The 1,153,433-nt window shown below is 38.6% G+C and overlaps 9 protein-coding genes and 1 non-coding gene across 22 annotated transcripts; 4 read left to right on the forward strand and 6 right to left on the reverse strand.

Annotated features, from left to right (window-relative positions):
* The first annotated feature begins 28,406 nt into the window (after positions 1 to 28,406).
* PLEK2 (pleckstrin 2) lies at positions 28,407 to 49,064 on the forward strand. The gene is made up of 9 exons (XM_061156850.1): positions 28,407 to 28,615; positions 40,815 to 40,979; positions 42,780 to 42,961; positions 44,588 to 44,679; positions 44,979 to 45,166; positions 45,392 to 45,493; positions 45,783 to 45,866; positions 47,695 to 47,773; positions 48,538 to 49,064. The coding sequence occupies exons 1-9, from the start codon at positions 28,574 to 28,576 to the stop codon at positions 48,663 to 48,665; spliced, it is 1,062 nt and encodes a 353-aa protein (XP_061012833.1). The 5' UTR covers positions 28,407 to 28,573; the 3' UTR covers positions 48,666 to 49,064.
* A 2,872-nt stretch (positions 49,065 to 51,936) lies between these two features.
* EIF2S1 (eukaryotic translation initiation factor 2 subunit alpha) lies at positions 51,937 to 71,934 on the reverse strand. 2 transcript variants are annotated; one of them, XM_061156847.1, is made up of 8 exons: positions 71,853 to 71,934; positions 67,190 to 67,431; positions 61,664 to 61,743; positions 59,749 to 59,900; positions 55,732 to 55,838; positions 54,032 to 54,129; positions 53,136 to 53,279; positions 51,937 to 52,481 (listed from the first exon to the last, which is right to left on the reverse strand). In XM_061156847.1, exons 2-8 carry the CDS (start codon positions 67,428 to 67,430, stop codon positions 52,356 to 52,358), a joined length of 948 nt encoding a protein of 315 aa, XP_061012830.1. In that variant the 5' UTR covers position 67,431; positions 71,853 to 71,934; the 3' UTR covers positions 51,937 to 52,355. The 2 variants fall into 2 exon arrangements, with proteins under 2 accessions (XP_061012830.1, XP_061012831.1); XM_061156848.1 differs by lacking the exon at positions 71,853 to 71,934 and adding an exon at positions 71,434 to 71,598.
* A 139-nt stretch (positions 71,935 to 72,073) lies between these two features.
* ATP6V1D (ATPase H+ transporting V1 subunit D) lies at positions 72,074 to 87,729 on the forward strand. Its single transcript, XM_061156849.1, has 9 exons — positions 72,074 to 72,231; positions 76,204 to 76,321; positions 77,088 to 77,167; positions 78,884 to 78,951; positions 79,690 to 79,734; positions 80,498 to 80,601; positions 81,169 to 81,235; positions 83,073 to 83,151; positions 87,016 to 87,729. Exons 1-9 carry the CDS (start codon positions 72,191 to 72,193, stop codon positions 87,155 to 87,157), a joined length of 744 nt encoding a protein of 247 aa, XP_061012832.1. The 5' UTR covers positions 72,074 to 72,190; the 3' UTR covers positions 87,158 to 87,729.
* A 2,422-nt stretch (positions 87,730 to 90,151) lies between these two features.
* On the reverse strand, positions 90,152 to 163,207 carry PALS1 (protein associated with LIN7 1, MAGUK p55 family member). 8 transcript variants are annotated; one of them, XM_061156845.1, is made up of 18 exons: positions 163,061 to 163,191; positions 162,043 to 162,079; positions 148,943 to 149,047; positions 148,336 to 148,421; positions 139,663 to 139,742; positions 133,132 to 133,419; positions 117,320 to 117,528; positions 115,149 to 115,226; positions 114,003 to 114,149; positions 112,680 to 112,841; positions 110,532 to 110,609; positions 104,654 to 104,837; positions 102,473 to 102,544; positions 102,042 to 102,113; positions 99,537 to 99,704; positions 98,678 to 98,880; positions 97,165 to 97,275; positions 90,152 to 93,168 (listed from the first exon to the last, which is right to left on the reverse strand). In XM_061156845.1, the coding sequence occupies exons 6-18, from the start codon at positions 133,394 to 133,396 to the stop codon at positions 92,992 to 92,994; spliced, it is 1,926 nt and encodes a 641-aa protein (XP_061012828.1). In that variant the 5' UTR covers positions 133,397 to 133,419; positions 139,663 to 139,742; positions 148,336 to 148,421; positions 148,943 to 149,047; positions 162,043 to 162,079; positions 163,061 to 163,191; the 3' UTR covers positions 90,152 to 92,991. The 8 variants fall into 8 exon arrangements, with proteins under 8 accessions (XP_061012828.1, XP_061012822.1, XP_061012823.1 ...); XM_061156839.1 differs by having other exon boundaries at positions 133,132 to 133,668; XM_061156840.1 differs by lacking the exon at positions 162,043 to 162,079 and having other exon boundaries at positions 133,132 to 133,668; positions 163,061 to 163,205.
* A 16,511-nt stretch (positions 163,208 to 179,718) lies between these two features.
* On the reverse strand, positions 179,719 to 211,267 carry GARIN2 (golgi associated RAB2 interactor family member 2). Of its 3 annotated transcripts, XM_061156852.1 has the most exons (9): positions 208,818 to 211,267; positions 206,317 to 206,414; positions 203,633 to 203,717; positions 201,157 to 201,332; positions 197,883 to 198,082; positions 196,497 to 197,031; positions 193,317 to 193,564; positions 185,790 to 185,818; positions 179,719 to 179,942 (listed from the first exon to the last, which is right to left on the reverse strand). In XM_061156852.1, exons 4-9 carry the CDS (start codon positions 201,313 to 201,315, stop codon positions 179,920 to 179,922), a joined length of 1,194 nt encoding a protein of 397 aa, XP_061012835.1. In that variant the 5' UTR covers positions 201,316 to 201,332; positions 203,633 to 203,717; positions 206,317 to 206,414; positions 208,818 to 211,267; the 3' UTR covers positions 179,719 to 179,919. The 3 variants fall into 3 exon arrangements, with proteins under 3 accessions (XP_061012835.1, XP_061012836.1, XP_061012834.1); XM_061156851.1 differs by lacking the exons at positions 179,719 to 179,942; positions 185,790 to 185,818 and adding an exon at positions 191,038 to 191,193; XM_061156853.1 differs by lacking the exons at positions 179,719 to 179,942; positions 185,790 to 185,818; positions 201,157 to 201,332 and adding an exon at positions 191,036 to 191,193.
* A 6,538-nt stretch (positions 211,268 to 217,805) lies between these two features.
* Positions 217,806 to 749,412, reverse strand: GPHN (gephyrin). 3 transcript variants are annotated; one of them, XM_061156856.1, is made up of 25 exons: positions 748,978 to 749,412; positions 626,453 to 626,531; positions 557,317 to 557,374; positions 523,123 to 523,215; positions 510,799 to 510,837; positions 492,503 to 492,597; positions 455,159 to 455,225; positions 448,812 to 449,084; positions 447,335 to 447,442; positions 420,055 to 420,189; positions 404,330 to 404,386; positions 368,326 to 368,368; positions 328,454 to 328,591; positions 306,824 to 306,916; positions 297,730 to 297,785; positions 290,216 to 290,335; positions 288,574 to 288,632; positions 286,887 to 287,040; positions 271,094 to 271,215; positions 245,909 to 245,996; positions 235,902 to 235,975; positions 231,432 to 231,496; positions 228,113 to 228,216; positions 219,887 to 219,983; positions 217,806 to 218,807 (listed from the first exon to the last, which is right to left on the reverse strand). In XM_061156856.1, the coding sequence occupies exons 1-25, from the start codon at positions 749,039 to 749,041 to the stop codon at positions 218,674 to 218,676; spliced, it is 2,415 nt and encodes an 804-aa protein (XP_061012839.1). In that variant the 5' UTR covers positions 749,042 to 749,412; the 3' UTR covers positions 217,806 to 218,673. The 3 variants fall into 3 exon arrangements, with proteins under 3 accessions (XP_061012839.1, XP_061012837.1, XP_061012838.1); XM_061156854.1 differs by lacking the exon at positions 510,799 to 510,837 and having other exon boundaries at positions 748,978 to 749,405; XM_061156855.1 differs by lacking the exons at positions 404,330 to 404,386; positions 510,799 to 510,837 and having other exon boundaries at positions 217,807 to 218,807; positions 748,978 to 749,404.
* LOC133066807 (uncharacterized) lies at positions 749,040 to 761,744 on the forward strand. Its single transcript, XM_061158227.1, has 4 exons — positions 749,040 to 749,153; positions 749,218 to 749,855; positions 761,391 to 761,430; positions 761,682 to 761,744. The coding sequence occupies exons 1-4, from the start codon at positions 749,040 to 749,042 to the stop codon at positions 761,742 to 761,744; spliced, it is 855 nt and encodes a 284-aa protein (XP_061014210.1).
* On the reverse strand, positions 757,813 to 760,146 carry LOC133065856 (surfeit locus protein 1-like). Its single transcript, XM_061156362.1, is given in 3 exon segments — positions 757,813 to 758,430; positions 758,433 to 758,826; positions 760,138 to 760,146. Coding segments are annotated over 3 exon segments (912 nt in total). The 3' UTR covers positions 757,813 to 757,921.
* Positions 761,745 to 761,828: 84 nt separating the features above from the next.
* On the reverse strand, positions 761,829 to 773,763 carry CCDC196 (coiled-coil domain containing 196). Its single transcript, XM_061158356.1, has 10 exons — positions 773,714 to 773,763; positions 773,455 to 773,607; positions 772,073 to 772,169; positions 771,357 to 771,407; positions 769,555 to 769,632; positions 769,269 to 769,352; positions 768,690 to 768,749; positions 768,182 to 768,323; positions 762,142 to 762,200; positions 761,829 to 761,948 (listed from the first exon to the last, which is right to left on the reverse strand). Exons 1-10 carry the CDS (start codon positions 773,761 to 773,763, stop codon positions 761,829 to 761,831), a joined length of 894 nt encoding a protein of 297 aa, XP_061014339.1.
* A 186,564-nt stretch (positions 773,764 to 960,327) lies between these two features.
* TRNAC-ACA (transfer RNA cysteine (anticodon ACA)) lies at positions 960,328 to 960,399 on the forward strand. The gene has a single exon. It is a non-coding gene; the product is annotated as a tRNA-Cys (tRNA).
* Positions 960,400 to 1,153,433: the final 193,034 nt, after the last annotated feature.

The following is a 1,153,433-nucleotide window of genomic DNA, read 5'->3' on the forward strand; positions in this document are numbered from 1 at the left end:
TAGGATGGATGAATCTTTCAGCTCTGCACCTTTGTCCAGAATTATCAGTTCTGTGAATAGTCAGCAGCCCAGCCCTTAGTCATTCATTTCTTCTTCTTTTGATGAGAGAATGAAAGCATCTACCACAGTAAAGAGACATTTCACCCTAAGCCATGCTGATGAAAACCTACTGCTCCCATTATTGATACTGCTACTACCATTATTGCTACCACTGCTACTAAAGAAGGCTGAGCACTGAAGAACTGATGCTTTTGAACTATGGTGCTAGGGAAGGTTCTTGAGAGTCCCTTGGACTGTAAGGAGATCAAACCAGTCAATCCTAAAGGAAAGCAATCTTGAATACTTCTTGGAAGGACTAAGGCTGAAGCTGAAGCTCCAAACTTCAGCCACCTGATTCGAGGAGCTGAATCATTCGAAAAGAACTTGATGCTGGAAAAGATTGAAGGCAAGAGGAGAAGGGGGCGCCTGAGGATGAGATGGTTAGATAGCATCACCGAGTCAATAGACATGAGTTTGAGCAAACTCCGGGAGATAATGGAGGACAGAGGAGTCTGGTGTGCCCCAGTCAATGGGGTCACAAAGAGTCAGACACAACTCAGTGACTGAACAACTTTTACTACTTCTGTTATTACTGCTGGTACTACCACTGCTGCTTTTATTTCTATAGCTGCTACTACCATTACTGCTACTATTGCTACTAAAATATGAACAAGAGCCTGTCCCTGACACTATTTTGAACACTTTATAGTGTTTAAAACTTAAGCTAACTCACTTAAGTTTCACAGCAACCCCATGAGATAGAAATGATTTTTATTTGCATTTTGCAGATAAGGTCATTAAGGCACAGACCAAAAATGAAGTCACAAAATAATATTCAGTTGACCTTGGGCTTTCCTAACTCTGCAGAGGTCAGATTAAAAGTGTGTATGTGTCTAAAACTTGAGGTTTGTAGATAAAAACTCATTGTCCAGATCCTATAATTTCCCACCTGCCTTAGGGAAACTGGCACCTGTCCTTGTCCCTTTATGGATATTCTCCATCCGTCAATGTCCAACAACAACACAATAACACCAGCTACCATTTACATTGATGCTATGGGTAAGTAAGGCCCTTGGCCTCCATGATCTCACTTTATCCTCACAAGAGTCCAATAGGAAAGGGGTTTAATGTTTCCCTTTTGAAGGTGACATGACTACAGTTTAGAGTGTGACCTGCCAACATCACACAGCCAGGTGGGATTGGAACTGAGGTCCTCCTGACTCTAAAGCCCCCATTCCTAACCCCCTCCACTTGGAGAAGGGAAAGGCAACCCACTCCAGTATTCTTGTCTGGAGAATCTCATGGACAGAGGAACCTGGCAGGCTACACTCCATGGGGTCATAAAGAGTTGGACACGACTGAGCGACTAACACACCCAAAGAAAGGGGGGATTGTGTCTCATTTTGCAGTCAGAAATATAAATTTCTCAGAGAAGGGAAGTAATGGGCCCAGCCAGGTAGGAGCTGAAACCAACATCCAGCCTCTGTCTCTGCTTCCTAGGTTCCTGCCCCAGTGTCAGAGCACCCTACCCTCTAGATGCCGACCAGGAGAGGGCACTGGAAAAAGCATTAGAGATGGGAAAAAATAACTTGGAGCCACAGCCTCCTGTCCTGGGAGTGGTTACCAAGGTGGCTCATAGTGGCCTTGGCGAGGTGTTTGGGAGGGGGTTTCATAGCTGGACTGGGAAAGAGAGAGCCAGGCTGGGTGCAGAAGGTCCCAAACTAGCTCCTTGGTGTCATCTCTCAGCCCCGACTCTTGACTCATTGGGCCCAATCTGCTTCTCTCAGCCTGGAAAACGAGGTTCACAGGCCTCATTCACAGCCTGTGAGGTTCACAACCTCTCACAGGAGAGGCTGGGAAGGAACACGGGGTAATGACTTCCTTGACTTTGGAGTCAGGACAAGCCTGAGGCCCTCGTCCTGTTCCCAATCCCCACTACCTGTCCGTCTCCCTCTTAAGGTCCTGCCCACCTCGGTGGCTGCCACCACCCACTGTCAAGTGGCTCAAGCTGCAAGTCTGAGACTCACTCTCAACTCTTCCCCACCCCTCACTCCAGGGTCCAATCTCCCAAATACGTCTCAAGCTCCACCCCTTCCCCTCCACTCCACCAGCGAGTCTATGCAACATCCTTTCTCACCTGGACACTGCAGAGGTTCCTAAGTGCTCTCATTCTTTCCACTGTAGCCCCTGAAGCCTATTCCCAGACCTATAGCCACAGTGCGGCTTGAACAGTAAAACCAGATCATGTCACTTGGTTAAAAGCCTTCAATGATCTCCCATTCTACATAGACAAAGATACAAATTCCTCGACTTGGCCTGACTGGTCTGGCCCCTGCCCATCCAACCATCTTAAGTCACAGGTCTCACCCTCATTCAGTGAACCCCGGCACTGATGCACCTGCAGTTCCTGGAACCCACCAAGCCCTTTTCTTCCTCAGGGCCTTCTGGTCAACAGCTTCCGGTCACCCAGGCTCAGCTCAACGAGGGCGTCCCTGACCCTCTTTCCTGAAACAGAATTCCCCTTTATTTTCTACCACAGCACCTGTTTATTTCCTTCTGAGCACTCATTACCATGTAAATGTCATTTCGTGACTTTGCTGACTTGTTTCTCTTCTGCCTCCTCCACCAGACTATAATTTCCGTGAAGGCGGGGGGTCTGTCTGTTCTCAGTTGTAGCTTCCTAGCATAGCATTTGGTATTCAACTGCTTCTGGATGGAAGATGAAAAGTCCATTCCAAAAGTCACAATAAGATCACAGCCCAGTGTCTCTCTCGTCCCTCCAGGCTTCTGCTCCTCTGCTGTCTCCCTCGAGGGGCTGGCTCACTGCACAGGAGGCTGGCAAAGTGCAGAATCTACCCTCTGGGCTGGTTTCTGACCCTGTGGGAAAGACCTCCAACAGGGCTGAAGGTGACAGTGAGGTTATAGGGTGTTGGATGGAGGCTGGGAACAAAGTGACAACTCCAAGTACCCACTCTGGTGTCCTGAGTGGGGTGTCTTTCCCCAGCCTTGTCTCCCTCATGGAAAAGGAGCTCCTCTGCTGAACCATGCACAGATGCCCAAGACTGGGTACCACCTAGAGGGCACAGCTGTGAGATAGCCAGACGCGGGTGAGGACTGATATTTCAGGGCCAGAGAACACATGTACTAGTATGAAAGGAGGCATTTGTACTCCCCTGGGGCTGCAGAACATCAAGATTCGAATCTTAGGTATGTCGCTGAGCAAAGTCTGGCTCCCACCATCCCCCGGCTGTTCCATAACGGATTCCCCCATCCCACACAGGCGCCTGGTGTCCTGGGCATTTGCCCAACCTTCTTAAGGGAGGTTGGCCAACCTTGACCAGACAGTAGTTTCTTGTGACATCCATAGATCTTGGCAAGAAGCCCCAAGGCTCCGGACAAGAATGGATCTGTTGGTTCCAGGAAGGCAGCTTCTGTGGGAAGCAGATCTCTGGTGGCATTTCTGTACCTCAGGGATCAGCCCGCTGGGAAGTAAGCCCCCTGGGAGCTACAGATGCTCAGAACTGCATAAGCAACTCACCCCATCAGACCTGTCTCCCTTCCTCATCCTGAAAAGGGAATATCCAACAGTCTCCAACAAGCTGCCTGCTAAGCTCTCCCTGTCCCCCTCCACTCAGTTTGTTGCAAAAATATGTGGGCAGTAAAATGTCCTAATGAGAGGCCTACATCCCCACAGCCACAGGACACAGCCAAGGATGCAGTGGGGTGACAGTTAGTGGGATGCGAGGCTTTGGATCGAATCCAAGGCAGAAAGGGCCTGTTACTGCACAGAGTCTGGGGTCCAAGGGAAGAAAGGGAGAGGGGGTGACATCCAGGTATGTATGGCTCGAGGCAGGAATCATGGAGATTATTGGTCAATATTTGTTTTTTTCAATTGGGATACGGTTGCCTTACAATACTGCATTTGTCTCTGCTGTACATCGATGTGAATCAGCTATATGCATACATATAGCTGCTCCCTCTTGGGCCTCCCTCCCAGCCTCCCCTCATCCCAGCCTTTAGGTCATCACAGAGCACCAAGTTGAGCTCCCTACGATACACAGCACTTAACTTTTCGAGTGCCCTTCACGGGAGTTTGACAAATCAGTGAAAAACTTGTATGACCGTGATGAATCTTATAAACAATGTCTAAAACAAATACAACATAACGAGCACCAAGGACATCAGTGATTTTATCCTGTTGTGGCCACCGCTCTGTGGGCGTCTCACATGGGGTGTTGGCTGCCCATGGGCTTTGCAGTCATCACTATGCCTTCTATCCAGTTTTATGCAGGCACAGGCTCTGTCGCCTGAAACGCTGTCTAGTCCTCTCAATGTTCCCGTGGTCTGCAGTTTGCCTACAGTTCAGTGGTTCTTAAATTTCAGTGTAGTTATGAGTCATCTGGCCTGCTTGATAAAATGAATATTCCCAGGCGCCCTTCAGCGATTCTGATGAAGTAGGTCTGAAATGTGGCCCCCAAATCTGCATTTGGACAAGCCTCCTAGATGATTCTGCTGTAGGGGAGCCAAAGACCCTGCTTCAAGGAGTACTAAGAAATCACTATGCAAGTGATTGGTATCTGTTGCTTTCTCTTTAAATAAAACTGCAATGAAGATCTGGTAGAAATAATGTTTTTTCTTTTGCATAATTTTGTTTAGACATTTTATTAAAAGAAAGATTATGGAATCAAAGGCTAAGCATTGTTTTGTAGTTTTTCCCAATTTAGTCTCAAGGGAATTTGAATAATTAAACATTAACTTTTAGCCTTTAAATTGATTTTTGTAGCAATATAAAAGTTGTCCATATTGCAAGTTCAAGATTTATAATGGGGCTGGTCATTTTTTGATGTAAAGCTTTGTGTGTAAGCTATCCACTCATTTCCTTTGACTGCTTCTCAAAAAAGGAGCAGGATCCTGGCCTTTTATAGTTACGTCAATTCCTTAGCTATTTTGGATAGAAAGCTTTATTTGCCACATATATTTTTCCCCTTCTGTGGCTTTCGTTTTTGTGTTGGCTTTATTACATTCTGTGGCACAAAAGGCTTTTAACAACACATTTGGATCCATCCATCCTGTCCCTGATATCTCTTTCATCAATAGTCAAAATGTTTTCTCCTCATCACAGTTGAAACACATTTGCTTTTCCATTTCCTACTCTGGCTTTTTATGGCCCATTTGAAATGTATTGTAGTACCTGGTGTGAAAAATATGGATATAAGCTTAATTCTGATCCATGCTGATATTCCAGGATTTAGATGATATTTGTTAAAGAGTGATTCTTTCTAATAGCCTTGTGCTGACACTCAGTCACCTTACATCAAGTCCTTAAATAACTTCAGTCTCTTTCTGTGGAGTCTATTCCATTCCCCTGGGCAGTTTCTCTTTTCTTTACCCCAGTAGAATACAGTAATGACTGTCTGGTTATTTTGTTGTTGTTTAGTCACTAAGTCATGTCTGCCTCTTTAGTGACCCCATGGACACTATAGCCTGGAGGCTCCTCTATGGGATTTCCCAGGCAAGAATACTGGAGTGGGTTGCCATTCTCTTCTCCAGGGGATCTTCCTGACCCAGGGATTGAACCTGTGTCTCTTGACTGGCAGGCAGAGTTTTACCACTGAGCCACCAGGGCAGTGGTTATTTTAAGTTCCCTCAAAACATTTTGTGGCATTTTTTCCCATTCATACTCCAGCTGAGTTTTATAATTTATTTGTTAAATATTGTGATGTATCTCATTGTGTTAATTTACATTCTTTTGTAATCTGAACTTAAGTTAGACTTTATGATCAGGAGGAGAGTATAGTTCTTCATTCACTCGTGTTTTGCTTTACTCTTCCTCCTTTAAAATTTTCTTTGAAGAAATACCATTTATTCCAAGTTAAATTAATTTCCAACTATTCTGGGGAGAGGGAGAATCATTTTTGTGAGTAAACCAGCTCTCCCTTTCCCTTTCCCTTCCCTCTGTCCCACTCTTCATTCTCATGCTTATTGAAATACAAGCATTCTGACCTCAAATCCATGCTGATAAAATGACAGACTCCCCCACCCCGAGCCCAGGCCCAGCGAACAGTGCTGCTCAGCTGCAGACAGCAGCAGCCTGTGAGCTGCTCTGAAGTCACCCCTGTTTGTCTGACTGCGTTTTCCTTTCCCTGCGGGTTAGATGGGCAGAGTTGTCCTGGCACCACCTTTCTGGGTGAGGATATAGCTGGTTAGGAAGACTTTCGAGTATTCCAGAAATGTCATGTCTCTTTACACTTGATCTTAGCCAAAGGGCCGAGAAGTGGCTCAGAGGGTAAAGCATCTGCCTGCAATGTGGGAGACCCGGGTTCAATTCCTGGGTTGGGAAGATCCCCTGGAGAAGGAAATGGCAACTCATTCCAGTACCCTTGCCGCGAAAATCCCATGGGTGAAGAAGCCTGGTAGGCTACAGTCCATGGGGTTGCAAAGAGTCGGACACGACTGAGCAACTTCACTTTCACTTTCATCCCTCTTTATTGAAGAAACAGGAAGACAGTGTACTAAGTTGAATAAGTATCCCCTCATGTCCACAGAGAACCTCAGAATGTGACCTTATTTGGAAAATAGGGTCTTTGCAAACATAATTAGTTAAAATGAGGTCATAACTGGATTAGTGTTTTATATCATTTTATATATAGATGTGTGTTAGTGGCTCAGTCGTGTCTGACTTTTTGCGACCCCATGGACTGTAGCCCACCAGGCTCCTCTGTTCATGAGATTCTCCAGGCAAGAATACTGGAGTGGGTTGCCATTCCCTTCTCTAGGGGATCTTCCCGATACAGGGATCAAACCCAGGTGTCTTGCATTGCAGGCAGATTCTATACTGTCTGAGATTAGTGGAGGCCCTAAACCCAATGACTCTTGTCTGTATAAAAGAGAAAGACAGACCCATATTCAAACACACAGACACAGACACGGAGATGAAGAATGCTGTGTGACAACAGACAGAGGTTGAAGTGGTGGTGCATCTGCAGACCAAGGAATGCCAAGGTTGCTGGTAACCATCAAAAGCTGGGAGAAAGGCCTGGAACAGATTCTCCCTCAAAGTCTCCAGAAGCAACCAACCCCCGCCCATAATTTGATCTCAGGCTTCTGGCCCCCGGAACTATGAGAGAAACTTCTGGTGATTTAAGCCACTCATTTGTGGTACTGTGCTATGGAGCCCTATGAAACCAGTCTACACAGGATCCCCAGTTTCACTTGAAATCATCCCCAGTGCTGACTTTTAATTGTAGAATTATCTAAAACACAGAGAAATGTCCTTGTAAGCTGCCCAAAGCAGAGAATGAACAGTCCACTCCGGAATGTAAATACTCAAGAAATGAGATTTTTTCTGTTTCCTGACCAACCACAAGTCTCTTTTCACAGAAGGTGAACTATTTATGGCATATGCCAAATTCTAAGAACCCAGGACTCTTTTGCAAAGGAGGCAATGTGACGTAATTCAAAGAGCTCGGAAATTGGGCTCAGACCACCAAGGCCTAAATCTTGACTCTGTCATTTACCAGAAGTGTCGCTCTGAGCCGGTCACTTAATTTCTTTGAGCTGTACTCCCGTTCCGTAAAAGGAGACAATAAAAATTTATGCCTAACATATTTCAGGGAGTTATTGCTGGGATCTGATGAGATGGTTTATGGGAAATCATTGTTTAACCTGTAAAGCATCAGGCAGATATTACCAATTACTAGTGGCTGCCCCTGGGGTGGGCAGGACAGAGAGAAAGGGCAAGAGGGACACGTCTCACTACATCCCTTTTTTGTTTCATGTATATAACGAAACTAATGTTAAAACATATTTTAATGTGTAATGAAGGGGGAAAGTGAGATAGAACTGCATGCTCATTTTTATCATCATCCAGCAATGACATCTAGAGTGTGGGCACCAATGGCCCTCAGATGGGTACCAATGGCCCTCAGATGGGTACCAAGCTCTCGAGCTTAGGTGCGGGAACTCCTGGAACATGACCCAGCTCATGCCTCCTGAACCATTTTTCCTTGCTTGTGTTAATCCAGAGTTTGTAAACTAGAACAGGATGTCCAGCCCTGCCATGGATTTCACACTGTCTGATTTATCTTTTTGAAATACAGAGTGAACAGAGACTCCTCTTGCCAAGTGATTGGGGTAACATAGAATTGTGTGTAAAGACAAAGACATATTTGGGAAGACATTTTCCCAGAGCATTTTGAGGTCCCAAAGGCACAGCAAGAAGTAACTGCTTCTATAATTCTAAAAGATACATGCACCCCTGTGTTCATAGCAGCACTATTCACAATAGCCAAGACATGGAAAAAACCTAAATGTCCATCAACAGATGAACAGATAAAGAAGACGTGGTGTACACACACACACACACACACACACACACACACACACACACACACACACACACACACACACACACACACACTGGAGTATTACTCAGCCATTAAAAAGAATGAAATAATGCCATTTGCAGCAACATGGATGGACCTAGAAATTATCCTACCAAGGGAAGTAAGTCAGAAAAAGACAAACACCATATGATATCACTTATATGTGGAATCTAAGACACAACACAAATGAATATATCTATGAAACAAAAACAGACTCACAGACATAGAGAACAGCCTTGTAGTTGCCAAGTGGGAAAGGGAGAAGAAGAGAAAAGGACCGGGAGTTTGGGATTAGCAGGTGCCAATTACTGTATATAAGATGGATAAACAACAAGGTACTACTATATTACACAGGGAACTATAGTTCAAAATCCTGTGATTAACCATCATGGAAAGGAATATGAAGAAGAATATATGTATATACGTGTATATATGTATCTTTGCTATACAGCAGAAATTAACACAACATTGTAAATCGGCTATACAATAACATTTTCTTAAGTGATTTAATCAGAGCCCTCAAGGGATTGGAATGAGCAGCAGAGCCTTGCCTCCACTTAATGAAGCTCTCTGCCAGGTGATGAGTAGGTCCTCCAAGGTCCTGAGTGCTCGTCTGGGTCTTAAGCCCCGGGGGTGTGCCTGATACTTGCACCAACCCACTCGATGCCAACACTACACCCCTCTGGTTGTCACCACTGGCCTCCTCCAAAGCTCTATCCCCTTGACACCATCAGCATCAGCTGCTCATCAATATGACACTCCACTTGGGTCACCTTCCTGCCAATAAAGGCCCACTCTTCGTCCTTCTTTGAGGGTGTAAAGTTAGAGAAAAGTCCCTTGAACCCCCAGCGGGATGGCTGCCTCAGCCCTGCCAGGCAGCCCGCTCCTTGGTTCGGGACACTGACATTTCAGTCCAGCACTGGTTCGGGGCCAGGACAGGCTTTCTCCAGAACCAGCCGCTTGGGCCTTGGTTTTGAGTTGGAGCTACCAGGCCAGGATCCTTCCCCATTTTAGCAGTGCCCTGATGTTATTCCCTATAATCTATCTTTCCCAAGCCTCGATGGTACGTAAGTGAACTCAGATTGTCTGCAGGACTCAGGTTCTGTCCCAGGCGGCCCTGGGTCTTTGTCATGCAGGGCATGGGGTTTGTCAAGCAGAAGAGGGGACTGGCATGTATGACTGTGGCCATGTGCCTCAGCTCTAACCAAGACACAGCCAGGCTTGCCCTCCTCTTTCAAGAGTGTAACAAGGATGCCTGAGATTCCCTTATACACTGTAAGAGTTCAGAGCAGCAACTCTGGAGTCAAAGACAAACCTGGGTTCAACCCCAGCTCCACAGCTGACAAGCCATGCAATCTTGAGTAAGGTACTTAACCTCTTGTAATCTCAGGTTCTACATTTGTAAGATGAAGGTCAAATAGAGCCAGGTTATAGGGATGTTAGGCTTCACTGGTGGTTCAGCTGGTAAAGTATCTGCCTGCAATGTGGGAGATCTGGGTTCCATCCCTGGGACGGGAAGATCCCCTGAAGGAGGGCACGGCAACCCACTCCAGTATTCTTGCCTGGAAAATCCCCATGGACACAGGAGCCTGGCAGACTGCAGTCCATGGGGTCAAAAAGAGTCGGACACGACTGAGCGCGTCACACAGCAGAGCACAGCGTAGGGATGTCAAAAGAGTGAAATGAGGTCATGCATATAAAGGGCTGTTGGCACCTAACATGTAGTAAGCACTTAATAAACATTAGATGTTGTTATTGTTGTTCTGAATGAAATGATCTAGTTTCTAATGATGGCTTCAGCTTCAGCTTGGCGAGCTTGGGCAAATCATTTCACCGCTATGAGCTCTTATTTTCTATAAAATAAGAGGAGGCGTCTTGAGCCTTGTACTTCTTCCTACTCCATGATTCTATTATCCCTTTGACCTTATGGGGTAATACCCCCCGCCACAGGGACCAACTTTAGGATGATCAGATGAGGTGGCTGCCTACAGGGAGAGATGAGAGAGGCTGCCCAAAGTCTATCAGGCTTCTTCAAACCAAAGCCTGTCTGTCTCCTGGCCTGGATCCCAGGGCATTGGCAGGAAAGGCTGCAGGGAGCTTGCCTGTAGAGCAACCTGGTTGTTGTTTAGTTGCTCAGTTGGGTCCGACTCTTTGTGACACCGTGGATGTAGCCTGCCAGGCTCCTCTGTCCATGGAATTTTCCAGGCAAGGATACTTATGTGGGTTGCCATTTCCTTCTCTGGGGGGGTGGGCGGTCTTTCTGACCCAGGTACTGAACCCACATCTCTTGCATTAGCAGGTGGATTCTTTACCACTGAGCCCCAAGGGAAGCCGCAGGAGTGGCCTGGTAGATAACCAGTATTAAAGAAAGAAATGCCCGGCCCTAAAGTCTATCTGAAAAACAGATTCTGAAGGAAGGGGCAGTGTTGAGTAGAGTAAACGTCTGCCCGACTGTGTCCTAGTAAGAAAGATTGTGAAGAGACTCCAGGCTGAAAATGCAGTTTCTTGAGCTCTCTAAAGAGACATTGTGTGTATCAGTTACAAATCTGGCTGAAGAGCTAGACTGCTTGGCACTTTCCTAATGACTTACGCGCGTTTAGTCTTCACAACAATCTTGGCTCTCCCACTTATCAGCTGTGTGACCTTGGTCAAACTACTTAACCTCTTTGGGCTTCACATTCCTCGCTTGTGTAGCAGGGGTAATAACAATAGTTCCTCCCAGTTGTTGTGAAAACTAAGTGTATATAAGTCCTTAGGAAAATGGCAGTCACATAAGTGCTACATAAGTACTGAGTGTGAATATTTTTATGTTATTGCTTTGGGTTTGGTATTCTGAGGACAACTTTATATGGGGGGAGGCAGGTGGTCCCCCTAACGTTACAATAGAAACAGTCAGAAGCTTCCCCATGATGACTGTGGAGGTCTGGGTCATAGGTGGAGCTCCTATAAGATGCCCTTTGGAGAGTCTCAGAAATGTGTGCAAGAGGCTTTTTGGATGGTACCGTAACAGTGGCAGAAGATATCAGAAAAATATAGTGTTACAGCTTACTGTAACCCTGATGCTGGGAAAGATTGAAGGCAAGAGGAAAAGTGGACGACAGAGGATGAGATGGTTGGATGGCATCACCAACTCAATGGACATGAGTTTGAGTAAACTCTGGGAGTTGGCAATGGACAGGGAGGCCTGGCGTGCTGCAGTCCAGGGGGACGCAAAGAGTTGGACATGACTGAGCAACTGAAATGAACTGACTGATAATGCTTCCATTCAGGGGCCTGAGGAAATAGTTTACTTCATCGTTATTAGGGATCAGATAGCCTCTGCTTGGGCTTCCCTGGTGGCCCAGCTGGTAAAGGATCAGCCTGCAATGCAGGAGACCCTGGTTGGATTCCTGGGTGGGGAAGTTCCCCTTGAGAAGGGATAGGCTACCCACTCCAGAATTCTTGGACTTTCTTGGTGGCTCAGACAGTAAAGAATCCCCCTGCAAAGCAGAAGACCTGGGCTCTATCCTTGGGTTGGGAAGATCCCCTGGAGGAGGGCAAGGCAACCCACTCCAGTATTCTTGCCTGGAGAATCCCCATGGACAGAGGAGCCTAGAGGGCTACAGTCCATCAGGTCTCAAAGAGTCGGACACAACTGGGCAACTAAGCCAGCACAGCACAGCACCCTCAGCTTGGATACCCCTTGATGGGCCAAACAGTACATTGTCATCTGCCCCTCAGCATTAATGAGTTTCTCAGATGAGCCAGGGTTTTAGTAGAACCCAAGAAAATAAGAATTGAAATTGGATGGGGCTGGCCAGTCCTAGAAGGCGCTCTGTAGGGGACAGCAGCTGAGTGGGGCGGGGGTGGGCAGACAGGAAGCTCTGAGTGAGTTCAGGACGTGCGTGGGGATTGCAGAGAGCAAGGAAGCAAGCCTCCGACAAAGGTGGCCTATTTGAGCTTCGCCTCCGAGCCCCTAGGTCCGCGGTCGGCGGCGTCTCCGCAGACCACTGCCCGCAGGGCTGCCCCTCTTGTCCTCGCCTTGGCACGCCAAGGTGGGCCTTCGGCGCGGAAACCATCTCAAGCGCGTGGGACTCTGCTGCCCCCTAGCGGCCACGAGGCAGAGGTTCTTCTCTTATAATAGAAAATGCGATTTTATAATAGCGTTTGAATAGTGCATTCCAGTTACAAGGCACTATCACAAATATCACAGTGCAGGCTTTCTGCTTGAGTACGCCCCCTACCTCCCATTGTCTTCAGTCATTTTTGAGCGTATTTCCCCTACACGTCCACAGCCACCTCCCATACTCCATCTTTCCGATTCCCTTGACTCATTCAGTTTCTCCTTACGAGTGGAAAAGGCTCCTGGCGCCCAGAGAAGCGTGCAGAGTTCCGACTGCTCCAGGGCCTGGGGTCCTTGCTCCAGCCAGAGGACTGGAGAGCGCTGCTGGAAAATGACAGCCTCTCCGCTCAGCTTGCCGCCCCCTCCCCTCTTCTCACGGTGGTCCTGGCCGTCTGGACACACCTCAGGCCTAGAATTCTAGAATTGCTCGGAGTTGTCTTTGCTTCCAAGATTGAACCTTGGGAGTCTGCAGACTTCCAGTTCCTCTTTACTCTGGACTCCCCCACTCAAACCAGCACCCAGCCCGCGCTTTCTCTGCTGCTGCTGAAGGTAATCCCACTTGGCCATTTGAGGGGCTGACTGACTGCCCTCATAGTGAAGGGGGCAGCAGATAATGAAACCTCCGACAAAGCTAGTTACATGGGAGCCCATACTTTTCTTTTTTTTTTACACATCAGAGTTGTTGTTTTTTTTTTTGGCTGCGCTGGGTCTTTGTTGATGCAAGAGGGCTTTCTCTAGTTGCGGCGTGCAGGGGCCACTCTCTAGTTGCAATGCATGGGCTTCTCTTGCAGTGGCTTCTCTGGTTGCAGAGCACCAGCTCAGGGTGCACGGGCTTCAGCAGTTGTGGCACTCAGGCTCAGTTGCCCCTCGGCACGTGGGATCTTCCCAGACCAGGGACTAAACCAGTGTCCCTTGCCTTACAAGGCGATTCTTAACCACTGGACCACCAGAGAAGCCCCCTCCCGTACTTTCCAAGGTCACACAGCCATGGCCCCCATCTTTGGTTCCTAACTCTGCTGAGACCATTGAAAACCCCAAGGGCGAAGTTCAATCCTCTCCCCTCCTCAGAAGCTGGGCGGAAATGCTCTCAGATCCAACAATTTTCTCCCTTGTGTGGAGAATGTCCTAAAGGCTGCCGCTCTGATGATCTTTCCACAGGAAAAGGTAATCTGAGAGTCATACTGAATATTCTAAATGTTTGATGTGGAGTGTATTTTGGTTTGGGATGTGTTATTTTGAGAAACCACTTAGAGACTTGTTGTTTGGGGCCATTAAAATGGTTTCACCCGAATATGAAACTTTGTTTCCCCAGGCAAGGCAAAGCAGTTGAGCCAGTTGGGATGATGTCCTTCCTCCCAAAGTGGGACTTGGGAAGAATTAAGGCAACGGGAGGGGAGGATGCAACAGAGGGGAGCTGGGCTAGGACCACAGGGGACCGACTCCCAAGCACACGATGGGTCACAACAGTGGGTACGGCCTTCCTGATCTGGTGGTGCCCTGAGAGCCAGCCTGACCCTGTCAGCTCTGCCTCCGCACGCCCTTCAGCAGCTCGGGACCCAAGACTGGGGAGGGTGCCAGATGCTGAGAACAGACATGAGAAGGAGGATGGGGGTGGGAGGTTGATTCTACTGCCTTCTCTCTTAACTACCCCCAACATATCAGCTTATCTCCCCTGCCTGGTGTTGAGCATTCAATTCTACTGGAGCATAATAGCTGAGAAGTAAGAGGGGGGTTTAAAATCCTGGAATTCCTCCAACTATTGCAGGAGCCATCAGAAACAGCCTCCAAGGGCTCCCTGGCACTTGGATGCTTCTAAGTAGACTGACAGCCTCACACTCGCTCCCAGGGAGGGAACAACATGCGCTGAGATGGAGGAAGCTACTGGGACCTGAGCGGAGCTGCACTGGCACAGACCTTAGCATCCACACCCTTCTCTTTTTTGCAGAGCCCTTTGACTGTGCCAATATTTGCCACAACTCTCTCCAGTCTTTTCTGAGACTTGACCACTTCCTCTTTCCTGTGCTACCCCACTTTCCCTCTGGATTCCCCAGTCTGGCAATGGGCACAGCCCTTCCCTGCTCTGGGGCCCCTCCCCGCCTCTCACTCTTGGCCCCCTTAAGAGCTCCCCGTTCTATGAGCACCAAGAGTGCCCGGACTGTGCTAGGGGCTGGTAGGGGAAATTCCTATAGTACAGTCTCTGTTTCGAAGAAGCGGGTTGGGGAGGAAACGGAAGGGGTGGTCATGGGTCAGGAAAGAACTACATTGCCATGCTGTAAGTACTATTCTAGAGGTTTATATAGACAGCTGCTTAATTTTTTAAATTCAATCCTGGAAACAAATACTTTCCCAACCCCTTTTTGCCCCTTTCCATCAAGTTCGGGACACTGTTTTGAGAGACTGTGATGTTTGTCGCTGTAAATGCACTGATGATGACAGGGCAGAAAAAATGAGAATAGCCTGGCTCTCCAGGCGGCATTAAGCCAGTGAATCAACTCTGAAACCGTCTATCCTAAGATTTTTTGGTTAAGTAATAAAAACATCTCCCTAGGGTTTAAGCTAACATTGGTTGACTTTTTGGTTACTTGCAACCCAAAGCATTATAACCTATATACATTTTTTTCTGCAAACGAGAGAAGAAAGTTAAGGTGGTATTTGGGAATGGATAAATCACAGTTCTAGTGATCAGTCTGGGCAAACCCAAGTTCTTTGTGAAAAGGAGCAGAAAATTCTGTGTAGATGGTGACTAACTTCACCTGTATTGTTTAACTTTTTCAGCCAATATTTATGCAGTGGCACCTATGTGCCAGGCATCACAGTGAGAGGCTAAAACCAAGAGCAAAACCACACATAGGCCCAGCTCTCATAAGGCTGAGAATACAATGAGGGAGTAAGACATTAAGCAAGGAGTAATTCTAACAAGTAAATAATTAGAAGCTGAGCTAAGCACATGGAGATGCTATGAAAACCTATAATACATACAATGCAAAGTCTGGAGCTATTAATAGACCTGAGAAAGTGATCTGTAAGCTGGGAGCTGAAGAAGGAAGAGGCAGGGTGAACCAGGCAGAAGCTAGTGAGGGCTGGGGGTACTGGGAGCAGGACATGCAAAGGCCCTGGGGCAGGAGGGACCAGGCTGGCTGAGAGAAGCAAACTGGAGCTTAAGTGGGTTTGCCATCAGTGCCTCCCCAGATCTGCCTGCCAGTGTTCTCCATCTCCCCTCCTGCTTCTTTGCTCATTCCACTTGCGCATGCCAGTGCCCCCACCCCCACCCCTGAGCGCCCCCACCCCCACCCCTGACCTGGAATGCTGTGTCTTCAGGCTTTTTGACTAATGTTTGCCCATTCTGGAACTCCACCCAAACTCTGCCTTTCTCTCTAACCCTACCCTTCAAATGACACTCCTCCCTATCAAAGCCTTCTTTGCCTCCCCATAAACCAATCAATCAAAGAATTTTCTTCTTGAAAAGAGAGCAAGTGAATGAGATTTTGAGAGAGAAAACCCACCTGTCACTGCTAGAATTCAGACAGCATGGGAAGGATTTTAGGCAGAAGGCAGGTCCCGGACATGGCACCTCCCTCATGCCCTCTCCTGGCCTCTTCTGCCAGACACCTGTGGGCGCTGCGCGGGAGATGCAGTTGGGGGTGCAGGGGGGTACGGGGCGGGGGGAAGCGATGCAGGTTGGGCTCTGTGGGTGGGCTGGCTGCTCCCTTCCTCTTCTAGATACACCTTCTTAGTCGCTGAACTCAGAGATTTCCCTACCCTGGTTTCTCACAGTAGTTGAGTTCTCCCCAGGCTTTGTGGGAGGGCTGGGCCACCCTTGATGTTGTTATTGTTCAGTTGCTCAGTTGTATCTGACTCTTTGGGACCCCATGGACTGCAGCATGCCAGGTTCCCCTGTCCTTCACCATCTCCCAGAGCTTTTACTCAAACTCACATTCATTGAGTCAGTGATGCCATCCAACCATCTCATCTGCTGTTGTCCCCTTCTCCTCCCACCTTAAATCTTTCCTAGGATCAGGGTCTTTTCTAAGGAGTTAGTTCTTTGCATCAGGTAGCCAAAGTATTGGAGCTTCAGCTTCAGCGTCAGTCCTTCCAATGAGTATTCAGGACTGATTTCTTTTAGGGTGAAATGGTTTGAGTCCTGATGAGCTGACTTCAAAAGGCCTAAGGAGCAGCAGTGTGGCCCAGCGGGTGGAGCCGGGCTTTGGAACTAGACAGCTCTGGGGGCATGACCTGGCCACCACTAAGCTTTCTGAGCCTCAGTTGCCTCATCAGCACAAAGGGAGTAGGATTATTTTCACAGTTTCTGTGAGGATTTGAAATAAAAATTTATGAAAGGAGGAGAAAGAGGAGATTTTTTACTTTGTTTTTTGGCTGTATGACATGCAGGATCTTAGTTCCCTAACCAGGGCTGGAACCTGGGCCCCCTGCAATGGAAGCATGGAGGCTTAATGCTAGACCACCAGGGAAGTCCCAAAGAGGAGAATTTTAAACCTAAGCTGGGGCTCAAGCCTTTTTATACTGTTCATAGGGTTCTCAAGGCAAAACTAATGGAGTGGGTTCCCATTTCCTCCTCCAGTGGACCACGTTTTGTCAGAACTCTTCACTATGACCCATCCATCTTGGGTGGCCCTGCTTGGTATGGCTTATAGCTTCACGGAGTTATGCAAGCCCGTTCGCTATGACAAGGCTGTGCTTTCGAACTGTTGAGAGGCCCTTGGACTGCAAGATCAAATCAGTCCATCCTAAAGGAAATCAACTCTGAATATTCATTGGAAGGACTGATGCGGAAGCTGAAACTCCAATACTTTGGCCACCAGATGCAAAGAGCCGACTCATTGAAAAAGACCTTGGTGCTGTGAAAGATTGAGGGCAAAAGGAGAAGGGGGTGGCAGAGGACAAAATGGTTAGGTAACATAACCGACTCAATGGACATGAATTTCAGTAAACTCGGGGAGATAGTGAAGGACAGGGAAGCCTGGTGTGCTGCAGTCCATGGGGTTGCAAAGAGTTGGGCACAACTTAGTGACTGAAATGTTTGTTGTTACAAAGGGCTCACGCGTAGACCTAGTGTCCAGGAATTAGCATCTAGTCTCTAAATAACATTTTTGAAACATTTTAGTTATTTATTTTTGGCTATGCTGGGACTTCCTTGCTGTGTGGGCCTTTCTCTAGTTGTGGTGAGCAGGGGCTACTTTTTTTCGCAGTGCACAGGCTTCTCATTGCAGTGGCGTCTCTTGTTGAGGAGCACGGGCTCTAGAGCTGAGGCTCAGTACTTGTGGCACACGGGCTTAGTTGCTCAGCGGCATGTAATATCTTTCTGAACCAGGGATCAAACCCATGACTCCAGCATTGGCAGGTGGATTTTTTACCACTGAGCCACCAGGGAAGCCGGGCATCCAGTCTAAACTTCAAATATTTTACCCGACATGTCCACTCCCATATATTGGACCCTGGGTCCTGAGTTTTAATTTGGAAAACAAGATGGTTCGTATAGGTCAAGATCTGTGTGGTCCAACTTGCTAACCACTGGTCACCTGTGGCTACATAAATTGTAATTAAAATAAAAGGTAAACGTCAGTTCCTCACACTAAGCCATGTTTTAAGTGCTCCATAACCATTAGTGGTATTGGTATAAAACATTTCCATCAGCAAAGATGGTTTTATTGGCTAATGCTGGCTTAGAGAAAAGGGCCACATGTAAACAGGAGGTCTGTTTGTTTTACTTATCATCCCACTCCTGGACCAAGACCTAGACAATCTTGGCAAGTTACTTCTGTTTCTTTACCCGTAAATGCAAAGAAAAACAGCACCTACCCCATAGGGCTTTTGGGATTAATGGAACACTTATCATGGAACTCCAAATATGGCAGCTATTACTATTATTGTTACTAGTAAGCTGCGGTGAGGCACAGGGCTGAGCCACAACTGTGTCTGGGGGTAGCTGGGGGCTTTGGGAGGGGGGCCCCTGAGGTGGGCCTGAGACCAGTGGGGTCATGCTGGAGAGGGTGGTGGGGAGGTCCATTCTGGGAGAAGACAACTGCCTACTCAGTCTTTAGGGCTGCCTGGCCAGGTTGACCCCAGCCTCACCCACTTCTCCTGTCCTAAGCCAATGACAAGACACCTGAGAGATGTCAGAGGGAGAGGGGAGGAAGGGAGGAAGGAGGTGGCCACGATCTGTGCCCTGGTTTGGGGTGTACACAAAGCCGAGGTCTGGGCATCTCAGCACCCTGGCTGTCCTCAATATAAGTTGCCTGCTGGTGGCCCTAGAAGAAGAAGTACAACTGCCATCTTAGCACAGATTACCCTGACTTATAATAGAAAGGAAGAGCTGCTCTGGTTCTCAGAATGACCTCAGAAACTTACTGTCCGTTTTTTAAATCCTAATCATGACAACCAAAACAGTAACGATGGCGGTGATTTTTAAAAACCTGCTATCAACTTCCTTATTGCTACAGTGATAACCCATTCATCTAGAATTCAATATCTGGCCACCTCACTTACCTGCAAAACAAGGTATACTCTCAGAAATCAGAGGAAAGAGGAAAAGCCTGGAGAAATTGATATCACATGATGACAGCACTAATGCTTTCAGACACCACTTATCTTTTTTTTAAAGCGCCGTCTAATGACCCAGGTTAGTTGTCTGAGTCTAATCAGATTATAAGCAATTTATAGAGCAGCCAACAGAGATGGGCACCCTGACAGCATGCGAAGTGGCAACTGGCAATGAGAGAGGAGACAGAGAAACTCTGAGAAGCAGACAGAACAGCCTGGATGAACGCACAGCCTGGATCTGTTTCAGGGCCCATGTTTGACGGCATCTCTGCTGTTTCTGCATAACTCCACGCCCCTACCAGTGGGCTCAGAACCTACCTGTTGGGCTAGAAGTCCAACAGGCGAGCGGTACAATGGTTAGCATTGTACTCACGTAGGGCCAGCCCTTCCCCATGCAGTCCAGGTTGTCCCCAGCATCTCTGAGAGATGCAGGGTTACCTTTGTGCTGTTATCACATTCTCCCCCCACCGAGAATGCCAACTGGAAGGGAACGCCGTAGCTTGATGTCTGGAGGCCTGTCACCCATCCACCCAACATTTATTCTTCACACTCCTGCTGTGAGGCTCCATTTCCTCTCCTGTAACCTGAAGGTTGGTCTGCATACCAACACATGGTCTGATAGTCAAGACTTTGGGGGACTGGGCAATAATGATCACGAACACTACCACGGATTTACGAGGCACAGTTGCTTTCGAAGTACTTTCCATGGCTGACCCTTAATCCTCCCAACAACCCTATGAGGCTCAGGTAAGTGGGAGAAGGCCTGGCAATTGTTATAATACTCTGCTGTCGAGGTCTTGAAGTTCTTAGTTTTTGAACCAGGAGCCTACCTTTTCATTTTGTATTGGGCCCTGCAACTTACATTGCCGGTCTCCCCTTGAGAGTAGCTGAGCAGCTGACACTTCTGGTCCCTGACCAACTGCAATCTCATCATCTGAGAGCTAGTTAGACATTCAGAGGCCTGGGCTGCCACGCAGCCCTCCAGAGGCAGATCACATCCAGAGCCTGGGACCTCAGTCGCTGTTGTCCATTTCCTTTTGCATCTGCATTTATCGGAAATGTATCGTTGATTGCACAGGCCTATATGCTCAGTCACTGTAATCAGGTCCGACTCTGCAACCCCATGGACTGTAGCCCACCAGGCTCCCCTGTCCATGGAATTCTCCAAGCAAGAATACTAGAGCAAGTTGCCATTTTCTCCTCCAGGGGATCTTCCTGACCCAGGGATCAAACCCGGGTCTCCTGTGTCTCCTGCACTGGCAGGCAGACTCTTTACCACTGAACCACCTGAAAAGTCCCTGATTGCACAGAAAAGACCTCAATTTCTGATCTCCAAGTGAGAGGAGATTCATCCTTTTTCTGGGAAGTGAGCTTCTAAGAGTCCCAAATCCTACTAGAGCATGGTTGGGCATCCCACAGGCTGTCAGAAGCACTAGCTAATTTGGAGGACACTACAACCCTGGGTTGGGACTAAGACTCCTTGGGACTAAGAAGCGGAGAGCACAAAATTTAAGGAGGCACGCGCTCTAGGGTGCTGACTCCACACCTGCAGGGCTCTGAGATGCATGCCTCCTTTAAAAGTAAAAAAAAAAAAATTGAAAAGTGAAAGTGGGGGAAAGTGAAAGCTGAAAGTAAGAGGTCTCAATTAGCTGGCAGTGCACCCGTCCAAGCTGCACACGGGATGCTGAGAAGTGCCAGGCTCCAGTCCTGGGGATTTCTGGTTAGAGTAACTCCTGTACAGGGTACTCCAAAAAAGAGCATGATTGTTCAGAGTCACCATCCAGTCCTTTGGTCACCTCTTGCCATGTCTAACCCTAGGAAGCTCTCAGCAACCCTTTACCCCTCACATACCTCTAAGGTCACACACAGCTCTACGATTGTTGGGACGGGCTTCACTCTGCAACTAAGAACCCCAATCATGGGAAAAGTCGGACGTGTGGGGATCTTGGCTTTTGTGCAGGCATGAGTGCAGGTGGGAGGCCAGGCTGAAGAAGGCTCACCTGAATCCGTCTGAGACCATTCACATCACCTGGGAGAGGCAAAGACCCCTGGGGGCAGCGCCTAGTTGGGGCTCCGAATCAGCAAAGGGTTGGCTTTCTTCAGCTGGCACTCGTGGTGGCTGGAGCTGAGAGGCCCCTGCCCATAGGAGGGCTGCGAAGCCCAGTGATTTTCCAGGGTTAGGTTCCCAGAGCCACTTACCTTCAGAGAGTCTTTCCTCACCTGTAGAGGTTTCTAAAATGAGGATTCCCCAGTCCATGAAGCAGAATCTCCTGGGGATGGGCATGATCCCTGCCACTTTTGTATGAAGTAGAAAATGCAGATGCAGCCCTGCTTGGCAGGTGGACAAAGCCTTTAGGTGAAGAACCCTGGGGACTCAGGGATCAAGGACTGGGGGGCATGGACTGCCCTTCAGCCCCCACAATAGGCCCTTGTCATGCAGAACACAGCCTGTAGTGCCATGAGCCAGGGCCCTGGGTGGGGCTGGTCACAGCCTTGCAGGTGGTTCTGATGAACTGCCAGGTGGGAGTCTGAGGCCTGGAGAGCGGATGTGACCAGGTGTGATACATCTTGGCCAACACAGGGCACCATGGCCACTCACTTCCTGCTGGGGGTTCTCAGACATTCCCAGGCCAAGTTCTGCCCCTTTCTCTTGCCTGTGTGCTTGCTAGGTCGCTTCAGTTGTGTCTGACTCTTTGCGACCCCATGGGCTGTAGCCCTCCAGGGTCCTCTGTCCTTGGGATTCTCCAGGCAGGAGTGGGTTGCCATGCCCTCCTCCAGGAGATCTTCCCGACTCAGGGATCAAACCCACGTCTCTTAGTCTCCTGCATGGGCAGGCACGTTCTTTACCACTTGTAAGCCACCTGGGAAGCCCCCCCTTCTCCTTTACTCACATGAAATAAACAAAAAGCAAGTCTAACCTCCAGGAATAACATTTAGGGAAGGGAGTGAGGAGGGAAGAGGAAGGAAGGGGGAAGAGAAGGAGGGGAGGGCCCTTATCTACGTTAAACAGGTCCCAGTCGGCCTGCACCCAGCTGAGTCATGCTCTGTATCCTGCTCCACCCCCATCTCCCAGGCAGGAGACAGCTGCCTGGGCATTTCTCCTTCAGGGCTGGGTTCTGGGCGGGTAGGCAGGGTTGGTGGTCCTGTGGGGAAGCAGAAAGTCTGGGCTCTCCCACACCAAAAGCTGGCGGAGCACCCTTGGGAGACAGACAATCCTCTCAAGGTGTTCCAGCCTTTCCAGTGGAATAGGGAGGTGAGCTTCAGGGTGTTCATGAGAGGGCACTGCACCCCTTCCTGTCAGTGAGATGTTCTGAGTCATGTATTTCTTTCGGCATTGCCCTGTAGCATCCACTATGGTGAGAGCCGGCAGCATCTGGGATAGAGAGGTGGGTGTATAAGTCAGCTTTCACTAAGTCATACCATTGGAGCAAACCCCTGCTCCCCAAACCTCAGTGTATGTAACAACAAAGGCTTACTTCTCACTCTCTTTGACTCTAACCTTCTTCTCCAGCTGTCTTCATTAATGGCCCCAAGCTGCAGAAGCAGCCTCTCCGTGGGCCACGCTGGGCTATGGTACAGGGAAAGAGCAAAGTGATGGTGCTTGAAGGCCTACTGGGATATGCAGCTGAGGTTTCGTTGGCCAAAGCAAGTCACGTGACCCATCCCAAGTCACTTGCATGTGACTTGGCACAGAAATGTATAATTCTATCACAGCAATAGGGCAGTGAATAATTTGGGGAACAATAATGCAGTCTACCACGGCAGTAGACTTGACTTAGGCCAAGCAGATTCCCTCTAAGAACATCCTTTGGGCAAAGGAGACAGTGTGAAGTGCTGAAAAGAAAGACTTGGAATCAGGCAGGCCTAAATTTCAACCTGGACTCAGTCACATATTAGTTGTGTGATGTTGTCCAAGTTATTTACCCACCTTCTCTGAATCTTCATTTCCATCTACAGAATGGGTATAATACCTACTTCACTGGGAAATCTGAGGATTAAATGAGTAGTAAATGTTAAGTCTTTGGCACATAGTAGGAATACAGTAACACAGGAGATGTAAGAGATGCTGCTTCACTCCCTGGGTCGGGAAGATCCCCTGGAGGAGGAAATGGCAACCCATTCCAGTATTCATGCCTGGAGAATCCCATGGACAGGGGAGCATGGTGGACTACAGTCCATGGGGTTGCAAAGAGTCGGATACAACTGAAGCTACTTAGCACACACTCACGGGAATACAGTAAATATAAACTTCCTACTCGATCCTCTGCCCATGTTTTGTATTTTCTCCATAACTCTGGAGGTATTTACTATCAAGATTCCTTCTACTAACCTCACAGGGTTGAGATCAGATGGAACGGAGAGATTTTGTGTTCTTACTACATGCCAGGCACTGCTCCACACAGTTTACCTTCATGATCTCACTTATTTGGCCCAATAACCCTGTGAGGTAAGTACTATTGTTACCCCATTTTACCCATGAGGAAAATGTGGATCAGAGAAGATAAGTAACTTAGCAAAGGTCATACAGTGACAGAAGTAGGGTTTAAAGCCATGCTTTTGATTCCAGGACCTGAGCTCTAGAGCAACACTTCTCAAGAGTGATTTGTTTGATAGATAAGAAAAGAAATTGAGAGTAAGTTTGGAAGCTTATGGGAGCTGGACATGGCCATGACACTCAAGTGCAGGAGTGATGGCCTTATTTCACGGAACAGAATACAGGCCAGTACGGGTAATGTAGAAGTCTCTGGTAAGTTGCATGTGGTGAAGGCTGTTTTCTTCATGCAAGTAGGACCACGTGTTGTCTATGACTCAGAGGCAATGGAAATTGCTGGTTGTCACCACAGATGATATGAGTGGCAATGCTCTGGATCACTGCATTCACTATGTGCTGGTGGGCCTGCCTGTCAGCTGCAGCAGACCAGGGAGACACGTGTGATTAATCAAAATGTTACCTGTTTACAACTGAGTATGTGAGGCCTGGGGTGAGGGTCTGTGCATTGCCCATGGCAACTGGTTTGTGCCTTGTACACAGGATATACTCAGTACGAGCCTCCTGTTCCAGTGAATGAATGCCCTGATGGGTGAATGAATGAATATGTTTCTCACAGGACAATTTGATGATCTTACGCAAAGCCCCGATCTGGGCAAAATTTCACTTCCAGCTTTTCCTGCTGTCTGCATTTCTAGCTCCTCTGTCCTCCCCCTTTCTAGTCTCTGCCTAAGCTCTTAAATGCAAGCCCTCCTTTTCCTGTGAGTGGTGCGCTGTTCTGGGCCTCTCACTGCCCTTTCCCCACCAACTTCCCAGTTCTGAGTCTCTTCCAGGGGGACCCCCCCTTCAGTTGGCTGCCCCTGGGGAGTAGGGGTCCATCCCCAACAGAGATAAAACAGAGCACAGACAAGTGGGGATGGTCTATATTGAGTCTGAAAGAGTCAGCAGCTTTCTAAAAACGTGGCGCTTAGTGCTGGTATAGACACCAGGGGCCAGCATTAGTATAGGCTGCTGGTGAGGGCAGCTACAAACGTGGTATGTTGCTAGAAAGCAGCCTGGAGATATGTATCAAGAATTAAAAGAATGTATACCTTTAACTTAAAATTAAGCTCTAGACATTTATCTGAAAGAATCAGGGATGTAGCAAAATCTTTTGTACAGAGATATTTAACATAGCCTCATTTACACGGTGAAACAGGAAATTCAAACTAAATGGAAATGATTAAATCCATTCTGACTCAAGCATGATGAAATATTATGAAGCCATTAAAGTTATGTTTTTGAATTGTTTTTAATGATTTGAGAAGATGCTTATTAGCTATCACAAATGAAAAAAGGAAGGGTTTAAATTTTTAAATAAAATTAATGTATGTAGAAGCCCAAAAATACTGGAGTGGGTAGCCTATCGCTTCTCCAGCGGATCTTCCCAACCCAGGAATCGAATCGGGGTCTCCTTCACTGAAGGTGGATTCTTTACCAACTGAGCTATAAGGGAAGCCCATAATTATATGAATTATATAAATATATATGTGCATGTAAAAATACTCATCACCTGTCTAGGTGATAGGATTTAAGTGGTTTTATCCTTTTGGTATTTTCTAAATTTTCTATAATGAGCACAGATTACTTTTATGATCAGAAATAAACATAGGAAACATTGTTTAAAGTCTTTTCTGGTTTTGCAGACAGTCAATCCCTCACTGCAGTCCTGCTCTGATGTAGGACACTGCTGGAGAAAGCGCCCCTGCATTTGCCTCGGGAGGAAGTCTTGTTAGCTTGTTTTCTGGTCCTGGCTTTGCCACTAACCGGCTGTGGGACCATGGACAAGTAATTTATAAAATAAAGTACTGGATTAGATGATTTAAGGCTTAGATTCTGATTCTGTGATTTTAATAAACTTACTGGGTCAAGGTATTCATCATGAATAAGGCGCCATGATTTATCCTTTTTTTAAATTTATTTATCCTTTTCTACTGTAAGTATCTTAAATGGAATTCTTTTTAAAAAAATATTTATCGGCTGTGCTGGGTCTTCACTGCTCTGCAGGCTTCTCTCTAGGTTGCAGTGAGTGGGGCCTATTCTTCATTGCAGTGTGCAACTTCTCAATTTGGTGGCTTTTCCAGTTGCAGAGCATGGGCTCTAAGTGTGCAGGCTTCGGTAGCTGAGGCACGTGGGCTCCGCAGTTGTGATTTCTGGGCTCTAGAGCACAGACTCAGTAGTTGTGGTGCATGGGATTAATTGCTCTGTGGCAGGTGGGATCTTCTGGGACCAGGGATCAAACCTATGTCTCTTGCATTGGCAGGTGGATTCTTTACCACCGAGCCACCAGGAAAGACCTTAAATGGAATTCTTAGCTATAGCCAAAGGAGTGAATCTCTAATGGTGGAATTTTGCATCAGACTGTGAATTGCCTCCACCCAAATACTGACCTTAGAGCTGTCTACAGTTTCCAAACATTCCAAACACATTCCAAACCTTAGCTGGACCTTTTAAGAGAGTCAGGGTCCCTTCCACATCAGCCTCTGGACCTGAGCGGGAAATGAAAGGTCCTTGGAACAATAAGACAAGTTCCTTTGTCCTGAGTTTCCTTCCCTTTCCTGCTTCCTTCCCCTAGTCTCAGCTGTTTGCCACTGTATGTCTGCTTCCTCTGTCTCCATCCTCTTGCCTGTGGTTGAGTCTGGTTTATGTCACTGTGGTTCCTTGGTAGACTGGTGGCTTAGCCACCACAGCCAGGGGAGGAAGGGGTGTGACTCAGGCTCTGGGTCCAGTGAGTCAGACTCGAGGTGGGCTGGACCAGGGGCTTTTCTAGGACAAGAAGCAAGTTCTAAGTATGCAGAGGCCTTAACTCCCTCCCAGCAGGGACACCGTCAGGAGAAAGAACCAATCCTTCCCCCTTTCCCATTTCTGTGAACTCATTCAGGAAACCCTCTTGCCAAAGAAAATGCCACCCTTCTAAGACTCATAGGGTTGTGTCTGGGTAAAGCCAAAACAACCTCTGTGCCAACTCACTGCCCCCCCAAGCATCTGAGAGGAAGAAGGAGAATAACAGACCAAAGTTAGAGCCAAAAGGGCTTCCCTCATAACTCAGTTGGTAAAGAATCCGCCTGCAATGCAGAAGACCCCGGTTCGATTACTGAGTTGGGAAGATCCCCTGGAGAAGGGAAAGGCTACCCACTCCAGTATTCTGTCCTAGAGAATTCCATAGACGGTATAGTCCAGGGGATCGCAAAGAGTCAGACATGACTGAGTGACATTCACTTTCACTTTCAGAGCCAAAAAGAATAAGAATTTCCCATTCCAGTCTCTCATGTCCTAGGTTTGAGTCCAGCAAGTTTTCACAGCTCAGATTATTCTTTCCTCCTCTTCCCAGCTCTTGACGTGAGAAACAAGTGCATTCACACTGTCCTGGGGTTAAAATCCAAGCTTGTGTGACCCTGGGTAAGTTATTTAACTGCTTCAAGTTTCATTTTCCTTGGCTGGAAAGAATGGGATAATAAACTCACCTTATGGTGTGCTGTACATTAATTAGAACCCAGTGGTGTTGGAGAAGACTCTTGACAGTCCCTTGGACAGCAAGAAGATCCAACCAGTCCATCCTAAAGGAAATCAGTCCTGAATTTTCATTGGAAGGACTGATGCTGAAGCTGAAACTCCAGTACTTTGGCCACCTGATGCAAAGAACTGACTCATTGGAAAAGACCCTGATGCTGGGAAAGACTGAAGGCAGGAGGAGAAAGGGACAACAGAGGATGAGATGGTTGGATGGCATCACCGACTCAATGGACATGAGTCTGAATAATTAACTCTGGGAGTTGGTGATGGACAGGGAAGCCTGGTGTCCATGGGGTCACAGAGGTGGACATGACTGAGCGACTGAACTGAACCTAACACAGGTCTGGCGGAGTTGATGTTCATTCTGAAATGGAATGAAAGCCCCTTTCATTTTGTACTCCTCTGAGATCCGAAAGTCAGTCTGTACAGAAGGTTGAAGGGGGCCATTTCTAGGGCAGGGGCACCCACTGTGCTTTAGGGGTGGGCTCCCGGCTGGTTTTGAAAGGCACCCAGGGGCACCTTCTCCCAATCTAGAGCTTTCTCTTCCCTTTTAGGCATCTGGGGCCTTTTCCTGTCCTGATGAACAGTCCTAATGGGGCCCTTCATGCTGAGGGGCAAACAATGGATAAATGGACAGTGTCGTAAGGACGAGTTCTGTATTATGGATGCTTCCCTCTGTTTTTGACATTTTGTTAAACATGGATTTTTTTTTTTTTTTTGGCCTGATTTTTTATTTAAAAAATTTCAAAAACACTTAACATATTTTAGAATGTTGCATTAAAATATTATTTATCTAGATTACTGGGTTCCCTGGCTCTCCCTTAAATTTTGCCCCTAATCATGGAAAGTTCAGTTCCAGCCTTTTTGGCAGAAAGGGGTATTGTGGGGCCACACGGCACCTGCAGATGGTGCCTGCTTCCTTAAACCCGTGACCTCGCTAATGGGAACATTTCTCTGCGCCCACCAGAGGCTAGGATTAAGTTCCCAACCCGGAGCACCTCATCCACTCTCCCACCCCCTATTTCCATAGAGCTCAGATGACCCCAGATTCTTGAAATCCTTTCCGTTCAGCTTGATTCCCTAAGTATTAGTCAAGAGCAATGTGCTGGGTGCCAGGCAGGCACCTGGTTAAGGCTGGGAGTGGCGGCAGATGGGCAGAGACGGAAGGGTAAGAGGCGCCCAGCGCGCAGGGGGCACGTGGATGGAGGGAGCCGGGCCGGGAGTCAAACCCGAGGACTAACCACGGACCTCAGGGCACCTTCGGCGGGGGAAGCACGTTAGAAATCCCGACCTGGACTGACTTCCTGCCCGGGAGGCCCCGCGGCCTCGGGCACTGGGCGCGGGCCAGGGGGCGGCGCCGCGCCGAGTCGGAGGCGCTTCCTGGGCGCCGCGGGAGCGGAGGAGCGGAGGAGCGGAGGAGCGGAGGAGCGGGCGGCGCGGGACGGCGCCATGGAGGACGGCGTGCTCAAGGAGGGCTTCCTCGTCAAGAGGGTGAGCGCGCCCCAGCCTCTCCGGACACGGCTCGGGGCGGGTGCGCGGCGGCCGCCGGCTCACCTGAGCCGCGATCCGGCGGGCTGGGGCCCCTCTGGGAGGAGCCGCGTGTCGTGGACGGAGCCGGGTGGGCGGTGGCTGGGGATGAGCTTTAGCTAGAAAAGAGGGGCTGGGGGTACGGGCAAGGAGGAGAATCCCGCTCGGCTAGCGCGTGTGGGGTGCGGGCGGGCGGCTACCCTTTAGAGGACAGCTTCTTTAAAACAACTTACTAAAATACGAAGCGTCTAGGATTTAACTATGATGTCTTAAAACAACAGAAGGGTGTTCTGTAGTCCCCCAAGCTCGTCCGATTAATGCATCATCTCCTGTATTCTTCACAATAACCTGTGAGCAAGGAGAAAGCCTTTGTTTCTTAAGCCTCTGCTGTGCACCAGTCCTGGAAGCTGGCTCTCTTAATCCTCCCAACAGTCCGACAGGTCGGTGGTTCCATCTTAACCGCCCTTTCTGCAAGGGGAAAAGGAAGTTCAAAGAGGCTAAGTAGCTTGCTCAGGATCTGGACCAGTGGGTGATGGAGCAGGATCGAAGCCACTGAGGCTGCCCACTGCAGGGTGGGTATTGTTATCCCTCTATCGCAGATGAGGAAACCGAGGGGCAGAAAGATGAGGCCCTTGCCCAGAGCCCCGTGTGGTTGGTTGAGTCCTTGGGTAGAGAACCCTGGATAGGGAGGACCAGCTGTAAAGTTGCATGTGAATTTTCAACAGCTCAGGGATCTTTGCCCTGAATCCCCTGTTGTTCAGGGGCCAGTTGTATTGTTTCTTTTCACAAATCCGGAGTTTTATTTTCCAAGCCTTCCATTCAGTCACTTGTTGCTTCTGTGCAGTGTTCAGCCTTTCAAAATTCTATAGTTTTTACTGATCATGTTGAAAATATTTGGGGACAACTGGTTCCCTTATGAGTGTTAATATTATATAAATGGAACAGTTGACACTGAAGTACGTTAGATCATTCTGTTTCAGTTGTGGTTGAATCTATTAAGGTATTGTTGTTCCTGTTTAGTCACTAAGTTGTGTCCGACTCTTTTGCAACCCCGTGGACTGCAGCCCACCGGGAACCTCTGTCCATGGGATTTACCAGGCAAGAATACTAGAATAGGTTGCCATTTCCTGCTCCAAGGGATCTTCCTGACCCAGGCATCAAACCTACATCTCCTGCATTGGCAGGTGGATTCTTTACCACGGAACCACCAGGGAAACCCTGAATCTATCATAGTTTATAGCAAATAAATAAGTATAATTTGTTTTTTTCCTTCACTTTGGTAAGCATAAAAAGTTTTAGCCATTCTGGAAAGGAGAGGGGTGAAGATACCCACTAACATAAATTCAAGCAGACTCTGAGCAGTCTCCATCCTCACTCCTTCCACGTCACCACTAGCGGCTTTTCCCACAGCAAGCAAGAGTCCAGACGAAAACCAGGCTTATGGGACCAAGGTAGAAAATGAAGGAAAAAGCAGCTGCAGGAGGGAAATTTGATTTTTAAAAGTTCTTTTAACATTGATGTTCACACCGAACATTTATGCTAACCTAACAGCAGAGCATAAAATCTGGGGATGAGCCTTCCGGCTCGTGTGCTGAGTTTCCAGCTTTGGCAGGGGGATGGGTGAAGAGAGGTGAAGGGACTCTCCCTCCCCTGGCCTTCCCTGGCCAGCAGATCAACCCTGAGGTCCCAAGTCGCTTTCAGGTCAGCAGGGAATATAGTCATGGTATTTTACACATTATTTGACATAGGAGGTTGGGTGTGTTGTTTGCTCAAAATTGTGAGCCAGAGGACGTATAGAAGGCTGTGCTGGTTCAAGGGTCAGACTGGATACAGGCAGGTACAGAATTCCCCGCCTGCTTTGTGTCACCGGGATTAAAGTGATAGATTAGTCCTTCAGGGTTTGTGGAGGTAGCCACACCTCAGAGACAGCACCTTTGGGGATCTTTTCCTGTGGCTTCTAAGGTGAGGGAGAGGGGTGGGCATTGTTGATTGTCAGGGGCTTTCCCACCAAGGCCCCTGTCCCTTCTTTCCCTCATGTTAGAAGCTGCAGGAAGTTCCCTGAAGGTGTTGGTTGTTAGAATAACTGAGCCTGGGTAGGTGCTCTGAGATGGGCCCCTGTGGGCATTCCCCCTGTTCCTGGGGCTTGCTTTACATGCTATCCCACCACCACCACCACCATGCAGTCAGGGGTGGGGTGAAGGGAGGGGAGGATGTGAGTTCTCTTTCAGACAGGCTGGTCTAGGGTGGCCGCTTAGGGAGTCCAAGGTACAGAGAAGGGAGGACAGTCAACTCGTTTGACCCCAAAAGCCCACTGATGGGCTAGACTGAAATCCCTAAAGTGCTGTCCAGTCAAACCCAAAGACAAGCGTTTGGAGCTGGAGCCTGACCACGAGGCAAGCGGAAGCCACACCCTTTCCTGCAAAGTGAGGAATGGGGCCCCTTGCCCCTGCCAACCGTCCCTCCCTCCTGATCACTCGGACTTTCCCGCTTCCCCCATTTCCCCTCCTCCTGGATGGCGGCCCCTGTGTCCACCGGGGAAGTTGCAGGACTGTGACTGTGGGATTCCACAGGTTCAAGAGGGTTTACGGTCCTGAAGTGGGGCAGGGCCCAAGCTGGTAACCCAGAGTACAGAACAGTCATCACGGGTGAGGGCGAAGCAGGAGACAGGCAGAGGCAAGATGGATTTGATTCTTAATCCAGCCCAGACAAGAAAGACAGCGAAGCTCCAGGCAAAAATGCAGGGTGCTTACTTGGCCTGGTGTTAAAGGAGGGTGCCCGGGAAGGAGGGCAGGTCTGCGTAGGTAGGGCCACTTGTCCTTCAGGAAGCGGCCGGAACACATTGGGCGTGGTTGCCTGGCTCGTACCTCCTACGACTCTCAGAAAATGACATGGCCGTGTCAACATGCTGTAACCTAGATCTTTCGTCTGTAGGAATCAATCTGTAGGAAAGGCCATAAAAGCTTTAGGAATGGGGCTTCCCTGGTGGCCCAGTGGTGAAGAATCTGCCTTCCAATGCAGGGGATGTGGGTTTGATCCCTCATTGGGGAACTAAGATCCCACATGTCATGGAACAACGAAGACCCGCCGCAGCCAAAAATAAATAATAATTTTTTTTTTAAAGGCTTTAGGAACAAAGTGTTATTTAGGTAGAGAATAAAAACTGGAAACTACCTACCTGTCCCCTCAAATAAACAAATGATTACAAGTGAATTATGGTTATGCATAGGGCTTCCCAGGTGGTGCTAGTGGTAAAGAACCCACCTGCCAATGCAGGAGATGTAAGAGAATGGGTTCGATCCCTGGGTCCGGAAGATCCGCTAGAGGAGGCCTTGGCGACCCACTCCAGTATTCTTGCCTGGAGAATCCCATGGACAGAGGAGCCTCGTGTGCTACAGTCCATGGGTTCAAAAAGAGCCAGACATGACCGAAGTGACTTTAGCATAGCACATGGTCATGCAGATGTTAAAAATGTTTTTCATTTTATAGTCCAAAGAGTAAAAATATAAATGGTATGAGAAAGGAAAAAAAAAATTTCTTGGATGAAAAGAAGACTAGAAGGAGTTCTGAAGGCTAGAAGTCTGATCGAAAGTGTGGGCAGGGCCCTGCTCCCTCTGAAGCCTGCAGGGATGAGCCCTTCCTTGCCTCTTTTGTTTCTGGTATTTGCAGGCTGTAAAGGAAAAACCGATTTTTCCTTCCTAGGTAAGGAAAACCCTAGTTCTTACCTGCTGTGTGTTTCTCTATCCTGTGACTCTCATTTACTTTTACATGGAATACTTCACTTCTGACTCTTCTGGGCACCACATGTGGGGGGGTTTCCCCCCACACCAAGTAATTCTCTGTGCCCACCGGTGTGTGTCCTGCGGTTTAACTCAGTTCTGACGCATCTGCCCAGAGGCAGCCTCAGGTCCTACGGGTTAAGATCTCAGTCTCACAAGGCTGCGTCCCCAACCTTCCCCCAGCCGCCACACACATACTTCAGACCCCAGGCCGAAGCCCAAGTTGTCACCTGTGCTCTGTGTAGCCAACCACAGATCAGAGGTTCCAGTGACTTTCTGCTTGGGATGAATTTCTAGAAACTCTTCAAATCCCATGCTTCTGGGATTTTACAGAGGCGTCATCATGTAAACATGATAGATTGTTAATGCCACTTTCAACCCTTTTCTTTTCTCAAGAGAAGTGGGGGGGCAGTGGGGCTGAAAATTCCAAGCTACTAATCATGGCTTGGTCTTTCCAGTGGCCAGCCGTCACCCAGGAGCCCACCCAGAGTTGCCTCATTAGCACAAAAGATGCTCCTGTCACCCAAGACACTTCAAGGGGTTTAGGAGCTCTCTACCAAGACCTGGGGGCAAAGAAAAATATATGTATTTTCTGTCATCTCACACAGGAAAGGGCAATCCACTCCAGTATTCTTGCCTGGAGAATCCCATGGACAGAGGAGCCTGGCCGGCTACAGTCTGTGGGGTCGCAGAGAGTTGGACACGACTGAGCCCGCATGCATGCATGCATTATCTCACAAAGGCACTCTTCTGTGTTCCTTGGTTTGTAGGTGCTTCACTCTAATCTCTGCCTCCATCATCACATGACCGTCTTCTCCCCGTGTGTCTTTCAGTGTCCCAAAATTTTCTCTTCATGTAAGGACACCAATTATATAAATGTTTTTAGGGCCATCCTAATCTAGTATCGGGCTTCCCTGGTGGCTCAGCTGGTATTCAAATTGCCAACATCTGTTAGATCATAGAAAAAGCAAGAGAGTTCCAGAAAAACATCTGCTTTATTGACTATGCCAAAGCCTTTGACTGTGTGGATCACAACAAACTGTGGAAAATTCTTCAAGAGATGGGAATACCAGACCGCCTTACCTGCCTCCTGAGAAATCAGATTGCAGGTCAAGAAGCAACAGAACCTGACATGGAATAATGGACTAGTTCCAATTTGGGAAAGGATTACATCAAGACTATATATTGTCACCCTGCTTATTTAACTTATATGCAGAGTACATCATGCAAAATGCCAGGCTGGATAAAGCACAAGCTGGAATCAAGATTGCCAGGAGAAATGTCAATAACCTCAGATATGCAGGTGACACCACCCTTATGGCAGAAAGTGAAGAGAAACTGAAAAGCCTCTTGATGAAAGTGAAAAAGGAGAGTGAAAAAATTGGCTTAAAACTCAACATTCAGAAAACGAAGATCATGGCATCTGGTCCCATCACTTCATGGGAAATAGATGGGGAAACAATGGAAACAGTGACAGATTTTATTTTCTTAGACTCCAAAATCTTCGCAGATGGTGACTGCAGCCATGAAATTAAAAGACACTTGCTCCTTGGAAGAAAAGCTATGACAAACCTAAACAGCATATCAAAAAACAGATATTACTTTGCCAACAAAGGTCTGTCTAGTCAGTTATGGTTTTTCCAGTAGTCATGTATAGATGTGAGAGTTGAACCATAAAGAAAGCTGAGGAGCACTGAAGACTTGATGCTTTCAAACTATGGTGTTGGAGAAGACTCTTGAGAGTCCCTTGGACTGCAAGGAGATTAAACCAGTCAATCCTAAAGGAAATCAGTCCTGAATATTCATTGGAAGGACTGATGCTGAAGCTGAAGCTCCAATCCTTTGGCCACCTGATAGGAAGAACTGACTCATTGGAAAAGACCCTGATGCAAAGAACTGACCCCTTGGAAAAGACCCTGATCCCGGGAAAGATTGAAGGCAGGAGGAGAAGGGGATGACAGAGGATGTGATGGTTGGATGGCATCACCGACTCAATGGACATGAGTTTGAGCAAGCTTTGGGTTGGTGATGGACAGGGAAGCCTGGCATGCTGTAGTCCATGGGGTCACAAAGAGTGGGACACGACTGAGTGACTAAACTGACCTGAACTGAATCTAGTATGACTTATCCTGATTACATCTGCAAAGACCCTATTTCCAAATAAGACCTCATTCACAGATCCCTGGGGTTAGGACTTCAACATATGTTTTGCAGGGACATAATTCAACCCGTAGTAAGTACCATCTCTGCTTCTTCGTAGAGTCTCGGGCCAGACCTTTCCAGGCCTCAGTTTCCTCATTATTAAACTTAGGGAGTTTAGATTCTTTACCATCTGAGCCACCAGGGAAGCCCATAGAATTATATAGGCTTTTTCAAAGGATCCTCTGGCTGTAAAATTCTGTGCTTCCTCAGCCCAGTCCTAGGGTTACATCCCATCATATGGACTCTCCTACCCCTAACGGGGCGCTAAGCCGTTCATGGTCCAAATGACCTCTGATACCCACCAGCTGCTTCCAGACAAGGAGCCTGGAGAAGGTAGAAGACGCCCAGGTGAAGGGAGGCCTGGGTTCATTTCCCCTTTATACCAGTGTATTTTTGGTCTCTAACACCCTCTGATCACCAGCTGCTAACTTTGGGTCAGTGTCTTAACCCCTCTCAGTATGGCGTAGTTTATCTGTAGAGCTGGGATCCTTCCTGTTTTGTGTGTTACTACAGGAACCTCTAGCTTAGCTGCCCACTCCCGTCTTGCCAACCTTATTCAGCTGTTCTGCCGCAGTGCGGTCAGGTGATTTTTGTTTAACATGAGCACCTAAGCTTGTCATCATTCTGCTTAAAAGTCTAGGGATTCCCCTCCGGCCACAGTGAGGTCACCAGCTGCTTCAAGTGCTGTACCTACAAAGTGAGCCCATCTCATCAGCCTTTCTCAGACTACTGTCCGTTGCTGTCAGACTGGATTCTTAGCTGCTCGTAACGCAGTGCACTCTAGCAAGTTTGAACAGAAGGATGACTCGGAGATATTTGGGAGGACCGAGTGCCACACAGCCAGCGACAATGCAGCCAGACAGAAATACCCCACAGCACCAGGAGACATCTCTAGTGGAAACATCCTGCCGTCACTGTTTGTCACTTGTTCCTGATAACTCGGGGACTGGCTGTCAGAAAGCCCTGTCCTTCCACCACTAGCCTGCTACGTTGGTGGCTGCCAAACAGGCATCAGTGCTCCATGCACAGGACTGGCAACCACCTAACCACCTCCCTGTTCCCCTGCCAGAAATTCTGGGAAGTGTAGTGTTTCGTCCAGGAAATGTAGCCTTATCTGTGTATTAGTTTGTTCTGCTCAACATCTGTTGGTTTCACCTTTCTCCCTAACACCTCCAGGCCCCTTTCTTCTTTCTCTGTTGTTTTAGTTTATGAGGGCTCCTGTAACAAAAGACCATAGACAGGACCGCCTAAGCAACAGAGATTTATTTCCCACAGTTCTGGAGGCTGGAGTCCAAGGTTTAAAGTGTCGAAGGTTTGGTTTCCTCTTAGGCCATCTCCTCAGCTTGCCCACACATGGCACCTCTGGCTGTGTGCTCACATGGTCTTTCCTCTGTGTGCAGGCCTCCCTGACATCTGCGTGTCCAAATTTCATCTTCTCTTGAGGCCCCCAGTCACATTGGATTAAGACCCAAGTAATGGCCTCATCTGGGCTTCCCAGGTGGTGCTAGTGGTAAAGAACCCATCTGCCAATGCAGGAGACATAGGAGAATCGGGTTCCATCCCTGGATGGGGAAGATTCCCCTGGAGGAGGGCATGGCAACCCACTCCAGTATTCTTGCCTGGAGAATCCCAGGGGAGCCTGGTGGGCTATAGTCCATAGGATGGCAAAGAGTTGGACAGGACTGAAGTGACTTAGCACGCACACAATGGCCCCATTTAACCTAATCACCTCCTTAAAGACCGTCTCTTCAAATACAGTCACATTCTAAGGTAGTGGTGATTCTTGGGTCAGGAAGATCCCCTGGAGAAGGGATAGGCTACCCGCTCCAGTATTCTTGGGCTTCCTTGGTGGCTTAGGTGGTAAAGAATCCGCCTGTAATGTTGGAGACCTGGGTTCAATCCCTGAGTTGGGAAGATCCCCTGGAGGAGGGCATGGCAATGCACTCCAGTATTCTTGCCTGGAGAATCCCATGGACAGAGGAGTCTGGCAGGCTATAGTCCATGGGGTCACAAAGAGTCAGGCACGACTCACTGACTAAGCACAGCACAGCGCAAGGTAGAGGTCGGGGGAGTGGTTGGGGCATCAACGTCTGAATCTAAGAGAAGGGCGTAATTCAGGCCAGAATACCTATGTTTTAAGATTGTTTCACCTCCTCTCCTTCACCTTACACTGGCCCGCATGCCATCAGCTTAGATGGCAATCTCCTCTCTCTGCACCAGCCACACCTGTGTGCTGGAAGTTCACTGCCTTTACTGCTAATGATGCACTTGAACCCCCTCAGCAGGGGCTCATCGAGCAAGGAGACCTGAGTCTGGGCCATGTAGAGGGCAGTACAGGACCCCCATTGCTGAGGAGTTAGAGCCAAATCTTTTTCACTTCTTTAAACATGTCAGCTTGTGTCAAGGACAGCCATCAGCCATTGTGTGATGTGGATTCTTGGTACAGGACAGAGTGAAGAGAACAAAACTGTAAAATTCAGCTTGACATATCCGTCCTCTCATGCCCACAGCTCACACACCATGGAACATAATGACACTTAGACATATTAGTAAACTCTTGTCAGATTAACTGTTAAAAGTCATATTTAGGGTAGGATGGAGGCTCAAGAGGAAGGGGATATATGTATGCATGTGGCTGATTCACTTCATTGTACAACAGAAACTAGCACAACTTTGTAAAGCAATTATATTCCAACTTAGTTCAGTTCAGTTGCTCAGTTGTGTCCGACTCTTTGTGACCCCATGGACTGCAGCACTCCAGGCTTCCCTGTCCATCACCAACTCCCAGAGCATACTCAAACTCATGTCCATCGAGTGGGTGATGCCACCCAACCATCTCGTCCTCTGTTGTGCTCTTCTCCTCCTGTCTTCAATCTTTCCAAGCATCAGGGTCTTTTCCAAGGAGTCAGTTCTTTGCATCAGGTGGCCAAAGTATTGGAGCTTCAGCTTCAGCATCAGTCCTTCCAATGAATATTCAGGACTGATTTCCTTTAGGATGGACTGGTTGGAACTCCTTGCAGTCCAAGGGAATCTCAAGAGTCTTCTCCAACACCTCAGTTCAAGAGCATCAATTCTTCAGTGCTCAACTTTCTTTATAGTCCAATTCTCATATCCATACATGACCACTGGAAAAACCATAGTTTTGACTAGATGGACTTTGTTGGCAAAGTAATGTCTCTGCCTTTTAATATGCTGGCTAGGTTTGTCATAGCTTTTCTTCCAAGGTGCAAGTGTCTTTTAATTTCATGGCTGCCATCACTATGTACAGTAATTTTGGAGCCCACAGAAATAAAATCTATCACTGTTTCCATTGTTTCACCATCTATTTGCCATGAAGTGATGGGACTGGATGCCATGATCTTCGTTTTCTGAATGTTGAGTTTTAAGTCAGCTTTTTCACTCTCCTCTTTCACTTTATCAAGAGGCTCTTTAGTTGTTCTTTGCTTTCTGCCTTAAGAGTGGTGTCACCTGCATATCTGAGATTATTGATATTTCTCCCAGCAATCTTGATTCCAGCTTGTGCTTCATCCAGCCTGGCATTTCACATAATGTACTCTCCATATAAGTTAAATTAGTAGGGTGACAATTAAATATATATATTAAATATATAAATGTATATATATATAAACATTTAATATATAGAGATGTATAAATATTTATATAAATATATATATATTTAAAATTCCTGTTAAATATATATGTATATATACATATATATGTATATGGAAAAGTGAAAATGTTAGTCACTCAGTTGTATCTGACTCTTTGTGACCCCATGGACTCTAGCCTGCCAGGTTCCTCTCTCCATGGGATTCTCCAGGCAAGAATACTGGAGTGAGTAACTATTCCCTTCTCCAGGGGATATTCCCTACCCAGGGACTGAACCCAGGTCTCCTGCATTGCAGGCAGATTTTTTACCATCTGAGCCACCAGGGAAGCCTATATATTTGCCATAGTTACCACAGTAAATTCTGTTTGGCTTAGACCAGTGCTCACACAGTCACCCCTTCAACCATTTCCAGTTCGCTAACACGCTCAGTGCATACCTGCTGAGTGTCGAACAGGACTGCAGCATCATAGATGTGACAACTGAAGGGACCTTGGAAATGAATCAGTGCTGGGTCAGGAAACCAGTGAATCGGGGACAGTCTCTGATTCAGATAAAGTGCATCTCTCTTGGTTAGAATCCAGCCCTAATTGGGCTCTGCTCTGGGAAATATGCCAAGAAAATTGCTTTCATGAGCATGTACAAGGTTATTCTATTCTGATTCTTCAGCAGACATTCCCCCATCCACTGGTCTGTTCAGACTTTCTGTCTTCACCTGCCTGTCTTGTCCATTGGCTTCATTACCCATCTGAGAGCCCCCCAGACTCTCCTGCCTTTTAGGCCTGTCACACCAGGTTAGGTCAGATGGTTAGAGTTCTTAATTTGCTTCAGCTTTACAACGGAGAAAGCAATGGCACCCCACTCCAGTACTCTTGCCTGGAAAATTCCATGGATGGAGAAGCCTGGTAGGGTGCGGTCCATGGGGTTGCTGAGTCAGACACGACTGATTGACTTTTCTTTCACTTTTCACTTTCATGCATTGGAGAAGGAAATGGCAACCCACTCCAGTGTTCTTGCCTGGAGAATCCCAGGGACGGGGGAGCCTGGTGGGCTGCTGTCTATGGGGTCGCACAGAGTCGGACACGACTGAAGTGACTTAGCAATTTTAAAAATTGCCTACATCCCTCAACTAGTAATATTTTTTGGGGGGATATATCCTAAGGGGAAAAAATTAGAGATGCAGATCAAAACTTATGTGCAAGGATATTCATTATGGAGTTGTTTATAATAGTGGGGGGAAAAAAGGAAACCTCAGTTGTAAACAACAGGAGATGGGCAAGGAAATGATACATCCACCTGTTGGTCATTAAAAGACATGTTTTAAAGAAATTTAATGGTGTGAGACAGAGAAGGCAATGGCACCCCACTCCAGTACTCTTGCCTGGAAAATCCCATGGACGGAGAAGCCTGGTAGGCTGCAGTCCATGGGGTCGCTAAGAGTCAGACACAACTGAGCGACTTTACTTTCATTTTGCACTTTCATGCATTGGAGAAGGAAATGGCAGCCCACTCCAGTGTTCTTGCCTGGAGAATCCCAGGGACGGGGAAGCCTGGTGGGCTGCCGTCTATGGGGTCACACAGAGTCGGCCACGACTGAAGTGACTTAGCAGTAGCAATGGTGTAAGAAAATGCTTGGCAAAGTCAATAAAAGAAAGACTAGAAAATAAAACTATACATATATGCTCTTGATTAAAAAAATAATAAAAGGGAAAAAGACAAAGGAAATGCAAGGTATTAACAGGATTTCTGTCTTTTTCGTGTTTATTTATTTGGCTGTGCTGGGTCTTCACTGAGGCATGTAGGATCTTTTGTTGCAGCAGGTGAACTCTTAGTTGCTGCATGTGGGATCTAGTTCCCAGATCAGGGATGGAACCTACGCCTCCTACACTGAGAGCTCAGAGTCTTAGCCCCTGGACCATCAGGGAAGTCCCTAGGATCTTTTCTTCTGTGTACTTTGCAGTTTCTTTCAAGGCTTATAACCACAGAAAAAAAGAAAAAATGGGAACTAGAAAGTGAACGCCAAAGGCTTTGTTACATACTCAAAAGAGATGACAAAGAGATCCAAAGCTCACAATTTCTTCATGAAAATGAAAGTAAACATATAATTTGGAATAGGATCTTTTGGCTCTTAAGGACATTATTGGGATAATTGGTGAAACTTGAGTGGAGTTTATGGAACAGAGGAAAATAACATATTCATGTAAATTTCCTAATGTTGATTGTATTGTGGTTATGTTGGAAATACTTTTTATTTTTTGGTAGGAGACACAATAAAATATTGAGAAGCATCAATATTAACATATAGAGCATCATGTTAAAAACTAACTCTTAATGGTTTTATAAAAGTTTTTTTTTTTTTTGTAAAAAAGTTTTATGCTTGTCTTCAACTTCTCTCTGAATTGAAATTATTTCAAAATTAGAAAATAAAATTAAGCTAAGCAAGAGAGAGAGCGCTGTCTCCTTATTGGAGAGTTGATCCCATGGCACAGTCTGACCGCCTGTGCAACGAGACTCCTCTCCCTATGACCAGGTCGTCCCCTTGGCCAGCTCACCTCAGGGCTCTCCTGTCTGTCCTCAGGGTCACATTGTCCACAACTGGAAAGTGCGGTGGTTCATTCTTCGGCAGAACACGCTTCTATACTACAAGTTCGAGGGGGGTCGGAAAGTGACCCCTCCCAAGGGCTGCATCCTTCTGGATGGCTGCACCATCACCTGCCCCTGCCTGGAGTATGAAAATCGCCCGGTAAGTGAAGGCGCCTCTTCCCAGCGCCTTCCTCCCACTCCCCGGACTACCTCCCTCCCTGGCCTCTTAGGTGAAGGTGGAATGAGTCATGGTAACAGCTGAGTTACTGAAAAACCTAGACTCAAATCCTGGCTGCGCCACATACCAGGCACGTGACCTTGGGCAAGTAATTGAACCTCTCTGAGCCTGAGATCCTCGTCTATAAACTGGGATCATGTAATGACACCTGACTGTCACTCACAGCTATGATGAGGATCATGAAGGTAATGGTGGGTCAAAACACTTGTAGCCTAGGAGGTACCACACAAATGTGAGTAGTTACTGCTACTTCAGGTTCAATAGGATGGCTTTCATCCCCCAGTGGGTACGTGTTCCAAAAGTCAAGAGCAGCTCAACCCTAAAACGAACCTGAATTAATCATTTACCATCTACCATCCGAAAAGAATCTGAATTAATCATTTACCGAGGGCTCAGTAAGTGCCAAGAAATTTGCTAGGCTTGGAGGAGTCAAGGAAGAAGATTGTCAGATTGCTTCTTTCAGTTAATGCTCTTGTTATGAAAGCAAGTGGTTAATTGAAAAGCAGAGTTCCAATGTTGGTACAGATATTATCGGCCATAGAGAACACTGTCTTGCTGAAAAGGAGGAAGATGCCCTTACAAGCCGTCTGGCTCAGGTACAACTTTGGGATGGATGGAGATTTGGACATGAACTGGTTGAGAAAGTTTAAACCATATTATATGAGGAATGTGTGAAAGACTTGGGATGACTAGACCCAATCAAGAAGCAGCTCAGATGTAGACATAGAGAACAGACTTAAGGACATGGGGGCAGGATGGGGGGTGGTTGAGGAAGGAGAGGGTGGGAATGTATGGAGAAAGTAACATGGAAACTTGCATTACCATATGTAAATAGCCAGTGGGAATTTGCTCAGGGAGCTCAATCTGGGACTCTGTAACAACCTAGAGGGGTGGGATGGGGAGGGAAGTGGAGGCAGGCTTACGAAGGAGGGGACATAGGTATACTATGGCTGATTCATGTTGATGTTGGCAGAAACCAACATAATAGTTTAGTCACTAAGTCATGTCCGACTCTTGGATCCCATAGACTGTAGCCTGCCAGGCTCCTCTGTCCGTGGGATTCTCCAGGCAAGAATACTGGAGTGGGTTGCCGTCTCCTCCTCCAAGGGATCTTCGTGACCCAGGGATTGAACCTGGGTCTCCTGCATTGCAGGCAGAATCTTTACCAACCGAGCTATTGTAAAGCAATTATCCTTCAATTAAAAATAAATACATTTAAAAAAATAAATTAAAAAGATGATCAAAAGGATCAGAACTGAGTTCCTTCGGGGTAGGCGTTAATAGCCTCTTGGGACAGATGAAGGCACTGGGAGGCTCAGTGGGTCCTTTAATGTGCCCAAGCGACCGCAGCTATGGATCTAGCTGAGTCTCACCTGGAAGCCTGTGTGTTTCCCTCTTTAGCACAGGGGCTCTCATAAGAGGTGAGCTTAACCTAGAAGGCAGAATCAGGAGCAGAGAGACCAAGGCCCCAGGAAGCAGACTCTGCACTAATTAGTCTGTTCAAAGGGGCCAAGGTGGTGAACTCTCTGTCACTGGAGGTGTACAAGGGAGTCTTTAAAGGCCCGGTGGCTGGGACATGGTCGAGGGGTGAGGCGTTCGGCAGTCTCTGGATCACGTGGTCTCCCGGATCTGCTTCGGTTTTGTCATTTTTGCTGCCCAGCCAGCTCTCTCTCTCTCTCTCTCTCTCGGCTGCCTGGTCTGACTGGCTGTCTCTTCCTACAGCTCCTCATTAAGCTGAAAACTCAGACATCCACGGAGTACCTCCTGGAGGCTTGTTCTCGAGAGGAGAGGGACGCCTGGGCCTTCGAGATAACAGGAGCCATCCACGCGGGGCAGCCGGGGAAGGTCCAGCAGCTTCACCTGCTGAAGAACTCCTTCAAGCTGCCCCCTCACATCAGCCTGCAGTGCGTGCCCGGCCCTGCCCTCGCCCCCCCTGGCTTTGCTTCGGCCTCTGCTGTCTGCCCGCCTCAGGAGGGGCCTCTGTGGCCGCTGCACGGGCCTGGCTTGTGCTGCAGCGGTGCTCCAGGGCCTGTTGGCATTGTTTTCTCTCGGTGGGAGTGGCCCTGCCAGCCTGCCCTGGTGACCTCTTGGGGTCCCTGCTGCTCCTGCCCCCTCAGTGTCTTGACCCTCTCCTTTCAGTGTCAACCAGGATGCTCAGGACTATACAAACAGCTCCCCAGGAATCTCCACTCACCAAGTCATTAGTCCTGTTTGCAGCCTGGTGGCAAGAACGTGTGTTCTGTTAGGAGCTGCATTCTCTTTCTGTGGGATTCTTCATCCATCCATCCATTCACTCTTTTAAGAAATAGTTACTGAGTGCTTGCTGCCTGCCACACATCGCTCTAGGTGCTCATGCAGATGGGCATAAAACAAAGTCTCATCTCAGGGGCTTTCCAGTCCAAGTACCTAAATAGAGAATGAGAGAAGGTCTGCCACTGGTGGCCAGGATCGTCCCACAGAACAGAAGGAAAGCAGATCAGTGGTGGCAGTGATACTATAAAGTAGGGAAGGATGAAAGGAATTCCCATCATGGGAATTGTTATGTCCACGCATCTGCAGGAAATGCCCACTAACTTTGCAGGAAGCAGAACTTCCCAGGCTTACCAAAAAACTCCATGCCAGGCTCTGGAATCTTGATTGTGCATCTTTGCTGTTCAGTCGCTAAGTGGCATCTGACTCTTTGCGACCCCATGGACTGCAGCACGGCAGGCCACCCTGTTCCTCACCATCTCCCGGGCTTTGCCCTGGTTCATGTACATTGTATCAGTGATGCCATCCAACCATCTCAGTCTCCGTTGCCCCTTCTCCTCTCCCCCTCAGTCTTTCCCAGCATCAAGGTCTTTTCCAGTGAGTCGGCTCTTTGTATCAGGTGGCCAAAGTATTGGAGCTCCAGCATCAGTCCTTCCAGTGAACATTCAGAGTTGATTTCCTTTAGGATTGACTGGTTTGGTCTCCTTGCTTTCTGAGGGACTCTCAAGAGTCTTCTCCAGCCCCACAGTTCAAAAGCATCATTTGTGCATCTAGGGCGTGGCTAACCCATGGTGAGTGCAGGAGGACCAGCAGCAGATGAGAGTGGGTTCAAGTGATGGGTGACTTTTGAGAAGTAGCTGGAAGAGTTTGGACTTTATATAGCGGATCATAGATAATTCTTCTGTTTTTAAATTAAGTCACAGCTCTTTAGTTTTACTACAAACTATATATAGTTTGTATATATATAGTATATATATATATAGTTTTACTACAAACTATATATAGTTTGTATATATATAGTAGTATATATAGTATATATACTACAAACTACTATAATACCTGTCTAGCATAGAATTATTAGAACATTTAGATGAGCAAGAAGAAATGTTCCCCAATCCTGCCTCTCAAATTCTGATGCATAACAGAATACCCCTCTTTCTCTGCGATGTGTATTATGCCACTTGCCACGTGCTTTATACCCTCAGCAGTGGCTCATGGACCCACCCTCATTCCTGTCAATGTGACAAGGGTCTCCTCTCTTTTGCCTTCCTTCCGTGTAGTCGCATCGTGGACAAGATGCGCGACAGTACCTGTGGAATCCGGCCAAGCCCCAACATGGAGCAGGGAAGCACCTACAAAAAGACCTTCATAGGTGAACCCCCGACCCCCACCCCAACCCCGGGGCCAGGCCAGGCCCTGGAGACCTAGGGCTTGGTGACCTGGGACTCAGTGGTGTTGAGGCCTGAGCTGCCTGGCAGCCAACGTGCCAGCCTGAAATGTGGGTGCGGCCACAGCTCTGGGCAGCAGGGGTGGCGTTTGATCTGCTCCAGGGCTGAGCCCCAAGGCTGTTCAAGGCTGCCCCAGGGGTCAAGGTCAATGAGGTCACAGCCAGGCGCCCCTGAGGAAGCTGGAGCCTGTTGTCTTGACGGGTGCTGCCCTTGCCCGCCGCAGGCTCCTCCCTGGTGGACTGGCTCCTCTCCAGCGGCTTTGCCGCCAGCCGTCTGGAGGCTGTGACGCTGGCCTCGGTGCTCATGGAGGAGAACTTCCTTCGGCCAGTAGGCACCCGAAGCACGGGAGCCATTCGCTCGGGGGATCTGTCTGAGCAGTTCCTGGATGACTCCACTGCCTTGTACACATTCGTAAGTGAGGGCTTGGGTTCCTCTTGGCACGGGAGCAGAGAGAGGAAGAGGCCACCCAGTGTGGGCCAGGGCTCCACCGTCAGCGGGGAGAGGCCTAGGGCTCGGGGAGGGGGGGACAGCTTCACCCCCAGGTGGAGTGGGAGTTTCCTTTCCCCTGTGGGAGCTTCCCCAGCCTGGAGCTGAGATGTGTTGGTAACAAGAGTCCTTGTCTCTCCTTCCTACCAGGCTGAGAGCTGCAAGAAGAAGATAAGTCCCAAGGAAGAAATCAGTCTCAGCACCATGGAGTTAAGTGGCACTGTGGTGAAGCAAGGCTATCTGGCCAAGCAGGTATGGGACGGCCGCCTTGGAGCAGGGAGGAGGTGGACAGTCCTGAACCTCGGGGGAGGTGGGAACCCCCACAAAGGGTGGGAAGGGCTGAGACTCCAGAGGGCATTAGTTGTCAGCATCTGCTAAGTCAGGGTCCAGCGGTGGCCACAGGGAGCAAGGCAAGGGGCCGGCACGTGTCTGTGCCCATAGGAGTCCCAGACAAGCAGGCCTAAGGCATTAGAGGCATGAAGGTGGGAGGATGTGACTACAAGCTGTCACCCATGAGCCATACACCCTTTCTTTGCCTCAGGGGCACAAGAGGAAAAACTGGAAGGTGCGGCGCTTTGTTCTGAGGAAGGACCCGGCTTTTCTGCATTACTATGACCCTTCCAAAGTGAGTGCCTTGTCGTGCTTCCAGACACCTCTCTCCCCAGCAGAGCCGGGGCTGGTTCCACCTCCAGCCTTCCTCCCAGCCTCCCTACCATAACTTCCACCCATGATGCCTTTCCTTCCACGGTTGCAAACTGCTCCTCCCAGTCTGACGTCTCTTTTCTTTCATCACATCGTCACCTGCTCAGTTAATCCTACTCAGTGGATCTTCATTATTTTGGGAGGAAAAGCATCTTTCAGTTCCTCCAAAGCTGGCTGTGTGCCTACGAAGGGGGCGCTGAGCTGATGAAGACTCCTGACTGTGCTTTCCAGCCTCTTTTCACCCCTTTCCACCCAAAGAGGCCATGAATTCTGCCCCCTCATCCTCTTGTCCCCACCAATGTTTTGAAAGGTTTCCTTTGCCATTTAATATTTAAGCCATAATTCTGGATTTCAGATAATAAGTATTACTGTGTTCAGCCTTATCTTGGTCGCTGTGTGATTTTCATTTGTTTTTTGAAATAATGAAGAGTGGGCATTCAGTCAGGAACCCAACCCTAAGCCAAGAACATGAAGGAGCCCCTGGGGACCCTGCTGGACCACAGGGAGGGCTAAGGGGCAGGGAGGGGCGTGGTGCTGGTGTGACTGGCTGTGAAGTGAAGCCCAAGCTTCCTCGCTCATGCAGATAACTTGCCATGGGATGTCCAAGTTCAGCCTCATCTTCTGTTACAAATGACTCTCATGGACTAATTCTTTAGCAGGCTAACTGAGGGTGGTATGATGACAGCATGATTCTTCTGTTGTTATTGCCCAGTTGCTCAGTCCTGTCCAACATCTTTGTGACCCCATGGACTGCAGCACACAAGCCTTCCCTGTCCTTCATCATCTCCCAAAGTTTGCTCAAACTCATGTCCATTGAGTCGGTGATGCTATCTATCTCATCCTCTGTCTCCCGATTCTTCTCCTGCCCTCAATCTTTCCCAGCATCAGGGTCTTTTCCAATGAGTCAGTTCTTCACATCAGTTGGCCAAATTATTGGAGCTTCAGCTTCAGCCTAGTCCTTCCAATGAATTATTCAGGGTTGATTTCCTTTAGGATTGACTGGTTTGCTCTTCCTGCAGTCCAAGGGACTCTTAAGAGTCTTCTCCAGCACCACAGTTCAAAAGATTCAGTTCTTCAGTGTTCAGCCTTCTTTATGGTCCAACTCTCACATCCGTACATGACTACTGGAAAAACCATAGCTTTGACTATATGGACCTGCAAAGTGATGTCTCTGTTTTTTAATATGCTGTCTAGATTTGTCATAGCTTTCCTTCCAAGGAGAAAGCATCTTTTAACTTCATGGCTGCAGTCACTGTCTGCCGTGATTTTGAAGCCCAAGAAAAGAAAATCTGTCCCGGCTTCTACTTTTTTCCCATCTATTTGCCATGAAGTGATGGGACTGGATGCCATTATCTTAGTTTTTTGAATTTTGAGTTTTAAGCCACTCTCCTCTTTCACCCTCATTAAGAGGTTCTTTAGTTCCTCTAAATGGCTTTTCACCATTAGAGTGGTATCATCTGCATATCTGAGGTTGTTGATATTTCTCCTGGCAATCTTGATTCCAGCATGTGATCTATCCAATGCGACATTTCTGCATGTAAGTTAAATAAACAGAGTGACAATATCCATCCTTGACATCCTCCTTTTCCCAAGTTTGCACCAGTTGTTCCATGTGAGGTTCTAACTGTTGCCTCTTGACTTGCATGCAGGTTTCTCAGGAGACGGGTAACGTGGTCCAGTTATTTTCATCTCTTCTAATAAGAGTTCTGTGCCTTCACACAGTCCCTAATCGGGTCTCCTTTCCTTTGCAGGAAGAGAACCGGCCAGTGGGTGGCTTTTCTCTTCGTGGCTCCCTGGTGTCAGCTCTGGAGGATAATGGCGTTCCCACTGGTAAGGGGCAACTTTGGCCCCATCCTCATCTCAGGGTCCTCCCTCCTGCTCTCAGTAATGCTCTGCTGATGATGGGCTAAGCTGTGGGGCCTGCGTGGGGCTTTCTCAGTGAGACAATGAATGGTGTGAATTGTGAAGCCAATTTCAAAATCAGAGAAAGGACACATGGGGTATTCTTAATGTTTTAACAACACAACTAAATAATTCTCATCTTTAATATTCTTTCCCACCCTTTCCTGTGCTTACTGGCCCATAAGCTTCCACCTAAGAACAATAGCTTACAATAGTGTTTAAAGATTGACAACACCATTTAATCTCTGTTATATGCTAATTTCACACTAGACAGCTAAGGCAGGTAGTACTATTCTCAATTTATGGATGGGAAGATTGAGGTTCAAAGAAATTAAACAATTCCAGTCAAATCCTGCATCTGTCTATGCTTTTAACATAAAACCTTCTGGACTTTTTTGATGTGAGTAAGACTGCAGACCTGTGGTTAGCATAGAGGGCAGGCCAAGAGGTCTTTCAAGAACGTTCAGACATAAAACTGCCAGGCCTTAAGGCACAGATGAGGGAGAGGGGATGGATGAGAGGCAAATAGGAAAGCATGCCTCTGGTGGGATTGCCTAACCATATATGTACACTTGTACTAAGAAATACTTCATTATGTGTTTTTGTCTGTCTCAGTGACTTTCAGCTGCTTCCAGCTGAAAGCAGACATGGATATTCACTCACTGATTTTTCTTTTTTTTCTTCCTACCTAGGGGTTAAAGGGAATGTCCAGGGAAATCTCTTCAAAGTGATTACTAAGGATGACATACACTATTATATCCAGGCCAGCAGCAAGGCTGAGCGTTCAGAGTGGATTGAAGCTATCAAGAAGCTAACGTGACAAGGACCTGAGGGAATGGGACTGAGATGCCTCCCTCTACACAGGATTTCCTGGACAATGGGAGTATGTTAAGATTTTTAACTTTTTATATTTTGTACTGCTTTGGAGTGAGATTGGTGGAGTACCTTAAAGCTGGCAGTGGTGCTATTGCCTTCCCCACCTTCATTTACAGTTAACCTGTAAATGCTGAAGCAGCCTTGTCAGCCAAGTCAGCACCTTGACTTTTGCCCATTATCACAACCAGCCATTCCTTGGGTACCAAAGTAGGTCTCCCTTGTCACACTAACTGGCCATGTAATACTGAACAAAACACTGTAACCTCATGATGGAGCTCTCGGAAATGCTGTCAGCACCTCTTAACTCCTTTGGAATAAATAAAAATTGACACTTGTTCCTGGCTATTAGAATTCCTATACAAAGTTTCAGTTTTCAAAGGTTTTTCATGCTTAAGGCTATACGAATTATTAGGCAAGCTGATTATAAAAACATCTCAAGTGAGCTTAAAGCCTCATCTTAAAGTGGGGATGGGGGCAAAATCTTGAATGAAATATTTTGTTTTGAGAAAAAGCCTTCATAAGTATTATACATTGCAGAAAAGAAATCATGGACTCAGTTGGATTAGTCACGTACATATAAGTAAAATTACAGCTTTTCTGTGAAAAAAGTTGTTTAGAAAGATGCAGGAGCTTTCTAAAGGAGAGAAAGATGTCAATGGGAGAATTAAATCAAGGCATGAAGTTTTGGTTTTAGAATGAAGATTAATGGAGACAAATAGGTACCAAGAAGCTTCATCAGTTAGGTTAATCTGAAGTAGTGAAAAGTCTGTATCATACAGTGTCTTTAAAAACATTTTTATTACTTTCAAGCTTAATACAGTAATCTGCCAGTACAACTGCTTAGACTTCCTTCAATGAATAGATAGGTAACTTACATTTAAGGGGCGTGAACACCTCCAAAGTGCTTAAGTAAAAATTCATTCAATAGTTTGAACTATCTTCTCTTGATCTTGTCTAGAATACCTGATCATTCAGATCAGTAATTCCAAGCTAATGAGGTTTTACTTTATTCCTTACATTGTAAGAGACTGCCTTTTAAAGCACCATTTTCCATTTGGCATTTTACCAAGGTCTGTGTCCTTAGTTTTTTTATTGCTTTTTCCTCTCAATATAGGTTTCTATCTGAATTAAGCTGCATTTGGTTTGATGGCTTCTTGATTGTAAATTGGCACAATTATACCCCACTCTGTAGAGTAGGTACCAGTATCATGAGTTGAAAAGTAGTTGACTGTCACTTTGAGGTAAATTATGGGACAGTTCTTGCCAAGGGTACTAGCACTTGAATTTTTAAAAATTCCTAACCATTTAAATTGCTTTTATTGCAGAAGTTAACTAGGTCAAGTAAGGCCGTCTGTGGGCTTCCACTGAGTGTTTAAGCATTATCCTCGTAAGTACTGGTTTATCTTGTTCTACTAGAAAACATGAAAAATCATTTGGATGTTTGTATTTTTCGGGCCATTTAAAATTTTCAACTAATTATAATACCTAAATGAGACTCAAACTATTGCTAATTTTCAATTATGTGTTGATAACCACTTGACCTCAAAGACAGAACTGGGAGTAGATGAAACTGTCAATTTCTAGTGCGGCTTTATGCGGACAGATTGAAAATTTGGGTAAACTGGTTAGTTATCTTTTGTCAATCCATTCAAGTTTTTAGAGCTGGGTGTGATCTTGTTCTCATATTTGAAAGTGATACTTTTAGGTCAGCAGGGAAAGTTTACTTAGTTCTCTCCATCATCAGTGAGGTATTGCTCTTTTTCTCTGTCAAGGGTCATAAGTTTGCAAAATTGTTGTGGAACTGAACAAAAGGCCTGCATAGGATATAAACCACTCACCACAGATGCCACCAGTATTTCTCGACAGTTATGGCTTTTGAAGTATTAAAAAATCCAGTGAACAAAGTGAAAATTCAATTCCTCTGCTTACAACAAACATTTAAGGAACACCTGTTATATAGTTTGATAACATTCGTGATGCTGTGAGCTTTACAGACTTTTTAACTCCTCAGAAAAAAACTGAACTGAAAATTATGTGCCAATTTGAATACATCCAGATTCTCCTCTAAATATTCCCAGTATGGCATGCAAGCTAGCAGCCATGGCTCCCTCATGAAAACAGTTATATTGCTAGACCAGGATCTAAAGAGCTAGTAGAGGCTGCTAAATTAAACAAAGGGACAAACCTTCACAAACAGCTTAAATGTCTCACCAACACACTCTTCTATTTTCCAGTCCCTTTAACAGTGAGTTAAGTCCAGTCCTGGGTTGAGTAGGGTGGGTTAGATTTAATCTTATAAGTATTTAAATAGCTATTCTTGGGAATAATTAGTAAAATTAATTTATCCAGTACCTCAAGTATCCTAAGAGATTAAACCAAAGTTAACTCAAGACTTGCTACACCCTGGCCACTGTAACTGCAAACCATGTGTTATCTATGAAATTTATTTGCCTTTGTATATATTATTTATTTACCTTTAAAACAATCAGTTCTTTAAAAAAATGATGGAAACATTTTGAAAAACGATTGTTAATTGTGTTCAGACAGATCTCTAACCTGTTAGGAAGAGAAGTGAAACTCTAAGGTGGCACCTAGCAAATATTTTACTGGAAAAAAATTAAAAGTTGGGCAATGATACTCAACTAAATTTACAAAGCAGCATCTTTTTCTTAAAAAACAAAAACAAAAAAACCCCCCAAAAAACTAAAGTTAAAAAAAAAACCAAAAACAATCCCCCCTTTACCACCTTGAATTACAGACTCAAGACAAGCAGCTTAGTACACCAACAAGGAACAGTGTGATAAATTCTCCTTCTGACCACATGTTGTCATCAGTCTCAAATAGGTAAAAGGCACTCAACTAATGTGTTACATTTTAAGGCTTTTTTCCCCTAGGAGTAAACTTTCACTAATTAAAATGTTCTCTAAACCCTCTTTATTAAACAGGGGGGGTGGGGGGAGAGGGTGCCTGGCACACAGCACACGGCTCACGGGATCTCAGCTCCCTAACCAGGGATCAAACCCAGGCCCTCAGCTGTTAAAGCATGGAGTCCTGACCACTGGGACCACTGGCAGTCGCTGTAAACCTTCCTTTTGAAAGGATCTGCTATACTTATCCTCTGGTCACCTGCCTTTAAATTACTACATTTCAAATAAAATGAAATTCTTAGGAATCGTAATGCTTTCAACTGGTGATAATAAGGAAGAAACCTATGGTTAAATATCCCAGAAATTTATTTAATGTTTGCTTGATACATTTTATATAGAAAGGTTGGAACTATTCACTTTGGGTGCCTCTGGTAAATCTCATGGAGGCACTAAACTACAAAGGGGTGCCAATCTGGAGATATCAGAAATGGAAATCATAAGCCAAATTTATGTCTCGTCTTGAAGATCTGTCTCTAGTGAAATCAGGCCACTCCCTTAAAAAATGCTCAAGGTTTTGGAGCTACTGTGTGTAAACAGCTAACATTTAGGAGGGCAGTTCATGTTTTGGTCTGTTGGAACATTTAAATACTTAGAAATAAAAAATATTCAGCTTTGAAGTTTTCAATACTGGAAAACTTTTAAGTCTAGGATTTACAGCCAGGAAGGCTGCTTTGTGTTCCTTAAACTGGACTCTGTTTCCCACAAAGTTAATCTTCAGCTTTGGCTTCCATTTCTTCTGCATCATCATCTCCATCCACTTCTGCATTTTCTCTCTCAAGCCTCTCCAGCTGCCTTGCAAGTTCGGTCTCATCTGTATCTGTGACCACTTTGGGCTATGGAAGCAAAGACACAATTTCAATGTGAATGTAGTTAAACACACACAACTTCAGTTTCAATACTATTACTGCCTGGTATTTTAACTCTTATTCTGAGCACTGAAATACTACCAATAAATCCCATGAGATAATAAAAGTGAAAATATATATTGGCTGTATAGTGGCTATATCTTTCAAACACACAAAAAGATGACCTGTAAAAATCCATCTTCTGGCTTCAAAATTTCTTCCACAGAAGAAATTTATTTTGAAAATTATATATGAAAATTCAGTTTTGTTCTTGTTGAGATAAGAAAAACATAGGATGCTATTGTAGTTCCTCACCTGAAATCAAACTTCAAGCATTCCAGATTCTGACAATAATCAATCCTTTCTTTTTTCAGTTATTTTCATTGTCTTTATTTTTTTCACTTTGGGGGATCAGTGACCACAGTCTTGAATAACCACCCCGTGATAGTTCTTATTTACTTTTAAAAACTCTTTTAGGAACTCGAGTCAATGACTATTTTATACTTAGAGGACTTGTAGTTTTAAACATATCTCATGTTTTGTAAGTCACCGATCAGATATTTAGAAGACAAACCAGTTACATGACTGAAACTTCTTAAAAACTTTAATAACAAGGCAAAAAAATCCTAGTATTGACCTCACCTCCATTTGAACATTGAAGACTCCCCTCTTCTCCTCAATTTTTTCTTTTATAACAGCCATAGCTTGATTGAGGACAGAGAGGCCTTCTGTTCTCTCCAGGGTGGTTGTAGTCATTACATACCGAGGAGGAGCTATTAGGTTAATCTAAGGAAGACAAAAATTCAATTATGAATGTACCTACAGACCACGTAACAATTAGGATGTTTGAGAATCATTTTGCTAATCTGCTGCTTTAAAAACAAACCATCCCAAAATTTACTCCCAGTTCCAAAGCACGGCAATTTCGGGTAGTTTGTTAATATAGCAGAGGCTAATTGAAGCTAATTGATACTATGATGTAACACAGTAGTAGAAGTAGTCTGCTGCATACCAAATATGAAGAATTATGACTTCTGGATCTTTGGTGGTTAAGCTAACTATAGGCATCACTGGCACAATGGATAATCTGTCTCTAAAACAAACAAAAAAGATTCCTATTTGGTTCTAAACTAAACCGATGGAAGAAATTCTTCTAAGAGATTCTGATTAATAGCCATCCAGTTAATTTTATTGCTAATGAAAAAGTCAGGCCAAATCTCCCGAAAGCTGTATGTGAATATAAGAGAATATATTGTCCTTTTCAAGATTCTATGAGCATAGTGGGCACTGTGACTACTTACTGTAAAGGCAGTTTAGCTGGTTCTTTGGCACTAACTACCGATAGGAATCTCTATCCATAGTGGCAGTAGCAGAAGCTACAACAAAAGCCTACACGTAATTGTAAACCTTCCCTAGAAGTATCATCAAGAGCCACTTTTAATAACACTTGATATGAAGTATGATCATTAAAAAAATCTGGATTTAATTTTGGATTAAGTGGATATATTTCAGTAGGGAGGGAGAAAACAACTACTCACCTTGATGGGCATGGTTTCTGTAGAACAATTCAAACCCGCTCTCAGAGCTTCTTTTACGGCATCGATGCCTTCATAACCATAACAAGCCACTTCAATATCTAAAATTACAGAAATTCAAAAGCTTATTCCAAAATAGGCAAAAAAAATTTAAGTTTAAAAAGCAATCAGAGATATGACAAATACTTATGAAAGCTTTCATCACCTTTTCAATTAGAAATCAACTCCAGCTATTAACTTTCATATTTAAAAATACCTGAACATGCAGGGACATCATATCTTCTCATCAACATCAAGCCCCTGAATGATGAAACTATAAAAAACAGACAAATCTAACAAACATCTTGAATTAGGGCTATATTTGGGTTGAAATCATAATTCCAACCCCTCTGTGCTTCAGTTCCTTATTTGTGAAATGGTTAGGAGGAGTGTGATGAAATCTGAATGAAATAACCACAGAGGCTTCCCTGGTGACTCTGGCCAAGGATCTGTCTGCCAATGTAGCAGACGGGTTCAATCCCAGATCCAGGATGCCAAGGAGCAACTAGACTAATGCGCCACAACAACTGAGCCAGTGCTCAGGAGCTGCAACTACTGAAGCCCAAGCACCCTAGAGCCTTTGCTCTGCAACAAGAGAAGCCACCACAATGAGAAGTCTGGACACTGCAACTAGAGAAAAGCCTGCACAGCCAAAGACCCAGCAAAGCCCCCCAAATAAATTATAAAAAACCAAAGTAACATAACTACAAATTGTCTAGAATAGTTTAAAACTGCATACTCTGACCCAGCAATCCTACTTTTAAGAATTTGCCTTATAGAACACCTGTATAAATGGGTAAGTCTATGTGTATAAAGGTGTTAAAATACAGTGTTTTTTGTAATACAGTTAGCTGACCCTTAACAATACAGCCTTGAACTACATGGTCTCCTTAACATATTGATTTTTTTCAAAAGTAAACACTACAATACTACATGAACCATGGTAGTTGAATCTTGGATGCAGAATCACAGACACACAGGACTGACGAGATTATATATGAATTTTCGAGTACACAGAGGGTGGGCAACCCTCTTATACATTGTTTAAGGGTCAACTATAGTAAAAAAGACTGAACATTCATCAAGAGGAGACTGGCTGATATCAAGGTTTATTATTCTATGCAATATTACCTAACATTCAAAATGAGAATGATCTTCCAAGTTCTACATGGAAGGGCAACCATGGTATACCAAATGGAAATAGCTAGTTGAAGAAAATGGTGCACACTATGATCCCATTCTTAGGAAAACATAAAAACTTATATCTGAACATAAATAGCATACATTCCTATACAGCATAGGTATAGAAAAAAATGCTGAAAGAATAGATCCCAAATTAACAGTGGTTAATCCAGAGGCATGGGAGGATATTACTGTATTGTCAGAATTTTAAAGCATGCACTAAAACAAAATAATCACTCCACCCCAAAAAAGGGCCAACTTAAGGTTAGCTGAGCTCATTTACTTGTGTCAATATATATGCATTTTACAATAACTCAGTAGAAGCAAAAATTACTTAATTTCTTTAGCTTTTCTTGCTGTGAAAAAACATTTACAAAAAGGTAGATGTTGATATAGCAACATATTCTTTGGTGAGGTTCATTATTTAATAGCTTTTCTGGTATATGCAAAATATTTTAAACAGCATTTAAAAAATCATTTACCTGCTCGAATTTTGACAGCCTGTGGGGTCAAACGCCTATTAATATTGTTAATGAGTACTTCCCGTTCATCTTCATTCAAATCTAAGCTATCCAAAATAGATGGATCTCTGAAAGAAAACACACACAACAAAATGTCAAGGTTACTTTACTGATAATTAGGACACCAAATGTAATATAACAGAATAATGTTTAAGAGCACAGCGTTTAGTGTCAGAAGAGTTCAAATCTTAGCTTCACAATTTAACAGCTTTGTGCTTGGGGGCCTTTCTAGATCTCAATTTCCAAATTTGTAAAACAAGAATAAAAACAGTGGATCTCACTGGACTGCAGAATTAAATGAGATAATGCAAGTGAAGTGCTTAGGCCTGTATGACAAAAAGAAAACACCCAAATGATCATTATTAAAAGGAAAATTTTAGAGATCTGACTAAAGCAAGCAATTTCATGTCTCCTATACAGGCATACCTTGAAGATATTGTGGGTTCAGTTCTAGACCACAATAAAGCACGTTTAGCAATAAAGTGAGTCACACGTTTGGTTTCTCAGTGCATATAAAAGTTACGCCTATGCCATACTGTTGTTTTCTGTTAAAAATACTTCATTCCTGAAAAATGGTAAGCATCATCTAAGTCTTCAGGGAGATGTAATCTTCTTGCAATAGTAACATCGAGGGATCACAGATTACAACAAAATAATGAAAAAGTTTGAAATATTGCAAGAATTGTCAAAATGTGACACAGAGACATGAAGTGAGCAAAGGCTGTTGGAAAACTGGCACCAACAGACTTGCTTGATGCAAGGATGCCACAAACCTTCAATCTGTAAAAAATGCAGTACTTGCGAAGTGCAATAAAGTGAATTCTGCTTATATATCTCACATCCCACTATAATTAAGCATATCCATGTAATTAGCAGTCCTTGCTTCAAGGAGCTCAAAAAGAACAAAAACATGGAAAAAAATAAAAAAACAAAAACAGAAGTGCATTTTTGCACTTCTGGGGTGAGGTGAGGAAGGTATCAGTGGGGTCAGAAAGGCCTTCAAGAATGAAGTGGCATTTCATCTGACCCTCATAAGGCCACAAACAGGGACCAGAGTCTTGTTCACTGGCATGTTTGTTGAACAAATTAACAAATGGAAAAAAAGAAATAATGACTAAAAGAATGATAGGATTTTAACAAGACTGTTTTAAGAAAATTCTGATATACTAAAAGACAAGCCAACAGAAAAAAAAAAAGAAAATGAGATGAACATGTTTCACAGAAGACAAATGGTCAATTAACATATGAAAAGTGGTCAACTTCCACCAACAACCAGAAACATGCAAACCCAAACAAGATACTATTGGACTCAATCTGTTTGGCAAAAAGAAAAGAAAAATCTGAGATATATATCAAATGTTGATGAAGAGAAATACAAACACTCATATAATCAGTCCCATGACTCAACAATTCTATTCTGAGGTGTCTATCTTAGAAATTTCCAAATGTGTACACAGAGACACGTACATGGATATTCACATAGCACTATTTGAAAAACGGGGGGTGGAGGAGGGGGATTACCTAAACCTTTTTTAACAGAGGAACAAAAAAAAAGGGCATATTCTCACAAGTAAATACTATATAGAAATTAGTATGAAGTAGGCATACACATATCAATTTGGAGAAATTGATAGATTACTGAAATTTACAGTAACAGCATTACAAGTAAAAATGTAAAGTATTGAAAACCCATCACAATGATAAATTTTGTAAATAAAATATTTTAAAACATAAAAAAGATTCTGTATGTACTTTTCATAATCTATTCACACATTTACATGTATCAATACCATAAATGATAATGACACACACATAATTTCAGAACAGTGGTTACCACTGTTGAGTGACCAAAATGGCTTTGGAGGCAAAAAACATTGTTTCCAACTATCTCAGAAATTTTAACTAAAAGGAAAAAAAAAAAATGAAGCACATGTGGCATTGAATTATCATGAGTTAAATCTGGACAGTTGCAACATGGCTGACGAAGCAAGAGAAGAACTTTAATGGTAATAAATGAAGATTAATTCGCTAGGATGAATGTTAATTTGTTAAATGTTAACGCAGAGCAGTAACGGAGAAGGTGCAGGAGGCAGAAGCTATAAGCAGGGCCAATGATGACAGCAAACCGAGGTAAGAGATGTACTGACTGAGGAGCCCAAGACTAAAGTCAGGGAGGACAGAAATACAAAGCAGTGCTTGATGCTCTAACAGCATAAACTCTGGACAGACCTAGAATGCTTGTGTTTGAATCCTGGCTCTACCATTTGGTAGCTGTGTGAACTTGGACAATTTAATCTCTGCCTCAATTTCCTCATCTGTAAGATAGGAATAATAGCACTTATACCATAGGTGGTTGTGAGAATTACATATATGTTTGCTGTCATAATTATTACTCTTCTCACCTTTCCCACAATTTGACATAAAAAAATTAAGTCACATGAGGGGAGGGGGTAAGGTGGAAGGGATCTGGAGCCTCAGGTGAGTAGGCATGATGGAGGCTCTAACAGTTCAAAGTCCATTCTGAGGCTGAGGCCATTCTGAGGGCTGAGGAGACTAATCTCCCTTGGAAGGACAAGGGTTGGCAAGTAACGATGCTGTGGTGAGGCTGCTTGTGAAGCGTTAACATCTAGAAGGAGTGGGAGGTGCAGAAGTAGAGACAGTAAGTACAGAGAACTTAAGAAGTCTGGCTGTTAAAAGGAGAGGACATTGTGCTTCCTACAGGAAGTAGAGGGCAGGTTGAAAAGTTTGTTTTTTAGTATAAATGGGAAAAATCTGAGCATATTTTTATGCTGATAGAGCAAAACCAATAAAGAAAAAGGCTGAAGACTCAAGGGAGGGAATAACAGATGGAGATGATATTCCTCAGGAATAGCTGGGCACAGATGGTTAAGATTAGTTTGAGAGCAGGAATGACCCGAATTCCCGTGTGACAGGAGCACAGAAGGTAATGACAGGTGGGACAGAGATAAGCTGGATGAGATAGTGGAAGGAAACGGAGGTGATCCTATGCAATGGCTTCTTTTTCAGGCAATGAGCGCAGCAGGTGAGAGTGAGGTAAGAGGGATAGAGTGGGTATCTGGGCAAGTGTGGAAAAGTTCTGAAACAGCCAATCTAAGAATGGGAGGAAGAAGTGATCAGGAGCAAAGAGGGTGTGGGGCAGCAGTTAAGGCCCAGCTGAGGTTGGAGACCATGAATATGCAGTGGCACCAACCTGTAAGACTGTGGTTTTTCCTAGCAGCACCCAGCAGTCTATAAGTGCAGAGAAGGCAGGAACATCGCTCCAAGGCTGGATGTAACAGAAGGAAAAACAGGGCAAAGCTCATGATACTGGCAAGAAGGTTGTTGAAATGATGGACCATGGTGTGTCTATGCTGAGTAAGAAAGATATGCTGAGTAAGAAAGAGAAGGCAGGAAAGGGTGAAAAGACAGGGAGGAAAGAAAGGGTCTGGAATCAGAGCTTGATATACAAATTAAGATGACAGAGTAGGACAGTGTGGCAGCTGGAAGGACAGGAGGCCGTGGTAAAAGAACAGAATGTGTGAATTAAAGATTTTGGAGGAGCAAATCCTGGTGATAGTAAGACCCAGGGTGAGGTCATGTGGAAAACTGGCTAACATGGCGTGGGCTGAAGGTCTAAGCAGCTGAGGTAAAGAAAACAAGAGATTACAGTTTAAATGAAATGTCTATGCCGGCCCTATGTCACCGAGGACAATCACAAAACTTGGAGAGGAAAAGATTTAAGGCAATGGTGTCAGATGTTTTAAAGAACTACCCAACTATGGAACACCAAATCATACAGGCTCAGCTTTAGAGGACTGGCCCATATCATAGGCCTTTTATACTAAAATATTTTTATCTAAATTTGACAAGGACTTACTACATGGATGTTGTGTTACTAAATGTCAGGCTCTCAACCTGTGTGCTAGGCCCAGCATCTGTAATACTGAGGGAAAAGCAGAGCTAAGGAGGAGTTCTTACGAGACTGCGTGCTTAAATGCATCATAGGCACCATATCCGGGTCTCTTGTACTTGTCATCGAAGACCCAGGCAGTCCTCTGGAACAGGCTTTCCAGTTGCTCATCCTTGGTGTATTCTAAGACTTCAGCAACATGACGAAGAATGCTATAAACCTAGAAAAAATATGAAGAGCACAACAATTCAAGGATAAGAGATCTATATGTTTTTTAAGAAAGAAATTTTTACATTTTAGAAGACAGCATATAAAAACAAACCTTTGGTTACTTTGATTAGAGTAACTCCTTAACAAAAGATTACCAAATGAAAACATTTTTTCCCCCATAATTATTTACTTTTCCATAACAATGAACTTAAGTGGGTGAACAAACACAGACAGCATAGCATTGATAGCCTAAGATCCAGAGCAAGTCAATTCTGGGCCAAACCAACCTCTCTGATTATGTTTCCTCACCTAGAAAAGGGAGATACCAGTAACTCTCCTTTTTATTGTAGAGAGTTCTTGCATGGATCAAATGTAAGACATTAGGACTACTATTCCACAAGAGATGCGGGCTCGGTCCCTGGATTGGGAAGATCCTCTGGATGTGGAAATGGCACCCTGCTCCAGTATTCTTGCCTGGAAAATTCCATGGACAGAGGAGTCTGGTGGGCTGCAGTCCATGGGGTTGCAAAGAGTCAGAAACAACTTAACAAAAACATACACTTACACACATACACACCCCCCCAACAACACCAACATGACAGCACAGAACCAGGATGGAGATTTTAGTATTTTTTTTGCTCTGTTATCATTTAACAATTATCCTTTAATCCTACCCATCTCCTACTCACTGCTGCTAATTTTTCTAATCTCTGAAAAATAAAAGGGCTCAAAGAAGAGAAAGTGTATTAAGAAAGAAGATTTCATCTTAATTACACACAAAAACTGACCAAGGGAAGGTGATATCATTGGCTATTTCATTCTAACATTGTATCATCCCAGTAAGATCTACTCATGTACTCATTTTACAGCATTTTCCAATAGCCTAGGGGAACAAAACAAAATGGAAATTTCCTAGAGACGTGCTTCTCAAATTTGGACTTGGTGGAACTTGAAAGATTTGGGTAATGGTCTCACGGCTTTTGTAATTTTACTCTTTTACCAGGGTTAAGCAAGATTTTAAAAATCTTCTCTTTATTTACAGTTTTCTTGTCATTTTACCTTGAAGATAAAAACACACAGGGCAGAAGAGAACAAAAGACACAAAAGAAGGATAAAGAAAAGAGAAGCAATGGAAACTCCCAATAAGAACTGAAGATCTAGGGAACAAAGGAAAATCTAAATAGGACCAAAGAACAGAAAAATACAGGAAGATGACAATGAAGAAATGACAGTTTTTGCTTTATTAGTGCTTACTGTGGATAAGTAGCAAATTAGAGCGAAAAAAAAAAGGTGTGTGAAGGGTGAAGACCCACACCAAGTAACAGGCCCCTTGCCTTGCTTTCAAACAAAATTCAAACACATTTTACAAACCTTATTTATTTTTTTTAGCACCCAAAAGCTGGTTGTCTCTGTGATCCTTACCCCAGAAGAGTTGAAAGTCAAAACTTACATGTTATGACAACCAAATCAGCTGAAATCACTCATAGTTAATTTAACATAAAAGAGCTTAAAAACACTAATGGTCTGGTACTGATCTGAGAACATTAGACTTCAGTGCTTTAAGGTAGTAACATCGTGAGACAACGGATGTCTCACTGAAGTCACACTCTTTTGAAATGAAGTCTTCAAATTATTTTCCTATATAACACAGAACTGAAAACGGAAATACAGATCCAGAAAATCTAGGTTTTTGTTTCTGCCAGCAACATGCCATGTAGATTATTTACTAAACAGATTGAACAGTGGACTAATTTGACTAAAAAATCAACTTACAGTTTTGGATTTGGTAAATTTATCTTCACATTTGATTGCTTCCTCTGGTGAAACTCTTCTTTTTGACAAATCAATATATCCTGTATGAGAAAAATGTGAAAACATTATTTCTCTCCAGGTATCAACAAATCACTGTGATAATTTTCACAACTATATTGCTGGGTTGGCATACTTACACTTATTCCCTACTTTAAATTTTATCAACAAAAAACTGCATAAGAAGTACATATATTATGTACAAGTATCATGTTTTAAAGTAAATTTTTGTCACCATGTAATGTTACCTTGGCAGAGGAAACTAATAATTTCAATTATCCAAATGAGAGCTAAAACCATGTCTATTAAGCATCAGGGGATCAACTGTATCATGTTTTCTGTATTCTTGATGTTCTGACATCTGTGGCCTGGCTGACTGGGAAAGAGACTCTGCTGCCCAGTACTAGCCAAGGGCTCAATGGGAGCTTTTCACATGCAAACCAACCAACCCAGAGCCCATGTCCCCAACCATCTCATCAAAGTTCCACACATCAGGCCAATACTCCCCCATGCCCTGAACCGAAGTAGGGCCAGATATCAGACAACCAGAGGCAGTCCCCATGCACCAGGCACTGCCCATACTATTCAGATGAGCCAACTGTAAACTGTTTACAACTACCTGCCTTGCCTTTCTCATGGAAACCTCAATAAAGGTCTGGCCTAAGGTTTCTCCTTGCTCCTTCTGCCTCCTGATCAAAACTGGTGCTTCCTAACATGGCTTTGCACAGCATGCTGGGTCCCCATTTCCTGGGAAACTTTAGTAATAAAAATCTTCTTTCAATGGCATGGCCACTCCATGTCACCAGTCACCTTCATAAATGAAAGTCCCATGGGCACAAAATGAGACAAGAAGTTAAATGTATTTTAAAGAATTAAGAGAGGGCGCCCCAGTCTTCACTGGAATGCTCTTTACAATAGCCAGGACATAAAAGCAACATAAATGTCCAACAATGGAGGAATGCATAAAGATGTGGTATACATACACAATGGAGTATTACTCACAGCTACCAGGGGATAAGATGGGGAGATAAATTGGAAGACCGGGATTGACATATATACACTACTACATATAACTATACTCAAAGCTCTATAATGGCTTATATGGGAAAAGAATCTAAAAAAGATTGGATACATGTATAACTAATACACTCTGCTGTACACCTGAAACTGACACAACATTGTAAATCAACTATACCCCAATAAAAATTAAAAAAAAAAAAAGAAAGAGAAAATGGTCTTTCACCTTTACCCACATTAGGTTGGTGCAAAAGTAATTGCAGTTTTGCACTGTTGAAATTTGCTGGAATACATTCTTAAATGTGGCTGTTATACATTATTTAAACATGCATTTATTGCTTTATGATTTTTGCTAATGAATTATTACTTGCTATTTATTTCATATGTATTTATGTATTTTAGACTATGGAAATAGTCTATGGAAATGATGTTAGATGAAAAACAAATCTGAGTGATTTTCTTATTCAAGTTCAAAATGGGTCATAAAGCAGGAGACAAGCTGCAACATCAACAACGCATTTGGCCGGAAACTGCTAACCAACGTACAGTGCAGTGGTGGTTCAAGAAGTTTTGCAAAGGAGACGAGAGCCTTGAAGATGAGGAGTGAAGATGAAGATCGGAAGTTGACAACAACGGAGAGTATCATGGAAGCTGATCCTCTTAAAATTACACGAGAAGTTGCCGAAGAACTCAATGTCGACCATTCTACGTTATTCGGCATTTGAAGCAAATTGGAAAGGTGAAAAAGCTCAGTAAGTGGGTGCCTCAAGAACTCACCACAAATCAAAAAAATAATCGTTTTGAAGTGTCATCTTCTCTTATTCTATGCAATTACAATGAACCATTTCTCAACTGGATTGTGATGTTGGGCAAAAAGTAGATTTTGTACAACCACCAGCGACGACCAGCTCAGTGTTGGACTGAGAAGCTCCAAAGCACGTCTTAAAAGTCAAACTTGCACCAAAAGTCATCGTCACTGTCTGGTGGTCTGCTGCCAGTTTGATCCACGACAGCTTTCTGAATCCCAGTGAAACCATTACATCTGAGAAGTATGCTCAGCAAATCTATGAGATGCACTGAAAACTGCAACCTTGCAGCTGGCATTGGTCAACAGAAAGGGCCCAATTCTTCTCTGCAACAATGCCCGACTGCACATTTGCACAACCAAAGCTTCCAAAGTTGAATGAATTAGGCTACGAAGTTTTGCCTCCTCTGTCATATTCACCAGACCTTTTGCCAACTGGCTACCGGTTCTTCAAGACCTTGACAACTTTTTGCAGTCGACAACCAGCAGGAAGCAGAAAATGCTTCCCAAGAGTTCGTCAAATCCTGAAGCATGGATTTTTTTTGCTACAGGAACCAACCAACTTATTTCTCTTTTGCAAAAATGTATTGATTGCAATGGTTCCTATTTTGCTTAATAAACATGTGTTTGAGCCTAGTTATAATGATTTAAAATCCAGGGTCCGAAACCATGCTTTTGCATCAACCTAATATCTTTCAGCCTAAATAACTTCCTTTACCATCTCTTATAATACAGTTCTGTCTTGTAAGAAATTCCCCTAGTCTATTTATCTGATAATGTCTTCATTTGATTTTTATTGCTGAATATTTTCTTTAGAAACAGAATTCTGGTTTGATAGTTTTCTTTCAGTGTTTTACAGATGTCATTCAATGCTCTGACCTTCATTATTTCCAATAAAAGAATGCCACTGTAATTTGTATTACTGTTCCCCCGTAAATAGCATCATTTTCCTTGGCTATTTTGAAGATTTTGTTTTTCAATAGTTTGGTATTCCTAGACGTGGTCTTAGTATTTATCCTGCTTCAGTTTGGCTGAGCTTCTCTAATGTGTAAACATTTTTTCTCCCAGCAAATATGGGACACTTCTGGCCATGGTTTCTTCAAATGTATTTTCTGCTTTTTCTTTCTCTTCTCTTCTTTTGGAATAAAGCTTTTGATTGTTAATAGGTTGCTCTTTTTTTCCTCTCAGTTCTTCAGATTGGTTCTTTTTAAATGAACTACCTTCAAATTTCAAGAAGCCTTCTGTCATCTTTTATCTGATGCTAGCCTATGCATTGAATTTTTTAGATACTAAAAAAAATTTCACTTCTAGAAATTGTATTTAGTTCTTTATGTGAGTTTCTAATTTCTCCACTAAGATTTCTGTTCACTCAGGTCCTTTATGTGAGTTTCTAATTTCTCCACTAAGATTTCTGTTCACTCACTACAAGTACATTTTCCTGATATCCTCGAGTAGTTAAAACATATTATTTAAAATGCTTATCTGCTAATTCCAACATCAGGGTCATCTCTAGGTCAGTCTCCACTGATTATCTTTTTCAAATGGGTCGTATTTTCCTGTTCAAATATTTAGCAATTCTGAATTGTATCCTGGACATTAGAAGATACGTGGCAGAGGATCTGAATTCCTTTAGGTTCCTCTTAAAGATACTGATTTTTTTTTTGTTGTGCACTCTGCATGGCTTGTGGGGGATGAGTTCCCCAAACAGGGACTGAACCCCCACCTCTGGCAGCAAAGGTACAGAGTCTTAACCACTGTACTACTGCCAGGGAACTCCCAAGGATACTCAATTTGTTTTAGCAGTTAACTTGTCTGAATTCAAAACTATACAGAGCTGTCTCCCCAGATGGAAAGCAAACAAAATTTGTCTAGATTTTTATCCTGTTGGGCTGCTCGCAGTCTAACCTCTACAAGTAGTTTCAGGAGTCAGCTATAGATTTAAGCCGAATTTTTATATATAAACTTAGGGGCTCTCTGTGTCTCTTTCTCTAACCCCAATCACTTTCCAACTGTTGTGGCTGTCCAGAATTCTTATCTCTGGCTCTTAAGCCATTAAGACTGTGGGTTTTCCTCTTTAGAATCTTCACTGCCCTGCTTAGAAGTGTCTATAACATGGCACTCAGTCAAAAGGCTGTAAAACTTATCCAGTGCAGTCCTGTCTTCCAAGTGTTAACTTGCCTTCAGTTTCAGCCTGCTTTTGGTTGCTCCCATTGTCTTTGGATAAAACTTACCACCCATTTAGATGCTTGCTTAGGGTTGACAGCAGTTATGTTGAATGGCTTATCCAACAGGACTTAAACTTCTAGTATCAGGAATGGATCCCCTCTATAGGATCTTCTGCACTTTGCTTTTTTCTTATCTTATCCTGGAGATCTTTTCATATCAGAATATTCAGATTTCATTCTGTAGAAAATTGTTTTGCCTGGCTGTGTCATGATTTATTTAACCACAATTTAGATTACTGTTTCATGTTTTTAATATACACTGTACAATGTTGTTATGAAAATACATTTTTGCATCTATCTACTGTACTTATACAAGTATACCCTTTCACTTTTTCTGACTGCAGTTGAAAATGTATTTGATTCCTTTTTGTGTATCTATTTCATATAATAGGAAAGCAATATAAGCTAAGACACCAGCTGAGGTCCTACTAGGGCAGTGATTAAGCACAAAATTAAAAGAAATCATCTCAGTCTTCAAGTAGTTTAATAAATGGGGGCTACGGAGAGTGCTACAAGTAAGTCATATCAAAGCATTTAGAATAATCAGTGTGCTAATGGCAGCACCTCTTAAGAGGTAATACAAGCTGTCTCCAAAGTTTATTATCTAAGATTATAATAAAAAGTCAGTTATGTATAAAATCATTCATTGGCAAAAGTATCAATTAACTAGATGGCTGAGGAGATTCAGAAAGACAAGTTCAGTCAGGGTTACTGACTAGTCTTTTAAGCAAGATGGTAACTACGTGACTGAAAGGAACACCTGACAGATTATAGCGAGACGGCTGAAACCAATCTTAACTATGTTAACTGAAGACAAAACCTACTCATTGGTATTGTACAATATATTTAGAAACAATGTGTTCACAAAGGTGAAGATTTACATGGGGTCCAAAGAAGGGGTACCCAATGAGTCACGACTCAGCACAGTGTGCACACTGCACACACTCGTGCGCACACACACACACACACACTGTATGAATAAATAACACAGTAAATAAATGAATACCTATTCACCTGTGCCTGAAAGATCCCAAAGGACCACAGGATCTGGGGGTCACAGACATTCTGATTATCAGAGAGACAGTATTCAGTTCTAGATGTGTCTTTTTTAAAGACATAAAATATTCCTAAAATTCATTTACTTTTACAAAAGCTAGTCCTGGATGAACTAATTAAACCACTAACTTAAAAGGTTTTGTTTAGGTGGTTAATTGGCATCCTTCTCTAACAACTTTGTATGTAAAAGAGTTTAAGTACAAAAAGAGGCATTTAGTTTTTTTTTACTGCAGTAGGCAATGCACAAAAAATATATTCTAAAATAAGTTTAACTCAGAAAAATTTCAGATATAAATTTAACATAAAAATATTTATTCATTATTACATTAATATTTATTAAGTAAATGTAAATGATTAAAATAAAAATTAAATATTCTTCTCATTTACCTTTTTCTTTGTCCACTCTAATAACAACCACACATTCATTCCTGCCAATTCGGATGAGTTTGTTTATAGAACGGATACGCCTTCTCGACAACTCACTCAGAAGAATCATGCCTTCGATGTTGTTGTATTCCAGCAAGCTGACATAAGCACCCATCTCAGCAATGGACCTTACATTCACCATCACTACATCTTCCACCTCAGGAAATTTGTGCTGATAAAATCTACAACTTAGACCCGGCATTCTGCAATTTAAACAAAAGAATCAAGTCAGTGTTCAGTTAGGGTCAACATAAAAAATATCAATTTTTCACATCTTGCTACTGGAAGAAGTTTTTAGTCTTCTCATCTCTTTAAACTTCTTAAACGGTGCTAGAAAACAGATGAATGTTTGGGAACCAAGCCTGAATTTTTATTTTGCTCCACATTTTTCTAAGACTTGCATGTTTCTCTACCATTAGTTTCAAAAGAATCGTAAAAAATAATGATCATTTATAAAGAATATAATATTATTTTAATACTTAATAATAAATGATAGAAAGCATCACTACTATTATAAACCTATCAGCAAAACTAAAGCTACTCTTCCTCCAAGTCGGCTAAGACTGGATTATCACCCACTATATAAAGGGAAGAGTTTTCCAACAAATTAAATCTTAACCCTAACCATATATCAAATGATATACTCTTATCATTTGTTGTTGTTGTTCAGTCTCCAAGTCATGTCTGACTCTGCAGCCCCATGAACTGCAGCATACCAGGCTTCCCTGTCCTTCACCATCTCCTGGAGTTTGCTCAAACTCATGTCCATTGAGTCGGAGATGCCATCCAACCAGCTCATCTTCTGCTGTTGACTGACACACAACTCTATCATTTATTTTAGGCAAAATTATAGTATCACATGTCACAACAAACACTAAAGATTAATCACAAAAGATACTAAATTTAACTAAAACGTATCCTTCTGAATTTTTTTCCTCTTAAGAATGAATTTAATTCACAACTACCATAATTTTTAGCTTCCACTTTTCCCATTACTTCCAAATAATCTTCTCTCTTGCTCAATAGGTATACTCAACCCTGAGAATCCTTTAGTAGATATCCCCACTACTATAAAGTTCAAGTTTCTCTTAACCTCCACACACTAAATATATTTAGAACTATTCCTTTTGATCCACCCAACCTATTTTAAACACCACTCCTTTTATGAGCCACAAGCCTACAATCATTCCATGAATAGAAATATACTTATAAAAGGAAGCTCTCAAATTAATCTCTGTTGGTAATTTTCATGTTTTTTTGATAACTTTAACTAATTTACTATTGTTAAAGTTCAGAATATAGGCAATAATAAGATCCCAAGTCCTATGAAAAATTTGTGAAAATTTACATACTAACTTACCACCTGTCTCAAAGATGGAACACTTACATCCAGCTCATAAAACACCAGAGTTCTGCTGCAGGGCAGTTTGAGAACTGCTAACTGCACCCACATATATCTTCCTAGTGGCTTACCCACTGACTTACACATTTTTCTGCTACCTACAGGGTCCTATATAATCTGGCCACTGCCTATCTTCCTGAAGTACCACTTTCCTCATAGTCCCCATTTTATAGATGAAAAATATGAAGCATGGGTTAAGCATCTTGTTCTGTCATATACTGTTAACAAGTGAATTTGAACCTGTAACGTTTGAATCCATAGTTTGTGTCTTATTCATTAGGTTGTATTTTCTCTCAACGTTATTGATAAACACACGACAGTTAGAAATACGTTAAACAAAAAGCACCATCAGTGTATACATTCAGTGCTAGAAAGTAATAAATTTTAGTATTAATATCGTGCTTCCCTGGTGGCTCAGATGGTAAAGAATCTGCCTGCAATGCAGGAGAACCAGGTTTGATCCATGCATCAGGATTATCCCCTGGAGAAGGGAATGGCAACCCATTCTAGTATTCTTGCCTGGAAAATTCCATGGACAGAGGACACATAAAACTTATTATTAACCTATTCTGTTTAATAAAAAATAAAGCTGCATATAACAGTGGTAGAGAAATATTTCTCTTTGAAGCTTGACGAAATAGGGATTTAGCAAATAAAGGGAAGTAGACATACAATGGCCAGAATTACCCACCAAGAAAGAGCTGAGCTGGCTGGTTCATTTTCAAAGAGGGCTTTTTTTTTCTGTTCTCAAATATCTGTATGTAAAGCACTAAAACATGAGAGCTAAAAACATTTCATACTGGGTATAAGAATAAACATTATGGAAATGTGTGAAACATTTTAAGAGATTTAACAAGTGCTAACCACTTTTACTCGCCAAGTTTCTTCAAACAGTAAAGCTGATAATTTTGGAGAAGCAAGATGTAATTTGATTGTAAAAGAACACAGGCAATAGTGTAAAAGAATTCTGAAGAGTGATATGGATGCCACTGCTTCAGAAGGTGCAAATCTCTTTGTAAAAGATAATGTAAATAAAGGAATACTGCTGATAGTATGTCATTCACAGTGAAAGACAGTACATAAGTACAAAAAAAATAATCTACAACTTCGCTCTCCTACTTACTAACTGTGGCTTAGGAATACTAATGTATTCCCATTAACTGTGTAGCTTCTAACGTGTGCCATGTACTTCACAGGTTTGTGGATGACATCAAATGAAATAATATACACGTACAAAGAGTTGGAAAGTGTAATGTGCTATACAAATATAAGATATTAAAAGGCAAAGGAAATATTTCTATTTTGTAACTTAATTCATTAAACAATTATTTTTATTATTAAAATAAAGTACTAAATGATTTCCTCAAAGACAAATGCTTACTAAGTACAACAGGAGCTAAAACCAGGTCATATGACACTAAATCCAGAGTTTAACCCACAAAGCCTCAATATGTCAGAGTGCTACAATACAGTATGTATTCTCCAGTAAAGAATCTTTCAAAATACAACAACTGAGCTCCAAGCTAATTTCAAATACCCTGCACCGTCGGTAATTTTGCCTGGTCAAATGGTAGGCAGGAGTTCTTAAATCACTGCGTGCTCCAGTCGTCATCATGGATACAGAAGTCCACACTCCCTTCCAAAGCAAAGCATGATGTGATAGAGGCAACCCTTGTGGTAATCCTAATTCGGCTCTAACACTTATCAGTTATGCTCTATGAATACTCGACTTTAGTACAGAAGTGCTAAACAAATAAAGCTTTTCAACTATTTCACTGCAGTTGAAACAGGAAGCACCAATCTCTAAAACCGCATCTTCTTGAGATCTTTTGAGAACCAGAAGCTCTCAGTTGGCATCCGATGTACTAAGAACAGGCAGTAAAGCTCTATGTAATTCCAAACTGCTCAAAGACACGGAGTTACAAGATTTTTTTTTTCCCCCTTGAGTAACAACTTCAATCGGAAGAGAAACCAAGACTTCTTTGCTACACTTTTCCCCCAAGAAACAATGTTTCTTGTTTACTGAACATTAAAGTAGACTAAGTCTGGGGTAGTTAACAAAAGGCACCTCAAATATCCATATCTTGTGTTTTTCAGTTCTGCTTAATCGGAAGACCACAGCGCTTAATTCTACAAGTCTGTTCTCAACCGTGCTGAAAATACGGCAAAATGATACGAAGAATGATAAACTCTTCAATAGTATCTTTTACTTTCGTCCTAAGGACTGACTCATTCTACAGAAACGCACAACTCCAGCGACAGGGTAACAAGAACTTCGATTTTTTAATATTAGTGCTCAGGTTAACAAACTCTTCTCGGATCTTCTCTTAACCCAACTCTTGTCAAAATCGTGGCCCAATCCACAGGTTCCTCAAAGTGTCCTGTCCGGTCACTATTGAGAGGTAGTATTTGCCGGGGCGGAAGAAGAGGGGGTGGGGGGAAGGATGGAATTCTCAGGCCTAGAGACAGCAAAGTGCTCAGCGTCCTGGGGCGGGGTGTCACGGCGTTCTCCCCAGGCCGCCCCACCTCAAGTCACCCCCACTATCAGCATATTGACAAGGCCGTCCCATCACTTGGCCCACTTGCCTTCACGAGATTCCTCCGTCCGTACCATGACACCTCTGCTACACGGGGAGGCCGACACGCAGCCGGCGGGTGGCGGCAGTCGTGTCCAGACACTTCCCGCGCGGGGACGGGAAAAGGAGGGGATGTTAGCCCCGGGGCCTACCCTCTACCGACCACCCACGTCCCTAGACACAATCAAAGTGAATTCCTGGAGAAACCGATCAGAGAGACTAGTCACCTGAGGTATGTGTGTGAAGCCCACACCAGGGTCCCACGCCACGCTCTTCAGTCGGAGAGATCAGACTCGATCCGCCCTCAGCAGCCGCCGACTCTCCTCAGCGTGCGCTTCGCTTACCCACACCGCGCATGCGGAACGACTCACAGCACGCAAGCGCCAACGGGAGAGAGGCCTCTCTTCGTCACTGACCATAGAGTCCAGGTCCTCCGAGAAAAAAGAATGTGGACCTTAGGAGGACCTGAAAAGTACGTTTTCTTGTTATCTTTAGCTTTCGCTAAGTAACCGTCAAGGCGCAGGTAAAAGGGAAGACTGATTCCTTGTCCCTAAAGCATAAATCCTCGCTGGAACCTTCAGTCAATCAGGAGGTGGCGCTGTGACCAAAGATGAAAACTGGAGAAAGAGAAGGAGTGTACTCTTACCTGTTCTTTCGCTTGGCGCGTGCAGAACCGACCGCAACAGCTTGGGAGGTGGAAGGGGAGGGGCTAGAAGGCGAACCGGAAACGAGGGGGCGATTCCGGGGTGCGCGCGCCTCAACATCCGGGCATCGCCTTCTTGTTGTCCCCGCCCTCCCCATACCCCCGCCCTCACCCGTACCGACAGGAAGCGGAAGTGAAGACTGCAGAGCCCGGTTTCCTCTTAGCAACGGGAGAGAGTCACGTGACACACCAGCTGACTCCCGTAGAGAAAGACTCAGTGGCTGGGTTGTTGCAGCCACGGTTGCCCGACCAGGAACCCGAGCCGAAGAGTCATCGTCAGAATGTCGGGCAAAGACCGAATTGAAATCTTTCCCTCGCGAATGTAAGTAAAAGAATGGAACGAACAGGTGTTCAGGAACACCTGCCTGAGCCGCTGGCCCTTCATTACCCTGGACCAGCGGCGGGGCTTCTTGTATGTTGGGCCGATCCTGAGTTCTCAGGTCTCTTCCTGAGTCCAGGGCAAGGCTCCCTGACGAGCCTCTTTGCTCTGAGTTGAACCAGACTGGACAGAGTTCAGCCCGAGCTGCTGACTTTTGTGGAGGTCTGCTGACTTCAGTTATTAATCGAGCCATTCATTCCACATTCCCTATTGATCCGGGCAGTGGATTTATAAAAAACTGTGAATTGTCGCTACTGCTGCCAGAATAGAGCTCACAGTTCAGTGAAGATATAGACCAGGCAATGAAGTTTGATAAATGCTTTGAGACGGGAAGTTGACTGCGATGTGAAGCAGGCCAAATCGGGCGGTTGAATCTCCCTAACGTGGGCGTCAGGTTCATCTTGGCAAGATCCTGTGAAATGTCACATGCGGTGGGAAGCTATCCCTGAATTTCTGAGGCTCTTATTTTGTTCCATCACCATTCAGTATTCATTATGTTAATATCATCCATCACATTGTAAAGTGGATATAAGCTTATGTACATTTACCACTGAACTGGGAAATCTCTCCAGGATGAGAGATGTCTTGATTGTTAATCGTCCACAAAAAATGTTGCTTGAATGAACCCGTGCCCGTGGAATCTGTTCAGTTGTGGTCTTCTTTCTCTGTTGGTCTAAATTCTTCGGCAGGAAAAATTTTGACGTTTTCTCAAATGTGCCTAACAACGTGTGGAAATTAAAGATTGCTCTTATTTGCCCTCTCGTTCTTTTACTCTTTTTTCACTGAGGAGCAGAAAATCAGTTTTGGCTTTGACAGTTAGATCTTTTGATTTTGGCCCTATCTCTTTGGGTATGCTGTGTTGTTTTTCTTCTTCGTGACTTTTCTCAGAGAATCTGAGGAGGATTAAAATAAGAGTTTATTTAAACCCCAGACCTAGATTTCTGCCTCTTCGTGGGTGGCTACAGCTTTTAATGAAACGAAGGGGGTTTTGTTTGGTTTTTACCTTATCTATTGACTTTATAATAGCTGTTTGCCCTAGGTGGGAGGCAAGTCAGTTGTGGAGAAAGGCAGTGCCTTCTGAAATAGATAAAGATCAGGAATACCTTGGGATTGTGAGGACTGTAGAACTCCCAGCACTTAATGACTCTGACTCCATCCAAATCCCTGCACTGAGAGACCACCAGACTCTAGCTTGGCTTCTAGTAGCCTAAGATTGTGTTCCTAAGATGACTCCAGCACCGGGTAAAATGCTGGCCTAAGAAAGTTCATCTAGCCAAATATGCACCACCTTAGGCTGTGCCTCTGACCTCCCTTCCTTAACTGCATGCTAGCAGACACAGCTGGCCTGATGGCATTTCCATTGCCCAACCTTTTGGAATTTTTCTCTTCTCCAAATCATGTCCACTCACTCCTTTTAAAATGCCTAATCACCTGTGCACCATCAGAAAGGAGCTCAGCTCTTTCCCCTGCTGTCAGCAGTTACTGAATAATGTCTCTTTTCACCGTTTAATTAATGTCTGGCTGCGTTTATCTTTCGTAGTAGTCAGAACGTTAACATTTTGTTGTTGTTGATGTTTTTACTTTAAGACTAGGAGGTGAGAATACGCTTATTTGGGCTTAGACATGAATGATAGGTTTGGGGAGGTGAAAATTTGCTGTTTGAGAATGTTCAGCTTGCTGATTAAGAGGAAAATCAGGTGCAGGAAGTAACTGCTTCTCTAAATATTTTCCCCAAGGCCTATCAGCAGGTACTTGTGTCATGTAGTCAGATGTCTTTGATTCAGCTGGTAGCAAAGTCATCGTCCTAGCTGAAGGTCAAGCATTTTTTGTAGGGCCAAGCAGCTTTGTAACTTATAAAAGAAGTTTTTTAAGAGCTAGGCTAGAAAATACACTAATGATTTGTTTCAGACGCTTTCACCTTACTGTGTTATGATGTAAGATGGCGCTGTCACCTACTTAGGCACCAGAGAGCAAAAACAAGTTTAGAGTGGAAGCAAAAGAGACATGAAGGATTCGGAGTCTGCAGAAACCAGTCACATCAAGGTTCTACTACATACTAACTGTAGGCCCTCGGGCAAGTCACTCTTTGGTTTTCAAGAATTAAAATTTGTCTATTTCACCAGAAAAGAAATTAAATATAGGAGATTAAAATTAAGATGAATTCACAAACAGTTCGCCTTTTTACTGTATACTTGCTGCAATCTGCAATACTAGGATTTGACTTAAATTTGGTTCAACGCTTTGAACCCAAACTCTGGTGGTTAGTGTCAACAGCACTGTATGTTAAATATATACAATGGGGTGCATAACTCCTACTCAGGTTGGAAACTGAACCAGCTTCACTTGGGTAGACCTCCAGTGAGGCTTGTCAGTGCAATTTCAGCCACTAATAGCTAGTTTTTCAAAGATAGAACTGTTCGCCTGAGGTGATTTATAATCTGTAGGTGAAGCAGTGCGGCACAGGTTGGGGTACAGAGGACTTAGGTTTAAGCCTTAGTTTGAGCCTTGGTTAAACCACTGGAGTCAGAAATCTGGATCAAGTTCCTGCTCTGCCTTTTCTTCACTGAGTGACTGTGGGAAAGTTGTTTTCCTTTTCTGAGCTTCATTTTCCTGTCCTGCAAGATAATGTCTAAAGCCCTTTCCAGCTGCAGAATAGTCTTAGTAACCTTTGGCCTGTGGTAGAAGATTCATAATCTAAAAATGTACCCAAAAGTTTAGTAAAAACTATTTTGCAGTTGATTATAACACCAGTCATATGAAACTACATCCCCTTAAATTATTCTAAGTATGTCATGCAATCTGTTATTGAATCTGACTACCCACTTTTTCTTCCTTATTATTAAATTTTATCTGGCATATGGTAGCAAGAACAGAAATGTTGGTTTTTGCTGTTGCTTTCTTGCCTTCGGTTTGGGGGTTTCTGATAGGAAAAGATTGGAATGAGGTAGGGAGACTTCAGTGACTTGTCACTTCTCAGGAGTGTCATTTGTGTCATTTGTTACCTAGAGTCATTTACAATTTAATAAAGTGGTAGTAGAGTCTTCATTGGTGATATCAACACACTTCAGTGCCACACTTTTAATGGAAAAAGTGAGAAATGATTATGGTATAAAATGGAGAAGGTAAAACAGTGTAGTAGTAAAGAGTAAATCCATTTTTTTCCATTTAAAAAGTAAATGCTTTATTTTTCAAAGGAAACTGTTACCAGTTTCTGTGAACTTTTCTAGAACTATTCTCTGTATCTGTATAAACCCATGTATCCCTTACTTTGTGTAACTAAGATAGTGTAATATCGGGAATACATGCGGATCTGCCTTACTGTGGTTTTTTTTTGTTTTTTGTTTTTTGTTTTTACTGGCTGCATATCATTCTGTTGCATGATGAACCATGATTTGTGGGACATTTGTTTCCACCCTTTTGCTACTACAAATAAGGCTGGAGTACTCATCCTTAACCTGTACATGCTTTTGTGTACCTGTGGGAGTCAGTCAGTGGCATAAGACCCTTAAAGTGCAATTGTTGGTCCTGAAGGTAAGTGCATTTCAAATTTTGCTATCTGTTAATGGACAGAATTTTTAAGTCCTTAATGGAAACACATATATTGTTTTAACTCACAAATCAAGTAAGTAAACAGTGTTGACATCATAAAATAGGGCTCTTTATATGTTTATTCTGATTTAATAAATATTAATTTATTAAATACTTATTAGAGGATTGTTACTGTTTTATATAAAAAAGACTTCTCACTTTTGGAACACTGAGGGTGGAGATCTACAATATTGAGAAACCAGTTAAGCCTGTTAGCCACAAATGCTGTATATTCTTGTGCCTGTGACATCAACAGATAAAGCAGGGTTTTAACACCATATTAGGGAAGTATTTTTATCTTAAATTTCTTTAACTTTGTTTACATAGGGCACAGACCATCATGAAGGCTCGGTTAAAAGGAGCACAGACAGGTCGAAACCTCCTGAAGAAAAAATCTGATGCCTTAACTCTTCGATTTCGACAGATCCTTAAGAAGATAATAGAGGTAGAATGAAGTTTGCTTCGAACTGTGTTTTAGAAGTATCTATGGAAAATCCAGCATGGCTGTTAATATTTTTCTTTCAAAAGTAAAAATGCCATTATAAATGCAACAAGTTTCAGAAAGGTCATGAAATCAAATTCAGCCTCTTTACTCTTGCACCCAAGTCCCTATTCATCTTTTCTGGCCCTTGCCTGCCCCTCTGGTCTCATTTGGAGCTTTCTTCTAACATCCTCCGCTCAGACCTTTGCATTAGTTCTTTCTTCTGCCTGAAGTGCTCTTTCCCTTGTTTTCTTATAATTGCTCCTCTGGCCTGTCTGGTAACTTTCTAACCCTCTGCCCCAGTTTGTCTTCTTTTTCAAAAAAATTATTGGGTATTCTCAAACATGACATCTTCCAGATTTATTTTAGAATCACTGTGCCATTAGGATTTTGACAGCAGTATAGTGAATCTAAAAGAGTAATTTGAACAAATTGCCATGGACCCATTCAGGAATAAGGTAGGCCTTTCAGTACAGGTTTAGTTTTCAATTTTTTAGTGTCTTTATTGTAATATTTTAATTATAAAACTTATGATTTTGCCATCTTGTTAGTATCCATAATCAAACCTTTCAAGCAAAATTAGATGTATTTATGTCATTGTTACCAGATCAGTATTTACATGCACACCTAGTGTGAAACACTGATGGTTGTTAAAGGGACATGATTATGATACCACCTTTCCCTGTATAAAAACTTGGCTTGAATCAGCTGCTGGTTTATGCTTTTCCAGACTAAAATGTTGATGGGTGCAGTGATGAGAGAAGCTGCCTTTTCACTTGCCGAGGCCAAGTTCACAGCCGGGGACTTCAGGTAAAGTGGGATATTTTGAAAAACAAAGTGCCTTCATGGTCAAAATTTCATTTAAAGCCACTTTTAATTAATATATATATAAAAGCATTAAAGACAAATGATAGAATACTTCCATCACCTTAATGCACATTATCTGTTACATAATTCTTCAGGCACAGGATACTTAATATTTTATTGTTGTTGTTGTTATTCAGTCTCTTAAGTCATGTCCGACTCTGTGACCCTATGAACTGCAGCACACCAAGCTTCTCTGTCAATCACTGTCTCCCTGAGTTTTCTCAAATTCATGTCCATTGAGTCAGAGATGCCATCCAGCCATCTCATCCTCTGTTACCCCCTTCTCCTCTATTTTTATAGCCTCTCTCTTTTTTTTTTTTTTTTTTAACTAAATAAGGGCTTCCCCAATGGCTCAGCAGGTAAAACATTTGCCTGCAAGGCAGGAGACACAGGAGACATGGGTTCGATCTGTCGGTCAAGAAGATCCCTTGGGAGGAGGAAATGGCAACCCATTCCAGTGTTCTTGCCTAAAAAATTCCCATGGACAGAGGACCATGGAGGGCCACAGTCCACAGGGTCTCGAAGAGTCAGACATGACAGAGCAGCTAAGTGCCTGTGCGCGCACACACAGTATTGTGTCATAAACATTTCCCCATTTTCACACAGCTGCATAATCTTTCTCTAGATGTATGATAATTTGTTAATGTTCTCCTATAATGATGGGCCTTTGGGGTGATTTTCAGAATATTAGAAAAGGTGCCATGAACATCTTTATATACTTCTATTGAATCATTTCCTTAGGAAAATTTTTAAGAATGGAATTGGTTGTTTAAAGAGCATGGACTTTATGGCATTTGTCAATATATGCCTTACAAAGTGTATAAAATGCCTTAGTTACTGCTTTACATATATTTAGATAACGTCACTTGATTCTCCCCATAAGCCTGTGAGGTAGACCAGGTGAGCATTGTAATTCTTAGTTTAAGTTCAGTCCTTTCCTGAAGTTAAATTACTGTTCAGGGGCAGAAGTGGAAGATGTTTTCAGGGTTTTTGATTTTACCAGTAACACAATGCCTCCATTCTTAGTTTGTATTATCGAGCAACATTACCTATGGACAGTCTTACAGCTTGAGGGGCGTGAGTCCTTTTGAAGTAGTAGACTTTACTTTTCACCAGTATTAGTAGGATAACGACTTGCATTGACTTTTTCATGAGAGAGAGGGAATAAATAGTGTGTAAGTGGTATATGAAAGTGTTTCAGGGTGGTTATGGGGAAGACACTTTATTTTGTAATAGTAACAAATGGGGAGTCAGGTGCAGCCAGATGGAAGTTCCAGGGCAAAGGAACTCAACTGCTGCTCAGCCAAACCTGGGAGGTCTGATAGCAAACCCAAAAGGAAGGAAGGTCTCCTAATTACATCAGTGGAATGAAAATCCCTAAAGTCACATCCACACACCACATATCTGATTGAAAAAGGAAGCAGTCCCTATACATTGAAACCATTCTTTGTATTCTTACGGTTAATGTTTGAGTATTGTTCATATTTTGCTCTCTGAGGCCCTCCTTTGATAGTAGTGATTGTTTCCTTTTCTGAAAAAAGACAATCTTCAAAATGTCATTGTGAAATCTTGCTTATGTTGAAATACCTGATAGGTCCCTGCTGGTATACTTCTCAGTCTAAAGACGCAACTAAATCAAGGCCTTTTCTTTTGCTGCAGCACCACAGTTATCCAAAATGTAAATAAGGCCCAAGTGAAGATTAGAGCAAAGAAAGATAATGTAGCAGGTAACTTTTCAACCCTTTAAATCTTTGGCAGAGAAAAGGTAACATTTTAAAATCAACCCATTTATACAGCAAGATCTTAATGGCCCAGTTAATCTTTTCTTCTTTGACAAAGTTGATTGGCTTTACATGTTGAAACTGTTGTTAACTGGTGGTTGCCTGGGGATAGGGGTGGGGGAAATGGGGAGCTGGTCATTCAGTGGATATAAAGTAACAGTTATTAAACATAAATATACTCTAGAGATCTGTACAGTCTGTAGTTATAGTTAATATGGTGTTCTACACTTAGAAATTTAAAGTAGAAACTTAAAGTAAATTTCATATTGAGTATTCTTAACACACACTTAGGAAAAGGGACATGTCTTTTGGGAAGTGATGGATATGTTTATCACCTTGATTGTGATGATGGTATTCATGGGTGTATGCATATGTTGTACTCATCAGAATGTACACATTAAATATGTGCAGCTTTTTACATATTAAGTATACTTCAAAGCTGAAAGAAAATAAAACAAACAGACATTGTAACAACCAGATCCCTTACTAAGGACAACTTGACTTTGGAATAGGAATGAACACTTAAGAAGGCAGGTTCCTAAATTCATTCCTTGAAACAAGTTATGATTCCAGGCAATCTCTTGACTTTTGAATATTTGCTGAAAAAGAAACAGGAAACCATGGTTAAGAAGCCATACTTCAAGGACATGTTTTTGTGACTCCATATATGTTTCTGTTTAACAGGTGTTACATTGCCAGTATTTGAACATTATCATGAAGGAACTGACAGTAAGTATGAAACTTCTTAAGTGTGTCTCTCGGTTCTTCTAGTTTCTCTTTAAATGAACCTTATTCTGAACAATGATGATAGATTAGACCTTATTAGAGTTCAGTAGTTCCAGTGTTGGTAAGCCTTATCAGATACAGTTGGGACAATAGTTGATCAGTTAATCAAAAAAGTGTTATTGTGTGGAGTTATAAAACATTGTACATTGCTTAAAATACTTTATTTCTACCTAGAAATTTAGTCATTTCCAAATTTTAGAAATAAGAGGCCTTGACTTTTCTTTGATAACTGTTTCCACTTTTCCTACTTTGACAGCATGTTTTAGATGGTAATACATCTTTGTTGAGCCTTTCCAAAGTAATCGACTCTTTCTCATAGAAATAAAAATATTCTTTCTTTAGCCCTCCTGTTTAATTGGCTCACATAGAACTTTTAGTACAGCTTGAATGAAGCAGCATTCTAGAGTATCACCTGGTAATAGAATGTCACTGTACCGGGGCATCAGGCAGTACAGTCTACAAGTCTACAAGCTGGGCACGTGAAGGTTGGTCAGAAGCTTCCCCTATAGCTAGTATAATGCCCATGTGCAAATAGCAGCATGCACGATGGTTTGGGGGAGTGAAATGGGTACTTGGTGTGTGCATTGAATAGGGTTGCTAAATTTGTTTTTGTGTCTTTGGTATTAATTCTGACTTACCATCTTTTGGGAAGTCTGTGGGGAAGATTACACTCTAAATGCAAATGTTGTCTGACTGGTTCTTTTAGGTTATGAACTGACTGGTTTAGCCAGAGGTGGGGAACAGTTGGCTAAACTGAAGAGGAATTATGCCAAAGCAGTGGAACTACTGGTGGAACTGGCTTCACTGCAGGTAAGTCCTGCGGTTTGATATCTAACCGTCACGTCAGGGAGATTCAGATCCTGAACCAGAGCATATTGCACTTAGTACTTGAAACTGTTGCCATGCCTGTGTGAAACAAGCCAGAGATGCTTTGATTTCTGAAATGGGGGCTTTTGCACCGTTGTCCCTACTTTTTATCACTAACACAATGTTTGTGCAGTGGTATAGCTTCACTCTTGACTAGGTGAGAACAGCAACAGTCAGTATTAGATTTAAATTCATATGTTTATATGATTTATGTATGAAAGCCTCTATTTCCCATTTGTGGCCAGTTAATATGTGTCTAGGTCATTAGTGTGTGATTCTCTTCCTCTTACCGTTTTTATAACTTCAGGTGAGTCTGAAGTGAATGAATTCTAATAGAATGGAAGTCATGTTACCTCTGTGGAAATCTCATAAGACTTTTCTGAGTACGTTGAGAAGTAGTAGTCTTGGTTTCCAAATGCTTTCTACAAGTGCTAAGTGAAGGCAGGTGGCCAGGGCATGGTTAGGAGGAAAATTTTGAGCCTGCATTATTAATTTATCCTCTTATTTTAGACTTCCTTTGTTACTTTGGATGAAGCTATTAAGATAACCAACAGGCGTGTAAATGCTATTGAACATGGTGAGTTTAAGCCGCTCTGAAGCTCGTTGTTTATCCTTTCGTGCCCACCTCCATCCTTGTCTCAGACCTGCTAGGACTCAGGCACTGACCGCCTGCTGATTAAGATGTTGCCCCTGTCCACAGTGAGAAGGGCAGAGAGTCAGTAGTACAGATAAGTGCTCATAAATCATTTGATAGAAGTATGTATATGACTTGTGGGGGAGTTAGAGGAGAGTGGTGAACTTAAAAACTATGGAATGTTCTATTTGTTTCTGGTTATTCATGAATAAAAGGTGAAACTATTTCTCAAGAGCCCTAATGTTTTTGTAAGTTCTTTCCAGTTTGAGTGATAAATCTTTTTGAACACATGAAGTACAGTATGTCCCCTCCATACGAATGAATTCCGTTCCAGGAGCACATTCTGAAGTCCAGTTTGTTCTAAGTCCATCCAACAGAGTTACCCTGGGTCACCAAATTAACACAGTCGGCTATATCATACTATACTGTAATAGCTTTGTAATGCTTTTCACACAAATAATACGTAAAAAACAAACAGAAAAATAAGACATTTTTAATCTTACAGTACAGTACCTTGAAAAATAAAATAGTATAGGGCAACAGCTGGCATCGAGTGAACAGGCAGGAAGAGTTACTAGCTGGAGGAGGGAGGTAGGTGGGAGATGGATCGTCAGCAGAAGCAGGTGGAGGGCAAGCTGCAGTTTCACTCGGGCCTGACGCTGATGGCACGGGTTCCCTGCTGGATTGAATTCTGTCTGCTCTTGAAAACACAATCCAGTGATGTTTGGGGAGTCCTGTACCAGCTACAGCAATCACTGCTTTTACACTGGCTGCCAGAAATCCTGGGCTTGACATGTACTGTGCTGTGTCTCTGCAGTACTGTGCGGTAAAGCACACGTGCGTGCACGTGACAGCGCACGTCAGACACGTGAGCTGACACGTGAGTGGACATGGGCCCGCACGTTTGTGTCCTTGAACGCTCACAGTGTGAAAGTTCTCATGTAGAGGACTTACTGTATTTAACTTTAAATCTTTCTTAGGCCTTATCTCGTATTCTTGATTTCTCAAAATAAGTTTTCCCATTGTATGCCTTTATCCTCCATCTCTCTCATTTCATTATTTTAAAACTATGACCCCTTAATGTTGCCAAAGTACTTTTTCCTTAAAAGGCTCAGTGTTCATTAAAGAAACATTGATTTAATTTTAAGGTAAGAAAGGAGCAAACTTGCAGCAGCAGGGAAATTATTTTGCTTGGGATCTGTTAGTGTTAAAGAGGAAGTTATCAAAAAATAAAAATAAAATAAAGGGGAAGGTATCTCATTTTTTAAAAACTCAAAACACATTTCCTGACTGCTTGCTTGTGCCAGCCTCATGTCTGGAATTGCAAGCAAAACAAAATGGGTAAGTTCCAATTCGCAAGGACCTCACATTTTAGAAGCAGAATAAGCAAATTGTAAAGTTGAACCTATGACTGACACAAAATTCAACTTACTGTACTCCCTCTGTTCAGTGTTCCAGCGTTTAACAGTAGATTGCTGTTATATTTAAAATAACATTTGTGGTTCAGTGTTAAAAAATCCTATAAATTCAGTATATTCAGTGTTGTATATATCCTGGTCCAGTGTTACCTGTGCATAGAAAAGACAGTACAGGGACATATACCAAAATATTTATAATAGTTAACCCAGAGTGGTGGGATTATAATTCATTTTACTTTTCTGTTTTTGTTTTTTGCATTAAATGTACATTTATGGTTAAGTAACTGTTGTACAAATGAGCACTGGCAATTTAAAAAAAGGAGGTGTGAAGTTCTGACTACATATATATTTTTAAACCCTAGTCATCATTCCCCGGATTGAACGTACCCTTGCTTATATCATCACAGAGCTGGATGAGAGAGAGCGAGAGGAGTTCTACAGGTTTGTTGGACGTGGCAGTTATTGGTCATTTTTTGTTTTTTCATATTCCAAAGACTTGATTTGCTGAGAGACTTGTTGGCTTATTTTCTTTAGAATTAGGACAACTTGTGTTTTATTCTGGTAAGAAGCAAGAGATAATATTGTCAAAGGCTGTGGAAACAAATCTGTGCCAAGTTTTGCACAACTAAAATGTGGTCTCTGAAAACATAGGTCCTTCAGAGAAACTAGCAATAGTGTTGATAATTCCTTCAAATGAAAGTGATTATGTGGGTGTCTCATAAGGGGAGGCTTCCCTGGTGGCTCAGTGGTAAAGAATCTGCCTGCAGTGCAGGAGACTCGGGTTTGATCCCTGAGTTGGAAAGATCCCCTCGAGGAGGGTGTGGCAACCCACTCCAGTATTGCTGGGAAAATCCCATAGACAAGGAGCCTGGCGGGCTGCAGGCTAACATTTAAAGCTGTTGCTGTTCAGCTGCTCAGTCGTGTCCAACTCTTTGCAACCCCGTGGACTGCAGCACGCCAGGCTTCCCTGTCCTTCACCATCTCCCGGAGCTTGCTCAAATACATGTCCATTGAGTCACTGATGCCATCCAACCATCTCGTCCTCAGTTGTCCCCCTCTCCTTCTACCTTCAATATTTCCAAGCATCAGGGTCTTTCCAAATGAGTCAGCTCTTCACATCAGGTGGCCAAAGTATTGGAGTTTCAGCTTCAGTATCAGTTCTTCCAGTGAATATATTCAGGACTGATTTCCTTTAGGATTGACTGGTTTCATTTCCTTGTAGTCCAAGGGACTGTCAAGAAAAGTCTTTTCCAACACCACAGTTCAAAAGCATCAGTTCTTCGGCACTCGGCCTTCTTTGTGGCCCAGCTCTCACATCCGTACATGACTGTAGGAAAAACCATAGCTTTGACTAGATGGATCTTTGTTGGCAAAGTAATGTCTGCTTTTTAATACTGTTGTCTAGGTTTGTCACAGCTTTTCTTCCAAGGAGCAAGTGTCTTTTAATTTCATGGCTGCAGTCACCATCTGCAGTGATATTGGAGCCCAGGAAAATAAAGTCTCTCACTGTTCCCATTGTTTCCCCATCTATTTGCCATGAAGTGATGGGATTGGGGGTGCCATGATTTTTGTTTTTTGAATGTTGATTTTTTTAAGCCAGCTTCTTAAATCTCCTCTTTCACTTTCATCAAGAGGCTCTTTAGTTTCTCTTCGCTTTCTGCCATAAGGCTGGTTTCATCTGCATATCTGAGGTTATTGATATTTCTCCTGGCAATCTTGATTCCAGCTTGTGCTTCATCCAGCCTGGCATTCTGCATGATGTACTCTGCATATGAGTTAAATAAGCAGGGTGACAATACATAGCCTTGACGTACTCCTTTCCCAATTTGGAACCAGTCTGTTCCATGTCCCGTTCTAATTGTTGCTTCTTGACCTGCATACAGATTTCTCAGGAGGCAGGTCAGGTGATCTGGTATTCCCATTTCTTTAAGAATTTTCCACAGTTTGTTGTGATTTGCACAGTCAAAGGCTTTACTGTAGTCAGTGAAGCAGAAGTAGATGTCTCAAGCAAGAGATGAATTCTCTTGCTTTTTCTGTGATCCAGTGTATCTTCACAATTTGATCTCTGATTCTTCTGCCTTTTCTAAATCTAGATTGAACATCTGGAAGTTCTTGGTTCATGTACTTTTGAAGCCTAGCTTGGAGAATTTTGAGCATTACTTTGCTAGTGTGTGATATGAGTGAAATTGTGCGGTAGTTTGAACATTCTTTGGTATTGCCTTTCTTTGGGATTGGGATGAAAACTGACCTTTTCCAGTCCTGTGGCCACTGGTGACTTTTCCAAATTTGCTGGCATATTGAGTGCAGCACTTTCACAGCATCATCGTTTAGGGTTTGAAATAGCTCAGCGGGAACCCCATCACCTCCACTAGCATTGTTTGTAGTGATGCTTCCTAAGGCCCACTTGACTTCACATTCCAGGATGTCTGGCTCTAGGTGAGTGATCACACACCATCATGGTTATCTGGGTCATTAAGATCTTTTTTGTATAGTTCTTCTCTGTATTCTTGCCATCTGTTCTTAGTATCTTCTGCTTCTGTTAGGTCCATACGGTTTCTGTCCTTTATTGTGCCCATCTTGGCATGAAATGTTCTTTGGCATCACTGATTTTCTTGAAGAGATCTCTAGTCTTTCCCGTTCTATTGGTTTCCTCTATATTTTTGCATTGATCACTTAGGAAGGCTTTCTTATCGCTCCTTGCTATTCTTTGGAACTCTGCATTCAGCTGGGTATATCTTTCCTTTTCTCCTTGCCCTCACTTCTTTTCTCAGCTACTCATAAGGCCTCTTCAGACAACCATTTTGCCTTTTTTGCATTTCTTTTTCTGCAGATGGTTTTGGTCACTGCCTCCTGTACAGTGTCACGAACCTCTGTCCATAGTTCTTCAGGCACTCTGTCTATCAGATCTAATCCCTTGAATCTGTTTGTTACTTCCACTATAATCATAAGGGATTTGATTTAGGTCAAACCTGAATGGCCTAGTGGTTTTCCCTACTGTGTTCAATTTAAGTCTGAATTTTGCAATAAGGATGGAGTTCATGATCTGAGTCACAGTCGGCTTCCGGTCTTATTTTTGCTGCCTGTATAGAGCTTCTCCATCTTCAACTGCAAAGAATATAATCAGTCTGACTTTGGTATTGACCATCTGGTGATGTCCATGTGTAGAGTCTTCCTTGTGTTGTTGGAAGAGGGTGTTTGCTATGACCAGTGCATTCTCTTGGCAAAATTTAATTAGCCTTTGCCTTGCTTCTTGTACTCCAAGACCAAACTGGCCTGTTTCTCCAGGTATCTCTTGACTTCCTACTTTTGCATTCTAGTACCCTGTGATGAAGAGGACATCTTTTTTGGTGTTAGTTCTAGAAGGTCTTGTAGGTCTTCATAGACCTGGTCATCTTCAGCTTCTTCATCACTAGTGGTTGGGGCATAGACTTGGATTACTGTGATACGGAATGGTTTTCCTTGGAAACGAACAGAGATCATTCTGTCATTTTTGAGATTGCACCCAAGTACTGCATTTCAGACTTTTTAGTTGACTGTGAGGGCAACCCCATTTCTTCTAAGGGATTCTTGCCCACAATAGTAGATATAATGGTCATCTGAATTAAATTTGCCCATCCTGGTCCATTTTAGTTTACTGATTCTCTTGCTATCTATTTGACCACTTCCAGTTTACCCTGATTCATGGAACAACACATACAACATAGGTGGTATGCTGGGGTCAGTGTGCCAGGTTCAGAGAAGTGCGAGATAAGTGAACGCAAGCTATGACTGTCTTGGACCTTGAGTAGCATTTGATGATGATTTATAATCATTATCAAAATTTAGTTCTTCAGTTCGTGTACAGAGTTGTGGTAATCCAAATTGAATGATCCAGAATTTTAATGTCTGAATACTCAGTATCATCACATGAGTATCAAAGTTTATTCACCCTGAGATAGGAGCTTTTGCAATCAGTTATTAGCTTAAAATGTGTTAAAGTGTTAGTTGCTCAATCATATCCAACTCCTTGTGACCCCATGGACTCTAGCCCACCAGGCTTCTTGACCCAGGAATTGAACCCAGGCCAACTGCACTGCAGGCAGATTCTTAACCATCTGAGCCACGAGTGTGTTCAACATCAAGTCTTTAAAAAAAAAAAAAAAAAAAAAAGGTGGTCATAAATATATTAGTGAAATTGAAATTAATAAAGGCAGAATTTTGTTTGACTTTGTAGAGGTGTTTATTATCTTTGTTACAAAACTAGAAGAAATCAGTTCCACTTAGTACCAAAACATTGTTCAGAAAATTCCCTCCTTTATCTTACAGGTTAAAGAAAATACAGGAGAAGAAAAAGGTTCTCAAGGAAAAGTCTGAACAGGACTTGGAGCAACGGAGGGCAGCTGGAGAGGTGATGGAGCCTGCTAATCTCCTGGCTGAGGAGAAGGATGAAGATCTTCTGTTTGAATAAGCTTTCCTGCTCTGGTTCTTTCAGAAGGCCTAACATGTCACCATTTTAATTCATGGTGTATAGGTTTGTTATGTGTGGCTATTTATTTTTTGGCTTAAGAATTTCACCAGTGGTAAAATTTCCCTGGATGTCTGTTTATGGGATCTACCTTTGCAGAATCATAATTAAGCAACAATTAATCACCAATGAAATTTGTAGAACCTGTCCCGAAACCTATAGAATTTATGCTGCAGAAGTGTCACCCTACTTTAATTATACATCTGTTACAATTCATCTGCTTACCGAACATAAGAAAATCCCTTTAGGAAGCAGCAGTGCTCTCAGGCCAACACACATTCGTAGGCCAGCTACTCTGGAGCACCCTTTGTTCCTACCTGCCTACACACCTTGGCATCATTGTCTGAGATTGCTACAGCCATTCTTGTGTTAGTTACTATGGGACCTCTCTCCTTAAGCTTTAGGAAAACCTTCACTTATTTTTCCTTGAATAACAGGTCTCTGGTCTGTCATGGGAACAGTTCTGCCAATTCAAATGTGACTATGGTATAAACAGTAAAATGATTTAAAAATGAGTTGTTCCTTTTTTAATGAATTTACTGTTAAGACTCAGTTGTGTTCTTATGCTCAGATTGGCACATGGGATTGGCATTCAAAAAGAGCTTCCCCCACAGACGTGTATGAAGTGGGAGTCTGCCTTCCTCCATCCTTCAAATTTCAGTGTTTTACTTATAAGCTTACTGAGATGATTGTTGAATTTGGGGGTACTGATAAATACATGATTGCCAGAGAGTTAAGAGCTTATTGATATTGCTATTGCTAATCTAAGAAAAAAATACAAATTCCCATTTGCGAGTAATATGGCTGTATCAGGTGACAGAGGTTTTTAGTAGCTTGATTTGGTGTGTGTGAGTCATCCATGATTATTCAGGCTTTCCTGCAGTCAGTTCCAGGGGTTCTTTGACATTGGCCATGGAGCAGTTTTTGGTTAATGAAACTACAACACTAGCCTTAATAGTACTGTGTTTAAATCAACTGGTATCACAGCTTAGGCTTTTAAAAGCATGTGTTAGTTGCTCAGTCATGTCCGACTTTGCGACCCCATGGACCAGGCTCCTCTGTCCGTGGAATTCTCCAGGATTTCTACTGGAGTAAGTAGCCATTCCCTTCTCCAGGGCACCTTCCCAACCCAGGGGTTGAATCCAGGTCTCCTGCACTGCAGGTGGACTCTACCATGAAGCCCCTGTTGGTTTTTAAATTAACCAAGTAATTTTGTGAACATTTAACACCTGCTACAAAGTAACTTAGTTGTGCCAGTTAGAACCTTGTTTATATCATTTCATCACAACCACCATAAGAGGTACCTATTATTTTAATCCCATGTTTCACAGAAAATTTTGAGGCGTAAGAAGCTTGAGTGGTCCTAGATTAAAAAGCTAGAAAGTGGTGAGTCCCATTTAAATCCAGGTAATTTAAGTTCAGAATTTTTACATTCTTTTTTGCCTCTCCTACATTTAAAATTTGGAGTAAAGGTAACACATAAGGCCTGTCCTGGAAGAGCTGATTTTTAGGAAATCCTGTTGCTACCTACAAAATAAAATCTCAGACTCAATGTAAATTCAATGATTGGAAAACTATCAATCAAGTATGTAAGTCTTGAAAATAGGTTTAGCGACGAACTGCCTAAGACGTGATCTTCCTAATGCCCTAGTGCGCGCAACTTAAGTTGCTTCAGTCGTGTCCGACTCTGCGACCCTATGACCTGCAACTTACCAGGCTACTCTGTCCATGGGATTCTCCAGGCAAGAATACTGGAGTGCGCTGCCAACCCTCCTCCAGGGGATTTTCCCAAGCCAGGGCTCAAACCCGAGCTTCTTAAGTCTCCAGCAGTGGTAGACAGGTTCTGCATCACTAGCATCACTTGCGAAGCCCCTAGTGAAGTGTAAGTACCAATCATTTCCATTTTGCAGGTGGAATGCACGGCAAATGTATCTTGACTTTAAGAGCCTTGAATCTTAAGTGGTATGTATACTCTGTGGGAGGCAAAAACTAGTGGAAAAGTTGATGCAAAGAGCCAATTTTAGTGGTTTCATTTAGGTGAATTTATATTAACTTAAAAGCACTGAGCTAGAGAAGTAACCTTGGTTTTTCCTGTGGCTTCATCAACCTTTGTTACTTATTGGCCTTGGCTAACCTCCCTTACAGAAGTACAGATGATTTTATGGTTTAGTGTATTTTTTAAGAATATTTTTTCTATGTGGACCATTTTTCTTAAATCTTTTACTGAATTTGTTGCAGTATCGCTTCTGTTCCATGTTTTGGTTTTTTGGCCAACAGGCATGTGGGATGTTAGCTCCTGACCAGGGATTGAACCTACACACTGCCTGCACTGAAAGGTGAAGTCTTTACTGCTGGACCACCAGGGAAGCCCCACTTCAGCATCCTGACAGTAGTGGACAGATGATTTGTTTTGCAGGGTTGAGTGATCTGAGATGTAGGGAACGGGAGGCAGGTGATCAGGACTAGAAATGGAAAGGGGCTGGGGTAGCAAGGTGTGTGTGTGTGTGACACTTTTGGTATATGACGGGCCTCCTTTGGGAGATACAGAGTAGGTATAAGAAGGGAGGAAGGATAAAGATTTGAGAAATGTGTATTTGTCAATAACTCATCCTACCCTCAGTGTTCTCAAATCCATGGTTCCATGTAGTGGAATTTGCCTGAGTCTTACATATCTTCTTCCCTATAAAACTTTTAGAGCTTACAGCTTTAAGTTGTGTATCTTTAATATAGTTCAAATAAACAATTAAGGAAACAGAACCTACATTTGTGCCAATAGGGGGAACTCTTCCACTGTGAAAAATAAAACTAATTTTGTGTTTCACCCAGAGGTTCCAATGGACTTGGCTAGTAAAACTTGAAGATGGGTGGGTCATTTTAGTTGTGTTGAAACCTTGAATGACAGAGGATATAAGCATACAAGAGAAAGTAGTCAGTGGCTTTTAAAATTTGAAACATAATTTTACTTTTTATTTTTACATTATGTTGTGCAGTATTACATCTCAAAATAACAAGAGTGCAGATACAGGCAAGGCAAAGTACAAAGGAAGATTAAGAACAGGTGTCAAAAGTTACCTTTATTAAAGCTAAATCCCTGGTTTATATTTTCCACACACATTCACAAAATTACATTCAAATTATTCCTTAGGCCATGAGAAAAGGAAAAAAAAAAATCCAGATATTAGATTTTCACAGAAAGCAAATCTGGATTAATCTAAAAACTATTCTCCTTTCTATTCGTTCTGACTTAAGAAAATTTAGTAAAAGAAGGTTATTTTCTTATTTGAACTAATGTGCATTTCATTAGCTATTGGTATGGTTCCTGTTAAGTGGTTAAGACCTCCCCAACATTGGGGTCTCCAATCAGAAGCACAGAAGGCCAGGAAATGGAATTGGCCAGAGTGGTATATAGCACAGCTAGGTAGGGAGCAAGGTTTTTTTCTATTTTCTTTCAAAGAAGTCAGCAACAACTCAGTTTTCACTTTGGAGGAACTAGGACGAGTACCAGCACATCCATATTACTAGGACTGAAAAAAGTGTGGGACATAAACATTTCTATTCCTCTATCACTGCTGATGAGGAAGGAGAGAATTACATAAGATTTCACTGACCCCTAAAATATCTCATCACCTTAGACTTTTAAGAGTATATTATGGCATGGCATGTGCCTTGGTAGGGTTCTTGAATCTGCTTGTGAAAGCCATGCCCGAGTCCACAGCACGTGGCCCTTGTGTGGCCCTGTGGTCTGCAGGCTAACTAGGAGACTAGCGTGGTAGCCACTTACTGACACCACCTAAAATCTCAATTCTAATTTGACTGAAACTACACTTTAGACCTTAGGGTTGAAAACAGTTGTCAGTTATGCTAAGCAGCTCACAAAATTCCACAGACTACCTTTCATTCCTAAGGAGAAAGTAAATTGGAAAAGTGAAAAGATTTAGTACTTATAGTCCTTTGTTTTCATTGCTGAAAATCACTGTGACCTTTGCATTTTCCTGCCATAAACCGGAGTGTTTCAGACCTGAAGAGACAGTATGTATGGCATTCCTTACCTCAACCCAGGAATGTTACTTTCTTCCTAAGGAACATTATTTCTGGGTAAGACATACTCTACAGCCAACTTTGAGGCCACACAAAGTTGAACAGAAAAAGGCAACATATAAACAGTCTACATTTGTTCAAATAATATTATGCAAAAGAGAAAAACTCAAATATATACATGACACCAAGACAAACTACTCATTAAAAAGTTGCTTATGTTAATAAGTGACAATTCAATATTATTCCAGTGTTTAGCTTTGGAAACAGAATTGTTGTAGCTGTAGTCATCATAAAAATAAAATCAAGACATTCACATTTGAGGTTATTTGTCACACACCACACCATCCCCTAAGCCTGGAAGAGACTACACATTAACTTTCCATGCCAATTACAGAAGTTGACTTTTAAAGCTTCAAGCTATAGAGACAGTATGAAAATTCCATTAGCTTAAATGTTTTATGATTTAGCTTGTTGCATTCTGGTCATAAGAGGCAGACTTTTTGAGGATAAACCCTATTTCTATATGCTTTTTACTCCTTTCTATATATGCTTTCTATATTTCTATATGCTTAACTTTTCCCCTGCAGTGTTCTTTTCCTAAAATGTTCAAATGACTTTCAGGTCATCTTTTCCTTCCAATCTCAAAGTCAACTGTCATATCATTTCTCTCATATAATTTTATTCCAATGCTGAACAATGTAATTAATGACCATTTGTCAACCTATTAAATATTAGTATACAGTACAGCAGCTATATTGATCACAGAATTCCAGTTTATTACCTACATATATAACACAGTCATCAAATTATACTGTGCTCATATATAAAATGCAAAAACCGTCAAATGTGCTATGTCCTCTCATGTATGTAAAAAGCTGCATCATGAGGAAGAAACTTTTAATAATCAACACAGTTTATATGAATATCTGCCATTCATTAAAATATAACTATTACATTCTATTGTACTATGCAGATCAGGAAAAGGAAGTTACCAAATCAGTTGTGACAATTTAAGAAAAAAATTCAAAAGCTCATTATACCTTTAAAAAGATCAGCATATGTTGTCTATGTTTTAGATCAGAGTCTGCAGTGAAGTCTGATCCACAAAGTTCGAGCTAAAAAATTGGTGCTTCTAATGGAATGTTTTTAAGAATTAAAAGGCATATAAATGAATTCAATGCTAACATAGCTCCAGACCAAAGTGGCACCATTTTTTTTTAAAGTAAAGTAGTTCTGATGACTAAACCAGTCTTCTAACCAAATACTGTTGTCTTGCCCAGTACACAGAAGCACAGTTCCCCCTCATTCCCAAATTCTCATGAAATCATTTAAATTAACTGTTAAATAACATTAATATTTATTGCAGTGTGAAACACAGACCATTGTGTATATATACACGTTTTTGTGGAAATATGACTAGGCAGAAAAGACTTGGTTAGATGAAAACAGACTTAAAAGGCTTTTACCATGGATAAACTAGAACGGCTCTGTTGAAAACGTCCGTTTAAAATCCCCATCTGAGGCAAGAACCTCTAAAGCCAGGTACAGAGAGAGAATAAAGACTGCTGTTAACAAATTGCTTAAGGGGATTTTTTTCTCACTAGTTCAAGATTTAAGAACAGGTCTACAGTTTACACTGCCTGCCACCTTCTCAGAGACATGCTCAAGTATCAGGGCTATCTTCCTATGGGCAGTTTGCCAGATCAAGTCCAGTCCTGCTACAGAATGAATGTTTTCCTTCACCTCAGCCAAGTGGATGGCACCCACTGAGGTTCAGTATCAAGTTTGTTAATCAACCTAAGCAGTTCCTGATAGGCTTTATCAAGATCTGAGTTCACAATTGCTGTGTCAAAGTAGTGGCCATTGTTCTGCTCCATCTCTCTAGTCTTCTCAATGATTTCTCTCAACTCTTCAGGCTGCAAAGAAAAGATGAGAAACTATGAGGTAAACCATCCCTTCCCAAAATTCACAATGAGTCAGAGATGGGTGAAAAACAAGAAGTGGCCTTAACACACCGCTTCCCTTCTGTCTCAAAATACTCAACTTGAAAAAGCTCCAAAGCTCCTCCCAAACCCTGTCATGGCCACAGAGATTCCCTCTGCTTTGGGCTCTTCAGCACACTCGCTGCAAATCATTTGTGACTCAGTATATCGTATATAACCTATTTATGGGCTTTTCTTGTGGCTCAGCTGGTAAAGAATCCGCCTGCAATGTGGGAGACTGGGTTTGATCCCTGGGTTGGGAAGATCCCCTGAAGAAGGGAAAGGCTGCCCACTCCAGTATTCTGGCCTGGAGAATGCCATGGACTATATAGTCCATGCGGTCACAAAGAGTCAGACACAACTGAGTGACTTTCACTTTCTTTTCATAACCTATTTATACTGCTTTGTAGGTTTTATGTGTTTCTGTCTTATCCACAAGACAAGAGGCTTCAAGAGCACAGACTGTTAACTCTGAATTCTCTACAGACACTCATTTTCAAACATTTTAGGTCATCATAACCTCTTCCTAAAATGTCTTCTGTAACAGAGTGAACCCTTCTGGTAGGACCCTAAATAGCACCTATACTGGCTCTTATAAAGAGCCCCTGCCTTATATCTTTTGTAGCGTTTAGAAGAGTAAATACCATGAGAAAAGGATCAATAGAATGGGTATCTTTTTCTATGAAAACATGCTGGAAATCCAAGATTTTAATAATCTATGTTTTTTTTGGGAAATAGTCTAATGCTTTAAGTTGAGAGACAATTTCAATACACAAAGGAGGTCTTTTAAGATGCAAAAACAAGTATCCTAAGAGAGTTTGGGAAGCCAAATAGAGCAGGCTACTTTAACATGAAAAGGAAACAAGTGTTTTTCACAGACAAGCAGATGGCAAGGTAATATGCAAAACTTATCCAGAACCCCTCTGATGATCAAGCACAGGTGTCCAAGAAAGTGAAACTGCCCCCAAAGCACCCCATCAATGAAGAGAACTAATTAAATGTCCAAATGTCTCAGTCATAGAGGCAATACATCAAAAATATATTAGACCCACAATATCAAGCAATTTATATCATTCAACCAGGCAAACTTTTATAACAGTAGGAAAACATACTGAAAATATGATAGCTCTGGCTGGTCCCGAGTTGGTTTCTTGGTGGCTCTCTAATTTTCACTCTGGAATGTTGTGCAGCTGGCTCTGGCACACAGAATCCTTTGTTCCCCAGCAGGAAGCTACTACATTATTGTAATTGAACACACTGTGATGTTCTGGTCACAACTTAAGTTTACCCAAAGCTCAAGGTTACTGAAGGAACATTCTAGAACTCAGAATCTAAACTTTGTGTTACTAGATTTGAAATGTAAATGTTAAGCTGCACATCTTACATAGATTCACATGAGTATCTAATCCTAAATTTTTCCTTATCAAATTGAAGTTTTTTTTTTTTTTTTTGCCAAAAATGACATACAATTTAGTTGGTACTTTCTATCTTAATTCTTCTACAATTCATGATGAAATTGAAACAAAATGATTTTGCTCAAAAATCTTTGGCCTGAAAAAATTATCTAAAGGCAAAATTGACCATAATAATTCACACTATTAGTTTACCACTCTTAAGACCCCATTATAGCAAAACCAGATTCAGAATGTAACAAGATAACTGATTATTTAAGTTGTGCATTCAGTGAAGAACACCATTACTTTCTTAGCTAACACTATTTCACAGAGTTAAAATTTAGGATCAGTTTTTACTTAACACTTCTATTGTGTGATAAGCATTATTAATTACCAAAGGAGATAAAACATAAAAAGCAATCAGATACATCACCCTTTACCCAACAGCTGCAAAATATATTCTTACTGCTGTGCAGGAACATGCGCCAAGACAGAACAGATACTGGGTCATAAAATAAGACTCAACAAAGTTTGAAAGACTGACATCTTACAGAATATGTTCTCTCACCACAATGAAATTCTACATCAATAAAACATTCTAAAATCTCCAATAGGGGGAAATTAGATACTTCTAAATAACCCATGGATTAAAGAAAGAAAATGACAGAGGAAATTAGGAAATATTTCTAGCAAAATGATAATGAAAAATATATAACTTTGTATTAGAAAAGAAGGTTTAAAAATCACATTTTCTTCAGAAACGAGAACAAGTGCAAATTAAAGCCAAAGTAAGTATAAAGGAAGAATAAAAATAAGGTAACTCAATGAAATGGAAAACAAACAATAAAGAAAACAAAAAGGCTTCCAACTTTTTTCTAAAGTGTTTTGGTTATTCTTTAAAATTTCCACACAAATTCTAAAACAACCTTCAATGTCTATAGAAAAGCCCGCTGCGGTTTTTTTCTGCCCTAATAACAGGTTTCTTGAGATATAATTCATTCACAATTCACCCATTTAATGGTGAACTGCAACCAATTCAATGGTGGACTCATACAGTTCACTCACTTAAAATGTACACTTGAACAGTTTTTTGTAGTCACAGAGAAGTTGTGCAATCAGCACCACAATCCATTTTAGAACAATCATCCTCCACTCTCCATGCCCTGTTCCCCTTCCCCCCAAACCTCATAGTCAATAGCAGCCTCTCCCATTTTCTCCCTACCCTCAGCCCTAGGCAGCCACTAATCTACTTTTGGTCTCCATAGATTTGCTTATTCTGGACATTCCAAATAATGGAATCATGTCAAATATGGTCTTTTGTGACTTCAAAAATGAAAACGCAGTGAAACATGACTTGAACCAGCTGGCCGTCGTCTGTAACAAAGCAACCGAACTATGATCAATATAAAGGATGGGAAGTCCCTGATGTCTAAGACATTGAAAAATAAACACCATATAGGCTGAATAACAAATCTTTTTCTTAAGTTGAAAAAGATATCCTGGGAAGGAACAAAGAAGGCTGGTGGATATGGTTAATAGTCAAAAACCAAAGAAAAGGAGAGGTGTTATGTTGTGACTTCTGAGGAGATTTGAGGGAGGAGTATGTTTTTATGGAGAAGGAAATGGCAACCCACTCTCAGTATTCTTGCCTGGAGACTCCCATGGACAGAGGAGCCTGGTGGGCTACAGTCCATGGGGTCACAAAGAGTCGGACACAACACACACACACACACACACACACACACACACACACACACACACACACACACACACACACACAATTTAGGAAATCTGTTAAGAACATGGAAGAGTATTTGTTACTGTGATATAGCATGTCACTTGATGGTTTTCATATCATATGTTTAAATAAAATGTCAAGTAAAATATCAATGCTTTAATATATATCATGATATCATTCAATTTTTAGTACCATTTGGTATATAATATGGACCACCCTCAACCACACTCAGCATCTAATATAAGATAATTTAAAAAAATTTTCCATTTCAGATCATATGAAAAGATCAAAGGTAGAAGACAAACAGAACATAAAATTTCAATCAGAAAAAAGAAGAGAAAGGCAAGAGCACTCAACTTTGGATCCCGGCATATGTGAAGTATCTGCAGAGAATGTGGGTTAATCCCTAAGAATCTGCTGAGAATATTTGGTAGAGAGAAGGTGTCATCTAATCCTTGTTAGAAATAACATGGATCTGTGTGAAGAGGACATGGAAGTTTTAAGAAATCAGAAATAACATGATCTGTGTGAAGATGATGGAAGTTTTAAGAAATGTCAAAGGCTACCATACATTTGGAATAACAGGAACTGTCTGCAGAAGAGAGAAGCTCCTTGCTTTGGAGAACTTCCTAAATCCAACCAGAGGCGAGTATGGCAGTTTTGGGGAAAGTGACATGGCAGAAAGAATCATCAGTTTGAAAGCCTAAGCTGATGTAGTTTTTAAGCACTGTGACATATTAAGCCATGGCTTTTCATGTTTACTTTTAATGGAATAGTGTAACAGTATAATAACTTTACCTTTGGATTCTTGCCCTCTTTGGCCAATAATGCCCGAAGTCTTTCTTGTGAAGGGGGTGCAATGAAGATAATATATGGTTTCAAGTCTGAGTTCCGTAGAGTCTTCAAGGACTGTAAAGCAAAGACAGATCTGAGAGTTTGATACTGAAACTCCAACTAAAAACCTTGATTTATCTATTTAAAAAAATAATTGTAATATATAGAACTATATATAACTTTGTCATGTATTTTCCAGTCTCCTATAGATGTGTTATCATACTTTCATAATTTAAAAACTCAAAGAGAGAAAAACAAAAAACAGAAAGAAAATATCCTACCATTCAATATAAGAATATATTGTGTACCAAAAGTGAAATGAAGACTTAACATGATGATAAAATACTCTGCTAATAAGATCATACACAGACTATAATAACATTAAAAATCCATTTTGAAGGAATTATAAATGAGCAGTCACCTTAACCATATGCCACAATCTAAATGCAAAAAGAATCAGAGAAAAACTTCCCATACACATGCCAAAAAAAAATTCTGGAAAAATACATCCAAGAAAAAAAAAAGCAGACTGTCTGAATTAAAAGATTATAGTTTTTCACCTTGCCTTTGCATAACTGTGTGTCCCTAAAGTGAAGCATTCCACAAAAATGGGGATTATATGGACATGTCCTTTTCTATCTAAAAACAGTAATTAAGACAATATGCTTAACTACTCTTAAGTTCTTTGGTAATTCTGTTAGCCAAAATAAAGAATTCTTAAGGAATTTAGTAAAAATAAAAACATGGATGCTTTTCTTAAATCTAATGTTTATCATTGAATAGCAAAGACTAATAAGCTCTCTTGTTCACTGAAAAATAAAACCTAGTTACTATTTCAGGAAAGCCATTTTGGAGTCAATTTTCTCTCATATACATCTCTTTAATAACCACTGCCTACATCTCCTGAGTTGACGTACAAAGTAGATTCCACCACATTAAGGAAAGTTTTATGCTAAAGCTGTACAATCAAGAAAAAAAAAAATCACAATAAACATGATCTTAAAAATACAAAATTTCTAAAATTATCTTTAACAGAAATCTAAAAAGCAATTGTTAGTAATTTTTGAAGGTTTTGCTTTGTATGACAGATAATGGAAAGCAATGGCTGTTTCATTAGATACAACCAACCACTCATTACAGTGCTAATACTTGAACGATGGCATTTAAAACCATAAAAATGACCTCTCACTATTCTAATGTTTCTCATATGGGAAAGGAAAATTCTTTTATAACCTTTAAAATACTAAAGTACTACCAGCACAACAGTTACTGTATTTTAAGTTTCTGAAAATATGTACATTTATATATAGGCAAGTATTCAATATATGTCTTTTCCACTCTGAGGAAATTGAAAGTGATTTAGCAACCTGAGTTCATGTAGAGAATCAGTGTGAAAAATCTGTATGAGAACTTAATTAGGTCCTGTGATTCTTGGACCAAAATACAAGTTCAACACTCTAAACCAAAAGAGTTTTACCTGTGTACGAAGACTTAAAAGACATATTTTGCCAGAGTTGATCACTTGGCGAACAGAATCTATACTGGTTCCATACAAATTTTTCTCAAATTCACCATGCTCAATGAACTTTCCAGCTGCTATGTCTGCCTCAAACGCCTGCCGTGAAACAAAGTGGTAATCTCTACCAGCTACTTCATGGTCTCGCCGATTCCGAGTTGTATCTAGGCAAAAAAAAAAAAATCAGGCAAAATTAGTAAGCACAGATCAGAACAAGGGTGAGGAATAATTCTGCTAGTCAGAAAAAAATTTTATTTTGTAATATAAATTAAAAAATAATGAATTAAGGAAATGTTAGACCCCTGTGTGTTTTAACATGGACTGGTTTTATTTCTAGATTGAGAAATAAACAAACTGTGGTGTTAGTATCTTAGTAACAGTTACATTTAATATGTTTTATACTCACAGTCTAAATTAGTTCATTCTGCATTTCATTTAAAACATTATCACTCAATTTTTCCATAAGATTAGGTACTATACAATGTTTAAACAGAAATTCTATGCTCAGAGATTAGGTCTAAAGTTCTATCTTCTGCATCAGTTAAAAAAACCAGGAGCTGATTCCATACTGAACAGTGGATTATAAGAAGCCAAAATTGAAATTCATTTATAGAAAGTAATTAGTACCATACTCTCAGAAAAATGGTACTCAAGAATGACTATCTTTAGTAGCAAATTCTCAAAAGATTTGGTAAAAACAAAGTTCCTATTTCTTGGACATCACTGTTTTGAGGAAATGGGTGAAAACTTTCCCTACACAGTTAGGTTCTAACGTGGTAAACTGAAATGCACAGGAAAACAGGAATGCATCCAAACTTACGAGGAACTGCAGATGCAAAGCGGTCTTTCTCTTTGTTCATGAGCCTCTGACGCAATTCATTCTGGCCACAGTTCTGTGGACCAATCAAAATGATAGGTCTTTTCCTATTTGCTGGCTGATGATAAAGTGACATTTCCTCATAAGTTAAGATTTCTTCATTGTCATAATCTTTAAAAAAGGAAAAATTAAGCCCTTCAGACAGAATTACTGCTGTATAATAAAGATATATTTATATATAAACATATTTATATAAATATATAAAGGTATATTTATATATACTCATAGTTCTTCCAAAAAATTGGAAAACAGCACAAGTTATCATGGTTAAAAACACAACTTTGAGATGAAGAAAGTAATAACTGGGTAGCATTATATCATAAGTATTTTCTCATGTCATTATATCCTTGGCAGGATATTATGAAAATAAATCAAATAGTATATTACTCCTTCTAGAAATGATTACTGCTTCTCTTGTTTCACACTGTGTTTGAATGTTTAATACAATATAACTGTACTGGTTCATATAAAATAGCTAGTTTGCAGACAATATTTTGACAGAGTGAGGCACTAAGGTATAAACTAATGAGAATAAGATCTGTCATTTTTATAAAATGGGGGATACCAATACTTTAATTTGAGGGTTGGTTTAAAGAGCAGAAAATGTATATACTGAAAACAATACCTGGCACAGATAAACATTTACAAACAGTGCTGCGACTAGGGTTAACACAACACTGGAATACTTTTCTTTGATTGCATAACTTGAAAACATAGCATACCTATGCTATCCAACGTCCTACATTTATGTTTACCTTATTCTGGAATACTAATACTAACCTGTGATCATGACTCAAGAAGAGGTATAAATTATAACTGGTACACTAACATTCCTAAAGCTGTAATCCACATGAAATCAGAGTTGTCATGTGGTAAGAACAAAGGCAGACAACTAGTGACCTGTCATCTTCTCACTCTCGTTACTTCACCCGACTAGGTAAGAGTGTTAGATGTGTAGTCAGACTGTCAGCTAAGTTCCAAGGGAGAGGGGACCATCTTAAGCTTGTCTGTGATTAACACAGAGCACACAGTAGGAACTCAAACTTTACTTGTTTAAATTCCAACTCAACCATGTATTAGCTGTAAGAACTTAAACAGGTGATTTTCATATCTGAACTTGAATTTACTAATCTGTAATCGCAAGGAATTCATTTTGAGAACTAAATGAATGAAGGCTATTTCCCCTTGAATGGAATAGTTATTATAAATGATAATTATATTAATAAAAATATTAATTTTAATAACAAATTATGAGCAGAAATATAAATGTGAAGCATTTCCTTCTCAAAATGCTTTTCCCTCTGAAAAATCTAAGTTCCTTCTTCTAACATGTAAAATCAGACTGTGGAAATATACTGATTCACAGACTTAGATTTGCAAATTTCCTATAGTATAATAGCATTTAGAGCTGAACCAGTTAACTCCAGTGTGTTTCAAAAGATAAAGAAACAGAGATATTAATCACTTACTCAAGTATAGAGAAAATTATAAATCCAATAAATATTCTTAGTTACGTAATCTATCAATTAGCATTAAGGATGTTTAATTTGGAAAAAAAATTTTATTATAGTAGGTAGAATCTCAGGTTTAGTTTATATCAAAATTTTCCAATAATCTATAACATTTCATTAGTTTCATTTATGCTGCCAAAAACGTTTAAGGTATTAGAGAATAAAAATAAGCCTTATAAACTGTGTAGGAAGTTACAGAGTTCCTTTGCTTTATTATTTGGCTTGTTTCTAATGTGAATTAAAGAAGGGGTAGCAAATTTTAAAGCCCATAAAGACCAATCAAGAAGGTAAGGAAAGCAATATATCAGGTTAGGTTTATAAAAAATTGGACATGGTGGAGACTGTTGAACTAGATAGGTGTCCACTATAAAGGCAACAGCCATCATTCAGGTTCAGTAGGCCGCTGACACACGGGAATATAAGCCCAGTGTTATCAGAACTTTTGATTTTAAGAGAAGCTAAAACTTGAAAAACTTTTAACACTAACAATAAATTAAAACAAAACACCCTCCTGTGTGCCTGACTCAGCCAGCAGACTTTATGAAATGGGTTGCCTAGGTGAGATGAGTTACGATAGGCAAAATGTTCATTTTTTACTTAAAATACATCTATATTGTTAGTATTTGTTAGGAACAAGTAAGTATTAACTTTGTAAATGAAGAGTTTACATAGGAAAAAAAATTTAAGAGAAAACTATCAATACAACACTATACAGCTACATCATACTTTTAATTTTTATACTAAATTCTGCACTACTCACAGGTTTCTAGAAGAAGAAAATTTCTGCTAAATGACTTTATTAAATACACACACATGTTACATTAAGAGGCCAGGACCATAATTAAAATTCTCTAAAAATACCACTTAATTTCTTTCAAATGTTAGACATGGACCTCTTTTGGATATAAATATGGCTATATCTGAGAGTGGAACTTACCATCATTTTTATTGGCATTATATAAAACCTTTTTCCTCTTCTTTTTATTCTTCTTTGCACACCATAGTTTTCCTGTTGAGAGTCAGAAACATAAATGTGGTATTTGTTTCCCTTAATAAAGCTACATATTTCAAATTGAAGAACTCAAATAGTTTTAAATTTAAATTTATAGACATGTATTACATTGTTCATAGAATAACGATTTTTCAGGGAAGTAGTTAAAGTTTTCCATTAATCTCACATTATAGAAAGATAATCTTTAATACTTAAATCCTGTCTTTTCTTAACAGTCCTGAGATAAGCAGCTTTGCTTCTCACATCCATCTTGAGATGAATACATCTTCCCTGACAGTTCTTATATGCAAATTTAAACCTGATTCCAGATGGAAACCCAAGAAACCTCTCATTAATGTCAAATATAAGAGTCCAACCTGATTTTTCTGGTTCCTTATCTTCTTCTATGGTTTGCTTCATGGCTTCCCTTTGCTGCTGAAAGCTTTTCCCTAATAAATAGAGAAGAAAAAGAGTGAAATAGTTAAGACAAAAGGATAGATGAGTTTTTTTTTTTTAAACTAAGGACCGACACCAGAAGTAACTGTTCATTTATATTCCCTTCTGAATCCTCCTGCCACTGCATGAGAGTATGTCAACTATGATTATAAACTCCAAATGTTTAAGGTGTTAAGTACCAACGTAGCTCTCACTCAATCCTAGGACATGTATTACTAGACTACATATCACGTATTTAGAAAGATAAATAAAAACAAAGGCTAGAAGTTTTAATAGTTCAGTATTTACAAAGCTTTCCACTTAGCATCTACTATAAGAAGACTCTTGAGAGTCCCTTGGACTGCAAGGAGACCCAACCAATCCATCCTAAAGGAGATCAGTCCTGGGTGTTCATTGGAAGGACTGATGCTGAAGCTGAAACTCCAATACTTTGGCCACCTCATGCGAAGAGTTGACTCATTGGAAAAGACCCTGATGCTGGGAGGGACTGGGGGCAGGAGGAGAAGGGGACGACAGAGGATGAGATGGCTGGATGGCATCACCGACTCGATGGACATGAGTTTGAGTAAACTCCGGGAGTTGGTGATGGATGGGGAGGCCTGGCATGCTGCGATTCATGGGGTCGCAAAGAGTCGGACACGACTGAGCGACTGAACTGAACTGACGTGGAAAGTACTGTGCTGGATCTTACAATGGTTCTGATCATTTGAATTATTGCAAATCAAACAAATTAAGAGTTATCTTTCCAAAATTACATAAAATTCATCAGTTTTTGATTCAAAGACACCATTCAATATATTCTCTCACATTTACTGTGTTCAATTCCTCTCTTTCTTTGTATGTATGTATATGTTTTAAAGATTTTTCATTTCTACCTTAAGCTACCCATGATAGAAATAAGTGAAAAACCTGTTATGTTTTTCCACTTAGGGTTATGATTTCAATATAGGAGGCTTTCAAGGTTTCTGATTTTCATCTTATTTTCAGAGATTTACCTTAGAATCAAGTATATTTTTTCTGAAGGATAAAAGAGGTTTTCATTAGAAAATTCTGAATTAGAGTTCTACTTTCATACTTAATTTTTTATATCTAATTCTTTCCAATTCAGGCCAGAGATTCTTAAAAAAATCAATAAGTAAATTCCATCTATGTTGGAATAATCTGTTGAACTTAGTGCATTTTATAAGACCACAAGCAAAAAAGGTTAATATTGAGTCTGAGACACATAAAAAGCATTAAGGAAAATCAGGTTATCTTCAGCAACTGTACAGACTGATTGTGTTTCTAGATAAAACAAGTAACTACGGCTATAGGGAAATTTTTAAGAGCGTTAAATTTTTTTAAAAGTATGTGACTATAACATCTAGAAAAAAATAACAAAATAATTTTAATAATTTACACATTAAATATCTTAGTATACTTCCCTTGGTTCTATTTCCCTCATTCTACCATACCCTCCTGAGAACTGTAGAAACAATTTGTAGGAAAAATTACATCTACATATCTAATTCCATTAAGTATCATATTCACACTTTAGAAGAAATATGTTTCTATAATAATCTTAATGTCCAATATGAGCTAGTTTTATTTTAGTATAGTCTAAATTAGAGTTTTCTTCAATGAAAAGATAGATGCATCTTATTTCTACCCTAAGATACCTTAGAAGAGTAAGCAGTCTTACTCTTTTGATTCCGAATAAAGTCACACATCTTTAACAAATTCCTATCTAGATATCAAGTATGATGCCCCAGTTGATGATAATCTCCTGCTATAGTATAAGTTTTGTTGCCTTGATGTTTTTCTTGTTCAATACTATTTTTGTTGCCTTGAAAACAGGGTTAATTTCAATCCACCTACAGTGAACAGGAGGACAAATGGGAGTGGTTGATGAGATTATATGATAATCCCATTCTAAAGCCCAACAAACTGGTCAGACTTACATCCAAGATACTTATATTACAGATACAACATAAAAACCCAACAGAATGAAAAACTACCTACCTCATTTTTTAAAAGGCATAAAAAAGTGAGTTTTCCCCTTTGAAGATTTGTATTTTAAATGTGTTTTTAAACTTTGTACTTTCTACCATACTGTCTTTTACCTGGAACGAGCCCAGCTAGAGGCTGATTATCTTCATCTCCTTCCCTGTAGGCCTGCCACCAATTTGGATCTTCTTGGCTGATTACATGAAGTATATCCCCTTTTTGAAAAGACAGACCTAACTCTCGACATGGAACATAAGGGTCATCTGAAGGGTCGTAGTCAAAATGAGCCTTTACGTGGATCTAAACAATAAAAAGGGTAAAAGTAAGGACAATAATGAAATGGCAACACAATGTTTAGCATAAATATGAGTGTTATAAATTTTTCATCAGCACAAAGATATTACAAGTTGAAAAAAAATCAAGGTTAGGTTAGTAATTGTATTTGAGGGCAGAATTTTTTTCAGACTCATCTGTTTTCTTCAATTAAGACAGTCTTGTTGATTGCAAACATGTACAAGAGTGTGCAAAACACTGTGCTGTTATTGCTAACAAGCTGAAATGCCAATAGGCCTTAAAAGTTTGACAGAAGCAGAAGGAATATAACAGAGTCCCTCCCTCTCCATTCCTGACTTGTGAAAACAATGACTCTGCAGTAAGGTATGTAATTTCTAAACCACTATTACCAGGAAAGGTAAACTGTAAACCTCTCCACATCGGTCATCTAAGCGGTGAGTGTCAGGTTCCCTGGTGCCATCATCTCTTCTTGACCACACTGTCAGTGCCACTGTGCCTTGATCGCTCCGAGTCTATTCTAAAGGACTATGTCTAGGTTCATATATAATCAACCCCAAATTGCTAAAATTATCTAAATCAAGTTTATAACCAATTCCTACCATGTTCTGTATGTAGGCATTGAAATATTGTTAGTGCTACAAGCTAAAATTTTTGCTAACTATTGTTAGTGCTACAAGCTAAAATTTTTGCTAACCTGCTATGCTCCTCAGCACTAAAAATAGGTAAGAATTCACATGAACCTTATTAAAAGTCCAATTATTTCCTACAGTATTTTCTCCAATATACTTCTGTAAGTTATAACAAAGTATCCTTACTTCTTAAAAGGTATAAAGGAATCAATATTCTCCTTAATTCCTCTATCTGTAATTTTTATCCAACCTGGTCAAGTGGCATTTCCACAATCTGCAGATTATATGAAATCTGATAAAATTGAATTTTAGAGTTATACACGGTAGTAGTAAGTCAAAACACAGCTGAGAGACTGGGTAAAAAGATTATACATAGAATTTTATAATTTGGCATGAGAAGCATATAATATATAGGATGATAAAAAAAAATCTCTGCTTGTACTATTCCTATTAATCAATAATGCTTCCACATCTGTTTAAATTGTTGCTTTTTAGCTAAACAATCCTGGAAATCTACATATGAAACTATAGGCATCATTTATTATGGTGGGGAGTTCATTTTATTAGCAGGCTTTTTAGAGATCTATGAAATCAGACTTCTTGTCAACCTGATGGATGATTTTATCAAATCACTTTCTGAAATCAATACCCAGCATGCTGTTTTCAAAGTGTTTTGCTCAGAACACTTACTGGGATGTTTATTAAAATACTGACTTCTTATACCACATCTCAAACTTTCAGATTCTGTATTTTAATTAAGTTCCTTGGATAATTGCTACATACATGCCATTTAAGATGTACCCTAAAATCTTAGGGAATTATTATCCTGAGGGAAACTAAATAGACCAGTGAAGATGCTATGTCTAAGTCTATGACCTTTGCCAGAGGCAGACAAAATCACCCAGAGATGTTTTTCTCTCTATTCGTGCTTAGGTATCACTGAGAGACCATTCAGATTTAGTTGGTTTGGAATGAGGCCCCTCGTTGTGTTGACTGGAAGAGTAGAAGAGAGGACATACTTTGTTTATGTGACAAGTTTATTTAGTGCTATTTAAAATGTACTCTAAAACTGAGAGCAAAGTTTATTTCACACCAGAGAAATTAACCAACTGACTGAGTTGAAGTCTGGGTATTGCCTTAACACATACTATGTGACTTTTTTGTGACTTCTATCTATATATAGGCATGTATTGTTTTATTGTGTTTCACTTTATTGTATTTTGCAGATATATGTGTGTGTGTGTGTGTGTGTGTGTATGTAAATTGAAGGTCTGTGGCAACCTTGTGTTGTCAGATGAAGGTTAGCATTTTTAAGCAATAAAGTATTTTTAAATAAGTGTATATTTGTTGTTTGTTTAGACACAATGCAATTGTACTCTTCGCAAACTACAGAACAATGTAATTATAACTTTTACATGCAATGACAAACCAAAAATTTTTTATGACTCATTTTATTTCAGTGATCTGGAATGGAACCTCCAATATCCCTTAAGTATGCCTACAGGCATTCCACTGCAATTCTTCTCAGTTCTAGAAGTTACGTCCAGCAGTCTTACCTCTTCAGTTCAGGGTAGTGGCTACTTTTTTTCCTTTCCCATACAAAGGAAAACAGAGTCCTTTTTAAATGAAGGAGAGACTCTGACCTCCACAGGAAAGCTCCAGGGCTTCACCATGCAGTAGCATCGGTACAGTATATCTGACCAAAACAATGTTTGGTTTCTAATTCAAACAAAATCATTTGTTTAAATTTTAAATTACAGGGTTGTTTAGACACAATTATCTTCTAGCCCAACATTTTTCTCTTTGCCTCGCTAGTGGCTCAGTGGTTAAGAATCCACCTGCCAATGCAGGTTTGATCCCTGGTCTGGGAAGACCCCACATACCTTGGAGCAACTAAGCCCAAGCATCACAACTACTGAGCCTGTGCTCTAGAGCCCGAGAGCCCCCAACTACTGAAGCCTACTTGTCCTAAAGCCCGTGCTCCACAACAAGAGAAGCCACCACAATGAGAACCCTGTACACCGCAACTAGAGAAAAACCAATGCAGCAACAAAGACCCAACAAAGTAAAAAATAAATAAATACTAAGGCAGCATCAAGAAAAGCCTTTGCAATGTCAAGCAACAGTTTTTATCTTCATTCTAAGATTTCTCCTGACGTCCATTCAAGAAGGAATAGTTTTTAAAATAATTTTATTATTTATGGCTGCACTGGGCCTTTCTCAAGTTGCAGCAAATGGGGGTCACTGCAGCTTGGGGCATCTCATTGTGGTGGCTTCTCTTATTCTGGAGGATGAGCTCTAGGGCTTGTGGACTCAGCTGCCCTGCAGCTGTGGGATCTTCCCTGACCAGATCAAACCGGTGATCCCTGCATTGCAAGGTGGATTCCTAACCACTGGACAGACCACCAGGGAAGCCCAAAAAGTAATATCTTTACTTGTTCTTTTCCATATTTAACAGGAGAAATTTGGGGTATCAGTGGGTATCCAATTGATGTTTAGTAGTAGGCAGACAAAAAAGTGAACCTGAGGGCAACAGCAAACTTAATAAAGCAACTGTTTGTTCCTGAAAAGAGATGTCCATCTGTTCACTGTCCATACTGTCCACTGAAATTAATATTTTTTCATCTTCTGATAAAATATATATTTATAAATATTTTACTGCATTATAAAACTTAAGATCTTCTTCCAAATGAGAAAAAAATTAAGGTGAAAATTATATAATACATTCTATACTTCTAAGAGCAAAGTATATTGGATGGTAGTGGTTCTCAATCTTTTCTTTCAACCCAATTATCTTCATAGGCTGTGAACAATCCTTAACCTATCATTTTTTAAAATCTTTAGAATATTTTGCAAACACATGAAGTATATATAAACAGACTGCTCCCTTGACCTGATCTCCCCACGATAAATATAACTACAGCCTGGATCTCTGTAGAATTCCAGAATGATGGCTCAGTAGCAAAGAATCTGTCTGCTAATGCAGGGGACACCGGTTCAATCCCTGGGTCAGGATGATTCCCTGGAGAAGAAAGTGGCAACCCACTCGAGTATTCTTGCCTGAGAAATCCCATGGACAGAAGAGCCTGGCAGGCTACAGTCTATGGGGTTGCAAAAGAATCGGACATGACTTAGCAACTCAACAACGTATTTAATTCTATCGATTTGGTATCTACACCCGAATGCCTCTCAGGTATCTCCCTCTTGATTTTTCTCCCCAAACCAGTTTTTCCTCCACATTGCATTTCAGTAAGCAGCACCACTATTCATCCAGTTGTTGAAGCATATTTGCTTCTTCCCTATCCATTACTCTCCACACTCATTAAAAGGTCCTGTCATTGCTACTTCCAGAACATAGCCTGCATAATTTTCTCCACTGTCACTGCTATCATAGAAATTTAAGCCATCATCATACTTTATACTGGCTTCAGCAACACTTTCCTAAATCTCCTTGCTTCCATTATTGGCTCTACTAATCCAATTTCTACCCAGCAATCAGAGGAGTTTTGTTTTTAAACACAAATCAGATGTTACTGTATTTGAAATCCAAACTTCCTGCCATGGCCAAGACCTACTTGACCTGGCCCTACCTACCTCTCAAGCCTCATCTCTTAGAATGCTCTCCCCACCTTTCTACTCCCTCACTTGGTTCCACTCCCATGGGTTTTCCAAACACAAAGTTCTTTGGAAATTACACCTGAAAGTTCTTCTGACAGTTAACAGGCTTGGCTTCATCTCATCCTACCAGGTCTCAGCTTCATGTCACCTTCTCCTGGAGGCCTTTCCTGCCAACCTTATATAATCAATCCCACACCTCTTTTTTTATTCTCAGTGTTTATATTTACTGATTTCCATCTCAACATTTACCCCAAACTATAACACATTCATTACTATAAAGTGAGTGAACATTTATTTGCACAGTGCCTAGTACACAAATGGGATCAAGCAGATATTCACTGTAAGGAAAAAAACTATTTGGGACCCTTAATATTTCAATTATTAATACCACTGGGCTAATGGCTAATTCTATGCTTTGTTTCCCTGAACTATGATTTTAGTATTCTATTAAGTCTTTAAATTCCCCTAAAACTACATCTCTATTCTCCCAGCCCAGACCCCCAAAATCAAGACTTCAGTCATGCTCCCAGTCTTTAGAGAGTTATTAAGTCTCCTATAGGGAGAAGAGGGGATTTTCCTGGTGGTCTGGTGGTTAAGACTTTGCCTTCCAATACAGTAGGTGCAGGTTCAATCCCTGGTCAGCAAGCTAAGATCCCACAAAGAAAGGCAATTTCAAAGAAATGTTCAAACTACCGCACAATTGCACTCATCTCACACACTAGCAAAGTAATGCTCAATATTCTCCAAGCTAGGCTGCAATAGTATGTGAACCATGAACTTTCAGATGTTCAAGCTGGATTTAGAAAAGGCTGAGCAACCAGAGATCAAACTGCAAACATCCACTGAATCATAGAAAAAGCAAGAGAATTCCAGAAGAACAACTACTTCTGCTTCACTGACTATGCTAAAGCCTTTGATTGTGTGGATCACAAAAAACTGGAAAATTCTTAGAGATGGGAGTACCAGACCACTTTACCTGCCTCCTGAGAGACCACATGCAGGTCAAGAAGCAACAGTTACAACTGGACAGTCAAGACAGTGTGGTTGTCATGAGTCAAGCGGGGAGGAAGGAATGAATAAGCAGAACATAGAGGATTTTTAGGCCAACGAAATGATTCTGTAGGTTATGATGGCAGATATATGTAATTATACATTTGTCAAAACTCATAGAATGTAGTACAACACCAAAAGTGAATCCTAAAGAAAACTATGAACATTGGGTAATAATGAAACCATCAACTCTCTAATATAACAGATACACCATTCTGATGTGGGATGTTGACAGCAAGGGAGGCTGTGCGTGTGTGGGGGCAGGAATTATGTGGGAACTCTATACTTTCTGCTCAATTTTGCTGTGAACCTAAAACTACTCTCAAAAAATAAAGTTTATTAATTAAGAAAAATGTAAACAGTAGCCATCATAAAATAAGGAGCATTAAAAAAAATCACTTACTACTGTTTCTTTGGCAGGAGGAGGCTTGATCTGTTGACTGGGAATCAGAACAAATGTCAAAGTACCATGCATATCAGACTGCAACAGAAAAAGCACATTATTTTAAAAAGCTGTATTTATGAAAATCATTCCATGATCTTATGATCAACAGTTCCTAAGCTGGACTATACTGGAACCTCAAGGAGACTTAAAAAAGAAACTGGTAAAGATGAATCCCATTTTATCAGGAAGCACAAATTACCCCTTTTGTGGACTCCATTATATTAGAGCTATATTAGAGCCATATTAGGCATATGGCATGCAACAATTTTGGTTCTCTGGTCCACTGGGAAAAGCCACTTGGCCCTTAAGTCTTGGGTTTTTGTTTTCCATTCAGTTTAAGTTTAGGATGATTCCACAGCGAAGGGCTGGAAGATATTACAGCACTTCTGGCTTATCTACTCTGACATACATCGATTTTAGTACAGTAGAATTTGAAATGGTAATTGTGACTAGGATTAGAAAAGTGATGCAAATATACAAATATTCTTACTTTCTAGATGCTTTGTCTCTGTCATTCATTCTGTATTTTAACTGTACATAGTCTTACTGCTAGGTTCTCTATTATTTTCCAGTACAGTTGGCCCTCGATATTCATGGGTTTCATATCTGTGAATTCAACCAATTGCAGATAAAAAAAAAAAAAATTCCAGAAAATTCTAAAAAGCAAACTTGTTTTTGCCATCTGCAGACAACTATTTACATAGCATTTATATTGTATTAGGTATTATAAGTAATCCAGAGATTATTTAAAATATACTACAGGATGTGTGTAGGTTACATTCAAATACTACGCCATTTTATGTAAGGGACATGAGCATCCATGGATTTTGGTACCCATGGCGGGCCCTGGAACCAATCCCCCTTGGATATCAAGGGATAACTGTACACCACTGCCTGCCTTGTTCAGATACCTCCAGCCTAGACAGTAATCACACTTACAGTCCTGACACAGTAGGGAATGGTACTGAAACAGTACTCAATCTGGAGACAGCAGCCAATAAAACAAGATCTAAGAACAATAACCACTGGCACTTTGTGCTACCAAGCAATGAATGGGACTGGGTAAAAATAAGAATGTGAGGATGTTTTCTAAATCTGACAACAGATGTCCACAGGTAGGAGGAATTCTAATATAAGAACTGATATTAAGTAAATAAGTCTATAAATGTGGTTGATGAGTATATATGAGGTGATCATAAACTGCCCTCAAAAGTTGACTCTAAATTGTTTCCTGATTATACCAGCAGTCTAACAGAACTTTCTGAGATGACAAAATTAATGCATTGTTCTTTAATCTACACCATAATATGATAGCCATTAGTAATACACTGCTCTTGAACATCTGAAATGCAGCTACTGAGGGCTTCGCAGGTGGCGTTAGTGTGTTTAAGAACCCACCTGCCAAAAAAAAAAAAACAGAACCCACCTGCCAATGCAGGTAGATGTAAGAGATGTGGGTTCGATCCCTGGAGAAGGGCACAGCAACCCACTCCAGTATTTTTGCCTGGAGAATCCCATGGACAGAGGAGCCTGGCAGGCTATGGCCCATAGGGTTGCAAAGAGTTGGGACATGACTGAAGCAACTTAGCATGCACACATGAATGAGGAACTAACTTTTGAATTTTACTTAATTTAAATAACTAATTTAACTAGCACATGTAGCTAATGGCTATTATAGTGAACAGTGTAGAGCTATACCATTGTTATTGTCTAATACTGTTGAAAAAAACAACAATCAATTGTAGATAATAAAGAAAATGAGCAAAAAAATCATGAGGGTATGAACTTCATTTTGTTACTGTTTCCCTAGCAGCTAGCACATAGGAGGCACTTAATGCATATATTTTGAATGATTTAGTGAGTTATTATTAGTGATTTCAGAGGCAAATAAAATGTACCTAACAGTATAAATAAAATTAGTAGTGTCCCCACAAGAATAAAATACTACTAGTAAATATTATGGAAATAATTATATATGAAAATTATGCTAGAAATTATATAGATATCTTAACAGTTAGTTTTAAAATGCTTTTAAAATTCTGAAGTCTACTGAAGGAAACAATTTTTGAGACTGTACCAATTATCCTTCTATCCATGTCAACTTACCAACAAGTCAAAAACCTCATTGACATCTTTCCCCCGAATTTCAATGCCATTAATTTCCAGAACTTCATCTCCTTCATGTAACAGACCACTTTTTTCTGCAGCACCCCCTTTAACTATCCGACTAATGATGACAGAATCCATTTCATTACGAACTGTAGCACCCTAAAAAACAAAAAAATTCAAGTCAATTTTTTTAAAAAATGCATTTTTATTTCCTCATTTTTAAATTCTTACTTTTCTAGTTAACAATATTAGCCTTCATTCATCTGGAGAAAAAAATTTATTTACATACAGTAACCATGGCAATAGCCTGAAAGCTATCATTTCCTCCACATTTTCTGCTTCGGAAGCATTCTATTTGTTAAAATTCTAAAATCAGACTTTTGAAGCATACAACAGCATAAAAATGCACTTGCTCAAAAATAAAGTGAAAGCCTATAATCAAATTTGTTCTTTATATGGTAGATGCTATTCAAATGGTTACATTATATTTAGGTACAATTAGTGAACATGACTTGTAACTGAAAATCTTTTTAAATTCAAAATATCATGAAGAGATGAATACTAATCTGGTTAATAATCAAAATATTAAATACTATAGCTGTATCCAATTCACATTAATATTTATTAAATATTTATGATATAAATCAGAAGCACAACTGAAATATATAGTCAAAAAATGGAAATCTGAAAAAAGCTTAAGAATAGACAGTTTGTAACACTTTTCTCCTGAATCTTTATTTTAAAAATTTGCCATAACTTTCCCAATTTCTTTTTTTGGTGGGGAATAAAACCTTGTTACATAAACTGCCTTTTAATAAAATACAGTCCCTACTTCATATACCATATTATGCAAGAAAATTTAAGATCTTAGGATTCAAGGATATTTCTCTGAAAATAAAAAGGAAAAAAATTAAGGTAGTAATAGCAGACTAAGAGAAAAAACATTTACATATAAGAACTATAAAATATTAACATTAAACAATGCATACTTCTAAATATATGTGAAGTATGTTAGTAATTACACTGAATGAAATGATCACAATTTCTAACTTGTTTTTTTAAAAAGCTGGAAGAATAATGAAGCAGATTACCTGTCCCTTCTTTGTTCAATTACTTCACAACCTATTTTTTCATCAAATTATGGGTGAGAAAAGATGAACAAATTCTTCTCAGCCTAATAAGGAGTATGAGCAAGAACATAAAAGAATTCCAAAAAATTAGCCTCAAAAGAGAGAAACTACCATAAATGTAAAGGGTCTTCAATTATACAGAAGACCTCCATGTGGAAAGGATCTCCTATCAGAGATGTGAAACACTTACCAATGGAATATCTCGAGCCTTTTCTATACGAACTATTTTTACAGTTTCTCCTCCATATTGGCCAACGCTTTCATAAACTCTCTCATCTGCAATAGGCTCTAGCTGCATTTCCTGCTCAGCGACCTTATCATGGGCCAGTAAAAGTGCCTGTTTCAAAGAAACCCAAAGCATTTAAAGTAACAACATGACTTATTTCTGTAGAGAGATTTTAACCTAACTCATGTACAAAGTATCCTGCTCATAAAACACTTAAAAGTGCTATAATTAATTATATATTCAGATCTGTTTCCAAAGTTTCCAACTGAAGTACAGATGCAGCTCTGTTAACTTTTTTAGCTAACTAACGTGTTAGTTACACTAGGGAATACTCTGGGATGAGTTATGAAAGTCTAAAATGCTTATTAAACTTCAAAAAACAATCACTTTAAGGGTCCAACATTATAATTAAAATTTACAGAAAAACATAACCAAAAAGGAGAAATTTGTAAATAAGTTGTTTCAAAAATAATGTGGTTAATTTTAAGTAGAAAAGTATATAATCCAACAGTAATTACTTTGTGATGTAAACAATCAAAGCTATGGTTTTTTAGTCAAAGTTATGGTTTTTCCAGTAGTCATGTATGGATGTGAGAGCTGGACAGTAAAAAAGGCTGAGCACCGAAGAACTGATGCCTTTGAACTGTGGTGCTAGAGAAGACTCTTTCGAGTTCCCTGGACAGCTATAAGATGAAACCGGTCAACGCTAAAGGAAATCAGTCCTTAATATTCACTGGAAGGGCTGATGCTAAAGCTGAAGCTCCAATATCTGGCCACCTGATACAAACAGGTGACTCACTGGAAAAGACCCTGTTGCTGGGAAAGACAGAGGCAGGAGAAGAAAGGGATGACAGAGGCTGAGACGGTTGGATGGCATCACCGACTCAATGGACATGAGTTTGAGAAAACTCTGGGAGATAGTGAAAGACAGGGAAGCCTGGAGTGCTGCAGACCATGGGGTTGCAGAGAGTTGGATACAACTGAGTGAACAACAACAACAATCAAAATAGGCTACATAATATATGAGCTCTTTGCTAGTCCAAGAGACTGATTCAAAGTGATACTGAATGCTGGAAAAACCACATAGATAATGCTCTGTCCATTTTCTACCTGAATATGTGGAGCATTCAGCAGAGCAGTTAATTCTTGTCCTTCCTTCTGGGGAACTGGCTTCAAAACAGTTTGTACCTAAGAAACAAAGATTATTCCTAGGTTACAGAAAATATGACATTTGTACAGATTTTTTTAAAGGGCAGGATTTAAAATTGTGAAAACTATTTGTAAGACAGAAAAGCACTGAAGAGAATTATTTTTTAAATGTTTTTTTCTCAGAATTTTCAATCTTATCATGATTGACAAGATAACTTGTCAAAACTTATTTATGGCTATGAATGAGGCATTTCCTTAAAATTTCCTGCAAATACATTATAAAATAGACTAATAATGACTATATAAGAGAAAAGCTATTCTAACAGTTATGGTATTTTATATTTTTAATCATATGTTTATGTAACTACATTTTAAATCAGAGAGGACATTTTAGAGTTAGATTAACAAGATAAATTTATATGAGAGTGACAGAATAACCACTACTCTATAATGAATTATATAAAGGATCTTCCTCAAGTCAAGCAATTCTTCCACTCTTAGTATAAACTCCACTTGATTATGAATTTTTTTAGCCTGTTTCCTTACTCATGGTTCTTAGAAGACTGAGATAATCTATACAGACTGCTTTACACATTACCTAGCACACAGTAAATTGTTATTTTAATATATTTCGAGATGTGAGTTACTCATATTTTAAGATTTCTATATTAATGGTCATAAAATGAATTGACCTCTACTTGGTGAGTATAGTCACATATACTGGTTTACTATTTGTTTTTAGTATCTAAATTATATTATCCAAGTACAATGAGATGGGAAATAGTCAATATTTATGTGTGAAAACAGTTTATTTAACATAAGGATTATATGTTCCCTAATGTTTTGAAGGAGTCTGTAAAATTATCTGGGTCCGGCATTTTGAGGAGTAAATTTCTAACTTTCAATTTTACCTACTGTTACTACTTTTTTCAGCTATCTGTAAGTCACTTTCGGCAGTTTTTATTTTCTTACAAAAACCACCCAGGTGATAGCACTTTCATACTTAACAATATAAACTTATAATTTGTTATAATTTATGCTTTTATCTTTGCTAACATTATTAGTGTTTTTTTCTTCATCTGACTTGTCAATGGTTTCTCTATTTTCTTGTTCTCTAAAAAAAAAAGAAACTTTTAAGTGTTAAATTTATGTAAGTAATTTAATTCCTTTTTCTGATTTCATTTACTTCCCTTTCTAATTTCTAATCACGTGAACTGTACATTCAGTTGAATTATTTTCAATCTTTTCTTCTACCATAAATATTTAAAATTTGCTCTGTGGGCTATTTTTCCTCAAATATGTTCTCATTATCAGTTATCTCCGATTTTCCTCCTTTTTCTATTTCCTTACTCCAGTACCAAAAAGAGCACTTTGTAACAATGCAGATTAACCAAACCAAAATCATCACCATTGATGATTAATTAAATTAATAAATAAATATATATATAAATTAATCTATAAAATTTTAATAAAAGCTCATGATTAAAATAGGAATCCAGTAATTCTTTAACAATTCTTATGGTTATTTTAAATAATTTTTAAAGTAATTCCCCTATCAAAACTAAGAGATAATAATTTTGAGATTAATCAATTTGACCACAAGTAGATCACAGCAATGATAGCATCAGAACTAGCCTGTTCTCTAGTTTTGGCACCTGTAAAAGGACGTTTCTAAATATATATTGAGTTCTATATGTATTCAATACAAGTAACAAATCTTCAAAGTTATGTATTTATAATACCTGATTATCTAACATAATTTAGTCTCATCAGTACTGATTTATCTCAGTTTATAATGTATATTGCTTAAAATAAAACCATACTAAAAGTATTAAAAAAATTTCCCCTTTAACAATTTAGACAAATATTCCTCTTACTATACAAATATACAGCCAATAAAACCAATGCTCTTCTTTTCATGGAACAGAGTCTTATTTCTGTACTAAGTATACTTTTCTTTCAGGATAAAATACACATAAGCGAATTTTTCCTCACACATAAATTATCAACATGTGATCAGTAGTAATTAACTCTAATGAATCTTAGAGTCACAGCAGTGTTTTCCAAGAATACCGCCTCACTACCACTAACAATTACCTTGTATATGTCAGTGAGATTTTCAGAATACATACCTCCTGTGCAAGATCTTGTGCATTGGAGATAAGAGGAAATGGAGGACTGGCCTTGTTCATGTGTACTGTGACAGCATTGTGTATCTTAAACGCATTCTGGAAATCTTTATTTTGTACAAGTTGTAAAAGCAGTGAAATATCCTCCTGGCTCTGAGAATCTACCAAAGTATGTTGGATATGTTTAAGTGAAGAAAACAAGTCTTCCACTTCTAGGAGGAGAAGGAAAAGGTATCCAAAAATTAATTTTCTGTCTTAATTCCCCAAGTGTTTTAAGATAAAATTTCTTCAACCAGTAACAATATAAGTTTTGGGAAAAAAAAAACTTACCTATTTTTTGAGTGTCGAATCACTGTCATTTTACTGATTTTTAAGTAAAACTCTATAAAAATTATACAACAGAATCAAGTACATTTTTTCAAGTGTTTTAATTATGTAAAATATATATCACTATAAAAATAAATAAGGGGGTAGAATACATAAATGAATAAAAAATTTAAAACCACCAATAGTCCCATTACTTACAAAAAACTTAAAAAAAATCTCATGGCATTTCCTTTTTTCATTTAATAGGACATTTAGTTTCCCCACATAATCAGTCTTTACAAAAACATATATAATGGCTCCTTGATGTTCCATTACATGTCTAAACTATAATTTATAATAACCATTACATTAAATTGAGCATTCAGGGTGCGTCCCATTTTTTTGGTAGTGTAAGTAATAAGCATTTCTGTACATAATGATCATTGCTGTGTAAAAATATGTGTGAGATTCTGATGTTCCTTAAAATAATGCCAAGAAATGGCATTTTAAAATACCATTCTGACATTTTAAAAGCCAAAGAGTTTTCTAGGTAGGTTTTACATCCCATTACCAATATTCAAATATTATCATTTTTAAAACCCTTCCATTTCTTTAACAGGGATTTTGAAGCTTACTCGTATTTACCAAGCACTTCTTCTGTGGTCCATGGAACTCTTATGAACATATGTCTCCCCTAAGATGATACTGAAAAACTGGGGCATGTGTATGTTTGCATGTTCCTATTAGTGTCCATATGTAGCACATACATTTTTCCTGAAGGAGGTTATTCCAAAATGGATAAGAACCACATGTTGCCTCTTCTCTGATCCCCAACAGGTAGATATGTGCTCATGTATACACTTTGTCACACTTGTGGGAAATAGTTTTCTAATTTTTCTGTTAATTTTATTTGTGGTAACTTTACTGTAGATAGTTTTGGCTATTATGTGTTTTAAGAATAATCCACTTATTCCTGTGTGATTTCTCTCACTGTCTCTATGCTTATAAACTTCTTCCCCTAGGTCATTAAGTTTATTAGCATAGAAACAGTGAGAGAAATCACACAGGAATAGGTGGATCCCCTGGAGAAGGGAAAGGCTACTCACTCCAGTATTCTGGCCTGGAGAATTCCACGGACTGTATAGTCCATGGGGTCACAAAGAGCTGAACACAACTTTCACTTTCACTTGCCTAGGTCATTAAATGTTTACCTACATTTAAAACTTACTATGATTTCTATTCCACAGGTAACTTCAATCCATCTAGAATTAATTTTGTATAGATTTGAGGGGAAATTTGAACTTCATTTCTTCCAAACAGTTAACCAATTATTCTAACACCATTTATTGAATAATCTCTTCTTTTCCACTGATTTATGATACTACCAAATTCTTATATCTATCATGGTCTGTTTCTAGTCCATTGGTTTATGAGAACTGCAATCTTCTTCAAGTAACATTATAGTCTACACTCATAGGGACTTGACAAAAACTTGCTCATTACTTTTTCAAAAATGTTTTGACTTCAAGTGAGCTACAAAATCTTTTTTAAGATGCCTCCTATCTCCTATGTATCCAAAAAGAAAAAACCTACTGAGATGCTGTCTAAAATTAAACTGTAAATGATTCTGGAAAAAACGTAATAGTAGGTACTGTCCGTGTACATCTGTGTCTTATATAGTCCCATGAAAAAATAATAATTAAAAAAAAACCCTCTTAAGGCTTTGTTAGTTTTCTTCATACAGGGCTTGCAGAAAGGTTACTAATTCTTACATCCTGCTACTAAATAGTAGTTAAATATTTTATAGATTAGAATAGCTCTTCTAATCAGCTCTTCTGAAGTTCCCCATCTTCCACCCCTCACCCCAAATCAAAACTGCTTTAGTTCTCAAAAAAAAAAAAAAGTTCTCTAGTAACTTAAAATGTGGCCCCCCTCAAAAAGAGACAGGAAAAAAATCAAAAAGTCAAAACAGTCATCTGAAGAACCTAAGAAGTTGTGGTCCAGAACTAAATAATTAGCTATAAGTTAATGATTTATCAAGTTAATGATTTATCTACAAGAGTAGACAAAATATAGACAGGGGAAACTGAAAGATGTTGATCAAAGAGTACGAACTGTCAGTTTTAAGGTGGATAAGTTCTGAGGATATAATGGGTAGCACGGTGATTACAGTCAATAGTACTGTATTGTCTACTTGAAATGTACTGAGAGTAATCTTAGGCATTCTCAACGCACACACAAAAGGTAAATATGTGAGGTGATGGATGTGTTAATCAACTTAATTGTGGTATATTTTACAACATCAGATTGTACACTTTAGATACACAAAATGTTTTTGCCAACTGTACATCAATAAAGCAGTGCTGGGAAAAATATGGAACATCAGATTTCATCAAATTCAAAGAAGTTACCACAGAAATTACTTAAGTATATAAAGAATTCTCAGAGTATGAAGAATTCAATAGCCTTAAAGTATCTTTAGAGTAAAACAGGAAGACATTTTAAATGTCTTAAAAGGAAAAAGAATTACAAAATCAACAAAGTAGCTGACTATACTCTCCTGAAGACTATAACCTTTCTGAGTAGATTATGGAATTTTGGTTTAAAATTTTACTAACTGTTTAAAGGGGCTTAGCCTGGTTGTCAGGGCAATGAGAAAATCAGAAACTTCAGATCTCACTGCTGACAAATCAATAAGCAACTTTAGTCAGCCCAGATGTAACAATCTCCCTACTGTGTCTCTTCAAGCCCAGGAAGAGTTAAATTTTTAGAGGCAAAGGTATTTCTGCATAATCTCTATGTACCAAAGCCACCCACAAAGACACTAAAATATGGACATTAAAAAAAAAATTTTAATTAGTAGTTATACCTTTCAGCTATAACTACTGGTACTATTTTGTTATACTATATAGCCTTTCAGACTTTTAAAAAATGCTATCTTAACCACAGAGACCACATTATAAATGCTGTTTTACAATCTGATATTTTCCAATGTCTACAGAATAAATTCTTAGCATAAAATTACCTATCAGGGCTTCCCTTGTGGCTCAGCTGGTAAAGAATCCACCTGCAACGTGGGAGACCTGGGTTCAATTCCTGGGTTGGGAAGATTCCCTGGAGAAGGGAAAGGCTACCCACTCCAGTATTCTGGCCTAGAGAATTCCATGGACTATATAGTCCAATGGGTTGCAAAGAGTTGGACACGACTAACTAACTTTCACTTATCAGATAATAAAAACATTTAAAACTTTTATACATGTTGCCAAACTGCCCCCATAGATTCGTACTAACTCATACTCTTACCATCAAAGAACCTGAATGCCTGTTTCTACAAACAGACCAAATTTTTCATTTTTGGTGATCTGGTTAGGAAAGCATGTATTTCTTTATCCAGTAGTGAGTTTCAATGTATTTTCACAAGGTGAAGAGTCATTTATATTTCTTTTTTCCTAAATTTTCTGCTTATCTTTTGACCACTTTTCTACTAGATCTTTTTTTCCTTAATGACTAGAATTACACAGATTTTATAAATATCCCTGCAGGCTTAAGTAGAACCTACTGAATATAATTTTCTTGCTATATCAGAACAATGGTTTTTTAATCAAAGATATTTATGAGAATCAGTAAGGAAATTTACAAAGATATTTATGTCCTGAATTCTACCTTAAACACAATCTGAATCCCCTGTCATCTTTAATTATATATATATACACACACATATACCTATATATATTTAAGTTGATTATGTACTCTCAGGAACCAATGATTTACATGCTTTATTAACAGCAGTTGTGCAGCTGTAGCTGTAGTATTTTAAGACATAATATACTTGGGAATAACTAAGGTACCCCAAACCCATTTTCTTCTATATTAAACAACCTTGATTGCTGTACTGAATTTTTGTGTCTGCATTACAGTTATTTTACTTCCTCCTTTGTGACAAATTCTTTTATTGCCCTTTTTCACTTCTGTGGTAAACACAGCATATGATTTTCACTTTTAGAATATTGTAAATAAATATATGTAAATATATGTAAATATCCCAAGGAAACAGGAAAGGTAAGGTAGGATAATCTAAACTAGGAATGGCTTAATGAGAGATAAAACTAGAGATCACTGACCTTATTTCAGGAGATCAGATAATAGTTGAGATGCTGAGATTTTGCATGGACAGGAAATAGGCGATTTTTGTGGTTAGTCCAAAAGGGATGATTGCTTTCAAGTTCTAAGAAATGAGTAGCCTTCTCATGTTGATAGGAACTCAGGTAAGGAATACGGTTCCAGAGAAAGATAAAATCTGGTCAATCTGTCCAAATTGTGCTCATACTGAGGAATTCAAAGACATAAAGACCATCCACAACAGTTTAAATCCAGGATAAAAAAATTACAGGGTCAAACTGGAAATGTCTTTCTCTCAGGAAGCCAGGGACCAATATAAGATCTATAGGGATAGGACAGATCTTACTTTACTCAAGTAAAGGCTTTTGGGAGAACTTAAGAACTATACCATGTGCTAGAAATTACAGATTTAACTGGATTTGGGGTTCAAATTTTCAAGGTTATCATTAAGACCAATTTAATCTTGTTAATTATTATCCTTTACAATTCCACTAACCTTTATGAAGTCCTACTCACATTTTTTGCTAATTAGTTAAAACTGTTTTCACTGAAATTATCCCTTTTTAGAAATTATCTCCAGACTTAGTACATTAGTCAATGTTGCCAGACTACATTGAGATCACTTGCACTTAAGCTCAGCTTTTACAACAGAATATCACCAACCATTATTGAAAAACTACAAATATGTGTTGTTGTTGTTGTTCAGTTACTAAGTCATGTCTGACTCTTTGCAACCTTGTGGAACCTCTTCTGTTCCCCACTGTCTCCTGGAAATTCACGTCCATTAAGTTGGTGATGCTATCTAACCATCTGATCCTTGGCCACCCCTTTCTCCTCCTGCCTTCAACCTTCTCCAGCATCAGGGTCTTTCCCAATGAGTTGGCTCTTTACATCAGGTGGCCTGATACAAATTTGGCCTGAATTTCACATTGGTCACTGCCAATATTGAACAGAAAGGTATAGAACAATATCTATATTACAGGGATAAATACATATATTTTAATCCTCCTAAAATCTGACAAATTTTTCCCAATTTAGAAAAATCACCAAAACCTGAGACACACATAGTTCAGATCAAATCTCTTCAGATGGAGAAAATGAAGTCACACACAAAAATGGCACCTGGATGAAGAAATATTTTTCTTTGGCTTCCAAGAAAATGCTTTTCCTGCCATGCCAAGGGATTTTAAAAAGATAAACATTATTATTATTATTATTTAGATTTTAGGGCTTGATTGTGATATGTCATTTATCTGCTTTAGAAAAGCTGACCTGAGATGTCTTTCCACCTAATACAGAATCATGTAATGTACAATGACTAGCATTTAGAGGTGCTTACATATTCTACTTTACCATGTATCTATAGACAGAATTTCTTCTAATTAACTGTGTTTGTATATGTTCACACATATAATGCACCCCCAAATGCTACTTTTACAATACTGTTGCATTTATTTCTGCTATTTTAACCTAGTGTCTTGTGCTTTAAGTATTTTCTCAGAATATTTTATTTCAATTCTAACACAATCACAATAATATGCTAGATAGTACACTGGGAAACATTAATTTCATCAGTTTATAAATTTAAGAGACATTAAAAATTATGCTGCCTCTGTCCAATAAAGTTTTAAAGTCACATAGAAAGCAACAAATATCTATCTATATACCATTAGTCTTAAAATATTGATTATAATGAATTTTATTAGAAAATTCTGAATGGCCTTCTGATAAAGGGTCTTTTCTTTGATATTAAGTATGATGTCATAATGAAAAATAATTGTTAGCAATATCTACTCAGGGATTCTCATTTTTGACACATTCATTCTAGTTTCATAAAAAAAATTATTAATTTAGAAAGGTATTTTGTTGTAGGTTTAAAAAACCTTGTTTTTATATGGTGTATCTTTAAAATCACTTCATGTTACTCAAGAACAGTACATTTTCTACACACTTTAAGAAATGTTCCACTGTCTGACGCAGTAATTAGATTATATGATACTTACACAAAAACCACTTGTTATCTGAAATTCTGAGCAATTCCAGAGGAAATATGAAAAATCTTATCAGATGCAGCTAAATCCATCCTGTCAGATACGTAGCTACTTCTACAATAATGATGAAGATAGACAACATAGGACAGACTATAGAGAGAAGGGAGATCTCCCCATATACAGATCAGAGGCTCCCTTCCCCATTCCCACACACAATAAGCATGAAGAAAAAGAACCACACGGTTCTTTACACAGAGAAGTAGAGACATAAATGGAGAATTACAGGGCTACTGAGAAAAAAACAACACAACTGTAGAGTAGACAGTGAGCAAAGAAGGGAGTACTGAGGCAGAGCAGTACTCAGAACAAGGCAGGAGAGCGGTCAGACAGAAACGGGGACACTGCAGAGGGGAAGACAAACGCAGACATAACCATTCTGGCTCTGGTGATAAATTCTAGTTTGTAAAAACTTCCCTGCAAGCAAGTGCTTTATTCTAGTTCAGATTCCTTGTCCTGCAGTCTGATCCATTCCTCTTATTTGATGTTCCATAAATGCTGTTTGTATCATCTGCTCTAACGCTTCATACAATAGCTAAATCTTGATCATTGAAAGAAAAGGTATATTATCTAAAAGTAATAAAAATCACTGACATTTGGTTTGGGGATAATTAATCAGCTAAATACACACACAGAAGTCCATAAATCCATCCCCTGAATGCTCCCTTTCCTCTTGGCCCTCTCCTGACCACCTAAAATGAAACAGAATGAAGACTCTAAAATAGCTAACAGAAAGAAAACACCAAGAGTTGCTCTATCTGAAAATTCTACCCTCAGATTCCCAAGACTGGAGAATTGTTTGGCTGTAAGGGTAAACAATAAATTACTCAAGGAAGCTAAGGAATCTCCGTTTCTGAAGATCTTTTATTTCTTTCCCAATTATTTTTATTAGTTGGAGGCTAATTACTTTATGAAGATCTTTTAAAAGCAGTGGAGATAACCATCTCCCCGGGATTAGTTTTGTTATCTTCACTTATTGCTACCATTTACCTCACATGAAAATAGATTCTAGAGACCTATTCTAGCATTAAGATTCTTCCACCAATTCTTTTAACCTATCCTTAGAAACTTCTATATTTCAATCAACTTCATGACTTCTTCCCAAGAACTTTTATTAAAGATTTCTTTTCTCCTAAACTGTATAGTCAAACTGACTATTCAGGTGAGGAACTTAATAGTATAGAGGATGAGGAAATTATGGGGCTTCCCTGGTGGCTCAGTGGTAATGAATCTGCCTGCCAATACAGGAGACAATGGGTTCCATCCCTGGGTCGGGAAGATCTCCTGGAGAAGGAAATGGAAACCCAGTTCAGTATTCTTGCCTGGGAAATCCCACAGACAAGAGAAGCCTGGCGGGCTACAGTCTACAGGTTTGGAAAAGAGCCAGATACAACTTAGTTACTAAACAACAACAAATGAAGAAATTATACCAGTTTCCAGTACATCTATCCAATGAATTGAAATTAGAACTTCCACTTAGGAAATCCTTGCTTAATTAGGATGGGTAGTCTTTCCTTTTTCTTCTTAAATTTAAGGAAATAAAATTCAGATCACTGAGCTTTGGTTTTCAGTGGACTAGGTTAAAATGCATTTATTAAAAATAATCAGAAGCTCATGAAAGACCCTAAACAATAAGTAATCATTAACACATTGGGTTACAAATTAAAAACAAATTCTATACAAGTATACAAGCAAAGACAGTTGAGAGAGAAGACAGAGCAAACATCTTAGCTCCAAATATAGGACAATGGAGAAATACCACTGAAATGATTACTGCTCAATCAGGTACAAAAACTTCATGATTTTTCTCTGGACAAAACTGTAATGAATTTGGTGAGTAAGAAAAAGAACTAAATTTGAGGTCAGAATATCTGGGTCCTGGTTATGGCTTAGATTACTTATTAGCTGCAATATATGTCACTAGAAAATCCATTTCAAATCTCTCTAAACATGACTGGGTTTGACTTGGATATTATTTCACAAACTTCTGTTAGTGATCCATTAAAAATGTATATTCTTTAATAGCAAATGAAACAACTGACAAAGAATTCATCTCCAAAATATACAAGCAGCTCATGTAGCTCAATACCAGAAAAATGAACAACCCAATCAAAAAGTGGGCAGAAGACCTCAACAGACATTTCTCCAAAGAAGACATACAGATGGCTAATAAACACATCAAAAGATGCTCAACACTACACATTATTAGAGAAACGCAAATCAAAATCACAATGAGGTATCATCATCTCACATGGTTAGAAGAGCCATCATCAAAAAGTCTACAAACAATAAATGCTGGCGAGGGTGTGAAGAAAAGGGAACCCTCTAACACCGTTGGTGGGAATGCAAACTAATACAACCACTATGGAGAACAGTATGGAAATTCCTTAAAAAACTAGGAATAAAACTACAACACAACCCAGCAATCCCACTATTGGGCATATACCCTGAGGAAACCAGAACTGAAAAAGGCACATGTACCCCAGTGTTCATTGCAGCACTATTTATAACAGCAAGGACATGGAAGCAACCTAGATGTTCACTGACAGATGAATGGATAAGGAAGTTGTGGTACATATACATAATGGAATATTACTCAGCTATAAAAGGGATGCAATTGAGTCAGTTCTAATGAGGTGGATGAACCTAGAGCCTATTATACAGAGTGAAGTGAGTCAGAAAGAGAAAGACAAATACCAAATATTAATGCGTATATATGATATCCAGAAAGATTGTACCAATGATCCTGCATGCAGGGCAGCAAAGGAAACATAAAGAACAGACTTTTGGACTCAGTGGGAGAAGAAAAGGGTGGGATGATTTGAGAAAACAGCATTGAAACATATACATTGCCATATGTAAAATAGATAACCAGGGCAAGCTTGATGTATGACACAGGGCACCCAAAGCCAGTGCTCTGTGACAACCTAGAGCGATAGGGTAGACAGGGAAGTGGGAGGGGGAGTTCAGGATACAGGGGACATACATATACCTATGGTTGATTCATACTGATATATGGCAGAAAGCATCATAATATTGTAATTATCCTCCAATTAAAATAAATAAATTTTAAAAAAAGAAAAATGTGTATTTATCTTTCAACCCAGTATGTATATCCCTATTTGAAATAGATTTATGAATACTTTAGTGCAACATAATATACTTTAATATTATCTATTTTATTCCAGTTCTTTAAAAACTTACTGGCTAGCAGGATGGCTAAAATTAAAAAGATATATAATAATAAGTAGAAGTGAGACTGCAGAGAAACTGGAACTCCCACATGCTGCTGGTGAAAAGGTAAAATAATGCAGGTACTGGGAAGATATAGCAGTTCCTCAGTAAGTTAAATAAAATTACCATTTGATCCAGCAATTTCATTCCTAGGTATATATCCCAAAGAACTGAAAACAGGTATTTAAACAAAAACTTATACATGAATATTCATAACAGCATTATTCATAACAGATGAAAGGTAAAACAACCTAAATGTTCCACCAACCAGATGAATGGATTAAACAAAACATGGTTATTTCCATACAGTGCAATATTATCCAGCCATAAAAAGCAATGAAATCCACAACACAGATGAACCCTGAAGACATGCTATGTGAAAAGAAACCAGTCACAAAAGCCACATACTGCATGATTCAGTTAGATGAAATATTCCAAATAAACAAGTACATAGAAAGTAGATTAGGGTGGTCAGGAGTTAGGGGGAGAAGAGAATAGGAAGTAAATGCTAATGGGCCCAGAGTTTCTATCTGAGGTAATAAAAACACTCTGTATAATGGTGATGCCTGCACAATCTTGTGCATATACTAAAAACTCATAAATTGTACACTTAAAAGAGAGAATTTTATGGTATTATGATTTAATTCTTAATAAAGCTGTTATTTAAAAATGAAATAAAAAATTACTGGTTAAAATCCACAAGCTAATTTCTTGGACTAAAAAGTTAGATGATCTCTGGTGGCTTCTACTTCTTCTAAGTTAAATTTTAATCAAACTTACAATGTACAATATGCTTTTATATACATTCTTTCTTTTCACTTGGTCCTCAAGAAAATACAGAAACTGAGACCCAGGAAACTGAAGTAACTTGTCAAAGATCAATAGCAAGTGACGGTAAAAAAAGTATTTAAACTCTACATTTGACTCCAGGTATCCCCGCACTTTGAATATGCAATGATGTCGCACATTTCTGAACATACACTCACGCAAGTCTTTGCTAGGGTGAAAAATTTAAAACCTATTAGTACCTGTATTAACAGGTGGAATGAAGTTTTGACACATCGTGTCAAAGACCAAGCAGTAGAGCAGTTAATTTTTTTCTGTAGAATTATGCATATTTAATAACCAAACACTGTATTACTATACACATATTCTAATGAACTTTTTAATGTTTATTTTAGATTAGCACTAATCTTAGCAATATGAAATCAAAAAAATCATCAAACAGTCCCAACAGTTTAAATATTAAGGTTAATACCAATAGGTTTAATCCTTTCACTTTCAGAAAAAAAGTCCCTCAAAGGATGGCTAATAAAGATTGGAAACATTTATAGAAGTTGAGCAAAAATTTAATAGCAAGAATAATTAACTTCTCAGAAATAGTATGACCCAAAGTTTATTGACACTGGAGTTTTTTTTGTTGACTTTAAACTTTTAAATAAACTTTATTTTAAAAGCCAATCAAAAGAAAGTTTATCACAATCCAGCACAATTCTAGTATATCCCATGATCAACCAAAAGTCAAATAACATCAGAGAGAAATGTGAAGAAATATTTTACTTTATAACATCAAATACAAGAATACTATTGACTTAGTATGAATAGTTTGAATATGCAGAGACACCTGGCAAAAATATGTAGGTACTAAAAGACTGAAATACAGTATTATTAATATCATAAAAATATTTTATTTATCCTAGTTTTCTTCCCCTCAGTGTGTGTGTGTGTGTTTAATTTTTTCTTATCACTAACAGCATCTGGTGAAAACTAGAAAGCCCTTAATCACAAATCTCAAGACTCTTCTCATCATCCACAAAACTTACAGCCTGCTGTGGGTATGTGTTGAGTGGGTGGGTGAGTGTGCGTCTCGTAAGATCTCTTCACAAATGTGATAATTCGAGTCATGTCTATGATAGACAGAGATGTTTCCTAGTTATTCCCTTTAAACAGTCTGTCTACTGTATTTACTTGTCAACAGTTCTGACCCAAAATCAGTTATCTGTGATTACAAAAAATCAACGCAACAGTGAAAGCTGTAAAGAAGTCTGTGGATGACCCTGTTCTCCCCCACTCTACCCTCACCCACACTCCGCTCCCCTGTTCTCCCTCACTCTACTCTCACCCACACTCCGCTCCCCTGTTCTCCCCCACTCTACCCTCACCCACACTCCGCTCCCCTGTTCTCCCCCACTCTACCCTCACCCACACTCCGCTCCCCTGTTCTCCCCCACTCTACTCCCACCCACACTCCACTCCCCTGTTCTCCCCCACTCTACCCTCACCCACACTCCACTCCCCTGTTCTCCCCCACTCTACCCTCACCCACACTCCGCTCCCCTGTTCTCCCTCACTCTACTCTCACCCACACTCCGCTCCCCTGTTCTCCCCCACTCTACCCTCACCCACACTCCGCTCCCCTGTTCTCCCCCACTCTACCCTCACCCACACTCCGCTCCCCTGTTCTCCCCCACTCTACTCCCACCCACACTCCGCTCCCCTGTTCTCCCCCACTCTACCCTCACCCACACTCCACTCCCCTGTTCTCCCCCACTCTACCCTCACCCACACTCCGCTCCCCTGTTCTCCCCCACTCTACTCCCACCCACACTCCGCTCCCCTGTTCTCCCCCACTCTACCCTCACCCACACTCCACTCCCCTGTTCTCCCCCACTCTACCCTCACCCACACTCCGCTCCCCTGTTCTCCCTCACTCTACCCTCACCCACACTCCGCTCCCCTGTTCTCCCCCACTCTACCCTCACCCACACTCCGCTCCCCTGTTCTCCCCCACTCTACTCTCACCCACACTCTGCTCTTTTCTCGGGACTTTTCTTACAAGGTGGTTTCTATCTTTACTTATGAAAGAGAACAAGACAGTGATATTTCATTCATAGGAAGTTTTAACAACTCATGCCAATTTTAAGGAAGGCTCAATGTATCAAAATTCTTATAATTCATGCTAGTAATATTAATTATTCATTTAAACTTCCCACATCACCATTTTCTAATTTTCAATAAGATTCTAACGGCTTTTACACAAGAAAATTCAGTTCATCCTTTCCGAATATTTTCTATCAATCCATCCCTTCATGTTTAATATTATACACTGCCAAATTTATAAATACTTTTTAAAAATCACCACCCAGACAATTAAAGTATCCAATCATTTCAATCACGTTTTCAATTCTTTAAGAAAAATTTCTTCTACTCACAGATAAATGACGATGTATCATTTGGAAACTGAAGGCTCCCTTTCAGAGAAATATATCAGTTGCCCCATCCTTGCCTCATTTAAAACAAGGTTGCTGTTTCTGGTTGTGAAAAAAGCTGAGAAGTTGTCTCCTGGCATGTGTGAATTAATCTAAACACTGGCAGGGAGACTCATACAACTTTAGGGAGTACTGTTGTAGTTTGATGTGTTAGCAAATTACAAACAGGAAAAAAATGTCTGGTACAAAGCTATTATACTTCATTTTAAAGTGAAAACTTAAACTGAGTACATCCAAAAACTGAAGATTTGACTGACAAAAACAACTTTATAACTTACGGTAATTTTTCATGCTTCCTACAAATAACACATTTGTGTTGAGTGCATTAAAATTAAATCTATCACTCATTTCTCAAAACACGAAAAGTGAAAAAAAAGTAAAGTCGCTCAGTCATGTCCGACTCTTAGCGACCCCATGGACTGCAGCCTACCAGGCTCCTTCATCCATGGGATTTTCCAGGCAAGAGTACTGGAGTGGGGTGCCATTGCCTTCTCCAATCAAGAAACATTCTCCTTATCCAAGAAATTACTTACAGACAGCTGGTACTAAATTCCAAATTACTTTAAAATAAATTATGCAAAACAGCCTTAAGTTAAAGGATTACACAAAGATAATTTTTAAAACCACAGTGGGTTGCAAGTCGGAAGAAAATATAGTTGTCCTTTAAGTACACTTGTAGAAAAACAAACCAAGCAACAGGTCTTCAATTTTCTGTGGTCAAGCAAGAAAATAAATAAAAATGCCACAAGTGAATTCTGTTTCTTCATGGAGATTACATGAGTCTTGTCTACTACATGGACATTTATGCCTAAGTTAATTAAAGTAAATGGACAAATACATTAATCTCAAAGAAATTTAAATAGAAACCCAGAAGACTCAAACAAGGCTTGGGTTGGATATATTACAATGTAAGTTTTCTCCAAGTCATAGAGACTATTTTAATAAAAAATAATGAAGTGGTATGAGAAGATGCCAATAAAAGGCAATGAAATATTTTTACTCTAACAAAACTCTTAAGGAAAAACAGCATAAAATTCCTTCATATAAATGCATTTTTAAAATATGTAATCTTTCTGTTTTTACTATAATGCCTTTCATTACTACCATTTAGGCATTTTTTGCAGACTTCATATGACTGAACATATCTATGATTTCTTAAACCACAGAAAAGCACTCACAACGCTTTCTATCAAGAAATATGAATCCTTTATAAAAGTATAGCAAAGAAAAAGTAGTTGTCATGACGTAGGAGAAATTGTTCTAGACTGCAATTAGTATATATGGTAAACATATATATAAATATACAGTACATATGGTACTTTTATATACACAGATAGTAAATAAGGTACTTTTATAGATAGATAGATAGATAGCATATGGTACATTTATATAAATGGTAACTCTGAGTAAGAAAGAAAAAGATGTTGCACTCTTGGTAGCCAAAGCTCTGGTCCAGTGAGTGAAGAATAGGCTGGATGTCAGTTTCCACTCAAACCCTTTGCTCTTTGCAGTATACCAACTGCATATCCACATCAGGCAAATTAAAACTTGGCCCTACTACTTAACATGGAGTCTTACACAAGTGATTTAACTGAGGTTCAATTTCTTTTTCTCCAAAATAGGTATTACAGGGCCCTGTAAACAGAGCTATTGTAGAAGTTACACAGAAAGGCCTTTGCTATAGCATCAAATATTCAATAAACACTTAAATAAATGGCAAAACAACAATGAAAACCCTCTCCTTCCAAAGTGAAGTATCTGTCTTTTCACATCTATAGTTATAAATCATTAAGAAATAAAAATATTTCCTTTGAGTTAGCCTGGTTTTAAAGGAACACAAGTTAATGTACACCACTGACACTAGTTCAGACACTAGTTCTTGTGTGTGTAGAGGAAAAGAGCGCAGTCAGTTCCATGATAAAATACTTCAGTTTGGAAACACCCATTTGACATCCATCTCTCTTACAGATTCACAGTGCCTATTAGCACTCTAAAGGCTCCAAGAAGTGCTGTAACAAGAAGCTGTCTAACTTATTTGACGCCTGTCCTCAGAGCCTGGTCCCAGAGTTCTTTCATGTCTACATCACGTGCGTGCACGCTAAGTTGCTTCAATCGTGCCCAACTCTGTGCAGCTCCGTGGACGACAGCCCGCCAGGCTCCTCTGTCCACGGGGTTCCCCAGATGAGAATACTGCAGTGGGCTGCCATGCCCTCCTCCAGGGCAACTTCTGGACCCAGGCATCGAACCTGTATTTCTTATGTCTCTTGCACTGGCAGGCCCAGGTTCTTTACCACTAGCACCACCTGGGAAGCCAATTAATACATCATAGCAGTAGTTTTTTGGTTTTCCTCACAAAATGAAATTTAGGAATAGTTAGTATAGGGACTTTAAAGCCATGTTTTATGTGTATTATGCTACAGAAATAACACCAAGTTTTTCTCATTAATAACTATTATTTCATAAACCTTATAGAAACCAGAAATTCAAAATCTGAAAATTTCTTTTCAGTAATTTTTATATAAAATTTGAGTTTCAAATGAAATGTGAATTTCAAGGCTTTAAAGGTCAGGCCTTCTATAGGAATTTTTACTTCAAAGATTAAATATAAAAATCATGTTATAGCATATATCCTGAACATTTAGGATACATGCTCCAGTTCTACATAGCTAACAGAAAATAAGTTTTATGGCCTATCTAAGAAAAAAAACTGATCCTGGTATGAATTCAAATTGTTATTACTTACATTCTTTGTATCACTCTTCCCTCCTATACACCTTTATGTTAAGGCAAGATAAACAACAGCAAAACATTTTCTAATTCTTCTACTATTTTTACTTACCTAATATTTTCACAGCATAATGAGGACTTTCTAAGACAATTCCTTCCTCTGTATCAAATATAGGGTTATCTATTCCAGTTTTTGGAGGAATCTGGGCTAGTTTCTTAAGTCTCATGGAAGAATTAAGGTCAAGTTCTTGTTTTTTCCCTTCTTCCTCTCGCCTACGCCTCATGTCCTCCTGTTGTTGCCGAATACGTTCCAGCTGTGCACTTCGACGCACCGGCATCATCCTGGTGCCCAAATCTCCAGGGCAGTCAACAGCCATCTCTCGGTGCTTCTGATGTTCCTCTGGTGATGCAAGATCAACATTTTTTATTCCGTTGTCTGATTCCTCAGTAACATGCCCATTCATATGGGATGTTGTCATGGTTATCTATAAAAACCTGTACCACTCTTTATAAATCAATTTTTCCTATAAAGCCAATCTCTTGATTCTGTAGTATAAAATCCATGTTACTTCAAAAAACAAAACAAAACAAAAAAAAAAACTTCTCACATCACATAATAATGCTATGAAAATGTATCCATGAAGGAAATCTAAGGGGAAAGATGGGGGGGAAAAAAAGTATAAGAATTACAATATAAAAGTAGAATTTACATTGTCTACTTCCAATCTCTATTGCTACACAATATAGAAAATATCTCAAAAATATATAATATTATTTTGCCATATAGATTAAACATTTTCCTTTCATTTACAGAACTGAGGAAATCAGGATGTTTCAAGAAAAAAGCTGTCTCAAGTATTTGAAGCATATTGCTTAATTTTACAGCTGAGGAAAATGAAATATTAGAAAGTTTAGCAAAGCAGAAAAATAGGAAAGTTCTGGGTACTAGTTTAGTAGAGAATAAGATATTTAAGGTATAAAAGTATTTTAATCTACCTTTATAGTTATCTTAACACAATATTCTACAGTCAATTAATATATACATGAGTCTGAAATCCCTTCCTGCTACTGCTGCTAAGTCGCTTCAGTCGTGTCCGACTCTGTGAGACCCCATAGACGGCAGCCCACCAGGCTCCCCTGTCCCTGGGATTCTCCAGGCAAGAACACTGGAGTAGGCTGCCATTTCCTTCTCCAATGCATGCATGCATGCTAAGTTGCTTCAGTCATGTCCAACTCTTGTGTGACCCCACGGACAGCAGCCCACCAGGCTCCCCTGTCCACAGGATCCTCCAGGCAGGAATACTGGAGTGGGTTACCATTTCCCTCTCCAGAAACTCCTTCCTAGTTAACTGCTAAAGAACGTGGCATACAGCAAGTTATGTTGTCAACTCACTTGAGATAAGGCAGCATTGTAGGGGACAATTCACTTTTTAAGAGTTTATGAAAAAGAAATTTTAATTGGCAACTGAGGTATCTACAAGATAAAACCACCTCTGTAAGATAAAACCACATCTACAAGATTAAAGTGAGAGAACGACTATGTTGGTTATCAGTCTTTATAACTGCTTACACTAAAAAAAGAATTAGGGTTAATTCTTTATGAGGATTCACTTAGAGAAAATGGTATTATCTGCTACCACTCAAAAATGTTTTTAAGTCATACTGTACAGCAAATAAGAATATATTGGACTTGGAGACCAGAAAACTGTATTTTAATTCTGGATCTGCTACTTCCTCTAGTTTTATGATTTAAGACTAGTTTCTCTGAACCTCAGATTCCTTTGGAAAATTTATTCACAGAACTGTTCTGAGTTTCAAATGAAATAATGTATACAAGTTTTAGAACTAAAAAATACTTATATTTTTAGTAATTCTTAGTGTTAATATGATTCTATTTATTTTAAAAATCCAACATATTTTAGACAAGAAAAATATTTTACTGGATGACAGTGGCTTTTCATCAAGCCATTTCTTGGGCATAAATAGGCAGATTGTTTATATAAGTGTAAACCCACATACTAAGTCTAATTAATCCTCTCTTGCTCAAGACTTTCAAAAATATTTACAATAATAACCTCCTTGAGTTGAGCTGCACTTCAGTTAATAGGTTAGAGAACATGCCAACAAAGCAAAAGCTGAGTTTTCAGACAATATTCCTAATGCCAGCCAATCTCCTTTCAAGCAAACCACTTGTCACAGACGGTTTAACACAAACCCACCTAGACTACTAGGAAAACCACTAGACCAACAATCAGGAAAATATTTAATAGGTGCAAGCTACATGAACCACAAAAATTACATCTTCACAAGAATTCTGGTAGATTTTTCTGTCTTCCATCCAAATTTTAGTTTCTCTATTTATGTGATCTACATATAAATACCTTATTTATCATTAACTTGCCTTCTTTTTCATTAAAAATGAGAGCTATCAGAATGTTAGATAATTCTTAAGTTTTGTAATATTGATTATTGTTTATTGGACACTATATTGATTATTGGATTATTGAATATTGGATTAATATTAATATTGGATTATTGAATATTGATTATTGGACACTAAGTCGTGTCCAACTCTTGCATCCCATTGACTGTAGTCCACCAAGCTCCTCTGTCCATGGGATTTTCCAGGCAAGAATCCTGGAGTGGGTTGCCATTTCCTTCTCCAGGGGATCTTCTGGACCCAGGGACTGAACCCGTGTCTCCTGCATTAGCAGGTGGATTCTTTATGGCTGAGCCACTAGAGAAGCCCTGTAATACTGACCATATACAAATACAAATTTAACTTAATCAATATTTTCATTACAAGTAAACAGAAATTTATGTAGGAGTCACTGTATTATTGTATTTAACTTTAAAAAATTTAGGAGTATATATACTTCCAGAAAATTAAAACTTTCAACTTTCTCTATTTACAACATTTACAGGATATTAAAAATCAAACAACAGAATATTTTACTTATACATATGCTTATCTGCAAAAATTATTTAAAATTAAAACTTAGCTTAAAAACTAAGGTGTGTAAGACTGTATCCATATTCACCATATGAAATCATAATTATGCAAGAGAAATTAGGCCAGGTAATTTCAGTCGAAGTTCTAATGCTTGGACTATGATCCTGCTTGTCTACCTGGATCTAGTCTTTTACTCTCAGGAAAGTTTCTGCAACCTGATAACAATCCACTTAAATCTCCATTTTGGTCATTTCCCTTAGAGTGTTCATAGTCCATCAGACAGCAAAGAAAATGAATGATTATTCTCCCCAGTCAATTTCTCATTAGATTTTCAATTTGTTACAAGTGGGTCATTCATGTCTTATTTTTATAAATTCCTTGGGCTTAACACAATACATGTCATATAGAAACTATCCATCAGGTATCTGTTCAACTAAACTTAGAAATGTCATAAATTCATAGATGATGGATTCTAAAATTTAGTCTGTGATAAAGAGACACAGCAAATCTCACAACATAAGGACACTCTCTTCCAGCAGCATTAAAAAAAAAAAAAAAAAGATTAAAGATTAGCCAGATAGAACAATCTGTTCCAGGCAGAGGGACTCATAAGACCAAAAGGAAGGAAGAGCAAGAGAATGTGGCACCTGTATAAGTAGGAAAGAATGCAAAATGTCTGGATGGGACAATGGGAATATACCATACATGAACAATGATAAAACTAGAAAGGCAGGCAGGGGGCCAGATGGAAAAGGGTAACAGCTAAAGACTCCGACCTTTACCCTGAAAGTAGTAAGAATTATTGTAAGATTTAAAGCAGGGGATAACATGATCACACTCACTTTTAGACAAATATCACTCTGGTAGAAGACTACAGGACAGACTGAAGGGTGGCAATGAGACCAATTTGAGGGCAACTGTAAGAAATGGGGTCCTAAACTAAGATAGTTAGAATGAAGAAAGCTATATTAAAGAGATTATATAGGTTACAGAATTACTAAAACTTGGTGTTTATATTACATACAGCAGGGCAAAATGATGAGAAGAAGGATGCAATAAAAGCAGTAGTAGTAGTATGAACAACTACATTTACTGAGCTCATATTCTATGCCGTATACCACTGAAAGCACTTTACCCAGTACTCACTCACTCAGTCCTTGCTACACCGCTAAGAGTAGGTCCAAATATGCTATTTTATAAATGAGGAATGGGGACTGAAGTAGGCCTTGAGGACAGGATGAAAGAGTAAGAAAAGAGGCCATATGAACCAAAGACAGAAAAATATAAAGTTTGGGGAAAGCATAAACAAAGCTAGTTGAATTATAGCAGTCAGTTTGTACAAGAGAATACTGGCGGGAAAATTTGACTGGGTCCAACTTACAAAAAGTCTTAAATATAAGTCTTTAATCTCAAGACAGTAAGAAAGCCATCAAAGATTGAAAAAAGAGGGGTGATTTTAACATAAATTTAATTGAGCACTTACCCCTGCTTGAGGTACTAAAGCTATAGAGACAGAATCCTGCCCATTAGTTTATCTACCAAAATTTCCCACAGGAATCTAGAAATTAATGTGTCCAGAACTAAACTTATATTTCCCTTTAATCTCCTCTATACTCCTTGATCCTTTTCCTCCATTCTCAACTCTAATTAATGCTACTATATCTCCCCAGTTACCCAAGGCAGCACAGCATTTAAGAGTACAGGCTCTGGAACCAGACTGTCTAGCACCTAATCCTTGTCTACTTTTAAGTCTCAACTCACACACATTCTCCTCTGGATTTTCGCAGGTTTCCACACTGGATATGTGCCTCCTCTCAATCCCTATCACAACTTTGATCAAACTCAATTACAGCAGTCTGTATGTGTCTGTCTGCCCCACCAGACTAGAAACCTTTGGAAGTCAGGAATTATGCTGACTCATCTCTGGATCTGTGACACTGCCTACCTAGCATAGGACCAAGCAAACTGCAGGTTTCAGAATATGAACCAGGCAATATGATTTCATGGACACTATCTTTGGGTCATTAGGTGGACAGCAATGTCATTAACCAAGATGGAGAATTCAAGAGAAGGGAATTAGAGAAGAGGAGGAGAAAAATCAAAGGGTATTACAGGTTTTGATTTAGACACAATTTCAAGGTGACTATATGTCATACAGGTAAATGATCTAATCAGCAGGGATCTGTCTTACTGATCTGTATAGTCCTGATAACTAGTAAGGGATAAACACATAATTAGGCAAATGAATAAATTATTCCTATGTTCAGAACATCTGATGGCTTTCATATTGCCTAGAGAATAGAATCCAAACTCACAAGGTAAAATCCCAACTTTCTAACTATCTTTTACTACTTCCCTGTGCAAGTCTTCTAAGTTAGCTTCTTCACTTGTGCCTGCCTATCCCACATTTGTCTCTTCCTGTCCAAACGCCTTATGAACTAAGAAATAAGAACTGCTTCTCCTTTCATGTTCTACTTTCAAGATCTACCACAAGCCACTATTTCAAGAAAATTTTCCAGATCACCTCAATTAAATAATGATCTCACAGTACCAAAACTCCAAGACTTAATAATAATGCTCATGAGTTAATTCATGAGGTACAAGACAGATTCTTCCAGAATCAAAGAAACATTATGCTGTGTCCCATAGTTTTAAAATTAAAGATCATTATAATTTTTAAAGACAAACCACGAATATTCTAGCTCATTTATGCAGTCAACACATAAAAATAAACAATGAAAGAGTACCAATCCAAAGGAATTATACTCTCATTCTCAAAAAAGAAAACAAGAAACAGTCTTTTGTTTGACGATTTGGATTTGGAGGCAGGTAAATGACTGAACTAGAGAATTACCTCCTTGTATGTAAATAAAAGACTGCCTTATGCAGTTAATGTAGTTACAAGCTGCTGGCCGTAAAGAGTATCCCTCTCTTCTCTATCCTCTAATTATAAATTAATTGTTTCAAAAATGCCTTGAAGGCTCACATTTCAAATCCTCATCAGAATCCCAACTTATACATCCCACCTCGTGGGACTGGGGCGGGGGTGGGGGGGGGGGGTGGGTCGCGGGGAGGGGGTGTAGAAAGAAAAAAATAAATAAATGAAACAACTCTCTTTATGTATTCCACAAAAGAAAAAAATGAATTTTCAGGCTCACAGGCCAAAGCAATTTCAATGCTAACTTCAAACTAGCGAGAGAGAAAAAGGGCTCTGCTTATGTGAATTGAATACAGAAGAAGGGGGTAAAAAGAAGCTAAGTAAGTTTCAATAAGTACAAATGATTGAGAATGGGGGGCCTGAAATAGCCTGAGGGATACAGGCCCACTGAAAACTCCATACCAAGAAACAAAACCACTCGTATGAGAGCCAGGAAACCTGAACTGCTATAAGAAGATGAGTTCCTAGATACTCAGTATCCTAACTTTTAGGCAGAGGGAAATGTAAAATATATACTTCATGGGCATAAATATACTTGGTCTACACTAGCATCTAGAACTCCAGATATTTTTTTTAATTCATCCTTCCTCCCCTTCTCCTAGTAGTAATGCCCTTTGACCAGCAGCTGGAAAGTCTCATTTTAAGTGATCAGCATTCCTCTGACATTCTCAGAAGTTGCACTATTTGTTTCCATAGAAACAGCTTTGTCAGCTAACACAAAATTCAGGCCAAGAATAGTGAGAAGAACTTACATTATGCAAATCGGAAAGTTGTTGTCGACTATCTTCTTAGTTCTTTTCTGATTTTTTCACAAAACTCAGACTTTCTTACTCTGTAAAAAGAAAAGAGACAATCAAGTGTAAAAGTCTGCAGAATCTTTTAGAGAGAGGGAAAGGACAGAAAAATTAATTCAATATGATATCCAATTCTGTTTCCAGATAACTAGGATTTCTCAGTATAAAGCAATAAAAATGCACACACACCCATCACTAATGAACATCAATTAAAATCTATGTAAATTACCTGAAGTCAATGATGAGAAAGAAAAAGGGCATGACCCTTCTGTAGATTATTTTTAGTGACTTTTTTTTTTATCTCTAGGTAAGGCTCAAACAAAAATGCAGTTTAAGGGATTTCTTTCTCTGTTTTAACTACAACTTCTGGATCAATTTTAAACTTTATAAATGGTTTCATAAGGCCAAGAAAATGAGAAGTTTAGGATCCAAAAAGAATTTGACAGAAAGCAACCACAGTTAATTCAGAGGGGGAAATGTTAACGCCACACTGAAGACCAAGACAGGATTCTATCCTAATGGAAGATTATATTTTGATAGGATAACATAGAACAAAAAGCCAATACACAGTAAGATGACTTCAGAGAAAGGAGTACAGAGAAAGTAAAATTGGGTTATGTAATAGACATGTTTGGAATGATGTTTGGAAGGTGCAACATTAGATAAGATGGTCAGGAAAGGTCTATTTTAGGAAGCGATAACTGAGCTGAGACTTGAATGACCAAAAAAAAAAAAAAAAAAAAAGTCAGCTGTGGGAATATCCAGAAATAAAAGGTTCCAAGTTGAGGGAACAGAAAGTACATTTTTACATGGATGTCACCAGGAATCTCAATTTCAATATATCCTAAACTGACCTCAACTTCTTCCCTACTATTGTTAATTATATGACTATCTCCAAGATGTTCTAATCAGTTGCCAAGATCTGTTGATTCCACAAGGTTTTCAGAATCCACTGAAGAGTGGCAGAATATGCCACCCCCAAATATGCCATTAAAAGATACTGTTACGAAAATGAAAAGGCAAGCTATAAAAAAAATGAGAAATACTTGCAAAATATTTATATTCACTATAAATACTCTTACAACTCTGCGAGTCAAATGATGTAATTGTTTAAAAGAGGCAAAAGATCTGACCACCAAAGACATACAAACAGTAACAACAAACATTTGGAAAAATATTCAACATCATTAGTTATGCCAATAAAACCACAATGAGATACTGGCATAGGATAGACAGAAATCAATGGAACAGAATTTAAGAGACCAGAATAATCTCCAACATTTACAGGCAATTCAACAAGAGTACCAAGACAAATTAAATGGGGGGAAGAAAACATTAAAAAAATGGTCTCTTAATAACGCTAGGAAAACTAGATATCCCGACATCCACATGCAAAAGAATTAATTGGACTCTTACCTTATACCATATACAAAAATTAACTCAAAATGGGTCAAAAACACACACATAAGAACTCTATAAAACTTAATTTAAGCATAAATCTTCATGACCTTGATTAGGCAATGGTTTCTTAAGACAAATCAAAAGTACAAGCAACAAAAGGAAAACAGATAAATTAGATTTCATCAAAATTTAAAACCTTGTGCTTCAAAGGACACCATGAAGAATGTGAAGGAGAAAATATTTGCAAATCATTTGTTTGATTCAGGACTTTTATCTGGAATATATAACAAACACAACTCTATAGTAAAAAGACTGTCTGATTTTAAAGTGGGAAGAGCCCCTGAATATACAGTTCTCCAAAGAAGATATACAAATGGCTTTATTAAATGTATGCATAAAAAGATATTCAACATTACTAGTCATCAGAGAAAAGGAAATCAAAACCATGAGACACCAAAACACCCACTAGGATGGCTAAGATTAAAAAAAAAAAGAAGTGCTAAAACTCATACACTTCTGTTGGGAATGTCAAATGGAACAGTTACACTATAAAACAGTCTGGCAGTTTCTCAAAAGGCTAAACATAAAGCAATTCCACTTCCAGGTATACAACCAAGAGAAATGAGATATATGGTCATACGAAAACCCTGTACAAAAATGTTTACAGCAGTATTAATACCCAAAAGTAGAGAAAAAAATCCAAATGCCCATCAACTGATAAATGGATAGTGTATCCAAAATGAAGTATTACTGAGCAATAAAAAGTACTGATACATGCTACAACACTGATGAACTCTGAAAACAGAAGTGAAAGAAGCCAGTCAGAAAGGACCAAGGACTATAGGATTTCATTTATGAAATATCTAGAATAGGCAAATCTAGAGAGACAGAAAGTAGATTAGTGACTGCCGAGAGCTGGTGTGTGTGTGTGAGATGGGAGAGAATGGCTAAGGGATGCAGGTTTCTTTCGAGGGGTGATGAAAATGTTCTAGAACTGACTGTGGTAATGATCACAGAATTCTGAATATATGCAAAGCCACTGAACTGTACACTTGAATTGGATGAATTATATATACATGGTATCCAAATCATAGCTCAATAAAGCTGTTAAATAATACAATGAAATACCATTACAAACAGGACTTCCCTGGAAGCTCAAGTTGGTAAAGAATCTGCCTGCAGTGCAGGAGATCCAGGTTCAATCCCTCGGTTGGAAAGATCTCCTGGAGAAGGAAATGGCTCCAGTAACCACTGGAGTGGTTACTCCAGTACTGTTACCTGGAAAATCCCTTGGACAGAGGAGCCTAGCAGGCTATAGTCCGTGGATTACAAGAGTCAGACACGACTTAGTGACTAAACCACCACTATTACAAACACAATAAAATCACTAAAATTTAAGATTGACAACAGTAAGCTTTGGAGAGGATGTGGCGAAACTGAAACCCTCATACTGGTAAGAACATGAACTGGTGATCAGTTTGACAATTTCTTAAAAAGTTAAACATATACTTATGATATATAATCCAGTGATTCCATATGAGAAATACATACTTTTATTTGTAAAAAAAAGAAAGATCTATATGGGATATTCATAAAGGCATTATTAATAATGATAGCTTAAAACTGGACACAATTCAAATGTCCTTCAGCTGATGAAAGGATAAATTTAAAAAAATGGAATACTATTTAGTAATCCCCTGGAGAAGGAAACAGCAACCCACTCCAGTACTCTTGCCTGGAAAATCCCATGGACAAAGGAGCCTGGTAGGCTACAGTCCATGGGGTCGCAAAGAGTCGGACATGACTGAGTGAGTTTACTTACTTAATAACATGGATGGCCTCAAAAATATAATGCCAAATACAAGAGTACATACTAGATGATTCCATTCGTATGAAATTTCTAGGAAAGGCAAAATTAGTGCTGTTAGAAAAGCATTTTGGTGGCTTCCTGCAGCTAAGGGTGGCCACAGAAACTGGCTGTGATAGGAGATGAGGGAACTTTCTCATGGGATGGAAGTGTAATAAAACTACATTTCAGTGACCCCTACATGATATAGATTTAATGAAACTCAAACTGTTCTTATAAAACATGTGGATTTTATAGAACGTTATATCTTTAAAAAGTTGTTTTCAAAATTCAAATTGAACACATAAAATTAATGAATTTTAATGTATTACCCTTACTGAGCTGATTTTAAATAATACATTTAAAACTGCATCTTATTACATGTAAATGGTATCTTAACAAAACCAATTTTTTGTGATTTTTTTTGGGGGGTATGAATTTTATTTATTTTTTTCCCCATTTATTTTTATCAGTTGCAATAAAATTGCAATACTTTACAACACTGTAGTGGTTTTTGCCATACATTGACATGAATCAGCCATGGATTTACATGTGTTCCCCTTCCCAATGCCCCCCGCCCCACCTCCCTCTCCATCCCATCCCTCTGGGTCTTCCCAGAGCACCAGCCCTGAGCACTTGACTCATACATCCAACCTGGGCTGGTGATCGGCTAACAAAACCAATTTTTTAAAAAGACCAACTCATATACTGACATCACATAAAAAATCCTATTTCATCAATAAATGTTTAACTCAATGCACAGATTTTAGTTTCCAACAATGAATGCCCTGTGCATCATCGTCACAGAGAAGAAACTTAGCTATATGTAAAACTAAATACAATTCAAAACTCAAATAGTAATGATCCCTGAATGACACAGGGTACAGGGACACCAACCTTCTGAGAAGTGGAAAATGTATAACTTATAGGAGGTTCTCCATACAGGTGACTTCTCCATATCCACAGTTCTCCATTCATGGATTCAACCAACTATGAACCCTGTAGTACTATAGTATTTACTACTGAAAAAAATCCACCTACACATGAACCTGCACAGTTCAAACCTGTGTTGTTCAAGGGTCAACTGTATGTTGGCTACTCATGAAAAACATTAACTCAGAAATTACTACCAACAACAATTTAAGCAAAAATATATAAATTCACCATTTAACTGAAACACTACTTTTCCCAATTATTCTTTATGAAGAACTAAACATACTTTTAAAATAAATTTTAAAATAAAAATAATATATTTGAAGTAAGCTTAATTCATGAAGTACAATGTAAAAAAACCTTTACAGTAGCAAAACATTTATACAGCTGACTAACCAAGTTCCTTAAGAAACAGATCAAATGCAAATATCCTGGGTTTATTTTTTAATGGAACTTCTGACAAGTCCTATAATAAGGGAATTTCTAAAATTCTACCTAATTCATGGTTTAGGTTTCAGATTAAGGAACCTTTATTTATCATCCAGAGAACTGCATTCCAAAGAAGCCACTGCTATCCTCACAGTTTTAAAACTATTTTATTTAGAATGTACTATTAAGTGCATCAGAACCCAAGCAAAATTCATTTGAAAAATATCCTCAAAGTAGAAATTAAATGAGTAAAGATTTCAAAGGGAGGCAGGAGTAACATACAGTTTAAAGGTACTTGAAGTGAACTGCTCTCAGACAAAAAAAAAAGATAGGATTCCTGTTCAATTTAACTGGGTATCAACAGGGCAATGTCAATAGCTTAGAAGACACATCTTTCTCAAATGAAAACTTTCAAAGACTTAGCAGCTTTAAACATTCCTGGCAAAAGCTGCATATAAAAGATATCAGAAACAGAAAAGACTTTAGTTTTCAAGCTCCTATTCTTAGCCTGTAATTTTAGGCCACACAATTGCCTTGAGATTAAAAATTACAAGACAACATGGAAAAAATACCGCTGCATTTGTAATTTGTTAAATATCTGTATCCTAAAATATTGATTTGCTAAAGTTTACCAAAGACTTACTTATAAAGTCTTTTACAAATAAAAGACTAGATTTAAACAGTTTTGGATCACTGTGGCTCTCCATCACAGGTGATTCTGCCTCCCACCTGTCCCCACCAGGATTCTGACAATGTCTAGATATATTCACTGTCAGGACTGGGTTGAGGGGTGCTTTTGGCATCTACATAGTAGAGGCTAGGGATATGTTGCTAAACATGCACAAGATAGCACCCCCCTGCCAAGAATGATCCAGTACAAAATATGTCAATAATACCAAAGTTGAGAGACCCTGGGGCTTCCCTGGTGGCTCAGAGAGTAGAGAATCTGCCTGCATTGTGGAAGACCAGGGTGCAATCCCTGGGCCGGGAAGACGTCCTGGAGAAAGGAATGGCTATCCACTCCAGTATCCTTGCCTGGAGAATTTCACGGACATAGGAGCCTGGTGGGCTACAGTCCATGGGGTTACAAAGAGTTGGACACAACTGAATGACTAACAGTTTCACTTTAAAAGTCCCTGAATTCAACCAAGCAATTACTAACCCAAAACTGAGGCATTCACTCATTCAATAATTTTCATTAAGTTTCTCAGACTTCCAAGACAAAACTCTTTTTCAAGTACTGTTAGTTTCTAAATAAATATGGAGGCTGAAAGATACTTAATGTCATCTAATCTACTGTTTTTCAAAATGTTCAGGGAAAGATTTATTTTAAGGGTCATCTTGGCAGTGGATGGAAAGAGCTCATTAAATGTAATAAAAACTACTGCCAAATAAATTGCCTTGTATTGCATACTAGAACCTGAATGGCAGTGCATATACAGTTTTAATAATATATTCCAGCATATACTACATTCCACCACCTCCACCACCATCACATGATTACAATCTGGCCAGAGAGACTAAACACGCATACAAAATGATAAATACTTACATTAAAAGTGGCCCAAGCAAGACTAAAAAAATGTGTAGATGGGGACTTTCCTGGCGTTCCACAGTGGTTAGGACTATGCTTTCAAACGCAGCAGTGTGGGTTAGGGATCCCTCGTCAGAAAACTAAGATCCCACATGTTGTGCACTGTGATCAAAAACAAAACCTAGAACTGTTTTAAAAAAATGTATAGACAAAACATTTAATAGTCAAATAGTATTTACTAAGTCTGTGTCCTGAACACAGTGCTACCATACTTTATACAGCTAATCCTCAAAAAAGTATACAAGTGTAAGTATTAGTGTTATACCCAACGACAAAAGAGAAAACAGGTTTAAAGAAGCAAAGTATTTTGCCCAAGGAGCACCTCAAAATAAATATTCAATGGGACTTCCTTGGTGGTCCAGTGGTTAAAAATCCACCTACCAATGCAGGGGACACAGGTTCGATCCTTGGTCCAAAAGATCCCATATGTTGGGGAGCCACAGGTACTGTGTGCCACAACTACTGAGCCTACCTGTCCGAGTGCCCATGTCAGCAACAAGAAGCCTGTGCACCAAAGCAAAAAAGTAGCCCCTGCTCTGTAGAGAAAGACTGTGCAAGAAGAAGACCCAGTGCAGCCAGAAAAAAGAATAAACATTCAACAGTTTTAACATGCACTCTTGAACACATGGTTTCAAGTTCTTTGTATCATATATTCCTTACAACATCCTCAGATGGTATTTTACAGAGGACAAAAGTAGAATGATTACTTATATGAATTTGAGTAGCAGTGATGGTGATAGGAGGTATTAGGTTGGTGCAAAAAAGTAATTGTGGTTTCATACCATGAATTTTAAATCATAACTAGGCTTAAACACATCTTTATTCATCAAAATAGGACCCATTAAAATCAACACATTTTTGCCAACAAGAAATAAGTTTGCTTATTCCTGTAGTGTAAAAATCCATGCTTCGGGATTCAATGAACTCTTGGAAAGCATTTTTTTGTCTCCTGCTGGTTGTCGAAGAGTTTTCCCTGGAAAAAGTCGTTGAGATGCTTGAAGAAGTGGAAGTCAGTAGGCGAGAGGTCAGGTGAATATGGCAGAAGAGGCAAAACGTCATAGCCCATTAATATCTTGCAATATTAAGAACTGGTGGAGGAATAAGAAATCTTTTTTTTTTTTAACCAGACGATACTAAGCTCCCTATATATCATGTAATATTCTTAAGTGAAAAGTATTATAGTTTTTATTTTTCCCCCCAGTGCGAAAATTCTCCATTTGCTTATATCAAACACAAGGCTGAAGGTCTTAGGAGATATTTAAGACCACAGACTCAGAGTAAGAACTGGTTAAAAGCCAAACAGTATCAAAGATATCAAATGGTTGGTTACTTGAACTGCCCCATTATCACCTTCAACTACTGGGTAATGAGATTAAATGCATCCAAAAGGTTAGTAAATTTCTGAAAAAAGGAATTAGAACAAAAGACAACTTACAACATTTTCAAACTGACTAGAAACGGATTTTTAAACTTGTGGGATAAAATTACTTGCAATGTGGCTTTTCAGTAATATTGCTACCAATCAAGAATATATAAGGCCTAGTTGGGAGAACAAGAACAGTCTCTGATAAGGAACAGAGCCAGTGTAAGAGATAGAAGATAAAGCCAGAATAGACTCTAAATGCAAACTAAATTGCTAGAATTTTCTCCTGCAAGCAATGGGAAACTATAGGTTTTGGAATTTAAACAGAATTGGTAACAAAGAAGTTTTTAGAAAGTTAAATCTTCTTTACACTGTAACCAGTTGATTAAGAGGAATGTAAGTAAAGCAGTCAATAGAGACAATGTTTTAATACTTTATGCATGGGAGGATAAAGGAAATAGCAGAAGGAAAGGGATAATTTCAAACAATGCTTATAATAAAGGATGATCTGACTGGCTTTGGAGACCAGGGACCAAATACAGTTCTGTAATATTGAGCGTGATAGTTGAACCTGGCAGAAATTACAGGACCTTAAAATAGGAAAACTCAGAGAATAAGGTTTTTTTCCCATGGAAAAAAAGGAGAGAACTGGAAAGACAATAAATTGCATTTTAGAAGTACTGCATTTAGAATGGGAATTCTGTCTTGCTGTTAACTGCTAGACAGGGATTCAAAGGCCAGAAATGAAAATTTGTAAGTGATTTACATATTCACATTTTTCACGTTTATTTGTAAAGCTTTTCAGTTTTTATAGTAATTCAAGCACATTATTTCATTTGATCTCCACAGGTACCCTGAAATTTGAGCAAGTCAGATATCCCCATTTCCCAGAAGATATGCAAGCACTGTAAGCTAAGTTTCAGAGCTAGAAGTTAACAGAACAGGAACTAAAAGCTAGATAAGTGAACCTTCATGTGGCTAAGTTAGCTGTCTCTGTAAAACAATACCATACTGACTACAGGCTTCCTTTAAAAAAAAAAAAACCCATTTACATCATTCTTTTACCTTTAAAACATGATAATGGGAAATTCATCTTTTCTCACTTGACTGCTTCATTTAACTTCACTGCTGTATGTCATCTGCCACCATCACTTCATGGTAAATGGAGGGGGAAACAAGAGAAACAGTGATAGACTTTATTTTCTTGGGCTCCAAAATCATTGCAGACGGTGACTTCAGCCATGAAATTAAAAGACACTTGCTCCTTGGAAGAAAACTATGACACACCTAGACAGTGTATTAAAAAGCAGACACATCACCTTGCCGACAGAGATCCACATAGTCAAAGGTATGGTTTTTCCAGCAGTCACGTATGGATGTGAGAGCTGGACCAATAAAGAAGGCTGAGCACCAAAAAACTGATGCTTTTGAACTGTGGTGTTGGAGAAGACTCTTGAGAGTCCCTTGGACTGCAAGGAGATCAAACCAGTCCATCCTAAAGGAGATCAGTCCTGGGTGTTCATTGGAAAGACTGATGTTGAAGCTGAAACTCCAATACTTTGGCCACCTGATGTGAAGAGCTAACTCATTTGAAAAGATCCTGATGCTGGGAAAGATTGAAGGCAGAAGAAGGGGATGACAGAGGATGAGATGATTGGCTGGCATCACTGACCTGATGGACATGAGTTTGAGCAAGCTCCGGCAGATAGTGAAGGACAGGGAAGCCAGGCATGCTGCAGTTTATGGGGGTCACAAAGAGTCGGACATGATTGAGCACCTGAACAACAACAAATATCAAAAATTTTAAATAAACCTTCACTAACAATTCCTTTTCTAGAAATTTATCCTATAGAGTATGTTAGGAACAATTTGGGTATGTTACTCTACTTTTTCAACTATAAAATTTTAAAAATCTAAATATAGATTAAGTATTTCTAATGAAAGTCTATCATTCTAATTGAGATGTGTCATCAGTATAAAACATGCACTAGATTTTAAAGACTCAGCATGGGGGAAAAATGGGTTTCCCTGGTGGTTCAACTGGTAAAGAACCTGACTGCAAGGCAGGAAGACCCAGGTTCAGTCCCTGGGTTGGGAAGATCCCCTGGAGAAGGGAATGGCCACCCACTCCCATATTCTTGCCTGGAGAACTCCATGGACAGGGGAGCCTGGTGGACTGGGCTGAACACTGGTGCAGAGAGTTGGACACAACGTAGTGACTAACACTTTCACACACGTTCATGGGGGGAAAAACGAATACAAAACATTTCATTATTTTTTGCATTTAATACATGCAGAGATGGTAATTTTTTAGACATTGTGTTAAACAGAATATACTATTAAGAGAGTCCCCTGGTGGTCTAGTGGTTAGAATTCCAGGTGTTAACTGCTGTGGCCCATCACTGGTGGAGGAACTGAGATCACGCAAGCTGCACAAGTGTGACAAAAAAAGAAAAAAGAAAGAAAGAAAAAGAATGTCACCTATTTCAGATTTTTTTTTAATGTAGCTACTGACATGGAATAAAAAAAGCAAGTGAATTAATTAATGGTACTTCTATATCACCCAGGGGCTTCCCTGGTGGCTCAAATGGTAAAGAACCTGCCTGCACTGCAGGAGACCCAGGTTCCATCCCTGGGCTGGGAAGATCCCCTGGAGAAGGAAATGCCAACCAACTCAGTATTCTTGCCTAGAAAATCCCATAGACAGAGGAGCCTAGCGGACTACAGTCCATGAGGTTGCAAAGAGTCAGACATGACTGAGCGACACACACACACATACATATCATCGCATTTTTATAAATGTACATAAAAACGTTTATAAAGTTATTCACAAAAAGTCCAGAAAAATGCACGGAATATTGTTTTCACTTAGTATCTCTGAAAAATAAGGATAACTTATTTATCAGGTTTTACTTCCTGTACAATTTGGACACCTTACAAAACACTGACAAAAAATGTGTTACTTTTATAATTTGAGGGGGGAAAACCACATAGATAACACTTTTTTGAAAGAAAAAATAGTGACTTTTAAAATTACAACTACCTTCTTAAAGTACAAAACATTAGCAGAAGCACCAAAGCCCTTTCAAGAGTTCTAGAACAATTAGGCAAATAGAAGGAATCAAAACATTATCCCTAAGATCCTAAACAAGTTTATAAACAATGCAACAATAAGAATTTATAAATAAATCACTTAAGCAATCATTAAAACTCTTCAGAAGTCAGGACTTCTTCTACCACACAAAAATGAACACATTACATCTGTAATTTAAAAATGACAGGAGACCAGTTTACCAAAGGAGTAACAGCATTAGTTCAAAGAAAAATTCCAAAACAGACTATTAACACTTTATAATACAGTAAGTCAAGTTCATCTTTCATCATATTAATAATACACAATCACAAACTCAAAGAATCCTAATTACCAAACTCACAGGGTTAATGTTTTTTTTCCTAGGTGCTTATTTGTATGCTTATTTTATAAAGATTTTCTCCTTCCCCTTTAATCTTAGGTTGTCAATCATTTTAGTCAGTTTCTTTCCCTGAAACCCATGGATCACAAGTTGCAGGTCTCTAAAAGTGCACTGTTAAGATATACCAACTTTTGACCTCAAGTGTTATATAGTTTACTAGAGGGAAAAATAAAAGACTCCAAAGGTCAGCAAATTAGTAGATGATTATCTCTACCTAGATGGTTTATTGGTATGCAATTCAACAATTGGCAATTAAAAAAAAAAAAATCTGCACTGTCATTGAACGAATACCAAATAATCATTTCAGAATTATCAGAACAAGAAAACTGACTAAAATAAATAATCCATAGAGAACACTTTCAGGACCAGAAGTAAAGTTATGTTATCAAAATAGGAAAGGCAAATTTGAAAAGGAAGAAGACTGATGAGGATACAAATGTCACCAAGTTTAGAATCCACTGAACTTTTAGCACTATAGAATTGGTGACTGAGGATATGAGTAATGTTTTGATTTTGACCAGTCTTAGAAGGCAGTAAAACATAAAGAGGATATTATAAGAAATAAGAATGAATGGTCAATCTGAAAGATTACTGTACAGAAATCCTATAGTTATAAAAGGTTACTAAACTATACATCCATTCAACAATGTTAAGTACTCATTTGGTCCAAAAACTTGGGATAGTCACTGGCAAGAAGATCGCTAAGGCAGAGTGTCTAAATTCTTAAGGAACTTGAATTCTAGTATGAAAAACAAGTATAAGTGTACAAGCAAACAAACAAACCCTCTACAGAACTTCAATGCTATTTGTAAGTGCTGCACTACAACTGCAGAAAATGCTTCAGGAATTACCTGTAGAAGAGCATCCTAAGAAAACTTGTATAAATGGGAAAGAGTATAAGACCCAAGGCATATATGAAAGGCTTCCATTACACACAAGGAAAAAAAGTAAACAAAACACTAATTCAAGCACTCTAACATGAGTAAAATTAAACAAATGCTTTCTAGACATAAAATTTTAAATCCCCATAATGAAACTCAACTCTAGAAACTATGCTAACTTTTTAAGCCTATTTTAAAGTATAGTAAAAATGACCTAGTGAAAAATATCCTTGACTAATGCTTGAGAGTCAATAAGAGAAACTAGTAAAGCTGAGCAGAACTTGATCTCACTACATACGTAAGCTGTTTATAAATAGAGTAACAAATTGTTTCCCCCCCGGCTGACTTTCACTATTATTTCAGAGATAAAAAAAGCTTTATTCCTCAACACAAAATTACAATTATCCATCACTGACTCAGTCTATGATAACCAATTCACACCATTCCTACAAAACTGCGTAATCAAATTATTGATAATCACACAAACTATTCAAAATATATCTATGAAAACATAATACAGTTCATTGCTAGGCCATGTAAGTATCATAAAACAGATTTGTATTCTTTCTCTTATTTATGGATAAGCATTTATGAAGTGCTTAATATATATACCAGGTACTATGCTAATCATTCTTAATACATCATTTCAATTAATCCTCAAAATAAGACTCTGAGGGGATCTGAATATTCCACTTCAAAAGGTGACATTTTTGGCAAAACGGTTATTTTGAGATAAGGCAATTTAATTTAAAAAGAGCATACAACAGAAAAAAACTGCCTTCCCCTATCAGACTTAAAAAGCAGAGCATAAATTTCCCTTTTTAAAGGTAACATGAATTTTCATTTGTAAAAGTACCAGAAAGAGGAACTCAATACTTGGAGTTGACTCTTATCAATGCAGATAACACCGACATAAATCTGCATAACAAACCTGACTAAAATAATCTTTATATTCCACTAGTTGCCCCTACATATTTACATTCCCACGATCTGCAGGCCCTAAAAAGCCTCTCTCCTTTGTCTTGTCTCTATGCCACAATTTATCACTCAGACTCATTGCTACTATGGTCTCCAATTCCTTCCTCTGTAGCCCTCCATATGCATAAGTGATAAACCATTTCTTCTGTTACTCTGTCTTCTGTCAGTTTAATTTGCAGAGCCCCAGACAAAGAACCTAGGAGGAAAGAGAAAAAGGTGTTTCCTTCCCTACAACCTCTGAATCAGGCACAAGTACAAGCCCATTCTGCAGAGAAGGAATCAGATTTTCACAGGTTAACCTGCCCAGTCACACACAAGTCAAGAAGGTATTTCAGCACCAAGCTGATTCCACAGTATGAGTACTTAATCAGTGCAAGGTTTGTAACTACGATGTCTATCAGAAAAGCCCATAATTCATCCATTCACATCTAATATTTGTAAAGAAAGCTAATTAAGAACGTGTGAAAGTTAGACACCACCACCCCCATCCATCAATAAACACATTTATGGTCAATACCGAATAAATGGAACTGTTCTGAATCTCAAATTCTCTCAGGCTACAGGAGGTGACTAGGTTAGAACAGTCTCTGGGATGAAACTTACAAGTAAGGCTAAGGTTTAATAAGTAAATGATTAAAAAGTGCAAACTGATAACATCCATCCACTACGTGCCATATTAAGCAGTGAGATACTAAAATAAAAAGACGTAGCCCCTACCCTTAAGGAGCTTACAATTTACAGGTTCAAAGTTCTTTACTTTAATTCAAGTACAATTTAAACACTAAATTAAAGATGTCTTTCCTAAAAAAAAGATTCTAATCTTACCAAAAAGACAGGGTTAAACAAGGTAAGTCTAAAGGCAGGCTAAAATACAAAGTAGAAAAATCCAAGGGCTTTGGAGAAAAATAAACTGAGTTCAAACACCTGCTATCAGTTACAACAGGAATCAGGATAAAATAATCTCTTTGAGCCTCTATTTGTTCACAAAGTTGTTAATGTTTAGAACTATATACAAAGGATAACATACTAAGAGATGGGACAAAGGATACAGTTCTGGGTAGGGTTAGGGGAAAGGAAAAATTACTGTGATTCAGCCAAATTAAATACTATTCTCACTATAAAATTGAAATATAAAAGGATAAGGCATAAAGTATAAGGGTAAGAAATCAAGTAGAAAAGAGTAAAATATAAAAAGAACACTGTCCCTTTAAGATGACTACAAAGAACCACCAAATTTCTGTTCATAAACTCTTAGGTATCTACTGATTACTTGTAAGTGAATCATTATTTTGAAAAATGTCTGCAGCTTATTTGCTTATTTGTATAGTCCTCAGATAAATCACCTGGCCAGAGGTTTAACTCTGGGGTTCACGATACAATTTCCTTGAGTGCCCTGACAGTTATATGCAATAATGAAAATGTTCTGTATCTGCATTGTGCAGTAATAACATAGCCACACTGGCCATATATGGCTAACAAGCACTTGAAATGTGGCATGTGTAACTGAAGAACTGAATTCTTAATTTTAGTTAATCCAAATTTAAATAGTCACATGTGGCTAGTGGCCTCTATACTACAGAACAGAGCTCCCGAGAAACATGTGTTCACATGCACCTTCATAAACTAAACTTACAGCAACATTCATGGTAATATTTACTCATAATAACCAAAAGTTAGAAACAACTTACCAACAGTAACACAGTTAAATAAACCTTGACAAATAATTTTTAAAAAATTATAAGTCTGCAACACTACAAAAGGAACCCTACAATTTATTTGCATATTATTTAAGCAATTCCATGATTCAGTCCATTTCAAACAACTAATAAATTCTCTTAATCCAACTTAGTCTCTAAGGGACTATCCATACTTACTTCAAAGCCAGGCCTTTGAGGGCAGTGACTTCATCTAATACTTCCTTATATCCCACCCAAAGTCTTCACATGATAAATATTCAGTATTTACCTATAATCTTCTGAATAAACTAGTTATAATGATTACTTGTAGACCAAAGAAAAACCAACTCATTCATAAGTATCATACAGATAATATAATCAATGTAAAGCTGAATTTTAAAAATCTGCTTAAAAACACTTTTCTTTCACACTAAGTATAATACAATTGCATTATAAGCTGTAACTGTGATTAAACAATAATATAAAGTTTTCTTAGTAAAATTTGATAAGACTTTGCAACAGCTTCTGCTTAAGCTGTAAGGGGAAAATGGAGAACATGGGACAAGAAAACAATTTCTGGGAGTCCAGAGGCAGACAATAACAGAGCTAACAAACCACACAACAGAGCAATGAAATCAGTACTACAAAGATAATCTGGTACATGAGGTCCAAACCCAGTCCTGCCACTAACTACTGGAGCAAAATTAATCCAACAGCCACATATGTGGCATCTCTGCCTCTGATCTGCCAAAAAGCACTCATTTTTTTTTTTTTTTTGGAGGGGCGAGGGGAGTTAAAATTGCAAATCCAGCTCTATCTGGACAGAAATTCAGAAAGAAAGAAAAACTTTCTAAAGCATCCCTTATGTCCCAAACATTACACAAAAATGAGCACCTGAATATAAGTACTTTTAAAGTACAACCAAATCCTAGCAGAGCACCCAGTTCAGTTCACTCACAGAAGTCAGTCAATTAATTTAAATATATACAATCTTACAGGCACTTCTGAAGCACTCAAGATACAGAAAACCTACTTCTTAGGTCATATCAAAATAATGCATTTTAAGTGACATTATCAAACATTTTTTGTGACAATGTAAAATCCTCAAAACAAGAAATTATATTTTAACACAAACTCTTGATTTTTCATGTGAAGCTTCTGATACTACTGTGAAGCCAAACAGTTACAATTTACATGTCCAATAAGCATAATTCAAAAGATAATTTAGCTAGAAATATAAATACAACCATAATTTCTAATATTTGGACAACTACACACTGTAAAATAACATAAAATGGCGTGGTGGTGGAAGCAAATACTTATTAAGTATCTACTACATGTCAGAATATTTTGCTCAGTACCTTCCATACCCTATTTTATCTTTTTCAATCATCTTGCTAGATGGCAACCTGTTAAAGATAAGGAAAATGAAGGCGTGGCTGGGAATTAGAGCACTGACTAACCTTCCAACTCAGCTGAACCTCAAGTCTTTCTGCTACATTATTATCATTATTTTCATTTTTCCTGCTGACTTTTGCCCAAAATCAAAATAGGCAAATTAAGCCCACAGGCCAAATAAGGCATACCTTGTTTTTATCAACAAAGTTTTACTGGAACACAGATTCATTTGGCCATCTTTGCACTGTAACAGCAGAGTTGGGTACCTGCAACAGAACTGGTACAATCTGCAAAGCTTAAAACATTTACTACCTGGCCTTTTACAGAAATTTGCCAACCCCTGTCTTAAATTATCAAAAATGCAAAGAACCTCAGAGGCCTCAAAACTTCAATGTTTAGCATCTTTAAGACAACTGTTAACTTAAGAAAAGAAGGAACTTCAAAATTACATGAGAGAAACTGCTTGAAACTTTATGTTTAAATCATGATAAGCTCAAATTTATAAAAATGATAAAATTAAATAGCTTGATTATGAAGTTACTGAACCCTTGTTATTTGTTTTGAAGGGAAGATGGTAAGGTATGGGATCTCCGTTTGGGATCTCAGTACCCCGACCAGGGATGGAACCTGTGCCTCCTCCTGCAGGGGAAGTGCAGAGTACTAGCCTGCCAGGGAATTCCCCATGACACCTCATTCTTAACAATTAAACTGTCTTCTGTAGTAGGAACTGATGGAGGAAAAAACCTCACAATTCACCATATTAAAACATATTTAATAAGCATGTATCTTTTTACTATGTACCTACATTTTTTCAAGAAGAACATCTTCAGTGTAGCAAAACAGAGCCTGGTATTTTAAGTAGTTTATACTTGACTTCACACTTTTTAATATATTCACTGAATTCATTACACTTGGATCAAACCAAACATTTATGTGATTACTCAAAGGTCTATAGTTGATTTTCTTGTGTTGAAGGAGCTTTCTTCCCCCCACACCCCCCGCCGTGGTATGTGCAATTCCCAGTGCTTTCATTCCAAGCAAAAAATCTCCCAATTAAATAATTTTATCTTCACTCAAAATATACTTCACTATCCAAATACACTTAAACAATTTGCTTAAATTAAGCATGAGGAAATGCTTGATTACAGTGTTATAAACATTTTCTTTCTTCATTTAGTAATTTTAAACAGGAGTCCTATAGTGGTAAAGTACAGTCTATAAACTCCAGTATAGATAGATCAAGAAGTCCTACAACATATGAAATATACATAACTGTTAATGAATACCTTGATTTTGCTGACTTTATAAACACTTTCACAAAATCTTATATTCAGTTTCCTCTTTATTTTTAAGGAAAATGTCAATATCAAAGGAAAATAACCCAAAATTATTTAGTTTGCAACAACTCTGGAGTTATTCCCAAAAACACACAAGGCCACATCAACATTGAAAAATTAATCAGTGTAACTCACCATATTAACAGATTAAAAAAATTCAAATGGTCACCTCAATAGATGCAGAAAGGCATCTGACAAAATTCAACATTGATTCATAATTAAAAACACAAACAAACAACCCCCCTCAAACTCTCAGCCACCTCAGAACAGAAGGAAATTTCCTTAATCTGATTTAGAGAATCTACAAAATGACTTACATCTAGCATTAATTACACTTTGAAGGTGAAAGACTGAATGCTCTAAGATTGTGAACAAGGCAAGGATGTTCCCTTTCAACCCTACTAATCACTGGAAGTCCTAGACACTGCAAAAAGTCAAGGGAAAAAAGACATACAGGAAAGGAAGGTAGGTTTCTCTATTCATAAATGACACGACTGCCTCCTTAGACAAATTCCAAGATATCTACAGGAAAAAGCTCCTAGAAGTTATAAATGAATTTAATAAAAACTCAGAATACAAAGGCAACATATAAAAACTGATGCATTTCTACATACTAGCAATGGTCAACTGGAAAGACAAGGTGTTAAAAATGACATCTGCAATAGGACTAAAAAACTGAAATACTTAGGTATAGAACTAATAAAACATTTGCAGGATCTACATGTTGAAAACTACAAAACACTCATGAAAGAAATAAAAGACCTAAATAGAGAGCAACAACATGTTCATAGATTGGAAAACTCTATTTTGTTAAGATGTCAATTATCAAACTAATCTACAACAATCTCAAAATCCTCAGTTCAGTTCAGTCACTCAATCATGTTCAACTCTTTGTGACCCCATGGAATGCAGCACGCCAGGCCTCCCTGTCCATCACCAACTCCCGGAGTTTACTCAGACTCATGTCCATTCAGTCAGTGATGCCATCCAACCATCTCATCCTCTGTCATCCCCTTCTCTCGCATTCAGTCTTTCCCAGCATCAGGGTCTTTTCCAGTGAGTCAGCTCTTCGCATCAGGTGGCCAAAGTATCGGAGTTTCAGCTTCAGCATCAGTCCTTCCGATGAATATTCAGGACTGATTTCCTTTAGGATGGACTGGTTGGATCTCCTTGCAGTCCAAGGGACTCTCAAGTCTTCTCCAACACCACAGTTCAAAAGCATCAACTCTTTGGCGCTCAGCTTTCTTTATGGTCCACCTCTCACATCCATACATGACCACTGGAAAAACCATAGCTTCGACTAGATGGACCTTTTTGGCAAAGTAGTGTCTCTGCTTTTTAATATGCTGTCTAGGTTGGTCGTAACTTTTCTTCCAAGGAGCAAGCATCTTTTAATTTCATGGCTGCAGTCACCATCTGCAGTGATTTTGGAGCCCAAAAAAATAAAGTCTGACACTGTTTCCCCATCTATTTGCCATGAAATGATGGGACCAGATGCCGTGATCTTAGTTTTCTGAATGTTGAGTTTTAAGCAAACTTTTTCCCTCTCCTCTTTCACTTTCATCAAGAGGCTCTTTAGTTCTTCTTCACTTTCTGCCATAAGGGTGGTGTCATCTGCATATATCAGGTTATTGACGTTTCTCCCAGCAATCCTGATTCCAGCTTGTGCTTCATCCAGCCCACATCCAGTTTCTCATGATGTACTCTGCATATGTTAAATAAGCAGAGTGACAATATACAGGCTTGACATGCTCCTTTTCCTGTTTGGAACCAGTCTGTTGTTCCATGTCCAGTTCTAACTGTTGCTTCCTGACCTGCAAAATCCTAGCAAAATTTATACATATTTATAGCAATAAGCTGATTCTAAAATGTAGGGAGAAGTACTAAGATAGCTAAAACAATTTTGAAAAAAAAAAAGTTAGAGAACTCACATTACCTGATCTCAAAACTGAATTTTAAAGCTGTATTAATCAAGACACTGTGATACTGTCAGAAAACAAAAAAAGTCAAATACAACAATGGAACACACAGGAGGCTAGAAAGGAACCCACACAAAAGTGGTCAAACGGTTTTTGACCAAGAGACAAAGACATGTCAATGGAGAAGAGTCTTTTTCACAAACAGACATGGGAACAACTGGACAAACAGATGAAACTCAACTTACACCTCTACACAAAAAGTAACTAAAAAGTATAACACAGATCTAAAGGTAAAATATATAATTTATAGAAGAAGACATAGGAGAAAATCTTTGTGATTCTGGTTTGGCAAAGAGTTCTTTATACAATGCCAAAACTGAGACTCATAAAAGAAAATACTGATACTGTGCACTTAACCAAAATTTAAAACTTCTGTACTTCAAAAGACACAGCTGAGAAGGAAGGAAAAGGCAGGTCACAGACTGGAAGAAACTCTTTGCAAACCACATATCTGACAAAGGACTAGAAAAAAATCAGACAATAAGAAAATTAAATTTAAAAATGGAAAAAGATTTGGAACTTGGACACTTCACCAAAGATATGCAGATGGCAAGTAAGCACAGAAGAGATGCTAATCAATATTCACGAGAAAAACTGAAATAAAAACCACAATGAAATACTGCTATATATTTACCTATTACAATGACTAAAATTAAAAAGAGTGATCATACCAAGTGTTGATGAGAACGTAAAGTAACTAGAATACTAATACACCACCATTGAGAATATAATTTAGCCTCTTTGGAAAATGTCTCTTACAGCATATAGTTTCCTATACTACTGTGACAAGTTGCCACAAATTTAGTGGCTTAAAACAACGTAAACTTATTATTTTACAGTTCTGTAGGTTAAATAACTGACACAGGTCTCTCTGGATGAAAATCAAGTTGTTGGCAGAACTCCATCCTTTTCAGGAGGTCTAAAGATTAATCCATTTCCTAGCCTTTTCCAGAGACCATATTTTTTTAGCTTATGCCCCAAATTCTCCAACCTCAAAACCAAGAAAACTCTGCATCTCTCTGTCCCTGCTCCCACTGTTAAACCTTTCTACCTTCTCTTTTAAGGTGCTTTTAAGAACCTTTGTGATACACTAGTCACAGCACCTGGATAACCTCAGGATAAACTGTATTTTAAAGTCAGTTGATTAATTCCAGCTACAACTTTAATTCACTTTTGTCATGTAACCTAATTTATTCATAGTTTCCAGGAAGCAGAACATCTCTGTGGGCCACTATTCTACCTATTTTTAAAATTAAACATACACTTCCCACATGACCCAGACATTTCACTTGGAGGTGCTTATCCAAGAGAAATGAAGGCTTGTGTTCACATAAAAACTTGCTGACCAAGATTTATAGCAGCTTTATTCATAGTCCAAACAAAAAACTCAAATGTCTTTCAACTGGTAGATGGATAAATTGTGATACATCCATGCACTGGAACACTACATTCAGCAATATAAAGAATTGTTAATACACTCAACATGAACAAACACTCAAAAGTATTATGCTAAATTAAAGAAACCAGACTCAAAAGGCTAAACACTATATAATTCCATTACCTGATATTCTAGAAAAGCCAAATTACAGGGAAAGACAATAATCAATATCAGTTGCCAGCAGTTAAAGACTATAAAAGAGCAGCTCAAGGGAATTTCAGGTGCTGGAACTGTTACTGGGAGTCTCAATTTTGGTAGTTGCATAGCTCTGTGTATCTGTCAAAATAACTGTACAACAGAAAGAGTTAATTTCACTTCACCAAAATTAAAAATAAAGTTAAGGCCTTTGTGAAAGAAGGAAAATAATTGTATCATTTCTCACCCATCTGACTGGCACAAATAAAAAAATCTGACAACGCCAATCTGGCAATTCTAAATGTGGATAAGGGTGACTCATATACTGTTGGCAGGTCTGTAAACTGTTACAACTTTAGAGTCTTATTTGACAGCCAGCAAAGTTGAAAATGCACATCAACCTATGGCCCAGCAATTCATCCCAGAGAAAACTTTACAAATGTGTTCAAGGAGATATGCACACGGATGTTCACTAAACATTGTCTGAAACACTGAAAAACTGAGAATAACCCTTCAGTGAAGGAATGAATTAATTGTGGTTAGTGGTTATTTAAAAAAGAAAAGGAAAAAATGCATAAGGGAAAAAAAATCAACTCTGCTGGCTCCATGTATGATTTTTGAGAAGGGTTTAACTTATCAGTTTATTTAACAATAGTATATAATGAAAAGAACACTGTACTGGAAATCTGAAGGCAAGCATTTTAACATTTAGTTCCAACTCTGCTGCTAACTAATCTATCTATACACCTCACTTTCCTTTTCTTGGAAAATGAAGAGGTTAGACTATACAAAGACTAAGATTATTTCCAACTCAACAAGGATACTGATACGAAAAATGGGCCAAATTTCTTGTATGTCTGTGATGAGCTTTTTAAATATATAATAATCATTCAGAAAGATCATATAAACTCCTAAACTCACCCTACTAACTTAGTGGTAGTGATTTAGTCGCTAAGTCATGTCCAACTCTTGCAATCCCATGGACTGTAGCTTGCCAGGCAGGGTCCTCCGGATTCTCCCAGCAATACTGGAGTGGGTAGCCATTTCCTTCTCCAGAGGATCTTCCCGACCCAGGAATCAACCCAGGTCTCCTGCACTTTAGGCAGATTTTTTACCGATTGAGCTATGAGGGAAGTCCTACTACGTTGGGCAACCCTCAAGTAAAATTTGCATATCCTTTTGTAGTTTATCATTCTAAAATACGTTAATATTAATGAGTCAATCTTCTCAAGTTCTAGTCTGTGTGGCCAAATGTCATTCAACTACATGGTAAGATTTACTTTAACAAAGATAAAATGATGAACTTCTTTCTGTATTTTTCTACAGAGTTCCTACACTATAAGAGCTTCCGCTTGCTACAATAGTATAAAAAGCCTTTTAAAACCTGTAACATGCAAATCTACAGAAATTTAGTAAATAGTCAGTAGTTTACAATCCAAAAGAGTTTATTTAACAATTTCATTATCCCAATACTTACACTTCAAAGACACCAATAACCAGCATGCCACTTGTTCCTATTGAAGAATTTATTAGGATATTAATTTCCGGTATAAACCAAAAGCATAATTAGAACACTATCATTAACATGTAACACTTAAAAAAAAACAAATATTAACACCTTTCACCTTGTCATTAAAATCGAAATTTCAAAATTTTTGTTCCAAGGGCTTACCAAATCTAAATTTTTACGATTCTAAACGAGAACGGAGAACACACACTATGTAGTACTTCTAAAAACCTCCTAGGTACGAGATTTTAATTTGAACGTCAACTGCCAAGAAAAACCTTTCGACGGAAACCTAAATTCTGAACATCTTACTGTATGTCGATCAACTAGACAGAAGGTGAGTTATTATCATTAGGAAGTTACATAATTTGTACCCAAGACTGTTTAAACCCTCTCGTTAAACGCAGCTGACAACAATTTACAGGCTTCCAACTTCAACTTGCAAACTTAAATTATCAGAAACCATGAACGGGATTAGACTTTTCTTTAAAAATGGTTACAAGGAAGTAAGAACTGTTTATTTGTTTCAAGACTGCAGCGAGGAGCCGAATACCAGCAGCTGAGTCAGGCAGAGAAACGACGACTACATTCCGTCTACCAAAGGAAAGTGTTCTTCGCCCCGCCAAGATCCCCGACCCGGCCTGGAGAGAGTCCGGAGAGTTGCGAACCCCGAGGCGCGGGCGCAGAGGACAGGCGCCTCCCTGCACCTCGGGCAGGGCGGGCAGGAGACCTGCTGTGGTGGGTCGTTAGCCAAGGCAGAGGGAGCGGGCACCGCCAAGCAGCGTTCCTCCGAGGGACAAAGGTTGAGCTGACACCCTCCGCTGCCGGCCGGGCTCCCGCTGCCTGAAGCAGCCCGCGAAGCAACCCGGGGTCCCGCCCTGGCCCGCGCGTGGGGGAGGGGGTGAGCGCGGCCGCGCCTCCCCCAGCCGCTCGCGAGGACCTGTTGATTAAGACCTCCACACCGAGCCGCCGCCGGTCAGCCTCTTACCTCCGCGCCACGGCGACTGCCGCTCCTCCCGCCCCGGCCTCCTCTAAACACTGCAGAAACGACAGCTTCCCAGCGGCACTTAAACTACCGGATAAAGAATCCAGAAACTCTCGATTCCCTACCTCACAATCTTAAATCCCCGCCCCCGCCCCACCGCCAGTCGCCGCCGTCGCCGCCTGCGACTCCACCTCGAGACCGCGCGAGACCGGCCCCCGCGGCTGCCGCGAGACCGCGCACGCGCTCCCGGGACTCTGGCGCAGTGGGCGCGCCTATCCCAGCCGCTCCTCTGCACGCCTGCCCGCTGTTTGGCAGAGAGGCTGGCGCGATTCGCCCAATCCCGAGCCGGCGCGGAGAGCGGGCCCGCTCATTGGTCCGCTCTGCAGCTCCTGAGGGGCCGGCCGCGCGCACTCGCGCGCCTCAAGTGGAAAACGCGAAGTGTTTCGGGCTTTCAGGCTCTAGGGAACTGCTTTTGGCTTGAGCTCACTGGCCAGGTTATGTGAGGACGTGAGGTTTCGCTAAGACGCAGTGGGCGGGCTCACGCTTTACAGACCTTTCTTATCTCCCTGAATGTCCGTCAGCTGCTGAAGAAAATCTGGTTCCCCTTGAGGCGACTCGTCATGTCCTATGAGGCACGTCACACAATCTAACATTTGTGTAAAAAAGAACCATGACATACCCGAACACTTGGATGCGTGTGGTGTCCCACGAAAGAATTCTCTGCTACCGTGGAAGACTTCACAAAGCTAGCAGCTAGGACCGAATTCTGAAAACCAGACAGGAAGGATGCCACAGAAGAGGGCCACAGCTGTTGCACAAAACAAGTACCTGGGCCAACGCACATCCAGTGCAAGGAAATCCACATGAACAGTCTTCAAGATTCCCTGGAAACTGTTAGCCATATCCAAAAAGGAAAGGAAACAAAAAAGTCTGTGTGTGTGAGAAGAGGGATCAATTTCCTTTTCTAAGTTGTTAAATACGTGAAATAAGTAATAATTCAAGAAACTTCCTTTAGTTCCTCGATGAGTTTTTGTTTGTTTTCCTTTTAGCTCGGGGTTTCTCAACTTCAGCGGTATTGACGTTTGGGCCAAATAATTCTCTGGGGGCTGTCCTGTGCAATTTAGGATGTGTAGCAGCATCCCCCCTGGTCTCTTACCCACTAGATACCAACAGCACTACTACCCCCATTTGTGACCATCAGAGATGTCTCTAGACGTTGTCAAAGATCTGGGGGACAAACTCACCTCCAGTTAGAATCATTGATGCAACTTTTCAAAGTAATGGCCTCCATAGAAGATAGTCTCTCTTTATCCATCACTTCCAATTGCTTGGCCTCAAGCAGTTTGCAGAAGACCCCACCCAAATGAACTCTTGCTTCCACAGCTGTTTAGACTCCTCTGTCATAGGATCTTATCCCAGTAAAATGCTGACAACTATCTGTGAGATAGCAGCTACCGGCCTCAAAATATGTGGACATTCCTTTGTGAAGTGCTATACAAATGTTAATTATTATTTTTACTTTCTAAAGGTATTTTCATCTTCAACGAATGTAGAACCTATGGCAAATAAAAAGTTTATTTTCTGGTGAATAGAACCATTCCCAGAATCCCCAAGTCACTTAAATTACTTGTCTTATGTGCAAATGAAGGACAGTTCAAAGAATGGGCAGTATAGAAACTGGAGGCAAGGTGACTGGATTTGAGTTTTAGCTTTGATATTAACTAGTTCTGTGATTTGGATGCCTGACAAGTTTCCCTGGCCTCAGTTTTCTCATGTGTAAATCAACAAGTTAACTACTTTTTTCTCTTTCTAGTTTTAAGATTCTGGAAGTCTCCTTCTTATATGGAATCTAACATGGATAACGGTTGAAAAAATATAATATTCATCCCCAAATAGAATAAAATGGGCAATTTGTGGTTTAAGCTCCAGTCAGAAGAATTGTCTATCCTTGTCACAAAGCAGTTCACCCACTGAATCACCCTGGCAAATTTGTAAGTACTTTGGATGAGTAATGAAAGCCAAACTGTAAAATCAAGTGTACCATGGAGAGTAATCATAGTAAATACCCTTCCTCCTTCCTCATTTTGGCATCTGCTCAGCCCATCATCTGACAACAGCTTTTATTACATGTTAATGTAATAAAATATTGTGCTATTTTATGTCATTAAAGGTTTTGGGGAAGTATATTAATACTGCATTTCAGATATTTGCAACAACTCTGTCTGAAATCTCAGTTTTCAAGATTCTACCATTAACCATTAGATATGAAATTCTTAACTAAGGTTAGTATATCCCTTTGGTTTTATCACCTCTGTGTACCAGTGAAATCTGAATTTTCATAACTGAATTAATAACTTAATCACTTCATAATTGTATGAACCAGGTGATCATAAATAATGTAAGTTAAAAGAATACTCACTGATTCAGATGTTATGAATCAACAGAGAAGTTATGAAACAACAAATTAGTAGGCATATTAATTATTCAACGAATATCTAAAAATTTCTTAAATGCAAAAAAAACCAGAAAACAAACCAACAAACCATAAACTTTTCTAATTTAATTGGGCTTAGTTGTTATTATTTTGATATTTTATAGTTCTGTACTTCTTAACCTTTCATAAACTTAGCTAGAAATATTATGACCTTAAGCTAGGAACACTGTGTAGTTGTTGCCATGTGGAATGGGAGGTCTAACTGTCTGCCTTTAGCTTTGGTATCATTCAGTATAGGTCAGTATTAATTCAACTCAATCAACTTTCATGTTCACTCATTAATTTAAGATACATACATTGAGTACTTCCTCTGTGCTAAGCACTGGGCTGTAGGGAATCAAAACACGTGACAGTTCCTGTCCTGGACTATAAAAAGGTAAGAGAATAGACAAGCTAAGACACGTTCACATAGGTAAAATACAAGGGAAAGTATGGAAATAAGGTGCTCTGTGGACTTTGAGAAAGGTAGTCTTATGCTAAGAGAAGCTTTACTAACTTCTAATAGTGGGGGTTAGGGGACAAGAGGGATGGAGAGTAAACTACTATGAAAATACCCACAATAATAGGAAAAGATCTCACATATGGCTTTTAAAAGATAGATATAAAATTTTAATCAATTTGAATGACTGAGTGTAGTCCACAGAGACAAATATGGGCTTTTTATAGGAGCAGCAGGTAGTCTACAGTAACTTCAGGGTAGGATATTCATTATTTAGGATGTTAGTCATTTATCACACTTTTATTTGTACCCTTCTTTGCTGGTTCTGTGCTAGGCTGAGGATGTGAGGAAATAAAACATGACCCAGGAGAATTTTTATTTTGGAGGGAGGACGTAAGCAAATTTGGAGCTTGGAAATTTATCTAATGAAGAAAAGTCCAAGACTGAATGCCAAGCGAAAGGAAATCAAGTTTGTTCTCCTTGAAAAGGACTATAATGTTACCTATATCTTTTCCTCACCAAGCTTCCAATCAAATCTCTATTTTTTTAATGTGTTCACCTCAGCAGTCACTTTGATTCATATCCATATGTGAATACCTATGACTGGATCTGGAGTGGTACCTGTGCTGAACTCCAAAGAGCTGAACTCTAACGCCTCATATGTCCTCTCTCACACCCTCTCTGATTGTGAGAGATATAACTCCATCACCACCACTCTGATTTAACTCCACCACTGCTTCAAAGCAGCCTTGTGAAGAGCCACATTCTTTTTTTTCCCCCATTTATTTTTTTTATTAGTTGGAGGCTAATTACTTTACAATATTGTAGTGATTTTCGTCATACATTGACATGAATCAGCCATGGATTTACATGTATTCCCCATCCTGATCCCCCCTCCCACCTCCCTCTCTACCCGATACCTCTGGGTCTTCCCAGTGCACCAGTCCCAAGCACTTGTCTCATGCATCCAGCCTGGGCTGGTGATCTGTTTCACCCTAGATAATATACATGTTTCGATGCTGTTCTCTCAAAACATCCCACCCTCGCCTTCTCCCACAGAGTCCAAAAGTCTGTTCTGTACATCTGTGTCTCTTTTTCTGTTTTGCATATAGGGTTATCGTTACCATCTTTCTAAATTCCATATATATGTGTTAGTATACTGTATTGGTCTTTATCTATCTGGCTTACTTCACTCTGTATAATAGGCTCCAGTTTCATCCATCTCATTAGAACTGATTCAAATGAATTCTTTTTAATGGCTGAGTAATAGTCCATGGTGTATATGTACCACAGCTTCCTTATCCATTCATCTGCTGATGGGCATCTAGGTTGCTTCCATGTCCTTGCTGTTACAAACAGTGCTGCGATGAACATTGGGGTGCATGTGTCTCTTTCAGATCTGGTTTCCTCAGTGTTATATGCCCAGGAGTGGGATCACTGGGTCATATGGCAGTTCTATTTCCAGTTTTTTAAGAAATCTCCACACTGTTTTCCATAGCGGCTGTACTAGTTTGCATTCCCACCAACAGTGTAAGAGGGTTCCCTTTTCTCCACACCCTCTCCAGCATTTATTGCTTGTAGACTTTTGGATAGCAGCCATCCTGACTGGCGTGTAATGGTACCTCATTGTGGTTTTGATTTGCATTTCTCTGATAATGAGTGATGTTGAGCATCTTTTCATGTGTTTGTTAGCCATCTGTATGTCTTCTTTGGAGAAATGTCTGTTTAGTTCTTTGGCCCATTTTTTTATTGGGTCATTTATTTTTCTGGAATTGAGCTGCAAGAGTTGGTTGTATATTTTTGAGATTAATCCTTTGTCTGTTGCTTTGTTTGCTATTATTTTCTCCCAATCTGAGGGCTGAAAGAGCCACATTCTTAAATGCAAAGGTCAGTGTTCTGTCCTCATCTTCCTTGAGCCACCATCAGCATTTGACATCCATGAGCATTTTCTCCTTTTGTCCTTTGGGCAATAGAAGTACCATTCTAACTTCTTTTTCTACCCACTGGATCCTCCTGCTCAGTCTCCTCTGCTTGTTCTTTTTTATATCCCCCTGAATGCTAAAAGCTGAAGTGTCTCAGGGCTCTCACGTACAATATTTTACTTTTCTTTCTGCCTATGTCTGAACAGACAGCCCTATCACTTACTAGGTGTTTGATCATAAGAAAGTCACTTAATGTCTCCAAGATTCAGTTTCCTCGTCTATAAACTGAGGATAATAAAAGTTGCTACTTCCAGTGGTCATAAAGACTAAATGAAATGTCTATGTAAAATACTTAGAACAGTGTTCACCACTATATGCATTAACAGAGTGAAATATTCTTATCATCATGTTCTTTATCACTCATTCCAGCATGATTTCCTCTAGTCTCAGTGACTTTAAATTCCATCTTTACACTATAAACCCAAAGTTTATCTCTAGTCTGAACTTCTACCGTAAACTTTAGAATCACCTATTCAACTGCTCACTCAACATCTCCATTTGAATTTCTAGCTGCTGCTGCTGCTAAGTCACTTCAGTTGTGTCCAACTCTGTGAGACCCCATAGACAGCAGCCCACCAGGCTCCTCTGTCCCTGGGATTCTCCAGGCAAGAATGCTGGAGTGGGTTGCCATTTCCTCCTCCAATGCATGCATGCTAAGTCGCTTTAGTCGTGTCCGACTCTGGGCGACCCCATGGACAGCAGCCCAACAGACTCCTCTAACCACGGGATTTCTAGGCAAGAATACTGGAGTGGGTTGTCACCTCCTTCTCCTGAATTTCTAGGGAGCATTACAAATTTAACACATCAAACCTTTCATTTTCATCCAGTTTTATGCATGGTAATGCCACTCTTCCAGTTGTTGAGGCTTTCTTTCCCACTGCACATTCAATCCATCAGGAGATTCTATTTCTACCTTCACAATGTTTCCATTCTCTAACCACTTCTCACCAATCCCACTGCTACCACCCTACTCCAAGACATCATCATCTGTTGCCTGAATGACTGCAGTATGCTCTTCCCACCCATATTTTCTTTTCTGGTTACTGCAACCACAGGGATCCTGCTAAAGTAAAAGTGAGATCAAGTCACTGCTCTGCTCAGTCTCTTGCAGCCCGGCATGATCTCCCTGACCTCAACTTTTACTCCTCTTTTCCTTCTCATTTCCCACCAGCTAGGCTAGCATCTTTGTTGCTCCTGACAGAGTCCAACAGCTTCTGCCTCAGAGCCTCTGCATTTGCTTTTTCTTATGCCTGAAACATCCAATATCCATATGCTTACTCTCCCTCACTTCCTTTAGGTCTCATTTCAAACGTTATCTTATCAGTGAGGCCTGTCTTATTCTAGATAAAATCTAGAACATCTCTCACGTCCCACCTTCCAGCACTCCTTATCCCTTCTCCCCAACTTTATTTTTCACTGTATTTATTCACCATCTGATATGTTGCATATTTGTTATTTTGAATGTAATGGCAAGGACTTTATTTTATTCACCACTACTTATTTTTAGATTCCTCAGTATCTTAAACAGTACCCAACATGGTGTGTGTGTGTGCGTAGTCGCTCAGTCATGTCTGACTCTTTGCAACCCCTTGGACTGTAGCCCTCCAGGCTCCACTGTCTGTGGAATCCTCCAGGCAAGAATACTGGAATGGGTTGCCATTTCCTACTCCAGGGGAATACATAGACAGTACTTGGTAGATATTTTATGAATGAATGAATGAAACAGACGTGAGTATGCGGAATAGGAATTATAAAATGATCAAAGAAAAACTTAAGCTTTGTCTAATTTTGTCCTATGACTAGCCCATCTTAAGAATAAATTCTGCCAAAACATGATTGTTTTTGCTCTTAGATAGTACTGTGTATTGAGGGAGAGAGATAGTATAAAAAACACAAAAAAGAAAACTATTTATTCTTCACCACCTCCTTCTTATGCTTCATGGGTCATTCCAGTTGCTGCAGTAAATCCTCATCTGATGAATAGGACTGAGAATTAGAAAGCAAAAAGTTCCTTTGAAATTCCTTTGAAAGTAGTAACAGATAGAACTATTTTGTTGCACTGAACTTTTACTTCTGAACTTATATGTCTCTGACAAGCTTAGATGTCTTGTTTCTAACACCTGACAGATTATAAGGGTTTATTATATGTGTGACCCTTTAGTGGATATATCAGTTCAGAGCATACATACCCATGTCATGAGACAGGGTAGAGAAGTCTTAGCCTGAGGAAGGGAGTTTCTGATGGAAATAGCAGATCACATATAATTCTAATTAGAATTATGAGATAATTCTAATTAGGAATTTGCAAAAACTCAGTGGAAACAGATATCTGGGACTCTACAAGCTTCTTTCTCCTGAAAAAGTCCTAACTTTCACATCTGGTATACTCCAGAAGAAACAGAATATGCATTGGCCCACAACTAAGTTTTTTAAAATGTGTTGGGTTGAATAAGAGATCTGAAGTACCACCGAGAACACTTTAGGGCCACTTTCCGGAGTATTTTTTAGAAGAAAATTTCAAACCATATTTGAGAAGATAAACTGCTTTAAATCAAGTAAAAGTAAACAGTGTGAAGCTAGTCCCAGGGCCTGACTAACCAAGTACTTAGACTGAAAGCTTTCAGGTCTCACAGCCCCTGGATAACACTTGAAGCAAATGCAAGACGGCTGGAATAGCAAACAGGAGTGTCCTAAACCTTGTGATATTGATTTGGGGCACAGAAGAACTGAGAACACTTTGGTAACAAGACTACAAATGCACTGATTTTGGTTTTTCTTTTAAGTCTGTAAGAGGAGATGAATATACCTAGGATCATGGTGAAATGTGTGAACTGTTGGTTTTTTCTTTGGTACTTAAATTTAATTTGTAATACACAAACCAAAGTTTAAAGGCTCTTGAAAGTATGCAGAAACTGAGGGCTTCCTGTTTCTTCTTATCTGGTAACCTAGAAGTCAAAGCCATTATTCAGCTATAGCTCAGATGGTAAAGAATCTGCCTGCAATGCAGGAGACCTGGGTTTGATCCCTGGGTCAGGAAGATCTGCTGGAGAAGGAAATTGCAATCTGCTCCAGTATTCTTGGCTGGAGAATCCCATGGACAGAGGAGCTGGTGGGCTACAGTCCATGGTGTCACAGAGAGTCAGACACGACTAAGTGACTAACACACACACACAGTTGAACAATTATTCCTTGAAAACCATCTTTTAGCACAACTGTGTTTAGCAGTGAAAAGAGCCAGCTCCTTGTAAAGCATCAGAAGATTAATAATTAGCTTTCCTTTATGCTATGTTAGGAAAATTATTTTTCCGTTTACATTTGAATTAGCTTTAATGAGAACACTGAGCTGTTTCAAAGGGTATCCAAAATATATTAACAGATTTCAAAAAACATCTAGAAGTTCTGATATAAAGCATACCCAGAAGGACAGTCTCTTCTTATAGTAGAATTAGGGTAATTGAGATTTTGTGATGCAAAATTGCACACAAATGTAAATTTAGTTTTTTTTTTAATATTTATTTTTTTATGGGGTCTTAGTTTCAGTCCTAGGGATCTTCAATTTTTGTTGCAGCGTGGGAACTCTTAGTTGTGGTATGTGAGATCTAGTTTCCTGATCATGAGTGGAACTGGAGTCAGCATTGGGAACTCAGAGTCTTAGCCATTGGACCACCAGGGAAGTCCTGTAATCCCAGTTGCTGAGGGTTAGGAAAGCAGGAGCTCCTTCAGCTGGGTGGCTCTGGATGGGGGTCTCCAGAAGATGTCATCTGGGCCTGCAGTCATCTGAAGTGAGTTGGACTGGAGAAAGTGCTTTCAGGAATATTCCTCAGGTGGCTGTCAGCTAGGGGCCTCAGTGTCTGGCCATGTGGACTTTTCCTTAGGACATGACAGCTGACCTCTCCCAGAATAAGCAATCCAAGAGAGGAACAACCAAGATAGAAACTGCAGGGCCTTTTTAATGACCTAGCGTTCAAAACCACACCACCCCCACTGCCACTTTATCCACTTGAAGCAAACCGCTAAGTCCAGCCTACATCCAAGGCAAGGGCCAAAAAGGCAAATTTCTTGAAGGGAAGAACATCAGGTATTTGTGGACATATTTTTAAAATCACCAGGTAATCTAGCATGTTATAAGTACTTTGCTGCTGCTCAGTCACTTCAGTAGTGTCCGACTCTGTGCAGCCCCATAGACGGCAGCCCACCAGGCTCCCCCCTCCCTGGGATTCTCCAGGCAAGAACACTGGAGTGGGTTGCCATTTCCTTCTCCAATGCATGAAAGTGAAACGTGAAAGTAAATTTGCTCAGTTGTGTCCGACTCTTAGCGACCTCATGGACCGCATCAATAAATTACATGTTAACATATTTATGACTGAGGAATATTTTATCGGTGAGCTTTCAGCTTGTTGCTCTCCTTTGAGCAATGACCATTTGTATTAGGTAGATAAAATCAACAGAATGGGAAAGACTAGAGATCTCTTCAAGAAAATTAGAGATAACAAAGGAACATGTCATGCAAAGATGGGCACAAGAAAGGACAGAAACAGTATGGACAGAAACAGCAGATATTAAGAAAAGGTGGCAAGGATACACAGAAGAACTATACAAAAAAGACCTTAATGACTCACATAACCGTGATGGTGTGATCACTCACCTGGAGCCAGACATCCTGGAGTCCAAAGTCAAGTGGGCCTTAGGAAGCATCACTACAAACAAAGCTAGTGGAGGTGATGGAATTCCAGCTAAGCTATTTCAAATCCTAAAGGATGATGCTGTGAAACTGCTCACTCAACATGCCAACAAATTTGGAAAACTCAGCAGTGGCCACAGAACTGGAGAAGGTCCCTTTTCATTCCAATCCCAAAGAAGGGCGATGCCAAAGAATGTTTAAACTACCACACAATTTCACTCATCTCACATGCTAGCAAAGTAATGCTCAAAATTCTCCAAGCTAGGCTTCGACAGTACATAAACTGAGGACTTCCCAATGTCCAAGCTGGCTTTAGAAAAGGCAGAGTAACCAGGTCAAATTGCCAACATTTGTTGGAGCATCAAAAAAGCAAGAGAGTTCCAGAATCTACTTCTGCTTCATTGACTATGATGAAGCCTTTGACTGTGTGGATCACAACAAACTGTGAAAAATTCTTCAAGAGCTGGAAATACCAGACCGCCTGACCTGCCTCCTGATAAATCTGTATGCAGGTCAAGAAGCAGCAGTTAGAAATGGACATGAAACAATGGACTGGTTCCAAATTGGGAAAGGAGTACATCAAGGCTGTATATTGTCACCCTGCTTATTAAACTTATATATAGAGTTCAGTTCAGTTAACGTCAGTCACTCAGTCGTGTCCAACTCTTTGAGACCCCGTGGATTGCAGCACGCCAGGCCTCCCTGTACATCATTAACTCCCGGAGTTTACTCAAACTCATGTCCATTGAGTCGGTGATGTCACCCAATCATCTCATCCTCTATTGTCCCCTTCTCTCGCCTTCAGTCTTTCCCAGCATCAGGGTCTTTTCCAATGAGTCAACTCTTCGCATGAGGTGGCCAAAGTATTGGAGTTTCAGCTTCAGCATTAGTCCTTCCAATGAAGATTCAGGACTGATTTCCTTTAGGATTGACTGGTTCTTGCAGTCCAAGGGACTCTCAAGAGTCTTCAACACCACAGTTCAAAAGCATCAATTCTTCCGTGCTCAGCTTTCTTTACAGTCCAACTTTCATATCCATACATGACTACTGGGAAAACCATAGCCTTGACTAGATGGACCTTTGTTGGCAAAGTAATGTCTGCTTTTTAATATGCTGCCTAGGTTGGTCATAACTTTTTTCCCAAGGAGAAAGTGTGTTTTAATTTAATGGCTGCAGTCCCCATCTGCAGTGATTTTGGAGTCCAAGAAAATAAACTCTGTCACTGTTTCCATTGTTTCCCCACCTATTTCCCATGAAGTGATGGGACCGGATGCCATGATCTTTGTTTTCTGAATGTTGAGCTTTAAGCCAGCTTTTCCCTCTCCTCTTTTGCTTTCATCAAGAGGCTCTTTAGTTCTTCTTCACTTTCTGCCATAAGTGTTATCTGCATATCTGAAGTTATTGATATTTCTCCCGGCAATCTTGCTTCCAGCTTGTGCTTCATCCAGCCCAGCGTTTCTCATGATGTACTCTGCATATAAGTTAAATAAGCAGGGTGACAATATACAGCCTTGACGTACTCCTTTTCCTATTTGGAACCAGTCTGTTTTTCCATGTTCAGTTCTAAATGTTGCTTCCTGACCTGCATACAGATTTCTCAAGAGGCAGGTCAGGTGGTCTGGTATTCTCATCTCTTACAGAATTTTCCATAGTTTATTGTGATCCACACAATCAATGGCTTTGGCATAGTCAGTAAAGCAGAAATAGATGTTTTTCTGGAACTCTCTTGTTTTTTCGATGATCCAGCAGATGTTGGCAATTTGATCTCTGGTTCCACTGTCTTTTCTAAAACAAGTTTCAACATCTGGAAGTTCATGGTTCACGTATTGTTGAAGCCTAGCTTGGAGAATTTTGAGCATTACTTTGCTAGTGTGTGAAATGAGTGCAATTGTGCGGTAGTTTGAACATTCTCTGGCATTGCCTTTCTTAGGGATTGGAATGAAAACTGACCTTTTCCAGGTCAGTTATAGAGTTTTCCAGGTCATGTATAGAGTACATCATGCAAAATGCCAGGCTGGATGAAGCATAAACTGGAATCAAGATTGCCGGGAGAAATATCAATAACCTCAGATATGCTGATGATACCACCCTTATGGCAGAAAGCAAAGAGGAACTGAAGAGCCTCTTGATGAAAGTGAAAGAGGAGAGTGAAAAAGCTGGCTTGAAACTCAACATTCAAAAAACGAGTATCATGGCATCCGGTCCCATCACTTCATGGCAAATAGATGGGGAAACAATGGAAACAGTGACAGAGTTTATTTTCTTGGGCTCCAAAATCACTGCAGATGGAGACTGCAGCCATGAAATTAAAAGACACTTATGCCTTCGAAGGAAAGTTATGACCAACCTAGACAGCATATTAAAAAGCAGAGATATCACTTTGCTGACAGAAGTCCGTCTAGTCAAAGCTGTGGTTTTTCCAGTAGTCACGTATGGACATGAGAGTTGGACCATAAAGAAGGCTAAGCACCAAAGAATTGATGCTTTTGAACTGTGGTGTTGGAGAAGACTCTTGAGAGTCACTTGGACTGCAAGGAGATCAAACCAGTCAATCCTAAAGGAAATCAGTCCTGAATGTTCATTGGAAGGACTGATGTTGAAGCTGAAACTCCAATACTTTGGCCACCTCATGCAAAGAACTGATTCATTAGAAAAGACCATGACTCTGGGAAAGATTGGGGGCAGGAAGAGAAGGGGACAACAGAGGACGAGACGGTTGGATGGCATCACTGACTCTATGGACATGAGTTTGAGCAAGCTCTGGGAGTTGATGATGGACAGGGAAGCTTGGCATGCTGAAGTCCATGGGGTCGTAAAGAGTGGGACACAACTCAGTGACTGAACTGAACTGAGATAAAATCAAATAATGTTTAAAGCATTATCGCAATCTGTTGTCTGTGTCCATATTCACTCTAATAATAGCTGTATCACTCTTCCCTGAACCCACCAAGGACCTGCCCCAGTCCTTGCAGAAAACCCTTATTTTTCTCTTATGTGCATAGGAAATGCCATACTCCCGCAGCAGAGTTGCTTTCTACACATAGCAAAATACTTTTTGATATGGCACTTTGTCAAAAGGTGTGGACAGTTCAAATAAATTCATACTCTAAAATTCTATAAAGTCTCCCTTGTCTTCAGACTTAGCCTTAGTGAACTTTAATAGACTCCTGTGGCATGAGTCTTCCCTTTCAGAAGTCATGTTGCTTTTGACATAATAAGATGCCTTTACTTAGGTGTTCAGTGAGCCACAGAGAATTCCTGCCTTGCAAACTGTAGATCTGCTTGACGTATTTAAAGATACAGTGAGTGAGTGAGTGAAAGTCGCTCAGTCCTGTCTGACTGTGACCCCACGGACTATACAGTCCATGGAATTCTCCAGGCCAGAATACTGAAGTGGGTAGCCTTTCCCTTCTCCAGGGGATCTTCCCAACCCAGGGATCAAACCCAGGTCTCCTGCATTGCAGGCAGATTCTTTACCAACTGAGCTATGACACAAGGATCTCTCAAATAACAGACAAGTTATAGTTATGGTGAGGTTATAAATCAGTTCCAAAACCCACAAAATCTTATTTGATCTAAAAATTGCTCCTACAAAACTTCACCAGTGCACCATAAAATGTGTTTTCCAGGTAAAATTTATGACTGTGGGAATTGCTTCCTGTAGCACTCATGCTAGTTCTCCAGCCAGAATATCTGGGATTCCTCTACTTTATCCCGGTCCCGTGCAGTGGCACCAGTAGCATTCCCAGTAGCCAGAAAGGTAATAGCCATCTCTGTTGCTCAGAGTCCTGTGGTGATAACAGGGACAGAGGACAAGGGTACACTTTTGATGTATCAGTCTGTTTATGTCTAAAGGCCCTTCTAACAAATATGATACATCTAGGGACTGACTTCATATCCAAATTATGGAGATCATCTGCTTCCTAGAGAGGTAACACTGTACTCAAATCAGCCATGTAATGAGTTTTTAGGTCTTTAGTTGAATTTTCCTTAAATAGTGACATTAACAGACCATTCCACCTAACTTGACAACCAGATATGCTCCAGATTAATACCTGGTATTTATATGTACCACTTATTTACCCTTTCACATAGAACATCACCTTCATTTTATTGAAAGAGTTCCAAAGTATAGTTTAAAATATTTTTGTATTAAAGTATAATGGATCATGAAAATATTTTTTCTTATAATAGACATTATCTTAAGAGTTGTGTTCTAAGGCTATGCTGACCATATTGGATAGCACAGATATTGAGCTTTTCATAATCATAGAAATTCCACTGGACAGTGCTGTACTGAGGAATCAATGTGTTATGAGATCAGCTATTTTTATAGATGTGGAAAATAAGATAAAGGAGTACTAGTACAAAATTCTAAAATCTTAGGTAAATGTTATAAACCTGTCTTATGTGTTACATAGTAAAGAATGAGTATTGCAGAAGTTGAAACAACTCAATTATGGAATATTGATGAATTTTCTCTGACCAAAAATCTATTTTTAAGAAAAAAATTCAGTACATTATTAAGAGCAAGCAAATTTGGGTGTGTGTGCATGTGTGTGTGTGTTTACACCTAATAAAAGTTTGCAACTTCAGAATGAACTTCCTAGGTTTTCTTTTTTGCTATAAAAATATAGTACTGCCTTAAAAAATCATTTTGTTGAGGTATAATTTATATGCAACAAAATGCATCCACTTTAAAGTAATAAGTTAGATAAATGCATACACCACTCTAACTATTAATATCACCCAAGTTAAGATAATACGACTTCCTTTCACCTCAGTGTTTCCTTTGCTACTTTGCTGTCAATATCCTCTCCATGAAATATCCTATCCACCTCCACTCCATGAAATTACTAATCTGCTTTGTAAACTGATTTTGTCTTATGAATATTCAATTCAATTGAATCATATAGTTAGGTATTCTTTTTTTATTTTCTTCCTTTTGGCCGTGTTGCAGGAGCATGTAGGCTCTTAGTTCCCTGGTCAGGGATTGAACCCACTCCCCCTTCATTGGAAGCTCAGAGTCTTAACCACTGAACTGCCAGGGAAGTCCTTCATATGTATGTTCCTTTTGTATCTGACTTCGTTGCTGCATGTTTTTGTTGTTGTTGTTATGAAGTAGTATGAATACATACTATGAATATGTATGAATATATTCATACATATATGAATACACCACAGTTTGTTGAACCGTTTACCTGTCGGCAGGTATTTGGTTTGTTTTCAGATTTTGGTTATTATGAGCAAAACTCCTTTGAATATTTGTGTACAAGTCTTGTTTTGAACATATGTCTTGTAAACATGTTTTTAGTTTTCTTGAGTAAATACATAGAGTAAGATCACTTGGTCATCTGATAAGAATGTCTTAACTTCGTAAGGCATTTCCTGTTTTCCAAAGTGGTTGTGCAGGGGCCATGATGTATGAAGGATCTAGTTGTTCCACATAGTCACCCACAGTTGGTGTGGTCTGGTACTACCTTTTGAAGGACTCTGTTACCGGGTAATATTACTCAGTCTTGGTTGTGACTTTCTTCCTAAAGAACCAATTTGTTCCAGGTAATCACTCTCAACAAAGCATTTTCTATAATGAAACAGTCAACTCCAAATTAGAAACTTTTAGTTTATGTATATTCATATCTTAAAAATGACCCTGATATTAATCTTCTCTTGGTTGCTCTCTATTTCATCTCTGATTGTAGAAGTGGGAAAGAAATCCCTTTCATCTTTGGAACAGCAAGGAAAGAAGGGAAGAATCTCCCAGGCTGTGGGCCAAGGGGGCTAGGTAGAAGGTTTTCCCCTATAACACTGTCCAATAGAAATATAAAATGAGCCATATATATATAATTTTGTGAAACACTATTTAGTAGCCAATTAAAAAGTAAAGAGAAACATGAAATTAATTTCTAAATTTTCACCCAATATAGCTAAAATATTATAATTTAAACATACAACCTATATAATAATTATTGAGGTATTTTACATTCTTTTTCATACTAAGGCCTAAAAATCGATTGCATATTTTACACTTTTTTACACTTTATCACAGTAGAGATGCTAAATTTCCAAGAGTTGAAGTGAAAAGACATAACCTTACCCCCAAAATATTTATGTTTGATGAAGAATTCTACACTGCTTCAGTTTTTTTAATTAAAATGAAAAGAAATTTAAAATTCAGTTTCTCAGTTGCACTAGCCACATTTCAAGTGCTCAGTAGACCCATACATAACTATTTGCTACCATATTGGACCATGTAGTTCTAGAGCATTGTTTGTGGGACAGGAAATGGAAGATAGATGGGAGACATATTTGTTACTGCAACTCAGGTCACTGGTAGAAAATACCAGTACTATTTGTATACAATTAAAAAAAAATATATATATATATACACACACACACACATATATTTTTAGCTGTGTGATTTTGAACAAGTAACTTAATTGTCCAAGCTTCACTTTCACCATGTCTGTAAAACAGGAAAGTAATCATACCCCTCAGATTACTGTGAAGACTGAGAATCTATGCAAAGCACATGGTAGAAGGACTGGCAAAGTTTTGAAAATAGGTAAGTGGTGGCTTTTAAAAATCCAAACAGGGACTTCCCTGGTGGTCCAGTGGTTAAAAGTCTGCCTTGCAATGCAGGGAATGTGATTTTGATCCCTGGTGGGGAAATAAGATCCTGCTTGTGGCTACCGAGCCCACAGGACACAATTAGAGGGTCCATGTGCCGCAACCAAGACCTGATACAGTCAAATAAGTAAATGTTTTTTTTTTTTTAATCCAAATGATTCTTTGGATGGGGGTTGTCTGTATTTCCTTTATTTTTAAAAGTTAGAGAATTTAAAAAACTTGTTTGAAAATGGCATTCATTGATTCCATAAGTACTGCCTCTTAGGCCAGGTGCTCACTGAAACACAAAGATGGAAATAATATGGTCCTGGCTTTGAGGACCCTGGAGCACCCCATGTTAGAAACAACACAGCGATGGGCTAATGTCCAAATGAGAAAAGTGAAACCAAAGAGAATAACATATTTATTCAACAATCCCACAGAAAAGCAGCCCTACAGATAAAAATTGAGTTTATGAATTATATAGTTTTCTACTTAGTTTAAAATCAATATCCACAGTTACAATCATTAAGATTTAAGAAAGATTGACATGGATCAAATGCTTAATGATTAGTAGTAGCCTTTATTTCTGCCACATGAAAGATGCTGCTTTGTTTTCCTTTCCTTCAATTGTTATTTCTTGAGCTGTGCTTGCTTTTAATTTATTAGTTTACATTTATCTGGTAAAGAAAAAAGATGGAGTTAGTTCAGTTAATTCAAAAGTCTGAAATACAGATTCTTTTAAAGCTATTATTGTTAAGTATAAAACTTAAAATAACTAAATATGAGTAAATTAAGTGATTGAAATAAGTAAAATTACATTTATAATAGAATATTTCTTCTTAATATAACAATAAGTATCCTTTGGACAGGTAAGGTATCATTTTTTTACATCTAGAAGTTGATACAATGTTAAAGGAATTTTTTTAAATTTTTGTTATTAAAAATTACTTCTACCATGTAGTTACCTAGTAAATGAAGAAGTCAAGATTAAAATTATGGACTTTTATTCTTTAGGGCTTGTAGACATTGTCATTGAATTATTTGCAAGTTCTTGATTTGTGCCAAACTGAGTCCTGAAATTAGTCAAATGTATGTGAGATTTACACACACACAGTTTATGCTTATTGTAAATAAGGGGCCTAGTAACTTTCACATGATTTCAGTTGTAATGTCAATATGAAGTCTTTATTAGTAGCAAACTTTTTTCGCCATATAAAAAAAAATCTACCTTTCCCCATATATTAGTAATTCACAATTTAAATATTTGGGAGCCACTTTTATAATTTCCAAAGTCAAGATCTAAATATGTTATATATACCATTATTTTTGCCCTTCTTTGCATTTGTCAGTTGAGTTCAGTTCAGTTGCTCAGTCATGTCCGACTCTTTGCATTTATAGCTCTTTCTTAATGAGACCACAGTATTTGAAATTTCTTGTTATAGAATATATCAGTCAAAGGATGAAATTGCTGTAGTATATTGGGTTCACTTTTAAAAGGAATTTCTCCCTCTAAAGGCTATCATATATTGAGAAATAGCCAGGCTTGGACCTCTTCCTAGGTGGGTGTAGGAACCAGCATGTCGCCCTGAGTGCCATCCCTTCACTGTCCAGCACCATAGAACATTATTTTAGTAAGAGCATACTTGATGGGAGAAAAGAAGTGACAGAACAACACAGACTGAAGAGTGTGTGTGGAGGCCAGGGGATTAATGTGCGCGAACATTTGATAAGTTTTGGCCACATTTGTTTTTCTCTGGTGCATTATCTCTGGCTGATGGTGTACATCTGGGTGGGGCCCGGTTAATAAACTGAGTGCTCAAATACTAAACTGATTTTGGTTGGCAGAGTGACAGAAAGGTGGAGAAAAGGGTAGGCACCTCAATTCCATCGTCAGAACCCTGATAAGATGGGCTTGTGCTTCTTGCTGGAGTCACCTCTGCTTCACCAACTGTCTATTTAATTCTGTGAATTTAGCCTTAAATGTATGTGTGTGCATATGCACAGTCTCTCTCTCTCTCACACACACAGCATTAGTTATATTAGGAGAGGCAAATGAGAGAAGTTTCATTCATAAATAGCTCACTGTAAAGCATGTCTCAGAGGAACTTAGTACACTGTTGGCCACCACACACAGCTGGGCAAGTTATTCATCGCAGAGACTACTTTGTGAATGGGGCCCCCCCAACTCTGTGCAGTGTACAATCTGTGCAGTTGTCCATGGCAGCCCTCTAGGGACTCTGTAAGTATTTGTATAATTTTTGGTGTGAAAGTAAGAGGCTTTGGCTGTGTGGGCTAATCTGAGAAAGCAGGTTGGGAAAGAATATGATAAGGGAGCAGAGAGGAAGAGTAGCAATAAGAATGAAAGGAATCATTGCTAAGAGCAGCAGCAAGTAATTCTCTTCCAGTGCCTCACCTGAAGTGCCCTCTCGCCCTGCTGATGTTACATTTTGACCCCTGGTGGATTCTAGAGCAGAAACCACAACAAAACCCTCAACATTCCATTCCACCTCTATTATTACTATAATAGAAGTGATATGATTCACTGTTAAAAGATTCAGTTTACTGACAACTTTTTGTGAAAGTGTCATGTCTGTCATTTACATCTATAGAGACTTATAACTGCAAAAATTACCTTTAAGTTGTCTTATATGTTTTTTCCATTGGCCTTTTCTTTTCCTGTTTTACTTTCCTTTCCTCACATCCATTCCCCTGAGAAAGGGAGGACAGATGAGGCACGAGATTGAGGAATTTAGAGAGGATTTGACAGGAGAGCAGAGAGCCAGAAAATAGTTCAGCAAAGTGGAAGTGAGATTAGAAACAGGAAGTGAGAAAGAAAGAAAAAGGCCAAAAACCGGAGAGAAGAAAGTCACAGAAAGAAAGAGAACTTGAGTCTTAAATTCAAATGATTTTCTAACCTCATCAAAAATGTCTTCATTCTTTCCAATGGAGCCCATTGTTAAATTTCAGTTTCCCTTTACTCCCATTACTTCTTAGGATTCCAAGGGTTTGATTTGCCATAATTAGGAAGAAAATGGAAAAGATAGATGGGTGGGGGAGGGGAGGACATTCCCAGTATTCATAAATGATTTCCCTCTCTCTTCATTTCTTAATCTCTTTCCTTTGTCTCTTTTCTTTCCATCTTGGAAAAATGCCAGGGGATCATAGATAAGCCTACTGTTTGGGCTCATTGTAAAGAAAATCAGCAAAATTAAAGAGAATAAAGCTTAGGCAGGTAAGAAGTGGAAAGTCAAGAAAGGAGAGAGATGGACCCAGATCCAAAGAGATGGGTTTAGCCTGGGCCCTACCTTATAGACTTTTCATAAAAACAGTACGTTTGAAGCGCTGCTTTACCTGAGACCCTACTCAAAAAGGAGGAAAAGTGTAATTCTTCCAAACTGCTCAGAGGTTAGAGAGATTTGGAGACTGCTGTCCCCAACTAGCCTTGCCCAAGAGTTGTTGAATGTGAATCTGATGAAGTTAATAGAAACAGTGATTTGATTTACTTCTATGGGAACAGTTATTATTCCGGCTTCTGCCTAAAACAGAAATCAGATTTTACAAAGTTATTTTCAGTCTACATTCAGTCTAAATTCAATAGGACAAGGTTACTAATCTTTGCTTCCTTGGGGTGAAGAGTGTTAAGTGTGAGTAAGGGAGTGTGAAAGGGGAAAAAAGTGATTTAGAGGAGTGTGGCAAGGGGGAAAGAAATGCTAATCAGAGGGAAAATTGAAAAACTGTACAAGCCTACGTAAGGAAAAGGGAGAGGATAAAGGAAAGGAAAGTGGAAAGAATGAGAAAGTATAGGAAATAAAACAAACAGGGAAAATAATTAATACTTGGTGAAAACTGCAGGCCAAATTAGTATATTGTACCAGCTTCATCATTTAACAAGCTCAGAGTGGAATTTTGCTGCATGTTTGCTGTATCTTTCCTCAACTACTCATTTCTAGAGCCCCATTTCAAGCTGTCTGCTAAAATTTACATAGATGGGCCACCAGGATCACAAACACGAGCTAATAAACCATAGGAGCAGAAAGGGCCTTGAGACACCAATCATGCCTTCATTCCCCCACCCATATGCACACACATTTGATAGCTGAGGAGACTGAGACCCAGAGAGATCAAATGATACATTCGTGAAACAGGACAAGCAGAACCAAAATCTAGGACTTTCAATTCTAAGTTCAGTGTTTCATAGCTTATTTCTTCACCTTTTCCTTCCAGATTTTTTTCCTTTTCCCAGCTTGTTTCATGGACTCAGTACCTCCTAGTCAGTTGCCTCACAAACTCTACTTTTTTTTTTTCTCTTGTTTTCACAAGCAGTTAGGTGTTAAAGTTTGTTGACTGTGTGTTCAGGTCTTTTTTTCATCTCACTGCTTCTTACCTGGTCAAGACTTGGGTACCTTTCACCCAGACTATTATAATGATGTTCTGCCTCTAACCTGTTTCAACTTCTCTTAGGGACTGCAGTCAGAGTAATCTACCTAAAATGTAATATTAATTTTGTCATTTCCCTGGCTTTTCAGTGGATCCTGCTTACCTACCAAGCAGTACTATCCAAACTCCTTAGTGTGGGTTAAGATTCCTCCAGACTGGCTCCTGCCTTGCTCTCAGTGCTCCTAAACTGAATATGCCCAACATTGTCCCAGCCCTGTGATTTTGCCCACCCTGTTGCTTACATCGGGCTTCCCTAATAGCTCAGTTGGTAAAGAATCTGCCTGCAATGCAGGAGACACCGGTTTGATTCCCCGGTTGGGAAGACCTGCTTGGAGAAGGGAAAGGCTACCCACGCCAGTATTTTGGCCTGGAGAATTCCATGGACTGTATAGTTCACAGAGTCACACAGAGTCGGATATTCTTGTTTCCCCTTTCCTAACACAAAGGTTGCCACCTTCATAGACTCCATGATTTTCTCTTTTGAGCAAAAAGTATGTTCTCTACTTTTAGAGGGCCCGTAACGTTCCAACTTACATTATTTGTGCACATGTCTTGAGGCCAGGTTTATGTCCTGTTATTTATTTTTAATCTTTCCCAGAGGCTGTCTCAGTGCCTCATATATAATAGATGGGCATTGAATGTTTGTTCAGTTGAACAAAATTGAGTTTGTGCCAGGAGGCAAGTGAATCAGTCACATATAAGATGAAAATGAAAGCATCAATATCCTATATTACTTTTAAATTTCCATGGCTTAAATAAGGAGTACTTCAGAATGTATGAAGAATGTACTAATTATATGCCCAGCTACTAATTATGTATTAAGTGATAAGGCTTTTGCTAGATTTAATATTGCCTTTAGAAAATAAGAGGAAAATATTTGTCTGTAATAGCATATCTTGGGAATTTTTACAGATTTGATTTCTTTTTGAAATAAAATTTGGAATAGAAATTGATAGATGAAAATTCTATATACTGTGAGGGAAATTTTGTATTTTTCTCATAAACTATAATAGCATTTGTTTTCAGGTTCAGTTCTATAGATTGGAATATAGGTAAAAACCACATTATAGTGAAGCTCCTCTGGTACTTTTGGACACTAACGTCCAGTGGGAAGGCCCAAAGATGAATCCCGTGTGTATAGTTTTTCTATAACCATTGGCTTAAAAAAAAACACCTTTATTGAGCTAATATTTACTTATTTAACATTATATAAATTTCATGTGTATAATTTTATATATTTCTGCATGTGCTCCCCCCAAAAATACAGGTTGATCCCCTTTCCCATTTAGTTCTCCCCACCAATCATTTGCTTTTCTTTTCTTTTTTTTTTTTGTACAACTCTTGCAAATGTGACTAAAAGACACCTTCAAGTGTTTCTGTATTCTTTTCCCCCTCCTTTTTAAGTTCAATGAAATGTGATTTTGTGTTCCTTCCATGATGTTCTCTTATGTGCATGACTGGAGCAGAGGTCTCTTCTACTCCCCAGAGGTTAGAGAGTCACTGAGAAGTGGGTCAACAGCAAGTAAGGGAAGAACGCTCCGCTGGTGTTTACATGACAGCCTTTACTTCAAACAGTTGTTACCAGTTAATGATCCTGAGACGTGGGAATATGTAAAGAAAAAGCTGCCAGAAGAAAACATTAAATTCTATCACCTAACAGCAAAACAGAAGCCAAAGACACAAGCAGGAAGAAAAGGGGCTAGCCAATTTTAGATTTACCAAGAAATTGAGTTGTGATCACTTCCCTTCCAAATCAGCAGGAGTAACAGGCCATATCATGTTTGGTCCTGCCTGCAGAGCTAGCTTGGGAGTGGTTCCTGCCCTGTGAGTTAGAGATCCTGGGAACTGGGGAACTTTATCAGCACAGAAAAAAGCAAAGTGATGCCTTCTGCTTGAAAGATAGCATGAATGTAGTCTTTGAGGCAGTTTCTATAGGACAGACTCTCTGAAGGAAGCAAAGACAAGAAAGGGAATGCCCCAAAATGTCTGGCTTGATTCCTTTGTTCTTAGCTGCTCTGTTCTAGGGCCCTCAGGTGACTGCTTGTTACCAGGGATCACAAAGAAATACGGTGGAATTTGGTCCATACCTGAAATGTCTGAATCAGTTCTCCCGCTCCTGTAAAAATAAATAGCACATTTCAAAGTTTGGCCAGTATAACCGCAAATATTTAGGAAAGAATTACTAGGTATGAGAAAACAACCATTCTCTAAGAACTTAGTAGGTAGTAATGACACACATTTAGTAAGCCAAGGGTGCATATGCGTGTGCTAAGTTGTTTCAGTCATGTCCAGATCTACGCAACCCTATGAACTGTAGCTCACCAGGCTCCTCTGTCCCTGGGATTTTGCAGGTAAGAATACTGGAGAGGGTTGTCATGCCCTCCTCCAGGGGATCTTCCCAACTCGGGGACTGACCCACGATTCTTATATCTCCTGCAGTGGCAAGCAGGTTCTTTACCACTAGTGCCATGTGGGAAGCCCAAGCCAAGGGTATTATCCATTATAATACATCTTAGAGTAAAATTACTTAAATTTATGTAATATGCAAGCTGTCCAACCTATAAAAGCCATAAAAGTGAATTATATGTAGTTATATATAATCTATTTTTATTGTGACTATCACCTGTCACTCAATGAGGCTGTAAGGATCCCTATCATGCTATATCTCCAGACCCTAAAAACTCATTTGGGGTTGAGGCTGAAAGAAGCTAACTGCTGCTGTTCAGGGGTTTCTGTAAACAGAGTCAGTTGCATTGGGAATATATGCTCTTGTAGACACGTGGGGTATATTCTGGAATGGATAGGTACCAGGGTTTGCAGTTGCCCACCTCTGCTAGCTCTTCATCACAACCTTGGTGGCCTTGATGGGAATCTTCTAGGTGAATAACCTCAATCGTTCATCCAAGTTATTACAATTTCTTACAGCTTAGTGGATATAAAGTAGGAGACTAGCTGTCAGTTTTTTGGACTATTTTACTTTCAGAGATATCTTTGGATAAAGTTTGTTTTCTGCATGCCTGATACCTTTTTAAAATTTTTTTAATCTTTTGACCATGCTACACGGCCTGTGGGATCTTAGTTCCCAAACCAGGTATCCAACCTCCTGTACCGGCAGCATGGAGTCTTAACCACTGGACCACCTGGCAAGTCCCTGTATGTCTGATTTTTAAAATTAATATCAATAATTAAAATACTTACTTTCTTAACCTACTGAATGGTAAAATATAAACTTAAGTCAGTTAGTTTTCACCAAATCTTTGTTTCTTGGCTATATTGCAATAGCTATTTTGGAAGTTTTGCTGTTTGAGTAATAGGTTTTGGGAAGAATAATTATCCTTATATAATATCTTCTCAGACAAATGTACAAAGAAATAATTCTGATCCATTTAGAGGATCTGGCAAATTTATGCAGTTCAAATTCTTTAGTGAATCTTTCTTTTTTTTTTTTTTTTTAGTGAATCTTTCAAATGTAAAGGTTAAATTAGTAATTTTCTGAGAAGTTTGCAAATACTCATAACCTTTACCAAATGGGTCTGGTGATTTAAATAAGATTGAGTTTAATGATAAAAGTTTTCAATAGGCTAAGAGGTATCAAATAAGTGTACTTTAAAAGAGTAGGTGCAAACTAAAATGAAGCCTGCCATTATCCTCTTTAAAACAAAGGGAAGAGTCACAGTAACACTATTGCCAAGGTAAGAAAAGGAATATAAATGCTCTATAAAGTAAATCCTTCATTTCTAAAGTACCCAAAGTGACATTATAGCAGTTTCCATAGTCTTTCACTCATCTAGATTTAAACTGTTCAATTTACATTTTAAAGGCCAATGAATTTGAGGGCAAAATACTCAACAAGGTCATTGTTTAATTTTTTTTTTTTCATTGTTTCAAAGTACACAGTTAGAAAGGTGTCACCGAAATCCATGGTCTTGGAGAAGAAAAATATACACTAGAATTCATTTATCACTCTCACAGTATCCTGACTTAATCCTACAAATATCCCAGGACTAAGTATCAGTGAATCCCATTCTGTTCTTTGATTTTATTACGTCTTTCAATTATAATGAACATTCTCAAATTAGGCTCTAGCTAGTAATTATGTTCCTGATGTAAATAGGCAATAAAATATAATCTATGCTTGACTAAATTGGACTTAAGAGGATTAGTTAGAACCAAAATTCATTTTTTGCTTTGTTTTTTAATCTATTTCTTCCTTTCTTTACAGTAGAGTCAGCAGATAAATGATACAGGAAGCTGAGAGACTGAAGGGCAGAGCCTGGAAGATGTTGGGATTTGCTAACTAAGATCCTTTGTAATCTTCAAAATTCTAAGATTTTTGCTATTTATATAGGCATTCATTTTCTCATTTCTAATACCGATCATAACAGTGAGAGTAACAAAACCTCACACTTGCAGATCACTTCAACCTAGAAACAAGTTATCCTTACAATTTTTAACATTTTAAGAAACTACTACATGCAGTCTAATTCTCAGAGAATTTTTAGGGAGGTGAGGCTTTTCTGTATGGAATAGTGGATACATTCAGTGTGCATATGTCAAAACCCATAAAACTGTACAAGACAGTGAACCTTAAACTAGGGACTATAGTTAATAATAATATATCAATTTTGTTCATTAACTGTTAACAAAGGTACCACACTAATGCAAGTGTTAATAATAGGGGAAATGGGATGAGGAAGGGTAAGGAGGTGGCAGTGGTGTGGGTGTGGAGTTGTATGTACTATGTGCTCAGTTATTCTGTAAATCTAAAACTATACTTTAAAAATGTTTATTAGTTATTTTTTAAAGACTTTTTAAGGCACTAAAAGTTAATCCAGTGCTACAGGGCATCCATTATTTGCAAAAATGTGAGGAAAGAAGAAGTTGAAATGATTTAAACAGTTAACCTTGTTAGATTTTGAATTGTGTGTTTCTGAAAGCTTAGACAAGGGCAGGACAGAATTTGAGACATATTGAATGAAATAAAGCAGAGGAAGATGTCAGAATGATCAGACCTGATTAACTACTGTTTAGGAAAAATTGCTAGCCTGGATGGGTTCCTTTTTATCTCACTTGTTTTTTTCAGAAATCTTACGCTTTTCTATGAAAGTCATAGTCGTACATAGCAAAAAGTGCATTTCCTACTGAGTGGCACCTGCTTCTATACCTTTGTTTCTTACATTCTTTGTCTTTCCCTCACCCCTTCTGACTGATGATTACTTTTTAAAAATGTTATTTATTTTTAACTGAAGGATAATTGCTTTACAATAGTCTTGGATTTTGCCATATATAAACATGAATCAGCCATAGGTGTACATATGTTCCCCTCTCTGAAAATTCCCTCCCACCTCCCACCTCCCGCCTCCCGCCCCTCTAGGTTGTCAAACCAGAGCCCTGGTCTGAGTCCCCTGAGTCACACAGCTAATTCCCACTGGCTCTCTCTCTTACATATGAGTGTATATGCTGCCATGGAAGTGGAGTCTTTTCCATCTGAGCCACCAGAGAAGCCAAGGAAAATGAAATCATATCAAGTATTTCTTTTGGATCACAGTGCTATGAGCTTAGAAATTACAAAAAAAAAAAAAAAAACCTGCAAAAAATGCAAATATGTGGAAACTGGACAATATGCTACTAAACAAATAATGGATTACTGATGAAATCAGAGGAAATTTTTAAAATGCCTAGAAATAAATAAAAATGAAAATATGATGACCCAAATTCTATAGGATGCAACAAAAGCAGTTCTAAGAGGAAAGTTCATAGAAATACAATCTTACCTCAAGAAACAAGAAAAATTTCAAATGAAAAACCTAATCTTATACCTAAAGCAGCTAGAGGAAGAACAAACAAAATCAAAAGTTAGTAGAAGGAAAGAAATAATAAAGATCAGAGCAGAAATAAATGAGAGATTAAGAAAACAAAATAAAAGATCAATGAAGCTAATAACTGGTTCTTTGAAAGGATAAACATAATTGATAAACCTTTAGCCAGACTCAAGAAAAAAAGAGAGAGAGCTCAAATCAATAAAATTAGAAATGAATAAAGAAGTTAAAGCTGACTTCACAGAAATACAAAAGATCATAAGAGACTACTACAAGCATGCCAAAAAATGGACAACCTAGAAGAAATGGACAAATTCTTAGAAAGATACAATCTCCCCAGACTGAACTAGAAAGAAATAGAAAATATAAGCAGACCAAACACATGTACTGAAATTGAATCCGTGATTAGAAAACTCCCAACAAACAAAAGTCTGGGACCCGATGGCCTCACAGGTTAATTCTATCATTTACAGAAGAGCTAACACCTATCCTTCTGAAGCTATTACAAAAAATTTTAGAGGAAGAAATACACTCAAACTCATTTTATGAGGCCACCAGCACCCTGATACCAAAATCAGACAAAGATACCACAAAAAAGAGAGAAAATCACAGGCTAATATCATTGATGAACATAGACACAAAAATCCTCAACAAAATACTAGCCAACCAAACCCAACAGTGCATTAAAGGATCATAAACCACAGTTAAATGGGATTTATCCCAGGGATGCAAGGATTTTCCCAATATTCAGTGTGATATACCACATCAAGAGATTGAAGAATAAAAACCATATGATTATCTCAATAGATGCAGAAAATTTTTGACAAAACTCAACACCCATTTATGATAAAACTCCAGGAACTGGGCATAGAGGGAATTTACCTCAACCTAATAAAGGCCATTACCTTTGTCAACAAAGGTCCGTCTAGTCAAGTCTATGGTTTTTCCAGTAGTCATGTATGCATGTGACCGTTGGACTATAAAGAAAGCTGAGCACCGAAGAATTTATGCTTTTGAAATGTGGTGTTGGAGAAGACTCTTGAGAGGCCCTTGGACTGCAAGGAGATCCAACCAGTCCACCCTAAAGGAAATCAGTCCTGAATATTCATTGGAAGGACTGATGTTGAAGCTGAAACTCCAATACTTTGGCCACCTGATGCAAAGAACTGACTCATTGGAAAAGACCCTGATGCTGGGAAAGATTGAAGGCAGGAGAAGGGGACGACAGAGGATGAGATGGTTGGATGGCATTACCAACTCAATGGAAATGATTTTGGGTAAACTCCAGGAGCTGGCGATAGACCAGATCCATGGGGTCGCAAAGAGTTGGATACAACTGAGCGACTGAACTGAACTGAACTGAATAAAGGCCAAGACTGCAAGGAGATCAAACCAGTCAATCCTAAAGGAAATCAATCCTAAATATTCATTGGAAGGACTGATGCTGAAGTTCCAATACTTTGGCCATCTGATGCGACGAGCTGACTCATTAGAAAAGACGCTGAGGCTGGGAAGGCACGAGGAGAAGAGGACGACAGAGGATGAGATGGCTGGATGGCATCACCGACTCAATGGACATGCGTTGGAGCAAGGTCCGGGAGATGCTGATGAACAGGGAAGCCTGGTGTGCTGTAGTTCATGGGGTCCCAAAGAGTCGGACACAACTGAGTAACTGAATAACAAAAAATGACAAACCCACAGTTAACATTATTCTTAGTGGTGAAAAGCTGGAAGCATTTCCTCTAAGATCAGGAAACAAGACAAGTATGTCCACTCTCACCACTTTAATTCAACATAATTTTGGAAGGCCTAGCTGTGGCGATCAGAGAAGAAAATGCAATGAATTGATTTGAAATATACTTTTTAATGCAAATTTCAGAACATTTGGTCATATAGGAAAATTTTCTGAAGTAGACTGCCTTGAATTTGAACTGATAGTTCTTTCTATGGCTATGAAGAGAAACCCTCATTTTGGTTCTCGGGCCTTAGAAGAAGCACTCACAAGAGAGGACTCCTTGCTCCATCTGACTTTGTTTCTAGGACTGGCTTCTCATAAGCCAACAGTCCTCAAACATGGTTGTACATTGGAACCACTTGGAGGCTTATTACAACACAAAATGATGAGCCCATCTCAAGAGTTTATGATTCAGCAGGGTGGGAGTGGGCTCAAGAATTTACATCATTTACCAGCTGCCAGGTGCTGCTGCTGACCAGTCACATGTTTAAGAACCACTGGCATAGAAACCCTCACTAAGACACGATGCTTTGCTTAAGCAGACCACCAAAATCATAATTTGAAATTGAAATCATATTGAAATTGAATTGAAATTGACCATTGAAGTCATAATCGAGATCCAGCAACACCTGGAATGTATTGACACTTGGATGTAGAGGTTCTAGAACTGTGAGAAATGTGGCTGCCCAGGAGCTAAAGAGTAAAAAAATGTTACTCTGACTTCAAGGTTTGTGAATCTTCTAAGGATCATCCATATTCCTTTGCTTCCTTGGATCCCTACTTAGCTGGGAAAGGAGGTGAAAAAGAGAGTTTTGAATGATTACCCCTCAGTCGATTAAGATTTTTTCTGACAGAATAGCTAACTTTCTTTTATCCTTGCTGTTGGAAATGAATTAATAGTGACAATCATGACCATTTCCTGAACACCTAACATGGCCCTCTTATAATTGTTACACAATCAGCTTGAAACTCCATTCCACCAGCGCTCCACCCTTTCTTCAGATCTCTGCCCTTCCTCAGAGAAGCAGTCCCTGACCATTTATATAAAATAGACCTACTCCCTCCTCAAATGCTTCTGTTACTTTTTGTTTTCTCACAGCACATTCCAGCTGGCATAATACACTTTGTTTGATTATTATCTATACCCTCCACTAGAATGAAACACTGCATGACTTGCTTTCATTGATGTATGCCCAGTCTCTAGCACATAGAAGATGCTCAGTAAATATTATTGAATGAATGACTCACACCTTTAAAAAGTTTGTTTCCCTGTTTTTCCCTGTTCCTTTTTATATATAAAAAGAACTTAGACATAGTTCATTACATTCTTTATCTTCATTCTTGCTACTATAGCATTTAGATCTCTATGTTTTTCTCTGGTTTCTTGATAGCTGTTACTCCAGAATAAACATATTAACTTTTATTTTTATAATACCACAGTGTCTCTCACATTCATCTTGTAATTGGGTACTTATAATTATAAAAACATTTTTTCAGATTATTAAGTTATTCATTGGAAGTGTAGAAAAGCGTAAGGGACATGTAAAGAAGAAAATAGAAGTGTCAAGATAAAAGTACCCATAATTACTTCAGATAATCTGTGCCCCTAACTCCAAAATGTGGACACCATGATTCTATTTTACTTCCTTCAGCATACACCATCTACACCAGGCAGATAGCTCAGAATGCCAACTGAATGGTGTAAAAAGTTGGTGTGAAAATAAAAATTAGACAAGGTTAAACCAAATGTGGATTATTGAGCTGATTATGTTATCATTCATATGTCTGAGATTATGTCATTCATATGTCCGAGAATCTTCCATGAAAAATGCCTGAGCTGCAGGGACTTTAATTACTTTTCCTTTTTTTTTTTTTGGTCTCGCCGCACAGCATGTGGGATCTTATTTCCCTGACCAGGGATTGAACCCATGCCCCCTAGATTGGAAGGGCATAGTCTTAACCCATCGATTGCCGGGGAAGTCCTGCAGGGACTTTAAAGCATGCACATATTTACACATTTCATGTCTTAGCATCACCTGGCAGCTCCCTGCCTCACATACCTGGATTCTTCAGCCTTGAGAGTTGTGCTTTCAGAGGCCACTGTCTTTATTTCGGGGGGTCTGTCGCTCAACTCTTTGGACTTGTCTGTCTCATCTTCTTCTGGAATCAAGGTAGTTTGAAAACATCTTTCACCTTCGAAAGTCAGTGTTAGGTTTGAGATGGTGACATGTTTTGACGATTCTCTAAACTCATTCTTGCTTTTTGTATCTCGTAAACAGCCAGACTTCAGAATGTTTTCCATTTTTTCCTTTGAAAATAACAAGCAGCAGCAAATCAGGTAACAGAGAAGCGTCACACAGGAACAGACTATTTATGAAGCAGCAATCATCTCATTCATATGTACTGGGCGTCCTCGCGTGCGCAGTGCAGAGATGGAGGCACGAGGCTTGGTGCTGCGCAGCCGTGGAGAGGAGCCTGGGTGGGCCCTGGAGGCTGGCAGCATGGGGACCCGACATAGCACATCCTAAACCTCACATGGTCACGCACACCAATGTCACCTCAGGAGGGAAAACTAGGACTCAGTCACAGGGCTTCCTCTCTCTCAATTGGCAGGGAAAGGAAGGTTTTCTAGAAATGTCTTGCCACCGATTGTTCCCCATCCAAAGTTGCTCTAGACTTAAGAGCATCTAATAAGTGACAGGAGTTGGAAGTTCATAAAAATACTAGAGAGTCTGTTTTTCAAAAGACCTAAAATTTAGTATTCTAATATCTCACCCATTCTCCTAGTGTCCCTGGAGTCTGTTATTAGCACCACTTCTCTGTCGCTCGTCGCCTTCCCCAGACTCTCTCTCAGGCTTCAGAGCAATAGGTCAGCTGGTCTTAAAGATTCTGTCTGTCTGACATCTGCACCTTCTTCCCCCTTTTGTCATTACCTAGTCCACCACCTCTATACTGTTCTTTGAAAATAATGCAGTAATCTTCTTTAAAAATAAAACATTTTTTCTGACAATGAAAGTAATATATATTTTTCATAGAATATTTAGAAAGTCCTAAAATATATACAGTGAAAGGGAGAAAATTATTGCTTCTTGATGCCACAGGCCAGAAATAACTACTATGGTACATTTCATTCTGGTCTTTTTCTCCATTTATGTATTTTGAATGTGCCTGCTTTGTGATCATATTGCAGTACTGTATCCCATATTTTTCACTTTAAAATTTATTATAAAAATCACCCTATGTTATTAAAAACTTACCTGGATTTTTCTAATTAAAAATTATTTTTATTATAAGAAGCAGAACATCCAGAAGCCCGTAAAGAAGAAAACGTCAATTCCTTATAAGACCACAATCTAGAAATAAACTATTATTAACAACATGACTTTCCCCACTCCTATTGTCTGTGTATACACTTGCATTTTTATGTAATAAGGATGTGCAAGTTGCTCAGTTGTGTCCGACTTATAGTCCATGGAAATCTCTAGGCCAAAATACTGGAGTTGGTAGCCTTTCCCTTCTTCAGGGGATCTTCCCAACCCAGGGATTGAACCCAGTTCTCCTGCACTGCAGGGGGATTCTTCCTGCATTGCAGGCAAATTCTTTACCAGCCGAGCCACAGGGAAGCCCAAGAATACTGGAGTGGGTAACCTATCCCTTCTCCAAAGGATCTTCCCAACCCAGGAAGTGAACTGGGGTCTCCTGCATTGCAGTTGGATTCTTTACCAACTGAGCTATCAGGGAAGCCCAGAAATAAACAACTATTAACAAAACGACTTTCCCCCGCTCCTATTGTCTATGTATACACTTGCATTTTTATGTAATAAGGATTGTAACCTTTAGCTCATTTTTCATTCAGCTTTATATCATAAACATTTTTCCAAGTAAAGAAAAATTCTCCAACAGTTTTAGCAGCAACAGAGTAGTTGTTCATTTAACCAGTATTTACTGAGTGGATATAATCTTGTCCGTCACTTTGGTTGCTCCTGAGTGATATAAACGTGGCACATGCCCTTTGTGGTTTAAATTCATTTAGCCCTTCTTCTGTGGTGGATGTTTAGGTTACTTCTTCATTATTTTATTTTTATAAATATAGTATAGATGTGGTACAATTAACACTTTTATAGCTAGATCCTCATTCCTATTGATGATTAATTCCTCAAGAAAGATTCTTAAAAGTGAAATCACTGAGTCAAAGTGTGTCAACATTTCTAAGGTCTTGACTCATAATGATTTCAAGAAAGTTTGTTCTAATTCTCACCCTGCCATGAATCTTTAGAAATTCCAAAATGACCCCAACTTTACTAATGCTGACTGTGTTGATTCTCTTATTTAACAGCTTTATGGATGAAATATTCTTTTGTTTGCATTTTTTTGATTACTAGTGAGGTTTAATTTTTCCACTAACTTTAGTAGCTGGTGGTTTCTTCTTCTGTGAAATGCCCATCTTTGCCCTCTGTCATTTTCCTGTCCTGGGCCCCAGGGGGATTTCTCATCTACAGTCTACACACCAATCTCTTTATCTACAATCCATCCTGCCATCAAAATAATCTTTTAAAAACACAGCCCCTTCACTCCCTTACACAGAGCTTTTGTGGCTAAGGTTTGCTCAAAGACTGAGTCTACACTTCTTATTTTGGCATTCAAGATCTGCAAGCAATTTTCCAGTCCTATATCCTAATATTTTTCACATATATTATGCTCCAGCCAAACTGATATATTGTTAGATATGGCTCTGTGTTTTTCCACTTTCTGGCCATTTCTAAAGCTGCTCACTTCTTTGGGGATTTTATTTTCTTATTTTCATTCTCACTTTTACTTACTGAAATTTCACCCCATCCTTCAGTGTACTTCATACATTTGTGCTCATTTAAACCTTAATATAACCCTTATATGATATTAATATTCTCATTTGAGAGATGCATGTTCAGTGACTTGGCCAAACTAACATGAAGCAGGCAGGGCAGGATCCTAACCCAGGACTTTTGACTGTAATACCAAAGTTTTTTATCCTACCATGCCTCCTGATACAGGGTTAAGTTTTATGGTATGGATGGTCACTGCTTATTTCAGGGGACATCTTATAACTCTTTTATGCAGGGGTTCAGGGATCAGATCTCATTCTTAATGTTAGGTTAATCAGAGTAAGTTCCATACTATTTCAATAGTCTATGTTATGAAGCTTACCAAACAGAGTGAAAGGGAGTAATTTTTAGAGAATGAAAGTCTTCCATGTCACATACCTTTTCCTCTTGCTTGGCCCTGAGTATGTCATCATTTTCAAACACCACTCTGACCCCTGAGCTTGCTGTGACTTCACAGATGTCTGTGACTTCCGTGACTTCTGTGACAATATTTATATCTGGGGCCTCGGTGACCTCATTTTCTGGAATATCCGTGACGTCGGTGACATCAGTGATGTCTGTGAATTCTGAGAAATCAATGCTTTCTACATCATTGCTGGGGTCTGAACACGTGGACAGGTGTGAGGTCTGTATGGCCGGGAAGGCTGCTATATCCATGATGTCCACTGAGCCTGTGATGTCTGTGCTGTTTGTGATTTCCGAGAGGCTGGAGACTTCCGACACTTTGGAAGCTTTGGCTTTCTCCTCATTCAAGAGGGAGATGAGCTCTACCCACTGATGGAACAGGGAGTCTTGTTTGCCTGCAGGGGCACAGAGCTGTAGGTAGTAGGCTCGGCCACTCACCAGCTTGACTTTGATGCGCATATTCTCGGCATCATGTACAGAGAGAGTCACAAACTGCAGAGGGAGAAACCTGCAGACAAATGCAAATATCATCTGAAGGCCTGATCGGAAACTGTCACAAGTTTCCTGTTATAGACATTTGTGGAGTGAGACAGGACACCAGGTGTGTCTCTCAAACAGGTTTGGGGAGCAGCCGGCATGGGATGGGGCAGGACCTTCTAGTGGCCACATGTTCCCAGGTCTGGCTCATGGTTTTTGAGGCTCAAAACCTTGATTTTTCATACACAGAATCAGGCTCCTGAAGACCAACTCACCTGAATCATACTCCTATCAGCTATTTATTACTTATTTAGGAGAAGTTGTCCCATTTAGTTAGTCCTGAAAGGTGGAGACTGAGAGTGATTTACTGTGGGTCCTACAGAAAGTTGGTGGGTTGAGACAAGAGCAGAACTCATCCTGATGGAAGTTGGGATGGTGGCGGGGAAGTTCCTGTTCAGCCAGCTCAGTTAAGTCACTCAGTTGTGTCTGACTCTTTGCAACCCCATGGACTGCAGCACACCAGGCTTCATTTTATATAATTACTTAATTAATTTGACTGTGCCAGGTCTTACTTGCAGCATGTGGGACCTTCGTTCCCTGAACAGGGATCGAACTCAAGCATCTGCATTGGGAGGGTGGAGTCTTAGCCACTGGACCACTGTGGAAGTCCCCTAGGTTTAACTTTTGAGACGTTAAAGGCAAACCACTTGTTTTGACGGCCAGGTTGTCAGACTCTCTCCCCAGACTCTAAGGATGTGACTCTGTCATCTGTAGCGGAAAACAATTGAGGAGCCCTTGTCATCTGTGTTTCTAGTCTCATCTCCTCAGGGGTAAAGTGTTTTTTTTCTGACAGGTCATGAACCTTTTTCCTTTGTAACTCACCTGGTAAGCACCAGATTTTCTGGAGAAGGAGATGTCAGGAGACTTTTAAACAGGGATTCTGAATCTTTCTGGGTGGTGGGTGTCATATGAGCCAGCAACATCACGTTAGGGGTCTTGATGGTGGGATTGGAAGCGCAGATGCCTACGGTCACCCAGTTGGCTCGGTTATGAAGGTAAATGGATTCACCTCTTCTGTTGACCTGAGGCAGAGAAGAGGAAGAGGGGTTTTTCTGATAAGGTCTGTGGCCTCAACAACAAACAGTGTAGGAATAATGGAGAGGTGAACCATGATGCTATAAAGAAAGCTGAGTGCTGAAGGATTTATGCTTTTGAACTGTGGTGTTGAAGACTCTTGAGAGTCCCTTGGACTGCAAGGAGATCCAACCAGTCCATCCTAAAGGAGATCAGTCCTGAGTGTTCATTGGAAGGACTGGTGTTGAAGCTGAAACTCCATAAGTCTGGCCACCTGATGTAAAGAACTGACTCATTGGGAAAGACCCTGATGCTGGGAAAGATTGAAGGCGGGAGGAGAAGGGGACGACAGAGGATGAGATGGTTGGATGGCATCACTGACTCAATGGACATGAGTTTGGGTAAACTCTGGGAGTTGGTAATGGACCGGGAGGCCAGGTGTGCTGCAGTCCATGGGGTTTCAAAGAGTTGGAGACAACTGAGCGACTGAACTGCACTGAACTGAACTGAACAATGATTGTTTATTCATGTGACTTCTTAGAGATATCACAGTGATAGCACAGTGACCATAGACATGGTCCCTGACCTCCGGGCTCCACCGGGGAAAGTGAACATTAAACAAGTATGTCACTAAGTGTCTTAAGTGTTATTGAACACAAGTTCAGGGTGCTGTGCTGTGGGGTGCATGACAGAAAACTTGACCTAGTGGAGAAGAAGGCAGGTACGTGTGTAACTACCTTTCTAGTTTGTTATAAATTGTAGCAGACGATTTACAGTCATATACTGTTCTATGTTGTACTCCATACAGCCAATTGATTCTCACAGGAGTCAAACTCTTGTATCCATAACCCCAAGATAATAGTAAAATGTAGGAGAATGAGTGATGAATTTTGAGTATTTGTTGCCTTTATTTTGAATATAGTTTTATTTATAAGGTTATGTCATTTAATTCCTAATGATGACTGTGTTTAACAGCCAACTTGTAAACTTCCTGAATTCTTGCCCATCGGCCAGCTGGGTGCACCCTGGCCATAGGGTCAGAAAAGGTCCCCGGAGGAAGGGCCTCTAAATGAGGCCTGAGCCACGTGGGACATGGACTGGCTGGGCACCCAGGAGAATCTCTGCTGGCTGGAAGAGGAGGAGACCGGAAAGTGGGTGGACAGGGATGTAAAGGAAGCCAGAGAGGGAAAACACTTGGTTTCTCAGCTGCATATTAACTGCTGCAAAAAAGTAAATTACCGAAAAACAAATATATTTAGAAAGAGATTGTAGCCTACACTATTGATTAGCTACCCAAAGCCATGCTCCTAATATTCCTGATTAGTAGAATTCTGGTTTTGTCCAGGATCCACCCCTCAGGGATGGTGCCCCCAGCTGAGGAGTGGACTCCTCATCCACCCAAACTAGTCACGGTGGTCCCATCCCCTGGCCAGTGATTGCTCTATGCAGGGGCATGTGACTCAGGCCTGGCCAATGGGACAGAGCCTCCTGGTGGCTCTGGAAAAGGGTTCTCAGCTCTCCCCATTTCAGAGATGAGATGTATCCCCTCTGTTCCTGGCAGCTGTCATGTCCTGCTCGCATGTGATGTCCTGAAGGGAGAAATTTGTAGGCAACAGGACAAAAAGAGAGAAGCCGGAACCCTGATGGCTCCTGTGAATGAGTTGCAGCCCTGTGGTTCTTTCAATCTGTATCTGTGTTAGTCGCTCACTTGTGTCCAACTCTTTGCTACCCCATGGACCATAGCCCGCCAGGCTCCTCTGCCAATGAGATTCTCCAGGCAAGAATACTGGAGTGGGTAGCCATTCTCTTCTCCAGGGGGTCTTCCCGACCCAGGGATCAAACCTGCCTACATTGCAGGCAGATGCCTTACATCTGAGCCACCATTTTACTTGAGATAATCAGTGTTCTTTTTTGCTCACACTTGAATCAGGTACCTTGATAACTTGCTGCCAAAGACATAGCAGTCACAAGAGGTTGTGTGTGTTGAAGGGAGTAACTTATCCAGTTATGACATGGGGACATGTCTAAGTTATCGAAAGCTGACTGCCTCCCCCAGTGTTCATTAAAGCTTGAAAATGATTATTTGAGAGAGGTACAGAAGAAAAATAAAAAGATTATTAGGATGAAGCACACAGAAGGTGAATGACATCAAACATGACATCACACGTGTTTTGGGGTATGACTTAAACACTAGTATTCTTTGAGGCGTCACCTCCCTCCCTGTGACTTCTTAGAGGTGAAGAGCTCTCCCATCAGTGCAGAGGACATGTGTATGTTGTCATTTCTTTGTCGAATCAGCTGAGGAGCTGCTTAAATGGGTATGTTTTGTGTTTGACTTGGCTGTGACATTTTCACGAAGTTTAAGGGTATGCCCTACATCATTTAATTCAGTTCTCCATTACTCTGTCTGAATTTTTTTTTCTTTTCTTTTTTGGCACCTCACAGTACGCGAAACTTCCAGGACCAGGGATCAAAACTGTGCCCCTGCAGTGGAAGCACTGAATCATAACCACTGGACCATTATGGAACCCTCTGTCTGAATAGTTTAATGTTGAAAGTTTAGAGGAAATTTAGAACTGCCCCCAAATGCATTGAAGTGTAGTTTCATTCATAATGTAGGTACATTTTTAGGAGAAGGAAACTTCTCTCTTTGATACAATTTAACAAGTATATTTTCCTTCAGAACTAAGAAGGAAAATGCATTTTAATTCCTAGTTGTGTCATAGATATTATTCTTTAAAATGTCTCCTAAGTTAAGAAAGGAGTTATCTGAATGCTTTCCTGTGGCAGAATATTCTAAAAATGACTATACTTTGTGTAATTTTGAGAAGATTATAGAATAATTTCAGTAGAGTTGGGACAGAATTTCTAGGTTAGAATTTGTTGGGGAAATTTGAAATGAATTTTCCTTTTACATTATAATTAGTTTAGATTGTTTGAAGTTCCCAAACTATCCCCTTTAATTCTATCACACAGTCCCTTTTAAAATATTAAAACAATTTTTCCAACCTTTTCCATTGTCTTTGAGAAAATTAATTATTGAGGTTATTGGAACTTAATTCAGGGTTTAATTATCATTTACCTGGATAAAATTGCTCTCTAATATGGGAGGAGATACAAAAGGGGCATATTCTCCTCCATTCAACATATTTTGAAGCTCTCCTGGATCCTTGAAGTCTGGGACACAGATGTCATCTTGCTTGTCGATCCTTGTGGGAGATTTCCTGTTACTCTTCTTCATTGTGCTTATGTATAAACCTCAGGAAAATGAAGGAATGGAAGTACAATAAATAGAGACAGAGAACATTTAACGTAATAATTAAGTTGCCTCACTTACTCATTAATTCAACACATTTTATCAACATTGGTGATATTCCAGGCACTGTGCTGGGCACTGGAGATCCATCTAAATCAGACTGATAATACGCCTGCCCTCAGACATATTTCCTATTGGCTTAGATGGTAAAGAATCTGCCTGCAATGCAGGAGACCCAGGTTTGATCCCTGGGTTTGGAAGATTCCTTGGAGAAGGCAATGGTAACCCACTCCAATATTCTTGCCTGGAGAAACCCATGGACAGAGAGCTACAGTCCATGGGGTTGCAAAGAGTCGGATATGACTGAGCAACTAATGCTTTCACTTTCATGTAGGTTACTCTCTCTGCAGAGACAGAGTAAAGCAAGTGAAAAAGAAAATGTTGGATGGTAAGGGTTACAAAGACTCTGGATCAGATTCATGTGACAAAAAGTGTCTGGGGTGTGGTGCTGGCAACAGGAATTAGTTAGGGTGGTGAGGGGAAGCCTTTCAGCATATATCTCCTTCCCCAAACCATTATTTTCTATCTTCCTAAATAATGCTACCACTATCCTTCCCATATTGCATAGGTCTCAGGCCCTTTTACTGTAAGTAGAGTTTCAAAATCATGCTAACCCTGAGACCATTTCTTCCTGACCATTCATCTATGACTGAGGCTTAGTGAAGAGTGGATTCTGTCTAGTCACTGACAGCTGAGCATCTCCTGCTGTCTCTCTGCTCTCTCTTTACAACTGCTTCAACAGACAACAGTGGCTCTACATCATTGGATTTGATCTTTCATCTGCCAGAAATCACAGAATTCCAACAAGGGAACAAGGCCCCAGAAGGCAATTCTGTTCAAGCCTTCAAAAGATCACTCGTTCCCCTTCACAAACTCCATGCTAATTCAGAGGAAGGGTCCTTAACTGGTAAGTGGTAAGCCCTGAATACTTATTTCCACCTCAGTCCTTTCTCAGAGATCCTTCTCTTCCTTTCCCTGGCCAAGCTACAGGGTAGTGAACACGTCTCATCTCCATCCCAGCCAGAGCATGGGGGCACAGAGACCACTGCTGCTTGACATCCCATGAATATGTGACTCTGGGAATTTCCCATCAGGCTTTCTGCCGTTGACAACACAATGTCCCCTCCCCGCCCCAACTTCAGCGCATCTTACATGAACACAGGCAAAGTAAAACAAGCCAAGAGGAAGTCATAGTCCAGAGGAGCCAAAATGTAAATAGAATGAGACAGAAGAAAGATCATTCAGGAATAAGAGAGAGAGACAAAATGACAAAGTGAAACAGATAGGATGGAAAACAATAATCAACTACATTTATTTAGTTCTTGCTTTGTGGCACGCTGTAACAGCTCTACGTGTGCTGTCTCATTTGATTCTAAAAGCACCATGAAGTAGCATTATTAAGATGCTCATTTTATACACCATGAGGCTTGGAGAGGGAAAGTAACTTAGCCGAGGTTTTAAGTCCCCACACCACGAATCAGAGCCTCACAGACTGACGAGAGCAGTCTATGTCATCGCCTAAGGTGCGGTCCTGCCTTGAGCGCTTGGAAAGACAGATGGGAATAATAATACAAGGAAGAAGGAATGAGAGGTTGGAGGAGGGAAGATGGATGAAAACATCAGTTGGATTATTTGGGGCCTAAATAGATAGAGATCTCCTCAGATATGACAATAAATCATAAGAAAAGTGCACTTTCAGATGAGAGAAAGGTATGACAGAGGAAGGAAAGCAAAGGTCAGCAGGCTTTCAGGCCAGGGTCATCAGCAATACCACAGCAGCTATTCACCCTTCATTTCCCAGAGCGAGTGTCATGTTACTTCATCTCTCTCAGCCCAGACAGACTCTCTTCTGTCAGTTCCCATGTCCTTGCCTGAGGTCTAGAAGTGTTGATCCCTGTAAGCAATGTCTTTGGTACAGCGTCTTATCTTTCCCAGAAGAGGAAAAGAGAAAAAAGAAAGCCTAGAGGGACTTCCCTGGTGGTCCAGTGGCTATGACTCAATGTTCCCAATGTGGGGGGCCCAGATTTGATCCCTAATCAAGGAACTAGATCTCACACGCTGCAACTAAGAGTTTGCATGCTGCAACTAAAGTATCCCATATACCGCAACTAAGACCTGGTGCAGCTAGGAAAAAAAAAAAAAAAAGAAAAGCCTGGGAAGGAGAGCTGAAGGGCAAGAGAGATCAAGAGAAGTAGTTCCATGTGGTTCCTTCCTAACCCGCATATGCACCATCACCTCTTACCTCAATCCAGGGCCAAGCCAGAATCCTCTTTGAGGTAAAGTTTTAACTCACTTCAGTTTGGGCTTCCTCTTTTTCATGATGAAGTCTTTTGTAAAGGAAACAAAAATGGAAAATAAGGCATATATAAAGGAAGAACATTTCAACACTAATCCATACTATCATTTCACACATGAGAGCCATGCCTTAGAAAGAGTTCCATTAACTACGTCAGTGGTCAGAGAGCTGCTGTCTCTATTTGAACTGAGCTGTTTTCGATGGTCTTGATCATGGCTTTCGGTGAGTAGAGTCAGACAGTCATGAGTCTGTAGCTTGCAGCAGGCCTGAAACTGCCAAGTAAGGGAAATCCTGGGTTGCTATAGTCAATGAGGATATTTGATCATATGAGGTGGCTAGTAATATAGACTCAAAGAACCACTGTGCAATGTAGGGTCCTGAGAAGCCTGGGTATTGTCTTCCTATAAAGAGCCAGAACACCCATTCAACTCTCTATAATCCCAACTGGTAGTTGTGTATATGTATACACTTACATATGCTCAACTCACCATTTCATCACTAGTGTGTAGTTCTCATGCCATATATTGTGAGTCACTGTAGACAATCCTTTTTCCTCTCCATAAAATTCCCTTCAGGAATACTTGGGACCAGGCCAACTACAAGTGTAATTGCTCTCAGAACTCAAGTGCTGTTAAGACCAGCATGGAAACTGGTGTGGTGGGGATATAAAGGATTCTGGAGTCAGACACATCTGGGTTCGTATTTGGGCTCTGTCACCTGTTCCTTTGTGACCTTGGCATGTTACTTAACATCTCTGAGATCAGCTTCCTCATCTGTAAAATGAGGATAAAACCATCTGCCTCAACTCAGCGTTGGGCCCACCGGACACAATGATGCATAAAAAACATTGGCTAGCATGGCTACTGCACAGTGAACACTGATCCACCACCCCTGACCCTGTGTCCAAAGGTATAATCTCCCCATTGTTTGCTGGACTGGGTTCCTTCTTGATCACTGTTAATTTCATATTTCCCAAGTTTCATTCATTCTAAGGAACATATTTTTACTCAGCTTAAAAACTGAAATGGAGTATGTCTTGTGATCACTCTTCATGGGGTGTGTGTGTGTGTGTGTGTGTGTGTGTGTGTGTGTGCAGAGGGGGGGACAGAATCTCCTGGTGGTTGTCACTTGGCTGCATGTGCCTAGACTTAGTCATGGTTGTTTATGTTAAATTATATACATAGGTTGTACTACCTAGGTTACATTTAATTGCCATTTAAAATGTGATGTTAATGAAAACCTTAACGTCTCTTGTTGACCCTTTCTGGTAAGATTAAGAAAGTTTCAGTGTAAAACTTGTAGAATGCACACAGAGGCTTGGAAGAAGGTCCCAGAGACTAGAGCGGGGCACTCCTCTAAGAAACAGCCAGAGGATGAGGGCTCAGAGGGTGATAGATAAATACCATGTGAAAAATTCCAAGCTGTAAGAAAGCATTGAGTATATAATTAGCTGCATTTTTCCTTCTCATTGGCTCATAAAATAATATTATATCTTATAAATGATGGATTTTAGATTTGACAAAATGCAGTAGTTGACTCTTGCTCATCCAGAAGTGGGTGATAAAGTGCACATTAAAAAAAGATCACTCTGACAAAGTGACAACATCCACATATTGGAGGGTGTGTCTTGTTCACAAACACGTACTGCTCTGTATATGCCCTGTGGCCCTTTCCCAGTGCTGGCATTTAGGTGGCCCCCAGAATCCCTGGATGTGAGAAAAATGCCTCTAGAGGGCAGATGATCTCTCAGGGGGAACAGGAGCAGCTTGCATCCAGGGCCACTGAGAGGGAGGAGAGAATGAGAGGAAGGAAGGGTTCCAGGGGACTGGCCACCAAGACCAGGCCTGGCCCCTCGCATCCGCTTTGAACTGTGGAACAAAGGGTGGGATCAACCAAGGAGCAGGAAATGAAATAGAATCTTTTATCTTTTCTGATGTGATAGGATTTTTGAAAATTGTTCGTTGCTAAGCACTTGTTCTGGATATATTTTGGTACTTTTGGATTATGGCTGGTAAATGTGTGCTGAATGTTAACTAGTTTTGTTGTAACTGTGGTTTGAGATTAATACTTTGTACACCAAAGCTCCCATCCCTAATCTCTTCAGTTATCTCGGTTAATTAGTTGGGACAGCACTATTTAACAATTCTTAAAGTGTATGAATTGTTCTGTGAAACCAATTGTGTGGCTGTGCATGCACACAACACATTTTATCAGTGGTTCAAAAGCAAGGTCCGCTGTTAACTATTTACTAGGTTTACTCTTAATACCTAGAGATAGTATTAAAGTTTTGGTATAAAAAAAAAGTTTTGGTATAGCTCTGTCTATATCAATATATATGTATCTCTCTCTCTCTCTTATATATATATATCCATAGCCATATATACCTTATATCTGTGAAACTGGAAGTTTTAAAATTGCTTCATATATGCAATATATACTAATATTTTCCCATGACATTAAATATAAGTATTTTTTAAAAAAAAACAACAGCAGTTACTAATCATAGTGTGGACCTATATGGAACATCACAATCTCTTATAAGATTTACCAGAACAAATTGCACCCAATGGTTCAACTGGCGTTTGGGAAGAGATTCTCCCTTAAAGAGCAGTAGATGATTCACAGCTCACCCTCTGAAGAGGCCTTGCGCTCTGCTGTCCTTTCTTGTGGGGAGATCACGATGAGCAGCCCGCTCACAGACCCCCGCCGTCTCAGCCAATGAGCAACCCTTACAGAAATAATGTTATTAACTCTGGTGATTCATAATAACTCTAATTTGTGTGGGCTGGGCTTTCACAGGTGGTTTTTGTCTTCCTAATAATTTTATCCATGGATAGGTTTTTCAAATAGTTTTATTGAGATATAATTTATGTACCATCAACTTCACTCATTTAAAGGGTTAGTACAATTCAATGATTTTTAGTGTCTTTACAGAATTGTGCAGTTGACACCATAATCTCCTAATCTTACATTGGAACATTTTCATCATTATCCATGGATAAATTTTTAGTCAGGATAAATGTAAAACATGAATAATGCATTTATATCTCTTTTGTATCATCCTGCGACTGTTGAATTGTCAGAGAACGAATCATGTGAACATGGCCTTGATGATGAAAAGTCAGAGCAGAGGTGTTGAGGGGGAAATTGGCAATAGCATTATCATATTAATAAGCTGAACATTTATAGATTCTATGAAAATATTTTAGGAGTAAAACAAGACTATGCAAATTCTTTATGAAAGTTCATACTATCTTGCTTTACTACTATTACATGTGCAGTAGAGGTCTATCTACAATATAGAACTCAAAAAATAAATTTTAGTATTAAAAATAGCTTAATCATATTAAAGGGTCAATGAATGTATGGATTATGGATTTACAATAAATATGTGCTGAATTAATGTGTGAATTAAAGCAGAGAAACAAAGTAAGGTTGCTATAGGCCACCGTGGAAATACTGGCATCATTTCACAGATGCACAGAACCCTTTGTTATATTATGTCCTACAAGGATGGTGCATTAGTTTTCACCATCGAAGTTTATATTTTTTTCAATAATCTATGCCTTTCACCAAGTCCATTAATTGTCTTATACATCTAATTAAGCAAGTAAGATATGGAGTGATATTACAGATAAATGTGATTTGTGTGTTGTGGAGTAAGGACACCATAAAAGAATCTAGTTCTATTTGAGATGAACCCTAATTTATCCTATCACTTGCAGATTCTTTGCATCCCTTATTTCTTTTAATTAGTGCTTTATCCCCTCTCTCAGTTTTTCCTGTTTCTCTTTTTAGTTCCAGTTAAGTGGAGATTTAATTCAGCAGAGAGTTACATCAGGTTGTACTTTGCTGCAGAATTATAGTACAGATTTTCATCTGAAAAGTATTGTTGGCTACTTTTAGTAAAACAAAACAGATTCCAAACTAAATCTGATTACAGACCAGAAACTAATGCCAGGATTTTAATGGGGAAACCAAGCACAGAGAAGCAATGACTTGTAACATTTCAGGGATAGAATTACTTCAGCTTTGCTCTAGACTTTCATGATGTCACTAGGACCTCCCAGAGCTGGGTAATGCTTCAAGAAAGACCAAGGCCCTATTAGTGCTAAAAATAGCATAGCTATGAGGTCTCTTCACCCTGTGATGGTGATGATGATGTGGTTATTGGTTACTGGGAAATTTTTGGACTTTGGCACCTTGAGTTTTAATGGAAATTGGAAAGTGGAGAGAGTGGGAGCCAATGTGGAAGTGGTTTTGGTAGTTTTTCTGACCACTGAAATCAGAGGGGGTTTCTATACATGTCCCTGAAAATGTTCTAAGTGTTGGCTATTTACTACTTTCATGGAGGCTGGTATTTTATTATAAAACATTTTCAAAGCTGCACCAAAGTTGAAAGAATTCCATAGTGAACACCCAGGTACTGACCATGTAGATTCTCCTGTCTTTTTCTTCTGTGTGTGTTGTTCTGTAATTATGTGAAAGCTCTTGAATGATAGGTTTACCTGTCACATATCAGAGCTGGTCTCTGTAATACTACTTGGCGCTTGGAGATTCATTCCTTGTAGCACTTTGAAGCAAAGCATTTACTTAGATTTTCCCTCAAGATTCTTAACACAGTAATAAACACATTTTCAGATTGGTCCATCACAATCCTAGGTCACAATTGTAGGTGAATCTGAGAGACGATCTGTTATGGGCCCCCTCTCTTCTGACAATGTGGCTCCAACTAACCTTTCAGCTTTGAACAGAAAAACCCTGTGTTCTAGATCTTCTCTCCCATTTGAATAATCTAAAACAACTATCTCCATAAATTCATTCAATTCAGTCACTTATGGGAGAAAACTGGGGTAACAGTTTGAAAAATCGGAATTTAAAAATCATCCAGAAAACTTGTTTTCAAACAAACTCTCAAATTATTTTCAAGGAGTTCAATAGAGAAGTTCAATTAAAAATCTGAGATTTCTTGCTTGTTATGGTTGAAACCAGAAGGAAATGAAACTATAAAGGAAAAGGGAAAGATGGAAAGAGGGAAGACATTCTGCCCTGATTATGAGGGTTCATCCACCTCTCCTTTCCTTCTCCCTCAGGGTCACACTAACGTGGCAGGAAGCAGGCAGGCACTTACTGTGGAGAAGTGAGGATGAATTAGATCTCTGGAGATCTCCTGGATGTCTACTAGGAGAATAGTCTCCAAATAGCACGTTTTCAACTCTTCTCACATTTCCTTGGCAGAAGGTGCTCTCAGTCTACTGGGCAGGCAACTAACCACTTAGTAAAAGAACGCAGGAGGCCAGGCTGCCCTGGGCATTGTTCTCAGGCTCCCGCATCATAGAGTGCTGACATCGTCTCTGAAGTAAGCGAAGAGCAGACCTGAACGCAGCGCCTGGGCTCAGAGGTCGCCAGTGCTCCTGTGGAGCCCGCGCAGCTCCGGAGCTGCGGTTCTGGTTGCTGTGTGAAGATTTCACAGGCTTCCCTGGAGAGAAGAGACCATGCAGTCACAGGATCACCATGGAAAATACACCTTACTGAGGAGTTGAAAACACTATCATTTATCATTTGAGTGATAATTTATCCTTCAATCTAACTATATCCCAATTTTCAGAGACTTTAAACATACTAATATTTAAGCCACTCTGGGCTACTGTGAAGAAAAACTTCAAAAGAAGGTGATATTCTTAGAGGGCAGAGGCCTCTTTATACCTCAGTTCAGTTCAGTCGCTCAGGTGTCTCCAACTCTTTGTGACCCCATGGAATGCAGCACGCCAGACCTCCCTGTCCATCACCAACTCCCAGAGTTTACCCAAACTCATGTCCATTGAGTCAGTGATGCCATCCAACCATCTCATCCTCTGTCGTCTCCTTCTCCCGCCTTCCATCTTTCCCAGTATCAGGGTCTTTTCCAATGAGTCAGCTCTTCGCATCAGGTGGCCGAAGTCTTGGTGTTTCAGCTTCAACATCAGTCCTTCCAATGGACATTAAGGACTGACTTCCTTTAGGATGGATTGGTTGGATCTCCTTGCAGTCCAAGGGACTCTCAAGAGTCTTCTCCAACACCACAGTTCAAAAGCATCAATCTTCGGCGCTCAGCTTTCTTTATAGTCCAACTCTCACATTCATACATGACTACTGGAAAAACTGTAGCCTTAACTAGACGGACCTTTGTTGGCAAAGTGATGTCTCTGCTTTATAATAGGCTGTCTAGGTTAGTCATAACTTTTCTTCCAAGGAGTAAGCATCTTTTAATTTCATAAAGCATCTTTATACCTCAGCTTCTAGTATATTCTGACACAGGCTGTGGTAGGCACCCAACCCAGTAACTGTTTGTTGGATGAATGAATGAATGTAATGAAACACACGGTATTCTCTCTCTGAATATCTCCTCCCTCTTGAAGCAGCATGATTATTTGTCTTTGCTTTTCTGTGTGGCTTCCCTGTCAGACTATCCTTCTTCACCTTTGTGTTATGGTCGAGGGCTGCAGGTGCTTACCTGTCTAGCCACCTCCTCACCTACTCCTGAGGATGGAAGAGCACAAGGGGGATACTAACCAACCACTCGGGATTGGAGGGTGTTGCCTTGGTGAATTCGCTTCACTTGGGTCACCATATTGCAGGCTTAAACACTTGCTTTGCACAGGGCCCAGAGAACATTCAGTATCTCAGAATAAATATCATCTGAGTTTTTGAGTGGATGATAGGGTTTCTATTTCCTTAAGAACTGTAACTTCCACTTGGGACCAGGTGCTGGGGTCAGGGAGATTACAGCATCCAATCCCATAGGATATATATCAGGGCAGCTTTCCCAGAATTGAGGACCGGATGTATCATTGGGGTGTCTACTGGCAGCAGACTCTGGTAATATCTCTCCATGTATAACTGGCTCAGTCTGCCAATAAGGGCAGCCTCTACATGTGTGAGATCAAAGGATTTCCTCTTATTTTTGCCTCAGACACTCCCTTTCCTGCTTCTATCCTGAATGCCCTCTTCTGGATGGACAGGTTCTTCTTCTAATTGTATGAGTATCATTGGCTAGATTTCTTGTAACTCACCTCTTCATTCAGCATATTTGTTGCATGATCACTGGCCATTTTCCGTGCTTCCTGCATCAGGGCCAGGAAACATTTTTGCATAAATCTGATCTCACCTTTTCCATGTTGTTGTTACTAATTCTGACGTGTTGATGAAATGCTTTCTTTCTCACTTCCATTTTTTTTTTCCCCTACCAGTATCTTAAAACGTGAAGAAATAGCAAAGGAGGGAAATAAAAATCATGGTATATTTTAAATATTCATCTTTAAAATATTAATGTTTTTTAACATGCTGCTGCTGCTGCTAAGTGGCTTCAGTAGTGTCCGACTCTGTGTGACCCCATAGACAGCAGCCCACCAGGCTCCCCCGTCCCTAGGATTGTCCAGGCAAGAACACTGGAGTGGGTTGCCATTTCCGTCTCCAGTGCATGAAAGTGAAAAGTGAAAATGAAGTCGCTCAGTCGTGTCCGACTCCTAGCGACCCCATGGACTGCAGCCTACCAGGCTCCTCCGTCCGTGGGATTTTCCAGGCAAGAGTACTGGAGTGGGCTGCCATTGCCTTCTCCTTTTTAACATGCACAGAGTATTAAATCATACTTGTAACTGTTCTTGGAGATGATGCCATAGTTCTGAGTTTGAAGCACTCTGTTGAAGTGAGGTCCATACCAGTTAGCCCTCTGCCCTTGTCCCTCATGAGATGTGCCCACTTGCTCATGCCTGCGTGGGGTCCCCTCTGCTGCATGTTCTAAGCATGGGATATGAAGTTTTCTTGTCAGGTTCTGTCTCTGGCTCCCTGCTGAGTACTATCCAAGGTCAATTCTGTCAGTAAGTTTAGTAACGAGAACCTACTATTTCCTAGGCACTGTATCAAGCTGGGGCTGCAGAGGTGAACAGTCTCTATCATTAAGTGGAGGAGGGGTGATGCCAATGGGATGCAGTGATAAGTGGAAGCACAGATAAGGGGCGCTTAGTCCAATTTGGGGATTTAGGGAAGGGTTTCTGGAAGAGTTAGTGTCCAAGGTTAATCTTGAAAGATTAGCACCCTGAGCAAAGGCGCTGAGGCATAAAATGACATGGTTCGAAGGGGAAACTGCAAATGGTCTGGTGTTCAGTGAAGAGGGAGGGGGAAAAAAGGAATGTGGATGACGGAGGGGCTAGCTCATGGAGGACTTTAACCGCCCTGGGTTAAACCGCCCCGGACTGGGGCTTGGACATTTGTTGCAGCAGTTTTCTCATGAGGAGTTTTAGCACAGAGAGATTTATGCTCTGGATCAACCACTTTGGTAGCAGCGTGAAGGGTGAATTTGGGGAGGGCATTTCCAGAGGCGTACAGATTAAGATGGTAGCAGTGGGACTAGAAATGAGTGGGTTAATGTAGGAACTATTAGTAGAGTTGACAGAACTTAGTGACTAATCGGATGTGGGAAGTGAGAAGAAAGGACTCAGACGTTTCTGGTTTGGGAAACGGGTAAATGGTGGTGCCATTAACCAGGAAATAAAATACAGGCAGAGGAACAGTTGTAGGAGGCAGGGAGGGTAGGTTCCTTGTCTGCAGGAGCCCCTGTCTAGAGCGGTGCCTTATATTCAATAGGTGTTTACTAAATAAGCCTTTTTTTTTTTTTTTTTTTTACCTTCAGTGGCTCCCCATGCTATGAGGCTATTTGACATATATCATCAGGTGTCTGTGTACTTAGTATCACACCCAAGAGCCTACACATGTGTGAGCATGATCTTGCCTCATCCTGGCTTCAGTCGTCTCCAACTATATTTTAGACCCTGCCCCCTCCCTCATCATGCTTCAGTCTCCTTTCTGGGGTTGTATTCTTTAAGCCCTTTCCTCTGAATGCTCTTCTCTCAGTTAATGTGAGGGGCTTATTTTCTGCTCTGAGCTCAAATATCACCTGCTTAGAGAACCCTTTCCTCAATTCCTGGACAAGTGACTGCCTCCCAGCGCCAAATCCACCACTGTATTCCGCAGTGCTGAATAGAGTGCTGGGGCTGGAACTCAGCCAGCTACATTTCTTTTTTTTCTTTGCCAGCTGGCTTCTGGCTAGGTTCAACAATAGGCTGCATCAGACTAGAGGGAACTTGGAAAGCAGAGGGTGGGAAGAAGGGACTTATGTTCCTTCCGGATTGGTTTTTGACTCTCTGTGTGTCACCCTGGCAATGGCAACTGGTTCTAGCCATTCAACATCTGGGCAGTGCCCTTTCCTTGGAGGGTTGAGCCCTACCTCCCAGGGGTCTGACCTATGAGCTTCCAGATTCTGATAATCCTAACCTTTCCCTCCCACCTCCCCAGCCCGAGCTGTGGTATCTGCTTCCCATAGTTATTATCTCTGACACCTCAGTGTTTTCTCTGTGCTTTTCCAGATGTCCAACACAAATTTAACTTAGTACTCCTACACTAAAGTCTCTCAGTGTGATTGCTGCCTTTCTTAACTGCTGGACCCTGACACCACTGAAGATGGTTTACGCCTTCATCCAGTTACTCTCTAACATATAATAGGACTTTCTTCATAGACTTCTCATAATTCGTCTTTTTTTTTTTTTTTTTTTTGCTTTTTCATCATCTGTCTCCTTTTGGATACTAGAGCTTTTGTCTCATTTATCATTGTATCCCTGGAGTCTATCATGGAGCCTGGCATACTGTAAGAACTTAATATATGCTTGTTAAATAAATTATTGAACTATTACAAAAGACTACAGGAGAAATATTGCTGAATGCAAAAAAAAAAAAAAAAAAATAGCCAGAATTGAGCAATTTTTTTAACCTCTTGGTTCTAAGTCAAGTCATTAATGAACTCTATAATAATGCAACTCTATAACAGAGAGTGGAGGTTCATGCTTCTTATAAGCCTGTTAGAATACAAGGCATTATTTAACACAGATCATCATCATTGGGATAACAAGATACACAATTTATTTTCTTTGAATTTTATACTTACATAAATTCCCACTTTCTATAACTAGGAATGATAATAACTTACTTATGAGGGTTTCATGAAGATCAGGAGTTGGTTATGGGTTAGATCCAGAAAGTTTTGTTGGTTAGAAAATAACTTCAAAAATAAAAGCTACCCAAAGAATCAACTTGCTGTAACATGCAACATCACTTAATAGCACTTATTTTACAATCTTTTATTTAAATATCAACTATAATACTAAGACAATCAATCATAATATGCGATATATGCATAATTCTAAAATGTTGTTCAGTTGCTCAGTTGTGACCAACTCTTTGCAATCCCATGGACTGCAGAACGCCAGGCTTCCCTGTCCTTCACCATCTTCCAGAGCTTGCTCAAACTCATGTCCATAGTCAGTGATGCCATCCAACCATCTCATCCTCTGTTGTCCCCTTTTCCTCCTCCTGCCTTCAATCTTTCCCAGCATCAGGGTCTTTTCTAACGAGTCGGCTCTTCACATCAGGTGGCCAAGGTATTGAAGCTTCAGTTTCAGCATCAGTCCTCCTAATGAATATTGAGGACTGATTTCCTTTAGGATGGACTGGTTGGATCTCCTTGCAGTCCAAGGGACTCTCAAGAGTCTTCTCCAACACCACAGTTCAAAATCATCAGTTCTTCAGGATTCAGCCTTCTTTATGGTCCAACTCTCATGTCCATACATGACTACTGGAAAAACCATAGCTTTGACTAGACGGACCTTTTCTGGCAAGGTAATGTCTCTGCTTTTTAATTTGCTGTCTAGGTTGGTCATAGTTTTCTTCCAAGGAGCAAGCGTCTTTTAGCTTCATGGCTGCAGTCACCATCTGCACTGATTTTGGAGCCCAAGAAAATAAAGTCTGTCACTGTTTCCATTGTTTCTCCATCTATTTGCCACGAAGTGATGGGACCGAATGCCATGATCTTTGTTCTTTGAATGTTGAGTTTTAAGCCAGTTTTTTCATTCTCCTTTTTCACCTTCATCAAGGGGCTCTTCAGTTCCTCTTTATTTTCTGCCATAAGGGTGGTGTCATCTGCATATCTGAAGTTATTGATATTTCTCCTGGCGATGTTGATTCCAACTTGTGCTTCATCCAGCCTGGCATTTGGCATTCTAAATTAATTTTGCTCAAATAAATGCAAATAGATTATATGACATGGATTTTCACTGTGCCAAGTGGAACTATCAATCTTTAACTTTACAATTAAATTTTCCTTAAATCTACTTCAAATGTGCGTTTGTTTTTTTTTTTTTTTACCTTTTCTAACTCAGAAGGAAAAATGTTCCTTTTCTTCTCCAGTCTAAATGGGCCATCAGGATCCTTAAATGCAACTCTTCCTTCCTCTTCTTTCTCCACCTGGAATGTTACTCTCAAACTTTTAATATGCCCACTACTATTGTTTCTCCTTTCTCAGAACTCACAAACAAAAATCTTTTCCCCATCTTGTTACTGGTTCAAGCCACCATCCTGTGTCTGTCTTTCTTTTCTCATGCCCATGTTTCAAATGATTCAGTCATGATTTCTATTTTGCTATATGATTTTTGCCTTCCACTCATGACTGAAATTGCACTCTTGTAGCTCACAAATGATTGCCTGATCAGTAGATTCTTTTTGAGCCCTCATCCTTGTTGACATTTCTTTTTGACAGTTGATTATTCTTCCTGGTGACTCAGAGGTAAAGAATCTGCTCACAATGCAGGAGACCCGAGTTCCATCCCTGGGTCGGGAAGATCCCCTGGAGAAGGAAATGGGTACTCATTCCAGAATTCCATGGGCAGAGTGGCCTGGTGGGCTACAGTCGATGGGGTTGCAAAGAGTCGGACACAATCTAGCAACTAACACACATCCTTCCTTCTTGAAACTCTCTTCCCTGGTTTTGCGATATTGCAGCATCCTATTTCATCTCTTCTACAAACTGCTTTTCCTTTCATTCCATTCATGGCTTTTTCCAGCAACACTCCAAAATAAAAAGCTCCGCAACCCTGTCTTACTGGCAAGTCCTTTTTTGATAAATTTTCCTATTTACCCTTACATTTTAAATATCACCTTTATGTGAGTGATCCCCAAGATTACATTCAGCCAGCATCTCTTTTGTGAACTCCTAACCTATATTTTCAAATGCCAACAGGACATGGCTACCTTAGTGCTCCTCTGGCATCTCAAACACATGTCTAAACTTACCAGCTCCTGCAGAAAATCCACTTTTCTGACTTCATTTTTTGGTTAATTGTTGAACATGTTCCCAGTCAGCTATGACAAGAGACTTTGAATCATGTTCTTTGTCTAACTTCCTTTCCAAAACTTTCAATCAGTCATAAAATTCTTTCGATTTTTCCTGTTCAAAGGTGCATTCAGCTGTCATGACCTTCCCATCACCATCACCTCCACCACTATAGTTAAGGCTGTCATCACTCCTCACCTGCACAGTCACGATCAGTTCTTAATTGGTGTCTCTCTCCAGTTTTCCCCCCAATCCAATCTATCCTGTTCAGTGCTGTCAGAGCAATTTTTCAAAAAAAAAAAAAAAAAAGGGCTCTGAGCCTAATGCTTCCCTGATCAAGAATCTCTAGTGGTCTAATTGTTTCTAGAAAATCTAGACTCCTTAACCAGGCATTTGAAAACTTCATAGTTTGGGCCTCAAACATGTACTTTTTGGTCTTACAAATATATCAACTTTCTGTTTCGATGGCTGAGTTTTAGGAATATGGATTCTGAAGCCAGATTGTTACGTCTGAATCCTGGCTCCTCCTCTTATCAGCTGTGCCACCGTGGACAAGTTCCCTGACTTCTCTGGGCCTCAGTTTCCTCATTATGATAGGGATAGTAACACAACATTGCTGTGAATACGAAACACATGAAGACTACTTAGAAAAGGGAACGGCACATAGTAAACTCCGTATAATATGTTTCATGGAACAAATAGTTATATATGCCTACACTTACGTACATATGCCAGAAACTCTAAGGACCTGGGGATGTCAGTAAACAACACAAACAAAAATCATTGCCCTTGTGGGTCTTACATTCTGTAAAAAAATAAAAATTATTATTAATTATACATAATTCTATTTCTGGAATACCCTCTTTCTGCATTATCACCTTTAAAATTCTACCTTTCCTTCAAGACCCACTAAAATTTCTTACCCCTTGAAATCTTATCTTAAAAAGGTTCCCATCTGAACACCTCCAACTCTTTAAATCTGAACTATATTAACAGCATTTATCACATTCTACAATTCTATCCTGTACTATGAAATATCAAACACATCAAATATTATGCTTAGTTGCACATGTTTTTAAATTTTTCTTGACGGATTAAAATGTCAGCTTTATCCCTATTCATCCTTGTAAACAGTATAGCACGCTGGACCTTATACTCAAGCACACAGTAGGTGCTTCATAGATGTTTCTTGGATGAATGTAGGGAAAGAACTCTTTGCATGGGTTTTCATTTGACCTCAATTAACCTTATCTTTTTAAATTGAAAATATACATTTAAAATATAGAACATTTTATTTTCAACTTTGGAAATATCAAGTATCAGTATCAAATATTTATTGTTCACAACTTGACTTTATTCATCACCATCATTTAGCTTCTTGTTTACTAGTAAACCAATGTTTGTTGTTTGGTTTACTAACTATACTCTACAGCATATTAATGTCCCGGGTTACCACTGTTCGAAAAGTGCCCTTAAGTTTTTGTTAAAGAAGGCATTGTGGACAGCATATATTTTAATTGTTGTATTTTCTGTGTTCATACAGATTTTTCCCATTTCTTACTTCTGATCATGATAAAAAAAGTCCAGGTACTCACTGGCAATTTTCTGGTTCATTACTTATTTACCCTCCTATTCCAAAAAACTGTAGATGTTTGACTCATTTCTATGACATCTGAAAGAAAAATTCAGTTTCTCCAGCTATGGCTGGGAAGACCAGACCAACTGCAGATTCTTCCCTACTTTCTAGTCTATCTTTGCACAATGCTACAGTAAAATATAGACTACCCTATATTTAAAAAAAACTCCTTTATACCACTTCACCTTGCTAAGCCATCTTAACTATTGCTTTCATCCAAGCAGCACCCCACCAGAGTGGCATGATTATCTTCTCTCTCTTTTTCTAAATAACAAGGCCAACACCATGGATTTTAAATAATGACCAAGGATTTTTTTTATTCATTAAGTTTCAGTATCATTACAGAAAATGTTATGGTACAGAGTTGTTTAACATTGTTTTGTCTTTGCTCTTGATTTCCACATGAATGCTGGTAACACTAATATCTGTACAAGATCAGTCTTTGATTTTATTTTTTGTTCTGTACAATTTTAAATGTATTGGTTAAAAAGGCTGTCAGCACTTAAGGAAGCATTTTCCCCCCCAGTTTGTTTGTTCAAATAAAAGGTATCCAGTTACTGCCCAAGAGTACTGTGCCACGAGGCTACTGGGATGAGAGCCGCTCCCCCGACGCTCTGCGGGGCTGGCTCTCCTGCAGGCAGGGCAGGGCCGCCACCCATCACTCTCTGCTTGGCACTGTGCACATAAACACGATACATGGTCAAGAACAAGCGGAAGCTCTCTGGAAAGCAGTTATGAAGCATACTAAGAAGGGAAATCCAAGTGTTGCCTACGCTAGTATAAATAAGCAGACAGCCTTGATTTAAGAGCATAAGTAGTTGTATTTTAAAGATGAGAAAAACACAAGTTCTGCAGGCACCTACTGCTGTCTACTAAAAGCTATCGCTATCAGACCTAGCATTGAACACACAAAGCAATTTGCAAGAAAGGAAAAATTTGCTTTGATATAATCAGAATAGAGTTGTCTGTTAAGATTTATTTTTAGGTGTTTTTTTCTTTAAAAGGTATTTAAATTCTTTTGAAATATAGTTCAAGATGTTGACTATACAGATCAACTTTTATCCAAATCAGAAAAACTAGCTGTGCCGTTGCATATTACAGGATACAGTCAATGATATGTGGACATGCATCAAAGCTTTCTCCCACTGGTGACCATCATAGCCGTCCGATGACCATGACGTCCACCACCTCGCCCTTGTGGAGCTCCACGTACTGCTCTGTCTTTGGAGGAAGCATCAATAATCCGTTGGCGCTGCGCATGCTCATCAGACGGCTGCTCATCTGATTACCTAGGAGGAAATACCTTATTACAGCGGCAGCAGCATCACAGAGTATGCACGTGGAGCCCTTGTAGTTCTTCTCAAAATAAAAACTGATGAACAAACACAGGTCTTCAAGAGGAAGAAAGATGATCAGACTTCCCAGTATCTTTTTCAGATGACCTAGCTACTGTATCCTACTATCCTCTCACTGAACTTTAAAAAATAAACATTAAAAATTATTGAGAGAACGAAATCAAAATTTTACAGCACTATGGAAAATGCCATTGAATTTCTCAATTCAGGGTTACGTGTGATGTGTGTCTAAAAGAGAGGTTTTTAAAACCTATTAAAATAATTATGATAATAACAGCAGTGGCTACCATTTCTTTTGTATTTACTTAAGTACCAGACAAGGTGGTAGGCATTTTACTCAACTACTTTATTTAATTCTTGACACCTCAAAAGAGGTTAGGTAACTTGCCTATGGTCCTACTAACTAGTTGGTGGCCAATATGCAAGCAATCTCTGATGGCAAAGCCCATGTACTTACTCACTGTGCTAACTGATATTTGCACTTAATAGGATCTTTGTTTAAATTTTTTCTGGAATTGCATCAAAAGTCAGGTAAAATATGACTAGAGAAGTTGGGGATAAAAATTTAAAGTCTATATCAGGTAACTACAGAACTCAATTATCCAAGTTGATTTCTGAGTCCTTAGAGAGAATCACACTCTAATTGGGTTTTAATGTCACATTTCGGCGTGGCATAGCCACAGCCCCCTCCTTTTCCTAAAACCAAAGTTATGCTTAGAATTTACTGGTTGAACAAACAGATGAAAATCATCTGTAATTCTAGATTTGTATTTCAAATGTTTGTCTAGAAATACAGTTCCAAGGCATAACTAAACAATAATTAGTCTTCTTTACTCCTGCCTTGTTATGTCTCACTGTTTAGGAATAACTTAAGATCTAATCTCTCAGCAGGGAAAAAGTTACAAAAAGGGAATAATTACAAAATTAGGTATACTCAAGGAAGGAGGTTATACATAAATCTATGTTTTAACAGAAGGGGTGCAAAGAGATACCTGCAGGTGTGAAGGACTAACCTGTACTCTGTGCCCAAGGGAGTGGTTCTTGGTGATGCCAAGTCAGTATACACCGATGGTATTCTGGGCGAGGATCCAGCTTTACATCACATGATAACTACAGAAAAGAGAGGAAAGGAAAACAAACTCAATCACTCTTAAACTTGATCATCTCTTAAAACTATAGGGTGGTGGTGGTCATGCAAAGAGTGCAACGGACAGGGAAATATCCTGGCATTCTGCTGTCTCCACCACTGCCACCTTATGTTCTTAATACAGGAAGTCCAGAGGTTGGGTTGCTCTGATAAAAAGAGAAAAGGAGGCTAAGAAGTTGGTATTTGCAGTAGGGAAAAGGGTAGATGAGAAACACAAAATCTATTTTTGAAGTCTAATTTGACCTATGAATTGAGAAATTAAGGCAGATATTTTAACACTGAGAGTAAAAGAGGTAGACCTCAACAAACAAGCTCAGTATACATTTATCTCCCCACCCCTTTGTCCATCTCTCCATCCATCCATCCATCCAGTAAACAGATTTACTGCAGTGCTAATTTAGCAACTCATTCATATACGTATCTTTAATATAAAAGGGACAGTTACTTTCTTTCATTTTTTAGATTTTCATTGGAGTACAACTGATTTACAATGTTGTGTTAGTTTCAGGTGTAAAACAAAACAAACCAGTTGCACACATATAGACTCATTTTTAGATTTATTTCCATGCAGGCCATTACAGAGTATGGAGTAGAGTTCCCTGTGCTATACAGTAGGTCCCTATTAGTTATCTATCTTATATATACTAGATACATAGTAGTGTGTAGGTCACCCTAATCTTCCAGTTTATCCCTTCCCTCTTCTTACTCTCTGGTGGGCTTCCCTGGTGGTTCACTGGTAAAGAACTTGCCTGCCAAGGCAGGAGACGTGGGTTTGATCCCTGGGCTGGGAAGATTCCTTGCGGAAGGAAGTGGCAACTCACGCCAGTATTCTTGCCTGGGAAATCCCACGGACAGAGGTTGCAAAAGAGGTGGATACAACTTAGCAACTAAACAACACAACCTCCTTACTCCCTGGTAATCAGGTTTGTTTCCTACACCTGTAAGTCTATTTATGTTTTGTAGGTAAGTTCATTTGTACTTTTTTTAGATTCCACACATAAGTGATATCATGATATTTGTCTTTCTCTGTCTGACTTACTTCACTCAGTGTGATAATCTATAGGTTTATCCATGTTGCTGCAAATGGTGTTATTCCATTCTTTTTTATGAATGAGTAATATTTCACAGTATATTAAAAAGCAGAGACATTACTTTGCCAACAAAGGTCCATATAGTCAAAACTATGGTTTTTCCAGTAGTCACATATGGATGTGAGATTTGGACCATAAAGAAGGCTGAGTGCAGAAAAATTGCTGTTTCTGAACTATGGTGTTGGAGAAGACTCTTGAGAGTCCCTTGGGCTGCAAGGAGATCAAACCAGTCCATCCTAAAGGAAATCAATCCTGAATATTCATTGGAAGGACTGATGCTGAAGCTGAAGCTCCAATCCTTTGGCTACCTGATGTGACTAATTAGAAAAGACCCTGATGCTGGGAAAGATTGAAGGCAGGAGAAGAAGGGGGTGATAAAGGATGAGATAGTTGGATGGCAAACTGACTCAATGGACATGAGTTAGAGCAAGCTCCGGGAGATGGGGATGGACAGGGAGGCCTGGTGTGCTGCAGTCATGGAGTTGCAAAGGGTCGCACACGACTGAGTGACTGAACAACAACAATTATTCTAATTAGGCTTTCTCTCTGGAATCTAGACTAAAGTTCAATTCAAGGGTGTTTCTCCTTAATTAAATCACACTCAACTCTTTCATGTGATATTACTTATGTTTATACCCTATTTCGTATCTACTGTGGGGGATAACTTGCCCCTGTTCCTAATTTATTCTGTGCTTACCTGAGGACAAAAATCTCTGTCTTTCAACCTCTCCCCATGGGTATGTGTGTCTTCCAGTTCTAAGCCATAAGAGCTATCACATGGTCGTGTCCTTTGCTACATGTTTAAGCTTTTCCCCAGCAATGGCGCTGACTGGCTCACTGCAGTGCAGTGCAGCAGATACTAGACTGTGAAGCTACCAGCACCCACGTTCTTCTCCCAGCCTGACTGTTAACTGGTATGCTGAACTGGAAAGTTATTTTGCTTCCCCATACCTGTTTGTTCATCTACAAAATGGGGTTGTTTGTTTTAAAGGAGTATATTTATGTTAATTTAATAAATAAGAACTGCATCAATTTGAAGCGAATGAATTTTTTTCACAGCCTCACAAAGAGCTGTTCCTTTTGTAGCAAGAGATGAAGCTAATCAGGGTTTTGTGGTATTTTACTGAAATGCAGAATACTTTATTCACTAATATATTTAGTTGTACTGACATTATAGTTCTGGTATATTACATCAGTTAGCTTAAGAAAGCACCTATTTACTATGAGCATCAGTGCTTAAAATAATGATGTATCATGGTACATACATAATAATGATGTACCATATATATTTTGGTGGAAGAACATTGCAAATTGTGGATGTTTTACTTTTTTTCCACTCATTCAAAATTGGGCAGTGAGCTATGGACTAGGAGTCCTCGGCTTCCTTGAGTATTTTTCTGGCACATAGCAGTCACTCAAGAGATAAAATTGTATTATTTGGTGTGGTATTATATGGTATGCTCTACATGTAAATATCTAATGGAGAGAATTAGAAAAGGAAAAAACGAAAGGTCAATGAAGTGAGATGAAAAGCCACAGACTGGGAGAAAACATTTGTACAAAGCATGCCTGATAAAGATCTGTTATCCAAAATAAACAAACAGTTCTTAAAACTCAACAGTAAGAACATGAACAATCCAATTAAAAACTGGGCAAAAGAACTGAGCACTATATCAGTGAAGATACATATATGAGAAGTAAGCATATGCAAAATGTTCAACATCATACAGGGAACTGCAAATTAAAACAGTGAGATATCACGAGATATCTACTAGAAAGGCCAAAAATCCAAAACACTGGCCACACCAAATCCTGTTGAGAATGTGGAAGAACAGGGACTCATCGCTGGGGCAGGAATGCAAAATGGTACAGCTACTTGGAAGACATTTTGGCATTTCTTACAAAACTAGATATATCTTATCATACAATCCATTAATCACATTCCTTAACTTAGTATTTACCCAAGTGAACTGAAAGTTTATGTTCATACAAAAACTTGCACACAAATATGTTTAGCAGCTTTATTCATAATTGCCCAAATTGGAAGCAACAAAGATGCCCTTCAGTAGGTGAGTGGATAAATGGTGGCATATCCAGAGAAAGGAATATTATTCTGTGCTAAAAAGAAATGAGCTATCTAGCCATGAAAAGTCATGAAGGGAACTTAAATTCATATTACTAGGTGAAAGAAGACATTTGAAAAGGTTACATACTGCATGATTCCAAAAATATGATCTTCTGGAAAAGGCAAAACTATGGAGACAGTAAAAAGACCAAGGGTTAGTAGGGAAGGAGGAATGAACAGGCAGAGTGCAGAGGGTTTTTGGGTTGTGAAAGTATATGACACTACAATGGTGCATGATGTGTGCTAAGTCGCTCAGTCGTGTCTGACTGTAGCCTGCCAGGCTCCTCTGTCCATAGGATTCTCTAGGCAAGAATACTGGAGTGGGTTGTTATGCCCTCCTCCAGGGGATCTTCCCAACCCAGGGGTCAATACATGTAATTGTACATTTATCAAGACCAATGGAATACACAACAGCAAGAGTGAACCCTAATGTAGACTACAGACTTTGGGGGAAAATGAATGTGTCACTGTAGGTTCACTGATTGTAACAAATGTACCACTGTGGTACAGGATGTCAACAGTCGGGGAGATTGTGTGTGTCTGTGGGGCGGGGAGGAGAATTAATACAGGAACTCTTGTACTTTTGGCTTAATTTTGCTGTGAACCTGGATGTGCTATAGAAAACAAAATTTGTTAACTAAAAAAGGGGAGAATATTTTGTCCTTCCTATTTGTCCTGTCCATCTTTTAGAGAAGTGACCTCGAAGAATTATCTAGCATCAGTTCAGTTCAGTTCAGTCGTGTCCGACTTTTTGCGACCCCACGAATCGCAGCATGCCAGGCCTCCCTGTCCATCACCAACTCCTAGAGTTTACTCAAACTCATGTCCATCAAGTTGGTGATGCCATCCAGCCATCTCATCTTCTGTCATCTCCTTCTCCTCCTGCCCCCAATCCCTCCCAGCATCAGGGTCTTTTCCAATGAGTCAACTTTTCGCATGAGGTGGCCAAAATACTGGAGTTTCAGTTTCAGCATCAGTCCTTCCAATGAACAGCCAGGACTGATCTCCTTTAGGATGGATTGGTTGGATCTCCTTGCAGTCCAAGGGACTCTCAAGAGTCTTCTCCAACACCACAGTTCAAAAGCATCAATTCTTTGGCGCTCAGCTTTCTTTACAGTCTAACTCTCACATCCATACATGACCACTGGAAAAACCATAGCCTTGACTAGATGGACCTTTGTTGGCAAAGTAATGTCTCTGCTTTTTAATATGCTATCTAGGTTGGTCATAACTTTCCTTCCAAGGAGTAAGCATCTTTTAATTGCATGGCTTCAATCACCACCTGCAGTGATTTTGGAGCCCAAAAAATAGAGTCTGTCACTGTTTCCGCTGTTTCCCCATCTATTTCCCATGAAGTGATGGGACTGGATGCCATGATCTTAGTTTTCTGAATGTTGAGCTTTAAGCCAACTTTTATACTCTCCTCTTTCACTTTCATCAAGAGGCTTTTTAGTTCCTCTTCACTTTCTGCCATAAGGGTGGTGTCATCTGCCTATCTGAGGTTATTGATATTTCTCCCGGCAATCTTGATTCCAGCTTGTGCTTTTTCCAGGCCAGCGTTTCTCATGATGTACTCTGCATATAAGTTAAATAAGCAGGGTGACAATATACAGCTTTGATGTACTCCTTTTCCTATTTGGAACCAGCCTGTTGTTCCATGTCCAATTCTAAATATAGTGTAATAATGTTGTTATGGAGCCATTTATATGGTATAAAAGGGCACAAAGAAGTAAATAATCAGCCTTCTTAGGGACACTGGGAAAGGATTCATAGAGGGCATGATGATGCCTGAGTCTTATGATTAAGGAATTTTCTAAGCTGAGAAAAGAGAAGGTGGTGGTTAGGGGAGAACCTTCTAGGAAGGTGATCTCATGCTCATCCTGGAGGCAATAAAAAGCTTGGTATGGTCAGAATGCAGGATGGGAAGCAGGTAACACTGGAGGGAAAACAGGCCTTGGGATGGAGGGCCTCCTCTGCTCACTTGAGTGTCTGAATTTAACCCTGGGGTCATGGGAAGCATTGAAGAATTTTAATTGGAGGTGCTGACAATGATTAGTTAGACAGAAAAGGGATTTAAAAGGAAGCAAGATTAGAGGAAGAGAAACCATCAAATGTTGGTGCAATTATTCAAATCAGGCTTATTTGGCTACAAAACACAGGGGATGCGGACAGTGGAGGGGACGTTAGGAGAATGGTGAAGATCTGGAAGGCTGGAGTAAGGAATGGAAAAAGCTGATCCACAAGATATACCAAGGTTCTTCAAGGGTAATTTTGGCCCCTCCTGAGATTTTAAATTGGAAGTGATAACTCGAACAGATGCACACTCTTCTCCAGTTGTACTCAGTGCCCTGGGAATAAAAGTGAAGGACAAAAAAGGGAAAACTGATTCAACTTTGTGGATTCTTAGAGTGATTGTGGTAGAAGGAAGGAAAGGCAAAAAAAAAAAAAAAAAAAAAAATTGAGGGTGTTAGAAAAAGTTGAAGTGATTCACTATAGGATTTACGCTGGATGAGAAAAAGGGTTAAGCCAGAAGGGGCTTATGGACTGAGGAAAAAGGGTGAGGTGTTTAAGTTCTTTTATATCTACTGGTAGGTAACTTGTCATTGTTCTTGAACTGTATACCAGAGTTGGTGAGTTTTGAGATGGAGCACTTCACGGCATTGAAAAGGACAAGCATGTGAGTAGCTGAAGCAAAAATAAAATTATCAAGAATTATGGAAATAAAGCAACTGATGAAAAGAGGTCAGGCACAAAAGAAGACTTTTAGACAACTGCCAAAACCTGAATGTGTTTGGAATGTTTGCTGGTGATAATATGGGAAGGTGAAAGCTCCAGGAGACTCGGGGGAGAGGTTGGACTAATTGCTGCATGGACTGGAGAAGAGAGTTTCTGAGAAAACAGATGACAAAAGGGGATTCTATTTGAGTGGAGGCCCCAGGTGACACGCTCTAGGCCCTGGCTGATTTTGAGGGCCTGGACTCTGTTTGAGTCCTGTCAAAGCTTCCAAAGAGTGGTTTTAAAGGAGCTTGACATTAACTCTTAAAAGTACAGAGAAGTTATAAGCACTGATTTCATTAGTCTAAAAGAGAGGGGCTTGAGCTCATTTGCCCCACAAATCATCTGAAATTTATCACGTAACGTTAAAATTCTTATGCATGCTGGTACAGATCAGTTTCAACTTCATTTTCCCAAAGTTTCTATAATCTAGTTATAATTTTCATCTCCTAGTAGTAATAAAACTGGCTTACACTTCTTATAAATCATAGACAGTTCTACCATTTTCAATATCTGTTTTAAATCAGTCTATAGGCCATAATATTCTCACATAAACAGGCATTCAATTATATCTTGTGATGATCAATGACTAATCTTTTTTAAAAGCTGAATAATGTTCCATTGTACACATATACATCATTTTCCTTATCTATTCATCTGTTGTTTGAAATTTGGGTTGCTTCCTTATCTTTGTGATAGAGGACAATGCTACAACAGATGGTGGGGTGCAAATATCTCTTTGAGATCCTGATTTCAATTCTTTTTGACATATATCCAAAAGTGAGATTGTTGGATCACATGGTAGTTTTACTTTTAAGTTTTGAGGAAACTCCATACTGTTTCCCATGAGGCAACATGGCTATTCCTAGAGGACATCACACCAAGTGAAATAAGCTGGTTACAAAAGTACTGCCAGATCCCACTTACAGGAAGTATCTAGTAGTGAGACTCACAGAGGCGAAGGAAGAACAGGGGTTGTCAGGGGCTGAGGGATGGAGGACATGGGAGACTGTTGCTCAATGGATACACAGTTTCTGTTATGCAAGGCGAATTAGTTCTGAGGCATCTGCTGTACAGTATATTGCCTATAGTTATGTGGTACTGTGCATTTTAAAATACTTTAAGAGGACAGTTTTCACATTAAATGCTCTTACCATGAAACAAACAAATCAAAGGACACCAGGGGATTTCTGGAGGTGATGGACGTTGTTCAGTACCTTGACTGTGGTGATGGCATCATGGGTGTTTGTGTATATCCGAAGTTTTCAAAATGTCTACATTAAATATGTGCAATTGGTGTATATAAATTATACATCAGTAAATCTTAAAGAAAAGCACTGGCTGAGTATTAGTTTAAATTGCCAGGAAAATTGTTCACTAGTTACACAGAAACTATATTACATAGTTAGTTGACTAGTAGTAAATCAAGCTGAAGTTAGTGTGGTGAGAAGGGGACTGTAATTTCTGAGTGACTTTTACTGCAGGTCTAACTCCTCAGTCTTAGTAGTACTTAGTAGTACCAAACAATATGGTCACCCTTTCCTTCTGTTTCACTAGAATCTCTTTCTGGTCCTTTAATTGTCTTTTTCTCAACTGTTTAAAATTGATCAGTGGGGTCACAGAAAAAGTGATCAAATAAATTGCTATTCTCTGTAAGTTTACCTAGGGAAAAGGGAATTTTTATCCCTCTTTCCATAGGGTTTAGTACTAGTTTAGTGTTCTATTGACCATTTTGTCATTACGTATCCATTCCTAAATGGACTTCTAGCTGAAGAAAATTATTCCCTTTAGGAGTCGTGGAATAATGTGGGAAGGGAATAAAGGGGACTCCTTTCCCTTTGTTTTCTATCATGAAGAGAGGAATATAATCACATTTTCCCTCAAAATTGACTCAATGGACATGAGTTGGAGCACGTTCTGGGAGATGGTGAAGGACAGGGAAGCCTGGTGTGCTGCAGAGGGTCGCACAGAGTAGGACGTGGCTGAGTGACTGAATAGCAACAATATAAAATTCTAGATGTTTGTTTTGGGCAGTTAAAAAGTCATATCCTTATTTGTTATCAGGCTTCAGTTTTGGTTTCTGGTCATTAGAAAACGTTACCCTGGCTTTGATGATGGTTGGCCGAGGATCCAAGATGCCTTGCATCTTTCTCAGTGCAGGCACAACAAAGAGATTGCAGGTGACCACGGCTGACACAGGATTCCCTGGAAGTCAACCAAGCAGTTATTTATAGTAGACACACAGAAATGCCAGAAAATCATGAATGTCTATACCTTCAGCTATCAAAGGGAATGAAGTGACTAACCACTAGCCTTCCTCTTTTGAATCACCTTGAATCCAAAAGGATGCCAGAATAGAGCTAGACTCAACCAAATGGCACACAGTGTGTAAACATTTGGATCTACCAGTGAAACGCAGACTTCTGATGCACAGAAGCTGCTGAACACCATTTATTTTTGCTTTCCTGAGAGCCATACACTGACGCCCTTACTAATCAGTTTGGACTTGCTATTTTTAAAATGGCATAAAATTACATAGTAACACATACTCAGTGCAAAAAAATATTAGCAAGTAGGATAAGCATAAAGAAATTTATCCATAATCCTCCCTACTCAGAAACTTCTTTAAATTAAAAAATATAAAACTAAATGATTTAAAATGTGAAGGATTTGAAGGTGAATACTGTTAGGAACTGAATTATGTTTCCCTCGAATTCATATGTTGAAGTCTTAACCCTCCAATGTGACTGTATTTGGAGATAGGACTGTTAAAGAAGTAACTAAGTTAAATGCGCTTCCCAGGTGGTGCCAGTGGTAAAGAACCCACCTGCCAATGCAGGAGAGGTAAGAGACACAGGTTCAATCCCTGGGTAGGGAAGATCTCCTGGAGAAGGACATGGGAACCCACTCCAGTACTCTTGCCTGGAGAATCCCATGGACATATGGAGCCTGGTGGGCTACAGTCCATAGGGTCGCAAACAGTCGGACACAACTAAAGCAACTTAGCACGCATGCGAAGTTTAACGAGGTTTTAAGGGTGAGGTTCTAATCCAATAGGACTGGTGTCCTCATAAAAAGAAAAACAAACATGAGGAGTGTACACAGAAGAAAAGGTCATGTGGAGGTGTTGGGAGAAGTGGCCACTCGCAAGTGAGGGAGAAAGATCTCAACAGAAACCAACTGAGCTGGCGCCTTGAGCTTAGACTTCTAGTCTCCAGAACTGTGAGAAAATAAATTTCTGTTGCTTAAGCTACCCAGTCTGTGATATTCTGCTTTGGCAGCTTGAGCAGAATAATACAAATGCCAAGTTTTTTTACAGTTAAAAGAAAAATTTGAGGAATTCAATTGTACCTCTCCAAGAAGAAATCTGGGTGTGTCATACACTTCAAAGGCAGGTAAGGTGAGCTATGAAAAAATGATTGAGCTGAGAATAACAGATTTAGTTTCTTGTGTGGTATTGTTAACTAACAAAGCTGCATGACCCTGGCAAGAGTTCCAAACCCTTCTGGGTCTAACTTTACTTAATCACAAAATAAAAAGTTTGGATGATATAAGTCTCAATATCCCTGTTGGTTCTAAAATTATAATTTTACTAATACTTTTATACAGTGATATGTGACTGTGTGTGTGTATATATATATATATAGTGGGGGTAGGGAATGGCTTGGCCTGGTTATGTGATGCTAACTTCATCATCAAAATAAAAGGCAATGGCTGGTTTGGCCTATTACTAGCTAAAACCATACCTTTAATTTTCTTCTACCTACAAAAGCATTTAAAAAGAGATCTTTTTAAAGTTGTAAAGTGATGAGTGACACAATTATTTCAGTAGAAAAAACTGTTGTTTTTTCTGAGTTATTTCACAGGATAGCAGACTCCTAGAGACAATTAACTGCTTTATTCTTGAAACAAAATGTAAACAGATGGAAATTTTCCTGGGAAAGCAAAAAAAAAAAAAAGGAGAAAAAAAAGAAAAAAAGCTCAACAATGATTACAGTATTCCTGTAATGCTACTGCTTGATAAAATTACGCTATGAGAAATGAATTGTTCGATGTAAAAAAAAAAGAGAGACTGGAAGAACCAACACCAAAAATCTGAAAATAGTGGTTATTTTGGGTGAGGGAGATTATGGATAACATTTCTTATTGCTTATCTAAGTTATTTTCTAATGTTTTACAGTGAACACATGTTACTAGAAAAAGTCAAAAAAAAGAACAAGTAGATACACAAGACTTTTAAATTGCTTTAGAACTTATCAAGATTAGTAATGGCTTTAAATGAAGCACTTTAAATAAGCAAAATCTAATTCTGAGTTTTCAAATCCTTGTAAAAAGAACCACTTTGCTGGTTTTACAATCTGAACATGTGAATTGTTGCTGCCCTCTTTTGGTACCTTCAGGCTGAGCATAGAAAATCTCAGAGGAGCAATTTGAAAAGCAGGCTATTTAATTATAACTTCTTTGGCAGATAAACAACACTTTGTTAGTAATGGCAAAACAGACTCCCACTAAAACATACTTCGTAGGTCAAGTCATATCTTCTGTAGACAACATAAACAGTTTCTTCTAAGCAAAATGAAGCTAGAAAGAGGTTATCCTTTCTCTATATAATGGTGTTCAGAGTATCTAGGGATAATTAAAGGCCTTAAGGAGTCTTATACCACAGATAAATTTTGAGAACTAAAACTTTACTTACATGTCCTCTCTCTTAATACGATAGAAATCAAACCTCTTTTATGCTTATAGATAAGGGGCTTTAAAAATGTTTTTAAATTTCTAAAATTTTTTGCCTGCCTTTTCTATCTCTATTTTGAGATTTATTAACTATAAAAAAGCAAATAAGCAACCCAAAGCCACCAGACTTTTACATCTGAAAGGAATAAGTAGGTTATTTTCTGAAGGAATCTATGCCAAAAGATAGAGAATGGAACATCGCTTATAGATCAGAGGATAATTTTAGAAGTTGAGAAAATAACAAGTAAATGCAATGTTGTATTTCTTTTGTTGGTGTTGTTCTAGTATCTGCAGGGGTGATTCAAGGCCCTTTGAGCACAATACTCTAGTTGCGGGAGATGATTATACTGTTAAATTTGACCAGTGTCCTGTACATGCCCCAGAAAGATGTAGTAACAGGTAATGCTTATCATCTTAGGGTCTGAATTGTGCTTTGAAAGGTACTATCTAATTTGACTTTTGCACAAGCCCTATGAAGCATATATTTGCCCCATTTTATAGATGAAGAAACAGCCTCAGAGAGATTATGTGATTTGCTCAAGGTAATACAGTATGCAAAGCTGGGGCTTGAGCCCAGGTCTTTCAGATTCCAAATCATGTGCTCTGATAGGGGACTGGTCACCTGGGGCACAAAAAGATTTTGGTTATTTTTCCAGAAAAAGCAAAAGAAAGTAAGTTATTCTTACCTGGTAGTGCAAAGATTATTTTTCTTACACCATCAATATCCAAAGTTGCAAATGTTGTTGGCAGGCTAGAGGAAAAATAGAGGATATTTGTTAGTGACTGCTAAGCAATGAGTAAATTAAACACTGCTGTTTTCTTGTTATATGGTTCTTCATACAGATCACTTACTCTCTAAAAATACTTTTCTGTTGACTCTCCTTTAAACCTTTATAACCTGCAGTGAAGCACAATTAAATTAATTTGTTTTTAGCATCTTCTGTTTTTAACCAACACTTCCTGGTTTTCTGTAGTTTACTTTGTTTCCTTCTTGCCAGTGCCCAAGAAGTGTATCCCAAACCCCAGTTTCTCTAGCCCTTTAGTTTAACAATTTCTAATGCGTTTATTTCCTGCTGACCAGTAACAATCATTCTTTTTATCAGACGACTATCTGGTAAGACATGTCTATCAGATAACCGCCTATTGTTGAAGATGAGTATTTCTCAGTCCTTTAAGACTATACTCAGCAATAAACATAAAAGCTTCCCTCCTAAAAAAAAAAAAAAAAAAAAAAAAAGCTTTCCTCCTATAAAGGGAATGTTTTGAAACATCAAAACAAAATATCATGACTAGAACAAAATTAAAGCAATAAATTTTTAAAATTTATTTTTTAATTAATTTATTTTAATTGGAGCCTGATTACAATATTGTGGTGGTTTTTGCCATACACTGACATGAATCAGCCACGGGTGTACATGTGTCCCCTGTCCTGAAACCCTTCCCACCTCCCTCCCCATCCCATCCCTCTGGGTTGTCCCAGTGCATCGGCTTTTAGTGCCCTTAAAGCAATAATAATTTTAAAATATTCTCAAATTATATTTCCTTACGGGTCTGACAGGAATCCTCATCATGGGGGTGTGGAGATGGCTGTGAGTGGCATGAAGGGGGCAGGTGGTAAATAAGAATGATTTTTTTTTTTTCTATCGCCTACCCTTCACACAGAATCTCAGCTAAAATTTTTATTATATAAATGAAACTTGAATGATGCAAAATTCTTAGGGAATGCTGAAATTTCCACATAACTAAAATAACTACCCAAACTGTTTTCCTTTTTACTACTTTCACTGATGGGCTGAATGAGAAAAGGCTCACTCACACATAACCTTTTGCAGTAATACGATGAACATTAACATTTTTGATGAATCGCAGCCATCATTATTAACCAATTCTGCTCTGCTACGATACAGTGATATTGGGTTACCAGAGTATTAAACCATACGCTGCAGTGTTTCTACAGTTCTTGCTTCTGCTTTTTCTCCCCCTAGTGTTTTATTTTTCTGGGGTCCCCTTCATATGAGACTGCCATCATCTCGACCCTTAAAGCTGGCCTTAGGTTTGGGAAACAGACAGTAGTATTGGTTATATTTTTAGAATGATAACAATAATAGTAATAATAATAGAAACTACCACTTTTAAAGAAACATCTAAGCATTATATCCATTATTTCATTTAATTCTTACAAAAATCCTATGAGGTGACAATTATTATTCCATTTTATAGATGACAAAAATGAGACTCAAGAGATTAAGCGATTTAGCCAAAATCACTCAGATATAAAATGGGGAAACAAAGATTTGAACCAAGGCTTTTCTAACATTATGGTTCATAATTAGATAAGGCTCTCATAGGGTGTGCTGTAAAGTGTTACTATATTGGTTTCCTAACATCTATTTTTGGCTACTGAGGCCTTTTTTGCTTACTTCCTGATTCTTTGATGTATTTTAGAAAACAAAGAGTAGACTGTCTTATCTATTTATAGATATGTTATTTGGCAATTATTGTTACTGTGTGATGAAAATAATTTCCAAGGTACATTTTGACAATAGCTATGTTCACTGCAGATGACCCATAAAAACCGTAATTGGTAGATCTGGTTGATAATATCCCAAATGCTTTTTGAGTATCTCTTTGTCTAAAACGAAAGAGGTTAATTGCATTCTGAATGCACTGTATGTGGGAAGAGCAAAGCTAAATTGTTCTTCAACTTTTTATATTTCTTCTTGTTCTACTATTAAGTAGCAATTACTTTAAATTCTTATCTTCAGGCAAGTATAAAATTCTGGCCAATTAAAGGAAGCCCATTTAAAGTTCTAAACCACTTTTTTACAGCAAACTAAAATACACACTAAGAGTGAGGAGGGAATACATGACACCTTCCCTCTATGTATTTAAAGCTAATTTAAGTCATCTTTTGAATCTTGCAGACAGGTACTGTGATTTCTCTAAAGATACTCATTTTAAAAAGATTCTATTATAATAAAACATTTTGTAATTGTGCACTGCTATGATGATTGTCTTATTGCTAGACTGTGAAGTTTCTGTTTAGGATCTGGAAAGCTATTTCCTTAAAACTGAACACCTGTTGTTCCTTTTCCCTCTTGAGATCAGAATGTAACAGCTTTTAGACTTCAAGGGAGGAGAATAAATATTAGGAACTGATGAACTCCTATAGCTGAAGTGAATGGTAATAACAGATTAAAAATAAAATGAGTACTTATTATATATCATAGGTGCTGAGGTTAATTTAAATAATAGATATTACACAACTATTTCTCCCCTAGAGGTGAGGGCAAGTAATGTCAGCTTCTTTCTCACTGCAGAGAAATAATCAATCCAATTTTTGCAGTTAGTGAGAAGTACATTGACATACTCATGGGATGTTCTCTGAATTCTAATCAAATTAGTACTGCCCATGGGGACAGGAATTTTAAAAAGTCTGTCTGTACTCATAGCATAAAGATATTTGCTTAAGACAAAATATTCTTAGTAAGAATGATCCCAATCCAACAGCTTCGATAGTAAAAAGGCCCTGTCAGTGGCGGCCATATTGGAGCAACTACAGAAATACACCACCAAGAATTCTGAATTCTATCAGATTGTGGAAAGGCTTTAGGGGTTATCTTAACTTGATACTTAAATATAAAGCCCGATCTCTGTCTAGAACTGACATGAGGTGCCCAATCAATCAGGGAGATCAGGAGGGCTGGTTTGACACTTAAAAAGGCTTCTTTCTAGAAATTTCTGCATTTCCTGGCTATTTCTGCTATTACGGCTCACTTGTAATAATTGGTAGCTCCCACCTCTACTCTCAGGGTTCACATGAGCACCCATCAGAGTATAACCCTGAACTAAAGCATCATCACTGTTGTCTCTGTTGGCATGGAGGTGTGCTGAAATGCTCACCCACACACTGAGGCCTTTCAACACTGTTTTTATAATGTTTATGTATCAGAGACTTAGAGAGCAGCAGCAGTCTGAACAGACAGGCTATTGCTTAAAGACAAGGCCACACATATTTTATATTTTATCAACACCAATGTTTGCATTCTTTGAGGGTTTATAATGGATTACAAAACCTCCAGCCATTCCTCAGGGAATTTTTAATTTTTAGGAGATATGCAAGATCTAGGTATGTGTTTACTTTTCTTTCCTCTTTGGAGGTAGTAAGCATTTTGAAATACTATTCATGAAGTATTCTTACAAAGAAAAAAACTGAATCTGAAACTAATCAAACTTTTAGATCTAACTTCTAGTGTACAGAATACACTGGAGAGAGAGAGAAACAAGTCAAACACCACCACAAGGAAGCAATCAGCCAAACCTACTCACAAGGACAAAGGATTCAGTTTTTGCAGCAAGTCAACGGCATACCAAAAATGCGGGAGTGGGGGCGGGTATTAAATGTTCTTGTTTAATAGAGAGTCAACAACCAAACACATTGAGTAGACCTAACTTAAATCCTAATTCAAACAAAACATATATAAGAAGGCATACTCTTCCTTGACATTTGGGAGACTTTTCAAATATGATCGGGGGATTAGATGATATTCAGGTGTTCTTATTTATTTTTTTAGGTGAGATAATACCATTGTGATTATATAAGATAATACTGCTGTTGTTATTATTTTTTTTGTTTTTGCTGTTGTTATTATTAATATTTGAGATGTATACTAAAATGCCATGTGTAGAATTTGTTTTAAAACAATCTAACCCTCTGTCCTCCCAAAAAGGTGAAGGAAGGGATTGATAAAACAAGGAGAAATGTTGATAGTTACTGAAGCTGGGTTATGAGGTATAAGGGGTTTCGTTATACTCTCTGCTTTTGTGTATGTTTGAGAATTTTCATACTAAAATGTTTTTAAGTGAGAGAAAGAGCTGAAAAAGAGAAGGTAGGAACTAGACATGGGAATTAAAAAGAGAAAAGGTTTGGAAAGTTGCTTTGCTTCATTTTAAACCAGATTCAGTGTTTAATAAAGAAGATGAATTCCCATTTCAGATAGGATATATACTTTTTCAAAGAACTCTAATACTGTAACATTCCTTTATTAGAATAAATAATCCATAACACAAAATGTAGTAGGAAAGCATTTAAAAACTTTGTTAGTCAAAGCAAGCCAAAGCAACCCATATATTAGATAACAAGATTATATTCATACCCTGGTTTCATAAAAACCCTGCCAAAATGGATCTGGGCATGAAGATCAATGTCCAGCACCTGCTTGAGATAGTCCTGCAAATATGAAAAATAATCACTTTACTTTCAAACATTTTAATATCAGACTTTCAGACTTTAAATGAAAAAAAAAAAGCATAAGATTGAAATGAAAAGAAACACCTATTTTAGTGAAGTTGATTTATGACAACTATTTCTTCATTCCTCATTCATTTATTCATTCAGTAAATATTTATCGAGTATAATATATGTATGCTAAATATCAATCAATATACAGGGAGATGCAGCCTTGAACAAAAGAGGCAATGTTCCTTCCCTCATAAAAAGAACGTTCCAATAGGAGCAGTTAGAGAGTAAACCAAATAACCACATTAACATACAAATTATTACTTGCTAGGCTGTTGTCTCTCTTTTAGGATAGAATTTTGTGTCTGAGAAAGGATGTTAATAAATATGGCTTAAGAAGCTGTGCTTGGGCAGAGAAGCCACGTGTATGCATCCCATGCTGTTCTCCTTAATGAGCTTGAACTAATGTGCATTCTTTGAGGAGAGACTTGGACATTTACCCAAGATTACCGAGTCTAAATAAATCAACTAAAAACTTAGGGAGGGAGCTCTAAACAGAAAGTCAAGGGCATTTAATTGCTCCAACTTCATATTCTGCGACTACAGACACAACCAACCTAAGGTTATGATCAACCCAGACAAACCAACAAAACCTGATATTCGGAAAGGAAAGGCAACAGTGCCTTGTAGTTGGTTTTGTAGATATAAAGAGAAAACAGCAGTTCAAAAAATTTCTCCAAAGTAATACAACTTCTGTTACTGAGAAGTTGCTCACTAATTCAAGAGAGTCTAGTATCCTACTAAAATATTAAATATTTCACAAGTTATGAGACACTTTATTTTTAAAAACTATTTCCTTCTCTCCATCTCTACAGCCCTCAGCCAACATCATCTCACCTGAATTACTGAAATAGGTCTCTCTGCCAATTCTCCAATTCATTCCCCCGACAGTCGTGAGGGAGACAAATCTGATCAAATCACTATGCAACACTTCAATAACTCCATGGTCTCCAGAAATAAGTATCATCTTTTAAATGATCATAGTTAGGATTCTTATATTGATATTTTCTAGCCTCCTTTTGCCAATCATTGCTCTTATCAGGCAATCTGTTTCCCACCAGCCCCATTCCTCTTCCTCAATCTCTCTCAACATTCCTGCAAGTCTATATTGTTGTCAGTTTTCATACTTTCTTGCCTCAAATCTTTGAAAATATTCCCCCTTTTGTCTGGAATACCCTTTCTTCTGCCCTCCTCTCTCTATTGTCAATCTCAAATCTCCCCTGAATTCCCAGGGCTGGACCGTAGATTGATTACTGATTCATAATTATTTTTAGATTATATTATTAGATGAAATAATTTAGAATTTTCTTGATGAACTGATCCATGTAAATTTAGGAATAGGAAATGTCCCTCCTCTTAATATCTAGTAAGCCTTTTTACCTTAATTTTCTCTGATATCAAGACAGCCAACTAGCTGTTCTATAACTTTTTTCTCCTCATCTCTTACTTTCAAGTATCTGTGTTCTTATATTTAAGGTGGGTCTCTTATAAGCACCATACAATTTGTTGTTTTTTAAAATCTAGAATGACAATTTTTAATTGGAGGACTCAGTCCACTTATACTTAATATAATTACTGCGATGTATTTTTAATTTTATCTGTTTGTCTTTATTTTTGGTTGTGCTGCGTCTCTGCTGCAGTGCCCGGGCTCTCTGGTTGTGGTGCGCAGGCTGAGCAGTTGCCAGGTGTAGGCTTTGTTGCTCTGCAGCATGTGGACTCTTAGCTCCCCCACCAGGGACTGATCCCACATCCTCTCCATTGCACAGCACATTCTTAACCACTGGACCATCAAGAAGTCCCTTATTACTGCTTTATTGGGATTTAAAACTATTTGCCTCCTATTCGTTAGTTATTTGTCACTTCTGTTTTTATCTCCTTTTTTCTCCTTTCATGTCTTCCTTTGATTTGCCAAAATTTTTTTGTTTTTTAATTTTCTTTCTCTTCTATTTGCTTGTTAGTTATACATTCTCTTATTGGTTGCTTTAGAGATCACAAAATGCATTCTTAACTTACTATAGTCCATCATGATCTGGTATTTTTATCACTTCCCCAAAATGTAAGAACTTTAAAACATGTTAACTCTATTTATTCCTCTTTGCTTTTTGTGCTATTATAAAGTCTATATATACTATACAGACAATATATAGTCTATATTTAGTATATATTTATATACATGTAAACCTCAAGATATTATTTCATATAATCAACAATTCATTTACAGTTACCTACATATTAACCCTTTCCTTTGCCCTCTAGTCCTTTCTAGCATTTTCATGCTTCTCTAATCTTTCTTTTATATAGCTTTCATAGTTGTTCTTGGTGGGAGAGTTGGTCCAAATAAGCCACTCCTTCATAGTAGAGGCAGAAATCTCCAGGCCTTTTTTTTTTTTTTGTACAAAAACCATGTATTATTCCCCCCTCACAAAATCAGGTGGCTGTATTACAGGAACGAAACCAGATCAAAGACATAAAAAGAAAAAGTCACCACTTATACTAAAACACAACAGTGTTAAGAATTCAGGTATTCTGTAGAATTACTACCAGCATAGTTAAAATATTTCCACCTGGATCTTTTAAATTTGAAAGTGATCACATTAAAGACCTGAGGTTGCAAGAGACCACAGTATGAACCAGAATTCCATTTTCCTTTAAAGACCTCAGTGGAAAAGGTATTTGGAATGAATTTCCTTTGGGAAAGACTGTCCAGGCCTTTCTTTTATGGTCTAATAATACCAAGTCGTCCTGACACCACACGCTTAGGTAATACTGCAACTGCCTGATAACTATCTGTATTCTTTACTGTACTAGATAGTTTGTAAGAACAGGAACCCTGTATATATATTTATAATGAGCCCATAGTGACACACACATGCCTTTCATTCATTAGTTTGCTAGTTCAACAAATATTTCTGAGTGCCCACTATGTATCAGGAATTCTATTTGTGTTAGAGACTCACTAGTGAACCAGACAGACAAGGTCCCTGGCACAAAGATGTCCTGTTATAGTTTCCTGCAGAGGGGAGACAGCCTAAAAATAAGCAAACCAACAAATAGATTAACTATAAGATGTGGAACATACTCTGAAGAAAAAAGCAGGTGCTAGGATAGAGAACAATGTGTGAAGTGGAGAATATGGAAAGACCACTTTAAATCAGGTGGTGAGGATGAGGAGGACTCAGTCATATGAAGTGTGGAGGGAATTCTTGGCAGAGAAAAGTATATACAAAAGTTTCTAGAGCAGTAAAGAGTGTGTCTAGAACTGAAAAGACAATAAAAGGTAGTGAATGAGCAGGGGAAAGGCATAAGGGGAGGCTGAAGAGACAGGTAGAGCCCATACATGCAGGGCTCTCTAAGGATAATGATACAGAGTTTGGAAAGCATATACACTCATTACATATTTGCTAAATGAATGACAGTATTTTATTTTTCTTGAAAAAAATCATCTCTGTTGTAAAAAAATGCCCCCTTTCAATTCTTTTTTGAACATGAAGAAATGCTTCATGTTTCTTGTGACAGAAAGCTTGTACCAGACGTAGTAATGAAGGCTGAGAATCATCATTGTTCTTGTTTTTGTCTATCTACAGAAACAGCAAGGACCTCTGATGTTCTGAAAGCTAGATACACAGATATGAAGAGGAAACACGAATGAATGAAGGAGACTGGTCCTTCCCTCAACTTAAGCAAGAACAAACAATGTCAGAAAAATTGTGAAAGACTTTGAAATGGGTAAAAAAGATTATTTGAGGTCCAAATAACCTTCTGGGTTATTTGTGCCTTTCACTGTCTTTGAGCTATTCTACAAAAATTAGTCTGCAGAAAAATGATAGTGTAATAGTGAACATGATTAGTATCCAAAGAAATACAAATTAATTCTGTCAGTAGAGTTGTAATTGACTATTCTCTTCCAGATATAGAACAATTTTACATCTATTAGAAAACTGATTTCAGCATTTTGGATTACCTATCTGTGTCTGTGTTTTTTGAATTCTTAGAACCAGTTGTAATATCTTACTAGTTCCTTCACTAATTAATGAGTTAAATAAAATCTCTGACACATGTTAATTTTATAAAATAAAATATATATTTATGAAATGCATGATTTTATCTTTAAAAAACTATACCTTAATGATTCTGAAGGCTCCACAGAGACGCCATACTGATTTATCTGACAAAGCCAGGTCAAGTCAATTGTCAGAAAAGTGTACTTTATGGGTGGTTTAAACCTGGACATATTTTTCCTTGGTTTCTGGAGTGAATGCCAAGCAGCAATAAAACTTGAAAACTGCTAAATGTTGGTTTCTCTACTTTTACCTCCTCTATTAATTTTGGTTCTATTTCTGTTTCTATGCATGGCCATTAAGGTAGTCCCCCTTGTAGCAGCAGTGATTGAGAATTTGGTTTTATGGTCTCACCATTTGGTGACTCATATAAATGGATGATTGAAATCTATTCTCTGTTGGGTAAAAGAAGACAGAGAATCTGGTTTCTTGGTTTTGTGAATTTATTTTTCTTATTGTCATTTTGAACCTAAATCAATGAAGAATTTTTCCTTCCTCTAGGTAGGAAAATAGTTGTTTGTTTGTAGACTGAGTAGTTTTTTGTTTGTTTCTGTGTTTACTCTTACCATGTCATTGAAATTGTGGAGATGAAGCTGTATATTCTTTACGTGGTTGTGTGACTATGTGTCTGATCCACAAAGCCATTTACCTTGCTTTAAGACTGTGATATGTTCTCCTACTTCTGGAGGGTATTCATAAGTTACATGACTGTAAGACCATGCAGAGTGGGCCTTTCTCAGGGCAACTGCAGATTCAGGGTGTCCCCTACCCTGTCTCTGCCCCTGGTGGGAGCAACACAAGAGCCCCTTATTCCCAATTTTGATTTCACTAGGGCTTGGAGAGAAAAGCCCTGACCACAGGCCTACAATAAACTTTGCTTTGCCAGAGGGGAGAAAAACCAACACACCAAAACACTTCTATTATCTCTTAAATTAAAGGTGCTCTATTCTGATTGATTTAGAGAGATTAAGTACTTACATAAACAGAATATTCCAAAAATTCACAGATAATAAGAAAATTTATCTTATAATGTTTTAAATATGCTACGCTAAAAAAATATTCTTCTTACAATTTTAAAAGTCAAAGTTCACACAGTTAAGGTAAACCTTTGATAAATGAGATTAGCTTAATTATTTCGGTTAATAAGTAAATCCAGCCATGCTCTTTCTCTTATTTATCAATGTTAAGTAGGCAAATGCATTTTGCCTGGGTTTGTTTTTTCCTAAAATTATACAGATTAATTCACCAAAGAAGCTAATGCTATTCTTATATAATACTTAAGATTGTGAAAATCTAAAATTTGGTTCAATGAAATTGAATCATTATTCTGACAACTTTTAATTTCAATAGTAATTATGTTTGTAGAATGTTAGCTTGAAAATAATTTTCAAGATCTTTAAGTAATTTAAAATCTTGATGTTATTAAATTGGTTAATTAATGAACAATCATGGGAAACCTAGATGATTTCTAAGTAAGACAGAACACTGGATCACTGTTTACTAAACATAACTTTAAGCTAATTTACTTTGCCTATTATTTTAATATGCCATAGGGAGGATATATCTTTGGGTTGTGTTAATGAATATATTTTCATTTTTGCTCCATTAAGAAGGTAAAAAAGGGGATGTGTCTGCTCTACAAAGCTGTATTCTGTGTGTATATGAACTTGGCTAGTCTGCTAAAATGCTTACATATGATTTGTCAATTATCTATGTCCCCTAGTTTTCACTATGAGATAGACATTAGTTATTTTCTTAAATGTTGGAGTAATAATGACAGACAAGTATAATTATGCATGTTCTGTCATTTTTCAAGGAAAAAAATTAAAGACATCCAATATTCAAAATATTTGGTCTCAGGACCCTTTATAATATTCTATATTATAGAGCTTTTGTTTATGTGTGTGGCTTATGTCTATCAGTGTTTACTGTGTCAGAAATTAAAACTAAGAAGTTAGAAGTATTTATTTGGTGGTTCATCTGGAAATAGCAATGATGAACTACTTTACATTAACATAAGTAATTTATTGTTTATGTATTTTATAATTAAAAACTCTTTAATGTTCAGCTTAAGAGAAGTCAGGTAGATTCTCTTATTTGCTTCAGTATTCAGTCTGATGAGATCATACATCTTCCAATACTGGAAAACTTGCTATTCACTCATGAGAGAAGGAAAATAAAAAAGTCAGATAAAGACTTAGTTTTATTATAAGGATAGTTTTAACCTTGCAGACCTGCTTAAAGAATCTCAAGGACACTTTTGGATCTGCGGACCACTCTTAGTTCTAAAGTAAAGTGTCAGGTTGTTTCAAAACATTAAAAAAAAGCATAATAAAGGATAAAACTCTGAAAGTGACTTTGATTTGCCTTGGTTTATAATAACTGTGTTTGAAATGAAGCTGAGAAATATATTAAAATTTCAGTAAGTTTACTCAGTTTTGATGAGTTTACTTCTTGGGTTTACTGACTAATGCTTTCCCTATGATATGTAGTGTTTTTCTTTTTGTGTAATCTGCCTTTTTGTTTACTTTATTTTGTCTTTGGTTATTTAAGGAAATAAAAAAGCATAGCAAGCAGGTCCTCTATGCTTGTTTTCAAATATTTTATTGTTGCTTTGAAATATTAGGTAACCAAGAACTGTTTCTTAGATATCCATGAGCTTAATCAAGGGCCCATTTTTTTTTGGACAACTCTTTTGATTTTGCCTTCTAAAGATCAGACCAAAATATAGAAAAAAAAATTGCAGAATATTTTTTAAGTCTAAAACTATGTTTGAAATTTCCTAGAGGGCTCCCAGAAAGTCATGAAGGTTTGTTCTTTTATCTTATAAAAAGAGACATTAGAAATAGGTTTGTTTGATGTTACCATTATAAGAATTTCATGGAAAGGAAGTTACTGTTACATCTGAGAAGCGAGGCTCACTGTGTGCTAGGTTAGATTCAGGCAGGTAAAATGTCATTAATATAATATTTCAGAAATTATATGTTTTATGGGAAGTGTCTGTCTGGAGATTTGACAATGCTTATATTGTCAATGATGTGTTTTCACCTGCAGGGAACACACTGACCAAAATTTTTTATGAAATTATTACATATTGTATCCAAATACAGAGTCTTACTTTAATACCTTTTAATATCTATTTCCTAAGGAAAGTTACTGTTTTACTTTGATGCTGGTCTGAAGGCACTGCTGTGAGCTATAGTAAATAGTCTGTCTACAACAAAGACAGATCCAGAGCACCAGGCAAAAGGACCACCACAGGAATTTTGAACAATTGATGCTTCAAAGACTAGTCTCTAGGGTATAGACCTCTGAGTTGATACAGCTTAGGTCACTTTTATACAGTACCAGTGGACTGAGTCAGGAAACCCAGGACTCTCTAGAATGGAAGCAGAAGGTTTTAAGAAAGCAGACTGCTAAGCCAAGATTTTGCAGAACAAGAAACATAGGACTAAATGAAATAAGAGAGACAAAAAAATATTTTAACAAATTGTTTGTTTGGAATACTGTTAATTAGTTTTAATATTCTACTGCTTTATGGCCCTAGGAGCCATACTCAAGGTGACCTATATGATTAATTAATACCTTTGGTGCTAAATAATCAGGGCAAACCCATGAGACCAGCCCTTTTTTCTGATCATGTGGGAAGAGGGAGACACTGTTAGGAAGAATTGAAAGTGAAAGTCGCTCAATTGTGTCTGACTCTTTGCAACCCCATGGACAATACAGTCCATGGAATTCTCCAGGCCAGAATACTGTAGTAGGCAGCCTTTCCCTTCTCCAGGGGATCTTCCCAACCCAGGGATCGAACCCAGGTCTCCCACATTGCAGGTGGATTCTTTACCAGCTGAGTCACAAGGGAAGCCCTAGGAAGAATTAAGAGGCTTTGAAATAGGAAGAAACAATTACTGGGTGTTCAGTCTAGGGTATCTTTAATGGTCATCTATACCTTTCATTGCCTTTGAGCTATTTCACAATTCTGTAGGTGGTGGAGAATTTATAGTAATGCATATAGTTCCTTAGCTTTTAGGGCAAAAAGCAGATACATAAAAAATGAAAACTTTTTGAAAAGGCTATGTGGAGCAGGAAGAGGTGGGGCTGGGGAGAGATTTTAAAGGAAGCAACTGTGAAGAGTCATTTCTCCTTGGCTGAGAAGAGATTCGAGGTCTGTGGGTCCCACATGTGGCAGGGGCCCCTTCCCTCTCTCTGCTCTAAGGCTTCTGGCCTCCCCCTTGATCTCAGGGCTATTAGTATGGCCCCAAAATAGCAAAGACCTGAGATATATAGTAACATGACAAGGACACTCTAGATGTATCCAGTGAAGACTGGTGACCAGACGTGTATCTCCTTGATGCCCTGCTACCTCTCAAGCCCCTGCCTGTTTTTTAGTATAATTCCTGGAGGCAATTAATTCTGTAGTGCATTAAGTAAATTTCCTGCCAATTCCATAGCATAGGTGCTCATAAGTTTAAACAAGTAAATAAATCTCTTGCATACCTGAGTTTCTGTACTTAAAATTCATGTCTGCTACATAATGCTTCTGGATCTTTCTTTGACTTACTTCCCTGTGTTTTCAATGAGTGATTTTCAGACTCAGCCCTTGGGCTAAAACAGATCTTCTCTCTCTTATACTTTTCTTTCTTTCTGCTACTGAAGTACACGGGAATTCTTTTGAGGACTAGAGTTTGCAGGCTGGCAGGAGATTGCTGCATTGATGCTTTATCTCTTTCTTCCTGGTTCTTCTCTCATCTCATTCCCCCTCAAGGAGGTAGGAAGGACAATTATTAGTTCTTGGTGGCTCAGAAGGTAAATAGTCTGCCTCCAATGTAGGAGCCCTGGGTTCAAATCCTGGGTTGGGAAGATCCCCTGGAGAAGGGAATGGCAACCCACTCTAGTATTCTTGCCTAGAGAATTCCATGGACAGAGGAACCTGGCAAGCTACAGTCCATAGGGTCACAAAGATTCAGGCACGACTGAGCAACTAACACTATGGAATACTCTGGGATGCCCAGTTCTTAAAATCGCTTTCTTAGTAAATTAAAGGATTACTGTCAGTATCTTACTACACAGAGAGTAAAATAAACAAAACCAATAGGCTTTACTATATTGGCTGTTTACCTGTGAGCAAATCCCTAGGATCAATGACATCTTTGTTAGCACTAATAAAGAAGGTTAAGATTGAGAGTGTTCTGGTCTTACCATACCTGAGCCACAACTGCCGAGCCTATGCTAACTACAAGCTTGCTGCCTCTTTAGAAGTCCTGGAAAAACAAACTTTCGGTCTGCCAAACAGTTACTGTCCCATAATTAAGTTCATTAGCAACCAAGAAAACTTTCACATGAAACACTCTCTAGAAATAATAAATATAACACTTAAGTACTCTTAACCTCAGGGTCTGCTCTTTCGATGCTCAGAGCCCCTCAGGTAGTTTGATGGTAATGCAAGCTATTTTTTACAGCTTTGCGACAATGCAGGTCTCAGCCCCTAGGCTTTGTGATGGTGATCTTGGGAGAAAATGGCAGCAATCTGCCCAAGATCTCTAGGAGACTGAGGGAAGACTATCCCAGCAATCTGTCTGCTATATGGAGAATATCTATTAATATCTACACTTTAGCACCTTCACTCCTGGATTTAATTTGAGATGGTAAGCTGTCTGACCTATTGTACTGCATCCCTTTTAGAACACTCAGGAATTTCTGAACCCCTGTGGATTTCCAGCTTCGTGGGGGTCTGGTTATGGATACAAGATGTCTATCAGACCACTGTTAATCAATCTTATGTTTCAAGAACCCCATTTTTTCATACCTTTTCCCCCATGGACACACCCCCTGATGTGATGATGACATCAGCACGACTGATACCCTCATTCAAGGCATTGAGTAAGTCATCTGGGCTGGAAAAAAAAAAAAAAGACAAATTAACACACAAGGAAAATTTTTTATATATAGTGCCTGCTGAAAACTAAAGCACCTATTCAGTGAGTAGGCATTAACGTGAGCACAGCGCCAAATTTTGTATGAAGTGGGAATCAAAAAGGTCTCCATGCATAGGAGCATAACTTGTTGTGAAGAAAGAAACTTGTAAGTGCAGAAGTAGTGGTTACTGGTACTTTCATGGGCTTTTTGGTCTATATAACAAGGCGGTATAATGAGGGGACACAGTAAGGTTTAAGTAGGCTGTCTCACCCTCCCAGTTTGCCTAGGAATACCCCGGATTTAGTTTCATGTAACATGAAAGTTACATGTCCTAGGAAATTTCAGGCATACCAGGAAAATTGATCACTCAATTTCAGATTGATTCCCTTTAGAGGGAATATGACTTAATTTGGTTAGGCCTTAAGAAATGGGCTGACTTTTAAGTAGAGCATCATTTTATATTTTATCTAGGAGTGACAGAGGTAAGAAAAGAAACCTGAGATCTACCCAAGAGTCTATACAAGAGACAAAGTTGGGAGGTGCACAGCACAGAGATTAAGACTGTGAACTCTGAACTCGGACTGCCTGAGTTTAAATCCTGGTGCTATGACCTGGGAGATGTAGAACCTTGGAAAAGTGATAAGTTGCTTAACTGTTCTTTGCCTTAGTTTTCCATCTATAAAGTGGGGATTCTATAAGGTTGTTATGTGGATTAAGTAACAGTACATATAAGTTTATGGAATAAAACCTTGTACAAAACAAGTTTTCAGGGAAGTTTGGCTGTTGCTGTTGATATTACTGGAAGTACTGAGAGAAGTTATCACACAAACATACCCAACAACCTGGCAGAGTTCAGCTCTAACATATTTGGCAGTTTTTATTTAGGAGAATACTGATGACTAACACAGAAGAATATCACAGATTGGACCTAAAATACATTCATAGAACTATATTTGAAAAGTCCAAGTGGCTCAATAACCCATGGCTGGTTTCAGCCTAAATAGTTCCATTTACTATTAGGTTCTTTTCCTGAATCTAGACAGGACTCTCCTGCGCCCCAAGCACTGGTCTGTCCATGAGCGTACTGGAGTTTGCTTGGCTTTGGTGAGTGAACTCCCAAGAAGACAAAACAATAGTAAAAGTTGAAAAATGGCTGACATGAAGTTCAATCTACAACACAGAGATCCTTTGAATTCATCCAGTTAATTGCTTATGCAGCAAAAAATACCTGGGCATTTGATGAAGGAAGGACTTATGTGTAAACATTAAAAAAAAAATAAAGAAAAAAAACCTAAAAAAAAACCCCTGAAATGGATTTTGAAGTTAACTTGGTTAGGTGAACATCTTGGAAGAAATATATTCAAAATGGGTGTATTTAAAGTATTCTTGGACTGTATATTTTGTGTATTTTTTATCAATCTTTTTCATTTTGCTTTAAGGAAAAAAAGCAAATTATCCTCTGTATTGAAATACTGTAAGATACGAATGTGACGGATTCTTGATTACTATATGCCCAGCACTCTGGTCCCTCTGCCTTGCTGGATCATGAAGTTGAGCCAAATGGTTGGCCTATGCAGAAAACGGTAAGGCATTACAAACACAGGGTGATGTGGAATGTGGTTCAGGTGAATGGACAGTGACTATTATCAACACATAACAGAATTTTGTGCTAGTGTAAAGAGGCATTAGCTAATTCCACCAATTTAACAATATTTCATTTGTAGCATGTTGACTACAGGGTGGTAAAGTCACTGGAAACAGTAGCAGTGACATACACATTGACATCTTTGTATATGGATAAAGTTCCTGTGACAGGCTAGCTGATGACCGCAAATAAGCATACTTTTCAGTGATTTGTTTCCTTATTTATTGTTTTCATTTTACCTGGGAAAAATTTTTTCCTATTTTTGTAAAACTGAAGAGTCATCAACTTTCCACAGGAAAATTTCTAACTTGCAGAAATAAACTAAAAGGACTTTTATACCAAGCAAGTCCTTACTGTAATTTATTATGTTTCAAAGAACATGCTCAATGCTACTTTCTACTCTGAGGCTGGTGGATTCACAAAATCACTGAATCTTAAAGTCAGAAAGATTTGGGGGTCACTCAGAAGCACAGCTCTGAGCACTCTGGGGCTGGCGCTTCTCGTCTTCCTCTGCCTACCTCTTTAACTCTACCTTCATTGCGTAGATCTACTAAGAGATCATAGCTTAGAGGGATAGGCAGCAAAGTGAGGCAACTGTCAGAGGATCTGTACCTTCATTTATATCGCATGATATAACTCCACTTGTTATTTCACAATAAATGTCTGAGGTAGACTGAACAGATATGAATTATCCCTAGTTTACAGAAAAGGAGAACGCTATTCAGACTGGCAAAGTGGCATATTAAAGGCTAGGTGGAGCAGTACAGGGCAGAGCTAGGATTAGAACCTCTGCCTCCTTGTCAAGTGCCTAAGTAGAGTAATTGTCTAGTTTTTTTCAGGCACAAGACATGTCATAATAGGAAAGTTCTCAGCAGAATAGACCATTGTGCAAAAGCATCAAACAGAGGATGCTAAGGCAGCAGGTGAGGATCTGTCTGGGATGACAAGAAAAGTGCCTGTGTGGACATGTTAGTACATTTCTGGGGAATGAAACCAACATAATTCTGAATTCTATATTCAGATGAAAACTAAATAAGATTTGATTAAACATAACTTAGGACTGCTTACAAGTGATAAATTTGCTCTCTTTTTTTGTGAGTCATAATATATTCTAAATGATGAAATATTTCTAACATAAGATAATAGTGTAACACTCATGTATCCATCTCTCAGATCGGACAAATGCTGATATTTTCCTGTATTTATTTTATATTCACTCACCTCAGCCTTTTTACTGTTAAGAAATAAAAATTGAGTTTGCTTTCTAAGACTGAGATTACTCTGAATAATAATAAAACATAGGTAGCAAAGATTATAATCATGGATATTACAGTAGGATAAAAATAATCCCTGATTTTATGTTTTGTTAAACAGAGAGCATAGCATATTAATTTTCTTAAAAAGAGGAGAGCAAAATGAAAACACAATATGACCTTATATGTCTTATATATGACATTACTTCCTATATATAAGATCAATTGATATTTAAGAAACAAAATTAATGACAGTAATTCTCACATTTTAAAAGAACAACACACTCTCACACTTATGTGTTAGTTTTACTATTCTACAATGTAGGCAGGACAAGAGAGGTCAATGAAATTCACAAAGGCAGTGACAGATTCAAGGTCACCTACGTTCATTTTACTATTCTTTTAAACTACAGTAGTTATTCACATTGTGAAAGACACTTTGTTATATTATCTTTAGAAAAACAGCTATTTATCATTGTTATCTAAGAATATGTATCTAATTTGTATATGCCAAATAGTGATGATCAATATCCAATAAATTGTACTTTTTACATTTGAAATACAGTCTCATCATTGACACTGGAAGGGATATGGAATTAAGCAGATTAAGCTTTACATATATATATATATATATATATACATATATATATATATATATATCAGTTGCTTCCCTTTCCTCAAAGAGCAGCAGGTCTTAAAGGGATACTGTGATATCATTTAATTCTTAATTCATTAAAAACTGTAGTTTTAATTAGGTTTGGAGAGTGATTAACCATTTTTAAAGATAAATCTAAAGTAGTATTAATCTTTATTTACTAACACTTTCTTTCCACTTTTACTTGAAATAAGTAACCTACCCATGGTTCTTTGAGAGTATCAATATTACATAAAAACATATAAAAGCAATGATTTAGTGCTAAATGCTAAAAATTTTAATGCTTAGTGACAGAAAACAGAAGTGTTAACTGAAGGCTTGAGTGTGTCAGGGCCTAGAATCAAGTTGTCTTTACTGCTGAGATGACTCTGAAAAATGAACATCATTTTTTTGGGTCTCACTGTCCTTACTTTTAAAATGAAAATTTGGATTAGGTCCTTTCTATGTCTAACATTCACTGATTTAAAGTCCTTTCTATGACTAACATTCACTGATTTAAAGCACTAGAAGCTGATTGGGATCTAGTTTAAGACTGACAAAAGAGTATAAACCTAAGAATGTAAATAAATTTCAAGGATAAAGAGAAAATTTTACAAACTGTCAGACAGAAAGATTAGATTTACTAACAAAGAAAAAAAGAATATTGGCTTTGGATTTCTTACCTACAACACTAAAAACTATAAAACAGTAGATTAACATCAATGTACTCTGAGAAAAAAGGCTTGCAACACCGAAATCCTATACCCAGTCAGACACTCTTCATCTATCAGTACAGAATAATAATATTTGTGAAAATGCAAAATTTAGATAATAAATCAATAAATAACATTACAGAAAAAATGATTCTAAATGAAAAAAATGTAACCAGATCAGAGGTCTCAAGATAGGGGAAGATGAAGAGTAGAGAAAACACTAGTAAAACATGCACATGCACACACTCACACACATTTATAAAATATATAACTAACTCTAAATGAATAACAATCAAATAGAAGAGAAATTATAATATATGTGCTAAACATGGATTCCTCAGAAGTTGTAGAGATGTATACTACAAAAAAAGACTTAGTCTAGATTTAAAAGCATTATTTCAGCAATGCCTAAAAGTGGGGGGAGTGGAAGTAGCTGGGAGAAGTAAAAGTATTCTTAAAGTCTCAGTGATGTAGAAGGCACAGGGAGGAAATGGGAAGGCTGTGCAGGAGGGGTATAGTGAGCACCTTTAAAAAATAAAACAGTGGAGAAATGAATATTTGATTATTAGTATCAGAATTTGGAAGGAAGTATGAGGGGGATGGTAGAGTACCCCATACTTACCAAAATCATGAGTGAAGGGGAACCTGGATTAAACCAACAGAGAAAAGGACAAGGATAATAAAAGTTCTATTAATAGTAAAAATAAAGTAAGGTGGAAGGAAAAAATATCAAGGGAATATGGTAAAGCAAAATGAACTTCAAGCTAGGTTCAGGGTTACAGTAACTTAAGGCAAATGCAAGATTTAGTTTTTTAAAGCTCAAATCCCATTTGGATCTTATTTATAAGTGATACACTTAAAAGATATGAAAGAATAAAAATAAAATGGTAAAAATAATATGGTAAAAGGCACCAAGCTAATGTAAACATGCAAAAAATCAGGAATGGCATTTTGATATCAAAGTGGAGTTTAAAGTCAAAAGAACTAAACAGAATAAAGAGAGGAAACAAGTTGTGATGAAAGGCAAATTTATAAAGCTGATAAAATAATATATGTCTGTCTCACAAGACATAGTCTCATTTTATCTAGGCTTCTTGATTGTCCTGCCAACTCCTTGCACATTGTAGGCATTCAAAAAATGAACTGAATGAACCCTGGCCTCAACTTAATCTCTCCACAGTAGCTTTGGGAATGAACAGTATACAATATTTATAACTATAATGATACTATGGGCAAATAATATTATCTGTGGATGGAAGAGAAGATACTATTTAACATTTATATAATCATAAATAGCATTTCCTTTGAAAGGCTGTCATGTAGATGAGGGAGTTAATTTATTTGGTGTTGCTCATGAGGGCAGAATTAGAACTAATAGCTGAGAGAAACAGGGATAAAGACTTTGGCCTAGTGTAATAAAAAGAAAAAAATCCTTGTCATAACAGCCATCCAAGAATAAATGTGCTATCTCATTGAGGCAAATAATATCTTTCTCAGTAAAAGTATCATATAAAAACCTGATGGCCAGCTGTTAGAAATTTTCTACTGAGTAAAAGAACAGATAATATCTATACTTCTCTCACTATTCCAAAAAATTGAGATGCAAGGAATGATTCTGAACTTATATACAAAGTCAGCATCATCTGATAGCAAAACAGTCAAAGATATCGTAAAAAAAGATTATAGGTCAAAATCACTGATGAACACAGACACATAACTCCTCAATGATACATAAGCAAACAGAATTCAACAATATACATCATGATCAAGTAGGATTTATTCCAGGGAGAAAAGGATGGTCTAATATCCACAAGTCAATTAATACAATATACCACATTAACAAGAAGAATAAAAATCATACAATCATCTCAATAGATGTAGAAAAAGCTTCTGACAAAATGCAATATCCAAATATAATAAAAACTCTCAATAAAGTGGGGATAGAGGCTATGTACCTCAATATAATAAAGACCATATATGACAGACTTACAGTCAACATCATACTCAATGGTGGAAAGCTGAAAGCACTTCGAAGATCAGGAACGAAACAAGGATGTCCACTCTCACCACTTTAATTCAACATAGCATTGAACATCCTAGCTGCGGCAATCAGACAAGAGAAAGAAATAACAGGGATCCAAACTGGAAAAGAAAAACTGTCACTGTTTGCAAATGATGTGATACTATACATAGAAAATCCTAAAGATATCAGCCAAAAAAAACCTATTAGAACTAATAAATGAATTCAGTAAAGTTGCAGGATACCAAGTTAATATATATAAGTCTGTTGTGTTTCTATACACTAACAACAAACAATCAGAAAGAGAAATTAAGAAAATAATCCCATTTATAGTTGCATCAAAAAGAATAAAATACCTAGCAATAAACCTAAGGAGGTAAAAGACCTGTACTTGGAAAACTATAAAACACTGTTGAAAAAAACTGAAGATGACACAAGCAGAAGGATATACCGACTGTGTTCATGGACTGGAGAATTAATATGGTTAAAATTACTGTATTACCCAAGGCAATCTACATATTTCATGTAATCCCTATCAAAATAACAATGGCATTTTTCACAGAACTAGAATAATTTTAAAATTTGTATGAAAACACAAAAGGCCATGAAAAGCCAAATCAGTCTCAAGAAAGAAGAACAAAGTTGGAGGTATCAAGCACCCTAATTTCAAACCATACTAAAACTACAGCAATCAAAACTGTATGGTACTGGCACAAAAACAGACCCACAGATCAATGGAACAACACAGGGAGCCCAGAAATAAATCCACATACTTATGGTCAATTAATCTATGACAAAGGAGGCAAGAATATACAATGAAGAAAAGATAGTCTCTTCAACGAATGGTGTTGGGAAAACTGGACAGTTATTTGCAGAAGAATCAAACTTGTCCAATTTCTTACATGATATACAAAAACAAACTAAAGATGGGTTAAAAACTTATGTGTAAGTCCAGAAACTGTTAAACTCCTAGAAGAAAACATGGGCAGAATGCTCTTTTACATCAGTTTTAGCAATATTTTTTTTGAATATGTCTCCTCAGGCAAATGAAACAAAAAACAAAAATAAACAAGGGGGACTATATCAAACTAAAAAGCTTTTGCACAAAGAAGAAAACTATCAACAAAATGAAAAGGCAGACTATTGAATGGGAGAAAATGTTTACAAAATGATAAGACCAATAAGGGGTTAATAGCCAATATACATAAACAACTCATACAAAAATTCAGTATCAAACAAACAAACAAGCAAACAAACAAACCAAATAACCTGATTTTAAAATGGCAGATGACTTGCATAGATATTTTCTCAAAGAAGGCATTTAGATAGCCAACAGGCACATGAAAAGAAGCTCAGGCTAACTAACTGTCACAGAATTGCAAGTCAAACGACAATGAAGTATCAACTCACATCTGCCAGAATGGCTATTATAAAAAGGACAATGGTTATCAAAAAAAATAACAAGTGTTGGCAAGAATATGGAGAAAAGGAGGCTCTTCTGTAGTGCTGGTGGGATGTAAATTGGTGCAGCCACTATGGAAGACATCTTGGAGCTTTCTTAAAAAATTAAAAATACAACTACCATATGATCCACCAATTCCACTTCTGTGTATATTTCCAAAGAATATTTCCAAGGAATATTTTGTATACAAGAAATCTTGTATATTTCCAAGAACTATTTTGAAAAGATATATGTACCGCTATGTTCACTGTAGCACTATCCACAATAGTGAAGACAGGTAAGCAACTGAAGTGTCCACTGATAGATGACTGCATAAATAGAAGAGGCAGTATGTATACAGTGTGTGTGGAATATTACTCAGCCATAAAAATGAATAAAATCTTGCCATTTGTGACAACATAGATAGACCTACATGGGATTAGGCTAAGTGAAATTAGTCAGACAGAGAAAGACAAATACAGTGTGATTTCCCTTATATGTGGAATCTAAAAAATAAGACAAATGAATAAGACAAAAATAAGACAAACACATCAGAAACAGAGTTACAGATACAGAGAACAAACAGGTGATTGCTAGAGGGGAGGAGATGGGGGAATGAATGAAATAGGTGAGGGAAATTAAGAGGTACAAACTTACAAAATAAATGAGTCACAGGGATGAAATGTACAGTATGGGAATACAGTCAATAATAATGTAATATATTTGTATGATGACAGATGGTAACTAACACTGTGGTGATCATTTTGTAATATATAGAAATACTGAGTCACTATGTTGTATAATAGGAACTAACACACTGTTGTAGATCAATTACAGTTCAATAAACCAACCAACCAACCCATGAAAAGAGAGATCAGACTTGTGATTACCAGAGGCAGGTGGCAGGGGGGAAGAGGGATTGGATAAGGCAGTGGAAAGGTACCAACTTCCAGTTAAAAGATAAATAAGTACTAGGGATGTAATGTTCAACATGATTAATTAACATTGCTGTATGTTATATATGCAAGTTCTTAGAAGAGTAAATCCTTAGACCTCTCATCACAAGAAAAAATTTTTTTCATTTTGTATCTACAGATGATGGTCACTAAATTTATTGTGGCAATCATTTCAAGATGTATGTAAGTCAAAAGATTTTTTTTTATTGCTCAATATATATTTATTGAATTGATTTTATAGTGTTAAGTCTTTTTTCTTTCTTTCTTTTTTTTTCATTTATTTTTATTAGTTGGAGGCTAGTTACTTTACAATATTGTAGTGGTTTTTGTCATACATTGACATGAATCAGCCATGAATTTACATGTATTCCAATCCCGATCCCCCCGCCCACCTCCCTCTCTACCCGATCCCTCTGGGTCTTCCCAGTACACCAGGCCCGAACACTTGTCTCATGCATCCAGCCTGGGCTGGCGATCTGTTTCACCCTAGATAATATACATGTTTCGATGCTGTTCTCTCGAAACATCCCACCCTCGCCTTCTCCCACAGAGTCCAAAAGTCTGTTCTGTACATCTGTGTCTCTTTTTCTGTTTTGCATATAGGATTATCATTACCATCTTTCTAAATTCCATATATGTGTGTTAGTATGCTGTAATGGTCTTTATCTTTCTGGCTTACTTCACTCTGTATAATGGGCTCCAGTTTCATCCATCTCATTAGAACTGATTCAAATGAATTCTTTTTAATGGCTGAGTAATATTCCATGGTGTATATGTACCACAGCTTCCTTATCCATTCATCTGCTGATGGGCATCTAGATTGCTTCCATGTCCTGGCTATTATAAACAGTGCTGCGATGAACATTGGGGTGCATGTGTCTCTTTCAGATCTGGTTTCCTCGGTATGTATGCCCAGAAGTGGGATTGCTGGGTCATATGGCAGTTCTATTTCCAGTTTTTTTAAGAAATCTCCACACTGTTCTCCATGGCGGCTGTACTAGTTTGCATTCCCACCAACAGTGTAAGAGGGTTCCCTTTTCTCCACACCCTCTCCAGCATTTATTGCTTGTAGACTTTTGGATAGCAGCCATCCTGACTGGCGTGTAATGGTACCTCATTGTGGTTTTGATTTGCATTTCTCTGATAATGAGTGATGTTGAGCATCTTTTCATGTGTTTGTTAGCCACCTGTATGTCTTCTTTGGAGAAATGTCTGTTTAGTTCTTTGGCCCATTTTTTGATTGGGTCATTTATTTTTCTGGAATTGAGCTGCAGGAGTTGCTTGTATATTTTTGAGATTAATCCTTTGTCTGTTGCTTCATTTGCTATTATTTTCTCCCAATCTGAGGGCTGTCTTTTCACCTTGCCTACAGTTTCCTTTGATGTGCAAAAGCTTTTAAGTTTCATTAGGTCCCATTTGTTTATTTTTGCTTTTGTTTCCAATATTCTGGGAGGTGGGTCATAGAGGATCCTGCTGTGATTTATGTCGGAGAGTGTTTTGCCTATTTTCTGCTCTAGGAGTTTTATAGTTTCTGGTCTTACATTTAGATCTTTAATCCATTTTGAGTTTATTTTTGTGTATGGTGTTAGAAAGTGTTCTAGTTTCATTCTTTTACAAGTGGTTGACCAGCTTTCCCAGCACCACTTGTTAAAGAGGTTGTCTTTTCTCCATTGTATATCCTTGCCTCCTTTGTCGAAGATTTTTTTTATTGGAGTAGATTTACAATGTTGTGGTAGTTTCAGTGGTACAGTAAAATGACTCAGTTATATAACTCATAAATCCACTCTATTTTAGATTCTTTTCCCATAAAGATCATTACAGAGTTTTGAATAGACTTCCTTGTGCTATACAGTAGGTCCTTATTAGTTAACTAGCCTTATAGATCAATTCTAATGTCCCAACTTATCCCTCCTCCCCTTTCCCCCTTATACCTAAAAGCTTGTTTTCGACATCTGTGACTCTTATTTCTACTTTGTAAGTAAGTTCGCCATTTTTTTAGATTCCATATATAAGCAATACCACATGATATTTGTCTTTCCCTGTGACTTACTTTACTCAGCATGACAATTTCTAGGTCTATCCATGGTGCTGCAAATGACATTATTTCATTCTTTTTTATGGCTGAATAATATTCCATTATATATATATATGTGTGTGTGTGTGTGTGTGTGTGTGTGTGTGTGTATCCCACATCTTCTTTATTCAGTCCTCTGTTGATGGACATTTAGGTTGCTTCTATATCCTGGCTATTGTAAACAGTGATGTGATGAACATGTAGCACTATTTACAATAGTGCATGTATTACTTCATACTGGTCAGAATGGCATCATCAAAAATCTACAAACAATAAACGCTGGAGAGGGTGTGGAGAAAAGGGAACCCTCTTACACTGTTGGTGGGAATGCAAATTGGTAAATCATTATGGAGAACAGTATGCAGGTTTCTTATAAAACTAAATATAGACCTATCATAAGTCACATGATTATACTGTATACCTTAAAATTATATAGTGCTGTATGTCAGTTATATCTCAATAAAACTGGAAAAAACTGCATTTGTCTTAACTCACTATAATCCTGATTCTGGCACAATTTTTTTTTTGCTTTACCATGTAGTCTACTACAAAGTCAAAACAAAGACAGAACCTTTACCCAAGATTAGTTTTTATGGATTTCAGACAGAGTATTCAGAATGCAAATGCAGTTTTATTTTAAAATATTTAATATAAACACACAGATGGACAACAACTGCTAATTAGTTTCTTGTTTCATCTGTTATACCAACTGTGAGCTGTATCATTTTAAGAAGAGTGAAGATGACAGTAGGAGGGTGAGAAGAAATTCTAGGATTTGGAGATGAAAGAATAATGGCTGTTGATCATACCGAGATTATAAAAAAGATAGTTAAAGATAAACTAATCATATACTAATTTCTTCAGAAGTCAAGGGAGGATAAATTCCTGAATTATAAATACTTCCTGGGTGTCTATTTCAGGTACAGGATCAAACTGTATATTCATATAGTGATCATTTAGTTCTCCTTCATTCCCACTGGGTTTTTAAAGACTATGGAATCATATAAAAATAGAACAAAGTATGGTTACCACCTTTATGCTTACAAATCAGTGCAGAAAACATATGAAAAAATTTAGAAAGATGAATAAAAGGAGCAATTAAATTAACACTGATTGATTTAATTTAAATATATTAATTAAAATGAAAATACATATGAAAAGAAATGTTACAAATGTCGAGTAGAAGAGAATGATCAGAATTGGCCTGGAATAATTAGGAAAGGCTTTCTGGACATATTGCTTTTTATAAGGTCCAGGTCATATGAGAAAAAATTTCTAAAATTACAGTAGTATCTAGAGGTAATTCTCGGAAGAAAGAGTCATGTCAACTGTAATAGCAACTCCTAAGGATTAAAAAAGGCAAATGTAGTAGAATGAAAAAGTCTGTCATTAAGAGTAGGAAGACTCTTTTGTCAATACCATAACGTTTGTTACAATAAAAAATATTTTTGGTTAGCCAATAGAAAATAAGTGATCAGAAAATAAATCTATTATGTTGACTTAAAATTAAAACTTTGTATTCTGAACAGAAAAGGGTATTTATTCCATAAGAGAAGCTGGTAGTTTATAAAGAGCATATGAACTGATTAAATCCAGATCTAAATTCTGACTGATATATATGAGATTTCTAGTTCTATAAATTAAGCACTAGGAAGCTAGGATATGTTTGGTTCACAAATTGGAGGATGTTAAGGCCCTGGACTTTGCTCAAATAATCACTGTACTGTTAAGTCTAGCTTGTTAATTCCTACTAAATGTGCCAGTTTTAAAAGAATCCAATTTGCTATCTTACTGCTTATTCCTCTTGTTTCATGCTTTAATTCAAGGAGGCAGCTTCACAAATTGGCAGCAGTAGGATCAGGAAATTTAAATCCAAAACATCAATTTATGACAGAACCAAGCAAGCCCAGCATGATTTGAATGGGGTAGGCTTATGGGATGGCAATTTTCCAGAAAAGGGAATTCTTTTCTTAATTAAGGGAACTTCCCAGCCCTCCAGCCCCTGAAAGGCTAGAACAGAAAGTACAAGTCAGCAGTTTGAAAGCTACATTTACCAAGCTGTTTCAAAACTGATGTAGAATATAAGCAGCTCAATAGTTAAACTCAGTTTTAGGAATGATATAAATTCAATCGATGCTGAACTTCATTAAAGAAAAAATTTCTCCAAGTGGATTTTGTATATTTGAACCATGATCACTGCTTGTTATATTTAAGAGGTAAATGTGTAAGATCACCCAAAGCCAGTGGGATAACTCTCCAACTTTTAACATTAGAAGCTTCCTAAATCTATTTGGAATTCTGCTTCCCCATCCTACCCCACATTCTTCAGAAATGAATCATCCTGGGTATAAAGCTTTTCATTGTGCTTTTTTTTTTTGCGACGTGCCTCAGTTACTAATTCAGTTTTGTTGTCAGAGACATATTTTCTGATCTGCTCCCACGGCTAAGGTTTTTGTACCCACTTTGAGGGAACCCTGTAAGATTTTTCTGGATAGTTGCACAGTTGGAAGTTTCTAGGTACCATGGAAAAGGAGGGTGGTATAGGATAAGAAGGCAGGGTTGTATAATCTAGAGGAGGTACTCCTACTAAGGCATAGGATTACCAAGACAAATCTTATCCTGGCTTTTATGGAGCTTGTTAGTGTGATGGGAAAGAAAACAACTCTGGCTCAATAGGAACAAATCCTTTTCCCACCCTGTTTAGGCCACATCAGGACCCTGAGGGAAAAGAGGAAAATGTAAAAATAGAGAAGCACATATATGCCAAATGCCTAATATCTTAACCAAGTCTGGCAGCAACTGTCGTGGCTGGCACACACAGCACTCTGTACTTATGTACATATGCAACCATCCTCATTTGTCTAAGACTTTCTCCACAATAGCAAACAATAGTTCATGCTGCCTAGGAGGACAAAAGGAGGCTAACAGGTTTTTGAACCAGTCATGGGGAAAAGAAGACTAGGATACCTACTGTTCCATATTCAAAGTAGAAATAGGATGGCGCTTAGAAGTACTTCAGCCCTGAAAACACCCACTAATTTGTACCTGTTTGACATCCCCAGGTTTGACCAGTTTCATATTCACGCTATATTCGGTATTCCCCTCTTTCCTTTCCTATTACTTCCTGGAATTCATTGAGTAGCTACCATGTGCTGGCAATATTCTAAATGCTAAGTATAAAGCCATGAACAATTTGTTTCACATGCCTACCACCAAGCAGTTGAAGACAGCAGTTATTTTATTTATCATTTTACCCCCATTTTCACTATAGCTCTGCATACATCAGACACTCAATAAATGGTCATAAAATGAATAAAATAGAAATTTAAAAGCTATCAAATAATTGTGGGTATATGGTAAGATTTAGTTGTAAAGATCTTCATCAATTACTCACAATTGAGAAAGATTAGGGAACAATCTAATGTCTGTCAACAAGGGGTTGTATCCATCAGTCAAATTCTACTTTTTACTATATAATAATATGTATGGAGGTCAGGAAGCAACAGTTAGAACTGGACACAGACTGGTTCCAAATAGGAAAAGGAGTATGTCAAGGCTGTATAATGTCATCGTGCTTATTCAACTTATATGCAGAGTACATCATGAGAAATGCTGGGCTGGATGAAGCACAAGCTGGAATCAAGATGGCTGGGAGAAATATCAGTAACCTCAGATATGCAGATGACACCACCCTTATGGCAGAAAGTGAAGAAGAACTAAAGAGCCTCTTGATAAAAGTGAAAGAGGAGAGTGAAAAAGTTGGCTTAAAGCTCAACATTCACAAAACTAAGATCATGGCATCTGGTCCCATCACTTCATGGCAAATAGATGGGGAAACAGTGGAAACAGTGGCAGACTTTATTTTGGGGGGCTCCAAAATCACTGCAGATGGTGACTGTAGCCATGAAATTAAAAGACGCTTGCTCCTTGGAAGAAAAGTTATGACCAACCTAGACAGCATATTAAAAAGCAGAGACACTGCTTTGTCAACAAAGGTCCATCTAGTCAAGGCTATGGTTTTTCCAGTAGTCATGTATGGATGTGAGAGTTGGACTATAAAGAAAGCTGAGAGCCAAAGAATTGATGCTTTTGAACTGTGGTGTTGGAGAAGACTCTTCAGAGTCCCTTGGACTGCAAGGAGATCCTACCAGTCCATCCTAAAGGAAATCAGCCCTGAACATTCATTGGAAGGACTGATGCTGAAGCTGAAACTCCAATACTTTGGCCACATGATGCGAAGAACTGACTCATCTGAAAAGACCCTGATGCTAGGAAAGACTGAAGGCGGAAGGATAAGGGGACGACAGAGGATGAGATGGTTGGATGGCATCACTGACTCAATGGACATGAGTTTGAGTAAACTCTAGGAGTTGGTAATGGACAGGGAGGCCTGGAGTGCTGAAGTCCATGGGGTCTTCAAAGAGTCGGACACGACTGACTGAACTGAACTGAATATGGAGGTATTAAAATGACGTAGCAGAGTACTACGTAATGATATGGACAGATGTTATGATGTACTCAGTAAAAAAAACTGAAGGAAGATGGAAGGTAAAAATGAGTATGGGTGTTAGTCGCTCAGTCTTATTCTTATCTGACTCTTCGCAACCTCGTGGGCTGTACCCTGCTAGGCTACTCTGTCCTTGGAATTTTCCAGGCAAGAAAACTAGAGTGGATTGCCATTCCCTTCTTCAGGAGATCTTCCTGACCCAGAGACTGAACCTGGGTCTCCTGCATTGCAGGCAGATTCTTTACCATCTGAGCCACCAGGGAAGCTGAAAATAAGTACAATTTCTTGTTTTTTCCTATACACATTCACATACACATAAACTCTACGTGCATAGAATTAAAGACAAGATGAACAGTAATACTGGAAAAGATCAATGAAACTAACAGCTGTTTCTTCAAAAATGTAAACAAAATGGGTAAACCTTTAGCCAACTCATTAGGAAAAAGGAGAGAGGACCCAAACAAATAAAATGTACTTCTTGCCATGCCTACAGTATCTTGCTGTGCTAAGGTTCTGATGCGGTCTTGTTCAGAATTTGCTCCTCTAAGTCAGAGAACTTGGTTTTAAGTGGTTAGTTCCTGTTTTTTTCAGACAGCAGACTTACCCACATGTTGGATATCTGATTTGAGTTAATAAATGTTAATATGTAAATGACTCATCCTCAGGTAGAATACTTTCAAACACAAATGGAACTCTAAATATTAGATTATCAGGAAGTATAGCAAAGTCAACAGAACAAACACATGGAGCCAATGACTTGGGCTCCCCTAAGTAGCCTGGATCTTGAGAGTCGGGGAATAAGGAGATTAACTGTCTCTTGACAGTTTTTTGCTATTCATGGCTTTCCCCCTTTCATTTCTCTAAAAGCTATTTCTCTTTCCCTTCTCTTAAAGTACTGACAGAAGTACTTAGATGATGAGTAGGGGAAAGGTTAGAATAGGCCATCTGTGATTCTGGGTCATTTGTAAATTGAATTAATGGAGGTCTGAATACGAAATTATTATACATTTACATTGCATGCACACTCTTTTCTCTTTCCCATACTCCTTTTCTCTCCACTCTCTCCCACTCCCAAAGATACCATGAGCTTGGTATAACAAATTACCCAAAGGTAACAAATGCTACAAAAGTGGCCCCAGTAATTGTGGGGCGGGGGGAGAAGACAAAAGAAGAGATTATGATAGGAAAGGGCTTTTCTTTTTATGGAAGGAAGAGTTTGTTTTACAGTAAATAAGATTTATTTAGGGGTCCAGATGATAAAAAATAAATCCTCCTGCCTTTTTTTCTGTCTACTTCTATAAAACCTAAAGATCTAGGATTTTGCAGCTCAAGTCCTTTTCATTCATTCATATATATAATCAGTATTTAATTCCAAAGTTAAACTAAATTTTCCTCTCTGGACTTTGAAATACTGACAATTACTATTTACTTAGAGGTTTTAGCTATTAAAATGGATGTATAATATTTAGTTTATTAACTTTAATATTAGTAAATTGTGGGTGCTAAGCCTAATTAACTCCAGTACTCTTGCCTGGAAAATCCCATGAATGGAGGAGTCTGGTAGGCTGCAGTCCATGGGGTCATTAGTAGCCGAACATGACTGAGCGACTTCACTTTCACTTTTCAATTTCATGCATTGGAGAAGGAAATGGCAGCCCACTCCTTTATTCTTGCCTGGAGAATCCCAGGGACGGGGGACCCTGGTGGGCTACTGTCTGTGGGGTCGTACAGAGTCGGACAAGACTGAAGCGACTTAGCAGCAGCAGCGGCAAGCCTAATTAAGAGGAAAGTAAATAGGAAAAGGAGTACTTCAAGGCTCTATATTGTCACCCTGCTTATTTAACTTATATGCAGAGTACATCATGGGAAACGCTGGGCTGGAAGAAGCACAAGCTGGAATCAAGATGGCTGGGAGAAATATAAATAACCTCAGATATGCAGATGACACCATCCTTATGGCAGAAAGTGAAGAGGAACTAAAAAACCTCTTGATGAAAGTGAAAGAGGAGAGTGAAAAAGTTGGCTTAAAGCTTAACATTCATAAAACTAAGATCATGGCATCTGGTCCCATCACTTCATGGCAAATAGATGGGGAAACAGTGGAAACAGTGGCAGACTTTATTTTGGGGGGCTCCAAAATCACTGCAGATGGTGACTGTAGCCATGAAATTAAAAGACGCTTGCTCCTTGGAAGGGAAGTTATGACCAACCTAGACAGCATATTAAAAAGCAGAGACATTACTTTGCCAACAGAGGTCCATCTAGTCAAGACTATGGTTTTTCTGGTAGTCATGTATGGATGTGAGAGTTGGACTGTGAAGAAAGCTGAGTGCCGAAGGATTGATGCTTTTGAACTGTGGTGTTGGAGAAGACTCTTGAGAGTCCCTTGGACTGCAAGGAGATCCAACTAGTCCATCCTAAAGGCGATCAGTCCTGGCTGTTCATTAGAAGGACTGATGCTGAAGCTGAAACTCCAATACTTTGGCCACCTCATGCAAAGAGTTGACTCATTGGAAAAGACCCTGATGCTGGGAGGGAATGGGGGCAGGAGGAGAAGGGGACGACAGAGGATGAGATGGCTGGATGGCATCACCGACTCAATGGACATGAGTCTGAGTAAAGTCTGGGAGTTGGTGATGGACATGGAGGCCTGGCGTGCTGCGATTCATGGGGTCGCAAAGAGCCGGACACAACTGAGTGACTGAACTGAACTGAACTGATGGTAGAGGAAAAGGAGAAAGATCCTAGAGTTAGACATGCCTGGGTTGGACTTCTTATTTTGTCTTCTCCATTCTCTCCTACTCCTGAAGACACTATGAACTTGGTATAATAAATTACCCAAAGGTAATAAATGCTGCAAAAGTAGCTCGAGTAGTTGTGGGAGGAAAGATAAAAGAAGAGATTATAATAGGAAAGGGTAAGACTCTGAACAACTTATTTAATTTTTTTGAGCTTCAGTAGTATTGGGTTGGCCAAAAATTTCATTTGTCTCATGGGTTTTTCCACCCCACTCCAGTATTCTTGCCTGGAAAATCCCATGGATAGAGGAGCCTGGTGGGCTGCAGTCCATGGGGTCTCTAAGAGTCAGACACGATTGAGCGACTTCACTATCACTTTTACTTTTCACTTTCATGCACTGGAGAAGGAAATGGCAACCCACTCCAGTGTTCTTGCCTGGAGAATCCCAGGGACAGGGGAGCCTGGTGGGCTGCCGTCTATGGGGTTGCACAGAGTCGGACATGACTGCAGCAACTTAGGAGCAGCAGCAGCAACACGGGTTTTTCCAAAACGTCTTGTGGAAAAACCCAAAAGAACTTTTTGGCTAACCCAATATTACATACAAAAGGAGGATAAAAGACACTTATCTGGATCTGTTGTACTATGAGGCCTAAATAAGACAAGTGAAAAAAGTGCAGTATAGGGTTATATATATAGTAGGTAGTAAGTAAAGATTCCTATCTCTTTCCAGGTAAAGACTGACAAGTTTGGAGTGAGGAGGCTGGAGGTAATGGGTATGGAATAACTGGGGAGGAAAGAGGGGAGTGATATAGAATTGAAATCTTCTTTATAGTTCTTACTAATAACTATCTTATTCATCTCTGTAGTACCAAGTGAAATGAAAGTTGTTCAGTCATGTCTGACTCTTTGCGACCACATGGACTGTAGCCTGCCAGGCTCCTCTGTCCGTGGAATTCTCCAGGCAAGAATATTGGAGTGGGTTGCCATGTCCTTCTCCAGGGGATCTTCCTGACCTGGGATCGAACCTGTATCTCCTATGGCTCTAGCATTGCAGGCAGGATAACGCCTGAGCCCCTGGGGAGTGTGCTTACCCATATAAAATAAAACCCCAATTCTGCCATAAGTACATAATTTGCACCATGGAAAGATCATATTGGTAGCAGAATAGATGGTGAGTTGGAAGACAACAAGATTTGAAGCAGGGAGGCCAGTTAAGAGGCTAGTCTCACATGTCTAAACAAAAAGTAGATGGAACCCCAAACTAAGCCAGGATGGTAGACAGGAAGAGAGGAAAGTATAAGAAATATTGATGGAGGAAATTGTAAGGGATTTAAATGCAGGAGTGAGTGAGAGCTACAAGTTTTCCATTCAGGTTTTTCCTGGCTTGGGAGACTGGGTGGCTGGTGTGGGCAGTTGCTGAGCCAGAAAACTCAGTTGAGTTCAGTTCAGTTGCTCAGTCATGTCCGACTCTTTGCGATCCCATGGACTGCAGCACGCCAGGCATCCCTGTCCATTACCAACTCCTAGAGTTTACTCATGTCCATTGAGTTGGTGATGCCATCTAACCATCTCATCCTCTGTCGTCCCCTTATCCTTCCGCCTTCAATCTTTCCCAGCATCAGGGTCTTTTCAGATGAGTCAGTTCTTCGCATCAGGTGGCCAAAGTATTGGAGTTTCAGCTTCAGCATCAGTCCTTCCAATGAACATTCAGGGCTGATCTCCTTTAGGATGGACTAGTTGGATCTCCTTGCAGTCCAAGGGACTCTCAAGAGTCTTCTCCAACACCACAGTTCAAAAGCATCAATTCTTCGGTGCTCAGATATCTTTATAGTCCAACTCTCACATCCATACATGACTACTGGAAAAACCATAGCCTTGACTAGATGGACCTTTGTTGACAAAGTAATGTCTCTGCTTTTTAATATGCTGTCTAGGTTGGTTATAACTTCCCTTCCAACGAGCAAGCGTCTTTTAATTTCATGGCTGCAGTCACCATCTGCAGTGATTTTGGAGCCCCCCAAAATAAAGTCTGCCACTGTTTCCACTGTTTCCCCATCTATTTGCCATGAAGTGATGGGACCAGATGCCATGATCTTAGTTTTGTGAATGTTGAGCTTTAAGCCAACTTTTTCACTCTCCTCTTTCACTTTCATCAAGAGGTTCTTTAGCTTTTCTTCACTTTCTGCCATAAGGATGGTGTCATCTGCATATCTGAGGTTATTGATATTTCTCCCAGCCATCTTGATTCCAGCTTGTGCTTCATCCAGCCCAGCATTTCTCATGATGTACTCTGTATAGAAGTTAAAAAACTCAAGGACATGGAATAAAAGATGGCAGTGGAGGTGGGCAGTGAGAGAGGAAAGAAGGGACAATCAATTTAGTTTGGACATGTTGAGTTTGCTCTGCCTATCGAACTTAAAAGAAAATACACCTAGCAAGCAGGTAGATCTAGGCATATAGCTCAAGACAGAGATTAGATTTGGGAGTCAGCATAAAGAATTAGAAGGAAAGATAGTCAAGCATGAGCCATGGTTGACACTTATACTTGGAAATGAGCATAGGAAGAGATGCTGCCAAAACCAAGAAAGGATAAACTACTAATGGAGAATGAAGAAGCTGAAATGGTGTTTTGCTAGAGAGGGGTGTAAGAGTGTGATAGATCTAATAACTGGGTTTTGCAAGCATTTTATTTGTGTTTATAGAATAGACACGTACCATTTCAATGAGGCTTTGTAGTGGTGGCGATGGTTTACTTGCTAAGTTGTAGCTGACTCTTACAATTCCATGGACTGTAGCCCACCAGGCTCCTCCTCTGTCCATGGGATTTCCCAGGCAAGAAATCTGGAGTGGGTTGCCATTTCCTTCTCCAGGGGATCTTCCCAACCCAGGGATTGAACCTTCATCTCCTGCATTGCAGGTAGTCCCCGGCATTGCAAACAGATTCTTTATGGGAGCCACCAAGGAAGTCCTGAATCATGATTAAATATACTACATCCTTTTACTTCCTGTGATCCATGAACAGTGGCTTGATATCCTAGGAGCTTGTTAGAAATGCAAATTCTTGGCCCACTCCAGTTTTGCTGTATCAGAATCAGCATTTTTATTTATTTATTTTTTTTTGTGTTGCCTTTTTTTTTTTTTTTTTTAGTTGGAGGCCAATCACTTCACAACATTTCAGTGGGTTTTGTCATACATTGATATGAATCAGCCATGGATTTACATGTATTCAGCATTTTTAATAAGCTCTCCAGATGATGTGCATAGATTCACAGTCAGTACTTCTGAACTGAACAAGAAATAAACTGTATTGTTCTTATTTCTAATAGGTCTCCAACTTTAGTCCATGTGATAACATCTGGTCAAATTATCTTTCCAAAATAATGATTTATTATGTCAATTCTGCTCTTAAAAAAGCTGTACATTTAAGCAAGTTGGGTAGTTTTGCCTGGATTGCAAATCCTTTCAAGATTTGGTCTCAAATTTCTATCAAATTTACATGTATCCTTCTTCCTAAATCTCCTATTTTAAACAGTCTGTCCTGACCTAAGTTGTTCATTTCTACTTCTCTGTTTTTGTTCATTCCCTGTTTCCTACTTGGTTAACACATTCTTTCTAACTACACAAATCCTATCCATCCTTTCTATTCTAGCTAAAAATTCACCTTTTTAAAACTCTCACAGACCATTCCAACCTACATGATGCTTATCTTTTGACATATTTATATTTATTCTCTTTTCTTCATAATGATAGCTAATTCCAAGAAATTTAGATTTCATTTCTACCTCTGCCACTCACTTGTATAATGCTGGGAAAGTTCAATTAACATCTCTGGGTTTAAAAATTCATCTTTTTCATACATGTGGCCAATAGGCACATGAGAAGATGCTCAACATCACTAACCCATCAGAGTCACAGTGAAATGTCACTTAACACTTGTCACAATGGCTATTATTAAAAAGACCACAATAACAAATGTTTTATATAGTCTTATTCTTCAATTTTAACATTTATTGTTAAAGTTATGGAAGGTGACAAGAAAAAGAGTTGAGAAATCTAATCATGTAGAATTTAGACCCAGACTGAAACCTTTTGAAAGTAATAAAAATAGTACTCTTACTCCCTACTCTTATCTGCCTAGCTGAGTAAGGGTTCTGTGATTGCTGACATTTTGAGTTATTTCTCTCCCTGCTTTAAACATAGGGTAGTTTCTCTCAAGACTCTGCTTGTTTCCCTGGAGAGTTCCACACAAAGGCTTCTGTATAACAACCTTTGTTTCATAAGCAAATGTCTTATACAGGACAAAGGATGAAGAGGGAGGCACCCTTCACAGAATATCAACAGGCTACAGATTAAATGTACCTTGTTTCCTCTGCTAAATTCCCAGCAAAGATTTCCATCTGAACAGTTATAAATTCTTTCCTCCCACATTCCACCTCTGCGTTTTAAACCATTTACTTTGGGCTTTTTCAATATAGCACTCTAAGACTGAGAAAATTTAGATTTGCATCAATTGTACTTTAAAAAATTGTTCTCAGTTTTATGTAAGATAGTCAGTCCAAGAAAAGACTACACCAAAGATCTGCATATTCTCAGAATTGCCTATATCTAGCTTACAGTTTTGTTGTTCTTAATTAATTATTGGGAAATTATTGGTACATTAATTATTGGGAAATGTCTATAGCAAGTCAACAATTAGCCCCAGACAATCAAATATTAGCTTATCAACACAGTAACCTTTTAATAGTGTTTTGGCTTTCGTAGTAAGACAATGCAACATGTAGTATATATAACAAGTTACTTCCTTTTTAATACAAAAGTACAACATTAGGAGGAGAGAATGAACAGAACTGTAGTCTAGAACAGCATAAGGTAAAAATGATACACACAAACAAAAAGCACCTTTTACCTTATGATAGTCTTAGAGCTCATGAATGCACCTGGTGGCAGGGCCAGAGTTAGCAGTGGGTAGGAAACAAACTCAAAATCTGATGAGTTTGTTCCTTAGAACTTCAGGCCTGCTCTGTGCTGTTGGAACTCTTGGATTCATCCTATTTCTTTTCAGAAATTAATTTTTGTCATCTTTAAAGGTGTATCTGCATCAGGATAATTTTTAGATATGACCGTCTCTGAGAAATGTACATCAGGCCTTGCTCACTTAGGCTGGCAGCAGAGGGGCAGAAGGAAGTATGAAGGAAGTGATGTATGTATATTTACATTTTGATGATAACCATCCATGTGTGTGCATCTCTTGATTGTACAATAGGAATGCATTGTTAAGTATTCAAAGGAAACATATTTCTTTAACAGTTTAGATTGGATAATGATGAACCCTCTTAGAAGTATTATACTTGGTGTACGCTGTTGCTTTATGTCTCACTTTTAACTGAACATTAAGGAATGTAGTATTTTAATCATAAATACTTTATCTTTATCTAGAGGACTGTTGCCATTTTTGTCTTTTCTGAAGTTTTTGTCACCAAGAAAGGCAGGATTATATATTTTTTTCCTTCCAGATTGAGTTGGTGTGGTGTATTCTTGGTTATCAAAATACTCATAGCTTTGGGACTTTGAGACAGTAAACATTCATAATGTGTGAAACAGCCTGTTACATAACTGTATGATCATACTTACATAAAAATGGATGTTTAGTTGTGCAATGCACAAATTAACCTAGAAGGACACATCAAATGGTAAACTGCCTGTTGAATGACTTCGCTTTTTGCATTTTTTGGTTTCCCATTATGCATGTTAACTCTTAAGAAATAAATGTTATCTTAAAAATCTTTAAAAAAAAAAGACAAGTTACTGGTCAGGTTCAAATTTAACCTACTCCTTGTCTTTTCAGTGGGTTCTTTCTTTTCCTTCCCAGGGCTGGGGCGTCCGAGGCAAGTTAATACTAGGTGACCTGTAGTACTGACTTTACCAGCATGGGTTCTAAGCTGGCTGTTTACTTACCTATATGGACTTCTCTAGCACTAAACTTTCAGGTAATTATAAATGGTGAATTAAAAAAAAAATGTTTGAAAAATATGTCTAGTAGCCTTTACTCCAGTGTTCTCAGAAAAAGAAAAAATCAAGAGGTAAGAGGAGAACTTTAAAAGGTGAGATTAACATTAAAAACTATTACCTTTCGGGTTACTGGCAAGATGCTGTGTTTTAGGTCTGGACCATACTGTGTCCAGTTTGAGCCTAAGCTGGGGTTTATAGGTGTCTGAACATAGCTTGTGGAATGGTAGGGCAGACCCTCCTCAAAAGCATATTTGAGCCCTGGGAAAGCACTCATCGTTAGAGCAGAAGGAGCCAGGCATAATGAGCTTTTCTTAGTGACAAGGTGGTGATAAGACAGAAAGAGGCAGTTATGGGTGACAGATACATCAGGGTATCTATCACTCACATCTGTCTCCCACCTTTGTCTCCAGCAGGCTGATATTTGAGGGTTACTAAAGGCAGGCACAACTCTTGTGAACTGGAAATAGTGCCTGGTGAAAGGTGGCATTTTGCATGGAAGGGGTTGCTCAGGAAGAGCAGACTTGATTTTGATCACAAGTATCTGAGATGCAGTTGGAGATTTAGAGAAATACTTGGGGAATTTAGCAGACAGCTGAGTTAATTGAGTAAATGGGGGTAATGTGCTTTTGGAGATGCGCAATTATAGTCAATGTGCCTCCTTTTGTACTTACAGGTGGGTGAAGTCTGGAGAAACTCAAGTTATATAAGAACACAAAAATCAACACAAGAGTCCTAGGAAATAATTGTACTTAAACTTCAAAGCATCAGTTAGTGCTAATTTTGACATTTCTCTCTTACTCATCTTGCCTGTATCTTCCTTATCTTTCTTGAAACTAGTAAAAGTGTGAATAGGAATAACACCCATAGCAGAGCAACGTATTTCTCTGGTTGTAAAAGGCTTTCCAGAAAAATGTCTACCACTAAAGGAAATAGACACCTCCACAAATCTTTGGCTTTTGAAGAATGAAATAAGTGGAAATTATGGAATTAAATCCCTTTCTCTTTAGCAACAATCTCACCTAGTTAGTATACCCCAAATTTGTATTTGTACCATAACAACTTCAAAATAAAATCCAATACTTACTTGTCTCCCACAATTCCCAAGTTGATTGTGGGGTAACCATGTTCCTGAATTGTTGCTAAGAGGGTTGAACGATTGCTGTCTCGAATCTTTCCTGGTAAGAGGTCGTCTTCAGGATTTAGCAACTACAAAGCCAAAAAAACCACCACAAATTATTTTCTTAGGATAATACTGCCTATTGTTAATGGGAAAAAAAATAGATCTAATAAACAGAGTTTAGCATATATAGCACCTACAACATTATCTGGCACCAGAAAGATAAATACTCAAAGGATCTTTGGTAAATAGTGAAAGCCAGGAGAATGAAAAAACATTTCTCCAGAATTAAAAAACATGCAGAAATTCAAGTGACTAAACAGTAGGTCAAATATCACACAAGCTTTGGTTATAATTTGACAAAATAGTGCTCTGGAGATAGTGGCCTTCCCACCGGCTGTTTACTGGGTCAAACCGGGAAAAAAAAAAAACCAAAAACAAAACACACACAACAAACTTTCTATTTTCTCTTTCACTATTATTTTCCAAACTGTCTTTCACTGAGAATACTTAAGGTAGAGACTCTGACATGATATTCTCAAGTCTGAAGAGACTGATATTTTATCTTTTCTTTCAAGCTTTTGGATATCTTTTGTGAAGCGGGATCAGTAATACCAAAAAAGTTAAACTTATTTGAAGGATAAAGAGCCAGATATTTTGTCTATATTAGCAAACTTAAACAAGTAATACTTAACTGCATACACTCACAATTCCATGACTTTGAACTGAATCTTCCTTTAGAGATTTAATATCTACAATTATATGTCAATAAAGAAAACTATAAGAAATTTCTTTTATGTTAGGATGTCCTAGTGAGGCAGTATGGCATAGTAGCAAGAGTCTGCCTTATTCAGATGAGGTTCAAATTCAAGTTGCCCAAATATGTTATGCCATAATATCCCCATTTATAATACACAGTAGTGGTAATAACTACCTTGAAAGGCAGCTGTTAGGATTGAGATAATGAACACTCAGTTAATATAGACAAATAGGAAATAAATGCAATTCTCTGTACTTTCTTTATTAAATATTGAAAAAGCACCTAATTCCTATTGCTTTAATATTGTTACTTCCACATACTAGTATAGATGGAATCAGTTGATAATGTGAACATAGATTTACATTAGATTATAAAATACTAAAGAGTAGGCGGTCCTTAACACACACACACACACTCAACATGCAACTTTATACAATTTTAAGATGTACTCTGATTTCAGAAAATTAGAAAATGAAAAAAAAGTACATCTTTGAAGTGAGAAAACCTGAAATATTATCTTAGGAGGCTGAAGTCAAGCCTGCATATTTCAGACACTTAGGCTGTTAATATGGTTAATACCTAGGGCTTTCTATATCAGTATTGCCAAACAGTAACCTCAAGCCCCTTCAGTCTTTCCTTCCAACTCATTAGTGATATCATGTAGCTGGACTTTTGGCTTTATGCTGGAAAAGTAGTAGCTTTTCAACCAACTGTCCCCTTAAAATATCTGGAGAAAGACTTTGATCATCTTATTCACTGTCACCTGGGAGACTTCCCTTCAAATTCTGCACTAATCTAACTTAATCAGACGCCATGTGACACTGCAACCCACTCGTATCCTTTGTCACTGGCAGAGCTGGGAAAATTGCTATTGCAGTACTAATATAGGTTGATTTTCTGATCTTAACTAACACATAGTTATTGAACTTATTATAATTTTATAAAGGCCAAGACTTACAGCTTTTTAACTGCATTAATCAGACAAGTTGCAACGGACAGAAAAGATTTTTTTTCACAAAGGGTACTGACCACCAACTAAGGAATAAGATTTCCCTGTTAATAGGGCGATTTCTTTGCCATTCATGTTCTTCTCTGTTATTCTGCTGCACAAAGTTCCAGAAATAATAGAACAATTAGAGATCACTGGCTGTTTGTCTCTAAAACTGACATAATGAAATATTAGCTAGTTAAATGAAGGTGTGGGATTTCCAGCGCATTTTAAGTATTTTCAAAGAAAATATGCAGAATTGAACGAAAGATTATAAGGTTGCATACACTAGAATAAATTCACAATATTCCTCATTAAAATGGAATCTAATTTTCTGACATCTTCTGGTCATCTCTAGAATGATGCCTAAAACTTATTATAGTTAAAATACAAAAGAAAACCTACAATACAAAGTAAAAAAACATAACCCATTATCTTCATATCTTATTACTTTCTTATCTGCCAAATGCCAAATTTCAATTTCCTGTTTCTGTTACCATCAATGGTGCCTTTGTACTTCCAGCTTTCAAACATTTAACCTTTGATTTTTTTTCCCTTTGTAGTCTACTATCTTCCCAAAGGTTTCAATCCTTAATCCTTACTCCATTCCTCAATGACCCTAGGTTTCCATTCACTCTCTTATCAACTCCCCATTCTTATGAATTTCAGGTATTCAATATATCTGAATTTCTTCAAAAGCCTTATAACTGGCTATCTTGCCAACAAACTCTTTTTTTCTGAGAGAAAATAGATATATCAACTTGCAAAACAGACAAAGTATACCAAACCATGATATTTAACACAAACTACCTTAAGTCAAATTGTTATAACACAAGATTATTCAGACCTATATATTCCTATAACATCATGGACAAATAGAGAAAATGGTAAATCCATATGGACTCTTATTCCAAAGAAAAAATGAAGCTGTTTCAGCAATTCACCTACTTTACAAAATGTGATCAGTCTCTGCCTAGACCACATTTACAAACTACCTTACAACCAGCCCATGACCAATCCCAGTCCTCAAAATCCTATAAGTATCCTTTTGAGGGCATGGCACAGGAGCGGCCAAGAGGAGATACCCCACGTCCAAGGTCAGGAGTGACAGCAGAGAGGAGATACTCCATGTCCAAGGTCAGGACCGGAGGCCGTGAGGAGATACCCCAAGTCCAAGGTAGGGAGCAGCGCTGTGCTTTGTTGGAGCAGCTATGAAGAGATACTCCACGTCCAAGGTAAGAGAAACCCAAGTAAGACTGTAGGCGCTGAAGGAGGGCATCAGAGGGCAGACAGACTGAAACCACAATCACAGAAAACTAGCCGATCTGATCACATGGACCACAGCCTTGTCTAACTCAGTGAAACTAAACCATGCTGTGTGGTGCCACCCAAGATGTGCGGGTCATGGTGGAGAGGTCTGACAGAATATGGTCCACTGGAGAAGGGAATGGCAAACCACTTCAGTATTCTTGCCTTGACAATCCCATGAACAGTGTGAAAAGGCAAAAAGATAGGACACTGAAAGATGAACTCCCCAGGTCGGTAGGTACCCAATATGCTATTGGAGATCAGTGGAGAAATAACTCCAGAAAGAATGAAGGGATGGAGCCAAAGCAAAAACAACACCCAGTTGTGGATGGGACTGGTGATAGAAGCAGGGTCCGATGCTGTAAAGAGCAATATTGCATAGGAACCTGGAATGTTATGTCCATGAATCAAGGAAAATTGGAAGCGGTCAAACAGGAGATGGCAAGAGTGAACGTCAACATTCTAGGAATCAGAGAACTAAAATGGACTGGAATGGGTGAATTTAACTCAGATGACCATTATATCTACTACTGTGGGCAGGAATCCCTTAGAAGAAATGGAGTAGCCATCATAGTCAACAAAAGAGTCTGAAATGCAGTACTTGGATGCAATCTCAAAAACGACAGAATGATCTCTGTTCGTTTCCAAGGCAAACCATTCAATATCATGGTAATCCAAGTCTATGCCCCGACCAGTAATGCTGAAGAAGCTGAAGTTGAACGGTTCTATGAAGATCTACAAGACCTTTTAGAACTAACACCCAAAAAAGATGTCCTTTTCATCTGGACTGGAATGCAAAAGTAGGAAGTCAAGAAACACCTGGAGTAACAGGCAAATTTGGCCTTGGAGTACAGAATGAAGCAGGGCAAAGGCTAATTGATTTTGCCAAGAGAATGCACTGGTCATAGCAAACACCCTCTTCCAACAACACAAGAGAAGACTCTACACATGGATATCACCAGATGGCCAACACTGAAATAAGATTGATTATATTCTTTGCAGTCAAAGATGGAGAAGCTCTATACAGTCAGCAAAAACAAGACTGGGAGCTGAGTCTGTCTCAGATCATGAACTCCTTATTGCCAAATTCAGACTTAAATTGAAGAAAGTAGGGAAAACCACTAGACCATTCAGGTATGACCTAAATCAAATCCCTTATGATTATACAGTGGAAGTGAGAAATAGATTTAAGGGACTAGATCTGATAGACAGAGAGCTTGATGAACTATGGACGGAGGTTCGTAACACTGTACAGGAGACAGGGATCAAGACCATCCCCAAGAAAAAGAAATGCAAAAAAGCAAAATGGCTGTTTGAGGAGGTCTTACAAATAGCTGTGAAAAGAAGAGAAGTGAAAAGCAAAGGAGAAAAGGAAAGATATACCTATTTGAATGCAGAGTTCCAAAGAATAGCAAGGAGAGATAAGAAAGCCTTCCTCAGCCATCAGTGCAAAGAAATAGAGGAAAACAATAGAATGGGAAAGACTAGAGATCTCTTCAAGAAAATTAGAGATACCAAGGGAACATTTCATGCAAAAATGGGCTCAATAAAGGACAGAAATGGTATGGACCTAACAGAAGCAGAAGATATTAAGAAGAGGTGGCAAGAATACACAGAAGAACTGTACAAAGAAGATCTTCACGACCCAGATAATCACAAAGGTGTGATCACTCACATTCACCTAGAGCTGGACATCCTGGAATGTGAAGTCAGGTGGGCCTTAGGAAGCATCACGACAAACAAAGCTAGTGGATGTGATGGAATTCCAGTTGAGCTATTTCAAATCCTAAAAGACGATGCTGTGAAAGTGCTGCACTCAAAATGCCAGCAAATTTGGAAAACTCAGCACTCTATCAAGGTGATGCTCTCCCTTGTTCAGAAACTTTATCATACACAGCTCTGTATGATCAGCAGGTTTCCCAGGTGGTCTCTGTACTAAGATCATGATAGTCATTGAAGTCCCCACCACACTTAGGCAAGACCTCATGCCAGCAGTATTCTCATTTTGGTTACATTGTACTTTACTGAGGTCTTCTAAGTCTGTGTTGGGAGAAGTTGTTATCTAAGATGGTAAGTCTAGCATTTATATTAAGCTCTGATCCTTTTTTCTCTCATTGACTGGATTCCAAATTCAACTTTTCAAGTTTCCAGGAAAAGTATAACAAATTTTTAAATTGGTCAGAGGTAAAACTAAGGAGAGGAAGGGGAAAGAGCCCACAAATTTCTTCTTCTCTTGTATTCAATCAGTCAGTCAGTCAGTCCGGTTGCTCAGCTGTGTCCGACTCTGCGACCTCATGGACTGCAGCACTCCAGGCTTCCCTATTCATCACCAACTCCTGGAGCTTACTCTCTTATACTGCTGTTGCTTTTTATCTGCTTCAAGATTTGGGGACAGCTTTATTCCTGGGATCTTGAAAGGATCATTCACAAAGCAAGAAAGCTCAGGAAAAACAGAACGAGGGTTAAACTTTGAGCTATGGAAAAGTTCTGACAGATGCTGGTTTCCAGATAATAAAGGTGGTTGGAGGATTTCATTGTAAGATTTGGGTGGGGCTGTTTAGAACTAGTGACACTGCGTTAGAGCTGGGAGCCTGTCCAGCCTGGAAGACTCATTTTATAGATGGCGTGGCAGGAATACCAGAGAGGAGCAGCAGCATGTTCAAGATAACTTAGTGATGAAGTTACAAGTAGAGGGTTTCCCAGGTGGCGCTAGTGGAAAAGAACCTACTTGTCAATGCAGGAGACATGAGACATGGTTCAATCCCTGGGCCTGGAAGAGCCCCTGGAGAAGGAAATGGTAACCCACTACAGTATTCTTGCCTGGAGAATCTCATGGACAGAGGAGCCTGGTGGTGAGGCTAGTTCTGTGAGGTCACAAAGAGTTGGACATGACTGAAGTGACGTAGCATGCACTGATCTTTTTTGTTGAGCTCTCAAAGTTAGCTGAAATTTATTTTGTTTAGCAGGGGAGCAGCATACACCACTGCAAAATGAACCTCTTTGGTACGTGGATTATTTTGAGCTGAAGGCAATCAAAACCTAGCAGACTCAACAAAAACTTTTATGACTCCCTTGACTGCCTAAGAACTTGGACAGGGGACCTGGCCCAGAAAAAGAGCTATTACCAGGAGAAAATTTTTCACCTGAAAGACATACCTGTATGGCAGGGCAAACGACTGATTATAAAACATCTGCTCTTCTCATCTTCCTGTGAACTGCCCTTCTGCCCCTTTGAAGTCCCAGGGCCTTTCCCTTCCTCAGTTCAGATTGTATACAAACCTCAAATGCATGACTGCTTTTGAGTCTCATATTTTTATGGGATTCCTGTATGTACAAGATTGATATTTTCTCCAGTAATCTGTCATTTTAATTATCAGACCAGCCAAAGAACCTAGAACCATATATGGAAAGTTTTTGTGCTCCAATTCAGTTCAGTAGCTCAGCTGTGTCAGACTCTTTGTGACCCCACGGACTGCGGCACGCCAGGCTTCCCTGTCCATCACCAACTCCCGGAATTTACCCAAACTCATGTCCATTGAGTCAGTGATGCCATCCAACCATCTCATCTTCTGTTGCCCCCTTCTCCTCCTGCCCTCAATCTTTCCCAGCATCAGAGTGTTTTCCAATGAGTCAGCTATTTGTATCAGGTGGCCAAAGCATTATTCAGTGTTGATTTCCTTTAGGATTGACTAGTTTGATCTCCTTGAGTCTCCAAGGGACTCTCCAGAGTCTTCTCCAGCACCACAATTTGAAAGCATCAATTTTTCGATGCTTAGCCTACTTTATAGTTCAGCTCTCACATCCATACATGACTACTGGAAAAACTGTAACTTTGACTAGATGGACCTTTGTCAGCAAAGTGATGAATCTCCTTTATAATATGCTGTCTAGGTTTGTCATAACTTTTCTTCCAAGGAGCAAGCGTCTTTTAATTTCATGGCTATAATCACTCTCTGCAGTGATTCTGGAGCCCAAGAAAACAAAGTCTGTCAGTGTTTCCATTGTTTCCCCATCTATTTGCCATGAGGTGATGGGACAGGATGACATGATCTTCATTTTTTTGAATGCTGAGTTTTAAGCCAGCTTTTTCACTCTTCTCTTTCACTTTCATCCAGAGGTTCTTTAGTTCCTCTTCACTTTCTTCCATTAGAGAGGTATCTGAGGTTGTTGATATTTCTCCTGGCAATCTTGACTCCAGCTTGGGATTCATCCAGCATGACACTTCACATGATGTACTCTGTATTTAAGTTAAATAAGCAGGATGACAATATACAGCCTGGACATACTCCTTCCCCAATTTTGAACCAGTCCTTTGTTCTATGTCTGGTTCTAACCATTGCTTCTTGACCTGCATACAGATTTCCCTGGAGGCAGGTAAGGTGGTCTGGTATCCCCATCTTTTAAAGAATTTTCCACAGTTTGTTGTGATCCACACAGTCAAAGGCTTTAGTGTAGTCAATGAAGCAGAAGTAGATGTTTTTCTGGATGATCAGAGTACCCACTCTTTGTTACAAACTTCTATATAGCTTGACCCACCCCTCCTCCTTGTAGCAGTTCTCTCAGGGTTACTTGAGACGCTGTCTCCTGGGCTTGAAGTCCTAAAAATTCTCACCCAATAAAAGGTAACTCAAATGTGACTATTTTTTAAGTGGATAGTTTGAAAGTACTTTTAGAACAGAGGATGAATATTATTCTGAATATTCAGTGATTATCATTTTTATTGTTATAAATTGCTTCAAAATTAAAGTAAAAAACCAAAACATTTGAAACCTCTTTTGTTAAACCCCCAGGAGGAAGTTCTCTGTCTTATTTGTCTAAAAGAGAAATCATTTATTTTAAGAGACTTCCCTCTTTGTTTCTGTACTTCAGAGATTTAATCCTATAGTCTTGATGGAATTTTCAAGGGGCCCAAGAATGTTATAATGATTTACTTTCTCTCTTTTTAATGTACTGAAATGGGGTTATCTGCATCAAAGACTTTTCTTCTCTTTGCAAAGGGAAGATATTAGACTTCTATAGGTCAGTAACTATTTCCACATCCATTGCAAACATCTCCCTTACATATCCTTTCTTCCTTTTTTCCTCTTTTGGAAAAATTAATTATCAAAAGTAAACGACTTAGTGACTGAACAGCAACAAAATACATTTAAAAATAGTTAACATGGTATATGTTTTGCTATATGTATTTTATCATAATTAAAAATGAAAAAAAAAAGTCACTGATGACTTTGGTAACCAACATTTTAGGGAAGAGTGATGCCTTTAAAAAACAGTAGAAACTAATACCACTTTGTAAAGCAAGCGTACCCCAACAAAAATTTAAGTAAATAAACAACAACACATTAAAAAAAAGGGGGGGTAAGACATAAAGGAAGTATTTCACTCTTTATAGTAGGAAGGGAAAAGTGATGAGTGAGATTAGGCAACGGTGGAACATGAGTTTGTTGTTCACTCACTAAGTCATGTCCAACTCTTTGCAATCCCATGGACTGCAGCATGCCAGGCTTCCCTGTCCTTCATTATTCCCTGGAATCTACTCAAACTCGTCCATTGAGTCGATGATGCCATCCACCTATCTCGTCCTCTGTTGTCCCCTTCTCCTCCTGCTCCCAATCTTTCCCAGTATCAGAGTCTTTTCCAGTGAGTCAGCTTTTCACATCAGGTGGCTAGAGTACTGGAGCTTCAGCTTCAGCATCAGTTCTTCCAATGAATATTCAGGGTTGATTTCCTTGAGGATTGACTAGTTTGATCTCCTTGCTGTCCAAGGAATATGAGGTGGAATATCCAAAGGAAGTTGTAAATGAAGGCTTGCATTTACAAAAGAGGTTAAGATTAGAGCTTTAGCTATGAGAAGTTGCCTGCACATATTAGGCATGAGAGGAAAAGTCTAACGGAGAATCTGGAGACAGTGGAGGACACAGCAGAGGACAGCATCTTAGGGGAATATTCCAAGCAGGGAACGGAGAAAGGCATGATGAGAATAAAAACGAGTAGTTGTCAGGGCATAAAGAGAGAACTGTCATAGATCACTAGGAATGAAGTAGTTTTCAGGTGGTGGGTGAGGAATGTCTCTGGTGTCAAATGATATATACATGGTGAGGAGGTTGAATATCAGAGCAGGTTTTGGAGGTTAGGAGGTGATGAGTGTACTCAGGAAATCAGTTTTTGTACTAATGGGACACTAATGAGATTTGGGAGTTTGAGTAGAGAGTGAGGAAGGAAAGGCAGTATTGCTGACCTCTCTTTCTAGTGGACAGGAGGTGACTATGCAGTAGCTCAATGAGGAAAAGTGGTATTTAAATATAGGTTCTCTTGTGATAGTGGTAATCTTTGTCTATTAGGATGTAGGAGGATGAGCCACTAGAGAGAAAATAGAGAACCCAGAAGACACAGGAAATAATTTAGAAATCAAATATCTGAGGAAGGTGAGAAAAAGTAGGCTTAAAAGCAGAAGTGTTCTTTTAGGAAGGAGATGTACCTCTTCCTATTAGATTGAAAGAAAGTAATATAACTAAAGGAATGGGGAAATTTTTGAGGTAATGAGACAGGAAGAAGCGGGAGCCCTTATAGTGTTCAGTTTCACAAATATATTTATTTTTAAGCTTCACTTTTCCCCACAAAGGTAGTGAGATCATCTGCCAAGAGTTGAAAGCAACAAGACAGTTACATCAGAATTACTGAACAACTTTAAGTTCCAGGTTGCCACTAAATGGCAGTAATTTGTAGTTGTTCAGGTAATCATAGTTCTATGAATTTTATTCAGTACTGTTTTTCTGCTTGGGAACAAAAATGGAGAAAGGAGTCATTCACTTTGGGTATCACCAAGGTAAGCAAAGGAATAAATTGAAGGAGTGAAGCTATCTGAAGTGTTAGAGAGGGCAATTTGAAAGTGATGAGTCATGGTCTTTAATCTGGACAAGAAATAAAGTGTGGCTAGAAGAATGTAGAGGAATATCTAACCTGATAGGTTTCAGAGACTGCCATTAAAAAGTTGGGGAAATGAAATTTAAGGAATTGGGAAGCATTGTGGAATAGTGGGAAAAAGTCATTACAGCAAAAGACTTAGGTATGAAACCAGGCTTAATTACTTAGACGAAATAAATGATGTTGGGTAAGCTGCTTTGTTTTTGAGCTTCAAGTTTCTCTTACATAAAATGAAGGATAGTTATATTAACCTCATAGTGTTGCTTTAATCATAAAGCACATAGCAGTACTGGTCATAGTACTCAACTTCTTATTCTTTCTCTTATTAGCGGGGACAAAGATTTTAAAGATTCTACTTTTATAACAACAGCTGCTTGCGGCAGCCCCCGAAGAACAGTATAGGGAGATTTTAGACAGACCTTATGTGTCTGAAGTGTAAACTTGTTTGTACAAACACCTGTTATTAGAGTGGCCAAGAGATTTATAAAAGATGGAATAAAATAAATAGTGGACATAAATACACCTAGTTCTGTGTGTATGTGCATGAGAGAGAGAAAGAGAGAGAGGGCTGCAGAGAGGGAGGGAGAGACAGGGAAGGAGGCTGGGGAAAGAATGAATAAAAATGAATGAATGAGTTATGGAATATGGCTGAAGGTGACTGAAATTAGATGAAAACTCACCATCTCTGGAAGGAATACTTATTGCTAGTATTTTGGTAACTAGGTAGCAATCATACAATCTTGATTTCTTGAAGCTAATGGCAGCTGGCAGACTGATATCCAGTTTAAAGATCTGTAAGTTACCATCTACAGTTTCAAGGGAAACAATATATTTTATGGAATGGAGAGATGATGTCATCAAGAGTCAAAATTAGAAAATAAAACTTGGAAATATAAAGGTTGGGGAAAGAGGAAGAAGGGACAGCTGTCTAAGTGTAAAAGTTACACCTCCTATCTTCTATTTATACTGATTTCCTAGGTGACCTTATGCAGTCTCATGATTTTAAATACTATATTTATATATATGTATTATTTTTAAATACTATATACATATACGCTGATAACTTCCAAATATGTACCTTTAATTCTAACCTTTCTCCTAAGCTCCAGGCTAATATGTTTAATTGCCTACTCTTAATTCTCATAAGTATTTCAAACTTAGCATTTCCAAAGAAGAAGCCCTAATTTCTGCTGCCTCATCTTTCGTATCAGGGTAAATGATAACTCTCCTTAGGTCAGTTATCAAAGCACAGGTCAAAACCTTAGAGTTCATCTTGACTTTTAACTTTCTCTTATCTTCTACTTTGAATCCTTGGCAAATCTTGTTTGCTGACTTTACCTTCAAAATATATTCTGGATCTGATTACTTTTCACCATCTCCACTATCATTCTGGTCCAAATCTCCACAGCCTTTCAATGGGCCTCTCGGCCTTTCACCTTTTCCCTCACACATGCCAAGTCACTCATACAGAAGACAGAGTCAGCATTTGCAAAGTTAAGATATTTTATGTTCCACTTCCTCAAAACTGTCTATTTAGGATAAAAGGACCTTCTTTCTGTTACCTCTCCAACTTCACCTCCTCTCACTGTGCTCCTTCCCTCTATCCTTCAGCCACATTGGCTTCACTGCTGTTCCTCAAACATAAGCACGCACCACACTCCAGGACCTCTGTGTTTGTTGTTCCCGCTGCTTGGAACACAGTTCTAGTCACATGGCATGTACCTTCAATGTCTTCAGATTTCCACTCTGATTTCCCTCATCAGTGAGGCCTAATTAGCCTTTGTAAAACAGAGGACTCTATCTGTCTGCCAGTCAGGTCCAGACACGAAAATCAAAACTCCTTCAGCTCTTTCAAATGGAAAGAGTGGGAAAAGAGAGGATTTAATGCATGGGACTGGTTATAAGTGTGTTGCCAAGTTGGAGAAACAAAAGAAGAAAAGTATATGACTAAAGATCAGTAACTGCCAGAAGTCACCACTGTCCCCGCGGCTGCTAGAGGAGAGAGATGCTACTGGGTTGAGGAGATTCTACTGTTGCTGCCTTTTTCCACCTTCTAATATGTTAATGCATCCCAATGCCAAAACCTACCTGGACCACAGGGAAAGAGAGCCTGAGAAATTGTGTTTTCAGGCTTCCAGTTTTATTGTATCAGTGAGAGAATAAAAGGGTTGATATGGAATAAGTTTCAGCAGATTATGTTGAATATAATTACATTATTCAATAGAATTGAATATAATGAATAATTGATTATATTAATTACAGTTATTATATACCTGGCACATACCTCTTCTACTAGCAATCTTTATCATCTTACTCTGCTTTAAAAATTCATACAATTTACCACTGTTTGTTTATTGACTCTCCCCCTCCTCCATCAGAACATAAATTCTACAAGAGCAGGGGCTTCACCTGTCTTGTCTCCTGCTGTCATCTCCAGCAGTCAGAACAGTGCCCGGCATCAGTATGACAGCACAGTGAGAGAGGAGGGGCTGTGAGAGTGACTGCCTCCGTGGAAAGGAGTATCCTATCACTGACACTGTTTAGAATTGCCAGTGCGTGCTGATAATAAAGAACAGAATGACTTGCAGTTAGTTTTACTACTGTTTTCTAATTTTCTGCAGACAGTGCGTTCTTTTATGTGAGGTTAAAGATTAACAAAATCCTTTCTCCATCTCTAAGGAAAAATTTGAATTTGGGTTAACTTTCTAGTTCAGTTTCTCTGGAAATGTGACAAAGAAAAAGGTCAACTTGTTAGTAGACAGCATTTCTTATGGTAAAAATGGTCTCTGAATAGTAACTTGTGAAAGGAATAGAAGGGATTACAAATGAATCCATAATGGAAAGCCAGGCTTTGGTCTTCCATGGGTATGGTGACATTTGAAACTGGGCATTTCCCTTGCAGAGACTCTACAAACTGCCTAAGATTATTATAAGAAACACTAATTCCTATGTAGGGCATGGCGCTTTTATGCTGATGGCTCTCATACTCTCCTAGTAGAACTCTTGTTCCCTGCACCTAAATGTTACTTGAAGAACAAAGAGAACAGTTGCTGGATGGCTGTGTGAAGTACTCTGATGACTGGTCCCACTGAAGAAGGCCTGATGCTCCCCTCCTTAATGCTGAGTTTCCTTTTTAATATCTCAGGAAACTAGTTCAAGGTATAGATTATTCATATCTTGTAAGTCTGATGTTTAGTTAAGAGAACCTCTGGTGGGTATTTCAGCATATAACAGATGCTCAACAAACATTTATTGAGCAAATGCATGAGGTTGGAAATGTATGACCACAATTATTTAACTACTGGATGCTATTACTTAAATTTTAACATGCACAGTTTGTCAAAATTAACAAACGTCTACATCACCTATTCTGTGTGAGTTATAGTTTGCAACTCTGGCTTCCCAATTTTAAAATATATATAATTCCTTCATCCTGAATAAGCTCATGTAGTCACAAAATACAGAGCAGGTTCTGAGTGAGTCTACATAGACATCTCGTATGGCATTCTTCAGGTTGCCTAAGGCTACTGTTCTGCTTATCAATATACCCCACTGGATTCAAGAGGTGGCATATGTGAAGCCATACATATCAGGAGAAGTCAGAACTAATACTTAAGTGGAGCTTGTGCTGTGAGTGAGTAAATTATAGACTTATCACATTAATATACAAATGTAATTACTTTTGGCTTCTTTGAAATAAATGAATAATTTTTTTCTTATTGTTTTCTGGCTATCTAAGGATCTCAAGCCTTCAGGAGAGATACTATGCTTTATTTATCTCTTTTATCTCTAGTTTTCTGTATAGTGTCTGGCATAGAAGTACTCAATAAACATTTGTTGAACTATATGGTGACAGAGAGTCATAAATTTAAGTAACAGCTAACTTTGGATGGGAGTAGGGAGGAATGTCAGAGCTTCCCTGGTAGCTCAGCTGGTAAAGAATCTGCCTGCAGTGCAGGAGACCCCAGTTCGATTCCTGGGTTGGGAAGGTCCCCTGGAGGAGGGCATGGCAACCCACACCAGTATTCTTGCTGGGAGAATCTCCATGGACAGAGGAGCCTGGTCGGCTAGTCCATGGTGTTGCAAAGAGTCGGACACGACTGAGCAACTAAGCAAGCACAGCACAGGGAGGAATGTCAAACTACACGGAACTAGAGATCATGGAATTTAAAAGCATTATTCCCTGGGAAAACCATGTAAGTACAGCAGGCCAGAAAACGTAGCGAAAGAGGGTCACACAAGATCTATCAAAGCCTCCTCAAAGATAATCAAGTCTATGAGGGCAGAGAACTAAAACTACAAAATCTTCTTTAGGTTCTACCATGTATGTACCATCTCTAGTCTTATTCTGTCACTATTCCCTACTACTAATAAATAGTTTTAGTAAAGAGTATAAAAGGTAGCTTAAAAAATACTGCCAATGTACTCTGGGGGAGTAACTGAGAATCCAGACCTACCAAGTCACTAGGAGGAAAACAAAAAATGTAGCTTACACAAAATTGCCTAATAAATAGCTGTCTATTAGTTTGCTCATTCTACCTAGCTTTCCTAAGCCCCATTAAGTCACTTAGGTGCACAAAGCAAATACATAAATCTCAAATAAGAACAGTTCATTAAGTCAATAGGTTGAACAGAAATTTCTTTCTGAAGCTAAACATAGTGTTGGTTGGTTCTAAGGACAGAAAATCATCACTGTGTAGATCAACTGAAAAGAATGTTTCTTTTGGGTTAGTCAATAGTTTTAGGGAATGACTACTACACCTATACTGGGAAGTAAACAGATGTAGAATGCTGACTTATCTCTTCATTATCAAAACAAAATATTCTTTTCTTCTGTCCTTTCCAAAAGAGCTATAAGGGCAATAGACCTTTGAAAATGTCCATTTCCAAGTCTAAGAAATGAAAAATAATGGTAGCAAATGGCTTATTTTCAGAATGTTAGAGATTAAAAGAGAGAGAGAAAAAAAGATCCTGTTAATCTTTTTAAAAATAGTATAAGATCTTAAGGAATAACTTGAAAAAAATCTCGGTAGTTTCTGATTCTGCTTTTAGGCTTTGAATTTCCAGCAGATTCACTTTTCAATATTCCTAGTTTGGCCTTATAGCCTCCAATTGAAGTTCTGTATAACCTAAGCAAAGAGGTAACAGAAAGTTTTTCAAAAGTTCTCAGAATACTGACTAAATTTCCCTTCCTAAATTAGGACTGAAATGACATTTTGACATATTCTGAATAGCATGCCACTAGAGATGCTATCTTTAGAGAGAAAAATGATTTTCAAATCCTTCCTGGTGACTAAAGATCACATGGAATGTTAAGCAAGAAAAAGGGCTAGCTATGGTGTCCCAATTCATTCAATTACTTCTCACACAGTGGTGGCCCATCATCTCAGCAGCAGAGCAGGCACGATTCACTATACCAGCAGGCTAAGTACTAGGCTTGCACAGTTGAGTATCTACAGCTAGCAGTCAACATTCTCTGTTTATATGTACTGAGTTTGTGGAAGGCCATTGGTTGTAATATTTCATTGTAGTAAATGGAAGGGAGCACTTCTTAATGTATAATTTCTAGTTCTTCCTTTTTGTCTTCTGTACTTGAACTATCCCGAGGCCCATTTATTAATCCCTTGTTATAGAAATGTGGTAAGATCTATAATCCTTAATATTCTATTTATAATATAGAACACATAATGTCAGAAATGCTTTTCTCTGAAAGTCCCACTACCTCCCTTCCCTTGCCACAACCCCCGCCCCCCACCCCCCCCCCCCCGGCTTTTTTTTACCTCATTCCCTGTTGACATGACTGCAACCACCGGAAACTTATTAACTTCAACCTCTGTAACACCTACAGTTGCCAGAAGACCAATCTCTGAGGGGCCCATGTGGGTTCCTTTGGCCAAAACGCATTCCCCTCTTTTAATGTCATGGCCAATGGGTCTGAAAAATCAAAGCAGAACCATAAGCAGTATGACTAAGAACAATATTTTCTCAACCCAGAGGAAAACTTTAGTGTCAGAGAAAGAGGACGCTCAAGGGGGAAAAGGGGAAATGAGGCATGGAACAGAGTACTAAAACGAAGAGATTTTAAACTCTATGCTTTTTTAATTAAAAAAATTTAAATCACACAATGGAAGACAGAAATAGATTTGTATCTATTGCTGTTAAACAGGAGTATGCTACTTTACGTTTGAAAATTATTTTACAAATTGCTTTGTAACACATTATAGTCAAAAACACCAACTGCAAACTTTCTTTGGTGTAAGGCAGGCATTTATATGAAAATATCTAATGCCATTCCAGAGCTTGTTAGCATTGTGGTGAAGAGAATAATGCTAATGAGGTTATAGCCATGGAGATAATTTCCATTAGACCACTTAGACTGGTCCAGTTCTGTGGCCACCCCATTCACTTTGCCCCATAGGAGTGGAAGAAGTATAGCTTTGTTACAAAATGTTGAGTAAATTAGGACTAATGGAATCAGGGCAAACATATTCAATCATGAGAAAAATCATCTGAAGGATATACACTACTTATAATAAGACAGTAGTCTCAACTTCGTATATAAAGAGTAGCACCTTATTTCATTATTATTGGTAGTTGAGGAGGGGCTTTCAGCTAATTATATAAATACTCAACTTTGAAAGTATCTGTGTTAATATCAAACTCTGTTTCTTCCTAATGAGATGGATGAAGCTGGAGCCCATTATACAGAGTGAAGTAAGCCAGAAAGATAAAGAACATTACAGCATACTGACACATGTATATGGAATTTAGAAAGGTGATAATGATAACCCTATATGCAGAACAGAAAAAGAGACACAGAAATACAGAACAGCCTTTTGAACTTTGTGGGAGAATGTGAGGGTGGGATGTTTCAAAAGAACAGCATGTATACTATCTATGGTGAAACAGATCACCAGCCCAGGTGGGATGCACGAGACAAGTGCTCCGGCCTGGTGCACTGGGAAGACCCAGAGGAATCGGGTGGAGAGGGAGGTGGGAGGGGGGATCGGGATTGGGAATACATGTAAATCCATGGCTGATTCATATCAATGTATGACAAAACCCACTGGAAAAAAAAAATAATAATAATAAAAAAAAAAGAAAAAAAAAAAAAAAAAAGAAAGTATCTGTGTTAATATCAAACTCTCAGTTACCTAGGGGTAAGGATGGGAAATTCTGGATAATCTAGAAATAGGATCAACTATGGATTATGCAGGCTTATCATGACTTTGCCTCCTTCTCATGCTGCTTTTGAATAAATCATTTGCCTTTACTAACTTCAGGAAAAAAGTAGGTAGGGCAGATATGGGATATATAATTTCGAAAATCATTTTGCTACTGGTTAAAATCCCTGAACGCTAATGGCTAATTGACTGAGCTGTGATTTTATAATAGCTATGCTCTCCTGAGTTCATGGTCATGGTAGAAACAGAAGTTGGCTATACATTCCATGCGTTATGAACTTACCTGATATCTTGGCCTGGCCGAGCTTGCACCAGAATTCGTACTTCAAGCTCCTCAGTGCCCTGTGGTAACAGCAAATCATATAATTTCAAACAGAGCAATCTGACTGAATTTCGCTCAATAGAATTTAGCTATTCAGATGCTTTCATTATCAGATAGGCTCAGAATATATAAAGATACAGAGGAACAGGAAATCCTTTGTGAAATTCTTTGAATATGATGAATTTCTACCACAGGTTCCTGAAAAATTAGGCTTGATCCCAAAGAACAAGTAAACATTTTCACTGATTCTCATACTTTTAAAAAATGTACCAATTCAAATATTGACTCATACTTTGTAAATAGCATTCTCAAGGAAAAACACACACACACACACACACATATATATATATATATATATGTATATATGTGTGTATATATATATATATATATATATATATATATATATACAGAGAGAGAGAGAGAGATCTCTACCCTAATAGATACAGTGAATGTGTGTGGAGGTTAACTATTCTGTTCCCATAAATCATGGGTTTAATACTATGCCAAGATTCCCAAATATCTGTAGAAATTTCAGTGAAGGACTCTCAGTTTGCCTGGTAGTAGATTTCTATAAATTAATGGTGATCATAATTTTTACATTTATGAACTGTGACTAATATTGTGATGTTGGAACTGTGTCTTGTCATCTGGCAGAGTGTGTTCTGGATTTCAATGCTCCGCTGGCTTCCTTGATGCCAATAAACTTGCTGGGTAGTTTAACAGCAGGACAATGTGACTTGTATGCCAAGAGCTGAACTTTATAAGCCTTACTTGTGGGAAGTAAGTACTTGTGGGTGATAGAAAGGAAAATCCTCAAATGAAGAAAAGAGGGTATGTCTCAGCATGGCCAAATTTGTCTGGGAGAATCCAGTCTGGGAGAATATATTTTGTCATTTATTCTTGTATTAAAAAATACAAGATATTTTAAACGTCTTCACAAAACAAAATCAGTAAATCCTCCATTGAAACTTTTATTCCTGACTGATCCTCTGGATTCAATAACTGCCAGTAGCTTCAGTGAGATAAAGGCCTACTTAGAGGCCTTTATTTATAAAAGAACAGAGCCCTTTATTTTAGGAAATAGAGGGGGAATTGACATAAATTAATGTTTCCAGACTGCAATTTGGTGGCACAAATTTTCCTGAACTATAGAAAACCAAAGCTGAAAGGGTCATTTGGTTTAAATGCTTGGCTTAGTGAAGTATTCAAGAACTTGCCCAAATGTTCTTCATTAAATTCTTCTCTATTAAAATCTTCACATTTTATCAGAAGCTAGTCTTGATGAGCAAATTTCTCAGCTAGATGGTAGGACAACAGTTAAAATCACTGCTCTTTTGTCTTGAGGTAGTTTCTTTCCTTGCTTGCAAATGCAATTTCTTGGCTCAAATGTGGTTCAAATTCTGCTGTAATCCCAGTAATGGTCATAAAAACAATTTCTACAATAAAAGGTTTTCAAGCCTAAGGTAATTCCTTATTTACTAAACACTACAATGTAAGGTCCTAACATAAAAAAATTTGGATCATCTCATAAACATTGCAGAAAATGGACATGACTTATAATACTGCCACAGGAATGAAGCCATAAGACCTGGTAATGACGTACATCATCGGATTCCCTGATAAGTTCAGTATCTTCCACTTGTACTACTGCATCAGCACCACAGGGGATTGGAGCACCTGTTGTAACCCGCATGACTTGTCCTGGCATTACTGTCTGGGTCGGCTGGAAATAGAAACACACAAGAAAGAGATGATTTACTTTGCTCCTGCAAAGGAAACTCTTGAAGATGTAACAGTTTTTGAAACAAACTATAAAAGGAAGATCCCCTGGAGAAGGAAATGGCTACCCACTGCAGTATTCTCACTTGGAGAATCCCATGGACAGAGAAACCTGGCGGGCTGCAGTCCACAAGGTCACGAAGAGTTGGACATGACTGAGCGACTAATACTTTCTTTTTTTTTTCCACTTTCATGAAAGGAGAGTCTTATTCATTTTGGGAAAATATAGTAAAAGTCAAACAGGTACACTTACACCAAAGAGGCTTTCATTTGACTTAAGGTGATGACTAGCAGATGTCTTTCCTGGTGCCCCACTTTCTTTTTGAAGAGCTGCCATTTATATTTGCCACTACTGTCTCTCACTCACTGTGAATTTTCTTAATATATGTAAAGTGATAGGACAGTCTTTAAAAAAATGCCATGCAATATGATTTTTATGAATGACAATTATGAAAAACCAGCATGTTGATCATTTGCTGAAGTTCTGATGTTTGAGAAGTATAGTACTTTATTAACCAACACTTTGGTTAAATAAAGGCAAACCAGAAAAATTTTAACTATTGTTCTTGAAAATCTTTATAAAATATATTAGTATACCATGCAATTAATAAAAGTCTAGCAAATATAATTATATAATCTAAAAAAACTGTACATTTTAAAATGGTTGAGATAGTACATTTTATGTTACACATTTTTCACCACATTAAAAAAAAAAGGAATGATTAAGGAAAACTATCCTTCCACTAAATGTACAATCAAAGTAAAACTGGAAATTCATTTGTTAGAAAAGCCTTAAGAAGCTTATTTCTATAATGTTATTGCTGCAAATAATGCAACCAATAGCTAATATTTGTGGAATACTCCGTCTACGCTAGGCTTAGGGTTAAGTGCATTATTATGTTTCAGAATATAAGCCCTATAAAGACAGAAATCTGTTTCATTTTCTGTTTGCCTCTTTAGATCACATCATTATTTTCTATCCTGTGCTGTGGCCTAGAGGCTGATCTCTGTGGATTGTTTCAACCAGGTTCCCATCGCTCTGGCTTCTGGTTAAGTTCAGTCAGTGGGAAGGGCTAACAAGAGACTGGAGAAAACCCTGATGCTGGGAAAGACCAAGGGCAGGAAGAGAAGCGGGTGAGAGAGGACGAAATGGTTGGATGGCATCACCAACTCATGAGTTGGAGCAAATTCTGGGAGACAGAGAAAGACAGGGAAGACTGGCATGCTGCAGTCTGTGGGGTTGTAAAAACTTGGACAGACTTAGTGACTGAACAACAAGAGACTTAGAAGGGTCGGAGAGAGAGAGAAGTACAATTTTTATTCCCTGTGTTCCTTCCCTGCTGGGTTGCAGTTTGGTGATGGCTATGTCATATCTAATAGCGCTGATGTCACATTTCCTATTAGGTGGCCTTCTCCCATAGCTATCAATCTCCCCAGGTCCAGGTACCACTCTCTCTCTTTGCCCCTTCAGACCTAAACGTGGGAATGAAATCTTATTGTTGCTAGCACCTGAATGTTTCACATTCCTTTGTTAGTTTCCTTTAATCCTGTCTATATCTTCGGTAGAGTACTTGCATTCATCTTTAATTACTCCCTTTGCAGACATATTTATTGCTCTATCATCCCAAAGCCTAGAGAGTAACTGGCACAAAGTTGGCAGTCAATAAATATTTCCAGAATGAATGAATAAACATGCACGATCTCATTATCACAACTACATGAAGCATGTAATCCTTCTTGGCTTACAATTCCAGTGATCTCATTAATTTTTTCCAACAAGTCATTGGAGAAAGATTCTTGAGATCAGATCTGGCACTGAGCTACGTACTTTATATCCTCTTATTCTGATATTTGAATAAGACATTTCAGGTTTATTCAGAAATATTATATTCTAATGTAAACAAATGTTCAAACTACCACACAATTGCACTCATCTCACACGCTAGCAAAGTAATGCTCAAAATTCTCCAAGTTAGGCTTCAACAGTATGTGAACTGAAAACTTCCAGATGTTCAAGCTGGATTTACGAAAGGCAGAGGAAGCAGAGATCAAATTGCCAACATCTGCTGGATCACAGAAAAAGCAAGAGAGTTCCAAAAAAAATCTACTGCTGCTTCATTGCCTTTGACTGTGTGGATCACAAAAAACTGTGGAAAATTCTTAAAGAAATGGGAACACCACACCACCTTACCTGCCTCCTGAGAAATCTATATGCAGGTCCAGAAGCAACAGTTAGAAACGGACATGGAACAATGAACTGGTTCCAAATTGGGAAAGGAGTATATCAAGGCTGTGTATCGTCACCCTGCTTATTTAACTTATATGCAGAGTACATCTTGTGAAATGCTGGGATGGATGAAGCACAAGCTGGAATCAAGACTGCCAGGAGAAATATCAATAACCTCAGATATGCACATAACACTACCCTTATGGTAGAAAGCAAAGAGGAACTGAAGAGCTTCTTGATGAAAGTGAAAGAGGAGAGTGAAAAAGTTGGTTTAAAACTCAGCATTCAAAAAACAAAGATCAAGGGATCTGGTCCCATCACTTCACAGCAAATAGATGGGGAAACAATGGAAACAGACTTTATTTTCCTGGGCTCCAAAATCACTGCAAATGGTGGCTGCAGCCATGAAATTAAAAGACATTTGCTCCTTGGAAGAAAAGATATGACAAACCTGCAAAGTGAAAGTCGCTCAGTTGTGTCCAACTTTTTGAGTTCCCATGGACTATACAGTCCATGGAATTCTCCAGGACAGAATACTGGGTTGGGTAGCTGTTCCCTTTTCCAGGGGTTCTTCCCAACCCAGGGATTGAACCCAGGTCTCCTGCATTGCACGTGGATTCTTTACCAGCTTAGCTACCAGGGTTTGTCTGACAAGCCTAGACAGCATATTAAAAAGCAGGCATTATTTTGCCAACAAAGGTCCGTATAGTCAAAGGTATGGTTTTTCCAGTAGTCATGTATGGATTTGAGAGTTGGACCATAAAGGAGGCTGAGTACCCAAGAACTGATGCTTTTGACCTGTGGTTTTGGAGAAGACTCTTGAGAGACCCTTAGACTGAAAGGAGATCAAACCAGTCAATCCTAAAGGAAATCAATCCTGAATGTTCATTGGAAGGACCGATGCTGAAGTTGAAGCTCCAATACTTTGGCCACCTGATGTGAAGAGCTGACTCATTGGAAAAGACCCTGATGCTGGGAAAGACTGAAGGCAGGAAGAGAAGGGGACGACAGAGGAGGAGAAGGGGATGACAGAAGATGAGATGGTTAGATAGCATCACCAACTTGACACAAATTTGAGCAAGCTCCTGGAGATGGTGAAGGACAGGGAAATCTGGTGTGCTGCAGCCCATGGGGTTGCAAAGAGTCGGACATGACTGAGCGACTGAACAACAACAACACTGTAATTTTCTACCAAGATAATACATAGAATTAAAAAAAAAAACAACAACTTAGGGCCCAATGCATTAATTTGTTTCTTCAGTGCCAGATCCTGCTTATTATCTGGTACATTTCTTAATTCACTAAACATCACCATTTTGCAGTGTAGTGACTTTTTTATGAAAAGTATGAATGTTTTGATATATTTGTTTTTTAGTACAGGTGTTAATATCAAAACTATCTTATGAGCTTGTGCAATTAAAATATTTAATGCAGACTTAAAGACTTTTTCCCGCTGCAATTGCCTTTTTGGGAAAGTGAATCCCAAACTGAGTTTCAGGTAGTTGCTTCTTAAGCTGAAGTGTGTTAGCCTGCAGGATACCTCAATTTAGTCTGGATCAATGTACCACACTATGCAAATTTACTTTAAGTTTTAATGTGGTTATACCTGTAATTTTCTCTACTTCTTGGCTTAAACCAAGTCTTAAGTGTTTTTTGAGTCGCTATTAAAAAATTTGGCTCCTATCCCAAAACAGTAATTCTAAGTGCTAGCTGAAGGATTCCTACCAGCTCACTTATATTAAACCCAATGTAAAACATATTCCCAGATATACAAAGATATTTATATATCCACTGAGAGTAGACATATAAATGGCAACTGAATTGAATCAACTGGAAAAACTCTAGCAATACATGAGGTACTTCCTATAGATTGCTAAGAATACTGTTTTTAATTTTTATACTTCATGTACTTTATATAAAATAAAAACTATCAAAATCTTGATTTTTTCCTTAATAGAGGTATTGAGTTGGATTTTTTGAACTTTGTCCAAAGATAGAACTTCATAATTGCATAACTGAAATTGAAAGTGTCCAATGCCATGAAATTAAAAGACGCTTACTCCTTGGAAGGAAAGTTATGACCAACCTAGAAAACATACTAAAAAGCAGAGACATCACTTTGTCAACAAAGGTCCATCTAGTCAAGGCTATGGTTTTTCCAGTGGTCATGTATGGATGTAAAAGCTGGACTGTGAAGAAAGCTGAGTGCCGAAGAACTGATGCTTTTGAACTGTGGTGTTGGAGAAGACTCTTGAGAGTCCCTTGGACTGCAAGGAGATCCAACCAGTCCATCCTAAAGGAGATCAGTCCTGGGTGTTCATTGGAAGGACTGATGTTGAGGCTGAAGCTCCAATACTTTGACCACTTGATGTGAAGAACTGACTCATTTGAAAAGACCCTGATGCTGAGAAAGGTTGAGGGCAGGAGAAGGGGACAACGGAGGATGAGATTGTTGGATGGCATCATCGACTCAATGGACATGGGTTTGGGTAGACTCCAGAAGTTGGTGATGGATAGGGAGGCCTGGCATGCTGCGGTTCATGGGGTCGCAAAGAGTAGGACACGACTGAGTGACTGAATTGATACTGAATGCTAATCAATAGGACCAAATGGTAAGGGACTAAGATCAAGTAATCCATACACCAATAAAGTATGTTGTAAATAAAAAACTGTCTTAGTGGATGCAGTGGCACCCTAGGTCTCAAGCATATGTACTTTCACTAAGTGAGCAATTTGGTTTTTGCAAGATCTCTGAGATTGCTTTAAAGTGTGTATGTGGATGATACATCTGTTAGAGATAAAATACATCCCAGGTAATTTGAGGAAAACCCCTGTTTTCTTGTATAGTGTTGATCTTTTTTTCCTATCATACTTTTATGAGAACTTACAAGAGGCTGGCAATTTTTAAATTTCACAACTTTTTCTGTGCTTCTAGTTTTCAGTTGGAAGTCGTAACTAGTAATAAAGTTTAAGGGTCCATAAGGTTCTTAACAATCTACTATTTATGCCTAAGTATACTAGGCTGTGACTACCACAAACACTACTAGGTCTTGACTTACACTATTCTCTCTGCTTGGAATGGTCCTTTTTCATTTCTGTTTTTGTAAAAACTCTCTTACGCCCAGCTCCAATGTCATCTTCCTAACCCTTCTAGGACGAAACGCTTAACCTCTCTATTGTTTTCCACAGCACATGACTGACAGCATTAGTTTAACCCTTAATATATTGTATTATATTTAGTTGTTTATACTCTGTTTCCTCCACTAGATATAAACTGTTCAGAGTATTAATCATGTATTAATCTACTTTGTAGATTAGGTTGTAATCCCTACAACCTAGCAGAGTGCTTGGTACAAACTTTAAGTATGCTTGATAAATGTTGGATAGACTCAACTGAAGATCAGAGAAGTATTCCTTGAATAATTAGTATTTTGGAGCTTTGTTAAAAAATGGATGCTTTAGATGTCCATTGTTGATGGATATACATACCAAGAGGTCAAGAAAGTTGTGACATCACAATGTAAGTTATTTATTAAAAAAAAAAAAAAAAAAAGGGACCCAAGACTAGTTGTTCTTTTTGTCAGGAAAACAGTCATGAAGACTGAAATCAGCCTATGTATAGCATGGATAAGGATCTAATTATTGTAGTGCTAGGCTCAGCATCAGAGCTCTGTACACATACTCCTTGGTAGAGGTGAGGGAGCTAGGGTTGCCACCATTAGCATCATATGCTCCTGTATACTTCCTCAACCCCTCTCTATTTTTAGTACATATGGGAGGACATGCTAAGGTGTGGGACATAGCTTTTGCTCAACTGCTCTATTTATTATTTCCTCCTTTATTTTTATACAATGCTTATGAGTGCTTGATGACAGCAGGAAAGTGTGCTGGTCTTTTTCTGATTCTAGTCAATAAGGAAAGAGCTCTTTTAATCAACTTGCACAGCTCACTAGATTAACATATGCTTCCTACTGAACAAGATGATGCCTACAGTACACTCTTAAGTTTGAAACTGTTAGACACTTGTAAACTACTGGTCTAAGATGCAAACTATTTGTTCCCAAACTTGTTTGTACCAGTTTGTGGCAACAGCTGCTACTGACCAAGTTATTTAAGTAAATATTCCATAAACCAATGATATATAAGGGTAAAAAGAGTTTTATTTTTCCTGAAAAAATTAACCTAAACCTTTGGAGCATCTCATTTAAAAAAGTCTGCTAAAAAAGAATTCCTGTCAAATTAGGTGTAGGTGAAACAACTGTAAAAAGTACTGTAAAAATATAAAAATCTAGAAGGAGTCTATACTTAGACACTGTGCAAAGGTCCTTAAAATTTCTTCCACTTTAAAGAAACCAACACTGGAAATCCCATATAGTGCCTAGTGGGTATAATAGAAACTCAAATAACAGATACTTATTAAAAGAAAAGCCTTGGCTCTCCATCAGATTAATGACAAATAAATGTTCATTTATTTAATTTAAATTTATATTTATTTTAAAAGATAATTTGCCACTTGTAACTTATTTCCAATCAAATGACCAATTACTAGTATCAAAAGCAGTAAGAGGACTTCTATTGTATGTCCACCATGGCCCATTAGTACTTCTTTCTTTCTTTTATTTTTAGTACTTCATTTCTTAATAGAAATATATGTATACCTGTTTTCTGGTGAGCTCCCTAATGAGTAAAATTAATCAAAATGATTAGCAAGAAAGATTAAATAATTTGCTTCTTCTAAGTTTTCCTGTTTATAAATGAGTTGGGGAAAAGTCTGAGAAAACCACTTAGAAATTATAGCTCTATTCAGAACATTAATGTTTATACGAGAAGAAAGATTCATCCAATTGCAGGACTGGAAAATGCTTGTGGGGCATGTCTGTGAGATATACTAATAACACTATGTCCACGCTGCATATGACTAGATGCAGGTTCTTTCAGTTAAGAAGGAATTCATGATTCTTTCTCAGGGGAATCATCATTTCATCTCTTTGATGACCCATCTAATCCTTCTCTAAGATTTCCATAAAAACAATGGCAGAAGTTTAGGATTAGACTCTGAAAATCCATGAAACTAAAATTTTTAGGGCCTTTTTCAGGCCTATGAATCTCACCTGTTCACCAGCTTGGGATTCTCCAATGATGAAACGATCTCCTGGGCCATCAGCAGCTGTGAGGTGAACAGAACCAAGAACAATCATCAGAATGCACCTATGGCAAGGAATAGGAACCTAGTCTTGGAATTCTAAAAGTTGACTCAAATGATTAGGTAAGGCTTCAGGAAATTGGAACACTTTTCTGATCTCCTAGCTTAGAAAAAAGTTTTGTTACTAAAATACTACACTAGTTAGATCGTTGGTATCCACAACTTACAAGACCAATAGAAGTGGTTCTAAATGTGCCCTTTCCTGGTGTCTCTGGAGGCAGTTTTCTTGTTGTTCCATAATTTCCACTCTTGCACTTTTAAATAGGAAGTTCTTTTAGCCTATCCTCCTAAATAAAAGGGTATGTATGTGTGATGTGTGTGTACACACTTGTGTAGACTTATACATGAAGTAGGAAGAACATATATTCTCCATTTGATGGTTGAAGGAAATGAGTTACAGAATAAAGTATCTCAGGTAGAAGAGGTTCAGTACCTTTAACAAGTGATAGTGATAGAGTTAGGGTTTAAAAACTCACACCCTAAATTTCCAATACAACATTATTTTTTTATGAAGGATCAAAATGCTGCTAAAAAGAAAAATACATAGGCAGTGCTGCATCACAATTTCCATTGACTGCTTATTTTTAAACTGGAAGAAAGCACTTTCAGAATTGAGATGGAGAAAACTTCTTATCCAATTTTTTCCCACATACAGTACAGTAATGACTAGATGAAAAAATACTCCTGAAGATAAATGTATTTAAAAGGGTTTTCTTCACATATGACGTGGATTCCAGACCAATACCACTGGCAAGGCAATATGTACCTAATGAGTTTTATGATCATGACCATTACCTCCCTGTAATCGGCATACAGCAAGGGTCTGGGGGCACACACACAGCAAACATAACACTATTTATATGAATCTTTAAATCATATTTGCAGCCATGTTTATAAATAATAAAAAGCATTTTCCATCTTTTAGAGAGGAGATATAAAATTCATTGTTTCTTTATGTGATTGCAAAGCAGTATTTTTTCTAAAGGGTTATATATACAATGCTGCTTATAAGTCACTTTTTTTGTATAGCTGGCTTTGGTTAATCTAATGTGAAGAGGAACAAAAAATTAACATTAGGTGTCTTCTACTTACTAGATGTTGTATCTTGTGCTTTTTAGATTTTGTCTCAGTTAATAAACTCTTGGCTTTCTGCTGTTTTTTGGAATCCTACTGTATTAATATTTTCAGTGTTTACTTGTAAAAAAGAGACTACTGCAGTTTTCCTGAATGGCATTCTTATTATGCTGCTTTCATGGGTTCTTTTTTCTTTTTAAATGAAATAATTTAAAACAGAGAAATCACTGCTTCAACAATTATCAACATTTTACCAATTTGGTTTCATCTATACCCACACTCAGTATTTAAAACTAATCATAATTTTCTTACTTTAGAAAATTAAGAAGTCAATTATCTTTCAGAGTTTTGCACTAATTGCATCTCAAATCTGAATAAACATTTTTATTTTTCTGCTAGAGATATTATCAGCTTTCTGCCTCCCCATAAGCAACCTAGACACTTTCTTTTTTTTGCCTCTTGAACAAGGGGAAATTAGCATGGTTTTAGAGTAAAAGTTGAATGTGAATCCTGGTTCTGACCTTTATTAGACTTTCAACAAATTACTAAAATTTTCTCTAAACTTCAGTTCGCTTGTTGATAAAAATGAGAATAACCATACTTTAAAATAATACCTTTTAAGGCTTTTTATTTCTTTCATTTATTCACTGAATTTCTACTGAGTGTCTTCTATGCCCTAAGTGTCATACTAGATGCTGGGACAGGGTAGAGAGTAAAACTAGTTGTTGTGTAGTCGCTAAGTTATCTCCAACTCTTTTGCAACCTCATGGAGTGTAACTCCCCAGGCTCCTCGGTCCATGGGATTTCCCAGGTGAGAAGACTAGAGTGGGTTGCCATTTCCTTCTCCAGGAGATCTTCCTGACCCAGGGGTTGAACCTGTGTCTCCTGCACTGTAGGCAGATTCTTTATGACTGAGCCACCTGGGAAACTGAAGTAAAACTAGATACTGTTTCTATTTTAATGCAGTGTCAATTTGTTGCAATGTTTTACACAAATAGAGGTGGGCTCTAAAATCATCTTGTAAGCAATTTTTTAAGTGAAAAATAGAAAATATATTTTATCACACATGGTAAAGATGAATATTATTTCAAGAAACTTATTTTGTTTATTTATATGCATGCATATATATTTATATGTATTGTATATGCATATCCTTGGTTTGTGATGTATAATGTATTTAGTGCCTGTCTTTTTATGAGTGTGGTGAAACCAAAACTCTTAAAGCCACTGAGGTAGTGAGGGAGATAAGATTTTAATGTTAATCAAATAGTCACATTAATGAATATATAAATATAAATTAAGAAAACCACTCTAAAGGAAAGGAACACAATTTAATGAGAGCATACACTGAGAGTACCTGAACTACCCTGGAGGGTCAGGGAAAGCCACCTTGATATAAAGGATTTATGATTTGAATATGAAGGATAAGCCAGAACTAAGTAGGCAAAAAGTATGTGTGTGTGTGTGCGCGCGCACACGCACGCATGTGAGGGAGGGAGAGGTGGTGGGTGGGGGAGAGAGAGAGGAAATGGAAATGGACATGCTGCATCTAAAGATATTCACCTAAAGGAAACAGTATGTGTAAAGGCTCTGGTTCTTGTCCTCCATCTATCTTATAGTCTAGCTACTCTCTCAAGTACCAAGAATACCAAGATGACTCATATTTCAGCTCCATAACATATGCTACTCCCACTGCTTGGAGTGCCCTTTCCTTCTCCCTGCCTTCTGGTTAAAAACTTCTTGGCTTTTAGGACTCAGCTCAAGTGTCACCTTTTCTAGGAAGTCATATCTGACTTCCTTCCCTGTTCTCTTTTGTTTCCCCAGTGTATTCCTGAAGTAACTCTAATTACGGTTTCTTAATGTATTTGTAATCATTTGCTTATTTGTCTCAGGGAAATTCCTGGTACCTGCTGAAAAATAGGTATTCAATAAGTGTTCAATATATGAAGTATTCACAAGTGAAAGAAATGAACGAGTGTGGCTCCTAACAATCTTTTTAGAAAAATGAATCCATGAATGAAATAATAAATATTTTCTAATACAAAATGCTGTATTTTCAATGCCTTCCTTTTTCTGCTGGTTCATGGTATATCATTTTCTTCAAAATGGGAGTCAACATTCACCATCTTTAGAATGTTTAGAAAGATTGCTCTGATATAACTTGTCCATATAACTTAGGTTATGTCTAACATAGTGTTAAGCTTGTCATTAATGCTCAGTAAATACTTGTTAAAATAAAGAAATGAACTTTGCGTTTCTATAATACTTAGGTAGGAAGTTTGTAAACTGTCTTGTATGCATTAGTATTGTGCTTTGTAAATTTTCTTAAATAATTTTATAAATGTGTGTATTTTATCTCTTGAGCTAGATAATAAGCTCTTTTGAGGTAGGGATCACTTCCTATATTTCTTTTCTGAAACTGTCTGCTCTTCAGCCCTCCTCTTGTTTTCCTGTTTCCCTCTTCACACATTCTAATACACATACACTCAAAACGCTCATCTCAATGTTCTGCACAAGCGCTCCAAGCAAATGTCATTATATAATGAGTGGCTAGAGATAATGTGGAGCCAAGCTGGTATAGAGTGTCAGGGAAGCCAACATCCGAAGCAGTCTTTAAGTGAAAGAAGCAAGATGCTTTGTTACCAAGGAAGGTACACTGACTGGGGAGAGAATATGTCTCACTTTAACTAGGTTCTCCACTTTCCTCTGAAAATTTCCACCTGGGAACTATGCCTCTCTGTTGCTGGCTGAGGAAGGTTCAGTCAACCAACATTATAGAAAGTCCCTGATACCAATGGAGGAGCCATTCTTATCATTTCCCTTTTAACAGTGCTTCTCAACTCTTAATGTACATAGAAATCACTTGGAGAACTTGTTAAAATACAGATTCTGATTCAGTAGGCTGGGATAGGTCCTGAGGTTCTACATTTCTAACAAGCTGATGCTTATGCAGCTGGATCAGGGACTACCCTTTTTGAGAAGCAGAGCAATGTAAGACTGAACAGAATCCAGACAAATTCAGACTAATAGAAAACTTAAATAAAAAATTAGTGAACTACAACAGAAGTTCTGATTTTACACCAACAAGGCTCGTTATTTGCTATAAAGGCAGAAAAGTAATGATCAATCTACCTAACTTGTTGATACTTATTTTAAAAATCTATTAAAGAGATATGTAAAAAAAAAAAAAAAAAGAAAAAGGTTGCCATTTTCAAGATGAATTCTACCAGTTTGGGTGGGAGGGGGCAGAAGTGGAGGTACAGTGGCAGATGAACCTAAAGCTTGGAAAGAAAGAAACTAAATAAGCCACAGTATACATTAGAAACAATGGATGGATTGCAAGGATTTCTGTAAAGGCTTAGACTCTTTCCACTGCTACCCCCATCCCCCAATTCTGGCATTTCGGTTAATAGCTTTTCATGTTTTGCAACTACAGAATTTAATTTGAAGGAAGTGATAAAAGCAATATAAACCAAATCCTAACAGCAAATGCACTGTGTAAGCAATTTATAATGCTTAATTCTAGACCCTGAAGCTGCTTCCACTTCCACCTTTTTAATGTGAAAACACTTTTAGTCTTGTTCACTTCTTTATTTGAAGATCTGATTATATCATTTGATATAAAATTGATAGCATTAGATAACTATTCAACGTGGCAATATACAGAAAATGATCATCCTAAGGCTATTTGCCCTAGAATTATCCCTCATTTTCATTTTCTAGTCACGTGGGAGCTCTCTTTAAATCTTTTATAGCTATTCACTTATTTTCAGTAACAAAAGTTTCATTGTTTCCATATTAGGGTTGAATAAATGGAGGCCAGAGAAATAGCATAACTTTCAGAGGTCCTAGGAAGTATATTCAATGGAGGAATAAGGCAGAGGGACTAAGATTTTGTTTACTCTAACTCTAGAACCAAACTAAGACTGGTGGATAGGTAACAGGGTAATAGTATTTGTGTGTATACTAAAATTAACATTATAGAAAGAGTTTGGCGTGGTGGCAAGGGTAGATGATGAGGCAAGGGTAGAGACACGACAGGATTAATACTTGCTGCAGTTATACTGAGGGATTAAATCTGGAGAATTGTTTGGGATTTTAAATCTGCTGCCTGGAAAGCAGGGAGCAAGGAGTAGAACAGATGAATTAGAAGGCATTTCATATTCTTTATCATCATCTTCCAGGAGAAAAATGCTCATACATTGTTAGTATTGGGAAAGGATATATTATTTCCTTAAATATATTATTTTAAGCTTTTTGGAATTAACTAAAATTAATTATTTCAAATTATCTCTTGGCTCACACGAGTAGTGCTCCTATATCATAAGGCTCTCTTCTTCATCCAAAGTGTCCAATGGTGGAAGACTAAAGGCTGTCAAATGAATTGGAGAACCAGCTACGGCCAAACAGGATTTAACTGGACAAAACAGAAACTCTTAAACATGACTTTTGTGACAGAATAAGAACTAGCTCAAAATTAAAGGGTTATACCGAATTTTAGTATGTACTTTAACCTACTGGGAGGAAGTACATAGATGTTAATAGCAGCTAGACAGTGAGATAATGGGTAATTTAAAAATGCTCTTTTTGATTTTCTATATTTCCATAAGCATGTATTTAATCAGCATGTAAAAAAGAAAAAAAAATTATTAACTTAAAATGCAAAGATTTCTCTTAATTTTCCAGAATTGTTTGCTGCACATGGTTTTTAAAATAATTATCAGCTTGTTTATAATTTTTCCTTTGCCTAAATGATACCTAAACTAATTCTGAAGCGATAAGTCTTTCAAATTGAACATTTTCAAGAGAGTTAACTTGGTATCAAGATATCTTTGCCTTTATTAACGAACTAAGAAGCAATTGTGAGACAATGGGCACCCACATCTCTATAGGAGGCTGTGAATGCATCTAGAAGATGATTAGCTTAATCAGTGTGAAGGGAGAAATAACTCTTCAAAAATATGAATAAAACTATTGTATTGCTTCCAGCTGGTAAATGCTACTTTCATTTTCTTTGCTTATATCTTCCAAATTCACTCCCTCCTCCTCCTGAATGTAGTTTTAGATTTATTAGTTTACATCATCATTGTTTAATTCCTGTCTTCTTTATACTCTATTCTTTCTTATTCTTTAAAAGCTGTTCCTATTTCTTTAGCTATTTGTTACTGTCTTGATTTTTCAACCCACATACCTTAAAGCAAGAGATCCTCCAACTGGTTTGGAGTTTTATCCCACATGTTTCTGAAGGATACTGGCTAATGCTTAGTGATCCAGAGCAAGTTAGGAACCTCTTTACACCTAGAGGGTTAGCAATGTTCACAGGTGCCACGGGTTATTACTGGAAGGCCTAAGGCAAAGGCAGAGGAGAAGAAAAACAGGGAGAATAAAGGGAGTGGGGAGGAAGGACTGGAGTAAAGGAAGACAGGGTGGAGAGAAGAGGTATAGGACGCAGAGTGGTAGAGAGCCACAACAACAGCCTCAAGGCTATTCTTTACCAAAACACTGCCTAGGGGTGGTGTTCAGCACCGAAAGACTTAGGCCATGCCTTTTTGTTCACTGAGAACCTCTGCTGCCTTAATTGTGATGTTGATCGTAATTAACCAACCATTCCAACTTTGAAATGTAACCATTTCCAGGACGGTTTTCTGTTATGTGTTATGTTTCTGTTATATGTTCCATATCTTAGAGAACTAGCAATACTTCACAGGAAAGAAATAATGTGAATTAGCTGCATGGCAGATTGTCTGTTGAATCTTTTATATTGTGAGATGCCATTTCAAATGTCTCTGTATGTTTGTGTACCTGTGTGAAATAACTAAAAACACCACCACTTTAAAACAATAGAATATGATAGTCTAAATGGTAATTTTATATGTACATTTCTTTGATAGACTCTACAGTTGCAGAAAGGCTCTTTCATTGTTCATGTGGGCTAACTAAAAAAACTAAAAGCAATAGTTTTATATTGAGCTGCTGCTACCTTATGTAAAAATCACAGAACAACATTCTGTTTTGGAATAATTCTGTCTCATATTATTTAATAATTTATTTATAATAATTTATTATTTAATAATTCTGTCTCATATATTTCCTCACTTTCTCCTACTTTATATTACTGAGAATGTAAAAAAAAATAGACTTTCTTGACCCTTTGGTGTTTCATCTGCTGTAGTTGTTTGTTCTACTTTGGAAGTAAGAATTCTTTGTCATTTCAAAGCAATCCAATATGCCTACCAATTAAAAGTTCAGACAGAAGTTACATTTTAGAAGGAATAAGAAAGAAGAGTCAATGAGGCTATCAGAATACTAAAATAATTTCTTTCTGAACAATATTCATCTTAATAAACATTATAGAAATGAACTTAAAAAACAAAGGAGGCAGTGAGTATTTGTTATTTGTTTTCAGCTCTAATTTGGATAACATCACTGACTCAATGGACATGAACTTGAGCAAAGTCGGGAGATAATAGAGGACAGGGAAGCCTGGCATGTTGCAGTCCATGCGGTTGTATAAGAGTTGGACACAACTTAGTGACTGGACAACGAAAACAACTAATTTAGTGAGATCAAGCTAAGTTAGGTGCATTTAAGACAGCTTCGTGAGAAAGAATATACTAGGAGGAATTAACCTCTCCATTGTTTTATGAGAATAACAGTTCAGATAATGTTATCCTTTTTTCAGAGATGGTTTAAGTAAATATGATAATACTAATAAGATTGATAATAATAGGTACTATTATTAAACATGAAAAACTTTGAGAGCTTTTTTTTATGCCAGATACTTTAAGACTTTCTACAGTCCCACTTAGTCCTCACAATAACCTGTTGGGGTAAGTATGGGTATAATTATTACAGTTTTATAGACAAGAAAACCAAGGATCAAAAAATTGAACTGATTTGCTTAAAGTTACACAGATGGAACTCGTACGAGAGCCCAGATCACTCTTTCTTTGCTTGAAGTCTAGAACTTTAACCATTTGTTCTACTGTCTCCAACACAGAAAGATACTCCTAAGAGTTGGTCATGCAACACGGAGGAGATCAGTGAACATATTTAATCACAAGAAAGAGGAAAATATTTTAATGGTTAGATAAGAGTATAAAAATAAAAATAAAAAATGAAGACAGTCAAGTAAGGGACTCCATAAATGATCATTAAAAAGGAACTGGCATTCTTAACAGCTCTGATAAAATGGGGAATGTTTTTAGACGTTTCTTCAATGATGTCAGCCAATATAATATAACTAGTATTAGTTTCTAAGCAATTCAGTTGCAATTTAATTTTGTGTTTTCTTAAATTGGAATTTAGGGAGGCAAATGATTTTGCTTTTCAGCTTTATGTCATCCTAGGCAATTCTGAAGGCGTGAACTGCTGGTACCATCTGGGGCTTTGGAGCTCTGAAATATAGAACCTTCTAGGGATCTAGAGGTTTCCCTCACACTTGCTTTCTATGAAGCTCTTACTGATGTTTGAATTTAAAGCAAAAGAAAAAACTGGCCCACTTTGTCCCGATGGTGGGAATTTGCTTGTCTTCCTTGGACCTATAGATGTTTTCCACTAGAGAACATCTGGAAAACTTTAGACTAAGACTGTCTGCTATCTGGTGTATGTAGAGGCCAAAAGAATTATGGCACAGTGTCTTTATCAATCTCTCCTTATTTATTTGTGAGTAAGAATTTTCAAGTAACTACAGTATTTTCTTTGAAGTTTTACTCAAGATTGTGCCAGGAAATATTTAGGTGTAGGTTAATATTGTTATCTGTGAATAAATTTTTACAAACAAGTGGGAACCAGATGTAACAGTCATTAGGTACCTAGGCTGAGCCAAAAATCTAAAAACAGAACACCAACAACAAAGCATAACAAGCCAACAAACCACCCAAAACCAATGTGAGTATGTTGATACTCAAGAAAACCAAAATATTTACCTCGGACAGCATAGCCATCTTTTACTGATGCTGGGAAAGGGGGTAGGTTGTCTTTTGCATATACATCTTGAGCAAGGACTCGCCCCATTCCATCTGTAAGAGAAAAAAAGGAAAATATGGATGTTGAGTGCAGTGGGTTAAACAGGTGGTCCTAAATAAGATGGACATTAAGTACTTGTCTGACAAAGCTTGTATAAGGGCTCAGTCAGATCTCCTGATTTCTATCCCAAGAAATAGGTGGCAGAAGGAAGAGATGCATCCTAGTGTCTGAAATGAAAGATTAGATTCAGTCAATGATTAGTAACACTTGTAGGGGTTATTTGAATACGAGTAGCTCCATAGTCGTCAAAGATGTGTTCAAGTTGATGTGTCATAAGCCCTTTAACAACTCAAAGATGATTTTCCTTAAAAAGCAAGTTCTTTAATAGTCATAGTCACTGACCCAGTAATTTCACTTCTAAGAAAATGGACAAGTCTTCCTGTGTTTATTTAAGAGTTGCTTACATTAGTGAGAAATGGAAAGAAATAAAAAGATTAACAATACAGAAATTTAAACAGTGATGTATCCTTATGACAAAATAGTATACAATATTTGTATTTTATAAAGAATATTCACTGACACAAGAAAATTCTTATAATATGCATTTTAAAACATGTAGAACTCTACATGTAAAGTATAATTTAACTATGTTAAAATATATGTGTATAGATCAATAGAAAAAGATGGGAAGGACATACCTGAAAATTGAAAAGTATTTGTTTACTGCAATATATTAGAATTATGTATACTTTTATACCCTATGCTATACTTTTCTGAAAGTTTCCAAGTTTTCTACAATGATCACATGTAATATTTATAATTTTTTTCTTTTAGAAGAGAAAAGTAAAGAAAGGAGCTCCCTTAGCATTCTATTTAACTTTAGCCAAAAATTTGACTTTATTAACTTAAAAAAAAAGCAGTGAGTAGAAGAAGAGCATCAGTAATCTATCGTGTGAAGTGACTATTCAAACCACTATTCATATACTCTGGATGACAATCATCTTTGGCGAGCTCCCAGGAGTTTTTTTCATGCCAATAAGAATAAAAGTTTCAAGAGTCACGACCAATTACTTAAATCCTCTAGTCAGAATCTGCCCTTATTATTATCATTGTGAAGTTGCTCAGTCGTGTCCAACTCTTTGTGACCCCATGGACTGTAGCCCACCAGGATCCTCCATGCATGGAATTTTCTAGGCAAGAGTACTGAACTGGGTTGCCATTTCCTTCTCCAGGGGATGTTCCCGACCCAGGGATCGAACCCGGGTCTCCCACATTGTAGGCAGACGCTTTACTGTCTGAGCCACCAGGGAATCCCATTATTATCATTACTATTGCTATTAAAGAAATAATATAATAATTAATAGGACGTAGAGAAGGAAGAAGAAGAGGAGGGAAAAAAAAATCAAACTTCCCTCCAAAGACTATAAGTAATACAGAACTTGATTTACACATGTTTGTATAGGTTTAGAAAATTCTATTGTTTCCAGAGCTGGATGGATGAATTTTTTTGGGGTCTGTCTTTTGTTTTTAGCTTTGTCATTCCTAGCTACTTTGGGTCCTCTGGTTTCCAGAACCCAGGACAAAGAAGTAAGTACAGACCGATTTTAAATTTTGTACTCTGATCCACAGTGATAGTGATATTGACCCTTTTTAAGGAAAGTGACACCTGAATTGGGAGAACTAGCTGTATGTACTTTCAGGAGGTTGAAACTATTCTAGAGCTATCCTGAGCTATGGACCATACTTTGTAAAACCAGGGAAGTGGTGGGACTAGAGGGCCTTGTTTGTATAAACATATACAACATTAACTCTCAAATGAACCTGAAGCAATAAGGCAGCCTCTGGTAGTGGATCCTATGGCATCTGCTTAGGGTCAGAATGAACTACTTGGGTTAGCTCCTTATTTGAAACTATTCTATCCAGTGTGGTGAATGAAAATGGAAGTGTGACACCAGTACAGATCCTGAGAGAATAAGTTTGCAGGGATTTGAATAACTCAATAATAGTATTTAATAGTCAAAGATAGCACCAGGGCTGAGTTTTTCTGGCAGCTGATCTAGTTATCTAATAAATGTTGATAAAGCATTTTATAAATTACCAAGTAATATCACATATATAATTTCATTTAATTCTTAAAAAAATCTAGTAAAGCATTATTATATTCATTTTAGAGGTGAATTAAGAGAAGTTTAAACAGGATAACCTACCCAAGATCACATATTTTACAGATAGCTAAGACAGAACTGAAATTTAGATCTTAGAACTTCAATCATTACTACAATGGCAATAGCTCCCCACATACCCTTCACATACTGCTCTTTCTCTGTTCTAACATTTAAAAAAGCTACAAGGTGAGTCCTCAAAAAATTAAAGATAGAATTATCATATAATCCAGCAATTTCACTTCTAGGTATATGTTCAAAAGAAGTAGTAGTAGAAACTTGAACAGATATTTGTGTGCCTATTTTTACAGTGGCATTATTCACAATAGTAAAAAGTGGAAGTAACCCAAGTATCCACTGACAGATGAAGGGGTAAACAAAATGTGGTACATACATATAGGAATATTATTCAGCCTTAACAAAGAAGGAAATTCTTACATATGTTATCCATATACATATGGGTGAAATTTGAAGGGATTATGAAATAAGTGAAAATAGCTGAAACAAGCCAGCCACAAAAGGACAAACATCATATAATTTCACTTATTTGAGGTAATTAGAGTATTCAAAATTATAATTATCCAAAGTAGAACGGTGGTTGTCATGGGCTGGGAAAAGGGAGGAATAGGAAGTTATTTTTTAATGAGTATGTAGTTTCAGTTTGGGATGATGAAATAGTTTTGGAGATGGAAGGTAGTGACAGTTGCAGAACAACATCAATATATTTAGTGTCACTGAACTGTACAGTTAAACATGATTAAAATGGTAAGTCTTATGTGTTACCACCACCATAAAAAACTACAAAGAACGGCTGTCATCAACAGTTAGCACATGTATTTTTCCTCCCTAGGTCCTTGCCAGTAGCCCAAGAGAAGTGATACATGCTCATCAAGACGCTTTTACTTCTATATTCCAGGAAGAAAGAGGCTGAACACTTAGTATGCTAAGTCTGAAAGCCTGTTGATACTGACAGTCTTAGCTACTGCAGCAACTTAACATAAGTTAACTAAGGTCTCATTGATGGCCAATTTAGAGAAAGGCGTATCAGCTGACTTGATTTCTCCCTTTAATGCTTGAGTTACTCATATATCCTACTGTGCCATTCCATTCTGGGTGGTTCCTAAGGTATAGGGTCTACTCACCCATAATTTGGTGCAATTAGATTCTGGAGACTGAAGTAAAAATTCTGTTATGTAAGTTAACAGTAATAATTGCCCCTCCTTACTCCCATTTTACCATAAACATAAACACTAAAAAATAGCCTGCAAATCTGAGGAGAATAATGACAGATTGAGATGTACATATGACAAGGAATTAGTGTGCTTATTTAATTATTTATTGAAATATAGTTGCTGTAAATGTTATATCAGTTACAAGCACAGAACATAGTGGTTTGCAATTTTTAAAGATTATACTCCATTTATAGTTACTATAAAATATTGGCTATATTCCCTGTGTTGTACAACATATGCTTGTAGCTTATTTTGTATCTAATAGCTTGTACTTCCTTACCCCTCTATTGCCCCTTCCCTCCTTCCTCTCCCCACTAGTAACCTCTAGTTTGTTCTCTACATCTGTGAGTCTGCTGCTTTTTTGTTGTATTCACTAGTTTATTTTAGATTCCATATATAAATGATATCATACAGTATCTTTCTTTGTCTGACTTATTTCACTTAGCGTATATAGTGTGTGTTAGTAGCTCTGTCATGTCTGACTCTTTCCATGGACTGTAGCCTGCCAGGCTTCTCCGTCCATGAAATTCTCCAGGCAACAATACTGGAGTGGCAAAGGAGGCAAGGATATACAATGGAAAAAAGACAACCTCTTTAACAAGTGGTGCTGGGAAAACTGGTCAACCACTTGTAAAAGAATGAAACTAGAACACTTTCTAACACCATACACAAAAATAAACTCAAAATGGATTAAAGATCTAAATGTAAGACCAGAAACTATAAAACTCCTAGAGGAGAACATAGGCAAAACACTCTCTGACATAAATCACAGCAAGATCCTCTATGACCCACCTCCCAGAATATTGGAAATAAAAGCAAAACTAAACAAATGGGACCTAATGAAACTTAAAAGCTTTTGCACTACAAAGGAAACTATAAGTAAGGTGAAAAGACAGCCCTCAGATTGGGAGAAAATAATAGCAAACGAAGCAACAGACAAAGGATTAATCTCAAAAATATACAAGCAACTCCTGCAGCTCAATTCCAGAAAAATAAATGACCCAATCAAAAAATGGGCCAAAGAACTAAACAGACATTTCTCCAAAGAAGACATACAGATGGCTAACAAACACATGAAAAGATGCTCAACATCACTCATTATCAGAGAAATGCAAATCAAAACCACAATGAGGTACCATTACACGCCAGTCAGGATGGCTGCTATCCAAAAGTCTACAAGCAATAAATGCTGGAGAGGGTGTGGAGAAAAGGGAACCCTCTTACGCTGTTGGTGGGAATGCAAACTAGTACAGCCGCTATGGAGAACAGTGTGGAGATTTCTTAAAAAACTGGAAATAGAACTGCCATATGACCCAGCAATCCCACTTCTGGGCATACACACTGAGGAAACCAGATCTGAAAGAGACACGTGCACCCCAATGTTCATCGCAGCACTGTTTATAATAGCCAGGACATGGAAGCAACCTAGATACCCATCAGCAGATGAATGGATAAGGAAGCTGTGGTACATATACACCATGGAATATTATTCAGACATTAAAAAGAATTCATTTGAATCAGTCCTAATGAGATGGATGAAACTGAAGCCCATTATACAGAGTGAAGTAAGCCAGAAAGATAAAGAACATTACAGCATACTAACACATATATATGGAATTTAGAAAGATGGTAATGATAACCCTATATGCAAAACAGAAAAAGAGACACAGAAATACAGAACAGACTTTTGAACTCTGTGGGAGAAGGTGAGGGTGGGATGTTTCAAAAGAACAGCATGTATACTATCTATGGTGAAACAGATCACCAGCCCAGGTGGGATGCACGAGACAAGTGCTCGGGCCTGGTGCACTGGGAAGACCCAGAGGAATCGGGTGGAGAGGGAGGTGGGAGGGGGGATCGGGATGGGGAATACGTGTAAATCTATGGCTGATTCATATCAATGTATGACAAAACCCACTGAAATGTTGTGAAGTAATTAGCCTCCAACTAATAATAAAAAAAAAAAATAAATAAATGAAAAAAAAAAAAAAAAGAATACTGGAGTGGGTAGCCATTCCCTTCTCCATGGGATCTTCCTGACCCAGGGGTCGAACTGGGGTCTCCTGTATTGTAGGCTGATTCTTTACTGCCTGAGCCACTGGGAAAGCCCCTTCACTTAGCATATCCTCTAATTCCATCCACATTGCTGCAAAAGGCAAAACTTCATACTTTTTTTATGGATGAGTAGCAGTCCATTGTGTGTGTGTGTAATATCTTTATCCATTCATCTGTTGATGGACAGTTAGGTTGGTTCTGTATTTTGGCAATCGTAAATAATGCTGCCAGGAACACTGGGGTGCATGTATTTTTTTTCATTAGTGTTTTTGCTTTTTTGGATACATACTCAGGAGTGGAATTGCTGGGTTATATGGTAGTCCTATTTTTAGTTTTCTGTGAAACTTTCATACTGCTTTCTGCAGTGGCTGTACCAATTTACATTCTCACCAACAGTGTAGGTGGAGGTTCCCTGTTCTCTACATCCTATAAGTGAGTTATTTAATACCACAATCTACCCAAGATTCACTAGGCTACAAAATAATACACAGATCCTATTTTAAGAATTCTGTAGTGCTAGTGTAAGGCTTGCCCAGCATAATTTGGAAAATGTTTATACTGAGATTGAGCTTTATTTCCGACAAGTGTCTAGTTTCTGATACAAAGAATGATTTGCTGCATCTTAAACATGGTGGGCTTTTTCTTATTTCTATGCCTTTGCAAATAATGTTGCCTTGGACAGGAATATTTTTTTCCTTTCTTTTCTGTGCCTAGTGAATCTTAGGTATCCCTTAAGTTTCAGCTCAGCTATTATGTCTTTGGTCTTCTGCCTCTAAACAAGAAAAAACAGTTCATTGACTAATTTATTTATTCATTCATCATCAAACACTGGGAACCTACTATATGCTAGACACTGTGGGCAAAAATACACGCCAGTAGTAAGACCTGACTGATTTCCTCAAGGAATTCACATGTAACAGTGAGAGAAAGGCGAATATGGAAAAATAAAAATATGAGTACAAGATAGTACAGTATGGGCAGTGACAATATATCTTTAGGGTAATATGGGAGGTATACAGAAAAAATCAGCTCAGATCATGAGCTCCTTACTGCAAAATTCAGGCTTAAATTGAAGAAAGTAAGGAAAGCTACTAGGCCATTCAGGTATGACCTAAATCAAATCCCTTATGATTGGAGGTGACTAGACAGAGTGGATGGAGGTCCATAACAATATACAGGAGGCAGTGACCAAAACCATTCCAAAGAAAAAGAGATGTAAGAAGGCAAAGTGGTTTCTGAGGAGGCTTTGCAAATAGCTGAGGAAGGAAGAGAAGTAGAAGACAACGGAGATAGGGAAAGATACACCCAGCTGAATGCAGAGTTTCAAAGACTAGCAAAGATTAGAGATTTCTTCAAGAAAGCTGGAGATATCAAGGGAACATTTCATGTAAGGATGGGCACGATAAAGGACAGAAGTGATAAAGATGTAACAGAAGCAGAAGAGACAAAGATGAGATGGCAAGAATACACAAAAGAACTAAACCTATGGCAAACCTAGACAGAGTATTAAAAAGCAGAGACATCACTTTGCCACCAAAGGTCCATATGCTCAAAGCTATGGCTTTTCCAGTAGTTATGTACAGATTTGAGAGTTGGTCTGTTAAGAAGGCTCAGCACCAAAGAATTGATGCTTTCTAATTGTGGTGCTCAAGAAGACTCTCGAGAGTGCCTTGGACAGCAAAGAGATCAAACCGCTCATTCTTAAAGGAAATTAACCCTGAATATTCACTGGAAGGATTGCTGCTGAAACTCCAATACTTTAGCCACCTGACGTGAAGAGGCAACTCACTGGAAAAGACCCTAATGCTGGGAAAGATTGAAGGCAAAAGAAGGGGGCAGCAGAGGATGAGATGGTTAGATAGCATTACCAACTCAAAAGACACGAATTTGAGCAAACTCTGGGAGATAGTGGAGGACAGAGGAGCCTGTCATGCTACAGTCCATGAGGTTGCAGAGTCTGACATGACTTAGTGACAACAACAATAGGAAAAAACCACCTAACCAACAATTTGTGGAACATCAAGAAAATCTTCCTAGATGAGATGATACCTACGCTGAGTTTTAAAGTTTTAAGTACAAACGAAGTAGGAGAAGAGCGGGGGGCATTTTCAACAACAGAAGCAGGATCAAGGGAATTTAAACTTAATCTTATGAAAATGGGAATCCAATGGAGGATTTTAAGGAAAGTAATGACTTCAAGCTAACCTCCCAGCAGCATTTAAATCTCTTCAGAGATAATGGAACTTTTAAGGAATAGCACTTTTTAATAGAACTTTTAAGTACCTAGTGACAAGATACAGAATGGTTTGAAGGGATTATATACAGTCTTCATATTTTTCAAACATTTGTATCCATCTGTTATGGTATACTTTCCACATTACATTAGGTTGCTTGTGAAGCTATTATACCTTGACTTCTTCATTAAGTTGTTAATTCCTTGTTTTCACAGCATAACTCACCCATCACTGTATCCCCAGTACCAAACACAGTGTTTGGTACTTAAAAGGCCCTCAATGAGTGTTTGCTGAATGACTGAGTCAATGAATGAGTACATTAATGATTAGGACTAAGGAGGGAATTGTTGGATAAATAGGGAAAAGAGTCATATCAATCGAATATTAATACAAACAACTTCACCCAAAGAGTACATAAAATAGAGAAGGACATCTTGCATCTTGTTAACTTTTACTTTCATTATTCCCCATTTAGACTCCTTTAAGCAAATCTTTTTTTTTTCATTTATTTTTATTAGTTGGAGGCTAATTACTTTACAATATTGTAGTGGTTTTTGTCATATATTGATATGAATTAGCCATGGATTTACATGTATTCCCCCTCCCGATCCCCCCTCCCACCTCCCTCTCCACCTGATTCCTCTGGGTCTTCCCAGTGCACCAGGCCCGAGCACTTGTCTCATGCATCCAACCTGGACTGGTGATCTGTTTCACCCTAGATAATATACATGTTTCGATGCTGTTCTCTTGAAACATCCCACCCTCGCCTTCTCCCACAGAGTCCAAAAGTCTGTTCTGTACATCTGTGTCTCTTTTTCTGTTTTGCATATAGGGTTATCGTTACCATCTTTCTAAATTCCATATATATGTGTTAGTATACTGTAATGGTCTTTCTCTTTCTGGCTTACTTCACTCTGTATAATGGGCTCCACAGATGGCTAACAAACACATGGAAAGATGCTCAACATCACTCATTATGAGAGAAATGCAAATCAAAACCACAATGAGGTACCATTACACGCCAGTCAGGATCGCTGCTATCCAAAAGTCTACAAGCAATAAATGCTGGAGAGGGTGTGGAGAAAAGGGAACCCTCTTACGCTGTTGGTGGGAATGCAAACTAGTACAGCCGCTATGGAGAACAGTGTGGACATTTCTTAAAAAACTGGAAATAGAGCTTCCATATGACCCAGCAATCCCACTTCTGGGCATACACACCGAGGAAACCAGATCTGAAAGAGACATGTGCACCCCAATGTTCATCGCAGCACTGTTTATAATAGCCAGGACATGGAAGCAATCTAGATGCCCATCAGAAGACGAATGGATAAGGAAGCTGTGGTACATATACACCATGGAATATTATTCAGACATTAAAAAGAATTCATTTGAATCAGTTCTAATGAGATGGATGAAACTGGAGCCCATTATACTAAGCAAATCTTTTTGTATAATGGATGCTTACCTCCATGATTACAGTCATGACTTTCCTAAACCTGGATATTTTCCTTTTGCTATAAATAAATGCCCATCATCTATTTCAAGACTTCATTAAAGATATAGGTTCTCCTGATGCCCCTCTGAATACGACTCTGTATATTCAGTTGGTAGTATGTCAGTAAGTACTTGCAAAATTGTGTGTAAGAGTTTTTAGGGTGATGGGTGCTAGAAGTGTGCATTTGGTTTCTTAAGTTTCTGAAGACACAAAACTGTATTTTTTCTTTCCTTTGTGTCTAATCAAAACAAAAAATACAGGTTATATTCAAAATAACTTTTAGCAGCCTAGACTTCCAGGAGTCTTTGCTATTATTTAAATTCTGTTCTTCTTAAAAGGGAATGATAAATCCAAGAGAAATGAAAACATGTGTTGTGTTTAGTTGCTCAGTTGTGTACAACTCTTTGCGACCCCACAGCCTGTACCTTGCCAGGCTCCTCTGTCTGTGGGGATTCTCCAGGCAAGAATACTGGAGTGGGTTGCCATGCCCTCCTTCAGGGGATCTTCCCAACCCAGGGATCAAACCCAGGTCTCCCGCATTGCAGGAGGATTCTTTACCATATGAGCCACCAGGAAACCCCATGAATACTGGAATGGGTAGCCAATCTCTTCTCTACGGGATCTTCCTGACCCAGGAATTGAACCGGAGTCAATTGAAGGCGGATTCTTTACCAGCTGAGCTACCAGAGAAGTCCATTGAAAACATATGTCGACAAAAACTTGTAAACAAATATTAATTGCAGCATTATTCATTAATACTCAAAAGATGGAAACAATCCAACAGATCATCAATTGATGAATGGATAAATAAAAGTGATGCATATTGGATTAGCCAAAAAGTTCATTCAGAAAAAACTCAGGAAAACTCGTGTTATAATCCCAGTCCAAGTCCAAAGGCCTGCAAACCAACGGGGCTAATGGATAAAAACCCAATACATACAATGAAATATTATTTGGCCACAAAAAGAAGTGAGATACTAATGGAAACCATAAAGCATTGCTGAAAGAAATTATAAAGAAGAAAGAAATAAATGGAAAGACATTCTTTGTTCAGGAATTTAAAGACATAATATTCTTAGAGCCCATGCTACCTAAAGTCACTTATAGATTCAATGTGATCTCATTAAAATGCAAACGGCATTTTTTTCAGAAATAGAAAAATACATCCTAAAATTCATATGCAATTCCAAAAGAATATGTCCAGATGAGATTAGTATTTGAATTGGTGAAATAAATAAAATATATCACCCTCGCCACATGGGTGGCATCATTCTATCCACTGGGCATTTGAATAGAACAAAAGGTGGAGAAAAAAATGGTCCCTTTTGCTTCCTGCCTGCCTTTTGACTTGGGATGTTGGTCTTCTCCTGCCCTTGGATGGGCTTTATCCATTAACTCCCTTGGTTTGCAGGCCTTTGGACATGGAATGGAATTATAACACCAACTTTCCTGGGTCTCCAGCTTGCAGATGGCAAATCATGGGACTTCTCAGCCTCCATAATCATGTGATTCAATTCCTCATAATAAATTTCTTCCTATATATATTCTATTGGTTCTGTTTATCTGGAGAGCTCTAATACAAATGGAATAGAATAGAGAGCACAGAAATAAACACTCATGTATATGGTCAAATGACTTTTGACAAGGGTGTCAAGACCACTCAATGGGGAAAGGATAGTTTTAAAAAAATGATGTTGGGAAAACTGGATAGCCACATTTGAAAGAAGGAAGCCAGACTCTTAGCTTCCACCATATACAAAACTTAACTAAAAAAGGATTAAAGACCTAAACGTAAAACCTACAACTATGAGTGAAGTTTGGGAGGCTCCCTGGTTTGGAAGGATTCCACATGCTGTTGGGCAACTAAGGCCTCGCACCGCAGCTACTGAACCCACGTGCTGCAACCACTGAAGCCCATGTGCCTGAGCCTGTGCTCTGAAGCAAAAGAAGCCGCCACAGTGAGAAGCCCAAGCACCGCAGTGAAGAGCGGCACCCACTTGTTGCAACGAGAGAAAGCCCATGCAAAGCAACGAAGACCCAGCACAGTCAAAAATAAATAAATAAATGGTAAAAAAGGAATTGTACACCATGATCAAGTGGGATTTACCGCAGGGATGCAAGGATTTTTCACTATCTGCCTATCAATGTGATACATCACATTAAGAAATTGAAAAATAAAAAAAATATGGTCCTCTCAATAGATGCAGAAAAAAGCTTTTGATATATTTCACCATCCATTTATAATAAAAACTCTCCAGGAAGTGGGCATAGAGGGAACATACCTCAACATGATAAAGGTCATCAATGACAAACCCATAGCTAACATCATATTCAATGGTGAAAAGTCAAAAGCATTTTCTCTACAATCAGGAATAAGACAAGGATGACCATTCTGGCTACTTTTATTCAACATAGCTTTGGAAGTCCGAGCTATAGTAATTAGAGAAAAAAAGAGATATAAGGAATCCAAAGTGGGAAAAAAGTAAAACTGTCATTGTTTGCAGATGACATGATGCTATACATAGAAAATCCGAAAGATGCTTCTAGAAAATGATTAGAGTTCATCAATAGATTCAGTATAGCTGCTGGATACAAAATTAATAAACAGAATTTTTTTGCATTTCTATATGCTAACAGTACAAGATCAGAAAGAGAAATTAAAGAAACAGTCTCATTTATCACTACATCAAAAAGAACAACAACAAATACCAAGGAATAAAACTACCTAAGCAGGCAAGAGATCTATACTCTGAAAACTATAAGATGCTTAAGAAAGAAATTAAAGATGACACAAACAAATGGAAGATATTAATATACTGTATTCTTGGACTGGAAGAATTGATATTGTTAAAATTATCATACTACCTAAGCAATCTATGGATTCAATGCAATCCCTATCAAATTAACCAATGACATTTTTCACACAACTAGGACAAAAAATTTTAAAATTTGTATGTAAACACAAAAGACTCTGAATAGCCAAAACAATCTTGAGAAAGAATGAAGCAAAAAGTTCAATCTACAATCCCTTACTTCAGACTATACTACAAAGTGGCAATAAACAAAACAGTACGGTACTGGAACAAAAACAGACTTATAGACCAATAGAAAAGGACAGAAAGCCCCCAAACCCATGCACTTATGGTCTATTAATCTACCATAAAGGAGGCAAGGATATATAATGGAGAAAAGACAGTCTCTTCAATAAGTGGTGTGGGGAAAACTAGACAGCCATATGTAAAATAATGAAATTAGAACATTCTCTAACACCATATACATTTACAAAAATTGGAGAAGGAACTGGCAACCCACTCCAGTATTCTTGCTTGGAGAATCCCATGGACAGAGGAGCCTGGAGGATTAGAGTCCATGGGGTCACAAAGAGTTAGACATGACTGAGTGACTAGCACACATATACAAAAATAAATTCAAAATGGATAAAAGACATAAATGTAAGATTGGATATCATAAAACTCCTAGAGGAAAACATAGGCAGAACACTCTTTGTCATAAGTCACAATATCTGGGGTGGGGGTGGGGGTCCTGTCTTCTAGAGTATGGGAAATAAAAAGAAAAATAAACAAATGGGACCTAATCATATTTAAAAGCTTTTGCACAGCAAAGGTAAATCATAAACAAAACAAAAAGTCAACTTATGGACTGGGAGAAAATGTTTACAAACAATGCTACTGACAAGGGATTAGTTTCCAAAACATACAACCAGCTTATACAGCTTTAATATATATAAACTGAACAACTCAATTAAAAAGTGGGAAGAAGACCTAAATACACATTTCTTCAAAGAAGACATACAAATGGCCAACAGGCACATGAAACGATGCTCAATAGCACTAATTATTAGAGAAATGAATAGCAAAACTACAATGAGGTATCAGCTCACACCAGTCAGAATGGCCATCATTAAAAACTACAAATAATAAATACTGTAAAGAGTGTGGAGAGAAAGGAACCCTCCTCACTGTTGGTGGGAATGTAAATTGGTGTAGCCACTGTGGAGAACAGTACAGAGGTTCCTTAAAACGGTAAAATAAGAGCTATCATATAATCCTGCAATTCCACTCCTGGGCATATATCCACATAAAACTAATCTGAAAACACATGCAACCTCATGTTCATAGTCAAGACATGGAAGCAACCTAAATGTTCATCCACAGAAAAATGGATAAAGAAATAGTGTGTATGTGTGTGTGTGTGTGTATAAAATGGAACAGTACTCAGCCTTAAAAAAGAATGAGATGATGCCATTTGCATCATTTGCAACATGAATGGACCTAGAGATGTACATTACTTCACTTAAGTGAAGTACATCATTCAGAGAAAGAGATATATCATATAACATCACTTATAAAAGTACTGCTCTAAAATGATACAAATGAACTTATTTACAAAACCGAAATAGACTCAAAGACATAGAAAACAAATATATGGTTACCAAAGAGGATAGCTGGTCGGGGGAAGAGATAAATTAGGAGTTTGGGATTAATATATATACACTATATATACTAATTATATATATATACTATAATATAATATATATTATATAAAATATAATTTATATAATTATATATAATTTATATATTACATAAATATATATAATATATATATACTATATATAAAATAGGTAATCAACAAAGAGTTACTATACAGCTCAGAAAACTCTACTCAATATCTTGCAATTAGCTATAATCGAAAAGAATCTAAAGACGAACACACACACATATATCTGAATATATATGTATACGTATAAAGAATCACTGTGCTGTGCACTTGAGACTAACAGAAAATTGCATATTTACTAAAATTAAAAAATTTTAAAACTGGGAAAGGATTTGAATAGATATTTCTCCAAAGATGATGTAGGAACTGCTAAAAAGCATATGAAAAGATGCTCAACACCACTAATTATCAGAAAAATGCAAATCAAAACTACAATGAGATATCACCTCACACCCATTAATTGGTTACTATCAAAAAATCAAGTGCTGATGAGAATGTAGAAAAATTGGAATTCTTATGTAGTATTGGTAGGATTGTAGAATAGTGCAACCAGTATGGAAAAGAGAAAAACATTCCTCAGAAAATTAAAAATAGAAGTACCATATAATCCATCATTCTCACTTCTGAGTATATATCCAAAAGAACTAAAAGAAGGGTGTTGGAAGAGATAGGGGCACATCCATGTTCACAGTAGTGCTATTCATAACAGTCAAGAATTGGAAGTGTTCCAAATGTCTATCAACAGATGAATGGATTAACAATGTGGTGCATATATCTAAATACTATCACATGGCACAACATGGATAGACCTTGAGGACATTAAGCTAAGTGAAATAAGCCAGCCATAAAAAGACAAATACTGCTGACTCAACTTGTATACCATATCTAAAGTAGTCAAATTCTTAGAAATAAAAAGTAAAATGGTAGTTACCAGGGGCTGGGATTAGGAGGAAAGGGGAATTGTTTAATGGGTAAAGAGTTTCAGATATCCTGTATGAGAAAATTTTGGAGATATGTTTCACAACAGTGTGAATGTACTTAATGCCACTTAATTGCAATGATAATTTGTTAATTTAATTAACTTGATGTTAAGATGATACATTTTGTTTTTTATTACAATAATTTTTAAGGAAGGAATGAGATACTTATACATGTTACAACATGGAAAAACTGAAAATATCATGCTAGGTAGAAAACACCAGTAATAAAAGACGACATATTATATAATCCCATTATGTGAAATGTTCAAAATAGGTAAACCTAAAGAGATATAAGTAGTTTAGTGGTTGCTTAAGACTTGATGGTGGACTAGGGGGATAGGAGGAGGATGATAGCTAAAGACGGTGGAGATTCTTTTTGAAGTGATAATATGTTCTAAAACTGACGTGGTGATGGCTATATCTATCTGTGAATAAACTAAAAACCTTTGAACTATATAATTTATGTGGGTGAGTTACATGGTATATGAATCGTATTTCAATAAAGCTGTTATTTTTGAAAGGGCAAGAATAAGAGATTTTTAAAAGAACATTTCTCTCATTTTAACATATATAATTATACTAGAAGAGTCAAGAAAAGTCATATTTGAAGTATACATATACCATCTGGTCTTTATAGATCTTTGAAATATCTTGGAAAGAAAAATAAAACATTTCCTCTGGAAAGAAAGAACAACTTCATGCTTAAGGTTATCAGCAAAAACCTAAAAACAGAAAATTGGCCAATTTTTATTTTGTACTCATACTAAATATAAGGAATTCTATCTTTAAGGTAAATTAAGTCTCTATTAGATTAGTTCTACTTCTGGAGTTGATATCAAGTTAACTTACCAGCAGCATTTAAGTCTCTTCAAAGAGAAAAGGAAATGGCAACCCACTCCAGTGTTCTTGCCTGGAAAATCCCAGGGACAGGGGAGCTTGGTGGGCTGCCGTCTATGGGGTCACACAGAGTCGGACACGACTGAAGTGACTTAGCAGCAGCAGCAAAGAGAAAAACATGTACTACCCCAAATTTCTTTTTTCCCCAAAAGCCTAAGGCAAGGGAAAGGATTTGATGAGAAATATGCAATTGATTGGAAAATGGTAAGGGCTTCCAGTTAGAAGCAAATATAAGAACTGAAGGATAAATGTAAATACACACCAGCAAGTATATCAATATATATCAGTAGGATTCACGGATCAGGCAACGGCTAGCTCTTCCAAGCAGTCCACAGATTTCATTCAATGTCTCACCAGATGATTGATTTGGGAACTTACAGAGTATGTAGTAGTGCTGCAAAATACTTTATTACTTGGAGCTGTCTCTCTTGCTCACATTTAAATACTGTCATGGATCTTAAACCATCTCTTCTCTTTGCCCATAGGTGGAGCCGAAGTACTACTGTTGAATAAATGCTGGGCGTGTGGTTTCAGAAGAGCAGCAGGCAGAAGTAGACTAGATATTAATAATATGACTGGTTAGGCACTCACGAAGCCCCCTTGTGTGGGGAAGTTATTTTTTACAGTTATACAATTAAATAAAATTAACTCACTTAGAAAAAAAAATCAGACCTATAATGCTGGCTAAATCGTCCCTATGTCACAAACAGGTAGACTAATCTTCCTATTTCATACCTTCTTCTATGAATATTATTACATATTTTCATATACATATTTTTCTCTTTTAAAAAGTATTATAAATATATCTCATTTTAGGTCAGAAATAGGGAGAAGTACGTCTGTCGTGGTCAGTATTCTAAGGATACTTCCCTGCTTTAAACTGAGTTCAGCAAAACTTAAAGGTTCCATCTCTAGAACTGCTTAAGTCTTCTGTGGAAATACAAAGAACTCAGGTCAGAAAGGCCAAAGTCTTTGGTTATAAAGTCTTAAAAAAAAAAAACCCCTAGAGCTTGTAAAATAATGCTCCTAAGAAAGCAGAAGCCTTTCTATTCAAACCTTAGTTTTTTCACTGTTAACTGAAAGACACTGGGGATAACAGGGAATTCTAGAATATTTTAATCTGCTTTACAGCAGCTAGTACTGCACCAAGTATGAATTTATAATGTATTCACGTCATGTATTTTATAAGCAAAGATGAATCATAAATGGTAGTGTGACAAATATTATCTCCATTGGTATTTCTCTTCCAAGAAACCAAAGGAAGGCATGTTTAATTATTAGAGCACTTGCTCCTTAAAGGTTTTGCCTGCAGACAGGAGTTGAAAATAGTAGATATAATAAAGGACAGCTCAGAGACAGAAGAAAATTCACCTGTAGTCAAAACACATTAAAATAAACAGTAAACTTTGCATATACATGCACTTCTAGGCTCTTGTTTTAGAAGGATAATTTTCATACTGATTTGAGACATACTCTGCTTTAATTAAAAATTACAAGCCACTTAACTCCTTGGACGAAAAGTTATGACCAACCTAGACAGCATATTAAGAAGCAGAGATATTACTCTGCCAACAAAGGTCTGTCTAGTCATGGCTATGGTTTTTCCAGTAGTCGTGTATGGATGTGAGAGTTGGACTATAAAGAAAGCTGAGCACCAAAGAATTGATGCTTTTGAACTGTGGTGTTGGAGAAGACTCTTCAGAGTCCATTGGACTACAAGGAGATCCAATCAATCCATCCTAAAGGAAATCAGTCCTGAATATTCATTGGAAGGACTGATGCTGAAGCTGAATCTCCAATACTTTGGCCACCTGATGTGAAGAACTGACTCATTTGAAAAGACCCTGATGCTGGCAAAGATTGGAGGCAGGAGGAGAAGGGGACGACAGAGGATGAGATGGTAGATGGCATCACCAACTCAATGGACATGAGTTTCAGTAAACTCTGGGAGTTGGTGATAGACAGGGAGGCTTGGTGAGCTGCAGTCCATGGGGTTGCAAAGAGTTGGACACGACTGACTGAGTGAGCTGAACTGAACTGCTGTAATGGAATGAACAGCAGACTAGGAGTAAAGAATCATAGGTTCTAGCTGTTTTTAATCATAACAAATTTCCTAAGAACATTATTAACCTCTTTGGTCCTAAATTTCTTTGTCTTTAAGAAAGACTACTTGATCTCCAAATCACCTTCTTTTTGTAAAATTGTAAGTATTCAATATATTATACTGTTAACATTCCTTCACAGATTTACCCTATGTATATAACCTTGAGAGCATCACTTCCAAGCACTTCTGTATACATGATATATTCTTAGTTTTCTGGGATTCTTGCTGAACCTTCACAGAGATATAATAAGTAATTTTAGAGATCTCACAGTGGCAAATGGCCTCAAAGATTCACTGATTCTGGATCTCTCTTAGGAAATGTGCACATCTCTCTACAGGCTCCTGTAATTGTAGGTGTCAGTGTATTTGCAGAGGCAAAATATTTGGAATCCCCATTCGCATACTTTTCCTATTCAGTGATTGATAGATGAAATTGGATAGTTAGAGGTGCATCCAGCTGAAATCAGAATGAACTAAGAAGGTTTGTTCATTAAAATGCAGACATACCTGGAAAAGATAACAGCTACAGTGAGAATGAGTTTCTAATCTTTTTCTGGGGAGAAACCTCTTATCTTCAGTAAGAGAATTATAGGCCATATCTGACTCACAATTCAATTTATAGTGATTCACATTTAGATCACTCAACTTTTTATACCCATGTTGTTTATTAGAGCATTTATAACAGAGAATTATCAAATATGCCAATCATTTCTATTATAAAACACATGAACAAAGTGCTATGTGGACGTGGAGGAAGAAAACTTAGCTGGTGAAAGTGAGGCGTGGACACCAGGAGTGCCTTCATGGAGGAGAGCTTCTTAAAATTTACTCTTAAAAAACATGTACTGGGAAAATGGGGAGATGTTGGCCAAAGGGTACAAACTTTCAATTATAAGATGAATAAGATCTGGGGATCTAACATAAAGCATGGTGACTATAGTTAATAATGCTATATTGTATACTTGAAATTTGCTCAAAGAGTAAATCTTAAGCATTCTTACCATACACACTCACACACTCGGTAACTATAAGGTGATGACTGCATTGATTAGCTTGATTGTGGTAATTATTTCACAACGTATATGTATATTAAAGCACCATGCTGAATACCCTAAATACATACACTTTTAACTTACTAATTATGCCTCAATAAAGTCAGACCAAAAAAAGAAAAAAAGAGTACATAGTGACTGAGCAGAGAAATAGGATAGAACTGTCCTAAGCAAAGACAGTAGAGACAATGGCTTAGAGATAAGAGAATAAGAGGTAAGGAACAGCATGGCAAGTTTAGGGGAAAGCAAGTTCTGATGAGAAGGAACTAAAAAAGTAGGAAGAAATTAGATTACAAAGGGCCTTATAAAACTCCTTATATCAAGGAGTTTTGAATTTAATCTGGAGTTGTGAGGAATACTACTGAAGAGCTATATGAAGGAATGTTAACATCAAATTTGCCATTTGAACAGATTACTTTGGAATCAAATTGGAAAATGGATGGGAAGATGCTAATTGGGGAAGCAAAGGCTGTTACAATAATCCAGGAAGCTAATAATATAGACTTAAAATGAGAGAAGAGAGAATGGCAAATGAAGGATAGATTCAAGAGGACGTAGAGGAAATGAGTATTGTAATAGTGGTAAAGAAAATAAGTTTAGTAACAGTGATGTTAAATTTAGTAGCAGCAGGTATACATCTATTGTATGAGTTTGGAGCTCAGGCAAGGTCTGAGTAAAGATATAGAGTTAGCAATCACTTAATAGGTGGTACTTGAAACAACTGGTACACATGAGGTTATCTGAAATAATGTGTAAGATTTGAAAAGGGCCAGAGACAAGCTGAAGAGAAAGTTCATATTCAAGGAATTGACATAGGAAGGCAAGCTTATGAAAGAGGCAGTATAGGAGACAAGGGCCACCCTGTTTATCTGTCTCTCTCCTGTACTACACAGTGAGAACCACAGGGTAGGGTTTTATTTTATTCATCTTCGCGTATCTGGACTTAACACACGGCCTAGTATTCAGCAGATTTTTAACAGATACTTGTTGAATAAATTATGTTTCTATATATGGTATTGTTTTCTAAACACCTAACTAAAGTGCCTAGGAGGATTAATTATAATGCTCTTTTGCATTAAAAACCAAGTTTGATCCAGCTCAAAGGTTGAATGCAAACCTAACTATTATTTCTCATCATCATGGGTGGAAACACTTGACGGGAGTTAACCATGCATGAAGAGTTTGCTTACTTATGAGTGACAACTGATTTGATGAACAAATGAGGGAGAAACAAACAATGACAGGAAAAGAGAATCCGTCTGACAGTATTATTTTTTCCCTAGAGGAGAAATAGAAACGGCCATTTCCAGTTCCGTTTTTTTCCTTAAAAGTCCTGGAATTTCTGTCTAAATGTGACCTGGCATCACAGTGAGAGTCTTTTAAGGACTGATGATAAGAGAAACTACCCTGATATTACAAGAGGCCAGGTATGGTTAACTTATTTTTATATAATGTAAAGCACTGTTAAATTTTTTCCAACTTAATTTTACATTCGTATTTTCTGAAGATGTCTTAGTATTGACTGACATAAAAATATCTAAGTATCTGCATATAATAACAGAAAGAAACCATTTCATTAAAATTGATTTCTGAAATCACACAGCTAATTTCTAATTCCCCACTTTAGTTTTACTATCTTTATTTCCTTTAATGAGGAATAAAACAGAAACAAAAGAATAGGTTTAAACCTAATGACATACATGTCTAAAAGGATGTAAGTCAAAGAAGTAGGACAGGTGTAAATTAAAGCAATTTTTGCCTAAGTACGGCCAGAGACCAAAGGGCTAGCATTTGGCATTTAATGTTTCACTAGCTTTAGGCCTTTTAACATAATTTTATCTACTGTTATTTTCTATATTTTAATATTGGCAGAAGAGCATTATCATGTAGAAAAAGAAGAACATTGAGCTTTTTTCTTTTTTCTCTTTTGGCTGCACCACACAACTTGCAAGATCTTAGCTCCCTGACAGGGACTGAACCTGGGTCACCTCAGTGAAAGTGCCGAGTACTAGCCACTGAACTGCCAGGGAATTCCCAAGAACATTAAGTCTTGAGTCTTAATTCCATTCCTTTTCTGCTGTTTCGAGTTTTCTTGTAGAAAAATTAGGGTGTTTGTATAGATGTTCTCTAATATCACTGAAATTTGAATATTTTACGATCTATGAATAAAGTCCTTTATTTGTAAAATCAATACTTCTGCGTTGTTTTTATTTGTACAACAAAAACAATTTAGAAACTACATTTTATTCAGACTGCACCTGAACTGGATTTTTAGAAAGGGAAGTAGCTGATTAAAAACTGGAAACACTGGGGAATACTACCTTTCCATTATCTTTCCACAAGCTAGTCTCAATGTGCTACTAAACTAAGAGCAGAAAATGAGAGGATAGATGAAGCAGAAAAACTGAGACCAGACTGGCTGCTCAGTGATCCACAGATAAATTAATTAATGTAGTATTTACATTTAAAAACATGATTTTCATAAATGAAAATAATTACCAGACACATTAGTTATCTCTCACTTCTATCAGAAAGGACATAAGGCAGACCACAGTCAACTATTCTCCTCACTCAGTGCTGACAGCCCTCTCTTGAGAGTATTGATATTCTGATGAATAGGAGAAACACAGTTGAATTTTTCCTTTTTTTTTAATGTAAAGGAAGATTTATGAGTATTTTACTCTGTATACTGTTAAGATTGATCCTAGAGTTGAGTAGAAATAAGAAGTGAAAAGAAAGATGGTAATAACTGTGATCATGGTTAATAACATTTCTTTTTCAGGGAAACTGTGTATTAGTGTTAGAGTAATCTTGTTTGGAAAAGGATGAAAAGAAAAGGCAATGGGCAAATATAACAGTACCTCGGTAGTTGATGATTTCTGTCCCAAGCACCGGAGTCATCTCCAGGACTGTGATAAAGGCTTTGTCCATAGATGTCAGAGGAAAAGGAGACATGCGGTGTCTTCTAGCCACCTTGGTGATATCGACAGCACTGTGACCTAAACAGGAAGATAAGCAACTAAGAATATGATGCTGAAACCTGATTAAAAAGTGGGAATGGCTTATAAACAACAGCAATTCTCAGTCTCCATTTCATATGTCCAGAAATGAAGATTACAGGGGGAAAAATTTTCTATTGCTCCCCAAATATAGCCTGCTTTGGCAGAACATTAAATTGTTAGTAATTTTATATCACGTAGCAAAAGCTGGTGAAGTTTAATGATGATACTGGCTAATTTTTTCTCAGTGCTTACTATGTGTCATGGCACTATTCTAATTAAGCTTCACAACAACCTAAAGGGAGGTATCATTATTATCCTTATTTACAGATGAGGAAAATGAAGTTTACATATCGTGGCCTAAATTGCAAAGATAGAAAACAAAGAACTAGGATTCAAACCTAGGTAGTCATGCTCTAGAGTCCATGTCCTTAGTTACTATACTGAACTTTTAATACTCAATGAGCCAGTTAGTGAAAAGAAATATACAAGTTTAAATTTATTTAGAATTTCATAGGAAATTCTCTTTCTTCTAAAAAAGTCATAGAAAAATATTATTATTTAGTTATATACTCCCAATGTAACCCTATCTAGTGTCATGGCATTAATATTACCCATATACTAAAACTCTTAATTTTGCATCTTCAATCCCAACCTCTACCTTCACCTCCAGGTTTATATGTCATCCAAATAGTTGGTGGATAAGAGTATATATCTACAAATGTATAAATCATCAAACATGCACTGGAGTGTGCAACAGGCAACTCAAACCTAGCATGTTCAAAATCAAACATTTGATTCCCCATCCTCCTAACCTACCTACATGATGTCTTATTCTCTTGCAATTCCCATCTTGGTAAATAGAAACTCCATTCATTAAGTTATTAATCCAAAACCTTGATGACACCATTGATTTTTCTATTATTATCAGAACCATATCTAAACTACCATTAAAATGTCTCTAAATCCCATCATTACTCATCATCTCTATAATTACTACAATAGTTGGGACCATCATTTATTTCCTGGGAAACTGAATAGGGTCCTAACTGGTCTCCCTGCTACTATCCTTGTCCCATTATAAAATTTATTCTTCACATAGTAGTTAGATAGTCCTTTTAAACTGTAAGATGAATTGTATTCATCTCTGCTCACAACCCTCCAATGACTTTACAATTCACTCAGAGTAAAGTCTTTGCTATGGTCTACAAAGCCCAACATATAATCTACTCTGTTGTCCTATCACTTCACCCTTGTCAGGGTGCTCTAGTTATACTGATTCCTCGCCTGAGAAAGCCAAATATGTTTCTCTTTAGGGTCTGCATACTTGCCGTTTCCTCTACTTGGACATTTTTCCCCAGATATTATGGTTCCATTCATCCCTCATTTCTTTCAGGTAGTTGCTAAAATATCACTTCACCAGAGGCCTTTGCTAAACATCCTATAAAGAATATTATCTACTATCATTCTTTATTCTCCTTACTTATTTTTCTTTGTGAAAAAAACATATACACACAAATATGGATATTCATATCTATATACTTATACATTTATAACCTTCTAAGGTAAGCTTCATGACAGCAGCAACTTTATCTCTTTTAGTCAGTGTTGTTATCCTCAATACCTGGAACAGTATCTGGTACATACTAGACAATAGTTTTTTAATTAATGGATGTATCATTTAATGACAGAAAGGGACTTCTTAGAGTACAATATCTTCATGCATAAGTATACCTGGCCTTTTCTTTGAAATCTTAAGTCTATAGCTCAAAGGGTTAACATAAAAGGAGTAACTGCAAACACTGTTGCTTGGCTATCCTAACTAATATCCACAATTCACTTCTTCTGCAGCTGCCTTTCACCTAAGACTGGCCATATAATATGTTTATGGCCACCTAAGTTCTGGCCAGCAAGAGGTAGGAAGTAGTCCCTGGGGGCAGGCTTCCTACTACAAATAAAAAAATAAAGAGGTAAAACTTTAAGAGGAGAACATAACTAGCTATTGGGAGGTGCCCCAGTCATTTTCAACTATGAAACTGGAAACCCATAGAGTAAGTATGGGAAACAAGGAAAGGAAAAGAGTCAGAATCCCTGATGACAGTGTTGAGCTACTGTACAAACCCTGGACTGCCTCCAGACTTTTGACACGTGAGACGAATAAGCTCCTATTTCTTAAGGCGCAACAGAGGATGAGACAGTTGGATGGCATCACAGACTCAATGGCCATGAGTTTGAGCAAATTCTGGGACATAGTGAAGGAGAGGGAAGGCTGGTATGCTGCAGTTCATGGGGTCACAAAGAGTCGGATGTGACTGAGTGACTGAACAACAATGACTGTATATATCCCTGGTCATTGTAATTTACTTAATTTAGTCCTCCCATCCCACCTCCAGAGGCTACCTCAGATATATTCATTGAACTTACAGGGACTGTCCCATACTTTTCATTCTAAGACAAATGACATTGTCATAAGTAGTCAAAGAAAAGACATACAATATACTTATACTTATTTCTCATCCATGGGCAATCATGAAATTACAAAATTTTTAAACCTTAAGGACCTTAGAGATTATTTAGTGCTAAATACGAAAAAAATTTCTACTTCAAGGTGAACACTTAGAGAAGGATTTTGTGTGATTAATCATTTACCTACAATTGAACTGTATATTTATTCACAACTTTCACTGAAGTCCTTGTTTTGTCATTAAATAGCATCAATACATATTGTCACAACCAGTATAATTGAAAAGCATGATAGATGCTTCTGCACTTTATTCAGACTTATAAATCTCAGATCTGGTCTTTTCTAAGATATTCTTTACTCTCTTTATGGTGAAAATCATGTATAATCTTATCAGAGCTTTTTTTTTTTTCAAAGTTTGGTTCTGAGGGTAAAATTAAGACTTTTTAACTGTACAGAGGTTATTTGTTGAATGTGCTTTGTAATCGAATTTTTCTTATTAGAAACCAAGTTTGATTATCAGTGATACACACATCCATTCAACAAATATTTATTGAGTGTATTTTATGAGCCAGGCAGAGTTATATAGTCAGTCTACACAGACTAAGATACAACCTGCGATGAAGAATGTTTCAGCTCAGCAGAAAGGAAAGGTGTATAAGTAAATAAAAAATAAAGACAGGAGGATATAAAACCACCTGATTGTTCTCTAGAGGTTGGTATTTTTTTTTAATTGAAAACTGCATACCAATTTCCATTAACCTGGAAAAATATTTCTTGTCTTTATAATAATTTTGTACTTGCTTTTATTTTTCTTATGGCATGTACCATTTTCCATCTTATGGTATAGACATTTAAGTATTTGCCCTGATTATGTTCAGTTCAGTTCAGTTCAGTCGTTCAGTCGTGTCTGACTCTTTGTGACCCCATGAATCGCAGCACGCCAGGCCTCCCTGTCCATCACCAACTCCCAGAGTTTACTCAAACTCATGCCCATCGAGTCGGTGATGCCATCCAGCCATCTCATCCTCTGTCGCCCCTTTCTCCTCCTGCCCCCAATCCTTCCCAGCATCAGGGTCTTTTCCAATGAGTAAACTCTTTGCATGAGGTGACCAAAGGATTAGAGTTTCAGCTTCAGCATCAGTCCTTCCAATGAACATCCAGGACTGATCTCCTTTAGGATGGACAGGTTGGATCTCCTTGTAGTCCAAGGGACTCTCAAGAGTCTTCTCCAACACCATAGTTCAAAAGCACCAATTCTTCGGTGCTCAGCTTTCCTCACAGTCCAATTGTCACATCCATACACGACCACTGGAAAAACCATAGCCTTGACCAGACGGACCTTTGTTGACAAAGTAATGTCTCTGCTTTTTAATATGCTATCTAGGTTGGTCATAACTTTCCTTCCAAGGAGTAAACGTCTTTTAATTTCATGGCTGCAGTCACCATCTGCAGTGATTTTGGAGTCCAAGAAAATAAAGTCTGCCACTGTTTCCCCATCTATTTGCCATGAAGTGATGGGACCAGATGCCATGATCTTAGTTTTCTGAATGTTAAGCTTTAAGCCAACTTTTTCACTCTCCTCTTTCACTTTTATCAAGAGGCTTTGTAGTTCCTCTTCATTTTCTGCCATAAGGGTGGTGTCTTCTGCATATCTGAGGTTATTGATATTTCTCCCGGAAATCTTGATTCCAGCTTGTGCTTCTTCCAGCCCAGCGTTTCTCATGATGTACTCTGCATATAAGTTAAATAAGCAGGGTGACAATATACAGCCTTGATGTACTCCTTTTCCTACTTGGAACCAGTCTGTTGGTCCATGTCCAGTTCTAACTGTTGCTTCTTGACCTGCATACAGGTTTCTCAAGAGGCAGGTCAGGTTGTCTGGTATGCCCATCTCTTTCAGAATTTTCCACAGTTTATTGTGATCCACACAGTCAAAGGCTTTGGCATAGTCAATAAAGCAGAAATAGATGTTTTTCTGGAACTCTCTTGCTTTTTCAATGATCCAGCAGATGTTGGCAATTTGATCTCTGGTTCCTCTGCCTTTTCTAAATCCAGCTTGAACATCTGAAAGTTCACAGTTCACGTATTGCTGAAGCCTGGGTTGGAGAATTTTGAGCATTACTTTACTAGCGTGTGAGATGAGTGCAATTGTGCGGTAGTTTGAGCATTATTTGGGATTGCCTTTCTTAGGGATTGGAATGAAAACTGACCTTTTCTAGTCCTGTGGCCACTGCTGAGTTTTCCAAATTTGCTGGCATATTGAGTGCATCACTTTCACAGCATCATCTTTCAGGATGTGAAATAGCTCAACTGGAATTCCATCACCTCCACTAGCTTTGTTCGTAGTGATGCTTTGTAAGGCCCACTTGCCTATGTTAGCCTATCATAAATTCCCTGGAGGCAGAACCTGCATGTCATTAATCTGTGCATCTTTTGCCATTTTTAGAGTTATGCTTTCCTTACAGTAGATATTGAATAAATACTTGAGGTATGAATGAATGGGGCTTCCCTAGTGGCTCAGACAGTAAAGAATCTGTCTGCAGTGCACAAGACCCTGGTTCAATCCCTGGGTTGGGAAGATCCCCTGGAGAACGAAATGGTTACCTACTCCAGTATTCTTGCTTAGATAATTCCATGGACAGAGGAGCCTGGTGGGCTACAGTCTGTGGGGCTGCAGAGTTGGACATGACTGAGCATCTAACACTTTTCATGAATGAATAACACATCCTCAAACAAAGTCTAAAGTTGGGAAGGGAGAAACAAAGTGTTGCTTCCTTTTCTGCCCTTTGCTTCTCTAAGCCCTTCTGTATTTGTCAATTGTCTTTCACAAAATGATTGTGTCACTAGATATATAATCCAAACTTTGATGCTTATGAGTTAACACTCGCCCCTCACTAAACTGTTTGCGTGTCATCACAGCAGACTTCTGGATAAAATAACTGAAAAAAAAAGTCTCAAAGGAGAGGTACTTGAATTCTCTGGCACATCAGCAAGTGTGTGCATGTGTCCGCAGCAAGTGTTTACTGAGCAACGTCACTGTGCCAAGAGGCTTCTTCCCACTCAAGACCCACCCAAGATCACACAGTGGAAATAATCAGCTACTTCACCAGTAAAGAAGGGCTAACTTGGTTGTGTAAATATGAGAAAAATAGTATTTGTGGCTTACCATCTACATACAAAAAATGAAATTAATGAAGTAAATAAGAGCTGTGTTTTTTAAAATTGAAGTGTGGTTAATTTACAATGTTTTGTTAGTTTCAAGTGTACAGCAAAGAATATATATATATGTGTGTGTGTGTATATATATATATATATTTTTTTTTTAAAGGTTCTTTCCCATTACAGGTTATTACAAGATATTGAGTATAGCTCCCTATGTTATACAGCAGATCCTTGTAAAAACTACCTATTTTATATATAGTAGTATGTATATGTTAGTCCCAAACTTCCAATTTAGTTCCGCCTCAACTATTTCTTTTGGTAACCATAAATTTGTTTTCTATGACTGTGAATCTATTTCTGTTTTGTAAATAAGTTCATTTGTATTAATATTTATACAAAGTTCATTTGCATTAGATTCCAGAAATAAGTGATATCATGAGATATTTGTTTTTTCTGGATTACTTCACTTAGTATAATCATCTTTAGGTCCATACATGTTGCTGCAAATGGGATTTCATTCTTTTTTATGGCAGAGTAGCATTTGATTATTTTATACACACACACACACACACACACACACACACACAACATCTTTATCCATTTCTCTGAGATGGACATTTAGATTGCTTTCATGTCTTGGCTATTGTAAATAGTGCTGCAATGAACATTGGGATGCATGTATCTTTTTGAATTAAGAGTTTTGTCCAGCTATATGGCCAGCAGTGGGAATGCAGGATCATATGGTAACTTTCATTTTTAGTTTTTAAAGTAACCTCCATACTGTTCTCCGCAGTGGCTGCACCATTTACATTCCTGTGAACAGTGTAGGAGGATTCCTTTTTCTCCACACCCTCACCAGTGTTATTTGTAGACTTTTTAATAATGGCCATTCTGCCTGGTGTGAGGTGAGACCTCATTGTAGTTTTGATTTGAATTTCTCTAAATAGCTGCTCTTTTTACGTAAATGGAATTACTAAATAACATTAACATACTCAGTTCTGTTGTATCCCTCACCACGTGCAGGAAGTCTATGTGTCATGTAAGATTCCATTTAGCGAAAAACTGTAGCTAAAATAAGTTTGAAAACTATCGATCTAGGTGATTCAGTATTCTCATTTTCAGATCAAAAGTGGACAAACCACGCTCGAGGGTCAGCCCCAGGGACACACACAGAGGAACTTGCAGCTGCGGATACAGGGTGAGGAGGCACAGTATCACCAGTTAGCTCAGGGGCTCATATGAAGGCCTCTCATGGGCTGGCATGGGGAAGCTCATTTATTAGAAGGCATACATTTCCAAAATAAAGCTGGTAAATAAATACATGTTTCTTTTTTTGGTTTCCATTAAAAAACATAATTTCAACTATTTTCTGATGTTGATACCAGTGATTTATAAGAAGCTTTAAATTGAAAGCTTCACAAAATTTAAGAATAGTTACCTCTGACTTCTCTTATTTTGCAAATTACAACCTCAAAGCACTTCTACCTGTCCAGGACCATTGCAGAACTCAGTCAGACAGGAAAAAGGATAAAAAAATGTTCTACTCCAAACATTATCCCTCTTCTTGATTCTGAGCTCAAATAGAAATCTGATAGAAGAGAAAAAAATTGGGAAAAACAGTATGCACTTTTGTCTGTCTCTTACAGCAGACGAGTTAATACAGCCTAGCAGGCAGTTTTCATTGAGTGGTCCATAAAATCCATTTACCTAGAAGTAGGAAATGAAGGAAAGAACAATTGTTAAAAAGTAAGAAGGTTATAACAAAAGAAAGTTTGGGTTTTGGACAGAGAAGATATCCAAAATTTGGATAGAATTTTTCCTATAAAACAAAAGCTATTTCACAGCCATAATGAATGATGGCTACCTTACAAATGAATACTAATAGTCACAAAGAATATGTGTAAAGATACTAGACTCCATTCAATTTATGTAAACTATAAAATGAAACAAAACTAACAAATGTGAAAATGTGTCCTGAGAAGATTATACCATTCAAAGAAATATTTATTTAAACTTATAATAGTAAACTTTTCTGGTGATGTATGGTAATGATGTAGGCAGACTAGCTACTCTGACAAAAAATAAACTACGAGGTAGTTTAGGATACGGGATCCTTATATGGGAGTAGGGGTGGTGATGGGAAAAGGAAGTCTAGACATCTTCCCTACTCGTAGATGTCCAAACTAAGCAAAGAGTAACAGGCTGAATTATTATAACACCTACATTGATGGCTGAAGTAGATTTGTGGGATTAAAGCAATTCTAAATTAGCACAGATTGATGATCTAGAGGTTTCTCTAATAAGTTTAGGCTTCCATTAGTAAAACTTAACTTGTCTCATTTATATTTTTCTCATGTATAGGTTCAGAATTGGGGATGATTATATGTGAGTTCAGAATCTACAGATAAAGTACTTAAAATATTACTGAGATTTTTCTATCTCGCATGCAGCATTTATAATCACTAAAAAGACAATATACGATGTCCACTCAGGATTGCCATCATCAATGACATGTTTAAATACCAACGGCAATGTTTATGTTGTACAAGGCCTTTAAAGGGACAAAAAAACTACAAACAGATTCCTTTCTATTGAGTAAACTAAGGTCTTTGTTATACAGCAGTAACATTTTTCTTATGGCATAGCCATATTAAATGAAACTGTTTATACCAATGGAATGACTTTTTCCCATTTCAAATGCATCCTTTTTAATCTGCCAATTCTTAAAATACAATGTTTCATCTAGGTTTGAAAATCCATTTTTTAAAATTAGAAGCAAATGAAGAGAAGATGCTTTCAGGTAACAGAACAGAATATAATAGAAACAAGATGTTCATGCAAGTTCTTGATTAAATTCAAAACCTCAAGAGGAAACTTTATTCTTCAAAACAATCAGTAAAAGAGTTCCCAAACTACCCAAAGTATAAATCATTATTCATTCTTTAGATACAGAAAATCTCAAGGGAGAGACCTTGTCTGCCCTATTAATACGACTGCCTCTGTTTCCCATGGTATCTGTAGCTTCAATTTCTTGTATTTCTATTTCCTGGTTCTTTCTGAACACAAACCACCTAAGATAACGAATAACTTTCCTAGGAAGCTTAAAAAGCAAAGATGATAGTAATTTATTCTGGTTAAATAACTAGGGCATTTGGTAATTCAAAATATGTCTGGCTTAGATATACAAAGCACTTAGTCTTTTATATAAATCTCAAATTAAGAGGAATCAGGCCCAAACCTCTAGGGAAACACTGGCAATGGTAGTGTTTGCAGGCTCAGGTCTTCAGGGAACTCTGTATATCTGAAAAATTTCTTATATTGCTTTCAGTTTAATAGTCTTTTTCTACCTATTTACTTAAGATAATGAGTCTCAGAATATTGGGTTGGTCAAAAAGTTCATTCAAGTTTTTCTGACAGCTGTTATGAAAACCCAATGGAACTTTTTAGCCAACTCAATATTTCTGATAAAACCTAAAAATCATGAGGGAAAGGATTGTGTTAATTTGTGTAAGAAATATTAAAAGAAAGTACCCCTGGAATTTATGGGCCTCGAGATACAAAACAAGGCATTGTTGTCACAAAATGTTTACTCTAAAATTTTTATCAATGGTTCACTATCATAGCCAGGATAAAATTCAAATTCTTTAGAATAGTATACAAAACCTTTCTTGCTTCCTTTTCAGTCTCATCACACATTACTCCATCATTCAGAAAATTAATAATATTGTAGATATTGGAATACACTGCACTATTTAATATTTTCCTGCTCTTGTATGTTTTCTCTGCACAGAGTAAGTTTTCTCTCATCTTTTTGTTTTCGTGGGAAATTATTCTTCTTTCACAGCTTTCTCTGGTAAGCAAATATTCAAATAGTGATGAGAACATATATCAAAGGATCTTAGAGTCAATATGAAAAGGTTCCCATTAGGCTAACCTGGGACAACTTAAGCATCAAAATAAATTAGGATAGTAACAGATAATATAATCTATTTTATAAAACGATCCATAAAAAATTAAAATCCATGAGTATATAATAAATAGTATAAAGTAATGATTAAACAAAATTCTTCACTACAGCATAATGACAACTGATAAATGAAGAGAAAGAATTAGAAAGTCACCACTTGGCAACTATCATAGTAGTAATTGGCTCAACAGTAGTAATTGGCTCAATAGTAATAATTGGTTTGGGCTTCCCTGGTGGCCCAGATGGTAACGGATCCGCCTCCAATGTGGGAGACCTGGGTTCAGTCCCTGGGTTAGGAAGATCCCCTGGAGGAGGGCATGGCAGCCCACTCTAGTGTTGTTGCCTGGAGAATCCCCATGGACAGAGCAGTCTGGCGGGCTATAGTCCATGGGGTTGCAAAGAATCGGACACAACTGAGTGACACAGCACAGTACGATAATTGGTTCATAGTAATAACTGGTGTAAAAATCATCAATGGATACTAAGACTAAAAAATGAAAACCTCAAGAAAAACAATATATAGTCTCAACATATCTCCCCACAAGATTCTTATTAATCACAATAGTGATTTTATAGTGGAGAAATCTGGCAGATATTACCTTAACCAAATGATCAAAGTTAAAATCACCAGTAATGACCTCATGAAATCCCTAAGGATGTACTAAGAAGGACATGGAGTCACATATGAGGTATTACTGTCAGAAATGTATAACCTGAACCAAACTATCAGGAAACATCAGAAAAACCTAAATTTGAGGAACACTCTACAAAATAACTCTCCCATACTCTAAAAATGTCAAGGTCATGAAAGACAAAGAAAAACTGAGGAACTGTTCCAGATAAAATAGCCTAAAAGACACATGATAGCTAAAAGTAATGCATGATTCTGGATTGGATCCCAGATCAGGAAGAAGAGAATGTTTTTTTCCCTTTGGCTACAAAGAACATTATTAGAAAAACTGGCAAAGTGTAATTTGAATAAGATTACATAATAGTATTATGGCAAGGTTCATTTCCTGATTTTGATAATTATACTGTGCTTAAGAATATTATTTTCTTTTTTTAAATTTTCTTCCATTTTTAAAAAAGGACATATACATTTGAAGCATTAAGGGGCATCATGTCTGCAATTTATTCATAAGCAGTTCAGGAAAATATGTATATTAATACGCAGAGAGAAATGGCAAAGTAAATATGGCAAAATGGTAACACTTGTGGGAAACTGCGTGAAAGATATACAGGAATTGTTTGTACTATTTCTTGCAGCTTTTTTAAGGCTTGAAATTATAAAGTTTAAAAAATTAAAGAAGTTTTTTAATGGTCCGCCTTTTATGGTGCAGTACATGACCATTTCATTTTTTCCTGCACTGAAGCACTCTAAACACTGTATCTCAGCATTTCCCTGCATATTGTATTCATTACCTATGTTACAGTAATTATACTTCTTTATATACCTGTCTGCTTTCTTAATTAGATTATCAGCTCTTTGAGAAAGGAAAATATGTTTTAAGTCAAGGCCCAATGATACTGTGCACATGTGGTCACACAGAAAATTTTGGTGAATGAGTTTCTAAATGTTTGATTTCAATCAGTCTAGAATATATAAGAAGATGGACTGTAGAGATGTGTTAGGTAGAATAGGAAACAGGAGTCCAAAATGGCGGTGGCTAAAAGACAAGGAAGGGAAAAGCCCGAGAAAACAGAACAAAGGAAGATCAAAGCAAGGTGCGAGGAGCATACACTCGCCTGACAGATGTATATTACACACAATTTCAAACTCTACTCTGGTCATTAATTCAATGTCCTTCTTACAAGAACGACTCCTTTTACAAAGACAGCTGTAAAGTAAACATTTGCTAGCAATGGAGTGAACACTGGGTTTTCCTCTCTTTACCTTTTTGTTAAAAAGTAGCGAGTTATTGTGGTAGGGAAAAGAAAAAGAAGAATAAAAATAATAGGGTAATCATCACTTTTAGCTAAGGTCAAGTAACCAGGGAAATGGGAAAAAAGCTAATGCATGTACTACCAAGCTAGAAGATAAAATGCAAACACTGTAAACAGCACTGTAAGTAAAGTTTCATCAGCTATTTCTGAGATCAAGAAGTTACCTATAGAAAAATTATAAGGCAAAAAGGAGGAAAAGTAATTCATTTCCCATGATCAGGTGTGAACTGTCTTAGCAACTGTCTTCCTTTGGCTTTTATTTTAAATTTGTCACATACAGGTAAGGTAAATATACAAAATTAAAAGTAAACAGGTAAAGAGCTGCCATAACAAGGTAGAGATGGAAGTGAAGAAAATGGTATTAGAAGATATAGTGATTAAAGAGAGTAGCTAAAGTAACACTAGAAAAAGGATGAAATTACTTTAAAGAGCTTTAAATGTAGGAATTAAGTGTCAATATTCCTAACAAAGGAAGCAAAGTGTTTTGAGTTGAGGCGGCTTTAGATGATCAACAGGAGTTCTTCATGACTGTCTTTATAAGTCTGGATTTCACAAAGTTTCTTAAGGACTGAGGGTTCTTAAGAAAGGTCTCAATTCAAGATCCCTGGTTCCTGCCCTTACGAGTGGCACTAATGCTTTATATACATTAAGAATTGTGAGTTCTGGGTATAGCCATTATGGCAGCTTTCAGCTTTAGACACAATCTTCCCCTTTTCTGCCCCCATCTTTCATCAGACCTTTTTCTTTGCTTACACTAATGGTAATTACCTTTTGCTTTGCTGTTAATTCTGGTTCAGGAACATAAACCTCAGAGCTTGATTGATATTTCCGATGGTTCATCCCTGTCTTGCTATATGATTTCTGGTTTGGTGCACTTTGCATCTCTAAAGACCAGCTCCCTTTGTGAGGTGGCTAGAAACCCCCTTTTTAACCTCGAGTAGTTAAAAAAGCTGACCAAGAATTCTCTTATTTCCCAAAGAGCCTGTCAGGATACAGTTTCAGATGTAGACACACACACACACACACATACATATACAAATGAACAAACACAGAGTCAGCTAGTCAGCTTCCATTTGGAATGTTTTCATTGTGTTAGTGTATTGAAATGCAAAGTTAGAATTTTGTTTTCTTCAGTAGGTCCTTGTTTTAAACATTCCCTAGACAAAGGTAGAGAAAAAGTAATTTTTCCTTAGAAATCAAAAGCTATTAAATCTTTAAAAGTAGAATCTGACAAGTTCCTTTTAGATTCTTTTAAAGTATTAACTAATTATTCTCTATAATGGCCTGAAAAAAAGGACCATGAGAAGTTAAAGTTATCTTTGCTATTAGAGAAATTTTATCAGCTCATAAAAGTCTCATTTCTCTTAGTTAATCTTTCCTCTATGGTGCTGTTTCTCACATTATTAGGTATAAGCACAAAAGCTTCAACTTCCAGAATGCCTATTCTATATGTTAATTTCAATGACAGACTAATAAAAGTATATTTTGGTTCATATCTTGTAAGAGGTAAACACTGTTAAACATGGTCTTTAGGCAAGCAGTAGATGTTAATTTGTATGGCTGAGAAAGGAAATCTTAGAACAGGTAATCAGAGAATGAAGAAAATGTGAAGACTGAGTCAAGGGTCATTGGTGAAAACAAATCTAGTTTTTAAGGTATTTTGTACAATATCTAGATAGAAACTAAGCAGTTTACACTTATTGGGCACTTGATATGATCCAGGTCTTTCCATAGGCTTAAAAAGTAGGGTTACTTCCCCATTAATCCTGCTGATATGAATGCTGTACATTTAAAAAGTATACATCATAATATGAGTATAGCTTAGAAATAAAGTACAATCCAATGTATAGGCTAGAATAAAATAATTATGTATGTTAGTAGTAATTATCTTTAAGTGATAGAATGAGAGGGGCTTCCCTGGTGGCTCAACGGTAAAAAATCCACCTGCAATGCAGAAGACATAGGACAGGCGGGTTTGATCCTGGGTCAGGAACATCCCTTGAAGGAAGGCATGGCAACCTACTCCAGTATTCTTACCTGGAGAACCCCATTGACAGAGGAGCCTGGCGGGGGGCGGTTACAGTTCATGGGGTCGCAAACAGTCGAACACGCCTGAAGCAACTGAGCTATGCATGCATGCACAACAGGATGTGAGTGAATTTTTCCCTACTTTTACTATTCAGATTCTTGACACTTAAGACAACACTCAAAATATTCAACAAATGCTATTTGTTTTGAAATAATTATTTTCTTAGTCAACTCTAGTCAATATCTTCCAAACTCAAGGTCCAAATTCTAGGGTTCTAGGAAAATTTCTCAATAGTATCTGATTTAATTGTGCCTTTAACCATCAAAAACTCTCTACTGTTCTAGGGACAAAGTTCAGACTGTCTAGAGTAATGTGCTCAGTCTTTCTTGGTCTGCTCTTTCTATTCAACTTCATCTCTTTGCTCTTACAGATACCCTTATTCTACTTCTTAATAATTTCTGGTACACAGCATGATTCTGTCACACATCTGACTCAACTGTCCTTCTCCTTCCAGTCCAACTAGCAAATAACTGCTTATCTTGTAAGACTCTGAAGATAAAGTATAGGTTATATCAACATATGGTATTGTAATTCATATGTTGCCCAAGTTAGAAATTGGGAATCATTCTTGACTTCCTTACCTTCCACATCCAGTTTCTAATCCTGTCAATTGTGATTCCTTAGTATTTAAAAAATCTTGCTTTTATTTTTCTATTACTGTTTTTCCAACTTTCATTCAAGCTCTCATCAGATTCCTGGTTGTGATCTCACCCTGACTCAATTCATAAGCTCCAAACTTGATCCTGCTACTTCCATGTTTAAATTCCTTCACTGGCCTTCACAATAATGTCCAAACCCATTAGCATGGCAGTTAGGAGGTTCATCTGCAAAAATAATATGGCCAATTGAAGGTCATGATCTGGCAACTTCTTCAAGACTCTTTCTCCCCTCATTACCTTCTTCTTCCTCCTCAAACTTTATCTCCTCCTCCATCTGCACATTAAACTGCCTGGACAACAGTAAGCTCTCCATAAATGTTAAATACCTGCATTATTATTATTTTTTAGAGAGTCATCACTTGAGATGAAAAGACGTAAATCCAGGAAGGGAGAGGGGACAGTTTGAATAAAGCAGCCCCATTTGTTTCTCCTCATCACTCGCATTATTCTCCACTGTGCTCTATGCCTTCAAGGAGCTAGTGTTTCTGAATAGGCCCAAGGGTCTCTCTGTCCTTGAGGCTTCTGCTTGAGCTCAGCCAACAGAAAGTACTGGAAGAGGCTGGTGAAAAGAAGAGTACAAAACTAGGGTATTTATTTCCTTGGCTTCCTGTTAGTGGAAGCTGAAACTAGAATAGCATCTAAAACCAGACTGTGGAGGCCTCTGAATGCTGCGCTTTGGGGTTTGAACATGTACGGCAATGGAAAACTATTTACATAACTTTACCATGTAGGCCAATATTTTAAAGTTTCTAAGCATGGGGGTAGTGCCCATTGAAATTTCTTGTAGAAAACAAACTCTGCCACAGAGAGGTTAAAAAGATTAGCTCAAAGTCATATGTCTTAACAGATAGTACATCAAGATGTAAAGATCAAATTTCCAGATATTTAGTGTGGTGTGCTTCCTCCTATATTACACTAGGGGAACTTTCTTTGGCTCAACTTTATTTACTAAAAATGAATTGAATACTCTCTTTATATAGGGCCCTTTATTAAACATTAGGGAGTGACGTTAAGGTAAACAAGATGAGATTCCTATTTCCCATGGTCTCATGAACACACAAATCAGGCTGTGTTTTAAGGAAAAAGTAAAAAACAAACAAAAACTCAACCCTGTAAATACTTATGCTTTAATGTAAAAACAAAATACTATGTATGATAATACAGAAAAGGGACTAACTGATTCTGATGGAACAAACTGCAAAACCTCACAGAGGAAGTAACAACTGATTTGAGCTTTAAACAATAAGAAAAAAGAAGGAACGTTCAAAATAGAATGAACAAAAAAAGAGAGAAAGAACTTGTAGAGAATGAGAAACTGCCTAATATGGTTGGGGTTGGATGGAAAGGATGAAATATTAAGAAATAAAACTGTCAATTCAGTTAAGAGCATATTTTGAAGATGCTTAGTAATGCAGTAAATGGAGAACCATTCACAACTTTCTAGAGAAGTGATACACAAAAGTGTAATACTTCACTGATGGTAGATTGGAAGGAAGAGAAGTGGACAGGCAGAGCAATTAGAATGCTACCGAAACCCTGAAGGTAAAAGACAATGAAGGCCAGAGCTAATGCAACAGGAACTGGAGAAAGGATATTTAAAAGGGCGGGTGGAGAGGGAGGTGGGAGGGGGGATCGGGATGGGGAATACATGTAAATCCATGGCTGATGCATGTCAATGTATGACAAAAACCACTACAATACTGTAAAGTAATTAGCCTCCAACTAATAAAAATAAATGAAAAAAAAATAATAAAAGGGCCACAACGAGAGTTCTATGCACGACTGACTGTGCTTTGGGAAGGAGAAGGTAAACACTGTGGTGAGCTTTCAACTTGGGTTATTAGGGCAGGCAAGAGTGTCATTAACTAACAGAGCAATACAGAAACAATTTGGATGGAAGGGTACTAAATTTTGGTTCCTGATGAGGGAAATGTGAGATGCCAGCAGGACATCAAGAGGTGATTTCAGTATGCAACATCAAGGAGTGTCTGGAGTTTGGGAGAGAAGGTAGGCTTATATTTAGGCATCAATAGTATACAGCTAGTCAATCCAATAATATACATTTCTTTTTTTCTTTTACACTCAACAATTTATAAGGGCTTCCCTGGTGGCTAAGATGGGAAAGAGTCTGCCTGCAATGTGGGAGACCTGGGTTCAATCCCTGGGTTGGGAAGACCCCTTGGAGAAGGAAATGGCAACCCACTCCAGTACTCTTGCCTGGAAAATTCCATTGACTGAGGAGCCTGGTAGGCTACAGTCTATGGCGTCACAAAGAGTTGGACATGACTGAGCGACTTCACTTTCATTTTCGACAGTTTATAAGTGTACAGTATAGTCTTGTTAACTGTATGCACATTGCTGTAAAATGGATGTCTAGAACATTTCATCTTGTGTAACTGATATTCTGTGGGAAAGGAATAATGAGTTCCCCTCATATTTCCTCCTTTCTCCAGTCCCAGCACCTACCACAGTACTTTGTTTCTATCAGTTGATTACTGTAGATATCTCGGATAAGTCTAATCATGCAGTATCTGCCTTTTTGTGACTGGCTTATTTCATTTAACATGATGACTCACGGTTGATCATGTCGTAGCAGATGGCAGATTTCCTTGTCTTTAAAGGCTCAGTAATACTGCACTGTATGTATATAGTCATCCTTCTACTGATGAACATTTAGCCTGCTTCCATGTCCTGTCTATTGTGAATAATGCTGTGCTGAACATGGATGTGCAAGTATCTCTTTGAGACTTTGTCTTCAGTTATTCAGAAGTGGGATTGTTCAATCATGTGGTAGTTATAATGTTAACTTTTTGAGGAACCTCCTACAGTTTTCCATAGTAGCTGTACCATTTTACAATCCCACTGGAAGTACACAAGGGCTCCAATTTCTCACATCCTCACCAACACCTGTTATTTCTGTTGTTTTGATAATGGTCATCCTAATACGTGTAGTTTTGATTTACCTTTTCCTTATAATTAGGGCTGTTGAGCATCTTTTCATACGTTTGTATATCTTCTTTTGCAAAATGTCTCTACAAGTCCTTCACCCATTTTTAAATAATTTTTATTGTTGTTACTCAGTTGCAGGAATTCTTTCCATATTCTAGAAATTAACTGCTTATCTGATACATGGCAGGCAAATATTTTGTTCCATCCAATAGGTTGCCTTTTCATTCTACTGATTATGGCCTTTGCTGTATAGAAGTTTTAAAGTTTGACATAGTGTCATTTGTCTATTTTTGTTTTGTTGTCAGTGCTTTAGTATATATCCAGGAAATCATTACTCATTCCAGTCTTGAGGCTTTCCCCCTATGTTTTCTTCTAGGAGTTTTATAGTTTCAGGTCTTACCTTTCAGTCTTTGATACATTTTGAATTAATTTTTGTATATGGTATAAGATAAAGGTCAATCTTTACTCTTTTGCATCAAGTTTTCCCACTATCACTTGTTGAAGAGATTGTTTTTTTCCCATTGCATAGTTTTGGCACTTTTGTCAAAAATAATTTGACCATATATGCGAGGGTTCAGTTTGTTGTTATTTTTCTAGTCCTTTGATGTACAGTTAGGTTACTGATTTGAGATTTTTCTTCTTTTTTAATGCAGGGTTTGCTGCAAGAAACTTCCCCATTATGACTGCTTTTATAGCATCTCATAAGTTTTGGTGGTTTGTTTCATTTTCATTAGTCTAAAGATATTTTCCAATTTCCTTGTGATTTCTTCTTTGACTCAATGGATATTCACGAGTTTGTGTAACTTCCACAGATCTGTGGTTGGAGTATTTTGAGCTCTTTGAAATTCAATGTTCATTTCTTTTCTCAGCTTTGGGAAGTTTTCAGCCATTATTTTGTCAAATAAGCTCTATGTCCCTTTCTCTCACTCTTCTTCTGAAACTCCCACGATGCATATATTAATCTGCTTGATGTAGTCCTAGAAGTCCCTTAGGCTTTGTTTACTTGTCTTTACTTTTTTGCTCTTCTGACTTGATAATTTCAAATGATCTTCTTTCAAGTTCGTTCTTCTGTTTGATTAAATCTGCTATTGAAAGAATCTAGCGAAATTTTCAATCCAGTTATTGTATTCTTTATTTCCAGAATTTCTATTTGGTTCCTTTTAAGTTTTTCTTTGTTGATACTTCCACTTTGTTCATGAACTGTTTTCTTGATTTTGCATAGTTGTCTATCTGTATTCTCATGCAGACCACTTGGCTTCAAAAGAAAAAAACAAAAAAACAAAAAAAAACCTTGAATTCCTTCTCAGGAAATTTACAGATCTCTGTGCCTTTGAGGTTGGTTTCTAGAGATTAGTTTTATTCATTTGATTGGGCCCTGTTTCCCTGTTTCTTCATATGCCTTGTGATTTTTTTGGTGGACAGGGCTGAGCTTTACGCATTTGAAAAACTAGCCACACCTCCCAATCTTTATGGACGGGCTTTGTACAGGGAAAGATTTTCACCGATCAGCCTGGCTAGAGGTTCTGGAGGCCTCTGGAAGCCTTCTGGGGTGATGCAGCGTCTCGTGGCTGTGTACACAACTTCCCAATTAGAGGTTTGCCGGTTTCCTTCTCAGAAGTCCATAATCTCTTACTACTTCTGGTGTCTACCTTCAGTGCTGCAGGTTTTCTGGGGTTGCATTGGCAAACCAACCTACTCTTTTATTCTTAGGCATCCCAAGTATGCTGGCTCAAGTGCTCTGAGTCAGGTAGATAGAAACCACTCCTCCATACAACCCCACAAAAAACCTGGATTGCAGGACACATGCTCTACTCTTCCCTCTCTACCCAAAGGAGAAACTGTGAATTGGGTGACTTCTCTCCATTGCACTGAGCCACGCTGGGCTCCGCACCATTATGGGCTCTCTGGTGTCGATGCAAGTTGCTCCTGCTCTCCCTTGCTTTCAGTGGCCTGTATGCACCAAAACTATACTAATTCCATTAACATTGCATCAAGCAAGACAGAAACTAGCTCCTTGGGTAACCCTGTGAAAAGCTGGAACGTTAGGTATACTCTTCTTTCTCCAGCGAGAGACTACAAGCCAGTGCAGAAGAGATCACAGGTACCACATGTACCACATGTACGACCATAGTACCACATGTGGGTACTGCAACATCTTAACTGGTTTCTGGAGGTTTCATAAAGATATTTTGGCCCATATATTGTTAAGCTTGTGTCTGTAGGTAAAACAAGGGTAGGACTTCCTATTCTGCAATCTATTAATGTAATGTTTTTAACTATATACCAGATACAATATTGACAATGAAGGGACTAAAAAAGATTGGCTAAAAGTAATAAATGAGTCACAATTTTTCATACAAAATAAAAATGTGATAATCTAGGAAAACAAGACAAGTGATATCAAATTTAAATTGAAGGTAAATACTTCTTATGGAATTATTAGGCTTTACAAATGAAGAAGTATTTAAGAAATTGGTAAATAAACAATTTAAGAAATTGGTAAATAAACTGGAAATAAGATGAGAAAGTTGAGAAGGGAGGTGCTTATAAATAGTACCTCAATAAATATTTATGGAAGAAAATTACTAATTATGCTTATCTATGTAAAGAAAAATTGAGTAAGTGATGATCCAGTAAGTGCCAACTAAAGGGGTAAGGAATTAGTTTACAGAAGAAGAGAACTAAGAAAATTTTCTAAAAATAAGAACTGCAAGAAATTAACATATTCTTCAAGAACTACTTCATAATTCTCTTTTCTGAGGAATACGAAGAAAAAAGAAAGCTTCATGTTTTTTTCTGGCAAGGTGCAGAAAATTAACTAGAAGATTTATCGATCTAAAATAGGTTGAATGGTATTAAGACTAAAACCATAAAGTAACGAAAATATACTCCAGGTAAGAGGTAGTAACAGGTCCTAAATCTAGGTGACAGTAGTAAGAATGAGTGAAGGAATAAGAGCCAGAAAAACAGAAAATAATTTAAAGTAAAGAAGCAGTTAAGAAAAACAGTATTGGTAAGAAGAGGTTAGCATTTCTGCTAACGTCTACTGTTTTCCTTCTCTGCTCCCCATCTGATTTCTTATTCTGGATGTTTTGCCATCCCTTGCCTCCTCTGCTTGCCCAAGGTTTACCTTTAATTTATCTATTCACTTACCAATTCAACTCATTTATCAAGAGACAGTAATTGTGCTAGATCCTGGGAACAGTACTGGTGAACAAGATAGTTGAGGTATTGAAAGGCGCTTAGGATAGAATGGAATAAAAAGTGAAGACAAAAAAATACCATACTGCAAACAGGCATGCAATAAGGTAGGAAACTACAAGGCACAGCAGTTGAGATCTGAGAAGCGCTCAGATTTGAGAAGTGCCTCTTGGAGGAAATACAGGGTAAGTAGAAGTTTTCCAGGGAAAGAGAAGGGATGACAACATTTTGAAAAGAGAGTACTATCTGCAAATTGAAAGTATCATTTGGCTGGAGCACTGAATTCAAGGTTGGAGTGGTAGAGGTAAAACAAGAGGTAAGTAGAAGCTAGACTGTAAACAATTTCATGGATTTGGGAGTATAAGAACAATAAGAAGCTATTAAAGAATGAATCACTACAGGAGTATAATAGGTTTAGACTTGCATTTGAGAAAGATAAAATTGGTTGCAGGGAGAAGAATAAAAGATAAACACTGCAAAGATTTCTGGTTTGGACAACTAGGTAGATACTGATGTCACTTCTTGAGCAGACTGGGATTATAAATTTAGTTTTGGTCATGCCGAGTATGACATACTTGTAGAATATTCAAGAAGAGATCTACTAAAGTTTAGGGGGAAATATAGGTTTACTGAAGCTTTGTGAGTGGGTGATCTTGCACATGCAGTATACAGAGTGGGAATGTAAGGTCTAAGGGAGAACTCTGAATACACTGATACTTAATGACTGGGCCCAAAGTAGGAGACTTCAGAGAAGCTGGAGAAAAAGGAAACAGATACTTTAAAAGGAGAGAACAATAATAAGGATGATAATTGCTGACCTACCTTCCTTTAGCCTTTCCCTTTTTCTTACAACCTGGAAATAGTTCTGTATGGACCCATTTTCTTAAAACTCAATTCTCAGAGGTCATGGTCAGACTTTTAAGTTTATCTAAAATTAATAGTTCTAAATTAGAGGCTTAATTTGTTACCCCATTCAGTTTACACATTTTCACTAAAGTAGTAGCTTCTTTTTTGAGACAATGCTGTGACTCTAAAGAACATTTATTAAAATAGTAACAGTAAAAAAAAAATAGGAACAGTAATATCTGTAGTACTAGCAGTAATAATAGTAGCTAACATTTATTGACTGTCTACTGAACATTTCACAGTTCAATCCTCACAACAATCTATAAGGCAGATACTCTTATTATCCTCGTTTTACAGATGAGAGAATGAAGGCAAGAGATATTGAGCACTTGCTAGTAAGTAGAAAAACCAAGATTTGAATATAAGTAGTTTAATACTAGAGTGTGTTTTATTGTATAAAATGAGCCAGTGAGGACACATGTTTGAGATCTACAGATTTTTCACTGTATCTCAAAAAATATATATATAGTATATACATATACAATATATATATATATAAGGCAACCACTTGCTCTGCTTATGTGTGTGCCTGAATTTGAGCAGCATATCAATTTGGAGGGTTCAGATTACATCACAAATCATGCTTATTGAAATGTCTTTCATTATTTAAATTAGAATTAACATTTGGGACTTATAATACTTTGAATACAAAAAGGTTTTAATGGACTAGATCTAGCATTAGAGGAAATATTTATCAAACTTAACAGTAGTAGTGGAATGGTGAACAGGTTTCTTACAAATATTTAAGATTACTATCATTAAAATGATGATGCATCATTAAAAAAGATGACCTATTATGTATGAATATTATGTATGCAATATCAACATACAGGCATGTGACCAAGAAAGAGATATAAGTGAGGTCATAGATAGAAAATCATTAATTATAAAATAAAACAGAAATAGACCTAATTTCTGAAACTTTTGCCTGAAGTATTAAGATCAGTGAGAGAAACCCTAAAATTGTAAAATTCAGTAGCTTAGAGTAAGACTAGGCAAACTTTTATGCATAAAGTAGAAAAAGCAAAGCCTCATAGAAAGTTAGGAGCTGCAGATAAACTAACATCTCTCAAAATTTTCATTTAATAGTTCTGGTAAGAATTTTAATGAATGACATTGATCTCATCTGCATCCCACAGAACCCTGTTCTATTATGTAATTAATGTCTCCCATAAAATAGTAATGTCTTCAAGTACATGTGTCTGTAAGATAAAATTACTTTGAAAGTAAAAGCCTATTTGAAACCTGGCATGAATGTGCTAGTCTTTGAGAAGTGGCAAAACAATTTGGAAGAAAAGAGTTGCTTAAAAAGGAGGCAGTGGTGAGTCAGGTTCGAAACAGAGCTATGGGAAATCCCTTACTTCTGTAGTGACTCAACTGAATCATTATTCCAGTTTTTGCTACTGAAGTAAGTAAAATCTCTTAATTCATTTAAAGAAGGAAGTCAGTTCTGTCTTTATAGAGCTGAAACCCTGAAGCCTCTATTTTACTTATTTTACAGTTTGTTCAAAGCAGAGTCTCCAGACATTAGCATGGAATCTTTCACATAGTTAAATGAAGAAGGATGCCTTTTCATCAAATTAGGGTGCAGGAAAATTATTTTGCACTCTAGGGATATTTCTGCCTAGATAACTAATGTTGGCTACTAAACTAGAGTGAGAATAGGAACATGACCTTACTACATACCATTGTTTTCATCAACATACCTTTATTAACCCAGAAACTTCTTGAGCAGGGAGACAAAACTGCAAATAACTTTATTACTTAACCTAGGAGTTTCCTGAAAGACCCATTAACTCTTAAATGGATAATACCAAAGAGAGTTTAAACACTAAGACTCTTTTGAGCTCTCATCTGCAGATCCTGGCATTGGAGGCAGCCGGGGCACGGCTGTGGTGCAGAGCCCCTTCCCAGGGAGCGAGGTGTGCTGTGGGCACAGGGTTCATGCCTCCATTGCTGGCTGTGAGGTGGCCCACTACAGGACTAGTGGGTCAGGGCTGTCTGACCCCAAACCCTGGCTGGAAAAGCAGGTGGGAGGAAAACTGGGGAGGGGTGCCTGGAGTTTGGCACAACAGATCATATTAATCCCAAATTTGTCATTGACATGCTGCTTTCACTTTAAGGCAAGAAAATGAAATATATATTTGTGTGATAATAATTTTTCCAGAGAAGAAACATACAGATTACTTTGTTATTGGGAATGGAATCTCCATGAGATACTTATTAATACATGCCATGGCCTACCTAGTTCACCGTGAAATGCACAAATACCTGAGATGTAAAAGTGAACTTTACATTAAGATCCAAAGGAAGACAGATTGAAAAATTTAATAGTGCCTCAACTACTGAGGCAACATGCTCAACTATTGACGCCTGAATGCTGTAGAGCCTGGGTCTGCAACAAGTGAAGCCACTGAAACGAGAAGCCCACACACCACAACTAAAGTAGCCTCCATCTGATGCAACTAGGGAAAGCCTGTGCACAGCAACAAAGACCTAGCTCAGTCAAAAGTAAATAAACAAATCCTAAAAAAAAAAAATTAAAGAGCAACACAACAGAAGAAAACTTAGGCATACTGAACTTCATCAAAATTAAAAACTTTTGTGCATCAAACAACATTATCAAAAAAGTGAAGAGATAACCTAGAGAATGGGAGAAAATACTTGCAAATTATATATAAGATAAGGTCTAGTATACAAAATATGTAAAGAACTCCTACAACAAGAAAAAGACAATCCACCTGATTAAAAATTGAACAAAGGACTGGAATGGATAGTTCTCTAAGGAAGACAGAAAAATGGCCAAGAAGGGCATGCAAAGGTGCTCCACATCATTGCTCATTAGGGAAGTGCAAATCAAAACCAAAATGAGATACCACTTCACTCATAGTAGAATGGTTAAAATGAAAAAAAGAAAAAAGAAAGCAACAAGTTTTGGTTAAGAATAACAAGAAACTGGAATACTTGTATACTGCCGTTGAGAATGTACAAAAGTTCAGTCACTGTGAAAAATAGTTTGTCAGCTTCTCAGAAAGTTAAATATAAAATTAATATATGACCCAGCAATTCTACTTCTTAGGTATATATACCAAAGAACTGAAAACAGGTATTCAAAAACAAATATAGGTACAGGCAAGTTCAAAGCAGCACTATTCACAATAGCCAAAAGGTGGAAACACAAATCGTCTATAAACTGATCGATGCATAAACAAAACATGGTATAAATATACAATGGAATATTATGCAGCTATAACAAGGAATGAAATACTAACACATGTTGTAACATGGAGGAATCTCGAAAACATTCAGCTAAGTAAAAGAAACTAGATAAAAATGAGTACATTTTACATTCATCTAGAACTGTATGATTCCATTTATATGAAACATTCAGAATAGGCAAATCCTTAGCGACAAAAAGCAGACCGGTGGTTGTCAGTGGCTGGGGAATGTAGAGTGACTGCTTAAAGGGTATGGAGTTTCCCTGTGGGGTGGTGAAAATGTTTTGCAGCTATAAAGAAGTGGTGGTTCCACATTATAAATTTACTAAGTACCACTGAATTATTCACTTATTTAAATGATTATATTACATGAATTTCACATCAATTTTAAAAAAAGGAAGGACACGGAGGATTGGCTTTGTGTAGACTTTGGAAGCCATGGTAATTCATTTGATGGTTTAGAAACCAGAGGAGCCTATCAATGAGAGAAATTCTGGACCCTGTATTCCTATGACATTTAGTTAAGACTGCATCTGAAACATTACCTAAAGACTTCACTCTTGGAATTGATGACACTTCATCTCTGACTCCAGTGGAATTTAAGCCATGAATGAAATGAAATGAACTTTTTTAGTCATTTCAGATTTGGAATGGCTTGTTTCTCTGAAAAAATATAGCTCTTTATCTCTATCTAGCTTAGTTAGGTTGTTATTAACATAATGTCTGTGTCCTACGTACTCATTCTGACTGATACCTGAAGATTGAGGCTAACTGACTGAATACACCAAAAATTCAACAAGTCCAAATCACAACTTGTAACATGTTGTTTTTACTCCTATGGATTCCTGTAGGATTTCCTGGAGTTAGCACTGGCCCTTTTGCTCAACTTAAGATTTGCTCAGTTTTTTGTTTTTTTTTTTGAATTTTGCTTATATGCAAAACTATTCTGTAGAGTAAAAAGGCCAAAATTAAAGTAAAATAAAGCCACACACCATACACTGGAGAAGGAAATGGCAACCCACTTCAGTATTCTAAGTTAGAAAATCACATGGCGAGAGGAGCCCAGCAGGCTACAGTCCATGGGGTCACAAGAGTCAGACACGACTTAGTGACTAAACCACCACCACCACACACCATACACACAAAATCCTTGTTGTGCTGTGTCCACCAATCTTAACTCTTATATCATGAACTTTACCCAATCCTAATCAAACTGTCACAATGAAAATCTCAACTTAAACCTAGCTTCCAAATACAAATATCTCAATGGTGAACCCACACTGAGATGCTACTAACACTCGGTTAAGGTAGAGTTTTCCCTGGCTATAATAACCTCTTATTTGTGGGAAGCCAGCATTCAACCAACTTAGAGTGTACAGGGAGACCCAGGCAAGACAGACCCACCAAAGCCCGAGATCCTTGACTTGACAACAGCAAGCTCCTCTGAGACCCCTTAATAAGTCTTTTGCTCTGGGGAATGGGAGTGTCTCTAATCATCACAGTGAGATAAGTGAGTCTCACATTAGACCAAACACTGATTATTTTCTTTGAGCTCCCCAACTGCTAAGTTTATTTTGTCTTGTAGGAATAAGGAACCCATCTTATTACTAAGAACTTTACTATCTATCTCTGTCTATCCTTGTCATTTTCTGTTATACATCTATAAGGGGGAAATTCGTGTGGAAAAATGTCGGGGGTAGGCCCCAATGAGTCTATTTTGCAAACTGGCTCTGGGAACCGAGAGGTTCAGGTTTATTTTCAAAGTGGTATCCTTTGAACAAGCTTTGCCTTGGGTTACCCATTTCCTTGGCCTTATTTTGTTCGTGAGAGTCTGGTTACAGAAGAGAGCTCCCCTTCAAACTTGTGATGCTCTAGAACTACAAATATGTCAGTTTGTAGTTGGACTGTCTATTCATTAGGCTGGGGAGTCTGATGTAGGAGGTATCCAAGCAACACTTTGGATGGACTATTCACAGGTTCTCATTTTCCTTAGTCTAAACCTAAGTCTATGCCTCTTCTAGATCAGACTCCTACTTCTTACATGTATTTAAGTTGTACCCCAAATCTTTGTACTTATCTGTAGTCTCACCAAGTATAATTTGGAATTATAGTGGCCACTTTGGGGAAATTCTGTTATGGACAAAATTGTTTGACAGGTGCTGTAGGATTAAAAAAGGAACAAAATTCCAAACATCTAGTAGGCTGGATATTTTTGATTGGTGTCAGGAAACGTCCATAAGAAATTCAGCTTCCAAAATTGCTTCAAGAAATTTCTTGGTCAAGGCAAAATAAAAATAAGGAAAACTTAATGTTTGTTTAGATTCTCCAAAAATCACGTCTTGAACCTAGTGGGTTTTATCTGTTTCTCTTTAGCCATCCAATATGCCTCCATTTTCCTCTCCCCATCTCTCCCTCTGCTCCACTCCTCTTTCCTTTGGTTGGTGAAAAACTGTCAAAAATCAATTTTCTCTTAAAGTTTAACTTCCTTCAGAACAGAAAAAAATCCCCTTGTGGCTGATTTTAAGCTCTCTTCTTCCTCTGAGCTGAGAGTCATAACGACTTTCCAAAGCCTAGAAAGGGCACAGTGAATTTTGCAGAGCAATTTGGAATAATTTTAAGAACATACCCGGGGGTTCCAGATCTCTAACAGTTAGCTCATGTTTGTGGAAGCTTGAGATGTAAAAAACTCTGTGAGAAAAGAAGAATGGGAAGAATCTGAAGGTAACTAAGAAGAATCTGGGCTTCCCTGGTGGTTCAGATGGTAAAGGATCTGACTAGAGTGTGGGAGACTTGGGTTCAATCCCAAGTTGGGAAGATCCCTGGAGGACAGCATGGCAACTCACTCCAGTATTCTTGTCTGGAGAATCCCCACAGACTGAGGAGCCTGGCGGGCTATAGTCCCTGAGATCGCAAAGAGTTGGACACTACTAAGGAACACAGCAAATTTGGAAAACTCAGCAGTGGTCACAGGACTGGAAAAGGTCAGTTTTCATTCCAATCCCTAAGAAAGGCAATCCCAAATAATGCTCAAACTACTGCACAATTGCACTCATCTCACACGCTAGTAAAGTAATGCTCAAAATTCTCCAACCCAGGCTTCAGCAATACGCAAACCGTGAACTTCCAGATGTTCAAGCTGGTTTTAGAAAAGGCAGAGGAACCAGAGATCAAATTGCCAATATCCGCTGGGTCATCGAAAGGGCAGGAGAGTTCCAGAAAAACATCTATTTCTGCTTTATTAACTACGCCAAAGCCTTCGACTGTGTGGATCACAATAAACTGTGGAAAATTCTAAAAGAGATGGGAATACCAGACCACCTGACCTGCCTCTTGAGAAATCTGTATGCAGGTCAGGAAGCAATAGTTAGAACTGGACATGGACCAAGAGACTGGTTGCAAATAGGAAAAGGAGTACATCAAGGCTGTATATTGTCACCCTGCTTATTTAACTTATATGCAGAGTACATCATGAGAGACGCTGGGCCGGATGAAGCACAAGCTGGAATCAAGATTGCCTGGAGAAACATCAATAACCTCAGATATGCAGATGACACCACCCTTATGGCAGAAAGTGAAGAGGAACTAAAGAGTCTCTTGATGAAAGTGAAAGAGGAGACTGAAAAAGTTGGCTTAAAGCTCAACATTCAGAAAACTAAGATCAAGGCATCTGGTCCCATCACTTCATGGCAAATAGATGGGGAGACAGTGGAAACAGTGTCAGACTTTAATTTTCTTGGACTCCAAAATCACTGCAGATGGTGACTGTAGCCATGAAATTAAAAGACGCTTACTCCTTGGAAGGAAAGTTATGACCAACCTAGATAGCAAGCATATTAAAAAGCAGAAACATTACTTTGCCAACAAAGGTCCGTCTGGTCAAGGCTATGGTTTTTCCAGTGGTCATGTATGGATGTGAGAGTTGGACTGTGAAGAAAGCTGAGCGCTGAAAAATGGATGCTTTTGAACTGTGGTGTTGGAGAAGACTCTTGAGAGTCCCTTGGACTGCAAGGAGATCCAACCAGTCCATCCTAAAGGAGATCAGTCCTGGGTGTTCATTGGAAGGACTTATGCTGAAGCTGAAACTCCAGTATTTTGGCCACCTTATGCGAAGAGTTGACTCACTGGAAAAGACCCTGATGCTGGGAAGGATTGGGGGCAGGAGGAGAAGGGGACGACAGAAGACGAGACAGTTGGATGGCATCACCGACTCGATGGACATGGGTTTGAGTAAACTCTGGGAGTTGATGAAAGACAGGGAGGCCTGGTGCGCTTATTCATGGGGCCGCAAAGAGTTGGACACGACTGAGCGACTGAACTGAACTGAGCTGAAGCAACTAAGCACAGCACAGAAGAATCTAAATTCCACAGGAAACCAGAAGGGTTTAGAAAAGCTATAAAGGTTGGTCAAATTCCTTTGGAGGAAAGGAGGCTATTCCTGAAGTCCTTCCTGAAAAAGTAGACTGGGCTCTGAGTTAGTCTTACAAGCAAGAAAGGATAACGCCGGAGACTCTAGGGACAGGCTCTTTAACAGTTTTAGACAGCAAAGCAGATGTGACTCTTAAGTCTCTCCTAGATTTTTGTAAACAGTCTTAAGCTACATGGGGGATACGGTATGCAAGCAAAAAATGATATGGGAAATAATGCCTTTGCTAAAGCTCAAGCACCTTGCTGAACATTTTGAGAGTCTTAGAATAAAAACAGAACAAAACTCAGAAATAAATTGATAGCATTACAGATAAAACAACTAGATGGTCCTACCAGGGTCAGTAAATCTCAAAAGACGGAATCTCTTGATAAAGACACTTATCAATGCTATATAAAAAAGGACATCAAAAAAGAACTGTCTTGAGGAGCCCAAGGCCGAGAGGGGCCTCGGGGCGTGGCCGGGAGGCCTAGTGGCTCCCAGCGCCAGGCACAAGCTCTCCGATCCCCAGGGTGCTCTGTCGCTGGAAGCAGACGGGCATCCAGCAGTGCGAAGGGAGGAGAACGGCGGCCGGGACTTCTGGTGCCCAGATAATAGACATTCTCCCAGATAACTCTCGGATTTCCCACGTGGCTCTAGTGATAACCCACCTGCAAATGCAGGAGACATGAGAGGTGTGAGTTTGATCCCTGAGTGGGGAAGATCCTCTGGAGGAGGACATGGTAACCCACACCAGTATTCTTGCCTGGAGAATCCCATGGACAGAGGAGCCTGGAGGTTCCAGTCCATGGGGTTGCAAAGAGTCGGACATGACTGAAGCGAATGAAGCAAGAAGCGAATAACCTGCATTGCTTGGTTAGCCTAGTGAGAAAAGACGTACCCGAGTGATTCAATAAACTTCCTGCCCTGGGATTCTTACCGAAAAAAAAAAAAAAAAAAAAAAGAACTGTCTTGTGTTAGCTAAGAAGCTAAAAGGAAAAAAAAAAAAGTGAGTTTTGAAGGAGATTTTTTTGTTTTACCCTTAAATTCCCAGGGAGAAATTTATATAAATATTAAAGGACAACCTTGCCAAAAAGTTTTTTTAATTGATATAGAGGCATACACTATTAGTCTTTCTTTTTTTGAAAAGAACAATTTTAAATTTATTTATTCATTTATTTTTGGCCGTGCTGGGTTTTACTGCTGTACAGGCTCTCTCTGGTTGCAGAGAGCAGGGACCACTCTCCAGTTGTAGTGTGCAGGCTTCTCATCGGGGTGGCTTCCATTGCTGGGGAACACAGGCTCTAGGACACGTGGGCTTCAGCAGCTGCTTGCACATGGGCTCAGTAGTTGTGGTTCCTGGGATCTAGAGCATTTTGGCACACAGGCTTAGTCTCTGCGGCATATGAAATCTTCCTGGATCAGATTCAAACCCGTGTCTCCTGCATTGGCAGGCAGATTCTTTACCACTGAACCACCAGGAAAGCCCCCACTATCAATATTAAACTCTACCACTCTTACAAAATCTCTCCCTTCAGGTAAAAAACTACTCAGAGTGTTTCTCAAATACTCCTTTTGTTAGTTCCACTTCATTCGTAACTGTTACCTTTGGACATTTAACAAAAGAACAATCTTTCTTCTTCTGAGATACCATACCTGCTAGCTTGCTAGGCAGGGTGTACTGTATAAATGGAATTGTTAAATATTTTCCTGATGGTTTCTTTCCTGAAATCCTGAAGGACTCCCTTATTTGCAAAGAGATAATGGCTAATTTGGAAATTGATTTACCAGTATCTTTGTGCTTAAGTTGACCCTAAATTGAAGATCTAGAGGAGATCCCAGGCTTTTTCATTCTGTGAGCAAAAATTTGATGAAAATAGGGAGGATTACTGGGGCTGAAGCTATTAATGTTCAAATTAAACCACTGAAACCTATACCCTAAAGTGTAAAATACTCTCTTGAACCAGAAGCTAAAGAGGCACTAAAACTAAGAGGTAAAAGCAAACAGAGAAAAGATTCAACATATGTCGTACCAGTTTTTTAAAAATTTGTTTATTCATTTTAATTGGAGGATAACTGCTTTACAGTGTTTCTGTTAACACTTCTATCCTCCAAATCAAAAGGCTAAATAGGTGGGGATACGGATTGGTTCAGCAAATGGGTCCATAATAGAGTAATCACTTCCCACTTCCATGTAGTACTAATCCCCAAACCTATTTTATCTTCAGTGCCTCCTGAGGCTGCATATTCGAATGTGATTCATATTCTGCTTTCTTTAATGACCTTTTAGGTCAAAATAGTCAATATTTGTTTGCCTTCTCCTTAGAAAACACAAAATATATCTTGACTGTTACATTGCAAAGATCTACTGAAACACTTATTTTTCACAAGTCCTCAATCAGGACCTTCAAGATTTTGTATTTCCTTGTGATTCTATTCTTATTCACCATGGGGATAACTTTTTGTTGTGTTCTAAAGACAGAGTGAGCTCTAAGACTAATTCCTTCTATCCACTTAGTTTTTCAACTCACAAAGAGGATAAAATTTCCAAAGAGAAGTTACAATTCTGTCTAAATTCATTACCCAGAACAGGATTTATCTCAAGGAACTAAATCTCTTAAAAATTTTCCCATGTCAGTAACAAAGAGATAATTAAAAGGATTCGTGAGTTTCACTGACTATTGCAGGCAATGGGTTCCCAACTTTCTGCAATTGCCATGCCAATTTAAGACTTAACCAGGTACTTGGAAAGTGAACCTCTTCCCTGGGCCCTAAACATGAACAGGCCTTTTGTGAGTTAAGATTAGCTCCTCACTTACTTCCTACCTAATGAATAATACTTCATCCTTAGACTGATCCTTTGCCAGAGGCAAATCTTCCCAGATGGCAGAACTCTGTGAGCACACCAGAAGTTTCAGTTAGCTACAGATAAGAGAGTTAATATATTCATTGGCAGTAGACATGCTTTTGGGTTATTCTGATTCTGAAATGCTTTGGAAACAAGGAACTATTCTTGACCTCAGCAGGAATCTCAATTAAGAATGGTTAGCAATTTATAGAATCTTTAAGTGCTCTAATGCTTCCTGAGGAAGTGGCTATAATAAAAGTAGGGGCTCAAACAAAAGGAGATAATATGGAGGCTAGAGAAAATGTCTTGACTAATCATCATGCCAGAAAGACAGCCCTCACTGAAATTATAGCCCTTTTAATACCCCAAGGGACTAACTCTTTGATTTAACAGCAAATTGAGTTCAAAGCCTCTATTACAGAATGCCAGCGATCAGCTCCAGAGTCACAAAAAAAGGTACTAGGAGAAAGTTGTGTGTAAATTGCATTGTTAGCTATTTAGTAGCTCTGAAGGACCTCAAATGGAATCTTGTAAAAATGTTATATGAAGTTACCCACCAGTGAAAGAAGAAACTTGTCACTGTACATAATTACACTGATGGGAAAGCTTTACTCTATCTCCTCTGTCACCAAAATAATTCTGGTAAGAAAAGCAGTACATGGGTAAGAGCCCAAACCTCAGGGCACCCTTAAACATCTCAAAATGGGTTCCATAAAGCTACTGTCTGGGTTTTGAATATGACGGAGTCATTGTTCACTTATTCATATCAATGTGTGACAAAACCCACTGAAATGTTGTGCAGTAATTAGCCTCCAACTAATAAAAAATTTAAAAAAAAAATAAAAAAAAAAAATAATTGGGATGGTTTGAAGCCTTTCCTTGATATCTACAACTCTAGCAATAGCAAAATTTTCTTGATTTCATGTTCCCAATCCAGACAATTCTGACCCTTTTCTCTAGTGATGGAGGCATCTATTTATTTTACTAGGCCTATTACTAAAGACTTTTGCAGAGTCCTGCCACTTACTATCAACTTGACCCTCAATCTTCAGGAAAGGTAAGAGAGAACAAACAGAGATCTAAGTATCAGATCAGCTAAACTCAAGAGATTCCTGAACTTCCATGGCCCAAGGTATTGTCTTTAATAACAATGAGATAAAATCTTTCTGTGGTTCCATCAACTCTCCCACATACACTGAGGAATATCATCTTTCATTCCGAATTCCACATTAGTGCAATCAGACATGGCTAAGTATTGCAAGGAATTATTCATGCCATACACCAAGTCTTATAAGTAGGTACAAGTACCCTTTCTTCAATACCCTTTTAAATAACTCTTGCGTGACCTAAAGCCCAGATAAGTGGTCTTTTGGAAAAGACATCAGAGAAAAACAACTCTAGAACCCTACTAAATCTTATCAAGTACTGTCAGTAAGGAGTACAGTAATACAACTCTAAACGTTTGATCTTTGGGTTCACGGCTTCCAAAGAGGCATAATCTAACCTGAATTTGTGGATTTTTAAGCTGGGGAGTTTTTAGAAATCCTCTACAAACAGACAATTCTCTGAAAGAGACATCTTCCATTCAAGACCATTGACCACGTGTTTGTAGGGAGGTTGTACCCAAGATCCATAGAATAAGGCAGTGGATTTCTACATTTTCATCTGCATTCTATTATTTATTTTTATTATTTTCCTCCTTTTCTCTCCATGGTTTAATGCTGCTTTTAACTATGTTATCTGTATTGCCCTATTCTTAATAATGCACTTCATTTGCATCTTCAATCATTCATACTTGGCTGTTGTTCACCTGTGAACTAGCTAATGCATACAACCAAACTGGTTTTGCACAACCTTATTTTTTTTGGTAGCCACCCAGATTCCTTTGGTTTCACTTCCTGATAATGAGTCTTGGTTTCCTACGGAACTATACTTAACTATTAGGTGATTTTTCTGATAACAAACTATATATCAGGTCAAAGAGATGGAAATCTAAAACGCTCTCTTAGGTCATACCTAGAAGACAAGTTTCTTGACATCACCAAAGTAAGTCTCTTAAGATTTTTTGGTGGGAATTAGTTTTTGTAACCAAACTTTAATAGAAATAGAACTTGTAAGGGAACTAAGAAACCACAAGGTATTATTTGGAAGCTGTCATACTTTTATACACCTTACAAGTTAAGATGTTATTGATATTTCTCCTTTATTTCAGATCTTCGAAACAGTCTCAACACTTTAAATTTTTTATTATATGGTGCAGAATTATTTTTGATGACTGGCTCCAAATGTTATAACATATTTGATAAGAACATAGGGATATTTTAGGGCTTCCCTGTGGCTCACAGTAAAGAATCTGCCTGCAATACAGCAGACCTGGGTTCAATCCCTGCTGGGAAGATCCCCTGGAGGAGGGAATGGCTACCCACTCCAGTATTCTTGCCTGAAGAATTCCATGGACAGAGGAACCTGGCAAGCTATAGTCCACAGGGTTGCAAAGAGTTGGACATGACTGAGTGACTGACGCTTTCACTTTTACTTTAGGGGTATTTTGGCCCCCGATAGGTCACTGTGCATTCTCCAATGACTGGCATTCGATTTGTGGCATAAAAGCCTGCTAGCTACTACTCACAGACTGGATATGATCTTTGCAAACTGATGCTGCCATTCAGTAGAGTCCCCAACATGACCCAGGATCCAATTTAAGCCATTGGTTTCTTTTTGAAGAAAGAAAAAGATTGTCAGATAATTTAATTTTTATAAAAATAGGAAAATTGGACCTCGATTTAAGAATAGAAATCTTGATCACTCCAGGGAAATTCTGGGTTTCTTTCTTCCTTTCTCAAGTGTCTTTACTTCAAGCTTTACAAGAGGCCCAGAAAATAAGGAGTGTGCTACATGCTCTGATTCAGAGATGAGCTGGTGAGCAAGATAATGCTTTTTCATGATGTTCCTGAGGTCTGTATGGTTAAAGCTATGGTTTTTCCAGTAGTCAGGTATGGATGTGAGAGTTGGACCATAAAGAAGGCTGAGCACTGAAGAACTTATGCTTTCAAACTGTGGTACTGGAGAAGACTCTTGAGAGTACCTTGGACAGCAAGGAGATCCAACCAGTTGGTCCTAAAGGAAATCAACCCTGAATTCATTGGAAGGACTGGTGCTGAAGCTGAAGCTCCAACACTCGGGCCACCTGATGCAAAGAGCCAACTCACTGGAAAAGACCCTGATGCTGGGAAAAACTGAGGCAAGAGGAGAAGGGGACAATAGAGGATGAGATGGTTGGATGGCATCACTGATGTAATGAACATGAGTTTGAGCAGGCTCTGGGAGATAGTGAAGGATAGGGAAGCCTGGCATGCTGTCGTTTACTGGGTTGCAAAGAGTTGGATATGATTTAGCGACTGAACAACAAAAGATAATGCCACCAAGACTAAAGAACTCCTCACTTGATATGTTCATGAAATTACAAGGGCAGTGGCTCAACTGCTTTAGATATAATATTTGCCTTTCAAGGAAAACCATGCGCTACTTTTAGGTAAGAATGTTGTTTTCACAAGCTTTTATACTTCTCTGGGATCACTGATATCACAGGTATCCAATCTCTGGGGTCTAATACCTCATGATCTGAGGTGAAGCTGATGTAATAATAACAGAAATAAAGTGCACAGTAAATGTAATGCACTTAAAATCATCCTGAAACTATCCCCATGCCCCCTGGTATGTGGAAAAATTGTCTTCCAGCACCATTTATGGAACAGACTTTTTCCACCGAATATTGCTCCCTTTGCTCCCTTGTCAAATACTGGTAGACCATATATGACTGGATTTATTAATGGGCTCCTGATGCTGTCTCACTGGTCTATGTCTATTGTCTGTTTCTACACGAGAACCATATGATTTGACTGTTACAGAAATGCCATTGCACTCTTGATAGGTATAGTCTACTGTCTATAAACGGCTTTGGGCAGTATGAACATTTTAACAATATTAACTTTTCCAATCTATGAATTCATATAGTCAAAACTATGGTTTTTCCAGTAGTGATGTACATATGTGAGAACTGAACCATAAAGAAGGCTGAGCACCAAAGAATTGATGCTTTCAAACTGTAGTGCTGGAGAAGACTATTGAGAGTTGCTTGGACAGCAGGGAGATCAAACCAATCAAGCCTAAAGGAAATCAACCCTGAGTATTCATTGAAAGGACTGGTGCTGAAACTGAAGCTCCAATATTTTGGCCACCTGATGCAAAGAGCTGACTCACTGGAAAAGACCCTGATGCTGGGAAAAACTGAGGGCAGGAGGAGAAGGGGGAGACAAAAGATGAGATGGTTGGATGGTATCACCGACTCAATGGAGCTTGAGCAAACTCTGGGAGATAGTGAAGGACAGGGAAGCTTGGTGTGCTGCAGTCCATGGGGTTGCAAAGAGTCAGACACACTTAGCAACTGAACAACAAGAAATCTATGAATAAAGGATACCTGCCCATTTATTTGTGTCTTCGAATTCATTCATCAATGTCTTGTAGTTTTCAGTGTAGACATCTTTCACTTTCTTGGTTACACTTATTCCTAAGTATTTTATTGTTTTTGAAGCTATTTTCTTTCTTCTTCAGATAACTGACAGAGCATAGAAATGCTACTGAATTTTTTATGTCAATTTTGTATTCTGTAACTTACTGAATTTGTTGATAAATTCTCTTTTTTTGGTGGAGTCTTTAGGAGTGTCTTCATATAAAATCATGTCTTCTGCATATATGGACTATTTTATTTCTTCCTTTACAATTCTGATGCTTTTCATTTCTCTTTCTTGCCCAACTGCTCTCAGACTTCTAGTAGTATGTTGAGTAGGAATGATGAGAGTGAGTACCACTGTATTGCTCCTGACCTCAGAGGAAAAGCTAATTTCTCACCATTGCATATAATGTTAGCTGTGAGCTTATCATATATGGCCTTTATTATTCCTTCTACTGGAGAAGGAAAAGGCAACCCACTGAGTATTCCTGCCTGGAAAATCCCATGGACTAGGAGCTGGCTGGCTATATAGCCTATGGGTTCACAAAGAGTCGGATATGACTGAGCCACTTTCTCTCACTCAGTCTTTCTATATATACAAATTCATTGAGTTTTTATCATGAACAAATGTTGAGTTCTGTCAAATGCTTTTTCTGTGTCTACTGAGATGATCATATGATTTTTTTCTTTGACTTTATTAATGTTAATTAATGCGTCACATTTATTATTTGCATATATTGAGTTGTCATTGCATCCCGGGGATAAATGTTACTTGATCATAGTGAATGATCTTTTAAATGTAATGTTAAATTTAGTTTGCTAGTATTTTATTGAGATTTTTGCATCTGCATTCATCAGGGATATTGACCTGCACTTTTCTTGCAGGATCTTTTTCTAGCTTTGTTATCAGGCTAATGCTGGCCTTAAGAAATGAGTTTGGAAATGTTCCTTCCTCTTCAATTTTTGGGAAGAGTTTGAGAAAGATTGGTGTTAATTCTTCTTTAAATAATTGGTAAAATTAAGCAGTGAGGCTGTTTCTCCTTGGCTTGGGAAGATCCCCTGGAGAAGGGAACGGCTACCCATTCCAGTATTCTGACCTGGAGAATTCCATGGACTGTATAGTCAATGAGATCGCAAAGAGTCAGACATGACTGAGCAACTTTCACATAAGTAAGTACTGAGATTAAGAAGTTCAGAGTTAGAATACCTCATGGTGACGAAAAAGTCCTGAGTGTGGTTATGGGCATGAGTTACTAAAGCAGTATTGAGGGGAAAGACCTTGAACTTGTAGAACTCACAGAACTAAGAGGCTACAATGTAGGATGGGCTCTCTGCATGCATCTACATGACTATTTCATCCTAAGAAAAGATGAACAGAAAAACATGGACCATCATAATGTCCATCTGATTAATATCCAACAAGTCAGTAAGAGCATAACTGAAATGAAAGCAGTTCTACCAGCTCAAAGATCCATGACAGAGGTGAAAAAAATTTCAAAGAAATCTGTTCTTAATACGAAATTATTTTTGTTCTGAATCATCACAATCATTGTCAATGATCCACAATCATCTCAGGATCAACAATGAATGGAAATTATACAGTAATCATGAAAAATGGCACTTTAAAATGTTATTTATTGCTGTTGTTTTATTTTAGTAAATATTCAATCATCACTTCTCTGACTCTTAGTTTTCTCAATCTTAGGTCTTAAGAAGGAATTATAGGACTTTACATCTCCTATAACTGAAAAGCCTCCCTCAGATTCACATGTCTGTCAGACATTGTGAAAACTCACAAAACTATACAAGTTACACAAATCTGTTTGCATTTATTTTTATATAACTCTAATATGAAGTCTCTGGGCAAAGAACTGCCAGTGTGTTTGCCTAATTGTCAGGAAGCATTTAACAGTAAGATTCCTGTGGGCTGTTTCCTATCTCTCTTGAGCCCTCTGTTCCTTATCAGTCCCTGTCAGGGGTGAGAGGAGCAGGCAAGCCTCTCCCAGGATGGAGATCAAAGAGATGGGATGCTTGCATAGGACTTCCTTCATTAGCTTTTCCATTTGGTGAAAGGGGTTATTTACGACCCTCTTTTGTTATGGATCGCCTCTTGGCCTTATGGCCTCTATTGCTCCTTGCTTCCTTGGTAAACTTGTAAAGTCTGGTCTCTTGATTTTTATGTAAAGAAGCTACTGGTATATATACTCTTACAGAATTCAATAAAGCACCTTTGCTCCATCAGAGCTTTGGTCCTGTGTCTGTCTTTTCTCTCTCTCTCTCTCACTCTCTCTCTCTCTCTATTTCTGGCTGATTCCCTGGAGCACGAAAGCCGGCAGCGTAACCCAGGGAATATTAGCCTCTTTCCTTCTTTCACTCTTTCATCGTCGACTCCGGACCACGAGGTTCCGGTCCAATAAAGGACCAACACCTAATAGCTCAAAGGTTTCAAGATAAGGGAGCAGATTTCACAACACAGAAGTCAAAAATTTTTATGTTAAAGTAAACAAAATAAAACAAAATTTTACCTATTTAAAGTTTTCTAATGACTTTTTTTTTTGATTGTTAAATAATACAGACATTCTGCTGGAAACAGAAACCATTCCATTTACTAAAACTCCCAGTGGTGTAAGTAAGGACCAATTTCAATATGGCCCTCCTGTACTTTTCTTGACAATGATCAGGAAGAAGACAGAGTCATATCATTAAGTGACAGAGAACAATATCTAAAAAATCAGCATTTACACAGCACTTTTCTCATAGAATCCCAAAGCTTTCAAAGTATAACCATTGATGTCAAATCATTTAAAGGATACAGGTAAGGAAAAGCTATTTATATTTCCTTCTTATAAGACAGGAAAACGAATAATACACAAAGTCAAATGACTTCCATGCAAATGTCATTGGTGACAAAACAGAAAAATAAAATTATGGTTTCTTCATCCTTGGTTTAGGGCACTATGTTCTAAAACATGCTGCCTGTGAAGATAAGATCTTTTAGAAATTCATACTTACAAAATGATTATGATGTATCCTGTTAGGAATCTTTGTTTCTTTTTTAGCTAGATTCATTTAGTGGATTTATATTATTTTAGTCTGTTCTCAAATAACTTTCTGGCAGTGCGGCAATTAAAGAGGGCTGTTATGTTTGAGTCACAGAGGAGCTCATTTCTATCCTAGCCAGTAGTGCTATCAAAGTTCTGATGTCAGCTTGCAAAAACAACCGGTATAAGGGAAATATTCATTATTATATTGATAATGATATTTTTAGAAGGCAAGCTCTAAAATTCGTATTCTTGACATTAACTTTCCCCATTGTTTTACATCATTCTTTCACTAAAATGTCATTTTTAGCTTTCCTTCTGACTGAACCACAAGTTCTAATCCAGTAGTCCATCTGAAATAATGATATACTCACTGGCTCTGAGAATGTTCTCCTTGCTGCTGCACCTGGACTGGACCTGCAGAGAGAGCATAAACTCAGTAATTTAGGGCTCATGACAAAGACAGACAGATTATGTATGCATATTTAATGGGCAAACTCCTGAGGTCTAGGAGCAAAGGCTTTATGTATTGCACATATCATAACATGTCAATAAAAATGTTAGTTTATTCCATATATTTTTAACTTATCCTTTTCTTACTTAAAGAAAGGACTGATTTCTAGAAAAAAAAATGGGGGCACAATACTGTAAATGGGACAAGGGTAAAACTAAAGGCATTTTAAAATTGATCTGTATTTGAAATTAGTATATGGGGAAAAATTTGAATTACCACATATTCACTTGTGAATTCAGACCCTTAATATTAAAGGCATTGTGCATATCTCTTGACTAAAGTAATACTGCAATTCAAGTAATAAAGTTGTAATCAAAGAGTCCTTGATAGTCATTTTGAGTTACATATGTTAATGAGGGGAAAAGAGAAATTATGAAATTAAAGTCATTTATTTGCCAGTTCTTAAGTGTGTAGATACATCAATCAGAAACTAATGCTGATTCAAATATTTCAAAGTGGAACATTCTTTTAAATGTTGCAAAACTAATGAATTCAAGAGCCATGTTGGATGACACTGACACTTCTTAATTTCAGAGGAAGCTATTTAAACACCTCTTCTTCCCACTCCACAGCAGCTTGCCCCAAATGGTATACACAACAAATTAACTTCTATTGCTTAACACAGTCTACTACTGTAATGAAACAAATTATGAAAGGAATGTTGCAACTTAGGGTGGGTTATGGTTGTCCTTCCCTGAAAAAAACAAGTGTTAATGTTTAAAGAAAGAACAACAATAATTAAAAAATCACAAACATACACAAGAAAAACACACATACACATACCAAAAAAAAAAAAAAAAAAGAAAGAAAAAAAGGGGAAAAATAATTCCAGATGTTAAAGTTATTCTCTTTTGGCCCAGATTGTTTAATTAGTTTTAAATACATTAGAATGAAGAAACTAGTCTGGAAGTAATATTCTTAAATGCTTTACTTACAGTTTTACTGAATAACACTTCTGGACCAAATGGGAAAGATATTAATGACTACTTAAAATAATACAGGAAGACATGAGAGCAAGGAAAAGAAAAAGAAGAGAGAGAGGCTTGAGTGGGGGTATATCTAGAAGATAGAAAAGAAAGTATGGCCTACAGAAAGGGACAATATATAAATGCAGAATATTCTGCTATTTCTTATTGAAAATTCATACCAAGAGAGTAAGAATGACTAATGAACTTGCTTCAAAATAAAAAGCAAGTTGGCATACCATGGAATGAAAATAAGTGTTAACTATATCACTACAGCCTTAAAGGAGAAAAGAAACAAATACTAATAGACAAATAATAGACAAGCTTAATAAAGAGATAAACTACATTTTAAAAAGCAATTCAAAGAACACAAGAGATACTGAGAAGAGTGAGAGAAAAATCTGGGATAGAGAAGGAAAAGAAAGGGGAAAATGTTAAAAGACAAAAACAGAGTTCAAGGAAGTCAAATGGAAGTCAAGAAGGTCTTCAACAAGATGTAGAAACGGAAGGAGCCCAAACCCATAGCGCAAAGCAATGTTTGCGAATGGAAAGCAGCTCCTTTGATCAGTAATAGTTACTCTTAAGTCGTAGCCTCTATTCCTCCAGAGTTCATCTTTAAGCCCTTCCAATCTAGAGTGGAGCTAGTGTATGGATAGAAACAAGAGATTTACAATGAACAGAGCAGTTCAGATGAGTAGTTCAAATTGTCTCATCAAATGTTTCAACAGATTATATATTGTGTAAATGGAAATGGAGGTGAAGTACTAGCTGGTTTTACCAAAAAAGCAAAGCAAACCAAAACCACAATAAAAAAAGAAAACAAATAAACAAAAAACCCCTCTCCCTTCCTTAGGTGGCTTAAAAAACAAAATTCATTCATAACATGAATTTAATAAAGAAACTCAAGTCTTGCTTTGTGGCACATAAGTTTACAATGATACATTTCAAACAGCTTTGGAAAGAGAAATCTGGATGATGAAACAAATTCAAATTTTTAAATCTGTGAATCTAGGTTCAAAAATTGCCAACATCAGTATAACCAATGTTTTCTCATTTACATTACATTGGCTATTCGACTCAAATTTGAGGGAAATCACTTTCAAAAATCAGTGATAAAATGAACTTCTTTACATTAGTGATTTTGAGTATACATTAAAAAATTAAGGAAATTAAAACATTTTAATACTTATGCATGCAGTAAATGCCCCTCGTTTTTGCACCATGAAACTGGTTGTCTTTTTAATACTGACTTAATTTTATAAAATCCCAATATGAAGATTTTGCTTAGCTCACAATGTAATGGGGTTTACTTTAAAGGATAAAGTTGAAAAGCAACTACTGTTTTTGTTCTCACAATGTTAAGTCGCTTCAGTCGTGTCCGACTTTGCAACCCTATGGACTAGAGCTTACCAGGCTCCTCTGTCCATGGGATTCTCCAGGCAAGAATACTAGAGTGGGTTGCCATTTCCATATTGTAAGAACAATATGGACTATAAAGAAGGCAATACAGATCTGTCTTGAGTTCTATGGTTTTCTGTTATTGTTTTCCTTTATCTCACCCAATTTGTCAAGGATTAAAAATGAAAGGTATGGCCTTGGATGATCTATTACTTTATTCTACTGGATTTCGTTATTTTACGAAAATTAACGTTTTTGGTATTGACAATCAATTCCCCTTTTAATTGAAATCAAAACTAAAATCCTGTGTAGAAACAGTGTAATATATTAAAGTTAATGGAGGAAATAAAAAACACAAGAGACTTACTGAAAATTTAGGCAATTAATTTACTAATCAAGACTGCTTTCAGATATCAAATAATTCATTTAATTCATTTCAACATGTGTTTACATATATAACATAATTTTTGCTGAAGATCACATTGTCCATTAAGAAATATTAAGCCATGAAACAGAAAACAAAAGGGGGGAGAGCACGTAATAAATGGTAAGGAAAAAAAGTGAAAATGCCTTAAACGAAGCTGAGGAAACTTGAACAAACAACCACGATCTTTAGGTACAGTTAGAGAAGTCACTTACCTTAGGCTTAGGTCATAACAAGAATAGCACAGTGTTTAAAGTCAGCTCTTCATTATGGGAGGTACAATTGAAAGCCATCGGTTATAATAACATGAATTGCTACACAAAAATGAAGACTTGTTCAGCCCAGCATGAAAAGCTAACTCTCATGGGAGAACATTTCAACTTATGTTTAATGCAACATGAAGAACATTTGAGGGTGTAAACATCAAAACACATGAATCTCACAACAGTAAGAGAGAGACAGCCCAATCTCTCAGGAACACAGAAGATTTAATCTGTGACACATAAGGGAAGGCACATCACTCTAACATTGAAAGATGCATGCATAATATATGACCATCTACTGACAGCCCCCACCCCAACCCCCATCCCACTTGTACACACACAGGCCCACTAAGATACAGGGAAAGAATGTAGTGCCAAGCTGTTATGAAGAAAGCAGGACACACGGAAGCGCAGCAGTGGTCAAGTGATTTGAGAGGTGTTCTTCCCTTAAACCATCCCATCACCATGCTTGTTTTAAAGAAGCCAGGAAAAGACCCCCTTCAATGCTGCAGTAGCTACGAGCCCCCAGCTTGAAGCTAGTGTGTGGAATTTTGATCACCGTTCCCTGCGATGTCAGGGGCTCTCCAGTGGAAGCCAGTTGTGTAACACCAGTTAGCGGGGTACAAATGTGTGACTAACAAATACCCTTTCCCTTCTGCATTTCACAGAAGTGAGGGAGGAGAGAAACAAAACAAAACCCATGTTAAGAATAGGTTCATAACAATGTAAAGATGTATAAATATTAAAATGGAGACTACCTTTGATTACAGGTTAATCAACTCAGGTTTCATAAAACTGACTCTCTTTTGCTGCTCACCAGGTAATCTGCATTCTTTTTCCTTGAAAATACTTGGAATAAATCTACACAATATGGCTCATATTTAAAGATTCTGAGCAGCTGGTCAGGTGGGGTCAAAGCCAAGAATAAAACAAATCATCTTCTTTGATGAACATTAGGAACGCCCTCTTTATTTTTAGCATGATTTTACTAGCTGGAAGTTACATTTTATATTAAAAAATTAAGCTTCTGTATTTAATTTGGTTTTATTTACATTTAATTTTGCCATATATATGCCTACTTATACAATCTGAGAAATTCTATGTCAATGGTTTGGTTTAAATTTTAAAATTTAAATTTTAAAAAGCAAATAATAAAGAAGACTACCTATTTAAAAATTGTTAGTAAGCCTCCTATGTACTTTTCTCTACCATCAATAAGACTTTTTTTTTTTTTTTTTTTACAATGAGCTCTTCCTGTCAATAATACGATTGTATTGGCTTATTACAAAAAATTTCACCTTTGGTTTTCTATTATTGATGATAGTGGTTAATTTGACCTGCTTTATTTTTTGTATGAGATATGTTTAATTCATGTGTAGCATACAATTTAGTTAGCAGATTTTTATTTTTTAAAGATCATTTACTTATATTACCATTTTCTTCCTCATCCTATTTTTAGTCCAGAATATCTTGACCTTTCCTTTAGCACATCTTTATTATTTTAGGCCCTGAGCCCTCCCTCCTTTAATCTTACTTTCTTCACTGGAAAAATAAAAGCTGTTATGGGACTTAAAGGAGATAATATCTGTATCAGTGATTCTAAACATAAAGGTGGAAACAAGTAGCAGTAGCTGTTATGATCAGTGGAGCCACTGACAGCTGTTAAATAATTCTGAATTATATACCCTCCTCATTATAACTTCCCCATCAGCTCAACATGGAGGCAAATTCTTTATTTTTTATGGAAAGAAAAAAAGACCTTAATGTACAGTCATATGTTTTTCTCAGTAGGAATTGAGGAAAACTTTTTGGAAATGACATAGCCATATGTATACTGGTAGGAATGAAAACCATACAATCTAAGGCATGGAGCAACATCTGAACTAGCTCATCTAGATTATTTCTTGTACTCCTGAGCTTTTAGTTCTTAGACAAGCTACTTCCTATACTATTCGTGCTTTAAGATACAGATTAAATTGTATCAGGGCAAAACATATTCCTCAGTTCCTTAACTACAATCTCTTTTTTCCTTGAACTCTTAACAGCCTTATTGAGACAGAATTTAGCTATTATAAAGTTCACTTAAGTACACATTTGATAGCTTTTAATAGACCTATCTGGCTGTATAATCATTACCATAATCTAGTTTTAAGTTTACCTAAAGTTTACCTATAAGTTTACACTATATCAAATATGGTGTTTTATACAGAGTAAATATTTGTCAACTCTGAATGTTTATTTTGTAGTAATTATATATTTGTTAATTTCAGCAGATTCAAATTTATTATTTACAGCCTAAGTGTGATCATAGATATTCCTATAGTATTGTAAAATGTTTATTTATTTGGACCTGCCAATATTACGAGAGATAACATGAAAAAAAAATGTGGATTATAACAAAGACATAACCTATAGAATGACTGCAAGAATTAGGAAAACAGATTACTATTAATACTGCTTAAGGTTAATCAAATAGTGACATGTGGAGTCCAATAAAGGTTTTAGGTCAGGTTAAGATTTCTTGTTTCCTAAGAGAACAGGATGTTCTGTATCTCACAGGTCAGCTCACTAGAATGATGGAGATATTTGATGCATCACGGTCCTTTTGACTTTAATTTCTCTAACTTATTAAACTTATTTAAGAGTAATCTGTCTCTGAAAGAACAAACTTCACTGAATATCATTTACTCATAAAAGTAAAACGTTAAGAGGAGAGAGAAAAAGGACCTCAGATTACTTGCCTCTTTAGCCTACCATGAACGAAAGGAAAGAAAGGATTGATGTGAACAACATTAAGCCAACAACTCTACAATTTTAGACTTTTAAAATCTATTTCTTTCCTTTCTCACTTCCTTTTGCAAAAGTCTAGAAAAGCTCTGTTCTGTAGTTCTATTCATTCATCACTTTATCTGGATAAGTTAGGGTATAAGTATTTGGCTCATATGAGCCTCATGACCATTTATTTGTGTTTGTGATATCACAATAAATATGCAACTGAACTCAGAGTTTTGGTTTATTTTGTCCTCTGAAGTCCAGTGGTATGATTTCTACTTAGACATGACATTCAACATCGTAAAGTTTTAATTTCCTTACCCACAAAATGAGGAAAATTAAGTAGGATCATGTATGTAAAAGTAAAAACTACTGTAAAATGAAAAAGAGCAATACAAATCTAAGTCATTATTACTATCCTTATGTACATTTTAAGTCACCTATATTTTATACAGGTGGAATCTGAGACATGAGAATAAAGAATTTGCTTCGGAACATGCCATAAATCAGTGACAAATCATAAGACTATCATTGCCAATTTCTAGACGAAAGTGTCAAAAAGACTAAGGTAAAGTGTGAGGTTACCTCTGCAAGGATTAATCTAATATTGTGTTGTATAATTTTAGTCAAGCTATCTCACTTCTATGGGACTTAGTTTCTTTACCTACAAAATGAAGATGTTTCCAGGGGTTTCAACTGAGGTTGAGGCCCCTTGGGAGAACCTGTGAATAAAAGTGAGGATTCCATTCACTAGAATGGAGAAAAAAATTACAATTGTTCACCAACCTAATTAAATTTTATTACTTTCTTTCATTATTAGGTGACAAACTATAGTAATATTAGCAGAATCTATTATTATAATCATCAAATTATTATGCATATTTAAAAATACTGTTTATGTCACCAAGATTTCAAATTACAGTAGTGTTTAAATGACTTGATACTAGATTTTGTCATTTAATGCATTTTAAAAGGCAGTATTATTATTATATAATTTGTAATAGATATTTTGTTCATGATTTCAATTATTTTTTGTAATCCTATATATTTTATCTTATGTATGTTTAAAGTATTTTTCTGAAACAAAGTTTGTAGGTTTTGCCAGATTCCCAAAAGGGTCTATGGAAGCAAAAAGGTTGGAAAAAACTCTGAACTACAACAGATAACATCTAAGATTCCTTTTATCTCTAGGATTTTGTAACTGTAAGAAACCTTAACCACCTCCATCTGCTGCCCTTTATCAATTTACATATAAAGGAAGTCCTTTTTTTAAGAAAATTAAATATTGGTCACTGAATTAAGCAATTGCCCCTTTAAAAGACCATCCCGAAACAAAAAAGAAACATGGCTATTAAGAAGTTACAAAGACCTCAGACTTAAAAAAAAAAATTTCTGCTTTACTTGTTATTTTCCTGTTGGTTTAGATAATTAAATGGAATAATCATTTAACATTCATCACATTTCAAACTCTCTAACTAAAGGTGAACTCATACACACACACACACACACACAAGTGTGAATATGTTTCATTAATTATCTTTTTAATTCAGCCATGTGTTGATCACAGGCAGAGAGCAACAAGACTGTTATCTAACATGTATCTTTGCAGGAACGTGGACAATATTTATAAGCAACACAATTTTACAAATGTTTTCCAGAGGACCAGTCTTAAATGTTTTCCCACTGTTATTTAAATCACTACTGTCTTATTAAATTCCACTTAGCTTTCCGAAGTCCAGGTAAACGTGAAGAATTTATCTTCTTTCAGTATTGCTGCTGCTGCTAAGTCGCTTCAGTTGCGTCCGACTCTGTGTGACCCCATAGAAGGCAGCCCACAAGGATCCCCTGTCCCTGGGATTCTCCAGGCAAGAACACTGGAGTGGGTTGCCATTTCCTTCTCCAATGCGTGAAAGTGAAGTCGCTCAGTCCTATCCGACTCTTAGCGACCCCATGGACTGCAGCCTACCAGGCCCCTCCGGCCACGGGATTTTCCAGGCAAGAGTAATGGAGTGGGTTGCCATTGCCTTCTCTGTCTTTCAGTATTAACCTCTTCTAAAGAAGTTGAACTGTGGCAGGTTACACAGCTGGTGAAGTGAATAATCATCACTGAAAATGAGAAGTCTTTATGCTGCTTTATAGGTAACATGGCAAGTTCCTTATTCTCAAAAAGAATAATATAATAGGAAGAACATGTAGAAGAATAGAACTGATCACACCATGACTCAATGGGAAATTAATCTGAACATCAATGGTGAATATTCTTAATGTATTTCCCATTTAAAGCTTTAATTCTAAATTGAGTCATTCTCAATGACCTCTAGAAAATTTGTAAATTCCAGGTTGGTCTTCCCTCGCTACCAAAAATTTTTGTGAGTTTATGTTTGTTCTGAGGATTTTAATGTTGATCATGATAATTATGAGGAAAATATACTACCTAATTATAAACACACACACACACATATAATAAAACAAACCTAAATATTTTTTGACTAGTAGGGATTTTGAATTATTCAAAATATTATTTATCTCAATTTTCAGATGAATAAATGATTATTTTACAGAATGATTTATCTTCATTTTAGAGATGAAAAAGCCAGGATTGTTACTGGCTTTAGATCATACAGTACAGTAGTGATGGAACTTAACCCTCTTGACTTCTAAATCCATTTCTCTAAACACTAGTAGAAAACCTTATGTTTCTAACCTAACAACAGCAATCATTGTATTCCTAATCAGACCTGAATTTTCATTGACTTTCTACTCTTGACTATTTCTGGTAGCAATGAAAACCATTTAGAATAGGCATGTGAATGTAGGAGTGAAGAAAAACTGATATAAAGGCAGTTTGGGGAGTAGCACTCTGGAACCAAACTGGATTTGAATCTTTCAGCTCTATCATTATTAGCTGTTAAAACTGGGTAAGTCATAATCTCTCTGTTTTCTTACATATAAAATGAGAATAATAGCAATAACTATCTCATAGGGTTGCTGTGAAGAAAATGAGATAATATGAAATAAGGTGTTTGCTTAGAAGAATATCTGGCCCAGAGTGAACAGTGTATAAGTATTAGCTATTACTGTGTTTGTTGTTATCATTATCATTCTTTTGTTTGGATGATATTCTAGATCTGTAATAAAGAATGTTATCTAATTTCTTTTGTGATTTTGACAGCTCTCATAAATAAGATCAAGTAACATTAGTTTAGGTAAGTATTTGAATAGAAATTTTAAAAGAACTAATAAATCTCATGAAATAAAACCCTTGTACGAGACAGCTGCAGTCAATAATATAAAAGCCTGAATTATTGAGCACTTGTAATTATTTTCTAATACTTGTAACCATTTTCTAATACTTGACAGAAAACCATATTAGTTTTCATTAACCATGAATTTTGAAATGTTGAGTTTTTAACTAGATTCTCCTTGATCTTCTTAGAGTAGTAGCAGAAAAGCTGACCCAAAATGTGGCTCTTTGGCATAAAGATTATTTTGTCAAAGAGTAGACATAAAAGAAGCTCTGACACAGAGTAGAAGTTACCCTTTTGCAAGGGAAATTTACATATATAAAACAAATTTCCATTTATACTACAGTCTCAGTCTTCTGGATCTGAAGAGAAGGATGACTCTAAATCACAAGATAATCTTGTCAATGGAGAAGGCACCAATTTAATCTGTGTAACAAACCCTATACCTGTTTACTGAACTTTTCCTGGTAATCTATCTGTAACTGGGTTTCCTGTCCCTACCTTTCATTTGTCTTTAGTTGAGGATGATATTTAAACTGGTAGTTTAAGTTATCTTAGGGAGTTACTCATTTTTTCCTGGGTAGCTCCCAAGTAAACATGAGGTACACATGTTAACAAACTTTTGTTTTCCTCTTGTAAATCAGAATCACAGGTATCTCAGCAAAGATTTCAAATAGATACATGAAAAATTATTTGTCTCCTCTAACATTCTTAAATGTCATGTCATATCACTTATTCACTAAAACAAAACAAATTACTATTTTTATTGAGTATAATATACCATGTATTATACTGCATGTTTTCCTTTCTAAATCAAAGGCTTTATATTGTAGTTGTTAAAAACAAAATTCAACTGAGAAAATTTGAGGATCTACTTGGCTTTATTCAACATTACATGAATTGAGCAGCACCCCAACTAGTAATTAGTAAGGAGCTCTGAGGAGCTGAAGAAATAGAAGGTTTTTGGAGGCAGAAAGGTGGTAAGACAAGGAAGTCATAAAAAAGAGACAAAAATATTTTATGTTAGGCTACCTTCCTTGGTATATTCAACCCTGAATATTCATCGGAAGGACTGATGCTGTAGCTCCAAACCTTTAGCCACTGATGCGAAGAGCTGACTCATTAGAAAAGACCCTGATGCTGGGAAAGATTGCAGGCAGGAGGTGAAGGGGACGACAAGGGATGAGAGATGACAAGATGGTGGGATGGCATCACCGACTCAACGGACATGAGTTTGAGAAAGCTCTGGGAGATGGTGAAGGACAGGGAAGCCTGTCGTGCTGTAGTCCATGGGGTCGCAAAGAGCTGGACATGACTGAGTGACTGAACAACCACCACCTTACTTGGGGTGGTGGAAGAGGGTAGGGGAGGGCAGCTACCTATCAGGTGGATTGCCTCACCAGTGCCGCTGGCCAGGAAACCCCAGACGGACTAGTTAAAGGTTACATTCCTGGGAGAGGCTGAAACTGCACGGCCAGGTATTAAGCCTTGATTTGCTGATGTAGGGCTTAGCACGAGTGACTCCATTTTGGGCCTGTTGTTTCTTTTTTAACACAGCATCAGTTTAAAAAGCTGTGACTTTTATTTCTCTAAATGCTTAATTATTAAGAGTATTCATAAGGTATATGGAAGATGTATAAAAGTAAACATTTCTAAAACATATTAATAAGCAGCAGTGATTTAGAAAATGTTTAGGGATTTCCCCTGAGGCCTAGAAATAAGAGCTAAGTATTCTGAAGCCTTATATTGCAGCCACATGTAGTGCATATTGGGCTTCCCTGGTGGCTCAGGTGGTAAAGAATTTGCCTGCAATGCAGAAGACTCTGGTTAGATCTCTGGGTCAGGAAGATCCCCTGGAGAATGGAAGGGGTACCAATTCTAGCATCTTATTGATCAAGTCTCTCATTACCTAACCAAGTAAACAGTTAACAGATACAGCTTGATACTATTGTTAGACGCTTGTTTGCAGTATACCAGTCCTTTCCATTTTCAAGTTTTGGATGTCTGATGATGATGATAAAAGTTGCTCAGTCATGTCCAACTCTTTGCAACTGCATGGACTATAGTCCATGGAATTCTCCCGGCCAGAATACTGGAGTGGGTGGCCTTTCCCTTCTCCAGGGGATCTTCCCAACCCAGGGATCGAATCCAGGTCTCCTGCATTGCAGGTGGGTTCTTTACCAGCTGAGCCACAAGGGAAGCCCAAGAATACTGGAGTGGGTAGCCTATCCCTTCTCCAGAGGATATTCCTGACCCAGGAACTGAACCGGGTCTCCTGTATTGCAGGCGGATTCTTTACCAACTGAGCCATGAGGGAAGCTTGGATGTCTACGCTTAAGGAAAGGAAAGGCAGAAAATTCATTGCCATTAAAGCTGAGCTTTTAGCTTACAGAGAAGACATAACTATTAAAAGTTTTTTTTTTTAAAGATAAACTCATGACTCTCATACAATTATAAAATGAACATGTGTTAAAGATTTTATCCAAAGTGTTAATGAGAGAACGAAGAAGATGGTCTAATTTGTTCAAAAGAGAATAAAAAAATACACATATATGGAATATCAGGAATGTCAAAATGAATTTACACATTAATTGAGCAAAAATTAACTGCATCTCCAACTGGACTTAATATGTATTTCTATGGATTAAAATCATTTACATTACTATTCATATACTACAATCCAATACACAATAGCTCAGATGATAAAAGGAGATGATGACCCAGAAGGATCTAGACAAGACAGCCAATAATCTTTTTCATTCATTTCAAAGTCTTTCACAATTTCACCTGATAAATTTTTGACCTGGGTAGGGTACACCTATTAATTGAATTTATGTCTGTAAGTCGAGTTCTAGTTTTGTGAGGTTTTTTTTTTTGAGTTTTTCTCCTACTGTATAACCTTGGTTTCTAAGATTATACGAAATATCTATTGTAGCTACTTTTAAGTGGACTTCAGCTTTTGTATTATCATAATATTAAAATGAGTTTACCATATTGAAAAAAATGGCATAAATTCATATGAAATTTTCATTCTTTTAAAAATGTGACTTAAAATATAACTTTCAAATCTTAATACACATACATATGTGTAGTTTTATTTTTCATCCAAGTCCAGTGAAAACTCAGTTTGAATATAAACCTTATCTTGTCAAGATTCAGGTCATGAAAAATTCCTAAGGAAAAGAGAAGAACCTTAATATTTATTAAATCGAGCTGGTCAGTGTATGGATATTTGTCAGATACATTCTTTACTATGTATTTGATATATTTAATTAAAAAATGAGAACTGTAAAAAAAGAAAAGAGGGAACTGATTTTACCGAAGGGCACTGGTATGACACTGATATACTCACAAATCGTTTGGATTAGATTTTTTACATTTAGAATTTGGGATCATCTGTATATCCTTTTTCCCTCTTTATTTTAAGAATACAAATGCCAAGATTTCAATCCAAGTATTTTCCATCTTTTTTTTCCTTCACTAAATAAATAGTGGACTGAGAATGCTGTTAAATTGTAACTGCTAATGTTGACAGCTTCACCATTAGCCAATTTATTCTCTCAGCTCTTCTCAGGGTTGCTTCAAGTAGCTTTGCAGTGCCTTGCATTGTTCAGTTGTTATATGAGGAATATAACCAGGTCAAACTCCAGAGAAACACATCCACCAGAGCTTTCCAACTCTTAGGTTTCTTATATACTGCTACTGCTGCTGCTGCTAAGTCGCTTCAGTCGTGTCCGACTGTGCGACCCCATAGACTGCAGCCCACCAGGCTCCCCTCTCCCTGGGATTCTCCAGGCAAGAACACTGGAGTGGGTTGCCATTTCCTTCTCCAATGCATGAAAGTGAAAAGTGAAAGTGAAGTCGCTCAGTCGTGTCTGACTCTTAGCAACCCCATGGACTGCAGCCTACCAGGCTCCTTCGTCCATGGGATTTTCCAGGCAAGAGAACTGGAGTGGGGTGCCATTGCCTTCTCCGCTCTTATACACTAGCTATTCTTAAAATTTTTCCACATAGGGAATTCTTCAGTAATAATTTTTCCTTCTATACATGCTTCTTTATTCTTTATTTACATTCTCTATAGAACTGCCTACTTTCTCCTCTTTTCTTAAATTCACCACCAATATTACTTCTTTCTGCTAAATGTTAATAGCAAATAACATGGGAGAGATCAAGGGTGATTCCCCCCCCCCACCTTTCTTTTCTTATCTATATTTTTTACTGAACATGTGAAAAACAAGACAAAAGTTGTTGAAAATGAAATAGAAAGTGTCATTGAAAATGATAGACATTTGACTTTTTTAGAAATTCTAAAATTCAAACCTTTTAGTATAATATAGATTGACCATTATAGTATTTGTTCAATTCAGTCTCAGTCAACTGTTGATAGATTTATTTTGAACCATCAACACATCCTTCCTCAGTCCTTCCTCTGCATACATATCTGCAATAAGATACTTAGGATTAGTTTACAGTCTATAATCATAGAACAGTTGTTAAGCTGGCTTTATAAATTGCAACCCTGGATGTATTAGCATTATATTTTAACTCATCTAAGCTAAAAAAGGCACACATATACTTTAGTCTTTTCACAGAGTCACTGTATTTCAGACTTAGAAATTTTACAAGTAGAGATGCTACTTGTAAATTAGATATCTAATTCATTTATGCTAATTCATTCATTCAGATTACTACTTTTATACTGCTGTGAACTAATAGGCCTAAAATTTAGGCACAATATATGCTTGGGTCACTATATTAAACACAAGAGCAGCTATGTTCATCCCATTTTGTTCCTTTTCAGTAAAATGAGATGCACTTATTCATTTTAACAGCAATTATTAAGAGAGTGAAATATAGGGAACTGTATGTAGTAAGAAGGTGGGTGAATGTAAATAAGGTAATAAATAATGGACTGAGTATTCTTAAAGATTATTCTTCCCTTCAAACTTCTTACACCAACCTTTAAAATATCATTGTAGACCTTAAAAACACCAACATCATCCCTGTTCTGAAATTGTCTTTTAAAGTCAAAAGGTATAGCTTACAAAATTTTAAAGACTGTGTATGTTAAGAAAATATTTTGAATTACATCATGACTAATCTCAAGTAGCAAAATTTCCTTTTATGGGTGGGATATTTTTACCAAAGTGGTTTAAAAAAAAAAACGTAAAGCAATGACATAATATGACTACATCTACCAGGATAAATGACTCAATAAAGCAAAGCCCAAGTAGGTAACTCTATCTGGATAGTATTTCAGACCAAAGCCTTGAAACAGAGGTCAGTTACGTCTGAAAGATAGATAATTAAAAGGACAGTGATACAGGTGGACTGAAAGAGTGGTACCTATATGAACACTTTAGAAATGCTAATACTATCACTGACCTGTAGTGTGAGAATGGCTACAGAGATCCTTGCTATACGGCGGCATTTAAGGTTGAACAAGTAACCCAATGTTATTTTGACTTGTCCTTTGATTCTTGAATTGTGCTACATGGCTCTAAAACAGATGAACTGGGGAGATGTAGGTATATGTGCTACGTATAAAAGGAAATGAGCTAAAGGAGGCAGTTTAGATGATTCTGAACTTCTGGTCATATGACATTTTTTGTTTGTTCAAACTTCACTAACCTATATATCAAGGTTGGAGTAACTGACAGTTGTATGGTTCAATTACTGTCCTTATATTTATCTGGAAACATCCAGAAAACAGAAAAACTGGGCATTAGGAATCTAAAGATGAAATGCCTAATTTTAGGATCACTCACTTGCTTCCCATCTTCTCAAGATGAAACTATAATGTAAAAGGAAAAAGGAAGTTTTTCTCACTCGGAAAAATAGCATAGTTTAACTTATTTGCTTATGAAGAAAAAAATGCACACATGAAACAAGATGAATGCTTAATGGAACAGATAAAAGGTGCTGATCACATGATCCTTAAACTAGTGCTCCCAATAAACATTTAAAATACTCAAGGCAATTAAAAGTTGTTTATAAAAACAGTTTGAAACTGTCATGGATATGAAGGAGTTAAGTCATATTCGGTATATTTAACACTGGATGACTAGCCTGTGAAATCTGATGGCAAGACAATTAAAATCAGTCTCATTTTCACCCAAACTACTTCAGTCTCTTAAGCCAAATATCTGAGATTAAAAATTGACTCAACGTTTTCTCTTATAACCTCTTTCAGGTCTCAATGGTATCCTATTTTTTTCTTTCCTACTCTCTCATTCATGTGCATTCTTTGAATGGATGCCTATCTCCTCAGACGAGAAGTACCAATGAGTAATTCAGCAGTGTTGTACTTGGGTCTCCGGCATTGCAGGCGGATTCTTTACTGTCTGGGCCACCAGGGAAGCCCAATTTAGCAGTATCTGACTGCAAAAGATCATTTTTCTCCCTCAGTTTTCTCTTTCATTCCTGAGGAATTCCCTTCTCTGTCAAGCACTGTAGAGATGTTCATCATTAATTACTGCAATTTTAATATTAAATGTAAAGGGCTAGATTGCTACAGAACTTTTCTTTCAGTGCAGATATACACAGCAGCATTCTCAAAGAGCCATGCATTAGTTCATGCCATGCTTGTCAATGAGAACAGTTAGGCATGGCAGCCCAGATAGAATTAGATTTAATTGCTGTGTGCTGGGATAGCAGCAAGTTGCCAAAGAGGAAAGAAGAGAAAAAATAAAGCAGCAAGCCCAATTTTTATGACTGTAGGCAATATTGACTGCAGAATGGCCAGAACAAAATTTCAAAAATAAACCCTTCTTTTCTTATCCTAAGGCAGACTTAGAAACAGAACAAGGAAAATTGCTAATATAATTGAAAACTCTGGCTATAAAAGTCCATATGAATCTGAATTCCATTCAGAGTTTCATGGAACACGAATTTAAAAATATCCTTAAAGTCTTTCTGAATTTACCCGTGTTCTATAAGTTGTTGCTTTTGCTCTGCAACTATTTAATATGGGAAAGTCAGAATAAGTGACCAATTTCTAAAATACCGAGGCAGAAAAGGGAATGGAAAACCAGGGCTTGTTTTCTTTCTCCATCTCTCTTTCTTTACTTTCTCTTGCCCCCTAATTTCTCTTTTTCTTTAAAGAGTTTATTTTAATGCAAAACATTTGATACCAACATATCTTCTTTCTTCTCCCCTCTCAATTTCCAGGGATATATGCAATTTAGGTTTCCTAATCATAATATACATCTAGCTGTTATATTAAAAATAATGTTAGTTTATGTAATAACATCCCTATGTTTTAAAAATCTTTGCTTTCTATAGTAACAAAGCTCACATTGAAAAAACCAAAAGGACTTGAAAAGGTAGATTAAAAAATGATATAACCACACATAGTTCCCAAGCTATGTGTGATTTTAATTTATCATCCAATGTATTGATAATTATTCCTGGATAAAAAAATACCTCGCTGAAAAACTAAATATGAATCTCGGTTCCTAAAATATTTAAGTTGAAAAGAAGTAAGTCAATATGATAAAATTTATATACTTATGAAAAACTCTGATGTTATATACACATAATTACACAAGTTGAACTTTTCAAAGCTAATGCAAAGAATATTACCATACATTATCCACTTTTATTTCTAGCTTAGCCTATTGATGCTAGTAGGGTGCCCTGTGGAAAAACTCTCAATGGGTCTTTCTAATTCCACATTTTGTAATTCTTATTAAAAATGAGAATAAAATGAAAATTCCTTAGAGAGATTCTGTAAGAAGACAAAAGAATACTATTTTAAAAAACTCTTGAATAATAGACATAGTAGACACAGACATAGACAAAGGATTAACAAAACTATGAATACTGCAGATTAATCTACTTTGGAGAATGATAGCTGCAATTGTAAAATGAGGTGTTATTAGATAAAACAGGTAAGTGCCTGAAATACATGTGAAAGACTATCAGTATGATCAGAATGGATTTCACAGGATTCAAAACATGCCCTTAAATTCAACTGAGTAGACTTTTATGACTTCGCAGGGCAGAGGATAGCATTAAGGGCTGAAAATTGGCATTCTTCTTCATAAGCAATGTAAATAAAGAGTAACATCAAGCTTTTAAAAATTTATCCTTTCCAAAGAGGTGTGTACTTGGCAAATAAATGAAATAAGCCTTACCACCAACTTAGAATAACTGATACCATCTTTGTATAGAAAAAATGTGGCTTAAAGAAATAGTATTGTATTTCTCAAGTTACAAATTAAGACCCTAAGGACTCAAATCTATTCTAGGAAAATCTGCCCTATGCAAGTTCTTTCTTGAGAACTTACCAACAAACTGGTAAATTTTTAAATAACTCCCTCATGACTATTTTGTGAATACAAGACCCCCCAAATGGTAATTTTCCTATAGATTTTTTATGCTAACACTAAATAGCTTCACTTTTTAAGCCAAAGACATTTTTCTAGAAATATTTCCAAACACCACAGCCTGAATACATAGAATATGACTTAAAAGAATAGACAATATTTCAATTTGTAAACTCCTTAAGTGAGGCCCCACATTTACTTTTTGCTATGTTTTCTATATACCTAATATGGTAATATCTACTTTGTAGTATAGATGCTCAAAGATACTTGATGACTCATCATGACCTGTGCTGCGCTGTGCTTAGTCACTCAGTCGTGTCAGACTCTTTGCGACCCCACGGACTGTAGCCTGCCAGGCTCCTCTGTCCATGGGGATTCTCCAGGAAAGAATACTGGCAGAGTGGGTTGCCATTCCCTTCTCCAGGGGATCTTCCCAACCCAGGGATCGAAGCTAGGTCTCCCGCATTGCAGGCAGATTCTTTACTGTCTGAGCCACCAGGAAAGTCCAATCATGACCTACTTGTAGGGTTAGCAATTATAAACAATCAAGTAAAAATAACTATTATATTGATTCCAATTTTTACATTAATTCAGGGTATTAAGATCCATTATATACTTTCAAGCTCAACGTATGTTTTGTATCTGCATCTGGCACTCTGACTAAACTTTCAGGTAGAAAGCAAAATATATACTCTATAGCTATAAAGTATTTTGATTTTGGATAATCAAAATCCAACTCCTTTAAAAGTATACCATTAATATTTTAATAGGATTAAAAATACTATTTGGTACATTCATAACAAATTAGTTCTCTCATGCACAGACTATGCAGTAGAAATCACTGCTTTTAATTCACAGTCATATATTCATTTTACTTTGCTCAGCTGGCTCAAAAGCCTGTCTCTTACTGACAAGATACTAAGGACACAGAGGGTTTTTAACATGTCAGAAATATCAGCATTCACTAGAAAGAGAAATTAGATACACTAATACATGCCATAGAAAGTTTATTGAAATGTAACTATATAGACATAAACCCTTGATATAAACATTCAATTTATAAATTCATTAGCAAACACTGATTTTTGATACTACGGAAATGCCCTTGCCCCAAATTGCTAGCTCCCTCCCACTTTTACCTTCCACAACAATGTGTATTTTAAAAAAGGTGTCCTATTTTAAGCTGCTGCAAGAAGAAAACAGAATATAAGATCCTGATGCCATTCAGAATTTGCCAGGGTAAAAATACTTTGGAGAAACTGAATTCTGTCAGAGGTTAAAAAGCATTTTCTCAGCAGTAATGTTACAAATAGCATATAGATTCCTACATTAATCCATATATGTCTACTTGACCCTTAATTCAGTTAAACCATAGCTACATTTTAGCTTATTAAGGGTTATATAAACTTTTAAGAACTAGCCTAAAAATCGGGCAACCACTTATGAAGCTGTTTTCACCGGAAACGGTTTTGCCCCACTTATAAGTTGGTGACTACCTTTAGAGTATGACAGACAGTAGAATCCTAATGAAATTCAAGGACAATACAATGATGGTGTTCAGGATGTGCTACGTGTAAATGTGGCACCTCGGCATACTGAATAAACTGGAGTATGAGAAGATGGCGAAAGCAAGGTCTCCTGTCCTTCCCCCGCCCCTCAAAATGGTCCTAAGACCCTCAAATGAGAAGTGTCCTCTTTATACCCTGAGGAAAGCAGCATTGTTTTTTCCAAGATAGAAGGACACCAAGAAGAATAAGAATGAACAGGTCTTACTAAGTTTCTTTCAGTTTACTATCCTTAGCTCATACTTTTTGTCCCATCATATTTCTCCATGACCGTCCCTCTCCATCAAACCTAGCGTAACAACTGTCCATGAGATTCTCCAGGCATGAATACTGGAGTGGGTTGCCATACCCTCCTCCAGGGGATCTTCCTGACCTAGGGATCGAACCTGTGTCTCTTACGTTTCATGCATTGGCAGGCAGATTCTTTACCACTAATGCCACCTGGATTTAACAATTTAATATTGGATTTAACAATTTCTTTGGGTCTTCATTTCCTTGTAAAATTTATATTAAATAAATTTGTATGCTTATTCCTGCTAATCTTTATCAGTTTAATTTTCAGATCCAATCAGGGGTCCTAAGAGGGTCAAGAAAAACTTTTCCTACCCTAAAATAATAACTATAATAAAAAGCATTATTCTTTTTAGCGATACTCTTCTGTGAGGTGAGGTCAATGTGCATAAACAATGCAGCCACTAAATAGGGAAGTGATTTTGGAGAAAAAAACAAGATAAAAATTGGAGAAGATAGTCACCTCATTGAATTAAAAAGGATATATCTCATAGATATATGTTCATATATATCATATTCAATATACTTGACCATGATTAGGAAAAAGAAGGCAGGAATGGTACAAGTGTTGACATTAACTTGCATCAAATTGATAGTGAAGCTAATAATACTTGATTTTTCAGTCAGATTGTAGCTAATAACCATAACAGAACCAGACACATTTTACTCTGTGACAAATGTAGCATATGTCTGGCAGAGTTAGTTCAAACTAAAATAACTTTATGTTTGGGCCTTTAGTATGATAATCAGTACTGATAATAATAAAATTTATATTTACTGAGTACTTATGCATATCATGCACTGCACCAAGCAGCCTTAACCAATTCAATCTTTAAGGTGATATCATTCCCATTTTATAAAAATATGAAGTACAGACAAGCTAACTTAATGATCAAGTGCTTAAGATTACAAAGCTAGTAAGAGGCAGCACAGGGTTTCAAATCTAGGACTGTGATTCACATCTAGGGCTGGGACTCAAATCTAGCCCAATCTCACTTTTTAGCTCAACTTTAAGCACTGTGAGACAACCAGTAAAAGATTATTTCTGCCAAAGCATGACCGCCCTTGGAATGTGTTAAAAAGCTGGTTAAAGCTCTTGATTCTTTCAGAAAAATGAAAAGTCTATTTCAAAAAAAAACATGTTTTATGATAAAAACGTGCCTCATACTCTCAGCTCTTAAGTTCACATGGTAAACATAAGGCTAAATAGAGATTTCAGTATTCAAAAAATAAGGCAATAGGGAGAATTTCCAAAGAAGAAATTTTAAGTACAGCTTTAAATAACAAATGGTGCATCTTGAGAAGCACTGAAATACTTAAGAATGAAAGAAAGAATTACTATATCTTTTTCAATTCTGGCAGAGAATTAAGCCCTGATATACTGTACACCCATTGTATATAATGAATTAACATCTCTTTTATAAATCTAGAACAGCACCATCTTCATAGCAGCTTGGGAAAACAGCCAAACAAACCACTTGTTTCACTGGTTTAGATGAGGAACTTTGGTTGAGAAAGGATATGCTTTTCAAAGGGGAAAAATAAGGTGACTAGAAAAAACTGATAATTCTATTCATCCTCAAGTCCAGGCTATATACTCCATTGTATCCAAATGCACATTTTTGTAAACGTGTAAAAGAAACTTGACATTGCTAGTAGTCAAGAAGATATTTATCTGAACCTTTAAAAATTAGACTAGGATTGGTAGTAAACCAAATGTGTGTAAAGCTCTGAACCACATCATAGTATGGCTATGAACTGTTTAATATTCATTAATCTCTGTAATGTACAAGAAGTGGTGCAAGCATTCATTGGTACTATCTCCTATGCAGAACAGACAATTGGGTTAATAAAGAAAAGGAAAAATGGAGATGCAATGCTGACCTGTGGTACATAAGGACACATGAAGGAAAAGAGCAGTAAAAATCACTTTGATGTCAATTTCCTTCAATTATAGGACAGAGTAAAAAAAAAAGTTATTGGAAATTTAGATTTTGAGCCTCCTTTCGATTTAAATTGCCTGCCCATATTTCCTTTGTGTCTTGGTAACAGATGAAGAAGCTTTAATCAGAGGCCTGAATACAACTTATTTATCAATCAACAACGTTAGATTCTGACTACCACTTTGTTGAAAGTTACTTACTGACTTAACAGATCACCAGCCCAGGTTGGATGCATGAGATGGGTCTTCCCCAGAGGGATGGGATGGAGAGGGAGGCGGGAGGGGGGATCGGGATGGGGAACACATATAAATCTATGGCTGATTCATGTCAATGTATGGCAAAACCCACTACAATATTGTAAAGTAATTAGCCTCCAACGAATAAAAATAAATGGAAAAAAAAAAAAAGAAATACTTACTGACTTAACAATAAACCTCAGCTTTCTATCTTGTGTGTGTGTGTGTGTGGACCAATTCTGATTCCCATCTGAACTTATAACAGTGTGATTTTTCACAGACTTTTAGTTCTCAGTGTTTTTCAAACAGGATGTCAAGGAGACTGATTGGGGTCACAGAGAACAAAGCTGCATTGCTCTATGTAAACTTCGAGTTTCAACAGCAGGGCAAGAAAGTCAAATGTACAGCTTATGAGACTCTTCCCTCCTCCTACATTCAAGGTCAACAAGGAATTGAAGTTTAGAGATGGAGATGATTGTTTGATATTGTTTGAGCCTACACTAAAGAAAAACTGTGCCAGCAACCCCTATGATTTATTTAAAAATGAAATATTAGCGTAGACTATAGGAACATTCAGGCAGTATAGAATTAAAATAGTTTAAAAGCATTGACCTAGATTAATATATGCTTCAGGGAATTAGAAAAATGCACACAAATCTTAGGAACATCTGATACATATATAATGAGATACTCGATACTGGAATGTAATTCATGAGTTGGTTAATATGTGTTTATTAAATGCTTATTGTGTGCTAGATAAAGAAGGTAAATCAATGTCTTTACCCAACTGAGTTTAATAATCTAATAACAAAGTGAATATTATTATAGATACAGCAATTAGGGCAAAATTAATGTCATTCATTCAACTTACATTTATTATTTACTGTTTGCCCCAAAGTAATCTAGCCTGTGAACGATAGATTAAAAACAAAGCAGCCTCTGGTCTCTAGGAATTCACAAAGTAAAACTTACAGTTACAATACATCATGATAAGTATTATAACAGAATTTAGTACAAACTGCTATGGGGATATGTAATAGACGCTCCTAACTCAGTTGGGGGTGGGAGATAGGGGAAGGTTATCGGGAATGATTTCTCTGAGCTGGGATGTAAGAACACAGTTTTAAGGGACAATTATAATTTGGGTGAAGAAAAGATAGAAAGGCAGAGAAAAAGTTCAGCATAATTCATAGATGCGAGGGATCCTGCCAACTAGGGAATGGCAGAAAGCATGGCTGAAACTAGTTTTAACCATAATAGGGAGTGGTAAGAGGAGTAGTTGATGAGGTAGATAGAGACCAGTTCATAAAGGCTGCAAGTGTTACTCCCTCAGTCGTGTTGTATTCTTTGGGACACCACGGACTGTAGCCTACCAGGCTCCTCGGTGCATGGGATTCTCCAGGCAAGTGTACTGGAGAGGGGAGCCATTTCCTTCTCCCAGGGATCTTCCTAACCCAGGGACTGAACCCAGGTCTACTGCACTGTAGGCAGATTTTTTTTTTTTACCACCTGGGCCACCAGGGAAGCCCTCCTAAGGGTTATGGAGAGCCATTGAAAGAGTTCAAGTAGTAGAATAACATTATTACATTAACATTTTAAAAAGTTCATTCTGTTATGTGTGCAAAGATGGATTAGTGATATTTGTGGAATAAATGATGAGGGTAGAGGAACTAGTCTGGATATTGATCTAATAATTCAGATTAAAAAATCCAACTAAGTAATTCAAAGTGGCTTTGGAGACAAGGGGCATAGATTCCAAAGAAACAAAAGAGTCAGAATCTTTAAGACTTAGATCTGATTGGTTATAAGGGATATAACTCCGACGTTTCTAGTCTTTGAGTGATTGGGTAGTGTCATATATTGGATTAGTGGGTAAAGGTACAGATTTGGGGGCTGAGTTACATATAAGGTGCTTATAACTCTGGAGAGAGATGTGGTCTGTAAACAGGAGTTGGTGCCAAGGTAGTTACTATATAGTGATGTAATGGTAACATACATGAAGCTCCTAGAATGATCCCTGACCAAAGTAAGTGCTCTGTCATCAGTCAGTCAGTTCAGTCACTCAGTTGTGTCCGACTCTTTGTGACCCCATGGACTGCAGCACACCAGGCCTCCCTGTCCATCACCAACTCCCAGAGTTTACTCAAACTCATGACCACTGAGGTTCCATCCAACCATCTCATCCTCTGTCGTCCCCTTCTCCTCCCGCCTTCAATCTTTCCCAGCATCAGGGTCTTTTCAAATAAGTCAGCTCTTCGCATGAGGTGGCCAAAGTATTGGAGTTTCAGCTTCAACATCAGTCCTTCCAATGAATATTCAGGACTGATCTCCTTTAGGATGGACTGGTTGGATCTCCTTGCTGTCCAAGGGACTCTCAAGAGTTTTCTCCAACACCACAGTTCAAAAGCATCAATTCTTCAGCGCTCAGCTTTCTTTATATCCAACTCTCACATCTACACATGACTACTGGAAAAATATCATAAGTAGAAGTAATAATAATGATGATGGATGGTGACCATCATAAGAATAAATATGGTTGATTATGAGACTGATCCAGAAGTATACGGAGCTTCATTGTCCAAAAGAACTCCAAACTGTCAAGACTTGTTTAGATCAGAATTGGTACACTAACAGTGGGTTAAGAGGTCCAACAGCAACTGTTTTGCATATTAGCAGGTTACAACTTAAAAATGTCACCTTTTCTTTAGGTAGGTTCTTTTTTTTGCTGCACAGTGTGTGAGATCTTACTTCCCTAAGGATGGTATTGAACTGGTACCTCCTGCAGTGGCAGTGTGGAGTCTTAACCACTGGACCACCAGGGAAGTTCCCTAAAAGTTCTTAAGCATTAAGTAAAAACAATTAATTAAGCTTCAGTCTCTGTCCACTCAACAGGAAAAATCAATTTAGCTTCAAAATCTCAAATTATCTAAATGAATCTCACTACTGGGAAATCTAAGACACTAAAAATAAGATTTTACAGGGTTCAATTTTTTGGGGGGGGTTTAGATACTGTTACAAATCATAAAGAGTTATATCTAGTATGTACTTCAATTTTCCAAATAAATCAGAAAGAATACCATTTCTACCAAGAAATAGTACTAATTCTGGCTTTGGTTTAAGCTAAGGGAATTCTAAAGCACTTTTTCCCAAAGGATTTATAAAAAAATGAACAATGCAGGAAAAAACTGAATGTTAGTTAGAAATCTGGAAGTGAGTTCCCCCTGCTCCATCTCCCCTTTTTCTAACTTGACTTAAAGGGATGAAAAATAGTGTGCAACTGAAGCCACCGATCTCATTACTTTCATAATATTTTATGCATTTTAAATGTCAAGCCAATTTCAAAGATCAAGAAATAGCTAGAAGATTGTATTTAAGCAGAGCATAGCAGGTGCTCAACAAATATTTATTAAATGAATAAATACAAGAAAAATAAGAAATTATAGAAAGGAATGGCTTTCTAATACTTCCTTAAACTCAAGTTTTGTATTTTATAGATACACCTGTATCTTCTGATAAGACAAAATCCAAAACTACATAATCAACCTGAACCAAGTAAATGTATACTGTGAAAATACAAGACTACTGCATGCCATTCAGAGAGTTGATGATTTTTAATAATCCTGAAAAGTGAAAAGCACTGTATTTAAGACAAAACAATTTTCTGCTACTCATCTGGCAGCTTTTATGACTTTGGGCAAGATATTTAACCTCTTTGAGCCTCAGTTTCCTTATCTGCAAAATGAGGTGACAATAATATCTTCTCCAAACAGAACCGTAGTGAAGATTGAGATGAGATAAAGGAGATGAACACTAATCAGGCTGTCACATGAGTAAGAGAAACATAAAACCACCCATGGAGTCCACAGAGATGGGGCACTGAGTATAGAAATGTAGGAACCCTGCCACAAATGACAAAAGGAGATACACACTTCATGACAAGTAAATAAATCTCATGTGTCGTAATGAAAAAAAAAAACAAACCCAAGTGAAGCCAGAACTCATTTCCGAGCGGAGTGCTATGGAGCAAAGGCCACAGCATACACAATCCCATCCCCCCAGAAACCAGCTGTGCATTCCAGCCCGAGAGCCCTCCTGCACACGTGCTGTCACAGAGAAAGTGATACCCTGATGGATGCTGTAGGCTGTGACTGGAGATGATGCCAATGGCAGGCTTCTCAAATACTCTCATGGGGAATGGAGAATTGCCTGGATGAAGTGGCAGAAAGAAATGGGTTATATATTTTTTACACTAGGAATCATAATCCTGGGGGATTAAGACCTATGGGAAATGTGGTGATGAGATGGTACCAATCCTCTCTTTCAAAAGTCTTTACTAATATCACAAGTAATTCATTTGCTTTTCATTACTTCGTTTCTCTCTACAAATACACATTTTAAGAAAAAATCAATTCTCCAAAAATCAGTGTTAAGAAGGAAAAAAAAAATCTGTAACAGCTGCAACTTGCAAAGGAAAAAATTAAAGAAGATGGCTGTAATTCTACTGACTCAATAAATTAATCTTTGTGAAGCTACGGGTTTAGCAGTGTCATTCTCTGCAAGGCTATTTATAAAGTTTTAAAGTCAAAGGATGATTTTCTGCTTGTGGTCTGTATACATTACCTGGTATTTTAGATAGTGCCATCTTTCTGTTTTTTGTATGACATTCAGACATAATATTTCTGCAATCAGAAATCAGAATACTGGCCTGCATATACTAACTATAATAGCCTGCACAAAGTAAATACATGTAGAAATAGGTTATGTCTGCAAAGTAAAAAGTTAAGATCTTAAAAATTCACAGGCTATTAAAATTCCTGTTATTTACTAATCATATTTTGAGGTACATATACTCTTTTCTCTTAGCTACTCAACAGTGCCCCTGCTTTGAACAGTAGACTGAAAGGATATTCAAAGTCTGTTAAAAATTTCTGTGACTGTGACTTATACAACTAGAAAACCCATTTATGCTATGGTTTAACACAATAAGAGTAAGAAATTAAATCTCTAAAAAAGGCAAAGAACATAGGTCAAATTTCACATAAAATACTCTGTTAAAAGAACACAGATCTCACGAGTGATAAGCTTTTCTAGATTTTAAGATGCTGTATGTGTGTGCTCAGTTGTGTCTGACTCTGTGACACCATGGACTGTGGCGTGCCAGGCTCCTCTGTTTATGGGATTCTCCAGGCAAGAATTCTGGAATGGATTGCCATTTCCTCCTCTAGAGGACCTTCCCGACTCAGGGGTCAAACCGGCATCTTCTGAGTCTTCCACACTGGCAGGCAAATTCATTACCACTGAGGTACCTGGGAAGCCCTAGATTGTACAAACCTTATATAAGTATCAAGGAGACTACTTTCCTGAATAACCTAATCAGTTTTTTAAAAGGGAGTGAATCTTCTATTTTATATAAAAATAGGGGAATCATATGAAATTCTCATTTAATAATCAATTTGGATGCTTTCCTCTATGATTAATGGGACAAGATTTTACTAATTCATTCTAAATCTTCAGCTACCAGAGACAGACCTATACAAGTCTGCAAACTGGAATCTTTGTCATAGCCAATAACGGTTTAATAACAAATCACCCAGTTCAAAGGAATCTTTATGGAATTAAGGTGGCAACAATCAAGTTGGCTGTTTAGGCTTTAACCATTTCAATATGATACAGTGACTGCCAGAATAAAGTTACTCAGAAAAAAGTACTGTATGAAAATATACAAATTTCCCCTTAAAATTAACAGCTAACTATTTCCCTTTGGTACCGTCATCCCTTTCAGCCAAGTGCGAAGTGCAAGGCAAAATAAATTAAGGCAAAAGGAAAATAAAAGAAGAATGGTGAGGGCGAGCATGTTGTTGACCATGTAAGAAAACACGTGCAAAGTATACCTCAGATACACTATAGGTAGATGAGCACGAGGGAAGCCGAGCCTGGTTTTGCAGTGGGGAAAAGAAAACACTGTTAAAGAGGAAGTTATAGCACAGTAAGTGTCTCAGAAGTTTAGGAGGCTCCATCACCAACAAATTTGCCAGATAATAAAACAGTCTTAAAAACAGACACCTGAGCTTGAAATCTCAAGGTTCATACTATTTGAGGAAAACCTTGTGATAAAAAAAAATACCTGGCTTTAAAAAATATCCATGACGGAGAGGACTACCCCAGTTAGAATCTGGTCTGGTCTTGCTGAGAAGATGCTCAGGTAAGGTTAACAGGGAAGTGGAACACTGATTACTTTTTCCTGCGGTACCACACTGATGGCACTGTCATAGTGTTAGCAGACTACATGTGAGATTATGTACAGAATGACTCTACTGTACATTTTCATATTACTCTTGAAAGAAGCTGTCAAAGCCAGCTCAGTATTCTCATTCCGATTTCCTTTTCCTACTATTCCATTCTCATTACTGAATCCATTCTGTAGTACTGAATCTAAATAAACAAATAAGCCAATAGCAATAACGACAAGATATTTAAAAACCTGAACACAAAACTCTTTAGACCCATCTTTTATCAGAATGTTTCGCTGATTTTTTTGTGACTTTTTTATGACATTGACTTGCTAATTTTCTGCCCTGTTGCATGTCATGTTAAATATTGTGGCTTCTTCTTTCATTATGCTGTCATAATGCCATGTGAGTTAAATACTTAAATATGTATTTTCTAGTTGCATACTCTTTATGAAGTTCCAAAATACAAAGTTAGGGTGGGAAAATAAAGAACAGAAGACGGCACCATGGAGAAATCAAGAAATGTCATTCTGTGATTTGTTCTTTTAGTATATTTCCAGCACCCAGCACAGTGGAATGTAATAGTAGGCACTCAATAATGGTTTGTTGAATGAGTGAATATACAAAGTCTTTTTTTCCTATCCTCAAAAACTGAACTGTGTGAATTAACATTCAGAAAACTTTACGTTTATCATCACAAAGATTTATGATAAATTGTATCACTGCCAATTAATGAGCTCCTAAGAGGTAGTTTCTAAAATATGATAAATTCTATGCATATTAAGAAATTTAACGTTTCTTTTGGCCATACACACATCTAATTTTCTTTAGCAGGATACTAGTTCTAAGAAACCCTTCCTCAGCATGTTTGTTCTGTTCCTATAACTATACCCATAAAACTGAAAAACTTTATCTTTCAAAATAGTCTTGTCTTTTTTTTCCTTCTCACTGCTCCATTTTCAATTATTAGGGAAATTTACTTGTCAAGGAGATCTTTTGTTAACATCGTATTTTTGTATTAAAGTCAATTCTGAGAAGGGCAATTCCATAATAAGCATTAAATCCCTCACAGATGTGTCACTTCCACTCCAAGTGATGTCTTAGGCTACTGTAGGCAATTTTACAAGTATTAGATGGTTCAAAGCACAAGAAAGGTTTTTGCTATTTTTCAGTAGAACTGAAACTTCAGGATTGAATTAATTCACTTCACATGTTAAGCAAATGCTAATAAAGCAAAAGCAAAATTAACCTGTTTTCTAAAGAGATAATCTTAAAATTTATTTACTGCCATCTTTATCATTACTGTAACCTGGTCATATTATAAAACATTACCTACCAAGATACTCAGGATATTACATGCTATAAATTAAATAGTAAATAAATGCCTATTACTAATGTGAGTAAATGTCAAAGAAGGAAGACTTAGGAGGCCCAAACAATGTTCTACATACAAGAACCAAAAAACATTGAAATGTGCTTAAAGAAAGAGTACGTAAACAAATTGATGTTTACTCATTTAAAAGCTACTTAAAGATTATTCATCTAAGGACTAATGGTCCAGCTGTTTTTCCTTATCTCAATCAAAGCAGGTTGATTCAATGTAAACACTTAAGGATTTTTAAATGCTATATTAAGACATGATGTATTACTTGATCACATTAGAGTGTCTTTCCTAGTTGTATGAAATTTCCTATAGAACTTACGATTTTATGTGGGGTCAACTAAGAAATTTAGCAGAAATCAAAAGTTGATCATGGTTTTCAGAGGACATATCTTTACTAAGATACAAGGAAGTAATAAACAGAAAAATGTAATGTGTGCAGCAAAAATACTCTAAAAATACATTTTAAAACAGTTCAAAGAGCAAGAATGCAATTTATCTTTAAATCTCTGTAAGGGTAACCCCCGCCCAGATAAGAGGAATTAATAATTTGTACTTTCTCCATATGACAGTTCTATATTTGAAGGGTTTATGTAATTTCATGGTGAGTTTACTTAGTGTGCAGGTGCGTGTGTTTGGCATGTGAAGAGAGAGCAGCTGGAAAAAATAATATAAAAAGGAAGAATAAAAATGTAAAGGTAGGAAATTTCAGGGGATCAATTCTTTTCAGTGCATGCTTCCATGCAGAATGACCTGTAACCATCCTGAGAAAAAATAAGCAACTTTCCTTTTCTCAACCTGTAAAATAATTTCACACAGCCTCTTTTATAACAATCTCTTTGTCAATGTCATCTTGACACTCTAACCAGTTTTAGCAGGTCTTGGCAAACAGGGAGATAGTACTACACAGTTTAGGCTTTCTGTGCCATATGGTCTCTGCTGCAATTATTCAACTCTGCTGTTGTGCAAAAGCAACCACAGATTACATACAATGAAAGAGTGTGGCTGTGTTTCAATAAAACTTTATTTCTGAACACTGAAATTTTAGTTTCATATAATGTTCCACATGCTACAATAAAATATTCTTTTGACTCCTCCCCTACCATTTAAAAATGCAAAAATCATTCCTAGGTCATGGACCCACAAAAGAGAAACAGGATTTGGCCCAAGGGCTGTAGTTTGTTGACCCCTGAGTTATAGCATTAATTTAATGAACAGAAAAGTGAAAATATCCCGAAGACAATTCACCAACATATAAAGAAGTGTTAGTTTAGAACTAAAGCTGGAATCAAAACACTGATCTTAAAGGCCTGTAAAATCACAATTATCTAATTCATTATTTGTTATCCTATTTCATACTAGTCTTATTTCAGCATTCAGGAAATTACTAAACATTGAAAAACTATTCTTCAAAAGACATTGCTTTCTGACTCGATTTAAACATTTTTCTTAATAAAAATACAGTCTTATTTTATGTGATATCTCCTCCCTTAACTTTTTCCACTTCAAATAATACCATCTTTTTTTTTTTGTTAGCACAGCAAGTACTCATCATATTCCTTCTACTTCATCATCTTTCTTCTTAGTACACTGATGTGCCAGTAATCTGTTTTCATAAGGCATCTTCCCTTTTACTGTTTGTTGAAGTCTTTCAAAAAATTAACATATTTGATTACCCCAAACCTATCTGTATATATTTGTAGATGAATGGAAATTTACCAGGGTATTATATGGACTGACTTAAAATACAAAATTTGTGGCTTTGAGGTATTTTTATTCCTCTCATTTCTTTTTTGTCTTTATTTCGTAAGCACTCTTCTACTTTTTTTCTGAATGTTTTAACATTTAAGCTTCTTTCCAGGGTTCAAGATGATAATTTTATTATTATTAAAATTACTAAAAACAAATTTAGGGTTCAGAATACTTAAGCTCTGTACAAAGTACAGAAAAAGATGATACATTCTTAATTTACAAGAATCAAGTGCATCCTACATTCTGCTATAGAAGAATCCATGTAAAATAAAAAAGTATGGTTTCACATGAGAAATAAAAACAAAACTATTCTAAAAATAATTGCTTAATAGAATATTCAACTTTATATCATTGATTATATGTAATAAATAAAAACACAGGGTTCTTTCCTGTAAAAAACATAATATATCATATAGATGATACCAGTTGAAGCACTGATTTAATTAAATCCTTATCCCAAACTTCTGAATGATCTCACCTTTTTCAACTATTAAATATTTAAGTGGTGACATGGTTCTGAATCTTTCATCTCTCTGAAATATTTAGCAATGTTTCAATGAATTAAAAAGCACTCCTATACTTCCTCTTCTGGGGAAATAATAAATTTCCACAAAATGAAATGGTCACTATATGCCAATTTATTTCATTTTAGAAACAAAATCTGTTGATACAGCCTACGGTACTGAGAATAACTTTATCTCTAAGTAACAGTTTTTAACATACAAGGCATATTTTAAGGTGTGCTCAGACACGGCTGACTCTTTTGCAACCCCATGGACTGTAGACTGTCAGGTTCATCTGTCCATGGGATTCTCCCAGCAAGAATGCTGGAGTGGCTTGCCATTACCTCCTCCATCTTCCTGACCCACGGATTGGACCTCTGTCTCCTGCAGCTCCTACATTGGCAGGTGGACTCTTTACCACTGAGCCACCTAGGAAGCCATTATTTTAAAGCATTCTGGGGGAATTAACAGGAAAGGAGAAAACCTGAACATTCAGCCGAGATTTGATTTGTATCTTTTCTTAGCTGAACTCTGTAGAGAAGATACCATTATTTGTCTTTTGACAATTAAAAAAAAAAAAATTGTGCCTATTATTCCAGTTAACAGGAATCTTAGGATGATATACTTTATATTCAGTCTTTTCAGAAAAAAGGTAGGACAAAGTGTGACACAGTGAAATTAAACAAAAGGTGAGGACACCGAGACTAGTTACTATGTACTCCTCCTTGCATTATAGGTATTGAAGAAACTGGAGTGGCATGAGAACCCAATCTTCAAAGCACAGAGCTTCCAATAAAGCTAATCTAACATGAACACCCTACCATATAGACCTTAGCAAGTCTAATTTTCTGGTCTTGGTTTCATTGAAAGAAAAATAATATCACTTCCTATGACTGGTTAGGGAAGAATATGGCACTACATACATACATTATGAGACTCATTTTAGGAATTTCTAGAATGATATCCATATGTATCTAGACTTGTTTAATTATAAAATTAATAAAAATCTTTTAAATTTCTAGAACAGTGGAATAGATTCTGGGGATGACTGTGGATGATTTTTCAAATTCTCTTAAGAATATGACTGAAAAGAAGGACTGGCTCAAAAGAAAGAAGTAGAAAAATGAGACACGTATTAATTTCCTCCTCTGTTTAGCAATCGGTATTTAATGATTGATATTATTAAAAACTGAACTTTAGCAATCAGACATTTCATGAAGAGATACACATAATACAGAGTACATAATTAAAAACAAAGCTGAGAAAACAGAGAATTTTCATAGCACTAGTATTTTTTATTCTATCCTTCATAACTATTATAGCAAATGAATTAAAAGTATGGCAATAATATTGGGAGAAGTAAATCAGACCTAAGATTCTTAGGAACTTCTTTTTAAAGCCCCAGAAATAGGAGACTGAGGTTAAATAGAGCCAGAAATTATTTACTGCAATATTTTTGTTTTTGTTCTATTTTATTTATACCATATACCATTTCAGAGATTTTAATTCTATTTATCTTGAAAAGATATACTCAGGAGAAGGACCAAGCATTCTGAGTCTGAACTAATCAGTCACAAAAATACTATTATTAGTATGCCTATATGATGTGTGGACAGCACTGAGTGACTATAAGGTATTGTTCTCCTTCAAAGTGTTGTCCTGGGTCATGAGATTAGCCATTATCTCAATTATTTGTAAGATGTTACATAATAGTGTTCATAGTGAAGATTCTTACTGCCTAATTTTCTTATTTTTAGACAAAAAAAACAACAACAACAACAGTATCTTACTTATTCCCAAAGAGTCTGAGTTAAAAGAAGTCTATTAACTCAGAATAGACGTTATCTACTTGCCAGATTACCCATAATGAGACTCTAACATTGAATATTTTCCTTGACAACTGAAATGGAATCATCAAGGTTCTATAACTTGGATCCAGCACATAATTTAGAATCCTGCTGACACATCCAACAAGGGTCAGAAGACACAGTCAATGGAAAAGCTCCAAATGAAGTCTCATGAAAAGATCCTCAGAAAATTATACAATTGTGTAAGAAACACAGATTTTTTTGGGGAAAAAAAGTTTTTAATTTGCATTGGAGCCAGAGTGCTATTAAATCAAATGCAATGTTACTGTGGCTAAAGGTCATCTACCCTGCCAGTTTAATCTTTATTTCATAAATGTGAGCATGAAGCTACAGCTCAAAAAGAAAGAAAGAGATAGGGAGAAAGAGACAGAAAGTAAAAAAAATGGAGATGAGAGGACAAACCAATCTGATTTGGAATTACCAGTCAGCAGAAGTTTGGGGAAAAAAAAATCACCGAGTGAAATCGTACATTTACTCTGAGAGAGTATCCTTTCACATTGCCTTCTAGGTGATCTCTGAGCTCCTCCAGCTTTCGATGGAGCTACATGTAAACATCAGAAAATGAATTGAAAAAGCAACTTGTTCTCTTTTCAGTTTTCCTTTTTCCTTTTAAAAATAAGATCATAGCATTATACATTCCTCACTGCCTTTGGCAAACATCTCAAAACATCAAAGATCTTTGTACAATGCAAGAATACACGCTCAATAAACTGTGACTAGGAAGAGAATATTTTAATTAAAGCATCTTTTCTCCCCAAAGTGTTAGAGAAAATAAATACCATAACTATTCTTATAATTCCCTACAGATTCACTTTAAAGCTTTCTCTTTTGCAGAAATACATAAAAGATACTTAAGAACCATGAAATTTGCCTTTCTTTCCCAAACACACTTTATGATTTAAGGCTTCATCCATATCCAAGTAAATGGACTGAACCCTAAAATGTGTATTTTGTTCTTAAATGTATTTATGTGTATATACATAATCATATTGTATATACACTTAAAAACAATAAACATATAATGACAACTTGAAGTTCTATACATCCAAAAGCTTAACTTCAAGATCAACACAGGTGTACTTGCACATATAATCTAGTTTATAGCAGATGGTGCTGCAGTTATGAATGCTATTTAATCTTTATTTCACTAGCAGTCATTTCCAAAAAGTTATGTCAAACTGCACCTTCTCACTTGAATCTGAGTTATAATCCAGTTTCAACAATAATGGATCTATGTCCCCTTAAAAATTAAAATATGATACCTCACAGGTAGACAGTGAGGAATGCTACTGATATATCATCAAGATACATAAAGTCATATATTTCTGACTAAATAATTTTAGTTTGCCTTGCTTTTGAAATAGGCATATAACCAACACTTCCAAGCCCCTCTGATTATTCTTAGTGAAATAATAACAAAAAAATGCTACCCAGTATATAGCAGTGTTAGAGAACAGAGAAGATGGCTTGTTTGGAATAAAAGACACAAACATACAGACACACCCTCATCCATGTGCACTCATGTGTGCACACATACAGATAAATAAACAACAACAAAAAGTAAAATTAAGAAGGCAGAAGAGGCAAGGAGAGGAAAGAGTACAGATATTAGTGCTTCATAAATTGATAAATGGAAATAAATTGGAGGTGTGTAACATTTTTAAATGACTTAATATTAGCCTCAAAGTAGTTACTGAATATTGGGACATTCCAGAACAGTGATTTATGTCATTTTGATTAATTTAGCAGTTACTATTGCTGTTAGGACACATGGGATTGAGACAGAAGTGGCTAATTTTGAAGGAGGTTTCTTTGTGTATTTTTAAAATTCAGCAAAATTTCCAACTGGCATTTATGGTGGCAGCATTAAAAGTGATTAATTGGCTATGCCTAAGTTCTTAAGGGTGATAACTTATTTATCTTTTCATCGTGATTAAATGTTAGAGTATCAAGTGCCCAAGACATATTGACCAAATGGATATTTAACAACTACCAAATGGTACCATAAGATCAAAAATTTTAAGTGGTGTATTAGTAGGCCACATACACAAATGGGCAAACATTTAGATAAATATCAGTTTCTTTTGATTATTATATCAATTTTTAACTTTTGACAAAACAAAAGGGATTAAGAGTGCTTACTATTAACTATATGTGAGCTCACTATAATAGCATCATATGAAATTCCTTTTCTAATTCTTAAGATTATATATATATATGTGATATATGTTATTAACTCATAATAATTATTTTTCTGGAATGAACTACAAAATGGTAATGGCACTAAAATACACTTAATTACTTTTAACAACAAAAAAAAGGGGGATATAAAAATCTGAAAATAAATGCTTGTTCTCTGTGTAACAGGAACTTAATACATAGTCAGTGACATCAATCAGAGGAACGGTTTACTCTGGAACCCCAAATTATAGGCACCTGAAATGAGGCAGGTGCCCTTTCTCTTGTTTGTGGTGCCACTCAAAGCTAGTTATTTGACAGCTTGCCTTCAGCTGGTTGCTCTATGTGTAGCTGAAACAAACAAAAAAAATATGACCCAACAGCCAATAAAAATACTAAAATAAAACAAAATGGGATGGTGAAAAATGGAAAAAGCCTCCTCCCTCCCTCCACCCTCCAAAAAGGAAGAAGTGTAGGCTATAGACGAAATCTTGCCAAAAAATGTTAGAAACATATTTACTTTGAGGGATCCAACTCTACTAGCAACTCCTTTGCTTTCATCCGGCCGTCTAATTTGCTACAATGAGGGAAGATGGGTAAAAAAGACAGAATAAAGAAAAAGTGAACTTAAAAATTTTTCTAAACATTAGTAAATAATACATGCAAAAACATCAATCGACTCTGAGATATGTCTTAGGAGGCCAAGGAGTTAAGTAACTAACCCAGAGGCTATATGACATGCTCTGCAAATAGGCAGGTTTCTAGAATTCAGTCTTTGTTATGACTCTGTTCCTAAGATGAGGAAACAGGCACTTACTTTTGGTTATCTTGGGGACTTCTGATGAAGCAGTATCTGGAGTAGTGTTACATTTGCATTTGGCTTACAAAAAACAAAGAATTACAAATATACCTAGGCAGAAAACTTGGTTTCTTCTAGTGCCTATTCCATTGTAATATCAGAAGACAACAGTGGTAGTACTAGATGCATGAGTGTTCCGTAAGTGGAGAGATCAGTCTCGACAAGCATCATTCTTGATCGGTGACAGAGTGAAGTTCCTCTGCTTGCTGACCCAAGCACTGAGGTTATTCAGCTGTCACTGAGGTTCCCAATTAAACAATTGTGCTGCCCAACCAGAAAATTTTAATGCCAGACCAAAGTTAGATACATTCACTCCCTCAAAACTTTCAGTTATTTCATTTGAATTTTCCTCTTGGGTAAGACAACAAAAAAGAAAATAAAACTGCTATTTTAGAAATTTGTTTTAAATCACTGTGTAAATGAGGAAAGGAAGATTCTAAACCCAAAGTGTTTTTATTAGATGCCTTTGCCTTTTTTATTAGATGCCCTTTGCCTTTATTTTAATAGAGCTGTAACAATAATATTGTATTTAAATAGGAAAAAAACTGAAAAAAAGAGTCAGGGGAGACCGAAAGGAAGCTTCAGATCAAGTGCTTTTACATGATGGATTCCTTCATGTGCAGGATGATGGTCTCCATTCAGACCAGCACAGCTCAAGTTAGTTGTGATGGTCTTGCTTATATTAAAAGACAGAAGATGAAGTATCCATGTGATACCAAATTCCCAGTGTTAAAGTCCTCAGGAAAAATAAGAAATCTGACCATATTACAAAATGATAATTTCTGGAGGCAGGCTACTGTTTTATCTTTTTAACGATATCTTTGATAGCATAAAGAGATTGCTTAGGAATAACACTGAGAAAATTGGATTTTCACTTTGAAAAGAGCATCTTGGTCTATAAAATCTGAGTCAACTTTTGGTTTTACTTGATATAGTTTTTTATTAATTCTTCAACACTAATTAAATGTTATATCCCAAAGATAATCACTGATCCTTACTCAACTTTTAGTTGAAAAAAACTCTCAAATTCAGAAACAATGGATACTAATTAGAATGGCAATGTTCTATAATAAAGGGCCTCTGATGGACAGTGCGTTCATAATGTCTAGTCATTTTCTCAAGCTATTTTATTTGATCTCAGAGAACATCTTTATATCAAAAGCTATTTTCCATTTTAAATTGATATTCACAATATCTTGATTATAAACTATGTAGTTATATATAAAAATAGTCTAATATCTCATGTTGCTTTCTAAGAATGCTTAGAAACTGAATTATTGTATATTAATAGTAACACATGAACACCGTTTTCTACATTATCTTTTATATCTGGAAGGCTTAAAATTACATCAAGTCCAGCAACATGAGGTCAAGGTTACATAGGATGTTAATGACAAACCCAAGACCAACATCCGCCATTCCTGATTTCTACTTTAAAGTTGTACTCCCTTAATAGGCCTGGAAATAAATAGGCTGGAAAAAACACCTGATACTTATAAGAGGCTGTATTAAGTATACATGTCTCTGTGTGTCTATTTGTCTATCTATCCAATTTATGTTAGAAATTTTGTTACTATACTAATGCATGGAAGAAAATTTTCCTAAATCATTTCAATTCCAAATACAAGTGCTAGTACAGAAGTTTAAAGAATGAAATATAAGAAAAGACAATCACCATGAACTCTGGATGTGAAAAACAGACTATACACCAAATTAAACAAAGATTTTTAGGAGTAGAGAGCTCATCTGTCAATGCTTGACATCGATTTTCTGTATTTAAATCTGAATGGAAAATTCTTAACTATCATAAGAGGAAGACTTTAGAAAACCAATGTGGTTATCAGTGCTACAAGTGGTTGTAATTCAAGTGTCATGTGATTTTTTTTTTTTGCTCCTGACACAGGTAATAATTCTTAATATTGAAAAACTTCAGAAAGAATTTGAAAATATAAAATTTGAGTTGTAGAGAGAAGTCATATCATAGATTTTAAAATATAATGCTCTCATTTATTCTAGTCAACACTTAATCATCAGTTATGACGGAGTAGCATAAATAAAAGAAATTCATAGCTAATCCAGATACCTGATTACTTTTTTACTTTGATTAGAACTTAAAAGAAATTATAAAAGATTAGCACTTGGATAAAATAAAATTCATTCTTCATGATAATTATAAAAGTCTCACAATGATAGCTAATTTGATATATATTTTTATGTGAGACTAAACATTCTCCATCAATAACTAAAAGAGGTTAAACTGCAAATGTTTACACTACATATAAGATCACTGCAATATAAATGAAGTTTGAGAACTGGATGTAAAGAACTGTAGGGATTACAGGTTGGTTAAAATTATTAGTTTACTTATACATATTGAAAACTAAATGTTACCTGCAAAACAAAAACATTATCACTAATGATTTCTGTACCCTGAAGAAATCCTTCTGTAAATATTTTTTACTGAGACTGAAAATGAAATAAATTAGAGGATCAAAATCATTTCAATCTTCTATTCAGCCTCTCAGCTAGAATATATTAACAAGATATCCATTAAAAATTGTCTCAGAAGACTGCACTGTATCACTTCTTTGGCAGCATTCTGGGAATATTTCTTTAGGAATTAATTACTGGGTAATCTACCCTAAGGAATTAATTATGAGGATGTGGCCTCTAAAGTTGTGAAAAGACTGCTACTTGTATTCATCTTTTTAAAATAAGAGCTTGAATCATACATATATTATGCAACAAAAGAAAATGCCTGGATGTTCATACCAAAGTTTGAGTTGTTGATTCCCTTTGATTTAATTTGATTCTCCAAAACTGAGCTCTGTAAATACTGTAAAAGTATTTCTATCATTAACAAAGCAGAGAATTACTCCATCTCACCCTTATCTCTCTTGCCAATAATAAGTAGTTGCAAGCAAAATGTCAATATTTTTTCAAAGGCAAACATACAAGATTTTGGAATATAAAATCATCTTTATGTTAATTTTTGAAACAAAATATGAAATTTCAAGACATTTTTGGATTGTAAAAGTCATGTTAAGGTAAGTGCCCATATCACAAGTAGATGCATTAATACTTCTTTTTAGTGGCAAGATTTTGGTGAAGAATTATGAGAAAAGGTTACATATTTTATATATTTGTTTTACTGATGAGAGAACTCAGCTCTTAGGATCAGTAGCTTTCTGGAGAGCTATAAATAAAAAAAAGGAAATAGCTGGTATTAAATGCTCTGGCTCTGAGATCTCTTCATTAAATTTGGGCTCTCATCTACAGAATGACTTATGTAGCTTTCCCCTTTTTCTCCCCTAATATATTTTGTATTGATTTAGATTAAGATTATACAGATTAAAAAAACAGTTCTGTTTGTTTGTCCTAGGGATTGAATTGTCTTGATTTTAGAATTATCTAATTTATGTTTAAAACTACCTTGAGAAACAGACATTTTTAATGTGCCATTTTTTAAAAACAGTATGGGTATCACTGACAGGAAATAAAACTTTTTTCTTAGAAATTGTCTTCTAACCAATATCACTTAATACATATTGATACATAGACTGCTTCTGATAGTTATGATTGGAGAAGGAGGTTTTTAAAGTTTTATTTGAGAATTCAAAATTTTAAAAAATTTGTGAATAAAGAAATTCTTTTGGGGATCTGGTTAATATTTCAATTCACTATATTTTAGGCCTTTCAGTAAAGCCGGTGCTTCACTGTAAAATAATTCTGTTTCATGTCTGATTTATTAAGGAAAAGTAAAAAAGGAAGGAAGAAACTAAAATAAGAGAAGCAGTAATTCTGTACGTCAAGAAAAAATAATCTAATGCATTTCTAGAGAAAGGCAAACCAATAAAAGGATAGAGACGATCAAGGAAATACTGCAAAAAATAGTGAAGAAATAAGAAGTCAAGAATAAGAATCTTGGTAGCAAGTCACAGATCTACCAACTGCCCCCTGGCTTACAAAAAAGTTGTATACTTAGGAAATCCTTTATTTTAAAGGCTATGATTTCTAATGGTTTATTATCATTTCAAATATTTTTATTTTACTACACATTTATTTATTACACATATTATTTTGATCCCTAAGTTTCTATGATAGCTTTGATTTTGAAATAATGCAATCTATACAAAATTAGACTTTTAAGCATGCTATTTCTTGCCTACTATCTAGAGAATAATTCAATCCAGGATCTTTTTTCCCCAAATTTCTTATCTGTCTATAAAGAAAGTAAGAAGCCCATTATAGGTGCAGTATAAAAGAGTTATTAGGTACTTTGGAATAGATAACTTTTAAATAGTATAGTGTATGTTCTGAAGAATTATTTGTTATTTATATAGGAGATAGAAAAAAGTTTGTATTCAAACTTCAACTGAAATATAATTTTCTATCCAATAATATTAGGAATAGAATGGTTTAGCCTGCATATAAAAATACCCTGGTATAAATACAATTATAAACACAAGCAAATAGTTGGCTTTATGAAGCAGGCAAAAGACACCCATCCTTGTCATTACCAGATCCTGTCTAAATAAAAAAAACAGAAAAACATATTTTTCTGCTCTAGTAACAAATTTAGATTATAAAATAACCTATAATTTAATCTCTATGCAATTTTGTTTACTACTTTTTTAAACTATATATTTTATTTTGAGCATTTTCCCATGTCATTAAATATTCTTAAATATGACTTTTTAGATTATATAAATAACTCATATATACATATATATCGTAAGTTATTTAACTACAGACATTAAGGTTGATTCTGTTTCATGAATATGAATAATGCTCTGATAAATAATCTTATAATTAAGTCTTTCATTCTCCATTTGATAATTTCCACCAAAAAATTTCTGGAAATAATACCACTGGTTAAATGAAATATTTTAAAAATATATAGCTTGCTTGCAATGTCATACAAATTTATATTTCTGCTAGTGTGACTAGGAATATTCATGTTACTGCTCATTATAGCAGTGATTATAATTTAAAAATAGTTATCAATTTGACTACAAAAATTTTAATAGATTTCTAGTGAGAATCCCCACATATTTCTTTGCTGATTTTCTCTTTTTTTTATGAAACAGCTATTTACTGTTTCATAAAGGGCTAAGTAAACAGCCCTTTACTCATTTTATTAATTTTTTACCCTATGAGACGAGCTCTTTTAGGCTATCAAAGCTTTGATAGATTTGTTGTAATTTTTTTCCCACATCTGCTCTACTATGAGATCTTTAAAGTCAGGTTCAGTAAGTCTATCCACTACTATACTTCTAAAACCTAGCACAGTATTTTACATAATGTAAACTAAAAATACTCATTGAATGGATTTCTGAATTAACGTGTGTTGCATCTTTAATGAAAGTAGAATGAAAAGGGAGAGGAGATAATCCTGAAGTTTTGGGCAAGAAAATACCTGGCAAATTTTGGTACATGGATCATTTAAAAATGTAAAGATCTGAGAAATAATTTAGTTTGGGATATGCTCTCTAGTAAAGTCATGAAAGAGACATGGCCAGTTAACTATATAGATTTGAATTATGGCTATATCTAATAAATTCTGCTACTGAAATAATGATGGGACAGATTATTTTGTTGAGCTGCTTTTACACAAAACATACCCTAAACTTTTAGAAAAAAGTTTATAGGAATCAAAGATATTAAATTAAGCTGAAAGACAGTATTCTTAATTTCATTATTCCTTGTATTTCTATAGCTTTCAGTCCCCTATCATCCAAAAACTTAGACAAATGCTAGTGAATACCAAGAGAAAACAATATTCCATTTAATAGAGACAAAGCTTGAACTAAATGAAACAGGTCTTAAACAAAGTTAGAATACTTTCAGTTAATAATCTTTATGTAGCAACATTAAATGGGAAACCTGAAATAAATGTAAATTATTTTACATTAATTGGACCTTAACATAATATCAGAGAGAAGAGCTAAAGCGAAGGATAATATTTATTCAGTCAGTATAGAAACTTATTTCAAAGGAACAGAATTATAGACCTACAAGGGTCTTTAGAGGCTACTTAACTTACTATTATGATGTTACAGATATAGAAACTGAGGTCTACTAGTTCTAACAAAGTTATAAAGTGGCAGACCAGGGCTTAATATTTAGTGCCTGAAAGAGCAGTACTTTTACATACTCAATATTGTTGACTCTTCAAATAACTTTGGATCTACAATTTTTAAACATCCATTAGTAAATCAGTCAAATGCAAATGTTAGAAACTGCTTCTTCCAGAATATTAAAACTGAATTCATGAAGATGCAAAAATGATCCTTATAGATTATGGGAACCATGGGCCTAAAAGTCTGGCATATACTTCCAACAAAGGTAGAATTAATACAAGTTGCTATGTTTAATTAAGAGAAGACTCTAAAACATTTAACTTCCAAAAGATTATCACAGCATTATTTGTAAGACTAGGAAATAGGTAACAATTAGAATATGCAAAATAGGGACTGGTGAAGAAAACTATGCTATACCCACAAATTAGAATACTGAACAAAGATTGATATTAATGTTGTAAAAGATAATTTAAAAACATGGAAACATGTTCATGACATAGAAAGGAAAGAATGTTACTAAATGTATGAGATAGGTTATAATATTTATATTTCATATGTATTTAATATATTGTATATATTTAATAACAATAGCTCATATTTAGTGATCATTCCTATATTTCAAATACTGTAGTAAATGATTTATATGCATTTTAAAATTTAAACCTTAAAATAACCCTATGAGGCAAATGGTATTATTATTTTTCATTTTACAGATGAGATAAATAAGGTTATAGAGATGAAGTAATGTTCTGAAAGCCATACATACAGTAACTGGAAAAGCTGAGATTCAAGGCTAAGCCTGTCAGATTCCAGAACCTGAGCTCTTAATCACTGCCTTCTTATCATGATCCATTTATATAAAATATTTGAATGCATAGGAAAATAAACCCAGGATGATATAAGCAGAGTTTTAACAGCTGTTATTTATTAAAGCTGATCTTACAGGAATTCTCTTTGTTTTTTCTTATATTAATTTTTAAAAATTTCTAAAATGATCATGTATATTACTTTTCTTAAATAATAATAAAAAAAAGACCGTGGCGCTTGTAGACTGTCTAACCTATAAAACTGTTAACTATTAGCTAATACTTTCTGGTTAACTATATATTCTCAGATGAGCTAATCAAATTTCATTTGCAGCTCAGATTTCAATGTGGTGATTGTACATTTCACAGTTAAGTTATACTTAGTTTCAATGATAAATTAATTCTGTAAACATTAAATGCTAAGAAAAGGATGGCGGAAATTCCATTTTCAATTTTCATTGTACATAAAGGTAGAAAGGATGTTTAATCAGATGAATGAAGAAACAAAAATCAAGGTAAATCTTGTATACTTAGCAGAATGTCATAAAACAACCATTTAAAATAATTTGTAAATTCAAAAGTCACAGCTAAAATATATTATTACTATTTGATTTCAGTTTTCTTCAAAATATGAAACAGTTTACCATACTGGAGAGTGCCTTTTCTATTAGAAAATACATGAAAACCCTTTATCTGAAGTCTCAAAAAATCTGTTTTTCTATCAAAATAGCAAAACAAATGTTGTTAAAAAGGAGGAGAAACTAGACAATAATGAATGAGAGTAGAAATAAGTTACTCAAAAGTCTCTAGAAGCCAGGCATTTAATGTAAATAAGTAAAGTAGCCTGGAGGGTATAAAGAAAGCCAGTTGAGTATTAATATATGTCATCTGGCCCAGAAATATTAACATTATTTTTTAGAAAGCTGAAAACTGTATTTTTATTTAAAAAATCTCATCAATTTAAAATGTTCCAAACTAATTATAAAAAAGGAAGTCATCCCCAAAGATATCCCTAATTAAAATTATCTTCCATCAACTAAGTTATAGCTTAAAAGAGGACTCTGTGTACCTATAAGTAGAAAGGAGATTCTAGGGAAACATTAGTTGCTGTACAAATATAGAATAGTTTCACATTGGAAATGAGTAAAGCTAGCTGGAGATGTATTTTCTGGTTGTCATCTTCAAAAGACGTTGTGAAATCTTCTATTATTTTGAGTCAGGGAGGAGAAACTCTGTTCCCTGTCCTAGAATTAATCTGGATCAGAGTCAGGGTGAGTCATTTATATTAAGCATGGTACTGGTGGTCATTGACATAAAGGATAAGATCTCTAGAATGAGAATACCACTGCAACATGGTCTAAACAAGAGAGACCCAGGATGCTTTGTAAGAAACATAAAGCACTCTGCTCATTTGATTATACCAAAGTCTGTTCCACAGACCTGTGAGGGTCCCTGAGATTCTTTCAGGGGTCCACAAGGCCAAATGATTTTAATAATAATACCAAGACATTATTTGCCTCTAACACTATGTTGACATTTGAAATGATGGTACAAAAGCAATGGTGGTTTGGTACTACAGTAGAAATCTAGGCAGTGGATACAAATAGTGTGAATAGTTATTGTATTATTCACCCCTACGTCCTAACACTTTCATTAACATTGTCCTCTCAATGAAACAGTAAATATTAATTCAATTAAAATTTGTCCATTGAGTGTGACAAAATAGGAAGAATTAAATAAAACACTTCTGCTGTATAACAAAGAATGACAAGTGTCTCAAGTTAAAGAACTTAGGCAACAGTTTGAGTTGCAAGCTGAACTAGCCAGGTTTTGCACAGAACACTGTTTTTGCTTGAAAGAATGTCTCACAAATTATGACTATTTAGACTTAGGTGTCTGATAGACATTTTCTTGAAAATGAATGAAAGGACACAGTCAATTAAGGGAAAATGAACAGGGTTTGTTGGCTTTTTTTTGGCCAAAGAATAAACTCTGTTTTAAGCAAAAATTAAAATTATGGAAAATGGATATCACCATGAGCTTCCAATGCTTCCAAGGAGTTTATAATGAGTTGGTGGTTATATTAATGAAAATGAATTTTTGATAAACACTTGGAAGAACTTATATTTTCCATGTGATCAAAAAATACATTACAAAAACATACCTGGATATAAGATCCATTAAACATTCAGAACCGACCAATGAATTTTTTTTCCCCCAGAACGAACAACTTTTTATTAAGGTATAGCTGACTTACAATGTTGCATTAGTTTCAGATGTATAGCAAAGTGATTCCTTTATATATATATATATTCTTCTTCAGATTCTTTTCATTATAGGCTATTATAAGATATTGAATACAGTTCCCTATGCTATACAGTAGGTCTCTGTTTATCTATTTTATATATGGCAGTATGTCCAAAGGATTTTAATACATTGGAGAATGAATGGCCCTTGACAGGGCTAAATTCTACAATTCAACTAACTTTTAATATACTATCAACTGAACAATTTTGTTGCAGTGTCAAAGGATAACCACAATTATATGAAAATGTTATTGAGATATTCCTTTCTTTTCTAACCACATAACTGTGTGAGGTTGGATTTGTTTCCTTCAACCAAAACAACATATTCCAACAGACTAAGTACAGAAGCAGATGTGAGAATCCAGCTATTAAACCAGACATTGAAACGAATAGGAAAAAATGTAAAACAATGCCATCCTTTCTAGTAGATTTTTTTTAATTTTGGAAAACATAATTTTTACCCTTAAAAATATTATTAAATTAACATAGAAAGGTCTTATTCTCAATTTAAAGCAAAAAAATAACATTTTAAAATTTTCTAAGCTTTAATTATCAGTGCAATAAATATCACCAGCCATGATTCACATAAATAAGCCTTTGAGGTACTCAATAATTCCTAAGCATGTGAAGGGGTCCTGAGACTATTAAGTTTGAGAACTGATGGATCTGACCAACAAAGTTGAAAATATTATTGCTCAGCAACCCTCATCTCCATGAGACTGTTAATCAAAACTTACATTTTTATGTCCAGAGATGCATTTTATTACACTAATTAATGTTATTAATTCAAAATGTTTTCCAACCTTTTTGGTGTTTGTTGACTCCACACGTAGAACCCATACACTTCTACAATGTCATTAATAGCTGAACAGTTGATGTGCCAATGTTGATATGACTTCAGACAAAAGTAAAGAAACCTGATGGTCAGTGTAGTTTTACTAGTTTTCTTTAGGCTCTCAAAAACAGTAGGAAATAACCTGCAGGCCTCAGTTAGTGCCTTGATTCAGGCTAGAACTGTAGAACTTCTTGAGTCTCCAAAGACTTGGGAACCAATGAACTAGCCATATTACACAATCACCTTGGTGTTCACAAAGGAAAGTGGTATTCATATGGAATAGTTGGTAAAAACTAATATCACTAGGAAAAAAAACTCAAGAGAAAATATTACCTTGATACTAGATCAAATAATGCCATTTTTATATGGAAAGGAAATTCACTTCCTTTCAGATATACACATTAAAAATTGTGAGTTAACAAAATAGTCTTTATCCAGAGCAATCTAAATTCCTTTGCTCAAAGGACAATAACAGAAGCCTAGAGAGGTTATAATTCTGCATTTTGTTTGAATATAAGATTAGACATTATTATTAAAGGAACACATACTCCATAAGGATACTTTAATATATATTTAAAAATTATTTTACAAACTTTAGTGAGATAGGAAAATTAATTTATATTTTCTTCCTAAGAAGAGAAAAAATAACATGGTGGTTAGTCTGTGCACAAAGTCCTATTCTAACCTTTGAAGTACAAGGGAGTATGTGCAGAGATTACCTTTACTCATGTATTTATTTTAGTCAAACTTCAGATGCGTAGGGAATAAAAGGAAAACTGAACTGGTCTTTGTAAAAAATTCTCTCTTTTTAATGACATTGACAGGGAGTAGTGAATTGATTGAAAGTCTGGATTTTTTTTTCTTTTCAGTTCTGGTCATTATTCTCTACATCAAGCCTCTTGATTCTAAAAGAGATGTTACTGCCTTTCATAACTGAAGAGCAGAACTTATTTCATTTGTGAATCATATTCACTTTAAAACAGAATTTGTTATAGAATTATGCTTTTAGCAAACCATTTTTTGGGAGATGATCACCATTTTAGAATTTGAGTCCTCCAGAGATTGCCCATTCATAGAATCTATATATTATTTGACTTTTTGGCTTAGGCACTGTTTTACTTAGGGCAATGTAAGACTAAAATCTCAAGTTTGTTGTTAAAATACATTTCACTGTGTCCTCAAACCAAAGGAGTGAAAATCATTTGTCATTTCAGTCAGATTTCATGAAAAGAAAATATCTGATATTAAGGAGAAATGAATTTCCCCATATACAGAACAATACTATGTCATCCCAGCAAACAAATTTTTGCTGGAGACAATGCCATTCTATATAGAACTTTAGAAAAGATAATATGCTGTCTTTATGAGATTGTGACGAGTGTACTGAAAAGGAAATCCAAACTTGGTTTGTTTGATAAATCATGTTTTCACTATAGGTGTAGAATCTTAATGGATTAAAGCACAATCTGGAAAAAATATTGCAGAGAGCAAATAAAATGTGAATTAAAAATAATTTGTAATATCAACATTATAGCTGTTGACCTAACAGGAATAGATGCATACATACAAGTGGACAGGGAATTTCCTGCTTAAACGCTGCCCCGTGATAAAACATTACAGAGGAAAAGGTTGGAACTGTTAGTTTTTAATCATAATTTGGTTATTTAAGCCTTTCGTATTTTCACAAAGACTAGGATAAGTGTTTCTGATGGTTATTCCCAGAGTATTCTGTACTTCTGCTGATAAATCATAAAATTTATTACACTTTATTATAATTTATAGTTGCCTGCTTTATCTGTCTGTAAAGCCAAGAATAGTGTTATTTGCCCACCACTGCTTTCCCAGCACCAGGCAAAGACTTATTTAATAGTTAATAACCCTGTTGGGGAGGCAAGGATTACCAGTTTTATTATAGACAAAAAGCTCAGAGAAGTTGAACAACTTAATGCAGTGTAGTTATTAGGCAGAGAAGTCAGTATTTGAAACCAGGACTTCTAATATCAAGTCAAGTGCTCTTTCTAGTGTTGGTCTTTTAAGACTGTATTGTATTTCCAATGTAAGGAAAACGTATTTGCACATTTTTTTGCTGGACATGACAGATTGCATGCCTAATCTGAAACATGGGAGGGGGATTTTTATGGGGTTTGGCTAACAGTAATATGTACTAAATTATAAACATTCCATCCAAGATGTAGTACCAATAATGATGTCAGACTCAACATGTGTTCTGATCTTGTGCTAGATAACATTCCTGGGATGTCTCATATCTTAGACTGAAAACATTCAAAACCAAAATGCATTAACAATTTTCCTTTGCTTTTTCATTCCTTAGTATAGTTAACAATATCATTTACCCAAAATTTAAATTAGAACCCTGACCTTCATTTTTATTTCTTCTCTGCCTTACATTTTTATGCTATAAAATTAATTTATCTAGAGTATATTTATGTGCTAAAACCTATGGCCTTGAATTTTACTTAGTATGCAAAGGGAAAAAAATCATTATTTAAAATAAAGAAGAACTGATCTGAAGTTGGATTTTGAAGCCATTGAATTAGGTTATTCATGTACTAAAGAAGTTTTACAGAAAGTTTTTTTTTTTTTTTTTTTTTACAGAAAGTTTTTGATTAGTGAATACTATCATTAAAGTGGTCATTATTGCTGAACGTAATTCTCAAAACCTCCACCTGGCAAAAAAGCTGTTATTTTGTTTTCCTCATTTGTCATGTCCTTGGTGAAATGCTACTCCTTAGAGCTGCCTTCTCTGATCATCCAATCTGAGATTTCCCTCCTTTTACTTTCTACTACACTTTTTCACTTCTTCTTAACATGAATTTCAATGTATCATTATTAAGTTATTATAAAAGTATATTTATTATAATTTGACAGGTTATTTTTACATTATTTTAAAGGTTTTATTTTTTTATTTATTATAATTTTTAAAGGTTATTTTAAATACATTTATTTTAAAAATACCTATTTGTTTCAGCATACCTTTGACTAAACTATAAACTCTATGGGGGAAGAGATTACATCTATCACTGATATAAAAGTACATGTTAAAGCATCTGCGGCTGGTGCTGCTGCTAAGTCGCTTCAGTTGTGTCAACTCTGTGTGACCCCATAAATGGCAGCCCACCAGGCTCCCCCATCCCTGGGATTCTCCAGGCAAGAACACTGGAGTGGGTTGCCATTTCCTTCTCCAATGCATGAAAGTGAAAAGAGAAAGTGAAGTCGCTCAGTCATGTCCAACTCTTAGCGACCCCATGGACTGCAGCCTACCAGGCTCCTCCGCCCATGGGATTTTCCAGGCAAGAGTACTGGAGTGGGTTGCCTTGCCTTCTCTGTTAAAGCATCTACTATACATTAATTAAGCAGTCTTATAATTTGAGACTTTCAATAGGAAGAGTAATTTGATTGTCTTCACTTCTTTCTAAAAAGTATTCAAATTAGTTTTTCTATTATATTACTACTCTGATTCAACCTTAAAAGTTCAATTTTAAAATTAAATAATACCAAAGCAATAATTTTATCTTTGAGGTTACATTTTGGTGTTGGTAAAATTATTTAAAAGAAACAGAATCATATTCCTAGGCAAAAATACATAAGAAAAATTTCTGAGGAAAAAAAAAAGATTTTGAAATAACTGTTTTATTTGAATTCATTGTCAGTTTGAACAGCGAAGTGTTATCTATGGAAAAAATATCAAGACAAGCCACTTGTTATCCTAAAGTTTTCAAATAAGCAAAATAATAAATGTGGATTTTGGAGCAATTGTTAAAACAACTGTATTTAATATTCTCCTAGTAATTAAAACATAACTCCGAAGTTTTAAAAAGGCCCAAGAACTTAGATAAAACTTAGCTTTCAATATTTATGTACACAGTACAACACTAAGAAAAATATACTGTCTTAGATAATTCCACATTCCAATCATTAAGGTCTTAATGTTTGATGAATGAGTAGTCTTTTATAGTGGACTTAACGTTTAGCTTTAATTGTTTCCCAGACTTCATAAATGAGTAAACTTATACAGCTGGAATTTAGTGAAGTCAAACAATAAATCATTCTGTTTTGAAAATACGTAAGATATGGATGAGATTCTTCTACCCAATTTATGTCTTGGTAACTCCATGTTTTCCTTCAGTTGATGATGCAGCTGGCTGGCATTCAATGTATAAACATATAACAAACATTTTATATCTAGAATGTTTTCATAGTTTTTCTTCATGAAGATTTAAGACCTCATTTTTTAAAACTATACAATTAATTATCAGTGACTTTTGACACAAGTCTAAAAATTATATTCAACAGTTAACACTCTGAAGACTGCTAAAAAGGATGTAGCATGGAATGTAAAAGCAACTGCACTACACATTTCAAGAACTGATTGAGATCACTTCCAGTTAAATTCAATAACATTCATAAAACTCACAGAAAAGTTGGAATTGAGGAAGGTAGCTATATCAATCCTTAAATCTGATGACAGTGAAAAAGTCATAGTTTGAAAAATTACCTACAGATTTCTGAAATAAATTTACTGTACAGCCTTATAGCTAAAATCATATCCTACTAAATAAGAAGGAATGTTACTGTTTGCTTTTTATGCCAATAGTGGATCCATCCTATGGAAACTTGAAACTACAAATGACTAACTTTACAGGGAAGAGATATTCTAAGAAAAAGTATCATAGTCATAATTAGGTTTGCTACTCAGTTTACCACACACATGAAAATGTCAGGCAGCAAATAAATATCTAATCCTCTCCCTGGCTCACTGTTTCAGTACTTGGGAAAAATTATAAAAAATAAATACTAAGATACTTCCTCCCTCCCCCAAAGGTTGGCATTAAAACTTTCTATCAGTTTAGATTTGTTTCCAAATATTAGGCAGCAACATTCCAAGTTGAATATGTTTGAAAAATTTTGGAATGATACTAGAGCAAGGAGTTACCCTTGCCTGGACAAGTTAAAAAAAAAAATCCTTTTGGTGATGTCATTTTGTTTTGTTAATCTTGCTGTTTATTGGCCAGAAACACATTCATCCTCTGCATAAATAAATAACTTCATATCTATACAAATAAGTATGCTAAAAAATAGTCTACAACAAAGAAACAGGAGTTACAGAAAGTGATACCTATAGCTGTGAGGTAGTAGGCATTCTGAATGAAATTTCTATTGTTGGCCTAATACAACAATTTGTGAAACATCAGGTGATAACTATGTTATAGCCTATTAATTTTTCATTGTAATATCTTACATGCAATCCAACCTTGACAAGCAGAGGGAAATACTGGTTAGTTTTCCCAGATGTACATAGCAGAGCAGGTGTAAGGTGCCAAGGAACTATACTTACTTTTGGTGTCGGGCAGGAAGCTGTAGAAAGGCGAGATGTAGCCTGAGCACGAGGAGATTCCGAAGGAGTAGTACTGAGGGAGGCTGTGTCTCGTGGGAGCACCTGAACGCCACGAGAAATGATGGAGTCTGGAATCTGAACAAGAGGAGCAAGTATGGTTTAATATGCTGAAAATACCAATAACATGCAAAATCAATACCCACACCAAATAGTTTTTTTTTTTTTTTTGCAGGGGAGTGGGGTGGGGCGCATATAGTCAATATATAGTCAAAGGTTTGTTTTTCTAGTAGTCATGTATGGATGTGAGAGTTGAACCATAAAGAAGGCTGACTGCTGAAGAATTGAGGCTTTCAAATTGTGGTGGTGGGGAAGACTCCTTAGAGTCCCTTGGGCTTCAAGGAGATCAAACCAGTCAATCCTAAAGGAAATAAACCCCAAATATTCATATGAAGGACTGATGCTGAAGATGATGTTTCAATACTTTGGCTATCTAATGTGAAGAGCCGACTCACTGGAAGAGACCCTGATGCTGGGAAAGATTGAAGGCCAGAGAAAGGGGTGGCAGAGGATGAGATGGTTGAATGGCATCACTGACTCAATGGACACGAATCTGAGCAAACTCCGGGAGATGGTGAAGGACAGGGAAGCCTGGCATGCTGCAGCCCATGGAGATGCAAAGAGTCAGACACTAAATGACTGAACATCCTTTCCTGCTCAGCTCTCAGATATTTGGTCTCACTTATTGTTAAGTACGAATGCATCCAAAAATTTGGGATAAAGTAGAAACCTTCAGATTCAATATATTTTCTTGGCCAAATAATATTTCATCAAAGCTTTTTTATGAGGCAGTATAGAATTGGAGAGAGGAGTAAAGTGTTTGGCATTCATATACTGGCTCTGCCATTTAATAGCTATTTAATTCCTAGGTATTTTCCATTTCCCTTTCAGATTCATTCTCCACCCTTCTTTACTCTCTCTGCACCAAACTAAACTGTACAGGTAGAATCAACAAGCTATTTTGTGCTCTCTGATTTCTAGCTGGGTCAGGTAACAGGTACTATCAGGAAACAGAAGAGTTGGGGGAGAATAAAGTCTGATATTTATTCTCTTGGCTTCCTCTCTAGCAGATCACTGTAGGCTGGTTAAGATCAGAGGCCCTGTTAGATGACCTGTGCTTACAGCTCTTTTCTGGATTCCAATTACCTGCTCTCTTTTTTGCCCCATTAGGTCTAGGAGTATTAATGATACCCATTATTACTAGTTCCAGGGTGCTGAATCATATTTTGTTGTTTTCTCTAAAATCTTCCCATGCTTTTATAAATATCATAGTCCTTTATTAAACTCTTCACAATTATCCATTTAGGTACGCTGTGACTTCTGCTGGGATACTGATGGATATAATTTTTAAACTGTCATTTCCTTTATCTAAAAAATGTGGATAAATGATAGCATTTACCTCACCAGATTACTGCTGAAGGCTAAATAAGATAATGCATATAAATTATCTAGCACTTACAAGTAGTTAATACTTAATAAATATTAGCTATTGTTATTATTATGTTATACACTAACAACTAATATAAGTGAACATCACTTCTGTAAAATACAAATGTAGGACAAATATTGTGGATTGTTTGTCTTTAAAATTATTAATATTTATGTTGATTATAAAATTTGTTATTTAGGGCTATGTATAATTTAGTTCATATTCCGGGCTAGTACTAGTGAGTATAGGTCTTTTAATCTCAAAATGACAAGTTGACCACTTCCAAGTTTTATGCACAAGAGGCGAAATATGTATGATGAAAGAATAAGCAATTAACATTCAATCAAAGTATTACTATGTACAAAGAAAAAAACAGCAGCCAGACTTTGTGACTAGAAAGGTGCTCTTTATCTTTACACATCATGTCTTTCTCACAAAGGAAATACTACTTTCACAGGTGCTCTTTTAGTTTCCATACCTACATCCTCAATACCAAAGGTACTGCCACAATTTCTGGGCTTAATTCTTGTGATTTATGAACAATATCTGAGCGGGAATTCTGAGAAGAAAAATGGCTACATTTGCTAGTACACTTGAATACTGAATTGCAATAAATATTTTAAGAAACAGAGGTAGAAGCTCTTCTCTGATTTAGAAGAGCTATATATTGCCACTTACACCTAATAAAAGAGGCCAAGTATTGGGAAGAAAAAGGTCAAATGCCCCTACTGTATTTCACATAGCACCATGCTTCTCTCCTTCACGGAAATTACCCACACTTACACTACATTTATATGCGTGCCAGGTTGGTCAATGTCTATCTCTCATACCAGATGCATTGTCATGGTGATGGAACTAAGTTTTTGCTACTACTGTGTGTCCAGTGCCTAATGAAGCATCTGCACAAAGTAGTATACATGTGTGATTTCCAGACTTACACACACATACACGCACACACACATACAGTATTCACCTCCACCCCCTCAATAAACAAAAGAGTAGGAAATTTGAGGGAGAAGGTAACTGTGAGGTACAGGGGCTTCCCTGGTGGTGTAGTGGATAAGAAACTGCCTGTCCATGCAGGCGATACATGTTTGATAACTGGTCCAGGAAGATTCCACCTGCCACAAAACAAGTGAGCCTGTGCACCACAATTACTGAGCCTGCACTCTAGAACCAAGGAGTCACAGCTACGGAGCCCACGTGCTACAACTACTGAAGCCTGCACACCCTAGAGCCTTTGTCCTACAACGAGAGGACACCATGATAAGCGCACACACCACAACTATAGACTAGCCTCCACTCATGTCAACTAGAGAATGCCCACACAGCAATGAAGATCTAGCACAGCCAAAAATAAAAATAAATAAATGAATAAAAATTAAAAATATTCTCAGGTACATACTTTTGGGTTACTAGTTTGGAAATATACAATAATTACTGGAAATATGAGTCTGGAGTTAGACTGGACATATACTTCAGGAATTATCATTGAAGGTGGTAGTTTCAGTCATGCAACATTTCAGGTCATCCAAGGAAAATATGTAAAAGATCAAAGGTTGATGGTATGAGAATATTTCAGTTTGGAAGATAAATTATTTGGTCTTCCTATCTTTAAGAAATTGTTAGAGACAAAAGAGGAAAATCAAGACAGAGTAAACATACGGGAAGAGAAAAGAGAAGAAACTGTTAGGATATATCACAAAATATCAATTATTGGAGACAACAGGAGTAAGATGAGAGCTGAAAAGATGCCCTTGGATCTAGCAATTATATAAGATATACAATTATGTAAGATGCTGCAAGTAAACAAGAAAAAGTAGAAATGAGGAAGCAAGTGGGGATGATAAGCAGTGAAATTTGTGGGGAGAGAAAAAGACATTCACTAATATTCTCTTCTTTGGTGCTTGGATTTAAGGATCTATTTGACAAGAAAAGGGGGAAATACAAGTGGGAAAGATCTCTCTAGGAAAGTCATAAACATCTGGAATAAATGCACTAATGAATGAGCATGGAGGATAACTAAGGCATTGGCAAAGGAATTCTCAACCATCATTGTGAATTCTTACAATAATAAATAAATAAAATCAATAACGGAAGCCCATTATTCTGTTGCAGAGTGTTCGTAATTTTTCCTTTTCAGAGACATTATGAATGACTTTTGTTCATGTATCATAATTCCCATATGCATTAATTCTAGGATATATACAGTCAGAAACAGAATTGCTAGTTGCTGGCTGTGAATATCTTCAACAAATTCCCAATTGGTTAAGCCAATTTAAAAGTCTATCAAAAGAAAACAGTAACAATTTGTCTTACTTCATAACTTAGCTCTACCTAGTATTGTCAGTGATATTTTTTTCAAATGTGATAGACAGTAAAAATATCGTAAAGAGGCTTTCTTCTTCCCTCATTGTTAATAAGAGTAAACACTTTTTCATATGTTTACCAGCCATTTAGATGTTCTCTTTTGTAAAGTTCCTGTTCAATCTTTCACCCAATTTTCCCCTTATTGAGTCATTCTTTTTATTTAATTATTACATTTCTGTATCTATTCTGGATAGCAAGTCTTTTATCAGTTTTATATGGTATAAATACCTATTCCAACTATGCAGCTTGCCTTCCAATTTCATCATGTATTCTGATGGACAGAATATTTTAATTTTTCTTAAATTTTACTGATAGATAGTTAGCTATTAGATAGTTAGAAAACAAATCAACATTTTCCTTTATAGTTGGTGGGCTTTGTATCTTAAAAGGAAAACTTCCCGAGTGACCTCAGTAGAAAGGTGGAGTAGGTAATGGCAACAGCCCATCCCTCACTAAAGAAGTAAATAAACTAACAAAAACTGTCAGAATCAACTTTATCAGAAATTGATAAACTAATCAAGTTTACAGCAGCCAAGTGAATGCTTAATGCACAAAACTCCCAAATGACCCCACACTACATAGCTCAGTGATGGCTGAGAAGATGACAGAGTCCACAACTCTGGTGAAGGTTCTGGGTACTGAAGGGGAAACAAACCTTGTTCTCAAGAGTGAGGGCTGTTTGTTTCAACATTTCTGGTGGCTCACTGAAGGATATTCTCAAAGACCTGACTTTATTTCCCCTATTTTGGAACTCCCAAATGGCTCAGGCAGCTACTGGAGGAGCTGTTGATGCTGTTCAGTTTCTCAGTCGTGTCCAACTCTTTGCAACCCCATGGACTGCAGCACACCAGGCTTCCCTGGCCATCACCATCTCTGGGAGCTTGCTTAAACTCATGTCCATTGAGTTGGTGATGCCATCCAATCATCTTGTCCTCTCTTGTCCCCTTCTCCTCCTGCCTTCAATCTTTCCCAGTATCAAGGTCTTTTCTAATGAGCTGGCTCTTTGCATCAGGTGGCCAAAGTATTGGAGCTTCAGCTTCAGTCCTTCCAATGAATATTCAGGACTGATTTCCCTTAGGATTGACTGGTTTAATCTCCTGGCAGTCCAAGGGTCTCAAGAGTCTTCTCCAACACCACAGTTCCTAAGCAACAATTCTTTGACGCTCAGCCTTCTTTATGATCCAACTCTCACATTTATTCATGACTACTGGAAAAACCATAGCTTTGATTAGACGGAACATTGTTGGCAAAGTAATCTCTCTGCTTTTTAATATGCTGTCTAGGTCTTTTCTTCCAAGGAGAAAGCGTCTTTTAATTTCATAGCTGCAGTCACCATCTGCAGTGATTTTGGAGCCCAAGAAAATAAAGTCTCTTACTGTTTCCATTGTTTCCCCAACTATTTGCCTCGAAATGATGGGACCGGATGCCATGATCTTCGTTTTTTGAATGTCGAGTTTTAGGCCAGCCTTTTCACTCTCCTCTTTCACCTTCATCAAGAGGCTCTTTAGTTCCTCTTTGCTTTCTGCCATAAGGGTTATCTGCATATCTGAGGTTACTGATATTTCACCTGGCAATTTTGATTCCAGCTTGTGCTTCATCCAGCCTGGCATTTCACATGATGTAATTTGCAAAGAAGTTAAATATGCAGGGTTGACAATATACAGCCTTGACAAACTCTTCTCAATTTGGAACCAGTCCATAGTTCCATGTCCGGTTCTAACTGTTGCTTCTTGACCTGCATACAAGTTTTGGGGGCAGGTAATGTAGTCTGGTATTTCTAACTCTTTTAAGAATTTTCCATAGTTTATTTTGATCCACAAAGTCAAAAACTTCAGCATAGTCAATGAAACAAAAGTAAATGTTTTTCTGGAACTCTCTTGTTTTTTCTAGGATCCAGTAGATGTTGGCAATTTGATCTCTGGTTCCTCTGCCTTTTCTAAATCCACCTTGAATATCTGGAAGTTCTCAGTTCAAGTACTATTCAAGCCTAGCTTGGAGAATTTTGAGCATTACTTTGCTAGCGTGTGAAATGAGTGCAATTGTGCGGTAGTTTGAACATTCTTTGGCATGGCCTTTCCTTGGGATTTTCATGAAACTGATCTTTTTCGTCCTGTGGTCACTACTGAGATTTCCAAATTTGCTGTCATATTGGATGCAGCACCCTCACAGCATCATCTTTTAGGGTTTGAAATAGCTCAACTGGAATTCCATCACCTCCACTAGCTTTGTTGATAGTGATGCTTCCTAAGGCCCACTTGACTTTGGACTCTGGCTCCAGGTGAGTGACCACACCATCATGGTTATGTGAGTCATTAAGATATTCTTTTGTATAGTTCTTCTGTGTATTCTTGCCACCTCTTCTTAATATCCTCTGCTTCTGTTAGGTCCATACCATTTCTGTCCTTTATTGTGCCCATCTTTGCATGAAATGTTCCCTTGGTATCTCTGATCTTGTTGAAGAGATCTCTAGTCTTTCCCTTTCAATTGTTTTCCTCTATTTCTTTGCACTGATCACTGAGGAAGGCTTTCTTTTCTTCCCTTGCTATTCTTTGGAACTCGGCATTCAGATGGATATATCCTTCCGTTTCTCCTTTGCCTTTGCTTCTCTTCTTTTCTCAGCTATTTGTAAGGCTTCCTCAGACAACCATTTTGCCTTTTTGCATTTCTTTTTCTTGGGGATGGTTTTGATCATGGCCTCCTGTACAATATTACGAACCTCCATCCAGAGTTCTTCAGGCACTCTGTCTATCAGATCTAATCCTTTTAATCTATTTGTCACTTCCTCTGTATAATTGTAAGGGATTTGATTTAGGTGATACCTGAATGGCCTACTGGTTTCTCCTACTTTCTTCAAGTCTGAATTTTGCAGTAAGGAAGGGAGGGTAACCAAAAAATCAATGCCAAATATATTAGTCACTGCTGTCTGGGTAAAGGACAAAATGTGAAACAAATAACAGAATAATACCCAAAAAACCTGAGAGGGAAGGCCATGTAATGCACTTTGAAAAGTTCACAGATATTCTTGAGTATATGGGAAGTCACGATTATGCCCAAGGCCAGGCATATCCTTAGAAAATTTCAACTCTTGCTGAGCTAAAGATTTTGACCAAGCAGGAAGTGAAGATTAGTCAGAGTAGTAAACTGCCTACCTGAGTGTTGAAGGTGTGTTAAAATATATACAAAGAGCTCATATGCAACGAATGGGAGATTTTCTTTTCTGTATGTACATATTTTCTGGGCATTTAAGGAAATTATGTAAAATCACTAACTGACCATGAAGCTAATAGAAAAGAGACTTTAGTGGTCACACACAACAATGAATAACAGACTTGACAAAAGTAGTTCAGGTAAGTTAATCAACAGTTTTAACAGGTAACAATAACATACCCTGGGGAGGAAAGAGAATTTGATTTTCAGAGTTGCTACTAATAATATTCACAGGGTTCGGTTTTCAACAAAAAAAATATAAGGCATGCATAGAAACAAGGAAGTATGACCTGTGTATAGCAAAAGAGAAGAAAAACAGAGACTGTCCTTGAGAAACCGCAGACACTGGGCTAACGAGGCAAACTTTTAAATTAAGTATTTAAAATATATTCAAAGAGCTAAAAGCAACCTGGAAAAGAACAAAAGAAAGCATGGTAATAATATATAATCAATAGGCAATATCAATAAAGAGGTAGAAATAATAAAAAGAAGCCAAATAGAAATTCTAAAGTTGAAAAGTATAACTAAAATAAAAAATTCACCAGAGGGATTCAGTATCAGATTTGAGGAAGAAGAAAAAAAATCAGTGAACAGAAGAGTAGAAATAAAGAAAAATGAACAAGGTTTAAGAAACCTATGGGACACTAACAAGTCTACCAAGGTATGCATAATGAGAATCCTGTGGAGAAGAGAGAAAGTGACAGAGAAAGTATTTAAAAAAATATTGTCTAAAACTTTCAAATTTGATGAAATACATGAATCTACACATTCAAGACACTCAGAGGCCCCCAGTTGGCTTCACTAAAAATTTTATAAAATATTTAAAGAAGCGTTAACATAAATCCTTCACAAACTCTCCTAGAAAAGAGAAGGAAAGGTTTTGTACTACGTGGTCAGTTTGCCCTGATACCAAAGACAAATAAAGATGACACAGGAAAAGAGTATTACAAGCCAATATCCAAAGGATAGGGAAGCCTGGCATGCTGCAGTCCATGGGGCTGCAAAGAGTCAGACATGACTGAGAGACTGAACTAACTATCCTTTATGAATATAGATGTTTGGCAAACATTCTAAATAAAATATTATTAAATTGAAGCTAACAGCATATTAAAAGTATCATATACTATGACCAAGTGGGATTTATTTCATGAATCTAGGGGTGACCCAACAGAATAATCTATGTGTAATATAACAATGTATAATACAAAATATTAATAGAATGAAAAAATCCACAAGATCCAAAATTCCAAATGATATAGAAAAAGCCTTTGACAAAATAGAACACCTTTTCATAATAAAGATACTCAGAAAACTAGGAATAACTTTCCAAACCTGATAAACAGCCTCTATGAAAACCCCATAACTAATATCCTACTTAATGAAAGAATGATAGTTTTCTTTAAGATCAAGCTCAAGGATGTCTGTTCTCATCACTTATTTTCAACAATACTAGAAGTTCTAGCTAGGGAAATCATGCAAGAAAAAGAAATAAAAGGCATCTGAATTCGAAAGGAAGAAGTAAGATCATCTCTACTCATCAGTTCAGTTCAGTCTCTCAGTCATGTCTGACTCTTTGCAACCCAATGGACTGTAGCATGCCAGGCTTCCCTGTCCATCACCAATTCCCAGAGCTTACTCAAACTCATGTCCGTTGAGTCAGTGATGCCACTATATAAATATACACACACATATATACATATATATATGTTATATATATTATATGTGTGTATATATACACATACATACATAGTTTTTCCACAGAAAGAAATATTTGAAGTAATAAATTCAGCAAAGTTGTAGGATACATGAGGAACACACCAAAATCAGGTGTATTTGCACTAACAGTGAAAATTTCAAAAAGAAAATTAAGAAAGCAATGCCATCTACAACAGAATCAAAAAGGATAACACAATAAGGAACAAACTTAACCAAGATGGTACAAGAATTATACACCAAATCTTACCAAACATAAGAAGACATAAATAAATGGAAAGACATATATTAAGATTGTAATACTATCCAAAGGGAATTACAAATTCAATACAATCTCTATCAAATTCAAACAGAAATTTTTGGAGAACTAGAAAAGCCCACCTAAAACTCACATGGAATCTCAATGGACTCCACATAGCGAAAACAATCTTGAAAAATAAAGTTGGAAAACTCATACTTTTCAATTTCAAAACTTACTTCAAAGGTGCAGCAATCAAAACAGTGCAATGCTGCCATAAGGACAGACACACAGATCAATGGGATACAATTGGAAGTAATGAAATAAATCCTTTATACTTTTATAGTTGACCAATTTTTGACAAAAGTGCTAAGATAATAGAAAAGAATGATCTTTTCAACAAATTCTGCCAGAACAACTAGATATCCACCTTTATAAATGAAGTTCTCTTTCCTCACACTATATACAAAAATTATCTCAAAATGGATCAAAGACCTAAATGTAAGAGCTAAAAACAGTAAAATTCTCAGAAGAAAACACAGAGGGATAAATGTCCTTCACTTTGGATTTGATAGCTGATTCTTAGATATGATACCAAAAGCACAGAGAGAAAAGAAAATTTAGGCAAACTGGACATCATCAAAACAAACAGTTTTGTACATCACAGGACATTATCACGAAAGGTTGAAAAGACAATCAATAGGATGGGAGAAAATATATGCAAACCATGTCTGACAATAGTTTAGTATCCAGAATACACAAAGAATAATTACAATGGAACAACAAAATATAACTCATTAGTACAATACCTCATTTTAAGAAATGAGTGAAATGACTTGAATAGACATTTCTCTGAAGATGATATAGAAATGGCCAACAAGGAACATGAAAAGATGTTCATTATCATTAGTAATTAGGAAAATGCAAATCAAAACCACAATGAGATACTTAACACCCACTCAATGGCTCTGATAGCTTAAAAAAGGAAATAAAAAACACTGTTGAATATGCGGAGAAATTGAAAACCTCATACATTCCTATTAGATTTGTAAAATGTTGCAGCTCTGTGAAAAACAATCTGATGGTTCCTCACAAAGTTAAACATAGAATTACCATATGATTCAACAATTCTATTCAAGGTATATAACCAAAAGAATTAAAAATTGATTTTCAAACAAATGCTTCTACACAGATGTTGACAGCAGCATTATTTTAATAACCAAAAAGTGGAAACAACTAAAATGTTTATCAACTCATCAATGGCTAAACAACCTATACAATGGAATATTTTACAGCTATAAAGCAGAATACTGATACTGCTACAACACAGATGAACCTTAAAAACATATTGTGAAGTGAAAGAAGCTAGATATGAACAGTCACATATTGCATGATTCCACTCATGTGTAATGTTGAGAGTGGGCAAATACATAACCAGTATGCAAATTAGTTGCTGATAGGGGATGGGAGGTAGGGGTATGGGTAGTGACTACTTACTGGGTGTGGTATTTTTGAAGGGTGGTAAAATATTCTGGAGTTAGCAGTGATGCTTGCACACATTGTACATGTACTAAAAGCCATTGAATTGTACATCTAAAAATGGGGAATTTTACTTCAATTATATCAAAAGAGAAATCCTTCCCTAATCCATTGCTAAGCTAACTCACTTCAGTTGTGTCTGACTCTTTGTAGCCCTAAGGCCTGTAGCCTGCCAGGCTCCTCTGTCCATGGGATTTCCCAGGCAAGAATACTGGAGTGGGTTGCCATTTCCTTCTCCAGGAAATCTTCCCAACCCAAGGATCAAACCTGCATCTCTTATGTCTCCTGTATTTGTAGGCAGGGTCTTAACCACTAGCGCCACCTGGGAAGTCCCTGATCCGTTACAATGAAGATTTTGTCCTATATAAATCTATGAAAATTTTATAGTTCTGTCTTTCATATTTAGGTCTCTGAAAAAGTTAGAATTGATTCTTGGGTATGGTATGGGGTAAGAGATCAGTTTCACTTGTTTTTTTTTCTGTAAGGACAACGTGTGGTCCCAGCATCATTTTTTGAAAAAAGAGCTTCTTCAAAACTAAACAAATGGGACCTAATGAAACTTAAAAGCTTTTGCACAACAAAGGAAACTATAAATAAGGTGAAAAGACAGCCCTCAGATTGGGAGAAAATAATAGCAAACGAAGCAACAGACAAAGGATTAATCTCAAAAATATACAAGCAACTCCTGCAGCTCAATTCCAGAAAAATAAATGACCCAATCAAAAAATGGGCCAAAGAACTAAACAGACATTTCTCCAAAGAAGACATACAGATGGCTAACAAACACATGAAAAGATGCTCAATATCACTCATTATCAGAGAAATGCAAATCAAAACCACAATGAGGTACCATTACACGCCAGTCAGGATGGCTGCTATCCAAAAGTCTACAAGCAATAAATGCTGGAGAGGGTGTGGAGAAAAGGGAACCCTCTTACGCTGTTGGTGGGAATGCAAACTAGTACAGCCGCTATGGAGAACAGTGTGGAGATTTCTTAAAAAACTGGAAATAGAACTGCCATATGACCCAGCAATCCCACTTCTGGGCATACACACTGAGGAAACCAGATCTGAAAGAGACACGTGCACCCCAATGTTCATCGCAGCACTGTTTATAATAGCCAGGACATGGAAGCAACCTAGATGCCCATCAGCAGATGAATGGATAAGGAAGCTGTGGTACATATACACCATGGAATATTACTCAGCCGTTAAAAACAATTCATTTGAACCAGTTCTAATGAGATGGATGAAATTGGAGCCCATTATACAGAGTGAAGTAAGCCAGAAAGATAAAGAACATTACAGCATACTAACACATATATATGGAATTTAGAAAGATGGTAATGATAACCCTATATGCAAAATAGAAAAAGAGACACAGAAATACAGAACAGACTTTTGAACTCTGTGGGAGAAGGTGAGGGTGGTTGTTTCGAAAGAACAGCATGTATATTATCTATGGTGAAACAGATCACCAGCCCAGGTGGGATGCATGAGACAAGTGCTCAGGCCTGGTGCACTGGGAAGACCCAGAGGAATCGGGTGGAGAGGGAGGTGGGAGGGGGGATGGGGATGGGGAATACGTGTAAATCTATGGCTGATTCATATCAATGTATGACAAAACCCACTGAAAAAAAAATGAATAATAAAAAAAAATAAATAAAAAAAAAAAAGAAAAAAGAGCTTCTTCATTAATATGTGGTACAAATTCTGTTATATACCAAGTGTCCATGTGTTGGTATTTTTCAGGCTTCTCTTCTGTTTCATTGATCAAAGTGTTAATTCTTGCACCAGTAATGTACTACTTTATATCATTTTAAGCCTTGCTATTTATAGAGCAGATCTTCTCACTTTATTCTTTTCTTATTCAAAGAGTATCTTGGTTATTTTTGATCCTTTGCACTTTCTGTTCTGTATAAATTTTAGAAACAGCTTGTCACTTTTCTCTCTCCTCTTAATTAAATACACAGAAACACACATACACACACCATGTACAGACTGTTAGGATTTTATTTATTACCTTTGTATAGAAAAAGATAATAAAGTTTTAAAGGATACCCCTCTAATTTACTAAAAAGCATTTACTTCTGGGGTGTGTGAACGCAAATGAGAATGAGATGAGAGGATGATTCAGGTGGATGCTAACGTTACCTATATTTCACCTGCATGTTTTAATAAAAAGAATGTACTCATGTATTACTGTACAGTAAAAAAGTTTTAGTAATGAAAATTCTGGGAGGGATGTTTGAGAAATTAAGAAGTGGTCAATGTGCTCACCAGCCAGGGAGAACTCAAAAAAACAAGCATAATGTATTGTACAGAGTTGATAGTGAATAATTTTTTCTTTGATAATAAAGAAGTTGAAGAAGCCAATAACAGAATTACAGGCTCTCTTGAGATAGAAGGAATAGAATAAAATATTAACTCAGAAAAATAGTTTAAGCAGAAAGGACAGTTGTTTAGCCTTGGTGATCTCTATTTTAATATAATAAGCAAGAGAGAATAGGGGAAATGAGGAAATAAAAAAAAAGTAAAGCTCTAAAAATGGCAATTGTTACAGCCACAATAGAGAACAGTATGGAGATTCCTTAAAAAACTAGCAAGAGAACTACCATATGACCCCAGAATTCCACTACTGGGCACGTACCTTGAGAAAACCAAAAGTGAAAGAGGCACATGTACTCCAATGTTCGTGGCAGCACTATTTACAACAGCTAGGACATGGAAGCAACCTAGCTGTCCATCAACAGATGAACGGATAAAGAAGTTGTGAGATGTGTGTGTGTGTGTGTGTGTGTGTGTGTGTGTGTGTGTATTACAATAGCATATTACTCAGCCATAAAAAGAACACATTTGAGTCAGTCCTAATGAGGTGGATGAACCTTGAGCCTGTTATACAGAGTGAAGCAAGTCAGAAAGAGTAAAACAAGTATCATATATAAACGCATATATATGGAATCTAGAAAGATGGTACTGATGAACCTATCAGCGGGGCAGCAATGGAGACACAGACTAGAGGACAGACTTATGGACACAGTAGGGGAAGGAGAGGGTAGGAGAAACTGAGAGAGTAGCATGGAAACATACAAATTACCATATGTAAAATAGGTAGCCAGTGGAAATGTGCTGCATGATACAGGGAGGTCAAAGCAGGTGCTGTGTGACAACATAGGAGGGTAGGACGGGATGGGAGGCAAGAGAGAGTCAAGCGGGGGGGCATATGTATACCTATGGCTAATTCATGTTGATGTATGGCAGAAACCAACACAGTATTGTAAAGCAATTATCCTCCTGGTAAAATTAAAGAAAAAAAAAAAAAGGAATCAGTAAGAGATGAATGAAAGCCTTGCTAACTAGTAGGGTTCCACTTAGAGCAAGCAGAATTTGTAGTGGGTAAGTCAGCACAAATAAAGAGAAATGTCAAGTAACTTCCAAAAGAGATAACATTCTTACTTTTAAGAGCACTCATCTGTATTCCTATTATGTTATGCAACTGAGAACATAGGGGAAACAATTTGCTTCAGTTGATATCAAATCCTGTGTAGATAGGTACTGTAACTTCAACTGTGAACTACTAAACAATAGAATTCTCCTCATGAAGGGGAATTATAATTGGAATACCTATTTTCTTAGGATCTGATTATTTCTAGTTACGTAGGTATTCTGTTCTAAAGCTGTTTTCACTGATTGGGCAAACACTTCTAAAAAAAGAAATGGATAATTCTATTATCAAAATTAGAGTACCTAGCCAAAATATCATTTCCTTTATAAACTCTGTCTTTTGAATTGCTAGTAAGACTATCAATAAACACACAACTTTGTATCTTGATGCTAGAGAAATTCTTAAGTGAGCATACATTTTCCCTTTCAATCACTGTTTTTACCACCTAATATTTTTATTTTGATAAAATATTTAAACTTACAGAAAAGTTGCAAGACTAATACAATAGAAGACCTGTTATCTGGATTAAATTTTGGGTAGCTAGTGATCAAACTTATAATAATTGAAGTTAGTCTCCCAAAACAGCCATATATAAAGAAGCATGGCTTTCATAGCAACAGTTTGCCAGTCTCCATGGTGAAGCTTTTGAAGTCCTTGTCTAGCCTGGTGGTTAGCTATATCATATAAAACCTTTCCTAGTAATGTCTCTGTTTAGAGATATTTAAGGTAGGCTGCACTCTCTTAAAAATGCTACAATACATCCAAGTGTACAGTACAGGATCTGAACTAATAATAAAAATAGATTACATATGAATGCCTAAATGGGTTCTTTCAGAAAAAAAATATATGTCTTTCCAGAGCTTCTAATACTGGTAAGAATACCAATTAAAGTTCTATGATTAAGCGCTATGAAAATTTTACTAAAGAACAAAACTATCAAACCAGAGTATCTTGAGTTCTGTAAGGTATTTGACAAGCCATATATCTGACAAGAATTCAAAAAGTTCTTGGAACAAGGTAGACAAAGTGGCTTTTGATGGGCTGTAAGAGAAATATGTCAGCTGGTTAAGCAACTAACCAATAGGCTTTCTGGTAGCATGTGAAATAGCCTATCCTAAAAAAATGTTCTGTAAGTGACATGATTAACGTATTTGCATTATTAACGTAAAATATCAGATGTCTTACACAGATTTTGAAAAAGTCTCCTTGGGGTGGACTGATCAGTTAAATGTAGCAAAATGAAATTCAACAAGAATATATGTGAGGACCTCGATTTTGATTAAAATCAATGGTGTAAAAAAAAAAAACCCACAAGAATTTATGATTCATATTTATAAAGAAAAGCCACACTTTATGATTTTGTCTAGACAGAGACCTTATGAAGTAATAGACGTTTTGAAATAAATGTAAAAATTTAAATATTCATGAGTTTGTTTCTTAACAATTATTTACACCTACTAAAATTATTTAGGATTTTTGTTGTTCTTAATGGTCTTAATCAGAGTTTTTATTATAACATGTCATTTCATATAAATTTGCCTTCCAGGAAATAAAAATGTATAATCTTGCTGATACCTGCATTACAGTATCAATTTCCAATTGTGTATTTGTCTAAAATTCTTAGAAAAATGTCTGCTACATAATCAGCATTTAAAAGCTGTCTATTATCATTATTACTATAGCTGCTTAATATATTTGCTTAGTATAGGGACAGAATATGTTATTTGTTTATATCATGGAAAAGTTCTTATAAATCATGGGGAATGCTAAATATATTTTGGCTTTTTATGTCTTAAGAACTTAGCTGGATGATGTTTCATATTTTTTCATAAAATATAGTTAACAAATATTCATACAGGGTATATACACCAAAAGACAAACTGTGCCAGATGTCGGTTCAGCTCAGTTCAGTTGCTCAGTCGTCTGACTCTCTGCAACCCCATGTACTACAGCACACTAGGGTTCCCTGTCCATCACCAACTCCTGGAGCTTATTCAAACTCACGTCCATTGAGTCGGTGATGCTATCCAACCATCTCATCCTCTGTCGTCCCCTTCTCCTCCAGCCTTCAATCATTCCTAGCATCAGGGTCTTTTCAAATGAGTCAGTTCTTCACATCAGGTGGCCAAAGTACTGGAGTTTCAGCTTCAGTATCAGTCCTTCCAGTGAATACTCAGGACTCATTTCCTCCAGGATTAATGATATAAACTAAGAGATGTGATCCTTGTCTCATGGATGTTATAGATACCATATACAGAAATCAAAGTGAAAGTGTTGCTTAGTGATGTTCAACTCTTTGTGACCCCATGGACTGCAGCTGCCAGACCCTTCTTTCCATGGGCTTCTCCAAGCAAGAACACTGGAGTGGGTTGCTATTTCCTTCTCCAGTGGATCTTCCCAGCCCAGGGACTGAACCCAGGTTTCTTGCATTGTAGGTGGATTCTTTATCATCTAAGCCACTAGGGAAGTCCCACAGAAATGAAACACAAGAATAATATATAGTTGTAAATTGTGGTAAGTGTTATAAAGGAAAATAACAAGGTGTTATGACAGAGAATAACGAGAAAAATTTAGATCGGAGGAGGCAGATTAGCAAAGTCTTTCTGTGATTAATGAGACACTGAAACTGGAACAGAAAGGATTAACAGAAGTTAGCCAGGCAAAGAGTGGGGTTAAGAACTTCCAGGCAGTGGTAACAGCATGTTCCCAGAGCCAAGAAAAAGCTGGATGTAAACTTAGTGAGCAATGGGGAGAGGGAGAGAGACGGTAACAGAAGGACCTAGAAACAGATCATGTAGAATCTAGCAGAACAGAAACTATCTAATGCCAAGGCTCGAGCTGTTAAAGCACAGTGCATACTATTTCCCAGGTTTGAAAAAGTCTATGAACTTTATTTTACTGTAACTCCCTACTTGCCTTATTGATAATAGCAATCGTTTTGAAAAAACTATAAGAATATACATTTTTAACCCAAATAATGATTACTACAAGTTTATAACAAATATATACACAAGCAGTCCACAATATTACTCAATGGTCAATGTTAGGAAAAAAAACAATTGGCATCCTAATAAATCAATCCCTATATTGACATCTATAGTAGGAATATAAAAACTTCTTGGTTTTTTCAATTCAAATTTTGAGAAACTCAAACATTTATTACTAAAGATCACATAATCTTCTAAAAAATCCTACTACGTGGCATCCATATGAATAGAAACAAATAAGTATAAAAAAGCACACTAAGCCCATGGACATCTTGAACAGAAATTTTATTCAATTCTGTAAATATCCATGTATTACTGAATCCCTTTCATATGCCAACAAAAATTGTGAAAGACTCTGAAGTAGGCAAAAATATTATTAGGTGTCTTGTGTAGTGGACCATTTTGAATTATCTGTACTCCTCAGTCTTTTAGATATTTTACAAATCTAAGTTGTAAAAAACTGAGAGTAATGTAAAAAGTTTTTCTCCAATTGATTCTTTTTCACTAGGGAAGTACAATGTACTGCCACATTCAATTTACCTTAATGGACCTAACATTCCAAGTTCTTATGCAATGTTGTTCTTTATGGCATCAGACTTTACTTTCACCACCAGACACACCCACAACTGAGAGTTATTTCTGCTTTGGCCCAGCTGCTTCATTCTTTCTGGAGCTATTAGTAGTTGCCCTCCACTCTTCCCCAGTAGCATATTGGACACCTTTCAACCTGGGGGGCTCCCCTCCCGGTGTCACATCTTTTTGCCTTTTCATATAGTTCATGGGGTTCTTGTGGCAAGAATATGGACTGGGTTGCCGTTTCTCTCCTCCAGTGGCCACGTTTTATCAGAACTCTTCGCTATGACCCCTCTGTCTTGGGTGGCCCTGCACGGCATGGCTCATAGCGTCACTGAACTATGCAAGCTTCTTCACCACGACAAGGCTGTGATCCATGAAGGGGAATTATCCTTAGTATTTCCCAAAATACAGAAACTGAATCTCTAATACTTCAAATATGCTAGACTTAAAAAAATCTACTAGAAAATAATTTGTAAATATTTTAAAAATCCAAGTTCATATAATTAGGGTAAATCTTTGGCAAATATGATAAGCTTAAATAATTGTAGTTTAAAGACGGTCTTAAAATTTTTTATATGTTAAATATAAGTATATATTTTGTTTTGCGTGGGCTACTTTCCCTAAACACATTGAGGTTTACTGACTGAACAAGCTCAAATTACTCCTAAATTACATGTCAGCTTGAATGTAATTTCCATGATCTTTAAGTAACAAACTTTGGATTGATATTAAAGTAATTAATGGATAATCATTAGAAATCTGGATAATTTTTAAATAAGAATTAGGAGACATCGATTACTAATAATAAATAAAAATTTTTACTGTGGTGAAATATATGTAACAAAGTTTACCACTTTAATCAGTATACAATGAAATGGCATTAAACAAATACACAATGTAATGCAAACATCACCACTATTCACCACTTTCATTATCCCCAAAAAGAAATTTCCTAACTTTCAAACAGTAACTCCCCACTCCCTGTTTTCATCTATCTTATTTTCTGTCTCTATGAATTTGACTATTCTGAGTACCTCAAGTAAGTGAATTCATATAATACTTTTCCTTTTATTTCTGGCTTATTAAATTCAGCATAATGTTTTCAAGTTTCATCCATGCTGCAGCATATATCAGAACTTCCTTTCTTCTATGGTTGAATATTTCTATTATATGTATATAATATATTTTGGTTATTCATTCATTTGCCAATAGATATTTGGGCTATTCCCATTTTTTGGCCATTATGAATAAAGCTGCTATAAACAGGAGTCCTTGCTTTCAATTCCTTTGGGTATATAAAGAATGGTAGAATTGCTGCATCACATGGTTAACTTTTAGAACCACAAAAGTGTTTTTCACTGTGGTGGCACCATTTTATACTCCTTCCAGCAAAAAAAAAAATGCACAAGGGTTCCAGTTTCTTCAGATTCTCTGCCTTGTTTGCCTCTACTTATTTTCGGTGTTATTTGCAGGAGAAGGGTGGTGGTGGTGGTGAATAAAACACCTAAATGGATATAAAGTGGTCTCTTATCCAGGTTTTGAATTGCAGTTTCCTAACGACTAGTGATATTGAGTATCTTTTTGTGCATGTTTCTATTTGTATACATTCCTTGGAGAAATGTCTATTTAAATCCTTCACTCATGTTTCAATTGGGTTCCCTTTTTTTTTTTTTTTTTTTGCTATTCAGTTGCGGGAATTCTTATATTCTAGATACTAATCCTTTCTCAAATGTGTTTTGGAAATATTTTCTTTCATTCTGTTAGTGGTCTTCTCTCTGACAGTATCCTTCAATGTACAAAAGTCCCTAAGTTGATAAAGTCCAATTTATCTATTTTTCTTTTGTTGTACTGATTATTAATCATTATTTTAAGTTTATATACCTGTGCCTATTTTTATTTTTTATATAAATTGCAAAAATTTTCGTCATGTTTATGAACATGCTCCTTTTTGCCACTTTAACAAGCAGTAAGAGGACTTCATGTTGCTGTAGAAAATTATACATGTTCATGAGCTTTGTTGTCTGTTAAAATATGCATGTCAGACAGTTCTTAATTACTTACTCCAAGTTTTCTCTGTGAAATAGAAAAGACTTACTTTCACTAAAAGCATACCAAAATGAGTTGCTGAGCAACTGTGATAGAGATATGCAACTAAGCATGTGTTTTTATTTTTTTAACAAAACAAACCAACAAACAAAAACACACTGCTCTAAAGCAGCAGTCGTGAAACTTTTTGGTCTCTGAGCCCCTTTACAATAACTATCAATATTTACTGAATTAGAAATAGAAACAAAATTTTACAAATATTAATTCATTTGAAAAAAGCAATGATCAACCTGTTGCATGTTAAATAAATATCATACTATTGTGAAGATAGTTTTCGTAATGTGAGTCATCTGAAAAAGGACTGTAGTCCTAAAGCAAAATATCAATTTGTTCCAGAATATTTGAAAAAACATAACAAACAATAAAACTTGGAAAGTGAAGATTATTTCCTTCGATTTGTAATACCTGAAAATAAGTTACAAAATGTGTTAAAATATATATTCCCCTGAAACAAAGTTCACTTAGTTTTGATGGGCTTCTTTCCTTGGCTTACTGATGAGTGCGCTTTTACCTACTATCTATGTAATCTGCATAGACAGCAGAAATTCAGTGTCTTACCAGAATAACTTTCTTTGCTACATGTTAATTTTGTTATATGCTTGGGTTCTTAAGCAGAAAAAGAAAAAAAGCTTCCTCAGTTATGAAAGAGTTAATTCTTAACAACTGTGCACCTTTTGTGCTTTTATTTTATAGTCATTTTGATTTTAAAAGGCCTAAAAATTATTTCTCAGACATCCATGATCCTATCTTAAATCAAGTGTCCAAATTTCCTCTGACAACTCTAAGTCAAATCTTAAGTATAGAACAAACTATTAAAAATTTTCAGAATATCTTTCACTTAAAACTATCTTTGAGATTTCCTGGCAGGCTCCTAGAAGTCACAAAAAGTTGTTCTTTTAGCACAGATATAGTGGTGAAAGATATAATTAAGATTTGTTTGATGAGTTACAACTATAAATTTCATGGAAAGTTGCTGTGTCGAAAGAAAAGCCCAGTCTTCTCTTGGTTACGTTTATATAAGCAAACTGCTTTTAACCATTTCATTAATTTCGTGCTTTGTGTAAAGTCCTTAGATAACTGTCAATTCCTCACAGACCCTAATATTTTTACTCTAAGGTAAAATACTGCTTAAGACTCTTGAAAGAAATATATTCCACCCCTAAATAGAGAATTTTACTCTCTTCCATTCTGATATTACTGGTAACAATTAATAACTCCAGCTATTAAGTTCTTGTTATCTACAGATGGATTGTGAGGCTTACCTCAAAGTTATGCGATAAGCTACAGACCAGAGCTTGTACATTTACCAAAGAAGGACAGTTTTATAAGCCTCATGGAAAGAACTGTACCAGATACTTTTAGCTACTGACACCTCAAAGAATATACCCTTGGGTATAGACTGCTTAAGTCATAAACTGTTTAGGTAACTTTTATACTCTAACAGTGGACTGAGTGAGTATTTCCAAAATACTTTCCAAAATACTAGTATTTCTCATTAGTCTAAAAGGTGAAAGTTTCATGAAAGCAGACTGCTAAGCTAAAATCTAATGGAATGAGAATTGATAACCTAGGACTAAGTAAACCAAATAATTTTTTTCTGGCTATTTGTTTGGAACATAAATGTTCTCTTTTCTGCATATGTGAGGAAATTCTTTTTCTTTTCTTCTCAATCTATGTATAACCCACACAATTTCATAGATTCTGATTTCTTAAAACTAAAAGTACTTAACTGATTCCCTCAGAAATCAGAAACTCTTACTAGGTCTGCTAACTTTTCTTGACAATATAGTGATTTTCATAGATTTATAAAGAATGTCCTCCTCTCTTAACAGGATATATAACTGGACAAACTGATGGCTGAACTAAGAATATATCTGTATCATGTTCGAGAATGGTGTCCATTTAATCAGATATGACTACCACTTCTGAAGAACAAAGATTGGCTATACTCACAAAGCTAGTAACTACAAAGCCCTCTTAGGAAAAATGACCTGATACCTGGAGTAGAGGGTCTTAGCTTTGCATGCGGTAAGGAAGGTCACTTATATGTGGTAATGAAATTTTGGTGACCTGGAAAAGAGAGGAATTCATCCCATAACAGGTACCTGCAGGTAAAACAGAGTAAAGGGATTGTCTAGGGCTCTGTTACCTAAACTTGGAATGGCAAAAACAGAAACTTTAAAAAGTAGAATCTGAGATTCTTTCTGAAAATTTCCAGATAAAAGCTAATTTTTCAGCCTCACTAACTGCAAAACAAACTCAGAGAGGCTATCTGGCTAGTTAATATCTTGCTGCAGCTAAATAATCAATCAAGCCCAAACTAATGAATGAGACCAGCCATTTTTTTGCATAAAAAATCATCTTTGAGGTTATTATGATCGGGGGTGTAGACAGTTGTCCAGAAAATGGGCAAGAAAGATTATTAAAATGTCCTGATTTGTATACTCTTCTGGGTTATCTGCACTTTTTACTTTCACTATTTTACAACTTTGCAAGTTACAGAAAACTAATACTAATGCAAATTATTGTCTATAGCAATGGAAATACATTTTGTCTCGAGAAGGAATATTTGATTATTACCTTGTGTATACTGACCGAGTTTTGTATCTATTTATAAATTTACGCCAGTCTTTGTGACTGATGATATATATATGTATCCTTTTTTTAAACTTTGAAGGTGTTTAACAGCTTACTGCTCTCTCATTAATTAAATAAAATATTTGACACATTTTATATTTCTATGAACATTATGATTAAACCTTAAAAAATACTATCCTTTAACGTGTATTGTACTATGTTCTCCAAAGCATTTGATTTCATGTATTTGTATAAATACATTTCTGACTCCAATTGTGCTCATGGCTTAAAGCTCTACTGCTTGAATCAGCAAACTTTCAGAGTAAATATATCCTATTACTCACAGTGCTTAGGTTGTGCAATGAATTTTATCATTCAAGTATTTCAAACTAAGGTCCAAAAATCCTAGTTCTCATTCTTCAAAAAAATTTGTACTGGCTAGTCATCTCCCAGAACATCATTCTTTCTCTCTCTCTCCCTTGCACTGACAGGTGTTACATCAGAGAGGTCAAGAGTGATGATTCAGGAGCCAGACTGCCTGGACTTGAATACCAGTTAGATCTCTAGCTGGTTATATGTCCTTTACCAATTAGTGCTTCGATTTTCTGATAAGTAAAATGACAATGTATGTAAAGTGTTGGTATATATAAAATGTTTAGAAGAGTGACTGTTATTTTAATATAATTTAATATACTAAAATCATCACAGGAAGAAATAATAAAATTATGTGTGTGTATATATTATGTAAATATATATAACATATATCACACATATATTATATATATAGTTGTTGTTCAGTCACCCAGTCATGTCAGACTCTTTGTAACTCCATGGACTGCAGCACGCTAGGCCTCCATGTCCCTCACCATCTCCCAAAGTTTGCCCAAGTTCATAGCCATTGATCGGTGATGCTATCTAGCCATCTCATCCTCTGATGCTCTCTTCTTCTGCCCTCAACTTTCCCAGCATCAGGGTCTTTTCCAATGAGTCGGCTATTTGTATCAGATTTTCAAAATACTGGAGCTTCAGCTTCAGCATCAGTCCTTCCAGTGAATATTCAGGTTGATTTTCCTTAAGATTGACTGGCTTGATCTCCCTGCTGTCCTGTGGACTTTCAGGAGTTGTCTCCAGCACAACAGTTCGAAGGTATCAATTCTTTGGCGCTCTGCCCTCTTTACGGTTCAGATCTCACAATCATATGTGACCAGTGGGAAGACCATAGCCTTGACTAAACAAACCTTTGTCGGCAGAGTAATGTCTGTGCTTTTCCACATACTGTCTAGGTTTGTCATAGCTTTCCTGCCACAAAGCAATCGTCTTCTGATTTCACAGCTGTAGCCACTATCTGCAGTGATTTTAGAGCCCAAGAAGAGGAAATCTGTCACTACTTCTACCTTTGCCCCTTCTATTTGCCATGAAGTAATGGGGCCAGGTGCCATGATCTTAATTTTTTTTAATACTTAGTTTTAAGCATATTACATATGTAAAAAATATACACACACACACATATACACACACGCACACAATATGTATATTCTTCAATTTTCTGACCAAAACTTTGCAAGTGTCTCTGGTCTTTTGTAATGGTGTGATTTATCTTCAGGTAAATCAATAATATTGGTAGGCTGCTAACTCAGCATTTTCTCTCTTAAGTTACAAATACCTGCTCTGGGAAGATAGACTCTTCCTGACTGGTCCTATCCATCAAACATAGTTTTCTCTACGCTGTGTGCTGTGGTTAGTCGCTCAGTTGTGCCCGGCTTTTTGTGACCCCATGGACTGTAGCCCATCAGGCACCTCTGTCTATGGAGATTCTTCAGGCAGGACTACTGGAGTAGGTTGCCATACCCTCCTCCAGAGGATCTTCCCAACCCAGGGATAGAAATCCAGTTTTCCCATGTTGCAAGCAGATTTTTTATCGTCTGAGCCACCAGGGAAGCCCATTATTTCCCAAAGGGAAATCAGCAACTCTTTTTCTTCTCACCGCAGGCAGCAGATTTTCTTGTAATCAATGGATCTTGGGGACCACTATTACTATGTGGGACTTCTCCAGAAGATTTAATTTCTGCCAGTGGGATAAGATTTCTTATTATGTATCTCCATGGCTCTCGCCTCTTTGTCTTAAATGCTTCTATGTTTGGAGTTATGCAAGCATATTGCAAGCATTATACAAAGTAGAGCTGTAACTTTTTCATGCTTGGATCCAGTCTCCTTGAAAAGACCTTTACACTTATTTAGTAATCAGAGGGGCAAGATTTATTTATCCCTTGTTTTCTCCTGTGTGTTGTTGTTGTTCACTCACTAAGTCACGTCTGACTCTTTGTGACCCTGTGAATTGCAGTATACCAGGCTTCCCTGTCCTTCACTATCTCCGAGAGTTTGTTCAAACTTAAGTCCAAGGTGTAGATAACGCCATCCAACCATCTTATCCTCTGTTGTCCCCTTCTCCTCCTACCCTCAATCTTTCCCAGCATAAGGGTCTTTTCCAATAAGGCAGCTCTTTGTATCAGGTAGCCAAAGTATTGGAGCTTCAGCTTCAGCATCAGTTCTTCCAATGAATATTTAGGGTTGTTTCCCTTTAAGATTGACTCGTTTGATCTCCAAGTAGTCCAAGGCATTCCAAAAGTCTTCTTCAGCATCACAGTTCAAAAGCATCAATTCTTCAGCGCTTAGCCTTCTTTATGGTCCAACTCTCACATCCATACATGACTACTGGAAAAAACCATAACTTTGACTATACAGACCTTTGTCAGCAAAGTGATGTCTCTGCTTTTTATTAAAAATATACTGTCTAGGTTTTGTCAAGGCTTTCCTTCCAAGCAACAAACATCTTTTAACTGCATGGCCACAGACACCATCTGCAGTGATTCTGGAGTTCAAGAAAATATAATCTGTCACTGTTTCCACTTTTTCCCCATCTATTTGCCATGAAGTAATGGGATAAGATACCTCCTGTGTGTCACACTCTCCTCCTCTCTGTTCCCTTGAACGAGGTTTCTTACTCAAATATGAAACTTCAGGGATTCCTATTTTATATTTTTCAGTTATTATATGGAAAAATTTTCACCTCTTTGGTCAGACACTACATATTGAGATATGTTAACATGCTTTTTGGTTGCACACCACAGTTGACCCATCTCTAACTAGTGTTTTTAAAGTACTGTATTGGCTCAGGTAACTGAGAAGTCAATAAGGGCTTGAGTAAATGGTCAAACAATATGACCAGGACTCAGGATCTCTCTTTCTCTTCCATTTCTTAGGATTGCTTCTTTACAGTTGGCTCCATTATTGGGAGGCATTACTTTCATAGTTCAAGACAGCAATTCTTTTAGAGTTATATATGCCCTCATTCATATTCAATAGAAAACAGAGAGTCTATGTTCCTAGCAGTGTAAATAAAACCTAATAGATGCTCTTGTTAACCTGAATTGTGTTTCTTGAACTAAAACTGTGCCTATACATATGCTGGAGGGTTAGTCAATCTCACCCAAATCATATGACTGGGGAATGTGGTAAAGTGTTAGGAAGAGGAAACTGCAAATGGCTGCTGGAGAGGCAACTAACGAATAACCACTACACGGGGCATTCCTCAAGCTTCTTCGTTTCCCGAAAAAAGCAACTTGTCAGTTTGGCAACAGCAAGTATTCAGATCACTAGGAACTAACTACTGAAGAGTTATTCAAATCTTTTTGGTTATTCAAATATTTTTCATGTAATAACATAATACTCAGAATATGACAACTTGAAAGCTTGATTATGAATACACAACTTACAAATATTTCAGTTTGAAAACCAGGATAATTATTATAGTTGCTGTGGTTGCTTTATAATATGAGAACACAAAAGACAGTTTTGTATATTTTGGAATGTTTATAATTTATAGTGAAGCTATAGCTGGAGAATTCAGCTGTCGACTGAAATTCTTAATAATTTTATTAACCAATATTTCCTTTTTCTACTTGGCCTTTGACTTGGCTAAGCTTGTTTGTAACCAGCCGTGGCTTGTTGAATAGAGGGTTAAAGTCACCATTTGGTAGCTTACCTGCCAAGAGATAACCAATACTAGATTTCCTCCTTGCATCCCCCTGAAATTCTGGATATTTTTTCTTCTAAGGATTATAAACAAGATTATACTTTATTACTTTTCTTATTTTATGTTCATATCAGGGACTGAGTTTTTTTTTTTTTTTTTTTGGCAGCCATGGTCTAAATTGTCACTGCTTATTCGGTTATACTTACCAGCTAATCTTTTCTAGTCTGACACAAAGTACCATTTTCACAAAGTACCATTCACAGCTAATGACTGAAAGAAGTGATGGAAAAAAAGTGAAAGTATTAGTCTGACTCTTTGTGACCCCATGGCCTGTAGCCTGCCAGGTTCCTCTGTCCATGGAATTCTTTGGGCAAAAATGCTGGAGTGGGTAGCGATTCCCTTCTCCAGGGGATCTTTCCGACTCAGAGACCTCTTGCATTGCAGGCGGAATCTTTATTATCTGAGCTACCAGGAAAGCTGGAAAGAAGTGATACATACCCTTAAAAGTACAAAGCCTCAACTCTCTAAATGGTTGTAATGCAAACACAATTATAGAAAAGAAAGATGCAAAATCATAAGAAAAAAAAAGCAAGATTGATATAAATTAAATATTATTTTGACCAATCTGTTTAGATTTTTAAAACTTAATGTGATCTTCTTATGCGATTATCTTAATTAAGGCAGGCAATATATTTAAAAGTATGTGATGAAATTACTAAAGAAAAAGACTTCTGAGTCATGAATTTCTTGGAAATCATGTGATGAAAGTTCATTGCCATATACTATAAAATCTTAATGATGTTAGAGTACTTCAGGTACAGGAGAAACTATTAAATTCCTTGATGGAAGATACTCAGTGGCACTTATATTTTCAACAAAAAAGCACTAGTGAAGGTCCTTCAGAATAAAACACATCTTCTGTAATAAGTTACAACCTACCTCCAAGGACAGGAGATAGGCTGTATGCTTGCAAAATCATTAATGCAAAAGCCTCTTGTCTTACCGGTTCCTCTGCACTGCCTGTTGCATCATGGGAATAACTGATGAGACCAGGGATGGGCTGCTCACCGTGTGCCATGATAACAGCAGGACTGGTGTAGAATGGATGCTTCTAATGCACAACACATAACAACGATGAATACAATGACAGGAAAACATGAAACTACACAAGCAAAATGACTGGAAAGGAAAAAAGTTGAAAACAAATGGAACACTGAGATGCCCAAAATTCGCAAATGTATAATGACAAAATCAGCTTAGAATTCAGATGGTATACGCTTTTTTTAAGGTTGAAACTGATGGTACTTTTAACTCTTTTAATTAAGAGTAAAAGAAAGAGAACATATGATGATTAAAAATGTACCTATTTCATCAATCCGTTCCATAAAAACAAAACAAAATGAAATAAAACAAACCTCACACATAACTTAAATACTTACTACCCTAAGTAAGGACTTAATGGATCACTGAATGGATCTGGAGATGGAATGATCCAGTTTTCAGTGAAGGAACCATCTACTAGTTGGCTGAATGGACACTTCAAAAGGAGCTCTATGATTCTTTTCAATATACAAGTCAAAAAATCCTCTCATGCTAAGCTCGTAGCTAAAATTTCTGGATGAGCCAGAAAACTTTAGGAATTACTTCATATATGATTAGATTACCAAACTTTACGTTCTCGATCAATGAACAAGCATTACTTCCAGAAGGGATATGCTCCTGTCTAAAGATTTTAAAGTATCCAAGGTGGGTTATATGACATATGGTTAATAATGTAGATCATGTTCTGTGACTCTGAGATGACGATGAAATTTACAGCAGTAATGTATGGTACTATTTACTGTACTAAGTACTGTATGGTACTATTTACTCCCAGAATTGCTTGAAGAGAACTTGCAATATTTTGATATTGCTTTAATAATATTTATTGCTTTATTAAATTAAAAATACAAATACCTTACATCCCTTTCTTCTCCATATGACTGGTGTAAATTGTGTGCAACAGTTAAATAAATGGTAGTTAATTGATGAACAGTCTTGTCTTTTAAAAAAAAATTATTAATCTTTCTCAACTAATTCCTTGAACCATCTTAGGTCTCTTACCCTCTTTTGATGCTCCTTTAAGAATCTGTGAATATTTGATGTTCTGAATACATAAACATTATATATTTAATATGATCACAACACTGACATCTTCACAGAGTTCTTAAATGTCACATTGTTTATCATGGGAGCTACTACTTCAATAGGTAACAGCAGAATCTTTAATGCCTCAGAACTCAAAACAAAACTTAAATGTTTCAAGAGCTTAACATAATGGAGGGAATACAGCTGTAGAGTGTCATGAATATCCCAGTTCTTTTTAAAGGATGCCACAAAGTTGTATTTAACTTATGGAAGAATGGGATGGAAAGAGAGATGAAATCAATACATTTACCTGTGGGTTCTTTAGATCTCTGGGTCTCTCTCAACAGGCTTACCTTGGCCGCAATGGCTGCTGCAGTTATATGTGATGAAGAACTATCTTCTGTTGAAGCAACACCACTATCTTTCTTCTCTTCTTCCTCTTCCTCACATTGAACCCCTTTGTCTTCTGTCTGTTTATGGGGGCTAGTTGTGGGAGGAGGGGAAAGAGGTGGTGGCGGGGAAGGTAAATCTTCAAGTTCATCATGAACTTCCTTTACTTTTACAATGGCATCACGTAAAAGGTCAATGGCATGAGGTAGGGCTGGTAGTATGAACTGAAAGCATTCCTGTATGCAAGAGGAAGGAAAAAAACGAAGATAAAGTATTTTTATAGGCATGCAAAATGGGAGCAATCAAATTTATTTGTGATTTTGGATTTACTTGTGATTTTTCTCTCCATCTGTCTTAAGAATGAATTATATTTAATGTATTGTCTTTGCAATGCGAAATATGAAGTAAGCTGGTATATATTACAGTACTCTCCATAAGCTGAAGAACTCCACTATATAAGCACATAGCAAATTTTTTTTTTTTTAAGTAAAATTTCTACACAACTTTGGGATTTAAAGATAGATTATGAGAGAGCAGGTAACAGTTTTTACCTTTCTGGTAAGAGAAGGATACTAGAACTAACATACCAACTGAATACTGAACTATTTTATTCAGAGAGCTTAGGTTCTGATTACAATTGTAAAGTACAGATAGATAAAATTGTACAATATGTAAAAGTAGATATAAGTTTGTGCAGCATAAACATCAAAACAGTCTCTCTTTTTTTGGAAAGGCATGAAGGAAAGTACAGCATTTATTGTAGGGTGTTAATAAGTAAGCAGAATAGGCAGCTAATGCCCAAAATATGTCCATTATCACCTATAAAGTATCACCAAAAGAAAACAGGTGAGAACTTTAAAATCAGAAAGTAAGGCCAGATAAATCTGAGGAATATATTTGAGCAGAAGACTTTGTCTTTCACATGTGAAGCAACTTACCTTAAAATCTAATATGTAAAGAAATATCTGTTACTGGAATACCTGGAAGGTAACTAACCTTTTACCTCCTGGAAAAAATTATATAGTAAGGAATTTACTCTCTAATCAAAGAGAGGTCTGGCTTTTATTCTCTGCTTTTGGGAGGTGATCTCTAGTTCCTTATTATATCATGCCTGATAACAGTGTCTCTGCCTGGGGGCTTTAGCCACTGAACAGTCTAACAACATGGTTTATTATGAGGGCTTTGGGAAACATGGTATCAGTTTTACCTCTGTAAAGAACTGGGAATGGCTGACTAAAGGTCAGCCACATGGGCAATATGTGATCAAGTTCCAATAAAAACTCTTAACACCAAAGGTAAAGGAGAGTTAGCATAGGTAAAGGAGACCGTGCATAGGTAACAATGTTCTATGTGTGTTGTCTTATAGTGGGCTTCCCCAGTGGCTCGGCAGTAAAGAGTCCTCCTGCAATGCAGGAGAAACAGGTTTGATTCTTGTGTCAGAAAGATCTCCTGGAGGAGGAAATGACAACCCATTCCAGTATTCTTGCCTGGGAAATTCCAGGGACAGAGGAGCCTGGTGGGCTACAGTCCATGGGGCCGCAAAGAGTCGGACGTACCTTAACGACTAAACAGCAACAACAACTGTCTCACATTAACAGGAGGTGATGCTATCTAGGACTCCATTAGAGAGAATGACCACAAGTTCCCCAACTATTACCTCACTTAGACTCTGCCATATATACTCCTTTCCTTGGCTGATTTCATCCTGTATTCTTTCCCTGTGATGCAACATACTCATGAGTATGACAGCTTTCAGTGAGTTCTGTGAGTCCTTCTAGTGAATTATTAAAAGTAAGGGTGATTTTAGAAATCCTCTCAATTGAAATTGATGACAGAACTGGTTAGTCTTGTGGAGTGCTCCACAAGAAGTTAGCCGGCTAACTTCTGCAGCTGGTCAAAACTCCTTACAGTTGGTATTAAGAAGTGAGATTTGCCAGAAACAGCCTGATTCACTGAAACTTGTGACCCGGGAAGAGGAAGGAAGAGAATGTGGGGGATAACAAATCTTTAGAGTCTCAAAGAATACAGTGTCCCCCAAAGAATGGAATTGCAGCTGTACTGCAATTAGTTATTGGAAACAAAATTAGCAGTTAAATTTGGAAATGGAAGATCTAACTCCTAAGGAGTTACATCAATACACAAACAATAAATGGTATCTGTACTAGCTAAAACAAAAGTAACGGAGAATGTTGAGGTAGAGCCTGAGGCTGGGTCAAGCTTGGCTTCTGGGTGGTCTGACACGTAGCTGCTTCCCATGGAAAAATTTGTTGAAGCAATAAATAGTAAATAAAGTTGGACTGATTCACAAGAAAATGGGGAAAGAGAAACAAGACATTCAAGGGACTTGTCCTAGCAGGGTGGAAATATTTACATGGTTATTAAGAAATGTATGAATGAAGTGAGTATTGATGGGGTCAAAACAGATGTCTTAAAGAAGCAGTGTTGTGTTGAGTGGACAGATGGGAGATCTGCTGATCTCCTAACATTAAGGGATCCTAAGCAAATTTCTATTTACACTTGTTTGGTGGAATTTAGAAAGATAGAAGGCAAAGAAACCTTACCTTGAATCACCTTAAGTGATGGCCCCATAATCTAATCAATATGAGGTATGACAAAAGGGTCTGCATTCCTTGGCCCAACCCAGGCCTTAGAATTCCAAGGCCACATGCATACAAATGGCTAAACTCATTCGGAGACAGATAAGAGACTTTTCTGGGACTCCTTGACCTGGGGGCTCCATGTACTGTGATTTTAAAACCTGTTGAAATACTAATGGGAGGTGGGAGGAGTATAGTTAGAATAGGAGGCTATGGGAATGCAGCAGTTGATGGGATTAAGGTAAACATTTAGATAAGAATTAGAATGTTAGGACAGTGAACTTTATGTGAATGGTGAATTTCTACCTGAATGTATTATGAGGATGCAGGTTGTGTCTGGAGAATTCATCCCCTATCTCACACTGTAAAACAGGAGGCATGTAAATCCAGTCTTCTACTTGGACATGCTAAATGGAACCACACAGATTATTAATTTGCTGTACAAAAGCCTTGTGTGGCATGCAGACTAGGGCTTATAGCAAAAACCTGTGAGTGCCACTCAACAACTGTTGGAATTTTGGACCAAAAAATTTCCATTTGAGAGACAATTACTACTTGCTATTGGACTTTAACTGAGACTGTCCTTATGACTAAAGGGCACACAATAACTCTGAAACCTGAAATATCTATAATGCCTTGGTAATTTCAGAGAAAAGCTCTAATGAGGAAGGAAGGCAATGCCCAGGAGAGTTCCATAATAAAATGGAAATGTTGCATATAGAATCATGCTACCAGGAGAATGCAAGGAGGTACTCACGAGCAGGCAGCCTCTTTTCACCTAGGGCTGACTTCGGAACCACCTGAGGAGCTGCTGGATCCTATGGCCACTTGGGCCACTTGGGCGGTGCCCTATAAACAGCTTTCTATTGATCAACAAAGAGCTGCTTGGTTTATGGATGGCAATTCCAAGGTGAAGGGACAGCATCCTGTTTGGAAGGCCGCCACTCTGATTGAAGAAGGTAAAAACAAATCAGCTCCATGGGCTGAACTGCTTGTTTGCTCCTATATCTGGGTTTTACTGACTCATGGGAAGTGTTCAAATGGCCTAGTCACATGGTCAGGCAGATGGGCAATGGAAAACTGGTCTATTAAAGGTTTACCTGTATGGGGTATGGCTCTATGGAAATCACTCTGGGAATGTAATGGGTATATTAAAGTAGACTGTTAATGCCCATCAGAAGAACTCCCTTTCAGAATTGGAAGTTGACTAGTACTGGAGAGCAGATATCCTGGTATACTGGCTTGACATGGCCACCTGGGCCCATGAGATGAGTGGATACTTAGGGCCCTATAGAAGGCAGAAATGGGCTGAATCTAGATATATTCCTCTTACACTACGAGGCACAAACGCCAATAAGAACTGTTTTGTCTGCTATAAAGAGAGACAGAGATGGCAGAGGGCTATGCAGCGAATTCCCCAAGGGAAAAGTCCTACACATACCTGGCAAGTTGGACTGATGTTATTAGTCCAACTAACTACAAATGGGTACAAGGCTACAAATGAGGTCTGCTAGGTTTAGACACTTAATCTGGATGAGCTTTGTTTATTCCAGGGTAGATAAACATACTCAATGGATTATAAAAGGACCAGAACAGAAGATACTGTGTCAGTGACCATGGAGGCACACATCTTTAGACCAAGGAACACACTTTCATCTTCAGAGCAATAATATGATAGAAAACTGAAACGGGCAGTTGAAACACTTGTTGTCTAAAATGGGAGGAGATAAATGCATGAAACCTTCATTAGTGTATGATCATATTCAACATCAGGGAGGCTAAATGAGTGTTCTCTCCAGACAGATTCATCTGCTTTTCTTGTGAGAGGGGATGGAAAAGGATGTTTGTACAACTACACTTTTCTCTTTACAATTATCCTTTTTCTTTTTCCCCACATCACCTGAACGCTCTTCTTTTCTATGTGATGCATAGTGGTCTGAGGACCAGGGCTGTAATTGTGGGTGCCAGAGGCAGGGATGATTCTTAGGCTGAAATTGTAACTATACTTATAAACTTTTATGTCAGAATTCCTAAGGGTCTGATGGTGCAGACTATGTCTTACTCCATCTGGCCAAATTGGGCTTAAGAGTAAATGCAATTATATTGCCTGGTGTTTCAGACTGCCCACTAACTCTGTACCTATGTAACCTTTATCTTATATAAATGGAATGGATTGAGAGGGAAGTACTTGCTGAACTAGTATTACTGATGGCCATCTGGACCAGCCCAGTGGCTAAATCAAGTCTCATTCAAGATGTTCAAAGGAAATGCTTGAATATAAATGGAAAGAAGGAGAAATGGTAGTTGAAGGTAAAGGAATGAGTATAAAGGGGTTATGCAGCAGGGAAATCCAGTATTACTTTGTTGCCTCAAAAGTAGCTTAAAACAAGGGATGATACTGTTTCTTGGCTCAGCTGTAGCAGATGCTAGAAAGGGAAGAGGCATAGGTTGCTTTTGGAACCTGACAAGTCTGTAAACCTGAGGAGCATCGCTCTGGGATACATCTTGATCATATGATATGAAGACAACTAAGGTAACTGTTAATGTGTATATAGGATTCCAGTAATGTTTCAGTATCTTTTGACTCTTATTTTTCAGGTTATATTTACTACTATACTATGATATAATACAAGCATTGTTAGTAAGATTATACTGCTGATATTGATGGCCACATGTACTGGGGATTTGAGTTAAAGCCTTCTCAATATGTAACACCAATGGGAAATCACTGGCCTGAGCAAGAAAGCTAATTTCTATGATAAACAGTTCTGTGCGAATGTATCGTAGGGTACAGTAACAGAAGATCAAGGTAGAAAATTAGTAAATGAGTACAAAAATATGAAAATTTGTATAATGGCTTTAGAGGATGAATTACTCGTTTCCCTAAGTTTAGTCCTATCTCTCTCTGGCTCCTCCAAATCTTAGGCATATTCACACTACTACTGTTGTTGTGTCTATAATATAAATGCTATAGTAAATATAGATGCTCGGCCAGACAAATATTATTGTTTAGTTGTAAGAAAGCCTTGGTCAGAGGCCAGGGGGTAGCTTGTATAATGAAAATTTAACTTTACCCAAAGAGAATCTGGCCTATGCCCTTAGTTACTGGGAAATGAAAGGAGTGTCTTTTTTCTGTCTGGAAACTTTTGCTACCAGGCAGTCTAACAGTGTGATTTATTATGGAGACTTTGGGAAATGTGATTTTTGGCTCTGGTAAGTGTTGGAGACTACAAGTATTAGCCCAGCCTCTGGGAAATGCAAGAGACTAAAGGTCAGCCATACGGGCAATATATGATGTACCTCAAGAAAAATTATGGATGCTAAGGACTTAGAGCTTCCCTGATAAGCAATAAACCTTGTGTCATTACATACTGATGCCCAGAGTAATGTGTTCATGACTCCATAGGGAGAAGAGATTAGAAGCTCTTCTCCATTTGGTACTTCTTTATTCTGTCTTATGCACCTCCTTCCCCAGTTGATTTTAATCTGTATCCTTTCCATATAATAAACCATAACTATGAGTATACCACCTTTCAATGAGTTCTCTGAATCTATGGAGTGAATTATTGAAACAGAGGGTATTTTGGGAATGCACTGAACTGCAACTGGTGTCAGAAGTGAGGTCTTGTGGAGGGCTCCAACTTCTCGTATGGCTAACTCACAGCTGGCCAAAATTTCTCAAACTAAACCATATATATCTGAAGACTGCTTACCTGAGATCCTTTCTTGCTACCTGGCAAGTTAATTATGAGAGTTTTCCCTCTGATTCCACATACAGGCCTGGAAGGAAAAAGAAACTGGATGAATACTAACTTAGCATGATGGTTGGTTTAAATACATTCAACAAAGACCAATCATTGTTTTTATATGTGAACAACTTTTTAAGGAATAAAACTGTTACAGCTAAATATTTACCAATTATTATACAAATTGGGCACTCTCCCTGGCTGAGGTTTATATAACAATGGTTAGTGTGGTAGATTAGAAAAATGTACTGAACATGAAATCAGAATAAATTAGCCACTTTAAAGAAATAATGGCCAAATTATCTTCTTTTTCTAACTTCAGCTTTTTCATATCTCTTACAGTTCTAAGAATTCAATGAGATAGCATACTAAAAATGACTACTATAGTAATGCCTATGTTCAAAAGTCTAACACGTAAGGCACTCTGGCATTGAGTGAGATGTTTAAACTCTTGTTTCTCAGGAAGTCTATAAGTTTTGAAGTAAGAATAGACTTTTGGACTCAGTGGGAGAAGAAGAGGGTGGGATGATTTGAGAGAACAGCATTGAAACATATGCATTACCATATGTAAAATAGATAACCAGTCCAAGTCTGATGTATGATACAGGGCACCCAAAGCTGGTGCTCTGTGTCAACCTGGAGGGATAAGGTGGGGAGGGAGGTAACACAGGAGTTCAGGGTGGAGAGGACACATATAGACCGATGGCCGATTCATACTGATGTATGTCAAAAACTATCACAATATTGTAAAATAATTATCCTTCAATTAAAATAAGTAAATAAATTAAAAAAACGTGAGACAGGTCTCTCACAGATCAATAGCACTGGGGAGAATTTAGAGAGCTCAGCTATTGACTGAAAAATTGATAAACAAGAGTCAGTTTAAAGTATAAAGGTCTTTCAGAGTTCACTGCAAATTTTCAGGTCACTTTAAAACCAAGTGGTTAGATAAGAAACATAAGCAGTTGAAAAGTATGAAAGCTGGAATAAAGAGTTGGAGGCCTAGATTTCAAATGAGAGTTTGAATCATGCTCTTCCAATAATTGGCTATGTGACTCTGACCTGGTAACATTTAATTTCCATTATTTGAAAACAAAAGGACTAGATTCAATTAGTCTATTTCTAAAATTTTATAATTCAGATTGTAAGTCACATAAGAATGTTTTTCTGCAACTTTTGAGTTTCTTATTTAACTTTTTGAAATAACCTAAAATTGTCTTGTATTTTATTGTTTTTCTTATTTTAGAAAGTGCTCATAGCTATTTAAAACTGTCCATACAGCTTTCCTTTTAATTGAGATATAATTGACAAATAACATTATATTAATTTTAGGTGTACAACATGATGATTTCATATAGGTATATATTACGGAATGATTACTACAATAGATTTAGCTAATATCTATCACCACACATTGTACAATTTTTCTCTTGTGATGAGAAATTTTACAATCTATTCTCAGAAAGTTTCAACCAAACAATATTATTAACTATAATCAACATGCTGTATATTACATCCCCAGGATTTATAAGGAGAAGTTCGTGCCTTTTGACTCCTTTCACGCATTTAACCCACTCACCAACCCCTGCCTCTGGCAACCACCAACCTGTTTCCCTGTATCTGGTGGTTTAGTGGCTAAGTCGTGTCCAACTCTTGTGACCCCATGGACAAAGGAGCCTGGCAGGCTACAGTTCATGGGCTTCTCCAAGCAAGAATACTAGAGTGGACTGCCATTTCCTTCTCCAGGGGATCTTCCTGATCCAGGGATAGAACCATGGTCTCCTGCATTGCAGGCAGATTCTTTACTGACTGAGCTATGAGGGAAGCCCAATCAAGTCTCTGTATCTATGAGTTGTTTGTTATTATTAGAGTACATATACAAGTGAAATCATACAGTCTTTGCTTTTGTCTGACCTATTTCACTTAGCACAATAGACTCAAGGTCCATTCATATTGTTACAAGTAGCAAGATTTCATTTTTCATGACCCATGTCCTATAGCATATATGTACCTCATTTTCTTTATCCATTCATCCATCAATGGACACAGGTTGTTTCCGGATCCTGGCAATAATGTTGCAGTAAAGGTGGAAATGCAGATATCTTTTCAAGATAGTGATTCTGTTTCCTTTGGATAAATATCCAAAAGGTTATTTGCGGGATCAAATGATAGTTCTATTTTTAATGTTTTTAGGAACTTCCATACTGTTTTCCACAGTGGCTGCACATAATTACACTGCCATCAACAGTGTATGAGGGTTCCCTTTTTTGCACACCCTCTCAAACACTTGTTATTTGTTGTTTTTAATAACACACATTCTAATGGGTGTGGAGTGATATCTCTTTGTAGTTTTGAGTTGCATTTCCCTAATTAGTGATGTGGAAAATCTTCTGATGTGTCTGTTGGCTAGCTGTATGCCTGCTTTGGAAGAGTTCAGAACCTCTGCCCATTTTTTAATTTTTTAAAAAAAATTGTTCTTTATAAATTTTGAGTATCAACCACTTATAGACATATGATGTGCAAGTATCCTCTGCCATTTGGTAGGCTGTATTTTCATTTTGCTGATGGCTTCTTTTGCTGTGCAGAGCTTTTGAGTTTGATGTAGTCCCATGTGGTTAATTTTAATTTTGCTTCCTTTGCTTGAGAATAAATATCCGAAAGATATTGCTAAAACTAATGTCAAAAGCATAATGCCCATGATTTTTTTCTGGAGTTTTAAGGTTTCAGGTCTTACATTCAGGTCTTTAATCCATTTTTATTAATTTCTATATACAATCTAAGACAGGGTCTAGTTTCATTCTTTTGCATGTGCTATCTGGTTTTCCCAATACTTTGTCCATTTTAGGTTCTTTGCTCCTTTGTTGTAAATTAATTGTCCATATATCTATGTGTTTACTTCTGGGCTGTCAAATTCTAGGCTTTTCTTCCAATATTATGCTGTCTTGATTGTTACAGATTTGCAGTATAATTTGAAATCAGGGAGTGTAATATCTTCAGTTTGATCATTTTTCTCAAGATTGCTTTTCTATCCAAGGGTCTTCTGCTATTTTTTACAAATTATAGGATTTTCTTTGTTCTATTTCAATGAAAATTATCATTGTATTTTGATGGGGATTCCACTGAATCTACAGGTTGCTTTAGGTAATGCGTACATTTTAACAATGCTAATTCTTGCAACTCATGAACATGGACTATCTTTCCATTTCTTTGTGTCTTATTCAGTTTCTTTCAACATGTCTTGTAGTTTTTACTTCCTTGGATTAAAATCTTCCTAGGTATTTTAATTTTTGTTGCAACTGTAAAATGAATTGTTTTCTTAATTTCTCATTATGCTAGTTCATTCTTAGTGTACAGAAATGCAACAGATTTTTGTATGTTTATTTTTATCCTGCAAGTTTATTTCATTCATTTATTATTTTTAATAGTTTTTCTATGGAATCTTTAGGGTTTTCTATATATAAAATCATGTCATCCACAAATGCTGACAGTTTTACTTCTTCCTTTCCAATTTGGACTTTTATTTCTTCTTCTTACTTAACTGCTCTAGCTAGAATTTAACCACCATGTTGAATAAGACTGGCAAGAATGGTATCCTTTTCTTGGTCCCAATCTGAGAGGAAAATCTTTCAGTTTTTCACTACTGAGTATGTTAGCTGTGGGTCTGTCATATATGGCCTTTATCATACTGCTGTATGCTCCTTACAGCTCATTTTATTTTACTTTAATGATAAATAGGTGCTGACTCTTGTCAAATGCTTTTTTCTTGCATCTATTGATAAAATAATCATGATTTTTATCCTTCATTTTTGTTAAAGTGTTATATTATGTTGATTGATTTGTGGATATTAAACTGTTCTTATATCCCTGGAGTAAATCCTATTTGACCATGGTGTATGATCCTTTTAACATATTGTTGTATTCATTTGCTAATGTTTCGTCTAGATGTTTTGCATCTAAGTTCATCAGACATACCGGCCTGTAATTTTCTTTGTGTTCTCCTTGTCTGATTTTGGTATTAGAGTAACGCTGGCTCATAAAAAGAGTTATGAAGTGCTCCCTTTTCTTCTAGTGTTTGGAAGAGTTTGAGAAGAATTGGTACCAATTCTTCAAATGTTTGATAGAATTCACTAATTAAGTTGTTTTGTACTGGATGCTGTTTCTTAGGAGGTTTTTGATTACTTTACCATCTCCCTACTAGTGAGTGATCTATTCATTTGCATGATTCAGTCTTGGAAAAATGTATGATTCTAAGAATTGATCCATTTCTTATAGGTTGTCCAATTTTTTGATCTGCAACTGTCCAGTCTTCTCTTACAATCCTTTATATTTCTGTGATATTGTTTGCAATTTCTCCTTGTTTCTGATTTTATAAGTCAGTCTAGCTAAAGCTTTGCCAATTTCGTTTTCTCTTCCAAGAACTATTTCTTAGTTTCATTAACTTTTTCTATCACCTTTTTAGTCTCTACTTCATTTATTTCTGCTCTGACTTTTATTTTCTCCCTTATATTGATGTTAGACTTTCTCCCCCCAAACCACCCAGTTCCTTTAGGTATAAGGTTAGACTTTTGATTTGAGATATTTCTTATTTCTTGAGGGAGACCTTATTGCTATAAACCTCCTTCTAAGTGTGGCTTTTGCTATATCCCATAGATTTTTATATGTTGTATTTTCATTTTTATTTGTGGTCAGGTATTTTTTGATTTCTGCTTTTGATTTTTTTCATCGACTCACAGCTGTTCAATAGCACGTCATTTAGTCTCCAGGTATTTGTGATTTTTCCAGTTTTCTTCTTGTACCAATAGTTGATCATGGCAAGGTGAAAAATATGCCTAATATAATTTCAATATTTAAATTTATTGAGACTTGCTTTGTGTTTCAACATATGGTATATTCTTAATAATGGTCCTTATGCCTTAAAGAAGAATATCAATTTTTATATTCCTTTATGATTTGGGTAACTTATTTCTTTTCCTTGTCTAATTGCTCTGGCTGGGACTTCCATTACTATGTTGGATAAAAGTGGAAATGGGGACTGTCTGTGTCTTGTCCCTGATCTAGAGGAAAAGTTTTCAGTTTTTCACCACTGAGTATGTTACCTGTGGTCTTGTCATGCTGACTGATTTGTGGATGATAGCAATTTCTCCATATCTTCTAGGTTGTCCAGTTTGTTGTGTTTAACTGTACATAGTAGTCTCATGATTCTTTGTATTTTTGTAGGATCAGTTAAAACATCTCCTCTTTCATTTATAATTTTATTTATTTAAATCCTCTTTTTCTTGATGAGTCTAGCTAAAGGCTTATCCATCTTGTTTATCCTTTCAAAGATAAATCCAAGCTTCTTTTTAAGAGGGAAGCTCGGAGTGCTCAATCCCTACTTTAAGAAAGTGGAAAGAGCTTAAAGAAACAACCACTTCAAAGAATTTAAAAAAAAATCAAAACTACAATGAGGTATCACCGTATAGTGGTCAGAATGGCCATCATCAAAAAATCTATAAACAATGAATGCTGGAGAGGGTGTGGAGAAAAGAGAGCCCTCTTGCACTCTTGGTGGGAATGTAAATTGATACAGCCTCTATGAAAGACAACATGGAGATTCCTTTAAAAAACTAGGCATAAAACTACCATATGGCCCAACAATCCCACTACTGGGCATATACCATGAGGAAATCATAATTGAAAAAGATACATATATCCCAATATTCACTGCAGCATTATTATTACAATAGCTGGGACATGGAAGCAACCTACATGTCCATCGACAGATGAATGGATAAAGCAGCTGTGGTACATATGTACAATGAAATATTACTCAGCCATAAGAAGGAATGCATGTGAATCAGTTCTAATAGGGTGGATGAACACAGAGCCTACACTATAGGGTGAAGTAAGAAAGAAAGAGAAAAAGAAATACCATATAGTAATGCATATATATGGAATAACATCAGAAAGATGGTACTGATGAATCTATTTGCAGGGCGGTAATGGAGATGCAGACATAGAGAACAGACTTGTGGACATGGAGTGGGGTAGGGGGAGAAGAGGGTGAAATGAATGGACAGAGACCATGAAAACATATACACTACTGTATGTAAAACAGCCAGTGGGAATTTGTTGTATGACTAAGGGAACTCAAGCTGGGGCTGTGACAACCTAGAGGGGTGGGATGAAGTGGGCGGGAGGTTCAGGAGCGAGGGTACACACCTATACCTATGTCTGATTCATGATGATGGATGGCAGAAACTAACAAACTATTGTAAAGCAATTATCCCTCAGTTAAAAAAAAAGATGAAGAACTAAGCCTGTAGCGGAAAGAAGGCAATAACAAAGACCAGAGTAGGAAAGAAAAATGAAACAGAGACTAAAAAGATAATAGAAAAGAACAGTGAAATGAAGACCTGGTTCTCTCCGTTGGTTGCTTAGTGGTATGTTGTTGAATCTCTATATATTTGTGAACTTCCAATTTTCTTCTTATAATTGATTTCTAGTTTCACACTATTGTGGTCAGCAAAGATGCTTGATAGGATTTTATCTTAAATTTCAAGATCTGTATTGTGGCTTAAGATGTGATTGATTCTGGAGAATGTTCTATGTGCACTTAAGAAGAATGTGTATTCTGCTGCTTTCCATCAGATCTAGAGGGTCGTTTAAGTCCAATGTTTCTTTACTGATTTTCTGTCTGGATGATCTCTCCAGTGGTGAAAGTGCAGTACTGAAATCTCCAATTATTCTTTTTCTGTCTATGTCTCCCTTAAGGTCTGTTAATACCTGCTTTAAATACTTTATATAATAGGTTCTTCTAAGTTAGGTGCCTACATATTTACAAATGTTATTTCCCCTTGTTGGATTGACCCCTTTGTTATTATACAGTGATTTGTCTCTTACTTTGTCTTTTGCTTGAAGTTTATTTTCCCTGATACAATTATAGCTACCTCAGCTTTCTGTTGCTTTTTCATTTGCATGGAATATCATTTTTCATCCTTTATTTTCAGTATCCTTATGTGAGAAGTTGGTCAGGCAGCATATAGTGGGGTGTTTTTTTTTTTTTAATTCATTCAGCTATTGTATGATTTGATTGGAGAATCTGTTTACATTTACAGTAATTATTGATAAGTATGGACTTATTGCCATTTTCTTAATCGTCTTCTTGTTGTTTCATAGTTCCTTTGTTACCTTCTTTTTCTCTTACTCCGTCCTTTGGGATTTGATGGTGGGTGTTGTGAGAGGGCATCAGAGGGTAGACACCCTAGAACCATAAGCACAGAAAACTAGCCAACTTGATCACAGGACCACAGTCTTGTCTAACTCAATGAAACTAAGCCATGCCATGTGGGGCCACCCAAGACGGTTGGGTCATGGTGGAGAGGTCTGAAGAATGTGGTCCACTGGAGAAGGGAATGGCAAACCACTTCAATATTCTTGCCTTGAAAACCCCTAGAACAGTATGAGAAGGCAAAATGATAAGATACTGAAAGAGAAACTCCCCAGGTCAGTAGGTGCCCAATATGCTACTGGAGAGCAGTGGAGAAATAACTCCAGAAAGAATGAAGGGATGGAGCCAAAGCAAAAACAATACCAAGCTGTGGATGGGACTGGTGATAGAAGCAAGGTCTGATGCTATAAAGAGCAATATTGCATAGGAATCTGGAATGTTAGGTCCATGAATCAAGGCAAAGTGGAAGTGGTCAAACAGGAGATGGCAAGAGTGAATGTCGACATTCTAGGAATCAGCGAACTAAAATGGACTGGATTGGGTGAATTTAACTCAGATGACCATTATATCTACTACTGTGGGCAGGAATCCCTTAGATGAAATGCAGTAGCCATCATAGTCAACAAAAGAGTCTGAAATGCAGTACTTGGATGCAATCTCAAAAACGACAGAATGATCTCCGTTCGTTTCCAAGGCAAACCATTCAATATCACGGTAATCCAAGCCTGTGCCCCAACCAGTAACGCTGAAGAAGCCGAAGTTGAACGGTTCTATGAAGACCTACAAGACCTTTGAGAACTAACACCCAAAAAAGATGTCCTTTTCATTATAGGGGACTGGAATGCAAAAGTAGGAAGTCAAGAAACACCTGGAGTAACAGGCAAATTTGGCCTTGGAGTACGGAATGAAGCAGGGCAAAGGCTAATAGAGTTCTGCCAAGAGAATGCACTGGTCATAGCAAACACCCTCTTCCAACAACACAAGAGAAGACTCTACACATGGACATCACCAGATGGTCGACACTGAAATCAGATTGATTATATTCTTTGCAGCCAGTGATGGAGAAGCTCTGTACAGTCAGCAAAATTAAGACCGGGAGCTGACTGTGGCTCAGATCATGAACTCTTTATTGCCAAATTCATACTTAAATAAAACAGAGTAGGGAAAACCACTAGACCATTCAGGTATGACTTAAATCAAATCCATTATGAATATACAGTGGAAGTGAGAAACAGATTTAAGGAACTAGATCTGATAGACAGACAGCCTGTTGAACTATGGACGGAGGTTGGTGACATTCTACAGGAGAGAGGAATCAAGACCATCCCCATGGAAAAGAAATGCAAAAAGGCAAAATGGTTGTCTGAGGAGGCCTTACAACGAAGAGAAGCTAAAAGCAAAGGAGAAAAGGAAAGATATTCCCATTGGAATGCAGAGTTCCGAAGAATAGTCAGGAGAGATAAGAAAGCCTTCCTCAGTGATCAATGCAAAGAAATAGAAAAATTAGAGATACCAAGGGAACATTTCATGCAAAAATGGGCTCAATAAAGGACAGAAATGGTATGGACCTAACAAGCAGAGATATTAAGAAGAGGTGGCAAGAATACACAGTAGAACTGTACAAAAAAGATCTTCATGACCCAGATAATCACAATGGTGTGATCACTCACCTAGAACCAGACACCCTGGAATGTGAAGTCAAGTGGGCCTTAGAAAGCATCACTACGAACAAAGCTAGTGTATGTGATGGAATTCCAGTTGAGCTATTTCACATCCTGAAAGATGATGCTGTGAATGTGCTGCACTCAATATGCCAGCAAATTTGGAAAACTCAACAGTGGCCACAGGACTGGAAAAGGTCCGTTTTCATTCCAATCCCTAAGAACGGCAATCTCAAAGAATGCTCAAACTACCACACAATTGCACTCATCTCACATGCTAGTAAGGTAATGTTCAAAATTCTCCAAGCCAGGCTTCAGCAATACGTGAACCGTGAACTTCCAGATGTTCAAGCTGGTTTTAGAAAAGGCAGAGGAACCAGAGATCAAATTGCCAATATCCGCTGGATCATCGAAAAAGCAAGAGAGTTCCAGAGAAACATCTATTTCTGCTTTATTGACTATGCCAAAACCTTCAACTGTGTGGATCACAATAAACTGTGGGAAATTCTGAAGGAGATGGGAATACCAGACCTGCCTCTTGAGAAACCTATATGCAGGTAAGGAAGCAACAGTTAGAACTGGACATGGAACAACAGACTGGTTCCAAATAGGAAAAGGAGTACGTCAAGCTGTATATTGTCACCCTGCTTATTTAACTTATATGCAGAGTACATCATGAGAAACGCTGGGCTGGAAGAAGCACAAGCTGGAATCAAGATTGCCGGGAGAAATATCAATAACCTCAGATATGTAGATGACACCACCCTTATGGCAGAAAGTGAAGAGGAACTAAAAAGCCTCTTGATGAAAGTGAAAGAGGAGACTGAAAAAGTTGGCTTAAAGCTCAACATTCAGAAACTAAGTTCATGGCATCTGGTCCCATCACTCTATGGGAAGTAGATGGGGAGACAGTGGAAGCAGTGTCAGACTTTATTTTTTTGGGCTCCAAAATCACTGCAGATGGTGACTGTAGCCATGCAATTAAAAGACGCTTACTCCTTGGAAGGAAAGTTATGACCAACCTAGATAGCATATTAAAAAGTAGAGACATTACTTTGCCAACAAAGGTCCGTCTGGTCAAGGCTATGGCTTTTCCAGTGGTCATGTATGGATGTGAGAGTTGGACTGTGAAGAAAGCTGAGCAACTGAAAATTGATGCTTTTGAACTGTGGTGTTAGAGAAGACTCTTGAGAGTCCCTTGGACTGCAAGGAGATCCAACCAGTCCATCCTGAAGGAGATCAGTCCTGGGTGTTCATTGGAAGGACTGATGCTGAAGCTGAAACTCCAATACTTTGGCCACCTCATGCAAAGAGTTGACTCACTGGTAAAGACCCTGATGCTGGGAGGGATTGGGGGCAGGAGGAGAAGGGGACGACAGAGGATGAGATGGCTGGATGGCATCACCGCCTCGATGGCCATGAGGTTGAGTAAACTCCGGGAGTTGGTGATGGACAGGGAGGCCCAGCGTGCTGCAATTCATTGGGTTGCAAAGAGTCAGACACGACTGAGCGACTGAACTAAGTGCTTAGATTCCTTTTCATTTATCTTTTGCATTATTTACCATAGGTTTTTGCTATGGTATTTGTAAGTCTATTTTAAGCTGATAAGAACTTAAGTTCAAACATATTCCAAAACTCCACATTCTGACTCCACTATTTTTACTGTTTTTGATGCTGCAATTGGCATCTTTTTAACTGGCGTATTTACTAACAAATTACTGTACTTGCAGTTATTTTTACTACTTTAACCCTTCACACTAGATTTATAAGTGGTTAGTCCACCACCTTTACAACATTAGATTATTCTAAATTTAACTATGTATTTACCTTAACCAGTAGGTTTACAACTTTATATACTTTCCTGCTAGCATGCTTTCATTTCAGGTTAAAGAAGTCCCCTTAAGTTTTCTTGTAAGGCCAGTCTAGTGGTGTTCAACTCCTTTAGCTTTTGCATGACTGAAAAATTCTTCATCTTTCCTTTATAACCCGGAAGGACAACTCTCTTGCGTAAAGTATTCTTTGTAGACAGTTTTTTCTCTTCAGCACTTTAAATGCATCATGTCACTCCTTTTAAGAAACTTTTAAGCAAAGTTTCTGCTAAAAAATCTGTGTGTGCATGTTAAGTCACTTCAGCATGTTAAGACACGACTTCAGTAGTGTCTGACTCTTTGCAACCCAATGAACTGTAGCCGTTCAGGTTCCTCTGTCCATGAAGATTCTCCAGGCAAGAATACTGGAGTGGGTTGCCATGTCCTCCTCCAGGGGATCTTCCCAACCCAGGGATTGAACCCGTGTCTCCTGTGGTTCCTGCAATGCAGGAGGATTCCTTGCCAAGACCCACTGGGGGAGCCCACTAAAAAAATCTACTGTTGGTCTTACAGAAGTTCCCTTATATATAAAAAGGTGTTTTTTGTGCTTGTTTTTATTTTTGACAATGTAATTAATGTGTTTTTTGTGGGTGAGTCTCTTTGGATTCATCTTTACTGGAACTCTCTGGGTGTCCTGGATCTGGATATCTGTCTCCCAGGTTTGGGACATTTTCAGCCATTAATTATTTCTTCAGATAGGTTTCTGTCGTTTCCTTTTTTCTCTCTCTCTGGGATTCTTATAACGTGAATAGTATTCTGCTTGATGTTGTCCTTTAAGTCCCTTAAGCTAGCTGTACTCTTTTTCTTTCTGTCCCTCTTTTGGATGGGTTCCATTGCCCTATCTTCAAGGGTTCCATTGCCCCATCCCTCATCCTTTCCTCTACTGCTATTGACCATTTCTAATGAAATTTTCAATTCAGTTATTGTATTCTTTTGGCTTGTGACTTCTGTTTGGTACTTTCTTTTTTTTTTTTTTATTAGTTGGAGGCTAATTACTTCACAACATTTCAGTGGGTTTTGTCATACATTGATATGAATCAGCCATAGATTTACACATATTCCCCATCCCGATCCCCCCTCCCACCTCCCTCTCCACCCGATTCCTCTGGGTCTTCCCAGTGCACCAGGCCCGAGCACTTGTCTCATGCATCCCACCAGGGCTGGTGATCTGTTTCACCATAGATAATATACATGCTGTTCTTTCGAAACATCCCACCCTCACCTTCTCCCACAGAGTTCAAAAGTCTATTCTGTACTTCTGTATGGTAGTTTCTTATATTCTGTCAAATTCTCACTTTGGAAATGAATTGTTCTCCTGACCTTAGTACGCACCTTTATGACCATTACTGTGAACATTTTTTCCCAGGTAAACCACTTATCATTGTTTCATTAAGGTTTTTTTTTTTTTCTTTTTAAGTTTTGCCTTTTAGCTATAAAGAGTTTGATTAATACATGCCTCTGGGATCTTTGTTATTTTCCAGAGCAAGTATACTCTATCAGCATTCACATTTCTTTTTCTAAGTATAGTAGGCATAAATTTATCCTTATGAAGAATGATGTTGGGTCTGTATACATTTCTAATTTATCTACTATTGCAAAAATTGGAATATATTTTCCAAGAATATAACTATTTTCTAAGGATGTTTCCAAGAATGTTCCAAGTTTTAACTCCCTCCACCACAAGGTTAGTGACAAATTAAAATTCAGTTAACACTTTTAATTCCAATATTTTGGTCATCAAGCCCAGGCCTGTTAGGCCTTCAATAATATTTCATCTTCTCTAGATTGATACCCAAATAGCAGTGTTAACAGAGCTAAGGATGTAAACTTCTATCTGTACTGTATATACATAATAGTTATAATACTCAGACCACTATTTCTGTGTATGTATTATGCACATATGTATGACATAATTAAAAGACTAAGTATACAACCACGAGAAAACTGTTTTTTTCCCCTCAATCTATTTGGCTCTTTGGTCTTTTATTTTGTCCCCCCCAAAATTAGATTACACTTAACAAAATTCCTTTGTTTCCTTCTCTTTGAATGTTTAAAAATTAGTTAGTTTTTTCATCTCTGGAATATCCAGAGTTATTGTAAGAAGAAAGTCCTTTTTATTTATTTAGGCTTTTTAGGTTAAGAAGTTATTTTTACAAACACTATTTAATAATTTTAAAAACACAAGCACCATATTCTTAGCATATGCCAAACTTACCAAACAACTTATTAAGTTTATAAGTTAAACTCACTAAACCTGTAGTAAGTATTATGGGATAAATGCAACCCAATTCCTTAAGGAGTTTACAATTGTAATACAGATCATGAAAGCACATAAACAACTACAAGATAGTAAGTGATGACACAAATTATCCTAAAATACCATGAGATGAAAATAAAAGCAGTAAATTTCTACACAATGGTGGTGAAGTATGCCTTTATGGAAGAGATAGCACTTGAATGATTTTATAAAGGAAAATATTTTAATAGGTAGGAAAGTGGGGTAAAGGCAAGAAAAAGAGGACAGCTTTAAGTGGAGAAGAAAAAAAGTAAAACATAGAGACAAAAAAGCACCAAGTACTTTTTGTGTATATTAAGTCCTTCATCTAGTCAGAGTACATTGTACTTAAAGGAGTAATGTGAGATAAGTACCAGTGGAAAGATGGTACAGTCTGAAAGATTAATAGTTCTCAATGTGTGGTGTCTGCACCAACAACATATATAAATCATTTGGTAATCTGTTAGAAATGTAAAACCTCCCACACTGCCCATCTCCTTTCCTCACTGTGATTGAACCACTGAATCAAAAACTATTGGGTATGATCTAGCACTTAATATCTTACTAAGCTCTCTAGTTGATTTTTGTTCCACTTGAGAACTACTATTATAAACTATGCTTGAATTTTGGTACTGCTATCTATGACCAGTATAAACTTGCCTTTACAGTATTCTAGGACCCACAACAGATTTCCCAACCTGGAGAATGGCAAAAGGACTGAGAACTCCCAGGGAAACAGATGTTTGGCGGGAACAACAAGATATTGTGCACATGAGGACCCAAGAGAAAGGAGCAGTGACCCCACAAGAGACTGAGCCAGACTAGACTGTGAGAGGTGTCCAGAGAGGAATCTCTGGCAGAGGTATGGGTTGACAGTGGACTGCTGTGGGGTCAGGGCACTGACTACGATAGTCCTGGGGGAGCTGTAGCATGCTGGCGTAAGTCTTCTTGAAGGAGGTTACCATTACTGCCATTACCCCTACCAGAGGGAAGGAACACAACCCGATACATCAGCAGAAAACTGGATTAAAGATTTACTGAGCATGGCCCTGCCCACCAAGCAAGACCAGTTTACCTACAGCCAGCCAGTTCTTCCTACCAGTAAGCTTCCATCAGAGAGCAGACAGAATGAAAAGCACAACAACAGAAAGCTAACCAAACTGATCACATGGATTACAACCTTGTCTAATTCAATGAAATTATGAGCCAAGCCATGTAGGGCCACCCAAGATGGATGGGTAATGGTGGAGAGTTCTGACAAAATGTGGTCCACTGGAGAAAGAAATGGGAAAGCACTTCAGTATTCTTGTCTTGAGAACCCCATGAAAAATATGAAAAGGCACTGAAAGATGAACTCCCCAGGTCAGTAGGTGCCCAATATGCTACTGAAGAAGAGTGAAGAAATAGCTCCAGAATGAAAGAAGAGCAGGAGCCAAAGGGAAAACAACGCCCAGTTGTGGATGTGTCTGGTGGTGAAAGTAAAGTCCGATGCTGTAAAGAACAATATTGCACAGGAACCTGGAATGTTAGGTCCAAGAACCAAGGTAAATCGGATGTGGTCAAACAGGAGATGGCAAGAGTTAACATTGATATTTTAGGAATCAGTGAACTAAAATGGACTAGAATGGGTGAATTTAATTCAGATGATCATTACATCTACTACTGTGGGCAAGACTCCCTTAGAAGAAATGGAGTAGCCCTCATAGTCAACAAAACAGTCCAAAATGCAGTATCTGGATGCAATTCAAAACGACAGAATGATCTGTTCGTTTCCAAGGCAAACCATTCAATATCACAGTAATCAAAGTCTATGCCCCAGCCACTATTGCCAAAGAAGCTGAAGTTGAATGGTTCTATGAAGACTTACAAGACCTACTGAAAACTAATACCAAAAAAGATGTCCCTTTCATCATAGAGGACTGGAATGCAAAAGTAGGAAGTCAAAAAATATCTGGAGTAACAGACAAGTTTGGCCTTGGGGTTCAAAATGAAGCAGGGCAAAGGCTAACAGAGTTTTGCCAAGAGAACGCACTGATCACAGCAAACACTCTCTTCCAACAACACAAGAGATGACTCTAACCAGAAACAGAATAAGGATTTCTGTTTGTTTCTTTTGAAAGAATATTCTAGTTTTTGTCTTCTTTAAAGGTATCAAATTAGGAGATGCATAGTCAGACATATTCAATATTAAATGGTAATGTAAAAGTAATTTTTAAATAAAGAATATATTTAAAAATCAGGAAAGCTCAGCTAGTACAGAAACCTAAATGATAGACTGAACTGTCATTAATTTCAAAATACACTCATCTAATGGAGAGCTCTCAGGGGGAAAAAAAAAAAACAAGTACAAAAAAATCATTAATCTATTTGCTGATTAACTGTGGGATAATTCAACATAAATTCGTTATTTAAAACGATCAGTCCTGGGTGTTCACTTGGAAGGACTGATGTTGAAGCTGAAACTCCAATACTTTGGCCACCTGGTGTGAAGAGCTGACTCATTTGAGAAGACCCTGATGCTGGGAAAGATTGAGGGCAAGAGGAGAAGGGGACGACAGAAGATGAGATGGTTAGATGGCATCACTAACTCAATGGACATGGGTTTGGATGGACTCCGAGTTGGTGATGGACAGGGAGGCCTGGCGTGCTGCAGTTCATGGGATCGCAGAGTCGGACACAACTGAGCGACTGAACTGAACTGAAAAAGATCTTCCTAACAGATAAAGTATGGTTATCAGAATTAATTAATTCATTTAGCAAATATTCACTGAGTATCTTCCAGGAGCAAGGCAGTGTTACTTAGGTTATGGGGCTACAACAATAAGCAAACAGTGTCCCCCTAGGGAGATTACAGATTTACAGGAAAATATCAGTAAGTGTTAAGATAGTTAACTAAGTTATAGGCATATTATTAGTTATAGGAATGACAGGAAGGGAGGTTTAGTCTTATGTGGGAAGGGCGAGGGACGATTAGAGAAGGCATCTAGAAGGAAGATAACTTATGCTGCTACCTGAAGAATAGGTATCATAGAGTCAGGCTGGGAAGAACATTCTAGGCAGAGTAAATGGCATGAACAAAGGACTCAGAAGCTAGTGAGAGAACTGGATGTGTGTGATAACAATAATTGGGGGTGGGGTGGGGGGTGGAATGGAGTGAATCTTTGTATCCTCCTCAAATTCATATACTGAAATCCTAACCCTCAGTATGATGGTATTAGGAGTTGGGGCCTTTGGGAAGTAATTAGGCCATGAGGGAAGAGTCCTCATGAATGTGATTTAGTGCCCTTAGAAAAAAGACTCCTCCACCTGTCACTATGTGAGGATACAGAAAGGACTCAGAGCTGTACAACCAGGAAGAGTGCTCTCATCAGTATCTGATCAGGCTGTCCCCTACTCTCAGACTTCCAGCCTAGAGAACTGTGAGAAATAAATTTATGTTGTTTATAAGCCACTCAGTGTGTGGTACTTTGTTATAACAGCCCAAACTAGAACAGAGGGAGATGCTGCTAAATAGACAGTGAGTGGAGACAACTTATTTAGGCCCTGGAAAATTGTGTTAAAGAACTGAGTCTTTATCAATAGAAAAAAATTAGATATTACTGAAGTTTTAAGCAGAGGAATAACATACTAAAACTTATGTTTTTAAAAGATGTCTCTGGGCTGCAATGTGGAAAACTGAAGAGGTACAAAGAACCCAGTTAGAATGTTGGAATATGAGAGGTGAATTAGGATGGTTCCAATGATGATGAAAAATAGACAGGTTATAGTCTTTAAACGTATAGTGACTTACAGAGAATATAATGAGACAGTAACCTTTTAATACTAAAATATATATTTTTCTGGAAATTTAATTACCTAAAGAATATATCTAATAATTTTTTAAAATGGGCCATATCTGGATGAAAACTAAAATCTGAGTCTCAATTAATACCATTATTTTGATATTCCATTTAAATTTGATCACACTAATGTAGTTGTTGTTCAGTCACTAAGTCGTGTCTGACTCGTTGTGACCGCATGGACTGTAGCATGCCAGGCTCCTTTGTCCTCTACCGTCTCTGGGAGTTTGCTCAAATTCATGGAGTCAGTGATGCTAGCCAGCTATCTCATCCTCTGCCACCTTCTTCTCCTTTTGTTTTCATCCTTTCCCAGCAACAGGGTCTTTTCCAAGAAGTCGGCTCTTCCCATCAGGTAGCCAAAGTATTGGAGCATCAGCTTCAGCAAGTCTTTCCCATGAATATTCAGGGTTGATTTCCTTCAGGATTGACTTGTTTGATCTCCTTGTAGTCCAGGGGACTCTCCATAGAGTCTTCTCCAGCACCACAATTCAAAAGCATCAAGTCTGAGCTGTTCAGCCTTCTTTATGGTTGAACTCTCACATCTGTACATGACTACCAGAAAAATCATAGCTTTGACAGACCTTTGTTGGCAAAGTGATGTCTCTGCTTTTTAATATGTTGTTTAGGTTTGTCATAGCTTTCCTTCCAAGGAGCAAGCATCTTTTAATTTTATGACTGTAGTCACCATCTGCAGTGATTTTGGAGTCCAAAAAAATAAAATCTGTCACACTAGCCGTGGATATAAATTAACATGAATAATACAATTTTGTTTCCCTTAAAAAGAAATTTTTATTAAGTATTAAATACATAGAAGCTTGTAATGTACATATAAAATGTAGATAATAATGGAAAAAAGCTACGTAGGTACTTCAATCTAGTTTAAGAAACTATTACTATATTTTCAGAGACTACTGTGTACCTTATCATGATCTCAAGTCTCATTTTTCCTTAGATAACTATTTTCTTGAATTTAAAAATCATTCTTACTTATTTTTATAATAACTTAAGATATAATTCACATACTATCTAACTTAATCATAAAGTAAAAAAATATTTGTATTTTTGGTGTGTTTCACAGAGTTGTGCAGTCATCAATGCAATCAACTTTAGAATATATTACTCGCCTCCTCTAGAAAAAAAAAATCACATATCTATCAGCAGTCCATATTTTCTCCTACTCTTAGCCCCGAGCAACCATTAATCTACTTCCTGTCTCTATAGACCTATATATTCTGGACATTTCACATAAATGGAATCATATATGACTTCCTTCATATGTGGAGGAATACATGGCCTTTTGAGGTTGGTTTCTTTTAGTTAGCATGTTTTCAAGGTTCATCCATGTTGAGAAATATTTCAGGCATTGCTTACTTTAAAAATACTTCTGCACATAGGAAACAGATTGTTTAGGAAGTTACAGTGTGCAGCCCGTGCCAAACAGTTGGGGGTTATGTGCCCCCCTCCTTAAGGGTGGAATATTTACATGTATTATTTGGAAATCTTTGGTAAGAGATCTGTCTCCTTTTCTTTGCTATTAATTTAATCAATTATTCTTTGATTAAGTATGGACTCATGAAAACTTATTTTATATTTTAAGTTATAATAATCAAATACTACTTCATTTTGTTGCTCAAACTGTTCTATCTTTGGCCATTAGAAGCTTTGTCAGTTGGTTCCTATGTTTTTGTGACATTCATCTATAATGTGGGGGAGGGGGTTTGTTTTATTTTTTAGCATTTCCTTACTTTCAAGCACTAGAAGATACTAGGCTCATTTTGTGTATTTCTTCCCCTAGTCCTAGAAACAGCCATTTCGGAGGAAAAATTCCATTTACTGGCAAATGGTATTAGAAACCAAGAACTGAGCATTAGGTATGGCTGTGGTTGCTGTAGTGTTATTTCTTTTTGATCCTCTCTGCTAATAAAGCAAAGAAATATATGTGTGCATGCTAACGTGCATACATACACACATCTACAAATATTTCTATGTATCTCATTTATATCTATATTAAACAAAACATGAGTCCATACTGATTTCTCTAACTCTGATTCATTATATCTTAAGGATCATTGTAGCCTCCTCTCCTTGCCTGTAACTATGTGATTTCCTACTATATCAGTGACAAATGTGGTTCCCACCACTCGTCATCCACTTACACAATTCTTCAATTCCAGTAAAGGCACCAACTTAATGATTCGCGACATGATTTTCTGACTTTATGATGGTGTGATAATGATATATATTCAGCAGAAACCATACTTCAAATTTCGAATTTTGATCTTTTCCTGGGCTATAATATACAGTATGATATACTCTCCTAGTGCTGGGTAGCAGCAGTGAGCTTACAACATTCTTTACCCCTGTAACCCATTCTGTTTTTCACTTTCAGTATAGGAGTCAATAAACTGCTTGAAATATTCAACACTTTATTATAAAACAGGTTTTGTGTGTTAGTTGCTCAGTCATGTCTGGCTTTTTGAGACCACATGGACTGTAGCCCGCCGGTTTCCTCTGTCCATGGAATTCTCAGGCAAGAATACTGGAGTAGGTTGCTATTTCCTACTCTAGGGGATCTTCCTGACCCAGGGATTGAACCTGGGTCTCTTGAACTGCAGACAGAAGGGAAGCCCCCAAATAGGTTTTTTGTTAGATAACTTTTCCCAACTGTAGGCTAATGTAGGTGTTCTGAGCCCATTTAAGATAGGCTAGGCTAAGCTATGATATTTGGTAGGTTAGATGTGTTAAATCCATTTTTGACTTATGATAGAATGGGTTTACTGGGAAGTAACCCCATGTCAAACTGAGGACAAACTGTACAAATTCAGTAGTATCAGAATTGTTAATACACACAAACATGGATTACAGCATTATCAACAAAAGTGCGTGTGTATATATAGTTCCATTCACCTTTAGTCTTATAAACATCACTCATGACACCAAAGTTATTTACGTCAGTGTCTTTTCCTCCCATCCCCTTTAGTAATATTGTTTCCTCTATTTGTAAGATATTTAGATTCTCTTATCAAGAGTCTGCATTATTTCATGTCTAAATAATGGTTTTTTAAAATGTGCATATAGCAAGCATTTTTTCTGATACAAAGTTCTGTGAGTTTTGACAGATGCGTAATGTCATGTCTCCATGTTTCACCAATACAGTGTCGTACAGCATAGTGTTACAGACCTAAAAATCTGCCGTGACTCATCCATGCATCCCCCCTTTGCACAAATCCCTGGCAGTCACAAATCATTTTATGTCTCTATAATTTCACTTTTTAAAGAATGTCATAAAACTGAAATCATATGGCATGCCTTTTTGACTGGCTTCTTCTACTCAACAATATACAGTTAAGACCCTCCATGGGTTGTGTTTTTCTTTTTTTTTGGTGGCTTAATAGCTCATTTATTTTTAATCAGTGAATAATAATCTGTTGTATTGATGTACCACAGTTTGCTTATCCATTTATCTACCGAAGTATATCTTGGCTTATTTTAGCTTTTACCAATTGTGAATAAAGTTCTTAACATTCATATGCATATTTTTTCATGCACATAATTTACAAATTAATTGGGTAAATAACTAGGAGCTCTTTGTATATTTTTGATTTAGGTTGTTTTTCAGACATTATAATAGAACTAGACAGAAGCTCAACAAGGATATAGAAGAACTCAAAAATACCATTAATAACAGGATCTAACTGATATTTACAGAACACTCCACCTGAAAAAATAATCTACAGTTTTCTCCAATGCCCATGGAATATTCACCAAGACATATCATATCCTGAACCATAAAAATAAACCCCAGCAAGTTTAAAAAAATACACAGTGTTTTCTAACCACAAAAGGATAAAATTAGAAACCAATAATAGGAAGATAACAGAAAAAATGCAATATACTAGAACCCTAAACTAAGTTTATAAACTTGATAAACACAGATGAAAGAAGTCTCAAAAGAAATGAAAAAAATATATTGAAAGTGAGTGAAACCAAAAGGAAAACATGTAAAAATCAATGCTTTTCACCTTAAACAGTGTTTCTAATAATACATTAGAAAAGAGGTAAAGTATCCCACCTTAGGATAGAGCAAGATACATGCCCCCAAATCTTACCACCAAGTAAATAAGGGGCTATTACAGCAGTTCCTTTTACCCAGTATATCATTTCCAGCTATTAAGACAAAACTACAAGGTATACTAAAAGACAAAAAGCACAATATGAAGATACAGAGCAAACATTAGAACCAGACATAGCAGAGATGTTTAAACTATAAGACAGGAATTTAACACAAGTATCTGAGGGCCCAATAAAGTTGACAGCAGGCCAGGCCAAATGGGCAATGTAAGCAGTGAGATCGAAATCCTGAGAATGAAACAAAAAGAAATGCTAGATATAAAAAATAGTGAAATAGAAATAAAGAATGCCTATGATGGGCTCCTTAGTAGATTGGAGAACGCAGTGGTCACAGCAAATACCTTCTTCCAACAATAAAAGAGACAACTCTACACAAGGACATCAATGGATGGTAAATACCGAAACAGACTGATTATATTCTTTGCAGCCTAAGGTGAAGAAGCTCTATACAGTCAGCAGAAATAAGACTGGGAGCTGACTGTGGCTCAGATCATGAACTCCTTATTGCCAAATTCAGACTTAAATTGAAGAAAGTAGGGAAAACCACTAGATCATTCAGGTATGACCTAAAACAATTCCCTTACGATTATATAGTGAAAGTGATAAATACATTCAAGGGATTAGATCTGAAAGACAGAGTGCCTAAAGAACTATGGATGGAGGTTTGTAATATTGTACAGGAGGCCGTGATCAAAACCATCCCGAAGAAAAAGAAATCAAAAAGGGAAAATGGTTGTCTGAGGAGGCCTTACAAAGAGCTGAGAAAAGAAGAGAAATGAAAGGCAAAGGAGAAAAGGAAAGATACATGCATCAGAAAGCAGAATTCCAAAGAATAGCAAGGAGAGAAATGAAAGACTTCCTAAGTGATCAATGCAAAAAACAGAGGAAAACAACAGAAAGGGAAAGACTAGAGATCTCTTCAAGAAAATTAGACATACCAAGAGAACATTTCATGCAGAGATGGGCAAAATAAAGACAGAAATGGTATGGACCTAACAGAAGCAGAAGATATTAAGAAGAAGTGTCAAGAACACACAGAAGAACTATACAAAAAAGATCTTAATGACCCAGATAACCATGATGGTGTGATCACCCACCTAGAGCCAGACATTCTCGAGTATGAAGTCAAGTGGGCCTTAGGAAGCATCACTACGAACAAAGCTAGTGGAGGTGATAGAATTCCAGCTAAGCGTTTCAAGTCCTAAAAGATAATGCTATGAAAGTGCTGAACTCAATATGCCACTCAAATTCCAGCAAATGCTGGAAAACTCAGCAATGGCCACAGGACTGGAAAAGGTCAGTTTTCATTCCCAAAGAAAAGCCATGCCAAAGAATGTTCAAACTACTGCACAACTGCACTCATTTCACATGCCAGCACAGTAATGCTGAAAATTCTCCAAGCCAGGCTTCAGTACTACGTGAACCAAGAACTTCCAATGTTCAAGCTGGATTAGAAAAGGCAGAGGAAGCAGAGATAAAATTGCCAAGATCCGTTGGGTTATAGAAAAAGCAAGAGAATTCCAGAAAAACATCTACTTCTGCTTCACTGACTATGCTAAAGCCTTTCATGGTGTTGATCACAACAAACTGTGGAAAATTCTTAAAGAGATAGGAATACTAGATAACCTTAACTGCCTCCTGAAATACCTATATGCAGGTCAAGAAGCAACAGTTAGAACTGGACATGGAACAACAGACTCGTTCCAAATCGGGAAAGGATTATGTCAAGGCTGTATGTTGTCACCCTGCTTATTTAACTTATATGCAGAGTACATCCTGTGAAATGCTGGGCTGGATGAAACACAAGCTGGAATCAAGATTGCCAGGAGAAATATCAATAACCTCAGATATGCAGATGACACCACCCTTATGGCAGAAAGCGAAGAAGAACTAAAGAGCCTGTTGATGAAAGTGAAAGAGGAGAGTGAAAAAGCTAGCTTAAAACTCAACATTCAAAATCTAAGATCATGGCATCCAGTCCCATCACTTCGTGGCAAACAGATGGGGAGATGATGAAAACAGTGACAGACTTTATTTTCTTGGACTCCAAAATCACTGCAGATGGTGACTGCAGCCATGAAATTAAAAGATGCTTGCTCCTTGGAAAAAAAGCTATGACAAACCAAGACAGTATATTAAAAAGCAGAGACATTACTTTGCTGACAAAGGTCCATCTAGTCGAAGCTATGTTTTTTCCAGTATTCATGTATGGTGTGAGATTTGGACTATAAAGAAAGCTGAGTAACAAAGAATTGATGGTTTTGAACTGCAGTGTTGGAGAAGACTCTTGAGAGTCCCCTGGACAGCAAGGAGATCCAACTACTCCAACCTAAAGGAAATCAGTCCTGAATCTTCATTGGATCAACTGATGCTGAAGCACCAATACTCTGGCCACCTGGTGCAAAGAACTGACTCATTAGAAAAGATCATGATGCTGGAAGAGACTGAAGGGAGGAGGAGAAGGGGAAAACAGAAGATGAGATGGTTGGATGGCATCACCAACTCGATGCACATGAGTTTGAGCAACCTTTGGGAGTTGGAGATGGACAGGAAAGCCTGGGTGCTGCAGTCCATGGCGTTGCAAAGAGTCTGACATGACTGAGCAACTGAACTGAACTGAACTGAAGAAGGAGGAAAGGAACAAAAAAATATTTGTAACTATAATGACTCAAAATTTTCCCAAACTAATGTCAGATGCAAACTACAGATCCAGAAATAGAGAATATCAAGTAGAATAATTGCCAAGAAAGATATACTCAGGCATAACATTCCAAACTACAGAAAATTAGTGATTTAAAAAGATCTTAAAAGAAGCCAAAGGGGAAAAAACACTTACCTAAAGAGAAACAAAATAAAGGATTACATTTGATTTCTCCTTAGAAATCACGGGAACAAGAAGAAAGTGGAGTGAAACATTTAAAGAGTTGAGAGAAAAGAAAAACCAACTCATAATACTATGTGAAATTATGCTTCAAAACTGCAGGCCAGGGACTTCCCCGGTGGTCTAGTGGTTAGGAATGCACCTTACAATGCAGGGAACACAAATTTGACCCCTGGTGGCTCAGACAGTAAAGAATCTGCTTGCAATGCAGGAGACCTAGGATCATCCTTGGATTGGGACGATCCCCTGGAGAAGGAAACGGCAATCCATTCCAGTATTCTTGCCTGAAATATTCATGGAAAGAGGAGCCTGGAGGAATCACAAAGAGTTAGACACAATTGAGGGACTAACACTTACACTGTCAGGGAATTAACATCCCAAAGGCCTCGAAACAACTAAGCTTGCGTACTGCAACTACTGAGCCCACACCCCATGCTACAGCTAAGACCTGATGCAGCCAAAGAAGTGCAGCTCAAACAGAGACTGAGGGATCTGCTGCCAGCAGATCTGCCTTACAAGAACTGTTAAAACCAGTTCTTTAGAAACGTCCATATCTGTATAACTAAGTCAATATGCTATACAGCAGAGAATGACACAACTTTGTAAATCAACTATCCTTCAATTAAAAAAAAAAAAGTTCTTTAGCGAGAAGGGAATCAGAAACTCTACATAAAGGAAGGAAGAGCATCACAGAAGGAATAAATTAAGGTAAATAAAAACTTTACATGGGAATTAGTATGATGTTACTTGAAAGTGGACTTGGATTAGCTGTAAATGTACACTGCAAACTCTAAGGCAATCACTAAAAAAAGGTATAAAAGAAGTTTAATCTATGTATTAAGAAAGGAGAAAAAAAGGATCACATTAAAATCTCAGTTACAATCACAAGTGGCAGAGAAGAAGAAGACTGGAAGATAAAAACAGGGGAAAAAAAAAAGGACAAAAGAGAAAACTGTGATATATGGTAGACATACTCCAATTATACTCAGAATCACTTTGAGTATCAATGATCTAAATCCATCAACCAAAAGACAGAAATTGTCAGAGTGGATTAAAAATATGACCCAAGTATATGTTGTGTACAAGAAATCCATTTTAAACATAAAGACAAATATAGATTAAAAGTAAATGGATACAGAAAAATATACTATGCTAACATTAATTAAAAAAAGGCAGGAGTAGCTATATTAATTTCAGATAAAGCATACTTCAAAGCCAGGAATGTTATCAGGGATAAAGGACATTACATAATGAAAAGGGGATCAATTCTGCAAGAAGATACAGTGATCTTTAATGTGTATACACTCAACAATATTGTCAAAGTATGTAAGGCTAAACTGCAAAATTGCAAAGAGAAATATATGAGACCACTATTTTTAGTTGGACATCTCAAGCTCTGTCTGTCAAAAATGGACAGATACAAGTCAGAGAAAATCTGTAAGGACACAGCTGAACTCAACACCATCATCAATCAACTGGGTATAACTGAACTGTGATATTGGAGAAGACTCTTGAGAGTCCCATGGACTGCAAGGAGATCCAACCAGTCCATCCTAAAAGAGATCAATCCTGGGTGTTCATTGGAAGGACTGATGCTGAAGCTGAAACTCCAATACTCTGGCTACCTCATGTGAAGAACTGACTCATTGGAAAAGACCCTGATGCTGGGAAAGATTGAGGGTAGGAGGAGAAGGGGATGACAGAGGATGAGATGGTTGGATGGCATCACCAACTCAATGGACATGTGTTCGGGTAGACTCTGGCAGCTGGTGATGGACAGGGAGGCCTGGCGTGATGCGGTTCATGGGGTCGCAAAGAGTCAGACACGACTGAGCGACTAAACTGGACTGAACTGAACTGAACCAAACTTCATCCAACAACAGCAGAAAAGACATTCCTCTCAAACTCACATGGAACATTCACCATGATAGACCACAATCTGGGCCATAAAATACACCTTAACAGATTTAAAAGAATAGAAATTATACACTGTCTACTTTCAGACAACAATGAAATTAAACTAGAAATTAAACTTCTTCAATAACAAAAAGATAACTGAGAATCCCCAAATGTTAGTAGATTAAAGAACACTCCTGTAACTAATAAGTGACTAGAGCAAGGCTACAGGATGAAAAGTAGTAAACAAAAGCCAACTATTTCCTATATATTTGCCAGCAACAAACAACAGAAACTTGAAATTAAAAATAGAGTACACAGAAGAGACTTTGGGACTCAGTGGGAGAAGGCGAGGGTGGGATGTTCTGAGAGAATAGCATTGAAACAAGTATACTATCAAGGGTGAAACAGATCACCAGCCCAGGTTGGATGCATGAGACAAGTGCTCAGGGCTGGTGCACTGGGAAGACCCAGAGGGATGGGATGGGGAGGGAGGCGGGAGTGGGGATCCGGATGGGGAACACATGTAAATCCATGGCTGATTCATGTCAATGTATGGCAAAAACCACTACAATATTGTAAAGTAATTAGCCTCCAACTAATAAAAATAAATGAAAAAAAACAGAGTACAATTTATACTAGCACCTCCCATAAAGAAATACTTAAGTGTAAGTCTCACAAATTATGTGTAAGTTCTATATGAGGAAAACTACAAAACCCTGAATGAAATAAATGAATCAAAGAAGAAACAAATAAATGGACAGATATTCCACGTTCATGGACAGGAAATCTGAATATTTTCAGTTCAGTGATTCAATGCAAATTCAATAAAATCCAAATAAAAATCCCAGCAAGTCATTTTATTGCTATCAATAAACTGATTCTGAGGTTTATATGGAGAGACAAAAGTCTATAAGTAGCCAACACAATACTTGAGGAGAACAAAGTTGGACAGCTGATACTAACTGACTTTGAGACTTATAGATACCATAAAGCCATAGTAATTAAGATGGTGTGGTATTGACAAAAGAACAGATAAATAGATGAATGGACATAACAGAAGAACATAAATACAGTCAATGAATCTTTGACAGGAACAAAGGCAACACAATGGAGGGGGAAAAAAAAAAGTACCATTTCCTTTCCAGCAAATGGTACTAGACATCTATCCACATGCAAAAACTGAATTTAGACACAAGATACAGACTGTTCTTCCCTGTAAAAATTAGCTAAAAAAAAAATAAATAAAGAAAAAAAAAAAAAAGAAAAAAATTAGCTCAATATGGGTTACAGAACAAATTACTAACCACAAAAATGATAAAACTCCTAGAAGATGACATAGGAGAAAACATAGATGACTTGGGTGCAATGACTTTTTGGATGTAACTTTTAGATAGAAGGGCATAATCCATGGAAAAAATAATTGATACACTGGACTCATTAAAATTATCGCTTATCACAACGAGAATGAATCAAATCTGTAATTTCAAGATGAGAAATTCCACTTTAAAAAACTTTATTGAAGTATAATTTACATACAATAATCAAATCATTTGCCTATAATTCTGTAAGATCTATTTTTCTGTGGTATTTTACAGTGTTACTATGATGTGAGTAGGTATGGATTATTTTTATTCATCTTGTTAAAGACTTGTTTGGATTTCCACATCTGAAGATGGATACCTTTCTGGAGTTTGAGATTCTTTTTGATATGATATTTCAATCATTTATTTTTCTTCATTCTCTACTATCTTCTTCTGAACTTTAAGTATATTTTCTTACTCTACCCTCCATGGTTAACTTTTACTTCATTTTTATGTTACTGTAAATATGAGCTACATTATGGATAATTCTTCAAATTTTTTTACCTGTTTCCCTAATTGACTCTTCAACTGTATATAATCTGCAGTCTAATCCATCCATTAAGTTTTAAAACTTTCATTATTATATTTTACATGTCCAATATTGACATCTCCAATATTTCTAAAGAGAAATCTGCTTATGATTTTATTGAGGATCCCTTGTATATGATGAGTATCTTCTCTTGATGCTTTCAAGATTCTCTATTTTTGGCTTCTGACAGATTATTATATGGATTTCTTTCCACCTTCGTAGTTGAACTCTGCTGAGTATCTTGGATTTGCAGATTTGGGAAATTTTTAGTTATTAATCTTCAAATAATCCTCTACCCTTTTTTCCCTTTCTTCTCCTTCTGAGACTCCCACAAAGCATGGTCTAGTGGTGTTAGACGAAGAACTTAACGGTGTTTCACAGGTCCCTTAGGCTCCATTCACGTTTCTTCAATAATTTTTTTTTTTCCTTCTGTTTCTCAGACTTAACAATTTCAATAGCTCTATCTTGAAGTTCATTGACTCCTTTCTCTGGCTTCTGAATCCCTCTAGTGAAATTTTTATGTCAGTTGTGTTTTTCAACTTCAGAATATCTTTTTGCCTTTTAAAAAATCTCATTATTGATATTTACATTTTGCTTATATAATTTTCTTGATTTTATTCACATCTTCCTTTAGTATTGTGAGCATCTTTAAGACAATTGTTTTAAAAATCTCTGTCTAATAAGTTTACCATCTGGTCATCCTCATGAGTCTTTTCTGTCAATTTTTTTTTTCTCTTTTAATGGGCCACATTTGCTTTTTTTCTTTTTTAAAAATACCTTGTGTTGTGTTGTTGTTATTGTTGAAAACTGAACATCTGAATCTTGTAATGTGGTAATTCTAGAAATCATATTCTCCTCCCATCCCTTCAGATCTTGCTCTATTTTTGATTGTTGTAGAGTGTTTCTTTGTTGGGACCAGCCTGAGGTGTAAACCTAAGGTGATCCCAGGTGTTCTCTGAATCTGCATTTCTCTTTGGGCATATGCAATGACTTTTTAAATTTCCTTATGTAAGTGTTTGCTCTTGGCTATCTTAATCCTTAAATATCTGGCTTCCAAAGGGGGGAAAAGAAAAAAGTCGAGGGGACATTAAAAAAAAAAAAAAAAAAGGCACTGTCCCTTTAATTCTCCTTGAAATCATTTCATTTGGTGGAGGTTACAACAATGGTAATCTGCCTTTGTCTGTACCTCTACAATGCAAAGCAATAATTCACAAATAAAACCTAGATCCCTAATATTTGAAAGATGAGGTCCTAGTTGCCCACTCTGTCGCCCACAAGCATGCCAGTGTTGGCTGCCAGCCATGCAGTTGAGGGGTTGGGGAGTACATAGATACTACTATTTGGGGCAAAAATGACTGAAATTAACCACAATTTACCAGCTAAACCTACTCCTGGAAGCTGCCAGCCTTTGAATATACTCAAGATATGCAAAATTGTTGTATTAGATTCTGTTAGTCCAAATGTTGTCTAGGTCAAGACATGGATTCCTCTCTATCATCTTTTTCCCAGTTCCCTTCTATAGCCTTTTATAAGCTAAGTATATTTTATTTTAGGTTAAAAAATAGAAGCACTTCAAGATGGTAATACTGTTATTGACAACTATTATTTTAAATGATCCATGTCATTTTAACATGTTTTAAAAAATACTTAGGATAACTGAATTTACTAATATAAAAATCTAAATCCAATATATTTTTCCTTAAAAAACGTTTTACCAATAGTTGTGTGAAACCATTTTTGGCACCAAATGGAAAGAGTTAACTGCTCCCTAATAGCAGTGCATGTGTCTGAGTGTTTATCTTCAGTCATGGACTAGATGAAGCTGAGATCAAATTGGCAATAAATAGTGGGAAAAATGACTAATCCTACTTCACACATTAAAAACTAACTAGAGACTTCACCTCCTACTTCAGAAGATAGAGACACTATGGAAAATTATACATAACAAAAAATAAGCTGAGTATTTAAAACAATTGAAAGATGGGTTATTAAGCATTACAACAGTAAATCTCTTTATAAAATGAAAAACTGTTTATTACTTTTTCCTTTTACAAATTTAGATATTCATATAGTAGTTTTTCTTAGAGAGGAAATCTACATAGGACCTTACAACATTTCCATGAGCTATGTGAAGTCATTAAAAAACTAAGTAGACATTACAAATCAAGTTAATGACTGACCTGAGAATAAAACAAGGATAAATTATGCCTCAATGTGTAACCACAGTGGTTGCTCTATTACTGTTAATGACATTTAGAACCAAAAGTATTTGATCTCTTTAAAAAGTGAGTAGGGCATAAATTATAGATTTGGGAGCTTATATGCTGCAATTTTGTGGGCAATTCAATTAGCTACTAGGACTGAAGTGCTAAACTTAGCTGAATAAATTTCCCAAGGTCACATAGAGAGTAAATGCTAAGATATAAACTCAAAGATCTGATTTTTAAAATAGAGTTCTTTTTCTGTGAGTGTTGACCAAAATAGTAGAACCTTAACTAAGGCTCTCCTATTGACTGTGAGGAAAATATCAAAGACTGACTATCTGAGAACTCCGAACATAAATAATTGCAGGTAGACTGGGGACAGAAGTCAGAACTTGAATAATAACACTGAATGGGGCTAATTCCAGTTACAGAGCTACACTACTATGGTCATGATGGTATAAGCAGAAGAACCCAGCAAGAAGACGTATCTATCTGGCTAAAGTCTAGATGTGTGAGTGAGAGGAAGCTCTGTTATTTTTTATGTTTTCCTTTTCTTTTGCCTTTGCCCTGAAGGTGGTCCAATTGTGTGGATTTGCATAATAGCAAAGGGGATTAATACTCTACAAGAAATATCTTCTATTCCCAGCTTCCTTCAGTCAGTCTGTCAGTTTAATCACTCAGTCGTGTCCAACTCTTTACGACCCCATGATTCGCAGCACGCCAGGCCTCCCTGTCCATCACCAACTCTCGGAGTTCACTCAAACACATGCCCATCGAGTCGGTGATGCCATCCAGCCATCTCATCCTCTGTCATCCCCTTCTCCTCCTGCCCCCAATCCCTCCCAGCATCAGGGTCTTTTCCAAGGAGTCAACTCTTCGCATGAGGTGGCCAAAGTATTGGAGTTTCAGCTTCAGCATAAGTCCTTCCAATGAACACCCAGGACTGATCTCCTTCAGGATGGACTGGTTGGATCTCCTTGCAGTCCAAGGGACTCTCAAGAGTCTTCTCCAACACCACAGTTCAAAAGCATCAATTTTTCGGTGCTCAGCTTTCCTCACAGTCCAACTCTCACATCCATACATGACCACTGGAAAAGCCATAGCCTTGACCAGACGGACCTTTGTTGGCAAAGTAATGTCTCTGCTTTTTAATATGCTATCTAGGTTGGTCATAACTTTCCTTCCAAGGAGTAAGCGTCTTTTAATTGCATGGCTGCAATCACCATCTGCAGTGATTTTGGAGCCCAAAAAAGTAAAGTCTGACACTGCTTCCACTGTTTCCCCATCTACTTCCCATAAAGTGATGGGACCAGATGCCATGATCTTAGTTTCTGAATGTTGAGCTTTAAGCCAACTTTTTCACTCTCCTATTTCACTTTCATCAAGAAGCTTTTTAGTTCCTCTTCACTTTCTGCCATAAGGGTGGTGTCATCTGCATATCTGAGGTTATCGATATCTCTCCCGGCAATCTTGATTCCAGCTTGTGCTTCTTCTAGCCCAGCGTTTCTCATGATGTACTCTGCATATAAGTTAAATAAGCAGGGTGAGAATATACAACCTTGACGTACTCCTTTTCCTATTTGGAACCAGTCTGTTGTTCCATGTCCAGTTCTAACTGTTGCTTCCTTACCTGCATATAGGTTTCTCAAGAGGCACGTCAGGTGGTCTGGTATGCCCATTTCTTAAAGAATTTTCCACAGTTTGTCATGGTCCACAAGTCGAAGGCTTTGGCGTAGTCAATAAAGCAGAAATAGATGTTTTTCTGGAACTCTCTTGCTTTTCCGATGATCCAGCGGATACTGGCAATTTGATCTCTGGTTCCTCTGCCTTTTCTAAAACCAGCTTGAACATCTGGAAGTTCACGGTTCACGTATTGCTGAAGCCTGGCTTGGAGAATTTTGAACATTACCTTACTAGTGTGTGAGATGAGTGCAATTGTGTGGTAGTTTGAGCATTCTTTGAGATTGCCTTTCTTTGGGATTGGAATGAAAACGGACCTTCTCCAGTCCTGTGGCCACTGTTGAGTTTTCCAAATTTGCTGGCATATTGAGTGCAGCACATTCACAGCATCATCTTTCAGGATGTGAAATAGCTCAACTGGAATTCCATCACATACACTAGCTTTGTTCGTAGTGATGCTTTCTAAGGCCCACTTGACTTCACATTCCAGGGTGTCTGGTTCTAGGTGAGTGATCACACCATTGTGATTATCTGGGTCATGAAGATCTTTTTTGTACAGTTCTACTGTGTATTCTTGCCACCTCTTCTTAATATCTTCTGCTTCTGTTAGGTCCATACCATTTCTGTCCTTTACTGAGCACATTTTTGCATGAAATGTTCCCTTGGCATCTCTAATTTTCTTGAAGAGATCTCTAGTCTTTCCCATTCTGTTGTTTTCCTCTATTTCTTTGCACTGATCGCTGAGGAAGGCTTTCTTATCTCTCCTGACTATTCTTTGGAATTCTGCATTCAAATGGGACTATTTTTCCTCTTCTCCTTTGCTTTTCACTTCTCTTCTTTTCACAGCTATTTGTAAGGCCTCCTCAGACAGCCATTTTGCCCTTTTGCATTTCTTTTCCATGGGGATGGTCTTGATTCCTGTCTCCTGTACAATGTCACCAACCTCCGTCCAAGTTCGTCAGGCACTCTGTCTATCAGATCTAGTCCCTTAAATCTATTTCTCACTTCCACTGTATATTCATAATGGATTTGATTTAAGTCATACCTGAATGGTCTAGTGGTTTTCCCTACTTTCTTCAGTTTCAGTCTGAATCTGGCAATAAGGAGTTCATGATCTGAGCCACAGTCAGCTCCCGGTCTTGCTTTTGCTGACTGTATAGAGCTTCTCCATCTTTGGCTGCAAAGAATATAATCAATCTGATTTCGGTGTCGACCATCTGGTGATGTCCATGTGTAGAGTCTTCTCTTGTGTTGTTGGAAGAGGGTGTTTGCTATGACCAGTGCGTTCTCTTGGCAGAACTCTATTAGCCTTTGCCCTGCTTCATTCCGTACTCCAAGGCCAAATTTGCCTGTTACTCCAGGTGTTTCTTGACTTCCTACTTTTGCATTCCAGTCCCCTATGATGAAAAGGACATCTTTTTTTGGGTGTTAGTTCTCAAAGGTCTTGTAGGTCTTCATAGAACTGTTCAACTTCGGCTTCTTCAGCATTACTGGTTGGGGCATAGGCTTGGATTACCGTGATATTGAATGGTTTGCCTTGGAAACGAACAGAGATCATTCTGTTATTTTTGAGATTGCATCCAAGTACTGCATTTCAGACTCTTTTGTTGACTATGATGGCTACTGCATTTCATCTAAGGGATTCCTGCCCACAGTAGTAGATATAATGGTCATCTGAGTTAAATTCACCCAATCCAGTCCATTTTAGTTCGCTGATTCCTAGAATGTCGACATTCACTCTTGCCAAGCTATTTCTCATAGAGCAATAACTGGGAACTGCAGAGTACAGGGGAATGCTTAGAGAGCAGAGACAGCTGGTGAAGGTGGATCTCTTAATTCTGAGAATGAACTGACACAAGTCCCAGGCTTACTCCTGAGCTCAGCATGTGTGACAAACTCAAAGAAGTGTAAGAAAGGTTTTTAAAAAAATAAATAAAATATACTCCACTGCCCAATTCTCAAGCTAACTCCTGAATGGTTCATGTGCTGGCAGACCCAAACACAATAGCAAAGGCTTTTCACCATCCACATAAAGTGAGACAGAATTTTCAACATGAATCCAATCAGATTGGTTGCTGACACCAATCTGATTATAACTCTCTCCAGAGAACTTTAACAGAGGCCAGAGGTTTAAAAGATAATACTCAAAATGTCCAGGGTATAATCCAGTATTACTCAACATAGAAAAATCAAGAAAATCTGACCACCTATTATAGAAAAAAAAAATCAACAGGTGTCAACTCCAAGGTGATTCAGATATGGGAGTTGTCAGAAAAACGACATTAAGCAGCAATTATAAAACCATTCTCCATGAAATAAAGGTCAACCCTTCTGAAATAAAAGCAAAGATAGAAGTTCTTAGACAAGAAATAGTCATAAAAAATAGGTGAATATAAATTTTAGAACTGAAAATACTGCAACTGTAATTTTAAAATTCATTGCCTAGGCTCAAAGGCAAAATTAAGATGAAAGAGGAAAAATGTCAGTGAACTTGAAGACAGACTAACATAAACAATCTGAAGAATAGGATACAAATGAGTTTAAAAAAAAGTGAACATCAGAGACCTGTGATACATTATTAAAAGATGTGCAATTCATGTCACAAAAGTACCAGAAGAAAATGAGAAAGAGGTACAGAAAAAGAAAAAATCTGAAGACTTAATGGTTAATTCCCAAATTTGTTTAAAAACATAGTTAAAAGAAACTCTTTAAACCCAAAAGCATAAACTAAAAAAAATCCACATCCAGATACATAATATTCAAATTGTTGAAATTAAAGATAAAGAAAAAATATCTTCAAAGCATCCAGAGAATAAAAAATAACACATATAAGGATATATCAATTCAAATGGTTGTGGATTTCTCCATAGGAACTATGGAATCAGAAGACAGTGGAATAACAATTTTTAAATGCTGAAAGGAAAGAACTGTTAATCCAGAATCCTATATCTAGTGAAAATATCCTTCAGAAATAAAGGTAAGATAAAGACATTTCCAGATGAATGAAAGTATTAAAAGGTTTTGCTAGCACACTTGATCTAAGAACTGGAACTCTGAACCAGTAACAATACAATGGTGATCAACACTTAAACTTACTATGAATTAACTGTTCCAAGCACTTAAATGGACTAGTTTACTTAATTCAAGAAGGCTGGTACTATTAACATCCTCACTGTAGAGATGAGGAAAAGAAATATGTGATATAGCTAGTAACAGAGCCAGAACAGAATCCAAGCAATCTGAGTTCAGAGACGATGCTCTTAACCATTACTTACTACAATCTTCCAACTTGTTGGGAAAAAAAAACAAAAACCTGGAAAATATTAAGCTACCCAAATAGATGGAAGCCATTTAAACAAATTAAGTAACTTTAATTACTTAATTAAAGTAATTAAATAATTATACTATTAAATCATTAAGTATTATAGTATTATATTATTATTATACTAGAGAGAAAAATAGGAAGGCAGGGCACCAACTTGATGTATTACTTTACCCTGAAAAATATTCTATTAAAACTAGGATGAAACATTGAGTTAGCAATAGTAATCATAAAAGTAAACCCTTTTTTTTGAGTACTTACTATGTGTCAGAAATTGTTCTGGAGCTGAGGATGCAAAACGAATAAGATAAAGCAGTTGATCTTAATACAAACTTGTATTTTATACAAATTAGGTAAAACAGATGAGAAAGTAAATGATTATAACATAGTATGTGCTATAACATAAGCATGTACAAAGCCTCAAGTACATACAAGGCAAAAAATCTGTAGAAAGCAGGCATCAATCTAATCAAAGCACAAAAAAATAAACGTAAAGGGAAACAGCCCATAATTCCTTTTCCATAACTCATGTGGACTACTATCACTGTTTCAATTTTGTTAATAAACTCTCAGTTTAATAGTAATGGAAATAAAAGTCAGAAGAATCTGTTACCATGCTGTATATATGTTTTAATTTTCAAAGCCTTCAGCCTAAGAATGATGAACTCATTCCAAAATACTTAAAATCAGCTCCTATTAATTTATTTTCATTCACTGGGCAGGCCAGTACTCAGTAATTATGTGAATTTAGAAGGCAGAGGGGAAATTAATCCAGAAAAATTTTTCAATAAGGCAAAAGCGCTGTTTCTATACTGGATCAGGAAAGCTATATTCAGTTTAAGAAGTTACCTTAACAGCTGTAAGGAAAAAGTTCTCCAGATAAACGGGGGATCCTTAAGGTAAGGACCATGTCTTACTCTTCTTTCCACACTTAGTATTCCTAATGGCTAACACAAGGCCTGACAAATATATTATTTTGAATAATAATAATAATTCAAGAGTTTGTAGAATGAGATTTTTATTATAAAGTAATTAACAAGAGATGAAGTTTAATTCTATCTTGACTATATTCCTTGTATGCCAAGAAAGAGTTCTTATATTCAAAGACTACTACTTAATTCCATAGAGAAAAGGGACCAGAGGTGACCTTTGATCTCCTATGGGCAGGTAAAATAAGTAAGGGTGAAAAAAGAATAGCATAAGAGAATCAGTGTAAGTTTGTTAAAGATTAGCATGGACTTTTAAATTAAAAAATTCAAGTTACTTAGTTCTTTTCTTGGTATTATTATATGAAATGTTACAATAGAGTACTTGTAACAGGAAAGAAAGTACAGTAACTGATGACCCACTCACTGTTCCCTGTAGCTGTGCTTCAAGTGGCTGCCACTTACAGCATACAAACAGTCTAAGTAACAGAAAGGGCATTATAACTCATTCTATGCATTAAATGGATATACTTAAATATTAATTTTGCAAACAGGATCAATAAACAACTATAAATAATTATAGAGAAATCCTGCCAATTATAAAGTTACTATGTATTTTCTAGATTGCTCTGAGATCAACTGTATAAATCAAAGGTCATTAAATCAACAGATTTTCACTAAGTTGACAGTTCTGTCTTTAACTTAAATGATGTCTGTTCTCATTAAAGGGGATTTTAATCTAATAATTACTAAAATAATAAAAAATAACTAAACTATCAAATTGAGGATGGATGTCACCATGTAGGTCAATGAAGCATAGTTTTAAATATACTAATTTAATACACTAGCCTTCTCTGGTGACTCAGACAGTAAAGAATTTGCCTGCAATGGAGGAGGTCCAGGTTCCATCCCTGGATTTGGAAGATCCCCTGGATTAGGAAATGGCAACGCACTCCAGCATTCCAGCATTCTTGCCTGGGAAAGCCCATGGACAGAGGAGCCTGGCGGGTTACAGTCCATGTGGTTGCAAAGAGTCCGACACAACTGAGTGACTAACACTTTGAACATATATTATTGATTTTCTTTTCATGACCACACATCAATATGCCTATTTACAAATGGAAATTAAGTTCCTAACTTGTAAAAACCTATTAAAAGACTCTACTGCTTAGTTTTATTAAATTAGGATTTAATGACAACTAAGGAAAATTAATTGATGACTATAATCACAAAAAAAGAATATATTACATCTTAAAAACTGGACTCTTCTTGGGGTTATAATTGATTACTTTCAGCAGTAATGATATTTTCTAAGTTTCAACATAATATACAAAAAAATAAAAAAAGGATAAAGAACTTGAAAGAAACTGTGGCCGAGATTTAGAGAGGATGCTGAGACTTTGCGGGGGGAGGGGGGCTCAAAATTAAGTGGTATGATTATAACGTTTCTTAGGTTTCCCAGTCTATTGTAGTGATTACTGGTATGGAATTAATTTTCTTTGCACCACTTTGGTGACTTTCTTACCTAGAGAGCATGCCCAGAGGTGTAACATTAAGTGATCCCATCAGCATTGCCAGGGCCATCCCTGGTGCTTCCCGTTCTATTACTTCTTTTGTGGCCTGTAATTAAAGATTAAATAGCAGACTGAGTGAAATTAACCAAAAATAAGGAAGGCAGAGTAGCAAAATTAACTTAAAAAATAAGTTAATTTATTATAGATCATGCTATCTATTAATATAAACCATACTTTGTAGTGCTCCAATTTTTTTTTCTTTAAGGCTTAAAGATTCAATTCTTTGGGACCACTGAATAAAAGCTGAAAACCAGGATATTGAGGGAACTTTTATATTAGTAGATCTTTCTTATCCCTTATAACTTAGGAGTGTTTGATAGCAATCTCATCTTGCCTAATAACCTTAATTTTAAAATTAAGCCTCAGATTGCTAAAACGGCTCAACAGATTTTCACAGAACAAGAAATCTGGGTATTTTTCTTTGCCTATTACTCTTGAAATAATTAGTCCCTAAAAACCTGAGAACCCCTTGCATCTTTCCTAGCTCTATGGTTTTATGATATAATAAATGGAACTCAACAAATCATCAAGTCAATCTTCTCCATAAATTGGGTAGAAGAAAAACTCTAGATTCTTTTCCAAATCTTCAATATAAATTATATATCTGTTTTTTTTTAAAACAGACATATTCCTTTTTAAGGAATTAATAAAGTGATAGGCTTTATGTATATAAGTTTTAAAATAGGGCATTCTTAAGACAAGTATGGTTAAACGTGGAATAGGTATTGAAGGCATGAAAATTTCATTTTCTAAAGGTCAACCGAAATATGTATATATTATCATAATGTGATGGCAAAGATAGGCTTTATGCTAAAGTTGGGAGTGAAGTACATGATTTAAATCATTTCTAATCCTCTTTTTACATATGTAGCACGCTATAATAATTGGGAGCAACACAGGAAGAAAGCTTGCAAAATAAAGTATTACAGTAAATAAGAAGAAAGGCAAACAAAATAAAAAGCAAGTTATGGAAAATAGAGTGAAAGGCTGATATTTCAATATTTCATTAGAAGTAGAGTGATCATCCTAAATAAGGCCATTGCTCTAGGCAAACTTTACATTGATAAATGTCTCATCTAGCCTAATAACCTAAATTTTAAAGTGAAGGCACAGGCTGCTATAATAGTTCAATAGATTTTCATAGAGTGAGAAATCTGGGAGGAGCAGTTAAAATGTGTCACTATGTGTTACATCCAGTTGACGTTATAAATAAGTTTTTAAGATGCATATAAATTACTTAGTTATATAGAATAAAGGATTACCAGAAATGACATAATCTACTGGTTCACTGAATCCCAGCATAATGTAATATTTAATAGTGTCAGAAATTTTAAAGAAAAATTAACACTAACATAATGCTCTTCAATAAAACCTGCTTTCAAAATAAAGGGCCAGCAGGAAGGAAAAATGGACATTCTTAAATTCTTAAGTTTGGAAGTTAACCACTTTCATTAAAATATACAGCTAAAATTTGTTAAGCTAGTATTATACAGAATCTACCCCCATGTTTTCCAAATTCAATAAATCTGGTATGATTTTGAGGTCTCCAGGGAAGAAAAACTATTTCCATGTTAAAACTGCTTTACTGAAGTTTACAACTTCTTCTTAGGAACCTTAAAATCTTACAGCCCTAAAATACCAAGGAAGGCATGTTACTGAGAACGATCTTAAAAGAGCTCTTTGCATAGAGTTTATATTGATTTCATTATCTGCTTGAAAGTCACCTAAGCAATGTCTGACATTTAATGAATTTGCAGGTCCACATAAAGATGATGTATTCCAAAGTAGAGTAGCATGCTTTATTTAAGGACAAGGAAGAAAATATCAACAGATAGCTAAGAGGAAGGCTTTCACTTAGATACTTCAAAGCACAGCATTTATTCATCCATACAACAAGTATTATTAAACACTGACTATGTACTAGGTAGAATTCTATGCAATGATGCTGCAATAGTGAATAAAACAAACTTATAAGGGTATGTAAACTCACTGTCATCTAGTATGTGAAAAATTCAATTGACAAATTACATATGAGAATTACCTAAAAGACATGCAATTCATTCATTTTTCTAGATCCTCTAAAATATACCACAGATTTGGCCAGACCACAGTGGTCTACTTGGAAAGGCTTGTCCCAATTTTAAAAGAATTGTTTTATTGGACTTTGCTTTTGTAGTATGCAGTGGGATAAAATTAAATGGCTCAGCAAAACTCATATTTATTAGCAAGTATTTGAGGCCATTGCTCACCACACTACACCGAGGTCCTCTTCAGAAGAAATTCTTTCTTAAGTATCACAATTAGAAATTGTGCATTCTTTTATGATACCAGTTTGTTTTTAAAATTATAATGATTGTGAATCAAGTTATCCTTGAGAACAGAGACATATTTATGAATTTTTTTTAAGTAGGCTTACTGAACACATGGGGCTTCTCTGGCAGCTCAGACAGTAAAGAATCTGTCTGCAATGCAGGAGACCTAAGTTTGATCCCTGAGTTGGGAAGATCCCTTGGAGAAGGTAATGGCTACCTACAACAGTATTCTTGCCTGGCGAATTCCATGGACAGGGTAGCCTAGCAGGCTACAGTCCATGGGATTGCAAAATGTCAGACACGACTGAGCGACTAATACTTTCACTGAACACAACCTAATTTCACCTTAATTTTTCCTTGCCCTATTTTTCCACATTTATCTTATTAAAAGTTCTGCTGTGTTTTGTGTATTTGGCTAAGTCATCTTAAATATTTTACAATGTATTAGTAAATATATGGATGAGAGATGGATGAATGTATGTATTCTTACACAGAGGACTTCCTCTTTTCCAAATGTAACTTAGGAGAGACAGCTAATTCTTTCTGAAGACTTTCTACAGAATATTGGCCTATAGACATAAATCTTGTACAGCTGAGAACACAGGAGGAAAATACATATAGAGTAGTGATGTCACTAAAAGGCATTGGTGCTGAGTGAGGAGGGAGACTCTAGGACTAGACACAAACCAACACTTTTGTTTATATTTTCTTAAATAATGCACAAATACAGTTTTTCTCACATCTACATCAAATGTATCTTTTCCCTGTTTAGTGTAGCAAAACGATCAACATCTGTGAAGTCAGACAATACCACCACATAGTTAAGGTCGTGAGAGTAAGGACTGCATCTGGTGAAGCCCCTACCACAGTGGCCAACATATAGAATACGTACTCAATCAATATTTGTTGAATAAGAGGAGTGAATAAATGAACCTATACAGGTTTGAAATCTGGCCTTATCACTTACTTGCTTTGTGAATTAGAACAAAATATTTTACCTCTCTGAGCTTCAGTCTACTTACAAACAAAATGGAGCTAACAATTAAGCATACCTACATATTATGAGAATTAAATTATAGAAGTAAATCACCTAGCATAGAGTAGGTATTCAATACTTGTCAATTTTCTCCAGGCCTCTGGTTTCCAATCTCACATCTTCATAGTTTTTATTATACCAGTTAGAAAAGAGATACAATTCAAAAATCCAGAAACCAAACCTAGCAACAGTGGTTGAGAACCAAAGGTGAGGGGAAAGAGAAGAGAGAACAAGAACCCAAAAATCGGCAGTGCCGGGCAGGAAGATGAATACTGAAATCACGGTATCTAAAGGAACAAACAGCCAAATGAAGTAGAGATTGGAAGAATGAACAGGAGGGCACAAGCTGGGTAGAAACGTTTGTGAACTGTAAATGGGAAGGCTCAACTAGAAGGCAAAGAGCAGGAAAATAAAAGTTAATTTAGAATAAAATAAGAAAAAAATATCTGTATAGGTTATTAGAAAATCCAAATAGAAGAGTGGTTCTAACAATTGTAGCTTTATTCCTTTGATCATATATACTAGGATGATACACATAGATAAAAGAAGGTTATTAGTATCTATTAACAAGTAGATAACAAGCAATCATTATCTATTCACAATCAATGGCAAAAGAGATGTCATTAAAAGTATGAAATCATTTTTCTTATTAACATTTAGCTTGTTTCTCACTTTTTTATTATTAATTTGATTACCAGATTCTTTTTATCCTTGAGAAATAGTATACATTTATATTTTTACTTCAGATATAACCTTTTTTGCACTAGTAGATTCCAAAACAATGAGGTTTAATTAGATTTACCTACACTCTTTAAATAAGACATTTTATTTTTAACTTTTAGATACTTTCTAAAGTTTGAAGGTTGCAACCTCCATGGAAAATCACTTATTGTGATCTTTTTCTTTTACCCTTGACACTTTGAAGATAACATTAAAGTCAAAAAGATGCTTCAAAGACTGCTCAAGTTGCAAAAAAAAAAAAAAAAAAAAGGGTGTCATAAATAATGATTCTATACCCCAGGGAACTTGTCAATGAAGTTTGGGTCCATTTTTACCTTCACAGAAAAAATAACCTTGAAAAATGTTATTGCTAACAGGCAATGATGTTTAAGTATGCACAGAACACAAAATAGGTAAATGTAAATGTGTAGAAATTCCTTGTATGCATGGTGGTAGTGAAAAATCACACAGGAGAGTGCTTTTACTTATTTTTATAGACATACTTTAGTTAATAGGTATAATTTGTACATAAATATTTACATAATTGTTACTTGATATACAATTTCCTAACAACTACTACAGAGGCTTCTGCTAATTAAACAATTTTAAATAACAAAGACTATCTTTGAAACACTAGCTAACAAGTACTAATAAACTTGCTAAGCTATCCAGGTGGAATATGATTACAGCAGAGGTTCTCAAACTTTAGTGTGCATCAGGATCCTATGGAAACCTTGTTAAACAATGATTGCTCGGCCATACCCGGAGATTTTGATTCAGAATGTATAGTTGGGGTCTCAAATTTTTCATTTCTAACAAGTTTCCAGGTTATATTTGTGATCCTGGTCAGAGGACTATACTTTGAAAAACACATGGCAGACAGAAGAAATGAGATAGATTAATGATAATGTGCACAACTTGCTGTAATATTCATAATCATCTTATATTCAATTTTGCAAAACAGACTGAAATAAATTTAATGATCCTTCATCAGAGCAAAATATAGACCTAGTGAGGAGATAAATTAGGTAAAAATAGGCAGTTTAATGCCAACCAATTAAACTTTCCTGACTCTATTCACTAATGCCAGCCAACTACATAAATTTTATTTCATACTTTAAAAGATGGTTATAATAAACAATCCATATCTTGTCCCCTATAAGTATCCCACGGTACAGAGACGTTATCTTTAAAGTATTTTTTCCTCAGGGCTATATATGATGAATAAAATTTACATAGAGGATTCTTAGGGATGTTCAAGGAACACAACTATAAATTTACTCTCTTCTCCCGTCAATTAAGAAGCACAGTGGAAGTATGAGTCACATTATTATAAAGGCAACTTCTATTCTAATTAACTGAAAACACTCATTTACATATTTCATTAATTTTATATTACCAATTACAAACATCTTCCAACCAATCACAACGTATCAGTGAATCAGCAATGTGACAAAATGGTTGAAGACTATTGCCACAAAGGAGAAGCTGCAACCAAGTAATGAAAATATTAATAGTTATTCCAGTTTTACTTAGGAGATATATACCTATTTGTAATGTATTTCTTTTTGGAGCTTTAGCTTTCTTAGACATTTACGTCTTTTTCCACTCCTAGAAGAAGCAGAAAGCTTTTCAAAATGGAGATATTCCATTTTGTTTTTCAGTTAAAGCTATACAATACTTAAGTAAGATCTGGTTATAACGAAAAAATCAAAGGAGATGGTAAAATAAAAATCTAAGTACCACAGGCAAATTTATCTTCCAGTCTATTCAATGAACATGTACTTTGCAACAAGTCAGACATGCCTGAGCAATCAGACACATTTCTTGTATAACATGGCCCTAAAGCAAGCCAACCGATTTATCTGTCTCAACCATAGCATTTATTATAATGTTAGCTGTACAGATACATCGGGGGTGATTAAAAGATTTCTAAGTACTTCACCTATGAAAAATCTCACTTCATCTGTTAACATTTAGATCCCAACCCTTGTTAAAGAACCAAGTTGATGTTTTTTATAAAAAAGCTTTTGAAAATCCTGAGAATTATTGGTGGTCAAGAGTGAAGAAATGTGTCAGTAGACTTGTTTTTTATAAAAAAAAGAACCAAGTTGAGTACATATATAGCAGTAAGTACTCCTTAGTGAGTACTTATTGAGTACTTTCCTTACTCAGTGAGTACTTTTTCATATTATTTTCCTCATTTACCTAAATATTAATAATTTGATAGTCAAATTATCAAACAAAAAAATAAGGTAACTCAAATGAGTGAACTATTTTTTATAAGAGATTTTTCACAAGAATAGCACTTATCTTTATAGTCTAATAAGTAGTCTACAAATTGCACTACTTTTTATCTCATTACAGGAAAATGTGAGAAAATAGTGGTATTTCTACAGATTATTAGCATTTTTATATATGCATTACACATTTATTCATTTTTGGCATTATGTGAAAAACAATAAAGTTCATCTTTATTATAAGTTGTTGGTTACATTTCTTTTAATCTACAGAGAACAAAATAGTATTAATTCATGCTCTTCAAAAATTGATATATAGATATGGAAAAATACCTTGTTTCTCAAATATGAAGAAACATGAAGTAGAAAGATGATCCAATTTGAAATTTCACTGAAAGACTGTTGTCTGTTGTCAGTTAACTGGGGAATACATAACCCAACCTCTTTATTCCAAGTACTCTGGAATTCTGTTATTTTAATGTCATTAGTGGTATATAATATAAGTAGAAACATAACAGAAGCTACCTAAAAAAGCTACCTAAAAAAATCTACACATTGGATTTCCATTTTATTAATGATCACACATAATTACTAAGTTTACTTACAGCAGTGATTTTAGGGTTCATATAACAATATAAGTGAAGCTGTGCTCAAAAATCTTAAGTCAGAATAAAAGAAATAAGCTCCTACTTTAGGCTCATAAGTACTATTTGCAACTGACTCACTGACAACTGATTTTAGAAAAATTTAAAACTTTGCTCTTTGCCTAAAGATACAATAATTCTCACTGGTGGATTCTTTAGAAAGTATCCACATTAGAAACATGTAATTATCACACCTGAAGTTCTTGATTTTTACCAAAACAGGCACTTGTGAAAAGGGGAGAGAAAGAAAAAAATAAATGAGGTCAAGGAAGAAGAATAAGTGGAAGAACTGCTAAGAAAAGAGAAAAACCAAAAAATAGCTCATTCTTATTTTAAATATTATTATAAGGCGTTCTATTTTGTCTTCTCATACCACCCTCAGTTTTAAAATTACAGGCCATTTGGGAAATATGAAAATGAGTACAGTACTTCTTAAAAGCAAAGAAACCCAATACTGCTACTGTACTGAGATAACCTTAACTTAGAAAAGTCCAATAGTAAAGATGAGAGAAAAATCTACATCCATATATATTTGGAGACTATGACATGCTGTGCATGTGTGCATGCCAAGTCTCATCAGTCATGTCCTACTCTTTACGACCTTATGGACTGTACCCTGCCAAGCTCCTCTGTCCATGGCATTCTCTAGGCAAGAATACTGGAGTGGGTTGCCATGACCTCATCCAGGGGATCTTCCTGACCCAGGGATCAAACCCACGTCTCTTAATACCTCCAGGGATCAAACCCACATCTCTCAATGCCTCCTGCATTGGTAGGAGGGTTCTTTACCACTAGCACCACCTGGGAAGCCCATGACATGCTGTAGCTTGAATTAAATAACTTATTCTCTTATAGTTTTACTCATCTAAAGATTGATTTTAAACCTAATAACCTCTCACTTTATGATCTGGCTTTTTATTCATCATCTATAACCTAATCATCTTTCATTATTCACACATTAAACAAATACCAGCTTTTGTTCTTATGCTTCCAGAAATTTATCTCTCTTTCTTAGCTTTTCATTTGTAAAAAGGGGCAATCATATTTGTTGTCCTTCTTATAAAACTAAAGTGTTAACACAATAAAGTAATTCTTAGTTAACTAAAAGAATGTCATAATATTTTTAATGCTAGTATGACAGATAACATTATATATTAATACAACATAAATTTATAATGCCATGTAAAAGCTCTTATTTCTCTTACTCACTACACTGAAAACATAAAAAGGAATACTATTACTAAGCAATATAATTCAATAATAGGAGAAATATTCACATCAGAAGGTTTTATTTATGATGCCTTTCTTACAAAACATCTACAGATATTCTCTATTTAAATACTTAACAGATTCCTATACTACATAATACAAAGAGATACTTTATTATCTTTTTGTAAGAGAAGAAACAGACTCACTAATAAATTTAATGAATAATGCAAAGCCACACAGTAAATCAATAAAACTCAGGCTTGTAGACTCCAATTCTGAAATTAATCCATTAAATCTAATTACTATGTGCTTTCGGTTTAAAAAGCACTACACCCTGTACAGATATAGGAAGGGTCTTTGTACTTTGCTTAAATGCTACATAATATAAAAATGCATAGTATCATTCCTAACATGTAGCAAGTGCTTAACAAATGTTGAATGCTGAGATTTGTACTAAAACACAAATCTAACGTTACCTATGTTGTGCAAGTTGCTATTACGTACTACAGTCAAAGTGTGAAAACTGAACAGTTCTCTCAGAAGCAGTATGGAGTAGAAGTTACAGGCAAGTTTGTTTTCGAATGTGTGTGAATTACCAGAAGATGTCTGAAGAATGCAATATGCCAGCAATAATCTTGAAAACTTAATAAAGATTTATTAAGAAACAGCAGTTTTAGAGATACCAATTACCAGGAATATAGCCTTGGACATTACCATAAAACCTCCAAAGTAAATTGGGAAAAGACTGTGAGAAGATTATAGATGTATTTTGAAGAAAGAAGAACTAACAGCACCTTCTGCATTTATGTTTTCACCCAAAGGCCAACAAAAAACAGCAATGTAATTATATACTTAAGCAAAGATGGAAAACCTAAGTAAGTATCCATAACTACTTGTGGTAAATAAATTGTTCAAACTGATAAGCCAAACAAATAAATATAATTTTTTAAAATTTCTGTAACAACCATAAATTACAAATTAAGGCTGTAAAGGCAACATCAGCCTGACAAGAGGTCAGCACGGACTAAGATCCAGGATGCTATAAAATAGGGGAACACAAAGAGCCAACATTTGACTCAACTCAAATTAATGCTCTACTTCTAATACTTATCATAATCACTTAAAACAAATAATTATTATACTTTATAGCAGAAAAATCTACAAAAGTCTCAGAAAAGAAAGAATGAGAAATAAATAATTCAGTGACTTACAACCTGGAAGACATTATTTATTAAATAAAATTGATATGTTAGAAGAAAAATATTTACCTTTATTATAATGGAAAAAAAAATCTCTTAACAAAGGACTTAAAAATAATGAGGCGCCCAATTTTGAAAAACTGTTCTAAAAAGATGTGCAGCTATCCTATGCAAATGAAAAAACTAAACCGTAGGAATGGATAAAAAGATCATAAAAATAAAAAGTTCTTAAAAAGTTAAATAATAGCTCTTATATCTACCCTTAATTTGAAACATAGAATATTTTATCCTATAATTATGAGATTCTCCCAAGGAATCATAATTTACATGTGAGTGTACCCTTGTATACACACACAGCTATATACATACACACATGTACATTTTTTTTTTCAGTATGGAACTTTGGGCTGACATCTTATAATCAGGATCTTTAATTTAAGCTGTGAAGATCCCCAATTTTTTTCAGAACATCCAGACTATGGTACTTAGAATAACGTAGTTAACTATCCAAAACCGCCTATATTTCCTTCAAGTCTGAGATTTAGAAGTCAAAATAGAGTCTATCCTTAAACAAACACACTTCATAAAACTGAGGATAATGTATATGGGTGTATACACACAAGTACATGTCTCAGGACTGGAGTTGAGTTCTTAAGGTTAGGGTTATAGGCAACTGAATAGTTGACTTTATTAGGGCAGCCACTGGAATAGGAAGGAAGAAGTTAGTTCTATCTACTGAAGTGAAGTGAAGTGAAAGTCGCTGAGTCGTGTCTGACTCTTTGCAACCCCAGGGCCTTTACAGTCCATGGAACTCTCCAAGCCAGAATACTGGAGTGAGTAATCTTTTCCTTCTCCAGGGGATCTTCCAACTCAGGGATCGAACCCAGGTCTCCCACATTGCAGGCAGATTCTTTACCAGCTGAGACTGCACTAAGCAAATCCCATCACCTAGTCAAGAATGAGCAGCAGATATAACCATTTCTACCGACATGTAGACAACATACACAAAAATATACACATAGACACTCCTGAAGCTGCTCATTTATTGGGTTGGCCAATACAACACTGCCTCTTTCAGTGCTACTTTGATGTTCATTTTAGCCCACATATGCGCTTTATTAAGTGTCTAACTATTCTCTATCCAAATTTTAGAACAAGTTTATTAAGAACAAGTGAACCTCAAAATAGATACTTCACACATGTAGGTCACAAAATGAAAACCTGTATAAAATAATTTCCAATATAACTCATTAATACTTTTAAGATATATTCTATTATCTGCTTTATTCCAATGCTGTTTAAAAGCCTGCTGTCATTCCTATGTAAGTGATCTGTCCTTTCTCTCTGGCTAGTTTTAAGATTGTCTGTTTTGTTTCTAAAGTTTTACTTTTATGTGGTTAGGCATTGATTTATTTCATTTATTCTTCTTGAGATACATTATATCTTCAGGATCTGTAGATTAGCGTTTTTTTAATCAGTTCTGTGAATTTACAGACATCGTCTCTTTAAATCATGGTCTTTCCTCCATTCTCTCCCTTTGGGGGGTTTTGATATAATATATTTTGGACCTTTCATTTCACTCTCCATGCCCTATTTCTCTATTTTTTCCATTACAACATCTCTCTATGTGATAGTTTTGATATGAGATAATTTCCTCAGGTACATATTTCAGTATGGTAATTTGTTCTTCTACTGCTCCAATCTGCTGTTATATCTGTCCTCAGATGTAAAAATTTTAACTTTTATTTTCTTATTTCTTAGAGTCCCATTTTCTCCCCATTTGTTCATTCATAAATGATGGTCTTTTGTTATATTTTTATCTTTGCAAATATGTCTTTGTTCTTCAGATATTTCATCATCCACTAGTTAACCCTGGATTTCCAGTGACAGTCTGATATACTTCTGCTGTGTCTGCATCCTTTCTGGTTTAGTATTTGTCCTAAACAAATTCCCCTAATATGAGCAGCAAATAAGAATGGTCACCTAAGTCTTCTCTGTCTTATATTTTGTATTTGACAGTTCTAGCAGTCATCTTTTCACTCCACCTATTAATGAATGGTTCTGCTGCCTTACTTGTGCTTGGGGAGTTTATATGTCCTTTGACAGGACATGCCTCAGAGGGTATGTTCTTTTACTGGGCCAAGTTTTTCCACAGTGGGAAAGTATTTCAAAGTACCAAATCAAAATATATTTAGAAATCTATATTCAGAAAAAAATTACAGCTATTAATAAAAAGCATTTAAGTCATAAAAACATTTGCCTTTTCCTAAGCTGGGAGGGATTGGGGGCAGGAGAAGGGGACGACAGAGGATGAGATGGCTGGATGGCATCACCGACTCGATGGGCGTGGGTTTGGGTAGAAGACTCCGGGAGTTGGTGATGGACAGGGAGGCCTGGCGTGCTGCGATTCATGGGGTCGCAAAGAGTCAGACACGACTGAGCGACTGGACTGAACTGAACTGAATCTTAAATAACCATATATTTTTTCATTTAAATCTCATCTTTATATTAAGCTTCCTTGGTGGCTCGGCCTGGATCTGCCTGCAATGCAGGAGACACAGGTGTGATCCTGGGGTTGGGAAGATTCCCTGGAGAAGGAAATGGCAATCCATTCCAGTATTCTTGCCTGGGAAGTCTCATGGACAGAAGAGCCTGGTGGGCTACAGTCCACGGGGTCACTAAGAGTCAGACAAGACTTAGCAACTAAACAACAACTTAAGTAAAAAGTCACCGTTTTATGCTCTTATTAAACAGCTGTAATATGCAAAATGCTGTGGTCCTAAACATTCTAACACAAACCAGGAACTATGAAATCTGAAGACAGAGTTTCCAGTAAATAAAATAAGAGCTTTCTACAGATGGTCTTAAGTTTTCTTTTAAGATACTAATCATCATGAGAAACAGGACATCTAAAAAGGCTTTTACATTCTACTCTTCTTTTAAGATTGATCTTAATTTTGACCAGAGGGCATCCAGTTGGGGAATGAGAAAAGAATTTAATTTGTAAGAGATATTTTCTTTTAGAACATTTGTTCAAGATCTCTATAATGAGATTATTACCTCTGAATGCATAGTAAGAAAACATCTATTACTCTAATATAGTAATGAATAAACCAAAGAAAAATTGATTCCTGAACATCTAAAATGTTTTTATGCTGCTGATGGAAAATAATTTCTATTTCTTCAATAATACTAAACATTACAAGAAATCTAAAAGCATTCAGAGATAAATACAAAAGTCTTCAGTGGTTTGTATTTTATAAATATCCATGTATCTAACTAGTGAACTTTTCAGGTATTGATTTTGATATTTATGGAATTACATACTATTAAACGTACATGAAGAAGCTTTGCAACAAACAGTTTCTGTATCTGAGGCAACTGACTTCGCTCAATGTTCTCTCTCATCTCACTAGATCTTCTGTGCTACACATGTATTGTGTTAGTTCTTGTCAGCAAGACAAGAAATACTTGATGTAGGAGACAAGGGGAGAAAAAGAGAGAAAGGGTTTCAGAGACTGGTTATTAGCGCCTGCTATTGTCATTGCTGGTATTCAAAACTGAAGGAGTGAAACTTCCTCCACAGAATGCCCGCATAAGGAAGCTACATCTTCCTTTGCAAGGTACTGAATATGATCTACTGTTCTTTAAGAGAGAAAGGAAAAATATGAAAAAGAAAAATTATATGACAACTTGTTTGTTAGGAGTAGTTGCCTACAAAGAGTCTCCTGATTGCAAAGACATTTAGATCTTATTAAATATAAAAAGAACTTGAAGTCCAATAAAGGTATGACAGAAATATTGCCTTTTTAGGTTAACCTTTACCAAAGAAATATATTAAACAACTTTATCTCCAATTGAAGCTTTTCTCAAAATAAAAACAGAATTTCAGATGTCACAAAAGAAAAAACTATATTTATTACTAATAAAACAAGCTTAATAAAATGATTTAGTCATATTTTCCTTTATTCCAGATCTTATACTTTAAAATACCTATTTTTTTCACTAAATATATTTTTCAGAATGAATACAAGTAAAGCAGAATCTTTTAAAATTGTTCATCATTGTTAAAAAAAAAAGTTAAATCTGGATGTTATTTCTATTTTACTGCTTTTCTCCTGACATGTGAACTTTGATCTTCCCATAGCTGTATTGTCAAAATAAATAACTTTAGTAGGACATCAGGGGTTGGGAGAAAAAACAGGTTACTAAAACTTATCTTAAGTGTAGCACTTTAAAGAGATTACTTTAAAGGAATTACTGAAGTACTGACCAATAGGAAAGAAAATAATTGCTTTCAAGTTTGAAGGCACATATCAAGTTAGGGAGGACAAATAAATTCCAAGTTCAAATGACTACTTAATCAAATCCATAAAGAAAACCATGAATATCAACTGAAATTCCTGACACCCAGAATTCAAGTGAGCTTTAGTTGACAGAATAAATTAACAAACATTTTCTGCGTTAGTATACAGTTGTATCTACAGAGGTAATCCCTCATTGTTCTTGCAATTAATTCAAGAACAACCTCTTGAACACTAATTATCTATTTATCTAGCTATTCTCTATTTTTCACTATAAAACCAATAAATTTGGTTTTAGGTAACCATGTGTATTAACAGCTACCAAATCACTAATCTGTTACTGAATGCCCTACAGTTTTAAAATTAAAGAGATTCTTATTGGCATTTAAACAATTACCAGAATCCTTTAGCTATGACAAGATATTAAATAGAGACATTCTTAATCCTGAGTCAATAATGCTTGTAAGAGGCAAAAGGATTCCCTCATATGCAATCACTCTGACTACGAACATTTTCCCTGAGTAATTAGAAGAAAATAACAAAAACTTGTGGATGATATTAGAAATGCATGTTTTGCCAAATGCCTTTTCCCCTCTTTTGGAAACTAAGTTCCTTGAGAGCAAGGCATTTTGTGTTACAGACACCTAATCGGCTGTATAGCACAGAGTTAAGCCTTTTTCAATAGATTCTGAGAGAACTGTTAGATGTACTGAATTAATTTCTCTCTTATTCAAATAAAATAGTACCAGTTTACACACGACCCTTGAGAGAACTGAGACAACAGTCACTCAAATCATTTTCTGTGTTTGATAATTTAGATGAGGAACCTTGGCTAAAATCACCAAAAATTTATTGAGTTAACAAGGGAAAACATTACCATTTAAAGGACTGAAAGTATTTTTTCTTAAACCCATCATTAGTGCATTTTTAACTACTCTAGTTTTAAACCCCTTGATGACAAAGAACAATCCATTCCAATCTTTGCAACTCCTTTAAGGTCTAAGACACTATGATGCAGAGTTCAATTTAGGTAGAAAGTTAGGCATTCAAATTGAAGACCACTAAATTGAAATGAAATTAAAAGACGTTTGCCTGTTTTCTCCATGGAAGAAAAGCTATGACAAACCTAAACAGCAGATTAAAAAGCAGAGACATTACTTTGCCAACAAAGGTCTGTCTAGTTGAAGCTATGGTTTTTCCAGTAGTCATATGGATGTTAGGGTTGACCATAAAGAAACTGAGTGCTGAAGAATTAATTGATGCTTCTGAACTGTGGTGTTGGAGAAGACTCTTTAGATTCCCTTGGACTGCAAGGAGATTCAACCAGTCTATCCTAAAGGAAATCAGTCCTGAATATTCATTGGAAGGACTGATGCTGAAGCTGAAGCACCAATATTTTGGCCGCCTGATGCGAAGAACTGACTCATTTGAAAAGACCCTGATGCTGGGAAAGATTGAAGGCAGGAGGAAAAGAGTACAACAGAGGATGAGATGGTTGGATGGCATCACCAACTTGATGGACATGAGTTTGAGCAAGCTCTGGGAGTTGGTGATGGACAGGCAAGCCTGGTATGCTGCACTCCATGGGGTCACAAAGAATTGGACATGACTGAGCAGCTGAATGGAACTGAATTCCTGTTCCCATTACTGGTTCCTATACATATAACCTGGCTGCCTCATCTCAGTTCCATTAACTTTAAACCTTGCCTTTCAAACACTTATCTCTTCTCTTCTTTTAAAGTCTGCATTATTTCATTTCAAATATTTTTTAAGTTCAACTTTCTCCAGAATCACTTTTGCTTTCCTCAAACCTCCAACATCTGGGTTATTTCAATTTTTTCTCCCTTTTATTCTTACAACAGAGGGTCTTCTAAATCTCACTTGGTCTTCTGTGGCCTTTCTAAAAGTTTATAATTTCTTCTACTCATAATGAAGTATCTTGGACTTGTTTTCATGCTAATGTTGTATCATGTAAATGATGTAGTTTCCTTGATGTCTTTGCTACTAATTTAATTTCTCCTTAGACAAAAGTATTAAATGCTACTGAATTCACTTCTAAGTAAATACCCAAAAGGTGAAAAGACAAAAAAAAGAAAAAAGGTACTTGCACAACAATGTTCATAGTGGTATTAATAGTCAAAAGATGAAAACAGCTCAAGTGTCCCTTGGCAGATGAAGAGATAAGCTAATGTATATATACACAATGGAATATTATTTTAAAATGAATGAATGTGTGATATATGCTACAACATGAATGAACCTGAAAATATGCTAAGTGAAATAAGTCAGATAGAGAAGGACAAAAATTGTATGATTCCACTTACATGAGGTACCTGAAATGGGCAAATTCAGAGACAGAAAGTAAAATAGAGGTTACCAGGGGTTGTGGAAAGGAGGAATGGGGAATTACTGTTTAATGTACAGAGTTTCTATTTGGGATTTTGAAAAAGTTCTAGAAATCTATAGTGGTGATGGCTATACAGAATAGTGAAAGTATTTAATGCCACTGAATTATAACCTTAAAAATGATTAAAATAGTGAAATTTACATTTTGTGTATTTTATACAATAAAAAGATCTACTGAAATAATTTTCTTGATACTCCTAAAGCAGTCCTTTGATTCACATTAATCTTACCTCTATTACTAAAAGAAAACAAAAAGGAGAAGAAGAACCAACTATCCATACCTTTTTCTCTATTCCCTGTTTATCACTCTCTTTTTAGTTTCCCCCTATTCCTTTTCCCTCTCATTTTTTGAAAAGTAAAATTTAATATGGATACTCAGCATTTTCCACACTTCATGCACAATGATGTGGATACATACGCACATAGAACACTTCAAGTCTACATACACACACATGCATGCATGTAAACACTCCCCAATTTAAATCTCCTTAGATTCTTGAAACTGAAAATTTCACAATTCTTTTCTACTTCTTGTCTGATCTTGTCATTCATTTAAATATAAAGGAATAAGACAATAAGCTTTACATGCAAATAATTTTTATTTCAATTTTTTCTAGATGCCAAATACTAATATCAATTTAAAAGTTTACCTACACACAAGAAAAGATAATCTAAAATTTAAGAGGAAAAGATAAATACATCAGAAGGATCTTTAAGTGATAGCATGTAAATCATGGAGAAACGACATTCTCAGGAAAAATGGAGCAGAGTGGAGAGTTACTTTAGTCTCACCTACAAAGAACTGTAAGACAATCAAATGTATTATCTTTAGAGACGGTACTTTAAAGTTTCAAAAAATCATTCTGGTCTTAACTAGAAAGGATAAAAGTAATAGGAGCAATTTATCCTCATGAAGCCCTGAAAAAATCAGGGAAAACAAATTAGAAAACAAATTTAGTATATGGAAAATTACTGATAGATCCCACATACAAGGAACAAAAAGCACATAGTATGTGAGATGAAAAGGCAACTGAAACAAAGATGATAAATGATTTAGAAAGAAAAATCTATTCCTAAATAGAAGGAAGAATGTGGAGTTGTATAAAAAAGCAGAAAGGATGGTGGTAGTGAATTTAAGTCAGTTTAGGAGTAAATTGGACTGGACTTATATAGTAAAAGATTTTCCATTGCTAAAATATGTTTGGACAATAAGTAGGCAACACTTCTTTTGGAAATAAAATCTGATTAGGATTACAAAACAACAGATGAGCAACACCAGTGATGTAGCACAGAAGTATAAAGGAGGCAATATGGACCAAACAGCAAGTTGCAAACAGCAAGCTGCAAGGCTGAGTACATAGGCGATGCAATGTCTCAAGTCAACTAACTGGGCAGCCATGTGCAGCAAATAGGTAGAGAAGAACAGTAATCAAGCATATCCAGTCAGCAGCCCAACTTAGTGGCACAAGGCAAGTGGAGATAGGTAACAGAAGTGTTAAACAATCCGAACCTACTTGTAATATTACAGGCATAGACTGGGTAGGGCAAGATCAGGCAGACAGACAGCACAGCACTTGGAAGGCCACGGTAGAGGAGAATGGTAGGAGAGCAGATAAACAATGCTGGGCAGTCTAAAAATGCTAAAATAGCAGATGAATATGTAGTACCAGGCCATTTGCTGATGGACAAAGCACCAGTGAGTGAAGAACGCAAATCATTCAGCAGATAAGTAATGGGGGCAAAAAGTAGAGACAAAAAATCAAAGGCAGTCAAACAGGAAGACAGAACAGCAGAGAAGCGATGACAGATCATCAGAAGCAGTTGGGTAGGGTAGTGAAAGCTGTCAGCAGGGGAACAAAACACCATTCAGGAAAAGATGAGATTAAGAGTGAAGCAGTCTCCTGAATGGAGTGTCTTCCATCTAGGAAATAGTCATCAATAAGCTGCACATGAGAATCCACAAGAGAAATAGCACATAAAAGGAGAGAGCAGATGGATCTGAACTCTATTGCCCAGGGATACGAAATGACCCTAGAACATAGATACATAACAATTCACAAGGAAATTAAACAAATGGGATAAATGGGTCCAAGCATTTTTTATGATGATAAAATAAATCAAAACACTAAAAATTATTAATCTGGAAATGGTTGGCTGGGATTGAAGTCTTCGCTTACCCCTTTCTGGAGCCCACAAAATGGGAATGTTGGGAATTTCTGCAGCAGAAAAACAGAAGAGAAAAGGGATTTCTGACTCCCAGTTTGAGGAAAGCAGGTCAAATTTAGGGCTGTACAAACTGGTTCGGGGAAATAAGAACCAGTCTGAACCTTCTCCCTTCCTCAGAATCAAGCCACTCCTGAGGTTTGGGAAAGGTTTAGGAAGCCCTCACCCCCTCAATCCCCACAACCTCCCCTTTCACACTTACCTCCAGTGCAAACAGTTTCCAGCAAGGAGGTACTTGGGAAAATTCACTCTTATCTTTACACCATGGCAAAATTTCAAGATGGCCAACTACCAGTCCTTCCTGTATAGGCCAAGTTCCTGTTCAGTGGGATCCCTTCCACCCTTTGTGAGTGAGCAGAGGGGCCAGGTTTCTAGAAACTACCTACCTCTTTGAAAGTGGATGAGAAAGGAAGCAGGGGTAGTAATAAAATAAATAGTAGTATTACTAAATACCTTAATGATCTCATCAGTTGTCATGAATTTTAATTCCATTAAGATGTTGATGACTCTAAAAAAAATAGTATCTCTAGCCCAGACTTCTCTCAACTCCAGATGCACATATCTAACTGCCAGCTTAACATCGCCATTTGGATATCTAGAGGCAGTTAGAAATTTCTATGACCAAAGTAAATCTCCTGATCTTCCTCCTCAAACATACTCTTCCCACAGTCTTCTCCATTTCAGTAAATGGCAAGTCCATTCTTCTAACTGCCCAAGTTAAAGACCTGGTATCTACATGGTAGGCACTCAACATATTTGAATCTAACAAGTGTTAATTTCTATAGGGCAACTCCTTTTTCTTATTAAACTCTCAGAAAATTCTTCTGAAATGTTCTGGCTTACATTCTCTGAACACTCTTACATACTTATGAGCTTTTGAATAATACAGAGATGTGTGTACACAGTAGGTAGGAATGTTCTAAAATAGAGGTTGGCTAACCATAGCCAATGGGACAAATCTTGCTGCCACTTGTTTTTTCGCATGCCCTGCAATCTAACGGTAATCTTCAAATGTTTAGATGATTTAAAAAAAACTCAAAAGAAGAGTAATACTTCATGACATGTGAAAATTAAGAGAAAGCCAATTTTAGCATCCATAAATAAAGTTTTATTAGGGGCACGGCAGGGCCCATTTATTGATATCATCATATAGCAGCTTCTGTGATAGGCTGGCATAGTTAAGTTGTTATGACAGAGACTACAAAGCCCACAAAGCCTAAAATATTTATTAACTCAAAATATTTACTTCCTCTAAGGAATAAGTTTGCCGATCCCTCTTCTAAGGTATCTTATATTCAGAAGGCAACCTAACAACTGAAGTTTGAACAATGTTAAACTAGAGCATTATTTTTACTATTGCTGCTACTATTTCACAAGATACACCCATGAGGGAAGGTGCATTTATATTAGGATTGGCTTTCAGTATTATATAAAAACAGATCTCTCATTCCTCTAATTATTAATATTTAATACTGATGGTGATATTCATTCATCACCCCACAGAGCAGTCCCATCTTAAGGGACAGGATACAGTATACGTAAGCCTTGAAAAACACTTTAAAAAGGAAATATATGAGAAAGGGAAATAAATGGGACCCACAAATAGAACTCATATCAAAGTATGCATATCACATAATTAGCCAAACCTCTAAATATCACGTTTAACAACAGTGGGAAATTAGTATAATGTGAATCTCTTTGAATCTCATCAACAGGGTTATACTAAAGTGTCCTCTTTTATAATTTAGGTCTCCTATAAATTACAGTGTTGAATCTTTGAGAGTGTGGGAAACATTATGATAAGATCGCATTTTTCTTTTGGCCATGCTGCACAGCATGTGGGGTCTTAGTTCCCTGAACAAGGATCTAACCCGTGCCCCCTGCATTGGAAGTGGGGAGTCTTAACCACTGGACCACCAGGGAAGTCCCATTTTTATACAATATTCAAAACTAAGTTATTTTGTCATTGCTTCAAATTTGTAGAAAAGCATTTAAAAGCATTAAAAATTTTTTTTAAACTACTGAAAATCACCTTCTAATCAAAACTGACCTTTCTTCTCCTCTTATAAAGTTTTACCCTGAGGATTATTACATGCAAGAGTAACATATCATATGCTGCAATCAAACTTACAGGAAGGAGTTGAAGAGGTGGGGGACAAACACTTAAATTACCCTAATGACATTCATCACTATAATGCTATCTTCACAGAACATTATAATATATTGCCTCTTATTAATTGGTCCTTCCAGCACAATCAATTGCTTCCTCTGCATTGTTGCCTTTGATATTTGATGTCTGTTTCTCTCTCTCTGAGAAACTGGTAACAATTCATTCTCAAATGTCATACTTCCAACAACTTTACTGCTTCTATCTTCTCAGCACCTTTTAAAGGAACTTGGATTCTTCCTGTAAATTCTCAGTTGTGTGCCTGTTATTAAGATTTTCTGAAATGGTTACTCCCTCTGTTGGATATTCGCCTGCCAGTCTTTAATAGCAGCCATGGTCTTCCCAAGTTCCAGTATGAGGAAATAATACTCGTAAAATTACCAGAATAATTGCAAAAATTTATTTAGTTATTTGAGTCCATTTTCTTCCTCCCTGCCAGTTTCCTTTTAGGCATGGCAATAACACGAAGTCACAGATATTCTGCTCTCCTGCTGCTGCTGGTGCTAAGTCGCTTCAGTCATGTCCGACTTTGTGCAGCCCCATAGACGGCAGTCCACCAGGCTCCACCGTCCCTGGGATTCTCCAGGGAAGAACATTGGAGTGGGTTGCCATTTCCATCTCCAATGAGTGAAAGTGAAAAGTCAAAGTGAAGTCGCTTAGTCGTGCCCGACTCGTAGAGACCCCATGGACTGCAGCCTACCAGGCTCCTCCGTCCATGGGATTTTCCAGACAAGAGTACCGGAGTGGGCTGCCATGGCCTTCTCCATTTTCTGCTCTAATTCAGTGATATAATTCTAAGAAGCTCAGAAGACTTGACAGATACAAGTCATCATATTACATTTTGTCTGAAAAGCGACATTAAGTCTGTTTCATGGATGAAGATTTAATAAAGGAAGATGAATTCACATTCTTGATTTCAGACAATAAGAAAGGAAATTTCTGAAATCCTCATTCCTGAAACTATTTCTCTAGATAAACACACTTTTAGTATTTTATATTAATATTTGCTAAATATTTAATGATGTTTTCTTGTCAATGTCTTAGCATATATTTTATAGAACTATCCTGGTATGCTGGCCTCTGTTCATTTTATGGGAGTAAATTGTAAAATGGCGAGTTGGAACACTGATTTCAAGGTTTTATCTGATGAATTCAAGGTAAAAATAAACATTTAGCATGTCATCTCCGCTGCTTTTTCCTTTCCCACAACTATTCTATGTATACCTTAGGCCCTATCTTGCTCGATTTTTTCCCCAGAGAGAAATTCTTTCAATACTTACTCAAACATTATCTTCTAACTTTGTAAGCTAAAGTTCTTTTGATTTAGATTATTGATAATAATAGGAAATACCTGTGTAGTAAACAAACGTTGCTTTTGGTGTTTTACTTACATTAACCCACATAATATAACTACCCTATGAGGTAGGTACTCTTACTTTCTCCATTTTACACATAAGAAAACTGAGTAAAGCAAGTTGTGAAAGGTTACACGCTAGTAAGAGGTGAATCCAGGATTCAAATTCAAGTAGTCTGAGCTATTAACCACTATGTTATGCTGCCTCACAAACAGTTATATGAGCAACGCTACTTTTCTAGTGAAAGCTTTAATTAGACATAGAATTTACCATAAAAAGTATATTTGTACTCGTATGCTTACTGATATGATTAATCTCTTTCCCCCATCAGGACCCCCTAAAAGCTGAGAACACATTCTGATGCAGAGTAAGCATGCAATTAAGAAATGTACTTATGGGAAAAATGAAGACAGGATTTCATTTATGGGTTCTTCATATATGAAATGTTTCTTTTTGCCTTATGCTTGAAATTCCTAAATCCTCATCTCAAAAAGCAATGTTCACTTCACTCTGCAGTGTTGCTATGTGGAATAGGGGACTAACAACATGATTTTTAAATGCAACGTCACCTATTGCTCTAATCATCTAAATTGTCTAATGTTATACATACCAGTTACTTTTAAACTGGGATAATTATACTAAGGAGCTTTTCCTTTTAATATATAAATAAAACAGAGGGTAAACGTCTTGGGTAAGAGGGCATATTTGGACTTTCAAGTAATTACAATTACACAAACAAGGGACTCTCACATGAAAGAATATGCAATTGAGGTGTTCACACAAGGGCTGGGAATGATAAAAGGGTCATGTTACGACTTTTAACACAATGGCTTTTGAATCCTCCTCAAACTTTGAGATACTGTGATTTCTCTATTATTATATAGTACTTTTATATAAAACATTAGGCCAACTCAAGGATAAGGCACAGCACTGGCAAAAATCTGTGATAAAAAAAATTTCTCGATGTCTTAATTATCAGATACATGCTATGTGCTAAGTTGTTCAGTCGTATCCAACTCTTCGTGGCCTGCTGGACCGTAGCTTGCCAAGCTCCTCTGTCCATGGATTTTCCAGGCAAGAATACTAGAGTGGGTTACCACTTCCTTCTCCAGGGGATCTTCTGGACCCTGGGATTCAACCTGAGTGTCTTAGGTCTCCTGCATTGGCAGGAGGGTTCTTTACCACTGGCACCACCTGGGAAACCCTGGATTGTAAGTATTGACTAAAAAGGTTTCTAAACGACAAAACTGGAACTTGGTGCTTCACAGAAGTTTAAATTTTACACACAAATAATGGTACTAGGTTTGTAGCTTACATCAGGACTTCAAAAAACAAAACAAAAACCAGGGCATAGAAACAATCTTCAAAAATACTGATGTTAGTCTTATTGGGGAATGTACATTTGAGTAAGTGCCAGTTTTCAAAAGGATCTACTTTTAGAAAGCCTCAATGACATGATTTTATGGCATGTATTTGTTGATAGTTGTCCTATGAATTTTGGCTTCTAAGGAATCTCTGTTGCTGTTTTTCATCTCCAGAGATAGTACGAATTTAGCTGTTCTAAGAGATTAAAATAACATAGTTCCAGTTTATCTATCCTTCTTTGTAAAGTGAATCCTCTGCTCTAGCCAGGAAGATTTTCTTAATTTTATCTTTCTCATAGCTTGATCATAAATTTCCCTTTCTTTCTTACTCCCATTGGTAATGTCTTCTCTCTGAATCTAAGTTATATTTCTCTCCTTCAATTTTAGCTTAAATTCTACTTGTACAAAAATTTCACTGATTGCTCACTTCTCTCTTAATCTTTCCCTTCAAAGAATTTTTTTGGTCTAAATTGGCTGAACATTTCTGGTACTAAGTTTATATCACTTTGATTTGTCAGGTGACTATTTTAGGAATACAAGTATTTTAGCGTTTATTCAATAAAGCCCAAGATGCTTGGTAGATACTTGTTAAATTGAACAAAGACTCTAAATGTTTTTTTTAGCAAACTGGTAGGTCATAAATGTGCCCAAGCTCCAAGACATATGCTACTCAAAATTTGATAATGCACAATAAATATAGACTCCAGATAAAAAGGACTATTACTAACAACTATCCTGAATGCTACATATTTGGGCCAATTCAAGCCATATTCCAAAAATTTTAAACTCACAGAGGAACAAAATAAATAGATTCAGACAGGATATCAGGAGAGGTACTTAATGCAGTCACTCATAATCCACATATAATATAAACTATAGACATTCTTATTCTCATTCATTTGCCCATGCCCTAAACTAGTAGTCGGAAAATGTTGACTAACATTCTTAATTTTTAGACATATCCATCAGGTATGTTAATAGCTAACAACAGGTATCAGAGTACAATGATTAGCAGCAGAAATACTTGGGATTATCATATTAAATTAGAGGCAATAGGTAATATTATTAATTAAATGTGGAAGAAAAAGGTAAAGGAAAAAAAGGACATTTAATGAGGATCTATAAAGATGCCAGGCTTTACACGAGATCCTTTTACATGCATTATTGTCACTTACTAGTTTGGATAACCCTGGGCAAGTCAATTGATTGATTTGTCCCAGTTTCTCCATATTTAAAATAGATATAACATTAGTTAGTACCTGCCTCATATGGTTGTTTTGAAGACTAAATGAATTAAAATTAAATGAGTTTAAAATAGGTCCTGACACATAGTAAGTGCTATATATATTTACTAATTATTATCATTGACTATTTTTATTATCTCAATTATTAGAAGAAACAACCTGGAGAGGTATGTATTAGCTAACTGAGTGGATGAGTAAACTGAAGTTTGAACAGTTTAATTTGCTTTAATTTCATAATTAGTTAGTGGTAGAAGTAAGATTCAAATTCATGTCTGTCTGACTCTACAGTGTTAGTATTATATATCATATGAGAAAAGTACATTACATCCCAACATATTTAGACAAAGGTAAGACATGAAAATATAATTCCCATGTCCAGAACTATTTCAAAAAATAAGAAAAAGAGATCCTTCAAAAACCATAAAATATAACCTTATTTGACCATAAAGGGACAGTATATTTTATTGAATCTGGTTTTTAAGTTTTCCATATAAGTTTCTAGTATTCTGCTTTCTTACCAATTTCATATTGTTTAGTTATCCTATTTATACAGAAAAATTTTAATCTCAAAATTTTATTACAATATGGTTACTCTTAGTTTTACCATGTATGATAGGTACTTTACTTAGTCATAACAATTTTAGAATTACAAAATAAATATTCATACAGTTTTACAGTATCAGTATATGATATTTTAGGGAAATAATCTCTTCTAGAGAATATTGATATGCACTTGAAAGCAACTATATAATTTAAATGACCTGCAATAGTGATCAAATTTTCTTTCAAAAACAGAAATTATTGGACATGATGTTTTGCTATGCTTCTGCTATAATGTAAAAGAGTTCTTCTGATCTTTAAAATTTCAGTATTAACTATAAGGAGGTACTTTTAAATGTAAATTTTCACAAGTAGCAAATTAAGAATAATTAACTCAGTAACTCAGGTCAATTATGTCTCTTTCCTTTTATTTACACAGTATTCTTATTTTTTAAGCATTACAACGTAAGAAATGATTAATGACCACATACAATGATAGCTGTCATAGTATACTCATACCTAAAGTTATAAAATATATAAATATTTGTAGAAAGGCTTAGATAGCAATCTGTTCTAAATAAACATAAACATTTTAAGCTATAAACAAAATATGTGTTGTGAAGTTCATAATCTTTTCCTAGAAATTCATCCTTTGTACCTGATTATTTTATCACTGTCAGTCATTTTGTCAGATGCCTCTTCACTTCCAAAATGAACCACAAAAACCCCTTTAAATGAATATCTTTTACATCAAATTTATAATTCCCTGACATTTTGTAATTCTTCCTTTTGTCTGATTACTTCATAATGACAAATTTGATCAGGACACTTTTTAGGAGGTACTACTAAGAAAAATTAAGAGTGAAACAATGTTTAACAAATCCAATAATTTGATCAATTTTGAAACTTCAAAATTTTATATATTATTTATATGAGGGATCTTTGATTTTTATTATTCTATATTGTCTACTGAGACAATGGGGCAGTACACTTTACTGTGGAAGAAAAGTGTGCTTTCCTTGCTCCTTCCAAGATTAAACATTTAAGAAATAAAACTCAACATCATTTCAAATTACTAAAGAACAAATGGTAAAAATAAATTTTCAAAGTCTGCTAAAAACATGAATAAAGATGACTGTTTTTCATCCAACAGACCAGAGGTGGGAAACTTTTTCTGCAAAGGATCAGACAGCAAATATTTTAGGCTTTGCAGGCCTAACTGATTTTCATTCAACTATTCTATTCTGCTATTGTAGCCATAGGCAATAGGTCAATGAAGGAGTATGGCTATGTTCTAATAAAATTTCATTTATGGACACTGAAATCCAAATTTCAAATGGCTCTCATATGTCACAAAATATCATTTTCCTTTTGATTTCTTTCAGTCACTGAATGACTGAAAGAAATCAAATTATGCTCTTAGTTCACAAGTCATACAAAAAAAATACAACAGGCTGAATTTGGCCTACAGGCCATAGTTTGCTGACCCATGGATAGACTGAGTTGAGAATAGGGATCATGTCTTACTCATTTTTTAACTCCAGCACCCAGCATGGCATCAGACACATATTAAGGATTAAAAATAAAAAATCTGATAAATGAATAAATAAATGAGATTTAAGATGCATGCTAGGATTTTATTTAACTCTTTAATTCATAATCATAATAATATATTACTATACAACCCTTTATTCTGGTGTAGCTTAGCACTATGAAAGTGCTAAAACTTAATTTTACCTAACAAATATTAAATAGTGTAATATTTTCTAATTTACCAAAACATAATATCAAACATTTCTTTGTAATCATATAGATGTTCTTTTTAAAATAAATGTTGCTTAATCTTTTTTGTCTTCTAGACTTTAATTCTAAAAGACCTTCACTTTACCTCACTTATACATCCTTAATTATACTTTTACTTTTTAAGAATAATGAAAGATTCTTCATGTAATAATGCCTATATTGGATATATAAACTTTTAAGTGATAGTGGAACATGAAGATATAATACTTTGTATACCAGTGAGTTCTTATGTTCTATATAACTATAAAATTCTATTACTGGCATTTCACCAATGTCAACAGATTATCCAACCTTTATCAGTTCACAGAAAACACAATCTATTACTAAAAAATAAGCGTTTTACATCAAATAAAACTCTAAAAAGTTGTACAGTAGGGTTTATTATGCTACTATATGTAAGCTTTGATAATATCTCATGTTTAGAGGAAGGGAGGGGACCAGCAGGCATGTGACCATCAGATGAACCACATTCTAAGATATGGTGCCAAAAAGCAGAAACAAATTCATAATTTAGAAAAGTCAATTCTGATTGCCTTATTCCTATAAAATATATAAATAAGATACACTTTACTGAAGTTGCTATTCCATTTTTCTGTTAATAGATCTGGATAAGTCTATTAAACTTTTCATTTTCTCTAACGTTCATATCCAGTGACAATAACTTTAGATTGCTTTATTTTAATCATTCAATTTAGTATTTTTCACCTTTCCTTTTTTTTAAACTACCCACAAACAATTTGTACTTTTTGTCTGTAGATCAAACTAATTACTGACCATTACTGACAAGGAAGAAATTTTATATTATTTTACCCTCATCACTAATATTTGTGTTTTCCGTCAATAACTTCTGATTCTATTTAAAAAGATTTGCAAACAGTTGTATATAGGCACATATGGTTTATCAATATATTAACCTTTTTAGGCACAATTACCTAAGACAAATAAGATAAAGACAAGTAACTATATTGTTATAGGCACAAAATTATATTTCAGGATTACTAGCTGACATTCCAGTGCTATGTCTTAGATATTATAAGAACTGCAACTATTTAAAGATTAGAAGAAATTAGTAGAATTATTTTTGAGTGGTCAGATGGCTTTTACACTTATTTTTCAAAGGCTTAACAGTGCTACGGACTTTTGCTGTACATAACCATACTCTTTGGGTATGTGTATATGTGTGTGTGTGTGTATATTTCTGTGTGTGTGTGTATAAAAATATGAAATAAAGTAAATCCATTAAAGATCAAGATATTTACAATCAGGTAAGTCACTTGCTTTCAAAAACAGATATTAGGGAAGACATAACTACATGTATTTTAAACTCATTAAAAACAACCCTAATACAAATTTTAGCCAGCAACTACTATAGGCATATACAAATATAAGAGCATCTCTAGGGTTTTCTGAAAAACTTCAATGAATAATAAAGGACCTCTCAATTTCTGATATAATGCCATATACAAGGTAATGGAAAGACACAGACTTTTGTCAACAGCAAAAAAAAAAAAACAAAACAAAACATTGGGGGCTAAATCGATGCCAGAATGATAGAATTTCAAGACCTCTGGTTTATATGGAGATAGAAAAGATAAAATGTGAAGCTTACTACATCAAAATATTTAAAAATTTAACAAGATCACAAAGACTGCCTGGATAATACTTCAGTATTTGACTGTTTTTGTCCATTTGATATATATAAAAAAATACCACAAATTTGTCCACTTTGGTAGTTATGTAATAACTAATAAAAAATTACCTTTTATTAACTAAAGATAAAAATATTTTTTCGTATTCTTAGCAAAAATAGTTCTCATTGAATCCTCACAGCTACCCTGGTAGATAGGCACTTTCATTTCCCTCACTTTACTGGAAACTGAGGCACAGAATGGTTTAATGACAAGTCTATGCTCACCGCGTCATAAGTAGCAGAGCCAGAATTTAAAAGTGTGAATTTGCAACCTAGTGTTCTGGAATAAACTTGAAACTCTAGGGAATACAAAATACTTTGTGATGCAAATTATTTTCTCACAATTAAAAATAATATTGTTAACTGGTTATGAATGAATTCTATGGTAATTTTTTTTTACTTTTATGATGTAAAAATAATATTATGAAAACATCAAGCCATTACATAAACAATAGGGATATATAAAAACAAAGTCATTTACTTAAAACACTTAACACAACACTCAAACTTCAAAAATTAAGGTCTTCACATACGTAGGTGATTTTCTCACAAACAAAACATAAACATACCTCTCGAGGAGATGGCTTACCTCGAATTTTATCTTTTTAAGTTAGCCTCACAGTTAAAAAGAAATGAAAAAATTGGCCAAAGGATCATTTCCCCTAAGGACTCAAGAGCTATGTAAGAATGACTTCTTTTTTTTTCTTTCTTTCTTTTTTTTAAGAAAATAATTTATTTATTTTAGCTGGAGGCTAATTACTTTATAATATTGTAGTGATTTTTGCCACACATTGACATGAATCAGTCATGGGTGTACATGTGCCCCCATCCTGAAACCCCCTCCCACCTTCTTTTTTAAGTACTGGAAGCTAACAATCTTCCAATACAACTCTATTCTGATTGCTTTAAAAACAAAACCATTATATTTATAAGCCTATTTCCAAAATTTCTGTGATTTTTACATAGAAAAACAGAAATTGTTTTAAAATCTGTTAAAACAATTTACATTTTCACATACTAGAGCAGTGGTACCCAAAGTCTGGAAGCATGGTTATCGGTCAGCAACATGTGCATTACCTGGGGCCGTACCAGAAACACAAAGTCTTGGGACCCGCTGCAGATTTACTGAATCAGAAACACTGTGGGCAAGATGCAGCAACGTTTTACCTTTGGTGGGGGTACAGGTTAAAGTTTGAAAACTCCTATATTAGAGTAAGTGGGACAATAATCATTTAATAGGTACAGAGCAAAAATATCTTGCTGTGAATAAGACAGTAGACACAATGGGATACTGACTTGAAAATTAAAAAAAAAAAAGAAAACAAAACAGCTAACAGTAAGTTGAAATTCAGCCAAGAAACACTTTTTGGAAAGTGAGTAAAACAATGTCTAAGTATGAATATAAGTCTGCACACGACTCTAAAGTTACAGCTGAAGTTTATGGCTGCTTTAAAAACAAACAAAGCCTTTTCCCCTTCTATCACTGAGCGCTGTCTATTCTTCATTCTTTCCCTAACTTTTTTTTTCCCATGCAAGGTTGAAGGTGATTCTTAAGACATAGCCTAGATACTAATTTTGCTTCTTGACTTATTAAATTCTGCATTTAAATTCACATTTAAAGTTATGGAATATATAACTTTCTCATCAAATACTATAAAATTGGTATAAAAATGCTATTACAGTCATTCTACTTGAGACCAAAACAAGGGCATCTAAAGAAAAAAGGAATCAGATATATTTTGAATTACATTAACACAGCACATCAGATCATATGCCATGCTAAGTCAGAGTTCTGCTATCACTTCCTTTAGCAATATATGCCTGAAATTCAGCTGATACCCCAGACCACATACCACAAATGCAAGATTACCTTCTGGACCAGTTCAATCTTCCTCATTTTAGATAATATCTAGTTTAAGTCAAAAGAAAAGAAGTCAAGAAACTTTTTTTAAAAAATGTAAATATTCAACCACTGCAAAATGTTCACATTCTTAGAACCACAGGTGTTGTTTCTGTCTAGCAAAATTACAAAAGCCATACAAAAATAATTAAAAGGATTAAAAAGAACATGAATAGTCCACTTCTTGAATATCAGAAAAGTATATACTATCTCACCTCTGGAGTGACATCTCGTGGTGCAAACCCTGTTCCTCCAGTTGTTAATATCAAATTAAGTTCCTTTTCATCACACCAATCTATCAGGGTTTCCTGAAAGAAAAGAATAATATTGTCACATGTAGAAGGATTTGCTTGCCTACTCAAAACATCCACATACTGGAATACTTTGTATTCAGTGAGGAAACAGATTCAACACTCATGAGAAAAATCTGAAGCACAATTCATGGAACAGTCCCACTATTAATCAAAAGACACTGCAGTTTGGGGTATTTATTTTACTGATCATAGAAAATGAATATGCAATCATCGAATTCTTGAAAGTAAATGAAACACAGTAAACAGCATAAATATTTTATAATTAAGGCTCATTATGTCTTTAAATAGGATGTCTAAAGATATTTTCAGCCATTCAAAATATATTCGGTTTTAAAAAATTGAGCACTGTGTGTTAATTAAATGATCTCACTATTTAATAAGTATAGCAATCCTGTCAGGTAAATATTCATACTTCAATTTTACATTTAAGGAAACAGACTCATTCTTTTTTTTTTTTTTTTCATTAATGGACTCAGAGAGATCAAGAAATGTACTTGCTCATGGGCTCACAAACTAGAAAGGGAAATATTTAGAATTTAAACTTAGATCTGTTGGACCATCAAGACATGTTCCTCTATATTCTGCCTGTGATTGACTCAATTTTTTTTTTCTTTTGGCTAGTTTCAAGTTGTTTAGGAAAGTTTTACATTTTTCAGAATTTATTTTACATAGTTGCCCTAAAGGAAAGGTGTAGGAATAAATGATTGCTTAAAGTTATTTTTTCCCCCACACCAACACTATGACACTTAGTTCAGATTAGAGTTACACACCACAAAGTTTTGCAGTTGGTAGAGACCTTGGTAGACTTGCCTCTTCAATTTACAGGTAAGACAACTGAAGGGCAATGTAGTTAAATAATTTACTCAAAGTTACCCAGTTAATTTTGTAAAGAATAGGACAAGGATCTCTGCTATAGAGGATCTCTCTTTCTATTGCTAGTTCTATTCATCCGTCCTACATTTTAACTATGAACTGCTCATTTAAATTGTAATTAAATACTTGCTTTGGTATTTTACTGTTTCATTTCCTTTATACAATCCAGGTCCAAAATTTAATAATACAATTATATCATTTATGTGTTGATAATCAGATGTGAAACACCAGTAATAGGCTGGTAAAGTGCTAGTCGCTCAGTCGTGTCCGACTCTGTGACCCCATGGACTGTAGCCTCCAGGCTTCTCTGTCCATGGAATTCTCCAGGCACAAAAACTGGAGTGGGTAGCCATTCTCTTCTCCAGGGAATCTTCCTGACTCAGGGATCAAAGCCGAGTTTCCTGCACTGCAGGCAGATTCTTTACTGTCTGAGCCACCAGGGAAGCCTTAACAGGCTGATATACATATACATGTGTGTATATAAGTAAATAAGTAAGGCTGGTACTTATATGTAAAATACAATGTTCTCAGTTCTCAAATTCATTGGTAACACAAAATGCAGGATAATTATTCAGAAGGACAATTCAAGATTTTTAAATGATTTTTTTCCTATTCTCACTCACACCCCTGATATAGTTATAATTTTGTTCTGAAGAAAGCTCACACACAAATTATCAATGGTTATTGAAATAAAGGTGATTATGTGGTACTTTCATAAATCAAAGTGTTTATTTGAGAATTAGAAAAGCAAAAATACCCATCATTCCAGTGTACAACCAAAACTGAGAACCAGTTAAGAATATGTTCAAGTATTTGAAAAGTAATATTTTGTTGCCCAAAGTAGCTGTGTGATGTACAACAGTTTCAACTAAGCAAACATTTTATTAGGACTTTGGACTTTTTAAGAGAAACTAGCAATCTTATCATTCATGCAACTGGTCTCCAAGACAGAAGGGTTCCTTGTCAATCATTAACAGAGAATACAAATATTCCAGGCATCTAGTAGTGATTTATTTATTTAACATATCAATTCATTTATTTGACAAAATAATATTTCAGGGCATACTTTTATTCAGGCACTTCATTAGATAACAGGTTTGCAAGATGAATAAGCTATAATCCCTGGCCTAAAGGGTTTTATTTAGAGTTGCTCTGAGTCTGCAGTTGTGAAGAATTTTGCTACTAAAAGTATCACCTGTTTCACTGAGAGCTTGCTAGAAACATAGAATCTCAGGTCCCATCCAAAACCTCCTGATTCAAGATTTGCATTTTTATTTTTATTTATTTATTTAAGATTTGCATTTTTAGAAAAACTCCTCAAAAATGCTACTTGCACATTAAACTGGACTAAACCATGCTTTCTAACCATGTACTACACAGAAGATCATGAATCTTTTCTTCTATCATGTTAGATCACCTGAAAGTGATTTATCTCGTCACATTTTTCTCTGCACCTAAAAGATACCTTTCATTTTGAAATATACTTTAATATTTGGCTACTACCAGGCAGAAGTCATTGAGGATTTCTACATTAACCATCATTATGAAAAATTTCTCTGCAGCTGCTGCAAAATTGAAGCTGAAGGCATTTTCTATTTTTAATGATTATTTTCTATTACGGAAAAGGTGTTTCTTTAAAAACTTACTGCCTTAAACTTACAGGTTACCATAGTAGAATTGAGTTGCATCAAAGAATTTCTGCCTCTCCATATTTAACAAAAATGAACAGAAAGAGTAAAAACTAGAGGAAAAAACTTCCACCAGCAATGATTATATGGGAAAAAACATATAGCTTTATGTCATAAATCTCAAAAGTTGTGGTTAATGATAGAAATAAAATGTGTTTGAGACAGGCTGAGACTCCCAATTCTGTTCGTGTTCCCAAAAGTCATAATGGCGATCAAAATAATAAAAATTCTCACTAGTAACTTCAAATCAAGAGAGATGTATATTGAAAGAAATGATTTTTTTCATCTTAAAAGCAGCTGCTGAGAGAAACAAATGAAACGAGCCGTGAAATCTCTGTGACCAGTTTGAATGTTCCAGGAACAAACGCACACTAAATCAGGGAACTAATCTGAATCTGAGTAATCTATTGTTCAGTCACTAACTGCTGTCCAACTTTTTGTGACTCCATGAACCATAGCATGCAGGCTCCTCTGTTCTCCACTCTCTCCTGCAATTTGCTCAAATTCATGTCCACTGAGTCAGTAATACCATCTAACCATCTCATCCTCTGCCACCCTGTTTTCCTTTTGCCTCCAATCTTTCCTAACATGGGCTTCCCTAGTGACTCACTGGTAAAGAATATGCCTGCGATGCAGGAGACCTGGGTTCAATCCCTGGGGTGGGAAGATTTCCTGGAGAAGGGAAAGGATACCCACTCCAGTATTCTGGCCTGGAGAATTCCATAGTCCATGGGTCGCAAAGAGTCGGACACGACTGAGCAACTTTCACTTTCACTTTCCAATCTTTCCCAACATCAGGGTCATTTCCAATGGCCAGCTCTTTGCATCAGACGGCCAAAGTATTGCAGTGTTGGCTTCAGCATCAGTCCTTCCAAAGAATATTCAGGGTTGATTTCCTTAAGGACTGTCTGGTTTGATCTCCTTGTAGTCCACAGGACTCTCAAGAGTCTTCTCCAGCACCACAGTTCAAAAGCATCAATTCTTTGGCAGTCAACCTTCATTATGGACCAACTCACTCCATACATGATCACTGGAAAAACCACAGCTTTGTCTATACAGCTTTGTCGAAAAAGTGATGTCTCTGCTTTATAATACACTCTCTAGGTCTGTCATATCTTTTCTTCCAAGGAGCAAGCATCTTTTAATTTCACGGCTGTAGTCACTGTCCACTGTACACAGTGATTTTGGAGCATCTGTCACTGCTTCCACTTTTTCCTCTTCTGTTTGCCATGAAGTGATGGGACCAGATGCCATGATCTTAGTTTTTTGAATGTTGAGCTTCAAGCCAGCTTGTTTGCTCTCCTCTTTCACCCTCATCAAGAGACTCTTTAGTTTCTCTTCACATTCGGCCATTAGAGTGATATTATCTGCATATTTGAGTTTGTTGATATTTCTCCCAGCAATCTTGATTCCACCTTGTGATTCATTAAGCCTGGCATTTCACATGATATACTCTGCATGTAAGTTAAACAGCAAGGTGACATTATAAATCTTTGTTGCACTCCTTTCCCAATTTTGAACCAGTCCATTTTTTCATGTCTGGTTCTAACTGTTTCTTTTTGACCCACATGCAGGTTTCTCAGGAGACAGGTAGGGTTGTCTGGTACTCTCTCTTTAAGAATTTTCCACAGTGATCCACACAGTCAAAGCCTTTGGTGTTTCATATCCCTTCTTGGATCACAGCTTTGTTGTAGCAAATGGGCTTGCGTAACTCAATGAAGCTGTGGGCCATGCCATGCAGGGCCACCCAAGACAGATGGGTAATAATGAAGAGTTCTGACAAAACATGGTCCAGTAGAGAAGGAAATGGCAACCCACTCCAGTATCCTTGCCTGGAAAACCCCATGGATGATATGAAACCTAAAGATATCCTCACATAATAGTAAGTTAAACCCTTATTTAGGTACAAAAACTCTATTACTGGACATTTAATAAAATCTCACAGAGAAAAAAAGGCAATTCCAACAAAGATGGTATGTAGTCTCTGGTTCCTCACTTCCTCTATTTTCTTTGTGCAAGTCTGTCCAGATTTGATATAGTCTCTAGGTTTGTCATAGCAATGGTTTATGAAATAAGCTCATGTTGAAGACTGTTGTTCAAGAAGGTTTTCTTCTTCTTCTTCTTTTTGATAATCATATAATAAACAGAAATTTGAAGGCATGTAGAAGGTAGTTAAAAGGAAATATAACAGTGCCGACATCCTTACCTTTCAACTTTGTCTAAGGTTTAAAAGTTAAAACTATGACTGTAAGCTATTAATGATTTTCCTGTTTATTTTTTAACTTTAGAGATCTGTTTAGCAAATAATATCTCTAGGAATATGCCTTTTCTATACACTTTCTTTTGCCTCTGTTTAAATCAAATAAAATGCTATTTTGTATTAGCTTTAGAGAACTATTGTAAATTCATATAGCTATACATGTAAATCCATAGCTGATTCATGTCAATGTATGACAAAAACCACTACAATATTGAGATTAGCCTCCAACTAATAAAAATAAATGAAAAAAAAATTCATATAGCTATATCTTTTACTCAATTAAGTATTCATCCATCCATTCTTCTATCTATAACACAGGCATAGAAAGATTTCAGGATTTTTTATAATTAATCTTAATAATGGTTATTTCTGGGTAATCAGAATTTTGAAGTGCATTTTATTTCTTACTCCCATTTACATTTTTTGCATTTTTGGAATTCTTCATAATTTGCATGTATTTTTAAAAATTAAAGAGATTTTTAAACTTGAATTTTCTGTGTGTATCAGTAACTATCATAGAGTTGTAGGTCAATTTTAAAGAAGAAGAGATCAGATTTGTGGTTAACAGAGGCAGGAGGTGGTTAGAAGGGGAACTGGATGAAAGTGGTCAAAAGATACAAGTTTCCAGGCATAAAATAAATACTAGGGATAAAATGTACAACATAACTATAACAAACACTGCTATACATTATATATGAAAGCTGTAAATCATAAGATTTCCAATTTTTTTTCTATTTCTTTAATGTATCTATTCACTAAACTTATTGTGGTAATAATTTCATGATAAGTATATAAGTCATATTATTATGCTGTACACTTTAAATTTATACAGTGCTGTATGCCAATTATATCTCAATAAAATTGGGAGAAAAATGAACTCTTCTGGTTTTAGTTCTCCATTCTGATAGCTGGTACCTTAATGTCTCATTTTCCCCTAATTTTTAACCATTTCAGGGCTTCCCTGGTAGCTCAGATGGTAACAATACAAAAAATGTAATGCTAATCATTACATTTAAACATTCCAATGTAATTCAGAAGACCATGGTTGGATCCCTGGATTGGGAAGATCCCTTGGAGTAGGAAATGGCCCTCCACTCCAGTATTCCTGCCTGGGAAATTCCATGGACAGAGGAGCCTGGTGGGCTACTGTTCATGTGGTCACAGAGTCAGACAAGACTGAGCACCTAACACTTTCACTTTTAGCCAGCTCAGAAACAAATTTTATACTCAACAAAAATTCATATGCTATTGTGAAAGATTAAATATGACCACATATACTTTATAGGTCCTCCTATCTATTTCTCCAAGGTTTGCATCTCGGTTGGACTTGTGACTTTGGTCAACAGAATGGTGCAGAAGTCATGATGTGTGAGTTCTGAAGCCCGATGTCTAAAAGGACTTCACAGTTTCTGCCTTCACTCTTTGGTAAATTTCTATTACCATGACTGGAAGTCCAGGCTAAATAATGGAAAGGTCAGAGATATTATGGAGAGAAAGGCCTAGCAGAACAGAGAGCAGCAAGGACCTAGAAACCTAAGTGAGACCATCTTAGATTCTCTAGCCACAGCTGAGCTGATTAATTATTTCAGCCATATGAGTGATTCCAGGTAAGAGAAGATGATACACTACCTGAGCCAGGCAAATCCACAGATTCATTAGAATTAATAAGTCACTGTTGTCCTAAGTCACAAGATTTTGTGGTGGTTTTGAATGTAACAATAAAGTTACTACTTTCATAATTAGCATCTTTGCATCCTTCTTTTTCTCTGGCTATTTCCAATTTATATCTTTCTAATCATATGTTTATACACCCTTTATAATAAACTTCCACATAGCTTTGAAAGTGGACTTGATGTAAGTTACATATAAAAAATTGGCATAAAGTCTCAAGAAAGTGACTCTATTGTTTAATCATTCACTTTGAGAAACAATACAATGCCTAGTATAGGTCAGGAAAATGTAGGTATGGGGCAAAAAGGCGGCATAACAGATATCCTTGATATCAAAGAGCTCAGAAGTATAAGCTAATTAATATAATGTAGTACATCAATTTATCATGGTTAGTGCTATGAAAGAGGAATGCGCATGTTAAGAAAACTTTTTCACAGTATATTTTTAAATATATAACATTTTCTTCACAACTAGGATGAAAATATCACTCCACAAAAATTTTTGAAATATTTTCTTCTTGCCCAAGAGCAAAAATCCCAGTAAAGAGAAAAATGGGACAGTAATAGAGAGAAGAGGAAACAAATTTGACAAGTCACCATTCTCTACATCCACCTGAAGTCGCGTACTTAACTAGATCTAAATCTAAGATAATAGATTTTCTTCTTTTCTCTACATTTATCAATGGAAACATGAATCACTGAATTAAGCAGACCTCACCAATATAAAACATTTGAGAAATGTCATATTTTTCTTCAGTTTATTAAATTCCTATGAAATAACCAACTAAAAAATTCCTATCTGTGCATAATGAGACACAGTTTTAGGGTCATCTCAGTAAAGTCTCCTCTAATTCCTCCAGGCAATCTGTTCCCCATGCGTGTTCCTCCTCATTCCTTTGGCAAGCACTTTTCATAGTTTACTACAACTTCCACGTTCAAATGTCTCATCTCTGAGAGTGATCTTCAAAAGTTTGATCATGCATCTCTATCAGTAAGCAACTGCTGAATGTTATTTTCATATTACTGGATGAAAGCATTTAGCATATCACACTTAAATAGAAATTTTTAAAAACAAGATAAAGATGATACAATATTTTAAATATTTTTCATTTTACTTTACTAATTAAATGTGCAGAATATTCTTTTCACCAATTTTTTGTGAAAGCAATGTGCTTAAATATTCATTATTTTAGAAAATTAGAAAATCTTGGTTTGATATTTTGTGATATAATAATTAAAAAGTAAAATATCATTTTAAAAGATAAGTAGAGGGAAACGGAAGAAGTACTTACTAAATCATTACACAACATTTATTTTCAATCTCATCCATCAAACATGCAATGCATCTTTGAAATAGGATTAATAAGTTTCTACCTTTTAAGATATTAGTTCTTTCTACAAAGTAATTGGAAGATATTACTTTTAAAATATTAACAAATGGGTTCAAAACCCACTAAAACTCTTCAAATGGAAAAGTTTCAAATGGGTTAAAATTTTGTTTCCTATATATTTTTTTAAGGTATGCAGTTACTAGTTTATATAAGTGACAGTATCATTTCCATTAACAAAGAGCTTAATGTGAACAATTTTAATTTTCCACGTATCTTAAGCATGTCTTAATACTCTAGGAAATATTTCCTAAGATATTCTTTCATGTTTTTTTCTGCAAATTGTTTTCTGAATTATTTTAACTTCTGAATTATTTTAACCTCTCATTTATTTTTCCAAGTCGATTCTCCCATTATGTATATATTAGTATCACCTTCCCTGGTGGTTCAGATGGCAAAGGATCTGCCTGCAATGCGGGAGACCTGGGTTTGATCCTTATGTCAGGAGGAATACTCCAGTATTCTTGCTGCGAGAATTCTATGGACAGAGGAGCCTTGCAAGCTACAATCCGTGGGGTTGCAAAGAGTCAGACAGGACTGAGTGACTAACACACACAGTATCTTCATATCTGTATGTATGTATTACCTGGACTTAATATCTTGTTCTCTGGTTCTTTTTGTCTTTGTCATTTACTTCAAACCATTTTAAAGTTAATATTGTAAAATATATTTTCCTAAAACCTTTTGTAAGTAACTTTGCTTCATTGAATAAAATAATAACATATTTTCTAAATATCTGTTAATATAGCTGAAGCTTTCATCAAGTTCTTTAAAAAGTCAGTGCAAACAATAGCAACAGTACAGCAAGTGATTAAAATGAGAAGTGTAAGTTCCTGGGATATTTGAGTGGGGGGGGTGTAGAGATTAAAAAGCAGGCAGGTGACTTTATCCAAGGAGTATTCATCCATTATTTTTCATACATTTACTTTTCCATTTGCATATATATGAAAACTAAGATTTTGTTGTATTTTAAATTATAACTTGCTCTTTTCATACACCCACAAAAAATGATAAGCCAGGTGCCATTTCAGGCTACCTGTATGTTTTGCTCACAAGAAAGTGAGGGCTGTTCTTTTATTCAAGTCGTCTAATTCTTAACGCCTGGACCAATTTCAGTTTATACCAAATAGTACTGTTTTCAAATACTGTATGTACTACTTTTAAAGACATGTTAAAGAATGCAAATGATTACAGTTCTAACCACTGTTGACATTAATGTAAGATACTGTAGTGACTGTATTAAATTGCTATGGAAAGCAGCTTACTATTATTTATGATAATCATTTTCTTATACTTTATTAAATGTCTTTCATCAATATGATTTTTCCCAATCTTAATGAGATAATAGTATATTAATCCTCTCACTGATGAAAGAAATATAAATGAGAAGATGCAACTACATCATGTGCCAAATTATTCAAGTATAATTAATTTGTGCTTGGGTATCTCCAGTGTACTGTTCTGAATGAAGGTAATCTGGGTCCACATTCTGCAATCATCACAATAGTGCAGAACACTGTACTATGATGAGAAATTAGTAACCTGAATTGCTTCAGAGAATAGCAAGGATTTGCTTCTAAAGATGGAATCATACTGACGCAAGTTAAGCACTTGGCATAGTAAGGGCTGACAAGTGATTATTTTTTGTTATTTTTCAAAGGTATTATTTTTGTCAGCGTTACACTGACTATGTATGGAGTTTTTCCACAACATTAATCACCTTAGAAGATCTAAGTAGAGTTCAGGGTTCATGGTAATCTTTTTAGCACGAACTCTTATAGCTCAAACATTGAAATGACATTTTTTAAAAGGAAGATAAACTGTAAAAGAGAATAATCAAATGATTTTTTGACCTAAGTGGATTTAAGAAAGAAGTCTTTCGACCTATTTCTCCTATTTTCCCTAAGGCCTTAACTGAGTTTAAGAGCCATATCTTATGCATATTTGTACTCTTCATTAATCTTAATAGGTGACCTGAAGAAATGGCAGATTATTCTGCCAACGGAAAGCTTTTCCTAAGATTGGCTGGACCTCAGAAAGGACAATGAAATAACTAAAACTAAATAATAGTAAATCAAACATATTATCTCAAGATGACTTCAATAGGAATCCTTAGGAATCAACCTAATATAAGAAATGCAATTACAGGCTTTTTCCATCAGTCAAATATTTGCTACCTAGGAGAAGAGAATGGCTGAAGTATGGAAAACAAACCACAAAAATCTCCCTCAAAATTTCCCTTAGGATTGATTATAGGGTTACTCTGTTCTGTGTCAAAACAAAACAGATATACCACAAACAGATTGAGAGAAATTCAATATTCAGTATTCAGTATATTTCAATCAAAACTAAAATGGCTTTGAAAATAGACAGAGGACCATATATCACATTAATATATTAGATCCCCAAAGTTATTATAAACAACTGAGAAACATCATTCACCTGTAGAACACACAGCTATAGTACTGGAGTTTTGCTCAATTTGTGTCTGTGTGTGTGCGTTATTGGTACCATCATTCCTTTTCCATTAATACTATAGATATGTTTTGTTATTGTTCAGTTGCTCGGTCATGTCTGACTCTTTGTGACCCCATGGACTGCAGCATGCCAAGTTTCCCTGTGCTTCAGTATCTTCAGGAGCCTGCTCAAACTTGTGTCCACTGAGTTGGTGATGGCATCTCATCCTCTGTCATCCCTTCTGCTGCCTTCAATATTTCCAGGATCAGGGTCTTTTCTGATGAGTCAGTCTTCACATCAAGGGGCCAAATTATTGGAGCTTCAGCTTCAGCATCAGTCCTTCCAATGAATATTCAGGACTGATTTCCTTTAGACGTGACTGGTTTGATCTCCTTGCAGTTCAATGGACTCTCAAGAGTTTTCTCCAACACCACAGTTCAAAAGCATCAATTCTTCAGTGCTCAGACTTCTTTATGGTCCAGCTCTCACATCCATACGTGACTACTGAAAAAACCATAGCTTTGAATAGATTGACCTTTGTTGGCAAAGTAGTGTCTCTGCTTTTTAATATGCTGTCTAGATTTGTCATAGCTTTTCTTCCAAGGAGCAAGCGTCTTTTAATTTCATGGCTGCAATCACCATCTGTAGTGATTTTGGAGTTCAATGAAGTCTCTCACTGTTTCCATTGCTTCCCCATCCATCTGCAGTGAAGTAACGGGACCGGATGCCATGATGTTAGTTTTCTGAATGTTGACTTTTAAGCCAGCTTTTTCACTCTTCTCTTTCACTTTCATCAAGAGGCTCTTTAGTTCCTCTTTGCTTTCTGCCATAAGGGTTATCTGTGTATCTGAGGTAATTGATATTTTACCCTGCAATTTTGATTCCAGCTTGTGCTTCATCCAGCTGGCATTTCACATGATGTACTCTGCAAAGAAGTTAAATAAGCAGGATAACAATATACAGCCTTGACATACTCCTTTCCCAATTTTGAACCAGTCCATTATTCCATGTCCAGTTCTAACTGTTGCTCTTGACCTGCATAAAGGTTTCACAGGAGGCAGGTAAGGTGGTCTGATGTTCCCAACTCTTGAAGAATTTTCCAGTTTGTTGTGATCCACCCAGTCAAAGGTTTTAGTGTAGTCAATGAAGTATAGTAGATGTTTTTCTGGAATTTTCTTGCTTTTTCTATGATCCAACAGATATTGGCAATTTGATCTCTGGTTCCCCTGCCTTTTCTAAATTCAGCTTGAACATCTGGAAGTTCTTGGTTCATATATGCTTCTTGTCCAGCTTGGAGAATTTTCAGCATTACTTTGCTAGTAGGTGAAATGAGTGCAATTATGCAGTAGTGTGAATATTCTTTAGCATTGCCCTTCTTTGGGATTGGAATGAAAACTGATCTTTTCCAGTCCTGTGGCCACTGCTGAGTTTTCCAAATTTGATGGCGTATTGGGTGCAGCACTTTCACAGCATCATGGCTCTATGTAAGTGATCACACCATCATGGTTATCTAAGTCATTACTATCTTTTATGTATAGTTCTTCTGTATATTCTTGGCACCTCTTCTTAATATCTTCTGCTTCTGTTAGGTCCATACCATTTCTGTCCTTTACTGTACCCATCTTTGCATGAAATGTTCCCTTGGTATCTCTGATTTTATTAAAGCAATTTCTAGTCTTTCCCATTCTATTGTTTTCCTCTATTTCTTTGCATCGATCACCTAGGAAGGCTTTCTTTTCTCTCCTTGCTATTCTTTGGAATTCTGCATTCAGATGGATATATCTTTTCTTTACTCCTTTGTCTTCCACTTCTCTTTTCTCAGCTATTTGCAAGGCTTCCTCAGAAACAACCATTTTGCCTTTTTACATTTCTTTTTCTTGGGGATGGTTTTGATCATGGCCTCTTGTACAATGTCACGAACCTCTATCCATAATTCATTAGGCACTCTGTCCATCAGATCTTGAATATATTTCTCACTTTCACTGTGTAATCATAAGGGATTTGACTTAGGTCATACCTGAATGATCAATGGTTTTCCCTACTTTCTTCAATTTAAGTCTGAATTTGGCAGCAGGGAGTTCATGATCTGAGCCACAGTCAGCTCCCAGTCTTGCTTCTGCTGACATACAGAGCTTCTCCATATTCGGCTGCAAAGAATATAATCAATCTGATTTCGGTATTGACCATCTAGTGATGTCTATGTGTAGAGTCTTCTATCGTGTTGTTGGAAGAGGGTGTTTGCTTTGACCAGTGTGTTCTCTTGGCAAAAGTCTGTTAGCCTGTACCCTGCTTCATTTTGTACTCCAAGGCCAAATTTGCTTGTTACTCCAGGTATCTCCTGATTTCCTACTTTTGCATTCCAGTCACCTACCTAGTGGCTATATTATAGCCCGTGACAAAAGAACTAAGCAGGGTAAGGAAAAATCTGTTTATTCCATGAGATAATGGCAAGAATATTTATCCTATCTTATAGATATCACATCAATTTTTAAGAGAAATTTATATGACCAGCTTGATAATAATCAAAGTTTAATAAGATTCTAATTCTACTATCAATGTAGGCAATAGAAATATTGAAACATGCTTTTCCCAAGATTGAACACTTGGAATAACTATATATGCATGGATATGTTTACATATTAAAGATATTACAAGTTATAAGAGAAAAGGGGATGATGGCATCATCTTTGACGTTTAGCCTGAAGATTCTCAAATCCCAATGGAAAACCATCAGTATAAATGCTTGCTTCAGAGAAGCTAATCTTTTCAATTATTAATTAAAACCTCTATAGTTTTTATTATATTTGTTCTATATTTTTTTCTAAAAAGTATACCTTCCATACTTCAATGAGGCAATGGCAAATAATATTAGAATGAATAGATGGGATGTTAAGAAGGCAAACAGATGTTTATTTAAATATGGTTTTATTTTTCCTATCATTATTTGCACTCTTCCCATTTATTATCCTCTATTCATATACTTTACCAATGTATTTTGTTGTTCTACAGAAAGATTTGTTCAATTAGCAGTGATAGATGGCAGTAATAAAACTCTGGTCTCTAGATTCCCAGTTTTTTAATGCATGTTTACTGTGGTTTCACAGAGCTCTTTTCTTATCTTACATTATGCCTCTCTCTGTGCCTACTTCTTTATATCAACTTACTTACTCAAAAACTCCTGATTCTTTTATCCAATTCAGGCTATTTCATTAGAGGAAAGCTCCATGTTCCTACCACGGCTCATGATTTACATTTCATATAAAATCATATCTAAAAGTATATACCTATGAGGATTTTCTGGAGAGACAGGGTATCCACAACTTCCAAAAAATTAAATATAACAGCTTGAGGAGGCCACAGAATATTTACACATTCAGGCAGTGATGATATATCACTTAGCAAACAGTTTAAAGATGAATATGCATCCAGATGATATAATTTAGTATTTCTTGGATATCTTCCTATTTCCTGAGCCCAGTACATCCTGATTGGCTTCAAATACATTAAGATCAGGAATGTTAAAACTAATTATACACACTTAAGATCTATATTAAATTATTACTTACCAGTCCTTTCACATGTCTCACCATTTAGCCCATCTAATGGATTAGTCTTACTTAAAAAACTGTATTTGTGTGAACTCATAATCTTTTTTTTTAAAAAAGAGCTTTATCAAGATATAGTTCACATAACATAAAGTCATACATTTAAAGTATACAATTCAGTGGTTACTAATAACTTCACAAAGTTGTGCAAACATTACCTTAATGTTATTTTACAATTTACTAAATCCCAAAAGAAACCTGGCAAATATTAGCAGTCACTACTTCTCAGATTGTGAGGGCCCAAGCAATCACAATTTACTTTGTCACTATTCTAGAAATTTACACACTTGGAATCACACAATATGTGGTCTTTTGTGACTGGCTTCTTTTACTTACCATAATGTTTTCAGGACTCATACATGCTGTAGCAAATTACTAATATATAATTCTACTTTTTTTCCAAAATTTTTTTATTGTGGTAAAATATTTATATATTAAAAACTGAATCTTAGCCATTTTAAACTGTACAATTCAGTGGCACAGTGGCATTAATGTCATCCACAATGCAGTGCAACTATCACAACTATCTCTTTTCAAAACTTTTCATCATCGCAAACAAAAATTATTGATTCAGCATTTGCTTGGTTTCTATAAACCTTTGACTATTTTCTGAAATAGAGTTCTGAAAAAGTTGATTGCAACAGTTTCTGCTTGTTTTTATTTTTTTAAAGAAGGTTAATTCTGTTTTTTAATTGAAGTACAGTTGATTTAAATACTGTGTTAGTTTCAGATACACAGCAAAGTGATTCAGCTAAACAATTTTTTTCAGGTTATTTTTCATTATACATTATTATAAGATGTTGAAAATAGTTCCTTGTGCTATATAGCAAATCTTTGTTGCTTATCTATTTTATGTGTAGTAGTTTTTATCCATTAATACCATACTCCTAATTTATCCCTTCTCCCCTTTTCTTTCCCCTGTGGTAACCATAAGTTTGTTTTCTATGTCTGTGGGTCTATTACTGTTTTATACACATATTCATTCCTTAGTATTATTTTTAAAATTCCACATATTAAGTAAAATCATGTAATATTTCTTTATCTCTGTCTTACAAACTCTGAGTATGATATTCTCTAGGTCCATCCATTTTGCTGCAAATGGCAATATTCCATTCTTTTTTATGGCTAATTAATATTTCACTGTGTGTGTATATTTATATTTATATACACACACTACATCTTCTTAAATCAATTGTTTGTTGATGGACACTTGGGTGGTTTCCATGTCTTGGCTACTGTAAATAGTGCTGCTATAAACACTGGAGTGCATATAGATATTCAAATTACAATTTTATTTTTTTTGGATATGCACCCAGCAGTGGAATTGGTGGACTATATGGTAGGTCTAGTTGTAGTTTTTAAAGGAAACTTCATACTGCTTTCCATATGGAGTGCACTAATTTACATTCCTACCAACAGTGTATGAAGGTTCCTTTGTCTCCACACACTCTCCAGCATTCACTATTTGTAGACTTCGATGGTAACCATTCTGACCAATGTAAGGTTACACCTCATTGTGGTTTTGTTTTGCATTTCTGTAATAACCGATGTTGAGCATCTTTTCATGTGCCTGTTGACCATTTGTATATCTTCTTTGGAGAACTGCCTATTTCAGTTTCCTGCCCATTTGCTGAATGAGTTGTTTGTTGTTATGTACTAGGTTACTTAAGTGATCTTCTTTTTATAAATCTGCCTTTCCTAATGTGATTTTTCCCTTTCCCATATATTCTTGCTTTTTCTCTGTTTAGAGAAGACCATTCAATATTTCTTTTAGGGTATGTTTATTATGCTTTGTTCTTTTAATTTTTGCTTGTCTGGGAAATTCCCTCTCCTCTTCTATTGTAAATGATAATCTTTCTGGGTAGGTTTCCTAGGTTTCAGACTTTTCCCTTTCAGGACTTTGAACATATCAAGTCACTCCCTTCTGGCCTGCAAAGCTTCTGCCAAAATAAAAAAAAAAAAAAAAAAATCAACTAACAGCCTTATGGGAGTTCCCTTGTAAATGACTCATTTTTTCTTGCTGCCTATAGAATCCTCTCTTTATCTTTAATTTTTGATATGTCTTAGTGTGGGTTTGTTTGGATTCATCTCGTTTGGCATCCTCTGTGTCCTGTACCTGGGCATCTGTTTCCTTCTCCAGGCTTGGGAGGTTTTCAGCCATCTTCTTCAAATACATTTTTAATTCCCCCTTCTCCTTCTGGAACTCCTTATGGCTATTATGGGTAGGATGGCACACTTCATATTATCCCATAGATTTCAGATGTTGTTTCCATTTTATGCATCCTTCTATCTGCTGTTTTGAATAGGTGATTTCCATTATTCTATCTTCCAGAATCACCCATTCTTCTGCATTATTCTGCTATTCATTGCTTCAATGGTTTTTATCTTGGCAATTCAGTTTTCTAATTTTGATTGGTTCCTCTTTATAGAGTCTAGTTCCTTGTTATAATAATCTGTATTTCTATTGATAATCTTTCTTAATTTCTTTAGTATTTTTATTACCTCTGCTTTGAACTCGGGATCTAGTAGACTGGTGAGATATTTCAACATTTATTCTTTTAGAAGATTTCTCTTGTTATTTTAACTGGGATTAGTTCCTCTGACTTTTCATTTTACTTAACTTACTGTCTCTGTGAATTTAGAAGAAGCAGTTATCTACTGTGATGTGAAGAGGTGTTTTTCTGTGGCAGCATCCCTGGGTAGAATGTGTGAGTCCAGTATTTTTGGTACTAGGGCTGTTTTTGGTATGGGTGCCAGTCACGTCTTTCCTCAGAGAGTGCTGACCATCCCCTTGATAGCAGGTGTGACTGGTGTTATGATTTCCAGAGCCTGCACGGGATGTTAGGCAGGGCCTCCTCTTTGCTCACAGCTCAGTACAAGGCGGTGTCTGCTTCCAAATTATTGAAGTAGAACCTCTGAAGGTTGGGTTTAGTAAGGTTCCATTGCCTTCAAGTGCATGCTTCGTCCCAAAGGAGGTGCATGCTGAAGCAAGTGAGTGCTGTGTGGTCATAGCAAACAGGGAAACTATGGTTTTGCCCAAAAGTAGCCCAAGGTTGCATCCCTTTCTTTGTTGTATTCATCCCAGATCTAGTGCTAGGCTGATGCTGAGGGCGAGGGTCCTATTGTTGCAGGAATCAAGTTGGTTGTGCTGCAACCTGGAACCTGATGGGACCAGATGCCATGATCTTAGTTTTCTGAATGTTGAGTTTTAAGCCAACTTTTTCAGTCTCCTCTTTTACTTTCATCAAGAGGTTCTTTAGTTCTTCTTCACTTTCTGCCATAAGGGTGGTGTCATCTGCATATCTGAGGTTATTGATATTTCTCCAGGCAATCTTGATTCCAGCTTGTGCTTCATCCAGCCCAGTGTTACGCATGATGTACTCTGCATATAAGTTAAAGAAGAAGGGTGACAAGATACAGCATTGACCTCCTCCCTTCCCAATTTGGAATCAGTCTGTTGCTTCATGTCCAGTTCTAATGTTGCTTCCTGACCTGCATACAGATTCCTCAGGAGGCAGGTAAGGTCGTCTGGTATTCCTATCTCTTGAAGAATTTTCCAGAGTGTGTTGTGATCCACACAGTCAAAGGCTTTGGCATAGTCAATAAAGCAGAAGTAGATGTTTCTGGAACTCTCTTGCTTTTTCAATAATCCAGCAGATGTTGGCAATTTGATCTCTAATTCCTCTGCCTTTTCTAAATCCAGCTTGAACATCTAGAATTTCATGGTTCAGGTACTGTTGAAGCCTGGCTTGGAGAATTTTGAGCATTACTTTGCTAGCGTGTGAGATGAGTGCAACTGTGTGGTAGTTTGAACATTCTTTGGCATTGCCTTTCTTTAGGATTGGAATGAAAACTGACCTTTTCCAGTCCTGTGGCCAAAGCTGAGTTTTCCAAATTTGTTAGCATATTTAGTGCAGCACTTTCACAGCATCATCTTTTAGAATCTGAAATAGCTCAACTGGAACTCCATCACCTCCACTAGTTTTGTTCATAGTGATGATTCCTAAGGCCCACTTGACTTTGCATTCCAGGATATCTGGGTCTAGGTGAGTGATCACACCATCATGATTACCTGGGTCGTGAAGATCTTTTTTGTACAGTTCTTCTGTGTATTCTTGCCACCTCTTCTTAATATCTTCTGCTTCTGTTAGGTCCATACCATTTCTGTCCTTTATTGTGTCCATCTTTGCATGAAATATTCCCTTGGTATCTCTAATTTTCTTGAAGAGATCTCTAGTCTTTCTCATTCTGTTGTTTTCCTCTATTTCTTTGCACTGATTACTGAGGAAGGCTTTCTTATCTCTCCTTGATATTCTTTGGAACTCTGCATTCAAACGGGAATATCTTTCCTTTTCTCCTTTGCTTTTTGCTTCTCTTCTTTTCACAGCTATTTGTAAGGCCTCCTCAGACAACCATTTTGCCTTTTTGCATTTCTTTTTCTTGGGAATGGTCTTGATCACTGCCTCCCGCACAAGGTCAGGAACCTCTGTCCATAGTTCTTCAGGCACTCTGTCTATCAGATCTAATCCCTTGAATCTATTTCTTACTTCCACTGTGTAATTGTAAATGATTTGATTTGAGTCATACCTGAATGGTCTAGTGGTTTTCCCTACTTTGTTCAATTTAAGACTGAATTTGGCAATAAAGAGTTCATGATCTGAGCCACAGTCAGCTCCCAGTCTTGTTTATACTGACTGTATAGAGCCTCTTCATCTTTGGCTGCAAAGAATATAATCAGTCTTGGTACTGACCATCTGGTGATGTCCATGTATAGAGTCTTCTCTTGTGTTGTTGAAAGAAGGTGTTTGCTATGACCACTGCATTCTCTTGGCAAAACTCTGTTAGCTTTTGAATAGTAGTGGTGAGAGTGGGCACCCTTGTCTTGTTCCTGATTTCAGGGGAAATGCTTTCAATTTTTCACCATTGAGGGTGATGCTTGCTGTGGGTTTGTCATATATAGCTTTTATTATGTTGAGGTATGTTCCTTCTATTCCTGCTTTTTGGAGAGTTTTAATCATAAATGAGTGTTGAATTTTGTCAAAGGCTTTCTCTGCATCTATTGAGATAATCATATGGTTTTTATCTTTCAATTTGTTAATGTGGTGTATTACATTGATTGATTTGCGGATATTAAAGAATCCTTGCATTCCTGGGATAAAGCCCACTTGGTCATGGTGTATGATTTTTTTAATATGTTGTTGGATTCTGTTTGCTAGAATTTTGTTAAGGATTTTTCCATCTATGTTCATCAGTGATATTGGCCTGTAGTTTTCTTTTTTTGTGGCATCTTTGTCTGGTTTTGGAATTAGGGTGATGGTGGCCTCATAGAATGAGTTTGGAAGCTTACCTTCATCTGCAATTTTCTGGAAGAGTTTGAGTAAGGTAGGTGTTAGCTCTTCTCTAAATTTTTGGTAGAATTCAGCTGTGAAGCCATCTGGTCCTGAGCTTTTGTTTGCTGGAAGATTTTTGATTACAGTTTCGATTTCCTTGCTTGTGATGGGTCTGTTAAGATCTTCTATTTCTTCCTGGTTCAGTTTTGGAAAGTTATACTTTTCTAAGAATTTGTCCATTTCATCCAAGTTGTCCATTTTATTGGCATAGAGCTGCTGGTAGTAGTCTCTTATGATCCTTTGTATTTCAGTGTTGTCTGTTGTGATCTCTCCATTTTCATTTTTGATTTTGTTAATTTGGTTCTTCTCTCTTTGTTTCTTAATTAGTCTTGCTAATGGTTTGTCAATTTTGTTTATTTTTTCAAAAAACCAGCTTTTAGCTTTGTTGATTTTTGCTATGGTCTCTTTAGTTTCTTTTGCATTTATTTCTGCCCTGATTTTTAAGATTTCTTTCCTTCTGCTAACCCTGGGGTTCTTCATTTCTTCCTTCTCTAATTGCTTTAGGTGTAGAGTTAGGTTATTTATTTGGTTTTTTTCTTGTTTCTTGATGTAAGCCTGTAATGCTATGAACCTTCCCCTTAGCACTGCTTTTACAGTGTCCCATAGGTTTTGGGTTGTTGTGTTTTCATTTTCATTCATTTCTATACATATTTTGATTTCTTTTTTGATTTCTTCTATGATTTGTTGGTTATTCAGAAGCGTGTTATTTAGCCTCCATATGTTTGAAGTTTTAACAATTTTTTTCCTGTAATTGAGATCTAATCTTACTGCACTGTGGTCAGAAAAGATGACTGGAATGATTTCAATTTTTCTGAATTTTCCAAGACCAGATTTATGGCCCAGGATGTGATCTATTCTGGAGAAGGTTCCGTGTGCACTTGAGAAAAAGGTGAAGTTGATTGTTTTGGGGTGAAATGTCCTATAGATATCAATTAGGTCTAGCTGGTCCATTGTGTCATTTAAGGTTTGTGTTTCCTTGTTAATTTTCTGTTTAGTTGATCTATCCATAGTTGTGAGTGGGGTATTAAAGTCTCTCACTATTATTGTGTTACTATTAATTTCCTCTTTCATACTCGTTAGTGTTTGCCGTACATATTGCAGTGCTCCTATGTTGGGTGCATATATATATTTATAATTGTTATATCTTCTTCTTTGATTGATCCTTTGATCATTATGTAGTGTCCTTCTTTGTCTCTTTTCACATCCTTTATTTGAAAGTCTATTTTATCTGATATGAGTATTGCAACTCCTGCTTTCTTTTGGTCTCCGTTTGCATGAAATATCTTTTTCCAGCCCTTCACCTTTAGTCTGTATGTGTCTCTTGTTTTGAGGTGGGTCTCTTGTAGACAGCATATATAGAGGTCTTGTTTTTGTATCCATTCAGCCAATCTTTGTCTTTTGGTTGGGGCATTCAACCCATTTACATTTAGGGTAATTATTGATAGGTGTGGTCCCGTTGCCATTTACTTTGTTGTTTTGGGTTCACGTTTATACAACTTTTCTGCATTTCCTGTCTAGAGAAGATCCTTTAGCATTTGTTGAAGAGCTGGTTTGGTGGTGCTGAATTCTCTCAGCTTTTGCTTATCTGTAAAGCTTTTGAATTCTCCTTCATATCTGAATGAGATCCTTGCTGGATACAGTAATCTAGGTTGTAGGTTATTCTCTTTCATTACTTTCAGTACGTCCTGCCATTCCCTTCTGGCCTGGAGGGTTTCTATTGATACTTTCGTACTTCAAGGCCAAATTTATTTAATTTGATATTCAATAACTCTATATATTTATTACATAATCTTATTGTCATCAATCCTAAATTAGCTCATGTGGGACCTTGAATTAAAGATCAAAAGATACTCTTGGGATACTTTTTCGCTATTGTATTTTACAGTTATAAAATTTTCATTGGGTTCTTTCTAATAGTCTCTATTTTACTGCTAAGATTTCATATCTCTTTATCAATTACAAGCATGTTTTCCTTTACTAATTGAGCCTAGTTATAGTAGCTGATTTAGCCATCTTTGTTAATTCCAATAGCTGGGTCATCCTGGGTTAATATCAGTTGATTGTTTTTGCTTGAAAATGGGTCATATTTTCTTCTTTATATGTTAAATAATTTTGAATTGCATCCTGGACATGGTGAATGATATTTTGAAGAGATACTACGTTTTTTATATTACTCCAAAAAATAGTGATTTATTTCTATTTCACTAAGCAGATTACTTGGGTAGACAAAACTGAAAACTCTGTCTCCTCTGTAGTGATGGCAATCCAAAATTTAATTCAATTCCTTTAGCCTTAGCCATGTGCTTGTAGTTCACTCAGTACATTCATGGTGCAGAGGAGAGCCAGAGACCGAGGGAGCTTATTTACAGAATGTAAGGCTCTTCTGTTTGGCTTTATCTTTTCCAGGATTTCCCTGCTCATTTTTATTTTCATAATTCTTTTCCATTATGGTTTATTACAGGATATTGAATATAGTTCCCTGAGCTATACAGTAGGACCCTGTTGTTTATTTTACACACAGTAGTTTGTATCTGGTAATTCTAAGCTCCTAATTTATCCCTCTCCACCCTCTTTCCTCTTTAGTGAATCATAAGTTTGTTTTCAATATCTGTGAATCTGTCTCTGTTTTATAAATAAGTTCATTTGTGTCATGTTTTAGATTCCACATATAAGTGATATCATATGGTATTTGTCTTTCTCTTTCTGACTGACTTCATTTACTATGATAATCTCTAGGTCTACCCATGGAATGCTATAGATGGCATTATTTCATTCTTTTTATGGTTGAATAGTACTCCATTGTATGTACGTATATGTATGTATGCATGTATCAGGCTTCCCTGTGGCTCAGTGGTAAAGAATCTACCTGCAAAGCAGGAGATGCAGGAGATGTGGGATTCAGTCTCTGAGTTGGGAAGATGCCCTGGAGCAGGTTATGGCAACCCACTCTAGCATTCTTGCAGGAAAATTCCATGGACAGAGGAGCTTCGTGGGCTACAGTTCATAGGGGTCCCAAAGAGTCAGACACAACTGAGTGAGTGTGCGTACACACACACACACACGTAATACCTTCTTCATCCGTTCATCTGTCCATGGACATTTAGGATGTTTCCATCATTGGCTGTTGTGAATAGTGCTGCTATGGACATAAGGGTGCATGCATCTTTTTGAATTATAGTTTTGTCTGGATATATGCCCAGGAGTGGGATTGCTGGATTATATAGCAACTCTATTTTTAGTTTCTTGAGGAACTGCCATGCTGTTTTCCATAGTGGCTGCAACAATTTACATTCCCACCAACACTGTAGAAGGGTTCCCTTTTCTCCATATCCTCTCGAGCATTTGTTCTTTGCAGATTCTTAATGATGGCCATTCTGATCAATGTGCCGTGGTATCCCCTCACATTAAAGCAGCTGTGGTTGCCCACACTGTTTCTCTAGCAAGAAAGCCTGCAGATTTCAGCTGCCAAGTAGGCTGAACTGGGGTCTATTCTGGTCCTAAGCATTACAAAATGGAATACTCAACTAGGGCTTTCTTCCAAATGTCAGAATCTACTTGCTTTTGGCCACTCTCCAGTGCATTCAAGTAGTTATTTATTTATTGGTCCAGCATTTATAATTATTTTTTGTGAAAATAGATAGGGTCTTCTAATAGGAGCTATTTGCCATAGTGGAATAGAGCTTCCTCTCAAATTTAAGTTTAAACAGCTATTATTTTATTTATCAGTAAAATTTAGTACCTCCTCTATGAGTCTGGCATTTAAAGCCATTCTATTCCCTATTGTGGAATAGGCAATATGCAAAAAGAAATGGCTATGTGAGAGAAGTTTTACTTGTATCATCTGCTATACAATTACAAACTAGGTTCTGGAAATGACAGTTGGTAAAAAAATAACTTTTGTATTTTAACCTGTTCCTATTTTTGTTCCACTTTTAATCTCAGGACCCTAAATGAGAATATTCTTAGTGATTTTTATGATTCTAAAAATACATACTTACTAAAAAAAAAAAGATAAAAATAATTCAATCAAAATAAAAAAGTATAAAGGACTGAAAATCACCAACATTTTACCAGAGATAACCCATTTAAAACTTGTTAAGCATCCTTCTATACAAATCTCCGTACATAAAACCCACACATACTTGTGCTATTTACTTGTTTTTTCAGTTTGACAATATATCATTAATAAGGTCACCATCAGTAATAAGTTCTACATAAAATAGCCTATATATTTTAATTTTAAAACCCTATGGATAAATATTTATGCTGCTTTTAGTTTTTCATGTCTCTTAACAACACTATTTATAAATTTTCTTCTGAAAGTCACTGGGTTAGAAGAAAAGGTAATAGAAAGGGAACAGACTTACAGGCAAGACAGACCTCGGGGCCTGTTTCAGTTTTTGTCAACTTATTGGCTTTGTGTCCACAGGCAAGTTACTGAAACTCTTTGAAAGCTGGACCACTGTCAAGGGGAGTAAAGTAAATGAGAACATGAAAAACATCTTTTATAATTCTGGGTTTTATTTTATTCCAGCCTGACTATAGCTAGGGTAGGTAAATAATTGGACACTGATAACATATATTATGTAATTAATTTAATTCTATTTAAAAGTCTCCTTAACAAAAGTGATCTCAAAACAATTTTATTCACTAATATTTAGCCATACTGGAATATAAAATGTTTGATTTTCAATGACTTTAATAGTAATAACCATTACTGTGCTTTAGTTTTCAATGAGGACATCAGTGGTAAAAAATATTTTAAAGATGTTACAATATAATTTACATATCTATTAGTAAAGAATAGCAGAGGAAATTCATTTTAGTAAGGTTAAATTTAGTATTTGGGTGGAATTTTTGCCAAGATGTCTGTGTAGAGATATTATGTAATAATTAGTAACAGAAACAATAGAACATTGTTCTATCTATAGGCTGCAAAAAATAGCAGAAAGAGAGGTAGGTTTAAACCATCTTTTCAAAGAGAGCCAAGAACTGTTCCTTTTATTGGAGCAGATTGTTCTGATTTTGAGAGGAAAATTACCTACTCCACACTGCACAATGGTAAGGCTAGGTCTGTTTTTTCTTAAGGGACTAAATGATCAGAAATATGGTAGAGAGAAAACCTGCAGCAATTTGATATCTCTGATATTTTAAAATGTGTTTTTTTCCATAATTTCTCTGGGATGTCCTTATTCTGAAGACAAGGTAACAGGAAAAAGTGTCTCAGTTAAGGGAACATTACCAGGAAAAAAAGAGAGGTGGAAATCATCAACAGTGAACAAACCAGACAAAAACACTAAACTGATCGGATTGGAAGATGAATAAATTTTCAGTTTTATGTTCTTTATCCATATACCTTAAAGATCCTCAACATTCTTTATTCCTCCTAAATATATTTTTTTTCCATTTAATTCCTTAGCTCAGGGATTGGCATTATTTTCTATGAAGTTGCCTAAGCTTAAAACCTAAATTGATCTATTTGTACTCCTCACTTCTCAAGTCTACATGGATCATACCACACAGGTGTCATTTACTATGTGTTTACCATGTGGCAGGCACTGTGTACTTTATAAACATTTTATCCTTACAATAACAAGAGCAGGTTTTTTAACCCAACAAAGGTAGGTTTGTTTTACCCGTATTTTAAGGGAAGCACAGAATGGTTAAGATATGGTTACAATCCAATTAAGACAGAGTCTGTTTTATTAAACACTGTGGTGTACCTCCCACACTTTGCATGACTCTTGCAAAAACATGAGCCTTCCCTTTATCGCCATTCATCTAGATTGGTATAGAGCATCCTAAGTGTTCTGCCTCTGTGCCACCTTCCAGTTTATTTTGGTAAGGATAGTAAACTCTTTGAAATATACCTGAAAATGTCTTTGTTTCAAAATCTTTGAAAGCTTCCCTCCCTAAGACATACAAGTAATTTACAATGTGACTACAACCGAACATTCCAGAGTCATCTCCTAAAGTTATTTTTAATGATCCCTTGACTTTAAACACACTTGCTTTTCTCAAAAACACTGCTGACTCAGTAGTGTCTTTGCTCACATTGTGTGTTTTTGCTACAGAAGCCTTCTCATTCTGTTCTGCTTGAAGATATTCTTTACTCTCTAAGCCAGAATTAGTCACTGTTTCTTCTGTGCTCTAAAGAATTGTTAATATATATTAAATAGAAAAACTACATTTTATAATGAATAAGACTGTCCCTTGTACCAGACATTAAATGTCTTTAGGATCATTCATTTAATCCACAAATATTTACTAATTATAACTGACTTACATTAAAGTAATTTCTATTAATCAGAGAGACTTTTAAGAGAGTAAAAAGGGAAGCAACAGAGTATGAGAATATATGTGCAATACATATACCAAACAAAGGACTCATACAGAATATACAAGGAATGCCTACTAATAAATAAGAAAACACATTTACCCTAAGTTTTAAAACATGAAACACATCAACAGTCACTTCACAAAAGAGGATATCCAAATGGCCAATAAACATATGAAAATGTGCTCAACATCATTAGCAATCAGAGAAATACATATATTTAAATCATTTTTGGTCAATCTCTGAAATGGTTAAAATGAAAAGACTGACAATACTAAATGTTAGTGAGAATATGAAGTTAACTGGAATTCTCCAGTAGTCTCCCACATTGCAGGGTTTTTTTTTAATGCCTGTGACCCCAGGGAAGCCCCCTAAATGCTGAAGAGAATATAAATTCATCATGTATTTGGGAAAATGGCAGAATCAAGTAAAATTATTCATTTATATACCCTATGATCCAGTACCTCTAGATCATACCTAGCTTGTCTACTAAGTGTATACCTAATGAGATTATGTATACATATGTACATTAAGACATATTCAAGACTGTTTATGACAGCATTATTTATAACAGCTGCTACCTGGAAATTACCCAAATAGCCTTCATCATAAGAATGGATAACTAAAGTGTATATTCAATATAACAAAAACACAACAGTTAACCATTGCTATACAGGTAAAATAATTCACGGTGATAGAAGTCAGACGACAGTAATTACCTTTGAAGAAGAGGTAAGGTGTAATGATTGGAAGTGAGTATCAAGAGATTTCTGTGATGTTGTGATATTCTCTTTATCTGTGGTGGTTATTCAGATGTGTTATCTGTCATAATTAAACAAGCTTTATATTTATGATTTTATGTCTTTTATGTACAACTCGTATAAAATATTATACATCATTAAAAAGTGTATTTTAGAAAAAAGAACCCACACAAAAGCTATGAAACTGGATGAGATAACCAAGTTTAAATACAGAAGAAACAAATGCCAAATAAATTATTATTGAATGAATGAATGGGTAAATCAGAGATTTAAAGAAATTTAAGAACATCAATCCAAGTAAGAAAAGGGGTATCAGAAACTAACACATATTGAAGTAAACATTTCCTAAGTCAGTTTGCTATATTCACGTAGGAAGATCATATAAACAATGTGTTGTATCTACACTACTACTAATGCTCATTATCATAAAAGAATCTGGACTCTGGGTCTGAATCTGACTTCCACAATATTTGCTGTGTGACCTTGGACATTCTTAATGCTTTTGTCTCATCTTTCTCACTTATGAATAGGAACAAGAAGAATACCCACTTCATATGTTTGTTATGAGGATTAAAATCAGTTAGTAGTTTTAAAGCAACTGACACAGTGTTTGAGACACTGATCGTTAAACAACCAGTTCAGTTCAGTTCAGTCGCTCAGTCATGTCCGACTCTTTGCGACCCATGGACTAAAGCACGCCAGGCCTCCCTATCCATTACCAACTTCTGGAGTTTACTCAAACTCATGTCTATTGAGTTGCTGATGCAATCCAACCATCTCATCCTCTGTTGTCCCCTTCTCCTCCTGCCTTCAATCTTTCCCAGCTTCAGGGTCTTTTCTAAGGAGTCACACCAGGTGGCCAGCGTATTGGAGCTTCAGCATCAGTCCTTCCAATAACTATTCAGGATTGATTTCCTGTAGGATTGACTGGTATGATCTCCTTGCAGTCCAAGGGACTCTCAAGAGTCTTCTCGAACACCACAGTTCAAGAGCATCAATTCTTCAGAGCTCGGCAATTTTTATGGACCAACTCTCATATCCTTACATGACTATTGGAAAAACCATAGCCTTAACAAGATGGACCTTTGTTGGCAAAGTAATGTCTCTGCTTTTTAATATGTGGTCTAGATTGGCCATAACTCTTCTTCAAAGGAGCAAGCGTCTTTTAATTTCATGGCTGCAGTTATCACATGCAGTGATTTTGGAGCCTAAGAAAATAAAGTCTGTCACTGTTTTCACTGTTTCCCCATCTATTTGCCATGAAATATTGGGACTAGATGCCATGATCTTAGTTTTGTGAATGTTGAGTTTTAAGCCAACTTTTTCACTCTCCTCTTTCACTTTCATCAAGAGGCTCTTTAGTTCCTCTTCGCTGTCTGCCATAATGGGGGTGTCATCTGCAAATCTGAGGTTAGTGATATTTCTCCAGGCAATCCTGATTACAGCTTGTCCTTCCTCCAGCCCAGTGTTTCTCATGATGTACTCTGCATATAAGTTAAATAAGCAGGGTGACAATATACAGCCTTGATGTACTCCTTTTCCGATTTGGAACCTGTCTGTTGTTCCATGTCCAGTTCTAACTGTTGCTTCCTGGCCTGCATACAGATTTCTCAGGAGGCAGGTAAGGTGGTCTAGTATTCCCATCTCTTTCAGTATTTTCCACAGTTTGTGGTGATCCACATAGTCACAGAATTTGGCACAGTCAATAAAGCAGAAGTACATGTTTTTCTGGAACTCTCTTGCTTTTTCAATGATTCAATGGATGCTGGCAATTTGATCTCTAATTCCTCTGCCTTTTCTATATCCAGCTTGAAAACATCTGGAAGTTCATGGTTCATGTACTGTTGAAGCCTGACTTGAAGAATTTTGAGCATTACTTTACTAGTGTGTGAGATGAGTGCAATTGTGCGGCAGTCTGAACATTCTTTGGCATTGTCTTTCTTTCGAACTGGAATGAAAATTGACCTTTTCCAGTCCTGTGGTCAATATTGAGTTTTCCAAATTTGCTGGCATACTGAGTGCAGCATTTTCACAGCATCATCTTCTAGGATTTGAAATAGCTCAACTGGAATTCCATCATCTCCACTAGCTTTGTTCATAGTGATGCTTCCTAAGGCCCACTTGACTTTGCATTCCAGGATATCAGGCTCTAGGTGAGTGATCATACCATCGCTATTATCTGGGTCGTGAAGATCCTTTTTGTATAGTTCTTTGTGTATTCTTGCCACCTCTTCTTAATATCTTCTGCTTCTGTTAGAACCATACCATTTCTGTCCTTTATTGTGCCCATCTTTGCATGAAATGTTCCCTTGGTATCTCTAATTTTCTTAAAGGGATTTATAGTCTTTCCCATTCTATTGTTTTCCTCCATTTCTCTGCATTGATCACTGAGGAAGGCTTTCTTATTTCTCCTTGCTGTTCTTTGGAACTCTGCATTCAAATGGGTATATCTTTCCTTTTCTCATTTGCCTTTCACTTCTTTTTTTTTTTTCACAGCTATTTGTAAGGCTTCCTCGGACAACCATTTTGCCTTTCTTTTCCTTGGTATGGTCTTGATCCCTGTCTCCTGTACAACGTCATGAACCTCTGTCCATAGTTCATCAGGCCCTCTGTCTATCAGATCTAGTCCCTTGAATGTGTCGCTTCCACTGTATAGTCATAAGGGATTTGATTTAGGTCATACCTGAATGGTCTAGTGGTTTTCCATACTTTCTTCAATTTAAGTCTGAAATTGGCAATAAGGAATTCATGATCTGAGCCACCATCAGCTCCCGGTCTTGTTTTTGCTGACTGTATAGAGCCTCTCCATCTTTGGCTGCAAAGAATATAATCAATTTGATTTCGGTGTTGACCATCTGATGATGTCTATGTGTAGAGTCTTCTCTTGTGTTGCTGGAAGAGGGTGTTTGCTATGACCAATGCCTTCTTTTGACAGAACTCTATTAGTCTTTGCCCTGCTTCATTGTGTACTCCAAAGCCAAATTTCCCTGTTACCTCAGGTATTTCTCAACTTCCTATTTTTGCATTCCAGTCCCTTATAATGAAAAGGACATCTTTTCTGGGCGTTAGTTCTAGAAGGTCTTTTAGGTGTTCATAGAATCGTTCAGCTTCTTCAGCATTACTGTGATACAGAATGGTTTGCCTTGGAAATGAACAAACAGAAACCATTCTGTTGTTTGAGATTGCACCCAAGTACTAAATTTTGGACTCTTCTGTTGACTATGACGGCTACTCCATTTCTTCTAGGGGATTCTTGCCCACAGTAGTAGATATAATGGCAAAATGATTTGATTTTGTGAGCTCATGTTACTAAAGTTCATATAAATCAGTAAACTGAAAAACTACTAGATACAATAATAGTGTTTCATAAAAAGTAGTTAAAGGATTCATTCAGCAAACAAACAGATTTTCTATACCCTAGCAATAATCATTTAAAAGTACAATGTAAGCATTCTGCTTTTGGGTAGAGTGCAGTAGATCACAGCAGGTCAATACTTAACACCATAATGAGTAGAATCAAATAATTACAAAAATCCTACTTTTATAGACAGTAAGGAGCTTCAGACCAATAAACTAGACAAAATAAAATTCTAGAAATGAGGAAACTTTTCTAAGTGAAAATAATCTCTGGCTTTTCCTACCATCCACCTATCTCCACTGGTGCTATTTGCTGATTTTGGTCACAGGGCTGCCCATCAGCTTTTCCAGGCAGAGAACTTTTGTTGGGATTTAAAGAAACCAGAAAGCTATTAGACATTTAGAAATTGGAAACCTGAATTGACTTAAACAAATGGTTGTTTTTTCCCTGGGAGCAACTGTGGATTGCAGTGCTGTGCACAAGTCCGTAAGGTTAGACAAAAACCTACTGAAAGGCGGAGGACAATCTTTTGCATTCTTCATGGTACTTAAGAAAGATCTGCCAGGGAAGTAAGCCTAACCAAAGAACAATGAAACTTCCCACTTCAAGATATATGCCAGTGTTTGAGGCTTATATTGTTTAGGCTGGAGGCAAGAGAGTCAGGCTAGAATGTAATATTATTAACGCTAAGTCTCCTACAGTGACAGGAAGGAATGGATGAAAACCCACCGTGTTCTCAATCGAGTTCTAACCCAGCGAAATTTCTGACTGAACTGGAGTGATCACTTCCTCATGCTTTCTGCCTGTTGGCAGAACTGAAGACATTATGATGGATGATAAATCATCTATAACCAATATGGTTCTTTTACACACAAAAACAGATTCATTTGGAAAATATTATAAAAGTTTAGTGATTCTGTTTATAAATAAAAATAAATTTATACACATAAATTACAAATGGATTAAAGTTAATATTTAAATATCTCTATTTTAAATAAATTCACCCAACTGGCAATATAATTTGGCATAACTACCTTAGAAAACAGTTTGTGATTTCATCCAGAAACTATATATTACTGAAACTCAGGAATTTCATTCCTCTGTGTATACTTCAGAGAAACTCTTACATATATTTTTATAAGACTATTGTAGCAACACTTTTCTTAATAGTTCCAAGTGGAAATAAGTTGAATGTCCATCAACAGAAGGAGGTCTCAATAATTTGTGGCACAATGTACTATTTTACAGCAAAAAATAAAACAAAACAAATACAGTCCCCCTAAAACTTTAGCTGTAAACAACAATATGATGAATCTCATAGCATTGAAAAACAGAAGCAAGGCACAATAGATTGTATTCAATTCATATAAAGTTCAAAGAGAAACAAAAATAAATTATAATATTTATGGATGTATACATATATAGTAAAACTAAATAAAAGCAAGGAACGGATAATGATAAAAATTCAGAATATTGGGTGGAAGAGATGGTTGTAATTGGGCCAAGAATGTATTTGCTCTTTATCCCTTAAGACTTTGGCCAAGCATCTATTCACTCTGAGGTGATTTACTATAATTAATAAATATGCTTAATTCAAACTATGTATGAACTAAATAATGATTTCAGGTGCTAGAAACATTGTAAAAGACTACCACATCTGACAAAAATTGAATTAGCTTCATCAACCAATCAAAAACTTTTAAGAGTAAATATACAGATGGTGGCTCAGAGGTAAAGAATCTGCCTGCAATGTGGGAGACCCAGGTTTGAACCCTGGGTTGGGAAGATCCCTTGGAGAAGGCAATAGCTAACTACTCCAGTATTTTTGCCTAAAAAATTCCAAGGACAGAGGAGCCTGGTGAGCCACAGTTCATGGGCTTGCAAAGAGTTGGACACAACTGAGGAACTAACATTTCATTTTTCATACAGATGCATATTTATTTATACATGGTATACTATGGAGAGTATATTTCAAATTTAAATGAAATTGTACTATTTAGATAGTTTTAAATTACTCATATATTAACCAAATAAAATAAACATTACAACCAGATGTTTCACATTACCTCTAACCAAAACAAAATGATATTAGCTGAAAATACTAATGCTGCCAACAAATGCTGACAAGATATTTTATGACAATTTTTCTTCCAACACTTTTGAAAGGAAGAATCAGTTTCACATTTTTTTATGCCTCGGGCCTCAAATGCTCTGAAGTTGTTTTAGATGTAATAACAGGAACTGATGGGGAAAAAAATCACTTATATGTCATCTATGAATCATGCTTCTTTTCCCCAAGGTATCTCTTGAGGAATAACTGTCATAATTCTAGAAGTAAAAAAAATCATAATAAAAAACTACTCTTTTAGAGAAAAAGTCACTACTAAAAATAGGCAACATTTCTGCTTATTAATTAAACTAATAAAAGAGCATATTTATCTTCTGTTTCTAGGATGGACCTTCCCCAAAGCAACAATTTTGGTCCACTATTAAGATCTCATATAACTCTTTTAGGTAATTCCATTTAGTAGCATGGCTCAACTAACTTTCGTATAATGACAAATCTCAGTATGAACTGAAAGATGGAATTATCTTTCTTTTGAATTACAGGCTGATTAACATAAGGTTACTTAAGAGGAATCTCAAATTCAGTAAGACCAAAACTTACCTCACTTCCTCTCAAACATTCCTTTTTCCTCTCCTCTTTAAATTAACAGCAACACAATCTACTTAGCTTCCCAAATCAGAAACCTGAGTCAATCTTTCCACTTTCCCTTAAATATTCAATAAATCACCAAGTATTGTTGATTCTATTTTCTTAAATAATATTTCTTGAATATGGGTTCATTTTCTTCAACCTCATGGTCATGCTTCAGTTCAAGTCTCAATCACTGCCTATATTCCTGCAATCTGGTTTCCTTCCTTATAAATGGAACCTCCTCTTCTCCACTGAAATAAGATCTTTCATTCATTAAAATAAAATCATCACCCTGATTATGCCAATTTCTTTCTTAAAATCACATAATGGCACCCGATAGTTTTCAGTTTCTTAACATGGCATAAAGGTTCAATGCCAGTCCTACATCTCAACAGTCTTCATTTTATACCCTATGATCTGGTGTCATATTATCTCCTGTTTATAATTTCACAAATGCCTTGCTGATTATCTTTTTGAATAAGTGTCCTACCTATATACTCCATAGAATATTTTCTTCACCTTTATCATTTAACACATATTGCAATTATAAGAGCACCTTTAAGCATCACAAAAAATTAATTTCAACAAGCTCAGTTTTATTAATTCCCATTTTATCTTCTGAAAAATGAGATCTGGATTAGACTTAAGGTTCTTCCCAGCTAAACTATTTTATGAATTTATATCAAGTTGGAAAGAGTCTCTTTACATGCCTGACTTTTCTCCCCAACTTTCTGCTAGAATATAACCATGGTATTAATTCCTGATGTTGCCCATACAAGACACCTGAGATACTGAACACTTTATGTTCATAAAGAACATAAAGATTAATGAATTCAACTTATTTAAAAATAATGTAACCAATTAAAGAACTATTTACTAACAGCTTGAATTTATTTTTGAAATTGATTTAGAAAAGTGTGATCAAATCAAAGTTAACAATTTGTTAAAATCTTTACATGTCATTGTTAACAGTTTAACTCAGTCTTGTTTATCCTTGACTACTGTTATCCAGTTGTTAAATTTTATTCATGGAAAAGATAGTAAGTTCAGTTCTCATTAGATTTTAAACTGCTTTTAGAGAAGGGCCACATGTTATGCTAGAATACTAACATTCCACAGAATTTAGTAAAATGTAAAGACAGAAAAATGTGACTATGCTGTAATATTCAAAGAGTAAGGTCAATTTTTCAGTTATTGTACTGTTAATTTTAAATTGAAACTGGCCTACTATGTTATCAAAGGAGCCAGTAAAATTTATTAGAAGACTAATATTTACAATGGGTGAGAGACTATAGGAAAAAGAAATTAAAATGATAAAGAAATACTTTATGCAAAATAATGTTTATATACAGTGCTTTCTTAAGTAAATTTTCAATGAGTTTTACAAGAAAGGGTTCCTTTTTTGACTTTCCTACCATGTATTGATGATGGTAGATGAAATCGGACGATGATTATCTGATACGCATATTTTAATTCAAACAGAATAACTGGGAGTTAAATGATATCCCAACACAGGTAAAGATTCAATAGTATAAAGAAAAGACAATTTATTGCCCACCTTCCCGCCAAGATACTAAGTTTTTGTAGAGGTGAAAAATGCCATACTATACCTTGATTTCTTCTATTTCATCTGGTACTATCTTGTATGCTGATATAGTCCCACCCAACCTGAAATTAGGAGAGAAAAATATTCTCAAAACCGGCAACAGTGTATTAAAAAATATGGACTATTTTTGTTATTAGCAGCAGAGTGCCACCAGTAATTGCCCATTACCCACCCCAATAACTATGGAGGAGAAAACAACCATTTTGTGCTCAGGTTTTCCATACAGTTGTTTAAAAAGACAGATAATAAATGACTACTGAAGGAGGAAACGTAAGTTAGATTTTTAATCATAATTAAGTTTCTCTTATTGATGGTTTTTATGATGCTCAAACTGCCACTTTGATTAACAGATTCTGTCACAACTAAGACGTATCAAGAACAGTATCTGACGTTTCTGTTTTCATGGCATCATGAAACACAGCTAGGTTTAAAATACTTATCAATTCAACATACCATCAGTATTCTATAGCACTGCACTCAGGTAGACTGATTCCAAATTTCATGTTATTTCCCTTACAACGTGCTGCTTTCCTGACTCAAAGAAAGACTATGCTAGAAGTAGCAGTAGAATAATTAACTTACTCTAGTCAATATGTGAAAGTATTATATTGGCTGTAACAGTGGTAGTTCGAGCAATAATATTACAGTTAGTAGTATACTGAGTATTTACTATACGCCAAACATTCAATCGTCAGGTTTTACATGTTTATTTTCTCATTTAACTCTAATAAATTATAATAAGGATTATGAAAAAATGAGACAAGCAGTTTTTGAAAGTCTCACAACTAGAAATGGCAGATGGGGCTTAAGATAAGCAGTCTTATCTTCCAAAAATTGATAAGCAGATTTTTTAAATTCATATGACAATTTAAGGGACACAGAATAATCAAACAATCTTGAAAAGATGAAAGTTGGAGGATTTATATTTTCTGATATCAAGTTACTAAAGAGCTACAATAATTAAGACAACGTGGAGCTGGCATAATAATACACATACAAAGCAATAGAGTACAACTGAAAGTCTGGAAACAAATATCACATTTATGGTCAACTAGCTTTTGTTTTCCTTTTATTTTATTGTAAATATTGTAATTTGACATTTTAACCATTTTTAAGTGTACAATTAAATGATAAATGATGAGCAACCATCAGTACTATTCCTAAAACTTACCCATCCCATAAACAGAAACTCTATATAAAAAAAAAAAAAAAAAAACCCAGAAACTCTATAATCATTAAGGAATAACTTCTCATTTTCCCCTACCCCCATTTCCCTGTAACTACTAACCAACTTTGTCTTTACGAATTTGACTACTCTAGGAAACTCACAAAGAGAAACCATACAATATTTGTCCTTTTGTGTCTGGAAAATGTCACTGTGTCTAGTTTTCAAGCTTTATCCACACTGTAGCACCGTATCAGAACTTCATTCCTTTTTTATGACCGTATAATTTCCACTGTATGTATATACCATATTTATTTATCCATTCATCTGTTAATGGAAACTTAGATGGCTTCAATTTTCTGGCTACTGTAAACAATACTGCAATAAACATTAGCATACACTATCTGAATCTCTCTTTCCAGTTCTTTTGGATATTTACCTAGGAGGTGGAACTGCTCAATCATATAGTAATTCCAAGTTTAGCATCTGAAAGACCACCAGTTTTCTGAAGTGACTGTACAGATTTTATTGATACACTACCACCAAGAATGCATGAGGGTTCCAATTTATCCACATCCTCATCAATACTTGTTATTCTATTTTTTTAATGGCTACCCTAATGGGTATAAAGTATCTTTTCATATTCTTACTGGCCACATGTGTCTCTTATCTAAAGAAATAACGATTCAAGTGCTCTGACAATTTTTAAATCGGGTTTTCTTTTTGCTGGTAAGCTGTATATATACATTCTGGATATTAAACCCTTATCTAAGATATTATTTCCAGATATTTTCTCTCATTCTGTAGGTTGTCTTTTACTTTCTTGATAATAGACTTTGATGCACAAAAACTTTTAATTTTGGTGAAGTCCAGTTTATGTACTTTTTTCTTTCATTGCTCACCTTCCTGGTGTAATGCATAAGAATCCATTGCCAAATCCAATGTCTTGAAGGTTTATTACTATATTTTCTTGAAAGTGTTTTATTATTTTAGTGCTTCTATTTAGGGTACTGATCCATTTTGAGTTAATGTTTGTATATGGCACGAGATATGATTTTAAGTTAATTATTTTCCATGTGGAAATCCAATCACTTAGTACCATTTCTTTCCGAAAGCTGTTCTCACAGCTTTGACTCAGCACCTTTGTCTAAAGTCAGTTTTCCATGGATACAGGTTTATTTCTGGATCCTTAATTTTATACTATTGGTCTATAGGTCTATCTTTATTTTTAGATGCTATTTTAAATGGAGTAGTTTTTAATTTGCTCTTCAGATTGTTCATTGCTGATGTATAGAAACAAATGATTTTCCTGTGTTCATCTTGTACTTTGCAACTTTTCTGAACTTGATTATTGACTCTAGTAACTTTCTTTTGGATTCTCTAGGATTTTCTATACACAGGATCATGTTATCTGTGAATAGAGATAGATTTACTTCTCACTTAACCATCTGGATACCTTTTATGTCCTGTCTTTGTCTAAATACTATGGTTAGAACTTCCAGTGCAATGTTCAGTATCAGTGGTGAAGCTTTCCATTTTTCACAACTGAATATGATGTCAGTTGTGGGATTTTCACAAATGCTTTTTATCAGGTTAAGTAGGTCCCCTTCTACTTCTAGATTTCTGAGTGTTTTTACCATGGAAATATGCTGGGTTTTTGTTAAATGTTTTCTCTGTGTCAAATGAGATGATCATGTGGTTTTTTGCCTTTCAATCTTTCTCTTAATGTGGTACATTACAGTAATTAATTTTCCTATGTTGAACTACCCTTGAATTCCTAGGGGTAATCTGACTTGGTCACCATGTATAATCCTTTTAATACATTTGGATTCAGTGCCTTAATATTTTCTTGAGTCCTCAAAAAAAAAAAAAAAAAGGATTATACATGGTGACCAAATCAGATTAACCCAGGAATTCAAGGGTAGTACAACATAAGAAAATGTTGAACTTTCTTTGGGATTGGAATGAAAACTGACCTTTCCCTGTCTGTGGCCACTGCTGAGTTTTTCAAATTTGCTGGCATATTGACTGCAACACTTTAACAGCATCATCTTTTAGGATTTGAAATAGCTCAGCTGGAATTCTATCACCTCTACTAATAGTAATGCTTCCTAAGGTCCACTTGACTTCACACTCAAAGATGTCTGGCTTGAGGTGAGTGACCACACCATCATGGTTATCTAAATTCAAATTCATTAGGAATAGAAATATTTAAAGGTAATTCAAAGTTTCTCAAATATAGTTTGATTTTTCTCCCCAAGTCATATCTTCCTCTGGTACAGTTTTCCACATTTTTTGTTATGTTAAATGTTAATTGACCCACTAGTGCATGTCAGAAGTGTGAAAATCTTTTAAATGTCTACCTTTCTCAACCCCTACATAACATTCCCTGGTGTCTCAGATGGTAAAGCGTCTGCCTACAATGAGGGAGACCTGGATTCAATCCCTGGGTTGGGAAGATCTCCTGGAGAAGGAAATGGCAACCCACTCCAGTGTTCTTGCCTGGAAAATCCCATGGACAGAGGATACTGGCAGGCTACAGTCCATGAGATCGCAAAGAGACGGACACGACTGAGCGACTTCACTTTCACATAATTTAATGACAGTCATATTTTTATTTGCCATAATTTATCTGGAAAGTATTCATTCCTCCATCTTCACTTTCTTACTTTAAGATTTTATTATTTCTAACCATGGTTTTAGGAGTATCCTCATAGCTGTACAAATCTTTTCACAATGTAATTTTTGCCATGTCACATCCTAATTAATTTATGGGCAATACCTTAAGAAGTGTGATGAAAATTCCTTTAATAAACTTGATTCCTTAAGTCTATTTCTTGTTTCGTTTCCTGTTACCCCTTCATAGCACCTGTTTGTTACAACCATGCCAATTGTCAACAGTTTCATAAATGCATTAGGCAATCCTTTGCTTTATGTCTCTCAATTACCTGTACCTTGAATACTCTTCTCCATCCCCAAAACTTCAAATCACCTTTCAGGAATCAAATACCACTTTCAGAACACTTATACAAACTCTGGAAGCAGAAATAGGCATTTCCTCTACTATGAATAGTGCCTTACTCATATTTGCACTATAGCTTTTCTTCTATTATTGTAATTATCTGCTTAGAGATCTATATTCTCCACTAGATAATGAAGGTACAGATTATATTTAAATTACTTTCTATACTTGGCAAATAGTGGGTACTTGTAGTTTGAAAAATCAGCACACATTTGGTGAATGAATGAATTAGTTCAGGGGAGTCAGACATATGAAATTTCACCAAGATCCTGAGCAAAAATCTTTTTTCAAAGCAGTATCTACAGACTTCTGGATCAACATGGCAAAGTAGGAAGATGTGGAAATCAACATCCTGCATGAACACATCAAAAATAGATCTATATTACTCTAGGAGGTGGGTCAAAAAAGATCTTGGTTTATGGAAGAGTGTGTTCTGCCTATGTTTTCCTCTAGGAGTTTTATGGTATAGCCTTATACTTAGGTCTTTAATCTATTGTGAGTTTATTTTTGTGTGTGGTGTTCGGGAGTTTTCTAATTTCATTCTTTTATATGAAGCAGTTCAGTTTTCCAAGCACTACTTATTAAAGAGGCTGTCTTTTCTCCACTGTACATTCTTTGCTTCTTTTGTGATAAATTAATAGATCATAAGTGTGGGGGATTATTTCTGGGCTTGCTATCCTGTTCCATTGATCTGTAAGTTAGTTTTTATGCCAAAATCATATGGTTTTGATTACTGTAGTTTTGCTATTCATAGTCTTTTGAGTTTCCATACAAATTGTAAAATATTTTTGTTCTAGATCTGTGAAAAATGCCATTGGTAATTTGATAGGGATTGCATTAAATCTGTAGATTCTTTGGGTAGTACAGTCATTTTCACAATATTGATTCTCCCAATTCAAGAAAATGGTATATTTCTCCCATCTGTGCCATCCTGATCTTAAAGTTTTCATCAGTATCTTATAGCTTTCTGAGTCCAGGTCTTTTGTCTCCTTAGGTAGGTTTATTCCTAGGTATTTCATTCTTTTTCATGTGACGGTAAATGGGATTGTTTCCTTAATTTCTCTTTTACCTTCTATACTGTTGATGAGAATGTAAACTGGCACAAACACTATGGAGAACAGTATGGAGATTCCTTAAAAAATAAAAAGAGAGCAACTATATGATGCAGCAATCCCACTCCTAGGCATATACCTGGAGAAAATCATAATTTTAAAAGGTACATGCACCCCGATGTTCACTGCAACACTATTTTAAATAGTCAGGACATGGAAGCAACCTAAATGTCCATTGACAGAAAAATAAAGAAGATGTGTTTCATATACAATGGAATATTATATTATTCAGCCATAAAAAAGAATGAAATAGTGCCATTGGCAGCAACATGGCTGGACCCAGAGAATGCCATACTGAGTTAAGTATGACAGAAAGAAAGTATCATATCATATCACTTATATATGGAATCTAAAATATGGCACAAATAAATGTATCTACAAAACAGAAATACAGTCACAGATGTAGAAAACAATCTTATGGTTGCTGGGGTAAAATGGCTGGGAGGAAGGATTAACTGGTAGATTTGGATGGACATACAGAGAAGGCAATGGCACCCCACTCCAGTACTCTTGCCTGGAAAATCCCGTGGATGGAGGAGCCTGGTAGGCTGCAGTCCATGGGGTCGTGAAGAGTCAGACATGACTGAGTGACTTCACTTTCACTTTTCACTTTTATGCACTGGAGAAGGAAATGGCAACCCACTCGTGTTCTAGCCTGGAGAATCCCAGGGATGGGGTCGCACAGAGTCGGACACGACTGAAGTGACTTAGCAGTAGCAGCATACATAATACTATATAAAACAGATAACTAATAAGGACCTACTGTACAGCACAGGGACTTCCACTCATACTCTTCTAATAGCCTATATGGGAAAGAATCTGGAAGAGTGGATTTGTTGTTCAGTTGCTCAGTCATGTTGGACTCTTTGCGATGCCATGGACTGCCAGGCTTCCCTGTCCTTCACCATATCCCAGAGCTTGCTGAAACTCATGTCCATTGAGTCAGTGATGCCATCCAACCATCTTGTCCTCTGTTGTCCCCTTCTCCACTTGCCTTTGGTCTTTCCCAGCATCAGGGTCTTTTCTAATGAGTCAGCTCTTTGCATCAGGTGGCCAAAGATGTAACCACCTGATGCCAAAGAAAGAGTGGAGATATATATGTGTGTGTGTATACATATATGTGTGTGTGTGTGTGTGTATGTGTGTGTATATATATATATAACTGATTCACTTTGCTGTACAACAGAAAGTAACATTGTAAATCAACTACTGTTGTTTAGTCACTAAGTCATGTTGGGCTCTTTTTTGACCTCATGGACTGTGGCCCACCAGGTTCCTCTAGCCATGGGATTTCCCAGACAGGAATATTGGAGTGGGTTGCCACTTCCTTCCTCAGGGGAGCTTCCTCACCTGGGTTTGAACCTGCGTCTCCTGGACTGCAGGCAGATTCTTTACTGTATACTCTAATAAAAAAAAAAAAAAATTCTACATGAGGAACAATCTTCACTAAAAACTAATGAAAACTGGTATAAAGACTTCTATACAACCAAGGCTGTAAGACAGATCCACAAGAAATCAGGTAGGAGGAGAAGTGATCAGATCAGGCCTTGTGTCCCTGGGAGGGGACTTGGAGGAAAAGGGAGATTACAGGGGTAGAGACTCTTCCTGAAGGGGAAATGGTTCCAGCCACATATTGGGGGTCCCAACCCTGAGATAAGGCACAGGTAACTCCTTGGCATTTGAGCTTTGCTGGGACTAACAGGAAGGCTGTAGTCAGCATGGACTTCACTCATGAGGAATGAACCCACAGCAGAACAGAGAGGGATAATTAGGACTGCGCAAGTGGCTGTCCAGTTGCCCATAATAGCCCCAGCGTGTACTCCAGCCTGAGCTGAGCCAATGCTTCAGCTTTGCTTACTTTTATGTCACAGTCACAGACTGGATTGAGGGTTGTGGCAACTGGAAAGAGCTCAGGTGTGGATGCAGAGTTTATTCAGACCTGGGCAAGTGTCTGAGCAAAGTGTGGTGGGTAGTATTTACTGAGAAAGCATATCAGAAGAAACCTTGATCTCTGACAGTGGTCAGACTATCACAGCCTGCATCCTAATATACATTAAGAGGTTATGTGAGCTCTGCTTGTCCTGTGGCATGGCCCTACAGCAGAACAGGGTTACTGGAGACTGGGAAGGAGAATGAGGCTATGGGGGAAAAGACTAGGCCAAAATGATTTAAAAATAAACCAGGTACCTTTATAAAAGATGCTCAAAGTTTGATCCCTAAAAGCCTTTAATTAGAAACTCCCCTCTTTAATATCTATGGATAATAGCCAAGCTCACTAGGGTTAAATGGATATTTTTTAATCTCATCATTCTCTCCATTATTTTGGTAAATGAGAAGAGTTTCTGTTCCAACTTCATCAAGGAAGGAAAGAGAATTGGAATTTATTGAGAATTTATATTGGACATTATACTAGGCATTTTTACATACACTGTCTCAGTACAGTCTCTATGTATGGTTCAGAAAGGTTAATTTGCTTAAGAATATAATCTCATGGACAGAGAAGCCTGGTGGGCTGCAGTCCATGGGGTTGCAAAGAGTCAGGCACGACTAAGCAACTAACACTATAGATGGCTAACAAGGAGAAAACTGTCATTTACCTATACCTATGTCATTTCAATGCCCAGACCTTTTCCCCCAGATGGTGCTAGTGGTAAAAGAAACCATTTGCCAATGCAAATGCAGGAGACTTAAGAGACATGGGACTGATTCCTGTGTCAGGAAGACCCCTTGGAGGAGGGTATGGCAACTCACTCCAGTATTCTTGCCTGGAGAATCCCCATGGATAGAGGAGCCTGGTGGGCTACAGTCCATAGTGTCGCAAAGAGTTGAACACAGCTGAAGTGATTTAGCACACATACTTGTCTGTGTCAGATAATATGTATTTTAGAATTAAGTTTTCATATATAAATGTTATTCTAAAGACAGTAGTCATGTATGGATGTGAGAGTTGGACCATAAAGAAAGCTAAGCGCTGAAGAATTGATGCCTTTGAACTGTGGTGTTGGGGAAGACTCTTGAGAGTCCCTGGGACTGCAAGGAGATCCAACCAGTCCATCCTAAAGGAAATCAGTCCTGAATATTCATTGGAAGGGCTGATGCTGAAGCTGAAACTCCAATACTTTGGCCACCTGATGAGAAGAGCTGACTCATTGGAAAAGACCCTGATGCTGGGAAAGATTGAAGGTGGGAGGAGAAGGGGACAACAGAGGGTGAGATGGTTGGATGGCATCACTGACAGGATGGATATGAGTTTGAGTAGGCTCTGGGAGTTGGTGATGAACAGGGAAGCCTGGCATACTGCAGTCCATGGAGTCACAAAGAGTTGGACACAACTGAGCAACTGAACTAAAACTGAAAGACAGAGAATGTTCTTCAGACTTCAGTTCATGTAAACATTAGAAAATTAAATTATCATTAAGAATATTAACTTAAATATATTCTTAAATTCAATATACTCTCTAAATTCAAACAACTCACACAGATGATCACTGGAATACAACAAGTTTTGTTATAATGACTTACCAATTAAAAGATAAATAAATTTAGAAAGAACTTAGAAAATCTTTTAAGATCTTTAAAAATCTGACCTGACCATTAGTACTTAGTATACTGTGTTCAAGCCTTTATTTATAAGAATGCTGTTGCCCTTATTTGCAGTTTTGATCTGTTTTATAATCTTATATTTAATAAACACTAGTGAAATATCATTGTGTGTATTTCACATAATACAGTTATAGTAAACACGAAGAACTCATAGATTATATGATAATTTGCCCAGGACTAACATAAACTAATCTCTTGCTGATATGCAAAGTGTATAAGCCATAATTAAATGAGACTGGAGAGTAGAATTTAAATTATCTAAAACAGAAACATCTGTGAGTTTCTAAAGCCTTATTTACAAAGATTCTTTTGATAATGCTACTAAAATTCTGTTAATATATTTGCTAGAATAACATGCCTAAACACTTTTGTTCATTGATTCAATACATACTTATTGAGTATGTATTATATGCTAGGCATGTTCCACGTATGAGAGAGAAGGCAGTGAACAAAACAAATCTGGTCCTTATGGATCTTACTTCTATCAGGGATACAGGTATAAATAAACAAATAAATAAGAAAGATTTCAATCCAATAAGATCTGTGAGGAAAACAGAAAAACCAGGATGATATGTTAGCATACACAAGATTGAGTGGTGCCAGTTAAGCTCTGAAAAAGTCATAATTTAAACTAAGGTCTGATATTAATTCCAGGTAACTGTATATATTCAAAGTACAAAGCTATTCTAAAAATGAGCAAAAACTTATAATTCAAAAATTTCTCTAATTTAATGCCAATTTTATCAACACTGCATTTAAGTAAGTGAGATTGTATATTTCTATACCACTTGGTCCAGGCTGAAAGTAACCTGAATTTATCTCTCCTGCCTCCTTTCCTTCTTTGTCTTTCCTCTCCTTTAGCTTTCTTTCCTACTCCAATGTTATCCCAGGTTCAGATAAAAATCAACTGTATGGTTACCCTAGGCATTACCTGGGCTTCCAAGGAGCATTAGTGGTAAAGAACCTGCTTGCCAATGTAGAAGATATAAAAAAGAGACACAGGTTTGACACCCCAGTCAGGAAGATCCCCTGGAGAGGGCATGGCAACCCACTCCAGTATTCTTGCCTGGAGAATCCCATGGACAGAGAAGCCTGGCAGGCTACAGTCCACTGGGTCGCAAAGTGTCAGACACGACTGAAGCGACTTAGCATGCACATAGGCATTAGCTAAGCACCTCCAGAAGGAAATACCAGTAACAAGGTGATTCATATAAAAATCCTCAAATACTGAGGAATTGTAGGTACAAGGTACTACAGAAGGTGGACAATTTTAAGCTAGCAGATGGCTTATATATGAAGACTCTCAGTCTTCAGTACAGGTAAACAAACTTACTCTGATGGTGAAGGAACAGGAGAAAGATCTCCAGGTAAAAAGCAGAAGTCAAATTATTTGATGAGTTTGAAAAAGTGGATAAGAGTACTGAGAAGGATTTCACTGAGCTGTAGGAGGAATTGAAAAATACTAGCCAAGGTCTGGACCATAAAGAAGGCTGAGCGTCAAATTGATGCTTTTGAATTACAGTGCTGAAGAAGACACTTGAGAGTCACCTGGACTCTAAGGTGATCAAACCATTCAATCCTAAAGGAAATCAACCTTGAATATTCACTGGAAGGACTGATGCTGAAGCTGAAGCTTCAATACTTTGGCCACCTGATGATAAGAACCAACTCACTGAAAAGGACCCTGATACTGGGAAAGATTGAGGGCAGGAGAAGAAGAGGGTGATAGAGGATGAGATGGTTGGATAACATTATGACTCAATGGATACGAATTTGAGCCAACTCAGGGAGACAGTGGAGGACTGAGAGCCTAGCGAGCTGCAGTCCATGGGGTTGCAGAGTCGGACACAACTTAGTGACTGAACAGCAACAGATCATACTGGGAAGGTATAGTAGGCAGAATAACGCCCCTGGGAATATGTTAGGCTGTGTGGTTGTCGTTGTTATTTAGTCACTAAGTCATGTCCGACTCTTTGCGACTACATGGACTGTAGCCCACCAGGTTCCTCTGTCCAAGGAATTCTCCAGGCAAGAATACTAGAGCGGGGTTGCCATTTCCTTCTCCAGGGGAACTTCCCAACTGAGGAACTGAACCTGATTCTCCTGCACTGGCAGGCAGATTCTTTATCACGGAGCCATCAGGGAAGCCCAGGCTATCTGGCAGAGTCAAATTAAACCTGCAGATGGGATAAAGCTAATCAGCTGACTTTAAAATAGGGAATGTATTCTGGATTATCTTGTTGATTCTCAATGTAAAACTACCAGGGTACCTTAAAAGTAGAAGAGAGATGGTAATGTGAAGATTAGGATTCCTGATGTTGCTTGCTTTTAAACTGGAAGGGATGATGAGCCCTGGTAAGAGGGTGGCCACCAAAAGCTGGAAAAAGCAAGGAAAAGAATTCTCCCCTTCAGTCTCCAGAAAGGAATGTAGTTCTGCCCACATCTTGATCTCAGCCTAAGTGAGATCCTGTATTATTGTTGTGCAGTCGAGATCCTGTATGGGATTTCTAAATTATAGAATTGTAAGATAACAAATATGTGCTGTTTCAAGCCATTTATAATCATCTATTATGGCAGCCACAGAAAACAAACATATAATGTCTAAAATAGATACAGCAAAGGGCACTGTATGAAATATGCATGCAAATATCAGAAGAAACAACTGCAAGAAACTGGTTGCTTCTGGAAACAGCAGGATAAAAGCAGGTAGCTGCTTTTTTGTTGTTATAAGTTATTTTAGCATTGTTTGATTTTTTAAAACATGTGAATGTATTACTTCAATGAAAAATAAGAATTAAGTATTTTAAAAAAGAAAAACAATACAAACAAAAAACATTGTATATATGGAGGAAAAATCCAATTTCTTTTTGAATGTTTGCCAGGAGTACGAGTGGAAGATTCAGTCAAGCTGAGCTGCAGCTGTTCTTTTCACTGTTTTTATTTTTCACATTAACCAGCAATTATCTTTCAAACTTTTCTGTTCTTCTTACCTCTAACATATCTGTTCTTCCTTCTCAAGTAACACTATAAAAAAACAACAGGACCACCAGGAAGAAAGGTCTATCTATTAATCATGATTTTCAACAATAAAATAGTTCATTTCACTTGCAAGTTAACTGCAGAGAGGGTAACAGAATTTGTAGTACTGTATTAACCCATATTATTGACTGGAAACTTGTAGATAGAAGAACATGTAGCTGGAGAATACCCCAACTTCAGGTCCATGAAATGAGCTCTAAACTCTGGTCGTAACTTGAATGAGGAGACTAATAGTACAAAGACAGTCTGATCTTTAGAGAAAGAGCAGAGTAAAAGCAAAATGCTCCTAGTGAAAACTTGGAAAAACACCATTCCAAGAAAGATGATCTCCTTCCTCTACAGACTTTTAATATTCAATAGTAATCCCAATTCATTTGTCATGTAATCATATATATCATTTTTGTTAATGTTCCAGTATGTGTGTTATTTTTAAATGCATTATAAACTACTTAGTAGGAACAATCCTAATTTTTTTAAAAAAAGGTACTACATTTAGTATTTAGCATTCTTGTATGCTAATTTTATATATAAATTGAATAAATACTATGGAGATATTTTGCATTGAGAAAGATGAACAATTAAGGATAGACCTTGTTCATTTTCTTTTTTTATTTCTGTGTTTTCCCTGCTCCCTGCTAAGTGGTTCATCCAGGCATCCTGCCAAAGCTAATTCAACTTTCTGACAACTTACCTCAGACATTATAAGCTACTGAAGTTATAAATTTATAGCACTGAAGAAGCATATCTTTATAACATTTTTTATATTCGAGCAACATGCATTTGTAAAATTCAGTAAAATGCTAAAAGAAAAAAAAAAATCCCAAAGGTACTTTCAACAAGATTATAATTTTAATTGCCTTATCTACATTCTTATTCTCTGTTGAAAAAAAAAATCTGCCAAAACCACCAGAATGGCTCTCAACTGGCAGTGATTTTGCTCCCTGGGGACACTTTGCAATGTCTAGATAAGTTTTCATTAGTTATAGCTTAGATGGTAGTACTGGCATCCAGCAGGGAGAGACCAGAGGTGTTGCTTAACAGCCTATCATGCACAAGAGAGCCTCCCATGACAATTAGCTAGCCCAAAATGACAATAAAGCTGAGACTGAGAAACTCTGCACTAGAGGAATAGAGTAGTCAAATAGAAAATGACAAAACATTTTCTTAGAAGTATCTACAACATATTTATCATGGATTCTGATACAGATGAAGGTCTATTAACTTGTCCATCAGGTTCACCTCTGGAGTAGGGTTCAATGTAAATTAAAAAACATAAAACCATCTCAACAGATACTGGAAAAGTACTTGATAAAATTCTATATCGACTCCTGATTTAAATAAGCAAAATCTAAAGATTCAAGTAAAGTAGAAATAGAAGGAAATTTCCAAAGGGGATATATTAATACAATAAATCAAAAGTAACATTATACTAAATGGTGAGACGTCAGAAACATTCTCACTAAAAAGTCAGGAAAGCATACAATTTTCAGCTATAGTTAAATTCAACATAAGAGCTTAGTAGAATAAGTAAGAGTTGAAAGGTTAAAAAGCAAAACTAAAATACCAGTAATGATCAATCAGAAAATGTAGGAGAGAATAAAAGGACTATGATATTCACCACAGTAAATACGTAAGAACGTGTACACACATTCACACACATAAACACCCTACTTACATATAAAGCCAATGAGAAATTTGAAAAATCTGCTTTTTAACTAAAGAAAGCCAAGTGTATGTACATATGCACGTAACTGTTTGTAAGGGCAATCCTTTCAAATTCATAGTCCTTCCAGACACCTAAAGGCAGATCCTCACAGTCAGAGGCTGGCTTGCAAACTTACAGCCTAGACTGAGGTCAATCTTTTAAGGTGATTTCTTTGGACATCTGTACGTATTGCTGTTTGTGTGAATGCCTTTTATCATTAATGAACTCTCTAGGCTAACAAAGTTCCTAACTCTCCCTATTTTCTTATATCTGGAACTCAAAATGTTTACAATACTTTTCCGGAAACTGAAGATATTTGAGTTTGCAGGTCTAGATTTTATTCCATGTCAACTTGAGTGTAGAATTTCTGAGGACATTAAAACTATATATTGTCTTTCTATCTTCTGCCGAACCTAATTCCTAGAAAATGAATGCTCAATAATTATTTGTTGGTTTCCTGATTTTTCAATGATTTTGAATGATATTTGAATGTGTTAGAACAGTTCTGTACATAATGTCCGAAATAACTATACAGTTTACACATTTCAAGCATTAAAACATTTGCTTCTAAATTCTTTGTGATTGCCTTTTGGAAATGTTTGCTAGCAGATAAAACCTTTTTGGGTGACTCAGTGGTATAGAATCCGTCAGCCAATGCAGAAGACTCTGGTTCAATCCCTGGGTCAAGAAGCTCCCCTGGAGAAGGAAATGGCAACACACTCCAGTATTCTTGTTTGGGAAATCCCATGGACAGAGGAGCCTGGCAGGCTACAGTCCATGGGGTCACAAAGAGTCAGACACGACTGAGCAAGTAAACAATACCACACTGAACTCCAGGCATTCGGTTATAGGCTTAAGTCATAATCTAATGGTTTGGGGAAGGAATAGTGTAGCTAGAAATCACTATGATAAGCATTAGTAAACATACATGATTTTGATTAAAATTAGGCAGTTTTCAACACATTATAGCAAGTGAACTTGCTATAACAATGGAAATGAGAAAGCCTTATAGGAAGTTTCCGAGTGAAAATATAGAAGTTAAGAAATATCTTCCTTCCTGGCAGCCTACAAAATTCTATTTTCTTTTCCACAAATAGTGTTAGAACAACTGAATATCCATATGCAAGTCGATGAAATTTGATTTAAACTTCACACCTTATTAAAAAAATTAAATGCAAAATTATAAAATTTTATAAGAAAATACAGGGAAAAAATCTTAGTGACTGAGTATGGCAAAGAGTTTATCAAAATTGAGAATTTTTGCTCTATGGAACACACTGTTAAGAAAATGAAAAGACAAGCTACAGACTGAGAAAACATGTTGGCAACTCACAAATCCAACAAAGGGCTTATATATATCTTTATATCTATATATAAGCTTTATATATATCTTTATATAAGAATATATAAAGAACTCTCAATATTCAACAGGAAGAAAGCAAACATCAAAAATAAGTAAAAGATTTGAATGAAAACTTGACCCAAGTTGATATACATATGGCAAATAAGTAAAGGAAAAAATGTTCAAAATCATTAGCCAATATGAGAGGGAAATGAAAACCGTTAAGAGATACCACTACATACCTCTCAGAATGGCTAAAATAAAAGATACTGATGAGCAAATGTCAGATACAGAGCAATTAGAGCTCTCATATATTGTTGGTGGGAATGTAAGGTGGTATAGCAGCTTAGGAAAACAATTTCACAATTTCTTAAAAGTTAAACATGATACTTGTTTTATTGAAAAACGTATACATGAATGGTTACAGCTATTTAATTTATAATCTTTCAAAACCAGGGATATTAAAACAGGAGTTTCAGATTTTCATTGAAAACCCTACAACTAAAAGATCTGGCACCTTAGACAGGGCAACACTAGGTGATAATGAATAGCAACTTGTCCATGTACACGGCATGCCACAGCTCTGCCCACTCCCCACACATATATAGAGTGAATGCATATGCACTGACATCTGGCCCACTTCACTCTTGTGTATTACTTGCCTAGTCTTTTGTGGCAAAATCAAACATCAAAAATGTGTGTTCCTCTTACCATACCATCAAATATATTGCTGCATAGTGGTTGCCCAGCCAGAGACTACATTTTTTAGTTCCTCGGATCCAGATGTGACCACATGACAAGTTTTCAATAACTGAATGTAAGCAGTGATCTTTTTTGACTTCCAGGCTGGAACTTTTCTAGAATTTTCTCTCCATTACTATGTGGGAGCAACAATCTCCAAGGTCTTAAGGGAAGATGAAGCCACAAGATGAAGAATTAAAAAAGAGGTACTTATTGCTATTTCTGTGCTGTGTGTTTTTTATATTAAGCTTCACCCTCATAATAAGAAAGATCTGTTGATGGAACATGCTCTTAAGGATGAAGGGTGAAATCTGGGCTTACCAACTTCAAAAAGTTGGTTTAGGAGATGAAATTAGATAACATATGAAAGTATTTCTTAACTTATGACTGTCATACAAATGTTAACAGTGTTTTAATCCCTACTGAATAATCATGTATAATCATTTATAATTGACAAGAATATTATGCTTCTCTTTGTTTCAGGTCCTAAATCAGGAACCACAAACTCAGGCGCTTATAAGAGTGCATTAGAGTGGCTCTGTGCAATAGAACTTTCTGTGAAGATGGAAACAGTCTATCTGTACAGTCGGATGCTATAGCCACTAACTATATGTGACTGCTGAGTACTTGATATGAATGCATATGACTGAGAAACCAAAATATTTTATATTAATATATTTAAATAACCACATGTAGCTAATGGCTACCCTATCTGGACAACACAGAGCTAGAGTAACACTAGATTCTATACAATAGTGAAGTCGCTCAGTTGCGTCCAACTCTTTGCAACCCCATGGACTGCAGCCTACCAGGATCCTGAGTCCATGGGATTTCCCAGGCAAGAATACTGGAGTGGGTTGCCATTTCCTTCTCCAGGGGATCTTCCCCACCCAGGGATCGAACCCGGGTCTCCCGCATTGTAGGCAGACGCTTTACCGTCTGAGCTACCAGGGAAGCCAGATTCTATAACAAATCAACCCCAAATTTCAATGATTTAATTTCAATGATTTAAGTTTTATTTATTTTTCATGTAATAGTCCAATGTGAATATTTCTCTATCTTTGGAGCAAGTCTTACTTCTTCAGGGAAAAAAAGCTTGAGATTTTTTATGGGTAAATAAATGGGTGTTGACTTCCCAGAGAAAGATTAAACTGTTTGATCCTAGAAGATTAAAAGAAAAAATGTATTAGGTTTAAGAATTCTCACTTTGGAGTTCTAATGATTTTCTGAATATTGGCTTATGTTCAAAATTTCACTCAAAAAAGATACAACCCTTTTCTTCTTCTCTCTTCACTCACTGTCATAGTTAATGAATTGCTGGTCATAATCATGCACATAAACATTGTTCAAGCATTTATAATTATAGCACTTGAATACTTAGAATCATCAGGGATGCCGCAGTAGAATGAAATAAATCTTTTCTCCTACAGAGAACCTTGTATGAGGTTAGAGTGACAAAGATGGGAAGTACCTAAAAGGGGAACTGTAGGATTTCTATGAAAAGGTATATGTATCACTGACATACTGTAACAGACAAGTTACACAGCCTTCCAAATTAGTGATTTTTTTGAAATTTTGAGTATTTTCCCTTTTCACTTTCTATGAAACTATTATCATTTCTTCTCATCCTCCAGTGGAGAACTTAAAAGTGACCAACAGACGGTAATCTGGAATGTAATATAAGAATCTGAATATAATCTCCTTTACTTTTTACTTTTCCTAGTACTTGTTTCCTAGAGAAAAAAAGTTTTCTTTCTCATGTACATTCAATAATTCCATCCTCTAAATGTGGCCTATTTGGTTTTCCTTCAGTACATCATGGATTAAAAAAAAGAAAAACACTGCACAATAAGACTCGGATTCAGTGACATGAGGTAGTAAGAATTTGGTGATTTCCAAGAGAGATACAATATATAGACTCATTAAGAAAAAGGTGAGAGAGAGCCACATGAACTATGATGCATTAAAAAAAAAAAAAAAAAAAAAAGCCACCCTAGGCCATTAACAGAATTTATAGAGCTAACTTTCCTCTCAAAAATTAAGCATATCCCCCTTCTATATTTTACTATAGTGTCAAATTTTTTGCTAACTTAGTAACATTTCTTTCTAGGTGTTTTTGTACAAATTACACGTTTGGAAATGGAGGCAACCACAATCACCCATATACAATTCCTGAAGTTGCTTCACCTTCCGGACTCCTTAAATGTTAGCAGTAAAACCAAGGTCTAGCAAAGGTCTTACTTGCCTTTTATTCTACTCTTTCAACACGTCTTTAAACTGCTAATCCCAGTAAATCACTTCCTGCTTTTTTTCCTGGTTGAATTTTGACTGATACAATGAACTACTCAAAAGCTAGAAAAACTGACACAAAGCTAAAATTCTCCAAGCTGATAAAGGGAAAAAAATAGGCAATAAAAGGGAAAACCACACTGAGTGGGAAAAAGAAAATTTAACGTAGAAAACAACAAAGAAAAAATACATTTCTACAGTTTAAACCATATGATTTCTCTGAAGTTATAAAGATTCTTTCAAAAACTATTTTAAAAGCATGGTGTTTAAGTATCTGACCAAAACATTTATGTAAGATAACAGATATACTTTTATAATGTCAATTGATTTCCCCCATTAAGCTAAAGTCTCATATTGTCACTATTCATGAAACAAAAATATGTGAGTAAATCACTGAATAAATTCACTTTCTAATGTCTGGTCCCTTCATTTACTGTTTTAAGGAAGAATAATGGTAACCATCTGTTACAATTTCAAAAATAAACCTGCAGCAGCAGCTCTGCCATGTCCAGCTATTCTAATTGGAAAGGAAAAATGGATGTTGTCAACTGAGAGCATTCCAGTAATATAAAGTTTCTCCTCTAAACTACTTTTATTAGAAATCTTTTCATTTCTTTATGATAGGTTAAAAAATAAAAATTCAAAATTTATCTGCTATTAGATCAGATCTATTTAGTTACACATTTTCCTTGTTAAAACTAAAACTCAGCTAAAGTAAAGAATTCTAATAAACTTCTACTTCAAATGCTCATATATAATTCATTTCTAATGTTGGCAAATATGGCAGAGTAAAAAGACCCTGAGCTCACCTCCTCTAATAGGCACAGCAAAATTACAACTAAAACCAACCACCATTGGTTTAAAAGGCCAGAACCTACTAGAAAAGACTGAAAACAAAGATATAAAGAAGGAACCACAAGGAGACATGGAGGAGGGCAGAGTCACAATACAGTCAATTCCCGTAAGTGACCTACAAACAGAAGAACAATTACAAATGCAGAGATTCTCCCAATGGAGTGAGGGGTCCAAGTCCCATGTTGGGCTTTCCAGGCTGCGGGTCTTGTACCAGGAAGAAGAGGCTCCCAAAGCATTTGGCACTGAAGGCCAGTGGGGATTATTTTCAAAAGTCCCAAAAGGCCGGGGTGAACAGAGACTTCACTCTTAAGGGCACACTCAAAATCTAATAAGCTCTGGGATCCAGGGCAGAAGCACTAATTTGGGAAAAGCCCAGTTCAGATCTACTTATTTATCATGAAGAGTCTCCTTGAGAGGTAGGAGGCAACTGTAGCCCACCCCAGGGACCCAGACACTGGCAGCAACCATTATTGGTAGCTGATTCCACCACACAGACACTACTGCTAGCAAGAACCATTTTGAAATCCTCCCTCTAGCAGGACCCAGATGTGCTCCGGCTCAATAAGTTGTAGGAACCATCACTAAGACACTTCAGGCCAAGCAGTTAAATAGGCAATAACACAGTCGTGTCCACCAGCAGACAGGCTGCCTTAAGGTCCTCTGAGCCTTCAGCTTCCCCTGGACACAGTCCTACCCACCAGAGAGCCCAGAGCCTATTCCCACAAACAACTGCACAAACACTAGAATCAGGACCCACAGGACTCTCCAATAAAACTCCAGGACCTAGTTTCATCTACCAGTGGGCAGGTACTAGCCTTAGAATATGATGGGTCCCAGCTCCGTCCTCCGGCAAGCCTGCTCTAGCACTGGTACCAGCCTGACACATCAAAGGGTAGATACCAGCCACAAAAAATCACAGCCCTGCAGCCTAAAGATGCAATGCACACACCAGCAGGTCAGACTCTGCACTGGGATAGACATTACATAATGATCAAGGGACCAATCCAAGAAAAAGATGTTAACACACGCACCCAAGATAGGAGTGCCTATATATATAAAGCAAATATTAACAGACATAAAAAGAAAAACTGAAAGTAATACAATAATAGCAGGGAACTTTGACATCCCACTGAGATCAATGCAAAGATCACCCAGAAAATAAATGAACAAAAGAAAACAAAACAAAACACTGGCCTTAAATGACACATTAGACTAGATGGAGTTCAAACATACACACACACACACACACACACACACACACACACACACACATAATATAAACATCTCACTCAAAAGCAGGAGAATATTGCTTTTAAGTGCACATGGAACTTTCTCCAGGATAGATCACAGCCAGGCAAATTTAAGAAAATTTCAATCCTATCAAGTATCGGTTTCAACAACGTTATGAGATTAGAAATTAACAACAACAAAAAGCCTAGAAAACACATATATGGATACTAAAACATATGTGACTAATCAATCAATGGATCACTGAAGAAATCAAAGAGAAAAATCAAGAAATATCTGAATATAAATGAAGACACAAAACCCAAAATCTATATGATGCAGCAAAAGTAGTTTTAAGAGAGAAGTTTATAGCAATTACAAAGCTTACCTTACCTCAGGAAAAAAAGAAAAGTCTCAAATAAAGAACCTAAATTTACACATACAGGAACTAGAAAAAGGAGAACAAACAAAATCCAAAGCTAGTGGAAAAAAAGATTTCAAACAGATCAGAGCAGAAATAAATAGAGACTAAGAAACAGTAGAAAAGGGGAATGAACCTAAGATCCAGATCTTTGAAAAGATAAACAAAATTGATAAATCATTAGTCAGACTCATCAAGAAAAAAAAGGGAGACCAAATCAATAAAATGAGAAATGAAAAAGAAGTTACAAGCAACACCATAAAAATACAATGGATCATAAAAGACTATAAACAAGTATATGACAATAAAATGGACAAACTAGAATAAATGGACAAATTCCTGGAAATACATAATCTCCCAAGATTAAACCAGGTTTCCTGGTGGCTCAGATAGTAAAGAATCTGCCTGAATGGCAGGAGACCTGGGTTCGATCCCTGGGTTGGGAAGCTCTCCTAGAGAAGGGAAGAGTTACCCACTCCAGCATTCTGGCTTGGAGAATTTAATGGACTGTATAGATTAAACCAGGGAGAAATGAAAAATATGATCAGAGCACTTAACATTATTGAAACTGAATCAGTAATTTAAAACTCTCAACAAACAAAAGTTCAGGACCAGATGGTTTCACAGGTGACTTCCACCAAACATTTACAGAAGAGTTAATACTTATACTTCTCAAAGTATTTCAAAAAAGTTGCAAAATAGAAATGCTTCCAAATGTAAAGACTAGCAGCACCCTGATACCAAAACTAGAAAAAGATATCACAGAAAAAAAATTATAGACCAACATCACTGAAGAATACAGGTGTAAAAATCCTCAACCAAGTATAGGCAAACCCAACTCCAGTAACACATAAGAAGGATGGCACATCATGATAGAGTGGGATTTACCCCAAAGAGGCAAAGAAGGTTCAGTCCCACAAATCAATGTGACGCATGAAATCAACAAGTTGAAGGGAAAAAATATCAGATGATCAGCTCAACAGATGCAAAAAAAGGCATTTAATAAAATCCACATACATTTATAATTAAAAACTCGAGAAAGTGGACATAGAGGGGACATACCTCAACATAATAAAGGCCATATATGACAAGCCCACAGCTAACATCATAGTCAACAGTGAAAAGCTGAAGCATTTCCTCTAAGATCAGGTACAAGGATGACTACTCTTGCCACTTTTAATCAACACAGTATGGAAGTCTTAGCCACAACAATCAGACAAATGAAAGAAAAGAAATTCAAACAGGAAAGAAAAAAGTCAAACTGTCACTGTTTGCAGATGGCATGATACTCTATTGAGAAAGTCTTAAAAGATGTCACCAAAAACCACTAGAGGTCATCAATGAATTTAGTAAAGTTGCAGGATATAAAATTAACATACAATAATCTGTTGCAATTCTATAAACTAACAGAAATTAAGGAAACCATCCTATTTAAAATAGCATCAAATGAATAAAATGCCTAGGAATAATCCTACCTAAGGAGGTAAAAGACCTGCACTTGGAAAACTCTAAGAAACTGATAAAAGAAATGGAAGATGACACAAACATATGGAAAGATACACTCTTTAATACAAAGATTAGAAGAGTAAACAATAAAAACTTACGTTAGCAATATTCGGGGTTATATGTCAGATACAAAGTGATGGTTTTTGATTCCATGAACTTTATAATCTTGATAGAGACCCAAAACATATGTAATTATGTATATTATATATAATGGATATATATGTATTCTTAGATAGCATATATGTATATTATATATATATATATTTGCATATTTATTATATAACACATACAATGCTACTATATTTTACTTTATATTAACATATTTTATATATTTCCCACAAAAAGTTCACATATATGACAAAATATAAGCAAAATAACTTTAAATCTAAAATATGTGAATGAAGGAATTACACATCATACTACCTGCACACAGCAAAATTTCCTAAAAGGTCTTTTTGTCAGTCTCTTAGAAGAGTGTCATATCGCATTTAACTGCAATCTCTCCTCCTTTCACCTTAGAATTTCCACAAAACTTATCTCTAACTAATGTTTCTTTCCCCTCTCAATTCCTTCTTCTCCAGCTATGTCTTTAGTATGGAAAAAACTTTTATAAGAGGAGCATGCAAAATAATCTAATTAGTGAAAGATAAAAGACAGAGAAGTAACATAGTGAAATATTCCCAACCAAATGTGGTAAAGGACTGTACAAGGATAGTGGAAGCCAAAATAAATAGAAAGAAAATGATATCCAAAAATAGAAATGCAAAAATTTTCAATAAAATTCTAGCAAACTGAATTCACCCCAAAATAAAAGGATCATGTTATAATTTAGTCAGCTGTACTGCTAGGACGCAAGCATGGTTCAACATACCCAAATCAATTAATACTATCCATAGACTGAAAAGATAAAAATCACAGATCATCTCAATAGATACAGAAAAAGTACTTACAAAATTTAACATGTTTTCATGATAAAAACACTCAACAAATTAGATTTAGAAGGAATATATCTAAACATAATAAAACCCATATGGAAAGTCAACAGGTTTGTCATACTCAGTAGTGAAAAACTGAGAGCTTTATCTCTAAGATGAGGAACAAGACAGGATATCTAGTTTCACCACTCTATTAAATAGAGTAGTGGAAATCCTACCCACAGCAATTAGGCAAGAAAAAGAAATAAAAGACATTCAAATTGGAAACGAAATATGACACTCAGTTCAGTTCAGTTGCCCAGTCGTGTCTGACTCTTTGCAACCCCATGAATTGCAACACGCCAGGCCTCCCTGTCCATCACCAACTCCCGGAGTTTACTCAAACTCATGTCCAGCGAGTCGGTGATGCCATCCAACCATCTCATCCTCTGTCATCCCCTTCTCCTCCTGCCCCCAATCCCTCCCAGCATCAGGGTCTTTTCCAATGAGTCAACTCTTCCCATGAGGTGGCCAAAGTATTGGGAGTTTCAGCTTCAGCATCAGTCCTTTCAATGAACACCAAGGACTGATCTCCTTTGGGATGAACTGGTTGGATCTCCTTGCAGTCCAAGGGACTCTCAAGAGTCTTCTCCAACACCACAGTTCTAAAGCATCAATTCTTTGGTGCTCAGCTTTCTTCACAGTCCAACTCTCACATCCATATATGACCACTGGAAAAACCATAGCCTTGACTAGACGGACCTTTGTTGGCAAAGTAATGTCTCTGCTTTTTAACATGCTATCTAGGTTGGTCATAACTTTCCTTTCAAGGAGTAATTGTCTTTTAATTTCATGGATGCAATCACCATCTGCAGTGATTTTGGAGCCCCAAAAAATAAAGTCAGCCACTGTATCCACTGTTTCCCCATCTATTTCCCATGAAGTGATGGGACTAAATGCCATGATCTTAGTTTTGTGAATGTTGAGCTTTAAGCCAACTTTTTCACTCTCCTCTTTCACTTTCATCAAGAGGCTTTTTAGCTCATCTTCACTTTCTGCTGAAAGGGTGGTGTCATCTGCATATCTGAGGTTATTTATATTTCTTCCGGCAATCTTGATTCTAGCTTGTGCTTCTTCCAGCCCAGCGTTTCTCATGATGTACTCTGCATATAAGTTAAATAAGCAGGGTGACAATATACAGCCTTGACATACTCCTTTTCCTATTTGGAACCAGTCTGTTGTTCCATGTCCAGTTCTAACTGTTGTTTCCTAACCTGCATATAGGTTTCTCAAGAGGCAGGTCATTGTGTGTACATAATATCAAGTTATACATGAAAAAGAATATACACACACACACACTTTTTAGAAACAATGAGTTCAGTCAAGTTGCAGCAAACAAAATCAACAAATAAAATTCAGTTGCATTTCTAACCACTAACAATGAACTATCTGAAAAGGAAATTAAGAAAACAATTCCATTTACAATAGTATCAAAAAAGAACAAAATATCTAGAAATAAACTTACAAAAAGGTAACTAACTTATACAGTAAAAAATACAAAATCTTGCTGAAAGAAATTTCAAAAGACACAAGTAAATGAAAAGAAATTATGTGATCATGGATGGGAAAACTTAACATTGTTAAAATGTCCATCCTACCCAAAGCAATGTACAGATTAAATATAATTCCTATCATGGCATCCGGTCCCATCACTTCATGGCAAACAGATGTGGAATCAATGGCTGACTTTATTTTGGGGGGCTCCAAAATCACTGCAGATGGCGATTGCAGCCAAGAAATTAAAAGACAATTACTCCTTGGAAGGAAGGCTATGACCAACCTAGACAGCTTATTAAAAAGCAGAGACATTACTTTGTCAACAGGGGTCCGTCTGGTCAAGGCTATGGTTTTTCCAGTGGTCATTTATGGATGTGAGAGTTGGACCATAAAGAAAGCTGAGTACCGAAGAATTGATGCTTTAGAACTGTGGTGTTGGAGAAGACTCTTGAGAGTCCCCTGGACTGCAAGGAGATCCAACCAGTCCATCCTAAAGGAGATCAGTCCTGGATATTCATTAGAAGGACTGATGTTGAAGCTGAACCTCCAACACTTTGGCACCTGATGTGAAGAACTGACTCATTGGAAAAGACCCTGATGCTGGGAAAGATTGAGGGCAGGAAGAGAAGGGGACGACAGAGGATGAGATGGTTGGATGGCATCACCGACTCAATGGACATGTGTTTGGGTAGACTCTGGCAGTTGGTGATGGACAGGGAGGCCTGGCGTGCTGCAGTTCATGAGGTCACAAAGAGTCAGACACGACTGAGCAACTGAACTGAACCAAAATCCGAAAGGCATTTTTTACATGAAAAGAAAAACAATCCTAAAATTCAGATGTAACCACAAAACCCACAAGTAACCAAAGCAATCTCAGGAAAGAAGCACAAAGCTGGCAATATCACACTTCCTGGTTTCAAAATATATTACAGGGCTAAAGTACTAAAGCAGTATGACACTGGCATTAAAACAGACACATAGACCAATGGAACAGAACAGACACTACAGAAATAAATCAACATACATCCATTCAACTACCCTTTGACAAGAGTGCTAAGAACATTGAATGGCAAAGGACAGATTCTTCAATAAATGATGTTGGAAATACTTGATTTCCACATACAAAGGAATGAAATTGGATCTCTATCTTATACAATATACAAAAAGGAAACCTTCAAAATTAAAACTTTAAGATCTGAAACTATGAAACTCCAAGGAGAAAACATAGGAGAATACTTCCTGACATTTGTCTTGGCCACTATTTCTTGGATTTGACACCAGGGGCACAGGCAACAAATACAAAATATTGTCAAGTGGGAGGGACTATATTACTAAAAATATTTTGCATAGTAAAGGAAATAATCTGCAGAGTGAAAGGTATTCTATCTGAAAACCATCTATCTGATAAGAAGTTAGTATTAAAAGATATTTAAGAACCCCCAACAAAATAGCAAAATAATAATAATGATGATAATGATAAGCTAATTTAAAGCAAGCAAAGGACTTGCCGAAGAAGAAGGCATATACATGGCTACTAGGCATATACATCACTCATCATCACTAATGATGTTCAGCATCACTAACCAACAGGGAAATGGAGATCAAAATCACAATGACATACCAATTCATATCTGTGAGGAGGGCTACTTTAAAAAACCAAGAGCTAGCAAGTGTTGGCCAGAGTCTGGAGAAAAGATAACCCTTATATTGTGTTGGTGGGGATGTAGAATAGTGTGGCCACACTGGAAATCAGTATGGAGGTTCCTTAAAATATTAACAAAACTACCATATGATCCAGCAATTGCACTTCTGGGTATATATCCTGAAGAAATGAAATCAGGATCTTGAAGATATATTTATACCATGTTCACTGCCACATATAATAGCCAAGACATGGAAGCAATCCAAATATCAATCAACAAATAAATGGAAAACATGGTACACACATACACGGGAATATTATTCAGCTTTAACAATGAAAGAATTCCTGACATTTGCAACAATATGCATAAGCCTAGAGGATATTACGCTAAATGAAATAAGGCAGTCACAAAAGGAAAATACTGATCCCAGGAAAATACTACATGATTCCACTTACATAAGGTATCTGACATAGTCAGTGTCATAGAAGCAGAAAATAGAATGGTGGTTGCCAAGGGCTGGCAGTAAAAGAAATGAGAAACTATTTCCCAATGGATATAAAGTTTCTTTATACAAGATAAGCTCTAGAGATCTACTGTACTCCATATACCTACAGTTAGCTATTTGGTATTTATTAAAATGTGTTAAGACATATTTCATATTAAGTGTGCTTACCAAACAACAACAACAACAACAAAAAAGAAAACAGAAGTTTGGGGAAATGAATATATTTACTACCATAATTATTGTGGTAGTCTCATGGGTGTTTGCAAAAGCCCAAACTAATCAAAATGCATATATTAAATATGTGCAATTTTATTTTATCAATTACATCTCAATAAAGCTAAAAAAATCTGATAACTTCATTTCTGATATAAAATAAAATGAATAATTTTATTATGAAACATATAAAATGATAGGCTTCATGCAATTAAAGGAACTAAACATATTCTTAACATGAAGACAAATAAAGGATTCAGTTAACAGGCAGAACCGAATAAAATAACAGCTGTTAAGAAAAGGTAAAGATAAAGAACAAATTTTAAACATCTTCATTATTATCAAGTACAGTACAATAGATTTAGAGGACCACAATGGCTGATATCAAAACTGCTAACAACCAACTCAAAACAGAAAACTCTTAGAGAAGATTCAACTGAAAATCATAAAATCATGTAAAATCTTCCTCCCTACACTGATATGCCAGCTTCCTATATGTCCCTATATGCATATAAAAGCAATTGCACAGAAAGAGATATATACAAATATTCCCTTTTCCTACAAGCATGCATATTTTTGCATACTGTCTTACTCATTAAGATAAGATTAGTAATTAGCCTCCAACTAACAAAAAAAAATAAGGAAAAAAAAGATAAGATTGACATATTCTTTCAAAAAAGATGATCCTATATAATGAATATCTCTAGTTTTCCAGTTCTCAGAGATTCTATCAGTCCAAATAAAAAATACCAGTAAGCTTTATCTTTTCATATTATCATGGCTTTTCCCAGATCTCTCACCCTCATTTCACATGCACACACTCCCAACAAAACATCCTGCTCTACTTGGTTTTCATCTTTTTTCACTGCTTGTATTATTGCTGATTGCATTAGCTTTAAAGAAATAATAGAAAATTTAATGAGCTGAACTCAAGTATTTGTAGAACAAGCAAGAAAATAACTAATTTAGGTAATTCAAAGACCACTGTGTGCTCCTTCATTAACTGCCATGTAATTCTATTTCTGCTTTTCAGAATTAATTTAGAAATAGGTCCACTCTGTTTTCTTTTATGTAATTCAAATTTAAATGAACACAACCTAAATTTATGAAAATTCACGCTCATTATCAAAGACAACTATTATTTTCAGCACATGTGAAATAGTCCAAAGTACTCACTTATTTATATGTGTATCTTAATGATAATTATATAGACTTTAACTTTGCAACTATCCTTTAGTTAATGAACATATGGGTATATGATATAAGTATAAGTATGGGTATAAGTTAATATAAGAATCCAAGAGATACTAAAAGCTAATGGTTCCAGTCTGGAATCTGGTCACGTATAAATCTATATGTCCTTGCAGCAAATCATTTGCTTTATCTAAACTCCACATGGTTCGCTTGTAAAAGAGAAAAAGACCATCATCTACCTCACAAGACTACTGACAACAAATAGAAGGGTTAGGGCATTTTATAACTTCTAAATAAGCACTACCTGTTAACTGTTAAATATTGACAGGCAAACATGCAATGAACACTCCAACTAAACCTACAAATTCTCCATAAGAACTTTAAAAGTTAATTTCAAAGTTAAACATTCAAATTCATGAATATATTTAACAAATATTTTTGAGCAAATATTAATACTTACCATGTATCGGGTAATCTGAGATTAGGGATAAAGAAGAGACTAAGATATAAACCACTGGATTGTACACTATGTGTGTGGTCCACAAGAGGGAATAGCAAACCACTCTAGTATTCTTGCCTGGAGAACCCCATGAACAGTATAAAAAGGCAAAAATATATAACACTGGAAGATGAGCCCCTCAGGTCAGAAGTTATTCAATATGCTACTGGGGAAGAGCAGAGAAATAGCCCCAGAAAGAATGAAGACACTGGGCATAAGTAGAAATGACACTGAGATGTGGAGGTGTCTGGTGGTGAAAGTTAAGTCCAATGCTGTAAAGAACAATGCTGCATAGGAATCTGGAACATTAGGTCCATGAATCAAGGTAATATGACATGGTCAAGCAGGAGATGGAACGAGTAAACACAGACATCTTAGGAATCAGTGAACTGAAATTAACAGGAATGGGTGAGCTTAACTCAGATGATCTTGTATCTGTTACTGTCAGCAAGATTCCCTCAGTCAACAAAACAGTCCAAAATGCAGTACATGGGTGCCATCTCAGAAATGTCAGAATGGTCCTCATTCGTTTCCAAGGCAAACCATTCATTATCACAGTAATCCAAGTCTAGTCCCAACCACTATTGCTGAAAAAGCTGCAGTTGAACAGGTCTATTAAGACCTATAAGACCTTCTAGAATTAACACTTTAATGATGAAAAGATGTCCTTATCATAGGAGATTGGAATACAAAAGTAGGAAATCAACAGATATCTGGAATAACAGGCAAGTTTGGCCTTGGAATACAAAATGAAGCAGGGCAAAGGCTAACAGAGTTTTCCCAAGAAAACACACTGGTCATAGCAAACACCCGCTTCCAACAATATAACACACAAGTCTACACATGGACATCACTGGATGGTCAACACCAAAATCAGATTGATTATTTTCTTTGACCCAAAGATGAAGAAGCTCTATACAGTCAGCAAAAACAAGACCTGAAGGTGACTCTGATGCAGACTGTGAGCTCCTTACTAGAAAATTCATGCTTAAATTGAAGAAACTAGGGAAAATCACTAGCCCATTCAGGTATGACTAAAATTAAATCCCTTATGATTACACAGTGTAGGTGACAAACAGATTCAAGAGATTAGATCTGGTACACACAATGCCTGAAGAAACTACGGACTGAGGTTTGTAACACGATACAGGAGGCAGTGACCAAAACCATACCCCAAAAAAAGAAATGCAAGAAGGCAAAGTGGTTGTCTGAGGAAGCCTTACAAATAACTGAGAAAAGAAGAGAAGTGAGAGGCAAGTGAGAAAGGGAAATATATACGCGAATGAATGCGAAGTTCCAGAGAAGAGTAAGGAGAGATTGTTCACTTCAGTGAACAATGCAAAGAAAGAAAGAAAGGAAAACAATAGAATGGGAAAGACTAGAGATCTCTTCAAGAAAACTGGAGATACCAAGAGAAGACTTCATGCAAAGATAGGCACAATAAAGGACCGAAACAGCAAGGACCTAACAGAAGAAGATATTAAGAAGAGGTGGCAAGAATACACAGAAGAACTATACAAAAAAGGTCTTAATGATTAAGACAACCAGGATGGTATGGTCACTCATCGAGAGTCAGACATCCTGGAGTATGAGGTCAAGCAGGCCTTAGGAAGCATTACTATAAACAAAGATAGTGGAGGTGATGGAATTCCAGCTAAGCTATTTCAAATCCTAGCAGATGATGCAATGAAAGTGCTGCACTCAATATGCCAGCAAATTTGGAAAACTCAGCAGTGGCCACAGGACTGGAAAAGGTCAGTTTTCAGCAATGCCAAAGAACGTTTAAAGTACCATACAACTGTACTCATTTCACATGCTAGCAAGGTAATGCTCAAAATCATTCAAGTTAGGTTTCAGCAGCATGTGAACCAAGAACTTCCAGGGGTACAAGCTGGCTTCAGGCACTCTTATCTATCAGATCTAGTCTCTTAAATCTATTTCTCACTTCCACTGTATAATCATCAGGGATTTGATTTAGGTCATACCTGAATGGTCTAGTGGTTTTTCCTACTTTCTTCACTTTAAGTATGAATTTGGCAATAAGGAGTTCATGATCTGAGCCACAGTCCACTCCCAGTCTTGTTTTTGCTGACTGTATAGAGCTTCTCCATCTTTGGCTGCAAATAATATAATCAATCTGATTTTGGTATTGACCATCTGGTGATGTCCATGTGCAGAGTCTTCTCTTGTGTTGTTGGAAGAGGGTGATTGCTATGACCAGTATGTTCTCTTGGCAGAACTCTATTAGCCTTTGCCCTGCTTCATTGTGTACTCCAAGGCCAAATGTGCCTGTTACTCTAGGTGTTTCTTGACTTCCTACTTCTGCATTCCAGTCCCCTTTAATGAAAAGGACATCATTTGGGGTGTAATTCTAGAAGGTCTTGTAGATCTTCATAGAATCATTCAACTTCAGCTTCTTCAGCATTACTGGTCAGGGCAGAGACTTAGATCACCATGATATTGAATGGTTTGCCTTGGAAACAGAGATCATTCTGCCATTTTTGAGACTGCATCCAAGTACTGCATTTTGGACTCTTTTGTTTAAGCAAGCACTCCAGGTGATTCCAATGTAAGTGATCTAAGATCAGAGTTGGAAAAACATTGCTGTGGAATTATGCAATTCATAAACACCTCCAAGCTTGCAAAAGGAGGAAGGTGTACCATAATCTCCCCTTCAACCAGAGTTTAAAGTACAAAAAGAAAACAAGGAGATGCACACGCACACAGGCACACACACTGAGTCACTATGCTACACAACAGAGACTGGAACAGCACTGTAAATCAACTATTACACTCAATAAAAGTAAATATTTAGAGAAAAAATTTTTTTAAAGAAACAAGCATAGATATTATAAGATCAATATACTATAAAACAACACTTCTTTTTGTTGTTCAGTCGCTCAGTCATGTCCAACTCTTTGGAACCCACATGGACTGAAGCATGCCAGGCTTCCCTGTCCTTCACCATGTCCTGGAGCTTGCTCAAACTCATGTCCATTGAATCGGTGATGCCATCCAACCATCTCATCCTCTGTCATCTCCTTCTCCTCCTGTCTTCAGTCTTTCCTAATACCAGGGTTTTTTTCCAATGAGTCGGCTCCTTGTATCAGGTGGCCAAAGTATTAGAGCTTCAGCATCAGTCCTTCCAATGAATATTCAGGACTGATTTCCTTTAGGTATGACTGGTTTCATCTCACTGCAGTCCAAGGGACTCTCAAGAGTCTTCTCCAACACCACAGTTCCAAAGTATCAATTTTAGGGGGCTCAGCCTTATTTATGGTCCAACTGTCACATACGTACATGACTACTGGAAAAGCCATAGCTTTGACTGTGCAGACCTTTGTCAGCTAAGTAGTATCTCTGCTTTTTAATATGCTGTTTAGGTTTCTCATAGTTTTTCTTCCAAGGAGCAAGGGTCTTAATTTCATGGCTGCAATCACCATCTGCAGTGACTCTGGAGCCCCAGATAATAAAGTCTGCCACTGAATGTTGACTTTTAAACCAGCTTTTTCACTCTCCTCTTCACCTTCATCAAAGGCTCTTTATTTCCTCTTCACTCTCTGCCATAATGGTGGTGTCATCTGCATATCTGAGGTTATTGATATTTCTCCCAGCAATCTTGATTCCAGCTTGTGCTTCATCCCACCCGGCATCTTGCATGGTGTACTCTGTGTGTTGTCTTAGTTGCCCAGTCAGTTGTCTCTTTGCGACCCCATGGACTGTAACCCACCAGGCTCCTCTCTCCATGGGGATTCTTTGGGCAAGAATACTGGAGTGGTTGCCATTTCCCTCTCCAGATATATTCTGTATATAAGTTAAAATAAGCATGGTGACAATATACAGCCTTGACGTATTCCTTTCCAGTTTTGAACCAGTCTATTGTTCCATGTCCGGTTCTAACTCTTGCTTCTTGATCTGCATACAGATTTCTCAGGAGGCAAGTAAGATGGTCTGGTATTCCCATCTCTTCAATAATTTTCCATAGTTTGTTGTGATCCACACAAAATCTTAAGTGTAGTCAATGAGGCAAAATTAGATGTTTTTTCTGGAATTCTCTTGCTTTTTCTATGATCCAACAGATACTGGTAATTTGATCTCTGGTTTCTCTGCCTTTTCTAAATCTAGCTTGAACATCTGGGAGTTCTCAGTTCTTGTACTGTTGAAGTATAGCTTGGAGAAATTTGCATATTACTTTGCTAGCATGTAAGATGAATGCAATTGTGAGGCAGTTTGAACATTCTTTGGCATTTCCCTTCTTTCAGACTGGGATGAAAACTGACCTGTTTTCAGTCCTGTGGCCACTGCATTTTCCAAATTTGCTGTCATATGCTTCTTTAAGGAGCTTTAAGAAGATCATTACCAAAATATGAGTGCCACAAATTTTTCACTATCATTTACTGCTCTTCTATTTACTTTTTAATTTTACAACTTTTATGAAAAAAAGAATATTATAAATTCATATCTTCCATTGATATCAAAGTAATACATAAGTAATTCTAATCCAAAACAAAAATTAGAAAATCAACCAAATGATATCTCAGCAAAAGAAACAAAAACCTTATTTTCAGCACAACTGTTTCAGCTTGCCTGGCTTACTGGAATCTAAGCCAAAGCTACTGACCACAGTTAAGGGTAATAGTAACATGGGAAAACAAATCAGAAGGGTCAAAATGATTAAGTCTTAGGATATGTTCAGTTCAGTCTCAAATTAATTTTGTTGAGGATTTGTTGTTGCTGACAGTAAATCCCTATGTTGTGTCTGATGCTTTTGCGACCCTGTGGACTGTACCCCTCCAGGCTCCTCTGTCCATGGGATTTCGCAGGCAAGAATACTGGAGTGGGTTGCCATTTTCTTTTCCAGGGGATCTTCCTGATCCACGTGTCTCCTGCATTAGCAGGCAGACTCTTTATCACTGTGCCACCTGGGAAGACCACTCTGAACTTTAGGGTAAAATATGTTCACCAGGGATTTGCACCTGTTTCTGTCAAGACCTCAGAAGCATTACTAGTCACAAACTGCTCTGAACTAAATTCACATATTTAAGTTTTTTGTACAGTCCAGGTGATAAGAATTTGAATTGAAAATTCATTAAGATCATGGCTACTATTTCTTAAGGATGTTTCTTAAACCCCTATTTTGTCCAGCTCTAATGCATATTTCTTTCCAGTTTTCAGTCCTCTGGGAATGCTGTGTTTGTGTGTATGTGTGTACACATGCATACAGATTGTAAGTGATGGATGAGTAGAGGTAGTACAAGAGTGACTAGTATCTATCCAAGTGTTTAGAGGAAGAACACTGAAAAAGTAAATATGAAATAAACATTTAATAAAACTTGTATTCATGAAAATAGCTAAAGGTATAATATTTCCTGGAGTTATAAGACAATATTAAAATTATTTCATCAGGAGAGAATCAGGAGCAAACTTTCCTCCACACAGTCTAACAGGAACTTTCTTAGTTAATTAATGTAATGATTTTAGACATAAATTCATCTAGTAGAATTTTAAACTAAGAGTTAAATATATATACAAAATTACAAGAATAGACAAAGTTTTGAGGGGATAAATATATTGAATAGAGTTTTATTTTATTTACATTACAAATTAAATATTTTTGATAAAATAATTTCCCTCAGATATAGAGTTCCTTTCTATGAGAGGATTTAAAACTATGTTTTTTTACATAAGGATAATGTAATGTTTTGCAAGTAAGCTTATTGCATCAATCTATTTCAACTCAAAGCAAGATACATGCTATAAAAAAATCAAGTCAACAATGCAAAGGTTTTAAATTATCTCAGTTTTTCAGATTTTAGTTTAAAATACATGGGTATTTAGGAGAGCAGATGGCTCAAAAGGATAAATATTTGTAGCTTAACATTTTAAATAAAGACTATACCCATTACAATAGAATAACTTTATAATAGGATGACTTCTGTGACAACAGACTGTTCTCATGTTACTATTTTGGGGTTGGAAGAAAATCTGTTTTAGCCTAACACTTTAATATAAAACAGAAAAGATATTTTTGAATTAACTGTGCTTCAATATATAACCAGTTTTATTCTACTGCTTTGGTGTAAGAATCAAGCATGAATATAGAACATCTAACAACTGGTTACCTATCACCACTACCACCCTATTACATTTTATCAAGATTTGCTATAGTCTTTTGAGTGTGAGATATATTTTTTGAGGCAAATTTCATTATTTTAAATTTTCTTTGGCAGTAGGAGTTAGTTATTTATGGTCAGGGCAGTCAAAGAGTTCTAATTCTACCTCTGGGTAACATAATAGCAAATCCATATAGAAGAGTTCTAATGTTTGTAACTTGCTTCTGAGTCCAATGAGCACTGATTACTGTCAAGGCTCCAAAAAATCAAATGGGTTGTCTTTTTTACTATGGCAGACCAAGATATTAAGTTAACACTCCTCCTGGGATACCACTATCTAAAAATGTTGAATAAAGAACACCTTAAAAAAAAAAAAACAACTTACTTAAACACATGGCTGAGCAAGTTGGAACCTAAAGAGTCTATAAAGGAACATAAGGATAAAAAGAGGCAAAAATCGAGCTAGGCAGAGTTCTTCGGCCAATATTTGCTGGACTCTGTGGCATCAGTTGATGTGTGACCTAGAGTGTAGGTAAAAGAGCCCCATTTTTGAGGCTAGGAATTTACAGTTCAATTTGGATAGGGAGCCATGTATAAAAATCAACATACAGTCAAGAGTCTTTTGTACTACAGCAAAAGTACAAATCATAAACTATGAAAACAAACAAAAATCCAAACAGTGAGTTGCCAGAGATACATGCTTGTCTGCCTTGGAACAAGTAGAATAAAAAGGAAAAAAGGACTCCCATTATGCAAGTTTATGGCCTGAATTCATATTGCTCCCAAATTTAAAGGGTTCCAGATTGGTACCATCCCAACTGCATGGGAGAATCACCTTTCTCATAAAATAATCAAACTCCACATATTCAAAAGTCACCAAACAAACTAAAAGTAGACAAAAAATTACTACATGAAGTATATGTAGAAACAATAAGCTGTAGAATCTGACCTGAAAATACTGTAAGTAGTAGAATTATTAGATAAAAGAACATTAATATATTTAACACGTCTAGAGAAAGTACTAAATGTAAGAAAAATGACTAGGGAGATCTTAAAAAAAAAAACAACAACAACCAGGCCATTCATGAATGAAACATATAATAGTATTTTAGGGCTGGGGAAGAAACTAAAGAGATTTGCAATAAATCAGAAACAGCTGAAAAGAGAATTCATATACTGGAAGGCATGTCTAAAAATGACAAAGAATGCAGCAGGAAGAGACAAAAATATATGGGGAAAAAAAGGTTAAGGACTATGTAGAATGGTTGAGTTAATTCAAAATACTATAGAAATTCCAGAAGGAGATAATGGACAACAAATAACAAGATGTCTTTCATATGCTCCAGAAATGTCTTTATGCTCTAGGAGCACAAAGGTAAGAATATATTCAACTATAAAATTCACAATGAAAAGGTAACACTGTAGTACTTGACTCTTATGGACTATTAAATTGTAGATGACCAGACTTAACTAGGTGTACACTAAAACAATCTTCACTGATTGTCTATTACAGAAATGAAACTACCAAATGCACTAACAAGTTTAATAATCCAGCAAATGAAGCAAAAGGTTAGCATGTACAACAGGTACTAATGAATCTTTTTTTAATTAATTTAATTGGAGAATAATTACAATAGTATGATGGTTTTTCCCATACACTGGCATGAATCAGCCATAGGTGCACACGTGTCCCCCCCATCCTTAACCCCCCTCCCACCTCCCTCCCCACCCTATCCCTCTGGGTTGCCCCAGAGCACCAGCTTTGAGTGCCCTGTTTCATACATGGAACTTGCACTGGTCATCTTTTTTACATATGTTAATACACGTCTCAGTGCTATTCTCTCAAATTATCCCACCCTTGCCTTTTCCCACAGAGTCCAAAAGTCTCTTCTTTACATCTGTCTCTTTTGCTGCCTTGCATTACCATCTTTACCATCTTTCTAAATTCCACATGTATGTGTCTGTATACAGTATTTGTGTTTCTCTTTCTGACTTACTTCACTCTGTTTAATAGGTTCCAGTTTCATCCACTTCATTAGAACTGACTCAAATGCATTCCTTTTTATAGCTGAGAAATATTCCATTATGTATATGTACCACAGCTTCCTTATCCATTCATCTGCCAATGGACATCTAGTTTGCTTCGACGTCCTGGCTATTGTAAACAGTGCTGCAGTGTCTGTACACATGCAGGGTACATGTGTCTCTTTCAATTCTGGTTTCCTCGGTGTGTATGCCCAGAAGTGGGATTGCTGGGTCATATGGCAGTTCTATTCCCAGTTTTTTAAGGAATCTCCACACTGTTCTCTACAGTGGCTCTACCAGTTTGCATTCCCACCAACAGTGTAAGAGGCTTCTGTTTTCTCCATACCCTCTACAGCATTTATTGTTTGTAGACTTTTTGATGATGGCCATTCTGATCAGCGTGAGATGATACCTCATTGTGGTTTTGATTTGCATTTCTCTAATAATGAGTGATATTGAGCATCTTTTCATGTGTTTATTAGTCATCTGCATGTCTTCTTTGGAGAAATGTCTGTTTAATTCTCTTGCCCAATTTTGGATTGGTGAACAAACATATAAATCTAACATTGAGTCTTTACTCCCAGTTCTAAGACAGTAGATCCTTGTTCCCTTGATCCCCCACCCAAATCACTTCCTTAAACTGAAATTAACATCTGAAGTATCACTTCAAGAAGTCATCATTACAGGGTTCCCATAAACATGAAAATTACTTGTTGTTTATCATGAAAATATAACAAGTTTTGGAACTAGATTTAAATATTAGTTTTACCCATTTAGCTGTATAATCTTGAGCAAAATATTTAATTTCTTTGATCTTTGGTTCCTTGCCTATAAAATGGGAATATTATTCATGTTTCAAGATTGCTTTGAGTATTAACCAAGATTTTAAAAGGATGTCTATAACATAATGTTATGTCTCATTTTCTATGCTTCCATAATACTCTAGACACTAGTTATTATAAACAGAAATGTCTTCTAGAGTGGATGCCAAAGACAAGATTACTAGAAAAATGCCATCAAAAAAGACTAAAACCATATTTGCGGGGGGGAGGTGGGGAGTCCAAGTTTGTCAACATGAGAGGGTTTCAAAATTTCCCCATTCAAGATATCCTTCAAGTCTTAATAATTTTTTCATGACATTTCCAAGTCAAAAGAACTACTATTGTTTTGTTTATTAAATAGTTAGGTCCAAAAAACTTAATACATTTTTATGTTGCAACAATTTAGTAGCTATCTAAAAACAAAAAGAAAGACAAAAATTAAAAGAAAAACATTTTAATTTCCTTACTAAATAACCACAACTATTTACTAGTGGGATGGATACACCTGTTGAGCCCTGCACATATTCTAAATCTTTGGAATCTTACCAGAAACTATTGCCCTCACTTGTTTCAAATTGATTTTCCTGCAGCATCTGCTTTTTATCACAGTAACTGCAGGTATCATCACAAAAAGGTGACATCATCAAAGGGGCAATCTACCACTGAAATTGTGAACTTCCTTGAGCCAGTACTTTGGATGATATCTGACAAATGTTGTTGAGTTTCCCTTAAAAATTTTAAACTATTCCATATGATGCCCCTAAGAATTTGCTATGGCAGCAACCTGAGGTATCCTGGTGCAGACCTTGATAAACGTGGGCCTATTTTATGGCTTCTTTGATAAATGTGGGACTATTTTATGGCTTCTTACAATAAATAACAACTAAAAATAGTTGATGTTCATGAATTTTGAAGATAATGAGTTTTGTCCAAATTCTAAATTAATACTTGTCACATTTAGAATACATGTTGAGAACAATCAGACTAGACAGCTTGCCTAACACAATGGTGAACACAGTAAATATTGAATTAAAATCTCTGTTGCATTGAATTAGCAAATAACTTTACACTTGTGAATGTATATCAACTCTTACCTTTCACTTTATTCTTCTGAAAATTAAAGATCTTTCATCTATAATCCAAAATGTTCACTACCTTAAACTGTTGACATGCATTACAGTTTTCAGAAATTATCAGTTATTAGTATTATTAGTTTATATGGGGTTTCCCTGGTGGTTTAGATGGTAAAGAATCTGCCTGCAATACAGGAGACCCAGGTTCAATCCCTGGGTCAGGAAGATCCCCTGGAGAAGGAAATGGCAAACCACTCCAGTATTCTTGCCTGGAGAATCCCTTGGACAGAGGAGCCTGGCAGGCTGTGGTTCATAGGGTCTCAAAAATTCAGACACGACTGAAGCGACCTAGCACTAGCACTATTAATTTATATGAATGCTATGCTACTGTTTTCTGTGGTTATGATCCTGCATTATAATTTAGACTCAGAAGACAGGGGAAATATCCTTGCAAAACATGTATTTATTGAGAAATTAAGTGCAAAATTCTTTTAGATAAAACCAATATAAGCAGAATGAAAATGCAGTTCTTATGGGATTTATGGAGATAAGAACTAAATAGGAAAACAAATACATTAATAGGATAAAGTCAGGGCAATGATGTAAAGTTACAGTGAGAAACCACTGTAGTTAGTTTGAGAAAGTCTACCTGAGGAAATGACATCAGTTAACATCTATGAGGTAGTCATGTAAAGAACAATGGATAGCTATTTAAATGAAGGCCACCAAGACAGAAAAGGGCTTAGAAGGAAAGGGAAGTTCTTGTAATAAAAAGGAAGTCAGCATATCCTGTATGAAGACAGTGAAAGAAAATGGTTATGAGGTAAGATTGGAGAAAAGGTCAGGAACCAGATCACAGAAGTAATAGTAGTGAATCTTAAAACAGACTGAATTTTATTCTGAATGTTGACAGAAATCCATTAAAAGATTTTAAAAGGAGCTGGTCATGATCTGATTTACAAGTGATTTTCTGGCTGCTCTATGGAAAATGGATTAGAAGATGATAGGAATGAAAACAGATATTTAGAGGTAGTGAAATAAAGTTTGAGATAGTATTCACTTGAACCAGGATGGTGGTAGAAGTGTTTATAAAATAAATAGATTTGATATTATTTTGGAGGTAGAACAGATAGGATTTGACAATGTACTAGACTGAGTGGTAGTGATGGCAGTAGAACCGAAGGGACCAAAAATCAAAAATGCTTCCTAGGCTTGGGGACTGAGAAACTATGTAAGTGGTTGTTCCACTTATTAAAATTAAGTAGAATGATGGGGAAAGATCTGTACAATAACCAGGGAGGATTAAATATGTAACTGGCATTAAATAACCTACTATCAAAACAATTCAAAACTGTAACTGTCTACTTGAAAATTATTTAATATTAGGTTGGTGCAAATGTAATTGTGGTTTCCCATTGTTGAACTTTGCCACTTGACACTGGATATGTTCTTCAATAAATGTGGTTACGTTATACATCACTTTAATATGGATTTCTCACTTTATGTTTTTTTGCTAATGACTCAGTTGCCGTTTATTTTTAATTTATTTTAGACTAGGGTAATGATGTTAGACTGAAGAAGGAATTCATAGGGCCTGGACTCAATCTTAGGCCTGTCCGTGCTGATCATGCTTGGCTGCCTCTCCAATGGACTCTGAACTCTCTGCTTAGTGCCTATGGGAATGACAATGGAAGGATAAGACCCCCTCCGGACAGGGGAACCTTGAAGATCTTATTCAGGTTACTCATCGTCTAAGAGAAAATAGACTCTAATCACCCCTGCCTCTGGACAGTATTTATCGGAATGTAACCACAGGCTTATCGGTTATTAACTGGTTGGAATGTAACCGTGGGCTTATTGATTATTAACTGTTTGAACACATAACACAAGAATTATGGGGTTATTGCAATTGTATTTACCCTTCCTTTGTCAGTCTCAAGGAATTTGGGGTGGTGGGTTTGGACATGTTCACATGGGGTATAAAAGATCTTCACAAATGCTGGCCGGGGTCCTTGGTTAAGAGGAGACTCTGCCTTGGGCCCACCGGTGTAACAAACTGCACTCCACTATCTGCACTGTCCTTCTGAGTGAGTTTGTTTCCTGGAACGCGTGGCTATAACAAGATAAAAAGCAAATTCCAGTGATTTTCTTAGTCTAATTCAAGATGGGTCATAAAGCAGTGGAGACAACTCATAGCATCAACAACACAGTTGGCCCAGGAACTAATGAATGTACAGTGCAGTGGTGATTCAAGAAGTTTTACAAAGGAGACAAGAGCCTTGAAGATGAGAAGTGCAGTGGTCAGGCGCTGGGAGTGACAACGACCATTTGAGGGGATCAAAGAAGCTGATCCTCTCACAACTACACGTGAAGTTGCTGAAGAACTCATCATTGACCATTCTATGGTTGTTTGACATTTGAAGCAAATTAGAAAGGTAAAAAAGCTCAATATGTGGGTGTCTCATGAGCTGACTACAAAAAAAAAAAAAATAAGTCATTTTGAAGTGTCCCCCTGAGCCACCAGGGTAGCCCTTTGAAGTGTCATCTTGTCTAATTCTATTCAACAACAATGAACCATTTCTTGATCAGACTGTAACATGGGGGAAAAGGGGGATTTTATACGACAACCAGTGACAACCAGCTCGGTAAAGTGGTTAGACCAAGATGAAGCTCCAAAGCACTTCCCAAAGCCAAACTTGCACCAAAAAAGGTTATGGTCACTGTTTGGTGATCTGCTGCCCATCTGATTCATTGCAACTTTCTGAATCCTGGTGGAAGCATTACATCTGAGAAGTATGCTCAGCAAATCAATGAGATGCACTGAAAACTAAAATGCCTGCAGCCAGCACTAGTCAACAGAAGGAGCCCAAATCACAATGCCTTACGGCATGTCACACAACCAATGTTTCAAAAGTTGAATGAATTGGGCTATGAAGTTTTGCCTCATCAGCCATATTCACCTGACCTCTCGCCAACTGACTACCCTTGACTTACCAATTGACTTACCAATTCTTCAAGCATCTCGACAACTTTTTGCAGGGAAAACGCTTCCACAACCAGCAGGAGGCAGAAAATGCTTTCCAAGAGTCCGTCAAATCCCAAAGCACAGATTTTTACGCTACACGAATAAACAAACTTATTTCTCATTGGCAAAAAGTGTTGATTGTAATGGTTCCTATTTTGATTGATAAAGATTTTTGAGCCTAGCTATAATAATTTAAAATTCACAGTTTGAAACTGCAATTACATTTGCACCAACCTAATCTACACTTTTATGTTTATTAAAATGTATTCTTTGTTCTTTATAAGGATGATGCTAAATAACCTATGGTAACACCATCCAAAATAGATTCTCTACTACATATGAGAATTAATAGATTCTCTGAGTTTTAACAAAGGTTTTTTTGTTAATTCTGACACAGTAATCTCAGTCTGCAGTTACATAGAAATCAGAGTGATTATTTGACTAACATGTGCCTTCTCTATTAGCCTGTAAGCTCCAGAAGACCAAGAATCATACTAATGTGTGATCACTAACGTGTTCAAAATTTAACTAAAAATTGACTCACTGAGTATATAAGTGAATATTTAGAAAAAAATAAAAGTTGATAATCAATAAGTTGAAAATAACACATGAAGAGAGACTAGAATAAGCAACAGATTTTAAAAACTGAGTTGAACATTAAAACTTGCAATATAAAATCACATATTTGACTGGATTTGTAAAAATAAGCATTAGTTCTCATCTTACCTAAAAATGGATCTTTAGTAAGCTCAGGGACAAGATAAATACTATGAATGCTAGCTCTCTGATCCTGGAAACACTTATTCAACACTTATTTATTGAGCATTCAATACATGAACACGTTCAAATTTAAATCAGTAAATAACTCTTTTCAAGGTGCTCGTAATTAATTAATTGATATGTGCTTATTATTTAGTACAACTGAGCTTAAATGCATCTCTTTCCATAGATCAAAATCTATTTCTGAAATTACTTTTGAGAAACTGCTTACAGTTATTTTTATATTATTTTCTATTGTCATTCAAGTTTTGTGGCCTTTCATGTCTTTGAAACAAGCACTGGCATACTAACGCTTTTTTGTCTACCCACACATCATCCTCCTCCAATACTTTTTTAAAAGAAACAATACCAGAACTTCTACTGCTGACTAAGATGGGCTAACTAAGACAGCATTATTCCCACTGCATTAAAAAATCAGGCAAAATACATAAAATCACAGTATTCAAATAACGGAACTTAAGCATGAAGGACAGTGATCTGAGAGGGATGGGAAACAAATAGATGAGCCTTATAATTTATGCCCATTTTAAAGCTTTCAGAGAATTTCCAGGTGGCTGGTGCAGGAGTTGGAACCCATGTGAAGCACAGCAGACTTAACTGGGTTAAGGAGACTGAATTTAAGGGAACCATACTAGGCATAAGCCTAAATCCTATGGTAATCCCTATTAAATTCTGACATACATCCTCCCGTGCTGCAGCAGTCAATATTATGTTGACATGTTTATCAATTTTTTTTAATTAACTTAACCAGGAGTGGATATAAGATAAGATAGTCCTGATGACCAAAAACTGGCGTACTTTGACAAATAAAATTACTGGCAGAAAGCTGAAGAGACTTTTCACTGCTTCATAAAATCTTAGTAAGAAAACAGAATTACAGTCTACATACACATTTTCTACAAGAATCTGTTTTATACAAAAAAAATTAGTGCCCATAAAAGACATAGTTTTTCCCATATAGTCCATCTTTTTTACCTTTGCTAAATTGATCTGAAATGCAAATTAATCATATTGTACCCCTACTCAAACTCTCATAAGTTAACATATGAGAAAATGCAAAGATAAGGGGTTATGATTGATGATTTATGTTCAATGAATATAGATTTGTGAAACTGCCACTCAGACAAGATAAAGGAATATTTTCATCAGCCCAGAATATTTCCACATGACTCTTTTCAGTGAACTTCCTCTCCCCTAAAATCAGATTTCAATAATCACAAGTTACATTATCTTTAGATTGTAGTATATAATTTATTCAATTTGCTTTGGAGATAAGATTGCAACTTACTACATACAAACCAGATATTAATTCATAATTTTTAATAGATGGGCAAGTAAATTACTTCTGGTAGTTTCTGAGCAAGTAGGGATTTTCTCTTACCTATATATATTTCTCCCAAATTCAGAGTGATTTTCTGATATTAATGACCAACTTCTATGAAATACCTGACCTCCTAAAAGGAATCTGCTATATACATGCAAACTAGTAATAACATAAAGTCATCATATCATCAACCAGCACTCTACCCATTCTCCAGCCAATAATAATTAAGGAATTCCAAAATATTTCTAGAGGAAGATTACCTAGCAAGTACAATTAAATAAAGAAAAATATAAGCAAGGACTCATTACTGGGGTTGATCTGTTCATGATTGGTGGAAAAAATTTACTAGCTCTTCATGAGAATTCATCTTTATGACAGCACCATCTTCTAATCAGAACTTCTTGTGAGTTTAATTAAGTTCTGCACTTTATGAATTTCAAAATGCTTCTACTTCTGCTGTTATGTTTCTACCGACAGACACCATCCTGAGAGTCTGGAGTGTCAATGATTCCATATTTTTCTGGAACAAAGCTACAAAGAAAGTACATGATTAAAAATAGTGTGTCTGTACTGATTTAACAGAGAACAGTAAGATGTATTTAATTTTTCTTCCAAAGAAGTGTTTACTTTGTGGCACTATTTGATAATTCATGTTTTCTAATTTTGGCAGAAATCTTTGGGAATAGCTGTTTTTTGTATGTCTTTCAGCTGAAACAGTATCAGTCTGTTTCATCTCTTTTGATCCAAGAACCCAAAAGAAACTGATTTAAAGATGATGACAATAATAGCAAAGATGCTAAGGATCAGATTTATTATCTTAATATTATTATAAATTATATTACATATAATACATATTATATAATATTATATATCATAAAAATCAAGACATAGTAGGAATTTCAACAGTAAGTTGTCAGAAGGACTTTATTGACCTATTTAGTACCATGTATGAACCATATGACCATCCTGTGTTTCTAAGCTGAACTTTAAAAACTGAAATATTTTATTTTAAAAATACCTAAAGGAAAATTTTAGTTTACAGAAAGTAGATTAAATAGTAGTAGATTTAAAAGTAGATTAAATAGTCTACAGAAAGTAGATTAAAGATTCTACATTTTGAGGAGAATGTAGAAATGGGACAATTAGAACTATCTGTCCTTTCTGCACTTAAAAATATTATTTTCAAGGATCTACTACCACACTATGAAGCATGTTATTTTCCAGTAAAAACAAACAATATGGGGAAAAACGTTAGAACTAAACAAAGGCTCAACTAAACTAAAATACACAACTGTAACTATATATTCCTTAAGCTTGATAGATGCAGAACACTTACGCTTGCCAGGTATGTTAGTCACCACGCTGTCATAACAAGTTAACATAAGGTGGTACGGTGGCTTAAACAACAGGAACTGATTTTTCTCACAGTTCAGGAAGCTGGAATTCCAAGATGAGGGTGCCAGCACAGTCAGGTTTGGTGAGGGCACTCTTCTTCTTGCTCTCCTAACACAGGGGCACCCTGCTTTCAGACTGCCAGCGTCAACGCTGAAGTGTAAACGAGGTTAAAGCAGTCAGCACATTCCAACCCCATGTCAAAGTGGTACTTCAATACAATACCTAAGCCAGCCAGTACAATCAGAGTGAGTCTATGATCTTCCACTGGGGATACAGAGACATTCTAGAAGCTTTCCTCTTGAAATCAATGACCTAGAACTGCTGTCTACTTTGCCAGCCTAAGAGAGGGCAGAGTTGAGAAAAGTATAAAAAAATAAATCAATCAACCAATTGATCAATCAGAACCAAAAAACACAGCTTGAGTTCTGATTAAACTATACTTAAAGCCTAAAACCTATAAATTTGTTGAATTTTATAAGCCAATATATTCCTTTTGTTGTTTAAACCAAGTTGAATTGTATTTTCTGTTGCCTCACAATTGATAAAAACAATTTAGTAGATTAACTTTTTCCTAGAATGATAATCCAGAAAAGTCTTAAGACTCAAACTATCCCACAAGAATAAACAAAAACAAACAAAAAAAACAAAAACAAAAAAACAAAACAAACAAAAAAAAAGAATAAACAAAAACAACCTACATGATTAAAACACAACCTTTTTTGTATCATGCCATACTTTATTTTCTGCTTTGCCGTTTGCCATCAAAGCTTTCACTTAACTAATTGATTATACGTCAACTAAAAGATACCAGCCAGGGGTGTGAGCAACAAATGTATACAAACTGGCTATGTTTGCGTTTATGGTATTTGTGTACATGTGTGTGTGTAATGTCATATCTGTAATGCCCATCAGCTGACTTCATAAGCCAGCAGATGAGTGGAAAGCAATTATTAATCCTTCTTGTAACATTTAAGAACTGTGCTGATAATTAATACCTTCTCTCTATCTTTGAAAGTCAGAAGGATCTTTGACATCAGGACTCTACTCAACAAATAGCCTAGAGAGGACACAGTATCTATGAATTTATAGGAAAGTGTTTAGAATGAAACTAGTAAAGTTTTACTTTTATCTTTTTAACACAAACAAAAAAGCAAGAGACTTAAAAACATCTACCACTGCTTTATTGAATACGCCAAAGTCTTTGACTGTGTGGATCACAACAAAGTGTGGAAAATTATTCAACAAATGGGAATACCAGACCACCTTACCTGCTTCCTGAGATATCCGTATGCAGGTCAAGAGGCAACAGTTAGAACCAGACATGAAACAACGAATTGGTTCCAAATCAGGAAAGTAATACATCAAAGCTGTATATTGTCACCCTGCTTATTTAACTTATATGCAGAGTACATCATGTGAAATGCCAGACTGGATGAAGCACAAGCTGGAATCAAGATTGTCAGGAGAAATACCAATAACCTCAGATATGCAGATGACACCACCTTTCTGACAGAAAGTGAAAAGGAACTAAAGAGCCTTTGATGAAAGTTAAAGAGGAGAGTTTAAAAACTGGCTGAAAACAACATTCAAAAAACGAAGATCATGGCATTGGGTCCCATCACTTCATGGTAATAGATGGGGAATCAAGGGAAACAGTGAGAGACTATTTTCTTGGGCTCCAAATCACTGCAGATGGTGACTGTAGCCATGAAATTAATACCCTTGCTCCTCGGAAGTAAAGCTATGAGAAACCAAAATGGCATATTAAAAAGCAGATCATATAAAATAACTCAAATTATAAAAATAATAATTGACAGCATCTGTTGAGTGCTTTCCACTTAGCAGAATCTTTTCTAAGAACTTCTATTTGCATTACCTCATTTAAGCCTAACAATAATCCTATGTGGTAGGTAAGATTATCATCCCAATTTTATAGATACGGAAACTGAGGCCCGGGTTAAGAAGCATTCATAAGTGGAAAACATACTATTTCAATTCAGGTTGTAAAACCAGGATCTTAGCTCTTAACTCCTGTGCTATACTGTCTCTCATGTCAATCATTTTCTCAGATACTACTCCGCCATAAATACTACTTAAGAGATGTTCTATCTAAGAGCAAGGAAGCAGATCTGATTAAGGTGGTTACAGAGGGGGAAAAAAAAGCAATATTAAAAAAAAAAAAAGATGAGTGAATAAAATATATGGAGCATAAAATATAGGGAGTATAATCTATAGGGAAAAGCAATATTTATAAAGCATCTTAAAAGAAAATATATACATATAGCGCTATTTTTATATTCATGTGTATGTGAAAAAGACATATCACGACCTGGCTAACTAGCAGCTTGTGAAACGTGATGATGCACAGACTAAGTTTAGATCCACTTTAACATAGCTCATATAATACGTAAAGTATTTTGGAAAAGAGACTTCTCAGATTCCAAATCCTGAACATATCCTGGAATGTATAAATAAGGAGAACCAAATTATTATATGACTAATGAATCCAATCTAAGAACCATATAATGTATGTAAAAGTAATTCTAATATTGATATTTTAACAACTTAACATATAAAGTTATTAACTTTTGAAATATGAATAACTTAGAACCCAGGGTGATTTATGGGAATAGTAAAGTATGTACAATTGCAATAATAATCTTTATGCCTTTCTGGATCCAGCCCATTTCATGCACGTCACTGTCAGTTAATTATCCTTTTAACGACAACTCCAAACATGCCTTTCCTGCTCAAAATCTTTTCTACTTTGCCATTCAAGTTCTTTCCTCTAGCAGTTTCCCATTACTTTCGTTCACATGCTTAATGCTCTGGGCATTCATTATTTCCCAAACAATTCCTATTCTTTTTTTTTCTTAATAGCCAAAACTGTGCTCCTACAATCCACCTTCTCTTGATAATTGATAATTCAAGTTCTCTCATCCATGAGGTTGCAAAGACTGTGTCATAACTGAGTAACACTTTTCATGTTTTTTCACTTTTTCCTTAATGACGCTTTTGGCCAAAAGGAGACAGACTCTCCCTTTGGAAAACTCTGTACTTCTTTATGATACACATCTTATAAGTGAGGAATAAAATTTAAAACTAGGTATTCTTACCTCATTCAGAAAATTTCTTACTAAGAATGAGGGTTGTTGTTGTTCAGTTGCTCAACGTGTCAGACTCTTTGCTACCCCATGGACTACAGCATGTTAGGCTTCCCTGTCCTTCACACCATCTTCAGGAGTTTGCTCAAACTCATGTCCACTGAGTTGGTGATGCCATCCAACCATCTCATCCTGGGTCGTTCCCTAGTCTTCCTGCCTTCAATCTTTCCCAGCATCAGGGTCTTTTCCAATGAGTCGGCTCTTGGCATCAGGTGGCCAAAGCATTAGAGCTTCAGCATCAGTCCTTCCACTGAATATTCAGGACTGATTTCCTTTAGGACTGTCTGCTTTGCTTTCCTTGCAGTCCAAGGGACTCTTAAGAATCTTCTCCAACACCACAGTTCAAAAGCATTAACTCTTTGGTGCTCAGACTTCTTTATGGTCCAACTCTCACATCTGTATATAGCTACTGAGAAACCACAGCTCTGACTAGATGGACCTTTGTTGGCAAAGTACTGTCTCTGCTTTTTAATATGCTGTCTAGGTTGGTCATAGCTTTTCTTCCAAGGAACAAGCTTCTCTTAATTTCATGGCTGCAGTCACCATCTGCAGTGATTTTGGAGCCCAAGAAAATAAAGTACGCTGCTGTTTCTATTGTTTCCCCATCTATTTGCCATGAAGTGATGGGACTGGATGCCAAGACCGTAGTATTTTGAATGTTCAGTTTTAAGTTAGCTTTTTCAATCTCCTCTTTCACCTTCAACAAGAGGCTCTTTAGTTGCTCTTCACTTTCTGCCATAAGAGTGGTGTCATATACATACCTGAGGTTGTTGATATTTCTCCTGACAATCTTGATTCCAGCTTGTGCTTCATCCAGTCTGGCATTTCACATGAATGGCATTTTCACATGGAAACTGTGAGGAACTATCAAATAATGAAGAAATAGGCTGAATGTGAAAGATGGGGTTCCTCCCCTCAGAATGCTTTCAACCTGGCAAGGAATTCTAATTCTATTTCATAATATGGTTGTTAAGAAAAGCCTGCTAGGGAACTTCTTGGCAGTCCAGTGATCAGGCATTTTCACTAACACTGCTGGGGCCCAGATTTGATCCCTGGTCAAGGAACTAAGATCCCACAAGCTACATGACGGGCAAAAAAAAAACCAAAAAAAAACCCTGCTAATCGTCCATCAACCTAAATTTGTAGGAAGACAATCAGATCATAAGGCCATAACAAGAAATATACCATTACAAGACATTATATATTATCCTCCTAGATAAATTAGTTAATAAATAAGCATTTTAAAGTGATGATCTTATGATACATGATAATACTACATTGTGTTCATTTGAATATGTTCTACTACATTTCATAAATTACTTCATGCTTTAGTCCCTATGGATGAGATATTAAAGAGTTTCACATCTTCAACTTTCACTGATTTAAAAGTTTCATATTCTATTAATCATTAACAAGTCTTTCTCAACATAAAGCATTGGTGCTAAGTGACTTTTCTACTAAATTATACTAGAAGGAGAAAAGGTGATCATGTAGTTTACTAGTAAGAACAGATCCATAATATGAAAACTACCTGTTCAGACTCACTTAACATTTAAAACTATAAAATGATAACATTCTAACTTTATTCTCAATAATGAAGAGCAGGCAAATCTAAGAAAATCTGACAACATGTTAAACTCCATTGAAGGGGTCTGGAATGGGCCGCAATAACACAACAATTATTTTGAGCTGAAGGGCAAAGGTTAACAGAGTCCTGCCAAGAAAACACACTGGTCATAGCAAACACCCTCTTCTAACAACATAAGAGACAACTCTACACATGGACATCACCAGACAGTCAATACTGTAATCAGATTGATTATACTCTTTGCAGTCGAAGATGGAAACGCCGTATACAGTCAGCAAAAACAAGACCAGGAACTGACTGTGGCTCAGATCATGATCTCCTTATTGCAAAATTCAGACTTAAATTGCAGAAAGTAGGGAAAACCACGAGGCCATTCAGGTATGACTTAAATCCTTTATGAATGAATATATAGTGAAAGTGACGGATTCAAGGGATTAGATCTCATAGAAAAAGTACATGAAGAATTATGCATGGAATTTTGTAACACTATATAGGAGGCGATGATGAAAACCATCTCAAAGAAAAAGAAATGCAAGAGGGCAAAATGGTTGTCTTGAGGAGGCCTTAAAAATAGCTGAAAAAAGAAGAGATGTGAAAGGCAAAGGAGAGAGGGAAAGATAAACCCAACTAAATACAGAGTTCCAGAGCATAGCAAGGATAGGTAAGAAAACCTTCTTAAATGAACAAAGTAACGAAGTAGAGGAAGACAATAGAATGGGAAAGATCAGAGATCTCATCAAGAAAACTGGAGATACCAGGGGAACATTTCCTACAAAGATGGGCACAATAAAGGACAGAAACGGCTAAGGCCTAACAGAAGCAAAAGAGATTTAGAAGTGGCATAAATACACAGAACTGTACAATAAAGGTCTTAATGACCTGGATAACCATGATGGTGTGGTCACTTACTATAGCCAGACATCCTGGAGTGTGAATTCAAGTGGGCCTTAGGAAGCATCACTACGAACAAAGCCAGTGGAGGTGATGGAATTTCAGCTGAGCTATTTCAAATCCTAAAAGATGACGCTGTGGAAGTGCTGCACTCAGTAAGTCAACAAATCTGGAATACAGAGCAGTGGCCACAGGACTGGAAAAGGTCAGATTTCATCCAATCCCAAAGAAAGGTAATGCCAAAGAATGTTCAAACTACCATACCATTGAGCTTATTTCACATGCCAGCAAGGTAATGCTCAAAATCCTTCAAGCTAGGCGTCAACGGTACATAAACCAAGAACTTAAGATATACAAGCTGATTTAGAGATAGCAGTAGAACCAGAGATCAAATTACCAATATCTGCTGGATCATAGAGAAAGCAAGGGAATTCCAGAATTTCAGAAAAATATCTAGTTTTGCTTCATTGACTACACAAAAGCCTTTGACTGTGTGGATCACAACAAACTGTGGAAAATTTTTGAAGAGATGGCAGTATCAGACCACCTTATCTACCTATTGAGAAACATGTATGAAGGTCAAGAAGCAACAGAACTGGACTTGGAACAATGGACAGGTTCCAAATTGGGAAAGGAGTATGTCAAGGCTGTATTTTATCACTCGGCTTATTTAACCTACATGCAGAATACATCATGCTAAACACCAGGCTGGCTGAACCACAAGGTGGAATCTAGACTGCTGGAAGAAATATCAAAAATCTCAGATGTGCATCTGACACCACACTAATGGCAGAAAACAAAAAGGAACTAAAGAGTCTCGGACACAACTGAGTGACTGAACTGAACTGAAAGAGCCTCTAGATGAAGGTGAAAGAGAGTGAAAAAACTGGATAAAACTCAACATTTAAAAAAATGAAGATCACAGCATATGATCCCATCACTTAATAGCAAATAGATAGGGAAACAGTGGAAGCAGTGACAGATTTTACTTTGCTGGGCCCTGAAATCACTGTAAATGGTGACTGCAGCCATGAAATTAAAAGATGCTTCCTCCTTAGAAGGAAACCTATGACAAACCTAGACAGCATAGTAAAAAGTAGAGCCATCACTTTTCCAAAAAAGGTCAGTATGGTCAAAGCTGTAGTTTTTCCAGTAGTCATGTACGGATGTAAGAGTTGGACCATAAAGAAGGATGAGCACCAAAGAATTGATGGTTTTCAACTGTGGTGCTGGAGAAGACTCTTCAGAGTCCCCTGGACTGCAAGGTGATCAAACCAGTCAATCCTAAAGAAAATCAATCCTGAATATTCATTGGAAGGACTGATGCTGAAGCTGAAGTTCCAGTATTTTGGCCATCTGATATGAAGAGCTGACTCACTGGAAAAGACCCTGATTGCTGGAAAAGATTGAGAGGAGGAGGAGAAGCGGGCGGCAGAGATGAGCTGGTTGGATGGCCTCACCAACTCAACAGACATGAATTTGAGCAACTCCAGCAGACAGTAAAGGGCAGGGAAGCCTGGTGTCCAGCAGTCCACAGGGTCTCAAAGAGTTGGACATGACTTATGAATGGAACAATTTGTCCAAGGGCATGTACATCCTTCAAGAAAAGTCATTTGTTTCCTATTAGTGACTCTTTTCCTCCACTTATAACAGAAATTTTTTCACAAAAGTGCTCTTCTTCCTCTACACTTCCCCTTTAAAGACAATATATAAGCCCCAGATGAAGCACAAGCTAGAAACAAGATTACTGGGAATAACATCAATAATCTCAGATATGCAAATGACAGCAACCTTATGGCAGAAAGAGAAGAACTAAAGAGCCTCTTGAAATTGAAAGAGGAATGTGAAAAAGATGGCTTAAAAATCAACATTCAAAAAACTGAGATCATGGCATCCGGTCTCATCACTTCATGGCAAATAGATGGGGAAACAATGCAAACAAGAGAGACTTTATTTTCTTGGGCTCCAAAATCACTGCAGATGGTGACTGCAGCCATGATATGAAGAGATGCTTGCTACTTGGAAGAAAAGCTATAAACGCCTAGACAGCATATTAAAAAGCAGAGACATTATTTTGCCAACAACGGTCCATCTAGTCAAAGCTATGGTTTCTCCAGTACTCATGTATGGATGTGAGAGTTGGACCATAAGGAAAGCTGAGTGCCAAAAAATTGATGCTTTTGAATTGTGATGGATGGCATCACCGATTCAGTGGACATAGGTTTGAGCAAGTTCTGAGAGATGATAAAGGACAGAAAAGTCTGGCGTGGTGAAGGACAGGGAAGATGGTGTGCAGCAGTCCATGGGGTCTGAAATAGTTGTACACGACTGAACAACTGAACAACAAAGACAACAAAATTATTAAAACTAAGTTTATAAAGAGAAGAAGTTAAAAAGCAAAAGAGGAATTAGATAACTCAAAGAAAGAAATCCCATATAGAATAAAAGATTTAATTTTAAATTTTATAGTTGTGAGAAGAGTTTTTGATGGAGCTCTCATTTTCAAATGAAATTAATATATTCAGATTTTGTACAGAATTGAGTAAAACTGAGAAAGTCTACAATTTTGCAACACCTTACTACTGTGAAACTGTACAAAGAATCACAGATAGAAGGTATTTTAAGGAGTTTAATGTCGTAAAAATATTTGTCAAATGAAGGAATTCTGAATGAAGTATCAAAACATAACACCTGTATAAGTATTTGAGCTAAAATAAACATTTCAAAACTTCCTGTGGAAGATTATAGGCAATTCATTTAAAAAGTGAAACAAAGAAGATTATACTTTTAAATAAAATATCGGTGACAATATTAGAGATTGATATAGCTAAAAAAATGCTAAAAGCATGTGGATATACATAAAATATTCTGATTCTGTCACCTTTTATTATGTTATGATAATCACAATAAATAAAATTTTGAACTGCCACATTAAAGTACATGACTAATTGTTATTTTTTAAGACGTGGTTTATTTCTGAAGCTAGTTTTTCAGTAGAATGTTGTATGGATCCACCAATATGAAGTTCAAATTGTTGGTCAATAATTATTTCAAAACCTATATTGTTTTGTTTTAATGTTTCTCATCTCTCTCAAACATGACACTATCAGGAATGATACATTCAATGTTTAGCCTACAGGTAAACTGCCTGACACCTATTTGATCTGGACAGATAGTCCAGAACTTGACTGCTGTAATCTATCAAACCAAACTGGCGTAAGACTGAATGAATACTGTATTCCAAGAACTGACTTTATGACCCTCCTAAGATGACTGCAGGAAAAACTGAAAATTCTATAAAGAATTCAATTATGATATTATTATTAACACCTCAAAATGTACTTTGAGTACATATTCTCTCAGTTAAAAATTACTTCTGGAAGGGACTTCCCTGACAGACCAGTGGTTAAGACTTGACTTTACAGTGCAATGGGTGGATGTGGGCTGCATCCCTGGTGAGCGGGCTAAGATCCCACATGCCTCATGGCCAAAAAAACAAAACATAAAACAGAAGCAATACTGCAACAAGTTCAATAAAGACTAGAAGAATGGCTGACATAAAAAAAGAATATTTCTGGAAAGACCTCCTACAGTTCCAAAAGAACATATGTAAAACATATGGCATTCAGTTCAGTTCAGTTGCTCAGTCAGGTCCGACTCTTTGCTACCCCATGAACTGCAGCATGCCAGGCCTCCCTGTCCATCAAAAACTCCCAGAGTTTGCCCAAATTCATGTCCATTGAGTTGGTGATGCCATCCAACCATCTCATCCTCTGTTGTCCCCTTCTTCTCCTGCCTTCAATCTTTCTCAGTATCAGGGTCCTTTCCAATGAGTCAGTTCTTCGCATCAAGGGGCCAAAGTATTGGAGTTTCAGCTTCAGAATCAGTCCTTTCAACAAATATTCAGGACTGATTTCCTTTAGGACTGACTGATTGGATCTCCTTGCTGTCCAAGGGACTCTCACGAGTCTTCTCCAACACCACAGTTCAAAAGCATCAATTCTTCGGCGCTCAGCTTTCTTTATAGTCCAATTCTCACATCCATACGTGACTAGTGGAGAAACCGTAGCTTTGACTAGATGGGCCTTTGTTGGGAAAGTAATGTCTTTGCTTTTTAATACGCTGCCTAGGTTGGTCACAGCTTTTCTTCCAAGGAGCAAGAGTCTCTTAATTTCATGGCTGCAGTCACCATCTGCAGTGATTTTGGAGCCTAAGAAAATAAAGCCTCGTTTCCACTGTTTCCCCATCTATTTGCCATGAAGTGATGGGACTGGATGCCATGATCTTAGTTTTCTGAATGTTGAGTTTTAAGCCAGCTTCTTCACTCTCCTCTTTCTGCCATAAGGGTGGTGCCATCTACATATCTGAGGTTACTGATATTTCTCCCAGCAATCTTGATTCCAGCTTGTGCTTCATCCAGCCCAGCATTTCTCATGATGTACTCTGCATATACGTTAAATAAGCAAGGTGACAATATACAGCCTTGAGGTACACCTTTCCCGAGTTGGAACCAGTCCGATGTTCCACGTCCAGTTCTAGCTGTTGCTTCTTGACCTGCATAAAGATATCTCAGGAGGCAGGTAAGGTGGTCTGGTATTGCCATCTCTTGAATAATTTTCCACAGTTTATTGTGATCCACACAGTCAAAGGTTTTGGCATAGTCAATATAGTATATGTTTTTCTGGAACTCTCTTGCTTTTTTGATGATATAATGGATGTTGACAATTTGATCTCTAATTCCTCTGCCACTTCTAAATCCAGCTTGAACAACTGGAAGGAAGAAAAAAAAAAACAACTGGAAGTTAATGGCTCACGTACTGTTGAAGCCTGGGTTGGAGAATTTTGAGCATTACTTTACTAGTGTGTGAGATGAGTGCAATTGTGCAGTAGTTTGAACATTCCTGGCATTGCTTGGCATTGCCTTTCTTTGGGATTGGAATGAAAACTGACCTTTTCCAGTCCTGTGGCTACTGCTGAATTTTCCAAATTTGCTGGCATATTGAGTGCAGCACTTTCACAGCATCCTCTTTTACGATTCGAAATAGCTCAACTAGAATTCTGTCACCTCCAAGAGCTTTGTTCATAATAATGTTTCCTAAGGCCCACTTGACTTCGCTTTCCAGGATGTCTGGCTCTAGGTGAGTGATCATACCACTGTGGTTATCTGGGTCATGAAGATCTTTTTTGTATATTTCTTCTGTGTATTCTTGCCACCTCTTCTTAATATCTTCTTCTTCTTCTGTTAGGCCCATACCATTTCTGTCCTTGACTTTGCCCATCTTTGCATGATGCTATCCCAAGACTCCCTTGGTATCTCTAATTTTCTTGAAGAGATCTCTAGTCTTTCCCTTTCTATTGTTTCTCTCTATTTCTTTGCACTGATTACTGAGGAAGGTTTTCTTATCTCTCCTTGCTATTCTTTGGAACTCTGCATTCAGATGTGTATATCTTTCCTTTTCTCCTTTGCCTTTTGCTTTTCTTCTTTTCTAAGCTATTTGTAAGGCCTCCTCAGACAACCATTTTGCCTTTTTGCATTTCTTTTTCCTGGGAACAGTCTTGATCACTGCCTCCTGTACAATATCACAACCTCCATCCATAGTTCTTCAGGCACTCTATCAGATCTACGCATCAATATATAGTATTTGTCTTTCTGTTTCTGATTTGTTTCACTATATATAATAGGCTCCAGGTTCATCCACCTCATTAAGACTGACCTAAATGCATTCTTCTTTATAGTTGAGTAATGCTCCACTGTATATATATATATGCCACAATTTCTGTATCCATTCATCTGTTTGATGGACATGTAGGTTGCTTCCATGTCCTCACTATTGTAAAAAGTGCTGAGACAAACACAATATGGTTTGCTCAGGGTACTTGCCCAGTAGAGAGATTGTTGGGTCAAATGGTAGTTCTATTCCTAGTTTTTTAAGGAAGCTCCATACTGTTCTCCATAGTGGCTGGATCAATTTACATTACTGCCAACGGTGCAAGAGGGTCCTTTTCCCATATCCTCTCCAGTATCTATTATTTGTAGAATTTTTTAATGACAGCTATTCTGACCAGTGTTACCTCATTGTATTTTTGACTTACATTTCTCTAATATTATGAGTAATGTTGAGCATCTTTTCAAGTCTTTGTTGGTCATCTGTATGTCTTCTTCAGATAAATGTCTGTTTAGGTCTTCCACTCATTTTTTTATTCTGCTGTTTGTTTTTCTGGTATTGAGCTACATGAGCTGCTTGTATATTTTAGAGATTAATCCTTTGTCAGTTGTTTTGTTTGCATTTTCTGCCATTCTAAGGGTTGTCTTTTAAGCTTATTTATTGCCTCCTTTTCTGACAAAGGCTTTTAAGTTTAATTAAGCCCCATTTGTTTACTTTTGTTTTTATTTCCATAACTCTAGGAGGTGGGTCAAAGAGGATCTTGCTGCAAAATATGTCAGAGTGTGTACTGCCTATGTTTTCCTCTAAGAGTGTTACAGTTTCTGTCTTTACATTTAAATCCCTTGCATTCCTATACACTAGTCCTTGCATTCCTATTCAATAACAATGAAAAATCAGGAAGAGAAGTTAAGGAAACAATCCCATTCACCACTGCAACAAAAAGAATAAAACACCTATTGATAAACCTACCTAAAGAGACAAAGACTTCTGTGCTCAAATCTATAAGACACTGATGAAAGAAATTAAAGAAGACACAAACAGATGGAAGGTTATACCATGTTTTTGTATTGGAAGAATCAATATTGTGAAAATGACTCTACTACACAAAGTAATCTACAGATTCAATGAGATCCCTATCAAACTACCAATGGTATTTTTCATAGAACTAGAAAAAATTTTTCACAATTTGTATGAAAACACAAAGGACCCCAAATAGCCAAAGCAATCTTGAAAAAGAAGAGTGGAGCTGGAGGAATCAACTTTCTTGACTTCAGACTATACTACAAAGCTATAGTCATTAAAACAGTATGGTATTGGCACTAAAACAGTAATACAGACCAACAAAACAAGGCAAAAAGCCCACAGATAAACCCATGCACCTATGGGCACCTTATCTTTGACAAAGGAGACAAGAATATAAAATGGATAAAAGATAGCCTCTTCAGTAAGTGATGCTGAGGAACCTGGACAGCTACATGTGAAAGAATGAAAGCAGAACATTTTCTAACACCATATAAAAAAATAACTTACTTTTAAAATTACTGTCTTTTAAAGAAACAATTTAAAAGTTAGACTGAATTACCCAAAATATTTTTTTTCCTCTACAAAATTATGCTATCAGAGTTGTCTTCAAAGTGAACTTCAGAAAATAGATTCAATTTTGAAAATGATTTTAGGGATCTTCCTCGATTTCATCAAGAATGGAAGCCTTTCTTGGCTATATCTTCTCAGGATTCTGAATAGCAAGTACCTATAAATCAAAACCATGGGTATTAGCAAGGTCGTCACATCCTTTTGCTCATGAAGTGAGGTTTCTCACTATCTAATACACACTCATTATCTAATACACACTTAGAAGCTGCAGAAGGAACCAATACGGTCAAAGTTTAAATACAGCTACTAATAGGTCACCAGAAAATAAGCTTTCACATTGAACACCAGCAAAGGGCTGAATGTTGGTATCAGAACTGCCTGAAAAATGGGAGAAAAGCAGGTTTTGCCAATGTATATTCACTGCACATTCAGTCTTACTCTCTTACTCTTCCTATCACCTATTCTTTAGCTTAGTCACTAAATCACATGTTCATTTGTCTATTTAAGAAATATATCTGGCTGGGTCTACTATGGTAGGTGGCAGCAATTAAACATGGACAGACTCTGCCCTTAAGAAAGTTATCATCTATCCTGAAATGCACAGTACCTACACAGACAATGATAATATAGTACAAAAAGCTACGACAAGAGTTTAGGCAACATATAGAAGAGCACACGGGAGACCATAGAGGGTTCCAGGAAGGAAAAAACCCAAGTTCAATCAGCTCAATTAGCATTCCCACCAAATTAGATTACCCTAAATTTAAATTTAGGCTTCCTTCTAAACTTTCATTTAATTTTTCTCACAGGGTTAAGAAGACTAGGATAGTTATTTACCACAGTGACCAGGGAGGACTAGAAAGGAGTAGCAAGGGCTGGTCTCCTTAACACTGCTATCCAACAGTCTAGTATTAAGGACATTTTCCCATGTGGATAGAGGTAATTTAATTCCCCATAATCTCTCAAAAAATAGTAATTTAAAAGCTTGAACTCCTAAAACATCTAGAAACAAACAAATAGGTCTCCCCCATCTTTTATTATTTTCTTCCTAAATTGGGCTGAGTCACAAGCAAGCTTTTCCTAGGAAACTCATCAGGGAAGAATACTTATGCAGATTTCTGATTAGCAAGCTTCTTTATCTGCCTGTTTGTCTTCCCAACCCACAGGCAACAATCTTCCATTGAAAAACCCAGAGAGGAGTTCATATACAGGACTAAACTGTCATTATTTCATTAAGGCTTTTCCTTTGCAGGTGTTAAATCTCACTTTCAATCTCATGAGTCTTCACAGTCTCATATTTCAGATATCAACATAAACCAAAACCAAAAAATTCTTTTCCTCCTCTTCCTAACAAACATTGAGAAAAATACATATAAAAGCTCTTGGTGAGAGAACAATTAAATGATCAAAAATCAAATACCTACAGGCCATAAATTTAAAAATATTTTCAAACATTTTAATGTCGGTTCCTAGAAGACCAGTACTAAGATGTTAATCCATCATATTTTTAATAAACTTAGCAACACAAACTGAAGCCAAATTAAGTGAAGCCATTATGCTGTAGATTTTAAACTTACAGAGAGCTGAATGTCAATAATATCTCAATAAAACTAGAGAAAAGATTTTGAAAAATGTGATAACAAAACCAAGAAAGTCAAAACTAAGGCTAGAAGTAGAAAGAATGCAATGCCTGGTTGTCAGGAAGCCCATAACTATGTAATTTCAGGACCTTAGATCAATTACAACTTAGTTGTGCTCTAGTTTTTATATCTCTAGATTGGTAGAGCTAAACTAATTAAGTGTGTCTGTCATATAGAAAAGAAAATTTCAAAAGTAGTGCAGGCAATAGATCCTAAGATGATTGAAGCTGTAGACGCAAACTAGCCAACAATGAGCAAAAACTAGAATATCCAGTTGTAAAACGAGGTTATGAACTCTGCCAACAACCTGAATTAGGTCTGTACGCCCTCACTAGTTAAGTCTCCAGATCAAAATGCAACCAGCTAACACTTAGACTCTAATCTTGGGAGATGCTGAGCAGAAAATCCAGTTAAACTGTACCTAAAATCCTGACAAATAAAATCCTGATAAATAAAATACATGGATATAAAAACATTGTTTTAATCACTAGTTTTAATCTGTTAGACTCTGATTCATCTTCAGCCAATGTGAGTTTCTAAAAAGCAAAGCATACCCCTCGAATTTCTATTCATTCTCATAATCAATCAGTCCCTCCTCTCTCTGTTATTCCTTCTCACTCCCTTCCTCCTTTTCTTCTTCTACTTCTCTTTTTCCTTAACTAAAGCTTCTTTTCAAGGATCATCTCTCTTTAAATCATCTCTGTCAGTGCTTTCATTAAACTTTCATATGCCTCTATAATAATATTCCTCTATTAAGGTATCATAATGGAATGGGGAATGAGAATATTTGACTCTTTTTTCCTTCCTCATCCCCTTCTTTTCTTTCCCCTTTTAAACTGACAGCAGTAGCTTCTCTTTTTAAGAAGGATGCATGGAAAGACAGAAATAGTGTCTGTTATTCCTGTGCTGTTATTCCACCTGCTGTCTAATTGGCTGTAATTAAAGTAATAAATTCATCTAAGTCATTTCACATTTTTGTGTGTGTACTACATGAACAGGCAATAATAGTAAGAAGTAGGGAGCAACTAACATCAATTAAATGAATTAGGCAGTTCTTATTATTGGTATTACTGCTAATACCTATCTAATTGAGATGGTATGTGTCAGTTCAGTCGCTCTATCATGTCCGACTCTTTGCAACCCCATGGACTGCAGCACGCCAGGCTTCCCTGTCCATCACCAACTCCCAGAGCTTACTCAGACTCATGTCCATTGAGTCGGTGATGCCATCCAACCATCTCATCCTCTGTCAGCCCCTTCTCCTCCTGCCCTCAATCTTTCCTGGCATCAGGGTCTTTTCCAATAAGTCAGCTTTTAGCATCAGGTGGCCAAAGTACTGGAGTTTTAGCTTCAACATCAGTCCTCCAACGAATATTCAGGACTGATTTCCTTTAGGATTGACTGATTGGATCTCCTTGCTGTCCAAGGGACTCTCAAGAGTCTTCTCCAACACCACCATTCAAAAGCATCAGTTCTTCAGCACTCAGCTTTCTTTACAGTCCAACTCTCACATCCATACATGACTACTGGAGAAACCATAGCTTTGACTAGACAGACCTTTGTTGAGAAAGTGATGTCTCTGCTTTTTAATGTGCTGTCTAGGTTCGTCATAGCTTTTCTTCCAAGGAGCAAGCATCTTTTAATTTCATGGCTGTCACCATCTGCAGTGATTTTGGAGCCCAAAATATAAAGTCTTGTCTCTGTTTCCATTGTTTCTCCAACTATTTGCCATGAAGTGATGGGACCAGATGCCAAGATCTTAGTTTTCTGAATGCTGAGTGTTAAGCCATCTTTTTCACTCTCCTCTTTCACTGTCATCAAGAAGCTCTTTAGTTCTTCACTTTCTGCTATAATGGTGGTGTCATCTGCATATCTGAGGTTACTGATATTTCTCCTGGCAATCATGATTCCAGCTTATGCTTCATCCAGCCCAGCATTTCTCACGAGGTACTCTGCATATAAGTTAAATAAGCAGGGTGACAATATACAGCCTTCACATACTGCTTTCCTGATTTGGAATACAAGTCTTTTGTTCCATGTCCAGTTCTAACTGTTGCTTCTTGACCTGCATATAGATTTCTCAGGAGGCAGGGGCAACTAACATCAATTAATTGAACTAGGCAGTCCTTATTATAGTTATTACTGCCAATATCTATCTAATTGAGATGGCATGTGTAGGCAAGAAAAATGTTCTATTTTAAAATAATAATTCTTGATGATGCATAAATTTGTCCTTAAATTAACAGCTGAGAATCAATACAATAGTCGTCTCTTAGCTTGATCACTCTTTTTCTGGGACTATCTTCTCTTTCATAGAGGACCCCACCATTCTGACCATAGGCATCTATCCATGACAGGTCAATCAAAATAGCCTACCCCTCTGCTGCTGCTGCTAAGTCGTGTCAGTTGTGTCCGACTCTGTGTGACCCCACAGACGGCAGTCCACCAGGCTCCTCTGTCCCTGGGATTCTCCAAGCAAGAATACTGGAGTGGGTTGCCATTTCCTTCTCCAATGCATGCATACATTCATGCTAAGTCACTTCAGTCGTGTCCGACTCTGTGCGACCCCACAGACAGCAGCCCACCAGGCTCCTCTCTCCCTGGGATTCTCCAGGCAAGAATACTGGAGTGGGTTGCCATTTCCTTCTAGCCACAGTGATTGGCTGAAGTTTGGGCACATGACCAGATTAACAAAATTACAGAATTATTCCATGAGATTTTATGTTTTAGAGTGGAAATGAAGACAGACCATGGAGTTATAAGGATGGAATTAGAGTAAGTTAGCAACAATCTCATCAGTTTCATGGAGAAGGCCTGTCTCCACTTCGTGGAGAAGTGAGACTAAAGTCAAGAAAAAAACAAGAGAGATCATGACAGAAGGTGAGAGAAACAAACCCAGCTGCAAAAACTCCCTAATTCTATTCCTTGAGGTTCCCACTCTTGCCCTGGTTTCTGAAACTCTTTCTTGATTCCATGAGAAACACTCTTCAGTTACAAATGCCAATAAATCACAAACTAACTTTTTAAGCTTATGTGTTGACTTATGTGTTTATACTCTGAAAATGAAAGAATCAAGTGATTAAGCAATATGTTATTTATTTCATTAAGAAATTCTAACACTGATAGGTCATCTATATGCCTCAAGTAGAAACACAGATATTATCTATCTTCGATCAGATGTTCCTTAATTTCAAGAACAATGTAAAATGAACATATACTAGTGCTTTGATTAAAATAAATTCTATACAAATGAGCCCACAAAAACTGCCACATACATTCTTAGGAATGTATGGGATGACTGAAATGAGATAAAGTCTTCTAAATGTAGATAAAATCCAAAGTCTTTGCAGTTCTGACATAGAGTACAAAATCATAATACCTGAGCACCCGCCTAGATTAAGCTATATTGTCCAAAAATGCAGTTTATAGCACAATAATCATATAATCCAAAAAGGAACCTGGTTAAAAAGGATAAAAACTTTCGGTTAGATATATTATTATAGACAAGACAGCTTTGGTGTCTGTCAGATTTAGCAGAACTACTCTGCTGCATTAATCAATAATGCTTAAAATGTTGTCATTGGAAAAATCATTCCCATATCAAGTGAAGTTTATCTTCAGAAAAAAAGGATAACAATATAAAAATTCTTCTATTTTGATTAATAATTATTAAAGATCTCCAAGATACTCTAATATTGAAATTTAAAAATTAGGCCATAAAAAAAATTAACTAAAATCATCTACCTGTAGTACGAGAATGTATAGCTTTATGGAAAATAACCACTTCAAAAACCACTGTTTACCCTCTGCTGACTGGCATTTTTAAGAAATTCAATTCACCATAGCAACCTGTCTTAACACCAGCAGATAAGTACAGGCTATATTTAGATATGATTGCTTTCCAGACGGCAATCCTGCCTTTCCTTCATATTTAATGTTATGATCCAAGGGACCAAAATATCATTCAATCAGACTGTAGTGTGAAGACAAGTATACTCAGGGGGATGAGGCTGTGTTTCAGAACTATGACGAGAACAGCTTCCAAAGGTGTTATGATTTGTAAAGAAGTATATATATATGTAAATAAAATTTTTACATCTAAAAAAATTTACAACTAGATGCAATACTGTTTTGCCGAATTTTATCTTTGTTCTTAAACATTAAATACTGTCATCAGATGCTAATGATTTGTACTATCAAAATACATTTCAGCTAGAAGGGTTTTGTTATTATTTAATTAGTATGCGACACTTCCAATTTGGAATCTTCTAATTAAACAAGAAAAAAATTTTTACCCAAAAGCAATACTTTACAGATTATATATAACAAGAGCAGTAGTAATACAAGACAAGTAATACAATACACTACATGAAAGATTAATTGATGAAAATGCTATTGTTACAAAACTACCCTGGATGTATTTGTTCTTTATAATCTTTGTAATGATAGTGAAAAGAATTTCTATTTCACTAATAAGCAACACAGTTTACTTCACAAGGTATCAAGTATCATGATAATCATAGTAATAATCACAGAGAGTACCTTTTATTTTTCTTTACTCTCTCGATTAGCTGCATCAAAATTATTAAAGACAAAAGAAGTGAAGCTCAATTAGAAATACTAAGAACATATTTCTCACACCCATTAAGACAGCTATTATTTAAAAAATGAAAATAAAAACCAACAGAAAAGTGTGTATTGAGGAACTGGAGAAATTGGAACATATATGCACTGCTGGAGGGAATATAAGTTGTTGCAGTCACTACAGGAAACACTATAGCAGTTCTTCAAAATCAGAATTACCGTATGATATAGCAATTCCACTTCTGGGTATATATCCAAAAGAACTGAAATCAGTGGCTCAATGAGATATTTGCATACTCATTTTCAGAGCAGCATTATTCACAACAGTTAAGAGGTAGAAGCAAATCAGTGCCCATCAATGTATGAATAAGTAAACAAACTGTGATATACATATACATAATAGTATATTATTCAACCTTAAAAAGGAAAGAGATTCTGACACATGATAGAACTCACTTGAGACAACTGTGCTAACTAAAATAAAATACAAAAAGTCACAGAAAGACAAATATTGTATGATGCCACTTATCAGAGTCCTACAGTATCCCAAAACTATTGAAACAAAAAGAACTGTGGTTGCCAGAGGCTGGGGAGAGAGGAAAATAGGGAGTTAATGTTTAGTGAGTTTTTGTTACAGTTCTCCAAGATGAAAAACTCTAGGAGAGCTTGCAATGGTGTGTATATCCTTTACATGACTGAACTACCCACTTAAAATTGGCTAAGACAGTAAATTTCATGTGATGTTTATTTTACCACAATTTAAAAAAATACCAAGAATATTGACAAGAAGTATTCCTCCATCCACAATACAATTTATCCAGAATTTATAATTAAGATCTCTCCTATTTCACTGAATCATCCTTTCTTAAAAATCACAAGAGATTGTAACTCAGGAAAATCTTTTCAAAATCTTGACATCACTGGAACAATTGAAAATATACTCTGAGCAACAGAAAGAAAAATAACAAAGACTGGCATAATTGCCATGTTTTGCAAAATTCTTTCCCTATTTGCTCTATGAAAAAAATTACTAATATCCTACATTATGAATTATATTTCTAATATTCAGAGATGGGCAATTCTTCTATGAATTAAACAGTTCTTCCTCTAACTGATTTACACATCACATATATACAACAGGCGTAAATTTTTAAGAGTTTTTGCAAATTAAACAAGCTATATCCATCTACAACCAACCACACACACATACAATTAGCACCAACACAATGAATAGTAAAATTAAGTGTTCAATTTCTATCAGTCTTTCTCATTCTTCTATTTCCTCTCTTGATTATTAAACAGCTTTTATAATTTCCATAAATGAATCTGAGTTCAAATAATTATCTCTGCTAAATGGTTTATAAGTAAGCAAAAAAAACCTTAAAGCATAAATATGGTAGTATGTTTTATCTTTCATCTTCACCAAAGTATGGAAACTTGAAAGCATTTTTGAGAATTATAACTATAGAGAACACAACTGATATAACTTAAAAGTGTGTTATATACAGTATCTTTTTCATATAATAGTCAGCTCTCCTGCATAGATAATAAGAAAAAGTATAAATGAATTTGTATGATTTAAATATAACATATTTAAATATAAACATATTCAAACATATGGCATATAACACTCCACTTAAAGAGAACAAAAATTAATTGTATCATGCTAAGAATAATTCCTTTTATGTATGAAAATTATGTATCGTATTAGATATGCTTCTAATGTGGTGATATGTGTGGGTATGCTAAGTGGCTTCAGTTGGGTCCAGCTCTTTGTGACCCTATGGGCCGTAGCCCAGATGTGTTTCTAATAGGGTGATGACATCAGCTAATTTCACAACATTTGTCAGTGTGCCACTGAAGACCACAACTGAAACACGAAGTCTCATAAAACAATTCTAACTGACAAATTATGCATACAACAGAAGAAATCATTCTTAAAATATTTATAATCATAAATAGAAGATATATTATTAAAACAGTTAATTGTTTATTTCAAAATTTAATATGCATATAAATTACTAATTCAAATAAACATTTTTGCACATTATTAGCAAAAAAATGAAAGGTTCTTCTACTTGGTGTTATATGTATCACCTACAGGACTACACTAGAAACAAATATTCTTAGAGTAACTACCCAAAGAAGAGACCTTCTCAGGTATTCCCCTCATCACAATCTTGCTACAAGTCAGATTCCACTCTCATTATTACAACAGATAAAAAGTCAGTAGCAAGACCAGAAAGTCTTGCTTAAGGATTCACAACTTTCTCATTTTTTTTCCTCCTCCCATTCCATCCGTCCTTCATCATGTTCACACAATATAGCTCACTCAGTTCACTCAAGCCCAATAATTACTTTTACTACAATGATTTTACAGATATTTTATACCTGCTGCCTCATCTGATTAAGACACTATAATATCACTCCGGGTGTCACACTGACCAAATTAGCCTGGGATCTCCTCGATCTACTTTTTCCTTCTCTCTTTCTAACAGCATTAGTAACTAATGTACAGTCTTCTTCACACATCAACTCCTTTCATCATCAGGAGCTCAAGTAGGTGAAGCATAATACAAACCTAACAGGCATATTTACATATGGAGCATTCATTTAATATACATATCTTATTCTATTTTTTATTTGGGACATTTATTGAAATAACATATAATTTTAGCAGCCCTTACACTTGTCAGGAAAGAAAGTGAAGTCTCTCAGTCATGTCTGACTCTTTGCGACCGCATGGACTGTAGCCTACCAGAGTACTCATCAAATGCCAGTGATTTTTTGAGAAAGTTCTTTCAGAAAAGTTATTTTTCACATATTTCCTACTTAATGTTACAACCAAAACAATTCACATAGAACCATATAGTAGAGCACATGAATTAATGAAAAAAGTAATTAATGAACAAAGTAACGAATTATGTCAAGAGTTTGGGAGTCTAGGCCAGAAAAAGAGGTAGCTGGCTTAAAAAAAATCCTTACCCAAGAGATATAAAATATTGCTACAGAATAGTAACTCAGAATAAAATATTTCCCATTATAAGAACCAAAAAAATAATTATTTTTCCACACTAGGCATTACTTTCCCTAAAGAATTTTACCAAGAAATCTATCTCTAAAAAATGAATCAGTCATTAATAGTACACTTTGACAATTCTTATTAAGTAAAAAGTTCTTTCCCAATCCAAGTGTTAAGGGCAAAGACAAATTCTTGCTCACTGAATTCTTACATTCAACACTAACGCCAAGAGACTAATGCCAACTTAAGGGAATGATGTTGCTAAGATATCTGACTACTTTAAAACAGAGGCTCAAAATTATTTTGTCCACTCAATGTAATAGTGATCTGAGATAAGATTAAAATCATATTTTAATGATAGATTACCTAATGAATAGTATTCTACATTCTAGGAAGAAGTACCCAAGTATTTCAAAATACTATAACTCATTACTATAATCCATTATTCAAATGCAATTCTCCACAGCTTTTATATCACTGAAGTCCATATAAGCACATTCCCCCCACAAAGACTGTGTTAAAAAGATATATAATTCCATTGCATCAATAATATACCTTATAAATAATACCATAATGGAATAATTTATTTTATTCATTCAAGTGGATGAAATCTTTCCATGATATTATAAAGTTTCTTTCCATACATTCATGAACATGTTATTCAATATTCATTCACTAGGAATATTTATATCTACATAGAATAATTCTATTCTTCATTAAATACTTATAGAATTGAAAGGACAACTTGTCAATCTTCATTACAATAAAAACCATGTAGAAAGAGTACTGACAATTCTTTTAAATGAAGAGAGACATTTTAAAAAGAAAAAAATTTAGAAAGTTGGGATTGGAAACTCACTTCTGAACTCATTATAACAATGAGTTCATTATAATAACTTCAATATTCAATCATTTTCACATTCTGCCTTATAACTATATTTTTTAAATGACTTGGACTATCATTAAAGCAATCAATAACCTTCAGGTTCAACACACTCTTGTGTTTTATTCCTCACATTTTAAATGAATTACTAGTAAAACTTGTATGAATATAGATTACACATGATGTGGAAGACCAATTTTTTCTTGTAATATATTTTACTGACTGCATTAAATATCATTAAGGAAAGCATCTGCCAGCACTTGATTTTCTTTCCCTGCTGCCTACGGCTTAACTAGTATTGATTATTTTTTTTAATGAAAGAGGATCTTACTGGAAGAATATGTTCCTACAGAAGGTAGCATGTATGATTTGGAGTTTAATATATAACTGCAAAAAAGTTGATTCATGAAAGTGACATTATACTCTGATATGAAATATGTTCTGATAAAGAATGGAATTGACTTATGATCAAGAACATTAAAAACTGAAAACTACTAAACTCCTCAAAAATCTTGTGCTACATACAACTTTCAAATGTAAAACATCAGAAATATATTCAATATAGTCAAGTATATTGTTATTATAAATAACTATTTTACATTTTTAATTATACTTACAAATTATTATTGCAAGTTATTCAAAAATGTTTAAAACTGATGTAAACAAATTCAATCTTGCCTCCGCAAGCAACTAAACTACTAATTATCTGCCTAGTATCTACTGCCACATTGGTAAGATATCATCACACATTAGTAGATATTCTTTGAAAGTCAATCATTAACCTCATTATCTCTTCTTCTAAAATCTCTTCTATTTCTACACAGAAAGTATTCCATAACTTCACTTCTGTCCAAACTGTTCTATGTACTTCATTACATGTAACATAAATTGTTAGAAAAGAAGAAATTACTCAACCTGAAATTAGTGCTCAGCTACAACTCTTCTGAGAAAAGTTACACCAAGTTTTAATTTACACTTAATACTGAAAACCAAATACTCACAAAGAAGGATCTTGTACGAGATCTTTGAGATTTATCCCACTGCGATCTTCTGCAAGATTTCTGAAGCAACTATCACTCACTAAACAGGAAAAGGAGAAAGGAAAATTAATTTTTGTTTCCATTTCATTTAATTTACTACTATCCAAAAGGAATTTTGAAATTAAAAATGGTTATTGGGATAGGTCTTTTCTAAACATCAAGAATGATTACTTTGGGGGCCTGGTAGATTAAGCAGCAAATATTAATATTCAATAAAAAACCAATAATCTAAGCACACAGACTTTATATAAATACAATATATAAAAGAGTGAACATATGGGTCTAAATTTTATTCTTACTTTTACAAAATTAATTTACCAGTCTAGTAGCAAGTCACTGTTTTCACAACAACTAGAGAAAAAAAATGATAAACTATGCCCAACATCATATTTTTAAAGGGAATAGAGAACTTTGGATTTTTTTAAAAAAAAGGCAAACTAGGAGAAAAGTGAAATCTGTTTTTGGGTAAGCTGAGCCCCCTGATTGTTTCATTTCTGAAAGGATTTGCCATTTAAACATAAGAATTAGAGACAGGAACACTACTAAGCAAAAGAGAAACCAGTATAGTTTTTGATAGCTCATGGGCTGGCAATGACAGACTGGAATCCCATGGGACCCACAAAACACACGAAAATTTTCTTCTGGGAGATTTGCTGAGGGCTAGGATTGCATAAGAGGATTTGGGGAAAGGAGAAGAGAACAGGACATAGGGCAAATAATGTTCTCTGTAGTGTTGTGGGGGTTAAGAGTTAAAGTCACTCTGCAACAGACTGTGCCTACCATGTCCAGTGTACAATTTCTATTGATCTCCCCTCAATATATTTGCTATCAATCAAAAGCATCCCACCTTGAGAGGGAAGATGAGTGAAAGGGGGAAGAAGCCAAATGGGAGAGTAAAATCTCTAACAATTTCACAGCACATTAGCACAAAGCCACAGCAGAGAGAAATGACTGCAACACAATAGGTCTGGCCCTTAAGATATGTAAAACCAGAGGCAGACTGAATATATCTAAACCTGTCCCTCAAACCACCCAGTTCAACTTGTGGTTGAGTTGAGATGGTTAACACTTCATCATTTCTTTCTAATATAACATTGAGAGAAAGTAATATTTACATCAATTTCCATGATCATATGATAAACAGTATTTGACACAAAATACCGTAAAGGGCACAATATGTGACCAATAGCCAGTTGAAAAAATAATGTATATGTCAACCCACAGATGATACAGAATTCAAAGACAAGGACTTGAAGAAAAATCTAAAGAAAACCGTAAGTTAAAAAATAGAAAAATGTTCACAGTAGATGAAAATAGGAACATTTCAACAGAGAATTAAAATCTATGCAAAACAATCTAACAGTAATTTTAAAACTGAGAAATACACTATTTGAAATTAAGAAATCTGTGGCTGAATTTTATAGCCGACTCAACACAGCAAAACACAGCATTAGTGAACTTGAAGAGATCAGCAGAAAACATCCAAACTGAAGCAAAAAGAGAAAAAAAATAAACATGAGACATGCTGGAATCAAACAGCCAATGAGACTATAGCTGAAAAGAGAATGAGGAAGATGCAATATTTTCAGAAAAAACAGTTAAGCATTCCAAAACTGATACAATACATTACTCAATGACCCAGGGACTATAGCCAAGTCTGTACTGGAAAATGTGAAAGAAAATCACACTTAGCAGTCAAACTGCTGAAAATCAAAGATAACAACAAAATCTTACAAACAGCAAGGACACATCACCTTCTAAGGAAAAACAATAAAACTTACAGCTGAGTATCAAACATAAACTATGGAACAGAGAAGACAATAGAACAATATAGTTAAAATGCTGGGGGAAAAATCTAGAATGTAAGTCTATACCTTGATTAAACATCCATCCTAAAATTAAAGATGAACTAAAACTCTACTCATATTTTAGGATAAATATTAAGTGATTATTTCCTATATTATGGTAACATATGTTATATGCTATATATATATATTAAATGCTATATATATAACATATGCTAACATATGTTAGCATAAATATTAAGCAACTATTTCCTATTTTAATTTAACAGTTTCATTATGTCTCTCAGCCAATTCAAATCTCCTTAAGGAGCAAGAAGAATATAACATTTGCTTTGCTCCTTTCAAAGATCCATTACCTAATATTTTATTTGGATTTTATATTCCCTTTTCTTACAGCTCAAAATTATAAGCTCTCTAAATCTGAAATGCCTCTGATACAAATGATAAATGCATTAAATGATGCATTTAAAGGATGGATCTGAAGGTGAAATCAAGTTTGTATTCTTTTTATTAAATGCAAAAAGATATCCCTCACCTTTTTTTCACAATGAGATAAGCAATTTTGATCAATATATGATTTTCTTTCCATATTTGACAGACACTGATATCAGCCTACTGATTTGAGACAAATTCTATTTTTCTTAATTTTAACACAAATACTCATTATTACATTATTTCCTAATTAGAGCCAAGTGGAAAAAAAATAAAATGTTGCCATATGATAAGAAAAGTTGGTTTCCAGTTGAGCTGAACTTGAAGCAATAATATATTATATCAAAACATTTGTTCTCATAAAGTTTCTTGCCCAATTTGGAAAATATGAGAGCTTAGTTACAAACTTCAAGAACCTGAAAGTTGTGAAGGCTTAATTAAAAGAGAATAAACCTTTTCTCCTATAAAGGCTTGTTAAGACAGCTATCGAAATGAGTTTTGCTAAAGGAGGTAAATACTTTCTAAAGTTCACATCACATCCAAATTTTAAGTTAAAAATGGAATAAATAATCTAAATATCAATACTTTTTCAACAAATATTCCAAACCTTTACCCGCCTATATAATATACAATACATCTTAATACAATATATGTATTAAGATATATTTCAGCAACACAACAAATTTTGGTTTTGAATTATAAATAACAACATGGTACATTTTCAGAAACTAGTGAATGTACTTCTTTCATATGTACATCACACGCAAATCAACCAGTTTGGTCATCACATTTTTCTGTTCTTTTGTGCCTCAGTATATGCCAACCAAAGGAATTATTATGCTTTTTGCTCCAATGATTAATAAACACCACAAAATTAAGAGCTGGGTCTTGGGGACACATATATCTTTTGAGAAAATGTCACTTTCTATAATCACAGTGTGAAAGTTTAGTGGAAAAATGTCAGTATGTTATAATTTTAAAATATGTCAAGAAATATGAGCACTTAATTTGTTTTATTTTGAAAATATATCATACAGTTTAATTAATAACTGGTATGAAAAATTAACTCCATAATTCTTGGTTTCATTCTAAAACAAATCTCTAATGTACATTTTTTGTTATTTAGATGAAAGTCATGTAACACAAAATTTTGAAGTGGACAATTCTGGGACATTTAATTTATTTACAATGCTGTGCATCTCCACCTCTATTTCCAAAACATTTTCTTTATCCCAAGAGAAAACCTGGTACACATTAAACAGCAAGTTCCCATTCTTCCTTTCCCCTCCCCCAATCCCTGGCAACCACCAATCTGTTTTTTGGTCTCTATCGATTTAATTATCCTAGATATTTCATACAAATGGAAACATAAAATACATGACTTTTTGTGTCTGGATTCTTTCACTGAGCATAATGTTTTCAAGGTTAATCCATGTACAGAGAAAAATCATTCCTCTTTACAGTTAATAATACTCCACTGCATGTACGTACCACTTTTTGTTTATCCATTAATCCTTTGTTGGCTATAGAGCTGCTTCCACCTTTTGGTTATTGTGAATAGGTTAAATGAGCATGCATGTACAAATATTTCTTTGAGTGCCTGTTTTCAATTCTTTGCAGTATATCCCCAGAAATGGAATTGCGGGATTATATGGAAATTTCATGTTTAATTTTTTGCAAAACTGTTTTCCAAAGCAGTTGCACTATTTTACATTCCACCAGCAATACAGAAGGATTCCTTTTGCCCACAATCACAGACATTATTGTCTTTTTAAATTATGTAATAATAGTGGGATACAAAGTATTATCTCATTGTGGTTTGGATGATACTTCCCTTAAAACAAATGATGTTCAGCATTATTTGATGTGTCTGTTGGATATTTGCATATTTCTTTGGAGAAATGTGTATTTAAGTTCTTTGTACACTGTTATTGTTTAAGGTTGTTGAGATATAAGATGCCTTTATATGTTCTGGATATTAGAACTAGATATATTTACAAATATTTTCTCCTTTTCTGTGGTTTATCCTTATGGTCTCTAGACAATGTTTTTAAATGTACAAATTCAATATATCTATTTTTTTCTTTGATAGTTTGTGATTTGGTGTCTTATTTAAGAAACCATTGCCAAATCCAAGATCATGAAAAAGGTCTCTTTTATTTTTCTCTAATAATTTCATAACTTTAACACATATATAAGTCTTTTATTTATTTTCAGTTAATGTTTTTACATGGTATGAAGGGAAGAGTCTAGCTTCATTCTTTCACATATGGGTATCTAGTTGTTTCAGTATCATTTCTTAAAGAGAATGTTCTTTCCCCATTGAATGGTCTTGGCATTCTTCTGAAAAATGAAATAATCACAGACATAAGAGGTTATTTCTGGACTCAATTCAATACTATTGATCTATATCTCTACCCTTATGTTATTATCACACTGTTTCTACTACTGCAGCTTTGTAATTTTTAAATTGAGAATTGTGAGTCCCCCAGTATTTTCTTTTTTCAAGATATTTTTTGCTACTCAGCATGTCTTAAAATTCCATATGAATATAAGGATTCGAATCAATTTCTCAGAACAAATTCTGTCCCCATTTTAAGTAGATTCATTTTAAGATGCATTTAACTATTACCAATTATCTATCCTCATTACCAGTTTATGTTTTTCTCCATGTCTAAGTCCTACCATTTTCTACTCTCTAGGAAAAAGTTTCCTGAATTTTCCTAAAAAGGATGCAAACTAAGTACACAGAACTACTGAACAAACTAAAAAAATTAAAACTGTCATCATAGAAACTTAGTAATTCTGTTAACGTATCCAACCAAAAATTACAAGTCAAAAGAATCATCAGTTCAGTTCAGCTCAGTCGTGTCTGACTCTTTGCGGCCCCATGAACTGCAGCATGCCAGGCCTCCCTGTCCGTCAAAAACTCCCAGAGTTTACTCAAACTCATGTCCATTGAGTTGGTGATGCCATCCAGTCATCTCATCCTCTGTCATCCCCTTCTCCTCCCACCTTCAATCTTTCCCAACATCAGGGTGCTTTCAAATGAGTCAGTTCTTCGCATCAAGTGGCCAAAGTATTGGAGTTTCACTTTCAGCATCAGTCCTTCCAATGAATACGCAGGACTGATTTACTTTAGGATAGACTGGTTGGATCTCCTTGCTGTCCAAGGGACTCTCAAGAGTCTTCTCCAATACCACAGTTCAAAAGCATCAATTCTTCAGTGCTCAGCTTTCTTTACAGTCCAACTCTCACATCCACACATGACTACTAGAAAAAGCACAGCCTTGACTAGACAGACCTTTGTCAGCAAAGTAATGTCTCTGCTTTTTTTTTTTTTTTTTAGTTGGAGGCTAATTATTTTACAATATTGTAGTGGTTTTTGCCATACATTGACATGAATCAACCATGGATTTACATGTTTTCCCCATCCCGATCCCCCCTCCCGCCTCCCTCTTCACCGCATCCCTCTGCTTCCCAGTGCACCAGCCCTGAGCACTTGTCTCATGAATCCAACCTGGGCTGGTGATCCGTTTCACCCTTGATAGTATACTTGTTTCAATGCTATTCTCTCAGAACATCCCACCCTCGCCTTCTCCCACAGAGTCCAAAGTCTGTTCTGTACATCTGTGTCTCTTTTTCTGCTTTGTGTATAGGGTTATCGTTACCATCTTTTTAAATCCCATATATATGCATTAGTATATTATGTCACTGCTTTTTAATAGCTGTCGAGGTTGGTCATAACTTTTCTTCCAAGGAGCAAGCATATTTTAATTTCATGGCTGCAGTCACCATCTGCAGTGATTTTGGAGCCCAAAAAAATAAAGTCTGTCACTGTTTCCACTGTTTCCCCACCTACTTGCCATGAAATGATGGGACCAGATGCCATGATCTTAAATGTTGAGCTTTAAGCCAACCTTTTCACTCTCCTCTTTCACTTTCAAGAGGCTCTTTAGTTCTTCTTCACTTTCTGCTATAAGGGTGGTGTCATCTGCATATCTGAGGTTATTGATACTTCTCCCAGCAATCTTGATTCCAGCTTGTGCTTCTTCCAGCCCAGCATTTCTCATGATGTACTCTGCATGTAAGTTAAATAAGCAGGTTGACAATATACAGCATTGAAGTATTCCTTTCCCAATTTGGAACCAGTCTGTTGTTCCATGTCCAGTTCTCTCTGTTGCTTCCTGACCTACATACAGATTTCTCAAGAGGCAGGTCAGGTGGTCTGGTATTCCCATCTCTTTCAGAATTTTCCACAGTTTGTTGTGATTCACACAGTCGAAGGCTTTGGCATAGTCAATAAAGCAGATGTTTTTCTGGAACTCTCTTGCTTTTTTGATGATACAATGGATGTTGGCAATTTGATTTCTGGTTCCTCTGCCGTTTCTAAATCCAGCTTGAACATCTGGAAGTTTACGGTTCACGTACTGTTGAAGCCTGGCTTGGAGAATTTTGACCATTACTTTACTCACGTGTGAGATGAATGCATTTGTCCGGTAGTTCCTAAGGCCCATTCGACTTTGCATTCCAGGATGTCTGACTCTAGTGAGTGATCATACCATCATGATTATCTGGGTAATAAAGATCTTTTTTGCATAGTTCTGTGTATTCTTGCCTCCTCTTCTTAATATTCTGCTTCTGTTAGGTCCACACCATTTCTGTCCTTTATTGTGCCCATCTTTGTATGAAAAGTTCCCTTGGTATCTCATTTTCTTGAAGAGATCTAGTCTTTCCCATTGTATTGTTTTCCTCTATTTCTTTGCACTGATCATTGAGGAAGGCTTTCTTATCTCTCCTTACTATTCTTTGGAACTCTGCATTCAAATGGGTATATCTTTCCTTTTCTCCTTTGCCTTTTGCTTCTCTTCTTTCCTCAGCTATTTTTAAGGCCTCCTCAGACAACCATTTTGCCTTTTTGCACTTCTTTTTCTTGGGAATGGTCTTGATCCCTGCCTCCTGTACAATGTCACTCACCTCCATCGATAGTTCTTCAGGCACTATGTCTATGAGATCTAATCCCTTGAATCTATTTCTCACTTCCACTGTATAATCATAAGGGATTTTATTTAGGTCATACCTGAATGGTCTAGTGGTTTTCCCTACTTTGTTCAATTTAAGTCTGAATTTGGCAATAAGGAGTTCATGATCTGAGCCACAGTCAGCTCCTGGTCTTGTTTTTGCTGACTCTATAGAGCTTCTCCATCTTTGGCTGCATAGAATATAATCAATCTGATTTTGGTATTGACTGTCTGGTGATGTCCAAGTGTAGAGTCTTCTCCTGTGTTGTTGGAAGAGGGTGTTTGCTATGACCAGTGCGTTCTCTTGGCAAAACTCTATTGATCTTTGCCCTGCTTCACTCTGTGCTCCAAGGCCAAATTTGCCTGTTACTCCAAGTATTTCTTGACTTCATACTTTTGCATTCCAGTCCGCTATAATGAAAAGCATATCTTTTTTGGGTGTTAGCTCTAGAAGGTCTTATAGGTCTTCAAAGAACCATTCAACTTTAGCTTCTTCAGCATTACTGGTCGGGGCATAGACTTGGGTTACTATGATATTGAATGGTTTGCCTTGGAAACGAAGAGAGATCATTCTGTTGTTTTTGAGACTGTAGCCAAGTACTGCATTTCGGACTCTTTTTTTGACTATGATGGCTACTCCATTTCTTCTAAGGGATTCTTGCCCACAGTAGTAGATATAATGGTCATCTGAGTTAAACTCACACATTCCAGTCCATTTTAGTTCAGATTCCTAAAATGATGTTCACACTTGCCCTCTCCTGTTTGACCACATCCAATTTGCCTTGATTCATGGACCTAACATTCCAGGTTCCTATGCAATATTATTCTTTAGAGCATTAGACTTTACTTCCATCACCAGTCACATCCACAACTGGGTGCTGTTTTTGCTTTGGCTCCGTCTCTTTATTCTTTCTGGAGTTATTTCTCCACTGATCTCCAGTAGCATATTGGGCACCTACCGATCTCGGGAGTTCATCTTTCCTTGTCCTATCTTTTTGCCTTTTCATACTGTTCATGGGGTTCTCAAGGCAAGAAACTGAAATGGTTTGCCATTCCCTTCTCCAGTGGACCACGTTTTGTCAAAACTCTCCACCATGACCCATCTGTCTTGGGTGGCCCTACACGGCATGGCTCACAGTTTCATTGAGTTAGACAAGGCTGTGGTCCATGTGATCAGATTGGTTAGTTTTCTGTGATTGTGGTTTTCAATCTGTCTTCCCTCTGATGGACAAGGATAAGAGGCTTATGGAAGCTTCCATAATAATGCTAATGCTGATACTCAAAAGTTATACTATGATAGTCATTTCACAACTACCAATGTTGCTTTAATCTTAAGTAATTCCAAGCTGTTGTGCATTGCTGTCAAAAAGTAACATATCCCATTCTGAGAAAAGTTAAAAAAAAGATGCAAAATCTGCTTTCCCATATTTGCAACATATGTTTTCTGAGTTCAAGCTACAGTTTGAGTAGCAGTTTTTGGATCTGACTCAAGGGGAAAAAGAAATTTTTTCGTATTTCAAAATTCACTTAATAATTGTTCAACTAAGGGATTTCCACCTTATCTTCAACTGTACATCGATTATTATGCAAATTACCACACACTATACAGAGCTAATCAATGCAATTCCTAGCACATGCATTAGTGTAACATATGTCCATGGCTATGCACAGAAGAACACAAATTACAGAACTGATTTATGCTCTCCTCTGTTTTTCTTATATCTCTGACTAAAGCCCATTATCAAAACTCAAATTATGAGGAAAATTTCCAAATATCTTCATTCATCCTCATATATGTTCACCTACCAACCCTAGGCAATGAGAAATCCCTGAGGACTCAGTGGGAGGCCAGAAATACCATGCTCACCCAGCAGTGCCTTGGAGATCCTATCTATAGAGTATCAAAGGAGGTAAAACGGAGAATCTGACTTCTACCCCTGCGCTTTGCTCAGTCACTTCAGTCGTGTCCAACTTCTACCCCAGTCCAGCATAAAGAAGAAATGTTTCTCTCCCTTTACCTGCCTGGGTAGTATCTGAATAAGCCAGATAAAACAGAAGATTTAAATAAGATCCCAGTTTATAGTGTAATACCCCAAAAGTCCAGGTTTCAACAAAAAGTTAGCTGTCACTATGGATCAATGGAATAGCATAGAGAGCCTAGAAAGAAACCCGCACACGTATGGTCAATTAATCTCTGACAAAGGAGGCAAGAATATATGATGGAGAAAAAACAGTCTCTACAGCAGTTGATGTTGGAAAAGCAGAACAGCCTCATGTAAATCAATAAGGTTGCAATATTCCCTCACACTATACACAACAATAAAGTCAAAATAGCTTAAAGACTTAAATATAAAATATGACACCATGAAACTCCTAAAAGAGAACATAGGCAAAACATTCTCCAACATAAATCATACCAATGTTTTCTAGGTCAGTCTCCCAAGAAAACAGAAATAAAAGCAAAAATAAACAAATGGGACCTAATCAAACTTACATCCTTCTGCAGAGCAAAGGAAACCATAAACAAAAAGAAAAGACAAACTGAAATATTTGAAAACAGTGTGGCCAACAAGGACTTAATTTCCAAAATATACAGTATGAACAGCTCATATAGCTCAATATTTAAAAAACAAACAACCCAACCAAAAAATGGGCCGAAGACCTAAACAGAAATTTCTCCAAAAAAGACATAAGATGGCCAACAGGCACATGAAAAGATGTTCAATATTACTAATTATTAGAGAGATGCAAATGCAAAACTACAATGATATATCATCTCACTCTGGTCAGAATGGCCATTGTTTAAAAGTCTACATGTAAGAAATACTGGAGAGGGTGTGAGGAAACCCTCCTACAGAGTTCCAGAGTTGCTGTGTGATCCGGGAATCCCACTTCTGGGCGTATATTTGGACAAAACTCGAATCTGAAAAGATACATGCACCCCAGTGTTCACAGCAACACTACTTACAATAACCAAGACATGGAAGCAACCTAAATGTTCACCAACAGATGCATGGATAAGGAAGGTGTCACACACACACACACACACACACACACACACGTGCATGCAATGGAATGCTAATCAGTCATTAAAAAGAATGAAAATAATGCCATCTGCAGCAACATAGATGGACCTAGAGATTATCATATTAAGTGAGGCGAATCAAAGAAAAATAGCATATATCACTTATATGTGGACTCTAAAAATGAACTTATTTACAAAACAGAAATAGACTCATAGAAAACAAACTTATGGTTACTAAAAGGGGTGGGGGAGGGATAAATTAGGAGCTTTGGATTAGCAGATACAAACTACTACATATAAACTGTATAAACAACAGCAAGGTCCCCTGTATAGTACAGGGAACCATATTCAGTCTGCTATAATCAATCATAACGGAAAAGAATATGAAGTGTATATATATATGTATGTATGTATATATTTGAATCACTTCGCTGTACACCAGAAACTAACAGAGTACATCAACTATACTTCAAGGGAAAAAAAAAAAAACAAAAACAGATAAGTCAATTGTCATAAAAAAAAAAAAAAAAAAAACAAGAAGATCTAAAACTGAATCAAGAAAGATAACTGATAGGTGCCAAAACCAAAATGGAAAAAATGTTTAATCAGAGAAAAATAGACCAACAAATAAATAAACAAAGCCTCAAGGCCCTATAGGATAATAACAAAAGACTTAACTTTCCTATCATTTGAGTCTTAAAGGAGAGGAGAAAATGTGCAGGGCTGACAAGGTATTTGAAGAAATAATGGTCAAAACTTCCCAAATTTGGCAAAAGACACAAATATACAGATGCAACATGCTGAGCAAACCTCAAACAGGATAAACTATAAAATGTATACAAAGGCAAATCATAGACAAACTTCTGAAAACTAGAGACAGGGAAAACATTGTGAAAATGGTGAGAGAGAAACGACACCTCACCAACAGCAGAAAAACAATGCAAATGGCAGCATTGGAAGTGAGGGAGCCCAGAAGGAAGACCTTTCTCAAATGCTCAAATAAAAGAACTATGAACTTGCATCCTATATCCAGTGAAAATATCCTATAGAGGTGAAGAAGCAATTATAACATTTTCAAATGAAGTAAAACCAAGAAAATTTGTGAGCAGCATATTTACCCTAAAGAGCTAGATCTGAGAAAAGATAAATTAACAAACCTCTTATTAGAATGACAAAGAAAAAAAAATAGAAGACACAAATTACCAATATCAGGAATAAAACAGGAGCTATATGACTACAGACTTCATAGAAATCAAAATAATAATAAAGGAATCCTCCAAACAACTCTAAAGACATTAAATTTAGCAACATAAAGAAAATAGACCAATTTCTCAAAAAGCACAGACTATTACAACTCACGCAATATGATATAAATAATTTGAAGAGTTCTACAACTATTAATAAAATTGAACTTACAATTTAAAATCTCCCCAAACAAGAATCTCTAGTCTGGGAAGACTTCAATGGAAAATTTGCCAAATATCTACAGAACAATTAATACCCATTCTATATCATCTCTTCCAGAGAACAAGTGGAGGGAAAACTTCCAAATCGATTTTATAAAGACACTATTACCCTGATGTAGAAACCAAAGACCAAAAAAAAAAAAAAAAAACCAATAAAAACTCTACAAATGTTTCCTATGTGAATGCAGACTCAAATGATCCTTAAGCAAAAGTTAGCACACAGCATTCAACAATATACAAAAATTTCACACCATGATCAAATGGGATTTATTCCATGGATGCAAGACTGTTTCAAAATTTGAAAAACAATTAATGTAATCCCATATAGTAACAGGTTAAAGTACAATCACATAATCATTGAATTGAGGCAGAAAAATCATTTTACAACATTTAGCATCTCTCCGTGATTAAAAAAAAAAAAAGGAGTAAAAGGGAAATTCATCAACTTGATAAACAGCATTTATAAAAATCTTCAGCTAACACCATTCTCAATGGCAAAAAGACTGAATGCTTTCCTCTAAAGGTCAGGAACAAAATGAAGATGTCTGCTTTCATCACTTGTAATGAATGAAGTAATGGATGATTTAGCCAGTACAAGAGGCAATAATAAGCAACAAAAGCCATATAGATTAGAAAGATAGAAGTAATCTATCCTATCCCTAATTACAGATAACATTATCATCAACACAGAAAACCTACCAAGAACTCCTAAAACTAAAAAGTGAGTTCATCAAGATCTTAGGATATAAGATCAACATATAAAAATCAACTGTATTTCTATGTACTAGCTATGAAAACATTATCTTAAAGTTACAATATAATACCATTCACAACTGTTCAAAAGAAAATGAAATACTCATAAGTACATCTAACAAATCTTGTATAGGGCTTGTATACTGAAAATTATAAAAGGCTAGTGAAGAAAATCAAAGATCTAATAAGAGGTTAGATCTCCTCCAGGGGATCTCCCTGACCCAGGGATTGAAACCATGTCTCCTGCATTGGCAGGCAGAGTCTTTACAGCTGAGCCACCAGCGCAGCTGGCAGCAAGTCGGCATGCCTACCTAGAAAAACAGGATAAAATATAGACATCATCATTAGTAGCTGAATTTATGTTGGGGGCATATTTTAAGTCTCAATTTCATCTGTGGTAAGTATCAGTCCACCTCTTCTGTCCCGATCATACTGGCAGTTACATTAAATATAAATAGACTAAAACTCCAATTGAAACACTATACTTGTCAGTTTGTATAAAACTGAACAAAACCTAATTATATGCTACACACAAAAATCACATCTTAAATATAAAGACCAAGGGAGGTTGAAATAAAAGGATAGATAAAGATCTGCCATGCAAACTCTTATGTGATAATAGCAACTCCACTTCTGAGCATATATCCAAGTACTGAAAATAAGATCTTGAAGAAATATTTGTACACCTGTGCTCAAAGCAGCATTGTTAACATTAGCCAAAAGGTGGACACATCCCAAATGTCCATTGGCAGTTGAATGAATAAATGAAGTGTGGTATATGCATAGAATGGAAAATTATTCAGCCTTAAAAAAGAAATGAAATTCTAATGCAAGCTACAACATAGATAAACCCTGAGATACTAGGCTAAATGAAACAAGTTAGTCACAAAAAGAAAATACTGTATGATTCCACTTATATGAGATTCCTAGAGTATAGAAGTAGTATAAAAGCATAGAAACAGAAAGTAGAACCATGTTTGCCAGGGGATAAGGGTATGAGAAAATGGGGAATTGCTGCTTAATGGGTATAGAGATTTAGTTTTGCAAAATGAAAAGTTCCTGAGATAGTTTGCACAGCAATATGAATATATACTTAAATATGGTTAAGATGTGAATTTTGTGTTGTGTACTTTACCATAATTAAAAATCTTAAAGTGAATTGTATAAAGTTTTTAAAAAACGTAAACTGGATCATGCCAGCCTTCCAAAACCTCCCAGTATACTTTAAATAAAATGAAAATTTTTAAGAAAAAGAATTAAAACTGTACAATAAATGTATATGTCTTTCTTTCAGTTATATATGCTCCTTCGTTTGTATTAAGGATCTTTTAGTTTTTACAGGAAATCAAGAAACCAAATATCAACAGGGGCTATCCAACCCTTTTATGAACCCATGGACTGTAGCCTGCCTGGCTCCTCTGTCCATGGGATTCTCCAGGAAAGAATATTGGAGTGGGTTGCCCTACTCTTCTCCAGGGGATCTTCTTGACCCGGGGATAGAACCAGCATCTCTTATGTTTCCTGCATTGGCAGGCAGAATTTTTACCAGCTGAGCCACCAGGGAAGCCCAAACAACAAAACTCCACTGCACTCAAAAGCAGTTTCAAACCTTAGCTTTCCACATCATCAAATTCTTGAAAGCCTATATTATATCTAAAATGATGTTCAAAGTCAAACTTAGTCTCTGAATAATCTTTGCCCCATAAGCAAGTTCTAGCAGCACCTTTGACATTTTACAGTTTAATAATAATGGTAGCAATACACTTTTAAAATTCCAAAGGATAAAAATTATTTAAAGTAAGTCATACCACTTTAATTTTTAATGTAACCTAGGAAAACAGCTATTGTAGATACCTTTCAAAACCATTTGTGCCAAAATCAGATTATCAAACACACACACACATATCACTTAAGGAATAAAGAAAATAATATGATCCATTCCACCTACATATTTCCTCATCCTTATAACCAACACATTCTTTCAGTCCATATCATCCCTAATCTCCCAGTAAACCCCAACATTTAATCTTTTCTTCTAAGAGGTCATAACTCAACTATCAGATGGAGGATGAGAAGGTTAGATACCATCAACAACTCAATGGATATGAATTTGAGCAAATTCCAGGAGACAGTGGAGGACAGAGGAGCCTGGAGTGCTGCAGTCCATGAGGGTCACAGAGAGTTGGACATGAGTTAGCAACTAAGCGACAACAACAAACTTAACCACCAATAGACCCAGAGTTATACTTTTAAATACAAATAGGATAAGCACTGCTTACTTTAAACATAAAATCCCATCAACTGACAAACATTGATTTTAGATAAAATACAATCCTTGAGATGTGATGTAAAGACTAGCTTTTCATAAGGGATTAATGAACTTGGGATCCAAAAGGCTGTATGTATAATGTTTGATATCTACAAGGATAAAAACCAAATAGGTTGGCATAAGCTGTGAAAATACCTCAGGAAAGAACCCATGTGAATATCAATTAATTATCAAAGTTTTGATTAGATATATTGCCCAGGGAATTAACTCATATATGCTGGCATTCCATGTAAAGTCACATTTCTGCCTCTGACTTTTCTCTTAAGGGAAACAACTTGGCAATATTCTCTCTGAGTTCCATCCTATCATGTTACCTGGTACTATATTAAAAAGTTATCACATTTTACCAGCAAAAGCTACAATGCATTTTTTCAAGTAACATAATGCATTTTTTCTTTTGCTTTTGAATCTTCATGATAAAAATTTCCATTTAATACTTAATATCAATGCATTTCCTTGATTCCAAAGATAAAAGCACACAAAAAATATTCACTTTTAAATGATATTCATTTTCTCTATCTGATTAAAAATATCTATTGTTCTATATCTATTTCCCTGATTCTGCCTAGCTACAAAGTTTGGATCACAGAGGGGATTATAATAAAAGAAATTTGACTGCATAATCCATTCCTTTGAGATAAGGATAGCATCAGTAACAACAAAGCAATGACACAAATAAAAACTAACACTTACTGAGTGTTTCCTATTTGTGTCACACTGAATAAAGTGGTTTCTATGCTTTCTATCATTTAAAAACCATTCTGTAGAGACTTCTGCATAAGTTATAGCTATAAGAGAATATCACTCTCACTTTAAAAATAAGAACATGGTGACTAAACCAAAAAACCATAATTAAAACAGTATATAGAGCTTAGAAGGCAAAGAAATCTAATGAACTAAAATCCATAAACAGAAACTAAGAAGGGCTGCTTATAAATGGGGACAAGAAGAAACTAGAAAAACCTTAACAAATATTAAGGGACAAGTGTGGGCCAACAAGGTCTTAGACTCTCTAGAACCTCAGCCACAAAGACAGTTCACACCTGCCAGCCAACTCTCCCCATTTTGGCAAGCTGACACCCTGAGGGAGTACTAACCATTGTAACTGAGTAACTATTAGGCGAAGGAAAGAAGCATTATGCTCAGAAAAACAAAGCAAAACAAGCAAAACACTGAATTTTCAAAATAGCTCTATATAATCCTCTACCCCTTCAGCACTACCCCCCACCTCCCGATCATTATTAGCAAGGAAACAATCAAGAGATGATCACTTTCTGAGGATGGTCATGTTTATCAAGGTATGTGCACCAGAAAAATTTGAAAGAGAGCCATTCACAAGTCTTTTTGAGCTGATGTTTGAGAAAGCAAACTCGGTGCTCAGCAATCCCAAATGCCTGTGGGTGGTATGAAACACAGAACTTCCATCAAAGAGCTCAACTGCTGGCCCATCAAGTGTGGCCTTTGTGACAAGGAGGACACCAATGTCAAAAGGCAAATAGTGCAGAAGGCCAAAGATGGGACACACTCATTTCAAAGGTTACAGTGATATAGCCAGTCAGTTGATCTGACTGGACAACAAAATCATTACGAAAAAAGTTATGTGAAGAACCAGTAATTGACCCAAGATGGAGTCAAAGGTCCTTTACCATTAAAAAAACAGGCCAGCTTCTGCTAGGGGTGACAAGTTTGGCAGGCAGGGATGGCTTGTATATCATAAGCATATAGTGCTACATTTTTGACTTAGTTTATGATGGTGGATACATGAGCTACACCCAAAACAATGATGGATCCAAGTGGCTATGGTGGTGACTTGGGCAGTGCAGGCTTAATAAGCAGTTTTATTCCAGTTACTCTCATGAAAAAAGAGGTCCTTAGTCTAAGCATCAAGATGAGTGATCATGACCTTCCAAAAGGCAAGTGTGATTTGTTTCCATAGCTTGTGGTCTAACTGAGGAATGTGCCTTTAATCTGCTATTCTGAAATCTTACCCAAGTGAGACCACTGTCAACAGCCCACCACTCAGGGAAAATAGAACATGCTTGATTGATCCTTGGGAGTATTGTCTAAAGCAATGATTGGCTAATTTTTCTATTTTTGAGAAGGGCATACAGTAACTATTTTAGATTTTATAAGCCGCACACAATCTCTGGTATGTATTCATTTTATTCCTAATGCTTTATTTAAAAAAATGTAAAAAACATTCCCAGGCTCAGGAGCAGTACAAACACAGGCTGCAGAGAGATTTGGCATACAGGTTGAAGTTTGCTAACTCCTGGCCCAAGGCAAAGAAAATAACTCAATTTAGCCTATTCATCAGTCCTTACCACAGTCGGTCTTCCAGAGCTATCCTTGGAGCTGGAGAGTGGCTGCCACCCAGTGGACACCATCAGCTTTTCACTTAGCTGAATCATCAGTGAACAAGGAACAAACATTTAAGGTTAACTCTGTATACATAATCAGTCCAAGGCCTTTACCCAGAAGGTCAATTTAATTTGCCAGCTGTAGACTTTGTTCACACCTACCAGTTGAATTCAAGTATCTTTTCCCCTTCCAAAACACAACCAAGTTCTCCAATAAGCACACATCTGGGGCTACAGTAATAGCCACAACTGCTGATGACACTCCTGGGGATGACTGCAGGGTAGAGAACAGAGCTTGAGGAAAGGGACGAAGGGACACAGAAGCGGGAGCAGACTTTTCCTCTCCCACAGCTGCTCCCTCCACAGCTGGGTTCAGGCCCCAGGGTTGCTTCTTCCCCTCATGTAACTTCCGATATTTGGAAAACACCCCAGCTGAGGGAACCAGCTCTTTCCAATTCAGTCTCTAGCAATTTCAGCAAAGCCTGTGCCTCTTTTCCTCCTCACATGGGACCTGGAAGGATGGTGAATTGAGCACTTGTGTTCAACAGAACCATAAAACTCATAAAAGTTTGAGTCTCTCCTCTTCTTCAAAGCTCCCAATGGCAAATGTCTTTTAAACAGAAACACACATAAAAGAAAGCTGTGTTAATTAGTTAACAAAAATACTGCATCAGAAGCTCACAGAAACCTAGCCCTGTGCTTCCCCTAGAAGAAATAGTTCAGTATTAGCTAGTTCACTGTTTATAGTGACTTTCTAAAACGTAACTATTGCAAATAATGAGAATCAACTATATCTACAAAAAGACTTATGCAAGTATCCATAGCAGTTGTACTCACACGAGCGAAAAACTGAAACTAACCCAAATGTCCATTAACCAAACAGATAAATAAATTGTGGAACAGTCATACGAAGGTATACTACTCAGCAATAAAATAGAATAACAAAGGATCAGAAAAGTTATGTTGAAAAAAAGAAGCCTTACACAAAGAGTTATTTCCATTTACATGTAAAGAATAAGAAAGGTATAATAAATATATGTTGAAAAAAATTAAACAATGCCTGCTTCAGTGTGGGAAGACTGAATGAAAAGTGGTAGGAAAAACTTCCTGAAAGATGGAAACATTCTGTATTATGAAAGGGGAGGAGTTTCATGTATGCACATAACTATCAACATTATACAGCTAACATTTGTGAATTTTAATACATAAATTATCTCAAATAATTAGCTGTAATTGAGTGGAAGGTGGAAAGTAAAGGAATATATAAATGAAATAAGAATGTCAAAATGCTAACTGCTATATCTGGGTGATGAGTACACAGGGTATATCACACTATTTTTTTGTACATTCACTAAATTTTCCAAAATGAATAGTCTAAAAAATAATAAGAGGAGAAGCAAGTATGTAGAGAAACTACAGTAGAGAAAGTGAACTTTATAAAACAGTTAAAGTGACAATTTGATTTGAAGCTTTCATGGAAAAGTCATTAGAACTGGGTCTATTTGGTAGATTTTAGGCAAAAGCAAGGAAAATCCATGAAGTGGACACTGAAAACAGTGTAAAGAAAATCACAGAGGTATTACTGGTGTTAGGCTACTTAGGAAACAGTTTGGCTTAAATATAAGGTCAAGAAAAAACAATAATGTGAAATTAACTTGAAAAAGTAGAAGATGAAATTATCGAAACAGCCTAAAATCCTGGGCCATAGAAAACATACCAGGCAATAGGAAATTATTTTGCACATTCAAGTTTGGAAATGACAAGATTGGAGCTAAATTTTAGAAACTTTAATCTTGCAAAACTGAAGGACAGTATGGAAGCATTACTATGCTCCTATGAGAGAAAATGATAAGGGCAATGACAAGGAGAATAGGGAAGCAAGGATACAGGCATCTGAACTGGTGATTGATCGCTAAGTTGTTCTAAAGAACAAATATCAAGTTAGATATATTTACAGAGGTTTAAGCACTGAGATTCTTCTCTTCAACACAATATAATACTGAGAACATTAACCAAATGAACACCGAATATGTTGAAGTCTGATGCCAATTATCTCAAGATTTACAACTGGAAGTGTCAATCCAATTAATGTTGGAATTTCTGTTTTGTATAGTGTTTTCAAAAATAACCCTGTTATGAAACTACTATAAAAGCACAAGCAGGGATTCCAGATTTGCAAAAGATTACTCCAAATAGCAATAATTATACTTTCTATGCTACGCTGTCTTTATAGAAATAATGTTAAAACAGGAAGAATTTATATCAGTGTTAAAGGCATCTTATAATAAACTTCTTTCTTACAGACCCTATTACTACCACCTATGGATTTAGCCATGATAATAATGCTTTATATTCAAAGGGATAAACCTTAATCAACAGAAATAAACACTGTTCTCATGTAACTTCTAAGGGAAAAAAAAAAGGGAAACACATAACCAAATTGCGAGTAAAAAAATCACCCTATCTATCCCTGAACTATATGGTTTCCAATCTGGAAAATTTCTATTCAAGGTTAAATTCATAATCATTAAAACTGCTTTTATTATTTGAAGGGCTTTATAAGGATAAATAAGTAGTGTCCAACCTAATGACTAAAATATTATCTTACAACTAAAGAATCAACTAAAGAATAATTTTAAATTAGACATAAACACTTCTGAGTAAAAATACAGCTACATAATTGTAATAATTTTCTGAAGAAAGTAGTCAAATCTCTTTTTCTGAAATATTTTTTTAAAAGAGAGACATTTGAATTTGTATTTTAATTATATTCCAATGACAGTTAGAAAAAGATTTTAATAGATATTATCCTATAACTTAGTGTCTATAAAGTAACCATTTTAGTTTTTTTAAACTTTTTATTTTACATTTATAGCCAATTAGCACTGATATAGTTTCAGGTGACTATTTTAAGTTGTGCTTGTGGGTATATATTTACACCTGAATACACACTATATAAAATGTATAGATATCAAATACAAAAAATTTTTAAACTTGCACTAATGGAGAGAATTCAAAACCCATATGAGATTTGAAAAAGGAAGAAAACAGTATAAAATGGCATATATTCATGTTATATATGTTTGCAAATGCAGATGCTGGAGCCAGAGTTCCCATAATTTAACAGTGATTCTACCACTTACACTTAATAGAAACTTTGCAAAAATCTCCAAGAATCAGAAATCTTTTATAAAATAGGATAAAATACTACCTTGGCTTCCTGTAATATTTTAAGAATTAAAAGAGATAATCCAATTAAAGTACTTAGTCTGACATACTGGCAAATACTGAAACAAATTTCATACCCGAAGGCTTTGACAACTAATACATTCAGAGGATATCACAGAGGCATATTTTATCACAGTAGACATTGTGCAGCTGACTATACATAAAGGACAGTGGAATATTCTTCTCAGGGAATATTAACATTAACAATAAGATGTATAATCATATTGTTAGATGTGAAGAAATATAAGCTTCATTCTTTATATTTAAAAGTTTCAGATTTAAGAAAATATAAGATTCCTTCATACATCTAAAACAACTTGGGTAAAAGTAGAAAAATGAAAATAAAAAGTATTTTACCTTTAACAAAACTGACCTAATTTATCAAGTATTAGCTGAATACATAGCACCAAGCTGGATAGTTAAAGCTATAATTTGAAAATGTTTAAGATAAAATAAAAGCATAGCTGCAAAACCCTTAGAACTACACCCAAAAAAGATATTCTTTAAATTAAGAGACTGGAATGCAAAAGTAAAAGTCAAGAAATAACCTGGAATAACAGGCAAATTTGGCCTTGGAGTACAGAATGAAGCAGGGCAAAGATCAATAGAGTTTTGCCAGGATAACACACTGGTCATAGCAAACACCCTCTTCCAACAATACAGGAGAAGACTCAACACATGGACATCACCAGACAGTCAATACCAAAATCAGACTGATTATAATTTTTGCAGCCAAAGATGCAGACACTGTATACAGTCAGCAAAAGCAAGATCGGGAGCTGACTGTGGCTCAGATCATGAACTCCTTATTGCTAATTTCAGGCTTAAATTGAAGAAAGTAGGGAAAAACCACTAGACCATTCAGGTATGACCTAAATCAAATCCATTACGATTACACAGTAGAAGTGACAAATAGATTCAAGGGATCAGATCTGATAGACAGAGTACCTGATGAACTATGGACGGAGGTTCATGACATTGTGTGAGAGACAGGGACCAAGACCATCCCCAAGAAAAAGAAATACAAAAAAGCAAAATGGTGTCTGAGGAGGCCTTAAAAATAGCTGAGGGAAGAAGAGAAGCGAAAGGCAAAGGAGAAAAGGAAAGATATACCCATTTGAATGCAGAGTTCCAAAGAACAGAAAGAAGAGATAAGAAAGCCTTCCTCAGTGATCAGTGCAAAGAAATACAGAAAACAACAGAATGGACACACTTCAAGAAAATTAGGGATACCAAGGGAACATTTCATGCAAAGATGGGCACAATAAAGGACAGAAATGGTAGGGACCTAACAGAAGCAGAAGATGCTAAGAAGAGGTGGCAAGAATACTCGGAAGAACTATGCAAAAAAGATCTTCATGATCCAGATAACCACAATGGTATAATCACTCACCTAGACCCAGACATCCTGGAATGTGAAGTCAAGTGGGCCGTAGGAAGCATCATTACGAACAAAGCTAGTGGAGGTGATGGAATTCCAGTAGAGCTATTTCAAATCCTAAAGAGGATTCTGTGAAAGTGCTGCACTCAATATGCCAGCAGATTTGGAAAACTCATCAGTGGCCACAGGACTGGAAAAGGTCAGTTTTCATTCCCATCTCAAAGAAAGGCAATGCTAAACAATGTTCAAATTACTGCACAATTGCCCTCATCTCATACACTAGCAAAGTAATGCTCAAAATTCTCCAAGCGAGGCTTCCACAGTTCGTGAATTGTGAACTTACAAATGTTCAAGCTAGATTTAGAAAAGGCAGAGGAAACAGAGATCAAATTGCCAACATCCACTGATCATTGAAAAAGCAAGAGAGTTCTAGAAATACATCTACTTCTGCTTTACTGACTATGCCAAAGCCTTTGACTGTGTGGATCACAACAAACTGTGGATAATTCCTCAAGAGATGGGAATACCAGACCGCCTGACCTGCCTCCTGAGAAATCTGTATGCAGGTCAGGAAGCAACAGTTAGAACTGGACATGGAACAACAGACTGGTTCCAAATTGGGAAAGGAGTACGTCAAGGCTGTATATTGTCACCCTGCTTATTTAACTTACACACAGAGTACGTCATGAGAAATGCTGGGCTGGATGAAGCACAAGCTGGAATCAAGATTGCTGGGAAAAATAGCAATAACCTCATATATGCAGATGATACCACCCTTATGGCAGAAAGCAAAGAAGAAGTAAAGAGCCTCTTGATGAAACTGAAAGAGGAGAGTGAAAAAGCTGGCTTAAAACTCAACATTCAGAAAACTAAGATGTTGGCATCCAGTCCCATCACTTCATGGCAAAAAGATGGGGAAACAATGGAAACGGAGACAGACAATTTTCTTGGGCTCCAAAAATCACTGCAAATGGTGACTGCAGCCATGAAATTAAAAGATGCTTGCTCCTTGGAAGAAAAGTTATGACCAAACTTTTTAATTAAAAAGGAGAGACATTACTTTGCCAAAAAAGATCCACCTAGTCAAAGCTATGGTTTTTCCAGTAGTCATGTATGGATGTGAGAGTTGGACTATGAAGAAAGCTAAGCACCAAAGAATTGATGCTTTTGAACTGTGGTGTTGGAGAAGACTCTTGAGAGTCCCTTGGACTGCAAGGAGATCCAACCAGTTCATCCTAAAGGATGAATATTCATTGGAAGTCCTGAATATTCATTGGAAGGACTGATGCTGAAGCTGAAACTCCAATACTTTGGCCACCTGATGCGAAGAACTGACTCATTGGTAAAAGACCCTGATACTGGAAAAGATTGAGGGCGGGGTGAGAGGGGGATGACAGAGGATGAGATGGTTGGATGGCATCACCAACTCAATGGACATGAATTTGAGTCAACTCCTAGAGTTGGTGATGGGCAGGGAGGCCTGGCGTGCTGCAGTCCATGGGGTCACAAAGAGTTGGACACGACTGAGGGACTGAACTGAACTGAAAGTCCAACTGTTGGAGACTAGTTTATACTATACTATAGGTATTCAATAGAAAACTATATAACCACTTAAATGATTTTGTGCTAAATTTTTAATAGCATGAAAAATATTCATAAAGCTAAAAAAGCAAGGAACAAAAGAGTTCTTACAGTTTGACTCCAAGTTATTATAATATATAGAGAAAAGAGAACTGGAAGGAAAAATATTTTATGATTAATTCTGGATAGAGGGGTTATGGGAATTTTTAATTTTCTTTGTTTTGTATCTTACAGTCCTCAAATTTTCTTAAAAGTTAGAATTTTTAGAAATCCTATTCTTTTAGTTTCCACCCACATACAAATTTCCTACCACAAAGATTTCATAGCCTTTGAGATTTACAATGCTATCCCATGCTTTAGAAACAATGTTTTCAATTTTTGGTGAGATACATGCTCACTGATCCTCATTTCAGCCTCCTAAGCCTGTTGGGAGTAACAGAACCAAACTGAACACTGGATCAAAAACAGTTTCTTGGGGGACAAAAAAAAATTGACCAGGAACAAATACTAAGTAATCTATAACTCTTAGTTGAAAACGTTCAATTTTATTGGCCTTAGATTCAAGTCTTTTCGATCTCTAAACTTCATCTTCCACCTCTCCTTCCTAAAATATAAACCCCAAAAGCTTGCACGTAATATTAAAATGTCCTCTTTTATTTATTTCGGTAGTAATAATTTGCCTTCCTAATCTTAAATTTCACCTATTACTTAACTAAATTAGTTTATCAGAAATGTTTGTTACCATAGGCATTAAAATGAAACTGGAGTAACTTCTAAAGTTCCTTCACTAAAGATCTTATGAAGATTTAAGTAACAAGTAAAACTGAATTCCTTAAAATATACAAACGAGAAAAACATTTACATTTCTAATTATATGTGTCACTTCTAATTATATTAGTCACAAAGGGTTTGTAAGTATTCATTTAATTGTTAACATTTCCTGAGGGCTTTCTATGTGATAAGAACTTTGCCAGGCATTAGAAATGTAGAAGATGAAAAGCCACAGTTCTTGCATCAGCTAGTTCATACTCCAGTAGACTTTTACATATACCATATACCACCGACTATGAATCAACTCAATTATAAGAACCCAATTATAAGAAGATCATCACAATTTTGCCTATTAAAATATTTTGGTTTAAAATAGAGCTTAAAAATTTTCTAATTTTCTGGGTTTTAAGATGTAATTAAAAGGTATAGTTTAATAAGATGTAGCTAAGGAAGACAATGAGTCTAGAATTTAAAAATATGTGAGGGGGAAAATCTCTATATTTTAGCAAATTTAAATAATTACTTGAAAGAATTTTTGCTTGTTTTACTCTACAACAAAACACTTACTCTATGCAGTCCTACTTGGAAATGCCCAATTAATTTCAGCTATTATTTCTCCATCTAGCTAATGTTTCTCTATCTTTCATAATGAGAAACTCATGCATTTACAGCAAAACACTGCCATGTCCCTCTTACAATTAAAGGTGCTATTGTCTCACTTTCTGACATCACAAGAACAGAAGAAAAAGAGATAGTAATTGAAATATGGTCAAAGTGATGATACAAATCCAAAACTATAGAGGCAGACCCTCTACTCTCCATTCCCTATTTCGACAATATTAGAAGCAGCCATTATGTAAAAAGAGAGAACATTCTAAATTTAAGTGATCTCTTCCATCCTCACAAGTCCACTTATTCATATTTTATTGATTTTTTAAGGCTTAGTTTAGATACTATTATTTGTATAAAACCATTCTAAGACCTCTGAAATAATTCGGCTGGATATCAATTATATTTTGGTGGTATTACCCCTGTACTACTTTAAAAATTACCTTGAATTTAGTTATTTTAGCAAAACACTTTATTAAGCCTTTTGGCAGAAAGGGACCCTAAGGGCAGGTACCATGTCTTGGTATCAGTCCTGTTTATTTCAGCAGGGGATGGACCACTGCTAAGTTCGTCACTCACTGATTCTGTAACACCAAGAAAGCTATGTAAATTCTTTGTTGCAGAGTACATCATCTACAATAACAGAATCTACCTCATAGGATTTCTGTGATGAATAAATGAATGAATATACATATTAAATACATAGATGCACAATCACTCCTCATTATTCATAGACTCAGTATTTGCGAATTCGCCTACTCACTAAAATTTCTTGTAACCCTAACATTAATACTTGTACGTAGGGATTTTTCAGAAATATGCAGAATTGAGGAAAATGTCAGTCGACTCACATGACCTCAGCTGAGGTCAAAGAAGGTGATGGTCTTGTTTCAGTTCACATACTGTAAACAAGTATCCTTTACACAGTCTATTCAGTGCCATATTTTTGAGCTTCCTGTTGGTGATTCATTATTTAGACTAGACCCCTTGCACGGTGCTGAAGTGTTACTTATAGTGTCCAAGAGCAAGAGGGTTGTAATATGCTTTAAGGAGAAAATATGTGTGTTGGATAATCGTCATTCAGGTATGATCCATAATGCTGCTGGATGTGAATTCAACATTAATGAATCCACTACATATTAAACAAAATGTCTTCAAACAGAAACATATATAAAAGAAGACTACGTTTTGCTCAGGTGACCAAAATGTTGTGACTGGAGATGCTCAGGAACCTATCCCTGTAATTCCTCTAGGAGCAATGGTTCAGAATCTATTAAGTCAATAAATTTAGCATCTTTATAGCACAAAACTACTGAAAGATAGTTCAGTAACTACTGAAAGTTAGTTACATATTGAGAGTTCAGTAGGTATGAATTACCATTAAATCTTTATTGCTATTTAGCACACAGTAGGTAAATTTAGCACACAGTTATTTACACACAGTAGGTACTCAAAACTTTGTTGAATTACTGCCTGAATAAAATTAAAATAAGCACCAGATAAAAAATTTCCAAGTTATTTTTATAAATCAAGTATGACACTGATGCTGAAACTTAACAAAAACCATATAAAGAATATTACAGATCAATCACACATATAAAAACAATGTAAAAATCTTAATATATCATGTAAAAAAATCCAAAATACCTTTAAAAAATCATGAAAAAGTGGGGTATACTTCATATTTAAATGTACTTCAATATTCAAATTTCATTCACAAAATCCATTACTAACAGAAATAATAGAAAATTATTATTACTATTACTAATAGAAAATCTATATATTCATCCTCGTAACTGCTGAAAACTCTAGTGACAAAATTCAACATGATTCAAGAAAAAAAAAAGGTTTAAAATGAAATTAAGAGATGTGTTCTTAACCTGAGTGTGCATACATCATGTGTGTGTGAACAGCTAACATCTTACTTAATGAAAAATGCTAGATACTTTTTCATTCAAAAAAGGAACAAGACAAGGATGTCCATTATCAACTCTATTAATTAACAGTATTAGTATTAAATACTAATCAGTATTTAATAGCATTTAGTTAGTATTAAATAGGATTAAAAATACAACTAATTTATTAGTAGTATTAAACAACAGAATTAGAGAAGAAAAAATATCAGAGACCAAAAAAAAAAAAAAAGTAAAAAGAGGTAAAGCAATCTCTATTTAGAGCATTCTATATCTGTGGTATATTACATCATAAAAATGCAAAAATAATCAGTAAAAATCTGCAACAAATCACATTAGAACTAGTAACTAAGAAGAATGTAAATTAACATACAGGAAGTATATAATTTCATATATACCTTCTCCCAAGAAACTACTTAAATAAAAAATGAAGAGAAGACTCTGCCTACAATGAAAATAATAAAATAAAAAACAAAGGCATATATATATAGCACAGAAATATGTGGACTCAGAGTAACGAAGTAAAAAAAAAAAAAAAAACACTTCCATCCAATGAAAGGCTTAAAAGTAACAGTTACAGAAAAGCAATGAACACCCCTAGCAAATTAAATTCCTTAACACTACTTTCTACTAAAAGGAGTTTCTTCAATTAAGGAAAGAAAAATGCCCAAAATGCGCTGAGGAAATATATTTAAAAGTAATGCAACCATCAAAGATTCATGCCTCAAAAGCTTCTTGAGCTCAACATATACAAAACTATATTAATGTCCTTCCCTCCCAAACCATTAAGAGTGTTTCGCTGAAGACCACGTAAACTATAGGGCTGGATAAAATGATCACTGAGTTTCTTCCCATTTCTTTTTTTTGCCTTTGGCTTTTAGGGATGGAAGTTTGGGAGAAGGGCACCGTATCTTCTGGCTGAAAAATTTTTCCAAAGTAAGACTGTTGGGTTCACTAACATAGAACCACGAAGTGAAAGTGTCAGTCTCAGTAGTGATTGATTCTTTGCGACCCCCTGCTCCATTGCCCACCAGCCTCCTTCTGCCTATGGGATTCTCCAGGCAAGAATACTAGAGTGGGTTGACATTCCCTTCTTCAGGGAATCTTCGCGACCCAGAGATCGAACCCGGGTCTCCTGCACTGCAGGCAGATTCTTTACCATCTGAGCCCCACCATGAGCAAGTTAATTAATGCCTTTGTCAGAGTCTCAGTATTCTTTTATGTAAAAAAAGGGCAGTTGTAAAGGATTTAATGAGACAGTAGAAGCAAATTACTTAGCATAGTACTTGGCACAATAAGAAGACACTATAAAGAAAAAAAAAAGCAATAATACTCAAAAAGAATATGCCTAAGAGTTTTCCACAATAGATCAAGGACTGAATCCACAGAGAGAGTAAGAACAAATGATGAACAAATAGAAATTCATACTACATGTAACATAATCCAGATATATTATACAGAAACTGTAATACAAAAAGACCAAGAATCTTTTAAACAGCCCAAATAAAAGGATAGATCACTTGGAAATAATGGCAATTAGATTGATAAAAGCCTTCTTAATAGCTCAAATGAAGCTAGAAGATAAATGTAATAATAACTTGAAAATAACCACCATCCTAAAATGCTGTGTACTTTGATGAAAGAGGAAAATCTTAAGAGCGAGGCCAAAACAAAGACATTTTCAGATAAATAATAAATGAATTTCCAAGTTTTCAAAAAGAATTTCTCAATAAAGCATGCCAAAGAGGAGGAAATATGTCCTTAAAAGAAAGCTATAAGAAGTGAATAAAAATGATGATTAAAAAAATTTGGTTAATATAAAGGCAAACTTAAAAAACACAGTATAAAACAACAATAGTATATAAAAAAGAATTTTAAAACTGCTCAAAAAGAATAAGAACATATCTAAGACAATGCCTGCTAAAAAATGTTCAAAAAAATATTAATGAAAGAATGAAATACCACAAAAACCTGAAACTGAAAAGGATAAAGAAATGTAATCAAAATCAGATTTAATATAATAGGCCACATTAATAAAGGAAAAAAGAATGATTATCACAATTGATACAAAAAAAGTATCTGACAAAATCCAACACCTTTTCATGATAAACACACTCAACAGAAGGCGAGGGTGGGATGTTCTGAGAGAACAGCATTGAAACAAGTATACTATCAAGGGTGAAACAGATCACCAGCCCAGGTTGGATGCATGAGACAAGTGCTCAGGGCTGGTGCACTGGGAAGACCCAGAGGGATGGGGTGGGGAGGGAGGCGGGAGGGGGGATCGGGATGGGGAATACATATAGATCCATGGCTGATTCATGTCAATGTATGGCAAAAACCACTACAATATTGTAAAGTAATTAGCCTCCAACTAATAAAAATAAATGGGAAGATAAACACACTCAACAAACCTGGATTGGAAAGGAACTTACACAACATGAAAACACGTTTATAAGAAATACAGTTAATATCTTTCTCAATGGTAAAAGAGTAAACGCTTTCCCTGTAGATCAGGAATGTGAAAGTCTATTTTAATGACTTACACTGAACACTGTACTAGAAGTTTCAGCAAGAGCAGCTAGGCAAGAAAAAGAAATAAAAGGCATCCCAGCAGAAAGAACTAAAATACTACCTATACTGTTGGAAAAATGATGGTGCACACAGAAAATACATAGGAATCCAGAATAAAATTATTGAAACTAATAAATTCAGAAAGATAAAAGATCAATATACCAAAATATACTGTACTTCTATATACTAGCAATAAATAATCCAAAAGTGAAATCTAGCAGACAATTCTATTAACAATGGCATCAAAAAGAAAAAAAAAAAAAAAAGGTTGTCTTTTAAGTAAAGACTTGTACACTAAAAACTACAAAACCTTTTTTTTTTAAGAATTAAAATGCAACTACATGAAAAGCCATTGCATAACCATGAATTCAAAGACTCACTATTCTTAAGACAGTGCTGTGCTGTGCTTAGTCACTCAGCTGTGTCCGACTCTTTGTGACTCCATGGACTATAAGCCACCACGCTCATCTGGCCATGGGGATTCTCCAGTCAAGAATACTGGAGTGGATGGCCAGGCCCTCCTCCAGGAGATCTTCCCAACCCAGGTCTCCCGCACTGCAGGCAGATTGTTACCATCTGAACCACCAGGGAAATATAATTCACATCTACAGATTCACTACAATCCTTATCAAAATCATAATGGCCTTTCTTGCAAAAGTGTAAAAGCTTATCCTAAAATTCACAGAAACTGCAAGGAACTCTGAATAATCAAAATAATCTTGAAACAGATGAACAAATTTGGAGGATTCACATTTTCTGATTTCAAAACTTACTAGAAAGCCATGTGGGTGCTAAGCTGCTTTATTCATGTCCGGCTCTTTGGGACCCCATGAACTGTAGCCCACCAGGCTCCATTGTCCATGGGATTCTCCAGGCAAGAATGCTGGACTGGGTTGCCGTGCCCTCCTCCAGAGGATCTTCCTGACCCAGGGATTGAACCTGCGTCTCTTACGTGTCTCCTGCATTGGCAGGTGGGTTCTTTATCACTAGCACCACCTGAAAATCATATGTTACTGGGATAAGGATAAAGATAAGGATCTAGGGAATAGAATTGAGAGTTCAGAAATAAACCTATATACATCTACAGTCAAATGGCTTTTGACAATAGTGCCAAACCATTCAATGAGGAAAGAATATTGTCTTCAACAAACGGTGCTAATACAACTATATATTCACATTTAAAATAATGAAGTTGGACCCCTACCTAACCTTATACTCAAAAATTAACTCTTAAAGGTATCATAGACAAAACTGTTAAGAAATAAACCTTTAAAACTATTAGAAGGAAACACAGGAGTAAATCTTCATGAAGTTGTATCAGGCAACAGTTACTTAAATAGGACACCACAAACACAAGCTGTAAAACAAAAAAATAGACAAATTGGACATCATCAAAATTTTAATGTGTTACACTTCAAACGATAACATCAAGAAAATGAAAAGACTACCTACAGAATGAAAGAAAGAAATTACAAACCACATATATGATGAGGGAAATGAACTCTTAAAATTCAGCAAGAACAAAAAACAACTCAATGTAAAAACAGACAACATGCGTGCGTGCTAAGTCACTTCAGTCGAGTCTGGCTCTTCGTGACCCTATGGACTGTAACCCTCCATGCTCCTCTGTCCATGGGATTCTCCAGGCAAAAATACTGGAGTGGGCTGCCATGTCCTCCTCCATGGAATCTTCCCGATCCAGGGACTGAACCCGCATCTCTTAAGTTTCCTACACTGGCAGGCAAGTTCTGTACCACTAGCACCACCTAGTAAGCCAAAAAATGGTCAGAGGACTAACTAAAAGTATATCATAGATCTAAATGTATAACATAAAACTATAAATACAAAACTCCTAGAGGTTACAAAACAGAGGAACTCTTACAACTCAAAAATTTTAAAAATCCAAACAACCCAATTAAAATAGGGCTTCCCAATGGCTTAGCAGGTAAAGAATTCCCTGCAATGCAGGAGACATAGGAAATGCAGGTTCGATCCCCTGGTGAGGAAGATCCCTTGGAGGAGGAAATGGCAACCTACTCCAGTATTCTTGCATGGAAAAGTCCATGGACAGAGGAGCCCGGTGGGCTACAGTCCACAGGGTCACAGAGTCGGACATCACTGAGCACATGGCACACACAAAGACCTTAATGGACACATAATCAAAGAAGATATACAAGTACAAAACCATCATGTGAAGAGATATTCATCATCATATGTCTTCAGGGATTTGAAAAATGAAATGACAGAAAGACACCATTATATCTAATAAAATGGCCCAAGTCTAAAACAGTGATACTTCCAAATACTAGCAAGGATGTGGACCAAAAGGGACTTTCATTCATTCCGGGTGGGAATGCAAAACGGTACAGCCACTTTGGAATGCAGTTTGGTAACTTCTTACAAAACTAAACATACTCTTACCATACAGCCCAGGAACTGAACTACTTGGTATTTACCCAAACAAGCTGACAACTTATACTCACACAAAAAACTGCATATGAATGATTAAAGCAGCTTTATTTATCACTGCCAAAACTGTGAGGCAACCAAGATGTCCTTCAGTAAGTGAATAGATAAATAAACCTGGTATATCCAGATACTAGAATATTACTCAGTGCTAAAAATAAATGAGACACCAAGTCATAAAAAAAAATGGATGAAACTTAAATACATATTACTAAGTGAAAGGAGCCAATCTGAAATGGCCAGACAGCATATGATTCCAACTTTATGACATTCTGGAAAAAGCAAAATGATAGTGACAATAAAAGCCAGAGACTAGGGGAGAGAGGAACAAGTAGGCAGAGCATAGAGGAGCATTGTGATACTACTCTGTACGACTTTAAAATGGTGAATATGTCATTATACATTTGTCAAAATCCATAGAACATACAACACCAAGAATAATAAACCCTAATCTAAACTATGACTTCGGGTGATAATGATGTGTAAATGTAGGTTCATTAATTTTAACAAATGTACTACTTTGTATTGGATTTTGATAATGTGGAAGGCCATATGTGTGTGTATACACACACACACACACACACAAATATATACAGGGGCAGAAGTAATATGAGGAATCTCTGCATCTTTTTCTCAATTTTGCTGGGAACTTAAAACTGCTCTAAAAGTCTATTGCTAAAAGTGGGCAAGAGGACCTGAATACATAGTTCTCAAAAGAAGTTATTAAAATGGCCAGTAAGTACATGATAAGATGCTCAACACTGTTAGTCCTTAGGGAAATACAAATCAAAACAATGAGATATCAGAGGATGACTAAAATAAAAAAGATACAGCAAGTCTTGACAAAGGTGTAGAGAAGCCAGATTCCTCATTTACTAGTGGGACAGTCAAATGATGCAGCCCCTTCAGAACGTTTGGCAGTTCCTTAAAAAATTAAACAAAGTTACAGTATGACACAGCAATTCCACTACTGGGTATCAATATTTACTCACAAGAAATGAGAACATGTCCATAGAAAAACTTGTATATCAAAACTTGTATAATTTATAATACTCTAAGAGTGAAAACAAACCTCCATCAATGGATCAATGGATAAGCAAAAGGTAGTATATTCATAAAATGGGATGTCACTTGGCACTGAAACGAAGTATTCATATATGCTACAACATGAATAAACCCTAAAAGCATATGCTAAGGGGGAAAGGCCAGACAGAAAAACACATACTGTATACAATTCCATTTACATGCAATGTCTAGAAGAGTCAAATCTATATAGAAAACAGATTAGCAGGTGGACAGGAAGGGACGTGAGGAGAAAATAAGAGTGCTAATGAAATACAAAATTTCTTTATAGGGTGATGAAAATGTTCTGGAAGTAAGAAAAGTGGTAGCAGCTATACAAATCTGTCAATATACTAAATACCACATACTTATTCAAAGAAGACAGAATCCACTAACCACAAAATTAACAAGCATACTAAAAAGGCAGCTTGTTACCATGTCATCAAATTACTTTTACCCTAGTTATCAAATTTTTTTGCTTTGCAGAAACAAACAGTATTTCACTTCCAGGGAATGTGCTAACAAAAGGTTTTGTTCTTTAATTAAAACATTACCAATATCTTTTATCAGGTCCACTCTGAAATTTTTTTGCTAATCCAGTATCATACCCACTTCAGCTCTGTAAGGAAATACAACAAAAATACATAGATGGCTGAAGGGATTCAGGCTATAAGATACAGAAATGAATTAACATCTAAATATTTATCTGGTTTCAGAATAATTTACTCTAATGGCACACTCCAAAGTAATATGGTTTTAAAGGGTGTCACAGGAAAATTAAGCTTGCTTTGAATTATTGTATATTCTTGCTATTCAAAAAAACATTTTAGTACTTTCTACTTTTAAAAAAGAAATAGAAGCAAATTTAACAAAGGAGAATACATAAATCTAATGACCGATACTGCTAAACATAAATCCATCAGAAAAAAACCTCATATCCCCATTTACACTACCACTACCTTCTTAAATCTTTTTTTTTTTTAAAGCTTTAGGATTTCAGTTTGTGCACAACTGCATGCACTCATCTGTCCATGCTTTTCCAAACTTCGAACAACTTAAAAACCTGGAAACAGTGTATGAGACAGCCATAGAAAAGTCTGAAAGATGGGGGTGGTGGGGTGGGAGAAGCAACTGGCTAGGGATCCCAAAACTTGAAGAAATAATGCAGCAGTTAAGCACTGCTCAATCTATCACCTAACTAAAAAAAGGCACCCAAGGCTTGATGTTATCTAAACCAACATGCAGGGGTAAAAAGCAGCCCAGGTAGGTTGAGAAACACCTTTGTTAAAGTTCAATCTCTATGTCTTGGCCAACTGTTTGTGACCCCATGGACCACAGCACTCCACGATTCCCTGTCCTTCACCATCTCCTAGAGTTTGCTCAAACTCATGTCTGTTGAGTAGGTGATACTAACCATCTCATCCTCTACCACCTTCTTCTCCTTTTGCCTTCAGTCTTTGCCAGCATCAGAGTCTTTTCAAGTGAGTCAAGTCTTTGCATCAGGTGGCCAAAGTACTGGAACTTTAGCTTCAGCATCAGTCTTTCAAACAAATATTCACGGTTGATTTTCTTTATGACTGCTGACCAAGGGACTCGAGCTCTAGCAAAAGCACCAACTGGGATGGTGCGGGAGTCTTGCCAGCAGCAGGCAGACAGGGGAAGAGTATTCTGCCCCATAGGCCTGACTTCTACCTCTGACCTAGGGAACATTCATCCCATACCTGGGGATGGCCCCATTAAGGACCAAACAATGCACAGAAGCACCAGGTAAAAGGAGAGATCAGAATAGCATTATAAAATCTCTGAGCATAAATTGTCATTAGAACCACAGCTCCTAAAAGTAGGCCAGGACCTACACAATTAAACTGTCACAGTGTGTCTGCTTACTAAATTAGAAGATTTAAATAGAATCCACTCAACATCCAACATTCGTAGGACACAACCAAAACACACTCCCCATACCAAGACTGGATTTTCGTTCCAATCCCCAAGAAAGGCAGTGCCAAGGAATGTTCAAACTACCACACAATTGCACTCATCTCACACGCTAGCAAAGTAATGGTCAAAATCCTCCAGGCCAAAAAAAAAAAAAAAAAAAAATCCTCCAGGCCAGATTTCAACAGTACATGAATCATGAACTTCCAGATGTTCAAGCTGGTTTTAGAAAAGGCAGAGGAACCAGAGATCAAATTGCCAATATCCCATAGATCATCAAAACACCTAGAGAGTTCCAGAAAAGACATCTATTTCTGCTTTATTAACTACGCCAAAGCCTTTGACTGTGTGGATCACAATAAACTGTGGAAAATTCTGAAAGAGATGGGAATACCAGACCACCTAACCTGCCTCTTGAGAAACCTGTATGCAGGTCAGGAAACAACAGTTAGAACTGGACATGGAACAACAGACTGGTTCCAAATTGGGAAAGGACTACATCAAGGCTATATGTTGTCACCCTGTTTATTTAACTTATATGCAGAGTACATCAAGAGAACCGCTGGGCTGAATGAAACACAAGCTGGAATCAAGACTGCCAGGAGAAATATCAATAACCTCAGATATGCAGATGACAAGTGAAGAAGAAGTAAAGAGCCTCTTGATGAAAGTGAAAGAGGAGAGTGAAAAAGCTGGCTTAAAACTCAACATTCAGAAAACTAAGATCATGGCATCTGGTCCCATCACTTCATGGCAAATAGATGGGGAAACAGTGGCTGACTATATTTTGGGGCTCCAAAATCACTGCAGATGGTGACTGCAGCCATGAAATTAAAAGATGCCTGCTCCTTGGAAGAAAAGTTTTGACCAACCTAGACAGCTTATTAAAAAGCAGAGATGTTACTTTGCCAACAAAGGTCCATCTAGACAAAGCTATGGTTTTTCTAGTAGTCATGTATGGATGTGAGAAGAAAGAAACTTGGATTGTACAGAAAGCTGAGCACCAAAGACTGATGCTTTTGAACTGTGGTGTTGAAGAAGACTCTTGAGAGTCCCTTGGACAGCAAGGAAATCCAACCAGTCCATCCTAAAGGAAATCAGTCCTGAATATTCGTTGAAAGGACTCATGCTGAAGCTGAAACTCCAATACTTTGGCCACCTGATGCAAAGAACTGACTCATTGGAAAATACTCTGATGCTGGGAAAGATTGAAGGTGAGAGGAGAAGGGGATGACAGAGGATGAGATGGTTGGATGGCATCACCGACTCAATGGACATGAGTTTGAGTCAACTCCAAGAGTAGGTGATGGACAGGTAGGCCTGGCATGCTGCAGTCCATGCAGTCGCAAAGAGTCAGACACGACTGAGTAACTGAACTGAACTGATACCAAGATTAAAGGAAAATAAAAACTTTCATGAGAATAAAAATCAACAAACTCCATCAGGAATCAGATGCTGGAATTATGAGACAAGGATTTTAAATCAGCCATCATAAAAATCCTCCAACAATCACAAATATTCTTTGAAATCTTACCAAATATAAGATATGGGGGAAAACCAAATGTAAATTATAGAACTCAAAAAATACAGTGACCAAAATTTTAAAACTCATTTGGTACATTTGATAAAATGAACATGAGAGTGGAAAGAATCACTGAACTTAAAACAATAGAAATTAAGCTCTCTGAATAGGGCAAAAATAGATGTAAAAAACCATATACACAGAGACTGAAGAACCTGTGGATCTACATCAAAAGACCTAAATTCATATCACTTGGAAAAAAAAAGAAAAAGGCTGAGAAGAATTTATAGAAATACTGGGAGAAAACTTTCCATTTGACAAAAGACGTAAGTCTATTGGCCAAACCCCCAAAAGATTCCAAATCAAAAAAAAAAAAAAAAAAGATTCCAAGTCAAGACACATCAGGATAACTTTCCCAAATCCATTCCAAGCAATGTTATAATTAAACTTCTAGAAACAAAAGCCAAAGTCTTAAAATCAGAAAGACAAATACTAAATACTGGAGAGGACATGGGAAACCCTCCTATATTGCTGGTAGAAATGTATACGGATGCAGCCATTAAGGAGAACAGTAGAAAGGTTCCTCAAAAAACTAAAAATAGAGTTGCCATATGATCTAGCAATTCTATCCCTGGGCATATATCTGGAAAAGACAAACACTGTAACTCAAAAAGAAACATGCACCCCAATGTTCACAGCAGCACTACTTACAGTAACTGAGACACGGAAGCAACCTAAATGTTCATCAACAGATAAGTGGATAAAGAAGGTGTGGGGTCCGAGGAAACCAGATCTGAAAGAGACACGAGCACCCCAATGTTCATCACAGCACTGTTTATAATTCCCAGGACATGGAAGCAACCTAGATGCCCATCAGCAGACGAATGGATAAGGAGGCTGTGGTACATATACACCATGGAATATTACTCAGCCATTAAAAAGAATTCATTTGAATCAGTTCTAATGAGATAGATGAAACTGGAGCCCATTATACAGACTGAAGTAAGCCAGAAAGATAAAGACCAATACAGTATACTAACACATATATATGGAATTTAAAAAGATGGTAACGATAACCCTATATGGAAAAGAGAAAAAGAGACAGATGTACAGAACAGACTTCTGGACTCTGTGGGAGAAGGCGAGGGTGGGATGTTCTGAGAGAATAGCATTGAAACAAGTATACTATCAAGGGTGAAACAGATCATCAGCCCAGGTTGGATGCATGAGACAAGTGCTCAGGGCTGGTGCACTGGGAAGACCCAGAGGGATGGGATGGGGAGGGAGGCGGGAGGGGGGATCCGGATGGGGAACACATGTAAATCCATGGTTGATTCATGTCAATGTATGGCAAAAACCACTAGAATACTGTAAAGTAATTAGCCTCCAACTAATAAAAATAAATGAAAAAAAAAAAAGAAAGGTGTGGTGTGTGTGTGTGTGTGTATACGGTGGAATAATATATAATGGAATATTACTCAGCCACAAAAAAACAATGAAATAATGCCATCTGCAGCATCATGGATGGACTTAGAGATTATCACACTAAGTAAGGCAGACAGAGATAGATAGTCATATGATACTACTTATATGTGGAATCTAAACAAAATGTTAGAAATGAACTTATTTACAAAACAGAAATAGACTCAAAGACACAGAAAGAAAACTGATGGTTATCAAAGGGGATGGTGGGGAAAGGGGGATGAGAGAAAAATTAGGAGTTCAGGATTAACATATACATACTACTATACATAGCACAGACAAAAAAGGACCTACTGTATAGCACAAGGAACTATATTCAATATCTTGCAATAATCCAAATTGAAAAGAATCAAGATATATATATATATATATATAAAAAACAGAATCAATTTGCTATATACCTGAAAATGTTATACAAAATAGCACCAATTCCAATGACAGTGGATTTCTAACCTGACATCATGGAAACCTGAAGGAAACGGCATAATATTTTTCAAATGTGGAATAAAAAGAAATATCAACCACAAATTCCATATTCAGCAAAAATATTCTTCAGAAATTAATGAGAAATAAATTCTCAGACAAACTTGTCATTAGCACATATACCTTTAAGGAATGATTAAAGTAAGTTCTCTAAATAGAGGTCTTAGATGATTAGAAAGGAAAGTGACAGGAATAAATATTAACACACTATCTTCCTCATATATTTATAAAATCATATGTGATGGCAAAAGCAAAAATTATAACACAATGTAAAATGCTTAATACAAGTAAAGGAAATAGTTATAAAAACTATATTTTAAATATAAATAAAAGGGCAAAGTGGTCTAAATGGAATTAAAATTTCCCACATTTTGCTTGAAATGGTAAAATAGTGATACCTACCAGTAGACTATAATAAATTATGTACATTTATGTTACTACCTATAACAGCTCACTAGGCTTTCTTTCTCACTAAGAAAACTATACAAAAGCTACAGTTTGGGTTTTGGAGGAACTATATGTATAACTATATACATAATTAAAATAAAATTATAAAAAATGTTCAAGTAATCTAAAAGAAAATCAAGAAAAGAGAACTAAGACCACAAGAAACAAACAATCACACAGAAAAAAAAATAATAAAATGGCAGACTTGAGCCCTTATAAATCAATAAATACTTTAAATGTAAACAGTTCAAACACACATATACAAAAGCAGAAATTGGCAAAGTGGATTTAAAAAACACAACTAAACTATACACTGTATAGAAGAAACTCACTTCAAACATAATATAAAGAGATTAAAAGAAAATGATGGAAAAGGAAATCTCATATAAACATTAAAAACAGAAAAAACAAAGATGGATATATTATTATCAGATAAACTTTAGAGCAATAAAAATTACTAGAGACAAAGCAGGATCTTACCTTATGATAACAGATCAACCCACCAACAAGACACAGGAATCCTAAATGTGTATGAATCAAATGACAGAGCTTCAAAATACATAAAACAAAAACTGGGAACTAAAAGCATAGACAGACATAGCCACATTTTAGTTGAGGACTTCAACATCTTACTTGCAGCATATGAAAGTACTACCACACACAAAATTCCGCAAAAATATGAAGGAACTAGACTGTATTACATGACCAAGAAATAGTATCTAAATAATATTTATAGACCACTCAATCTAATAACAGAATAAACATATTTTTCAAGTTCCCAGGAAATAATCATCAAGATAAATCATATTCTGGATTATAAATCTCACAAATTAAAATGACTGATATCACACACGGTAAGTTTTCTGACTATAACTGAATCAAACTAGAAAACGATAACATAACAATGATAACAATAATAAAAACTCCAAACTGTTGAAAATTAAAGAACATACTCCTAAATAACTCAGGAGTGAAAGAACTCTCATAGGAATTTAAAAATACATAGAACTAACTAAAAAGGAAGATACAAATAATCAAGTAATCAGTACAGTTAGAGTAGTACCAAGAGGAAAATGTACAACATTAAAATGCTTATATCATAAAAAAGTACACCTTGAATCCGTAAAGCAAGCCTGTACTATGTAAAGAAACAACCAACCAAAAAGATAAAATGTACTCAAAGCCAGCAAAAGGAAGAAAACTATAAAAGCAAAAATTAATAAAATTAAAATCTGGAAAACAATAAAGAAAATCAATGAAAGAAAGAGCTGGTTCTTTGAAAAGGTTTAAAAATTTTAAAACTTGTAGCAAAACTGACAAACACGGAAGATCAGTTCAGTTCATCAGTTCAGTCGCTCAGTCATGTCAGACTCTGCAACCCCATGGACTGCAGCATGCCAGGCCTCCCTGTCCATCACCTACTCCCAAGCATGCTCAAACTCATGCCCATCAAGTCGGTGATGCCATTCAACCATCGCATCCTCTGTCATCCCCTTCTCTCACCTTCAATCTTTCCCAGCATCAGGGTCTTTTCAAATGAGTCAGTTCTTTGCATCAGGTAGACAAAGAACTGGAGTTTCAGCTTCAGCATCAGTCCTTCCAGTGAATATTAAGGACTGATTTCCCTTAGAATGGACTGGTTGGATCTCCCTGCTGTCCAAGGGACTCTCAAAAGTCTTCTCCAACACCATGGTTCAAAAGCATCAATTCTTCAGCCGAAGTTGAATGGTTCTATGAAGACCTACGAGACCTTCCAGTACTAACACCAAAAAAATATGTCCTTTTCATCACAGGGGACTGGAACACATACATAAGGGAATTTAAGAAGTCACTGCACATGCCCAAAGAGAAAAACCTCAGGCTGATCCCAACAAAGAAACACTCTACAACAATCAAAAATAGAGCAAAATCTGAAGAGAGAGGAGGAGAATATGATTTCCAGAATTACCACATTACAAGATTCAGATGTTCAGTTTTCAACAATAATAGCAACAATAACACAACACAAAGTATTTAAAATAAAAACCAGAAATGTGGCCCATTTAAAGAAAAAAAAAATTGACAGAAAAGACTCATGAGGATGACCAGATGGTAAACTCATTAGACAGAGATTTTTTAAACAACTGTCTTAAAGACACTCATATTACTAAAGGAATATGTGAATAAAATCAAGAAAATGATATGAGCAAAATGTAAATATCAATAATGAGATTTAAAAAAAAAAAAAGAAGGCCAAAAGATATTCTGGAATTGAAAAACACAACTGACATAAAAATTTTATTAAAGGGATTCAGAAGCCGATTTCAGAAGCCAGAGAAAGGAGTCAATGAACTTCAAGATAGAGCTACTGAAATTGTTAAGTTTGAGGAACAGAAAGAAAAAAAAAAAATACTGAAGAAAAGTGAATGAAGCCCAAAGGATCTGTGAAACACCATTAAGTTCTTCATCTAACACCACTAGACTATCTTTGTGGGAGTCTCAGAAGGAGAAGAAAAGGAGAAAAGGGCTGAGGATATTTGAAGATTAATAGCTGAAAACTTCCCAAATTTGATGCAAGATACAAATCTGCAAATCCAAGATACTCAGCAAATTCCAACAACGAAAGCTGAAAAAAACTCATATAATAATCTGTCAGAAGCCAAAAACAGAGAATCTTGAAAGCATCAATAGAAAAGATACTCATGATATACAAGGGATCCTCAACAAAATTATAAGCAGATTTCTCATCAGAAATATTGGAGATATAAATATTGGACATGTAAAATATAATAATGAAAGTTTTAAAACTTAATAGATAGATTAGACTGCAGATTGTATACAGTTGAAGAGGCAATTAGGGAAACAGGTAAAACTATTTGAAGAAAGTATCCATAATGCAGCTCATATTTACAGAGACATAAAAATGAAGTAAAAGTTAAGCATGGAGGATAAAGTTCAGTTCAATTCAGTCGCTCAGTCATGTCCAACTCTTTGTGACCCCATGAACAGCAGCACGCCTATCCATCACCAACGCCCGGAGTTTACCCAAACCCATTTCCATTGAGTCAGTAATGCCATCCAACCATCTCATCTTCTGTTGTCCCCTTCTCCTCCTGCCCTCAATCTTTCCCAGCATCAGGGTCTTTTCAAATGAGTCAGCTTCACATCAGGTGGCCAAAGTATTGGAGTTTCTGCTTCAACATCAGTCCTTCCAATGAACACCCAGGACTGATCTCCTTTAGGATGGACTGGATGGATGGAGGATAGAGTAAGAAAATATAAAATATACTTAAAGTTCAGAAGATAATAGAGAATGAAGAAAAATAAATGGTTGAAATATCATATAATACAAAAAATAATCTCAAACTCTGGAAAGGCATCAATCTTCAGATGTGGAAATCCAGACAAGTCTTTAGCAAGATGAATAAAAAGTAATCTATACCTACTCACATCATAGTAACACTGCAAAATACCACAGAAAAATAGATCTTATAGAATTATACAAAAATGAATTGGGTATGGTATATAAATTATATTTCAATAAAGTTCTTTAAATTGGAGTTTCTACATCTTGAAATTACAAATTTGATTCTTTCTCATTGTTATAAGCAATAATTTTAATGAGTCCAGCTAATCAATTATTTTTTCCATGGACTATGCCCTTGTATCTAAAAGTTACATCCAAAAAGTCATTGCACCCAAGTCATCTATGTTTTCTCCTATGTCATCTTCTAGGAATTTTATAGATTTTGTGGTTAGTAATTTGTTCTGTGACCCATATTGAGCTAATTTTTACAAGGAAGAACAGTCTGTGTCTTGTGTCTAAATTCAGGTTTTGCATGTGGTAGGATGTCTAGTAAAATTTGCTGAAAAGCCTTTTTTTTTTTTTTGGCTCCATTGTGTTGCCTTTGCTCCTCTGTCAAAGATTCACTGACTGTATTTATGTTTTTCTATTCTATTCCATTCATCTATTTATCTGTTCTTTTGTCAATGCCACACCATCTTTATTACTATGGCTTTATAGTATCAATAAGTCTCAAAGTCAAAATACAGTATCAGCTCTCCAACTTTGTTCTCCTTCAATATTGTATTGGCTACTTAGAGACTTTTGTGTCTTCATATAAACTTCAGAATCAGTTTATTGATATCCATAAAATGACTTGCTGGGATTTTTATTTGGATTGCATTGAATCCGCATTGAATCCTTGAAGTGACAATATTCAGATTTCCTGTCCATGTAAATGGAATATCTGTCATTTGTTTCTTCTTTGATTATTTATTTCATTCAGGGTTTTGTAGTTTTCCTCATATAGAAGTTATACATATTTTGTTAGACTTATACCTAAGTTAAGTATTTCTTTATGGGAAGTGCTAATATGAATGGTATTCTATTTTTAATTTCAAGTTTCTGTTGTTTGTTGCTGGCAAATATATAGGAAAGCAATTTGCTTTTGTATATTAACTTTTTATCCTGCAGTCTTGCTGTAAGCACTTATTAGTTACAGGAGTGTTATTTAATCTGAAAACATTTGGGGATTTTTCAGTTTTTTTTGTCATTGAAGAAGTTTAATTTCTACTTTAATATCATTGTTGTCTGAAGTAGACACTGTATAATTTCTATTCCTTTAAATCTGTTAAGATGTATTTTATGGCCCAGATTGCGGTCTATCATGGTGAATGCTCCATGTGAGTTTGAGAAGAATGTGCTTTCTGCTGCTGTTGGATGAAGTTTGTTTAGGTGTCAATTACACCCAGCTGATTGATGATGGTGTTGAGTTCAACCACGTCCTTGCTGATTTTCTCTTAGTTGTATCTGTCCATTTCTTTTTTTTTTTTTTTTTTTGTATCTGTCCATTTTTTTTTATTAATGTTAGCATAGTATATTACCTGGAGTAACAGGCAAATCTGGCCTTGGAGTACAAAACAAAGCAGGGCAAAGGCTAACACAGTTTCGCCAAGAGAACACACTGGTCATAGCAAACATCCTCTTCCAACAACTCAAGAAAAGACTCTACACACGGACATCACCAGACGGTCAATACTGAAATCAGACTGATTATATTCTTTGCAGCCAAAGATGAAGGTCTATACAGTCAGCAAAAACAAGACCGGGAGCTGACTGTGGCTCAGATCATGAACTCCTCATTGCTAAATTCAGACTTAAATTGAACAAAGTAGGGAAAACCACTAGACCATTCAGGTATGACCTAAATCAAATCCCTTATGTTTATACAGCGGATTTGACAGGCAGATTCAAGGGATTATATCTGATGGACACAGTGCCTGAAGAACTATGGATGGAGGTTCATGACACTGTACAGGTGGCAGTGATTAAGACCATCCCCAAGAAAAAGAAATGCAAAAAGGCAAAACGGTTGTCTGAGGAGGCCTTGCGAACAGCTGAGAAAAGAAGAGAAGCAAAAGGCAAAGGAGAAAAGGTAAGATATACCCATCTGAACAGGGAAGATAAAAGTTTTAAAATAAAGAATAAAATAGAAAAGCAGTAAAGATCACATAGACATTAAAAGGTAATAAAGGAATACTACAGATAACTTTACACTCGAAAATTCAACAAACTACAGAAAATGTACCAATTCCTCCAAAACCACAAATGATTAAATACAACCAAGATGAAACAGTCCTGAATAGCTGATTAGTAGGTCTATATATATATATATACATATATATATATATGATTAGTTTCTCATTAAAGAAACTGAATTCACAACTATAAAAGTTTAAAATAAAAAAACAAAGCTCCAGGCACAGGTGTTTTCACTGGAGGATTCTACCAAATATTTAAAGAACATTTTACAAAATCCTTCCTGGCACAGAGAAACAAACACTTCCCAACTCATTTTATGAAGCTGATATTACTCTGAATCCAAAAACAGACAAAGGTAATACAAAGAAAACCACACAGCAATTATCTCATGAACTTAGATTCAAAAAAATCTTCAGTAAGATATTGACAAACTGAATAACAACATACAGAAATAATTACACACCAAGGCCAAATGGGATGTATTCTAGTTATGCAAAACTGTTCAATACTCAGAAAATCAATGCAATGTGCCATATCAATGGAAGAAAATCGATATGATTGTATCAACTAACCTAGAAAAAAAAGTCACAGAAGTCATATCAGTGTTCTAGGGACATCTGAAAAGTGACAATGTTGCTAACGTGATGATGGCATTTACTGTCCCCAAGAATTTGTACTATAATTTTTACACATATAAAAGATTTTACAGTTATAAGTATTTGATAACTTCTATGACCCAAACACTGAAAAAAATATTATAGCTAAATCAGTAATTTTGGTGAATGAAAAATAGCAATATCACACAGCAATATCTCATGAACTTAGATGCAAAAAAACTTCAGCAAAATATTAACAAACTTAGTAACAACATATACGAATAATTACACACCAAGGCCAAATGGGATGTATTCTAGGTATGCAAACAGGTATGCTGTTTTTCATTCACTTATATTTATATTTCTTTCCTGTCACTTGTAAATAACACTGTGATCTAAAAATAGCTGAAATTAATATTTTGGGGCCTGGTATAAGGAAAATAAAATGCATATCAGAGCCAGATTAAGAAACAACTTGACATAAATTTTTCAATAATAAAGCAACCTCCTTACACAGCCCTACATTGACACTGCTTGCTGGCTATGAAATTCATCACCAAAGGTAAGCAACTAAATTGAATCATCTAGTAGGTATTGTTGTTCAGTCGCTAAGTCATGTCCGACACTTTTGTGACTTCCTTGGTGATTTCATGGACTGTAGTCCACCAAGCTCCTCTCTCCATGGCAGTTCCCAGGCAAGAATACTGGAGTGGGTTGCCATTTTCTTCTCCAGGGAATCTTTCAGACCCAGGGATCGAACCTGCATCTACTGCCTCACAGGAGAATTCTTTACCACTGAGTCACCAGGGAAGCCCTAGTAGGTATTACAGTAGCAGATAATACCCTTAGTTTTTTTAAGTCTACATTTGCTTTGTCTGTTGAAAAACATGAAAGCATTGTATAAGAAAGTATATCTCAATACATATATAATTGGTGATTTTAACAGCAATCATTTCATCTCTGACACTAAATTAGAATAAAGTTCGCATATGGGCTTCCCTGAGGGCTCAGTTGGTAAAGAATCTGCCTGTAATGCAGGAGACTACGATTCGATCCCTGGGTTGGGAAGATCCCCTGGAGAAGGGAAAGGCTACCCACTCAGTATTCTGGCCTAGAAAATCCCACGGACTGTGTAGAGTCCATGGGGTCACAGAGTTGGACACGACAGAAACTTTAAAAAAAATGGTATTTTTATGCCAGAATTACATTAGATCATCCACCACAGTCAACTCCTTTCTCTAGCAAAATTATTTACCACATGTAGACGTCTGTTCCCAGGGTGGTCTTGATTTTCTAATGCCAACTTACAGATAACTATAAAGACTCTATCATATGATTTGTGATCATTTTCACTCTCAAATTTTTTTTAATCTAAAACACACTGAACAAATAAAATCCACAGCATCTGTTTTCTTATATTTGGGGTAAAATAAAACCTAGTGTGTTTGCGTAAAACATAACCCACAGTGACTTCCATTCACTGGTCCAACAAAAGGATAGGGGTTTCCTCTACTTCACATCACACACAAAAATTAATTTGAGATAAACATGCATAAAATTATAATGCTTTTAGAGTAAAATATATACTGTTTCTTGTGAGCAGAGAAATGTTTCTCACAGATGAGAAGTCCAAGATGAAAGGACTGTCAGATTCAGTGTCTGGCAAAGACTTCTTAGTTCACAGACTGCCATGTCCTCATATGGTGGAAGAGATAAGGAAGCTCTCTGGAATCGTTAAAAGGTCACTAGTCAATCCTATGGGCTTTTCAGGTGGCCAAGTGGTAAAGAATCTGCCTGCAAGGCAGGAGACCCGGGTTTGATCCCTGGATTGGGAAGATCCCCTGGAGAAGGGAATAGCAACCCACTCTAGTATTCTTGCCTGGAGAATCCCATGGACAGAGGAGCCTGGTGGGTTACAGTCCATGGGGTTGCAAAGAGTCAGACATGACTGAGCGTCTAACACACAATCAATCCTAAAGGAAATCAGTCCTGAATATTCACTAGAAGGACTGATGCTGAACCTGCAACTCCAATACTTTGGCCACCTGATATGAAGAACTGACTCATTGGAAAAGACCCTGATGCTGGGAAAGACTGAAGGCAGGAGAAGGGGACGACAGAGGATGAGATGGTTGGATGGCATCACTGACTCAATAGACATGAGTTTGAGCAAGCTCCGGGAGTTGGTTATGTGGACAGGGAAGCCTGGTATGCTGCAGTCCATGGGGCCGTAAAGAGTGGGTGACGACTGAGTGACGGAATTGAACTGAATCTCATTCATGAGGATCCCACCCTATGACCTAACCACTTCCCAAAGGTCCCACACTGAAATATTAGGTTTCAGTTTATGAATCTGAGGATGGGGGAGATACACTTAGTCTATAGTAACATGGATTATGATTACACAGATATATGCATCTCAAAACTCAGCGAAAATAGATGAGAATTATTTCACTGCATGTAAATTCTACATACAAAGAAAAAAGAAAACTGTAAATTACTGCTGAATCTAGGTAAAAATATACATGCTGAAGTATTTAAGAAGAACTATACTGATATCTGAAATTTACTTTGGATGCACGAAAAATAAAATGCACTAACAGACAGAACATGGGATAGACAGATTTCTAGATATGCCTCATGAAACAAAGAAAAATAAAATATCAATAAAATATCAATAATATAGCTGGTGCTATATAGATACTTGGAGTATAGTTATTTTACCTTTGTTATATGTCATAACATAAAATATAAAATAATATACAATAAAATAAATATATTTTAATAATTAAAATATATTTAAAATAATATTCAAAATATTTAAACAATATTTAAGTATTATGGTAATATTTAAATAATATTTAAAATAAAATATTATAATAAAATATTCTAAAACAACATTTACAATAAAATACTTGAGGAGAGTAGACAGGCTTTCACTTATTTATTCAACTATTATTTATCAAATGAAGCTGGCTCTTTCTTTTCATGGAAGAGAACATGACTACAATTAAGCAACTTGGCCATAAATCTAAGATATGATTAAAATCTAAAGTCCCCCAAAAGTACTGCTGCTTCATCCAAAATCTCACACTGAATTATTCATGAAATGAATTTATCAATATATTTCTCACTAGTAGTACATAATATCAACCAATAGCTTAGCATCTCTTTTCAATCTCAGATAGATAAGACACATTGTGGTGATTTAATAGTGTCCACTTGGATAAGCCAAAACTATGTTACCAAGAATTCTCTTCTCTGATTAGTTTTTGGCTAATCCATACAAATGGGCATGAGACCTAAGGCAGAAGTGAAACAGCAGCCATTAGTTTCTAAAGATCATCATGGTTGATGTGATGAAAGACAGAAGCACAGGCAACAGCTTTCCAAAAGACTTATCCAGTAGCTATTCTTTGTGATCCCACTCTAATAGTTCAAATTGCCTGGTTTCCCATATTCCCTTGCAAGCTCCAATTAATACACCCACATCAATGTCTCAGAATAGGTGTTAAGTGACTTTCCTCTGCACTTCCAATTCCCTCTGTAGGATTCTTACCAGTTTCTCCCACAATTATACAAGGTTTTATATCTGTAGTATGTCCTTGATTTAAAACACTCTGCTTCCCTGACTGAACTCTGACTGATACAGGCGTACCTCACTTATTCCATTACCTGTATCTCTAAAAATTATAAACAAATTAAAAAGTCGCAAGTCATTTTGTTTTACAAAGGACTGTGAAAGCCTTGTGATGGTTTTTAAAGGAAGCATAATTCTTTTACAAAGTAAATGTTCAGTCTTTAGCTATTTTGTAATAAATCTGATTTTTTTTTCAAAAGAGAAACAGAATGGTATAATGGTAGGAAAACTGACTGAACTCAGTCAGCCTAAGATATGAATTGTGGCTCAGCCATTTATTAGTTGAGAGGCCTTAGGCAATTTACTAAATCTTTCTGCAACCTGTCTTCTTATCTTAAAAATCTGTATAACGATGGCAGAGATAGCTATATAAGAAGGATTCCAGGATAGAAATCTTCCTGGGAGAGTATAAGGCTGAAAGGCTTAAGTTTTCACAAGCATACTTTCTATAGGCAGTCTAAATTTATTTGGGAGATTCGGTGAGAGGGAATTTTTGGTGGAAATAAAAGAGCTAAAATACTCTCATGTCAATCCCATGGTGTTTCCAACAGAATAATACATCTATGTAATTAAAACTAGTATATATATTTTTTCCCACCACCAGTCATGCCACACAGCTTGCAGGATCTTAATTCCCTGACCAGGAATTGAACTTAGGCCCTCAGCAGTGAGAGCAAGGAGACCTAACCAGAGGACCACCAGGGAATCCCTGAAACTAGTATGTTCTTAACAAATGCAAGCATTTATTTATTCTTAATAAATGCAAGCACCTATTTATTCTTAATAAATTTATTCCTTATTTATTTATCTCTATTTATTCTTTATTTACTCTTAATAAATGCTAAATACATCTCTCTCTTCTGTATTAAAGAGATGAACTATTTTTTAATCTTTTCCCTCCAAAATATCTAACTATTTAATTCATACTTTGAATTAGTATTGTTAAGGTTTATTGTTCTTCAGCTATGCTAATCATAATGAACACGAATCTGTACATTTCCCTTTTCTCTAATCAATCCCTATGCCTTCTACTTTTACCTTTGTTCTGATGAGCAACTAAGCATTCGAGTAACAACTAAAAGAAATAAGCATTTTATAGCAGTGCTTCTCAAATTTTCATTTCCATGTAATCACCCAGGAATCCTGTAAAAATGCAGATTCTAATTCATTAGGTCTAGGATTGAGGCCTGAGATTTTGCACTTCTAATTAGCTCCCAGATGACATTGTTACTAGTCCACAGACTATACCTAGAATAGCAAGGAACTTAAAATAGGGTATACAATAGGTTATTACAAAATTTTAGAGTTATAAAGGTCTTTACAAAATTTAAAATCCATCTAAAAACACAGAGAACTTAAGGATCCTGAACAAGGTCACTGCAACTATAATAGTAGTAGAGCCACAGAAAAACAAACTTAACAACAGATTCTGTCCACTTTCCACTACACCAGTGCGTCTCAATCTTCATTTATTTATATGCAATTACAAGGCAATTAAATCTATGCAGCAAACCTGAAATCCTTCAAATGTGTCATGCTACAATTTTTCCCTCTCCAAGTAACCTAGTGTATTATTAAATTATGGCAAGATTTGGCAATCAAGGTTTAAATGATATCAGTCATATCTACACTAAGGGAAAATGAGTAACACATGTAACTTCTCCTGAAATTAAGAAATTCTGTTTATAATAGCCAGGACATGGAAGCAACCTATATGCCCATCAGCAGATGAATGGATAAGGAAGCTGTGGTACATATACACCATGGAATATTACTCGACTGTTAAAAAGAATTCATTTGAATCAGTTCTAATGAGATGGATGAAACTGGAGCCCATTATACAGACTGAAGTAAGCCAGAAAGATAAAGAACATTACAGCATACTAACACATATATATGGAATTTAGAAAGATGGTAATGATAACCCTATATGCAAAACAGAAAAAGAGACACAGATGTACAGAACAGACTTTTGGACTCTGTGGGAGAAGGCGAGGGTGGGATGTTTCCAGAGAACAGCATGTATATTACCTATAGTGAAACAGATCACCAGCCCAGGTTGGATGCATGAGACAAGTGCTCGGGCCTTGTGCACTAGGAAGACCCAGAGGAATCGGGTGGAGAGGGAGGTGGGAGGGGGGATCGGGATGGGGAATACATGTAACTCCATGGCTGATTCATGTCAATGTATGACGAAACCCACTTCAATGTTGTGAAGTAATTAGCCTCCAACTAATAAAAATAAATGAAAAAAATAAAAAAATGGGAAACCCTGCCATGGGTTCAAAATTCAACTATAAGACATCCCCAGATGGGGAAATATAACTTGGTGGTATCTAATGTGAAAAATTTAGTTGACAGTAAGTACAACATAAATTAGCAGTGTGCTATGATTATGATAGAAATTTAATATGACCACAAGTCCCATTAATTAAGATATGATATCTAGAATAGAGAAGGTGATAGTGCTTGTCTTCTTTATGCTGGTCAGCTGGTATTGGAGTATCTATGTTCTATTCTGTATGCTGTACTTACTATTAATAAATGAGGTATGTAAATAAAAAAAAAAAAGAAATTCTGCTCCTTGATGTTTTAACCAGTCTCTTTCTAAGATATTTTAGAGAGAGATTTATCCATTTAATTATCAAATAAAGCAAAAGAAAAAGCTAAAGGAACTTTGCCTGGGGAAAGGCCTAATGAGATATCACTAGCAACAGACTTATGACTAAATTTCACCAGAGGACCCACAGTATCTGTCCTAGTAAAGGTTGAGCACAATCCTTCTTAATCATTGAAGGAACAATATCCTATCTGGAACCAACACCCTTTGGACGAGTGAAGAGTCTTACATTCAAACAGAAGACTGAAAGTAGAGCACATAAATATTGAGACATACATTTGAAAAGGAATAAAGAATGAGCATCTTTGGGATATCTCTAAAATTTCTACTTTGTTGTAATTTTTAAAAAAATTAAAACAATCCAGGCAAAAGAAGAAAGATACTAATTTTGGCAGTTATTAAAACTGTATACCAGCTTCCCAATGTTAGCCATCTTTAATCAACTCACTTATTAAAACAAAAACTTTCAAGTAAAACGTTTATATCATTAAAACAAATGAGAAAAATGTATGGTTTGATATAAATAAAAGATAATATCATATATGTCAATCTCAATCTTTCAATTTGTAAAAGAATTTTTAAAAGAGTGGAAAAATGTAAATGTATAACTGATTCACTTAGCTGTAGTGCAGAAACTAACACAGCATGATAAATCACTATACTTCAGTAAAATTTTTTAAAAGATACATATATTTCTTAAATACTACTATATATATAATATATATTTATATATATTATAATATATAATATATTATAATATATTACATATTACATATTATAAGAAAGGCAATCCCAAAGAATGCTCAAACTACTGCACAATTGTACTCATCTCACACGCTAGTAAAGTAATGCTCAAAATTCTCCAAGCTAGGCTTCGACAGCTTTAGCAATACATGAACCGAGAACTTCCAGATGTTCAAGCTGGTTTTAGAAAAGGCAGAGGAACCAGAGATCAAATTGCCAATATCCGCTGGATCATCGAAAGGGCAGGAGAGTTCCAGAAAAACATCTATTTCTGCTTTATTAACTACGCCAAAGCCTTCGGCTGTGTGGATCACAGTAAACTGTGGAAAATTCTGAAAGAGATGGGAATACCAGACCACCTGACGTGCCTCTTGAGAAACCTGTATGCAGGTCAGGAAGCAACAGTTAGAACTGGACATGGACCAACAGACTGGTTCCAAATAGGAAAAGGAGTATGTCAAGGCTGTATATTGTCACCCTGCTTATTTAACTTATATGCAGAGTACATCATGAGAAACGCTGGGCTGGAAGAAGCACAAGCTGGAATCAAGATTGCTGGGAGAAATATCAATAACCTCAGATATGTAGATGACACCACCCTTATGGCAGAAAGTGAAGAGGAACTAAAAAGCCTCTTGATGAAAGTGAAAGACGAGAGTGAAAATGTTGGCTTAAAGCTTAACATTCGGAAAACTAAGATAATGGCATCTGGTCCCATCACCTCATGGGAAATGGATGGGGAGACAGTGGAAACAGCGACAGACTTTATTTTTTTGGGCTCCAAAATCACTGCAGATGGTGACTGCAGCCATGAAATTAAAAGACGCTTACTCCTTGGAAGGAAAGTTATGACCAACCTAGACAGCATATTAAAAAGCAGAGACATTACTTTGCCAACAAAGGTCCGTTTATAGTCAAGAATATGGTTTTTCTAGTGGTCATGCATGGATGTGAGAGTTGGACTGTGAAGAAAGCTGAGTGCTGAAAAATTGATACTTTTGAACTATGGTGTTGGAGAAGACTCTTGAGAGTCCCTTGGACTGCAAGGAGATCCAACCAGTCCATCCTAAAGATCAGTCCTGAGTGTTCACTGGAAGGACTGATGCTGAAGCTGAAACTCCAATACTTTGGCCACCTCATGTGAAGAGTTGACTCGTTGGAAAAGACCGTGATGCTGGGAGGGATTTGGAAGCAAGAGGAGAAGGGGACAACAGAGGATGAGATGGTTGGATGGCATCACCGACTCGATGGACATGAGTTTGAGTAAACTCTGGTGGGAGTCTGTGATGGACAGGGAGGCCTGTTGTGCTGCAATTCATGGAGTCGCAAAGAGTCGGACACGACTGAGTGAACTGAAGTGTTCTCTAGTAGTATTTAAGATATATATTATATAAATACATATGTATAATATATAATAACATATATTATATAATATATATTTTATATTATATATTATTTGTAATCTAGTATTTATATAATAGATCATATATTTTCTATTATATAACATATTAATAGTTTACATATTTAATATATTAAATATTTATTATGTTATTTATATAATACATGTTATATATTTTATATAATATATAATACTTTATATATTATATATATATAATATATATCATAAATACTACTAGAGAACAGTTGCTCACAATGTTTTGAGCCCTCTTTGTTAAAAAGGGAGAATGGTTAAGTGTTCAAAAGGTATAAAGGGCTTATGTTTATAAATATAATGAAAAGGACTGACAGAGAAAAAGGGAAAAGCTTTTTATGCAATTTGACGTTATTTGATACTCTGTCCTGAACATGCCTGTTATCATCCCAATTATCTGAATGTAACATACTTTGAGAAACACTATACTGTGCCATATTGTTTCTTAATTGATACCTCTCTTGTTAATCCCCTAAACAGCTTAAAATTCTACTGGCAGGAAATGAATGTTATATTTAGCTCCCCAGAGTACCTAGTCTAGTAACTGGTACACAGTAGGCACTTAATGATAATGTTTAAGTAAACTGAAAAGCTGTCATTAAAACAAGCAATTTCTTTAGAACTGTTCACTTCTTAGAGCTGGAAAGACTCACCTACTTGTTTATCTTATTCATTTAAATTTTATAGTAAGTGACTAGTCTAACATTCAAAATTTAAGTTTTTAGGGACTCAATGTCTTAGTTCTCAATCTAACAGCTGTGAAAGCAGATGTCAAATGAATGGCTGAAGGAAAGGAATCCTTTTGACATTTTATTTAGTGTTAGAAGGACAAGAGATTGGTAGGGAGGGAACAGGGAAGGACGATACACATTTAGGGAGATAACTTGCTCAAACATGTTCCACAAGAAGTAGAAGGAGAAATCTTAGGCTGGCAAAGATACCCTACCGGAATTCACTGATATTTCTAAGAATGTCCCAGGTTAAAGTGTAGAGAGGGAGAGGATCCTCTCAGGAAGGTGGTTGTGTTCAGAACCTTCATTAGTGAGAATTTTCTAAACTTCTTTTTATCACTATAAAAACTGTCCCATGCCTGAACTCACAAACATTTGTTGACTACTCTGAAAGTGAAAGTTGCTCAGTCGTGTCTGACTCCCCATAGACTGAAGCCTCCTCTGTCCATGGAATTCTCCAGGCCATGATACTGAAGTGGATAGCCTTTTCCTTCTCCAGGGGATCTTCCCAACCCAGGGATCAAACCCAGGTCTCCCGCATTGCAGGTGAATTCTTTACCCTCTGAGTCACCAGGGAAGACCCTGATTTCCTCACAAATCCTCACCTTCATTCCTGAACTAATTATAAGTTCCAAGACTGAAAGAAGAGTGGCAATAAAAATAAAAAACAGAAATAACCCTTGAACTAAAAATTTTGATTCTGAATCCTTGACTTAATGATAAAATGGAGGTCTTTTCTAGCCTACAGAGAAAGATTTAAATTTGAGGTTTAAAGCAGAGTCAGCTTTCTCAGCAAATGGCTGAGATGGCAAAAGATATAACTTAAATTTTAAAGAGAGGGATAGGGTAGTGCTATTACAGGATATCTAGATAGAATCAGAAACTGGCCAGATATAGGGCCACTATAGGGACAAGAAGAACTAGAACCTGGGAACTGACTACGCAATCAGAATTATCTGTGCCTCTTCAATCACTCTGTGAGTGGATCTCATTCTCTCCAACTAAACCTAGACTGTCTGTCAACATGGTGTGGGAGATGGAAGGGTGAGCATGACCTTTGGTAGCTGAGAACTCCTATTCACCCCGGGATATACTGCCATGGCCAGTAGGATGGGCATTACAATTGACTACATCTGGATTAAGTTCCCACCTCAATAAACAAGAATAGAATAATATGTTTGGTAATCTCAACAAAAGCACAGTGGTGAGTGTGCTGGGGAGAAAGGGAGTCTGTTAACAGAAATGAGAAAAGTATCCAGAACAGAGAAAAATAATATCTATAGTATTTTAATTCAATTTCACAAACATAGTGAGTTTTCTCTTCTAGTTGTGTATAACCAGTTCCTTAGGATACATACATTTATTTTGGCAGGGGAAAACAGATTCGGTCAGTTCTTGAGGAAGAGCAACTTTTTCAACAGTCATGGTTTTTTAACTATCAACAGAGGTGTTTAAATACAGCCATCATTCAGTATCAAGAATTTAAGAATGAAAAATAAAAAATACACATATTATATAGTTTCCTGAATTTATTAGAATAAGTTCAATTTAGCTATAATACACAGCACAACCATAGTCAAAGCTATGGTTCTTTCAGTAATCATGTATGGACGTGAGAGTCGGACCATAAAGAAAGCTGCTGTTGTTGTTGCTCAGTTGTTTTGGACTCTTTGAGACCCCATGGACTGCAGCATGACAGACTTCCCTGTTCTTCACTATCACTCAGAGCTTGTTCAAACTCATGCCCATTGAGTCAGTGATGCCATCCAACAATCTCGAACTCTGTCGTCCCCTTCTCCTCCTGTATTCAATTTTTCACAGCATTAGGGCCTTTTATAATGAGCTGGTTCTTCAGGTGGCCAAATTATTGGAATTTCAACTTTAGCATCAGTCCTTCCAAAAACTACTAAGGGTTGATTTCCTTAGGATTGAAATTGACTGGTTTGATCTTCTTGCTGTCCAAAGAGTCACAAGAGTCTTCTCCAACACCATAGTTCAAAAGCATCAATTCTTCAGAGCTCAGCAATCTTTATGGACCAACTCTCACATCCATACATGACTACTAGAAAAACCATAGCCTTGACTACATGGACCTTTGTTGGCAAAGTAATGTCTCTGCTTTTTAGTATGCTGTCTAGGTTGGTCATACCTTTTCTTCCAAGAAGCAAGCATCTTTTAATTTCATGGCTGCAGTCACCACCTGCAGTGATTTTGGAGCCTAAGAAAATTAAGTCTGTCACTGTTTCCACTGTTTCCCCATCTATTTGCCATGAAGTGATGGGACCAGGTGCCATGATCTTAGTTTTTCGAATGTTGAGTTTTAAGCCAACTTTCTCATTCTCCTCTTTCAATTTCATCAAGGGGCTCTTCAGTTCCTCTGCACTTTCTGCCATAACGGTAATGTTATCAGCATATCTGAGGTTACTGACATTTCTCCCAGCAATCTTGATTCCAGCTTGTGTTTCATCCAGCCTGCCATTTCGCATGATGTACCCTGCATTGAAATGAAATAAGCAGAATAACAACTTACAGCCTTGACACACTCCTTTCCCAATTTTGAACCAGTCCGTTGTTCCAACAGTTGTTCTAACTGTTGCTTCTTGACCTGCATACAGATTTCTCAGGGGGCAGGTCAGGTGGTCTGGTATTCCTATCTCTAAGAATTTTCCACAGTTTGTGGTGATCCACACAGTCAAAGGCTTTGGCATAGTCAATGAAGCAGATCTTTTTCTGGAATTCTCTTGCTTTTTCTATGATCCAACAGATGTTGGCAATTTGATCTCTGGTTCCCCTGCCTTTTCTAAAACCAGCTTGAACATCTGGAACTTCCCAGTTCACGAACTGTGGAAGCCTCGCTTGGAGAATTTTCAGCATTACTTTGCCAGTGTGTGAAATGAGTGCAATTGTGCAGTAATTTGAACATTCTTTGCATTGCCTTTCTTTGGGATGGAAATGAAAACTGACCTTATCCAGTCCTGTAGCCACTGCTGAGTTTTCCAAATTTGCTGGCATATTGAGTGCAGCACTTTCACAGCACCGATTTCTAGGATTTGAAATAGCTCAACTGGAATTCCATCACCTCCACTAGCTTTGTTTGTAGTGATGCTTCCTAAGGCCCATTTGACTTCACACTCCAAGATGTCTGTCTCTAGGTGAGTGATCACACCATCGTGGTTATCTGGGTCATTAAGATCTTTTTTGAATAGTTCTTCTGTGTATTCTTGCCATTGCTTCTTACCATCTTTTGCTTCTGTTAGGTTCATAGCATTTCTGTCCTTTATTGCACCCATTTTTGCATGAAATGTTCCCATAGTATCTCTAATTTTCTAGAAGAGATCTCTAGTCTTTCCTATCCTATTGTTTTCCTCTATTTCTCAGCATTGATCACTTAGGAAGGTTTTCTTAACTATCAGATCTAATCCCTTGAATCTGTATGTCACTTCCACTATATAATTGTAAGGGATTTGATTTAGGTCATACCTGGATGGCATACTCATTTTGTTTAATTTAAAGTCTGACTTTTGCAATAAGGGGTTTATGATCTGAGCCACAGTCAGCTCCTGATCTTGTTTTTGCTGACTGCATAGAGCTGTTCCGCGTTCGCTGCTAAGAACAGAATCAATCCGATTTTGGTATTGACCATCTGGTGATGTCCATGTGTAGAATTGTCTCTTGTGTTGTTGGAAGAGGGTGTTTGCTATGATCAGTGCATTTTCTTGGCAAAACTGTTGGCCTTTGCCCTGCTTCATTTTGTACTCGAAGGCCAAACTTGCCTATTACTCCAGGTATCTCTTGACTTCCTAACTTTTGAATCCCAGTCCTCTATGATGAAAAGGACATCATTTTTTGGTGTTAGTTCTAGAAGGTCTTGTAGGTCTTCACAGAACCTTCAACTTCAGCTTCTTTGGCATTAGTGGTTGGGGCACAGACTTGGATTACTGTGATATTGAATGGCTTGGAAACGAACAGAGATCATTCTGTCGTTTTTGAGATAGCAACCAACTACTGCATTTTGAACTCCTTTGTTGACTATCAGGGCTGCTCTGTTTCTACTAAGGGATTCTTGCCCACAGTAGTAGATATAATGGTCATCTGAATTAAATTCACCCATTCCAGTCCATTTTAGTTCAGTGATTCCTAAAATGTCAATCTTGCCACCTCCTGTTTGACTACTTTCAATTTGCCTTGATTCATGGATCTAACATTCCAGGTTCCTATGCAATATTGTTCTTTACAGAATTGGATTTCACTTTCACCACTAGACACATCTACAACTGGGTGCTGTTTCCACTTTGGCTCAGGCTCTTCATTCCTCCTGGAGCTATTTCCCCACTCTTCTCCAGTAGCAATATTGGGCACCTACTGACCTGAGGCGTTTATCTTTCAGTGTCACATCGTTTTGCCTTTTCATACTGTTCATGGGGTTATCAAGGCCAGAATGCTGAAGTGTTTTGCCACTCCCTTCTCCAGTGGACCACGTTTTGTCAGAACTCTCCACTGGTGATTCTGCCTGCAATGCAGGAGACCCAGGTTTGATCCCTGGGTCAGGAAGATCTCCTGGAGAAGGAAATGGCAACCCACTCCAGTACTCTTCCCTGGAAAATTCCACGGATGGAGGAGCCTGGTGGGCTACAGTCCTCGGGGTCGCAGAGAGTCAGACACAATTGAGCGACTTCACTTCACTTCCACCATGACCCATCTGTCTTGGGTGGCCCTACACAGCATGGTTCATAGTTTCACTGAGTTAGACAAGGTTGTGGTCCATGAGATCAGTTTGGTTAGTTTTCTGTGACTGTGGTTTTCATTCTGTTTGACCTCTAATGGATGAGGATAAGAGGCTTGTGGAAGCTTCCTGATGGGAGGGGCTGGCTAGGGGGAAAACTGGGTCTTGCTCTGGTGGGTATGGCCATGCTCACACTAAATCTTTAATCCAATTTCCTGCTAATGGGTGCTAATGCTGAAACTGAGCTCAGAATAATTGATGCTTTTGAACTGTGGTGCTAGAGAAGACTCTTGAGAGTCCTTAGACTGCAAGGAGTCAAACCAGTCAATCCTAAAGGAAATCAACACTGAATATTCTTTGGAAAGATTGATGCTGAAGCTGAAGCTCCAATACTTTGGCCACCTGATATGAAGAGCCAACTCATCAGAAATGACCCTGACACTTGGAAAGATTGAAGGAAGGAGGAGAAGGGGACAAAAGAGGATGAGATGGTTGGATGGCATCACCGACTCAATGGACATATGTTTGAGCAAGCTCCAGAAATGGTGAAGGACAGGGAAGCCTGGAGTGCTGCAGTCCACAGGGTCGCAGTCAGATACGACTGACTAAACAACAATACAGCACAATGTACTTTTTTCCACATGCTTTTTTCTTCTTGGAAATAGAGATTTCCTAGAAAATCTTTTCAAGACCTAATAACTTGCTAACATGCTATGAATTTAACATATAAACATGCATGAATTTATGTAATGATGGGATATCAGGATAATTTTCACAATTCACTGAATTACCTCACTGAATTGAAAAGGTAAGTATTCAATCCATTATTAAAAACAGTTTGACTTGAGAAGCAGAAAAAATACGCTCGTGGAATATGGAATATAAAAGTAAGAAAGGCATTAAGGATGATGATGGATAAAGTGATATATTCTACAAGCAGTTCAAGAGGCTTTTGATAGTATTCAATCTGTTTAATGTACTAGAAAAGTAATGCATTTAATGTTCTAATTCAATTACTATTCCCAACCAAGGAACTTTTTAGCATCAAAGCACCTGCTTATTCATATTCTTTCATTAAAACTTCTTTTGAAACAAAGAATTAGATTTTAAAATAGAAGAAAGAAAAATAACTGAATAAATGTATATTTTCCTCTTTTCCCTTGTAAATAATAGATATTATGTCATATTGGTGACTCAGTAGATGGTACTGTTCTCATTTTTTTTGGTACTGTTCTCATTAAATCAAAATGGATCTAATACAAAAACAGGGCACACAAACTTAACCAACACTAATGTACTTTAACCAAAAATATAAAACAGCATGCCGAACATCTGTATTAACTGATGCATTGGACCAAACAAATCTTAAATATAGTGAATGATTGTTTACAAAACATTTCTTTCTTTCCAACGGAGGAGCCTGGTAGGCTACAGTCCATGGAGTCACAAAGAGTCGGACTTGACTGAGCAACTTCACTTTCACTTTTTTCTTTACTGCAGTTTAACTAGAATTCTCTAAATTTTCTTTTGCAAATGTTAATGAGTTATCTAATAACACCTCTACTGAAAAATAGACTGTCTTTCTTATAATTAAAATGTGAAGTAACAGTACTTTCTATTTCTTTTAACAGTGTGAGCTAAAAATAAGATAATATTAGAGAAAAATGTTTTCAAAATTTCAGCTAGACGCCATTATCAAGTTTTGAATGTACAGTTACAAATATTTTCTTCTCAAACATCACTCACTGCACTCTTCATTTACTGACTGGCATAATTTACCTAACTTCCTCTGAGTTAGCTACTGAAAATCAAGCTTCTTATTTCAAGAGACTACATCTTACACCTTATATAGATCCCACAGTGCTTAGTACATGAACATACACATAGTTACCCTCAAAAAACACCTACTGAACAAAGGCACAAAATAAATCACTAAACATACGATTCAGCAACAAAATGTATTTCATGTTTACTGAGTGGTGAAAGTGAAAGTGAAGTCGCTCAGTCCTGTCTGACTCTTCTCGACCCCATGGACTGTAGCCTACCAGGCTTCTCCGTCCATGGGGTTTTCCAGGCAAGAGTACTGGAGTGGGTTGCCATTTCCTTCTCCAGGGGATCTTCCCAACCCAGGGATTGAACCCAGGTCTCCTGCACCTCAGGCAGACACTTTACCCTCTGAGCCATCAGGGAAGCCCTTACTAAGTGGGGTATGTATCAACTGGACTTTGCAGGTGGCTCCAAGTGGTAGGAATCAGCCTACCAATGCAAGAGATGCAAGAGACATAAGTTTGATCCTTGGGTCAGGAAGATCCCCTAGAGTAGGAAACAGAAACTCGCTCCAGTATTCTTGCCTGGAAAATTCCATGGACAGACGAGCGCAGTGGTCTACTGTCCATGATGTTACAAACAGTCAGACATGACTGAACACACACACACATACATCAATTTACAAATGCAACAAAAGTGATACCAATAAAAACCTATTACCCAGATTAGAAATTTAACTGGGAGTTTTTATATCTGAGCTATGAGGCAATGTGATTATTTCCATAGTTACATAAAGGAAATGATACCTATAACTTAAACTAGGTTGTATTAATGGCCCTAGGGCACCAAAGTGACCATTTTGATTCAGTCAATCATTCAACAGATATTTTCTGGGAACCTACAACATATCAATACAACCTAACTTTACAGTCAAGCGCTAAACAAATCTCTAGAGATTTAAACAAGCCTCCAAGGCAGTCCTCCTGTATTTATCAGTTCTGCATCCCACCACTTTCTCATTTTCTTGTTCTGTATTTGGATAAAATAAGCCCCTGGAAGATTCCAGATGAAAGCAGTTCAGCATTAAATAGTCTTAGCTATTTATCCATTGGGGTTTAGCCTCGGTTACCCTTCCCAACCAAGTAATGATAGAGAGCCACTGCAGGCAAAACTGCACCACCATCCTAAGTGTCCCCTAGGCTGCTAAACAAATCTAAAGATAAGATATCACCTCTAGGCTCCAATGCTGCTCTGGAGTCTCAGCTTTCTTCAACCCAGTATGTACAAGATTTTACAAGTATGTACAGCTGGATTTTGCTTTAATGCATGCTTCTGTTTCCTGACAGTTCTTTATCTGAGGGTCTGAATTCATATCCAGGACTCTATTAACTGGCAAAATTTGGCTCCAAGATAATTACACCCCTTCATGACTGTTACCTGTTATGAATTTCCTGAAATGCTCTGCCTACCTGGCTGGCACTAGCTCCATTTGAAAATGCAGTGCCCAAAACACTGTTTTAAAGACAACCCAGTCGGCCACATCTTTTGGTTACTTTGATCTATTCAGTTTAATTTCTAAAGCTGGCACCTACAAGCAATCTATGCTATAAAGTTCCCAAGAGGCTAAGTCTCTGTTAAGTCTCAGACTCCTTAACTGTGAACAGCCCTGTGCTGCCAAGAGAAACCTTGTCATTGTCCCAAAATGTGATGTCCTCTACTTTATTCTGCGAAACATTTAGGAGTCTATAAACACTCTTGGGCTTCCCTGATATCTCAGTTGGTAAAGAATCCACCTGCAATGAAGGAGACCCTGGTTCAATTCCTGGGTTGGAAAGATCCGCTGCAGAAGGGATAGCCTACCCACTCCAGTATTCCTGGGCTTCCCTTGTGGCTCAGATGGTAAAGAATCTGCCTGCAATGTGGGAGACCTGGGCTCAATCCCTGGGTTGGGAAGATCCTCTGGAGAAGGGAAAGGTTACCCACTCCAGTTTTCAGGCCTGGAGAATTCCATGAAGTGTATAGTCCATGGGGTCGCAAAGAGTTGCACACAACTGAGTGACTTTCACTTTCATAAACACTTTTAACCCCCTAAAACTCAAAGTATCTCCAGTTCAGAAAAAAACCTAATAAACAAAAACTGACTGACTACCTCCCAATGCTAGACCTGATTAAAGATCTTACAGATGAAGAAGAAATTTCCTTTTTTCAAGAAGCCCAGTAGTGGGGTCAAAAGATTTCCATTAAGTTAACAGTATGGATAGTTCAGGAACCCATAAAACCTAGATTGGGAAAGAATTAGACAATAAAAAAATATATACTATCTGCTTACTATGTATTAGAGACATAGTTACTACAGTTCCTTAGTATTTTTATTCCCTCATAAAAGACCCTCAGTTCAGTTGCTGAGTCGTATCTGACTCATTGTGACCCCACGGACTGCAGGATGCCAGGCTTCCCTGTCTATCACAAACTCCTGGAGTTTACTCAAACTCATGTCCATTGAGTCAGTGATGCCATCCAACCATCTCATCCTCTGTCATTCCCTTCTCCTCCTGCCTTTAATCTTTTCCAGCACTGGGGTCTTTTCCAATGAGTCAGTTCTTCCCATCAGGTGGCCAAAGTATTGGAGCTTCAGCTTCCGCATCAGTCCTTCCAATGAATACTCAGAGTTGATTTCCTTTAGAAACGACTGGTTTGATCTCCTTGCAGTCCAAGGGACTCTCAAGACTCTTCTCCAACACCACAGTTCAAAAGCATCAATTCTTCGGCGCTCAGCCTTCCTGATGGTCCAGCTCTCACATCCATACATGACTACTGGAAAAACCATAGCTTTGACTATATGGACCTCTGTGAGCAAAGTGCTGTCTCTGCTTTTTAATACACTGTCTAGGTGTGTCATAGTTTTCTTCCAGGAGCAAGCATCTTTTAATTTCATGGCTGCAGTCACCATCTGCAATGATTTTGGAGCCCAAGAAAATAAAGTCTCCCACTGTTTCCATAACTGTCTCCTAAAGTCAGTTGTAGAATTAAGAAAATACCAAAGATACAAAGATTCATGTCTCTTTTATTCCCACCTATTTGATTAAACGGAAATATATGTTCAATGTGTGCTATTAAATACTTGAATGGATTTCAGTGAAATGGTAGAACTTCCTTCTCCAGTATGGTAAGGTTAACACAAATGTCAAAAATACTTTAAGGTTCTTTAAGGCAAGAAGATGAATTAACTAAATTCCCAGTAATATAAATTTTAAAGGTAGAGGAATGATGGTAGCCTTTTAAAAAAAAATGACAAGATGATATGAATTCAGCGGATATGAAAATCATTATTACTCCTAATGAAGACAAGAATAATCTTTAGGATTTATAAACTGATGGTACTAAGAAACAGAAAATCCTAAAATAAATAGAAAGTAGAAAGATGAGTTTTTTTGTTTTCTGCTTTTTGCTTTTCTGTTTCATTTTTCTTTTATATTGCTTCTTTTTTTCCCAAAAGTCTTGAAATAATTTCTCAAATATAAGACTATCTTTTAGCTTTAAGTTTTCGGTATTTCCTTACCTACTTTAAGTCTCAGATTATTTACACAATAGTGTAGTAAAATGACTAAGATGAAAATAAAGATTAAAAAGTTAATATAGGTTAGTTCACACACAAAATCAGAGGTCTGAAGTCAAAATTTTCAGTTCAAGTGTTATTTGTATTTTGCAGTTTTACACATGCTATCTTTTGCTACTATTTTTTTCTAAATTTTTAAAAATTAGAGTAATAACTTTGTTTCAGAGAAGGCTATGGCACCCCACTCCAGTACTCTTGCCTGGAAAATCCCATGGACAGAGGAGCCTGGCAGGCTGCAGTCCATGGAGTTGCTAGGATTCGGACACGACCAAGCGACTTCACTTTCACTTTTCACTTTCACGCATTGGAGAAGGAAATGGCAACCCACTCCAGTGTTCTTGCCTGGAGAATCCCAGGGACGGGGGAGCCTGGTGGGCTGCCGTCTATGGGGTCACACAGAGTCAGACACGACTGAAGTGACTTAGCAACAGCAGCAGGAGCAATAACTTTGCTTACAAAAATAATCATTGAATTTTACAACATCATCTTTTCATATTAATCACTTTAATTCTAACAATCACATAAGGCTCCCCAAGTCTGTTGTCAAATCATATAAAAGTAAATCAAGGTTCAAAATGTTATTCATGAACTCAGAGATGATAATTTTAAAAGGAAAGGAGTTAAGTGAGCAGTCTCTAAAGCCCTTTTCGGCCCTCATATTTCATGACCACACTCGGTGCTTCAAGCCCTTGCTTTGCTTTCGCCGGACAGTACTAAAAACGGTGTCTCAGAGGGTATGCTATTTTTCTTACACTAGAAATGCTTATTTTGTGGCATTAACTTAAATTTAGAGTGAATGCTTGGCAACTATTAAAACAGATCAGAAAGTTCAGTTCAGTCCAGTCACTCAGTCATGTCTGACTCTTTGCAACCCAATGAACCGCAGCACACCAGGCCTCCCTGTCCATCAACAACTCCCAGAGCCTACCCAAACCCATGTCCATCGAGTTGGTGATGCCATCCAACCATCTCATCCTCTGTCGTCCCCTTCTCCTCCCGTCTTCAATCTTTCCCAGCATCAGGGTCTTCTCAAATGAGTCAGCTCTTTGTATCAGGTGGCCAAAGTATTGAAGTTTCAGCTTCAACATCAGTCCTTACAATGAACACTCAGGACTGATCTCCCTTAGGATGGACTGGTTGGATCTCCTTGCAGTCCAAGGGACTCTCAAGAGTCTTCTCCAACACCACAGTTCAAAAGCATCAATTCTTTGGCGCTCAGCTTTCTTTGTAGTCAAACTCTCACATCCATACATGACCACTGGAAAAACCACAGCTTTGACTAGATGGACTTTTGTTGGCAAAGTAATGTCTCTGCTTTTTAATATGCTATCTAGGTTGGTCATAACTTTCCTTCCAAGGAGTAAGCGTCTTTTAATTTCATGGCTGCAATCACCATCTGCAGTGATTCTGGAGCCCAAAAAAATAAAGTCAGCCACTGTTGCCACTGTTTCCCCATCTATTTGCCATGAAGTGATGCCATGATCTTAGTTTTCTGAATGCTGAGCTTTAAGCCAACTTTTTAACTCTCCTCTTTCACTTTCATCACCAAAACAGGAAAAACAGAAACAAAAAACAGGAGGCCGGGGGGACCAAAACCAAAACCAAACCAAAAAAATCTTTGGTTCTTATTTCAATGGTCATATATTTCAAAGGAACAAAGTCTAATTCTCTACAGCTAAATACCAAGGAATTATAGGTAAGAATACGGATGGCAGTGTTGCAGTAGTAAAGCAAGTATCACCTTATACTTTGAAACATGACATACACTCTTGTTTTAACGTATTAGTCATAAGATTATTTAAAACTCATCTCAGTGTTCAAGTGCCTTCACAGTTTGGGACAAAATCTTATGTTAATCAGAAGTTATATAACTTTAGCTAAAAATCTGAGAGAAAAAACTCCACATTCCTACACATTTTTTCCTTTTTACCAACTGCACAAAAGGGAAACAAATTGTTATGTCCTCTTAATACCTTATATACCTCTTATTATCTCAATAATTTAGGTAGAAATATTCTCTGTTTTTAAAATATTTTAGCTCCCTGCTACTGCTGCTAAGTCACTTCAGTCGTGTCCAACTCTGTGCGACCCCATCCCTGGGATTCTCCAGGCAAGAACACTGGAGTCGGTTGCCATTTCCTTCTCCAATGCACGAAAGTGAAAAGTGAAAGTGAAGTCGTTCAGTCATGTCCAACTCTTTGCAACCCCATGGACTGCAGCCTACCAGGCTCCTCCATCCATGGGATTTTCCAGGCAAGGGTACTGGACTGGGGTGCCATTGCCTTCTCCATAGCCCCTAGTTTTATATTAATTATGAAATAATACTTGGGCTCTGCGATTCCTTGTACCATCATGCAACAGTTTGAACTCTGTAGAAACAAACAAGACTAGCAAATCATAACCCTACGCAAATATAAAATAAAGTCCCTGCCCTAGGAGAAAATGAATAACTTCTGCAATTTCTGTCACAGAGAAAGGTCAGAACACTTCCCCTTGCTGGAGTAGTACAGATTCGATGCAAAACTCCCATACAGGTCAACCTACTATTTTTTGAGCTAACAAAACTAGTTCTCAGTAAAAGGAAGTTTTGGACAATTCCCACCTTCAGGTGGGGACAGAAAAGTAGAGGTATTGTTTGCGTTCCTTTCAATAAGAATAAAGGGTTGGAGAAATCCTTTTCATAGGTTTCTGTTTCCCAGTATACTGAAATTTAAATCTCATTGTGATCAAAAGCATCAAAGTACATCCAGTCCAGAGAAAGGCACTTCCAGCAACCCTAAAAACTGTCACCCCTAGAACAAATAAGTTTCAACATTAGCCCACAGAATAAAGCAAGTTAAGAGGTCAAAAAATAATTTAGTCCAAATAGAGGCTGGAAAACAGAAAAACAAGAGTATGGCCAAAGTAGAGACAGGAATAAAGTTAAGAATGTACCATAAGTGAAAACCCATTTCTGTATGTTTTTATAGATGTATATATTAGAAGACATATTTTAGTATAGCCAGCTACTGGTATATGCAGAAAACGCTTTTTCTAAAAAGTTGCACTAGAAATTTACAATGATTACCTTTAAAGAAAAGGACAAGAGATTTAGATTGAAATTTTTTTTCATTTTCAACATTTCTGTGATATATTAAATGTGTGTATATATTAAACACAAGTAAATCAGAAAGTATTAAGCAGACCATGAAAAAAAGCAGCATTAGACAACCAAAACAACAAGATTAAGGCTCAAGGGTACAGAAAATACAGAGGATTACAAATACTGAATACAAAGTGGGAGAACAGATATTTTTGTAGGAAATGGAGAGTAGGGGAAGCAGAAAGGGTAAAATACTATTTTACTATAGCAAAATGTTGGAAGCCACCCTAAGAAAAAGACTACTATGTACTTCTACTTCCTCTTTGCCTTTTCCTTCAAATACTGGCTGGCTTTAAAATTCAAGAAAGCCACATACACTGAGACTGAAGTTCCACTTAAATAAGAGAATGACTATACTAGTGGTACCCAAGACCAATTTTCCTTTCAAGTTTTAGTCATTCTCAGTAAACTTAGAAAAGTAAATGACAACGTATTGGGTTTTTTTTATAAAGCTAACTTTATTAAATTTAGAGGACTTTTTTATTCAGTGACTTTCTCCTTTTTTAGACATTCAAAAATCCTTTTACAATGCAATGGTGATAGCTGGTGATGGATTTTTATGATGCTCTTAGCAAAACAAAAAGTTAGCACTTCTTTGTTCATCCTCCAAACTTCTCAATACATTTTATTAGTACATGAATTTCAAAAATTTACAAACCACTAAAGTAAATGCTAAGGACACTTATGTTTTGAGTCCAATGAAAGGTTTAAATCCCCCTGTATTTTAATACTGAACTACAATTATGTAGTGATTGCTATCTATTTTCCCAGAGGTACAAAAAGGAATAGGAACTTGAGAAATCACTAGGAAATTATTAAGAATACATGTTCACAACTTCTGAATGCTTCAAATGGTAAGTGTTACTTGCTCAGTTATGTCCAACTCTGCAACCCCAAGGAGTTAAGCCCTCCAGATTCCTCTGCCCACGGAATTCTCCAGGCAAGAATACTGGAGTGGGTTGCCATTCCCTTCTCTAGGGAATCTTCTCACCCCAGGGATTGAACCCGAGTCTCCTGCATTGCAGGCTGATTCTTTACCATCTGAGCCACCAGGGAAGCTTCAAATGGAACACGCATTTAATTTATTCATAAAATACTTACTATGCACTTATGCTGATAGTAATATACAACATTAGTAAAAAAAAAACTTGTTAATAGCAGAACCAAGATTTTGTTAATGGACAAGAAAAACCAGACTGGAAATTACTAGCATTTGTGCTTAGAAAGAGACATACAAGCGTCCAGTCAAAAAAAAAAAGCAAGCAATCAAGCAGAATTACCAAAATGAGCTGGCCAAAGAGGTGGTAATGAACCACTGTGTGTGAGCTCAGTTGCTCAGTCCTGTCCGACTCTTTGCAGCCCTATGGACTACAGCCTGCCAGACTCCTCTGTCCATGGGATTTTCCAGGCAAGAATACTGAAGTGGGTTGCCATTTCCTCCTCCAGGGGATTTTCCCAACCTAGTAATCGAATCCACATCTCCTGCATTGGCAGGCGGATTCTTTACCACTGAGCTATGTGGGAAGCCCTGTGATGAATCAGACATGATACCTATTACTGGAATCAAAGTATTAAAAAAAAAAAAAAGGTTTAGTCAGAAGACATAAAGACAAATATTAGAACTGGGAGGTAAAATAAGAATATAGCAAGTTTCACTGGGCCAAAGTCAAGGTATCAGCAGCACTCTATCCCAGAGGCTATAGGGGAGATTCCTTACATTTTCCAGCTTCCAGAGGCTGCCTGCATTCCTTGGCTCAGGCCTCCTTTCATTTTCAGAGCCAACAACAGTGGATTGCGTCCTTATACTGCCATCCAACCTGTTTTCTTTCCTTTGAAAACAACTGAGAAGGGTACCCTCTTTTAAGGACTCAAGTAATTAGACTGTGTCAACCCAATAATCCAGGATAATCTCCCCATTTTATGGTCTGTAATCTTCATTTGCAAAATCCCTTTTGCTATGTGAGATAACATATTCTTAGATTCTAGGGATAGGATGTTTATAGCTTTTAGTGTGGAGAAGGCAATGGCAACCCACTCCAGTACTCTAGCCTGGAAAATCCCAAGGACAGAGGAGCCTGGTAGGCTGCAGTCCATGGGGTCGCGAAGAGTCAGACACGACTGAGCGACTTCACTTTCACGCATTGGAGAAGGAAATGGGAACCAACTCCAGTGTTCTTGCCTGGAGAATCCCAGGGACTGTGGAGCCTGGTGGGCTGCGGTCTATGGGGTCGCACAGAGTCCTCGGACTGTGGAGTTCAGTTGGACACGACTGAAGTAACTTAGCAGCAGCAGCAGCTTTTAGTGGGGAGGTCCATCTTGGACTCTTAAGCCAGTGTGTGATAATTTGTTACAGCAGCAACTGGAAACATAATATATATATTCTATAAGTCACTTCAGCTTTATAAACTAAGATATTTCAACTTAGCCTATTTTCAGAAATAATACTCACACAAACATATATAAAGCAAAACGGTACACTAAGAATAAGATAACCTAAATTCTAGCCACAGTCTGACAGTTAAATATTTGTGTGACCTTGGGTAAACCATTTCTTCACCACTGGGTCAACTATTTCCTCATCAGTAGTATGAAACTCGTGAGCAAATGTTTGTTACGAAATAAATCAAAACCACAATCATAGTCAATACTATCCTAGATTCTAGAAAGCTGAGGATTAAACAGACTATACAAATAGCTATTAATTTAAGATTATATTAATGAGAATAACATTACATAATTAATTCCATGTATAACAATGAATTCTACACTAAATGATGTGAGCAATTAAAAGAATGACTTAAAATATGTAACAAAGCCCTTAACAGAAGGATCAAATTTCAGGACTGAGCAAACATTTAAAGATTGCTTTAAAAGGAAATGATAACAAAATATATATAGATCTGATGAATATCATTATCTAAGTTACAGACAGTAGAATCAGATTATTTTTTTCACCCTGACACCTTCTCTTTCATTATTCAAACTAAGAGAATTTCACAGAAAAAAATTGTTTTTGATCGTCAAGAGTGTATGTTGTCTTGTTTGTGTATTATTCAGTACTTTTTGTACAACAGATCAATTATAACACAGTATTTATATCATTTCTTAAAATAAATTCTGAGTGGGAGTAAATGTTATTATGATGCTGTAGCTCCTCAGGAATCTATAAACCTCCAGTTTTATACAGTGACACTTGCTAGCACACAGCAGTAAAGATTACCAAAACTCTTCTACTGGAAACCTACCCTACATTAGTTTTGAGAGATATCCTTTAAGAGGGGGGAAAAGCCATTTTTTTTTCAGGTTTTTAAAGAGAAATACTTCATTGTGAGTTTTTTTTTTTTTAGTAATTTTTCAAAAAAATTATTAAACTGCTCCTAAAACGATGATTAGATAAGACTGTTAAATGTCTCCAGTGGAGACATTTATTTTTATTGTGCTTCCCTGGTGGCTCAGATGGTAAAGAACCTGCTCGCAATGTGGGAGACCGAGGTTCAGTGCCTGGGCCGGGAAGGTCCCCTGGAGAATGGCTACCTACTCTGTTATTCTTGCCTGGAGAATTCCACAGACAGAGGAGCCTAGTGGGCTACAGTTCATGGGGCAGAGTTGGACATGACTGAGCAACTAACACAACACTTTCAGGAATTATTTTCAGACCAAAATGATAATCAAAGGCAAGAGGATTATCACAATTTGTAATTTCACAACTATTAGATATATTAATAACTCACATAACTGGAAAATAACCTCAGTTTTGTTTGGTTTTTAAATTTATTTTATTATTTTTTGGTCGCAATGCACGGCATTGGGATTTTAGTTCCCCAACCACGGATCCAACTCATGCCCCCTGCATTAGAAGCAGAGTCCTAACCACTGGACCACTAGAGAAGTCCCAATAACTCAGTTTTAAAAGATTATTTTACACATAATTCTTAGGTAGAATACACTTTTAAAAGTCAAGATGGTTTCTGATGATAGCCATGTTTAAACACACTTAAATCACAGAATCCATTGGATTCAGAAGGGAACATACAGATAATCAGAACATGAAACCTTACTTTTTTTTTTTTTCTTGCAATTTAATACTTTGGTTTTACTTGTGAGAAAATATGGGGACTTCCCTGATGGTCCAGTGGTTAAGAATCTGCCTTGCAATGCAAAGGACATGGGTTCAATCCCTGGTCAGGGAACTAAGATCCCACACACCACAGAGCAACTCAGCCTGTGTGCTACAACTACTGAGCCCTTGCACTGCAAGTAGAGAATTGGTGTGCTGTAATGAAAGATCCCCCATGCCACAAGAAGATCCCACATGCCACAGCTCAGACCCAACACAGTCACATTAAAAAAAAAAAAGTAGGTTTTGAAAACTTCAAAACTATGCCTTCAAAAATCATGCAGTATGTTACATTTTATGATTTAATGTAAAAAATGTGTCTCCTTTCCCTGAGAAATCATAATTCTGCCAATACAACTAAAAATAAATTTCTAAAGATATGATATACTTTATGTAAGCAGTCATTCTATTTACAGATGTCAAATATCTCAGTCATTGTTCACTTAAATCAAGTGATGACTTGTATTTTAAAGTGGTAATTATAAGTTGCTTTTGCATTTAAAAAAAAAAAATTGGGGGGCTTCCCTGGTAGCTCAGAGGGTAAAGCGTCTGCCTGCAACGTGGGAGACCTGGGTTCCATCCCTGGGTCAGGAAGATCCCCTGGAGAAGGAAATGGCAACCCACTCCAATACTCTTGCCTGGAAAATTCCATGGACAGAGGAGCCTAGTAGGCTACAGTCTATGGGGTCACAAAGAGTCGCACATGACTAAATAACTTCACTTCTCAAGAATCAGGCAGCTTGCCACTACCTGCTGCGAGGTCATCTGACAGTACGTTCCGTCTAATCATCTGACAAACCTTTCACCTAATCAGGGTAAAACAGGCTTGGCCATCCACATTCACAGAGCACTCTCCATTGATATCTTTGCTCAGCAAACAGTACAGTGTCTGTACACTAGGGAGTGTCTCTACACAGCTCTAAATGTGCAAGGAAACATGTTATCTTGAAGCTGGAAATCCAGGCACTATAGCAAAATCAGTATATTCCTCCTGTGAAAGCTGGATAGTTGCAGCCTCAAATCAGCCAGGAAAACACACTGGGTCATGTTTCTGTTCATTGTGACAACAGCTTTGCATTAAAACATCATTTTACCATTATATTCTCAAGCTACGGAAAACATTTTACTATCTCAATATTCATCAAACACTATCAGTTTGTTTTTTTAATTAAGATATGTAGGAACTTCCATGGCAGTCCAGTGATTAAGACTCCGTGCTTCCAACACCGGTGGCACGGGTTTGATCCATCCCTGGTTGGGGAACTAAGATCCCACTTGCCTTTTGGTGTGGCCAAAAAAAACACAAGCAGGTGTGTAGAAGCCTTTGTGTACTCTGGCACCCAATGATACTATGACAGTTGTCATGAAGGAACCCCAATTTATAATGATATAAAACATATGTTAATATAATCTGACGTATCTAACATAACAGTACAACAGTGCTTCTGTTATTCTTCAATGAAGTCAATGTTAAATGTTCAATATATTTAATATAAATCTATATAAACAGACTTTTAAAATTAGTTTTTAAATGCCAGCAGTTAAAATTTTGGAAGCAAAAGTTAGACTTTTACTAATATTTCAAAATCTTCTATTGATTTGAATAAAAACTAGTTTCATTCCATATTCTCTGTGTATGTGTGTGTGTGTGCACGAGAGCTCAGTCATGTCTGATTCTGTGACCCCCTTGATTATAACCCACTAGGCTCCTCTGTCCACGAGATTTTCCAGGCAAGAAAACTGAAGTGGGTTGCTATTTCCTTCTCCAAGGGGTCTTCCTGACCCAGGGATTGAACCCAAGTCACTTGTGTCTCCTGCACTGGCAGACAGCACCACTAGTGCCACCCTGGGAAGCCCATCTCATTTTCTAGCTCACTATATATATACCTACAAAGGCATATTTAATGGGATTACTTAAATATTCCTGATTATGTTCTTCCATGTCCATTCCTGTAGTTTTTTTTGCAATCCCTTCATATAAAAAATTCTGCCTTTGAAAATATTCTGCCTTGAACTTTCTATCAAAATGGTATAGTAAGTGGGACTTCCCTGGCAGACCAGTAATTAAGACTCTGTGCTTCCAATGCAAGGGGCAGGGGTTTGATCTCTAGTCAGGGAACTAAGATTCCACATGCCTCGCAGCACGACCCTCCCCCCCGCCCCGCAAAAAAAAAAAAAAAAAAAGGTTTGGTGAATTGAGACTCACTGCATCAGCTCCAAACACATTGTAGTGACAGAGAAAAGAGAAAAGAAAATTGGAAAGGGAAAAAACAAAAAAGATATTCAGCTAGGCTTAAAAGAAAAAAAAATTGAAAAAATAGAAGATTGAAAAGACCTGAAAAGATATTTCACCAAATAGTGTGTAGGAATGGCCAATGAGCACATTTTAAAAGATGTTCACATCTTTTCAACAGAGAAATGCAAACCACAATGAGATACCACTACATACCTAGAAGATTGACTAAAATAAAAAATATCGACAAGAACAAGTACCGGTGAGGATGCAGAGAAACTGGAACTCTCATACGTTGTTGGGAGGACAAAAATGGCACAGCCACATGAAAACAGTTCAGCAGTTTCTTAAAAAGTTAAACATACACTTACCATAGGTCCCATCATCCCACTCCCAGGTATTTACCCTAGAGAAACAAAAACGTATGTTCACAAAAACCTGTGAATGAATTTTTTGAGTTGATCTGTTAAAACAAAACACCCAAATGTTCTTCAACTGGTGAATGGATAAACAAACTACGGCACATCTGTACAACGAAATACAACTCGGTATTAAAGAGAAATGAACTACTGATAAATGCAACAACTTAGAAGAATCTCAAAAGCCATTATGCAGAATGAAAGAAACTAGTCTAGAAAAGATTAAACACCATGCAATTCCTTTGAAATACCATTCTTGAAAAGATAAAAACTACAGTGACAAAGAACAGATCAGAGGTTGCCAAAAGTTATAGGTGGGAAGACGGTGTGACCAAAGTGAGACAATATAAGGGAGGTTTTTGGTATGATGAGATTGTTCTGTACCCTGACTATGGTCATGGCTATGTGAATTTATATATGAATTAAAATTCATAGAACAGTGCCAAAAAAGTCAATTTTACTCAACATTCATTTAAAAATAATCTTATAAAAATTACATAAGATATTTACTTTACATATTGTATATTTGTATTTTATATTTACATATGTGTGTGTGTGTGTGTGTGTGTGTGTGTGTGTGTGTGTGTGTATACACACACAGGTGACCCTTGAACAACACAGGGTTAGGGGTGCCAACCCTCTGCACTGTTGAAAATCCATGTTTAACACATAGTTGGCCTTCTGTATTCACAATTCCACATCCACAAATTCAACCAACCTCAGACCATGCAGTACTACAGTATTTACTATTGAATAAAACTCTGCATATTAAGTGGACTCACACTGTTCAAACCTGTTCAAGGGCCTAATCTTTATATATTCCCCCCACTCCTATCCTGTGATCTGGAATAAAATAAAAACATAAAGTGAGCTGAGCTAAAGCTACAGACCTATTGAGCTCCTTTGTATAGAAGAAAGCAGTGGCAGATTATCAGTCAGTTCCTGTAGGGTAATGGGAACTAAAGTTCTCTAGCTCTAGCAAAGACCATACCTAGATTCACTGCCTGAACTTACACCACAACGCTAGCTTCTGAAAAGAAGGCTGGGAGGAAAAAATAAAACTATTATTAAACCACCCCTGGAACTAAGACTTTAAAGAAACTGCAGAGTAGGAGCCTAAAAATCTGTAAAGATATTTCCTCCAGTTGTTGACTTACTCCCAAACTTCACACGCACAAAACAAAACTTCAAGAATGCCAGCAGAAATGGCAGGTGGGAAACTAAAGATCTGAGCAAAGGTTCAGTAATCACATAATGTTGGTAAGACTGCAATTTAAGTTTAAAAAGACCTTGAAAAAGCACCCCCAGGCTTTAAGCTGAAACCTCAGAATGGCCTGGATTTAGGACTACATGGAACAAGAGCAAAAGTGAAATAGACTAGCCCTAACGAAGTCTAAAAGTAATCCTCAAAAACATCACGAAGGATAAGTCACAGAACAGGCATATACGTATTTGACATTGCAGTGTCACTCCTGTTTTCTTAAGTATAAAACTTCAAATACTTAAGACCCTACTGGATACAGTTTAAAAGAGTAATTCAAGTTAAGCCAGTTTATGTGTCATAATATCTAAGTATTCACATATCTATTGCTCTGATCATTCTACTAACAAGCTACTTTACCTTCTATCCTTTCTCTTTTCTGCTTCCTATGACATGAGCTGGTAACTTTGATTCAATTTAACATAAATTAAGTCAACCTCATGAAATTTCATTAGTTTAGTTTCCTTGCTAACTCATTCATTTTCCTAATTTCCATCAGATTAGATAAAATCACCTCAGACACAAGAAGATAAACCGATAATAGGCCAGTCTATTTACTTAGCATCTCTTGAAACAGGTATCGTCTCTTAAGTCCAAATGACTATGGCTGAAAAGATTGGTATTAAGAGATACAAAATGCACACCTGCCTCGGCATACCACTTTGGCAGAGGATATAATGTACAGAGGCTGTTTCTTTCAGAAAGATATGAGTGGAAAGGCACTTAACAACATCTCGAGGTTTAATGACCACCCAACTTTCAAACATATTTGTGCTCCGCGACATCTTTTTAAACTATTCAACATGTATTGACCATCAACTCAGTTCAGTTCAGTTGTTCAGTCGTGTCCAACTCTTTGCAACTCCATGGGCTGCTGCATGCCAGGCCTCCCTGTCCACACCAACTCCCGGAGTCTACTTGAACTCACGTCTATTGAGTTGGTGATGCCATCCAACCATCTCATCCTCTGTCGTCCCCTTCTCCTCCGCCTTCAATCTTTCCCAGCATCAGGGTCTTTTCCAATAGTCAGTTCTTCGCATCAGATGGCCCAAAGAATTGGAGTTTTCAGTTTCAGCATCAGTCCTGCCAATGACTATTCAGGACTGATTTCGTTTAGGATGGACTGGTTTAATCTCCTTGCTGCGCAAGGACTCTCAAGAGTCTTCTACAACATCACAGTTCAAAAGTATCAATTCTTTGGTGCTCAGTCTTCTTTACAGTCAAACTCTCACACCCAAACATGACTATTGGAAAAACCATAGTCTTGACGAGAGGGACCTTTGTTGGCAAAGTAATGTCTCTGCTTTTTAATATGCTATCTAGGTTGGTCATAAATTTTCTTCCAAGGAGTAAGTGTCTTAATTTCATGGCTGCAGTCACCATCTGCAGTGATTTTAGAGCCCCCAAATTAGGTCTGTCACTGTTTCCCCATCTATCTCCCATGAAGTGATGGGACCAGATGCCATGATCTTGGTTTTCTGAATGTTGAGCTTTAAGCCAACTTCTTCACTCTCCTCTTTCACTTTCATCAAGAGGCTCTTTAGTTCTTCTTCGCTATCTGCCATAAGGGTGCTGTCATCTGCATATCTGAGGTTATTGATATTTCTCCCGGCAATCTTGATTCCAGCTTGTGCTTCATTCAGTGCAGCATTTCTCATGATGTACTCTGCATGTAAGTTAAATAAGCAGGGTGACAATATACAGTACAGCCTTGACGTACTCCTTTTCCTATTTGGAACCAGTCTGTTGTTCCATGTCCAGTTCTAACTGTTGTTTCCTGACCTGCATACAGGTTTCTCAAGAGACAGGTCAGGTGGTCTGGTATTCCCAACTCTTTCAGAATTTTCCACAGTTTATTGTGATCCACACAATCAAAGGCTTTGGCATAGTCAATAAAGCAGAAATAGATGTTTTTCTGGAACTCTCTTGCTTTTTCGATGATACAATGGATGTTGGCAATTTGATCTCTGGTTCCTCTCTTTCCTAAATCCAGCTTCAACATCTGGAAGTTCACAGTTCATGTACTGTTGAAGCCTGGCTTGGAGAATTTTGAGCATTACTTTACTAGCATGTGAGATGAATGTATTTGTCTGGTAGTTTGAGCATTCTTTGCCATTGCCTTGCTTTGGGATTGGAATGAAAATGGACCTTTTCCAGTCCTGTGGCCAATGTGGAGGTTTCCAAATTTGCTGGCATATTGAGTGCAGCACTTTCACAGCATCATCTTTCAGGATGTGAAATAGCTCAACTGGAATTCCATCACCTCCACTAGCTTTGTTCGTAGTGATGCTTCCTAAGGCCCACTTGACTTCACATTCCAGGATGTCTGGCTCTAGGTCAGTGATCACACCTTCATGATTATCTGGGTTGTGAAGATCTTTTTTGTACAGATCTGTGTATTCTTGCCACCTCTTCTTAATATCCTCTGCTTCTGTTAGGTCCATACCATTTCTGTCCTTTATTGAGCCCATTTTTGCATGAAATGTTCCCTTGGTATCTCTAATTTTCTTGAAGAGATCTCTAGTCTTTCCCATTCTATTGTTTTCCTCTATTTCTTTGCATTGATCACTGAGGAAGGCCTTCTTATCTCTCCTTGCTATTCTTTGGAACTCTATTCAAACGGGTATATCTTTCCTTTTCTCCTTCGTTTTTCACTTCTCTTCTGTTCACAGCTACTTTAAGGTGTCCTCAGACAGCCATTTTGCCTTTTTGCATTTCTTTTTGGGGGGATGGTCTTGAACCCTGTCTCCCGTACAATTTCACAAACCTCTGTCCATAGTTCATAAGGCACTTTGCCTTTCAGATCTAATCCCTTGAATCTACTTCTCATTTCCACTGTATAAACGGAATGGGTCTGATTTAGGTCATACCTGAATGGTGTAGTGGTTTCCCTACTTTCTCCAATTTAAGTCTGAATTTGGTAATAAGGAGTTCATGATCTGAGCCACAGTCAGCTTCCAGTCTTGTTTTTGCTGACTATATAGAGCTTCTCCATCTTTGGCTCCAGAGACCATCAACTACATGAGTAATACTATGTTATATGGCAAATAACTGTTTAAAAGAGGGTTTCCATACTTAAGAAGTACACAACATCATGGTTAAACAACATTTATGCACATAAAACATTTAAATAATAAATACAAGATAGAAGCTGATTAAATGCCAAGATGAATGGAAATCATTGAAAGTGGGGGTAAAAAAGGTCATATGTTATTAGGTTTGTACAAAAGTAACTACAGTTTTGTACTGTTGAACTTTGCCATTTGACATTGGAATACATTGTTAAACAACTGTGGTAGTGTTACACATCATATTAATGCACATTTCTCACTTTATGTTTTTTACTAATGACTTATTACTTGCTATTTATTTTAGACCACAGAAATGATGTTAAACAAAAACCAAATTCAAATAATTTTCTTATTCGAGTTCAAAATGGGTCATAAAACAGCCAAGATAACTTGCAGCACCAACAATGCATTTAGTCCAGAAACTGGTAAAGAATGTACAGTGCAGTGGTTGTTCAAGAAGTTTTGCAAAAGAGACAAAAGTCCTGAAATGACGAGCAAAATGGCCAGCCATTGGAAGTGGACAAGGACCAATTGAGAGGATCATCAAAACTGATCCTCTTAAAACTACATGAGAAGTTGTTGAAGAACTCAACGTCTACCATTCTATGGTGGTTCGGCATTTGAAGCAAACTGCAAAGGTAAAGAAGCTTGATTAAGCTGGGTGCCTCATGAACTGACCAAAAATCATTATTCTGAAGTGTCGTCTTTTATTATTGTACACAATGACAATGAACCATTTCTCGATTGGATTGTGACATGTGACAACAAGTGAATTTTATACCACAACCAGTGACAATCAGCTCAGTGGCTGGACAGGAAAAAGCTCCAAAAGTGAAAGCAAAGTGTTAGTCACTCAGTCATGTCCAACTCTTTGCAACCCCCTGGACTGTAGCCCACCAGGCTCCTCTGTCCATGGAATTCTCCAGGCAAGAATACTAGAGTGGGTTTCCATTCCCTTCTCCAAAGGATCTTCCCATCCCAAGGATCAAACCCAGGTCTCCTGCACTGCAGGCAGATTCTTGACCTTCTGAGTCACCAGTGGAGCCACAAGAAGCTCCAAAGCACTTACCGAAGCCAAACCTGGACCAAAAAAAGGTCATGGTCACTGTTTGGTAGTCTGTTGCCCATCTAATCCACTACAGTTTTCTGAATCCTGGCAAGACCACCACATCTGAGAAGTACACTCAGCAAATCCATGAGATGCACAGAATACTGCAACACTTGAAGCTGGTCAACAGAATGGGCCCAATTCTCCACGAAAAACACCCAATGGCAAGTAGCACAACCAACACTTCAAAAGTTGAATGAATTGGGCAATGAAGTTTTGCCTCATCTGCCATATTCACCTGACCCCTCACCAACCTCACTTCTACAAGCTTCTTGACAACTTTTTGCAGGGAAAATGCTTTCACAATCAGCAGGAGACAGAAAAAGGTTTCCAAGAGTTCGATGAATCCTAAAGCATAGGTTTTTAAGCTACAGAAATAAACAAACATTTCTTATTGGCAAAATGTGTTGACTGTAATGGTTTCTATTTTGATTAATAAAGATGTGCTTGAGCCGAGTTATGATGTAAAACTCACAATCTAAAACCACAATTATGTTTGCACCAACCTAATAATTCTAGGTACACATCACATAAAAATGCTTTAGCTATTACCTGTCCATTCAGTTCGGTTCAGTCACTCAGTTGTGTCTGACTCTTTGCGACCCCATGGACTGCAGCAAGCCAGGCCTCCCTGTCCATCACCAACTCCCGGAGCTTGCTCAAACTCATGTCCATTGAGTCAGTGATCCCATCCAACCATCTCATCCTCTGTCGTCCCCTTCTCCTCCCTCCTTCAATCTTTCCCAGAATCAGGGTCTTTTCAAATGAGTCAGTTCTTCGCATCAGGAGGCCAAAGGATTGGAGTTGCAGCTTCAATATCAGTCCTTCCAATGAATATTCAGGACTGATTTCTTTAGGATGGTTATCACAAAGTTAATGTTCATGAAGAAGACTAAGGAGAAATTCCAAATACTACAACAAACCCCAAATTATGAGGACAAAAGTTTTATTTCAGAGTATTTTATGTGGGCTTATTATAACGATAATTATTTGGTAGTAGTCAGTACAAAAATAAATCCATCTCTCTAAGCACTTTTTCAAAAGAATGATTCTTTTTAAAATTGTACTCATTTATTCATGCAATAAATATTGATTAAACATCTAACATATGCCAGACACTGTAATAGATGCTAGGGAGATAAGAGTGATAAACAACATACACATTTGTGAAATAGTCACTTCATTTCCTATTGCTAAACACCTATGAATCTTGTATCAATATAGGAAAGAAGATGAAAACTATTATTTGGTAAGATAGAACTTGATACAATTTAGGTAAATGTGTGTATATAGATAAATGTACATATATATATTTGATGCAATATACTAAATGTGTAATATACTATTCTATGTAGCCTACCATATGTTCACAATCTGCCACAGAGACTTTATTTTGTGACATAATAAAAAAACATTAGGTGCTTATGCTACTACTATATTCTGGTTTTGTTTTCTGTTTTAGTGTTAGTCGCTCAGTTGTGTCCGACTCTTTGTAAACCTTGGACTGTAGCCCACCAGGCTCCTGTGTCCATGGAATTCTCCAGGCAAGAAAACTGGAGTGGGTAGCCATTCCCTTCTGGGGATCTTCCAGATCCAGGTATCAAACCCAGGTCTCCTGAATTGCAGGCAGATTCTTTACCATCTGAGTCACCAGGGAAGCTCCATGTCTTTAAACTAGTGACTTGTTTATTCTTCAAATTCTGAATTTACCTTTGTTCCAATATTTAAAATTTATACATTAATATTTGCCATGAACTGGCTGAAAACTATTGAAACCTTTGTATTGTACCATGTATGTATTATACTAGCTATTTTTGCTTAACTATCTGCATTAGAAATATCTTTCACCTATCTGTTCAACTCAGTGTGAATGAAATCCTTATATACCTACTTTCAAAGAATGAAAATGAAGTTATTAGGATCAATTCTAAAGTCTACTCAGGAACTAAAAGTCCATGATTTCCTAACTGTGCAACTGACAGTATAAGAGCAAAACACAGGAGAAATCTAAAAAATTACTGGGACCTGTACCTAATTTAAAACATCATTAAAGTGATAGCCCTATTTGTCCCACTGGCCATTCTACAGAACATAACCTTAATCTCATTTCTGTCCCTGTCTCTGCCCTTGATTACACACATCCATTCTGGCATAAATAGTAAATCCATGTGGTTTTTAAAGAATAAAACCCAGAAAATTCAGGAAAGTAAAAATATCCCAAAATGTATAATAAACATTCAGATAAGGAGTCAAATATTTTAATTTGCAATAAGTTATATCTAGTACTATTTTGTAATCAAGATGAAATAAGAGGGCAAAAGAACCATCCATATAAAACTCAATAATTGAGATTAACTGAGAAACTAACTAAATGGAAAAACATTAAACATAGAAATTTTAGAACTTAAAAGTACTGTAATTGAAATTACAGTGCTACCAGATGGGGTTTAACAATATACTGGTGGTGGCAGAAGTGGAAGACCAATTATTAAAACTACCCAACCTTGCAGAAAGGGAAAAAATTGAAGAAAATTATTAAGCTTCAGGGGCCGTGAACATTACCAAATGATCTAAAATATTTATAACTGTGGTCTCACTGGGGAAGACAATGAGACTGGGGGAAAAGAAATATTTGAAAAATAAATGGCTGAAAACTTCCCAAATATGATGAAAAACATCAATTTTAACAAGTATAGCTGATCCCTGATGGCTCAGACCATAAAAAATCTGCCTGCAGTGTAGGAAATCCAGGTTTGATCTCTGAGTCAGGAAGACGCCCTAGAGAAAGGAATGGCTTCCCCACTCCAGTATTCTTGCCTTGAGAATTCCGTGGACAGAGGAGCCTGGTGGGGTACAGTCCACAGGATTGCAAATAGTCGGACACAACTGAGCACCTAACACTTTCACTTTTTTCACAGCCAATCCCAACCAGGATAAACATAAATAGAATCACATCAAGGCATATCATAGTCAAATTGATAAAAACCAAACATAAAGAAAAAATCTCCAATGCAACCAGAGAAGTGAGGAAAAAAAAGGGGGAGAGGGAAACACATCAAGTACAACGAAACAATGATAAGAGTGACTAACTTCTCATAGGAGGTCAGAAGAAACAGGATAACATCTTTAAAGTACTTGGAGGGGGCATGTAGTAGCAACTTAAAATTTTATATTCAGAAAAAATATCCTTCAGAAATGAGGGTGAAAAAAGACATTTCGAGCTAAACAAAAGCTGAGAGAATAAATACTTGCCATTAGATTTGCACTATAAGAAATGCCAAAGGGCATCTCTCAGGTCAAAAAGAAAGAATACAAAGTGGATGCTAGGACCTAAAGAGAGGAACAGAGTACCAGAAATGGTAAATAAGTGGGAAAACAAAGACTAGGTTTTCTTTCTTAGCACTTAAAAGTTAAATAACTGTTTAATGTAAAATATAGCAGCATAGGGTAAAGTGGGGTTCAAAAAATACATAGAAGTAAAATATATAATGAAAAATTTCAGAAAGTTCCAAAAATCAATGGTTAAGTTTGCCACGTGCCAGTAATTATTTACAAAGTATTTAAATTATTTTTATAGCTATTTACACAGCATTCAACCTGTATAGGTTATTATAAATAATCTAGAAATGATTTAAAGTGTGTATTGGGAAGATGCTCACAGGATATACCCAAATCCTATACCATTTTATATAAGGAACTTGAGCGATTACATATGTTAGTATGGGGGTGGTTGTGGAACCAACCTTCCTTGGATACCAAAGAAAACTGTATCTTGCAGTAAAGTTTTACACTGGAAAACTGGAAACAGGCTGAGTGAGGTGGATAATGAGAGAGAGACAGTGACAATAAGAAGTATGAGATATGAAATATGAGACTTTCTGAGAAGATGGAAGTACTCTTATCTAGCTTGCAGCTATATGGAAAGAAATTAGGAAAGCAAATAGTTTTCAGATATGTTAGTCAGTCAGGCATTAATGAGTAAATAAACATTGAGAAGAACGAAAGGGAGATATCTAAGATGACTTCAAGTTTTCTTGGTTACAGAGCTATCAGTTTCTCTTAACCACACTGCAGGATACGCTTAAAGAAGTTTTCAGGCATAAAGGCTGTGAGTCTTGTTCTGTGCATGCAGAGGAGACCCAGAGGATAATCAAGTGGAAAAAATAGGGAATGTAACGAAAGAATGTGGAGGGGAACAACTTTCAAGCTTAAGACTTAGATACAAGGCAAGAACATAAAAGTAGTAGTTAATGTAATAAGAGCAGAAAAGGTTATCCAAAAGTAATACCTAAAGTAAGATGGAGGTTCGTGACACTGTACAGGAAACAGGGATCAAGACCATTCCCATGGAAAAGAAACGCAAAAAGCAAAATGGCTGTCTGAGGAGGCCTTACAAATAGCTGTGAAAAGAAGTGAAGTGAAAAGCAAAGGAGAAAAGGAAAGATATTCCCATTTGAATGCAGAGTTCCAAAGAATATCAAGGAGAGAGAACAAAGCCTTCCTCAGCGATCAATGCAAAGAAATAGAGGAAAACAATAGAATGGGAAAGACTAGAGATTTCTTCAAGAAAATTAGAGATACCAAGGGAACATTTCATGCAAAGATGGGCTCAAAAAAGGACCGAAATGGTATGGACCTAACAGAAGCAGAGATATTAAGAAGAGATGGCAAGAATACCCAGAAGAACTATACAAAAAAGATCTTCACGACCCTGAAAATCACAAAGGTGTGATCACTGACCTAGAGCCAGACATCCTGGAATGTGAAGTCAAGTGGGCATTAGGAAGCATCACTACGAACAAAGCTAGTGGAGGTGATGGAATTCCAGTTGAGCTATTTCACATCCTAAAAGATGATGCTGTGAAAGTGCTGCACTCAATATGCCAGCAAATTTGGAAAACTCAGCAGTGGCCACAGGACTGGAAAAGGTCTGTTTTCATTCCAATCCCAAAGCAAGGCAATCCCAAAGAATGCTTAAACTACCGTACAATTGCACTCATCTCACATGCTAGTAAATAATGCTCAAAATTCTCCAAGCCAGAACAGTACATGAACCGTGAACTTCCAGATATTCAAGTTGGGTTGAGAAAAGGCAGAGGAACCAGAGATCAAATTGCCAACATCTGCTGGATCATCAAAAACGCAAGAGAGTTCCAGAAAAACATCTATTTCTGCTTTATTGACTATGCCAGCCTTTGACTGTGGATCACAGTAAACTGTGGAAAATTCTGAAAGAGATGGGAATACCAGACCACCTGACCTGCCTCTTGAGAAACCTATATACAGGTCAGGAAACAACAGTTAGAAATGGACATGGAACAACAGACTGGTTCCAAATAGGAAAAGGAGTACGTCAAGGCTGTACTGTATATTGTCACCCTGCTTATTTAACTTACATGCAGAGTACATCATGAGAAACACTGGGCTGGAAGAAGCACAAGCTGGAATCAAGATTGCCGGGAGAAATATCAATAACCTCAGATATACAGATGACACCACTCTTACGGCAGAGAGTGAAGAGGAACTAAAAAGCCTCCTGATGAAAGTGAAAGATGAGAGTGAAAAAGCTGGCTTAAAGCTCAACATTCAGAAAACTAAGATCATGGCATCTGGTCCCATCACTTCATGGGAAACAGATGGGGAAACAGTGGAAACAGTGTCAGATTTTATTTTTGGGGACTCCAAAATCACTGCAGATGGTGATTGCAGCCATGAAATTAAAAGACGCTTACTCCTTGGAAGGAAAGTTATGACCAACCTAGACAGCATATTAAAAAGCAGAGACATTACTTTGCCAACAAAGGTCTGTCTAGTAAAGGCTATGGTTTTTCTAGTGGTCATGGATGGATGTGAGAGTTGGACTGTGAAGAAAGCTGAGCACCGAAAAATTGATGCTTTTGAACTGTGGTGTTGGAGAAGACTCTTGAGAGTCCCTTGGACTGCAAGGAGATCCAACCAGTCCATCCTAAAGGAGATCAGTCCTGGGGTGTTCATTGTATGGACTGATGCTGAGGCTGAAACTCCAGTACTTTGGCCACCTGATGTGAAGAGCTGACTCACTTGAAAAGACCCTCATGCTGGGAAAGATTGAGGGCAGGAGGAGAAGGGGACGACAGAGGATGAGATGGTTGGATGGCATCACCAACTCGATGGACATGGGTTTGGGTAGGCTCCAGGAGTTGTTGATGGACAGGGAGGCCTGGCATGCTGTGGTTCATGGAATCGCAAAGAGTTGGACACGACAGAGTGGCTGAACTGAACTGAACTGAACTGAACCCGACTTTTTGCAATCCCATAGACTGTAGCCCACCAGATTCCTCTGTTCATGGGATTTCCCAGACAAGAACACTAGAGTGGCTTGCCATTTCCTTCTATAAGGGATCTTCCCCACCCAGGGGATGAACCCACGTTTCCTGCATTGGCAAGCAGATTCTTTACTACTGAGCCACTAGTGAAGCCCACTCTAAAGCTTAGTAGATTAAGAATAACCATTTCATTTTAGCTCAAAACTCTGTGCATCAATTGAGTATTGAAGTTTAAGCCAAAATTATAAGAAAAGTTACCCATAAGATAATAGATTAAAAATAGTTACCAGCAATGTATATGTATGGCTGAGTTCCTTCACAGTTCATCTGAAACTACCACAACATTGTTAATCAGCTATACCCCAATATAAAATAAAAAGCTTTTTTAAAAAGTTACCAGCAAATCTCTATTGGGCTTGCTCATATATCAACTGGTATTGTCAGCTGGTACACAGATGATGGCCTCACTGACATGCCTGTCAGCAGGGAGGCTGCAACCTGGGGTAACAGGGGTCATGTATATATCTCATCACTCTGGAAGCTAATCCAGGTTTTCATACATAGAAGGAGAGAAGAGGTTCTGAAAAGCAGCAAAAGTAGAAGCTACAAGACCTCTGGAGGTCTTGATTCAGGATTTGCACAATATTCTTAGCCATATTCAACTGGTCAAAGCAAGTAACAAGGCAAGCCCTGATTCAAGGGGTGAGACAAAATGCCCGACGCCTCACAATGGAAAGAGATGCAAAAAATTGTGGCCACTTTTGCAATTTATCACAGCACGTTTAATAAAGAAAAGATACAGAAAAGAGGCAGCTTAACAGTGGAGGCAAAGAGTCGTCACTGGAACATAAAGTAAGAATGATACGACCCAAGAACAACCATAAATTAGGTACCAAATAACAACCAGAGAAACCTGGAAGCTGAGACCTGATGAGGATTTCTTTAGAGGAAACCAAGGGCCTTGAAAATGGTATATCAACTGTCCTTACGACTGAAACAAGCACCATGAGAAACCCTAAATGGGGTTGCCTAAATTGCCATTTAAAAATAACACCTGGCCTTATTCAGCTATGTTAACGTAACTCAAGGACTTCACAAAATACTACCAAAGTAGACTGCATGACTTATTAATATTAGCCTACTTGGAAACAACATATTAAAAAAATCATACACCATGACCAAGTGGGCTTTATCCCAGGAATGCAAGGATTCTTTAATATCCGCAAATCAATCAATGTAATACACCACATTAACAAATTGAAAGATAAAAACCATATGATTATCTCAATAGATGCAGAGAAAGCCTTTGACAAAATTCAACGCTCATTTATGAGTAAAACTCTCCAGAAAGCAGGAATAGAAGGAACATACCTCAACATAATAAAAGCTATCTATGACAAACCCACAGCAAGCATCACCCTCAATGGTGAAAAATTGAAAGCATTTCCCTTGAAATCAGGAACAAGACAAGGGCGCCCACTCTCACCACTACTATTCAACATAGTGTTGGAAGTTTTGGCCACAGCAATCAGAGCAGAAAAAGAAGTAAAAGGAATCCAGATAGGAAAAGAAGAAGTGAAACTCTCACTGTTTGCAGATGACATGATCCTCTACATAGAAAACCCTAAAGACTCTACCAGAAAATTACTAGAGCTAATCAATGAATATAGTAAAGTTGCAGGATATAAAATTAACACACAGAAATCCCTTGCATTCCTATACACTAACAATGAAAAAACAGAAAGAGAAATTAAGGAAACAATACCATTCACCATTGCAACAAAAAGAATAAAATACTTAGGAGTATATCTACCTAAAGAAACAAAAGACCTATACATAGAAAACTATAAAACACTGATGAAAGAAATCAAAGGGGACACAAACAGATGGAGAAACATACCGTGCTCATGGATTGGAAGAATCAATATTGTCAAAATGGCTATTCTACCCAAAGCAATCTATAGATTCAATGCAATCCCTATCAAGCTACCAACGGTATTTTTCACAGAACTAGACCAAAGAATTTCACAATTTGTATGGAAATACAAAAAACCTCGAATAGCCAAAGTAATCTTGAGAAAGAAGAATGGAACTGGAGGAATCAACCTGCCTGACTTCAGACTCTACTACAAAGCCACAGTCACCAAGACAGTATGGTACTGGCACGAAGACAGAAATATAGATCAATGGAACAGAATAGAAAGCCCAGAGATAAATCCACGAACCTATGGACACCTTATCTTTGACAAAGGAGGCAAGGATATACAATGGAAAAAAGACAACCTCTTTAACAAGTGGTGCTGGGAAAACTGGTCAACCACTTGTGAAAGAATGAAACTAGAACACTTTCTAACACCATACACAAAAATAAACTCAAAATGGATTAAAGATCTAAATGTAAGACCAGAAACTATAAAACTCCTAGAGGAGAACATAGGCAAAACACTCTCTGACATAAATCACAGCAAGATCCTCTATGACCCACCTCCCAGAATATTGGAAATAAAAGCAAAACTAAACAAATGGGACCTAATGAAACTTAAAAGCTTTTGCACTACAAAGGAAACTATAAGTAAGGTGAAAAGACAGCCCTCAGATTGGGAGAAAATAATAGCAAATGAAGAAACAGACAAAGGATTAATCTCAAAAATATACAAGCAGCTCCTGCAGCTCAATTCCAGAAAAATAAATGACGCAATCAAAAAATGGGCCAAAGAACTAAACAGACATTTCTCCAAAGAAGACATACAGAGGGCTAACAAACACATGAAAAGATGCTCAACATCACTCATTATTAGAGAAATGCAAATCAAAACCACAATGAGGTACCATTACACGCCAGTCAGGATGGCTGCTATCCAAAAGTCTACAAGCAATAAATGCTGGAGAGGGTGTGGAGAAAAGGGAACCCTCTTACACTGTTGGTGGGAATGCAAACTAGTACAGCCGCTATGGAAAACAGTGTGGAGATTCCTTAAAAAACTGGAAATAGAACTGCCATATGACCCAGCAATCCCACTTCTGGGCATACACACTGAGGAAACCAGATCTGAAAGAGACACGTGCACCCCAATGTTCATCGCAGCACTGTTTATAATAGCCAGGACATGGAAGCAACCTAGATGCCCATCAGCAGATGAATGGATAAGGAAGCTGTGGTATATATACACCATGGAATATTACTCAGCCATTAAAAAGAATTCATTTGAACCAGTCCTAATGAGATGGATGAAGCTGGAGCCCCTTATACAGAGTGAAGTAAGCCAGAAAGATAAAGAACATTACAGCATACTAACACATATATATGGAATTTAGAAAGATGGTAACGATACCCCTATATGCAAAACAGAAAAAGAGACACAGAAATACAGAACAGACTTTTGAACTCTGTGGGAGAAGGTGAGGGTGGGATATTTCAAAAGAACAGCATGTATACTATCTATGGTGAAACAGATCGCCAGCCCAGGTGGGATGCATGAGACAAGTGCTCCAGCCTGGTGCACTGGGAAGACCCAGAGGAATTGGGTGGAGAGGGAGGTGGGAGCGGGGATCGGGATGGGGAATACGTGTAAATCCATGGCTGATTCATATCAATGTATGACAAAACCCACTGAAATGTTGTGAAGTAATTAGCCTCCAACTAATAAAAAAATAATAAAATAAAATGAAACCTGGCCTTATTCAGCTATGTTAACATAACTCAAGGACTTCACAAAATACTACCAAAGTAGACTGCATGACTTATTAATATTAGCCTCCTTGGAAATAGCTTAGCATTATTTTATATGAATAAAATTTCAGTGATATTACTTTGTATTAATTTGAGTTGTATCACTTTAGAAAAGACAGGTACAAGTAAGTTTATCAGGCTCACTGGAAAAGCATGTATTTCAATGTCATCTTCTGTTTAATTTCAGTTATACCAACACATTTAAAATTGATTATCGCTTAACTCACTTTCAAAAATACTAATTTCATTCTAAGAGCTAATTATGTTATCTTTAACATTATTTCATGTATCTCAGTGAAATACAGTTGTAATATAATACAGTGGCATTAAGAATATAGACAACCTAAACTACCCAAGTTGGTAGTTTATCCACTAGTAAACTATGTGACTTAGACATACCACTTCATTTCTCTGTACCGCAGTTTTCCTCAAACGAAAATGTGGAATAGGCTGTATTTTTTTAGGTTACAATTATTTTTAACCTAGTTAATACACGTGAAGTGTTCAGTACAAAGCCTGATATATACTAGTCATAATGATACAAATGTTAACTGTAATTATTAGAGTTTTTCTCCTGTTGTACAGAAAAAACCCAGGAGTGGAGCTTTAATCCTAATCTCACCACTTGTTACATCTTTGAGCAAACTGATTGACTTCTCTGTGACTCATTCATTTCCTTACCTATAAAATGGCATCACTGACTCAATGGACATGAGTTTGAACAAACTCCGGGAGACTGTGAAAGGCAGGGAAGCCTGGCGTGCTGCAATCCATGGGGTCGCAGAGTCAGACATGACTGAGCAACTGAACAACAAAAAGGTCTCTTTCAGTTTAAGAATTTCTCATTATGTTAAAATGCATTAAGAAAATTCACATTCTCTCTTCTCATTAAATTAGGAGTTCATATCATTTCTCTCCCCTGCTCATTCTGAAATTCTTTCTCCCTTACATGTGCTCAGTCGCTCAGTCATGTCCAACTCTTTGTGACCCCTTAACTTCTCATTTATTTTCATTCATTTTAATATTTACTAATTTTTCTTCAGATATTCAAATCTCCTCTTTCTTATTCACCTCTGGTGACATTTTCCTAGGAGACTGATAGAACTGTTTTCTTATTTGCCTCTACTCAGTTACACAATTTCCTATAATCTCAACACAGACATGGTCTGCCATCCTGTGACAGAATAATAACACCAACAACACAGCATTTTTATAGCATTTTTACATGCATCCTCCCATTTAAATCTCAAAACCATCACCCTGTAAAAAGTTATCAGGCTCAGAGACAGAATGTGATCTGATCTACAATCTGCAGACCCAGGACATAAACTTAGGATAAATGCCTGAGACTATTATTTTTTTTGTTATTCCTCATTGTTTCCTTGTCTTACTAGAATGAACATGAAATTAGTTATCAAGAGAACCTAATTTTGAGAATCAACTCTGATAGTTAACTGTATGACCTTGTATAGGATATATCACAATTCTGAATCTGCTTCCCCATTTATAATACTGGGCTAACAAAATGTCTTGTAAGAATAAAGAAACAACAGAATGACTTTAAAAACTTAAGGGGCTGTACTTTTTTCAAACATCTTATTCATGTCAAAATCTGTCTACCTCTAATTCACTGCATAACTAAATTTTCTCCCTTTGGCCCATGTAGCATAGAACTGTATCAACTTTTTACTCACTGTTCTGAATTAACCCCTTAGTTCTCAGAATCTTCTGACCCTTTTGATTCATAGAAGACATTTTCTACATTTGGAAAGATGAATTCCATTGAACAGAGGAAATATGGTCATTCAAAAATTGTACAGCATCAACTACATGCTAGGGACTATGAACCAGAAAATAACATATATAGAGAGAAAAAAAGAAACCTGCTAAAATGAGAGAGAGAGGTTATTAAAACGATCAATTTTTCACCCATCTACTAGAAGATAAGAGACCTCCTTCACTTTCTTTCTCCTCTAATTCTAACTCCGTCTCTCCTCTGTTGGATATAGGAAGAGAGCAAAAAGAATGAGAAAAAGTTGGGTTCAGTTTCAAAGGCTAGGGAGAAAGGGATAAGATACAGTATCTAAAAAACTACAGCACTCCTAATACCTCCAGATAACCTACATAAAACATCAGTAACTAAGAAACAGGATGAAAGAGAAAAAAATCAATAAGCATGTACAACTTGTCAGTAATTGTGAGAGGTGCATATAAACTCAGTATCACATTTATTATGTACACAATCTTGAGAAGTAGGCAATTCTTTCACTCAACAAATATTACTGGGTACTATGTGCTAGGCACTGTTTGGGATACTCAGAATACATCAGTAAGCAAAACTAAGGTATGAAAATCTCTGCCTTGGTGAAGCTTATTTTAACAAAAGAGGTAGATAATAAAGAATGAATTCAATATGTAAATTAAGAAATGTGTTAAATGGCAAAAAAAAACTCTATAGAAAAAACAAACCAGGTAAGGGGGATTAGAGGTATATAGCAGAGGAGTGTATGTGGAAAAGAGATAAGGCTGTGATTTTAATTACAGTGGTTTGAGATGGCGACATTTAAAGAAGTTGTTTGTGTGGTTCCTGGGAGCCACTGGAGTTCTAAACAGAGAAGTGAAATATTTTACTTACTTTTTGAAGGGATCACTCAGCTATGTTAAGAGAAGACTGTTAGAGGGCATGTAAGAGGGCAACTGAGTTAAATTACAAAGTTATTGCAGTAACCCAGGTAAGAAATAAGTGGTTTGGACCAAGGTGGAAGAAGGTTTAGGTAGTGAGAAACTGACATATTTGGAATAAATCTTATTTTGAAAGTAGGGCTTGACAAGATTTTGATTACAATTGGTCATGGGAGTAAGAAAGAAGAATCAAGGGTGGCTCCAATTGGAAAAAGGCAGTAAATATTTATTGAACTAAAAGATACTGCAGAAAGAGCAAGTTTTGAGCAGGTAATGAGTAATTTGGTTTCAGACATGTTAATTATAAGATATTAATTAGACATCCAAATGGTGATGCTAAGTAGAATATATGTATACAGAATATATGAGTCTGGAATTCAAGAGAGGGATCTTAAATGGAGATATACAGTTAACTCTCAAACAACACAGGGCTTATGGGCACCTAACCCTCCATACAGTGGAAAATCCAAGTATAACTTATAATTTACCCTCCTTATCTGAGGTTCCTCTGTATCCAAGGTTCTGTATCTTCAGATTTAACCAACCACGGCTTCCGTAGTACTTACAGTATGTACTATTGAAAAAAAATCTGAGTATAAGTGGACCCACACAGTTCACAAATCTATGTTTTTCAAGGGTCAACAGTATATAAGTTTAAGAATTTTCAGGATATAGTTTGTATTTAGAGCCACGGTCCTCAAGGGTGTGAGTATAGATACAGAACAGAACCCAAAACAAATGCTCTGATATTTAAGAGACTGGGAAAAGGTGGAAAACATGTGACAAAGAAAGATTTTTAAAAACTATAATTTCCTAGAAGCCAAGTGCAGAAGGAGAAGGTATATGTAAGAAGGAATAGTTAGATAGTTGTGTTAAATACTGCTGCTAAATCAAGGGAGATGAGCATTAAGAAATCAACTTGAGATTTAGCAAAATGAAGGTCATTTATAATACTGTCAAAAGTAGTTTCAATGCAACGGTAATGGCAAAAGCTTAACTGTGCTAGATTTAAGGGGAAATAGGAAAAAGAGAATTGGACACTGTGAACATGGAGAACTCTTTCAAGGAGTCTATTGTAAATGGGGAGCAAGTGTAAGTGCTACCTGGTAAGTAAGCAGGGCAAAAAAACAAAGAAACATGTTTTAAAGACAAAAAAGAGTGGTAGATTTTGTCTTCTTATGGCAGTGATGCAGTACTGAGAAAACTTTATGACATAGTAAGAGTGGAGAAATGATGTCCTTAATTAGGCATAGAGAGAGAGAATCTAAAACACAGTGGAGAGAACTGACTTTAGAACAGCAGAAAGTAACAGGTGAGAATACAGACTATAGGGATTGGAGATATTCATAGCAGGTAAATGTGGTAAAAAGGAGTCTATATAAATTATCTTCTGACTGCTACAATTTTTTCAGTGAGGCAAGAAGCAAAATCATCAGCAGAGGACAAGACCAGGGGATGGGATACTATTGGAAGGCATGATGAGAGAAAACATGGAATCAGTCTTTAAGAGAAGAGAAAAATAAACGATCCAGGAAAATATGGTAATATTAAGGATTCATTTCATGTCTGTGATGAATTTAAAGTAAAACTAGTCAGCATGATTTTGCAGTTTCCTCTAGACACATACAGCTCCACAGATACAAACTAAAAGACTGGATTTAACCTGGGTTATAGTTTTTCTAAGTGAATATGACCACGTTAAAGTGAGATAAGAGAGTTAAAAGGTTTATGTCACCTGTTTACAAAAGGAATTGCGAATGCATGCTACAGATAATGACGGATCATGAAATTTATGTCGGATAAAAGAGGAAGTGATGGCTCAAGCAACAGAGGGACAAATTAAAAGATGGTAGAGGCAAAAAATCAATTATCTATATTTTGTAAAAAAGAGTTAAGTTGTCCAAATCACACATTATTTCAGTTACATAATAAGAACAGAAAATGAACTCAGATATGCTTCATTCCAGTCACTCCTTCCATGATACCAATAGCACCAAGCTGTCTTGTAAATCTGATTTTCATTGGCATGCCACCCTCTGCCAAGTTGGACCTAGGCATATTACAAGTTACACAATTTTTTCCCAGGCCTCTTTCACCTCCTCCTTCTTCTTCTAAGAACCCTTCTGTGTCCAAACTCACAAATAAGTCATGCCCTCCCTCAACTTATACAAAATTGCTTCCATTTTTCCCTTCTAATAGACCCGCTTCATGAAAATCTGAACCACTTAAGAATCGTTCTGACTGTAAAAATATCTATAAATATAAAGGACTAAATAAACCCTCTTCACAGGTATTCTCATTCTAACAGGGAATCTGGTTAACCCTCTTTAAACCCCAATGTCAACCATATTAGGTAAAATAATTCAGCTGCATAAGAATTTCTTACTGACTTTTATTATTTCTAGCACTGTCTCCCTTGACTATATCCTTTATAAAATCCCACAATACAGAACGTTACCTTCTCTCAGAGTGAAAAGTGATAATATTATAAATAATAATTTATAATAAAAATAAATATAAATAAAATAATAAATAAATAAATAAAAATAATAAAAATAAATTATAAATGGCTGAAAAGACCAAGGTCTTATTTATAATTTAGTCAAGACTATTATTTTCAAAGAAACCATAAAGTCAGGACAACAAGAAGACTTCAATCCTGAATATATACCAAAGTATCATCACTGATGATCTTGGAAGGCAGAAGGCAGAATTCTACTACAAATGCTATGTCTCTGTAGTTATGTTCAGTTAGCATGGCAAATCAGTTTTATTACAATTTACAATTATTCAATCTACCTTTCGTCAAAAGGATAATCACCTCTACTTGTTCCTATGTAACACAGTACTTTTACAGGAGTAAACATCTCTGCCCCACTGACTCTGGCTTTGGCCAATGGCATATAAACAAACATCCAAGCAGATTTAAGAGCCAGAACATATTTCTGCCAAATCTCTTTCTTTTTTTTCCCCTGTTATAAGAACAGAGTGGCCCAAATAGGAGTTGCTCCCCAGCCTGGATCTCAGAAATCTCAGAAGATACATGGAGCAAGAGCAGAGCCATGCCAACCTTCAGGTAACATGCAGCAAGAGTGAGAAATAAACCTTTGTTGTTACAAGCCAGTGAAATACTGGCATCTTTTGTTACACAGTGTAATTCAGCAAAAGTTAATACAGCATGTATTACTTTTAAAATCGGAAAAAACAGATTTCACTGCTTCAATCTTTAAGGAAAATAGGTAGTAAGAAATACTTCAACAACAACTGTGGGGAGGAAATGAAGCAAGTGTGATCATATTTTTAAGACATCAGAAAACTTAAGAAGTAACAAGAAGTAGATCAACTGAAATTCCAGAAAGAGAAGAGCCCTCTTTAGGATAGGTGACAATCATATGCTATTTCTTTCCTAAGATCATTTAATGATTCTGGGCATAGATTGAGAACTGAGATTGGCCCAGGCAAGAGGACAGGTGAAAAGAGTAAGCAGCAGAGCTTTTAAGTGTGATGAACTGAAAACCAGAAAGCTCCAAATATAAGGCAAAAAAAAGGACAATCGCTGAGTTCTACAGTGATTCTCCCAGGAGGCTGGGTGAAGGAGGTTGAATTGCAGAGATAAATTTCCCTTAGTTTCATGGTAGTTGGGAGAAAACCTGCTAGAAAAAGGAGACTCACATAAGCAAACAGATGACAGGTCTCCCAACACTGCCTGAATCTGAAGCAGTGTGAAGCAAGAGAACAAAGGGCCAATCTCAAAATCACCAAAGAACAGAACTGAAACTTCTATAGTCTTTCAGGACTATGGAGAAGAAGCCCGACAGTCTCTCAGTCAAAAATCCAGTAGGGCAAGGATAACAAATGAGAGATGATTAACTCTTACTAAAATATTATTAGAACTGCAATCAAGACTGACCCTAATTAAACCCAGCTCAATTCTTATTTAAATTGAGGTGTCAGCACCTCACTCAATTGGCCTAACATTTGGAAAAAGGTATATATTCTCTTCAAACTTCATGAAGTTAAAATACAATATTCAGTATATAATAAAAAAAATTTTGAACTTCTATTAACCATCCTTTTCATCAATATTTTCATTGTATATTTTTTCCTTCCTTAACAATTTATGTGAGGAGACAAGAAAATATGGCCTATAATCAAGACAAAAACAAGAAAATAGAAGCAAGGTCACAGGTGATGCAGATAGTGAAATAAGCAAAGACTTTAAAATAGCAATTGTCAATATTTTCATGAAAGGAAAGAATTTTTAGAAGTTTATGAAAGAATGGAGATAGTCAACAAAAATGGGAATCTATTTTAAAAGAAACTATTTTAAAAACAGGACTCTACTTTTTTTTAATTCCTAGAACTGAGAAAATAAGATATTTGAAATAATTTCAGTATTAGGCTGGACACATCAAGAGAGAATAAACTTAAGAAACAAGTTGATAGAAAACACCCACTAACCCAAAGAGAGAGAAGAGTAAAGAGAAGCACAAGAGATATATAGTATACAACCGAAGCATCTAACATGATTGAGGAGAGAGAATAGAGTAAAAGTAACAAAGATATAAGGGCTTCCCAGGTGGCTCAGGAGTAAAAGAATCTGACTGCCAAATGCAGGAGCCACAGGAGACTCGGGTTTGATCCCTGGGTCAGGAAGATCCCCTGGAGTAGGAAATGGCAACCCACTCCAGTATTCTTGCCTGGAAAATTCCATGAACAGGGGAGCCTGGCAGGCCACATTCCATGGGGTCACAAAGAATAGGACACGAGTGAGCACAGCACAGCAACAAAGATTCAAAAGCCAAATTTTTCCAAAATTATTTTAAAAAATCAACTCAAAAAGAACAACAAAAATCAACCCAGCAAACCCCAAACAGGATAAATGCAAATAAAATCATGCTTAGATACCACACAGTCAAACCATTAGAAACTAAAAGCATAAAGAAATTCTAAAAGCAGCAAAGAAACACACATTACCTTTAAACAAGCAACAATAAGTCTGACAGCTGACTTTTCAAAGGAAATTATGGCAGCCAGAAAAGGAATGACGTGTTGGTACTGTAGAAAGAATAAAAGACACACCTAGAATTCTAACAGAAAACTTTTCCTTTAAAAACATGAAATGAAGACGTCGGCAGACAAACGACAGCTAAGAAAATCTAAGTCCAGCAGATGAGCAATATAAGAAATATTAAAGGAATGACATCAAGCTACAGGAAAATTATCCTGGATGATAGCAAAGAACTGCAAAAAAGAATGAAGAGCACTAGAAAGAGTATATAGGCAAATGGAAAAAGATACTGTTTGAAAAAATTATGTCTATGCGTTTTATAACACATGTTGATGAAAACACCACAAAAGGCAGACAGGAATAAATGAAATTTAACTGACTTAAGTTTTTCACTGTTTGGGAAGTAGCAAGAGCATTGATTTAAGATACAAAAATTAACCAATGACATCCATTAAAATGTCTAGGATGACTAAAAAATATATAATTATAGATGAATGCATAACAGAAAAGTTAACTAGGAAAAAAATGAAACTTACAAAAGTTGACAAATCAAAAATGCAGGAAAGGAATAACTTAAAAATTACAAGGAGCAGATAGGGCAGAGAGAAAAGAGCTAGTGAGATGACAGAATTCTACCATACTACATTTGTATTCACATTAAATGTAAATAAACATTCTAATTAAAACACAAAGACTGCCAAGCTAGATCAAATAAACATGACCCAATAATATGCTACTTTCAAAGGATAATACCTTAAACACAAGAATACAGATAGGTTGAAATAAAAGGAAAAATAAACCATAGAAATATGGATGAAAAGAAAGAACAATCATATTAACAGAAATTCTAAAGAAGACTTCAAGGCAAGAAACACCAACAGAGATAGAAAAGGACATTTTATAATTACATAATGGTTCAACTGAAAATTATAACAATCCTAAAATTTTATAACCTAAAAAGAGCTCCAGAAAACATAAAAGAAAAGTTGAAAGAGCTGAAAGGAAATATCTAGTCACAGTTGGTAATTTTAAGATTCTTCTGTCATAACTGACAAAAAAGAAAGGAAAGCATTAAAAATCATTAAAAGATTTGATCAACATGATTAACCAGTTTGATCTTGTTGACACACAGGACTAAGATCAACAAACTGTAGAATAAACATTCTTTTCTAGCACAGATGAAATATACCAATCTAACATTAACTCCTTCAGAGAACTGGAGAGACAGAGACTTCCCAATACTTTTTACGAGGCCAGCAGACCTTGATAACAATACCTAACAAAAATTTCCTAAGAAAGGAAGATTACAGGCTAATGAATAGAAATAAAAATCCTAAACAAAATATTAACAAATTGAATCCAGTGATACAATACATTGTGACCAAATGGGATTTATCCGAGGAGTGCAGGGTTAGTTTAACATTAAATCAGTGTAATTCACCATAATACCGAATTAAGACCATGAATCATATGATTTATCTCATTAAAAGCAGAAAACCATTCCATAAAATTTAACTATTAATAATTAATTTATATTTAAAGTAAACATAAGTATATTTAAATAAAAGTTGAAAAGAAAGCAAAATCGCTCAGTCGTGTCCAACCCTTAGTGACCCCATGGACTGTAGCCCACCAGGCTCCTCTGTCCATGGAATTCTCCAGGCAAGAATACTGGAGTGAGTTGTCATTCCCTTCTCCAGGGGACTTTCCCAACCCAGGGATCGAACCCCGGGTCTCCCACACTGCAGGCAGATTCTTTACCATCCGAGCCACCAGGGAAGCCTAAGTAAATGTTAGCCATTACTAATTTAGAAAACCTTCAGAAAACTAGGAATAGATAGTAACTTCTTTAATCTGATAAAGGGTACCTACAAAAACCTATACTAACATAATAATTAAAGATGAAAAAGTGAACACCCCCCACCACACACTAAATTCAGGAATAAAACAATCACTATTTCCCCTAAACATTGTTCTGAAAGTTTTGATTATTGCAATTAAAAAAAGAAAGAAAAAAGTGTAAAGACTAGAAAGAAGTAATGGTATTATTGTCCTTAGATGATATAGATGTAAACAGGAAATAGAACAGAATCTACAAACTGCTAAATATTAAAAATAAGCTAATTTATTTGCCATTTGCAGCAACATGGATGGACTTGGAGAACATCATGCTAAGTGAAATAAGTCAGAAACAGAAAGACAAACACTGTCTGATGTTACTTATGGAACAGGAAAGAACACATCCGACTCCATATTGGATATGTTTCTTTTATTTTATCCTTTTATTCTAATGCTTTCACTACAATAAATTAAAGAACAGTTGCCTGTAGCCTGAAACATACCAGACAGCCCCGTTCTCAAGTCTCTGACCTTCAGAACTTTTCCATTCATACAGATACAAAAAGTTGCAGAAGAGAGAATAGCATTTGTCTTGCTGGAGGTTTATACAAACACTGTGACCCAGCCCTAGTGGACACCTGCAAGAACAAAAGGATTCCAGCACAAAGAAGTTTGCACAACCAACTACACCCTCTCCTCTTCTTACTATAAAAGAAGCCTGAATTCTCACTCAGGCAACCTGGTTCTTTGGGGGCACTAGTCCACCATCTTCTCTGTCTGCTGGCTTTCTAAATGAACTCTATTCCTTGCCCCAACAACTCATCTCTTGAATTACTGGCCTGTTTCAGTAACACTTATATGTTACTGAATTCAAAACACAACAAACTTGATCCAAATGTAAACTGATATAGTCACTGTGGAGAACAATATGGAGACTCTTTAAAAAACTAAAAATAGAACTACTATATGACCCAGCAATCCCAATCCTGGGTATATACCTGGAAAAAAAACATAACTCAAAAAGGCAAATGAACCCTCGTGTTCAGTGAAGCACTATTTACAAAAGTCAGGACATGGAAACAACCTAAATGTCCCTCACCAGAAGAATGGACATAGAAGACGTGTTACATATACACAATGGAATATTACTCAGCCATAAAAAGAAACAAAAAACTGTGCCATTTGTAGAAATGTGGATGGACCTAGAATGAAGTCAGTCAGAAAAACAAATAGCATATAATATTGTTTATATGTAGACTCTAGAAAAATGATACAGATGAACTTATCTGCAAAGCAGAAATAAAGACAGATGTACAGAACAGATTGATACCGGGTGGCAAGGGCAGGTGTAGTGGGATAAATTAAGAGATTTTATACCCTACTATGTATAAAATAGATAACCAATGAGAATCTACTGATTGGCAAAGGAACCCATCCCAATGCCCCAATGCTCTGTGGTGATCTAAATGGGAAAGAAAGCCAAAAAAGAGGGGATATATGTCTATGTAATGCTGACGCACTTTGCCATACAGCTGAAACTAACACAATATTAAAAAGCAAGTATACTCCAATAAAAATTAATTATAAAAAAGCTAGTGAATAAAACAAAACAAAAACCAGACTCACGGATATAGAGAACCAACTAGCGGTTCCTGGGGGTGGGGGCGGGGCCCTAAGTGAGTAGGAGAAAAAGGGTTATTATGCAATCACATGTGTGTGTAAAACTTCTGAAAACTACAAAGTGCTACAGAATTTAAAGAATCTTTCATTCAATTAAAAAATTAAATTTTAAAAAAATTTAATGAATAGAAAATAGAAAGCAATAAAAAATAATTTAATTTAGCAAGGCTGCTGTTCAAAAGACCAAAATACAAAAATCAATAGTACTTCTATGAATACAAAACAACTGGAAAATGAAATTTAAATAAACGATACTATATACAACAATATTTTTAAACATTACTCTTTAATTCCTCCTCACTTTCTGGCGTTACAATGGTATCATCTGCATATCTGAGGTTGCTGATATTTCTTCTGGCAATCTTAATTTCAGATTGAGATTCCTCCAGTCAGACTGTACACATATTTACATGATGTACACAGCATATAAATTAAACAAGCAGGGTAACAATATACAGTCTTGACATACTCCTTTCCCAATTTTGAACCAGTCAGTGTTCCATGTCCAGTTCTAACTGTTGCTTCTTGACCTGCATACATGTTGCACAAAAGGCAGGTAAGGTAGTCTGGAATTCCCATCTCTAAGAATTTTCCACAGTTTGTTGTGATCCACACAGTCAAAGGTTTTAGTGTAATCAATGAAGCACATGTTTTCTGGAATTCCCTTGCTTTCTCTATCATCCAACAGATACTGGCAATTTGATCTCTAGTTCCTCTGCCTTTTCTATACCCATCTTGTGCATCTGGAAGTTCTCAGTTCATGGACTACTGAAGCCTGGCTTGAAGGATTTTCAGCATTACTTTGCTAGCATGTGAAATGAGCACAATTCTACAGTAGTTGGAACATTCTTTGGCATTGCCTTTCTTTGGGATTGGAATGAAAAACTGACCTTTTCCAGTCCTGTGGCCACTGCTGAGTTTTCCAAATTAGCTGCCATATGGAGTGTATCATCTTTCACAGCATCATCTTTTAGGACTCAAAATGGTTCAGCTGGAATTCCATTACTTCCACTAACTTTGTTCATAGTAATGCTTCCTAAGGCCCAGTTGACTTCACATCACAGGATGTCTGGCTTAGGTTGAGTGCTCACACCATCGTGGTTATCTGGGTCATTAAGACCTTTTTTGTATAGTTCTGTATATTCTTGCCACCTCTTCTTAATCTCTTCTGCTTTTGTTAGGTCCTTGCTGTTTCTGTCCTTTACTGTGCCCAACTTTGCATGAAATGTCTCCTTGGTATCTCTAATTTTCTTAAAGAGATCTCTAGTCTTTCCCCTTCTATTGTTTTCCTCTGTATCTCTTTGCATTGTTCACTTAAGAAGGTTTTCTTCTCTCTCCTTGATAGTCTCTGGGTTTCCCTGATAGATCAGTTGGTAAAGAACCCACCTGCAATGCAGGAGACCCCGGTTTGATTCTTGGGTCACGAAGATCTGCTGGAGAAGGGATAGGCTACCCACTCCAATATTGTTGGGCTTCCCTTGTGGCTCAGCTGGTCAAGAATCCACCTACAATGCAGAAGACCTGAGTTCGATCCCTGGGTTGCAAAGATCCCCTGGAGAAGGAAAAGGCTACCCACTCCAGTAATCTGGCCTGGAGAATCATGGACTGTATAGTCCTTGGGGTCACAAAGAGTCAGACACAACTGAGCAACTTTCACTCACTTCACTTATATTCTCTGGAACTTCGCATTCTGTCAGGTATATTTTTCCCTTTCTCCTTTGCTTTCTGCTTCTCTTTTTTTCCCTCAGCTATTTGTAAGACCTCCTCAGACAGCCACTTTGCCTTCTTGCATTTCTTTTTCTTTAGGATGGGTTTAATCACCCTTCCTGTACAGTGTTACAATCCTCCATCTATAGTTCTTCAGACACTTGGTCTACCAGATCTAATCCCTTGAATCTATTCATCACCACTACTGTACAACCATAAGGGATTTGATTTAGGTCATACCTGAATGGCCTAGCGGTTTCCCCTATTTTCTTCAATTTAAGCCTGAATTTGGCAATAAGGAGTTCATGATCTGAGCCACAGCCAGCTCCAGGTCTTGTTTTGGCTGACTGTATAGAGCTTCTCCATCTTTGGCGGCAGAGAATGTAATCAATCTGATTTCAGTATCGACCATCTGGTGATGTCCATGTGCAGCGTCATCTCTTATGTGTTTTAAGAGGGTGTTTGCTATGACCAGCATGTTCTCTTGGCAAAACTCTGTTAGCCTTTGACTGAGTGAGTGTTAGTTGCATCAGTCATGTCTGACTTTTGTCACCCCATGGACTGTAGCCCACCAGGCTCTTTTGTCATGGAATTCTCCAGGCTATAATACTGGAGTGGGTAGCCTTTCCCTTCTCCAGGGGATCTTCCCAACCCAGGGATCAAACCCAGGTCTCCTGCACGGCAGGCAGATGCTTTGCCATCTGAGCCACCAGGTAAGCCCCTGTTAGCCTTTGTCCTGCTTCATTTTGTATTTCAAGGCCAAACCTGCCTGTTACTCCAAGTATCTCTTGACCTCCTACTTTTGCATTCCAATCCCCTATGATGAAAAGGATATCTTTTGTTGGTGTTAGTTCTAGAAGGTCTTGTAGGTCTTCATAGAACCATTCAACTTCAGCTTCTTTGGCATTAATGGTTAAGACACAGACTTGGATTACTGTGATACTGAATGGTTTGCCTTGGAAACGAACAGAGATCATTCTGTTGTTTTTGAGATTGCACTCAAATACTGCATTTCAGACCCTGCTGCTAACTATGAAAGCTACTCCATTTCTTCTAAGGGATTCTTGCCCACAGATAGCAGATACGATGGTCATGTGAATTAAATACACTCATTCCCATCCATTTTAGTTCACTGATTCCTAAAATGTCAATGTTCACTCTTGCCATCTCCTGCTTGACCACATCCTATTTACCTTGATTCATGGACCTAAAGTTCCAGGTTTCTATGTGATACTGTTCTTTACACCACCAGACTTTACTTTCATTACCAGGCTCAGCCACAACTGACTGTCATTTCCACTTTGGCTCAGCCTCTTCATTCTTTCTGGAGCTATTTCTGTACTCTGTCCCAATAGCATATTGGACACTAACTGGGGTGCTTATCTTCCCGTGTCATTTTTTTTGCCTTTTCATAGTGTTCATGGGGTTCTCCAGGCAAGATGATTGGAGTGGAGTCCTTCTTCAGTGGACCATTTTGCGACAAAATAGTATAAAAAGGCAATAAAAGGATGACAGACTCTATACTGTAACATGCCAATTCTCTAAAAGCTGATCTACAGTTTCAATACAATCCTAGTCATAATACCTATAGATTTTTAGAATAGTAATTGGATTCTAAATACATATGATAATACAAATGATGGAGTACAAACTCCCCCCCCAAATAAAGCTAAAGAAGAAAAACTTTAGAGAATTTATACTACCAGATATGAAGATTTAGTATAAAGCTATAGTACTTAGGATATGGCAACACTGGTACGAAGACAGACAAACAGACCAATGGGACAGAAACACTCGGAACAAATCCGTCTGATTTATACCAAAGATGCTCTATAACTTAGTGGGAAAAGGACATTTTTTTTTTTTTTTTCAAGAAATGGTGCTAGATCAACTGGATAGTCATATGTTTTAAAAGAAATTCTTGATCTCTGCCTCATGTCATTCATACAAATTAATTTGAAATGTATCAGAACTTCAAGTGAAAGGGAAAGCAATAAAGCTCAAGAATATTTTGATGATCCTATAATAGGCAAAGATTTTTTAAATAAGACACAAAAATCCACTAAAGATAAAAATAAAGTTTAATAAATTGAACCTCATTAATAATAAGAATTTTTATTTATTAAAAGACTCTATTAAGAGAGTGAAAAGACTCGCCACAGACTGGGAGAAGGTAATTGCTATACATACACCCAGAGTTCCCATATTCAGAATTACAAAGAATTCCTACAAATCTGTAAGATAAAGACAGCCCTATTAAAAATATTTATTTTTAAAATTAATATATTAAAAAGTGCTCAACATCACTTATTATCTGGGAAATATAAATTAGAAATCACTACACACTGAAACTTTGACAAGAATGTACAGCAATGAAGCTTTCCTCCATCACCGGCAGGGACAGAAAAATAGCACATCTTTTGGAAAAACACTTAACTCAGAAATTCTACACCGAGAATAGAGACAATATATGTATCAAAAAAATTCATATGAGAATATTCATGACAGCCTTATTAACAATAGTAAAAAACTAGAAACAATTCGAATGTCCATAAATAGAAAAATAACAATCCAATTCATTCAGTGGAATACCACATATTAATAAATAGAATGAATAACTGCTACACACGACAATGAGGATAGTATCATAGACATAACGATGAATGACAGAATTCATTATACTTATATAAAGTTCAAGAACAGGCATAATTAATCCTTTACAATAAAAATCAGAATAGTGGTTATTTGAAGGTGGCAGAGGAATTAGATATTGACTAGTAAAAGGCATAGGGCTTCCCTGGTGGCTCAGTGGTAAAGAATCCACTTTCCAATGCAGGAGACTCGGGTCCGATCCTTGGGTCAGGAAGATGCCCTGGAGAAGGAAGTGACAACCTACTCCAGTATTCTTTGGGCTTCACTGGTAGCTCAACTGGTAAAGAATTCGCCTGCAATGCAGCAGACCCCAGTTCAATTCTTGGGTCAGGAAGATCCCCTGGAGAGGGCATAGTAAAAGGCATGAAGGAAAATTCTGGGCTGCTGGAAATGTTCATGGGTGATACTTACAAGGATCTATACATATGAAAAATTCACAATACTGTATAATTAACATCTGTGCAATTTACTGTATATATATCTTAGATTCTAAAACCTCTACACTACATAATTCAAATGGAATATTTGGGACAAATTTTACTACAAAGGATACACCATATAATTTATTTTAATACCCAAGACTAGGAGTAAGGTAGCCTGGATTTTAGCTCCAACTCTATCATTTAGATGTGTAATGTTAAATAAGTCATTTAACTGCGTCTTAGTTTCTTTATACACTACAGTGGGTTAGTACAGATAATCCTTAAAGTTCTTTCTAAATCCAAAAATATGAGTCTTTAAGATAAATAGTTTAATTTAAAAAATCAAATTTCAAACTACTACAGAGTCACCTAAAGCCTGAATGTAGCAAAACTTAATTAGCTCTTGTAATTCTAACTGAAGCAGGTTAAAAGAAGTACACGCTGCTATTTATTCTGAATCCTCTATACTTATATTTAAGCTCATCTACTTTAGCCAAGACATTCTGGAGCCATCCCTTCTGGTGTCACCCAAGAAACCTGACAGCCAGATTACCTTTCCTTGTTTTCCTAAGGATGGGTTATTCATTCTTCCAGGCCTTACTCTAACACTATCTCCTTTAAAATACCATCCCCTCCTACAGCCACTCAGTCAAAATTAATTGTTCCTTTCTCTGTGCACCCACAGTATGCTGCCTAACTTCTATTATAGCTCTTATTTCATTCTGTATAACTGCATTCGGTTCCGTGAATTCTTTTTTTTTTTTTCTTCCATGCATTCTTGTATACAATTACACCCTTTCCAGAAGTATGTACTTCCTCAGCCAACCATATCATTCAAATCAAACTCAGAAATCAATGAATAACAGTATAGTAAGATCACCTTCATATCTGATAACAGACACCAAATGCTGCTGTCCCCTACTCAATGCAAGAAGAAATTACAATGAATATTCAAATACTGAACTAATTCTGCCTATTCTCCAGGAGAACAATGAAATAAACAAAGGCAGATAGGTGAATAAAATAGCAAATTAGGCCTGAAATGGGAAAACAAATTATTTATTAAAATAATCCCCAAATTTTCTGTCAGGAAATAGTTGATTAGGGAGAAAGAAAGTGAACTATTTAGTGGTTAAATATTTAGTATCCCTTTTCTGTTAATTGACCCTACTCCTGTCCACATAGTTGGTACAACATAACCTCTATGCTCTGATCACAAATGATTGGTACAGAACAAAGTTCTTCCTGAAATATTTTAGAAACATAACCGGGAAAATAAAGTCAGTCCTTCTCTGAATGACTGAAATGGGAAGATTTAAACAACACAAGAACAGTCAATGGTAGTGTTTTTTCCACTATGAAAAAGGTAGAGCTGTGGTAAGACAAAACGGAGCTTACTTCACAGAGTAAAGCAAAAACAAAAAACAGTTGTAAGGACCTTCAATCCGTGGGTCCAAAATTTCTAGCACCTCATCCCATGTTTAGGCTCTGTGAAATAAGACACTCCATTATTCTTACAATAAATTTCCCCTTTACTAAAATGAGTCCATTTGAATTGTTGCTTGAAACCAAAACAATCCTGCAAGAGACTGTTATTTTGATGATCCCAAATTTATCGTGCTTCCTAGTATTCCTAGTCTCTTTCCACAGTGACTCCAGGCTGAGCCTCTGACTATGTTGATCAAAAGAATAAGGTTGGAAGTGAGGCTCTGCCAATTTCAAGACTACCCCTTAATTGTCCTGGCAGCTCTGTTTCCTTCTTTTCACAATGCTTGCTCTTGGAATACTTGTTGGAACTCAGCCATCACACCATGAGGCTAATGAATCAGACATGTGGAGAAACTCACATGCAGGAGAACCAAGACCCTGCACAACAGTCCCAATCAAGCCTCCAGATGACTGCAGCTAGACTAGAACCCTGACCAATGCCACGTAAAGCAGAACTACTGAGCTAATTCATAGAAATGTGAGAAACATTAAATTGTAGTTTTAAACCACAAAAGTTGTGGTGTTCATAGGGCAAATAAAGTTTGACTTGCATGCAGGTAACTTAAAATTATACTTTCCTAACAGAGACTATGTCTTTCAGCATGTATTGGGAAGCTATAGCGCCTTTGGGCCAACCCTGGACAACTGTTTTTGTAAATAAAGTTTTACTGAAACACAGTCATGCTCATTTATTTACATATTATCTATTGCTGCTTTTATGCTATGAGGGCAGAGCTGAGTAGCTGTGACATAAATCATATAGCTGGCAGAGACTAAAATATTTATTATCTGGCCCTTTACAGAAAAAGTTTAGTAAACCCTGTCATGAACTGCTTGGTAAGTGTTTTAATATATAAATGACCATAACTGTAAACCTACTTTACAACCAACTCCTCACACCTAAAAGATGACACTGTAAACATTCAGTAGCTTTAGCTTAACAAAACACATGGCACATATTTGCCAAAGGCTGAATGTTTGTGTCCAGCCTTCCAAATTCACATGCTGAAACTGGTTCCCCTAGTTAGTGGTGTTTGGATGTGGGGCCTTTAGGAGGTGATTAGGTCATGAGGACCTAGCCCTCATGAGTGAGATCAGTACCGTTAAAAGAGACTCAGAGAGTCCCCTCCCCATTTCTGCAATGTGAGGAAACAGAGAGAGATGGTTATCTATGAACCATTAAGTAGGCCCTCACTGGACACTGAAGCTGATGGTAACTTGATCTTAAACTTCCCAGACTCCACAACTGTAAGAAATAAATTTCTGATGTTTATAAGCTACCCAGTCTATGGTACTTTGCTATGGCAACCCAAGCAGACTTAAGACAGTTACTAATTGGACTGCACTGCCTGTTAACAAGTCAGGCTATGGTCAAACTAACAGATTAATTAATAGGAAATGACAGGCCAGGAAAACAACAGTAATAAAATCAAATCCATAACTATTTAACTGAAGTTCCTACTTATGGGGATAGGAGGGTCCCTATTTCAAGTTTCTCATGTATTAGATAGGACCCACTTCTGCACTGCATTCAAAATCAGAAAGGAATGATTTTTCATTATGATGCATAATTGGCAATTTTTCATTAATAATGCTTCATAGATATGTCTGCAGGAAAAAAATGGAAAATCCAAAGTCCAGTATCGACATAATCAATGATTCTCAAACTTTCCTGCCTAAAACCATCTTTGACAATGCTTTAAATTTTATAGATTTTCTTTTGGTATCTGGTACTTTATAAAGTATCTTTCACTTTTTATATATAATATTCATTTGTCTTATGTCCCTAGTAAACCCAAACACAGCAAGGTATAGACTTTGGCTCACTGTCCCTGGGGTTTACTATTTTCCTTATATATCAATTAAAACTCTTCTATAAATCAACTATTATGTAATGTAAATAGTTTCATTTTGCTATCACTTTATCATCCTGTATTACTGCCTCACTTAACATTTAAAACCACTGTATTATATTTAAAACTCTTCCACCTTCTTAACTACAGTATAGTATCCCATAACTATAGTATGAACATATCTGTATATAGAGGCAGTTTTCTCCACAGATCTTAACAAGCCTTAGAGACTATGAGAAGCAGTTTCCCATATATACTTTAAACCTATGCCTCAAAAGTCTCAAATATTTGTCCTTAGTTATCAAACTACAAACAGCATCTTCTGACTCTAACAACACCAAAATTAAGCTAGAAAATAAGACTCTAGATCAAGCAAATCCCCAGTATAGTATCGATCTTTAGTGATGCTCCTTAAATAAGATAAAACAGAAAAACAGCATGAAAATTAATCACGATTGGGTCATACAGCTAAATGTTAAATGTTTGCCTTCTATTATCATATTTGTAATGGTAATTAGATTCAAATTTATTATAATATATAACAAGCACGCAATAATTATTTATTATGTGGGCACACTCACTCAACACTTACACTTGTTACTTCACTTACCAAAACAACCCTCTTAGGCAAGCAATGGATTATTCCTCATTTCATGAGATGAGAAAACTGGAGCTTACAGAAGTAATTCTAAAAACTCCACTTAACTCAGGTATAAACCCAGGCATGAAGCTAAAGCATAATACTGTTCATTGAAGCTACATGTCTTATTTTTACAACAGCTTCATTTTAAATATTTAACAGCAAAATAATCATACTATTTGTGCGGATTGCTAATTTTCACTTTCCAGGTCTCTGGCATATCACTACAACTTAAATTTAAAAGGAATAAGGTAATACTTCAAAACCTCTTAACCACTATTACCCTTCTAAGCTTGACTGTGTGAATCAATTATTATACTTACATGTATATAATTTGTATTCTAAATCTTAAGTGTTTTGCCATATGAACTCTCTGTAGCATGTGACAGTGAATGAAATAAAATTGCATATATTTTGCAATGGAAGTAACAGACATTATTTCCACTTACAGTTGGTATGAATGTCAGTGTCTTTTTTCCAGCAGTTTTCCTGTTTGAAGCAAGGAAGGCATTTCAAATCAATAATTTTCCTGTCAGTAACAGACTGTAGATAATGTGACTACTAGCAGTGAGAGTATGGTAAACATGAGGTATGTTCCTGAGATTGAGATTATTAAGATTTTAGAACTGAAGGAGATTTTAGAAAGCATCTCTTTATCTTTACATTTACAGATAATGATACCAAACACTCACTGGAAAAATCCAAAACAGAACTTATTCCAATGTTCTTTCCCCATACAGTAGTAACAGAATCAAGACTAGCTGTTGCTATCATAGATTTTCTGAATAAAATAATACATTCAGCCAATCTTTTAATGTTGAAATAAGAAGAAAAAAGTCAGAGATGATAACTGAGAAATACACACATACACACTTTAAAGGCAAATCCAGAAAAAAAGAATTAATTTTCATAGTAGCAATTACTGTTGGAAACCACTATTTCTACAGCAAAAAGCTAAAATATTAATAATACAAAGACGTTACACAGAATTCCAAAAGATCATTTTCAGGACAAAGACCATTATTTCCCAAAGAAGTGTTAAACAGAATTCTCCTTTGTCTTGAAACAGCATTCCATCTTCAAAAAGTTTTGGCAACACTAGACTAAATAACATTCAACAGGCTCCACCACTGCAGTATTACTCACATCTTTAATATGCTCTGAAGTTGCTCAGTCGTGTCTGACTCATTGCGACCCCATGGACTATAGTCCACTAGGCTCCTCTTTCCATGGGATTTCCTAGGCAAGAATACTGGAGTGGGTTGCCATTTCCTTCTTCAGGGGATCTTCCCAACCCAGGGATTGAACCCAGGTCGCCCACATTGCAGGCAGACTCTTTGCCGTCTGAGCCACCAGGGAAGCCCCTGATACGCTCTAGTATACTGTTAATCTCCATAAGGAGGGATATATTTATTTAACCACATTAAAAGCTCTTAATATCATACCTATTATAACATTTTCCAGAGAAGTGCTACTAGAACACAACTTAGGAAACACTGGAAGGGATCATTTGAAGAAAAAGAAAACTAAAGACTCATAACTGAACAAAACTTTAAATAAAGCAATATAAAAGAGCTGTTGCAAAAACTAGCAAGGTCTTACTGTTACATGCACGTGCTGCGCTGTGCTTAGTCGCTCAGTCCTGACTCTTTGTGACACCCCCAAACCTCTACCCCCATCTGCCACTGTCTATAGCCCTCACGACCCCTTTGCTCCTTTGTCCATGGGATTTTCTGGGCAAGAATACTGGAGTGTGTTGACATTTCCTCCCTCAGGAGATCTTCCCAACCCAGATATCAAACCCTCATCTCCTGTGTCTCCTGCATTGCAGGCAGATTCTTTACTGCTGAGCAACTCGGAACTCCTAATACATGTATATAATTCAAGAAAGAGTTGTATCTCAAAAGAACTCATAAGGATTAAAAAGATAATACCAAATGAAGGTAAGGATATTAATTACAATTAGTACAAACCTGTCCTCCAAAAAGGGGGTAATTTTTATCAAAATTTTTAAAAGCAGATACTGTTTACCCAAAAATTCTATTTACAGTAATTAATCTTACATTAAAAAAACTCACAAATATGCAATAATAAATGTACCATTTTATCATCTACAGCATTTGACACATGAAAAATTAGAAACCTCTATGTCCATCAATTGAGGATTGATTAAATACAGTGTAACCTATGATGATATGTAACAAACATTAAAAAGAAAGATGTGCATCTCTATGAACTGTTAAATGCCAAGGAGTATACTGTAGAGGTGAAGAGCTTTACTCTAGGAACAGCCTGTGTGTGTGTGCTTAGTCACGCAGTCGTGTCTGACTCTGCGACCCCATGGACTACAGTCCGCCAGGTTCCTCTGTCCGTGGAGTTTCCCAGGCAAGAATACTGCAGCGGGTAGCCATCCCCAGAGATCCCCAGAGACCTCCTGATCCAGGGATCGAACCCGGATCTCTTGCACTGCAGGTAGATTCTTTATTGAACGAGCTGCCAGGGAAGCCCTAGGAACAGTTCAACTCACAGTTTGGCCTTTTCTCAGCGTGGCCTCTTATTACAGTAATTTGAGCAAATTACTTAATCTCTCTCTGCTACAATTTCTTCTAATGTAAAATGGCGATATTGATACTATGATGAGGATTAAGTAAATTAATAGGTTCTATGGCAGGCTCTAGAAAATTATCTCACACTTGGTAACTCTCAATTAACCCTGTATTATTATTTCCACTAACATGAAAAGTTGTCCAAACTATGACGAAAAAAGAGGAAGGTACAGAATACATATGAGTAAAGATCACAAGCTCAAATACCTACCAGGCAAGGCAGATAACAAACAGGTTAAGCGGGAATTGTGGGAAACTGGAGAACACATGCTCTATCTCAAGAGGATAGCTACTCTGACCAACTACTGTCCTATGGGCAAAGGTCACAGCATTGCTGATCTTAAAAAACTAAAAATACAGGTTAATATAAAATGTCTTTTGTAATGTTAGAAAGATACTTCTTTGTAAAGACACAGTATGAAACGTTGTACTGGTTAGTTATGGTCCATAGTCTACCACTGACTCCCACAAAAAGGCTCTATAATAGATGAGAAACTAGAAGTAGGGAAGGGGGCAAGTGTGTGAAGTCACAGCAGAAAACACTATAGAGAACCACAGCACCACACACCACAATAAAAGGTATTCACAACAGAATACAGAAATATAATTGCTCAGAGTACAGTTGGGCCGGTGCTTGAATTCCGGCAGGGCCGCAGGTGTAACCTTGAGCAAGTTACCTAATCTCTGTTTCTCAGGCAGAATAAAAAGGAATAATACATTTCCTTATAAAGGCTATAAAGATTAAATAACATGTGCTAAGTGCTAAGCACAAACAGGACAGATTTATGCCAGATAAATATGCATGTATATATATAAACTTGACAGATGTTAGCTATAATTACTTAAACCTGATTAAATAAGATAATTAAATTATGTTCAATATTTTCTATCTTAGCAGAAAATGTGTAATGGTTTAAAAATTTGTATCAAAAATGGCTTAACGTGAAACAGATTTGGTGCTTATACTTATCCACATCAAATAAAATACAGAAGCACTTTATTCCTCAAAATGCAACATAAATGAAGCATGATTTGTCAGAATCTAACTTGACTAAATAGTGTGTTCATGTTGGTACTAAAATATAATCTCCAAGAGGATGACTGTGTCTGTCTTACTCACTGTGGTATCCCTGACTTTAGCACAGAGCCAAGCACATAGTAGGTACTGAGTACTGAATACATTGTTTTCTGTCTCCCTCACAGTAACTGGATAAGGTGGCATAATTTCTCCCATTCAAAGCTAAGGAAATTAGGGTAAAATGCAGTTATGCTGTCTTGAAAGTGGTAAAAGATGTAGAACTTTTGACTCCTATTTTATGCTTTTTTGCCTATTAGAATTAACTTTCAAAATAACAGCATTTTCAGAATCTTTCACCTATAATTTCAATTTTTAATATTTTAAAATAACTGTAAAAAACTACTCTAAAATAACTCTTACACAGATTATGCCTATCAACTTAATTATATAAAAATCATAAAATATATAAACATATGAGAAAAAATATATAAATAATATGTTAAATTTGATAGTATGAAATATCTCAAATACACATCATTGATATCATCCTGTCAACAGTAATAAATGTATGGAAAATACTAAACCCCATTCCACTTACCCTGAACTATCTTTTTAGTAATAATAATGAAGTTCTTGTTTATCTAAACGTTGCTGAGCTACTGTTTCCTAAACTACTAAGTGTCACACCATCTAGTTTTTCTTTTTTAACATCATTGATACTTCATTAATATTAATGAAATATTCCATTAATAGATCCTATAACAAAAGGGCAAAGAAGTAAAGAACACAATCACCTGTTTCAAAAACTGTAAAATCTACTTTAAATAAGATGTTTCTACATGAAGTTATTAGCAAATTGCATCAAAATAGCATATGAAGAGGAAAGAAGATTATTGAGTACACAATTAACACTTGAAAAAGAATAGTTTGAACTGCATCAATCCACTTACACCTAGGATTTTTTTTTTTTTTTTTTTTGAGTAAAAGTACTGTAGTACTACATGATCCAAGGTTGGCTGAATTCTCCCCTTGGATAGGGGAAAATCAGAGAAAACAGACTACAAAGTTTAACCCGGTTGTGGACTGTGGGGCAAGTGGGTGCAAGTGATGGTATCCCTACTCACCCCTCCCACATTGTTAAAGAGTTGAATGTATAATCCAAGTTAGACATATATGGTAGAATTTCCACATACATTATCTTAGTTCTTAACAACCCTGTGAAGTAAGCCTCACTACATTCATTCTGGAGAAGGAAACGGAAATTCAGAGGTAAAATGAGCTTCCCAAAATAAAGGGCAAATCAGAGTTTGAAATACAAGATCTGACTTCAAAGTCTTTTTTTTTTTTTTCCTTTAAACCAGATCTTGCAGCTTCCCACATGTACATGATTATAGGGTCTAGCAATCTTTATAAACACTACAAGAAAACAATGAAAGACATTATCGTAGAGAATAATTCCTAGGAAAGATTCTGTTGAGGAAATGAAGTGTGAGCTGAGTCTGAAATTAAATGTAAAACTGAAGTTCAGTTGCTCAGTCGTGTCCGACTCTTTGTGACCCCATGAATCGCAGCATGCCAGGCCTCCCTGTCCATCACCAACTCCTAGAGTTTACTCAAACTCATGTACAGCGAGTCAGTGATGCCATCCAACCATCTCATCCTCTGTCGTCCCCTTCTCCTCCTGCCCTCAATCCCTCCTAGCATCAGGGTCTTTTCCAACGAGTCAACTCTTCACATGAGGTGGCCAAAGTATTGGAGTTTCAGCCTCAGCATCAGTTCTTCCAATGAATACCCAGGACTGATCTCCTTTAGGATGGACTGGTTGGATCTCCTTGCAGTCCAAGGGACTCTCAAGAGTCTTCTCCAACACCATAGTTCAAAAGCATCAATTCTTTGGTGCTCAGCTTTCTTCACAGTCCAACTCTCACATCCACGCATGACCACTGGAAAAACCATATTCTTGACTATAAACGGACCTTTGTTGGCAAAGTAATGTCTCTGCTTTTTAATATGCTGTCTAGGTTGGTCATAACTTTCCTTCCAAGGAGTAAGCGTCTTTTAATTGCATAGCTTCAATCACCATCTGCAGTGATTTTGGAGCCCAAAAAAATAAAGTCTGTTGCTGTTTCCACTGTTTCCCGATCTGTTTCCCATGAAGTGATGGGACCAGATGCCATGATCTTAGTTTTCTGAATGTTGAGCTTTAAGCCAACTTTTTCACTCTCATCTTTCACTTTCATTAAGAGGCTTTTTAGTTCCTCTTCACTTTCTGCCATAAGGGTGGTATCATCTGTATATCTGAGGTTATTGATATTTCTCCCGGCAATCTTGATTCCAGCTTGTGCTTCTTCCAGCCCAGTGTTTCTCATGATGTACTCTGCATATAAATTAAATAAGCAGGGTGACAATATACAGCCTTGATGTATTCCTTTTCCTATTTGGAACCAGTCTGCTGTTCCATGTCCAGTTCTAACTGTTGCTTCCTGACCTGCATACAGGTTTCTCAAGAGGCAGGTCAAGTTGTCTGGTATTCCCATTTCTTTCAGAATTTTCCACAGTGTATTGTGATCCACAAAGTCAAAGGCTTTGGCATAGCCAATAAAGCAGAAATAGATGTTTTTCTGGAATTCTCTTGCTTTTTCGATGATCCAGCGGATGTTGGCAATTTGATCTCTGGTTCCTCTGCCTTTTCTAAAACCAGCTTAAACATCTGGAAGTTCAGGGTTCACGTATTGCTGAAGCCTGGCTTGGAGAATTTTGAGCATTATTTACTAGAATGTGAGATGAGTGCAATTGTACGGTAGTTTAAGCATTCTTTGGGATTGCCTTGCTTTGGGATTGGAATGAAAACAGACCTTTTCCAGTCCTGTGACCACTGCTGAGTTTTCCAAATTTGCTTGCATATTGAGTACAGCACTTTCACAGCATCATCTTTTAGGATTTGAAATAGCTCAACTGGAATTCCATCACCTCCACTAGCTTTGTTCGTAATGATGCTTTCTAAGGTCCACTTGACTTCACATTCCAGGATGTCTTGCTCTAGGTGAGTGATCACACCATCATGATTATCTGGGTCGTGAAGATCTTTTTTGTACAGTTCTTCTGTGTATTCTTGCCACCTCTTCTTAATATCCTCTGCTTCTGTTAGGTCCATACCATTTCTGTCCTTTATCGTGCCCATTTTTGCCTGAAATGTTCCCTTGGTATCTCTAATTTTCTTGAAGATATCTCTAGTCTTTCCCATTCTGTTGTTTTCCTCTATTTCTTTGCACTGATCACTGAGGAAGGCTTTCTTATCTCTCCTTCATATTCTTTGGAATTCTGCATTCAAATGGGAATATCTTTCCTTTTCTCCTTTGGTTTTTGCTTCTCTTCTTTTCACAGCTATTTGTAAGGCCTCCTCAGACAACCAGGTTGCCTTTTTGCATTTACTGTTACTTTTGTGAGTGATAACACAAAAATTTCTAAATGAAAAAAAATCTAAAAATTTTCCCTTAGGCTTATACTGACAATGTAATCACTGAAATTTTTCATCTTTTCTTCCATTTCTTATTCTCTTGTATTTTCAATGTATAATCTACCCCTCCCCCTTAATGATTTCCATTATAAAACCAAAAAAGAAAAAAACTAAGCCTGCTATCCAACATTTCTCTTTCCAGCTAGTCAGATACTAAAGGGTAGAAACATATATTGCCATAAGAGCCTCCTTCACGTTAATAGTGAGAAAAGCTGAGAATTACAGAACTTCACTGGCCAGACTAGCATTAGAGAATGAGTCTTCTAGAGTTCTTGCTATGGCCCCGTGCTCCTTAATTTTTCCTCACCCAGCACCAATAACAGAAGAACAATGAGGTCTGGAGTTATATAATAGGTTCACTTGAAATGTCTTTGAAGTTTAATTTTATCTAAAAGCTCCTTCAAAATTCTACATTCGTGCCTGATTTACTCATGCTTATTGTACTATTAAAATGGTTTAAATACTACATTCTAAAATTGATATTTTAGATCAATTTTGATCTAAAAATGGATATTTCAGGAAATTGATATTTCAGAAATTATTATGTTTGTTTCCATAGCTTAGATTCGAAGGCTTAGAATCATTAGAGTATCCGTGTTCAATGTCATGTATCCCAACTTGAAGAAACAGGGCACAAATTGTGTAATGCTCCTTTCACATTTCCTTGCTCCTTTATTTTTCAAATAAGGACATTTTTTAAAGCATAGTAAATTTAACTCCATTTTTTCAAAATGTATACTTACTGGCAAAACTATTGTAAAAGTTGTTGCAGTTGTTTAATTACAACATCTTCAAGCAGTTCTACATACTCAGTTTAAACTGATTAAGTACAAATTCACTTATAAACTCATTAAACCACCTGGATGGAATCTCTATATCACAAACCTCATTAGACATTTGCTTTTCCTAGAGGTCACTCAAACATTAAGTAAGATTGCACACTATTCATATTAACAACAGATCCAATTGCTTTTAAACAAGTTAAATAATCTGTTTTTCTTCTCTGCCTAGATGTAAAGGAAGATATCCCTTGTGGTTTCATTATTTTCTTTCTCAGGATTTCCTTATTTTAACATCTCAAATTCTAAAGAAGCTTAGTTTTCAATCTTATTTACAATTGCAAAGTATAGACTTTATCTATTTTACTCACTATTTCAAAAAAGCACCCCATTCACCTTAACCAGGAATCTATCACCAGTAAGAGAAAAACAGATTCATTCATCATTTCCTCCCCAATAACAGGCTGCTGATTCTCCACCACATACCCCAGTTAAAGTCAAACAGTCATAAGTATCTTTAATACAGTTAAAACTCTTAACTAAATTTGTGTACTACTAGTTTATAAAGTCTTTGATCAAAGGTAATAGTATTAAATGTATTCAACAGAATCTAATGTAATGATTTCTTAATCACTAATACATTGCTTCCAATCAGAAATTCATGAAGGAATGACCTAGTTTGAGAAATAAGCTTCTTTTTAATAACGGTCATATAGATCAATATTGGTATGCCTGACAGTACACTCAATTCCATTTTGTAGGATACAGGTTTTGTTTGCCATAGTGATTTGCCTTACTTAATGACAGCATTTATTCTCAAAAGATATATTTATATATCTTTATCAATAAATGGGCTTTTCAGAAAATAATAATGACACACATAATATACAAAGATAGGCACGAGGAATGAAATGAAATAAATGAATGAACAATTCCAGAGTCATATGATTATTAAATCCTTGGCTTAGAACTTGTTTTTTTAATATGTTGACTTTAGTTATAAATGACTGAAATACTCCCTAAATGTAACTAATATTTTAGTTTCTAGTTTACAATTAGTCTTTCATCTAATCTCTATTATCTAGTCTTATATATGTCTAATATCTCTTACTAATTACAAATCTACAACTTAGTGCAATAAAATGTATATTATTAGAGCAAAACCATGATTTTAAAATCCCCTTTCCTAAGTATTTGCCTCTTTTTCTCATCCATGTCACTATCAGTGAAAATTTAGGTAACGGATTATTATCTTTAGCTAAGTGCTCTGGTATAGCAAACATCAGCAGTGGCTAGCTAATATGATATTAAACAGCCAATGGAGCATAATCTATTCCTGTGTCACAAACATATATGTACTCTATTTTCCTGATGTTTCCACGGAGCTTATAGAGGTAGAAGTAGTCTGCTTCCCTAATAAACAGATTCTTCAGAAATAGGGGGAAAAATGGTGAGAAGTGACACATTTGATATAGTGAGCCTGCTGTGTAATTGTTAAGACTGACTAAGTATAATTACTACTGAGGTTGTAAAAAAAAAAAAGAAAAAAGAAAACTCTTACATCTGTCCTGTCCTACATCTCATTTCTAGTCTCAAAGCAACAGTACTTGTTTACTTGCCTCATGTTATTCATCATCACACTGTCTTTAGTCTGTTATAAATAGTAATAGAGAACATTAGAAATTGATATATTAAAAACTAGATATTAGATTACTAAAGATCACATAACTTTCATTTCTAATAAATCAACGTAAAAAGTTACTAATAAAGATACTGTTTTCGCAGATGGACAATAATCTTCAACATAAAATGTTTCCATGATAGCCTATGTAAATGTTCCCTTTTACCTGACCAAAAAAGTAATGTAACTAAAATATCCATGTTACATTAATTATCATACTGATTTCCAAGTTCTGAATGATTCAAGACAGTGATAGAAAAAAGAAATGCCCTTGCTAAATATTCTCCTACTATATTCTTTCAAAATTCTAACAGTTTATCGATTTGATAAGTTTCAATAGCTGTATACCGTATTTTCCAAATTTATAGCTGAGACAGGATTACAAAAACATCCAAAAGATGAAAAGTTTCAAAATGGTATAAAAATTATCTTTCAAGAGATTAGCAAAGATGTCACAAAGAACTCAATTAAAGATTTTAGAAATGACAACACAATTCACCAAAATACTAACATATTGTAAAATGTGTGCATTTCCTCTAAAATATGTAAAACCTCTCTAAAACAGACTTACATAAATTACTTAAAATCACTATTATGAAACATGAAAAGGATGTTTTATAAAACAAGCCCTCCACCTTTAAGAGAGCCACAAATTATAACTCAAGAAACATGGTTTCAAGTGTGGCCTCAATTCAATTTTCTTAAGTATGAAATCACAGTATCTGCTTAAGTTCAGTAAAGAATAATTTTACATAGTAAAATTCAATACTTGGAAGTTATACAAGACAAAATTGTGCAAAATGGTTTTATTTTTGTAGGTTTTCACTGTGTGTGGAATGTTAAGATCATAAATATTAAGCTATTCATAGTAAAATCCACTATTCACAAACAGAGCTGGTGCTCGTTCTTCTGATTCTTCTCCGTGTTTCCAGGCTCTAACATAGCAGACAATATTTGTTTCAATAATTTTAAGTAAAAATCTCTCAGAATTATTTCTGACTCCAAATATCCATTTTATCACCAAATCCTATTGTCCTCTGTTAACATCTCTCCCAAATGTGCACCTTCCTTTTCATTCCTTCAGCTATATCCTCATTCCTGACCCCAGACTCTCCCCCCTAAACTACTGTACTTCATTTTCATGAGATAGTTTGACAATCTATTGTCTTTAATTCCACTGCCAAAGTTATTTTCTCTCATTGACATTCTGCTTGTGCCACCTACCTATCCTACCTAGGTATGCCAGGGCCTTTGCATTACATTTTTATTCTGCTCAAGAGCCTCAACCTCAGTAACATATTCATTTATAAGGCTGCCACTGAACTGACTTTCAACTCCCCTTAAAAATGTCAGTTTCTTCTTACCACTGATAAACATAACAAATTCTCTCTTTAAGTAATCACATTTACTCCTAATCCATCTGAGTAACGAATACCTTCTACATTTAGTTTTCAATCACACAAGTAATTTATTTAGACAATTTTAGCACAGTCATTACATACAATGTTTCTTTATTTTTTGCTATCAATGTCATCCCTATTGGGCTGCTGAGACACAGATAAGGGCTGCACCTTTCAAAGCATTCTGTACAACAGCTATCTACTATGTCACTTGACTCAGGTAAGCTGATTCATTAAATAAAACGATCTGAGAAAGCTTAAATAAACAATAAAAAAAGTTTTTTTAAAAAATCTCTATGGTTTAACTTGAAAACATTCATGACCTTTCATTTCCGCGGCCAGTTGACCCACTTTGCGTTCTATTAAGCTTGACTCTCACTACTCTATTAATTTTAAATTCTAAAGTGAGAGTTGAGGGCTGATATACGGCATACAATTTCACACCCCGCAAAAAGACTCTAAAAATCAGCAATGTCAACTCCAAGATTTCTGAGTTACAACTGAATCTTCACACAAAGCAAGAGCTTCAGCACCAAAAGAAGCGAACAGCGCATCTTCTAATAGAGTGGGAGGTGGTTTCCCTTCCCTGCAACAGATTCAGACTAGTTTCTCTATCGCAGGGACTTTCAATTAGGAAAATTCAGTAAATTACCATTAACATCTGGAAACAATATCAGAGAAAGACGACCCAGTTATTTAAAAGAGAACAAGGGGTACCATGGATAGCTTCTTCATAAAACTCAGCAGCCAAATTAAGCTTTGCATTCTTTATCTTATTAACAGAGATGTTTCTCTGCCTAATAATAATAATAATAAAGCAAGTCTCATTCAATTTAGTCCCTTCTCGAGCACCGTCTCAACCTGTCAGAATTTGACAAGGGGGAAAAAAAGTGTGTGTGTGTGGTGAGGCGGGGGGAAGGAGAGGGGGGAGAACATGAGGATTCCCGTCTACATCGCTTCTTTTTCCAAAATCAGTAAGTCTTGGATTTCCTTCCCTCCAAACTAAGCTCTCAGGTTCCAAATATAGTTCTTTAACCCCCACCTCGCCACTCAATTACATAGAAACCTTACCAACTATAGAACCACAGCAGAAACCCCTACAAATCGGCTTGCTATTCATCTCGGAAGTCATGCCCTGCAGCAACTGCCTGTCGCCGAACTGAGGGATATTACCCAAATACAACGCAACCGAATCAGACATGCAGAGCACACACGGCTTCCGCGAGGGAGGGAAACGCGACCCGGGAAAAGTGCGCTCCTCACAAGCCTCGGGAGGGTGGGGGGAGGTCTCAGAAGGGAGGGGGACAGAAGAGCCCGAGTAGGGGAATCCTTCCCTCTCAAGTAGAAGGACTGGATCCCCAGTCGCAGGCTACAGTCTCCCCTCTAAGAAAACGAAGAGGCGGGCAGAGGGCCCTCCACTTGGGAAGGCAGAATGCAAACACTTTCCGAGGTCCGGGTGCAAGCCGATCCCCACCTCCCGGGGTGGGAGGGGGGGACGAAGGGTGTCCCATGGCTGGCAGAGGGGATTCCCGGCTCGCGAGGGGCAGCCTGAGACCGAGCAGAGTTTCGCCTAAAGAACACCCATGTCGTCTGTGGCCGGTGCCCCGCGAAAGCACTGCTAGAGCAGCGCGGGGCCGCCCAGGTAGGGGGAAGGGAAAAGAGGGAGGGGGTGGAAAAGGGATTCCCCTCTCTCTGGGACAAGCGGTAGCCGAGGAAGCGCGCGGGCCAGCCGAGAGCGGCATGCTTCAGACTGCGGAGCCGGGATCCCGTCGCCTGCACCGGCAGCCAGGAGCCCCGCAGCGCCCGCCGCACCGGCCCCTAGGTCCCCAGGGGCCCAGGACTTCGGCTGCGAAGGCACTGGGGCCTGACATCCCACGGGATCGGCCCCAGCTCCCGGGGGACCCCGCGGGAACACCCCAACCTCCCAGCACCTCTCAGCGGTTGTAAAAACGTCCGCCCCCCCACCCCGTCCCCTTCCTCTGCCTTCCCTTCTCCCGAGGCCGCAGAGAAGGGTCATCACAGGCAAGAAGCCCGAGGCAAGCCGGGGACAGCGGCCGCGGCGGTCCTGGACCTCCTCCCCCGGTTACCTGTGAGGACTCCAACCCGGATTTGGTGGTCGTGGTTAGTGAGGATCATTCCCTCGGTCGCCATGTTTCCCAGCGCAGTCACCGCACTGACAGGAGCCGGGAGAAGCCAGAGCCCGGAGCGCGCGGGCCGGGAGCGCGCTCGCTTTGGAGAGCGCGAGAGCGAGAGTGCCCGGGGAGCGCGAGCCGAGCAGGGAAGGAGGGGGAGGCCGCCGAGCGCTCCGCGGCCTGCGTGAGTGAGAGGCCGGGCCCCGAGCGCGCGAGTCCGCTGGGGGATGGGGGGCGGAGTCAGGGCGCGGGACCCCGACTTCGGGTCGCAGGCGAAGGGCTGCGGGTGGGGAACGCGGTGGCTGCCCAGGGAGACCGCGCGGAGGCGTAGGAGCGAGGCGGCAGAGACTCGTGCTGCTCTGCGGAGCGCGAGACCCAGCGCGGCTAGTCGGCAGGAGACTGAGGGGAAAGGAGAGCACAAGCTCCCGAGATTGCGGGGGTGGACTCGGGCCAGGGGCGGAGCTACACCGCGAATCGTGGAACTCGTGGAGAGTGAGGGGAGGAGTGAGCGCTCGGTTGCGAAGTGCTAGGAGCGGGAAGGAGCCGGCCCAGCCCAAACTGGACCGGGGAACGCTCCAGGGCGCGCGAGTAGCGCCGGATTGGCTAGGAGAACGCGGAGCGAGTGCGCGCGAGACACGAACGCAGGCTCCGCCGAGCCCCAGACAGAAGCAATCCCCTGCCGAGCCCGGCTCCTCGTCGTTTGTCCGCGACTCCGGCCGGCTCTTGGGGCTACGGAGCCCGCTCTACCGAAGGGGAAAAGGCTCCAGGGAGCCTGGAGGTGCCTTAGAAACCTGCGTGAGTGGCACAACCGCCAACTACTGTGACAGCCCGCGGTGAGCGAGGGAGGAGGTATCCTATCCTGCCACATCTTCGCGCTTGCTTTTTTAGTCGACTCGACCTGCCCGAGGATTTCCCAACTCCAAGGCTGTACCTACAGGAGGGTCCTCACTAGCGAAGCTTAGGAACCTGCGGCAGAGCCCCTTGAGAAATAACAGGCTTCTGCTCCTCCCTCTGTCCCATGGTTTTGTGGCATCAGGATTCTTCGCTAGAGGCTCTGCTTTTAGTTGAAAAACACCAATCTTAGAGAATGAGATTAGAGAATGTTTCTCCCACCTGAGCTACAATCACAAAACTGGAAATAGAACCCTGGTGGTGGCAATTTTCCTTTCAGTATTTGTGGGGTGAGAAATTACCATGAAAATAGCTTTTGTTGACACTTACCTTCATGTATATTTTATGAAGTGTTGTTAATCACCTGTGGCTATTTCACATAGGTTTCTTAGTTCTTTCTAGCCCTTTCAACTTCTGAATAAAACATGTACACCCATGTATGTATAATTTTTCTTCTCAGCTGTAGTAAAACTGGGAAGCATATGAAAATATGTCCCAAAAAACTATAATTATCATTTGTACACAACATCTCAATTTGATGGTTATATGAGTTTTATTATGCCAACTAGAACGTGGACTAATCCCTAACTGAAGATTCATATTGTTACATATTTCATTTTAAATAATGGGAGTACATAGGAGATGATGGGTGGAATTGAGGTAGAATAAAATTAATTAGTAAAATTACTTTTGAGTATATATTGCTAGTATTTCTGACAGGATTTAAAATTGAAGCCAGCTCATGATCCCACTTCCTATAATGATCTATCACCATAGAGCCTGGGGGCTTGTGGATTCTGAACCAGTTTAAATGAGAGGTATATATGGGAAGTATAAATTCAAACAAAGATAAGCAAATAGTTGGTTACTTTACCTTTCTATCTTTATTCCCTCTAAGGCCCCATAATCTGAAATGATTTTAAAATATCTTGTATTTTTAGAGAAATTCTAATTCTGCCCACTATAGATTCTGTAACCTTAAATAAATTGGGGCCTTTTTCTATATCCTTTAAATAAATTGGTAGATAAGCACCCTATCAATTTAGAGTATTCTGTTATTATTCATGGAAAGAAACTGGCAATTTCGTTTCACAAATGACAGAAAGCAAGAGACTTTCTGTATCTATAAAAGCAGTAATGGTAAAATTCATTAAAATTTAATTGGGAAAGGTAAAGATGAATTAAGCCTTTTAAAGTATATGGAGGTTTGTTAAAACTACTAAAATTGTTGAAAAGTAATGTTATAATAAAACTGGACAATTATAATAGATGCTTGTCTTTCAACAATTTTCCTCAAGTGTATTCATCTCTGCTGAGTTTAGGAATCTGTAAAAAAAAAAAAAAAAATGTATGTACACAACAAAATTTACACAGGAAAAGCCCAGCGACCTTACTGTCTAATGTGACTTTTTCTTTTACTGCTGGTTATTGAATGAATATTGGGTATGCACATGCTTCTTAACGCCATGTGACATTTCTTCAGAATTCATCCTGGAATCAAGTTTACGACAAAGAAGGCTTTCTGGAAAGTAGAAAGAGAGTAGTATTCCCAAACCTTGATAAATGTCTCAGGAACATATAGAGACACAGGTGGGAGAGGAGAGAAAGTAAAAAAGTTAAAGGTTTGTACCTAAAGAATTAGAAATGCCCAGGGATTTATTCTCTCCATTCCTGATATTTTAATAATGAAAACTAAGAGTTTACAATGAGAATTAACATAAAAGATGGGTAAATATTTGGCTGTCACAATGATTTTCATTATAAAATTATGAAAGTTTATCAGAAATGAATTACTAAATGAAGAAAAGTTGAGTTTTTCTAGTAATGGTGTATTTACATTTAGCCTTCCTAGGACTTTAGTTTTCCTCTGGTTAGTCACACTTTCAATGTAATAAGGCAAACATTTACTGGCTTTTCTGGGGTTAGACTCTCCTCATTAGCACTAGATGTAAACAGGAACAAATTTGGTAATGGATTATTTTTCTGCTAAGTCTTATTCTGCTCTTGCCTCTTTCCTGATTGTCTAATAGCCACAACTGAGTGGATTACAAACGGGTGCAAGCAACATTTTGAATAGACTTAATTCCACTGATTTGTACACTTTAAAATGATTAAAATGGTAAATTCTGTTATGTTTTTAGTACAATTTTTTAAAAAAAAGCATGAATGTAAGGTGAAACTCTGGTTGATTTTAACATAGTATTTTCGAAAATCCCAAAGGAAGTGTGATGGAGTTCAAATGAATTTTTGACTGATTGAATTAGGCAATGTATTAGTTCCTAGGGCTGCCATAACTAAGTACCACAAACCCAGTGCCTTAAAACAACAGAAATTTGTTCTCTTGTGGTTCTGGAGGCCAGAAATATAAAATCAAGGTGTTGGCAAGGCCATTCTCCCTCTAAAAGCTCTAGAGAAGAATTCTTCCCTTGCCTTTTTCTAGTTTTCGGTGGTTACCTACAATCCTTGGCATTCCTTGGCTTATAGTTGGATCAGTCAGTCTTTGCCTTTGTCTTTGCATGGCCTTCTTCCCTATGTGTATTTTTATTTGCCCTTATAAGAATACCACTCATTGGATTTAGGGCCCATATTAATCCCGTATGACCTCATTTTAATTAATCACATCTCCAAAAACTGTATTTCCACACAGGTCACATACCAGGGTTCTGTGTGGATGTGAAATTTGATGGGACACTGTTCAGTATAGGCAGTGGTAAATTACATTACTGTGTAATCCTAAAAATCAGAAATTCAGCCTATTAGAAAAGAACGTTCCAAAGGTTCTTTCAAAGCTGAGACTTAGAAATTAGACACATTTTTAGAGAAAATACAGCTGTATAGAATAGAGAATAATGGGAAATTTTTTTAATATTTGACCTAAATAGCTTAATGCTTTTTCCCCAGAAGTAGTTTTCTAAATTAGGAATTTCCAAAGTCTAATGAAAAATTTATTCAGTCCTTTGTGGCACAGTGGTAAAGAATCCACCTGCCAATGCAGAAGATGCTGTTTTTATCCGTAGGTCAGGAATATCCCCTGGAGTAAGAAATGGCAACCCGCTCCAGCATTCTTGCCTGGAAAATTCCATGGACAGAGGAGCCTGGTGGCCTACAGTCCATGGGGCTGCAAAGAGTTAGATACGACTGAGCACACACACACACACTAATGAAACTGACGTTTTGATTTTAGTTCTAGTGCCCTGGTTATCTGGTTATCTTTTAGTGAAGTGAAGCTGAGAAACCTCAATTTCTCATGGAGTTTGGTGACACTTATTTGGGAACAACTAGGACAATGTTTTCCAATGTCTGCCGTGTTTATTAAAATAAATTGGAGCCTTTCCTTCCTTGGGCTTCATATTATATTTCTGCTGCCCAGATGAATAATTTTGTGCCACAGTCCTTTGTACTTTTCCTCCACCTTACTCTCTTCCTCTGAGGTCCGTAACTGGAAATTCAAATGTATGAGAATGTTTTTGCTTGCAAGTGACTGACTATAATGTAAGCTAAAAAGCATTGGCTCATGTGCTTAGGAAGTTCAGACATGCATTGGCTTCTGTAGGTTATAATTTAGATCAGCAGTTGTTGAGAATATCAAGGGACACCTGAAGATTCCAAGACCTTTTCAGAGGGTCTACAAAGTCAAAAGTATTTTCATACTGGTAGTAAGCCATTATGTGTCTTTCCCCTCTTTCTTTCTCACTAGATGCAGTAGAATTTTCTGGAGGTTACATGATGTGTAGTGACATCATCACTCACTCTGATAGATAATGAACTTTGTCTGTATATTCATATATGTTAAAATTTTAATATAGTAAATATCAGTAGGTATAACCTACTTAAACAGAAGCTCTTTGGAATCCTCAAAAATTTTTAAGAGTATAAAGGGGTCCTGAGGTCAAAGTCCTAGAAACCACAGGTTTAGGTCATGGTTCCATCCCAAAACACTAAGGCAAAGGCAATAGCATTTTCTGATTAGTTAGGCCTCAGTAATGTACTCACCCAGAGGGTCAGCATCAGTTGAACCCCTACGAAAAGGACTAAGATCAAGGGAGGATGGCTCTGGATACCATACGTTAGGTTAGTGCCTTGATATGTTAGTAGTTAGTCAGAAAGGACTTAAACTAAGATATCAACTGAGAATTAAAATTATTTCTGGTGATAAAAACTTGAAAAGTTCTATACTTCCATTAAGGTACCTGAATTAGCAGAAATGTTGAAAAAATAAATGCATAACCACACACTCACAAAACCTCTTATTGTTCTCTATCCTTACTATAGATTTTAATCTTTAATGAGGACTCTAATTTATACCTTTGATACAACCCACAACTTTTCATGTTCATGTTCAGAAGATAGAGACGCTCTTCTCTGTGTGTCCTGCCGACTTACAAATGTACAAGGTCACTGCTTATTTACATGGCTGCTTACCTGATAAAAGGAGGAAACAAGAAACAAGTTTTTACTTCTAAAGAAAGCACTGGTTTTTCTCCCTCAATTCAAAAAGTGTAGATGAAAGGGGAGGAGGACAGTATTTGCTAGAAAAGGAAGGAATTATTAGATAAGGGAGCAGAGAATGGGATTTGGTAAATGGAAATGGAAAAGTAACATTAAGTGTCCAGAAACTACTTGGTTTCATAGAAGGGCTCTATCTACAAGGCTTTCAGTTTTTAGGATCCAGTATACACAAGTACATATTTTACATGCTAGCAAGGTAATGTTCAAAATCCTTTAAGATACGCTTCAGTAGTACATGAACCAAGAAACCCCTGATGTACAAGGTGGATTTAGAAAATGCAGAGGAACCAGAGATCAAATTGCCAACATCCCTTGGATCATAGAGAAAGCAAGGGAATCCCAGAAAAATATCTACTTCAGTTTCATTGACTACACTAAAGGCTTTGACTGTGTGGATCACAACAAACTGTGGAAAATTCTTAAAAAGATAGGAATACCAAACCACCTTATCTGTCTCCTGAGAAACCTGCAGGCAGGTCAAGAAGCAACAGTTAGAACTGGACATGTAGCCACGGACTGGTTCCTCTGGGAAGGGAGTATGTCAAGGCTGTATGTTGTCACCCTGCTTATTTAACTATTATGCAGAGTACATCATGCAAAATGCCAGGCTGGATGAAGCACAAGCTGGAATCAAGATTGCCAGGGAAAATAACAACAACTTCCGATATGCACATGATACCACTGAAATGGCAGAAAATGAAGAGGAATTAAAGAACCTCTTGATGAAGGTGAAAGAGGAGAGTGAAAAAGCTGGCCTAAAACTCAGCATTCCAAAAAGTGAAGATCATGGCAAATAGGTGGGAAAAAAAGTGGAAACACTGACAGATTTTCTTTTCTTGGGCTTCAAAATCACTGTGGATGATGACTGCAGCCATGAAATTAAAAGACACTTGCTCCTTGAAAGAAAAGTTGTAACAAACCTAAACAGCATATTAAAAAGCAGACACAACTTTGCCAACAAAGATCTGTATAGTCAAAGCTATGGTTTTTCCAGCAGTCATGTATGGATGTGAGAGTTGGACCATAAAGAAGGCTGAGTGCCAAAGAATTGATGCTTTCAAACTGTAGTGCTGGAGAAGACTCTTGAGAGTCCCTTGAAAAGCAAGGAGATCAAACCAATCAATCCTAAAAGATAAATCAGTCCTGAATATCAGAAGGACTGGTGCTGAAGCTGAAGCTCCAATTCTTTGGTCACCTGATGTGAAGAGTCAACTCATTGGAAAATACCCTGATGCTGGGAAAGATTGAGGGCAGGAAGAGAAGGAGGTGACAGAGAATAAGATGGTTGGATGGCATCCCTCATTCAATGGACGTGAGTTTGAGCAAACTCGGAGACAGTGAAGGACAGGGAAGACTGGCATGCTACAGTCTATGGGGTAGCAAAGAGTCAGACATTACTTAGTGACTGAACAACAACAATACATAAGTAAAGAAAAAGTAGTCCCAAAGCTAACCACCGACATGGATTGAGTTTAAGTGAGCTTTAAAAAAAAAAAAATCAAGTGCATCATGAATTTCTTAAATTATTATTAATTGGTTTCAATGTAATCAGAGCCCAACTGCCCTAGGAAAATAGTTTTGTCTCTATGAAGCAACAAAAAATAATTTTGTTAACCTAAGAAGCCTCATTTTCTCCCAAGCTGTGTAATAATTGGAGGAAATATGGTTGATAGGAATGTTTGTACAGTATTTTAGCTTAAAATGAACCTTAAGTAGAATTTGAAATGTTAGCAAGCATAAATGAATTGGTGAAGGAAGCAGAAATGATGGATTTTTCAGTTGTCCTGAAAAATCTCATTTTACCATGTAATAATTACATTTCATATTTATCTGCCTGTGTATCTCCTGCTGTGGGATTGATTGGGTGCAGAGCAAGTATTGCTTTTCAACACAGAATCTTGTTTTCTTCCCATTTCCTAATATTTGATGACTAAATACAGAATACATGAAGCAGTAGGGACTTGGAATTGCTAGCAATGCAGGCTCCTCCCAAGGTACCAGTGGGGCTGTTAGAAATTTGCCTTGGCTTGTAACAGCTTGCAGAAGCCTCTGTCTGTAAAAGGAGACACCACCCACATGGCCAGAGTTCACACAAACAATGCTAAAACTGAATTTTTCTGCCTGGATCTAATAGTATATGGTGAAATGTTGCATACTATCACTTACCCTCTTTGGTGACTGCAATTCTGGACTAAAGATGAAAATTGCAGACTGTTGTTGACCTTATTTCATTTAGGAAAGAAGTGTGACAAACATTACTAATCACTTTGTGGTCATTGCAAAAAGGCAACTTTTGAGGGTGAAATGTTAGCAAATATTCTTTGAATAGCTAGATTGTCAAGGTAAAAGAAATGAGATAAGCCACAAAAGTAGTACTACCCAAGATTATGGTTATTAAACATTTTGCTGATGCAGATAGAGTTTTCCTCAGTTGAACTTAAAATGGAAACATATCTCCTAAGTACAGTCAAGAGCATCAGGGGTTTTATTCTCTGAGAAGCATAACTGGAATATTATGAATATAAATAAAAGTATTAATGTTTCAGTGCCATCAATATTTTCTGATTACTAAATCAGTTTCCCTAACAATTTGATTCTGAGATGGGAATGCCCTAAATACAGACATATTTCAACCATATTGGAAGGTATAGCCCTCTTTGTAATTTAAACTAGTGAAAGTCGCTCAGTTTTGTCAGACCCTTTGTGACGCCATGGACTATAGCCTACTATAGTACTCCAGGCTCCTCTGTCCATGGAATTCTCCAGGCAAGAACACTGGAGTGGGTAGCCATTCCCTTCTCCAGGGGATCTTCCCAACTCAGGGATCAAACCTGGGTCTCCTGCATTGCAAGCAGATTCTTTATCATCTGAGCCACCATGGATGTCCAATATTGGATTTATCAATGTTTCTTTTGGGATGTTGGGCATCTTGAATGAGTCTTTGATCTGCTGGGTAAGTTAACCAAATAAATTTGTACCCACAAAGCTGAGATCCATATTTTGAACTTATCAAAATGCAGATACCCAGGCATAGCCAGCCAATCTAATTGATAATGCTGCACTGCCATACAGGTGAAAGGCGAAATCCAATGTGAAGTCTTGAAGACAATAGAAAAAAGGCTATAACATTTCAGTTCTGAGTTTTGAAGAAACTGAAAGGTTTGGAGCATTTGAGGTGAAAGTGATAAGCCTAATAATAAGGAACATACAATTTCAATAGTTTAGAGATGGCAATGGTTCATTTTTTTAAGAAGTTATACATCTCTGTTAGCAAGTGAATTGTTTATTTCATGCTTTGGTTAACAGGAAAAAAAGGCAGGGGGAAAGGTCATATACTCATCCAAACTAATTTCATGGTAAAAACAGACAAAAAACATGATTTTTTTTTTTTTTTTTTGTGGTGCAGAGATTTATTTATACCAAGAGCACATGATCAGCATAAAACCAAATCTCTTGAAGTGGCTTCAGTTGTTCAGGGACAGGCTGACTTCTGCTAACCTCACACGCCAGGAGTCCGACTTAGGAACCTCTTGCACCACAGGTACGAGGTAGCCGCACAGAGTCCGTACCAGGTGATGATGTACTGCAGGTGCTCGTTCCGCAGGGAGACTCTGGTCTGCCCTCCGATGGGCCCGCCAGGGACTGTGCTCTTGAAGTCTGCATCGATGAAGATGGGCTCTGCGCCTGTGAGCCTGGCCATGGCCTCCAGGTCCCGGTAATGCCAGTGGTTCCGCTCCGGATTGTTCTCGGGGACAAAAGGCTTCCTGGTCTCTGTGAGCCTCACCATCCCCACCAGGTCCACCTCTCCCTCAATCTGGCCTTTATGCCGCGTGTCTGGATTCACTTTCCTCCTGGGCACAAACCCTCTGTTCACCAGAATGGTGATTCCCAGTTCAGTGCAGTGGAAGGGAGTGACCACATAGGCACCGCTCTCAGCCGCCGATGAGAGCTGGCCGGCCTCCCGGGCCTCCCGGGCAGGGTCCACCATTGTCCGAGGCATCATGTACACTCCTTGGAGTGGTCGAAGTGCCCCCTGACCTTCACGGGCCTGTACTCCAGGTTCTTCAGTTCCATTGGGTCTGCGGGCAGTGGGATGGGCTCAGCCATAACTCTCGACTCTAGCTCTGCGATCAGCTGTAGCTTCCACTTCCGACGCTGGACCTGCCACGTCCCCAGGCCAAAAGCAGTCACAGGAATAAGAAGCAGAAACCAGCGGAGGAAGGACTCATCTTCGCTTTTTGTGGCAGTTGCTTCGGCTGAAGAGCTGCCACACCTGGCGGGCCTCCAGGCCAACCCTGCGCGCGGGGCGATCCCGAGGACGCTCCTCCAGACGACGCTGGCCGGGGTCGTCCCCGCGCCCGCCGCGCGCAGCAGAGGCCGCAGCCCCGCCGCGCGCAGCCCCAGCTGCAGCACCGCCGCCCAAAAAACATGATTTTAAAGCATTTGAATGGTGTTCTTTTAATTCAGCCTTTAAAATGGGAATCTAAGACTTTGAGATTAAATAGACTTATTAAAGGTAGTCAGTGGTTCAATCAGATTTTATATTCCTGATTTTTGTTCTTAATGCTCTGTGTAACCCAGTTGGCTTGGAAAATCTTTCAGGACCGCTAAGTACAGAGGGTCCAAATGAGGAGAGAGGTGGCTTTCTTGAAACAGAGTGTAGATTATATACTCAGCTTACTCAGTTGATAGAAAAAGTGAAAGTGAAAGTCACTCAGTCCTGTCCAACCCTTTGCAACCCCATGGACTGTGTAGACCCGATGGACTGCCAAAGGTGATTTCTTTACCAGCTGAGCCACAGGGGAAGCCAAAGAGTACTGGAGTGGGTAGCCTATCCGTTTCTCCAGAGGATCTTTCGGACCCAGGAGTTGAACCGGGGTTTCCTGCATTGCAGGAGGATTTTTACCAATTGAGCTATCTGGGCTTCCTTTGTCACTTAACTGGTAAAGAATCTGCCTGCAATGCACAAAGAGTTGGATAGAACTGAGCGACTTTCACTTTCAGTTGATAGAACATGAAATTGTCTCACAACTGAGGAGCTTCTTATTTTGTGGTCAAGAGAGGAAAGATATGAGTTAAGTTGGAATGTGAATTGGCAGTAATAATACCAGGCTCTGGTAATTAGCTTAACTGTTAATAGCCTCAATTAACTGTGGGCCTTTGGATACTCTTTCAACATATCTGAACTTCAGTATCTTCTTCTGAAAAGTGATGGAGATTTATACTTATTTTATTCTTTGTGACCCCATGCAGTCCATGGAATTCTCCAGGCCAGAATACTGGAATCGGTAGCCTTTCTCTTCTCCAGGGAATCTTCCCAACCCAGGTCTCCTGCATTGCAGGTGGATTCTTTACCAGCTGAGCCACAAGGGAAGCCCAACAATACTGGAGTGGGTAGCCTATCCCTTCTCCAGCAGATCTTCCTGACCCAGGAATGGAACCAGGGTCTCCTGCATTGCAGGTGGATTCTTTACCAACTGAGTGATCAGGTTGATAACTGAGTTATCAGTTGATATCAGTTGAGTTATTACTGAGTTATCAGTAATAAGTTAGTAAGCTAACTTATTTTAGGTTCCATCTAATGTCCAAATTCTCTGATTTTGTGAAAAGTTTTCCAGTCTGAAAACACATTTTTAAAAAATCCACCTTTTCAAGTGACCTTTAAATATTTAAATTGACCTTGGGAGAGGGAAGATTTTTAGTTGGTTGGCCTACTTTACTCATTATACCATATGAGAATTCCTAGAGGTCATGAAGTGTTTTGTAACAAGTCAACTTTCTTTGTACTGACATGAGATAGGAAATTAATGACAATTTAATTAAAGAAAAGATCTGAAGATCTCAGGGACTACAATATGATCCAGTGGTATTATACTGACACACACAGAGTGTCAAGAGACCTGGGACTTTACAATTAACTTTCTGTGGTCTTTTGCAATATCTGAGGTTCTATCAAATCCAAGGTACTGTTTTGTGATCAAAATGAAAAGATGAAGAAGACAGTCCTGGGCCTCAAAGAGCTCACAATTTAGTTAGGGAAATCAATGGCTAGGTAAACAAATAATTGCAACATAGTTTGATAAGTGCTATGATAGAGGTAAGACAACCTGAACCATGATTCTCAAACCTGACTGCACCTTAGAATTTCCTAGGGAGCTTTTAAAAAATGCAGATGCTTTTTGCCCTCCCTCTCAGAGATCATAATTTAAATGACCAGGAGAAGGGCTTGGTAAATTGGTGTTTTTAAAAGCTCCCAAGGATCTTCTGAAACACAATTAGGACTGAGAATTACTAGGATAGAACAAGGGTACCAAACTTGGCCCTTAGGAACAGTAGGCAATGGTCAAGCAGACAAGAAGAGAAGAATCTTTCAGGCAGAGGAAGAACTTTGTGCAGAGGCATAGAGATAATAGAACTCACGGAGCATCAGAGGAACTGCAGCCTGTTCTGTATAGCTCAGTGTCCATCTATCGGGGCAGGGGGCTACAGTAGAAGACAGGGCTGGGGATGTAGGTAAAAGGTAGGTCATTATGTGGTTTGTGAGGGAGTTTTCAACTTTACACTAATGTCAATGGGAAATCAGTAGGAAAGTGACATGATCTCATTTCTCTTTTAGAAAAGATAGTTTTGGTGGTGCTGTGGAAGGTTAATTAGAAGAGTTGGAAACCAAGCAAGGAAACCAATTAAGAGGCTCTGGTAATCCAAGCAGGAAAAGGAACCTGAACAAAAACTGTGGTACCAGGAAGGTAGAAGGTATTCAAGGACTAGGTAACTAGGAAGCAGTGTCAGCAGGGCAGATGGATGTAATGGGTGAGACAGTGAGAGGAGTCTATGGAATATTATTTCTTTAGTTTGTAACTACTTTTGCTCATTTGTCAGTGGAGGATCTGCCCAGAATTAAACACTTAAGAGGTGGAGTTGTTCTTGTTTAGTCACTAAATCTTGTCCGATTCTTTTGTGCCCACCAGGCTCCTCTGTCCATGGGATTTCTCAGGCAAGAATACTGGAGTGGGCTGTTACTTCCTTCTCCAGAGGATCTTGCCAACCCAGGAATCAAACCTATGTCTCCAGCATTGGCAAGCAGATTCTTTACCCCTGAGGCACCAGAGGAAGCCCTTAGAGGTGGAGAGCAGCAGCTTTTTTATGGACTTGTTAACAACATACAGTGTGGTTTGAATCTAGTCATTTCAAAAATCCAAAGCTGTCAAAATAATCAGAGACTGTTTATTCTAAATGACTAAATTTCTGACATGTGTAAGGCCAAGCATCTAACTAGCATTTCCACCCATTTCGGAGGAGAAAGAGAGTGGAAACAGCACTAAAACAAAGGTTGAAAAGATTTTAATTAACACAAATGGCTGTGCCTAGTCTTTAAATCTATCCAAAGCAAATGGAGTGAAAGCCTTCTAATCCTTCAGCACTTCATCTGGCCTTGACCTCAGAAAAAAGAGCCTCCCTCTTGTATCATCAAACTGACTTCCTTTAGCTCTTTGTTGTTCTGTGTAGGTCTTTGATCCCAGAATTCTCTAAGACAGGAAAAAACAGAAGAAAAAAAAAAAAAAAAAAAAACAGCTAAAACCCCAAGTTTCCTGGTACTCACTTTGCAAATTCCTTGCAAATATGAAATTAAAATGTACATTAACAAATGCATTTCAAAATTCTATACCTACTATCTATTCAAGCCTTTAAAATGACTTCAAAAACCAAAGTAATTCTCACCACATTAGATTCATTTTTGCAGGTAGTTTCTCTTCTCATAGTTGTAGTGTCCACGGTACCTGATGGGGAAAATTAGGAAAATGAGAGCTTTCTTTGAGTGAAAAAAAACCCTAGTTTTAATTTTAGTTGCAAGTCTGTTAGCATTCAGCACAGTATCATATCATTGTAGGACTGACTCTGGTATTAGTGTTGATACAGATTTTTTAATTGCTGTTTTAGAAAATAACTTCATCAGGCAATATTTTTAAAGTAGAAATGGCAAATCTTTTTTTTCTCTTGAAAGCTCATGTCCCACAGGGAAAAAAAATCATTTGAGGATTACATCAAATAAAAACAATTTTATTTTGAGAACCTAAAAATGGTGCTTCCAATACAACTTTTTTTTAAACTTTTTATTTTGTATTGGGGTATAGTTGATTAACAATGCTGCGGTAATCTCAGGTGAACAGTGAAGGGACTCACTCTTACATACACATATATCCATCTCCTCCAAACCCCCTTTAAATAAAGAAATGAGACGATAACTCGGGTACATATCTGTGTACCCTCTGATAACCCAGATACATATTCCTCAAAAATGGCCAACTGTGGACAGCAGAGAACAAACAAAAGGTAAAGGTGGGGATGGGGATGAGAAAGAGGAGGCAGAAAAAAAGACAGGCCCAGACAAAGAGAAAGGGACACAGTAGACAATGAAAAGGGGGAAAGGGGCCATTGTAGGGTGCTAAACAGGCTCTGTGGTGAGTCTGTCCTAGCTGAGGGTTGCCAGACTAAAATACAGGATACGCAGTGAAATGTGAATTTCAATAAACACCAAATAATTTTTAGTATAAGTATGTCCCATGAAACACTTGGAACATATTTAAACTAAAAGGTATTGTTTATCTGCAGTTTACACTTAACTGGGCATCTTCTTTCTATTAGCTAAATATGACAACCCTATTCTAGACAACCTGTTGTTCTCCTGAGTGTGTGATGCGAAAAAAAGTTTACAATCTATTGTCACTCATTGAAGAAATAATAATAAAGGTACAGCTTACAGTTTTTTTCAACCTTCAAAATTTATGTTTAGGAAAGATGACTTCTGTTCTCCCCTGGACTTCTATGGAGTTTTATAAGTGAAAGAATGACCTAGTTTAGAAATTAACTTCATGACCTACTAATACCATGAACCTAACGCTGACATTGAGAAAGGTCAAGTTGCAGCAAAGCTTTAAAAAACCTGTATTTGAGAGCAATGCTATTTATCAAGAACCCAGGTTTGAGCTAGGTCCTTTCCACCCCTGCCTTTTAGAATTTTAGCTTAACACTACTATTTTCCTTTCAGCAGCACCTGCGGGAGTGTATTTCGGCCATCAGGAAGTGTAATGTTAAAGTGAAGTAAAGGCTAAAGCAGGGGAGAATGACTTGCTTTCAGAACAGAGGGAGTTACAGAATAAATAAAGTCTCAAGAGTATTCATTTCTCACCACACTGGGCTTTCATCTGAATTTATAAGTGGAGCAAAATATTCACATGCAAACTTCAGCTTCTTAAAAGAGCTCAAGGAAATGCAAAGAGTTGGGGAGGGAGCTAGGGGGCGGGGTAGGGGAGGAGAGAAAAGCAAGGGTGTCAGAATCTAGGGTTTTATCGCCAGTTCTATTATGACGGAAGATAAACCTCTTTTTTGAACACCAGCAGGTGTGGTGGGAAACTCAGCTGAATTTAAAGATAGCTACATGCCTGAGCTCTCTTAAGATAGGTGACTGCCAAAGGCCAAGAAATGCTCTCTTGGCTCTACAGAAACAGGGCAGGGCTGCCATGTACTCTAGGTCAAATTGTCTTTTTACAACTGGTCTGGAAGTAAATCCCTTCCAATGTGACTCGTCTCTAGTGAGACCAAAAGGTAAAACTTCACCCAGGCTATAAAATGCTTTTCTCTTCTGTAAGACTAGAAGATGCAGTATGCTAAGCAGATGAGACTGACAATGCTAATGCTGCAACCTGGGCCTCAAGGGAATTTGCAAAGAGGGGTTGCTTGAAGTGTAACAAAGTCAATATTAACAGAGGATTGTATTTTGCCAACCAAGTAGATCACACCACTGTGACGCAGCCAACCAGCACACAGGACAATTGATGTGGGAGGAGGAATTCTTGGCCAGGAGCAGTGGGGGAAAATAAAACCCTCCCTCTGCTTGGAAATGCCTGTAACAGAAGGGCCTGTACCCTGATTTGCTGGAAGGTGTGTCCAAAATTACATTCCATCCATTCTTTAACACAGGTTTGTGAAATTCAATTCTTTTGAAACTAGAGGAAAAGGAACATTACCCAGGAACACTTTTAAGTACTTCAACTTCAAGAAAATCACCACCTTGTGCAATTGCCTGATTTTTTAACTCCTTGTCCTAATTGCCTGATTTATCTGTGGTAGAAAAGAAAAACAGAATTAGACAGCGATTGTGGAGGAAGTGGAGAGTGGCCGTTTTTGGAATGGAGGACCCTGTAGTTTACGGAGTGGAATGATAGTTATGGATGTTGCAGCAGAATACTGAATTTAATATGGTATAATCAAGGCTGCCAGTAATACACCCAGTGTCGTGAAGCATGGTGGGAAACACTAACAGATTTTTAAATGTTTTCATTTGATATATAGAGGAAGTACATTTTGTCCTAAGGGCCATAGAAGACCAATGGCTCCCTAAAGTTTCCTTAATTACCACTGTATGCATACCAAGGCTAGGGACCTGGACGTGATTGGTGCCACCTACTGGGGTAAATGTAGAATTACAAATCTGTCAACCTCTTTTGGAACTAGCATTTCTGTTGTTACTGAAAAAAGTCATGTTGTGGGTATGATTCTTTACTGGGAGGATTATACATCAAACAGGTGATTGGCCTGCTTCCAAATCATAGACTTGAGAGCTGGAAGAGTCATCAGAAATCATATACTGGAACACTGTCAATTACAGAATATTTTAAGAGGTGAGCTTTGGATATGGAGTCAGAAACCTGGCTTCTCTGAACCAGCTTCTTGTTCTATAATGCCTACCTCAAAGAGTCATTGTGAGGATTACACAAAACTATATGTTTTCAACTTGCTCTATACTGTGTTATGGTTGTTTTAGATAAAAACACTGAAACAAAATGACTGGTTCAGGTCATCTCACTGGTTAGCCTCAGAGTAAGGCCTGTAAGTCATATATCTGAATTCAAATCCAGTGCTTTTACCCATTAAATGACTATTTCCCAAAATCTGATGGTCAGGTGATTTTACGAGGGATCTGCAATAAATTTAGGAGATGCTGGAACACAGCATTAAATATTGTAAATCATAGTGAGATAACTACCCCCTTTTCAGTTCTTTCAAAGTTGATACCCTCATGGCATCAAGGAGAAAAGTTTCAATTTGGTGGTTTTCTTTAAAACTGTTTACATCTTGCTAATCTTACTTACTAATAAAGATAAAAGAGGCCTTAGGCTTCAGCATCTTGTTAGAATACTAAAATTTTATTTTCTGTATACTTAGGATGTTTACTTTTTATCATAGAAAACTGTAGGCTTTTTTCAAGTAAGACAGCAATACAATTTTATTTTCAAGGAAGGTATTTAAGAGGTTGAAGTCAAGGTAAACAGAAAAATACTGAATAAACAATAAAAAATAGTTCAAGTGACACAGAAGTTGGGAAACACTGAGCACCCCCCCAAACCACCTCCCTATCATGTCACTGCTGGTAATCATGGTGGTGGTGGCTGAGTTCCTAAGTCATGTCTGACCCTTTTGCAACCGCATGGGCTCTAGTCCGCCAGGATCCTCTGACCATGGGCTTTCCCAGGTAAGAATACTGGAGTGGGTTGCTGTTTCCTTCTCCAGGTTGGTAATCATATCTTAATATAAGTACTTTAAAAATCCCTCAATGAAGAAAACTAGTATTTCTTTTGTTTTCTTTTCAATAATTAAGCACTAGGCTATAAATAGATCAATATAACCAAAATTTAGGACTTAGATTTCAGATCCACTTGGTCTCAAACAAACTCAAAGCTTTTGTATGCGTGTGTTTTAGAAAATAAAACTGGCCTGCAATCAGTATCCAATGCATGTGCAATCCCTAAATCAGTAACACACAAGAAATGGGTAACACATACCTGGGGCTACATGCACTTGTGGTAATTGAACAGTTAGTGCCCTATCACTTAGTACTCCAGAAGCTTAAGAGGAGAGAAGAGAAAAGGAGATGTTGATCTCTGGGCTGTTCTAGTTCAGAGTTCAAAGATTCAGGGTTCTGAAAGCAAGGGGAAAAAAAATCTTCTGAGCTGATCATGTTGAATGAAACCCTTCACTATTTATTGACTATTGACTTGATTTGAATCCAGAATGAAAGGATTTTTGGCTTCTTATTCTATGGATCCCTTGAGATGACTTTCAGCTAATTTTAAATGAAATAAGACATGGATCTCTCGCCCTCGTCACCCTCCCCTCCTCTATCTTTTTAATTCACATTTTAATGACTTTATACTGCTTCTGGTTGTATTCCAGATTCTTATTGGAGAGGAAAACCTCAAGCTCTCTGCTTTCCAATTCTTATCAAAACAAAAGTTAAAAGAAAAATATGTATGGGACATGGGCTGAAGGACAGGTAGATTCCTCCAGTCTTCTAGATTTTCTAACTTTTAAATATGAATCAATTCAGCTCAACAGAGTGCTGTGGACATGGACCAAATGCTCATGAGCTGATCCATCACTTACAAAAAAGTTCAATCAATAATCTCTTATCACACAGAGCCAAGGAGTAGATAAGAACCAGTCTTAGAAATTGAGATTCTGAATTTATCTTAGAAATATTGTTGAGGACATCAGCTAACATGACACAGAGTGTCCTCTCTCCATGATGAGGATTGAAGAAGTTTCTGTCATTTCAGTAAAAGTAAAAGCTATATTTTTTCTGAGGGGTTGGTTTATTTTTATTTTGTGGACACCATAAATCCATGTTTCCTATTCTGGGAAATTCAGAATCAAGTTTGAGACCTGCCTGTACCAACTGTGCCGTACTTTCATTACACATTTTCATGTATTTACCTGCTTCAACTTATTTTTACTTTGCCTTGATTTAGCCATTTATTTAATCTTTGTGCTATAAATGATTTTATAACCTATTCAAGTTGTTAGGGAATAAGATTGAGAAGAAATTAGAGACATACACATTAATACTGTTAAAACATTGGCATGCCTTAGCCATGATTTTTTCATTGCATGTCTCTTTTTTAAAAAATTACACAGATTCATAGATCCATGAAAATTTAAGCGCTCTTTCTTCCTGCCTCTGAGAGACCACTCCTTCATTTTTTTTGAAAGATTTTTTTTTTTTAAATGTGGACCATTTTTAAAGTCTTTATTGAATTTGTTACAATACTGCTTCTGTTTTATGTTTTGGGATTTGGGTCACAAGGACCAAAACCCTTGTGGCCAAATCCTTGGCTTCCCCACCAGGGATTGAATCTACACAGCCTGCATCAGGACAGCGAAGTCTAAACCCGTGGGCTTTCTGGGAAGTCCCATTTCTTCATTTTCTTATGGTAAGCTATATGATTTCCTCTAACAATGTCATAAATCCTTTGGGGTGGGGAAATACTGAAACTCCGAGAGGAATATCTGGAGTGGTGAAACTCACAACCGTTGTCTGATGTCTCTTTGGTCTTCCATTCTGAAGTAGCAGAGTCTATTCCAATAAGGTTTGTGTGATTAAACTACTCTAATTCCTAGGAAAGGAGAGGTGGTGAGGAGAAAACTAATATTTTATAAGGTGTCAACTATGTATCTTCCATATATGATAAGTATACAATGTATGACTTAGTCTTTACAAAGGAAAACTTTATTTCCTCCAGAAGAATCTTTATGTTGATATAAAAGCTTCAGTGTAATAATAATGATGATGATAGTGATAACTTTATTAAAACACTGCTGACTAACTTACTGTGTGCCAGGAATTGAGCTATCACTTTATAAGCAATGGACTCTCCAGTGGAAAACAAAACCTGTAATTATGTACCTATGATATTGTACTTACCTTGGGATCTGGGAAGATTCAAAAATGCTTGCTTTGGCTCAAAATTCTGCTGTATGTACAGTGATAACTTCAGATCATTGGCCTTCTGGTAGTTCTTCAAGGCTTCAATTCTCAGCTCAATCACTTTGCCATTAAAGTCATTCTACAAGAGAACATTTTTTAAAACTACTCATATAGCATTGTTCTCTAAATCCACTACTACCCGAATCCTTTTTACTCCTAAGTCTTAAAATGATCCTATCATGCTCAGTCTGTAAAAGTGGGGAGAAAGTATTTGTGATTCTTTTCTCATTTCAAATAGAACAAAATCAAGATCATAGGGGAAAAGTGCTATACCCAAAGTGGAGCTGGAGGTTGATCTCTCCAACCATCTTCCCACAAAACATTTCTTTTAGCATGACAGTTGGTAATCCAGATGAGGGGATGAGGTTTAACATCAAGTAACTAAAAGCTTCTGTATTGCATAGACGGAACTGTACCCTATGTCCAGCCTTGGAAGACTTTGTACCTGAATGATGTTGGCTTGTTCCTGATACCTGACCCATTCCATTTTCCTCTGTTTCTTTTCCTGGTGGGAGAAAGAGCCTCTGGTGACAAAGTAAATTGAGATCAGAAATCCGTTCTCTCAGTATGCTGCAAAGACTTTATAGCAAAATTATGGTGTCACAGATTCACTAACATATTGGTTTCGACTGCATTAGTCCTCTTAATTGGCCCCACCTGTACAACCTGCTCTCCAAAAGCTGAAAGCTGAATGAATAGGATCATTTTCTATCAATGAATGGTCGCAAGAAGCATGATATCTCTAAATATACATTCAAAAGCAAATTAATAAGTATTTTGACATGTCATAGCTATTTCAAAGTTGTCATTATTGGCACAGCTTTTCCTACTTTGCCCTAGCTATAATTTACAAGAAACTTGCAATGTCACTCTGCCTCAAATGTAGCATCCCAAGGGAACCAATTCTCCCATAAAGTTTTGTATCTGTTCAGGAGCACACCATAGTTTAGACAGACTATTGCTACATTAAAGATTTCTAATCTCTCAGCTCTAAAAGTCACTACTTCCAGAAAGATCATACTACCTTCCTTATTTCCTTCACTTTCTCTGCATACAATGTCTCCAGTTCATTCTTGGTCTTCCTAGATGATGAGGGGGTTTTGGGAGCCTGGGAAGAAAGAAGAGAGCTAAAGAAATAGGAGGTCCCAGGAAAGAAATATACTGTCTCAGCCAACAGTAAATCCAATATACCCTTAAGGCCCAGCTCCTACCTGTCTATCTACCCAAATTAGCCAGGATTGTCAACAGGCTATTTCCATCTGTGTGGCATCAGCAACTCTGAAATTCTAAGTACTATGCTGTCCACTTGCCTTTCCATCCTGTGAGTCTGATTTGTTCTTTATCTGCAGTACTCTTTCTTCATCACTGAATTCTTCTGTGTTGAATGTCTGTAGAGGGGCATTTTGGCAAACATTTAAATTAGTGGGACTTTGTGAGGGAAGTGGAAAGCCAATATGGGTCAACTGAAAAGCCAGCAAAACTGGCTTCTTACTGCCACTTAGCAACCTCTCAGGGTCTGACATGAAAAGTATACTACCAAAGGAGGTTCAGAATGAAGTGAGCCTTTCTATCTGGTCTCTTGAGTGTACTTTATAATAATTAAAACCATTAACTGAACTTTATCATATGCCAATCATTATAGTAAGCTAATTATTCCTTTACTTATTTATGCTACTGCATTACAAACATTCTCATTTAATCCTAACATGGCTGTTTTTATTTCTACTTTATAGGTAAGAAAACCAAGACTAGGAGAGGTTAAGTCATTTGTTTAGGGTCACTCAAGTAGGGGAGTACAGAGCTGGAACTCGAAACAAATCTCTTGGACTCCTTAAGTCTGTGTTCTTAACCATTAGGCACATGATCTTGTCTCCCCATTTCTAATTGTCTAAACATATCAGTAGGGAAAGTCAGTCAAAGCTTGGGTATATGGACATCCCTTAGGCAAAGTCTTTCGGGAGCTCTGGAGAAACTGGATTTTGACAGAGGAAGGGTGCTGGCATATTTCTTGTCACTAGGATTCAGGAACTTAGGAACTAAAATTTCTCATAATTCATAGAACTGACATGTAGCTCCCACTAAGAACTAAGAGCAGATCTCACTACAAGATACAGGGCTTGATAGTATTCCAGTTATTTGTGGAAAAGTGAGATGGAAAACGTTGTCAGAGATCACAGTCACACCTGTGTATAGCACGAGACAATCTGCTATTCCGGTCTCATATGTGAAAAAGCTCTTGAATCCCAAAGGCTAAGTACATGAAGGAATTTCTACCCCTGCTTGGTTTCCCATCAAAAGGCCATAACATTTTTATATTAATTTGTGCCTTGATTGTTGCAAAGTTGTAGTGGAATTAAAACTGGGTATTGACAAGAGACTAACAATAGCCAGCATTCCTGAAAAAGAAAGTTAAAGTAAAGGATCAAAGTAGCAAAAAAAACCAAAAACTGGGTATTTATTCATTCAACTTCCATATATTGATCATCTACTATGTACCAAGCACTGTGCTACAATGCTAGGGATTCCAAGATGAACAAAGCAATCAAGATAGTGGAGAAGCATGTTTCAGAGCAGGGCAGGGAGACAAGCAAATAAAATAATAATAATACACAAAAATAATAATGGACTTATAAAGAAGTGCTATGGAAGACGTGAACAAAATTGTATAATAGAAAGTAAGGGGTGGGGTGATGCCCTTTTTTCAGTGGAGTAAATAAGGAGGGCTTCCCTGAGGAGGTGACATTTAAGCAGCGACCTGGAGGACAAGAATGAACCAACTCTAAGAAAACAGCATTACAGCCCAGGGATAAAGCAAAGGCAAAAGTTTTGAGCAAGGAAAGGTCTTGACATGTGGAGGCCAGTGTGGGAGAGGGGGACTTCTCTGAGAGGAGACTGGAAAGGTGGCAAGAGGCAGCTTATGCCATAATAAGGAATAACTGTAAACGGTTTTCACAAGAAGAGTGACATGACGTAATAGTTTTAAAAATAAAGATTAAAGAATGAATTGGAATAAGGCACGTGTGGAAACAGAGACAGAAAAAGTGAGGATGTGGACCAGAAAAAAGGGAAGTTTCTCTTTTTCCGAGAGATCCTTAGAGGCACATACACACACCTTGTTCCACAGCATCTCCATTTCCTTGCGAAGCATCTTGTTTTTCCTTTCCTGTGGGAGGGGAAAATCCAAACAAACAGAAATTTGTTTGTCTTATTAAAGTTAGAAGAAGTTACTAATAGGGTGAACAGGGGGCAGCGGCATAATAAACCACAGAGGAAGGCAATAAATGAGCCTCGCCTCAAGCCCAGGAACATGAGAGATGAGATTGATGATGATGATAAAAAAAATAGTAACAATTTGGAATAATAACTTTAATTATGGTAATTGTGGTATAATAATATAGTAATGAGTTCCTCACTCTCTCACTACTTCACATTTCCTGATCATATGACAGCTTCTCTGGGACTCAGACCCCTAATTTCTCATTTTTAAGATCCTTCCTTGTTGATTTTTAAAAATCTAAAAGAATCTCTCACACTCTTCCCTTTTACTTTGGTATGTTCTATTTATTATGAAATGTGAGGAGTTAATGTGCTTCTACTCATTAATCTTTAGATGGAAAGTTTTTCTAAAAGTCAAAGAAATAGAATTTTTACTAACTAGTCCTTATTCTTCCCAATGTTTCATCTGACTCCCTTCAATTCAACCAGGACTTCCTAGATCAAGGACCTATGAGTGTTGGAACACCAATGCTATAGATGAGCACTCTGAAGCTGTGGAACTGAGAGCCCTGTTCAGAAGGCCATTCCCTAGAGTGCCCACCAACCTCTTACCAGATTCTGCTTCATCTCTTCTGCTTCCTTAACGAGCTCGATGACTGAGGAGTCATCATTCTCCTTCCCTGCCATGATCTCCCTCATGATCTGTAGACTAGAAAGAAGAAAGAGATAGCATAAACATAATATTTCCTAAAGAGAAATACTAATATTCCATGACCAGCCAGAAACTATTCTACCATGAGAGGGAGGTGGGGGCTGAAATCATAGGAGTTGTGGAAGTCTTTCTGGACATAAAAGGTCTCCAGTTTCATTCCTAATTGACATTTACCTTCGGTATGTGCCCTGGAGTGAATTCTGTGCCCTAAAATGCTCAAAAGTTAGGTCTCCAACAGCTAGTGAAACTCCTCTCCACCCCTTTAGATGAAGGTTTTGCTGTATGATGCTTGGAGTAGAAAGGGGGCATTTTTCACCTCTGTGAAGAAGGAGGTTGAGAAACTTGTTGTCTTAAGGATAAATCTCAGAATCATTCCCTGTCCTCTCCCCTGCTTTGCTTCTCTATATAAAAACATTGGAGTTAACTGGGGAACCCACTTATATCCTTATGGTAACCTCTAGAGAATCAAGCCATCAAAGAGTTTTTGACAAAATCTGAATAAATATCAAGTCTATGACTGTAAGAGAGGATATTCTTCAAAAGCATTAATTAACTTGTGCTTATATTCTTTGTACTTTTCCCTCTTTGTACTTTCCCCTCTCTAATTATAAGTGGAGAAGCAAGCCTTTGTGTTTCCTTGCCCTGAGACGGCTGAGTTTCTGGGTTGTAAGCAGCTGTTGATTGACCACAATTTTCTGCCTGGCTTTTGTTCTCACAGCTTTCTGCCTGACTTTTGCTCTCCAAAAGTCTAAGCTCCATGAGGTGCTTTTGCTAAGGTAGGCACATTAAGGTGAGATTCTCTAGGACTAGGAAGGAAAAAGAAAGTTGGTATATTCCAAGAACAGTGAGTGCCTTAGCAAAGAGTTAAGACCTCAATTGCCTAGTACATTTATTAAGAGTAAGGTCAGACCCTAATCCAGAGGAGTTTGATGCTCAGAAATGATTGCCATTCCACAGCTTGGCATTTGAAGAGCAGTCATGCCTCCTAAGGTGATTCCACAAACATGAATGGGTAGCTGTCTGTGTGACCCTGGTACACGGAGGATACTGAAGGCTCTTATCTTTTCCTTGGGAAGAAACGTAACTGTAGTGCTGTGAGATGAGCCGAGTCATATTTAATTCTACTAAAAGAAAAAAGGATTCCTTGCCACTCTGATTTTGTGGTTACTTTCTTGTTAATCTACTATAGCTACTAAACCTTTTAAAAAATGTGAATAATCATTGCTAAATCCAGTTCTCCTGCCTTTCCCCTTTTAGGAAATCCTGAAAAGGGAACACATACCTTCTTTGTTTTTCCTCCAAGTTAGACATCAACTTCTGGAACAATAGGTTGTTCTTGTCTTCTAGAGGTTTTAGTATCTCTAGCAGTTCCTGCTTCCTCAGTTTTAAGTCCTCATTTAACTCCTTCAAGTAGTTGTCATCTAATTTAGAACTTCTGTGGGAAAAGACACTATATTTTCCTTTATCCTGGACTAATAAAATAGAGACCCTCTTCTCTCTCCTGGATAGTTACCACTCAGCATCTTCCATCATAGACTTACCTTGTTTTGGAAGATAAGTAAGATTCTGGAGAGTTTGAAGCACTTGTCATCTTGAAGGAAAACTTCCACTCTAAGAATAAAAAAGGTCTTCTTAAAAATATGTGCCTTCTTGTTCCGTTCAGTTAAGTCATCGTTTTTGTGCTGCTGTTCTTGAAACTCCTGTTGCACTGGACTGATTTTAGCTACAGGTTGAGGTCACAATGGTGCTAAGACCACAGATTAAACAGGTCTTTTAAGTAACTTCAACATCAGTGACAGCTTGTTGACTGAAAATACAACTAATGATATCTGATCAGTTCTTGCCTTAGCTTTAGCCAATGCCAAAAGTTTTATTCTGAAGTCTTTGATTGAATAGGATAGTATCATAAAACATGTATATTATGGAATTCCTACTGTGTTAGAGAATGATGGCTTGTCAAAAAAAACTCATCAACACCATCTTCCATGGCAATTGACCTCCAGGGAATAGAGTGCCTGCTATCTGTAGGGCACAGTACTGACTGGATTCTGTGAGTGAGGAAAAGATAAAGACAAAGCATCTACCTTCGGGAGTCTTCAGAGGAGGAAAGGATATCTCTAGCATACACCAAGAAAAATAGAGGCCAAACTGGCAAATGCAAGGTATGGGTATAATATTGAGCAATGTAATACATGAGCCAATTGTCATTAATTTTTTATCTTTAAAATGTGATATATCACAATGGTAAGGTAGAATTACACTAGACATGTAACAAGAGGATATAGTTTGTAAAAGCTCATGTGAAAGATCACCCCATGGCCAAATTCCTTCCTGAGAGCCTGTAATTCTAGACTTCCCTTCAGATTCTGAATTTGCTTCCACTTTCCTTGCCCTACTGGAATCACATTTTTCTTAGCCCCTAAGATCTTCCATTTTCTTCTATTCACGTCGTGATCAGAGGATAACTCTTAAGAGTTATACATTTGTTTTGTTTCTTTATGTTCGTGTGTGTGTGTGTGTGTGTGTGTGTGTGGCCTTGCTGTATGGCTTGTGGGATCTTAGTACCCTAACCAGGAATTCAATTTGGGCCCATGTATTGAAAGCATGGAGTCCTAACCACTGGACCACTCAGGGAACCCCTTTTATGCTCGCTAAACACAATTTTAGGACCATATTTTCAATGACATTCTCAAGTGTGAACTGTCTTGTTAATTTCAAGTAAGCCTTTTCGGGGATGTCCTAGGAGCATTCTCCAAAGTAACTTAGACTTTCTGTCTTTTGGGAAACCTTAAAGGCAGTGAAAATGCAGTAGCAATGATACAAGATGTAGTTTGTCAGATCTTGGTTTGAACCTCAGCTTCGTTGTGAGCAGTGCTCTGACTGTGAGCAAGTCACTATATTCTCTGTCTCAGTTTCCACTCTTATAAAAATGAGGTTAGTAAACTACAAGGTTTGTTGTGAGAATGAGATGTAGTTATGTGAAGCTTCTGGCTCATGTCAGGTATTTACATGTTAGTGAATGTTTGGATGGTTTGGATTTAGGGATTGTTTTATGTCCTAAGAGGTCAGATACAAAAAAGATGATTTATATTATGCTAATGAAACTTAAGCTTCAGAGTCCTTCATTTTCATAGGCCTCTTCCAAAGACGCTGTATCTCATTTTGTATTCTTTTTTGGAAGGAGGGAACTCCCCAAACTATATACACTGTAAGGGTATATAAAGTATTTTCTATACCAAAACCTCTCTTTAGGTAGTCTCTACAGATATTTTTTCTAAAACATGTATGTATCACTTGTAAGTTTTATATGATAGCTAGTGTAATATGACACCAAATTAGAATAGCCGTATCAGGTGCAGCATAATGTAATTCACATTGGTTGCCCTAGGAGTGCCCATGAAAAGTTTGGGTTGAATGAGTCTGAGCAAAATCCTGTTAGAAGAAGGAACAAAGTGGACTAATTATTAGTAGTAGCTTTTTAGATTGTAGATGTGGGAGGTATTACAAATAGAGGACAAAGATGGCATTGATCACTAAAGCATGACCTCTTTAAATTACATGTTGTAACATTTGGTTGGCTGAATTATGTTAGAATTTTAAAACATTTAATGTGCAGACAGCATCCCAACTCACCTTGCTTTCTGTCCTTGGTTGGGAATGACTGAGGTAGAACACTTGCTATTCTGATGTGCTCTTTTCTATAGCCAATCAGCGCCTTTAATTTCCTAACATTCTGACGCCCTTTCTTCAACTTGGAATATGACTTCCAAGAAGAATTCCTTGTAATAGCATACACAGACTTTAAGAGCTTAAAGCAAACAAACAAACAAATCAACCCAAGCCTCAAAACAACAGTATGGAATGGAAGAAAATCGACATATTAATTACCTCTGGGACAGATGTAGGGAGGGTGAAGCTTTAGATGACCATTAGAAGTGGAAAGAAAAGAAGGTGAATTCTAGTTTTTCCTAAAGTAGACATTTAGGTCATCTGTTGATTGAGGAAGCATGGTAGGAAACTTCGAAAGAGTAATGACTTGAGACTGGGAATAGCACCTGAGCAGTAGAAAAGGAAGTCAACCAGGCAAGAGTGAAAGGACTGCCATGTAGTGCTAAGGGTCAAGGTCAGTTTGGGAATGGCAGATCTGTTACGGCATGAATTGGTAGTAATACAATTTCTCCAGCAGTACTTGGCACACTAGAAGCAGTAGTAGAGAGAGCAGATGGTTGTTTGATTCTGAGCTGTAACTTGGCAGAACTGATATGTAGAAGTTCAAGGGTGTAAGGAGGCTGAGAGGGCTGGTGAGCGTAATCAGCAAAAGGTTGATCATCATTCAGGTGATGCAGGGAAAAATCATGGAAAAAGGGGGTAGCTAAGAGGGGAAATCAAGGAGTTGAGTTTAAGGACTTTGGGGTGGAAGAACAGGAGATTATGGTCAGTGAACACACTTCTTAGGAAATAATTTGTAGAACCTCATCACTTTTTAGATAAATTCTAGTAGAAATTCATATTTTTTTTCCTGCAGTAAGCTTTCTGTTGCTTCCTGTCACTGCACAATATTCACTGAAATTCATGTGACACCTCAAAATAGGCCTTATAACAAGCTATTCACAATGACCTCATCCAACATTATAGCATTTGATTTTAGTATCTGTTAAGAAAAAGTGTGATTGCTCTATAATTACAGAACTCAGAGCAGTAGCATTTTCATGTTAGTTTTACCAGTAGAAAATCAGATTAGCTTAATTAAGCCACGTCTCCAAGAGGAGAGGCAATTATTTTCATATTACAGCAAAAAAAATTTTTTCCCCCCTATTCTCCCTCCCTCAGCTTTGGTTGTAGCAGCAAAATTACAGAATGCCTCAGAGAAGAAACATGAGGACCTTCTGGTCCTTTCTGACCCAGAGCCACTTCAACCCCTGAGGAGATGATAAGAATTCCATTAACTAAAGTAAGGAGAGAAGTGCTGGCAAAATCATAATAGCAAAAGCTTGTAGGCTCTTAAAGATCACCCACATCTCCCTGTGTTGCTTGTTGTAACCATTTTGTGGTCTGCTTCACTTTAATCTGTGCTAGAGCTGTCCCAGGCTAGGGTACACCTACATTTGGAGTGAATCCAGGTAGCTAAGAAGAGGAAGATTAAATTTTGGAACTCTTAAATTCTCTGTGTTATTGTTGAGGTCTTTATGAAAGCAACATAGTCTCTCAGTGTATCCAGATACTTAGTACATGGTCTTCAAATTGAGGTATGTGAATGTTCACAAAGATTTTTCAAGAAATGCGAAAACAAGGGTTGTTTTCAGGCGATCTTGCTTGATTCTAGTTTCCACAAGTACTTACTTATTAAAATGGATCTGCTGAAAATGCCTCTTGATGACTTCTATCACCCCTTTCCTAATTACACTTTTACACTTGTTAAAATGGAATCCTTTCAACCATCTGAAATCTTTCGTGACTTATCCTACTTCAGTGGTATACTTTGGTGGATGTCTATAAACATCTGGGACATTAAACTAACTACAGTGTTGGTGTTGGAGTTAGAGTGAATGATTATTAGTGACTAGATTACAAATTCTTTTGCAGGTCATGTGGTTTTCAATTCTTCCAACAAAATTGAAGAATGACATAATCAAATTGTCAGCTTAACTTTATTAAATATAAATTTTGATGATAAATTACTATATGGGTTTGTCTTATAATTCAGAAAGAGTTCAAAGATCTGAGTGACCCTGCTATAACAAAACATCTGCCATTCTTATTTGCTTATTTGTCTAAACAAGTTCTCTCAGGGAACATTGTATGTAAAGCAAAAAATGTGAATAAAATTGGTGCTGGTCTGTTTTATTCTAGCCATAAATAATATTCACCTATGAATACAAAAGTTAATAAGGGGAAAACAGTCTACCAACCAAATTAATAGAAGCATTTCCAACATAATTCATTGTAATTAAAAATTAACATGAAAATGTCTTTTTTGTCAATGTGTACTACTAATAACTATAATGCTAATGCAATTCTGAAGAAATTTTAACATTTAGCAACATAAGGTGACAGGAAATAAAAAAATAAAATTTCAATGTACATACATATTTTGCAGGGAAGAATGATAGGCTGATAAAAAAGAGACTTTAAGCATAAAATATGTTACATTTGAATAAAATTCTGTGGGGAAAATGGGATGGAAATTTGCGTTCAAGGAGGAAAAGGAGAAAATGTAAAAAATTTTGACTGCTAAAGAAGAGCTTGTTCATGTATTTAGATTTTATTGCATATGAGTTTTTAAAATTAATTGGATACATTTTAAAGAAATAAAAAAGATTTGTTTGAAATGTCAGTATTACATCAGAAATTGTATTTTTTAACCTCTTAAACTTACAATAAAAAGATGAGATGTCAACCTAAAAACATGTGAAATGATACCTAGTTTCCTAGTGTTTCAAAATTCTTTTAGAATAGACAAGTAAAAAATAACAAGTCTAAAGACCATTGCTCCAGGGCAGTGGTTCTTGGCTCTGGTATATTTAAGAATCCCCTGGGAAACTTGTAAAGGCTGCAGATTTCCAGGCTAATCCCCCAGAGATCCTACTCGGGTGCATCTGGAGAAAGTACAGTTTTAACAAGCACTCCCTGGTGATTTTGATATGTGATCTGTGGCCTGACCTTTGAGAAATACCACTTCAAGGTTTCTTCTCAGATCACAATGCATCAGCAGAAGGCTGCTTACTTACACGGTTTTTTTCCTGGGTCATCTATAGAACTTCCTGCCTCCTCTGAGTCATATTTTGTGTCACGCCTTCACCATTCACTTGGGATGCCTTGAGGAATTTTGACGAAGCCTTCCTGAATTTGTAAAGAAGATTATCCAATATATCAGTCTCTTACCTACTCTCCTGGCTGCCAGTGCTGCCCACATATCACAAATTTCACTCAGAATTAGGTACTAAAGAAAGTGTTGCTTCTTCAGGAAACTATCGGTATGCAGTTTTCCTTAGGGATAAATCAATAAACTAATTTTGTTTTTCTTTTCGTCTGGTTTACTGAGAATCTTAGAGATAATTTTGTGCCTTTGAACCTTTGGGTCCTAGCTCTTTCTTGCTTATGATCTTCCAATTAATATTTTTCTTGCTCCTGATTTTTTAAATGATCTTCCTCTTTTTTATTATTAAATCATCTCAGATCCTCTCTAGAGAAGTATAAATGTGTAAACAATATCAAAAATTACTCTTTTCTATCTAATTTAAATATATATGGATACAATAGATTGGAGCCAAAATATTTTCTAGTTTTATTCACCTGTGTGTATACATCTGTAAAGGAAGCTTGCTTTACTATGGAAGTACAGAATGGACTGATGAAATTTACTGTTACATTTTGGGTGTACTCAGTGGTAAGTCATACTGGGATTTCAGGTGCACAACTGGAAAAATGGGGAGTAGCATAAACTAGATGGACTTGGGGGACTAGCTTATTGCATGGTGGGGACTGAGTGGGGATAGAGGGCAGCAGAAGCTTAGTCTGCAGTAAGTATGGGGATGGGAGTCACCACTTGGCTCCAGCTGAAATGCAGATCCAACTCTGCCAGTTCTTGTGACGTTCAAGAGAAAACGGGTGACTTTATGTCACTTCTTGACTTTTAAGTGTTGTGTGAATCAAACAACATATTTATGGGATTCATTTGCCCTACAGACTGCCATTTTGAAACCTAAACTCAGGGCAAATCAATTTTTTCTGTACTTTCCAAGTTTTTCTTTTTCTTGCATTGAAATGATCACTTTCAAATAGCCTTTTAGATCCAGGTAATTTACAAAATGTTTTGCTTAAATTATATGAAATGCCAATTTGAAAGGTTTAGATTGAGTGTATCAGAGAGTGAATGACAGAGGCAACACTCTCCAAAATAAAATGAAAACCAAACCCCCAAAACCACAGGTATTTTTTGACATTTATTGTTAGGCATTATGGGAGACATAAAAAAGTATTATATAAATAAAATGTAATATTAGTAGATAATCTAGTCATTCTGTATAGTCAGAATCACAAGTAGGCTCAGTAGTCTAGACTGAGCAGAGAAGTCTTTGATTCTGGTTTAGCTATTCATACAGGCTTATATGCTACATCAGCTGAAAAAACCAAACAGCATAAAGTATCTCTCTACTGAAGTTTTAAAAATTTAGTAATAATCATGTATAATTTTAGACACTACAAAATAAAAATAAATACAAAATTATGTACCCTTGTAACCTATACTGCTTCAATAATCAAATACTAAAAATAAGATGATTTATCATGTTATTAAGCCTTTCTTCTGCATTGCAGCATTTTTTTGTTTTTTTTTTTATTTGCACTTGCAAACAAATAATTAGAGGACTATAAATGATAATTAGAAAATATAAAAAAACAAAGTCTGAGCAGGGATTGTATTTCTAAAAGGCTGTATAGTGCTAGGTGACAAAAATCTTCTGACTTTATAAGCTGCTATTTTCCAAGCACAGAAAAATTTTATTCAGAGACTTGTTTACTATACCAAATCAGACTCCTTTTCCAATTTCAGTTTGGGTGCACTGTAGCAAACTTTCCGAATGTTACAAAATGAGGCATCAAATTAAACATTATTTCTGAACTACAGAATCATTTTAAATAAGGTACTATTACTTGGGTACATGTATTATAAACTTATCTGTAAGCCAAACAGCATTTACTAAAAAGAAAATGAAGTGCATTATGTAGTAATGCATCATGACAGTAAAAGTCCTGAAATTTTCTCATTCATTAAATTTTCTCATTCACTGAAGACTGTTTACGATGGTCACAAAGCTTAATTTAAGAGATTCACATTCATTAAGTAAAGTTCTTTGGAACTGAAGTTATGATATGGCTTAGTGTTTAAAAATAATACTGCCCTAGGAACATAAAAAAGCTTAAAAGGGGTGAGTATATTAATGGCTCTTCTGGGAAGCCCTCTGTCATCTCTATAAAGCCACTCATGAGCATATGATCATGGTAAAAGAGAGACAGATATATTCTTTGGTCTTGCTCATTGAACAGACGCAATAATAATCAAACTGAATTGAAATTGATAGTTGAAATCATCAACATTTTTCAGCTTGAAACCTTTTTGTGTGTAGCAGGCACAGATGTTTTCCTATGTCAAGGCTGCTTCCTCTTCCAGCCATGTGTCCACTTCCCGGGTTGGATCACAACTGGTCAGATCCTCTTTGCCAATGACAGGTTTAAGTATAGACATGTGATTCAGTCCTGGCTGACAAAACTTAAGGGGAAGGCTGCTGGGGTTTCTGGGTAAAATTTGTCCTTTTTAATAAAAGAAGAGAGAGGAAAAAAAAGCATATTTACTCTCTACCTCTTTCTTACTTTGGACACTGTCCTCAAGGGAGAGAAAGCTTGAAGGGACTGTAGCCATTTTACAAGGTAGAAGACCAAGAGAATTATAAAGAAACTAAGTCAGCACCCTGACAAGCTGAAAGTGCTAAAGCATCCTTTGACCCACTTACCTCCAGACTTCTCCAGACCTGAAAAAAAAAATGCCTTTGTTGTTTAAGTCACTGATAGCTAGATTCCCTGTTGCTTGCTGTTTAATAGAGTCTACTGGAATACTATATAAATGCAGGGTAAGTGGTGTGCCAGAGCCAGCTCACTGGCTGGTGAGACAACTGTGCCCATCTCTTTCCAATTCTGCTGTCAGTGACTTCAAGTTGATAGTTTTAAATTACCTATGATGGGACTATTTACACTATGGGACTAGGCCAATGATACCTATCAGGACTCCCCCGACGCCTCCCAGAAAGCCAGTTAAGCATTTATCAGCAGCATACTACTGGGTTACTTACATTACCCTTACAAATAATAATATCTACTATGCTACCTTTGTAAAGAATCTGCCCACAATGCTGGAGGCCTGGGAAGATCCCCTGCAGGAGGGCATGGCAACCCACTCCAGTATTCTTGCCTGGAGAATCTCAATGGACAGATGAGCCTGGCGGGCTGCAACCCGCCATGGGGTTGCAAAGAGTCGGACACTACTGAGCAATTCAGCACAGCCTGTAACATGCTATCTATCATCTTAAAAATATATTTTTTCAATTTATTTGTTTGGATTTTTGATTGTGCTTGGTCTTCATTGTTGTGCGTGGGCTTTCTCTAATTGGGGCGAGTGGGGGCTACTCTCTAGTTGCGGTGCACAAGCTTCTCATTGTGGTGGCTTCTTTTGTTGTGGGGCTAGGCTTTAGGTGCACGAACTCAATAGTTGTGGTGCTGGCTTATTTGCCCCATGACATGTGGAATTTTCACAGACCAGAGATTGAACCCATGTTCCCTGCATTAGCAGGCAGGCAGATTCTTAACCACTGGACCACCAGGAAATTCCACTACCTACCATCTTTTAAATTGTATTTTTTAACAGCAAATGTATAAGGAATTATACTGAGACATTTTCAAGCTGTAGAATTTTAGAACTGTAAAGGATTTTTTTTAATTGGAGGATAATTGCTTTACTATGCTGTGTTGGTTTCTGCTGTACAGTGTAACTTGGCTATGAGTACACATATATGCTGTCCCTCTGGAGCCTCCCTCCCGCCCTGCACCCCATATCCCAGCCCTTTAGGTCATATAGAGCCCTGGGCTCAGTTCCCTCTGCTGCATAGTTGCTTCTGCTAGCTATCTATTTTACACAAGGTAGTATATATATGTCTATGCTTCTCTCTCAATTCATTCTCCCTCCTCCTTCCCACACTCTGTCCACAAGTCTGTTCTCTAAGTCTATGTCTCTATTGAAAAAAAGTGAAAGTTAGTCGCTCAGTCGTGTCTGGCTGTTTGTGACCCCAAGGACTGTAGCCCTCAAGGATCCTCTGTCCATGGGGATTCTCCAGGCAAGAATACTGGAGTGGGTTGGCATGCCCTTCTCCAGGAGATCTTCCCAACCCAGGGATTGAACCCAGGTCTTCCACATTGTGGGTAGATTCTTCACTATTTGAGCTAGCATCTCTATTACTGGCCTACAAATGGGTTCATCAGTACCATTTTTCTGGAGTCCATATATATGCATTAATATACAACATTTGTTTTTCTCTGACTGACTTCACTCTGTATCATAGGCTGTAGGTAGAATTGCACAGGATTTTAGTAAAGCAGAGAAAAATTAAATCTTAAGTGATTTTAAAACAAACCTAACATGACATAACTAATTAATAGCAGAGTCAAGTTTACACTTTGCCTCTATTCCCATCTTAGTGATCTTTCTAGTACAACATAGAACCATTATATTATTTGCATAATAATTATAGCAACAATAATAATCCTTTGCCTATGAACATCTAGCCGCAAATAAAAGTATTAAGCCTGTGAGATATTCAATTTCTCTATAAATAGACCAACCTAGTTCTGTTAATGCATATAATGTCATGTTTAATTATATATTCTACATTTTAGTCTATTCAGCAAAGATGCAGAACTTGAAGAAGACTGACACATGGAAACTGTTAGTATGAGATTAAAGGCTGCCAACAACCTTCAATCATCATTACTCACAGTGATTCCTGATGAATAACAGGATGATCAATTGCACTGCCCAAGTACACTGAAGACAGTCTCATTGAGAAGGGGCTGCTGCTCTGCCCATTCTCTCTAGAGGTGGAGGGACTGTCAGATGAAGTCTGAATTCCGCTGCTCTACTGAAGACAGGCAGGCAGTCTTAAAAAATAGAAATTGCATTGTGGGATGAAATGAATTCCCAAAGGATCTGAACTGGACTCTGGGACAATGTAATGTCAGATTCTGATAAGTTAGATTTGAAATAACTGACCAAATTAGCCAGCAGAGATTAGATATTGAAAATACTCAATACTGATTAGAGTATTTGTGGGAACTTCACAGTTCTGGTGAAAGTGACAATTGGCACATTTCTGGAAAGCGATTAGACAATATACTGCATATCCATAACCTTAAAAATAAAGATGTTGCAAAATTTTTGATAAATGTTTGACTGTGTGGTGATATTCTTAATATATGGGGAAGTTTATTATACTGGCTTCTCTACTTTGGGGTACAGTTGAAATTTTCATAAACTTTTAAGAAATGTTTATCATTTTTGGTTCAGGAATTCTAATTTTTAGTGATCTATTTTAAGGAAATATCATAGATTCAAAGATTAATGAACATTCATTATAAAGCCATGAAAAATTGAAAATAATCTAAGTTTCTAACAACAGGGGAATAGGTGAATAAATTATGATATATCCATGCAATAGAATGCATTGAGCCATACAAATCTTACTCTGAAAGATTATTATTAAAAAGAGAAAACACTCAAAACACAATATGAAATAGAAACAAGCACAAAACAGCAGAGTCTATGTGTATGTGTATATATATGTGTGTGTTTGTTTAGAAGACTGAAGAAGATACACTAAAATCAAGGTGCTCTCAGTGATCATATTTTCCTCTATTTTTCTGGACTTTCCAAAACTTTTAAATTAAAAACGTTTTTCTTATTGTAGAATCAAAATATTCTAATTTAAAAACTAGGAAAATAAGAAGGAAGAAAATATGGAAACGTCTGTATTTAGAAATAATGATAGAAGGTTTAAAACCGAAACAAAAACCTTTCAAGTCACTTGAAGATAATTCTGACAACAAAGGGTATCTGTTTCAATCAGCACTGAAGAAGGGAAAGCTACATACCCAAAGCTTACACCGTGTGAGAGGCAGGTTTCTGTAGGGAGATGAGGAAGAAGAGAGAGAAACTCATGGGCTAGGTATCAGGTAGAATCTTGGAGATGCTGGGGATTGTCAGTGAATGTTTTGGGCAGCAGCTACCATCTGTATGAGGTTATAGAAAGGGACAGCCATGGAGAAAGGACTTAAAAGATTCTTGCTCTGCCTTCAGAGTGCACTCTTCATTTTGGGGTGCATGTTTCTCCACTCTACTAGAAGTAAAGAGTGAAGAGAGTACAGTATTATACTAATACTTCCCAGGTGTTTGTGTCTGAACATGAAAACAAGTTGAGAATGAGCCAAATGAGACTTGACACAATTTATTGAGTTATAACATTATTCCCAAACTTAAGACTTTGCTTGTCCCAGATATGCAATTATAAGGCTTCTCCATCCATGGGATTTTCCAGGCAAGAATACTGGAATGGGTTGCCATTTTCTTCTCCAGGGGATCTTCCCAACCCAGGGAACAGACCCGGGTCTCCTGCATTGTGGGCAGACTGTTTACCTTCTGAGCCACCAGGGAAGTCCCAGAAATCTGACCAACTTTTTCTCACATGACTTAAAAAGCCCTATTCTAGATCAGTGGTTATCTTTTTTTTTTTCTTTTTTTTGGCAACACATGGAACAAACGTTGTTCCTATAGGAGACATATTCGCATGGTGTACCCAGAGTTGAGACATTTCTCCAAATTAAGAAAGCAATTCTAGTGAGCATAATGTTCATATAAAGAAATCTGTGACTGGACTTTGATCTATATTCGAAAACAGTGATCAATTCACAAATGCTGGCTGTCTTTAACAGGCTGATACCTTGGGTAGGGCAACAAGAGTTGTCACCCTGGGCCTCCTATGTGGAGGCAGGGCCGTGTAGGTGTTGCACCTATTCTTTTTTTCTGAACGTAATTGAAGTCACTTTCAAAATTTCTGCGTATAATGATATCCCAAGAGGCTTATGAAAATTGCTGATGGTGTAACTGGCTTCCAAGTGAGAGATTAGCGTGGGCAGGCAGGATAGTTTAAGTTGCCAGGGTCTTACACTCCTCTGGGAGTGGCCTTGATCTTTAACTTTTCTCAGAATCAAATTACAAATAATCTCACTTGAAAGAAGGCTGTGCTGTTTTTCATCTTAAATAGGCTCTTTTATGGAGAAGGAAATGGCAACTCACTCCAGTATTCTTGCTTGGGAAATCCCATGGACAGAGGAGCCTGGCAGGCTACGGTCCATGGGGTTGCAAGAGTCGGACGTGACTTAGTGACTAAACCACCACCACTACAGGCCTTTATATCTTGAAATTAAAACTGAGTCATAGGAAAGTAAGAATGACGGCTAATGATATTCATTAACCAATTTGAACATTTACTATAAACAAGGAACTTATTTTAAGCTGTAAGGATTCAGCAGTGACCAAAGACAAGCAAGATTGATTTCTACTTTCATAGTTTTTATTCTAGTGGATGGAGACTGACACTGGACAGGAACAAAACAGGAAGTATTGTCGGTTCATTTGCTCCCTCATTCAATTCATTCATTTAGCTCACACATACCAAAAATGCCTAACATGTGCTAGGCATTCTAGATGCTTTCACATAAATTATCTCATGTAATTTTTACATTAACTCTGCACAGAAGTACATTATTATCTCCTTTTTATAGATGCATAAATAACATAGTTCTCTGTAATGGTAAAAGAGAGGAAGCAATCAATATGTGTAATATAGGAGACATGTTAAGTAAATTACAGTAATCTGTACAATAAAATACTATATTATGCACCTACTTTTTAATGTAGCTTATAAAAAGTCTTTATGTTGCTGTTACAGAAAGCTATCCAAGATACAGAGGATTTTATTAAGAAAGGGCAAAGATGAAGGACAAGGTTTAAAATCAGCTAGTTTAAGTTTTCTTTTAAAAGTATTCATATACCTATTTTTGTACGTGAAAAGTATATGAAAGATTACTACATAAATAATTCAATAGTGATGACTTCTGGGGAAGAAAGTCTGGTGATTTAGGTTGAGAGGAATGCTTACTTTTAATTGTATATTGATCCTTTTGAGAGTCTGAAATGTAAACCATATATATTAATCACTTTTTCAGTTAAAACTGCTGTGCTTTAGAAGAAAGTTGATTGGCTTTCTGAGAGCTTCAGGGCTGTGACTGGCTTGCTCAAGGTCATGAGTATTTAGTTCCAGAATCCTCAGTTTAGGAATGAAGATAAGTAAATGTCATATAAAGGAAAAAAAGTATTAACTTGTATGCTTGTAGGTTGATGTTGCATGTGTGTGTATGTGTGCCTGTTAAAAACAAGGTCCTGAACAAAACTGAGGGGCCCAAGCTAAGCTGGATGAATTAGAATACGTGCTAATGTTTCAGCCTTTGTATTTGCAGTACCTAATACAGTGCTTGGCACTAGGAGATAATTAATGTTTGTTAAAAGCATGTGAGATTATCTGAGGATATTAGAAGTGAGAATGCAATGCAGGTGATTTGCATAAAGTTAGTTTCTGGGGTTGATAATAAGGCTTGATCATCCTGGCTAGAAGAAGATGCAAGAGAAAATGTGCTTCAGCATATAAATTACTCAGTTCTTTCTTATCCCCAGTAGAAGGCCTATCCCCCAAGTTTGCTGATTTGGAAAATCCTTTTTTTTTGCAAGGACTGAATTCTGCTGACAAGCCTTGTTCCTTCCCCGTCCTTATCCCCCTTTTTTGTTTTTCTTGTTAAAAGAGCTATTTTTTAAGAAAGCAGTTCAGTAGCCCAACTATTTCAAAATCTCATTTCATCTCATTTGTCATTTATTAATGGATCTATTTTCTCTCCAGTGTTTCTTATCCCCCAGATATATTTGAGGAAACTCTTTTTAAATCCTTGGGGCTATTATCACGTCACTAGTTCTTTTTACTGTTTTTTTTTTTTTTTAAGTCAGGCTCAGAATTTAATCACTCTGTATATTCCTTGCCTCCCCTCTCCACCTGGCTTTTCTATTTCAGGTACTTTTTTTTTCTCTTCTAAATCTAATATTCTGAAAAATCCCTAGTGAGCCCAAGCTGGATATATTTTTGTTTTGAGAAATTTATCAGATGGTTTATAATCTATTACTCTAAGTTATTTAAGGGTAGTCTTGTCTGTTTTTTAGCTAACAGTTTGGGGTACACAAAGGTACAGCTCATTTTGTTGGTATTTAATATTTTCCCCTAATTTTGACTTGCTATTGACTTCTTAATTCATAAAAATAGGCTTCTTTGGAACCTATTTTTAATAAACACTGCCTTCTAAACATGTCTATTTCTGGGTCCAATACTAAGGGCCATTTTAATGTTCTTTGCTTTTCAATATTCACATGGTGCTATTGAATAGCAGACCCAAGAAAAGGAAAAATCCTTTGCTTTTAGAAGGACAGGATAGTGGAGAGAACAAACACTAGGTTCAGAGTCAGGAATATACTGTTAAGCTTTCTGTTTCACACTTTTTTCCCCCAGGCTTTACCTATCCCTCTTTCCCCATCTCAAATCAATCATCTTTGCCTGTCTTCTTATTTAATATTGAAAAAAATGCATAAAAATTTTGCAAAGCCCTATGAATGCCTGTGAAAAAGGGCATTATGTAAATGTCCAATATTATTATGCTGGAATCTTGCCATTATTCTATTTGCTAAAGAATAAGGTTTAGAATAATATTATGTTCTTTCAATCTCCAGTCCAAGGAGGTTCAGTTACCAAAATACCGGGAGAATGGTTCCTGTATGCTGCGGTGCGGTGAGATGCTGTGTTCAGGTGCTCAGTAGTGTCGGACTCTTTTCGACCTCATGGACTGTAGCCTGCCAGGCTCCTCTGTCCATGGGGATTCTCCAGGCAAGAATACTGGAGTGGGTTGCCATGCCCTCCTCAAATTCTTTACTGTCTGAGCCACCTGGGGAGCCCAAGAATACTGAAGTGGATAGCCTATCCCTTCTCCAGGGGATCTTCCTGACCCAGGAACTGAACTGGTGTCTTCTGCATTGCAGGCAGATTCTTTACCAGCTCAGCTACCAGGGAAGCCCTTTTATATGGTAGGCCCATAGCAAATCTCCAAGACAGTAGATTTATGCCTTTGAAAAAAATGGTGATTATTATGTTTACTCTCTTGGGAGTCATGGCCGTGGAGGGAACTGAGCACAGGCTGTGCTGTTTTTGCTTATTTTGCTTAGATGAGGGGGAAGGTAACAAAGGAGAGGCTCCTGGCTGTAGCCCAAACGGTTCAAATAGTTCATCTCACACATGAGAGGGGGAAAATGATGTTACATAATGCAAGTGAAATTTGTATAAATCTTGACACAGTGTATATGGGAATACCAGACCATCTTACCTGTCTCCTGAGAAACCTGTATGCAGGTCAAGAAGCAACTGTTAGAAGCCTGTATGGAACAATTGATTGGTTCAAGATCGAGAAAGGGATACACAGGGCTGTCTGCTGTCACCCTGTTTGTTTAACTTCTACACTGAGCACATTATGAGAAATATTGGGCTGGATGAGTTACAAGCTGGAATCAAGATAGGTGGGAGAAAAATCAACAACCTCAGATATGGGGATGATACCACCGTAATGGCAGAAAGCAAAGAGGATTTAAAGAGCCTCTTGATGGGGGTGAAGCAGGAGAGTGAAAGAGCCAGCTAAAACTAAATATTAAAATAACTAAGATCATGGCATCTGGCCCCATTACTACATGGCAAATAGGAGGGGAAAGGTGGAAGTAGTGACAGATTTCCTCTTCTTGGACTCCAAAATCACTGCGGACGGTGACTGCAGCCATGAAATCAGAAGACGATTGCTTCTTGGCAGGAAAGTGATGACAAACCTAGACAGTATGTTGAAAAGCAGAGACGTTATTCTGCTGACAAAGGTCCTTATAGTCAAGACTATGGTCTTCCCAGCTATCCTGTATGGTTGTGAGAGCTGGACAGTAAAGAAGGCAGAGCGCCAAAGAATTGATGCCTTTGAACTGTGGTGCTGGAGAAGACTCCTGAAAGTCCCTTGGACAGCAAGGAGATCAAACCAGTCAGTCTTAAGAGAGATCAACCTGAATACTCACTGCTGAAGGATTGATGCTGAAGCTGAAGCTCCAGGATTTTGGTCATCTGATGTGAACAGATGACTCATTGGAAAAGTCCCTGATGCTGGGAAAGATTGAGGGCAGAAGGAGAAGAGGGCATCAGAGGATAAGATGGCTGGACAGCATCACTGATGCAATGAGCATGAATTTGGGCAAATTCCGGGAGATGGTGAGGGACAGGGAGGCCTGGCATGCTGCAGTCCATGCAGTTGTAAAGAGTCAGACATGATTGGGTGACTGAACAACACCAACAACATATAAGATATAAGAGTAAGTACTGCCTCCAGGGCCACTGGAAGGTACAGGCTTTACTAGACATTCCTAGATCTAAAGTAGCTAACAACATACATTGGGCAATTTACGGGCACAAAAAAGCTCAGTCAGCCTCAAAATACCTCTTTCTCCACAATGATACCTGTTCCGTTGTGTTCAATTTGCAGTAAACTATTCCGTTAGACCCAACTTCCTAGGTCTCCCATATTGGGTTTTCCAGGTGGTGCAGTTGTAAAGAACCCGTCTGCCAATGTAGGAGACATAAGAGACCCAAGTTCAATCCCTGGGTTGGAGAGATCCCCTGGAGAAGGGAATGGCAACCCACTTCAGTGTCCTTGCCTGGAGAATCCCACGGACAGAGGAGCCTGGCGGGCAACAGTTCATAGGGCTGCAAAGAGTCAGACATGACTGAAGTGACTGAGTGTGCGTGCATGCATTCCGTTAGAGACCCTGTGTAAGGCTAGGTACTTTCAATTAATGAAACTAGCACCTAACTTGCTGTAAATATACAAAAGATTGATTCTTAAATCTTCATGGAATAGATGATTTTCTAATGAGAAATCTTAAAGTTTGAGTAAAGTTTGACAAGCTGAAAGGCCTTGTGCGTAATTAGGTGAAGTAGACTAGATACAATACAATAGGTGCTAAGCTGTTTATGTTGCTGGGTTAGAATAATATGTGATTCATTACCTATTATAGGCCCAATATAATAGTCAAACAAAACATATTCAGGGCCCTCTACAGATCCTAGGTCACCAGTTCAATGTCCCTGATTTTATAGTTTCATAGAGATGGAGGAAGGATAGTAAGGTATTACAGATTGAAGGGTAATATGAAAAAGGAGTCACTGAGACTTGTATATTCTCTAAGAACTCTATTGGCATTGGTTAATTTATCACAGGGATTTTTGGGCCCAGTGGTAAGGCCAGGTAAGAATCACGGGATAGGAGATGGAGGAAACAGCTATTACTCAATTCCTGAATCACTCGGTCTATTGCACAGAATTAGCACACAATACAAGTTAGTCAAACTAGTGAAAACAGAAAAGGAGGTAATGACCCATTGCAAAGAAAAGCTTCTGACAGCCTTCATTTGCATCACTTCCCAGCAGCATAGAGTCAGGTCCTGCAGCAAAGAGTCACTGGGCTCAGGGGTCTCATTTTTGAGGAGTCTGCCCATAGGGTGTAGTGGTCGTGCCCCAGGGAGTCTTGTCTCCATCATTTACTCCTTCTGTTCTAGTGACATCTTTCCTTGGATGCTACCAAACAAATTCCTTATCTAAAGTAGCACTCTTCATTTATAAGACTGAGAAACTTGGAATCCTAAACCAGATGTTTGAAAGTAACAAATACAGAAGTTCGTTTTGGTCACTGTGACTCCATCTTGAATTACTTAATATAGCTTAAATCCTATGAGTTTCACATAACACAAAAGAAAGAATTTCAAAATAATTGGAAGTATCTCATAATACTTCCATAATAATGGGAAGTATTTCATGTCCTCTATTCTTTTGAAGAGATAAAAGTCATAGAGCAACATCTGGTAGCCCAGAATGTACAAAGAGCATATTAATGGTTCAAGGGTTCAGAAACATTTCCCATAAACATTTCACTATTTATACCAACACATTCTTCTTTAAAATGCAGGTGTCAATCAGAAAAGTTTAAATCAGATTACCTTGTATAACCTAGCTGAGACGAACTCCAAAGAGAGAATAAAGATTATAAAGGGGAATAGAGGGGGAATGTTTAGAGCTTGAGGCTCAGGTAGAAGTCACACTCGTAGGTGGGTGTGAGTGCTCTGGCAGGAATCCTGCCGGAATGGGGGTGGGTACAAGCAGCAGAGGGAGGAGGCAAACTGCCTACTGTGCAATTTTGCCTAGGGCAGCTAATTGCTTGTACCCAGAAAATTGCCTCTGGAAGCCTTGGGCAATATGCAGTAGGTTTTCCCTGATGCCTAGTTTATCAGGTTAAGTTGAAATTTGGTAGAGAGGAGAGGAGGAGAATGATGAGCTGAAAGAATTCCTGTGCTGGAAGAAAACTTAAAGGTCATCAATTTTTTCAACAAATCAACTGTACTAACAAAAGAAGGAATTTGAACATACAGGAACTGTACTTTAGCCCAAATCAACCTACCACAAGTAAAAATATCTTTGGGTACTAAACGGGAAAGTGCAAGGGGGCTTCATTTTATAATTTTTTCTAGGATTGATTCTGGTAAGAAGGATATGTTAAGTAAGGGAAAAGACCTTAACATTCACTGAGTCTCTATTGTGTCCAGCTTTTGTACTGGACACATTGTATTTATCTTACTTTTCATAGCAATTGTGGAACAAGTTGTCACCATCATATAATACAGGATTAACAAATCCTCAGATTAATAAATTTGCCTATGGTTACTTAGCGATTAAGAGGCTGAGTTAGAACTTGAATTCAGGGGTGTTTGACTAGGTGCCCTGCCTTTTTTCTCACGGACATTTAGTAAGTGTCTACTATATAAAAGGTACAATGCTAGGTGCTTTAAATAAGGAGATGATTAGGGATATAAACCAGGAGCAGATTCTTTCCTTGTCTCTCAGAGTTTATAATCTTAAGAAGAAATCCTTGAATTGATTAACCAATTGTCTTATAAAGTCCCAAACTGAGAAACAAGTGGGGGAGATCATGTCTAGCCATGTAAGTTGGCAGATACTCTCAGTGTTAATAAAACCTTTTGAAAAAATAAGGTAAGGTTTCACACATGACCAAAACCTTTTTTATTAATCCTTTATAGCATTGTGTGGCATATAGAACAATGTTCCCAATCTGTCCTAAGATATTAATAGGTTCAGCAAAACCAAAAACAAACCCCAAAACCTGGTGCTAGCAATATTTTCTTCAAAAGTACATTTCAAAAATATATGTGAGAAAAATACTAAGCACATTTCTGTTGCTCTTATTATGCAGAAGTCTGTTACCAAGAAATGGTGGGCAATTCTATGAACAAAGGGAGTTGCATATGTAACCTGAAGATTAATTGACTGGTGCTCAACTTGTTAATTAATGCAGAGCCAGATTTGACCATTTTACCAGCTTAGTCTAAACAGTAGTGTATGTTGATTTTCTCATGATCTTCAGCCTATACTGTGCATATTTGAGATATGGATAAAATTTTGATTATGTATAACAGTTACATTTTCTTAGAGACCATCTTTTACTGTCTACTTTAGACCAGATGCTTATATTTTATGAGGTCCTGTTGATTCTTCATCACCACATTATATGAGATCAAATATGAATGGGAAACACTGATCTAGAACTTGCTGCCAAGTTCCTACTGTACCCTGATTGCCAGTTTCCCAAAGGGTAGACTCTAGTCTTGATTTAGTTTCCAACTTTTTGAACTTTTGGGACTTTATCAGACAGATCCACAGTGTCCAATGCACATAGATCTATAGTTTTAAATGCACATAGTCTGAACACTTTCCTTACACACTTGATGACAAAAACCGGAACTGTTGGGTGTTGTTTCAGGGATTCCAAAGATCTGCAGTCCCTTATGTCTGAGGGCAGAAAGAATTCAGCAAGAGGCCGAGTGATAGATAAGAAGTGACTTATTAGAATAGTATACTTGTGAGACTTACAAGCGGATGGGTGAGAGGGTGCCATGCCCTGAGAACTTACTTGTCTACCATTTTATAATCAGAGGTAGAGTGGGGAGGGGGAGAAGACCTTCATTGTCTTTCTTGAGTAGACATCATACTTCTGTCATCAGTTCCTCCTCCAGGTTGACTAGGGGAGTTTTCTTGTCCTTATATGGTGAAGCTAGGTCCACAGATTATTGCTTTTTATGTGTGCAGAGAGTGTGCCCTATCTTACTGAGCTCACTGGGCAGGATGTGGGTCTCTTTCCACCATTGTTTTATTGTTTTTGGTCTTGTCTCGTGCTTCTGTTCCATGGTTTTATTGTTAAGCAAGCCTGCTTGGTTTGGTGGATCAGCAAACCTTTCTTGAGTAATCATCAATTTACAGGAGTCCCCCATATTTTTTCTACTTACAGTTCCCTAGTGGGGTTAATTACTTAATCACCTATTTTGTTCCTTTATGCTGTCCCTATCAAAATTACTTTACCAGAGTGGTTAAAACAGTAAATTCTATACATATTTTACTACATTTAAAAAAAGGCATCAAGGATGACAGTGGCACATGAAAATGTTCCTTAAGATCTAAATGAGAAATAAACTCATGAGAACATTTTCATAAAATTAAGTAAAAAGTTGGACACAATTTCCATGAGGAAGTTATTCTTTGGTGTGTTCTCAGCATTTGGCTTAGTGCCTGACACATAGTATACATTCAACAAATATTTGTTGAATGGATAAAAAGGTTGTTTTAGCTTTGAGGCTCTTTCCTTGGATACCCATTTAACCTGTTTACTTCCTAGAGCAAGTTACACAATTTATATTTAATGTTTCCCTGTTCCTGTTTCCCTTAGAACATAGTGTGATTATAAAACTTCTGGTAAATCTCAGATTAAAAACAAACAAGTTAAGGAAAAACTCTGTTGTATATAACAAATGTTAAAACAATTGTTTAAGATTTTTTTAGGAGGCTTTATTTTAGAAGTCATTTATATACCTTTGATTACCATATTAGGATGAACCAAATGCAATTGTCATTTTTTAGAGGTCAAAAAATGGCAATTTCATTTGGTGTGATCTTAGTTTACAAATTACCAGCTAATTTATGCCTATAGTTCCAAGTGATGAAAACACTGAAGCTTGGAGAAAATGTACTTTAATGTTCATTAAGAGGGCTCTTTACTTCCAAATGCCAGGGACTGAAAGTGATCTAAAAAATTAGAACAAATATTATAGCATCTTCATTAAAATATGTGAAGCTGACATTTTTACTATGAATTTTTATGGCTAATCATAAATCTGCCACTAGAGACTGTGGAATGACCATCTGAATGTATTGTAAAAAGATTTAATGTCCTTAAATATTGATTACTTTACACATAGCAGTCCCTTCCTTTTCTGAAGTTGAAACAAGCACTCTCAATTATTAAAAAAGATTTCATGTATTTCATAATTAAGAACATAATAACAAATTGAATCTATAGCTTGTTTTTAAAAATATTGCCATTAATGATAAAAGGCAGGGAGATTAATTTTGATCTTTCACTATTTGAACAACTTCAAATTTCTGAATACTCATAAAATCATTTGAAAGGCCTAGGTCTTGGGCTAGGACAATGGCCCTAGGACCACAGAGTGATCATGGACAAAGTCCTATGGAGGAAATATAATAACTTTTGCTTCTGTTGTCATCCCTGACTCCTTTAGCTACTTGTGGGCATTGATTCAAGGAAACCGCAGCAGTAAAACCTTCAAAGCAAAGAGGTATAAAGGGAAGAATTATAAAGGTACAGACTGCAGCTCCTTCCTTCTGGTTGTAACCAGTGTGTCCCCTTTTGTCTCCCACTCTTTGCTTAGCAAGAAAAGGATTAGGCTGTTTACACAAGAATAGCTGGTTTTCTAAGCTAGCTAGTAGACCTTGGTGATGTTAGGGAAATGTGAGTGGTTGATATGCTATATTTTGGTGAAAACCTTTAAGAGATCTTCAGTGCTTATATTTACTTATGCACTAAAACAATAGTACCATGGATGCTATGGTGCACTGTAGCTTGCTTTGTAAAAATTAAAACATATTTATATTATTAACATCCCTCCCCATCACTCATTATTCTTAGACAACATTCTTTTTAGAAATAAGATTCTATTGCGTGAGTGGTGCTCCACAATTTATCCAAACAAGCCTCTGTTGTTATTACTTTGTAATAACTTTGTCTGAATTCACTTCTTCACTATTACTGACAACATCACAGCTAAATCTGAGCACAAATTCTTAATTATTTTTTTCAGGATAAATTTAGCAAATTCTAGGAGTGGAATTTCATAGTTGATGATGGAGACTTTGAATGATTTCCTGAAGAAAACATTTAGCTCCCAAGAGCAGAAATAAGGAGGAGATATGAGATAATCAGGTGGCCACTGGGGAAACTTCTTCTTTTTTAAAATTTGTTTATTTTTAATTAAAGGATAATTGCTTTATAATATTATGTTGGTTTCTGCCATACATCAACATGAATCAGCCATAGGTATACATGTGTCCCTTCCATCTTGAACCCCTCTTCCACTTCTCACCCCATCCTATCCCTCTATATTGTCATAGAGCAGCAGGTTTGAGCTTATACTGGGGGAACTTCTGATGAGGGTCTCAGTTAGCCAGTTTAGAAGCATGGAACATATATTTGGCACCTCATACTTAGGCAGTTATTATACATTAAGGCCAGAAAGACAGACAGAGTGAGGAAATCTGAAAATGGTTAAATTTTTTGGAGTATTTATTACATGTCAGGCAGTGCTTTAAGCATTTTCTGTGTATTACGTTACTTTATTCCTATGATAATTCTAAGAGGTAGATCAAGAAGGGAGGCAAGAGGAGTTAAATAACTTTCCCATTGCCTGTTTTGAGGACATGGCAGAATACAGAGCCACCTGTTCTTTGAATCACTGTGCATTGTTGCCTCTGGTCCTAGACACTGGGCTGCTTAAGCAGATATGCTAGGACATTTCCCAAAGGAAAGAGTCTAGAGTGCATACTACATCTTTTTAAAATCTCCTGCTTTTCTTTTCAGAAGTTTGAATTTTTTTTTTCAATGCCACATTCTCTCTTGACAGTAAGTACAATGCCTTTAAACTTAAGTATTTTACTATTTGTCACTAATCATGGATGCCATTTAAAAATTTGATCTATGTTAATTACAAGGTGATCATACCATCGTGATTATTTCGGTCACAAAGATCTTTTTTGTATAGTTCTTCTGTGTATTCTTGCCATCTCTTCTTAATATCTTCTGCTTCAGTTAGGTTCATACCATTTCTGTCCTTTATTGAGCCCATCTTTGCAAGATATGTTCCCTTGGTATCTCTAATTTTCTTTAAGAGATCTCTAGTCTTTCCCACTTTATTGTTTTCCTCTATTTCTTTGCACTGATCACCGAGGAAGGCTTTCTTATCTCTCCTTGCTATTCTTTGGAACTCTGCTTTCAAATGGGTATATCTTTCCTTTTCTCCTTTGCCTTTAGCTTCTCTTCTTTTCTCAGCTATTTGGAAGCCCTCCTCAGACAGCTATTTTGCTTTTTTGCATTTTTTTTTTCTTGGGGATGGTCTTGATCCCTGTCTCCTGTACAGTGTCACAAACCTCTGTCCATAGTTCACCAGGCATTCTGTCTATCAGATTTAGTCCCTTAAATCTATTTCTCACTTCCACTGTATAATTGTAAGGGATTTGATTTAGGTCACACCTAAATGGTGTAGTGGTTTTTCCTACTTTCTTCAATTTAAGCCTGAATTTGGCAATAGGGAGTTCATAGTCTGAGCCACAGTCAGCTTTCAGTCCTGTTTTTGGTGATTGTATAGAGCTTCTCCATCTTTGGCTGCAAAGAATATAATCAATCTGATTTTGGTGTTGGCCATCTGGTGAGGTCCATGTGTAGAGTCTTCTCTTGTGTTGTTGGAAGAGGGTGTTTTCTATGATCAGTGCATTCTTTTGGCAAAATCCTATTAGCCTTTGTCCTGCTTCATTCTGTACTCCAATAACCTTGGATAGGCAGATGACACCACCCTTATGGCAGAAAGTGAAGAACTAAAGAGCCTCTTGATGAAAGTGAAAGGGGAGAGTCAAAAAGTTGGCTTAAAGCTCAACATTCAGAAAGCTAAGATCATGGCATCTGGTCCCATCAATTCATGGCAAATAGATGGGGAAACAGTGGAAACGGCGGCAGACTCTATTTTTTTGGGCTCCAAAATCACCGCAGATGGTGACTGAAGCCATGAAATTAAAAGACGCTTACTCCTTGGAAGGAAAGTTATGACCTACTTCAACAGCATATTAAAAAGCAGAGACATTGTTTTGCCAACAAAGGTCCATCTAGTCAAAGCTACCGTTTTTCCAGTAGTCATGTATGGATGTGAGAGTTGGACTATAATGATATCTGAGCACCGAAGAACTGATGCTTTTGAACTGTGGACTCTTTTGGAGAGGACTCTTGAGAGTCCCTTGGACTGCAAGGAGATCCAACCAGTCCATCCTAAGGGTGATCAGTCCTGAGTGTTCATTGGAAGGACTGATGTTGAAGCTGAAACTCCAATACTCTGGCCACCTGATGTGAAGAGCTCAGTTTGAAAAGAAGACTCATTTAAAAAGACCCTGACACTGGGAAAGATTGAAGGCAGGAGGAGAAGGGGATGACAGAGGATGAGATAGTTGGATGGCATCACCAACTCAATGGGCATGAATTTGGGTAAACTCCAGGAGTTGGTGATGAACAGGGAGGCCTGGCATGCTGCAGTCCATGGGGTTGCAAAAAGGTATGGCATCACCTGTTGCTATGGCTTAATTACTAAATTCTGATAGTTGGTGTAAATAATTATCTTTGTGTGACCATACTTGATCAAGACATCGTTTAATTCTTATTGGATATATTCTCACTGGATATATTCTTTACGTTCCAGATAGCTCAGTTCCTTTTACGCGTTAATGAGTAGTACAGCAAAGCAGTTAAATGAACGGATGCTGGAACATTCAGGTTCTAATTCCATCTCTGCCATTTATTTACTAGCTGTGTGAAATAGGGAAACTTTTCTAGCTTCTCTGTGCCTTAGTTTCTTCTTCTAAATCTTCAAATCTGCATTTCCAGATTTGACTACTCAGAGTTATAGATTTGCATTTGAAGTTGCCTAGCAGTATCTCAACTTGACTATCTAAAAGGCATCTCAAACTTAACATCATCAATAGAAACTGCCTTAGTCCTTACTCTGCCCTGACCTACAAGTGGCATTGACTTGATGTTTGCTCAAAGCCCAAATCTTGGAATTTTCTTTGATTCTTCTTTCCCCCTCATTTTCAAACCCAATCCATCAGTGAATCCCAACCTCTTTAACCTCCAAAGCATACTTCAAATCTGCCCACTTCTTCCATTTCCACCAACACTGCCTTATCCGTGCCCCCACTGTCATCTCATGTCTGGGCTCCTGTAATAGTTTCCTTTTTAGTTTCCATTCTTCTACTCTTACTTCTCTAACATCCAATCTACCTATGACCAAAATGATTTTTTTAAAAGCATGAATCATATTATTCACTCTCTGAATTTCCCAATAGTTTCTTACCCATTTAAGATAAAGGTTGAATTCCTTCATCTGACTTTCAAAGTCTTACAAAATTGGTGGTGGTGGTGATGCTGCTGCTGCTAAGCTGCTTCTGTCTTGTCCGACCCTGTGCGACCCCATAGACGGCAGCCCACCAGGCTCCTGCGTCCCTGGGATTCTCCAGGCAAGAACACAGGAGTGGGTTGCCATTTCCTTCTCCAATGCATGCATGCAAGCTAAGTCACTTCAGTCATGTCCGACTCTGTGCAACCCCATAGACGGCAGCCCACAAGGCTCCTCCATCCACAGGATTCTCCAGGCAAAAATACTGGAGTGGGTTGCCATTTCCTTCTTCAAAATTGGTGCTATAGGGGATTAAATAGCATCCTACCCCAAATTCATGTCTACTTGGAACTTTAGAATGTGATCTTACTTGGAAATAGGGCTTTGAAGATGTAGTTAAGTTAAAATAAGTCATACTGAAGTAGCATGGGCCCTAAATCCAATGACTGGTGTCCTTATAAGAAGAGGAAAGGGGGCTTCCCTGGTGGTCAGTGGTAAAGAATCTGCCTGCCAATGCAGGAGACATGGGATCGATCCCCCAGGAAGATCCCACATGCTGTGGAGCAACTAAGTCTGTGTGCCACAACTACTGAGCCTGAGCTCTGGAGCCTAAGAACACAACTACTGAAGCCCATGTGCCCCAGAGCCCGTGCTCTGCAACAAGAGAAGCCACCATAATGAGAGATCCATGCGCTGCAACTAGGGAGTAGCCTTTGCTCACCACAACTACAGAAAAGTCTGTGCAGCAATGAAGACCCAGCACAGCCAAAAATAGATAAAAATAATTTTTAAAAGTTTTTTCATCTTTTTAAAAAATTGATTTATTTTTGAGTTGAAGGGTAATTGCTTTGCAGAATTTTGTTGGTGTCTGCCACACATCAACATGAATCAGCCATAGGTATACACATTTCCCCTCCCTCTTGAACCTCCCTCCCATCTCTCTCCCCAGCCCCCCACCCCCAGGTTGCTACAGAGCCCCTGTTTGAGTTCCCTGAATAATAGAGCAAATTCCTGGAGGCTATCTATTTTACATACGGTAATATGTTTTCATTTTACTCTCTCTGCACATCTCACCCTCTCCTTCCTACCCCCACCCCACGTCCATAAGTCTGTTCTTTATTGCTGCCCTGCAGAAAACTGCATCAGTACCATCTTTCTAGATTCCATATATATGTGTTAGTATATGATATTTCTCTTTCTGACTTTTCTTCATGCTATAATAGGCTCTAGGTTATTAAAAAGAAAAGGAAAGGACACAGAGGCTGAAGATAACAGAGAAGAAGGTCGTGCAAAGACAAGGGCAGAGATTGGAATGATCCAGTTACAAGACAAGGAGCACCTATGATTGCTGAGAGCCAGTGGAAGCTGGGAAGAGGCAAGGAAAGATTCTCCCCTAGAGCCTAGATCCTTTAGCGGATGCAGGTTCTGCTGACACCCTGATTTCAGACTTCTGGCCTCCAGAGCTGTGAGAGAATATAATTTATGCTGTTTAGGTCACCAAGTTTGTTATCTTGTTAGAGCAGCCTTAGGAAACAAATATAGGTGTATTTATAACTCACTAGCTTCAACTCTATTGCCCTTCCCTTGCCCTCTACCATCTAGCCACACTGGTCTCCCTGCTGTCCTTGGTGTTGGAACACCAAACTGGTTCCCACTTCAGGGCTTGTCACTAGTTACTTCTTCTCCTTGGGATGCTCTGATATTTGCCAAGTGGTGCTAGTGTTAAAGAACCCACCTGCCAATGCAGGAGACATAGAGGACATGAGTTCGATACCTGGGTCGGGAAGATTCCCTGGAGAAGGAAATGGCAACCCACTCCAGTATTCTTGCCTGGAGAATCCCATGGACAGAGGAGCCTGGCAGTCTACGGTCCATGGGGTCACAAAAGAGTCGGACACAGCTGAAGAAACTTAGCATGCATGCACATTCTTGTCATTAGTTGGCAGCTTAAATGTCACAGATTCCTTCCTCAACCACTCATTCTAAAGTAACCTTCCAAACACTATCACATTACCCTACTCTAATTGTCTGCTTTGGGCTTAGTATAATTTGATGCTTCTTATTCAGTTAAATATTTATAGAGTCTGTTTCTACCTTCTCAATACACACACACTCACACACACACCACACCCATGTGTGCACAAAACCACATTGTCTAATACATAGCCACTAGCCACATATGGCTACTTAAATATACATTTAAAGTTAAATTAAAAAATACAGTTTTCAAATTGCATTAGTCATATTTCAAATTCTCAATAGCTACATGTAGCTAGTGGCTAACATATTGGATAGTAGGAATATAGAATATTTTTACCATTGCAGAAAGTTCTATTATGCTACTCCAGGAAAAGAGGAATCTTGTATCCCTACTCCTTTTTTTAAAAAAAGCTGGTTTTCCTTTTTCTTAAGTTACAAAAGTTTTATTTAGGTGTAGTATCAATATATTAGTTTCATATATACAACATAATGATTCTAAATTTTTATAAATTATATTCAATTTTAAGTTATTATAAAATATTGGCTAGTTTCCCTGTATTGTACAATGTATTCTTTTATTTTATTATTTTACACATAGCAGTTTGTGCTTCTTAATCCCCATCCCTATCTTACCTCTTCCTTCTTTCTTCTCCCTCCTGGTAACCACTAGTTTGTTCTCTGAGTCTGTAAGTCTGTTTCTGTCTTGTTCATTTTATTTTTTAGATTCCACACATAAGTGATAACGTACAATATTTGTCTTTTTCTGTGCCATTATTTCACTAAGAATAATACCCTCCAGGTGCATTCATGTTGTTGCAAATGGCAAAATTTCATCCTTTTTATAGTTTGAGTAGTATTCCATTGTGTATATATATTTGTGTGTGTATATATATATCTCACATTCATCTGTTGATGGACACTCAGGTTGCTTTCACATCTTTGACGCTGTAAACAATGCTGCTATAAACATTGGTGTGCATATAGGTTTTTGAAATAGTGTTTTTGTTTTCTTTGGATATATCCAGGAATGGAATTGCTGGATCATGTGGTAATTCAATTTTCTTTTTTTTGAGGAAACTTCATACTGTTTTCCATAGTGGCTGCACCAATTTATATGCCCATCAACAATGTATATGAGTTCTTTTTTTGTCACATCCTTGCCAATACTTGTTATTTGTGGCCTTTTTTTTTTAATGATAGCATAGACATTCTGAGGTGTGAGGTGATATCTCATTGTTGTTTGAATTTACATTTCTCTGATAATTAGCAATGCTGAGCATCTTTTTATGTGTCTGTTGGCCATCTGTGTATCTTCTTTGGAAAAATATTGATTAAGGTCTTCTGTCCATTTACTTTTTTCTGCCCATTTTATAATCAAGTTGTTTGGCTTTTTTATATTGAGTTGTATGAGTTGTTTATATATTTTGGATTTTAATCCCTTACCATCATAACATCTGCAAATATTTTCTCCCATTAACAGGTTGTCTTTTCATTTTGTTGATGGTTTCCTTTGCTGTGTGAAAGATTTTAAGTTTAATTAAGTCCCATTTGTTTATTTTTTTACTTTCGTTTCTGTTTCCTTAGCCTGAGACAGTTCCAAAAAACATCCTGGCGTGGTTTATGTCAAAGAGCGTGCTGCCTGTGTTTTCTTCTAGGAGTTTTGTGGTACCATGTCTTATACTTAGGTATTTAACACATTCTGAGTTTATTTTTACATATGGTATGAGAAAATGTTCTGATTTCATTCTTTTACAAGTAGCTGTCCAGTTTTCCTAGCACCACTTATTGATAAATCAGTCTTTTCCCATTGTATATTCTTGTCTCCTCTGTTGTAAATTAACTGACTATAGGTGCATAGGTTTATTTCTGGGCTCTTTTCTGTTCCATTGATCTATGTGTCTATTTTTGTGCTAGTACCATATTGTTTGGATTAATGTAGCTTTGTAGTATAGCCTGAAATCAGAATGTGATAGATTCAGCTCTGCTCTTCCTTCTCGAGTTTGCTTTGATGTATCCCCAGTTTGTTGAATTTGTGTGCATAATAAATGCCAAAAAATTTTTGAATGAAGAATGAATTACTTTCAAGAAAAATATTGCTGACCTTTGTCAATGAGTTTTGTAAAAGTAAATGACAGCATCACTGCTGTTGGAGAGCAATATGACTTTCTGGAGAAAAATAACTTGCATTCTCTTAGACTTTTCCAATTGGCATGCAGCATTTCTATAACCACATCTGCCATTGATTATTGTTTTGGTTTGTTTGTTTACTCAATAAACAATAAATAAAGTAATAAATAGATCTGGTTGTAAAGGTTTCAACAATTTCTCTTATCTTGAGTTGTGGCTTCTTTGACTTGTAAAAAAAAAAACTTTTAGTAGAGATTTGTTGAGAAGTGGAAGGAGGGCAGATGGAGGTTTGGGTTGAATACTGTCTTCTATGCAGTATAGTGTCTGCTGGAGATGTCTCAAAAAACAGTGTTGTCAGTCTCACATCTTTAGTAATAACGTCTCTGAGCTTTGATTAATGTGGGTGTGAAATGTGTCTAATGTAGCAGCATGTGTCTGAAACATTCTGAGACAAAAAGAGTCAAAAAGTATTTTTAATTTTAAAAATGAATTTTAAATAGGTTAAGATGGAATTTTATTTAATGTAACCAGTATGATACTAGATTACTGCTTTAGAAGAAAAAGTTTCTCCAGTGTTTCAGTGGTAAATAATCTGCCTGCAATGAGGAGATGCAGGAGAAGCAGGTTCCATCCCTGGGTTGGGAGGATCCCCTGGAAGAGGGCATGGCAACCCATTCCAGGATTCTTGCCTGGAGAATCCCATGGACAGAGGAGCCTGGTGGGCTACAGTCCATAGGGTCACAAAGAGTCAGTTACAATGGAAGCAACTGAGCATGCACGCATGATACTATGCCTAACATTAAAAAAAAAAAAAAAGGTTGATTTTTCTATTCCATCTCATTCCTCTATTTTAATACTCAGATATCTATCAAAATTCTTACAAGGAAGCTCATTGATTAGCTAATGGAAAATTATTGTTGATTGTGTATTCAGTTACTTAGTCATATCCAACTCTTTTGTGACCCCCATGGACTGTAGCCTGCCAGGCTCCTCTGTCCATGGGATTTCCCAGGCAAGAATAGTAGAGTTGGTTGCCATTTTCTTCTCCAGGGGATATTCCTGACACAGGGATACAACCCACATCTCCTGCATCTAGTGCATTGAAGGCAGATTCTTTACCCACTGAGCCAATGGAGAATTATTACTTTAGGAACATATGTGATTGAAAAGCTAGAGGCTAATAAGAAATCTGAAGGCCAGTTCAAAGCAGGTGAACTTGAATAATATTTATTAAAACAGACGAGATCGGGTGCGTTCAGGGTGGTATGGCTGTAGACTTGAATAATATTTATTAAAACAGACCCATTTCCTATTACAAAGTTGAGCACAGAGTGGGCTTACAGCACTATGAAAATGAAGTAGTCATAACTTGGTCTGAAGCAGTATGCATATGTTCCATGCACAATTACCTGATTAGAATATAGTATTTCCAAAACATAAACTTTATAGTTTTAGAATCATTGCTTATGATTTTACATGCAACTGAAATGAGGGAGAATACAGGGAACTAGATAGGAGTTCTTTGCTGTAAAATAGAATAAAGAAATGTGTATAAAAGAGAGGCAGTGGGGAGAGAGATGGAGGAGAAAAAAATTAAAATTGATGGGAAATTTCAGAAATAAAAAAACTGAATATTAAAAGGGTTCAGAAAGTTCCATCCAGACTCTAGACCAGATGATCTTCTCTTTTAACTCTCCGACACAGAGGGACACTCCAGCTTTTCTGTGTTGTGTTCAGTGGCCAGGAGTCCATGCCCTAGTGATAAACCTTTTCTGTTAGAAGTGAGAAGAGCTTATTCCCACTGGCATTCTGTGAAAGGCAACAAAGGAGCATGAGGGCTACAGCACAGTGATTCCTGAAACCTTGATGAGTAGTGCTGTGGTTAAAGTGACCCAATTTCAGATCCACTGATGTATGAAAGAGGGAAGTCCTATGGCCATTGACAAAAACGATGAAAAAATAAGAGTGTGCTGTTTGTCCCTCTACATGGTCCACCTTTTCCAGAAAGCAAGCCTCCTCTATTAGAGTCAATATTTATTATTGGAAATCCCCATATTTTCTTTTTCTTTGTGTGTTTTCTGTCTTGAATGGAGAAGAGGAGAAGACAGTGAGGAGAGAAGAGCCAGGAAGGAAAGGATGGGGAAAATAAGGGGCACAATAGGGCAGTAAGGAACATTTTTGAGGATTCCAGATAGGCCTGGAAACTGATTCCTCATGGGCCTTCTTATAAAAGAGTATAGGGTTACTATATATTTAGACAACTGTATTAGATAGATAGGTAGATAGGGACACAGGTTGAAGCATAACTTATAAAAAAGGTACTCTGCATAATAACTGAATGCCAGCCTTGCCTGTGTGCAACCCAAGAACTCTTTTTCTTTCCCCTTAGAACAGTGGGTCTGGGTGAAAAAAAAAAGGCCTGGTTTCTGGCAGAGGAAGGAGTTTGTGGGTTGGAAACACATAGAGAGGGGAAACAGCAGAAGAAAGACAGAAGGCAAATGCTTCTGCTAGGGGTGTTGCCTGGGAGTTTCCTAAGATGCTCCAGGCAGTTGCAGAACTGAGCTTGTGTCTTGAATTGGCCCTACAGCTCCTCTTCTAGACTTGAAAAGAACACCCATTTTATCTCCACTTTTCCTCTTTTTCACTGCTTCTCCCTTCTTCTTTCCAAGCTCTCTTCAATCATCTTGAAGAGAGGGCAGTTGCTGTGGCCACTTTCATTTTGATTCTTAGACTTCCAACTTTTCATCCCATGAAAAAGTTTGAGGACCCCACGGGAGTCATCATCTTGGCCAGGCACTCACCAGTGCCTGGATACTGAAGGAAGAAAAGGATTAATGGCATTATTATGCTAACTTTGTTTTAGCTCAACCCTGGACCAAAAGATAGTTAAAAACAGCATGAAGAAATATAAATTGGACATATAAAAACTGTTCTCTTTTTGAGAAAATTTTTGCATGACAAATCTCAAATTGGAGAAAGTAGAATGAACACTTGACATTGCATGGGCCATCTGTCATGGCAGGTTCAGTTAATCAAATAGCAGATCTAAAATCTCTCAGTGATGTGTTATTCTACAAATGATAAGAACAAAATCTGTGATTTGGGTGTTGCAGAAATTGGAAATAAGGGATCAGAAAAAGCCAATCTCCTGATGATCTAGTTGCTGAGCCCTAAAATCTAGTCAGTATGCCAGGACCAGACCAATCTCCCTTAAACCTCTTTTATCACATGAGTTCCTTACTCTAGAAATTTCCCTATTTCAAGTATTTTCTTTCTTTCTACACACTTTCTCCTAGATTGACATTCTTGCAAAATTTAACTTAGTCTTTCAAAGTCCACCTCTGGTTTCCCATCATCTGTCTATAATACCTCTGCTTCTGTAAAAGCAGATGCCCGCAAATCCACCATAATCAGCTTCTGTTCCTTGCCTCTGTGGGTTTTATCCCTTTCCTCTGAAATGTGCTGCTTTCTCTCCAACTTCACCTGCTCCAAACAGTTCAATATCTTGGTGCAGTTCAGTCCTCTAACTTCAATGCTGCCATCCTTGAATGTAGCAAAACTGATTTCTTGCTCCTCAAACTTTCTACAGCTCTTAACAGACTACAGTCTAGTATTTGATTTTATTCACTTGCTCAGTCTTAAATAACATAACATGTGAAAGAGGCTTACAGTTTAAATAGCATAACAGTGTCTGCATATAGTTGTTGTAATTCAGTGTGCATTCAGTTGTGTCTGACTTTTTGTGACCCCGCAGATTGTAGCCCACCAGGCTCCTCTGTCCATGGAATTTCCCAGGCAAGTATATTGGAGTGTGTTGCCATTTCCTTCTCCGGGGGATCTTCCAGGCCCAGGGACTGAACCTAGGTCTCCTGGGTTTCTTGTTGTTTAGTAGTCACCCAATATATATTCATTTATTTCCTTTTTCATTATTGTTGCATATTAATTGTTTTCTTCCTAACAAGGCTGGCAGCTAATTAAGAAAATGATTATTTTATTTCCTCTTCCCTCACAGGGCCTGGCATCTTGAAGAGTGCTCAGTAGATAATCAATAGATACTGACTGACTGAATGATTGATCGACTAATGCACTTTGCATTTGAATTCTCACTACAGAAGCCCTTGAGGATGTGCTGGTTTTCCTCCAAGTGATCTAAAATTGACCTCTACTGCATGGTGGAAAGTTCTCTCTCTCTCTATATATATATATTATATTTTTTGCAGATGAGAAAGTTGAAATACAGAGAGAATTTAAATATTCCCAAAGTAAAAAAGGACGGCAGTGACAGCTACAAGGTAGAATTAGAGGCCAGGCATTCTGACTGCCAGTCAATTGAATTTGGAGTCATTGAACTATATATTTTTTCTGACCTGAGTAGCTTTTATCCACCTGTTAATCTCTGATGTATAAGCTTTAGCACATTGCAGTGTGACTCTGCTTTTCTTTTTTTTTTTTGCTATGTTTATTTTTGAGTGACTCATAGGTAAAAATGTACTTAATTATCTATCATTTTGCTTGCTTAAATTTTTTAAATTAAGGTATAATTGACATATAACATTATATTAGTTTCAGGTATACAACAGAATGATTCAATATTTGCATATATTATGAAAAGATCACCACAGTAAGTCTAGTTAACATTTGCCACTATACATAGATCAAATTTTTTTCTTATCATGAGGACTCATAATGTCTACATGGTAGTTGCTTTTTGTTTCTTTTTGGCCTTTTAAGATCAGGTACTGTGCCTCACATGCCCTTACTTACATTTTTGGTGTCTGGCACAGTACCTGATCTTTAATAAATGCTTAATAAAATTTGTCAAATGGATGATATTATCAATAAAATTATCTTCTTAGAGTACTGAACAATTAACCTACCTTGTCCCTGTTTATAGCATTGAGCGGAGTTAAACTTATAGTCTTATTTATAGCAATCTCGTCTTAATACTGAATTATATTTGCTGTTCTTAGTTATTGTCATCTAGAGATTACACAAGAAATTGAACTATCATTTCATTATCCTTAGTTTGATTCCTAAACTATAGGCTAGCCTGGGCTTTAACTTCCAATCCACAAGTAATAATATAACACTTACATATTTAAGAAAAGAATAACTTCTTCCAATTGAAATAAGAGGTAATTAAAGGAGACAGAATTACTGGCCCCAAGTTAGCATAAAACATTTTATCACTGACTCATCTGAGTCGTATGGATTTCATAACTGATGATTAGCTTCTCTTAATCAGTTGAACATCCATTTAAGGGACAAATTGATTAGCTCCTTGCATAATTAACAGAACATTAAGTACCATCCCTTTGAGTTGAGAAAATTGTTTTGATTAACAGCAAATATGAACAATTTAACATTAAGATATTAAATGCTATCTCAAATTATCATTAATCTGTTTTTTCAAAATGCTGAGGAGGTGTTTGCAGCTAGCTCAGTGACCAATGTTTGCAGTTTCTAAAGCGCTTTCATTTCTCCAGCTGGGATTGAATTTAATATACCTTTTCCATAAAATGCATAGATTGCCAGTACTTTCCTTGGTCTTCCCTTCGTCCCCCTTGACGTGGCTGTCCCTAGCCCCTCCTGTCCATTTCACTATTGTGGACAAGGAGCGGAGGGCCCCATCCAGTCCTGAGGCAATCTTCTGCGACTCTGTAGTCAGGCTTTTGTTTCCTGTTTTCCTAACTGTCCTTCCAAACCAGTGAGAGTTTGGAAATTAGGGAAAAAATTACATTCTCACCAAAGGTTGCTGCTACAGTTCAATCAATAAGGATCTTTAGTATAAATATATATACCTTTTCCACAGAGGATAAGAGTGTAATATACTAGTATATAAATAATAACCAACATTACTATGTGATCAACTCTTAGTTTGTACTTTCTACTTAGTGGAATGGTAAAAACACAGTTCTGGGGCATAGACCTAGGAAAATAGTTAATATTAAATTTATACAAAGCGTTTAAAAAATAATTGGTGAGGAGCTGGAGAAAGATTGGCGTGAATATTAAAATGTGGGGCTGCTGTGCCCCTTTCAGTGTGTCCAGCTCTTTGCGACCCCAGAGACTGTAGCTCACGTGGAATTTTCCCAGCAAGAATACTGGCGTGGGTTGCCACTTCCTCCTCCAGGGGATCTTCCTGACTCAAAGCTTGAACCTGCATCTCCTGCATTGGCAGGCAGATTCCTTACCACTGAGCCACTTAGAAAGCCCTAAAATGGGGAAAGTGGTTATTAAAGATGTCAGAATCTATAAAAGAAATAATTGATGAGCCAGGAGAAATCACAGAATTGAACAATGTGGAAATATGCAAGAGTAGACGTGAACAAGACGTTAGACAGTTAAAGATGTGAAAGGCTCTGCCTGCTAAAGCCATGTTGAAGAGAATATTCCAGTAGGGAAGAACAACTGGGAAACAGATCTTACAGTCCACAGGAGGTCAGCAAAGTTGTTTAAAGATGTGCTATGTCAGTAGTCATAAAAATTGCACTAAATTACACAACCTATAATTAAAGCTAAACATTCAGAATATTAAGGCTCTGTTACCCTTAGACAGATGGTAGTTGATTCTGATTATACCTTGGGCACTGAGGACCTAATTAGTTTTTTCAAGAAGGTGTGCAGGTGTCAGTCAATTCTGGAGTCAGTGCTGAGCAGGACAGGTTAATGGAGACACTCTAATACTTGAAACTGATGAGGCCTGAGGCAAGTTTCAAACACAATTTGCAGAAGTTTAGAAACTTAGTGAACATGCAGGAAATTCAGTTTAGGCCTGTTGAAAGTCTACAAGTGCTACATGCTTGCCTTTTTAACACAACTCAGATTGCAGTCCCAGTAAAGATTAGTTTTACAGAGGACCATTTTGTAGGCTCCAATGAATAGGGTTGTTTAGTCGCTCAGTCATGTCTGACTCTTTCGCAACCCCATGGCCTGTAGCCCACCAGGCTCCTCTGCCCATAGGATTTCCCAGGCAAGAATACTGGAGTGGGTTGCCATTTCCTTCTCTAGAGGATCTTCCCAACTCAGGGTCTGAACTCACATCTCTTGCTTGGCAGGCAGATTCCCTACCACTGAGCCACCAGGGAAGCCCAATCAATAAGATACTGAACAACTAATCTAAAGTGGTTATTTCATTTTAATGTTATTACATTCTATTGGTTCGCTAAGAGATGTTTGGCTGTGACGATGTTATATTACCTAAATGGTAATTGCTGAGAAACAGGCAAATAACACAAGTTCCACTAGTGCGTGTGTGTATGTGCTAAGTCACTTCAGTCATGTCTGACTCTTTGTGACCCTATGGACTGTAGCCTGCCAGGCTCCTCTGTCGATGGGGTTCTCCAGGTAAGAGTACTGGAGTGGGTTGTCATGCCTACCTCCAGGGGATCTTCCTGACCCAGGGATCAAACCTGCGTCTCTTATGTCTCCTGAAGTGACAGGCGGGTTCTTCACCACTAGTGCCACCTGGGAAGCCTCAAGTTCCACTAGACCAGCTTCTCAAATAGTGCTTGTAAGTGCCTGGCTAACACGTTGAAAATACAGATTCCTAGGATCATCCTCATTGATTCTGATGCAGTTAGTTTGGGGTAGGACCTGGGACTCTGCACTTTTAACACGTACAGACAGGAGATCCATGAGCCATCCTTTGAGAATCACACACAAGCCAAGAGTTCCCTGAGGGGAAGGACCATTATTTATTTTTTATAGAAGTTTCAGTACTTAGTTTCATCATGCTTAACAACAGTTAAATAATTCACTGGGTCAATTAATAAATAAGTGGGTAATTATTTCTTACTCTGCCTTACTCTCACTTAATATCAAAGTATTTTCAAGTTCCACAATGTTTGCCTAGAAGTTCTAGTCTTAAATTCTTCATCCTAAATAGCAGGATCGTGCCTCACAATTGAGGTTTCTATACATTCATTCATTCAACACTCAAAATATATTCACTGAACTCACACTTTATACCAGGGACTCTTCTAACACTTGGGATATGTCAGTGAGATAGACAGAGACCACTCCCTCATGGAACTTACATTCTGGAAGTTTTCATGTATCCTACTTCTAACTCCAAGGTTTTAAAATTATTTTCTGGGAATATAATTATGTGCTATAAGTTCTTCACACCAAATAATTTCTTATAGAATCTTGAATTAAGTAAAACATCCATTTTGGCAACTTTCAAAGCTCACCGAGGAGAAGAGAGATTGGCTTAAAGCACCAGAGAGTTTTATTTTTGCATATAAATATTTATGTGTGTAAAGGGGTGTGTGGTTAATTATAAGCGACGGGAGGAGAATGACAGATGCTTAGATCCTCTGTCCCCACGGAGAGACAGACCTTGCTTGTTGGAGTGTAGTGGCACATCGTGTGGTCTGTGTACTGAATCACTGATTTAAATATTGCAGCAGCTGGAGTGCAAAGTACATCAGCAAATACTACAGGAGGAGGAGCGTGTGTGTCTTGAATACGAAGTAAGAATGGAATAGGTTTGCACAGTCACACTGAGCAAGGCTGTGGATGGCCCTTTTTTTTCTCTTCAATATTTCAGTTTCAAAGGAGAGTTGGAGAAGGGCAAGAGGACTGTCCAGGGACACAGACAGATAAATAAGTAGAGAGCCTAGTGTTTTTTCCTGCATCCTAAGTGTCTGTTTTCTGAAAAGAGACCAAAGTTTTCACCCTACCAGGAAAAATCTATTCAGAGAATTCATCTCCATGATGAAAGCAACTAGACCAGACAAGTAGAGTCCCTACTTCAGTGCTCATGGGGAAAATAAGAAGGTTAACTAGTTTTCTTTGGTAACTTCCATTTTATTGCCTCTATTCATGATCTAATATGAAGTTCAAAATCCTTTTCTCAATTTTTCTTTAATAAATAATGTCAATAAAGTCTTGCACAGACCACACCTGACCTCATTTATTATTTCCTAATTTATAGATTAGGGAACTGAGGTGAAGAGAATTCAAATGATGTTACAAAAAGATACGACCATTTAGTAAGTAGTAGAATGAAGACTAAATCCAGGTTCTCCCACTACAAAATCTGTTTCCACCATCAGGCTGCCTTTTCTTACCCTTACTCCTTTTTTGTAGTTGTTGTCTCTCTTTTCCCTTTACAATTCCCCACATTATAAATGATAGGAATGCTGGGGGAGTGAGTTATTGTGGGTGGGAGGTGAAGAAAATGGTTAACACTGATGGGTAGAACTTTGCTACTTACAGATAAGGTGTTGAAAAAGAGTAGGGAAAAATAAAGAACAGCTTTAGAAGGAATATGAATTCAAACAATAAATGAACAGCTACATTTCAAACTTAAAAATTGTTGTTTTTCAGTCGTTAAGTGGTATTTGACTCTTTGCAACCCCATGGACTGGAGCATGCCAGGCTCCTCTGTCTTTTACTATCTCCTAGAGTTTGTTCAAATTCGTGTCCATTGAACCGGTGATGCTGTCTAACTGGAAATAGCTAAAAATGTTAATTCTTTTTCTCAATTTTCTAGATCTTTATCCTATTATCTACATTAAAGATTTCCCATCATCTGGTGAACTTCTTGGGGAGATCACCTAACTAAAAACATCCTCCAAAAGTTCCATGATATGACAAGAAGAGATGCCTTATTCTCAACCTGAAAATGTCAATGATGGTCATCAGAAATTATGACCCAGGGTCATTTAATGCATTCATTCTTTGTTAGTCTGAGTCACAGCTCACCATCCATGTTGATGCCAGTTGATTTGGTAGTGTTCATGTGGAAACAGCAGGGACCAGTGAGTTGGATTCCATTCTGCCTCATGCCTCATCAGCCAGATGGTTGGCTGAATCAAAGCCAGTAATGCTGATGTCAGAGGCGAGAGAACACAGCTGGATTTTCAAGTTCAAGGGGAAAGAGAGAATCTGTAATGCTAAAGGTTTGGAAGGAAATTGTGTTTGGACTAGTAGACAGAGCCAATTACAACTGATGGAGTTTTTTAATGTTAAGTCCTGCAGCAAAATTTCTGTGCTAATTTCTTTTGTGGGCATGGTAGCATCAGAATCTTTTTTATTTCACACCTGCTAACAGGCCTATTGGTGCCAGTTAGCTGTCACTGGATCTAGAGGAAATGTTAGCACTGACACACTTGACTCCTACCAACTCCTGGATCATATTGTCCCAGGGATTTCTGGTGACTAGCTTGAAACCGAAAAGTGCAAGAGCGGAAAACACCTTAGAGCACCAGCTCCTAGGAACTTGTTGATGAAGATTTTATTTTCATGAGTATATGTCTGTGTAATTTCACATTTTGACTAAGATGTTAGAAAGGTAATTCCTGCTTTGTTTCCTGCCTTGGTCACGTTAGGGCTAGCATGTGTGCATGCCAGAGTCAGTCATGTCTGACTCTTTGCAGCCCTATGAATTGTAGCCCACTGGGCTCCTCTGTCCATGGGGATTCTCCAGGCAAGAACACTGGAGTGGGTTGCCATGCCCTCCTCCAGGGGGTCTGCCAGCAGAAAATCTAATTGCAGTCACATAGGGCAAGGGAGGGGGGAAAGAGCTGTTCCCCTACCAGGATTTATACAATGGAAGAAACTTGGGAAAAGGCCTTCAGTTTTCACTCTGTCATAGTTGCTGCTAAGATGTTCACGGCCCAAGCCTATCTAGCCCATTTGAATCTGAACACTCCCTTGTACCAAACTTGGTCACAGCTCCAAAGACCATGATACCTGGTACCCATGTGTTGCCACATCAGAGGCCTGACCATTGCCGGGCCACTGCATAGGAGTAAAGGCCAAGTCTTCCATCTACACCTGAAACACACAACAGCTCTCTCTGCCCTCCAAAAGCCTCCCACTCTACAGGAATCCTTCTCTTTCTCCAGAATTCAGGACATTAATTCCTATTTTCCAAGCAACAGCTTCTTCTCAGAGATCTCGGTGTGAGAGGGGTGTTTCTTTCAAGGTCTCTTCTGAATCACAAAGAAGTGACTAAACTAATGCCCACAAAGCAAGGGAGGCTTGGAAGGGAGGTTGGAAGAGGAAAATTTCCCTTTCATTCTTTATATTCTCCTATTGAACAAGAACAAGGTAAAATTCGTATCTCAGTAAATCATCCTGCCGCAGAGATGAAGGTGACTTGTATATTACTGAGGTCAGTGAAGCCTTGTGGGATATACATACAGTGACTGAACCAAGTTTGGGAATGTAGGACCAGAGAATGACTGAGCAATGATCTGTAGATGAGTGCTTAATCCTGGAAAACTCAAGCAATGCTTTACTGGGACAGCAACTGTGGCATTTGGTATCAGAAGAGTAACATATCCAGAGAAGGAAAGCTATTCAATCCTAAATATTCAGGAGCAATACATAATATTGAATATTTCTATTGCCAAGAGGTCCCACATATATGTGCTTAAGAAGATAAATCCTATGTGTTACGGCAAAAGAAGTTTCTCCCACACTTGCTATAGCAAAAGGGTGCTATGGAGTTCAACTCCTAGGAATTAACCTATGTAAATGACCTCTGGGTAAGCAGGGACTTTTTATTTCTTTTTTTTTCCAAAAATCACTCAGTTCAGAAGTTTCTCTTTTCTTGCAAATATTCTTGGTGATTTATACAACTGTTCCCAATGAAGAGTACAGAGAGAAGGAATTTTGTAGCAGAACATGATTGTGGAATTGGAGGCAAGAGATGTCCCCTGAAGTTGTAATGACTGTACAGAAGCAGAGTGAAAAGATCAGCTGAGCCAAGACAAGCACATTTATTTTAGCTTTAACCATACAATGATGAGATAGAGTTAACAGTATCGCAGCTACCTGGTTCTTATTATTGTCTGTCATTTGTAAGTAACAAGTACTACATGCTTGTTGTATTTGAAATAGATTACAATAAAATTTTTAAAAATGTGTTAAAGAGTTGTAATTTTGCTAAGAGGCTACAATAGATAACAAATTGGCCACAAATTTGTTTCTTCTCTGTAATCACACCTCTGATGGCATCTTCCTTCTTTGACTCTGAGCTCACCATATAACTTGTACTGGTAAAGGGGAAAATAGACACTCTGACTGAGGCGGAGACTTGAATAGTACTTGAGCAATGGAACTGGCAGTGTTGCTGCTCTTAGAACCTTGTCCAGTCATATGGACAAGCTCAGGCTACCATGTGGGAGGGTAAGGGATATGTGTTTCATTCAGCCCAGTGTTAGAGCCAAGAAGGAGCTGAACTCCGGATGCAGAGTTAACTAGTTCATTGGCGACTGACTGTAGATGCGTGAGTAAATCACACTGAGACTGCATCACTCAGGAAAGTGCAGTTACAATTGTGACCTACCCAATACAAACAAAAGCAAAAACAAACAAATGGGACCTAATCAAACTTACAAGCTTTCGTATAGCAAATAAAATAGAAGAATACATGCCTGCCCAGTCATGTCTGATTCTTTGTGACCCTACGGACTGTAGCCTCCCAGGCTCCTCTGTCCATGGAACTTTCCAAGCAAGAATAATGGAGTGGGTTGCCATTTCCTGCTTCAGGGGATCTTCATGACATGGGGATTGAACCTGTGTCTCTCGCATTCCACTCACTGACAGATAGATTCTTTACCACTGTGCCACCTGGGAAGCCTCTTTGTATAGCAAAGAAAATCATAAGCAAAACGAAAAAGCAGTCTATGGGATGGGAGGAAATATTTGCAAATAATGTGACCAAAAAGGGCTTAACCTCCAAAATATAGAAACATTTCCTACAACTCAATAATAACAATAAAACAACCCAATTGAAAAATAGGCAGACCTAAACAGACATTTCCCCAAAGAAGATATGCATATGACCAACAGGCACATGAAAAGATGCTCAATATCATAATTATTACAGAATTGAAAATAAAAACTAAAATGAATTACCAGTGCACATCAAGATGGCCATCATAAAAAAGTCTACAAATAACAAGTGCTGGAAAGGATGTAGAGAAAAGAAACCTTTCTACACTGTCGGTGGGAATGTAAATTGGTACAGCCACTATGGAAAACAGCATGGAGGTTCATCAAAAAATGAAAATAGAATTGTCATATGATCCAGCAATCCTACTCCTGGGCATATATCTAGATAAAGCTATAATTAAAAAAAGATACAGGCACCCTTGCATTCATAGCAGAACTATTCACAATAGCCAAGATGTGGAAACAACTTAAATGTCCATCCACAGGAGAGTGGATCAAGAAGATGTGGAATACTACTCAGCCATAAAAAAGAAATAATGAAAAAAAAAAAAAAGAAATAATGCCATTTACAGCAATGGCTTGGATTTAGAGATTGTTATACTAAGAAATAAGAAGTCAGAAACATAAGACAAATACCATATGATATCACTTATATGCGGAATCTTAAAAAATGATACAAATGGGCTTATTTACAAACCAGAAACAGACTTACAGACATAGAGAACAGACGTGTGGTTGCCAAGGGGGAACCGGTGGTGAGGGCTAGCCTGGGAGTTTGGGATGAGTTGATGCAAGTTATCATATACAGAATGGATGAACAAGGTCCTACTGCATAGTACAGGGAAATAAAGTAAATATTCTGTGATAAACCATAATGGAAAAAAATATGAAAAGGGGTATATATATATATGTATGTAACTACATATATCTATAACCAAATTACTTTCCTGTACAGCAGAAATTAACACAGCATTGTAAATCAATGACACTTCAATAAAGTAAGATTTTTAAAAACTGTGACCTTCCAAACTGTGAGCTAAATAGGTTCTAAATAGTGCTTTTGGCCACTAAGTTTTATAGTATTCTGTTACCCAGGTTTGTTATGCATCAATAGATAATGACTATAGCACCTCTGGAAAAGACTGAGGGCAGAAGGAGAGGAGGGCAACAGAGGATGAGATGGCTACATGGCAGCACCAATGCAATGGACATGAACTTGGGCAAACTCCAGGAGATGGTGAGGGACAGGGAAGCCTGGCGTGCTGCAGTTCATGGGGTTGCAAAGAGTCAGACACGACTTGGTGACTGAACAACAATAATAACATAGCACCTTATGCACATATGGCTCATTTAAGGTTCACAACAACATTATAAAGTAGGTAGCATTATCACTCTCATTTACAGATGGGGAAGCAGAGGCAATGAGGGAATGGGAACACGGACCAGTCTCATTCAATTAAAAATAGCAGCACTGACATTGAGACAATCTGATTCCAAAGTCTATGCACTGAACTGTTATGCATGATTAAACATTAACTTATATTCTAGCTAATTGTTTATTAAACCAACACAACAAATATCTCTCTTCAAAAGGCAGTTCAATTATTTTGAATTAATATTTTTTATTTATCTCTAAAGTGTTGCACATTAAAAAGAATTCAGGAAACTTCTGGTCACGATGGAGTAACAAAGACCATATTCACTCACCTTCTTTAAACAACTATAAAACTGGACAAAATGAATCAATGGGTTTTAGACATTGGACAACAAGTAGCACTGGGCAGTGATCCCTGAAACCAGGGAAACAAATGAGATGAGTTCTACTATTATGACAGCTTATTACTGGAGAGAGTTTCCAGACTGCAGCACAGGGAAGGGGAACCCAAACTGGAACTAGCAGTCCTGCTGAGATGAGAATACAGAGTTTGAAGTTTAGGCAGACCAAGGTGGCCAGAATATTCAGGGGAAAATACAGGTGAGGTGAGAATTTCATAGAAAGAGATCTTTACATATCTGTAGAAGAAATTCTTTGAGTCTTTGGCTGAGTAATTACCTACTCTTGCTTTTGAGAAAATTATATGAGATCACAGAAAGAACCTTGGAAGACAGCAGGTAGATTTCCTAGGGCTGGGAATAGTTGGTGTTCTCACTGGCCGGCATGGTAAGAATTCCTAGTACAAAGGGCCTACATCCAAAAATAATTCCCAGACATCCAAAGAAGCAGTAAATAATATCCATAATTGGGAGAAAAACCAATAGAAGCATATCTAGAAATGACAGAGATGATGGGTTTATCTGACAAAGTTATTAAAATGCACATCTCTGTATGTTTGAGAAGGGAGAGGAAAACATGAAAATGATGAGAAAAAAGATGAAACATATCCCAGTTGAACTTCTAGAAACGAAAAATACAATACCAGAAGAAAAAAAAAAGATATAAAGGAATTGATAATTAGAACTCTGCAGCTAAAAAGATCAGTGAATGTGAAGATATCATAAGCATAACCCATCCAAAATTAATCATACAGAGGAAAAACTCAGTAACAAGAGTGATTTCAGGGACTCCTTCAAGTGGTCTAATGTACATGTAATTGGAACAAGAAAGGATGGGAGTAAAATATTTGAATAATAGTTACAAAATTTCCTAATTTAATGAACATGAAAATCCCACAGATCCAAGAAGTTCAATGTATCTGAAGTAATAGAAACTGAAGAAAACCCCCAAGACATATCACAATCAAACTACTGAAATTTAGTGATAAAGACAAAATCTTAGAGATAAACATTAAAAATGAATTAGAGATATCTAAATAAATTGTTATAAAAAGGGGAAAATAAATGATAACAGACTTCTTGTTAAAAATAGTGCAAGCCAAAGAACAATGGAATATCTTTATAGTATGGAAGCAGAAAAACTAACCTAGGATTTTATGCCTTGCAAAAAATATTTTTCAAAAAATAAAGCCCCCGAAAGTCATATTCATAAAAAGAAAAACAGAACAAATTCATCACCAGTGGACTACACTGCAAGAAATATAAAAGGAATTTCATAAAATAAAAGGAAAATGGAAATTCGGATCTACACAAAGGAATGAAAAGAAATGGAAATGGCAAATATATGAGTAAATATAAAAAAATTTTTCCTCATTAAATATACTACATGATGATTAGAGATTAATAATTTTGTAGAAATAAGATATAGCACCACATTAGCAATAAAATATTGAACCACATTTCCTGTAGTCATATGGATGCGAGAGTTGGACCATAAAGAAAGCTGAGCACCTAAGAATTGATGCTTTTGAACTGTGGTGTTGGAGAAGAATCTTGAGAATCCTTTGGACAGCAAGGAGATCAAACCAGTCCATCCTAAAGAAAGTCAGTCCTGAATATTCACTGGAAGGACTGATGCTGAGGCTGAGGCTCCAATACTTTGGTCACCTCATGCAAAGAACTGACTCATTGGAAAAGACCATGATGCTGGGAAAAATTGAAGGCAGAAGGAGAAGGGGACAACAGAGGATGTGATGGTTGAATGGCGTCACTGACTCAATGGACATGAGTTTAAGTAAGCTCAAACTTATTTTGAGGACAGGGAGGTCTGGCATGTTGCAGTCCGTGGGGTCCCAAAGGGTCAGACACAATTTAGTAACTGGACTGAACTGAGCACAATAGATGAAAGGGGAGAAATGGAAATATGATGTGGTAAGATTCTTACAATATATATGAAGCGGTATAATATTATTTGAAATTACAGTATTGTAAGTTACAAATACATGTTTAAATCTGAGAATAAAGAAATTCCTACCAACTTAGAAAAAGGCTTTGGCCGTGGTGAAAAGCAGACATCAGAATTAGCTTTAAACCTATTTAATCAATCAACAGCTCACTTTGAAACAGAAGGCAGATGTCCCCACCCCCAGGCTAAAGCAATTGGAGATTCATCCTCTATTGACTAAAACTCCAAGACAAGAATAGCAGGACAATTAAGAGAGAAGGTCCTGTCCAGACCACATATTTCTTATTTTCAAAGTCAGGAGACCTTCCCAACCACACATATGCAGATAAGGCTCCTTGCAGGCCAAAGAGGGAGCAATGTCAAGGTATGTTCTACCCAGACACCTTTCTGGTGAAATCTGTCTTGGCTAAGAGATGTGTGCACACACATGGAAGGATCTTGAGGTACACCAAATATGGACTGTGAACCAGGCAAATCAAATTGACTAACCAAAGGAAACCTGGAAGAAATACCCCATAAGAGTAATTCAAACTGCCACGAGAGAGTGACCACGGACTCTCCCTCTGAGTCTCCACACATACTGTACTTTTTTCCTCTTAATAAATACTTTACTTGCTTCACTACTTTTTGTCTTTGTGGAAATTCTTTTCTGCAAAGCTGAGGGACCAGGGCCCTTGTCACTGACCTCCGGTCCAGTGGCTAGAATCTGGTGCTTTCATTGCTGTGACCCAGCCCAATCTCTGGCTGGGAACCCAAACCCCACTCCAAGCCGTTGCAGTCCGAGGCCACCTGAGATCAACCTCAGTGATCATGCTTTCACAAGTCAACCAATCAGTGTCAGCCTCTCAGTACTGAAGTGGGTTAATCCAGGATGAACTCACTTTCATAAACATGACACTGAATGCCTACCAAGCAACAATAATTTCACCTAAGTAATCACATTTCTACTTCCACCTCTCAAAGTCCGCCAATACTCCACACTTCCCCAAACCAAATATAAAGTCAGTAGTCTGTTTTGCACTGACATACTGTGCCTGATCAACACAGCTCTTCCTTTCTATTATCCTTTTATTTCAGGTATTGAATGGTGGTCTTATCTTTTCTTGACAAATCTAGAGCAACACACCAAACAAAGAAGTATAGCTAATAAGACAAAATGAAGATAAAATGGGATCATAGAATATATTTGATTATTCTAAAATATTTTGATTATTCTAAAAGAAGACAGGCAAGAGAAAAAAAAAAAAACAAAGAAAAGATGGGACAAATAGAAAATAAATAGCAAGATAGTAGATGTAAAGGTCTCCCTGGTAACTCAGCTGGTAAAGAATCCGTCTGCAATGCAGGAGACCTGGGTTTCTATCCCTGAGTTGGGAATATCTCCTGGAGGAGGACATGGCAGCCCACTCCAGTATTCTTTGCCTGGAGAATCTCCATGGACAAAGAAACTTGGCAGGCTACAGTCCATGGGGACACAAAGAGTCAGATATGACTGAACCACTAAGCAAAGCATGTGAATAATATCTCAATAAAATTGGAAGAAAAAATATTTTGGAGAAGGAAATGGCAATCCACTCCAGTATTCTGGCCTGGAAAATTCCATGGACAGAGGAGACTGATGGGCTACAGTCCATGGGGTTGCAAAGAGTCGGACACGACTGAGCAACTAACACACATACACAGATGTAAAGCCAATGACTTCAATAATCATTAATGGTACTTAATGTGAATACTAGTTTATACAATCCAACTAAAAGGCAGAGGTTATCAGATTGGGTTAAAAATAAAGTCCCAATGATGTGCTCTCTAAAAGAGTCTAAACTCTAAAGATACAGATAAATTAAAAATAAAAGGGTAGATAACAAAAAATCTTGCAAATACTAATTTAAAGAAAGCTGAAGTGATTATTATTAATATCAGATAAAGTAACTTTCAGAATAAGGAATATTATCATGGATAATGACAAATGATTGATCATCCAGAGAGTGTAACAGTCCTAAGCATGCCAATGTATAATAAGAAATTCAAAATACATGATACCAAAACTTACAGAAATGATAAGAGAAATAGAAATCAATAATCATAGTCAGAGATTTCAATATTCCTCTCTCCGAGTTGATAGAAGTAGATGGCAGATTATCAGGGTATAGAAGACTTTGTACACTACATGATACTCAATATGGAAAGTTCTAAAGAATCTCTGAAAAACTGCTAGACCTTATAAATAACTTTAGTAAAGTCACAGGATTGAAGGTAAAGATCTATTGTGCATACAGCTTGAAAAACCAATTGCATTTCTAGATACATTGACCCTCTTTTTGCACAGCAAAGGAAACCATAAATGAAACGAAAAGACAACACACAGAATGGGAGAAACTATTTGCAAGTGAAGCAACTGACAATAGATTTATCTCCAAAACATACAAAAGCTCATGCAGCTCAATAACCAAGAAACAATCTAGTCAAAAAATGGTTGGAAGATTTAAACAGACATTTCTCCAAAGAAGACATACAGATGGTCCAAAAGCATATGAAAAGGTGCTCAACATCATTAATTATTAGAGAAATTCATACCAAAACTACAGTCAGATATCACCTCACACTGGTCAGAATGACCATCATCAAAAAAAATCTACAAACAATAAATTCCGGAGAGAGTGTTGAGAATAGGGAACCCTTCTACACTGTTGGTGGGAATGTAAATTGGTACAGCCACTATGGAGAACAGTATGGAGATTCCGTAAGAAATTTAAAACAGAGCTACCATATGATCTAGCAATCCCACTCCAGGCACATACTTGGAGAAAACTATAATTTGAAAATATACATGCACCTCAGTGTTTACTGCAACACTATTTACAGTGGCAAAGACATGTAAACAAATGTCCATTTCCAGATAAATGGATAAAAAAGATGTGGTACATATATATAATACAATGGAATGCTATTCAGCCGTTACAAAGAATGAAATAATGTCTTTTGCAGCATCATAGATGGACTTATAGATTGTAATACGGTGTGAAGGAAGGCAGACAGAAAAGGAAAAATATTGTAAGACATCCCTTAGATGCAGAATCTAAAAAGAAATGATACAAATGAACTTATGTACAAAAGAGATACCAATGAACAGACCCTAGAGAATGAACTTATGGTTGCCAGTGGGGAAGAATTGGGGTAAGGGATAACAGGGAGTTTGAGATCGACATGTACACACTGCTGTATTTAAAATGGGTTACAAGGACTTACTGTATAGCACAGAGAATTCTGCTCAATGTTATGTGGCAGCTGGAATAGGAGGGGAGTTTGGGGGAGAACTGTTGTTGTTCAGTCGCCAAGCCTTGTTTGCCTCTTGGCGATTCCATGAACTGCAGCATGCCAGGCTTCTCTATCCTTCACTACCTCCTGGAGTTTGCTCAAACTCAAGTCCATTGAGTCAGTGATGCCATCCAACCATTTCATCCTCTGTCATCCCCTTCTCCTCCTGCCCTCAATGCTTCCCAGCATCAGGGTCTCTTCCAGTGAGTTGGTTCTATGCATCAGGTGGCCAAAGTATTGGCGCATTAGCCTCAGCACCAGTCCTTTCAATGAATATCCAAGGTTGATTCCCTTTAGGAGGAGTGGATGGATTAGGAAGAATAAGGGAGAATGGATACATACATATGTACACCTGAGTCCCTTTGCTGTCCACCTGGAACTATCAGAACATTGTTAATTGGTTATACTCCAATGCAAAGCAAAAAGTTAAAAAGCACAGAATAGTGGATCTAAAATATATCTCAATGTATTTTATCAACTGATTCTTGACTAAAGTACCAATTTCAATTAGAAAATATAATCTTTACAGCAGATGCTTTAGGAAAAAATATCTATATGCAAAAAAGAATCCCTTAGGTGTGGTTTAGGAGAGACTCACTGTGTGAATGGACAATTGAAAGCAAGATTCAGGGAGTTGGGAGCTTCAGAGGATGGTGTCTGGACAAGGTGTATTCCTGGCATATTACATCTCTAAGGTACATTTTTGGTCTCTCAAGTTCCAGGATGACATATTTCTAAAGATTGTTGTTCTTAAGTTCATAGTATGTTACTTAGTTTGAGTTGAAAAGCTGCCTCTCCTCTGGTATTTTAAACAGTTAACTTTACCCACAATGCTTAAGCACTTATTTTTAATAAAGAATATAGAAGAAATCTCTGACTGTATTTAAAATTTTTTAACCTTTGGCTAGAGATCAGCATATAGAAAGGAGAGATGTGTTGAAGACACAGAGAAAGGTATATTTAGTATATTATCAGGTATAATTCTGGGTTTAGACATCCAACTTGTTTAATGGTCTAATAATGCATTAGCCATAAACTTAAAATTTCAATACTTTGCCTAAATTTTCCTAATTCACTTTTTTCAGGGAATTTTTGGGGGTATTTTGGGGATAAATATTGAGTTGGTCAAAAATTTCATTCTATAACATCTTATGGAAAATAACTCAAATGAACTTTTTGGCCAACCCAATACATGTAATATAAAACCTAGCATCTTAAAATGTGCAATTCTGTGGCATTAATTACACTCACAACATTATGCAACCATCACCACTATTTATTTTCAAAACTTTATTATCCCATCAGAAACTCTCTAACCATTCTCTCTCCCTGCAGCTCCTCGTAACTTCAGTCTACTTTCTGTCTCTATGAATTTGCCTTTTCCAAATATTTTATACAAGTGGAATCATACAATATTTATCTTTTTATCTCTGGCTTATTTCATTTATTATTTCATTCATTTCAGTCGTAAACCATAATGACCTTAAGGTTTATCTACGGTGTAGCATGTATCAGAACTTTTATTTCTTTTTATGGCTAAATAATATTCCATTGTACTATGTTTTGTTGATTCATTTATCTCTTAATTATGAATAATGCTATAATGAGCACTGGTGTTCAAATATCCGTTTGAGTCCCTCCTTTCAGTTCCTTTGAGTGTATACCTAGGAGTGGAATTGCCGGATCATATGGTGAAAGGATGATTTTGTGAAAGCATAAATAAGGCACCACTGTTAAAAAAGAATGAACATACAGAGATAAGCTTGAAGAAAATGACAACAAGAGCAAAGTCTGCCTATTAGTGACAAATTGATTCTCCAATCTTTTCCTGTGCTTACTTGGCGGAGCTTACTGTTTAAACATGAAGTTTGCAGACATGTGGTATCTGAAAGCAGTTTTTGTGATGACCCTTCCTTGTGAATAGTTTATAAGTTAGCTACTTGCTCAAAGTGATATGCCTATCTTTCCAAGCAGGAAAAGAGTAGAAGAAAATCATGACCAAAGTAGCTTCAGAGTAGTATGAATAACTCCTCCCAGTTTTCTCACACCTTTGCTCTTTTAGCACTGAAATTCCCACTGTTTTGGGAAATTCCTCATGCCTGGCAAATTGAGACAGTAAAACGTGTAAAACACACACAGTCGTGTGTGACTCTTTGTGACCCCCATGGACTATAGCCCACCAGACTTCTCTGTCCATAGGATTTTCCAGGTAAGAATACTGAATAGGTTGCCATTTCCTACTCAAATAAATACTGTTTACAGCTTGGGAAAAATACTGTGTAGAAGTTCTTTGAAAAAAACTTAGCAAAATGTCTGGTGACTGTAGTGGTAGTGTCTTAGAAGGGTGTTTGTGTGAAGTCTTCATATAATGCCTAAATCTCATATTTGTAATCAATAATTTCACATTAAAAATTTTTTTTTCAAATAATTAGACAAACTTACTGATTTAATTTTGGTTTCTTTCTCTTCCCCATCTTTACTTTGTTGAGTCAAGTGCCTAAAACCTGTGTTGCCAGGACAATTGCAAGGCAGGAACCTACTTCACAAGAGTCTAATCAGTTAAATGGGGAAGACTGCCTTAGGCAAGGCACTGTGCTGAGCTCTGTAGGAAAAGAGCTGGTAACAGGTGAATCTCGGGATTTCCAGGCCCGATCCTGGATTATGGTGTTTACAGGCCACTAAAAAGGAATGACGCAATCTGTGTATGTTGTATAACACAGCCAGCAGAGTCTGGGGCAAATATCCTGCAAACACATGAATATTTCTGCAGCAAAATATGTAAGGACTATAAATAGCGTCCTAGCCATTCAGGTCAAGTTTGCAGACAGATGAATTATGAAAAACTTTCAGTTTTAAGAGCACGGTGTGTTTTGTAATTGTAGATAAAACATTGCATAGTTTTCAGCAAGTCATGCTAGTGTCTTTTGGGTTGAAATCATGAAATATTAAAAAAATAGAAGAGAATTCAGGGATCATATTATCCAACTATTTTTACCTGCTAGGAAATAATAATATTAAGTAAGCGCTTAAGATGCCAGCTTTGCATTATCTCATTTAATTCTGCTTAGCCATCAGGGAGCCATCTCCTTCCCCGGTGGCTCAGACGGTAAAGAATCTGCCTGCAATGCTGGAAATCTGGGTTCGATCCATGAGTCAGGAAGATACCCTGGAGAAGGGAATGGGAACCCACTCCAGTATTCTTGTTGGGAGAATCCCATGGACAGACGACCCTGGTGGGCTACAGTCCATAGGGTTGCAAAGTTAGAAATGACTGAGTGACCAACCCACATACAGCCATCACGTTAACAAATGTCAGCACTAGCTTGCAATCTGGAATCAGATCCAGATAATACTTAGGTAAATCAAATAAGGTAGGTTACTAAATGACACAGAAGGAAATAAGCATGATGGCAAAGCTCTCCAAAGAGACAGAAGTCTAAGCTTTCAGGCTTTCCCCCAAAGGGCCCCACCAGTGGATGCACAGTGGTTGGTTGCTTAGTCTAAGATGACCTAGCGCCACTGAGATTGATTCATGGAAGTAGTTCTTCTAAATATTCCATTTAAAAATCATTTTCCTGCTTGACTATACTTGCTCCTCAGTCTCTTATTATTATAACCAGACTTTCTAATAGAAAATAGCTAGCCTTTATTAAGTGGCTACTATGGGCCAGGTACATCATCACATTTTTAAAAAATTGAAGTATAATTTGTTTACAATGTTGTGTTAGTTATTGTTTTAATCCTTAACAGCAGTCAAGGTACACATTACCACTGCCATTAACAGATATGGAAACTGAGGTTTTGATAAGCTAAATACCTTGCCCAAGACTACACATAAGAGACATTAACTGGGATTTTTTTTTCTACCTTTTTTTTTTCATATTCTTTTTTTTTTTTTGGCCATACTGTATTTTATGTGGGATTTTAGTTCCATGACCAGGCATCAAACCCATGCCCCCTGCATAGGAAACTCCGAGTCTTAACCACTGGATCACCAGGAAATCCCCTTTACTGGGATTTTAATATGGGCTTGCTTTACTTCTATGGTGTACCTTTGAGATTTCACTTTAAGAAAAGTGCTCTTGGGCTCGCGCTCAGTCGCTTTAGTCGTGTCCGACTCTTTGTGACCCCATGGACTGTAGCCCCCCGGGGTCCTCTGTCCATGGGATTCTCCAGGCAAGAATACTGGAGTGGGTTGCCGTGCCCTCCTCCAGGGGACCTTCCTGACCCAGGGACAGAATAGTGTTCTACAGAAGTCTAAACACAAGTTCTAGATAAATTAGAAGTTTATCTACATTATAAGGCAATACTTATTTTACAAACAAATTTTCTTAAATAGCAGGATTTTTTTGAAATTAGTTTCCTTGGCATATTTTGCTTATTCATCATTAGTTAGTTACTTGATGGATAGTCTGGGGAACCATGACCAAATGTTGACCAATGAGAAATGAGGATAAAGAATTTCTGGAATACTAAAATAAAGCATGGGAAAAGTAGACTAAATATATTTCATTTTCCATAAATACATGTATTCCACAAGTGGATTGATTTGGGATGGAAAGGTATTCTTGCCTAGGTGGGTAAGAGACATATTTTAGAAACCCTGCATTGAAAAGAACCCTGTCAGATGTCATTAGTTGAGTCACTGAACTGAACTGAAAACTGGAGACATGATTTTTATTTACGAAAGGGGAAGACCAAGTGAACAGGTTATACTAAATGCTAAAAGTAAAGAAATGCTGTTAAAACCCAACCAAAATGTTGTCATAATTATTTCTACTCTATCAAAGTCTTCAAACTTGAAGATCCTCTGCCCCACCCTGCTTTAATTACTTCTTATTTCAGATATACACACAGGACACCCAAGTACTACTGAAGAGGGACACTGATTAGAACCACAGAAAATTTAACAACACAGAATAATAAAGGATTAGTGGAAAAGATGTGATAGGGTCCATCACAAGCGTGTTTTGAGTAAATGAAAATTAGCTTTCTAGTGGAGGACTCTTCAGAAAGAATGTGGCAAAAAGAGATGAAAATGATGTGAAGGGAAATTCAAAAATAAACTTCTGCTTTAATAAACCCTTATGATCAGGTAACAAGATATATACTCAATTAAATAAGGCCCAACCCCCAAGACATTAATTAGGCTGATTCAGGGAAGCAATTCTTCCTAAATACGCCATTCAAAATAATTTTCCAGCTTTACTTTTTCAGCTTCAATCTCTTGTATTACATCATTGCTTTTCAAATTAAAGCATTTGGTCTTATCATATTCATCATAAGCATGTCTTCACTCTCTTTTTACAGATCTCTCTACATTTTGATTGCTCTTTACCTACTGTTGTTGTTGTTCAGTCGCCAAGTCGTGTCTGACTCTTTCCAACCCCATGGATAGCAGCACGCCAGGCTTCCTTGTCCTTCACCATCTCCCAGAGTTTGTCCAAGCTCATGTCCATTGAATTGGTGATGCCATCCAACCATCTCATGCTCTGTCACCTTCTTCTCCTTCTGCCTTCAATCTTTCCCAGCATCAGGGTCTTTTCCAATGAATCAACTGTTCATATTCAAGTTTCTTCCTTTCATAACAGTAACCAGATCAAAAACAACATTAGCATTTGCTATTCAAGGGTTTCCTTTTTGCTAGAGTGTTATGTGCTCTATATAATTTATTCTCATTTAATCCTACAACAAGGAGGAAATGGGTTTCGAGAGATTATGTGATTATTTTCAAGGTCATACAGATCTTAATGGTAAGGTCAGAATTTGAACAGAGGGCTCTGCTTGACTTTCAGTGTCATCACTCTTAACCATTGCAGATCACCAGCCTCCCCTCCAGGTGTGGCATCTGCGGTGGTGGTAGGGTGGTAGTCCTGAGCACACAGTCCCGAGACACCCATCTTGGGGAGGAAGAGAGGGAGATCTCTCCAAGGGGCTTCAGGCTCTGTCATCCGATAACTGGGCATAACTTCTCGGTCTCTCTGTCTATTAACACTACACTCTTTTATTCCTGATTGTTCTTAGAAGATCTTTTGGGGAATAGACAGCTATTAATTTAAATCTTAGGGTTAAGTCAAGAAAGAGAACTAGCCAAAGATTAAACGACTTGCCAGGGGATTGGAATTGGAGGTATTGAATTCCTCTGAGCTAGGCTCTGTGAGAAAGAGTAAAGCAAGTGAGATGGGATAATTTCCCCCTTTCTGGCGTTCCCAGTCTGATGGGGCTCAGAGCTAGAGCTCTGGTCTACCCTAGCGCCTCCAGTGGTTTGTTTCTCCACTACTCATCTTCGCCCCAGCAGAACTGTGTCATCCGATTTGTCTTAGTGTACCTTGGGACTGCCCCTGGAAGGCTACTGCTTATTCTTACAAGCAATAAACTGAGGTCTGTGTTTCTATAATGGATGGAATGAAAAGCAACAAAACAAACAACTCTTTACGTTAAATCTGATTTGAATTCTCCTTGAAAAAAATAAAGCAACTGGCGTGATATTTTGACAGCTTTTTGACAGTGCCCACATTTGATTTGATGAGATGCATGCTCCTATTTGAGTTATGTCCAAAAGAGGGCAGACAGATGGAAGGTTTTTACAAAAGGAAAAAAAAAAAAATCCTGGTTAGTGCAAGCCTGGAATTCCTAATTTGCTTTTAATTTTTTTCTTTTAAAAAGCAATAAATAGGTCGTAACAGATGGGCTAACTCTTGAGTTAGACACATCCTTTGAAAAATTACAAGCAGTAAATGCCTTTTACAGATGTAGAGTTCAAATACATGAAAATCATAGCAAACCACACAGCCTAGAGAAACAAACTTTCTGGAAAAGGAGGTTTAGAGAAATAAATACATACTCAGCTATAGAACAATCTGCTTCAGCCCTCCGGCGTAACTTTTCAAACTGTGAGTCATGACCCATCAATAGGTTATGAAATCAATTTAATGGGTTGTGACCAGACGTTGAAACAAAAGTCGTGGTGGGAACAGGAAATATTCAGAGTGCATCACGTGTAGTAAGAATAAAGGCTGTTTCATGATGGTTTGTCCCATCACACACTGTTTCCTGAATCACGATGTATTTCTTACTATAGGTCATGGCTAAGGCTTTTTTCAAAGATGCTGACACAGCAGATGACTAGTGCAACTATATCACAACATGACTCCATCCACGAATAACCAAGTTTTATTATGTATTCTATAACATAATCATTTGAGTGGTGTTTCTGAGTGTGTCAGGTATAGTCAAGGAAATCCTAGTTGACTTAAGCAGTGTAGGCTAGGGGTGGCCTATGAAAATGTCTTACCTGCCAGATATCCCTGGCAAGGATGCCTGGGGCAAACCCAGAAACCTTGTGCCTATTGCTATAAGGTGAATACCCAGAGAGTGATGATCTTTCTCCTGTGGACCCAGCTCAAGGAGATGCTGCTTTCAGATCCAAGAGGATGATGGGATTAGGTATGTGATAAGAAGCTAAGCAGGAAAAGTGACAGTTTGCTTTCCTATCAGTAATTCTTAATGAAATGAATAATAGTAATCTAGCATTATTTGTCACTACTGTGTTAAGTGGGCTTCCTTGGCGGCTCAGTGGTAAAGAATCTGCCTGCCAGTGCAGGAGATGCAGGTTCCATCCCTGGGCTGGGAAGATCCCCTGGAGGAGGAAATGGCAATGCACTCCGGTATTCTTGTCTGGAAAATCCCACAGACAGAGGAACATGATGGGCTACCGTCCATGGGGTCACAAAGAGTTGGACGTGATTTAGAGACTAAAACAAAGCTATGTTAAGTATTTTTCATCAATTATCTAGCAACAATCCTACAAGACAATGCATGATCATTATCATTTTATACATGAGGGAAGTATATGCTCTGGGACATAGGAAATTTTGTCCAAAGTTAATTATTTGTGATGAAACCAGAACTTGAGTTTAAATTTCCAGACAAAGCCTGCGTCCTTCCTAATCCTCTATACTGCCTTGGTTGCATCAATTTACTACATCCATTGCCTAGGCTTAACAGTGTTCTCTTTTACCAGAATAGACAGCAAGGAATTAGCTCTGTGAATTATTTTTGCTCGAGTCCCTTTTTTCTTCTACTGTCCACATCTAGTCCATTAACTCTGCTCAAAAGAGGGATATGCCATATCCATCCACTTCTTTCCATTTTTACCGCTTTCACCCTAATCCAAGCCACTTCACTTCTTATTTTAGGCTATAGAAAACCCTAACTGGTCTCCCATCTGTCATTTATGCTGCCCTACAATCCATTCTCCGCATGGCAACTAGAGGAATCCTTTCTTAACAAATCAGATAACATCATTCTTTCACTTGGAATTCTCCACTAGTTCTCTTTTTAATCTGGAATAAAATCTAAACTTCTGAGCATGCCAGATGAAGTCTACCTATGTAGACTGGCCCCTGCCCACCACTCCAGCTTCATCTGCTACAGTCCTTCCTCAGCTCTGACTTGGCTGAGCCTCAGTCTCTATCTGTCCTTCTCTTTGCCTGGAAAGTGCTTTACCCAGATCTCAGCCAGACTGATTTCTTTCTTGCACAAAATTTTCTGGTGCTATGTAGATGAGGGTGTGTTCACTGACCTACTCACCTCATGTTCCTAAACACCCTCTCAAAGCCCCTGTAACAATTGCCTCAGATTTACTTTCTTTGTAACACTGTCTGAAGATCTTATTTACTTGTTTATTATTTGTTTCTCCATCTAGGAACCAAAGCACTGGGGCCTTGTCTGTGTTGTCCTTGGCTGTTATCTTTAGTATTTAGAACAGGACCAGCCTGGCAATAGCAGGCACTGAAGAAGTATCTCTGAATTTACAAATGAATGAATGAATTTGCATCAGGATTTTCCAGAGGAAAATCCACCTTCTGAGTGTAAAGCTAGAATGTTCTCTTGACCCTGACAGCTAGATATGGCATTTCAAAGCTGAAGTTTTCAAGTGTAGCTTCCTCAGTTACTGTCACATTTGGTTCTCCTTCCCCACAAAACTCATTGCATCACCTGGACAGACTTGAGAGTCAGGAAATGTGGGATCAGAAAACCAGGGTCCTAGGACTTCCCTGGTGGTTCAGTGGTTAAGGCTCCATGCTTCCATTGCAAGTGGCGTGGGTTTGATCCCTGATCAGGGAACTGGGATCCTACATACCACGAGGCGTGGCAAAAAAAAAAAAAAAAAAATCAAATAAATAATTCTGTGACCTCTTTGATCTTGATTCTTTCATCTGCAAAATAAAGAATAAGTCTATTTAAGTAGATATCTTTTGAGAATTAAAGAAAGTAGGTATGAGAAACAAATGTTTGCTATTGTGATTATGTCTTTAAAGGTACTTTGGGGAGATGAGAAGTAGATGTGGAAGTGCTTTATTTATTCCAAACTCAGGGAGGTGTCCTCCATCTGGGCATCATCCTCAAGGCCTCATTGCCCTTTTTCCCCACATCCAACAGTTTACAATGTTCTATCAACGTTTCTTCCTCTCTGTAAAGTGGGAACACCCTTCCTTAACCCCTTTATCATTTGAGGTCTTATGCAGGGCTCGAGTGTGATGAGAATTGGCTTGCCTGGAACTCAGAGAAAATTTTAAATTGTTAGTTTTCTTTCTTTTCCTGAGAAAAATTCATTTGTACCATACAAGGCTCTCCTGTGCTAAGGTCAGGGTGTTTTCTTGGGCTTGCCAACTCTCAATTGTTTAGATGCAGAGTGAAGGAACAAATCCTCCTACAGTCTCTTCCTGCTCATTCCTCATATGATTTAAGTAGTTGCTGAAATCTGAGAAGATTCCACCTGGGTACCTCAGTAGTTCAGTTTCTACATGTAACTTCTAACAAGCTAAAGTGATCACATATTGTTACCAAACCAATCTTATCTGCCTAGAGTCCTTCATCATGGTCTTGTCCAGGAAGATATTTACGCTTTCACTTGCTTGCCTTATACTTTTGGTAGTAATGAGCCACCTTAGTTTATTACGATTTTTTAAAATAAACTATTTCCCCATTCTTTCTCCCCTTCCCACCTAATTATTTATACCAGCTGGCCTACTGTAATGGCCACCAAGTGGTTCCCTAGCCTTTAATCTCACACCCTTCCTATCTAACTTCCTGTTTTTATTATTATTTCATCCCCCAGGGCCTATCTCCTGACTTTCACAATCAGGAAACCTGGGAAACAAATTAAAGACAGAGCAGTACAGCTGGTGAGGCGTGGCTTCTACCTTTCTTATCCATCTCAAAGGAGCTACTTGAAGTGTGCTAACTGTGGACCAAATGAGAGGGTATTGCCCCAGCAGACCAATTCCAACTGTGACTGTGCACTAGATTACTGGTTAACCTGGGAAGCTCACATCATGTCTCTGGGCTTGATTGTGCTCATCTGAGATGATGAAAATAGTAATGGTTAAATTTTCTTTTGTATTTACTTTGTGCCAGGCACTACTTTAAGTACTTTGTGGTTTAGTTGCTCGGTTGTGTCCAGCTCTTTTGAGACCCAATGAACTATAGCCCTCCAGGCTCCTCTCTCCATGGAGTTCTCCAGGCAAGAATACTGGAGTGGGTTGCCATTGCCTTCTCCAGGGTATCGTTCTGACCCAGGGATCTAACCCGTGTCTCCTACAGCTCCTGCATTGGTGGGCAGATTCTTTACCACTGAGCCACCTGGGAAGCCATGGACCTATTTACTCATCTAAAAATGTTTTCAGGTATATACTATTACTACTGTCTTCATTTTTACAGATGAGAAAAATTAAGGCTCAGAGAGGTTAAGGAATAGAGGCAAAGGCACACAGCTAGGGATTGTTGGGACTCTGATTCAAACCCAGGTAGGAGATCCAAAGCCTGCATGTGGATGCTGTTCAGATAAAGAGTGGAATTAAATGAGTTTCTGGGGGTCTCTCTAGCTCTAAAAGTACCTTCAGTCCACATGCCAGGGCAGGCTGCCGGTTCCGCCAGAGAGCGTAGAGGACCAGGAGCAGAGCTGTGTTAAGGTGTGACCCTGCAGCCAGTACACTTCATCCTCAGGCAGGGAACACGGTCTAAATATAGAAGCTTCCTTAACATTGGAAGGTCTGACTAAACTGGGTTAGTTGCCGGCCGAGGTGCTAGAGGCAGAGCGAGCTGAAAGGTTTGCCAGCTGCGCAGTGGAGCTGCATGGCAATGTGGGGCGGGAGTCCTCCTTGAGCGCTGCCCGGCGGGCATCATTGCTTTCACGGCACGTCCTTTTGCGGGATTATATAATGCTGATTAAGGTAGATTACTTTATGAATCAATCTGCCTCTCAGAGAAACGAGGGCATTTTGCCAAAGCCTTCTCTGCTGCGGTGACGATTTCATGCCGGTAGGTTTTGTGTTTGTCAGTTGCAAGAGAAACTCTGCCCGGTGTCTGATCCATGCACAGCTGGACTGTCTTTGGGCATGCACACTTTCCGACGATATTAACTACCTCCCTGGCATGCTCTTTGAAAGATGTTTCTAGGCCCTTTAAATACTGCTGTGGGTTGAATTGTATCCCCTAAAAGATGTTCAAGTCTTAACCCTCGGTACCTGCAAAAGTTGTTTAAATTGGATATAGGGTCTTTGCAGAGGTAATCAAGTTATGATGAGGTTATTGAAGGATAGAGTGAGCCCTACTCCAATGACTTGTGTCCTTATTAGAAGAGAGAATTTAAACACAAACACACAGACATGTAGGGAGAATGCCGTGTGATGATGGAGGCAGAGATTGGAGTGATGTTTCTACAAGCCACGGAATGCTAAGGATTGCAGCAAAACACCAGAAGCTAGTAGGAGGCAAGGAAAGAGTCTTAGAGCCTTCAGAGGGAGCATGGCCCTGCTAGCACCTTGGTTTCAGACTTCTAGTCTTCAGAAGTGTTGTAAAACACATTTCTGTTGTTTGAAGACACCTAGTTTGCAATACTTATGGCAGCCTGTGGGTTACACCCTACAGGCCTGTATGCATTGCAGTTGCCCAACCTCAAGACAGAAAAAACAGCTCAGGGTCAGTGGCAGAGACACTTTTGGTTCACTGGATGCAGGGAATCTCACATACCTGAAGCAAGTTCCTGGAGCAACACCCCACTGTGTGTGCGGGAGATGGCAAGCAGGAAACAGGAACCGCCATTACTATCTGAATGATGGAGAACCTACGTCTCTTATGTCTCCTGCACTGGCAGTCAGATTCTTTACCACTCATGCTTCCCTGATAACTCAGCTGGTAAAGAATCTGCCTGCCAACGCAAGAGACCCCGATTTGATTTCTGGGTCAGGAAGTTCCCCTGGAGAAGGGATAGGTTACCCACTGCAGTATTCTTGGGCTTCCCTGGTGGCTCAGATGGTAAAGAATCTGCCTGCAATACGAAAGACTTGGGTTTGATCCCTGGGTTGAGAAGGTCCTCTGGAGGAGGGCATGGCAACCCACTCCAGTATTCTTGCCTGGAGAATCCCCATGGACAGAGGAGCCCGGCAGACTAGAGTCCATGGGGTCGTAAAGAGTTGGACATGACTGAGCGACAAAGAACAGCGCAGTGCCACCTGAGAAGACCAGTTCAGATGTGGGTGAGACCAAATCCTGATTACAGTGGCTTTAGGAGAAAATAGTAGGAGGGGAACTGGAGACAGAAAATACAGGCCCTTTGGAGGAATTTTGCTCTACAGCGGGCAAAAACTAGTGTGGCAGCTGGAGAGTAATTTGATGTCAAGGGATGCAGAGGTTGGTTTGTCTGTTTACTTATTACACTAAGAAGTGAAATCCTAGTGCAAGTTAATGGTAACAGTCATACAGAAAGGAGAACATTGACTGTGTTAAGGAGAGAAGAGAAAATTGCTACAGTGATGTCCTTGAGTTGGGGAGGAGGGAGGTGAGATCCACTGAAAAAGGGAGAGGTTTGTTTGGGAAAGGAACACAGAACAGAGTCATTGTCACAGGGGGAAGGCAGAATGTGTGGGGACAGACACTGGTAGGTTGCTTGTCGCACAAATGAGAGCCTGTGCAAGTATTCTCTGAAGGTTTCTATTATCCCAGCGAGGTAGGAAGAAAGGCCATCAGCTCAGAGCGAGGAGGGGGAGGGGAGCTGGGATTATGAAGAGGTGCAACACCCAGGGGGAGTGAAAGGACTGAGGGAATATAATGGCAGGATTTCCAGGCAGCACTGTATAGAAAGGAAAGGGGTTATTTATTTTATTTTTTAATTTTCCTGGCTGCATCGATCAGCATGTGGGATCTTAGTTTCCTGACCAGCTATTGAAGCTGCACTCTTTGCATTGGAAGTGTGGCATCCTAACCATTGGACCATTAAGGAAGTCCCAGTAAGGGGTTAGTTTGATGAGGAGAGGCCAAAGGTTGGGAATTTTATACATTTGTTGACAAGTCTACCCATGGAAGCTATGCTGCAGGCCTTGGTATACAAAGAAGAATTCTGACCTCTAGGAATCTAAAATCATATAAGCAATAAATAATGAACACATGAAAGATTCAAATAATAGTTTAAGACAGCAGAAGAGATGTATGTGACAGGGAAGCATATCAAATTGCCAAATGTGTTTAAGGAGTTCAGAGGAAGGAGAGAGGTAATCTAGAAGTGATATGATGGTTGAGCCTGGTAGAACAGATACCTTCCTTGAGGGGCAAGTGAACATAAAAGAAATGATAGGAACAAAGACTAAATCCTGGATGGAAAAAAGCAAAGAAATATCACCATGTAGTGTTGTCAGGTAAAATACAGGACCCACAGTAAAGTTCAAGTTTCAGTCAACCACCAAATAGCAGTTCAGTATAAATACATCCCATGTGGAGAAGGAAATGGCAACCCACTCCAGTATTCTTGCCTGGGAAATCACATGGGCAGAGGAGCCTGGTGGGCTACTGTCCGTGGGGTCACAAAGAGTCGGGAAAAAAAAAAGAAAAAATAAATAAATAAATACATCCCATGCATATTTACCTGAAACCAAAGTTAACTGGATATCCTGTAGTTTTATTTGCTAAATCTGGCAACCTTATCACCAAAATTAATGGAAATCAAAAGAATGTTACTTGAACCAAGGGAGGAGAGAATTATAAGAATGCAAAAGGTGCTCACTGGTAGCAGGTGCTTCCATAAAGCCATGGAAGTGAGATTTTGTCATTAGGACACCACTGGGGGCATTCGACACAGCAGTGAAGGCAGGGGCCCAATGCCCCACACGTGTACCACTCAGTAAAGAGGTCTGATAATAAGAAAGGAGAGAATGATAGTCTAAGGTCAAAGGTGAAGATGGACCCCAGGCCCTGGGCTCACAGACACTGGGGTGATATATGCATTTGGTTATTTTGTGAAAAACCAAGACCCTGGTTTTAAAACATTCTATAAAGACCAGGGATTGACTTAATTGTGAAGCCGCAGCTTATTGGCTTGGTACCTAGGGCTCAGGCATCCTTTGTTGGGAAGCAAGACAGGGAAAAGGAGGCACATTACTGCAAATGAAACATGAAAGAAAAAAAAAAAAAAAGGATGGGAATCCTACTCTTGGCAAAATGCTCATTTTAATTATGTAGTAGGCCAAATTTAGATACTCTCAGATGGAAATCAGATTGTGAACTTTAGATTATAAATCACTTAATAGAAACACTCTTTAAAAAGTTATTTTTCTGTGGCTGTGTCAGATCTTTCTTGCAGCACACAGGATCATTCATTGTGTTCTGGGGACTCTTCCTTGTGGTGAGAAGGCTCTGGAGCACGTGGGCTCTATGATTGCAGCATAGGGGTTCTCTCTAGTTGTGTTGCTCCGCCTCCCTAGTTGGCGCATGGGCTCAGTAGCCCCAAGGTATGTGGGAATCTTAGTTTCTCTACCAGGGGTCCAATTTGTGTCTCCTGCATTGAAAGGCTGAGTCTTAACCACTGGACCACCAGGGGAAGGCTCCAGAACACACTCTTTTTCCAGGAGGTTTGTCCTATGCTGGATTTTACTTCATTACAACTGGGTAGAAGAAAAAAACTCCATGAGAGGCAAGCACTGATATGAAAAAAGCAATGGCAGAATTGTCCCTGCCTGGCCACCAGAGGTTGGGCCCTGAAGCGCCAATATTTTGGCCACCTGATGCAAAGAGCCGACTCATTGGAAAAGATCCTGATGCCAGGAAAGATTTATGGCAGGAGGAGAAGGGGGTGACAGAAGATGAGATGTTGGATGGCATCACCAACTCAATGGACATGAGTTTGAACAAACTGTGGGAGATAGAGAAGGCCAGGGAAGCCTAGCGTGTTGCAGTCCATGAGGCTGCAAAGAGCTGGACATGACTGAGCTACCGAACAACAACGATGAGGACACCAAGTCCAAGGGCTATGAACTATCAGTGTCTAGAAGTGTTAGAATGACAGTGACATATGCTTCTCCAGTCACGTTTTATCCTTAGGCACCTCAAGGTTCTATAGGATCATTACAGAATATTTATTGCTGAAATGCCTGCCCTCGGGAAGAAAAGGTGACAGCTTTTGGAAGGAGGTTTTAAAAATGAGGGCTAACAGAGTGACCTTTGACAATAACTGCTAATGGATTAGGGTCAGGGACAGCTCAGTGCTCACAGACCTTAAAAATACTGTCATCTATCTTTCTCCCTGAATGGACTTTTCATCTTGCCAGTTCCTATAGTTAATTAGATTGTTAACTCTGTCTATATATAGCAGCAAACACTTCACTGGCATGTAGCAAATGCTGATTATTAATCAGGGGCCTCTACTGACTCAAGATGGAACGAAATATAATTATTCAAATTAGATTTAGGCCAAGGTCCAATGACCTCACAGGCAACATTCTGATTTTGCAAGTCTAGTTTCCGTAAACCACATCTCTGGAAGATGTTGAGATTCCAATCTTCAGGAGCCTTGAGGTGAATAGTGATGCTGAGTTTAGGCATCTCTGGCATCCTTAAAAGGATTGAATTCTCTGTTATAAATGTACCTATGCACCTGCCAGCTCATGACTCAAAATCAGCCTTACCGAGTAAATCATTATACAAAGTAGTTATGGATGTAGAATTTTAATAGCAAATCAATGAAAGTTAATTTTCATGGATGCTATTAGAAAGGGTGTTCAACAAGCCTGTCTCCTCTCATATATCACATTACTTTATACTTTGGGAGAAAAGCTAAAATAGGTAGATTTTTAAAAAAGACAGACATGGGAATGGCCCAATCCTCTCTACTAGACTTGACCAACGTCCTTCCCAACATTTACCTTTTAGGCCTTCAGTGGGAAACAAGGATACCCTCATGAAAGTTGGGTAGAGGGAGAAAACTTGAGAAGAGTTCTCTGGGCAGTTTGTAGTTGCCCTGAAGTGGGACTTCCTTCAAGCCCTGACTGAGGAGTCAGGTGAGACTAATATTTGCTGTGTCTTTCATATCCCCTACCCCTTGAGTTAGATGTATTCCTCTAAGCTCCTGCTATGTTTGGGCCTCAGAGCCTTTTAAATGAAAGTGTGCTGACCAAGTGAAAGTGAGCTTCCCTTTCTTCAAGTAGAGTCGGGTACTTTGTACTTCATGGTATTTCTATTTTCACATGGGTGTCTGAGAAACTGGAAGTGATTTTAACATCTTGGTGGGGTAGGGAGAGGGATGAATGCTTTCACCCCCAAACTCCGGAATCTAGTGCCTGATGATCTGAGATAGAGCTGATATAATAATAGAAATAAAAGGCACAATAAATGTAATGCACTTTAATCATTTCAACAACATCTTCCCCACCCTGGTGCATGGAAAAATTGTCTTCCACAAAGTTGGGCCTTGGTGCCAAAAACTTTGGGAATACTGTACTGTGTTGCCATTTACTTGGGCTTCTTAGGTGGCGCTAGTGTTAAAGAACCTGCCTGCTAATGCGGGAGACATAAGAGACGTGGTTTCAGTCCCTGGGTAGGGAAGATCCCCTGGATGAGGAAATGGCAACCCACTCCAGTATTCTCGCCTGGAGAATCCCATGGACAAAGGATTCTACCATGTTACACTCCATGGGGTCGCAAAGAGTCAGAATGACTTAAGCAACTTAGCATGCATGCCATTTGCTTTGTCTTGGACAGGATTGTTCAGTTCTAAGTAACAGAAGTCCTCTCAAACAAGCTCGATGTAAAGTTTTGTTGTTTAGTCATTCGACCATGTCCAACTCTTTGCTACTTCATGGACTGCAGCACTCCAGGCTTCCCTGTCCTTCACTAACTCCCGAGCTTGCTCAAACTCATGTCCATTGAGGCAGTAATGCCATCCAGTCATTTTGTCCTCTGATGTCCCCTTCTCCTCCCGCCTTCAATCTTTCTCAGCATCAGGGTCTTTTCTAATGAGTCAGCTCTTTGCATCAGGTGGCAAAAGTATTGGAGCTTCAGCTTCAGCATCAGTCCTTCCAGTGAATATTCAGGATTGATTTCCTTTAGAATTGACTGGTTTGATCTCCTTGCAGTCCAAGGGACTCCCAAGAATCTTCTCCAACACCACAGTTCAAAAGCATCAATTCTTTAGCACTCAGCCTTCTTTATGGTCCAACTCTCATATCCATACATCCATGAATGTTGAGTTTTAAGCCAGCTTTTTCACTCTCCCATTTCACTTTCATCAAGAGGCACTTTAGTTCCTCTTTGCTTTCTGCCATAAGTTTGATGTCATCTCCATATCTGAGGTTATTGATATTTCTCCTGAAAATCTTGATTCCAGCTTGTGCTTCATCCAGCCCAGCATTTTGTGTGTGATGTACTCTGCATATAAGTTAAATAAGCAGGGTGACAATATACAGCCTTGATGTACTCCTTTCCCAATGTGGACCCAGTCTGTTGTTCCATGTCTGGTTCTAACTGTTGCTTCTTGCCTGCATACAGATTTATTAGGAGTCAGGTCAGATGGTCTGATATTCCCATCTCTTGAAGAATTTTTAATAGTTTACTGTGATCTACACAGTCAAAGGTTTTAGCATAGTCAATGAAGCAGAAGTAGATGTTTTTCTGGAATTCTCTTGCTTTTTCTATGATCCAATGGATGTTGGCAATTTGATCTCTGGCTCCTCTGCCTTGTCTAAATCCAATTTGAACATCTGGAAATTCTCAGTTCACATACTGTTGAAGCCTAGCTTGGAGAATGTTGAGCATTACTTTACTAGAATGTGAAATGAGTACAATTGTGTGGTAATTTGAACATTCTTCGGCATTGCCCTTCTTTGGAACTGTAATGAAAACTGAACTTTTCCAGTCCTGTGGCCATTGCTAGTTTTCCAAATTTGCTGGCATATTGAGGGCAGCACTTTCACAGCATCGTCTTTTAGGATTTGAAATAGTTCAACTGGAATTCCATCACCTCCACTAGCTTTGTTTGTAGTGATGCTTCCTGAGGCCCACTTGAATTCACACTCTAAGATGTCTGGCTCTAGGTGAGTGATCACACCATCGTGGTTATCTGGGTCATTAAGATATCTTTTGCATGGTTCTTCTGTGTATTCTTGCCACCTCTTCTTAGTATCTTCTGCTTCTGTTAGGTTCATACCATTTCTGTCCTTTATTGTGCCCATCTTTGCATGAAATGTTCCCTTGGTATCTCTAATTTTCTTGAAGAGATCTCTAGTCTTTCACATTCTGTTATTTTCCTCTATTTCTTTGCATTGATCACTGAGGAAGGCTTTCTTCTCTCTCCTAGTATTCTTTGGAACTCTACATTCAGATGGGTATATCTTTCCTTTTCTCCTTTGCCTTTCACTTTTCCTCTTTTCTCAACTATTTGTAAGCCCTCATCAGACAACCATTTTGTCTTTTTGTAATTCTTTTTCTTGAGGATGGTTTTGATCACCGCCTCCTGTACACACAAACTTCTGTCCATAGTTCTTCAGGCACTTGTGTCTATCAGATCTAATCCCTTGAATCTATTTTGTCACTTCCACTGTATAATCATAAGGGATTTGGTTTAGGTCATACCTGAATGGTCTAGTGGTTTTCCCTACTTTCTTCAATTTAAAGAGGAAAAAATGGGGGCCTATGAAATAGGTGCAGGGATATCTCCCAAGGTCAGACTATTCATCTGGGTCTTGCACAGATCCACACTAGGACTTGGAGAACCTCTCACTCCAGGAGCTTCCGGTCACCTCATTTCTACTTCTGTTGGAGTATCTGCTCCTTCTCTGTTTCCCTTGCAGATTAGCTTTCTCTGTTGAGCTTGTGTTTGGCTCACTATGAATCCCCATGAATGGTACCCTCAGTCTCTGAGTTATAGAAAGTTTCCAGACCACAGCCCATACCTATCTGACTTAATCCCAATGCTTATTTTTAATATAGTATTTTTAAAAATTAAAATGCACATCACATAATGTAAGAGTCACCATTTAAAGTGTTCATGTCTGTGGTTTTCAGTATATTCATTACGTTGTCCAGTCATTACCACTACCTAATTCCCGAACATTTCCTTCACCCCAAAGGAAACCCTGTTTCTCTTAGCATCTAGTCCCAAATATCCCCTCCCCCCATTCTCTGGTAACCACTAATTTACTTTCTGTCTCTTTGCCTATTCTGAACATTTCATATAAATGCAATAACATATGACCCTTGTGTCTGACTTCTTTCACTTAGCATAATGTTTTTAATGTTGATCCTTGTTGTGGCATTTAAGAGTACTGCCACTTACTTTTATGGCTAAATAGTATTCTAATATATGGAAATATCACATTTGTTTATCCACCCATCAATTGATGGGCATTTGAGTTGTTACCACTTTTTAGCTATTACCAATAATGCTGCTATGAACATTAGTGTACAAGTTTTTGCAAGTATGTATATTCAATTCTCCATGTAGGAGCAGAATTGCTAGGTCATATGATAATTCTATGTTTACAGGAACTGCCATACTACTTTCCACAATGGCTTCATCATTTTGCATCCCAACTAACCATGTATGATGAGGCCAATTGTCTTTTTTTTTTTTTCTGTGCCACATGTGGGATCTTATTTCCCCAACCAGTGATTGAACCCACCCCTGCTGCATTGAAAGCTCAGAGCCTTAACCACTGGACCACCAGGGAAGTCCCAGGGTCCACTGACTTTTAATTCCAAATTTCTAGGAGATAGAATCCAGTTACCCCATTTCAGTCTCAGGAGAGGTTCCCTTTGGTCAGATACCAAGTCTGTATGACATGGGGTGTAGGGGCAGAATGGTCAGCTGGTACAGTCATGTAGAGGCCCATCATGGGCCTCAGTAGTTCTCAGAAAAGACAGAGTGGTCTGGGTATTTTTGGAATTTTTCCTCTCCTGTCTAATCCACAATTCATTCCCAGTGTACCACCTTTATGATAATCCTGAGTCATGGAAGTAGTCCGTTGATGACAATTTGTTATTTTTAAATTAAACTGAGCCTCAAACTTTTCTTTGACACAAGGCACAAAATTCTCTAGTGGCTAGTAAAAAGTATCATGTTCACTTTGAATAGATGTTTGTAATATCAAACCTGTGTCGCAGATGAAAACTCCAACCCAGTGTGGAGATTTCACTGATGTGTTGAAGACCATGAAGTGAGTTAGTGCCCATCTGGGATTAGTGTTTGGAACCTCAGCGCTCCTGACTGAATTCTCAGACCACTTGTGGGTTGGTACCATAATTATTGTCCCTTCTTGTTATTTTGGTACCCAAATTCCCATTCTTTATTCATGCCTTTGGGGGATTTGTAGACAAAAGCTTACTTACACTTTCCAAAATGAGTTGCTTTATAAAAATCCCAGAATGCAGTCAAGCCCATCTGTTTCCTCTCCTATATTAACTTATTTGTTGCAGTAAAACTCCAGACAGTCCTCAGAGAGATGCAGTTATAGGAAAGAAAACTGATTATGAGGGAGAGATTTTAGGGTCATTGAGATTTATTCCCCCGATAGGCAAAGTCTGTGTAATGTGGCAGTAGCCTGAGATCACCTTGGCGTGAAGCGTAGCTCATGTTGGAGCAGCTAATTGTGCAGCCTGCACATGCGGGGAATAGTAAGGAAAGGATTCCCATCACAGAAGGTTTAACAATCAGGAGCTTAAGACATTGCGAGGGAAATGAGGCTGGTTGTGCAGCATTTTAACCGAGCATTACTCTGGAGCTTGTCTCCGAGTATTAAGGCGCTCAAAAAATATTGATTTGGATCCAAATGAGAAGAAGGATTTAACATTTGCCTTGTTTTCTGTGAAAGTCAAGATAAATGTACACCAGCAAACTTGAACCTGAGTTAGACTGTGTGTGTGTGTGTGTGTGTGTGTGTGAGAGAGAGAGAGAGAGAGAGAGAGAGAGAGAGAGAGATTTAGTTGATGAAGAAATCTGACAGTAGAAGGTAAATAATGATAGATAATTATTGATTTACTCCACATTAGTTATATTAATTTACAGTCATTCTTTGTTTTACTTAAAGGATTAAGGGGACAGGGGTCTTCATTTCTATTTCCTTCTATCTGAGAGGTGGTGTTAGGTGGCTGAGTCCCCAAATGTTACAATAGCCTGCTTCCCAGAACATAAGTTTGTGGGCAGAGTTGCTCCCCCGCCACTCCTGTCTCCTAGAGAGCCTCCAGACAGAGCAGGTGACACTGATGGATGGCCCCCACCTAGGTCTTTATTGAAGTCTCACATCGTACACAGAGTAGGTGAGATAGCTGATGCCTCAGTCAGAGTGGACAGCTAACAGGTCAATAGAAACTCAACCCAAAATTGCTGTCACAGCAGCTTGTTACAGCTTTTGGCTTTGATGTACAGCTACAGTACTTTGTAATTCAGCAAGTGCGATGCTTCAGGACTGCTCTCTTAGTTGTGGCTGTAACCAGAAGTCAGGTGATCTGGAGCCCAGTTCCAGCAAGAGCTTGTGACCTTGGGGTGATTTCTCAATGCTTTTGAGACTATTTCTTCATCTGCCAGAACAGTGGAGTGGGTGTTAGACTTTCCTAACCAGAACTGACTAGGATAATGCATACGAAAGTACTTTGAGTATGAAAGGAAAAAGTATTATTCATGCAACAAAGCTTGGCAGGTCAGGATTCCCTGGGGGACTTTTTCCCTCCTAGGTTGGGAAACATGGGTAAAGAGAACTAATCTTCTGAAACAGGTATCACAGATCTCATCTCACTTAACCCCATCAATGTGGGTGTTATTCCCATTTTGCAGATGACTTGACTAAGGCTCAGAGAAGGTAACTACAGAGTTGTTCATTGGTTGATACTTGCAGAGCAAGGCCAGAGGAAGCATGTCTGATTTCAAAGATGTGTCTAAGGTATGGGACCCCTGTCTCACTCTTCAGCCCAGCATTTCCTTCTGCCTTAGCAAGTCACCCTTTTCCCCTTGCTTCTGCCACTTAACTGTTATATAAATGTGAGAGGAATTAATCTGTTTGAACCTGGTCCCTCGTCTGTTAAAAAAAAAAAAAAAGAACTAATATCACTCGTCTTGCAGGCTCATGTGAGGACTAAGTGAATTAGTCCATGGACAGTGCCTGGTCAGGTGTGGCCACAGAGACGTGCTGCCTGCTCTGTCCTCACCTCTGGCAGCCTACTTCATCCGTGCTGTCCCCTCTCCAGTGCTCCTAAAGTTCACCCTGTGCTTGAGGCCTCCCTCCTCCCTTTGGCAGAAGAATGAGAAAATGTCACTGCACAGCATCTTTCCATTCTTATTGACATTAGAAAAATTTTGAGAAACACCCTTAGATACTTTCTAAGCTAGGCACCTAAGCAAGTTCTGAAGAAAACTATCCTTCAGTGGAGGGAAGCTGTGTGCCTTGAGCTGTTGCTTAGGAAAGTCTCAGGGCAGAGATTTTGGACATCATCAATCATTTTACCTGTGTTTCCTTAATGACTGGATGGCACCATTTTTCTTTCCTAGTGCCCACTGTTAATCCTACTTTAATATTTGTCATTAAGTGACTCTTCATAAAGTTTGTATACATTATTTCACTAAGATTTGGATCCACACATTTAACTCTCAGTCTTTTCACCCCATTTCCATTTGAAATGGTCCAATAAATATTAGAGAACATGTGCAGCAGAGTTAGAAAAATGGTGCAACTGGAGGCCAGAAATTTTAATGACATTTCTGTAAGATATAGTTTCACATAAAACTGTTGCAGGAAGGGAGATCCCTTCCAGGGCTGGAGAGAGGGCTCCTGTCTAATACTTGGAAATGAATTGTCTGAGGAGACACATGAGCTGAAAAAAAACAGAGACTTTATTGGGAGGGGTGCCCTGGTGGAGAAGAGCAGTGTAAGGGAAACCAGGAGGACTGCTCTGCTACGTGGCTCGCAGTCTTGGGTTCTGTGGTGCTGGGTTTAGTTTCCACGGTGTCTCTGGCCAATCATTCTGACTCAGGGTCCTTCTTGGCGGTGTGCGCATTGCTCAGCCAAGATGGATTCCAGGGAGAAGGATCTTGGGAGGCTGGTGGGGCATATGGGCTGGAGTCTCTTCTCCCCTTTTGACCTTTCCTGAATTCTTCCAGTTGGTGGTAGCTTGTTAGATCCTTATTTCTTACCAGGACTTCCTGTTGTAAGATAACTCATGCAAGTGGCCACTGTCATGTCTGGCCAGGGCAGGTGGTTTTGGGCTATGTTTCCCCTAATGAAACTAGATTTAGGGTCTTACTATTTAGTAATGAAAAATTGTTATTTTATGAATTGTGTTAAAACCTTTGTAGTGACTTGAGTTGTGTCTCCCCCAAATAATATGTTCAAGTTCTAACTCCCAGTGTCTATGACATGACTGTATTTGAAAATAGGGTCTTTGAAAATATAATCAAGCTAAGATGAGGTCATACTGGATTAGGGTGGACTCTAATCCAACAGTTGGTATACTTATAAGAAGAGGGATATTTGGAAGAGATACACGGAAACGAAGGCCATGTAACAAGGGAGGCAGAGATTGGAGTGGTGCAGGAGTGCCAAGAACTGCTGGCAACCACTGGAAGCTAGAGAGACGCAAGGAAAGATTCTCAGACGCAAGGAAAGATTCTCCCATAGAACCTTGTGACGGAGCATGGCCCTGTCAAAATCTTAATTTTGGACTTCCAGCCTCCAGAGCTGTAAGAGAATAAATTTCTACTGTTTTATGTCATCCAGGTTGTGCCAATTTGCTATGACAGCCTTAGGAAACTAATGCAAGCTTGATTGAAGATTTTATTTAAAAAATGGATTTAGGGGAGTACTGACTCCTGTGCATATGAAGAAAAGACTCACTTAAAACTATGTGGGTAAAAAAAAAAAAAATATGTGGGTAGATTCCCTTAGAAGAGCCTCAGATGATCTCCAAGCTCAGACAACAGGTGCTCAAGCAAATGTGGGACACATGAGAGCCCTACCAATGACCTTGGGAAGTTGACCTTGACTCCATCCTTGCCATGAGCGGCCATGTCAAATAAAATGGAGGCATTATCCCAGCAGGTTTGCGCTAAGGAGAGCTGTGCCAATCTGAGAAGGGGCTGGCTTGGGGGACCACAGCAAACATAGAAGGGCATCCCCATAAGTACAATGGGCTAAGCAGGCTAAGTTTCTTGCATATACTCTTTCCTAACTTCTGGGTACAATCTAGGTTGCCAATCTTAGGGGAAAAAGCCGTAAAAATATGAAGTTTTCCCTTTCTCCTTTGTCTGAAATGAAACAGTTAAAATACAGACCTGTCCAGTTTCTGATAAGCCACTTTTCAAATTCCCAAACAGGAAAAATGTAGACATTTATTTGTTAACAAATTTTTGTTGAGCACTGTTATGTGCCAGGCATTATTCTGGAATGAGAGTTTCATTCAGAGGTTTTGCATCCTATGCAAAGATCTGAAGGCAAACTGAAAGAAAACATGGGGCAATCAAGGAGCTGCAAGGATGGGTAAATAGGGAAAAATGATTGGGCTGGGCTTGAGAAATTATTCAATACTATTTAAATTGTTCAAAGAAGAGAGGCCAGTCAGAGCAATCCAAGGAGATGACCTCTCTGAAATGAATTTATCCCAAGAAATCAGAAGAAGAAAAAACTTTTTTGTAGATATCTTTGAATCACCAATTCTTTTTAATATTTCAATACAGGATTAGAGAGGACACTGAATTTAGGAAAATGGAACAATCTGAGGCTAGGAAGTATTGCCATAATATCAGCAATATAATTCTTAAATTAAAATTCTAAATAAAGGCAGCATAGAGAAAATTGAATCCTGCAGTAAATTGAATTGGTGAATTAGACAATTATGTTGAGAAATTCTCCTATATTGCAGAGGAAAATAACTTAACCATAATGCATGTAAAGGAAACATGGTCAGGGTATAAATCCAACAGATCCAACTTAGGTGTAATGAAAATACCAAAAAGAGAGAACAACTGCAGAAATGGTACATGTTCAATTATGTCCAATTCTTTGTGACCTCAAAGACCATAGCCCACCAGGCTCCTCTGTCCATGGTGTTTTCCAAGCAAGACTACTGGAGTGGGTTGCCATTTCGTACTCCAAGAAAAATAATGCGTGTAAAGCAAACATGGGCAGGGAATAAATCCAACAGATCCAATTAAGTATAGTGAAAATACCCAAAAGAGAGAGCAGCTACAGAAGTGGTAACAATAAAGAAATAATAGAAAAAAAATCCATACCTCAAGAAACATTTGAGTCTGAAGACTGAAAGGACCTACTAGGAATCAGGTAAACTTAGTATATAGACTTCTACTAAGAGAGATCCAATACAACTTCCTTCTTGCACTCAGGGAAAAACAACAAACCAAAACACATTATTTAGAAAAGGGAAAAAAGAGCATCAGCCATACTAATTGCTGGAAGTCAGGGAATAACATATATAAAACTTTGAAGGAAATGTTACTACCTAAGAATTTCTTATACGGTTTATGTGAGAGGGCAACAGAAAAATCTATTCTCATGTGTTGAAGAACTCATAAAATATTCCTTTTTCTGAGCAAAATTCCTTGAAAAAGTCATATAGCAATTCAAGGAAGAAATCAAAATAAATAATTCAAACTGGAGGAAGCCAGTGCATCACAGAACTTATCATAAGAAATAAAACCAATAAAATTTCATATTAGTATATAAATGATTACCATTAATGCTATAAAATTTAGCAAAAATATTAAAAATGATAATAACCTGGATCTAAAAAGGTAGCTTATTCAGATAAAAACTTTAGAGTGTGAAGGAAGAGGGAGCAAATAGAGGCTCTGTGAAAATTTAAGTTTGGTCTATTTTGTTTACTGTTTTATCTCCAGGCTTAGAATAGTGCCTGGCATATTGTAGGTGCTTAATGAATGAATTAAGTCTACCAAATCTCTATAATCAATTACAATTTAAAACTCCCATGAAATAATAATAGAAAGACTATCTGATAGAAAGATGAAGGAAAATTTCAATTTACATCAATTTTAAGAAAATAAAAGTCAAACGTCCCGTCCCTCCCCCAATATAACTAGTGATCAGGAAAACAAAAATTAAAATAATAAAGACCTGTTAATTCTTATCCATCAATCTGATTACCAAAGATTAATATGTCTGATGATACCACATGTTGGTGAGCATATAAGGAAACAGAAACTCTTAGTCTTTTGGTGAACTTTAAATTAGTTCTAATACTTTGGAGAATTTTGTAATATGAAGCAAAGTTGAAGATGTGAGTACTCAGCAATTTGACTTCTAAGTATATACCTTAAAGAAACTCTTCTAAATGTGCTTCCCCATGAACTCCTCCAGTGACATCATTGTTTGTAATAGTGAAAAAGCGGAAACAATCTAAATGTCTATCACAAGGGAAATATTAACAGAGAAATGAACTTGATTAATTCACACAATTGAATACTATACATTAGTTAAAATTAACGTACTACATTTGTGTTTTAACTAAATATGAAAAAACATAAAGTTAATTTGAACAAGAGCAAATTCCAGAATGGTATGAATAGCCTGCTAGGATTCATACACATTTAACAAGCACTCAAAATCACACCCACTTTACTAGGAACTGTCTACAAAGACAGTGATTAACAGTAGGAAACAAAAACTAAATGGAAACATGCCAAACTCATGATAGTCATTACCCCTGGGGAAGAAGACTAGGAGAGCTTTAAAATTGTAGTTTGAAATAAAGGACTTCAGCTTTATAATATTTTGCTCCTTTTATTAAAAAAAAAAAAAAATCTGAAGCAAAGCAGCAGGATGTTAACATTTGTTAATTCTGAACAGTAGATACATGGTTGTTTGTTACATTATTCTTGTACTTTATTTTTAAAACCTTTCATACTCCCCCTAAAGTGTAACAGATATCTAACCTTATGTCCTTACAACAATGATTTTCTTAGAAGATTGATGAATTCCTAGGGAGAGAGTGGGTCCATTCAGTTCTGACATGATATTTAAAAAAATAAAACTTACTGTGTTTGCTGTGTATACACATTATTTCTTTTTGGAAGGGCACAACCCTACCCCTTCCAAAGACATTGGAAATGTTTGGGAAGAGATTTTGACTGGCACAGTACTTGAATACACGGTGTTACTGGCATTTAGTAGCTGGGGCCAAGGACACTAACTGACCAGGCCCTGGTTCCAACTATGTCCTTTTGGGAAATACTGAGTTAGAAATTGCATTCTGCTGAGGCTAACAGAAAATTCTGTTAGTAGTTTAAGCAAATAATCATTCTCTTTTCCTTATGCAACAGGAAGTCAGGAGGTAGCTGGTATAGGTTTAAGAGTGACTCAAGGGTTTTAGGGCTCAGTTCACAGTGTTTCTAATTGTCTTTTCCTCATAGTCTCATAATGGCTGCGGAAGCTGTAGCCATCAAACTTAGTGTCCCAGCAGGAAAAAGAAAGGGTAAGGAAAGAGACGGCAATATCCTTACTTGGAAAGCAAAAATCCCTGGTAGACTTCTATATGTGTCTTATTGTATCACGTGATTTGGCTTGCTGAAAGGGTTTAGTTTCTGGTTTTGTGGCTTTCATACTAGAAGAAGGCAAGGAAAAGGGGGGGTCTGAGACTGATGTTGAGTCAATCAACCCACAGACTTTGCTGCAAAAATGAATAGGTTAAATATCCACATAAATAAAACGGGTGAACATATCTGGGTTAACTCAGGAAAACAAAAACCACTCTGAATATTTACTACAAAGGGAATTTAATATAGGAAGTCAGTTACACAGGGGATTGAAGAGTATGGAAGCTAAACAGGGGACAGCAAGGCAGCCCAGAGATAGCAACCTCAGGAAACTATTATCCACTCAATATTAGAAAGACAAGGGAGAGGGTAGAACAGGCTTATTCAGAAGGAGCTGGAGCCAAACCCAGTGGAAAGTCAGCTGACAGTCTGTAGGGACCACGTTATGATATAGAGCTGAGTAAGAAAAGAACAGGAAATAAATTGGAGGGAAAATAGGTCCAGAACCAAGCTCTACTAGGTCAAAATACAAGCCATACTTCTAAATTAATATATTAAAGTAAAGGATAGTACAGACAGTAAAAGTAAATCACAACTGACAAAATTAATATCAGATGATGTAGCATTCAGACCTGGGCCATTAAATGAGATGAAAAAGGGTTTTTCTTTTTCTTCTTTCTTTTCCCATTGCTAATAGGTACAATCCATAACAAAGATGAAGGAATCATTGAAACTTTAAGTGCTAAATAGCATGCATCAAATATATATATCAAAACTTCTTAGAAATATGAGAAATCCACAAGAACCATAATCATAGAGGTAGACTTTAATCCCTGTGATAGATCAAGCAGACAAAAGTAAATAAGGACATTCAACAAGAGCTCATATTAAGACATATGGCAGCAGCCAAATCTGAAATCAGAGATAGTCACGGATTTAAGTGCTTTTATTAATACACGAGAAAATGAAGATAAATGGATTCAATTATGGCTTCAACTCAAGAGGACATAAAGAACAAATATAACTTTAGAATAGAATCAATAGAAAAGAATCAATAAAAACAAAAACAGAAATCAATACATTTGAAAGAAATGTGAAATTGATAAATTTACCAAGAACCTATTCCAAAAAGAAGAGACAAACTCTTGGAAAACCTTACAAAAACATTAGAAAGGACCACATACATAGCATTAAGAATAAGGGGATATAACCAAAGACAGAGAGGTTAAATCCATTGTGAGAGCAATACTGTATATGACTTAATCCTCAGACATCTAAAAATCTTAATGGTAAAGATGATTTTATAGGGAAATAAAAATGTTACAAAATTAAAAGAGGCCTTATTATGTCTCATGAAGCCCTATAGTTGTACTCTGTTATGGAAACTGGAGTATGACATCCATTAGGAAGGAATGCAAATTAAGTTTACAGAACTGTCTTCCCTATTAGACTACAAGTTTCCTGCGGTCAAAGACTACGTTTTATTTGATTTTGCACCTCCAGTATATAACTTAAGTATACAGTATACATTGCAGAGAATGCAGACATTCAGGGATGTTTGTTGGAAACATTTCTTCCCCCCCGCCCCCCCGCCCCTTTCCTTCTGCCTTTGCCCTCATCTCTCTCCCTCCTTCCTTTTCCCTCTTCTATATGCATGGAACAGTCAGAAAGCAAGAGCCATTTAGTTTAGAATAAAGAGCCCTCTATTTATGGCATTCTTTAGGTCCTATCTATGGTCTATTCTTTATAGATCCCATCACCCTGTGAGGCAGGCTCCCCTGTGGGGTCCACAGAGGGTTCCTCTGCAACCCGCACTGCTTATCAGGAGCTGCCTGGAGCTGGTGACTCAGAGAATGGCCCAGCAGGCCCTGGCTGTTGCTAGGAAACCACAGTTCCCCGGTGGAACCCAGAACAACACTTGCAAGTTGTCCCTGATAACTTAGAGGAAGCCAAGAGCTGTCAGAAAAGGTAGGGGGAAAAACAAAAAGCTAAAATAAAGAAGTAATTTTCCTTGCCCAGCACTAAATGACATGTATCTATGGGGACTAGAGACAAAATTAGTCAGAAGAGAGGTTGGCATCATTAACAAAACCGCTTTTGCTTTTGCTTCTTCTGACGTTGTAAAAATGTGCTGCGTTCAGAACATGGCCCAAAAGATACCTGTTCTGTAGACAAGCCTTGGGGTTTTCTGAAACTTTGGCCATGGGAGGGGCTGGGGAAGTGAGGCAGGGCTTTCCTCCAGGTTCCCTGCCACTCTGATTTGGGCCTCTCCAGCTGTGGGCTCAGCCATCTTTTGCAAGTGAGTGCCTCCTTGGGCCACCAGTCAGCAACTTTTGACCAACAGCAAATCAGTGTTGCCCAGGCACACTGGCAACAGCAGATGAACAAGGAGCCCTATAGCAGTGGTTCTCCAATTTGCCTGTGTGTCAGAATCCCCTGGATGGTTACTTAAACAGAGATTGCTGGGCCCTCCTCCCAGGGTTTTTGATTCAGGAGGCCCGGGTCGGGGCTGAGAATGTGCCTTCTGCTAGGTTCTGATGTGGTACTGATGCTGCACCTTCAGAGACCACGCTTTGGGGACATTTTCCCTAGACTATTAAATCTTGCAAGAAACTGACAAATCACTGAACTGATGAAGAGACAGAGGTTCAAGGAAGTGCAGTGGATTGCCCAAGGTCACTTAGCTACTCATCGTGGGGGCAGACCAGGCTTCCTGGATTGGATACTAGAGCTTTCTCCACTACCAAATGCTCTTTAAGCAGTGTCTCTTTAAAAATTCTCCAAAAGACTCCAGATGGCCGCCAACAGGGGTGGTCCTGTGAAGTGAATGCCAAGTTGCTAAATCCAACCCTGATAGCAACAGCTTTGAATGTGAAGCCAGAGACGGAATTGCAAAAGCCTTTGTGATCTTCGCAGCGTTGTCTCTCATCTTTCTAAATACTGTAGATGGAAAAGGAAGCATGTTGAGGAGGAGCAGACACAGCTAGGCAGGGCTCCGATACGTTTCCAAAGAGGCATGCCTCCAGTGCCACACTGCCAAGTTAGGGCTGCTGGTGGGAAGTCCCGTCGGCTTTGAGCTCAAACCACAAGGCAGATCCCCCTCTTGCCAGTAGCCCCCACCCTCCTCTCTGGCCTCTGTGTGTGCTGAGATAGCTCCAGAGATAACATTTAAAACTCTAAAAAAATCACATGTTCTTTTCACTTTTGCTTCATCAGCCCTCAAGGCTAATTGTAAGCTGCTGGATACAAAAGGAATGAAAGTCAGGCAAGCAACACATATTAACAAGGTCTGGTTAAAGCAAAACTAGGGTGAGTGCAGACTTTGTTTTCAGTCCTCCTGGTCCCTTCTTTGACCCTCTCATGACCCTCCAAGGCCCTCCACTCTTCCCTCCCCCTCTTGTTTTCTATTCCTGAAAGATTCTGCTCCTCTTCACCTTCAGCTCAACTCTACTAAGGTGTGATATAGAAGAGATTTAAGGACTCACAGGTGTTTTAATTTTAATAAGAGGCATTTGAAGACCAAAAACCCTCCAAAGCTTGACTAAATGAAGCTCTAATGATGAAATGTGGAGGCTACTAGAGAATGGAGGGAGAATCACTAAGAAACAGGAACTTATCCGGAATTTTTTATGTTGTACTTCATAGGTGGCCACTGATTTATCTTCTGCCAAGGTTGAAACTTATGTTGTATACTAATAATACTGGCAGAGGCTCACAACTTAGGAATCATCACTTATATTTGTAGTACTTTCATTCTTACAAGAACCTTGTGCCCATTAGTTGGCATTCAGATAGAGCCAGTGGACAAATTCTTGTGTCTATAGTATAATGGTGCTAAGAATAAATGACTAGAGGGTTCCTCTTTCCTGCCAGGGTCTTAACTTTGTTCATGTCTTCATGGGGTGAACTGTATGGTTGTGACTGCTACCAAGTAAGCACAGAAATACTTGACATTGTACTTCTTTATGGTGCTTTACAGTTTTCAGTGAGCTTCATGTGCATTATCCCCTTTGAGCTCATTTCTTGAATTTATGGAAATTATAACTTCCATTTTACCTCTGAGGAAATAGAGGTTCAAATATATCGCTAGAAAGTAGCAGAGCCAGAACTTCAATCTAAGCCTTTTGATTTCTGATTCTGAATAGACTATATTTCCTCTAGATAAAATAAATCAAGGGTGCATCATAGAAGAGAGAGTAGGTGACTAGGTAGGCAGAGAGGCTCTTGGAGGGCTAACTAGAGCCAGGAAGTGACTCTGGTCAGCATATGAATATATTGAAAAAGGGAACATGATGGAGCCAGCCCTCTTTCTGGGGATCACAGTGAATGCTGTTATTTGTGTGTCTGCAGTCAGAGTAGTGGGATAGGTAACAGGGTGTGGCCTGTGACTCTCAGGGGGTCAGAAGAGTAAGAAAATGTGGGTTGGGCTGGTAGAGAGGAAAGGTGGAACTTAAATGGAGCAGAGGGCTCTTACTGCGACCTTTAAGATTCTACTAATGCAGAACTAAGGAAGTTCTGAGAATGTGGGGAGGCTCCATCAAAATCATATTTCACCTGGGAATGCAACAACGGACAAGCAGAAGGGCTTGTGCTGACTGAGGTCCCTCAGGAATTATCTGTGTGTTGTCTGCTCACTCGATGCTCTGTATAAGGGCTATACAGTGTTGTATTTCATTAATATTGTTTTGTCAGGCAGTACTTGTCCTACATTTCAGATGTTCCCAGGGATGCTGGGAGAAGGAATTATGTTAACCAGCAATATTCCATGCATTTAATTACTCCTGGGAAATTACTCTAGCAATAGCATTGACTAAGGAGTTAAGAGAAGAAGGCAGGCATTTCAGGTGCGTAGATTATGAGCACAAATGTCCTAAGACAACAATGAGCTTAATCTGTGGTGAAGAATAAAATCCCCTGCCTTGTCAAAGTGGAGAATCTGGGAATAATAGAAAGTAAAGTTGGACAGGTAACCTGAAACTGGATTAGAAGGGCCTGGAGTGTCCCATTGAAGAGGGCTGTCTTAGTTGTGGGTATCGCTGAAGGTTTTTAAGCAAGCATCACTTTAGGAATATTATTATACAAATGCACAGGATGGTTTGGAGTGGGAAGAGCGTAGGGGCAGGGAACAAAGACACAGACTACTGGAGTCATTTTTATAGGAGGTAATAAAGGGCTGACCTTGTATGCAAATGGAGAGGAAGGACAGATATGAAAGATGAGTCTTTTTCACTTGCCAAGGAGAAAGTCAATTGTTGGTTGAACATATTGTTCCCACTGGGATCTTGTGGGCAAGAAGCAGATTTTCCTGCTATTCTCTTAACCTCACATTCTTGCTGCTTGTTTTCTCAATGTGGTCTCCTGTTGTCTTAATGGAGCAGTGGAACTCTGCTCATTAAAACTGTGCAGCACATTACAAGCTGACTCATTTTAAGTAACTGATTTTATAGCATTTCAAACCTGCCAAGTTGATAAATTAGGCACTGTACTATTTTACACAATCTGGAGTCTCAGATTTAGGGAATGTTGAAAATTAGCAAATCCTATGGCAAATGGCAGCCCCTGCTGGCAAGTATGATATTACAGGCTAACTCTAGTAGGCAATGGAATGGCCCAGAAACAGATGAGCAAAGAGAACAAAGCTGCTAGGAGCTGGAGGGGTTGAGGAGGGGAATCCATGGGCCAGGGAGAAATTAATATATTTCAGGGAAAGACAGGAAAAGCAATCAGTGATAGAAGAAAATCTCAAAGTTGGAGAAATCATTTCAGAGGATTTTTAAGGAATGAATATGTATCTTACACTAGCCAGGTGCTTGGACAGTATAAACGTGCTATCAGACAAGGTTCTTGACCTCATAGATGATTATATATTTTGAATAATAAATTCTAAAGATCCAAATGCTGCAAAAACTTCTTTTAGGATAACATTGCAAGAGACTGACTACTCTCCCTAAATCTTCTTCAACAAAAATTTTGTATTTAATACATCTGAGAATTATTTTCTTGGAAACTGTTTTCCCTGTGGAAATACTTCTTAATGTCATATTGGAAATTGGTGTGTATGGGAGGTGAGGAAGGGTTTCACTTTGCAGCCCTTGTTACTAACATTCATATATTCTGGAAAGTCAGATTTTTCAGACTATGATTCTCATTCGTGATTCAAAGAAGATGATAAAAGTGTTTATAAGGTCTGATCCTAGATTTCCAGGACGACTGGTGTGTAAGAAGACTTCATAACTTATTTGCTTATAACCACCTTTTTCTTTTTTTCCCAGAAAGAATTTAAGGCTACTTTTAGGCAGATAATATCTGTAAACTGTAAAGAACTAATTACGTGCAAAACTCTGTACTAGCTATGGGAAGGGATAAGATGAGGCATGAAACATGGTGACTACTATGTGGAAAAACAGGAGCAGGAGTAAAAAGTTAATGGATAATAAAAGATTAACTATTAGAGCATAGTTTTGGAGCTTGACTGCCTGGGTCAAAAATCTTGGCTCTGTGGTTGTTTAGCTGGGTGACCTTGGGCAGGCTGTGAGGGCTTTCAGTGTCTGATCTATAAAAGGGAGATAATAATAGTACCTGCCTCCTAGGTTTATTGTGAGTTTTAAATAGGTTAATATATGTAAAGCACTATTCTGAGCCAGGCATTAGTAAGCACTATATGTGTTAGCTACTATTATTATGGAAAGTGGTAAACGAGTGGCATAGTCAGCAATCTCTGCAGGAGTTAGCTGTAAATCCTTTTGGGAAACAGTGTTATAAATAAAGAAATTGTGTTAGAAGAAAAGAACACAGAAATATGAACTGGGGAGGCTTACTGGTGGTACTCGTGTAAGCTCAGTCTTTGAAGAGAAGTAGGAGTTGTAGGAGGAAAGAGGCAGGCAGAATGGCTTGAATAATAGTGGATGGAAATGATGGAGCCTATTACAGGGGCGGGAAGAGAGGCTGGTCTGCCTGCATCCTGGTGAGCATAGAAGTAGCGGGAATAGGTTGGGGGTGGGGGTGGGGCATGACTACCAGGTTTAGTTAGAACTTGACTTTGAAGACCTGGGAGCCACAGAGGGGGTTTGAATGGGGGAATATGGCACATTAAAGAACTTAATCTTTCACTTTTAATCTGTGATGGAAGGGTGAAGGATTCTGAGAGACTTGTTAGGAGTTACAGGGGAGGAAAATAATTTTACCCCTACCCTGCTAAGTTCTTAGCTGAGATCTCTGTACTAAAAGACAGATTAACAAGAGAAAACAAACAGAAAGTTGTTAACATGCAGCCCTCATGTACACATGGGAGACACCCAGGGGAAAATAAGTAATTCTCTGAGGTAGCTTAGAATTCAGGGTTAGATGCCATCTTTATAGAGAAAGAGGAGGGGTACATAAGCCTCTTAAGGAGAGAGTAAATGATTTTTAGGAAAGATGAATGGGCCAGATGGGAGAAGAACAGATGGGAGGTGTGATAGTTTGTGACAAAGTGTGTGTGGGTGTGGTGTTGAGTTCTTCACTCCTCTCCTGTGAAAAGAGTCCATCTTTCCTGATTGATGAATATCCTGGGGAAGGGTTTATGACAAATGAGATCCTTTTGGAGGATCTGACTTTTGGCAGATGAACAGGGAGTTCAGAGACAGCCTCTCCCAGCATTTGTTGTTTTTCAGGTGTCTTTAGCTCAAAATAATTACTATACCAAAGTGGCCTGTTTTGAGGGGGCATGTTCTGCTATCCTCTGGGTCAATTCAGTGTAGAATCAGAACTGCAATGATGAGAACCTGGACAAGGGGAAAGGCAGATGGAAGGATGCTGAAATGAACCTCACTAAGGAACACTTGATGATATTGAATGCTGGGGCCAAGGCAGAGGGTGGGGAAGAGCCCACTGTTGAGGTTGGAGACACTGGGATAGTAGAGGTATCAAGTGAACTTAGGAGCAGGTAGGGATGTTGCAGCTGATATTCTAGACATGTTGAGGTTGAGGTGATAGGAAAGAATGAACACTCCTAATGTCTGAGGCAGTTTTCATAAAGGGGCTTAGATAAATGTCCCTGGAAGTTCTAGGGTAGGGGGTCCCCTTGAACATGGAGTACATCTCTAGACAGATACCCAAATGATTTCTTCACCTTTTCATCTTTATATATGTAATGTCAAGACAGGACTAGTGATTTCACTGTTTTTAGGCTGAATCAAGGTAGCATTTGTCTATGCTCCTCAAAAAGCACTCAAGCAATACAAAGTTTGCATCATTATTAGCATTAAGTGTGGCCGATCCATCCGGCTAATTCATATTTAGCCTTTTGTGCTGACTTTCTGCCTGAGGACCCCGATGTCTCTCCTTCCAATTTAGCATTAATATTAATGTTGGCTGCCAGAGCAGAAAGTCAGATCAGCAGGCAGAGTCAGATCTGTTCCTTACAGAGTTTCTAGCTTGCCCAAATGTGAAGGTCTGGCACGGGGGTAGCAGGGTGGAGAGGTAGGGCTTGTCCTTCAGGTGAAGTCTAGTAAGTGATGAGAAGGTCTCCTTTCCTTGAGTGAAAGGCCGATGCCATTAGAAATGGTTAGCTCTTGCAGCCTCATTTAGCAGCACACTAAGCAGTGATTCATTAAGCTGTAAGCAGCTGTGTATGGCACTAGAGGCTTCTTAGGGCACTGGGCTGAGATGGTGGCTTCACTGTCTTAACTTCTGCATCTGTCCCATCTAGAGTTCTGCAGGAAGAACAGTGAGTACAGTAAAATTGAACATGGCCCAATTTGGCCTTACACTGAATTCAGGAAGTAGGGATTGAGATCCAGAAATAGTAACAGGATCACCCGTAAAACAAAATGGGGGTATATTTTGCAAGGGAGTATCTGTTTTCCCATTTCAAGGTTTGAGTGGTCAGATGAAATAGGGATAGGAAGTAAAGCAGAAATAAAAATTGTTATCTATACTTTGGTCCAGATGCCACTTGGTGGTGAGGTGCATTTCAGTATGTCTTAGGTTTTTATCTAAACATTTTCTTTCCACGTGGCATTGTGGATAGGTTCAAAATTATCTAAAGGGTGTGGGATTTCTCTGGTGTGTAATCTCTTCACTTGCTCTCCTTCCACTTGTAAGTCAGCAACGCCCCCAGTGGCAGTGAGCACAAATAGCTCAATATGCTTTGAGTCATAGTTTCCATTTTTATCACTTTTGCTTGTTTTAGAGTCTAATTTTAGGCCCCAATTATTCTTTCCCTCTCTAACTGCTATATTAATCAAATTTACAATGTCTTGCATGTAGCAAAGAGTCAACTGTTCATTGAACGACTTGTTTCATAATCATAGTAGGCAGGAAAGAGCTCAGAATGCTCCTGGCTTTGGCAATGCTGCTGTGTAAGCAGAGTAGACATAAGAGTAAAGTGCACTCAGATTTTAATCCTAAATCACCAGAGGCAAGTTACTTAAACTGTCTGTATCCCATTTGCTCATCTGCTACATGGGAGTGTATGATCTTCAGAGAGTCATTGTCAAGAGGGAACAGAAAACATATAAAAAGCACGTAGCCGAATACCTAGCATATTAATAGGCCCTTAGAAAGTATTCGCCAAATAAATGAATAGCTCCCAGACAAAATTTCAGAAGACATGGACAGTCTTCCAAACACAGCAAAGTTTCAGAAGTGTTATGCTGGTGACATATCCAACATGGTACTAGCTATGGACTGTAATCCTTTTTTTCAGCATACATTATTTTTTAACTGCCAGATTTATGGTGAAAGGGAACTTAGATATCCAAAACATTGTGAGATTTTTCTAAAGGTGAATTGAAACTACTCTCTGCTTTTAATAACATAAACCAGGAGAAAAAAAATGGACTCTATAAGGTACATTCCAAGTTCCTGTGAGAACTTATGTTTGCTTAAAATGATGAATAAACAAACAAAAAACCAGTGTAAAGTGAGTTCTATGAAAACTTCGGTGTCTCTAAAGAGCATTTACAGAGAATATTGTGGTATCATGACCTGAAGATTGGACCACTGCCCCCAGTGAGAGCCACTAGGGATATTCATGTTCTCACGGACTTCCTGTGCCAATTGTGGACACCTCTAACCATCATGAGGAAAGATAATGTAACGGATTTTTTTTCTTTTCGCTTTAGGGCTTAGTTAATTTTTATTTACAATGCAGTGAAGTAAAATAATTTCTGGGAAGGAAGAAGTGGAGATTCGTTCTGAGAGTGCTGTTAGACAATTTGGCCTTTCCTATCCATTAGCCATAACTCAAGAAGTTGGAGAAGAGAGACAGGCTTCGAATTAATGAATAAACCACTCAAGAAATCAGGTAAAAATGGAAAGCCACAGAATCCTCTTTTAAACAAATATTCCCTAAACTTCATGTTGGCTGTGGAAATTAAGCAGGTGGTCCTCCCAGAGACTGACCTGACTGGCTTCAGAGCTGCAGCTGCTGCTAAGTCACATCAGTTGTGTCCGACTCTGTGTGACCCCACAGACAGCAGCCCACCAGGCTCCCGTCCCTGGGATTCTCCAGGCAAGAACACTGGAGTGGGCTGCCCTTTCCTTCTCCAGTGCATGAAAGTGAAGAGTGAAAGTGAAGTCGCTCAGTCGTGCATCCAAACTTAACCCCCTTCCCCTTTTTAAAGCCTTGTCTTACTTTTCAGTCAGAGCTTCCCAGGTGGCTCAGCGGTACACGATCTGCCTGCCGATGAAGGAGACACAGGTTCCATTCCTGGTCGTCAGGAAGATCCCCTGAAAAAGGAAATGGCAACCCAAAGGGCTGAGGATGAGGTGATTAGAGAGGAACGCTGACTCAGTGCACGTGAATCTGATCAAACGCCGGGAGACAGGAAGGACAGGGAGCCTGGCGTGCTACAGTCCGTGGGGTCCTGAAGAGCTGGACACGACTTAGCGACTGAACAACAACCAGTATTCTTGCCTGGAAAATCCCACGGACAGAGGAGCCTGGCAGGCTACAGTTCACAGGGTTGCAGTCAGACACAACTTAGCATGAGCCACAAGCCTAGGTTACTTCTCACTCACATCGTATAATTTTTTTTAGACCCTAAATTTTAATTTGATCCATATTGCCTCCCAAAGGGAGAAACTTACCACTTCTTAACTTTAAATATATACACCAAAACTGCCTCCCTAGGTAATCATCTTAAGTTTTTAGGAGAAATTACCTTTATTTTAGCAGTAACCTGGGGTGTCTGCATTGTAGCTGTAATTCAGAACTCCTGGAGAGGGTTACAGCTTACTTGTAACTTTACTTGAATATGACAGTGGCGAACTCCTGAAGATGGCAGCAGCACTTTAAATTTCACCAACCCAGGAAAGGCCTATGGTTACCACAACCAGAAATCAAGTGATGCTAGCAGTCTCCTCACTGTTTTCCCCACACCTCCACCATTTCCAGCCACTATTTCAGATTTTCACTTTACCTCTTTGAGCCCTGCACAGCTCAGAGCATAGAAAGAGTGGTGAGAAGCCCAACAAAGGTCTGTCTAATCCTCTCTATCAAAAAAGAAAGGAATTTTTAAATCTTTCAATACCATCAACCCCTCCATTTCCCTCCTAAGTGTGGGGTTTTTTTCTCTACTTGAGGGTAAAACTGAAGGATTAGAAATGAAGATTGTAGATCATACACTGATTTTAAAATATTACCCTTCACTAGTAAGTTATACTGTTCAGCAAAGAATGAGCAAACTATGCCTTCTGTTCTCTGTTGCCAGGAATGCCCAATAAAGAAAATGAATGTTTATTCTGTAATTGCTGAAAACTGTAAATTACAGTGCCTGTATATGTAAGAGGTCTCTAGAAATATAAATCTGAGTCTTTCCCATTTGATCTGAAAAGCTGTATTATTTATATAATTTTTTGTGTGGAGCTGAAGATCTAAAATGCATTTTCTAGGCTGATTATGACATTTGAGTTTATACTTATTTTTAACTTGCTTTAAATCGTGGAGGCAATACAAACTTATATAAAAAGTCAAGCAATTCAGAAATAAATATGGGGAAAATTAACAGTCTGCTCTGTCCTATCCTATTTCCTAAGGTAACTGTTAAATATGCTCAGAAAAATACCTCCCAAAGTGGAATTGTACTGTACACATTATTGAAACTTTCTCTGGATCAATAGACGTAGATTGAAAAATACTCCCCAAAGTGAGATTTTACTGTACACATTATGAAACTATCTCTGGATCAATAGATATAAATAATAGACATATTCTTTAATAGCTGCATATTTCGTGGTACGCATGTAACATAATTTATTCAACCATAGCTCCTGTGATGGACTTCTGTGCTCTTTCCAGTCTTGCTAGCACCACAAATAGTGCTGCAATTTCATGTACAGCTTATAGACGATGCTTTTATTTCTGTAGGCCACAATCCTCAAAGTAGAATGCTATGTAGAGGGTTTTATGTACTGAACATTTTCAAGAATACCAAATTTAGAAGGCCAGGTTGCCTTCTGAAAGGGCATAACAATACTTGATTATTCATTTGCCTATGTCCTTCCAGCAGGCTTCCCACGTGGTGCTAGTGGTAAAGAACCCACCTGCCAATGCAGGAGACCTAAGAGACGTGGGTTCGATCCCTGGGTCAGGAAGATCCCCTGGAGAAGGAAATGGAAGCCCACTAATGCACTCCAGTATTCTTGCCAGGAGAATCCCATGGATAGAGGAGCCTGGTGGGCTACAGTCCATGGGGGTGCAAAGAGTTGAACATGACTGAAGCGACTTATCATTACAGCATTTGATGTTACCAATATTTAAATTTTTTTGCCAGTCTGTTAGATAGAAAATGGTATCTTTTTGGAACTTACATTTCCTTGGCAAGGCTGCCTAGTACAGTGTCTAAAATCATGGGCCCACAGCCCACCTGCTTGGCTGTGCTGCTTATGAGCTATGTGACCTTAGCAAATTACAAAGATTCTCTGTGACTCAGTCTCATTGTCCCCATTGAAAATGGGAAAAATCATAGTATCTGAAAAATAGTATTATTAAGATTAATTATTTTTGAATGGTGTCTAGTACTTAGAGCAGTGCCTGACACATAATACACACTATATGAGTTAAATAAATGTATTCCAGTTATATTGAACATCTTTTTATATATTGGTTTACCATCTGGCCTTCCCTGGTGGCTCAGACAGTGAAGAATCTGCCTGCAGTGCAGGAGACCCAGGTTTGATCTCTGGGTTAGGAGATCCCCTGGAGAAAGCAATGGTTACCCATTCCAGTATTCTTGCCTGGAGACTTCCATGGACAGAGGAGCCTGGCAGGCCACAGTCCATGGGGTCACAAAGAATTGGACACGACTGAGCGAATAACATTTTCATTTTACCATTTGCATTTCTTCTGCTAAATATGAATGTCCAACTGTTTAATTCTTAGTGTAAAAAGGTGGATGGATTTTTTTTTTTTTCACTTTTGAAATCAGATGACTCCCAAGGAAAAGCACAATAATGCTGGCCCCACCCCCCATCTCACTGCTTGGAAATGCCAGATGAAGAGAAGAATTTTGCTAAGATGTTTGAATGAGAAGCAAAATAGAAAGGTTTAAAAAAATAGATAAAGAATTTTCTAAATAAAAGAACATTCCAGGATTAATTGCTACTAATATAGACGGCACCTCAGTTTAGGGAATGAAAGTGAAGTCACTCAGTCGTGTCCGACTCTTTGCGACCTCATGGACTGTAGCCTACCAGGTTCCCCGTCCATGGAATTTTCCAGGCAAGAGTACTGGAGTGGGTCAGTCGAATACTTGAATAAAAATGTAAATCCACTAGGGCTTGAGAGAGACAGAAAGAGAGAAAGAGCGCGAGAGAAAGGCAGCTGGATAGTTGCCAAGGGTATAATTTTACAAATGAAAAATCATCATTTGATATCTTGGATTTCAGAATAGTTCATCCTTTCTTGTTGAGATTACTAACCACATACCTCTCTTCTCAACTGGTTGTTTTTCACTTGGATTTGTCCTCTACAGGGAATCTTGTATTATTTATCAGTCACATAAATCTAAAAACATGCAGCATCCGGCTTGCTTAGATGCCAGAGACAACTATTTCTTGTGTTTATCCTCTCAGCTTCTATCAGCAACATGCTCTTTTTATGTTTTCTCTACATCTTCAGAGCAATGGAAAGATGCTCTTTCATCATGGATTGGTTTTAGTATGTTGCAGTTAAATTTAAATTTGAGCAGTTTTATTCCATTTCAGATTTACGAGGAGGGTGGGTGAAGGGAGGGAGGAAAAGAGAGGGGAAGATGGAACAAGAAGGAGGATGGGAAGGGGAGATTTTTCTGAACCATGTTCCTTGACATTTGCATAGTCTTCTTAGGCAATATCAAACTGACTTTTACTGAACCTTAGAAACGATGCCAGGCAATGAGAATGTTGATAGAAATGCATTCCCTTCATATCTCAGCTTCAAACATTTTTTATATCCTACCACCCTCTCCTATTTGTCAGGCTCTTTCCCTCCAGTATTTGGACTCCAATAGCTCTTCCACCTCACCTCAAATCCTTTGACCTTATCCCCTTTGCATTAATCATTGCTGTGCTCAGATGCTCAGTCATGTCCGATTCTTTGAGATCCCATGGACTGTAGCCCACCAGGCTCCTCTGTCAATGGGGTTCTCCCGGCAAGAATACTAGAATGGGGTGCCATTTCCTCCTCAGGGGATCTTCGCAACCCAGGGATCGAACCCATCACTTACAGTCTGTTGCATTGGCAGGTGGATTCTTTACCACTAGTGCCAACTGGGAAACCCTTGCACTGATCATTACCACCCTCAAGTCTTTACTTCCCTCCTAATTCCCTGGGATGTATCTTTTGTTCCCTTGTCCTCTTATTTCTCCACCATCCTACTCTGAACTTATTACTGCAACCTCGAGTGGATTGTGTAGCCAACCAATCCTGCAGCATTGTCCTAGTCAATTCCCTCCACCCCTGCCAGAAGATCATTGCAAACCTTTTCCCGGCCAGCCTCCAATGTCCCTCTCTACTCCTCACTCTCTGCTCAAGACCTGATTTCTCATTTCACTGAGGGGTTACAAGCACTCCGAAGAGAAATTTCACATGCGCTCACCACCCACACTCATCACTTAGCTGCATGTGTATCCACACACCCACTCTGGCTGTTGCTGCAGTGAATCAGCTGTCCCTTCCCCTCTGTAGGGCGGTCCTTGCACTACAAGGACTAGATTCGGCACATTCCCCACCCTCACTTATTCACTTCTCACTTACTCACAGACAACACTTCTGCCATTTAAATTCTTTCTCTTAAGATTAGTTTCTTCCTCCTTACTCGATCATTACCATGAACATACATGCATGTTGCAGTAACCCATCTTTTAAAAATTTACAGTATCAGTGCTCATTATAAGCTATATAAACAAATTGCTGTACAGTCATTTTTTCCCCCCAGAATATCCCTCTTTCTTAAGACTAACATTCCATAGTGTATATATATAGCACATTTTGTCTATCCATTTATTTCTTGATGGACATCTGTATTGTTCCCACCTTTGTCTGTCATGGAAAAGGCTGCTGTGAACGTTGGTGTACAAAGTACCTATTCAAGGCTCTGCTTTTAATTCTTTTTTTAAATTGAAATATAGATGATTTACAACATTGTGCCAGTTTCAGATGTACAGCAGAATGATTGAACTACATATATATATTCACATATATATATATATTTTCAGATTCTTTTCCCTTATAGGTTATTCAGTATTACAAAATATTGAGTATAGGCCCCTGCATCACATGGTAGGTCCTCATTGGCTACCCATTATATATATATAAAATATATAATAATGTGTATATGTCAATCCCAAACTCATAATTTATACCTCCCTTCCCTTTCCCCTTTGGTAACTATAAATTTGTTCTCTACATCTGTTGGTCTATTTCTGTTTACTTTCAACTCTTTTGGATGTCTACCTAGGAATGAAATTGCTAGATCATAAGGAAATGGCAACCCACTCCAGTATTCTTGCCTGGAGAATCCCGGGGACAGGGGAGCCTGGTGGGCTGCCATCTATGGGGTCGCACAGAGTCGGACACGACTGAAGTGACTTGGCAGCAGCAGCATGGTAATACTACGTTTAACTTTTTGAAAACAACCAGACTGTTAACACATTCTCTTTTAAAAAGTCCTCATCTGCAGAACCTTCCCAGGGACATAAATAACACCCTGTTTCCAGGAATTCTAAATTGGGCCTGGGGTAGATTGCCTTAATGTCCTCCATCCTCACTCTCCTTAGATCCATGCCTGCTGGTGGGTAGCCAGGGGCCCCTCCCACAGGAAGGCGGGAGCTCTTTGTCTTGGCTCAGCCCTGTGACTTGCTCTGGCCAATGGGATGTCACAGATCTGACACATCTGGGCTGTCTCTCTGACCCTCTGCCATGTGGGGAGAACCAGTGCTCCCAGGAGAAATAGGAGGGACTCCTGACACAGAGCTAGCCTGGCCATTGCCACTGGAAGCAAAGCTGCCCCAGCTGACCTACTGCTCCTTGAGAAGAAATGATTATTGTTGTAAAATTATACAGTCATTTTAATAAGGGAAAATACTATGTGAAAAAGTGTACACCATGAAGCTGGCTCCTTTCCCTTAGGGAAACCTAAGACATTTTTTTCAAAGCTCAAAATTAGTGATACAATAAATAGACAATCTGTGAATATGCTAAAGAAAACCTTAATTGCTATTTCTAAAACTGGATAGACTCAAATATTAAGCAGACACGGGTGTTATTACCAGATTTCTGTGGAGAAACTAAAAGCAACAATGATGGACCGTAAACTTCTAGTAAACTTGGGAAATTATATAACTTTGATAGAGTTAATATGAAAATGGTCTTCCCTGGTGTCTCAGCTGTTAAAAAATCGGCCTGCAATGCTGGAGACCTGGGTTCAGTCCCTGGGTTGGGACGATCCCTTGGAGAAGGGAATGGCTACCCACTACAGTATTCTGGCCTGGGGAATCCATGGATTGTATATCCGTGGGGTCGCAAACAGTCAGACATGACTGAGTGACTTTCACAATGTGAAAATAAGTTTAGAAGTGGTAGCTTAGACGCTCCCACTCCCAAGAAAGTACCATAAGGATAATATGCACATTCTTAAAGGCAAAGAAATGTGAGAACTTTGTTTCTCTAAACCCTTGAATTGTATTTCTCAGCACTGATAAGATTCATCACTTGTGAGGATACGGGGGAAGCTGTGTGGTGCCTGGTCGCTCTGTCAGCCAGGTCGCTGGACTCGTTGATGCCTCTCATGTCTTGTCCTGTGAGTCGTGGAGGCAGCCCGCTGCTCTGCAATGGCTGCCAGCCCCGCCGTTGTCTCCTCCTGGTCCTCGAGTCTTCCCCAGCTTCCCCCTTCCTCTGGGTCACATCCTCTGTTCCAGAACCTGATACTGCAAGGACAAGCCTGAGATCTTGTGTTGTCTCTTCAAAGACCTAAGCACCTGAGCAGTAGAAATCTATGTAATTTCAGCTCCATCATGCCTGTTTCTATTCAGAAACAAGACCTCTGATTGCTGAAAAGATGATAAACTATTGTTTCAGATCTCTCTGGTTTTCCAGCAGCCAGATATAGTAGCACCCTAGGTGCTCAGCCACACAGTGTCCACCCAAACCCCAAACACCCAGGACAAGGGATTTATATGCAGAAGTACTTCCCGCCCCAGAGACAATGGTACTTTAAATTAAATTTGGTGTTACACTGTGCACATTCAGACATCCCTGGTCTGGGACCCACAGTGGTTCTTCCACACCAACCTGGCTGCCAAAGCTCTGCATTCATGTACAGGAGAGTATCAACTTCTCTATGTCAAGTGCATGACCTCTCTGGGGACAGGATGCCAATTCAGTCACCTGTCCTGGCTGCTGGTCACGATTTCATCTTATAAAAACACTTCCTTTGACCCCAAATCACCATTTAACTACTGCCTACTTATATATCCCCATTACATTTGGGGGAAAAGTATTTCCTGTGTTCTTGCTCTTTTTCTCCATTTTTTTTCTTGAATCCACTCCAGTTAGACATTCTTCCCCTTGTGCAATTAGTTGCAGCTGACACAGTTGATCAACTCTTTCCTTCTTAGGACTCTTTCTTTGGGGATTCCTGGTGGCTCAGATGGTAAAGAATCTGACTGCAATCCTGGAGACCTGGGTTCTGATCCCTGGGTCAGGAAGACCTCCTGGAGAAGGGAATGGCTACCCATGTCTGGTTTCTAAAACAATTTTTTTTTTTTAAACTGGGTTTCCTTCTAGACCTTTTGCTGGCTCACCCTCCCCTTTCTGATCTCTTTACATTGCAGTGCTTCAGGGCTTACTCCTTGGGCCACTTCTCTCTCCTCTGTCCACACTAGCTTCCTATATGATCTCAGCCAGCCTGACCCACAGAGCTGACATAAAATACAGCATTCCCAGTTAAATTTGAATTTTAGACGACCACTACTTTTTTTAGCCCTATAATTTTATTTTTTAAATCTGGCAACCTTGCCCATCCAGTCTTTGCCCTGATGACTCCTAAATTCCTATCTCCAGCCTAAATCTCTCTCCTGAACATTTTACAGATGGGAAAACAACCCTGCATATTTCATAGCCTCAACACCTCCACTTGAATTTCTAACAGGAGCTCAGACTTGCCATGTCTGAACAAATCTTGATTCTCTTTCCTCCTACCACATTTATTCCGCCTGTAGGCTTCCCTCTGCTTGGGCAACCATGTCACCATTCTCTCAGTTGACCCCTCATTCTCACTTGCTGTATACCTATTAGCAACCTCCAGAGATGGAATCTTCACAATAAAATCAGAAGTCTCATTTCCTCCACCCCCACGGCTAACATGCTCATCTCAACCATGATCATCTCTCATTTAGACTGTTGCAGCAGCCTCCCAACTGTTCTCTCTGCTTCTACCTGTGTTCCTCTCCCCTGCCTCCATCTATATTCCACAGAGGACTCTTTTACAAATACAAATCAGATCATTTCATTCCACTGCACTAAAACCTATAAATCTTCTCTTATCACTCTGAATAGAGTGCAAAATCCTTACCATAGATTGCAAGATTCCACACCATCTGTCCCTCTGCCATCTCCCTGACCTCAAGGACCATCCCTGTCCCCTTGCCCCCACTGCTCTGGGCATACTGACCTCTTTACTCTTCCTTGAACATGCCAACCACCCTCTAGCTTTCAGGATTTCATACTGTTTCCTCTGTTTGGGATATGCTGCCCCTACATATCTGGTGATTTGCTGCCTTGCTTTCTTCAAGCCTCAGCTACAATTTTACCTAACAAGAAAGGCATAACAACCAACATCCCCTGCCTCCATCCTACTGTGCTCCCCAAGCCTGCTTGATTTTTCTTCCTAGGATTTAGTACCACCTGGCATGTTTATTTCCTGTCTGTTTCTACCTGCTTCCACAACTAGAATGTAAACTTCATGAGAGCAGAACCTTGGTTTTGTCACTGCTGGATATCTGGGGCCAAGAATAAGTGACTGTCATCATGATTGCCATCAATATTTGTGAAATAAATGGATGAGTCAATTAATGATTGGAAGAGAAGAGATTTATTATGGAGGTTGTGATGAAAGAAATTACCCTCTTTCCTTCTGTTCTGTATCTTGATTCAGTTAATAACCTAGCAATCTCTCTGTTTTAGTTGGCCTAACTTTGTAGTTCTGTAAAATCTTTGTGTGGGAATAGCTGTTCTCCCCCAATGATCAGTAAAAATCTTTCATTATTCATAAGGATTCAAGCAGAAGAGAGGGGTGCATCTTTCACTAAAATAATTTAGAGGATCAAGGACTGAGAACTCCCCAGGTGGTGCTAGTGGAAAAGAACCCACCTGGCAATACAGGAGACATGAGAGACACAGGTTCGATCCCTGAGTCAGGAAGATCCCCTGGAGGAGGGCGTAGCAACCCACTCTGCTACTCTTGCTTGGAGAATCCCATGGACAGAGCCTGGCAGGCTACAGTTGATAGGGTCGCACAGAGTCGGACATGACTAAAGTGAATTGGCACGCACGTAGGGACTGAGAAACCTCAAATCAAAATTAAGTACAAAAAGTTAGTTGAGTATTTGCCCTTGCAGCCTTTTCAGAAAGTATAGTGCTCCTTGCAATGATATATTGTCTTAGAATACAAACATTACTTAGAATTTACAAAAAGTTTCCATTTCCAATCACCACCTCCATTTCACAAGTGGAAACAATCTCAGAGAGGTTACAGGGTAAAGCAGAGGTGGAAATACTCTGAGAACCTGATTATCAGCTTCAGTTCAACCCAATTAGGCAAAGAGATAGGGGCCTGGAAACTGTTACTAGAATCACCTGAGTTGATTGTGAGTCAGGAAGAATGTCCTTCCCATAAAAACTATGGATAGAGTGAGTGTGCAAAAGTGACACTATCTGAAATAAAATGGAAATGTCATAAAAAGATTGAGAGAACCAATTCAAAAATACTTTTATTTTGGTTGCCATTTTTCTTATCTACATTAACTCTTATATTAGAGTTTATTTTACACATTCTTTCCACATTTTCAAGAGTGAGCTGTTTAATGGATTTCTCAATCTTTAGTGGCTTTTGAGACTTTAGAAACCTGAGATCCAGAACATATTTGTCTTAGTCTGATTGGGCTGTTATAACAAAAATAGACTAACTGGCTGAAAAACAACAGACATTTATTTCTGACACTTCAGGGAGTTTGGGGAGTCCAAGATCAAGGCACTGATAGATTTGATATCTGGGGAGGGCCTGGTTTCTCAGTGCTATGTCCTCACATGGCAGAAGGGGCAAAGACACACTCTGGGGCCTCTTTTTAAGGGCACCAATCCCATTTGTGAGGGTTTCAACTCATGGCTTCATCATCTCCCAAAGATCCCAACTACACACATGTTCACACTGGTGATTAGATTTCAATGTATGAATTTGTGGGGGGGGGGGCGGGCGGTGGGCACAGACATTTAGTCTTTATCAATGCTTACATTATTTTTTAAAGACATAACTGCCATAAAGTCACAACATTAAAAAATTATACTGAAGTGCTTTGTGGACCCTGGAGGACACTAAGATCTTATTTTCAAAAATACTTATTTACTATTTCCTCCGCATGGTAGAATGTAGTATATCTTATAGGATAGGTAGCTTTACAGCTTGTTAATCAATTTTTTAGGGCTTCCCCAGTGGCTCAGTGGTAAGGAATCCGCCTGCCAAACAGGAGACATGGGTTTGATCCCTGGAGAAGGGAATGGCCACCCACTCCAGTATTTTTTCCTGGAGAATCCCATGTGCAGAGGAGCCTAGTGGGCTACAGTCCCTAGGGTCACAAAGAGTCAGATATTACTGAAGCAACTGAACCCTCAAGCACATTCAATTTTTTGTAAGTGGAGAGTGACTAACATACAGCATGTTGGTATCTACAATCTTTGCTATTAGGAAGAAAAAGTCATTCTAAAGTCAGTTTTCAAACTGGACTTGCCATGTTTACCATTCTTGGTCATTTTCTTCCTTCTGGCTCTGTCTAAGGAAAGAGCCCAAGGAGCAAATGTGATGTTTGCATCCTCAGAAACAGGCTGGTCAAAAATGTTAGGAGAAATGAGAATCCAGCTCCCCTGAGGTCATTTCTCCACTGGCCTCTGCTTCTCCTTCCTTCTGCATGCCTTTAAATTTCGACCTGCAGGAAATGTTGGGGAGAAGTGGGCCTATTTAGGACTTTTCAGAGAGTGTAAAAAAGCCTTAAGAGGGAGAGTTGAGATCCAGCCTCTGAGTAAGCAGCAGGGGTTTGGAAAGGGAAGAACTGAATGGATATTTCTGCCAAGAAGGAGGAGACAGTAAAATGTTTATGCAGAGCCATATGATGAATGATGCTGAAAGGAACAATCTTCTTCACAAAGACCTGTTGGAATTCTAGGGTTTTTACTCCCTGGAGAATTCAGACAGAATGCAGAGAAGTAGCCTTGCTTTAGTTCTCTTACTAACATGAGAAATCTTATTCCTTCATTGCCCAACACAATTTTACTTGAATCTATAACCATTCTAGAGACCTTTGTGAGGAGTGCTGCTAGAGGGATTGGTTAGGAGATGTGTGAATGACAGCTGGATGAACAAAGTCCAGGGAATGCTTGCACTAGAGAGCTTGGCAACTGTGGTCCCATCTGTTGTGTGTAAGGAGGGCCAGGGAGTGTCAGGGGCCAAAAGGTGTTCAGAGAGCTGCTTGATTGTCCAGAGAGAGGCAGAGTATTTTTCAGAAACAGGATATTGACAAGGTTGTTCAACATTTGCCCCCACTTTTTTTTTTTAAAGACTATGTGAGATTAGCCTTTTTTAAAAATATTTTTTAATTTGACTGCATGGCATCTTAGTTGTGGCATGCTGGCTTCTCTCTAGTTGCAGCATGCAGACTCAGTAGTTGTTGCACTTGGGCTTAGTTGTCTTCAGGGATGTGAGATCTTAATTCCCTGACCAGGGGTCAAACCCGCGTCCCCTGCACTGGAAGGTGGTTTATTAACCACTGGATCACCAGGGAAGTCCCCATATTTGCCCTTAATGGAAAAAAGTATCTTAGACTTGTATATATAATACTTGCAGTATTCTAGGTACTATTCCACACACTTTACATGTATCGATTCATTCAATCTTCATGACAGTAATTTTCTCATGCCCATTTTACAGAGGAGGAAGTTGAGGCACAGAGAGTCATCAAGCAGCAAGAAACTGGCAAAGCTGAGCTTTGGACCCAGGCAGTCTGACTCCACAGTCTGTGGCCCTTTCGCCACATGGCAGAGCCTTTACTCAGGTCTCAGCAGTGGCTGGTTGATAAGACAGGGGTCTAGTTACTCAGGTCATTGACTTGAGATAGATTACTAGGATTAAGGATAAAGTGGGGGAGGTGTGTAGGTGGGGAGACAGTAACATATGTTAAGAAAATAAATACTTGGAGGTAATGATGGGAATGGGTGTCGTTTCAGAAGAGAGGGCATTTGAATGGAATGGAGGTGCTTTTGGCATGATATTTACAGGCTGTCTGTAGAGATAGTCATGGGAATAGCACAAAGAAAGTAACCAGAGTTAGCTATTTGCAGCTGATTGTCTGATTTTCTATAGGCCCAAAGTACATGAGTTAGTGTTTGTTTTCATTGTTGCTGCAGAATTTCAGATAGGAAATCTTTAATGGATTACAATCTGAGTTCAAAATGTTCACATTTTGTACCTGGCTAAAATCATTGCGGGTTATTGGATGTTCTGATTCTGAAAAGAAAGCAGCTGTTTTCAGTGTCCTCTGCTTCAGAAAAGAACAAGTTAGTCCCAGGCTATTTCCAGCTAGATTTTATGACATTCTGAGTCTTTCTGCCATTCGGGAAGTTCCAAGATCACAGATGAGATAAATGAGTGAGATTCTGTCACTCCAACAAGATACCTACGTTATGTGGTCGACTTATCTTCAGTCAGAAGCTTAGACTCTCAGATCAGGCCACCAACCAAGTTGTACCTCTAATATTTTCAAAACCAGTTTGAGATGAGTCAAGGCTGATTGTCTATGTCATTGAAACCAAGGACCAGAATGCTGCTTAATACTTTCCCGTGGAAATGACAACTGTGTCTTCCTCTCTCTCCTCCTCTTTACTCCCTTCACCATCATCAACAACAAACATTTGTACTGAGCTTTACAGATGACAAATCATGACGTGATTTCGAGCTTGCTTCTCTTTTTCTTTACCATTTCTACCTTCCATTAAAGGCTAATTTTAAATTATTGAACATTGAAATTGTGCCTCTGATCTTTTAAAACTGTGACAGGGACATATGCAGTTACCAACTCTTACTTATCTAATTAAGTACTGGTTAAAAATATGTCAACAATAACTAGGTCAGTTGAGTTGGACAATTAAGATACAAATATGGCCTCTGAATAATGAAAGAAATAAAACCAGTCTTTGTAAGACTGATGGAAGGATAATTCCAAGTATGTAGGCTTTTAATATTAATGTTATTTCATAACAGGAAATTCATCTTAGAAGCACCTACAGCTGTTAGTAATAGTGAATAAAGACAAAGATGTAAGGAATTGAGTAATAAAATTGCTATGGATTTGGCCTGAAGGTTTTTCTAAAAGAAACGACCTGACTGATTAACAGTGGGTTTGGGAGTATGATGGTTATCTACCTTATTTTCAGTTCTCGTTTCAAAGAAATAAATTCAAATATTGTTTCTTGATTTGAGATTCTACTCAAAACTTGGCTGCTCTGTGTCTCATGTGCAAACTGGTTTTCTCTGACCTGACATCTAAAAGAAGGTTACTGCCCAGGACCAGCTGATAGGAATGCTTATAAGGAACAGTTAAAAAAGTGCAGCGCTGTGTAAATGCTAAACACCAATGATAATGATACAGCGTGGGAGGAAAGGTGTGCTTTTTCCTTTGCCAAACTAGGCTGTGTACAGTTCGACCTCCAAGAAAGTCATTTTGTTTTGTGGGTGTATGAGCAAGTGTGCAATACATTTGAACTATCAGAAAGTATAGATTTTTATCACTTTCAGCTTGAATTTTAATTTTTATCTCAGCGACTTGAAGAGTTTTTTTAGATATCAAGTCAGTGACATATTTAAATTTGTCAAATGAAGGGCATTTTTGTGCACCAAATTTTTCCTCCTATATCTGAGCTTGGATACATAGATAGATGGAAACACAGACTTTTTCTCATCATTAACCAACTTTAAAGGCAACCCAGTTTAATAGGCTGTAGCTGAGTGCTCCCAGCTCTCTCTGCTTGAAGACAGGCAAGAGTAATTCACTCTCAGTGGGAAACAGAAAGGTCATGTACTATTTTCCTAAGAAACCAAAGTAAAAGCTATGTCTGACAGGCAGTGACATCCCCCCCCCCCTCCAGTGGCTTCTGGGTAGCAGGTCTTCTGAGAGCATTTTCCACTGTTGTCACTGAAGTGTGTGGATTTATCTCCTGGAGAGACTACTCCTTGAACAGTCTTCCTGTTGTGACTGCCCTCCCTGCAAGATCTCATCCTAATTTTGCATTCAGTTGTTACTTCCTGGAAGAGAGTCAGAGACCATAAGAAAGAGAGAGCGACTTGTAGCCATACCCCAAATACTGAAGGACGTAAGGATCCAATCCTCTTGGAAAGACCTCGTTTGAAGGAACAGTTTTCACTTGAAAATGTAAACTATATGGTTTCTGGTTCCTACAAATTCTGCAACATTTGGTTTTGTTCTGTGAAAAACATGAAGGCATACTGTAGGGAAGCATCTCATTTCAAATGCCTTTGAGGTTAAGACAAGATTTGTCTGGCAAAGGCATCAGTGTTTGGCAACATCCAAACATTAGACATCGGACAACACAAACTCCTATTTTTCTGTCTTTACTGGAAAACACATCTGCCTTCATAACCTTGAATCATCAATTATTGTCTCACCAAGATCTTTTAGGGGGAAACAGTTCATCCACTGTTCTTTAACACTTGATCTTGGGCTTGGAGATCATGTGGAGAAAGTCATGAACTTTGATTGCAATATCAAGTCTGTTATGAGTCTGTATCCAACCTGATCTGTCATAGCACACATTCTGCTTCTCAAGAAAATTCGATGGGACGTTTGTCTGCTGAACATGAGTTTGTCCTTCATCATAGATAGATGTAGCCTCTGGCATTGCCTGTCTATCATCTGTGACCAGGGCAACCCCCTCCATTTTCATCTAGCACTCAGAAGTAGCTAAAACAAAAGGTAACTTCTCTTCTTCCAATTCTTGGAGGACCTCCTAGAGGCCAGGGTCTCTTTAGCATGCAGAACTCACCACTCTCCTGCCTTGGTGGAGAAAGTGAGAAAATGTGTAAATAAGTATGCACATTCTTGCTCCGGAGAGCCTTTTTTTCCTTTTATCCCATTTATATCTCAGTGGGAATGTGAGCCCACAGGACAGAGATCGAATCCAACTATGCCTGGTGCAATGTCGTGCTGGCATTCAACGTGCTACCTTTTGCAAACCTATAAGAATTATAAACCTATTTTTGGTGCTAGCGAGAGCCTTCCTAGGAAAGGAAGGAAGGAGGCAGAGATTTTTTAAGAGTTTCAAAAGGCCATAAAAGTCTCGAGAGACCATGATTTTCCTGGGCATTTATCTTTCTTCACCGCTCTCCATTTTGGGTATCATTGATTTATACCAATAAGCAGGATTGAAGACTGCTTCCACCTGAAGGGTTTTCCTGGGCCTGGAGAAAGGACACAGACTGTGTGGAGTTCCGCTTTGATGACTAGTTCTTTGATGCGTCCTTTGATCTTGTTCAGTTTTTAGGGATCTGTTTCCAGACCCCTGACAATAAGCACACTCAGCAGAAACAGCCTTCAGACTTCATTTCCCTCCCACCCAGGGAAGCCATCAACCCTGCCCTTTCATCTCATCTCAAGTCTAAGACACCATCCGAAAGCCAGATTGTGTCTCAGACTTGAATTTGCTGAATCTGTATTAGGGCTCTCAACTTCCTCACTTTTTGCCTTTTTACTCAAATGAAGCAGCTGTTTCTGGACTTCTGATGAAACTGATGAAATGAGACTCAAATTCAATAACTCTTTAGAGGGCTAGGGTGCCTGGGGAGATGTAAAAAGGAAGGAGTAGTCAGGGTTTTGAACAAAGCCTGGCTCTTATTTCCACTCGCTTCTGCATTTTTTCCTAGGTTAACAAATCCCAGTGCTGAGCACAACTGAAGCACAGAGGCTGAAGCATGCAAGTAGGACACAGGTCTGCCAGGCTGCGGATGCCGTCGATAGGATTAACAGCAGAAGAAGAGAAGCGACTAACTCTGGTAGTAAGGAAATACATGCTTATCCAAGGTTCATAAAGGACCTTTCTGGGTTAAATTAAAAAGGAAAAGGAACACACATTTAGGTATTTTAGCAGAGCATATAGTTTTAAACATCTTATTCAAAATGGTCTTTTATGAACATCTTACTCATGCTGCTAAGTCAAAGGACTTCATGCTGATGGGAGAGTTTAATTAAAAGGACATTTCCTATAAAAAGAACATACCAGATCCTACATAGTCAAATAGGCTTTAAAAACAATACATTGGGGAGATTTTTGACACAGGTATTATAAGAAAGGTAATATTTTAGCAATCCAGAGCATTTGATGACTATCTAAATGATACAGAGAATTCATTCAAAGGTGGAGAGAAAGGCGAGACTGGTAGAAAGGTGAGTCAGGGAAGGCTTTGTGCGAGAAGCAATGGCAATCCCCATCGGGTGCTATGGCAGGCATTTCTTTTTATAGACACTATTTCATGGACTTCTTGAAAGAAAGGATTTCACAGATTGTGACAGAGCCTTAGTGAGGTGGTTTGTCTAAAGCTTTCCAGTTCATCATTTGTGGGGCTAGGACTTGAACGAGGCAAATAGGTACTTTCCTCTGTGCCACACTGTCTTCACTTGGACTGGGTATGATAAATGTGATTTATTTATAAGGTAGAGCTGCTTATGATGAAGGTTAGAGCATGAGGAGGGAAGTGGCCAAAGAGACAGAAAGATAAGTGAACGTGGTTCCTCAGCTCGCTCTTCATGCTGTGGTGATGGAGCCTAGGCTGATGATGAGTATCCAGCCTAGATTTACCAACCCAAGTCCTCTGACACCAAATAAAACACTCTTTCCACTACATTTTAGCAAAAAAATATTTTATTCCATAGTTGGAATAAAAGATAATGTTTTAAAATGCAAAAGCGTGACATGTTGTGAATGAGGGTGCTAATGTAAACAGACATGGGGGAGAAGAGTTTGAAAGTCAAGGACTCTAAGTTCTCGAAGAATGACAGGGAGATAATGAAGACAATAGCATCTACCTCCTGGTTTTACCCGAGGCTGCTGATGGTGGTGGTGGTGGTGTGTGTCTGTGTATGTTAGTGTGCGCTAGGGGCACAACCAGAGACTCTCAGAGATAATTCCTGCCCTCTTTGATTTGGGTCCACTTGCTCTCCAGGGGTAGAATTAATTGTTTCAGCTTTCTCCATCTTGTCATTGGCAAGGCTTATGATTATTTTTCATTTCCAACTCCTAAACAGCTCACTTCTCTCTCTGTCTTTCTGTCTCTCTGTCTGTCTCTTTCTCTGCTAACCCAGATTCTGTATGGGACCTACCATAGCAGGAAATGTTTAAGATGATGCTGGCTGAGGTGAGATTTTGTCATACTGTCCAGGCTTGTTGCCCACCAGTTCTGCTCTGAATATCTGAATCCTGAGTCCCTCCTATTCCCAGCACTTATCTGAATGTGTGGATTTCCTTTCAGCTCTGCATTGCCTCTAGTCCTGGAATTCTCCAGGTCTAGCTCCTGTGAAGGCACACAATCTGCCCTCTTAGTTCTGTTGTAGAACTGCTGATAGGGACCTTGCAGTCGATGGACACTCTTTCTGCCTTTTCTAATTCCTTCCCTCCTATGGTAAAACTACCACGCTCCACCCTCACCCCTGCCACAACCAACACCATTGCAAGCAGCTCTGGGTGAAACTTCTACCTGAAGCATGCCCTTTCTTAGCGTGTCTTCATGTGCTCATCAGAATCTCATGCTTCTGCAGATGTATGGGTGAAAATATCTATGACTGAGAAACATATTCTACTTCTCCAAGTGTAAGAAATGTGAGAAATCCTGGCATTCTGTCATGGTCCAGAGAAGATAGAATGGAGTGAAGCCATCTATGTCTAGAGCAACAGAAAGAGATGATGTCTTGGAAGCAATGAGAAAGATGCCCTGTTGAATGTTTGTGTTAAAATTGTTCCTATAACCTGGAAACTGAGGAATATTTTACATAAATTATTGTTGTTGTACTTGTGCTCAGTTGCTCAGTTGTGTCTGACTCTTTGAGACACTGCGGACTATGGCCTGCCAGGCTCCTCTGTCCCTGGAATTCTCCAGGCAGGAATACTGGAGTGGGTAGCCTTTCCCTTCTCCAGGTGATCTTTCCAACCAACCCAGGGATCGAACCCAGGTCTCCCACATTGCAGGCAGATTCTTTACTGTCTGAGCCACCAGACAGTGGGATACTGTAATCTAACACACACATACACACACACATACACACGAAAAGCCAGGCTAATCAGATAGATACTTTCTATAGGAATTTAAATCTTAAACAGATTGACTCAAGGATGGGTTGTGTTTGGAAGAGTGACCTGAAGTGACTGTTCAGTAGTCCTGCTATTGAGATCGTCTAAGTGAAGTCGCTCAGTCGTGTCCAACTCTTTGTGACCCCATGGACTGTAGCCTACCAGGCTCCTCCGTCCATGGGATTTTCCAGGCAAGAGTACTGGAGTGGGTTGCCATTTCCTTCTCCAGGGGATCTGCCCAACCCAGGGATCGAACCTGGGTCTCCTGAGTTGTAGACAGATGCTTTTACCATCTGAGCCACCAGGGAAGTGAGATTGTCTAAGCTGCCCTTATTTTGGACTGCTCTAAAATCTAAGGTTTATCTTTTCTTTAACATTTGTGAACTGTTCCGTGTCCTTCCCAAGGTTTCTTTGTAATTTGTTGTTCAAGTTAGCTAGAGTCAGTTCCTGTTGTTTGTAACCAAAGAACCTTAATCAATATAGATCATTACTTATTTGAAATCACAACCACCAAGCACAGAGTGGCCATCAGTAAGAGGACAAAACTCTTCCTGCTTGGGTCCTAAGATTACTTACGGAGTGTGGGGGTGACACTGTTCTCTGTCCTCACTTGAACCTGACCTGGCAGCATTTACTGTGCTCTGCCATGCTGGTTACTTTGACCTGAGCTTGGACTTTGTACATTTCCATTCCCAGGAAGCTGCCTGTGTTTTACCATCTACTTGGTACTGTAAAATTTATGCTTTCTGTCTTTGGTAGTTTCTCCATAAACTCCATGGCATGCCCGAGCAGGGTTTGCATGCTCCTTTCCTGGAAATTCATTATTTCAGGAGCTCCTCCCTCCCAGGGCCATGCCTGCTGGCAGTGATATACTAACCATCACGGATATGGACAGACATGGATTAGCACCTCACTCTCATTAGTTAGGGGTGACTTTATCTAATCTCTCTGAGCCTGTTTTTACTGGAATAAATGCTATTCATGGCTGTAGAACTTTGGAATGCTCTTCGTGAACTGTTATTGGTGTTTATTGAAGACAAGAGTTTCTGGGCAAAAGAGTATGAATAACTCAGTGTAAACCCACTAGTCTCTTGGGAGAAATGACCCTGCATAGGCTCTAGAGATGATAAATTTACAGGTATCATCTTTCATATGAAATGTCACAAATAAGACACAGACCCAGGGAAGTTCAGTCAATTGACCAAGGACGTTCAGCTAATTAGTTATGAAACGATATGTGAAATTCACCCCTCCTAATTCTCTTTGAAAATCACTATTGATGCTAAAAGTTGCCATGAATGCTTCATCTGCATAGTTTTTTGATATATTAATTCTAGTGCTGAGTTTTGTCACTGGAGAGTTCTTCTACCTGTGATGGGAGTGATGGTAGAGACCAGCACATAGAGAAGGTGTGAGCTTTTCCCAACATAGGAAATAGGATGAGTCTCTTTTGGTTTAGTTTATTGAATCAGGAAAGTGCAAACTCTGTAGCTTAGAGTCTGTGCACTCTCCATGACTTTCAAGGCAGTTCTGGTGTTAGGGCTTCCACATCCAGTCACCACGGATAGCTCACAGGACTGGCTTGTGTCTAAGCAGGGTGATCTGGTCACCATGGCCCTGAAAACTGAATTTAGCAGTGAGTTAGACATAGCCCCAGTGAGCCAGTCTTCATATCACTTACCAGTCCAGGCAGGCTTGCCACGGCAGGGGAAGGACTGAGTTACATCAGACGTACATGAATCAATACAAAATAATTCTGTCACAAAAGAAAACCTAATTAACACCCGGCTGCCCAAATCAACTATATTCTCTTTCTGAACTGCTGACACATTCCAATTCCTGCAGACAACTGCATTCTAACTCTCATTAATGAAAAATACATATTTTGCTATTGCCAAGTTGGTCTTGCTAAGTTTGTTTTCTAAAACACAACCAATATTGGAAACTTAACTATGGTCTTAGAAGGGTTTGCATAGTTTAGAAAAAAATAAGGTTTTCTGTTAGGAAGTAAACTAGAATTCATAGAGGATGGTGATCTAACCGGAGCTGGATCCTTATCTGGCTAGCTTTGCAAGAGGGAGAAGCAGGGATGGGGAATGAAAGCCAGGAGTGTGACCCTAGGGCATGCACTGGAAGGTGTTGCAACCCAACTTTAACCTCTGGGAAGAACATGTACTTTCCACAGTTCTTTCCTACTAATAGATTTTTTGTATCACTCACTGCAGGGACCCACAAGAAGTCAAAGGCCATCTGCTAAGGAAAACTCAATTTTTCATTCATTCATCAAACTCAATTTTTCATTCATTCATCAATCATCACTCTTCCCAATAAACCTGGCAACCAGAGATGACTGTCTTCTAGGGCCAATGTAGAGCATTCTTTACTACTCTGTAGTAGTAATGATGAACACTCAGATGCCATGAGTGTGAATTACCTATCAAAGGTGGTACCATAGGTGGTTGAGCATGTGGGCTTAGAGTCAAATTCCTGGGTTCAAATCCTGACTGTACCACTGTAAAAATTGGACTGATACTGTATTTTCTTAGATTTAGTGTGCTAACATTACTTTTTTATACAACTAACAAAGGAAAGTGACTGCCAATCAGACTATGACACAACATTGATTGTAAAATTCATCTATTTTAGAGATGTTAGAAGGTTTTTAAATAAAAGGATATTACAATTGAGGAAGTAGGCTAGCACCTACCTCATGGTATTCGGGTGAGGACTAAGATCATACAAATTCTTAGCACTTTGTCAGTCACACATGCTAGCTTGCTAAGTCACTTCCACTGTGTCTGACTCTTTGCAACCCTATGCAACCCTCTTTGAACCCCTCCAGGCTCTTTTGTCCATGTGATTCTCCAGGCAAGAATACTGGAGTGGGTTGCCATGCCTTCCTCCAGGCGATCTTCCTGATCCAGGGATTGAACCCATGATTCTTACATCTCCTGCATTGGCAGGCAAATTCTTTACCACTAGCACCTCCTGGAAAGCCCCGTCAGTCACACAGTAAGCCCTAATAAGTTACTACTACTATTTTACTACCAGAAGGTGGTAGTTTGGGTACTTTCAGCAAATTATTTAACTCTCTGTGCTTTATTCTCTTCATCTTTAAAATGAATGGGTAGCCATATGGTCTTGCCACCCAGAATTGGAAAGAAAAACTAATTAAAACAACATTTTTAGGTCTTAGCCATTCTAACTGTGAAACACTATCAACTTCTTCTGCTGTTCATCTTCTGTATCTAAAAACTGATAAGGAAATCTACTCTGCATATTTTTATGTATGTATTAATTTAGTTGGAATTCCAAGGCCAATTTAAACTTTCAACTTGGTGTATTTATATTTCTATTGTAGTTGTTGAAAGAGAACTTTCAATTTTTCAAATTTATTCTCCTCAATATAACTCTGAGTTTTCATGAGTGGTTTTGTTTTTTACTGAGAGGGGAAAGTTATCCTAATATAGTATCTCCATTGTTGGCCAAGCCTGAAGAAATACTAGTAGCCTGCCACGCTCTTCATCTTTCGTACTAGTTAGGTAAGAAAAGAAAATACATTTCAGAATGTGTAAAATACAAAGGAGATTCAAATACTAGTCCCACAGGTCCTTATTATTAGATCCCACTTAGAGTGGCAAGGAACTAGACCGGTTAATGCAGCTGCTGTGTAAGAGAAGTTCAACTTAACTGAACTCTCAGTTATTGAACCTTAAGCAGGCGTTGTGTTAGGTGATAGAGAGGCAAATGAATTTAAAACAAAATTATTGCCCTCCTAGAATTTACAGTCTGATAAGAAATGACAACACAGTGTGATAAATACTATAAAAGTGACATGGAAGCAGAGACTGGATCTGCCTGGGTAAGCAAAAGAACGCTTTAAGGATTGTATAGGAGTTTACAAAATGAAGAGGTTGGGAAAGAATATTGCCTGCAAACAGAACAGTGTTTGCAAAAGCATGAGTGTAAAGAAACATGGCTTTCATGTAGCTTTGCATGACTACTGTGCAATGTACATTGTGTGTGTGTGTGTGTGTGTGTGTGTGTGTGTGTGTGTGTGTGTGTGTGTGCATGTTTGTGTGTATGGGGTGGGGCCCACTGTGGTGATGAGACTTGCAAGGAAAGTTGAGATAAAATTGTTAAAGACCTTAAGTGACTACAGTAAGGAGTTTGAAATTTTTATCCCAGAGGCAAAATGTATAGATCCAGTAAGTATTTGGTGGTAGATTCAATGGAACACAAAAACAAGTTGGTTATAGGGCGCTGAGCATTACAGAAGAACTAGGAGAGATTTCAGGTGTCTCGCATGGACTCCTAGATGATGGGAGGGGGCAGCATCCACTGAGAAGGGACAACGGAAGGGCAGCTACAATGAAAAACACATATAATGGAGACTCAGAAGACCTCGGTTTAGGTCTGAGTTTTTGAAAAACTACCTTGAAAATAATTGGATCGGGTTATTATACAAATACTAAGCCCTTGTGTGCCTCATTTTTCTCATGTCTACAGCAGTAAGGTGGAGAAGAATTATACAAGAGGACTTAGGAGTCAGGGTGCATGAATTCAGTTGACAGCTAGTAGTGTGTGATTTTTGGCTAGCTACTTAACCTGTCTTCTCAGTTGGAAAATGAGGGTAATAATTAACACCAGAAGGTTGCTATGTTATGTATCTGACACATAGTAAGCCCTCAATAAATATTTGTTCTTACTATTCTTATTATTATCTCTATTATAAAATGATACATCTGTCCTTTGAGGCAGCACAGTATAGAGGTAAAGAGAATGAACTGGGAACATTTAGGCTGCATCTGCCATTCACTGCTGTGTGATCTTGGGCAAGTTAATAATCTTTCTGAGCCTCACTTCCCTTATCTGTAATATAAGGATGATAAGGGCATCTACCTCATAGAGTTGTTGTGAGGATTAAATGAGATGATAAATGTGAAGTGCTTTGATGAGAGTCTGGCACAAAATGCTTATACATTTGTTGTTATTATTGTTATAATTATTATTGCACTAATTTTAATTTTTAGGTTGTACACTGTTTGAGAGTGAGGGTATTCTACAGAAAAGTTGTTACTTTTCCACGTTAGTGACTTTGTTCAGATAACAGAACAGGCTCTGTAGAGACAGTCCTGTATTTAGTCGGGTGACATGTGGGGTGGCCTGCAAGCCAGTGAAGCCAAGGACTGTGGAGAGCCTCTGAAATGGCTCATCTGAACTAAATGGGATGACTTTCTCTTCCAGATTCTGTGTGGGAGGCTTATACATTTGCTTTGGTAATGAGTTTGCTTTTTCAGCCAAAGAAGAGGAGAGAATAAAAGGAGAGAGAAGGCGTGAGAGGCAATCATAGAAACCTGGAGGCTCAGATCCTCCAAAATGGAAAAGGAGCCTGCATTTCTGCAGAAACAAGAGAGAAACAGCTAACAACCTCAAAGCTCATTATGATTTAACTTTGAGATAGCAAATGACAGCGTGTGACTACTGAAGCCTGTCTGAACTGTAAGCAGGACAAAGGGGAAATGGAGGGTAATAGCAAGAGTGTAAAAGATAACCTCGCTCACAGGCTGTGCAGACGTCAGTGCACGGATATGCTGTTAAAAGCTATGAAATCTCTCTAAAGTGATCCTTTCCCTTTCTATGGCAAATGATCAAAAAATCTTTGTTGTGTATTTACTTGAACACAATTCTTAGAACCTTTTAAGATGCTCACTCTCTGTTGTGAAAAGAATGCAAACTTGAGAGTGACGGGGTTAACAGGCCAGAAGCCATGATGAATTGGAGGGCACATTGCCTCGCATTGCTCAAAAGAGTAAAGTAGGAATTCATTTAATATTTTTTTTTTTCCTGAAAAGAAGCATTTCTCTTTGTGTTGTAGAAGACTGACGAATCTGATTGCTCAACAGTGTCAGTTCCTTTGCTTCTCCCATGTCTGTTATTATCAGACATGATTATCATTAGGATCATCTCTGACTTTTCCCATCTGAGAAGAGTAAACTATCTTCAGCATCATATTGTGAGATGGAAGTCAGAATAGAATAGTTAGACATTAGTGTTTGTCTAGATTAATGGCATAAATTGGGAATATAATTTGATCTTGGGTATTAGAAAGGGAAATAGTGGGATCTGTGACAGATTTTATATTCTTGGGCTCCAAAATCACTGAGGACAGTGACTGCAGCCATGAAATTAAAAGACGCTCCTTGGAAGGAAAGTTATGACAAACCTAGACAGCATATTAAAAATAAAAGACATCACTTTGCTGTCAAAGGTCTGTATAGTCAAAGTTATGGCTTTTCCAATAGTTATGTATGGATGTGAGAGTTGGACCATAAAGAAGGCTGAGTGCCAAAGAATTGATGCTTTCGAACTACGGTCCTGGTGAAGACTCTTGAGAGTCCCTTGGACAGCAAGGAGACTAGTCAGTCCTAAAGGAAATCAACCCTGAATATTCATTAGAAGTACTGATGCTGAAGCTACAATACTTTGGTCACCTGATGTGATGGCCAACTCATTGGAAAAGACCCTGATGCTGGGAAAGACTGAAGGCAAAAAGAAAAGAGGGCAGGAGAGGATGAGATGGTTAGATAGCATCACTGACTTAATGGGCATGAATTTGAACAAACTCTGGGAGATAGGGAAGGACAGGGAAGCCTGGTGTACTGCAGTCCATGGGGTAACAAAGAGTTGGACATGACTTAGTGACTAAACAACAACAAATTTGAAGAATAGCATAATTCAGTGTCCATAATTGTTTACCGTAAACTTTTTTTTTGCCAGTGCTTTGACCATTTAATTTCTGTTTAATTTTACATAAAATAAGTAGTTAAAGATGAGCATCAAATCTAAGCAATACAGAATTAAAATTAAGCTTGACGTCTGTAATGTAGAGGTGCGGTTTATGTAGCAAGCAAATACCTTTCAAGCATTAACAGAATATTTGAAGGAATTGTCTGCAAATATAAAGTTTTGAAGCTGTAAACAGTAAAGTATAAAGTAGGGCCAAAGGAAATTTATGGGAAAATTAAGGTTCATATATTGCTTGCTTTACCATTCTTTTTAAAAAAAAATTAGATAAAGTTGACATATAACATTATACAGTTTCAGCTGTACAACCTAATGATTCAGTATTTGTATATACTGGGAAATGATCACCACAATAAGTCTAGTTAACATCTATCGGCATACGTAGTTACAAAATTTTTTTCTAGTGATGAAAACTTTTGTGAAAGTGAAAGTCGCTTAGTTGTGTCCGACTCTTTGGGACCCCATGAACTATAGAGAAAACTTTGAGATTTACTCAATTAGCAACATAACACAGTATTATTTACTATAGCCCCTATGCTGTACCTTACATCCCTATGACATTTTTTTTAATAACTGGAAGTTTGTACTTTCAAACCCCCTTCGCTTATTTTGTACCCCCCACCCCCACCTCTGGTAACCACCAATCTATTCTCTGTATCCATGAGCTTGGTTTCTTGTTTGTTTTGTTTTTAGATTCCACCTGTGAGATCATGTGGTATGGTCTTTCTCTGCCTGATTTATTTCACTTGGCATAATACTCTCAAGGTCCATTCATGTTGCTGTAAATGGCAGGATTTCCTTCCTTCTATGGCTGGATAATATTCCATTGTGTATACATATTTTCTTCATCCATTCGTCTTCTTTATCTATTCATCTATCTATGGACACTTAGGTAGTTTCCATATCTTGGCTATTTTAAACAATGTTGCGATAAACATGAGGGCACATATATCTTTTCCAGTTAGTATTTTCTTTTTTTTTCAGATACATATCCATGACTGGAACTGCTGAATCAAATGGTAGTTAGAGTTTTGATTTTTTGAGGTACCTGTGTGTGTTCTTCATAATGGCTGTACCAGTTTACATTTCCACCAACAGTGCACAGGGCTTCCTTTTTCTCCACATCCTTACCAACACTTTAACTTAGATATTTTCATATGCAACATCCTAAGAGGAGTTTTGCAGAATTTTAATATATTTGAAGAATTTTAAAAAATATTTAAGTCAACTTAATCAGCTCATTAAAATATAAAATGATATCAAGGGGCAATTGCACAGTTGCAAAGCAGAGATGCAGGTCTATAAATGTCCTTAATTCAGTCATATTTGTTGAATTCAAATGAAGGTCTGTAGTCCCCTGTATAGAGAAATGCAAAAGAAAGAAGAAGCTACTCAATTTTTTACCTTGTGGGGCTTACTCAGTCTTTTGGCACCATAACTTAATATATACAATAAAGTAGAAGGTGGCATGAGTCAGGTGACCAGGGCCAATGCCTCTGATGCCTGTTTATGATCTCGGGCAAGTCCCTTAAAACCCTGTAGGCTAGAGTTTCTTCATGTGAAAAATGAGCAAGTTAGAAAAAACATTTTATAGTATCTTTTTTAGTTCTAAAAGTGTATGGTTTCAAGTGAATGAAAACTTACATGGTGTGAACAAACTGCTTCATTCACTTATTCACTGAGAGCATCCTTGGAGCTAAGTGGATGTATCTATCTATCGGGGCTGTGGATGTAAGGGACATTCCAGCCTGCTTTCAAGAGGGTCACAAAGCAACAGCAAGACTGACCAGCTAGTAATTAAAGTGCCCTGTGCTCAGGGTGCCCTGTTACCAACCCCCAGGGCTAAATTGCTGGGGGTTCAGAGGAGGGCAGGTTTATCTCTGGGACTACACGGGGGCAGCCATGCAGACTGTGGTGGTAGTATGTGTGATAGACCCCAAAACATAAGCAGACGTTTAGCAGGTAGAATAGAAGGAAGGATGCCTCTGGCAAACAGAGTAGTATTGACAAGGCGTACGTCCTGGGCTTGAAGGGTTAACTCAAACGTGTGTATATCCGTAGTGAAAAGTAATAGAGACAAGAAGAATTGTTTGTGACTTGATTGTGAAGAGCTTTAAAAGTCACACTAAAAACTTTTGACTTTATCCCAAAGGCACTGGAGAACCGTGACAAATAGGAGACACGACCAGATTTCTCTCAGAAAATTCACTTAGGGACGCTGGGGAGTCTGCATTGAGGGAAGATGGAAGGGACGGGAAGCTCTTTGGAGATTATTTGGATGGTCCATGGGAGCAGTGATGAGAGCCTTACCTGGGGCTATGACAGTGGGGAACAAGGAGACAGGGACACATTTGAGAGATGGCTCAGAGACAGAATCAACAGAATCTACTTATTCATACACTCAACACATGTATTCAGTCTGTGCTAGGTGTCAGCCAGTATGAACCATGAAGAGAATATAGGCACTGCTGATGCCGACAGGGGAGTGTTCAGAGTAGAGCAGAGAGAGGTGGTACTCTCAGAGTGGGCTTCCTGAAAGAATGCAGCCTGACCTAGCTTCCCCAAAAAGGAAAAGATAAATGAATTCAGAGAAAGAGGCAGGGGAACATTTTATTGCCCAGTGAAGGGACTTGTAAGGATGTAAGAATGAGGAGATGGCCAGCAGGTATGCTTGACTAGCAAAGAGAGTCTTTTTTTTCTTCCTGCTGTGCCTTGCAGTATGTGAGATCTTAGTTCCCTGACTAGGGATCAAACACACATCCCCTGCATTGGAAGTGCAAAGTCTTAACCACTGGACAACCAGGGAAGTCCCGAGAGAGTCTTTTTTAATGCAGAAAAAAGTGGAGAGATAGGCAGCGTTTAGGGGAGAAGACAGAGCAGAAACACCTAAATTTGATGTGGTAACCACAGGGTACCCTTCTAGGTTTTTAGAACCCACAGGGAACTACTGTGGGTTTTTAGGAGGAGAGGAGTGTGGGAAAGTAGAAAAAAATAATGGAATTAATGCTTATAATAGATTTGGATTTTGCCACTAACTAGCTGGGTCATCATTCAGATCACTTAATGTCTCCAAAGCTCATGTTTGTTTAGTTAGGGTGGGAGCAAAAAGGCATTTAGATGGAATTCCAGCTAAGAGACAATTACTGTAGTCAAATCAAAATGCATGTGAAATACAGCCATGGACCAGACACTATATAGGCATTGAGGACCAGGAAGAATAAATAGCAGGGAAATGGCCCTTCCAGACTGCTGGGCACCTGGAGGCAAAGATCTTGTCCAGGAAAAGCTTGGATAGTTGCCTTTGTTTTCTTCCCTCCCGTCTCACCCCACTTCTCCCTCTGGAATACAGCCTTGCTAATGCTGCTTTCGACTCAAGAACCAAAACGACGAATGGTATCCGGAAAAATTTCCTATCAAAGCTGTGAATTATTTGCATACACTCCCGAATAGTGATGCAAGTCCCAGGTATAAAAGGATTAGACTTGGGCCGCATAGTGACCCCCAGCCCCTCAGGTGCTTGGGACGCCAAGGGAAGCTGCTAAAAACAGCTTCACCTGCTCTGGCATTCTTGGCCAGAGAAATCAGGCATGTAACCTTGAAGATGAAGTAAATGTGGTTTCTGTCAACTTAAACCTCCCCGTATGCTTCATCAGCCTTTGGCTTTCAGTGAGATTATAGTCTGATAGGAAGACAGACATATGAACAAACATATCACAATATGAGAAGTGGTTTCTTTTTAATATAACTTTCAATTAATTAATTTTTGGCCCCACCATGCAGCATGTGGGATCTTAGTTTCCCAATCATGGACTGAACCCAGGCCCTCTTCAGGGGAAGCACCAAGTCTTAACCACGGAACTACCTGGTAAGTACTTGACAAATGGTTCTTATTTCTATAGACTGGCAGGGTGGTTTAGGGAGCTGAAATAAAATAATTTTCTTTGCTGAGTTTGGCTTTGCCCTAATTTTAGGGTCCCAACTGATGAACTTCTGTTTCCTCTTAAAACATCACGCTGGGGAGGGAGGTGGGAGGGGGGATCGGGATGAGAAATACATGTAAATCCATGGCTGATTCATGTCAATGGTTGGCAAAAACCACTACAATATTGTAATTAGCTTCCAACTAATAAAAATAAATGGGAAAAAAAAAATCACGCTGAGTCCTGACAAGTGGAGGTGCCCTGTTTGCCAAGGAGGGAAAGTTCTTCCAGAGGCTGGGCAGGCACCAGAAACAAGGGAAATGTGGTACTTCTCGTCCCCTGACAAAGTAACCCTGGATTTTCCAGCCTAGAGGAACATTGTCTAATCTGCGTGGGTGCTTCTCATCTTTCTCTGTCCTGACCCTTCTTTGGCTGCTTGTCTGAGGGAAACTAATTGATGAAAATAAACTTTCTTTGTCTTCTGTGGATGCTCATCCAAATGTGAAGCACCAAAAGAGAGGCTGCAAGCCTGGGCTCTGCCATCATTTAGAAATGAAAATTATGGCAAGCAATTTATCCTTTTGGGTGTCATTTGCTCATCAGTTAAAAAGAGACCCTCTGCTCTTCTTATTCAAAAGGCTAATATGAGGATGAAATACAATTTGGGAAGATATTTTTGCAACATAGAGGGTCACTAAATACAATGCACCATTTAATTATCAATCCTTTCTATAGCTTTTTCTAGCCTCCAGTATCTACTAGCCATTTTTAGTTTTATCAGCTGCCTTAAAGCATTCTCCTTAAATTCTCTCCATTTTTGGCCAAACCCCTGATTGGCAACCATAATTCACATTCTTGCTGAGGGACACTTGAAGTCGGCTTTCACTTCTAACCAGGTTTCCAAAGCCGGATTTATATTTCTTTTAAAAAAGGGAAATGAAAACGTCTATAGAAAGGTTGTCTGGCAACCAGATAAAAGAAGAAATTTCTTTCAGGCTTTCCAAGAAGACAGAAAGGGTGTCTTGAAATATAAATTACTTTTTAATGGTGTCTTGAAAAGGTGTTATTCTCAACCATCTGCCTCTCTTACCCTGCTCCTGACTATGGCCTGTGCAAGCAATTAAACCGTTGTGTGTCCTTAAATTGAATAAAAGTAGAGATATTTTAGGAGATAGAAGAAATCTTAGAGGTTTCCTGGTTTATCCATTTATTTCTTGAAGTAGGGAAGTGGAATTTAGAACAGGTAAAAGATTTCCACTTGATCTCTAGCTTTTCAGTGCTGAGCCAAGGTCAGATGCAGGGCTCCTGACTCCCAGTTCAGGGTCTCACCACTAGGCTGAAGATAAGATACAAGCATGAATAACTGCAATGGAGTCAGAGAATGGTATTCTAAGTATAATACTAGGTCTCAAAGTCCGAACTGATGGTAAGGGTGACAAATAGTCCAAGGCCCTAGACCAAGGGGACATCATTTTGAATTTGGGTTGGAGGGCATAGATGGCACTTCAGATGTCTACCTTGGAGGTAAAACATCTGTTCTGTTGAATTCCAACTGTGTCTATTTCACAGAGAAAGGACAGTTGGTTGGCATCCTTTCTTCTAGCTCAGAATGTTCCAGTTACTATGACCTTTCTGCTCTGATTTAAGTCCTCATGGTCTGCTCTAGAGGAAAGCTTGGTGACTTTCCTGGAGTGCCATGTTATGGAGAATAAGAGTACCTGGGAGTAGGTGGAACATATGTCTAGTCAGATCCCATGATAGTGAACTCCCCATGCCTGGCCAAACTCCCTTGTCCTTAATACAAATCAACTCTGCTTGAGTTACATAGGCCAATGCCTGGGGCTTGGAAAAACTTGTTTTACAAGACCTCACTGTTATAGAACATTCCTCCCTCCCTGTATCTTTCTCATAGAAATGAGTTTCTTTTTTTTTTTTTTAATTTTAAAGATTCTTTTTTTTTTTAATGTGGACCATTTTTAAAGTCTTTATTGAATTTGTTATAATATCGTTTCTGTTTTATGTTCTGGTTTTTTGGCCCTGGAGGCATGTGGGATCTTAGCTGCCTGACCAGAATTTGAACCCACGTTGTCTGCTTTGGAAGGTGAAGTCGTAACCACTGGACTGCCAGGGAAGTCCCCTAGAAATGAGTTTCTTATAGTCCAGAGGGAGTGGAGTCTACCTGAGGTCATGGCTTGCCCCTCTCTACTGTCTCTGTTCCAGGCCTGGGTAACATAGTACAGGGCTCTTGGTCCTCTGCAGCGCACAATGCACCGCATACCAACTTATCCTGCTGGCCCCCGGGTCTTCCCTGGAGCCCTGAGGGTCATGCCCTGTGGTAGAGTTTCAAGGAGTTATGTATAGTTAATTATCTGCCAGGTAGGGGTTGGGCAGTGACTCCCAGACTAGGGGAATTGAAGTGCTAAGAAGTTCTATGTATGAGGGATTCTAGGCACACAGAATCACAGAGTCCTAAAGCTGGAAGGGTGTTAGGATTACCTGTGCCGCTGGAGATGGCTTTGCTGTGGGAAAGTCAGGATCTGGCTGCAGCACACGGTCAGTGAGCATGCAGAGACTTGGCAGAGGAAAACACATGTGTTCGTGGAGACCTTTCAACTAGGAACTGAGCAAGAAGACAGAGGAAGAGGAGGGGAGGGTTCCCCGCAGCCCGGAGAGATGAAGTGTCCTAAGGACACACTGCAATTCTCTTTTCTGTGCTGCCATCAGGTAGACCTGCTTTCTCGAGGAGCCGATTTGAGGGGGTGAGGAGAACTCCTCTTCATTAGATGAGAGGAGAGAAGCCAGATGTTTGCAGCTGGAGTTGGCTATGTGACGCCTGCCACCTGCTGCTGCTAATTTGTTCCTGGGTCGACCATCTGACCTTCTGCCCACGAAATGAAACAGTGAAACATTCCTTCTGCCAACACAGTAAGTGAAAGGGTTTTCTTCCCACTGTTCGATCATAAAAGTGGCGTGTCTGTGCCTGTTGGTACTTGAAGGTGCCAGCTATTCATGTCATCTGCTGCCTGGATCCTGGACCAGTTGAGGACTAGGCATAGGAGTCCAAAAGGGCTCAGAGCACCCGCCTTATTCCCATCCAAAGAGAATAGTCTTCCCCATTTTAATGGAGCTGATGACAGCTATTCAGATGCTAGGACATCTCCCTGTATCGGCAGATGGGACGTAAAGGGAACAGAGAAGATGGGGAAGAGAGAAGGCATAAATCCTTATTCTAAGATCTGGTTCAGAACGAGGAGGAGAAAATGGCTCCTCTACATCCATTTTATTCTTTCTCAGTGAAATGACTTCTCTCTGTACCTCCAACTGTGGTTCTTACCTGTTGTCCTGGAGGCTGTCTTCTGCTTAGGTTGTTTACCCAGCCCACCCAGTGCCGAACACAGGGTAGGTTTCTCAGCAAATCCATGTTGAGATCTGGGATTACATCTTGGTGAATCAGGAATAATCCACTTCTGCCGGTGGTTGTCCTAGGTTGGGTCTTCGCTGAGACAAGGATTTGGGGGCCACAGGTTTATTCAGGAAGTGAATCTAGGAAACATCAGTGGAGGAAGAGGAAAGTGAGACAGGGAAGGGAGGCAGTCAGCGAAGAGGTGTTATCAAGCGCCCATGTGGGCAACCAGAGTTTACACCCCTGAGGAACTCTACCGCCAGTGAACAAAAGTTCTGGAGTCCTCCCAGTTGGAGTGAGGGAGCTGGGTGTTTGTTTTCCACACTCTGTTGGCCATCCTTTGAGGCTGCTTTTCTAGCCCTCCCAGGCTGTGTGAGGCACATGATACACAACTTGTGCTTTTTGAAGAAAACCCCATCTCGCAGGTAGGTGTGAGCCCCTCCCTAGGTCCCGGTGGTTTGTCTGGGTATTTTGTTGCCTTTCTCACCAGAGGCTGTCTAAGCCCCACTCTTGGGTAGAATGTACCGCGGCAGCCTCCAACAGCTCAACCACTTGTGCTGACAACACTCCCTCTAAGAACTGTCAACCTCTGGGACATACAGGAAAATGACAGCTTTGCACGAAGCTCCATAACCAATTCCTTAACTGGACGAGGTCATATAGAAACTGTCAGGATAGACTGGCAGGAACTACAGTCCTTCAGAAACTCCATGACATGCCAGCTGCTGCCAAGCTGCTGACAATTGACTACTGGAAAGTGAATTGGCTTCTGACAAATTTCTTCTTTCTCTGAGTTTGGGGTGGATCCTGCCTGCTTTCTACTTGCCCATTCGAAACGCTGGCATGGGCACCGGGGCTGCCCCTTGGAGTGGCTGCCTGGACTCACCTCCTGAGTCCATTCTATGGCTTTTCCTGGGATGAACGGGACATGAACAGGGAAGAAGAATCCTAGGAAGGCTGCATGTCAAATGGATCCTTCACCCAAACTTTCCGGCTGTAGTCCTATTCCCTGTTCTCAGGCATCTCTGTTCGGCTCAGACCACTTAAGAGGCCCCCTTGGCTGGTCTTAGGGTTTCCTCTGGTCCCTTTTCAGAGCAAGATCCAAAACATGGTAACTTACTGTGTTGCCCCCTAGGGCTGATTCTCTGGTGGACTTGCTGACCAGTGGGGTCTTTCTTGAGGAACTTCCTTTTGGAGCCTCGGGGGTCACACCCCTGTAGAGGTGAGGCAGTGGATTTTCAGGGGACTATTTTTGAATTCTGCTAAACTTAGAGGCAGTCTAGTGTGAAATGTATTCTAGGCTACAGGTCAAACATCTTCAAGGACAGACATCTTCATTAGTTTTCTTGATGAAAGTGGAATAGTTTGGGAGGTTCCTGACATGAAGCCAGGGAAAACACCACGTGACAATGAAGGCAGAGATCAAAGTGATGCTTCTAAAGCTAAGGGATGCTAAAGATTGCCAGAAACCAACAGAAGCTAGGGCAGCAGCATGGAACAATTTCTTTCTTGGACCTCAGAAGGAAGGAATCATTTTGATCCTGGACTTCTTGCCTCTAGAACTGAGAGAATTGTGAATGAGTATATTCCTGCCATTTAAGCTACCCTGTTTATGGTGCTTTGTTACGGCAGCCCTAGCAAACCAATACAACACTCAAATCTTCTTTTTCAGAGATGGTGATAAACTTGATCTTGCCAATTCAAAGCAAACTTGGGAGTCTTCAGGTGAATTAGGCTCTTTTGAATAAATACTCTAGTAATTCCTATTTTCCTCTCCTTCTCTTCCCTCCTGTCTTTCTCATCAGGCCATGGCCCTACATGGAGGCGTCTGTCCTCTCAGGATTCTGCCATGTCTGTTTTTCCCTTCGTTACATTGGCTGTGAAATGTTCTGTGTCTGTTGCTGAAGTGTCTATTCCCCACGCCTCCCCTGTATTGGGTCACTGGATCCAACCCATTTACTCAACTTTAATACCCTTGTCTTAAATGCGAGGCTTGGCTACGGTCAGCCTCACCTGCACCTGTCTTGAGTGATGTAGGGGCAGGATGGGGTCAAGTAAGGGAACACTTTGGATGTTGTCCTGAACCTATATCTGAGGCCACAATCTATCAGGGCTGGAGATGGTGATCCCAGGACACTCCTCTGCCATCCCAGACCTGTCATACCTCCACTTTGCCTCTCCTTTGACCACCCATGTGTCAGGGGACCTTCTGTGAGGCCAAGGTGTCTGAGCTCTGTGGTATCATTGCAGTAAAAACTGGAAACATTCTGAAATGCTATCAATGGGAAGAAGGTTAAATAAGTGAAGATTTTTCACATTATGGAATACTATGCAGCCATTAAAAAGTGCCAGGGATCTCTCTTTACCCTGAAACAAAAAGAATTCCAAGACATGCTGTGTTCTAGAACAACATGTGTGGTATGGCTCCATTTTTGTGAAAACAAAAAACTATATACATGTATAGGGATACAAATGCATAGAAAACCCTGGATGGACACAGTGTTAAGAGCAATACCCAAAAGAGACATGAATTGGGAGAGAAGAGCAGGTATGTGAGAGAGGAGGTTACTTTTTCCTCCATGTCTTTTTGTATGATATGACATATTAACAGAATAAAATTTTGACAAGTAAAAAATAAACAAACCACCCCTTCCAAAATAGCATGAACTGTTCTGCAAATAGCCTACCTGTCCCTTTTCTCGATAATTAACCCGTTCACTCTTTTTTCAGTCTGAAAAGTCTCAGGCATACTTGTTGGCTTAATTGTACCTCTCTTTCACTCAGGTATTGCCAGCACAAAACTTGAACGAATAAATAAAGGACCAGAGAATACAGATCCCAACTGCCCTCCAGACCATAGCTGGTGCTGTCACAGAGGGCTTCGGCAATCCAAAAGGAATAAAGTTGAACCAAGTAACAAGGGGTAATCAATATCTTATTCATGTTAAACCTGCCCGAACGCCCTCCATTCTGCGATTCGCCACACAGACAATCGATCTGCTTCTCTTCTGGTGGAACATGGGCACTCTAAAAATTTTCATTTATATCTATATTCATTTTTAAGAAGAAGAACTTCACTTTCTGGTGCAATTTCCTATCTCTGTAAAACCCATGGATTAATAGCAGAGTTTCAGAGTGCTTGGTGTTTGACTCAGCTCTGCATACTAAGTAAACATTCTCTGAGGAATAGTTCTTGGGTCAGGACAAGGATAATAATGTTCATTAATAACCATCACTCATTACATGGTTCATCTTCCCCTGAGCTCTTCTAACCTACTGTTTATAAATGCTCCTTAATGCGCCAAGTGCCCTGGGCCCCCTTGAGGCGGACACATACTGGGAGGGAGGGTAATTGCTGCTGTCGTGACGAACCATGGCCTGTGTACACGGCATTCCCAGATCACTTCTCCTGTGTCTGGAGCAGAGGGTTAATGGTCACAGTCCAGGACCGCTCGGGACAGGGAGTGGCAGAATCTAATTACTGGCTCTTGTGCATGGACCCACGTGTGTGTCTTTATGAACAGGATGAGCTGAAGCAATCTCCAAGAGTCTATGCTAATGACCTTCTGGAAGTTATTGTTATTTGGAAGGCCCTAAGGAAATTATATCTTTATTGTGAGTCTAAATTGTCCTCTATTAACTCTCTCCATTGCCTTACCTGATTCTTATTGCTCTGAAATCTTCTTGATCCAGCTGCAACTAAATTACCTCCTCATTTTGTTCAGGAGAACCTAGATTATTTGTTTGTGTAACCACTGTCCCCAGTGTAGATCCTTGTCCTCATTTGTTCCTGCCTCCCCTCCGCAGCAGCCCCCTCCCCAACTGGTAGATTTCTCATGGGAACAAGTACACAATTCCCTCTTTCTGAACAAGTTGGATGAGATTTTTGTTTTCTGCTTTTTGAAGATGTGACTTAGACACCTTCAACTAAAGGTTCTTGAACCTTTATTTTCTCATCTTTGAGTAGGTGACAGTTGTTTGAAGTCAGAAAGAAAAAGCAGGGTTAATGGTGAACATTATTATAATCATGGTTGAAACTTGAAACAGTATTGTTAACATGATTTTTTTTTTTTTTTTTTCTGGTTAGTGTTTGTGTTCCAGTAATATATAACCACATTTATTTTGCCAGTGGGTAAACTCTATATTCTCTGGAACCCCTGGTAAACAACATTTCTCTGTTAACAAGCAGGTGATTATCCTGCCTGTATATACATCCCCTTGTCATGAATCTTCTGGGTAGACATCTTTTTTCCCTATAAAGGCAAAAGCTAAAATGTTAAAAACATGTCACCGGACAAGAGATTAGGGAATTATTCTTCTTAAACCAAATGAATGCCCAAACAGATCAGCTTCCCAAAGTGAAGTGAGAGCTGCTCAAACTGTGCCTGGGAGTATTCATAAAAGGAAGCGATGCCTCTGCCCATAGCTTGTCATTTCATTGTTCCCCAACCCTGCAGGCAGCAAAGACCTGAAGCATTGGAGATCTTTTGAAGGGTGAAGCCTGCCATCTAGTGGCTACTCCGTAGAATTACCCATCATGTTATTGAGTTTAAGAATGGCAACTATTGGAATTTACCAGAGGCTACAAGCACGTACTCACAAGCACCATCTGAATTTGGGCTGTGGTTATTCTGTAATAATAAGAATGTTAAAGCTTGAAAATGACCTCCAGCGCATCTTTGCCGTTAGGAAGCAGGTGAGAAGCTGGATACCGGAGAGGGAGCTGTTCTGTGCTGTCAGTTTCCTTCCCTAGAATCCATAATGCTGAAAAGTGGGACCATCTGGGACGCCAGTGACTGCAGCCGCCTCCAGTTCTAGACAAATGGGTAATTTCTTAAAGCGCCCTTCTGATGAGCAGACAAACTTCAGGCTTTTTAACTAAAGTGCCATTTGTGGGTGCACCTGGGAAGATGATAGCAGGTGGGGAGGGAGCACACCCAGTTCAGGAGGCTGATCTGTCTATTGGGTGCTCGACACAGGAAAAGCAATGATGCCTGCTGGCGGCTGAGGGATTTCCCTTCAACCTGGACAAATGGGGATGAAAAAAAATGAGAGCATCTTTTTTGAGCGTTCCCTGTGGCTTTTGCTTTTTAAAGGTTAGAGAACATCTGGAAGGGTTTGCCTAAAAACAAAAAACAAAACACCAAACCTATTGGTTGGATTTCAGTGATTTTTATCACAACCTGCTCCTGCTTTCTACAGGTTGTATGAGTTGGAAAACGATAGGGGAAGGTTGCTCCTATGATATATGCAGTCTATCTAAAGGTCAGAGCATGGACAAAAGGGGAAACTTGGGCCTATTAAGATTCCAAATTCACATAAGAAGTAAGAACAAGGTTGAAGGGATGAGTAATTTACACATGTTCAGACACAGCTGCAAAATTCTTTTCAGTTTTCCCATCTGTGAGTTGGAAATGAAGGGAATGAGCAAATTTGCCTACTGATTGTCTTCCAATGATATTAAGGTGGTGGGACAACCTCTAAGGATGTTAGAGTAGCAGTTAAATGTATATGCTATTTAAAGAGACTCACTGACAGATTAAATATGATGGCTTTTCCTTTTCTTTTTTAAATAGCTCCACCTGATTCAGTCAAGTTGGAAACAGAAAATCACCTTGAAGTACACGTTCCTTGTTCTGCAAAGGATGCTTGAGTAGGTTCCCTTGGTTATGTAAATGTCAGATGAGTAGGCCTCTCATCCCAGGAGAAGGGAGTAACAAGACATCTTGTACTTTCAATGGTTTAGAAAAGGTTTCCTCACATCTGGTGGGAGGTTGGTACAGAATAGCAGCGGGAGGGCTGTGAGCTGCAGGCAAGTGTGGACAAGTCAGATGAAAATTAATTAAATGCCCCTTGGATTCAATTGCTCACTCCCTGTTTTCAAAACACTTGTCTTACCTTGACTTTTGTGCCCAGATCCTCTTGTTTCTTTCCCCCGCTTCACTGGCTGCTTTTCCCTTCCCTCCTTTGTAAGATCATGCTCCTCGACCATCTGCTGGTCTCCCTCAAGGGTTTGGTCCTGCAGAAGCATTTTCAAAAAAGTAAAATCAAGAGTCAAAAAGGAACACATCAAAGATTTTATGTAACCCATTGATTAATGAAGAAACCAGAAGGTGTTAGATTCAGGGAGAATTTGAAAAAGAGACATATATACTCAGGAATGGGCTTCTCTCGTGGCTCACACAGTGAAAAGCCCACCTGCAATGCAGGAGACATGTGTTCAACCCCTGGGTTGGGAAGATCCCCCTGGAGAAAGAAATGGCAACCCACTCCAGTGGTCTTGCCTGGAGAATTCCACGGACAGAGGAGTCTGGAGGGCTACAGTCCTTGGGGTCACAAAGAGTTGGACATGACTGAGTGACTGACACACCCACACACACGCATGCACATGCTCAGGAATGCTGAAATGACTTTGCTAGTAGATGCAAAACGGTTAATATACAACAGTAAATGTGAGAGTTGGACTATGAAGAAAGCTGAGTGCCGAAGAATGGGTGCTTTTGAACTGTGGTGTTGGAGAAGACTCTTGAGAGTCCCTTGGACTGTAAGGAGATCCAACCAGTCCATCCTAAAGGAGATCAGTCCTGAATATTCTTTGGAAGGACTGATGCTGAAGCTGAAACTCCAATACTTTGGCCACACTGATGTGAAGAACCGACTCATTGGCAAAGATCCTGATGCTGGGAAGAATTGGAGGCGGGAGGAGAAGGGGATGACAGAGGATGAAATTGTTGGATGGCATCACTGATGTGATGGACATGAGTTTGAGTAGGCTCTGGGTGTTGGTGATGGACAGGGAAGTCTGGCGGGCTGTAGTCTATGAGGTTGCAAAGAGTTGGACACGACTAAGTGGCTAAACTGAACTGAACAACAGTAAAATGTAATTCTTGAGGGCATTTTTTTATAGGGTAAAAATTAATTGTATCTATTGGGACAGAATTTATTCACCATGCTATGGACAATAATCATTTGCATTACTGTAAGTTTCTTTCTTTCTTTTTTTTTTTTTTTTTTACAAATTAACCCTCTATTCCTAGAAAGTTGTAAAACAGCCTGGCCAATGGGAAGACCATCAGAGGGGCATAGCTCTATAGAATCAGATGATCCACAGAAGGTCTACTGGACAATGCCCAGAGTGAGTGATCTCTGCGGCCCATTTATGAGGTCTTGATAATTTCCCCTGACAGTCCTGAGCTCTCTAATCATTCTGTTCCCTCTGGGCAATCTCACCTAAGCCCTAGCTTCAATTACTTCCAACAACAGCTGACTTTCAAGTTCATATCTTTGGTTTAGTTCCCTTGGCTCCAAACCCATACATCCATATGCTTCCCTGACAACTCCTCTTAGATGTTTTTGAGAAGGTAATTTCCCAAGGTCATTTGCTTGTTAGAAGAACTGAACTATTAGTTCTTCCAACAGGTTCTTCTTGTTAGAAGGACTTCAGGCTATTCTATTAGTATTTCAGAACTGGAGCTAGAAACCTGTTACGTTAACAGCAGGTGGTTCTGTAAGTGCCCTGATAGAAGGAGCTGGAACCTAGGCATTTGACCCCCTTCTCTCTTTGTCATATGCTAGTGGTGCTTTGGGTTGGGGAGACCCCCTTCCAGGGCCCAAGAGTGGGCTCTTGTCAAGACTCATATGCTAACCAAGCAAAAGACCTTTTGTGAAAGGACTCTTGAGAGGAGAGCCTCGGGGTAAGGGAACCAGGAGAACTGCTCTGCTTCCCGTGTCACGGCTTCAGGTTCTCTGGTGGAGGGGTTTGCCCTCTGCCTTGTCTCTGGCCCGTCATCTTGCTCATGCTCAGGTTTTATCCCACCCAGGCGCCCTTCTTGGTGGCATGCGCATCTCTCAGTTAAGATGGTTTCCAGCGCGAGCCTTTCTGGGAGGCTGAAAGGATGTCTTGGAAGCTCCTTCCTTTTGACCCCTCCTGCATTCTTCTGGTTGGGTTTGGTGGCAGCTTGGGGACGACAGAGGATGAGATGGTTGGATGGCATCACTGACTCAATGGACAAGAGTTTGTGTAAACTCCGGGAGTTGGTGATGGACAGGGAGGCCCGGCGTGCTGCAGTCCATGGGGTTGCAAAGAGTTGGACACGACTGAGTGACTGAACTGAACTAAACTGTCATCAATTCCATGTTCCTGATTGGGACCTCCTGGTGGAGGCAGGTGGTTTCTGTCAACAGTTCCCTAACAGTGGAGTGGGAGGGGGGTCCTCTGAGGAGGAGAAAGCTGGAGACACAGACACTGCTACTTCTAGGACAGAACTTCAGGTAAGAGACTCTGTTGCCCGCTTTCTCTGGTGAGTGTTGTTGCCCGGGTGAAGAGTCAGGAGTAGGTGACACTGTTAGAGCAGGCAGGTAGCTAGGTAGGAAAAGAGAAATGGGGGCAGGGGCCAGGTGGCAGGAAATCACTCGTCAACAGCAGGGTTCCACAGGCAGACGAAGGAGGGCAGAAAGCTTCAGACTGACAGCAAACAACACATTTTGGGTAATAAGGGTCAGAGTAGCAGACAAAGCAAGGGCAGGAAAGGCAGGGATCTCCTGCATCCGAATGTAAGCGTTTGCTCACTGTGCTCTCATTATAAGATTAACTTTACAGATAAGAAGTACTCATCCTGCCCCTCCTGCACCGATGCCCTGACACTTCTGATGTAAATAAAAAAGGGACAAAAATCCCTCCTCCTCTCGGGAAAATGTATCTGGGATGAAAATCGGGGAGTTCTGTTTAGTTACTCAGTCGTGTCTGACTCTCTGCAACCCCATGGATTACAGTGCCCCAGGCCTCCCTGTCCATCACCAGCTCCCAGAGCTTGCTCAAACCCACATCCATCGAGTCAGCGATACCATCCAACCATCTAATTCTCTGTCGTTCCCTTCTCCTCCTCCCCCAGTGAATATTCCGCCCCTTCATTTGTATGCCACCCCCTAACCAGTTTAGGGCTTCCCTGGTAGCTCAGCTGGCAAAGAATCCACCTATGATGCAGGAGACCCCAGTTTGATTCCTGGGTGGGGAAGTTCCCCTGGAGAAGGGATAGGCTACCCACTCCAGTATTGGGCTTCCTGGTGATTCAGACAATAAAGAATCCACCTGCAGTGCTGGAGACCTGGGTTCGATCCCTCGGTTGGGAAAATCCCCTGGAGGAGAGCATGGCTACCCACTCCAGTATTCTTGCCTGGAGAATCGCATGGATGGAGGAACCTTGTAGGCTACAGTCTGTGGGGTTGCAAAGAGTGACTGAACATAACCGGCTTGCAAAAGAAGCCCAGGGCAGCTGCAGCTCTTCACCTGTCTGCCTGCTCTCCCTCTGAGAGCATGCTGCTATGCTCCGCTTATTCTTTACCAGCTGAGCTACCAGGGAAGCCCTCTGAGTGTGTATCCTTGCTTAAATAAACTTTCACTTTACTTTCTTAACCTCTCTGCTTCATTTCTGATTTTTTTTTTTGCTATGAGGAAAGAGCCTCAGATTCACTGGCAACAGTACCTCTTTCCTACGGCTCAATTTTCAGAGCCTGGTGTTCTGGTGTTGCGCCCTTGATCTAGCTAACTCTTAGTTTTTCTTCTGTGAGAAAGAGGCCTCCAGCCTGGGCGGAGTGTAGGAATATGGTACGTGTGTGTGTATGTGTGTGTGTGTGTGTGTGTGTGTGTGTGTGTGTGTATTGGTGGGGGTTCCCACAAGATGTTTCCCAGGTCTTCTGAGGATGTCGTGCGTCTTCTATCCCCATCCTACTGCCCTCCCCCTTCAACTCCTCCTTTCTTCAGGAAGAACAAGAATGAAGCCCTGTTGAGTCCTAATTGGCCCCATAAGGTTAGTAGCACATTTTGACCTGAGCAGGTGCTTATTTCTTCCGAAGTGGTCTATTTTTCTTCACTTTCTGCCTTCCCAGCCCCAAGCCTAGAGACTGTTCAGTCAGTGGGTGATCAGATGAAAACAAATGACAGAGGTGAGGGTAGCCAGGAGTCATGACTCTCGTTCAATACCTGTGGAAAAGTGAATTCGTGCCTGGTAGAAAGTATATGGGAAATATTCTTAAGCAGGGGGAGCCCTGCTTCCAGCCAAGTCTGACTGCTTGCTTGTTCTTTATTCTTTTTCTCTGCCATGGAGTCGTCTTGTATGCAGCTCTTCCCTGTGAGGGCAAAGCCCATCTCAGTGGGGGTTTTATTTTCTTTATTGGAAGCGTGAGCAAAGGAGGGGTCAGGTTGCCTGTCCTTGGTGTTGACACGAAGACCGGGGAAGATGCATTTTACTTCACTTGGTGTTCCCTGAATTGTAAACCTTAACAAAGCATTCTGGAAAATACGTTCTAGTGAGAAGAGAACTGTAAACTGGGGAGCTGAGGGACTGAACTGGAAGGAGCACTCATTTTCCCTCATTTGCTCAAGTTACAGATGAACCACTTTAGAGGTCAGAGAAATGGGTTATGCCACAGTCTCACTGAGGGACCCAAGTCTTTTGCAGCATCATGAACTGACCCCAAGCCCCAACACATGTCCACAGAGGGCAGTGGGCTGAGGGTGGGAGAGGGAGCCTTGCCCAGGGATTCCTCTTCCCAGACTTTGGGTCTGCCCGGGGCTGTGTTCCTAGCCACTTTGCTGGGGGTGACTCCGCGCTGGGGTTGGCTTTCAGGTCCCAAGTGCACTCTCAGCCTGCCCTTATGAGAACATTCCTAGTCTTATGAGATCAAAGGCTCTTCTGCAGCCAGAGAATTCTACACACATCTCCTTTGAACTCCTGCAACTCTGAAAAGTCAAAAACATCCCCACCAACACATCATTTTGGAAGGCTCTTTTCCCTTTCTTTTCTATCAAAACTGTCTGAAACCACTTTCTAGATGAAATTGCTATTTGGTGCAGTACTTCAAGTGTGAATGCCTTAGAAGCCACCTTTCATTCTTTTGAATTAGAGAGAAGAGCCCTCTTTTTTAGGGTCTTTCTCTAGGAGTGAGGTGATTTCCTCTCCTACCAACTGTTTCCCTCTCTTTTCAGCAGGGTCACCATCTTTTGATTGTATCTGGTGAAAAGGAGGCTTTAAGGAATATTATTAAATGGATATATAATTCATATATTATATATGGTGAAGAACCCACCTGCCAATGTAGGAGCTGCAGGAGATATGAATTTGATCCCTGGGTCAGGAAGATTCCCTGGAGAAATGGTAACCCCCTCCAGTACTCCTGTATGGAGAATCTCACGGACAGAGGAGCCTGGTGGGTGACCGTCCATAAGGTCACAGAGTCGGACATGACTGAAGCGACTCAGCATGCACATAAAGTTGTACCAATTAGTGAGTTTTCGTATATTTCAAAGTTGTACATCCATCACTACCATCTAATTCCAGAACATTTCATCATTCCAAAAAGAAACTTGATATCCATCAGCAGCCTCTCTCTTTAATTCCCTTTCCCCAACTCCTGGCAATCACCATTCTACTTTCTGTTTCTATAGGTTTGCCTATTCTGGACATTTCACATAAATGGAATCATGCAGTATTTGGCCTTTTGCATCTGGCTTCTTTAATATATTTAAGGTTCATCCATACTGTAACATGTATCAGTACTTCATTCTTCCTCATTGATGAGTAATATTGCATTGTTTGGATATACCACATTTTCTTATCCATTCAGTAGCTGGTTGACATTTGAGTTATTTCTACTTTTTGGCCAAATATGTTCATAATGCTATGAACATTCAATATACATGTTTGGTGTAGATGCATGTTTTCAGTTCTCTTGGATATCTATCTAGGAGTAAAATTGCAAGATCATATTGTACTCTGTGTTTAACTTTTTGAGGAACTGTCTTACTATCTTACCTACTTTGTTCTCCAAAGTGGCTGCATAATTTTATATTTCCACCAGCAACATATGAGGGTTTCAACTTTTCCACATCCTCCCTTGCACTTGTTGTTTATCTTTTTGAGTATAGCTACCCTAGTAGATGAGAAATGTATCATTGTGCTTTTGATTTTCATTCCCCTAATAATTGATGATACTGGGCATTTTTTTCTATGCATTTTGATCATTTGTGTATCTTCTTTGGAGACACATTAATAGCAAAATGGTTTGACCATTTCTCAATTGGATTGGATTTTATTACCAAGTTATGATTTCTTTATTCTCTATACAAGTCCCTTGTTAGATACCTGATTTGTCAAATTTTTCTCCCAATTTGTGGGCTTGTCTTTCACTTTCTTGATACCATCATTTGAAACATGAATGTTTTAAATTTTCATGAAATCCAGGTATCTATTTTTCCTTTTGTCGCTTGTTCATTTGGTGTCATGTTTAAGAAATCATTGCTTTACTTCAAATCACAAGTATTTTTATGTCTATGTTTTCTTCAGTTCAGTTCAGTTCAGTCACTCAGTCGTGTCGGACTCCTTGCGACCCCATGAACTGCAGCACGCCAGGCCTCCCTGTCCATCACCAACTCCTGGAATCCACCCAAACCCATGTCCATCGAGTCAGTGATGCCATCCAACCATCTCATCCTCTGTCATCCCCTTCTCCTCCTGCCCTTAATCTTTCCCTCAAAGAGTTTTATGGTCTTAGCTATTAAATGTGGGTCTTCACATCATTCTGATTTAACTTTTGTGTATGGTGTGAGATAAGCTCCAAATTCATTCTGTTGCTTGTTGTAGTGCTATTTGTTGAAAAGATTATCCTTCTCTGCTGAATTCTCTGCCCTTATTGAGAATCAATTGACTGTAGGCATATAAGATTACTTCCGGTCTCTTAACTCTATTCTCTTGCTCTATATGTCTATCCTTATGTCAGCAGCACACTGTCTTGATTACTGAAGATTTGTAGTAAGCTTCGAAGTCAGGAATTTCTAGTCCCGTCTTCTTTATTGTTTTTTTTTTAAATTGTTTTGGCTATTGCGGGTCCCTGGCATTTCTATATGAGTTTTAGGGTTAGTTTGTCAATTTCTGTGAACAAGGCATGAAGCTCTATAGGTATTGCATTGAATCTGTAGATTAATTTGGAGCAAACAGTCATCTTAATAATAGTGTCTTCCCATCCCTGCACATATAATGTCTTTCCATTTACATCTTCTTTAATTTTTTCCAGTGATGATGTGTTTACATACAATGTAATGTGTTTATACATCTTGTACATTTTTGTTAAATTTATTCTGAAGTATTTTATTTCTTTTGATGTTATAAATGGAATAATTTCTTTAATTTAATTTTTGGATTGTTCATTGCTACTGCATGGAAATGCAATTGATTTTTTATATATTGGTCTTATGTTTTGCAACCTTGTAGAATTTTTTTGTTAGTTCTGATAGTTTTATTGTGGATTCCTTAGGATTTTCCATGTTTAAGAGCATGCTATCTGTGAATAGAAATAGATTAACTTCTTTCTTTCCAATCTTGATCATGTCTTTTATTAAGAGGCTTTTAAAAAAATGTTTTAGAATATTTATTTGTTTGGCTGCATTGGGTCTTAGTTGCAGCATGTGGGGTCTAGTTTCCAGACTAGGAATCAAACGCCAGCCCCCTGCATTGGGATCATGGAGTCCTAGCCACTGGACCTGGAGAAGGAAAATGCAACCCCCTCCAGTATTCTTGCCTGGAGAATCCCAGGGACAGAGGCGCCTGGTGGGCTGCCGTCTATGGGGTCGCACAGAGTCGGACACGACTGAAACGACTTAGCAGCAGCAGCAGCAGCCACTGGACCACCAAGAAAGTCCCAGGAGGCTATTTTTATAACCAGTCTTGCTCCCAATATCCTCCCCTCCATCATCACTGCTCTGTCTCCTCTGAAGCTGTTGCCCTCTCTTAGGATCACCTAGCACAGCAAACTTCCCTGGTGGCTCAGTTGGAAAGAATCCATCTGCAATGCAGGAGACCCTGGTTTGATTCCTGGGTCAGGAATATCTGCTGGAGAAGGGATGGGCTACCCTCTCCAGTATTCTTGGGCTTCCCTTTTGGCTCAGTAGGTAAAAAATCCGCCTGCAATGAGGGAGACCTGGGTTTGATCCCTGGGTTGAGAAGATCCCCTGGAGAAGGGAAAGGCTACCCACACTCCAGTATTCTGGCCTGGAGAATTCCGTGGACTGCATAGTCCATGGGGTCATAAAATGTCAGATGCAACTGAGTGACTTGTACTTTCAGCACAGCAAACAACTTTAAATTTGCTCTCAGGCATCATAGTCCTAAAGACCATTAACCATCTCCCTATGAGGATTTCTCCCTGGCCAATTTTCTCTTCTAATGGCCCCGATACCCAGGCATCGTTTTGAGCCTCCTTCTCTTTCTAGGTTGCCCTCATATTTCTTCCATTTTTCATCATCTCAAGACCCTTATCCTCTCTCTCTGGGATACCCTCAAAATCTTCTTCACTTCATTATGCAGAACAGTTAAATTCTCATTGTCTCACACACTCCCGTTCACTTACTTAGATGGCTACAATAACAGCAGAAACATTTTAAAATCAACTAAAACCAACCCCCCCCCAAAAAAAACACCCCATTAAAATGTGTCTAGGCATAGAGCTTCCCAAGTGGCTCAGTGGTAAAGAATCCTCCTGCCAATGGAGAAGACACGTGTTTGATCCCTGGGTTGGGAAGATCTCCTGAAGGAGGAAATGGCACCCCACTCCAATATTCTTGTTGAGAGAATCCCATGAACATAGGATCTTGGTGGGCTACAGTCCATGGGGTTGGAAAGAGTTGGACATGACTGAGCATCTGAGTCAAGGCTTTTCCTAAACTAAAGGATTGTCTCTCTGGATGGGAAATTTTGTTTCTCCCCAAGAAGTCACATGTAGCTGCCCTCAGTTTTGCTAGTGGATAGTAGTCTTTCCCTTCCTACTACCAGAGGAATGAGATCCAGCTTTTTCTGTTTGGAGAGGCTCTAGTTTGGTAAGAGAATCATTGTCTGGGAAATCAGAATATCCCTAGATTGCCAGGCCTTGCACTGGGAGTCTGAAGGTGCCCGTCTCCAAATAAGCAGGCTGATGGGGAGTGGTGTGAGTCTGGAGGTTATAGAACAAAGAGTGTACCCACCACCCAGTTCTACAAAGATCAATTCATTAGCTACTGTATCACTGACATTCGGTATATCCTGAAAGGGATTCAGAAAGAAAAAAAAAATCAGGATGAAGCATTCCATGTTTTGGATGTATGAGCTCCTAGACAGTTAAAATGCATATCTAAGGAAGAATTTCAGTGACTCCAGGTTCTTGCATCTTCCCATATAGAGATAAGCACTAAAATCATTAACTTGAAATATCTGTGTTTTTGGTGATTAACAGTAATCTTTTACCAAGATGTATCCTTGATTACATGTAATTCCCAGCACCCGCTCCCCAAAAAATTCATATAAACTTCCTGGCTCCTCCCCTCTCTCTTTGAAGTAGTTCCTCAGAGCTAAGAGCTAGAGTCCTCAGTAAGGTTCTCAAATAAAACTGAAAGTCACAGCTTTCACATGCACTTTGTTTCAGTCAACAACAGCATAACTCAGATCCTTTGAGTGTTATGAGATGGGGAATTCAGGAGTGTCCCATGTCAGGATCTTTCCTCTCAGATCCTGGGCAGAGAAAGTAAAAGTTAGTACTGATAAAGTAGCTAGGAGTTTGGACTCTGGAGCCTGACTGCTTGGGTTCAAATCCCAGCCCTGCCGCTTACTAATTACTAAACCTTTGCTGTAATCCATCTTATATTATGTTCTCTTATTCATACTTAATTTTTTTAATCTGTAAAGTGAGGATAATATTAGCATCTTCCTCGTAGGATTGTTATGAGAATTAAATGAGCTCATATATGTTAAAGTTCTTAACACAGTTCTTGGCATGTAACTAAGAAAGTGTTAAACAACAGCTGCAAGAACAATGATGTGATGTGTATGAGGTCTTCTCTGCTAGACTGAGTTTCTAGGTAGGAAGAGACTGTGTCTACGTAGGCTACCTGACGTGAAGAGCCAACTCATTGGGAAAGACCCTGATGCTGGGAGAGATAGAAGGCAGGAGGAGAAGGAAGAAGGGGACAACAGAAGATGAGATGGTTGGGATGGCATCACTGACTCAATAGACATGAGTTTGAGCAAGCTCTGGGAGATGGTGAAGGACAGGGAAGCCTGGCGTGCTGCAGTCCATGGGGTCGCAAAGAGTTGGATATGACTGAGCGACTGAATAACAAAAAGAGACTGTGTCTTACAGAACTTCGCATCTAGCAACAGTGGCTGGCACATGACAGAGTGCTTCATCAGATGTCTGTTACTTGATGGAATCAATGAAATTTTACATCTGCTCAGAGGGCAATCCCTTATTTGGCTACAGATCAAAAGGAGACATTATCAAGCACCTTTGTGAGCATCCTTGTGTGATATATTTTTACTTGGGAGAGTGTGTGAATGAAATAGTACAGAGATTTAAATTTCAGAAGTTAAAGAAGATGCTGTAATTTAGAAAGATTTATCCAGAGAAAAAAGAAAAAAACATTAAGCAATGTAAGAATAAAGGTCTTCATTTGAGGGGAAGGAGATCCTGTAATAGGTGAAAAAAAGTTTCACTAGAATAGGTATTGGCAAACTTTTTCTGTAAAGGGCCAGATAGCAAATATTTCAGGCTTTGAGGGTCATGCAGTCTCTGGGGCCATTCCTCAGCTCTGCTGTTGTAGCATGAAGCAGATAGAGACAATATGTAAACCAATGCGCCTGGGCTGTATTCTAATAAAGCTTCATTTACAAAACTAAAAGGTGGACTGGACTGGTCATTGGGCTGTAGTCTGTTGACCTCTGCACTAGAACAATGTCAGGAATTAGTGAATAAAGTACTATCAGTGGGACTGTGGCAGCAGGAGAGGCAACCTTTACAGAACTGTTTCTGAAAGAAGAGAATGGCCACCGAGATATCCTGGGGAATACATCTGCCATATGTGTAGCTACAGGGAGCTCTTAATACGACCACTTCAGTCTTAAATGTGGCAATTATGGAGAAGAGTGGACAGAAAACATGCAATGCCATAACATTTTCTTTTGATAAGAAAGGGCACTTCCATTGAATTGAAACTCATTTATATTAAGGATAGAGAGAATAGATAATCCAAAATAGAGACTCCCTAACTTACTTCATTTTATCTGCAAAATGGATTTTATATCTATGTTAAGGAGGAGACGTATGATCTGGGAATTCATAGAATTTCAAGAATAATAATGAAGCCAAACTTGAAAAGGTCTCCAGACTTTCACTTCAGCTCCTCCAACTCCTTCTCCCTGCTGTGCTGTGCGGTGCTTGGTCGCTCAGTCATGTCCGACTCTCTGCAACCCCATGGGCTGTAGCCCGCCAGGTTCCCCTGTCCACGGGGATTCACCAGGCAGGAACACTGGAGTGGGTTGCCATGCCCTCCTCCAGGGGATCTTCCCAACCCAGGGATCGAACCCAGGTCTCCCGCATTGCAGGCGGATTCTTTACTGTTTGAACCAGCAGGGAAGCTCAAGAATACTGGAGTGGGTAGCTTATCCTATGGGATCTTCCCGTCACAGGAATCGAACCAGGGTCTCCTGCATTGCAGGCAGATTCTTTACCAGCTGAGCTACCAGGGAAGCCCCTAACTTCTCCTTGGGCGGGTATGGGACTGACTCAAGATGAAGGTGGTTCATCGGACAGCCGAGAAGGGTGTCCTTCCCTGGACCACAAGTCTGTTTTAGAACTCGTGACGTATAAACCACCCTGGAAACCATTTTATCTTGTTCCTGAACAGTTTTCTTTCTGTTTGACTCCTCCCTGGCAAAGAATGAAGAGGATCTAGACCATCTTACAGAGGCAAGCTCTTACTTCCTCACAATTCCATTCCATAGACTATGCCTACTGCACTTTGAACGAAGAAGCTGAGAATATTTGGTTTTAGCTCTAAAAATAGTCAGTTCTGATATATTAATTTCCTAACCATTGGAGTCTCCTGTGTGGTTGCTAAGTTTGCTGGATCACAGAAGAGATACACCTTCAGCCGGCTGTATAATTATCTCAGGAATTATAAAGGCAATAAACGCATGATTGCTTTTTTATTAATACATTAAAGAAGAGATGCATAATTGGCACTTTAATGATCTAGTGACAGCAAACTAGTAATAATGTGATTACAAAATGACAATTACTTTTGGCAATTAATTGGCATCACCTTTTAGCAGCCCTTTTCGATACATTGCTGGGGACTCTCATTCCAGTGAGGAATGGATCCTTCCAAGCCTGAATGGGAGCTATGGGGAAGAGTTAAGTTAATTACTTAACAAAACAAGTGGTTGATCTTTATATTCTTGATCAATGGGTCTTTGGGGTTTAATAACAGCAGCAACATGCTATATCTTTTCCCCTGAATAATGCCCAAATGATGTATAAACTTTTTGTAATGTAATTACCACCCATAAATCACTTCATTTCTGAAATATGGTGGCTTCTGATGGAATGAGATTGCTTTTTCAAAATCTCATTAGTTTAAGAAGGAAAGGAGAAAAATCTTGCCTCTAATAGGAAGGCAGGTAAAAATGGAAGGTGATTTCATCGTGTGTTACATGCAAACTGGTTGAGAAAAACAAAAATGCCTCATATCTTTTTTGAGGGAAAAAAAAGACATAATGTTGCAAAATGCTTTTATATACACAATTAATCCTCATAGCTGTGTTTTGGTAGTTGTGGATTTATCTGAATTGTTCTAGAAATAGTCCCCAAATGGAAACCTAGTGGTTTATATCAATGAGGTGAAATTTCTGTTGCCTTTCTGTATTAGTTGAGGCATTTGACCTGTGTTTAATAGATTGAAAAATGTTAATATGCAGCATACCAAAAAATATTCTTCTAGTGTTTTGATTAAATAGTTTTAATTATTGACAGTTAAAGCTTATCTTGAAATTGGTCATTTTGATATTGCCCTATCTCTTGCTAACTTGAAACTATATATTAAGCCTCTATTGAATTTCACTACATGCCTCCTGTTCTCTCCCAGAACTGAATAATGAGCTTAAGCATCTCTCAATAATGAGAGCAGACACTGTATTGACTGATTTCTAACTGCTCAGCTCTATCTTTGATTTTTTTTTTTTTGTATACAACTCAGAGTCTCTAAACAGTTCTTGCTGCATTTTAATATCTAGCACCAGAAACTGTATTATAAGGCAACTGAGAACACTGGAAGAGTGAGAGCTGAAATTGAGGTCACCCCACAGGACCTTCAAATCTTTATTTGAAAAAGGCCATTTTGCAGGGCCAGAGAGATGGTTAAGTGACAGCCACTAAGTGCAAACCTGGGGACACTCATATATGGGATTCCAGTTCTAAGAACCCAGTCAGTGCAGAAAATCAGTCCTTTATGTTTTCAAGTTTTGGATGCAGAGTGAATATTTATGACTCCGGAGACATACACGGCACTCATTCCTTTATGTTTTTGTACGTTCCACAATTACTTATTAAATACCTGTTGTGTTCCAGGCACTGTATTAGCTACTGGGCAGACAGAAGTGAACAAAGCAGCTACGGTCTTTACTTTCACAGGGAACGCAGCAGAAAGGAGATGGCAGTCCCATATTGTTCTGTTTATAAGCAAACTTTAATCCAGATGGAATTGGTTGCTTTTTCTCTTTCTTCCCTGTCTTCCCTTCCCCTGTTTTTAATTTCCATTTCCTCCACCTCCTTGCTTCCTTTCTATCTCTTACCCATGGGGTTCTATCTCTTACCCATGAAAGTAATTCTCAATGTAAGACAGATTTGATATCATTCGGTTTCTTAGATAATGTTAATTTGGGGGCGTGAGATAACAAAGTCCTGGGGGCCAGCTATGTTTTCTATCTAATTCACATTCCTTTTTTTGGATAGATTTGAGGTTTTCTGGCAGTATCGAACATCCCCAGGAGGAATGTTAGTATTTAAGAAAAGCTTTTGCTAGTCCCTATTCTCCTTGTCTTCATTCACTTTTAACAAGGGAGATGTAGAAAGAAAGGTCAGTATCTATCTCACTGAATAACTACCATTTTTTGAACTCCTACTGTGCGTCATGTACTTCCTGTGTTTGTGGTGGTGGTTTAGGCCCTAAGTTGTGTCCAACTCTTGCTATCCCCTGGGCTATAGCCCACGAGGCTCCTCTGTCCATGGGATTTCCCAAGCAAGAATACTGGAGTGGGTTGCCATTTTCTTCTCCAGGGGATCTTCCCGACTCTGGGACTGAACCTGCATCTCATGCGTTGCAGGTGGATTCTTACCACTGAATCACCAAGGATTCCCTTCACTTTCTGTAGATAATCTCTAATTTCTCAAAGGAAACTTTTGAGAGAGCATTGTTATTAGATGAAGAGGTTGAAACTGAGTGAGTTTTGGTAAATTGCCTAGGGACATGCAACTTGCAAGTAAAGGAGCTGGGATTTGAACTCATCACCATGAGACTACAAAGCCCTTATCACTCTCACTGGTTACTGGGGCTTCTAGAGTCCGTAAGTGTCCTTGAGTCCACAGCTTGATAATTTGGACTCTTCTCTGTTTCCTTCAAGTAAGGATATAAATGGTAGATGCCTCTCCTTTCCTCCTGTCTATAATACTGAGTTAACTACCTTTTTGGAACAGATAATCAGCCTGGTGATTTTGATTTGGCCGTAATCCTAGAAAGAACCCCCTGGAGAAGGGCATGGCAACACACTCCAATAATCTAGCCTGGAGAATTGCATGGGCAGAGGAATCCTGGTGGGCTACGGTCCATGGGGTCACAAAGAGTCAGACACAACTGAGCAACTAACACACAACACACACTAGACAGAACTGGTTCCAATCATGGTATAAAGTCTGGCCATGTCTTTCAACCTATGAAGGAAAATGAAACATTTATTTCCTCTCTTTCTGGGACACTGAGGGAGTTGACCCTATCCTTAAAGGAACATGGGGCCTTTATATTAATAGATTCTATTTTCACATAGCATTAGCAGCCACCTTTTGAAGGTAGAAAGGTAGAAAAAGTGAGGTACTGAGGCATAACCAAATTAATTTCATATCACTCTGGAGTTAGTGATTAGTTTTGAGATTAATAAAGATTGTTTTGCTGGGGTTATCACATACAGAAGAAAATATATTTAACAGAAAGATGGTGTTGGCTGCGCTGATGTCTTTTGAAGTTTTACTATCATTTAGCGTTTCTTAGAAGGTAGTCATAGGGCATTTGTAAATAAATATCACTGGCTGCACATTTTACTTAATTTTAGGAACATTATTTGCTTACTGTGAAAATGAAGGTTTTGAAGTCTACTCAGCCAGTGAACTGTATTTGTAGCTAAATAAAAGCTTTTAACTCTTGATATGATGCCTTTGGTTGCTTTTATGCCTGTTTGCAATGATTTCACTTAAGATCTATGCATAGCAAAGCCTAGTGTCACTAGATAAGGTTTCTCAGGAGTTAGAATTAATTGCAGGGGTCTAGGTGAGACATGGTGTTCATTTGCTTCAAGATTTGTCTGGAAGCTCAAGGTTATATGCCTGAAACTGCTTATAGTCAAAGCTATTAAAAATGGTGGCTCACACTATGCTTGCTGAAAAAGCTGCACCCATTTTTAATATACTCGGAATATAAGAAGATTTCATTCATTCATTTATTCACTCATTTTTCAACAATGATTCATTGAATGCTTATTATGTAGTAGGTACTAGGATAGAGATGGAACAGAAGAAAACAAAACAGTTCTGATTCTTGCCTTTGAGACATTTATAGCATAGTGAAGAAGATAGAAATTTAAAAACTAAAAGAATAATATAGACTTGCAAATTATGATGAGAATTCTGAAAGGAAGTATAAGATTCTGAGAAAGGAAACCATAGGGTGGTCAGGTTGCACAGCGAGAAGTGAGGAGACAAACAACATAAGGGAAGCATTGCTGAAGAGGGGACCAGCTCAGCAAATGCAAGAACTTAAAGAGGCCAGCTTGACACAATGGGCAGATTGCTAGGATGTGGCGTGGAGGCAGAAGACTCTGGTAAGAATTTGTTATCTTTTTTTCACTCAGCCACCTTAGGGAGTTGTTAAACAGGCAGTGATGTCATTTCAACGGTACTTTAGGAATATCATTCTGTTTGCTACGCAGATTCGGAGAATGGTTCGGAAGGGACAAAAATAAAAACAGGGAAAGCGGCTGTAAGTCTATGGTAGTAATCCAGGTGAGAGATGGTAGTATTCCAGAGTGGTAAAGAAAGAGATGGAAAACAGAGCATGAACTCTGGAAATATTTGGAAGTAGACTCCATAGATTGACAATGGATTGGGTATGAGGTGGGAGGAGACAGAGCGAAGAAACTCTAAATAAGAACTTTCAAATCGTTGGCTTTAGCGGTTGGATGGATGAGGATGTCCTTTTACTGAGATGGGGAAGAGTCAAACAAGAGTGGCTTTGGAGCAGATGATTAAGGACTTAATTTTATTTTAGGTTTTTGTAGATACTCTTTATCAGATGAAGGATGTTATTTTCTATTTCTAGTTTGCTACCAGTTTTTTAAAAAAAATCGTGTGTGTTGAATTTTATGAACTTTTTTCTGCATCTATTGAAATGGTCACAGGATTCTCTCTTTCATTAACAGAGCAGATTGCCTGGAATGATTTCTTGAATGTTGAAACAACTTTGCAGTTTTTGCATTTCCAGTTTGGTTGTGATGTATAATCTTTCTCACACATTTCCAGATTTGATTTGATAGAATTTGCTTAGAATTTTTTTTTTTTTTTTTTTTAAATCAAGGTCATAAGCGAGCCGGGCTTCTAATACTCTTTTCTTATAATATCCTTGCCAGTTTTTGTATCAGGATTATTCTGGCCTTAAAAAATGAACTGAGTGGTAAACTAAATGGGAAGAAAATCCAAAAAAGAGAGGGGGGATATATGCAAACATATAGCTGATTCACGTTGCTGTATAGCAGAAACGAACACACTATTGTAAAGCAAGTATATTCCAATAGAAAAAAGAGAGAGATTTTAAAATTCCTCTCCAAAAAAAAGAACTGAGGAGTGATCTTTCCTTTTCTCTTTTCTGGAAAACTTTGTGGAAAAATTGGTATTGGTTCTTCTTGACATATTTTGCAGAATTCACAGCAAAGCCATCTAGGTCTATAGGGTTCTTTATGCAAATGGTTTTAAATAGTGAATTATTTTATTTTAAATTAATTTAATTTTTACTAAATTGTGTGTGTGTATGTGTGTTTTATGGAATATATCATCTAATTCATCTAAAATTTCAAATGTATTGGCATGTAATTAAAAATATCTTATTATTGCTCTTTCATTGTTTGTAGGATATATAGTGATATCCTTTTTCATTCCTGATGTGAATTAGTTGTGCCTTTTTTGGGAAGGAGTTTATCACCTTATTATTAAGTTTTTTCAGCAAACCTACTGTTTTCTTGGATGATCCCCTCTACTATTCTGTTTTCTTTCTCATTAGTTTTCTTATTGTTATCATTTCTTCTTTCTCATTTCTTTTTTTTTTTTTTTTCTTTTTGAAGTAGATACTTAGTGCATGGATATTCAGTCTTTCTCCTTTTCTGTTATATGTCTATAGGTCTATAAATGTTCATATAAGTATGATTTAAATATGTATTAAAAAATCCTCAGATTAGTATTGGTTATATAGTTTCCTTTGTGATTTCTTTTCTGGCCCATGGGTATTTAGAAATTTACCTCTTAATTTCCAAATTGAGGGATCTTTCTGGTTTTCAGCTTAATTCCACTGAAACCAAAGAACATATTTCAATATGATTCTGATTTTGAAATATGTTGAGATTTGCTTTATGACTCTGAATAAGGCAATTTTGGCAAATGTTCTGTGTGTCCTTGAAAAGAATGTATATTCTGCAGCCATTAGGTATAGTGTTCTACAAATATGTCCACTGGGAAAAGTTTGATTGTATTGTTTAGATCTTTTGTGTTCCTACTGAATTTTTTGACTGCTTATTCTAGCTGTGAGAGAGGGGTGTTAATCTCTTTCAGGGTAATTGTGGATTCACAGGCTTCTCTTTTCTGCTTTATATGTTTTGAAGCTATGTTCCAAGGAATAAGCAAATGTAAGATTGTTGTATCTTCCTAGTGTATTAGCCTCTTTATTATTATTCAATGTCCCTCTTTAACTCGAATAATGGTTCTTGGTCTAAAGTCTTATCTGATAGTAGTATAGCTATTGTACTTTCTTTTGCTTAGTATTTTCATAGTGTATCTTTCTTATCCTCTTGCTTTCAACCATCTATATTGTATTTGTGTGTCTTTAGCAGTGTGTATATACACATATGTGTGGGCACTTAGTCTCTTGGTCATGTCTGACTCTTTGTGGCCCCTTGGACTGTAGCCCGCCAGACTCCTCTGTCTATGGAGATTTTCCAAGCAAGAATACTGGAGTGGGTTGCCATGCCCTTCTCCATCTTCCCAAACCACGGATTGAACCCAGGTCTCCGGCATTGCAGGCAGATTCTTTACCAGTTGAGCCATCAGGGAAGCCAATATACATATGTTTATATATATGTTTGAATCCGTCCTACTCATCTCTTTTAATTGAAGTATTTAGTTCATTTACATTGAAGATAATTACTGATATATGTGAGGCTAAATTTACCATCTTAGTATTTGCTTTTTATTTGTTTCACCTATTTTATATTTTTTAAAATCTTTTTTTATCTCTCCTTTGTTTTTAGGTTATTTTATATTATCCCAAGTTAAACATTATTTTACTATTCTTTTATTGGTTATTCCAATATATATCCTTAACCTATCAAGGCCTAATGCCAATTAATACTTTTTCTTGATACTAAACACAGTTGACACCTGACCAACACAGGGGTTAGGGGTATAAATCCTCTATGCAGCAAACAATCCAAGTGTAACTTATAGTCAACCATCCTTATATGCAGTTCCATACCTATGCATTTAACCAACTGCTGATCATATAGTATTGTAGCACGTATTTATTGAAAAAAGGCTGTTTTTAAGTGGGCCCTTGCAGTTCAAACCTGCATTGTCCAAGGCTCAACTGTAACACAACAATCTTAGGCTAGTGCTACTCAGAGGATGGTTCTTGAATTGGCAGTAGTCTGTGGTCTGTGATGGTTGATTTTGTGTGCTAAACTGGGGAGGACTCTGCATCTAGATATTTGGTAAAATACCAATTTGGATGTCACTATAAAAGAACTTTTAAGATAAATTTACAGTTCAGTCAGTAGACTTTAAGTAAAGCAAATTATCTTCCACAATGTGGGTGGGCCTCATCCGATAAGTTGAAGGCCTTAAGAGAAAAAGATTGAAATCCCCTGAGGAAGAGGGAATTCTGTCTCCAGACTGCCTTCCAACTCGAGCTGCAACATCACCTCCTCCCTGAGTCTCCTGCCTGCTAGCCTGCTCTGCAGGTTTCATACTTGCCAACTCCGCAGTTGCATGAAACAATTCCTTAAAATCTCTCTCTTTCTCTCCACATCCTACTGGTTCTGTTTCTCTGGATAACCCTGACTAATTGCAGTCCCAAATCAAACCCCAAAGCTTGGGGAAATGAAGAGGGTCCTTCCTCAGCAGGCCCCAAACTCTCACTTTTGTCCCCTTGCCCCATCACTTTGTTGAATATTCTGTTCAGCTTCTCTGCCTCTCATCCACCTCTCTGTGAACCGGAAGTTCTCCCCGAGGAAAAAGTAGTCCCCATAGCTAGGCTCATTTCTGTGAGGTTCTTTTCTTGGATCTTGTCCTCATATTTATCCACTGCTGTGTTCCTTCTCTGAAGCCCTCAAACATAGGTAGAACTGTTTTTCCCAGGTTTCATAGCAGTTCTCGGTGAAAGAGGTTGGTATGATTTCTCTAGTCCCACATTACCAGAAGTGATTCTCCTGGAAGAGGTGGCTCCTGTCCTTGATCAAAATCTGTGTGGGAAGTCACCTAGTTCCACATTACCAGAAGCATAGGAAGTCTCAGATCTTTTCGGGGTCAAGACTTCAGGTTTGCTTTTGTTAAATTTGAGGAGCTTTGGAGATCTCTCAGGTAAGATAATTGAAAAGAGGTTGGATAAACAAATCTAGACTTCAGGAAGAAGAATCTCCATGGAGAAACATTTTTGGCACAGCAGTGTAGAGATAACACTTCAAGTGACGAAATGAATGAGATCGCTCAGGAGAAAGCCTAGACAGAGAAAAGAGAGGGGCTGGGCATGCACTTTTTGGAGCTGTGGCATTTGGAAGTTCGCTAGAGGAGGAGGTATGAGTGAAATACTGGGAAGAGCTTGTTGAAAGGGTAGGCAAATGCCCATGAGAGAGTATGGTGTCAGAGACGCAGAGGAAAAAGAGGATTTAAAGAAGTAGAGAACGATCAAATATGATTTATTTAATGGGAAGTCTGACAATATAAGACCTAAAAAGTTCCTGGGCATTTGAGCCTCACAAATATCCCGGAGACACTTGATGGATGGCGGTACTTGGGAAGTAGAGTGGGCGGACAGCCTCAGAAAGAGTGATGCAGGGCTGTGGGAGGCCTGCCCGGCAGCCGTCACCCTGGTGGGCGTTCAGTCTCTAATCTGATCATGAGCTCTGTGCTATCTCAATCTGAAAGACTCATTTGAAGCCTGAGCTCTGTCCTTTTGGCACATCACTTGGGTAATACCTGTCAAGGGCAAGAAAGGATGGTGGTGCTCCTGCTTCTTCCTAATACTCATCAGTTCTCGGGGGAGCAAACCTGTGGTTCGTGTTCTCAACCAGAGCACAGCTGCACCTCCTAAGCCGAGCCTGCCTTGCTCAGCCCACAGAACTCCTTCTGACACTGGATGTCTCCCCAGAATCAGGAGGCAGAGTAAATGTCGATTTCTCATCCTAGAGATGTGTGTTTTTTCACAGCAAGCCTGTACTGTTTGAGCTCTCAGGATAGCTGTCTTTACTTATTGGTCCAGAAGAAAATTTAGGCTAAAGGAGAACCTATTTCTATTTGTCAGTACTTCAGAATCGTAACAATTACGTACAGTACAAACCTCGTTATGGTCTCCTTATATTCCTAGGAAACATTAAACATTGGCAATGTGTTTGTATACGTATGCTGAGTTTGATGACCAGACACACTGATGGTTTCTAGATGGTTTTCTTTGTTTAGCAAGGAAAACATTGACCCCAAAGCCCAGTACCCTTGTGGGATAAGTGTGGAGTAAAACATAGGCTCTCACTCTGAGCCTATTGACTTGGAACCATGTGCAAAATGAATTTAGTTATTTCTTTAATTTATCTGATTCACACCTGATGAGGCAAGCAGAGCCTGTGCGTCAGGCATGAAATTATGGCAAACTAGTTCAGGCAAAGTGAGAGTACCTTAGAGAGAAGCCATCCTGCTGCTTTGGGGAAAAGCAGTTTGGACACAGTTTAAAGCTCTATTAAATGTGGTCTTTAATCGATGCAATCCTGGTAAAACTACCACTACTCACTCGGTGGGTCTTGATGGCTGTTAAAGAAATCTACTCATGTATGATACAGTCTTTGTGAATGAAATCAAATGCTTTGCTGAGTGATTGGTAAGATGACCCAACTTGAAATCTTTTAATTCTGTGTAATTGAGTCACTTAATTTTTCTGATTATGATCCCTAGAAGTAATGAGGGAATAACAGAATATTAGTCCTGCCTATATCACAAAGTTGTGAACATCAAACAGGATAATGTATGGAAAGCTTAGATAAAGATAGAACTCTGTTTGCTGAAATATGATCACCTCTGTTTCAGAAATCATAAATGTGGTTTTACCTCCTGTCAGTCACTGTGTTAGGAAGGCTTTTTATGGGATCACTGCACTGCCCCAGTGTATTAGCATCCAGCACTCACAGCCCTCTAGGACTACCACAAATTCTTAGGAGACTTAGCAGCAATGACAACAACAAAAGTCTAGTATAAACAATGAGGAAAATTGAGCTTAAACTGAAAAGGTCATCGATAATGTCCTGTAATTGATCATTTTACCAGTCCAGAAGCAAAAGTGTATTTTCATTGGCTGGTAATAGCTATAATAGACAATTCTGGCATCACCAACACCATAAAGCTTAGGAGGGTGAGAGTAGAAAAAGGCTAGTGGAGAAGTATTCTTCAGAGAAACAAAACCAACAATATATATAATGTATTCTAGTGGGGCTTCCCTGGTAGCTCAGCTGGTAAAGAATCCACCTGCAATGCAGGAGACCCCGGTTTGATTCCTGGGTTGGGAAGGTCTGCAGGAGAAGGGGTAGGCTATCTACTCCAGTATTCTTGGGCTTCCCTGGTGGCTCAGCTGGAAGAGAATCTGCCTGCAATGCAGAAGACCTGGGTCTGATCCCTGGGTTGGGAAGATCCCCTAGAGAAGTCTACCCACTCCAGTATTCTGGCCAAGAGAATTTCATGGACTATATAGTCCATGGGGTCACAAAGAGTCAGACACGACTGAGCAATATTCACTTCACTTCACTTCATTCTAATAGAGAGATTTATTTTTTATAGGAATTGGTTTACATGATTACGGAGGGCAAGAGGCCTTCTGTAAGCTGGAGAACCAAGAAAGCTTGTGGTATAATTCAATTTGAATCCCAAAACCTGAGAACTAAGAAGTCAGTAGTATAAGCCCTAGGTGGAATCCAAAGGCCCAAGAACCACGAGCACCAAAGTCCATGGTTGAAAGTGATAACAAAGGGCAATAATAAGCAGCTCAGATCACTGCAGAAAGAAATTGTAAAGTTTTGTGATTCAGTCCAGGAATGGCAAGTACATAGTAATGTGGGGCAAATTTCTCATCTTTTATTCACAGCAGCAGATGTTACTAATAAATCATTGTATTCTTTCTACTCAGTCAAGGCATCTGAGTGGCAAGGCAGAGTGATTCACTTTCTCTGTGGGAAGGTGAAGGGTCTCACCCAGAGCCTTTGGGACCATGTATAGTGAGTGTAATATAAGTCATTAAATTATCTGAATGTCTTCTAATGAGACTAGCAGAGCCAGTAGGTTAGGCTCCTCAAAGAGTGGTCAAGATAGTGCTCTAAGTAGCTGCCACAACTTAGCTAGAATGGGCACAAGAGATGCAATCTATTTGCCAACCAGAGTTTTATTCAACCTTCTCATCTGGCAGTCAGGAAACTGATGAGATAACTTGTTTAAGTTAATGCAAAGAGTCGACCAGGTCTAAAATCTAAATTTATTTTTCCCTAGTGGGAAACTCAAGACCTGTCTCAGTTTGGAGCTATTTAGCTGAAGACTGATTTCCTGGAATGGTTGGGCAAAGCAGAGAAAGGAACAATTTTAGATTTTAGGGTTTAAGTCAATGGACCTTGAGCCAGAGCTTTGAAGTTTAGTGTATTAGTGTGCTTGAGCAGCTGTGACAAAGTACCACAAACTGTGTGGCTTAACTGATTGTCTCACAGTTCTGGAGGTTAGAAGTCTGAGCTTAAGGTATCTGCAGGGTTGGTTTCTTTTGAGGACTTTGAGAGGAACTGTTCCATACTTTCCCACCCCCAGCTTCTGGTGGCTTGCTGGCAATTTTTGTTGTTTCTTGGCTTGTAGACACATCATCCTGATCTCTGCCTTCGTGTTCACATGGTATTCTTTCTGTGTGTGTGTGGCTATCCCTGTGTCCAAATTTCCCCCTTTTATGAGGATGCAATATACTGGATTAGGGAATACCCTAATAACTTCATTTTAACTTTATCATTACAAAACCTTCACATTCTGAAGTCCTAGGAGTTAGGACTTCAACCTATGAATTTGAGGGACCCAATTTAACTGATAATGTGAAGTTCAGTTTTCCCTAAGTATCAGATCTCTGGCCATAGGAGCTAGCTTGATTTTAGTCTAAAAGCTTTCTTAATGCTGTCACATTTAACAATAGGGTTGATTCTTCAAGAGGTTGCCAATAATAGACCATGCAGATGAATTCATAAACCATTACGAGTTCTACGTTTATTGTATCACGAAGACGTTCAAGTTCATGTTACTATAAGTTCATGTTACTATGGTTAAGTAGGAGAGGGAGTGGCCAGGTGGAGGTGATACCATGTAGAAGAGAATGAAAGTTCAGAGTGAGGTGATGCTATGATGCTGCTAGTTAGAGGGGCAGACCAAGGACAGCCACAGCTTGGGGAGCTGGCAGATACCTGTGGACAAGTTTCCTCTATACGTAAAGATCTAAAGATACAGCTATGAATCAGGAGATGCCTGGAAACCACCATGTTCTCTGCCACTGAACAGAACACAGGTGTGTGAGGTGGGCAAAGCTCTCTGCTGCCTGAGAGCCCTGTTCCCCAAGAAAAGCAGTGACATTTGTGTTTAGTCCCCTTTCTACGCTTCCCATCTTTTCTTCCCAGTTACCCTATCCTATGGAGACCCCACGCCTGCCAGGCTTCTCTGTCCAAGGCAATTCTTCAGGCAAATCCAGAGTGGATTGCCATTTCCCTCTCCAGGGGATCTTCCTAGCTAAGGGTCAAACCCAGGTCTCCTGCATTGCAGGCATATTCTTGACTGTCTGAGCCGCCGGGGAAGCCAGCTTTCCAACTTCTTTCCAACTTCCTAAAACACACAGAACCATGTTCTGTCCCTCTTCCTTCTGTAGCAAACTATTCTTAAGTGGAGATTTAAAATATATTAATTCACATTTAGATGTGATTGACTGATAAGAGTTTAAAGTGGGCTCTGTCTTGAATGATTTGGAAGTGATTGTCCTGGCCTTAAATTAGAGGAATGAAGCTCTAAGTCTAGAAATATAGGCTCATCCAGTCCTAAATGGCACCTCTTTTATTAGCTAATCAGCTCCTAAATTAAAATGCCAGTGTTCATTTATCCTTCAGAATTGTCAGTGATCTAGGAATTTGTTGATTACATTAGCAATTTTTTTTTAATTCTAGGAAGATGCAAAATAGAACATTACAAAGAAATGAACCTACACGTTTGCCTTGCTTAAATCATCTACATTTTGCTGAGTCTCACCTGATTTGTTTGGAATTTGAAAGCACAGGTCTTGCTTCAGTTTTATCACAGCTTCCTCTCTTCTCAATTGCCTTATAAATATAAAATCCAGTCATTTTTTTTGTTGGCAACCAGACAGGTACTGTTCCTTATGTCACGGTTTTCTTGATAGTGCTAAATAGTGCAGAATCACTTTAAAAGAAGGGCTACCCCTACTGCTTTCAAGAATGAATATCACCAGCCTTATGTTTCCTTTATCTCTGCTCATTCTCCCTCAGTTTTTTTTCCATTTATTTTTATTAGTTGGAGACTAATTACTTTACAATATTGTAGTGGTTTTTGTCATACATTGACATGAATCAGCCATGGATTTACATGTGTTCCCCATCCTGATCCCCCCTCCCACCTCCCTCTCCACCCAATTCCTCAGTTTTTTTTTTTGTCTAATTCAAAGAGAAAGGGTTTAGATGTTTTGGTAGGCGTAGTTATTGGTGTAGACATAGATGCGTGTGTGCATGCATTAGTTGCTCCATTGTGTCTGACTCTTTGCGACCCCATGGACAGTAGCCCACCAGGCTGCTTTGTCTGAGGGATTCTCCAGGCAAGAATCCTGGAGTGGGTTGCGATGTCCTCCTCCAGGGGATCTTCCTGACCCAGGGATCGAACCCAAGTCTCCTGTGTCCTGCTTTGCAGGCAGACTCTTTATCTTTTGAGCCATCAGGAAGTCCATAGACATAGATGAGGGCCTGGCAGAATCTGTGGGAGGCAAGGGTGGCCAGGACTGGATGTTTCTTGGACCCTGGCTGTGGCCCTGGACCATGGCTTGGTCAGCCACTGAAGGTGGTCATCAGCCATCATGGGGTCTCCCTGACAGAGAGTCAACACCCTCACCCCTCGGAAGAGTTCACAATATCCTTCTGAGGGGCAGGCAGGATTCCTCCCAGGGGGTTAACACAAAACCAGAAAATACATGCTCGAGCTCTTTCTCTTATTTCATCGATTGAGTTGACAACTTTATAGGACATATTAGCAAGTGATGGATACAGGCAACAGGACCAGCAGATAATCAGTACTTTGGTGAGATGTACATTCCAGAAAACCAAGCTGATGTGATTGGATATTTCTTTGATAAATAGAACTTTCCAAACCCTCATTAGATTATGCTGTTGTCACAGAAGCTAATTTACTCTGATTTTAAATATTATATTCTATGAAAAGAATGACTGGGCAAATTAAAATTTCTGGGGAGACCAACCTCATAGCTACACTTAAATAGCTTTTCTGGAGCAAATGCATTTTTAAGTTGTCGATTCACTGAGTTTCTTTGGCCTTGGGACCCAATGGGTGCCATGACCTGCTCTGAAGTTTTGCTTTGGCAGAGAATGGAAGGGTGAAGATTCAAGTCTAATTTTTTAGCAGACACCCACAAGAGATGATAAACTGGTTGGATGAACTCTTTGAGGGGCATGGTAAAACTGATCTATTGTTTGCTTGACTGTCTAACTGCCTGCCACCCACACTTTCTATCCTTTAGTTTCTAATTACATGTATTTGGTGTATATAAAATATTCAAATACTCCAAAAACATCCCCCCCAAAGCCCCTAAAACTTCAAGCAGTACCATAAAACCCCTGAAAAGCAGTTTCTTTCCACCCTTGACATAGTTTCCTAGTTCTGTTCCCTATAGACAGCTACCTTTAGCAGTTACTTAGTCTTCCCAAACACTTACTAAGTAAATGTTAATATATGTGTACTTCTCTCTTTCACCTATATAATCCTGCTATATATGTGGTACTACATCTTGCTTTTTTCATTAAACAATATATCTTAGACATTGTTCTATCTATCTACCTACCTACTTACCTACCTACCTACTTATCTATGCTTGGCCAAATTCCTTGTAATGGCTGCATAGTAGTCCATCTTATGAATGTATCATAATTTATATAGTCAACTCTCTGTTGATGTTTGGGATGTTTTATCTTTGGTTGAAGTGATTTCTGAGATGGGAGTTGGGATGGGGTACATGTGCAGGGACTCTAAACTTTTGTTCTGATACTTTGTAGATATTCCTAGATTGCTGGGACAATTGAAGGGCATTCGTGGAGATTGGCTGGGAAAAGGAGAGAAGTTACATCAGAGGACAGATGTCTAGAGGGGTACTGGGTGAAATCCTGCTACACGGAATGTGATTTCGTTCTCCTCCCCTAGAAAATCCTCAGTAAAATTGACATCACTGGCCAGCGCTTTTGGCAATCATTCATCTGTTCAGCAAATATATCTGCATTCCTTCCGCGTCCTAGGCACTGGCTTAGGTGCTTTCTCCCCAGCCCAGCAGTGAACAAAACAAAGTCCCTGCTATCACAGTGTTCACTTCCAGGGGAGAAAAATAAAATTAAAAGAAAATAAATATATAACTTCTCAAAGACAGGGCAGGGGTTGGAAAGTAACAGAGGCTGTCAGAATTGACAACCTTGGAGGTGATGTTATTTGAGTCAAAGTGGGTGGGAGGCCACTGGGCAGTACCACGTATCTCGGGTGCCTGGAGGGCCCGGTGGCTTCCAAGTTCCCACACAAGCCTGCTTCCAGCTGGGTGTTGCCAGCAGATGCTGCTTCCATAGCAGGGAATGGAGTGCCATCTCCTTTTAGTGTCTGTGACGGAATTTGTGAGGGAGGGAGAGAAAGGGAGAGGGATAGAATAAGGGGATGGTGGCCTAGGGAAATTATGTGGATTTTCTACCATCAGATTAATTCAACATCACTGAATTACCAAAGGGCTTCTCATCATTCACTGTTTAGCAGGGGGCAGGGAAAATTATTCATTATTCAACATGAGATGAAATAAAAAAGCCACACTTTGTAAAACATGCAAGGTTACCTACTATGGTAACTGCTTGCAGAGTTTTAATGTGTCTGCAGCATGGCTAATTAATTTGCTCTGAGCTTCATTGGAATTCCTGTTGGAGATGATTGTCTTGGTAACTGAAATCACCACAGAGAGTGAGGATATCAGAAATACCATTTGGGGCTGCTGGTACAATCTGAGACTTTCTCAGGGGCTTCTCAGCCACCAGCAAGGACTGTCCCAAGTCTCTGTCTCATTCTCTCTGATTTGTTCAGTGGGCAGGGTTTTCCAGAAATTGCATTGCCCATAGTGTCATATGTGTTGAGGTTCAGAATCCAGGATCTGAGGTCAGGCCAGTCTGCAATTTTGCATTTACTAGCATCTGCTTATTGTGCAACCTCAGGCATTTAACGCCACTGCATCCTTATCCGTAAAGTTAGAATAATTTTAGTACCGACCTCGAAGAGATGTTATAAGGCTTATAATGGATGTGTTTGTAAAGCACCTGATTATCATAAACTCTCCCTAAACAGAGCTATTTTCTTCTTCTCATTTTCCTCGTCTCCTTCCTCATCACCACCACCACCACCATCATCATCACTATAACCATCATTTTTTTTTTTTTTCTCTTCTGCCTGTGTGTCTAACCTGTGTGTTGGAATTTGAGGTCTTGTGTGCAAACTATGTAGGGCAGTATGGGCAAAACAGAACCCATCAGCCTCAAAGAAATAAGAAATTGAGTGACTTGAACCCGGGTTGGTCCAGGTTTTGCTGCTGCCACATGATTTCATCTCTCTGGGCTCTACCCTCCTTCTTGGTAGGAGAGATAGAAATTAATGATATCTTAGGTTCCATCCCACTCCAAGGGGGGGGGGTAGTATCTAAATGAACCACACTTAAGGAGTTAGGGTTTCCCAGGTGACACTAGTGGTAAAGAACCCGCCTGCCAATGCAGGAGATATATGAGATATGGGTTCAGGAAGCCTTGGGTCAGGAAGCCTTCCTTGGTGGCTCAGACGGTAAAGAATCTGCCTGCAATGCAGGAGATCCAGGTTCAGTCCCTGGGTGGGGAAGATCCTATGGAGAAGGGAATAGCAACTCACTCTAGTATCCTTGCCTGGAAAATCTCATGGACTGAGGAGCCTGCTGGGCTACAGTCCCTGGGGTCACAAAGAGTTGGTCATGACTGAGTGACTAACACTTTCACTTGAAGTAAGTTAGGGTGTATTTGGCAGTAAGTAACAAAGTAATTGACTACGCCAAAGCCTTTGACTGTGTGATCACAATAAACTGGAAAATTCTGAAAGAGATGTGAATACCAGACCACCTGACCTGCCTCTTGAGAAACCTGTATGCAGGTCAGGAAGCAACAGTTAGAACTGGGCATAGAATAACAGACTGGTTCCAAATAGGAAAAGGAGTACGTCAAGGCTGTATATTATCACCCTGCTTATTTAACTTATATGCAGAGTACATCGTGAGAAATGTTGGACTGGATGAAACACAAGCTGGAATCAAGATTGCCAGGAGAAATATCAGTAACCTCAGATATGCAGATGATACCACCCTTATGGCAGAAAGTGAAGAAGAACTAAAGAGCCTCTTGATGAAAGTGAAAGAGGAGAGTGAAAAAATTGGCTTAAAGCTCAACATTCAGAAAACTAAGATCATGGCATCCAGTCCCATCACTTCATGGGAAATAGTGGGGAAACAGTGGAAACAGTAGCTGACTTTAGTTTTCTGGGCTCCACAATCACTGCAGATGGTGACTGCAGCCATGAAATTAAAAGACACTTATGCCTTCGAAGGAAAGTTATGACCAACCTAGACAGCATATTGAAAAGCAGAGACATTACTTTGTTAACAAAAGTCCATCTAGTCAAGGCAATGGTTTTTCCAGTGGTCATGTATGGATGTAAGAGTTGGACTATAAAGAAAGCCGAGTGCTGAAGAATTGATGCTTTTAAACTGTGGTGTTGGAGAAGACTCCTGAGAGTCCCTTGGACTGCAAGGAGATCCAACCAGTCCATTCTAAAGGAGATCAGTCTTGGGTGTTCACTGGAAGGACTGATGCTGAAGCTGAAACTCCAATACTTTGGCCACCTGATGCAAAGAACCGTCTCACTGGCAAAGATCCTCATGCTGGGAAGAATTGAAGGTGGGAGGAGAAGGGGACGACAGAGGATGAGATGGTTGGATGACATCACCAACTCAATGGACATGGGTTTGGATGGACTCCAGGAGTTGGTGGTGGACAGGGAGGCCTGGTGTGCTGCAGTTCATGGGGTCACAAAGAGTCAGACATGACTGAGTGACTGAACTGAACTGAACAAAGTAACCAATTGGCAGTGACTTAAACAAATGGCATAGACTGAAAAAAAAATTCTAGGTAAATTTAAGGAAACCATATTCAGCTATGTGTAAGATTTTATATACAACTAAGCTAGAGCAGTTTTTACATCTTCTGAATACAGCTCACTTTATGATTCACTTAACACATATATATATGTGTTATATATTCACTTAACACATATATTCACTTATATATATATTCACTTAACACATATATTTTCCTCCTCAGCAATATTTGAGAGCTCTGGTGGCATATATCTTTGTATTCCCCAGTGTTTCTAACTTAGTATTTTGCTAAATAAGTACCTGCTTAATTTAAATGAAAAGATCAGAATGAATGCAAAATCCTGGGTAATCATCACAGTACCCAGTATCTTACTGCCAGGTATGTCTTGGGTCCATCAACAACCTGTAAATTAGAAGATTGTTGAGACTTCTGTTTTTAATCTAATGGTCTGCATATATAATTTTTCGGGAGCTCTTAATACATCACAAGAATATTATTAAGCAACAATTAACCTTGTGAACAAAAGAGAAGTCACAAACATTATTTATTACTTTGCCAGTCTTAATAAAGACCTAATGTGCTAATAGCTTCTTGTGGAGACAGCTGCCATCAGTTAAGTAAAAACATCATTAAGTTGTAATCATAAATATCAATAGAGGCTGAAGCTACTAGTTTTCTGATTGCTGACAGGCATTAACTGGTTTATGGGTATCCATTCCAATAGCTTTCTGTTGTATTGTGTTATTTTATGACTGTCTATTAAACTCGTTCACATCTACACACATTTATTGAAAGTTATAGCTGAGAGGCATTTAAAGGTCTCACCCAGCGTTTTTCAAACTGTGGCCAGAAAATCTCTTAGAGGGTTCCAGAAATCTCTTAAAGGACTTTCTGGGTGTTGCAAGGTCAGACAGTGTACAGTTCTATGGGCAAAGCAGGGTATTCTGACCTACTTATCATGGTGCAAAATCATCTTGGCTCAATCATTTTTGAAGCAGATACTATGTTATGGCATGGCTGCACTAAATATCCTGGAAAATCATAAAACTCCAGGTTCTTACCATCAATAAAGTATGCATGGTTACCCTTGATCCTTACTCTACCAAACCCTACCCCTGTTGCGGTGATTTTCATTTTCTATTTTACTCACTTATCTATTGTCTGAATTTTTATGCAAATTTATTGCTTTCACTCAGAAAAATTATTAAAGATATTTCTTAGAAGTCTGATTAAACTGGGATAGGTTCTTAGAAGCATCAGGCTTATCTCGTCAAGCCAGAGTTACATAGGAATATTATGAAATGAAAATGTACACTATTAAAGTTCTGAGAGAACTGCTAGAAGTCTAATTGGCAATTTCCTGCATAGTCTGGAGCTGAGAATAAGGGGCTAAATATCAATATTGCACCATGTCTTTAACTCTGATGGGTGAATGATAGAATTTGAAACATGGATCAGCCAAGGTCTAAGTAAACTCTTAAAGAATTCCTGGGTCTCACCCTATCTCTGAACCTCACCCACCCTCACCACATCTTTCATCTTTACCTTACCCCTACTTCTTCACCCTGGGATGGTGTTGGCAGTGTAGTAAAGCTAAGGTGTAGGGTGGGTGTGCTAGTGCTTCACATTACTTGGTGTATTAATTTCCTGTGGCTGCTGTAACAAATTACCACACTCTCGATGGCTTAAAACAATAGAAATTTATTCTCTCAGAATTCTGGAGGCAGTAATTCCAGAATCAAGGTGTCGGCTGGGCTGTGCTGCTTCCGAAGGCCCTAGGGGAGAATCTTTCCTTGTCTTCCAGCTTCTGGTGTATCCAGGCGTCCCTTGGCTTGTGGCCGCACAAGTCCAGTCTCTCCTTCTGTTTCCACATGAGCTTTTCCTCTGTGCCCATCTTCTCCTCTTCTCTTATAAATGCACTTTCATTGGATTTAGAGCCCACACAGATACTCCAGAATCATCTCCTCATCTCAAAGCCCTTAGATCCATCTGTAAAGACTCTTTTTTCAAATAAGGTGATATTCACTAGTTCTGGGGATTAGGATGTGGATAAAACTTTGGGGGGACAGCACGTAACCCCCTACATTTGGTAATTTTTTTAACGCTGAAAGGTTGTGTTTTCTCCTGAGTCAAAACGTTCCTTGGTCAAAACATTTGTCAATATCAAAATGTCACTTTTCTGACTCTAGAGTTCACCTTGACTTCAGCTAGAGCCACTTAGGTATTTTTGGTTGTTCTGTGTGAACTCTGACTAGAATGAAACTTACCTTTGTTGTTGTTGTTCAGTCACAAAGTCATGTCCAATTCTTTAGGACCCCATAGACTGTAGCCCACCAGACTCCTCTACCCATGGCATTTTCCCAGGCAAGAATACTGGAGTGGGCTGCCTTTTTCTTCTCCAGAGGATCTTCCCAACCCAGAGATGGAACCCGAGTCTCCTGCATAGGTAAGTGGATTCTTTACTGTTGAGCAACCAGGGAAGCCCATAAACTTATGCAACTAAAGATAATTGGAAACACCTACTTCTTATCTAACAACTTCATTTTTCTGTGAGGACATGGAGACCCAGAGATCAAAAGAACACTCCTTTTGAGTCCTAAAGGCGCAGACCTCATCCTATCTTCACTAATCACCAGGTCTGAGACTGTAGTTCCATCACCTGATTTCTTTACTCTTTTGTTCCTTCATTGATAACGAAATGATAATACTTCTACCTTTAACTTGTTAGAAATGTTATAACAATGCTTTGAAAATAGGTATAAAGTTCTCTTGTGATATTATGATGGTTTTTCAACCTATATTGAAATTGCCCTTGAAATGTGTTTATGTCTCTCCATTAAAATAGAACAGGAAAAACAGATAATTATGAACTCAGAGCTAGAAGGGATTTACTCCTCCATTATAGCCTGCAGCTACTGACGGAGCTATTGAGAACACACACACAAATTATAATTTAAAGTTTCAGAAAGGGCAGTAAGGAGGCAGCTATGAATACTAGGACTAGTTTAGAGCAGAGATGGCAGATTCACAAGCTTAAAGAGGCCAGGCAGGTAAATATAAACAAAGAATGCAAGGTAGGGGTAAGAAAAATAGTAACAGACATGTAACAGAAAATGGTAATGAAAATAATGGCTGGGGGCAATGATGGGGGGCAGTGGGGACTACAGTGAACTGGAAACCAGGGAGCAGCATTTGGTGCAGTCTAAGGGAAACTGCTGATCTTCAGTTGCCAGTGTGAGATGCAAGCCCAGCAGGCTAGATCTTCCAAGGAAAAAAGCTGGATTTTTACATGAAATATTTTGTATTAAAAGTTGACTAGGCTAGCCCATGCTGTGATAATAAACAGCTCCCAAGTCCTAGCAGCTTAACATTTTCCTTCCCTCATGTGAAGTTCTCTGGGAATTTGGGTAAGTGTCCAGAGTACCTTCTTTTCCATCAACTGATTCCACCAGCTCAACATTAGGTTTCTATGGAACCAGTGGCCAAGTGTTATGGGTTGAATTGCATCCCCCCCCCCACCCCCCCAGAAAGATATGTTGGAAGCTTAATCCCTAGAACCTTGAGAAGGTGACCTTACCTAGAGATAAGGTCTTTACAGAGTTCATCACTTTATTTTTATTATTTATTTATTTATTGGTTGTGCTGGGTCTTTGTTGTGGCAAACAGATGTCTCAGCCTGAGTGGGCTAGGCAGTTGTGGCCCCCTGGGATTAAGTGCTGTGTGGCATGTAGGATTTTAGTTCTATGACCAGGGATTGAACCCACACCTCTGCATTGGAAGGTGGATTCTTAACCACTGGACTACCAGACACATCCTTGGAGGTAATCACTAAAATGAGGTCTGTAGATGGCCCTATACTAATATCACTGGTATATTTCTAAAATACGGAAATTTTGGATACAAAGACATGCATACAGGGAGGACGCCATGTGAATATTTGCAGTTATGCTGCCACAAGCCAAGGAACTACCAGAAAGGAGGCGAGTGGTCTAAAACAAATCCTTCTGCACCTTCAGAGAGGGCACTATCCTACCAATATCTTGATATTACATTAGTAATAGATATTATGTTAGTAATATCTACTTTCTACTCCTGATTTTGGTGTTATTTTCTTGGGCTCCAAAACCACTGCAGATAGTGACTGCAGCCATGAAATTAAAAGATGCTTGCTCCTTGGAAGAAAAGCTATGACAAACCAGGCAGCATAAAAAGCAGAGACATAACTTTGCCAAGAAAGTTCTTTCTAGTCAAAGCTATGGTTTTTCCAGTAGTCATGTATGGATATGAGAGTTGGACCATAAAGAAAGCTGAGTGCTGAAGAATTGATGCTTTTGAACTGTGGTGTTGGAGAAGACTCTTGAGGGTCCCTTGGACTGCCAGGAGATCAAACCAGTCAATCCTAAAGGAAAACAGTCCTGAATATTCTTTGGAAGGACTGATGCTGAATCTGAAGCTCCAATCCTTTGGCCATCTGATGTGAAGAACTGACTCATTTGAAAAGAACCTGATACTGGGAAAGATTGAAGGCAGGAGGAGAAGGGGATGACAGAGGATGAGATGGTTGGATGGCACCACCGACTTGACAGACATGAGTTTGAGCAAACCCAGGGGTTGGTGATGGACAGGGAGGCCTGGCATGCTACAGTCCACGGGGTTGCAAAGAGTCGGACATGACTCTTTGAGTGACTGAACTGAACTGAATAGATATTATTTTATTAATATCTACTCTCTACTCCTGATTTTAGTGTTAGCAACTATAGTTTGAAAAAAAAAAAAGAAAAGAAATGAGACTGAAAGAGGCTTAATTTTTTTTTCCCCTTTTTTGGCCACACCGCATGACTTGCAGGATCTTAGTTCCCTGACCAGGATTGACTACAGGCCTGGCTGTGGAAGCGCAGAGTCCTAACCACTGGACTGAAGGGAATTTCCGGAACAAGCCTTCACTGAACGAGCCAAACAAACCCTGATTTGAGTCTCACCATGGAGCTCCAGACTGGGACCTGTCCTGAGGACCAGTCCGTGGGCAGTTCTGCTCTGTTCATAGGGTAAGGTTTGTGCTTCTGAAGGATTTGAGCTCCCCAAGCAAAAGATTCTTATGCCTGATGGCATAAGTGGTTTTTGGTCATAGGCATTGATAAGCACAGTTGGTACATGAAAACTGGTATCCAGTGGAGGTTTTGGCTTGGAGAAAGGCTTCTAGAACCTGAGAATTTGGGCAACAGAGGGGTCTTAGGAAGGGGAGGGTGCACAGACCACCACTCTCTAACAATTTTTAGTTGGATTTGGCTGTTTTGTGTGTGTGTGTTTAAATTATATGCTCTCTTAATTCTCTTTTTCTTCCCTTCTGAACACAATCTGTCCACTCTTCTCAGGAACCCGATCAGTCCTATGTAGTTCATCTGAATTCTAGGTGAAAGATTTTTGGAGATAACTCTGGAAAGTTGCCCACCATTCCTGACATTATTTCTGTAAACATACAGTCTAAATTTTCAACAACCAGCTTAAGAAATAGTTTTTACAAAACAGCTCATTGGTGAATTTGGGACCATGTGTGTGTACATGTACATATTTACAAGCTTGATTTGTACTCAACCTAGTAACAACATTTTAAAATTATTTGTGTACAGTATACTTTACTCATGTGCATATAATTTAAAAGTAATATATCTAGGTGCTTTCAACTGAATTTTTCCCAGAGTATATCTCATATTAACTTGGCTTAAGGATTGTGCTTAAAATTATTCTTGAAGAACATGCTTGGTTGGTTTCACTGAGCCAAAATTTTTTTTGAATATTCTAAAAAGGAAGAGAAAGAAGTGAGACAAATTGTACTGTTCGTGTGCTGTGGCACAAGCTAGAGAAATATAATTGGGCTTCAGGCCAAATTCTGAAGGCAACTGGAGCTGCCTGTGTCAATTGGGCATAATTATTCAGCAGCTCCTGTTGACAGAAAGAAAAATTGGTAGTGATTCGCTCCCCAAGCTGGTGATTCAGAGGGAATATTTGGGCTCCAGATCACGGCAGATGGGTGTGTATAGAAGCCACCGATTTGTCATTTGCAGGGAGCAGGGAATCCTCCAGTTTGGAAGAGTCCTCATGAATCTGTTGCCTCAGGCCATCTGTTCTGTGGCTGAAGGCAGCTAAGTAGACGTTTGTGGAATGAATAATAAATCTTTCCTAGAGACCTTCCCTGCCAGTGTGCCCAGTGTTTCTTTTCACCTGACCACTATACGGTCCACTCTTTGGTGACCATGGGAAGGTGCAAAGTCTGCACTGAACAGGCTAAGATTCTTCTCCTAGATTCATTTATTCAGCAAATATTGATGGAACCTAGTACGTTCAGTAGTGCTGGGGACTGTGTTAAGTCCCAGATATCTAACTAACAACAGCCCAACCTGGAAAAATGGGTTTGTCTTGAGAGTGAAGGAGAGGTCTGAGTAGACAAGGGGGTGAGAGGTTGGAGCCTGGGCATTGCTGATTTTCTTTTTTGATTTCAAGGGATGCAAGCAGTCCAGGCAAAAGATTATTTTTAAAAAAATTATTTATTTTTAATTGGAGGATAATTGCTTTACAATATTGTGTTGGTTTCTGCCATATATCAACATGAGTATGTCATAGGTATATGTATGTCCCCTCCCTGCTAGATCTTCCCTCCTACCTCCCACCCCATCTCACCCCTGTAGGTTGTCTCAGAGCACAGCGTATGAGCTCCCCATGGAAAAGATTCTTATGCCTGATGCTGTTCCTTTCACTTGAACCCTGGATTGCCTCCCCTTGCTTCCTTGGGGTCTTATGCTATCAGTTTTTTCCACTTGGTTGTATTTTCAATCTACTTGTTTATAGGCACATCTCCTTAGCATATAAATGTGCTTAAGTCTTTTACCTGAGCAAAACCAAGTCCCTAATCTGCACTTAGGTTCCCCTTTAGTTTCCATTCTTAGCTTGCTGTTTCCTTCACACAAACGAATTGAAAGAATTGGTTTACTCAGCTCCCCCCTTCCCCATCGCTCTTGGTCAGAGCCTCTTAGGGTAGCTTCTGCGCTAGAACTGTTCCAGTGGGAGTCACTTGTGATATCTGTGCACTTAGTCCCTTTTAAATCCACGCTGTTAATGTTTTAGTGGCATTTTGACTCTGCTGACCAATCCTTTCCTGAAACCCTCTCCTCACCTGACTTTCATGACTTCAAAAGCTCTTGATTTCTCATTTACCTTCCTAATTCTTCTTTTCAGGCTCCCTCAGAAGCAATTCTTATTCCACCTACTCTTTAAATTTTTTTTTTCCTGAGGTTTGGCTTTTGGCCATTGGCCACCCCTTCTTTTCACTCTATTTACTTTCCTTGGGTGATTTCATCCACTCTTAGGTCCTTAATCAGCCCCGATCTATGCTGACAATTCCCAAACCTGTATTTCCAGTCTGGAAATATATTTCTTTCTGGAGACAGCCCATATACCACATATTTAATTTCTCCACTGGTGTGTCCCTAAAACACCTCAAAATCAGCAGTTAAAACGTGAACTCTTTGTCTCTCCCCTACATATTGTTTCCCTTGCCAAACTTAAACAGGGTGAACAGCAATTTATTTAAGCAAAAAAAAAAAAAGAGTTTTCTTGGGAATAGCAGAGGAATTACAATTTGGCACAAACAAACTAAGTGAACCATAAAGAAAGTTGAGAGCCAAAGAATTGATGCTTTTGAACTGTGTTGTTGGAGAAGACTCTTGAGAGTCCCTTGGACTGTAAGGAGATCCAACCAGTCAATCCTAAAGGAAATCAGTCTTGAATATTCAATAGAAGGACTGATGCTGAAGCTGAAACTCCAATATTTTGGCCACCTGATGCAAAGAACTGACTCATTTGAAAAGACCCTGATGCTGGGAAAGGTTGAAGGCAGGAGAAGGGGACGACAGAGGATGAGATGGTTGGATGGCATCACTGACTTGATGGACATGAGTTTGAGTAAGCTCCAGGAGTTGGTGATGGACAGGGAAGCCTGGCATGCTGCAGTCCATGGGGTCACATAGAATCGGACATGACTGAGTGACTGAACTGAACTGAGCAAGCAAACTATGTGGACCATAGGGAAGCCTGGACAACAAATGAAGAGAGCATTCTTTCATGGAGGAAAGGAGGAAGTTGGAGGGGTTGTTTTGAACAAAAGTTCATTGGAGGAAAAAATTGGACAAAGTAGTGGCAGCTTTGAGAGTTCAAAGTGGTGGCAGCTTCTCTTCGGCTGCAGACGAGGACAGTTTACTGTTGTGGCTGAGAGAGGAAATCTTCCGTCTTCCTTCTGTACTAAGCAAGCTGCTCAGGGGCACATGCGTCAGAGCCGGTACTTCATGACTTCCCCAATCCAGTTTTGAGTTGGGTTTCCTTAATGTATTTTCACACCCTCCATCTCAGTACCTGGTATGATTATTCTATCCTCAGTTTCCTAAGTCACACCACAACGTAACAGCATCATGTCTCATCAATCCTACCAACATTCTATTTTTCAGATGCTTCTCTTTTTCTTCATCCCTACTCCCAGTCACTCAATGCAGTTTTTTGTTTGCACTGTTGCTGCATCTTCCCCTCTCTAGCTTGCCTGCAACAAAGCTTGCCCACTGTTATGGACTGAATTATATCCCTCCCACAAACAAATACCTATGCCAAAGCACTAACACCCCTGCAATGTGAATATACGTGGAGACAGGGGCTTTAAGAATTTATGATTTAATTTATGATTAATTTATGATTAAATGAGGTCATAACGGGAGGGGTCCTCATCTAATATACCCAGTGTCCTCATAAGAAGAGAAAAAGACACGAGGGATGTACAGACCACTGACAAAATACCGCATAAGGACACAGCAAGTAGGTGGCCATCTACATAACAAAGAGAGAAGCCTCAAGAGAAACCAAACCTGCCACGACCTTGATCTCAGGTTCCAGCCTGCAGGACTGCGAGAAAATAATTTCTGTTGTTTAAGCCACCCGGACTGTGACAGGCTACCCCTCTGTCATGGTAGCCTGAGCAGACTAATATAACCGCTTGAATAGATTCTTTCAAAACCAAATTTGATCACATCACTGTCCCATTTGAACTCTTCTTTGTGTAGAAGACCCCGTGCACCTGCGCCTCCCCTGCCTCAGTTCTCTGGACTTGCTGAATGACTCTCCATACCTCTGCCGTGGCCTTCCCTCAGCTGGGTTGTTCTCCTTTGTCCAGACCACCCCCATCCCTGATAACTTCCATTTGCTTTTTGTGATTTGACTCCTGCCTTCCCAGTCTGTGGAGTGCTATCACAGACCTTCCAAAAGCCTCGGCTGCCCCCTCTCTCCAGATGTGAACTCTGGAAGACAGGACTGAGGTCTTATTTATCTTTCTATTTGCAGCATCTGCATAATGTTTGGAATATTTGTAGGTATTCAAAAATGAACCTGGATGAATGAACAAAGAATAACACTATTTATTCTCAGCAATACAAAAGAAAATTGGACAAATCACCATGTTATCCCTGTTAAAAAAGCCAATCAGGTAGCAGGCTCCTCTTAGGTCTGTTTTTCATTATGATCTGTTGGATCTATACAAGCTTGTGGCCCAAAGAACAAAAACAACTTTATCATTTTTGTCATCACCATAATAAAGATAGTAGTTTTCACTTATTGAGCCAATACCATATGCCTGAAATATGCCATGGGTTATGTGTAAAGCATCTCATCTAATTCTCACAACCACACTATGAAGTGTTTATTATTATTGCCACTTTACAAGTGAAGCAACTGAGGCTTATAGAAGTTAAACAATTTACCCAAGCTTATAAGTGATGGAGCTGGAATTCAAACTCAGATAATATTCTATTTTTCCCCCCCAAATTTCCTAGTTCTCTTGCTGTTATTTATAGTCTGAGCAGAAATATTTCTGAGTCATGAGCAGAAGTGAATATATCAATTGTATCAATTTTGGGCTCAAGTGTGATTCTCTAGCATCTCTTTCCTTCTGAAATGAGCACTGAAGTCCCATCTTAAGATGGCAGAGTGTCCATAAGTCTGGGTCCCTGAACAGCAGAGGTGAGCAGAACCCCCGGCTGTCCTGTGATGGATATGTAGCATGAGTGAGGAATAAACTCTTGAAGTATTAAAACCACTGAGATGTTGAGATGGTTGTTACTACAGCATACTCATTTCATCTTGACTATTAAACATGTTTGTCTCCCTCTGCACAGGGCAGTTCTGGGGTCCACTGCAGCAGTCCCATCCTCTGTATTAAGAGAATGTGCAAGCAGCAGGGAGACCGACTACTTCTCAGAAATCTAGTATCTCTCAACACTGGGTAAGACTGCTGAATGCCAACTGCTCAACCAGGTCTTATTGGGTTACTAAATGTAGATGAAGCATCATCTCCTTGAAGACCTTAAATATCCAAGTTAGAGACACAAAAGGGTAAAGCTGTAATCAATAAAAATACATACAAATATAGACATTGATTAGGTGAATGCATTGGGACCGTGGTTAGCCAACAAATGATATGAATTATGATAATTATATTAATCAGGGATGAGGGATATAAACCTTGAATTGTCACTTCAAAGTGGAGGAGTTTACTGTAGGGTTTTTCAACCTTGGTATTATTAATATTTCCGGCCAAATAATTCTTTGTTGTAGGGACCATTCTGGGTATTGTGTTTAAACCTTCCTGCTGTTCCACAAGCTGATCCACCTGCCTACAGCCACTTTCCCTGCCCCACCTTTTCTTATCTGCTCCACTCCTCTGAGTTAACTATTCCTCATGCTTCACACTTTAGTTCAATCTAGTCCTTCCCCTGGGATGATTCAGAGCATCCTGTTCTTCATAGCACATTTCTTAGCGTACAATTGGCTATTGATTTGAGGGACTACTTTATTACTGACAATCTCCCTCCCAGACTTAGAGCTCTGATGATGGTAGAAAGTGTATCAATTTGACTTATCAAGGTCTCCTGACTTCAGGCTTGGAATGTAGTATGTGGTCAATAAATAATTTTTGAATGAGTTTCTAAGGGTCAGGATTTTCCTACTTCATAAGTGTATTTGATTGATTAGGAGTAGGGCCCAGACTGGTAGAATAAATGGTAGGAGGAATAAAGAAAAAAATAAAAAATAAAAAGACATAAACTTATCACATCAATAGTCTTAACTTTGTCATTCAAAAATCTTTGTTCTCCTTTTTCAAAGTCTAGGCCGTTAAAAAATGGGATTCTTGACCTAATAATCAACGCTACCCTGTAAAGATGATAATAATTAAGTCATGGGATTACCTTGGCCAGGCTCTGGTTCTTGTTTCATTTAAACTCTATTGAACAAGGGAGCCCTGGGTATGTGGGCTCAGTGAATCCAAATCTCAGTTGGACAATATGCAGGTTTTGCTTCCAGGCTTATCTTCCAGATCTAAAACAATGGTATAGAAGCAATCCCAGGCCCTCTTAGATTGCTCAGAGGGTGTGGGATATCCCTGAACATTTCACCTTGTAATGACCTCCAAGACTGGCTAAACAGGGGTTTGAATCCCTCTATTTTGGACAGACTGTGTTTCGAATTAGTTGGTAACACCGAAGTTCCCATGTGGGTTTGTGGCAATCCCTTTCTCTACTTTACATGATCTGGGCCATGACAGTCAGCTCCAGACTTAGTTCCTTCTAGGTGTGTTCTTGTTTAGGGGGTTAGCAAATAATAGAAGATAAATACAAAGAGAATCTTCTGTGAGTTGTTTTGAGTCAAGTCAGCTTTCATAAGGATCAAGGTTGAGATTTAACAATTTTTTTAAAGGTCTGACTGTCTGCCCAGTGTAGTGCTAGAAACTGAGGTGACAGTGTTGTAGGCTGACAGGCAGTGTGCAGACTAGATTTCTAAAATAGTGAGAGAGACCTGTCTGTCTGCCTATCTGTCTTATCTATCTACCTACCAGCTTACCTGTCAGGGTACTCAGACATACAACAATCAAGGGAAACTCTGATTTAGTGACAGTTTAAGCAAAAATACTGAATATTTAACAATAAAATATCATCAGAAGGAAAGAAAACTTTGCCTGAGTGTAGGCATGAGGAAAAAGCTTTAAAGCATTTAAATTATTTTACCTATTCAAGAATGGAGATTATCTTTCTTGACAAGGATTAACAATACAAAATGTCCTCCTTTTAATAGTTGCTTCCATATAAACATGCTTCCCTGGTGGCTCAGATGGTAAATCGTCTGCCTGCAATGTGGGAGAGCCACATTTGATCCCTGGCTTGAGAAGATCCTCTGGAGAAGGAAATGGCAACCCAGTCCAGTACTCTTGCCTGGAAAATTCCTTGGACGGAGGAGCCTGGTAGGCTACAGTCCATGGGGTCGCAGAGTCAGACATGACTGAGTGACTTCACTTCATGCACTCCATATATACATACACAAATAGATGTGTATATATCATGTATACATGATATTCAGGGACTGGGATAAATTTTGTTCTTCTGTAGCTGATATGAGCATGTTTTATAAGATCAAAAGTCTACATGAAGTCTAGTGATGGGCCAGAATGTTTGAAATGGAACAATCTTGGAAACTCATAGAGTATCCATGTATATATCTTTGAGATTTTCCTATTTCTTCTCTGATTTCCACCTGTGTCATGACTGAAAGCTGTTCTATCGTTAGATATAAGTACATATAAACCATGGTTCCACTGCTTATTTAAGACTTATTCTGGTGACTTCCCTGGTGGTCCAGGGTTTAAGATTGCATTCCAAACACAGGTGCGCAGTTTGAAGGTTTGAACCCTGGTTGGGCAACTAAGATCCCATCTGCCACATAGTGTGGTCAAAAAAAAAAAAGAAGAGTACCCTGGATGGTCTCATAATGATCTCTTATCCCCACCCCCTTCATATCTCTTCCCCCATCCTGTGGACAAACGTGGGCTTGGGATACTAAAAATCAGCTGTAAGGCTTCTCCAGCATGACCCATGCGATAGTCTTTGTCCTCCAGAAAGCAGATGCTAAGGAGAAATGCCTGGGAAAATGGGAGGAAGCTGAAAGAGGCTGGTAGAGCCATCAAAGCAAATCTGACCTTGAGTGAAGGAGAGAGGAAAGAAAGGTTGCCTGGGAGCGCTTTAGATCCTGAGCAGTCTAAGGGAAGTTCTGAGGAACATTTGGCAAGGCTCTGGGGGAGTCCTTGAGCCAAAGTCACCCACTAAAGGAGCCCCATCTCTCCCAGGAAAGAGCCTGTCCTAGACTGTTTGCTGTGCTTAGTCATTGCCTGGGGGCAGATTGGGGGAAGGGTAGCCTGGTGCCACAGTGGTGATGGATTTCAGTGGGTGTCAGAGCCAGGAGCAGCTTGGGGCCCTTGAGCAGTTACATTCCCTGCAGTTGGAAGCTTGTGAGGTCCATTCTCATGGCCATCACGGCTCGTGACTCATTCAGGAGCTGATGTGGAAAACCTGCCTCCTCTAGGCAACAGATGGAAAGGTTTTCAAGATTCCAAGGAGACATTTGGCAGGACAGACCTTGGTCTTAATTACTGTAATTTCTTTCCAGAATACCGTCTGTCTTCTCCATGGATAAAGTCATAGAAGAAATGATATTTAGGAAATGAGGTGAATCTTGTTCTTCTGTATCTGATGTGAGAAAATTTTACAAACTCCAAAATATACACAAGATCTCATGAAAGACTCAAATGTATGAATTGGAACATACTAGAAATCAAGACCATAGAGGAGTTATGTATATTTCTTGGCCTTCCTGTTTCTTCTCTTGCTTTATCCTCTCTCATGATTAAACTTGTTTTCTCATTAGATTGAAAGAATTTCCCAATGTGGATTGGTTCTTTCAGCCTTCACTCCACAGTGGTCTTGGTTTGGTGTGTTCAGTTCAGTCGCTCAGTCGTGTCTGACTCTTTGCGACCCCATAGACTGTAGCATGCCAGGCTTCCCTGTCCATCACCAACTCCTGGAGCTTACTCAAACTCATGTCCATCAAGTCAGTGATGCCATCCAACCATCTCATCCTCTGACGTCCCCTTTTCCTCCCGCCTTCAATCTTTCCCAGCCTCAGGGTCTTTTCCAATGAGTCAGTTCTTTGCATCAGGTGGCCAAAGGATTGGAATTTCAGCTTCAGCATCAGTCCTTCCAATGAATATTCAGGACTGATTTCCTTTAGGATTGACTGGTTGGATCTCCTTACAGTCCAAGGGACTCTCAAGAGTCTTCTCCAACAACACAGTTCAAAAGCATCAATTCTTTGGTGTTTGATGTTAGGAAGTTATAAAAAAACTTCATGTCCCATAGAGAACAGACTTGTAGTTGCCAAGGGGATGGTGGGGAGGGTTGGATTGGGCTTTTGGGACTAGAAGATGCAAACTATTATATATAGAATGGATGGACAACAAAGTCCTACTGTGTAGCACAGGGAATGATATTCAATATCTTGTGATAAATAATAAAGTAAAAGAATATGAAAAACTATATGTGTATATGTACATACATATTAATATATAATATATATTAATATATAATATATATTATATATATAACTGAATCATTTTGCTGTACACCAGAAACTAATAAAATGTTGTTATATTATATAAATTATATATATTTATTTATATAATTTATAAATTATTTATATAAAATATATAATAAATTATTTATATAATTTATAAATTACATATTTATAAATTACATAAATATATAATATAAATATTATTTAAAATATATTATATATTATATTATATATATAACTGAGCCATTTTGTTGTACACCAGAAACTAACAAAACAGTGTATATCAGCTATATTTCAATTGAAAAACAAAACTACATGTCTCAGACTCATGCATGCCACTTTTGTTCTGCCAATTAGGTGTGCCTGGGCTGAGATTTGAAAGAAAGGAGGCAACAGTTGTTGCTAGCAAGCTGGGTCATGACACACAACTGTTGGGAGAGTTGTGGAGATGGACCCAGGATGCCTGTGTAGTCACCAGATTTGTGGGTATGAAGGGTAGTTGTGACCAGGTTTGAAGCAGCAGCTTCGTGATCTGTGGCTTGTCATGGTGGGATGACCGTGAAATCGATAGTCTAGTGGCAGCTTTTTGACTGACTGATGCTCCTCCAGTTCTGCCAACATCTTTATAAGTCCCTTGTACCCAATATTAAGCTCTTTGCTTGAATGATCTGGGCTAGTTTTCTGCACTCAACCCTGATTATATAGTAACTAAGCTCCCTCCAAAGGAAGATTACTATTCAGTAACTCATTTGTTCATTTGTTTGTTCATTCATTCAATAATACTTGTTCATTCAGTTACTAACTATTGCGCTTGTGTCAGACAAGGCAAAGTACTGAGGGTTCTCTGGGGAAGACACAGGCTCTTGCCTTAAGGAACTTACTTGTTGAAAGCCAGGGTCTACAATGGGGTGGAGAGACAGTACATAGAATTATTGATGATTAAAAAGGCCAGTGTAGGGGTTACCAGGTGGCACAAATGATAATGAATTTGCCTGCCAATGCAGTAGATGCAAAAGGCACAGGTTCAATCCCTGGGACAGGAAGGTCCCCTGGAGTAGGAAATGGCAACTGAGTCCAGTAATCTTGCCTGGAAAATCCCATGGACAGAGGAACCTGGTGGGCTATAGCTCATGGGGCTGTAAAGAGTCAGATATGACTGAGCACAAAGGTTTATTAGGATGAGAAAGTAACAGTAAAAAAAAAAAAAAAAGGCCAGTGTAGAATGACTAATATGGAAAAACAGGAGAAACTAACACTCATTGAGGATATTTTAGGTATCAGATATCATGATGGCATTTTACATACTTGGTCATATTTAATCTTCACCACAATCCTGTAAAGCAAGTTATCAGCCCCCATTTTGCTTAAACTAAAACTCGAAAGGTTAAGTGTCATGTCCAAAGACCTGAATCTGGATCTGCCAGACCCCAAAGTCCGTGGTCTTGGAGAGCAAATGTTTGTCACTTTGCTTAGACTGTGCTTTGCAATTGCCAGGCTCCCTGAAGAAATGCATGGAAGACATCAGGTGCCTCATCATGTTCTCAGGGGCTCTCAGCCCACCCAGCAATCCTTAACCTACTCGCCTTCACTCTCATTTGACTCCTTTTTTTCCTTGTGTTTTGATTTCCTTTTTTCCCTTGCATTTTGGTTTCCTTTGGCTTGTCTATCAAATGTCTTTTCTCTAACTTTCATTCTGATGCTGATTTCTTTTTTGCGGCTCTTTTTCCCCTTGCTTTGGGTCATGTGTTTCTGTCTCCCCACCTCTTTCTCACCTACTTCCTTGGTAGCTCAGTCAGTAAAGAATCTGCCTGCAGTACAAGAGACCCAGGTATGATTCCTGGGTCGGGAAGATCCCATGGAGAAGGAAATGGCAACCCGCTCCAGTATCCTTACCTGGGAAATCCCATGGACAGAGAAGTCTGGTGGGCTGCAGTCCATGGGGTTGCAAGAGTCGGACCTAACTTTGAGGCTAAACCACCATCACCTCTTCTTCATCTCTTTGAATCATACCTTCTCTGTCTCATTTCTCTGTCTGGGCTCCCTCAGGTTCTCCGTCTGTCATTCATTCTCTGCTTGCCTGTTATATCTTGCAAAGAGAGTCCCTGGCTGAGAGCACTTGGGCCTCTGTGTTTCTGGTTCCATGTTCAGGTTGAGAAGACAAATGATTTTACCCTCTCTCTTGGCTCTGCCTGGGGATGGGAGAGTTCAGCAACTCTTACTCACCTCTTTGCTATTAGTGAAAGTGCTCCTTTTGTTAGCCTGTAAGAGTTCTACTTCCCACCCTTGTCACTGTTAGCTTCTATTTCTGCCAGAGGTTGTGGCTGTCACAAAACAGCCTAGTGAAGTTGCTTTCTTCTTTTTCTGCCTGGCTTGTAGGGATGTAATGCTTCGCAGATATGCCAGATGCAAAATGTTTCGCATGCATCAGAATAGTGTGGCACGTGGAAATCCCTGCCAGATTAAAAGAAACACTATTATTAACCTGTGTACAAACTGAGTAAGGAATAAAGAATTCTAAGTGGATTTTGTTCCCAGTAAATAATCTTCCTTACAGTTATCTTGGTTGCAACTGCCCTTTCTTTAAGGACAGGCAACAGGATCTGTTTGAGTCTCTTCAGGGAGGTGCAGTGATAGTTTCAAGGGAAAAGGGCAATGTTTAAAAAGTTCATCTTTAGAAAAAGAAAGAAACCCCTTTTACTTTCTTATGTTTTTTAACGATAATTTTAGCTTTTGAAAAGACCTCTGTTTTCTTCTTTTTCTTTGAACTGGAAAGGAGGAGCCAGTGAATTATGGATCTATTTTATTCTTTATCTTCATTTTCCTTGATTGTCAGAGTCCATTCCAATAGTTTGTCTCATGAGACTCTAGCAGATGGTTGCCTTCCAAAGTTTCTAAATCTCCTTCCCGAAATTTTAATGGCAAAGATGAAGATCACTATTTTACATCTTTTAGTAAACACTATAACCTTTTCAAAGAATCTGATAATCACAAATGCATTGTATCACTTAAGATCTCATTTTCTCTCTGTTTAATAAAAACTTAAATGGGTGGAGTTTGGTGGTTTCTTCCAAATAAATTACCTTTTCTTAGCCCTTGGGCTAGAAGGGCCCTTTCTTATCCTGAGTGGAATGGCTGCTGAAAAGTTAATGGGATCTGAGACTGAATCAGCCATCAAGTTGTCTAGTTCAAGGGAAATAAAAGTCCCGTTGTACTTTGTGAAAGTGAGCTTGCAGTTAAACTTGGTAGTGACACTTTTTGAAAATTACCTACAAACTGGAATTTATACAGGAAGACAGTTGGGGTGGTAAGATGGCTGGAATCTATTTTCTATAAGGAGTGGTGAAGTAAATAGGTTGGAAAAAAAAAGGGTCTGAAGTGGAAAACAGATGAGAGATAAATAAGGTCAACGCTATACTCACCACAGTGTGCAATTAATCTATTTCAGAACTCAGGACATTGAGATATAACAGTAATATAAAAAGCTCTTTTTTGAATATTTAGTGCTTACGCTTAGTGCTCTATATTCATTTGATTGATTGAATCATAACAACCTCAGAGGTAAGTATTATTATTTTCATTTAAAAGGTGAACATACAGAGGTTCAGAGAAATTAAGAATCTAGCCCAAATTCAGGCAGAATTAAAACTCAATTCCCCCAAACTCTAAGGACAATGTTCTAAAAGACAGAGCACGTATGTCTCAAAAAGGAGAGGTGATGAGCAAACAACTGCTTAAATGGGGAGAAAAACAAGTGTCCTTTGTTTTATGCATGGCTGCTTGTCTGTACCTTCCCAGCTGATAGGGTGAGAAATTGTATTCCTTCTTATTTTGATGTATTTGCAAGGTGAGTGCATCTCCCTCATCTCAATTTAAAGAGCAAATGCCATGGCATGGGTTCAATGGAAATTTTCTCCCTTGTGTTCCAATCTATGGCCGAGGCTACAAGGACAGAATTGTCAGAGCAGCTACTAATTAAATGGTCCAGAGCTTCATTAGGAAGATGTGCTGAAAGCAGGACTCACCAGGCCAATGTTGACATCATCGCTGATACTAATTGCCGGCAGCCTTGGCACAACAGAGGGACTGGACTCCGGCGGGGAGGGCAGGGCTCCCAGGCTTGCTGAGACCACTTTTGAGGCAGACTCAAAGGCAGTCACTATTGGTCAGGAATGGAATTCCCACCATTCCTGGGCACCAGGATTGAGCTTATTAGTTTGGCTTTCTCTTTGTCAGACAGTCAGTGGCCTTCTACACCCGGGACACTTTTGTTGTGGTTGACATGCATGCATGCATGCGCACACACACACACACACACACTCTTGCGTGTGTGTCCTTAGAGTGTGAAGTAACATAATATTGTAGAGTCGAGGGTGGCTCTGTTACAAAAGCAGAACTAACCTAAAAATCTTCTTCCTGTGGGGATGTGATCAGTATTCAGGAGACAAGTCCAGCCTAGAAGGCTTTCTGTATGAAAATAAAAATGAATTCTTATCTTTGTATCTTAATAGCCAGAACAGGCGAAAAGATGTGATAACCCCTTGTTCAGTCCCAGCTTCCATAGCACATGCTCTCACTGTATTGTGGAGCCTTCTGGACTCAGGGACTCAGGGGCTTCTCTTTATTTCATGGCTAGGACCACGCAGGCCTCGCTGAGACTAGAAACTATTTCCAGCAACAACAGAGCTTCCAAACAGATCAAGAAATCCGGTAAATATCAGAAATCTGGGTTGATTGCTGATTTGTCTTTATACTTTGCTCTCTGAGATCCCACACGAGAAAAGTAATATTTTGATCTCACAAAGGACAGTTACTATTTTCTCTGTTTTATAATGATGCTGCTGAGGTTTAGAGAATGTGAGGGACTTACTCAAGGTCCTAAAATTGGTCAGAGGCAGAGCAATGACATGCTCCCATTGTGAAGAAGGAAATGGCAACCTGCTCCAATATTCTTGCCTGGAAAATCCCATGGACAGAGGAGCCTGGCAGGCTACAGCCCATGGGGTCGCAGAGTTGGACACAACTGAGCAACTTCACTTTCTTTCACTTTAACACTTGCTTGGTGACGTCCCCATAAGATTTCTTCTCTTACCCGCTAATTCTCCTGAGACTTTACCTTGGTACACTATACACACATTCACCATTTCCTTCCTTATCACCAAGTAATTTTATATGCTTTATATGTTTGATATCATACACACACCCTATGTAAACACACGGTAATTGAAAATTATTGAACAGTGGTTAACCTTATCCCCGATATCACATCATCCAACTTCTGGTTGAGAGATTTCAAAGAACCTGTGTTCTACCTCCCAGTGACCTTGAGACCGTGAAGGAAGGCATTGTGGCTGTCATTTCAACCATCAGCCCACAAAGGGTCCAGAATGGATTAGACTTCAGGATTGATGTGTGTCTGATGGAAAGAGGGATGCATAGGGAACATTTGCAAGATTAGAGAGATACAGTAGCAGTTCCTTTCCAAATTGGTTTTGACCAGTTGTTCATCTGTAACGTAGGAACTGAGTAATACATTTTTGAAAGTATTTCTTTTCATCATGCTGGTGGCCCTAGTAGTGAAGAACCTGACTGCCAATGCAGGAGACAAGTCAGACACAGGTTTCCCTGGGTCGGGGAGATCCCCTGGAGGAGGGTATGGCAACGCACTCCAGTATTCTTGCCTGGAGAATCCCATGGACAGAGGAGCCTGGTGGGCTACAGTCCAAGGGGTCAGTCACACAGAGTCAGACATGACGGAAGCAACCTAGCAAAGCATGTATATTTTATACTCATACCTGCCTCCCAACCCCAGTGGAATTCCACCAAAGGACAGGAAGCATTTTGGTTTTTATTTATCTATTTTGTTGTCACTTGAAGCAATACTTTAAAAGTTGGGACTCATAAGCAGTGGTGAAGAAATTTTTTTTTTTTATTGTATGATGCTTTTTGTCCTGTGGGCTTACTAAGCTATTCTATTTCTGAGGAGGACTTTGCCACTTTCCCTAAGTCGAGTCTAGATTATTTGAATTCTGGAGTGCCATGGATTGTGGTTTCCTAATCTACTCCAGGCAGCCTAACTCCATTTCTGTGAATTCTATTTTCTGGCATGACCGTTGTGTCTTTTAGTCAGAGGGGCAGCCATCTTTGTCATGGTTCCTCCTGGAACTCTCTAATTTGTTGAGTTGAGAGTCTTCCTTCTGGCTGGTTGGCTCAGGGTGTGATCTCTTCCCTGAGGTCATGCCTCAGGACACACTTCCTCTGCTTTGCACATGGTTGTTCTGGGTAAATGAACACCAAGTGGTGGGTTTTCTCTGTCTTCTGAGAGAAGTGTCATCAAGTGGCTCTGCTTTGAGAAGGAAAAGGACTTACTCGGTGAGTTCACTGACATTTAACAACTTGCTGGCCAGGGACGAGGGGCCTCTGAACTGCAGCCTTCTCCTTCTTCTCGTCTCAGGAAATCTTTGTGTCTCAGGTTAAAGCGACTGTGGCTTCTCTAAATGGAATGTTTATTCTTCCTATTTGGGATACACAGTGTTTTTAACCTTCAGGAGTGCTGTCTGGGATGAGCATACCTTTCTCGATCCTTCTTGGGGCCCACTGTCCAGCACAGAGGCCTACAGAAATAGCTCTGAGCTTCTACTTTTAATGTGAACACAGAACAGCAGTTATAAGTGAGAATTTCTAGCTCAGAGAAAGGAAAGGAAAATACATTTTGTTTTTAAAGGAATGGTAGCATACCTTTCTGCTTAAATGGCAAGTAAATTACTTGAGATTTTTTGAGGGGTTCAAGCATAGTTGTTTTTATTTATTTATTCAACAGATGCTTAATGTACTCCTCTATTTCTTTCATAACAATCACAAAAATTTATAAAGCCCTTACTTTGCCAAATCTGCACTGAGTTCTTGCAAGCAATATCTTATTTGAGCCTCTCAAAAATTCTATGGAAAAGGTATTATTATCAATCCTATTTAATAAATAAGGAAGGAGACTTTTAGGAAAAGGTAAAAAAAAGTAAGGGCAAAAAGTTAGTGTTATGGGGGATATGAAGAAAAGACAACTTTTGCCTTAGAATTCTAGAATGTTTGAATGAGAAGAAAGCTTAGAGATTTCTCATAGGACCATACCATTTTACAGAAGAGCCGTGAGAGGTTCAGTCACTTGCTCAAGAACCCAGTTATTAAAGGCAAAGGAGGACCAGATTGAGAAGTGCCAAGTCTCTTCACAGTGTACTTTGCACCCTACTCTGCCTTCCTCCAGGAGTTTAGACCACTATAGAGATACCACCTCTCACACCAAACCCCCAGCACTGTAACAGTGAACGTGAGCATGAACTTAATGTAGACATGAGGGATGCGGGTGAAGGAGAGAGGAGGAGGGGATGTTTGGGGGATGCTGATGTTCCAGGAAGGCCTAGTAAAGAAGGGGATGCTTTGGCTCAACCCAAAGTGGGTAGAAGAACTGAATATTCAGAGAGAACATTCTCGTTTGGCTTGTGTTTTCCTGTTTTCAGAGAGACAAAATAGGCAGTCTCAGGACCAGTCCTAACAAAAGCTTTTTAAAATTTTATTTATCTATTTAATTTTGGCTGTGCTGGGTCTTCTTGTTGCCCAGGCTTTCTCTAGTTGCGGTGAGCAGGGACTACCCTTCGTTGTGGTACATGGGCTTCTCAATGCGGTGACTTCTCTTCTTGCGGAGAACAGGCTCTGGGCGCTTGGGCTCAGCAGCTGTGGTGCACGGGCTTACTTGCCTCGTGGCACGTGGGATCTCCCTGGACCAGAGAGTGAACCCATGTCCCCTGCCCTGGCAGGTGGATTCTTAACCACTGGACTACCAGGGAAGGTCCTGAACAAAAACTTTAAGCTTCAGACAAGGACAAAGAAAAGATTTTCCTTGTTGGCCAAGGGTTCATATAAAGGAGTCATGCAGACAAAGGAGGCAGATTATTCTGACTTTGCCAGGTATGCCAGGGACAGGATGGAGGCAGAAGGAACTGGTTCTGGAAATAATCTGTGTATAAAATGATGAGGTTCTGGGCAAAACTCGTGGGGAAATGCAGAAAGCACGTTTTCATGTGTCAACAAAGTTTAGGGTATTTCAGGGAGAAGACTGGGTAAACAGGAAGATTCTGCAGGCACAGATTGAGGTGGGAGTGAGGAGCTGTCTTTGCAAAGTGGGAATGATGCATTTCAACTTCTGGGTTGGAACCAGGTGCAAGGCCACAGGGCTGAGTGCAGCCGATTTGCACCCTATTGATTTTCCTGAGCAGCCCATTTTCACCTCATCCATTCTCTTGGTTGATTGGCTTGTGTTTTCTTATTGGTTAGAGGTCACTTTGTTTCCTTTAGATTCATTTTTGGCCTCTTGCTACTTCCTCTTGTTAGTGCATGCTGCTCCCATCACAACTGCCAGCTACTGACCAAATGTGACATTTCCAGTGCTGTTAGTTTTTCTGTTTGGAGAAGAGTTGCAATCAAAAAATTGAACTTACAGAGCGGTGTGGGTTTATCTCAGCCATCTTGAGAGAGTTGTCACCATGGGTAGCACAGAGAGACTGAGATCACAGGAAGGTGACACTGTCCATTTGTTAAATGCTCCAGTGAACCATTAGGGGTGGATGTGAAAGTGACTAGAGTTGTTTGCTCACACTACTTTCTCACTCCTACAGTTGAGCCAAGTGTGTTGACAACAGCTTTGAAATGACTCTAGACAATGACCCTTACTTCACTCCTGGGCTCTGTTTTGATCTCTATGAAGAGAAAAGTTAGTATTAATGTGGGATTCCACATCTGGCTCCTCCCACTTGTTAAAATCTTATCACCCCACCCCAACCGGTTCAGATTCAATAAACCTAGGGAGGCTCCCCAAGGTGGCTCAGAAAGTAAAGAATCTGCCTGCAATGCAGGAAACCCAGGTTCAATCCCTAGGTCTGGAAGATACCTGGAGAAGGGAATGGCTACCCACTCCAGTATTCTTCCCTGGAGAATCCCATGGACAGAGGAGCCTTCCTGGCTACAGTCCATAAGGTCACAAAGAGTTGGATGCAACTAAGCTCCAGAGTGGAACCTAGGAATCTGTATATAAATTGGTCTGAGGGCTGGTGTTTGGGGACCTCTGATCTACCTGCCCTCCAGGATCCTTCTAGTTTTACTCGTTTGCCTTTTTCTTTGGGTTCAAGTGGTCTTTAAGATGTACAATGTCTCCTTTCAGTGTGTGCTAAGTTGCTTCAGTCATGTCCAATTCTGTGTGACCCCATGGACTGTGGCCCGCCAGGCTCCTCTGTCCATGGGATTCTCCAGGCAAGAATACTGGAGTGGGGTGCCATGCCCTCCTCCAGGGGATCCTCTTCAAATAAACAAAGCCTCTTCCCCCTTATATAAAAACTGTTTTTTAAAAAAATCTTGATAGGATTATAACACATTGTGTCATTCATCCCAGCACTAAATGGGTTTGAAGTCATATTTATGTTGTAGAATGACAGTGTTTGGCTCCAGTTAAAGGAATTAAAGCACAGACAACCATATAGGGAAAACAGCTTTGTGGGGGATGTGGGATGGGACAGGGTCTTCCTGTGAGAGAGTTTGTATAGGGCAGCCTGATGTTTTTGCCTCCCTTTTTTTCCCCCAACCCTCCCAGAGAGGAGATGGGAAACCATGGCAGATTTAATTTCTTCCTGCCTTAAGACTGTATGCCTCTTTTCAGGTTCCAAGTTAAAAAAAAAAAAAAAAGTCTCTAAATAGCCCAAGTGTTTTAGCCTTATGGAGAGCTTCCCAGGAGAATTTCTTCCCTAGGAATAATAATAATGGATGATAATAGTGATAACTATCTCTATTGAGCTCTTACTCTGGTTTATATACCCTGTACTAAGTACTTTCATACATCATCTCCATTTAATTCTCACAAAACTCATCTGAGATAGATCCAATAGCTATCTCCACTTGACAGGTGAGCAAATGAAGTTTAGAGAGGTTAAGTAATATACCCATAACCACATAGCTGGAGACAGGGGAGCCAGGATTAAGTCCTTGAGGCCTGAGGGCTGAATCATCATACATACACCGTGTGATCTGATAGAGGAAAGAAAAAACGGGCCATGATCAGCAGGAGGCCCTGGATTTAGACCCCTAGACTTCAATCTGTTTTTCACTGCCTTTCTCTGCACAGTTATCCTTTGGTATCTGTAGCATATTGGTACCAGGACCCCTGTGGATACCAAAATCCTTAGATGCTCAAACATAAAATGGCATAGATTTACATATAACCTACATACATCCCCTGTATACTTTAAATCATCTCTCAAATACTTATAATACCTAATACCATGTAAATGCTATGTAAATAGTTTTAAATACAATGTAAATGCTATGTAAATATTTGCCAGCATGCAACAAATTCAAGTTTTGCTTTTTGGGACTCTCTGGAATTTTTTTTAAAAATATTTTTGATCCACCATTGGTTGAATTTACGATTACAAAGGGTTGACTCTGTAGATATTTCAGGTCGAAGAAAAGCATAGGTATATTTGCTGCTAGATGGGGAGGAATGTGATAACCAAAAATAGTTTTCCTACCTGTGTGTTAATTTCACAGTAAATTATAAAGCTTTTGCCTGTCTTTATCTGCATGTGTAACACATGCTTTGAGACTAGCATAGTCCTAAAAGTCCACTGAGCTCCCTTCCCAATCTAGTGCAACTAAAGTTTCTAATTAAACTCTATCCTTCTTTTATAAAATTTAGTTTTGCTCTGGTTAGAGAACTTTGTATGACTTCTATTTATTGAAATTTGTTAAGGTTTATTTCCTGGCCCAGAACACAGTCTATCATACTGACTAGTTTATGTTCATTTGAAAAAAATGTGTTCTCTGCTTTTGTTGGGTGAAATATCCTGTAAATGCCAATTAGCCAAAATTGGTGGATAGTGCTATTCCTTACTGATTTTCTGTCTTTCTATCATTGCTAATGGAGGAGTGGTGATGCTTCTAATTATAATTGTGAACTGGTCTATTTCTTCTTTCAGTTTGACTATTTGTGTTGTAGTTGGTCTTGCATTTTTTATACAATTGAATGATCTCTACATTTTAATTGATGAGTTTAGATGATTTATAATTAATAATTTATCATTTTAAATTTATAATTATTAATAAATAAATTTACAAATTATAATTATTAATTTTACAATTAATAATTATAATTTATAATGATAGCTATTGATATGGTTGCTTAAAATCAACCATCTAGATAGTTATTTTTTGTTTTTCTGCCCATTTTAAAATTTTCTCTTTCTTTCCCTTGTTGACTTACTTAAGCATATATTATGATTTCATTTTATTGCCACCATTAGCTTATTATTTATACCCTTTCTTTTTTTTTTTTTAGTGACTGCAAATTGGTTTGCAATGTACCACTTTGTACATCTGTAATTAATTAGAGTCTATCTTTAAATATTATTATGCTTCCTTGTGTATAATGTCAGGACCTTATAACACATATTGCTAATTTTTTCCTTTTATCCTTTGGGCTGTTGTTATACAGTTCACTTTTACATATGATACAAATATACAATACATTGCTACTATTTTAATTTAGGCAATCATTTATTTTTTTGGAATCATTAAAAATAAAGGAAAAATAATTTCATTTTTACTTTCATTTTTTCCATTTTTAGAGGTTGTCATTTCTTTGTGTGAATCCAGTTTTCTGCTTGGAATCATGTTGCTTTTGCCTCAGATTTTTTTCTTTAATATTTCTTATAGTGCAGGTCTGCTGGCAATGAATTCTCTCCATTTTTTGTTTGTTTGTTTTTGAGAAAGTATTTCTTCCATATTTTTGCTGGTTGTAGAACTTTGGTTAATAGTCTTTATTTTAGTACTCTAAGTATGTCACTCCATGGGTTTCTAGCTTGCTTGGCTTCTGACAAGAAGTCTTCTATAATACTCATCTTTGTTCCTGTGTACATAATGTATCTTTTCCCCCAGCTCTAGTAAATATTTTTTAAAACTTTGTCTTCTGTTTTCAGCAGTTTTGATATGATATGCCTAATTTTTTGGCTTTATCTCTTGGCAGTATTGTTTTTTTCTTCTTTCTTAATATTCCTTATAATTAAAAAAAATCTGAACATTTTATATAGAATAGTAGAGACTGTAAATAGTTTTTGTACCTGGAAATGAGTACACCTTTCCTTCTGCTAGGCTTTTGGTGAACTCCCTTTGGGGTTTGTTGTCGCCATGATTAGCCACAGACCCTGCAGACTTAAAATTCCTCTGGCATTGCCTTGTGTTGAGGGTAGGGGTCGGCTTGTCAGAGGGTTTTTCTTAATATCTTTTCCACCCTCAGGTTTCCATCTTCTCTTTGGGGTTTCCTTTGGGAGAGTCTCTTTCCACACTTTTTAAAGTCTCTCAGCAGTATTCAATTGCTGTTACTTGCTGCTTGTTAGACTGATCATAGAAGGGTTGGGCAGAGGCAAGGCATTCCCTGTCATTCTCATTAGAAGGTTTCTGACGGGCTATGTCCCTGGGCCTCAGTGCTTCTGTCCCCTCCAAGAGGTGGTTCTGGTCCAGCAGGTATTCCTGCCCCACGCCCAGGAGTAAATGGCTCTTTTCTGTTTCTTTCGCTCTGCTGCAGTAGATTTTCTTCTGTGCCTTAAGAGTGATAGTGTGTTGTTCTCCCCGCAACAGTGTAAAGCTTTTGTTCTGTTGGGGAGATTGAACAGCAGGATCTGGGTGGCTTTTCTTGTCTTTCTGGAGGACCATCTGTTTCCTTCCCACAAACCTGTGGGACAAGGGACATGTTCTCAGAACTTTTGCCAGACTTTTCTGTGAGTTCCCAGTGAAAGCTATGAAGAAGAAACTACAACTGGGTATAGATTACCCCTCAGGGAAATCCACTTCCCCCAGGGATTCCAAACATTCTCCTTGTCCTTTACCAATTCGCTGACAATTTTAGCTAAACTCTTCAATGCTCAACAGCATCCATTCTGAGTAAGCAAGAGCTCACAATTCATTTCCCCTTGCAGATGACTTTCCTCAAATTTTGGGTTAGTTGGTGGTCCTGTCACCTCAACTGTTTTGTGGTTTTAAGAATAGTTTTGGACGTGTTGTTTGTTTCTGTAAAAAAATTTTTTGTAAGTGTAGGACTGATGCTCTTTCTGACTTTCTCCATCTCACATGAGCTTGTAAGCCTCCTGCTTTTGCCCATGCTTGTTTTGCCTGAGCTTCCCTTCTCTTTCCTGCACTTGGCAACTTCCTACTTGTCTTAGTGATCTCGTGTTCTCGTCTGCTCAGAAGACAATGGTGTATATAGAGACGAGACCATTAAATGACTTCATGGATTCACAGGCAAAAATTAGGTTTTACCATCTGATGATGCAGTATTTGAGCCTCACCTTGATCCTCAGGAAATCCTTTGTTGAATTTGAGCCTTGGTTTTCTTCTTTGTAAAGTAGGAATGCTAGCATCTGTCCAGCCTCCTTTGCCAGGTGAGATAATTTGTGTGACAATGTCTGACACACATTTAAAGCTCAGTTTCAGCCCGTAAACTCAGCAACACGCCTATCCTGAAGCAGACACTCATTCTTCCCCAAAACTCAAGAGGTTCACCACCCACAGAGTGCGATGATCTTGTGTCAGAGTGGAATTTCTAGTAGGGGGACAGACCCTACCTTCAGTCCACAGCCATGAAGTAGGAAAAGCTGCCGCAAAAGGCTGACTTGGTCCCGGAAACCCTATCTTTTCCTTTTTATTTACAAAGCTTACTTTGTAAATAAAGGAAAAGAATATTGATTTCCATCTTTACTGATGTATTAAAATCACTGCAACACCTCATATTACCAAATAGATTTACTGTATAAATTGGGACATAATTGGTACTTCAGGCAGATCACCAATCTACTTTGGCAGGAGCATATTACTCACAGTACATTGATTATAAAAATTAGTTAATTCAAGACAAACATTGCATTCTCTAATTCCTGGCACAAATCCCTCTAAGTCCTCCATGCATTAATGCTATTGAACTAAAAGATAGATATCTGTCAGATCCCTTGAAGCTCTGCAGACCTGATTTAGATGGTACTTATGTCACTGCATCCACCAAGAAAAGATAGACATCATTTATTAAATATGCCAGGTGGGAACCTAAGTGATGGGATTTAGTAACATTGCTCTAATCTGTTGCTTTTATTTACTGCTCTTACTGGTGCAAATCTTCTCACATCGAATGCCTACTAGTTCATTTAGTTTGGCTCTCCTCATGAGGAGCAGGGGTGGCTTGTCTGGTTCATCATGAGAAGTCACATTTTAAAAAATATGTATTTATTTATTTACTTATCTATTTTATTTGGCTGCATCAGGTCTTAGTTGTGGCATGTCAACTAAGGCTTAGCTGCCCCGCATCATATGGGATCTTTGTTCCCGAACCAAGGATGGAACCTGTATCCTCCACATTGCAGGGTGGATTGTTTACCACTGGAGCACCAGGGAAGTCCTGAAAGGTAACATTTTTGAGAGCTTCTGTGTAGTGGACAATGTCAGTGCTCCACCTAGATCCCCTTGCATAATTTTGCTGTGGTGGTGGTGGTAATGGTGATGGTGAGAGTGTGTGTGTGTGTGTGTGTGTGTTGGAGGGGGAGCAGCAAACTGCACCAGACACTGTTGAGGTCTTATCTTATGTTTATTTCATTTAATATTCACAGCTCTATGAGGTAGGTACTCCTGTTATTTCTGTTTATAGATGAGGAAGCTAAGAAAATTTTCCCAAGGAAGTTGCCAAAGATCATGGTTCTAGGAAATGCTGTTGCCAGGCTGTGACTCCTGAGCCACTGCTCTTCTGCTGCATTGCCTTCTGTGCATTTCAGTGACTGAGAAGATAATGACCACGTGAGATGGCAGGTGACTAATGAGTGGTCAGCCCTGGTGTATATGGTCTTCTCACGCTCCTTTGCCACTGTTTCTGAGTCCTGTCTGACTTGCAGAGTTACCTTCCACCCCTCTCTAAGAAATTGTCATGGTCCTTTGTTGCTACTTATCTGAGGATCCTGTTCAAGTTATAAGTAAGTTCCTCCAGGATGTGACTGCTGCTGTCTTATATGCCAACAGAGGCTCCTTTTTTTTCCCTCACACGGTTACTTTTCTCAAGCTTTTGCTGTCTGTCGGGACATACTAATATCTCCCAATTAAAAAAAAAAGAAAATTGAAAGACAGCTGAGAACTACAAGTCCCAGCTTTTCTTCAGGGTTCCATGTTCAGGGAAAAAAATCATGAAATTTCTCTCTAGCAAGCTGAGAGAATGACTTCCTGAAAAGAAAAAGAAATATTCCTAGGTATAAAAAAGAAGGGAAAAATGAATTTGATAATAGCAGGAAGGACTTCCCTGCTGGCTCAGATGGTAAAGCATCTGCCTACAATGCGGGAGACCCAGGTTCAATCCCTGGGTCGGGAAGATCCTCTGGAGAAGGACATGGAAACCCACTCCAGTACTCTTGCCGGGAAAATCCCATGGATGGAGGAGCCTGGTAGGCTACAGTCCATGGGGTCGCAAAGAGTCGGACACAACTGAGCGACTTCATTTCACTTCACTTCAATGGCAGGAAAAGAGGACAACTGGGCATATGTGCGCGCGCACACACATACACACACACACACACACACACACACACAAAACAGAAATGAAAGCCGGATAACTTCCCAGGAGAGTTTATAGTTGGAGCTGATCATGTGACTAGTTCTGACTTACACTGTGCTTTTAGGAGAGATGGCAAGATCTGATCCCAACTCAAAACTTCCCTCATCCCTTGGTTGATACTTGAAATTCCACCTTTATTGCTTGTTTCCTTGGTGTGAATTTGTCATGAAGGCAATGTCAGCTAGAAAGAAGAGAATGAAGAGTTGAGGGATTAAAAAACAAGCCTAAGAGCACTGAGAAGAGCCTATGCCAAGATGAATTTTGCCCAGAGTTGGCTCTCCTTCTGGTCTGGCTGATGGTCCATTTAGTAATGCTGCTTATCGGAGTGATCACCCCTTCCTCCTCTCTCCTTTACTTCCTTCCTTTTTAAAATTTCTTTTTACAGTTCTCTTTAAAGACAAATATAGATTTGTGTAACCACCACTACAGTTAAGATATGGACTGGCACAATTATCCTCCAAAGCCTTTTGTGCTGCCCCCTTGCAGTCACATTCTCCTCCCACCCCTGCCTCAGGATCCACTGATCTATTCTCTATCACTATTATGTGTTTTTTCAAGAATGACAGATAAATGGAGTCATAGAGTGTGTAACATTTTAAGCCAGGTTTCTTTCACTCAGCATAATGGCTTTGAGATTGGTCCATGTTGTTGTCATACCATCTGATGTTGATCCTTTGCGCATTGTATCTGCCCTCACTCAACAACATGATGCCTGCCATGTAGAGACTAGGATATGTGTACTGTATGGTTTTGCCTCATACTAAAGCCGGTGTTTTGGTCAGGCTCTTTATTTGCAAAGATTATAAAGACCCACTCCACCTTATCTGAGGAAGTGAGCATTTATTACAAAAACTCAGGGCTCCTCCAGGGACCATCATAGCCAGGTCTGGAAATGGGAGGTGATTTGGAACCATGGCAACTTTTGGGGAGAGTGTGTGCTCACAATCTCTCTCAAGAGCTGCATGGTTTCTGATTTGCATTGTTTCTATCTCTTGTGTAGACATTCCTTGTTCTTACTCTTTACCATTCCCCCCCCACCCCAGTATCATATGGCATCTTCTTCCATCTTCCTTACCATTGGTATTTGGCCATTACAGCTTTCCCCACCTCTGATCTTAGAATCGTTCCTGATGCCAAGTGGGGCTTTGGATTCAAATGGCTGGAGAATCATCTGATTAGCTCTGCTCATCTTTCAAATCAGGCCTCACAGGAATCTGGCCATCGGATGAAATGCCTGCCTGCTCTAAACTCCTGTGTCAGTGCAGGTGGGGTCATGGTGACTTGACCATGGAGTTGATTCCTTAGGGGAGGGAGTCTTGGAAGGTGGGGCAGACCATGACTGACCTCTCTATTTTCCAAGAAGAAAGTACTATTTATGGAGGACTGTTGAAAGTCCTGTTCATTTCTTCAGATATTCTGTTCTTCATTCTTCGATCAAGCCAGACCATAGCCAACGTTTGGTCAGGCCATCTTGCTTGGCCTCCAGCAGACTTTGTTCACTAAGCAGTGTTTTGTTATTCTTCTAGCTTTCGCCTATTGAAATAGTGACTTCATTTCCCGTTGGTGAGGACATTGCTCATGCACGGGCTCTAATATGAAGGTTCACGGGAGAAATTTATCTTAGGGAAAAATTTAAGGACATGCTTTACTATCTCTCAGGAGTTGACACACTTCCTTCCTCTTGAACAAAAAAGCGGGAAACACATCAAGACCCCTCTGTGTTGATACCCAGGAAACTCAATTCTCAGGAAACCAAGGTTCAACTACTGCAACTACCCAGCTTCCTTGGTGAACTTCTTGTCTGATACAGGAAGTTGATTGTCAACATTGATTTTCTCTAATCTAAGTACTTCTTTAGTGCTTTGGTTCTCTCATCTGCAAGTGCTTAGCTTATTTGACTATGGCCAGGGTAGGAATGATGCTAAACATCTCTGATAGAAGGATAATTCCTGGTAACTCACTTCTGATGCTAAAGATAAGATTTTTACCTGTGGAAATCTGGTGTAGCCACCTTTGGATCTGGGAATTAATGAAGAAAAGATTTGTGTTCTGAAGAAATACGGGGCTGACCCTGATGGACCGTTGACTTTCCTTGGAGGAATAGGAGTTGGGAGGGGGTTTTTACCGAGTGGTTAAGGAGTCACTGCTACTGACCTCACCTCCCTTGGAGTGGCTCACCCATGCTCCTCTAATAGAAACTGCTCCTTGTACTGTGAGGCCACTGGGAGACATTAGGTTTAGCTGTGCCTTTGTAACCTTCATTATAATCTATCATGGGGCCCATAAGAATTTAACCAGAGAGACTTCTCCTGAGCTGCAGTGACACAGAACAGGTCAATAGCAGGTCAGCTGTTTTATAAAGCCATAGGGGCCGCTTAACACGGCAGCACTTGACAGGGCATCATTGCCAGGCAGATCCGAAGTGGACATCATGAATCTATGTACAGCTCAGGGAGCCAATTGGAACCAGGGGCTGCCCCATCTCACCTCCACCTGCAGCCCCTAAAAGGAAACACTGGTATTTTTGCCACTGAGAGGCCAAAAGAGTATTTATGCAGAACTCATGAGATCACACTTACATTTCACATCTCTATTAATAGACTGGGTCTGTTGGGAACAGAAGATTCTCATTACTAATAATTTCCTGGACATTATCCCAAACCAAGCTGTCCTGAGACCAGGCTGATAGGAAGAATGAGAATGCCATGTCTCAAGTTTCCAGCCAGATAATTTAGAATGAAAGGTCTCTGTCAAATGCTTTCACTGACCTTCATCTCAGACATTGAATGACTGAGAATCTGATAGCACAGCAGATTCCATTTTCTAGCCACTGACCTTGACTTCAAACTTTGAATCACGCAGGAAGTCAGAGTTTTTGTGCCCAAGAGGATCCAGGAAAGGGTAACAATTGGAACTCTCTTGTGGGAGGCTCCATGTCATGGAACTCCTATCCAGTCCCATAACTACTTGTCTCACCTGCTTAAACTTGAAGTGGAAGGGGCAATTGTTTTTAGAAAGAGAGTGATTTTGAGCAACAAATTGGAAGTCATAGTCCTCAGTTTCCTCCCCAAACCTCCATTCCTTGTATGAATTAAAGCAATTTCTCTTAGACTGCCAGCCTTGGGAAAGCAGACACAACCCCCACTTCCCTCGACACAGACCCCTTCTGAGAAACCCTTGTTTGAAGAGTTGGGACACAGTTATGTTAATCGCCCTCCTACAAGGAGAGGATGGAAGAGACAGAGATATAGTTGATTGTAGCCCCTCCCTGCTACAACACAACGCTAGTGCTCAGAAGCTCCAGGTCCTTTAGTATCCTTACAACTAGACTTTCTATATCATGTGTGTTTCCCCTTTCAGGAAACCAGGTGTCATGAGCTTAGCAGAACCTGCAATTCCATTTAATATCGTGATACCTTCCCTTCTGTCAGAACTCCCCGCTGTGACAGCATCCAGAAGCCTCCCCAAAGAAGGTGGATGATGAGCAAGTGAGAAAGGGAAGGAGGAGATGAGAACTCCTGGCTGGAGGAAAAGATGACCAGAAAGAGAAAGTAAAGCCAGAGCCATGTGAACCACAAAAATGAAAACAAACAAAAAATGATGACAAAAACACCTCCTAGCAAGTGTATGTATATTTTTGGAATATAGTAGAACTCTGTTATAATGTGTCATATGACTCTACAATTTAATCCTGAGTTTCAATCATTTCTGACCTTGTCGCATAGTAAGAAACAAATTTTATATTATGACTCAGTGCACATACCCAATTTTATAAAACATTGTTCATCCTTATGTCATGGGATGCATGGTAACATTTTTTCCTATCTTACCCTTCCTTATTCTACTCAAACCTTTTCTGTTTTATGTCACTTTAAAAAAAAAGAGGCAATGGTGGGTACCCACTAAGTTAATTTCATGATCCACTAGTAAATTACAACTGGCAGTTTAAAAAATACTGGTTGTTAAACTTCATGGAGGACAGACTTCTGGAGTCATAGACTTTCAGAACTGTAGATCATCCATTTCTAGTGTAACCTCATTTTCCAAGTGAAGACACTGCAGCCCTAAAGAAGTTGTAATTCATCCTTGATCACACAGATGGTTGATGGCCGGAAATGTGCTTTTTCCTACGAAGTTACTTGGTAATGCAAGAGGGAGTGCGGTGTAGGACAAAGAGCCCGGGGCTGGAATTCGTGGATGTGTTCTATTTAGAACTCTGACTTAGCGCAAATCACTTAAATAATTTGACCCTACTTTCCTATAAAATGGGCTGTGTGCTGTGCTCAATCTCTTCAGTCATGTCCGACTCTTTGTGACCCCATGGACTGTAGCCCGCCAGGCTCCTCTGTCCATGGGATTCTCCAGACAAGAATACCAGAGTTGGTTGCCATTCCCTTCTCCAGGGGATTGTCCTGACCCAGGGACTGAACCCAAGTCTCCTGCTCTCCTACATTGCAGGAGGATTCTTTACCTACTGAGCCACCCGAGAAGCCCAAAATGGGCTGCTGGGCAAACCAATTAGGTAAGATACTGGAGAAGCTTTGTAAGTGGTGTGGTCCAAAGGTAAAAAACAACTATTTTCTCTGCTTTTCTGCAATAGCCTGTGAGGCAGGGGCAGATGTTATCTATATCTCTAAACCCCTGGCATTGGGACAAAAAGGAAAAAATCTATACAGTAATTGGTCTCTTTCTCTTCATCATAGATTCACAATATCCCTACTTAACTCTCTTCTATATTTTGAATGATTTTTTTCTCCTTGATTTTATCTTATCATTTCTTCACATTTTATAACAAAGATCTTTGTCAATGTGTTTTGATTTTTGAGTTTTCTTGAGTTAATCAAGGCCAACAAATGGTCAGAGATAAAGCAGTCCATATGGGGTAACACACATACTCAGAAGCATCTTCACAGGTCTGTAGCCATCACTGGAGCTGTCTCTCTCCCAGGGTGGGAAATAGAAAGGGGCAAACTAGCCATCTGGAAATTCATCTAAGATGTTCCACCCATGTCATGAGAGAATGATGATGTTCCACAAACAGGGAGAGTAGAAATGAGTAAGCCATGTGGATCCTGCCATCACCTTGGTTCCGGGGAGAACCATGTTGGCCCTGGGGCTTACATGAGATTTTCTCTGACCTGAACGTAAGCAAGTGTGAAGGGTCTCACACGAGGAGAGGCCACTCTTTCACACAGTGGCTTCAGATGGCACCTGGAGGGCAGAGTCTTGTTCACAGGGGCTTTGTCCAGATTCAGTTTCAGTTGGCATCACTGGCCTGTCAGGGGTTCTGCTTGGACATTCAGGTTGCTTAGGGTTGAATATCTCAGGAGTTTAAGGAGGGGAAGGCAGCTCCTCATACTTGGTTTACTCTGGCTACATTCTTTCAGGAGAGTTGGGCTTGATCTGGCCTTGTGGTCACCCTGGGGACATTTTTCTGCTTTAGGCTGGACAGGGTTCAAGAGACTGGAGTTCACTTCCTTCAGGACCTTGGTATGTCTTAGAACCATAGGAAGAGTTTGCCTGGAAAACACTTAAATAAGTCCATCTGCTTAGCCCTTCTGTTTTATATTTGAAAGATATGGCAGCGGTATGGCTCATTTTGTTTTTTCTCCTATCAACATAAATTCTGCTCAAATATCTGGTTCGGTTTCTTTAGTAATTTATGCATTCTTAGTTCAGTGATTTTCTAAAGACCCAGCCTTTTATGAGAAACTAGAATTTTCCCGGGGAGAAAATTGCCTTCTCTGTCACTGTAGTCTATATTTAGTGCATAACCACCTGTGTGACATGACCTGTGTTTCCACATCTAAAATGAAGATGCTGTACCTAGAGAGGATATCTTTTTGTGGTGGTAAAGAGCATAGATTTGGGAAGCAGGCTGCCTGCCTACTTTTCCACTTACTAGTGGTGTGACCTTGAGAAAAGTACTTAACCCGTCTGTGTTTCCATTTTTTCACCTATAAATTAGTGATGATAATAGTAATATCTGTTTCATGAAAATGATATGAGTTAACACAGTACCCACTTAGAGTAACTGCTATATGAGATTTAGCAGTTTTTTCACTCAGATGATCTGTAAGTACCCCTGCCATTTTAAAAGGGGATGATAAGATTAAAATAATACCATTTTTACATTGGAATAGCTATTTATTGTTTAAAAGACTTGTCTTCACTTAGAGAAGGAACTTATGGTTGCCAGAGGGGAAGGATGAAGGGAAGGGATAGTTGGAGAGTTTGGGATCAACGGGTCCACACTACTATATTTTAAATGGATAACCAACGAGGACCTACAGTATAGCCCTGGCAACTCTGCTCAAATGTTATGTGGCAACCTGGATGGGAGGAGAGTTTGGAAGAGAAGGGATACATGTATATCTATGGCTGAGCCCCTTTGCTGTTGGTGTGAACCTACCACAACATTGTTAACTGGTGATAACCCCAGTAAAATTTTTTTGAAAGACTTATTTTCATATATTATACTCTGGATGAAGAAGCTGAGGCTAAAAAGTTAAGAGCTTTGTTTAAGGACATACTTTTTAAGCAGGGCAACTGAGTCTAGGGCTGAGTCTTCAGACTTCCAGTTTCTGGCATCTTCCTAATGTCATGATACCATTCAGCTGTGTATTGACATTCCCCTCTCCAGTGGTCTCCCTTTGGATACCCCTCATTATATTAAGATAGTGCCACCATTCTCCGAAGTACTAGATGCCACTAGGGATCGAAAAACAACCATGGCTTTTCCCGCCCCTTTCTATTTTAATTAAGATAACACTAGCTGCTGTAATAGATAAACTAAACAGATAGCCATTCATGCCTCACTCATGTAAAGGTCAGTATAGGTGTCCTTAGTTCATAGGCAGCCTTCCATGTGGTCACTCAAGGACACAGGCATTTTTCCCAAAGTGTCTTCAACCTCCTCTAGGACCTTGGAATTTTCTCCTTCTGAGTGATAGATGAGACAAAAAAATCATGTGGATATTTGATCTACTTTTTAACCACTTTGACCTGGAAGTTACACACATTACCTCTTATTACTTCTTTTTACATTTCAATGGCAAAGACTAGTTCTATGGCTCGACCTAGGTACAAGGTGGGTTGTGGGGAAATATAGTCCCTGGCAGGGCAGTCCCTTCTTGGTGATACTCTAGAGAGGCATGAATATTTAGTCATCAGTTAGTTATCTTGGGCAAGCTCACTCACCACACAGATTCCAGTGCTTGTCAACCATGACTATGCTCTCCGCGTTTTCTCTCATATTGGTGTTTTATTTCCATTCCTGTTGCCATCTCCCTAGTTCAGGCCCTTTTAATCTCCTACTAAGATATCATGATTGCTCTTTAAGTAATTCCCTTACTTCTGTTCTGCACATTTTCCCAAGTCTCCTATGTACCACAGCCAGATTAATCATCCTGAGCTACTCCTTCAAAATGTCATTTTCATTAGCTCCATCCAGAAACTCAACAAACAGCACAGGGCCTCCTATCCACACAATGGTAGGTACTGAAAGGACACAAAAAATGATCGCTGCATTTAAGCTGCTTAAATGAATGATGGCCCAGGACAGGAGTAAGTGCTAGGTTAGAGGTGCCAATAAATTGCTATATGTGTATAGAGGAGGGAGATATCAATTTCTCAGAAAGGAAAAGCAATTCTAGTTAAGAATTATTAAGGAAAGTGAAGCACACAACTCTGGAGGATGTAATAAGAGTGTAATTTCTGAAACTGAGCTCAACTCTCTGGGCCTGGGTGAATTTAATTTCAGGGGGCTGAGAGAGATGTGTTCCAGGAAGCTGTGATTACTCTCACCTCCTTTTAATAAAAATGAATGATTTTGGTGGTAGACTTGCTTCTCAAGCTTACGGTTGATGTGAATTTGGGAGCTAAACTAGTATTTTTGAAGCAATGAATTCTTGAAATTCTCTGGATAATATCCTAAACGAGGTTGGAAAGAAAAAAGACAAATGAGATCTTATCTCATATATGATAATTTTCATCTGTGTATGTTTATCCTTTTGGAAAAGATAGACGTCAAGGAATTTCTAACTATATTTTGGCTCAGAAGTGATCACAAAGTTAGCTTTGTATCAGTGAGCACAACTCAGTCAGAAAGATGTTCTTGCTTATCAAATTTAAAAAAAGAGAAGTAGTCAAATAGAAGTTAGATCCTGAATCATCTGGCTGAGTTTCAGGAGGAAATAAGTCAGTGAGTTACCTTCCTCCATACCTCCTTACCTGGTGTTCTCTACTTCTGAAGTAATAGCTTTGGGGAAAAGAATCAGTGAGAAGCTCACTGTGCCCTGGTGAACAGAAGTTTGGAAACTCAGTCTAAAGATCTGAACCCCGGGAATTAACTGGAAGTGCTGTGATTGGAAGCATGAAGTGGTATCTGAAGACCCAACTCTATTTCCCTGGATACCCCAGGTTGAAATTCAAGGGGTCTGTTAAACTGAACTGTGGTTAGGATGGAGTGATTAGAATCATGATACCGTAAGTCAGACTCCATTCCAAGGAGGAAGACACTGAAGCATCTTCTACTCTTGGGCCAGGGTGAAGGAATATGGGGTGGATCCATGCTCCTAATTAGTGGTCTTCTATTTTTGTAAATACCCAGTGCTAAAGAATGTTTAGTTCAGTGGAATCATATGAGGGGCTGTCTTCTGAGTCAGGATGGATCCATGTCTTGAAATGGTGAAACAGAAGCTCCAGTGGCCCCTGCTAGTGTTGTTGTAGAGGAATTCCTCCTGTGGTAGAAAGCAGGAATCAAGAAGGCTTTAGGAGTAGGGGCCTTTGAACATCCCTCTGAGTACCAAAAATATTCAGACTCCCATCTTGCCATTTATAGCCTCCACTGTCTAGTCAAGAGTTTGGACTTAAGGATCAGAAAATCTGGTTTCGGTCCCAGCTCTGCCACTGACTGTTAAAACATTGAACAAGTTAGCTCACCTTTCTATGCCTTGATTTCCTAATCTGTGAAATGGAGATACAATATTAATATGTCCTCAATATTTGTAGTAATGTTAGTAGTTGTCCTCAGAAGACAACTAAAAAAATCTGTTGATCAAACATAAGCTGATAGACTTACTGCAGTTAGGGAAAGATTACCACTGGCAAAGAATATAGTATCTCAAGAAGGGGTAGTCAAGGGAGGATTTTTATAGGACTTTAGGGCCAGGACTGCATGACTTTGAGGTGGGTCTGAAAAGGAAGGAGAGATTGGAATTGGGTGGTTTATGACAGTGGCTTTGGATTGGTGGGCACCAGAGGGCAAGGACTTTCATGTGAGCTATCTTATATACTTCACAGACTTGTCTTCCAGGAGTAAGTATTTCAGGAACAAATAGCTAAACTATTTTTGCCTGTTCCTAGTATTGTTTGCACAGATGGGAAAGTGTGTTGTTTCAGTTAATATTTATTTTATAAGGTTGTTATGAAGATCAAATAAAACAATGGACAAAAGTACATAAAGCGCAAGGCAGGCATTCAGCATATGTGAGTCAATATTAACTATTGTCCATTCCTTTACATTTCCTATGTTACTTGTGGTCAAAAGAAATCCCACATTTTTATGTCAATATCTTTGTAAATATCGCCTCATCCTGCAATTTCCTCTTTCAATCCATGCTGTTTTAGAGAAATACAAAACTTTAAATCTGTTCAATATCCTGCCTTCCTAGATCTCTCTTATTAGAGAAAGATTTTGTTTTCTGAATGGCATATCTTAGTTTGGAGCAATCTTTTGTGATATTTATTACATTCTACTCTTTACCTGTGGTACTTACATGTGTCTAGATACTGGTTCTCCTGTTAGACTTTAAGATTATGTTTTCCCCCAAATGTAGTCCTCCTTAATGCTCAGTCCAGAGCCTTGTCCATGGAGCAGTTTTCCAAATGCTTGACAATTTAATCAACGTAGTTAATTCTTAACCAAATGTAAAATTGAAGACTTTAGACAAAAATTGCAACTCAAGGCAAAGCCCGAGTTTTTATGCATATTTTCCTCATAGTAGGTGAATCCAAGGCTTGGAGGTGTTTGTAAATGTGACTGGATGATGGCAGGCATTTCTGTCCAGGTGATAATATGGAAAAGGCTGTGTTTGAAAATGGCAAATAAGCAGCTGAAAATCATACATGAAGTGGTGGTAAGAGACTTCAAAGTAGTTAAGGTCAGAGATATTGGCCAGAAAGACCATTTCTTTTTCTTTTTTTCTTTAACTGGCTGCACCAGGTCTTTGTTGCATCATGCAGGATCTTACATTGTTGCTCACGGACTCCAGTTGTGGTGTGCAGGCTTTGTGGCTTCCTGGCATGTGGGATCTTAGTTCCCCAACCAGGGATCAAACCTGGGCCCCTACATTGCAAGGCAGATTCTTCACCACTGGACCACCAGGGAAGTACCTAAAAAGACCATTTCAAACATGAATCATTGGCTCCAAGTCATGGCTAAAGATCCAACAGGAAAGAGCAACTAGCAAATTCATAAAATGACCCTGTTTCCCTCAGTCATGGTCATTGCTTGTTAGGTTAACACATTTACAACATTTCCCCTCCTGGGAGCTCTCTGACAGGCCCCACATTATTTTTGAAGTTAACCTTGGAAACAGAGACCTCATTTTTTAAGTTAGAAGCTGATTATGTTAATTTAATATTTATTAAAGCTCCATACATAATTTATTAAGCATTTTAATGAAAAAAGCCATATTGTTTTACCATTTTATAAATGTAGTGCTTTATTGCATATTACCCCATTTAATTCTCACCATGACCCTATGAGGTAAGTACTCTTTACCCCCATTTTCCCTGAGGGAAACTGAGGTTCAGAGGGGTTGAGTAACTTGCCCAACATCTCTTAGCAACCAAATGGTGGAGCCAAAATATGAACTTAGCATGGCTTCACTCTAAAGTCATTTTTTTAACCTTATGAGTAATTGAATATACATATATATTAGATAAGATAATTGAATATGCATATATATTTATAGTCTCATCTAAAAGCAAGTTTTTACTATGTGAATCTCATCATGAAGGATCATGAGAGACACTGTAGAAGAGATCTCATATGAGTTTGTATGCAAATCAAAACCACAATGTGGTACCATTACACGCCAGTCAGGATGGCTGCTATCCAAAAGTCTACAAGCAATAAATGCTGGAGAGGGTGTGGAGAAAAGGGAACCCTCTTACACTGTTGGTGGGAATGCAAACTAGTACAGCTGCTATGGAGAACAGTGTGAAGATTTGTTAAAAAACTGGAAATAGAACTGCCATATGACCCAGCAATCCCACTTCTGGGCATACATACCGAGGAAACCAGATCTGAAAGAGACACGTGCACCCCAATGTTCATCGCAGCACTGTTTATAATAGCCAGGACATGGAAGCAACCTAGATGCCCATCAGCAGACGAATGGATAAGGAAGCTGTGGTACATATACATCATGGAATATTACTCAGCCATTAAAGAGAATTCATTTGAATCAGTCCTAATGAGATGGATGAAACTGGAGCCCCTTACACAGAGTGAAGTAAGCCAGAAAGATAAAGACCAATACAGTATACTAACGCATATATATGGAATTTAGAAAGATGGTAATGATAACCCTATATGCAAAACAGAAAAAGAGACACAGATGTACAGAACAGACTTTTGGACTCTGTGGGAGAAGTTGAGGGTGGGATGTTTCCAGAGAACAGCATCGAAACATGTATATTATCAAGGGTGAAACAGATCACCAGCCCAGGTTGGATGCATGAGACAAGTGCTCGGGCCTGGTGCACTGGGAAGACCCAGAGGGATCGGGTGGAGAGGGAGGTGGGAGGGGGGATTGGGATGGGGAACACATGTAAATCCATGGCTGATTCATGTCAATGTATGACAAAACCCACTACAATATTGTAAAGTAATTAGCCTCCAACTAATAAAAATAAATGGAAAAAAATATTAAAAAAAAAGAAAAGTTACATAAGTTTTCAAAAGAAATGTATAGGTTTAATTATATAATGCATATATTTATGCATATATATAAGCTCAACTAATTATAAATATGAATAAAAATACATATTTCTGTAAAATTTGCTCAATAGTCCTTAGCTATGTCAATTTTACATACTTTTACATATACATTATGATTATAAGAAATACATATTTATTAAAAAATTAATATATATAAGTAAATATGAGGGGAAAGACTGAGGAGGCAAGGAATATCAAAGACTCAAATCTTATTACCTTATTCAATTATATAAGCTAACAAGTATAAAGTGAGCAATCAGCTCTCAAACCTGTTGAGAGGGCTCTGGAGTTTGGTTTTTTTCCTTTTCAGTAGTTGTTTTCTTTTTCTTACCAAAAAGCCAAACATAGCCAACACGTTCACATGGAGGCATAAGAAAGTGACAAAAATGAACAATTGACTGTGCATTTACAGTGAAAACAGGATAACATGTATCTCTTCAAATGATTCTCTTGTCCCTGGAATCATCAGATCTGAGAGAATCCTTCCTCAGCTGCCTGTGGCTGCCCCTTCCTTACAAATGACTGGGACTCCAACCAAATTAACATTATTTTTGACTGGTGACAGTTCTGATGTCTCTTGTACATTTTTTTTTTTCTCACAGGTGGGAGGAAGTGCCTGATTCTGGCCAGCACTGCCAGCCACCAAGGATGGCTGTTCAGGGTTCTGTGCTGCTGTCTGGGTCTTTGGTAGGTGACTCAACCAGGGTACATTCCTCTGGACGGCTCCTTAAAGATTCAGGCAGCATGTAGAACTGTTCCTATTATTTCAGAGAAAATTTTTTGCTACTCTTGTTTTCTCAGGTTTTTCATCTCAAAGAATTTTAGAATAGGAGACCTTAGAAATCACCTGCTTTCCACTGTCATTTTATTAGCAGGGAAACTGAGGCCCAGGAAGGCCTACTGGATCCCAAGATGGGGTCCTGGGACCAGCAGCATCAGCCTCCCCCTGGGAACCTGTTAGAAATGCAAATTTTCACGCTCCATATCATACCTGGGGAACCTGCAACTCTGGCATGGGGCCCAGGGATCTGCATTTTAACTCTGGGGTGGTGCCCAGAATTTTAACCAGACCTCCAGAGAATTTGATTAATGCTATGGTTTAAGAAACATTGGTGGCTCAGACAGTAAAGAATATACCTGCAATGTGGGAGACCCAGGTTCGGTCCCTGGGTTGGGAAGGTCCCTGCAGAAGGGAATGGCTACCCAATCCAATATTCTTGCCTGGAGAATTCCATGGACAGAGGAGCCTGGCAGTCTACAGTCCATGGGATCACAAAGAGTTGGACACGACTGGGCGGCTAATGCTTTCATGTTAAGAAACACTGGCTTGAGCCATTTGTCCAAGGTGCTGGACATGGTGTTCATACAGCTGCCAGCAGGACACAAACTCAGGTTTCCTGGCGCCCAATTCCTTTGGCACCATTGCTTTGCCTCTGCCCCTTTCTGAGTTTAACGTCACTGCATTTTTTTTTTTCTTGTTGGCATTCTTCTGGAAGTTGGCATTTATTAATTCAGTTTTAATGAGGTCCACTCTAGCTACCTTTTGCCTACTCTCAGTTTGATGAGAGATTTAAGTTCAGGAGCTATTACCTAATTACATTAATTTCATATCTGGGGACTTTAACAACAATATCCTCAAACTAAAGTTGTAGCCTGACCACGAGTCCTCACCCTGCACAGAGGTACCGTGAGTTCCCCCGGCGTATAGATCTTTCTTTGCTCTTCAAGCAAAGTTCAGCAGCTGAGCAAATGCACTTTCTTTCACTCTTCTGAGTAGACGGGAAAGGCTCATGCCCTTTTGTTAGCAATTTTCTTTTTCTAGTGACAGTTTTTATTCTATTCTGACAAAACCACACATCAGGATTACCCCTTTCAATTTCACCCTCAAAGCATCAGCTCCAGCATTGCTCATCGCCTGCCTCATGTTGAAAGAAGGAGCTGTCTGAAGCTTTTGAGGCCCTCCAACTGATCCCAGGTAGGACAGACACCCCGTTTGACCCTCCTCAGTGTTCTTCAGGGATAGCCTTCATGTGGCTGGGTTTGCAAAGTGGCGTCCACTTTGATTAATCTCCCTTCCCTCTGCCTGCATTTCCTCTGGGTTTTCATCCTCTAGACAAAAGCCTGTTGTGGTCACAGGCCCTGGCTGGAAGCTGTGTGTTTTATGGCTTTCTCCTTCCATGAAAGAAGTTTGCATGAAGGCTGAAAGGCACTTTTGAGCCTGTCTGGGTTGGGAAGATCCCCTGAAGAAAGGCATGGCAACCCACTCCAGGATTCTTGCCTAGAGAATCCCCATGGACAGAGAAGCCTGGCGGGCTACAGTCCATGGGATCCCAAAGAGTTGGACACGACTGAACGACTAAGTACAGCACAGCCTGCCTGGTGCAAGGCTTCACCTGGGCCCGAGAAATACTGAGGACCTTGGAATGATGCTGTTTCTTAACCTTCTCTTCCTCCTCTTCCTCAACGGAGTTCTTCTAAACCTTGATCTTCTCTAGGTGGTTAACCCAGGCCACACTCAATCTGAAGACCTTGGGAGGTTAGGGGATGATTCTAGACTGAACTCTGTGGTGTGTGTGGAATGAGGCATTCTCTGGGGAGACCTTGAGCCAACACTCAAGCCTGTCCAGAGGGCCTGGACTTGACCAAGGGTCCCCCAGGGTGAGGCTGGCGCTGGGAACTGGCCAGTATCTAGTGAGCTACAAGAAGAGACATCTGAAGATTTTAGGAAATTTCTCCCAGGTGATTGGATCCATGATATTTGTCTAGTTGAGGTTAGGTTTTCAATATTGAAACTATAAATATTCATATTTATTCAGTGCCTGTGGGCTTGGATTTAAACAATTACATCTTGTGTGATGATTCTGTTTACAGAAGAAGTTGTTGTGGAATCCCTCTTGATATATGAAGAAAGACAAAGATTAATAACTACTATTATGGAGTCAATGTGTGGGTTCCAGTAATAGGTACTTTACAGACTTTGCCACTAATTCTTCTATCCAGACTGCAAGTTGGAAATTATTAGCCTCATCCAGGCAAGGAGACAGAAACTGAGATTAAACAATTTGCTCAAAGTAAAACATGTACTAAGTAAGGAAATTTAGTCACAGTTATCTTTTTTTTTTCCTAAGAGAGTTTGGTGCAGTGGTTAAGCACATTGACTGAATTCAAACTGCCAAGTTAAATTCTCTCTCTGCCTCTTAACATTACAAGAGCTGACTATACTCAGTCTTCTAGTACCTCAGTATTTCCATCTGTAGAATGGGCATAATAATGGCATCTACTTCATAAGTTTGATACAAAGATTTAAATAATTAGTATACATTAAGAGCTTAAAAACTGCCTGGCATAAAATGATCACCATATGTATGTTGGTTACTAAGAAAAAGCAAGTTTGAAAAAAAGCACTGTTTCAAATTATTTGCCAGATTAACTATTCCTTTAAAGTAGGTTTTCCACATGTCTAATACTTATTTTCTGGCTCTTTTTAGGACTTGGTAATAAAACAATTCAGTGCTCATTGGGAAAGTCCAGGGGGGGATATGTAATTTTTCCTTAGCACAAATAAGCAATTTATCACTCCTCTCACCCCATCCTCCTCTCCCACCCCTTCCAGAGTGCTCTCTAGGCACTCTGCTCTTTGTAACTCCTGTGGCTACAAATCACCCAGCAGCCAGTGCTGAATCCCATTTGCAGTACAAAGAGACTGCCAGGAAGGAACGGGCTTAATTAGCAAGAGATGTTCAAGGTAAAATCTTTACAAAAGAGCTAACTGTGCTGTGTTAAAGGGAAGAAATATGATGAAAGCCACCAGTACTGGAGCCAGGATGATATATATATATATTCCTTTAGCCTTTGCCTGCCATGTCACATCTGCTTAGATGTCCCAGCTCCAATTTCAGGGTGAGTTCAAAGCTGAGGTTTCTGACTAGGAAACTGCAGAACAGTGCAAAACCCTTCGAGCTTAGGCCATCAGATCTGTAACAACTCTGGCCAATTAGCATGCACACTGGGGATAAATGTAAATGAAGAAAACGGGGACCCATTTCCCAGAGATTCATGTGAGAAACAGACATGGAAGTAGCTGATCTCAAACACAATGAGATTTCTAAGCCTACACCTGAAGATAGAGCTCTAGCATATTAATGAATTTGGATGTGAGATAGGAACAGTTAAACAGAGGCAGCGACCAGCTCAATAGTACTGGAACTTGACCAGGCTACCAGGTAAAATGGGAGGATATCATGAACAATGGAAGCAGAAGTCTCAGGTCTGACGCTGGCATCATCCTTTGTCAGTTTCATGATACTGTGAGCCTCTATAGCTGTGAACTGTAGGTTTTTAAGGTCTTATATGTATTATTCTTAGTACTCTCCACATAAGCATTAAAGTCCAACCAAGGACTTTAAGGAAGAAATAGACAATCTTCTCTAACAAATTGTTAAAGGCTCTAGAGAGACTGGCTGGTGATATTTGTATGACTTAAATGGAATCTTTGCTTCCCCCTAATTCACATATCTTACCCAGCAGTCAGCGGGCATCTTAGAATTTGTGGCTATTCCAGAAACAGTTTTCAAACCATAATTAGGTGATTATTAACTATTTTCTGGCTGTATTTATGGTCATTAGTAAGGCTTACATCTTGTTTCTAGAACTGATCATCTCTCTGGGAATTTCAGGAAACTTCTCTGACCAAACTCAAAGTGTAGACTCTATTCTGAGCCCATAATGTTTTAGGGTTCTTTTTGTTTGCTTGTTTTAAGGGCTCTTTGTTATTTATTTAGGGCTTCCCTGGTGGCTCAGCTGGTAAAGAATCTGCCTGCAATGCGGGAGACCTGGGTTCGATCCCTGGGTTGGGAAGATCCCCTGGAGAAGGGAATGGCTACCCACTCCAGTATTCTGGCCTGGAGAATTCCGTGGACTGTGTAGTCCGTGGCGGACACAAAGAGTCTTGTATTTAGGCCATGCTGGGTCTTCACTGAGGTGTGCAGGGGCTTCTTTCTCCCTGTGTTGCTAGGGTTATTTTTTTCGTTGTGGTGTGTGGATCTCTCCTATTGCAGAGCATGGGCTCTAGATCCCGTGGGCTTTAGTAGTATGGCATGTGGGCTTAGTTGCCCTGAGACATGTGGGATCTTTGTTCTTTGTCCAGGGATTGAACCTGCATCTCCTGCATTAAAAGGCTATTCTGAACCAGAGAAGTCCCATTAAGGTTCTTGAGGTTGCCTCATTCTTGAAATAATATGTAAACTGAGCAAACTTGTTCATTCATTCATTCAACAAGTATTTAATGAGCCCTGAATATGTTCCAGGGGTTACACTAGGTTCTAAGGGGCTGGCAGTGACTAAGAAATCCCTGCTATGACACAGTCAAAAATCTGTATGTGTGACAACTAGTTCCATGATCATTTATAATAAAAAATGATATTTCATGATACAGGACATGTAGGAGGGATAGCAGAGATTGTTAGACTCACTCATCTGTCTGCTTTTCTACATTTCTCAGCTCCTTGCATTTGGTAGGGTTGTGTGATTAATTTTCTCCAAAGGCATGTGAGTGGAAGCGATGTGTCACATTCATCTGGGGCATACTTTCTCCATGCTCACTCTTACCCAGCCTTGATGACTTTGGAGGCCACATATGCCAGTGCGCATAACTACAAATGGAGGAGGGTAGCCCAGGCTGCTTCAGACTGTGATGTGAATGAGAAATAAACTTTTATTGTCAATGTCATAAAAGATAAAGAAATACTGTGACAATATGCCAGATTAAAGGAGCCAACTAGATGCTATATCTGCCCTAAGAATAGATTATGTACTGAAAGGGGAAAAGTGCTGCAAAAGACATAATTAGATCAGCAGACAAAATTGGAATGCGAATATTAGATAAGAATTTTTAAAGTATTGTATTAGATTGTATTGCATTGTATTGTCAACCTGTGAAGATGACAGTTGTGCTATGGTTATATAAGAGACCTTACTAGTCTTCGGAAATATACACTGAATTATTCAGCAGCAAAGGGCCATGATCTATGTAGCTCACCCTCAAATACAAAAAGCAAATGGGGGTAAAATATTAACAATAGGCAAATATGGGTAAAGCATGAATGGACGTTCCTTGTACTATTTTTAGGTTTGTAACTTTTTGTAAGTTTGAAATTATTTCCAAATTAAATTTAAAAAATTAAAATGTTACTAAGTCACTAAGGAATTGGGGTTTATTGTTGCCACAGCACAGCTCATGCTTTCTTCACTAGTATGGATGCATTTGGAAATACATTACATGACTAATAAATTAGTTTAGTGGTTGAGGAAAGAGTTCCTTGAGGAAGATTATGTGAAGAATAACTAGGAATTAATCAAGTGAAGAGGGAGGAGTATTTCCAGTAGAGGAACTATGTCTATGAAAGCCTAGTAGTGAGAGTACAGTGCATTCATGGATTAGAAAGAATTCAACATGGCTAGGACATAGAGTTTGAGGAGGGAAGAGGTAAGAAATGAATCTGGGCATGTAGAGAGGCCAGCTCCCAAAGGTCCATATAAACAGTGTTAAGGCATTTGGACTTTGTACTAAGGGTGATGGAAATCCTTCAAGGATTTTAGATAAGAGAAAGCCATGATACAATTTACATTTTAAAATGGATTGGTAAAATAAATTAAATTGGAATGCTGCTGCTGCTAAGTCGCTTCAGTCGTGTCCGATTCTATGCGACCCCATAGACGGCAGCCCACCAGGCTCCCCCGTCCCTGGGATTCTCCAGGCAGGAACACTGGAGTGGGTTGCCATGTCCTTCTCCAATGCATGAAAGTGAAAAGTGAAAGTGAAGTCGCTCAGTCGTGTCTGACTATTAGCAACCCCATGGATTGCAGCCTACGAGGCTCCTCCATCCATGTGATTTTCCAGGCAAGAGTGCTGGAGTGGGAAATTGGAATGAAAGAAGGCTATTTCAGCAAAACCAGTGGAATATTAGTAGCAGCCACATGGATGGAGATGTGTGGGAGATTTGAGAGTTGAGAGCTAGTTAGAATGAAGCCCATTGTCCTGGGTGATTGATGGATGAGAAATGCAAGGAGTGAAGGATAACTCCTCAGTTTTGGCTGGGGGAATCTACCATTCTCCCAACTAAGAAGGCAGGGAGATGGTTAGGTTTGTTGAGGGAAAATAATGATATCAGTTTGGACATTTCAACTGGGATATCCAATAGAGCAGTGGTCAGAAGGCAGTTGGATAAAGGGGCATGGAGATCATAAAAAAGGTCAAGGCTACAGGTAGAGATGTGGGAACTCTCAGCACATTTGTGGGAGTGGTGAGGGGACCAGTGAGAGGGTAGACAAGAGAAGGGCGTCCAAGGGAGAAACCACAGGGACCATAGACTATGGATGGTAGACAACTTGACAATAAGCCTGGGCTTCAGCAGTGCCAGTGTACACAGGCTATTGCCATTCTTGTGACTCAGTTTTCCCCTTTGAAAGTTAGTCCTGTCTCATTGGGATGATAACACTTCATTGACTGATACTTAGATAAGGTCTTAGATTAGATTTAGAAGCTTCAAAATACATTTACAGGAGATTTCTGTATGTTAAGTGATTAAAGTATTTTCTACAGTTAATGAGTGATTTGTTGACATCTCATTTTATAGATAGGGTCATGGAGTTCAAGAGGTTTAAAAACGAGTTTACTTCCTGTTTTTCAGGGATTAGGCTAAGAAGCTAAGAATGGGATGCCAAAATTTTGGTGTTTATACTTTGTATAATTCAAAATTAATTATTCAAAGGTCAAAACATGTTACATGTGCCTTCTCATATTCTTTTCTGGGTTTTAATTCTCAGTTTATTCTCTGGTTCAATTAGCCAATGCTCTCCTTTTCACTGTTGTGTTTTTTGGAAGGCTACATGAAAACACAAACTTTCACTCAATTAAGTGATCACCATACTTCAATTCCTGACTCCCACCGATGCTCCTCCACCAGGTTCAGGCGTGCTCCTGGAAGTATTACTCATTCTTCCTTCCCAGGTTGGGCTAGGTGGGTGTGTATGTGTGTGTTCAGTTGCTTAGTTATGTCCAACTCTTTGCGACCCTTTGGACTGCAACCCACCAGGCTCCTCTGCCCCTGGGATATTCCAGGTAAGAATACTGGAGTGGGTTGTCCTTTCCTCTTCCAAGAGATTTTTCCAGTCCAGGGATCGAACTTGTGTCTCCTGAGTCCCCTGTTTTGGCAGATGGGTTCTTTACCACTGAGCCACCTAGGAAGCCAGGTTGGGCTAGGTGTCCACAAGCAAACGTCCAACATTCTGCTGACAAAGTCTCTTTCCTGTGGCTCTCTCCCATTATTCCCTGTGAGCACCTTGAGGGCTAGAACTGAGTCTGATATTTGTTGATCTTTGACTCTTCAGAACGATTAGTGAATCTCATAGATGCTTATATTTAGGATTTGCTCAGCATAGCAGAACGAATTAAAAACAGACTTTCCTTGCTGAAGGGGCTGAAGGCTCAGATGGCTAGAATAACCATCTGCAAAGTAGAGTGAATACTTCTCAGAAGTTGCTCAAGGTGATTCCACGGAGAAACAAAGAAATATTAGAAATGCTATTAAAGGATATAACTGTTCTTAATCCCTTCACTTAAATGACTGTTTTGAATATATTTTATCATAGATACAACTATTGATATAGTTACATGTATATCCATGTATTTATGTATGTGTAATTGTATTTGCATTTATATATGTTGAAAGTACATGTACAAAATTTTTGTTTTGAGTGTAGGTTTAGGTTATAGGTATAATTCCTTTGTGTGTCTGTCATGGACTATTTTGAGGCTGCAGAATGATCCAGCAATTGCACTTATGGTTATATATCCTAAGGAAATGAAATCACCATCTTGGAGACACACCTGCATTTTCATGTTTATTTCAACATTATTTGGAATAGTCAAGGCATGGAAACAACTTAAGTGTCTGTCGATTGAAGAATGAATAAAGAAAATATGGTATATATACTTTTAATGAGATATTATTCAGCCATAAAAAAGAAAATTCTGCCATTTTTGACAACAGACAAAACTGAAGAGCATTAAGCACAGTAAAATAAGTCACACAAAGAAAGACAATTATTGGATGACCCCACTTATACATGGAACCTTAAAAACCCTCAACTCAGATTCAGAGAGTAGATTTGTGGTTTAGGAAGGTAGGGGATGAGGGAAGATGGTCAGACAGTACAAACTTCCAGTTATAAGGTAAATAAGTCCAAGGGATATAAGGCAAAACAAGGTGATAATGGTTAACAATACTGTATTGCATGCTTAGCATGTTCTAAGAGAGTAGATGTTAGTTCTCAATAGGTCTACAAAAAAGAAAAATGTGAGGTGATAAAGTTGACCAACCTTATTGTGGTAATCATTTCACAATATACACATGTATCAAATCATCATCTGTACAATGTTATGCCATTTATATTTTAAAGAAGCTGGGGAAACAATGTGCAGTTATCCCCTTATTACTGGCTAACCTCCTTTCATGCAACTGTCATTTCAGAGTTGGTCGTTGAGCCCAAATCCCTCTTCCCTGTTGGTTTCTTTGTTCTGCACCCTCACCACCCTGTACAGTATTTGGCTTTTCGCACAGAGTAATTTGGCCTTGCTAGAAATTTATTGGTCTTTGAGGACACAGGTGGTTAGTCATCTTTTATAAAACTAGCACACGGCAGACACCTAATTAATGATGATGATGGTAATAATATAGTGATGATTGAACTAGACATTTTCTGTTAGTAATGTATCCTGTAGGGACTGCTGCCTTCCTTTGTTTGGATCAATGTCTTTGGATTAGCACTTGAAAGATTACTGTGTGTGTCATGGAGATGAATATCCAGGTAAGCCAGCAGACCTGGTGGGCTGGTGTAGGTAGGATGGCTGGAAATTAATGCTGCATGAGAAGGTAGGAGGGAGGGAGAGACAGAGAGAGGAAGGGAAGGAGATTGAAATGAGAAACTTGCAAAGAATGAATCTCTCGGAGTAATGACTACTTTTTCATTTTCTAGGTCATTAAAACCTCAAAATAACCCATGTATTGTCTTCATTTTACAGATGAGATATCTGGTGCCCAGAGAGGTTAAGTGACTTGTCCACGATTGCATATTTAGTAAGTGACAGAAGTAGGGTTCAAACCTAGGTTTGAGTGACTGAAATCTGTGCTCTGAGCACACAATTCCACTCCCATACCCCCAGAGCACAGTGATCCTGAGTAGCTGGCTTGAACACATAGCCAGGAAGACCTGGAAAGATACCTATAGGCCTCTCTCCTCCCCTGAAATGAGGAAAACTAGAACATGGTGCCCCCTGTGACCTCCTTGTGACCACTGAAGGCAGAGTTGGACCTTTAAGGATTTGCTTGGAACAGACAGAGCCTTCTGTAAGCACTTCACAGCTGTTCATGGAGGAACAGCCACCTGGGCACCCCCTTTATTTCTGTCTCTTTTCAAAATATTCTCTCTTGCTTAGACATATTTAGTGTGCCTTTACCTGAATTGTTGAAGTTATGGCATCTGGTATTTTGTGTGCATTTCTTCTAAAAGTTAAAACAAAGTGTTATTGTTCTCCCTGTAGCAAAATCTCTGTATCTCTCTCTCCCTGCCCACTTCCCCTCCCCCCTCCTTTAATTTTAAAGCATTTCTTTGGCATGTTCTGCTCTCTTCAGAATGTGTCCGTCTGGATGAAATTCAGGCTTTAAGATCCTGTGCTCTGGTTCCAGCAGGATTTTGAGAACTTCTAAATTTGTCAGCCAGTCCCTTTAAGCAAAGGGCTACCCTTTGAATAATTAAAGGAAAAAACCCCAAAGCTACTAACAACCTGCCCTTCCTCTCCTTTTTTTTTTTTTTTCCCACACTGGTTCCAGCATTTTGGTTAACACTACTGCTGGATAAATTAGAAAACAAAATCTCTGTGGGTGACCAGGCAAAACTTATTAATCATATAACCCTAGCAGAAGGCATAGCCCTAATACAAATATTTGTGCTCTGTCGCTGGTACTCGTCTTGATCACTGCCAAATAGTGACAGATTTTAAAGACAATCACATTAAGTATTAATCAAGCTTGAAAGATGCAGCCACTCAGAAGCATACTAAACGAGTAGGCATTTCCTGCCCACTTTCTGCACGAACAGCATCCTGTGCCAGCATATTATTGAAAATGTTCTTTTCCTTCATAAAGCATTGCTTTCAGGATGTCTAAAAATGTCAAATGGTTGTTGGCTGGCTAGGTGACCTTAATTCAGTGACACAGCTCCTACTAAATTATGCCCTGGGCTCCAGGCTTCCCTGACCAAGTTCATCTTCCTTATTCTATTTTCTTTCTTGCTGCTGGGGTGCGGGCAAGTGCTAGATGTTTGGTTCAGCAATTAGTGAGAACTCTGGGAGGTTAGAAAGGCAACCTTCATGGAGAAAGCTGAGTGGAGTCAGGGGTGCTTTTGCTGTGCCTGGAAGGAAGGGAGAGAATACTCCAGGGGAGGGACTTAAGTAATGGTGGGAACATGGAATCGACCATGTTTGCCTGACTTACAGGATAGCAGAAAATAACATCTGTTAAGTCAGGTGGGGTTGGCAAAGAAAAGAAATTCACACTGTTTCAGGGAAAACTTCTATTTGCCCGAGGAAGCTCCTCAAAATCAGAAAACATCAGGGAGGGCAAGAACTGCCAATCTATACTCTCTGGGAAGTTGGTCCCAGAGAGAAAGAAATTAGGTGGAGACTGAAGATTACTCAGTTGGGTACTTGGGAAAGATGGGTCCAGTGATGCTTGGAAGATGCAAAGAGGAGGAATCAGAGCTTCAGTCCCATCACAGATCCTCCTTGTGCTGCTTAATCTTTACCCACAGCAAAGGGATGCCAGAGGCTGCAGAGCTTCTTAGAGTTTCTGGGTTTGAATGTTGAAGAAAGAATACAGAGTTACCAGAAAGAGAAGTGGACTGGCAGCTCAACCAGGGCCTCGTGAGACCTTGCCCAGCTCAAGATCAGATTTGTGGTTTTAGAAATATGAGTTTGTCTTTTCTGATAAGACTGAACTCAAAGAATTGACTCACATTCACCAAACTCATGTGAGCTTGATGTGTAAGTAGAAAATCTCAGATATGTATTTATAATGAGAGCAAAAAATTTTGTGTAGTGAAGCAGGGGTGAGTGTATGTATTTGTGTATGTGTGTAAACATTGAATTGGCTGGTTTGTGCCTTCTCTCTTTGTAGGCAAATTTATAAGTTATAATTTAAAAAGTTAAGTACAACCCCATCAAAAGGCCACATCATCCTCTGAGCAGTGCTGAAAATGTATCAGCAAATTCTTATTGTTTGGCCTCTATTCGTCTAGACTCTTTGAAAACCATTTCCTCTCATTCTATTTTTACCCAACTTTATGTATAATTAATTAGGTTCTAAGTTGTTTCTTAGAGATTAAAACTACTCCAGTTAGGGTTTTCTTAGGGTGGGGGTAGGGAGTTAGAGGCCCTGCAGGTGGGACATGAGGCAGACAGAATCAGAAGAATATGATCCCTTGGTAACTCTTTGCTCAGCTACCAACACATTGAAGCTCCCAACATTACTTTCTTCCCTTATTATTGGGAAAAACCATAAGAACATAGAATCTCAGGGGCTGGAAGAGGCCTTAGAAATAACCTAACCAAGCATTTTGGCTTGGTATGATCATCTACTCTTTAAGTCACTTGAACTGACTTCTAAATCATCATCTTTTCCTTATTCTTTCTTCTGAGTATATGGTCTTCTACCACAACTAACTACTCTTCCCTCCTTATGCTTCGTAACATTACCTTTATTATGATCATATAACTTATCCAAACCGGGACAGTATTGCAAGTAAAAAGCAGCATTATTAATAAGGAAGCCAAGATACCTAATGGCCATCGCCATTTCTACTGCCTGTTCCTCACCTTCAAATCTTGATTCTTCAGTAGCCCTTGTTCAGTTGCTTTTTCAATCTCTTCTTTCCATCTGCTTAGAAATCAAATCCCTTGTCCGCTTTCATTGTGAATCATTGTTGCGATAATCTTTAAGGGCTTGGGTTGTGGTTTTACTCCTTAGGAAGATTTACCTCCTGCCTTGGGAAAGAGGGGATGAGGGCAGGGAATGAAGGGCATGAACTCTTTCCCCTGATGCTTCCCAAAGGCAGATATTTCTCTGGTAGGAAAGCTGTGAAAGAGGTTCAAGGTCAGAATGTTGAGAGAGAAAGCATTTTGCTATAAGCAATGTTTGCTGCTCTTTCACCAGCCACTCACTCTTGCTTCGTGGCTTCTACCTCTGCTCAAAATCCCTCTGACTTTCTTCATCCCCTCTCTTCTCCTTTGTTTGGGAACTTGTCCCTCATAGCCAACACTCCTCTTTTTTTTTTAAATTAATTGTGTGTGTGTGCTGTGTTCAGTCGTGTGTGACTCTTTGTAAGCCTACCAAGCTTCTCTGTCAGTGGAATTTTCCAGGCAAGACCACTGGAGCATGTTGTCACTTCCTACACCAGGGGATCTTCCTGACCCAGGGATCGAACCCACATCTCTGTGTCTCCTGCATTGGCTGGTGGATTCTTTACCACTGTGCCATCTGGGAAGCCCTTAAATGTAATTAATGAATTAATTAATTTGGCTGCGTCAGATCTCATATCACATGGCATCTTTTGTTGCTGCCCATGCACTCTCTAGATGTGGCGCACAGGCTCAGTAGTTGCCTTTATGGGCTTTATTTTTCCACTGCCTGGGGGTCTTTGTTCCCCAACCAGGAATATTACCCATGTCCCCTGCTTTGGAAGGTGGATTCTTAACCACTGGACAATCAGGGGATAATCACTGCCCCTCCTTCTTGAGATTCTAGCCTTTGCCTCCGGAGTCAGTCCACTTTCTTGAGAAGTACCTGCATCATGTACCACTTCCCAGTGCTCCCCCAGTGTAGCAGAGTCCAGCCTACAGTGGCTGCCTGATAAGTATCTGTTAATTGGGATGAAAACGTGGGGGGGGCTGTAGTGGAGCTTCAGGGTTCTGCCTCTTCAGCTCTCTTTTTTTATTCTTCTCTGGAAAGACTGAATATTTTTGGCATTGTCATCTCTCCACCTGGAAGAAGAAAACAACTAATGTGCTTAGAGAGTCATCTGTTCACACAGTAGGAGTCAAATGTTCACTGGCCCACTAAATCCCCCAATTTAACATCTCATGAGAGATAAAGGGCAAAGATCCTGGGTTATTTGGGCATCCTGATTTCAGAGACTGATGAAATCAATAGTTATATCTAAAACTTCTCTCAGTTTGGAGTTTTGGTTCCTCTTGTCCCTTAAAGGTTAAATGCCCTACACAAAGCTGCTGACAGTATAATGAGATGTCCACTGAGGGCTGCCTGATGACTCCTTTGCACAGTTGGTTAAAGCTGGCTCAGTTTCAGAGGTGTGGTTAGAGACATATTTACTGAGGATTTGTGAAATCTGTCTCCAGGGTCAACTCTGGGGATTTGTCTATTAACAAGGCTGGACCCATTTCCTGACCCCTTTTCATCTTCTTGCCAAAAAATCTCCAAAGGTTCAAGAAGAATTGAGTTCATTTCCCTTGAATTCCTTCCTGTTCATTATTTTAATGTCAACCTCATCTTGATTTCTCACTCACAGGCTGACTAGCAATGAGGAAGAAAATATTGATCATTTCCCAAGAAGCTGCTTTAAGAATCTCTCCAGGGCATTGAACATGCAGCTTTTGGCCAGGGTTAATAGTTCAGAAAATCTGGCAGGCATCTAGATATTTAGTTGCATAGAATCTTCCATCCTGTGACCTAAAGTAGATGACTCAACTTTTTTGCCCACTGGCAGATTCAGATTCAGCCCCTACTGGTGCCAAGCTCAGTCTACTGCTGACATCTTTTTATCTTAACTATCTGCTTCTTTCCTGGGTTCAATGCACCTTTCCTTCCATCAGTCAGGTCCTGCTTTTATTCTCTGAAGACCCTCCCAGCCACTAAAGTCCTCTGTCCCCACAAAGAAGTATCAGGGCCTGGAGTTCAGGTCCCTGGGGCAGCCCTCAGACAGTGATTGACAGGTGTGGAGTATGAAAAACCAGCTCTTTTGCTTGGATTGAAACAAACTCAGGCATAATTTATGCTCCTGAGTTTCTCTGTGGGATCAGACTGAAGTACCTCTCCCTAGACCTTAGCCTGAAATCGTTCCCTGTCTTAGTTTCTTTCTCTTCCCATGCTGCTTTCCTGTTGCCTTACCTGCTTCTCCTGGGAGCATTTCACACTGAATCACTCGCCCACAAACGCTCATCTCAGTCTCTGCTTCTGGCAAACCTGACCCAGGACAATATAATTGCATTCAATTCTCACAGCCATTCTGTGAGAATTAAATTTTTAAACATTTACTTTCATGATTCTCACTTATAGATGAAGAAACCGAGATCCCTAGAGTTTAAGTCCAGGTCCATGCAACTAATAAATAAGGTGCAGAGCTGGGATTAAATCCAGAGCTTCTGACTTCAAATCTTGGATGTGGTTTTTATTGAGAAGAATTTTGGTTTGGGGGAAGACAGGTTTGCAGGAAAAAACAAACTTTTTTTCTGCCTAAAATGCAGTAGCATTCAGCTGAATGAAATTAAGTTTGAATTTTGTATTTTCTATCAAGATAAGTTTAATTTTGCAAGCTTCCTGTGGCCAAGAGCTGTGTTGGTATAGCTTGTTCTCACTGACTGTCAACAATATGTAAAAAGTCTATCTGTACACAGCTTACTGCTCCTTCCACATACATCAAGACCTTGGCATGCCTGTTTGGAGCCAGCCAGCAGCCCCTAGTAGTGTAAAAAGTGATGGCAGCTTATTGCTTCCCATTGCAGAGTCCCTCACTAGAATCTGTGCTTGGTGGAGCAGCTGGTCCCAGATCACAGACTCCAGGTCACGGTGGGGAGCATATAGCATAGAGACAATAAATGGACACAACTTGTTAATTACACTGTCAGAAGGTGGGGTGGGGGGGTCTCTTCCAGATATTTCTAGAAAAATCTAGGTCATTTATTACACACAGAGACATTCACTCACTCACACTTAAGCTCTCACATTCCTTCTCTGTGGAAGGGTTATTAATAAGCAAAGCTTTACAGTTTTTTCCTACTTGGTCACTATAAAGAGGGAGATACTTGAGTCAGTTACTTTTTAATAAACCCGCTTTGGGTGAGAGAAGTCATTTCAAGAAGTAAAGCCTATCTCTTGTCCTTAAGAGAATCTCTGTGATTTAATTATTATCAGGGAGAATAATAGTGATGATGATTGAAATACTCATTCATGGACTGCTCTTCTTTACATGATAAAGTATTTTCACCAGTATTAACTCATTCATCCCTTAATCCTTTCTTTGGAGTGGAAACTCAGCAGTTTTGCACCATACTGACTTATTATCAATAAACAGAGAAGCTGGCTCTGCTACTAATCTAACCAAAGGTTCCAGCGCTGTCACCTGTGAATGACCCAAACCTCAAATTACATGAAAAAAAGTGTATCTGTATCTATCTTTAGACATGTGAGCTTGGAGTCAATAAAGCCTAAAACAGCTTCTGTGGGTATCAATTCTCTTAAGGTCTATTTGAATAATCTTACAGTAGAATATTTCTAGCTTCAGAAACATACACTCATACTCAGAACCTCAAAAAATCAGGATAAAAGGCTTTTGCTTCATAGATACTCAATACTGTAAGATAATGAATTAAAAAATTTGTTGTGGCCTAACTAAATTGTGGGCTTCCCAGGTAGCTCAGTGGTAAAGAACTTGCCTGATAATGCAGGAGACACAGGAGACATGGGTTTGATCCCTGGTTAGGGAAGATCCTCTGGAGGAGGAAATGCAACCCACTTCAGTACTCTTGCCTGGAGAATCCCATGGACAGAGGAACCTAGTGGGCTACAGTCCATGGGGTTGCAAAGAGTTGGACAATACTAAGTGAGTGAGGGCAATTAAGTTGTAAGAATAATAATGATCATGGTCAAGATTTATTGAGTTCCTATTATGTGCTGGCAAGTTTGCTAAGTACTATGGAGTCCAAGAGGTGTAGGCCCTCAAGCAGTTTATACTCAATTTGGGAAGACCCTCTTAGGCTGAGTGGAAGATGCCTTGTGTGGAGAAAAAACTTAGTAGATGGACTGGTACAGTCAGAGAGGACTTAGGAGATAGGATGATTTAAAAATCTTAAGTGAAATATAATATTTAGATAAGTGGAGGGGCTTGGGAAGAATGTTGCAGGCAGGGATAATACAATAAACTGGTATTTAGACCTGGGGATGTAGGAATTATATTTAGAAGACAATGAACAGAAGAATATGACGGAGTGAAATGTTATTGAAAGAGAGAGCAGCAGAAACATAAGCCTAAGAATCCAGGTAAAGCTTAAGGCCAAACCAAGAAGTTAGATCACTGTTGACAAGCTCCACATACTTTATAGTGATTAAATATGGTATTGGGTTGGCCAAAACATTTGTTCGAGGTTTTCCATAAGCTGTTATGAAAAATCCCAAGAGAATTTTTTGACCAAACCCATAAATACAGCAGTAATGATGATTGGTGCCAATATTAAATGTCTAATGTTTACCTGGTCCTGTAGAGGATATTTGATGTGATTTCTCATTTAATCATTTTTTAAATCATGAAGTATAATGGTCCACTATAATTCTTGCAATAATTCAATAAAGTACTTATTATAATGTCCATTTTAAAGATGAGAAAATTGAGGTGTAATAGGACCCAGGAACTTATGCAAAATCACACAGTTAATGAACAACGGGACCAAGATTTGGCCCCATGTCCCCTGACAAAGCCTTTATTTTTTTGTACTGTGCTACCCTGCAGTTTTCTGAGTCTTTTTAGAGACGAGAACAATGGAAGTTGTTTGGGGAGGTGAAGAGGTCAGAGCAGGAGGTGTCTGAGGCAGGGTGACCATTATTTGCCAAAGCCTCTGACTGCAGATCCCAGCAAACTGTGACAAACTCTTAGACAGATGGGAGTGCCAGACCACCAGGCCTGCCTCCTGAGAAACCTATATGCAGTTCAGGAGCAACAGTTAGAACTGGACATGGAGCCACAGACTGGTTCCAAATCGGGAAAGGAGTACGTCAAGGCTGAATATTATCACCCTGCTTATTTAACTTATATGCAGAGTACATCATGAGAAACGCTGGGCTGGATGAAGCACAAGCTGGAATCAAGATTGCCGGGAGAAATATCAATAACCTAAGAAATGCAGATGACACCACACTTATGGCGGAAAGCAAAGAAGAACTAAAGAGCCTCTTGATGAAAGTGAAAGAAGAGAGTGAAAAAGTTGGCTTAAAGCTCAACATTCAGAAAACTAAGATCATGGTATCTGGTGCCATCACTTCATGGCAAATAGATGAGGAAGTGGAAACAGTGACAGACTTTATTTTTTTGGGCTCCAAAATCACTGCAGGTGGTGACTACAGCCATGAAATTAAAAGATGCTTGCTCCTTGGAAGCAAAGTTATGACCAACCTAGACAGCATAAAGAGATTACTCTGCCAACCAAGGTCCATCTAGTGAAAGCTATGGTTTTTCCAGTAGTCATGTGTGGATGTGAGAGTTGGACTGTAAAGAAAGCTGAGCACTGAAGAAATGATACTTTTGAACTGTGGTGCTGGAGAAGACTCTTGAGAGTCCCTTGGACTGCCAGGAGATCCAACCAGTCCATCTTAAATCAATCCTGAATATTCACTGGAAGGACTGATGTTGAAGCTGAAACTCCAATACTTTGGCCACCTGATGCAAAGAACTGACTCATCTGAAAAGACCCTGATGCTGGGAAAGATTGAAAGTGGGAGGAGAAGGAGATGACAGAGGATGAGATGGTTGGATGGCATCACTGACTTAATGGACATGAGTTTGAGTAAGCTCCAAGAGTTGGTGATGGACAGAGAAGCCTGGCATGCTGTAGTCCATGGGGTCACAGAGTCGGACACAACTGAGCGACCGAACTGAATTGAACTGAACCATTATAACTGGCCAAAGAGTGAAGTGGTGACTCAGCGTGAGGAGAAAAATGAGAATGGGATTTATCATGAAAGTTGAGGTGAATGTGGAAGAGGAAAGATGAATTCCAGAGACATATGAAGGACCGAGAATGTTTAGGACTTAGTGTTTGAGTAAGAGAGAGAGAACTCAGAGATGTGTCCAGAGATTCAAGCCTGGAATTAGAATGTGTGTGAGACAGAGTGATGATAATCAAGACTCCATGGCTTCTTAAATATACTAGAAGATGTACATCTGAAAACCAAGGTCCTTTAACACAGTTACACTGGGGGGCTGTGGTCTGGTTCTGACAGTTCTGTCATTGCTGAAAACTATTAGGAACTCTTTCTTCAGGACTGCCTTTAGCCACAAAGGAAGATCTCCTAACTTTAGTCAATGTGTCATTTCTCTGCCTGAGCACCCACATGATTTTCCAAACTTGGTTCCAAATCACTTAGTTGATTAAAAAAAATTAACTGTAATGGATTATATTAGGGTTTTCCAGAGAAACAGAATCAATGGAAATCTTATATCCTGGGGATATATCCCAAGAAAGTCAATTGTGTAATTCAGCCTGAGTCTGAATGCCTGAGAACCAGAAGAGTTAATGGTGAAAATCACAGTTCAGTGACAGGAGCAGATGGATATCAGGCAGAACCGTATAGATTCTCTATTCCTCTGCCCTTTGTTGTATTTAGTCTCCAGGTTGGATTGGATGATGCCCGTCTACACTGGGAGGGCAATCTGCTTCACTGAATCTATCAGTTCAAATGCTGGAAACATCTTCATAAACACACCAAAAAATTTAGCCATATATCTGGATACTTCATGAACCAGTCAAGTTGACATAAAATCAGCCATCACAGGGATGAAGTTCTGCCAACTTTCAGGGATATTCTCAGGCTCTTCATATTCCTAGGGAGACAGCTCACACAACCCAGACACCAGTCAATCCTGGGTTTCAACCAGGCCTCAGCCAGTTCCCTGGCCAAGTAATTTAGGCCCACTGTACCTCTGGTCCTTAAGCTAGAAACAGGATATTGCAATTCCTTCCCCAGAGTGCTGTAGTTTTAATTAGGATGCTTTCAGCAGCAAACAACAGAAAGTTCAACCCACGTGGACTTAAACAATGTGGAGATGTATTTGCTCATACAGGCCAAAGTCCAGAGGTAGAGAGAGCTCCAGGCAGAATGCAGCTGGGGCCCTGGTAGTGTTTCCTCCTGTTCTGTTGTCACTGTCCTCTTCTGATTTTCAGTTTTGTGGTCAGGCAGGCTCCCTTTGCATTTGCAAGAGGGTCAGCAGCAGTGACCGGAGTGACATGCTTTCTACCTCATGTCTGATGAAGGAGAGAGTAAAACCTCTGCCCCAAGAGTTGAATGCATGCACTTCCCTTCTATCTGTTTGGACCCTCTTAGAATACATGCCCACCCATGAACAAAAAGCCAGGGTGAAATGCCATGGATGGATTGGCCTAGCATGTGGTAGACTGGGTGTCAGGAAGGATTTAATCGTATAACCTCTGGGCATTTTCCAGCCCATAGCTAGCCCTCAGTAAAAGTTATTTTTCCTAATAATGAGGAGAGCATTATTGGGGTCAATTGCACATATATACCAGACTGTATGTCGAATGTCCTCTCTCTTTAACCTTTATCTTCAGTCCTTCCTTTGGTCCAGGGCCACAATCTCTCTTCCCGTCAGAATGGATGACAAGGCAGTGCACATGTTGGGATGGTAGCCCTGGGCTTGTTTGGTACATGAGAATCAGCTCCACTGTTATGTGGAGGCAGAAATTAGGACATTTGACCAGGAAAGGAATGCTGAGTGTGGGCTGGAAAAGAGTAGGAACTGGGAATCGGGAGCAGAGACTTCAAAGTGCTATCGATTTTACTTTTGCTCTTTTCTGTCTCTGATACTGTCTCTACCTTCGCAAAGACTCATTGCAACAAGAAGTGTGGGGAGAGGCTGTTACAGCAATTAGAGGGACATTTAAAACAACTCATCCATCCAGGCATCCTTAGAACCCCATTCCATCTTTATGTATTTGGCAACTATCGAGGAAAGACCAGAAGTGAGGCTTTCACACCTATTTAGCACCTGGTTAAGCGTCACTTGGCACCTGCCAAATGGGTCTCTAGTATTTAGGGGGAATTTCCACTGATTACTGTACTAATTAAGCAGAAGTCATTGCTACTCACAATCATTAGGCTAAATCGGTTTCTGGGGGAAAGTCTTGATAAGCAGCTGCCCAAATGAAATGGATTCGAAGGCTCCCCTTGTACACAGGCTTGTGCGCTGGCAGTTGTTCACACGTTGTCAGCCAGCACCAACCAGCTGGATTCTTTTGAGCAGGTTCTTGATGATGGCTGAATGCAGGGGTGGTTGGCAGTCTCAAAACTAGGTGACATAGGTTGTAGTCTTAAAAGGTGAGAGGCTCATATTTAATTGAGGTTAATAATACAAAGTACCAAGCTTGAGAGGCGAGTCCTGCATTGAGCAGACATTTCACATGTACTTTGCCTGTAACACTCTTTCCTTTTATTTCTTTTGCAAAAATGCTTTTGGGGTAGGCAATTCACTGCCCCAGTGACTTCCTGCATTGCCCTGCAAGTCGCTTAGAGCATTTTAGAGACTCATTTGGTGACTAGGATATGTGTAGTAGGTTGTCTGAACTATGATTCTTAGGATTTATGTGAACTTAGTGTTTGCTGGGCAATCGTTTTTCGAGAGGAGGTGTGTGTGTGTGTGTGTGTGTGTGTGTGTTGGGATGGTATATAGCAATAGCCTTGAGAGCCAACATGTTGGGAATGTTTGTAAGTGTTTGAGGACCTCTTCTGTGAGCAAGAGAGTCTAATAAGAGACCAAGAACTCCTCAAATAATATTAGAAACTAACACTTTTGTATCAAGACACAAACTGCATCTGGAGACTTCTCTTTCTTTCTTTTCTTTTTTTAAATAACAAAGCTACACAGTTTTTAACAGAATGTTGTTTTGGAAGTCAAGGAATGTTGAATTGAGTGGGCATTGTGAAAAATCTAATATGGAAAAGAACCTGACTTGTATGTATATGGGGACAAATTTTAGTACTTTGAGATAGGCTTGGAGACATTGTATTGGCTGCTTCTGAGATGCTAATGTGCATATGAGGTCAGTGAATTTTCCTAACATTGTGCATGACTATATATCTGTTTTCATCAGATTTTCCTGGAACTCTAAGGGAAGTTGCTTCCCAGGTGGTGCTAGTGGTAAAGAACCCCCCTGCCAATGCAAGAGACAAAAGAGATGTGGGTTTGCTCCTTGGGTTGGGAAGAGCCCCTGGAGAAAGACGTGGCAACCCACTCCAGTATTCTTGCCTAGAGAATGCCATAGGGTTGCAAAGAGTCAGACACGACTGAAGAGACTTAGCACGCAGGCACTGAGGGAAGTTGATTGTTTGTGTGGAGGAGTGAGATGGCTCCATATCATTAAACGTTGTAGTGATGTTTTGGAGCAATTGCAACTCACTTTCTGGAGGGTCAGAGAAGGGAATTCAATTCGACACCAATGGAAAATTTCAAACATGGGTGCAATCCCATAAAGCAAATATCCCTGCAATGAAAATCTCTACATCTCAGTGATTCCCAATGGCCTGTTTATATTGGCAGCACTCAATGAGAGGAAACTTTGTCGTAAATAAAAATGTGGGCAGTCTTTTGGAGTTTATTCTAATGGGAAACTATGGCCCCAAATCTTGAGGGAGTGGAGCAGTGAAGGAACACTAATTGAGGGAGGAGCTTCTGCATGAAACACTGAAAGAAGATTATTTGAGTGTTTAGTGGGGAGGGGAAACCAGGCGGAGAGATAAACATGAGGACATGGGCCCTTTTGAAAACGTGTACAAATCTTGGAGTTCAATGGAATGGAAGAGTGATGCTCAATCCATTTTGTTTTTGAAGGGAAGGGTGAGCCAGAAAAACTGGATAATTTGGAATTCACAGGTAGCAGACGTCAGGGTGACTTTAAATACTGTCGTGCTAGGAGCTTTTATCCATTTAGCGTAGTGCTTGGTACCTGCTAGATTATATTAAATAGCATTGTGCATATAAAATAAGAATGTACACAAAGGTCCAGGGATGGGCCCCTTTGATGGGAACCTTGCCATGGAGCATGTGGACTGTGTATACTTGGCCTGAGTTGGGGGATGGTGAGAGCATCAGGGGTTACATGTGCTCAGCCACTTTTCTATTTATGCTTTCCCCCTATAAACCCTATTTTCTATCTGACCCACATGATCTCTTTGCTCCTTGGGAATTAGGGTCCTTTTCAAAATGAGGTTCAGGCTTTCCAGGCTCCTGCTTTGGCAGAAGAACAATCTTCCTTCATGAGGAATAACAAAAAGAAATCTTTTCCCTGAAGCAGATAGACTGTGGCCTGTCAGCAGGAGAAAGGTTTGGGAAGGAGGGTAATAAGAAAAGTGGACAAATCTTTCTTGATGCTGGAAAGAAGCTGACTTCCAGCATTTCCCTTTGAAAGGGATGCTGCTAATTAATGCTTTTCTCCCCATTTCCAGAAGCTTCCTAGAGCTGCTGGGCTATTTGGGACCAGTTGGTTTTCGGCATGTTGTCAGGGAAAACATAGATGGTGTTATTGAGGAAAGGAAGGTTCTCTCTGGCTCCTGAGGATGGAATGAGAGACATCCATGATGGGGAAGTGTGAACCAGTGGAGGAGTGCTTCCTTGGTCAGCTTGAGAAGACTTGCCCAAGCTGTGGGCATAGAGGCTGGAGTGGGCGCAGCTCATAACTGGATGTGTTGTCCATCCTTCAGCAGCTTCCAGTTTCATTGCCTATTTCTTCCAGAAAGTGCTCCCGAGAGCTGGCATGAGGGCCCTGGTCAGAGGCCTTCGCTGTGGCCTGCTGGGTTTGGTTAGGGAACACTGCCTTTCTACTGTTCCTGAAGGCTGGCTAAAGTAACTACAGGAAGGATTGATTTCTTTCACTGCTGGAAGGCAGCCTTCCTGCAGATGGAGGGTGGCAGCTCTTGATCCAAGCTATCGATTTGCCACAGTCGATCTGCTCAAGTTGTAGAAAAACTGTGCACCATTGGCTAGCTAAGGAAGCAGAGAGAAGGCTCAGCCAAGCCTCAGGTCGGGATGGGGTCAGACGGGGGTGGCGCCTATAGGTCCTCAGTAGCTCCAGTAAAAGGGTCTTTCTTTCTGAGTCCACACAGCTCAGTGGTTCCCACCTCAGTGAGGGAGTCCGACAGCCCTGACTTCCAATCCCCCTTCCCTCAGGCACTAGCTGTGTGGACTTGGGTGGGTCCCTAACGTCTCCTCATTCATTTTTATATTCACCAAAATTGTGCTGGAGTTCTTACTACGTGTGCCAGATGCCACACTGGGCCCCGGGGTGAGGGGTGAGCATGAGAACTCGCCTCCAGCTATAAAATCCAGCCAACACGAGTCCCACTGTCTGGGGTTGCTGCCCGGGGAACACGAGGCTCAGTTCCTGGGAAATCTCTGTATCTTCCCATACCTGTGAGGCAGGTTTGGCTCCGTTTCAGTTCTGGATGTGTGAGACCTGCCAAAGGTACAGATGGGAGGCAGGCGGCCTGGCTTTCCTCGCTAGCAGTTTAATTGGGAGAGAAACTTGGACCCAAGGTGGCCTCTCATGTTCTGTGAAAAGCACTATTTTGTCTTTCCTCAAAAGGAGTCTGGGAGCAGCCAGAAACTCTGCTAAGAGAACAGAGGGGCAGCTGTTGCCTGAGAGAAGCCCTGGCGTAAATCACACGGATGCCAGGAAAGGAGGGCAGGTTTAACCAGAGCATTAGGAAACTCCTGGCTTTTAGCCGTTGACGACCTGCCAGGAAACTGGGTTGTGTTTCCTTTGCCTTTGCCTCCAAATCAGACACTTTTGAGCTGAAAACCCCAGGCCCTGCTCCTACCCGCTTCAAACAGAAATAAAGGCCAGTCACGAACCTCCGAAGGTGGCTCTTTAAATCTCTCTCTGTGCCTGCCTTCCCAGGGCGGCCACTGGCTGAGCTTGTCAACACTCTGGCCACAGCTTCTCCCGTACTGTCCGATGCCATGACCATTTTCTGCTAGTTGTTGGGCATATTCCCAAATCGTAGTTCCTTCTAGTTAGACATGGCAGTTTAACCCAAGCAATCAGCTCTTCCTCCTCCTGAAACTTCACTAAAGTGATTGCCAAAGCGGGGATAAATGTGATGAAGCCACTGGATAGAGGAAATGAGGGAAACTAGGAAAGATGTCCATGCAGTCTTGGAGGATGGAAAGCAGTTGAAAGAGTTGCAACGGGGTCACCAGAAAGGGGGAAGCTACGGCCTCAGTGCCCACAGAGAAGGGCACGGGGAGAAGCACGCTGATGGCCCCAGGAGGGCAGCAGGGAGCCTGGGGGCAAGGGCTGAGCCAGGCTGTGGGTCAAAAATCTCTCTGGGTTCAGTTAGAGCCCCAGGTCCCTCCATACACCTGCAGAGAGGGGGTACAACACTTCTCCCCTCTAACACTCCCAATTTCTCTCTTTAGAAATTGGATCTGGAGAGGCTCAGGCCATGAGGAGATCATGTACTGCAGATGGTGGCGATAACACTTAGGTAAACTATGGGGATCAATTACACGTCTTCTCTCTAGCTACCTTCCCCTGCCCTGCCCTCTGGATGCTGCCATCCAGGACTGAAACCCCTGCAGGGGAGGTGGCTTCTTTTCTGGGGAAATGGAACAGGACATGCTTACAGATCCTGATGTTTGAGGACCCACCCCCTTAAACCTTAGAAGTCGGTAAGCCTGTCCTAGGCATTTAGAACTTCTCATTATTTTTATTTATTTAAAATTATTTATTTAAACAAATAGCTAGGAAGTTAACTTGTCTTAACTTGAACTGTAAACTCCATCTCCCCTGTGGTGGGCAGTAGCTGACATCTTTGTTCCAGACTTTAGCCTTAGCTGTGCTTGAAGTCTGCTTGGTACACCGTGGCTCAAAGGGCAGTCAGAGACCGGAGTTTCTACACAGAAATTTAGGGTTTTCCCTCTCTGACTCTCTCCTCTTTGGATTGTCCTTCACTTTGTTGCTGCCCAGGACTTTGATTATTCAAGTCAGCAAGTCTAGGGGTTTCTCTAAGTATTTTGACCCTCCATGAGGTATAGACTGGAACTTGCTTTCAGGTTAGAAGTTATAACAGAATGAGAAATGGCCCAGTGCTTCCCAATGTCAACTCTTCTCTACTATCTGGCTACTTCTGGCCACCGTGTAGTGTCTTCAGGTAACTGTTGCATTTTGTTCAAGATTTATGAGTGGTTTTCTGGGGGAGGATTGTTCTGACAAGAGCTGACAGAAAGTACTTTTTGGTAGTTATTAATATTTGCTCATTTTTATTCTGATATCACTTTTCTCTGCCTTACTTTTAAATATGAATTAACAGCTAAGAATCAAGAGAGGTTGAGGAAAGCATCTGGCATAAAAGATGGAGAAACAAAATGAAACCACAGAAATGGAGGAAAGGTTGGAAAGGTGTTGCTCAGAGGAAACAGAGATACCATCCAGAGCAGATCAGAACATAAAAATAAATCCTTCACAATAATATTCTTAGAAAGACAAAAATATTTAACCTGCAAAACAAAAGCAGGCTACTGTTTTAAAAAGGAACCCAAGAGCAAGAAAGATGTAAGAAATTTAAAAATAGAGTTGTAGAAATATTCAATAGTGGGAGAAATCTCCCCTAAAACAGAAAGACACACAATCAGAAAGAAAAGAATATTAGAGAATCTAAGAAGACCATCATTTGACTAATAAAAGATTTAGGAAGGGAGAATAGAGTAGATGGAGGGGAGGATATTATCAAATAAATAACACAAGAAAACGTCCCTGAAGTGAGGGTTATGAGTATCTAGAGTCCAGATCATGTTTGGCAAAAAACAGCACACGAGTCACGTTCACATTGTTACCTGTTTTGTTTTGTTTGTTTGTTTATGAAGTGTTAATATTTATTAGGTTAAGTTCAGCATAAAAGAACTACGATTGTTGTTTTCAGTTAGGCAGGGTAGCATTTCAGTCAATATGTAACGTTACCTGTTTTGTAAATAGAATTTTACTGAAACACAGCCACACTCATATATTTACATATTTGTCCATGGCTGCTTTGCTAAAATGATGGAGTCGAGAAACTGACAGAACCTGAATGGCCAACAAAGCCTAGAATATTTGCTATCTCATTTGCTATCTTATCTTACAGACAAAGTTGGCCAATTCCTGCTCTGGATGAAAAGATTCTTGCATTGGCCAACACTATGAACATAAAAAGACCCAGATCAAGGACACTACTGTGAATTTTCTGAACATCAGAGATAAAGAGAAAATCCTAAAAGACTCCAGAGAGAGAAGGTCACAGACAAAGGATCAGAACTCAGAGTGGGATTGAACTTCTCAAAAGTTACAGTGAAGGTTACAAGAAAACAGAGTGATAACTTCAAGATATTGCAGGAGAAACAAATTTCAATCTGGAATTCAATCCAGTATAAGGATAGGATAAGATGTTTTCAGACAGCCATGACTCAAAAATTGTGTTTTTTGTCTTCTGTGGAGCTTATACTTCAGCTTAGTAAGGGAGTAAACCAAGGAAGAGGGAACTATGGAGGCCTTCCTTATGGGACATACTAGCATGACAGCTATGTTCCAGGCCTCTAACAGCAGCTGGTCTAGGCAGGAGTGAGAAGGGGTGAGATGGGGAGGGGGTCTCCAAAGTACAGGGAACCAATGGCTTGTCTATGCCAGAGGAGAAAACTTCCTTCTGCCCTCTAGGTTCTGTGGCTGGCCTAAGAATGAAACTGACATAAGGCAGTCTAACAGGAGAAATATATGCAAATTTATTTAATATTTTTATGTGTACATGGTAATCTTCAAAAGAAAAAGGATGACCCAAAGAAACCAGTGTGCCCTAAAGCTTATATACTTATACAAAGCAAGATAAATTGTGGGGATTGTGACAAGACAAAGGGACAGTCAACTATGGGACAGTGACTGAGGTATATGGCTGAGCGGGAGGAACTGATGAAAGCTAAGGATTATTTTAGTAATTTTGTTTGCGTGGGTCCATCCTGGTGGTAAGATTGTTCTCTTCCTGCTGTAGGCAGAGCACGTTTCTCATGGGAACTTCTAGGACCTGCTTTTAGGTAGAAAGGGGGAGCTGAAAGAACACTTTCTTACATCTGGTTATTTCTCGAGTACTTTCAGCTCAAAATAATCAATACGCCAAAGCAGCAGATCCTGGGGCGGCATGTTCTGAATCTCTTCATCTGTGTGTTGGACCAGGCAGAGGAGAGGATTGAGAGTTTTCACAGACTGTTTGGCACTGGTTGTACAATAAACTAAGTACATCACACACTCAAAAAATGCAATATTTCAGGAAAAAACAAATAAGAAAATTGTGTGAGGAAGAAAATGTAATTATATTACTGACTCAGCAGTTAATAATATTTACATAATCTGCCAGGTGGCCCCAGGGGTTCCCCCTCCTGTCATGTGGCCCAGAACACCTCCTTCTCCTGGTCCCTCCAGCCCTGGGGGAGGCAGGAGCTGGAGTTACTGATCTTGGTTTGCTCTTTCAGCAATTCTAACACTTTCCAACTAATATCTGGTATTACATTTCCCTTTATTAAGTTATCTGGCATAGGTTCATTGGTTCTGACTGGTGCAGAAGTCAATTAATAATGTCTAAAATTGATAAATCAAGAAATAGCAATGTAAGCATCATGTTAAAAATATGGAAGTCAAAACAAAAAATCAGCAAAAGAGTTGAAATGTTTACCAGTGCACTTGGGCATGGGTGGGTAAGGGTAAGTGAAGTATTTCAGGGAAGATAAAGATGTGGGGGGGGGGGGAGTGCTTCTCTGATAGTTGTGTGGGATTAAAAAATCTGCCTGCAATGCAGGAAACACAGGAAACGTGGCTTTGATCCCTGGGCTGGACAGATCCCTTGGAGGAAGAGAATGGCAACCCACTCTAGTATTCTTGCCTAAAAAAATCCCATAGACAGGGGAGCCTGGTGGGCTACCGTCCAAAGGTCCCAAAGAGTCCCACGTGACTGAGCAACTGAACAGGCGGCAAAGAAGTGGGGAGGACTATTTTTAGAAACAGGTTAATAACCTCTCTGGTTCTGAAACACAGGGTTTTGGTAGTTTGAAAGATAGAGATTATACGAAAGGGGTTTACCTGCTCTGTACAAGCAGAATTATTGAGTCCCTCCATCTACTTTTCTGACCCTTCCCAGGTATTCATAGTGGTGAAGAACCTGTCTACCAATGCAGGAGATGTAAGAGATGCGGGTTCAATCCCTAGGTTAGGAAGATCACCTGGAGAAGATGATGGCAACCTGCTCTAGTATTCTTGCCTGGAGAATCCCATGGATAGAGAGCCAGGAGGGCTATAGCCCATGGGGTTGCGAAGAGTCGGACTACCCTAAGCGACTTAGCACACAGCTACTCTTCCACTCCCAGTCTGTCAGTGTGAGAACCAAGAGCAGCAGTCTCTCCAGGAAAGAGGAGAGGGGGAACCAGCTCCAAGTACCTGATGGTCCACCAGGGTGTAACTGTAGAAACAGTTCAAAGTGGCCCTATCCTATTTCAAACGAGATGCCAAGTTGTTTTTCAGAGACAGAACAGACGCGCTGGCGAAGCGCTGCACAGAGGAGAAAATGTGAACCTCAAATAATAACCGGAAGCAAACTTTCCCGCCCCCTCTGTGTGTGCGTGCTCAGCCGCTAAGTCATGTGGGACTCTGTGACCCCATGGACTGTAGCCCGCCAGGCTTCTCTGTCCATGGGATTCCCCAGGCAAGAATACTGGAGTGGGTTGCCATTTCCTCCTCTAGGGGATCTTCTTGATCTAGGGATCGAATCTGCTTCTCCTGCTGTGTCTCCTGCATTGCAGGTGGATTCTTTACCACTGAGCCACCTGGGAGATCCCCCACCCTCCTCACAGAACCAAAGGCCAGGGGCAAGACTGGAAACTGAAAGCCTAATGCTTTCACAAGTACAGGGCCTGTAGTCTAGGCACACCTTTTGCTAAAGGTCGCATTACTGCATTTTACCATAGGTGGCCAAGTTCCAAAACCCTCCTACAGAAAACCACCCCACCAGTTCTTTTGCATGCCTACCCTCCTCCCAAAGCCATAAATGTTTGACAGAACCCCAAATGGAGAGACCGATTTGAGTCCTGTCTCCTTGCCAGTAGACTTCAAGGTAAAGGTCTTACTTTTCTCAAAGCTGGTACCATAGTATTGGCTTCTGTGCCTCTGGGGCAGTGAGCCCTTGTGAGAGGGAGGGAGAGAGCTGGTCTAAAATGTGTCTCCTATGGCAGGAATGGTCCAGAGGCTGGAGAAGCAGTAATGTCCATCCATCTGGCTTCCAAGGAGCATGTTTTCCAGACTCATGCATGCTGTGATCCTCATGAGCTGTTGAGAAAAGGCGAGCTTCACACACCAGCCTTGTGTTAGAGATGTTAGGTGGATGGAAAGAGAAAGGGACTGGTGTTCATATGTCCATGCCTGGTGACCAAGGCCCAGGAGAGAGGAGCATATGTGCCCAGAGTGGAACTCAGAGGGAGCTCACGACTACCCTCTTGTAAACAGAAGCACCCATCTCCTCCTGATGCTTGGAAGCACTAAGGAGGGAGCTAGATAGACCTCCTGTTTTTTGGACTTTGATGGACTCGACAAGTATCCGTTGAGTGCCTTCTATGTGCCAGGCCCTGTCCAGAGACATAGGTCTCATAGGACAGAGTCCTTGGTCTTATTTTATTTCTCTCAAATTGATTTCAGTGACTTTTGTTTTACCATCCTCTCTTTAAAAGGTTGCCTTTCATCTAATTAACCTCATTGACTGACTCTAGGTCACAAGCCCTCAAAGGTAAAATCCTATAAGTCAGATAAACTTCTAACCTCATCAATAATGACCATTTGCTGGTGGTACATGACAAGCATTCTGTCAAACTCATTATGTATCTAACTTAATGTAATAACTTGGGTCTATCTGAGTCCACAGCTCTGTCCTGGATCATTTACCATCACTCAGATACTAGTATCTTAAAAGCTTAATTTACTTTCCAAAAAAAATACCTCAGGTTCAGCCAGCAGTGGGTTATCTTAGAATCCACATCTCTAGGGGAAGGACAATTTTTAAGCATTCTTTCTCTCAAGGGAGTTTTTTGGCTGTCGTTTAGATCAAGTATGGCTTAAATAGCATTATTGTTAAAATATTCTCTTTCAAATGTTAAGATATTCCTTTTAAGACTTTGGTCCCTCATTTACCCAAGTCTCGAGAAAGTGCCTTCTGGGTTGGCATCAACCTTTAACAAGTTAATACACAAGGGAATATATCTTCAAACAAAATGGAATTCAGTTTTTCACAGATGAGAGTGGGGAGGGGGACAGATGGAACAGGATAAAGTCTAAGAGTCTCATGCAAAATGTCCCCATGTTTACTAGGATAAAACTTAGTCCATCTCTAGGAACAGTTGCAGAGATATCCCTGGGAGGAAAAACATGCTAATTTCTCATTTCAATTACCAGTCTGCTCTTTAATTCAAGTAAAATGTCACCAGTATGCTGGATGCTTTATAAGATCCATCACAGAGAATTGCTGCAGCCCTCAAGGGATTCTCATCAAGGAAAGAAAAGACGTTCTGGGCCACAGAGGGTCAGAGAAATGAAACAGAGAAGGAGAAGGGCACTTGAACTTTTCCCCGTATGTCAGAGATGAAAGAGACTGAACCCTTATTGACCTTTCTTCTGCTTTATAGAGTCTCCTTCCATGGGTAGAGAGAGAGGATGGAGCAGGAGTGATGCTCCCTTTCTCTTGGTGTGCACACACTCACCTCAAAATCAGACCTTCAATTGTCAGCACTTACAAGGCGGGTAAAACCCACTTAGGCTCTTCCAGACTCTCTTATAGCCAATTTCCTCTACTGCCAAATTATCTCAGGAATTTGCAAGGGAAGTCAGCTCTTTTTGAGCATCTGTCCCTGCTCATTCTCTGATGAAGAGGAAGATGGCCATGTGTGGTAAGTCTTGATGGCACTGATTTGATCTGAATCTGCTAGAATAAGTTGTTTTGCTGCTAGGCTTTTCTATGCTATTGGTGGTGGCTTCAGGTCTCACCTGAGTTCCAGTTTACTTGAATATATGTAGTTATGCCAGCTATTTGTGTCTGTTAAAAGTACTTCACTGTAAGGAATAGAGGACCCTTGTTAAAGAATATATCTTCTTTAAAAATGTAAAATTATGATCATACAAATATAGAATGAACACATGCCAATGATTGTATTTAACTCATTAATTAAAGAGGGCACAAGTAAGATATTACAACCAATTCAATGGGTAATTCAGAGAACAGATACAGGTAGAAGCAATCAGGAATACTAAAATGAATTTGCTTATTAGAGTAAAAATGTGGGAGATCAGTTGTACCTCTGCCAGACAAAATTAATTTGCATATTTATGGACAAGAATCATGTGCCTTGCTGATAGTTCCACTGAATTTACAGAGTTGTAAAAAAGTTCAACCATACTGAAAAATGCAGAGACCCCACAGAATCAGACGACCTGGAGAGTATATTGTTGTTGTTCAGTTGTTCGGTTGTGTCTGATTCTTTGAGACCCCATGGACTGCAGCACACCAGGCTTCCCTGTCCTTCACCACTTCCTGGAGTTTGCTCAAACTCATGTCTACTGAATCAGTGATGCCATCCAACCATCTCATCCTCTGTCATCCCCTTCTCCTCCTGCCTTCAGTCTTTTCCAGCATCAGGGTCTTTTCAAATGAGTCAGTTCTTTGCATCAGGTGGCCAAAGTATTGGAGCTTCAGCTTCAGCATCAGTCCTTCCAATGAATATTCAGGACTGATCTCCTTTAGGATGGACTGGTTGGATCTCCTGGCAGTCCAAGGGACTCTCAAGAGTCTTTTCCAACACCACAGTTCAGAAGCATCAATTCTTCGGTGCTCAGCTTTCTTTATGATCCAACTCTCACATCCATACATGACTACTAGAAAAACTATAGCTTTGACTATATAGATCTTTGTAGGCAAAGTAATATCTCTACTTTTTAATAGGTTTGTCATAGCTTTTCTTCCAAGGAGCAAGCATCTTTTAGTTTCATGGCTGCAGCCACCATCTGCAGTGATTTTGGAGCCCAAGAAAATAAAGTCCGTCACTGTTTCTATTGTTTCCCCATCTATTTGCCATGAAGTGATGGGACCAGAGGCCATGATCATCGTTTTGTGAATGTTCAGTTTTAAGATACCTTTTTCACGCTCCTGTTTCACCTTCATCAAGAGGCTCTTAATTCCTCTTCACTTTCTGCCATAAGGGTGGTGTCATCTCCATATCTGAGGTTATTGATATTCCTCTGGACAATCTTGATTCCAGCTTGCGCTTCATCTAGCCTGGCATTTTACATGATATACTCTGCATATAAGTTAAATAAGCAGGGTGACAATATACAACCTTGATGTAATCCTTTCCTGATTTGGAGCCAGTCCATTGTTCCAGGCCCAATTCTAACTGTTGCTTCTTGACCTGCATACAAATTTCTCAGGAAGCAGGTCAGCTGGTCCAGTATTCATATCTCTTGAAGAATTTTCCACAGTTTGTTGTGATCCACACAGTCAAAGGCTTTATCATAGTCAGTGAAGCAGAAATAGATATTTTTTCTGTATTTCTCTTGCTTTTTCTATGACCCAAGGGATGTTGGCAGTTTGATCTCTGGTTTTGCTGCCTTTCCTAAATCCAGATTGAACATCTGGAAGTTCTCGGTTCACATACTGTTGAAGCCCAGCTTGGAGAATTTTGAGCATTACTTTGCTAGCATGTGAGATGAGTGCAATTGTGTGGTAATTTGAACATTCTTTGGCGTTGTCTTTCTTTGGGACTGTAATGAAAACTGATTTTTCCAGTCCTGTGGCCACTGCTGAGTTTTACAATTTGCTGGCATATTGAGTGCAGCACTTTGACAGCATCATCTTTTAGAATTTGAAATAGCTCAGCTGAAATTGCATCAGCTCCACTAGCTTTATAGGTAGTGATGATTCCTAAGGCCCCCTTGACTTTACACTCCAAGATGTTTGGCTCTAGGTGAGTGATCACACTATTGTGGTTATCTGTGTCACTAAGATCTTTTTTGTATAGTTCTTCTGTATATTCTTGCCACCTCTTCTTAATAAATTCATTAGACAATGCCTAACTTTGCTTTCAAGACAAGTAGTCCATTTTAAAGTGTTTCAGATTTTTGCCTTTACCTGACCATGGCTTAAATCAGTGAGGCATTTATATGTTTCACGTGTGAAGAATCCTGGAGATAAGCAGTCCTCGGTTAGTACAGAGGTTTTTAAGGGCATTAGAACCAGTCTCCTCCTATCTCTTGCTTTTCATGCTTAGTTTTACCCCTGTGGTTTCAAGATGGCAGATATTCCTCCAGGCAGCACTTTCTCAATTCAGGCAGAAAGAAGACTTCTAATCCTTCTCCTTTTGAGACTTTCTCTGCATTTTTGGAGAGGGGAGACCTCCTCAGGGATCATACGGCTACCCCTAGCTGTAAGAGAGACTGCAGAGGTAAGTGTTCTGACTTTTGCAGCCTATAGCCTGAGAAAACAAGGGGAAAGGGGCACCCCGTGGGTTTGGGGGCAGCCAGTTTCTATCTGCTGTATTGTACCAAATCCCTCATTCATAGTTTACAATGGGGATCCTAAAAAGGGTTTCTTTACTTATTACTATACATAAACTTTTACTTATGACTTTAAAGACATTTACTTAGTTACGTGCAGCTAATTATAGACCTAATGGTAAGATTACAAAACACTTAAATGTAAAAACTCAACCTGCTACTGGGAGGCTTATGAACCAGAGCTCCAAGTTCAAAAAATTCCTCAGGCAGGCAGCGATGTTCGGAAAGAAAGGCCCAAGAAATTGAGCCTGACTTTTTCCCTTCATTCTTATTTTTGTTAGGAGTGAAAATTGAATTTGAAAATCTGACAGCTAGAGAGCGGCTTTTGTCATGTAGGTGGCATTTGTAGCCATGGAATATTTGAAGTGTTGTGTTTGATCCTAGAAGGTTATTCTTTCGTGTTTTTTTTCTCTTAGATTTTCTATTCTTTTTGAGAGGAGGCAGACTTGGATGTGTGAGGTGCATAGGTAGTGCTCTGGATGTCCTGACCTATCACTGGAGTACTTTGTCCTCCACTTTGGGGATGTAAGAACTCAATCCCATTGACTTGTGTCACCACCACTGTCTACATCCACATTTCTATTCTGTAATCCTGCCTCTGCCTGCTATGAGTGAATCAGGGGTACAGACAGATCTTTGGGAACTGGCTTTGGTTGCATTCCAAAATGTTCCCAAAATGTCTCAAATGACATTTGGATGGGATTTTAACTAGAATTTGTGGCTTCCCAGGTGGCACAGTGGTAAAGAACCACCTGCCAATGTAAAAGCCACAGGAGTTGTGGGTTTGATCCTTGGGTCTGGAAGATTCCCTGGAGGAGGAAATGGCAACCCACTCCAGTATTCTTGCTGAGACAATCCCATGGACAGAGGAGCTTGGCAGGCTACAGTCCATGGGGTCTCAAAGAGTTGGACATGACGGAGCAACTGAACACGAATTAATTATGATTTACTGAGTGTTATTATTTAGCTATCTGTATATCTAACCCCATATCTTACACTGTCCATTCCACTTCACTTGGGGAAGTAGTAAGAATTGTCAAACCGTGGACATCTAGATGTGCAATTCCCTTCTATCTTGAAGGCTGGACCATCATCCCTGGCTGGTGTGACCTACAATAATTCTTTTTCTCTTTACCCATCTGTCTCATTTCACTCAGGCTGTTATAATAAAATACTATAGACTGGGTGGATTATAACAACAGAAATATATTTCTCACAGTTCAGGAAGCTTGGAAGTCCAAGATTATGGCACTAACCGATTCAAGATCTGGTGATGGTTGTCTTTTTGCCCTGTCCTCATTTAGCAGAAGAGGTAGGGGATCTTTCTAGGGTCTCTTTATCAGGGCATTAATCCTATTCATAAGGACTCTGTTCTCATGTTCTAATCTCCTCCCCGTGGCCCCATCTCCTAATACCATCACAATGGGGGCTAGGTTTCAACATACGAATTTTGTGGGGCCACAAATGTTCAGTCTATGTTAGGTTCACTGGCTGAGGCTTTGTAACTTAGGCTGACAAAAGACTGATTAACAAGAGAAAACAAATATTATTTATTGGCATCTGAATTGATTGAATACAAGGGAACACTTAGCAGTGTTAGATATGGTTAGAACATGGGCTTATATAGCATTGAACAAAAGAACAGTAAGTTTTTAATGAAGTGACAAGACAAAGGAAAAGGATCGAGTTTGTAGGGTGGCAAATTGTGGAAAGGCATACATGGAAACAGTATTTGCCTTCCACAATGGAAACAGTGACAGACTTTATTTTCTTGGGCTTCAAAATCACTGCGGACAGTGACTGCAGCTGTGAAATTAAAATATGCTTGCTCCACGGAAGAAAAGCTATGACAAACCTACCATATATTAAAAAGAAGAGACATCACTTTGCCAACAGAGGTCTGTCTAATCAAAGCTATGATTTTTCTAGTAGTCATCTATGGATGTGAGAGTTGAACCATAAAGAAGGCTGAGTGCCGAAGAATTGATGCTTTTGAACTGTGGTGTTGGAGAAGACTCTTGAGAGTCCCTTGGGCTGCCAGGAGATCCAACCGATCAATCCTAAAGGAAATCAACCCTGAATATTCATTTGAAGGATTGATGTTGAAGGTGAAGTTTCAATACTTCAGCCACCTGATGTGAGAAGCTGACTCATTGGGAAAGGCCCTGATGCTGGGAAAGATTGAAGTCAGGAGAAGAAGGGGATGACAGAGGACAAGTTGGTTGGATGACATCACTGACTCAGTGGACATGAGTTTGAGCAAACTCCAGGAGATGGTAAAGGACAAGGAAGCCTGGCATGCTGCAGTCCATGGGGTCGCGAAGAGTCGGACGTGACTAAGTCACTGAACAACAACACAAAATATATGGAGAAATTGATGATAAGGGCTAACATTAGCATCATTTGTATGTAGATTCCTTTGATGCCATCTCTGTGTTGATGAGGGTCTAGAGTTGTCTCTGGTAATTAACTTTTGTCCTTCTTTGCTGGGCCAGAGGACATCTTTACAGATTCAAGTCCTGCTTTTAGACAGATAGTGGAAGGACCAAGAGCTTTTCTTGTATCTGCTTCTTTTCAATTGCTTTCACTCAACATGATCCTTAGGCTGAAGTGACATATTTATGGGTTGTGTATTCTGCTTCGGGGGCTTCCCTGGTAGCTCAGCTGGTAAAGAATCCACCTACAGTGCAGGAGACCCTGGTTTGATTTCTGGGTTGGGAAGTTCCCCTAGAGAAGGGATAGACTTCCTACTCCACTATTCTTTGGCTTCCCTGGTGCCTCAGATGGTAAAGAATCCACCTGCAATGCGGGAGACCTGGGTTCGATCCCTGGGTTGGGAAGATTCTCTGGAGGAGGGCCTGGCAACCCACTCTAGTATTCCTACCTGGAGAATCCCCATGGCCAGAGGAGCCTGGTGGGTCACTGTCCATGGGGTTGCAAAGAGTCTGACACAAGTGAGCAGCTAAACACAGCATAGCACCACATTCTACTTCAGACTCATGGTATTACGAATGGTCTCCTCTATGGAAAAGCCACCATCTTTGTTCTTAATGCTCCTTCTAAGTGAGCTTTACCAGCTCCCAGTTTTACTTTTCAGCTGACTCATTTCCTCCTGTTTTTATATGGCTGTTTTTCTCCTCTCCTTTCTCCTGTGCCTTTCTTGTCTTAGTATCAATTTTTCAGTTTTATTTTGTTTTTTAGCTCCTCTCCCTTTTCTGGTCCTTTTTCTTCCTCTCAGTGAGAAAGTCTATTTCCTCACAGACTGCAACTAGGGGGACAGTGTCCTCAGAAAACAAACTTCTCATTTCTGGAAATTTCAGAAATGGAATTTTTTTTTTTTCACTTCAAAACATCTATGGCCACAGCTGGTGACAGAGCCTGCAGGGATCCAAACATTGCAGTTCAAAGGCTGTCTGCTGATTAGCACCCAAAACAGAGATCAGGGAAAATAAACCACAGGGCTTTTAACCTTTTTTGTAGGGGTCAAAAATACAAATTTCCATTTCCATTTTGACAAATAATGTGGAGTTGGAAAACCGTAGCTCTCTGAAAACTGTCAGAACCAGCGTAACTATGAGAAAAGAGGAGTTGCTGAGTGGAGAAGTCCCTGGGCAGCTATCGCTGCTGGGGCAGATAGTGTTGGCTGAGGCACTCAGGAGCTAACTGGGAGTAAATGTGTGTTTGGGGATAATAGGAAATTCCTGATCGTTCTCTCTCTGAACGTGGTTAATATAAAGAGCCCCAAACCCAAACTAAGGAGATGCAGTTCTGGTCTTGGTTTTGTCTCTAACAAGATATGTGATTTTACTTTCCATGATCTCAATGGGCCTTACTTTTTAAAAATTATTCAATCTACAGTCTTCCAGATCATTTTTAGTTCCCAAAACATGATTCTGTAATATCCTAGGGGTTTCTGTTCTCAGTGAATTATACCAACAGAACCCCACTGAGGAGCAAGGATATGCTTTTTTAAGACTGTGCTCAAAAGGTATGTTTAACAGGACAGGCATTCAACATGCATCACAAGTGTCACATTCAGGAGTAGCAGTGCTTTGTATCTGGCCCCACAAAAGGTCTTTATTATTAAGCCAGACTAGAATATCCCATAGTGTTTCTCGCGTGTCCTTGGAGAGATAGAGGCAAAGAGCAAAAGCAACTTCAGAAAGCAAACTTCAAAAGACATAAGACAGTATAAAGGGCTTCATCTCTTACCTTTTATTCCCCACCCCCTCAAATTTAAAAGCAGAGGCTTGTCTCTCAGATAGCAGACTCATAGCTGACACAGAAATCATGAACCTTAAAGAACAGACATTTCCACATTGTTGGCCGGTTTAGGGAAATGTCAGTGGACAAAAAGAGAGACCCTGACGTTATGATTGTGGATTGTTGAAGCAGAGAATAGATGAAAATATGTCTTTAAACTGCAAGATAAGCAAAAAGTTACTCTCTTTGACCCAAATAGTGCTATAGTTCCTGACAACCACAGCAATAATAATTATTATTACTAACCATGATTTATTGAGAGCTGGTGGCTAGATAGCTGATAGAACATTTAAATGCTTTCCACATTTGATGTTCATAATTGCCCTCTCAGATAGATAATACTACTATAAATGAAGAAACCAAGGCTCAGAGAAGTTATTTGCTCAATTGAATAAGTCAAGGTGTCCGGATTTGCATTCAGATCTGTAGGTGGGATTTGTAGCAATGGAATATTGGAAGCGTTGCATCTGATGCAGGAGCAGTTATTCTCCACCGCTCTCACCTGCTTTGCTTAGGTGTCTCTAATTCTTATCAGATGCTTTGGCCTCACTCAGCACAACTGCTGCCTTTGCTGGTTTAACCGTGGGTGCAGCATTTCACAAACATTTCTTCTAGAACCCTGGAGTTCCATGAAAATACACTGGGGTTTGGGAGGGGCACTTTGCCAGTTGAAGTAGCTTCCAGGTGCCTCTGTGAAGTCACTGGCTTCTCCCAATCCCCACTTTAAGTTTGTGAATAGTTCATTTTTTTCCCTTTGAATTCAAATTTTTTTTTTTTCTTTCCCTCTCCAAATTACATTCTCATCTTTCTTTCTAATGCAATTAGTGTCTGTTCCAGAAAGCTAAATCTGCAAGTGTTTCTGGCTAAAGCAGAAAGTTCATTATATTTGTTTAATTGTAACCCAGATAGGAAACAACATGAGGATGAGATTTTTATTACAATTCCCATCCAGCCTACATCTCTAATCCCATTGTCCTAGTTTTCTGCTTAACATTATGTGGTTGCGCAGAGCTCCCTCAGGAGGGGCAGGGCAGGACGGAGGGTTTAGGATGATTGTCTGGGCAGGATGTGGGTATTCCTGGGTTGTTGGTTATGGTGCCATCAAAATATTCTCCCCAGTTCCTAGAAATTGAGAGTTTCAACAGACTTGTCACTGTGGTTTTCTCCATTTTTGAATAGAAATTTTTTTAGCAGCAAAGGAAGAAGAAACATGCTCCTGTCACACGTATTCACTGAATTATGTTTTGGATTTGAATGTGCAAGTAGATGTGATGTGTACCAGCCAGACTCTCAAGGGCAAATGGTTCAAACTCAAGTGTTTGTTAGAAACAGTTAGATGACACAGCCAAGCAGAAGTGCCCTGAGTCAGGGAAACTTTGGAGATGGATGAAGAGCACGGCGGCACACAGCCCTTCCTGAGGGCAGTCCCTACTCAGCCCAGGTGATAATTGTCTATTGAAATTACAGGGTCAACATAACCAGATCTTTCAGTTTTTGGAGAGGAATCAGAAATAAAAAGTTTACAGGAAACTTCTCAGTTTTTTATGTTGGTAATTAATTTTACAAATTGAAAACTACTATGTAGAGGAAAATCACTAGATGGGATAAATGAAACACAGACTTGTCCCTTTAAGCTGCCATTTTGCGATCTCTATTCTAGAACTTTATTGAGTGGAGGTAGAACCAGGATGTGGGTAAGGAGCTGAGAAAAGCATTAGACCTGTTAAGGTTTTAGAGCCATTGGGTGATGTTCTGGAGTGTCAGCCTTCCTCCACCATCAGAGCTCCAAGACTGAATTGAATGCCTGATGTTTTTGAGCAGAGGCTGGCAGGCCATATGCTGGGGGTGTTGCAAATAGAGCATCCATTGGAATGCGTTCATCTTTGACTTTCTTCAGCTTCCAAGTTCCATGATTTTATGCAACCAAGAACTAGATGCTATGAGAGTTTAATAGAGGGACAGGGGACTTCAGTTGTAGAAATCCAAGTTGGGGTATGGATGTTGTAGCCCAGGAATGTTAAAAGGCCCACAAAGGAAATAGTTGGAGTGTGGGTTTAGCAAACTGTCTTCAAAAGAGAATTGAGAGCTTTTTAGCCATGATCGCAAAACTGGGTCAAGCCAGCACTTGTGAACTATTGTATTATTCTGAGGCACAGAGAAATCCCAGTAACTTTCCAAGGTCACCGCCTTAGAAGGCAGGATTTACCACTAGGGAGTGTGGTTCTTGAGTCATGTGAGAAAAGGCTAGAAAAGTCAGTGCAGGATCTGCTCAAGGTGGGAGGCACTTGAAAACCAAACAAAACGGCTTGGGCTTTCTTTGTCAGGTGACCACAACCTCAGTGATAGAGGGACACAGTAGGACAAGAACAAGTTTATAGAAGGATATACAGTGGGAGGAAGGGGCCTTGGTGGTTGAGAAGCTGTCATCCTTGATAAACTGTTTATAATCTTTTATCTCCACATAAATCTTTTTAACCTCTTTCTTTGGGTGATCCCTTCTTCCACTAAGATATGTGTGGTCTGTATGGGTCCTTTGGGGAGAGGCTGTGGCAATGTGGATGCAACTTTTGTAGATAAAGGGTAAGGGATCTTTACTAATTTGTCAGTATCCCATATTTTAAATTTCTCTTTGGAACATCTTGAGCACAGACCTATTATTGGAGTCTTGGAGCTCTCCTTCTGTTTTCTTTCATGATCCCCACTGTTTTTGAACATAAATTGGATTTATCCAATAGAAGACTGGGCTTCCCTGGTGGCTCAGTGGTAAAGAATCCACCTACCAATGAAGGAGACATGGGTTTGGTCCCTGGATCAGGAAGATCCCCTGGAAAATGAAATACAACCCACTTCAGTATTCTTGCCTAGAAAATCCCATGGGCAGAGGAGCCTGGCAGGCTACAGTCTATGGGGTCACAAAGAGTTGGACATGACTGAGCGACTAAACAACAACAATGGAAGACTACAATTCAAGCCTCTGTAGTTCCCACTGTCTATGCTAAACTCACATATTCATCAGTTCAGTTCAGTCACTCAGTCGTGTCCGACTCTTTGTGACCCCATGAACAGCAGCATGCCAGGCCTCCCTGTCCATCACCAACTGCCGGAGTCTACCCAAACCCATGTCCATTGAGTCGGTGATGCCATCCAACCATCTCATCCTCTGTCGTCCCCTTCTCCTCCTGCCCCCAATCTTTTCCAGTGTCAGGGTCTCTTCAGATGAGTCAGCTCTTCACATCATGTGGCCAAAGTATTGGAATTTCAGCTTCAACATCAGTCCTTTCAGTGAATACCCAGGATTGATCTCCTTTAGGATGGACTGGTTGAATCTCCTTGCAGTCCAAGGGACTCTTAAGAGTCTTCTCCAACACCACAGTTCAAAAGCATCAATTCTTCTGCACTCAGCTTTCCTTATAGTCCGGCTCTCACACATCCATACATGACTACTGGAAAAACCATAGCCTTGACTGGACGGAACTTTGTTGGCAAAGTAATGTCTCTGCTTTTTAATATGCTGTCTAAGTTAGTCATAACTTTCCTTCCAAGGAGTAAGCATCTTTTAATTTCATGGCTGCAATCACCATCTGCAGTGATTTTGGAGCCCAAAAAAATAAAGTCTGACACTGCTTCCACTGTTTCCTCATCTATTTGCCATGAAGTAATGGGACCAGATGCCATGATCTTAGTTTTCTGAATGTTGAGCTTTAGGCCACCTTTTTCACTCTCCTCTTTCACTTTCATCAAGAGGCTCTTTCGTTCTTCTTCACTTTCTGCCATAAGGGTGGTGTCATCTGCATATCTGAGGTTATTGATATTTCTCCTAGCAATCTTGATTTCAGCTTGTGCTTCCTCCAGCCCAGCATTTCTCATGATATACTCTGCATATAAGTTAAATAAGCAGGGTGACAATATACAGCCTTGACATACTCCTTTTCCTATTTGGAAACAGTCTGTTGTTTCATGTCCAGTTCTAACTGTTGCTTCCTGACCTGCATACAGCTTTCTCAAGAGGCAGGTCAGGTGGTCTGGTACTCCCATCTCTTTCAGAATTTTCCACAGTTTATTGTGATCCACACAGTTAAAGGCTTTGGCATAGTCAGTAAAGCAGAAACAGATGTTTTTCTGGGGCATTAGACGTTAAGGAATCTTCTGTTTGTTTTTAGTCTTTGTCTTTAAAAACTAGCTAAGAGCAATGAAGGAGTGAGCCATGGAGCTCGGAGAATTCCCAGAGCAGTTTTGCTTGGACAAGCAGTTTTATGCCTTCTGTTTCCCCATCACCCTGGTGTGCTGCTTAAGCATTTGAAAGCAGAGCACTCCTTGGGCCCTGAAGGGCTGATTGCTGGCTCACTGCTCTTTAAGGTGTCTTTAAAAAGAAAGGGAAAGTGGGGGAGGGGTACTGCGGGAGATTCACCAGCTTAGTGCTTAGTTTTCTAGAGGAAGTTAACCAGGACTGAGGGAGCCCCGATTGACTCATAGTTCTGGAGAGCACTTGTAGGATTTCTTGTAATCGCTCCCCATGATGTGAAATATACAAGAATCCTGTTTCTGTCAGGAGGGTGGCAGCTTAGCACAAAGTCTGAAGCGTCTCTGAGATACCCTTTCCCTCCACCCATAGCTGATCAGGGCCAGCCCCACCTGAATCCTGGGTGGGGTGACAGTTTATCCAGAAGTTCACAAACATTTTCTTTCTACAATAATAATAAACCCCAAGATTTGCAAGCTCAAGTGACTTTCTGGGTAGACTACACCCCCACCCACCACATTAAACCTGTTCCCTCCTGCCTGTAACTCCACTTGGATCTGCCTGTCGACTTTAGCTAGCCTATTCCTACCCTCTCCAACCAGCAAATACAGTCTCAAGCATTTGTGTGGACTGTTGTGAACTGAATCCAGCCTGATAGTCCTCTTTCAGTTGTCTGCCTAGTTTAATTCTTTAGAGATAAGGCAGCCATGAGTGAAACTCAGCTGATTTGTTGCTTCTGTCAGGCCTCTGGCCGTTTTGCATTTTATTTTTAATAAAGATCTCAAACAACAGGCATTAAAAAGCATGTTTCTGTGATTGTAGAGTTTCTGCCATAAGGGTGGTGTCATCTGCATATCTGAGTTTATTGATATTTCTCCCGGCAATCTTGATTGCAGCTTGTGCTTCATTCAGCCCAGCGTTTCTCATGATGTACACTGCATATAAGTTAAATAAGCAGGCTTATACAGCCTTGATATACAATATACAGTACTACTTTCCCAATTTGGAACCAGTCTGTTGTTCCATGTCCAGTTCTAACTGTTGCTTCCTGATCTGCATACAGATTTCTCAAGAGGCAGGTCAGGTGGTCTGGTATTCCCATCTCTTAAAGAATATTCCACAGTTTGTCATGATCCACACAATCAAAGGTTTTGGCATAGTCAATAAAACAGAAATAGATGTTTTTATGGAACTCTCTTGCTTTTTTGATTATCCGGTGGATGTAGGCAATTTGATCTCTGGTTCCTCTGCCTTTTCTAAATCCAGCTTGAACATCTGGAAGTTCACAGTTCACGTACTGTTGAAGCCTGGCTTGGAGAATTTTGAGCATTACTTTACTAGCATGTGAGATGAGTGCAATTGTGCAGTAGTTTGCGCATTCTTTGGCATTGCCTTTCTTTAGGATTGGAATGAACACTGACTTTTTCCAGTCCTGTGGCCACTGCTGAGTTTTCCAAATTGGCTGGCATATTGAGTGCAGCACTTTAACAGCATCATCTTTTAGGATTTGAAATAGCTCAACTGGAATTCCTTCACCTCCACTAGCTTTGTTCGTAGTGATGCTTCCTAAGGCCCACTTGACTCGCATTCCAGGATGTCTGGTATAGGTGAATCATGATACTATCATGATTATCTGGGTCATGAAGATCTTTTTTGTATAGCTCTTCTGTGTATTCTTGCCACCTCTTCTTAATATCTTCTGCTTCTGTTAGGTCCATACCATTTCTGTCCTTTATCGTGCCCATTTTTGCCTGAAATGTTCCCTTGGTATCTCTAATTTTCTTGAAGAGATCTCTAGTCTTTCCCATTTTATTGTTTTCCTCTATTTCTTTGCATTGATCACTGAGGAAGACTTTCTTAACTCTCCTTGCTATTCTTTGAAACTCTGCATTCAAATGGGAATACCTTTCCTTTTGTCCTTTGCTTTTCGCTTCTCTTCTTTTCACAGTAAGGCCTCCTCACACAGCCATTTTGCTTTTCTGCATTTCTTTTTCATGGGGATGGTCTTGATCCCTACCTCCTGTACAATTCATGAACCTCCATCCATAGTTCTTCAGGCACTCTGTCTATCAGAACTAATCCCTTGAATCTGTTTCTCACTTCCACTATATAATCATAAGGAATTTGATTTAGGTCATACCTGAAAAGTCTACTGGTTTTCCCTACTTTCTTCAATTTCAGTCTGAATTTGGCAATAAGGAGTTCATGATCCGAGCCACAGTCAGCTCCCAGTCTTGTTTTTGCTGACTGTATAGAACTTCTCCATCTTTGGCTGCAAAGAATATAATCAATCTGATTTCAGTATTGACCATCTGGTGACGTCCATGTGTAGTCTTCTCTTGTGTTGTTGGAAGAGGGTGTTTGCTATGACTGGTGTGTTCTCTTGGCAGATCTCTGTTAGCCTTTGCCCTGCTTCATTCTGTACTCCAAAGTCAAATTTGCCTGTTACTCCAGGTGTTTCTTGACTTCCTACTTTTGCATTCCAGTCTCCTATAATGAAAAGGACATCTTTTTTGGTTGTTAGTTCTAGAAGGTCTTGTAGGTCTTCATAGAACCATTCAACTTCAGCTTCTTCAGCATTACTCTTCAGGGCATAGACATAGATGACTGTGATATTGAATGATTTGCTTTGGAAACAAACAGAGATCATTCTGTCATTTTTGAGATTGCATTCAAGTACTGCATTTTGGACTCTTGTTGACTAAGATGGCTACTCCATTCTTTCTAAGGGATTCTTGCCCAAGTAGTCAATATAATGATCATCTGAGTTAAATTCACCCATTCTAGTCCACTGTTTCCTAAAATGTCGACGTTCACTCTTGCCATCTGCTGTTTGACCACTTCCAATTTGCCTTGATTCATGGACCTAACATTCCAGGTTCCTATGCAATATTGCTCTTTACAGCATTGGACTTTGCTCCTATCACCAGTCACATCCACAGCTGGGTGTTGTTTTTGCTTTGGCTCCGTCTCTTCATTCTTTCTGGAGTTATTTCTCCACTGATCTCCAGTAGCATAGTGGGCACCTACTGACCTAGGGAGTTCATCTTTCAGTGTCCTATCTTTTTGCCCTTTCATGCTGTTTGTGGGGTTCTCAAGGCAAGAATACTGAAGTGGTTTGCCATTCCCTTCTCCAGTGGACCACGTTTTGTCAGAACTCTCCACCATGACCCGTCTGTCTTGGGTGGCCCTACATGGCATGGCTCATAGTTTCATTGAACTAGACAAGGCTGTGGTTCATGTGATCAGATTGGTTAGTTTTCTGTGATTGTGGTTTTCAGTCTGCCTACCCTCTGATGGAGAAGGATAAGAGGCTATGGAAGCTTCCTGATAGGAGAAACTGACTGAGGGGAAACTGGGTCTTGTTCTGATGGGTGGGGCAATGCTCAATAAATCTTTAATCCAATTTTCTGTTGATGGGTGGAGCTGTGTTCCCTCCCTGTTATTTGGGGCTTCCCTGGTGGCTCAGAGGTTAAAGCATCTGCCTCCAATGTGGGAGATCTGGGTTCGATCCCTGGGTTGGGAAGATCCCTTGGAGAAGGAAATGGTAACCCACTCCAGTATTCTTGTCTGGAGAATCCCATGGATGGAGGAGCCTGGTAGACTACAGTCCACAGGGTCGCAAAGAGTCGGACATGACTGAGCAATTTACCTGGGGCCAAACTATGGTGGAGGTAATGAAGATAATGGCGACTTCCTTCAAAAGATTCCAAGCATGTACTGCTACAGTCAGTAACCCCAACCCTGCAGAAGCCACCACTGACCCACACCTCCGCTGGAGACTCCTGGACACTCCTGGGCAAGTCTGGGTCAGTCTCTTGTGGGGTCACTGCTCCTTTCTCCTGGTTTCCTGGTGCACAAGGTTCTGTTTGTGCCCTCCAAGAGTCTGTTTCCCCAGTCCTGTGTAAGTTCTGGCAGCTCTATGGTGGGGTTAATGGCGACCTCCTTCTAGAGGGCTTATGCCATACCCAGGTCTGCTGCATCCAGAGCCCCTGCCCCTGCAGCAGTCCACTGCTGACCTGTACCTCCACAGGAGATACTCAAATACAGTTCTTCTCAGTCTCTGTGAGGTCTCTGGGTTCTGGTGCACATGAGGTTTCTTTGAGCCCTCTGAGCATCTCTGGAGGGAATGGGGTTTTATTCTAAATGCAAATTTTCCCCTCTTACCATCTTCCTGGGGCTTCTCTGACCTTGGACATGGTGTATCTCCTCAGAATTGCTCCAGCACCGCACAGCTGCTGCTCCAGTGCTTAATGTCTTGCTGGGACTTCTCTTTTGCCCTTGGATGTGGGGTATCTCCTCACAGCCTCTCCAGCTCCACGCACCCAGCACTGCACAACATGCCAAATGTATACATGTGCATTTATTTCAGGGCTCTTGATTCTGGTCCATTTTTCTATGTATCTTTCAAAAATTGCCATTTGTACTATTTTGATTACTATAGCTTTGTAGTATAATTTGAAATCAAAGAGTGTGATGCCTCCAGCTTTGTTCTTTCTCAAGACTGCTTTGGTTATTTGCAGTCTTCTGTAATTCTATACCAATTTTATTACTGTTCTTTCTATTTATGTAAAAAATAGAAATTGAATTTCTGATGGGGATTGCTTTGAATCTTTAAATGCCTTTGGATAGTACAGACATGTTAACTATTAATTTTTGTGATACATGATCATGGGATAGCTTCTCATTCATTTGTACTGACTTCTTTTTTTTTTATCAGTGTCTAATAGTTTTTAGTGGATATCTCTTTCCCTTTGGTTAAATTTATATCTAAGAATTTTTTTGTTTTTAGTGCTATTGTGAATGGGATCATTTTCTTTATTTGGGGATGTTGATTTTGTATCCTTCAACTTTACTGAATTTGTTTGTTAGTTTGAGAAGTTTCATGGTAGAGTCTTTAGAGCTTTCTGTAGATAATATATCATTTGCAAATAGACAATTTGGGTGTTTTTATTTCTTTTTCTTGCCTGATTGCTCTGCTAGAACTCTATGTTGTTGTTCTAGAACTCTTTGTTCTAGAACTCTATGTTGTTCTAGAACAGGAATGGTGAGAGTAGACACCTTTGTCTTATTCCTAATTCTAGGGGAAAATCTACTCTTTCACCCTTGAGTATAATGTTAGCTCTAGACTTGTCATGTATGACATTATGCTGTGGTGTTGAGAGGTTTTTCTTTTTTATCATGGATAGATGTTGATTTTTGTCAAATGCTTTTCCTGCATCTATTGAGATAATCATGTAATTTTTATTTTTCTATTAATGTGATGTATCACATACATCCATTTGCATATGTTGAACTGTTGCAGGAAGGGGACCTCTTCCAGGGCCCCAAAGTGGGCTCTTTTCTAACACTCAGAAATGAATTGTCCAAGGAGACATAGGAGTTGACAAAGCAAGACATTTTATTGGGAAGGAGTGCCTGAACAGAGAGCAGGAAGGTAAGGGAAGCCAGGAGAACTGCTCTGCCACGTGGCTCTTGGGCTTTTATGGTGATAGGATTAGTTTCTGGGTTGTCTTTGGCCAATCATTCTGACTCAGAGTCCTTCCTGGTGGTGCATGCATTGCTCAGCCAAGATGGATGCCAGCAAGAAGGATTCTGGGAGGTGATCAGACACGTGGTGTCTCCTTTTGAACTTTCCCAAACTCTTCAGGTTGATGATGGCTTATTAGTTCCATGTTCCTTACCAGGACCTCCTGTTGTAAGACAACTCATGCGAATAGTTACTATGGTGTTTTGCCCGGGTAGGCAGTTTCAGTCAGTGTGCTTCCCCTAACAGAACCATCCTCGTATCCCAAGGAAAACTTCCACTTGATGGTGCATGATCCTTTTAGTGAATTGTTGAATTTGGTTTCCTAGTATTTTGCTGAGAATTATTGCATCTGTATTCACCGGGGATCAGTTCAGTTCAGTTCAGTCACTCAGTCGTGTCCTACTCTTTGCGACCCCATGAATCGCAGCACGCCAGGCCTCCCTGTCCATTACCAACTGCCTGAGTCTACCCAAACCCATGTCTATCGAGTCAGTGATGCCATCCAGCCATCTCATCCTCTGTCATCCCCATCTCCTCCTGCCCCCAATCCTTCCCAGCATCAGGGTCTTTTCCAATGAGTCAACTCTTTGCATGAGGTCGCCAAAGTATTGGAGCTTCAGCTTCAACATCAGTCCCTCCAATGAACACCCAGGACTGATTTCCTTTAGGATGGACTGGTTGGATCTTCTTGCAGTCCAAGGGACTCTCAAGAGTCTTCTCCAACACCACAGTTCAGAAGCATCAATTCTTCGGTGCTCAGCTTTCTTCACCGTCCAACTCTCATATCCATACATGATTACTGGAAAAACCATAGCCTTGACCAGATGGACCTTTGTTGGCAAAGTAATGTCTCTGCTTTTAAATATGCTATCTAGGTTGGTCATAACTTTCCTTCCAAGGAGTAAGCATCTTTTAATTTCATGGCTGCAATCACCATCTGCAGTGATTTTGGAGCCCCAAAAAATAAAGTCAGCCACTGTTTCCACTGTTTCCCCATCTATTTGCCATGAAGTGATGGGACCAGATGCCATGATCTTAGTTTTCTGAATGTTGAGTTTTAAGCCAACTTTTTCATTCTCCTCTTTCACTGTCATCAAGAGGCTTTTTAGTTCCTCTTCACTTTCTGCCATAAGGGTGGTGTCATCTGCATATCTGAGGTTATTGATATTTCTCCTGGCAATCTTGATTTCAGCTTGTGCTTCCTCCAGCCCAGCATTTCTCATGATGTACTCTGCATGTAAGTTAAATAAGCAGGGTGACAATATACAGCCTTGATGTACTCCTTTTCCTATTTGGAACCAGCCTGTTGTTCCATGTCCAGTTCTAACTGTTGCTTCCTGACCTGCATACAGGTTTCTCAAGAGACACGCTGGCTTCATAAAATGAGCTTGAGTGTACTCCCTCCTCTTTAGTTTTTTGGAAGAGTTTGAAAATGACTGGTTTTAATTTAAAAAAAAAAAAAAAAAAGACTTTTTTCTTTTGAATGTTTGGTAGAATTCACCAGCGAAACCATCTGGTCCTGGGCTTTTCTTTGTTGGGAGATTTTTAACTACTGACTCAATCTCCTTACTTGTGTCTGTTCTGATTTTCTGTTCCTTCAGAATTTAGTTTTGATAGGTTGTATGTATCTGGGAATTCATTTCTTTTCTAGGTTGTCCAATTTGTAAGCTTATGATTGTTCACAATAGTCACTTATGATTCGTTGTATTTCTGTCTTATCTGTTGTAATATCACCTCTTTCATTTATAATTTTATTTACTTGGGTCCTTTGTCCTTTCTTGGTTAGTCTAGCTAAAGAATTTTCAATTTTATCTTTTCAAAGAACCAGCTTTTAATTTTGTTAATCTATTCTATTGCTTCCATAGTCTCTGTTTCATTTATTTTTAATCTTTGTTATTTCTTTTCTTCTGCTAACTTTGGGCTTAGGTTGTTCTTCTTTTTCTGTTACTTGAGGTGTAATTTGAGATATTTCTTTGTTAACTGTAGATACTTATCACTAGAGGCTTCCCTCTTAGAACTGCTTTTGCTGTATCCCATTAAGTTTTGGTATACTCTGTTTCCTTTTCTTTTTTTTTTTTTCTCTGAAGCTATATATTTTTAAAATTTCCCTTCTGATTTAATTGTTCAGGAGTGTGTTGTTTACTTTACATATACCCTCCCTTTGTATAAACTGAAGGCTGAAACTTCCATTCCAGGAGAATACAAAAGATAGGGGCTCAGTGTGATCAATGTCAGCTCAAAACCTTACTAGTTTGACTGCTATGACTTCCCAGAGCTGTGAAAACAAAAAGAAATGAAACTATGCTTATCCTGTGACATAAGCATAGTACTTCTATAGAGAATCAAAGTTTTGGGCTGTTTATCTGCACTGACATCTACCTCATGCAGTAGATGTTGCTTGGTTTCAGTGTATGTCACTGTAAATGCATTAGGAAAGAACTGTTCTGATTTCAAGATGATCTGGACCTTGTAAGAAGATATGCTGAGACCATAATGAAGGTCAAGTTGAAGCAGCTTTTTGAGTTAATATTGTTATAAATGGATTTTTCTAAGTAAAATATAGCTTAAGAATTTTCTAGAAGGGTACATGAGTGCTTTTGTGATACGATACCATTTTCTGTCTCTTAGTCTCATTCCTTTTCTTAAAAAAATTGTCTTTTTCCTACTCCAATATAGTTTTTTTATATAAAATTTTTGGAAAATACAAAGAAATAGAAGGAAAAACTCTGTAATTCTCATACCTGCAATATATTTTGGCATATTTACTTTAATCTTTTTGGATGTATTTTTTTCAGTGTTGCTATGATCAAATATCTTATCCAAAATGGTATATATCTCTTTGGGGAAAATATCTGTTTTAAAATTTTGCAATATGTTTTTATTCTAGAAATTTTGAAAATACAGAAAAATATGAAAAGTTTCAGCTTCTGGCAATACAGCAGAGTAGATGTTCAGAGAAACCCCTACCAGTGCAGAGATAACACAGGGCTTTAAACAGATGGAAGATCAAAGAACACTCCCCCTCAGTAGAGCTGAGACTCCCTGGAAGGCAACAGACTTAGTGAAGAGGCAAAGCCAGGAAAAACCCTGCCCTGTTGGAGGGCCAGGTTGAAGGGTGGGAAGAAAAAAATAAAGCATCACCACCACCACCAACAACAAATGAAAAACTTGCCCTATGAATTCTTAAGCCCTAAGCTTATACTTGAAAAGATTTAGGGCTAGAATTCATGCTATTGCTTAGCCTACAAAATCCCAGCTTGAAAATTTAACTTAAAGTGGTTCTGGATTAGTTGTCTCCTCACGTACTTGGCAGGAGCAAATACAGATTATCTTAGACAAGACTTAGTTTAAACTCAAGCTTCAATGAATTCTACAAAGTTGCAAGGAATATAAGCTTACAGGTATAAATCACTGAACACGTGATGAAATAGGGTGTGTAGGAGGTCCAGCAGAAACCAACAACCATTGAATTAGACCTTCAAATGTTTCATATGCTAAAATTAGCAGTGATAGAATATTTTTAAAAACTATTTTCACTGTTTAAAGGAATTAAAGAGAGGTCACTGAAAGTATATGAAGGAACAGGATATTTCCTATCTGAAAAGGAAACAAACAAAATTTCTAGAAATAAAAAAATTAGTGCTGAACATTAGCTAGTGGATTGATTAAACAGCAGATTTGATACAGTTGAGGAGAGATTTAGCAAGTTGGAGGATAGATTTAAATAATTTTCCTAGAATGTATTGTAAGGAGACATGAAGATGACAAATATAGAGAATTAGGGGACATGGGTAATAGAAAGAGAAGCTCCAGTATATGTTCAATCAGAGTCCCAGGAGAGTGATAGAAATTTAGTTTTGATACCCCTCTGTAGATAGATATAAAAGAATGACAGGAGGAGGGGCAATGTTAGAAAGTATATTAATACACTAAACTTTCATAAATTGAACTCTATTTAAAAGACAAAGCTTGTCACACTGAAATAAAAAAAAAAAAATCCACCCAATGATGGTTTACATGAAACATACCTAAAACATAAGAACATAGAATGGTTGATAGTAAAGGCATGAGAAAAAAAACAGGCAGACAGATAATTATCAAAAGAAAATTGGCCTGGCTATGCATATTATTGTCAGATAAAATAAGCTCAAAGGCAAAAGGACTTTACTTGAGATGAAGTAGGGTCTAAGTATTAGTTAAAGTTTAAGAGGAAGATACAACAATTTTAATCTGAAATGCACCAAATTACTTAGTTTTTAATTGACAAAACACCAAGGAGAAACAGATTAAACTTTAATCAAAGTGGGACATTTTAATATATCTCTCAATATTTGATAGATCAAGCAGATTAAAAAAAGAAATCAACATAAACATAGAGGATTTGAACAACACAAACAGTAAAACTGTTCCAGTGAGCATATACAGCACTTCACCCAATAGACAGAAAATATATATTTGTATTAAATTCTCATGGAACATTTATAAAAATTGATTATAATAATTAAGCAAGTCTTTATGAATTTTAACAGTTGAATATTATTCAGATCATATTTAATGACTGCAATACTAACAAGTTAGAAATTAAACACCAAAAAGGTAACTTAAGAAAACTCATTTGTATACTGTAACACTTATTTCAAAATAATCCAAATGTCAGAAATAATAGGTATTGCAAAATGTGTGCTAAAGCCAAAAGCAGTAACTGCATTGTGTGTGTACTAAGTCGCTTCAGTTGTGTCTGACTCTGTGCGACCCTGTGGACTGTAGCCTGCCAGACTCCTCTGTCCATGGGATTCTCCAGGCAAGAATACTGAAGTGTGTTGCCATGCCCTCCTCCAGGGGATCTTCCTGACCCAGGGATCAAACCCGAGTCTCGCATCACCTGCATTGGCAGCGCCACCAATTGAGCAGTAGCCAAATTGTTATTAAAGATTTGTGTACATGAACATATGTACAGATGTTATATCTGAGATCTAGTCAGGAAAGATTCCCAAGGATACATAGGAAAGAATTGTTATTCAGGATGAGAGAAAATAATTGAATTGTTTACCAAATTAGTGGACTGGCAACTTCACAGGAAATGTATGTTGTGTGGCCTTAGCCTATTTGGCCAGCTTTTGTATTCAAATCTTAAAGACAGAGTTTATGCTCAGAATAATACTTATTTAAAATGCTGTTAGTGCTACTTAGTACTTCATGGCTTCTTATTTGGGAATTATTGGAAAATGTAGATCAGGTATAGACTGTGACAGGCTGTGGTTGTTGTAAACTGCTAGCAATATACAGATTATAGGATTGCTTCCAGGATTGTTTTCCATTTAGAACTGAACAACAAAGCAATAATGCATATTAAAACATGTGGTGGTTAGTGGTACTCAGAGGGAAATTTATAGTCTAGAATGTATGTGGTACTTAAAGGGAGATTTATGGCTTATTATGCTCATATTAGAAAAGAACACTGAAAATAACTAAGCTTAGCATCCAAGTCATGAAGTTAAAAAGAGTAGAATAAACTTCCAAAAACATAGAAGAAAGAAAATGGTGAACAAGAGACAAAAACTAATCATCTGGGTGGGGGGAAGTTACAGTAGAGGTATTAACAAAACTGAAAGGTTTTTTTTTAAGCATTAAGAAACTGACAAATCTCTGGCAGAATTACTTAAGGGGGAAAAAGGCAGAAACCATAAAGAAATAATACCAAGAATGGGACAGCGGACAAAACTACTGATGCAGACACGTTTAAGAATACTACAAAGTGTTAGTCACTCAGTCATGTCTGACTCTTTGTGATCCCGTGGACTGAAGCCGGCCAGACTCCTCCATCCATGGGATTTTCCAGGCAAGAATACTGGAGTGGGTTCCCATTTCCTTCTCCAATTGATGCAGACACATTTAAGAATATTACAAAGGAACATTGCTGCTGCTGCTGCTAAGTCACTTCAGTCGTGTCCGACTCTGTGTGACCCCATAGACGGCAGCCCACCAGGCTCCCCCGTCCCTGGGATTCTCCAGGCAAGAATACTGGAGTGGGTAGCCATTTCCTTCTCCAAGGCATGAAAGGAAAAGTGAAAGTGAAGTCGATCAGTCGTGTCCAACTCTTAGTGGCCCCATGGACTGCAGCCTGCCAGGCGCCTCCCTCCAGGGGATTTTCTAGGTGAGAGTACTGGAGTGGGTTGCCATTGCCTTCTCCACAAAGGAAGATTACAAATAGCTTAAGTATGAGAAAGGTTCAAATTTGTAGAAAATGTAAAATATTTTAAAGTATAAAATAGACATAAAACAGCCAAAATTCTACCATAATTCCACCATCCTTTCTTGCATGTCTTACTCATCGCTCCATTCTCATCATTTAATAGTGTTTGTTTAAATGAATAATTAAATTCGCGTACAGTAATTGTTAACCTTTTGGGGTATTTATTTACAGATATATTTTAAAAGCACAATTCATTTGTATATTGATTTTAAACATCAGTTACACGGATACTTTCATACATGCTAGATGAAAAATGATAAAAGAAAAAGTGTAATGATAGCACCTGGCTTACTATTCTTTACCACTTAAAAATGCTGTAGGAGTTTTAAGGCAGCTAATCTTATTTCAATTTCCTTGGCAATGAAATGAACAATATGTTCTTCCTACAGCTATGCTTTTGTGGAGAAAAGAAAAAAGAGATTTTTCTAGCAATTCTCCTGGGACAGCATCCTACCCACATGGAGTTTGATCATTATTAGCAAAGACTGGAACAGCATTATTATTATTTTATGATGTTATTAGACAAAATTAGCAATCACTGGGGAATGAGGAATATGGCTCAAGACCCAGTTTCCTGGCACTAGAAGGTATGGAAACAAAAAGGGAAAAGTAAAGAGAAACATAATAAAGAAAGCTTTCCTCTGACCACAGATCTCATCTGAAAACATACCATAGACCTCTCTGGAGTCTAAACTGTGTGGCAATGACCAATGAGTCCTTTGTTATCACACTTTCTATCTTCCCTTGGATGAAATAATTTTTCAACGTGTTTTTTCCCAAGAATACATGGGTGGTATATTGTTTTTAGTGCTTGCGTATCTGGAAATGCCTTTTTATTGTCTTCCCAAATAAAAGACATCCTATCCAGGTTGGAAATTCTTAAGGACCTTACCCTCATTCTCGTAAACTATTATTATTTTTCTGGGTACATGTATATATGTAAAAGTACAGAGAAAATTCCAAAAGAGTGTATACCAAGTTTTCAATGGTAGTTATCTCTGTTAAGTAAGGAATAGATATTTTGAGAATGTGGACTTGCTCAGGTGTGTGTGTGTGCATGTGTGTGTGTGTGTGTGTGTGTGTGTGTGTGTGGTGTGGGTAGGTAGTGGCCAAAGACCTTGTTAATGTCAATTTGTAGAATTTTAATTTTTCTAAGCACAGTGGGGATGAAACATTCCAAGTAAAATTAAAACTTAAAGCAATCTCTTGGATCATATTTTTTCCTTCAAGATTCTGAAGACATTGATTTTTTGCCCCTAGCACTTAATTCCTAGGTGGTGACGGAGGAGCCTGGTAGGCTGCAGCCCATGGGATCATTAAGAGTCGGACATGACTGAGCAACTTCACCTTCACTTTGATGCATTGGAGAAGGAAATGGCTACCCACTCCAGTGTTCTTGCCTGGAGAATCCCAGGGACGGGGGAGTCTGGTGGGCTGCTGTCTATGGGGTCGCACAGAGTTGGACATGACTAAAATGACTTAGCAGCAGCAGCAGCAGTGGTAAAGAATAAGGCTGCCAATGCAGGAGAGGCAAGAGAGGAGGGTTCGATCCCTGGGTCAGGAAGATCCCCTGGAGGAGGAAATGGCAACCTGCTTCAGTATTCTTGCTGGAAAATTCCATGGACAGAGGGGCCTGACAGGCTACAGTCCATGGGATCACAAAGAATTGGACGCTACTTAACACACACACACACACACACACACACACACACACACACACACACACACAGAGCATTCAATTCAATATATGTCTTCAACAATTTTTGAATGCCAACTGTGCATCAAAAGGGACTTCATGGAGCTTACAGCAGACTGAAAGAGAGAAACACTAATCAAGTAATCATATAAACAAACAAAAACTAACATGGCTGTGTTTTAGTCCTTAGTCCTTTAGTCCTTTCACAAGGACTGTGAAAGGCAGACACATGATCATTATAAGAGCATGTGACAGGGGGACTGACCTGGTCAGGATGTCAGAGAGGAGCCCTGAAACAGTGCCTGTGAAGCAGAGGGAGAGGGAGTTGGGAGTGGCCTCTGAGGAGTGGAGGGCAGTTGAGTTTGGAGAGAAGCAGGTGGAACTGGAGAGGTAGCTGGGGGCAAGTCAGTGAAATACCTTATAAACCTAGCCAAGGATTTGGCTTCTGTCCTGAGAGCAAGTCTATGGAATACCCTATCAACCCAGCCAAGGATTTGGCTTTTGTCCTGAGAGCCATGGGAAGCAATTGAAGGGCATAAATATGGGAGTGATATATCAGATCTGTGCTTCAAACACATCACTCTGACTACTGTGTGGAGAATTGAATGCAGAGAAGCAAGGAAAGTAGGAAGGCCAAAGAGGAGTCAATGGCAGTAACCTGAAATGGAGAGGATGGTTGCATGGATTAGATTGAGTGTCTGTAGAGATGGGGAGGAAGGTATATTTGAAAGACATTTGGAGATAACGTCTACAGGATCCCATGATCCATTGGATATCAGCAGTGAGAGAGAGGAATATGCAAAAGACACCTCCTAGGTTCTGACTAAAGTGACTGGCACACGCATGGAGATTTCATAGGATAGAACCAGGTTTGGAAAGAATATCATAAATTTTGCTTTGGATGGGTTGAATTCAATAATCATGTGAAATGCTTAAGTGGAGATATTGAGTAGACAATGGTTCTGCAGTTTCAGGCCCAAGGAGAGGTCCAAACTGGAGATTTGGTTCTGTGAATCAGGCTACAGAATCCCAAGTTCAGTGGAAAGTGAGACCCCAGGACTTCCTAGGGCATAAGCCTCTGAACTTGGACTAGACAGAAGACAGGTAGGAGCCAGAAATCAGAAAAAGCCTACTACATGTAGTATGTCTATCCTGCTCTTTCTACCAAAGATGTCCCCTTGTCTGCTCTTAATATATGCTCAGTCAGGAAACCCCTCCTCATGTTCTATAAGAGAAGCAACCCAGGCCCATCTAGAGGGAACCAATCCCTTGGCCTAGTAATTCACTCTGTTCCTTCACCACTGCCTCTACTCATCACATCATTTTGGAGATGCTTCACTTTTGTTCCAGACAGTGCTGACCAAGAGAATAGGGAAGACCATCTGAATTAGTCAGTCTGGGAGCCCAGGGAAGTGATCTGAGTGAGGCCTGTGTTAGAATGGCTGAGTTACAAGATCAAGCTGATCAGTCTCACAGCTAGTCGCTGCCCCAGAGCCTTCATTTCATGTGATGTCTGGTAGCTTTGGAGTCCTCAGGAAGGAAACCATATCTCTGGGACGGGAGTAAACTATGAGTTCATGACTTTTCATCTGGGTCAATGTCTCTCATGAGCAGGAGACAGCCTATTTCGAGCATGACTTTGGGCAGTCCCCCTCTGCACCCTGGGTGCTTCTCTGAGTGGCTGTGACTTTAGTGGTGAAGGGGAAGCTGCAAGGAAGTGCCGCTTTCTGCCTCCGTCTCCAGAGCCGTCTTGATGAGCACCAAGAATGCTCTCTTTTAAGGGCGATTAGGGAATCCATGCTGAACCAACTGCTAGAAACATAAGACATGGGATCTGGACATTAATAAATGCTGACATGAATCAACACTTGTATTTCTTATCTCAATTAGATCCTCACTCTTTGGAATCCAGCTACCCCAGCTGCTGGCAGGTTGTCATTAGCTGCAGGCTGACAGCCCCCCTGGAACTGAGTTATTAAGAATAAATGAACCTTGGGTTCAGACCCCTTAGGGGTTTGGCTTTCTGAAGCTAGGCACAAATGAAAACTCAGCTGTCTAGGCTTTGCATTATTACATCTTCTGGGTTATATTGGTCTCTAGGGAATCTGCTTGATGCATTTCTAAGTTGTTTGTTTTGTTTTTAGTGGAGAAGATCAGATTTTAAACAACTTTCCGTTATCAGAGATGCCCTCTTTTAAAATAGGAGTTCTGGGAAGCAGGATAACTATTTTAAAATGACCCTTTCTCGATCAAGGCTCCCCACGCCTGGGCTTTCCTAACTGTTTATTTAAGTGTGTAGCCATAACTTTTTGCTCCGGTTAGCATTTGTTGGGTCCAACACAGCTATAGTCTAGGAAATGGTTTCTAATTTTCCTGCTGCCTCATCAGCAGAATTGACAGCTAAATTCCAATTGCTGAGGCTTTATTACTTTTGAAGATGTGAGAGGCAGAAAGGAGCACAGCTGGGGCCTGCATCCCAGGTGGAGATTTTAGGACTGGCAGATAGAGGCAACTTTTGACTGTTAACTGAGGACAATTTAATCTGGAGGCAATTGCTGGGAGATGAAATTTGAAACCTCCTGATGTTGGTTTCTGTGAATAACTGCCCTTTCAGGAGTATACCTCAGGGTTCAGCACTTCCTCTGGTAAAGGTGATGTAGAAGGCCCAGGGAAAAAGAGTTTTAAGATGCTCAGCTGTTGAGGTGAGGCAAATAACTGGGTTGTTGAGGGTGGACAGTTCATCCATCTGCGTATCTGCATATCTCCACTTTCTTGGAAATGCCACATTCAAGAAGCACTAGAGCTCAGCTGAGAAAAGATTGGCTTGGACATGGTGGAATCCATCATGGGAAGTTGTCATTATGTGTAATGTTGAGGGCAGAGGAGGACAGCTAAAAGCTTTCTAGGCTGAGGTCTTTGTTGAATTCTCAGGTAATTATTTGGTGACCACATATTCACATGTTTCTATTTCCTAAAATAAATGTTTACTTCCAAAAAGATCCCTATTACAGTACAACAGCACTTTCCCAGGAAGCACTTGCCCAACAGTCCTTTCCCTTCCACGTGGAGCTTTGCTCAAGATGGTAATTTACCAAAAGTGTGTAATTATGCAATTGAAAAATCTTTAAATGTGATTGTCAGGGAAATGCAGTGAGTGTCTCAAAATAGGCCAGGTGTGAGCGTAAGGTAATGAGACTGATGTTTGTATTTCCATAAAGTTATACAAAACACAAATAATGACTCTGAACTTTGACTTCCCTCTCCCCCCGTTTGTTGTTGTCGTTTCCTCACTAAGTCATGTCTGACTGTTTGTGACCCCATTGACTAGTCCACCAGCTTCTCTGTCCATGGGATTCTCCCAGCAAGAATACTGGTGTGGGTTGCCATTTCCTTCTCCAGGGGATCTTCCTGACTCAGAGGTAATTAAGGCAGAATCTGTACACCTTTTCTTTTTTGTACAGTTCTTTTGTGTATTCTTGCCACCTCTTCTTAATATCTTCTGCTTCTGTTAGGTCCATACCATTTTTGTCCTTTATTGTGCCCATCTTTGCATGAAATGTCCCCTTGGTATCTCTAATTTTCTTGAAGAGATCTCTAGTCTTTCCCATTCTATTGTTTTCCTCTATTTCTTTGCATTGATCACTGAGGAAGGCTTTCCTATCTCTCCATGCTATTCTTTGGAACTCTGCATGGGTATGTCTTTCCTTTTCTCCTTTGCTTTTCACTTCCCTTCTTTTCACAGCTATTTATAGAATAGCTCAGACAGCCATTTCACTTTTTTGCATTTCTTTTTCTTGGGGATGGTCCTGATTCCTGTCACCTGTACAATGTCATGAACCTCCATCCATAGTTCATCAGGAACTCTATCAGATCTAGTCCCTTAAATCTATTTCTCACTTCCACTGTATAGTCATAAGGAATTTGATTTGGGTCATACCTGAATGGTCTAGTGGTTTTCTTCACTTTCTTCAATTTCAGTCTGAATTTGGCAATAAGGAGTTCATGATCCGAGCCACAGTCAGCTCCTAGTCTTGTTTTTGCTGACTGTATAGAGCTTCTCCATCTTTGGCTGCAAAGAACATAATCAATCTGATTTCAGTATTGACCATCTGGTAATGTCCATGTGTAGTCTTCTCTTGTGTTGTTGGAAGAGGGTGTTTGTTATGACCGGTGCGTTCTCTTGACAGAACTCTGTTAGCCTTTGCCCTGCTTCATTCTGTACTCCAAGGCCAAATTTGCCTGTTACTCCAGGTGTTTCTTGACTTCCTACTTTTGCATTCCAGTCTCCTATAATGAAAAGGACATCTTTTTTGGTTGTTAGTTCTGGAAGGTCTTGTAGGTCTTCATAGTACTGTTCAACTTCAGCTTCTTCAGCATTACTGAAAAGATCTTCATGCCCCAGATAATCATGATAGTGTGATCACTCACCTAGAGCCAGACATCCTGGAATGTGAAGTCAAATGGGCCTTAGGAAGCATCACTACAAACAAAGCTAGTGGAGGTGATGGAATACCAGTTGAGCTATTTCAAATCCTGAAAGATGATGCGGTGAAAGTGCTGCACTCAATATGACAGCAAATTTGGAAAATGCAGCAGTGGCCACAGGACTGGAAAAGGTCAGTCTTCATTCCAATCCCAAAGAACGGCAGTGCCAAAGAATGCTCAAACTACTGCACAATTGCACTCATCTTACACGCTAGTAAAGTAATGCTTAAAATTCTCCAAGCCAGGCTTCAGCAATATGTGAACTGTGAACTTCTAGATGTTCAAGCTGGTTTTAGAAAAGGCAGAGGAACCAGAGATCAAATTGCCAACATCTGCTGGATCATCAAAAAAGCAAGAGAGTTCCATAAAAACATCTATTTCTGCTTTATTGGCTATGCCAAAGCCTTTGACTGTGAGGATCACAATAAACTGTGGAAAATTCTGAAAGAGATGGGTATATCAGATCACCTGACCTGCCTCTTGAGAAATCTGTATGCAGATCAGGAAACAACAGTTAGCACTGGACATGGAACAACAGACTGGTTCCAAATGGGGATAAGAGTACATCAAGGCTGTATATTGTCACCCTGCTTATCTAACTTATACGCAGAGTACATCATGAGAAACGCTGGGCTGGATGAAGCACAAGCTGGAATCAAGATTGCTGGGAGAAATATCAATAACCTCAGATATGCAGATGACACCACCCTTATGGCAGAAAGTGAAGAAGAACGAAAGAGCCTCTTGATGAAAGTGAAAGAGGAGAATGAAAAAGGTGGCTTAAAACTCAACATGCATAAAACTAAGATCATGGCATCTGGTCCCATCACTTCATGGCAAATAGATGGGGAAACAGTGGAAACAGTGGCTGACTTTATTTTTCTGGGCTACAACATCACTGCAGATGGTGATTGCAGCCATGAAATTAAAAGATGCTTACTCCTTGGAAGGAAAGTTATGACCAACCTAGACAGCATAATGAAAAGCAGAGACATTACTTTGTCAACAAAGGTCCCTCTAGTCAAGGCTATGGTTTTTCCAGTGGTCGTATATGGATGTGAGAGTTGGACTATAAAGAAAGCTGAGCACCAAAGAATTGATGCTTTTGAACTGTGGTGTTGGAGAAGACTCCTGAGAGTCCCTTGGACTGCAAGGAGATCCAACCAGTCCATCCTAAAGGAAATCAGTCCTGGGTGTTCACTGGAAGGACTGATGTTGAAGCTGAAACTCCAATACTTTGGCTACCTGATGTGAAGAGCTGACTCATTTGAAAAGACCCTGATGCTGGGAAAGATTGAGGTCAGGAGGAGAGGGGGACGGCAGAGGATGAGATGGTTGGATGGCATCACTGACTCAATGGACACGGGTTTGGGTGAGCTCCGGGAGTTGGTGATGGACAGGGAGGCCTGGTGTGCTGCGGTTCATGGGGTCTCAAAGAGTCAGACATGACTGAGGAACTGAACTGTACACCTTTTGCTAGAGCATTGTTCTTTCTGTTTGTATTGCAAACTCTCATCAAGTTTCCCTATTGCTTCTGGTTTATTTGTTTATCATCTGAGGAGGAAAAAACTCTCCTGAGCTGGGGCTTGTTGATGGAGAGTACAGTTTTCTTCTTGAATCCTCTCTGTGTGTATGACTGCTTTTAGAATACACTTAGTTCCTCAACTAGAGGATTTGTTGGGGTGCACAATTTCCTAGCATTTTGCAGTTTTGGTTCTCATATTTTCCTAACTATCTTCTAAGAAAAGGCTAGATAAGGTTACCAACTTTCTGCTATAACACAGAAATCTATCCCCCATTTTTCTAGTAGCAATTCTTTCTCCCATCTTATTGCTGTTTTGAAAAGGGAGCTAGTGTGGGTCTAAAAATCATCCCACTTTCTTACTAGAATCTTAAGGCATTAGAAATTGAAATGGGCAAATTGACATATGGGTTATACGAACTAGAATGTATACATTTCAGATGACTGTTATTTATTTATCTTCAAACCAGTAACCTTAGGACTCCATGAACTTATTCCAATAGTGATGCCATTGCTCAAAACGCCCACACATCTCCTTTTCTGGAATCTTCCTCCAACTGACTGGCAAATCATATAATACACAGTATTCACCTTTAAAAAAAAACCAAACAGTATTGCATAGTTGGGTCACCTTCACTCACCTTTATCTACCAAATTGGATTCCAAACAACTTCTGTTTCTCAAAATCAAATCCACAAAGGGAATGAATATTTATCAGCCATTATTAATGGAATTCTAGAGAAAATGCCATAGGCTATGAAAGCAATTCCTAAAATGAAGCTCTGTGCATTTTTAAAATGGCAGTAGTATCTGACTAATATAGAAACTCCAAGGAGACTTCTTTGGAAGAAATAATTCTTGTTTAGATGTGCAAGTTCTGATAAGTTGGTTAAAAAGAGAGTCTCATTTGGTCTGGGAAGCGTGATAAGTTGGTTTAAAAAGATTGTCTCATTTGATTTGGGATATGAGATAAATGGGCCCCAGCTTTGCCAGTAAACATGGACAAAGTGCTTAGCATCTCTAGATTTCCAATTCTTCACATTTAAAATGAAGGATTTAGATTAGAAAATCTCCAAGGACTCTTTTCGCTTCAATATAGTACAACTCATCCTTCAGACATTTATTGGGCAACTACCGAGAGTGTTAGATACTGTTCTAGAAAAAGTGATACAAATCCTTGTCCTAAATGATGTCAAAATCTAGCTAGGAATATAGATGATATACAGTTTTTATGTCATCAATATCATGATATGATATACTCTTTTATGTATTATATTATACAACATAATACAACATTTTACAATACAACATAATACAATACAACATTATTGTGTAAACTGGCTACTTGTTCACCAGATATTTTTATTTTCTTCTTGACAACTCTTTTCTCAGCCTCTCTTTAATTAGATGTAGCCAAGTGATTGGAGTTTGGCTAGTCAAATGTGGGCAGAATGCTAATGTGACATGCTAATTCTAGGTTGGGTCAATGAAACCCCCCAGCGTGTGAGACTTCTCTCTCTTTATCTGGTTACTGTCTGAATAGAGAGAATGCCATAGAGCCAGAGGAGCATGGAGTCTCAAGATGAAAAGGGCCTGGGTCCTTGAATGGCTGTATGAAACATAGGACTCCCTCATACTTCCTACCAACCTGCCTTGGACTGTGACAGGAGGGAGAAATAGCATTTACTGTGTTAATCCACTCTGATTCGGGGATGCATGGTTACAATGGTTAGGTTTCCAAGCCCAGTATATTTTTTACCTTACAAAGGAAAAAGCCTCAAGCTCTTAGATGATAGTGGTAAAGGTATATATATATATACATATATATATATATACACACACACATATATAATAGGATTATTTATCCTTAGGCTTTTACAAATAATAACTTATTTAGTTCTCTCATGATAACTTGAGGGTGTAGGTACTATTATCTCCCTTATACAGGTGAGAAAATTTAAGTGATTTAAAGTTTTTTGCCTAGGAGGCAGCAGAGTAGAATTTGAGATCAGATCTGGCTATTTGAAAGTGAATGCTATTATCCACTAGTATATGGGGAGTTCATTAACTTGAAACAAACCTTTAGAACTCTGATTTTTGTAACTTATTTTCTTTTTTTTTTTTTTTGAGGTTTTATTTTTTTTTAATTTTTTTTATACATAATCATTTTTATTATTATTATTATTTTTTTTTGTCATACATTGCATGCATGTATACTATCTATGGTGAAACAGATCACCAGCCCAGGTGGGATGCATGAGACAAGTGCTCGGACCTGGTGCACTGGGAAGACCCAGAGGAATCGGGTGGAGAGGGAGGTGGGAGGGGGGATCGGGACGGGGAATACGTGTAAATCTATGGCTGATTCATATCAATGTAACTTATTTTCACTTTCAGTTCACTTCAATTCCGTTACCTTACATAAACATTTTATCCAAATTGCCTTCTTATTTCTATATGCTTAAGTGAATCACATAAATTAATTTTTAAAATTTGGATGATAATGTTCAACTTCCAGTAATGGCAAACTAGCTTGTGGCAGAGAAATCATGGATTACAAGCAAAACAAAACTTGATGTTTAAAGCATTGGAGAGCAACAAAGCAGCTAGGACGAGAGGGCCACAATCCTGGAGAGAAGGGAAACTCTTTGAGGTAAGCCTGACGATTGGTATTGTTTTCCAAATTAGACATTTGCCAATTTATAGACATTTGCCAATTTATAAGTGGTCTAAGAAGAGAGAGTGAAAGTAAGAGAAAAGACCTCTGCTAAGAAGCAGAGAAGCTGAGCAGAGTTTTCAGCAGTGCTGTGGTGCTTGTGAGAAGATGATTGGTGTTCAAGACTACCATGTAAGATGCTTACATGGTAAGAAGATGCTGCTGCCAAAGGAAGTGCAGAACAATGAGCCTAATAGTCTGAGTTGTTTCTCTTTGATGCATTTCAAAGTAATAGGTGGCAGTGGTGCAGAAAGAAGCAAATCAGGAAACAGCAGCCAAGGGTAAGACTGAATGGGCTCCAACTGGACCTCACCATCCCAAAGATAAACTACAGTCTTCTAAAGGATCAAGTCTGGAGCGGAGATTAAACCTGCAAAAAGGGACAAATGAGGGGGAGATTTCCATTTTTATGACAGTCTGAGGGCAGACCAAAGTCTGATACTATATAAAGTGACAAAAACTCTGATGAAAGATCTGTCCGTCTGTCTTTCTGTCCTAAACAATTAGAGGAGAGGTTACTACAGTGACTGGAAAGTGAGATTACAGTCCTGGAGAGTGTCAAACCTCCAAATTCTCTATATAAGCTCTGCCCAAGTTTCTGGTTGACCTCTCAACAATACACACCTGGGATATGCTCTGTGTACCTTAAAGGAAGGCCAAAAGATCAGAAGTGAGATTTGAGTTGTTGTGCAAGAGACAGAGTTTACAATTTGAGCAAATAAAATTAACTGACTGCTAAAATGAAAACATTCTTTGGAGGGATGTAAATAAATCTAGTCTCTACAACACAGCATTGATAAGATCCATGATTCAATTCAACTTGACATGTGAAAACCAAGAAAATGTGCCCCAGTCTTAAGAGAAGAGACAATAAACTTAGGCTAACACTGAGAAATTTAGGAACAACACATGGAATTTGCTCACAAGATTTAAAAAGTAGACATTATGAGTAAGGCATTATATTCAATGAAGGAAAATAAGCTTGCAATAAATTAAAGTTTTATATCAGAAGAAAAATGATTTGAATTATTGTTCAGGTCTCATCAAAAATGTTAGAGGTCAAAAGATAGTGGAATAACATCTTTAAAGAAGCTTTTTATTTTAATTTTAGAAAATACAGAAAAATCACAAAAATAGTACTAAAAATTTCTGTCTACCTTTTACCCAGCTTTCTCTAATGTTACCAGCATACATAAGCATTGATAATTGTCAAAACCAAGAAATTAATATTGGTACAATTTCATTAATTAAATTATAGACCTTATTAGAATTTCACCAGTTTTCCTTTTAATATCCTCTTTTTTTTTTTTTTTTTTCTGTTTCAGGATCCAGTTGAGGATCCCACATTGTATTTGTTATGTTTCATCTTCAACATCTGTGACAATTCCTCAGTCTATCCTTGTCTTTGGAAGGGTATTAGTCAGATGTTTTGTGGACTGTCTCAATTTGGGGTTGTCTGAGGTTTTCTGATGATGATAATTAGTATTTTTCACAAGAATATCATAGAAGTGATGTTGTATTTTTTCTCAGTGTATCACATCAGGGAGTTCAGGATGTCAAATGTCTCATTCCTGGTGATGTTAACTTGATCAATTAGGTAAGGTCACGTGTCTTTACTAGGAAGTCATTGTTTTGCCTTTTATAATAAAAAATGTCTTGTAGGAAATACTTTGAGGCCAAGCAGGTATCCTGCTTCACCTTATACTTCCACTAGTGTCTGTCTATAGATATTGTCTATGAAAATTTTTACTATGGTATTTGCCTAATGGTGATTTCTGGAATAACATCTTTAAGTGCTTAAGCAAACAAACAAATAAACAAACAAAAAACCATCCTCTGGTCCAGAATTTTATATCCAGTAAAAATATAAGAACAAAGGTATACAACCCAATAATAAAAAGACTGACCCCAATTAAAAATGGACAAAGGATATTTTTCCAAATAAGATATGCAAGTCAAAAGATCCTCAACATCATTAGCCATTAAGGATATTCAAATCAAAGTCACAATGAGATAACACTATACATCCACTAGGACAGCTATGATTTAAAAAAAAGACAGACAATAACAAATGTTGACAAGAATGCAGAGAAACTAGGAAACTCATACATTGTTGGTGGGAATGTAAAATGGCGTAGATAGTTGCTTTAAAGACAGTCTGGCAGTTTCTCAAAAAGTTAATAAGACCCAGCAATTCCTCTTCATTTCCTCAAGAGAAATGAAAATATTTATGTTCATACAAAAACATGTACACTATTGTTCATAATAGCCAAAAAGTGAAAACAGTTGGATATCCATCAGCTGGTGAATGGATAAATAAGATATGACACAGTCATATATTGGAATATTATCAGGCCATGTTGTTGTTGTTCAGCTGCTAAGTCATTTCCAACTCTTTGTGACCCTATAGTCTGCAGAACACCAGGCTTCCCTGTCCTCCATTATCTTCCAGAATTTGCTCAAATTCATGTCCATTGAGTTGGTGATGTTATCCAACCATCTCATCCTCTGTCATCCCCTTCTCCTTATGCCTTCAAGTTTTCCCAGCATCAGGGTCTTTTTCAATGAGTCAGCTCTTTGCATCAGGTGGCCAAAGGATTGGAGTTTCAACTTCAGCATCAGTCCTTCCAATGAATATTCAGGGTTGAATTCTTTTAGGATTGACTGGTTTGATCTCCTTGCAGTCCAAGGGACTCGCAAGAGTCTTCTCCAGCACCACAATTCGAAAGCATCAATTTCATCATCAGTTTGGCCATAAAAAGAAACAAAATATTGCAGCATGCTACAACATGGATAAACCTCGAAAACATTATGTTTAGAGAAAGAAGCCAGTTGCTAAAGACAATATATAATTCCATTTTTTATGAAATAAGCAAATGCATAGGGAAAGAAAGTAGATTAGTTGTTGCTTCAGGCTGGAAGGAGATAGTGGAGGAGAAAGGAAGAGTGACAGCTAAAGGGTATGAGGTTTGCTTTCAGGCGGGTGTGGGGGCTAGGGGGTTGGGGGGTGGGGGTGTGTGTGGGGTAATGAAAAAGTTCTAAAATTAATTGCAGCAGTGGTTGCACAACTGTGAATATATTAAAAACCATTAAATTATACACTTTAAATGAATTGTATAGTATATGAATTATATACCAATAAGCCATTTTTAGAAAAGAACAAAAATTACATAAAAACATTTTCTGATTAAAGAAAGCTAAGAGATTTACTGTTAGAAAATTTGCACTACAAAATGCTATAGGAATTTCTTCAGATTGAAAGTAAATTATGTCATATGGAAACTTGAATCTTTAGAAATGAAGAGCATTTGAAATAGTATTTAGGTAAATATAGAAGATGGTTTTTATTTTAAAACACAAAGAACTATTTTAAGAAAAAATGATAAACTATCTTATGATATTTATAACATTCTAAAATAGGTCATGGTGCAATAAAGTGGGAGGATGAATTAAAGTTATAAGGATTTTATAGTTTATACTAGAAAATGCAGAAGAATCAGGATTAATATTAAATTTAGCAATGTTGCTAATACAAAGTCACATGTAAAAATCAATTGTGTTTTCCATGTACCAGCAATAAACAAGCAAAAATTAAAGTTTAGTAAACAATGCCCTTAATAATAGCATTATCAGTTGGATCCTCTGGGAAGCAGACACTGCGTCAGATTGAGGAATGAAGGATGTTTATTGTGAGGTAGCATCCAAGAAAAGTAAAAAAGGAAGGAAGCACAGCTGGGAAAGGATAGCCTCAGACATGATATCAATCTCACAAAGTCTTGACCAGTGCAATGGGGAGCACTGAAGCAAAAATTATCTGTTAAAATGTTCCCATACTGGGCAGATATGGTCAGAGCCAAGTATCCTTGCTTTATTCAAGCACTGTCTGGGGATTTCTCAGGAATAGCCTGTTCTTAACCTTAAGACCTTAACCTTAAGAATGGGGGCAGGAGGAGAAGGGGACGACAGAGGATGAGATGGCTGGATGGCATCACTGACTTGATGGACATGAGTTTGAGTAAACTCTGGGAGTTGGTGATAGACAGCGAGGCCTGGCATGCTGCGATTCACGGGGTCGCAAAGAGTCAGTCACAACTGAGTGACTGAACTGAACTGAACTGAACCTTAAGACATGAAGCATATCCTAAAGGTGCTAATAGCTGGAGGCTGTCAGACAACAGGACTTCTTTTTAAAAGGGAGACCAAGTGATATAGCTCAATGACTGCCACAGGCATTAAAACACATCATATAAATTAGGAATAAATATAATGAAAGATGTGTAAGACCTGTACAAAGAAAACTATACAACAAGATCAAAAGAGATTAGAGTTAAATAAATGCAAGGACATACTATATTCATAAATTGGGAGGTTCAATATTGTAATGAAATCAGCTTGACATCACTGATCAAGACATCCCAGTGGGTACAATTTTTTTGTGGAAATTGACAAACTGATTCTAGAGTTCATTTCAAAATTCAAAAAACCCAGAATTGTGAAGACATTCCTGAAGAAGTCCCAAAACCCTTGGACTGCAATGAGATCAAACCAGTCAAACCTAAAGGAAATCAACCCTGAATATTCTTTGGAAGGACTGATGCTGAAGCTGAAGCTCCAATCCTTTGAACACCTGATGCAAAGAGCCAACTCATTGAAAAAGACCCTGATGCTAGGAAAGTTTGAGGGCTGGAGGAGAAGAGGGTGACAGAGGATGAGATGGTTGGATGGCATCATTGATTCAAGGTCATGAGTTTGAGCAAACTTTGTGAGATAGTGAAGGACAGGGAAGCCTGGTATGCTGCAGTTCATGGGGTCACAAAGAGTCAGACATGACTGAGCGACTGAAAAACAACAAGATATTCATAGTATGGTGGTGGCAAAATCTTCTAAACAAATGCCCAATGTAACATAACAGTAAATCTAAGAAAACCACACACATAAATGTTCACCTAATTTATAACAAGTTGCTACAGAAAATAGTGGAAAAAGGATTGCTTTTCAATAAGTGATGCTGGTCAAACTGGAAGAAATTTTTTTACCCCATATTACACCATACACATAAATTCCGGACGGATTATAGCTTCAATATGAAAAGCAAACAAGGCACTAAAAGCTTCTAGAAGATAACAGAGAGAAATACCTTCATGACCTTGGAGTAGGCAAATATTTCTTAAGGAAAAGCATTAATGATGAAGAAAAAGATTGATAAATTGACAACATAAAAATTAAGAACTATTCATCACAAGATAGCACTTAAAGAGTGAAAATGAAACAGAATGGGAAAGAATATTTGTAATAGGTTCTCACATCCAGAATATAGGAAGAATTCTTATAAATCAATAAGAGAAAGACAGAAAATCAAATAGAAAAATGGGCAAAAGACTTGAATGGATGCAAAACAATATCCCCAAATACCCAATGAGCATATGAAACGGTATTAACGATATCTTTTTATTTTTTGTATTCTGGTGTTTTGACATCTTGGAGCCTTGCTGACTCTGGAGCAACTCCTTTCCCAAAGGTTAGTTAATTCCTAGAAGTAGTAAGCAACTTGTCTTTAGGCACTTTCCATATGCAAACCAACCAATCCAGAGCCCACACCCCCAGCCACCGTTATCAGTGTCTCACACTCTAGGCCACCATACCTGTGCCCTAATCACCCCAGGAACTGGGGACAACTGTCAAAACCACCACAGAGGCTCTTGGTCATGTTCTTCCAGATCCTTCTGCCTCCTAAGCCACTCTGGCGCCCCTCTGTGTGGCGTGCTCTTTCTAGGGAGCTGTGAGGATAGAAACTTCTTTTATTCATGACTGTCATTTCTTTGTTTATACATTTTACTTGATTAAGCCAAATCCCAGGTACTTTGGAAACAATGCTTTATCTCATTAGACTACAAATAAAAATCAATATAAGATTCTACCAACAACTCATCTTCCAAAATGGCTAGAATAAAAAAGATTGAAAAGACCAAGGATTTATAAGAATATGGAACAATGAAACCATTCACACTCTGCAAATACTGCTGGTGGGTGTATAAATTGATATAACTATTTTGGAAAACAGCTTGGCACCATCTAGTAAAAGTGAAGCTATACGTACTCTATGATCTACTGTTTCTGTTCTTAGATTTATACTCAACAGAAATGCACCAAAATACATGTATGAAGATTGTCATAGCAACATTATTTGTTTAACCAAAAATTAGAAACAATTTTAACATCTATCAAAAATAGAATAGTTAAGCTTGTCATGGTATATTCATACAATGAAATGCCATGAGGCATTGAAGATGAACGGCAACCATTCACAATGAATGTTACAAACAGTGTTGAGCAAAAGATATTGGACACAAAAGAGTATCTAATGTATGATTCCATTTATATGAAGTTCAAAAACAAGCAAAACTATCTATAGTGACAGAAGTTAGGAGAATAGTTTACCTTTTGATATATAAGAGGGAAAAGGGTGCAAATTGTATGTTAATAATATTCAGTTTCCTGATCAGTGATGGTTGTAGATATGTGTTTACTTATGCAAATACATAGAGGTATACAGTTAGGTTTTGAGTATTTTCTGTGTGAACGCACAAAAATGTTGAAAAAAATTCAATGATAATTCTTGCTCAAAGAATAATCATTACAAGAATGTAAACTGTTTTGTTATAAATGCTTGCAATCATTTATGAAACAATGCTTGCTCTGGCATAGGATCACATTACTGACATGCTTGTGAAGTGAGGTTACAAACTAAATTTCATTTTATGAGGTTATATCCAGTATTATCCTGGCTGATTGTTGGTCATGGAACTGTTTTGGTCATTAGTGGAACTGGATGAAATTGTGTTTCTAGGGTTCCCATCTGGAGATTTAGTGGTTTACTCAGGGTTTTGTTTTACTCTGTCCCCTTGGCTAGGTACTACTGATTGATGTTACTTAGTCTTATTTCCTTATCAGTGAGATGGGGACAATAGTAGTAATTGCCTTATAGAGTTGTTGGGAAGAATCAATAAAATAGTGTCTATGAAGGGCTCAACATGGTACCTGGTGCTCAATAAGTTCTCAGTAAATATTAGCCATTATTACTTTCATTGTGCTTATCTTCTGATATGTTTTCAGATTATAATTTAGTTGTGTTTCTATGACATGGACAGAAAGTAGAATGAAAGATGTAAAGAATAACCAGCCCCACTACCTCTCCAGGTCAACCCACTGGACCTTAGAGAATCGATGAGGGAATGTTCTATTAACAGTGTTTGGTGAATGCTTCTTTAAGTAGGGGAGTTTTGGTGTTGTGATGAGAATAAGAGATGCTATTTCTGCCCAGGATTTTGGTCTAAGTCTGCTCATAGGAAGTTCAGCATCACAGCCAAAGGGCTCATTGGTCATAGTTGAATGTAAACTCAGATTGTCATAGTTTGGGCACAGAGCTGGAAGCTCCTGTATTTATTTGCTTGTCTGAAAAATACACAGCTTCTTCAAAAGATAACTGTTGAGTTTAGAGAAAATGTCCTAGAGCCACGGTCAGAACTACACTAGGACATGGATGTGGGGATACTTGCTGTTGGCAAAGCACAGTAGGCCATCAAATAAATGTGTGAATGTATTTATATAGGTTGAAAGTGAAAGTGTTTGTTGCTAAGTCATGTCTGACTCTTTGCCACCCTATGGACTGCAGCCCACCAAGCTCCTCTGTCCATGGAATTCTTCAGGCAAGAATACTGGAGTGGGGAGCCAGTCCCTACTCCAGGGAATCTTCCTGACCCAAGGATCAAACCCAGGTCTCTTGTATTGTAGGTAGATTCTTTACTGTCTGAGCCACCAGGGAAGCCCATAAAGGTTACAAACTGTCTGAAAAACCAGGTGGGCTTCTGAGTTATCCCAGAGCCTCATATCTTTGAACCTCTCATCTTTAGTTTGTCATTCAAAGCCCTTCTGTTAGCTGGGCTCTCTGTCTGGCCTCTCATATTCCACCATAGCACCCTAAGGATTTGCCAGCAGCCAACCTCATAAGCCAGGAGTTGTTACAAGCTTCTTTAGGAGATGTGCAAAGGATAACTGTGAGTTTGTTTCACTTAACTCAGAAAAGGTTAATGGAATCACAGACATGAAATTTCCTGATAACAGGTGAAACTTCTAAATAACACATGAAATTCGTCTCTCACTTATACACCCATGCTCTGAGATGGGGAGGTGGAGGCGGGGGCAGGATCACTGCAGTTTTATGCTGGAGTCTCTGCAAAAATGACCACTGCAGGCTCCAGTTCTCTCCTTTCTCAACATGTTAATAGGAGATGAGTGTTAAGTTCAGGGAAGAACCAACTCAGCAAAGTTTGACCTTGGAAATTTATATTCAGAGCAGGGATAGATTTTTCTGACTCTCCATGACATTACCAAAGGATGTGTTTATAGTCAAAAGAAAAGTGGCTTTCCGATGTGCTTCTGGAGGTAAACTACAAGCAAACTTTGAAATCTTTGAAAGAAAGGGTGGCTTTTTGGTTTTCCTAATTGATAAAAATCTCATTAACTGGGTATCTAAAGAAAGGAAGACCTAAAAACCCCTTCTACCACGTCACTTCTTTCTTAGAACATTTTGATTCCTCCAGGCTTATTTTGCATGAAACTGGAAAAGGACCAAAAGTATCTTGTACTTGAGAGCTTACTGGGAAAGGCAGAGATTTGACGTCAGACAGACCTCCTTTTCAATTTCTGCTCTGTCACTTACTGCCTTCTGTTTTCCTCTATGAAATGAGGGTAAGAACACAGATGCACAGACAGACCCATAGGGATCTTCAAGGTTCCCTCCTAGGCCCTGCTCTCTGGGTGAGCTCAGCGACATTCCCACCTTTCCCGCCAATCAGCTGCCTACTTGACAGCTCTCCCTAGATGTCTCAAGTGGAGCTTACACATTACACCTCCAAAATCAAACTCTTGACTTTCCCCCTAAGCTGGTCTTCTCCCTGTTTTCCCTGTCTGTGTAAAGGTCTCTACCATCTACCCCATCATGCAAACCAGAAACCTGGGAGTCCAGTGTGATTCTTCCCATTCTAGTTCCTCACTTTCCTCTCCCATTTCCAGTCTATTCCAAACACCATAAATATTAATGCCCAAGTAGCTCTTAAATCCACCCACTGCTGTCAAGGTCCAATGTCACCACTCGGCTGCCCTTTACATGACATTTTCTTATGAGATTGTTATAGACCCTCTGCAGTCTCTCTTCTGCCCTGCAACCAGAGTGAGCTTTTCAAAATCTAATGCTAATCTGATCATGTCATTTGCCTCTCCATACCTTTCAGTGGCTTTCCATTGCTTTCAGGATAAAGACCAACATCTTAACATGATTTTCAAGAACAATATGGTTTTGCATTTCTCTATAAGTTCAGTTTCATCCCTGTCTCCCACTCTTCTTTGTTTAATGATTTCTTCTCATGCATGCATGCTCTGCCACTAAGTCATGTCTGTAACGTAATTAGCCTCCAACTAATAAAAATAAATGGAAAAAAAAAAGATATTTTTAATTAATTAGAAAGAAACAAAAAACAAAATCAAAATAAGTTGTGTCTGACTCTCTTGCTGCTAGTGGTAAAGAATCTGCCTGCCAGTACAGGAGATGCAAGAGACACGGGTTCAGTCTCTGGGTCAGGAAGATCCCCTGGAGTAGGAGATGGAAACCCACTCCAGTATTCTTGCCTAGGAAATCCCATGGACAGAGAAGCCTGGCAGGCTACATTCCACGGGATTGTGATGAGTTGGACGTGGCTGAGCAAAAAAAAAAAAAAAAAATGTTTTCTGCTCCAGGATCCAGGCTCACATATTCCACTGTTTGTCTCTTTCAACTCCTTAATCTGGAGCTGTCCCTCAGTCTTTCTTTGTCTTTTATGACACTGATACTTTTTAAGAATCCTGCCAGTTATTTTGTAGAATGTTTCTCATTTTAGGTTGTCTGATGGTTCCTAATGATAAGATACATATTATCCATTTAGGGCAGGAATATCACATAGACAATTTTGTGTTCTTTTTAGTGCATGATATCAGGAGAAACATGTTATCAATTATCTCATTACTATGAATATGATGTTAATTTTGATCACTTAGTTAAAAGTGATGTCTGTCAGGTTTTGCCATTGTGATGTTACTATTTTTCCCTTTATAATTAAAAAGTATTTTGTGGGGAAATACTCTGAGACTGTGTAGAACACTGTTTCTTATCAAACTTTCTTCTTCAACCATTAGAATCCATTGTTGACTCTTGCTTAAATCATTATACTATAGTGGATGCCAAATGATGGTTCTTTTGTGTATTTAAAACTGTCATACTTTCTCTACCCAAGGCTTTTGCACAGGCAAATCTTTCCCTTGGAATAACCCTCCCCTTTCTTTTCAACTGATTGACTCTTATTATTTCTTTAGATCTCAGATCAAATGTCATTTTCTCAGAAATGCCTTCCCTCGTCTTCCATTCATATTGACTCGGATTTCCTCATTTTTGCATTTTTATGATACCATATAGCACTCTGTAGAACTTGTCATTTTAACTTTATACCCATTTATGTGATTATTTGTCTATTTTCCTACATTAGTTTGTAGACCCAAGTAGTGTTTATTTTAATACACCATTGTTCTCCCATGCCTAGCACAGTTCCAGGTAGACATTGGATAGTCATTAAATTTAGCTGGTTAATGGAATGAATAAATCTCATGAAGTTCTTGTGGGGATGAATCAAAATAAGATGCTTCCATTCCTAACACGTAGTAGAATCCAAATAAGTATCAGTTCCCTCCATGCCCTCTTTCCCTCACCTTGAGTTAGATGTTGTATAACAGGCAAGATGTCTTGAACCAAACAGCATTTTGTCCCTAGATGTTCTAAAGATTAATCTTTGCTTGAGCTGTACTAACACTTCTGTGGAAGAAAATTTTTAAAGGACAACAAGACTACAATCTAAGATTATGCTTCATTTCTTATCCCAGTGTATGTTGAAATGAGCTTCTGCTTTCCCATTTTTACAAATTAACCTCCCTCTTTAAAGTGGCCCCCAGTTACTTTTGAGGGCCTTGCTGGCCAATGACTGACTCAGACAGCTGACTCACAATCATTTCTCAAGGTCTTATACTCAGGCCTCTTTGCTGCCTAACAGCCTTTGTGGCTCGTGACTCTATGAGGCAGTCATCCTGCTGGGAACAGCTGTCCTCCGCAGGCCATCACCACTGATGTCCTCTCTCTGGCCCTAGGGGAGGAAAAACACTGCTTTTCTCTTGTCTAAACACCCCAAAAGAAGTGTTGGGGGACTTCTGATTCAAGATTCAAAACCTTTCCACTCATGGACTACCCTTATCTTCTGAAACCCAGTTGAAGTTTCAGGACTTAGAGAAACACAAGAAGGAATAAGCATATAATGGCCAAAAGTTTTCAAAGAGAGATCATGGATGAATAAATCATTTCTGGAAATTTTCATAAGAGGGAAAATGAAAATAAGTTGATGAGTGAGCAAGCAGAGGGAGCCACAAAGCAGATGGGGTTTGCAGGAGACATGGAAGCTGATCTTACCTGTGAAACCCCAAAGGGGTTTTGGACTCTGGATCAATAGGTATGAAGAGTAGTCGTGGGAGGGACCTGAAAAGAAAAGGTCTGATGGAAGATAAGAGCTGCAGAAGTCAGCCCTATAGTCCTCTTCTCCTTGGCCTCCCTTTATAAAGCAGTTAGTAACTTGAATTTAGTTCAAGAGTAAAAAGCAAATAAGCCAAAACCAAAAAGCAAAACAAACCCAAACTGATAAATGTTCTCTAGAAAGAAAACAAGCAGTCTATAAAGAACTAAGACTCCTAGTGAGTATCGCTATACCAGAATAAAGCTTTATTTTTTTTTTCTTCTGGAATTTGGGTGGTTTGTTTCTCACTTATCACCCTAAAACAAAGCCTACCATTAAACATATCCCATCCAGATATGCAAAGGTTTCAATCAGCCTTATAATTTAGGGCAGAGGTCTGTTAAGGGAAATAATCATACAGTCCTAAAAAGTAGCAGAAGAAAATCATACTAGCTACATGGAATAGTCAGCCTTGTCCATTTCTCTTGAATATGAATGAACAATATATGAAGAAGAGCAATATGTAAAATGAGCAAAACACGTGTAACTGATTCTGGAGGAGCTATTTCAGGAAAGAAAAGTGAAAGTGTTAGTCATCAGTGGCGTCCAACTCTTTGTGACCCGTGGACTGTAACCCACCAGGCTCCTCTGTCCATAGAATTCTCCAGGCAAGAATACTAGAGTGGGTTGCCATTTCCTACTGCAGGGATCTTCTCCTAAGGATTGAACCTGAGTCTTCTGCATTGCAGGCAGATTCTTTATCATCTGAGCTACCAGGGAAACCCCAGGAAATAAAAGACAACTAAAAAAAGAAAATTTGAATATGTCCTCACAGAAAATTGAGAAGATATTGTATTCAAGACAAGAACAGAATGATGTAATAAATGAATTGTCAAAGAATTAACTTGTGTAATAAAAAATTATGTTAAAAATTTTAAATCAATAGCAGATTTTGATAGTAAAGTCAAAGCCAACTTCCATGCTATAAAGCAAAAGGATAGTTGGAAAACATGAGAAAAAAAAGAACATGAAAGAATAATCAATATAGGTTCAACATATGGCTAATGGTAGTTACAGAATTTAGACTATACAATATAGGGTTAATTTTGTTTTAATTGTGAGGGAATTAACAACAGTTGATGAAAGGTACAAGTCTTCAATTTTACAAGGCTCTTCAAATGTTGAACAGTATGGGGAAAAAAAATCAGCACGTAAGGGTCATCTAATCATACTCAGAAAGGTCAGGACAAAGTGAAAACCCTAAAAGCTTTCAGAGTGAAACAAACCAGCAAATCAAGAAGCCTGCATTGTAACAAAAATCAGTTGGCATCAGCAACACTAGCTGATAGAAGTTCATAGAGCAATGCCACCAAATTCTTAGGGAAACTTATTTTGAACTGGATTTAGTCTGATCTAGAATTCTGTATCTGCCAAACTGTCAATCAAGTGGGAAGGTAAAATACATTTTTAGGCATACAGGATATTTACTTGGCAGAATAAGAGAGTTATTCTAGCAAAAACAGGAGGAAAGAAAGCCATGATTAAGGAAAAAGTGGCTCTAACCCAATAGTGTGGTGAAGGAAAGCCCTCAATAGGAAGTGTACACCAAGTGTGTAGAATAATCAATCCACAAGGAGGGAAGGTCCTTGAGGAAGGTCCCTGGGTAAAATGGGAATCTCATGCAACCCTATCACTGAGTGGAAGAAACCCAATGAGAAATCTTGGGAAACACCAGATCATTTCATACCGGAGTCATGGGTCTCACAGAAAGTTTACTATATTGTGAGATGACTGGAGCATTGGTTGAGTATCTGGATAGATAATCTATTTGACCTTGACACTAATGACATTCTTCTCCAGATATCCCAGGGATTATGACATCTTACCTGTACAGAAGGAAAATTAATTATGTAATACCAGTTGCTTCTGTGGTGAATAATATTTACATAGTAATTACGACAGAAAAAAGATATTTATTGGCTTATTAGTTTTTAGACTCAACCAATAAACAAAGTGTGAAAGACATAATTAAAATTATGGGATAGTATTTATATTTATCATTAATCATGTAAAAGAAAATATACAATAGAAGTAAGGATAAGAATAGAAGAGAGATAGGGACAGTAAATTAGAAGGAGTCTTCCAACTTATAGTGATAGATGGTGATCAGGAAATACTATCAAAAGATGATGGAACAACAGCAACAAAAAATGGATGTTTAGGGCTCCTTGGTGGCCCAGTGGTAAAGAATCCACCTGCCAACAGGAGACACAGGTTTGACGTCTGGTCTGTGAAGATCCCATATGCCACAGAGCAACTAAGCCTGTGCATCACAACAATTGAGCCTGGGTTCTAGAGCCCAGGAGCTGCAACTACTGAAGCCTGCGTACCCTAGAGCCCTTACTCTGCAACGAGAGATGCCACCACCACGGCCTGTGCTCCACAACTAGAGAGGAGCGCCTGTTCACTGCAACTAAAGAAAAGTCTGCAAGCACCGAAGACCCAGTACAGCCAAAACTAAAAAAAAACCCAAACAATGTTAATCTCCATTATTTAAAATCACACTGACTGCGATAGATGCCATGAATAGTTGAATGCTATTTTTTATTCCTGATAGAAAACAGAAGGTGGTAGAAACTGTTGTCATATCTTCAACCTATCACTAAGCAGGAAGTAATCCTGTTCATTGGTAAGAATATTGACTGGGGAATATTTTAAAAATTAATGAGTACAGAAATATAGTGCCTTGGAAATATGGATGACTAAACCTTTTCTCTAAAGGGGAGGGACCCTCTAGGGAGCAGACTTGCTGTTTTTGGTGCTTGAGGCCCAAAGAGAGGAAAGGGTACAAATAGTCCAGCTTTCTAACTGCCCTGATTGTCTGCAGTAATCGTAAAACCCCTGGAGAAATGTCCCGTGAAGAGCTAAAGAAGGCCAATTTCCAGATGCACCCCAAGCACAAGTGTGCGCATTCTGCTGGCCTATTTGATTGCAGTGCCCCACCCCCCCGCCCCCGGTCAACTTGAGTAGCACTTGGAGGGAACAGGGGCCTGGAGGCAGCAGCTCTGTCCCTGGGACCCAGGAGAGCACAGAGGCACTGTCTAGGCCTCTGGTGACCAAATCGACTTTCTCTGCTGGCCTGTCACCTTAGATTCGATGCCAGAGGATGTATGCTTGGAGCTCGGGTCCTGTACAAGGCACGTGGCACCTTCAGACCCAGCTCAGTGCTCTGCTTGCTGACCAAGGAGACACTGGAATTAAAAGAGTAGCAGGTCAGTCCTTCTTAGGCAGGATTTTTTTCTTAACTCTCTTAGAAACATGAGGCTTCGGTTATGGAGAAAAGATATTTCCCCATTCAGGGAGAAATGCTGTGCCCTCCTGCAGACACTGAAAAACTCGCTGTAGGAGGCCCCTTAAACTGGGACTCTTGTCAGGCATCTAAGCCCATGTTCCGTGATATTTTCCACTTTAAAGTGGTAATTGGGTCAAATATCTCTGCATGCAGTGTGTGCTAAGTCGCTTCAGTTGTGTCAACTCTGAGTGACCCTATGGACTGTGGCCCGCCAGGCTTTTCTGTCCATGGGATTTTCCAGGCAAGAATACTGGAGTGGGTTGCTATGCCCTCCTCCTGGGGATCTTCCTGACCCAGGGATTGAACCCCCGTCTCTTACGTCTCCTGCATTGGCAGGTGGGTTCATTACCACTAGTGCCACCTGGGAAGCCCTAGTGATCTTTTTTCTTAAAATGGAGAGGATGAACTCCTGTAAAATAGGGGTTTAAAAGTTATTTATTTAACACAATGCAAGAGATATGCAGTAGTATGCTCAGCTAATTGACAAATGATCTCTGACCTCCTAATTGCTCCAGCAGGCTAAAAGTCAACTGATCATGCATGCATGCACCCACTGCCATGGCCACAGCCTCACATGAAGAGATTTTCATGCACTGCTTTTTAATCAAGGAAGTAGTGGCTGGGTTCCCCATACAGTGAAACCTCACTGCCACAGCTTAAACCAATTAGACTAAGTAGCAGGTGTCTGACGTATAGATGAGGAAATCCATAGGCTGGGTACCTTAGGTCTATGGTGTTACATGACATGAAAGCTTTGCCAAGCAAGGACATCATGTCTTCCTTAGAAATTTGGACTAGAATTAGAGAGGATTGATTAGTTGGTAGGAGGAATAGACATGGGACCGCATGCTAAGAGAAGGTAGAATATAGATAGCATGCTATAGAAGAGTCCAGGAGTATGTGATAACCATGAGCATGCAAGTTAGGAGGTAGCTAAGAGTCACTAGGGCAGAGGCTGACTTGGTTCACCGGGGAAGCAGAGGCAGAGATGGAGAGGACCTGCATCAGTGTTAAGTGTGGAGTTCTGAGTGAAGAGAATGAAATTCTTCAGCAAAAAGAATGTCTGAACTAGGTTTCTGTATTCCCTCCCAGCCTGCTATGCAGCTGTTTCTGGGCTTCATAGCACCTCTTGTTTCCTTGCATATCCTAATGACAGACTCCCATGATGTAAACTCACCTGACGAGGTCTCTGTTCTTACAGTCCAAAGATCCTGGCTAAACATGCCAACACATTTATCCCATCTTTCTGGTTGGACACACTCTTTTGAGATTGCTTTCCCAGGGAGTGATGAATATAAAGATGGTCTGAGGCAAAGCAAGTCAGCACAGCCCCCTAAAGCCTAGAAGCAGGGTGCCATGGCTGGTTCTTTCCTGGGAGAGCAGGAACCTTCAGGAAGGGCGGTGAGGAGAAAGTGCCATGTGCTCAGGGATTATGGCTGAGACTTGATTTTCAATGTCTTCACCACCAAGAAACCCCCGCACCCCAACCACTTTGATTCTTTTCCCCATGGAGGCTGAATTTTGAAAAGATTTATCTAGCAAACTGTGTTCATTTGGTAATACGTCAGTTCTCCATTGGAACAGATGTGAATCTTATCCATAAACTCAGAGTATATAAATCCTACTTTTATAATCTCTAACTTAACTTCTTTGACCGTGAGTTTCTATTTCACTGAGCTGGGAGGAAGTATAACCTCAGTCGTTCTTGAAGCTTTTTGCCCCAAGTGGGGTAGAGCTCTGAGGATGGCATTGGTCATCTCTGCACATGATCAATCAGTTCTGAGATCTCCACTGTCCCTTCAGTCCCATCTCCCACACCTCCCACACCATGCTGGGCCATCAGAATCTTCATGTGACTGGAAGCCCAGCACCAGGGTCCCTTTTCCTGAATGTGGAATGCAAATAGATATCCCCTCTGAGGTCTGGCCCTTGCCCAGGGACATGGTCTTGGAAAAGAGCAGTCATCCAAAGTCTTTCTTTTCCCTCCTGGGCCAATGGGGAAATCTTTTTGATTTATAATTAGGGATAGCCTTCTTATGTGAAATTCATCTGAATGATAGACTGAATAGGAAGCTCAATAAATGTGGGAAATTTATAATTCTAACTTGAGCATTCAGACACAGACACAAATGTGTATGACATGCATGCATGTGAATGCTCATGTGGATTAGTCATCTCTAAAATAGTGTTTGCTTTCTCAGAATGGAATAATAATTATGTTGATTGGGCACACACTGTGTCTGAGGCGACATGGTAAGTATAAATAAGCCGATGGGATTTCTGGAGTTGCCCTTGGTTGAGTCCCAAAGCAAAGAGGAGCCATGTGGATTAGAGACACTCATAAAATAAATTCTGCGAAGCAAGTCAATGAACTGTCAGCTCAGTCTCATTAGCTTTAGGGAGACCCCAGATGAGGCTTTATTTCTAACATATCTGGTAGCAGGAAAAGTAAAAACTGCCTGTATCTCCTTAAATAAAGCCTCTTGTTCCCCTAACTTGCTGCACACTTGATTCTGACTCGGGGACTCTGCAGAAGCAGCTGAGTGGCCTGTACCTGAGGATAAGTTTTCTGTCTGGGATCCTGAGTTTTTCTTTTTTTTTTTTTTCAGTGCCCTCCTGTCTATCTCCCAGACTACATGAACGTAGTCTTCTCTTTCTGTGTTTCCTTTTGTTGTTGTGCTAACAGCCTTGAAATCGCAGGCCTAGCCCCGCTGGTTGGAAAGTGCTGGCTCATCAATTCCAAGGTTTCCTAAAATGTGCCTTTTGTGCACTGTGGTGGGAGAGAGGGGAATGTTGTGCTGAGTCATTCAGTCATGTCCAATTCTTTGCGACCCCATGGACTCTAGCCTGCCAGGCTCCTCTGTCCGTGGGGATTCTCCAGGTGAGAATACTAGAGTGGGTTGCCATGCCCTCCTCCAGGGGATCTTCCCAATCCAGGGATTGAATCCAGGTCTCCCACATTGCAGGTGGGTTCTTTACCGTCTGTGCCATCAGGGAAGCCCAGTAGAGAGGGAAAAGCAGAGTAGATATACCTTTCCTTTGTCCAGTGCATCAAGTTTACTATACCCAGAAATTTCATGCACATTGTTTCATCTGATCTCACACAGCCCCGGGGAGTGGTGGTGTCCTTATCTACAAATGTGAACATGGGGCTTAGACAGGTGGAGGGATTTTTCTCAGGGTGACGGAGCAGAGCTGGGACTGGAAGAGCCTCTATTTCCCACTCCTATGCTCTTGGCCTGATGTTCCAACTGCTTCCCGATGATGACTAGTCCATAGGCATATGATAAGCCTTTAGTGTACGTGAGCACTCTTCAGATCCTGTGGAAATAACAAGCAAAGTATCAGACACATTCCTTGCCCTTGAGTGGCACACAGTTTACATCTGTCTGTTTATGGCACTCCACTAGGTCAGCCTAAAACATGGTCCTCGCCTTTAGGAGCTTATAGCCTAAAAGGAAATCAGTTTTAGCATCTTCTCCCTTGTGAGATGCAGAGAACCCAGCCAGAACCTGTTTTCCTTTGCTCACCAGTTCTAAGCAAACAGACCCAGGGAACCCCCCAACCACTCACAGAGCTTAAAGAGGTTGGTGAGATGTTCTTCACCAGCCATCATCTTTTCCCGTTTTCTTCATTTTCTCACTCTGATAAGGTACCTGCAGCCAATCTACCCTTAGATAGCCAGGGGAGAAAGAATGTGGGAGTTTGAGGCTGCTCTGGGGCACAGACATTGTTGGCATGCAGAGCACCTCAGCTTCTTCCCCAGCTGTTGGCAACCTTGATTTAAAGGGAGAGAAGGGAGAGGTTTGGATTGGGAGCAGGTATGCGAAGGAAAGAGGGAGAAGTGGTAGAAATGGTGTCATGTCCACTCCTTGTCCATCCCTTTGAACTGGACTTGACTCCCTTAAGGTTGGAAATGATCAACACTGTGGCAGACTGGGGCAGGGGTGAGGCCAGGGCCTCACAGAAGGGTTCAGGGACCACCAAGGCTCTGGGTCTCACATCTGGAAATAAAATGTGTCCCAGGTTGGAAAGTAGGATATTCTCCCTGACTCTGCACAGAACTCTACATGAGCTGGTCACTCAAGCCAGGCAGAGAAGTCAGTCCTTGGCCCAGACAGGGCAAACTGTGATGAACATGGGCAGCAAGGGCTTTGGGGAGAAACACAGCGGAGTTTTGGCTGTGAACAGGCAGCTTATTTTCAGGCATAGGAGCCTGAAAAGAACAAGGCAGAAGCCAGGGATTCTGAAGCTGACCGACTGCTCTCTGGGCAGTCATGTCCAACTCCTTGAGACCCCATGGACTGCAGCAGGCCAGGCATCTCTGTCCTTCATTGTCTCCCAGAGTGTGCTCAAATTCATGTCCACTGAGTTGATGATGCTAACAATCTCATCCTCTGTCATCCCCTTCTCCTCCTGCCTTCAATCTTTCCCAGCATCAGGGTCTTTTCAAAAGAGTCAGCTCTTTGCATCAGGTGGTCAAAGTATTGAAGCTTCAGCTTCAGCATCAGTCCTTCCAGTGAATATTCAGGGTTGGTTTCCCTTAGGATTGACTGGTTTAATCTCCTTGCTGTCCAAGGGACTCTCAAGAGCCTTCTCCAGCACCACAGGTCAAATGCATCAGACTTCTTTATGGTACAACTCTCACATCTGTACATGACTATGGAAAAACCATAGCTTTGACTATATGGACCTTTGCCAGCAAAGTAATGTATATCCCATGGTAAAAATAGTGATAAATAGCCAAGTTTCAGTATGAGTGAGGCCTTGGAACCACTGTGTTGTGATCCAGGTAACATTTGGGGTACACACAAGCCACTTTGTTATAGAGGGTGAGATCTCTGAGCACAAACCTTATAAATTATCTTCAGGTATAAAATATTGTGTCTATTAGAATTTTCTAGCTTTTTGTTCCTAGTTTTCATCTATTTTTTTTAAACATACCTTACTTAACCTAGTTAATATATGTTGACTCTTACTTCCTCTGTTCACAAAGCTACAAGATCTTTTTCTTCCTGATTTTTCTCAGCTCTATCCACCACGCAGGCCTGACTTGCTCCAGGTCATCTCCAATTATTCTAAGCAGAAATCATCCCCAGGGCTGAGAAAACCAATTCATCAAAGCCTCCAAATGGTTCTCTCTCTGAGTTCGTCTCAAAGACCTACCATCTGACTCTGACCCTACTGATGGATGACCAGAGAGGCAAGTTACTTAACCTCTCTCCTTGCATGTGAGATAAGAATGAGCCTCCCGTGCAGCATCAAAAGGGTGTCTCTGTCAAGAGTCTGGGGCTGTGTACCTGTTCCGGTAGTCACAATTACTTCCATGGACACACCCACACACACCTGATGTGTGTTCCCAGCTGTTGACCTCTGCACTTGTTCGTTCTGCCTACTTTCCAGGGCCCTGGATCCCTGTTCTGGCATTTCCCCTCCTGCACGAATCCCTGCTCTCTGCTAGGTCATTCCCATTAACATCAAACACATGCTGTAATAGCTCCCAGCTTAGGAAAAATTACCTTCTCTCTTGACCCTGCATTTCTCTTTGGCTATAACCTCATTTCTCTGCTTCCCTTTGCAGTAAAATTATTCAACAAGAAGAGTACTTCTTTATGGTACAACTCTCACATCCGTACATGACTACGGAAAAACCGTAGCTTTGACTATACGGACCTTTGCCAGCAAAGTGATGTATATCCCACGGTAAAAATAGTGACAGTAGCCCGTGTACTCACTGTCTCTGCATTTTTCAGTCTTCTTTGCGTCGCCCAGCCACTCCACAGCAGCAGTCTCGTTGAGACCCCCAGGGCTCTCCTCGTTGCACACCCAGTTGTTCCCTCTCAGTTCTGGTCTCCCGGTCCACTCCCCGCTCCTCGCAACCTTTGGCTTCGGGGACACCACCCTTCTGTTTCTCCTAACATCTCATTTACTCACTCTGCCTCTTCAGATCTCTCAATATTGCCTGTTAACAGAGTGAAGTCCTTTTTTCTAATTACATTCAGTCTGTGGGAAATCTCCACCATTGAGGCTTTAATAGCATCTATCTGCTGTCAGTTCCTTGTACAGTTTCCAAACTTGTGCATCCAATAACTTACTCAACATCTCCACATCTCACCTTCTCTTATCCCCGTCCACTCCATCAGCAAATCCTGTAGACTGTATCTTCAAAATATATTCAGTATTCAACTTTTCCTCATCTGCCTTTACCAACTGGCCCCAGCCATAATGATCTCCCTGCTTGTCTACTGCAGCAGATTCCTAACTGTTCCTACATCTATCCTTGTGGTGAATTACTGTGGGACAGCTGAGGTATCTTTTTATAATCCTTTAAAATCTTATTACATCATTCTCCTGATCAAATCTTTTCAATAACTTCCTGTAAAAGTTTAAGGCCCCATACAATAGACCCCCAATTACATTTTTCACCTCATTTCCAACCACTCTCCCTCACTATACTCCTACCCCACTGGCTGACTTGCTCTTCTTAGGGTATGCCGAATATGCTCCCAACTCAGGACTGCTACCCTCCTGTTCCCTGTGCTGGACTCCGTTCTCCCAGAGAGTAGACGGCCCATTATAACAGTTCTCTATCCATGCAGCAGTAACAAATCACCACAGATTTAGCAGCCTAGATTAGCCTTTGCTCATTATCTTAGTTCTATAAGTCAGAAATCTGGCATGGTGTAGCTAGGGTCTCTGTTCAGGGTCTCCCAAAGTTGAAGTCAAGGTGTCAGTTGCTGGGATCTTTTCAGGAGGCTCTGGGAAAGAATCTGCTTCCATGCTCATTCAGGTTGGTGGCAGAATTCATTGCTTGCAGTTGTGGGACTGAGGTTCACTTTTCTTTGCCTCTTAGCTCATAGAGGCAGCCCACAGTCCTCATGTGGCCCCACCATCTTCAAGCCAGTGACAGTGTATGTTGAGTCTTTATGTTTCCTCTTCTGCTTTGGCTTTCTGATTTGAAGGACTTGTGCAATGACTCCATATTCCTGGATGATATCCCTATTTTAAGGTCAGTTGATTAGAAACCTTAATTAGTACTTGTTGTCATGTAATGCAACATAGTAACATATTCATCAGTGATACCAGGGAATGGAGATTATTGTTGCTCAGTCACCAAGTCATGTCTGACTCTTTGCAACCCTGTGAACTGTAGCTTGTGAGGCTTCCCTGTCCTTCACATCTCCTGGAGTTTGCTCAAACTCATATCCATTGAGTCAGTGAGTCAGGTCAGCCATCCAACCATTTCATCCTCTGTCATCCCCTTCTCCTGCTCTCAATCTTTCCCAGCATCAGGGTCTTTTCCAATGAGTTGGTGCTTCACATCAAGTGGCCAAAGTATTGGAGATTCAACTTCAGCATCAGCGTCAGTCCTTCCAGTGGATATGCAGGATTGATTTCCTTTGGAATTGACTGGTTTGATCTCCTTGCAGGTACTCTCAATAGTCTTCTCCAGCACTGCAATTCAAAAACAGCAATTTTTCGGTGCTCAGCCTTCTTTATGGTCCAGCTCTCACATCTGTACATGACTACTGGAAAAACCATACCTTTGACAATATGGACCTTTGTTGACAAAGTGATGTCTTTGCTTTTAAATACACTGTCTAGGTTTGTCATAACTTTTCTTCCAAGGAGCAAGTGCTTTTAATTTCATGGCTGCAGTCACCATCTGCAGTGATTTTGGAGCCCAAGAAAAGAAAGTCAGTCACTGTTTCCATTGTTTCCCCATCTATTTGCCATGAACTGATGGTGATCTTCATTTTCTGATTGTTGAGTTTTAAGCCAACATTTTCACTCTCCTCTTTCACTTTCATCAGGAGGCTCTTGAGTTCTTCTTCGCTTTCTGCCATAAGGGTGGTGTCATCTGCATATCTGAGGCTATTGATATTTCCCTTGGCAATCTTGTCTCCAGCTTGTGCTTCATCCAGCTTGGTATTTCGTATAATATACTCTGCATATAAGTTAAATAAGCAGGATGACAATATACCGCCTTGACGTACTCCTTTCCCTGTTTGGAACCAATCTGTTGTTCCATGTCCAGTTCTAACTGTTGCTTCTTGACCTGCATACAGATTTCTTAGGAGGCAGGTCAGGTGATCTGGTATTTCCATCTCTTTAAGAATTTTAAGATCACAGTTTGTTGTGATCTACACTGTCAAAAGCTTTGGGGTAGTCAATAAAGCAGAAGTAGGTGTTTTTCTAGAACTCTCTTGCTTTTTCAATGATCCAGCAGATGTTGGCAATTTAATTTCTGGTTCCTCTGCATTTCATAAATCCAGCTTGAATATCTGGAAGTTCACGGTTCACATACTGTTGAAGCCTGTCTTGGAGAATCTCGAGCATTACTTTGCTAGTATGTGAGATCAGTGGAATTGTGTGGTAGGATTGGAATGAAAACTGACCTTTTCCAGTCCTGTGGCCACTGCTGAGTTTTCCAAATTTGCTGGCATATTGAGTGTAACACGTTAACAGCATCAACTTTTAGGATTTGAAATAGCTCAACTGGAATTCCATCACCTCCACTAACTTTGGTAGTGATGCTTCCTAAGGCCCACTTGACTTCGCATTCCAGAATGTCTGGCTCTGAGTGAGTGATTATACCATCCTTTATTCTGGTCTCAGATAATCTCTTGATGAGCTTCTCTCATTCCTTTAATCTGGCCTCAGGTATTCTTTACTGGAATATTGAATGCTGACATCTTCCATTTGTTGTGGGTTTTATTTTCATAAAGAGTATAAAGATATAATGTGTATCCATTGAGGTGGAACTAGGACCCCGCCCCAAGGCTATATTATATTTTCTTGGCTGTTCCTCCCTTCTCTCTGCATCCCCTCCCTTCCCAGATTAGCAAATATTGGAATCTGCGTTTTGGAATTCAGGGAAGGTCATGGAGGCTAGAGTTTGTTCCCCAAAACAAGAAACAAGGGAAACAGAAAGGCTTCCATGTCCAGGGGCCCCACAGGGTCCTGCTTGATTTCAATACTTTGCATGGGGAACTTACTGTTTAATAAGTTTAATTAGATATATTATTAATAATCATTTTTACATGTCTTTAGTATACAAATATGTTAGATGATAATTGAGAGATATTGAAGACAAGATTGTGGAGTCTGGTGGAGAGAAGAGGTGGGCATAGAAATGAATTCTGGGGACTGAGCACTGGAGCTAGGATTGCATACAAGCTAGTTGTGATGGATGGGCAGAGCCTGAAGAGCTGGTGATCAGAAAGGCAGGCAAAGTTGGGGAGGAAGGTGTGAACACGATGTGCAGAATGAAAGAAAAGGCTGCATGTAGGGACTAAAAGGTGGGAGAAGAGCATTATGAGTGAAAAAAAGAAAAGAAAATAGAAATAGCCCCATCACGCATCCTGTCCCCAAATGAATTCCAGGCTGTAGATTGTAGATCTAAATGTCAAGGGCAAAAAACAAAACTTCTACAGGATAATATAGAACCTCTAGATAGGGAAAGGTGTTTAAAACAGGACAGGAAAAATGTAATCATACAGGAAAAGTGGGACTTTCCAGGTGTCTCCTCGATAAAGAATCTGACTGCAATGCAGGAGTCGCAGGAGATGCAGGTTCAGTCCCTAGATCAGGAAGATCCCCTGGATGAAGGCATGGCAAGCCACTCCAGTATTCTTGCCTGTAGAATTCCATGGACAGAGGAGCCTGGTGAGCTACAGTCCATAGTGTTGCAGAGTCGGACATGACTGAAGTGACTTGGCATGAACGCAAAGGAAAAGTGATGCTGGACTTCATTAGAATTAAAAACTTCTGTTCATCAAAAGAGGCCACTAAGAGGATTAAAAGGCAAGCAATATAGTGGGAGAAGATATTTGAAACATATAACAAAAATTTGTATCCATAACATATAAATGACTTCTATAAAGCATCAAGAAAATAACAGATAACACCATGGAAAAATGGGCAAGAGATTTAAACATGTACTTCATAAAAGATAATATTAAAATAGCAATAAACATATAAAAGTTTAATTAGTCATGGGAAGTGCAAATTAAAATTGCAAAGATGTTCAGAGAGAACAGCATTGAAACAAGTATACTATCAAGGGTGAAACAGATCACCAGCCCAGGTTGGATGCATGAGACAAGTGCTCGGGGCTGGTGCACTGGGATGACACAGAGGGATGGGATGGGGAGGGAGGTGGGAGTGGGGATCAGGATGGGGAACACATGTAAATCCATGGCTGATTCATGTCAATGTATGGCAAAAACCACTACAATATTGTAAAGTAATTAGCCTCCAACTAATAAAAATAAATGGAAAAAAAAATAAAACTGCAAAAAGATCAAGCCTCATATTCACTAGAACAGGCTAAAACCTGAGACTAATAATAGCAAGTTTTGGCAAGGATATGGAGCAATTTGAATTCTCATACATTGCTGCTGGGAATGGAAGTTAACACAAACATTTTAGAAAAAGATTAGACATTATCTATTAAAGTTAAACGTATACATAGCTATATGATCTAGCAATCCCCTCCTTGATGTATCTGCAACAGAATCATATACACATGAGCACTACAGAATGCATATAAAAGTATTCACAGCAGCGTTATTTATGATAACTTCAAATTGGAAAGAGTCTTATCTAATGTCCATCAACAATAGAAGGGATAAATGAATGATATATATTCATGTGATGGAATGCTAAATAATTAAGAAAATGAACAAAATATAGACACTCACACACCAGCATGGATAAATGATAACAGTATAATATCGAGTGAAAAGAAGCCAAAATTTGTATTTATATATTTAAATTGGAGGCTAATTGCTTTATAATGTTGTGTTGGTTTCTCTCACATGACACAAAAATTTTAAATGTAGTTGACCCTTGAACAATATGGGTTTGAATTAGGCAGGTCCATTTATACGCAGATTTTTTCCATAAATATATGTATCCCACCATTTTATATAAGGGACTTAAGCATCTACAGATTGTGTTTTATGCAGGGACTCCTGGAACCAATCCCTCAGGTTATCCCTGGGGACAATAGTATGTTTCCATTTACGTTAGCTCAAACCAAACTGTGACTGTGATATTCAGAGATAAGGTTTTTGTGACAAAACTAAAAAGAAACAAAGGGAATGATTACAACAAAAGTCAAGATGGTGACTTCCTTTGTGGGGAGAACGGATAGGGCCTGGGAAGGGGTTCTGCAGGTTCTGCTGAGTTTGGTGGTGGTCACATTGACTTCACTTTGGGGGAAATCATTGAGCCTCACAGTTTTGATTTCTGTGCTTATATACATGATCGTTCACAGCCATAAAGGAAAAAGACATCAGCCTAGACATGCAGGTTTGGAAGTGATGTTCAGTGTCTGGAATGCTAGGTTGGATCTGGATTTTATTCTACAGATAGGAAGCCTTTGAAGTGCTCATTTGTTAGGTAGAAAGGTGATCTTTTCAATTGAACTATAAAACTCACAGAAATCCCAAAAAAAGGATATTTTCTAAAATACTACCATTTTTTACTTTAAAGTATTTTTTAACCATCCTGCTAGCAAAGTGGATAAAACAAGATAAAGTTTCAATTTTCAACACTTTTTAAAAAGAAATAGGTCATCAGAATGTTCCTGTGACAAGTTTTTATAATAATTACTGACTTTATAATAGTCATTTGAGTGGACTTACCTTAATTTACTTAACCATTCTCTTATTATTGCTTTAAATTTCATTCTGACATTTCATTATTATAGGCAATACTATATAAACATCATTTCCCTATTGAATGATTGCTTTAGAATATATTCTCAGAAATATTATTTTAAGGTCAAAGATTATGAATAATTTAATGAATATTGATATTTGAAAATTGCTTTCCAGAAGAATTTTTAATAGTTCATATTGCCAGCCACTGTGTATGAGCAGATTCATGCATCTAGTCATTCAGCAAATATTTATTGAGAACCTATTATATGCTGGCACCATCTCTGCTATTGAAGAGTTTAATGTCAAACATGGAAGACACAAAAATTGATTACAATTGAGGGGCTGGGGAAGGTTGCCCAGAAGGCCAGGGCCACATAGATTAGCCAGGAAAAGCGTTGTGGCTGCTTTAAGAGAAGTGGAAGTCCATTGGTGGTTTTTGAGCAGTGGTTAATACGCATAGAGAACTACTTGAGAAAGATTAATTTGGCTTTTCATTGTAAGAGAGATTGACTGGAGGACTAACTAGTGCCAGGGAGAATTGTTTGACGCATTGGGGTTAAAAGCGGGGAGGGTTCCTGAACCCAGGAGGAACTAGGGAAAGGAGAGCCAAGGAGAGATGTGACCATGAGGGTATTTCACAAGTTGGGAGCTAATTCATAAGCCATGTAAAATGTCCCACACAAACACGAAGTGTAGTCAGACCATTAGGGCTGACAATTGCACACCACAGATGGCTGACTGACTTTAGGGTCTACTTGTGACAGTCATCCCCCCTGCTCCGCGCCATGCACAACCTGACGGTTAGATAACCACGTGGCCCAATTAGTGTGGCTATGGGGAACTTAATATCCATATTCCAAATTTCCTGTGTGTTTAAAAATATGCCCTAAATGATACTTGAAGGTAGCTTTTTGCATCCCATATACATTGTCATTTTCCCAGGCTGCTGCTGGCCTTACACCATAATAGACTCTGACTGTCTGATACATTTGCTTTTGTAACACCATTACAATTTATTGCTGAAAATGAGCCCAAGTATCATCAAAATGCTCCCAAACAGCTTTTACCAGCTCTCCTATTGAAGCAAGGAGGTCATAAATCAGGCAGATGCTAAACATCCTACTTGAAACGGCATCTCTAGGAGTGAGCCCAGAGTCTCTGGGCTGGTACTGATGTGTGGCTAGGAAACTGTTTATGCATGTCTTCTCTGCCAGAGCATATGGGACAGCACTAAGCAAGAATTACAGACTCAGGATCCTGAAATCCCACAAAATTAATGAACTGTAAAGTTTTTACAGAGATGGGGTAGATGGAAGAAGTACAACTTAGGAAAATGGCTTGGTTTAGCAACACTTAAGCTACTGTCTGTTCTGCTTCTTTTTATGTACAGCGGATGTTGAGGCCAACATTCAGGAAGACGCTATTCCAACACTTGTACGTCTCTGTGGGGACAGACATGTCAGTTGTAAAAGCTTCCAGACCCATGCAGTGAGATTCCGAATGTTCAAAAGACTTTGGCTCAACTTTAATAATGCATTGTCTTGTAAAGCCAGGAGTAAGTCCTGAAAAACTGAAATCTACATAAGAGAAACTTAGCTGTCCACATTTTCCTCTGTTCCTGTTGGTGCCTGCTACTTTCTCTGATCTCTTCGTCAGCTATCTTCACATAACATGATTTCCCTGCCCTCTCCAGTGTTTTCTAAAAAAGAAAAACCTAAAAAGCCAACACATTTTCTGTCTGGTGTGCCTCTTGGAACACTGCAAACTGTTCAAAATCTCCTAGAACAGTACATCTATCATCTATTGAGAACTTATTGTTTTCCAGGCATTGTGTTGGTTCTTAACGTACATTTTTTCTAAAAGGTTATCACCATCTTTGACCTGAGACAGTGGAGACTCGGGCTGCTTAAACAGTGTCCAAAGTCACAGATTGGTAGTGGCTTTTCTGGTATCAGACTCTATATCTAACTGACTCTAAAACTTATTTTTCGTTCCACGTTGGTTTTCTCCCTCTTCTCTAAATCTCCACAAAATAATCTGAACCCAATTTTGCCCCCTCCAGAATTTGAAAAGTTTGATGATTTACCAAATGTCTGTATACAGCTGTTTCTCTCATCACTGCTCCTGCCCCCAGGAGTGGTTAATGCCTTGCTGGGTTTCAAGCTGCAATTCTCGCAGACTCAGAGGTCTGGCTGAGGGTTTTCAGAGACTAAGGGAAATTTTCTTTGCTTTAGGCTACAGCCTTTGAGCAGCTTTGCTGCTGAGTCTAGGGCCTGTCCTGGAGCTGAAAAGAGCACTAACCATGTCCCCATCTGGCAGATAAATCTTGCTGTCATCATGACTGTCATCGACCGCATCTCATATGCACAGGGCTGTCCCTGGAAGAAGGATTGCCTCTCCAGGTGACTGCTTAGGCCTGAGTCACCGATGCATACATCACCCAGGCAAATCGGATCAAGCCAAGAGTGAATTCATTGCACATGTTGAAGAGTGATTTCACCAGATAAAATACATAAAGTGTCACAATTGATCTAGCACCAGAACAATGTCGCTGAAAGTGGTCTGGTTGCTCATTAGAAAAAGGAAGGGCTTGGGAGAGGCATCAGGACACCACTAGGCAGTTATAGTCAAGTCTTCTGAGAGAAGATATCCTTAAACAATGATACATTGTTTAAAAGTGCTCATCTTTTTATTCCAGTAACTTTCAAATACACTTGAAAGTAGAGAAAATAGTAAAATAAAGCTTCAGATACTCATAAATCAGATCCAATAATTAGTAAAGTATTGCACCATGAAAAACTTACAATAATGCTCCAAACCTCTGAGGTCAAATCACACACACAAAATGAAGACATAATTACTAGACTGGTATGTCTTAAGGATTATACTTGATTGGGAGCTTCCCGGTTGGCAGTAGTGGCAAAGAAAACTTCTTGCCAACACAGGAGACATAAGAGACGCGTTTCGATCTCTGGGTTGGGAAGATCCCTTGGAGGAGGGCATGACAACCCACTCCAGTATTCTTGCCTGGAGAAACCTCATGGACAGAGGAGCCTGGAGGACTAACAGTCCACAGGGTCGCAAAGAGTCGGACGTAACCGAAGTGACTTAGCACGCATGCGTAATTGATGAACGTTCATATTCACATTTGTATATCCTTCCTCTCATTGAAAAACAGTTAATCTGTTTTTGTTATCATCTGTTCTTGCTTCAGAAATTTTCACATAAAAATGAGCATATATATATATGTTTTAAAAAGATGTTACATTGACTTTATTTAATCCTAAACACCCACTTTTGGGGATCAGAAGTAGGATATAAGTTTACAGGCATCATGTCTACCAGAGAAGAGAAGTAACACAAGTCAAATTCAAACTCCCTATTACTGTTTCTCAACAAATGGATGCCTGCTCCTTTGTTTAAAAATGCTCATATGTCAGACTCTGCTTGGCATAGGTAATAAAAAAGGCAAAAAAAAAAAAAAAAAGGCAGCATGGTTTTGGAAAGAGCATAGACTCTTCCACAAACTAGGAGTCCAACAAATGGCCATGAACAGTATTCATAACGGTAAAATGATAATTATTATAAACTGTCATGATAAGGTCCTGCCCTTAAGAAGATTTTAACCTCATGGAGCGAGACATTCAAAAGTGTGGAAGGTTACAAATGAGTGCAGAAGGTTACAAATAGAGGGGTAGAATTATCTACGGGGATGCAGTGGGAGAAACGAAGAGGGAAGTAATTGTGTCCATGCTGGGTGATAAGTGCTCTGGTTCAGTACACACACAGTAGGGACCCGTCTAGGTGGGACTTGGGGTACTGGCGCTGGAATGACAGTGCAGTGAGGGGAAGAGCCTGGGAAAAGGTGCAGAGATGCAAATGTGCAAAGAGTTCATGGCAGTCCAAATAGGCACCATGAGCGAACTGGTGGTTAGACAGGAAGCCACATTGGAAAACATTTTATGCCTTTGAACTCTGGTCTAGAAACAGTGGGGAGCCAGTGAAGAATTTCAAACAGAAGAATCACAGGATTCAGTCTGGGAGCTGTGGGTGATGTGGATATTCACAGTGCCTAGAATGGCAGAACCTGGTCATAGCTGAAAAAAAAATTGCTAAACAAATATTTTATCTTTATAAAGTTCAGGGAAATCTGTTGTAAAAGCTGAAACACAAAGGTAATGAAAATCATCAGGACCATGCATCATCACTGTGTGTGATCAAGTGTTTCTAATCTGTCTTGCCTGTACCCAGAGTTCAGTACTTGCTCCCCTTCTGAATTCCTTATATCCACGAAGTCTGTCATGACCTCCTATCCCAGATACCAAAGCTGGACCCCTGGAGTCAGTCTCTACTCCTCCCTCTTCTTCAGACTACCTCTAGCCCCCTGTCCCATTAAAGAACTAGTAAATCATGAAGTCCTATTAATTTTATCACCCAAATGTTCCTCACATCTAGTTCCTTTCTTTGTCCACTTGCTGCTGCCTTAGCACAGTCCTTACCATCATCTCTCACCAGGACTAACACCTGCTAACTGGTTTCCCTGCCTCCAGTTCTATGAACTTCCTGTCACCCGCAGCTCGCAGATCAAATCCTGTGACTCTTGTTTGAAATTCTTCACTGGCTCCCCACTGTTGACAGGATACAGTTTAAAGGTATAAATGTTTATGATGTGGCTTCCTGTCTAACCACCAATTCACTCATGGTGTCTATTTGGAGTGCCATGAACTCTCCATAGGTTTATGCCTCTGTGTGGATACCAATGGGGATAAAAATGTAACCTCAGTTAACTAGAGGGCCCCCATGATCCAGTCTTATTACATGATTATGACCAAAAAACAGTACATCAACTGAAAGGAAATTTCCAAATATCTAAGTTTTAAAAAAATTTGCTATTCTTAAACATTTTAAAGGAACTCATGGTCCTAAGAAACATTTCTCTTTTTACAACCCTTTTGTCTTCCATCCATTTTTCTCACATATTGTAACTATTCCACACCTCTCTTCAGAGTCACCCCTGCTTAGCCCTCACTAAGCCCTCACTCTGGTCCTTCTAACCCTTTGCTCGTTCTCTGGATTCTGTGCTACAAAAGGCCAAAGGACCAGAGGGCCAAGCAGGCAGCAGTTGGTCAGGCGGACAAAGCCAGACACCTCTTTAGTGAGCAGAGACTGGAACTACATACAATTACAATTTTGGTTCCATTCATTATACAAAGACGAATAAGCCATCTGTGATGATGGAAACCTCACTCCCGAGTGATGTGTATATCATCATCATTTCATGTTTATTTTTGTGGTAGGCAACTTTCATCTTGTGGATGGCCGTGCCAACATTATAATGAGCCAGGAAATCTCGCTTACTGGAAGAGAGCTTGAGGGCAGCTTGTGTTAGGGGAACTGTCTCTGCCAGGAAGGTGGGGCTGTCTGCTCTCCTTCTCTGAATTCACACTTCAGGCTGTTTTTGGCTGGCATCACCTGCAGCACTTTAGGGAGGTGTTTTAGAATGGATCTCATGAGGGTCAAGAGCAGTAGGCAGCTGGGACTATGCCAATAGACTGCCTCTGCCCTGGGGGACTCCTTGCTGGTGGTCATGCATCACGGTGTTCAAGCCTGATGCCTGCACAACAGCAGCCCTTCCAGCATCCCTGATGTCTGACCCTTCCAGCGTCCCTGAGTTTGCCTGACCCTTACCTAACTACATGCCCCAGGAGCTCCGGGGCCTTCCAGTGTTTATATCATCTTCAATTCTGGTTCTGGATGCATACCTGGTCTTCAAGCCTACTGCCACTCCTACCCTTGCACTCTGAAGAGTCTTGCTTCCCTAGGACCTGCTGCCTCTGCTTCTGGACTGACTGATTATGAGTCAAGAGATGATGAGCCAGTTAAGGACATGCTGAGGGAAGGGATGAAATTGACAACACTTGGCTGAGGAGAAGGCAACTTAGGGGAAATAATAGAGTATGGTTTTTGACATTGGTGGCGCATTTGAGTTACCCAGAGAGCTAAGAAAAAAATTACTGCACCCCAATTCAGTTAACTTGAAACCTCTGGGATGGGGGTTATGGAGGTGACCCTCCAGGGTGGCCCCCAGCGGCCCCTCCCTTGGGTATTCATACCCTTTTATGATTCTCTCCCATTGGGTATGGGCAGGACTTAGTGTCTTGCTTCTAATGAATAGAATAGGTGGAGGTGAAAGTATGTAACTTGGAGATTAGGTCATAAAAGCATGTGGCATTGCTTTCTGACTCCCTCAGGTCACTTGCTTTGGAAAAGGCCAAACATCATGTTGCAAGCAGCCTCATGGAAGGGACAGATGGTAAGGAACTCTGGCCAAAGCCATGTGAGTGAGGCTGGTGGGAAATACTCTTACTCAAGGCAAGCTTCAGCTGATTGCAGCCTCAGCTTCACCATGACTGCAGCATCATTGAGAAACTCTAAATCAGAACTACCTGGCTAAGCTGCTTCCAGATTCTTGGCCCACAGAAACAGTGAGATAATAAATGTATGTTTTTTTTTTAAGCCATTAGCTGTGGCATAATTTGTTACTCAGCAATAGATAACTAATACAGGGCCAAAGCAGCTGCACCTTTTTTTTTTTTTTTTTTTTTTTACAAGTTTCCCAGGTGAATCTAAAGTGTCGCCACTGGTGTCAAGGATTGAATGAGTGGAGGAGCCTGGGAACTGGGGGGCAGGGGAGCTGTGGAAGGGAATAGATATTGTGAATCAGTAACTGTACTAGACACTTACATCTGGTATCCTGTTGATTTGACAAAACTCTCCAGGAGTTACCTGGTATCATCCTACTATACCTAGGAGAAAACTGAGAGATACCAAAACAACTTGCCCATGATCAGAAGACTTAAAACCTTGGTCTCATTTTATTTAGAAGCCTGTGTTCCCTCTGCTGTGTGATGCAACAACCCTGAGCCCCCACGAGAGAGCTTAGAACAAGGAGAGAGGGCTGATTCCTGTAATTTTGCTGCCTGCCAGTTGTTTGTACCTGGATTTCTGCTCCAGTGGCTGCTAAGTGCTCACCAGAAGGAGCGCTGATAACATGCTCACCAGGGATGTTATATGCGTCAGCATCCAGCCCTCAGTGAACATTTGCTGGGAAGCCTGAGGCAGGAGCAGTTCGGGAGAGAAGAGGCCAATCCAGGCTGCCTAGCCCTACCTGCCAGGTGGCCCAAGTGGGCCCTTCATCCCTTAGAGATCTGTGGGCCTGGGATCCTGGGATTTTTCTCTTTGACTGTTTAATGCCACTATTTAACGTGATTATTAAGCCTGAAGCCCTTTGCCATTTCCACCCACGATGTACTAAAGTGATCCCTAGGGGGCGTCGGTATAACTGGGCTCTGAGGCCAATACATGCTGCCTGACTGTCTATCTTTAATGGGGAGAAAATTTGCCCTAAACTAAAGATGGTTTTGGAGTGAAGTTTAGAGAACAATTAGCCATAGGAAAATGAGAGAGCAAATTTCCTCCAGTTGGAACTTTACAGCAGAGTTTCTAAAATCCTTATTATTGCCCCAGCTGCCTCATGTTCATCAGGCTTCAGCTACAAGGACCATTCCTAAAGAAACACATTATCATAATTGAATAATCTTTAATTACTGATTCCAAAATGAAAAAAAAAAAAAAAAAACACAGCAAAACAAAACACAAACCCAGCTCTCAATTTATGTTTAGTGAGGATTACGTAAAGTTAATATCTTGTGGAAATAGCTCAGTAAATTTAATTACTCAGCAGTGGTATCCTATAAATCTGGGAGTAAGTAGCTAAGGCAATTAGCTGCTCCAGCCTGGCCCACATTATCTTCACCTTCTTCATTGGCTCCTGGGTGAGTGTCTTTAGTGACCTGAAGCTATTTTGTCATATTGCTCAAGCACACCTCTTTGGGCTTTGAAAGGTCCAGTGACAATCATGGGGAGAAGTCTTGTTCTTTTAATGACCACCCATCACTTAGGTCAGAGAGAGCAGTGTAGCAAAGTGCAGCTGGGCAACCAGGGGCTGGGGCTCGATAAGAAGTAAAAATCAATGAGGTGCAAACAATATGCTTGTGAAGTCAAGGCAACATTTACTTTCTGCTCCCACTTTGTGTCTGCCCTGCAGTCTTGATATCCTTTTAAAATGTGTATTTGCAATGAGGATATTAGTATGACATTTACAAAGTAAAAAAAAAAAGATTAATATGGAAAAGTGTGGAGAAAAAATAAAATCACCTTTAATCTCTCTACCCATTCATAACTGCTTTTAATATTCTGGAAATGTTCTAATATTTTAAAATACACACACATTTAAAAATTCTGCAAAGTTTCCTTGCTTTTTAATTTAGAATCATATCATGAACATTTCCTCCTGTCATTGAGAAGTCTTTCAATGCACAGTTCATGGTCACTATTCTATTGTAAGGCTGAGTCATGAGATAACCAGTTTTCTTTATTGGACATACAGCTTGTTTTCAATCTTTCAGTATATAAATACTATATAGTTGTGCTTTACTTTACATAAATCTTTGTCCTTTTACTGATAGTTCTCTTAAGAAAAATGACAAGAAGTGGACTTTCTGGGCCAGAGAATTGCACATTTAAAATCCCTTTAGGTGTACCACTAAAATCACGATGCCTTTAGATAACATGACCGCCATGTTTGGTTCTGTTGTCTGAACGCTGCACAAAGGTGCCAAGATGAGAGGATGAATTGGGGCTGAAATCCAGTCTGCATTTTCCTTGCCCCAGCCTTGCACCTTGCGTGGGGAGCCACATAGAAAGAAATGCTTTTTACCTTGCCCCAAAGCTCCACCTGATTGCTATATGACTTACCTACAGAGGTTCTACCTGCTCAGAGGAGATTTGTCTTTTCACCTTGTCTGCCTACATAGGTGTCTTTTGTAAATCCTTCATAGGTGCTATATGTGCTGGTGGGGGCTTGCTGACTCAACAGTATGATTTTTTTCTTTGAACTGACAAATTGATGTTTTATTCAAATTTACATTAAGTGTCTCTTTCAGTGGCTTGGATTGCCAAAAGGCTCCTTTCAAACCACCCCCACTATTTTTCACATCTTATCAAAGTGCCTTCTAATAATTGTTCTTGGGATCACAAAGTTTTCCAAATTGGGCTTTCAGTCTTATCCCAGTCTCTATGATCCTAATGCTAAGTAGGTATGTGTTTCTTAGCAACCCTTCTCTGGATCTGATGTCCACTTGGGCAGTGATGGATTTGCCATGAGACTGACATAGCTGAAGTTTCAGGGCCCCTTCCAAAATCCTGGATATAATGTGGTATGAGCAAAATATTTTAGGGAGGGACACTCAAATCGTATGACTTTCAGAGCTTGCAAAATATGGTTTCAGCCCCATCTTAGGACTGGGCCATCCTTTTACTACCTGCTCTGTGCTTCCTCCAATTATTGCCTTAGGATTATAATTGTCTCTTCTATCCACTGTGGTTTTTAAAAATCTATAATTTAAAAACATATTTTTAAATAGCTTTTGACTTGTCTGTCCTTTGGCTGCCAGCTCAACTCTAATGAGCCTTAGCTCTACATACCCAGCCATTTACATCTTGCAATTCTTCTAGGATCACCAAACCATCTCCGGTTAACAAAGTTGTCAGTATCTCCTGATCTTATTCATGCTGACTGTTAGCCTCTTGGGAATCACAGATAACCCTGGAGCTACCTAAGTATGTGCACTTTGCCAGACTAATTTTTTGTGGAGCATCTGTTCACATTTCAGTAGTGCTACATTTTCTAACTTTGCTTTGTATCTGCAACCTGGAGTTGTAACTATTGAATCTGAAGTTGTTTAGTCAAGCTGCTTGATGTTATATCTTGTCTTTGCCCCTGCTTAGCTCAGGTATATTATTTAAGTAGATTTTTTGGTTCGGTTTTCACATTTGTAAAATGGGAATGATAATAAATACCTATCTCACCAAGTCTCCTGATAAATAATGAGAAACTGCATGTAAACTTCCCAGAACAGAGCCTATAACTTATGTAGTTACTATAATAATCACTATCATTTGAAAAAGCAGCAATAATTAGAATTGCTATTTTGGAAGAGAATAAATTAAAATGAAATCTATTTTGTTCATTATTATATCCCTGCTGCTCAGAATAGTGCCTGGCACTTAATAGATGCTCAATAAGTATTAGAGCTCAAATGAGTGAAAGAATGATGTATATAGATTAAGAACTTGCTGCACTGGAGTTGAAGTGCCCCAAAGATATTGAAGTTTGGTTCAAGAGACTGAAGCACCAGAAAGATGGTTGATGCAATCATTTATGATTTAATTGGGGGTTCTCAAAACTCCAAGTGGAAAAAATCAATAACTAAGACATGTTTTGCTTAAAAGAATTTGGTTAGTTCCCCTACATGCAGGGAGCAACTACTGAGTAGTCCATGATGCCAGTTCACCTTTCAAGGAATCTTGTGCTGGAAGTTGGCCAGCCAGAGAAGGTGGGAAGGAGTAGGGGGAGGGGAGAGTACCAGGATGGTACTTTCAGAGGGCACTAGCACCAAAGCATCTGCCTTCTGAATCTTGATTCCCCAGAATCTGAGTCCACAGACTCTGGGTAGAGGTGAGAGTAGTTTGTGAAACTTCCTTAAAATTATATGTAGGATTTGGGAAATATCTGAGTATAGGCACATATACACTATTCTAGGAATCTTAATACTCTCTTAATTAATTCTCAAATAATTCCAAGACCCAGAAAAGATTAAGAATCATTTGAGTTTCTGCTTAAAATAAAAAAGCTAGAAGGAGAAGATGGAGGGTTCAGGGTGGCACTTGCCATGAGTGGAAGAAGCAGCAGGAGTATTTTGTGTCCCTCACTTCCACCCCTCGGTAGGGAGAAAAAGGCTGTTTTCTTCAGACCAAACTCTGACATTCTTTCCAGTTTAACACCTTTGTGTGGTTACCAAACATTAGCAAGTCTTACTATTTTTTCTGAGTCCTCAGCTTGATTCTTGACTTCTGCAGGAATTTAAACAAGGCAGCATCCATGCCCTAAAAGTACCTAGCCAACAGACAAAGAAGAATGCCCAGAATAAGCTACTGGGACCAGACAGAAAAGGATGGCTATGTATTCATGTTTATTTCATGTCACAGTGGGAGATGCCTATATTCTTCTTTCCCTTAGTTGTTTCACCATAGGAGATCTGGGAGGAAAAACTTCCTGCAAAAGACACTGAATTTTGGAAGAGGTTTACCAGCTGGACAGCTGTTGACTTTGAGGTGAGAGTTATGAAACTCCCCTGGTCATCAGGCTGGATTTTGATTGCAATGAAGCAGTCACTTTGCTGCCAACCGATATCATTTAGCTTTAAATTTAAGCCATAAATAGAAAAGTAGTCCTTACAGAGCAAGCTCCTGTAGCTCTAGGCTAACTATAGGGCCATTTGCACCCTCTAGGCCCATCCTTCTGTGTTGTGTTAGAGTCTTTGGTGTGTTGATGTAGCAGCCAGACTGGAGCCCAGCAGTTGACCAGGGGTTTCAGCTCTGTGACCAGTCTATCTTGACCATCCACCCCTGCCTGTATGAGTTTACCACCTTTACCTTGCCCCTTGAAGGGTGAGGAGGTGGGTGCTTACTTTGAGACTGAAAGTGAACTCTTTTGATTTTGAGACCTTTTGACTACTTCTTGAAATTGCTATTTTCTTTTCCATTGATACTTTATACGGCTTCCCTAGTGGCTCAGATGTTAAAGAATCCTGCAATGTAGGAGACTTGGTTTCAGTCCCTGGGTTGGGAAGATCCATCAGAGTAGGAAATGGCAACCCACTCCAGTACTCTTGCCTGGAGAGTTCTATAGACAGAGGAGTCCATGGGTCACAAAGAGTCGGACACAAATGAGCAGTTAACACAATGATACTTTTTAAAAGGTATTTTAAAAAGGTATTTTAAAAAGAAAAGTTATTTTAAAAAGAAAAGTTATTTTAAAAAGAAAAATAAAACTATCAGACATGAGTAGCTGAAGGTTAAGGGTTAAGTGTCCTACATATCAGGGGGTCATGTACATTCGTGGAGGTTTTATTTAAATTTCACCCCACCATCCAAATGCAGACATTATTAAGATCAGAGACTTCAGAGTATGTGGCCTCTTTGCTGCTATCCTGATCCAAATAGGAGGCCTCATCTCAATAAAAAACATGATTCGAATTATCCTTGGTGGTGCTGATTTCTTATCCTGTGAAGATGAAGATATGGGAAGAAGGGACTCTCGAACCTGGTTCTATTTTTTAATGCTATACATGTACATCTCATGATATAATAGAAGCTCAATCTTATCATTATTATGTTTTTGCTCCCATTGTCCCTCTAAATTTATCCTCTGCCCACAGGAAAAAATTGGCAGATAATTGATGGCCCTATGGTCATTTTAAGTCTCAACACAGTCTCAATTCAGTAACTAGAATGAATCGGGCCCATGATATTAATCAGGGACTTCATTCTCTTCTTTCAGAGGAAAGACATGCTTTCATCTTTCCTTGGCAGCTGCCTGACTTAAAGGAAGTGACTGTGATAGGCTTCTGCTCTTTGTCCCACTCACCTTCTCACAGATTCCCAAACACTATTTTTTTTTATTCTACAAGAACTGATAAGGGGATAGAAAAGCTCTGACTCAGCGTGGTGACTTATGTTTTCTGTCTGGAAGGTAATCAAGCTCATTCTTTCTCCTGGGTTCTGCAGACACACTCATCACTCGAATCTCTCACGTTTGCACTGCAGTGATGCCCTCCATTCCCCAGGCAAGATGCTTCCCAGAAGGCCCAGGCTCAGGGTGGTCCACCCAGAGGTGTGCTGGAGGGCCTTATACGGCTGCATGAAAGCTGATTATATACCTTCATTCCAGACTGTACATTCAGGGACTTCAGATTGGTAGCTGGAAACTGGCCATGATGGGAGGATTGACATTCAGGACACTGCAGAAAAAAATAAAAAGAAATCAGGGCTTCCCCCGCCCGGCTCACCAACCACCACCCACCCCCCACCCCGCCCCAGAGAGTTGGATCTTAAACATCAGTGCACTGCTGGATCTATCTAGCCCAGACCCCTGGTACTGGAGATTCCTTGCTCTCACAGGAAGTCTTCTTGGGTAAGATTTAATCAGCTCTAGTCCAGTTCTCTCTTCTGTCTATAGGCAATCCTTATCATATTTTTGCCCCTTCCAAACTGAAAGGATTTCAGGCAGATCACAAGGTAGCAGTCAGAATGAATTTCTCCAAAGACTCTCTTCATCACACCCTCTCCCCTCTTCACACTTTGATTCCTCTTTATAACCTTCATCTTGCTGAGAGGGTGCAAAAAGCATAGAACCAGTTCAACTAATCATTTCCTTTGTACACTCAATCTGCGGAGGCTGTCCCAGATTCATTTAGGCATTTAATGTGTCTGAGTTCCATTTAAATTTCTCTTTTTCATTCATGTGTCATCATTCTGGGCTGAGTTATCATTCTAGGGCTTGCTAAATGCAGGGGAAGCAAACATAGTCCCATGCCATGAGCCTTCAGAATTTGTGCTCTCCAATATAGAAGTCATTGCTCTCATGTGGTTAAATTCAAATTCATTAAAAGTAAAGAAAATTTCATTCTCCGTTGTACTAGCCACATTACAAATGGCTTCTTCTTCCATCACTGCAAAAGTTGTACTGGACAATGATAACTTGGATGGACATTGTTTTGGAAGTTTAAACTGGTGGGGATATGATATAAAAATGAAGGAGAACCACAATTCAAGATAAATGCCTGCCAGTGTGTATTCAACTAAGATCTTGATGTTTTTATCTATACAGGCTACACTACATTTCACAATTATAATTCCATCATCAGGCCCTGGAGAGAGACAAGAGATGAAATCGGACCCTTATATAGCCTTTGGATACAAAGCCACTGAAAATAGACTGATTTCTAGGCAAATGTCATGTGCATTTATGAATTTTGGTGTATACACTCTCAGCTTTGTCACTTGCTTTTAAATCATCACCGTGTTTTTGATGCTGTCATCCATCAACTTTTGCTCATCTGCCCGGGGGTGGAAGTTGGGATGTGGTACCCCATCAGGAAGTTGAGAGGGTTCAGAAGGCAGCCTGTAGACCAAGGGTCATTGTAATGTGGTTGTTTCAATAGGGTCAAATTTTATGGGCTCCAGGAAAAATGTCTTCCCCATAGGCTCCAGAAATTTTTCTTGTTATATGGGGATTTGAAGGATTATTAGATTTGATTTTACCCTCTGATCTGTTTATCCACAAACCAAGAGCATGAATTCTTATACTGTACCCTGTGGCTTTTCCCCAGTCATAATGAGTAAGGGGAAATGGATATTCATGTTTCAGTGTACATGCATGAATGAGCATGTTTTTTGAAGTATGCGAAACTAGATCTGATCACCAGTTTTGAGATCCAAGCAATGGGCCATGGCAGTGTAATACCCCATGGCTATCACTGTCAGCATTCCTGTGCAGCATTTTGAGGCCCCCATTGACAGAGTTCTTTAGTGAAAAATGGCTTTGGTCTTGGAAGTGGCCTTCTGAGCACAACCCATTAAGTCCAATGCTTGAGGGGCCTGTGTGCACGGTGACATATCTTTATAACCTGGAGTAGAGACAGCAGAGAGGCAGTTTTGCTGATGTATATAGGCTTAATGGTCTCAATACTGTCATCTTGAGTTATGAAGCTTTTCCAAGGCTAATGGTGATGCAATGCCTGATGGCAGAAGAGGAAGTCAAGGTGGGGAAATGTGAGGTGCTCTAGTGGTAAATCAGGGAGACCTCCCCAGACATGGGAGAGCAAGGCTTGGCCTGGGAGGGCATGCTTTTCCCTGATACACACAGACGTCTTTCAAGAAAGATTATTAAACCACTGAGAGCAAGAAGGAGATGGCTTAAGCATCACTTGGAAGTTGATGGATAAATAGAAGGTAGTTATTTATTTATTTATTTGTTCTGGGATGTGGATGTGGAATGACCAAGCTGACTGGATTTCTAAATACCACCCAACAGCAGCAGCCCCTTCCTTCTATGTTTATGTCTTGGGAGTCCAATACTTTTCTTTGGCTTTTTTAGGAATATAGAAAGAGAACATGGCTGATTTTGGAGAAGATCAAAAATAAATCAGATATTATGCCTTGAAGGTTTTTTTTAATTTCTTATTTAGTTTTTAAGAGAGAGTGCATGTCAGTGTCTGACTGGGAAGAGCTTTGGGAATACACATTAGTCAGGTGCCTCCGGGTTCCTGCTTCACCTGGGGATCAGACCAGAACTCACGCCTATCTCTACATTTACCACATAAAAATGGAGCCTGAGTCAGAAGACCTGATTCTGTTATAAAGTCTTTCTTGCCACTGATCTCTGATTTTTTAATGTATCATCTTGATTCCTTTTGGGGATCTTTTGCCCACTCTCTTCTCATTTCTACTGATCATTTGTTTCCAGAAAGAACAATTAAGAAAGGGACACTGCATTTGTTATGGACATAAGCTTAGGCTTGATCTCCTCAGGCTAGTATTTTGGAAGTACCAAAGGGAAGAAAAATGGCCTTACCTTGAATGTTACTTTAGTGTTTAGTTGTAAATATTTTTTGACACCAGTTGTAGGCATTAACCTATGAAGAATATGAAAATGTATAAGACTCAATTCTATCCTAAATAGCTCAAACGTTAGTTAGATACATAAAACTCAACATTCAGAAAACTGAGATCGTGGCATCCGGTCCCATCACTTCATGGCAAATAGATGGGGAAACAGTGGAAACAGTGAGAGGCTTTATTTTTCTGGGCTCCAAAATCACTTCAGATGGTGATTGCAGCCATGAAATTAAAAGACGTTTACTCCTTGGAAGGAAATTTATGACCAACCTAGATAGCATATTAAAAAGCAGAGACATTACTTTGCCAACAAAGGTCCATCTAGTCAAGGCTATGGTTTTTCCAGTGGTCATGTATAGATGTGAGAGTTGGACTATAAAGAAAACTGAGCGCCGAAGAATTGATGCTTTTAAACTGCGGTGTTGGAGAAGACTCTTGAGAGTCCCTTGGACTGCAAGGAGATCCAACCAGTCCATCCTAAAGGAGATCAGTTCTGGGTGTTCATTGGAAGGACTGATGTTGAAGCTGAAACTCCAATACTTTGGCCACCTGATGCGAAGAGCTGACTCATTTGAAAAGACCCTGATGTTGGGAAAGATTGAGGGCAGGAGGAGAAGGGGGACGACAGAGGATGAGATTGCTGGATGGCATCACCGACTCAATGGACATGGGTTTGGGTGAACTCCAGCAGTTGGTAATGGACAGGGAGGCATGGCGTGCTGTGGTTCACGGGGTTGCAGAGAGTCGGACATGACTGAGCGACTGAACTGAACTGATAAAACTGGAGTGTATGAAAAATTAAATTATGCAAATGTTAATAGCTTCATACATTAAATGCCTACTGTGTGCCAGATGATTCACACATATTATTATATTCTTCAAAATTACCCCACAAAATTTTATTATGTGCATTTAACAAATAAGGATCCTGGGTCTTAGGAGATGAAACTTTCTACAGTTCACTCAGTTAACAAATGGTGGTACCTGTCTCAAAACTAGAACTCTTTCTTCTGAAATATAATACCTTTATATTTGTTCATTTTAATTAAGATGGAGATTATAGCCATGTACAAAATTGATGCTTAGTAAAAAGAGTTACAAGGAATTCTGTAGAAGGAAAGTGTTCTGTGTCATGGAGTGGTTAGAGACTGGGTAGAAGGGGACTGATTTTATCTAAGATGTGAAAAATGACTAGGAGGAGTTAAGAAGAGGAAAGAGGGGCAGCCTACCTTCAGGGGGAACTGGCTTGATCGCTAGCATCCTAGAGTGGACTTGAGGGGTGCACTTGGTTTCAAAGTTCCAACTGAGAAGCTCCTGAAGGCCTCAGAAGTTCTGGAGTTGGAATAGATTTGTGACTGTCATCCTCATCCCTAGGTTACCACTCAAAGACAAGGTCTACTTCCGGAAGAATCTTTCTAGTTTGTTGTCCTCCGTGGCCATACTCTAGGTGAACATTGGGAAAACAAAGTTTTTGGGTGTCAGTGTTGGCAGCTGATTTACTGTTGATACAAGTTCTGGAACCTGAAAATTGCCTTGGGGGTTGAGTAATCCCTAGGTTTATAGTTTCTTAGACTTTTTAGTTACTTTGAAAACATTTTAGACTTTTGGTCTATCTGCATGTCTTCTCTGATGCAAAGGCAAAGATCTTAGCTGCACAAATATGTTAAGCATAAGAATTATCATCTTGTAGCCAAGGCCTGTACCCTGATGTCTCCGAGGTTGCCAGCTGAATAGTTTTGGGGGCCCTGCCTGTAATCCTAGCCCATAATCCAGTCTTGCCCACTTTCATCTTCACAACCACCTCTAGAAGCAGGTACTATAATTATTTCAATTTCATAGATGGTAAAACTGATTCTTAGAGAGGTTAAGACACCAGATAGAAAGGAACAGAGGTCATCAGGATGCTCCCTCTTCTCTAGCTTAGATCACAACCCAGCAGACAAGTTACCTAGGGCTCCCTCAGGTACATTCCACAGAGCTCCTGTCATTCTTTCTCTGAGAATCTTTTGCCTGTGAAACTTCTCTTATGGCATCCCTCTGCCTCTGATCTGAGAAACCCCAGAAGCCCAGCTGGTGAATGTCAGGCAGCCAACTCATGGATCCTCCTTTTTGGAAGTGGTCAATAGTGTGTGAAGCTGCATAGAGAGCACCCAGCCCCCTGTGCTTGTCAGAACCACCGAAAATAAATCCCCTCTTGGCCCAGCAGTAATCAGCTCACGCCTCGAAGCATGAAATTTGATTAGCACTTTTATCTCTGCTGCATCACTTGGACTGTTATAACAGGTCGTAAAATTAGAGTCCTGCCTGATCCACCCCTATGTCAGTGTGACTCTGGTGTAGGACTCAGTGACCTCCAGGGAACAAGAGTAGGTTTGGCTGCTTACAAAGTGAAGAGCTTTGTTCTTTTTCATTTCTATGAACTTGCACATACAGACCAAGGTAATCTTGCCAGAAAAGAGAATTCCTTTCGCAGGGAAACCGAAGGGCTACCGAGGTTGGTTTTTGCACTTTTAGCATATCACTTCAACGGAGGTGGGAGAGGGTATGGTTTCTGTAATAACATGTGACTTATTGTATTTGCAATGCAAATTCTGTCCCAAATTATAAAAAGAGCTGCATTTGCACACTAGAAGTGAGTTAAGAGTCTGTATCTCGAAATAGTAGCCTATAGTGATTTCCCAAACTGATTTGCAAATTTGAATATTCTAGGGAGATGTTAAAACCACATGTTCTCAGGCTCTGTCCTACTATTTCCACATGAATCTATATTCCTGAGAATTCAGCCTAGAGTGTGTATTTACCATGAGGGACCACTGTTCTGGGAAGCATGGATGTAAGTGGCAGCTGGCTGGACCTGCCTCCATTCCAGTGCCCCAAAGTGAAAGTGGCTGAGTCGTGTTGGACTCTTTGTGACCCCGTGGACTATACAGTCCATGGAATTCTCCAGGCCAGAATACTGGAGTGGGTAGCCTTTCCCTTCTCCAGGGGATCTTCCCAACCCAGGGATCAAACCCAGGTCTCCCACATTGCAGGTGGATTCTTTACCAGCTGAGCCACAAGGGAAGACCAAGGATACTGGGGTGGGTAGCCTATCCCTTCTCCAGCTGATCTTCCCAACCCAGGAGACTCCCAACCTAGAGTCTCCTGCACTGCAGGTATATTCTTTACCAACTGAGCTATCAGGGAAGCCCTGAATGCCCCAAGGACCAGGCATATTAGGACTTGTGTCATCTGATATGAGGATGTCTTTTCTTTTCTTTCCTTTTTTTGAAAATATTTTCTTAAAAAGTAAATTATTTATTTGACTGAGTCCAGTCTTGGTTGTGGCACAGGGGGTCTTCATTGCAGCATGTGGATCTTTTGTTGTGGTGTATTAACACTCTAGTAGCATGCGGGCTCCAGAGTGCATGGTCTTCAGTAGTTGGGGGAATTGGACTCTCTTGTTGAGGCACACAGGCTTAGTTGCCCTGCAGCATGTGGTTTCTTAGTTCCCCCACTAGGGATCAAACCTGTATCCCCTTCATTGTAAGTGGATGCTTAACCACTGAGATCATCGTGGAAGTCCTGAAGATGCATTTTCAATGAACACAGAGCCACAGAAACTTCAGTAAAGAAGGTCTATTTTAAAGATTCAAAAGAGCAGTGTGAATGACAGAGTCCTAGATCTATCTCCCCCTTTCAAGGTGCTGAAAATCTTCTCCATTAAGATATGCAGGGTGGTGAGAGTAACAGGAACATTGCCTAACATGTTTGTTATACCAACAAAGACTGACATATGCTATTTTAACAAACAAAGCAAAACAGAAACAAACAAGAACAACAAATAAAACCCCTGACTTTATATGGACCAGAGGCAATTATGGGGGCATGACCAGCACATTCTCTTCCTGTAGTTAAGATGCTCAGGAGATCAAGTCAGAATTAGTCTTTCTATTGCATTGTTGTTTATTCATTGTTTATTAAGCAAGTACTTATTAAGTACATATTATGTTACAGGTACTTTTTTGTAGAACTTGGTACTGTTTTATGTGCTTAGGACACTTTGGTGAACAAAACAGACAATGATACTTGTTTTTGAGGAGCTTGCATTTTAGGGCAGAAGTAAGGGGAAGACAAGTAATAAACAATAAACAATAAGTTAACAAATTATGCAGTATGTTAGAATGTTATTGATTCCATGGAGGAAAAGGGAGAAATATGTCATGTTAAAGGGGATTAAGAATACCAGGTAAATGGTTACAGCTTTAAATATGGTGGTGGGTAGAGAAGCCTGGCGGACTACAGTCCATGGGGTCACAAAGAGTCAGAAACAGCTGAGCTACTAACACTTTCACTTTACGGTCCAGTTGAGAAGATTACATGTCAGCAAAGATTGGAGGAGGTGTAGGTATGTGAAGGAAGAGCCTTCTAAGAAGAAAGAACAAGTCTAGGCAAAGACCCAAAGGAGACAGATGCCAATGTCACAGGAAGGGGTGAGTGAAAACAGAGAGTAAGAGAGGTCATAAGAATGTGGCATATGCAGCCCTTTAGCCATTGTAAAGACTTTGGCATTTTACTCTGAATGAGATGGAAGGCAAGGTAAGACTGTAAGCCCAGGGATGACATGATCTGACTTATTTTTTAATTAATCTTTTGTTTTGAAAAGTTTATTATGGAAAAATTTTAAACAAACTAAAAGAGATAGGGCAACCCAATGCAGTATTCTTGCCTGGAAAATCCCATGGACAGAGGAGCCTGGTGGGCTATAGTCCATGGGGTTGCATAGAGTCGGACATGACTGAGTGACTTCACTTCACTCACTTCATACTTTATCACTGGAGAAGGAAATGGCAACCCACTCTAATATTCTTGCCTGGAGAATCCCATGGACAGAGGAGCCTGGCGGGCCATGGTCCATGGGGTCACAGAGAGTCAGATATGACTGAAGTGACTGAGCATGCATGCAAAGGAGATAGGCTATAATTATAACTGTTGATCTGTTGTCAATCTTTTATATCTATACCATGATCCACCTCCTCTCCTCTCTGAATTTCAGATATAATATCATTTAATCAGTAGATATTTCAATTATATAATGTCTTTTTGAGGTGTAATTTATAAAGAACAGTTTCATGAGTGTGTTCATATATGTGTGTGTGTTGATACAGCTCATAGATCACATTAGACACAAACTAAAAATCATTAGACTTCGAAGTGTACGGGTAACTGGTAACCTTTAGAAGAGCAGTTTGGAGAGCAAGAAGCTAATTGGAATGTTTAAGAGAGAATGAAAGATCTATGTGTGTGCCTCTTCCCACCATACAAATAGGTTCATCTATCATTTTTCTGGATTCCATATATATGTGTTAATATATAATATTTGTTTTTCACTTTCTAATTTAATTTACTCTGTATGACAGGTTCTAGATCCATCCACATCACTTCAACTGGCTCAATTTCGTTGCTTTTTATGTCTGAGTAGCATTCATTGTGTATATGTGTAGACACAGTTGGGAAAGGAGGAGAGGGACGAACTGAGAGAGTAGCACTGACATGTAGACACTACCACGTGTAACATAGATAGCTAGTGGGAAGATGCTGTATATTACAGGGAACTCAGCTTGCATGCTCTGTGATGACCTAGAGCATCGGGATAGGAGGGTGTGAGGGAGGCTTAAAAGGGAGGGGGTTGTATGTATATATATGACTGATTCATGATGTTGTACTGCAAAAACTAACACAACATTTTAAAGCAATTATATTCCAACTAAAGAAACTCTATAAGTTTTAAAAGAGAGAGAGAATGGGAAGATAGTGTGTGACAAGTGTACATAATGCTTTAGAAGAGTTTGGTGCAAAAGAAAGCAAAGTAATGGGGCCAGAGCTAGTGGGGAAAATAGGGCTAAGAGAATGTGTTTGTTTGTTTTAAAGATGGAGAAATAATAGCATGTCCGTATGCTCATGGTAAGGACCCAATAGAAAAAGTAGAACTGATGATGTAAGAGAATGAAGAGGATTGCTAGAGAAAAATCTTTGGGTAAGTGAAAGAGTTGGAATCTAGTCACAAGCAATCATATGTAGAGGGATTGCTTTAAAAGGGTTTCCCCTTTTAAAGATCAACAAAGATACAAGAAATCAATGCCTTACAGACTGAAAATACTTGTGGCAGACAAGATTGGTAAGCATGTATATGGTAGGTATCTCAGACTTTGTAAGCTTGAGAATAAAGATATAGTTTTAATAAGATCCAAATCTTTATGTCTCTGAGCCTTTCCATTTGCTGCTGGAATCTTGGCCTTTTCTAAATTTATTTTCCCCAAATAGGTTTAGAAACCCAGAGGTGCTTTTTATATTTGTATACACAAGTCCTGTTTATTAATAGCTATCACAGTTAGATGAATTTAATATCACACACTCAAACTACGGGACCCAAAGCCAAAGACTTTTTTCCCTGCTTTGAAGAAATATTTCTTTATAGTTATGTAAAGTCCCCAGAGCAGAGTTGCTTGTACAACCTCTTCCTCCCCAGGCAAGCACGTGCTTTGGACAGATTTTAGGGTCAATTGCTGCCCATCATCAAGAACCACGCTAACCCTTTTTGACATCAAGCCCTACTCATAGCTCAAGTCTATCCCCCTTATGATCAGTTAAATCTCAACAGCCCTATTATTGCCACCATTAAGATGAATTTGGGCTTCCCTGGTGGCTCAGCGGTAAAGAATTCTCCTGCCCTGAAGGAGATCCAAGTTTGATCCCTGTGTCAGGAAGATCCCCTGGAGAAGGGAATGGAAACCCACTCTAGTATTCTTGCCAGAGAATCCCATAGATAGAGGAGCCTGGTGGGTCACAGTCCATGGGGTCTCAAAGAGTCAGACATGACTGAGCTCAGCTAATACTTTCACTTTCACTTCAAGATGGATTTTACTGGCTTCCTTGCTCCCCACCAAATGACAAGGGACAGAGGAAGACCTTTGTCTCTATGAACAGTCTATTTGGGCACCAGAAACTCACTAACTACAAACTTCAGTGTTGCGGCAGCTGAGAATACAGAGGGTTGGGGCACAAGCACATTATATCGTCTTTGGTGAAAAAGGCTTTATTTATTTATCGATCAAATAAACTTTAAAAACTACATTGTGAAAATTTAAGGTATATATGTTACTTTGATATAGTTCTATATTATAAAATGATGAAAATTGTAGTAATATATGTTGCATTATATAATTATAGTACAATAATGTCTGTATTCAGTATACTGTTCATTAGATCTCTATGTCTTATTTACTACTTGTTGGAGATTCATATCCTTAAATAACATCGATCTTATCCCCCCAGCCCCATGCCCTGGTAACTAGCATTTTACTTTCTGTTTTTTATGTTTGACTTTTTTAGATTCCACATATAAATGGATATGATATCATCTAGTACTTGTCTTTCTCTGTCTGACATCTCATTTTGCATGATGTGCTCAAGGTCCATTCATGTTGTCACAAATGGCAGGATACCCTCCTTTCTCCTGGCAGAATAATATTCCATTTTGTATGTATACCACATATATGTTATCCATTCATCTATTGGTGGACAGTTACATTGTTTCCATATCTTGGCTGTTGTGAAATATTACAGTAAACGAGAGAGTGCATATATCCCTTCAAAATCCTGTTTTCATTTCCTTTGGATATGTACCCAGAAGCTAGATCATATGATAGATCTATTATGGAATATTAATTAACTTAACTACTGGGGAAAACAATATGGAGGTATCTCTGGGCATCTTATACTCTCCTCTTGTACCAAACCCCATCATCTGCTAAGTCTACCAGCTGTGTTGTTTATAACTGAACCCCAGGATTTGCGACTTCATTCAGTGATTTCTTAGTCTTTATGTATTGTAAATCGTGGAATATGTGGATATATTAGGGGAGGTTGTAGCATGAGTCCCCCCCAGCTCCAACTCAGTCAATACGTATGGATCAGAACAAGAAATATTTGATTTTGTGTAATGGTGTGAGGCTAAGATGGCTCTAACAATCTTTGGACAAGGGCACCTGGACCATTTAAGTCTCCCTCTTCCCAGGATGCTATTTTTGGAGACAACGCTAATGGTTGCTGTTACGACTTTTTTTCTAAGTGTCATGATTGACCAGCCCACATGTGGATGGGCATACATTTTCTTTACTCATGTTAGTTAAATCAAAAGCATAATGACAAAATGGTGTTGGCCAACGTGCCAGAATTTTAGAAAGAATTTAACTTCATGTATTCTAGAACCTTTATGTTAATAACCCAAATGGAAGTGTTCAGTTGGACAGAAATTGATGAGGCTTATAAAAATTGCCAGGGGAGAGGACTCAATGTTCTTTGACACCCCTTGTTTGTCTCTTGGATGATTCATGAGTCTATCAGTGGAATCCAATTGATTTGTTCTAAATGAAGTTATCAATCTCCCTTTCTCTGGCCCCCAAGCATATTCATATATTGTAATGGAAATTACAGGGTTGCAAAATCATAGCGCAGTTGTTATTTGTCAAAGATGACCTTGAGCACAATTCCTATGGATCTGGCCTTGTAGGCGACACATCTTCAGCCCCATGCCTCTGTGTTGGTTCTGCTGGTTTGTTAAGTTGTTCTAACCTGGTTGACTTCTGGAAAGGCTGGCTTCACAGAGGTGCTCTATCTGTGTGTCCCGTCAGGCTACTGGGGCAGCTGGGTTCCAAGAAGCCACAGACTGGAACATCAATTGTTAATTCTTCTTTTGGTCAGGAGTCCTCCTCCTTTGTACTCTGTGTCCTGACTCTTCTGGCTCAGCCTAGATACTACCTCTTCAACAGAGGGAATGTCAGTCAAGGTGACAGCAATTTACCCAGAATTCCCCAAATGTGGGATTCACACAGGCGATGTCTTCCTCTGACATCCACATCCCTGGGACAGATGGTCTATCCTACTATCCACCGTAGGATCATCACTTCCAAATACACCTCCAATTTCATGGTGTGCTAGGAAAAGACTTTGGATTAAAACCAATGTGGATTCCAGTCCCAGTTTTGCCACATACCCAATGGCATTGGGTGGGGTAGACAACTGCTTTATTCTTAATGAGCTTCAATGTCCTTATCCGTAAAAATGAGATAATGATAACTTCCTCCTGAATTAACCTGAGCAGAAACTGTGTGTGTGTGTGTATATATATATATATATACACACATACATATATGTATATATCACATTCTCTTTATCCATTCATCTGTCAATGGACATTAGGTTGCTTCCATGTCTTGGCTTATAAATAATCCTGCTATGAACATGGAAGTGCATGTATCTTTTTGAATTAGAGTTTTCTCCAGATTATGTGAGGAATTTTAGAAGGCAGAAGTAGTAAGAACTAGTGCCAATCAGATGAGAGGGCTGAGAGAAGAGGAATCTTGGAAGACTTCCAACACCAAGGTAGAGTCGGGGCAATGTCCTTCCTGAGATGGGAATATGGGAAGACGTGCAGGTTTCATGTGTGAAGATGAGTGAGTGGGTGTCAAGGTGAAGATGTTCAGTGGGATTTGAATACACTGGTGAAGTCAAGATCGCTCGGGAGAACACAGAGAAAGGAGATGCAAAGGCTGAGCTCCAGGCACATATTTCAAAAGCAAGAAAATGGCCCCCAATGTCAATATCACAGGTAAGTCATGGTATGAGGCCCAAAAGATTCTCATTAGATTTGTCAGCAGAGGATGTTTATAACCTTGGAGAGAGATCTTGGTGGTGAGATCAGTGGCCCCACTGCAGTGGGTGACAAGGTGAGACAGGGCAAGAACACTTTTTAGATGTCTGATTGGAAGGAGAAATTACTGGTGTTTGAAACATATTTTAAAAAGATATCTATAAATCCAAGGTACCCAACAGGGAAATCTCTGGGAAAGCTTTCTGTGATGAAGAACAGAATACTAACAAGAAGGAAACTCTCGAGTAGACAGTTTCAAAAATGAATCTATATTAAGTTAGGGCAATTTTCTAAAGGGAAAGAGTACTTCAGAAGTGGGTTTTATGTTTCATAAGCTCTAACCACTAGTGTGCTCTATTATACATTAGTACAATTTCTAGAAATTTATTTGTATATTGGATTCCTTCAGACTATGTCTTTTTGTAGGGTAGACTTTCAATGAATGTATTTATCAGTGGTTACTATAATTTATAGACATCTGATAGCAAAATTTCTAAATTTCAAATGAGTATCCCTTGTATTATCAGATGCTCACATATTTCATATGCTATATTCTGAGATTCAAAGTTTTGCATACATTTACTTCCCTGAGTTCATGAGAGTAAGGCTCATACTATTTTGCATAACACAATCACAGTTTTCTTTTAATCCTAAATTCTTTCAAAAATCCCCAAAGCAATACTTTCTTTATACTCAGAGCATGTGTTAATTTTTCTGACTGGTGTTGAGTGAAATCATTTTCTAAAAGTGGCGGAGTATATCATAGAGACAAGTAGAGAAATTTCACACTTGAAAGCTAGTTAAATCAGCCTGATTCCAACACTAAATTTTTATACCAGTGATGGCAATCATTTCCTACTGCAGTGGCCATAGGAGTCTCCATGAAGAAAGTTGTTTTTGAAGTAACATTTGAAGAATGACTGTAATTTTGATGGGAGAAAGAACTATTTCCAACTCAAATGTTGAGAATAGTACACTATTCCTATGGGATATACACTGCTGATAAGTGGCTTCAGTTGTGTCCAACTCTGTGCGACCCCATAGACAGCAGCCCACCAGGCTCCCCCCTCCCTGGGATTCTCCAGGCAAGAACACTGGAGTGGGTTGCCATTTCCTTCTCCAATGTATAAAAGTGAAAGGTGAAAGTGAAGTTGCTCAGTCATGTCTGACTCTTCGAGACCCCATGGACTGCAGCCTACCAGGCTCCTCCATCCATAGGATTTTCCAGGCAAGAGTACTGGAGTGGATTGCCATTGCCTTCTCCAGGGATATACACTAGTACAAGGGGATTATGATGGGGAAAACCCAGAAGCTGCCATATAAAAAACCAGATGAAGGACTTTGTTTTATAGTGTTTGGAAGAGAGTGTTAACGAAGAAAAGTAGTGGAGATAAGATCAGAGAGGGTGATTAAGATCAGAGTTTTCAGAATAAGGATTAAGACTTTGGGAATTTGGGGAGCCAGAATCATGTAATTATTTTAGTACAGTGGGAATAGGTTTCCTTATAACTGCTTTTACATGTCTCAGCCAAATTATGAAATCTAAGCTCCCACAGCCTGCTGCTGCTGCTACTGCTGAGTTGCTTCAGTCATGTCTGACTCTGTGACCCTATGGACTATGGCCAGCCAGCCTCCTCTGTCCATGGGATTTCCCAGGCAAGAATACTAGAGTGGGTTGCCATGCCTCTTACAGGGGATTTTCCCCACCCAGGGATCAGAACCATGTCTGTTGCATCTCCTGCATTGACAGGAGGGTTCTTTACCACTAGCATCACCTGGGAAACCCACCACAGCCTGGTGAAGCAGAAGCAAAAAGCAGACTCCAAAGGGGTAGTTAAGTCCTGATTCGTAGGTGACAGGAAGACGTAGGACAAGGGAGCTACACTCTGCCCTGTGGTCAGAGTGCTCAGTGGAGGTGAGTGGGACCACCCAGGTGGATGCAGTCAAGCTGGGTTGCATGAGGGAGATGTTCTCATTGGACTGGTTGGGGTGGATTGGTGACAGTAGCATTTACCCAGAGCCCTACCTGACTCTGCTATGTTGACCAACCTTTCCTCCACTTGCCTTGAATATTTCTGGAGGAAGTGAGCTTTCCTGCTTGCATTCACCACCTCTGACTTGAACTTGGTTCCTGCTCTGGAAGCAGAAGTTTTTCTGTGTGGTAATGCTGACTGATAGATTTTGCAGCATTTTCTGAGTCTCTCTTTCTTCTTCTGCCTGTGTTAAACATGAGTATAGATAAATCCTCTTTTCCACTTTTATTGGACCAGAAGAAAGTGTTAAAAGGTTAAGAGTAAGCGGAGGAAAACCAATGCCATGAATTTTTGAGGTAGGTATGTATTATTTTGCCTGCCTGGTTTCCCTTCCACCCTCTTTCAGGTACTCCTTTTCCTCAGGGAAATGTCCATTTTTCTATACTATGTGGTTCTGGTGGGTCTGCTACTTACAGTGTTCTGGTCCACTAAGCCATGGCTATGGGCATGTGTCCAGACTCAGGCCACTTGTAGAGCCCCATCCTTCAGGCCTCAGTGATTGGACACAGGTGGGCATGTGACTGAAACAGGACCAGTCAGAGTCCATGTCCATGCTGCCGGGATGATGAGTAGAATTTTCTAGAACCAAGATCTTTCTTCAGTCAGAGAAAATGAGGCTACCAAACTGCAGAAAACAGAGCTGACAAGGAGAGAACTTCCCTCTAAGTTCCTTGACTTGTGTGTATTGAAACCCACTCCTCCACTGTCTGCTCGCAACACACTTCTTTCCTTGTGTTATTTTGAGTTGTATTTTGGTTAATTCAGTTGCAAAAAGAGTTGATATAAAAAAATTCTGCTGGTCCTTTGCTTTATTATTGGCTTCACCTTTGTGAGTGTTTTTGTCTCAGACAACCAACAAACTCTTCTGGGAGTAGAACTCCACCCCTCCCACAGTGTTAATTTCAGCTTATACCCAGAGGTATTCTTATAGCTGTGACACTGTTTCAGCATTTCATAGGCCTGTAGGCTCCATTCTGTGGAGTTACACATTCCTAAAGAACTCTCAAAATACTTGTTAACAAAACAGACAGGGATCCCTGCTCTTTGGGTTTAGTTTCACAACAAGGAAAATGGATTTTGCAGAGTATTTCTGAAAAACAGATGAAAATTGTGGTAATAACATACATTAAATACTAAAAAGAAAAGTGGCTCAGAGAAAAGGCATTATTTCTAATAGTATCATTAAGGTGATTCATTATATAGTAAATGAGATGCAGTTTCACACCCTGTCAACTTAGGTTTAAGATATGGCATGTGTGTGTGTGAGAGAGAGAGAAAGAAAGAGACTTTACTACAGAAAATGGGGTAATTTTAAACCATAACAAATTAGAAAAAGGTTTCATATATCTCTGTCTTGTGAGATATATATATATATATATATATATATATATATATATATACACACACATATATATAATTGTATCAGTTTAGTTCAGTCGCTCAGTTGTGTCTGACTCTTTGTGACCCCATGAACTGCAGCACGCCAGGCTTCCCTGTCAATCATCAACTCCTGGAACTTGCTCAAACTCATGTCCATTGAGTCAGTGATGCCATCCAACCATATCATCCTCTGCCGTCCCCTTCTCTTCCCACCTTCAATCTTTCATAGCATCAGGGTCTTTTCTAATGAGTCAGCTCTTCGCATCAGGTGGCCAAAGGATTGGAGCTTCAGCTTCAGCATCAGTCCTTCCAGTGAATATTCAGGGTTGGTTTCCTTTAGAATTGACTGGTTGGATCTCCTTGCAGTCCAAGGGACTCTCAAGAGTCTTCTCCATCACCACAGTTCAAAAGCATCAATTCTTTGGTGATTAGCTTTCTTTGTTGTTCAACTCTTACATCCATACATGACCACTGGAAAAACCATAGCTTTGACTAGATCGACCTTTGTTGGTAAAGTAAGGTCTCTGCTTTTTAATATGCTGTCTAGGTTGGTCATAGCTTTTCTTCCAAGGAGCAAGTGTCTTTTAATTTCATGGCTGCAGTTACCATCTGCAGTGATTTTGGAGCCCAAGAAATAAACTCTATCAATGTTTCCATTGTTTCCCCACCTATTTGCCATGAAGTGATGGGACTGGATGCCATGATATTCATTTTTTGAATGTTGAGTTTTAAGCCACCTTTTTCACTCTCCTCTTTCACTTTCATCAAGAGGCTCTTCAGTTCTTTGCTTTCTGCCATAAGGGTGGTGTCATCTGCATATCTGAGGTTATTGATATTTCTCCCAGCAATCTTGATTCCAGCTTGTGCTTCATCCAGCCTGGCATTTTGCATGATGTCCTCTGTATGTAAGTTAAATAAGCAGGGTGACAATATACAGCCTTGATGTACTCCTCTCCCGATTTGGAATCAGTCTGTTGTTCCATGTCCAGTTCTAATTGTTGCTTCTTAACCTGCATACAGATTTCTCAGGAGGCAGTTCAGGTGGTCTGGTATTTCCATCTCTTGAAGAATTTTCTGCAGGTTTTTGTGATCTATACAGTCAAAGGCTTTGGCATAATCAATAAAGCAGAAGTAGGTGTTTTTCTGGAATTCTCTTGCTTTTTTTGATGATCCAGTGGATGTTGGCAATTTGATCTCTGGTTCCTCTGTCTTTTCTAAATCCAGCTTGAACATCTGGAAGCTCATGGTTCACATACTGTTAAAGCCTGGCTTGGAGAATTTTAAGTATTACTTTGCTAATGTGTGAGATTAGTGCAATTGTGTGGTAGTTTGAACATTCTTTGGCATTGCCTTTCTTTGGGATTGGAATGAACACTGACCTTTTCCAGTCCTGTGGCCACTGCTGAGTTTTCCAAATTTGCTGGCATATTGACTGCAGCACTTTCACAGCATCATCTTTTAGGATTTGAAATAGCTCAACTGGAATTCCATCACCTCCACTAGCTTTGTTCGTAGTGATGCTTCCTAAGGCCCACTTGACTTCACATTCCAGGATGTCTGGCTCTAGGTGAGTGGTCAGATCATGGTTATCTGGGTCATGAAGATCTTTTTTGTATAATTCTTCTGTTTATTCTTGCCACCTCTTCTTAATATCTCCTGCTTCTGTTAGGTTCATACCGTTTCTGTCCTTTGTTATGCCCATCTTTGCAATAAATGCAAATAAATAAAATGTTTCCTTGGTGTCTCTAATTTTCTTGAAGAGATCTCTGCTACTGCTAAGTCACTTCAGTCGTGTCCGACTCTGTGCGACCCCATCCCTGGGATTCTCCAGGCAAGAACCCTGGAGTGGGTTGCCATTTCCTTCTCCAATGCATAAAAGTGAAAAGTGAAAGTGAAGTCACTCAATCATGTCTGACTCTTTGTGACCCCATGGACTGCAGCCTACCAGGCTCCTCCGTCCACGGGATTTTCCAGGCAAGAGTACTGGAGTGCGGTGCCATTGCCTTCTCCAGAAGAGATCTCTAGTCTTTCCCATTCTACTGTTTTCCTCTATTTCTTTGCATTGATCACTGAGGAAGGCTTTCTTCTCTCTCCTTGTTATTCTTTGGAACTCTGCATTCAAACGGATATATCCTTCCTTTTCTCCTTTGCCTTTAGCTTCTCTTCTTTTCTCAGCTATTTGTAAGGTCTCCTCAGACAACCATTTCGCTTTTTACATTTCTTTTTCTTGGGGATGGTCTTGATCACTACCTCCTCTACAATGTCACATCACATAATGTTGTTTTATTGTTTAGTTGCTAAGTCGTGTCTGACTCTTAAAACTCCATGAGCTGTATGTAGCCCACCAGGTTCCTTTGTCTATGGGATTTCCCAGGGAATAATACTGGAATGGGTTGCGACTTCCTTCTCCAGGAGATCTTCCTAACTCAGGGATTGAACCCTGGTCTCCTTCATTGGCCAGCAGATTCTTTACTGCTGCACCACCAGGGAAGCCCATATGAATCCTGTGTGTATACACACACACACACATATATATGAATTTTCTTTGGTGACTCAGACAGTAAAGAATCTGCCTTCAATGCAGGAGACCAGGGTTTGATCCCTGGGTCAGGGAGATTCCATGGAGAAGAGAATGGCAACCCACTCCAGTATTCTTGCCTGGAGGATTCCATGTACAGGGGAGCCTGCTGGGCTGCAGTCCACAAAGAGTCAGACAAGACCGAGTGACTACCCCCCGCCACACACACACATAAATATATATGTATTGGTAATATATATTCACTTCCTGGCCTGAAGTGTTGCTGCTCTCCAAATGCGTGCATACTCAGCCATGAGTCAGGCTGGGAGTGAGTTGGGGCAGCTGGAGGAGGGAAAAGCGAAGAAAAGTTCCCTGAAATGAGACCATCTGAACCAGCCTTGCCGCTCAGAGTGACCCTGAGGGGCAAGATGCAGCATCTGGAGCAGCCAGGTGCCTGGGATGGTACTTGGAGCCTGCAGTGGCCTCACCGTGGTTCTGGGTGATCCATCACTTTGGGGAATGACTCCAGGTGGCAGCTGGACGTCCTGAAGAGCAAGGGACAGGTATGGTTTTGGTATGCAGCCAGGGGAGCTGGGGCTCAGGACAGGGCTCTGATTCTAGCAAAGAACTAGGAACAAGCCCAGACTACGGACTACAGGGGGCACCTGAGACTCATCCGTGAGCGATAAGCTCAGGGCAGCCCCAAGCGCAGGGTGAGCTTGCAGTGCCCCTTGGAGCCCATGTGCTATGTGACATGAAAGCCATGGCGCTAAATCTGCGGGGCTGAGGTCAGAACCAGAGCGGAGTGGACTCAGGAAAGGTAGGGATGAGCCATCCCAGGGAGGGATTGGATTGGTGCCTCAAAGGGATCCCAAGGAGACCCTGAGTCTGCAGCTACTTTGCATCCCCTCCCACCTAAGCCTGCCATGGCTGGAGACTCCTGGTGGAGGGAAAAGAGCTGAGCCAGAGGAGGGTAAGGCTCACCCCTCTGAGAATTCTCTCAGAATCATTTGTCTATTAGTATGCTAAAACATCACATCTCCCCTACAAGGCTGTGTGCTCTGTTAAGGCAGGGAATCTGTTCCCTGCTGTGCTGAGAATAGATCCCAGCACCTGGGAGGTACTTAATAAATGTATTTGTTGGATAAATATACTTCAAGGGAAACTGCATTGATACCTTTGGAGTAGTGCCCTGAGCTGTTGGTCCTCAAGGCCCTGGCAGGAGTGACTTGTCACTGACCCTGAGCCACCCGCGCTCTGTACCCTCGAGGGAGCCCTCACACAGGCAGAGGGGAGCCCCAGAGAGAGGTAACTGTCCCTGTCTGTGCACGGGTGTGTCCCTGCAGTTCCCGACCTACCCCTATTTCTGCTGGCTCCTAGTCCCTGACTCAGTCTCCTGTTTATGACTCTGCTACCAGAAACTGGCCTGGTCTCCCAAGCTTGAGTTTCATTTCTCCCTGAAGCAAGTGGCTCGCCCCACCTAAATCTATGCCCTGACCCTTCAGACTGCCTTCCAGGAGGATGCCTTTCCCTGGAGGAGCCTTGGCTCTGCTGCTCTGCGTGGTCTCTGCAGCAGAGATGCTCTGAGACATGGCTGTGGAATCTGGGCAGTGCGGGGACGGGGGTGGTGAGAGGTCTGGATCCTAACATGTTCTCTGTAGTTGTAACAGTGTTCCCTCTCCACCCACATCCCCTACTGGCCTCTCCTTCCCACTTTAAACTTGATGCTGCCTCTCTGACCCAGAAACTGACCTGGGATTTTGATGTCTGGGAATGTGGATCCTCTCCCCTCTTCTCCTATCTTTCTCCTTTATGATTTTGCTGGCTCTGTTTCCCTCTGTATCTCCCTTTGTGGTTCTCTTCTCCATCTCCACCTCCCCTACCCTAGGTGTGTGTCCTAGGCTGGGTTTCCCTCAGAGGAGAGAGCTGAGCCAAGAGCTTGAGTGTGGGCAGTTGATTTGGGAAAGTGATTCCTGGGACTGGGTCACTTCCCAGTCATTGGGAAACATGGGAACTGGGAAGCATGTGACAGGAAAGGCTGCTTGTGAATTGCACATATGGCACTCATGGCTTCTTGCTGAACTCCAACTATGTCTCCATCTTGGGACTTGGGGCTTCTAATCTAGCAGAGCCTGAGATCATGAGACAGGAGCACGCATTCCACAGCAAACCACTGAGAGTGATGGTGGGGAGAAACCCACTTCAGCCTCTACCCAGGTTACACCTTTGCGAAAGCTGAGCACCAAGGAGCACAAAAGGTGTTGGATACACGCTGACTCTTTCCTTCTGTGGTTTTGACTCTCTGTGTCCTTTTCCTCTTCCTTCTCTATGTCTGTCTCTTTCCCCCTGATCTCTGCCTCTCTCTGTCCCTGTGAGAGGACAGATGCTGTGGTGGCTGAGGTCACATCTGTCCCCCCAGCGTCACCACCCCTCCAGCTCTGCCTCACTGGGCTACTCCTTCCTCAGAGCGATGGGGGACCCTGGAAAGTGTGGGCAGAGGGAAGCCTGTGGGAGGGGGGCTGCTTATGAAAGAAAGAATGTTTAGTCACTCAGTCACGTCCGACTCTTTGCGACCCCATGGACTGTAGTCCACCGGCTCCTCTGTCCATGGGATTTTCCAGGCAAGAGTACTGCAGTGTGTTGCCATTTCCTTCTCCAGAGGATCTTCCTGACCCAGGGACCAAACCCCGGTCTCCCACATTGTAGGCAGAAGCTTTACCGTCTGAGCCACCAGGGAAGTCCTGCTGCTTATGAAGGAGGTGCCCAAAAGGAAGAAAAATTCTAGAACAGAAGCCTCCACTCAGAAACCTTCCAAGGATTAGTGCTGTTTGAATTTAACTGGGAGAGCATCTCATCCTAGGCCGAATACCATTTCCATCCTTTGTGCCCCCACTTGTGGGGAAGTCAAGGGAAGAGATGCTGAGGGAATTGATGGGAGCACATGGGAGATGCTCCCTGCTCCTCTCCCAGGGATGCTCTTGCTGTCCCCAGTCAAGGACTGCTTCCTCCCTGTAGCATGAGTGCCATATATCATCTGGACAACCTCCCCAGGCACACACTGGCCCAGCAGAGCCTGAGATAGAAGCCCTGAGGCACCCACAGCTTCACTCTCCCAGTTCTCATCTGCTCCAGCCTCTCACTAGCCAATGCCTTGTGTGTATTTTCACTTCTGTGCCATTGTTATGCAGGCCTTTCCTCTGGGATGGCCTTTCCAATGATACGCCATTCTCCTTGAACCTTACTCAGCTTTTTAAAGACTCATTCCGAGTATCATTTCCTTAGTGAAGGTCCTTGCAGAATTATCCTCCAGTATCCTGGGCTCTTTTAATGATAACTCTACAATAGCACTAAACTGATTTTTACATAATAACTCATTTAATTCTCATCACAGCCTCTGTGATAGAGTCTGTTACTATGCCCATGTGCAGATGAGAAAACTGAGGCATGGAAAGATTAGATAACTTGTCCAAGATCACAGAGCAAGTAATGTTAGTTCCAAGATGATGTCTGCCTTCATACTGGCAATGTGTAGCACCGCATTGCGTGTCACATAGAAGGCCGTGAATGGCACTAAGTGAATGATCTGGGTGCTGGTGCTTGCCCAGAAGGGCCAAATAAAGTCTAATCTCAGCACAAAGCAAGTGTGGTTGGCACTTTATAACACTGAAGCAGGTTCTCTTATTTGTGAACTCTCTGGGCCTTTCGATCCTCTTTACCTTGTCTCTTTTTGGTCTTTTTCCAGTTTATTTTTTCTCTTCTGAATGATGAACATAAAACAAAACTACCAAAAGGAAGAGGTTTGCTTGCAGGAGAGGGCTGAGGTCTTTACTAGGTTAGGTATTTAGTGAATCTGTTGGCTTCGTGTTCTTCATTAAGGTTGAATAAATGAGAATTGGCTTCAGGCAGGGGTAGGAGAGGGAAGCTATCAGAGTACCTGGTGAGAAATTTAATTCAGAGAGAGGGAATGAAGTAGAATATATTCCTTTCAGTCCCATTGATCTTTCTTTCCATCAAAGCATCTCCTGCAGGCTTCGGTTAAAGATATAGAATTATAGGAATTAGATATGTTCCCTATCTACAATGATGGCAGGATCATTTGTCAATGAAAAAATTTCAGTTGTAGAGTTTCTGGAACACTCTTTATGCCTGACTTGTTTCTGAGATCTTTTTAATTGGATTTAAGTCCTTTGTTTTGCTTTTTTTTTTTTTTTGGACTAAGTCATTAACCCCTGTTCCACTGGGCTGCAAGAAGGAAGGAAATACAGTTTGACTATCAGAGAGAGAACTCTGAGCTAAATGTTAAGAGTCAGAATCCATGCCTGCCTTATGCTGTGTTGAACGCCATACCTGCTCCCTCCTCATTCAGAAGGGGTGATGTGGTCCACTATGACCCTCATTTATAGCTTTCAAGGAAATACATCAGAATCAAGGGCTAACTCGTCAGAAACTAGCTCGTCTGGTGACAAAGGCACAAAGTAGAGGAAAAATGTCTGTTCTCTAGTTCTGACTGTTACTACACTAAGGGTTGCAAGAAGTCATACGTTAGTACTGAAGATGTTTCCTTGCTTGTAGAGGAAAGGGAAGGAATCAGAAGAGCTCAGGTCTCAGGACAGGATTTCAGTGTATAATGCCGGGGTTGCAATCCAGTGCATGCGCACATTTCTCCTTACTTATTCTCTCTTTAACGCTTCCTTAAGTCTTTAATCCATTTCTTCCTTAGTCCTTCTACTCTAAATTGTGTCCTCAGAATTTGGGATAGATGAAGATAATAATGACCGAGATATTGACAATCTGTTGTTTAGTCACTAAGTTGTGCCTACGGACTGTAGCCTGCTAGGCTCCTCTGTCCGTGGGATTTCCCAGGCAAGAATATTAGAGTGGGTTGCCATTTCCTTCTCCAGGGTATCTTCCTGACCCAGGGATCAAACCTGAGTCTCCTGCATTGGCAGGTGGATTCTTTACTGCTGAACCACCAGGGAAACCCCGTGATGACAATACTAATCTATTAATAATCTAATTAATTGATTTAATTTAATTTAATTATGAAATACTCTACTTTTCATCAAGTACATAATATGTACTAGACACTGAAGAGTATTATCTCATTTAACACTCAGAATAATTTTAAGAAATAGATGCAATTATCCCTGCTTTAGACATTGAAAAACTGAGGCTCAAAGAGGAAAAGGGATTGGGGTCATAGCATGTAATGGTTGAGTCATTATGGGCTCCCAGAATTCTTTTTTAACTGCAAGACCATGCTCTTAACCAGTATCTTACACTTAACAGGAGGAGAAATGTGGTTAGCATTCATCCACAGATGCAGAATACACTGCACTTTTCCTTCATCAATCTTCAGCCTCTCAGATAGTGCTCGCGTTTGATCATCATCAGGTCTCTAGCCTGCATCTTACTCCACAAATTTTGGATTTACCAGCATTCATAGTGACGAGAGCCATTTCCTTAAAATGAATCTCTCTTTCTATAGGTATACATCCTATTGGTTTCATTTCTCTGGAAAACCCTGAGTAATACTTTTTCTTTATTGAACTTCTCCTTCTCTGTCTTCTTTTAGTTCTCATTCCTCCTTCTGCCCAGACAAGAGGCCTCTTCAGTGTTGGATGGCAATTTCTCATTCTTTACTCTTTATGTTCTTTCCCTCAGAGGACATACCCATTCTTATAACTTCGCAATAGAGGTGAATTACTCCAGAATCTGAGTTCTCAGCTCTGTTTTCTTCACCCCAAGTTTACTGCTGACTAGATCCTTACAGGAGGATGTCATCAAACCAGCAGCTTATCATTCAACTTTATCACTGGGCCTTCCTCCTAATCACAGATGCTTTTAACCACCCAGATTTTAAACCCTGGGTTTTCTTCAGCCTTCCTTCTCCCCCTGCCTCACAAACAGCTGGTCCACCAGTGTTTCAAATTGCTTTTCCTCAGAGCCTTCTTTCATCTTGCTATGGTCTGAATGTTTGTGTCCCCACAAAAGGTCTGTGTTCAAATCCTAACCCCCAAAAGTGATGGTATTAGTAGATGGGGGGCTTTGGGAAGTGATTAAATCATGAGGGTGAGGTCCTCAGTAATGGGATTAGTGATCTTACAAAAGAGACCCCGCAGAGCTTCCAAGCCCCTTCCGCCTCCTGAGGATGCAGTGAGAAGGCTGAGCCCGGGGAGGGGGCCCTCACTGGAATCCAGCCCTGCTGTCAGCGTGGGCTCAGCCCTCCAACTTCCAGAACAGTGAGCAAGGGCACGTTTGTTGTTTATAAGCCACCTGGTGTGGTGTTTTCTTAAATCAGACGGAATGTACTAAGACACATCTATTTTTTTCTTTTCATTTTTGTAACTGGTGCCACCCAGTTTGGCCCTATTTTTCTCCCTTCTGGACCATCTCCCTGTCTTCACATCCACTCTTTTCTAGTTAACCTCACACAGAAATGGCATATTTGCTCTCCTAACGCCTCATTTTCTTTATTTCTCTTCTTCCTAGTTTGACAGGACATGGATGCCACCCTGTCTGGAACTAGTGCTAAGGCTGGATCTGAAGTTGATCCTTTAAATGAGAACAAGGCCCGGCTCAGCTTCTCACCACGTGCCCTCAAACTCCTGGAAACCAAGGTCACAGAAGACTGTCACTCAGTCAGAACCTCCTGTGTGGCCAGCTGTCTGTTTTCAAGAGCTACAAATAGCAGCACCACTGAGGGGGACTTAGATAGGACTGGACTTGGCATCCTAGGGAAGGATATACCACAGTCCAGGACTAAAACCCCATGTGATTCTTCCCACACATGAGAGCTGTTTCCAGCTGTCAGCCCTTGGCAAGGTCAGACTAAGGTTGTTTTTCTGGAAGCTGAACTCAAATGGAGATGTCAGGGAGAGGGAAAGAACTGGAAAAGAACGTCCAAAGAAAGGAAAAAAAATTCTTTATTTCTAAATGTTACTGTTACCTCAGGTGGTACAGTAGCAAAGAATCTGCCTGCCAATGCAGGAGACACAGGAAACATAGGTTCAATCCCTGGGTTGGGAAGATTCCCCTGGAGGATGAAATGGCAACCTATTCAGTATTCTTTGCATGCAAAATTCCATGGACAGAGAAGCCTGGCAGGCTGCAGTCGATGGGGTCACAAAGAGTTGGACACAAGTAAGCCTGAAAGCACTGTTATCTCAAGATGCTTCGTTGGGCTCATAAGGACCAATAACCTCTGGGGAAATGTTTATTGAAGCAACTTACCTGCAAGTATCAATATCGGAAGTGAAAGTTGCTCAGTCGTGTCCGACTCTTTGCAACCCCATGGACTATATAGTCCATAGAATTCTCCAGGACAGAATATTGGAGTGGGTAGCTGTTCCCTTCTCCAGGAGATCTTCCCAACCCGGGATCGAACCCAGATCTCCCTCATTGCAAGCGGATTCTTTACCAGCTGAGTCACCAGCATGCATGGGGAGGGGGAATGTGATTTTGTTATTGCCCTTAAAGGATGATACAAGCTTTCTTACAGCACTTTGAGATATGAAGACCCTTTACCATATTGAGCCAAGGTTGTATAATGATAATAACAGCTGATATTACTTATTGAGTGCTTTATAGCATACTGTCCTAAGCATTTTGCATATATTCACTCATTTATTCCTCACAATAACCCCATGAATTATGAATCATTATTATTTTTATCTTACAGATATGGAAACTGAGGCTTAGAGAGGTTTGTCCAAGGTGTCAGCTATTAGTAATAAGTAGTAGAGTCAAGATCTGAAGAAGCAGTCTGGCTGCATTGCTCACAGGCATGAAGGAAGATCTTATTGATTCCTATATTTGGTAGGTGAGAAGTTACTCTATTTAGTGGTTAATTTGACACTGGCCCAATTGAAGGAGTTTTATCATAACTAAGGAAGGAGTAATTTCTCTGCAATGAGAATCTAACCTTGAGACTTTTTATAGGTAACTCAGAACCACCTAAGGAAGCAAAAGGCTCTCAAATTTGGAATGGAATTAGGTCAAGACAAACTTTAATATATATCCCTGATGGCTGGTGGGATGTGTGGGGGTGTGGGCCTCAAGGCTGCTCTCAGTCAGGTCACATGGCAAAAAATATTTAAGGATGGATAGAAAATGTTAAAACCCACTTGTTGGGATTGAGAAGGATTCCTCTTTCCTTTCAATGATGCTGCTTGTTTAAGGGCAGAAAGAAAGAGCCGAGGCATCATGAACACTGAGTTTAAATTTTTTGTGGTGTACAGATAGCTGTAATGGATATTCTTTTGAATCACATTAATGGGGAGAAGGCCTTTGGAGCTGTCCAAAGGGAGTAACACTTTGTTAACAAATCTCATGCACTTTCCATGGCCCTGGGGAACTACTGAGGATGTGACGCGAAGGATTTCCACCCAGGTGGGACTAATGTGGCTAGAGTTTTCTCTATTGTAACTTGTGCTTCCTCAGGCCACACTAACCTTAAGAAGCACATTCAAAGAGTAATAATTTGAAGGATAACAGAAACCGCATTTGACAGTGAAACTGCTAAGACCCAAGTTCTCCTTCAGCCACCAATGCAGCTCAGCTCTGGATGGCTGTGGGAGTCCCATTCGAGTGTCTAGAAGGCAGAGTCTCCACTGCCAGCCTCAAGCCCCAGGCCGTGCTAAGCTCTTCTAAAATGGGCCTGGGCAGCCTCTTGCTTGGCAGTAGGCCACTCTGCCTATATACGGTAAGCAGGGACAAAAATGGAACAGAAGGCAGGAGGAAAGCACGGAGGGATAGGTTTGGACCAGCTGTTCAAGGCTAGAGGAAGAAACCCCCCCTTCCCTGTGTCTCTCTGTGCTTCTCACCAACCAAGCAGCCAGAAGGAAGCCTCTAGCAGGATGCACGCCTTGGGAAAGAAGCCTACAGAGCCACTTGACCTGCTTCTGGCCCAGCTCACCAGCTGAGGAGCAGGTCAGGCTAAATGCCAGGGGCTACCAGGTGTATTTGGCATTTTGTGCATTGGGGACACAAAGGTATTGGGCTGAGGAAGCAAAATCTTGGGGACTGGAATACAGTACATGTCATTAGTTTGATTCTGATTCTCTTCCCTCATGTGTGTGACAGAGACACTCAGTAGCTTCTTTTACTTGGGAATGCATGGATTTGACTCTAGGAGACTCTAGGAGAGCAAGGCTTAGGTTGTTTCATCCCCAGAAGAAAGCCTAGGCACAGAGGGATAGAATCAAACAGGGATGCATGTGGGACTTCATTCTTTCTGCCAAACATTATGTCATGAGAGCTTCTGTATGATCAATACATTGTAGAATCTCTGTGGGAAAATAGAAGTCATCCACCTCTCAGAGCCCCACATTACAAAGGAAATGTTATAATTGGATGGCATCCCTATTAAACATCTTTGAGTGTAAATGAAAGAGGCAGGTCCCCTCCAGGAGAGCAACATTGAGTAGATGGTGTCCACACACCTTATCCTTGGACCTTTATCCTTTATATCTTCTTATACTTGCCAGATCCTCTGTCCATGGAATTCTCCAGGCAAGAACACTAGAGTTGATATTCCCTTCTCCAGGGGATCTTCCCTACCCAGGGATAGAACCCATGGCTTCGGCATCTTCTGCATTGGCAGGCAGATTCTTTTACCATCTGAACCACCAGCGAAGCCTAGATAGATAGATAGATCTATATATATAAATCCTATGTAAGGATATAAAAATAACTTATTCTTATCCTCTTCTGTGCAGCCTTCTTCCCAGGACAAATAGCAGGTGGGTCTTGAATCTCTGCTCTGACATTTGACACCATTTAAAAGTGATCTCATTAAAGAAAAGGGCTGTGAAACTAGTTTGAGCATTTTCTGATTATAATTTACCATTGTCTTGAGTAGACATGGCAGGATTTTGTGGAAAAGAACACTTTTGACTGATGTGTGTCTTTTCTAATTCTGAACATTTCAGTCATTGTCTTTTAAAAGAATTTTATTGATTTGAGGTCTTGGCAAAGAGAAATGATCTCCTCTCCAGTCAAAGATTGCCTTATAAAGAGTGTGTGACTTTTTTTGTCTTTCCAGAAGTTCTTCGTATCCTCTCTTATCTCTAGTGCTCTAAAATTTCATGATGCTCTATCTTGGTCTGGGCTTCCCTGATGGCTTAATGGTAAAGAATCCACCTGCCAGTGCAGAAGATGAAAGAGACATGGGTTTCATCCCGGGTTGGGACGATTCCCTGGAGGAGGAAATGGCAACCCACTCTAGTATTCCTGCCTGGGAAATCTCATGGACAGTGGACCTGGTGGGCTACAGTCCATAGGGTCACAAAAGAGTCAGACACAACTTAGCGACTGAGCACACACGCATGCCTTGGTTGTCTCCATTTATTGTGCTAAATGATTTATGGGGCCTTTAATCTGAGAAATTAGGCCCTGTGGGGGAAAATGCAACATTTTCATTATACTTTGATAATTTTGTCTCACTCTGCTTATTTTGTTTTGTGTTTCTGAAGTTCATAGTATTCAGATGTAGAGTTTCTTGGACTAGAGTTCTAATTTAAAAAAATGTTTTCTCTTATGACTTCTCTTTTGATTAATTAATTAATTTTTAAAATCTTAAGGCAAGTCCAAACTTAGAGAAAAGTTGCAGATACATTAAGAACTTTTTTCCTAAACCATTTGAAAGCTAATAGTTGATGTGATGATACTGTGATAACCAAATCCTTTAGTGTATTTCCTACAAACAAGGGCATTCTCTCACATAACCATCATGCTAGCACCAAAATCAGAAAATTAGCATTGACACTTTACTTCCATCTAATTCTCAGACCTCAGTCAAGTTTTTCCAGTTTCCTTAATAAGGAAAAGATCCAGTTCTGAATCATGTGTTACCTTTAGTTGTTTCTCTTTAGTCTCCTTAAATCCAGGGCAGTTTCTCCATTTTTCCTTTGTAATCTTGATGTTTTTGAAGAATAGAAAGGAGATATTTTGTAGACCTTGCCTGAACTTGAGTTTGTCTGGTGTTTCCTCTTGATCAAGTTCGGGTCATGCATTCTGGGAAGGACTAGCACAGGGGTGCTGTGTGAGTCTCACTGTATCCTATCAAGCGTGCATGACTTTGACTTGTCCTGATACTAGTAATGTTCTCGTTGATCACTTGATTAAGAAGGTATCTGCCAGACTTCTCCTGTGTAAAGCTTTCCTTTTTGCCTTTATAGTTAGTAAGTATTTTATGAGAAGGAATTTTGAACCTATACAAATATTCCGTGAACTAGATAAATAATATAAATAGAAACTATGACGAAAAATAGCTATAAGGAAGAATAGCTGACAGCTTGCTCAAGTCACTAATCTTTTTCTGCAAATGTGTTTCATGTAAGGGTATATCCAATAACCTTTATAACTTCATAGTGTTGGAGAGGCTGAGGAGTTGAGCATTGCTGCATTGGGCTTCTCCATCTCTTCCTTTTATAAGCAGGTTTTAGTAAATGTCAATCTTATCCTAAAATTTGAGTCTCTACTTTTAAAACAACTATAAGATAGAGATTGTGCATGTGTATGTGTGTCCATACACTTATTTTCTAATTTTGTCACTGAGAGGGTCTAGAAGAAATGTACCGCAATAGCAATAAGCATGCTAGTGCCAATCTTCGTTTTTAAATATCATTCTCTAGTAAAAGCAACCAATGCTGTTTGGAGAAATGGCTCCCTCTAGGCCTCGTTGTTGCTATTCAGTTACAAAGTCATGTCCAACTCGTTGTGACTCCATGGGCTGCAGGGGGCCAAGTTCCTCTGTCCTCCACTATCTCTGGAGTTGGCTGAGTCAGTGATGCCATCCAACCATCTCATCCTCTGTCTCCCCTTCTTCTTTTGCTTTCAGTCTTTCCCAGCATCAGGATCTTTTCCAGTGAGTCAGCTCTTTGCAGCATGTGGCCAAAGTATTGGAGTTCAATTTCAGTAACAGTTCTTTCAACAAATATTCAGAGTTGATTTCCTGTAGGATTGACTGGTTTGATCTCCTTGCTGTCCAAGGGCCTCTCAAGAGTCTTCTCCAGCACCACAATTTGAAAGCATCAGTTCTTCAGGGCTTAGCCTTCTTTATGGTCCAACTTTCAAATCCGTACATGACTACTGGAAAAACCAAAGCTTTGACTATGTGGATTATGTCTCTGCTTTTTAATATGCTGTCTAGGTTTGTCATAGCATTCCTTCCAAGGAGCAAGCATCTTTTAATTTCAAGGCTGCGGTCACCATCCACAATGATTTTGGAGCCCAAGAAAATAAAGTCTGTCACTGCTTCTACTTTTTTCTCCTTCTATTTGCCATGAAGTAATGGTACCAGATGCCATTATCTTGGTTTTTTGAATGTTGAGCTTCAAGCCAGCTTTATCACTCTCTTCTTTCACTTTCTGCCGTTAGAGTGGTATCATCTGCATATCTGAGATTGTTGATCTTTCTCCCAGCAATTAGTTTGTGATTCATCCAGCCCAGCATTTCATATGATGTACTCTGCATATAACTTAAATCAGCAGGGTGGCAATATACAACCTTGACACACTCCTTTCCCAATGTTGAACCAGTCTGTTGTTCCATGCCTGGTTCTAACTGTTGCTTTTTGACCCACATAACTGATTTCTCAGGAGAAAGGTAAGGTGTTCTGATATTCTCGTTTCTTTAAGAACTTTCCAGTTTGTTATGATCCACACAGTCAAAGGCATTACTGCAGTCAATGAAAAGAAGCAGACTCGGTTAGGAACACTACTGGATTAGCCCAGAATATCTTATACCCAGAAAGTAAGAAAACACCCAAAAAAGAATGATGAGGACATGTTTAAAGGACAGAGAAGTCAGTCTTAAAAAGCTTTCACTGGCCAGATCTGGGACAGTTTGAACAACAAAATAAATAATGAGAGTAGAACAAGATAGACAAGACAGAACAGAATAAGATAAATATCCCAGAGTCCATAACAGTGTAAAATACTTTTATAAATAAACAAATAATTGGAGAAGAAGAGAAAACTCTGACTGGAATTTCAATGAAAGATATAGAAAGTTCATCAGTACCATCTTGGGGTGGAATGAGGAAGGAGGTTTAAGAGGGAGGGGATATATGTGTACCTATGGCTAATTCATGTTGATGTACGGCAGAAATCATCACAATATTGTAATTATCCTCCAATTAAAAATAAGATGAAATTTTTTAAAAATGTAGGAGGATTCATGGAAATTTAAAAAAATCATCTTCTGACAAACACCACAGTAATAACCATTACAGGAAAAGGCATCAATGGATGCTAAAATTAATGGGTCAAAATGTTTTGGGAATCAGAATGTTTTGTTCTTCACAATATAGCTCTTAATTACAAAGGTGACATTAGAGTGAAGCCTTGCAGACACCACTTCAACCAAATGATCAAAGTTAACATCACCAGTAAAGAGTCATATTGACATCATGTGCAAACTGATATGATGCGCTGAGAGCTACACGATGCATCACAATATTCTATAAGCAGCTGACCAGCGCTCTCTAAAAGTGCCAAGGTCAGTCAAGAAAATAATAATAATAATAATGCACACCTTTCTAAATTTCTGACGTCTAAAGAGACATGATACCTAAATGCAGTGTGTGGTCTTAGATTAGGTCCTAGATCAGGGAAGGAAAAGCAATGAAGTGAATGAGGTCTATATATTAATTAATAGCACTGTACCAATGTTAATTTCCTGATTTTGACTGATGTACTAAGGTTACACAAAATGGTAACATTTGGGAAATATGGGTAAAGAGTCTAAGATAACTCTATATACTGTCTTTGCAACTTGTTTGGTTAGCCAGATTATTTCAAAATGAGAAGCTTAATTTTTTTAAACAGGATAAATTAGGAGCAGTGCCTTTCTGTTAAGCTTCCCTGAAATTTCATCATAGCTAAGTCTTTCTCTGATGTTGTTCATTTTTTCCATTGACTCATTTTCTCCTTTGGCTATACCTCTTATAGTATCCTCTAGTAGATAGAGAAGGGCTGGCTATCGCATGGCGTGGGGTGTGGGAAAGGACCAGGCTGCAGGGTAAATGCTTCTCATGAAGCCTGTTGCCTATCAGTTATTTCCAGCCATACTCCTCACCCCTACCTTCAGGCCCTTTTAGAGGTTTCAACCCAAAGCCTTCTAGGGGCACCACAGCACAAACCAGTTTGCTTCTTATCAGCCATCTCTCTGAAGGCAGTTCAGCTGCAAGGTTTTCTGGTCTGCACTTATCATCCATTCACTTTCCATCATTTTGCTTTCTGTCATCTCCTCTCCCATTCTCTGTGTCCATATGGTTTATTCCTTTAAATTTCTATACTGTCATTTAGAGACATTTCCATGGGAAGCAAAGGTTAATACATGCTTTTAATTTCTGGGCTTTACTGGAAGTCCTCAAAATGTTATGCCAGTTTCTGAGCCTGTTCCTCTGATCCTCATGCAAAGTGGATTTGAGCTGATATGGCAACTTTCAGAATTCCTGAGATAAATGAAAATTAGGTGCCTCTTTTGGACCCTGGCAACACTGAGATATTGGTATTTTAAAAGGCCTTCTTTCTGTTTGTGTGATATAGACCAATGTAGGCTTTCATGTAGCAAACAGTGTCTAATATATTCAGACAATAGACCTGAAGGTGCATTGAGGAGTCATTATCTTCTGAGGTTTGGCATACACCAAGTCACTTGACTAAGACTTGAGGTGCAGCCACTCTGGGCAAGGAGGAAGTAAGAAGTGGAGAAGGAAGAGAAAGTGATGAAGAGCATGTGCTTTGGAGCCATGGCGATCAGGATTCAAATTCCCTTTCAACCATTTGCTTGCTACACAATCCTGAGTGAGTTATTTCTCTCTTAATATCTTCAAGTTATTCACATATAAAATGGATATAATACTACTTGTTTCCATTGGTTCATTGTGAGGATTTAATGTTATAATGTGTATAACATAAATGGTACCTAATATTATTACTATAGCCTATTAAAATAGTTTATCTATTGGGCTTCCAAAGATGACAGAAGCAGATAGTAGGGAAAAAAAAATAGTCTTGTGCTCATTCAGAAGCTAGGCTAGGGTTATCTCACTGCTTGGAACTGAGCAGAAAGCATGAACCTGTTGCTACACTCCCGTAAATTCTCTGATTTGGTTTTGATGTCTGAGCCATTCAAGCAGCAGGAGTCACCTACCCCTCTGTGTTCTGACCTGCCAGTGATGCTGCTGTCTCCGTCTCAAACCAGAGACCCATCAGGTCAGGCTTCTTGCTGAAAAGCTTCGTTTTTGTTCTCCTTTGGAGTTCATTCAGCAAAAGGGATTCTTGCCTTGTTCCCCTGGAGGTTAAAGCCCATGCATATCTTTGGTGCAAAGTTCTGACACCTGACCCAAGGCCTTCCTGCTACTCCAGGTGGGAAATCATGCCAGAAGAAAGCAGTTGAATATCTGGTCTGGGAAACCACTTCTGAGTGGGGCAATTAGAGGCAGTTGGAAGGTTGTCTAAGGTCTTGGATGGAGAGGTTGCTATCTTCCTTGTCTTTTCCTTCTTGTAGTTCCTAGAAGGTGGGGGTCAGGAGCCTCATCTCGTGCAGGGCTCTCCTGGATCACTCAGAGGTCGGGAATTGGTGGGAACCTGCTTTGAACTTTAGTGGGTTCCCTCCAGGGAAGTTATGAGAGCCCATCTCATTGCTGCCAAGAGAATTGCTGTTATAACAATAAGAAAGAGCAGCTGTTGCCTCCAGGACTGTTGTTCCAGAAACTCATAACAGTACGAGCTTTGATTTTAATATTCTTTTATAGGGTGGCTTGGAGAAGACATTTTATAGCTGGCAAATGTTTTTAATCATAACAGGGTGTGTGTTCACCAGGGAGCCCTGCAGAAATCAAGGGGGATGCTGAGTATGACTGGAAGCCTTGCAATTTCTTTGTGATAGAAAATATTCGACAAAGAGAAGAGCACAAAGTGGGACTGAAGAAGTGATGGTTGTTGTCTAAGGAGGCAGAAGAGTCCAAATAAACTTTAAAGAGCATATCCTGAGAACTGATTGTTTTTACTCATATATAAACCAAAATTTAAAATACACATTCTCCTTTCTGCCCCGTGGATAAAACTTCTTCAAGGAAACTAAAGACCTAATCATGGCAACTGGTGTCTAGCACAATTTTGTCTCTTGTAGGTGTTACTTTTTAGATTATAAGTGAAAAATCTTGCAGTCTACTAAGTAGTGCTGTTTTCAAGTCATAGAAGCTGGTTTTGGTACAAGTGGAGGCAAAGTCTGTGTGTGCAGCATAAGTAAAGAATTTTGGCTTTGGGTTTTATGGTTTCAACATGTCTTGTCAGAGTTATTTCACTGATACCCAACCTCTGGGTAGGGGTCATCAAATGGTTCAATGCATTTAAGAAAGAAGCCGACCCTGCTGCCCTTAGATGAATTTGAAAACTCAAATACAATAAGAGAAAGATCTTGGTAAGTCAGACGAATCCATCTTCACTGACTGTAGCATTAGCCAGTCCCAAAAGGAAATGAATCTAATAAGCATCTTAAGTAAAGAGACAGCCTTGTAACATTTAAGATGTAAGATGTTATCTTAAAAAATCAAGATCCAGATTAATGTGAGGAAGCATTAATGAAGCTAGCTGGCTGTCCATGGGGTAGCCTCTAGTGAGGACATCTTAAGGCAGCATCTGAGTTCTTGGCCTTGAGGTTTGGAACCCACTTAGGTCACTACATGTAAGTGCTGCTCTAGATGCAGAGTATGGAAGGACATTTTCCAAACTTATAAGCCTTTGGCTTCTAAACGTATTAACGCAGGACTTCTAGTAATCGGATACTTCTTACATCTGCTTATCTTGATCACCTCCTTCCCAGTGTCTTCCCTGAAGATCCTAAGCCTCCTTGGAAAACTCACAGTCAGAGAAAGGATCACCTACACTCACAGCACCAGCTCTGGTAGAATCTGAAAAGTTGCCCTCCTTGTCCCAGGAAAAGATACTTTTCTAGCAACCAGAAAGCACAACTTGGTCAGACTACTGGTTAGACCTATTTTTAAACCCTGACCAGGACTTTTCTGTTTCTCTGCTCTCTCTAGAGTGCAGGTGGAGCTTTCTATTGCCTTTTTCATTAGCATGTCACAATTTTCCAAACTGTAGCTGATCTCCATAAACTAAAGTCCCTTTGAGATGAGTTGTTTCCTGTGGAAATACAGAAGAGTCCGGCGGCCCTTGGCGGGATTTGGGAGACACTCCAGTCTTACCTGTAGTATGTTTTCTAAACATCTCTGAGGATGAATGACTTACAGGGGATGAATACCTGGGGGACTAATTCCATTCATTTCATACTGATTTTTTGCCATTTCTAGTTTTCAAAGATGTCATTTTCTGACTTTATTTCTAAATCCTAGAGCTAACCTTAGGGACCTCTCTGACTATTCAAAAGAATTATTTTGTAGCATATTTCCTGGGTCATCAGGAACACCAACTTGCTGTAATTCTATTCCATCAAGTCGCAAACATACATAATCAGAAAGAAGGAATAAAACAATTCCATGGCTCACTCCTTTCAGCTTGATCCATAGAAATGCAGCCTTTCAAGATCCTTCTTTTCTGGCTTAAATTGGGGTTCCAGGGGAACCTTTGGGACATCTCATAAATCAATCTATGACAGACTTGATATCATCCCAGTGAAGCATCTAACCATCCCAAGTGGTTCAGGGGCCTGAAGTTATGTGACCACTGCCATTGGGCCGTTGCCTGTGCACTTCTATCTGGAGACTCCACAGACTCTCTGAAAAGCAGCAGTGGGTCTTTTCTGTGGGCAGATAGTGGCCTGAGAAGTGAACTACGGAGATGTACCAGGGCCTGATAAGAATATTGCAAGTGAACTGGACACTTCTGGCTTTACCATCTCATAAGAGCTATGCTGAGATGCACACACTTAACCTACAAGTGTGTAATAAGGAAAACACCAACATCCCAGAAGAGGAAGTCTCAACTGTCTTGAAGCCCTCCCTTCAGTAATGGCGGTGTCTGCCTCTGTTATATAATATTTAGGAAAATCATTCTGCTTCCTGGAGAAAGCCCAAGAATTTTGACTTTAGGCCCCATGTAAGAATTTGGTCAAGAATATTACAAAACTTTTAAGAAAAAGCTTTAAAGCTTTTTAATTGTAAATCTTTTACTGCTTTTCTGTATTGATATAAAAATTCAAGGTTGATATAAAAATTCACTTTGATTCTTGCTTAGGGAAAAATTATTCTGTGGGAACTTAAAAAAAAAATCTTTTTTTAAAAAACAGTTTTAGGTATACCCATCTCTTAGATTCATCTTGGTTGTGATTGTTTTTTGGTGACCATGGCATTTTTGAGAAGTACTAGGCAGGCTTTGTGTGTGTGTGTGTGTGTGTACGTCTTTTTTTAAATGGAAGTATAATTGATTTACAAAGTTGTGCCAATCCCTGCTGTATAGCAAAGTGATTCAGCTATACATATATAAACATTCTTTTTTTTTCATATTCTTTTCCATGATGGTTTATTACAGGATGTTGAATATAGTTCCCTGTGCTATACAGTGGGAACTCGCTGTGTATCCATTCTACGTATAATTGTTTGCACGATGCCCCTCTATTGGAATTTGTCTGATGGTTTTCTCAAGATGAGCCTGGGGTTGTGGATTTTGAGGATGAAGATCATTGAGGCAAACAGTCATTTTCTTCCCCCATCGTATCAGGGTTCCTTGCTATCAACATGATTTATGACTGTTGATGTTGACCTTGATCACAGGACTGTGACGAGTTTGTCAGTTTTCTCCACTGTGAAGCTGCTCGTTTTTTCTCCTTTTTCACACTGTGCTCTTTGGAAGGAAGTCACTGCAGGATGGGGAGTTAGGCTCCCCTTCTTTGAGGGCAGAAATTCTATTAAATTATTTGGAATTGTTCTGCATGAAAGATTTCTCTTGTCTCCTCTCCCCATTTATTAATTTATTCAATAATTTATTTGCATTAGTATGGACTCATTTATATTTTGCATTTGGATTATATGCCAATAATACTTATTTTATTTTTTGCTTAAATTATTTCAGTATTAGCCATTTGAGAGTTCTGTCAGTTGATTCTTATGCTCTTATGCTCCATAAAATAAAATATGGGTGATTTTATTTTACTTTATTAGTGCTTTCTTACTTGCTGGCATTACAAGATCCTTCTGGCTCATTGTGTATATTTCTTGCCCTAGTCCTCAAATCAGCTGTTTCTTCAAGGATCTCTGATTCCTTTTATTGGAGACTAGTATTAGAAGTAAAGATCTGGGTACTATATGTGCCCCTTGTTACTGGAGCATCATTTCTTCTAGTTCCCTGAGAAATAGACATATGTGTGTATACATGTGTGTAAATATTTTTATATGTAACCATCTGTATCTGCATTAAGCTAAACATGAGTTCCTATTGATGCTTCAGACTCTAATCCATTACCACATGGATTACTTTAGCTCCTCCCCTTTATCTGTAAATTCCCACTCCAGCAGTGAGATTCCTGGCTCTGCAGGAAATGTTTATACAGACAAATCAATGTTAACATTTTGGTAGAAAATTTTTAGACATCTCTCTCTTTGTCTCTGTCCATGTTCCTGCCTTTTTGCTTTGTGTGTGTGTGTGTATGTGTGCACGCTCACACATGCGCGCACGCTCACACATGCGCGCACACGCGCCAGTCATGTCTGACTCCTTGCAGGCCCATGGACTGTAGACCACCAGGCTCCTCTGTTCACGGAATTTTCCAGGCAAGAATACTGGAGTTGTTGCCATTTCCTCCTCCAGGGGATTTTCCCCAACCAGGGACTGAACTCACCTCTCTTTCCTCTCCTGCATTGGCAGGCAGGCTCTTTACCACTGTGCCACCTGGGAAGCCCTTTTCTGCTATATGTGAATGAATATAGTACATATATTAAATATGTATATTTATTTTCATTTAAGTGGTACACATATTACTTGTTACCTCAAAATGTAGCTTTTGCCTACTTGTCAGCAACATCTTATAATGCTAGTAATTTCTGATGTAAAACTTCGTCTTTAACTGTATGTATTCCACAAATTACTAGCCCCTTATTCATGAATGCTCTGGTTGTTCCCAAATTGGTCAGCATTACAAACAGTGCTATCATGCAAAATCCTTCTGCACATTATCTCTGTAGGAAATATTCTTACAAGTGCAAGTTATCCTATAGGGATAAGATTCTTTAAATTTTTCATAGCTCTTTTGGGACTATATAATTGCATTTAGACTGAACTTCCAGGAGTGAACCCCCTCCCTGAATCTGATGGTTGTTTGGGGGCTTGGTGAGCATGGAGGGACTGTAGTGGAGATGCGGGTCTGTTTCCACCTTTGCAATGGAAATGATGCCTTCTCCCCTACTGGCTGCCTTGGACATCACTGCCCTGAAATTCAGCCAGCATCTTGGTCTGGGGCATTGAACTTGATTGTCCTCTGGACTGGTCTGGCCTTACCCAGATGCCAACTGCTGAAGTCTCTTGTGAGTTGTGGCCTCCCCTGTTCCCCACGCGTGTGTGTGCTCAGCTGCTCAGTCATGTCCGACTCTTTGCAACCCTGTAGACTGTAGCCCACCAGTTTCCTCTGTCCATGGGATTCTCCAAGCAAGAATACTGGAGTGGGTTGCCATGCCCTCCTCCAGGGGACTTTCCTGACCCAGGGATCAAACCCTCGTCTCTTACGTCTCTTATGCCTGCATTGGCAGGTAGATTCTTTACCACTAGTGCCACTTGGGAAGCCCTGTCCTAATTGAGTGTGCCACCTCCCCCCTACACCCCCAGAATTTCTGTCCATTCCACCACCGTGTCCTAATTGAGCTCTGGAAGCCCTGAGTGTGTCAGCTCCTGCTTTATCCCCAGAGTGTCATTAACACATGTTTCTAAGCATCTGGGATGGGTGAGCCAATTTGAAGATCAAGCAAGAAAGAAGAGAAATTAGATTAAATCTTTGCTTGAAACTTGGAACTAAACCCAGGGCAAGACCTACTAGAAAGTGCCAGGCAGAGGCTATGTTTGACACCCTGGTGTGCTGAGGATGCTAATCTCTGCTCCCTGTCAGCTGCTCAGCTGCTTGCTGAAAGGGCACGGAGACCTTTCTTATTAAAGGAGTTTTCGTTAAAGAAACTCCTAGAAGACTTCCAGGAAATGGTGAAATGACAGGCAGTGGGGCTTGGGACCCCTCCTGAGCTCATTTATGTCCCTCACTCTTTTGTTGTGAGGAGCTGAGAAGATCATGTAGCGTATTTGGCAGGTAGACATTCAGTAAATAATAGCAGCTGAAAGTAGCTAATATTTATTGAGGACTGACGCACCAGGCACTAGGTTAGGTATTTTACCTATGCTAACTGATTTTATCCCCATGACAACACTGTTACTTTTCCCTCAGTTTTACAGATGAGGAAAATTGGATGTTATTGTTTCCTCAGGTTTACTGATGAGGAAAATGAGGCACAACAAGATAAAGCAATTGGCCCAAGGTCACACAGATAGGGGAAGGAAGGGGGTTCAAGGTTAGGCATCCATCTCCAGAGCCAGGGCTGGTTCTCATAAAACAATGTTTCCTAGTGAAGTGCAGACTGCCTTTGAATTCTATAGTAGACACTGAAATGCCTCCTCAATATCCATTTTCCTGTTTCTTATTTACTGAACCCCAATATCTTTGCAGAGTCATGATAGCCCAAGTGAAAATTAACACCACCCAGACTCCCTGGCAGGCAGTGGGCACAGGTAACACAGTCTTGGCCACTGAGATGCAAGCCAGTGGGACAGGTTCGGCTGGCACTCCCCTCCCCCATTTGCTGCCTGGTCACAGTCGTGATGCATGGAAGCATCTAGAAGCCTTCTTGGGAGCAAAAGGATGAAAGCCACATGCCAAGAAGAAAGACAGGGGGAGCCTGGGATGTCAACAGCATTGTGAAACCAGCCAGCAGTCCTGCAGTGCTTGCATCTGATCCTTCAGGGAAAATCATCCCCTTTGTAGTGGAGCCGCTCTATGTCTGGTTTCTGTTGTCTGTAGTCGAAAGCAATCATAGCACACAAAATCCCAGCTCTACTGGTAGCTCCCTCAGGTGAGGGGCGTGTGTAGGATAGATCCCATCAAGCTCAGAACCTCAGTTTACTTAGTCTCATTTATCACATCACACCCCACAATATCCGGAAAGGCAGACAGCCAGATGACCAGCGAAAAAGAAAGGAAGAGGAAGGGAGGAAGGGGGGAGAAGGGTGAGAGGGAGGAAAAGAGGAAGGAAGGGAAGAACAGAGGAAGAAGGGAGGAAAGGGGCAGGAGGGGCATTACAGCCAGGTGATCATGAGCGCCCACAGTGCAGAGGATGGTACGGAACGGGACTTGTCTCTTCCCATCAGTCCACAGGGCGTCAGCCTCTATGGATGCCTGAGAGTTTTGTGCTCCTCTGGCCTTGTTTCCATCTCCTTTTCTCTAGGCCTTTTCTGTCTTCCAGTCTCTGTTTTGTCTTGCCAGTTGGTGTTCCCTGTTGTCAAACCAAGTGTTACTCGTTCAATTGCTACTCCTCTGACTTTTTGTGACTCCAGAGACTGTAACCCACCAGGTTCCCCTGTCCATGGGATTCTCTAGGCAAGAATACTAGAGTGGGTGGCTGTTTCCTTCTCCAGGGGATCTTCCTTACCCAGGAATCAAACCCCAGTATCCCCCATCGCAGGCAGATTCTTTACCATCTGAGGCAGTAGAGAACCCCATGGTCAAGCCAAGGTGACTTCAGTTTTCATTCTGTCCTACAGGGCAAAGTGTGTGTGTGTGGGAGGGGGGGGTTCCCCTCCTATTACTTGTGCGGGATCAGCGTGGTGGATTCTGAGATTTGCTAAAATTGATAATAGTAAGAACATGGATACAGGACCTAAAACTACATGGGTTCAAATTCCACTGTTATCACTCACCAGCTGTGTGACCCTGGAGAAGTTAACCTCACCATGCTACAGATTACTTATCTCTAAAATGAAGATAATAACAGGACTTTTTTCATAGAGTTTTTCTGAGTTTATTTGTAAAACGTTTAGATTAGACCTCTCTAAACTGAGGTCAGTTTTGTCCCCCAAGAGCATTGGGCAGTGTCTGAAGATGTTTTTGACTGTCACACCTGAAAAAGGGGTGCTACTGGTATTTACCTAGTGGACAGAGGCCAGGGATGCAGCCAGACATCCTACAAGGCACAGGATAGCCTCATAACAAAGAATTATCCAGCCCCTAATGTTACTAATGATATGGTTGAGAAACCCTGATTTAAAACAATGCCTTGCTCATGGTCAATGATTTATGAGTTACCGTGATTTTGACATATTATGGTAAAGATTCCCTCTCCATTCAGAGTGAAGATAGACAAGAACAGCAGGGAGAAAGGGGACCGGCATCTCTGTTCTGCACATATATGAAGGGTATAATGATGAAAAGTTTTAGGAGGGTTGCAGGTATTCAAGATGGTATCTTTAAAACATTTAGCCTGGGGCCTGGCATGTAGTAGGTGCTCAGTAAATGAGAGGCTTTAGGACCTTTGTCATTGATCACAGTGAAGGTTGTTAGTCTTTTTTGTGAATTAGGATTGCTTTGTATTTCCCCCAAAGCCTTTTGGTAAGAGAATAAAAGATGTGTGTGAATGGGGTACATGCTGGAGATAAGAGTATTGAGTTAAGCATTGGGTGAGGGTGTCACTGAATTCTTCTCTACTGAGAATGCTGCCATTTGGTAGGAGGAGCTGGCAGGCTTAGTCTCGAGGGGTCATGGGGGTGGGGTGGGTGTGAGGACTGAAGCATCCTGTTTCTAACCATTTAGAGCAGCAAGCAGCGAACTGTTTCTGTAAAGAGCCCATAGTAAATAGTTTACACTTTATGGGCCAAGAAGCAAATCAAGGCTATTAGGTAGATAATGATACAACAAAAGGAAAAGCAGTAAAAGGAACAACAACTTTCTATAAACATTTGAGAACATTCAAAACTTAATTTACAGACTCAAATTTGAATCTGATATTTTCACTTCAAGAAATATTGCTTGTTTTTAAAATTTTGTTCAGGCATTTTAAAATGTGAAATCTGGGGGCTTTACCAGTGGCTCAGTGGTAAAGAATCTGCCTGCCAAAGCAGGGGATGTTGGTTCAATTCCTGAGTTGGGAAGATCCCCTGGAGAAGGAAATGGCAACCCAGTCCAGTATTCTTGCCTAGGAAATTCTATGGACAGAGGAGCCTGGCAGTCTACAGTCCATGGGGTCGCAAAGAGTCAGACACAACTTAGCGACTAAACAACAACAACAATGGACAAGGGATGGGGTAACCTAGAATAATGGAAGCAGAGAGTGCCATACTAAGGCAAGGAGAACTATTCTACTGGAGAAATACTTCAGAATGAGAATAATTTTTTTTAAATGTGAAATCTATTCCTAACTCTTGGATCATACAAAAAACAGGCAGTGGTCTGCTCTTGACCCTTGGTCCATAGTCTGCCAAAACCCTGACATGGAACATCGTAATTTCAGCATGTGACTGGTCCCCTCCTTGAACCCCTAACCTAGTTCACTAACTCTGGTCATTCCTGGCCCGGTTCCCTGGGAGCAGACCTTGCAAAATAGCCTTTCATCTCTTTGGGCTGGGAACACACACAGGGAACGTCTCTGTCCCTACCTGCGTGCTGCTCACCACGGGGGTGGGGAAAGGGACAGCCTTAAATCAGGACAGTAAGAGAAAGGCCACCGTGGCAGAGAGCAGCGAGTGGGAGATGAGGAGCCCTCAGGCCCTCGGAGAGCATCTGGCATGAAGAATTCCTAGAAGCAATATCCCTGAGTTGAGACCGGAAGAGTAAGTCAGAGTTTTCCGGCAACCACATTTTCAGGAAGCTGAAAACAATGTGTGCACACAGTGCACGTGATGGGGTTAGGCGAGGGGGCAGAATGTGTTCAGGCACCTAGCAGTGACTGTTGCTTTTATTGCTGAGACGTAGTTTGGGGAAGTGTGGTGGTGCGCTAGGAGGGGGGCCCTAGAGGGCAGGCCAGGACCCTGCCTTCTTCTTACCTGTCACCCGCAGGCCCCGTCCTGCCGCTCACACTCTTGCCTTGAGGCTGTGATGTGCTTTCAGCCATCCCACACCTGCCTGGATTTCTGCATCCCCCCTGCCCCCAGGTTGCTCTGTGCTTGCCTGGAAGTCAGCCATCCTGAACCCTGCTGGAGGTCCACTCACCCCACCCAGAGGATTCCCCAGTGTTCTGGCTTCCACAGTGGGGGGTGGAGGGGTGGGGGGGGGGTGGGAAACAACCGTAATTTATGATGACTAAAATGGATTTGGACTGTTTCCTCTCCTTGTCTACCTGCCAGTGAGATTTAGGCTCACTTCTTTTCCTCCTCATCTGATTTGTAAGTGGGGGACAGTGGCGATGCCTTTCCTAACAGGTCTAGGAGACAGGGCATGTGACATCTTTGCGATTCTGAGCTGCACAGAACTCCAGTGGTGGGCTGCAGGAGCCCATCTTGTGAGATTTGTGGGTGGAGACATTAGAGATCAGCTCAGATCCGGCTTAAGCCTGTTTCCCCATTGCAGATTTTAGATTCCAACTCAATTGCTATCCAACTGGTTGTACTTTTGCACAGTCGATAGGAAAGGTCCCAGTACTAGGAATTCAACAACTAAGATCTTTAAAAGATGGAGTGAATTGGAAGCCTTATACATTGCTGTTGGGAATGTAAAATGGTACATCTGCTGAGGAAAGCATATTGGCAGTTCCTCAAAAAATGTTAAACATTTGACAAATCAATTTCAGTACCAACTGCATACCCAAGAGAAATGAAAACATATGTTCACATAAGCACTTGTACACAAATCTTCAGGGCAGCCAAATATTCATAATAGCTAAAAAGTGGACACAACCTAAATGTTCAGCAACTGATGAATGGATAAACACATGTGATGGATCCATACAATGGAATATTATTCAACTGTGAAAAGGAATGAAGAACTAATGCGAAGAACTGACTCATTTGAAAAGAACCTGATGTTAGAAAAGATTGAAGGCAGGAGGAGAAGGGGATGACAGAGGGTGAGATGGTTGGATGGCATCACCAACTCACTGGACATGACTTTGGATAAACTCCGGGAGCTGGTGATGGACAGGGAGGCCTGGTGTGCTGCAGTCCATGGGGTTGCAAAGAGTTTGACATGACTGACTGACTGAACAGAACTGAAAACATCACACTAGGTGAATGAAGCCAGATGCAAAAGACCACCTATTATGTGATTCAATTTATATGAAGTAGAACAGGCAAATCCATGTGTGAGTGTTTGGTTACTCAGTTGTGTCTCTTTGTGACCCCATGGACTGCAACCTTCCAGGCTCCTCTGTCCATGGGATTTTCCAGGCAAGAACTCTGAAGTGGGTTGCCATTTCCTCCTCCAGGGGATCTTCCCGACCCAGGATCGAATCCGCATCTCTTGTGTCTTCTGCATTGGCAGGCAGATTCTTTGCTACTGAGCCACCTGGGAAGTCCAGACAAATTCATAGACAGTAAGTAGTTAGTGCCTTCCAGGGTTGGGTGAAGGGAAGAATCGAAGAGATTGCTTAATGGATATGTAGTTTCCTTTGGGGTGGTGAACAGGTCCTGGAATTAGTGGTGATAGTTACAAAATATTGTGAATGTACTAAAGGTCACTAAGTTTTACACTTTAAAAATAGTCACAATGGTGAATTTGATGTTATATGAATTTTACCTCAATTTTTAAAAAAGTGAATGAAGTCAGTTTTCAGCTTCCTGGTGAAGCAATAATGTCTCTTTCCTTTCTTTAAAAAAAATACTTTTTAAAAAATTGAGGTTTAATTGACATTTAATGCTATGTTAGTTTTTGATATAAAACAAAGTGATTAATTTTTTTTCCATTTATTTTTATTAGTTGGAGGCTAATTACTTTACAGTATTGTAGTGGTTTTTGCCATACATTGACATGAATCAGCCATGGATTTACATGTGTTCCCCATCCCCTCTCCCACCTCCCTCCCCATCCCATCCCTCTGGGTCTTCCCAGTGCACCAGCCCTGAGCACTTGTCTCATGCATCCAACCTGGGCTGGTGATCTGTTTCACCCTTGATAGTATACTTGTTTCAATGCTATTCTCTCAGAATATCCCACCCTCGCCTTCTCCCATAGAGTCCAAAAGTCTGTTCTGTACATCTGTGTCTCTTTTTCTGTTTTGCATATAGGGTTATCGTTACCATCTTTCTAAATTCCATATATATGTGTTAGTATACTGTAATGGTCTTTATCTTTCTGGCTTACTTCACTCTGTATAATGGGCTCCAGTTTCATCCATCTCATTAGAACTGATTCAAATGAATTCTTTTTAATGGCTGAGTAATATTCCATGGTGTATATGTACCACAGCTTCCTTATCCATTCGTCTGCTGATGGGCATCTAGGTTGCTTCCATGTCCTGGCTATTATAAACAGTGCTGTGATGAACATTGGGGTACATGTGTCTCTTTCAAATCTGGTTTCCTCGGTGTGTATGCCCAGGAGTGGGATTGCTGGGTCATATGGCAGTTCTATTTCCAGTTTTTAAAGGAATCTCCACACTGTTCTCCCTAGTGGCTGTACTAGTTTGCATCCCCACCAACAGTGTAAGTCACAATGGTGAATTTGATGTTATATGAATTTTACCTCAATTTTTAAAAAAGTGAATGAAATCAGTTTTCAGCTTCCTGGTGAAGCAGTAATATCTCTTTCCTTTCTTTAAAAAAAAATATTAAAAAAAATTGAGGTTTAATTGACATTTAACACTATGTTAGTTTTCGATTTAAAACAAAGTGATTAAATATTTTTATATGTTGCAAAATCACCACAATAAGTCTAGTTAACATCAATCACAATACATAATTACCAAAAAATAAAGTGTTTTTTCTTGTACAGTGATGTTTCTGATGTCCTTGTATCCTGGCTCTTGTAGACCCTGAAGTCTGGAAATCCGTGGTCTAATTTAGAACAGTCTTTCAGGAGCAGACAGAATGCAAATCTCTAATCTCAAGAGCAGGCAGTAACTCCTCTCCCATGATATTTTTAAAGATATTTGTATTTTTACATCGAATCTGCTCTTCTGATGGATTTAACTGTCTGTGCTCATTGTCCCCCTTGACCACAAAGCCCAGGACTTGTCCCTGGTGGGGTTCTGCCACATCCCCTGAGCTGTCCACAGCCTCTCCCAACCCTCGGAGAGAACCATTCCCAGCTTTTACATTCTATGGACATTTGTTCAGACTTTTGTATCAGGTTCTGTCCTGAGCCTGAGCATCTGAAGATGAACATAGCAGAGTCCCTGCTTTCAAAGAGCTGGGAGAGGAGGCAGAAAGGTGACCGAGCAAGAACAACCCTAATGTGATGCAGGAGATGTGCACAGATGGAAGGGCTGAAAGGGAGATGTAGGAGCTGGGTCTGGAGGGATAGGTAAGAGTTCATCAGGGAGACTGGGCAAAGAAAAAGACAGGCTTTTCAAAGTTTTGAGTGTGTGAAAGAGCCTGAAATCTTGAGGGGAAGAATTGAAAATGGGGCAGGTGGGCGGGTGGGGGTGTTGGTGAGTAAATGAGCAGATCAAGTTGGATAGCTAGGAAGGGGCAAGGCTTGGAATGCCTTGTTCACCAGCCTGAGTTTGGAATTTATCCTGATAGCAGAGGGAAAATGCTCGAGCATTTTAAGAAAGGAATTTCCATCATCAGATTTGCATTTGGAGTGGGGGATCATACTGAGAGCAAAATAAAAGCTGGATTAAAGAGAAAGTTGTAGTGGAGGCTGGCTGGAGGTTATGGCAATTGTCCCTGCGAGAGATAAGGGAGCCAGCGGGAGGCCATTGGCAGTGGGGATGGGGGAGGCCGGGAGGGACAGACTGAGCTAAGATGCACAGGAGCTCTGGCTGGTGCAGTGCATGTGTGCTAAGTCACTTCCATCGTCTTCGACTGTTTGCGACCCCATGGATGGTAGCCAGCCAGGTTCGTCTATCTGTGGGATTCTCCAGGCACAAATACTTGAGTGGGTTGCCATTTCCTTCTCCAGGGGATCTTCCCAACCCAGGGATTGAATCAGCCTCTCTTACATCTCCCACACTGGCTTGTGGGTTCTTTACCACTAGCATCACCTGGGAAGCCCGGCTGGTGCAGTCAGGTGGGGGTAATATACTAGAAGACAGAGCAGTCCCGGGAGGCTCTCGGATCTCTGGCTTGGGTAGGAGTCATGATGTGGGAAGGGACCTAGGAGAGGAGCAGATTTGGAAGAAAGATGACAAGCTGAGTTTGGAGTGGATGAGCCTGAGAGCCTGGCGCATGTCCAAGTGGAAATGTCAAGTAGGCCATAGAGTGGGGGTGGTGCTCGGGATAGAAGGTTAGGTGGCTTCTCCCTGCGTGTCCCTGCTTGCGTGTCCCAGGAGATGGGCTTGAGAACCCGTGACCTCGAAGCTGCTGGTGACTGCTCCTGTCGAGGGTATTGTGGTTTAGACTCTTTCTCCCCGTTGGCGTGTGATTTCATGCTTTTCACTTCTCCCTTTAAATGGAAATACAGAAAGTGATCTTCGCCCTCCAGTGGGGATTGAGATTTTTTTCCTCTCTCAGCTCTGACACCTGCTACCGTTTCATTCGCTCTTAAAGGCCTGTGTGACAGGGTGGTGCGCTTCAAGCGGTGCTAAATGGGTGTGTGGGGGGGCTGGAGCAGTGTCAGGAGAGGTGTTGGAATGTGAGTCACAGCCACAGGGGACAGACCCGCAGGCTGGGGAGAGGGGGCCAGAGCGAGGATTTCTGAGTCAGCACCCGTGGTATGTGCCCCACGATAAAGGCACCACCCCCCTGGCTGGTCTAGAAGACTCTGAAGCCCTTGCCAGGCCTCCTTCCTACCTCTCCCCTACTCCTCCACCTGCTGGGTGTGACCTTGTCTAAAGGTCACAGAGTTCATACAAGGTGGATTCAGAATGCAGAGTCAGGTCGTGGGCGTGGGGTAGGTGCTCTTTGTCTTCTACTACAGTGCCTCTGCCACTGTGAGGAACCATCCCACCACTGAGAGTCACTCAGCCATGTCTGAGTCTTTTCGAGTAGCTTGCCAGGCTCCTCTGTCCATGGAATTCTCCAGGCAAGAATACTGCAGTGGGTTGCCATTCCCCTCTCCGGGGGATCTTCCCAACCCAGGGATGGAACTCAGGTCTTCTGCATTGCAGGCAGATTCTTTATCGTGTGAGTCACCAGGGGGAGTTTTGAAAAATGGTCGTCAACTCCCTAGTCAAAACAGAAAATATTTCCATCACCGTCAAGGGGAGAACAAAGGGCCAGCCACCTGCTGACCAACCCAACCCAACGCTACCCAGGTCCATCCATGAGTGACCCAGCCACCAGGAGAGAGATATTAGGGTGGGGGTGCTCTAGGTGGCCCCTAGCCCTGCCTTCCCTGGGAGCCTGCACCCCCTGGGTTTTCTCTTCCTCTTCAGCCCTGCTCATGAGGGGAGAACCACCTTCTGGTCTTGGCTTGTATGCCCATTTATTCCCTTGCAAACAAATCCTGCCTTGTGGTATTATTGCTATAATGGGAAAGAGGCTCATCTATTCCAATTCTGCAATGTGGGCAGACTTTTAAAGGGTCTGTGTGCTTTCGGTTCACATATTCATCTGCTTCTTTCTACCTTCCAAATACCTCCTGCTCCTAAATGTGGGGCATTTTACTTGAGGGGTGTAGACGGGTGGGGAGGTATTATTTCCATAGTTGCATTTTCAAACGGGGCAAGGTTAACATAACTTGTCCTGTCTCGAGACAATACCTTGAAGGGATTTGGACAAGATAAAAATTGAAATCCTTTATCCTTGAGAATACTTTGCTTGGCAGAGCTGATAAGCAGCATATGTATTTGTGTGTGTGCTTGCAAGCACGCATGCCTCATGCTAAAGCTGTTGTGATCCCCAGCTACCCTCCTTGAGGCAGCTGTGTTTCCTCGCTGGAGAGATGAGCATCCTCAGTGATGCTCAAGGCTTCTTTTTTATCTTGGGACACCACAAGTTTTCAGAAGACCAAGTCGAGCAGTAGGAGATACTTCCTTGGCTCTTGAGGCCTGTCATGGGCACATTTTCAACATCTTCCTGTTTACATTTTTCAACATCTTTGTGCTTCCCCCAAAGAGCTCCAGGCTAAGACCCTGCTGTTAATGATCCTACATTGCCAGGCTTTTGCTGACATTTAATCTCCCTAATCTGTAGTGCTACGGTGTTATCTCATGTTTAACAAATGGAAAAGCCCCTTTTGGCCTCCATGGGCAGACCAGAGTTCAGCTGTTGGGAGCCAGGAGTGGAATCCCAGAATGGGCCCTGGAGCCTGGCAGCCATCTGCCCCTACCCCTTATCTACTACCCTGACCATTGCCCCTCTTGTTTCAGTCCCCGCTGAGTTTAAAACCTTAGCGTTGCTGCCCAGAAAAGAAGATTTACATATCCTTAATTCCCTGCGCTGAAACATTGTTCATTAAAACCCTAATGTTCTAATCTTTTTCTTAGATTGTGTTTCTTGATTTATCTCCCCCTCCTCAAATGGGAACCTAGTGACTTTCAATTACCATTATCTGAGAGGAGATGTGTTTGTGTGCATAGCCAGGGGCTTGGATGTGCTTATTATTTGTATATTGTGTGTGTGTGTGTGTGTGTGTGTGTGTGTGTGTGTGTGCGCGCGCGCATGCATGCTCTTCCAGGTTTTTCCTTGCCTACGTGATGCTACTTAAAATCCACTGTGTAATCTTCACACTCTGGGTCTCATTTGCTTGTAGATTTCTGCGTCTTCAGGTCCATGTGTAGCCTGCCCATCTATGAATTATTCATAGACACACCTGCTCTCAAATAAGAAACCAAATAGAGAGTAATTCTTTTTTTTTTTTTAAATTGGGAGAGAAGGAATCACAGCTCTGATTTGTAAACCAGCTGCCCCCTCTACTCATAAGTTATTCTGGAAACATCCCTCAAAAGCTCTCTTCTCTTCAATAAGAGGAGGCCTGCCTCCTCTCCAAAGGGGACCTCAAGAGTCCTACTGGGGGGCCTCTGCCCAGAGACACAACTCTATAATCCCTGATGTTATCCAGTTGTGTTCTCTGCCTGTAAGTAATGATTCAGCAGTGAAAGCATGCCTGCATCACTGGGAGGCATTTCATATCGGTATCAGAAATTTCTAGAATTTGGAAAAGGGAGCACATTGTGTCCTATGAGAGTCTTAACAAGGTTTGCATTATTCTCAGACTTTAACCTTTGATATTATTGATGAGTTTTGTTCCTAAAATTAACTTTAAAAATACTTGAAAGTAGTCTTCTGAGTTGAGGATTATCCCTAATCTCTTAGTTGTTTCTTTAGTGTGTATTTCCTTTTGAGCTTCTTAGTTGTACTGACTTGAGTAACTCCTCATCCTGCGGTATATTTTCCCCCCAGAATGAACTGGCTGCCGTTTTGATTCAGAACAACATGTCAAATGGGTATGGCCCGAGTGGCAGAGAAACCTAGGAAGTCTCTTGAGAGGAATTTGATATTCTGAAGCTAAAAACCTATCAGGATGTTTATGATTCTGTAATACAGTTTAAATGGTTGAAAGTATGGCTGCTGGTGTTAGGACAAACTCTACCACGTATTGGTTAACTGACTTTGGACAAGTTATATAGTATCTCTAAAGCTAAGCAACCTTATCTGGAGAAAGAGAGAGAGGAGGCTGTTGGGGGGGAGGGGTGGGGTGGTACAGAGAAAGAGACATAGAGGGAGAGAATAAGAGAGTAAATAAGGTGTTACATTTTAACATCAAATACCTCACTAAGTATTAACGACTATATTATTAATACTGAGTTTGTGAACCAAGATTTAAAAGCATGACACTGGATGGGAGACGGTCTGACATGTAGATGGATGCACAAGACGGTCGGTATTGAAGGCAGGCATCTCCATGACAACCACAGTGCCCTCTGCTTAGCAGGTCCCCTGACAAATCACCCATTTTGCTTATAGCTCAATGATTCCCTGATTTCCAGGTGCTTTATAAAGAAAGATTAAGAATCTACTCCTTTCCAATAAGAATAGTTTTTATTAGTTTTAACTAAATATACAAGTAAGACATGAATATCTTCTCTTTATAAAAAAATTAAACATTATAGATAAGGTCAAAGTCTTCTCTGACCACCATCTCCAGTCCTCATCTCCACCCCAGAGGGAACTTTCACCATCAGTTTGATGTGTCTTCTTTTACACATTTACCATGCATTAAAAAAACAAAAAAAAAAACCCAAAAACACATAGTATCTAAATGGGCAAAAAAATTATCCTGCTTTGTGTACATGCGTGATTTTATATATGTTTTTATACTGTGTGTCATTCTTCAGCTTGATTATTTTTCACTTAACAATAGGTCTTGAGGAGTTTCCCATGTCAGTACATATGGCACTTTAAAAAGAAATCTGCTGTATATATGTGTGTGTCTGGGTGGGGGGGGATATGGATAAACCACATTTTATTTAGCCATTCTGATGGTCCTTTAAGTTATTTCTGACATGTTGCTATTTCAAACAAAGCTGCCACAAACATCCTCAGACCTGTCTTCTGAACACATGAATAAGGATTTATCTGGGGAAGATATGGATAAACAGAATCATTGGATCATAGTATATGAATATTTTTTTGCTATAACAGATAATGCCAAATTACCCTGCAAAATGTGGTCACACCAGCTTACAGTCTTATCTGTAGTGTATGGAAATATCTTTTCTCCTATATCCTTTTTAATTTTTCTAATTTATTAGGGAAAAAAACTCACTCATGTTTGAATTTCCTGACTGCTAGTAAAACTGAGGTTTTTGCCATTCACTTTGGGGCTATTTATATTTCTTTTATATTTATATCTCACATTTTTATTATACAAAAAATTTTGCATTTTTGTATTTGTATTTCTGTGAATTAGCACTTTGTATCTTCAGAATATTTTTCTTTTTTTTTTTTTCATGTTTTAAGAATTTTATTTTATTTTATTTTTAAAAATTTTTTTTATTAGTTGGAGGCTAATTACTTCACAACACTTCAGTGGGTTTTGTCATACATTGATATGAATCAGCCATAGAGTTACACGTATTCCCCATCCCTATCCCCCCTCCCACCTCCCTCTCCACCCGATTCCTCTGGGTCTTCCCAGTGCACCAGGCAAGAGCACTTGTCTCATAGTTTTTCACTTCATTTTTGATCTGTAGAAGTTCTTTATGTATTCTATATACTAATCCTTTGTTGCAAGTATTTTCTCCTGTTGCCCTTTAACTTTGCTTATGGTGTCTTCTTTCATAAAGAATTTCTTGGTTTTGAGGCAGTCAAATTTATCAGTCTTCTATAAGTTTTGGTTTTTGTAACTTGTTTAGAAATAGGTTTCTATATCAACTCATGGTTTTTGTAACTTGCTTAAAAAAAATTTCTATATCAACTCATGGAAAAAAAATTTCCTGCATCACCTTCTAATTTTTTTCCACATCTGAGTTGGTGATGAGAGGTTTTCTAAGTAAGGTTATCGCCACTTTGGTGTGTCTCCAGCCCAGTAAGGGTGAGGGCTTGACTGCGCAGCACTCACGCGCAGACTGCACTGAGGACTGGAGCAGTCCCAACAGTTTCCAGCAGAGGGCAGTGTCGGAGCGGGTCTGCGTCTCTCTATCGGGGCCTCAGGGGTTCGCTGCCTCGCCAAAAGGAGTCTTTAAATTGCTCTGAAATTAGCAAAGGCTTCCCTGGTCAAATTCCAGTGAGGGGAGAGTCTGTCCAGTCAGAGGAAAGAACAGGAGCAAAGTCTGTTGCAGAGTGCGCTGCCCAGTGGGAAAGAAAACAGGGCCAAGGGGAAAGTGTCCTGATGGACTCTGCGTGTTATGACTGCATAGGAGAGAACTGATCAAAGGAAGTCAGGAACACAGAGGGTTTTCTCCAAGGCAAGCGTCGATGTCTGCTTAAGTCTGGTCCACACACTTGAGATGAAAGCTCAAGTTTCACAGAGGAAATGTTATTTACTGGACAAAACAACAGGCAGGATGGAAACATGCGGTCCCCAAACGTATCCTTTCGATTTCATCAATCATTCAAACCCTGTCTCCTGTTGGGGATAAAGAAAGAAAGTCCAGGTGCCAGAGACACAGCTGACTTTAGAGAGGAAACCCAGGAAACAACAGACAGTGCTGTTGGGTGTAGTTCCCTCTTCCCCTCACCCCAGACCCATCTGGGCTAGCAAGTCTGGTTTCCACTGTTGCCTTGTTTAATGCCATCCATGTGGGATTAACAACATCATTATGAAACTGGAGGAGCACTGACAGTGAAATCCACAAGTCTGCATAAACATGCTGATCCACAGACAACTGAAATCTGAGTCAGTCTCGCAGATCCTATGCTAAGTTCTCTGTTTGTCCCTATTCATTCACCGTCTGCAGTTTGCTACCCTCCTTTGTGCTGTGGAAGCTGCCTGGGTGAAACAAGGCCACATGCTACCCTGATAATCAGTTTCTAGTTTGGATGGACCAATGAGAAGCGCCTGTAAGAAGAGAGGGCTGAGTATTTCTTCCCCAGGCTCCCTCCCTGCCTGTAGTTAGCAGGGTCTTCATCCCTCTGGAGATCCTGAGTCGTTCTACAGTTGCAGAAATAAATAACCACTCTCTCTTCTTCCCCTTTTATGCTGTGGGAGGTTAGAGATTTCTGGAGAGCCTGGCTACTTCACTGCCTTTAACCCCTCTGACACCCTTGGAAATAGTCCCTTCATTAATTTATCTTCAGTTATCCCTTCTGAGTGTACTGATTGATCCCTGTCCTGACCGTGACTACTACAGAAACCTAAATATATATGGATTGTTCATCCTGAAACAGATCAAATATAAAATTCAAATTTTAGCATAGTTTTGTACTCCCTTTTCCATGCAGTCTCCAAGCCCAGTGATGGCTGCTGCCTGCATGACTTTCCAAGGGACAGAGCAACCAGTCATTGTAAACCTGCCTAAAAGAACCCACTGGCTTCGTTCATTTTCTATAGTTCTCTAGTGTTTGTTTATCACAGACCCCTTCCCCTAGGTTCAAAAAAACATCCCGTTGCTATTAATACTCTTCAATTGAATGCTAAACGTTAAAGGCAAACAACCTGGAAGATGAAAGGATCTCAGGAACCAATTTGGATGCCTTGATGGTTTGACTAATTCATTAAAGGGTGGTTGCAGAAAGTTGACGGAGATAGAAATGCATTTATATGCCGCCCTCCCCTTCAGGAGAGGACTGCTGGCCTGTAAGCTAAATAGTCACAGTAGGCTGGCACTCCAAGTAGGTGAGTCCATTTGGTTTTCATCTCTCCACCAGATGTACATGACTAAGTGACCTGGTCCCCCAACCCCTCTCTTTTCTTTCTTTCCACTGCTGGTAAAAGCAAGAATGTACAAAGCCCAAAGATTGCAATAGGACTCTAATCAACACGTTAGATGACCATGAATAACTGAAAGCTGTTTGGACACCTGTTTTAATTAAATACTGTGCTGTGCTTGGTCGCTCAGTCGTGTCCGACTCTTTGCAACCCTATGGACTGTAGCCCACCAGGCTCCTCTGTCCATGGGGATTCTCCAGGCCAGAATACTGGAGTGGGTAGCCATGCCCTCCTCAAGGGGATCTTCCCAACCCAGGGATCGAACCCAGGTCTCCTGCATTGCAGATGGATTCTTTACCAGCTGAGCTGTCAGGGAAGCCCTAAATAAACACTAAGTGAGCCTTATTCACCACAGACTGTCCTAATTTCATCACCTGTCCTGTCTGAGTGCACCTCTTCTACATTTGTAACTAATCCACTCTTACTCTGTTAGAATCCAGCCCTCAGCCCAGTCCCCTCAGAGATGCCCTTGGTGCCTGTTCTTCTCTTGGCTGACAGAACCAGTCTGTACCTGAGATCTGGGGGTATCATCTAAGTCTCTGTCTCTGATCTGTGTTCTTTTTCCCACCTCCACTACTAGCACTTGGTCAGAATCCCCTGGACAACTCACTAGCTTCACAGCTGGCTTATCCTCCTGCCATCTGTATTTCCCTGTCCTCGGGGCAGCCAGAGTGAGCTTTACAACACATGAACCTTTCCCAGTATGTTCTGCCCCAAACCCTTCAAAGGCTCTCCATTGCTTTTACAACAAAGACTCAATGAAACTTTATCAGCCTGCATGGCCTGTGTTATCTAATGCCACGCCTCCATCTGCCGGGGCCAAGATCCCTTCCTTGGCTCTTCTTTCTGATCCTTAAGCTCGCCATGCTCCGTCTCATGACTCGGGTCCTTTCCCTTCGTTGCAGTTTTCTCACCACCATCAACACCTGCCTCTGCCTACTTAACTCCTTAAGATCCAGACCCAACCACCTTCCCAGGGGAGCCTTCCTTGTCCTGACCCCAGGCCCGGTTCCCTGTTACAACCTCCCCTGCCATGTTCACAGGCTCCAAGTATACCCTTAACTGAGGGATTGATGCCTTTCTCTCCCACTAGAATGTACACCTTGAGAGGTTGGAAGTAGTGTCTGTCTTTGTGTTCATGGCATTGTGTCTGGCATATGAGATGATTTAAAATAAGACTTGCTGAAGACATGGACAGACACTCTCGGGCCTTTTCCTTTAATATCAGTGGCTAGTGTTGACACATTTCCAGACTGGATACGTGGAGTCCCGGGTCTAGAGAGATGTAAGTGTGAGACCGACCAGAGTTGGGGGTAGGCTGGATTGTTTTCTGACAGTCAGCGATTCTTAGATTTGGAGAATGTTCATATGCTTATTCTGTCTGTAGTAGTTATTGGGGGCTTTCTTGGTGGCTCAGACCATAAAGAATCTGCCTGTAATGCAGGATACCCGGGTTCTATCTCTGGGTCAGGAAGATCCCCTAAAGAAGGGAATGGCTACTCATTCCAGTATTCTCGCCTGGAGAATTTCATGGGCAGAACAGCCTGGTGGGCTACAGTCCATGGGGTCACAAAGAGTGTCTGTCTGTGTAGACACTCCCAATCTGCTTCTATCTTGTACCACGGTTGTTTTGCCCGTGCCCATCCCCCCATCTCCCCCACCCCCAGCCTGTGACCCCCCAGAATCCCTCTTCCTGGTGGCTCGTGTCCCTGTTTATTCTTATGCTGGGAAACCTGGGCCTTCCATTCCCAGGCCTGCTTCTGAGCAGATACATTAAAACACTTAAAAGCCAGTTGGTCTCCTGGAACTTCTTTCTTCCCGCTCCTATTGGCAATGCAAATGAAGGATTAAATTACAAGCAAGAGAGGTTTTGTTCAGAAGCTTGAGTTTTCAGAACCATCCCCAGGGTAATAAAAAGGAAAGGGGAAAACTGAACACAAGAGACATTCCTTCTGTTTTTCCAAGTATCAGCCAAGACTGCAGCCTAACTGATGTATCAGAAGTAAGGAACTCGGAGCTTGGAGAGGTAATTGTCTATAGCAGTGGTTTTCAAATTTAGCAAGCATCAGGGTCACTTGTAAGGCTGATTAAACCCAGCTAGCTGGGCCCCACCCCTAGAGTTTCTGATTCAGATGAACTAGGGTAAAGCCTAAGAATTATCATTACTAACAAATTCCCAGGTGATGCGGATGCTGCTGGTCTCTGGAGACCACACTTGGCGAATCACTGGGCTACACTCTACTCCTCCCCCATGTACTCAAATTTAGTGCGTATTCCAGTCATCCAGGATCTTGCTGAAGCACAGACTCTGAGTAAGCTGGAGTGGAGCTCGGCACCCGTCCCATGGCAATGAGGACCATATGCTCAGAAGTAAGCCATCATCTTCTCGCCCTGGTCCTCTTTGATAGAGGCCTCTTCCTTCCTTTATGCCTTCTTGGGACCTCAGGGGATATTTTGGATGACCTTAGAATGCGGTACTCCCAGGGAGTGTCACTGTATCTAAATTTCCCAAGGTCACACTGGCCTGGTCACCAGGAAGCAACATCTGTATGCTGGAGGCAGCTTTTGTCTCAGCTTCAGAAGGAAACCTAGCCTTCCTTTGTCCCCCTTTCCTGAAGAGACCCTCACCCAGAATGCTGATAGGTGTGAAGAGGAAAGACGTGGGAGAAATAATACTGGAAGAATTATGCCGCCAGGTCATATAGGTGGAAAGCATGTCTTTGTTGGGAGTTGGGCCTCCCTGAGGCTGTAAAAGGACAGGGAGTCAATGTGGAAAAGTAAAGTTTTCCCTTTTATAATAGAACTGTGTATTATAGCATACCATTGTGAAAACATGAGCTCTGGGCTTCGATATGGACCCAAAGCTTTAAATAAAACAGCATTCATAAACTGTTATCACAGTGCTTGGCACTAAGTGAATGTCTAATGAATTACAGCTGTTGTTATTTTTTTAATGGGAAGTGTTAATTCTTGTCCAATCAGAACCCATAACAAGAGGAGTATGAGCAACTTGATAGTGTATAAAACAAAACAGTAGGATTGTTTGGCCACTGACATTTCCTATTCTCCACCTTGTTCAGTGCCGGGCCCATGAAGCGCCTGTTTGTTGAACGGAAGGAAATAATTACATAAGTTTGGGCAAATGAGTGTCTTCCCTGGTAGCTTTATGGTAAGGAATTCACCTGCCAATGCAGGAGACACAGGTTCAATCCCTGGGCCGGAAAGATCCCCTGGAGAAGAAAATGGCAACCAGTATTCTTGCCTGGAGAATTCCATTGACAGAGGACTCTGATAGACGACAGTCTATAAAAGAGCTGGACATAACTTAGTGACCAAACAACAAGGTAAATTTGTACATGGGAGAATTTGAGCTTATGCAAATTTTTCAAAGTAAAAGAATTATAGAAACACCTGAATTCTTGAAAGTGAAGACTTTCAGGCCCTGGCCTAACTTTGTTCATCTTCTCTGCTTATAAAATCAATTACTACCAGGTTATTATGAGAAACATTTGACAATGTATACGAAAGTTCTTGGTGAAGAGTGAAGGGTAAATTGAGTGTTAGTTACTTTAATAAAGTGGAAATCCGGCCTACCAGACCCTTTGGGGTGTGACAACTTCAGTGCTGCGGCTGAGAGTGCAAGTTTCTAACCTTTGGGTTTTGATGTATTGGCTTTGCCTTTGAGGTTGGCTGTTGTGTGCTGGAAAACTCTCTGAGCTTCACATGCGCTGTGGGTGCTTAGTCGCTAAGTCGTGTCTGACTCTCTGCGACCCCATGAACTTTAGCCTGTCAGGCTCCTCTGTCCATGGGGATTCTCCAGGCAAGAATACTGGAGTGGGTTGCCATGCCCTCCTCCAGGGGATCTTCCCAACCCAGGGATTGAACCCAGGTCTCCTGCACTGCAGGTATATTCTTTACCATCTGAACCACCAGGGAAGCCTAAACTTCTTCATATTATTTGCTAAATGGAATCTGAGCCTGTTCAGAAGGCCTGAGTACAGGTGGGCAAGCAGGTAAAGCCACCTGAGAAGGGCTCACCTTGTTTGAAAAGATGGGGAGCCTGTGAGCCTGGCTGGCAAGGACCAGCACTGCACGCTCCCTCCCCCACTCTCCGCAGTCTAATGCATCTCATTTATTGTTAATGCTGTTTCCACTGGCTCATTTGCAAATAGCCTGAATAAAACATCAGAGCAGGAAGGGAGGGGCAGTGCTCTCGGTCTCCCATTACCGCCTCTGCCACATTCCTTCCCTCCTTCCCTTTCCTCAGTCCCTTCTCCCTCCATTACTCTGATTAACAGTCTTTATCTAATTGGCTTGTCAGGAAGCAGCCAAATAGGACTCCTGGGCTCTGGCAGGGATGGCGAGGAAAATGACTCAGACAGGCCCAGCATTTTTTTTTGGTTCTTTTGTTTTCCTGGATGGATGGAGGGGGAAAAAAACAAATACAGAATTTACAACCTTAGAGAGGAGATCTGGGAATAAAGGAGCAGCTCTGCTCCTCCCAGGAAACCACCTTAGCCCACAGGAGGATGGCAGAGTCTGCCTGGGGACAACCATTCAAGTCCTGTCGGGGGTGAGGGCCCAGGGCCGATGTTGTTACCCTGGGGATGTACAACTGGCTGGAGGCAAACCTATGCATAACCTGAGACAAGGCAGGTTAGGAGGAAAAGCAAGGCCATAAGGGCCTGTGGTGGGCAGGACTCCGCCCTCACACACAGTTGCACAGGCAACATAGTTTTATTTTCTCTGCGTATGTATGTGTATGTTAGTTGTGCAGTGATGTCTGACTCTTTGCAACCCCATGGACTGTAGCCCACCAAACTCTTCTGTCCATGGAATTCTCCAGGCAAGAATTCTAGAGTGGGTAGCCATTCCCTTCTCCAGCGGATCTGCCCAACCTAGGGATCGAATCCGGGTCTCCTTGCATTGCAGGCAGATTCTTTACTGTCTGAACCATAATTCTCAACTACTCTGGGTGTTACAATAACCACTTTCTTGTGTTTCTTTATAGCTTTATCACTATAAAGTACAACCCTTAGAACACTATAATTTAGCCTTGTCAATTTTTAAAATTTTGAGATGTCTTTTAAATCATTTTTTAGCTACAAATTCCACCTTATAGATTCCCTCTTATTTTTATAAATGTTCTTTCTAAGAATCTGAGCCTTTTACCCTGTGATGTTTCCCACAGTCTGGATTTTGCTGATTGCATATTCAAGGAACGGTTCAATGTGCTCCTCTGAGCTCTGTACTTCCTGCAAATTGGTAGCTGGATCCAAAGGCTTGATTAGACTTAAGTTTGATCCCTTTGGCAAGACTATAGCTGGTGGTGTGTTTTTCATCAGGAGGCACATCATGTTTGCACGTCTCCCTTTTTGTGATGTGAGCAGCTATTGATGTTCAGTGCCTGGATCCATTATTTCACTGGGGGTTGCAAACGGTGGTGTTCTCATTCCATCATTTCTTTTTTCATTTATTAGTTGGAATACTTCCACGAAGAGATGTATCCTCATGTTGATGACTCGGCTACCCAGTGGTATAGCTCCTGAAGGAAAGGCAGGACAAATGCTTGATTCTTTGTTTTATTTATCAGTCTTCAAGATGCCTTTCCTTCTCCAGCAGTGACCAATCAGCTTGTTCAAATAGCCTTAGAAATCCATAGATGTAAACATATTTGATGGATTTAAATGTATTTATGCAATTATTGAAAGTGAAAGTGTTAGTTGCTCAGTCGTATCCAACTCTTTGCAACCCCATGGACTGTAGCCCTCCAGGCTCCTCTGTCCATGGGATTCTCCAGGCGAGAATTCTGAAGTGGGTTTCCATTCCCTTCTCCAGGGGATCTTTCTGACCCAGAGATTGAATCCATGTCTCCTGTGTTGCAGGCAGATTCTTTACTGCTGAGCCATCAAAAATGCAAATTGTCTTCCTCAGTTTGTTCTGAGTCCTGCTGACATGACCCTAGTGGTCCTTGATGCCCTTCCCTGCTATTTGTTGACAATATGTTTCAGGCTCACCTGATATACCTCCTGTCCCAGACCTGAAATCAGTCTTTCATCCAAACATCCCTGACTGCTTTTAGTGAGATATGGTGCTACAGATGCTTATTGCTACTTTACTACAGTATTAGTCACTGTTTTTAGTCCTTTTAGTAGACAGTGGAATAAACCAGGGAAAAATATTTGTGTACAGTCAATTTGGCTATAATGCTTGTTTTGAAAATGCAAATTTGTTCAAGTACCATTGGTATGTTAAGGAGAAACAGGAATATAACACAAATTTCGCATTTGACCGTGGGTGATTTTATACTGGAGAAATATTAGAGGAAGGCAGAAAACTGCTCCCAGCTGAACCAAGCTGTATAAGAATACATGAAGCAGAAAAAAAAAAAAAGAAAAAGAAAACCAGGAATAACCTTTTCCACAATCAAAGAGAAAGCACAATCTGTATGCAAAGACTTTAAACAGAAATTGCAAATCCTGCAGAAATGGCACCTTTTATGGCTATGGGTGGCTGGTCTGGTGGTTTCAAACATCACTACGATTTCCAGAATTTTCAGCTGTCAAGTGAGGCTGTAACTGCAGATGAGAAAGAAGCAGAAGAATTTCCAGCAGTGACATAGAATTTAACTGGAGAAGAATGCTATACGTTGGATACGATTTTCAGTTGTGATGACATAGCTGTGTATTATAAATACTTGCCTTCAAGGGTCTCCATCTCAAAGGCAGAAAAACATGACCCGGGATTTAAGGCTGCAAAAGATCACGTAACTCAGGTGTTTAGCACCAATGCCCAACAGAGGACAATGAGGCAGACACCCATGTCTGATACAATTTACCATCCAATTTCAGGTAAGCCTCCTTGCATGACTTCACAGTAACTAACTAGCCTTCAAATGCCCACTTCCACAAGCAAACTTCAACTCTTTTTCAAGGCAACATGCCATATTTATTGTGGTATTTATATTATAGAACCAAACTACCATTTTTGCTAAATTTCTATACTTTTAAAAAATGTGTCACTAATGAATTTTTTGAGGGTTATACCCTTATCTGCATTTTTACCATAGCCCTGTGGTCTTTTTATTGCCCATTGCAGTGATTTTTAGGAACGCATATGTCATATTGTAGCAGAACTGAATACATACACGCACCCACCTCATGCATTCATACTGATAATTCCAATCTAGTTGCCCGGCTATAAAGTTTTTTCTCACTTAACCTCATCTATAGTACATCTGTATCTCCTTTCTTCCATGCTAAAAGTCCTGGTTCTCAAGGAATTAGGAGATGACAGAATGTGCATAATTACTCATTCACTTCGTCCCATCTTATATACACAACAGAGTCACAGTACAAAGCCAGTACCACCTGTAAAATGGCTGAGAATTCTCCCAGAGAAGACCCATGACTGGTCACTTTCAAGAGTTGGCAGGATACAGACTTCACTGGTGATCCAGTGGAAGAATCTGCCTGCCAATGCAAGGGACACGGGTTCGATCCCTGCTCCAGGAAGATTCCCACATGCCTCGAAGCAACAAAACCTGTGAGCCTGCTCTCTAGGGCCGGTGAGCTGCAATATGAGAAGCCAGCGCAATGAGAAGCCCATGCACTGCATGAAGAGTAGCTCCCGCTCTCTTCAGTTAGAGAAAGCCCGAGCATAGCAACGAAGACCAAGTGCAAACATAAATAAATAAATAAAAATAAAAAACAAAGAGTGGTCAGGATAAAGACTGCTCTGGGATCCCTCAAGGCCTCCTCACAGAGCTACCTGGATTCATTCGCCACTATTGCATTGGGCAAACTCCCTCCTGGATTCATCTGCTGTCCACCAAGTCAACCTACCATGCTTCTGTCACATTCTTCCTCCATCCTGAGCTTCCTCTACCACACATGCTGGTATCCTGAAGATCTTGAAGCTATTGGTATTTTGACCCCCTGATTCTATGTTCATTTAATCTTGTTGTAAATATTGCTGACAGATTTTTAATTTTTTGCTACATAGCTAACTACTCTATTTGTGGGAATTCTGGGAGATTTAAAAACCATGCTGTTTTCACTGTTAAATTCTCAGAATCCTTCCCTAATAACCATTTTCTCATAGTTTGTCTTTGAATATGAATACTTTTAAAATATACAGATGGATTCAGTTTTTTTTTCAGTCAAATCTATTCTACCTTCACCCATGGTTTTTGTGCTTAAAAAGTCCTTTGCCATCTCGATGTTAGATAAAAATATTTTTATGATTTCTTATAATATCTTAAGTTTCATTTTGTATGTATACCTGTCTTATCCGTATCACCCATTTGAAAATTATTTTCTAAAGTGCTATGAGAGGAAGATCTAAGTTAATTATTTTTCTCCTCCAGATCCATTTATTGAATTTATATTGCTTTATTATAGCTCAATTGTAAATATCAAAGTCTATATTAATCTTATCTTTTCTTGTTATGTCTGTTTCTATGATTATACCAAAAGGCTTATTTATTACAGCTTAATATTATATTTTTAATATCTAGGGCATGTCTCTCCTCACTGTATTTTTTATAAAAAAAATTTTTAGCTGTTTTCATCCATATTATTTCTTAATGAATTCCAGCAGAGGGAAAGTCTAAAAGTCAATGCTGGGGCCTAGTAGCCTTTGCTTCTCTGGCAAATTTCTGGTTAAAAGTAGCCATGTCTCCTTGTTTGACCTCTTCCAATTATTGAGTGGCATCCCAAGAGGTGCTGGCTGTGATTGTATCTCAGGACAGCTTGGCAAGGCTCATGACAGCTTATTCAAGGTGGAGCAAAAGAATTTCGGGGGTTTCCCAAGTGGCACAGTGGTAAAGAATCCACCTGCCAGTGCAGGAGACACAGGAGACATGGGTTCAATCCCTGGGTCAGAAAGATCCCTTGGAGGAAGAAACGGCAAACCCCTTCAGGATTCTTGCCTGGGAAATCCCATTGACAGAGGAGCCTGAGCCCGGTGGGCTATAGTCCATGGGGTCGCAAAGAATCAGACACGACTGAGCGCCTGAGCACACACATAGGCCTGCCATCAGACCTGTTCAGTAGGATGATGGAACAGCCCCTGAGCTGGAGGATTCCATCTGAAAGTAAAAATTTAACCAAACAGGCAAGACATAGGCCAAGAAACTTAACCTTTCTAGCCATGATTTAGGAAAGTACTCAGCTTTGGTCAGTCCAAGATGAAGAAGAAGAGTCATTCACAGGTGACAAAAAAGTAAGCTTCAGCTCAGAGGAAATGCTTCTTACAACCCACAACAAACATTTATAACTGGGGAGAGCTAGGACTGTGACATGAAACCATGGAACAGAACACAGCTAATGGAATTGTAGAAATGCTAATCCATAATCTTGATCTCTCAAGGTTGCTGAAACCAACTGATCCACACAACCATAGCAACACAACATATTTGCATTCTGGAGTTGATATTTTTCTACATGGGGCTTTCAGCTCTGACCTTGCGAGGTGAGAACTGACAGCTTATGAGAGAGCTTTTGTTTCTCTTCCTGAGATGAAAACAAAAACAAAATTAACATGCCCAATAAATGAATGTAAAGTCTCCCATCTTATAAATAAACTTGGAAAAATATTCTAGAATACCTCCTATAAGATGTCAGCCTCGAGCCTCAGCTGAGGTTCCGTAGATTTTATTTTATGGGCAGCCTGCTGTTTAAAGGGATGGAAGGAGTCAAATGGTAACACTCGGACTTCAGGAAGATGCAGAGGTACTAAACAGGAGCAGACAGCTCATGTTTGCTGGCTCTGAAGCCTCAAGTGACACTGATCCATTACTCTTTTCTTTTTCTCTTTCCAGCAGTCAGAGACTTCATTGCATCTGCAAGAAAGCATAGTCACTGATTCTGTTAACGCAGTCAATGTAGAGCCCCGAGAACTTGTAAGGATGACCACTTCCCTCTCCCTCGTTTTACTGGCTTCAAGAAGAGGCCCACGAGCCTGGGGGGTGGAGGGACTTGCCCCTGTGACTCATCAGAGCCATGCCTGCTGGGTCACTGCTGCAGAATCAGAATGGCAGCTACACTGACACATTTGACTTTTCTCCTTTCACAGATGGGCCAAGTAAAGCCCCGAACAGGGGGACTGTGCAGAGAGACTACCAAGGAATATTCTGGGAATTTTCCTGAAAAGAAAAGCATCAGACTGGCTCCTTAGAATGACCAGAGCTCACATGTGGTTGATTTTGCCTAAGCTGCCCATAAAGTTCTCCCTGAAGGTTCAGTCCTACCAACTTCCACAAATAGAACACATAAACAGTGCATTTTAATTATCTAAAGAAAACAATAAGGGATTATTTTAAGCTAGGAGGGCTGCCATAACACCGTAAGTAAAGTCAATACATTGCTTAGTACAAGAATTAATTAGTGTTTAAGTAATAGAAATGACTATCAGTTAAAAAACATTATAGCAAATTACTTGCTGCACAAACAACTTTTTTGCTATTATTAATAATTCCAGCTACTGATTTTCTGTAATCGTTAAGCCACAGTTTCCCTTTGAATGAACAGCCAAGCAGAGTTACAATGCAAAGTCAAATCCCTACTCAAACTCTGCTCCTGACACTTCCCGGCTTCTCAGCCTCCATTCTTTGCTGTCAGAAAAGCCTAAGAGAATCAATCGCTTAGTTTTTTCTCATTATGGTCAGAACTAGCTTTGATATTAAAATCAAACATCCAAGAAAACGCCTAAGGCAACATTTTCTGTTGCTGAGCAGGGCTTGCTCGATGAAATCATTTCACTTGTGTGAGCAGCTCGGCAATGATCCAGGGCAGGTCTTGCCAGGTATCTGATGACAGGGAACAGTGTGATTGATTAGGAGGCCTGGGCCTGGAGTTTAGAAGATCAGAGTTCAGACCCCTGTTGCTGTTCTTCAGTCACTAAGTCGTGTCTGACTCTGTGACCCCATGGACATGCACACCAGACTTGCCTGACCTTCACGATCTCCCAGAATTTGCTCAAACTCATGTCCATTGAGTCAATGAAGCCATCCAGCCATCTCATCCTCTGTCATCCTCTTGTCCTCGTGCCCTCAGTCTTTCCCAGCCATCAGGGTCTTTTCCAATGAGTCAGCTCTTCGCATCAGGTGGCCAAAGCATTGGAGCTTCAGCTTCAGTGTCAGTCCTTCTAATGTATATTCAGGGTTGATTTCCTTTAGGATTGACTGGTTTGATTTCCCTTTAAAATAATCTCAGTGCAGGATTTCAGACAAGTTATTTAAGCATCTTGAGATTCCATTCTCCCAGTTAGGAAAAGTGGATTTTGCTCCTAGCTGTTGGTTTCACAAGGAAAGAAGTGAGGATGATAATAAGACATGTGATAGATGAAGAGAAACTTTGCTCTTCTTTGCTCACTTAAAATAAGTTGTCGGTTAACCTTCAGGATGACTGTGACTGGGTCAGCCCTCTATTTTGCACGAACAGGGTCTGAGGAACAAAGTTGCAGGCCTTGGCTGTTCCTCACTCTCCTGTCCCCTCTGAAATTCACAAAGCCATGGCCTGACCCATTAACAGAGCCCCACTAAGCTCCCGGGTGCAGGCTCCATCCTCAAATGGTCCATGGGTTCTCTCATTCTATTCTCTCAGCAAGCTTGTGAGGGAAACCCATTTTTGCCTCCTTTTTACAAATAAAGAGCCTTTACAAAAAGGGTAAGGCCACAGAGTTAGAAAATGACAGAGCCAGGTTATTGACTGGGAGGACTGTTCACCACCCTGCTAAAGCATCAGAAGCGCAGGTGTTTACATGTTTCTTGAAAAAAATGTCTACTGAAGTCCTTTCGTTGTATCACTAATCGTTAGGAAAATGCAACTCAAAACTATAATTAAATACTGCTTCACACCTATTAGAATGGTTATTATTTTTTTTAAAAAAAGAAGAAAATAACAAGTGTTGGTGAAGAGGTAGAAAAGTTGGAACCTTTGTGCATAGCTGAAAGGAGTATAAAATAGCGCAGTGGCTATAGAAAACAGTCGGGCAGTTTTTTTCAAAAAACTAAAAATAGAGTAATCCAATATTCCACTTCTAGATACCTACCCCCGAAATTCAAAGCAGGGACACCAACAGATATCTGTATGCCAATGTTCACAGCAGTATTATTACAGTGGTCAAATGTCCATCAACAAACAAATGGATAAACAATATATGACATACATGTGCAATGGAATTAAGCTTTAAAAACAAATTAAATTCTCATGTATATGTATAAAAAAAAAAAAAGCACAGTTGTCATTCTTGAAGTGGGCTTCTGCCTTGCACCCTACCTCCTTTCTTGTTCCAGGAGTCTGGGTCTAACCACTTAGAAGACAATGTCTCCCACTGAAGGGCTTTACAAGTAGAAGCCTCCACTTCCTCCAGGAAGCTCTCCATAGTACTCCCCTAGCACCTGGGCCCACCCTGTCCTGCCTCTCAGCTCAGTGACCCCCACGTGACTGGAGCTTCTGGAGGACCAGGACAATTTTTTGGTGGGTTCCCAGGCTCTTACCAGGGTTTGCCTCTAGCTGTTGTTTAGTCATGAAGTCATGTCTGACTCTTTTGTGACCCCGTGGACTGTAACCTGCCACACTCCTCTGTTTATGCAATTTTTCAGGCAAGAGTCCTGGAGTGGGTTGCCATTCCCTTCTCCAGGGGATCTTCCCAACCCAGAGATCTAACCCAAGTCTTCTGCATCTCCTGCACTGGCCGGCAGATTCTTTACCACCTGGGAAACCTCTGCCTCTAGTAGAAAAATATTTCTATAACAAATAAATCGCTCTTTCTCTCTCATACACACACCCAACACACAAGGACTGATGACTTTTGGTTACCTGAAGTCCCAGAAGGCCTCTCCAGACCTTTTGGGTTATAATCCCTTTCCTCTGATCCACAGCCTTTTCTGTACCTGCCCCAAAGTTGGTTGCAGGGGGTGGAGGTAGAGAGAGTAGCTGCCCACTCAAATTTGGGTTTACCTCCATTATAGCAGGAAGTTTCTGGCACCTATTAACCCTTCTCCACATTTCTCTCAGGACACTTGATATCTTTCTCCAGACCCTTCCTCCAGGGGTCTGGATGGGGTAGATAGCAAATGGAGTCCATGAGGACAAGAGGACACCTCTCCATGTTCAGTTACACCCTACCTGCAGACTGAGCCACTCCCACCCTGCTAACCACACCACCCCATCTTAAAAGGTGACTGCAATAAAAACAGGAAATAAAAAGCAGAAAGCCCATATTCTTTGGCTGATCAGTCTTTGTAATAACTGCTACAAGGTGAAACAGAAATAAATTTATGAACTATCCAAGCTGCAATTTCTGGATTTCAAAGTAATCCAATCTTGGGGAAATGTCAGTTCCAATTGAACAGGAAAACAAACTTCAGGTGCCTGGCGTTCCCCAACCTGAGCAATTGCTGGGGCTGTAAATGTGGTAATTGCTGCTCTAGAGCTTGCAAGTCCGGTGCTGGGAGGGGAGGCCATTGTGTGAGCGGTCCCGCACCTCCACAGGCTCCCATATCACCTCTTCTTCAGCGCCGCCTCCCAGAACATTGTGGAAAGTGAAAGTGTTAGTGGCTCAGTCCTGTCCAACTCTTTGAGACCTTTTGGACTGTAGCCCTCCAGGCTCCTCTGTCCGTGGAATTCTCCAGGCAAGAATACTGGAATGGGTGGCCATTCCCTTCTCCAGAGAATCTTCCTGACCCAGGGATCGAATCCAGGTCTCCTGCATTGCAGGCAGATTCTTTATGGTCTGAACCACCAGGGACTCTTTGGGTTATTGATATTTCAACCTGTACCTGGTCTGCAGAATGCAGATGCAAAGGAAAAGAGCCCACTGTGTTGTTGAAAGCAGAAGCCATCCTAAATTCCAGCAGAAGCCAGACTGGATCGATCCTGGCCTCCGGGGAACTCAGAAAGTTCACTTGGATCGATGGGAAATGAGTCAGAGGGACTTGGCCAGCCCTGGCGCTGACAGACTTGTCATGGACTTGTCAGGGAGGCCAGGGCTGGTGTGGGGGGGTGGGGTGACTTGGATGACAGTGATCTGCTGCAGATAAGGCAAGGTTCTGCTCCAAGGTGGCACTCACCCAGAGGGACTGGGACAAACAGTGACTCAGCATGCCCTGAATCGTGAATTTGCTCCTTTTCGGAATATCTCTGTGAATCTCAGCATCTGTTCTTGTGCTTAGGGCTTTATTGACTCATCTACTGTGGGACTGTCTGAAACTTCTTGGGCAAACATCTCTTTCCTTTCTTTGTAAATTAGTTAAATTCTTTGATATTCCTCATAAACTCTTTGCCTCTTTCCTCACCAGTCTCTGCACAATCAACCACTCTCCTTTGCAGAGGCCGCTCATTCTTTGCCCCCAAGACATTACCCCTCCTGGGTATTTCTTCTTCTCTTGGCTGCTGTTCTCTGAGGGTTCCTGCTCATTTGTGCTCAAATGCTGGCCTCTTCAGAGTTCTACCCTCCACATTCTTCTTGCTCTAAACTCTCCCCCAAGGGTCCCTCTCCAGACCCACATGTGTGCATTGGCCCAGCTGAGACCTCGCTCAAGTTCTAGACCCATGTCTCCTGGACTACTCCCCTTGCACATCTTCCAAATGTCTCAGATTCTACATAAACAAGCACATCATTTTCCCCCTTCGTCCCCATCTTAGTGAACAGTTATCCAAGGGAGAACCACAGGAGACATTCTAAACTAATTCTTCTATAAGCTACTGTGTCATGACAATTCAGTTTTCTGAGTATCTTTTGAATCCGTCTGCTTTTCTCCATCTCCTTCCTCATCAGCTTGGTTCAGGTGACCATTAACCTTCACCTGACAGCTACAATCATCTCCTAATACATCACGCTGCTTCTAGCATGACCCTCTCCTAGCACCAGTCACAATAACACTGCATACTGAAAATTTCAACATCTCATAAAAACAAAGACAGTCTTTCCTCTCTTGGGAGTTTGTGAGGCAGCTGGGCTGGCTGTGCTTCAGGCTGCAGCAGCTGGGTGGCTGGGCTCCATTTGCCTCCCATCTTCCTCCTGGGCCCCATGGACCTGGCAAAGGCAGAGATACCAGAGGGCAAGTGGAAACACCCAAGGCTTCTTAATGCCTGGGCTTAGAAATGGCACACATTGCTTCTGCCACCTGCCACTGGCCAGAACAGACTGGGTGGCCTGGCCCAAAGCCAAGCAGTAGAAAGTGTCCTCAGTTCACTGGGAGGCCATGGCAAGGGTGTGGATGCAGAGGACAGCGAACATTGGGGCCAGCAATGCAAATCACCATTCATCCTCTCTGATCCATTTTCCACCTGGTAACTGGATTTCTAACAAGCAAATCTGATGATGTTTCTCCCCACTGTCCTTGAGGTAGAGTCTAAATTCATAATGTGACCCCAGCCTGTCTTCTCACACCACCAATCACACTCTACTCATCCCACAGTGAATATTTATTTTCAAATTTTGCCTGCGTGCTCTTGCCTCCAAATCTTTGCACAGCTAGTTCCTTTGCCTGGAACACTCCCTCATCCTCTTCTCACCCACAGCCTCCTCCCCATCCCATGCATCATCAAGCCACTTCACTTGTCCTTCAGATCTCACTCTCATCTTTTTAAATTTATTTATGTGGCTGCACTGGGTCTTAGTCGTGGCACTCAGGATCTTCAATCTTCACTGAGGCACGTGGGATCATTTTTTTTTAAGTTGCAGCATGTGAGAGCTAGTTCCCTGACCAGGGATTGAACCTGGGCCCCGTGCAGTGGGAGCGTGGAGACTTAGCCACTGGACCACCAGAGAAGTCCCTTTCAGATCTCTTTAAATGTCACATCTTCCAAAACTCTCCCTAACCCCAAGAGAGGGCTCTCCCTAGACACATTCCCTGGTCTCATGTACTTGTATCTGTAATAATACTTAATCATCCTAATTATAGTCACCCAAGGAGAGGGACTATATCTTAGCCCTGATGCTTAGCCACTGTGCCAGAGATATGGTAGCTCTCAATAAATAACTTTTTAATGAATGACTACTTCATGGGAATCTGTCCATGAATACAAATTTTAACACCCTCCTCTTCTAACATAAAATCAGATAAATTTAGGGTAACTGTATATATGAACCCAAATTGTTCTGATTTAGTCAATGAGATTAGTCTGATAAATATCTCAGATCTGAGCATACAGCTTGCCATATTTTGAATGGAGATCTACCTATTTTATGCATTAACATGTTTAAAAATAGATAACACTTTATGTGACACTTTTGATTGCCTACCAGATAGCCATTCCCTTTCTTTTCTTTTAGCAAAACCCCAACTCTACTTGGAGTGTCAATGGGCTCCCCACCCTCCGCCCCCAGAGGACGACCTCTGATTGATCTATGCCAGGTATAGAATCCCATTCCTTTTTTCCAGGAATACCAGTGACCTAAATGGCCAATGATATCTGAGGTGAAGTCCTGGGAAAGGTTTTCTCTCTGTTAAAAGAGAGAGTACCAAGAGGAGAAACAGTCCTCCTCCACATGCTTACCCTTTGTTCTTGGGATGATATTTTGGGAAGACATGATTCTTAGAATGTGGCAGCCATCTTACCACCATGTGGGAAGACATTACTGATCTACCAGTAAATTCAGAGGAGAAAGATGGACAGAGCCTGGGTCCTTGCTGACCCTCTTCTGCTGCCTCTATGTTAGAACCACCCACCTCTAAGCTTTCTGTAACATGAAATAATTAAATGTCTTTATTGCTTTAGCCTGACATATTGTTATTCAGTTGTTTGCAGCAGAAACAATTCCTGACACAACTAGCTTTGAAATTTACTTCTGAATACCCCAAATTTGTTGTTAGCAAATATCAGAGACTGCATATCACTCCAATCTGTCATTTAACATAGTTTTCTCAGGGCCTGAGTGTTTTCATGGGTGACTTATTGACTGGTGGCTGACATGCTAGAGAATGAGACTCATTGCCATTAGGATTCTGCCACTCCTTTTGTTTATTAATCAGTGTTCCAATCCCCAGTTCTCTCTTGTTATATTCCTTGACTCTTCAAAGGAGATGGCAGGGTAAAGCTACTAACTCTTTACCTGTTTCTTGAGATTGGGAATAACACTTTGGGCTACTCATGTTGTGAACACTCCTGCTGATAGTAAGACCCTCAGCCCAGGTTGTGGAGCATAGAGTGTACTCAGATTCTGGCCCACTGGAAAGATATAGTATTTTCTTTTCATCAACAGCAACAAATGATAGGTCATTCCTTCAGCAAATATGAATTAACTGCCCATTCACTGCATGATGTGAGATGCTGGGGGCACCGTGTTATAAAAAATAAATACAGCCTTCATATTCTCCCCTGTCATAGTCAGCTTGGGCTGCTTTAATAAAAATACCATAGACTGGCCAGTTTACAGTTCTAGAGGCTGGAAGTCCAAGGTCAGGGTGCTGAAATGATCAGGTTCTGGGGAGGACCCTGTTTCTAACTTGTAGACAGCCTCCTTCTCCTGGGTTCCCATGCAGCAAAGGGAGAGAGCCCTGATCATCTCATTCTTTACAGGGACACTGATTCCCTCATGGAGCCTCCATCTCCTTGACCTCACCCAAAACTAGTTACTTCCCAAAGATCCCACCTCCAAATGCCATCACACTGGGAACCAGGCTTCAACATAAGAATTGGAGGTGGGGGGTAGGAGTGGGAGTGGGGTGGAATTTCTCTGGTGGTCCAGTGGTTAAGAGTCTACCTTCAAATGCAGGAGATATGGGTTTGAACCCTGGTCTGGAAACTAGGATCCTCTATGCCATGGGGCAGCTAAGCCCCAATGTTGCAACTACTGAACCTAAGCTCTGGAGCCTAAGCACCACAGCTAGACTGCAGCCCTGGCACCTCAACAAAAGATCCCATGTGCCCCAACTAAGACCTGATGCAGCAAAATAAAATTAATTAATTAATTAACTGAATTAAATAAAAGAGGAAAATTTGAGGGGGACACTAACATTCAGTTCACAGTAGCCCCCTAAATTCCTCTGGGGAAGACGGACGTTAAACCAAAAGAAAACAAATAAGTATATAGTGACATTTATGATAAGTGTGGAAAAGAAAGAGACTAGGATACTAAAAAATAATAAAAGAGGAAGCTAATTTAGGTCAGGGAGTCAAGAGAGACTATAGACTGAGACCCAAAGATAGGTAGGAATTTATCAGAGTTGAGCTGAGGCAAGAGAAATCCAGGCCCAAGGAGCATCATGTGCAAAGGCCCTGAGGCCAGAAGGCAGGGGCAAGTTACTGTGGCAGTTGTGCAGGATATAAAGGAGAGAGGGGGCTGGTGGACTTTAAATGCCTTTGATGGTTTCAGACTAAAGTTTTGGTTTCCCTTTGTTAAGCTTTCTGATGCAATAACTACGAATGTTCATTTACTGAAGAAAAACCAGTAGAGAACAAGTCTCAGGTCCCCAGTTTCCACAGTCCCAATCAGCCTGCAGCCTGTGTCTCTCTGGAGGATGCAGAGTGAGGCAGGAATGAGGTGAGGCAGCACCACTCCTGTCCTTTCCGTCCACCTTTCTGGCTCAGCTTCTTAGCCATAACTGCTAGAGATTTTCAAAATTAGAATCATTACCTATATGGGGAGCCTGCAATGAAAGTCAAATGAGAGGCTGCCGCAGGCTAATGAAGACCAGTGACCTGGCGACCTAATGAAGATAAATGATTCAGTTACAGGTAGAGGATGCCACGTGCTGCTTGGAGCAGAAAGAGGTGAATTCGGGATTTTTACTGCGCTAGACAAACCCTAGTAAAATTGAAATATATATCTCTATTTCTGTTTATATCTATTTACCTGTAGCTACATCTATATCTCTATGTTTGCATGTCTATATCTGTGTCTATCTATATATCTGTGTGGCAAGGGGAAAAAATAACATTTAAATTCCTTGACCGGCAAAGGACTCTTCTTAAGTGGCCCAGTTAATAGAGTTCCCCCCATTCTCATTCTTCAGATGATGAGGTCATTAAAGGTCAACAACGAGCCTCAGAAAGCAATCCAGAGGAACATACCTTGGAATGGCTGTATATATTGAAGTATTAATAGCAAAGAATGAAAAATAAGGAAATATTTTGTCTTTTTATGTGTAATGAAGTATAAATATTTTATGTATGTGCACTTTAAAACTTTGATAGCTGTACAAGAATGTAAAGCTAATTTACTCATTAAGAATCACTTATTGAACACCTGATATGTGCCAGAAATTATTCTATGAATAGGTCTGGTTTTTCTCCATCTTGGATGTTTGAAAAACATAAGTAGTTTCCTAATTTCACTTGATTACAAGTTTTGTGACAGTTTTGGAAAGTGCTTGCCAATAGAATTGGTAGATTATCATCCTCAGAATCTATTTTAGTGGGTTTTCAATTTTGGAACTTAGTAAGATCCAGGCTAGTAGGCTCTGTTTATATGTTTTCCCTTTAAGGCAGTGAGGTTATATGATCTTGGTTTTCTGGAATTTCAATCATTCAAGGAATGCTAATGAGTGAAGATGAGGTCCCTGGATAGCATGGTGAAGATGGCAATTAAGGTCAAAGCTCTCAGTGAGCTTACAATAGACTGGAAATTTGGGGAATAATTTTCTCCTTTAAACAATTTCAAGAGAGTCTTGGAAATTCAGAACTAGAAAACATTAAGTTGAAAATCACTTACTCAGGGTAAGTCAATTAAGCTTGTATTTTCTCAACTCATCCAGTTTTGATGGTAGCTTTTGTTTGTTCATTTTCAGGAAAATTCAGCTCTGACTTTTATTGTCAATAAGTTAATAGATTTTATTTTTATATCCTTTTATCCTGGCACATAATTCTTTATGTTCATAGATCAATATTAGGGGAAATTTCTTTGCCAAGTAATGATCCATGGAGTCATAATAAAAGGGAAAATTTTCAAAGGTTTTCAGAGCCAGAAAGAATTATTGCAGATACAAGTGGGTCTATAACTGTGTTGTCCAAATATCCCACCAAATTTATTAGCCATTTTCAGCTCTTTCATGACTAAGAGTAAACATCTTGGTAATTGAAGCAAGAAAATAATCTGTTGAGTGTTAGACCTAAAAGGGATCTTGGATACCATATAATCCAATCCATGCATTTATAAATTAGGAGACTGTGGCCAGGCTTATTGACAGTAGGAACTGTCAATTTTGAATTGCCTATTCAAAATCTTCTAGATCATGGTCATTGGTTTCATAAATTACAAAAAGGTTTCTTGACCCTTTCTACCAGTGTAAGATTGGTTCTTGAGAAAGAAAGGCTGAAAGAAATCCATTTGCTTCAGACAATGCAGTCATGATAGAATTAAGACTAGAACTCACAAGAATGCAATGAAGCATAATTTCTTATAGTCAAAAAGCACCTGTAAAGTGGGAGTAATAGTACTTCCCCTGCTATACTCTCATGAGAGTCCAACAGGATGGACTGTGTGAAATCGTTGTATTTACCTAGAGCTCATTTTTCAGGAGGTAACTTGTCTAATCAAAAAAGTGGATTTCTCAAACCACCCGAAGGTGGATTTGCAGTTGGACTTCATGAAAGGGCTTCCCAGGTGGCACAGTGGTAAAGAATCTGCCTGCCAATTCAGGAGACAAAAGGGATGTGGGATTCCATCTTCAGGTCGGGAAGATCCCCTGGAGGAAGTCACAGCCACCCACTCCAGTATTCTTGCCTGGAAAAGCCCATGGACAGAGGAGCCCGCCAGGCTACAGTCCATGGGGTCTTAAAGAGTTGTACATGACTGAGTGACTGAGCAGGCACACACTTCATAAAAGGGCTGTAATCAAAGACTGGAACCATCAGGGCTGTCTATCCACCTCTCCTTAGGCCTTCCCTTCTTTATCTGAAGACAGATTTCTTCTGCTTTTCTTCCCCATACATCATGGTCATCCAATTTGTGTGTAGGAGGGGCTGAATCTCTGTCTTGGTTTCTACTGGGTGTGTCAGGGAAGGGATTTTATTTGGTCAAGTGTGGACCAAGTAACTTGATGTTTTGGGGGTGCTGAGGAGTGGACACAGCAGTAAGGCTACCATAAGTTTGGGAAGTGTCAAGGTTTAGATAGTTCTATAGATAGTTCTCCTTAAGGGAGAAGAAAACTTGCATGAGATGAAAGACAGCACAAACCCC

The sequence above is a fragment of the Dama dama genome, chromosome 12 (genome assembly GCF_033118175.1).
Source record: "Dama dama isolate Ldn47 chromosome 12, ASM3311817v1, whole genome shotgun sequence".
Lineage (NCBI taxonomy): Eukaryota > Metazoa > Chordata > Mammalia > Artiodactyla > Cervidae > Dama > Dama dama.

Coding starts and splice junctions, on each gene's coding strand:
- PLEK2 (XM_061156850.1), top strand. CDS start 28,574: ATGGAGGACGGCGTGCTCAAGGAGGGCTTCCTCGTCAAGAGG. Junction 28,616..40,814: donor AGGGCTTCCTCGTCAAGAGG/GTGAGCGCGCCC, acceptor GTCTGTCCTCAG/GGTCACATTGTCCACAACTG. Junction 40,980..42,779: donor TGGAGTATGAAAATCGCCCG/GTAAGTGAAGGC, acceptor CTCTTCCTACAG/CTCCTCATTAAGCTGAAAAC.
- EIF2S1 (XM_061156847.1), bottom strand. CDS start 67,430: ATGCCGGGTCTAAGTTGTAGATTTTATCAGCACAAATTTCCTGAGGTG. Junction 61,744..67,189: donor TAGAGTGGACAAAGAAAAAG/GTAAATGAGAAG, acceptor TTTCTCATACAG/GATATATTGATTTGTCAAAA. Junction 54,130..55,731: donor GGCTGTCAAAATTCGAGCAG/GTAAATGATTTT, acceptor CTGTAATTTTAG/ATATTGAAGTGGCTTGTTAT.
- ATP6V1D (XM_061156849.1), top strand. CDS start 72,191: ATGTCGGGCAAAGACCGAATTGAAATCTTTCCCTCGCGAAT. Junction 77,168..78,883: donor TTCACAGCCGGGGACTTCAG/GTAAAGTGGGAT, acceptor CTTTTGCTGCAG/CACCACAGTTATCCAAAATG. Junction 81,236..83,072: donor TGTAAATGCTATTGAACATG/GTGAGTTTAAGC, acceptor TTTAAACCCTAG/TCATCATTCCCCGGATTGAA.
- PALS1 (XM_061156838.1), bottom strand. CDS start 133,498: ATGACAACATCCCATATGAATGGGCATGTTACTGAGGAATCAGACAAC. Junction 117,529..133,131: donor TTATGCTGTGAAAATATTAG/GTAAGTAAAAAT, acceptor TTCTCCTCCTAG/AAGTGGAAGACTTGTTTTCT. Junction 112,842..114,002: donor AGGCTCGAGATATTCCATTG/GTAAGTGTTTCA, acceptor TTTGTTTTTTAG/GGTGCTACAGTTCGTAATGA.
- GARIN2 (XM_061156851.1), bottom strand. CDS start 201,315: ATGAAGAAGAGTAACAGGAAATCTCCCACAAGGATCGACAAGCAAGAT. Junction 197,032..197,882: donor GAAAATCTGGTGCTTACCAG/GTGAGTTACAAA, acceptor ATTTGTCTGCAG/GTTTCTCCCTCTGCAGTTTG. Junction 193,565..196,496: donor GGGCCAAGCAAGAGGAAAAG/GTATGTGACATG, acceptor TTATTTTCAAAG/GAAAAAATGGAAAACATTCT.
- LOC133066807 (XM_061158227.1), top strand. CDS start 749,040: ATGTTTCCCAGCGCAGTCACCGCACTGACAGGAGCCGGGAGAAGCCAG. Junction 749,154..749,217: donor AGAGCGAGAGTGCCCGGGGA/GCGCGAGCCGAG, acceptor CGTGAGTGAGAG/GCCGGGCCCCGAGCGCGCGA. Junction 749,856..761,390: donor AACTACTGTGACAGCCCGCG/GTGAGCGAGGGA, acceptor TGTGCCCACCAG/GCTCCTCTGTCCATGGGATT.
- GPHN (XM_061156856.1), bottom strand. CDS start 749,041: ATGGCGACCGAGGGAATGATCCTCACTAACCACGACCACCAAATCCGG. Junction 510,838..523,122: donor CACGAGATGTCACTCCAGAG/GTGAGATAGTAT, acceptor TTTCTGCTGCAG/AAATTCCCAACATTCCCATT. Junction 288,633..290,215: donor TTATCAGGGAATCCGATGAT/GTACGTCATTAC, acceptor CTGTTACCACAG/GGCACTGAGGAGCTTGAAGT.
- CCDC196 (XM_061158356.1), bottom strand. CDS start 773,763: ATGACAAGTGCTTCAAACTCTCCAGAATCTTACTTATCTTCCAAAACA. Junction 769,353..769,554: donor CAGACTCACAGGATGGAAAG/GCAAGTGGACAG, acceptor CTTTCTTCCCAG/GCTCCCAAAACCCCCTCATC. Junction 768,750..769,268: donor AAGTGAAGGAAATAAGGAAG/GTAGTATGATCT, acceptor TTCTCCCACCAG/GAAAAGAAACAGAGGAAAAT.